We start from the raw sequence: 1074781 nt of genomic DNA on the forward strand, positions 1-1074781 counted from the left end.
AGGGACTGCCAGATTGCATACAAATTGAAAGTGTTTAGGTTTGACCTCATATTATATGGTTTTGGTAAGTCTAAAGGAAAAAGTCTTCAGAAAATCTTATAGTGTGTATGGCCCATAACAAGGGCAAGGCCTTGATGATTAGTGTCATTATATATGGGCAGATGTATGAAACTGACATTTCTCTTGACAGGTGTTAGGAATGCCCTAAATTTACACTGTGAAAGGCAGCAGTGTGCCCTCAATGAAACATTGGCATTCAAAGACAGCTAGTGGGCTTCGTAGGATCCCAATCCTGGATTTAAGTTGAATATTGTAATAAAATCTGGTTTTGTTACTTTTTCTTTTAATGGGCTATTCATTTTTATGTCCTTCTTGGCTGGAGTTCTGCTTTCGAAAAATAGTTTTGAATTTGCATACATGATAAAACCAACAAACACAAAGCAATCTGAACTGTCGTATGCCTTTATCACTGAACATGGTGCAAGTGCCAGCTCTGTTTATTCTAAACTTGCTTTACTTCTTTGTCACTGACCCATAAATGATGATAGCATTGGGCCCATAACCATTAACAAATTAGATATTTCGGCTCATATATTTTCTTTCCTGGCATGTTCTGTTTAGCATTTTCCATCTGTAACAGAAAATGGAAAAATCCCTAAGACCTTAATGATGATAGGAAGCAATAGTTCCAGTAAGCAATTGCTATTATTTTGTCTGTTGTAATATGCCAAAATATTAAGTGTGGAAACAGATACCTTTACAATGTTGTGAAATATAGTACTTGACTTCTAGACCTTACTGATTTTGTTTTGCTGTCTTCTGCAGTGGTGTCAGGAAAGGTCCACATGGTAAAAATGGTTAATTTAGGTCAGGGCTTGACAAACCCTAGGCGTCGGGTCACCATGGCCACCAGAAACCGCTTCCTGGAGCCTGGGCTGCTGCTAACCCATTAACTGCAACTCCCGATACCCCGGGCAGCCGAGCCTTCTCCCCCCCCCCCCCCACATGGTCTCTGTAGTTTCCCCGGAGGCGTGCATTAGTCCGATGTCTGGCTGTGAGTCACATGGGAGGGGAGGGGGCCGGCGGCCTCTTCTCAGGCAGCCGCTGTCCCCTCCTCCTCCCTAATGCCCGAGCAACATCCTAGGATGAGCAGGTTCTCTCTTCTGCTGCCCGTACCACATTGCCGCCAAACTGCCTTCTATTCCCCCCAGAGCTCACCTACACGGTGCGGGAGGGGTTGGCGGGGGGAGGTCAGACCCCAGTGAGGTGGAGTAGGATCCAGCCCCCTGTGTAGCATCCATCTGATGTAACGGGCAGACTGTGAGTACACTTAGCAGGAATGGGAGGGTTTCTAGTGGAGGATGGAGCAGGGGAGCTGCCTGGGCTGTGTGTTCCTGTGTCCCATGCTGTGACGCGCTGAGCCGGCTCTCCTTGGAAAGTTTACGGTAGGCTGTGAGGTGGAGTAGGGGAGATGAGGCAGGTGGGTATGCTTTAGAACAGGGATCCTCAAACTATTGCCCTCCAGCTGTTGTGGAAGTACACATCCAATGAGGCATTGTAAAACTCTGACGTTCACAGACATGACTAGGCATGATGGGAATTGTAGTTCTTGAACAAATGGAGGGCCACAGTTTCAAGATCCCTGCATTAGAAGAATCCTTCTAAGTCCCCTGATAAAGCCGTGTACCATAAAAAATTACCACTCTTTATGTACAGCTGGGCTCCAGTATTTCATGGTGACCAGAAACCCACTAGGGCAACAAATAGAGTCACCCCCCGGAACACACATGTAGGCAGGAAGTGGCTGCAAAGAGACAGCAGATCAGCAATGCAGGGATATTTCTTTCATCCTTTTTTGTATTTTATTTAAAGTGTCACTAGGGCTTCATTTAGATGTGCAGTTGGGTGGTAAAAATGTCCAGTAGAGTCATGTTTTTGCCACCCACCAAAGGCCACCCTTAAGCTGCAAAAGGCAGCAGATCAGGGTGTTTTACATGCTGCAGTCACGATGCATTCAGAATAATAAGGAGTTTCCCCCTATAACAGGTTTTTTGGTGTCATTCTTTCTGGCTAGCCTATAACCCTAAGGTAAAGGTGTTACATTGGAGTTATTGACTGGCTGATCTGCTGTAAGTTAGGGTTAGGGGGTGCAAATTTCTTGCCTTGCCTCAGGTGCTGAGAGCACACGCTAAGCTAAAAAAATAAAAAAATAAACTGGCTCCTAACTTTTTTAGCTGGCTCCTAGATTCAAAGCAAATTTGTCAAGCACTGATATAGGTAGATGCAATCTATAGTAAATGTAATGTATACTTGAAACCTAAATTAGAAATACAATTGTTGAAATTTACAGTGTGTGTGTATATGTGTATGTGTGTGTGTGTATATATATATATATATATATATATATATATATATAAACACATCAGATCTCAAAGGGGAAAAATATCATGCTGGATATCTATACTGATATCAACTGTTATGTTAGAAACAAAAGGATGCCACATGGTTTGATGGAAATTAAAATGATCAACCTAAAGAAGGCTGAATTCAAAGACACCCCAAAACTCAAAATGAAAAAATGATGCAGCAGGCTAGACCCCTTTGCTGAAATTTCATTGCAGCAACTCAAAAAAACTCAGGGCATACTCTTAATGAGACGACGGATGCTTTCCTGGGGTATTTCCAACCACATCTGGACCAGAGCATTACTGAGCTCCTGAACAGATTGAGATGCAACCTGGTTGTGTCAGATGGACCAAAACATAATGGCCCATAGGTGGTCTATTGGATTTAGGTCAGGCGAGCGTGGTAGTCATTCAATGGTATAAATTCCTTCATCCTCCAAGAACTGGCTGCATGCTCTCATCACATGAGGCCAGGCATTGTCATGCACCAGGAGGAACCCAGAACCCACTGCACCAGTGTAGGGTCTGACAATGGGTCCAAGGATTTCATCCTAATGGCAGTCAGGGGGCCATTGTCTAGGCTGTAGAGGTCTGTGTGTCCCTCCATGGATATGCCTCCCCAGACCATCACTGACCCACTACCAAACCAGTCATGCTAAAACGATGTAACAGGCAGCATACCGTTCTCCATGGCTTCTCCAGACCCTTTCACGTCTGTCACATGTGCTCAGAGTAAGCCTGCTCTCATCTGTGAAAAGCACAGGGCGCCAGTAGTGAACCTGCCAATTCTGGTGTTCAATGGCAAATGCTAATCAAGCTCCACGGTGCTGGGCTGTGAGCACAGGGCCCACTAGAGAACGTCAGGCCACCTTCATGAGGTCTGTTTCTGATTGTTTGGTCAGAGACATTAACACTAGTGGTCTACTGCAGTGGTCCTTAACTCCGGTCCTCAGGGCCCACTAACAGGCCATATTTTAAGTATTACCTTGGGGAGATGCAGACTAGAGTACTGCAATCACTGAGCAGCAAATTATATCACCTGGGATGTATTTCAATTATCTTGCAAACCTGGCCTGTGAGTGGGCCCTGAGGACCACTGGTCTACTGGAGGTCATTTTGTAGGGTTCTGGCAGTGCTCATCCTGTTCCTCCTTGCACAAAGGAGTAGATACCAGTCCTGCTGATGGGTTAAGTACCTGCTATGGCCCTGTCCAGTTCTCCTAGAGTAACTGCCTATCTCCTAGAATCTCCTCCATGCTCTTGAGACTGTCAAACCTTCTGGCAATGACACATATTGATGTGCCATCTTGGAGGATTTTGACTGCCTGTGCAACCTCTAAAGGGTCCAGGTATCACCTCATGCTACCAATAGTGACACTGACCCTAGCCAAATGCAAAACTAGTTAAAAACAGAAAAGATGAGTAGGAAAAAAATGTTATTGGCCTCCACCTGTAAAACCATTTCTGTTTTGGGGGTCATCTCGTTGCCCATCTAGTACACCCGTTGTACATTTCATTACCACCAAAGCAGCTGAAACTGATTAACAACCCCTCTGCTACTTAACTGACCAGATCAATATCCCAGGAGTTTAATTGACTTGATGTTATACTCTGATTAAAAAGTGTTCCTTTAATTTTTAATGAAATTAACAACAGGTGAACTAGATGGGCAACAATGAGTTGACCTCCAAAACAGGAATGGTTTTACAGGCGGAGGCCACTGGCCTCATGTGGTGAGAGTATGAAGCCAGTTCCTGGAGGATGAAGAAATTGATACCATTGAATGGCACTTGCGCTCACCTGACTTAAATCCAATAGAATTCTTCTGAGGCATTTTGTTTCGGTCCATCCGACACCGCCAGGTTGCACCTCAGTCTGTTCAGGAGCTCCGTGATATCCTGGTCCAGATCTGGGAGGAAATACTCCAGAACACCATCCATCATCTCATTAGGAGCATGCCTGGATATTGTCAGGCATGCATACAATCATATGGGGGCCATACAAACTACTGAGTACCATTTTGAGTTGCTGCAATTAAATTTCAGCAAAATGGACTAGCCTGCTGCATAATTTTTCACTTTGATTTTTGGGGTGTCTTTGAAGCCAGCCTTCTGTAGGTTGATCATTTTAATTTACATCAAACTATGTGGCATCCTTTTGTTCCTAACACATTACCCAGTCCATATTAGTATAGATATCCAGCATGATATTTTTACCCATTGAACTTTGATGTGTTATTAAAGTGTTCCTTTATTTTTTTTTGAGCAGTGTACTTTAAATTGTCTTACTGATCTGTGTGTAGGTTTTTAAGAACCTTGTTTCTCTGTAAAGATGGTGAATTCTTTTGTGTGTATGTATTTGTGTGTGTATGTATTTGTACATATACAGTTGTGATCAAAAGTTTGCATATCCTGGCAGAAATTGGCCTTAATATTGAAAATATGAATTTGTGCAAAAAACTGTATTTTATTTAAGGGTAGTGATCATATGAAGCCATTTATTATCACATAGTTGTTTGGCTCCTTTTTAATGCATAATAACAGAAATCAGCCAAACGGTCCTGATCAAAAGTTTACATACCCTGGAATGTTTGTCCTTGGTACAGACACGCAAGGTGACACACACAAGTTGAAATGGCAACTCAAGGTTCAATCCCCAAATCTGTGGCTTTTTAAATTGTAATTGGTGTCCGTGTATAAATAAGCAATGAGTTTGTTAGCTCTCACGTGGATGCGCAGAGCAGGCTGTATACTAAGCCATGGGGAGTAGAAAAAAACTGCGTAACAAGGCAACGGAACTTTATAAAGATGGAAAAGGATATAAAAAGATATCAAAAGCCTTGAATATCCCAGTCAATTCAGAGATCTCATGAAATCAAGCAAAGGTCAGGTAGATCAAGAAAAATTGCAGCCACAACAGCCAGAAGAATTGTTTGGGATACAAAGAAAAACCCACAGGTAAACTAAAGAGAAATACAGGCTGCTCTAGAAAAAGATGGTGTGGTTGTTTCAAGGAGCACAATACTTGAGCAAATATGATCTGCATGGTCGAGTTGCCACAAAGAAGCCTTTACTACACCAATGCAACAAAAAAGCTTGGTTACAATTTGCCCGACAACACCTTTACATGCCTTACAGCTTCTGGTACACTGTAATCTGGAGTGAAGAGACCAAAAAAGAGCTTTATGGACAAAATCATAAGCGCTATGTTTTAGTGCTGCAACGACGCGTCAACATAATCGATTACGTCGACTACGGAAATACGTCGGCATGCGTGAAAGGCGTCGACGCGTCACACTCATCTTGCGTGTAAATGGCGGTAACGGCGTATTCTGCTCCTGGGGGAGAAAGTTTCAGCAGTCTACCACAAAAAGCTAGATTACGATCATCAAGGGTATGGGAATGGAATTGTAGGCCACATTCTCACATAAAACTTATTAACCTTATTAAATAATAACCATGACTCTCAGTTCTTTGGCAAGAAAAGGCCGCGGCACTCTTTATTGGTTTAATATAATTGAAATCATAAACATTTAAATGCTTGTATAAATACTCAAATACCAAATAAACTTGTAATTGCTCAGTTATACACAACTCAAGCAAAATAAACATCAATAACCATCTGAAAACAACATCCCCCCTGAGATACCAGGGTGACCCGACCACATAAAGGTGCACGCGACAAGGGAGGGGGGGCGGGAACTTTCCTCGGTGTGCTCTTCGGTGCAAAGGGAAGAACTCCAGACTGCACCAAACTTAAATAGCCTCTGCTCCAGCCACTGGAATATTCCTTGATAACTGATTGGCCATTACCTGTTACCTCTAGCCAGGTATAATTTAACCACATAAATGCCTAATAATAACCACAGCAACCCTATGAATCTAAACCTTAACTGCTTACAGGTGGGGTGGCCACAATTCCACACAAGTGGCCACATACTGTGCCCCCTTATATATGGAATTGTAGGCCACATTCTCACATAAAACTTATTAACCTTATTAAATAATAACCATGACTCTCAGTTCTTTGGCAAGAAAAGGCCGCGGCACTCTTTATTGGTTTAATATAATTGAAATCATAAACATTTAAATGCTTGTATAAATACTCAAATACCAAATAAACTTGTAATTGCTCAGTTATACACAACTCAAGCAAAATAAACATCAATAACCATCTGAAAACAACATCCCCACCAGCCGGGCTTGAGAATCAAGGACGGCCCTGCCCCACCACCGCGGCCCTCTCTATGCAAGACTGTAGTCCCACATTAAAAATGTCAATACCGACATCCGACAGGTGAACTCCATCCTGGCGATAAAGACCTTGAATACCTCCCTCCAAATCGACATGTCGGTATGATAGCCCACCCATAGACGGCATGAACTTTTCCATGGCCCTATTAACCCTTTTCCTCATCTTCTCCATAACTTTCCTCTTTGACAAGGACAGCCAGGGAAGACGAGGAACTATTTCTGAGAAAACCACCACAGTTCCTGGGGACGAAAGAGAAAATAAATGCAAGTCCTGCTTAATTTTAAATAATAAATCCAGAGTCTTAACACTACCTAAATCATTACCCCCAGCGTGAACTATCAATATGGATGGGCGAGGCCATATCTGAAACAACCTGGACAGGTGAAAATAAAGCTGGTACCACTGTAGGCCTCTAATTCCTCTCCAATATAACTTAAATTCCGGAGGCATTGCTAAATTCGTACTGTAAATACGTTGCGCTGCTCTCTTCCATGCCCAATAAATGAAGGAGTGTCCTATAATCCAAACTGTGCGCTGCAAACCTGAGAATTAAATAAACAAATTAGGTCTCACATATAATTTAAAACAATTCGACCTCCACCTTCCCATATTCTTTATTACCCCATCTGAAAACCCTTTCCTGGCCGCCTCGGAGGCTGCTCCTATCCGGAAAGAGTGTGAAGAGAACTTAAAATCTTTCAAACCCAAATACATTAAACATTTATGCAGTATGAAATCAAATTGGTACTTCATGAGCGGGACAGAGTCTACATGAATCAAAAGTTGCCTACTACCTCCCGGCCGTACTCCCAAATATTGCTTGACCAATGCCACAGGGCACACTCCCCCGTTATGCTGGGCCTTAAGCGTAACTCCCACTCCTCTCCCCGTAGCATCCGTCTTCGAGCGGTGTAACCAAATATGAATCATTGCGTGGCCAACCACCACCTGGTCAAATAACAGGCCGCCATCAGCCTTCTTTGATAAAGGTAGTAGCTCGGAAATACGGAGCGCCCCAAAAAAGGCCAAGGCGAAGGCCGTTCTGAAAAGCAATGCTTCATAATCCGATACACAAACCGCAGAGGTTGCCCTACAAATATCCGCCAGTAGCTCAATTGAAATAGGACGCCTGCTATCCACCACAGCTACTGCTTTCCTTTACCCCTTCAGTGCCTGTTGCACTGAAAAATATGCTGTGCAAGCTCGGAAACCCTTCAGGCGGCAGAAAAAAGAAATGCCCGCCAGCGTTTTCCTCACATAACTGAGTATTCCTGCTGAATCAATGATGCTACAAACTCAAGAACCAAAACCTCCTCCGGGCAACCATCCATCCGACCCCTTGCTTCCGTGAAGGTCAACCAGTTCCTCCAGGCAGCAGAATAGGTCACCCAGGTTTTAGGAGCCACCGATCCCTCAATCGCTCTCCTGATCAAATCCCAACAATCTCCCATACATGGCTTGGGCATTCTGTACCCCTCACGTCCGCCTCCGGCAACAGCTGGCGAAAACGGTCCATCTGAAACCGAGATAATGCGTCGGCCAGATTATTCAGCACTCCCGGTGTGTACTTAGCCTTCAGCCATATGTTAAGTTGTAAACATAAAAGAACAATTCTCCTAAGCACTTTGATCACAAAGACGGATTTTGAGGATAAACAGTTTACTGCGAACAAGACCCCTTTGTTATCCGTCTCAACTAAAAGTCGTCTATTCGCAAAAAACTCACCCCATAACTCTAAAGCCACCAGTATCGGAAACAGTTCCAACAAAACCACCGTTTTTGTCAAACCTTCTCGTTTCCATGAGTCAGGCCACTCAGCACAACACCAATGTGTCTGCCATATAGCCCCAAAACCTTTAGAGCCCGCCGCGTCCGTAAACAAGTGAAAATCCGGAGCAAAAACAAAATCTGCTTGAAAAAACGAACGACCATTATATTTGTCAAAAAATTCAGCCCAGACCAATAGGTCCTCCTTCAAGGCTCCATTCATCCTGATATGGGCAAACGGGGATTTCAAGCCTGACATAGAAAGGTAGAGACGCCGTGAAAAAACCCGGCCCATAGGCATATTCCTGCATGCAAACGCCAGCAGGCCTAGAAAGGATTGCATTTCCTTCAACAGTACCTTTTTCCTAGCCAAAAACAGCCTAGTAAGAGATCTCAATCTTTCCAGCTTATCCATTGGCAAACGAAACTCCATACAATTGGTATCAATATGGATACCTAGAAAGACCATCTCCGTGGCAGGTAAGCAAGTCTTTTCTTCCGCCAACGGAACCCCAAATTCCTCCGCAATCTCCCGGAAATTCTGCAACAATTTAAAAAAAACAAACGTTCCATTCGGATCGACAAACAAAAAGTCGTCTAAATAGTGCATCACTCCCGCGCTACCCGACCTACAGGACACCACCCAGTGTAAGAAAGAAGAAAATGCCTCAAAATACGCACAGGACAGCGAGCATCCCATCGGAAGGCTTTTATCGAAATAGTACAAACCGTCCAACTGAAAACCCAGGGAATTAAATGCCAATGGTGACATTGGTAACAGCCGAAAAGCGGACTTCACGTCCGCTTTTGCTAGCAACGCCCCTCGGCCAAAAGTTTTAATTTTCGCCACAGCTTCCTCAAACGTAGCATACAATACGGAACACAAATTCTCATCAATATCGTCATTATGCGAACTTCCCAACGGGTAAGAGAGATGATGAATAACCCGAAACTCGTTCGGCTCTTTCTTAGGGACTACTCCCAAGGGGGAAATCCGAAAATTATCAAATGGTGGATGCTCAAAAGGGCCTGCCACCCTACCCAATTCAATTTCCTTACCAATTTTATCCCGGACCACCTGTGGGAAATTCTCAACAGACTTCAAATTGCTCACTTCCAAACACCCTTCCCCTGAAAAGGAAGGCAAAGGAAAGCCATTCTCAAAGCTATCAGTGAGGAAACGCGCCTTCTCCCTGTTTGGGTAACTGTCCAACCATGGCCGCATTCTTTCCAGCCTCACAGGCGTGCAGGCTTTTTGGAAAAATATCCTTTTGTGATTGCGACCCTGAAGCAGCATTTTTCCTGAAGCATTTAACTACTGGATGCGGGCCCGCACAAAAAGAACATTCGTGCTTATAGCGACAGGACGCGTTCCAACGACACTGACTGTCGTTGAACGCAAAACAGCATCCCTTGCGATATGCTACTGCCTGATTACTAGGTAGTGGTTGTCTAGTCACAGCCTGCCTCTGAGGGGAAATCAAATTCAACCAAAGGCCCAAGTCCTTCATACCCCACCTTAGAGAGGGGTGGACAGATAGCTTCTGACGAAACAACTCGTCATAGTAGTACCAGCCCAATCCCCCAAAACCCTTATAGGCTTCCAGTACGTGATCAAGGTGTTGAAATAAGCCCCGCACCTTTCAGGGTGCCTTTCCGCCATTACCCCGGAAAAAATGCAAAATGCTTGCAACCAGTTATGAAATGACCTGGGGGCCCCCCTGCGCCTCTCTTCCTCCTGTTTTTCTTCCCTCCTATCCGACTTAATCGACAAATCCTTATGCGTAGGCAAAAGTGATAATATGTCGACAAATTCCCCCTTCCATATTTTTTCCTTGACCCCCAAGCTCAGGTGGTAACCCAGAGGCGACATTTCACAAGGCATCGCATCCTTCATGCAAGCCTCTGGTACACTACAACCCGCCTGTAATGGTGTCTGCACAGAAAACTTTTTAGAGTCATTAGCAACATTATGGTCAACATGCGAACACAAACGGTTAATAACAGGGGGAATAGAGACAGTGGACACAGCAGGCGAAAACACAGGTTCACAGTTTGCCAGCTGCTGTGCAGACATAGGAGGAGCAGAAGGAGCAACATGGGAAAAGGACTTCACAATGGACGACAAAGAGTTAATTAAAGCAGACAAATTATGCATTTCTGATAACTCACCCACCGCTGGGGGCGAGACAGCTTGCTGTCCCACCTCTCCCAGCAGCACTGTAGCAGCTGTTTCATTTGGCCATTGTTGTACTGCAGCCGAGCCAGCAGCAGGTGTCGCCCTGACATTCACAGGGATAGCTTGTGGTGGTGATGGCAGCCGCCCTCTTGCCACCTCATGGTTCGCTGTTACAGTCTCAGTCCGCCCTCCCCCGCCCTTTCTAGGAGACAGGGAGGCTCGTCTTCTTTTCCTTGATGCTCGGCGCATGCGCCCTTGCGCCGTCTTCGCCGCCATGACGCCACATGGCGGCCCGCCCGCCGCTTCACTGACATGCTTCTCCGGCGTCTTCTACCTCTCCGGGGCCCGGCTTCTTCTAGCTCTGGTCAGGCATCCCGGAGCGTCCGCAGGCGGCTCAGCTCTAGCCTCCATCACTGTAGGGGAAACTGTATTCACAGCTGTGGCCGGCTCCTGCTGCGGAACCTCTTCAGGCATATTAAGGCAATGCCTCAGCCAGGCCTCTCCACCTTCACTCTCCGCCTTTTCTATGAGCTGCCTCAAAAGGGACTCCATGCTGTCAGGTAAGCAGACACAACTTTCCTCGGTGTGCTCTTCGGTGCAAAGGGAAGAACTCCAGACTGCACCAAACTTAAATAGCCTCTGCTCCAGCCACTGGAATATTCCTTGATAACTGATTGGCCATTACCTGTTACCTCTAGCCAGGTATAATTTAACCACATAAATGCCTAATAATAACCACAGCAACCCTATGAATCTAAACCTTAACTGCTTACAGGTGGGGTGGCCACAATTCCACACAAGTGGCCACATACTGTGCCCCCTTATATATTCTTTAAACAGAGGCCAGATAAAATGGTCCTTTGTTCCCTTTGCAAAACCGAAATGGCGTACCACGGCAGCACAACTGCAATACACAAGCACCTCAGAAGAAAACATCCTGGCGCTCTCCGACCTCAAAAGGACGAGCCATCTTTTTACGTAATACTATAATTAGCACATACAATTAATATATGCTAGCTAGGTAATAATTACGGATACATCATACATCATTTATTGGTGCAAGCTCAGTGCCCATTTGTTGCTGCTTTGCTTTGCTTTAAGCTTTGTAGTGGCCAGCTCACTTTTTAAATGTTCCACAAGGCACTTTGCAGCCCTCAGTGTCTTGCTGATCTGGGCATCCCTCAGGGCATGGCTGACATAACTGCAATCTGACCAGCACACCTGAGAGAAGAGATGCCATTTCTTCCAAAATACGCAGAGCAGTGCCAACATTTGCAATGCAGCATTATGCAACTACAACATTGGCCATGGATATCTCAAACTTCTCAGCTGCTTTTTCTACTAGAAAAAAATACAATTAATATTGTAATCAAAGTAATCATATTAAACATAATTATTAAGCACATTCAGTTCATTTAAAAATATGCGGATTTACTACCCTCTTTGAAATACACTACAGTACATTATTGTTAGCATTGAGCATTCATAGATTTCATGTAACATGATTGTAAAAGATATGAGACCTGACGTCTGTGGTGCATGCACTCTGAAGGTCCAGCTCCTTGCCGGAAAGTGAAACTCCCGCGCGCATGCACGGGAGTGACGTCATCGCTGCTCCTACCACTCACAGCGCCAGAGCCGCCGGACCAGGAAGATATGCTGAGGGAGCATGTCAGCTCCCTCAGCATTGTCTAGACGACCATGCCGGGGTTTCGTTCTAAGGTAAGTATTTCATAATGAGCTAGCATGCGATGCGTACTAGCTCATTATGCCTTTGACCTGCAGGTTTTTTTTGTTTTGTTTTTTTATGAGTATACAACCGCTTTTATCATCACCGGAAGCAATTGGTATTTCACTGCCTGGCACACAGCACTGGGAGTGATCTCCCCATTATTAATTTTTTATTTTTTTTTAATTAACCACTCTGTAAATATTTATTTGTTCAGCACCATAGCACTCTCAGATACTGGAATCATACCCCCAGGGTAGGGGGCATTACTGAATACACTGGTGGTAGATCTATATATATCTTCACCACAGTGAGCACATCTATCAGTTAATAAAGTCTTTAAATAGCACAATACTGAGCACTATTAACTATTTTTTATCAGCTGCACTAGCACTTAGCACTTTGTAAGGGTATTATCATATGCCCAGCAAGTCTTCCACTTGGCACGGTGCACTTTCATAATTTATTTTATTTTATGGTATTAATGAAATACATAAGGATTATGTATTAGGGCGGCACAGTGGTGTAGTGGTTAGCACTTTCACCTAGCAGCAAGAGGGTCACTGGTTCAAATCCCAACCACAACACTACCTGCCTGGAGTTTGCATGTTCTCCCTGTGCCTGTGTGGGCTTCCTCCGGGTACTCCGGTTTCCTCCCACACTCCAAAGACATGCTGGTAGGTTAATTGGATCCTGTATAAAATTGGCCCTACTATGTATGTATGAATGTGAGTTAGGGACCTTAGATTGTAAGCTCCTCGAGGGCAGGGACTGATGTGAATGCGTAATGTATAGGTAAAGCGCTGCGTAAATTGACAGCGCTATATAAGTACCTGAAATAAATAAATTATGTTTATTGATTGATTTTATCATCTTTGGATCATGTTGGATTATTAAGTCTAGTCCACATCTTCCCATACACTGTACAATTTGGCACCATATCCCCATTTCCCTTGATCAGGTAGCGCCATATACCAACATTGTTTTCTATTTGTCTATTGGACCCCAGGACCTCCAGGGGTAGGTTGGTGGCAGGTTACACTTAGGCACTCCATAGCGCTGGTCATACCTGATCTTTTACTTAAAAACAATGCATTCGCTATATTTTTTTCCTTCATCTTGTTGAACAGAGAGATTTACACAACCCTGTTGCTATACAATTTACAGTATATACTGTATGTTCTCAGTAAAGGCTTCTCTGTAAAATAACCCAAAAAAGTACCTAATCATCTCTCCCGCTGCCTGTGCTACTTAACCCCACACTACTTGATCCTGAGAAACGGTCTCTTGAAGTCGCAGGGAAACAAACACTTTTGTGAGCGTTGATCTTCAAATAGTTACGTTACATTAGCAGTAAACAGTAAGGCTTTGGTACACACTGAGGACGCATTAACACTGCAGCGGCACGACTTCGGGGGCGACCTGTGAAGTCCTGTGCACCGCGACTTCGGCGCGACTTGCACGGACTTCATATAATGAATGTCTATGCAAGTCGCTCCGAGGTCGCCCCGAAGTAGTACAGGACCCTTTTTCTAAGTCGGAGTGACTTGTGTCGCTCCTATTAGAATGGGTCCTGTAGCACTGCATGGACTGTGAGGGCTAGCGACTTGTCAGGCTGACAAGTTGCCTGACAAGTCGTGGGTAGTGTGAATGGAGCCTTAGAACAAATTCAAGTAACCATTTTGTTTCAAAATGTTGTATAATTACAGTAGTTATGGGAGCCTAGTGCAGAAAAACAATACACGTTGGAGCACGGGCTCTCATATATTCCAACAACATAAAAAAAAGAAGAGTTGCAGGAAGAATCTAAGGATATGTATGCTTAATACTCTATGCAAAATATAATAGCAAAGAATACAAGAATTAGAGAGCTACATTTTTTGCTTTGGGATAAACCTTAAAATATTTGAAAATGTGTGCCCTAGAATGCAGTAATTTCCCCATAGAAGCATATATTGTGTGCGACCACTAGGTAGCGCAAACACCAAAGTTAAATCTATTACATTTTTTGTATACTACCTATAGTGCGTTTTTTTAGAGGAGAGTTTTGTGTTTACCCAAGTCATCATCTCTACATTACCAATCATATTTACATTACATTTCTCCTTGGTCCCCAGGTTCACCTGCTTCTAAAAGCCTAAGACCGAAAGAAGACCCATCTAGATAGTAAGCAGAGTGAAATAGAGCAACGTGCCTTCCTTCATCTCTCCAATGAAGTGTGTACCTAGAAGTGTTCTACTCTGAGGTTCAGAGCTGTCAGTTCCATGAAAGCTGGGCGAAGCGGCTGATTGAGGTTGCTGTTTTCTTTGATCAGAGTTTCCTAGGTGCAGTAGCAGGCATAGGGTTTCCAAAAGACTTCTCATGTCTTCATAAAGAGTACCTGCCCCTCAGAACACGCTATCACATCAGTGGATTTTTACTCTTGTGGAAGAAAAGTTAAGTGACAAAAGAAAAAAATACCTTTCAAGCTGCGAAAAAAAAAAACCCAGGGCCAGTGCGTTCTGTGGACCGGTGTTACAGCTGTAAAAACGTCTGACGCTGCTAAACGTTGCTTTTACAGCGTTAAGCCACGTCATACGTTTTGTTTTGTTTTTTATGTGAAAATCAATGATTGATTTTAATGGAAGTTGCATCCAAGTTGGATCATGATTATCCGACTTGTGGTGTGAATTGCTCTCTGAGGATCTTGAGGGGAAACTCCATGCCAAAATGAAAAAAAAGCCAGCGTGGGGGCCCTCCCCAGGTTCCATACCAGGCCTTTCGGGTCGCAACATGGGGAGGTGGGTGCTTTGGGGCAGGGGGGGCTCTGCACCCCCCCACCCCAAATCACCTTGTCCCCATATTGATGGGGACAAGGGCCTCTTCCCGACAACCCTGGGCGGTGGTTGTGGGGGTCTGTGGGCAGGGGGCTTATTGAAATCTGAATGACCCCTGTAACAAGGGGGCCCCCCAGATCCTGGCCCCCCATGTGAATGGATAGGGGTACCTACCCATTCACCCCCAAAAAAGGCAGTGTAGTTTAAATAATGACAAGAGACGGTTTTGAGGAGTCCCTTATTAAAAATCTTCCTCCAGTGTTCTCCCTCCGGTCTTCTCCCTTAGGTCTTCTTCCTCCGATCTTCTCCCTCTGGTCTTCTCCGCTGCCAATCTGGTCTTTCTCTGATGATGTCTCCCGTGATTATGCCAGCTCCACTCTTTGCGGCTTCCTATAAAGCCATGGGGCGTGGCCACCCGGTGACATAACCCGGAGACCCGCTCCCTTGTGTGGTCACCTCTGCTATATAAGAAGTCACATGTAAGGTGCCCTGTTGTGTGCCCCAATCCTATGTAAGGTGCTTCGCTGTGCGCTTCAATCCCATGTAAGGTGCTCTGATCCCATGTAAGATGACCTGATCCCATGTAAGGTACTCTGATCCCATGTAATGTACTCTAAACACATGTGCCCTGATCCCATATGCCTTAGTCCCATGTAAGGTGCTCAGCTGTGTGTCCTGCTCCTTTGTAACTTGCTCTGATCCTCTGTGCCCTGATCTCATGTAAGGTGCTTTGGTGTTTCCCCTAATCCCATGTAAGGTGCTCTGGTGTGTCCCCTGATCTTATGTAAGGTGCTCTGAAAACACGTGCCCTGATCCCATTTAAGGTGCCCTGCTGTGTGCCCCAATCCCATGTAAGGTGCTTTACTGTATGCTTTTATCCCATGTAAGGTGCTTTGCTGAGTGCCTCGATCCCATGTAAGGTGCTCTGCTGTGCACCTGATCTCATGTAAGGTGCTCTACTGTGTGCCCCAATCCCATGCCCTACTGTGTACCCTGATCCCATGTAAGGTGCCCTGATCCCATGTGCCTTGATTCCATGTAAGGTACTCTGATCCCATATGCCTTGGTCCCATGTAAGGCGCTCTGCTGTGTGTCTTGATCCCATGTAACTTGCTCTGATCCTGTGTGCCCTGATCTCAAGTAAGATGCTTTGGTGTGTCCCCTAATCCCATGTAAGGTGCCCTGCTGTGTGCCCTGATCTCAAGTAAGATGCTTTGGTGTGTCCCCTAATCCCATGTAAGGTGCCCTGCTGTGTGCCCCGATCTCATGTAAGGTGCTTTGCTGTGTGCCCCGACCCCATGTAAGGTTCTTTGCTGTGTGCTTTGATCCCATGTAAGGTGCTTTGCTGAGTGCCCCGATCCCATGTAAGGTGCTCTGCTGTGCGCCCTGATCCCATCTAAGGTGCTCTGCTGTGCGCCCTGATCCCATGTAAGGTGCTCTGCTGTGTGCCCAATTCCCATGTAAGGTGCTGTGCTCTGATTCCATTTAAGGTTCTCTGCTGTGTGCCCTAAACCCATGGAGAAGGCTATAAGAAGATAGCAAAGCGTTTCAGATGTCAATATCCTCTGTTCAGAATGTAATTAAGAAATGGCAGTCATCACGAAACAGTGGAAGTTAAAACAAGATCTGGAAGACCAAGAAAAATATCAGCCCGAACAGCTCGCAGGATTGTGAGAAAAACAATTCAAAACCCACGTTTGACTGCACGATCCCTCCAGAAAGATCTGGCAGACACTGGAGTTGTGGTACACTATTCGACTATAAAGAGATACTTGTACAAATATGGTCTTCATGGTGGAAGAGTCATCAGAAGAAAACCTCTTCTACGTCCTCACCACAAAAATCAGCGTTTGAACTTTGCAAATGAACATATAGACAAGCCTAATGCATTTTGGAAACAAGTTCTGTGGACCGATGAGGTTAAAATTGAACTTTTTGGCCAGAATGAGCTAAGGTACGTTTGGAGAAGAAGGGGTACAGAATTTAAAGTGGAGTTCCACCCATTTTTAATAAATTGGATTACATAGATGTATGTAATGCCCTTTAAAACGACTTTTACCAATGGGAAGTTTTTTTTTTTTTTTTTTTGCTAGTAAATACCTGATTTTCTGCTTTATTTATCCTCTTCTCACTTCCGGTCTGGTCAGCGATTACGTCATTTGGCGATTCGCAGTGTGTGCGGGATGGGATGGCGGGGCGGAGGCGGGGCAGAGCACGGCCTCAATAAACTACATACATACAGCTCACTGAGAGGAGGCAGGGCAGAACACACAGTACATCTCATCTCCTGTGTAATAATGTGAGATTTCATGCCCTGAGATAAATCCCAGCACACACTGCGAATCGCCGAATGACGTAATCGCCGACCGGACCCGGAAGAGAGAAGAGGATAAATAAAGCAGAAAATCAGGTATTTACTAGCAAAAAAAAAAAAACTTTCCATTGGTAAAAGTCGTTTTAAAGGGGATTACATACATCTAAAGTGACTAAAATGGGTGGAACTCCACTTTAATGAAAATAACCTCTGTCCAACTGTTAAGCATGGGGGTGGTTCAATCATGCTTTTGGGTTGTATTGAAGCCAGGGGCACAGGGAACATCTCACGAGTAGAAGGAAAAATGGATTGAATAAAATTTCAGCAAATTTAGGATGGTAACTTGATGCCATCTGTGAAAAAGCTGAAGTTAAAGAGAGGATGGCTTCTACAAATGGATAATGATCCTAAACACACCTCAAAATCCAAGGGGGATTACATCAAGAGATGTAAACTGAAGGTTTTGCCATGGCCTTCACAATCTCCTGACCTCAACATAATTGAACATCTTTGGATAGACCTTAAAAGAGCAGTGCCTGACAGACAGCCCAGAAATCTCAAAAAACCGGAAGACTTTTGTAAGGAAGAATGGGCAAAGATACCTCAAACAAGAATTGAAAGACTCTTGGCTGGCTTCAAAAAGCATTTACAAGCTGTGATACTTGCCAAAGGGGGCAGTACAAGATATTAACTCTGCAGGGTGCCCAAACATTTGCAGACGCCATTTTTTGTTTTCTGTTATTTTGAAAGTGTAAATGATGGAAATAAAATCTAACTTTTGTTGACATATTATAAGAATGTCTAATCTGTAATTTAATGCCTTTTGGAGATTTTTCCATCTTTCCTTGGCTTCTTTATGCACATTAATACAAGTTTTTACCTGGGGTGCCCAAACTTTTGATCCCCACTGTAAGGGGCTCTGCCGCGTGCCTTGATCCTATGCCAGTTTCTCTGCTGTGTGCCCCGATCCCATGGAAAGTGACCTGCTGTGTCCCCTGATCCCATGTAAGGGACTGCGCTGTGTTCCTAGGTCCCATGTAAGGTGCCCTGCTGTGTGTCTTGATCCCATGTAAGGTGCCCTGCTGTGTGCCCTGATCCAATTTAAGGTACTTGTGACAAACTCAATCAGGACAGGGGCTTTTGGAGGGGACTGCGGGCTAGCCTCTTGCCTACTGACTATGGGCCTGTGGAACCCAGCTTACCTTAGAGAGGTTGAGAAATCCATCTCTCAGCTCCCTAGCCCCCCTTATGTGTAAGTCACCCTGTGTCTATTAGAGGCACAGGGTGACCAAGAAAATGATGGACAACTGCTTAATGGACACTGAGAATATGGTTTGGATTACTTCAAATGGGACGGTAATATTTATCAACAATATCTCTCAAGAAATATAAGTAGATTTAATCCCTCTTTACACTGTGAGACCTTTAGCCTGTTGCCATGAAGTCTGTGACTCCTAAATATTCAAAGCATTGCTTAGATGTGGATTCCATATACTTCAATGTAGGAGCCGGACAGTCTGCTACTGGGGTCTGTCTGTTTAATAAGATGTTCTGTGTTTGAGGGAGGGTCTCAAAGGAGCATTTAATACTAAGAGTGCATTATGTACAGAGTGCAGAGTCACACATTTCTGATAGCACTAGATATATGTTTATAGTTAAAATATTGATATTTGATATTGTTTACCACTGCAAATTGTCATTTTAGGTTTTTTTTTTTTTTTTTTTTTTTTTTTAGTGTCAGTAGAAAATGCAGCTCTGTCAATAAATTTCATGATTTTTGCCTGTCAAAAATTGGCACCATTTGTAAATTTTGGTGTCCGGCCAGTAAATTTCACTTCGGGGGGGTTGGCAACATTGTCTGATCGCCCTATAGAATACTAACCTTGGGCAATAGTAGTTAGCTTAGAGGGGCCTTACATCAGAATGATAATTGCTTAAGCTTGCTATACACTAAACAGTCTGATTGTATAATCTCTGTGCAATCCTTTTCAGATTTAACAAAACTATGCAATATGAGGACACATTTAAACTATCCATGCAAATAATACATGCTCTTGCACTAATTAGTTGATGGTAGATCAAATAAAACAATCAGATTCTATAGTGTGTAAGCCTTAATGGGATGGTAAAGTCTTGTTATTTTTTTCCTTAAATTAACAAACCTGTTATACTTACCTACTCTGTTCAATGGTTTTGCACAGAGCTGTCTGGATCTTCCTCTTTTAGGATCCCTCACTGGCGCTCCTGGCCCCTCCCTTTTGCCGGGTGCCCCCACAGCAAGCAGCTTGCTGTGGGGGGCATCCAAGTAAGCGTGCTCCCGACCCGTGGCTCTGCTTGCCCATTCACACACAGAGTCATGACTCGGCCCGCCCCCTCTGTCTCCTGATTGGCTCACTGGCTGTGATTGACAGCAGCAGGAGCCAATGGCTCCCGTTGCTGCCAAAAGCTAATCAGGAGTGCGACTCCCCGGAGAGAGACAAGGCTCTCGTAGACATAGCTAAATTGAGAGGGGGCTCAGATAAGTATTAGGGAGGGCTGGGGAGGCTGCTGCATACAGAAGGCTTTTTGCCTTCATGCAAAGAATGCATGAAGGTAAAAAACCTTGTGCCTTTACAACCACTTTAAAGGGACTGTGCCTCTCCTTTTGCAGTCTATTGCACTGTGCTTTTCCTATATTAATGGTGAGAAAATGCCATCCACCAGACAATAACACCCACCGACTCAGTCTGGTCCCTCCTGCAGTTATGTCATCATCAGTCCTCCAAATTTGACATTCTCTCACCATTGCACCTCCACATGGGATTTGTGTGTTTTTTAATCCTCTCACCAGCTTTGGATGAGCTGTTGGACTGATCCCCTTATTAAATTGATCTACTCTATGCAATCGTCTGGGTCATTCTTGTTCACTAGGATCCATGTACATGTATGACGCATACACATGTGTATGAGTCACAGACAGATGGTCTACACTGCACTTAAAGGAGTTTCCTCGATGTATCCCTGGCTCTATTCTATGGAATTTTCTGTGATATGACCTCAACATTATAACCTTAGAAGGGGTGATCGGTTCTTTGTGTGGGACCTACCCTGTCCATATGTCCACCTTGGGAGTGTCTAGCTTCTGGCTGCCTTCTTAATTTGTCCCAACAACATTGCTCTGAAGTGGGACTTAGGATTCCAAGATAAGGTCCTGAATAAGCTACTTATGAGAAACGCATTGACCTTGTGGATCTTAATATTATGAGCTATGTAAATTGTACATATCACGCTGTATTGATGAAATTTGAGAGACTTGCACTGAACCTTATGGAAATATGTCTTTCTTTTTATGAATATGGTTTTTAACACATAAATAAAATGGAACAGAACGTTTTGTGTTAAATGTGTCATCTCTCATGTACCAATAAAGTCAATTTTTTCCTTTTTTTCTTCTGTTTATATAATATTAAGATGTGGTACACATTCATAATATGGTGGTCCTTTATATGATATGTTGCTAGGACTAGTTTAAATAACTGATAATTTGCTTGAAAGACCAACGCCAACCAACACTTCTTTCTTCAGTTTTGGGTAGAGTGGGGAAGGGTTAGAACCTCTGTTAAGTTTTTAGTTTTCTCATTGGAGAGATTCCTTCTCACTTTGTGTCCCTATACCAAAGAATGACACGAACTGGTGTATTCCAGACAGAAATACACCATAAGCAATCACATTCTATCTTTCATCTCATAAGCCTAAGGCCCCTTTCACACGGGATATCCGATCAGGTCTGTCTGTCAGTTTTTCAAGTGGACCTGATCGGATGCTCCATCTATCCCTAAGGCGTGGCGGATGTCAGCGGTGCAATGTCCGCTAGGGTTGCCACCTCATCCCTTTAAACCAGGACACATATTAAATACACAGGTTCTGAGGCTAATATAATGCACATAAGCACTGGGTGAGTTTAATTGCCACCTTAATCAGCCACAGAACCTGTGTAATTAATGTGTGTCCTGGTTGGCAACCCTAATGTCTGCTGACACCCGCTGCTATCCAATCCGATCCTCTCCGTGAAATCCAGACGGAGGGAAACTCTATTTTCCATCCGTCTGGAGGATTGGATCAGATAGGATCGGAGGAAAACGAACAGGTGGTCCGTTTTCATCCAATCTCCCCATAGAGGAGAGCGGGAATTTGACAGGTTCATCTCTGTACAGTGAGCGAAGACGGACCTGTCATCTGCCTGCTCAGCAGGGTACGGCAGATCGACCCCCCACTAAGCAAAACGGAGTCCCTCCCTATTTAAGTGCATTCTTTACTGAACTGACTTCAGCATTTGATTGGTTTCTATGGGTTACTGAACTGTGCATACTGCTGTTCCTCTTTCTACAGGCTTATTTAAAAAAACATGATTGTGTTGCCACATATTCATGTTTTCAGTAAAACTGTCAATTACCTACACTGTTATGTCTGGCTTTTGCTCATTGTGGTTTCAGCATAGTCAAACAAGACAAAGCATTACTTCTTATAAAGTATACAATTATTTTCTTAATTTGAAACATAAAGTAGCACTGCCAGTGGATATTAAAATAAAACCTCAGATGTTAAAACGCATTTTTTAACTGCAAAGAAAGTCTATAAGAATCCTTGCAGATGACTTAACATTGTCCTTTCTCCTGGTCCAATACAAATAAGTATGATATTAATAAAGTGAGAAATGACAAAATTGCAAAAATAGGAACATTTGTTGAAAAGCTCTCACAATTAAATATTAGTTTTTAAAATTGAACCAATTGCAATTTCAATGCCACTAGAGGGCTTGTTTCGAAAAAAAAAAAAAAAAAATGAACACAGATTTTAAGGATAGGTGCAATTATAGTCCAAAAAAAGACATTAAGCACATAAAGACACACTAAACCCTCAACAAATATATGAAACTCATAAAGCTGTCCTGCAGAAAACCTACGTCCATTATAGAGCCGGTGCCAATGTTTCCTCGCTTTGGGACCACATAGCTCTTTATTTTAATTAGGCACATATGCTAGGCTGAGTATGGGGAAGACCAGGTCTGGCTCGAAGAATAATGGCCAGACTCCATTTTCAAATTAACTGTTCTTAGTTCTGGATTCTAATAATAGTTTTTTGAATTGACAATTGGAGGATATGGATTCTGAAAATGCACTTATGTATTTTGAATAGAGTAAAGAATGTAAAACCGCTGTCAAGCTTTGGTTTTTGCCAACTGTGTCCCACTAGGGAGATTTCTCTTAATTTCCTGTCCATTTAACACAGCAGAGAAGAAAATTTCTCCATAATTAGGCAAAATTCTCCTTTTAGACAATTACCCCAGGAACAAGCATCTCCATTGGAAGATCTTCCCTCTATTCTTTTACTGGTGAAGTCTCAGAATTAGGACTTTTTTAGTCTTTGTGACAGTGGTCACCACATTTTTAGTCTTGGTGACAATGGTCACCAGGACAAATAAGAGAGAGTAAATGTGGAACTATGGGCACTATTACAGGATAGCAACATTATTTGTTATGCAGTAAAATTGCACAGCAGCAACTAAGGGTAATCTTAGGTTGACATTTCGCTTAAATGGTTTTTAGGTTTCTTTGATCAAATATAATGGGCCCTCAGACATTTGAGGTCTGTCTACTGAATATTCTTAATGACTTGTGCAATTTATACCTAGGGTGTAAATACTTGTGTAATTGGAACCCGGGGTGATTTTGGACCCATGAACCCGCACCCACACAGATTTGCACATCTGTCCCAATACACATCCAAGGGACTGCCAGCACAGGGATGCAAACAACATCTGTGTATCCCTGAGCCAGTAAAAGACAGCCCTGCACAGGCCACACTACTAATCACTCTGTGTGAACAATTATCAAAGGGTCTCCTGCTTTCCTTGTTGGATTCATACTTTATTTTACATTTTTGAGAAATTCACAGGAAGAGTGGGGTCATCCCAAAGTGGATGGGCACAGCAAAGCCCTGAAGTGAGAAAAGACAGTGCCAAAAACAATGTCAATGGGTGACCCACCAGAGTCCACTAGAGCTGAAATATGTTTGTGTAAACTGGCAGCTTCACCGAGGAGCAATTAATTCTCCAAATTCAAAGCAGAAGTCCTTCAAATGGTTTTTTTAGAAGCTTATCTCTTTCTGCTCCCCTTTTAGCAGTGGCCCAGTAGCCTTCCAACCTTTAAATCTCTAATGTAAACATAGAGCAGGAACTCTGGGAGAGGGATCAAAGAAAACTGAGCTGCTGAGAAAAGTTGTTGTAAACTTAAAGTGCAAAAACAAAAAAATGAAATAAAACAAATTTTCTTTAATTTCTTTAATTAGCAAAAAATTGTGACAAAAAAATTACAACTTTAAAAAACTTAAGTAGACCTTCAGTGTGCCACATCCAATTATCTATACACAGAAGACAATAGGATACCGATTTGTTAAAGCAAGGTAGACTTTATCAGCACAACATTTATTTTAAAAAAAGTATTTTATTTCTCCAAGAAAAAAAATGTACACATTAAAAACAAATTGCAACACCCTCTATATATAGAGTAATCAATACCAGATCAGTACCCAACCCAAAAATGCAGATATGCAATTAGCATGAGGTAGTACTGGATAATGTATAAAACACTGTATTACTGATAGTGTAGCCATCAACAACAAGAAGAATATGCAAAGTTACTTTATTCTGGAAAGTGGAAAACACTATTTGTGTGAAAAAAATGATATAAATGTAATTTGTGTACAGTCCTGCATGAACGAGCAGTGTCCAGTTAAAGTAGCAATGAATAGCAAAAAAATTCCCTGGTCATAAGGGGGTAAAACCTTTCAGAGGTCAAGTGGTTAAGCACCTAAAGTGTTTTGTTGCATGTCAAGTAAAATTACAGTATTAGAATCAGGTACTGCAGAAAAGCATTTTATAGGGTCAGTGTACAGCAATATATTGATGTCTGGTGGACCTAATCACCATTGTCTTCTAGTACGCAGCTCTCCAACCCCCAGGGTGCGGACCAGCATCGGCAGCCGGGCTGCAAAGGCTGCACTGTCAGATATGCGGTGGCAGGCGAGCAGAGAGATTACATCATCTCTCACCACCCGCCCCACATCACCGCTCTTCCATTCTCACACCCGGGCCGCTTTTTTTTTTTTTTTTACTATGTTTTTTATTGTTTTAATCAAGTTGTACAAAATAAACCATATTAAAAAAAGCAGAAAAATAAACCTAATTTTTTTTCATAGCACTTATAACATTTTCATATATAACCCCAACCTAATTCCCTCCCTCCTCCTCCCTCCTAATTTCCCCTATTCTATCAATTTTTACCCCTCTTCTAGTATTTCTTATAAATGATACACTTTATTTTCCCATATTCGTATAAAGTCTCCAATTTCTTTAAAGTCGTTCCACATTTTCCACTTAGCTAAAAAGATATCAATCATGTCTTCGTCTCTGCAACACATGTATTCCATATTATAAATATATTCCACTCTATAACACCATTCTTTAATAGTGGGAACTTCTCTCTAATTCAAGCCATCTCTTTGGGATTGCTTCCTTAGCAGCATTAAGTAGATTTGGAACGATTGTATTTTTATACTTCTTTAACCACTTGCCGACCGCCGCACGACTATCTACGTCGGCGGTCAGCCCCTCACAGGCAAACTAACGTAGGTCTACGTCGCTTGCCTGTGAGGGTCTAGGGAGCGAGCGCGCGCCGCCGGAGGCGCGCTCCCGCTCCCGCGTGGTCACAGACCCCCCCGCGCATGTGACCAGCGGACCTGATGTCCGCCGGTCACTCGGCGATCGGCGGGGGAGAAGGAGAATGTCAGGCAGCTTGTGTAAACAAGCCACCTGTCATTCTCCTCGCTGTAAAGACACTGATCACACGGATCTAGTATGTAGATCCGTTGATCAGTGTCCTTACAGCTGAAGCCACAGCCAATCACAGTAGAAAGCACGCCCCTAGGGACACACACAGCCCCTCCCTCCCAAATAAAGTTAACCCCTTCACTACCAGTGTATTTTTACAGTAACAGTGCATATGTATAGCACTGATTACTGTAGAAATGTCACTGGGACCCCCAAAAGTGTCACAAATGTCAGTCAAGGGTCCGATCTGTCCGCTCCAATGTCGCAGTACCGCAAAAAAAATCACAGATCGCCGCCATTACGCGTTAAAAAAAAACAACAAAAATGACAAAAATCTTTCCCTTTGTTAGTAAACGCGATAACTTTTGCGCAAACCAATCAAAATACGCTTTTTGCGATTTTTTTACCAAAAATAGGTAGCATAAAACAAATTGGCCGAAAATGTTAAAAAATCTTGATTTTTACATTTTTTTGGGGGGGAATTTCATATAAAAAAAATGTGAAAAATATTGCTATTTTTTCAAAATTGACGCTTTTTTTTTGTTTATAGCGCGTGATCAAAAAATCGCACAGGTGATCAAATACCACCAAAAGAAAGCTCTGTTTGTGGGAAAAAAAGGACGCCAAATTCGTGTAGGTATAGCGTCGCACGACCGCGCAATTGTCCGTTAAAGTCACGCAGTGCCGAATCGCAAAATACCCCCTGGTCAGGAAGGGGGTAAAATCTTCCAGGGCTTAAGTGGTTAAGGAACCATCTACCCTATTAAATAAACATACCCAAGGGTCGTCTACAACTTTTTCTCTGGTGATCTGATTAATAAGATATTGTATCTTCAACTAGAATGTGCGTATCTTAGGGCATTCCCCCCAGATATGTACTATTGTACCCTCCATCTGACACCCCCTCCAACACAGTTCCGACTTCTCTGATTGATATCGATGCACAATGACCGGTGTTATATACCATCTCGCTAGGACTTTGTAATTTGTCTCTTTGGTGTTGACGTCTCTAGCAGTGCAGTGGACAGCTCTCAGCACGGTTTTCTCTCCCTGAGCCTCCAAACTAACTCTAGCTTCTTTTTCCCATTTCTCAATAAATGGAGGTCTCCTCAATCCCACAAGATCAGTAAGTACCCTATACACCCGAGACAAACCATGTCTTACCTTCTTTTCCGGATCGCATAGTTTTTTCATGGGGAATAATTCCTTTCCTGATCTGATGGATTGTGGCAGGGATCCAACAAAATGTGATAATTGTCTATAACTCCATTCATTCAGTGACAAATTTCTCTTCGTGTTAAGTTCATCTAAAGACATAATCTTTCCTTTGTGTAATATATCTTTTAGTCTTAGGTCTCTTAGCCCTCCCCCAAAATTTTTCTCTAACCCAGGTGAAAAACATTTTGTGCCCTCTAGCGGTAATAACGGGGAGATATATTCCCACCTGGCCTGCTTATAAAAGGCATCCCAGGTCCTATACAACACTCTTGTCATTTCGTGAGTCTCCTTGTGTATTTCCCTATACTTTGGTGGAATCCAAATATTCCTATCTAATTGTGCTTGACTTAACAAAAATTCCAACCCTACCCATCTTTTTTCTAAATTTTTCTTTGACCAAATTATCATTCGTGAAAGTATAGTTGCTGTGTAATATCTCTTAATGTCTGGTGCCCCTAATCCCCCTACTAATTTATCCCTGCTGAGAGTCGCCCACTGCACTCTAGGTTTTTTCCCTTGCCAAATATATTTCATTAGCATAGTTTTTAATGTTTTAAAGTAGGCTGATGGAATAGCAATTGGTAACATTTGGAATTTGTATAAAATTTTAGGTAAAATTGTCATCTTGAACATGTTAAATCTACCCAACCAAGATATTGGGTAACTCAATATTTTCCTAATATTTGACTTTATCTCCTCCAGCAGAGGAATATAGTTAGCTATAGTATAAGTTTTCCAGAGAAGATGTTATATTTAACCCTAAATATTTTAATTTGGACTTTGCCCAGGTAAATGGAGATTCCCCCTGCAAGGCCTGTTCTTCTTTTTTACCTAGTCCAATATTTAATATTTCCGATTTAATTGGGTTTATCTTAAAATTAGATAATTCTCCGTATTTCAACTCTTTAATGACATACTGTATGGAAAACGAATTGTAGGATTCCTCACATAAAATAAGATGTCATCTGCATAAGCTGCAATTTTATGTTCATCTTGTCCAATCTTCACCCCCTTTATATCTCCATTATTCCTGATTGATGCCAATAGGGTTTCCAATGACAAGATGAATAATAAAGGCGAAAGAGGACAGCCCTGTCTAGTCCCATTCCGCATCTCAAAGCTAGATGACAAAGTGCCATTTACCTCTACTGAGGCCGTTGGACTTCTATATAAGGCTCCAATCTAGCAATTCATCCTAGGGCCAACCCCCAAGAATTCTATTGTTTCCATCATGAATTTCTAGTCCACTCTGTCAAATGCTTTTTCAGCATCAATTGACAGCAAGAGGGTCGGGAATCTGATGCTTTTTTGACCTGTGTAATAATAATTGCGTTCTAATTTCATTGTCTTTTGCTTCTCTACCCGGTACAAATCCTGTTTGATCTGGATGGATCCATTCTGCCATCAGATCTTTCAATCACGCTGCTAGAATTTTTGCGTACAGTTTTGTATGCGTATTTAACAGGGCAATAGGTCTATAACTGGAACATAAGGTTGGATCTTTACCTTCTTTAGGAATTACCATTATATGTGCTTGCAGGGATTCTGTTCTCATTTTCCCAAGCTTACCTATTTCATTCATGTATGAGCAGAGTTTGGGGATCAATATTTCCTTAAATCTTTTATAATAGCTGGATGTGAATCCACCTGGGCCCGGGCTTTTCCCTCTTTTATTTCATCTTGTGAGATTGTTACGTCTAGTGCTGCTAGCCTTTCTCTATCTATTATCAGGAGCTTTGAGTCTTGAATGTAACTCATAATCTTTTGTTTTCTGTTTTGTTCAACCTCAGGGGAACCTTTTTGTCTAACCTCCATATAGGTTTTCATAATAATTATGGAAGGCGCACGCTATTTCTGTAGTGGGAAATACAAGTTCTCCTTTACTGTTCTTTATTTTTCCTATATAATTATTAGATTATTTGTTCCTTAATAATCCTGAGAGATATTTTCCAGGTTTATTTCCCCACTGGTATCTTGCCTTGGCTACCCTATTAAAACAACATTGAGTCTCCTCTTCTAGTAGTTCTCTTAATTTATCTTTTTTAACACCAAAGCTTTATGTGTTTCTGGCTCTAAATTTGCTTTATGTTTCTGTTAAAGCTTGTTCTGTTATTATATTATTTATGTTTACCGTTCTCTTTTTATTTCTAGATCCTGTTGAGATAAATATCCCTCTAATATAGACTTTATGTGCTTCCCATATTGTAGCCAACAAGACATCGGTGGGATTAATTTATTAAAAAATATTGATCTAGTTCTTCCTCTTTCTTTTTTTCCCATCTCGTCGTCCAACATCAGTTCTTCATTTAATCTCCATTCATTTGTTTTACTATAGGTCCCCGAGAATTTTATTGTTGCAGCTATCGGGGCGTGGTCAGAAATTGTCGTAGTCCCTATTGATATGTTATCTAACACCTCTATCAGCCTATAGTCTATCATTATATAGTCCAATCTTGAGTACGTCGAGTGCACAGGAGAGTAGAATGAGTAATCTCTTTCCCCTGGATGCTGTATTCTCCAGGCATCTACCAGTTGAGATTTATAAAGCTTATCTCTAACCTTTCTTAGTTGATATCCCTCTTTCAACCGTGCACTTGACGTACAATCCACAGATAGGTCCATGCAAAAATTAAAGTCCCCAGCCAAAAGTAGGTTACCTTTTTAAAATACAGACAGTTTATCTATTATTCTTTTTAGATATTTTTTGAGGTTCTTATTTTTGCAGTTAACATACGTTTACCAAAGTGCAGTCCACACCCAGTAGTTGGCCCTTCAAGTAGATATATCTGCCATCTGGGTATACCAATCTCTCTTCTAGGGAGAACCTCACATCCTTGGCAAATCCTATTGCCTCTCCCTTTGCTTTTTTTAATGGTGAATCTCTGTAGTACCAAGTTGGAAAATATTTAGAATATATCTTTATATTAGTATCCTGAGCAATATATGTCTCTTGTTGAAAGACATTTTTAGCAAGATTACATCTAAGCTCTTCCAATAATTTATATCTTTTAGTTGGTGTATTAAGCCCCCTTACATTATATGATATCATTTTTAATTCATTCATTTTCATTTTAATCTCTCTAACCTTCTCCATATATGTCTTTCCCCGCTTCCAAGCCCCTCAGAATCAGGGAGAGAAAGACCGGAGAACTGCTTCAACTACTTTTCCTGTGGATCGACTATAACACTCAGAAAGGAAAGTAACTCTATACAATGGGACCATGGATTTCACCTCTCTGGGTTCTCCCTCGCCCTCCTCTTTCCCTCCCCACCTAATCCTCTGTCCCCTTTCACCTCCCCTGCCCCTACCTCTTTCTTCCTGATAATGTTATTGTGACCAATCAATAGCCCTATCGCAGAGATTGGTGGGGACCTACCTATAGGTTCCCCCCCTCTACTCCCTCTAGGGTGATGCTCATCTAGCACAGTTGTGGTAGTTCCCTCCCTCCCACCAGGGTGGAGGGGAATCAGATCCCTCCCGACAACCAAATTATATTTCAAAATTCTATACATAATCTGTTGATCCGTCTACTCCTACCCCAAAACCCTATACCCACTTCCTCCCTCCCCAACCCCCCCCCCCCAGCCACCTCCAGCCCCTCCTCACTCCCAATCAAAATGTAATTAGTTCTTCTTCTTCTTCATAACTAAACGCCACTGTTCTTCACTGTCAGTCTCTTCCTCTTCACATTCCTCAGTCCATCCTGGGATCTTAGGGATAGGTATATCTAATTTTCCACAAAAGTCACAGATTTCTTCAGGGAATCTTAATCTTGCTGTTCTTCCATTTCTTTTGCCTATCAAACAGGCTGGAAAGCCCCAATTATATTGGATTCCTTGTTTCTGCATTAATTCTACCAATGGTTTCAGTATCTTCCTTCTTCTTAAAGTAGCTTGTGACAGGTCCGCAAAAACCTGAACATCTGCACCTTCATATTTAACAGGTGGTTTCTTTTTAAAATATATCCAGATCCGGGCCCTGTCTGAATAATTCTGGAACCTTATGATAACATCTCTAGGAGTTTCAGCTGCGATGTTTCCTGGTCTCCTAAGATGATGTACTCTCACAATTCCAAACTGGTCTTTCTCTGCTTTGTCCAGCAATGAATTTAAAATTTTTTTCATTTTCTCTGCCAGATCTTCACTGTGTTGTTCTGGTAATCCACAAATTCTTAGATTTTTTTCTCATGCTCCTATTCTCCTGATGCTCTAGTAGATATGCCAAATCACTATTTGCAGTGTTTATTTCCTTCACATCCCCCTTTAAGGCATTTATCATTTTCAGGTGTCCTTCCTGTTTTTTCTCTAGGTCCTCCACACGGTGTAATAAATGGCTCAGATCTTTACTGATTGTTGTCAAGTCTGTTTTTAAAGACATTTCCAATTACTTAAGCATAATAGCCATTTCTCCCTTAGTTAGAAGTTGAACACTTTGTGTATTTTCTGCATTTTGTTCTGTTCCTGCGTCAGCTTCTATGGTCTGTTCTAAAAGGATTTGCTCCCCATTAATTAGGCCAAGTGATGACCTATCTTAATCCTTTTTTGTTTCTCTCTGTTTTATCTGAGCCCCTTGTAATTTCTCAGTCGATGCCTTGCCTGCTTTGTCTTCCTGTATCATAAACTTTTTTATAGTATTGGGGCTGGCACTGATCTTTGGGGCTTACTGGTCTGCCCCTCATATTTATCAACTCGATATTTTGTCTTTACCTTATAAACAGAGGATACGACAAACAAGCAAGCAAACTGTGAGAGGAGTGATTCCAAAAAGGGCCACACCACACCACTTTTGTAGAGAGGTCTTAAACAGTCCATTAATGTCCCCTTAGGGCCTAGGGGATGCTGTGAAAATTTTTTATAGTATAGATCTCACCGCATTGCACAAAGTTCACAAAAAAAGGGGGGCAAAGGGGCCACGAGGAAGAAAAAGGGCTTGGAAAAGATCAGAGGAGACACTAAGGAGCAGGAGAGAGTACTTGAAATAACTTGGACACCAGCTTAGGCTATAAGAAAAATGTATCAGAGTCCAATATTAGGTCCAATATTAAGTATAGTATAGTAAATCAGGCTATAGGACCTGAGGCTTAAAATGCTATTAGTGCTGTAGTAGTTGCTGGCTGTACATATCTTTTCGAGTAGAGGGGTTCAGTATGAGCTTTCACTAGCTCCTGCTGGCTCTCTAAAGCTCCAGGCCATACTTCGGGATCTCTCACATCATCATCATCAGCCAACATTCAGTCTCACCTGCCCCTGTACCTCTTCGCAGCGTCTACAGTCCCGATAATCACTGCCGCCGCATGGGTGTTCCAGCGCCTGGATCAACTTTTTCTCCGGCATTCCGGCTCTTTCCCGCCTTGGTCAGCAAGGCAGAGGCAAGCAAAGAAAGTGGAGAGCGCATGATGGTTACCCGGGCTGCCTGAACCTCTCAGTGTCCGCACCGGTCTGTGAAGGGGATTGTGAAGCGGAGCTGAGCGGGCAGTGCAGGGCCAGAGACCGGAGTGCAGAGCTCCATTCTACCTGGCGTTTGGTGCCCGGTGATCTCACCCCTTTCTCACGTCCGCGTCATCCGGCCCCTCCCCCACACTGCTACACCCGGGCCACTTTAATGTCGGAGGTGTGGTGGGGAGCAGAAAGATGACCATCTCTCCCCATCTGCCCTGCATCACCACTCTTCCTCAGAGTCAGGCCGCTTGGAGATGCAGAGGGGAGCAGAGAGACAATATCAGTGACAATCCACACAATCCACCAATGCAGTGACAATCCACATCTGGTGGCAGGCAGCGTGGCAAGTAACAATTCGCATTTAGTGGGTGGCAGGCGATGTGGCATCTGGTGGCAGGCAACGTAGCAAGTGACAATCTGCATCTGGTGGCAGGCGACGTGGCAAATGACAATCCGCATCTGAAGGCAGGCAATGTGGCAGGTGATAAGCTGCATCTGAAGGCAGGTGACGTGGCAAGTGACAAGCTGAATCTAAAGGCAGGCAGCGTGGCAAGCAACAAACTGCACCTGGTGGCAGGTGACAGTGGCAAATGACACACACAGGGCTCCCACTGATTCTGCATTATGGTGAGTTGAACTATTTAATTTTATATTACAATGAAATAATAGAAATATTGGCCTTCAATCATCCTGACACCATATCAACCTGGGTACCTTGATGATTGAAGGGCTAACACCAGCTATTGCCCAAACAAATCACTTGCGAAAAATCACATACCCTGCACGCCCCACCCCCTGGGCCTTGGCACAATTTTCACTGAGCCAGTGCCCGGGACCAAAAAGTTTGGGGACCTCTGTTCTAATAGACTCCCAAGGTGAGAGCTCCCTGCTTTTGGGAATAATATATACAGCTGCAAGAAAAAGTATGTGAACCCTTTGGAATGATATGTATTTCTGCACAAATTGGTCATAAAATGTGATCTGATCATCATCTAAGTCACAACAATAGACAATCACAGTCTGCCTAAACTAATAACACACAAAGAATGAAATGTTGCCATGTTTTTATTGAACACACCATGCAAACATTCACAGTGCAGGTGGCAGGTGGAAAACGTACAGTATGTGAACCCTTGGATTTAATAACTGGTTGAACCTCCTTTGGCAGCAATATCTTCAACCAAACGTTTCCTGTAGTTGCAGATCAGACGTGCACAACAGTCAGGAGTAATTCTTGTCCATTCCTCTTTACAGAACTGTTTAGTTCAGCAATATTCTTGGGATGTCTGGTGTGAATCGCTTTCTTGAGGTCATGCCACAGCATCTCCATCTGGTTGAGGTCAGGACTCTGACTGGGCCACTTCAGAAGGCGTATTTTCTTCTGTTTAAGCCATTCTGTTGTCGATTTACTTCTATGCTTTGGGTCATTGTCCTGTTGCAACACCCATCTTCTGTTGAGCTTCAGCTGGTAGACAGATGGCCTTAAGTTCTCCTGCAAAATGTCTTGATAAACTTGGGAATTCATTTTTACTTCGATGATAGCAATCCATCCAGGCCCTGACGCAGCAAAGCAGCCCCAAACCATGATGCCCCCACCACCATACTTCACAGTTGGGATGAGGTTTTGATGTTGGTGTGCTGTGCCTCTTTTTCGCCACACATAGTGTTGTGTGTTTCTTCCAAACAACTCAAATTTGGTTTCATCTGTCCACAGAATATTTTGCCAGTACTGCTGTGGAACATCCAAGTGCTCTTGTGCAAACTGTAAACGTGCAGCAATGTTTTGTTTAGACAGCAGTGGCTTCCTCTGTGGTATCCTCCAATGAAATCCATTCTTGTTTAGTGTTTTACGTATTGTAGATTCGCTAACAGGGATGTTAGCATTTGCCAGTGACTTTTGTAAGTCTTTAGCTGACACTCTAGGATTCTTCTTCACCTCATTGAGCAGTCTGCGCTGTGCTCTTGCAGTCATCTTTACAGGACGGCCACTCCTAGGGAGAGTAGCAGCAGTGCTGAACTTTCTCCATTTATAGACAATTTGTCGTACCGTGGACTGATCAACAGCAAGGCTTTTGGATATACTTTTATAACCCTTTCCAGCTTTATGCAAGTCAACAATTCTTAATCGTAGGTCTTCTGAGAGCTTTTTTGCGTGAGGCATCATTCACATCAGGCGATGCTTCTTGTGAAAAGCAAACCCAGAACTGGTATGTGTTTTTTATAGGGCAGGGCAGCTGTAACCAACACCTCCAATCTCATCTCATTGATTGGACTCAAGTTGGCTGACATCTCACTCCAATTAGCTCTTAGAGATGTCATTAGTCTAGGGGTTCACATACTTTTTCCACCTGCACTGTGAAGGTTTACATGGTGTGTTCCATAAAAACATGGCAACATTTCATTCTTTATGTGTTATTAGTTTAAGCAGACTGTGATTGTTTATTGTTGTGACTTAGATGATGATGATCAGATCACATTTTATGACCAATTTGTGCAGAAATCCATATCATTCCAAAGGGTTCACATACTTTTTCTTGCAGCTGTAAATAGCTGAATGTCTATAGCCTGGTCACAGGTTCACTTTAGATTAAAAAAAAAAAGACTTGTAGAGCCACTGTCCCTTAAATCTAAAATAGAGCAATAAAGTAAGTAATACTAGCACTATTGTAGAATCTCTCATGCCATTATCTTTGTATTTTCCATTTGCATAGAATCAGAGGAAAGTCAAATTATTCCTATTCAAAATAAAAGCCACCAAAACACTATTTGTATTATGGATAACCAATAATTAAATCATAATTACAGCCTAATTGATGGTGCAGAGCTAACATTATGTATATCAAAAAACTGAAATGTTTCCAAGCTGTCTGCACACATAAAAGCAAACAGGATAAAATAAGGTCTTCTTCCAAAACACAGTTGGGAAAGTGTTTTTCTGCTTGGCTCCAAAAATAAAGAGACAATAAAAGCCAGCAAATGTCATAGGGACATCTGTAAATGTACATAATAAGGTAAAATATGTAATTTGCTGTGTGCCTAGATACATCAGATATTAAAAACCATATTGTTATTACACTAAAACGTGTTACTAATTTAAATCCATATAAGAGTTCAGCTTTGTAAGGGAAATCTGCAGGCTGCCGTTGTCAACCTTTCCTCCATGCTCTAGCTTCAATACTTTCTAAGTTATTGACCTGGAACATGCAATTTGAGGTCAACAAAATGGTTCATTGTCCAGTAAGCTATATACACTATATATACAGTATATGTACATTATTTATTTCAGTTGTGTAATTTTCCTAAGAAGCAGTTTAAATATGACACACTTCCAAAATACGAGCAAACTTTTGTCGTCAGAAGAACAAAATGTACAGTACCTCGCTGAGGTATTCCTCCACAGGAAAATGTTGGATCAAAATTTGCGAGCTACAATTACTGTTTTGTTTTATAGGATGTGTGCAAGCAGTACCTGGTGAATCACTGGCCACAGAAGCAAGCATGTGAATACCAAGTGCAGGACTGCTGATATGAACATGATTAAAGCTAATACATGGATCGAAAATTTGATCTGCTAAGCAGGGACTGGACAAATTTTGATTCACTGCACTTGAACAGAGGTCAACTGTCTTCTGTTCAATAACCCTGTCAGGTTTACCACTCAATCAGCAGTTGCAGCCAATGGCTGATCTGTGTATTCTGCCAGGGGGAGCCTTCCCTCTTCCCTGCTGTCAGAATACAGTCATGCAGCGTGGAGGATTCCCCCATCCACCTCAAAAATGTGGATGAGGGGAATGGGTTCAGTTTTTTTTTTTTTTTTAGCCCGCTGGCTGCATGAAAAAAAAAAACTCATGCATGGCCAGCTTTATTCTGGCCTGTGACTTGCTAACCAAATAGGTAAATATAAATAAGGCAGACAAAAATATTGTAGTAATGACACACACAAGGCTCCCACTGATTCTGCATTATGTTGAGTTGAACTATTTCATTTTATATTACAATGAAATAATAGAAATAATGCCCTTCCATCATCTTGACACCATATCAATCTGGGTACCTTGACAGCTCCTATATGTCTATCCTAATAGATCCCCCATGAAAACCCTGTGGTTAATTTACTATAGAAGTTGCAGATTACCAGATTTGAAAAAGCATTTGGTGGTGCAGCAAGAAACCGTAGGCACGTAAACAAGTGGTAAGACAAAAGTTAACTAATTGAAAAAACTTGAGCTAGGGGTCCGTGGGGTTTTTTCAAATAAATTATTTCTGGAAATGAATAATAAAGGGTAATATTGTACCTGTACTCATTTTACTGTGATGTATTATTATAAAGGGGGTTTCTAAATTCTGCAAAGTCCCTCCCATACCTCCATATCCCATGAGTTGAACAGGATGTGGGGATGAGAGCGTTGTATTCTCAACATAGGGACAAGGTGCCTTGCAAGGGGGAAGCTTAGCCATTCCCTTGTAAGGTACCTTCCCATTGTTGCCCTCCCTATCCTGGCCACCCAGACTGTATGTCTGGACAAAGGTATGGTTTAATTTGTAAGGAGAAACCTGTGCCGTTTTGCCCGAGTTTTTTTTTTCTTCTTTATCTTTGAAAGAACTATACTATATTGCAATTTAAAGGCATCTCCCAAGCATGTTATTTAAAGGGCTGTTTTTTCAGATGGTGACCTTGAAGCCTACTAAGTAGACCCTCTCCTCACTGAATGGGCTTTGTTAAATAACTGTTTGGCATGTACACATGTACATGTTCCCCATGACAGTCCCTAGTTCTTCGTATCTTTTTTTGACAATAGCTTGCCTATGAACTGCAAAACAGGTGAAGTTCATGTTTGGCAAACCTCAAAGCCACTAAGCTAGGGTTCCCCAAACTTTAGGCTGAAGTTCAGGAAGATTTTCTCTTCTCTATTCAATAGGAAAAAACAATGGCAATGGTACACATAAAATGTAGGAAAACCTATGGTGACATAAAAGGAAACAAACATTCAAATTGTTGTAGAGTTTATTGTAAGCCATAACACCATAAAAAAGGCCTATCTGGCCTTGATGCTTGCCAACCACTGTCTTGCCAACACGCACATTTTTGGATATCTATAGCAGGCTCTGGCTGAGCAGAGAAACTATTGTGCACTGCCCACATACAGGAAAGGGATGGTGAGGTTGCTGCTCTCCTTTCAAACTACCACCAGTATGACAGTTTGTTTGCGCAAATCGTTGATGCCATTTTTCCCTGCATCCGCAATATATCCAATTTCTGGAAATGGATATAGTTGAGGATATCAAGATGGCTTCCTTCATAAACCACAAGCAAAACCACATCTGTGATACCAGCTTCCAGACTGTGCTAACAGGCTTTCCATGGTACATGCAATGACTTCACACTTTAGGATGTTATTGTCCTAAAAAGGAACAAAAGCTATCTTTAATGAGTACACAAGTACAATTTAAAACATTGTGGATGATCTCCTATCCTCCTTTATATTATGCCTTAATCTGATGCAATTCCCAGACTACCCTTCCATTGCTTTTCCTATTTGCTGTAGCTATAATAATGTTCTATGAGTTACTCCTTCCATCACCCACCCTTACATTCCAAATTATAAAAACTCCCCAATTGCTTTGGCAATGCTAACATTTATTTTATTATGCCATTAAGGCTGGGTTCACACTTAATTCAGATGTGGCTCACAGCAGGGGTTTTATGCGTCCCTGTTCTCCATATCAGGGACGAATCGGGCCTGAATTTTTGCCTGAATTTAAACCTGAAATGGAGCCAAAGACGCACTGGACCCCTGTGAAATCCGCTCCCATGGAGCTTAGTGAACTGGCTCTATTGAGAGCCAGGCACACTCTCCTGTCATGTGAATTGGATGTGGGGAAATCCGCATCCAATTCACACTAGTGTGAACCCAGCCTAAAGCTTATTTGAATTTGACTGAGCACAAAAGCGATTGAAAAAGAGTGTGAGCAAGTGAGAGAGTGCAGAATAGATGCACATTTAACAAAACAACTGGCTACTGTTGCATAGGTGAAGAAAAAGTTAATATATGATCATTGTCTGGGTAAAACACATGCATGTGGCCAACATTTCATCTTCAAAATATTGTACATTGCAGTGATAGGATGTACACCATCTTGTTCAACACATAGCTATCAATCATTCGCTTTAGGCTGGGTCCACACACTAATTCAAATTGGATGCGGGTTTCCCCACATCAATTTCACATGACAAGAGAGTGTGACCTAGCTCTCAATGGGGCCGTCCACACTGGAAAAGGCTCCTGTGCATCTTCTGGTCCGTTTCAGGTCCAAATTCAGGCAAAAATTCGGACCCGATTAGCACCTAAAATGGAGAACAGGGACACACTGGAGCCCCTGCTATGAGTTGCGGTTGCAGCTAGTGTGAACCCAGCCTAAAAGTAACCAGTTCACATACAAAACCAATTTCATAACAAAACAACAAATATAAAATTCAGTTTAAAAATATTTAAACTTATAAATGTAAAATAACATTGTTCCCCAAATTATTACATTTTCTCTTTAAAATAATACTGTAACTGCTTGTATTACGCTGCCTATTTTTAACATCAGCTTGTCTGGAATATTATACCTGTAATGTTTAGTTTCCAGTTAAATGAAGTGCTGGTATAGGAGCACTGCATGGAAAAATATTCCACAAAGTAGTGGAAAACCAGCCAAACTTTATATCTCTAGGCACCCACTGGCAACCTTTCCAGCCACAATGACATGTCATCTAATTGCGTTACTATGATCCTGTTTTAACAAGGCGATGTTTCTGCTCTACAGCTTGGTAGAAAGTATACATTTTGCATAAATAATAATAATAGGTTTCAATTCTAGTTCAGCACCATCAATATTCAGCAACATTAATGCGTCCAAGTATAATACAACCGTTGTAGAGTTCTAGTGTGAAGTTGAACACTCCTATTTTACTGCCTGCACAGAATGTTGTGTTTGACCTGAGCTAGTAGGTTTTTATTTTCCTTACTTGTTGTCACTTGTGTTAACTGAATATCGGAGAAGGGAGATTATGTTTTAATGTGATGCTTTGGGAAGCATCCTAATTGGTTAAATAATGCTAGTGGGCAGTCATTAGAGAATTGTAGATTTACTGCATTATTATTTTTGTGACTTGCTTTACAGTTTCCTTATGCCTGAACTGAGGTGTTGACACGGGCATACCTAAGCGTAAACCTATATGAAGGCCATGATTTGCCCAAACAGGATGCACAGGTGTTCCGTGCATCCACGGGCAAACCAATACAATTCATGTCAATTGGGACACCATGGCTGCATGGACACAGTCACTGCTCCCAATTTGACATCCAAATAGGTATAGGTGCATGCGGGTGCGTGTCCCTGAATGTAGATAGTGTGCAATCTGGGACACGCACCAGCACTAACATGGATTCCAAATTGGGAGCAGCCACTGCTTTCCAATTGACATGAATGGGATTGTTTATACACAGATGCACAGAACACATGTACATCCCATACAGGCAAAACACAGCTTTCACATGGGTTTACGCTTAACCACTTAACGCATATCCACGTATCCCTATGCCGGCTGACTTTAAGTTATTGTACCGGGGTGATGCCTCTAGTTAGAGGCATCATCCCAATTCCCTTTTTTTAGAGCCGGCGGTTGGCTTTCCAGCAGTATGGACCAATGCGGCTCGGGAGCCGCTTGATCGTTACCCCAGCGAGCGGGAGGGGACACCCCCCTCCCGCCGCCTTCCGTTGCTCTGCCCGGGTCTCCCGTCCCACCGGGAGACCCGAGCAACCAGCCGGCGCATCCACCGGCTGGATGGAGTCCCAATCAAAGCCAGATGCGGCTTCGATCGGGTCTCTGATGATGTAACCCGGAGGCGGTGTCCATGACGTCAGGTCCGGGTTACTCGGCTGCTAAAGGTGCCAAATTTAAAAAGTGAGCTTATTCAAAAATGCAGTTTTCAGCGTTTTGAATATATGGAAGTGTAATGGAGGGGTCTAGGGTCTTTTAGACCCCTGATCCCTCCATAAAGAGTACCTGTCACTGCCTATTGCTGTCACAAAGGATTTACATTGCTTGTAACAGCAATAAAAGTGATCAGACTTTTTTTTTTTAAAAAAAACCTGTGGTAAAATTAAAAAAATAAATAAAATAAATAGGAAAAAAAATAAATACATTTTTAGCCACCCCCATCGCTGTGAGCTTGCGCACTAAAAAAATGTATACGGAACTCTTGCCCACAAATGAAATCGTTGTTCAAACCACACATGTGAGGTGTCGCCGCGATCGCCAGAACGAGAGAAATAATTTAAAAAAAAGAGCTACTCTAACTCTAAACTGGTAACCGATAAAAAATGTTAAAGTGTCGCCTAAGATGATTTTTATTGACCGTAGTTTGTCGCCATTCCGCGGGTGTGCGCAATTTTAAACTGTAACATGTTGGGTATCTATTTACTCGATGCAACATCATCTTTCACATTATACAAAAAAATGGGCTAACTTTACTGTTTAGTTTTTTAAATGCAGTGAAAGGTAATTTTTCGTAATTTTTTCAAAAAAATTACGTTTGAAAGACCGCTGCGCAAATATTGCGTGACAAAAAATATTGCAATGACCGCCATTTTATTCTCCAGAGTCTTTGCTAAAAAATATATACAATGTTTGGGGGTTCTAAGTAGTTTTCTAGCAAAAAATACTGATATTAACATTTGAACAAAATGTGTCAAAAATGGGCTCGGTCCAGAAGTGGTTAAGTACACCCATGTAAAGGATGCCCTATGCAATAACTGGGTTTTCTTCTTTGTCTTAAGTGTATCCTTGTTGCTTTAAAAATAACTTCCTTTTTTTTAAAATCAGAAATAAAGTTTATTGAGTTACAACCAATAAACAAAGCACATACAACCTATACACATAACAGTAGTGGTGTTCCAAAGTATTCAAAAGATACATGGAATATGACATATCTAGAGAGCAGTATTCACCCCAAAAATACACCTATCATTAAAAATCAAGGCCGCAAGAGATACTGTATGTGTAATAGAAAAGGAGTAGCAACAAAAACATGACCATTCAAAATAAAGTTTCTGTCATTTCCAAAACAGACATAGGTAATATCTCAACCCAAAATTCTATTCACCACTTGGTCGAGATGCACAAGGCCTGGGACTGCCAGACAGTCCTTCAAGAGTTTGTTGAATTTTCCTGGGCACCCCCTATGCTGGAAGAAAGCTGTTCCTAGTCTAAGGGTGTCACCCACTTTGTGGGTGGGGGCCCTATCTGATTTCCACTGTTGCAGAAAGAGTCGGCGGGCTTGAAACAATACCAGATTACTGGCTGCCCTCTGAAACACAGTCAATGGGTGGTCATCGAGTATACCCAGAATACATCAAGTAGGTTAAACAGGAATGGTAATTTGAAGAACAGCATTAATAGTAGTAACAATGTCTGACCAAAAGCAATGGAGCTTGGGACATAAAAGGTGGATGAGGTCACACTGTGCTGCAGCACAACTAGCACATAGAGGAGATTGCAAAATACCCATAAGGCATATTTTAAATGGTGTATAATGGGCACAGAGAATAATGTATAACTGAGAAAGTTTTTAGGAAGTATTGAGGGAACAGAGCAAGACGGAGTCCAAGCATTATCCCACAGATCTTCCTCTAAGGGACCCACATCCTGCTCCCACTGTTCTTTAGCTATACAAGGGTGCCCTTCTAGATAACTGATTGAACAAAGTGAAAAACAGGCATGAGAGACAGAGACCAGTCAGTCAAAGAGCCTTGAGAGTGGACAGCATGACTGAGTTGGAGATAGTAGAAACATGTTGTGGGAGATACATTGAATGCAACCTGTAGGTCAGCGAATGAGCAAAGAGAGCCATTCCTTAAGACCTGGTGTAAATGGGTAATTCCCCAGGGTTTTTACATCCCAGCACATAAAAACTTTTCCAGCTCCACATAGATGGAGTTTTGCCAGATAGGGCTGTAAGCAGTGAACCCCTTGACACTCTGGAGAGTCCTCACCTTCATCCAAATCTTCTGAAAGAAGAAGAAGAGTAGGTTGGATATGTTCTGTTGGAGGAATTAAAGCATAAAGATTCTAAGCCGCCTGATATGTCTGAAGTTTGCATGTGATGTGATATCACATAATAGAATGTGCAGAAGGGGATAACGGGGTTGCTTCAGTTGTTCTGGGTGTAAAGGCACTGATAAGATGTTGCATTTGAGTTGCCAGGTAGTACAGCCATGGGTTGGGCAAAGCCATCCCCTCCCCCTCTATATTTTATTCATTTCAGGTTCTTATATAGCGCTGTCAATTTACGCAGCGCTTTACATATACATTGCACATTCACATCAGTATACTTAGGGCATTGAAGTTGCTCAAGTTTAATTCTAGAGGACTTGTCTTTCCAAAGCAGAGTACAAAAAATAGAATTAACTAACCTGAAAATATGCAGGGGAATAAAAAAAAAAAATTCCTTTTGATCAGCAACTTATATTTTGTTTCTCTTTCATTTTCCAGGAAGAATGGGTTTCGGGTAAAATTTCAGATAGAAGGCAGGTTTAGGCTTTCTGTATATCGATGAAAAAAAAAATGTTGCATTTGTAGCTGTGTAGTGTTTTTCTTTCTTTCCTTATGTGGCTATCCAGTTAAAGTTTTTAGCATGTATTTTAGGATGTAAACATAGGTGCATTGTTGTCCATTGGGCAATGCACACAGATGTGCAAAGATTCGTAAATCAGTGATACGTGCAGAGATGTACAGTCAGGGCATTTTTTCTCCGGGAATAGGTGTAGGTACTCCCCTCTTCTGAGTCACCCCTTGTCTCCACCCCCTACCCACCTCCGAGCGTTGTCCTTTGGTTCCACCCTCTACCCACCTCCCAGTACCCCCATTTTAGAGAATACAGAACCAATTATCATGTTGTGGTTCTAGGTAATTTGTAAATTTGTATAGAATTTGTTAATGATAACTAGAAAAGTAGTAAAATAGATTCCCTGGAATAAGAAACAATAGACCCCCAACAATAGATCCCCCAGCAACAATAAATCCTCCCCTGCAACAATCACCCCCCCCCCAATAAATCCTCCCCTGCAACAATAGACCCCCCCCCCAATAACAATAGTGTTACGCTCAGCGCTCCGGGCCCCCTGCTGGCCTCGAAGCGCTCACAGCGCACCGGGACTCTTAGATCTAAAGGACCAGTGCACAGGTGATTGGTACCTGGCCCAGACTGGTTATTAAGGGTTAAGGTTTGTGAAAGGCAGTGCTGACTTAATTAGGCTTCACCTGTGCACTGCTCATTTATACCTTCTCCTCACACAGCTTCCTGCCGGATCTTTGTGCCTTGTGCCTCTGTGAAAGCGTTCCCTTCTGTGTTTGTTTGCTTTGCCTGTTGCCGAATCCTTGCTACCGACATCTCGCCTTTGAACCTCTGCCGCCTGCCCTGACCTCTGCTACGTCCGACTACGCTCTTGCCTACTCCCTGTGTACCACGCCATATCAGCTGCCAGAGAGATCGAGTTGTTACTAGGGGACACGACCTGGTAGTTACCGCCGCAGCAAATCCATCCCGCCTTGCGGCGGGCTCTGGTGAAGACCAGTAACTGCTTAGAACCGGTCCTCTAGTACAACCCGCGCCATCGTCTCTCTGGTCCAGAGGATCCACTACCAGTCCTGCCGGTTCGTGACAGTAAGATCCGGCCATGGATCCCGCTGATGTTCCGTTGCCAAGCCTAGCGGACCTCACCACCGTTGTGGCCCAGCAAGGTCAACAGTTGGCTCAGCTGACCGCTATGTTTCAGCAGTTCCTGCCAACTCAGCAACAGCCAGCTCCTCCGTCTGCATCTGCTGCACCTCCCACACAAGCAGTTGCCACCAGGTCCAGAATCCGCTTGTCTCTGCCGGACAAGTACGACGGAGATCCTAAATTATGCCGAGGGTTCCTGTCTCAGTGCTCTCTTCACCTCGAGCTACTGTCTGACCAGTTTCCGTCTGAGCGAGCCAAGGTAGCCTTCATCCTCAGTCTGCTTTCCGGGAGGGCCCTGGCCTGGGCTACACCATTTTGGGACCGCGCTGATCCAGTCACCGCATCTGTCCAGAATTTTTGTCAGGAGTTTCGTAACGTATTCGAGGAACCTGCCCGAGTTACCTCCGCAGAGACTGCCTTGCTAAACTTGTCCCAAGGAACTTCTACCGTGGGTGATTATGCCATCCAGTTCCGTACCCTTGCCTCCGAGCTGAACTGGAACAATGAAGCTCTTTGTGCCACTTTTAAGAAGGGACTCAATAGTGACATTAAGGACGTCCTTGCTGCACGTGACCTGCCTACTACACTGAGTAACCTCATCTTGCTGGCCACCAGGATCGATAAACGTTTCTCCGAGAGACAAGAGGAACTCCATCTTGAAAAGGAAAGAGCTCGTCCTAAACACTACCCTCGTCTGGCCCCTGTGTTCCAGCGTCCACCTCAACCTGTCTCTGGGTCTTCCACTGTGGAGGCCATGCAGGTGGACCGGTCTCGCCTGACCCCGCAAGAACGAAGCCGTCGTAGAGACGAGAACCTGTGTTTATACTGCGCTAGTACCGAGCACTTCCTTAAGGACTGTCCTCTTCGTCCCCAACGTTCGGGAAACGCTCGCACCTAGTGAATGTGGGAGAGGCATTACTAGGTGTGGATTCTTCCTCTCCACGTCTCATCATACCCGTGCAGTTGTTCCTGTCGTCCAAGTCCTTTTTTTCTGCTGCAGCCTTCTTGGACTCCGGCTCAGCCGGCAACTTCATTCACGCCTCCTTGGTCGACAAGTACCGAATTCCTATAATTCGTCTTCCCAAGCCGATCCTCATTTCTACGGTCAACGGGGAGAGACTCTCTGCTACGGTACAATACCGCACCCAGCCTCTGCGGATGGACATTGGGGTGTTTCACACAGAGACTCTGGAATTTTTTGTTCTTCCCTTTTGCTCTTCCGAACTCCTGCTGGGTCTACCGTGGTTGCAACGCCATTGTCCTGTCCTGAATTGGTCCACCGGTGAGATTTTGCGTTGGGGTTCCTCCTGCTCTGACCGGTGTCTTAAGCCTGCTCCTATCAAACGGGACCCACTAATTCCTCCGCCACCAGGTCTCCCCAAGACTTACCACCGTTTTGCGGATGTCTTCTGTAAAAAGCAAGCTGAGACTCTTCCTCCTCACAGGCCTTATGATTGTCCTATTGACCTATTACCTGGCTCTACTCCACCTCGAGGCAGAATTTATCCTCTCTCACCTCCAGAGACTCAGGCCATGTCAGACTATGTACGTGAGAACTTACAGAGAGGGTTTATTAGGAAGTCTTCTTCCCCTGCTGGAGCCGGTTTTTTCTTTGTGTCTAAAAAGGATGGTTCGCTCCGCCCCTGCATTGACTATAGAGGACTCAATAAAATTACCATTAAAAACCGTTACCCACTGCCTCTAATCTCTGAGTTGTTTGACCGTCTCCGAGGAGCCAAGATTTTCACCAAGCTGGATCTCCGCGGGGCCTACAACCTGATCCGCATTCGAAAGGGAGACGAGTGGAAGACTGCTTTTAACACCAGGGACGGTCATTTTGAATACTTAGTGATGCCCTTTGGGCTCTGTAACGCCCCTGCAGTCTTCCAGGAGTTCGTGAACGACATCTTCTGGGACCTTCTTTACACTTGTGTAGTAGTATACCTGGATGACATCCTTATTTTTTCCTCTAATTTGGAGCAACACCGAGTCCATGTCCAACAAGTTCTCACCCGTCTCAGGAGTAATCGCCTCTATGCCAAGATTGAGAAGTGTCTGTTTGAGCGTTCCTCCTTGCCCTTCCTGGGATATATCATCTCTGCCCAAGGACTTCAAATGGATCCTGCCAAGCTCTCAGCGGTTCTGGACTGGCCACGCCCCTCTGGCCTCCGAGCCATACAGAGGTTCCTGGGTTTCGCCAACTACTACAGACAATTTATTCCTCATTATTCCACCCTGGTGGCCCCCATCGTGGCCTTGACTAGAAAAGGTGCAAATCCCAAAACCTGGCCTCCTCACGCTGAAGAGGCCTTCCAGTCCCTGAAAGCCGCCTTTGCTTCTGCACCTGTTCTGTCCCGGCCAGATTCTTCCAAGCCATTCTATCTGGAAGTGGATGCATCCTCAGTGGGAGCCGGAGCTGTGCTAACTCAGAAGTCATCCAGAGGCAAGACCATAACTTGTGGCTTCTTCTCTAAAACCTTTTCCTCCGCCGAGAAGAATTACTCTATTGGGGACAGAGAACTGCTGGCAATTAAATTAGCCTTGGAGGAATGGAGACATCTTCTCGAGGGTGCTCCCCACCCTGTGATCATCTTTACGGACCACAAGAACCTAGCCTACCTCCAGTCAGCTCAAAGACTAAATCCCCGCCAAGCCCGTTGGTCCATCTTCTTCGCCCGCTTCAATTTCCAGATTCATTTCTGCCCAGCTGCTAAGAACATCAGGGCGGATGCCCTTTCTCGCTCTTCAGATGTGGTGGGTGACATACCCACTCCTCAACACATTATCCCTCCAGAATGTCTCATCTCGGTTGATCCTGTGGACCTGCGTCTTCTTCCCCCCGGCAAGACCTACGTTCCTCCTCGTCAGCGGTTACAGATTCTCAAGTGGGGCCACGCTTCCCTTTTTGCCGGTCATCCTGGAATTAAAAAATCTCTTCAATTAATTTCCCAAAGATATTGGTGGCCCACTCTGGAGAGAGACGTCACAGAATTCGTCCAATCCTGTGTGATCTGCGCTCGTGACAAAACTCCTCGTCAGAAACCCGCGGGTCTTCTTCTGCCTCTTCCTGTTCCTGAGACCCCTTGGTCGCACATCGCCATGGACTTTATCACTGATCTTCCCTCCTCCCATGGTAAGACGGTCATCTGGGTCGTGGTGGACCGATTTTCAAAGATGGCTCACTTTGTGTCCCTGCCTGGTCTCCCGTCCGCGCCTCAGTTGGCCAAACAGTTTTTTCTACACATCTTCCGCCTCCACGGCCTTCCCAGACACATCGTCTCGGACCGTGGGGTGCAGTTTGTTTCCAGATTTTGGAGGGCTCTCTGTGGTCAGCTCGGAGTCAAGCTGGACTTTTCTTCCTCGTATCACCCTCAGTCCAATGGCCAAGTGGAACGGGTGAACCAGATTCTGGGAGATTATCTACGCCATTTTGTGTCCTCCCGTCAAGATGATTGGTCGGATTTACTCCCTTGGGCAGAGTTTTCTTACAATTTCAAGCAATCTTCTGCCTCCAATAAATCCCCATTTTTTGTGGTCTATGGTCGTCATCCTCTGCCACCTCTGCCTCAGACCTCTGCTCCCTCTTCTGTACCAGCTGTAGAGGACCTCCTTCAGGACTTCTCTTCTATTTGGCGAGAGACCCACTCAGCCCTCCTCAAGGCCTCGGCCCGTATGAAGTTCCAGGCCGATAAAAGTCGCAGAGCTCCTCCGGAATTCAGTCCCGGTGACAAAGTGTGGCTCTCCTCGAAATTCATCAGATTTAAGGTCCCAAGTTACAAGTTGGGCCCTCGTTACTTGGGTCCCTTTAAAATCAAGAGCCGCATTAACCAGGTGTCCTACCAGCTCCATCTTCCACCCTCTCTCCGAATCCATAACTCTTTCCATGTCTCCCTTCTCAAACCTGCTATCTTTAACCGCTTCTCTCCTAAACTTCTTTCTCCCACCCCTGTCGCTGGTACCTCTGATATTTTTTCGGTCAAAGAAGTCCTAGCGACCAAAGTCATCCGGGGGAAAAGATTTTTTTTGGTCGATTGGGAGGGCTGCGGCCCTGAGGAGAGATCTTGGGAGCCGGAGGAGAACATCCTGGACCGCAGCCTCATCCGCAAGTTCTTGGGTTCCAAAAAGAGGGGGAGACCAAAGGGGGGGGGGTACTGTTACGCTCAGCGCTCCGGGCCCCCTGCTGGCCTCGAAGCGCTCACAGCGCACCGGGACTCTTAGATCTAAAGGACCAGTGCACAGGTGATTGGTACCTGGCCCAGACTGGTTATTAAGGGTTAAGGTTTGTGAAAGGCAGTGCTGACTTAATTAGGCTTCACCTGTGCACTGCTCATTTATACCTTCTCCTCACACAGCTTCCTGCCGGATCTTTGTGCCTTGTGCCTCTGTGAAAGCGTTCCCTTCTGTGTTTGTTTGCTTTGCCTGTTGCCGAATCCTTGCTACCGACATCTCGCCTTTGAACCTCTGCCGCCTGCCCTGACCTCTGCTACGTCCGACTACGCTCTTGCCTACTCCCTGTGTACCACGCCATATCAGCTGCCAGAGAGATCGAGTTGTTACTAGGGGACACGACCTGGTAGTTACCGCCGCAGCAAATCCATCCCGCCTTGCGGCGGGCTCTGGTGAAGACCAGTAACTGCTTAGAACCGGTCCTCTAGTACAACCCGCGCCATCGTCTCTCTGGTCCAGAGGATCCACTACCAGTCCTGCCGGTTCGTGACAAATAGTTTCCCCAAGCAACAATAAATCCTCCACTGCAACAGTAGCCCCCCCCCCCCCCCCCAAACAACAAAATGCCCTCCAGCAACAATAGAACAATAGATTCACCCCAGCAACAATGGATCCCCCAGCAACCAGCATCAATAGGCTATTCAGCTCATCCCACTGACCCCAGCACCCCTTTGCCATTGCATACATTCAGACTGGAGGTGCCGGAACTGCGTTCCCCCGCTTTCCCGCTGAAAAAAAACCCTGTGTACAGTAATAAAAAAGTGCAGTCATTTAGTAGCATATATGCATAAATTGCAACACTGGCAGCTAGAAGATGAAATTTTACACGTGTATATGCATACACAGGTTTACACTCCTGTACTGTACACATATATAGGCAAGGCCTCTACAGAACGTAACTGTTTTTTTTACTCAGAATCCTTCTGGCAACAATATCCTGCATATAAACATCAGTAAATGATTACATCCCTTTGCAGGAGGCCTTAAAATGTGTTTTTTGTTGGGTTGTAGGTCACAGACTGCTTGGATAATGGGCTACACAAACAAATCCATTCAAGTCTATACAGCAAATTCCAAATGTGTTTAGCTCTTTTTGTTATCAAAAACTTTAAGGCCTCTCGTACACAGGCAAAAGTAATGCAATGTTCATAGCTGCATTGCATTTTTTTTTTTTTTTTTTTAAGGATCTTATGGATTTTTTTGTTGTCTATGACACAGTTGTGTAAAATAAATAATTGTTACTTTTTAGTGCAGTAATTTAAAGCAGCACTATACTTACATCCTCTCCAACAGTCCAGTCCAGGTCCCTCACCGGTGCTGGCATCTTCACCCCTAGGCATTGGTCTTCAGACATCTCCATTGGCTGACGTGGGATGACATAATTCTAGCACATGTGCAGGAGTCAGTCATCCGGACACACAAGAACTGTGCCCATGATGTATGCTGAGCTATGCAAATTGAAACACTGGTAACTAGAAGAGAATGAAGAATGACTATTTGCATATGCACACATTGCCTCTGCCAACAAGATCCTTTGTATTAAAGTCAGTAAATTATTACATGCATGTGGGAAGGCTACAATGATAACATATGATCATAGTTTTTCTTGTTTCAAACCTAATAACCTATGTTAAAAAGGAATAGAAATATTCAGGAACAATAATTATTTTTTCTTTAAAGGACAACCCTGGGCAAAAACCTTTTTCCATGTCCTTGTTGCTGATCTCCTACCTTTACCAAATATGCCATCCATCTTCTTCTGAGCTTAGTAGTTCAACTGTAATAACCTGAAGATTTTGAACTAAAGCTGTTATTCCTCCTATACCCCCAGCCACTGGTCTTGGCACTTCCCATTTGTAGTTTTATCCAGCAAGCAGGGCATTCTATGCCCATCCCTAATTGCTGTAGTGGGTGGAGGGGTCTCACAGACTCCCGGTCTGTACCGCCAATAAAGGTGGTATCCTAATCCTCCCTCTTCTTCTGCTCCCTGCCAGCATGCCAGTCGCCGCCCCAACCCCCCCTGCTGCCAGCCGATCGCCCATTAATCACCTGTCACAGCTGCATGGGGATTGTTAAAAGAGCCGACCGAATGACACAGACCGGGGATCTCCCGCTGTGATAGATCTTGTAGGTGAAACGTCGCTCACCGTAAAGTCTCACCTCCTGTACTGGCATTGGACCAATGTGCTGTTTCACAAAGTGGATCTAGGAGGTGGGACTTTATGGTGATCGGCATTTCACCTACAAGATCTGTCTCAGCGGGAGCGATCCCCAGTCTGTGTCATCCGGCCTGCTCTCCTTACGATCCCTGCTCCACTTATGGGCACAGATAGACGGCACTTATGGACACTGATGGGCACTGATAAGCTTCGCTTATGGGCACAGATAGGCAGCACTCATGGGCACTGATAAGCTGTACTTATGGGCACAGATAGGCGGTACTTATGGGCACAGATAAGCTGCACTGATGGGCACTGAGGCAGCACTGGTGAGGCTGCACTTATAAACATTGCTGGGTACTGATAAGCTGCACTGATGGGCATAAATAAGCTGCACTTATGGACACTGATAGGCTGCACTGATGGGCACTAATAGACTGCACATATAGGCACAGATAGGAGGCACTGATGGGCACTAACAAGCTGCACAGATGAACACAGATAGGCTGCACCGAGGCGGCACTTATGAAGCTGCACTGATGGGCACTAATGAGGCAGCACTGGTGAAGCTGCACTGATAGGCACTGATAAGCTGCACTTATGGGCACTGATAAGGCAGCACTGATATGCTGCACTGATGAGGCTGCGCTGATGGGCACTGATGGGGCTGCACTGATGGGCACAGATGAGGCTGCACTGATAAGGCTACAGTGATAAGCAGTGGACACCGTCCACTGCTTTACTGACATCGTCCACTGCCAAGTATCTGTAGGAGGGGTTTCCAGCATCCTTGCAGTTTCATTTTTTATGTCCTATTTTCAGTTTGATGTGTATTACAGTATATGTGACATTATATATCACAGAGATCGGTATTGTGGTAATATTGAAGTTTATTGAGATTTCCATACATTAGAGGGTTCTACCTTTATTGTGTTATTGATTAGTAGGTTAGCGCTGCACTTTTTTGTTTTTTTTTTCATGCCGACATGCTGATGTAAAGCAACATTTCCCGGCTCTTTCTTTCTGTGTTGTAACTAGGGATGTGCTCATATACACCATACAAGCATTGATTGCTGTTAGAAAGATCTCAAAGCTACAGCAGGAGGAGGAATATTTGTAATACCGAATTACAGCAGAGTATAGCGGGTAAAATATAGAGTATAGCGGGTAAAATGTATAGTTTTGGGCAGGGCCTTTTTTTCTCAGAGAAAATAAGCAGGAACTCCCTCCTTCTCATTCACTTCCTGTCTCCGCCCCCTACCCACCTTCCAGTACCTTCCAGTATCGAGAATACAGAACCAAGTATCATTTTGTGGTGACAAGTAATTTGTATGGAATTTGTTAATAACAACAAGAAAAGCAGCAAAGAAGATCTTCCGCAGCCAGCGGCAAAAGACTCTTCCCAGCAACAACAGCTTCCCCCAGCAACAATGGACCCCAACAAGAATAGATCCCTCCAGCAACAGTCGATCCCCCAGCAGCCAGCAACAATAGACCTCTCCTCAACAGTAAATCTCTTCCAGCAACAATTGACGCCCCAGCAACATAAGCCCTCTCCCCCCAGCAACAATAATAGACCACCATGCAAAATTAGATCTTCTTCAGGAGCACTAGATCCCCCAGCAGCCAGCATCAATGATCCTTCAGCACACCCCAACACCTCTTGTCATTACATACATTCAGTGTCGGAGGTGCCAAAACTGCATTCCCTCTGTAAAAAAAACCCTGGTTATGGGCATGTGTCTACAGTAGACATGTGCATGACTAAAAAATGTGTTTTGTTTCGTTTAGATCCATTAATCTAGTTATTTAGTTTAGTTAAATTCAGTTGATTCATTTAATTCACATTCTAGATTTGTATTTGGAATTCGTTTTATGTCTTTTTCGAATTTTCTTCAAATTTACCAATTTTTTTTTTCCGATTCGAAACGTTCCAATCAATACATTTTGAATCGATTTAGAATTTTTAGAATTTTTTTTCGATTCGAATGTGACAAAGTGAACAAACAAAAAAAAAATCTTCATCAAATGAAGCTTACAAAGCTCGTCCATGAGAGAGCCCGCCCAGCAGTCAGCCAGCCAGCCCTGCCATCAGCCATTTTCTATCACTCATGATGGAGGAGTGATAGAGAGTGGAGTTCATTGCTAAAGCTTTGTTATTGTCAGATAGAAATCTCTGTTAGGTAGGGACATTGAAAGGCTCTGTCAGGGACATTGAAATTCTCTGTTACGGACACTGAAAGGCTCTTTCAGGGACATTGCAATTCTCTGTTAGGGACATTAAAAGGCTCTGTCAGGGACATTGAAATTCTCTGTTAGGGATATTGAAAGGCTCTGTCAGGGACATTAAATTATCTGTTAGGGAGATTGAAATTCTCTGTTATGAACATTGAAAGGCTCTGTTAGGGACATTGAAAGGCTCTGTCAGGGACATTGAAATTCTCGGTTAGGGACATTGAAATTCTCTGTTAGGAACATTGAAAGGCTCTGTCAGGGACATTGAAATTCTCTGTTAGGGACATTGAAAGGCTCTGTCAGGGACATTGAAATTCTCTGTTAGGGACATTGAAAGACTCTGTCAAGGACATTGAAAGGCTCTGTCAGGGACATTGAATTTCTCTGTTAGGGACATTGAAAGGCTCTGTCAGGGACATTAAATTATCTGTTAGGGAGATTGAAATTCTCTGTTAGGGACATTGAAAGGCTCTGTAAGGGACATTGAAAGGCTCTGTCAGGGGCATTGAAAGGCTCTGTCAGGGGCATTGAAAGGCTCTGTCAGGGACATTGAAATTCTCTGTTAGGGACATTGAAAGGCTCTGTCAGGGACATTGAATTTCTCTGTTAGGGACATTGAAAGGCTCTGTCAGGGACATTGAAATTCTCGGTTAGGGACATTGAAATTCTCTGTTAGGAACATTGAAAGGCTCTGTCAGGGACATTGAAATTCTCTGTTAGGGACATTGAAAGGCTCTGTCAGGGACATTGAAATTCTCTGTTAGGGACATTGAAAGACTCTGTCAAAGGACATTGAAAGGCTCTGTCAGGGACATTGAATTTCTCTGTTAGGGACATTGAAAGGCTCTGTCAGGAACATTGAAATTCTCGGTTAGGGACATTGAAATTCTCTGTTAGGAACATTGAAAGGCTCTGTCAGGGACATTGAAATTCTCTGTTAGGGACACTGAAAGACTCTGTCAGTGACATTGAAATACTCTATCAGGGGCATTGAAAGACTTTGTCAGGGGCATTGAAATTCTCTGCTAGGGACATTAAAAGACTCTGTAAGGGACAAAAAAAGGCTCTGTCAGGGGAATTGAAAGACTCTGTCTGGGGCATTGAAAGACCTTGTCAGGGTAATTGAAATTCTCTGCTAGGGACATTAAAGGCTCTGTAAGGGACATTAAAAGGCTCTGTCAGGGGAATTAAAAGACTCTGTCAAGGGCATTAAAAGACCTTGTCAGGGGCATTGAAATTATCTGCTAGGGACAATAAAATGCTCTGTAAGGGACATTAAAAGGCTCTGTAAGCGACATTAAAATGCTCTATCAGAGGCGTTGAAAGACTCTTTGAGGGGCATTGAAATTATCTGCTAGGGACATTAAAAGTCTCTGTAAGGGACATTAAAAGGCTCTGTCAGGGGCATTGCAATTCTCTGTTAGGGACATTAAAAGGCTTTGAAAGAATGTCAGGGGCATTGAATGACTCTGTGAGGTGCAAAAAACTATTAACTGTATTTTTCAAAGTGTTCAAATCTTTTTGCTCCACGTCCAACTCAAAAATCCTGCTTAAGTTCAGTTCTTATCAAAATCAGCATCCTTTTCAGTCAGGCTGTGAGATCTGTATTTTTCAAAGTGTTTTTTTTTTTTTTTTACCAATAAACAACCATGAATTTGGAAAGCTGGGGTTAAAGCAGGGAACTCTTCAGAGAACAATTACTACTTCTATCTGTTCGGCACCTATAGAAACTGAGAAAGAAGATACAACTAAAAATCCAGAAAACATGCCTGAAATATTTGCATCTACTGTTCCTCAAATAGCAGAGACAAGTGACAAGTCAAAAAAAAAAAAAAGAAAAGCACACAATGCTAGGCAATCTTCTTCTGAAACAAAGAAAAGAAAATATGATGATAGCTACTTGTCATTTGGATTCACAAGTGCCAGAAATTAAGTTTGTCCTGAAGCACAATGCGTACTTTGCAATAAAATATTGCCAAACAGTTCATTAGCACCTGCTAAATTACAAAGTCATTTTGACCAAAACCACGCAGAGTACGAAGATAAAGACATTGACTTTTTTAAGCGAAAGCTAAAGGAGTATCAGATAAGTAAACAATTTATAAGCAAAAAATGTCAAAATGCTAATGAAAAAGCCACAGAGGCTTCTTACAGAGTGAATTACCACATGGCACTTGCAGGAGAAGCACACACAATTGGGGAATCACTAATAAAACCATGTGCAAAAGAAATAGTGTCATGTATTTTAAGTGAGAATTCAACACAGTTTTGCGCCGTATTGATGATATTGCTGATGACATCCATACTGAACTAATTTCTCAACTGCATCAATGTAATGGGTACTTACTGCAATTAGACAAGTCCACAGATGTTGCAGGACTTTAAATTTTGTGGGTTTTTGTTAGATATAATTTTGACAAACAGATTGAAGAAGATTTGCTTCTGTGTGAAACTTTGAAAACTCATATACCACTGGTGAGACCATATTTAAATGTATCCAGAAGTTTATGGACACACATAGTATAAATTGGGACAAATGTGTAGATGTGTGCAGTGATGGTGCCAAAGCAATAGTTGGGAAAGTGGCAGGTGCTGTGACACGAATATGAAATGTAGCAAAAAACAGCACCAGTTCTGACTGTGTTCTTCACAGACAGGCACTGGTAGCTAAAAATATTTCAATCTCACATAAAACTTTGCTAGACTAATCGGTCCAGATTATTAATTTTATAAAAAGTCAACCATTACAGTCACGGCTATTTAAAATTATATATGAAGATATGGGTAGTCACCACTTTACTCTGCTTTTGCATTCAGAAGTCCCTTGGCTATCATGAGGTAAACTCCTTGTTAGAATGTTTTAATTGTGTCAAGAGTTGTTTGCATATTTCCAGGATCATAAATTTGGATTATCTAATCGATTAACAAAGACTCTGTGGTTATCCAAAGTAGCATATCTTGCAGACATATTCACAAAATTAAATGACATATGTTTATCACTCCAAGGAAAAAACACTAAAGTTTTTAATGCAAGAGATAAACTATTTTCACTGTCTCGTAAGCTGCAGTTTTGGACCTCATTTGTTGAGCAAAATAATTTGAACTCTTTGCCAACACCTAAGGATTTTCTTGAAGAATCAGAAATTTTACTTGAAGATGAAACTCACAATGAAATTGTAGATCATCGTCGCCATTTAATCACATCTATTAATCAATATTTTTCATTCTTGAATGAAAACAATAATGACTGGGTTCGAAATCCATACATAAAAGACAAGCCAGACAATTTTTCTGATGTAGATTTTGAGAATCTGATCGATATAACTTCTGGCAGTCGACTAAGCCAAACATGTAGTTTATCTTATTGCTTTTTGGGGTGATTTACGCAAAGAATACCCAGAATTGTCCAAGCGGGCAATCAAAGTTCTGTTGCCATTCAGCAGCACATACTTATGTGAAACTGGATTCTCGCTTTACTCTGCAACACAAAATAAAGTATCGAAAATCAACTTGATGCAACTGCAGACATGCAAATACAATGGTCAACAATTAAACCAGATATAAAAAGAATTTGCCAGCAAAAGAGGACATTACACTCTGCTCATTGAAAGGTTTGCGCTGCGCCACGCTATTCTATGGCACACATTTTTTTTTTTTAGGGTTCCAAAGTTTTGCTATACCATGTCAAAGGGTTCCAAGAGAAAAATGAATTGGGGAAACCCTGGTGCAGAGAGAGAGTAGAGGATATGATGTAATCTCTGTTGTAACAGCTCCTTCTTGACAGAATAGATGCTGCATTTTTTTATTTACAGAGAGGACTTCCTGAAAATTAAATTAGACTTTTCTCTTCAATGGTAAGGAATTTCACAAATGTTATAACTGTTTAGTGTTTTGTGTAGGGGGGTGTACTAATAGGTGATTTTTTTTGCCGATCCCGGAGTTCTGCTTTAACACTTATCTGTTAGAAACATGGAGACATCAAAATGTTAGAAAAAAACACCAATTATGTTTTACTAAGATTTATTATTTTATTAAAGATATGTTAATAGAAGGGAATATAGTTCATTGGCATGTGCATCAGGTACAGTGTTGGCAATGCAGAAATATTTTTACCTTGGATAGCCTATGGTCCTCCAGCAGTGTCTGATTTTGCATAAATCACAGATTCAGTAAGTTTGCTTTCAATACTGCAGATTGTAGGCTTGAAAACTTGTAATGCATAAATATTTAACCTTTATGTAAACTCTAATAATACATTTCTTCTTTTTTTTTTTTTGTCATATAAAAATACTATTAAAGGCATTTTATTTTATTTGTGAATAAAGTTGCAGCGCCTGTAGTTGAGCCCTTAAAAGAGAAATTGTAACTACAGTAAATATTTGATTATTCAAAGTGAGATCACATTCATAATCTAAACTGCAAAATGCTGGTAGGTTAATTGAATCCTGCATAAAATTGGCCTTACTATGTGTATGTATGAATGTGAGTTAGGGACCTTAGATTGTACGCTCCTTGAGGGCAGAGACTGATGTGAATGTGCAATGTATATGTAAAGCGCTATATAAGTACCTGAAATAATAATAATACAATCTACAACACATGGATAAAGTATGTTATCCAGTAATATAAAGTGAGAATTCATATAATAATTACAGTGAAAATTCATATCATAAACACAAAAAAAAAAATGTAAATATGTCTTATAAAAATAATGTACATTATCTATGGTATTTCAGTACTATAAAAAAATAAAAAGTCAAACCAGACTTGCCCCAGGTAAAAATATACATGCAGCTAGATTCTCCATGCAGATGACATTCATCAGTACCAATGGTGCTCCTTCTGCCACCGCAAATAAAAGGGGGGCTTAGTTAGCAGATCCCTAATAGGATCACTGCAATTAAGAAATCGCTCCCGTATAAACCGCTGCTTGGCACAGCTCCTGTGTCTGTATAACGGCTGCCACCTCTAGCATGGTTACAACCACTGCCAGGAGGAATAAATCACACCCTGTGGACTGTCATCACATCTCACTTGGTCCACCCCCAACAAGTATAGGAATAGGGTCTCATGGTGTTGTACATAAACAACTCTTTATTTCATAAAAGCTAAACTTGGACATCAGAACTTAAACATAAAAAAAATTATACATAACAAAGCGAGCTTTAAGACACTCTAAGTAGAGATTGACCGATTATCGGCAAAGCCGATTTATTGAGGGCCAAAATGCACTCTCCCTGATATATCGAAATTGGCCACCAAGGTGATCGATATTGCCGATATTTCAGGAAAGTGCTGTACCGGAGTGATGCCTGCGGCTAAGAAGCCGCTCGGCTGTCATTACAAGGAGCGGGAGGGGACGCCCCCCCCCTCCCTCCGCCTTACGCGGCTCGCACGGGTCTCCCGTCCCACCGGGAGACCCGGGCAACCAGCCTGCACGGCCGCCGAAGGCCCGATCAAAGCCGCATTCAGCTCTGATCGAGTCTCCATGCAAAAACGCACTCGGTGCCAAATTGAAAAAAAATTAAAGCATTCCAAACAGCCAAACTTGGCATTTTGAATGCTTTTAAGTGCAGAGGAGGGGTTTGGGGTTTTTTAGACCCTCAGATCCCTCCGCAAGAGTACCTGTCAAATTAAAAAAATGTTCGAAAATATCGGCCCATATCGGCCGATACTGATACGCAATGGCCAAAATATCGGTATCGGCAATGAAAAAATGATATCGGTCGATCCCTAAGCTGATGCTCGCTGAGGGACAGCAGCATGATGATGTTAGTGCACACAACTCGGCTCTATGCGTTTCGTTATATCTTTTTAACAAGTGCAAGAAAAAAAAGAAGTAGCTGTTGATCTTGCTAAAAAGTTTATGAGCTGAAACTTTCCTCTGTTTTCTGCCTCTGGACTGTCATTCTTCCCTACACCTTAGGAGAGGGAGGTGTTATGTAGTATTAACACACTGTTATGTACTAGAAACTGGCAGAAATGGCAGGATTACCAGGTTAACCACTTCAATACCGGGCACTTTTCCCCCTTCCCGCCCAGGCCAATTTTCAGCTTTTAGCGCTGTTGCATTTTGAAGGACAATTGCGCGGTCATGCAACACTGTACCTAAATGTCATTTTTTTCCCCACAAATAGAGCTTTCTTTTGGTGGTATTTGATCACCGCAAGGTTTTTTATTTTTTGATACACAAATAAAAAAAGACCGAAAAGTTTGAAATAAAAAATTTTTTTTTTGTTTATGTTATAAAATTTTGTAAATAGATACGTTTTTTCCGGCACTCATGAGCACTGATTAGGCCGCAATGAAAGGCACTGATGAGGAGGAACTGATGGGGTGGCACTGATGGGGTGGCACTAATATGCAGCACTAATGGGCACTGATAGGCAGCACTGATATGCAGCACTGATATGCAGCACTGAGGGGCACTGATATGTGGCACTGATAGGCAGCACTGATATGCATCATTGGTGGACAGTGATAGGCGGCACTGATGGGCACTGATGTGCAGCATTGATCAGCACTGATGGGCACTTATAGGCAGCACTGGTGGGCAATAATGGGCACTGGTGGGCGGCACTGATAGATGGCAATGATGGGCACTGGTGGGCAGCACTGATGGGGAGGGCACTGGCAGGCAGCACTGATGGGGAGGGCACTGGCGGGCTCCCTGAGCCCTGATTGCCATTCCTGGTGGCCATGGTGGGCATCCCTGGGGTCATGGGTGGGCATCCCTGGGGTCATGGGTGGACATCCCTGGTGGTTCTAGTGGCACCCCCCCAAGGGTCTGCACTAGTAATCAATGCTCTGATTACCAGCACAGACCCCCCCCCCCCCCCTGTCAGGAGAGCCGCAGATCGGCTCTCCTCTACTTCGTGCCACGAACTGAGGAAAGCCGATCAACAGCACTTCCTATTTACTATGTGACCAGCTGTGATTGGACACAGCTGGTCACATGGTAAAGAGCCTACGTCAGTAGGCTCTTTACCGAGATCAGAGATGCGGTGTGTCAGAGTGACCGGGGGAGCGCAGATAGCATTATCCTGCCGCCGTCATATAACGTCCAGTCAGGATAATGTAACCACCTTCCAGCCGTCATTTGCCTATAGCGGCGGGAAGTGGTTAAAATAAGAGAAGAAAAGTGTGGCAAAAAAGAAAACAAATGCAGCCACCGCATCTAAGGTGACAGGAAGTTGCAACACTATCAACTTTTGTTCTTGGGTTTAAAAAAGCTTTAATGTTCAGTGTATTTATCTAATTCAGAATTCCTGAATATTTGCATAGTTTGTTTAAAGTCAGCATAAACCACCTAACAAACTTTAATTATTTTACATTATGCCCTGCTGGCTAAAATGTAAACTCCTGGGAACATTTGTATTACACATACCTATTAGCTGTGACCATATCCCTCCAGCTGTCAGTACCTAACACAGGCACGGAGGCAGGTCACGTTGGGGCTGACAAGCTGAGCAGGTTCAGCCGATCAGTGGCGTAAAAAGTGGGTGTCAAATACTTTCATTAATAACGCTGTTTTGGTACACTTAAGTGGCAGAGTTGTCGTTTCCTAAAATCCCGCATTTGCCTTAGTTTTGATTTAAAGCCAAAAAAAAATGAACTGTTGAGGTGTTCACTATTTACATGAGGCTTGAAAGATGTGAGAAAGGCTGGGATCAGTGTGTCAGCTGTTGTACCATGTACTGTAACAAATGGTACTAAATCACACACATCTACATTGTTACTAGTACAGCTGCATGAGTGGAATAGCCATCTGTTCATTTCAGAAAAACACATTTTGGTTCTATATTTAAAGCAAACCTGTGTTTTACCAATGCAGGGCAAAGCCACAGATTTTCCTAAATGCCCACCCTAGCAGCTCATACTTAAAGTATAACTAAAGACAAAACTTTTTCTTTTTTTTAGTTTTGGATAGAGTGAAGAGGGATTAGAACCCTCTCTATTTGTCCTGTTTACCAATATAATGGAAAGGGAAAGTAAAAGAAAACCCCAAATATTGGGTTGTCTTCAGAAAAATAATAGAAGGGACATCTTCAAATGGGGGACACTAATTATGGTGGCCTGGGGGTCCCCAAGGAGTTCATTTAATTTGCAGGGATTTCCTCTCACTTCCTGTTTGGCTATGGGCCAGGAAGTGAAGGGAAATATCTGCAATGGGACACAGATGGCGAAAAATGATTAATGGTATATATTGGTTATAACCCTCCCTTACTCTATCCAAAATAAAAAAAAAAGTTTTGCCTATAATTCTTCTTTAACTTTCAGTGATTCAGTGAACAGGAGTGAGGACAGGAACCGCTATATATGCTCTAAATGATTCTAGCCAGAACTGTCTCCCCAGCTCCATGTGAACAACAGTGGCCAGTCACCAAGCAATGTAAAGGCTAGCACACACGCCTGACTGTCAGCCAATGATTCAATAGAAGCCAAACAAAATTCAACCCATGAGTACGGCAGCCGGTCTTTTCTGTTGGGATGTTTCAAAAAAACTGAGACTTTTGTACCTCAAATCTTCAAGCAAGGTTTGTCCTTGGTCAGGGAGGAGTGCTTTCTATCCCATTTTTGCTGCTTGTGTAGCTAACATCTAGATACTACCTTAAAGAAGAGCTTCATTAAAATAGTTGAAGACTACATATCAGTTAGCAACTGTTGTGCTAATAAACCCAAGGTCAGGAGTATGTAATGTACAGCACAGGTTACAGAGTGCATATAACATGAATAACAGTATATACAGTTAGGCAGTCAGGGGTATGTCATGTGCAACATTGCCTTTACAATGCACAGTGCATGAGTACAACACAGAGCACAATATAAAGAGTGCTATGGTAAGGAGTATGTAACATTGTCCCGCCTGCTGATCACTAGAAGACAAAAATGCCCTGTAGTTGGGCGTCAATGGGATGAAAAATACACAAAGGCCTCAGTGGTTAGTGGAAAAAATTACTTTGGTCAATGGGTGAAATAATTTAAGTCAGTGTCAGGAAGAATCTCTCCTTGCCGCATCTGCATCAGTGGCAGTGAGAATACTTACTCCCTCAGCACTAGTGGTCCATAGAAGGGAAATTCCCCTTACCCTTTCCCAAGCATTGGTGGTCAGTGGATTTACCCCACTTCCTCCTTCCCAGACTTTGAAGGTAAGTGAGAGCCTATTAACACTAGGGGTTGCTGTAGCACACGTATGTGCATTGATGCACTCTGATAACATTCATTGTGAATGGCATTCAGATGCACCTTTCCAATGGAACTTGGGATGCATGTTCGATTTTTCGTCCACAGTGGTGTGTTGACAGCCTCAATGCAACATACGCTATCTAATGACATAATGTGGATTTAATGGACTGCAGCAGATCCCACTAGCCTAAATGGGTCCTAAAGGTCCCTATCCTCCCTTAGAGGCATTGGTGGTCAGTGAAGATCCTCATCTCCTTTGAAAGCATTGGTGGTCATTGGTAGTCCCCACCCCTGAAAAGCATTGGTGGTCAGTGGTCCCCCCTCATAAACAATTGACGTTCAGTGTTTTTTCTCCGCCTTACCCCATCTGAAAAGCATTGGTGGTCAATTCCATGGTGTTTCTTCACCCCCCCCCCCCCCCTCCCAAAAAAGAAAAAAAACTAAAGCATTGCTAGACAGTTGTATTCCTTCAGCCCCCCCATAATGCATTAATGGTCAGTGAATCCCCCCCCCCCCCCACACACACTTTTACAAAAAGCACTGTTAGTCAGTGGTATTTCTCTCTCCTCTCACCTTTAACAGTATTGGTAGTCAGAGATATTTCTCTCCCTTCTCCCCTGAAAAGCATTAGTAAACAGTGGTATTTCTCCCCCTCTCCCCCCTTCGAAAGCTTTCATGGTCATTGGTATTTCTTTCACCCCCACAAACCCATTGGTAGTCAATGGTATCTCTCCCCCCTAAAAAGCCTTGATTGTCACTGGTAGCCACCAGCCCAAAAAGCAGTGATGGTAAATGGTATTCCCTCGCCTTCACCCCCTGAAGAATTATTGGGGGTAAAGGGTTTCCCCAATCCTTGAAAAGCATTAATGGTCAGTGGTGATCCCCACACCTGAAAAGAAATGGTGGTCAGTGGTCCATCCTCATAAAAATTATTGATGTTTAGTGTTTTTTCTCTGCCCCCCCTCCCCCCCAAAAAAGCATTGGTGGTCCATTTCATGGTGTCTCTTCCCTCCCACCCACCAAAAAAAACAAAAACATAAGCATTGTTAGACAGTTGTATTTCTCCAACCTCCCCCCATAAAGCATTGATAATCAATGGTATTATGGTATCCCCCCCACCTTTACAAAAAGCACTGTTGATGAGTGGTATTTCTCTCCCCTCTCCCCTTTAAAAGTATTGATAGACAGAGATATTTCTCTCCCTTCTCCCCTGAAGAGCATTAGTGAACGGTGGTATTTCTCCCCTCTCCATCCCCTATAAAAGCATTGGTGGTCAGTGGTATTTTGGTAATTCCCCCTCCCTGAAAAGTATTGGTATTTTTAGTATTTCTCCCATTTCTGCCCCTTTCAGTGTTATTTCCCCACCTCCACAAAAGCATTGATAGTCAATGGTATTTCCCCCCCCCCCCTGAAAAGCTTGTGGTCAGTGGTATCCCCACACTCCCCTAAAGAAGGTGGTCAGTGGTAATTCTCCCTCTCCACACCTTCAAAAGTATTTCTACCCTAAAAAAGCATTGTTCGTCAGTGTTATTAATTTTCCTTCCCCAAAAAGCAAGGGTGGTCAATGTTACTCCCAAATTCCCACCCCCCTCCCCCCAGTCAGTGTTATTTTTTTTACCCTCCTCCAAAAAGCATTGGTGGTAAGAGGTATTTCTCGAGTGCTAAAAAGCACTGGTGGTCATTGGTATTTCCTGCTCCCTGAAAAGCATTGGTGGTCAGTGGGAGATACAATGAGAGAGCACTTACCTCTCTCCTGTGCTGTGTACCATGCCACTGCCTGTAGAGTGATGTTGCCACCAAAACTATGTTCATATTCTTATAGGAAGGAAGGAGATCACTCCAGCATATGCTTGGGAGTGGGTTCGGCACTTGACTGTGAGACACAGATCAAAAAAACGAAGAGATTTCCAGTCACAACTTACCAACCAGCCAGCGACCAACCAAATTGAACTGTCTAACAGTATGCTTTAAAAACAGGGGTTTGGTTGCACACATTTGCAAATACATGTGTAAGCTGCAGGCCCCGACAAGGCACTCTGTGATCTGCAGTCCCTAACTCTACAATTTAAAGAGTCTCTACAATGAGAGCACATGCATCTAATGGGATAGATGGAGGACAGGTGACTAGAGGGAGCCCACCCCTCCTTAAAGGCACAGGGTCACACTGAACACCCAGCATCTCGCACAATGGCGGCAAAGGTGTCAGTGCGTTGCCTGGCTCAATATAGATATCAACGATAATGCAAAAAGTGGTCACCGCCTCCACCTATAACTGGTCTTAATGGTAAGTAGCACTGGAAGGGCAGATCAAAAAAACTGAGACACAGCCAGGATTTTGTTGAAATACTGGGACAAACCTGATTAATCTGAGACGGTTGAGGGGTAGTGTCAAATCAGGCTGATTCAAGGCCTTAAGGGCCGTACACACTTGACGAAAATCGGACGAAATATCCTCCGATTTTTCTCTGTCTTCTCAGAGTTCATTACCGTTTTTAGTCGACAGTGCATAAATGGTCACAAAATTTCTCGTCCGATTTTTCTTTTTTTGGCACATTTGTTCCTAGACTTTTGGGTTGTCAGCAACTTCAGATCATGCGCTGTCTTTCGTATCCGATTTTTCACAGACGTACTGCATACACATTCAACGAAAATCGGTCGTCTGTGGACGGACGAAAAAAATGTTGGTGTTTGTCCCTCCGTTTTTTTTTCGTTGAAAATGTCGGCATCGGCTGCTGAAAGTTGTGTACACACTAGGCGAAAATCGGACGATTTCACATCGGGCGGGAATTTTTGGCAGATTTTCTACTAGTGTGTACCCCACTTTAGGCTGGCCATACACGGATAAAATCTCAGCCACTTCAGCAGGAACTGCCCAAGATTCTAACTTTTAATGAGCAGACTGAATGTACCAAGTTGATCAATCGATCAACATGGGTACAACCATCCTGCTGGATTCACTTCAGATTATGGCAAGTGGCTACTATAGCCGCTAGCGATAATCACTGTCTGCTCCTGGCGGTGATAGCTCTCCCCCGCCAGGAGCAGAAATGGCCCAGCAGGAGGGATCCCCCTGTAAGCACAGTCTGTGTTGATGGTAGAATTGTACAAATTTCTTTCCTGCAACCCGTGGCTGCAGGAAAAAAATTCTCACTGTGTATGGCCATCCTAAAGCCTAGTAGACACAGGCTGAAAGTCAGGCAACATCAAGCAGTCCAATAGAAACTGGCCTGTGTGTATGGCAGCTAGTCTGACAGAAGCCATCTACTGTGGAAGGCTCATGATTGAAGAAGGTCTGCCGACCAGCTCCTGATCAGCACTCTCAGCCAAAGGCTGAGAGTACTGACCGGAGTGTTCTGGGGGGGGGGGTCGCCCCCCCTGTCAGAACACAATAGAACAGCAGGGGAGATTGCTGTACTAACATTGGATTGTTAGTACAGTGGCTGCGACCTGAGCTGTCGGTTTTGTGTTCGTTCAACTCGCTGGGTTGAATGGAAAAAAAACCTAGTATTGTTTTCTAGACTTAAGACTGCAGACTTCACGCAGCCTTTAGCTCTCTCATGGGAGTGAACAGTCACGGTTGAAACAAACTGAATTTTTTTTACTGTTGCCTTCAGATGAAGTATTACAGATCTCTGAGTGTACGAGCTGATGATTTAGGATGACAAATATGAAGTGCGTATGAAGAAGTTGTCAAGTGAACACTGAATGAACATTATTCATGCATTTGTCATCTCACGGTAACTAGAGGTTTTAAGCCAATTCATATTTTTCCTAATGAAATCTTGAGAATGTTTTTGTTTCTAACCTTTCATAGCATCACCCCACTAGTAGTATTTGTCTTGCTGTCTTTTTTTTTTTTTTGTATATGTACAAATATTCCTAATGTCAGGCCGAGAGACGAGCCCAAACAAATAGTCATAGCCCGGCGTGTCACAGGGAATGACTTTTCCAGAATGCCTCTGCCAGTTCTGTATGACTGAGGTCCACCCAGTAGTCAGGATATTCAAAATAATATCATAATGTCTGGAGATAGCAGTCTCATACATCATTGATTATTTAAACTTCTGGGGAAGTATTGATAGGAGACAGATAATGAATGATTATCAATCAAATTCACATGACAATGTACAGATAGGCTGTAGAGATGAAAAAAGGTATATTTATATTTTGTACTGGACAAGCGACATACTGTATTGTTGCAAATAATCAGTGATGTAATGTGATTATTCCCAATCCTCTTACTTCACCGTCAGTGATATTATGAACACACAGATGGTGTAACTATTTAGTCAAATCCCAAAGATGGGCTGTGTACAGACATACCAGTGAGGTCAGAAAAAGACGCTCATTCCTAAGAGGTGAGTGGATGAGTTGTGTTAGACTTGGCAGCCAATCAGAAAAGATGTAGATGGGTTCTTGGGCCAAGATGATGATGAAATGTTTTCCTTCAGTCAGCAGGTAAGCCGAATATTGCTGATTAAATGGCACTTTTTTGATTTAAATTAATTTAGGTTTCCTTTATTGCTGGAGAAAATTCATAAAAGTGGAAGACATATTTTATAGTAAATCATGTCAGACAGGCATTCATACTGCTATAAAATTAGGCCGCTTTAAGTATTATTTCCACAACTTAAAGTGTACGTAAACTACAACAATTATCTCTTATTTGATCCCTTTTTTTATGCCAAAGTGGTTGTTAAGGCTCAACGTTTTTTACCTCTATGCACTCTATGCATGAAGGTAAAAAAAACCTTACGTGGGCAGCAGCCCCCCCCCCAAGCCCCCCAATACTTACCCGAGCCTCATCTTGATCCAGTAATGTGCACAAGAGCCTCCACTCCCCAGGAACTCTCCCTCCTTATTGGCTGAGACAATAGCAGGAGCCCCTGGTAATTGTCAATCACAGCCAATGAGTCAATGAGAGAGGGGGGGGGAGGCCAAGCCATGGCTCTGTGTCTGAATGAACAGAGAGCAGTGGCTCAGGATCGAGCCTGCTTGGGAGCCCGACAGCAAACTGTTTGCTTTGGGGGCACTTGGCAGGGGGGAGGTGCCATGAACGCCAGCTGGGACCCAAGAATAGGAGGATCTGGGCTACTCTGTGCAAAACCACTGCCCAGAGCAGGTAAGTAAAGCATGTTTGTTATTTTTAACCACTTACCCACTGGGAACTTAAACCCCCTTCCTAACCTGACCAATTTTCAGCTTTCAGCGCTCTCACATTTTGAATGAAAATGATTTAGTCATGCAACGCTGTACCCATATGAAATTTTTGTCCTTTTTTTCACACAAATAGAGCTTTCTTTTGGTGGTGTTTATTCATCACTGTTTTTTTTTTTTTTGGAAATGAATGAATGAACTAAAATGAACTAATGTGACATGGATGAGCAATGATGTGGCACGGATGAGCACTGATGTAGCATTAATGAGCACGGATGAGCATGACGTGGCATGGATGTGGCATGGATGAGCAATGACGTGGCATGGATGAGCACTGATGTGGCATGGATGTGGCACGGATGAGCGCTGTGAGTCACAGATATGGTAATGGATGAGCACTGATGTGGCATGGATGTGGCACAGATGAGCACTGATGTGGCATGGATGTGGCACGGATGAGCACTGATGTGGCACGGATAAGCACTGATGTGGAATGGATGTGGCACAGATGAGCACTGATGTGGCATGGATATGGCACGAATGAGAACTGATGTGGCACAGATGAGCACTGATGTGGCATGGATGAGTACGGATGTGGCACGGGTGAGCACTGATGTTGCATGGATGAATACGGATGTGGCACGGATGAGCACTAATGTGGCATGGGTGGGCACAGATGAGGCATGGATGTGGCACAGATGGGCATGAATAAGACATGATTGAGGCACAGATGGGCATGATTGAGGCACAGATTGGTCGAATTGAGGCATGGATGGGCATTAATGAGGCTTAGATGAGGCAGAGGTGAGCGGTGCTGCAGTCTCTCTCCTCTCCTTGCATGCTGTACCGATCGCTGTGTATAGCATGCGAGGAGAGAACTGAACTGGACATGTGTCGGTTTGTTGAGAAGTGCGCGCTCCGTCATTGGCCCTTTACCACGATCCGTGATGCGCCGGGTCCGCACGGACACTTCCGCGTGCGCGGTTGGCTAGTTCTGGGAGGGCGTACAGGGACGTCCTCCCAGAACTAGCCAACCGCGCTGTAGTAGTCATTTGGCTATGGCCCGTTCGGCAAGTGGTTAATGAAAAAAATCTGCCTTTATTAACTCTTTAAAGTGTATGTAACCAAAACTATTTTTTTTTTTTATTTTGGATAGAGTAGAAAAAGTTTATTTTTTGCCAGTTTTTTTTTTTGACTAGTGTACTATTGGGTAAAATCCCCTTCACTTCCTGTATCAGAGACACAAAAGGAAGTTAAAGGAAGTCTTCCGAAGTTGTCTTACACAGTTGTCCCCAGAACATGTGTCCATGTGTCCCCATTGGAAGAATTCCGCTTACCATTTCTTCTGGGTACAACTCTAAAATTTTAGATTTCCCTTCACTTGCTGTCTCTGTGACAGTGGTCATCACAACAAACAGAATGGTGAATCTCCCCAATGGGGACACAGACAGAGCTAAAAACTAGACAGAGTGTAAGCCCTGTGGGGTCTATACCATTAAAATAATTTTGTTATATTTGTTTTATAAGTACAAAAAATACTAATTGATCCTGCCAGAAATCATGTCTGTTGATATACTTCTGTACTCTGTCTATGCTGACTCCTATTAATTTAAATGGTTTCCAGCAATCTCTGTGAGCTACAGAACACCTAGAGGGAGGTGTACTGTAATCCTAACTCATGTCCTGTTCTAGGGTGACAACGGTACTTCTGTCACCCTAGGAAAGTGTGTTACTGGCAGGATCACCAGGTTAAAATGAATGCCTAAAAAAATGCCTAAAAAAAAAAAAAAAAACAATAAAAGTATTGCAGCCACCACCTATAAGAACCAGTGAGCTGCAATAAGCTATACTTTTTTTTATATACAGTATCTCACAAAAGTGAGTACACCCCTTACATTTTTGTAAATATTTTATTCTATCTTTTCATATGACAACACTGAAGAAATGACACTTTGCTACAATGTAAAATAGTGAGTGAACAGCTTGTATAACAGTGTAAATTTGCTGTCCCCTCAAAATAACTCAACACACAGCCATTAATGTCTAAACCGCTGGCAACAAAAGTGAGTACACCCTTAAGTGAAAATGTCCAAATTGGGCCCAAAAAGTCAATATTTTGTGTGGCCACCATTATTTTCCAGCACTGACTTAACCCTCTTGGGCATGGAGTTCACCAGAGCTTCACAGGTTGCCATTGGAGTCCTCTTCCACTCCATGACATCACGGAGCTGCTGGATGTTAGAGACCTTGAAAAATACATAGGTGTGATAAGAAGCAAAGGGGGCAAAGCCTGATCACAGCTGCAACTGGGGCAGTGCTCTGCTTCTACAGTGCCTTGGAAAAGTATTCATACCCCTTTAAATTTTCCACATTTTGTCATGTTAGAACCAAAAACATAAATGTATTTTATTGGAAATTTATGTGATATACCAACACAAAGTGGCACATAATTGTGAGGTAGAAGGAAAATGATAAATGGTTTTCAAATATTTTTACAAATAAGTATGGGAAAAGTGGGGTGTGCATTTGTATTCAGCCCCCCTGGGTAAACACTTTGTAGAACCACCTTTCGCTGCATTTACAGCTGCATGTCTTTTTGGGTATATCTCTACCGGCACATCTAGAGAGTGTAAAGTTTGCTCATTCTTCTTTGCAAAAGAAGGTTGGAAGGAGAACGTCTGTGAACAGCAACTTTTAAGTCTTGCCACAAATTCTCAATTGGATTTTGCTCTTGTCTTTGACTGGGCCATTCTAACATATGAATATGCTTTAATCTAAACCATTCCATTGTAGTTCTGGCTGTATATTTAGGGTTGTTGTCCTGCTGCAAGGTGAACCTCCACTTCAGTCTCAAGTCTTTTGCAGACTCTAACAGGTTTTTTCTAAGATTGCCCAGTATTTTGCTCCATCCATCTTTTCATCAACTCTGACCAGCTTCCTTGTCCCCGCTAAAGAAAAGCATCCCCACAACTATGTTTCACGGTGGAGATAGTGTTCAGGGTGATGTGCAGTGTTTGTTTTCCCGCCACACACAGCGTTTTGCTTTTAGGCCAAAAAGTTAAATTGTGGTCTCATCTGATCAGAGCACCTTCCACATGTTTGCTGTGTCCCCCACATGGCTTCTCACAAACTGCAAACTGGACTTCGTGTGGCTTTCTTTCACCAATCTCTTTCTTCTTGCCACTCTTCCATAAAGGCCAGATTTGTGGAGTGCACAACTAATAGTTGTCCTGTGGATAGATTCTTCCACCTGAGCTGTGAATCTGTGCAGTTCCTCCAGAGTTACCATGGGCCTCTTGGCTGCTTCTCTGATTAATGCTCTCTTTGCCTGGCCTGTGAGTTTAGGTGGACGACCATGTCTTAGTAGGTTTGCCGTTGTGCCATACTCTTTCCATTTTCGGATGATGGATTGAACAGTGCTCTGTGAGATGTTCAAAGCTTGGGATACATTTTTTAGAACCTAACCCTGCTTTAAACTTCTCCACAACTTTATCCCTGACCTGTCTGATGTGATCCTCAGCCTTCATGATGCTGTTTGTTCACTAAGGTTCTCTAACAAACCTCTGAGGGCTTCACAGAACAGCTGTATTTATACTGAGATTAAATTACACACAGGAGGACTCTATTTACTAATTAGGTGCGTTCTGAAGGCAATTGGTTCCACTAGGTTTTAGTTAGGGGTATCAGAGTAAAGGGGGCTGAATACAAATGCAAGCCACATTTTTCAGATATGTATTTGTAAAAAAAATGTGAAAAACATTTATCATTTTCCTTCCACTTCACAATTAGGTGCCACTTTGTGTTGGTCCATCACATAATCCCAATAAAATACATTTACGTTTTTGGTTGTAACGTGACAAAATGTGGAAAAATTGCAAGAGGTATGAATACTTTTTTAAGGCACTGTATGTTCTTTTTTTTCCAGGACTGACCTGAAGCTTTTCTCATAAACCCATGTTAAAACAGGCAACCAAGATATGTTCATTTTTTAAATTGCAGAGGCATGTAAGTTGGAATGTAAATACAAGCTACCAGTTGTACAAGGTGCTATGAGATTTGATTTGCAAAGTGACAACACCACCCTATCTCTCCTTCTCATCCAATCAGAAAACACTTTGCATTCATTTCTAAAATGCAAGGCATTCTCTAAATGGCGCCTGCACTCAGAAGCTGACTGCTTGTGTTCACAATGCATCAGGCCAGTGGTTTAGCATAAGGCCCAGAAACTAGTGGAGATCATTGGAGCAGTGGTTTCTACTTCAGTGATTTCCAGCTGCCAGGGCCATCAGCCAGGTATGGTATATACATTGTTACGTTACACCAAGCTGGGCCAATGTAACTATGCATGAAATATCTATACCTGGAATTCATCTTTAAATCTTGCTTAAAGGTAGGGTCATATTATAAGAGATTATGCATAGGAATTTTTTCTCAAAATTATTCCTGCACAGGGCACAGGTTTTACCCTAGTGAAGGAAACATGTTGATTGAAACATTAAATTGGATGGGCCTGCTTTTTGGGGCCTGTGCTTACTGAGCAATGGCCCCACGCAGAAATAATGAGACATGACTCTATGCAAACTTTAGAGATGCAGGGACCTTGTGGGTGTATTCCAATAAAGATTGTGGAACTATACAGCTGGAGGATTGAGGCATTTAAAAAAAATAGAGTTTATAAACTTGTGTTATAATACATAATCATAAAAAAATGAAACATATATCAGAAAAACTTGCCTAACTCCTGAGTTCTTCCCATTTACAGTGCCCATTATGGGGTCTCTAACAAAGGGGCCTAAGGGGTAATAAAGAGCAGACAAAGCCATCTAATCAGTAGCTTTGCTTGATCACTGTCTTTCCTTGAACACGGGACATCTGACCACGATGCCTAGTACATACGATGATAAAATCAGACAGAGAAAGACAATTGGAGTGATCATCTAAAAATCTATTTGTTAGTACACAGCTTTTGAGAGCTGATCACGACAGTTCATAAGAAAATATCCGAAGGCACAAGCACCAACATTTTTCTCACAAGATAACAGAATGAAAGATTTTCACGTAACTAGTATAGTATTTGTACAAAGAAAATCGAATGACCAAGACCGCGAATGTTCAGAAACAAAAGAATATATTACAATACAATACAATATATTACATCAGTTCCGGAGTTGTATTCTGTCTTTGATTATTTTCATAACTTTAGTAACCTATTAGCTTTCGATATGAAATTAGCATGCAGGAAAAAAAATGGACAATCATTTGTCTGATATTCTCATGGTGTGTACGTGACTTAAGACTAATAATGGAGGGAAATAGAGGGGAACTGTAAGAATTCCAGTAGAAAGGTAAGTATTTCTGATATAAGTGTAACATTTATGATTTCTTAGGGAGGTAAAGTGGAACACAAGCCTATGTGAGTAGTAAAAGTCCAGTTTAATAGCATAAGTGATCTTAAGCACTGCAAAGCAGCCAGGCGGTTGACCAGGGTTTGGGAAACACTGATATACTATAAAAACGCCAAAAAGAGTAAAGGTGTTAAGAAATCCCTACAGTTTTCCAAGTCTGGAGCGGCAGGAAATCAAGATGAATAACATCACAGTTTCATAGTGATTTCCTGCCTCAAAGCACAGCTTAAATATTTTTAAATAGCAAAACTCTTGATGGGGTTTTCCGTTCTGTCACATCTCTGCTTTTTTATAATATCAGTTTTATGTTATATATTATCCCAAATATATATTGCTAAGATGATTATTCTGGCGCGAGAATGGCATAGCAACATGGATAGTAAGGAGACCACCTGGTACTAGGTCTATATGTAGCTTTATTTAAAATGCTCAAAAGTTTGCCATCGTGTCTTTGGAAGTTAGTAATACTGAGCGTATATTGTTGGCCATCATTTATACTCTCCATTAGGGGAAAACTATAGGCAATACTTTTTTTTGTTTATCTTAGAAAGAGTAAGGGAGGGTATAACCCCTGCCAGATTTTTTTTCGCCATCTGTGTCCGATTGCAGAGAATTCCCTTCCTGTCTTATAGCCAAACAGGAAGTGAGAGGAAATCGCTTCAAATTAAGGGAATTTCTTGAATACACCTAGATGACCAGAACTATCTTCTCCATTGGAATATTTCCCCTCTATTACTTTTATGGGGACAACCCAAAGTTTGGGATTTTCTTTTACTTTCATTTTTAATGTTAATGGGAAACAGGATAAAGAGAGAGAGTGAACCTCCCCATCGGGGGCACAGACAGCAAAAAAACAAAGCAAGGTCCATAAAGACATGGATGAGCGAGTTTGGAGTGGAGGAACTTGACTGGCCTGCACAGAGTCCTGACCTCAACCCAATAGAACACCTTTGAAATTAATTAGAATCAGACTGCGAGTCAGGCCTTTTTTCCAACATCAGTGCCTGACCTCACAAATGCGCTTCTGGATGAATGGTCAAACATTCCCATAGACACACTCCTAAACCTTGTGTACAGCCTTCCCAGAAGAGATGAAGTTGTTATAGCTGCAAAGGATTGGTCAGCTCAATAGTGAACCCTACAAACTAAGACTGAGGTGCTATTAAAGTTCATGTGTGTGTAAAGGCAGGTGTCCCAATACTTTCGGTAATATAGTGCAAGGCTCAAAATTTCAAGTCCTGAGCTACTACCCGGGCCTTAAGAGTTACTCGCCACCAGTTGCCCCACTTAACCCCTACCCTGCCCCACCCCTAATCCCGCCTTTAAACACGCCCTTCTAAATTATCACAGTAAATGACACTATTTAATGTCTTATGCGGAATCAATGAAGTTACACAAATAAAAATTAACAATATTATCATAAAGCATATTTCATTGATCTGACTGTGGTAAATAAAGCAAGAATAAAATATAAATTGACTGCTTTAGGCACTGTACACATCATTATTGCCTTGTTAACCACTTACCGCATAGTAACGTACCGATACGTCGGTACACTTTGCGGGTTTATACCGGGATGATGCCTCTAGTTAGAGGCATCATCCCGGTACCGTGGTTTGAAGCCGACGGTCGGCTTTCCGTCGGTAACGACTGATGCGGCTTGGGAGCCGCTCAATCGTTACCCGGGGGGGCGGGAGGGGACGTCCCCCCGCCTCCCGCCGCCTTCCATGGCTTTGCCCGGGGCTCTCGTCCCACCGGGAGCCCCGAGCACCCAGCCGGCACGTCCGCCGGCTGGATGGAGTCCCGATGAATGCCGGAAACGGCATCGATCGGGGCTCCGATGACGTAACCCGGAGGCGGCGTCCATGACGTCACTTCCGGGTTACTGTGCTGCAAAAGGCGGCAAATTTATAAAACGGCTGTATGCAAAAATGCCGTTTTCGGCGTTTTGCATACAGGGAAGTGTAGTGGAGGGGTCTAGGGTCTTTTAGACCCTCGATCCCTCCATAAAGTGTATCTGTCACACATATTGCTGTCACAAGGGATGTTTACATTGCTTCTGACAGCAATAAAAGTGATCAGATTTTTTTTTTTTTAAAAACCTGTAATAAAGTTTAAAAAAAATAAAAAATAAATAGGAAAAAAAATAAATAAATTTCGCCGCCCCCGTCACCGTTAGCTCGCGCACAAAAAAAAACGTATACGCAAGTCGAGCCGCGAATGAAATCGCTGTTCAAACCCCACATGTGAGGTATCGCAGCGATTGCCAGAGCGTAACCGTTAAATAAATTTAAAGCGTCGCAGATTGAGATCTCTATTGACCGTAGTTTGTCGCCATCCCACGGGGGGGCGCAATTTTAAACCGTAACATGTTGGGTATCTATTTACTCGGCGTGACATCATCTTTCACAATATACAAAAAATGGGCTAACTTTACTGTTTAGTATTTTTTAAATGCAGTGAAATGTGATTTTTCAATTTTTTTCCAAAAAAATGGCGTTTTAAAGACCGCTGCGCAAATACCGCTTGACAAAAAGTTTTGCAATGACCGACATTTTATTCTCCAGAGTCTTTGCTAAAAAAATATACATAATGTTTGGGGGTTCTAAGTAGTTTTCTAGGAAAAAAATACTGGTTTTAACTTGTAAACAAAAAGTGTCCGAAATAGGGCTGGGGCTTAAGTGGTTAAGTAAATATGCGCTATGTACAGAGTGTACGGAGTGCAAGCTGACATGCATGAGTGGTGTAAAAAAAAAAAAAAAAACACCCAGAACTGAATGTGGCAAAAGCTCCATGAGCTACTTTGCCTTATGTAAGGTATCTCCATTTAAATTAATGAGCCCTATGCATTTTGCACATAAAATCCTAGGTGTTAATGGCGCCTAACAGCAACCAATCAGAAGCCAGTACAGTTAGTATGGCTACTGCACTGAGTGATTAGGCCCAACTGTCTGTACATCCTCACACTATAGAGACAAGAATCTGAACACTCAGTGCAGTATCCCTGGTAATCAATCAGAGCCTGCCTTACATTGCTGTGATCTCAGTGAGCTAAGTTCTGATAGGGTACTATGGGTGGCTGCACTATGCTCCACTTCTCTTCTGAAAAAGGTAGGTAGGAGTGTGATTCAGTAAGTGGGCAGCCTACGCCCACCATCCCTGTAAACTTACACTCTCGGACTTGTGTGTGTCTCTCTCTCTCTCTCTCTCTGATGGTCTCCCCGACCTCTCGGGTCTAGCTTTTTGCCAGTAGGCTATTCCACGAAGACCACGCTCTCACTGCTGGACTCTTCTTCCTTCTCCTCACTGTCCAGAGACACACATCTCATCTGCCGCCTCCTGTCCAGCATGTCAATGAGAAGAGAATCCGTGGGGTTGCGCTGGAAACTACACTTCCTGGCATGCAGCGCGGCACACAGAGCCCTCCATAGAGATGACTGGAGAGGTGGCTTTTGCGGCTTGTCTGAGCCAAGGAGACCCACAACCTGCCCAAGCTGGCCGTCCGGATCCGCTGAGCCAGAACACCAAATGCAAGCAGGCGAGTGGAAATTTTGAGGGCTGATATAGTGTATTTTGCCAACAGTTTTCAGAGTGGTTTAAAAAAAAAAAAGAGTGAACAGTGCAGTTTCAGTACAAAAGGAGGAGGACCCTGATCATGATAGCTTTCAATCTAAAGAGAAGGGCAAGTGAAACAAAAGGTAGTAACTTTCTGTAGATTAGGTGTTCAACAAAGTAAAATTCAGCTGTTAGCTAGCGGTGGGATAGGCTTGGCTAAAGAGATGAGTTTTCAGGGATCACCTAAAGGTGGACAGAGTAGGAGAGAGCCATACAGGCTGGGGTATGTCGTTCTTAAAGCCACAAAAAAAAAATTTCAAATGAACATACCCCCGGGACAGTCAGGGCTAGTACATTCCACAATGGATAGCCTCTGATCTGTCCCGGTTCGCACTTACCTGCAAGAAGAAATACTCACTTTTAAAATTTCTTCTCCAGCGCTGCCATCTCAGGTGTGGGCAGATTGAAGCCAGCGCGATCCTCTTCAGTGTCCTCTTCCATGTCCTCTTCGGTCCCACGATGCACTGCGCCAGCCCCGCCGTCACTTCCGGGGCCGCAGCGTCATCCCTGCACAGCTTCTGGGCATGCCCAGAAGCTGTTTAGCAAGGTATGACGCGCCTGAACCGGAACTGACATCGGGGCCGGTGCAGGCGCATTGATTCCTGGGAGCGATGACATTCAGCTCCCAGGAATCATTGCAAAGCGGAAGTGACGGCGCGGGCTGCGCGGCCGAGGGAGGAATTGGAAGAAAGGTAAGTATTTTTTTTCTGCAATTACAAGGTAAGTAAAAAAAAAAAAAAAATCGTAACTTCCCATTTCTTTTTCAGGTGACAAATAGGAAGCGGATGGCCCAAAATCGACTATGTCAATTTCGTGGCTGGAACTCCGCTTTAAGAATGGGAGATGTTCTGGTGAAGTCCTGAACATGTGCATGAGACAAGGTGATGAGGGAGCTAGAGAGCAGGAGAACTTGGGAGGAGCAAAGAGGATGGTTTGGTTGATATTTTCAGATGTGGTTGGTAAAGTAGCTGAAGGCAGAGTTGTGGATGGCTTTGCATGTTGTGGTTAGTATTTTGAATTTTATTTGTTGGGTGATCAGAAGCCAATGAAGAAAGAGGTTGTTCACACTGAACTGATGGAAAAGTGGATGAGTCTGGCAGCAGCATTCATGATATTCTCATTATTGGTACCTTTAATCAGATTTGTAACTCCCCCTTGTGCTCCTGCATCACTGGGGTCTGACCCACATTCCATTAATGGTTTCTACCTTCCTACGTTATTTCTTTCTAGTTTTCTTTTTTTTTTTTTGTTCAGGGTCATCTACTGTTGTAATCCTTCATTGCCCTGTTTAATACTATCTTGACCCAGAAGGTACTTAAAGGATCTGTAAATCATTGATGGGGACAGCATGCATACAATTGTGTGAGTAAATTAGTATTCACAAGGATCTTGGACACAAACATACAGCGTCTGTTATAATCTGAAACTCGTTCCATCTGAGCGGTGAGATTGTGGATCATTCTTCATGCATGAAGTAGATGTGACCTACCTCTTGATCAAAACTAGATACTGAAGCCTTGTAATACTCTTTGGGTCATTTTGACTTTTTTTTAAGTTAACAACTAAGATTGGCATTTTAGTTGTAGGAAATAGTGACTGCAAGTATTTCTAGTGTAGCGGTAAAAATACTGTATGTTTTTAAAGCTGAACTCCACGCACTAAAAACTGAATTGAAATATATTTCTCTATAGCCACAGAAGATATAAATACACTTCTTGAGCAGCAAATGCCTTTGCAAGCCCAGATTTGACTTTCTTTAGGTAGCAGTGACTTTACCACTGTGCTGTACAGAGCCTATACAGAGAGTTGAGCTGTAGGAGTGACCCAGCAGGCTGCACACACTACAGGCTGCCTCCAGAAAATTACAGGAGGGGGGCGAAAACAAGACCAATCACCCTGCCCAAGGAGAAAGAGCAGCAGCGATGGGTCTCTATTAAAGAAAGCTCCTGTACAGAGGCAAAATGTTGCACTTACAAAAGGCAAATAGACTGTGCACTTTGCAAATGCAGTTGCACTCTATAAAGTGCAATTGCTCCAAGGCTTAGTGAATGAGGTTAAGCTCTGCTGATTTCTATCATCCAATCATGTGCAAACAAAAATGCTGTTTTTAAATTTTTTTATTTTTCTTGCATGTGATTGGGTATTCTTTGGAAAGTGAAGCTTTGCCTCATTTACTAAGCTAAGGAGCAACTGCACTTTGAAGAGCGCATCTGCACTTGCAAAGTGCACATCTATTTGCCTTTAGTAAATCAACCCCAAAGTTTCACACTGGTTCTCGGGGCTGTCTTATTGGTATTGGTTGCTATCCAACGGCATTGCAGTGGCATTTGTATGGGGTGTCTGATATTCGGGCTGGCAGCTTTTACATTAAAGTATTCTTACAGCTATCTTGGTTTATGGTACAAATTAGGGATAGACCAATATGTTTTTTTCAGAGCTGATACCGATATTTTGGTCACAACGTATCGGTATCGGCCGATATGGGCCTATATTTTGTACATTTAAAGTTTTGAAAAATAAAGACAATTTTTTACACAAATCTGGTACTGAACATGTTAATTTTTGTTTAATGCTTAATGGCTGGCTTGCTGGCACCCTGTGGTGGGTGGCTGCCTGGCACCCTGTGGTGGGTGGCTGGCTGCCTTGCTGGCACCCTGTGGTGGGTGGCTGGCTGGCACCGATATATGGGTTTTTGATTGAAGCATCTAACCATGAATTGATAGTCCAGTTACAAATTTAATTCAATATTAGACCAAAAAGAAAAACAATGCATTTTGGGGGCCAACACTCACCCCCTTTTTTAGGGCTCAAAGTTAGCAAGCAATGTATATTGACTGAATTGAGGAAACAATGTTTATACTATCTTGAAGAACTTCACTGAAACTGTTGGGGACCACTTGGCAACTATCGTCTGAAGTATCAGCTGCATACGTCAGATTTACCAAAGCATACAATCTATATCAGATTCATGACAAGGAGTTGAAAGTACACAAATGATGAACTGAGGGGCAATTCCTGTATCCAGCGCATATCACAATGGAGCACCCTATAGTGATGTATGCTGGTTACAGGAATTGCCCCTCAGTCCATCACTGTAAATTCACAAATACATTATCCTTTTCAGTATTACAATAAAAAATAAAGCCTAAAATTAGTCAATTGAAAAAAAAAATCACCACAAGGTACTGTACAATTCAGTTAATGCGAACTGTGCCTTGTTCTGCTGGCTGATCCCCCCCCCCCCCCCCACACACACATACCCCACCCCCACCCCCACTACTGCAGTCTTAATCTTCTGATGCTGCAGAAGTTAATACAAAGAGTATAGAATAATTGGGTAGTTTAAAAATAGTATTTATTCATAAATTTTATTTCAGATCAAAAATTGCCTCTTATTAAAAATAGAGTGTATCGAGGACACCCAGACAAAGGAAAACACACATTATCAGGATAACAGTGCATGTCATCCATGCTTCCATACAAACAAAACAATATAAAAACCTGAATAACAAAACATACAGCATATACAGCTATCAATTGTGTATGTGTATATCAAGTACTTTAATTCACATACTCACTGCATGGTTATAGGGATCACCAATGTGGCCAATAATCACTAACTAAAGGTGCAAGTTAAATCCTAAAATAACCAGCAAAGCCTCTGTGTGTTATCCCATTTTAAAGTGAATACCATTGAGTCAGGCTCCATGCACACTGTGCTTAAAAAAAAAAAAAAAAAAACAGTTCCCTTGGCAGAAAAAAAATGCTCATATAAAGCATTTTTTGTACATAGATGAATGCTAAATGAATGAATGGCCCATTTAATCACATGCACCACACCCTGAGTTTAAATAACAAATAAAGCAGTTTGTATTTTTAAAGTTTATAAGGTGCTTTTACAGTATTTCTTTACAAACAATATTTAAAATAAAAAGTTTTTATTGATCACCATATTAAAATTCATCATATAAAATTATCCTTATGCATACGTCAATAAACCAAACTTTATTGACATGTTTCGCTAGGAAGTCATAGCTTCTTCAGGAGATTTTGTCTGGATATTATCTGCATAAGCTAATAATAAACAAATAATAATATTATTATTTATTGTATGACAAACATAATGTCCATATAGCAAACAATCACACATATATATCGCAATTTGTATTACATAATAAAACAAAACAATTATGCCTACATTTATTGGATTTACCTAAGGAACATTGTATTCCACTCAGTCACTGCACCTTCAAATTTGCAGGGGAAAACTCCTAACCACAAAGACCAAGTGAAGGACAACTAGGATTTTAACCAAATAAGTGCTTGAGGTAATGGATTGGCTGCATGTCACAGATTCTTATCATCCTCACCAAACCACAAATACAGTGCTGAGGATGTTACACAGCTTATCGAATTCATTCTTACACACAACTACTTCACTTTCAATAACGACATCTATCTCCAGTGTATGGGTACTGCTATGGGAAGTAAAATGGCACCCCAGTATGCAAACTTATTTATGGCTGATCTGGAGGACAAATTCCTGAACAGCATACAACATAAGCCATACAGATATTATCGCTATATTGATGATATTTTCATCATATGGACAGAAGGTGAGGAAAATCTCAAACAATTTTTTTCATTGATCAACACCTTTCACCCATCTATCAAACTTAAAATGGATTATTCTAGCAGTCATGCTAACTTCCTAGACACCACAGTATACATCAGAGATGACAAGCTTCATACTTCGATATACAGGAAACCGACTGACCGATGCAGCTATCTCCACAGTTCCAGTTTTCACCCCCAACACACTAAACGGGCCATCATACACAGCCAGGCCATCAGATACCACCGAATCTGTTCAGACCCAAAAGACAGAGATAAACATCTCAGAACACTAGCAAACTCCTTCCGTAAGAAAGGTTACAAAGACAAAACCATCAACACCGGCATAAACACAGCCTTGAAAACCCAAAGGGAAAATCTTCTCCAATACAAAGAGAAAAAAACAAATAACCGTGTGCCTCTAGTCACCACATACAATCCAGGACTAGAAGGGATAAGAAAGATAATCAAAGATTTACAACCCATCATAGCAGAAGATGAAACTCTGAAAGGAATATTCCAACAACCTCCAATACTGGCTTTCAGACAACCACCCAACCTCAGACATAAACTAATCAGCAGAAAACTTCATTCTGATTATGAAGTCGCAAATAATGGGAGCAAACCCTGCCATAAAAAACGCTGCAAACTGTGCAACCAGATCAATCTGTCTAAAAGTGTCACACACACAAATGGGACCTTTAATATTATGGGATCATACAACTGCACCTCCAGTAATGTTGTGTACCTCATCCAATGCAAAAGATGTAGCAAAGGATCTTATGTAGGCAAAACAGGACAGAAGTTGCAAGCGAGAATGAATTTGCACAGACATACCATCAAGGAACATAAAGAAGATAGTTTCTGTACACCTGTGGGACATCATTTTTCACAACCGGACCACACTATAGAAGACCTCAATGTTTTAGTTCTTAAAGGGAATTTCAGAACCATGCAGGAAAGGAAAACTTTTGAACTAAGAATGATACTTCTTTTTGACACAAAAAATAACGGCTTAAACTTAGATATGGGTTTCCTTTCTCATTATCCTACAGTTTTACGACCCCCTCCTTGACTATCCCCCCCCCCCACCTTCCCCTGTCTTCAACTCTCCCTCTATCTTATCTCACTAATCAAACTAGTTTTATTACCATGCCAGTTAAACTTATGTTTGTTTGGTTTTACTTTTTTTTTTTTTCCTTTGGCTCAGAGATTTTGTGTTTCTTTACCATGCTGCTAACATTTTGTGGATCAGTACTGCTTGGATCTTGATGAAGGGGACATACCCCGAAAGCTTGTCCTGAAATATTGTATGTTAGTGCAAATAAAAAAAGTATCACGGACAGTACTCAATTGTCTCTGAACCAAATAAGTGCACATATTTGGATGGATATCAGTGTACCATAAGAAGCACTAAGGGTCAGATTCTGAACACCTAAGGAAACATTGTAAAAATATAATGATTACACTTTAACTATCTAAATTTTAGTGCTTGATAATTTGACAACTCTTTTACATAATTAGGATATCAAGAAATATCTTAAATTGCTCCTGCTCACTCAAAGATTGCAAAAGCACTTCCCTGGGCCGTCATATAGCAACAGCAATATCACCAGCTGACATCTGATTACTAGAAAAATATCTTCCCTTCCATTAGGGTGGAGCCAAAAAGGCCCCTCCACACACCTGCAATAGGGCAACATTGCATCAATTTCACAACCAAGTCCCAAAAAGAAGCTCAGTCCCTTGTAGAATAATTCCTCATCTTACCTAAGTTGTCCTTTCCTTAAACACACGAGTTTCCCCAGGTGGTTGCAGCGCCAATTAGCCCTGCATTCCTCCCCCTTATTTACTCCTCACCTGCAGCGTCCATTAGGACGCTCTAGGAAGCGCGGACGCCATTAATTGCCACTGCGAATGCGCAAGATGGCGATGGAAAGTGATGTCAATTAGACGCTAGGACTCACCCGACGCCATCTTGGAAAATCCTCAGCCGTCCACGGCCAGGAACTTAGGCCAGTATTTTTCGTACATAGTTTAGGCAAGTTTTTTGCGTTTTTTCCTGCCAGACAGCTCCAATCAGAAAAGAAAACCAAACGTTGAGCTTAAAATATGCCTGTAATTATTATTATTATTATACAGGATTGATATAGCGCCAACAGTTTACCCAGCGCTTTACATCATAATAGGGAGACAATACAGTTACAATACAATAAAATACAAGAGGATTAAGAGCGGCCTCCTCAGAAGACCTTACAATCTAATACAGTGGGGCAGGTGGTACAAAAGGTTGTAACTGTGGGATATGAGCTGATGGAAGAGGTAAAAGATTAGTTGGAGGAGAGATTGGCTTCCCTGAAGAGATGAGTTTTCAGGAAATGCCTTAAGGCAGCTAGAGTAGGAGATAGCCAGACAGGTTGAGGTAGAGCGTTCCAGAGGATGGCCGAGGCCCTTAAGAAGTCCTGGAGATGAGCATGAGAGGAGGAGACAAGGGAGCTTGAAAGTAGGAGGTCTTGAGAGGAGCGAAGAGGACGGTTTGGGTGATTTTTGGAGACAAGATTTGTCATGTAGCTCGGGCCAGAGTTGTGACTGGCTTTGTATGTTGTTAGTATTTTGAATTTAATTCGCTAGGCGATTAAAAGCCAGTGTAGGGATTGGCGGAGAGGGGTGGCAGACACTGAGCGGTTGGTAAGATGGACAAGCCTGGCAGCGGCATTCATGATAGACTGAAGAGGGGATAGCCAATGGAGAGTAAGACCTATGATAAGGGATTTGCAATAGTCGAGGCGAAAGATAACAAGGGAATGAATGAGTAGCTTGGTGGTTTCATTTGTTAAAACAGGGTGAGATGTTACGATGGTGAAGTCTACAAGCTTTTGACAATCATTTAATTTGGGGCTGAAAGGACATGTCAGAGTCTAGGATTACACCTAGTACCCTGGCATGAGGGGAGGGATTGATGATTGCATTATTGATTTTGATGGAAAAGTCATGGAGGGGGGCATGGCCGGGGGGGGGGGGGGAGTATTACCAGCTTGGTTATAGAGAGAGGGCAGAACACAAAACTCCTGTAGAAGCAGCGATTTCTAAGCCAGTGTGCATGGAGCCTCAAAGTCTAACCCTCTATATACTTGCTAAAAACATACCAGAGACTCAGGTGCTGTGGAAACCAGATCTCTCTGTCTTTTGCTAAAAGAGCAGTATGCTACACCTATAGTTATTATCTATCAGCAGCTCTAAAAAAAATCTGCTCCACAAGTGACATCCACTCTTTACTATCTCTCCTAATATAAACAGTAAGACTGTTGGATTTACCTACCTGCCCTAAATTTGACTTTGGGTTGGATAAATTCCCCATAGCTGTTAAAACTACTATTGAAACCTTAGTGGAATGTTTAAAAGCTTAGCCCTATATGGGAGAGTATCCACCCAGCTATAAGTTAAAACATATCTAATCCCTTATAGCTCGAGCACCCAAGGGGGTTCACTCGCAGGACGACTATCCTTGCTTAAACTGCAATTGATAAACTCATATATGGTGGATAGCCGTGATAGAGCCCTGTGTAGTGAAATACTTGGCATCCGGATGTTTTTATAATTCATGTTTTATGTTTTGTTTGTATGAAAGCATGGATGACAAGCACTGTTATCGTGAATATGTATGTTTTCTGTGTGTCCTCAATACCCTTAATTTTAAAATTAGAGGCAATTTTTGATATGAAATAAAATGTATAAATAAATACTATTTTTAAACTACCCAATTATGCTATACTCTTTGTCATTCTCTATCCTAGTTTCTAGTTACAGGGACCATTTTTTTCTTTTTTTGCTGTATGGCTATAGACATAGTGACAACACTGTATTGGTGAGCTGTGTATTGGGTGAACTATATGGGGAAACTTTTTATCCCGGTTTATGGCCTTTACTCTCCTTGCTTTTGTTTAAGAGGGTAATACGAGCAAAGGGACATGTCGTATTCACTTGTTTAGAGTGCCAGCTATGCTTGTCCTTTCTGCCCCCCTCCTCAATTTATAGACACTGAACTAAAGCTTCCATCAATCAAAAATCATCCAAAAATGGAGGAGGCACACCTTTCATTTATTAACCCCTCCTCCATTCATACAAAACTCTTCATTGAAAAAAGCTATAGTACAGCTTCTATGATGGGAAGGGGGGGGTGGAAAGGTGGGCATAGTCGGGCTCTTGGCCAGTGCATATAATAGGTCTTGTGGCTCATAATAACCGCCAAGGGACTGGAAGATTATAGCTGAGGGGGGATCAAAAGACAGAGGATTTTGAGCTAAAACTACAGCCAGCCACACAAGGAACACTTCTCATTGACTGAAAGTACTGCTGATTTCTTTTTTTTTTTTTTTGACTAAACAGGCTTTAAATTCAGGATTTAGTCAGGCTTGGTTAGTACAGATGTAATAATAAGAACCACGTTAAATGTTAAACTTTGTGTCATGCATGAATGTAAATTGTTTGGTTGATCTGCTAAACTGAAATATACATTGGAAATGTGGTCTGCGTGGGGTACGACTGCTTCATACAGTCCAGATGACACCAGGACTCTTATTGGTACTTTAAATGTTTTTTTGCAGCCCGCCTGCCTCCTTGGACAGAGTGCTTTAGAAAGTCAGTTTAATAATAAAAGATCTGGCAGCCTCCTGTCTAGCACAAACCCCCCATCTCCTCTGTCTCTGCCTCCTCCCTTGATTGCCCTGCAAAATAATTCAGTGCTGGGGGGGAGGGAACTGAATGCTGAGAAGTGACTGGCAGAGCCTGTCTAAGAAAATACTCAGGAACACTATACCGCTTCTTATAGTCCATTTGCTTTCTGGCACTGGGCTTTCCTTTAGCTTCCTACACTTGAGGGGCTGGGAAAATACGTGCTGGCTGAGAGACTGTCACAACATCCCTGAGACACTCTGGCTGTTAGTTGCCCTGAACTTAGAAGCAGTAGGAGGAAGAAAAAGAGGTGGAGAAGGAGAGCTTCACCTATACAAATAAATAAGGCCATTCTGACATAACAAGCCTTGATGGTAGAGGGCTGGATCAGGATGAAGAGCAGCCTGCACAGTGCCCCTGGCTCCAGCCACCTCTGCTCTCATTTATAAAGCAAGCACTACGCACTTCTTTATAGGAAGCATGGGTCAAACACTTGCAGGCTTTACAGAAGAGCAGAGCTGAAGTTAAAGGACAGAGCATCCTATGTACCGATTTCGTATTTACAGTATGCGTCTGCAGTACAGTGGCTTTTAGATCCGTGTGACGATGGAAATACCTAAAACAGCATAAGCTGGTCCTACTTCCAGCTGCTAGTAATTGAATGAACAGTGAGGAGGCCCAGGCGAGGGAAAGACGCTGAAGAAACAACGGCTATTTAGGAGACACCGCTACCTGTTGAACCCTTACTGACTGTGTGCTGTTGTTTCAGGAAGAAAGAGTAGCTCTCTGAACCCTGGAGGTGGTAATGGCAGCTGGGAGCATCACTACCCTCCCAACAGGACCAGATGATGGGGGTAGCAGTCCGTTCCCCCCAGGAAACTTCAAGGATCCCAAAAGACTCTATTGTAAGAATGGGGGCTTCTTCCTAAGGATCAATTCAGATGGGAAAGTGGATGGATCTCGAGAAAAGGGTGACTCGCATAGTAAGTGTTCTGGAAATGGGTTGGAAGGCATGACTTTGGTGTGTGTATGTGTAATTTATGAGATAGATAAATAGATAGATGATAGCGATTTACAAATACCTCAACGGTGATCTCAGCATAGAAAAAAAAAATTCAGTCACAAGGAATGTAAGAGGACACAAGGCCATACAATGCGACATACGTCTCCAAGATCAAAACATTCAGGGGTATGGGAAATTAATAGGTCCACACGCACCTACACAGGTTGAACTGGATGGACTGTTGTCTTTATTCAACCTCAACAAATATGTAACGATAGATAGATAGATAGATAGATAGATAGATAGATAGATAGATAGATAGATAGATAGATAGATAGATAGATAGCGCGGTCTTCACACTTTGGCAGCTGGCAGATATCCAGTTGCACATGGGCGAAAAAAAGTCTCAACATAACATAGCTCATTAAACTGCTAGTAGTAAAGATTGACACTTTTGACACACAGTTGAAGAGTAGCGGAGTTTGTTTTAGTGACTAGTTATGAAAACATTCAGATCAAACCAATTATGAAAAAAAAAAAAAACTGTGTCATCTGGCACAGCAAACATGCCGGCTGGTTAGTTTACAGTGGCCTGGCTGCCAACCACAGAGGATAAAATATTGCATTTGGTTGTTGTGTCAGCACTTTACTGTAATAGCAAGCCTTCACCAGCATTGCTTTGCTAACCTCTAAATGAGATATATGATGTGGTATCGATCATCCCTGCATTGTCTCTCACTTTACAGTACCTGTTATTAGTTGAGAAAGGCTTCTTGTATGCAGCACTTGATGCCCGTCTGTTCTTATTTTTTGATTATCTGCATTCTCTACTTTAAGTAATGTAGGTCATGTCATACGCATAGCACAAGCCTGGACGCACTTCGGCAGACCAAATCTAATAATCACTATTGCATTTTGTTTGCATTTATTTCAATATTAGGAGCCACATGCACATTTTCTAGAAGTGAACAGAAAAGAAAATATAAATATGAATAAAATTCAAAATTGAGAACAAATTACCTAACAAATTAAAAAAGGTATGCCACACCACCAGAAGAGCTTGTTGAGTTAGGCCTCAAAGCCAACACGGCCTTGACAAGGCCTCCTGTTTACTTTTGTATATATATTAGAGACCGGCGTTTACTGACACTAGATCCTGATATTATATATTTACTGAGATACCAGGTAAATAACTGAGATCCATGACTAGTGAAATGTGATGTAATAAACTAACGTAGGCCATATTTTTAAGCACCACATTTTTTTAAGTGGGATCTATGAAATGTGCCCACAGTTTTGTTAATTTAACTGATGAGCTGTATTTGGGAGCCCTGCTTTTTTGTCTAAATAATTCATAAGAAACAAGTAGGGCATTGTATGGGCCAGCCTGTCATGCCAATATTTGTGGTGCCTTTTTGTAAGTCTCAGTGACAGATTCATTAAATGTGTGTGTGTTCCCTGATGCATGTAGTGTAGAGCAGCCTTTTTCAACCAGGGTGCCCAGGCACCCTGGGGTGCCTTGAGGTTTCTTCAGGGGTGCCTTGGCAAAATTGCCCAAAAATTTATCAAGGATTGTATACAAGCCAGAAGGTGGACCTGCCTTTTAGTTACACAAAGCCACGGGTTCTCATTATGCACCATTACGACTTTCTAGACAATGGCATCCTAACAACCAATGCCACCAGTAATAAGAAGGATATCAGTTGCCTCCACAGCATCCTTGTTTGACCCTCTTGTGCCCCTCTCCCTCAGCACTGAGGTCACATTAGCTGACTGATGGAGAGAAATTGAGGGAGAAGAGAAACATTGGAATACTAGTCAGTACCAGTGTGTAAAAGTGTATTTGCTTTAGAAGAATAAATCACCTCTAACATTGGGTTTCCTATGTGTTGCTGCATTGTGCCCCTCTCCCTCAGCACTGAGGTCACATTAGCTGACTGATGGAGAGAAATTGAGGGAGAAGAGAAACATTGGAATACTAGTCAATACCAGTGTGTAAAAGTGTATTTGCTTTAGAAGAATAAATCACCTCTAACGTTGGGTTTCCTATGTGTTGCTGCATTATGTAAAACTATCAAAATAGTTTTTTACATTTTAAATGGGGTTCCTCGAGACTGTCCATCTTTTTTAAGGGTGCCTTGAGATTGTCTTTAATTATAAAGGGTGCCTCGACTGAAAAAAGTTTGAGTAATACTGGTGTAGAGTACTCATTTTCATATGCTACACAGGTACAAGAAGTTCTTAACACTGTAAATAAGATACATGAAAATCATAGTACATCTGGATATAAATATAACCAAGCTAAGCTTAAAAGTCCCACATAAGAACAGGCACCACAAGGCACCTGCTTTAAGGTTTATTAGCCACAAAGTTATCCTCTGTGCATCGCCGTAAGTCTGGTAACTCTCACTTATTGATGCTATAACTTTTCTAAATTTGAAACTAACACCTTATCTTTGATGCTAAGCTCTACAAAGACCTCCCACTATACATTGAGTATCAATAGGCAAATTGTTATCATCTACTCCGGTGCTAACATTGGAAAGATTAGGGAATAGCAGGTAGATGGGGGATTAGTTATACAACTGAACCTTAAATCAGAATTCTGGGGAATAAAGGTCTTGGTAGTAGAATGCATCCAGAATTAGAGGGTTGCACAGAAGCAGTTGTTTTGCTCTTAGGAGGATTTTCTGCCCAATTAAAGTTAGGAAATGGAAAGCCCCTAATGCTGTCTGCTCTTAAAGCAAAACTTGAAGGTTTAGAAAGGGTGGATGGTTAACTTTAAACTGCCATAGAAGTAAGGTGGTGGTTGGATATGCAAAAAATACCCGACTGCTAAGCAATGTTTATTGGAAAATATTTAGAAAATGAAAATGAACCATATGCTTGTATAACCTGGGTGTGTTCACCTAAAAAGCACCGAGGGAGCTAACCCCATGCTGTTGATCTCATTTATATAAAAAAAAAAAAATACAAAATAGAAAAATGGAATTCCATGTACTGTTACACCAAAAATAACAAGTCACGTGATTTTTAAAGCCTCTCATGTGGTGCTGAAAACATTACAGTGCTGAAGTTTAAAGTGTAGCCTTAAAACAAAAATGAAATCCGTATACTGAAGCTTACCAGCCCTGAAAAGTAATGGCTGTATTCATTTTCTGTTTACAGGCTTTTTTCCTCCTTTTTTTCTTTTTACCTGGAAATCCTCTGAACTTCCTATCCACTTCCTGCCCTACGGTGACCACGCTCACTCACTGAGTGGAATTTATCAAGACTAGATTAGACATATATTGGAGCAGCTGTACATGGCAACCAATCAGCATCTAACTTCAGCTTGTTCAGCTGAACTTTGAAAACGCAAGTTAGAAGGTGATTGGTTGCCATGCACAACTGCTCCAGATTCTTTCTGCTCCACTTTTGATAAATCCCAACCCCACTATACTGTATTATATCTATGAAGAAGACATGTACAGAGAAAGGCGCTTCTAAGTGCATTAGGCTATGAAGAAGCAGTGTTGTCACCAAAGGCTGCACTACTTTGTTCATCGCCATCATTTGGGGCATTAGAGGTCAGTTGGAATCGGCGCTACCTAATAAATATATAATAAAACAGTGGTGTATCCAGACCATAGAGTGTCACTCTATAACAATTGTGCAAAATAAAGTGCCAGTGCAAAGGTGTATTGGATCAATAAAATCGTGCAGATAAAACTTATGGCTGGATAAGTTAAAAGACACAAAGTGCTGGTGAAAATATTTAATGTGAAGTGCATTTTCACCAATATTTTCACCAGCACTTTGTGTCTTTTAACTTATCCAGCCATAAGTTTTATCTGCACGATTTTATTGATCCAATACACCTTTGCACTGGCACTTTATTTTGCACAATTGTTATAGAGTGACACTCTATGGTCTGGATACACCACTGTTTTATTATATATTTATTAGGTAGCGCCGATTCCAAATACTCTCCATTTTTATAATATTTGACCCCTAATTCTTAGGGGTTGGTTGGTGGCTGCTTCCTATTTTTTATAAGCAATATTCTCTGGAATAATCCATAGCGCTGGTCTCCTTCTATTCTACTTCACATTAGAGGTCAGTACTATTACTTAGAGGGAGGTTAGTATTTTACCGAAGGGATATAAGATTGCTTCTTCTTTCAGTTCAATTCACAAATGGTGACAAGGACACTGCATTTCTGGAAGATCAGAAGATATTTTCTGTACTTGCAGAAAATGTTCTTAGCCTGAAAAATGAAAAGTAATGCAACCACCGTGTCTAAGGTGTGGTAGGCTGCAATATATTACATTTTGGTTCTGAGGTTCAGTTATCCTTTAGAGATATTGGGAAAAACAAACAGGAGAAAGTGAATGAGTAAAGAGAAGAAGTCCAATGCTCAGTGATGTTTGTGAAAGCTGAAATCCTTGTCCATGTTATACCAGCTTTTTTTTATTTCACAGCAACAATGACTATGTTATTAGTCACTAATAATTCCTATACAGGAGCATTACTCATTACATATATCTACATTTGATCTTTATACAGGATACGTTTTCCTATGTAAATCTATAACAGTATTTAATACACAGCAGCCTTATATTCCAAATTTAGCAAGCCAAGTATATGATTAACTGTTAAAGCTGGCTATACAAGTTAATAATAATTAGTTCTATGTGCAGTGCATTCTATTACTGTTCAGCAGAACTAACTGGTAAAGACTCAATATGCTATACTCTTGTTTGTCTGAAAGCTCAGTATGCTTTGGCACAAAGCTAAAAAAGTCTCTGCTATTATCTGAAAGAATGTTAACGCCAAACAGATATTAAAAATAACAGTTAATGCAGTTGTGTATTTACTGACACAAAATAATTGATTGTATTTTAAAGTATATCTAAAGCCACAACTTTTATTTTAGTTTTGGATAGAGTATGAGTGGTTAGAACCACTGTCAGGTTTTTATTGCTGTCTATGTTCTCATTAGGGAGAATTACTTTATTTATCCTGGTAACCGCAATCAATTGGATGGAAAACAAGGTAGAAACCAACATTTTGAGTTGCCATCATAACAGGAATAAAGGAGAAATCTTAAGGGCACACTTATTCCCATGACAACTGTCAATGGAACAAGGAGAAGTTTCTTCTCACTTCTTGCTGCCTCTAAAGGAAAAGAAGTAAGGAGAAATATTCCTAATCTGACATAGACAGAAAAAAATAATTTCCTACTCTACCGAAAAATGAAAATACCACATTTTTTCCTTTAGTTCTACTTTAAAGTAGAAGTCCACCCTAACACTAAAATCCCTGCATCTAGAGACATCCACAATCTAACACTAACCTATCTAGCCCTGTAAAGAAGAAATCAGTATACTTACCTTTTTTGAAGCCGATCCGACCCGATTCTATTCTGAGCTGTCAGCGGCGGCTTTGCTGTGGAGGCGGGTGCAGAGGACACATCTGACAATGGAAGCCCCATAGTAAGTCTATGGGTGATGTCACTCCCCATTATTTCACAGTCGTTGTCGTCCAGGTCCTCTGCAGAGCTTCCACCGCTGGGGACCAGATCGGATCGGCTTTAAACAAACTATGTATACTGATTTCTTCTTTACAGGGCTAGATAGGTTAGTGTTAGATTATGGATGTCTGTAGATGCAGAGATTTTAGTGTTAGGGTGGACTTACACTTTAATATTACCATAAAAAGGGTCATGCTACTAAATGAAATACACATTAACCGCTTGCTGACCAGCAGCCGTACTTTTACTGCGGCATGTTGGCTCTGTCCCGCAAAACAATGTACCTGTCCGTCGCTTCGCGGGACCGGTGGTGGGGGTGCCCGCACGCGCCGATTGGCCACAGGGGGAGCCAATCAGCGGGTCTGGTGCCTAGCAGACATCTGCGATTGCTCCACGAGGAGACAGAACAGCGGTCTGCCAATGTAAACACGGCAGACAGCTGGTCTGTCAGTAATGAACACTGGGATCCCGTGTTCCTCCTATTTAGGAACACATGTCTCTGTGTTCATTCAGCTAGCCCATCCCCCACACAGTTAGAAAGCACCCCCTAGGGACACATTTAACCCTTTGATCGTCCCTGGTGTCAACCCGTTCCCTGCCAGTGTCAGTACAGTAACAGTGCATCATTTTAGCGCTGATTACTGTAGTAATGTCACTGGTCCTCCCAAAAGTGTCAAAAATGTCTGTTAGGGGTTCGATCTGTCCGCCACAATGTCACAGTCCCGCAAAAAATCGCTGATTGCCGCCATTACTAGTAAAAAAATAAATAAATAAAAATTACATAAATCTTTACCCTGGTTTGTGGACGCGATAACATTTGCGCAAACCAATCAAAATACACTTATTGGGATTTTACTTTTTTTTTTTACTGGGAATGTTATATAGCAGAAAGTAATATTGTTTTTTTCTTCAGAATTGTCACTCTTTTTTTGTTTATAGCACAGAGGTGATCAAATACCACCAAAAAAAAGCTCTATTTGTGGGGAAAAAAAGGACATACATTTTTGTTTGGGTACAGCATCACACGACCGTGTTATTGTCAGTTAAAGTAACGCAGTGCCATATCGCAAAAAAATGGCCTGGTCATTCAGGGGGTAAAACCTTCCTGTCCAGAAGTGGTGAATAGACAATAAGTAAAAATCATGTACACTCTCCCGAATGCAGGGGTAAAGTCAAATCCAAAACCTCAAAGGAGTCCACGTGAAACACAACAATTGAAAAACAGGAGACACAGTCCTCTTCTTAAGAGTTCATATATGCTTGTGTTTTTAAACACTTAAGAAGAGGACTGTGTCTCCTGTTTTTCAATTTTTGTGTTTCACGTGGACTCCTTTGTGGTTTGGCTTTACCCCTGAATTGGGGAGAGTGTACATGATTTTCACTTATTGTCTATTAATGTGTGTTTCATTTGGTAGTGTAACCCTTTTTATGTTACAATGTGTGAAATGCCCCACGGTAGAGTCACTGCATCTTGTCACTTTTTTACCTATTCTGTTTCCTTCTTTTTAGCTCAAGCGCAGTTTCTTTGTAATTTTTTTAGTTCTACCTTAATGCATGTAAATACTTGGGGTTGCACAGATAATTATTTTTTTTTTTTATTGCCGAGTATGAGTACTGATCCTTGTGCTCAAGTACTCACCGATACCGAGTACCAATAACTTTGCGGTGCGATTTGAGCCCATACAAAATTAATGGGCACAAATGACACGGCAAAGAAACACATGAGATTGCACACGCGATTGCTGTCCGAATCGCATGCAGTTTCCTGCACCGCTCCTGAAGTCTATGACAAGCCTGGGTTCACACAGAAGTGGTGGAGAAAACCGCATGCAATTTGTTGCATTCATTTATATGGGCTCAAATCACACTGCAAAGGTATTTCCTTCCTCTTACCCCCTGTACAACATCACTTAAACACTAAAGCCCCGTACACACGCAACGATTATCGGCCGACCGATCGTCCGACTTTTGTCCAAGTTGTGTTTTGTCGGTTGGAATGTGCCTAGACTGCACACAAATTTTCTCGGCCAACAAAATTCTACTTCAGAAGTGATGTCATGAGTTTGTTTTCTTTGTGTTTTTTCTTCACTGAGCATGCCCAGACTTGCTCATCAGATTTTTCCCTGTCGAAATCTGTACTGACGAAAATCGCCCGTTGTGTTGACGGCCAACAAAAATTTTATAGTCTGCACACCAGATTTTTTTCAGCTGAAAAGTCGGAGTTGGTTTTCTGAAGCATCATACTAACAAGCCGAAAATCGGCAGATCGGACGTTGGCCGAAAATTCCCTGCCAATTTTCGACGCGTGTGTACGAGGCTTTAGTGGAGAAGCAGCACCAGAAGACAGTCTAGCTATGTTGCATGCAGAATTACTGATTATTGGTGAAGCTGTGCATCTGCAGTGAGGATCAAGGGAATGGCAGTGTTGACTTGCACAGGTTCCTATATCCCAAGACAGGTGTGTATATCACAAGCACAAAGTTAGATGTGTTGATATGCTTGTCTAAAGTTCATCTTTCATTATGAACAGCACAGAAGAAAATATATACTCTGAAAATATCACATATCTATTCATAACATCCCCCAGTAAATGTGTGTTATAGAAATATGGCTACCATCTAATTGTGCTGTCAAAATCCACAACAGTACTTTGGGAGAGACAAGGAAGTGATTTATTAAAAGCAAACAGGCTGTTCACTTTGCAAGGGAATTTCCCCCAGAGCTTAGTGAATGAAATGAAGCTCTGTTGATTTCCATTATCCAGTCACGCTTAAAATACTGCTATTTTTTTTTTTTTTTTTCGATCATCCACATGATTGGGTATGTTTTACAAAGTTAAATTTCACCACACTCACTAACCTCTGGGGAAAATTTCCATTTAAAGTTTGCAAGTTGCAAATTCCCTAGCAAAGTGAACAGTCTATTTGCATTTAGGAAATTAACCCTGAGGTGTATAGAAAAGGTTGTACAATTTGCAGCCTGTGTTAAAAGTATTCTGAAAGTGAGTATAAAAGTGATAATTAATTACTAGAGCATGGTACAGGATCCCTTATATTAAATAGAGACGTAGAACATGACACAAATGTAGAGGGTTGCATTAACTGGGTCTCATGAAAAAAATGAAGGAATTTAACAAGACTGATACTGATTGGTATTATGGTACTTCTAGATATCTTTATAAAATACTTTAGGACAAGCCAAAATTTTGCTTCACTGGAATTGTTTTGGAACTGGTAATCTTATTGCTAATGTTCATGGTAAAAAAAATACAGACAACAGTGACCACAGAAAGAATTTGTTTTATCAGAGCAAAAATAGAATTGTAGCCCTTGGAGATCAATCAGAATGAAGCAATGACTTTCCTGAGAAAAATATTATCAACAAAAGGCACAGGACCTAAATAAAAGAGTCTGAAATCAGATATATGTTAAGGCTTGTACACACTATAAGAAAATCGGGCAAACATTTACGTCCGAGGAACTTTTGTATGATTTTTGTATAGTGTGTGTAAACAATTTTCATCAGCCAATTCTGACTTTTCATTAGAACATTCCGGAAGGGACAAACTCCAAAACCTTTCTTGTACGGGAACAGAACGAACAATTTTGGTTTAATGTGTACCGTTTTCGTAGGATTTTCATACAAGAAAAATCAGAAAAGAAAGACTGCGCACGATCAGAAACAACAAAAAAAAAGCCTTTGTCCTACGAATTTTCGTTCATTTGTTATAATTTGCTGTGAAACAACAAAGAAAATCGGACAATCGTTAGCCCAATTTTCTTATAGTGTGTACCTCACTTTAATATGTTACATGGCTTATTCCGAAAGGCAGTTATAATAGGCTGAAAAGGAAACCCTACATGCCTTACTTATAATATTAACAGACAATCAATGATTACTACTATTATTATTATAATACAGGATTTATATAGCACCAACAGTTAGCACAGAGCTTTACAACACAAGGGCGGACAGTAAAGTTACAATCCAATCCAATACAGGAGGAATGAGAGGGCCTTGCTCGGCAGCCATGGGAGTAAGTGACAAGGGAGCTAGAGAACAGGAGATCTTGTAAGAAATTAAGAGAATGATTTTGTTGGTATTTTTTTTTTTAAATAATCTTTATTTAACAAGTTCAAAATAACATACATAAACATAAAATAGCAAAGGAGTGCAGAAGTGCATTTAGAAAAAGAAACATAGAGAAGGCACAATCGGCATTATGTTCAGTCCGGACACCATCAGTGAAACAGGAATGTCCATAGGGGTCAATCAATCAGGCATTGTGAAGGCGTGTGCCAATATCGGCCAAACAGCAAGTACATTCAAGGACCCCCAGGATGCGCCGTGTCTGTCAGTGCCGCCCAAAAAAGGGAGCTCCGCAAAGGAGGCCGGAGAGCCCGACAGACACTGCACATAGTTCTAACATCAGTGCACATTAGTATCCATGTTACAGTATAAACTTCCGCAGAATCAGCCACTGGCCTCAGGGAAGAGATGGTGAGAAAGAAAAAAAGTCAAGAAAAAAAGAGAGACAGTAGAGGGGAAGAGACAAACGGGAAGGATAAAACAGGTAGGGAAAGGGAGGTCCGGGTTGGGGGCGTGGGCCCCAGGCAGGAGAAGGTCAGGCTGGAGTCCTAGGGTTCAGCCGCTAATTATAGGTGTGTGCACATCTGAGATCTCATCAGAGTAATACATCCACCCCGTCCAAGTGTCTTTAAAGCGTTCCTCCCTGCCCTGTGATGTGAGAACTCGCCGTTCCGCTTCCATCACCAGGTTGACCTCCCGTTGACCAGCGTGGGGCAGGTGGAACTCCGCCAATGCCTCGGTATGAGGCACTTGGCGGCGTTCAGCAGCAAAGGAACTATACTACGTTTGTAGCGTTTGATTGAGGAGCGTGTATCATGGAACAGGTACTGAAGGGGAGTGCGGGAAGGAGGGGTAAGCGACAGCTTGGATATCCAAAGATGTACGGCGTTCCAGAAGGGCTGCAGCAGGGGGCACTCCCACCAAATGTGGAGGAAAGTGCCCACCTGGCCGCAGCCCCTCCAACAATGGGGGTCCGAGCCCGGAAAAATCCGGGCTAAATTGGCAGGGGTCCTGTACCATTGGGCTACAAATTTATAGGCCGACTCCTGTATCCTGGTGCTAATGGAGGAGACATGGGTCAATCGCAGAATGCGAGAGAGTTGTGGGGGAGCGAATTCTACCCCCAGCTCTCTATCCCATTCCTTCATGAAATAGGGAGGCAAGGAGGAAACCCCACTCAATAACAATTTGTACATGTGCGACAGTAGATGGCGGGATTCCGGAGGGTCAACAAACCACTTCTCGAAGGCCGAGAGGCCAGTAATCGGGCGTGGAGCAGTCGGGAGTGTGGCGAAGAAGTCAGTCAGTTGCCTATATCGCCAGTCGGACATTGGAAAATCGCCGAAGCGGTCGCGCAGAGTCGCTAGGGGTAGCAAAGTGCCTGCAGGAGCAAATTTCCCGCAGTACAGTTTGCCATCAGCGTTCCAAGAGCTAAAAAAGCATACATCCTCCCCCGGGGGGAACCAGGGAAATCCACCCAGGGGAGCCAAAGGGGACATGCCGGAAGACATGGCGCCAGACGCGTTAAGGCCATCCCAGATACGAAGTGTGGCTATAGTCAGGGGTTACGTCCAGGCCGACAGTCCACGATCACCCGGCGGAATCCACGGGGCACCTGCAAGATTCCGTCCCGCCAGCGTTTTCTCCAAGGGGACCCAAGGTTTAGACTGACCATCGTGCGCCCAGTTCAGCATACGAACTAATGCCATAGCCTTATAGTATAGTGTGACATCCGGAAGACCGACGCCACCGTTGGCTTTCGTCCTCCTGAGGACAGCATAGGCCAAGCGGGGGCTCTTTTCCCTCCAGACGAATTTTAGAAAAGCCCGTCGCAAACCGTGTTAAACAAATAAATCAGTCGGGGAAGGATGGTCATTTTAAGCAAGTTAATGTGGCCAAACCACGTTACCGAGTGGGACGCCCACGATTCCAGGTCAAGATGGATACGCGCCAACAGGTCGCCTAAGTTCCTGTCATATAGAGTTTTCAAGTCAGGGGAGATGTTCACTCCGAGGTATGGGAGGTAGTCCTCCCGCCATCTAAAGCCAAAGGATCGCCGTAGAGTCGAAGCCAGATCGGGGGGCACATGAAGAGGTAGCAATTCGGATTTATCATTTGTTGGTATTTTAAAGCAAGGTTAGTGATGTAGCTGGGGGCCTAGTTGTGGATGGCTTTTTAAGTTGTTATTATTTTCAATTGAATTTGTTGGGTGAGCGGAAGCCAGTGGAGAGATTGGAAGAGAGGAGCAGCAGACACTGAATGGTTGGTAAGGTAGATGAGTCTGGCAGCTGCATTCATAATGGACTGAAGAGGGGATAGCCTATGAAAAGGTAAGCCAGTGAGCAGGGAGGTAAGAGATAATCAGGGAGTGAATTGGTTAGCTTTGCGGTGTTATAGGTTAGGAAGGGGCATATTTTGGAGATGTTGTGGAGGTTATGGTGGCAAGCTTTAAACAGTGGTTGGATGTGGGGCCAAAGGAGAGTTCAGAGTTCAGGATAATGCCTAGCACCCTAGCATGAGGGGACAGATTGATAGACACACCATCGATCTTGACAGAGAACTCAGGGGAAGGGGCACATGGGGAAAGTAACACGATGAGCTCAGTTTTGAGATTGAGTTTGAGGAAGTGGTGTGACAGCCAGACTGATATGTCTGTTAGTAAATTAGTGATGCGTGAGGGGACTGAAGGAGTGCGCTAAGGTTTAGTGTGTAGAAAGCCTAGAAATGGTATTGAAGCTGACCCAGGGAGGTGTATAGATTGAGAATAGGAGAGGTCCAAGAACAGAACCTTGGAGAACCCTGATGGAAAAATAAAAGAGGAGAGGAGAATATAGAATTGTAAGTGACACTGAAGGTGAAAGGGATAAGTAGGATGAGAGTACAGCCATGGAGACCAAAGGAGTAAAAAAAATTTTTTGAGGAGGGGCTTGTGAACGGTTTCAAAGGCAGCAGTGTAGGAATACAGAATCTCTGTATTTTCTTACAGTACAAGGCATATATTACCTGCTGCTGCAAAAAAGTAAGCCTATAAGTAAAAAGTTGGTCAACGGAAGGCAGATTTGGGTTACTTTAGTTTTCTATATCTAAATAATGCTACTCATATACAGTATGGTGCTGATGTAAAGTATGACAATGGAATTGACCCAATTACAAATGGCTGAAAGTGTAGGCCTAGCCAAAAATGTATGTTTCAGTTTGGAAAGAGTGGCAAATTCCCCTGTCATGTTTTTACTGCTATCCAGGGTTCCATCCGAAAAATATCCCCTTAATTTCTGTCCCTGCTGTCCTGTCAACGGAAATGCTGGTTTTAGTGAAGGAGCTGGGATGCTCCAAGTTATTTTTAAGCCATCGTATTTCATTTTGTTGGGATTTTCAATAACTGGCTTAAAATAAATTCTGTATTCAGTAACTGGCATGGCAAATGTGGATTGGCCTAAATTAAATTCTGTACCTTTTACATAAAAGGAAATTAAAAGAGAAGTATTGCCAAGTATTGTCACAGCTATCTGCTTACTGAAGACTAAGTACTGAGTGATCAGTTGTCATATGATCACTCAGTTTTTAGTCCTAGAGCCGGCAGGGGATAGCTGCAGCATTGGACTGGCGCTACAGCCATATATGTGTGTATGTATGCTTGATTATGTTTTTGCTCTCCCATATTTTTCCTTTAACTTCTTCCCCCTGAAATTACACAACTGCAAACATAGCTTCTTTTGTAGGTAAATGTATGAAAAACAACATATAGTAATTTGATGAATAATATGGCCTGCACAGATTTATAGAAACTTGGACAGTTACAATATTACAATAAAAATGTATCTAAGATGATTCCTTACAAATACCAATTATATAAATTAAGATTAATGGGTTCAGTGAATGGATACACTATACTTTCAAAGAGTTTGTTGAGTCATACACTGAACGGTATACAGTTATAACCAGTGTACTCCAAGGTTCAGTTTACAGCTCATTACGTCTTTAAAAAATAAGATGGAACTGAAGGTTAAAAGAATTCATTTGGTTTTCCATCTAATACAGAGTTACGTAATGTAATCCAATCTAAGGAAGATGCCTCCAATTTGAAAGCTGTGTGATTTGGGCTAATGCAAAGCAAGGGAGGGTCAACTTAGGTAAAGTTATGGATTTGCAGGCATAAAAATATACAGTACATGCAAAATCACAATCTGGGGAAGAGATGCACATTTGTGAACCAACAATGGAAAAGGTGTATTTTAGACCATAGACCTAAAAAGAATACTCATCTACAGTTTTTAAAAAAGAAAGATACTTCCTTGTATAAAAACAGACATATAAAAGAGAGGGACAAAATTTTACTCTTATCTTATTATTCTCTTATTATACATATTATAGTGTGTTATAGAGAATCTAAGGCTGATTAAAAATATGCTCAATGAGAATTTTTTTGTCAAAGACATGTAGCTAAATACATTTTGGCCTAAATATATGACAAAAATTGAATATTTTGGATATTTTCTAACTGTCAAAGTAGAAAATGTTAATTTTTTGCAAAATTTTCTCTCCTTTTTTATTAATATCGCAAAAAATAAAAAGCGCAGAGATGATCAAATACCATAAAAAAAGCTCTGTTTGTGGGAAAAAAAAGGACGTAAATTACGTTTGGGTACAGGATTGCATGACCGTGCAATTGTCAGTTAAAGCGGAGTTCCGGGCACAGATGTCATTTTTTAATAAACATACCCCCGGGACAGTCAGGGCTAGCACATTCCACAATGGCTAGCCTCTGATCTGTCCCGGTTCGCACTTACCTTTTAGAAGAAATACTTACTTATAAAATTTCTTCCACAGCGTTTCCATCTCTCTTGTGGGCAGCTGAAGCTGGCGCGGTCCTCTTCTGTGTCTTCTTCCGCGTCTTCTTGTCCCAGAATGCGCCTGCACCGGCCCCTCTCGTCACTTCCGGTGCGACGTCGCATTCCTAAACAGCTTCTGGGCATGCCCGGAAGTGACGAGCGGGGCCGGTGCCGTCGCATTGATTCCTGGGAGCGATGACGTTCAGCTCCCAGGAATCATAGCGAGACAGGAAGTGACGGGGTGAGCCGCGGCTCCGAGGGAGGAAGTACTCTGAGGTGAGTATTTACGATCTTCAATTAAAAGGTGAGTAAACAAAAAAAAAAAAAATAACTATCCAATTCCTTTTCAGGTAATCACGAACTAGCGGAGGGGCACAAAAAAAAATATCGTTTTTGTGCCCGGAACTCCGCTTTAAATTCGCACAGTGCCAAGCTGAAAAAAGTGGCCTGGTCATGAAGCAGGAAAATCCTCTGGTCTAAATTTAATGACTTGAGAAAAGAAACTTAAGATGGATATAAGCGCCTGATATAAGGGAGAACCTGATTGCCTTACATGAAAATGCAAATTGATTTTTGTATGACATGTGATGGAAAGGGGTTCATATGAAGGTCATTGCAAAAGATATGGGGACATCCATTGTGGTTGCAATAAAGGGGTTATTTAATGAAAAATTTGGATAATCCATTTAAACCTACCGGCAGCAGAGAAAATACAGAAACAGATAGAGAAGACTTGCTTATGTATAGCTAAAACCTTTTTTTTTTTTTTTAAGTTTTTGGCAGTTATTTACCATTAACTTGATTAGGTTACGCCGCCTGGCGTGGCCAGGCGGCGTAACCTAATCAAGTGTACGAGGAGTCTGATCACCCGGAAGGTACGGTATCCACGGCGTGGAGTCTGGGCACGGGTCCTGATGGGTGTACACCTCCATATATGCGGTCATTCAACTGATGTCATGTGAGTGCAATGTATGTTGTTTATGGAATAAAGTGAGTGTTAAACATTAATACACTAGTCGAGCTCTATTCCTTCCCTTACATGTAATTGCACCTGATTGAGCCTTTATCATTGGTCCCATTCCGGAGCCTTGAGTGGATGTGATTGAGATTCGGCTGGCTTGCTCAGTAGAGAGAGGCACTGGGCTACTGGAGACGCACTCGATAAGAGCCTATACCATTGATCCCATTCCGGAGCCCTTAAGTGGATGTCATTGAGATTTGGCTGGTTTGCTCAGTGGCGAGAGTCATTGGGCCACTGGAGTCGGTGAGTGTGCATTGCCTCCCCCCCTTTCAGAGCACAGAGGTGGTGGTTAAGGTGATCCTGTATATCTGCACCATTAGAACTCCCCAAGTGACACATCAGTGTGGATTTACGTGATCTATTCTACGCTGCTTTGGTGGACTGTTTTATGCAGGTTATCCTGCACTGGGAGTGTATTTTGTTTCATTTTAAATTGTATTTTATTCAAGTTTTCTGTGATTGTGTGGTAGGGGAGAGAGGTTATCATCTCCTTTTGCGCTACTAGAATATATCTGATCTTGCATCTATACATATTCTATTTTTCCATGTATTGTTATTTAAGTAGCAGCATTTGTTACCATACTACAGATTGATATCCTCACTAAGCGCTTGGTTGCTTACCAATAGTGTAGGTTCCGTGTTTGCGTTTGTGTAAGCAGTATATACTTATAATACATAACGCCAAATTTCCATGCAAAAAATTGTACCGCTTTTGGTACATTGTTCCTGACATAATCATACCGCCAGGTAGGTTAAACCCCTAAAAACCTTCATCACAACACAGCAAAAATTATCCCCCGCATTGCAGGACAGCAAGAATGATCTCCCCCAGTTGATTTCAGTGGGAGTACCACCCATCCAAATGTGCCCCATTTGGAAAAATGTGGCTGCACTGCAACCAGATGAATAGGTTGATTTCAGCAGACAGTAGAGCTCACCAACCCAATAGGGGGTTAACATGTGTTCACCCTGCTTACTGCCATTGTAGTTTAATGGGGAGCAGTCGTGGGTGGTAAAAGCATGAATGAACTGTGTGTTTTTACCATCTCCAAACCACAATTATAAATAAGGCCTTGGGTAGCAGTTTGCTGAACTGTGGGTCTCCAGGAAAGAATATAAGGCAAATTCTAAGGGGAACAGACAGCAGTAAAAAAAAAAACAGACAGAAGTTCTTACCCTACCCAACTCTATTTATTACAACACCAAGATTTTCTTTAAATGGGGAAAATACAGGTTGAATATAGAGAATATGTTTCCTTTTTTAGGTTTCCCAATGTTTTAGATGTTTTGATCCACAAAGCTGCACATACTGTATTTATTGATAGCGTGTTTGTGTTTCCATCAATACATATTACTACCTAAAGCAGAGTTTTTTCCCTTTATGAACAGAAATTAGCAGGTAATTGTTCCTTTTCTTGGCTTGCCCTCTGTTATTGACCTTTTACTAATAATATTATTTCTCATGAGCAGAACTTCTGAATGGTGGCTGGGTTGACAATGAATCTATTGATGAAAAATTGTAAAGGTAAATACAGTCTGAGAAAAATATTAGACGACTTAAATGACTTGATTATAGAAGATTACAGGTCATTTCCATTAGACCCTATTCTAATTCATTCTCTAAATAAGCTTGTTGAAGCTCAGCGTTGTAACATCAGGAACATAATATTCCAAAAAACCGGCTGAAAATGAAGTCAATGGTCTAGTGAGCGTGGAGCTGTGAATAGAGCATTAATTCTACCTGCTGCTGTGGTTACAAATTCGGACAGGAAACTATTAAACAAACACAGTTTTAGGTTAGTGTTTTTGGTATTTTGGGGGCTTTCATCCTGAAAGACCTTATTCAAAATATAAAATGAAACAAAACAAAATCCTTATTCTTCAAAAATAATCCAAGCAAATAGACTAATTAAAGGCCCTGAAATGTGTCATTAAATAGTTTCTTACTGTGTTTTTCTGCCTCCTTTTAACATCCTCTCAAACCTCTCCTTTTCCCCATCACTGCATGTTATGGCCCCCATACACTAGACAAAAACTGTTTAAAGCGGAGTTCCACCCTAAAAAAAAAACTTTCACCGTCTGCTAGCTTACACAAACCTGAAAAAGGATTGGATAATTAAACATTTTTTTTTGTTTCACTTACCTGGTTTTTAAGGAAAATATACTTACCTTACTTCCTCTTCCTCCCTCTGCGGCCGCGGCCCGCGCCGTCACTTCCTCCTTGCATTGACTCCTGGGAGATGAGCATCATCGATCCAGGAGTCAATGCGCCTGCACCGGCCCTGCTCGTCACTTCCAAAAGATGTGCAGGGATGACGCACCTGCACCGGAAGTGGTGAGCAGAGCATTCTGGGACTCCAACGTCACCGAACAGGACACCGAAGAGGACGCTCCCGCTTCAGCTGCCCACACCTGAGATGGCAGCGCTGGACAAGACATTTTCAAGGTAAGTACTTCTTCTAAAAGGTAAGTGAGACAGGGGACAGTTCAGAGGCTATCGTTGCTTAAATGCACTAGCCCTGACTGTCCCGGGGCTATTGTTAGGTAAAAAATTATTTTTTTGCCCGGAACTCCGCTTTAAGAATAGCACATTTGGACCGTTCATTCATTTTTTTGTCCAGTTGATGAGCACAAAAAAGACTTTTGAGAGATAAAAAAATCAAAAGTGCAGGTTGGGAAATTTTTCGCCGAACGAACAAAACATTGAAAGGTTAGTGTGTTTCCCAGCCGTTAAAAATCGTATGTTTGTTTGGCGGACTGAGAACAAATTAAACGAGAAATCTATTTAATTAAGACTTTTTTTTTTTAACACTTCAATACAGGGCACTTTCTCCCCCCTTCCTGCCCAGGCCAATTATCAGCTTTCAGCGTTGTCACACTTTGAATGACAATTGAGCAGTCATACAATGCTGTACCAAAATTAATTTTTATCGTTAAAAAAAAAAAAGATAGAAAATTTTAATAAAAAAAAGTTTTTCCTAATTTCTGTTAGTAAATTTTTTAAATAAGTAATATTTCTCCTTCACTGATGTGCGCTGATGAGGCGGCACTGATAGGCTGCACTGATGGGCACTGATGAGATGCCACTTATGGGCACTGATGAGGTGGCACTGATGAGGAGGGACTGATATGCGGCACTGATGGGCACTGATAGGTGGCACTGATGGGCACTGACGGGTGGCACTGATGGGCAGCACAGATGAGCAGGCACTGATGGGCACTGACTGACATCACTAATGGGCACTGATTGAGGTCACTGATGGGCATTGATGGGTGTCACTGATGGCCATTGGTTGGTGTCACTGATGGGCACTGTTTTTTTACTATACTGTACTTTACTGTAATCAGGGCACTGATGATCAGTGCCCTGATTACCTGTCCTGGACTTCCCTTTGAGGAGGAGCCGCTGATGGGCTCTTCTCGCCACACACTCTGACAGTGTGAAGCGAGGAGCGCCGATAAACGTCACTTCCTCATTTACATGTGACTGGCTGTGATTTGTTCACCTCATTATGGTAATATTGTTTGCTCTAACAACTGATTTTTCGGCCTTCGAAAGAACGTTTTGAACAGATAGTCACGTGCACTGTTCTATGCACACTACAAATATCATAGTCTATAGTCCAATTCAGGAGCGAGTAAAAGAGGGTGGCTACGTTCCTACATACAGTCAGGCTATAGAAAACAACAAGTCGAACCACAGCAGCAAAAAAATGGCATTTGGAGGTTTGGAGGAGACTGATTGCTAGTAATGGAAGGTAGTTTTTGAGTTAAGAATACATATTTAAAGCGGAACAAAAGATCCGCTGTCCCAAACTGTGAGCAGGCAGGCTCTTTATTGGAGAGGAAGCATGTAATGTCTTTCTGCAATAAAATACAACTACCTGCCTGCTCACTGCATTCTCCGCCATGTAAACATCGCTGGCATGGTCCGTGTGTGCTGGGTTGACTGCCCCCTGTGCATGCCCAGAGGTTGCATCATCCCATGCTGGCAACTGAAGTTGGCCAAAGACCGGCACCAGTGGGGGATGGGGCCCATTGAAGGAAAAGTACTTTTAGTTCCACTTTAAATTGAATTTTTTTTAAACCAGCTTTTAGTCTCACTTTAAGCAAGTGATTACCAGGCTAAGTCAGGTAAAAGGCAAATCTGTCTTTTGCAAAAGGGCTGCTGTGTCAAAGAGTGAGTTGGTATATTTAAAAGGTACTAATTAAATATTCATCTTATAGAACAACTAAAAACTGGTAACATTACTAAAGTTGGGGTTCAAGTGGGCTTCATTCATTCTATACCTAAAGTACACTATATTACACTAATCCGTAGGGTTCAATATTGAGTTGGCCTACCCTTTGCAGCTATAACAGCTTCAACCCCTATGGGAAGGCTGTCCACAAGGTTTACGAGTGTGTCTATGGGAATGTTTGACCATTCTTCCAGAAGGGGATTTGCGAGGTCAGGTACTGATGTGGGCGAGAAGGCCTGGCTCACAGTCTCTGCTATAATTTATCCCAAAGGTGTTCTATCGAGCTGAGGTCAGGTCAGGTGAGTCAAGTTCCTCCATCCATGTCTTTATGGATGGCACTGGTGTGCAGTAATTTTTGAACAGAAAGCTATCCCCAAACTGTTTCCACAAAGTTGGGAGCATTAAATTGTCCAAAATGTCTTGGTATGCTGGCGCCATAAGATTTCCCTTCACTGGAACCAAGGGGCCAAGCCCAACCCCTGAAAAACAACCCTACACCATAATACCCCCTCCACCAAATGAATTGGACCAGTGGACATAGCAAGATCCATAAAGACATGAATGTTTGGGGTGGAGGAAATTGACTGGCCTGCACCTGTTAGAACACCTTTGGGATGAATTAGAGCAGAGACTGCAAGCCAGGCCTTCTCGTCCACATCAGTGCCTGACCTCACAAATGTGCTTCTGGAAGAATAGCCAAACATTCTATGGACACACTCCTAAACTTTGTGGGCAGCCTTCTCAGAAGAGTTGAAGCTGTTATAGCTGCAAAGGGTGGGCAAACTCAATAACGAACCCTACGGATTAAACTGGGATGCCATTAAAGTTCATGTGCGTGTAAAGGCAGGCGTCCCAATACTTTTGGAAACATAGTGTATACTGTAGCTAAAGAAAAATGTTTCTTTTTTTAGTTTTGGATGGAGTGGAGAGGGATCAGAACACCTGCCAGGTTTTATTGTTTTTGTGTCCCAGTTAGGGAGATTTACCCTCTCTATTTATCCTCGTTAACATTATCAGTGAAAAAAAATTTAAAAAAATCACAAATTTTGGGTTGTCACTAGAACAGTAATATATGGAAATTGTTCCAATAAGAGCACTAGTTTTGTTGACCCAAGTGACAATCAGGGATTGTGTTGCTTTGGAGGGATTTAGTCGTACTTACTGGGCTATGGGAGAGGAAATGAAGGGAAATCTTCCCAATGGGACACAGATGGCAACAAAAAAAAATCCTGGCAGGGATTATGACTTTTGATTATTTTATACAAAATGAAAAAAAAACTGAAAATTGTATCATACTTACCGTAATTTTCCTTTCCTGGTGCATATCCATGGCGGCATACAGGGCATAGAGCTCCGCCTCTACTCCGCCTTTAGGACCAGTGAATAAAAGAAAGCTGTCCCCCTTCCCCAACATTCTTTCGAATTCTAGTGCCCCTGGTTTAACCACTTAAGAACGAGCCCATTTTTGACAGTTAAAACCAGTATTTTTTGCTAGAAAACTACTTAGAACCCCCAAACATTATATATATTTTTCTAGCAAACACTCTGGAGAATAAAATGGCGGTCATTGCAATATTTTTTGTCACGCGGTATTTGCGCAGCGATCTTTCAAACGCCATTTTTTTGGAAAAATTACGAAAAATTAAAAAAAAATAAACAGTAAAGTTATCCCATTTTTTTTTGTATATTGCGAAAAAAAGATGTCACGTCGAGTAGATAGATACCTAACATGTTACGGTGTAAAATTGCGCACACGTGGAATGGCGACAAACTTTGGTCAATAAAAATCTGCACAGGCGAAGTTTAAAAATGTTTAACCAGTTTAGAGTTAGAGAGTTGCTCTTTTTTTTAAATTATTGCTCTCGCTCTGGCGATCGCGATACCTCACGTGTGGTTTGAACAGCGATTTCATTTGCGGGCGCGACTTTCATATAAGTTTTCTTTCGTGCGCAAGCTCACGGAGACGGGGGCGGCTAAAAAATTTTTCTATTTATTTTATTTATTTTTTTAATTTTAGCACAAGTTTTTTAAAAAAAAAAATAAATCTGATCACTTTTATTGCTGTCACAAGCAATGTAAACATCCCTTGTGATAGCAATAGGCAGTAACAGGTACTCTTTATGGAGGGATTGGGGGCCTAGACCCCTCCACTACACTTCCATGTGTTCAAAACGGCAAAAACTGCATTTTTAAATACACTCATCTTTTAAATTTAGTGCCTTTAGCAGCCGAGTAACCTGGATGTGACGGCATGGACACCGCCTCCGGGTTACGTCATCGGAGACCCGATCAAAGCCACATCCAGCTTTGATCGGGACTCCATCCAGCCGGCAGACATGCCGGCTGGTTGCTCGGGTCTCCTGTTGGGACGGGAGACCCAGGCAGAACCGCGGGTGGAGGCGGGAGGGGGGCATCCCTTCCCGCTCGGTGGGCTGATGTACAGTTACGACGGTTTGCGTTAAGTGGTTAACTCTGTAATGTTTGCGGAACGTATGCTGTGAAAACCAGGTGGCAGCTCTGCAAATGGTTTCCAAAGAGACGTTTGTTCTAACTTCCCCACAAAGCCGATACCAATCTTGTGGAATGAGCCTTTACCTGCGGTGAAGGAACCATGCCTTTAGCCTTGTAAACTTTCTTGATTAACTTGACGATCCAGGACGCTAGAGTCCTGTTGGAAGCTTCCTTCCCTCTATTCTTGCCCCATGGGATGACAAATAAGCTTTTGGAGCTTCTGAAGTTTCCCATGGCTTCAATATGAGTTCTGAGAACCAGTGTTAATTTTGGCAGCAAATTTCAATTTAGTTTTAGTCTTAGTCTTAGGACTAAAATGGCATTTTAGTTTTAGTCCTATTTTAGTCTTCTGCAAGTGTTTTAGTTTTAGTCGTATTTAGTCGACTAAAACTCCAGTATATTTTAGTCGACTAAAACGCCCTACATTTTAGTCGACTAAAACTCATTTTAGTCATCTATAATCAAATGGGTGTAGTTCAATTGTAATTTGTAATGCATTATTTAAGCATTTCTCTACAATTTCCAAACTCATTATATACTACTGCTGGTCCTGGAGTGAAAAATCTAATATGTTATTATTTATGCTTTGAGCATGCACCAGTGTTAATTTTTGGCAGCAAATTTCGATTTAGTTTTAGTTATAGTCTTTTGACTAAAATGCCATTTTAGTTTTAGTCGTATTTTAGTCTTAAGACTAAAATGCCATTTTAGTTTTAGTCGTATTTTAGTCATCTGAATTGTGTTAGTCGACGAAAACGTTTTAGTCGGTTTTAGTCGACGAAATTAACACTGCTGAGAACTCTTGATATATCCAAGTTGTGGCCCAAATTTGATTGGGAATCTGAAAAAACTGGTAAAGCCCAGGGTTCTGACTTGGAGTAGTAACCTTGGGAGTAAAACCCTGAAGGAGGCGAAGTTCCAGTTTGTCTGGAAAAAAGGAGATGTGATCAACCCCAATTCCCAGGGCATGCAGTTCCGAAATGATTCTGCCGGATGTAATAGCTAGGAGAAAGGCTGTATTCAGGGACAAATTCCAGATGGAAGCCTGTTCTGCAGGAGCAAAAGGGTTGATTTGCTAAGGATTCTGAGATTAGATAGATCCGACTTTGGAAAGTGGACGGGAGGACAGGAGTTTAGAACTCCTCTAAGAAAAGTTATCACTAGAGGGTTCACGGCCCATCTAGTGTTAGTCGCTGCTGAAAATGCTGCCACTTGAACTTTCAGGGAACTAAGACCGAGACCCAGATCAAGCCTGGTCTGAAGGAACCCCAATATATCAGAGGCAGAAGGAGAAGCTGGATTGAAACCTCTTCCAGCCGCGAAGGCTAGGAACTTATCCCAAATTCTTGCATATATGGTGTTAGTGGTTGGTTTTCTTGCCTGTAGGAGTGTTAATACGACCTCTGGGGAGCAACCTAGAACCTTAAAACTTCGCCTCTCAATTTCCACACTTGAAGATCCACTCTGTGTGGGTTTGGATGAGAGAACCTGCCCTGTTCCAGAAGTTAAGGGAACAGGGGGAGTCTAAAAGGTGTGCTCACACACAAATGCATGGCCAGCGGAAACCAAGGTCTCTTGGTCCCAATATGGTAGGTTTGGACTGGCTCTCTCAGGAGTCTTAGGAGAAATTTCAGAATGAGAGGGCGAGGTGGGAAGGCGTATGCGATAGTGAAGTTCCAGGGACATGTCAGGGCATCCTACCTCCGCCTGGGGATGTGGAAGGCGGGAGAAAATCGAGGGAGTTTGGCTTTCTGTGGTGTGGCAAAAAAATTAACTTGAGGATATTCCCAGAGATTGGCAATTTGATGGAATATGTAAGGGTGCAGGGCCCATTCGTTGTTGTCCAGAAAGGATCTCAAGAGGCTGTCTGCTTCTCTGTTTAGTCTGCCTGGGAGATATACTGCTCTGAGGTCTAGAAGATTCTTCTCTGCCCACAGCATAATTGGTTCTACTTCAGATAAGAGAGTTCTGCTGTGGGTCCCCCCTTGTTTCTGTATAAAAGTAACTGCTGCTCTGTTGTCCAGGCATAGAATGACTCTCTGACCTCTAATGTGGGGTGCCAGAGAGGTTAGGGCTAAGAATGCCCCACTCATCCCCAGTACCTTTGAAACTAGACCCTCTGTGTGGAAGGACCACCTTGCCTGGACCTTGGCTGCCCCACAATGGGCTCCCCACCCTCTTCCGCTGGCTTCGGAAGTAATTGTGGTCCAGGAGAGGGAACCTGATTGACGAGGTTTGGACAGATGCTGCCGTCTTGTCCACCAACAGAGACTTTTGCGCATGAATGCTGTTAATAGGATTGTCTGCGAGAGAGGCTGTTTCTTCCACTGTGTCAGGAAGCCTGTCTGAAAATACCTCAGATGCCAGTTTGAGCATGGGACAAGAATAAAGTGGAGTAGAAACCAGTGATTTCTTCTGAGGAGGGAACTGGAGTGGTTGCTCCCTGCAGCTGGAGTGATGTTACAAAATGCATTAAAGCTTGTGCTTTCTGCAGGCATCTTTTCTTTTAAAGTGTCTTTGAGGAAGCTGATGTGAGAAAGTCCAAAAATGCCCATGTCGAATTGTGGATAGTACCCAAGGGTCCTGGCATCTGCTTGCCCAAACTGGCACAAAATGTTTGAGCCTGGCTCCCACCAGGAGTGTTTGAGCCGGCCTCACATCAAAAGAACTTAGTTGCATCTTGGGGAGTGAAGAAAGCCTTAATTTTTATGGCTCCCAGAAAGGAAGACTGGGTACCTTTCCAGGTTTTTCCGCACATCTCTGTTCTGGCAAGATTGCCTAAAATCTCTGGACCTAGATTGTTAAAACCTAGTGGAGAAAGTTGTTAATTTTCCGCCCCTTCTATCCTGAGGAAGCAGGCCAGACTTACCCCCAGTAACTCTGGAGATTGCCTTATCAAGTTTTTCTCCACACAGTGATTTTCCATCAATGGGATCTTGCACCAGTTTTGTTTGGACGCTAGATCAGCTGCCCAAGCCTTTAGCCATAAGGCTCTTTTGACCATTATTGAATGCAACATTGATCTGGCCGAGCAATAAATAGTATCAATCGCTGCTTGTGAAATCTGCCGACATTTTTACCTTGTCTGGAGCCCCAATAATAATAAAACAGCAAATAGCTGTTTAAATATTTTCTGTCCAGGATTTGATTGCACTAGACACTGATGTGAGGGTAATTGAGGGCTTACAGGCAGCTCCTGAGGCCAGGTAACTCCTCTTAAGATCTAAATCTATGCGCCTCTCCAGGCGTCTTCTTCCACTCCTCCTCTTCTTCCACTTCTTTGATTTCGAACATCAAAGGGAAGGCTACCTGTTTTTTCTTTAGATGTGGGAAGTACTTTCTTGACTTTTGGGGAGGGTCTTCAGGGTCTTCCCATGTGATAGTGGATTTAATCGCCTTGATAAAGGGCTGAATAAGTGAGAAACTAAATCCTGCAGGCTCTGAGGCTCTGAGTCTTCTGAGGAATCTTCAGAAGGATCTTCTTGTGGAGAATCTCTATAAGCCTGACCTGAAGGTGGAATCGGAGTGCTGGCCTTAGAAGGACCTGGAGCCTCAGGGACAATATTTGCCACTTGAGTTTCCTGTGCTACCAATTTTGCAGGCATCGTGGTTGCTAATTCCGAAAAGGAATCCTTCATTGTCCTCTTGGGTAAATCCACAACTTGTTGGCTTTCTTGTTCACGGTCAGCCACATAGTCCCTGAAGCAGTCTTTACAGACTAATTTGTCAGGTAGAGGGGTAGCACCACAGACCCAACATCTCTTCCTCATTGAATGTGATCTCGACCTTTCTGAGGATCTATGCCATGAGGAATGGGACCTATGGCCCGTACTGCGATCACGTGGGTTGTCATGGTGCCTGGACGACTTCCTTGACATTTTAAAATGAACAGGGCTGAACGAAAAAAGGTTTTTTTTTTTTTTTAATTTCATTTTTTTTTTTATAAAAAAACACATTAGACAGTGCGCTCTTTTGAATACTTACAAAAGGTGGTCCCATACCTAATAAACATTTGCGGATTTTGATTATGAGGTTAATGGCTCATAGCAAATTAGGCAAGAGGATCAGGTGAAACAGGTGACAAAAGGAAAGTTTGTTAATCTTGAGTTTGTTTGTATGTTTTTTTTTTTTTTAAAAGCCAAAATAAGCTGACCTACCTGGCAGAGAGGAACCAGTGTGCTGCAAGGCTGCTCCTAAACTGACAGCAAAGCCTTCAATGCTAAGCCAGCTTATAAAGTAATGGGGTAGAAGGTGCTATGCCCGATACCTCTCCCCCCCCCCCCCGAAAAAAAAAAACATGCAATGGGAAGAGCCAATGATCATCCTTCCCATTCTCTTCTTTTTTTTTTCCCTCCTTCCAGCTCCCTGCCCCCTTCTCCCACCTCCTTGCCGCCTTTCCATAGGCTAAAATGGCCACCACGGCCTCTGTGTGCACAGCACATGCGCATAAAGGCCCACCCGCTGGTGACCTCAACTCGCACAGGCACACTACACTGGGCACGGCACCGTGAGGAAAGGCCAAGGCTGCAGAAAAACGTGCATGCACCGCCGCGACACCTCAGCAAGCTGGCTGCACTTTGCTGCCCTCAGATCCCCAGAAGGCAGAGCAGGCGGAGAGAAAATAGAGAATGTATACAAAAAAGGGGATACACAAGGAAACTGGAAAGAGAGAGTAGAGAAATTAGGAAAAAAGAGAGGGAGAGGAAAAGAAGGGAAAGAGAAAGAACAAAGAAGCAAGATGGGGCCAAGGGGGCTCCCCTGAATACCTAAGGACTACAAAAAATGGCGGAACCGCACGAGGGGCTGGGGAGGGAAAGGGAGAAAGAGACAAAGAAAACCTGATCCTTCTGCTGTACTCCACTGTAAATTCATCAATACTCTTATAGAAGAATTTGTCAGTTTGCGTTCCATGAGGGAAACACTGCATACCCCAAAAGATCCGCAGAAGGGGTTCCCATACTTATTAGTGCTAATAGCGGCCCAAGTACAGAGACTGCGCTCGGGAGAGGCTGAACCCAGCGGTAGCTGCTTTTATGGCAGAGGTAGGGACATGCTGCTGACTTCTTCCTTACCAGTCAAAAGGTATGAGGAAAACAAAGAGAATTTTGGGGGAAGGGGGACGTCTTTCTTTTATGCTATTCACCGGTCCTGAGGGCGGAGTAGAAGCGGAGCCTGTATGCTGCCATGGAGGCGCCAGGAAAAAGTTTTGCCTTTAGTTCTACACATTGACATAAACATGTATTATTCCCACATGTATGCAGTCCTCTTGTCCCTGGTAAACATTTCTACAATTTTGGTATCATTATGAAGACGCAGAGAAGCAATTACTCATGTGACATGCTTATTGTTATTTGTTTTATAATGGTTATAAATAATGTTTATTCATCCAGCCGATTATAGGGAAAGCCAAGTTTTCTCTAGCCCACAGTGAACTAATGAACTCTATTCTGCTTCAGTCTGTAAGATAACTGTCTCCCTTGTGTATGGTCAAGAGGTATACATTAATAAAATATGTCAAACCTACGCAGTCTTAAAGGTAACTGTAATAATACATTAATTCATTTCAATTACTCAGCCACTTGTCATGCATTCCTAAAAAAATTGTGTTGGTGTGTGGAAATGTGGAGGCAGTTTTAGAAACCCCTGTGACTGACGAAATTGCAGTTTTTCCAAAGAAATTTAGACATACTGCATGACCTCCAGAACTCCTGATTTCATGTGGATGCTTTATAACATTGCTTATGTCTGATGACATGTCCTGTAACACTACCTACACTTAGGGCCTAATTCCCTATAGCACTTAGTCGGCAAATAGGTGAACAAATGGTCACAAGCAAGGTATAAAAGTGCCTGCAGAAAGATTGGAAAGTGACTGGTGCAATAATTGTATGAGCAATAAATAATATTTAACATGCAATATTAATGTGCTAAAAAATATGGTGCTATATAAAGTGAGCTGTTCCACTCATACCACGTGTTGATATGGGGAAATAAAAAAGTGCCAACAGAGCAAAAATAGAAAAAAGTTATTATTTTAAAAAATACAGCTTGCAATGTCCAATAAGGAAAGATCCAGTAGAAAAGTCTATATCATGTGCGGTGACTTCAAAGGCAATAAAGGTGACAGCACTCGGAACAAACCGACACTCAGGTGAAAAGGTGACCCCGTGGTGGGTGGTAAGGTGCTGGGATTCCTTTGATAAAATTGCACACTTACCAGAGACACCCACCCCACACAGGGGTATAGAGCGGGTGTATTTATGGGTCTGGCAACCTAGCGGTATCCTCCTATCCCTGGGTGGAGGGCGTGTGCCGAGGATCAGGCTGGTCCTGGTGTGGATGTTCCCACGCTGGTCCCAGCGTGCTCCGTAGACCAGCGGCTTCACTCTGGCGGCAGTCCCTCACGAAAAAGTGTCCGGGCAGCGCACAGAGCCGAGACAGAAAGGTTCCGGGCAAGGGATACGTGTGCGCAGTGTGGAGAGATCTTATCAAGAACCTGCTTCACAGAAGGATTCTGGGAATTGTTGTGCTTCACAGAAATAGAGGTTTAAATATCGGGAGTGGAGCTGAGTGGATCCCTCGGAACATACCTAGGCAGGAAGGCACACAGGGGACCATCCTAGGGTACATCCACACCAGGACCAGCCTGATCCTCGGCACACGCCCTCCACCCAGGGATAGGAGGATACCGCTAGGTTGCCAGACCCATAAATACACCCGCTCTATACCCCTGTGTGGGGTGGGTGTCTCTGGTAAGTGTGCAATTTTATCAAAGGAATCCCAGCACCTTACCACCCACCACGGGGTCACCTTTTCACCTGAGTGTCGGTTTGTTCCGAGTGCTGTCACCTTTATTGCCTTTGAAGTCACCGCACATGATATAGACTTTTCTACTGGATCTTTCCTTATTGGACATTGCAAGCTGTATTTTTTAAAATAATAACTTTTTTCTATTTTTGCTCTGTTGGCACTTTTTTATTTCCCCATATCAACACGTGGTATGAGTGGAACAGCTCACTTTATATAGCACCATATTTTTTAGCACATTAATATTGCATGTTAAATATTATTTATTGCTCATACAATTATTGCACCAGTCACTTTCCAATCTTTCTGCAGGCACTTTTATACCTTGCACTTGCACTTAATTGAAGTTTTTATGGAATATATTATTGTTTGAATATTACACATTATTGTTTTTAGCTTAAGGCACTTTGCATCACAGCTTATTACATTTTTATTATATCTAATTATATAGGCAGCGCCATCACCCCTATTCCTTTTATAATCTAGTGCATAGTCTTCGGACTATCATCCAGGGAGGCTGCAGCCTATTTTTAGATATATCTATATATATATATATATTTTATATTTTATACATTTACTACATATTTTTTATTTATTTATTTATACACATTTTTTTCACTTAATTATTCACTTATCTATCCATTTAGTCCATAGCGCGGAAGTTCTTATTTTTCTTAAATGGTCACAAGCGACTATAATCCATAGACAACGACTAAAACTAGTCAGAAACAGTATTCACTATAGCACGCGGTGAATATATACTCACAAAATCAAATTCACTATAAATCAGTGACTGTTCAAATCAGTAGTCATGCTAGAAGCAGGTGAATTGCAAATGGAAAAAATGTTTAGAGCTTAATCTCATAGATTAAGTGGTTCCTAAACATGTGGTATATTGTTTGGAGATGATCTGCTTTTAAATTTCATGAAATATTGTTGTGAAAGCAGAAATATGCTGAGAAGAGATAAATTCACGCTGTTTTTTTAGATTTCTGTACCGACACAACTGAGCATGCCCAGACTAGAAAACTAGTCACAAACCTACTCTCATTTAGTTTTAGTCCTGTGCTATGGTGAATTCTGAAATGTGTGAATGCCTAACAAGCGTGAATTTGTCAGAGCTAGCAAACTGTGTACTATTTATATATAAATGCAGGTGTCAACCAACGATTCTCATTGTATAACTGTTACTTCCACACATTTTAATTTTGAGATGAACTCTTTAATTTGTAAAATAAATAGTCTTTGCTGGGTTGTTATGTTGCTTCTTATACCTTTTTATGCTAGTAATGTCTCTCTCTCTCACTGATGTGAATGTCTCTGACCAAACAAACCGAAACAGACTTCATGAGGGTGGCCTGAGGGCCCAACATCCTCTAGTGGGTCCTGTGCTCACTGCCCGGCACCGTGGAGCTCAATTGGCGTTTGCCAGTGATCACCAGAATTGGCAGGGACATCACTGGCGCCCTGAGCTTTTCATAGATTCAAGCAGGTTCACCCTGAACATATGTGACAGACGTGAAAGGGTTTTGAGAAGCCTGTGGAGAACATTCTGCTGCCTGTAACATCATTCAGCATGACCGGTTTGGTGGTAGGTCAATGATGGTCTGGAGAGGCATATCCATGGAGGCACGCACAGACGTCTACAGGCTAGACAACGGCACCCTGACTGCCATTAGGTATCAGGATAAAATCCTTGAACGCATTGTCAGACCCAACGCTGGTGCAGTGGGTCCTGGGTTCCTCCTGGTGCGCGACAATGTCTGGCCTCATGTGATGAGAGTATGCAGCCAGTTCCTGGAGGATGAAGGAATTGATACTACTGAATAGCCCCCACGCTCACCTGACCTAAATCCAATAGAACACCTCTGGCACGTTATGTTTCGGTCCATCTGACACTGCCAGGTTGCACCATAGTCTGTTCAGGATCTCCGTGATATCCTGGTCCAGATCTGGGAAGAAATACCCCAGGACACCATCCATCGTCCCATTAAGAGCATGCCTCGACGTTGTCAGGCATGCATACAAGCACTTGGGTGTCATACAAACTACTGAGTACCATTTTGAGTTACCTCACTATAATTTTAGCAAAATGGACTAGTCTGCTGCATCATTTTTTTCACTTTGATTTTCGAGATGTCTTTGAATTCAGCCCTCTGTAAATTGATAATTTTAATTTCCATCAAACTATGTGGCACCCTTTGATTCCTAACACATTACCCAGTCCATATCAGTATAGATAACCAGCATGATATTTTTCCCCATTGAGATCTGATGTGTTTTCAAAGTGTTCCTTTAATTTTTTAGAGCAGTGTATATATATATATATATATATATATATATATATATATATATATATATATATATATAGATATAGATATAGATATAGATATAGATATACCTGTATATATTTTGTTAACGGTAGATAGATAGATAGATAGATAGATAGATAGATAGATAGACAGACAGACAGACAGACAGACAGACAGACAGACAGACAGACAGACAGACAGACAGACAGACAGACAGATAGATAGACAGATAGATAGATAGATAGATAGATAGATAGATAGATAGATAGATAGATAGATAGATAGATAGATAGATAGATAGATAGATAGATAGATAGATAGATAGATAGATAGATAGATAGATAGATAGATAGATAGATAGATAGATAGATAGATAGATAGAAATTCTATATGCATTCTCTGCAGTATATATATTTGTGTATATACTGCCATGTGCATTGTGTATGTTCAGGGACTTTGCCATTTGTGAAATATCTTTTGTTTCACTGAGCATGCTCAGCCACTTTGTCATTTGAGCCATATCTCTGGTCACACTGAGCATACAGACTTAGCTGTTTAACATCTGATCAGTAAATTATAGACAATGCACTTGTTGCTCTCCATGTCACATAAATCTAAACCAAAATTCCCACAGCTGTCTTCAAAAACCACACACAATACCATTACTGATGCAAATTTAAAATGAGTAACAATTTTGTGAGTTGTTTAGTATTTCCAAATGATAGGCTTTTTCACCACAAAAAAGTAATATGGGTACCAAAATCTTGCCATATGTGTTTCATACACAAATAGCAGCCTTGAGAATTGCACACCAGCACCAATTGCAGCCTCTTACCAAGAAAAAAGCCCCAAAATTAGAGATGGTCCTATAGGAGCATGCTGACAGTAATCAGCCATAACCAGCCTTGGAACCAGATGGAATATCACAGAAACAGTTTTTTTGGTCAGATATGGATTAATAAGTATGGTGCTTGCTGGTGTGCTCGGGTGCTCCCCTCTCAGTCCCTACTCACCAGCACCCGAGCACACCAGCAAGCACCAGCACTTTGGAATTATTTGTGTTTACAGACAAGCACTGAGCACTAATTAAGGAAGAAAACTGAACATTTTTATATTTATATAACATATCAAGCACGGAGCACTTGTTTATCAAGATTCATTTATATTTGTCACAAAAGCACTGGACACTTTATGATATAAAACATTTTTATCTAATGTATAATCAGTTCACATTGCATATTGATTTATATATATTTATATGAAAAGCACGGTTTAGCACTTTACTTTGATAGCATTTTATATGCAATTTATTGTTATTGTGGTATATATTTTGCACTATATATTTTGCACAAATTTATTGAGCAGCGCTGATACATTCTATTTAATCCGTTTTAAAAAGGTGTTTCCTTTTTGATCAGCAACAGTCACATATTTATATATATTTTATATTCTTTTATAAATTACTCATATACATTTTTTTACCTAAGCGCTGGCACTTTTGCTGAAACCTAATCGCTACAGCCACAGCCACAGCAGAATGGTTATTTCCATAAATTGAATGCAATGGTATGTTATTTAGCAAAAATATTATTGTGTGGAAATAAAATAATCAAACACTAGTGAACACACAGGGTGTTAGCATGGTTGGGATTTGAACTCATGACCTAAGAGCTTTTTACTCATGAGCACAGACCACTAAGCCAATGTGCCAAGTACAATTAGACTTGCATAATAGTTTAGTATGATTAAAGAATGAATATAGATAGCTAGAACTCCTAAAAAAATAAATGTAATATTAAAAAAAAATTAACATATAACTGATATGTAACTGTAAATGATGAATACATGTAACCTCATGGAATAGCAGCCATTGCTCTGTAATAATCCTTCAGACCACTATTCGTTATCAAAAGAAGAAAACAAACTATGCACAATAATTGTAATACAAATAAATAGCCACACACAAGGTAGAGCACTCCCCATATTTATTGGCATACATGTACACGATCATAGCTAAATACTGCAGTGCACTTTTATATAGGAAACTCATTGGCAATTGCCAGTTATGGAACCGTGACTATGCCGGTTTGGAATTCACTAATACATATTCGCCTTTTTGTACTCCTATTTTTCCATTTACATGTTCACCTAGTTGAGGTCTCAGTTGTTTTAATTGGTAGTAATTAAATGAAGAATGACTATTTCTTCTCCTTATTCTTAGTGAATTAGGCCATTAGTACCTAAGATCTGAATGTCTCTTTTAAAACATTTTTTTTGCTCTGGCTTGCTAAGATAGAGATACTTTAGTGTGAAATGTTTCAGCTGTCTCCTTAAACTTTGACCTGTTCCCCAAAGACATGCATTTACTGGAAGATGTTGAAATCCTAAAGTTAAAAATGTATAAATCTTTTCCAATTTCAGAAATAATGTCATATTGCTGATAATAAGCACTGAACTGTATGACAGTGAGAGATTTGTGCAGAGGGTATGACAGTGGGCAGTATACACAGGAGAGGAGTGCAGAAGGTATGACAATGGGCAGTATACAAAGGAGAGGAGTGCAGAAGGTATGACAGTGGGCAGTACACACAGGAGAGGAGGGCAGAAGGTATGACAATGGGCAGTATACAAAGGAAATGAATGCGGTGGCTATGACAGTGGGTAGTGTATACAGGAGAAGAGTGCAGAGGGTATGACCGTGTGCAATATATACAAGAAAAGAGTGCAGAGGATACAACAATGGGCAGTATACACTGAAAAGGAGTGGGAGGGTATGACAATGAACAGTATGTGCAATAAAGGAGTCTTGGGATATGAAGAGGGGCAATATGTGCACGAGAGAATTGTGGAAGGTATAACAGCAGGTATTATGTACACAATAAGAGTGGTATGACAGTGGGCAGAACAATTCATTTTTTGACTCACTAATGGTGGCCAATCACCTTTCCAGAATTAGCAACAAAATCACTAAAATATATGGTCATAGTCATACAAGCAAATGGTTGTGAAGAAATGTTCCCTTTTATGCATTTGGTGCCCACTTACAAAACTGAGTAATGTTAAAGCTGCAGCATAGGAGCTGCGCTCTACATACAGAGGATTTTACAAAAGAAAACAGGTAAAAATCAGTATTTAGGAAAGGGCCCCAGGTTATTTTGGTATAGTGTAGAATAATAGGGATCATGTTGGCCGCACTGCGCACTGTAAGGGTGGTGGGGAGGATACTAAAACTGTGTGAATTAAGGACAATGAAGATTCAATTAGGTTATTGGCAGGAACTGTTACATATAGCCCATGAACAGTGGAGGTAGTGCTGGGGATGAGGTAGATGTTTCTGGGCTTTGTTGTTGGGGATTGTTTAAGCCAGAAATGAGGCAGTGATTCCCACAGGACCTGGGTCAGTGGAGAGGAGATGGATATTTGGTGTGTAGCATTTAATAACCGTGAGGGAGTAGCCCACATGTGCTGAGTACCCAGGGGTTAACCTACATGCACATGGGCCAAAGATTAAGTGTTGAGTGGTTATCACATATGCACAGAAAAATGGACAATGAGGGGTTAATGTACCAGAGCTGGGGTTGGTCAGTAATAGAGTTAATTCTCATATACTAAGCAATGCACCCACTGCATATTCACCAATGAGGAGTTAATGTCTTGAAGCAAAACACATTCACTGCAGACAGGTCACCAAGAGGTTTACATTTATTAGCTTATCAAGGCTGAGTAGTTAGAACTACTCCTGTGGTGGCTGATCAGAGAGGTTCAAGTGGTTCTAAAGGAAGAAGGTTTTTTATCCTATTGCATTCTATGCATTAAGATAAAAAAGCCTTCAATGTGCAGCAGCCCCCCTTGCCCCATCCAGATCCAGTGATGTTACCAGAGAGCCTCGGATATCCGGGACTCTCCCTCCATTGGCTCCTGCTACTGTCATTCAAGGCCAGTGAGTCAATGAGGAAAGAGAGGGGCTAAGGCATAAAATCCCTATTTCTTTCTTTTGCTCGAGGAGCTGTATGTGTAACGTACAGCCAACAATACAAGTCAGATTAACACCAAAGGCTTCTGCATCAATGTTTATTTACGCATACGCAAACACAGCACTTTCAGAGCTGCTTAGCATTAGTGTTGCCTGAGGCCTAATATGCACAGAAACAAAATTGAGGACTACACACTGAGAAGCAATGAGAAACTTATTTCTGCAGAGGGGATAGAGACTGTTGCTGACCTGAGCTTTGCTCGGAGTGCTGAAACCCCAGACTGTGTCTGGGCTCAGTGTGCAATGTCTATGGGGAGTTCAGTATGCAGTTTGTGTTGTGGAAGTGTGTGACTGCAGACTGAGGAGTCTATGGAAAGAAAGATGGAGAGTGTGTGCTGGAAGAGGAATATAGTAAAGAGACCGGTGTGTGTTCTGGAGGTGGGACCTCACTGAGAAAATATAATTCTGTGTTCTGGAGGTATGATCACACTGGGTAAAAAAACAATGTCTGTGCTGCAAGGTGTGATCTCACCAGGGAAAGACCAATGTGTGTGCTGGAGGTGTGATGTCAAAGGGGAAAGACCAATGTGTATGCTGTAAGTGTAATGTCACTGGGAAGAAACCAATGTGGGTGTTGGAGGCATGATGTTACTGGGAAAAGACCAATGTGTATGCTGGAGGTTTAATGATACTAGGAAAAGACCAATGTGAGTGCTGGAGGTGTGATGTCACTAGAGAAAGATCAATGTGTATGCTGGAGGTGTAATGTGATCGGAAAGAAACCAATGTGGGTATTGGAGGCATGATGTCACTGGGAAAGACCAATGTGTATCCTGGAGGTGTAATGTCACCAGGAAAAGACCAATGTTTGTGTTGGAGGTGTGATGTCACCAGGAAAAGATCAATGTGTATGCTTTAGGTGTAATGTCACTGGGAAAAGATCAATGCGTGTGCTAAAGGTGTGGTGTCACTGGAGAAAGACCAATGTGTGTGCTGGAGGTGGGACCTCATTGGGAAAAGATCATTCTGTGTGTTGAAGGTGTGATGTCACTGGGGAAAGACCAATGTATGTGCTGGAGGTGTGATCTCTACCGGGAAAGACCATTGTATGTGCTGGAGGTGTAATGTCATTGGGGAGAGACAAATGCATGTGCTGGAGGTGTGATGTCATTGGGGAGAGACCAATGTGTGTCTTACTTAAGAGAGATATCTATTAATTGTCTCTTTTTTGTGGGATAGGAAAAATAATTATTTGTTAAACCCCTAAGTGTTTTTGTTTTTTTTACCGCTACTATTCCTTCATACTGGCTTTTGACATTTAAAAATGCAGAAATTTACAATTTGGATGAAATGTTTAGCACTGGGAAACACTTTTTGAAAGATAAATAATGCATTTTATATACAACTATATAGATCAGACCAAAATGAGGGACAAATGAGGAGGAAAGAGGGACTTTGTTAGAAATCAGGGACAGTCCCTCGAAATCAAGGACAGTTGGGAGCCATGCAAAGGTTTTTTACCTTTACCATTCCCTACTTTATCCAAAAACAAAAAAAACGTGAGCTTCCTAAGTTCTTCATGATCCAACCTATTCCATGGAGGGGACACATTATATTAGGCTTGTGTTATATAAATAAACTGTTTCTCCAGCCAAAGGCTCTTAGGATAAATGTACCCATAGACTAGCAAAATTGTCCCCTACCACACACAGGCAGGATCAAGGTATGGACCAGTGTCTGATAATTCAAAGGGTGAAAATAGATATGGAGACTTTCCACAGGGACAAGGATGGCTGCAAGAGAAGACTCACTACACTAATTTACTACTTTAAAGTAGATCTATAGTCACAGTATAATCTTTAATTTTATAATACCAGAAAACTATAGTTATTTTTTACAAAACAGTATCGGCTTACTTGAAAAATCTCCTTTCAGGTTGTGAGTACTTCCTCCCTGCTGGCAATCTGTTTCCACAACTTCCTGGATTCCCTGCATGTTTAGCTTAACCTCCGATATTTACTTTCAATCCCTAAGGACTACATATCCCATGGTACATTGCTGCCTGCCAGCAGTGATTCCTGTACTGATTCCACTTCTAAAAACTCCTCCTCTCAGTACCTCCATAGTTCAGGTGGGCAGGCTCTGTGAAATGGGTGACACAGCAGTGCCTACAAACAGGACATAATAAATTCATGTCACAAAATTTAAGGAAGTAAATGTGTGGGGATCTTCACAAAGGAGGTTTGCACACTTCAAGATTGTTCAGATTACAATGAGTAGGCTAGCGATAATTTAAATACCGTGTGAAAAATGAAATAATTATATCATTTTAAATTTTGGCTAAAAATATGCTTTGAAAAAGGGTTAAATCATCTATGCCCCATGTCTTCATGCATTGTCTTTTTATCAAGAAAGTTAAGTAACAAGTCTCCCCTACATTGTTATTCTGTAGCAGCTAGCTCCAGTGTGACTGAATCAAATAAAAAGTAATGATTGTGTGTGATAGGATTTCAGGATGTTCTTTCTGTCAAATTTCCAATACTGTCAAATTCCTATGGGTTATAGGGGGACTATTGCAGATTTCTTTGTAATCACAATACTTCTTACCCAATTAGTGAGCAGCAATTTGAAAAAGTATTAAAAAATACTTTTCAAATTACATCAGCAAAAATGGTAAAACTTATATGGTATTTTAGTGATTGGGTGTACATAGTATATTTTTTAACTGGGCTGGTACAGTTTACATTTTAGATGACTCTGATATGGACACTATAACAAGGACCAATGCAAATGGTTAACATGTCAATGCAGTATTTTTGCATATTTAAGTAAACTTAGAATGCAATTTAATCTTTCATTTCATGGAAATATTTAATATAACCGTCCATTGACATTTGTTTAATAGATTTAGGTTTCGATTAACTGGCAAATACTAGCACTTCCACGTGGAAAGTTTTGATAATGTCTGCATGCATAATCTCAAAGGTTTTGAGTTTCTAATTTTTCCTTCTTTAAACTTGATACTTTTTGGAAAATATTCTACTTTGATATCTTATAGTAAACCTCTCCTTATAGCTTAGCTTCATTGTTCATGCTTGAAATAAATTAGCCCATGCAATGGATGAATGGGGTTCGTGGTTAAAGTATTGGCCTTGAATACACAACTCTGTGGGTTTGTATTCAGCCTAAGCCACTTAACCTCCGTGTGATGTTGGGCAAATCATTTTCCCACTCTCTTCCTCGCCGTACCCACCTGCACTTGAGAATTAAAAACAGTTTTTTTAAGGCCCTCTGGGAATCTACTGTGCAGAGCGAAATGTGCAGCTGTGTAAATGATTCTTAAGGATAAGAGGTCAGGAAAAATATATATGCATTTATGAATGTACAAATAATACTTTTCCTGTAATGATAGAGTGCATACAAACCAAATAATATAGTGGAGAACATGTTGATTTGAGCTGTTCACTTTGCAAAGGAATTGACCCTTAACTTAGTGAATAAGGTAAAGCTCTCCAGACACATGCAATCAAGAATACTGTTTTTTTGTTTATTTTTCTTGCATGTAATTGGGTATACTTTGCAAAGTGAATTTGCACCATGTTTACTAAGCTAATGAAAATTCCCTAGCAAAGTGAACAGCCTATTTTCCTTACTAAATCAACTACATGATGTTTCTGGTAACTGATGATTTTTGTTGCTATCATTCCATAATTTATTCATTCTGGAATAGTTCCCAGTTTAAAAGAAAGGAGGTTTTCATTATTAGCAGTGGCTTGCCATTTGCAGATTGGTAGCCAATTTACTAGCATACCATTGTGTAACATTGAGTAATAACTGTAGTTTTAGTACAGTTATCTTGTAAATGACCACCTACCAGTGCTTTAAGTGGGCCGGTATGCACTGGTACTCAGTACCACCACTTTCAAATATGGCTCTTGAGCATACCGCCACCTCTCCGTGCGCCTTAGCGTACCAGTACGCTCATTTTGGACATCTGCGCCCTCAATTGCCCCCCCAAGAATATTTCCCACTCCAGAGCCAGACCAGTCACCACCAGTGAGTCCCCCTGCTCCGGAGTCCCAGCCCAGGCCAGGGGGGGGTGCTCTGTGGGGACCCTGATGTGGGGTGGGGGGGGAATTTATAGGCTATAATAGAGTACCGGCGCCTCTTTTGGGCCACTTAAAGCACTGCCACCTACCCTGCCCCAGCAAGCTCAACAAGTCTTATATTTACCTGTACTCCCCACTGTGAGCCACACAGCTGCCACTGCGTAATCTCTCAGATGGGCTTTTCTGCATGAGAATCTCTAATCTTCTCTATAAAAAGGCCGTTGGGATGTATGATAGACAACCCCATCCATAGAATGGAATGGAAATACTTCTGTGCTTTTTCAGAAGAACCTGGATGGGATATTAAGCAGTGGTGGCTTCCTTTGGGCCACACAGTGAAATTATCTGGGGCACAACAATAGATGGGAATAACACTTTGGGAAGGGGAAGCTGGGTGGAGGAGACCAATTGAAGGATACATGTACTAAAAGAACAGTTATCCTTTAAAGAAAAAGGCCAGGCAACAATCAATGGCATCGGCAATCAGCAACCTGTTAATGCTGTGCAGGTAAAATGCAGGCTAGTATTCTAAAGATGCAAAGTGGTAGTCTAGGCAAACACAGCTAAATATAATAATATCTGTATTAGGGTGCCAGCCTTGTGATTCAGGCACCCTAGGCAGACAAAAAACCAAGTCCTGGACATCTCCAAAGACCTGAATACCATATACCAACCTGCTGAGCAATAGAACACTGATAGGGTTCAATTTTTTCTCTTCCCTCTTTTAAATCTGACCTGTGTTATACTGACATGGTTATACAAAGTAATAGAGTATAGACACTTCCTCTACTGGTGGCTGTCAAAACAGATTCAGGTACCTAAAGTAGTTCTATTTAAAATGCATTTTAATTATTTTTATAGTGAATTATAGATTCATTTTTTTTCCATGAATGAAAATGGCAAAAGTATGCAGGGTTGTCCACAGAAAATACAAATCAACATCCCAATCTAGAACCAAAACATAAACAGTCATGCACTAGTTAGACACAATATGCAAAGGGACGTCTGGGAAGTCAAAACCCCAGAGGGGCCACATACCATAAGCAGAACATAATACAAGAACAAAAACGAATAAAAAAAAAAAAAGGTAAATAAATCACATACCCTAAATGGTGCAGTTAGGGATATCTGTCAACCGTACCAAGCCCAAAATCATGAATCAACCCCTGCCAGATGCAAGTAGTCCACTGTGGAAAATGCCAGGCCAATCCACTTTGCTTCCGACAAGCAAACTGCCCACTACATCCTAGAAGCCAGGAAAAAAAAAAAGTGTGTGTGGGGGGGTTAGAAGGAAAAAAAGAAAAGGAGAAAGAAAAGGTCTTGGGTGGATTGAATTTTGTATACAGTATATGCCTGGATTTCAGTTTTAATCATTGTTACACAGCCTCATAATTATATTCTAAGAACCATCCATCGTATGTTCTAGTATGTGAATTAAACTACAAACACTTTTTTAACCTCTGCTCATTTAAAGGACAAATAATTATGACTGTGTAATGAAAACTGTAACAGTTGGGAGCTGTGGCTAAGAATTACAAAATTAAAAAATAAATACAAACCCGATTCCAAAAAAGTTGGGACACTGTACAAATTGTGAATAAAAACAGAATGCAATGATGTGGAAGTTTGAAATTTCAATATTTTTTTCAGAATACAACATAGATGACATCAAATGTTTAAACTGAGAAAATGTATAATTTTAAGGGAAAAATAAGTTAATTTTTAATTTCATGGCATCAACACATTTAAAAAAAGTTGGGACAAGGCCATGTTTACCACTGTGTGGCATCCCCTCTTCTTTTTATAACAGTCTGCAAACGTCTGGGGACTGAGGAGACAAGTTGCTCAAGTTTAGGAATAGGAATTTTGTCCCATTCTTGTCTAATACAGGCTTCTAGTTGCTCAACTCTCTTAGGTCTTTTTTGTCCCATCTTCCTCTTTATGATACGCCAAATGTTTTCTATGGGTGAAAGATCTGGACTGCAGGCTGGCCATTTAAGTACCCGGATCCTTCTTCTACGCAGCCATGATGTTGTAATTGATGCAGTATGTGGTCTGGCATTGTCATGTTGGAAAATGCAAGGTCTTCCCTGAAAGATACAACGTCTGGATGGGAGCATATGTTGTTCTAGAACTTGGATATACCTTTCAGCATTGATGGTGCCTTTCCAGATGTGTAAGCTGCCCATGCCACACGCACTCATGCAACCCCATACCATTAGAGATGCAGGCTTCTGAATTGAGTGCTGATAACAACTTGGGTTGTCCTTGTCCTCTTTAGTACGGATGACATGGTGTCCCAGGTTTCCACAAAGAACTTACAAATTTGGTTCGTCTGACCACAGAACAGTTTTCCACTTTGCCAAAGTCCATTTTAAATGAGCCTTGGCCCAGAGAAAACGCCTGCGCTTCTGGATCATGTTTAGATATCGCTTCTTTTTTGGCCTTTTGAGTTTTAGACGGCAACGGCGAATGGCACGGTGGATTGTGTTCACCGACAATGTTTTCTGGAAGTATTCCTGAGCCCATGTTGTGATTTCCATTACAGTAGCATTCCTGTATGTGATGCAGTGCCGTCTAAGGGCCCAAAGATCACGGGCATCCAGTATGGTTTTCTGGCCTTGACCCTTACGCACAGTGATTGTTCCAGATTCTCTTAATATTTGGATGATATTATGCACTGTAGATGATGATAACTCCAAACTCTTTCAAATTTTTCTCTGAGAAACTCCTTTCTGATATTGCTCCACTATTTTTCGCCACAGCATTGGGGGAATTGGTGATCCTCTGCCCATCTTGACTTCTGAGAGACACTGGCACTCTGAGAGGCTCTTTTTATACCCAATCATGTTGCCAATTGACCTAATATGTTGCAAATTGGTCCTCCAGTTGTTCCTTATATGTACATTTAACTTTTTCGGCCTCTTATTGCTACCTGTCCCAACTTTTTTGGAATGTGTAGCTCTCATGAAATCCAAAATGAGCCAATATTTGGCATGACATTTCAAAATGTCTCACTTTCAACATTTTATATGTTATCTATATTATATTGGGAATAAAATATAAGATTATGAGCTTTGTAAATTAGTCTATTCCTTTTTTACTCACAATTTGTACAGTGTCCCAACTTTTTTGGATTTGGGTTTTTAAAAAAAAACATATATACTATTCTGGTTATTTCTTTTATACATGAAGTGCCAGACTACATAAAGGAAGAACAGTGGTTATAATGAGAAATGCTTAAAATCGACCTAGGATGAGCATAATTAAGATCCATCCTGGCTTTAACACTATGTTATAGGAGTTCGGTGGTTACAGCACACACGTTTAGTTTATAACATTGGCACTGTAATAGCAATGCAACTATAGTTATACAATGTGTATTTGACAATCCAAAATAACCTTACTTGAAAAATCTTATTTCGTGTTGTGATTTCTGCGTGTCTGCTGGTCAACTCGTTTCACAACTTTTCTAGATTTCTTGCATGCTTTACAGCTTCTCCCCTGATGTTTACTGTTTTTTTTTTTTTTTTTTTAACTATATATCCCACTGTACCTGGCTGCCTGCAAGCTGTCATTCCTGTACTGATTCCACCTCCTGAACTCCTCCTCTGAGCACGTTTTTAGATCAGAAGGCAGGTTTTGTGAAATGTGTGACACAACAGTGCCTACTCAAAGGGCATAGTAAATACTTGTCACAGAATTCAAGTTAGTAAATATGTGGGGATCTTCACAAAGTAAGTTTACAAATTTTAAGTTTGTTCAGATTAGGAGTAGGCTAGAAATTGAAATACAATGATTTTACATTCTGACCATAGATTCACATTCAGTAAGATAACAGTAACCAACTCTATGAAAGATGATGGGGATCATTTTTTAAACTGAATTAAAGGAAACTGAATTCCTGACAACGGAGCTCATTTATTTTATTTGTTTTATAACTTGCACAGAAATCGTGTACATTAGCTACAGCTAATCCCTATGCTTACCTCAGTACCACCATGGAATTTTTAAACTAAGGAGACTTGATATTATTAATTATTAATAAGGATTTCTATAGCGCCAGCAATTTACGCAGCGCTTTACAATATTGAGGGAGACAGTACATATACAATACAATAAAATACAAGAGGATTTAGAGGGCCCTGCTCAGAAGAGCTTACAATCAAATCTAATGATATGAAATAAAATTAATGTAGTAATATTCATATGGAATAAAATATAGAAATGCTTAAGTAACCATTTATGATTGGGAATCTGAGATGTTTGAAAGTTCAGCTATTGGTCAATAAAGATAATTAATTCCGTCTAACAGATGTATATTCCTTAAACTGCACTCCAGGCCATTTATGACAAGACATCATTAGAAGTCTTTTAAAGACCCTAGTTAGTTGGGTCTTATAATCTATCTGCATTCCTTCTAGCTTGGACTGTGTTTTGTCAATTATGTCTCCTTCGAAGACTGCCTAGCATAGACGGGAGGTTTTAATCTTACCGTCATGTCACTGACTTTAGATTTTTTTTAGGAAAATGAGGGTCGCATTGCGTTTATTTGTTGGTCCGTTTTTTATTCATCTGTTTACAGATGAAAAATGGACATCAAGGCATCTCCATTTACATTCTACAATAAAGAAGAATGTAATCTGAACTGTGGGAACATTGGATCTATCCATTTGAAGTTGTGCTGCTTTGGAAGATGCAAAGTGACTGTGTGAAAGCAACAATCTTTGATTATACAAGTAAAGAATTTACCCCCCTATAAAAAGGAGTGGCAATTCCATTTGGACATTTATTGAATGGGGGGGATCCTCAGACACTGTTAAAACATTTTTTGCTCTGTATTGGCGCTTGTCATCTGGCTCTGCCAGGCAGGTTGCTGCCTAGTCTTACCAAAGGGGTGTGGGTGATGTTCTTCATACCTTCTGGTGCCACCCCAGGTAATTTCGGGTGCCTGTGTCAGATGACACAAGCAGAATAATGCTAGGCTGCTGTGAGATCCTGTGGTTGGAGTTCTCCCAATTATGGCCTATGTGGAAGGAGGAGCCAGTTGTCCAGTAGGTCTCAACTGCCCTGGACTGAAGAGAACAGGTGATCTGTGCCTTAAGGACATACTTTGTGTCCTGCAGATTCCAATAATGTTGCCAAAAGCACAGTCTATGCATTCAATTACGCATGCACAGTCTATGCATTCAATTACGCATGCACAGTCTATGCATTCAATTACGCATGCACAGAATGTTTTGCAACAAGTGTCCACGTAGATGATGGCATGTAGTTTGGGCCATGTGTAGTCTTGCATCTCTTACACTTTCTCTAACCAATATAGCAATTTTGCCAGAAAAGTGTTATTGTCAATAGATCTATTGTTTATATTTTAAAAACACTCTTTGATTTAATGCCTAAGAGTAACTTTTAAAATCGTTGAGGGGTCCATTGTAAAGTCAATCAAAAAATATGCCAAGTGAAGATATACAGTGGCAAGAAAAAGAAAAAGTAGGTTGAACACATAGACAAATTACTTCAGCAATAGCTAATTGGAGTCTAGGTAATTCCAGGGGGGTTCACATACTTTTTATTGCCACTGTATTTCCGTGTATATGCGCTCTTTGTTTGTGGATGTGCTGTCTGGAAGAAAACAAAACATTGTGGAACCTGTAGCAAGAAATAAAGCATTTCTCGGACAGCCTCCTGCTTCCAGACATGATTCCAACCATTAAACACAATGCAATTCCAACAGCAATTCGGGCTCATTTATATGGCAGCCCTTGCCACCCCTCTAAAAAAGCCAAGGAAGGGCAGGGAGACTGACAGATGGCTGAGAGGTGCTGGGTTGCATCCTCAGCATGTGTTCAAACCCTAAATTTAAGCTAAACTGCTACAGCAACTGTGCTAGGTACGGGGAGAGGGGAGCTGTAAACTCATGTCTCCACTACCTGTTTTTACCTCCCCTGGCTGCAAGTGTGAATAAAATCTTTATAAAAAGATTCTCTGCTGTAAAGAGTGTAGGTTGAATACTGTCCTGATATAATAATATATATACTGTACTTATGTCCCCTGCTGCATAAGATATCCTACACTTGTACTTAGGCCTCCTCCTGTAAGCAGTTTTTTTTTTTTTTTTTAAATCATACCTATTATATTAATCCTTATATACACTATATTAAAATGCACACATACTCAGGACTAACCATATATTTTGTTGAAATTTGTTGCATATAAAAATGGCGTTATGTAATCCACAACTTAACCGCTTCCGGACCGCCTGCCGCAGATTTACTGCGGCAGGGCAGCCCTCCTGCGTGAACCAATGTAGCTCTACGTTGGTCGCGTGCCTGCAGCTAGGGGGTGAGCGCACGCCGCTGGTGGTGCACTCCCACCCTCGCACATCGATTGTTCCCCGCAGAGAGAGAAGGAGGGTCGACTGTTGTAAACACAGCCGATCGTCCTTCTCTCTGGAATGATCACAGAGCTCATGTGATCCTTCTATATAGGATCGCATGTCTCTATGGTCATCTCAGAAGCCCAACCCCCATACAGTTAGAATCACTCCCCTAGGTTCACATTTAACCCCTTGATCACCTATACTGTTAGCCCCTTCTCTGCCAGTGTCATTATCACAGTAACAGTGCATATTTTTAGCACTGATTGCTGTAGTAATGTCACTGGAACCCCCAAAAGTGTCAAAAATGTCAGTCAGGGGTCCAATCTGTCCGCAGCAATGTCGCAGTCACGCTAAAAATCGCAGATCGCCGCCATTACTAGAAAAAAAAAAAACAATAAAAATTACATAAACCTTTCCCGTAGTTAGTAGATGCAATAACTTTTGCGCAAACCAATCAAAATGTGCTTATTGCGATTTTTTTTTTTTACCAAACATGTAGCAGAAAACAAATTGGACTAAAATGTAAAAAAAACATTTTTTTCATTTATTTATTTTTTTGAGAATGTCCTATAGCAGAATGTGAAAAATATTGTCCGTTAAAGTAACGCAGTGCCGAATCGCAAAATAGTGATTGGTCATTAAGGGGGAAAATCTTCCAGTCTTAAAGTGGTTAATTATTATTCACAATTAACAAACTGATTATCTTTCCCCTGTTTACTGAGGTTAGGTAACACTGCTGTTTAATTGTGGGTTCGCGTAATTACTTCTGAGGTTTAATGATTCAACACTTCTTTTTTTGTACAGTTTCATACAGGTCATTTTTTCCATCTTTCTTCTCGGCGTGTTTTACTTTTTTCACCGGAACAACACTTTATAAGGTTCTACACAAGGATGCTGAAGCACACACACTATTAGTGGTTTCCTCTGGCTGGGGACTGCCTGGAGGTGTGGGGGCAGGATCTGCATCACGCAATTACAAGCCTTGGAACCAAATGAATAACAATACTACCACAGCACGTTGCATATGGGAGCATTACTCATACAAGACTTTTACTCCTGGAAACCGGGTGAAACTACTCCTAATTGATTAATCGATCCCTGTTGTACATTCCTCACCATGCTAGTTTGAAGCAAGGTAAAAGGCAAGGGACAAATGTGATATTTCTCTTACGTCCTCCGACAGTCGCCGCCACCTCTAAGTCATCACTGTTGGGTATTGTCTTCCCATCCGCAGGAATAGCTAGGCATATAGACTTAGTCCAAAGACAAAAGGCATTAGCATATACACACCCATGGGGGCTGTCCCATCTGGTCAATACCCCCCTGCATCACCATTCCCAACTCAGTTTTAATCTGCCTAGCGTCAGGAATAGTCAGGCTTACCTTGTGCTGGGGCTTCAGTCTCAGCTTTCCTAATCTTTTATTTGATTTTCTTTGAAAATGTCAGTTTTTTCTCTTACTTTACTAGCTAGCTGTTTATTTTGTCAGCTTCTAGTGTTAGTCTTCTCTTCGGATGAAGATGGATCATGCGGTGCTGGGATTCGGACTGACCGCCCTGGTTCTCCAGAGCAAAAGGGTCAAATGGACCCCCAGCCCGCCATCGAGCGTTCAGCTATGGTTCGCCCTGGCATTACGAACGACCCATCCCTGTTCGCTACAGGGATGCAGCCGTGAGGTGGCTACCTCACAGGACTCGTCTGCGGTACTGCAGCGTCATGTCCCTGGCTCACGGCACTCCCTGTCAGATGAGGACAGAGGCTTTCCGTGCTTAGAGGCTCCCCACGCCATCTGGTACAGGTAAGTACTTCTGTGTGGGGCCTCTGTCTGGGGTGGCAGTCTGTGTTGCTGTGTGTTCCCCATGTCTGGGCCTGTGTGACTCCCTGTGCGAACCCTGTGGGGATCGCTTGTGCAGATACTGTGTGTGCCCGGGGGTCCCTGTCCCTGTGTCACTTAGGTGCATTGTTGGGGGTGCAGACGTTTCTGATTGTGTGGCGACCGCAGCGGCGAATTTTCACGCGGTCCGCCATCTTTACTATGGGCTAACATGTGTAGCTCCTCTGGGGCGATCCTGCATGTTATTTTGGCGCCATTCGCCGCCATTTTGTGGGCGGTGAAACGATCGGTCCGGCCGCATGTCGGCGGCCATTTTGGCGTAGCCTCCAATGCATCCCTATGGGGCAGCCATTTTCCCAGGGTCTGGCATACAGTATAGTCCAGCCTACTCCAGCAGCGCTTCCTTTCCATCAGCAGCAGGACATCTGTAGCAACACTCTGCGAGCTCTGCAGGTTATCACTCTCAATTTCCCTCTGTGCTATCGCTTCTAGCTCAGTTTCTTTTCTCCTTTGGGGGTCTTTTATCACTGTTGCAGTAGGGGACAGTACTTTGTATTGCACTGTAGTTTGCTCTGATAACTTGAGCAATGGATTCTCAGGAAAGCAAGTTTCCTCCAGCTTTAGTGGGGGGCCCCAGTTCTCCTGTGGCCCGCTGCGACCCGATCTGGCTGCTGTGGTGGCGACTTTAGTGGCAACTATGGAAATGCTGATGTCTGAATGTGCTGCGAGAAAGAGGCCCAGGTTGTCTCTCTCTTCTGATTCAGATGGGGATATGGCTGCTGCTGCTGCGAGCGTGCCCTTTTCAGGGTCCCGCTCATCCTTGGACCCCCCGGGGTCTGAGGGGGAGGCTGACATGGAGGGGGTTGATACCTCCTCCCCGGGGTCGCCTGAAGAACGGGCGACCATGGATGAGTTGATTGTGTCTGTAAAGGACACCTTACATTTAGAGGATGAGCCCTGTCCTCCGGGCGTTGTGTCCTTGTTTGGGACACAAGTCTGCGCAGGTTTTCCCCTGCCCAGCGGAATTCCATTACACTGTTAATGAAATGTGGCGCACGTTGAAACGTCCATTCCTGGTTCCTAGTCGGTTAAAATTACTTTATCCTTTTGCGCCGGCTACGGAATCGCGATGGTGTGTGCCTCCACAGGTAGATCACACTGTGGCTGTGTTGAACAAGGCTACCTTCGTTCCTACCGAGGATACCCCGGTTTTCCGGGATCCCACGGTCCGGCGGTTAGAGTCTCTAGCTCGCCATTCCTATACGGTGGTGGGTTCGTTGCTCAAACCCGTTTTCGCGTCCGTTCTGGTGGCTCAGGCGGTGGCTGATTGGACTAAGATGCTTAGGAGCAATCTCGTGTCTGATGATGTACCACCTGCCCGGCTGGAAATGGTGGATCAGATCCACCAAGGAGTCATGTATTTGTGTGTTGCAGCCTTGAATGAGGCCCCCTTGGTGGCTCGCCTCTCTAGTGTCGCGGTGCTTAACCGGCGACTGATATGGCTGAAGAGCTGGTCGGCCGACCAGTCCTCACGGAAAACTGTTGCTGATTTTCCCTATGCTGGCTCTCGCCTTTTTGGCGAGGCGTTGAACACCCTGGTGAAAGGCGTCTCGGGGGGCAAGAGCACTATGCTGCCCCAGAACCAGAAGAACAAGTATTTTCGGGGCAAGCGGGGTTCTGCGCCTAGATCCACTCATGGGTCCTTTCGTGCCTTTCGGAACCAATCCAAGGGCAAGCCCTTCAAGGCCCAGGGCAACCAGAAGGGCCTGGGGTTGATGGTTTCGGCCTTCGAGGCGATTCCCTTTGCCCAGTTCCACACGCGGACTCTCCAGACGGAGATCCTGGCCAGGTGGGACAGACTACCTCAGTCCTTGGATCTGGATGTCTCCTTGAGTCATCGGACCAGATTGGCTCTTCTGTGGTGGCTCCGGTCTTCCGTCCGTTGGTGTGGATGGTGGTTACCACGGACGCCAGTCTGTCGGGCTGGGGGGGGGGGGTCCTGGGCAACCTGTCTGCCCAGGGCACTTGGTCAGAGGAGGAGTCCTCCCTCCCGATAAATGTGCTGGAATTGCGAGCGATAAAACTCTGTCTCTTCCAGTGGTCGGACCGTCTCCGGGGCCTGCCTGTCCGCGTTCAGACGGACAATGCTACCGCGGTGGCTTACATCAACCACCAGGGGGGCACCAGGAGTGCTCGAGTGGCCCGGGAGGTGACCGACATTCTGTCTTGGGCCAAGACTCATGTCCCGGCGATCTCAGCTGTTCACATTCCGGGTGTGGAAAATTGGCAGGCCGACTATCTGAGCCGCCAGACCCTGGACCAGGAGGAATGGTCCCTACACCCGGAGGTCTTTCAGATGCTGTGTGCGAGGTGGGGATCCCCGGACGTGGATCTGTTCGCATCCCGGCTAAATCGAAAGGTGGAAAGGTTGGTGGCAAGAACGCGCGATCCGTTGGCGGACGCCTCGGATGCGTTGGTAGCCCCTTGGCATCAATATCGTCTCGTCTGATGTACGCCTTTCCTCCGCTTCAGTTGCTGTCCAGGTTCCTCCGCAGGTTGGCCTCGGAACCGCACCTGGTGATTCTGGTGGCTCCGGACTGGCCTTGCCGGTCCTGGTATGCCGACGGTGTTCACCTGGCAGTGGCACCTCCGTGGCGTCTGCCTCTGCGGGAAGATCTCCTGTCTCAAGGTCCAATCTTCCATCCTGCTTTACAGTCGCTGGCTTTAACGGCCTGGCTGTTGAGACCCGGGTCTTGAGGGACAAGGGTCTCTCCCCTGAGGTTATCCCTACCCTGATTAAGGCTAGGAAGTCCTCCTCTGGTGAGATCTATTACCGTACTTGGAAAGCTTATTTCGCCTGGTGTGAGTCCAGGGGGTTCTCCCCTCGTTCTTACTCGGTGTCGAGAGTGTTGGCTTTCCTCCAGTCTGGGGTGGACCAGCGCCTGGCGCTGGCCACGATAAAGGGCCAGGTGTCTGCACTGGCTGTCCTTTTCCAACGCCCTGTGGCGTCTCACTCTTTGGTGCGCACATTCATTCCCAGTGTGCGACATTTGGCTCCTCCCAGAAAGGAGCCCCTCCATGGGACTTGAACTTGGTTTTGTCCGTGTTGCAGCGTGCTCCCTTTGAAAACATCAGGGAGATATCGTTGCCTCTGCTGTCGAAAAAGGTTGCTTTTCTAGTGGCGATCACTTTGGCTCGCAGGGTGTTGGAGCTGGCGGCGTTGTCTTGCCGCTCCCCTTACTTGATAATTCACAAGGATAAGGTGGTTTTGTGACCACCCCCATCCTTCCTTCCCAAGGTGATCTCTGAGTTCCACCTTAATGAGGACATTGTCCTGCCTTCGCTTTGTACGAAGCCTAAACATCCACAGGCGATTGCCTTACATTCCTTGGATGTTGTCAGGGCGATCAGGGTTTACCTGTCGTCTATGGAGTCTTTTCGGAAGACGGATTCCCTCTTTGTCCTTCCTGAGGGACCTCGGAAGGGCATGGCTGCGTCCGCAGCAACTATTGCCAAATGGATCAGACAGACCATTGAGCAGGCTTATGCCTTGAAGGAACAGGTTCCACCCTTCCCTGTTAAGGCGCACTCTACCAGGTCTTTGAGTGCATCCTGGGCCTATTGGCATCGGGCCTCGGTGGCCCAGGTGTGCAAGGTGGCGACTTGGTCGTCGGTGCACACCTTTTCCAAATTCTACAAAGTAGATGTTCTGGCATCAGCTGATGCTTCTTTTGGCCGCAAAGTTCTCAGTGCGGCAGTGCCATGATGGACCCTTGACTTTTTTCGGGGTCCCTGGCTGTTGGCATTTGTTTTCTTGGGCTGTTGCTCCTGTTAAGCATTGTTTTTTCTGTTGCCCGGTTGGTTCTCTTACAGTGCATGTAAGATTCCTTTCTCTGATGTGGGTACTGTGCTGCCTTTTCTACGGTTGCGTCTCCCACTCCTCATGTCTATACTGCTTTGGGACATCCCAACAGTGATGACTTAGAGGTGGCGGCGACTGTCGGAGGACGTAAGAGAAAACTGAATTTTTGTAAAATCTTACCTGTAAAATTCCTTTCTCTGAGTCCTCCGACAGTCGCCGCCCCCGCCCCTCTTTTGGGGTTCTTATTACCTACTGCTATGCTACCAAACTGAGTTGGGAGTGGTGATGCAGGGGGGGTATTGACCAGATGGGACAGCCCCCATGGGTGTGTATATGCTAATGCCTTTTGTCTTTGGACTAAGTCTATATGCCTAGCTATTCCTGCGGATGGGAAGACAATACCCAACAGTGATGACTTAGAGGTGGCGGCGACTGTCAAAGGACTCAGAGAAAGGAATTTTACAGGTAAGATTTTACAAAAATTCCGGTTTTCATTTTTAGGTATATACTGGGTGTCTACATATATATATATATATATATATATATATATATATACAGACACCCAGTATATACCTAAAAATGAAAATGTGTATATATACACTATATTACCAAAAGTATTGGGACGCCTGCCTTTGCATGCACAGGAACTTTAACCACTTGTCGACCGCCGCACGACTATCTACGTCGGCGGTCAGCCCCTCACAGGCAAACTGATGTAGGTCTACGTCGCTTGCTTGTGAGGGTCTAGGGAGCGAGCGCGCGCCCCCGGAGGCGCGCTCCCGCTCCCACGTGGTCCCGGACCCTCCCGCGCGTGTGACCGGCGGACCCGATGCGATCGGCGGGGGAGAGGGAGAAAGTCAGGCGGCTTGTGTAAACAAGCTGCCTGTCATTCTCCCCTGTGTATGATTGATGATCATACGGTTCTACTATGTAGAACCGTTGATCACCGTTCATACAGCTGAAGCCACAGCCAATCACAGTAGAAAGCACGCCCCTAGGGACACACATAGCCCCTCCCTTTCAAAAAAAGTTAACCCCTTCACTGCCAGTGTATTTTTACAGTAACAGTGCATATGTATAGCAATGATTACTGTAGAAATGTCACTGGTAACCCCAAAAGTGTCAAAAATGTCAGTCAAGGGTCCGATCTGTCCGCTGCAATGTCGCAGTACCGCAAAAATAATCGCAGATCGCCGCCATTATGCGTTAAAAAAAAAACAACATAAATTACAAAAATCTTTCCCTTTGTTAGTAAACGCAATAACTTTTGCGCAAACCAATTAAAATACGCTTTTTGCAATTTTTTTTACCAAACATAGGTAGCATAAAACAAATTGGCCGAAAATGTTAAAAAATTTTGATTTTTACATTTTTTGGGGGGGAATTTCATATAAAAAAATGTGAAAAATATTGCTATTTTTGCAAAATTTACGCTCTTTTTTTGTTTATAGCGCATGATCACAAAATCGCACAGGTGATCAAATACCACCAAAAGAAAGCTCTGTTTGTGGGAAAAAAAGGACGCCAAATTCGTTTAGGTACAGCGTCGCACGACCGCGCAATTGTCCGTTAAATTCACGCAGTGCCGAATCGCAAAATACCCCCTGGTCGTTTAGCAGCCAAATCCTCCGGGGCTTAAGTGGTTAAAGGCATCCCAGTCTTACTCCGTAGGGTTCAATATTGAGTTGGCCCACTCTTTGCAGCTATGACACCTTCAACTCTTCTGGGAAGGCTGTCCACAAGGTTTAGGAGTGTATCTATAGTAATGTTTGACCATTTTGTCAGAAAAGCATTTGTGATGTCAGGTACTGATGTGGACGAGAAGGCCTGGCTCGCATTCTCCGCTCTAATTCATCCCAAAGGCATCCTATCAGGTTGAGGTCAGGACTCTGTGCAGGCCAGTCAACTTCCTCCACTCCAAACTCGCTCATCCATGTCTTTATGGACCTTACCTCGTACACTGGTGCGCAGTCATGTTGGAACAGGAAGGGACCATCCCCAAACTGTTCCCACAAAGTTGGGAGCATGAAATTGTCCAAAATGTCTTGGTATGCTGATGCCTTAAGAGTTCCCTTCACTGGAACTAAGGGGCCAAGCCCAACCCCTGGAAAAAAACAAAACACCATAATCCCCCTCCACCAATTGATTTAGACCAGTGCACAAAGCAAGGTCCATAAAGACATGGATGAGCAAGTTTGGGAACTTGACTGGCCTGCACAGAGTCCTGACCTCACCCCGTAGAACACCTTTGGGATGAATTCGAGTGAAGACTGCGAGCCAAGCCTTCTCCAACATCAGTGCCTGACCTCAAAAACGCACTTCTTTAAGGGTCCTTTCACACGAACCGCCTTCCAATGAGCTCCGTTCTCTGGTCAGCGAGGATCGATCAGCCGATCAGGCAGATAACAGCTCCATTTCTGCACTGTGTGCAGAGAGGGAGGTGTCAGAGCCCGGCTGCTCTCTATGGGGGAATCGGATGAGAGCAGACCGCCTGTCCGCTCTCATCCAATCCCATCCGATCCGATCCCCTGGACAGATGGAAAATAGGGTTTCCATCCGTCCGGATTTCACGGACAGGATCGGATGCGGATGGCAGCAGGTGTCAGCGAACCTGTCATCTCTGCTCCATAAGGATGCATGGAGGATCCGATCAGATCCGCCTAAAAAACTGACAGGCGGATCTGATTGGATCGTTTGTGTGAAAGGACCCAAAGAGTGGTCAAACATTCCCATTGACACACTCCTAAACCTTGTGGACAGCCTTCCCAGAAGAGTTGAAGCTGTTATAGCTGTAAAGGGTGGGCCAACTTAATATTTAACAAACGGACTAAGACTGGAATACCATTAAAGTTCATGTGCATGGAAAGGCAGGGGCCCTAATACTTTTGACAATATAGTATGTATATATATATATATATATATATATATATATACAGTGCCTTAAAAAAGTATACATACCGGTGGAAATTTTCCACATTTTGCCATGTTACAACCAAAAACGTAGATGTATTTTATTGGGATTTAATTTGGCCCATTCTTTGCAAGATAGCTCAAGCTCTGTTAGGTTGGATGGACAGCAATTTTCAAGTCTTGCCACAAATTCTCAATTGGATTTAGGTCAGGACTTTGACTGGGCCATTTTAACATATGAATATGCTTTGATCTAAGCCATTCAATTGTAGCACTGGCTGTATATTTAGGGTCATTTATACAATGCAGATGAATGGGATTAGTCTTCTAAGCTATTTTCATCTCTTGCTTACAAGGCAAATGTGCATGTTGCGCATCGGCATGGTACAGTTTAATTATTCCATTGTTTCTTGCTATTGAGTTATCATCCTTGAAGTGACCCTGTCATCACAGGGTCTATAACTAAAAAAACAATAGCCCTATAAAAGAAGAGGCAACTATACTTACATTTCTGGCAGCCTAAGCCTTGAAATATAGCTGCTACAGTGCACTTCTGGCTGGCTGTGTGAATACCTGCTCCTTCTTCCACATGCAGTGGTGACTTCCAGTGGGAAGGACTATTGCACGCAGCAGGGAGAGGAGGTATTGGATCAATCTAGCCAAATAAATACCTGCAGCGGCTGGGGAAACAGCAGTATTTCAAGACACAAGCCACCAGAAAGGCAAGTATAGTGCCTCTTTTATTAAAGAACTGGTCTTTTTTTTCCATGTGATGATAGGGTCACTTTAAAATGGACCTACACCACAAAATAAACTTTGTAAATCAGATGACTCTGTGATCAAGTGAAGAGATAACAGAATCACTCTTTATGTTCATTGGAAGGTGATCTTACTCCAGCAAAAAGTCCCCTGCAAAACCAGGGTGTCAATGACTCTTTTCCAGCCTGTTAGCCTTGCTTCCATTGTAAGAAGTTTCCAGATCAGTGGAAGGATTTCCTTACTCCAGGGCTGGATTTTTGTGCCAGGTATAATCTAAAGTGTCAGGTGGTTATGATTTTCCAGAGACTGGACCTTTTTTTCTAACACAGCCAAAATGTTGAGCTGCATTGATCTGGAGTGGAATTGGGTATACAGAGCTACCTCGACGGAAGCAGCCATCAAGCTCCAATCCAAACACACATAGAAAAGCAAAGGATTGCTTGCTCTTGGATTACAGAATCCAAACCTAAAAGCAAATAGTCAGAAGCTTGTCTTGTACGTATAAAAAAAAAATCCCTGGACTGAACCGGATCTAGTAGGAGAGTTTCAGCACTGATTTTGGATGGTTGAGGACCCAACTCATGAGTTTGATGGACATTAGCAAACAGGCCTGTGCTGACTGCTCTTTAAGGAGAAGGTTGTCCACTATGAGTATGCCTTGTGAATAAAGCAGAGCAAGTACCATTGCTCCTGGATAGCGCATTACACACACCTGAGTCTCGTTACTTGTCTCTTCTACATTCCCACGCCCCTCTGCTATTATTGAGGGTACTTGAGACCCTCCTGTTGTGGCCTCTCCGGAGACTTGGACACTGTTTGATCCCCTTGGGGGTGTCTGGTCTCCGCAGTGGTCCTCGTGTTACGTTGTTGCCTTGACCCCCTCGGAACATTTCTAAAACTAAGTCTGGGCTGGGATGGACTTACTTTGGTCTCATTATTGGACTACCTGCTTTAATTGTTTCACATGGATGTTCTATCTCTGTCTGAACGTAAATCTGTAATGCGTACATGCCTTTTTCATATGTTCCATGAGCATCTGGCTATTGTTGCATCTTCCATGTTACGTTGTTATTATCGACTGTATCCTTTTCGTGTGTATGTTCACAATTTTCAATAAATTGTTTTAAAAAAAAAAAAGCCCAGCAAGTACAGGAGTCAGGGCCAGACTAGCCTACCAGGATACTGGCAAATTTCCTGGTAGGCCGCCACGGCCGTCTGCCCAGGGGCTGCTTTGAGGGCAGCAGCGCCCGTAAAAAATATGGCTGCACCTGGGCCCAGGCCGACATGTCAACCGCACATGCGCCGCTGCCGCTCGGGAAAGCCCATACACGCTCGGCCATTCTCAGGCAGGCAGGCGCATGCACAATGACGTAATGGCGCCATTTTTGAATGTAAGGCAGCAGTGGTGTTCCATCCGACAGTGGTGCGTGCCTCATCACAGCACGGTAACAGTCCTCTGCAGCCTCTGACATTTCCCATACTATGCCTGCAGCCCCTGTATCTCCTGTACCATAGCCGCAACCCCTGCATCTCCTATGCTATGCCTGCTGCCTCCTCCTGTACCATGTCCCCAGCCTCTGCCTCCTCCTGTACCATGAATGCAGCCCCTGCATCTCTTGTACCATGCCTGCAGGCCCTGCATGACTTGTACTATGCCTGCAGTGTCTGCATCTCCTGTACCATGCCCGCAGCCTGTGCATCTCCTGTACCATGCCCACAGCCCCTGCATATTCTGTAACATGCCTGCAGCTCCTGTACCATGCCTGCTGCCTCCTCCCGTACCATGCCCGCAGCCCCATCATCTCCTGAACCATGCCCACAGCTCCGTCATCTCCTGTACCATGCCAGCAGCCCCTGAATCTCCTGTACCATGCCCGCAGCCCCTGAATCACCATTACCATGCCTGAAGCCCCTGTGTAACGGAGCTCCAATACCCAGCCTAGGTATCTCCGCTGTATAATCCTTGAAGCTGAGGAAGTACTAAAACACCCAAGGCAAAATCTCCCCCAGTAACTGGACGACACACAGTTCTGGGAGTCAAACTAGAAATTGTTTATTGAAAACACAAGAGATCTACACTCTGCGAAAACCCCTCCCTCTTCGAGCCATCCCACACACACACACACCTACACATCCCATAATAACCTTACTCTAGCCAGACAGGAACAATAGGACAATGGAATGCAGGCATTCAACAATAACAAACCCCATCCCACTGGCATGGGTCTATGAAACACTTCTGCCATATTCTAGCCATCTGCAATACATCCCCACACATCTCCTGAGGGACACTGCTCAGAAATATGATGGTCCCAAGTGAAAGAGTCCTTCACTCTCTCAACACAAACCACACTCTCAGTGTCCATTCCACTACACCCTGTATCTCCTGTACCATGGCCACAACCCCTGCATCTCCTATACTATGCCTGCTGCCTCCTCCTGTACCATGTCGGCAGCCTCTGCCTCCTCCTGTACCATGAACGCAGCCCCTGCATATTCTGTAACATGCCTGCAGCTCCTGCATCTCCTGTACCATGCCCGCTGCCTCCTCCCGTACCATGCCCGCAGCCCCGTCATCTCCTGTACCATGCCCGCAGCCCCATCATCTCCTGTACCATGCCCGCAGCCCCTGCATCTTCTGTACCATGCCCGCAGCCCCGTCATCTCCTGTACCATGCTTGCAGCCCCTGAATCACCATTACCTTGCCCGTAGCCCCTGAATCTCCTGTATCATACCCACTGTCTCCTCCTGTACCATGTCCGCAGCCCCTGCATCTCCTGTACCATGCCCGCAGCCTTTGCATCTCCTGTACCATGCCTGCAGCCTCTGCATCTCCTGTACCATGCCCCAAGCCCTTGCATCTCCTGTACCACGCCCGCAGCCCCTGCATCTCCTGTACCATGCCCGCAGCCCCTGAATCTCCTGTACCATGCCTACAGCCCCTGCATCTCCTGTACCATGCCCTCTGCATCTCCTGTACCATGTCCGTAGCCCCTGCATCTCCTGTACCATGCCTGCAGCCCCTGCATCTCCTGTACCATTCCCACATCCCCTGCATCTCCTGTACCATGCCTTCTGCCTCTGCATCTCCTGTACCATGCCTGCAGCCCCTGCATCTCCAGTACCATGCTCCCAGCCCCTGCATCTTCTGTACCATGCCTGCTGCCTCCTCCTGTACCACGTTTGCAGCCCCTGCATCTCCTGTCTTATGCCCGCAGCCTCTGCATTTCCTGTATCATGCCCGCTGCCTCTGGATCTCCTGTAGCATGCTCGCAGCCTCTGCATCTCCTGTACCATGTCCACAGCCTCTACATCTCCTGTACCATGCCCGCAGCCTCTGCATCTCCTGTACAATGCCTGCAGCCCCTGCATTTCCTGTACCATGTCCGCTGCCTCCTCCTTTACCATGTCTGCAGCCCCTGCATCTCCTGTACCATGCCTGCAGCCTCTGCATCTCCTATACCATGCCCGCAGCCTCTGCATCTCCTGTACCATGCCCACAGCCTCTGCATCTCCTGTACCAGGCCTGCAGCCCCTGCATCTCCTGTACCACGCCTGCAGCCCCTGTATCAACTGTACCATGCCCGCTGCCTCCTCCTGTACCATGTCCACAGCCTCTGCCTCCTCCTGTATCATGCCCGCAGCCCCTGCATCTCCTGAACCATGCTTGCAGCCCCTGTACCATGCTCAATTCCTCGGCATCTCCTGTGCCATGCCTGCAGCCCCTGCATCTCCTGCACCATGTCCGCAGCCCTTGCATCTCCTGCACCATGTCCGCAGCCCTTGCATCTCCTGTACCATGCCCACAGCCCCTGCATGCCCTGTACTATGCCTGCATCTCCTGTACCATGCCTGCTGCCTCCTCCTATACCATGCCCGCAGCCCCTGCATCTCCTGTACCATGTCCTTAGCCCTTACATCTCCTGTAACATGTACGTAGCCCCTGCATCTCCTGTACCTTGCCGGCTGCCTCCTCCTGTACCATGTCAGCAGCCTTTGCCTCCTCCTATACCATATCTGCAGCCCCTGCATCTCCTGTACCATGCCCGCTGCCTCCTCCTGTACCATTTCTGCAGTCTCTGCATCTCCTATACCATGTCCACTGCCTCTTCCTGTACCATGCTCGCAGCCCCTGCATCTCCTGTACCATGCCCGCAGCTTGTGCATCTCCTGTACCATTATCGCAGCCTCTGTATCTCCTGTACCATGCCCGCAGCCACTGATATCTTCTCCTGTACTATGTCCACAGCCTCTGCATCTCCTGCACCATGCCCGCCGCCTCTGTATCTCCTGTACCATGCCCGCAGCCACTGACATCTCCTCCTGTACCATGCCCGCAGCCGCTGTATCTCCTGTACCATGTCCACAGCCTCTGCATCTCCTGTACCACGCCTGCAGCCCCTGCATCAACTGTACCATGCCCGCTGCCTCCTCCTGCACCATGTCCACAGCCTCTGCCTCCTCCTGAATCATGCCCGCAGCCCCTGCATCTCCTGAACCATGCCTGCAGCCCCTGTACCATGCCCGCTGGCTCAGCATCTCCTGTGCCATGCCTGCAGCCCCTGCATTTCCTGCACCACGTCCGCAGCCCTTGCATCTCCTGTACCATGCCCGCAGCCCCTGCATGCCCTGTACTATGCCTGCATCTTCTGTACCATGCCTGATGCCTCCTCCTATACCATGCCTGCAGCCCCTGCATCCCCTGTACCATGCCCGCAGCCCTTACATCTTCTGTAACATGTCTGCAGCCCCTGCATCTCCTGTACCTTGCCGGCTGCCTCCTCCTGTACCATGTCAGCAGCCTTTGCCTCCTCCTGTACCATGTCTGCAGCTCCTGCATCTCCTGTACCATGCCCGCAGCCCCTGCATCTCTTGTATCATGCCCGCTGCCTCCTCCTGTACCATGCCCACAGCACCTGCATCTCCTGTACCATGCTTGCAGCCCCTGCATCTCTTGTACCATTCCTGCTGCCTCCTCCTGTTCCATTTCTGCAGTCTCTGCATCTCCTGTACCATGCTTGCAGCCCCTGCATCTCCTGTACCATGCCCGCAGGCTCTGTATCTCCTGTACCGTGTCCGCAGCCCCTGCATCTCCTGTACCATGTCTGCAGCCTCTAACATTTCCCCCCTGTACCATGTCTACAGCCTCTAACATTTCCCCCCTTTACCATGTCTGCAGCTTCTAACATGTCCCCCCTGTACCATGTCTGCAGCCTCTGACTCCTCCTGTCCCATGTCCGCAGCCTCTGACATCTCCTGTACCATGTCCGCAGCCTCTGTATCTCTTGTACCCTGCCCGCATCCTCTGACATCTCCTCCTGTATCAAGTTTGCAGCCCCTGCATCTCCTGTACCAAGTCCACAGCCCCTACATCTCCTGTACCAAGTCCCCAGCCCCTGCATCTCCTGTACCATGTCCGTAGCCTCTGTATCTCCTGTACCATGTCCGCAGCATATGACATCTCCTCCTGTACCATGCCTGCAGCCTTTGACATGCTCTCCTGTACCATGTCTGCAGCATATGACATCTCCTTCTGTACCATGTCTGCAGCCTCTGACATGTCCTCCTGTACCATGTCCGCAGCCTCTGACCATATCCTCCTGAACTGTGTCCACAGCCTCTGACCATATCCTCCTGAACTGTGTCCACAGCCTCTGACCATCTCCTCCTGTACCGTGTCCACACAGCCTATGACCATCTCCTCCTGTACCGTGTCCGCACGGCCTCTGACATGTCCTCATTTACGATGTCCGCACAGCCCCTGACATGTTCTCCTGTACCATGTCCGCACCCTCAAACATGTCCTCCTGTACTATGTTCGCACAGCCTCTGACCACCTTCTGTACCATGTCCGCACTTTTAACCAGCATTTGCTCTTATAAAGCCCTATATGCTTTCATATCTGTCTTATCTATATATAATACACTCTTCAAATGTGCTTTAATATGCATGGTTTTCCCTTTTATGAACAAGAAAATAATGATGTTATGCTGTTGGGCTGGTATGAAATTATTTCCAGGGCTGGTTTTCATTCCCAGTCTGGCCCTGACAGGAGCTAGCACCTAGGTGAAAATCCAAGGTGCAGTGGACAGATCAAAGGGAAGGACAAGGCAATGAACTTGTAGTGTTGGCTGACCTTTCGGGAACTCACAGGATGCCTTTTCCAAGGGATACTCCTTAGACACTAACAAAACACGAGAAACTTAATACGAGTGGGAGGGGTTATATCTGGCTGACTAACAACTTTGTTGTTGTCTGTACTCCCCAGTGCAGAAATCTCCACTCCCTAGCATACAAAATTTCCACTTTCTAGCACAGAAAACCAACCTCACCAGCACAGAAATCCCCACTCCTCAGCACAGAAATTTCCACTCCCCGAAACAGAAATCCCCACTCCCCGGAACAGAAATAACTCCTTAGCACAGAAATCATCACTCTTCAGCACAGAGATGCTCATTCCCCCACACAATAGCAAAAAGGGGAGTCGCGCTAAAATATGAGAGGGTTAACTGAGCAAATGCTTCAAATGGTTAACACTGATCAAACAAGATCCTGAATAGCAATGTGTGGAATGCACAGAAATCTCCACACCCCAGCATAGTAATCTCCAGTCCCCAGAACACAAAATCCTCACTCCCCAGCACAGAAATCACCTTCTATCACAAATGTAGCACCACCCCCATAGGAGCCACTGATATTCTCCCTTATTTCAGCCCTGCAGCCAGGTGCACAACTTCTGCTTGTTACTCCAATGACCAGTCCAGCGGTTTTGTTAATTATTTTATTTTAATTCAGGGACTTGGAAAGGGGAAGGAATAAAGTAGGATACTCCAAATTAACTATTCACATCTGAAGACAGCTTTCTCAGTAGAACAGTGTAGCCAACTGTATAAAGTGAAGCAAAGTCCCCTTTAACAAGAAGCGATTGAGTGGACCTTGCTTTTCAGGATGCCTGCTGGTGTGCCCTTTAGCCTATACCCAGCAGCTGACTGCTAGCACCCAGAGGGGGATTAAGCAGCAACAGTCCCTACGATCACTTTTAGGAGGTCTGTACTCAACAGGCCCTGGTCGCAGGTCACCTTCCTTTGTGATACTAGACAGGATCCATGGATTTCCTCCCACAGTCAGCTCTCAGGAGAACCCTGGGTTTTAGCATTCAGTGTCCAGGCACTCAGGTCATCCACCTGAGACCACATGGTAGCCTGTGCTGGGAAGAGGCAGCAGCCACCTCCCCAAATGGACCTCTACTCTCTAGAAGAAGACCCAGATCCCATGTGCACACTAAATTTAAATACCAGCACCCAGCATGCTCAGGGGCACCACTTGCGGTAATTGGCTGAGAGGGTATTAATATTCATGCTGCTGCCTTGCGTGGGTCACTCCTGTTCATCCTGCACTTCCCAAAGCTGCTTGGATACAGATGAGGCAATCACAGCAGCAGCACTGTGAGTTAAACAGGATGCCTGTGCTACGCAATAGAAGCTTTCTATTAAGCAGATAAGTTATGTTTTACCTACCAGTCTCCTGTTAAGCAGGAGACAACGCTATATAACTATATACTGTACATCCTAGCACCTATCTAGGAGGGTGTTACACGAAAATCCTCATCTCTCTAGCATCCTCCTGCCAAGTCGGAAAAAATCTCTATTCTCCCAAACCAAAATCCCCACTCCCCTGCACCAACATCCACACTCCTTTAGCATCAAAATTCCGACTGCCTAGGACAGGTATTTATGTGCTGGGGAATGGGAATTTCTATGCTGAGGAGTAGGGATTTTTGTTCTGGGAGTGACAATTTCTGTGCTGAGGAGTAGGGATTTCTGCACATTTCAGAATACAATAGTGCGACGTGGGAGATCCCTGCATCAACATCGTTTGTGTTAAAGCGGGAATCTGTCAGATTTTTTTTGTTAACCCACTGGTTAAACGAAAAAAAAAAAAAAGCAAATGAAAGTGTATAGCCTGCTTTGTGGTAGCAAGGCTCATGCTGTTCTTTCATTGGAAACTTTTATATGTTTTTGTGTCCATTTGCTGTGGCTACTCTTACTATTTATTTGCCCACTGTTATTGTATGCTTGACCACACAAGCTGTGGTTGACATTTGCATAGTCTTGGGTTTTAGTTACTCCGCAGGAGATCTGAAGATGATCTGCACATGGAAGCACTTCATAGTCTTTGGTTAGATGAGCCCACAGGTTTAATTTAAATTAGAACATATGCCAAAACTTCTGACCTGTTATAAAAGATAAATGTTAGCTACTAGATGAAGAACTGTTAACATTTAAATAATTCATCCTATTTTATATTTTTTATTCTGCAGTTAAATTGCAACTTCAAGCAGAAGACAGAGGTGTTGTTTCAATCAAGGGAATCAGTGCAAATCGCTATCTTGCCATGAAGGAAGATGGCAGGCTAATGGCACTAGTGAGTATTTCCTAAATGTTTTTATGTGCAATAATCGTGATTGTGTTTGTGCTTGTGTCCTTATGCTCTAAGGTAAAATACTGATAAACAAAGCTTTTACCACATGCTCATAAAGACCGAAAGTACTTATTTAATAAAGTTGAAAGCCATACCGTATGTAGAATGCTGTACTCTATGGAAGTCAATTGATTATTTTCTTCATTGTTTTGACTAAACTTAATATGTGGGAAAGCTGATTCTACTTATGATTCTATTTATGAAGCAGAATAATTGATAAGTGTAGCCAGGTGCGTGACTAGAGACAGAGAGCGATTTAGGACATTGCTGCAGTGCTTTCTGTGTCTCCACTGGACTTCAGCTGAGTGGGTTAACATTACCTTGCCTCAATCCACCAGGGGGAGCTGACAAGCAGAAGAAGTTGAAGAGACTTGATGTTGGGCAGCATTGAATCATGTGAGGTGTAGTGCAGGAAAAGGATCATGCTAAGGGAGTCAATGGACTTCAGAACTACAATTCCCAGTGCAAGCCAGGTATAAAGAGTGAGCTGCATTTTGAGAGTCTGAATACTAAGGAAATTTCTCTCTGCTGAAAGGAGACTGAGATGTATACATCGCTGCTCCTGTGTAGACATTACCTGCTACAAGCCTATGGCCTTGTGCTGAGGACCGGAAATGCTCATGGCAGAGCCAAAAGTGAGTTGATATCTAAACAACGGGACCCACATTGCTGTATTGTTGTGCTAGTGAGAGGGCACTGCTGCCATTAACCTGTTGCTGCAGGCAGAGACTGAGTAAATAGGGACTGGCCATCTAATTTGCATCATTATTTACCACATATAGACTTTACTGGGCTTATACTTGTTTGAAATACCATACAGACTGAGCCCCAACGCTAGCCAGCTGAAGAACTAGGGCTAAAGACTGCTCACTCGGGTAGTTCCTTCACAAGAATGTTGCTGTCCATAGTAAGACATTCTCTTTAGGGAGTCTTAAATTTAATTGCTGCCATTCATTTAGAGTGCACTCTAAAATAGCTATAGCCTACTATTTACACTATCTCAATATTGATTATTATTACTGTTACTGTTTTTTTAATGCCATTATTTTTTCTGATTTTGTGGATTACCAAGCAATTATTCCACTTTGCTAAGTCTGGTGTGAATTTTGTATTCATTCATTAATCCAGACAATGGCAGACACTTTAGAAACATGTTACTAATTAGTGAACTAGTACTGTATAGGTGTGTATTAACTGTAACTTTAAACTTTAGCAATATCTTTTGTAGTTACACAGTGACAGCTGTAATATGGGGAGCTCAGCATCACCAGCCCATGTTTGTTAAAATAAGCAGTCTTTATTGTCCACTCAAAGACAAGCAAACAAAATAGTTTCCTTCAGCAAAACACATGAAAAACAGTCCATAATTCTAGTAAGATGAAAATAATACATTGGCTTACTGCCAGTATACCAATCCCACATCAGGGTTTAAGGTTTGGGATGCTGCAAATGCTGCAGGAGTTCTGCAGCCATAGATGTGAACCACTTCACTCTACCTCACAGATAGGTACCGACTCTTTCCTGCTCCTTCTAAGGCCTCCCCTGCAGGCCAGTTAACCCTTTCAGGACCAAAGTCCCTGTAATCTAGGTCAAGGCACTTTCCCACCCAAAGTCTCTACGAGCCTCACAATTTTGGGTCCCAAATGAGGACTTACTGATCCTTAAAAGGACTGTAATTTACTGAAAACTCTTTAGTACAAAATCCTTCAGCAAAGGAGAAGTTGTCTTGTGTTTATTTGTGCAATAAATATGGGTCCATTTACTGTACTTTAAAATCTGTGCTAAGCACTTTTTTGTATCTGAACTGTCTGCCTAACATAAATCTTTTAATCTAATGCATTTTGTATAGAAAGAGCAAACTTTTACTAAAAAAAGGGGATTTATTTAAACCTCCTCTAGCACTATTTGCCTCCACACTTTCCAAATAATATAACATCAATACAACCACAGTCCCCCCTGTTAAAAAAAGGAAAGCAAATTAATAAACCTTACATTTCGGTGTGTTGAGGGGAGAATCAAATATTGTTTTTAAATTCAACCTGTTGTTTAAACAAAAAAATCGTTCTAATCTTGTAAGTAAATTCTGGCTATTTTTAGGGATAATAGGCAAACTACAGTAAAAAAATAAGCATTAAAATGAAGCAATGCAAAAAGAAAAAATGTTTAAATACTGTACAGGAGGGGAGGTCTTTATTGTAGCTTTGAGGGCAACATTGAAAACACTTTTTATTAAAAAAATAAACATGTTATTTCTACCTGCTCTGACAGAGTGGCCCCAAACACCCTCTTCTGGGGTCCCCAGCTGGAGCTCTTGGCTCTTCTTCTTCTGTGTGTGCTCCCATAGCAGGTTGCTTGCTATGGGGGCATACCTGTGTCCATCATCACACACAACATGGCTCTGGCCTGACCCTCACTCCCTCCTCAAAGGATTTGATTGACAGCAACAGGAGCCACTGCTACCTCTGTGTCCTGTGGGAAAAGGAACAGAGACCAGCGCCTCTGTAGACAGACACAGCGCTGGATCAGGATAGGACTCAGGTAAGAATATATGGAGGTGGAGATGGGGGCGCGATGCAACTACTTGGATATTTTTTTACCTTAATGCAGCAAACTCATTAAGGTAAACAATGTCCTGCCTTTAGAACCACTTTAAGGCATTCCTTAAGCATGGTCTTCAAAGAATTTGTGTATAACCTTTACAACTGCTTTAAGGTTGCACATGGTGTTAAGGAACAGAACATTTTTTATAGACAGTGTAAGTGACAGTGTAAAATGGCAAGGCATATTTGGCTGGGGAAATTATTTTTTTTCTTGTACAATTAGATTGGCTTACATACTGTACAGCAGCAAAACCCCAATCAGATTAATTGAAGTTTGTAAAATAGATTTTCGAGTTTTAGCAGTGACACGTGTTTTTTCATCAAGCAGTATTTGGCCCACTTTGACCAGCAGATAGAAATTGGCCAGTAGTTCACATAGGCTAACGCTATTCTCACTGAAGGCAAACTGTGCTGCCACCCCCCAATTTCTGTCAAACTCTCACTAATGTTTGACTGCAGGTGACACAGCCAGGGTTTATTTCGTTAAAATTTTATTCAACGTCCTTTTTACAGTGATGAAAATGAAATGAAAAGTACACAGCATTTTCGTCCACTGATAAAAACTATGATGAAAATCAAATGTGAAGCCAGGACATTTACCCTTGTGAACTTCCGGTTTCCATGGAGCTCTACCTGCAAGCAAGCGAGTGTGCAGCCAGTTATACAGGCCTCCGGGTCCTCAGACGTTTGTCCAGAGCACTGTGCGTGCATTACAGGCCTCCTCTGATCACCGGCATCCAGAGCACTGTGCAATACAAGCCACCCCTCAGACCTGAGACCATCATCCAGCACTCTGCAGCATTACTGGCTTTTCAGAGTCAGACCACCATCCCAGAGCACTGTGCATTACTGGTCTCCCCTCAGACCACCATCCAGAGCACTGTACAGCATTACAGACCTCTCAGACCACCATGCAGAGCACTGTGTGCATTACAGGCCTCCTCAGACCACCGTCCAGAGAACTGTATAGCATTATAAGCCTCTCAGACTACCATACCAGAGCACTGTGCCGCATTACAGGCCTCCTCAGACCACCGTCCACAGCATTGTGTGCATTACAAGCCACTGTACAGAGCACTGTGTGCAATAAATTACAGGCCTCCCCTTCAGACTGTCCATGGCCAGAGCACTGTGTGCATTGCAGGCCTCCTAAGACCACCATCCAAAGCACTGTGCAGCATTTCAAGACTCCTTAGACAGACTATTGTCCAGAGCACTGTGCAGTATTACAGGCCTCCTCAGACCATCCAGAGTAGCTAAATTTGTACGTGTTCAAACCTTAATACCATAAATAACATATTCAATTTTTTTTTACTCCAGGAGTATGGAAGTTTGGAAATTCTATAGAAATGCTTAAATAATGCATTACAGTATAGGGAGTAAATGTCTACGAATGGTGCCCGGAGGAAGCTCGTGCTAGGAGATCCAGGCAGTCATCCTGTCAATGAAGCGCTAGACCAGTGATCCCCCTTCCACCCCACCCTCTATTCAGCCCAGCATTGTCTCTCCTCTTCCCCTCTGGGAGATCCTGGAATCCCTTACCGGTTTGGCCGCGATCAGCAGGAGAGGCGGAGCCAGACAAGCAGAGACCTGGTGTCTCCGTGGGCTCACAGAAGTGCAGGTGGGCCGATCCTCACTGAGTTGGGTGGGAGATTTTGGCCGGTGACGCGGCCAGAGATGGAGAAAGCTGAGAGTAGCCAAAGGGATCCGGAGGCTGCTGAAAACGCTCTGAGGTACCCGGGAGACTTCAGGCAGTGATGCGGCCGGCAACGGAGGAAGCGGAGAGTGGCTGAAGGGATCCGGAGGCTGAAAAAATGCTTGGCGGCTCCTGGGAGAGCACAGGAGAGGGCTGGCAAGTTGGAAGGAGAGTGGAGAGACTCGCCAAGGGCTCTGAGTCAGAGAGTACAGAGCCAGTACCTGATGCACAGGTGTCGGCATATATGGGAGCAGCTCCAGCTGAAAAAAGGGAACCCCAAAAGCTCCAACAACAGAGTCCTTCCACCTGGAGTTCCCCCTAATCTAAAACAACTTCTCAGTTGACCTTCCATCGCCTGTTAACCTGATAAAATATCGCAGATCCCCTTAACAAAACTCCAGCCCAGAAATGGCCAGTAGTGACTTTTTTTTCTTGTATTTGCTGAATCTCTTAAATTTGTGGACTGCTCAGACTACTTATTGTTTTTATGTTGGCTGTGTTCACACAAGACTCTGGCAGAAGACATTAGTATATTCTTTTTTTTTTTTTCCTCACACGGGGTTTCAGAGGAAACAACATAGGGGGCTTCGATTAAGTGAGACGGACAATACGATCCACAAACATGAGAGGGAAAACAAGAGGAGAGGCGGTTGCAAAATCACCTAAGATTAGCTCAAGCCCAGGAACAATAAAAATGTACAGGACCCAAGAAGGAGCCCCAGACAAGCAGGTAGTTGAAAAACAACAAGGAACCCGTGTAAAACAGGCAGAGCTTAAAGACAAAATTGGACAAAATAAAATATCATTAAGAACAAATACTCTAAATGCTGAAAGAAAGTGGGAGGGGCTATAAGCAAATTTAATGGAGTACCAACATCCCTGAAAAATGCAAAAAGTTTAGAAAATTCTAGGGTATGGGACTTTTAAGGTACTCACTAATATAATATGAATGACAAGCCATATCCTTAGAAAGAAAGCAAAGAACGCTTATATAAATGTAAAATTATGAATTTTTATTAGTACATACAAACATGTGACTGAATAAAGTTAAAAACATAACATCCATGAAGTCATACATGAATGAAATATTTCCAAATCCAAATGATTTGGAAATATTTCATGTATGACTTTATGGATGTTATGTTTTTAACTTTATTCAGTCACATGTTTGTATGTACTAATAAAAATTAATAATTTTACATTTATATAAGCGTTCTTTGCTTTCTTTCTAAGGATATGGCTTGTCATTCATATTATATTAGTGAGTACCTTAAAAGTCCCATACCCTAGAATTTTCTAAACTTTTTACAAATACTCTTAGTCAGTCAAGAGTGGAACAGGACCTTGAAAGTGACTCTAAGACTGATTATATGGCAGGACAAAATTACGAACGCCCAATTACCTACAAAAGCAGAAATTGTGGCTATGTTCGCAACATTGGAAAAGTCCTTAGAAACAGAGATGGCAACAATACATAGTGACCTGGGCCACTTACTGTTCTAAACCACTATTATGCAGAGGAGAAACAGAACAGATAAAAATAGAAAGAGTACACAGGATTAAAAGATCAAAAGGCTCCAAGAGATGTAATCATAGGATTTCAGAGCTATGAAGAAAAAGCCCAGATTTGGGAAGGCCTGAAAGGGAAGACACCAATAAAATATGAATGTGTTAATCCCCAGATCTTTGCCGACCTGTCACAGGAAACATTAAGAAGAAGGAGACTATTGAAACCGCTCTTGGAGCTGATGCAAAACCAGGATATTCGCTACAATTGGGGTTTCCCAGCATGTCTGGTTGGCCGGAAAGAAGGACGTACGGCAAAACTGAGATTCCCAGAAGAATTGCAAGGCTTCTGTAAAAAATTGGAAATCCCCATACCAAACATAATAGGCTGGTCTGCAGATCAGATAGAAGAGGAAAACCAGGAAGAAGAAAACCAGGAAGAAGAGCAGTGGCAATCGACCTCTAGGAAGGGCATATAGTGTCTGGAACCCTCTTGTCCACTTTAGTCTCTCCCTCGTCTGTGGTGATCCCCCTCCCACCTCAACGAGCCTCCCTACCCTCTGATCCGTTCTGTGGAAAAATAAATAAAAGAGAATGCATTACAATTCAACTAAACACATTAGAGTTTAGTTGACTAAAATAAGTTATTTTAATAAAATATACTGGAGATTTTAGATGATTAAAATATGATCAAAACTAAAACAGTTGCAGGTAACTATAATGGGGTTAAAACTAAAATGGCATTTTCGTCAAAAGACTATAACTAAAACTAAATCAAATTTGAATGCCAAAATTAACACTGGATACAGCAGTCTAAAATTGCCCAGCAGCAGGACAATTTTAATGAGCAAGAATTGTCCAGAATGTTTTAGATACAAAAAGTAAGGTGTTTTACTACAAGAATTTAAGCCGGCCATATACAGATGGAAATTCAAGCAGTTCAGCAGGAATCAGAAGTTAATCTATTGATCGACTTCAGTACAACCAGCCTGTTGGGTTTTTAATTCAGCTATCTCCCCAGGCTATAGCCTGTAGCAATAATTATTGTATACTGACGGTGGAGAAATCACCCTTTGTCAGACTACAATAGCACAATGGGAGGGTTTCCTCCATCACACTGAATGTGTTGATGGGGAATCAAGCTATTTTTTTAGTGGAGACAAACAACACTGGGCAGGGTTTTTACTATATGAATTAAAATGCTTCAGAAGACTCAACACTGTAAAATTGTCCATTAGCAAGGTGGTTTTATTAAGGGATAATAGGCCTAACCAGTGTATGCCTAACACATTGCTGTGAATGTGACTGATACATTTTTAGGAAGTTTAGGTGCACACTGTTCTTGCATTTTATTTACCTTTATAACTATTCAGATGCAAACAAAAAGCAGCTCCAAGAACAGATGGTTAGTAACAAGTGAATGTTACAGGTTGAGCACCTATCAGCATAAAATAAAAATCTAGAAACCCCCAAAATAAATTAAAACCCCAAAATAATGTGACTTATATTTTTAGATGTGTGTGTATATGTATTTCATAACTACATCTCACATACAGATTATTTAGTGTCTCTCTAATTTTAACCAATTATACAATTGTTACCCGACAGCTTAAATAGCAGAATAAGTCCCTTAGATATGCAATTGTTATATTTTTGTTGGAATATACTGATACATGAATGTGCATTGTCAGAAAGGATTAGCAGAAAGAAGTAACAGTCAAAATCTTCAAAAATAATAAAGGAGGCTGTCTCCATGTACAAACAGTAATCAATAAAATTGACATCAAGCGGGTGCAATCCGCAAACATCTCTATACATTTACCCGAGTTGGTTATTTACCCGAGTGCGATAAATGTACCTTTTTTTTAGCAATGTATAAAGATAAAAACAATTAGAACAGAAAAAATGCTCCATCCAGTCTGCCTCTGATTCTGGTTTTAAATGTTTTGGTTAGTTATTTATTTTTGTTTTAACCTTTTTGTGTGAGTATAGGTCAATGCTTATAGCAATGTTTAAATTCACTTATTGTAGATTGTCTCATTACCTCTACTGGAAGTATGTTGGAACCATCGACTACTTTTTCGCTAAGGAGTTTTCTTTTAGTAAATTAGGTGGAGCTCTGCTGACGTCCATTTTCCAATATTTTATTTTATTTTTTTTTTATTTTCTTTGCAGGTAATTGGATATTCTTTGCAAAGTAAATTTTTCACAGCATTCAATACGCTAGTGCAAAATTGCCTTGCAAAGTGAACAGCTTACTGTATTTGTCTTTGAAGAATCAACCCCGCTGCATTCCTGAAGTCACTCTTGATATGTTTTATTCCTCAGACCTTCATGCTGTTGTGTTAAATTGGACTATTACATACAGTTATATCTGCTTGTGTTTTCTCTTTTTATGTAAACCAAAGCTAAATACAAATAACCTGATTTAATAAAAATCCTCTTTAAAATGATGTTTAAGCTTTAAAGACAGGGGAACATTGGTCATATAAGACTTGATTCAAAGATGCCAGCGGAGCAAATAAAATGATCAAATCCAAAGCTTGGCAGATTCTGCCACAGCTAAATAAAGAAGGTGATGTTTCAATCTCAGTGCATAACGGCACAATACCCTCCTTGTTCTATAATGAAGACTTTTTGCATTCTGTTTCCTTTACCTTGCTTAGACAGAAATATTGAAATTAATGTTTATAACTGAACGTAGTCGCTGTATGTGTACAGTAAGATTTCCTGTGTAATTTTAATAATTGTTGTGGATATCTGTGATATGGCAAGAATAACTGAGTTAATGTTCCTTTTAACACAGCAGCATAAAGCTTTTTTTGTTCCTTACCTAAATATTCTAAAATATACTGTATAGGAAAACATAAGTCAGTAAAAAAAATGGAAAGTAAACCTTGACTGTTGACAGCACCAATTAAAAAGCACTTATTTATTATTGCTCCTGTCTAATTTGGCCCTAGTTAATGTATGTATGCATGTGAGGTAGGGATCTTAGATTGCAAGCTCCTTTAGAGCAGGGACAGATGTGAATGTACATGATAAAAATTGCAGTGCTAAATAAATGAAGTTCAAAGAAATCATTACAAAATAATCCATGTAGTGCTTGAACCCTAAAGTGCATAGTGACAGATGAAAAGAAAGCCCATTGAAGTAATATCCAAAGAAATGTGATTGTTTAGATGAACATCCACCTGGTGCACCTCCACCGTGATAATAAAAAGGATGTGAGCTTACCAGATGTCTAGACTCCACGTTATAGGAGTCTAGACAAGCATTTAAATAATGATCCAGCACTCAAAGTGAATACCTCAGTGGTTAGACAGGAAAGGAAGGTAACATGCAGTGGAGGCCGATGCGTTGGGGGCGCAGGGGCATCACCCCCCCATCCATGCGTCCGGCCCCTGCGGGGCCGGACGCATGGAGTTCAATGGGTTTTTTTTTTCTGAGTCACCTGATTAGAGCCAGAGGCTCTAATAGGCTTCAGAAAAGGGAGGACCCGGGGCGCAGAGCAGTGCGCCCGAGCCCACCCATTGTGTGACAATAGCGAATGAAAATTCGCTATTGTCACTCGGATCCTCCTCCTGGCCAATCAGGAAGCGGGTCCGAGACCCGCTTCCTGATTGGCCGAAAGGCAAAAACCATGCCATTAGCCAAGGAGGAAGCCGGGGGACTGAGGAGAAGCCGCTGCTACATCAGGTAAGTGCACTGGTCTGGGGTTGGGGGGGGGGGGCACACTACGCTGGTCACTCTACATTGAAAAGGGGAACAATAATCTCTCTGCATTGAATGTGGGCACACTGATCTCTCTGCATTGAAATGGGGCATGCTGGTCATTCTGCATTGAAGGGGGCACACTGATCTCTCTGCATTGAAAGGGGGGACACTGATCTCTCTGCATTGAAAGGGGGCACACTGATCTCTCTGCATTGAAAGGGGGCACAATGATCTCTCTACATTGAATGGGGACACACTGATCTCTCTGCATTGAATGGGGGCACACTGATCTCTCTGCATTGAAAGGGGGCACACTGATCTCTCTGCATTGAATGGGGGCACACTGATCTCTCTGCATTGAAAGGGGCACACTGATCTCTCTGCATTGAATGGGGCACACTGATCTCTCTGCATTGAAAGGGGGCACATTGATCTCTCTGCATTGAAAGGGGGCATGCTGGTCATTCTGCATTGAAAGGGGGCACGCTGGACATTCTGCATTGAAAGGGGGCACGCTGGTCATTCTGCATTGAAGGGGGCACGCTGGTCATTCTGCATTGAATGGGGGCACGCTGGTCACTCTGCATTGAAAGGGGGCACGCTGGTCTCTCTGCATTGAAAGGGGCAGGCTGGTCCCTCTGCATTGAAGGGGGCACACTATACCTTGATTACTGAAGGCCCCTTTCACACTTTTTTGACCTCAAAGTCACGCAATTTTTTACAGCGTTTTTTGCCGCAAAGCAATGACTATTACATTTTTCTGTTTGCGCCCCCCCCACAAAAAATTTGCACCAGCCGCCACTGGTAACATGGCTGGCCAAACAAACCCCTGGTGTTCCTCAGACGTGACCAATAAGAAGGAAAAAGGGGGTCCACGGTGTAAAACACTTCTATTTTGAAAAAAGGTTACTAAACACTTACAGCAATCCATTGAATAGTCAGTGGTTAAAATGGTAGTTCCCAGGATAAAAAGGACTTGTATACAAGCTCAATTGGTGTGATTAGTTCACAATAAAAATGACTTGTATACAAGCTCGATTGGCATGGTTAATTCAGACATAGGACATAGTCTATGTCTGAACTAACCATGCCAATTGAGCTTGTATACAAGTCATTTTTATCCTTGAAAAAAAACATGTTAACCGCTGACTATTCAATGGATTGCTTTAAGACTCCGTTCACACCGGGGCGACCTGTCAGGCGACCTGGTCGCCTGACAGGTCGCCTGCCATAGAGTAGCTGTGGACCCATTCTAATAGGAGCGACACAAGTCGCTCCGACTTAGAAAAAGGGTCCGGAGCTTCTTTGGGGCGACCTGGAGCGACCTGCATTGACTTCAATGATATGAAGTCCGTGCCGGCCGCTCCGAGGTCGCGGTGCGAGCTGCGCACCGCGACCTGTGAGGTCGCCCCGGCAAGTAGCGTCGCCCCAGTGTGAACGGGGTCTTAGTGTTTAGTAACCTTTTTTCAAAATAAAAAATTGTTTGGCCAGCCATGTTACCTTCCTTTCTGGTCTAACCACTGAGGTATTCGCTTTGAGTGCTGGATCACTATTTAAAAGCTTTTTACAGGTATGAATGTACAATGTAAGTAAAGTGCTGTGTAAAATTGTTGCTGTATTAACTAAATAAAATTAATAAAAAAAAAATAAAAAAACATGACACAGAGGAGGATTTATCAATATTTGCACATCATACTGCAAAACAGGAACCTTGAGACATTTTCCTTTAGTTCACAGCTTGATGCATATACTTAGCGCAGAAACTTGCTCAGAAATCTTTTGGCATCAGTTAGCTTAAACTACCTAAGGCTGGCCATACACTATACAATTTTCTTCTTCAACTTTCCTTTAGATTTACCAAAACCATGTAATATAGGGTCAAACCTAAACACTTTCAATTTGTATGCAATCAGACAGGCCCTTGCACTACATAGTTTAAGGTAAATCTAAAGGAAATTGAATAAGAAAATTGTATAGTGTATGGCCAGCCTTAATCTGACTGATTGCTATAACAAACCCCCATATAATTACAAGATCTGCACACCTCAGACCTTAGAATAGGGATTCACTCAAAGCCTGCAAATCTGCCTTGGCTAGTTGTGATAGAACAAAAGGAATGTGAAGAAGTGGAAAATAGCAGCAAGTTGTAAGTTTTGGAGCATTGCCTGTCAGAACAGCAGGGTTTCAGAGGTTGCTGCAGATGTTGAGGCGATTCAAGTTGCCTGAACTTATACCTGCAGCTCCCCCCCCCCCCCCCCAACAGCCACTTTGGGGTTCCACTCCCACCAGATGACTGTTATAAATATTTTTTTTTCTTTGTTAGGCATAAAACTATGTTGCCTCTAAATACTACACAGCTTTTATTGATCTATTGAGAAAGCAGATACAAAAAAAATACATCCATGTGAACCGGGCTGACAGGAGATAAATGAAACATATTCTAAGTTTTTTTATATAAAAATTGTCATTAATAAAACTTTTCTTGATATAATAGCTAATATGGCAATTTAGTGGTAAGCTGCAGTCTAAGCTGTCCCGTTTTAAATAGATAGCATAAAGCTTTGATTGCATATACTCTAATGGGCCATACACACTAAGATTTTCTGAAGACTTTTTCCTTTAGACTTACCAAAACCATATAATATGAGGTCAAACCTAAACACTTTCAATTTGAATGCAATCTGGCAGGCCCCTTGCACTACATAGAAAAGGTAAATCTCAAGGAAATCTAACCACAAAATTTGGATAGTGTGTATCCAGCTTAAAGCCCCATACACACGATCAGATTATCGAACGATCTGTCGTCCGTTTTTTGTGGCATGCTAGTCTGATGTGGAAAGTGAAGAGGTTATTTTTATATGAATTTTCCCTTATGACAGAATTCTACTTCAGAAGTGATGTCATGTGTTGGATTGCTTTTGTATGTGTTCTTCCGTCTCTGAGCATGCCTAGTCTTGCTCTTAAGATTTTTTTCTGTCAAAATCTGTACTAATGAGACTAAAATCGGACGTTGTATTACGGACAACAAAAATTTTATAGCCTGCACATCAGGATTTTGTCAGCCGAAAAGTCGGAGTTGGCTGTCGAAAGCACCATACTAACAATCCGAAAATCGGCAGATCGGTCGTCGGACGAATTTTCCCTACAGATTTTCTTATCGTGTGTACGGGCCTTTAGTTTATAGCTGGATTTGGAGGCTGTGCTTGATTACTGCCCAGTCTGGGACAGCTGACGAAGACAAGCCCTCTTTAGCTGCTGCATGACTGTAAATGATTAAGTGGTTTCCTGTTTTAGTGCACAGAAGTAATAAAGTCTGTATTAGAATGGAATGTATTTATAACAAATAAAAAAAAGTATATTGTGGTAGTAAAAAAAAAAAAATTGTGTCACGGAAAAGATTCTGTGCTCTGGGCTTGAATTGACAGAGGGGATCAACCTCCGGCTTTGGCTGAAACACAACAGCAAACTTACTTGAAGACTTTCCCAATATTTCCAGTAACATCTTATACATCTGGGAGTATAAATGTTGCTTTGACCTACAGTGTGTGCCATACCATTTAAAATACATGTGTAACTACAAAGGCACATCATTTAAGATGACTAATGGGGAAATGGTCACTTACATAGATGAGTTATTAGGCATACAAATAATAATTTAAAAAATTATGGTTATAGAATTTCTCACATCAAGCAGATGTGTTTCGTGAAATGAATTAAAATAAGAGTAATGCATTTAATGACAGTAAGCTAAAGTACAATGCCTGTTGTCTTGCTTTTAATATCTAATTTTTTAATAGGTCTGGAAATAAGAATTAGGCTTCTTTCACACAGTCCGCCTCCGCAGGCGGATCCGTTTTGCTCAGCGGGGATCGATCCGCGATCCCCGCTGAGCCGGGCGGATGACGGCTCCGTCTCCGCTTGCAGAGCGGAGAGGGAGGTGTCTCAGCACCCGCTGCCCTCTATGGGGGATCGGAGGAGAGCGGACCGCTTGTCTGCTCTCATCAGATCTGCTCCGCTCCGATTACTGAACGGATGGAAAAATAGGGTTTCCATCCGTCCAGATTTCAGCACAGGATCGGATGCGGATGGCAGCGGGTGTCAGCGGAGGTGTCTCCGCTGACACCAGCTGCCCCATAGAGCTGCATGGAGGATCCGATCAGATCCGCCTAAAAAACTGACAGGCGGATCTGATCGGACCGCCCGTGTGAAAGAGCCCTAACACAAGCTGGCCATACACGGATCAGCAGGGACTGGCTGAATTTTGATCCATGTATGGGTGGGTAGGTTGTACAGACGTCAATCTACGTATCGACTTTTGCACCCTGTGGGATTCTTGCCACTTAATCAGCGCTGCCGGCTACAGTTGGCATCGCTGATCAATCTATTCTGACGGAGGGGAAGTCTCTCCACTGTCAGAATATATCAGCTCAACAGGGAAGATTCCCCCATCCACATTGAGTGTGTGGATGGGGGAAATAACTTATGTATGGTCTGCATTATACAAGTGATGGGCTTCTTCCCAATGCCTTGGAATGATGCAAACTATTCTCTAGATCTACATCAGTTTAATACAAGACAACCTGTGTAGAAATTTGCAGTTAATAATACATGCTTACAGCATGTGACACATGTCCTGGTAACAGGTTTGAGTCTCATGTAAGACAAGGGAGTTCTAAATTATATTTTTAAACACAGGGACTAACCTGTTTGTTTTCTGCCTGCCTATAGAAGGAGAATACTATGGACTAGACTGCAGAGATATGCAAAACTGTGGCCCTCCAGCTGTTTCAAAACGACAACTCCCATCATGCCTCTGCCTCTGGGTGTCATGCTTGTGGCTGTTAGAGTCTTGCTATGCATCATGGTAGTTGTAGTTCTGCAACAGCTTGAGGGCCACAGTTTGCATATCCCTGGACTAGAGTATCATTTTGATGGCAGCTCTGAGTATGTTGACATCACTTGACTGCAGCTGGGTGTCACCATCACAAGATGGTGACACCCAGCAGTAGTCTCAAATCTTTTGGATGTCTAGGGAACCTTTTACCAGTAAGATGCATAAAAAACATTAGACTCAGATATATACTTAGAAAATGTTGTTGAAATGAATGGCCTGGTGACATGATTTCTATAAGTCTTGCTACAGTGGTTTTGCTTGCCCTTATTATCAGGGCCTTCACAGTACAGTTCTGTACTACAAAAGAATAATGATGCCCTCTGGCTGGCATAGTTCTAAAAGCCCCTGATCTATACCTAAGTAACACATGACCATCTCCTGTCTGTACCTTCTGTGTTTTATCCAGTGTAAATATGCACAGCTTAAATGAAGATATACAGTATATTATAATCTTCTCCATTACTTTTAAAAGCGATCAATACCATCACTTTTTTTTTTCCGAATCACTAACATGTACTGTATAAGACGTGTATAAGTATAGTATAATAGTATAGTATAATGGGTATAAGGCTCGTTTCACACTCGTCAACTCCAAAGTTGCACGATTTGCAGTGCAACTCTGGGGTTGAACCATAATAAGATTTTTACACTCGCTGGCATTGAAGCTGTGTCAAAGTCAGATCAAAGTAGGGCAGGAACCTTTTCTGAAGTGGCAGCAACTTCAGTAGTGCCTATAGGAATAGCTCCCATTTCACATGTACTGCGACTTAAAGTATACCTGAAGGCAAAATGTTTTCTTTAGTTTTGTATAGAGTGGAGAGGGATTAGAACCACTGTCAGGTTTTATTGCTGTTTGTGCCCCCGTTAGGGAGATTCACCCTCTTTATTTGTCCTGTTTACCATTGTTATTGGAAGTGAAAGTAAAAGAGCATCCCAAATTAATTTTGAGTTGTCCCCAGAAATGTAATAGAGGGGAAATCTTCCAATGGGGACACTAGTTCTGATGTCCTGTGGTTCCCTAAGGAATTCCCTTAATTTGCAGGGATTTCCTCTCACTTCCTGTTTTGGCTATGGAACAAGAAGTGAAGGTTTATCTCCCCAACAGGACATAGATGGCACAAAAATAAACCAAAATGGGTTATAATCTTCCCTTACTCTATCAAAATGAAAAAAAAAAAATGGGATTTTTTACTTACCGTAAAATCAATTTTCACAGCTCCTGATATTCATAACCATTGGGTTATACTGTCCCCTACAGGAGTAGGACACTAGGCAGAAAAAAAGTCTGGCTACACCCATGGGCAGTCCCAGGGGGTATACTCCCTCTCTGTGCTATAGCCACTTAGTTTTGTTACAAGCAGTGTCAGGAGAATTACAACACGACAGATGGGTGGGTGCTGTGTCCGTCAATGAACATCAGAGAAATGGATTTTACGGTAAGTCAAAAATCCCATTTTCTCTTTCGTTCATTCACGAACACAGCTCCTGATTTCATAACCATTGGGATGCCCCAAAGCAGTGTTAAACATAAGTGGGGGGGGGGGGACAACAAAAAATTTCCCAAGGCTAAACATTAGCCAACCAGGCAACAGGAGCTCAACCAAACAACTGGAGCCCACCGGAAAAAAACAACACACCCTTAAAGAGGATCAGGTCCTCTTAAACAGCAGCCTGCAAAACCTTGCAGCCAAAATAAGCATCCGCAGATGCCAACACATTCACTTTATAAAACTATGTAAAAGTGTGCACTGACAACGAGGTGGCCGCCTTGCAAACCTGACGCCTGATGACGGAAAGCCCAGAAGGCACTAAGCACCCTAGTAGAGTGTACCTTGACAGGGAAAGGAGGAACCGGACCCCTGATGGAATAGGTCTGAACCTATCATGTACACTAACATGTACTGTATAAGACGTGTATAAGTATATAATGGGTATAAGGCTCATTTCACACTCGCCAACTCCAAAGTTGCACGATTTGCAGTGCAACTCTGGGGTTGAACCATAATAAGATTTTTACACTCTCTGGCATTGAAGCTGTGTCAAAGTCAGATCAAAGTAGGGCAGGAACCTTTTCTGAAGTGGCAGCAACTTCAGTAGTGCCTATAGGAATAGCTCCCATTTCACATGTACTGCGACTTAAAGTATACCTGAAGGCAAAATGTTTTCTTTAGTTTTGTATAGAGTGGAGAGGGATTAGAACCACTGTCAGGTTTTATTGCTGTTTGTGCCCCCGTTAGGGAGATTCACCCTCTTTATTTGTCCTGTTTACCATTGTTATTGGAAGTGAAAGTAAAAGAGCATCCCAAATTGTGAGTTGTCCCCAGAAATGTAATAGAGGGTAAATCTTCCAATGGGGACACTAGTTCTGGTGTCCTGTGGTTCCCTAAGGAATTCCCTTAATTTGCAGGGATTTCCTCTCACTTCCTGTTTTGGCTATGGAACAAGAAGTGAAGATTTATCTCCCCAACAGAACATAGATGGCACAAAAATAAACCAAAATGGGTTATAATCTTCCCTTACTCTATCAAAATGAAAAAAAAAATGGGATTTTTTACTTACCGTAAAATCAATTTTCACAGCTCCTGATATTCATAACCATTGGGTTATACTGTCCCCTACAGGAGTAGGACACTAGGCAGAAAAAAAGTCTGGCTACACCCATGGGCAGTCCCAGGGGGTATACTCCCTCTCTGTGCTATAGCCACTTAGTTTTGTTACAAGCAGTGTCAGGAGAATTATAACACGACAAAGGGGTGGGTGCTGTGTCCGTCAATGAACATCAGAGAAATGGATTTTACGGTAAGTCAAAAATCCCATTTTCTCTTTCGTTCATTGACGGACACAGCTCCTGATTTCATAACCATTGGGATGCCCCAAAGCAGTGTTAAACATGAGTGGGGGGGGGGGCGACAACAAAAAATTTCCCAAGGCTAAACATTAGCCAACCAGGCAACAGGAGCTCAACCAAACAACTGGAGCCCACCGGAAAAAAACAACACACCCTTAAAGAGGATCAGGTCCTCTTAAACAGCAGCCTGCAAAACCTTGCAGCCAAAACAAGCATCCGCAGATGCCACAACATTCACTTTATAAAACTATGTAAAAGTATGCACTGACAACGAGGTGGCCGCCTTGCAAACCTGAAACCTCATGACAGAAAGCCCAGAAGGCACTAAGCGCCCTAGTAGAGTGTACCTTGACAGGGAAAGGAGGAACCGGACCCCTGATGGAATAGGTCTGAACCATGGTCTGTCTGATCCATCTGGAAATGGTTGCAGAGGAAGAACAGAACCCTTTTCGAGGTCCATCTGTGAGCACAGAGAGTCTGACTTCCTGAAAGACTCCATAGCTGACAGGTAGACCCTAATTGCCTGGACCACATCCAAGGCATGCAAGGCAATTTCTTTTGGATGTTTAGGCCTGGGACCAGGGAAGGCAACACATGTCTTCATTCAAATGAAAATCAGAGACAACCTTTGGAAGGAACGACAGAGGCGAAGAACCCCCTTTCCCTGTGAATCACCAAGTAAGGTGAAGGACAGCATTACGACCAGTTCCGACACCCTGCGGCAGAGTTGATAGCTACTAAAAACGCCACCTTCTGGAAAATTGCCCGAATATTTTCAAAGGGAGGCTCATTTAGAGCTGAAAGCACCAAATTAATATCCCAAGGCAGCAACGCAGCCCGCACTGAAGGAACCAAATGTCGGACATCCTGAAGAAAGGTACGCACCAGGTAGTGTGTAGCCAAAGGTCGTTGGAAGAAGACCTCCAAAGCCGACCCCTGGCCCTTTATGGTACTCAAGAGCAATTTTTGTTCAATTTCGGGTCAAGATCTGAACCACCGAGAAGGAGCGAGGAAGAACCCCAAGAGACTCACACCTCGCAATGTACGTCTTCCACGTATGATGCTAAATCTTCCTAGAGGTAGATTTCAAAGCTTTCAACAGTGTAGGAATCACAGACTCAGATAAACCCCTATCCTTCAGCACCTGGCATTCAACAGCCCAGTCGTCGTCACAGCCAGGGACTGTAAAGCAGGATGGAAGATCGGTCCTTGGGACAGCAGCTCCTTCCTGAGAGGAAGCTGCCAAGGAACGTCGCCGACCAGCTGCACCAGATCGGCATACCATCCCCTCGCGAGACCAGTCCAGAGCCACTAAGATGACGGAATCCTTTCTGCCTCGATCCTGCGTAGAAGTCTTGGCAGAAGCTTGAGAGGAGGGAAGGCATAAATCAGACAATGTAAGACTATAAGACCTCGCGCTTGTGGTAAGAATTGTTATAAATAAGTGCTATAAATAATAGAATCTGTGTAAGCTGCCTGCTGCAAGAAAAAAGTGCTAGTGCTTTTTTAGTATGTCGGTCAGTGGTTGCAGCGCTGCTTATAAATATCTGTGCCAAATGATTTAGATATAAATATATAACAACAAGTGCATCTCTGCATATCAAAAAATATCATAAACTTGAAATCCTTTAGGACTGTTAGGGCGATTGATGCCGGAAAGCTAGCTACAGATGACGCTGTGATTGACAGCGAAACGCGTCTAGCAATTGGCCGAGCGGATTGCCACGTCACTTCTGGCCGGTGAGGCGCACGCTGCGGGAGCAGCTGACCACCTTGTCGAGCTCCTATACATGTTTTTATACTATGTTTGTGAGTATTCCCTTTGTTTACCTCAATAAACGCTATTATCCAAACGATCTTCACCATGATCAGTTTCTGTTTTTGTGAGGAAATCCGGGATTACTAAGCTATGAAAAGGATCTTTCCGGCATCAATCGCCCTAACAGTCCTAAAGGATTTCAAGTTTATGATGACCAGCATTCCTTGCCTGTTTTTGACCACATTGTGGTAAGTAGATTATCACAGGGGGTGACCCCAAATCAAGCACGGAGCAAGCACCAAGCACTTTTGTTACTTTAAAGGACTGTATTATGGACATTGATTATGCACCTTTTTTGCACTTTATAATGTGATATTTTTTGCACTTTATATTTATATTTTGATATTTTTTGATATGCAGAGATGCACTTGTTGTTATATATTTATATCTAAATCATTTGGCACAGATATTTATAAGCAGCGCTGCAACCACTGACCGACATAAATCAGACAATACTGACACCAGGGGGGCAACCAGCATGTCTGTGGAGTCTGCCAGAAGATCCCTTGACAAAGATACAAACCTCTGCAACCTTCTTTTGAGCCGAGACGCCAACAAACCCACCTCGGGGGTGCCCCACCAGAGACACAGCTGATGAAACACCTCCGGATAAAGGGACCCCTCTCTGTGGTCCAACGCCTGCTGACTGAGGTAATCCGCTTGCCAATTTTCCACCCTGGGCATGTGTATGGCTGAGAGGGCTGCAAGGAACCGTTCTGCCTACCTTAGAATGCCGGACCTTAGAATTCTGGACAACCCTGAAGACGATCCGTCCAATGATTCAGACACAGTCTGATCGCTCTGAGTTCCAAAACATTGATCAGGAGTCTGGACTCTTCCAGCATCCAAGACCCCTGAGCAGAATGCTTGCCGAGGACGCCTTCCCAGCCGGACAGGCTGGCATCCTTGGTGACCACTGTCCAATACAAGGGGAGGAAGGAATTTCCCAGCCGAAGCGCCGGAGAACGAAGCCCCATATAGGGGACTCCTTTGTGCCCCGACTCATATTGTCCAGAGACTGCAGAGTCTTGTCCCATTTGGTCAGAATTTCCCTTTGCAGGGACCTCGTATGGAACAGTGCAAATGGAACCGCCTCAAAAGGTGGACACAATCAGGCCCAGTATCCGCATGCAAGTCTGGAGGGATGACCATTTGTTGGACAGCAGGTGGCGAAGTGCAGCCTTTCTGTAGTTTATCCAAAGGAAGGAGCACTCTGGCTAAGGCCGAGTCCAGAGTCAGGCCCATATAATCCAGCTTTGTGGATGGAACCAGAGCATACTTCTGAAAATTCGGAATCCAGCCGAGTTTGCATTGTGATCTCCAGGTTCTCCACCAAAGCACAGAGAGACTCCGCTTGCAGCAGGAGATCATCCAAGCAGCCCAGTACCGTGATCCACCATTGGCATAGCAAAGCTAGCATCGGGGCTAACACTTTTGTGAAGACCCAAGGAGCACATGCAAGACCAAAGGTTAACGCCACAAACTGATAATGCTCCTCTCCCCCAGCACAGCGGAGAAAACGCTGGTGACTGGCACATATTGTAATGTGAAGGAAGGCATCCTCAATATCGATAGAGGCGAGGAAATCCCCCTGATGCAGGGATGCCACCACCTTTCGAATGGACTCCATTCTGATCTTCTGTACCTGTACAAAGCAGTTTAGCACATTGAGGTCCAGGATTGGACACACTTTGCCTTCCTTCATGGGAACTGTAAACGGGTTTGAGAAAAAACCTGAAAATGTTCCGAGGTCGGAACCAGGACAATCACACCTTGAAGGAACAGGTCTTGTACCGCCCCAAACAGGCCCTGTAAGCAGCCTGGGGACAGGCGCAAGTTGGAAGGAAAAAACCTTGCCGGGAGACCGGAGTAAAACTCGATCTTGTAGCCGGATCGAATTACTTCGTAGACCTACTTGTCTTGCACCCGGCAAGTCCACGGGCCCAGAAACCAGCAAAGACATCCCCCCACCCCCGATACGGGTGAGGGCACACCTTTATGTAGGAGGAGCCTTGTCCCCGAGTCTGGAGAAGCCAGATCTTGGCTTGCCAGACCAGGTTCATTTGGATCCTCCAGAAGAGGCCCTGAAAGGCTTCGAGCCCTTGTCAGTCAAGGGACGAAAAAAGTCTTATGAGCTGAGAAGGAAGGTCCACATCTATGATGAGGTTCCTTGCCCTTAGTACCTTGTAGAAGAAAAGTACTTTCTTCCCCCCCTGTGAGACCTTTAATGATGTCATCCACGGTAGCTCTAAACAGGCAATCTCCTTGAAAAGGAAGATCAGTCAAGGCCTTTTTTTTAAGTCTCATCCACAGACCAGCACTTGAGCCAAAATACACACCGAAGGACCACTGCCAAAACCGAGACTCGAGCCATCTGGTAAACACAAATTTTATATGAAAGATTCAACAAATAAAACATTACAGCACTTATCAGCCTACAATGACAGCATAAATGAACCTGTTCATTTGAATAGACATGCATTTTGCCAGTAATAATAAAATCCCTTTAAAACAGAAATCAGAAAGATTTGCCATTGTTTACAGAAAATTACTATGCAAGTTCTTTAGAGACGGTGCACACTGCCGCGACCTCTAAGTCGCCTCATAAGGGGCGACTTGTTAGTGCGACTTTCAGCGCGACTTTGCGCGTATTCAGCGCGACTCATATGATAGACGACTTTGTACGACTTTGTATTTGGCCAATCAGAATATGATGGTTCTGGGTCATGCTCAATCACACAAAGAAAAGTTCTTAAAAATTGTCGTTTTTGATAGAGAGCCAATTATTGAAAAAAATATTGAAAAAAAAAAAAAAAAGACTTTTTTTGGATTTAGTGTCTGGGGGGGGGGGGGGGGGGGGTCTAAAAATTGTACCTGTGAAGTTTCATCTCTGTAGCATGTCCAGAACCAGAAAAAAATATAATTTTTCTTAGAATTTTTAGTAGCACAGGCATAGGGCTCCTCTCCACTTGGGCGTTTTTGTTGCAGGCATTTATCGGGCATTTTTGGAGGCAGGCATGACTTTTTTTGGATTTAGTGTCTAGGGGGTCTAAAAAGTGTACCTGTGAAGTTTCAGCTCTGTAGCATGTCCAGAACCTGAAAAAAAGATAATTTTTCTTAGAATTTTTAGTAGCACAGGGATATGGCTCCGCTCCACCTGGGCGTTTTTGTTGCAGGCATTTATCGGGCATTTTTTGGGCGTCTTTGGAGGCATGCCACAGAGAGCTACAGAGCTGAAACTTCACAGGTACACTTTTTAGACCCCCCAGACACTAAATCCAAAAAAAGTCATGCCTACCTCCAAAAATGCCCGATAAATGCCTGCAACAATAACGCCCAGGTGGAGAGGAGCCCTATGCCTGTGCTACTAAAAATTCTAAGAAAAATTATCTTTTTTTCTGGTTCAGGACATGCTACAGAGCTGAAACTTCACAGGTACACTTTTTAGACCCCCCCCCCCCCCCCCAGACACTAAATCCAAAAAAAGTCATGCCTGCCTCAAAAAATGCCCGATAAATGCCTGCAAAAAAAATGCCCAGGTGGAGAGGAGCCCTATGCCTGTGCTACTAAAAATTCTAAGAAAAATTATCTTTTTTTTCTGGTTCAGGACCATTTTAATGGAAAGTAGGATCACAAGTCGCTTCAAATAAGATAAGGAGGCGACTCCCATTGAAGTCTATGGGACAAGTAGGATACAAGTTGCCTCAGTAGTACAGGACCCTTTTCAGAAGTCGGAGCGACTTCAGTAGTGCCAATTAAGACAGAACTTATTGATTAACATTGCTTTTGTTATGTCAAGCGACTTGGGGCGACTTGAGGGCACACAAGTCGCCTCACAAGTCGCGGCAGTGTGAATGGACTCTTAGAATATTAAAAAAAAGTAATTTTTGAGCAAATAAACAAAATCAAGTTACATCAACAATGCACGCGAGTTTTAGCAGAACTGCAAATAATTATACACTGCTTGGATACTGAATAATCATTTCTTTGTTTACAGAGTGCTGAACATAATAACATGATGTAAAATGCTGGCCCTGGAGTAGACACCTTTTTCTCCACAGTTATTATTACACAGGACAGCTACTTAGGATATAAGCCTTACATGCCAGAATAATGGCCTTACATGCCATTTAAGGACAGTGTCACGCTATTTTTCCTAAAATTTCAGTCACAAAGATATCCATCCTATATTCATTTTATTTGTTAAGAACTGTAAGGAAAAAATGAACCCGAAAATCATATTACAGCGATTCGTGGCTTTGGCTAGGGGACAGTATTGTTCTAACACAGTCAGAATATTACTTTTAAAATTGGCATTCAGCTCGAGGTGATGTAAAAACTCCACTGCATGAATTTTTTGTAAATAAATTCTCAAACATTTCAATCTTAACCACTTGCCTACTGTGCACTTAAACACCCTTCCCATCCAGGCCAATTTTCAGCTTTCAGCGCTGTCACACTTTGAATGACAATTGCGCGGTCATGCTACACTGTACCCATTTTAAATTTTTATCATTTTTTTCACACAAATAGAGCTTTCTTTTGGTGGTATGTAATCATCTCTGGGTTTTTTATTTTTTACAAAAAAAAGAATAAAGACAGAAAATTTTGAAAAAAAAAAAAAGTTTTTCTTATTTTCTGCGAGTAAATTTTGAAAATAAATTTTTCTCCTTCACTGATGTGCGCTGATGAGGCGGCACTGATAGGCTGCACTGATGGGCACTGATGAGGTGGCACTTATGGGCACTGATGAGGTGGCACTTATGGGCACTGATGAGGAGGTACTAATATGCCGCACTGATGAGCACTGATAGGCGGCATTGATAGGTGGCACTGAGAGGCGGCACTGATGAGCACTGATAGGCGGCACTGATGAGCACTGGTAGGCGGCACTGCTGGGCACTGAGAGGTGGCACTGCTGGGCACTGAGAGGTGGCACTGCTGGGCACTGAGAGGCGGCACTGAGAGGCGGCACTGACGGGCGGCACTGATGGGCACTGATAGGCGGCACTGATGGGCACTGGCGGATGGCACTGGACACTGATGGGTGGCACTGATGAGCGGCACTGATGGGCAGCACCATCAGTGCCCACACTCAGTGCCCATAGTGCTGCCAGTCAGTGCTCATCAGTGCCTAGATGAGCAGGCACTGATGGGCACTGACTAGCAGCACTATGGGCACTGATTGTGGGCATTGATGGGGGGACTGATGGCGGGCACTGTGGGCACTGATGGGGGGGCACTGTGTGTGTGTTTTTACCTTCAGTAATCAGGGCACTGGTGATCGGTGCCCTGATTACATTCTCCTGTGTCCCCGGCGCTGTGAGGCTCCCCCTCCTTCCTCACACTGCAGGCTCCGTGTGAGGAAGGAGCGCCGGCGATGAGAGATGATCTCATATGTTTACATATGAGATCATCGCTCATTGGACGGCCCGATCACGTGGTGAATGGCCGCTGTGATTGGCCATTCACCACGATCTGTGATCAGCCGTGTCCAAGGGACACGGCCGACACAGATTTTCCCCGCAGCGCGCTCGCGGGAGCGCGCTGGGGGCGTGTCACTGGGAGGCCATTTAAAAACGGCCTCCCGAAAATTCGAGTCCGCGCTGCAGCCGTATATAGGCTGTAGCGCGGATGGGAAGAAGTTAAATTAGGACTAGAAAATCTAATTTCTGTTACAGATCTCTCTGCCTGGTTACCCTAGTTTCTCTCCTCTGAAAAATCCACTATTATTCTTGGTGACTAATGTTAACAGCCCAGCTACATCTAACACAATGGACACACACTTGCACTCCATTGATAATACCCTTGAACTTGTTTTCTCCCATCCCTGCACTTCTGGCAACTTCATAAAAACCCCCTTTCCTTTCTCTGATCACAACCTCATCAGTTCCACTGTATCCTTGTCTTCAACCACCTATCCCTCTAAGCAGCTGGCTACCTCTGTGTACAACAGTTCACTGTCATTCTCAGTGGAGGGGCTTGCTCCTCTAACTACACGCAGTATGAGGCCCTAACCGTTACAACCTTTGCAAACTGACTACACCAGAAATCCTAAGAGACATAGCTGTGCTCTTGAACAACTGTGGCATACAACCAAATCCCTGCATGACTTCACCCTTTACAAACCTGCACTCTTAAAATACAATTTCTGCCTCTATGCTGCCAAATAAACCTACATTGTCAATCTTATTAATACCTTGTCATCCAGTCCTTGTTGGCTCTTCTTTACCTTTAACTCTCTCCTTTGTCTCCCACCCTCTCTACTCACTAACTCACTCACTGCCCAAGAGATTGCCAAACACTTAAAAAACAAGATTGATACAATACGTGAGGACGCCTCCACTGTACAGATATCTTCCCCACTTAACATACCTTGTCTAACAGCACAGTCAACACTTGCCTCTTTTGAAATGGCTACTACTGAAGAGGTTACTAAACTTTTCTAAGATTCCCACCTAACCAATTGTCCCCTGGATCCTGTTTCCTTGCAACTACTTTGGTCACCCTCTTCTTCTATCCTATGCTCTCTTACACATCTTCAATCTCTCCCTATCTACTGGCACCTTCCCCTCCCCTCTAAAGCATGCACAGGTCACCCCCATACTTAAAAAGCCCTTACTGGACCCCACCAGCCTGAGCAATTTAAGACCTATTTCATTGATCCAAGTCAACTCTAAACTTTTAGAATGGTTAGTCTACAACCGTCTTAGTTCCTCCCTCATTGAAAACAACCTTTTTGACCCCTTACAATCTTGGCTTTCACTTGGAGCACTCCACAGAAACTGCCCTACCATAACTCACTAACGATTTACTAACTGCTAAAACCAACAGCCACTACTCCATACTGTTGCTACTAGACCTCTCTGCAGCCTATGATACTGATGACCACACACTCCTTCTCAATAAACTCCACTCCCTTGGCCTCCAAGATTCAGCTCTTTCCTGGTTCTCATCTTATCTATCACAACACTCCTCCAGTGTTACATATAACCCTGTCTCTTCCACTCCACTTCCTCTTTCTTTAGGGGCCCCCAAGGCTCTGTTCTTGGATCCCTTCTCTTCTCTATCTACACCTCCTCTCCTGGTCACTTGACAACCCCCCCACGGCTTTCAATACCATCTTGATGCTGATGACACCCAAACCTCTTGGTCACTTTACAACCCCCCACGGCTTTCAATACCATCTCGATGCTGATGACACCCAAATCGATCTCTCTACTCCTCACCTCACTCCTTCAGTCTTCTCTGACATTATTAACTTACTGACATATCAGCATGGATATGTCATTGAATAACTTCAATGCCAATTCTTTAAATGAAATCTCTCTAAAACCAAGCTGATATTCCCCCCACACGTGTCTTCCTCCATGACTTACAGTATCTATCAAGATCAATAATACAACCATCAGGCCCTCCCACTCACATCAGGGTGCTAGTGTAATCCTAGACTCTGACCTTTCCTTTCAGCCCCAAATCCAATCTTTGTCAAAATCTTGTAGACTTCACCTCCGTAACATCTCTAAAATTCGCCCCTTTTTAACTAATGAAACCACCAAGCTTCTCATTCACTCCCTTGTTTTCTCTCGCCCTGACTATAGCAACTCCCTTCTCATAGGCCTGCCTGTCCTTAGGCTTTCCCATCTTCAGTCTTATCATGAATGCTGCTGCCAAACTCATCTACCTTACCAACAGCTTAGTGTCTGCCACTCCTCTTTGCCAATCCCTCCACTGCCTTTCGATTGCCCAGCAAATTGAATTCAAAGCCACCCACAACTCTGCCCTAAGCTACATCACCAATCGTGTCTCAAATATCACCTTAGCCCTTTCTCTCCACTCCTCCCAAGATCTGCTGCTCTCAAGTCTCCTCCTCCCATGCTCATCTCAGGACTTCTCCAGAACTACTCCCATCCTCTGGAAATCTCTACCTCAGTCTGTTAAGCTATCTCCTACTCTGGCTGCTTTTAGGCGATCCATGAAAACTTCAGGGAAACCCATCACACATCCAACTGACTGATCTTTTATCACTTCTATCAGCTAAACCCCTCAGTTATAACCTTTTGTAGCACTTGCCACACTATATTAGATTGTAATCTCTTATGTGTAGGGCCCTCTAAACCCTTATTTTATTGTAATTGTACTGCCTCCTTTATATTTTAAAGCTCTGCGCCAACTGTTGGCGCTATATAAAAATTCTGTATAATATTAATAATAATAGTCACTAAAACAGGACTATCTTTGTAAAATGAACCTGTATTCTGCTTATTCAAGGCAATGCTTTCACCCCCAATAGCTAACACAAATTTTTCAGAATCCTCTTTTACATGGTTCCTGTGGACAAACGAACCAACGGAGCAAGGTAAGTATACGCTGGCAGTGAGAGGATTCCGTAAGAGGAGCTGTTACTTTTCTCTGAAAAGCCGATCTACTAATTATCAAAAAAGGTAATTTATAAACAAAAACCCTAGACGTGGATTTCTAACAAGCACATTAGTATGTGCAAGTTTGCCCTCTTAACTGCAAAAATGTCCTCTACAATCAAAGTGCCTTACTGATTGATAATGCTTAAAGGGCCAGTAGTGTTAAATTGGTGTTAACCTCCTATAGGGAGAGTGTCATGTGTAAATAAATGCATAAAATACATCGGGGCACGTATTAAAATAACACAGACTGAAAAGCTGGCTCTTAAAGATATAATTTTGCTAGTTAAAAAACTAAAAAATGTACTATAAAATATTGCACAATTTAAAAAACAAACATGCAAAGTTACAGATATTTTTTTAATTTTAAAGACCAAACTGTATATCTACTGTACATACACTCACCGGCCACTTTATTACGTTCAGTATAGTATCGGTTTGGACTCCCTTTTGCATTCAAAACTGCCTTAATTCTTTGTGGCATAGATTCAACAAGGTGTTGAAAACATTCCTCAGAGATTTTGGTCCATATTAACAAGATAGCTTCCTGTAGTTGCTGCACATCCATGATGTGAATCTCCTGTTCCACCATATTCCGAAGATGCTTTATTGGATTGAGATCTAGTGACTGTGGAAGCCACTGGAGTATAGTGAATACATTGCCATGTTCAAGAAAAAAAATTTGAGATGATTTGAGCTTTGTGACATGGTGCAATATCTTGCTGGAATTAGCCATCATAAGACGGGTACACTCTAGTCATAAAGAGATGGACATGGTCAGCAACAACACTCAGGTAGGCCATGGCGTTTAAACGATGCTCAATTGGTAGTAAGGAGCCCAAAGTGTGCCAAGAAATGATCCCCCACGCCATTACACCATCAACTTGAACCGTTGATACAAGGCAGGAAGGATCCATTCTTTCATGTTGGTTACGTCAAATTCTAACAGATCTAAGATCGAGACTCCTCAGACCAGGCAACGTATTTCCAATCTTCTGTTGTCCAATTTTGCATGAATTGTAGCCTGTTTACTAAATCTTAGCTGACAGGAGTGGCACCTAGTGTGGTCTTCTGCTGCTGTAGCCTATCTGCTTCAAGGTTTTGATGTGGTGTGAGATGGTATTCTGCATACCTTGGTTGTAACGAGTGGCTATTTGAGTTACTTGTGCCTTTCTATCATCTCAAAACTCTCTAAGCCCATTCTTCTCTGACATCAACCAGGCATTTTTTCATCCACACAGCTGCCACTCCCTGTATATTTTCTCTTTTTCTGACCATTCTTTGTAAACCCTAACGATGGTTGTGCGTGAAAATCCCAGTAGATTATCAGTTTTTGAAATGCTCAGACAAGCCCATCTGTCACTAACAACCATACCACATTCAAAGTCACTTAAACCCCCTTTCTTCCCCATTCTGATGCATGGTTTGAACTTCAGCAAGTGTTTTCACCACATCTAGATGCATAATTGCATTGGGTTTCTGCTATGTGATTGGCTGATTAGCAATTTGTGTTACCAAAACCAAGAAATTGAACAGGTGTACCTAATAAAGTTTCCGGTGAGTGTATATCTGTTTACTAGTTTCTTTTGGGATACCCCTTTATTTTTCCCAGCATTATTTTTTGTAAATGATGTTGAGAAAAAAATTAACAAACTAACTAAAATATTAGTTAAAGTGTATGTTACCCCAACATTTAATATTTCTGATATGTATCTTTGCTACTATGCACTTGTATTTAAAAGTTTCCTGCTCTCTTTGAATTGCTTCCTTTGTGTGAAATACCTGGTGATCCTGCCAGTCCCATTTTCCTATTTCAAACTAACCACACCAGGACACGGAAGCAAATCCATCCCAGCATGGCAAAATTTCTTCTTTTTTCATTCTACTTCGGAACACATGCTGCCTGTAATTCAATGGTCAGACTTGTGCTGGCACGCTCCCTGCAGAGCCATTTACAGGGAAGATGAGTGTACTGCTGTTTCTCTGCCTCTTGCTGATGAGCTCTCCTGAAGTCTCCACCCCTAGCTCTCTAAACCCCTGCAGCTGAGAACAGAGGTCATGTGAATACTTACAGAAAAAGAAACAATGATATATATACTGTATATACATACAAATGTTTGGCTTGCAAATGTTTTTTGTATGGGTTGTTTTACGAGATAATAGTTCACATATACTTTAAGTACCCAATGTACAAGTGCAACATTGAAAAAAAATCCTTTTCTCTGAGGTGAACTGACGGACACAGCTCCATGTCTTCTAAACTTTATGCTGCTCTCCAGGAGTAGGACTAGGCAGAAATCCTTTTGGTTACGCCCCCCTGTGGCAGTCCCAGAGGGTATACCATCACTTCCTGCTATAGAACATCAGTTTTTAACAAGCAGTGTCAGAAGAACATATAACTCAACCCAACAGAGGGGCGGGTGCTGTGTCCGTGAGTGAACCTCAGAGAAAAGGATTTTACGGTAAGACAAAAATCCAGTTTTCTCTTTCGTTCACTGACAGACACAGCTCCATGTCTTCTAGACCATTGGGATGTCCCAAAGCAGTATCAATATGAGGGGTCAGAAAAACACAGCAATATGTAGAATTTCCAACAAGGCTAAACATAGCCAACCAGGAACCTAAACCACTGACGCCTGATGACGGAAGACTCAGGAGGCACTAAGCGGTTTAACCGGGAAAGGAGGAACCCGACCCTTAATGAAATAGGCCTGGACCACCGTCTGCCTGATCCACTCGGAAATGGTTACAGCAGATGCAGCCTGCCCCTTATGAGGTCCATCCGTAGGAACAAACAAAGAATCTGATTTTTGAATCGGTTCAGTCACCGCCAGGTACACCCAAATCACCCTGACCACATCCAAGGAATGTAAAGCAATTTCCTTAGGATGTTTCGGCTTAGAACATAAGGACGGTAACATATCTTCATTCAAATGAAACCCCGAGACAACCTTAGAAAGCAACACCTGACAGGGTCGCAACACCACTTTGTCCCTATGAATCACCAGGTAAGGTGACCGACAGGACAACGCAGCCAACTCCGACACCCTACGTGCGTAAGTAATAGCGACTAAGAAGGTCACCTTCTGCGACAGAGTGAGCAGAGGAAGTTCTCAAATATTTTCAAAGGGAGGCTTTTGAAGCACCGACAGTACCAAATTGAAGTCCCACAGAGGCACCAGGGATCTCACCGGTGGAACCAGGGCCGTCTTTACCGCAGGGCAAAAGGGGCAGCTGCCCAGGGCCCTGTCAATCTTTAGGGGCCCAAAGCAGAGCTGCCCCTTAAGCCGCAAATCGGCGCTGACCGCTGTAATGTAAATCTACCATTCCGAACTTCCGGTCCGTGGCGCTGCGTCTAGACAATCTCTCAGACTGTCAGTGACATTCTGTGCAAAGAAGCCGGCATCCGGCCGGACCTGGCATTGGCGCTGATCATTGCTATCTAGGAGCGAGCAGAGAGGAGGGGGCGGGGCCTTGAGCTCAACTGACGCACCAGCCCCGCCCCTTTGCTGTGAATGGTGTGTGATGTGATGGAGGGCCTCGAGGTAGGAGACGGAGTAGCCAGCAGGACAGCAAAGCACAGTGGAGCCGACAGCAGTGTGTCCATTCTCCTCTCCAGCCCAGGCGGCGACGGTGCCAGGCTCTCCAGAGTCCGGAGCTCTGTGTGATGTAGGCGGCTCCCCTCGTCACAGGGCTCTACCTCCGCCCACATGCATGACATCATCAGTCGGCTCCTCCAGCTCCAGGCAACGTCAGTGGTGGATGGATGGCACCTTCAGCTAGCATTAGCGGCGGTCGACAGAAGGCTTGGCTTCTCAGGTATCAGAAGAAGATATCTCTTTTAAAATTAAATGTTGGTTGTGCCTGTGTGTTAGCTGTCTTCACTTGCAGTGCTGCTTCCATGATGTTAAAAGGTCATAAGCTGTACATTCTGGATAAAGTGACAGGTATATTTTACTTTAAGCACCCTTGAGAGCATTTACTTAGCATTCTACTGACTACTGCTCACTGTAACTGATGCCCAGAGAAAAATCCCGTACTTCCAGGTATGGGGTTCCAATACCTGGAAGTACTGGATTTTTCTCTGGGCATCAGTTACAGTGAGCAGTAGTCAGTCGAATGCTAAGTAAATGCTCTCAAGGGTGCTTACAGTAAAATATACCTGTTACTTTATCCAGAATGTACATGGGGAAGCAGGCTACTTTCCCTTGCCTCTTCACAATACAGAGCCAGGCCCAGGAATGTACGAAGGGGATGGCCGGACTGGTGCCCACCGGGGGAACAGGCCGAGGGGGGGGGGGTTGCAAAAATGGACAGAGTTAGTAGTGATTTTTGCGCCCTCTGTTCAGCCTGTGACACTGGCACCTCCAGGCAGCGTGCGGCTCCAATCCCAGAGCCCTATGACCACTTCAGGGGGCGCCAGTTTAGGCTCTCCGGAGCGCTGTCTCCACCCACACATGTGGCCAGTCAGCAGTCACATGACCGTGATATCTTCAATCGGATCCAGTGGCAGCAGGCTCTGGATGGGGACTGCACTGGGCTGGCAGAGGAGCCTGTACCGCCACTCAGCACAGCGAGACTCCACCAACCTCCTCTCCACTCCCAGGCCTGAAGGACAGGCTGACCGCGGGACCTCCCCTCTTTATGTTTACATTATTAAAGTTTTTTTTTTTTATAATTCTATGTGTGTGTATGTTTTTTGAGATTTTGGGGTGGAGAGCTAAATTGCATGGGTGGGGGAGGGGCCCCAAGAAAATGTTTGCCCAGGGTCCAATCCATATTAAAGACGGCCCTGGGTGGAACCAGATGGCAAACTCCCTGCACAAAAGTGTAAACCAAGGACTTCGCCTCTAATGGCCTTTGGAAAAATATGGCCAAAGCGGAAATCTTCCCCTTGATGGTGCCCAGAGCCAAACGTTGATCTACACCTAGTTGTAGAAACTAACAGGCGAGACAAAGAAAAGGAACGGGGAGAAACCCCCGAGACTCACACCAAGTAATGTACAGCTTCCAAACTCGATGATATACCTTCCTGGAAGTAGATTTCCTAGCTTTCATCAGCGTAGGAATCACCGACTCCGACAGCCCTCTGTTCTTCAGCACCTGGCTTTCATTAGCCAGGCCGTTAAAGCCAGCGACTGTAAAGCAGGATGGAAGATTGGTACCTGAGGCAGAAGATCTTCCCTGAGAGGAAGTTTCCAAGGGATGTCTGCTACCAGCCTTACCAGGCCTGCGTACCAAGACCAGGGAGGCCAGTCTGGTGCCACCAGAACAACTGGAATCCCTTCTACCTCAATTCAGTGTAGCTGTCTTGACAGAAGTTGTATTGGAGGAAAGATGTAATTCAGGATGATCCTGACCCCAACGGGCCACCAAGGCGTCTGCGGCGTCGGCCAGAGGATCCCGAGGACTTTACATGAACCTCTGCACCTTCTTTTTAAGGCCAGAAGGTGCACACCGGTTTCCCCCACCGAAGGCACAGCTGATGAAACACCTCCAGTTGAAGAGACCATTCTCCCGGATCCAACGTCTGCCGACTGAGATGGTCCACTTGCCAATTCTCTTCCCCTGGAATGTGTAAAGCAGAGAGGCCAGGAACATATAGTTTTGCCCACCTCAAGATATCGGCCACTTCCCGGGCTGCCAGGGCAATCTTTGTGTCCCCTTGATGATTGACATTAGCCACAGCCATAGCATTGTCCGATTGTATCCGCACAGGGCCTCCCTGCAGACGATCTGTCCATTGAGACAGACAAAATCGCCCAAATTTCCAGGACGTTGATTGGCTCTGGAGTCCAAACACCTTGGACCGAGTACACTCCCAAGACACCTCTCTATCTCTATAGATTGACATCCGTGGTGATCACAGTCCAGTACAGAGGAAGACGAAGGGCTGGGGAGCAGAGCCACCATAGCAGAGACTCCCTCGAACCCCAACTCAAGAGGATCAAATAGTCCAAAGACAGCGGATCCTTGTTCCATTTGGTTAAGATCTCCCTTTGCAGAGGTCTGGCATGGAACTGCGCAAACGTAACCGCATACAAGTCCTGAGCAACAACCGATGGTTGGACAACAGGGCCGAACCGCATCCTGTAGCTTCAGAATTTTTGCCTGAGGAAGAATCAGTCATAGTTAGTGAGGTTGAAAAAATACATCAATCCATTCAGTTCAACCCATAATGTGTGTGTGTGTGTTTGCTGCTAACCGTACATTGTATACCCCTGTATGTAGTGGTCTTTAAGGTGCCCATCTAATCGTTTTCTGAAACTATTGATGCTCCCTGCTGATATCACTGCTTGTGGAAGAGAATTCCACAGCCTTACCACTCTGACAGTAAAGAACCTCTTATGTAGTTTAAGGTTAAACTGTTTTTCTTCTAGTTTTAGTGAGTGGCCCCGTGTCTTTTTGAATTCCCTGACGTGTGAAAAACGCTTCCTCAGGAGCCTGAGGAAGCGTTTTCACGCGAAACGGCCGTAGAGCAGTATTACATGCCAGAGGTCCTAGCCACCAGTGCTATTGTGGGTTCTGGTGGCTTTTCATGTAAGTGATGTTCTGAAGATTGGACCTTTCTGTTTGGCTTTTTCTTGTTTTTAGTTGTCTTTTAATAAATACTGCACTATGGAAAGCATCTTCTCTCTTGCATATCTATTGATATAACTTCCTGCTGGTTGGAGTACTTGAAGGAATTTTCTCCGGTGTCATCCTCTCTTCTGATTTGCCTTCCGGCTCAAGACCTGCTGTATAATATACAAAAACGCATAAGCTGTCCTAATAAGACAGCAACATGGTCTGGTGAGTGCGCATTTCTGTTTTTGGGTGAAGGACCACTGGTGACCTTGTTTACACTGACACTGATTATCCATATGGACTTTTTTTGCAGTTTTATGGACTGAGTTCTTTATTTTTGATCATATGCACTATATGTTCACTAATTTTATGTTTTAGCGCTGCAACCTATTTTTTCACATGTTTTTTATGCTTGTATATTCACATCATTTGCAAGCTGCTGATTAAGTATTTTATTTTAAGGCGCTGACTTCACTTTTATGTTTATCCTTGCTTGGTGGATAGAGTCACTGCTGATTTCTGAAAATTTTGTGTTCATCCAAACTCCTGTAGAGCTCACACAGTAATGTCCAAGTCGGCTTCTAGAGCCGAGGAAGACTCTGCACGCAGGAGCATATCGTCCAGGTAACCCAGTACCGCGGTCCCCTTCTGTCGTTGCAAGGCCAGAACTGGGGCAAAAACCCTTGTGAACACCCGAGGAGCTGAGGCGAGACCAAAAGGTAATGTCATGAATTGATGGTGCTACTCGCCCATGGCAAAAGTAAGAAAACGCTGATGCCCGACATATATTGGAATATGAAGGTAAGCATCCTTGAGATCGATAGAAGCCAAAAGATCCCCTTGATGAAGGAAAGCTACTACTGTGCAGATGGACTCCATCCAAACTTTCTGAACCCGCACAAAGTGGTTCAGAGCCTTGAGATCCAAGATCAGACGAACCTTGCCTTCCTTCCTGGGAACTGTAAACAGATTTGAATAAAAACCTTGAAAACGTTCCGACTCTGGAACTGGCACAATAAGTCCTTGTGCTAACAGGTCCTGCACTGCCCAGTAGAGGCCCTGTAGCCGCTCGTGAGAGAGGCATAAGTTTGAAGGAAAGAACCTTGCCGGAGGAAACTCGATCTTGTAACCACACCGAATCAACTCGTTGACCCATCTGTCCTGAATGAGCAAGGTCCACGGATCCGGAAAAAGGCAAAGATGTCCCCCCACCCCAGATGCGGGTGAGGGCGCTCCTTCAGGCTGGTGAAGGCTTGTCTGCGGAACCAGAGGTGCCCACTTGGGACTTATCATTCCAGGGTCTCTTGGAGCCTCCCGCAAAGTTACAGGTGGATCTCGAACCCTTTTCCTGCGATTCAGACGGACGAAAGGGCCGCTTGTGAGCCGAGAAGAAAGGACCACATTTACGATGAGGTTCCTTGCCCCTAGCAACCTGCGGAAGTTATGTACTCTTACCTCCCGTAAAAACCCCAAATGATCTCTTCCATAGAGGCCCCGAACAAACGGTCGTCTACAAAGAGTAGATCAGTCAGCACCTTTTTAGAAGCCTGGTCAGCCGACCAGTACTTCAAACATATCATGCAGTGAAGAATCACCGCCGTCACAGATACCCTGCTGGCCAAGGGGCCGCATCCAAAGATGCATCACAAATGCACTGTCAACCACTGGATCAACTGATCCGCCAACTCAGGAGGGTGTTGACTCTCTTCCAGATCCTGGCGTAAAACATTTGTCCATTCCGTTAAAGTCTGAGATACCAAGGTGGTAGCAAATACCGGTCTCAAAATTAAACCAGCCATGGTGAAAAGGTACCGGACCAAAGCCTCAGCTCTCTTGTCCAAATGATCCTTAACAAATGGAGAATCCTCCACCAGCAAAAGTGTGGTCTTATTTAGCCTGGAAACCTGAGAGTCCACTGACGGTGGAACCGTAAGTTTCTTCAGAAGAAACTCCTCAAAGGGATATCTCCTAGTAAAGCACTTAGGTATTCCAACCATGCGTTTCGGGGAACCCCACTGACTAGTAACAATCTCATCAAAATAGGCAGGAAAGGGGAACACCTTAGTCACCTTGGAAGATTTGCGGGGTGCCAATCTGCACCGGCGTCTACGACTCAGCATCCGCTGAGTCTTTCAACTTTTAAGTTTCCCGCACTGACATAATTAGGGCCTCCGCCAGCGCCTTTTCATGCGGATTAGGAGGACTCATCCTCACTATTAGAGCACTCAGTGGGCTGACTCTCGTCCGTGGTGGCCAAATCCACCTCAGACTCTGAGGAGGCAGAGGATACAGGTGGAGGCGGGGGGCAGGGCAGACTGAGACCCAGAGGGTCTCACAGCTTCCAGTAGTGGGTCAGGTGGTGATACACGCTCCAGAGACTCCATTGCCAACAAGGGGTTAAGCGGAGCCGCGCCATGCACAAACGTGGAAAAAAGTGTTTTACCCCGCCCCCCCCGGAGCACTACAAGAATCAGCGCACCTGCAGTGCTGTATATAGCAGAGGAAGGATCATATACCCCCAGAGACTCACCACCCCAGCGCTGGAGAAACAGCCTGCCACACTGCGATGGAAAAGGAAGAGGAAGCGCCGACACTGACACTAGAGGCCCCCGCAGCACATCACCGCACTCAGACTACAAGAAAATGGCTGCCGTTTTTTCTCTATGGAAAACCCAAAACATGGCCGCTGGACTACACAAATATGGCCGCTGAAGCTGGGAATGCAGAATCCACGGCAAAATGGCGGCGCAATGCAGCGCTGCACGGTACCCCACTGGACCCCAGGGAAAAGCAGGGGGGCAGGTGAGGGAAACCTACGCAGGGGGAACCCCGCTGTGGGGATGGGGGAAAGAACATGAGTGGGAGGGAGGACACAGGACGGGGCCTACCCTCCCCAGGGAGGGCCCACGACCACCCCAGCAATTCCGTCAGAAAGGAGGAGGGGTCACCACTCACTGCACCATGGCACTAGGCGGGTGCTACTCCCAGCAGTCCACCGCACCATCTTGGAATGGGGGTCCTGCAGCCTGAGGTACGCTGAGACTCTGATCGTGCCTGCTGTCATGACTAGGGCTATGTGACCCCACAAAGTATTTCACTCGCCGGCCAGCCCCCGTCCAGTGGGTCTATGTCGCAGCCAACCTAGCGTAGAGCTAATAGTTGGGTCCCGCTTGCAGGCCAGACTGGGAAGACCATAAGGATCTAGGCTATCCAGTTCGTCCCCCAGTCCGGCTGTTAATTGTAGTTTACACAGGAACAAAAATAATAAAGAAAAAATTCCATTGAAAAGGAAAAAATGCCAGGACCGCAGATCCCAGCAGAGAGCCAGGGCCTTACTCCTGACTAGGCAGAAGAAACTGAAGTCCTATAGCAAGAAGTGATGGTATACCCTCTGGGACTGCTTAAGGGGCGTAACCAAAAGGGTTTCTGCCTAGTCCTACTCCTGAAGAGAGAGAGCAGCATAAAGCCCAATGGTCTAGAAGACATGGAGCTGTGTCCGTCAGTAAATGAAAGAGAAATTAAAATTTGTGAAAAGCCATTTTATTCCTACTGAAAAATACAGGCCAACATTTCCAGTGATATATCTGTCTAGACAGTGACAACAGAGTGTGGGATTTGTGATGCATTTTTCCCAGTCAAGGTGTACTCCCTGAGGTTTGAAAAACATTCTTAATCTTACCAGAAAACTCTTAAGTATCTAGTTCCACTAATACATTTACAGAAGAAAATACTGTAGATGCCCTGTGTTACTCTCTGCATATGAAAATGTATTTGACAAAAAGGATTCACAAACTTAGCATCTAGACCAGTATATTTTTTTTGGTAATTGTCAATATGTTTAGCAAAAGTAGCACCAGGTTACCAAAACTAATGTGAATGTGTGGCTCAACTGACCACTAGCAAGTTGGGGTGTGGTACTGTTGTCATGGTGAAAGCTGGTTTAGTTAATTTATCCATCCATGGAAAAAGGATTTGAGCAGATGCCCTTTTTCTGGAAAATGGGAGTAGGTATAGTACTTACTGTATATGTTGGCGGACCATTTGGCAATATAGCTTTTTCTTTTATCAACATCAGCAACAATGTTTTAATAGGGGAAGCGTTTCAAGCAAAAAGGCCAGTGTCCAGAAGAACTCCTCTTGAAGTCTTGGATATTAAAGTCTTGAAGTTCTTGGAGTCTCGAATATTCCTTCTTTTCTGTTCAGTACGCTAGTATCCAAAATGTGTTATACCTTCAATGACTTAGGGCATTGCATTTCCTGATTTCATAAATTCTGCTTCCTGATGATTGCTTTGGATGTGTCCCATGGAATACATTCTAATTTTTCCTTTAACCAGGCATGTCAAAATGAAAGGAAACAGTGGGTTGAATTGAGTGGAATAAATTTGCAAGGGGCCACATTATGTCTACTGAGAGCCACATCTACTTAATGCTAGAAAAAAAAAAAAAGACATTACATTGGTAATATACAGTATCTCGCAAAAATGAGTACACCCCTCACATTTTTGTAAATATTTTATTATATGTTTTCATGTGACAACTCTGAAGAAATTACACTTTGCTACAATTTAAAGTAGTGAGTGTACAGCTTGTATAACAGTGTAAATGTGCTGGCCCCTCAAAATAACTCAACACATAGCCATGAATGTCTAAACCGCTGGGAAAAAAAGTGAGTACACCCCCTAAGTCAAAAAGTCCAAATTAGACCCAATTAGCCATTTTCCCTCCCCGGTGCCATGTGACTTGTTAGTGTTACAAGGTCTCAGGTGTGAATGGGGAGCAGGTGTGGTAAATTTGGTGTTATCGTTCTCATACTGGTCACTGGAAGTTCAACATGGCACCTCATGGCAAAGAACTCTGAGAAAAAGAATTGTTGCTCTACATAAAGATTGCCTAGGCTATGAAAAGAATGCTAAGACCCTGAAACTGAGCTCCAGTATGGTGGCCAAGACCACACAGGGGTTTAACAGGGCAGGTTCCACTCAGAACAGGCCTCGTCATGGTCGACCAGAGAACTTGAGTACACATGCTCGGCGTCATATCCAGAGGTTGTCTTTGGGAAATAGACGTATGAGTGCTGCCAGCATTGCTGCAGAGGTTGAAGGTGTGGGGGGTCAGCCTGTCAGTGCTCAGACAAGGTGTGGGGGTCAGCCTGTCAGTGCTCAGACCATACGCCGCACACAGCATCAAATTGGTCTGCATGGCTGTCGTCCAAGAAGGAAGCCTCTTCTAAAGATGATGCACAAGAAAGCCCACAAACAGTTTGCTGAAGACAAGCAGACAAAAGACATGGTTCCAGTAATCCATGTCCTTTGTCTGCTTGAGACAAATATAAACTTATTTGGTTCAAATGGTGTCAAGCGTGTGTGGCGGCAACCAGCTGAGTACAAAGACAAGTGTGTGTGTATAGATATATATGTATTTATATATATATATATATATATATATATATATATATATATGTACTGTATATATACTATCTTACAAAAGTGAGTACACCCCTCATTTTTTAAAATATTTTATTATATCTTTTCATGTGACAACACTGAAGAAATGACACTTTGCTACAATGTAAAGTAGTGAATTTACAGCTTGTCTAACAGTGTAAATTTGCTGTCCCCTCAAAATAACTCAACACACAGCCATAAAATGTCTAAACCGCTGGCAACAAAAGTGAGTACACCCCTAAGTGTCAATGTCCAAATTGGGCCCAATTAGCCATTTTCCCTCCCCGGTGTCATGTGACTCATTACAAGGTCTCAGGTGTGACTGGGGATCAGGTGTGTTAAATGTGGTTTTATCGCTCTCATTTTCTCATACTGGTCACTGGAAGTTCAACATGGCACCTTATGGCAAAGAACACTCTGATGAGCTGAAAAAAAAAATTGTTGCTCTACATAAATATGACCTAGGCTATAAGAAGATTGCCAAGACCCTGAAACTGAGCTGCAGCACGGTGGCCAAGACCATACAGTGGTTTAACAGGACAGGTTCAACTCAGAACAGGCCTCGCCATGGTCGACTAAAGAAGGTGAGCGCACTTGCTCAGCGTCATATACAGAGGTTGTCTTTGGGAAATATACCTATGAGTGCTGCCAGCATTGCTCCAGAGGTTAAAGGGGTGGGGGGTCAGCCTGTCAGTGTTTAGACCATACGTCGCACACTGCATCAAATTGGTCTGCATGGCTGTTGTCCCAGAAGGAAGCCTCTTCTAAAGATGATGCACAAGAAAGCAGTCACACATTTTGCCGAAGACAAGCAAACTAAGGACATGGATTACTGGAACCATGTCCTGTGGTATGACGAGACCAAGATAAACTTTTTTTGGTTTAGATGGTGTCAAGCGTGTGTGGCGGCAATCAGGGGAGGAGTACAAAGACAAGTGTGTTTTGCCTACAGTCAAGCATGGTTATGGGAGTGTCATGGTCTGGGGCTGCAGGAGTGCTGCCGGCACTGGGGAGCTACAGTTCATTGAGGGAACCATGAATGCCAACATGTACTGTGACATACTAAAGCAGAGCATGATCCCCTCCATTTGGAGACTGGGCCCCTGGGCAGTATTCCAACATGATAACGACCCCAAACACACCTCCAAGACAACCACTGCCTTGCTAAAGAAGCTGAGGGTAAAGGTGATGGACTGGCCAAGCATGTCTCCAGACCTAAACCCTATTGAGCATCTATGGGGCATCCTCAAACAAAAAGTGGAGGAGCGCAAGGTCTCTAACATCCACCAGCTCCGTGATGTCATCATGGAGTAGTGGAAGAGGACCCCAGTGGCAACCTGTGAAGCTCTGGTGAACTCCATACCCAAGAGGCTTAAGGCAGTGCTGAAAAATAATGGTGACCACACAAAATTTTGACACTTTGGGCCCAATTTGGACATTTTGACTTAGGAGTGTACTCACTTTTGCTGCAAGTGGTTTAGACATCAATGACTGTGTGTTGAGTTATTTTGAGGGGACAGCCCATTTACACTGTTATACAAGATGTACACTCACTACTTTACATTGTAGCAAAGTGTATTTTATTCAGTGTTGTCACATAAAAAGATATACTAAAATATATACAAAATACAAAAATGTAAGGGGTGTACTCACTTTTGTGTGTGTATATAGTGCAACCCATGTAGGAACTGATGGTTAAGATTTGCCTTGACCTCTTTAATAATGTCAGCTCCTCCAACACCCTAGGTTTAGTGTACAAAACGTGCCAAATCACAAAAAAAAAAATCACTGAAAGTAATACTTAGTACCCAGTAATAGTACTATATCAAAGAAAACAAGCATGGAACCAGTAAGTAAAGGCAAACATAATATATTGTCACCTGGTACGGTCGGTAACAAAGTAAGCATAGAAATGAAATACAATGGTAATAACACAACTTAGCATACAGGGTGATTAGTAATAAAGACTAGACATAAGAAGACACTTTGAGTCCAGAGCAGCATAAACAGTAGCAGGTCACCTAAGAAGCAGTTGTGCACAATAGTAAACTTGGTTTACCAAACACAGACTCTACTGCCAAAGTGCTTTGATGGTGACTATGCTAGGCCTAGAGCGACTGGGTGTGTACTAGCCATAGAAGTGAAGGAAATGGGAGAAGGGAACAAAGCAGACTTGAAGGATAGTCTTACGGAAGGGGCAGTCCTTTATGTTTTTTAAATGCTGGCCATCATTGGGGCCCTTTAAGAAGCGTTGGTGCACTTAACAACAGTTTTAATAAAGAAGCATGCGGTAAAGGTGCAGTATAGTTGTGGTACAGCTGCAGTATGCTTAATGTCCTGTCTCCTGTAACTTAGTACCTACTAGCAGTGTAAACAATGGGCAGTGAGCAATCTCACCAGTCCCCGTGGTGCATCTGGGAACTCTCACATAGAAGGGGGCTCCCTCAGTCCCTACACAAAATGTCTCCAGTGATCAGCATTTGAAAGTACATGATAAAAGGATGCTCTGTTCTCTCCGCAGCAACGGTGCAGATTTGATCGCTGTGGTCTGTTTTGCGCTGCCCCAGGCCTCAGTCTCTGGTCACTCACCCCTTGGATGATCTGTGTGCACCAGGACAGATGTGCACATCTCAGCTCCGGCGCTGCAAAGAGGAAGAGGTTTCCTGTGCAGTCTGGTAAAAGCTGCTCCACCACTCCCCTTCCTCCTCAATATCCTATGGGAACTGTATTGTAAAGGTACATACGCCCCATTCTGTGATTGATGTTTCAGAATTTAATTCCCATGATCTTTAGCATTCTTCATAGAAGTCCATAGGCTTTCCTGGCTATAGTTCTCCCTCTGCTAACTGGAGGGAATAGTGCAACACAACATTCAACATTACAGCAGAAACTGAAAGTAAACTGATTGTAAAGAGGTAAATGTCCTCTTCTCTATGTTTCTGAATTTCAGCACCCAGCTACATCCTTCTGCATGCTGCTCCCCCCCCCCCATTCCGCTCCCCTAAATACTTACCTCAGCCTGATCTCGATCCAGCGATGTGCTCGAGACCTGAGGCTCTCTTGGCTATCTGCCTCCTCAGTGACTCATTGGCACACTCTGCTGTCAATCACAGCCAGTGACAATGGAGTGGGGACAGGGCCCCCCTCTCTATCTTATGAACAGACAGTGTGGGGCTCAGGAGTGAGTATGCATGAGTGCCCCTATAACAAGCGGCATGCTATGGGGCAAGCAGCAGGGGGGGAAGGGCCAGGAGCTCCTATTCAAAACCATTGTACAGAGCAGGTAAATATATCATGTTTGTTCTTTTAATAATAAAAAAAAATATATACAGCATCTTGGAGTCCTTCAGGTGTTTTTTTTTTAGCAAACTCCATGCAGGCTTACATGTGTCTTACACTGAGGAGAGGCTTCCGTCGGGCCACTCTGCCATAAAGCCCCGACTGGTGGAGGGCTGCAGTGATGGTTGACTTTCTACAACTTTCTCCCATCTCCTGACTGCATCTCTGGAGCTCAGCCACAGTGATCTTTGGGTTCTTCTTTACCTCTCTCACCAAGGCTCTTCTCCCCCGATAGCTCAGTTTGGCCGGACGGCCAGCTCTAGGAAGGGTTCTGGTCGTCCCAAACGTCTTCCATTTGAGGATTATGGAGGCCACTGTGCTCTTAGGAACCTTAAGTGCAGCAGAAATCTTTTTGTAACCTTGGCCAGATCTGTGCCTTGCCACAATTCTGTCTCTGAGCTCTTCAGGCAGTTCCTTTGACCTCATGATTCTCATTTGCTCTGACATGCATTGTGATCTGGAAGGTCTTATATAGACAGGTGTGTGGCTTTCCTAATCAAGTCCAATCAGTATAATCAAACACAGCTGGACTCAAATGAAGGTGTGGAACCATCTCAAGGATGATCAGAAGAAATGGAAAGCACCTGAGTTAAATATATGAGTGTCACAGCAAAGGGTCTGAATACTTAGGACCATGTGATATTTCAGTTTTTCTTTTTTAATAAATCTGCAACAATGTCAACAATTCTGTGTTTTTCTGTCAGTATGGGGTGCTATGTGTACATTCATGAGGAAGAAGAATGAACTTAAATGATTTTAGCAAATGGCTGCAATATAACTAAGAGTGAAAAATTTAAGGGGGTCTGAATACTTTCCGTACCCACTGTATAAAGCTTTACAATCACTTTAAGTAAATGTTATGGGAATAGTAAGTACTGTAATTATTGGCGTATAACATGCACTCCTAAAAATGGAGGGCAAAACAGCAGTGCGTGTTATACGCCGATATACCAAAAAAAAAAAGCCCAGGCAACGCTGAGAGGCGGGTGGGGCGGCCGGGCACAGCAGAAGGAAGGACGAGCAGTCGCTGTCATAGGAAGTCCCGCCTCCTATGATAGACAGCACAGTGGCCCAATGCTGGGATGTGTGACATCTATCATAGGCGCCAGGACTTCAGATGACAGTGGTCGCTCGTTCTCCCTTCTCCTCGGCCTGGCCTGCCCCCACTCTGTGCAGTGGTGCTGGCGAGGCAGCAATACTGGAGTCGGCACTGGCGAGGCAGCAATACAGGACACTCCACTGGCGAGGAAGCAATACTGGATACGGCACTGGCGAGGCAGCAATACAGGACACTGCGCTGGCGAGGCTGCATTGCTGGACAGTACACTGGTGAGGCTGCATTTATGGACACTGCGCTAATGAGGCTGCATTCATGGGCACTGGTGAGGCTGCATGTCATTAAAAAAAAGTTCTGAGTTCAAACCTGTTTATTTCAAATTTAAGCTTTTTTTCCTAAAATTTCCCTCCTAAAATTGAGGTGCGTGTCGTACGCCGATGCGTGTTATACGCCGATAAATACGGTAATTAGATGACATCGTTTTTAAATAGTGGAGTGTATTACTATAATAAACTAAAAAAAGGTGTTTTTAAGAATTTACATGTCTGACAACACCAACTAGGTATACTGTAAACACTTCTTTAGGAATTTCTACATTTTCCAGTGTGAGCTATTCTTTACTATCACACAAAACCACTTAGCAAAGAAAGAATGCCTGATCCTTTGCTCCTTCCCGCAACTAGACCAGTCCCTGCAGCTTTTGCACCTCCTGCTCTTGGGCCTTGATGTCATCAAGACCAGAGTAAGGTCCATGCCAAGGGACAATCCACCGCTAATTCATGGGGGAGTACAGTCTACCAGGGAAGCAGAGAATTTGGTAAGTAAAAATGTTTCTCCTTTCCCCTAGACCAGGGATTCCCAAACTACGGCCCTGCAGCTGTTGCAGAACTACACATCCCATGAGGCATTGTAAAAATCTGGCATTCACATACATGACTAGGCATGATGGGAATTGTGGTTCCTGAACAACTGCAGGGCCGTAATTTGGGAATCCCTGCCCTAGACAAAACGTGCTGTTAATCCTTGCAATGCCATCACAGGCCACTGCAGAGGGTAAATTCTTTTTTTCCAACCAGAGTTGGGTTTTAAGTAAAACTATGTTCAAGCAGATTCAAAATCTCAGCTCTATAAACAAACTTTAATTTATAAGAGAATAGTAAGCAATGGTGCAGCTGACATCCAACTACGTTTATACCAACTTCAAACAGATTTAAAAATCCTTTCATGTGTAGTATTCTTTTAGATATTAACAATGAGTGGTTTAAATACTTGAATGTCATTGACTCTGGAGACGATTTCAGCTGCTTGCGCAAACCACATCTCTGGTACATAACAAATTACATGGACACGTGTCATTCTTGAGTCTAAACAGGCTAGTTAATATTTGTATCCTAATGTCCTTATCCTAATTATCTATATATAGACCATCAAGCTGCCGATATAGATGAAGACTGTACTTCAGGGAGAAATGGAACAGAACTTTAGGAATGGATGCTGCATTATATTTACTGTGTTTATAGTTTGGTGATATTAAGCACATGATGTTATATAGTATATACAAAAGGGGGCCAGACATAATCATAGTTTTGAATGTATTTTAATGTTTATCAATAAAAAATTGGATTTTTGACTTTGACCCTAAAATCTATTTCTCTGATGTTCAATGATAGACACAGCTCCTGAACTTCTTAACCATTGGATTATACTGCCGCCTACAGGAGTAGGACACTAGGCAGAAAAAAAAAGTCTGGCTACGCCTATGGGCAGTCTCAGGAGGTATACTCCCTCTCTCTGCTATAGGTACTCAGTTTTGTTACAAGGAGTGTCAGAAGAATTACAACTCCACAGTGGGGTTGGTGCTGTGTCTGTCAATGAAAATCAGAGAAATTGATTTTTCAAAAATCCCATTTTCTCTTTCGTTCATTGACAGACACAGCTCCTGATATTCTTAACCATTGGGATGTCCCAAAGCAGTGTTAAACATGAGGGGTGGGAACAGCGAAAAAGAAATTCCCAAGGCTAAACTATACCAGGTAAACAGGAGCTCAACCAAAACAACTGGAGCCCACCTGAAAAGAACAATACACCCTATAAGAGGACCAGGTCCTCTTAACAGCAGCCTGCAAAACTTTGCGGCCATAGAAAGCATCCGCAGATACCAACACATCCACTTTATAGGACTTTGTGAAAGTGTGCACAGACGACTAGGTGGCCGCCTTGCAAACCTGCGTCACTGACGTCTGATGGCGAAAGGCCCAGGAGGCAATGAGCGCCTGAGTAAAATACGCCTTGACAGGAAAAGGAGGAACCTGACACTTGATGGAATAGGCCTGAACCACCGTCTGTCTGATCCATCTGGAAATGGTCACAGAGGAAGCGAACAACCCTTTCCGAGGCCCATCCGTGAGCACAAATAGTGAGTCTGATTTCCTAAAAGACTCCCTAGCTGCAGGTACACCCTAATATCCCAGACCACATCCAAGGCATGCAAAGCAATTTCCTTTGGATGTTTAGGCCTGGGACACAGGCAAGGCAACACAATGTTTTCATTCAAATGAAAATCAGAGACAACCTTTGGAAGGAACGACGGACAGGGGCGAAGAACCACCTTATCTCTGTGAACAATAGGATAACAATGCCAATTCCAACACCCTGTGCGCAGAGGTGATAGCCACCAAAAGGCCACCTTCTGGGACATCGTAAGCAGGGGAATCTCCTTAAGATTCTCAAAGGGAGGCTTCTGGAGGACTGAGAGCACCAAATTGAGGTCTCAAAGCGGTAACGAAGACCGCACTGGAGGAGCCAAGGGCCGAACTCCCTGAAGAAAAGAACGCACCAGGGAGTATGTGGCCAAGGGCCGTTGAAAGAAGATCTCTAAGACCGATACCTGGCCCTTGATAGTACTCAAGGCCAGTTTCTGCTCAACCCCCCTTTGAAGGAAGGTTAAGATCCGAGCCACCGAAAAAGAACGAGGATGAACCCCAAGAGACTCACACCACGCAATGTACGTCTTTCATGTACGATGGTAGATCTTCCTAAAAGTAGATTCCCTAGCTTTTAACAGCATTGGAATCACCAACTCAGACAAACCTCTATCCATCAGCACCTGGCGTTCAACAGCAAAGCTGTCAAAGCCAGCGACTGTAAATCAGGATGGAAGATTGGTCCTTGGGACAGCAGATCCTCCTTGAGAGGAAGCTTTCAAGGAATGTCGGTGACCAGCCGCACTAGATCAGCGTACCAAGCCCGGCGAGGCCAGTCTGGGGCTACTAAGCTGACCATAATCCCTTCTGCCTCGATCCTGTGTAGAAGTCTTGGCAGAAGCTTGAGAGGAGGAAAGGTGTAAATCAGACGATAATGACCCCACGGGCCCACCAGCGCATCTGTGGCGTCCGCCAGAGGATCCCGTGACCGAGCCACAAACCTCTGCTCCTTTCTGTTGAGCAGGGACACCAACAGATCCACCTCGGGAATGCCCCATCGGAGACACAACTGATGAAACACCTCCAGATGAAGGGACCACTCCCCTTGGTTCAACGCCTGCCGACTGAGGTAATCCGCCTGCCAGTTTTCCACTCCGGGAATGTGTACGGCGGAGAGGGCTGGAGCGAACCGTTCTGCACACCTTAGAACGCTGGCCACCTCCAGAGCTGCCAGGACACTTCTTGTGCCCCCCCCCGCTGATTGACATAAGCCACGTCTGTGGCATTGTCTGATTGAATGCACACTGGACATCCCTATAGACGATTCATCCAATGTTCCAGGCACACAGTCTGATCGCTCGGAGTTCCAAGACATTGATCAGTAGTCTTGACTCTTCCAGTGACCAGATTCTCTGAGCAGAATTTTTGCCGAGGATGCCTCCCGAGCCGGACAGGCTGGCATCCGCAGTGACCACTGTCCAATACAAGGGGAGGAAGGATTTGCCCAGCTGAAGCGCCGGAGAAGAAAGCCACCATATCAGGGACTCTTTCGTTCCCCAGCTTAGCCGGATCTGATTGTCCAGAGACTGCGGAGTCTTGCCCCATTTGGCCAGCATCTCCCTTTGCATGGACCTCGTATGGAACTGTGCAAACAGAACTGCCTCAAAAGTAGACACCATCAGGCCCAACACCCACATGCAAGTCCGGAGTGATGGCCATCTGCTGGAAAGCAGGAGAGGAATCGCAGCCTGCAGTTTCTGGAGTTGGTGCAGAGGAAGGAGCACTCTGGCTAAGGCCGAGTCCAGAGTCAAACCTAGATAGTCCAGCTTTATGGAGGGAACCAGAGCAGAATTCTGAATCCAACCGAACTCCCTCAGAGTTCGTGTGGTGATTCCCAGGTTTTCCACCAGAGCAGTAGGAGACCCCGCTCGCAGAACGAGGTCATTCAAGTAGCTCAGTACCACAAACCCCCGTTGGCGTCACAATGCTAGCACTTTTGTGAAGACCCGAGGAGCAGAGGCGTGACCAAAGGGTCATGTCACAAACTGATAATGCTCCTCCCCTGCGGCAAAGTGGAGGAAGTGCTGGTGACTGGCACATATTGGAATGTGAAGTTAAGCATCCTGGATGTCGATAGAGGCAAGAAAATCCCCTGATGCAGGGATGCCACCACTGTGCGAATGGATTCCATTCTGAACTTCTGAACCAGCACAAAGCAGTTCAGCGCCTTGAGGTCCAGGATTGGATGCACCTTGCCTTCCTTCCTTGAAACTGTAAACAGGTTTGAGTGAAAAACCCTGAAAACGTTCAGATGTCGGAACAGGGACAATCACCCTTCAAATAACAGGTCTTGTACCGCCCCAAACGGACCCTGTAAGCAGTCCGGGGACAGGCGCAAGTTGGAAGGAAAGAACCTTGCCGGGGAGGTAAGAGCGTCTGTAGTGTCTGCAGGTGTGGATAAGCCCGCTCTCGACTTGCCAGACCAAGTTTGCTTGGATCCACCGAGAGGAGACCTGGAACAACTTTGATCCTTGTCACCCCTGAGGAACGAAAAAACTTCTTATGGGCCGAGAAAGATGGCCCACGTCTACGACGAGGGTCCCTACCCTTAGTTGCCTGCGGAAGAAAGGTACTCTTCCCCCCTGTGAGACCCTTAATGACGTCATCCAGGGTAGCTCCAAACAGGTGATCTCATTGAAAAGGAAGATCAGTCAAGACCTTCTTAGAAGTCTGGTCCGCAGACCAGCATTTGAGCCAAAAAATACGCCGAAGGACCACTGCTGAAACAGAGAGCCTAGCGACTAGGGAGCCACATCCAAAGAGGCATCACAGATAAACTGCAGCCCCTGGACCAACTGGTTTGCCAGCTCAGCAAAAGCAGGGGGAGCTGCTCCCCCTCCAGGTCACAGAATAAAAGCTTAGCCCACTTGGTCAGAGTTTGTGACACCAGTGCAATGGTAAATACCGGCCTCAGTGCCGAAACAGCCAGGGTGTACATATTGCGGGCCACAGCCTCTGCCTTCCTGTCAGCCGGGTCCTTAAAGGCTGGGGACTCTTCAACCGGAATCATGATTGCTTTGTTCAATCTGGAGAACAGAGGGTCCACCACAGGTGGAACAGTCCATTTTTTAAGAAGAGACTCCTCATAGGGGTACCGCATAAGAAATCGCTTTGGCCGTTCTCACTCTTTAGCGACAATTGTGTCAAAATAGGCGGGGAAAGGAAACACCTTTGCCGCTCTGGATGGCTTGTGAGTGCCAAAGGGAACCGACACCTCCGTTGCAGCTTCAGCTGCATCCTCCATTTTTAAGGTCTCACGCACAGATACAACCAGCCGAATCAGATTCAGGACCTGAGTAGACAGATGAGGCAGGGGGCACTTTTTGCTAGCCGTCACCAAAAAACCACCTCCACCTGGGACACAAAGGCCTCCAGGACCACCGTCAATGCATCACTGGATGGGTGGGACCCGGAGGGCCCTGCTGCCTCTGAGAGGGAATCAGCAGGGAAATGTGCTCCAAAGACTCCAGAAGTCAATAGGGGGGCCCCACAAGAAAAGGTGTAAAAACACTGCTAAGGGACTCCCTCACCGCTCCAGCAGTACCACTCGGTTGCCAGTAACAGAGCACCTAATCAATCCTTAGCAGAAAAAGAGAGGACCCCACCAGACTCACCACCCAGCAAAAACAGGCACCTGCAGCCACCAGGATGATCTGCACTCCACGTGCGGCGATCAGGAAGTGAAAAGATCCAGGAGTCAGCACCAGGGGATGAGGAGGGGCTCCCACCGCCACAAATCGCCGCCCACAGGGCTCTACTGTCATGGCCGTCGCTATTTTCAATGAAAAACCACCACACAATGGCTGCCGGACTACACAAACATAGCCGCTGTGCATTGGGCACACAGGCTACAGCAAAACATGCAGCACCGCGCGACCCAGGAGGGATCCCTAGGCTTTAGAAAACGGGACAGGCAGGAAGGGGGGCCCCTGGCAGCAGACCCCACCAGGTACAGCCCCCCTGCAGCTGATTGCCCGGTCACTGGCAGTGCACCCCCCCGCCCCCATTGCCAGTACAGCACCCTGCCCCCACCCCAGGCGCTGGACCAGGCCACCCCATTGCCCCAGCGTCAGTAAAAGGGGGGGACAATATGGCCCACAGGGACCACCAGACCGATGGGGGGGTGCCTAACAGGAAGGAGTGGAACCCAGGGGTCCGACTGTCCAATGGAGGTGCCCACATCCACCCCAAAACCTCCAGGGGGAGAGGGAGGACAGTCACTTACCATACCAGGAACCAGATGGGCACCGCTCCAGACAGAACCTCCTCTCCATCGAAATGGGGGGCTGTCGGCCAGGAGGAACGCTGCGACTCGGCCCGAGACCTGGTCGTATGCGACCTTGTGAGGCGTTTAATGTCGTGGCCGGGCTAGCGCGGAGCTGAGGTCTGCGCATGCTCGCTGGCCAGACTGGGGTGACCACTGTAACTAGATTATCCAGCCCATCACCCAGTCCAGCAGTTGACTGTAGATCTCACAGGAATAAAGAGCCGGAGAAAAATTTCTATCTAAAAGAAAAAATTGCCAGGACTAGAGATCCCAGCAAGGAACTAGGTCCTTACTCCTGACTAGGCGAAAAAAAAAAAAAAACTGAGTACCTATAGCAGAGAGAGGGAGTAAACCCCCTGGGAAGGCCCATAAGCATAGCCAGACTTTTTTTCTGCCTAGTGTCCTGCTCCTGTAGGGGCATTATACCCCATTGGTTAAGAATCAGGAGCTGTGTCAATGAACGAAAGAGAAATTATGATTTTCTGCTTTGCATTTATAGTGTTGGCATATAGCGGCACATATAATCTACATCTGACGTGGCTCCTCTTAAGCAGCTAATATTAATATCTTTACAATTAACATACTATGGGTTAGTACAATTTATGACTGAGTTTGTCTGAGCAGCAGTTTCTTCCCAGTTAACATACCATTTAACTTTGGTCTTCTGTGATTGTTGTTTATAAACGTGTGAAGCACATAAAGTAATCATATCAAACGAATAAACATGTTAGTAATGGGAAAATATGCTAATAGTAGATGATTGGATCTATATTCAAATTTTAGCCTAAAGCTTTGTAACAGTGTTGCCTGAATAGTTACCCTAGGTTCACATCTATACATTTCTGCGGGCCGCGTTTGCACGGGCACGGCAGTCCATTCATTTCAATGGGCTGCTGTAGCTGCATTTCCTGCAGAAAAAAGGCGCATGCCCTTTTTCAAAACGCAGCCTGCAGGGAAATTGCATGGTTATTTTGACCATACGATTTCCTTGCGGTTCCTGAACCCACTCTGTGATTTTTCAGAATGAATGGCAGCCCCGCATGTTTTCTCACACAAAAATGACACAATAAAAATCTCATGTACCGCAAAAATTGGGATGATAATGCATTATGTTTTAAATGTAACTCTCTCCTTTGATTTTAATTTCAGAAGTATATAACTGACGAATGTTTCTTCTTCGAGCGCTTGGAAGCAAACAACTACAACACTTACCGGTCTCGGAAATACAGTGACTGGTACGTGGCACTAAAGAGGACTGGGCAGTACAAAAATGGATCCCAAACTGGGCTAGGACAGAAAGCTATCCTATTTCTTCCTATGTCAGCAAAAAGCTGATCTTGATGGACTTTGCATTTATAGAAAATAGGAATTATATTTTTTAAAAAAGGTTAGAATATAATCTATGTATTTCCAGTTTATAAATGTGACATCAAGTATTAATACTATTCACCATTGTGCCAGTGTTTAAGAATTTAAAAAGTTTTATATGTATTCATGTTTTAATATATTTCTAAGTAAAATGACATATGTACATAGCAATGCAAGTACTGTCCTGAGGTAACTATTTTCCATTCCGAAAGACTGAAAGAGTGGATAAAAAAATTATAATAATTTCTTATTTTGACACTGTTTCAATGTGAAGCTTACTTGAGATCAAGTTTTACTTCATAAGAATCTGGTAATTCCTTGTGGTACAGAGAGTAAAATAAACCCGAGTAAACAGCTGGGAATGTCCTCAGAGTTAGGTCAATATTGTGAAAGCCTTCCTTATAGCCATATAGTAAAAGCTTAGCGATTCTACTGGTAATGGGTGTAGTATGACTTGAGTAGGCAAGCTCATGCAGGTCCATCCATTCACACCTCAGACACTCAAGTGGGCAGAAGTTAATGCTGTAAGATAATGGCTTCAAACGACATATGATGTACATATCTGACTTTCCAAAGGCCCCTGGGTGATTATGCTGCTGTCTTAAGCTCAGGAGAGACCTAAACTCTGACTTAATGCCAGTCTCTTCCAGAACTTCTCGAACTGCTGTGGCTCCTGCAAAGTAAAAGTGAAACAAGAATTTATGAATTATGTTCCAATATAATTATATATTTATCCAATAGAATTAGCATTCTGTTAAGACAAGGTCAAATTCAAACTCTTTCATACTTTAATGTTTCAAATGAATGACACTGCAAACTACATATGATACATTTCATGCAGCAATTCTACAAATTTGTGGTATAGCTGAGATCCTTTGGGTTCCGATATAAAATCTCAACAAGGACTATACAATATATCCTTTCCTACATTGAAAGAGATACTGTCATCTACCTTTTAGGGGCAAAGTGACAGTCCATTCCGTCATTCCTCCCCCCCCCTCTTTCCAGTGAGGTATACTGATCCAAGCTCCTTCACTGTCTCCTTGCTTCATCAAAGCCTTCACTCCATTACTCTAAGAGAGTGGGGTTTTCTGGGTATTAGGCTGGGTACACACGTACCAAAAGTTGTCCAGCGTAGCAAGAACCAGCTGACTTTTGTAAAAACTTCTGTTTTCCGACCAGCTTCTGTCAAACAGTCATGCTGGACCATGCTTGGTCATGCCAATGGCTGCAGCTCTGATCTGTGTATTCTGACAGGGCAGGAGCTCTTGCTGTCAGAATCGAATAGTGTATCAGGGGAGATTCCTGCATCCACATTGCTTCTGTGGACACGGGAATCTGTCAATTTTGTTTCTGTTCAGCTCGCTCGTTGGAAAAACAACTGTGCATGTATCCGCTGCTTAAAAGAGAATTTGACCTCCTTGGTGTGACAGTGCTCTGGCTTGAACACCAGTCATCCGATTCAAACATGGGAGAGGAGGTCCTTAACATGGAGAGGAGGGCCTTAACAGTTACATTTTCCGCTATATTAGGAAGCATTAACCATATCAGTTTTAGAACGCATGTGTCAAACAGTTATTGAACTGTACATATAGAAAAAGCAGCCAGATTTTTCTAGGGCTCAAAAAACATCTCAGAATTGGGTAGGACTCAAAGAAGAATATGACTTCTTTCACACAGGCATTCCATCTTTTCGTTTTCATCCATCTGTTAAAGCATGAAAAATAAACAGCAATGCAATCCTATGGGCAAATGGATGTAAACTGATCCATTGATATCCGCGTCCATTCAGGTCTCAATTTTTGTTCCTTTTAAGAAACGGACGTGGACCTAAATGGATGTAAATAGACAATGGTCTGTTTCTGCATTGGTTGCTAGGAGCTGGCACCCGCCAATGTCCTCACAAGCATTACTCATCCCTGCTGTCAGCGAGGAATTCCCCACTGACAGTAGAATGCCAACAAAAAAGCCAAAAATGTAAAAAAAAATGGTGTGCCCTCTCCCCCAATCCATACCAGGCCCTTATGGTCATAGTACCCCTACTCATTCACGGAGAAAAGTCAAATGTAAAAAAAACACAACGCAAGTTCTTTATTAAAAAAAAAAAAAAGGCTCCAGATCTACCATCAATCACAGTGTCTGAGGATGTAGGTCCACATCAATCACGATAAACATTTGCCGCCAACTCGCACAAAAAAACTCCACCAAAACCCGACCGCTCCTGTCAGTTGCCGGTGCACAATGACAGCTCCACTCCCCCCAGTCACTAGGTTTACATTATTGGCTGGGACGTCATAGAGGGCAGGGTCATCTGGTGGTGTCACTGGGCCACCCCACCCCTTTACTTACTATAGCGGGAGGGGGGAGGGTGGTGAAGCAGAGCTGTCATTCGATGTGGTTGAGTTCAGTGAGCTGGTTTTTTTTTGTTGTTGTGTGGGTTGGCAGCGCTCATTCATCATTAATGTGGACCTACATCTCTGGATTATAAGTATGTGCATCAGGAGACATTTTTTTTTGTCTGCTTATAAAAGACTTGTCAAAAACTGAGTTTTTATTTACATTTGACTTTTCTTGAAGAAAGAGTAGGGGTACCACGTTAAAGGCAGCTTTAAGTCAGCCCCACATCCACCGGGCCAGGGTTGTGGGGAAAAGGCCCTTTTCCACATTAATACCCCCCCCCCAATGTCGAGGGCATGTGGCCTTATAAGGTTAAGGAGGGGAAGGGATGCACACTAGTTCTGCACTGGGCTGAATGCTTGGATAACGGTCTGGTATGAATTTTGGGAGGGACAGCACATCATTTTTTTTTTTTCCTGGGGTGAGCCCCCAACTCAATATATACCAGACCTGACTACCTGGAATGGATTGGGGGGAGGGACCTTATGCCATTTTTTTTTTAAAATGTTGCCATGAAGTCCTCCGAAAATCCATACACATTCTGAAGGGTGTGGTATGAATTAGGGGGACCTGCACGCCATTTTTTTTTCAAAATGATGGCTCTGTTTACATTCTGCTCTCAGTGGGGAATCCCTTACTGACAGAAGGGATGAGTCACGTTTGTTAAAGATGTCAATGGGCAGATGTAAAAATGGGTGTAAGATGATGTAAACTGAACTGATGTAAACCGATTCTTTTTCTTTGAAAAAACATGACAGAATGGATGATGCCCTTGTAAAAATACCAATGTATACAAATCTTAGATGTGTGATCCCTTCTAATTTATTGTTAAAGGTATTCCAATTTTCTTCATGTAAAATTCTGCTCTTGAAAATTACAATGTGTGTAAAGTTTTACCTCTCCCATGTGAGTAAAATACTTGAACAACATTGGCAAAAAGATTCATGCATGTTATAAAAGAGAAAATAAACATATACCAACCAATATCTTCTCCTGGATCAGATAAACCCCCTGGAAACTTCCATGCATTTAGTGTCTGGAATACATGAAAGCTTAGTTAGTGTTGTATGTTACATTCAGATGTCCTTTAAATGGAATTTAGCATTTATTACATATAAGCCCCTGTCGTAGGTAAGGGCTGCATGCATTTTTGTTTAAATGAAACCTCAGTGACCCAGAGCAAGTACACAGACTGCAAAAGTCAGAGTGAAGTCAAGTAAAAGCAGTGAAGCAACAGTATTAACTTGATAATCAAGCACATAGTATTTTTTAGAAGTTAAGGTTGGCATTGGCAGCCTTCAGGTTTCTCTCATGGCATATTTCATTAAAAAATGTTATATTATGCACAGGCCAGCTTGCCTAATTACAGATGTGGCTAGCAATATATTGGGAACAAATGGAAATACTGTATGACAAGTGGCATTTAATAGAAGGACAATACTGGCAATAATGCAGAGGTTACCATTAATATTTACACTGGCCAGGGGGACAAAGGGGATCATTAAAGATGTATATTATTACTGTATAAACGAAGAACAGAAGCTTGACTAAAGCACAACAAAAAGTACATTATAGTTATTATGTAGTTATACGTTTAGGTATATGAATTCATACAAGAAAGCAACATACAACAAAAGCTAAACCAAACGGCTCCCCAACCATGGATAAATTAAGACAAAAAAAAATTGTAGTACAGCCATGGCCAAAAGTTTTCAGAATAACACAAATATTAATTTTCCAAACAATCTGCTGCTGCAGTGTTTTTAGATCTTTTTGTCAGATGTTACTATGGTATACTGAAATATAGTTAAAAGCATTTCATAAGTGTCAAAGGCCCTTATTGACAATTACATTAAGTTACATTAAATTACAATAAGTTTATGCAAAGAGTTGATATTTGCAGTGTTGACCTCTTCTTTTTCAAGACCTCTGCAATTCGCCTGGGCATGCTGTCAATCAACTTCTGGGCCACATCCTGACTGATGCCAGCTCATTCTTGCATAATCAATGCTTGGAGTTTGTCAGAATTTGTAGTTTTTTTTTGTTCACCCGCCTCTTGAGGATTGACCAGAAATTCTCAATGGGATTAGGGGTTGGGAAGTTTCCTGGCCAAGGATCTAAAATGTCAATCTTTTTTTCCCCAAGCCACTTAGTTATCACATGGCTTTATGGCAAGGTACTCCATCATGCTTTAAAAGGCATTGTTTGTCACCAAACTGCTTTAGGATGGTTGAGAGAAGTTGAACTCAGAAGATTTTTTTGTACCATTCTTTACTCATGGCTATGTTTTTGGTTGAGAAGCAACCCCACACATGAATGGTCTCAGGATGCTTTACTGTTGGCCTGACACAGGACTGATGGTAGTGCTCACTTTTTTTTCCGGATGTCCCAATCGGAAAAGGGAATTCATCAGAGAAAATGACTACCCCAGTCCTTCGTAGTCCAAACCCTGTACCTTTTGCAGAACATCAGTCTGTCCCTGATGTTTTTCCTGGAGAGAAGTGGCTTCTTTGCTGCCTTCCTTGACACCAGGCCATCCTCCAAAAGTCTTTGCCTCACTGTACGTGCAAATGCACTCACACCTGCCTGCTGCCATTCCTGAGCAAGCTCTGCACTGGTGGTGATCTGATCACACAGCTGAATCAGCTGCAGGTGATAGTCCTGGTGTTTGCTGGACTTTCTTCAGCACCCTAAAACCTTCTTCACAAATGCAGTGCAAATGTTTTTTAATGGGATTAAGTTCTTTTTAATGGCAAAGAGGGAGTTTGCATTTATTGCAATTCATCTGATCGCTCTTCATCACATTCTGGAGTATATGCAAATTTCCATCATATAAACTGAGAGAGCAGACTTTGTGAAAATTAATGTTTTTGTCATTCAAAACTTCTGGCCATGACTGTACATGCCATCTAACAGTTAAACAACCAAGTTATGGGCCTTAGCAGAATACCCAAAAAGATATGCAAATAACATTAGCAAAGTGAGGCTAAGTTCACACTGGCCACTGCCACTGGTGTTGCCTCCCATTGTAAGATACAGTATAAACTAGACATTAACAATCTAGCTGCTAGGATTATGCACCATCCAACAGTCAAATGATCTTTCTTTCTATAAATTGTAGCACATACATTTGTGTTCATGCTTGTGTCTATGGAAATGGTAGGAAGAGCGCTCAGCAGACATACCTGGCACCAGAGATTTTTAAATTGACTAGAAGAAAAATCCAACCAGCCATTGGAGAAAAATTAGATTGGGGCTGTGACAGTTGGGTATGACCTACAGACACACACACACTTGTCTGACAGCTTGCTGGATTTGGCAAAAATTCCCTGATGGCTGTAGGCACATTTATTTTTCCTCTGAGAAATCACAAGAGATTAGACAGCCTGCTAAGTAGCAAGATAAGTGAATACTGCAACACCACACACAGACAGTGAAAAGTATAGGAAGACTATTAGACATTTTGGAGAAAAGTCAAATGCACAATGCGCATAGTGCCTATGGAGAGGACAGGGAGCACACTTTGCAGCTATCCCCAGCACCAGAGAAGACTCTTTTAGCAACTTTGTAGAAAGTTGTTTTTTGCATATTTGAAATGTAATGTTATTTTAAAGGTTTTTAATGCACCCTAATAATCATAATGCCGCAGGTTCACTTCAAAGCTTTATATTTGGAAAATTATATGATTGCTGTGCTCAAGGTTTTATTTTGACATATTTATGTGTTACAACTATTACTAGAACGGTATCCTGACACTTAAACAAAAGCAAGATATCTCAAATGTCTATCGTTATGTCCAAAGATGTAAGAGAAGAAGTGACTAATGTAAAGGCTGACAGGCAAATGGAGATTTTTTAACATATGATGCTGCTAGTTTTATGAAAGGGAATATATCACTGATATAATTAGGTATATAGTATTTATATCTATTTTGATTAACAAAATGCTCCACATTAGATCAAAGTATTAATTGGAATTACAAAGATAAATTGGCCACAGCATTATCAACTGCAGTACTGTACAGTAATTGCACTTGTGTTGTATGCCCTATTATCCTTTAAAGGAGAAGTATAGCTAAAGCTGTGACCTGTTTTCAGCTGACAGAGAGCTAAAGTCCACTGTCAGCTGACATCACTCAGCTGGTTCAAGCCCTGAAAAGATCCGACCATGTAAACAGGATCCACTTAGCAGCCTAGATCGGCACCTGGCAATCCGCTGAGATCCTAAACCAACCCCTTCTGCCCCCTCCACAGCCCAGCACTCCAGTGAGCGCTGGGGGGGGGGGGGGGGCGGGCAGAGCAAAGTAGAGAGCCAAAGACTGACAGTCCAGGTCTCTGCTCAGAGCGGAGGCGAGAACTGAGCGATCAGCAGTGTTTGATCGCTCAGTTCTCACTGCAGAGCTGGCGGGGGACAGATGCAGCATTGGATTGATAGGAGATGAGTATAAATGCTTTTCTCTTCTCTTTTAATCCCTTTAGACACAGCTGTTATAATAGGACATTTGGTAGGTTTTCCTTATGATCAAGGAAAATTCCCTGGTGATATGATAGAAAGAGTATGTTGTAGCTCAATCTATACAAGGTCAGCAAAGCAATAACTTCCTATGGCTTGGAGCATCAGGCCCTGTTTAAAAAAACAATTCTGTTCATTGTTATTTGCCTTTGCTGCCAGCCTCTTCACCTAGCAAAAGACTGACAGCTAAACAGAATGTGGGGCAGTAGCCATCTTGCTACATGCATATATATGTATGACCAGAGCGCTAAAAACCTCCAACACAGGAGATGTGTATGACAAATCAAATGCCAAACAAGGAGGGGAGGGGGGGGGGGGAGGACAAAAAAAGGAAACAAAGGACTGGACAATAAATGAAACTAATAAAAGGAAATTACTGTATTGTATGGGATCAGCGTGTTGGCAAGGGAGGATAGTCCATATGCACTGAGCCGCTCTTCCACAGACCAAGAGGAAATTCTGTATGAGCAAAAGAAACAAAGAGGAGAAGCGCTCTAAGTGCAGACAGTTTATTATAGTATACAAGGCAATGTATGTGGTAACTCACAAGACATGAATGAAAGTCAAGCTGTGTAACACCATTAGATCTTGAGACATCCTCAGGGGGGAGGGGGGTGTGTGTACCATCCACTCCAAGGCGCCGTCCGTGGCTGAGTCAGTGTTTGATCGGAGGAAAGAAAGCCGGCTGCCTCCCGCCTGAGTGCACGATAAGCGGTCAGATGGAGATGACCGGCGGCTATAAGGTTCCGTAGGTGGATGGGCGCTCTCCCGTCACCAGGGGTGGTGTACTCCAACAGCGAAAAAACGGCAGGCACGACGCGTTTCTGAGCATGCGCGGGGTCAGTTTACCCGGCGCGCTCTTTCTTCAGGTGCTGGAGCGCCGTAGACTCTACAAAGTTTATATATGGCTCAGTTGATTAGTGATTCACCACAGCTGGGAAAAGGGGGAAATGGCTCGAAGATAAAAGGATTTGGAACCAGAGCTAAAAAGCAACCAGTTCATTAAAAAACACAGCAACTTTAAAAACAATTATACATAATTGCACAGGATTAAAAACATATGTCAAAGGTGGAATTGTACTCGGTTGGCTGGCCACAATTTCACGTGTATGGGACTAGAGCGACAATTTCTCATAAGACTCAGATATATGCTATGATGGATAGTAGATGATGAATAATGATAATAATCAAAAATGGAGGGGTGAACAAGAACTGATCATGACTCCTAAAAATAACAAAAGTATAAATATATATATATAAAAAAAAAAAAAAAAAAGGTCATAAAAAGTCATAAACATTAATAAAATAGTGGATATCTTTGGGATGAAAAACAATCTAGACCTATGGACAGCAGGTATATAGAAGGGGGAAAGGGGAAAAAAATTATAATGTTGATATATTTAGGGCTAATGGTCCAGGAGGACATAATGTAACATAATAAAATATTATAACATGATAGAACATGCATCACAATACTAAAATAATATTAATTATCTATAAAAACCCCATAAATGTAATATATATAAAATATACACATAAAAATATATATATGTATATAAACCGTCTAATTAGGAAGGTGTATAAAAAACTCGAAATAAGAAATACATATATATATATAAAAAAAAAAAAAAAAAAAAAAATTTATATATATAAAAAATATATACAATATATAAAAAATTTTATATATGTATGTTATGTGTATATATTTTTTATATATATAAAAAAATTTTTTTTTTTTTTTTTTTTTTTTATATATATATATATGTATTTCTTATTTCGAGTTTTTTATACACCTTCCTAATTAGACGGTTTATATACATATATATAATTTTATGTGTATATTTTATATATATTACATTTATGGGGTTTTTATAGATAATTAATATTTATAATATAATTAATATTATTTTAGTATTGTGATGCATGTTCTATCATGTTATAATATTTTATTATGTTACATTATGTCCTCCTGGACCATTAGTCCTAAATATATCAACATTATAATTTTTTTCCCCTTTCCCCCTTCTATATACCTGCTGTCCATAGGTCTAGATTGTTTTTCATCCCAAAGATATCCACTATTTTATTAATGTTTATGACTTTTTATGACCTTTTTTTTTTTTTTTTTTTTTTTATATATATATATATTTATACTTTTGTTATTTTTAGGAGTCATGATCAGTTCTTGTTCACCCCTCCATTTTTGATTATTATCATTATTCATCATCTACTATCCATCATAGCATATATCTGAGTCTTATGAGAAATTGTCGCTCTAGTCCCATACACGTGAAATTGTGGCCAGCCAACCGAGTACAATTCCACCTTTGACATATGTTTTTAATCCTGTGCAATTATGTATAATTGTTTTTAAAGTTGCTGTGTTTTTTAATGAACTGGTTGCTTTTTAGCTCTGGTTCCAAATCCTTTTATCTTCGAGCCATTTCCCCCTTTTCCCAGCTGTGGTGAATCACTAATCAACTGAGCCATATATAAACTTTGTAGAGTCTACGGCGCTCCAGCACCTGAAGAAAGAGCGCGCCGGGTAAACTGACCCCGCGCATGCTCAGAAACGCGTCGTGCCTGCCGTTTTTTCGCTGTTGGAGTACACCACCCCTGGTGACGGGAGAGCGCCCATCCACCTACGGAACCTTATAGCCGCCGGTCATCTCCATCTGACCGCTTATCGTGCACTCAGGCGGGAGGCAGCCGGCTTTCTTTCCTCCGATCAAACACTGACTCAGCCACGGACGGCGCCTTGGAGTGGATGGTACACACACCCCCCTCCCCCCAGAGGATGTCTCAAGATCTAATGGTGTTACACAGCTTGACTTTCATTCATGTCTTGTGAGTTACCACATACATTGCCTTGTATACTATAATAAACTGTCTTTATCTTGCTACATGCAGGTCTACATTCAATGTGTTTTCAAGCCCTTTAAGGACCCATTTACATCTTTGCGGTGCATTAATGTGCGTTATGTCTTTTCATAATGTGTGTTGCATTAAGGCAGCCTATTCAAAATGAATGCCCTGCTAATGCACCATAACATACCTAAAGTCGTGCATGATACTTTTTTTTCTAATGCCATGCAATACTGTGTGTTGCAATGTGCTACAGTGTATGCACGCAGTAATGCATTGTTACCGTGATATGGAGGCGTGAAAGGGCCCTAGTTGAACTCATCTATCACAATCAGCTGTACCACTCGCATAAATGTGATTTTTAAAAATATAGAAATATTTTAGAAGCTGCTATATAAAAGGGGAATATGTGCCTTGTATTGCCTATACAGTAATTTGATCAAAATCACATATTTAATCATTTGAAGAATGTGGATTTGTAGTACTGTTCTTTAGTGCACTGATGTCAGTGTTTTCTTTTTAACATATTAAATTGTATCTATTTAATACAGCATAGCTACATTGTTTGTGTTTTATTTAAATCTATATTGTTTTGCTTTTCTTTATTTTTCTTTTATAAGACAAATAGGAAGAGTACACACATAAACGTGTGGTCTTTATTTCTCCCAGAATGCACTGCTTCTATTCTAGGCCCACTACTGTGAGCAATTCTTTGCTTGACTGGCAGTTACAATTAAGAGTGACTTTTTACGCACACATACCAGCTCCTTCTGTGCACTCATCCACCATGCCAACCAGCAGAGATTGGAGAGAGCATAAATGCAAAGTGAGGAATCAGCAAATGAATGGATTGAGCAAAAGCAAACTATATTAAACAGGATCAACATTTCAAGCTCCAGAAGCATATTCTATCACATTCCATCATCCACTGACAGCATATCCCTAGGCAACAGGTATATACTGTACAACCCACCGGGAGATTCCCGAAAAGTTGGGGTGTGGACAAAAATCTACATAGAAACTACAAAGAAACTGAATGCAATGATTAGCAAATCTCATAAACCTGTATTTTATTTACAATACAACATAGAAAACATATCAAATGTTTAAACTGGGAAAATTTACCATTTCAAGAAAAAAATAAGGTCATTTTGAAATTGATGGCAGCAACCTGTCTCAAAAAAGTTGGGACAGAGCAAAAAAAGCGGGCAAAGTAAGTAGTACTTACAAGGAAGAGCTGTAAGAACATTTTTAAACTTTTTGCAACAGGTCAGTAAGTAACATTATTGTGTATAAAAAGAGCATCTTAGGCTGGCCATACATGGTGCAAATTTATTTCCTGCAACCACGGGTTGACAAGAGAATCAGCTATTGTTTTCTCCCAGCGGGAGAAGACAGTGATTATGGCTAGTGGCTATAGCAGCCACTAGCAATAATCCCAAAGGAATCCAGCAAGGCTGGTTGTACCCAAGTTGATCAATTGATCAACTTGGTACATTCAGCCTGCCCATTAACGGTTTGAATCTCATCCGGTTCCTGCTGAACCAGCTGAGATTCGAATGGTGTATGAACCAGCTGAGATTCGAATGGTGTATGGCCAGCCAGCCTTAGAGAGTCAAAGTGTGTCAGAAGTAAAGATAGGCAGATGTTCTCTAATCTGTGAAAAGCTGCATCTAAAAATTGTCAAACAATTTCAGAATAATGTTCCTCAACGTTAAATTGCAAAGACTTTAAATATATTATCATCTAAAGTACATATTATCACAAAAGATTTCAAGAATCTTGAGAAAATTCTGTGCGCCAGGGAAAGAACGAAACGCTATATTGGATGTCTGTGATCTTCAGGCCATGAGACGGCACTGCATTAAAAACTTCCTGGTTTCCACCTTTTGAGCCTGCATTCTATAAGGGCTGCATCCCTAACTTCATATTGGGTTATTGTACACTGTCTCGCCATTTCTATTGTTGAGACTATTCCCTTTTGTTCTTGGTCTTTGTAAACCAATTTTATTCTTCAATAAAAATGTTTGAACAGATAAAACTTCTTGATTTCTGGCCAAGGCTTAAATTATGTCATACATCTAATGAGACTTCATTGGCATTTTTTTCTTTCATCTGGTGGAGGGGCTTTTTCAGTAATATATACCCTCCTGTCTGAATGCAGTGCCAGATTAAACTTTGTGGAAATTCCTAGGCAGCCAAAACCTCGGGGCCCCCTTGCAGATTTATTGTGGTTTCTTGTGCATGCGCTCAAGTGGGATAACATTGAACTAAGTAGTGTGCGTGTCAGCCGCTAGATGGAGATGACCATAACTACTGTACATTACACATAATTAGGTTGCAACAACATTTTTTGCAAACTGACATCTGAAAGAAGATGAGTTTTTAAGAGACAAACTGTATTGTGAACATGATGTATATGGTTTATGTACTTTAAGTTGTTATTGGATACACAGGGTCTGTAATGTTAAGGTATGAGGACGACTTAAAGGGTTACTAAGCCCAGGACCATATCTGGTCTCCCACAGTACACAGAACATGGAAATGCAATTATTTTAGTAAATATAAACTGCTAAATACCTTTTCTCATTAGCAGTATATAGCAGTCTTGTGACTTCTATCAGTGTCTGGCCAAGCACTGGTTAAAGCTTGCAGGAGGAGTTTTCATTCCCCCGTGATTGTCCTATGAGGCTGAATGACCCCAGACTTTCTGTCTGGACAGTGCTGATTGGCCCTGTGCCAATCACATGCACCCTCTCAAAAAAAACTCTCTAGCAATACACACCAAACCGAGCATGTGCAGAGTGCCCCCAGGGCTCTGTACTATCAGCAGATGGATTGGGTATAGTAAAAGAAGGGGAGGATCAGAGAAGACAGGATCAAACATTCGTTTTACACAAAGTGGATTTACATAATGAGGATTAACCCCTTAGGTTTCACAGTGAGTATAACCAGCATGCTTTACTGCATATACAGACTGATTTTACTGGTGTGGGTTTAGTAACACTTTACCTACTAACTTAAAAAAAAATAGGAATGTATATAGTCCTGCTGGTAATCAGAAATGGGGTGCTGGCTAAAAATATCCCCATCCAGTAGTATATAGCATACTTAGAAAGATTGCTGCTTAACCCAATCCAGTCTGTGGTAAACAAGTGTAAGATGTCCTCAGCCTTGCACCATTCCACAAGCCATACCCTCTGACATGTTTCGCCTGGCCCACTGGGGCTCTATGACTAAGAACCATGTCAGAGGGTATGGCTTGTAGAATGGTGCAAGGCTGAGGCTATCTTACACACGTTTACCAGTTAGGCTGGATTGGGTTGAGCAACAATCAATAACATTTCTGTTTAGTCTTCATGTTTTCGGGAAGGAATATTTGCTCCCATAGCTTGTCCAAGTGCACATTATGAAAGTACCCCTATGTTTACATGCTTTAGGTATAGAAATACCTACAATCTAAATACTCTTTAATTCTGTTACCTTAGTTCTGAGAAACCCTATGAAAATGTACACTAAATTAGCAGAAAGATAGAATAGATTTTTTTTATATTTATGTGTTTAAGGCATACTGGTCTTAACCACTTCCCGCCCGCCCTATTACAAAATGACGGCGGGAATGTGGTTGTGTTATCCTGACCGGACGTCATATGACGGCGGCAGGATAACACCGCTCTGGGCGCCCCCCGGGGGCGCGCAGAGCGGCGATCGGTGATGCGAGGTGTCAGTCTGACACCCTGCACCTCCGATCTCGGTAAAGAGCCTCTGACGGAGGCTCTTTACCATGTGATCAGCCGTGTCCAATCACGGCTGGTCACATAGTAAAACAGGAACAGCCGTTGATCGGCTTTCCTTAGTTCGTGCCTGACAGGCACGAGTAAAGGAGCGCCGATCGGCGGCTCCCCTGACAGGGGGGGGGGTCGGCACTGGTAATCAGATCATTGATTACCAGTGCAGACCCTCGGGGGGGGGGGGATGCCACTAGAACCACCAGGGATGCCCACTATGACCCCAGGGATGCCCACTATGACCCCAGGGATGCCCACTATGGCCACCAGGGATGGCAATCAGGGCTCAGGGAGCCCCCCATTGCCCTCCCCATCAGTGATGCCCACCAGTGTCCTCCCTATCAGTGCTGCCCACAAGTGCCCATCATTGCCATCCTTTAGTGTCGCCCACCAGTGCCCATTATTGCCCACCAGTGCCGCCTATCAGTGCCCATTAGTGCCCATCAGTGCCGCCCGTCAGTGGCGATCAGTGCCGCCCATCAGTGCCCACCAGTGCTGCCTATCAGTGCCCATTAGTGCCCGTCAGTGCCACCTATCAGTGCCGCCTATCAGTGCCCATCAATGCCGCCTATCAGTGCCCAGCAGTGCCGCCTATCAGTGCCCACCAATGCTGCATATCAGTGCTACCTATCAGTGCCACATATCAGTGCCTATCAGTGCCGCCTATCAGTGCCGCCTATCAGTGCCACCCCATCAGTGCCACCCCATCATTGCCTCCTCATCAGTGCCTGTCAGTGCAGTCTCATCAGTGCTCATCGGTGCAGGAAAAAACGTATTTATTTACAAAATTGTATAACATAAACAAAAAAACTTTTTTTTTTTTTAAACTTTTCTGTCTTTTTTTATTTGTTTAGCAAAAAGTAAAAATCGCACCAGTGATCAAATACCACCAAAAGAAAGCTCTATTTGTGGGGGGAAAATGATATAAATTTGGTGTAAGTACAGTGTTGCATGACCGCGCAATTGTCATTCAAAATGCAACAGCGCTAAAAGGGGAAAATTGGCCTGGGCGGGAAGGGAGGGAAGTGCCCTGTATTAAAGTGGTTAAATAAGAAAATGGAACAACTGAAACAAGCAATAACAAATACTGTAGATTACAGTTTCCAAGACTAATTTTTATCATGACTTAATTTAGTCTGCGAGACAAAAGAAGTTCTTTCTAGTTACTGCCAAGTGTAGTGCTCATCATGAATAATGGCCAGAAAAGACTTGGGGCCCTGCTAAAGGATTTACACTGAGATGCTTACACAAAACAAAAGTATATATTTTCTGGAATGCTGCAGCCCTTCAAACTATAAAAGTTAACAAAATTGTGTCTGTTGTTATACAACAAACAAGCCAAGACGGCAAGATATTACCAGCCCTCGTAACTGCACAATGAGGTATAGATCAGTCACTGAAAAATCACAATGAGAAAATGCATTTTGCATTGTCATGGCTGAAAGAGAACTCTGGGCAACGTACAAAGACCAGCAAATATGTAAACGAAAAGCCATGCACGTGTCTGCTTTTTGGAATTGGTGTGGAACAAGAAATAATGTTCCATGAAACCTTGGACCATCTGCAGGAAATAAAGCTGATTATACATAGCACCCTTCCTCTTTGTATTCTGGTTCTGGATACCAAAGCAGCCATTACACACAATTAACATAGCATGGGCAATGAATCCCCCTCCCCCTTATCCCCTTCCCTTGATTAGAATAACTTGTTTTTATGTTTTGTAAAGAAACCGGCAAAGTGCAGCTGCTGCAACAGTGCCCCTCATCCCCTAAAACAGGGGAGTGATAGAGACACCATATCCTGGTTACTAACTTTGTTCCTTCCACCTCCATTGTCTCTCTATAGGTCTGTGAGTCACATTGCTAGACCAATATTGTCCTCTGCAATGAATCAGCAGAGGACATAACCAAGTACTGGTCTTCAAAATAAAATTGCTCTTTGCATAACAGAGTAAAACTATAGGCAAAACTTTTTTTTTTTTCCATTTTGGATAGAGCATGGAAGGGTTATAACAGCTGTCAGATTTTTTTTTTTTTTTTTTTTTGCCATCTGTGCCCCAGTGTGGAGATTTACCTTCACTTCCTGTCCCATAGCCAAACAGGAAGTGAGAGGAAATCCCTGTCAATCAAGGTGGGGACCACACGGTCACCAGAACTAGTGTCCCCATTGGAAGAAATCCCCTCTTTTATTTTTCTGGGGACAACCTAAAATTTGGGTAATTTCTCTTACTTTCACTTTCAATGATAATGGTAAACAGGAGAAATGGAGAGGCTGAATCTCCACTCTATATGAATCTCCAGGTGTTCTAATCCCTCTCCACTCTATACAAAACTAAGAAAAAAAAAAAGTTTTGCCTTTAGTTATACTTTAACCACTTGCCGACCGCCACAAGTACATATACTGCGGCAGTCTGGCACTCCTGGGCAAAGTGAGGTACCGGTACGTCACTCGCCCAAGAGCCAATAGGGAGCGGGAGCTCCCGCCCCCGCTCATTCCCTCACATCCCCGTGTGAGTGACCGGCGGCTCCGATGTCCGCCGGTCACTTGCAAACTCCCGCTGGAGAGGGAGAAAGGCAGGCGGCTGATGTAAACAAAGCCGCCTGTCATTCTCCCTGGTGTAACAGCAGAGACTATACGATCCTGCTATGTAGGATCTTTTGTCTCTGTGGTTACTTCAAAAGCCATGCCCCTTGACAGTTAGAATCACGCCCCTAGGGACACACTTAACCCCTGGATCTCTAATAAAGTTAACCCCTTCCCTGTCAGTGTCATTTTTATAGTAACAGTGCATATTTATAGCACTGATTACTGTAGTAATGTCACTGGTACCCCCAAAAGTGTCAACAATGTCAGTCAGGAGTCCGATCTGTCTGCTTTGCACGACCGCGCAATTGTCCGTTAAAGTCACGCAGTGCCAAATCGCAAAATAGGCCCTGGTCTTTGAGCAGCAAAATCCTCCGGGGCTTAAGTGGTTAAGCCTAACATAGAGGAGCACTGCAGGTACCTCTGAAGCCAACCTTTCCAACTGTGTCTTCTTGGAGTAGCCTTATATTAGCAGGTTGCCATGAAATCATCACCTTATCTGGTAAAAATATCTAGGATGAGGTGACTGATATCTAATATCTATGGGTACTTTTAACCACTTTACCACCGGAGGATTTTGCTGTCTTACGTCCAGGCAACTTTTTGCGATTCGGCGCTGTGCGACTTTAACTGACAACTGATTTTTACTTTTTGCGCTATAAACAAAAAAAGAGCGTTTATTTTGAAAAAATAACAATATTTTTTAAATTTTTTTATATGAAATTCCGCCCAAAATGTAAAAATCGAAATTTTTTTTTCATTTTTGGCCTATTTGTTTTCTGCTACCTATGTTTGGTAAAAAAATCACAATAAGCGTATTTTGATTGGTTTGCGCAAAAGTTATTGCGTTTACTAACTAAGGGAAAGATTTCTGTAATTTTTGGTGTTTTTTTTTTAACGTGTAATGGCGGTGATCTGCAATTTTTTTTTGCGGGACTGCGACATTGCGGCGGACAGATCGGAACCCTTGACTGACATTTTTGACACTTTTGGGGGTACCAGTGACATTTCTACAGTAATCAGTGCTATAAATATCCACTTTTACTGTAAAAATGACACTGGCAGGGAAGGAGTTAATTTTATTGGAGAGGGAGGGGTTAATGTATGCCTGGTGCTTACTGACGTGTGTGGGGGGAGGTGACTGAGTGACACAGGGACAGATCGCATGTTCAGCTATGCTGAACACTGCAATCTATCACTCCTTGTCACTTAGGAGATCCGCCAGCTCTGTTTACACAAGGGGCGGATCTCCAAACTCGATTCCCCGACGATCGGGGAAGAGCAGCAGCGATCGCCGCCGCTCCTCCCCTGGCCCGACTCCCGCTGTGACTGAAAACAGCGGGAACGCCGCCTACAGGGGGAGGAGTCCAGCGACGTAGGTCTACGTCGCTGGACGGAATCGAGCCACTTTGCCGCAGTACGGTCAACGTGACCGGTCGGCAAGTGGTTAAATACACACATATATATATATATATATATATATATATATATACAATACACACAGTATCTCACAAAAGTGAGTAGACCCCTCACATTTTTGAAAATATTTTATTATATCTTTTCATGTGACAACACTGAAGAAATGACACTTTGCTACAATGTAAAGTAGTGAGTGTACAGATTGTATAACAGTGTAAATTTGCTGTCCCCTCAAAATAACTCAACACAGCCATTAATGTCTAAACCGCTAGCAACAAAAGTGAGTACACCCCTAAGTGACAATGGCCAAATTAGCCTTTTTCCCTCCCCGTTGTCATGTGATTCGTTAGTGTTACAAGGTCTCAGGTGTGAATGGGGAGCAGGTGTGTTAAATTTTGTGTTTTTGCTCTCATTTTCTAATACTGGTCACTGGAAGTTCAGCATGGCACCTCATGGCAAAGAACTCTCTGAGGATCTGATAAAAAGAATTGTTGCTCTACAAGAAGATGGCCTAGGCTATAAGAAGATTGCCAAGACCCTGAAAAGGAGCTGCAGCTGTTACCGCAGTTTATTAGGACAGGTTCCACACAGAACGGGCCTCGCCATGGTCGACCAAAGAAGTTGAGTGCACGTGCTCAGTGTCATATCCAGAGGTTGTCTTTGGGAAATAGATGTACGAGTGCTGCCAGCATTGCTGCAGAGGTTGAAGGGGTGGGGGGGTCAGCCTGTCAGTGCTCAGACCATACGCCGCACACTGGATCAAATTGGTCGTCCCAGAAGGAAGCCTCTACTAAAGATGATGCACAAGAAAGCCCGCAAACAGTTTGCTGAAGACAAGCAGACTAAGGATATGGCTTACTGGAACCATGTCCTGTGGTCTGACGAGACCAAGATAAGAGTATTTGGTTCAGATGGTGTCAAGCATGTGTGGCGGCAACCAGGTAAAGAGTACAAATATACAGTGGGTACGGAAAGTATTCAGACCCCCTTAAATTTTTCACTCTTTGTTATATTGCAGCCATTTGCTAAAATCATTTAAGTTCATTCTTCTTCCTCATGAATGTACACATAGCACCCCATACTGACAGAAAAACACAGAATTGTTGACATTGTTGCAGATTTATTAAAAAAGAAAAACTGAAATATCACATGGTCCTAAGTATTCAGACCCTTTGCTCAGTATTTAGTAGAAGCCCCCTTTTGATCTAATACAGCCAGGAGTCTATTTGGGAAAGATGCAACAAGTCTTTCACACCTGGATTTGGGGATCCTCTGCCATTCCTCCTTGCAGATCCTCTTCAGTTCTGTCAGGTTGGATGGTAAACGTTGGTGGACAGCCATTTTTAGGTCTCTCCAGAGATGCTCAATTGGGTTTAAGTCAGGGCTCTGGCTGGGCCATTCAAGAACAGTCACGGAGTTGTTGTGAAGCCACTCCTTCGTTATTTTAGCTGTGTGCTTAGGGTCATTGTCTTGTTGGAAGGTAAACCTTCGGCCCAGTCTGAGGTCCAGAGCACTCTGGAGAAGGTTTTTGTCCAGGATATCCCTGTACTTGGCCGCATTCATCTTTCCCTCGATTGCAACCAGTCGTCCTGTCCCTGCAGCTGAAAAACACCCCCACAGCATGATGCTGCCACCACCATGCTTCACTGTTGGGACTGTATTGGACAGGTGATGAGCAGTGCCTGGTTTTCTCCACACATACCGCTTAGAATTAAGGCCAAAAAGTTCTATTTTGGTCTCATCAGACCAGAGAATCTTATTTCTCACCATCTTGGAGTCCTTCAGGTGTTTTTTAGCAAACTCCATGCGGGCTTTCATGTGTCTTACACTGAGGAGAGGCTTCCGTCCGGCCACTCTGCCATAAAGCCCGACTGGTGGAGGGCTGCAGTGATGGTTGACTTTCTACAACTTTCTCCCATCTCCTGACTGCATCTCTGGAGCTCAGCCACAGTGATCTTTGGGTTCTTCTTTACCTCTCTCACCAAGGCTCTTCTCCTCCGATAGCTCAGTTTGGCCGGACGGCCAGCTCTAGGAAGGGTTCTGGTCGTCCCAAACGTCTTCCATTTGAGGATTATGGAGGCCACTGTGCTCTTAGGAACCTTAAGTGCAGCAGAAATCTTTTTGTAACCTTGGCCAGATCTGTCTCTGAGCTCTTCAGGCAGTTCCTTTGACCTCATGATTCTCATTTGCTCTGACATGCATTGTGATCTGGAAGGTCTTATATAGACAGGTGTGTGGCTTTCCTAATCAAGTCCAATCAGTATAATCAACCACAGCTGGACTCAAATGAAGGTGTAGAACCATCTCAAGGATGATCAGAAGAGTGTCACAGCAAAGGGTCTGAATACTTAGGACCATGTGATATTTCAGTTTTTCTTTTTTAATAAATCTGCAACAATGTCAACAATTCTGTGTTTTTCTGTCAGTATGGGTGCTATGTGTACATTCATGAGGAAGAAGAATGAACTTAAATGATTTTAGCAAATGGCTGCAATATAACAAAGAGTGAAAAATTTAAGGGGGTCTGAATACTTTCTGTACCCACTGTATGTGTGTCTTGCCTACAGTTAAGCATGGTGGTGGAAGTGTCATGGTCTGGGGCTGCATGAGTGCTGCCAGCACTGGAGAGCTACAGTTTATAGAGGGAACCATGAATGCCAACATGTACTGTGACATACTGAAGCAGAGCATGATCCCCTCCATTTGGAGACTGGGCCCCAGGGCAGTATTCCAACATGATAAGGACCCCAAACACACCTCCAAGACAACCACTGCCTTTCTAAAGAAGCTGAGGGTAAAGGTGATGGACTGGCACAGCATGTCTCCAGACCTAAACCCTATCGAGCATCTGTGGGCCATCCTCAGATGGAAGGTAGATGAGTGCAAGGTCTCTAACATCCACCAGCTCCGTGATGTCGTCATGGAGGAGTGAAAGAGGACTCCAGTGGCAACCTGTGAAGCTCTGGTGAACTCCATGCCCAAGAGGGTTAAGGCAGTGCTGGAAAATAATGGTGGCCACACAAAATATTGACACTTTGGGCCCAATTTGGACATTTTGACTTTTGTTGCCAGCGGTTTAGACATTAATGACTGTGTGTTAAGTTATTTTGAGGGGACAGCAAATTTATACTGTTATACAAGCTGTACACTCACTACTTTACATTGTAGCAAAGTGTAATTTCTTCAGTGTTGTCACATGAAAAGATAGAATAAAATATTTACAAAAATGTGAGAGGTGTACTCACTTTTGTGAGATACTGTGTATATATATATATATATATATATATAAATAACACACACATGTTCCAAAATTACCCTTGGCTTTGATGTCCTGTGGCCAGTGCTAAACATAAAGAAAATGGTTGTCAACTTTCCCTGTGTGCACCACTTTTCTCCTAAGGTTTCTGTGAGATGCATTTCCTATGCCTGGCATTTACAAAAGTAATGTCATCAAGCCTTTTATTCTGGAACCCACGGGTATATTTGTGCACAAACTGTCCATAGCAACTAGTAAAATTTGAGAAACTGTGCAGAGCCAGAAATGCAGAGCAAAGTGAAAATTCAAGAATTCAAAGTGGAAGGAAGGAAGATATGCACAGCAATATTATGTAAAAAGAACAAAAAAAAATGAAAATTCAAAACTAAATATAATGAGCCAGTGGAGGTACTGAGAAACATAGCCAGTTCCAGGCCCCCTTCCTCTTTAAAAAAATCACCTGCTGTTTGTAGGCGTGCTGTTAGTAGGTGTGAAAAGTACATGTCACAGCCATTTTCTTACCTTTCCCCTATGTTTCCCCTGTGAGACCTAGGCTAAAGTGACATCCCTGTCCTTCCAAGGAGATCTGGGGGAATACAGAACAGCCAAAATCTCACAGAAAGTTGTTTCTGCAATTGACTGGAGTGTCTTCACGTGAGAATTTGCCTGCTCTGCATTTCCCAGAAATCTTGCAAAAAGCTAACGATGTAGAAGTTCAGGAGTAAGGCAAGTATGTTTTTTTTAAAAGTACATTTCACTCCTAACAGGGGAAGGGGCAGTATATGCTGAGCTTGCATTGTACTGCAAGGACTGCTTTAAAATATAGGCAATGTTCCCAATAAAGCAATTTCTTTTAGGGAGCATTTTGTAGGTTTTATCACTGCTTATGTTTTGCTCAATTTGTATAACTCTTCCCTAAATTTAGGATCAATGCTTATAACAGATGATGACTATGTGCAGAATGCTTATGCTATGCTTTTTATGCCCTAAGTATTAGTAAAGTTTGGGCTTTTTTAAAAGTTTAAGCTTACCTTATTTTTGTCCTGTACAACAAGTACTTTTCCAGTATCCTCATCTAAAACAGCGCCTGAAAGAGATCAGTTTACAAAGTGTTCACATACTAAAATCAGGTACCAGGTACAGGTCAAACATATACAAAACTTTGGACCATTAGTATTGTTACAGTAGTTTAACATTTTTAAAGCGACACAGGGAATACCAGTTGTGGAAGTTCTTTTTTTTTTTCCTTCGAAAATCAGCTACGACTAAAGCTATTTTATTCATCTTCATTATACATGTCTACACGTTTGCTCACTTACAATGAAATTAAAGATCCATCATTTTTATCATAGGTGTATTTTAAAGGATAGAGACATAATGTCAACCAAAAAAAAAACAAAAAAAAAACAAAAAAAAAAAAAACACATGATACAAATGCTATAAATTAGGTTGCAGTTCAGTGAGTAAAATAAGTATTTGATCCCCAAGCAAAACATGACTTAGTACTTGGTGGAGAGACCCTTGTTGGCAAGCATAGAGGTAGGACGTTTCTTGTAGTTGATGACCAGGTTTGCACACATCTCAGGAGGGATTTTGGTCCACTCTTCTTTACAGTTCTTTTCTAAATCCTTTAAGGTTTCTTGGCTGTCTCTTCGCAACTCGAAATTTAGCTCCCTCCATAAAATTTCTATTAGCATTAAGGTCTGGAGAGTGACTAGGCCACTCCATGACCTTAATGTGCTTCTTCTTGAGCTACTCCTTTGTTGCCTTGGGGTATGTTTTGGGTCATTGTCATGGTGGAAGACCCACCAACGACAAATGTTTATTTAAAATACACCTATGATAAAAATTATAGATCCTTCATTTCTTTTACATGGGCAAACTTACAAAATCTGCAGGGGATCAAATAATTATTTTCCCCACAGTATATGTGTAGTGCTACCCCCGTAGAAGCTGCTGATTTTAACTGGCTTTTCCCCAAACGGTGCAGAGGCCATCAATCACTGAAGCAACGGGCCACTCACTCTGGCTCCAAGAAACAGACTAGGGGTTGTCTTTTTACAATTTATTGCTTGTAGAACTTGTAATGGGAGGGAGGTTTAGTGGTATGGGATACTCCAAAAATTCTGGCTTGTAACAGCAGGACATGATTTACTAGGTGAAACTACATTGAACAGTCTTTAAGCCAGGAACAAAGGGGAACACCAGGATTGAGACCCTGTATGAGCTGTCTTAGAGAGAGCTAACACTTGCACCCCAAAATAGAACAGCACACAGTTACTAGGATCCTGAGCTCAGGTCAGTACTCACAATATCCCAGGGCAGCTACACACGTTCCTGCCTCCATCAGGCAACTATTCAGTGAGTTCTCCAGACCAGATCATTAGCTGCAACTGCTTGGTTAGCACCAAAGGTAATGAGGAATAGGCCCCCCAGCTCTGCTATAGCTGGGACCCTTAATGAATGTTGGCAGACTCCAGCAGAACTGCCTCAAAGGGGCAGCAGCCCCTAAGACTAGTAAACCTCTCCAGCAGGACGAGAACATAACTGCTCAAGACTATTTATGTACCCCCCAGCCATCTACTGGGCACACCTCCCCACGGATTAGCTGCAGCACAATAAATGTTCAAGCTGACCATTTGAATCTCCCAACCCTATGTTCTGGAAGCCTTTAGAATGCAGGGGGAAACAATGAAATCTGAATCATGCGAGATCTAGAAAAGCCCAGAAAAATCTGTAACTGCTCCAATGATTACAGAGGAGCCAAAAAGGGCTAAATTTACCTATCTTTGCAACCAACCTAGGAGAGTGCTGCATATGGGTAATGCTTTGCCAAGCCAAAGAATTTCTATTTCTATCTGAGATTTAAAAAGCTCTTCAACATAGCACAGCCCTGTCTGATCTGATTTTTTCCTGCTGCAGTTTCACTTTCAGGACCCTCTGGACAGAGAAATAAGAAGCAGCACACCGATGAGCTTATTTCTGTGTCATTCTGCTCTCTCCCCCTATCAGAATGCATTTTGCACTGCAACAGACCCGACTGGCTACTTGTGCTGCTTCTCCCCCCCCCCCCCAACTCATTGAGCTCTGCGGTACACAATGTACTAGGAATGAGATTCATACCACGTCAAAAATAGGCACTTAGTGCCGGTTCACACTGAAGCGGCATGACTTTCGGGGCGACCTGTGAAGTCGCGTGCACTGCGACTTCGGCACGACTTGCACGGAAGTTGGAGCGACTTGTGTCGCTCCTATTAGAACCGTTCCTGTACTACACTATGGGACGCGACGGTGCGTGACTTGTCAGGCTGACCAAGTCGCCTGACAAGTCGTACCAGTGTGAATGGACACTTTCGCTACTTGCACAAAAAAATGTATGATGTGAGAATAATTATAGAGCTGCATTCATCTCTTTTATTTTATTCTCTTTTTTATATCTGCCTAGAGTACAAGTTCAATTATAACCAGGGTTTCATCTTCGCTTTCATTTTAAAGAGGTTGTAAACTCATTTAAAAAAAAATTTTTTTTTTTACAACCTGCAAGAGAAAAACATAATGAGCTAGTATGCTTCGCATACTAGCTCATTATGAAATACTTACCTTAGAACGAGCCCCCGCCGTGCCGCTCTCTTACCTGTATGACGGGCGACATGACATGTCGCCCGTCTTCCGGGATCGCGGCATCCGGTCATCTGATTGGCCGGAGCCGCGGTGACGTCACTCCCGCGCACGCGCACGGGAGCCGACGGTCACGGCACGGGGCTCTGAAGGAACGGCACGATCAGCCGTTCCTTCAGAGCGCATGCGCCAGTGACGTCACTGGCTGCATTAAAGGTAAATATCTCCTAAACGGTGTAAGTTTAGGAGATATTTACAGTACCTATAGGTAAGCCTTAACATAGGCTTACCTATAGGTACAACTTCCTGAGGAGGGTTTACTTCCTCTTTAAGTTGTATTCACTAAGAAATAACTTTGTAATATATTTTTTTTACCTCAATATAAAAGTGATTTAAAAATTCAAATTCAGTTACTAGTCAGTTTACTACGAGAAAAAGAAACATGTAGCAACATGTCTCCCCTAACTATTTCAACCATAATACTGTATCCTAATTTGCTGCCCTCTGCTGGTAGAATTCTATAACGGCAACAAAATCACTGTTATGTAAGGTTTCTTTTTTTTTCAATGAAAAAAATATTTTAATACCATATACAAATATATAAATAAATATAAAATTTACATCTATTTTTATTAGGCTGATTTCCAAATTGTATTATTTTAGAACCTACAAAAAATTGTTACATAAACATTAACCTTCTCTTTAAAGCAAGCCCTATGAATCAGCTTACTACATTGGCTAAAATAAAGATACAGAACATATTGGGAGGGGGGGGGGTATTTAGATGTCCTGTAGGCAATTCAGTTTTACTATGTAGCTATGCTACATGCTATGTTTTATACAGTTAGGCTGCAAACCTATAAAAATTAAGAAGCAAGGGAAAATAGTTGCATGCCCTTGGTAACCAGCCAGAGTTCTGCTTCCTTTTTTTACATGCCTTTGTATAAATGACAGCTAGAACCTGTTCGCTTTGGCAAGCTGAACTTTGATTATATCCTCGAGTTCAACTTGACATTTATGCATGGCTCAGTACTTGAAAAGCAATTTTCTTTGTCTTTGTGTTCGTTTTCTGCAGCTTGCTGACTTGTTAGCTTGTTAGCTTAATCCCTACTGCTGGTATCCTTTCACCTCATGGTGCTGAATCAAGCTGTCAAAATGACAGTCATTATGTTCCCTGGTCCCAGGAATGTTTATTTACAGTTGATCACTTGCTTAAATAGCAGTGCAGTTACAACTGCAGTGTGCAATTGGTAAATTTTATAGCCCTGAGTTTGTTTACATCAAGTTGGAGGCATTAAAAGGGTTAAAAAGGAATTAAAGCGCCATTTTTTTTTTTTTTTTACCTGCAAAAGTAAAGCAATAATGTGCTAGTATGCATCACAAACTAGCATGTTATGAGACTTGCCTGCAAACAAGGCCCTTGTTATCTCTGCTGGAGGCCGTATCCATCTTCACCCATCTCCTTCGCTGACTCCTGCTGTGTGACTGGCTGAAGCTGCGCGAGAAACCCTTGTTTGGCATGTGTGGGAGCCGCCGGTCACGGCACAGGCTCTGAAGAAATGGCAGGGGTGTCCGTTCCTTCAGAGCGCATGTGCCGATGATGTCATCAGCTGCATATGCAGAAATTACCTCCTAAATAGTTCATGTTTAGGAGATATTTACAGTACCTATAGGTAAGCCTTATTATAGGCTTAACTATAAGTACAAACAATAGATGGAAGTTTAATTCCACTTTAAAGCATCTCTTGGTTGGTTAAAATGATTTACCAAAAACAGGACCTGCAAAAAGAAAAGGCCTTTCACACAGGAGGACCGTTCAGATCCGCCTGTCCGTTTTTTTTGGCGGATCTGAACGGTCCCCCCATGCATTCCTATGGGGCATCGGATGGCAGCGGAGACATGTCCGCTGACATTCAACCCGATCCGTCAAATCTGGACAGATGGAAACCCTATTTTCCATCCGTCCAGTGGATCGGATCGCATGAGAACGGACCGACGGTCCGTTCCCATCCGATTTCCCCCATAGAGATGCATGGGGAACTGACAGATGTGTCTCCGCACACAGCGCGGAGACACAGCTGTCCTCCTGCTGAGAAAATCCCCCGCTGAGAAAAACGGAATCAGTCCGACGGACGGATAGTGTGAAAGGGGCCTAACACTTGTGTGCCCCGCTGTCTGTTTATTGATCTGTTGAACAGCTACAGCCACCTGAAGAATATTCACATTCATCACATCCAGAAGTGTTGGATGACTGTGTCTGTGACTGTGTCTCCCAATGTGCACCATGATTCCTTTTACTGATCCCTACATTGCTACAGTGTTATGTACTGACATAGGGGTTTGCAAAAGAAACCACATCACGTGGCAATAGACAGGTCATCCAACATGTCCTGAAGTGTGATCAATGTAAAGAGACCTTTGTTCTGAAAAAGAACGAAGCTCAGAGGATCAGAATAGTATAAAGCCTCTTTCCCAGGTCCTACTTTATTACAGCTTTTTAACCAACCAATTAGGTCTCTTTATACATTATTAGAGGAAAGGTTTAAGGAAATCTGGATTGATAAAATACGTAGGCTGCCATCGCTTACTGCTTTAAAATGCTACTTGTATGCATAGCTTCTATTCTTCCCATTATGGCCCCATGCACAAGGGCGTCATAATTTACTGATGTTTACTCTGGAACATGTTGACAGAGAGTCTGTGAGTAAAAAATTGTGTAAAACCATGAGTATTATTGAGTATTGGCGTGTAAAGTTGCGTAAACGTATAGACAAGTAAAATTCTTCTTTATGAATATACTCATTTATACGTGCGTAAATATGCTTATAGACGAGTAAACACACGTATGTGAGTAAATTACTGCGCTCAAATGTAAAATTTTCTATATTTGTTTTATGGATTTGTACTCATTGCTGCATTACTCATCTTTACTCAGCTGTGTGAATTGTTCCATAGACAACAATGCATCCCTTTTCAAATTGGTAAAAAACTTTTATTTTTGTCCACTCCCGTGTGCAAGAGGCCTAAAGGTATTTACTCTGAGACTCCTTGTTCTGGGTTAGTGACTCAACGTATTGAAGCCAGAGGATCAGTATTTCAGCTGGGTAACATCTTTAGAAGGTCAGCATTGGTCTCTCGTGACAGGGTTACTTCAGCAGTTGAGGAGCAATAAGGGCTTATACGTGCAGTTACATATTAGGTTGGATTCACACCTATGTGGACATATTCAGCTACAGAATATTGTTCAAGAAGAACCACAATGTGTACCATAAATGTGTGTTGTTTTGCCATACACTGTTAATGGTACCCCAATACACATATACTGTACAGTGTAACCTCAACGCCCAGCACCACAGATGTGAATGCACTGTACTTTGCCTTGCCCAAAAGAAGTGCAGGTACGAGGCTCATTAAAGGTCCATTTAATGTAAATGAGCTTCTTTATTGCAGCATGCACCAACTCGATTAAAAGGGTGTAAACAGAGGTTTTGAAACACTGAAAATGGACAGCGCACAGGAGTAACAATGAGGTGTCAAAGGGGAATCAACAGGCAGCGATCCATATTAAATGTCAATTTATTGAACAAATAAAACCAGGGATTGCAAACATTACCACATGAAAAGTCAGTGACTTGACAAAGCGCATGCTCATGAAATGTGTAGTCATGGCAACAGGCTTGCTTGCATTCCAGGCTGGTTCCTGCGATGTCACTTCCAGACTCCGCGCTACCCTCGGCGCTCCAGTACCACGGCTTACACATGCGCTGGCAGTGATCGGCCAGGATCCTCTTTCTACTCCACAGTGGCTCCCATTCCCTGGACACCCTCACATCTCCAAGGAGGTACAGCGTTGGACTACCCCATATTGACTATTGGCAACTGTCATTCCACAATGTCCTCACCACCATCCAATCCCATGTGGTAACGTGTTTGCAATCCCTGGTTTTATTAATTCAATAAATTGACATTCAGTATGGATCGCTACCTGTTGATTCCCCTTTGACACCTCATTGTTACTCCTGTGCGCTGTCCATTTTCAGTGTTTCGTTCCATTGCATTTACATCCTATGCTTGGGACTGGCAGCACAATGATTGTTTGGTTTGGATACTCCAGTGTCTTATTGGTCAATACATTTTTAGAGGGTCTTGATTATCAGCGCTTGGAATTTTTGTATATAACCAGAGGGTTTGAGAAGACAGAGGATTAAAAGAGAAGTATGGGATTCAGAAAAAAAAAAACATTAATACTCACGCTAGGTGGACGCAGCATCGATCCGATGCTTCATCTGTACCCCACCAGCCCTACACTGAGAACTGAGCAATCAAAGACCGCTGATTGCTCTGTTCTCAGCATTCTGTGAGCAGAGGGCCAGTGACATTCATTCCCCTATTCTATGCTCTGCCCCTCCAGTGCTCACTGGAGAGATAGGCTGTGGAGGGGGTGGGAGCGGCTGGCTCAGTCTCCCAGCAGATTGCTGAGAGGCTGAGCCAGCTGTTGGTCTAGGCTTCTGGGTGGATCCTGATCATATGGTCAGGATCTTTCCAGAGCCTGGACCGGCTCTGTGATGTCAGCTTCAGCCCCTCGTCGACTGAAAACAGATCACAGGAGTGCAGTACGAACTGCCCTGCGTAGGAGAAGTGTAGCCAAAATAACTTTGGCTATACTTCTCCTTTAAAGAATGCAATACTTTATCCAATTTTCTTTCCTTCAACCATGGCTGTACACTCACTACTTTACATTGTATCAAAATGTCATTTCTTCAATGTTGTCACATGAAAAGATATAATAAAATATTTAGAAAAATGTGGGGGTGTACTCATTTTTGTGAGATACTGTACATGTAGATTTGTCTGATCTGAAGAGAATCAGAGTTTAGGAAAACAGACACTTGTGTTTCAGAAAATCAATGGTTATTTGCAGATGGAACATTTCTGCATGCATAGCTCTGGCTTTGAAACTGGCTTGCTCATTACTGGCAGTTAGGGCTGGCTTTTTCTTTCTATTTGTTTTGGGCAACAATGCGCTGTTCTCGCTCTGTCCACTGCATACTTATAAACACACACACACACACTAGAGCATGATAGGACTGGGTGCACAGCCCAGAATTAAAGCTGAACTTTAGGTATGGTCATTTTTACATAGTTACATTGGTCCATCTTAGACCAAGGTAAGTATTTATGTGCCATACCTGTGAGATCCCTGTGGAAGCTGGAAATCACTGTAGTAGGCACAGTGATTGCTACAAGTTCCAGATCCTGTGCCAAGAAGCTGCCCTGCTACTTAGTGAACACTTTACATTTTCTCAATGAATGCAAAGTGTCTCTGATTGGATGAAGTGGAGTTAGCAACATCACCTCTTTAACAACCTCCTGTATTCACTAAGCAGCAGTGCAGCTGCACAGAACAGGACCTGAAAGCTAGTGGAGATATCTGGAGCAGCAGTGCCTACCGCAGTAATTTCCAGCTTTCATTGGGATCCCACAGGATTGACACATACAGTACATACTTACATAGGCCCAAGTTGGTTCAATTGTTACAAATGTAAAAACTGCCATACCTAAGCTTCAGCTTTAGAGTGGAGCTTTACTTAAAGAAACAAATTGCTAAGAAGGTTTTTTACTGCAGAAGGGGCTCTGTATGTCCCCCCAATGTAAAAAACGTATTTAACCACTTTACCACCGGAGGATTTTGCTGTCTTCCGTCCAGGCCACTTTTTGCGATTCGGCGCTGTGCAACTTTAACTGACAATTGCGCGGTCGTGCGACGCCGTACCCAAACGAAATTTACGTCCTTTTTTTCCCACAAACAGAGCTTTCTTTTGGTGGTATTTGATCACCTGTGCGATTTTTACTTTTTGCGCTATAAACAAAAAAAGAGCGTTTATTTTGAAAAAATAACAATATTTTTAACATTTTTCTATATGAAATTCCCCCCCAAAAAATTTAAAAATCAAATTTTTTTTACATTTTTGGCCAATTTGTTTTCTGCTACCTATGTTTGGTAAAAAAAAATCGCAATAAGCGTATTTTGATTGGTTTACGCAAAAGTTATTGCGTTTACTAACTAAGGGAAAGATTTCTGTCATTTTTGGTGTTTTTTTTTAACGCGTAATGGCGGTGATCTGCGATTTTTTTGCGGGACTGCGACATTGCGGCGGACAGATCGGACCCTTGACTGACATTTTTGACACTTTTGGGGGTACCACTGACATTACTGCAGTAATCAGTGCTATACATATGCACTGTTACTGTAAAAATGACACTGGCAGTGAAGGGGTTAATTTTATTGGAGAGGGAGGGGTTAATGTATGCCTGGTGCTTACTGACGTGTGGGGGGGGAGGTGTCTGTGTGAGACAGGGACAGATCGGATGTCCAGCTATGCTGAACAGTCCGATCTGTCACTCCCTGTCACTATGGAGATCCGCCCGCTCTGTTTACACAGGCGGGCAGATCTCCTCACTCGATTCCCCGATGATCGGGGCAGAGCAGCGGCGATCGCCGCTGCTCCTCCCCTGGCCCGACTCCCGCTGTGAATGAAAACAGCGGGAGCACGCCTCTGGCGGCGCGCGAGTGCCGCCTACAGGGGGAGGAGTCCAGCGATGTAGGTCTACGTCTCTGGGCGGGATCGTGCCACTTTGCCGCAGTACGCTCCATGTGAGCGGTGGGCAAGTGGTTAAACTGCACACTGAGCAGCTCATGCAGATAGTACCAGTAAGGAAGCTTGGGAACATTGCCTCATAGAAGCAGAGGTAAGTACTGTATACATTAGTTGTGCTCTATGTGATAGCAAGCAACCCTTCTAAAAAGCCTGATAAATTAGTATGCAAAGGATTATATGCTGGACATCTCGGATAAAAAGCACATTTGAAGACATGTATGCAGTGGTTCTTGCAAAGTATACCATCTGATGCTTGTAAATGCTTTAACCCCTTTGCGCCTAAGGGTAAAACAAATGTTAATGCCTAAGCACAATTTTGCAACTTTGACTTGTGTTAGTAAAACAGTACAGATCATCACAAATACTTTGTGCATCCAGGTAGATTATACAGCGTTTTTTCAGGACAATTTGGGCTCCCTTGGTAAATCGTAATGGATATGTCCTGATTTTTTTTTTGTTTTATTATCAAACGAAAACTGGCCCAAAATAGTAAAAAAAAGCTGTAGTTGTATATTTCTTGTTTTTACCATAACCTGACAGTTACAAAAATACCACATATGTGTATGTTATTTGTTGTTTTTTTGTCCTACCTGAAACAAACTGACATTTACACTTAGCCCCCGTTCACACTGGGGCGACCTGTGAGGCGACCTGGTCGCCTCACAGGTCGCCGCAGGTCGCCTCCCATAGGGAAGCTGCGGACCCGTTCTGATAGGAGCGACACAAGTCGCTCCGACTCAGAAAAAGGGTCCGGAGCTTCTTTGGGGCGACCAGGAGGTGACCGCCATAGACTTCAATGTTACGAAGTCCGTGACGGCCGCTCCGAGGTAGCGGCGCGCTGCTCGCACCGCGACCTCGGAGGTCGCGGTGCGAAGTAGCGTCGCCCCAGTGTGAATGGGGGCTTAGGCACCTTTCACACAGTAAGTCCGTCAAACGGACTCCGCTTTTCTTACTGTGTGCGGAGACACAGCTGTCACAGCCCCATAGATCTCTATGGGGGAATCGGATGGACCGTCGGTCCGTTCTCATCCGATCCCATCCGATCCGCTGGACGGATGGAAAATAGGGTTTCCATCCGTCCAGATTTGACGGATCGGGTGTCAGCGGACATGTCCCCGCTGCAATCCGATGTCCCATAGAGAAGCTTGCAGGGACCGTTCAGATCCGCCAAAAAAACGGACAGGCAGATCTGAACGGTCCGCCTGTGTGAGAGGGGCCTAAGGGTTTTTTTTTTTTTTTTTTTTACTAAGGCTAGAGAGGGCAAAATTAGTCACAATTCTGCAGAGAAACCAATCAGCTTCCATGTTTTATTGCTAAAGCTTAATTAAACATGCTGATGTTAGAAGATGATTGGTTTCTCTGCAGAATTGTGACTAATTGTACCCTCTCTAGCTTTAGTAAATAAACCCCTAACTGACACTGATAGTAATTTAAAACATTTTTCTAAAATCCTGCTTGACCTTTAGGGTCCTTTCACACACAGAGTGCATCAGGCGGACTCCATTTTTCTCAGCGCGGGGGGGAGGATGACAGCTGAGTCTCCGCGCTGTGTGCGGAGACGCAGCTGTCAGGTCCCCATGCATCTCTACGGGGGAATCGGATGGGAACGGACCGTCTGTCCGTTCTCATCCAATCCCATCCGATCCGCTGGACGGATGGAAAATAGGGTTTCCATCTGTCCGGATTTGATGGATCGGATGTCAGCGGACATGTCTCCACTGTCATCCAAAGCCCCATAGAGATGCATAGGGTGATCGTTCAGATCCACCAAAAAAACTGACAGGCGGATCTGAACGGTCCGCCTGGATGAAAGGGGCCTTAACACTTGGCCCAAACACGAACCCTGGCACTGACCTAGATCAATGTATTTTTTCTTTATTTTTTCTTATTATTTACTCTCTCTCTTTTTTCTCTCTGCAAGGAGAGAAAAGATACAATATATCTTTCCTCTCCATTCACAGAGAGATTAACAGGGGTGGCAATGGCCGATCACTGTGGTAGTCACAGCAATCAGGTGACTCAAAATCCAGTCCAGTGAGGCAGCATTTATGTGTTATCACAGCATGAAGGGGTTAAAGCCTATCTTCAGGCAAAAATTTAAATTACACAGTATATAGCCATTGTTGTACTTTATTTACATTGGTGCCTGGAACCAAACCATAACCAGTGATGGCGAACCTTGGCACCCCAGATGTTTTGGAACTACATTTCCCATAATTCTCAACTACACTGCAGAGTACATGAGCATCATGGGAAATGTAGTTCCAAAACATCTGGGGTGCTAAGGTTCGCCATCACTGCCATAAACCAATACATACAGCCATATACTTTTTTATAAACCAATTTACTAAGCAGAATAATTTCTTGCTCCAGGGACCACACACTTTTTGGATATCATTAGCTGCACATTGACCAGTCCCCTCAGCGCCCCAGTGTAGTTCTCTGTGCTCTTTTGTTGATGTAAACACTTCAGTCTTATTAGTCTGGTGGGAGGGATTATTGTATTACCAATGTCCTCAACCAGTCTGATGTTTTTCTGCTCATGACTCCTCCTACTACTGCACCCACAATTACGCCCAAGAACAGGAATCAGAGGCAAGGAATCATGGGACATATCATCCAATATACATAGGTGGAACTTGCATGACTGACCTTCCTCCAGGAATACGATTATAGCTCAGAAAAGAGAGGTGTTTGATGACATTCTTCTCTTCTCTGAAGCAGGTAATTACAAACATTTTATTGGAATGAATTTTTGGATGGGCAGTTTTTTTTAGTTGCACTTGCAATAAACAATTGAATACAGTCCGTACTGCTTTTTTTATTTGCACTAACATTTACATTTTCAGCACAAATTTTTTAGGAGTTCCCTTTTTCTCGGTCCAATCAATACTCCTTGGATGGAGAAGACGAGAACTCCCAGAAAGCTTGTCCTAAAAATGTAAATGTTAGTGCAAAAAAAAAAAAAGAAATATTATGGACAGTACTCAGTTGGTTTTGTTGCACAAATACGGCTACAATCACCTCAAGCTGGATAGGCACAGGTACTACATGGGATGTCGGGATGACAGTAGTCATCCCATGAGGCAAAAATAGACAAGTCTGCTTATAAGACAGATGCCTGAGCAGGAGCAATATTAGCAAAGATATAATGGTCACACATATTGGTGAATGGGGTCATCATAAAACCAATTTCTAGCCTGCTTGCAGGATACCCACATGGATAAGAACAGTAGCTGATAGTGGTGTCATCTGTTTTTGATGGTTAGCACTTCCACTTAGCAGCACTGGGGTTGTGGTTTTGAATCCTAACCATGACACTACCTACCTGGTGTTTGCATGTTCTCCCTGTGCTTGCATGGGTTCCTCCCACACTCCAAAGACATGCTGGTAGGTTAATTGGCTCCTGTCTAAATTGGCCCTACTATGTGTATGTATGTATGTATGTGAGTTAGGGACCTTAGATTGTAAGCTCCTTGAGGGCAGGAACTGATGTGAATGTACCATATCTATGTAAAGTGCTGTGTAAATTGTTGGTGCTATATTGCAGTGGTCCTCAACTCCAGTCCTCAGGTGACCCCGTCATGAGGGGGAGGAGCCTGACGGCGTGCACGTAGGCTGAAGGGGGAGATGGCTGTCTCTAACATGGAGGAACAGATGACCCCGACCGCTCCTGACCCACCTCCGACCCGACTATAGAGTCCGAAGCCGCCGGGGACGAGCGCGGGCGCTGCGAGCGGTGAACCTCGCTGACCCCCCCCACCCCCCCCACGCTCCGCTCAGCCTCAATACCAGGAGGAGTCCCTCCGCTGTGTGACACGTGGAGGTCCGTGCCGGTGAATCCTGTCTCCTGCGCGGCGATGCAGTCATGCATCCGCAACGATAGATGGTAGAAGCCTCTATAACAATTGTAATCGCTGAGTCCTGCGAGCGCTGGGAAGTACACAGTGCAGCTGAAAGGGAGAGAAAGACTCCTTACCACCCCGTCCCGTCCCATCCCGTCCAGCACTGCCATCTTGGAGACGCTGCTGCCTTGCTGCCTTGCTGCCTGAGAGCTGAGAAACGGAGGAGGACAGGAGAGTAAAAGCCCAAGATGAACAGAGAGTATTTTAAAGGAGGACAGCCTACTTAAAACCGTGAGTTACAGAGGAGTAACCCCTCTTTTCATATCATCTCTACTGTCATCCGATTGTTTATTAGAAGGACTTTCCAAGACTTCCTAGAGATAATATACAATAAGTCAGCATGCTAATAAATATAAAGCCAGCACACCTGAGAATGACCTAGCTACCCCTGGTGTTAAAACCAATATATGCATATTAAGCGTCCTTTTCGGAGTAGCAGGTGTGACAGTCTCACCACTTTTCAAATCAGCTCACGTTTACACCACATGGCACTCCGGCAGCTGGACTATTATATACTGGTATATACCTATGCATAGCTAAAATTAGAAGGGGAAGGAATGAAGGACCTATACAGAGAACCATAAGAAGAACACAGGTGTGAATAAGGCTCTTGGATCTGTATAAAATAATTAACATTTTTTACTTCTGTGAAATAAAATCCGGCACCGCCCAAGCATTTTTTATGCCATACAGCTTGAGTCCGGCCCAGCCAGTAATAGCTGGAACAATAAGGAGCGAGCCCTTAACAAAGTGGGAGACCAAATCAATCTATTTTTGGTCTTGTTTATTTTCTTTTTTTTTCGTTTTTTTTTTTTTTTTTTTTTTTTTTTTTTTATCTTTCTCTTTTCACTAATATTTAAAGAGGGGATCCACCCCAGCCTGTACAAGGACTTGAGTAGGGAACTGGAAGGCTGGAAGTACCCCATACCTCTATTTCTCACTGTCGACTGTCAATATGAAGTCAATATAGAGACTATCTGGCCTTATTGTGTATCCCCTCTGGCAATAATGCAAACATATTCCATACTGTTTATCCATACTGAATAACGAATTTTGAGTACCAACATATTGATTTGTGAGATTTTATAAAGGAATCTCAGAACCACCTTTTACATAATGAGGGGTAAATCTACAAGAGGAGGAGCTATTGCAAAATCACCAAGGGTGACCTCAAGTCCTAACACAATCAGGAAATTTATGACACAAGAAAACTCCTTAGAAAAAACATCTCAGGAAAAACAACAAGGAACAGGAAAGAAGAGAGTGGAGAAAAGTCAAAAAGCTGAAGTAACTAAATCATCTATCAGTTCAGCAAACTCTGAGATAAGCTTAAGGACTGAAAATGATGAAGAGGAAGAAGAAGAACAGGGAGAAATAAAAGAACATCCCCCTACAAAAGGTGATATGCGAGAAATGTTCGCAGAATTAGAAAAATCACTAAAAATCGAATTGGTTAAAATCCAGACCGACCTAGGACACGTCCAGACGGATTTGGGACATGCCCTGGGCCGGGTAGAAGAACTAGAGAAAAAGCAAGAAGACCAAACAAAAACAATACAGGGAATGAGAAGGGAAATAAACGAGACCAGGAAAAAAGTCAGAGACCTAGCTTACAAATTAGAGGATCAAGAGAACAGAGCAAGACGAAAAAATTTGAGGATTCGAGGATTAAGGGATACATCACAGGAAGAAAACTTGGGAGATAAACTTCAAAAAATCTTAAACCCAGTACTAGGTAGAGGGGAAGAAGATCAATTACTGATTGAAAGAGTCCACCGCATAAGAAAACCGATAGGAATCCCAGCAGAATCACCTAGAGATGTGATAATCAGGTTTCAAAACTACACAGATAAAGCACAAATATGGGAAAACTTAAAGAAGAACAAATCATTAATAAATACAGGAAATACAGAAAATGACAAGATACAGATATTTACAGATTTAGCACCGGAAACATTGAGGAGGAGAAGAATTTTAAAGCCATTGACAGAAGAAATGCAAAAACAAGGAATTAGATACAATTGGGGGTTTCCAGCTAGTCTAATAGGAAAAAGAGATGGACGATCAGCAAAACTCACTTTCCCAGAGGAAACTCAAGAATTCTGTAAAAAACTAGATATACAAGAGCCAAACATGCCCGGATGGTACGAAAATGACAATAGAGAAGAATCACGAAGAAACTTTCAGACGGAAGAACAGCAATGGACATTAGCTAGAAAGAACAAAAGATAAAAAATGCGGAAATATTGTTTAAATAATGAAAGATTGGAAGGGAACTTTGCAGAGCGGGACATATACGGGGGGAAAGGGGAAGAGAAGGGGAAGAGAAGAGAAGAAGGGAGGGAGAAGAGAAAAGGGAAAGAAAAGAGAAAAATTTTTTTTTTTTTTTTTTTTTTTTTCCCCCCTTTCTGCCGTGCTCTGTGAGGTTCTCTCTTATATAAGTATTGATAGGAACTGTATGGGGGGACTGGGGGAGGGGGGGGTGGTTGGGGGGGGGGGGAGGGGGGAAGGAGGGGAAGGGAGATAAGCCATATAAAGGAAATAGGACAGCCCCCCCAAAGGCCGGAATGTCCTTCCAATTGAGGAAGGAGATAGAACGTGCTAATCCATTAGAGCACCACCCCAAAAGAAAATGGGTATTAGGGAGAATGACCCAAAGAAACAACTAAATACCCTAAGATCTAAAGTTGATCAAAAGAATATCAATATGAGACGGAGAGAGATGGAGGTGGGGGGGGAGGGGGGGGAGGTGGGGAGGGGGAGGGATGGGAGGAGGGGTAGAGATAGGGAAACTCCCCACTGCCCAAAAGGAAAAGAAATTTTTTGTCAGTCCAACAACATGGGTAGAATGCTGATAGCGGATTTTAAATCGGACCAGCGCTGCCGAGTTCAAGGAAGTGCTAGCCCGAGTAGAAAAGATAGAAATGAAAGATGAACAACTAAAAATAATAACATATAACGTAAGAGGATTAAATTCCCATATAAAAAGGTATAAAATATTGGAAGAGTTGAGGAGAGAAGCAGCAAATATAGCTTTTCTGCAGGAAACGCATATTTCTCTCCACTCGAATATAAAACTTTTTTCCAAACACTTTCCTAAATGGTATTATGGGGACTCACCAATAGAGCGTGCAAGAGGGGTAGCAATAGGAATAGCAAGAAATATAGAATTCTCCCTAGAAGAAATGAAAACAGATCCGAATGGCCGATATATTTTTCTTAAGGGTCAAATAAGGGGGATGGAGTTGACATTAGCCAATATCTATAATCCAAACAAAAAACCAAGTGAATATCTGGGGAGAATCCTATATGACTTAGAGAGCTTTAAAAAAGGCTATTTGATAATGGCAGGGGATATAAATTTTTGTATTGACCCAAGTGTCGATAGTACATCGGGTGTAAGGATGCTGGGTGAACAAAAACTAAGGAAAATAAGGAAAAAACTACATCAGAACCAATTAGTAGATGCATGGAGGATTCAACACCCAAAAAAAAGAGATTACACTTATTACTCCTCAATACACTCGATGTACTCAAGATTGGACTATTTTTTTATTGACCATCGCCTACTAGAATTTATAGAAAGCACAGAAATAGGCACAATCACATTGTCAGACCACGCACCCCTATCTTTAACAATTAAAACACCGATACACCACAAAAGTATGGGAACATGGAGGTTAAATGAAGAACTAATTCTAGAGGAAGAAATAGGAAATAGAATAGAAAAAGAACTAGAGTTTTATTTTCAAAAGAACGACACACCAGAAATAGCATCCGCTACACTATGGGAAGCACACAAAGCTTATATCCGAGGAATATTAATATCCAGTGCGTCAAGAAAAAAGAAAGAGAGGACAAACCAAATTAATACACTTATAAGAGAAATATACGACCTAGAACAAAAACATAAAAAAGAATCTAAAAAAGAAATAGAGAAAAACCTTATAATAAAAAGAGACGAATTAAAAGATCTATTGGAAGAGGAATCTAGAAATCATTTCAATAAGATAGCCAGACACAGATACAAATTTGGAAATAAACCAGGAAGGTCCCTAGCGAGATTACTGATGAGGAAAAAATCAAAAAATTACATAGAAAAAATTAAAAATAGTAAAAACGAAATAATCAACTCAACCACAGGAATAGCTAAAGCCTTTCATGCCTTTTATAGCACTCTATACAATGTCCGAAAGGAAGAAACCCCGAAAATAAGACAGGAAAAAATAATAAAGATCCAAAAATATATTAAGGAAGCAGATCTGCCTAAAATTCCAGAAGACAAATTGGAACTTCTCGAAGCTCCAATTACTGAAAATGAAATAAGAGAAGCATTAAAAACTACTCAAAATGGAAGGAGTCCAGGTCCGGACGGATATACAATAAAGTACTATAAAAGATTCAAAGAAATATTAATTCCAAAAATGCAAAAATATCTGAACAATATAGGGAAGGAAGACCTAAGAGAAGAATCTCTAATGGCATACATTACGGTAATACCGAAAGAAGGGAAAGATCAAACCCTCTGTTCTAGTTATAGGCCAATTGCGTTGTTAAACGCAGACACAAAATTATTTGCGAAAATCTTGGCAACAAGACTAAAAGAGCTACTAAAAATGTGGATCCATCCGGACCAAACTGGATTCGTCCCAGGCAGAGAAGGGAAGGATAATGTGATCCGTACCCTGCTTCTACTACAAAAAACAAAAAAATATGAGGTCCCCTCCATCCTATTTTCAATTGATGCTGAAAAGGCTTTTGATAGGGTGGATTGGGACTTCATGAAAGAAACCATAAAAAACTTAGGGATGGGGTCAAGAATGAGGCAATGGATAGAGGCACTATATAATAACCCTACGGCAAAAATTAAAATAAACGGAAGTTTATCAGAGAAATTTGGAATGAGCAATGGGACGAGACAAGGGTGTCCTTTATCACCCCTACTGTTCGTACTAACCCTGGAACCATTACTGGCAAAAATTAGACAAAATAAAGATATAAAAGGAGTAACGGTAAACCAAGACGAGCACAAAATCGCAGCATATGCGGACGATTTATTATTCATCGTTACAAATCCAAGGATTACTCTTCCAAACATTCAAAAGGAGTTAAAAGATTATGGAAAGTTGTCAAACTTCAAAATAAATCCAATAAAATCAGAGATTTTGAATATAAGGTTAAATACCCAGGAAGAAGAAATAATAAAAACATACTTCCCATATACGTGGACAAAAGAAAAATTAAAATATTTAGGGATATATTTAACACCGCAAACTGGAAAATTATATCAAGCTAACTATATACCGTTATTGAACGAAATAAAAACAGACATAAGAAAGAAATCAAATGGTTTAATCTCATGGATCGGAAGGAATAACGTCGTGAAGATGTTTATCTTGCCAAAAATCTTATACACCTTTTCCTTATTGCCAATAAACATCCCCGCAACTTTCTTTAGGGTAATAAGAACTTTATTGACAAAATATATATGGCAAGGGAAAAAACCCAGAATACAGTACAAGATCCTTACAAGAAGTAAAACACAAGGAGGATTAGCAACTCCAGATATAGAAAGGTATTATAAGGCAGTAATTATTACACGAATGGTGGACTGGACAAAAATAGAAAAGAGGGAAAAAAGATGGGTAGAGATAGAATGTGCACAAAATAATAATCATTTACACAAAACAATATGGATACCACCAAAATATAGGGAAATACAGGGAGCACATGAAATGACAAAGGTAGTTTATAAAATATGGGATGGGATTAACAAACAATTGAAATGGGAATACAATTCACCAATGATAGCATTAAATGGCACTAAATACTTCCCACCAGGGAAAGAAGAAAAGGGTGGAAATTGGATAGGGAACACTCAATTAAAAGATATTTTACACAAAGGTCACATAAAAACACTTCAGAAATTAAAACAAGAAAATAAAAATATAAAAATAGATGACTGGAGATATCTCCAGCTGAGACATTTTGTCAGCTCATTACCACAGCCGATTAGGTCGGGAAAAAATCTTAACAACATCGAGAAACTGAGTTATTCCTCCACGCAAAGGCATGGAGTCTCTCAGATCTACAAAATGCTGACGGAATGGCACAGCTTGGAAAAACCTCCATATATAGTAAAATGGGAAAAAGAAATTGGGACACACTTGCAAGGACAGGAACTTGGGACTGTACTAAGGGCAGTCGGATCCACAGCCACAGACGTAAGCACAACAGAACTAAATTATAAATGTCTGCTTAGGTGGTACATCACCCCAGAAGTAATAAATAAATACCAACCAAACAAGATAGACAAATGTTGGCGGGAGTGTGGCAACATAGGTACAATGTACCATCTATTTTGGGATTGCCCCAAGATAAAAGATTTCTGGCTAGAAGTTAGACAACTGATTGAAGAAATCACTGGAATAAAAATACCAAACGATCCATGGGTTTGCCTCTTTCACAAAACAATAATACCTTTAAAAAAATATAATATGACGCTTGTACCAACTTTGCTGAATATAGCAAAGGGAACCATACCAAAAAAGTGGAGAGAAAAGGAGAGCCCGAAAATAAAGGAATGGTGTAAAAAGATAAATAACAACTTTAATATGGAATATATATGTAATACACAAGAGGAAATTCCAGTAAACATGAAAAGAAAATGGGGAAAATGGAAAGAATTTAAAAAATCAACTAAATATATTGAAATAAATAGCTAAGCTTATCTACCATGGGGAGGCAATGTAAAATGGAAGTGGTGGCAAGAAGGGGAGGAATATTGGGAAGGGGGGGAGGGAGGAAAAAGGGGAAATATATATGATATTTTAGTATTTGTTTCATTGTATTTCTTTCCTGCATAACCTTAACATGTAAAATGTGAATTCTACTCTGAGAAATACTGTTGTAAACTTAAAATTTATATGCAAATAAAAATAAAGTTAAAAAAAAAAAAAACTCCAGTCCTCAGGGCCCACGAACATGCCAGATTTTAGGTATTACCTTGGGGAGATGCAGACTAGAGTACTGCAATCACTGAGCAGCAAATGATATCACCTGGGATGTATTTCAGTTATCTTGCAAACCTGGCCTGTTAGTGGGCCCTGTAGGCAAGGGTTGAGGACCACTGCTATATTGAATACCTGTAATAAATAAACAGTCTCAAGGCTCATTCACAGCAGCTGCCCAGTGCAACCCCAATACACAGACAAGAAAATTTGCCTTGAGCTCTATGAATTTAGTTCACACCACAGCATTCTGAAAAAAGTAGGACATGCTCTACTTTTTTTTAACTGCAGTGAGTTGCAACACTCGACACTGCAATGTATTAAGATGAATAAAATGTCATCTTGTTGTGATATTATAATAAAGTTGCAATGCGTTGCAAAAAAAAAGTAAACAGTGCAATGCGTCATTACAGCACATCAGCACCGCTTCCTTCACAGCACAACACTACTGCTGGTGTGAACAAGCCCTCATGTGCTCGATACCTGGCATTTTCTGACGTGGAAATCTTTTAATAACGTATAAAATATTGACTAACCTGCAACACCCACTTGGTGTGTGGCATACCCAGGGAGCCGGTTTGGACCTTCTTTTAACCAAAGAGTCAATGTGGATGTGTCCTTTTCTGCATGATGGAACTGAAATCCTTCCAAGGCAGCGTAGGTTATTAGTCCACTTAAAGTGATTGGAATGTGCAGCCATACTGCAATCCTGCCTTCCTCCTTCCATCTCTGAACAGCATCTACAAGGAATACAAGACACTGGGAATTAAATGACTGCTATGTTTTCCAAGTTACTGGTAGATTTTTGAATATGGTCATCTCTATCCTTTAGGAGTCACTCTACACAATGCTAGCCTATATATATATATATATATTTTTTTTTAAACAGACTTTTAGGCACTTGCTAAAATTAGATAAGGAGTGTTAACCAGCTTGTGATCACAATTCAACATGATAAATGCAAATGTAAAATGTCCACCATGTGGGTGCCTCACTAGTACCCTTTTCCGGTGCAGAGACCACTAATCAAGTGCTGCAGATGTGACCCTTACCTCCAGGATCCCACTGCTGTACAGCCAATAGGAAGTGTTAACGTTATGCAGGCAGTGATGCGGAAACCCATAAAACAAATAAAAATAAAAAAAAGGATCCTGCCACATATATATATATATATATATATATATGGGACAAGAGCATCACACGATTGCAGGGTTTAAGGGCTTGTTCACACTTACTTTGATCCCTGCAGAGCGACCCGTGTTTGAACTGCTCTTCAGAGAGCATTTGACAGGTGGTAAGGGGGCATTGAAGCACCTGCTCACTGCCAATTTTAACTCCTTCAACCCCGCATTAGAATGCCGCAAGCCTGTTGCAGGGCACTTGCAAGGCTGCGCCACTCACTTGAATTAGACACAAAAGCAACAGGGGGTTGAATTCCCACCATAGCTGTAAAGCATCACGGCTACTTATGTATGTGTACAACCCCGGCCACTGTCTCTGCAGCCAAAGGGAGCAAACAAGTATTTAGGTAAGTAAAAAGGGCATTTTGTTTTTAGGAATGTGCAACTGTGTGTGTTCCTAGTTTTCAGATCTCAGTCACAGAGTTAACATTAGCCTAACTGGCGCTGCTAAACATGGTATGGACGTTGAAGCTTCAAGAAACTCTGGCAACAAAAGGGTTAGTAACTGCATCACACGGTACTAAAGAAACTGCAGCACCATTTTGTTTAACAGCTGGCCTAGCGCCAACCATAACTTTTTGTTTGACAGATAAACAAAGAGATAAAACCCTTCAGTTTTTATTTGCAGTCTGTGAGATCTCTCCAGTGGGGACACTGACTGTTTCCATAAAATAGAGAAGAGTTAGAACCTTTGTGGGATTATTATTCCTTCCTGTCCTGGTGACCACTGCTCAACTTATTTCCTGTCCTGGCCTCCACTCCTTTCCTTATATTCTATCTTCATGACCTCCGCTCCTCTTATTTCTTGTCCTGATGACCACCGCTCCCCTATTTCCTGTTCTAAAGACCACAGCCCCCCTTATTTGCTGTCCTGATGACCACCACTCACCTTATGTCCTGTCCTAGTGACAACCGCTCCCCTTATTTCCTGTCCTAGTGACCACCGCTCCCCTTGTTTCCTGTCCTAGTGATTATCGCTCCCCTTATTTCCTGTCCTAGTGACCACCGCTCCCCTTGTTTCCTGTCCTAGTGATTACCGCTCCCCTTATTTCCTGTCCTAGTGACCACTACTCCCATTTCTTGTCCTAGTGACCACCGCTCCCCTTATTCCCTGTCCTAGTGACCACCACTCCCCTTATTTTTTGTCCAAGTGACCACAGCTCCTCATTTCCTGTCCTACTTACCACGGCTCCCCTTATTTCCTGTCCTAGTGACTACCACTCCCCTTATTTACTGTCCTAGTGACCCCTATTCCCCTTTTTTTCCTGGTGACCACCTCTCCCCTGTTTACTGTCCTGGTGACCATCTCTCCCCTATTTTCTGTCCCGGTGACCATTGCTTCCCTTATTTCCTGTCCTCGTTACAACCGCTCCCCTTATTTCCTGTCTTGGTGACCACCACTCCCTTTATTTCCTGCCCTAGTGACCACCGCTCTCCTTATTTCCTGTCCTAATGACCACCGCTTCCCTATTTCCTATCCTGGTGACCACCGCTCCCCATATTTCCTGTCCTGGTGATACCCGCTCCCCTTATTTTCTGTCCTAGTGAACACTGTTCCCCTTATTTTCTGTCTTAATGACCACCGCTTCCCCTATTTCCTATCCTGGTGACCACCGCTCCCTTTATTTCCTGTCCTGGTGACCACCGCTTCCCTATTTCCTGTCCTGGTGACAACCTTATTTCCTGTCCTGGTGACCACCGCTCCCCTTATTTCCTGTCCTAGTGAACACTGTTCCCCTTAATTTCTGTCTTAGTGACCACCGCTTCCCCTATTTCCTGTCCTGGTGACCACCGCTCCCCTTATTTTCTGTCCTAGTGACCACAGCTTCCTCTATTTCCTATCCTGGTGACCACCGCTCCCCTTATTTCCTGTCCTGGTGACCACCCCTCCCCTTATTTCCTGCCCTGGTGACCACAGATCCCCTTATTTCATGTCCTAGTGACCACCACTCCCCTTATTTCCTGTCCTAGTGACCTCTGCTCCCCTTATTTCCTGTCTTAGTGACCTCTGCTCCCCTTATTTCCTGTTCTAGTGACCACCGCTCCCCTTATTTCCTGTCCTAGTGACTACCACTTCCCTAATTTCCTGTCCTAATGACCTCTGCTCCCCTAATTTCCTGTCCTAGTGACCTCTGCTCCCCTTATTTCCTGTCCTAATGACCTCTGCTCCCCTTATTTCCTGTCCTAGTGACCTCTGCTCCCCTTATTTCCTGTCCTAGTGACTACCACTTCCCTAATTTCCTGTCCTAATGACCTCTGCTCCCCTAATTTCCTGTCCTAATGACCTCTGCTCCCCTAATTTCCTGTCCCAATGACCACTGCTCCCCTAATTTCCTGTCCCAGTGACCTCTGCTCCCCTAATTTCCTGTCCTAGTGACCTCTGCTCCCCTAATTTCCTGTCCTAGTGACCTCTGCTCCCCTAATTTCCTGTCCTAGTGACCTCTGCTCCCCTAATTTCCTGTCCTGATGACCTCTGCTCCCCTAATTTCCTGTCCTAATGACCACTGCTCCCCTAATTTCCTGTCCTAGTGACCTCTGCTCCCCTAATTTCCTTGTCCTAATGACCACTGCTCCCCTAATTTCCTGTCCTAGTGACCTCTGCTCCCCCTATTTCCTGTCCTAGTAACCAGCACTCCTTTTTCCCTGCTCTTCTGTCAGAGGGAGAAGAAGTGACTTGACAAAACAATCCTATCCAATATATATAAATAATAGATGATTTTGGCAGGAGTTAGGTTTTCCTATTACAGAAACCTGCATGTCTAAAATAAAAATTCCAAGGGCTGATTTCTATTTTTGCAGCGTCTTAACATGTTATATGTTGTGGCACCCCACTGAAATTAAGGCGCTGCCAAGGCACAAAAAATGTCAGACGAGCAACAACTTCTGTATTGCAATGCATGGAAGCGCTGCCTCATGCAGTGAGGTATCATTTAATATGAACAGCAATGTAATATCACATGTAAGGTGTGTGTGTTCGTGTAAATGGGCCCTTAATGCTTTTTTTTTTTTTTTACTTATCACATAATTTCCTCAACCCAGGACCCTGCCATTCATATCTGGTCTCCCGCAGTACACAGAAATTCAATCATTTTAGTTAATATAAACTGCTAAATACTTTTTTTTTAAAGGCAGTATGTAACAGCCTTGTGACTTCTATCAGTATCTGGTTAAAGCTCATAGGAGGAGTTTTCATTCAACTCTGACTGTCCTATGAGGCTGTATGACTTTTCTGATTGGCTCTGTGCTGATCACATGCACCCTCCCAAAGAAAAAAAAAAACTCTAGCAATACACACCAAACTGAGCATGTGCAGAGCGCCCCCAAGGCTCTGATCTATCAGCAGATGGATTGGGGACAGTAAAAGAAGGGGAGGATCAGAGAAGACAAACAGCCTTTTTACACAATGCACAGGATTAACCCCTTACGCTCCACAGTGAGTATACCAAGCATGATTTACTGCATATACACACTGATTTTACAGTTGTGGGTTTAGGATCTGACATACGCTTGCAGGAATAGTGCCAATGAACTACTTGGGAATGCAAACATGTGAGAAGCCTCAGATAGAAACAGTCACTATCAGGCTACACACTAGTCCTGATACAACGCAGCTACTACTACATTGCCTTGTCCTCCATCAGGCTCAGATGGGTGCCCCAGGCTGTCCATAATCCTGATAGGAAATAAAGCAGAACACATAGCACTGGATGATTTTATTGGCTTTCATTGCACAGAGCCCCTCCCCCACGACACTTGCCCCGCAGCCAACTCCTGAACAAAGTCTCGTCTCGGTGCTGTGTGGGGAGAAGCCGGACACTGACACCCCCGAATCTGTCCACCGTTCCCCGGGGCCAGGGCTCAGTGCTGACAGCACGAGCGGACACCTTGCTGGCATACCGACACACGGTACCGAGAGTCCACAGCGCTCCGCACCGCAGCATGCCGCCGCCTTCCTTATACAACCATAGTGACCTCACAGTCATGTGACCTCCTACTAAACACAGGAAGTACAATTGTACAACCACAGTGATCACAGTCATGTGACCGGAACTCAACTTAGTGTTGACTCCCACTGCAATAGCAACCGGAAGTAATTAGGAGGCAGGACATGTTTTCGGCAGAACACCGCTGTTCTATCAAAATACCGCTACCTAGCAGATTCTGCATTCGGAAGTGACATTCAGATGGGGAAAACTTACTGCGCATGCGCCAAGCGTTCCAACATGGTCGCTATTCATTCCTATTGCTTTCCTTAAAGCGGTAGTATACCGCTTTTTTTGACTTTTAACTACAGGTAAGCCTATAATAAGGCTTACCTGTAGGTATAATTAATATCTCCTAAACCTGTATAGTTTAGGAGATATTTGCACTGCATGCAGCCGCTGACGCGAGCGGAGCATGCGCTCTGAAGGTTCGGCGGACCTTCAGAGTTCCTTGCCGGGAAGTGCCGGTGTTCCGTGAAAAAACCCTACCCGTGAGAAATGCCTACCCTCGTCATTTCCAGTGCACGGCAGTGTGTGTAACGCGGCGGTTACATTAAAACAGCTCGGCTGAAATATGAGTCATCTCCACTCCTGTCCCTGTCACTTCCCTGATCTGGACTAGTAAATATAAAATCGGCGGCGGCTGTATGAAAAGATAAATCATGTAGCCGAGAGCCGCTTTTATATTTACTAGGCAAGATCAGGGAAGTGACAGGGACAGGAGTGGAGATGACTCATATTTCAGCCGAGCTGTTTTAATGTAACCGCTGCGTTACACAGCCTCCGTGCATGCGCACTAGTCAGCTCCTCAGCTGTTCCATTACGTATCCGGGGCTGTGAGCCGGGTGACACAATATTACTGTGATAAGATAAGTCCCAATGCACTGCAAATCAAGTGACACAATAAATGAATGAAATCTTCATCTGTGAGTGTGATTAAAGTGCTGCATGCTTCACTCATTGACATGAAGATTTCATTCATTTATTGTGTCACGTGATTTGCACTGTGTATTGGGACTTATCACAGTAATATTGGGTCACTTTATATGCACTGTGCATTGGGACTTTTTAGTATCACGGACTGTTTTGATTTAACACTTTTTATTCATTATTATTTTATTATTTGAGATTATATGGTCACATTATCCAGTATTATTTTTCACTAAGAGATTATTTGTTATTTAGCGATTTTTTATTCACTTAGCGCAGCAATATTATTTATACATTATCTTTGGTGTTTTGTGTTTGGCACTGATTGCTTGCAGCTTTGTGCACGTCATTTGTATTGTTTAGTCAGGGTTTGCGCTGATTATTTTCAATTTCTATTTCATTTGGTTGCTGTGAAATAGTCTATTTCAGTATCTAAGGTGAGTTTACTGCTAAAATAAATGTAAAATTCAGGACTTGCGTGGGTGTAAGAAGATGTCTGCCACTGCTTTGTGTTCTGTCACATTCGGAAACCTATTGGAACGCATAGCGGCCATGTTGGAATGCATGGCGCATGCGCAGTAAGTTGTTCTCGTCCGAATGTGACTTTCAGGTTGCACAATTTGATAGGTACCATTTGAACACCACTACCCATCAGAAAATGCAACAGAAGTGACGATGCCAACAAAATTGCTTACTGCGCATGCTCTATGCGTTCCAACATGGCCGCTATGCGTTCCAATAGGTTTCCTAATGTGACAGAACACGAAGGCAGCAGCAGACATCATCTTACACCCAGCCAAGTCTTCAATTCCACACAAATTTTTGCTGTAAACTCACCTTATATACTAAAATAGACTATTTCACTATATAATCAGTTTGGTGCTGAGCAGTGTGGGGTGTACCAAGATGGCCGTCACCACCTTGTGCTTGCAGGCTTGTCGCTGTGTTTACTATAATAATAAAAACTGAATCTTGTATTTCAGGATATAAGGTGAGTTTACTGCTAAAATAAGTGTGAAATTGAAGACTTGGCTGGGAGTAAGAAGATGTCCGCCAATTCCTTTGTGTTCTGTCACATTAGGAAACCCATTGGAACGCATAGCAGCCATGTTGGAACGCATGGGGCATGTGCAGTAAGCATTTTTCACTGAGAATGTCACTTCCTCTACATTTTCTGATGAGTAGCAGTTTTCTGACAGGACACCGGCACAGCTCCCTCTGTTGGAACCCAGTCCTTCTGTCCCTCTTTCTTCCTCATGAATGACATTTTTGGAGCTTCTTTACATACCTTCTAACATTCTGAGATGGGAAAGAGGGACACTTGGTAGAAAAAATTATTAGATAAAAGGAGATAATCTCTTTAGTGCACCTGTTATATGGAAAATTAAATTGGTTCTATAGTTCCGTGTTTTATACCTTAAAGTGTTACTAAACCCACAACAGTAAACTCAGTCTGTATATGCAGTAAAGCATGCTTGTTATACCCACTGTGGAACATATGGGGTTAATCCTCTGCGTTGTGTAAAAAGGCTGTTTGATCCTGTCTTCACTGATCATCCCCTTTATTTACTGTCCCCAATCCATCTGTTAGAACAGAGCCTCGGGGGCACTTTGCACATGCTCAGTTTTGTGTGTATTTCTGGGGAGTTTTTTTTTTTTTCTTGGAAGGGTGCATGTGATCAGCACAGAGCCAATCAGCACTGTCCAGATAGAGGGTCAGGGGTCCTGCAGCCTCATAGGACAGTCAAACTAGAGTGAAAACTCCTCCTACAAACGTTAAAGGATACATTTACTTTTTGCAATAAAATAAATGCAGGTGAAAAAATGTGTTCGTGCATTTTTGTTTTTTTTGGAGCTTCTAAAACTTTGCACCAGTGATTAGAAGATTGCTGGTGCCATGCATGTCTCCAGCAGAGCTAGTGAATCTGCTTGCCTATACATCCCGTACGGTTAAGCAGATACAATCTGACAGGAAGCGTAAACAAACTACCATAGCGGTGTGGTAGTTAATTGAAAACTACAAACTAACAGTCGCAAAGGCGGCCGTCATTGTAGTTTTCTATGCCCAAAGTGCTGTCAATCAGTGACACAGCCCAGCGGGCAGAGCCCTGCTCAGACACCTTTTTTTTTTACAATTTGACAGCTAGTGTGGAGAGAGAAGAACCCCTCTAGCTGTCACAGCAGGGATTAGGGAGGTGTGGGGTCGATCTGTTAACAACATGTTACACCCTGAATATGGGTGTAACATTGCACAAGGGTGAACTAATCCTTTAACTAGACACTGATAGAAGTCCCAAGACTGCTATTTACTGCTAATATATTAGCAGGTATTTAGCAGTTTATATTTACTAAAGTAATTGCATTTCCATGTTCTGTGTACTGTGGGAGACCAAATATAGTGAATGCAAGGTCCTGATTTTAGTAACATTTTAATGCATTCCCTGCATTAGCCACATATACTGTGGCAAGTCGGCTCTGTCCTGCGAAACGCCATAACCGTACTTCGCTTTGCAGGACCGCGAGTGGGGGCTCGTGCCGCCAGGCACCTGCGATTGCTCCTTGTGGAGACTGAACAGCGGTCTGCCATTCTAAATACGGCAGACTGCTGTTCTGTCAGCAATGAACACAGGGCTCCTGTGTTCCTCCTATTTAGGAACACAAGTTCCCGTGTTCATTCAATAAGTCCATCCCCCACACAGTTAGAAAACACCCCCTAGGGACACATTTAACCCTTTGATCACCCCTGGTGTTAACCCCTTTCCTTCCAGTGTGATTAGTACAGTAACAGTGCATATTGTTAGCACTGATTACTGTAGTAATGTCGCTGGTCCCCCTAAAAGTGTCAAAAATGTCAGTTCGGGGTCCGATCTGTTCGCTGCAATGTCGCAGTTCCGCTAAAAATCGCTGATCGCCACTATTACTAGTAAAAAAATAAAAATAAAATGAATAAAAATGACATAAATCTTTTCCCTAGTTTGTAGACGTGATAACATTTGCGCAAAACAATCAATATAAACTTATTGTGATTTTTTTTTTACCAAAAATATGTTGCAGAATACAAATTTGCCTAAAAGGATGAAAAATTTTGATTTTACATAATTTTTTGTTAGGAATGTTATATAGCAGAAAGTGAAAAATAAATATTTTTCTTTTCAGAATTGTCGTTATTTGGGTACAGCGTCGCATGACCGCGCAATTGTCAGTTAAAATAACGCAGTGCCGAAATGCAAAAAATGGCCTGGTCATTAAGGGGGGAAAACTTCTGGTCCAGAATTGGTTAAGGTAAAAAAAACACCCCACTAACTATTCCCACCCTCCCCCCAAACACCCGAGTCCTCTATGGATCCAGCACTGTGCCTGGCTGAAGGTCTTTTCTCCCCTCTTATCACAAGCTTCACTTAATACAGCAGGAACCATTGGCTCCTGCTGCTGTCAATCAAATCCTGTAAGGAGAAAGCAAGGGGCGGGGCAGAGTGTGTGTGTGTCCATGAACTCACACAGCTCGGCTTGGGGCGCGCCCACACGAGTGCCTCCATAGCACAGGGCTAGTTATGGGGTGCTCAGAGAAGTGGAGGTGTAGAGAGCGCTGGTAACAAACCCCAGGAGAGGAGGTAAGGGACCTCTCTGTACAATTTCCTTTCACAGATCAGGTACGTATATCCTCTTTTTTATTTTAACCACTTAAGCCCCGGAAGATTTTACCCCCTTCCTGACCAGGGTTTTTTTTGCGATTCGGCACTGCGTGACTTTAACGGACAATTGCGCGGTCGTGTGACACTGTACCTAAACGAATTTGACGTCCTTTTTTCCCCACAAACAGAGCTTTCTTTTGGTGGTATTTGATCACCTGTGCGATTTTTACTTTTTGCACTATAAACAAAAAAAGAGCGTAAATTTTGCAAAAATAACAATATTTTTCACATTTTTTAATATGAAATTCCCCCCAAAAAAATGTAAAAATCAAAATTTTTTAACATTTCAGGCCAATTTGTTTTCTGCTACATATGTTTGGTAAAAAAAAAAAATCGCAAAAAGCGTATTTTGATTGGTTTGCGCAAAAGTTATTGCATTTACTAACTAAGGGAAAGATTTCTGTCATTTTTTTTTTTTTAACGCGTAATGGCGGCGATCTGCGATTTTTTTTGCGGTACTGCGACATTGCGGCAAACAGATCGGACCCTTGACTGACATTTTTTACACTTTTGGGGTTACCAGTGACATTACTGCAGTAATCAGTGCTATACATATGCACTGTTACTGCAAAATGACACTGGCAGGGAAGGGGTTACCTTTATTGGGGAAGGAGGGGTTAAGTGTGTCCCTAGGGGCGTGCTTCTTACTGTGATTGGACATGGCTACTAGTGTAGGAACAGTGATCAACGGTCCTACATAGTAGAACCGTATGATCACCATTCCTACACAGGGGAGAATGACAGGCAGCTTGTTTACATCAGCCGCCTGCCTTTCTCCCTTCACGGAGGACGATCGCGAGTGACCGGCGGACATCGGGTCCGCCGGTCACACGCACTGACTTCCCAGGGAACGGGGCGGGCGCGCGCTCGCCTGCTATTGGCTCACAAGGAATTGACAGGCTAGTGACGTATATATACGTCACTTTGCCTGGCCGGGGCTGACCGCCGCCGTATATAGTCGTGCGGCGGTCGGCAACCGGTTAAGAAAGATAATTTGAACTTTCAGTATCATTCTCAAAATGATTGGTTAAACCCACGGGTGCTTCTTTACCACTACTATTCTATTATTCTGGCTTTTGAAATTTACAAAAACAATAAATTAGAAATTAGATGGAAAGTTTAGCACTAGAAAACACTGTTTGATAGACATGTTGAATTTTTATATACTTATATAATGTGTATACATCAGACCAAAATGAGGGACGCATCAGGAGGAAAGAAGTATAGTTCCAAAACAGTCCCTCTGAATCAAGGACAGTTGGGAGCTGTGTGCTTACAAAAGGTGAATAGGGCTTGTTAGCCTTGTGGAGCACAGTCCAAACGTAGACAAATGCTTTGACTCTGTTTTGATAAGCAGGGGATCTGTCCGCTGATCTCGTGCTGATTAGAGCAGAGCGGGCAGATCACAGGTTCTGGGGGGGGGGGTTCTGCATCTCTGCAGCCTCAGCTGCACAGAATAAATGGAGAGGAATAGCTCTGTACAGAGCTTCCCATTCATTCACAAACTAAAGCACAGTAATCACAGTTTACTATGCTTCAGTTATGAATGGACACAGGAAGGATCAGTACCGATCACTCACTGTGTCCATTCAGAAATAGAAGGGGGTTGCAAATAACACATTTATCAGCCCCGTCCTCCACTCTCCATCCTAAAAGCATCCCCACAGCAGCCGGTGGGAGAGAGGAGGGAGGGGGAACCAAGGGAGTGTACAGGGACCTGGGGACAGCAAGAAACAAATAACTTAGATAGGAGGTGCAGCATATAGAGGAACCAATGCCCTCTATTTTCCTCCTGCAGTCGCTGAATGCAGGTGGGAGGGAGAGAAGAATAAGCTGGCTTTCAGCAGGGGTAGAGCCAAAAATGACAGGGGAGCCTCATGGGCCCCCTGAAGCATTGGGCCGGGTCACAATTGTGAACTCTACAGTTACGCCTCTGACCTGTGCTCTCACAAGGTGCAGCAGCAACATGGTGTTGCCTGGATTGGGGGGGTTGGGGGTATGGCCACAAAACTGACTACAACGAATACTGGTATGTTGGAGGATAAGGGGATTGAGCTCAAAAACAGTCCTTCAGAATCAATAAAAATGGTATCCTTAACCAGCCAATAAACAGCAGTCCACATATTAATCAAGATTATCACCAGAGAAATAAGAGATGTGAAGATACCTTGGAAAGCCCTCTAGGAAAGATCACTCCACCACGTGTTGAAAAATAGGGGGCTTACCAGATACTTTTAAAGTCTTAAAAAATCAGCGCAACTGACGCCTAAACTGGTGATAAGGTCTAATTAATCTACAGGCTGCAAGCACTAATTATGCTAACACTGTATAAAGTGGGTAAAAATCAAAATATAAAATAATAACAGTGCTGCGCCAAATGGCTAAAAACAAAGAATACATTGCTAAAATGCTATATAAAATGAACCGTGCTGTGACATCAAGGGGTTAAAAAATTCATAAATAATCAAAATAGCATAAAACAGTGGCATAAAACTATTGAATATGCATTGGATAATAAAACTTGCATATGCTAATTAATGCATGGTGCAAAGTGCAAAAGTGCAATGTAAAGCTAATATCCCAAAAGGACAATACATTTCATATGATAAACTGTGCAATGTTGCAAAGTCCATAGGTGCAAACTCAGCAAAATGAAATTGACTGTGCAAATTCACACACGGAAAATCCAAAAAAAGTCCATGAAATGCAACAATAAGCAAATAGTGCAAAGGGTGCAAAAATAAAGTGCTAATCAGTGACCCAAAGGTGCTGATGCTGATCATTGCCGCTCCAAGGATTTTTGCCGCCCCAGGCAAAATAAAAATTGCTGCCCCCCTCTGCGTTGAATCTGATAAAACATAGTTCCAATTGTACGTTTCATTAAGACTTAAGTGCCCCTCTCTCCCTCCCACCCCCCATGCCAAGTTGCTGAAGGGGTAAAACCCCTTCAATGACTTACCTTGGTGCTGGGTCAGGCTCTTCTACTCTCCTTTGTCCGGCATGCGCATTAGGTCTCCCCCTCCGCCTGACTTTGGGGGGGGAGACCTAATGAGCATTCGCGGCAACGGCCGCGCACTTTCAATAGACCTTTGAATAATGCTTTCCTATGGGAATTTCGGCTATGCTGGAGCCCTCAGCCCTCACATAGCATGGCTTGCTGTATAGCGCTCAGGCGGCACAGCATGAGGAGTGCCTGTGCGGCGCCACACCGGCCGACGGTCCATACTGATTCCGGTTGCAGCAGGATGCCAGCGCCCCCTGTTAGGTTGCGGCTGTCTAGGTCGCCTTACAGGTAGCGCCGGCCCTGATGCTGATCCTCCGCCAAGAGAAATGGCCGCTCACCTCCCATTCTGACCCCTGTTTTACCAGCAGGTCAGATCTAGCATATTCCAAAAGAGGGATGGCAGCAATCCAATATCCCGGGAACCAAAGGCAGCCAGAGATGGATCTCTTATCTGAATGTCTCAAACATTTTCGGCGTGGATAAAGGAGAAATAACAGCGAGATCTAATGCTCTCCGTTTAAAATTTTATTGAGCCATATAAAAATAAAAGGTGCATTGGGCGCAAGGCTCCTCACCCCCAATACGGGTTACATCACACGCTGACTTCTTCAGTAGGGTGACTTTTGCAACATTGCACAGTTTATCATATAAAATGTATTGTCATTTACATTGCACTTTTGCACAATTGTTTTACTTTCACTTTGCCCCATGCATTAATTAGCATATACAAGTTATATTAATCAATGCATATTCAATAGTTTTATGCCACTTTTTTTATGCTTTTTTTGATTATTTATGAATTTTTTAACCCCTTGATGTCACAGCATGGTTCACTTTATATAGCATTTTAGCAATTAATTCTTTGTTTTTAGCCATTTGTCGCAGCACTGTTCATATTTCGTATTTTGATTTTTACTAGATACTTTTAACCCTGGTTAAAGTAGTCAAAATAAGCTTTGGTATACGAGATGGAACGTCAATACGCTTTAGAAACATGAAGGAACAGCAATGACCTCATCCCTGGTAAAGAGAAGGTGCTTCAGACATGTCTGCCTGACATCGAAGATATATGTACTCAATCCGGCCCCCTAAGGGCCGGTTCATATTTCTGCGATGCGGGAACGCTGCGAATATACAGCATGTTCCCGCATCGCATCCGCACCCCTGGCAGTTCACACTGCCATATGCGATACGCTGGGGGTGTCAATTAAAAGTTAATGACACCCCCAGATCAGATCGCCTATCACAGTGTGATCTGAAAGTTCGCACAGAATCGGATCGCACTAGTGTGAACCACCATGGGATCTGATTCTGCTGCGGACCAAAAAAAGGGTCCTGTGCGTGTTTAGTGCGATTGCGGTGCAAATTCAGCCATACAAACTGTGTTGGCTGAATTTGCACCGCACAGAGATCGCATGTAATTTTAGTAGCAGTGCGCTCCGAATTACATGCAATCTCTATGATTGCACAAATGTGAACCGGCACTCACACTCTCCATCCAGTTAAAGAGTCATGTGTATAAAATGGGAAAAAGGACCATAGCGTAATCCAGTAAAAGGATGTTTATTAAAAGTAAAGTATTGTACTCACATGTTAGCAGCGATAAGCAGCCAAAAACAATGCGACCACATCAAACAAGATCCTCTTGCCGATATCCAAGATGACCGTGATCGACCGCGTATGCGTGGTAGGTTCTGCTTCGTGTGTGCTAGTTCTAGCCTACGCGTTTCTCCATAAATTACGTCATCGGGGGCCTTTAATGTCATTGATGTTCCTTTGTGTTTACTAAAGCCTATTGACTTTCCATCTTGTATACCAAAGCTTATTTTGACTACCTTAACCGGTGTCAAAAGTATCTAGTAAGCCCCCTATTTTTCAGCACGTGGTAGAGTGATCTTTCCTAGAGGGCTTTCTAACGTATCTTCAAATCTTTTTATTTCTCTGGTGATAATCTTCACTTATATATGGACTGCTGTATATTGGCTGATTAACTGGTTCCCGACTGCCCGCCGCCATTTTACTGCGGCAGTGCGGCTCTCCTGCGCGAACTGACGTAGACCTACTTCGGTCACGTGCTTGCAGCTAGGGGGCAAGCGCGCGCCGCCGCCGGCATGCTCCCTTCCCCACTCGGCAGTTGGGACTCTGATGCAGGGGGCAGGTGGCTCCGATTGCCACCTGACACCCGCGATCACTCCCCGCTGAGAGAGAAGAACGGTCAGCTGTTGTAAACACAGCCGACCGTTTTTCTCTCTGGAATGATCACAAAGCCCCTGTGATCCTTCTATATAGGATTACAGCTCTCTATGGTCATTTCACAAGCCACGCCCCCACAGTTAGAATCACTCCCCTAGGCTCACATTTAACCCCTTGATCACCCACAGTGTTAACCCCTTCCCTGCCAGTGTCATTATTACAGTAACAGTGCATATTTTTAGCACTGATTACTGTAGTAATGTCACTGGTCCCCCCAAAAGTGTCAAAAATGTCAGTTAGGGGTCCGATCTGTCCGCCGCAATGTCGCAGTCCCGCAAAAAATCGCAGATCGCGCCCATTACTAGTAAAAAAAAAAAAAACAATAAAAATGACATAAATCTTTCCCGCAGTTAGTAGATGCGATTACTTTTGCACGAACCAATCAAAATACGCTTATTTCGATTTTATTTTTACCAAAAATATGTAGCAAAAAACAAATTGGCCTAAAATGTTAAAAAATTTAGATTTTTTTTTTTTTTGAGAAAGTCATATAGCAGAAAGTGAAAAATATATATATTTTTTTTCAGAATTGACGCTCTTTTTTTGTTTATAGCGCAAAAAAATAAAATTTGCACAGGTGATCAAAGACCACCAAAAGAAAGCTCTATTTGTGGGGAAAAAAAACATCAATTTTATTTGGGTACAACGTCGCACGACCGCGCAATTGTCCATTAACCACTTGCCGTCTGAGTACCGTAGTACTACTGTGGCAAAGTGGCTCGTTATCGTCTGACGACGTAGTACTACGTCGTCAGACACTCCCCTCTCTCGGCGGCGCGCGCGCGCCGCCAGAGGCTCGCTCCCACTGTATTCAGTCACAGCGGGAGTCGGGCCAGGGGAGGAGCAGCGGCGATCGCCGCTGCTCATCCCCGATCGTCGGGGATCTAGTGTGGAGATCCGCCTGCTTGTGTAAACACAAGCGGGCGGATCTCCCAAGTGACAGGCAGGGTCAGATTGCAGGGTTCAGCATAGCTGAACCCTGGATCTGTCCTTGTGTCACACAGTCACCTCCCCCACACACGTCAGTAAGCACCAGGCATACATTAACCCCTCCCTCTCCAATAAAATTAACCCCTTCCCTGCCAGTGTAATTTTTACAGTAACAGTGCATATATATAGCACTGATTACTGCAGTAATGTCACTGGTACCCCCAAAAGTGTCAAAAATGTCAGTCAAGGGTCCGATCTGTCCACCGCAATGTCGCTGTCCCGCAAAAAAAATTGCAGATCCCCGCCATTACGCGTTAAAAAAAAAAACACCAAAAATGACAGAAATCTTTCCCTTTGTTAGTAAACACAATAACTTTTGCGCAAACCAATCAAAATACGCTTATTGTGAATTTTTTTACCAAACATAAGTAGCAGAAAACAAATTGGCCAAAAATTTTAAAAAATTTTGATTTTTACATTTTTTTGGGGGGAATTTCATATAAAAAAATGTGAAAAATATTGTTGTTTTTTCAAAATTTACGCTCTTTTTTTGTTTATAGCGCAAAAAGTAAAAATCACACAGGTGATCAAATACCACCAAAAGAAAGCTCTGTTTGTGGGAAAAAAGGACGTAAATTTCGTTTGGGTATGGCTTCGCACGACCGCGCAATTGTCAGTTAAAGTCGCACAGCCCCGAATCGCAAAAAGTGGCCCAGACGTAAGACAGCAAAATCCTCTAGTGGTAAAGTGGTTAAAGTAACGCAGTGCCGAATCGCAAAATTTGGCCTGGTCATTAAGGGGGAAAATCTTCCGGTCCAGAAGTGGTTAAGAATACCATTTTTATCGAGTCTGAAGCACTGTTTCTGGGCTTAATCCCCTTTAAGTGTCTTTTGGGATTTTTTTTACCCATAGTATAATGGAAAATTGTTATCAAATACTTACCGTAATTTTCCTTTCCTGATGGACTCCATGGCAGCATACGTTCGGGTAGGCCCCGCCTCCTCTCCTACCTCATAGGACCCCACTCCCATAAATCTTTGCTCCCTTTCAGCATCAGTGTTCTGTAACTAGCCTACTCAGGAATTGGGAGGGGACTCCTGCTGCCATGGAGTCCATCAGGAAAGGAAAATTACGGTAAGTATTTGATAACAATTTTCCATTTTCCTGACAGACTCCATGGCAGCATACGTTCGGGAAATAACTCGCTATACACTCCCGGGTGGGAAGATGCTGAACAAAGAAAACTTTAATTGGCACTGTCAACAGACAAGACTTGAACGCCAAAATTAACGGAAGATAAGGCAGCAGGCTCAATACAATAATGGGAAAGGAAAGTATTGACAGACGACCAGGATGCTGCCTTGCAGATCACGTCGGGCGCGACGTGTTTGGAAGCTGCCCAAGACGTAGCGACGCTTCTTGTAGAGTGAGCTGTAACCGCCTCTGGAGGAGCCAAGCCCTTTGCTCTATACGCCCATTGGATAGCCTGGACAATCCACGCAGCCACTGCTCTGGAAGATGCACGCATACCCTTCTTTTTGCCATGGAGAAGAACGAAAAGGAAATCCGATTGGCGGAAGGATGATGTGGCTTCTAAATATTGACTTAGAGTATTGCCCACATCTAGAGGATGGACTGGAGATTCCTCAGCAGTTCTGAAGGTGGGAAGAACTATCTCAGCATTCTCATGGAAGACAGAGGTCACTTTTGGATTTGACCCCAGCATAGGGATTAGGACTACTCTGTCTTGAAAGAAGGTCAAAAAAGGCTCTTTGTAACCTAAATTGTGTATCTCAGAAACCCTCTTAGCGGAGGTAATGGCCACCAAAAATGCTGTCTTCAATGTAAGCTCCTTGATTGACATGGAAGCGACTTCCTTTGAAGAAAAAAAGTCCAAAACTAATGGAAGATCCCATTTTGGAAATCTCGGCTTTCTCTGAGGCCTGAGCCTGACTGCGCCCTTAAAGAATTGCTGAATCAGGTGATGGCTTGCCCACTGAATTCCGGTGAAGGCTGAAATGGCGGAGACTTGCACCCGGAGAGAACTAACTGAGAGGGGCAGATCCAGACCAGATTGCAAAAAACTAAGAATCTGCTGAATAGTAGGTGTACCTACTGGACCTGACCTCTGGGCCTGATGACTCATGAACCTGGCCCATATCCTCTCATATACTCTGTTGGTGCTAGGTCTTCTTGAACTCAAGAGAGTCGGAATCACTTCTTCTGGACATCCGAGAGCTTCCAACCTCCCCCTCTCAAGAACCAGGCCCTGAGGTGCAGACGGGCAGGGCATGGGTGCAGAGTAGGACCCTGAGATAGAAGGTCCGGCCTGATAGGTAGAGGGATTGGATCCCTGAAGCTGAGAAGGGTCAGTAAGGGAAACCATGGCCTGTTGGGCCAGAAGGGGATTATTGCTACAATCTCTACTTCCTCCATCTTCAATCTCCGCAGGAATTGGAGTACTATTGGTACTGGTGGAAAAGCATAAGCAGACTGGAAGTTCCATCTGTCCGTGAGGGCATCCACTCCGAAGGCTCGAGGATCTCTGAACCTCTTGTAGTACTTCCGAAGTTTCTTGTTGCGTGGACTCGCAAACAGATCCACCTCTGGCAAAATCCCCAGGGACAGGACCCAGTCGAATACCTCCTGATGGAGGGACCACTCGTTGTTGTCTAGGTGGAAACGGGATAGGAAGTCTGCTTCCACATTCAACACTCCTGGAACAAAGACCGCTGAAAGATTGGCCAGATGATGCTGGGCCCATGTCATGATCGGCTCTGTCTCTTGGAGAAGAGACATGCTGCGTGTTCCTCCTTGCCTCTTGACATAAGCCACTGCCGTGGTGTTGTCCATCCTTAACAGCACTGAAGCCCCCTGTGTTAGATGGTGAAAAGCCTGGAGTGCTTTGAGGGCGGCTCGAAGTTCTAGAACGTTGGACACTACTCCGTGACCTGGGAAGTTCCATCTGCCTTGTGCCACTTCGGTCAGACAGTGGGCTCCCCAACCGGTATTGCTGGCATCGGAGGTTATTGTTATCCAGGAAATCGGAGCGATTGAGTGGCAGTTGGTCAGATTTGAACGGCGTAACCACCAGGGAAGGCATCCCTTCATGAATGGAGTCAGGTGAATAACCTGTGACAAATTCTCCGTCGTCCACTGTTGGAGAAACCCCTTCTGGAAGGGTCTCAGCTTCCACATAGCCCACTTCACCATAGGCGAGGTGGCTACAAGCGTCCCTACTACCTTTAGACACTGACGAGCAGTGAGACGAGAGGCAGCGAGAGCGTGAGACACCCTGCTCTGGACTACAGGAATTTTCTCTTCTGGCAGGGAAATGGTGCACTTCACCGTGTTGAACAGTGCCCCGAGAAACACCAGCGACTGCGTAGGCACCAGATGGCTCTTTTCAAGATTCAGAATCCAACCGAATCCCTGAAGTGTAGAGATCACTAGGTCCAGATGCAAGATTAACTGACGTCTGTCTTGAGACAGAAGGAGGAGATCGTCCAGATAATGATGCAATCTGACTCCTTTGGTCCTGATGAAGGCCACAACTGCCAGCAAGGTCTTGGAGAACGTGCGAGGCGAAGTTGAGAGCCCAAAGGGAAGACATGTAAATTGCATGTGGGCAGGACCTACAGCAAACCGGAGGAACTGATGATACTCTCTTGCCACAGGAACGTGGAAGTATGCGTCTTTTAGATCGATCGATGCCAACCAATCTCCTGGGAGAATTGAGTGTTGTATTGTGACTAGGGACTCCATTTTGAATCTTTCTTGATGTATAGACCTGTTGAGATATGTAAGGTCTATTACCGGGCGCCAGGTGCCGTTTTTCTTCTGGACGAGGAATAAAGGTGAATAGACTCCTAGACCTCGTTCTGCATCGGGAACTGGCACAACAGCTCGCTGAGCCAGTAGAGTGTCCACATAGGCGAGAAGAACCTCCTTTTTCTCTGCCGAAGGGGGAAGTGATGTTGCGACAAACCTGGGTTTGGGAACCTTGTCGAACGCCCACGAATGTCCCTGGGACACGATGTTTAACACCCAGGGATCCTGGATCGAGGCCGCCCAGACCTCCCGAAATTGGAGCAACCTGGCCCCTACCGGGACGGCCTGGACGGGCCCAACCTCAAAAGGATTTGGTGGCCTCCCGGTCACCAGACGAAGAGCCTTTAGCGCCTTTCTGAAAGGTGGACTGCCTTGACTTCCAGCCTCTTCCGTAGGACTTTCCTGGTCTGTAGCTGCGTGCTTCCCTGGCACGACTGGCAGTTTGTCTTCTCGGGAAAGAGCGCTTCTGAGCGCCTGGGCGTTTATCCTGAGGGAGGAACCCAGATTTTCCACCCGTGGCCCGAGTTATAGCTGCATCCAATTTATTCCCAAAGAGGGAAGAACCCTCAAAGGGAATCCGGCACCACGCCTGTTTTGATGCAGCGTCGGCCACCCAAGAACGAAGCCAAAGAGCTCGTTTAGCCGTAACCGAAGACAGCATAACTCGGGCCAAGAGGCGAATGGTGTCTATAGACGCCTCCCCCAAGAAGCCCGCAGCCATCTTCAACTCCTGTATCGGAGAACGTTGAAGAGTTTCCTCCGAGATACCTCTAAGAGTGTCATCCAGGGCGTTGATCCAAACTTCCATGGCCTTCGAAATTGTAGCCAGAGCCAATGCTGGTTTGCAGGCCATACCAGCTGAAAGATACGCCCGTTTGAGATCGGCGTCAATCCTCCTATCCAAAGGATCTCTAAAAGATACCGTATCCTCCAACGGAAGAGTGACATGCTTAACTAGTCGCATCACCGCTGCATCCACCAAAGGAGGGGACTCGAGGTGTTTTACCTCCTCCTGTTTGAATGGATACAGTTTTGCCATTTTTGTGGTCAAGGAATTTTTCTTCTCCACCTTGCTCCACTCTTCAGAAATTATATCTCCCAGTTCCCCTAAAAAGGGAAAGTTCAAACGTTCTTTACACAACTGTTTAAAGAATTTTTTCTGCTTCGGGGAGGAGACAGCCGGATCTTCCCATTCAAGGGCTTCTCTCACCGCCTTGACTAAAGGAGAGACAAGGTTGAACTCAAACCCAGTACCGGAATCCTCCGAATCAGATTCAGAATCCGAAGGAAGAATGGAAGGATGGTTGGGTTGAGGAGATTCAGACGGATCCTGAAATAAAAAATCTCTTTCAGGAGAGCGGGATGGTCCTGCAGCAGTACTTGGTCTGTGTAGCTCAGCAAGAGAATCTTTTAGGACTCTACGCACAACTTCCTCGATATGTTGGTCCGACTTTTCCCGTTCACCCGTAGCTTGGGCATAGCAGGGTTTACACAAAGAGGATCCATCTGTTACTAGGGTACTACACCCCCAGCACTTCTTCCCATGCGGACGTTCTGAGTGGTCATGATGCTTGGAAGAAGACTGACCACTGCGTCCCTTATCGCGGGGAGAGCTGCGTCTGGACCTAGACGAGGAGCGCCGGTGGTGCGGTTTAGAATGTCTGTCTTCAGTGCGTGCGTGAGGCTGCTGGTCAGACCTAGAAGAGCTGGAGACAGACATATAGGACAGGGAAAGACATCAGCTAAAAGAACCTGCAGTCTCCCTACCCCCAAAAATTGCCCAGCACATACCTTGTATGAGCGGGCTGGCCACTAGGGGGCGGAGAAGCATCCATACTCTTCAATAGACAGAGCTCTATCAGCTGGCATGCAAAAGAAAAAGGCAGGCTATCGGATATAACATCTAGCAGAAACAGGATTAAAAAACATTCTTGCATGGCATCTTACCTTAAATGACAAAGCCAGAAACTGGGGGAGGCTATAACACGAACCGACCGTCCCACCAGTTTCTGACACATCAGCTGTTTAAATAGACCGCTCTGCGGCCCGTGAGCGGTACTGCGCATGCGCGAGTGACGTCACGCGTCACCCCGCGCACGCGCACCAGCCTAACCTCGCCGGCGGCTACTGCGCATGCGCAGACAACGGCGCAACCCGGAAGAGACGGCCGGGATAGCGGCCGCGGACCGATACCGGATGAAGATGAGGTAACAACCGAACACTCCCGGCGGATAATTAATTAAGGGAAAGACCCCAAACCTAAACATAACCAGTATAGGGTGACAAAAATAAAAAGCCTGTCAAGTGAAGGAAGGCTACGATAACACACAACAGGAAAGTAAAGACATAAAATAAAGATAGAAAAAGGGTCCCATAACAGGGCTTACCACCCTGCCCGGAGCAGAGACGGGTCCAGTGACGCACCACCAGCTGAATCTTCGGGCAATGATGGGCCACCCACCGCAGCTGGGCTCTCTCGGCCAGACCACAGAGCTCCCTGCAAAGGGTCTCTTCTATTGCCCCCTCCATACCCTGCTAATAGCCAGGGCTTAGCGGAGGCTCCAAGACCCAATCCTGCTTCCGTGTATATAGGACCGTATTTGTAGGAACATCACATGTATGAATGAGGAGGACGAAAAAAGAACACTGATGCTGAAAGGGAGCAAAGATTTATGGGAGTGGGGTCCTATGAGGTAGGAGAGGAGGCGGGGCCTACCCGAACGTATGCTGCCATGGAGTCTGTCAGGAAAGGGGGAATGTTTATGAATTCTTCTCATATTTTAACTTAATTATGTATACACTTTACTGTGAATAATGGTGTTCATATTATATACAGGAGATTGATGCACTTATGTCACATATTGGATGAATTTTAATATCATCCGCTGGTATGCACTCACACTTTATTATTTACAGCGCTGCACAATTTTTTATAATGGTATATAACAGAGATAGTTGGCACACCTCTTCCCCTTCTTGGTTATTACAATCTAAAGGAACGATAATGTAACTAAACCATAACAATGTAACTGTCACTAGTCCCTACAATAACTGGTGACCACAGCTGTTTTCCATTATGTAAGATGGTGACATTGGCTTTCCTTAGTACTCATGACATTAGCCAATCATAATCCTGCAGCCGGAGATTGTCGTCACACCGTAATCTATGTAATAGCGCCTCATTTGTAGAACCTTGCAGAGCGGAGGCAGAGTACAGCTTGGTGTGTATGTGAGTGATTACGGGAGCTCCAGGGAAGTGTGAGCTGCGTGCTGGGAAGTTGTCGGCGGGCACGTTTGATTACTAAAACGCCAAGCAATGTCTTCCAGCAAGAGGAAGAGCAGAGGGAAGGCTGGCTCCTCTCCGGAACCCTCTGCTCCCATCGGACAGCTGAAAGTCACCGACTTCTTAGAGAAAGGTAGTGGTTTCTGTGACCATGCACAATGTTTCCCTCCTGTACTATTACTATGGGGCTGGTGGCACTCAGGGCACTCTGAAGTCCCTAAGGGAAACTTGCCATAACTGTCTGAGAGCATTCCTAGGCCTGCCACACCATGCTGCTTACAGTAGTTCTAAAGGCTGAAGGTGTTTTACCCTAATGTAGTCTCTGCAATAAGGTAAACCTTCTGTCATCACCTCCCTCCCCCTCCAGCCCACCCATATACTTACCTGAGCCTGAGCTCGATCCAGCAATGGGTCTGACAGCAGAGGCTCTCCCTACCCACTAGACATGGAGGCAGCAGTGGGAGCCATTAGCGAGAGCAGAGGGATTGGGGGCCAAGCTGTGCATGTCTATGGACACACACAGCCCACCTCGAGAATGAACCCACAAGCAAGCATCTAGCTATGAGGGTACTCGGAGGGGAGCTAGGAGCAGAAAAATTGAGAAGAGGAGGATTCGGGCAGCTCTGCAAAACCATTGAACAGAGCAGGTAAGTGTAAGATGTTTATTATTTAGGGGGTGGGGATTAGAAAAAGCAGAATTTTTCAGGTGAAGTTCTGCTCCCGGGTCCTTCTGATGATAAATTTTAAGTCACCTGCTACAAATACTGTAGCTGTTGACTTTTTTTTTTTTTTTTTTATTGCTCGGACACCTGTCCACAAATCCAGCGGTGTCTTCACCTGAGCCAATTTTCTTATAATCGGCTCTCAGGTGTTGCCACCCTCCATCTTGGGTAAGGGAAACCGGTAGTGAAGCCTTGTGGCTTCACAGTCAGTTCCCTATAGCGCGTGCCCGAAGCCAACTGTGCTTTGTGAATTGCACAGGGGAGGGAGATGGAGAAGGGGGACAGCACTTCCAGGTGACTTTGCTACACCGAAGTCAGTTAGAAGTGAGAGCGGGTACCTGTCAGAACCAGGTGCCTGCCCCCGCCAGAAAGGTGCCAAATGTGGCGGTCCGCTCTCATCCGATCCCCCATAGATCGCAGCGGGAGCTGTGACACCTCCCTCTCCGCACTGCAAGCGGAGACGGAGCTGTCATCCGCCGACTCAGCGTGGATCGCGGATCGATCCCCGCTGAGCAGCACGGATCCGCCTACGGAGGCGGACCGTGTGAAAGAGCCCTAAGGGAGTTTCTTGCGGACCTCCAGATTGCCAGAATTGGTGTCCCCATCGGAAGATTTTCTCTGTATTCCTTTACTGGGACAACCCAAAATTTGGGATTTTCCTTCCTTTTCGCTTTCAATGATGGTAAACAGGCCAATTTGAAAGGGGGAATCTCCCTAATGAGGGCACAGACCGCAATAAAAACTGACAAGCATTCTAATCTATCTCCGATCTCTACTCTATCCAAAACTAAAGAAAAAGGTTTTGCCTTTAGTTATACTTTAAGTTTCTGACCACAATTTCCTGGTGGTAGTTTGCTCTAAAGCTACCTGCACCTAGTTCAGGCAAGTGTTTGCCCCTGTTTCAGTAACATTACAGACACCTGAGAATGGGAGACTGGCTGTAACTGAGTTGGTGTATAGAAGTCCAGCAGTGCTCAGAGTGGGACTGTGCTGGGAAGCTTTCATGAATGTGACCACTTCTCAAACAGCCGCATTGTTGTCACCAGAAGATCACCCAGCCCAAAAGATAAATGTGAATAAAGAGGATAATGGTAATATCGGCAACAGCCGTATTTTGGAAATGACTTGTCACTGGGTGGGAGGAGCCTGATGTGTACCTGAGAATCGAGTTCCCTTTCTGGTCTGCCTTGCTGATGATTGACAGTGCATGACAGTGGGTGGATTTGAATGTCACTGATTAGACTGAATAGTGGCTATGCCTCTGTCCACAGCTGTGCACTGTCAATTAACATCAGGGTAGACCTAATGAGACAGGTCTCTGTTCTCCATCAGGCTTTACTCACTGCACTACAAAATTCCCCGGCCACGTGCCCATCTGTGTGATGGGCAGAGTGGCCATGGAGTACACTGAGGAAGGAGTGTCCAGTATGTTAGCGTTTCTTGGTTCCAGGCTTCCAACAGATTAGTGTATCTATCTCAAACAAGTGCATAAATCAGACACAAGCACAGACCATTTCAAGTGCTGCAGCCTGATGGAATTCTAAAGGATGTCTAAGATGATTTAGAAATGCCTCCTATTGGCTTTAGAGTTTAGTAATAAAGTCAGACACTGTCAGCGCTTCCACTTCTGCTTCTTTGCCCTGACTCATTTACACAAACCATTCACACCAGCAGCCACGCTGAATGCATGGCCACTGGTGTGCACTAGTAGAGGGTGGGCATGAACCATTAACGACAGCAGGTACACTGAATGCATGGCCACTGATGCGTCCTAGTAGGAAGTGGGCATGAACCATTGACGCCAGCAGGCACGCTGAATGCATGCCCACTGGTGTGTACTACTAGGAAATGGGCACAAACTATTCACGCCAGCAGGCACACTGAATGCATGCCCACTGATGTGTACTAGTAGGAAGTGGACGCAAACCATTCACACCAGTAGTCACGCTGAATGCATGCCCACTGGTTTGTACTACTAGGAAGTGGGCATGAACCAGTCACACCAGCAGCCACACTAAATGCACGGCCACTGGTGTGTACTAGTAGGAAGTGGAACATTACACTATTTATTTTTTTGTTAGAGCTTTGACATATCACAAGTGGCATTTTGTTTAATGCTATTTACTGCAGTGGCGTTGCGATGTAGAGATTTGCACTGCAGCACACTGTGCTGAAGAATAATACTGCTCACATGCACAGGGCTGGATTAAGAGCATCATGGGCTTGGTGCTGAGGATTTTGATGGGCCTTAAGGTCCGTGCCTCGGCATGCACCCTGAAGAGGAGGGGTGCAGCCGCGCAGGCCTAATGCAACATGAGGTGCCCTCTCTGAAGCCCATAAACGCATCCATGCATTGTGAACTGTCCCTCTGTGTCTGGCCTTTGTGCTGTGTGGGAAGCCAGACTTCTATGTTTACAAGTGACAGTAAAGAGCGGTAACAGGGAATCTGGCCAGCCCGGGCCTATATTAAGGTGGGGGCCTGGAGCTCCAGCTCCAATAGCCCCTACGTTAATCCGGGCCTGCACATGCAGTACTGCAATGGGGTGGAATGAACAGACTACATAGCAGACAAGCAATTGGTCATGTCTTTGTGTTGGGACTGTGCTGGGCAAGGCTGTCTATGGCAGCCCAATGCAAATGATGCGAATGCATCCTCAAACGCATGCTGATGTGCTTGAATAGAAAAAAAAAATGGTTTGACAAGTTAATGGCAGTGTCTGATCTGCTTTTCCTGCAGTTTCAAATGCACCTTAAGAGGTATTTCCCCCGCCTTCTTTTTCCCTCGGTTATCCTAAAAACACAAATTCAGCATCCTCCTGCTTTAGTATACCTTCCGCCAGGGGCAGTGCCACCATCTTCTATCTATGCTTATGTCTTGGGGAGATGACAATGTTATCCAGGTTTTTGCAGCCAGAATGGAAGGGGTAAAGGAGCAGTAGTCTTAACAGAAAAAAAAAAAAGAGGTGGAGGTCCACTGTCTTCCTTTTGGCTTGTTCACACAGCCTATGTGTTATAATATATGTGGACTGGTGTCCATTGTGTACGAACAATGCTTTGCATAGCTACAACACAAGGCATTGTTTACCTCCCCTTTTTTTTCCCCTCTTGAACTGTTACAAAATGACATTTCATTCAACTCTATGCACAGCAGCATGTTGTGATACAGTGCAGTAACGTGCAGTGTGCTGATTTGCGCTGCTTTAAGCTGCAGACATATGGCACACACCACAACATGTGTGATTTGAACAGGGCACATAGGAAACATTTGTTTTCTATGTGGAGGAGGAGAGGCATAGCTTTGAGCGCTGCCTATGTGTGTGGTGTGGTGCTGTAAACAGCTGCACGTAACATTGCAGTTTTAAATGGGAATTCCCCCATAGAGGAGACTCCTGCGGGACTGAATGGTCCTGGCAGGCACAGGGGGCACCAACATAATGGGAGTCTGGCAATGCAGCTGTGGGAGAGTTTGAAAAGGAAGCTCAGAGAAGAAACCTTTAAAAAAATGGCTTATACTGCAGTAGTATAATAAGCATATCATTTATAAAATAATTGAATATCACTTTTATCTTATTAAAGCTACAGGGTCAGCATGACAGCCAGGCAACTAGCATTTTCCGGAGTCCGCTTTTGCAGTCTCCATGTGTGTCTCATGGTAGGCATCTTTTAACAACTACTGATCAAATACTTTTAAATTGAAATTCATCTTAAACAAGTTACATTTTTTCCTGAACAGGTCTATAAAGCATGTTTACTTGCTTCTTGTTCCCTGTGTAATCAAGCGTTTTAATTGAGTGGTACAGATCTAATAATATCAGTATCACCAACTCATTCCATTTAGGGATGCACCGAATAATCGGCGGCCGAACATTATTCGGCCGAAAATAGAAAAAATAGCACTTTCGGTGTTCGGCCGAATAAGTCAAAAGGCCGAATAATTTTGTGCCGAATAATAGGGCTGAACGATAGTCGATATGATATTGACTATCGTTCTGTGGCCGTAGGCGATATTTACGGGGGGAAGGGACTCGGAGGACAGGAGGACTCACAGACTTCCGTGTTAGGCAGGGGAAGCCGGGACACTTCAGCAGTGAGCATACATTACATTACTCACTCGTGCACTGCAGCCCGCCCCACACATTCAGTGAGTCTTACTCTCCTCCCTAGTTTTTTCAATGGCACATTCAGGAAGCCAATCACGCCGTGATTAGCTGCACAGCGAACCAATCACGCGTGCCTGCACACCTGATTGGTTCCGCTGTGCCGCTACTCACGGCGTGATTGGCTTCCTGAATGTGCCATTGAAAAAACTAGGGAGGAGAGTAAGACTCACTGAATGTGTGGGGCGGGCTGCAGTGCACGAGTGAGTAATGTATGTATGCGGTTGTGCTCCTTTCCAGGCTCCTACTAGTCCACCTCCAGCCTCCTACTACCACCACTATGAGAGACTGTGTCACTGTATAATCTGATCGAGTCCACACTGACTGACTGTCACTGAGTAATTGATGTTACCACATTAACCCTGACCTGCCCAGTGCCCTGTATCTGCAATTAAAATTTACAAGGCTGCCTGCATGCTTCCCAATCCCTACAGTGTCACTAACATTAACCCTATGGTACAAGGCTGCTGTGTGCACTGAATCCCATTCCCTACAGTAACATTTAGGGAGAGAGAGAGACATGAGAGGACAAGAGAGAGAGAGAGAGAGAGAGAGACACGAGAGGACAAGAGAGAGAGACATGAGAGGACAAGAGAGAGGACAAAAAATTGGCAAAATAAATGGAAAAAATGCAAAACACCGCGTTCGGTATTTGGCCTTCGGCCTTCGGCCAAACATTTTATTATTATTCGGCTTCGGCCAAGAATTTCATTTCGGTGCATCCCTAATTCCATTGGTTTTTGACAGATTTACAACGAACGCCAAGAACATAAATGTAATGTATAGTGGCTTACAGTCCTTAGATGTGATGGCTGCATCAGTTTTCTTTTATTTTTCCAAATTGATGGCATTTCAGCAAGTACAGAATGTGTTGATCTTGCCAGACATGCAGTGTCCTTGTCACTTCACCTGAGCTTCAGCAAATAGTTTTTTTTTTCTTTCTAGCTATCTTCTGTAAACTACCAATTCATGTAATGGGGTTGAAGAGATAAGGCAATGTTTGTAGTAGGGATGCACCGAAATGAAAATTCTGGGCCAAAACAGAAACCGAAATGCAGGATGCCCTTGGCCGAAAACCGAAACCGAAAATTACTTTTTTCCCCCAAATGATTTTAAAATAGAACAGGGGCATACACCAAAAACAGGCAGCAACGTACACCTGTCGCTGCCACCCTGTCACAGTATATGTACTGTGACGGGTTCGCAAGAGGTTAATTTAATTACCAATGGTATTAGTATTATGCAGCATGAGGGGGTTAAGGTATTTCCACTGCTGGTCACTGATGCATTAGTGATCGACCAGTGGCAGTTAAATAACCCCTTTGTGCTTCATTAGTGCAACCAGTATCAGTGTTAACACTAGTTGCACTAATGCAGCAGAAAGGGGTTAATTAACTGCCACTGGTCGGTCACTAATGCATCAGTGACCAGCAGTGGCAATACCTTAACCCCCTCATGCTGCATAATACTAATACCATTGGTAACCTCGCCTCAGCGTCCCTTCCCCTGCCTCAGCGCCCCCCCCCCCCCCCCCCGCCTCAGCGGCCATCCCAATTATGAAATCTCCTTTCTCTCAGCTCCTCATGTGTCCTTCCTTTCAAAAGACGCGCCTCTGGCCGGCGGCCTGCCTCCCGGTGATGTCACTACTACTATGATGTGCATGAATGAACGAACACACCAGGCAGGCGAGCGAGCGGCCGCTAATAGCTGTAATTAAGTGAGCCCTTCACTTCCCTGTCAGAGGAGATATCCGCCTGATAGGGAAGTGAAGCGCTCACTTAGTTACAGCTATTAGCGGCCGTTCGCCCGCCCAGTGTGTTAGTTCATTCATGCACATCTTAGTAGTAGTGACATCACCGGGAGGCAGGCTGCCGGCCAGAGGCGGGTCTTTTGAAACCTGCTCTGCGCCCGCGGCGGCCATCATTAATATCGGCATCTTTAACCCATTTTCGGCCCAAATGAAATAAGCCCATTTTCGGCCGAAAATTTTGGTTGCCGAATTTCGGTGAACCACTAGTTTGTAGTCCATATCAGGAGAGCAGCCTAGGGTGACAACCATGGCTCTCTCCATATATATACAGTAGATGGATGTTGCCCCCCCCCCCCCCCCCCCAGGGAAAGGAAGTGTGATTTTATATACAGGATAACCAGGTGAAAATAAAGCAAACAAGCCATGAAAAAAGAAAACCAATACAGCCACCACACCAAGGACTAGTAAGCAATATATTACATTGTTAGTTTTGGATTTAGGCTCCCTTTATAGGGAAGAGTTGTTCGTTGTCCAATCAGATGGCTGTGTAAAGAAAAGTGATACCCTCTTATTTAGTTTATCATTTGTGAAGGGGACCACTGGTTCCACTTGTTTTGGGTAACTTTTGTACCTGCCATCTACATGTCGTGTTAAAACATCCAGCAGTAATGGTAAATAGACCCTTTTATTGTTGCATAGTGAATATGCAAAATCCTGTACTACACAGTAACTTTTTCAGTATGATTTTGTTTTCATTGAAATAGAATATAGGCTATATAAATACAATGGTGCTCAATGTAAAACCCCACTCTGGGCAAAAAAAAAAAAAAAAAAGTTTTTTTTTTTTTTTGTTTACCACACCTATCTAAACCCCAGCTGAGTGACACATCCAGGTCCCTTGCTTAAGCCCCGTACACACGTACTGATCGTCGGCCGAACGATCGGCCGTCTTTTGTCCAGGGCTGTCTTGTCTGTTGAAAACTGCAAAAGACTGCACACAAATTTTGTCGGCCAACAACAGCCGACTGCAGAAGTGATGTCATGTGATGGTTAACTTTCCTTGTCTTTTTTTCTTTTCTGAGCATGCCCAGTCTTGCAAATCTGCTGTCTGTCGGCCGAAATCTGTACTGACTGGCGAACAATCGGCCGTTCTGGTGTTGGCCAACAAAAATTTTAATGCCTGCACGACAGATTCTGTTCGGCCGAAAATGCGCTGTCGGAAGCATCATACTAACAAGCCTACAATCGGCCGATCGGTCGGCGGCCGAATATTTACGGCCGACAATTGTTACGTGTGTACGGGGCTTTACTCTGGTTCTGGTGTGGGGGACTGCTAATCCCAGGTCAGCAATGGCGCCCTGAGACATCAATAATAAACACCTACATTTTCAGTGACGGCACTATTTACCCTTGGGATTAGGGTCATTGGCAGCAATAATAAAACACACACTTAAAGGAAAAGTTTACATTTGTAACAGGTTAACATAGTCCACCCTTTATGGTGGAATATTTAGCATGTTCCAGCATCTGCAAGGTAAGCCAACCTTCAAATGTGGCCATGGCTTCAGCTGATGCTGCTTTGGCCACACCCTCTGTGTTTTGCCCCCACCCACTGGGGCTTGGTCACAGAGGTTCCAGCATCTGCAACTTATCCTTGCACTTCTTGTGACAGTGAGCGGGGGATCTTCTCCCTATTCCCACTATCACAATTTTAAAAACGGCATGGCTGTGGGGTTACCTGTAAACAAATGTTCACCTTCTGAATAAAATGAATAAATTGAACATATCCTTTAATTGATGTAAGTGAAGGAAGCAAAGCCCTGCTCTTTACCCTCTACCAAGATGGCCATCTTCTCACAGAGGAGAAACAAAGCAAGCTAAGTTAGTAATAGGGAAAACTGCAGGGAGACCACAGCAACACTCATGGCTAGTCCTGTGGAGCAGCGTCTAAAGTTCAGTTTCTTTTTAAGGTGCTACATAGTATCTGCCCTTTGACATAATCTGCTTCTCCAGTACCTCAATATCCCCTGTCTGAAAGTCGGTATTTGCATAAAGATAGGCACGCCGACATGTACCCGGGCAAGGCAGTAAAACATTACATTGTTTGGGAAGGGAAACATAGGTAGACCCCCCATTTTGGGTATTTGTGGAGATGGGCAGTGCTTGGTTAAAAAACCCTAGTGTGCCTTCTGGAAAGTTGTAGGGATCTATAGTTTGATCGTCAGCACTGCTTGACTTTCAATCCTTCTGTCAGGTGGTATTAGGACTTTTCATAATGGGCACATTTTTATTGAGGGGTGTGTTTTTTTTTTTTTATTCACAGAAAGTGTTTTGTAACACTAGATAGTGCAAATGAGTGCACTAGTATTTGGAATGATAGATTTTTGTTTTATGGTGTTATTGCTATTTCTGGATTGCAAATTGTCAAAATTTTAGTTTTCTGCAATAACTTTAATAAAATATTAACGTGTTAATTTACCATTGCTTTAATAATAAAGCTGCATCCTAGTTATTTGCCTTTACTGTTGGAATGTTTGAACATTTAAACATTAAAATTTGGTGTAAAGTATTTTGTTGTGTGGTTCTTATTATTTTATTTATTTTAATCTAAAAGATCCAGTTTGGATAAATAAGAGACCAGTGTACCTAAAAATGAAAGTTGGTGCTCAACTTTCTCATCATGTCCAGGACATTGAGAGAGAATGTTCCTCTCACCTAAACGGGAAACACAAGTCAGTCACACAGCACGTAAATAAAAACCTAGCTTTCTGAAAATGCTAACCATTGGCTTTATTCTGTTCTCAGTCACTAACCCAGAACAAATGAGCACATCAGGAAAGAATAGTTAGACATCGATGCCGAGGATATTTGGTGACCATTTTCTACCATACACAAAGTGTTTTTGGTAAAGCCTTTCAAATGTTTGCCAAGAAGAGAATTATTGTGAAACTAACCCCCCCCCCTCTCCTTCACAGTTCAAAAAGTGTTCTGGTTGAAAGAAGTGGGATACCTACTGATATCTGATGAGAACACAGAGGCGTAACTAGAACCTTCAGGGCCCCGATGCAAGAAACCATGAAGGGCCCCCCAGACCCCTGGCCGGGGCCCTTCCCTTCAAGCCCGGGGCTCTTCCCACTAATCCTGGGGCTCTTTAATCTCATTGCATGGCCTTTTATTATGGTCCCGCATCAGGATCCTTTCACAAGTTCTGCAGTGGGCCCCCTTCCTGCAATCTTGGGGCCTCCCCACAGTGGTGAAATGCCAGGGCCCGGTCGCAAGTGTGACCTTTGAGATCCTAGAAGTTCACCCACTGGTTTGCTACCGGGCCCCCTGGAGCATGGGGCCCGGTAGCGATTGCAACCCCTGTAGTTACGCCCCTGTGAGAACATGTAGAACAGGGGTATTGAGTAAAAATCCAGCCAGTAAAATGTTCTTCCAGCAGGGGTCCGAGTCTCATATTTGTGCTAGGACCCAGATCTTTAATATCACCACAGCCCCTTTCCACCCTTTACATTAGTTTCCCCTTTACATCCCAGCCCTCTTCACTTCACAATCTTCCTTTTTCACCATCCCAGCCCTCTTCACTTCACAATCTTCCTTTTTCACCAGAGTGCCTAATTTTACATTGCAGAACCCCCCCCCCTCCCTCTTTAAATCACAGCACCCCCCTTTACAATACAATCTTCCTTTACATTACAGTGCCCCAATTTACATCACAGCATCTCATTGATTCTTCAGTCCCCCTTTCCATCAACCCCCCCCCCCCCCTTACTTCAGTGTCCTTAGTTCCTCTCCATTTCACATCAGTGTCCTCTGTCACCCCTTCACATCACAGCCCCCATCTTTACATCCCAGTTCCCTTCACACAACAGCTCTCACCTTTCATAGCAACCCTTATCTTGTATCCCAGTCCCCTTCAAAGCCTCCTCCTCCTGGTCTTCCCTGTATTCCTGTCTCATTTACACCCCACTTTCCTTGTATCCCTGTCCCCTTCAAAGCCTCCTCCTCCCTGTATTCCTGTCTCATTTACACCCCACTTTCCTTGTATCCCTGTCCCCTTCATAGCCCCCTCCGTTACATCACCTATCCCACTTCCAATCAAAGCCCTTCTACTGCCTCTCCTATCCTACTTTACACAGCAGCTGGTAGGCAGATGGCATGTCTGGACAGGGGGTGGCACTACCCAACTTTTCATGTTCACAGGTGGGTGATTGGTTGCTAGGACCGTCCCACAAACAAATCACAGGCTTGTTAACTTGAAAAAGTGGGCAGCCCCTCTGTCTAGGCATGCCATGCCTTCTGCCTACCAATTGCTGTAAGGATGAAAGTGGTGTTGGAAAGGAGGACACCCAGGGTGAGTTCCATGGTCTGGATAGGACGGTCATTTGGTCTGGGCCTGGACCATGGTCCCCCATTTTGTGACTCCTGATGTAAAGGGGAAACTTCCTTGCAGCGTGTAGCCTCCCCTTCTTGGAGGAATCCTAACAATTGCTTTAAACAACAAATGACCCCAAAGAAGAAATCAGTTTACAACTGCTTCCTAAATGTTTGCAAAACAATTTCTATTAGTGGAATAGCATATCCCTAGCATTCGAATTGACTTCTATTTGGTTCTGTCTGCTTCTCAGCAGATCTGGGCACATTGCACATGATTATTGCCACCTCATCAGAATGCTGTTGTAAATATACTCTTGCTATTTTGTTTTGCTGTAGTATGCATAGTGAGTATAAAGGCTGTTGCTATTAGTTGGAAGAATTTCTCTGAAATAGACTAGGAACTGAAAGGGCAATGTTACATTGGTGATTCTGTTGTGCCCATAAAGCCATACAGCCTTAGACTTCACACAAATAGAAGCCTGACACACCACTCTCTCCAGGACCTGTGGCTTCAGTGCTCTTGTTGCAATCGGACCCCTTCCTCTGGCAAGTAGTTAAACATGCATATGATTATGGCCAGACATGCCATCCATGTTCTAAATGAAAGCAAGACAATCAGAGGTGGGCTGAGGGTAAAGGGAAAAAAACTATAGAGCTGTGGACTCTCAGCAAGCAAAATTTTCCTTTATTACAGAATCTAACTGCCTTCTGTGTGGAGGTATCTATTTTGATGGGGGAAGCAAATCTTTGTTTCCTCATATCAGAGTTGCTCCTATAATGACCAGTGATCTTCTGAGGAAATAATCAGGAAGCAGCGGGAGAGGCGTAAAGACCATAAAGCCACAAAAATAATTTGAAGAAAACCACCCCCCTTTGTTTACCACAAAGGTGACCCACCACATAAAAACAGCCGCGACAAGAAAGGGGGGTTCCAGAAGCTTCTCCAGCTGTCACGTGCCCCTGCAGGTGTGACCTCCCACAGCTGATTACCTCAGGATAGCACTTTCCCTTCCCACCCTTTTTCCCCTGAGGAAAAAAGGAGGGAAAACTGACTGACCTAAGCTTGACCTCTTTCCCGCCACTCTCCCATGAGGAAAAGGGGGCATATTCTGCCTTCCCTTTTCCTCACATTCCAAATCCCATGGGACTAGCAACGAAAAAGTGCTCTAGATAGTGTTTCTCAACCTTTTTCCAGTCATGGCTCCCTTGAAAATTATTTTAATTCTCGAGGCATCCAATTTAACACTTGATTCACATTACTGCGTGTCGTGGAACGTGCACAAAATTGTGCGCATTCCCAATATGCACACAAATGCGCTGCTCTTTAGCAAATGCACAAGGAAGACATTGGCATTTAATGGTTTTGGGACTTGGGCTGGTTCATACAAGAAAGGGGCACAGGGAAGGCATGCTGCGTGTGTGTTTCCCACACTGCAGATGATTGCACTGCCCTTGCGATTTGCATGCAGATACCAATGCGTTGTTAGCGGCACCCCAAATACAGATCGTAAATTCAGTGTGTTTGAAGGCAGCAAATTGCATGGTACTGAACATTTTTTTTTTTAAATGGTGTGTGCACTGTACGTCAGTGGTTCTCAAATCCGGTCCTCGGGACCCACTAACAGGCCAGATTTTAAGTATTACCTTGGGGGATGCAGACTAGAATACTGCAATCACTGAGAAGCAAATGAGATCACCTGTGATGTAATTTAGTTATCTTGCAAACCTGGCCTGTTGGTGGGTCCCGAGGACCGGATTTGAGAACCACTGCTGTACGTTCTCAACTCTGCTCACCTTTGGACCCTGATTTCCCCCTGCTAATCTCTGCACCCTAGAACCCTTCTGCGCACCTCTGAGCCACAATCCCCTCTTTCTACTCAATTGTGTACCCCCCAACCCCCTTCCTTCTCTGCTCACCTCCACACCCCAGAACCCCCTGTTAGCACACCCATGTACTCTACTCTCTCTGCAAACCAACCCCCACCCTTCCTTTTTTGATCCTCCACTGCGCCCTGCTTTGCTCGCACCAAAGTCTCAGGTCAGGACTGTTCTATTACAATCCACACAGCTGCGGGTGGTGCAGGCCAGGTACTGTCCTGTAGGGGGAGTCAGAGAGCTCAGGATTCAGAAAGCGAACTCCCTCACTCTGCAAATGCTTTGCACTGCACTATACCGACCAAGCTCCTGGTGTGCTGATTTCAGGAGAGTGGGAGTTCAGTCAGATCTGGCAGCTTTTTTCAACCTCAGGCATTTCCCCTGGGTGCTGCGACACAGTGGTGGAGAGAGGCTGCTCTAGATCAGTGGTCCTCAACCCTGGCCTACAGGGCCCACTAACAGGCCAGATTTTCAAGATAACTGAAATACATCCCAAGTGATTGCAGTACTCTAGTCTGCATCTCCCCAAGGTAATACCTAAAATCTGGCCTGTTAGTGGGCCCTGTAGGCCAGGGTTGAGGACCACTGCTCTAGATCAGTGGTCCTCAACTCTGGTCCTCAGGGCCCACTAACAGGCCAGATTTTAAGTATTACCTTGGGGAGATGCAGACTAGAGTAATGCAACCACTGAGCAGCAAATTATATCACCTGGGATGGATTTCAGTTATCTTGCAAACCTGGCCTGTTAGTGGGCCCTGAGGACCAGGGTTGGGGACCAGGGCTCTAGATGATCTCACCTGGCATATATCCAGCTATTAGGCAGTAGCACAGGACCGCCTAGCCACAGCCACATGTTAGAAGGTGAACTGCTGTATTTTAGGAGGAATTCAAGACAAAAAGTACTTTTAGGGTACTACTTGGACAGAACCCTTGATAGATGTAATAATCAAAATACACCCACTCCAGAAATTGCTGCTGCCACAAGACACAAAAAAATGTCCCAAGATGTCAGTTAAATGCTATTCCCTACACATAGGAGCACAGAGCTGTGTCAAATAAAATAATAATGCCATTGCAAAAAAACAAAGTCCCAAATTCAATGAAGACCAAAGTTATTGTGCTTAGTGCCACTCTTTTAACTTCAACTCAAGTGCCATGGAGGTGCTTATTCAATATAAGTGTCTTCCACTCTGCCCAAATTCTTACACCTCACTCACCAGATAAGAGTTGACTCCTCGTTTGAACAAGCGAGTCAAAAATGTGCCAAAGGATATCTCACTGGCATAGCTCTGACCAGCAACCTGTGTGTCTTGATGGGCCTTTATTCATTTGTGATGTGTTTTCAACCTCAGGTCTAGAGTGCAGGCTGGTGAGCAGAAAGCTAACCAAACAATCAATGGTCATTAGCTACTCACCTACTGCATCCTGGTTAGTTTTAAGTTCTCAGAGTTCATCTGCTCAATGCTGTTGATCCTAAGTGATATCCACTGTCAAGTTGCAATGAATGCTCCTCAGGCTTTGATGAACTAGAGAAGTAAGTGAGGCCATCCTCATCACCCCAGTTACTCATCAGGTTTCAACATAGAGATTGAAAGCTGATTTGAGGTTCCTTAGCAAAGATCTGCAGTCAGGGCGGGGACAAGGGATGGGCAGGAGGGGAAGCTGCCCTGGGCACTGTGGTATCATGTGAGGTGTAGGGGCACAGTGAGGAGATTGAGGGGGGAGGGAATTTGCGGTTAGGAGGAGGAATTTGAAAGGCAGCAGGGTAAAATTGTTCTAGGAGGGGAAATTTGAGGGAGTGGGGGTTCTAGGAGTGGTGATTTAGGGGGGTTTGTTTTTTTAGGAGGCAGGAAAAGAGGATTTGTGCTATGAGGGAGGATTTGGGGGGTTTGTGCTAGAAGAGGTTATATGGTGAAAGGGGGATGAGATTTGTGCTAGTAGGAATAATTGGTGGGATATTTGTTCTAGGAGGGGGATTTTGAGTGGATGGGGAGAGAATGTGTACTCGGAGGGGAAATTTGAAGAGGAGGACTTGTGCTAGGAAGGGAGATTTTCTTTGGGGGGGGGGGGGAGCATTAGTGCTGGGGGGATGGAGGGGGCAAATATTTGTACTGGAAAGGGGGATTTCAGCAGTTTGTACTGGGAGGGGGGGGGGGGGGGAGATTTATGTGTGGAGGGTTATCATGCAGATTAATGCCTATTTTTTTTGTGGGGGGGGGTGCAGTATGGCATGTTCGCCCTGGGCTCTCTAGGTAACCTTGTCCCGCCACTGTCTGCAGTGTGGATTGAAACTATCCCACAGAGTGCCGGTGTTCTAAAATTTTGTCGGACCCATGAAAATTCCGGACCTCGTCACTTCCGGTGACGCTACGTCATAACCCAGCTGGTGCGAGCCCCGGTGCGCATGCGCACAAGACATTTTCAAGGTCCGATGAAATTCTAAGACTTAGCGAACAGCTGATTGAGAGGAGGAGGGGTTGAGGTGGGACGCACACACCGCCGCGGGAACATTGCTGTCACGGAAGAACCAAAGGTGCTGGAGACCCCAAAATTGTATAGCAGGTGGCCAAGACGCTCCCCTACAGCTGATAAAAATTTGGGGTCTCGGGGATGAAAGGGAGCGGAGCCGAGACCCCAAATTTTTATCAGCTGTAGGGGAGCGTCTTGGCCACCTGCGATAATTTTTTGGGGTCTCCAGCACATATGGTTCGCCTGTGACAGCTCCCCAAAGGGACCGTGACCTAACCGCGAGGTGACCAGGTTTAACATTGGAGTCTATGGCGGGGGGAGGCCCGGTCCTCAGGATCACTGCGCCGCGCCCTTTCATCCCCGAGGCCCCAAAATTTTAACAGCTCTGGGGGAGCGTCTTGGTCACCTGCGATACAATTTTGGGGTCTCCAGCACCTTTGGTTCGCCCGTGACAGCAATTTTCCCTTGGCGGTGTGCATCCCACCTCTGCCCCTTCTCTCAATCAGCTGTTCGCTAAGTCTTAGAATTTCATCGGACCTTGAAAATGTCTTGTGCGCATGCGCACCGGGGCTCTCACCTGCTGGGTTATGACGTAGCGTAACCGGAAGTGACGAGGTCCGGTATTTTCATGGGTCCGACAAAATTTTAGAACACCGGCACACATCTGATCCCGGGTGATTGAAAGCACTATACGTCCCTTGCTGTCCATGATTTCTTATAGCTTGGAGATCATGGAGTTCTGGTAAGTGGCAATTTTTATTGTTTGAGCACGGGTGGAATATAGAAGCACTGGATTTAATGAAATATCATGATATACGGAAAGCAGTTTTGGGCTTCATTTTATTTTGTTTTTTGGACATTTTCCCACTTTTGTTGGCATGTTTTTTTGTATACGTTTTGCTACCCAGTTGTGTTTAATATGTATCACATTGGTTTATTATTGTTTTACATACGGTAGGAAGATGCACTGTTTTTTGAGAGAATTTCACTTATATATTTCAATTTCTTTTGAAGTTAAATAACGAATTTGTGGATGAATTGTTACTGAAGTTTATATTCTATAATAATTAGATTATATAATTATCTTTTCACACAACAGCACACTTTTATATTTTTACCTATTTTCCCTGTATTCAAGGAATTTTAAGTGCAGCAGTTGTTTTATAAGCACTTATCTTAGCGCAAGGTTATGGGAATGGTATGAAAGATGTGGTGTTCTATATCCATTAATAAATAACATACTTTACTAAATACTAATTAAAAAATAGACTAGACACATGTTTGTTTGGAATTAAAAGGCCGCGGCTGTTTTAATGAATGGCTTGACATCCATGAAAATAATTCTCATACTTTGTTTTTATTACATCTTCAGATAATATAAACAGCAACCTAGCCCCTACGGCTCAGGTTGACAAACTTCACTCCAACATTTAAAGCCATTATCCAACCAAGGATATATAACAAAACTTACTATCGTCCACCAAAGCCACTTGCTAAGGCGACCGCATTAGCCAAAAATTATAAACAGGCCGCGACAACCAAAGGGGCGGGAGGGTGGGGGAACTAGGAATGTCAGTCCTGAGGAGATGAGTGACCCTGAGTCCCGCGGCCACAGTTTAAATAGTGCTCCCAGAACCGGCCTGAGCTGGATTCTTTACAAAAAGGCGGGCTGTTTGAGCGGGAGACCTGGCTCCACGCTCAAAACTGCCCAGATACAGCTGACCTAAAAGGCGGGAATAGCTTAAACTTGGAAAAAACTGCCCAGATACTAAATTAAATTGAGCGGGAGAACCCCACACAAATGAACCGGGTCAATAGTTCATATCAAAAACTATTACACGGCTAACAGTCTAGTAGCCAGTACATTAAATCATTAACTAAGTTTAATCATAGTGATTATTTAATTTTTTAACCCTTTCTCCCATCCCATAAAGAATTGGGGGCTACAGGAACCCCATTCTTTTTATGGGAATGGTATGAAAGATGTGGTGTTCTATATCCATTAATAAATAACATACTTTACTAAATACTAATTAAAAAATAGACTAGACACATGTTTGTTTGGAATTAAAAGGCCGCGGCTGTTTTAATGAATGGCTTGACATACATGAAAATAATTCTCATACTTTGTTTTTATTACATCTTCAGATAATATAAACAGCAACCTAGCCCCTACGGCTCAGGTTGACAAACTTCACTCCAACATTTAAAGCCATTATCCACCAGACAGGCGGAATTTTTTCGCCTGTCCCCACCCACCCAGCACGCGGCCTGTTCTATGCAAGAACCCAAGTTATTATTGAAAATGTCCAGGCCTATATCTGATAGATGTATCCCATCCTTCCAATATAGACCTGTTAATCCTCCCTCCAATTCTAAATGCCTATAAGACAATATACCCAAAACTGGGAACAATTTGGCAAGCCCTCTATTCAATCTCTTACGCATTTTTTCTATAGGCCATAAATTGCGGTACCTAAAAGAAATTAAACGAGGAATAACCTCCGAAAAAATTAATTTGGCCGAAGGGAATTTGGATTGGATCGAAGATAGGTCATCCCTGATCCTGTAAAGGAGATCTAGTGTTTTTATTTGACCTATGTCATTGCCGCCTAGGTGGACTAATAAAATATGGGGTTGTGGGTAAAAACTAGCTAAATTAGAGATAAATGAAACCAGCTCAGCCCAGCGCATCCCCCGTTTAGCGAACCAAAAAACCTTAAATGTATTGCCATCCAGTCCAAGGTTTTCCGAATAAACTCTTTTCTTCGCCCTCTGGTGAGCCCAATGGATGTAAGAATGGCCTACAATCCAAATAGCGATGTGACCTGCAATTTAAACGAAAGTATTAGGGCGAATATATGTTTTATAACAATCAGAAGACCATCTCCCAATTTGTTTCACTGTACTAACATCCAATCCCAACCTATTCGCTTCGGTGGCTGCCCCAATGCGAAAGGAGTGCGAAGTTATTTTGACACCACTTAGGTTTAAGCATTTCAGACACATTCGCAGCACTGCACCAAATTGGAATTTAGACATATACTTCCCCGATGCATGAATAAACAAAACATCATTCACTTGAGGTCTTTTACTCAAAAATTCTTTAAGAAGAGAAACAGGGCAGATGGCTGAAACACTCGACTGATGTAAAAGAATTCTCTTGCCTACACCTAATTGATCGGTTTTTGAATGTGACAGGAATATGCTGACACTATTAGAAAATAATGTAACATCCTGCACTCTCAAACCTAAACTTCCTGACCTTTTATCAGGTATCAATTCTGAAATCCTGAGCGCTGCGAAAAACATTAGAGCAAATGCAGCTCTGAATAATGATGCTTCATAATCAGAGAAACACACCGACCCCAATGCCGTGCACAGCCTGCCCAGCAAATCAATTGATATAGCTTGTCTATCATCTAATTTAAAGTGACGCTTCCTATAACCTTTTAATGCCTGTCTTACCGTAAAGTAAGACAGACAAGCTGGCATACCCTGAAGCTTATTAAAAAATGAAATTCCAGCAAGTGTTTTATTAATATGTGACCAGGATAAATTTCTTTTAAATAAAGTGTCTAAAAAGGAAAGCAGCAAAGCCTCTGAAAAGAAATCTGACTGCAAGTTGAAACTCTGAACGTATTGCTTCCACTGCCACCAAGCCGATTGGTATCCGGCTAGCGTCCCTGGTGCCAAGGACCATTCAATATGTTCAACAATACCAGTCATATCAAATCCCACAGGTGTGCTGGGCAGGGGTGTCCATCTTTGTCTGCCTCCGGTAGCAGATGAAAGAATCGTTCCATCTGGAAACGAGACAGACAATCTGCAAGTGTGTTCAACTTACCGGGCACAAAGGACGCTTTTAACCATACATTATATTCAAAGCATTTGGCCACCAAATACCTGAGCATAATGGTAACGGGCGGAGATTTAGATGATAAACAATTGAGTGCGAAAAGCACTCCTTTGTTGTCCGTCCGTACCATTATCCTCCTATTCTGAAAAAACTGTCCCCAGATTTCAAAAGCGACCACTATGGGGAACAGTTCCAGAAAAACTATGTTCTTGGTGAGGCCTGAGCGCTTCCACTTTTCACACCAAGGTGCCGCGCACCAATGGTTGCGCCAAATGGAAGCGAAACCCCTAGAACCCGCTGAATCAGTGAACAGCAGAAATTTCTCGTCCACAACGAATTGCTCCTGCCATACAGAAGCACCGTTGAAACGGAGGAGAAAATGGGCCCAGACTAATAAATCCTCTCTCATGTCAGCTGTAATTCGCACATGTGAAGACGGGGATTTTAAACCCGAAGTGGCAGCATAGAGTCTTCTAGAGAATACTTTACCCACTGGAATGACTCTTGACGCAAAGGCTAGCAGTCCTAGGAGAGATTGTAGATCTTTCAGGCAAACCTTTTTCCGCCGAATAGTAACGAGAAGAATTCTGCGCAGATTGTCCAATTTGTCTTCAGGAAGTCTAAACTCCATCTTGTCAGCATCTATTGTTATCCCTAGAAAAACTAGGGATGAGGAGGGAAAAACAGTTTTTTCCAGGGCCAGCGGGACCCCAAAAAGGTTACAAACTTGAATAAAAACATCCAGTAAAAATGAACATAAAGAAGAGGATTGAGGGCCAATAAAAAGAAAATCATCAAGGTAGTGTACAATCAGATGAGAACCTGTAATATCCGAAACTACCCATTCCAGGAAGGTTGAAAAACTCTCGAACAGAAAACAGGAAAGAGAGCACCCCATGGGAAGACATTTGTCAAAATAAAATTGATTATTAAAATGAATTCCTAAGGAATTGAATGAACTAGGATGTATTGGAAGTAGCCTGAAGGCGGACTTGATGTCCGCTTTGGCTAGAAGAGCTCCCCTGCCTGCAAACCTCAACCTTTCTAGAGCATCCTCAAATGTAGCGTATTTCACAGAAGACAAGGCAGTGTCAATATCATCATTAAGGGACTCATGTAACGGATATGAAAGGTGGTGAATTAATCTATAGGAATTGGGCTCCTTTTTTTGAACTATTCCAAGAGGGGACACCCTGAAATTCAAAAATGGGGGTTCAGAAAAAGGACCGGCAAACCTGCCTTCTTTTAATTCCAATTCAATTTTTTCCGCCACAATTTCGTGTAAACCATCTACTGACTTTAAATTAGCGTGTATGATACAACCCTTACCTTTAAAAGAGGGCAGAGAAAACCCAAAAGCGAACCCATCAATGAGCAATTGCGCTTTCTCCTTGTTTGGGTACTTGCGTAGCCACGGCAACATTTCTGTTAGCTTCACTGGAGTGTGGGCCTTTTTGAAAGTTTCCTGATTGCTGCGAGATGGACATCCTTTTAAAACACTTGAATAAAGGATGGGGTCCGGAACAGAATGCACACTCGTGCTTAAACTTGCAGGTTCCTGGCCATTTGCAAACTGTTTCGTTAAAGTTAAAGCAAATGCCTTTCCGAAAGGACTGCAAATTTGCTTGTTGAGGGTTGGTGACAGGCTTTGGCGGAAAAGACTTCTGAGGTAGAAACAAATCTAGCCACAGGCTAACATCCTTTACTCCCCATCTAAGAGTAGGTTGCACTGCTAGTTTTTGCCTAAAGGCTACATCGTATGCATACCAAGCACTTCCCCCAAAGTTTTTATAGGCCTCCAGCACAATGTCAATGTGCTGGAATAAGCCAATACTCTTCAGGGGGGGGGTTTTCACAAAAAACACTGGAGTATATCAAGAATGCCTGAAGCCAATTATTAAACGACTTAGTAATTGGCCTCTTTCTTTCATCCTCTTCCTTTTTGTCAGGCTTAGACACAAATTCCTTAGCTGACGGTAATAATGAAAGGACATCAATGAAAGCTCCTTGCCAGATTTTTTCCTTGATGCCCTCTGACAGGTGGAAACCGAGAGGGGAGATCTCGCAGACTATTGCTTCCCTCAAGCAGGTTTCAGGGAGATTCTGGCTCTGTGCCAACTCAAAAGCAGCAGATTGAATGGGACTAGCTTGACTGACAGACACATTCCCTGAAACTGGGGGCACCCAAACATTAGAAGTGCAGGGAGCTGACTGACTTCTAAACTGACTGGAAAAGGACCTGAATTCCTCTAACATATTGGTCATTAAGAGGAACATCCTATCCGGGGCAGAGAACTCACCCTGGACTGCTGAGGCTGATGCTTCAGCCTGGTGTGAGGAGGGTGAATCCATCCTGGTTGTTCTGGCGTGTCCCATCCGAGCGGAATCTTCGGGCCTGACCGATGTGGCCCTGTGACCCCTGGACGGAGATCTCCCCGCTGACGGCTCCGGGCGATTCTGCGCTGTCTTCCGACCTCTTCGTTGCGGAGATTGGATGTTCGTGTCTTCCTGACGGCTCCGACGGGGCTCCGGTTAATACTTCTTCCGGGGCAACCTCCGACGTTTCACCGGTCCCGCCTCCGGACCGGACGTGACCGATGCTATGACACTGCGCATGTGCGATGAACCCGGCAGACTTCTTGCGACATCCGCCAAAATGGAAGCATCTTCATGGGGATCCTCCGTGAACGCTTCTATGTTCGTTCCGTCTGTGGATTCTTGAACCGCCGCCTCAGGTAACGCCATGGAGGTAGTGTCTTGTAGTAGTGGTAGCTCCAGGCAGCGGCGTAACCACTCGTCGCCTCCCTTGCTGCCAGCCTTTTCAATTATTTGCCGCAATAGACTCATTTGGCTTCCCGAGGTAGACCGGCCAGAGGAACGAGGAATGTCAGTCCTGAGGAGATGAGTGACCCTGAGTCCCGCGGCCACAGTTTAAATAGTGCTCCCAGAACCGGCCTGAGCTGGATTCTTTACAAAAAGGCGGGCTGTTTGAGCGGGAGACCTGGCTCCACGCTCAAAACTGCCCAGATACAGCTGACCTAAAAGGCGGGAATAGCTTAAACTTGGAAAAAACTGCCCAGATACTAAATTAAATTGAGCGGGAGAACCCCACACAAATGAACCGGGTCAATAGTTCATATCAAAAACTATTACACGGCTAACAGTCTAGTAGCCAGTACATTAAATCATTAACTAAGTTTAATCATAGTGATTATTTAATTTTTTAACCCTTTCTCCCATCCCATAAAGAATTGGGGGCTACAGGAACCCCATTCTTTTTAATCTATTGCAGGGGCCTTCAAACTGTGGCCCTCCAGTTGTTCAGGAACTACAATTCCCATCGTGCCTAGTCATGTCTTGTGAATTTTAGAGTTTTAGAATGCCTCATGGGATGTGTAGTTCCGCAACAGTTGGAGGGCCGTAGTTTGAGGATCCCTGATCTATTGTATATATTTGTCTAATGTAAAAGACAAATCATTGGGAGGTTCAGCTCCCTTTGCATTGTGGAAAAAGTTGGAGAAAATCATACTGCAAAACCAGAAGCGGGAAAGAGAGGAAGAAAAAAGATGGAAACTTCACAAGTGAATTAAGGGCTGCCAAGTCATATGGGTTGTGATATGGGTCATTTCAACTGAAGCCTCATTCTAAGTCTATGGGTGATCTTGATCTTCCGCCGCTGGAGATCAAGTCGGCTTCAAAAAAGGTAAGTATATTGATTTCTTCTTTACAGGGCTAGCTAGGTTCACGTTAGATCATGGATGTCTGTAGATGCAGGGATTTTAGTGTTAGGGTGGACTTATACTTTAAATGTGAATTTTCTTTTCATTCTTTGAATAATCACACAATTTAGAGTGAAGATTCACAGCTCCTTAAAGTGAGACTAACACACTGGTTTAATTTACAATTGTTCCTTCAATTTCTGTATATGGATGATGGCACTGTAATTATTTAAATAGAAAAAAAATCGAAGTACCTTTTTCCTAATCAATATACATGTCTTAGATCTTTCCCAGCCGGTCTGCAGGGAAACGTAAACAGGAGGAGATTCTAGTCCTCTGCTGCTGGTCACATGTTCAAAATAAAAATAAAAAACAGCCTCTGGAATACAGAGTAAAAGTAAAAAATATAAACTTTTAGATTGTTATAAAACGATATATTTGAAATCAAATTTTTATTATTTTGTGGAAAAATGGTGTAGGTGGATGTCTGCCAGTCACAGGCTGTGTCACACCCCTCCAGCTTGCCTTAGAATAAGAGGGAGGCAAAGCCACCATTAATCTACATGTAATATCCCACTCTAATTGTGTTTAGCTGGTTAGTGGGCACGAAGGAGGAGGGAGGGAGTGGGCTATTATTTACCACTGTGTATATGCTCACGTGTGACTCTATAGTTATGTGGGCTACTCAGCATAGAAACTAACTGAAAACTGAGCATGTGCAGAGTTGCCACCACAGCTGCAAAATCTCTAGCTGAATTGGGAACATGGACAGAAGGTGGAGATAGAGAACAGCAGGATCAACCAGTTTTTTTTTTTTTTCCAAAATACAGAAAACAAATCTCATAGTGACTGAGTATGAACTGCATGTAATATAGGGATGTAACGATATCAAAATCTCACGGTACGATACAATTTCGATTATTGACCTCACGGTACGATATTTATTGCGATATTGTGGAAAAGCTCATGGTATTGTTAAATAGCTCATGATAGTGTTTGTGATGATAATAGCGAAAAAATACCGACATTTATTCTGCTTTTGCCAGTCAACAGGCAATTTATTGTTGTATTTATGGATCCATGACAACATAAAACACTGATCACATAGTGCTTTTAAAGTGCAAGTTGTAGTCAGGAACATCAATATTCTGTATAGTAATATTTGGTTGCATAACTGATTCTTCTGTGCAATGTTCAAGTTAAAGCGGAGTTCCGGGCCCAAAAACGATATTTTTTTTTTGTGCCCGTCCGCTAGTTCAGCCTAACCTGAAAAGGAATTGGATAGTTAGATTTTTTTTTTTTTTAAAAACTCACCTTGTAATTGACGATCGTAAATACTCACCTCAGGGTACTTCCTCCCTCGGAGCCGCGGCTCACCCCGTCACTTCCTGCGCTGCGATGATTCCTGGGAGCTAAACGTCATCGCTCCCAGGAATCAATGCGACGGCACTGGCCCCGCTCGTCACTTCTGGGGCGACGCCGCATTCCCCTGCTAAACAGCTTTTGGGCATGCCCAGAAGCTGTTTAGGAATGCGGCGCCGCGCCGGAAGTGACGAAAGGGGCCGGTGCGGCGCATTCTGGGAGAAGAAGACGCGGAAGAAGACGCAGAAGAGGACCGCGCCGGCTTCAGCTGCCCACAAGAGAGATGTAAACGCTGTGGAAGAAATTTTATAAGTAAGTATTTCTTCTAAAAGGTAAGTGCGAACCGGGACAGATCAGAGGCTAGCCATTGTGGAAGGTGCTAGCCCTGACTGTCCCGGGGGTATGCTTATTGAAAAATGACATCTGTGCCCGGAACTCCGCTTTAAGAAGCAGCTAGAACAATTGTAAACAAACAATAGGCAATTCCCTTTAAGTGCAAACAAAGATCAAGTTAAGTCAGGTTTAAATGTGCAAGGCAAATAAAGGCAGCCTTTTAAAACTGGTATTTAGGAACATAACTTAAACTTAAATAAAATAGTCAGTCAAAAAGCCTTTAAAAAAAACACTGACCTATCATTTAGCTTATGTTCACATTTTTCATCAGAAAGATCAAAATATCTACATTGCAAGAAAAAAAAAAAAACAGTAAAAAAAATCCTTAAACTCTGGTCTATGTAGTTAACAATGATTTGTTCCGCGGGACTGTGTTTATTCCTCTTGCTTTTTGACGGACACCTGTCCTTTTAATATTGTAACCCAACCACGACGATATCGAGACGACCACGACGATACGATATCGCGATATCGTCAATATCGTTACATCCCTAATGTAATACACCATTTAATAATAGTTGTTTTGATGTGGGTTTAGTGACACTTTAGTGGTGAATTCCAGATATTGATATTTTAACATAGTTAACATTGGCCCAGCTTGGACCTATGTAACTGTGTACAGTATATATCATACATGGCCGATTCCCCCTGGAAGCCAGACATTATTATAGTAAACACTGCTACTGCCGAGCGGCTGCTCTGCTCCTTACTGAACACAGGAGGTTGCCCACTCAGCACAGGCACCATTTAGGGATTGCTTTGCATTTTCTGAAAAGAAGCAAAAAGTTATTTGATTAAATGAGGTGTAAATTGTGATGTCCCCTCCTTTTAGCCACCCCAGTCAAACCTTAGAATACTTTACATTCATTGAGAAAATGCAAAGAGTTCTGAATGGCACCCTTGCTGAGTGAGTGAGCGAGCGACCGACCTTCAACCTTCTTTGAGCCCCGGTTCACACTTATGCGAGTGTGGGAAGGTTGCGAATCCGCAGCCTGTTCCCGCATCGCACACGCACCCCCGGCAGTTCACACTGCCATATGCGATACGCTGGGGGTGTCAATGTAATCTTAACGACACCCCCAGTTTGATCGCATATCGCAGTGCGATCGTGCAGTTCGCACAGGATCGGATCGCACAAGTGTGAACCGCTGTGCAATCCGATCCTGATGCGGCTTCCAAAAAGGGTCCCTGTGCGTGTTTGCTGCGGTGCGAATTTAGCCATACAAAGTGTATGGCTAAACTCGCACTGCACAGCCGATCGCATGTAATGAAGGAGACATTACATGCGAACCCGGCACTCGCACAAGTGTGAACCGGGGCTAAGTAATTCATCGTAAAGTATATTTAAAGTCAACACTTATAAAAACAAGGCAGTGGTCATGGGACTTTAAAGGAGGTAGATCACTAAATAAATGCAGCTCAAAGCGGAGTTCCACCCTCAAAATGAACATTGCACCGTCCGCTTGCTTTAACTTACCTGAAAAAGAATTGGATAATTTACAATTTTTTTTTGATTCACTTACCTTGTTTTTAAAGAAAATATACTTACTTTCCTTCCTCTTCCTCCCTCTGCGGCCACGGCCCGCACCGTCACTTCCTCCTTGCATTGACTCCTGGGAGATGATGGTCATCGATCCCAGGAGTCAATGCGCCTGCACTGTCCCTGCTCGTCACTTCTGGTGCAGGTGCGTCATTCCCTTTAAACAGCTTCTGGGCATGCCCAGAAACTGTGCAGGGATGCAGGGCATTCTGGGACTGCGACGTCACCGAAGAGGACGCTCCGGCTTTAGCTGCCCACACCTGAAATGGCAGCGCTGGACAAGACATTTTCAAGGTAAGTATTTCTTCTAAAAGGTAAGTGAAATGGGACAGTTCAGAGGCTATCGTTGCTTAAATGCACTAGCCCTGACTGTCGGGGGGTATTTTTATCTAAAATGTTCTTTTTTTCAGGCTGGAACTCCACTTTAAGTACAAATAATGATTTATTACAAATTCCATAATAAACAATTATGCATTAGAATGATTTCTATGCAACCATATACAGTAAAAAGTGACATAGGACAATCCATATATGATAAAAGACTACATGTATGATAATGTTCATAAAATTCTGTAGTACACACTTGGTCTTTGAATGAACGGCTATATCTTGGCATCTCTAGAGCTGAGCACGTTTCGTGGATCCTAGTAAGGTCCACTTATCAGGTTTTTGAGGCAACAAGGTGTCTATAAATAAGTAAAAATAATCTCATATAAGTTTGAGATGTAGAAAAGAGATGTAATATATGGTGCTCCACAAATAAAAGAAGGAATGTCAAACGAGTAGCCTTACTACTTACATGTGGGCCCAGCATCTAAGAGAGGAAGTGGAGGCGCCGATACAAATGTCTATGCTGGGGCTGAGGTGGGACTAAACCCTCCAGGTCCAGCCAAAGGAGGAAGCAGCCATGAGGCCACCCAGGACATCAGGTGCAGTACGTGAAGTGTATAGACACCTATGGACCGAACAATACTATAAGAGAAGTGTGTATTAGGGTATATAATGTAATAAAGTAATTGTAGTAAGTCTCAAAAAAATAGTCAAAACTTGTTGTTTTTTAAATTTTTGATAGAGTAGGGAAGGGTTTTTTGTTGACTCAGTGTCTTATCAGCGAGGCTTCCCTTCACTTCCTGTCCTGTAAAATGATTAGGGAGTACAGGGATATCTTTTTATTGTGAGGGATTTCTCCTCTTAAACAGTTGTCATGGGTTCAAGTATTCTGTTCTTCTATTGCTGTTCTGGTGACAACTACATTTTTTCGATGTACCCTATAGTCTGCTGTCACATAGGTTATCAGGACGATTGGGAATCTCCCTATTGGGGGCAAAGACAGCAATAAAAACCTAACACAAGAACAAACGCTGCACTGAATTCAGATTTTCTATGGGTCACTGGGATTGTCAGTGAACACACTGGCTCCGGTTCTGCAGCACTCCACATAACTGGAACACCACTCCATAACAGGGAAAAGACCCAGAGTAAGGCCCCTTTCACACACGGAGTCCGTCAGGCGGACTCCGTTTTTCTCAGCAGGGGATCGATCCCCCGCTAAGCAGGCGGATGACAGCTGTGTCTCCGCGCTGAGACACAGCTGTCAGGTCCTCGTGCATCTCTATGGGGGAATCGGATTGGGAACGGACCGTCTGTCTGTTCTCATCCGATCAGATCTGCCAGACGGATGGAAAATAGGGTTTCCATTTGTCCGGTTTTGACAGATCGGATCGGATGTCAGCGGACATGTCTCCGCTGACATCCTATGCCCCATAGGGATGCATGGGGCATCCGTTCAGATCTGTCAAAAACTGACAGGCGGATCTGAATGGACTGTGTGTGTGAAATGGGCCTTAAAGTGATTGTAAACAATTACCTTGTAAAATAACCCATTTAGTTTAAATAGAAATAAAAGGCAAAACATTTGTGTATAGATATTAAAAAAAAAAAACATTAGTAATACCTTTTTCCCCTTTTTTTTTATACGTGATCACATTCCCTCAGTTTTAGCTGCATAGGAGCTGGGGGAGAGGAGAAACAGCAACACACTGAGTTTCCCAGTGAATGGCTGTGCAGCAGGGGCATGTCAGGACAAGTCGGATCATTGGAACACTGAGTTCTCAGCCCAGCCAGAGACCTGACCACGCTGTGCTCTCATGCCTAGCATGGTCAGTTTTTTTAAATAAGGAAAACAAGGGGACTAGCAGGAACACCAGGGATTTAACATTAAGGAAGCAATACAAAGAGAACAGGATATTTTATCGTACAAGTACATGGTGCAGCAGGCACATATCAGGAATATGAAATGGGGTAAAAAAAGCACTTTAAGAATCCACATATATACAAACCAGTGAGAGTGCCAAACAAATGTCCAAGAATCCAAGGTTTTTAATAATAAAAATGATTCATGCTTATACTGACTAGTTACAAGTAGATAACGATAGATCTGCACTGTGATTTACTGCTTGGAACAGTTTCAGGGGGGCAGGTTAAGCCAGTGTTAGTGACTAAAGCAAAGAACCCTGAAATGTGTTGGTTTTGCTCTGCTGTGAATCAATATTATTACTAAAAACTTTGGACTCTTGGACATTTTTGTGGCACTCTCATCGGATTGTATGTAAGAGATAAAAACCTGACAAGTTCTATCCTCTCATCACTTCAAAAAAAAAAAAAAAATTCACACGGGGGGATCCGTTTGGGGGACTCCGCTTGCTCAGCGGGGATCACTCTGCTGATCCCCTTTGATCAGGCAGATGACAGGTCCGTCTCTGCTCACTCTGCTTTGACAGACCTGTCAGAGTCCCACTCTCCTCTATGGGGAGATCGGATGAAAACAGACCACCTGTCTGTTTTCATCTAATCCCATCCAATCAGATCTGCCAGATGGATGGAAAATAGGACCACTATCCGTCTGGATTTGGGGGATAGGATCGGATCGGATAGCAGCGGGTGTCAACGGACATGTGTACGCTGACATCTGCCACCCATAAGGGTGACTGGATGGTCAGATCCGGTCCACCTGAAAAACTGACAGGCAGACCTGACCAGACAGCCTGTGTGAAAGGGGCCTTACTATATTTTCTATCTAAATGTAATCCTTTATTCGTATCTACTGCAAGAATTGCTTTGTCTGCAGCAAAGAAAAAGCCAAATAAAAAAATATATATTTCAAAAATCAAAATATAAGGAAATCAGATATAGTTTGTTCATATATTGCCATGTTACCTCCTATGTAGTATTTATTTTTTTCTTTACCCTTCTTAAATACTTCTAGAGGAGGACAAAGTACCAAAGGCTTACAGATGCTCATTCGTACAGCTTGGACTGACCAGTATGAAATTGGCTGATCTCTGTATTGGACGCCCAGTTTTGCTTACCAGCTCAGATGGGAGGCAAGAGGTATAAATCTATTTAATAACTTGTGTTGCTATTACCAAAGCAAAACCACATGTTGCTAGATACATATACAATACTATTGTTAAAGGGAAACAATAATGGCTTTGGGTACATTTTATTTTAGGTTCATTGATTTTAAGCATATGTTTTATAATTCTCTGCAAAAATGTCATTATTGGCTCGACTGTCCCTTAAATAGTAAATGGAAATGTGGCTTTTAATATTGAGATCCTTTAACAACCAGTCAGTCTAAAAAACACAGAGTTTGAGTTCAGGGCCTACCATCCACAGGTAATTGCAGCATGTCTGATTACATGTGAACAGCCATGAGCTGCTGCGGGCACTGTTAGCCTCTCACTGCTTTGTAAGGGGCTTTCTTAAAGGCTAAGTTCACCTTTAGGGTCGGTTCATGTATATGCGGTGCGGTGCATTTCCTACACTGCATTCAAACCACATGGCTTTCTTGCACAACACAGCAGTTGTCAATGTTATGTTAACAAGACCCCAAAATGGTTCCCAAAACGTAGTGTGATTGACAGAATCAAATCTCATAGGTGTGAACACCCATGTCATCCGATTCCTGTGTGGGGAAAGAAAGGGTCCTGGACCTTTTTTTGTGTTGATGTGGTGAAATTTGAGCATTACAAATCAATGCCTCAAATCGCACAGCACAGACAACGCATATGATTTGAATAGGAATGCGGTGTGATTCCCATTCGAATCACATGTGGTGTCCTGCACTGCATATATGTGAACCCAGCCTTACAGAAAATATAATAAATGCACAATTTTTTGCAGAAGAAAATTTGCATTTATTATTTTTTCCTGCAGGAGTCTGGAAAGCATTGCGTGGTCAAATAGATCACGGGTGCAATGTGGGCTCCTGCAGATATGTATTCTGGCTCAGCCCATACCTTTGTGCAGGCTTTCTGTTTGAAAGCTAGAAGATATGTCAGTGGACTATGAGTCATAGTCCACCATCTCAGCCCATTGAAACCACAAATCCGTCTGCTGTGGCGGCTGACTATACTTGCAGATTAATTCATTCACAGGAATCTGTGAATAAATGATGCCATTGTGTGGGCAGAGCCCCGAACAGCTCTCTTTTAAAATGTGATGGCTGTCAAGGGGGGAGGCAGGAGTTGGAACGTGTTACATGTTCCAAAGCTGAACTTAGCGTTTAACATATGTGTGATTTAAGCCACAAAAGGTTAAAATTAATGTAAAGTGGTATGGTTTATTATAGTCAGGACTAAGAATACTTTTGGTATGGTTTATTATAGTCAGGACTAAGAATACTTTTGGTATGGTTTATTATAGTCAGGACTAAGAATACTTTTGGTATGGTTTATTATAGTCAGGACTAAGAATACTTTTGGTATGGTTTATTATAGTCAGGACTAAGAATATTTTTTAAAAAAATATATATAGAAAAATATAAAATGTTGCATATAAATACACTGCTCAAAAAAAATTAAAGGAACACTTTTTATTCAGAGTATAGCATCAAGTCAATCAAAACTCCTGGGATATTGATCTGGTTAGTTAAGTAGCAGAGAGGGGGTTGTTCATCAGTTTCAGCTGCTTTGGTGTTATTGAAATTAACAACAGGTGCAATTGATGGGCAACAATGAGACAACCTCCAAAACAGGAATGGTTTTACAGTTGGAGGCCACTGACATTTTTTTCCCTACTCATCTTTTCTGACTGTTTTTCACTAGTTTTGCATTTGGCTAGGGTCAGTCTCACTTCTGGTAACATGAGGCAATACCTGGACCCTATAGAGGTTGCACAGGCAGTCCAACTCCTCCAGGATGGCACATCAATAAGTGCCATTGTCAGAAGGTTTGCTGTGTCTCCCAGCACAGTCTTAGGAGCATGGAAGAGATTCCAAGAGACAGGCAGTTACTCTAGGAGAGCTGGACAGGGCCGTAGAAGATCCTTAACACATCAGAAGGACCGGTATCTGTTTCTTTGTGCAAGGAGGAACAGGATGAGCACTGCCAGAGCCCTACAAAATGACATCCAGCAGGCCACTGGTGTGAATGTCTCTGACCAAACAATCAGAAACAGATTTCATGAGGGTGGCCTGAGGGCCCAATATCCTCTAGTGGGCCCTGTGCAAAATGCCCGACACCGTGGAGCTTGTATGGCATTTGTCATTGAACACCAGAATTGGCAGGCCTGCCACTGGTGACCTGTGCTTTTCACAGATGAGAGCAGATTCACCCTGAGCACATGTGACAGACTTGAAAGGGTCTGTAGAAGTCGTAGAGAATGGTATGCTGCCTGTACCATTGTTTAGCTTGACTGGTTTGGTGGTGGGTTTGTGATGATCATGGGAGGCATATCCATGGAGGGACGCACGGACCTCTACAGGCTAGACAATGGCATCCTGACTGGGGACCCATTGTCAGACTCTATGCTGGTGCAGTGGGTCCTGTGTTCCTCCTGGTGCATGACAATTCCCAGCTTCATTTAGCGAGAGTATGCAGCCAGTTCCTGGAGAATGAAGGAACTGATACCATTGAATGGCCCCCACGCTTGTCTGACCTAAATCCAATAGAATACCTCTGGGACATTATGTTTTTGGTACTGCTGGTGTGAACAAGTCTTTGAAGATACTTTTCTGCCATAAAAACTAGAGAACATTTTTTCTTAGCTAAAGGGAGAATTCAAACATTAGATATAGGTCTATATTATTTATCATTTAGAAACAAAGCATTATTACATTATATTAGCTGATAGAAATTACGTTATATATTGGCTGATTTCAATCTTCTGTCTGGTCTTCTGTTTGAAGAACTTTCTAGCTTTCAGGTTACTTGTGATGTATAAAGAGAAAGGTTGTTGGGCCCACGGCTAAGCAAATATACTGTATGTGAACTAGATATATATGTTTATGCTTCTTGTAGGTGTGCACTGCTTGGACAGTCAGTGGCTTTCCTTCTGGGAAAGTAGGAATTGGACCAGCAGCACAGAAGAACCTCAAGGTGAAGTCTGGGGATTCAGTTCATGTTGAGCCTGTGAATGGACCTGTTTTACAAGCAGAGGAGATGGAAGTCAGCCTCAGGTATAGATGATATTTACTTTAGATATTCTTTAATAAGTAACCATGATTACCTTGAGTGGTGGGACAGGAGGGGCTAGTGTATTATTCTGGAATTACAGTTGCCATTTTGTTGAAGTCTAAACTTAAAGAAGTTGTAATCCTAAAAAGAAAAAAAACCAAAAAAAAAAACCCTGTTCCTTTAAAGCATAGTAAACTGCATAGTGCTTGTGCAGTGTTATTTGTCCCGTTCTATGCTGTAAAATACCTGGTTGATCCTGCCTGTACCTGTGTCCCCTTAGGTGTGCTAACCACAGTAATCAGGCCTGCTGTTCCATGATACAGTTTTCCTGCCTCCACCATCCCCCTGTGTTTAGAGTCTCTCCCTCCCCCCCCCTCCCTGCCTGCCTGTCACTTTCTAGTGTGTGAGCTGATCTCCAAACCTGCCCCCCCCCTCCTGCTGCTATTTTGCGTGGCAGTAGAGTTAGTGATCACAATTACTTCCAGCCCCTCTGTTATAACAAGATATACTACACCAGGGCTCAAAATTTAAAGTCCTGAACTACTAGCCAGGCCTTAAGAGTTACCCGCCACCAGTTTCCCCACCTAGCCCCTACCCTGCCCCTAATTCCACCCCTAAACACACCTTTGTAAATTACCTCATGAAATGACACTGTTAAATGTTTTATGCAGAATTAAGTTACAAAATGAAATAATAACAACTTTAACAATATTAACATAAAGCAGATCAGTGCCCATCAGTGCAGGCTCATCCCTGCCCATCAGTGCTGCCTTATCAGTGCAGCCTATTAATGCCCATCAGTGCAGCATATCAGTGCCCATCATTGCTGCCTCATCAGTGGCCATCAGTGCCACCTCATTAGTGGACATCAGTGCAGCCTCATCAGTTCCTGTCAATGCAGCCTATTAGTGCCCATCAATGGAGCCTATCAGCGCCCATCATTGAAGCCCCATCAGTCTCCATAAATGCAGCAGGGATCACAGGAAGGAATTGGGAGGTTCGCAGCTAGATCACACAGAACAGGGCATCAGAGCAGCCAGGGGGGCAGGGAAGCAATTGCTTCCTGGGCCGCTCTGATGACCTAAAAAAAAAAGGCTGCATCACTTCTGCCAGAAGCTATCAGCCAGGAAAGTGTTGGCCCAGTCCACCCCTGCTCCACACTCAGGTTCAGCTCATTTCCACTTGCCAAATATGAGCAGTCAAGTAGAAAGTTTATAGGGCTGTACTACAGTGTATGTGTTTTTTTTTTTAATTCTGTAGCTAAATACCTTGTTTCACATCGCCAATGTGCGGTTACATGATTGCCTGGCTGATGTCAGAGTGGAATCTCAGCCCCTCCCACTAGTCCTTGGATCAGGAAAGGAAAGTGGCGGGTGGTCATGTGACTGCAAATAAATGGGCGACGTGAAAGAGGTATACAGTGGGTACGGAAAGTATTCAGACCCCCTTAAATTTTTCACTCTTTGTTATATTGCAGCCATTTGCTAAAATCATTTAAGTTCATTCTTCTTCCTCATGAATGTACACATAGCACCCCATACTGACAGAAAAACACAGAATTGTTGACATTGTTGCAGATTTATTAAAAAAGAAAAACTGAAATATCACATGGTCCTAAGTATTCAGACCCTTTGCTCAGTATTTAGTAGAAGCCCCCTTTTGATCTAATACAGCCAGGAGTCTATTTGGGAAAGATGCAACAAGTCTTTCACACCTGGATTTGGGGATCCTCTGCCATTCCTCCTTGCAGATCCTCTCCAGTTCTGTCAGGTTGGATGGCAAACGTTGGTGGACAGCCATTTTTAGGTCTCTCCAGAGATGCTCAATTGGGTTTAAGTCAGGGCTCTGGCTGGGCCATTCAAGAACAGTCACGGAGTTGTTGTGAAGCCACTCCTTCATTATTTTAGCTGTGTGCTTAGGGTCATTGTCTTGTTGGAAGGTAAACCTTTGGCCCAGTCTGAGGTCCAGAGCACTCTGGAGAAGGTTTTTGTCCAGGATATCCCTGTACTTGGCCGCATTCATCTTTCCCTCGATTGCAACCAGTCGCCCTGTCCCTGCAGCTGAAAAACACCCCCACAGCATGATGCTGCCACCACCATGCTTCACTGTTGGGACTGTATTGGACAGGTGATGAGCAGTGCCTGGTTTTCTCCACACATACCGCTTAGAATTAAGGCCAAAAAGTTATATTTTGGTCTCATCAGACCAGAGAATATTATTTCTCACCATCTTGGAGTCCTTCAGGTGTTTTTTAGAAAACTCCATGCGGGCTTTCATGTGTCTTACACTGAGGAGAGGCTTCCGTCGGGCCACTCTGCCATAAAGCCCCGACTGGTGGAGGGCTGCAGTGATGGTTGACTTTCTACAACTTTCTCCCATCTCCTGACTGCATCTCTGGAGCTCAGCCACAGTGATCTTTGGGTTCTTCTTTACCTCTCTCACCAAGGCTCTTTTCCCCCGATAGCTCAGTTTGGCCGGACGGCCAGCTCTAGGAAGGGTTCTGGTCGTCCCAAACGTCTTCCATTTGAGGATTATGGAGGCCACTGTGCTCTTAGGAACCTTAAAGTGGAGTTCCACCCTATTTTTATACTTACCTCCATCTTCTCGCTCCGGGTCACCTGAAAAAGAAATGGATAATCGCATATTTTTTTTTTTTTTACTTACCTCGTAGCGAAGAAATAATACTTACCTTACTTCCTTCTTCCTCCTTCCTCGGCCGCGGCCCGTCGTCACTTCCTGGCTCTGCAATGATTCCTGGGAGCTGAACGTCATAGCTCCCAGGAATCATTGCGCCTGCACCGGCCCCGACGTCAGTTCCGGGTCGCGCGCGTCATCCCCTTCTAAACAGCTTCTGGGCATGCCCAGAAGCTGTTTAGAAGGGGATGACGCGCGCGACCCGGAACTGACGTCGGGGCCGGCGCAGAGCATCGTGGGACCAAAGAAGGCGGAAGAAGACGCCGAAGGGGATCTCGCTGGCTTCAAGCTGCCCACACCTGAGATGGCAGCGCTGGACAAGACGTTTGCAAGGTAAGTATTTGTCCTAACAGGTAAGTGCAACCCGGGACAGATCAGAGGCTAGCCATTGTGGAATGTACTAGCCCTGACTGTCCCGGGGGTATTGAAAAAAAAAAAAAAAAATCCAGGGTGGAACTCCGCTTTAAGTGCAGCAGAAATCTTTTTGTAACATTGGCCAGATCTGTGCCTTGCCACAATTCTGTCTCTGAGCTCTTCAGGCAGTTCCTTTGACCTCATGATTCTCATTTGTTCTGACATGCATTGTGATCTGGAAGGTCTTATATAGACAGGTGTGTGGCTTTCCTAATCAAGTCCAATCAGTATAATCAAACACAGCTGGACTCAAATGAAGGTGTAGAACCATCTCAAGGATGATCAGAAGAAATGGAAAGCACCTGAGTTAAATATATGAGTGTCACAGCAAAGGGTCTGAATACTTAGGACCATGTGATATTTCAGTTTTTCTTTTTTAATAAATCTGCAACAATGTCAACAATTCTGTGTTTTTCTGTCAGTATGGGGTGCTATGTGTACATTCATGAGGAAGAAGAATGAACTTAAATGATTTTAGCAAATGGCTGCAATATAACAAAGAGTGAGAAATTTAAGGGGGTCTGAATACTTTCTGTACCCACTGTATAGCTACAGAATTAAATAAAAAAAAAAAAACACATTCACTGTGTATATAGCTTTTTATAACAGAGGGGCTGGCAGTATTTGTGATCACTGATTTTACAACCACTTTAAAGCTAAAATGTAATCCTACATGAAAGTGCCGCGGTTTTCCTTGGAAAATGTGTTTTTTTTTTAAAAAATACAATACATATATTATTGTGCGGTTTCCTGTGCTACACTGTCTAGCTTTAGGGCAGGCATGTGTATACTGAACTCTTTCCCTAGATACCAGTGGTCCTAATGACCTGCAGAACCTTTTTGCTGTATCTCTGCTTTCTTTTTAATGAAAACCAGAACACAGCATAGCTTCACTGAAATACCCTGGATTCCTATTTCGATTTTGAGGAACATATCCATTGATCTGTTTTGTGGATGAAGTAGGTGAGTACATTAAAGAAGCCCTCTGAGTGCCTCTCCTTTTATGTAGGTAAAAAAAAACAAACATAATAACTTTTTGTATATATGTCATCTTTTCTATAATATATTGTGCATTCTACAGAGCAAGAATCCAGGAATGTCTGCCTACTAACAGAATTAATGTATTCTTTTTTTGGTTTGTGGTAATATGAAATTCATGAAATTATGCTTTTTGAAATTGAATAAAAAAAATCTGGTATAATCGAATGTAGAATGCAGCCACAAGGACTGGTGTAAGTCGAGAAACAGTTGCAACAATATTTAATTTAAAGACCTGCATAGCCCTAAACTGGTTATTGAATAGTTAGGTAAAGACCTCTGATTTCCATAAAGCAGAACGGGTTTTAGACATTTGCATAGTGAAAATATATACAGTACCACTAATGATCTGTGTCCTATGTGCATCTGCTACTATTGTTACTTTTATGTAAGCTCCACAAATCTGATGCTGAGAATAATGCTGGCCATACACTATACCAAAAGTCATTCGAACTCATTTTCAAAAAACGAACTTTGAGAGCAAACGATAATGCCATGTAATGACCGATAAATCATTCAATGGACATAAATGAATCCGTTTTTTGTTCCGTTTTTTTTTTTTTTTTAACATATATCTAGTGCAAACAGTTTGGCCGAGAAACACATTAACCTTTCAATGTATCGTTCGTTCGGCAGAAAACGTCAAAACTTGTCCTTCGTTTTTTCGGCTCAAATATGTCACAACCGATTACAGATTTGTGCCCATTACTGGCCGAAAAGCGACAAACTGTCCAAGTGACCGAATTTCAGCCGATTTTTTTGTATAGTGTATGGCCACCATTAGTGTTCTCATAGCTAGTTACTCTTTGGGCAACGTCTTGTAATATTTTTTCTATGTGATAGGAAGAAGGGAGATCTGGTGTTCATCCGCCTTCATTCACAGACCTATTTGCATTCTGTGCAAGGAATTCAATACTTTTTTAAAATGGGTGAGGTGCAGAGTCAGTGACAGTGTGAGAACTGTACTCTGTCCAAAACTGAAATTCTCAGCGTCTAATATTTGGAGTATAGTATGTGGGATGAATAAGTCCCAGTAGCAGCTTCATTAGTGCAGTTCATTAGTGCTAATACAGTGCAAATGTCCAACAACTGTTTTTTTTGTTTTTTTTTTGCTCGGAGTTCAGTTTTAGAAAATAGTTGATCAATTAGAAGGGGCTGAAAGTACACATTTGCAAGGCTCTGATCCCCCAGTCCGCTGGATTCCAATCCCTTGTGTACCACCTGTGTGCCACCACCTGCAGCAAGCTTTAATAAGAATTGCTATATGGGCCCAACACTAGTAAAGAAGAATTCTGCAGCTCCCTGCAGTGGAGTGCACCAGATATTGTGTCCAGAAGATTGGGTCTGTGGAGGTGATTTACCTTATCTAATTATCATCCTTCTTGCTCATTTTTTATCTGGTTCTTCTTTAACCCCTAAACTAGTTATTTACTGCTATTGATGCCTAAATTAGTTGGGTGGTGCATGATTATCTTAAATGTCTTCTTAGCTGTCTACTATATTATTAGTCATTTTTGGCTGCCTGTAGGGTGCATCAGGAGGGCCACTGGGTGTAGAAGAAAGAAATGCTAATTTATAGAAGTATTTAATTCTGCCTTTTTTTCTATAAATACCATTTTTACATGGAGTAAGGCACAGTTAAGGTCGGCTGGGCCACAACAAAAATCACGGGACTGTTTCTAGGAAGAACACCACTAAGCCTTTGCATCTGCGCTGGCCATTTGCCTTAAAATCAGCTCAAGAAATTGCAGACCTGGCTTCTTTTCTTCAAAAAGACATCAGTTGTAGAGGTGTATTTAGGCACATCAAATGTGTTAGTTGGGTAAATAAATTCTCTCAGCACTGCCTAAAAAATGTCTACTCAGCTGAATGGATGTTGTGCACAGCACACGCCGTTCTCTTTAGCATCCAAGGCAGGGTTCAGCAGCTTTGACAATTACAAGTATATATTTTTATATTAGCATATATTAAAGAAATATTTTGTTCACATTTTTTTTTTTTTATCTGGAGTAAGAACATAAATGATAAAAATTGAATATAAGGCTGCAACATGATGTGCCTGCTCATTAGAAGTATGAATATATAGGTGGGACAATTGCACCATCTAGTGGTGAAATTGGTTATTTTACTTTTCTTTTTCTATTTATATTTATATAAACATTGACCTTGAGTTACTAATTCAGCAATGTTAACTTTTCAATGGGGTTTTTCACTTAGCCTAATGAGTGTGCTGAAAACTCACTTTTTCAAGAATTCCCAATCATGTACAAAGAAAAAGGAAAAAAAAAAAAAACAATGATTTTTGACTGCACATGATTTAATTATTGAAGTTAGAGGAGTTTCATCCTATTTACTAAAATTCACATTACAAAGTAAACATCCTATACTCGTTTAGTAAATCAGAGTCATCTAACTCAGTTGTACATTTTAAGTCCACAATAAATTATATAAATGAAGCATTGGGGTATATTTACCCAAGATTCATACAACTTTCATCCACGATTCAGTTGTAAATTGTGTGAACCTTGTGTGAAAGTTGTGTACATTTTGGAAAACATTGTTAAACCCCAATAAGTCAAACATATCTCTTTTTTTTTTTTTTTTTCTTTTTGCTGCTGTCTCTTAAAGATCGAATAATTTATATAATTTTTCTGAATAAATCTAAATAAGGATAATAATAAGTGTAGTGGTTAAAATGTGTGTGTGATATATATATATATATATATACATACATATGCACGAGGGGTCTTCAAAATGTTTCTTCACTTTTTCTAATATTGAGTATGTTCTCCTTTTGCTGACAAAACCTCCCTGACCAGTCGGGGAATGGGTGCCACAAGACCTCTGGAAGGTACTGTATGCTGCGGTATCTGGCACCTAGCCATCAGTAGCAGATTCTTTTAACCCTGTAAATTGGGAGGTAGGGCCTCCATGGATCAAACTTTTTTTCCAGCACAGAAACCCTCAATTGTATTGAGTTCTGGAGAAATTGGAATTAAGTAAACACTCATTGTTTCGTTTCTCAAACGATTTTTGAACCATTTTTGCAGTGTGCATTATGCTGCTGAAATAGGCCACTACATCAGAGAATGCCGTTTCCATGAAGAGGTGTACTTGGTCACTTAGAATATGTAGGTAGTTAGAAGGTACATATCAAATAACATCCACATGTACGACAGGACCCAAGGTCTCCCAACAGAATATTGCCACAAGCATCACACTGCTTCGGCCAGCTTGCCTTCTTCCCATACCTCACCCTGGCGCCATCTCTTCCCCAGGGAAGCGATGCACACGCACCTGGCCACCCACATAAAATTAAAAGCAAATGTAATTTATCAGACCAAGTCACCTTCTTCCATTGTTCTCTAGTTCAGTTCTGATGCTCACGTACCCATTGTAGACACTTTTAGCTGTGGACACAGGTCAGCATTCATAAAATGGCCAGTCTGAAGCTATGCAGCCTCATACACAACAACATTTTTTTCTGCTGTCAACACATCAACTTCAGGGACAACATTTTTTAATGGTTTCAGATGTCATTGTAATGAGATAAATGATGTTATTCACTTAATGTGTTTGTAAAGGTTCAATTTAAAAAACGAACATGTTATACTTACCTGCTGTGTCTCAGTAGGAGTAGGCAGAGACCCAGGAGAGCATCTGCTCTCTTGCACAGCGCTGGATCGAACTCAGGTGAGGATTAGTGGGGACTGAGGGGGGAGATGCACAATGAAGGTTTTTTACCTTCATGCATAAAATGCATGAAGGTAAAAAAATCCTTCAGCCTTTAGAACCTGTCTGTAGTCACAAAGTTATGGCTGATTGGTGTTTGAGTATTGTATTGTGATCAACATTGTGTATTGTATTTGATCTGTTCTTATTTTCAATAACAATAATAGTAATAATAAATTAAAGATCTTTTAATTATTGGTGGACTGGCAGAACTGACGTGTGCAAAATATTGCCGATTGCAAAGAATTTGAAGTGAACTAGCAGAAATACAGCAGACATTATAAAATATTATTGCATGCATTCAACAAATATATCATATAGTTCTTTCAATATGTTACTGTATGTATTTAAATACAAATCTATAGCTTCTGTATGGCCTGATTCACTCTGGCACTCTTGCATTTAGATTTTCTAAACGCAGGAGAAGTGATCTGAGATGTATAAACAACTTTTATGCCTCCTAGATCACTTTTTTTCTGCATTTAGCCCTAATTCTCACTTGAGCATTTCTGGTCATTTCCCTATGCCTAAATACACCTGACTTCACTCAACATTGTTTCTAATTGTCCCAATTCACACTTTTACACGTATTCTCTCTGCGCTCAGAAAAGTGTAAGAGCTTCTGTTTGAGCATATTCAGGCGTTTTTGGTTCCATAGACCTCAGTGGGAGAGCCAGTGAACACATGTTTAGTACTTCAATAGAATTTTTACCTTAGGAACAATGTAGGCCAGGTCAGGCTTGCTATAAAGTCTGCATACTTTCAATCATTTTTGATATGCTGAACAAGCATTAAAGAAATGATCAGTGATGAAAGATATATTTTCTTATAGAACCTTACCTGCTAATGTACAGGCTTGGTATGTTCCAGATGCAAAGTGAAATGGGGGTCTTCTCTGAATTATTTCCCTTATATAGTATTATTTGTCCTGTATAAAACACACGTTTCCACTTGGAGGGCTGCTTAAAATTTGTTTACCTTCGGGATAAATACATTAAGTATGCCAAATTTTGTAAGGCTTGTTACCACAAAAACTGATCAAACTTAAATTGTGTGAGACACAATGCCAGCATTTATATACCTAATATGTGAAGAACCTTTATTTGCCATGTCAGTTTGTTTTCATTCATCATTATAGGGAAAGGGATGCTGATGCTGTCAATGTGGAAGAGTTGTCTTCATTTCTGCTAAGGCTTATGGGTAAGACATTTGGATTCTTTATGGATGGCTTCTAGGACTCCAGTGTATACAGTGATTTGTAAAATCTTATCTTAACTCTGCAGTACAGGACACAGGCAGAGTCTTTTTACAGCACAGGTTATAGGTGTCTACTTTTAGATGATTGGATACTGGCAAAGCTTTAGAAGACTTGCTCCCTGGTGCCTTCCCTATAACCCTACCTCACTCCCTTTGACCTCAGATTTCTGCTATAGTCTGAAGGAGATGCACGTTTTCTCCTTCGCATAGAAAATCACCCTTAGCTTAACTGGTTGATAATTTTTTCCTTATTATTTTATCTTTGGATTTTTGAAGAGGTATTTAGGCAGTATTAGCGGAATAATGATGTAGTATTCTGCGAGCTAACTGTGGGTGTTATGAATAGTAATGCTGCTAGCACTGGTCACTCCCCTTGAGGTGAGTATGTGATAAGAATTATTGCAGTGTGCTGCGCAAAACGTAAGAAATCGGTAATGATTAAATTTGTTAAATTATAAGTATGTGCAACACCTGTGCAATTATTGTATCAAAGATTAAATATTTGTGTATAATATGATGTGGATATTTAAATAATAAATAAGTTGTATCTTCTTATGTGACTACGGTAATGTCACAATGAAAATCATATTACATAAATATAATTAAATAATAGTGCATCAAACTATCCAGAAATATATTAATATGGGAATATTAAATAGCCACTTCCACATGCAATGTAACCATGCTATATAAAAATCTTAATAATAAAATTAAAGTGCTGAATTGATAATGTCCGTAATAAAAAGTGCAAAATTGCTCCTAAAGTGATAGGAGCGATCCCAGTCACCAGTGCTGAAGATTTCCTGATAATGGGATACCACTGTGCCACCGCAATTCCTGTGATTCCCCCCTTCAGGTGGGTATCTCTCCTTTTAGGTGTGCGACCTTGCAATTAAGCTCGGTCAATTGTAGCTTTAAATATTCCCACAAGATACAGGAATGGCTGGATTCCCTCTCCTTTAGTGGTACCGATGGAGCCGTGTCACTCAGAAATTAAATTGTTGGGTGCTTGCAGCGCACCACACTGACAGGTAAAACAATGGGATGACCCCGGGTGTGCAGGCGGAGACCTCCAACTAACCGCTCGTGCTGAGATTGAGTAACTCTCACAGCCGCTCTCTCTCTCCGACATGGGGATCCCTGAGGAGAACACGCAGTACCCTATGTCGACACACGTAGGGGAGTGGCCACACGTTGGGGAGAGAGAGAGAGCCCAAAATCTTTACTGAATACTATCCAGTGGGCTATTCCTAAGGTTGGTCCTACAATCTCTATCCTAAACAAAAATCTCACTGTACCTGTTGAAGATGTCCCTTCTTTCAGAGGTTCTGCAGATAGGAACACTCCTACCCATGAGAGACTTGCATCTGGTGTAATAACTTTCCACCAGTGATAGGGAACGAAGTACTGTTAGGGCTGGAGCCCCACTGTTGGGGCTGAAATGGTGATCCACCAAGATAGAGAATTCCTTGCTTGGCTAGCCGGGAGCATAGGTAAATCAAATGAAGGAGTCTGTTTTTTTCCTGGTTGACAAGATATTTATTTGGAGAGTTCTTGAATGGATTAGAAAATGGTAGCCTTCATGGCCAGACATGTTTCTCTTTTGTCCATTGACGGACACCGCTCCTTAGGATTCTTGACTAATGGGTTATACTGCCCCCTACAGGAATTGGACACTAGGCAGAAAAATAACTTGACTATGGCTATGGGCAGTCCCAGGAGGTATACTCCCCCCTCTCTGCTATAGGTACTCAGTTTTTTTCTGCCTAGTCAGGAGTAAGGACTTAGTTGCTTGCTGGGATCTTTCTTTCTTTCTTTCTTTCTTTCTTTCTTTCTTTCTTTCTTTCTTTCTTTCTTTCTTTCTTTCTTTCTTTCTTTCTTTCTTTCTTTCTTTCTTTCTTTCTTTCTTTCTTTCTTTCTTTCTTTCTTTCTTTCTTTCTTTCTTTCTTTCTTTCTTTCTTTCTTTCTTCCTTCCTTCCTTCCTTCCTTCCTTCCTTCCTTCCTTCCTTCCTTCCTTCCTGTTTTTTTCCTGTGAGATCTACAATCAGCTGCTGGACTGGGCGATAGGCTGGATAATCTAGATCCAGTGGTCACCCCATTCTGGCCAGCGAGCGCACGCAGACCGCAGCTCCTTGCTAGTTTGGCTGTGACCTTGCCCCACTGGACAGGGGCTGGCCTGCGAGTTAAACGCCTTGTCTTGGCCTTCGTCGCAGCGTTCCTCCTGGCTGAGAGTTCCCCCTATTTCGATGGCGAGGAGGTTCTGTCTGGAGCGGTGCCTGCTTGGTCCCGGTATGGTGAGCAGCTGTCCCCCCTCTCCCCCTAGAGTATTTTGGGGTGGACCCGGGCCCCTCCCTGGGATGGTCTGACCCCCTGGTTCCCCTCCTTCCTGTTAGGTCCCCCTGTATTCTGGTGGTTCCTGTGGGTCATCTAGCCCCCCATCCAAATCCTGCCTCCCCATCTGGAGTACTGTGGTGGTCTGGACTGTTTCTGGGCCTGGAACATGGTGCTGTAATGGTGGTGGGGGGGGGGGGGGTACGCCATTGTTAACTAGGTTATCGGCTGGGGGAGGACTGCACCTGTGTGCGGGCTCTGTGCACGGTTCCATCCTTCCCTCAGGTGTCATTCCTCTTGGAGGCCATTTTGTTGTAGCCTATTCTAGTCTATGGCTGGCAGCCATGTTTGCGTAGTCCGGCTATTTTTTGTTGGTCCGGCATACAACAGAGCGGCAGCCATTACAGAGGAGCCTCTGGGCAGTGATTTCGGCTGTGGGCGCCCCTCCTTTTTCCCTGGTGCTGACTCCTGAGTCTTTCCTTTTCCTGGATGTCGCACGTGGAGCAAGTGTTATCCTGGGGCAGCCGTTGTCTTTCAGGTATGGTGGTGAGTCTGGTGGGGTCCTCCCTCTCTTTGCTGCAGGATTGTGGGGTGTTCTGTTGTTCGTGGACCTGGTGGTGCTACCAGTGCGGTGGGGGTGTCCCTTGGCAGTGTTTGACATGTTTTTTGTGGGGTCCCCTATTTACTGATAGAGTCTTTGAAGCACGTTTCCCCACCTGACCCCCTCTTAGAGGCTGCGGGCCCTCGGGGTCCCATCCATCCTTTGTAGCACTGACGGGAGTCCTGGAGTCTTGTGTCTCGGGCGGTGGTGGGGTCGGGCTGCTGTCTAGCACAAAGTGCCTCCCCACCTTCCCCTGCCTCATCTGTCTCCTTACATTCTGAATCTGATCCAGCTGCCACAGACGAGGCCCACCAAGCGGGGTCTGCGGCCAGGCGTTTTGCCTTTTCTGATAGTGAGAATGATTCCTCCACACCTGTAGCTGCGCACGAAAAGGTGCTGGAGGATGCACTGATTGTCTGTGCGTGAAACTTTAAAAATGGAGGATGAAGCTGCAGCAGGGGCACCGGTCCCCATTGGCACTTACAAGCCGTCTAGAGCAGTGAAGGTGTGTCCTTTTCCCTCCTATTTTGACAGATTTGTCCAAAGCATCCCTTTGTGGTTCCTAAACGCGATTAGGTACCCCTTTCAGGAGTCCCTCCTTAAAAAGTGGACTGTTCCACCGGTGGTGGACCTCCCGGTTTCCAGGTTGAATAAGGTTGACCATTATTCCGATTGAAGAATTGCCTGCCTTTAAGGATCTGGCTGACAGAAAAGCAGAGGCTGTGGCCCGCAAAATGTTCTCTGTTGCGGGTTTGGCGCTTAGGCCGGTCTTCACCATTGCCGTGGAGTCGCAAACTGTGACCAAGTGGGCTAAACTTTCGCGCCGTGCCCTGTAGGGGGAGCAGCTCCCCCCTTCCTTTACTTAACTGGCAGACCAGTTGGTTCAGGGGCTACGGTTTATCTGTGATGCCTCTTTGTATGCGGCTCCCCTGCTTTCTAGGCTGTCTGTTTCGGCAGAGGTACTTAGGCGCGTATGGTGGTTTAAGTGTTGGTCTGCAGACCAAACCTCTAAAAAAGCTTTAACTGATCTTCCTTTTAAGGGAGATCGCCTGTTTGGGGCTACCCTGGATGACATCATTAAGAGTCTCACAGGGGGGAAGAGTACTTTTCTTCCGCAGGCTGGTAAGGGTAAGGAACCTCATCGCAGACGTGGCCCGTCTATATAAGTCTATAGGTTTGTGGCACAGTCATGGGATTCTCTGGCGGACGCCACAGATGCTCTGGTGGCCCCGCAAGGTCAGTATCATCTGGTCTACGCTTTCCCTCCCCTCAAGCTTCTACCAAGGCTCCTGTGCAGGATTGAGGCAGAAGGTACTCTGGTCATTCTAGTGGCCCCAGACTGGCCTCGCTGGTCTTGGTACGCCGACCTGGTAAAGCTGGTCACGACATCCCTTGGAGACTGCCTTCCATGGAGGATCTGTTGTCCCAAGGGCCAATCTTCCATCCTGCAAGGGCCAATCTTCCATCCTGCTGACGGTTTGGCTGTTGAAACCCAGGTGCTGAAGGATAGATGTTTGCCTGGGTCGGTGATTCGGTGGCTCGGGTCTTGAGCTTCTTTCAATATTCAAGGGATTCGACATCTGACTCCACCAATGCAATCTCCTCTACCGCCCTGGGATCTGATTTTGGTACTTTCAGTTCTCCAGAAGCCTCCCTTTTAAAATATTCTGAAGATTCCCCTGCTTATGCTGTCCCAGAAGGTCGCCTTTTTTATGGCTATCACCTCTCCTCGCAGGGTGTCGGAATTGGCGGTGTTATCTTGTTGTACCCCTCACCTGGTGGTCCACAAAGATAAGATGATTCTTCGCCCCTGTTCGTCGTTCCTTCCAAAAGTAGTCTCTGATCTCCATTTGAATGAAGACATTGTGTTGCCTTGCCTGTGTCCCAGGCCCAAACATCCTAAGGAAATGGTGTTGCATGCCCTGGATGTGGTTCAGCCGATTCGGGTGTACCAGGCAGCTATGGATTCTTTTTGGAAGTCAGACTCACTATTTGTGCTCATGGATGGGCCTCAAAAAGGACTGTAAACTTCTTCTGCGACCATTTCCAGATGGATCACACAGATGGGGACTCGGGCCTATTCGATCAAGGGTCGGGTTCCTTCTTTCCCTGTCAAGGAGCACTCTACTCGGACGCTTAGTGCTTCTTGGGCCTTTCACTATCAGGCGTCAGTGATGCAGATTTGCAGGGCAGCCAACTATTCGTCCGTGCACACTTTCACTAAATTAAAGTGGATGGGTTGGCATCTGCGGATGCTTCATTTGGGCTGGGCGCAAGGTTTTGCAGGCTGCTGTTAACGGGTCTGTTCCCTCTTTGGTGGGCGTGTATTGTTCAGATGGGCTCCAGTTGTTTTTGTTGAGCTCCTGTTATCTGGTTGGCTAATGTTTAGCCATGGGAAATTTTTGCTGTTCCCACCCCTCATGTTTGACACTGCTTTGGGATGTCCCAATGGTCAAGAATCCTAAGGAGCTGTATCAGTCAACAAATGAAAGAGAAAATGGGATTTCTCTTACGTCCTCCCGACAGTCGCCACCTCCTCTAAGTCATCACTGTTGGGTATTGACTTCCGCTCCGCAGGAGTAGCTAGGCATAAAGACTTAGTCAAAAGAAGAAAGGCATTTGCATATACACACCCATGGGGGCTCTCCCATCTGGTCAATACCCCCCTGCAGTGACCACTCCCAATTCAGTTTTAATCTGCCTAGCGTCAGGAGTAGTTAGGCTTCCCTGTGCTGGGGCTACAGTCTCAGCCTATCTCATCTTTTTTTATTTGATTTTCTTTTGAAAATGTCAGTTTTCTCTTACTTTACTAGCTGTTTATTTTGTCAGCTTTAGTTTTAGTCGTTTCTTCGGATGAAGATGGATCATGCGGTGCTGGGATTCGGACTGACTGCCCTGGTTCTCCAGGGCAGAGGGTCAGATGGACCCCCAGCCTGCCATCGAGCGTTCGGCTATGGTTCGCCCTGGCACGATGAACGACCCATCCCTGTTCGCAGAAGGGATGCAGCCGTGAGGTGACTACCTCACAGGACACATCTGCGATACTGCAGTGTCATGTCCCTGGCAAACGGCACTCCCTGTCATATGAGGACAGCGGCTTTACGTTCATAGAGGCACCCCACGCCATCTGGTACAGGTAAGTACTTCTGTGTGGGGCCTCTGTCTGGGGTGGCAGTCTGTGTTGCTGTGTGTTCCCCATGTCTGTGCCTGTGGGACTCCCTGATGCGGTCCCTGCAGGGATCGCTTGTACATGTGCTGCGGTGCTATGTGTTTTTTGGGGGTCCCCTTCCCTGTGTCACTTCGGTGTTGGTGGGGGTGCAGACTGTGTGTGTGGCGACCGCAGCGGGTGAATCCGCGCGGTCCGCCATTTTTAAGTATGGGCAGGCATGTTGGGCTTCTTTGTGGGCTATCTACATGCTGTTTTTGGCGCCATTCGCCGCCATTTTGCGTTAACCGAACGATCGTTCCGACCGCATATTTGGCTGCCATTTTCGCGGAGCCTTCCATGCAAATCCTATGGGGCAACCATTTTCCCTGAGTCATGCAGCCTATAGGTTCAGCCTACTCTAGCAGCAAGGAGCAACACTCTGCGGGGCTCTGCAGGTTATTGCTCTCAATATTTTTTTCTGTATTGTCATTCTAGCTCAGTTTTGTCTTCTCCTGTTTGGGGGTCTTTGTCACTGTAGCTGTAGCGGTGGGCTGCGCACTCCGCAGCGCTCTTAAAAGGGCAGTACAAACTTTTTTTGCACTGTTGTTTGTCATTTGAGTAATGGATCTCAGGACAGAATATTTCTCCCCAACTCTGGTGGGGGTTCCCAGTTCTCCTGTGGCCCCTCTGAGACCTGATTTGGCCGCTGTAGTGGCGTCCTTGGTGTCATTCTTGGAAATGCTGATGGCTGAACGTGCTGCTAAAATAAAGGCTCAGATTGTCTCTCTCCTCTGATTCAGATGGTGATATGGCTGCTGCTGCTGCGAGCGTGCCCTTTTCAGGGTCTCGCTCATCCTTGGACCTGCTGGGGTCTGAGGGGGAGGCAGAGGTGGAAGGGGTTGATACCTCTTCCCCGGGGTCGCCTGCAGAGTGGGCGACCATGGATGAAATAATTGTTTCTGTTAAGGAAACATTTGGAGGATGAGCCCTGTCCTCCGGGCGTTGTGTCCTCATTTGGGACGCACAGGACCCGCAAGTCGGCGCAGGTTTTTCCCTGCCCAGCTGAGTTTCATTACACTGTTAATGAAATGTGGCGCACGTTAAAACGTCCATTCCTGGTGCCTAGTCGGTTCAAATTGCTTTATCCTTTTGCACCGGCTACGGAATCACGATGGTGTGTGCCTCCACAGGTAGATCACACTGTGGCCGTGTTAAACAAGGCTACCTTGGTTCCTTCTGAGGATACCTTGGTTTTCCGGGATCCCGCGGACCGACGGTTGGATTCTCTAGCCTGCCATTCCTATACGGTGGCGGGCTCATTGCTCAGACCCGTTTTGGCGTCTTTTTTGGTGGCTCAGGCGGTGGCTGATTGGACTAAGGTGCTTAGGAGCAACCTCGTGTCTGGTGATGTTCCGCCTGCCCGGCTGGAAATGGTGGATCAAATCCACCAGGGAATCATGTATCTGTGTGATGCGGCCTTGAATGAGGCCCCTTTAGTAGCTCGCCTCTCTAGTGTCTCGGTACTTAACCGGCGACTGATATGGCTGAAGAGCTGGTCGGCTGACCGGTCCTCGCAGAAAACAGTTGCTGATTTTCCCTATGCTGGCTCTCGCCTTTTTGGCGAGGCGTTGGTTAGCCTGGTAAAAGGCGTCATGGGGGGCAAGAGCACCATGCTGCCCCAGAACCCGAAGCACAAGTCTTTTCGAGGCAAGTGGGGTTCTGCGCCTAGATCCACTCAGGGGTCCTTTCGTGCCTTTCGGAACTAATCCAAGGGCAAGCCCTTCAAGGCCCAGGGCAGTCAGAAGAAGCCCTGGGCGGGTAAGCAGAAGTCCGGCAATGCCGGCTCGGCGGGTCACTCCGCCTCTGCCTGAAGGGGCGCCCTCACCCATTTCAGGGGTGGGGGGAGGTTTGCGCGGTTTCCTCCAACCTTGGCTGCTCCGGATATCGGACAGGTGGGCTCTGGACATCGTTCGATCGGGATACAAGATCGAATTCCTTTCCCGGCCGGTGGACAGATTCTTTCCCTCAAACCGGGGGTTTTATTCAAATCTGTTCACTGTGCCCAGAAAGGAGGGCAAAGTGCGTCCTATTCTGGACCTGAAAGCGCTGAACCCCTTTGTGCGTGTTCGGAAGTTCCGTATGGAGTCTCTCCGTTCGGTGGTGGCCTCCTTGAGTCCAGGAGAATTCCTGGCCTCGATAGATCTGAAAGATGCGTACCTGCACATCCCCATTTTCGAGGGTCATCAGCGGTACCTTCGTTTTGCTATCGCAGAGGACCACTACCAGTTTGTGGCGTTACCTTTCGGTCTCGCTTCGGCACCAAGGGTGTTTACCAAAGTATTGGCGCCGGTTCTGGGCCTGCTGAGGGCTCAGGGCATTGCGGTCTTGGGTTACCTGGACGATCTACTTCTGAGATCACGTGCCAGCCAGGACCTAGTGCGCGATCTGTCCACCACAGTACAGACGCTCCAGGAGTTCGGATGGGCCATCAACGTTCAGAAATCGACGTTGTCTCCATCGCTTCGTCTTCCCTACCTGGGAATGATTCTGGACTCTGCTCAGGCAAAGGTGTTCTTGCCAGAGGACAAGCTCCGGACTTTGCGGGACGAGATCAGGTCCCTCAGGGACAGCCCGTCCTCATCACTCAGGGCCTGTATGCGGGGCCTGGGGTTGATGGTTTCGGCCTTCGAGGCGATACCCTTTGCTCAGTTTCACATGCGGGCTCTCCAAGCGGAGATCCTGGACAGGTGGGACAGACTGCCTCAGTCCCTGGATCTGTGTGTCTCCTTGAGTCGTCAGACCAGATTGGCTCTTCTGTGGTGGCTCCAGTCCCTGTCGGTGGCGGAAGGCAAGTCCTTCCGTCCGTTGGTGTGAACGGTGATTACCACGGATGCCAGCCTGTCGGGCTGGGGTGGAGTCCTGGGCAACCTGTCTGCCCAGGGCACTTGGTCGGAGGAGGAGTCCTCCCTCCCGATAAATGTGCTGGAATTGCGAGCGATAAAACTCTGTCTCTTCCAGTGGTCGGACCGTCTTCGGGGCCGTCCTGTCCGGGTACAGACGGACAATGCTACCGCGGTGGCTTACATCAACCACCAATGGGGCACCAGGAGTGCTCGGGCGGCCTGGGAGGTGACCGACATTCTGTCTTGGGCCGAGACTCATGTCCCGGCGATCTCGGCAGTTCACATTCCGGGTGTGGAGAATTGGCAGGCCGACTATCTGAGCCGCCAGACCCTGGACCAGGGGGAATGGTCCCTACACCCGGAGGTCTTCCAAATGCTGTGTGCGAGGTGGGGATCCCCGGACGTGGATCTGTTCGCATCCCGGCTAAATCGAAAGGTGGAAAGGTTCGTGGCAAGAACGCGCGATCCGCTGGTGGACGCCTCAGATGCGTTGGTAGCCCCTTGGCATCCGTATCGTCTGATGTATGCCTTTCCCCCGATTCAGTTGCTATCCAGGTTCCTCCGCAGGCTTACCTCGGAACCGCACCTGGTGATTCTGGTTGCTCCGGACTGGCCGCGCCGGTCCTGGTACGCCGACGTTGTTCACCTGGCAGTGGCGCCTCCGTGGCGTCTGCCTCTGCGGGAAGATTTCCTGTCTCAGGGTCCGATCTTCCATCCTGCTTTACAGTCGCTGGCTTTAACGGCCTGGCTGTTGAGACCCAGGTCCTGAAGGACAGGGGTCTCTACTCTGAGGTCATCCCTACCCTTGTCAAGGCTAGGAAAACCTCCTCTGGAAAAATCTATTACCGTACCTGGAAGGCTTATTTCGCCTGGTGTGAGTCCAAGGGGTTCTCCCCTTGCTCATACTCGTGTCGAGAGTGTTGGCCTTCCTCCAGTCTGGTGTGGACCAGCGCCTGGCGCTGGCCACGATCAAGGACCAGGTGTCCGCACTGGCTATTCTTTTCCAATGCCCTGTGGCGTCTCATTCCCTGGTTCGCACCTTCATTCAAGGTGTGCGACATTTGGCTCCTCCCAGGAAGGAGCCCTTACCTCCATGGGACTTGAACTTGGTTCTGTCCGTGTTACAGCGTGCTCCCTTTGAAAACATTCGGGAAATATCGTTGCCTCTGCTGTCTAAGAAGGTTGCCTTTTTGGCGGCGATCACTTCGGCTCGCAGGGTGTCAGAACTGGCAGCGTTATCTTGCCGTTCTCCGTACTCGGTGATTCACTGGGATAAGGTGGTTTTGCGTCCGCATCCCTCCTTTCTTCCTAAGGTGGTCTCTGAGTTCCACATTAATGAGGACATTGTCCTGCCTTCACTTTGTACGAAGCCTAGGCATCCTAAGGAGGTTGCTCTGCATTCCTTTGATGTTGTCAGGAGGATCAGGGCTTACCTGTCGTCTACGGAATATTTTCGAAAAACGGATTCCCTCTTTGTCCTTCCTGAGGGACCTCGGAAGGGCATGGCTGCATCCGCAGCGACTATTGCCAATTGGTCAGACCGACCATTGATCAGGCTTATGCTTTGAAGGAACGGGTTCCACCCTTCCCTGTTAAGGTGCACTCTACCAGATTGGTGAGTGCGTCCTGGGCCTATTGGCATCGGGCCTCGTGGCCCAGGTGTGCAAGGCTGCAACTTAGTCGTCAGTGCACATTTTTTCCAAATTCTACAAGGTAGATGTTCTGGCATCAGCTGATGCCTCCTTTGGCCGCAAGGTTCTTAGTGCGGCAGTGCCATGAAGGACCCTTGTTTTCTGGGTCCCTGGCTGTTGGTCCTGTTGAGCATTGTTTTTCTGTTGCCCAGAGGTTCTCTTACTGTGCATGTAAGGTTCCTTTCTCTGTTGTGGGTACTGCGTTGCCTTTTCTACGGTTGCGTCTCCCACCCCTCATGTCTGTACTGCTTTGGGACATCCCAACAGTGATGACTTAGAGGAGGCGGCGACTGTCGGAGGATGTAAGAGAAAACTGAATTTTTGTAAAATCTTACCTGTAAAATTCCTTTCTCTGAGTCCTCCGACAGTCGCCGCCCCCGCCCCTCTTTTGGGGTTCTTATTACCTACTGCTATGCTACCAAACTGAGTTGGGAGTGGTCACTGCAGGGGGGTATTGACCAGATGGGACAGCTCCCATGGGTGTGTATATGCAAATGCCTTTGTTCTTTTGACTAAGTCTTTATGCCTAGCTACTCCTGCGGAGCGGAAGTCAATACCCAACAGTGATGACTTAGAGGAGGCGGCGACTGTCGGAGGACTCAGAAAGGAATTTTACAGGTAAGATTTTACAAAAATTCAGTTTTTGGACTTACAGTAAAATCCATTTGTTTGCGTTCCTTGACAGACACAGCACCCACCCCACATGGAGTTGTAATACTTCTGACACTGCTTGTAACAAAACTGAGTACCTATAGCAGAGAGGGAGAGTATACCTCCTGGGACTGCCCATAGACGTAGTCCTGTTCTTTATCTGCCTAGTGTCCTACTCCTATAGGGGGCAGTAAAATGCAATGGTCAAGATTTCTAAGGAGCTGTATCCGTCAATAAACGCAGAGAAATGGATTTTACGGTAAGTCAAAAATCCAATTTTCTGAACCGCAGGCGCTTTCCTGTCAAGAGCCTTTCCTCATACTTCTCAATGACAAGGTTGTCTGATGCTCAGCACCATCTTTTCTCCCGAAGGGGGGACATTGTCTTCCCACTCCTATGCCTCGCTCCTCCACAGCAAATCTCTCTACATTGCCTGGACAGAGTCAGAGCCAGAGCCATTAGAGTGTACCTCAAAGCTACTTGTTTCAAAGTCCACTATTGCACGATGGATAAAGCATCTGATCATAAGGGGTTACATTTTAAAAGAAAAATATCCTCTTGCTTTTTTATGCGCTCATTCCATCAGATTGGTGGGTGTTTTGTGGGCATTTCAGCACCAAACTTCTATATACCAGTTGAGTAAGGCTGCCACCTAGTCTTCTGTTAGTTTTTCAAAGTTTTAACAGGTAGTTGTCCAAGCTTCTGCTGATGCAGCTTTTGATAGCAAGGCTCTTACAGTGGCCCTCCGAGGTTGGGTCCTCTGACCATTGTTGTTTGAACCTGTTGGCACAGTTATGTTTGCCTCATTGTCGCCCTCCCATTTTATTCATTGCTTGGAGATGTCCCATGGTGTATCAATTCTCTGCCTGTGTCCTGTACTGTACAAATAAGATATGAGAAATTTTGACTTACCTGTAAATGCCATATCTTGGAGTACAGTACAGTACACAGGCTACCCTCTCTTCCATTTCTTGGTTGATTTCCTTTTGCTTGCTACAAAACTGAGTACTCGCAATGAGGTAGTGTTATAGGATATGGGCAGCCCAGAGGGCATGTCTTCTAAAGCTTTTCCAGTATCCAATCATCTGAAGATACATGCCTATAACCCATGGTATTTCATACAATATTGTGAGTACTATCAGTCGTTTCTTTTTTTTTTTTTTCTTGGGGAGTGGGAGGTTATTTTGTTTTTTTCAAGTGTTCCTGGTAAATGATCTGGCTCATCTTAAATCCAACTTTTTAAACGGACTTTGGTATTAAATGTTGATTGGCTGCTTGTGGAGGAAATCACTGCTCAAGATTTTGCAGCCTGTGGATGTACTAAAATCAGTATCATCTATGGTACATAAAAGCCACACCCTAATAATGCTGTTGGACCCATTGAAATCAAAACATTTTCCCTCTTGTCTGCAGTAAATTGTGATACATGTATTTTTTTTTCTTTAAATTCCTTTTTCCTTTGTATTGCTATTTTTTCCCCTTCACTTCCATACAACAACATGTCAAGAACAGGGGGTGTTTCATGCCAGCATATCTTTTTAATGTAAAAGGGAGCCCAAGCTTTGTCACCCTATACTAGTTAGTTAAGTTAAACAAAATTGAATATGTTAGTTTTTCCACCTGTGGTAAATGAGTACGCACAAAAACACTACACATTTTTATAGTCCCTATATTATACAGTATATCTTTACTGCATTGCTTACTAATCGAAGTCAGCATGTTTCATAAAAATGTGACAAGTATAATGACTTATGGTCATCGGCATATGGTCATTACTACAGCGAGACACTAACAAGATTTATTCTGATTGGTTGATGTAGGTCTCTGCACTTTGCTCAAGAACCGTTTACTTTGTTTCCCTATTAAATTTGTTGACTTGTTCAGTTGTGTTTTCTTACTTTTGTAACCTAAATATTTCTTATATTTTAAATTGCATTCCAGATGGGAAGATAGTTTTACCTGGAAATCTTATAAATTTGAGTTTCTTTGGCCGACCTTGTTCATTGCAAGTTACAAGCATTCGAGGACCTGATGGGGTAGTGCAAGAACCTTTCTCCAGCAGCACATATGACACAACTCTGGAAAAGACCACGGTGGACAGCAGTAATTTGGACTTGTCTTTACAACTCAGTTTACTTGGCATTGAAGACTGTCAGGATAAAGCTGTTACCAGTACCCCATGTAAGCTTAGTGACGCTAACACTTCATGTCTCTCTCCTGACAAGAAAGCCATAAATGAAGAGCTACACCCAGAGGCCTCTCAAAGTCCTGTAATCTCTGGTACTGGTGACGACAGTCAAAAAACATCATGCAGAAAACCTGGAAATAAATGCAACACAGATGTTTTTTATTATTTATCACCACAAACTAAAATCAGATGTAAATGTCCGAAGATGACTTCCAATTCGGAAAATGATAGTAAAAATAAGGTGACTTATGATATGATTGGTGGCTTAGACACCCAGTTGAATGAGATTCGGGAAACAATAGAGTTGCCACTGAAACAGCCTGAACTTTTTAAGAAGTATGGTAAGCTGAGACATGATACTGCGATGCTGGTCATTTTTTCATGTTTGTCTTAATTTGATATAAATTGCAGGTTTACACATGTAGCACAAGTACAAGATATACAGTTAGGTCTATATATATTTGGACACAAGCCCACTTTTAGTTTTTTTCAGGTATTTACCAAAACATATTCAAGCTATAGTTATATAATGGATATGGGCTAAAAGTGCACACTCTCAGGTTTAATTTGAAGATATGCACATCCAAATCGGTGGAAGGGTTTAGGAATTACAGCTCTTAAGATTAGCCACCCCCTCTTTTTCAAGGGACCAAAAGTAATTGGACAATTGAATCAAAAGCTGTTTCATGGCCAGGTGTGGGCTACTCCCTTGTTATTTCTTTATCAATTAGGCAGGTAAAAGGTTTGGGGTTGATTTTAAGTGTGGTATTTGCATTTGGAATCTATTGCGGTGAACCTACATCATGTGTTCAAAGGAGCAGACATATGAATTCTTCAGGGTTTAGAGATATACTGTCAGCCCAGATTCAGCCAAATGCAGCAAAGTTGGTTGGACAGTGCTTCACAGTACAGATGGACAATGATACAAAACACTATGCAAAAGCAACCCAGGAGCTGTTGAAGGAAAATAGGTGGAATATTCTGCATTGGCGGAGTCAATTACCTGATCTCAACCCAATTGAGAATGAATTTTACTTGCTGAAGGCAAAACTAAAGGCAGAAAGACCCACAAACAAAGAACAACTTAAGACAGCTGCATTTAGAGCCTGGTAAGCATTAGAAAGAAGGAAACCCAGTCTTTGGTAATATCCATGGGTTCCAGACTTCAGGTAGTCATTGCCAGCATAGGATCCCAACAAAATATTAAAAATGAACATTTTATTTATGATTATATTCATTTGTCCAATTAAATTTGAGCCCATGAAAATGGAGGGACTGTGTATAAAAATGGTTGCAGTTCCTAAAATTTGTACTTGATATTTATGTTCAACCTCTTGAATTAAAGCTGAAAGTCTGCACTTCAAATGCATTTGGATTGTTTCGTTTTAATTTTATTCTGGTGGCATACAGAGCCAAAAGTATGAAAATTGTGCCCAAATATATATGGACCTAACTGTAATTTTCTCACGACTTTCTAATAGCAACTATGTGCAGAAATAAAAAGATATATATCATAGGTAAAAAGGCGCTGGTAATCTTAATATATCACATGTTATAAAAATTAGAAGAACAAATAGCCTCCAATAGTGAAATACTGTTTTATTCTCCAAAAAACATACACTATAAGGTGACAATTAGCCTCTTACTATTTGTTGTTCTTCTATATCTTTATGTGTATGGGGGACTACATGGTCCAACTCGAGTAATATAGGAGCCAGAGATCCAAGCAATCGAGGAGAGGTTTGATCCACCCAATAAAGGGATCACAGGCGTTGGGGGTCCTTGTGACCTGCTGCTAGCTGGTAAGAGGCCACGGTTGTCACATCCCAGCACCTTGAGCACTGTGAATGGATTAATAAGAATTCACTAAGCACAATTGATTGCATGCTATTGCTTGGACTTTTAAACACTACTTGGAGCACATTTATATATTTATACTTTTTTATATATTCTTATGTGATTTTTTTTATATATCCTTATGTGATTTTTGTATGGAATTCTTTATATATTTATTTATTGGTTCACTGATCCACACCTTTGTGGATTAATTTACTTTGAGAAGCACAAGCACTTCTTAATTGACGGTTGTCACATCCCAGCACCTGGAGCACTGTGAATGGATTAATAAGAATCCACCAAGCACAATTTTGATTGCATGCTATTGCCTGGACTTTTAAACACTACTTGAAGCACATTTATATATTTATATTTTTATATATTCTTATGTGATTTTTGTATGGAATTCTTTATATATCTATTTATTGGTTCACTGATCCACACCTTTGTGGATTAATTTACTTTGAGAAGCACAAACACTTCTGAATTGAAATTGCACTGGTATGCACTTTTCTTTGCTAATTGCACCAATAGTAGATCATATATATATTTGTAGCAATTTTTAATCACATATATTACACTTTAAATCACTTATTAATTTTTATAACATGTGATATATTAAGATTACCAGCGCCTTTTTACCTATGATATATACCTATTTATTGTTTTATTACAATTAAAAGGGCAGCAGGTCCAACAATCTTTTATTTAAAGGGCCAGGCGCCTTCTCTTTTCTTTTTATAGAAATAAAAAGATACTGAGCTTTCTGTGACCCACTAAAAACATAGAAAAAAAAATGTCTAGGGTTTGCAACACAAACGGTGTAAGGGATATTATATTATTCGAGTCATATCAAGCTATTAAGGAACAACAATTTATAAAGTGATATTAAACCCCAAAACAAAAATGTTTTATATTTCCTTTTACCAACCCTTAGGTGTGGTGGCTTCTATTTATTTATTTGTCTTTATTTGTACTTGCTGATCTGGCCAGTAAAGCCTCATACACACGCACCGATTGTTGGCCGACCGATCGGCCGACTTTTGTCCAGTGTTGTTGTGTTGGTTGAAATGTGCTCTAGACTGCACACGAATTTTGTCGGCCAACAAAATCCAACTGCAGAAGTGATGTCATGTGCTGGTTTACTTTCTGTGTGTTTTTTCTTCTCTGAGCATGTCCAGTCTTGCTCATCTGATTTTTGTCTGCCGAAATCTGTACTGACTGACGGAAAATCGGCCGTTCTGTTGACGGCCAACAAAAATTTTATAGCATGCACACCAGATTTTGTTAGGCCGAAAAGTCGCAGTCGGTTGTCGGAAGCATCATACTAACAAGCCGACAATCGGCCGATTTGGACGTTGGCTGAAAATTCACGGCCAATAATCGGTTCGTGTGTACGAGGCTTAATACACTTCCTGTGGTATGGTGGCTCCCCTATCAATGGAGAGGAAACTGAGCCACCCTTGGACAGTAACATTTACTGGAGAGGGTAGTGTTAGATCAGTTTTCATAGGTAACTAAAAAATTAAAGCTGATCTCCAGCTAAGCCTTTTTAAGCAGTTATAAATTTACATTTTCCTTTTGAGATAAAGGTTTTAACAAAATGAATAAATGCTAATTATTGTAAGCACACCTGTCAGTTTTAAATGGTTTGTATCAACCTTCTGACTTCCAATTTTGCTCCACAGCCTAGTCTGTTAAGGGAAGTTAAAAAAAAAAAAAAACAGCAGGAACAACAGATAAAATAAACACTAATTTAGAGAGCGAGAAAAACAAAAATTGATTTGGTAATGTCAGTGACAGACAGACTTTATTGAATATGTCATTTTTGATTTTCTTTAGTACCACCTTAAAGCAGCTGTACAAATGTGTGCTGCACTCTGCTTGCTTTGGAACTGTAAAGGCAGTGGAGCGCAATTAAAATCAACCAAAATGGAAAGAAATTGCCAGAAGTAGGAGAGTCCTTTCATGGGACTTGCCAGAGTCATGCAGCCAGTGCTTCTTTATTGTGCAATGTTAAAGTGGTTATTAAGCCACTTTTATTACAGAGGGGATGGGATGATTTTATATAAAAATAAATGTCCCGGTGTTATAGAAAAAATATGCTAATCTGTCCCTAAATAAGAGTGGCTCCCAGCGATCACGTGACCGCTCGGCTCTCTTCTCTGCCTGGCTGACAGCTCCAGCAGGCGGGGCCAAGCTCTGCTGCTGACGTCAGCTGGGAAGGAGGGGGATAGAGGAGAGAGAGAGCCGAGCAGTCACATGTTCGCCGGGAGCCAGTTTGATATAGGTACAGATCGGCATATTTTTTCTATAACAGAGGCACTGGGACACTTATTGGTATATTACAGAGGGGATGGCATGATTTTAAATTAAATATAAGAGCAGCAGGAGGGGAGGGGGGAGATGGGACAGTGCAAGGCTGCGGATGACAGAGGCACGTAAACTGACCACAGTGTCAGGGTTCAGCAGCAATGATAAACCGGGGTCAGTTTTCAGAGGGGAGGGTAGAAATTGGCAGGATCAGCCGAGTTTTTTAGGTGATACTGGGGGCCAAATTACACAGCACAAGCACTGTGCTGTATAACATGCTTTAAAGCGGAGTTCCGGCCACAAAAACATTTTTTACATAAAAATACCCCCCTAATCCTAAACTATTGCCAATTACACTTACACTGACCCCTCATTACAGTACAGTAATTGAAAAAAAATAAATTCTTACCTTTAAAATTGATTGCAGAGTGCGGCCATGTCCGGTGTGGGCATCTGAAGCCGATGTGTCCCCCGCTGTGTCCCTCTGACTGGTTCCTGGCTACCCAGAATGCCGATCACAATCTCGCACATGCGCTGTAGATTGCGATCGGCAATCAGAGTAGTGGCTGGCCACTCCGATTGCATCCTAGGATTGATGACGCACATCTCCCAGGACGCAATGCAAAGGAGGAAGTGATGTCGGGGGCCGTGGCCGCATAAGGAGGAAGTGGAAGGAACGTAAGTTAATTTTCATAACAAGGGAAGTGAAAAAAAAAAAAAATATATATATATTCATTATCCAATTCTTTTTCCGGATTTTTTACTGTAACTGATGCTGTAAAGTTCATGTTTAGGGTGGAACTCCGCTTTAATGGAACAGGATCTGTTTTTTTTTTTTTTTTTAGAGTAACAAACGCTTTACTTAGAGCAAATACCATGGTACACCACAGGCTGTACACTGTGGCCTGCATTTTATGAAAGTTTCAAATGCAGGGCACAGTGTGGAGTAATGTAATTCTGTAATGCCAAGTGGAGAGCAAATAGCCTAAGACTGGGCCTTAAATAATATTACTGTTGATGGCGCCTGCCAGTGCAGTATGTGTGTTAAGCTTGGTACACACTAGTAGTTTTTTTTTTTTTTCTTTTTTCAACCCAGCTGGCTGAATAAAAAAAAAAACGGAAGAACTCAGGAGGAGCTGCTATACTAAAAATCTGACGTTAGTACAGCAATCTCCTCCACCAGAGATTGCTGAAGCCGGATGAACAGCAAGCCTCTGTCGGACCGGCTGCTGTACACATGGACCGAATGTCAGCTGGTTTCTATTAAACCGGCTGATGCCGCCCAATATGTGGCCCGCGTGTACAGCCCTTTAGTGTTAAAATGAATCTGGATATCCATGTGAAGTCCCTTTGATATCAATGTGATATGCAAGTCAAAGCACAGGGCATTGATTTAACTCCAAATCTAGAATAAAGGATTGAGTTGAAGATTATCACAGGTACTTGGTGCCTTCTCCCCAGCAATATTGTTGCTTTATGCACATTTCAGGCCAACTTTACTTTAAACTCCTTTTAATGCAGTTTATTTCTTTGAATAAATGATGTCTTGGTAGCATTATGAGTTTACTACTGTGAACTGTTATATGAAACATTCTGTGTAGAGCTTCTCTTTGTCTAATTTGCAGGAATTCCTCCTCCACGTGGGGTTCTACTTTATGGGCCCCCAGGAACAGGCAAGACATTGATAGCTAGAGCAATTGCTAATGAAGTTGGAGCTCATGTTTCAGTCATCAATGGTCCAGAAATAATGAGCAAGTAAGATGAACCGCCGTGTTTTTTTTTTTTTTTTTTTGCTTCGTGGCTATGTACAATTGATAAATACATCTGTATTTTGTGATTGTGTGTCCTGGCTTGTTTCACTGTAGGGTAAATGCACCATAAAGAAAATTTTAGCCTGTGTGCAAATCAAGTAACCCCTTACATGCTGACTGCACAAAATATGTTAAATGAAAAATACACCATAATCTTTTTTTGTATACGTATATTTTAGAAATGTTCCAAAGGAAGTGTGGTCGACGTTATAGTTTTATCATATGCTCCCAGTGGTATTATATTTCCCCTGACACAAATTCTCGTTTTATTTATCATCTGTGTCTGTTTTCTCTATTTTTCTAATACGGATGGCTAATTCCCTGTTTGGTAAAGTAATATATAACAGAGTAACTAAAATGTAAACAGATAGTGATAGTCTAAGTATTGTAACAGAAATTCTTTTCTGCAGAAGCTTTTAAGATATTCCCTGGAATGTCTGGAATAATTTGATACTCTGAACAGTAGGAAATTATAGCAACACCCCCTTCTTTGGCACTGATTTTCCAAGAGTGGACAAGTGTGTTGTGATGGTTATCGGTAGAACAAATTAAATATACATTGTCGTTAAATTAAAACCATTTCTCCTGCTAAGTGATCCAATTGAATAGTTTACGTGGTTGGTTTTCATCACATTTATTTGAATTACTAGTACAAAAAAAAAAAAAGGTTGTACCATAATATAACCTTGTTGCTTTTAAAGTGGAAATTGGGCAAAAAAAAATTTTGTTTTGGGTGGAACAGAAATTGAACTTTAGGCAGGTTTTATTGCTGCAGATCTACCCTCACCTCTTATCCTAGTAGCACAATAGGAAAAATATATATTTCTCTTTCGTTCATTGAACAGCTTCAATTCTTCATTGACCGTTGGGTTATTCTTCTCTCCTTAGGAGTAGGACACTAGGGAGAAAAGAGTTAAAAAAGCTTGACTGCACCCCTAAGGTAGTCCCAGGGGGTTCTCCCACTTCCTGCTATAGGATATCAGTTTTTTTCTGCCTAGTCAGGAGTAAGGCTCTAGCTTCTTCCTGGATCTTTTGGTCCTAGCATTTTCTCCCTTCTTAAACTGAACTTTTTTCCTTTTGTTGTTTTTTCTTTCTACAATCAAGTCTGTTCCAGTGAGAACTACAATCAACTGCCGCACTGGGTGACAGACTGGATACCCTAGATCCTTACCGTCTCCCCAGTCTGGCCAGCGAGTGTGTGCAGACCGCAGCTCCGCACTAGATTGGCCGCGACATAGCCGCACAGGACGTGAGCTGGCCGGCGAGTGAAAAACACGACAGGGTCGCGGCCTGAGTCGCATTGTACATCTGGCCTGCTGCACCCCCAATTCCAAGATGGGAAGGTAATCTGCCCGGAGTGGTACCCGCCCCAGTTCCGAAAGTGTGGTGAGTAGTGTCCCCCCTCTCCTCTGGGAAATTTCAGGGTGGAAGTGGGCCCAACCTGGGGTTGGTTGGTCCCTCCTGTGCCCTACCTACCCGAATGGCACCCCCTCCTCATTAGTGGGTTCACCTTTGCTAGCTACCCCCCCTCAGTCCCTCTGGCTGAGGTGGCTGTACTGATGGGTGTGGGGTGTGTGGGAGCGCGCTGTGGCGACTCCATTTGCTGTTACTATGTGCCATATTGCCCTGGAGGGGGGTCCCTAGCTAGGCCCCCCTTGCTGGATGAGGTACCTGATGGGTTCCTAGGGTCCAGTGAGCCGAGCGCCGACCGCGTGGTACTGCCCTTTTCCCATAGCTGACTGCATGAGAGCTCATGGCAATGTTTGTGTAGCCCGGCGGCCATATTTTTGTAGTTTCCCATTGAAGTCTATGGGCAGTCATTTTCTTGTAGGCTATAGGAGCGATCCTCGGTGGTGGGCCTCTAGCGGCGGTACAGCCGTTTCCTCTTCCTCTCTGACTGGCGTGAAGCAAGCAGTTTGGCGCTTTCTCTCCCCCCTACTAAAGCGGTGGTGGTGAGTCCCTGGGGCTGTATATACTTTCTCCTTCTGCTATAGCAGCACTGCCTGGTGCGCTGGGGCCTGTAGTGCCATCGGTACAGCGGTGGTTGATTTTTACAGCGTTTTCCCAGTTTTTTGTGCAAACACTACTGGTGGTTTCCAGGTTACTATGGAGCCCCCAGAGTAAGTGTCACCACCTGACCCACTCTCAGAGGCTGTGGGACCCTCGGAGTCTCAGTCTGCCCTGGCGGCCATGATGGCGGTCCTGCAGTCACTGGTGTCAAAAGTGGATATGGCCCTTCAGAAGAGACATGATAAAAAGCACCCTCCGCCTTCACCTGCTTCCTCTGCATCCTCAGATTCTGAGGCTGATTTGACGGCTGCGGACGCGAGTCACCCCACGGGGTCTGCATCCACGCACTTGGAGTGCTCAGACAGCAAAGAAGAGTTCTCTTCCACTACATGTACGCAAGAAAAGGCGCTTGTAGAGTCACCGATTGTGTCATTTTAGGAAACTTTAAAAATGGAAGACACCAGTAATGCTGCGTTGGCTGCGCCAGTTCAATTTGGTACCCGCAGACCTTCCAAGGCGACTAAGGTGTTCCCCTTTCCCGCCTATTTAGACGAGATTGTCACTAGTCAGTGGGGTTCCCCCGAAACACATGGTTGGGATACCTAAGCGTTTCGCTAGGAGGTATTCCTTTGAGGAGTCCCTCCTTAAAGAAGCTGACATTCTCAGGTTTCCAGGCCAAAAAAGGTCACTCTGTTACCAGCGGAGGACGCTCTGTCTTTTAAAGACCTTGTAGACAGGGAGGCTGAGTCTCTGGTCCGCTATCTTTTCACTGTGGCAGGTTCAATTTTGAGGCCGTGTTCACCATTACCTTGGTCTCTTAGACCTTAATGGAATGGGCAAAAAACTGCGCCAGGTTTGAAAGGGAGTCAACATCCTCCTGAGTTGGTGAACCAGCTGATAGAGGGGTTGCAGTAGATGTGCAAAGCTGGTAGAGAAATCCCCAAAAAGTCTTGCAGCTGTAATTGCAGTGAAAGGCGGTTCTACAAATGATTGATTTAGGGGGGCTGAATACAAATGCACGCCACACTTTTCATATATTTATTTGTAAAAAATAATGAAAATGATTTATCATTTTCCTTCCACTTCACAATTGTGTACCAGTTTGTGTTGGTCTATCACATAAAATCCCAACAAAATGCATTTACGTTTTTGGTAGATATATATATTTTACAGTTCACCTCTCAAGCCCTGTTACTGCCCCTTATTATGCATATCTTATGCTTTGGTCCATTTCTCTGAGATAGGGGTATATATATATATATAATCCATTGGTTTGATTTTCCTGTATGACAGTTTTTTCTAAACTTTTAGCAAATACATAGCAGCCCCCATAAATGAACATGACTGAGTAAAAATAATTTATTTCTGTCTATGATAGGCAGTCTGATTCCTTGTTGTGCTGCAGTTTGGGGAGCTAACACATGGAAAATATTTAATGTGAGTCTATATTTAGACTTTTTAGGCCTAGTGAGTCTATCTCTCCCTAGGACTGTAAATAACAAGTAGTCCATAATTGTGCTTTTGGTGTTTTACTCTTGAGAATTTAGGCTGCTAAAGCAACCATAGTATTATCTGTTTTCAAGCCTACTTCTTCTTTTATTTTAGGTATTATGGAGAGTCGGAAGCCAGGCTGCGGCAGATATTTGCTGAGGCATTCCAGCGGTATAACATTACCTACAACCGTTTTTTGTTTGTTTATTTTTTTACAAAATTACAATTTTTGTAAATTGCATTAAGTTTACTGCACTATGTCATAAAGAAGGTAGGTAGGGAAGATTTTTTGGAATCAGGAAGAATTACTTGAGTGGCTAACCTATTGTGTAGTTTAGTTCTGCCATTTAGAAAATGGCTACTGTAAGGAGGTTGCTTTGGATAGATTTGTTAGCACACCAAATATCTTATGCTAAGATTGAAAGTTGAACATTAATCACCAACATTAGAGACTTATCTGTTAGTGCTGTCATGGCAACAGGAAAACTATATGGAGGCACACAGGACTAGAAGAGCCTTTATAGACTGAGATTTAACGTTTAAATCCTTGAAGTAGAAGTACATATCTTCATTATCCTTCTCCTTTATGGCATTGTACTCATTAAGTAGAACTGAAGGCACATTTTTTTTTTTTTTTTTTTCATTTTGGAAAGAATAATTTGGGCCTGTGAGGTTTTTTTTTTTTTTTTTTTTTTTTTTTTGCAGTATGTGCTCCAATGGTGAGATTTCCCTTTTTCCTGTCCATAGTCACAACAGAAAGTGAGAGGAAATTCTTACAAAGTAAGGGAAATCCCTGGTAGTCACCAGGGTCACTAGTGTCCACATTGAGGATTTGTCCTGTATTCCTAGTCGGTTCACGACTCAGAATTTGGGATGTTCTTTAACTTTTGGTGATAACGGTCACCAGGACACATATAAAGGGTAAATATACCTAGCTGGGACACAGACAACATTAAAAACATGACAAGTGTTCTAATCCCTCTCCATTCTATCTAAAACCAATAAAAGTTTTTCTTCAGTTATACCTTAAGGGAAGTACAAGTGCTATTTAAATATTTACTGAAAGTAAACGTGTACTTTGTCTATACTGGGCATAGTCAAAGGTCCCTTTACTGTAGGACCCTAAGAAATATCTACTTACCATTCACTTGTTCTCTGTATCCCTGATCAAGGGCAGTGTCCCATGGTCCTCCATTCCCTGAGGAATTTTTTCAAGCGCCAGCAGTAGATCACGGCAGTGAGGGAATGAGTAAAAGAGGAAGGAAATACTTAAAGCAGCCTGTAAATGATTTATTTTCTTTCCCTTTACCACGGGTGGAAGGAAAGAAAATTTCCTGATTCCCCCATCAACAGAGTCAGTATTGATGGAGCAATGCTAGTGCATTAAGTGGCTGGCAGTAATGGAATGTAAAAAATTAGACATATTGGTTGTACCCTAGTCAAGCGATGGATCAACTTGCCCATAGAAGGATCGACATTTCGATCCATGTATGGTTGGCTTTAGGGTCTCTACAGCAAAGGGAATCTGTTACTGTTTCCCAGTATAATCAAAGTACAGGTTCACTAATGCCTCGTTTCCACTGAGTGGTACTGTACGGTTCGGTTCAGTACGGTACGGTTCGGTACGGTACACATTGCGTTTCCACTGCCAATAGTACCCTTTTCATGATAGGCGTGGTGTAGCTGGTCACAGCAGGAAAGCTGTGATAGACGATTCTCTGTCAACCAATCAAAGTTCTGCAGAGTGTAGCTCCACCCAGTTGGTACGGTACTAATGTTCTTGGTACCCCAACGAAAGGGTACCAAAAAGTGGTACGGTACGGTTCGGAATTAGGGTACCATTCATAATGGAAACGGCATATTGATCTGGGTTCACACTGGGGGTGGCTTCAAAGTCGCCCGACTCTGAAGCCGCCCCTGCAGTGCGACTTCAGCGGGGCTTGCAAACGACTTCTCTAATAGAAGTCAATGCAAGTCGCCCCCAAAGTAGTGCAGGAACCTTTTTTTTCAAGTCGGAGCGACTTGAGTTGCTCCTATTAGAACGGTTCCATTGTACTGAATGGAGCACTACTTGTCAGGCGGCTAAGTCGTCTGACTAGTTGCCCCAGTGTGAACCCAGGCTTAATTTGTGTTCAGCTTATCTCTGGTTGTAAACAATGATGTTGAGTTCCAAGAGGTACTATTCTAAAACATGAGGCGAGCAGTAGAGCTTAGTACATGAAATCCATAGTGTGCAATTAGGTGTTTGCTGCATCAAACCACAGGTACTATTAAGTACTTGCGTAGCATACAGCTGGTTTCTATCTATTTGCTTCAGGAATTTACCATGTTAATAAAAGATTCACCCTTAAATTTTAAAAAGATGGATAACAGCCAGAAGAGTTCCCCTGGGCATATCCCAGTCTATCTTGAGGCAGTGCTGTCAGACTGCTGAGGAGGCCTCCTGTTCAGCCAAGGTCAGCCTAAAGCACAGCTTAACAAAAAGCAGCTTCAACAGGAATGCGACATGGATAATTATTTTTTTTTACCTTTTTGTATGTAAACACAGAGAAGTACTGATTTCTATGTAATTTATTGTTCCACCACTGAATGTTATATTTACTTTATTTTCTTATCCTTATAGTCAGCCTTCTATTATATTCATTGATGAACTGGATGCCTTATGCCCAAAAAGAGAAGGGGCGCAAAATGAAGTAGAGAAGAGGGTTGTGGCTTCGTTGCTTACACTAATGGATGGGATTGGTTCGGTAAGAATTGTAATGAGACAGACATATAAAATGGAAACCGTGTCATCCCTTTCCGCTTTTAGCATTCAATTTTTACCTATTTAATTGAAAAGGAAGCATATTGGTCTAACATTCTTGATTCCTCATTGCTGTCACTACATAATTTACTGTTTTTAGTACTTGTAGAGTAAAAGATCAAATGACTAAAGGGTAGCCATATTGTATATAAACAAAACAAAAATTGGCAACCACACAAATATATTATAGTTATAACTAGCCTTTAAAGCAAGATGCAAATATAAGGGCTGTGCAGAGCACAAACTAAACAAAAGTGTTTCTAACACAAGCTAGCCTGCATAAAAAAAAAAAAAAAAAAAAAAAACACACACAATTTGCTCTAAAAACAGATGTTTTATCTGCACATTTGCAATTGAATGTGGAAGTCGCACTGCTCTTCAAGGCTCCTCTGTAAAGTACAATCCTAACTCAAAACGTTGAGAGTCTCCATTGGTTACAGAGGAGTTCTGGGGCTAGAATTATTGCTCTCACTCTAAGAATGGCGGTGATACCTCACGTGTGGTTTGAACACCGTTTACATATGTGGGTGCAACTTGCGCATGCGTTCGCTTCAGCGCGCAAGCTCGGAGGGGCAGGGCGATTAAATATTTTTTCTTATTTATTTTACTTTTAATTATTTATTTTTTATACGGTTCCTTTAAAAAAATTCTCTTTCGTTCATTGACAGACACAGCTTCTGATACTTCTTAATCATCGGGTTATACTGCCCCCTACAGCAGTAGGATACTAGGCAGGAAAAAGCTTGACTACGCCCATAGGCAGTCCCAGGGGGTATACACCCACTCTCAGCTATAGGCATTCAGTTTTTTTTCTGCCTAGTCAGGAGTAAGGACCTCGTTGGCGGGTGCAATGATCTCCAACAAAGGGGGATGCAGGCCCTGGTTGCATTCAGGAGTTGAATAGTCAGGGAAGATTTGTATTTCTTGATCGGCCTCTGCGTGAGGTAAGCAGGCATGCCTCTGGGTCGTCCGCCAGATCCACATTGGTCAGATGTTTAATGATGTCAGCCACTATCTGCCAAAAGGGTTTGAGTTTTGGGCATATCCAAAAAATGTGCAGTATGGTGCACCGATTACCATTGCAGCGCCAGCATGTATCTGGAACCTGCGGGAAATATCGATGGAGAGTTGTGAGCACCCTATACCATCTGGCCAGGATCTTGTACCCAGTTACCTGAACTTTCGAGGCTATGGAGGATTTTTGCGTGAAATACTGAATCTTCTCCTTTTGAGAAGCCGTGAATGTTGTGTTGAGGTCAGATTCTCATCGGGAAATAAACGGAGGGCAAAAGTCAGATGCCGGGCTAAGCAAGGCTGCTACGCCAGAAGTCTGGGGGGGGGGGGGGGGTCGGCGGCAGATGCGACTGCACTCGAAGATAGTTTCCCATTATCCCCAATAAAATCCCACACATGAGTGCGGCCACCCGAGACCAATCGATGGGATGGGGGGGTTCTGGGAACCGGGAGGAAACTCAGGATTGCCATAGACTGGAGTCATTGGAGATGGTAATGGGGAGTAAGGACTGAGGTACCACAGAAGGCCTCTCTGGACACTTGGATCGTAGCACCCAGGGTAGGATGGCGGAGGAGATCCCCTGGTATTGGGGAAGCAATCCAGGGCCAGCTCTTTGCAGTCTGACCGGAGTCCTCCAACTCCATATCCACCCACTGCTTCAACTCCTTGTGGCCACCCCTCTACTTTTGAGTAAAATGGGGTTTTTGTCTTCTAAACACTGCCTGCAAAGAAACTGGCAGCTGTAGCAGAGTGTGTGGGGTTATGCCTAAAGGGACAGCCCCATAGGCATGGTAAAGCGTTTTCCTGCCTAGTGTCCTATTCCTGATGGGAGGAGCATAACCCATTGGTCTAAGAAGATATGAAGCTGCGTCTGTTAATGGATTTCAGACAAAAGGATTTTACACTAAGTACAAAAATCCAGTTTTTCCATATTGGCCCTTGCAATTGGCTTCATCTACTCGTTTCCCAGCTGACCATGGACTATATGGACTATCATTGATTTATACTTCCTCCGTTGGTCACATTCTGTTTAGGTTTACATGTACCATCAGATGCCAGTGAGTGCTAACTCACCTACTTTTTAGTCAGTGGTTTGTTTTGTATGTTGTTACCTCCTCTGTGCATTGGTTTTTCACAGGGCAGCCCAGATCCTCCTCTTCTCGGGTCCCTTGCTGGTTTTCCTGGCCCCTCCCTCTTGTCGAGTGCCCCCAGAGCAAGCAGCTTGCAATTGGGGCCCCTAACCTGAGCTGCAGCTCTGTGTGTCCAACCAGGAGCCCCCCTCTCCTGATTGGCTAACTGACTTTGATTGACAGCAGGAGGAACCATTGGCACTGCTGCTGTGTCTCGGCCAATCAGGGGGGAGACTCCCAGACGGCCCAGGGACTCGTGGACATCGCTGGATTGAGATGGGGCTCGGGTAAGTATTAGGGGGGCTGGGGGGTCTGTTGCACACAGAAGGTTTTTTATCCTAATGCACAGAATGCATTAAGATAAAAAAAACCTTCTGACTTTACAACTCCTTTAACTACATGAATTTTACCTTATCCCTCAACCAACTGTAGCATTGGCCTTTTCTGCCATTCAGTGCAAAGTAAATATCCCATCTCCTTCCTTTCCTAACTCACAATCTGACTTGGATCAATAATTATTAGTGCCAACTGGAGCATGGGGCAGCATACTCCTCCTTTCACTGTGCCAATTATATACCTCCATAGAGCCACCAGGATTCTCAGAGTGAAACTAGGCCAGGTATTACATCAGATTTTCTCATTGGACTTCCAGCGCCTTCTTGCGAAGCTGCCAGTGCTCCAAGTCATTTGAAAAAAAAAAAAAAAATAAATCCCACAGAGAGCACTACTTTACGGACATCTCTTATCCAGTCCCCTTTGTCAAACACCTATGAAATAGACAGAAAGTGAAAGTTTTTTTTCCTTTATGCTTTATCTCACAATTCTCCTTTTTATTCAAAAATTAAAAAAGGGGTTTTGGCTGGAGCTAGGCTTTACCTTTGATGGCAATTTTCCGCTGTTACCTGTGCAAATTAATGTGCCACATACTGTATCTCTCAAGTACTAGCCACTAAAGGGCAAGCAGTTAAGTATTTTTATGACTTTCAGTTCTAATTCATTCCCCAAAAGAACTCTCTTCAGAAATGTGTCTGAACTGCCAGCTGTTGGGGGTTAGGTCTCCCCAGGGGCACTACATTATCAGGAAACCAAAATTGCAATGGTAATTGTGAGTGTGACAGTTTTGATAACATGAAATTCAGTATATCAAAATTAATTTTCACATGCAAGAAAAGAAAAAGGAATTTATTATGCTAGAAAAATTACATTTATAACAACTAAAAATCAAGCCTCACCTAACCCTGGGCTTAAATGCTAAATGTAGTTTTGATAAAAACTAAGCTAAAATGCACCTGGCCATTTGCAGCTTTAAATAGCAAAAATTATATATAAGCAGGGACAGTTTTTTTCTAAAGGTGTATTCCAGTGAGAAACTTTTTTTTTTTTTTACTTTGCTTATGTTGTAGGAAGAAAGTCAAGGACAGCTTTTGGTCCTTGGTGCAACAAACCGTCCTCATTCATTGGACCCTGCATTACGGAGACCGGGGCGGTTTGACAAAGAAATAGAAATTGGAATTCCTAATTCTCAGGGACGCCTAGACATTCTCAGACGCACACTTATTAATGTTCCGCATCAGCTTTCATTGGAGGAACTAGCACAGTTGGCAGATAGTGCCCATGGCTACGTGGGGGCAGATTTAGCAGCTCTGTGCAAGGAGGCAGGTGAGTAGCTGTTGCAATTATTCATCTACAATAGAGCTAGCTGTGTGGGTTGTGAGATATATGTGACTGTCACATTTCTGTAATGATCACAGTAGCTTTTACAGGGGGCTTAATATCTTTATATTCCAAAGACCTGCTGTACTAATCACTTACTATAAAACAAAGCAAAGGTTACACTATAACTCTTTTTATTTTTTCTTGAGAATGCTTATTTGTAATATGAATATTTCCATTATTGTGGTTTCTTGAAATGTACAGTGCCTTGCAATAGTTTTCGGCCCCCTTAAACTTTGCGACCTTTTGCCACATTTCAGGCTTCAAACATAAAGATAAAAAAATTTAATTTTTTGTGAAGAATCAACAACAAGTAGGATACAATCATGAAGTGGAACCAAATTTATTGGATATTTCAAACTTTGTTAACAAATAAAAAACTGAAAAATTAAGCGTGCAAAATGATTCAGCCCCTTTACTTTCAGCGCAGCAAACTCTCTCCAGAAGTTCAGTGAGGATCTCTGAATGATCCAATGTTGACCTAAATGACTAATGATGATAAATAGAATCCACCTGTGTGTAATCAAGTCTCCGTATAAATGCACCTGCACTGTGATAGTCTCAGAGGTCAGTTTAAAGCGCAGAGAGCATCATGAAGAACAAGGAACACACCAGGCAGGTCCGAGATACTGTTGTGGAGAAGTTTAAAGCCGCATTTGGATACAAAAAGATTTCCCAAGCTTTAAACATCCCAAGGAGCACTGTGCAAGCGATAATATTGAAATGGAAGGAGTATCAGACCACTGCAAATCTACGAAGGCCTGGCCGTCCCTCTAAACTTTCAGCTCATACAAGGAGAAGACTGATCAGAGATGCAGCCAAGAGGCCCATGATCACTCTGGATGAACTGCAGAGATATACAGCTGAGGTGGGAGACTCTGTCCATAGGACAACAATCAGTCGTATACTGCACAAATCCTTTATGGAAGAGTGGCAAGAAGAAAGCCATTTCTTAAAGATATTCATAAAAAGTGTCGTTTAAAGTTTGCCACAAGCCACCTGGGAGACACACCAAACATGTGGAAGAAGGTGCTCTGGTCAGATGAAACCAAAAATCAAACTTTTTGGCAACAATGCGAAACGTTATGTTTGGCTTAAAAGCAACACAGCTCATCACCCTGAACACACCATCCCCACTGTCAAACATGGTGGTGGCAGCATCATGGTTTGGGCCTGCTTTTCTTCAGCAGGGACAGGAAAGATGGTTAAAATTGATAGGAAGATGGATGGAGCCAAATACAGGACCATTCTGGAAGAAAACCTGATGGGAGTCTGCAAAAGACCTGAGACTGGGACGGAGATTTGTCTTCCAACAAGACAATGATCCAAAACATAAAGCAAAATCTACAATGGAATGGTTCACAAATAAACATATCCAGGTGTTAGAATGGCCAAGTCAAAGTCCAGACCTGAATCCAATCGAGAATCTGTGGAAAGAACTGAAAACAGCTGTTCACAAACGCTCTCCATCCAACCTCACTGAGCTCGAGCTGTTTTTCAAGGAGGAATGGGCAAAAATATCAGTCTCTCGATGTGCAAAACTGATAGAGACATACCCCAAGCGACTTACAGCTGTAATCGCAGCAAAAGGTGGCGCTACAAAGTATTAAGGGGGCTGAATAATTTTGCACGCCCAATTTTTCAGTTTTTTATTTGTTAAAAAAGTTTGAAATATCCAATAAATTTCGTTCCACTTCATGATTGTGTCCCACTTGTTGATTCTTCACAAAAATTACAGTTTTATATCTTTATGTTTGAAGCCTGAAATGTGGCAAAAGGTTGAAAAGTTCAAGGGGGCCGAATACTTTCGCAAAGCACTGTATGAGGAATTGGGATGTCCCCATGTGGAATGCTATTTTTAACTTTTAACTACAAAACAATACAGGCCTGCTATAATTTTGTTTGTAAGAGATGCACGTTTTTTGCTGATGTTCTTAGGTGATTGGCCTCTTTTCTACTGATAGATGTTGGTGTCCAAACTTGGTGTCTTTTTTCAACCTCACTAACTATGTAACTATGAGCATCAAAAAACTATTAGATGGACACCTTAACGACCACAACATACAGGGGCATTCGAGGTACTATTCACACACTCATCATAGGTTGAACTGGATGGACTGGTGTCTTTTTTTTCAACCTCACTAACTATGTAAAAAAAAAGAAGTTTACTTTTTTCTATGAAGGTTTTTCTCTCTCTGTCCCTGATGATGATTCTTCTACCAAGGTAATTCTCCTGTCGGGATTCCTGTCGCAGTATAGCCATTGCAGCTTCTACTCCAAGTTCTGACTTCTCGGCAGAGTCTTGGGGGACTATTTCCAGACACTGCATGATGGAAAAAGTGGAAGCGGTCTGTAATACTGACATTCACTTAACCACTTCCTTACCGGGCCATAGACAAATGACGCCAGCAGGAAGACTTCCTCGATCCGGGCGGGCGTCATATGACGTCCGCCCGGATCCGCAGCTCTCCAGCCTCCCCGGGGGCACGTAGCGCAGCAATCGGGGATGCGGCGTGTCCGTCGGGACACAGTCCATCCCCAATCGGTGTAAAGAGCCAATAAAAAAAATGGCTCTTTACCATGTGACCGGCTGTGTACAATCACAGCCGGCCACATGCACTTCCCTCGTGCACGCCACTCGCACGCGCCCCCAGGGATGCAGAGTGTCACTCTGACACAGTCAATCCCTGTTCAGGGTAAAGAGCCAATGAAATTGTCTCTTTACCAGGTGACCGGCTTTGTCCAATCACAGCCGGTCACAGAATGTCAACAGAGAACGCGGTAACTAGCTGTCATAGTGTTCTCCTCCTCACACACTGATCCTGTGTGAGGAGGAGATTGCGGTAAAAGCTAGTTACCGATTACAGTGCACCCCAAAACACACTGATTGCCCCCCCTTTAAAGAGTACCTGTCACTAACCCATCAAAGTACCTGTCACCAGCCCATCAAAGTACCCGATTACCTGCCACCAGCCCGTCAGATACTCTGATGACAGGTACTCGGGTACTCTGATGGGCTGGTGACAGGTATTCGGGTACTCTGATGACAGGTACTCGGGTACTCTGATGGGCTGGTGACAGGTACTCAGGTACTCTGATGACAGGTACTTGGGTACTTTGAGTACCTGTCAGAGTACTCGAGTACCTGTCATTAGAGTACCCGAGTACCTGTCATCGGAGTCCCCGAGTACCTGTCACCTTCCCATCAGAGTACCCGAGTATCTCTCTGTATCCCATCAGAGTACCTGAGTACCTGTCTCCAGCCCAGAGTGCCCGAGTACCTCTCTGCAGCCCATCAGCATACCCAAGTACCTCTCTGCAGCCCATCAGAGTACCCGAGAACATGTCAGCAGCGTACCCAAGTACCTGTCACCAGCCCATCAGAGTACCCAAGTACCTGTTATCTGAGTACCTGTCACCAGCCTATCAGAGTACCCGGGTACCTGTCATCAGAGTACCCAAGTGCCTGTCTCCAGCCCTTCAGAGTTCCTATCTGCAGCCCATCAGAATACCTGAGTACCTGTCTCCAGCCCATCAGGGTATCTGAGTACCTATCTGCAGCCCAATAGAGTACTTGAATACCTGTCTTCTGCCCATCAAAGTACCCGAATACCTCTCTGTAGCCCATCAGAGTACCCGAGTACCTGTCTCCAGCCCAGAGTGCCCGAGTACCTGTCTCCAGCCCAGAGTGCCCGAGTACCTGTCTCCAGCCCAGAGTGCCCGAGTACCTGTCTCCAGCCCAGAGTGCCCGAGTACCTGTCTCCAGCCCAGAGTGCCCGAGTACCTGTCTCCAGCCCAGAGTGCCCGAGTACCTGTCTCCAGCCCAGAGTGCCCGAGTACCTATCTGCAGCTCATCAGATTACCAGAGATCTTGTCTCTAGCCCATCAGAATACCCAAGTACCTCTCTGAAGCTCATCACAGTACCCGAGTACCTTTCAGGAAGCCAATCAGTGTACCTGAGTACCTGTCTGCAGCCCATGCCTCCTAGATTATGTGTTGGGGTGTTTGCTTTTCAAAATGGGGTCATTTTGTGGGGGCTTCCATTGTCCTGGTGTTCCAGGGCCTTCAAAACTGTGATAGGTTGTAATGAAATTATATGTGTAATTTATGCTCCTAGAACACCTGACGGTGCTCCTTGCATGTTGGGTCTCTGTATGTTGCCAGGCTGTGACAAAGTCTCACATATATGGTATCGCCATACTCAGGAGGAGTAGCCGAATGTATTTTGGAGTGTAATTTTTGCTATGTACATGCTATGTGTTAGAAATATCTTATAAATTGTCAACTTTGTGTAAAAAAAAAAAAAAAAAATGCGTTTTCATTCTCTTTCCACATTTTACAAAAACTTGTGGAAAAAAATGACATGTTCAAAAGACTCATTATGCCTCATAGAATATACATTGGGGTGTTTGTTTTCCAAAATGGGGTCATTTTGTGGGTAATTCCATTGTCCTGGTGTTCCAGGGCCTTCAAAAGTGTTATAGGTCGTTAGGAAATTATATGTGTAATTTATGCTCCTAGAACACCTGACGATGCTCCCTGCATGTTGGGCCTCTGTATGTGGCCAGGCTGTGTAAAAGTCTCACACATGTATCGCCATACTCAGGAGGAGTAGCAGAATGTATTTTGGGGTGTAATTGCAAGTATTCATATACTGTGTGTGAGAAATAACTTGTTATTATGACAATTTTGAGTAAAAAAAAAAAAAAAAAAAAAGAAATATATTTCTTCATATTCCCAAGAATTGTGGGAAAAAATACAACTTCAAAAAACTCACCATGCCTCTTACTAAATACCCTGGAATGTCTACTTTCCAAAAAGGGGTAATTTGGGGGGTATTTGTACTGTCCTGACATTTCAGGGCCTCAAGAAATGAGCTAGGCCATTGGTACATCAGGTGTGATCAATTTTCAATGATTGGCACCATAGCTTGTAGACTCTATAACTTTCACACAGACTAAATAATCACCAATTTGGGTTATTTTTACCAAATATATGTAGTAGTATAAATTTTGGGCCAAATTTATCATATGTAGTAGTATAAATTTTGGGCCAAATTTATGAAAAAAAATTACTTATTTGCAACATTTTATAATAGAAACTAAAACAAAATGTTTTTTTTTTTCAAAATCTTCTCTTTTTTTCACTTAGATCGCAAAAAATAAAAAACCCAGTGGTGATTAAATACTACCAAAAGAAAGCTTGATTTGTGTGAAAAAAAACGATAACAAAATTTGATTGGGTACAGCGTTGCATGAGTAATTATCATTCAAAGTGTGAGAGCGCTGAAAGCATAAAATTGGTCTGGCAGGAAGGGGGTGTAACTGCTCTGTTGTCACGGAACCATGAACCAGACGTACAACAACAGATAAGTGAAAATAAGACAGCTTTATTGAAAAACAAGCTATAAAGCAAAAGTCCAAACGGATGGCGAAACCGATGCAGAGTCTTTGCGAAGCCAGGGGTCTGGAACCAGCAGGGTAGTCAGACGAAGCCAGGATCAGGAACCAACAGGGTAGTCAGACGAAGCCAGGATCAGGAACCAACAGGGTAGTCAGACGAAGCCAGGATCAGGAACCAACAGGGTAGTCAGACGAATCCAGGAACAGGAACCAGAAGTAGCAGCAGTCTTAGTAGCATGTGAACACAGGAGGACCAAGCAGGGAACTGAGCCACAGACCTCCTATATATATATATGAGCTAGGCATCCAGCTCCTCCCAGTGGGAAGGAGGAGCCGCAGGGTGGGAGGCTACAAGAAACCCAGAAACCAAGATGGCCGCCAGCACATGTCAAACGAAGGAGAACAGCAAGGAGGTAAGACCATGACAGTACCTCCCCCTCAAGGGCCCCTCGTCCGCGGAGTAAAGAACGGTTTTTGAGGGAAGCGTGCATGGAAGGCTCGGAGCAAGGCAGGAGCATGGACATCTGCGGAGGGAACCCAGGAACGCTCCTCAGGACCATAACCACGCCAATGAACCAAAAACTGCACCCGACCGTGGACCAGGCGAGAGTCCAGGATATTGCTCACCTCATACTCCTCACGATTGCCCACTTGGACCGGACGAGGCCGAGGAACCGAGGAAGTGAAACGATTACACACCAGTGGCTTCAACAGGGAGACATGAAACTCGTTGGAGATCCGCATGCCAGGAGGAAGCGCAAGGGCATAGGCTACCGGATTTACCCTGCGAAGCACTCGGAAGGGACCAACAAAGCGAGGCGCCAGCTTGGGAGTGGGCACTCGAAGGTTGAGGTTGCGGGTGGACAACCATACACGGTCTCTGGCCTGGTAGGAAGGAGCAGGCGCTCGTCTGCGATCAGCCTGGAGTCTCTGGCGCTGCGCAGAGACCTCAAGGGACTTCTGGATCTGTACCCAAGAAGCACGTAGAACGGAAAGGTGATCCTCCACAGCCGGAATATCCTGGGGAGAGAATACCTCCGGTAACACGGCAGGTTGGAACCCATAGTTGGCCAAGAAGGGAGACGTCCCAGAGGAAGAGTTCACCGCCGTGTTCCTGGCAAACTCAGCCCAAGGCAGGAGGTCAACCCAATTGTCTTGGTGATCGGAGACATAGCAACGAAGGAATTGCTCCAAGGCCTGATTGGATCGTTCTGCGGCCCCATTGGACTGAGGGTGGTAGGCCGAGGAGAAGGAGAGATGAATCCCCAACTGGGAGCAAAAGGCGCGCCAGAACCTGGACACAAACTAACTCCCCCGATCCGACACAATCTCCTTGGGCAAACCGTGCAACCGGAAGACCTCCCTGGCAAAAATCGTGGCCAACTCCTGTGCAGAGGGTAACTTCTTGAGAGGAACACAGTGGCACATTTTGGAAAACCGATCCACAATCATGAGAATGACCGTATGGCCTCGGGATGCAGGGAGGTCCACAATGAAATCCATCCCCAGGTGTGACCATGGGCGCTCCCCGGTGGCTAAGGGTTGCAGAAGACCCACCGGAAGGTGCCGAGGGGACTTACTCTGGGCACAAACGGAGCATGCCGCTACATATGCGGCGATGTCGGAACGTAGGGAAGGCCACCAGAACAGACGTGAAACAGCCCAGGACAGCTGATTCTTTCCAGGATGCCCCACGGTCTTGGAGTTATGGTAGGTTCGCAACAACCGAGTGCGCAACTCCTCAGGCACAAAACATCTGCCGTTGGGTCTCCCAGAGGGAGCACCGGCTTGAGCCGCCAAAATCTGCTCACCCAGAGGAGAGGTCAGGCTGGTGCGAATGGCGGCCAGGATCTGATTCGGAGGTATGACCGAAGTCGGAATAGACTCCTCCCTGGACAGGTCGGAGTACTGCCGTGATAAGGCATCCGCCCTGATGTTCTTGGAACCGGGTAGGTAGGAGACCACGTAATTAAAACGTGACAAGAACAGAGCCCATCTGGCCTGACGTGGTGTCAATCTCTTGGCCTCAGAAAGGTAGGTCAGATTCTTGTGGTCCGTCAGGATGAGGACCGGAACCACGAACCCTCGAGCAAGTGCCTCCATTCTTTAAGAGCCTGCACGATGGCCAATAACTCCCTGTCACCAATCTGGTAGTTGCACTCAGCAGAAGACAGTTTCCGGGAGTAAAACCCACAAGGAAGCAGAGGACCCTCTGGTGTTCTACGCTGAGACAGAAGGGCGCCTACTCCCGTCTCGGACGCGTCCACCTCGAGGACAAAGGGCAACCCAGGGTTGGAATGCGACAGAATCGGAGCCGACACAAAGGCGGACTTTAGAGCCTCAAAAGCTCGGATGGCCTCGGGCGGCCAGACCTGGGAATTACTGCCCTTCCTGGTCAGATCCGTGAGAGGTTTGGCTAGCATGGAAAAGTCCCTGATGAACTTCCGATAATAATTGGCGAAGCCCAAAAAGCGCTGCAGGGAACGAAGACCACTGGGCTGGGGCCACTGTAAGACAGCCGAAACCTTCTCAGGATCCATGGAGAACCCTTCAGCGGAAATGATGTAACCTAAGAAGGTTACCTGGGATCGGTGAAATTCGCATTTCTCAAGCTTACCGAACAGCTTGTTCTCTCGTAACCGTTGCAACACTCGTCTGACATCCAGAATGTGGGTCTCCATGGACTCAGAATATACCAGGATGTCATCCAAATAGACCACCACACACTGCTGCAAGGTCACGGAAAACATCGTTGATGAATTCCTGAAAGACTGCGGGCGCATTGCACAGCCCAAAGGGCATAACCAAGGATTCATAATGACCGGTCCTGGTGTTAAACGCGGTCTTCCACTCATCGCCCGCCTTGATCCTTACGAGGTTATATGCCGCCCTCAGGTCGAGTTTGGTAAAGACCGTAGCCCCTTTAAGACGGTCGAACAGCTCGGAAATCAAGGGTATCGGGTAAGCGTTCTTGATCGTGATGCGATTGAGACCCCTGTAATCGATGCAAGGCCTCAACTCACCGCCCTTCTTTTTCACAAAGAAAAATCCAGCCCCTGCCGGGGACGAGGATTTGCGAATGTGACCGCGTGAAAGCGCCTCCCTCACGTACTCCTCCATGGCCTCATTCTCTGCTACCGACAGTGGATAGACTTTGCCACGAGGAGGAACGGCACCAGATTGTAACTCGATGGCACAATCGTATGGGCGGTGCGGAGGTAGGGCAACCGCGCGCACCTTATCGAATACATCCCGGTACTCCTCGTATTCAGGGGGCAACAGAGAGTCCGAGGAAGTACACAGCAACTTGACAGGCCCATGGATGCAACTAGCCCCACACTGCGGTGACCACGAGAGGATCTCGGCCGATCTCCAATCGAAAATCGGATTATGCTTCTGGAGCCAGGGGTACCCCAAGACCACCGAGTAGTGTGGAGACGAAATAACCTGGAAGCAGACCGACTCTCTGTGAACGGCACCAATGGCTAACCCCACTGGAAGGGTCTCATGAGTCACGTGTGGCGGCAGAAGGGGTCTGCCGTCTATCGCCTCAAGAGCCAGAGGTGAACCCCGAGCCTGCAGAGGAATGGAATTGGTGGCAGCGAACACACTATCAATGAACAAACCACCAGCACCAGAGTCCACCAACGCCTGGGTCGTCACCGAGCCCCCGACCCAGGAGAGGACAACAGTGATCAGTGGTTTGTCAACACGGGAAACCGGGGACGAGGAGACCCCACCCAAGATCTGCCCCTGACAGGATCTCAGGTGCGAGCGTTTTCCCGGACGGTTCGGACATGCCAACCGAAAATGCCCACCGAGACCACAGTACATGCATCGGCCCTCGCGTCTCCGGAGTACCCTCTCCCCCTCGGACAGGCGAGCAAACCCCAGCTGCATGGGTTCACCCCCAGACAAGTCATCCCCAGGAGGCGTGGGAGGAGAGGGAGGCACGGGTGGGACAGCAAACGTAGGCGCCAATCTGTTAGGAGGCCTCCGCAGACTCTCCTTAAAGGAAGGTCTCTCCCTGAGTCTGGTGTCAATCAAAATCAGGAAAGAAATAAGGGACTCGAGCTCCACTGGTAGGTCCTTAGCTGCAACCTCATCCTTCAAGGCATCCGAGAGACCATGAGAGAAAGCAGCGACCAGAGCCTCATTATTCCAGCCCACCTCTGCTGCCAGGGTACGAAACTCAATGGCGTATTCAGCTACGGATCGTGAACCCTGTCTGATGGACATAAGGAGCTTCGCAGCAGAGGCAGCACGAGCCGGCACATCGAATACCTTCCGAAGAGAAGCAACAAAACCGGAAAACTCGGCAACCACCGGATTGTTGTTCTCCCATAAAGGGCTGGCCCAGGCCAAGGCCTTGTCCGAGAGCAGCGAGATCAGGAAGCCCACCTTTGATCTCTCAGTAGGAAAGGCATGTGGCAGCAACTCGAAATAAATGCCCACCTGGTTAAGGAAACCTCGGCACTGAGTTGGCTCTCCCCCAAAGCGCTGTGGAAGGGGGGCAGAACCGGACATACCCCGAAACACCGCAGGCGCAACAACAGGTGTCGGGGTAGACTCTGGCGCAACAACCGGAGCGGACCCAGGAGCGACAACCGACCCATCGGCAACGGGAGCGAAATGAGCCGTGCGTTCAAGCAGGGATTGCAACGCCACGGCGAACTGACCCAACAGGTGATCCTGCTGATCAAGTCTGGCAACCAACGTGGGTAGTGAGGATGGCCCTGTACCGTCAGAATTCATGGCCTGTGGTACCGTGCGTTCAAGCAGGGTTTGCAACGCCACGGCGACCCGACCCAACAGGTGATCCTGCTGATCAAGTCTGGCAACCAGCGTGGGTAGCGAGGATGGCCCTGTACCGTCAGAATTCATGGCTTGGTCCTAATGTCACGGAACCATGAACCAGACGTACAACAACAGATAAGTGAAAATAAGACAGCTTTATTGAAAAACAAGCTATAAAGCAAAAGTCCAAACGGATGGCGAAACCGATGCAGAGTCTTTGCGAAGCCAGGGGTCTGGAACCAGCAGGGTAGTCAGACGAAGCCAGGATCAGGAACCAACAGGGTAGTCAGACGAAGCCAGGATCAGGAACCAACAGGGTAGTCAGACGAAGCCAGGATCAGGAACCAACAGGGTAGTCAGACGAAGCCAGGAACAGGAACCAGAAGTAGCAGCAGTCTTAGTAGCATGTGAACACAGGAGGACCAAGCAGGGAACTGAGCCACAGACCTCCTATATATATGAGCTAGGCATCCAGCTCCTCCCAGTGGGAAGTAGGAGCCGCAGGGTGGGAGGCTACAAGAAACCCAGAAACCAAGATGGCCGCCAGCACATGTCAAACGAAGGAGAACAGCAAGGAGGTAAGACCATGACATCTGTATGGAAGTGGTTAAACCTGATGTTCCTCCTGGTACATTTTACAGCATGTAGGGTGCTTTACAGGTGCAGGGCTGTGGTCAGCAAGCAGCAGAGCCCTGTCCCCAAGGACCCTGTGAGGATAAGCCTATCATGGAGAACAAAGCCAGGCTGGAGTATTTCCTCCTGTTAGGAAGCCCTTTAACTTTTATTCATTCCAGGGTGCCTTTTTCTTTTATCTCCTAAACCCCTTGGGGTGTGTGGGAGCAGACCACCACCCTTCCAGTGATTATGGCTGTGTCCAGAGTTACTGTGCCTGCGCCACCTCCCTCTTGTTGTGCCTAGTGTGCTTGCACAACCTAAGATCTTACTGCAACTGTGCAGCCCTGGCATTCACTACATTTGTGCCACCTCACTTTCGCTTGGTCTGCCTCTCTTTTATGGGTGAATTTTTTTAACCAGCAACAGCTTGGCACCAAGACCTTCCCCTAAATCGTGAGTACCCCATGGTGACAGTATTTCACAAGCATAGAAGATCACAAGCACAAGGGAAAGGGCAAGAAGAGATGAATGGCACTTGTGTTGCAGATAGGGACTTATTAGTATTAAAAGTCCATATACAGTAGATGGGACAGATAAGTTATCACTTTATGCAGATGACGCCCTAGTGTTCTTGGGTGATCACTTGCTTGTTTCTCTTATGTCCTTGATTCAGACCCTTGGGTCATTCTCAGTTTTGACTATTAATTGGGACAATGCCGCTCTCTTTCCTCTGGACAATCCAACTTCGCTCCTCTCACCGAGTCCCCATTATATTGCAGTTGTCTCCTCTTAAATTTTTTGGAATTTGGGTATAATTTGGGTGTTATCTTGTCCCATTCTTTACAAATTTAAAACCAAAAGTAACATTTTGACAAAATTGCCCTTGTCCATAGTTGGGCATGCAAACGGTGTAAAAATGATTTGGGCTCCACAACTACTATACATTTTACACAACTTGCCCATTTGGATACCGTATAAAGTCGTTTAAAAAATATACAGTTGTATTCAAAATTATTCAACCCCCACTGAAATTGATTTTTTTGGCCAGTTTGACATTGATTTTGATCATTCAGTCATCCTGCTTACAATTAAATCAAAGAGGCACGTGTAGGTCAGACAAATATAACATAACATTTATAATGAAATAACCACAAATGTCTTTTCTGTGCTCACATCATTATCAGTTTTATTCAACCCCCAAGTGACATTCAATCTTAGTACTTAGTACAACATCCTTTTACAGTTATAACAGCTTTTAAACGTGAAGCATAGCTTGACACAAGTGTCTTGCAGCGATCTACGGGTATCTTCGCCCATTCGTCATGGGCAAAAGCCTCCAGTTCAGTCACATTCTTAGGCTTGTGCACTGCAACTGCTTTCTTTAAGTCCCTCCAGAGGTTCTCAATCGGATTTAAGTCTGGTGACTGTGATGGCCACTCCAAAATGTTCCAGCCTTTAATCTGCAACCATGCTCTAGTGGACTTGGAGGTATGCTTGGGATCATTGTCCTGTTGAAAGGTCCAACGTCTCCCAAGATTCAGGTTTGTGACGGACTGCATCACATTGTCATCCAATATCTCCTGGTACTGAAGAGAATTCATGGTACCTTGCACACGCTGAAGCTTCCCTGCCTGTACCTGCAGAAGCAAAACAGCCCCAAAGTATGATTGACCCCCCGCCATGCTTCACAGTAAGCAAGGTGTTCTTTTCTTCATAGGCCTTGTTCTTCCTCCTCCAAACATAGCGTTGATCCATGGGCCCAAACAGTTCTAATTTTGTTTCATCAGTCCACAGAACACTATCCCAAAACTCCTTTGGTTTGTCCACATGACTTTTGGCATACTGCAGTCGACTCTTCTTATTCTTTGGAGACAGCAAGGGGGTGCGCCTGGGAGTTCTGGCATGGAGGCCTTCATTACGCAGTGTGCGCCGTATTGTCTGAGAAGAAACTTCAGTACCCACATCTGACAAATCTTTTCTCAGTTCCTCAGCACTCACACGGGGACTTTTCTCCACTCTACGCTTCAGGTAGCGCACAGCAGTCGAAGTCAGCATCTTCTTTCTGCCACGACCAGGTAGCGTTTCAACAGTGCCCTTTGCCTTGAATTTGCGAATGATGCTTCCTATGGTGTCTCTTGGTATGTTTAACATCTTTGCAATCTTCTTATAGTCATTGCCCTTCCTGTGAAGAGTAATCACCTCTTCTCTTGTCTTCCTGGACCATTCTCTTGACTTCACCATGTTTGTACCCACACCAGTAAATGTCTAGAAGGAGCTTGAGTATCACAGTAATTTGAAAGCTTCCTAATTGGTGCTTATTAGGCTTTATTGCTGCTCCCTGACATCCACAGGTGTTTTCAATACCTGATTGAAAACACTTCAATGAACCTCTGTTCTTCAGAGTGGTAGTCTTTAAGGGGTTGAATAATTGTGTCAATGAAGAATTCACAAAAGAAACATTTACTACTGTATTACAAAACAAATTGAGGTCATTTTTGTTGCATATGGTTCTTTAAGAAGTCTTTGTAGGATTTCATTCTGAATACAATTACAAATGTACACTAAAATCCCTAAAACCCTTTACAGCATTTGGGGGGGGGGGGGGGGTGAATAATTTTGAATACAACTGTAGATGTCATTTTTCGCAACTCTGATTTGGAAAGTCCAAAGCCCTAGAACTAAATTGCCCATATTACAATTGCCCAAAATGGAGGATAGCTTGGCTGTCCCTCATCCTATTTTGCTTTTTTGATGGCTCAGTTGCAATATTTTACAGGTTGAAATTCTGTGTATTTAGCCAATCCTATCCAAGCCGTCTTCTTGACACACTCTTCTAGGTACAGTCTTCTGCCACATTTGGAGTCTGATGCCTTTGCTGGGGCCAACTTGGTTCCAACATTACAGTTAATACAAAGGGTCTGGCAAGAAATGAAATGTATCATGAACTACGATGGCGTTTCAGTATACTTACCTCTATGGGACAATCCCAGATTAGAGGAACTTTGCAAATTGGAGGGATTTGGGTACTGATACTGTATACTAGGGCTTTTTTAGGAGGGAATGCAGGGAAATGCAGTTCCGGCACCTGCAGCACTAAATGTATGTAATTGCAAGGGGTGCTGGGCTGAGCTGGACGGTCTATTTTTGTGTGGGGTCTGTTGTTTGCTGGGGAGGTCTATTGTTGCTGGTGGATGATCTGTTGTTGATGGGAGAGGTCTTATATTCTCGGGGGGGGGGGGGGTCAGTTGTTGCTTGGAGGGGTCTACTATTGAGAGAGAGATCTATTGTTGCTGGCTGCTGGGGGGTCTATTGATTCTGGCTGCTTGGAGATCTTTTATTGCTGCTGGGGATCAATTATTGCTGGGGCGGATCTATTGTTTTCAAAAAATTAAAAAAACATTGCGCTAGAGTTAAGAAAGAGCAGCCAGCACTGAAAGTCAAATACAAAAACTCCCAATAGATACCATAATACAATTTTGCAGCGCTAAAAAATTTTTGATAAAAATATAAGATGGTCAATACAAAACAGATAAAATAAATGTTCATATCAAAAAAAAAAAAATAGAGGAAAGAAAAAAATTTCAGTCATTAGTCCAAGATCCCATAAGATAGAGGGTGTAAAAGAAAGTAGTACTGGAAAGGGTTAGTCAAACTCCATACCCGTAGTGTAAACACAAACTGCTTACCGGACAAATTTGACCACTAAATTATAGGTGGTCAAATGCAGCACAGGGAAAAATAATGGTCTTCCCAAAACCATACACTCGATGTCAACACTTTAACTTTTCTGGCAAAATGAATATGTGGGAATAAGCAGACAAACACTTCCATAGCGTAATACGTTTGAAACTCATTTCATTGATAAAAAAGAATTGCACTTACAGACTTCCAATAAAATCAGCTCATATGTAGTATAGGATGTGTAGCGGCGTCCCTCCACATCTCCCTCCGAACTCTCTCAATCATAGAAGCGTATACGTGATGACGTCACCGTCGTAATCCCCACCGTACGCATTTCATCAGATATAACGTCCTCTGGGGATAGGCTGAGATCCTATCAGACCGCGGAAGCATCTGGACTGGAAGTGATGTCAGCAGGAAGTCTGGGAGCCGCTTGCCAACAGGTGATGTGTTTCAAAGCATCCACCTCTGATAAAGAGCTTTGAAACTTGTCACCTGATTAGCAAGCGGCTCCCCAACTTCCTGCAAAATTCACTTCCGGTCCAGAGGCTTCCATGTTCCATGCTGGTTACAGCCGCTTACCACTGTTTCGCGGTGGTGCGATTTAAAGTCCAGCTTCAACAGCGATTTTTAATACTACTTCTAGTAGTGTTTTATTGGGTAAAAAAGAAAAAGAAAAAACAAATACAGCAAATGCAGCTGGTAAACATACTCTAGATATACATCAAAAGAAGATGTCATACAAGTACAGTATGTTGGGTCGGAACGACCAGAGCCATAGTACGGATACACATAGGAGCCAAAAGAAGAGGCACAAATTTAGGCACTGTAATGTCAGTGATACAACGTAGGTGTAAATAGAAAACAACATCGTTTTGGGATCTCAGTGAGGACAGGGAAGGGTTGGGGGGAAGGATATTTGGGAACTGGACTAGGAAGGGAGATTGGGGAGGAGGAGGGGAAGGAAAGGGGAACGTAAAGATCAACCCATATATATATATATAGAAGTAGTAAACATCAACAGAGTTGCGCAAACAACCAGCTGGGTCTCAAATCGGGTTCCCCAGGCGTCTATAAAGTCCGACCAAATTTTATCGAATTTCCTGGGGAAATTTTGGCTTTCATAGATAAGTCTTCTGTATAGAAGTAGCACGGCATTAATATCTGCGCACCAGGAAAATACGGTAGGGGGTAATCAAGACTTCCATATGAGGAAGATTTCCCTCCGGGCATAGAAAGAGGAGAAAAATACAAATAGCTTAATATAATGACCCATTTCTGCACTGTCTAGCACCCCCAACCACCACACTCAGGGATTAAGACCAAGGGACAAGTTGCAAGTATGATTTATGACCTTCACCACAGAGGCCCAAAACTCATTAATTTTAGGGCATGTCCACAGCATATGAAAGAAGGTGCCGGTAGTCAAATGACACCTGTTGCACAGGGGACTGACTGCGGAGTATATACTAGCCAAACGAACAGCAGTAAAGTGGGCTTTGTGCAGGAACTTAACCTGAGCTAACCTGTCCTTGGTTGAAACCATACTAGTAGCATAGTCAGGGCCGTCTTTAATATTGATTGGACCCTGGGCAAACATTTTCTTGGGCCCCCCATGCAATTTCTCTCTCCACCTTCTCTGAGACATGCAATAAACAGAAGCGAGACTCAAAATCAGTTTACATAATCAGACCAGGCAGCAATTGCGATTGGTTGCCAGAGGTTACAGTGTATCATTACTGCTCACTGACTGACTGCTAGAGGTTACAGCACACACTATGGCTCACTGTTTATTTGGTCGAGGTTACAGCACATGACTACTGCTTTTTGATTGGTTTCTAGAGATTACTGTACAATAATACTGCTCACTGATTGGTTGCTAGAGGTTACTGAACATCCTCACCACTCACTAATTGGTTACTAGAGGTCACTGCACATTATTACTGCTCACTGATTAGTTGCTAGTGGTTACTGCACATCCTTACCGTCCCCTTACATTTTTGTAAATATTTTATTATATCTTTTCATGAGACAACACTGAAGAAATGACACTTTGCTACAATGTAAAGTATTGAGTGTACAGCTTATATAACAGTGTAAATTTTCTGTCCCCTCAAAATAACTCAACACACAGCCATTAATGTCTAAACCGCTGGCAACAAAAGTGAGTACACCCCTAAGTCAAAATGTCCAAATTGGGCCCAATTAGCCATTTTCCCTCCCCGATGCCATGTGACTCGTTATTGTTACAAGGTCTCAGGTGTGAATGGGGAGCAGGTGTGTAAAATTTGGTTTTATCGCTCTCACTCTCTCCTACTGGTCACTGGAAGGTCAACATGGCACTTCATGGCACTGAAATCTCTGAGGATCTGAAAAGAAGAATTGTTGCTCTACATAAAGGTGACCTAGGCTATAAGAAGATTGCCAAGACCCTGAAACTGAGCTGCAGCACGGTGGACAAGACCATACAGCGGTTTAACAGGACAGGTTCCACTCAGAACAGGCTTCGCCATAGTCGACCAAAGGAGTTGAGTGCATGTGCTCAGCGTCCTATCCAGAGGTTGTCTTTGGGAAATAGATGTATGAGTCCTGCCAGCATCGCTGCAGAGGTTGAAGGGGTGGGGGGTCAGCCTGTCAGTGCTCAGACCATACGCCGCACACTGCATCAAATTGGTCAGCATGGCTGTCGTCCCAGAAGGAAGCCTCTTCTAAAGATGATGCCCAAGAAAGCCCGCAAACAGTTTGCTGAAGACAAGAGACAAGCAGACTAAGGACATGGATTACGGGAACCATGTCATGTGGTCTGATGAGACCAAGATCAACTTATTTGGTTCAGATGGTATCAAGTGTGTGTGGCGGCAACCAGGTGAGGAGTACAAAGACAAGTGTGTCCTGCCTACAGTCAAGCTTGGTTGGAGTTTCATAGTGTGTGGCTGCATGAGTGCTACAGTTCAATGAGGGAACCATGAATGCCAACATGCACTGTAACATACTGAAGCAGAGCATCATCCCCTTCCTTTGGAGACTGGGCCCACAGGGCAATAGTCCAACATGACAACGACCCCTAACACACCTCCAAGTTGACCACTGCCTTGCTAAAGAAGCTGAGGGTAAAGGTGATGGACTGGCCAAGCTTGTCTCCAGACCTAAACCCCAATTGAGCATTTATGGGGCATCCTTAAATGGAAGGTGGAGGAGAGCAAGGTCTCTAACATCCACCAGCTCCGTGATGTCATCATGGAGGAGTGGAAGAGGATCTAGTGGCAACCTGCGAAGCTCTAGTGAACTCCATGCCCAAGAGGGTTAACCACTTGCCGACCGTCCGCTGCAAATATACTGCTGCAGGCTGGCTTGGCTGCGCGTATAGACATATCGGTACGTCAGTTCGCGGGTGTGGTGCTGCGTGCTCCAGCCCCCACTGGGCAGCAGGGATGCCGATCCACGGGGCCGGCGGCAGCGATTGCCGCCGGGCACCCGCGGTCGCTCCCCGCTGGGAGAGGACGGTCAGCTGTTGTAAACACAGCTGACAGTTCATTCTGAAATGATCACAGAGCACCTGTGTTCCTCCTATATAGGATCACAGGTCTCTGTGGTCATTTCACAAGCCCATCCCCCATACAGTTAGAAAACACTCCCCTAGGCTCACACTTAACCCTTTGATCACCACTCTGTTAACCCCTTCCCTGCCAATGTCATTATTACAGTAACAGTGCATATTTTTAGCACTGATTACAGTGATGATGTCACTGGTCCCCCCAAAAGTGTCAGAATTGTCAGTTAGGGGTCCAATCTGTCCACCCCAATGTCGCAGTCCCGCTAAAAATCGCAGATCGCCGCCATTGCTAGTAAAAAAAATAAAAATAAATGAAAATTACATAAATCTTTCCTCTACTTCAGTGGTCCTCAGGGCCCACTAACAAGCCAGATTTTAAGTATTACCTTGGGGAGATGCAGACTAGAGTACTGCAAACACTGAGCAGCAAATTATATCACCTGGGATGTATTTCAGTTATCTTGCAAACCTGACCTGTTAGTGGGCCCTGAGGGCCAGGGTTGAGGACCACTGCTCTAGTTTGTAGACGCGATAACATTTGCGCAAACCAATCAAAATATGCTTATTGTGATTTTTTTTTTTTCTTACCAAAAATATGTAGCAGAATACAAATTGGCCTAAAAGGATGAAAAATTTTGATTTTTTTTTTTTTTGGTGAATGTTGTATAGCAGAATGTGAAAAATATTGTTTTTTTTCCACAATTGTCGCTCTTTTTTTGTTATAGCGCAAAAAATAAAAATTGCACAGGTGATCAAATACCACCAAAAGAAAGCTCTATTTGTGGGAAAAAAAGGGCATCAATTTTATTTCGGTACAGCGTCGCATAACGTGCAATTGTCCGTTAAAATAATGCAGTGCGGAATTGCAAAAAATAGCCTGGTCATTAAGGGGCCAAATCCTTCCGGTCCGGAACTGGTTAAGGCAGTGCTGGAAAAAAATGGTGGCCACACAAAATATTGACACTTTAGACCCAATTTGGACATTTTCACTTAGGGGTGTACTCACTTTTGTTGCGAGCGGTTTTGACATTAATGGCTGGGTGTTGAGTTATTTTGAGGGGACAGTAAATTTACACTGTTATACAATCTGTGCACTCACTACTTTACATTGTAGCAAAGTGTAATTTCTTCAGTGTTGTCACATGAAAAGATATAATAAAATATTTACAAAAATGTGAGGGGTGTACTCACTTTTGTGAGATACTGTAAATACATCTGCATGCATATGCACGCATTTATGGGAATTTAGACGTGTTAATATGCATACAGTACATACTTTTTGTTTTGCCTTTAGTGTTTTTTTTTCTGCCTGTTTTCTGTGTGGCCATATAGGCTTACATAGAGGGGCTTTTACAGGCAAAGAAAATGCTGAATGCCTGTGTAAGCAGTGTTTTTTAAGCTCTGTTTGCATTAGGACTTATAATTCTGTGTATATTTAGTTCCTATAAATATGTTATAATCATTCCAGAGATCCCCCATTTTTATTCAGTTTTTTTTTTTTTTTTTTATACCTGTGTCTACAATTTATTCTGCTCTCTCAATTTCTCTCTTTGTAGCCACTGATTCAGATGCAGTAAGAGCAGAGAATGTAAGTGAGGAGTGATGATGAGCCTGAGTGAAAGAGCACATACCTGGTATCCCTATACGATTATGTTTCTCCCTGGTGGCCCTGAATGGTCCAGAATTTAGCTGTGCTGATCAGTTGCATGATTACTGTTCCAGAAGCAGGTCTGATAGAATGTAATCAAGCAACTGATGAGCAGAGGGAATAGCTAAATTCTACAGCATTCAGTGACCAGCTCCCTCTCAGGAACTTGCATCTCTAAAGGGTGTCCAAGAATGTGTTTTTTCACTTCAGCAATCAACCTCACAACCTCCCCGCTGGCTGTTATGAAAGGCAGAAAATACTAAAAAAAATCAGCAGCTGCAGATACAGGGATGGACTGAGGATGTGCACACATTTTCAAAGTAAGAAAAAATAATTCAGCAAACCTTAAGGCCCCGTGCACACAGGGCGTTTTTGCAGCTGCTGTTAGGAGCGTCAGACATTTTTTTTTGCAGCTTAAAAATGCCCCTCCATGTTATTCTATGGCCTCATGTACACACAGGCTCTTAGGAGCTCCAAGTGACATAGGCTTTTTTAAGCTGCAAAAAAAACCATGGCCTGTGCATTCTGAGGACCAGCGTCAGAGCTGTAAAAACGTCTGACACGGCTAAAGGCTGAATAACGTTGCTTAACGTTTCTTATACAGCTCTAAGCCACGTTATATGTTTCTTTTTCTTTATGTGAAAATCAATGGTTCCCTATGGGAGCCCATTGATTTGAATGGAAGTCTGATCCGACTTGTGGTGCGACTTGCGCTTGAAGGATCTTGAGGGGGAACTCCATGCCAAAATGGGAAAAAAACGGCGTGGGGGTCCCCCCCAGATTCAAATCCAGGCCCTTTGGGTCTGGTATGGATTTTGAGGGGAGCCCCACTCCGAAAAAACGGCATGGGGTCCCCCCCAAAGTTCATACCAGACCCTTATCCGAGCATGCAGCCGGCAGGCCAGGAAAGGGGAGTGGATGGGTGCTTTGGGGCAGGGGGAGCTCTGCACCTCCCACCCCAAAAAACCTTACCCACATGTTGATGAAGACAAGGGCCTCTTCCCGACAACCCTGGGCGGTGGTTGTGGGGGTCTGCGGGCAGGGGGCTTATCAGAATCTGGAGCCCCCTTTAACATGGGGGCCCCCCAGATCCCGGACCCCCTCCCTATGTGAATAGGTATGGGGTACATTGTACCCCTACCTATTCACCCCATAAAAGGCAGTGTATGTAAATAATGACAGGAGACGTTTTGAGCACTATGTTAAAAATCTTCATCTGGTCTTCTACGCTCTGGTCTTCTACGCTCTGGTCTTCTTCTTCTTCCTCCGACATGGCCTGGTCCCCTCCCCTTTCCTGGCCTGCCGGCTGCATGCTCGGATAAGGGTCTGGTATGGATTTTGGGGGGGAACCCCACGTTGCACCATAAGTCGGATCATTCTGATCCGACTTGTGATGCGACTTCCATTCAAATCAATGGGCTGAAAGCCGTATCAAAGACGGCTCCTAGGCAACCATTGATTTTGAATGGAGGCAAAAAAAAAAGCTGCTAAAAGCCAACGTGGCCAAATGTGCAATAACACCAATGGAAAATGCTACTAAAAGCATGTTTTTACAGCTGCTTTTTCCTGTCATTAGAAGTGGCTCTGCAGCTCGTTTTTTCTTGCCCTGTGTGCATGAGGCCTAATACAGCATTTCAAGTCACTGAATAATGCTCTTTTCAGAAATTCAGAACTGCCATGTGACCTCTGCACACTTGCTGTGTTTTATCACTCTAAGTTCTTATGTTAGACCAGCCTTTTTCAACCAGGGTGCCCTTTGGGTTCTTCAGGCACAATGCCTAAAATTTCCCCAAATTGCCCAAAAATTGTGTGCAAACCAATTGGTGGATCATACCTGCTTTGGTACACAAAGCCACAAGTGTTTATTGTGCAATATTACAATTTACAAACTTGATCACTGTGCAGGCCAGCTGCCAACATCCTAACACGCCCTGATGTCATTGTTTGATAAGGAGGACTTCGGGCACTTGCAGAGTATCCTTATTTGACCCCCCACCCCTCTCTGTTAGCACTGGGGTCATGTTAGCTGCATGGGGGAGAGAAAATGAGGAAGAAATAATGCTGGAGTACCAGTCAATAGCAGTGTACAAAAGTGTATTTGCTTTGAAATAATAAATCACCTCTAATGTTGTATGTCCTACGTGTGTTGATGTTGCTGCAATATGTAAAAACCATTGGTTTAGTTTTTTACATTTTAGAAGACAGTGCCTCAAGGCTGTGTAGGATTTGAAAGGAGGCCCTGACTGAAAAAAGATTGAGAAACACTGTGTTAGACTACAGAATGGCTTACCTTTATGCTCTGAGATATCTGAGAGCGGGAGTGGTGAAGTAGTTTAGCAAAAGACGCACTGGACAGGGCTGACAACACTCCACGAAAATGTTGCTTGTTGTCAGCCCACAGCAGGACTTTGAGTATAAAAGGCAAAACTTTTTTTTAAGTTTTGGATAAAATAGAGCGGGATTAAAACATCTGTCTGGTTTTTATTGCTGTTTGTGCCCCCTTTAGGGTGATTCATCCTCTCTATTTATCCGTTTAGAGTAAGAGTTAAAAATAAAAAAATTTGAGCTTGTCACCTGAACAGGAATAAAAGGAAAATCATCCAGTGGGGACACTAGTTCTGCTAAAAGCCAGAGATTCCCCCACGTTGGTTTGATTTCCTCTCACTTCCTGTTGTGGCTATGGGACAGGATATGAATGGAAAACTCCCCAGTGGGACATATATGGCAAAAAAAAAAAAAAATTGACTGGGGTTATAACTCTCCCTTATTCTTTCCAAAATGAAAAAAAAAAAAAACATGTTTTGCCCTCAGCTTTAAGAGTTGAATGCGTTTTTCAGGCGAACCTATCTGCTAAAAACAGACGGATAGGGATACGTTCAACATCCGTCCGGCGGATCAGATTGGATGACAATCGGATAGAAACTGACACACAGTTGGTTTCCATCCAACTGCTCCATAGAGAGCAGGGGGCTGTGTCCCCTCTGCATAATGGAGTGGACACGGACCTGTCATCTGCCTGCTCGGTGAGGATCAATGGCGAGATCCCCCAATGAGCAGGTGGATATGCTTGGATGGATTCCGCCCCGTGTGAAAGAGGCCTAAAGCTCCAACTTTAGAGGAAGCTAGAGCTCCAACTACAGAGCTGATGTCACTATTTGCATAATAGTGTGTCCTGGATTTCGGTGCTCTCATGGGCACTCTGCATTATACTTCTTTCTTCCCTCATTTACTAGAGTTAGGAATGTAATCATGCAAGCTTTCAGCTAATACAGTAAATGTATTGGTTCATTTATCACATGTATTTATGCATTGGAGAGTTTGCCATTATAAAATCGTATGACTGGAGGCTACAGTCCCACCAAAGCTGTAAAAGATTACATATTATTCAGACCGAAGATAAATTGAGTGGATGCTCTGACTCTAGCATAGTTGCAGTGTTCCCTGGGTAATACTAGCATTCACTGATTTTCCTTGTTGCGTAAAGTTGCTTTTAAACGTATTAATATTGTAGTTACGGTAAAAAGAAATTTCATTTGTCTTTTCACAATGTATTCATTTACAGGACTGATTTCTGAGCCCTCAGGATATTAATCTCATAAAGCGTGCATAAATTTGTAATGTCACAAGAAAGATAAGTCTTGTTTTTTCAAAACCGCAAGGAAATGTTAATAATTGAGCAGGGAACAAGCTTCAGAGTTCACTGGCTGGCAATCTAGCTTTCCTAATATAGGGATTTATTGCGATCGTGGCCTTCTAAGGCAGCCTGCGCAGCTGCATCAGGGTGAATGTAAATAGAGCCTGATTCCTTCAAGAAGGGGATTCATGTGATTTGTTTAGAGTGGAAGGAAGTATTTAGTTTGTAATGCTTAAAATTAATCTTCAATATCCGCACGATCTGCACACCATTTTGGCGTGCTGTTATGAAACACTGGGCCTCTGATGTGATAGCATCATGGGGGCCAGTGAGGTTTCAAGGCATTGTTTAAATAGTAAGACTAGACAGTGAAAGTCTAATTGAATCCAGACCAGACTGTATTATTTGAAAGTTTATTATCATTTTGAGGAAGGAGGGGGAAGAGTACAAGAGGAAAATGAATGACTTAAGTATGCTTTTTCCCCCTCCTGCCTATATATCCTGAAGGTTACAGCAATTATCTTCTTTAAGAAACACCAGCAGTGAAATAATGCCTCCTCCACATTCGATTCATGTCACAAAATGACTCTTCACAGCAATTCTTGTGTTGTCTAGCAAAGCAGCTATAACGTTTCACCATACATGAGTCTTAATGTGAACCAGGGCAATGCAACAGGTTTATGTTAATCCCATTAGCAGCACATACTCCTCTTCCCTTCATTCTCCCATCATTACATTTAACCATCGGCAGTTAAGGGAGGCAGTCCTATGTAAGCTCAATGTTTTAAGTTGGAATTTTCACAGGGTTTAGGACTCTCTTCTTGCTCCCATGTGACAGTCATGGGTGCTTCAATGGCCAAGCACAAACACTGACACATGGGAGAATGGGATATGAATCACAGTCTCCTCCATACCTGGCAGTGCCAAATACTTTTTTATTCCTGTTGTCTACAGGGAAAGGAAGGAGAGGTGGGAAATGTATTGTGAAATAGCCACCATTAAAGATAACCTGTTACGTTGTAAATCACAGGTTCTCTTTGAATGGTACATGGAGACTGCTGTTGCTGACCTGTTAGGAGCATGTTAGTCTTTTATGTGTCATTTTTTCTTTGCTTAATAAGGAAGCTTATTGCACTACTAGGGCATGCACTTCCCTGGTTCGTTGTTTTTGTTTTGATCAGTGGTCTCCAAACTAAGGCCCGGGGCCAGATTTGGCCCTTCGCTTTCCTTTATCTGGCCCTTGGGGCACTATTCCACCAACTGACCACCAGTGATGGGACACCATTCCCCCTACTGGATGGGAGAAGGTGGAAGTGCTTACACATCTTTGTTTATTCCCCCTACTGACACCATGAATGGGGCACTATTCCTCCCATCAAAACCAATGATGGAGCACTGATGCTGGGGCATTTTCTACTCCCAATGCCACAGTCCGCCCCCCCCCCCTAAAGCCTGAAGGACAGTAAACTGGGCCCTTGCTTTGAAAGTTTGAAGACCCCTGGTTTAGATTGTTCACAGTCCTTGTTTTGGCAATTCAAGTGATGGCTGCAAAGATCCTTGTATAGTGAAGGCTGCAACGCTGGTTCTGAGCTTTTTTGGTTGGTCACACCTGAGCTTGAAAGTGTGATTAATGGTGATCCTGTTAATAAAAAATTAGCTTTTTTTGATTGTGATTAAACAGTAGGTAAACATCCAAAGGGCATTGGTTATTGGTAAAATGATGATCCTGATTGTTGTTTAAAATCTTCATTATGCTACTCAAAATAAAAATTAGAATTTCTGAACCATTTCATTTCATTCTGGCCTACCAAATCACTTAAGTGGATCGGGCTCTTCAAAATGTTGAGCACCCCTGCTTCGAATTGTAAGTTCCTCAAGGGCAGGGACTGATGTAAATGTGTAATATAGGTAAAGCGCTGTGTAAATTGTCCATGTATAAAAATTCCTGTAATAAATACAGTGAATAAATTGGTATTCCAGCCAAAAATGTTTTGTTTTGGTTTGGATGGAAAGAATTAGCACTGCCTGGGCAGCAACATTTTCTTATTTGGGACGCAGACAATACCAAAAGCCCAGAGAAAGTTTTGTTTTTAACCCTCTCCTACTTTATTAAACATTGCCTGGACTTCATCTCTAGTCATTTTACTGTTTTGACCTGATGTTCCAGGATGACTGTCAAATTGTTAACTTTTATAAGACTGGCTTTAGGGATACAAAAGAGATATAAAAGCCATTTTTTGTAAAATTAGTTGCTGATAGCTGTTTCTTTTTAATTTTTGCACTCTTTGCTTACTCCTCATGCTTTTTTGTACATGCTGCCTGACTTCAGATATCTGGGTGCCTCCTTTGCCTGCCAGGAACTATGGAGTCTTGCCTGAGTCTCCACTTTGTACCCACTGCTTGACTTCAGATATGTGGGTGCCCCCTGTACCTGCCAGGAACTCTGGAGTCTTGCCCGAGTCTCTTCTTTGTACCCACTGCTTGACTTCCGGTATGTGGGTGCCTCCTGTGCCTGCCAGGAGCTATGGATTCTTGCACGAGTCTCCACTTTGTGTCCACTTTGTGCTCTCCTCTTGTCTTCAGATATGTGGGTGCCCCTTTGCCTGCCAGGAACTATGGAGTCTTGTCCAAGTCTCCACTTTGTACCCACTGCTTGACTTCTGGTATGTGGATGCCCCTGTGCCTACTAAGAACTATGGAGTACTTCTGGAGTCTCCACTTCATATGCGCTGCTTGTTATCAGGTATTTGTGCCTGCAAGGAATTAGTCCCACTGGAGTTTCTACTTTGTACCTTCTGCTTAACTTCAGGTATATTGGTGCTCCCTGTGCCTGCTAGGAACTGTGGAGTCCTTTTGGAGTCTCCACTTTGTATGTGCTGCTTGATATCAGGTGTGTTGGTGCCCCCTGTGCCTGCAGGGAACTATGGAGTTCCATTGGAGTCTCCACTTCATGCGTGCTCCCATTTTGAACTACAAGCTTATGTGCAGCCACTTCCAGCACTGCACATACAGGCAGTGCAAAATACACAGAAACAAAGCCACAGTTCTCCCTCTCTACAGTGGTTATTTACAGAGGCTCCCAAGCTTTGGCTTTGAATCTGTGTCTCTTGTGCAAGCTTGTAGTTCAAAATGGGAGCATGCAAAAAATGGAGACTTTGGTGGGACTACATAGGTCCTTGCAGGCACAGGGTGCACTCGCATACCTTAAGCCTGACAACGCAGTTGGGGGACAGTATAAGAAGTAAGCACTTAGGAGAAAAATTATAAAAAAACAGCAATCAGATGTATGTCCTACTGTGAGCATCCAGATGCCTGGACAGACAACTGGCTCAGCCTCTCAGCACACCGCTGAGAGCCTGAGCCAGCCGCTTCTGCCCCCTCCACAGCCCAGAGCTCGAGTGAGCATAGGAGGGGCAGAGCAGAGTGTCAATGACTGACAGTCACTGGCTCTCTGCTCACTGAAGACCGAGAACTGAGCAAACAGTGGTCTTTGAACGCTCAATTCTCAGTCTAGAGGCAGTGGGGATGCTGCATCCACCTTGGTAAGTATGAATGTTTGTTTTTTTAAATCCCGAACTTCTCTTTTAAAGTGTCATTATCCCCTTTAGCTCTAGAAGGTTTACCCCCTTCCTGACCAGGCCATTTTTTACGATACAGCACTGGGGTTGCTTTAACTGACAATTGCGCAGTTGTGCGACACTATATCCAAATAAAATTGATGCCCTTTTCTCTGTCGCTCATTGACAGACGTAGTCTTCTTGATTCACAAGAACTGGGTTATGTTGTCTCCGCAGGAGTAGGACTAGGCAGAAAGAAAAAACGTTCTGGCTCCACCCTAGGGGGCAGTCCCAGAGGGTATATCCTCCCTCTCTCTGCTACAAGGCATCAGTTTTTTTCTGTCTAGTCAGGAGTAAGGACCTAAGTTCCTTGCTGGGATCTCTGGTCCTGGCAAGATTTTTTTTTTTGGGAAAAATATTTTTTAGGTAGTTTTTTTTCCAGTGTTTTTTCCTGTGAGATCTTCAAGCAAATACGCCGGACTGGGCGACACTAGTGGTCACCCCAGCCGGCCTACGAGCGCGCGCAGACCATTGCATTGCGCTTGGTCGGCCGCGACACATTCAAGTAAGTATGCGGGGCCGGGCGACGGGCTGGATGTTGAGATCCAGTGGTCACCCCGGTTTCTGCCTACGAGCGCGTGCAGACCAGAGCGCGTGCAGACCAGACGCCAGGAACCAGAGAGTCGAGGCGTCCGGAGTGGTCCACAACCCCCCACCCCGGTGGAGAGGGTATTGTGAAGAGAGGGTGCCTGTCGGTTCGGTATGGTGAGTAAACGTTCCCTTTTTTCCTCGTTATGAGGCAGTATGAATTATGGGCCCCTCCATACATGGTCAGCATCTGTCTGACACTAAAAGTCCCCCTTGTAAATACAGCATGTGTTTGGTGGGAAGTGGACTTGGTTTGAGAGCTAACACTCTACCCAGCAGACTGTAGTATTACAGCAGACATAGGAGGTATAATCCTACCTTAATTGTAGTGTACCTCCTGCAGATCGATAAACCGCCATTTAGCAGAGATGCAGGTGGATGTGCTGGGAAAAACGATTTCGGCAGTCCGCCGCCATTTTGCCGTAGACCGGGTGCATGAATGTCCTCATGTCACGCCGACCGCCATGTTTTTGGAGTCTATTGTCTCCTGTATGGGGGCGGCCATGTTTGATGAGCCCAGCTACCTCGTGGAGAGCTGGGAACGCCGGAAGGCGTACACAGGGGGCGGAGCCACGTCCTTCTACCCGGGAAAACTAACACAGCTCTTTCCAGTCTGTAAAAGACAGACGCTGACTGCAGTTGGTTGGAAATTTCTCTGCATCGGGTGGTGAGCCTTGAGGGTCCCTCTCTCTCTCTGTGGGGATCGAGAAGCAGGTACTCTGAGGGGCGCTATTGCGCTAGGGGGATACACATAAAAAAAAAAAAAAAAAAAAAGAGGTATTTTTTATTTAAAAAAAAAAAAAAAAAGTTTTTGTTTTTTCTGGCAGAGGTGTCCTGAATTAACATGGACCCTGCCACTCATGTATCTCCACCGGATCCCCTCGAGGTGTCTGCAGGATCCTCCAGCACCCCACTGACGGTTGAATCATTGTCAGCTATTATGGAAACTTTTGTGTCCCAGGTGGAAGTGGCTTGTCAGGGACAGGGCGCAAGAAAGCGACCCCCGCCTAACCCCTTATTATCTGAAACTTCGGATTCAGAATCTGAGCCTATTTCTGCAGTTGCAGGTACTTCATCTGGGATTGGTGTCTCGGGTACTGTCTCTTCAGACAGTGAGGAGGATGTTTCGGCATCAGCCATAGCCCGAGAGGAAGCGTTGGTAAACGCACTCATTGTATCTGTTCAAGAAACCTTAAGATTACAGGGTATTCCGTCGGAAATAGCTGAAACTGAAATCCCCTTTGGGACTAAAAAACGCATCAAAGTAGCGAAGGTTTTTCCATTGCCCAAATGTTTTGGCAATCCAATCAAAGAAGAATGGAGTCTGCCAAAACGCACTTCTGCTATTTCTAAACGCATTAACAGGCGTTATCCGTTTGAGGAAACCCTCATTAAGAAATGGACAGAACCACCTGTGGTGGATTCACCAATTGCTAGATTGAATAAAGCCACGGTTATTCCTTTAGAAGACGCTCCGTCTTTTAAAGATCCAGTGGATCGCAAGATAGAAGCTATGTCTCGCACCATGTTTTCCTTGATTGGATCAGCTTTCAGACCAATAATTGCTATTGGACTGGTTTCGCAGACTGTAACTGAATGGACCAAGTGGTTGCGCCGGGACTTAGAAGAAGTCCCTCAGGCGGTATCAGATTTGTTGGAACAAATGATACAGGGGTTACAGTTTGTGTGTGATGCGGCGTTAGACGCCACTCCATTATTGGCGCGAGCATCAGTTTCAGCAGTGGTTCTCAGGCGTACACTGTGGCTAAAAGGTTGGTTAGCCGACCAAGGTTCCAAAAAAGCATTGGCTAATATCCCCTTTTTAGGAGAGCGTCTATTTGGAGCCAACTTAGATGAGATCATTAAGGATCTCACGGGAGGAAAGAGCACCTTTTTACCGTAAAATGTTAAGGGTAAAGGAACTCGTCAAAGACGAGGGCCTTCTTTCTCTGCTCACAAAAAGTTTTTTCGTCCCGCGGGTGAAAAAATTAAGTCCTCCAAAGCTCCTTCAGGAGGCTTCAGGGGACGTTGGTCGGGCAAGCAAAAGCCCCCCCCCTCCAGACCTGAAGATAAATCGTCCAAAGCCTGAAGGTGCGCCCCCACCCATAATTGGGGTGGGGGGACGTCTTCGCAGGTTCCCGGATCCATGGCTTTCCAGAATCCCGGACAAGTGGGTTTGCGAAGTCATAAGGTCAGGGTACAAGATCGAGTTTCGATCTCTCCCACCGGCGCGATTCTTCCCTTCCAATATCCGACTATCCCCGGATCGTTTAGAAGATCTGCGGAGAGCAGTCACGGATTTACTACAACAAGAAGTGGTAGTCCACGTTCCTTGGACAGAGCGTTTTCAAGGGTTTTATTCAAACCTATTTACAATACCCAGGAAAGAGGGCAAAGTGCGTCCAATTCTGGACTTAAGGGCACTCAATTCCTTTCTCAACATAAGGAAATTCAAGATGGAATCCATTCGCACAGTAGCAGCCTTCCTGCATCCAGGGGATGTCCTAGCGTCCATAGACATCAAGGACGCCTATCTTCACATTCCCATTTTCGCAGGACATCAGCGGTTTCTACACTTTTCCGTAGAAGAGAACCACTATCAGTTTGTGGCGTTACCTTTCGGTCTCGCCGCGGCTCCTCGGGTCTTCACGAAGGTGTTGGCCCCAATGTTGGCACTACTGCGCAAAAGAGGCATATCGATTCTAGGTTACCTAGACGATCTCCTGCTTCATGCAGAGTCTCCTCAGACCCTGCTACAAAACATAGAAATTACTATAATTTCTTTACAGGAATTCGGGTGGCTGGTGAACCAGCAAAAGTCATTTCTGGTTCCCACCCAGAGGCTCGAATATCTGGGTCTAATTCTAGACACAGTCAGGACAAGAGTTTTCCTTCCGGTAGGGAAACTCCGGAAGATTCAATCAGCAGTCCAGTTGTTACTATCCAACAGCTGGTCTTCTCTTCGAACTTGCATGAGGGTTCTGGGGTTGATGGTGGCTTCCTTCGAAGCAGTCCCATTTGCCCAGTCCCATACCCAAATACTTCAGCAAGAGATTCTTCTCAGATGGAATCGGAATCCGGAATCCCTGGACAATCGGATCCGATTGAGCAAACAGACCAGAGAGTCTCTGGTCTGGTGGCTTCGGTCTCCGATGCTCAGCCAGGGAAAGTCATTTCTGCCAATATATTGGACGATAGTGACCACGGATGCCAGTCTATCCGGATGGGGAGGAATTCTCGGTCAGTTATCTGTCCAGGGACTTTGGTCCCCGGAAGAATCCAGATTGCCGATAAATGTATTGGAACTGAGAGCGATCAGACTTTGTCTGATTCACTGGACCGAGCAGCTCCAGGGCAGCCCGGTTCGGATCCAGTCGGACAACGCCACGGCCGGGGCTTATGTCAATCACCAGGGGGGCACCAAGAGTGTCCGAGCGGCCAAGGAAGTGGCTTGCATTCTTCGCTGGGCGGAACGATTTGTTCCAGCGATCTCTGCGGTGTTCATTCCGGGGGTGGAAAATTGGCAGGCAGATTATCTCAGCCGTCAGACTCTGGATCAGGGGGAATGGTCCCTCCATCCAGAAGTTTTCCACCAGTTGTGCCTACGTTGGGGCACCCCGGATGTGGATCTGTTGGCATCACGATTCAACAGGAAAGTACAGAGATTCGTGGCTCGCTCCCGCGATCCTCTAGCAGAGACCGCAGACGCACTGATCGCCCCGTGGGGGCAATACCAGCTAATGTATGCCTTCCCTCCTCTCGGGTTACTGCCAAGACTTCTTCGCAGGATAGAGGAGGAAGGAATTCCAGTAATCCTGGTAGCTCCGGACTGGCCTCGCCGAGCGTGGTACGCCGACTTGGTCAGACTGGTGGCGGACGTCCCGTGGAGACTTCCTCTCAGGGAGGACCTACTGTCTCAGGGACCGATCTTCCATCCTGCTTTACGATCGCTGGCTTTAACGGCCTGGCTATTGAGACCCAGGTGCTGAAGGACAAGGGATTGTCAGCTTCAGTTATTCCTACTTAGTTAAGTTAGTTAGTTAAAGCAAGGAAAGCGACTTCCAGAAAGATTTATCATCGCACATGGAAGTCCTACATTGCATGGTGTGAACCTCTGGGGTTCCGTCCACGGTCTTATTCGGTTAGTCGAATATTAGCTTTTCTGCAACAAGGGGTTGAGCAGAAACTGGCCTTGAGTACTATCAAGGGTCAGGTCTCAGCATTAGCTATCTTCTTTCAGAAGCCTTTGGCTACTCATTCCTTGGTGCGGAATTTCATCCAGGGGGTGCGACATCTGGCTCCGCCAGTGCGCGCCGTTACCACCCTGGGATCTTAATTTAGTATTGTCGATTCTTCAGAAACCTCCCTTTGAAGATATTAGGGAGATTCCTCTACCTACGTAGTCCCAGAAGGTGGCCTTCTTGGTGGCTATCACTTCTGCACGCAGGGTGTCAGAACTGGCCGCATTATCTTGTCGTTCCCCATATCTGGTGGTTCATAGAGATAAGGTGGTTCTTCGTCTGAATCCATCCTTCCTACCAAAAGTGGTTTCAGAATTTCATCTGAATGAAGAAATTGTATTACCTTCCCTGTGTCCTAAGCCCAGTCATCCTCGGGAGTTTGCTTTACACTCCTTGGATGTGGTCCGGGCGATCAGGGTATACTTGAAAACGACAGACTCGTTTCGCAAGACGGATTCACTTTTTGTGATCCCGGATGGACCCAAAAAGGGGTTGCCTGCATCTGCCGCGACCAAATGGATCAGACAGACGGTGGTACAGGCTTATTCTATTAAGGGTCGGGAGCCCCCGTTCCCTGTTAAGGCGCACTCCACTCGGGCACTTAGTGCGTCATGGGCCTTTCGCCATCAGGCGTCAGTGGTCCAGGTGTGCAGGGCGGCTACCTGGTCGTCGGTGCATACCTTTACAAAACATTATAAAGTTGATGTAATGGCATCGTCTGATGCCTCGTTTGGCCGCAAGATTTTGCAGGCCGCCATTTGAGGAGACCAGTGGTCTACCTCGAGGGTTTTTTTCCGTTGGAATTTTTATTTGAGTCTCATTCTTTGTTTATAATGAGCCTTTAAAACTTCTAGTTTGGCACCGGTTGGGCCTTCTAGATTGGATTTTGATTTCTGTCAATCCCACCCCTCATTTGTGGCACTGCTTCTGGATGTCCCAGTTCTTGTGAATCAAGAAGACTACGTCTGTCAATGAGCGACAGAGAAAATCGGATTTTTGTAAGATCTTACCGTAAAATCCTTTTCTCTTAGCTCATTGACAGACGTAGTACCCGCCCCTCTATCATTGAGTTGGGTTGGGTTAAATTCTCTGTTGCTGCTTTGTGACAGAACTGATGCCTTGTAGCAGAGAGAGGGAGGATATACCCTCTGGGACTGCCCCTAGGGTGGAGCCAGAACGTTTTTTCTTTCTGCCTAGTCCTACTCCTGCGGAGACAACATAACCCAGTTCTTGTGAATCAAGAAGACTACGTCTGTCAATGAGCTAAGAGAAAAGGATTTTACGGTAAGATCTTACAAAAATCCGATTTTTTTCCCACAAATAGAGCTTTTTTTTTATGGTGTTTGATCCCCTCTGCGGCTATTACTTATAAAAAAAGAAGGACCGACAATTTTGAAAAAAAACAAACAACATTTCTCTTTCATTAATTGACAGACACAGCTCCATATCTTCTTGATCCTTGGGTTTATGCTGCCCCTACAGGAGTAGGACACCTCTTTGGTTCTAGCATTTTTTCCTTTTGAATTTTTATTTTTTTGCTTCTTTTATTATTTTTTGTTTCTGTGAGATCTACAATCAATTCTGTTCCTGTGAGAACTACAATCAACTGCTGGACTGGGCGACGGACTGGATATTCTAGATCCTTACAGTCTCCCCAGTCCAGCCAGTGAGCACGACCCGACCTCAGCTCCGCGCTAGGTCAGCCGCGACATAGCCCCACTGGACAGGGGCTGGCCAGCGAGTACACATAGCCCTGGGCACGACCTGAGTCACAGCGTGCCTCTGGCCCACAGCACCCCCATTCCAAGTTGGTGCAGTGGTCTGCTTGGAGTGGTGCCCGCCCGGTTCCAAGGTGTGGTAAGTAGTGTCCCCCCTCTCCCTTTATGGTCTTTCAGGGTGGACGTGGGTCGCTCCCTGGGATGGTCGGACCCCTGGGTTCCCAGCCCCTCTAAACAGTCACTGTGGGTCTTTTGGTCCCCAACCCCCCCCCATGAGTGCGGTAGGAGCTGGCTTTGCCACATGCTTTAGAAGGGGGGGGTGGATGTGGTTGCTGCTGACCGGGTTGCACAACAGGGGGTTAATGAGCGGGTCCCCTGCCTCCTGGGGGTTAGTGACTGGGGAAGGGATGTCCTTTGGGCTCCCTGCGGCTTTGGTTGGACTGGGGGAACGGATGTTTTATCCTCTTGCAGATACACGCATCATGCAGTCGGATCAGGCCAAAAATGTAGGCCTTGGCTTTGCACCGCACTCGCGGCTGATAGACCAAGCTGTCCGATCTGCTGGCCAAGCTGTCTGAGCTGCTGCCAGGCATGCGCCTCCTCCCCCCCCCCCTTGCCCTGGGTGGTCGGCTCCACTGGGGCTCGCATCTTGGCAGCTGGGTGCCCTCAAAATGTAAGCTCGGCCTACTAGGCCATGCAGCCGTTTTGGGGGGCGGCCTTAGTGCGTTTAGCTGAAGCCCCCAACTCACTCCTTGAGCATCTGCCGGACTGTGAATCTGGACAAATGGGGCTGGGCCTCCACTGAAATTTAGGCAGTGGCCTGTGACCTTCTGGGCCATGTGGTCAGCCTTGAACTGGGTGGCAGCGTGGGGGGCGCTTCATATTTAGTGACAGTGTAGCAGCTATTATTGTGTGGGTGAGGGTACTTTGCCTGCGCGTCTACGTCACGGTGAGTGGTCCCCCTCCCCCCCTCAAAGGGGCTATGTCCTATTATGTCAGGGATCCTCAAACTACGGCCCTCTAGCTGTTGCGGAACTACACATCCCATGAGGCATTGTAAAAGTCTGACGTTCACAGACATGACTAGGCATGATGGGAATTGTAGTTTCTGAACAACTGGAAGGCCATAGTTTGAAGACCCCTGTATTATGTTCTCCATGCAGCATGATCCTCATGCTTTCTTGCGGGGTCTAACAGGTGGTCTTTTTGTGGACCTTGGGCCAGCATCTCCTTGCGGGACTGAGGTCGGCGGCCTCCCCTGCTTGTTATATTTCCAGGGTGAGCTTAGTATATAGCGACCCTACTGGGTCTGCGTCCACGCACTTTGAGTGCTCTGATAGTCAGTATGATTCCCCTTTTACCGCATATGCTCTTTAAAGATGCTGGTGGATCGGTGCGGGAATTTTTAAACATGGGGGATGCTGCTGCGTCAGAGGCGCCAGTCCCCTTGGTGCCCGCAGATCCCCTAAAGCGGCAAAGATTTTCCCGCCTACTGTGACAAAATTTTCATGAGTTAGTGGAGTTGTCCTAAACGCTATATGGCAGTGCCTAAGCCTTTTCGATAGATGGTATCCCTTGAGGAGTCTCTTGAATAATTGGGCAGTTCCACCTGTGGTGGACTCTCAAGTCTCCGGGCTGAATAAATCCACCCTATTTCCAGGAGTCTCCAGTTTTTAAAAAGATCTTTTTGACAGGAGAGCCGAGACTTTCGTCCGCCACATGCTTAGTGCGGCCAGGTCGGTCTTTAGGGCGGTGTTCACTATAGCATTGGTGTCCCAGACTTTAACGGTGTGGGCCAGGATCTGGAGGGGGAACAGCTTCTCCCTGCCTTTGCGGAGCTGGCGGACCAGTTGGTCCAGGGGTTGCAGTTTGTCTGTTATGTCTCTCTGGATGCGGCTCCCTTTGTCTCTAGGCTTGTTATGACAGCAGTGGTCTTTCGGCGCAGGATATGGCTGAAATGCTGGTCTGCGGACCAGACTTCCAAGAATGCCTTATCTGATCTTCCCTTTGTGGGGGATCACCTATTCGGATCCTCCCTGGATGATATCATTAAGCAGGATTTCAAAACAAGGTCTGTAAGGACCTCCTCCGGAGGTACCACTAGGACCTGGTCTGGTAAGCTGAGAGCGGGTCCTTCTGGACCCGTGAACCTCCCTGATTCAAGACAGGTGTGTCCACAAGCTGATTCGGTCCGGCTGCAAGATCGAGTTTCGGTCATCCTCCAGAGAGGTTCTTTCCTTCCTACCGGCATTTTTTCCCCAGACTGCCTGTGAGTTCTCTTCGGGGCGATGCAAGACTTGCTACTACAAGGGGTGATTGTTCCGGTCTCAGAATCGGAATGTTTTTTTCATGATTTTTATTCAAACTTCCCAGGAATGAAAGTGAGGTATATCCAATATTGGATCTCAAAGCTCTGAACCGCTTGTGCAGGGACATATGTTCTGAATGGAATCCATTCATATATTAGTGGCATCCCTACATCAGTTGATCTTCTGGCCTCTACTGATATCAAGGACACCTACCTTCATATTCCGATATGTCGGTCACCCGCACCTTCTCCTCTTGCTGTAGGTGAGGAGCATTATCAAAAGGTCTTGCCTCAGCTGCTTGGGTCTTCACAAAGTGTTGGCCCCGGTGTTGGCATTGTTGCGCCAGCAGGGAGATTGCCGTACTGAAGTACCTGGATGATCTTCTTCTGTGAGCAGAGTCTCCCACTGCTCTAAAAGATAACCAGGAGATTACTGTGTGGACTCTGCAGGAGTTTGGTTGCGAATTAAATTTTCAGGTATTGACTCCACCTAGTTGGACTATCTCGGTCTGCTCTGGACTCGGCCTCAGCCAGGGTGTTCCTCCCATGGGACAAGCTTCAAAATCTGCAGGATGAATTTGGCTCCTGTTGTCCAGCAGTCGGTTGTCTTTCAGGACTGGCATGCGGTTGCTGGGTCTGATGGTGTCTACCTTCGAGGCGGTTCCATCTGCACAGTTCCTCACGAGACCTCTGCAAGGAGAGATTCTTGCCATGTGGGGCAAGAATCCACAGTCTCTAGACAATCTGATCCTGTTGAACCAAAGTACGAGAGGGTCTCTGATTAGGTGGCTTTGTTCTCCGGTGCTTCGACAGGGAAAATCTTCCTTACCTTCTACTGGACGGTGGTCACCATGGATGCCAGCCTGTCCGAGTGGGATGGCGCTTTTTGGCACAAATTGTGCTCAGGGGGTCTTGACTCCAGACTACTAATCGATATACTGGACTTTTCCTTCGGTGGTGTTTCATCAGTTATGTCTCCAGTAGGGAACTCTCGAGGTGGTTGTGTTGGTCTCTCGTCTCAAAAGGAAGGTGCCTAGGTTTGTGGCACGGTCTCGGGATCCTCTGGCCGACATCACAGATGCACTGGTGGCTCCTTTCTGGCCAGTATCGTCTTCTATAGCTATATGTCTTTTTTCTTATAGAACTTCTGCCAAGATTCCTGCGTAGGTTTGAGGTAGAAGGGATTACGGCCATCCTAGTGGCTCCAGACTAGCCTTGCCAGTCTTGGTATGCAGATCTGATACAGTTGGTCGCTGATGCTCCTTGGAGACTTCCTCTTTAAGGAGGAGATCTGTTGGCCCATGGGCCAATCTTCCATCTTTCCTTACAGTCGCTAGCTTAACAGCTTGGCTGTCGGAAGCCTGGTGCTGAAGGATAGAGGGTTGTCTGAATCGATGATTCCCACGCTGCTGCAAGCTAGTAAATCTACTTTTAGGAAGATTTACCATCGCGTTTGAGGAGCATGCTTTGCGGGTGGGAATCTCTTGGGGTTCACCTCCGCTCCTTTTCTGGGGGCTCGGAGCTTGGCTTTCCTCCAACTAGGTGTTGAGCAGCGTCTGGCCTCAGGTACCATCAAGGGCCAGGTTCCGCCTTGGCGGTTTTCTTTCAACGTCCTTTGGCTACTTTTTTGGTTCGCACCTTGGTTCAGGGGGTTCGCCACTTGGCTCCCCCAGTCCAGTCTCCATTGCCCTTGTGGGATCTCAACTTGGTGTCGTTGGTTCTTCAGTAACCACCGTTGGTAAATACTCACGAGATTCCTCTGTTTACATTGTCCCAGAAGGTAGCCTTCTTGGTGGCTTTTTCTTCTGCACGTAGGGTGACGGAGCTGGCAGCTTTGTCTTGTTGTTCACCTTACTTGGTGGTTCACGGAGATAAAGTGGTGCTTTTTTCCCTGCCAGTTTTTCCTTCCTAAGGTCGTCACTGATTTCCATTTACATGAAAACATAGTGTTGCCTTACTTGTGTCCTAAGCCTAAGCACCCTAAAGAGATTGCCTTATATTCTTTGGATGTGGTTTGGGCAATCAGGGTGTACTTGGCAGCGACTGAGTCATTCCGAAAATCATATTCCCCGTTTGTCCTTACTGTTGGACCCTGTAAGGGGCTGGCCACATCTGCTGCGACCATTTCCAGATGGATCAGGCAAACGGTGTTGCAGGCCTATTCCATTAAGGGTCAGGTTCCTCCTTTCCCTGTTAAGGCGCATTCTACGAGGTGCTTAGTGCCTCTTGGGCCTTCTGTCATCAGGCGTCAGTTGTGCCAACATGTCCACATGGTGGATGTGTTGGGCACTGCAGATGCTGCCTTTGGCCGCAAGGTTTTGCAGGCCGCTGTTGGAGAGGATTAGTCCTCTTTGAGGGTGTAGTTTTATTGTCAGGTGAGCTCCAGTTGTTTCCTGGTTGAGCTCCTGTTTTACCTGGTTGGCTACTATTAGCCTTTGGGAAGTATGTTTTTTGCTGTGTTCTTTCAACCCCTCATGTTGACACTGCTTTTGGACGTCCCAAAGATCAAGAGAGCTGTGTCCGTCAATGAACGAAAGAGAAAACTGGATTTTCTTCTTACTGTAAAATCCTTTTCTTTGATGTTCATTGAGGGACATAGTACCCACCCCTCTATTGAGTTGGGTTATATGTTCTTCTGACACTGTTACAAAACTGAAGCCCTATAGCAGGAAGTGGGAGTATACTCCCTGGGACTGCCCTATAGGTGTAGTCAAATTTTTTTTTTCCGCTTAGTGTCCTTGTCCTACTCATGTAGGGATAAGCATAAACCCAAGGGTCAAGAAGATTTGGAGCTGGGTCCGTCAATGAACATCAGAGAAAAGGATTTTATGGTAAGACAAAAATCCAGTTTTCTCTTTTGTTAAATGACGGACACAGCCCTCCAGGATTCTGAACCATTGGATTATATTGCCCCCTAGAGGAGTAGGACACTAGGCAGAAAAAAGAACTTGGCTATGCCCAAGGGCAGTCCAAGGTGGTGTAACCCCCTCTCTGCTATAGTTCTTCAGTTTTTTTTTCTGCCTAGTCAGGAGTAAGGACCTAATTCCCTTCTGGGAACACTAGGCTTGGCAATATTTTTCCTTTTAAATTTTTTTCTCCTGTTTTTTTTCCTGTGAGATCTAAAATCAATTGCCGCACTGGGCGATGGGCTGGATAATCTAGATCCAGTGGTCACCCTAGTCTGACCAGTGAGCACATGCAGACCACCGCTCTGCACTAGGTCGACCGCGACATAGCCCCACTGGACAGGGGTATGCCTGGGAGTTAAACACCTCATGAGGTCGCATACAACGGGGTCTTGGCCTGAGTCTCAAATTTCCTCCTGTCCAACAGCCATCCCATTTCGATGGAGGAGATTCTGTCAGGAGCAGTGCCTGCCTGGTTCCTGGTATGGTGAGTAGCTGTCCCCCTCTCCCCCTGGAGGGTTTTGTAGTGGATGCGGGCCTCTCCCTGGGACAGTCAGACTCATGGGTTCCCCTCCTTACCATCAAACCCCCCCAGATTATCGTGGTCCCTGTGGGTCATCTTCCTGGGTCCCTGGGAGGCCTCATGGAGCAATGTGCGGCGGCCTATTGTTTCTCTATGGCCAGTGACCATGTTTGGGTAGTCCAGGGGCCATTTTCGTTAGTCTGGCATTCTACAGAGTGGCGGCCATTACAGGAGGAGCCTCTGGGCGGCGATCTCGGCTGTGGGAGCTCCTCCTTTTCCCCTTGTGCTGGCTCCTGGGTCTCTCTCTATCCCCTGGACGCCGCACGTGTAGCAAGTGCTTGCCCTGGTGCAGACAGTGCTTCTCTGGTGGGATGGTGAGTCTCTCTCTGCTGCAGGTTGTGGGGTGCTCTGTTTGCTGGCGACCTGGTAGTGCTACCAGCACGGTGCAGGTGTCTTTTCCATTGCTAGACCCTTTTTGTGGGGGTCCCCATCTTTAATGATGGAGTCTCTGAAGCACATTTCCCCATGTGACCCCCTCTCTTAGGCTGCGGGTCCCTAACATCCATGGATGCACTGAAGGTGGTGCTGGAGTCCTTTGTGTCCCGGCTGGGGATGGCTGGTTAGCAAAAAGCGCCTCCCGCCTTCCCCTGCCTCATCTGTCTCAACAGATCCTAAATCTAATTTGGCCGCCGCAGACGGGGCCTACCCTGCTGGGTCTGCGGCCACGCTCCTTGAATTATCAGCTAGTGAGGATGATTCCTGTACACCTGTAGCTGCGCATGAGAAGGCGCTGGTGGAAGCACTGATTGTATCTGTGGCTAAAACTTTAAAAATGGAGGATGCAGCTGAAGCTTTGGCGGAGGTGGCCATCCCCTTTGGCACTCACAAGCCGTCTCGCGTGGCAAAAGTGTTTAATTATTGCTCCTATTTTGACAAATTTGTCGCAAAAGAGTGGGAGTATCCAAAACGTCCCTTTGTGGTTTCTAAACACTTTGCGGTGAGGTACCCCTTTGAGGAGTCCCTCCTTAAAAAGTGGACTATTCCAACAGTGGTGGACCCCCCCGCTTTGCAGGTTGAAAAAGGCAACCATGATTCCGGTTGAGAAATTGCCGGCCTTTAAAGATCCGGCTGACAGGAAAGTGAAGGCTGTGGCCCGCAATATGTTCACTGTTGCTGGCTCGGGCTTAGGCCAGTGTTCACCATTGCCCTGGTTTTGCAAACTCTGACCGAGTGGGCAACTTTTGTGCCATGACCTAGAGGGCGAGCAGCTTCCCCCTGCCATGCTGAACTGGCAGTCCAGTTGGTCCAGGGGCTGCAGTTTATCTGTGATGCCTCTTTGAATGCGGCTCCCTTAATCTCTTTGCTGTCTGTTTCCGCAGTGGTACTTAGGCGTGTATTTTGGCTTAAGTGTTGGTCTGGACCAGACCTCTAAAAAAAAAGCTCTGACTGATTTGCCTTTTCAGGGCGATGGCCTGTTTGGGGCTACCCTGGATGACATCATTAGGAGTCTCACAGGGGGAAAAGTATCTCTTCGCAGATGTGGCCGTCTTTCTCAGCTCACAAGAAGTTTTTCCGTCCCTCAGGATCCACTAACAAGGGTTCGAAACCTTTCAAGTTCTCCTCGGGAGGTTCCAAGCAGCCTTGGTCTGGCAAGCCAAGAGCGGGATTCTCTATACCCACAGACAAGGCGACTTCAGCATGAAGGTGCGCCCTCACCCATGCTGGGGTTGGGGGATGTCTTCGCTTGTTACCGGGCCTTTGGACCTCTTTGGTAAGCGAGAAATTGGTCCACAGAGTGAAACTGTCTGGCTATAGGAACGAATTTTGTTCTTACCCTCCGGAAAGGTTCTTTCCTTCCAATATGCGTCTGTCCCAGGACTGGTTGCATGCTCTCTTTGGGGCGGTACAAGACCTGCTGCTTCAGGGTGTGATTGTCCCAGTTCCGGCCTTGGAACGGTTTCAGGGTTTTTATTCAAACCTGTTTGCGTTACCAAAGAAAGAGGGCAAGGTACGTCTGATTCCGGACCTCAAGGCCCTGAACTGCTTTGTGTGGGTACAGAAGTTCAGAATGGAGTAAATTCGCACAGTAGTGGCATCCCTACATCACAGGGATTTTCTTGCCTCTATCAACATCAAGGATGCTTACTTCCACATTCCAATAGGTTCCTGACACCAGCGTTTCCTCCATTTTTGCTGTAGAAGGGGAGCATTATCAGTTTGTGGCATTACACTTTGGTCTCGCCTCTTCTCCTCGGGTCTTCACAAAAGTGTTAGCCCTGGTTCTGGCGTTGCTATGTCAGTGGGGGATTGCGGTACTGGGATATCTGGACGACCTCCTCTTGCAAGCAGAGTCCTCTGCTGCTCTAGTGGACGACGTGGAGATCACTATACACAGATACTGAGGGAGTTTGGCTTCTGAATTACCAGAAGCCTGCTCTGATTCCATCCAGAAAATTGGATTATCTTGGTCTGACTTTGGATTCAGCTCTAGCCAGAGCGTTCCTTCCTCTGGACAAACTCCAGAAGTTGCATGCTGCGATTCATCTCCTGCTGTCCAGCAGATGGTCATCTCTCCGGACTTGCATGCGGGTGCTGGGCCTGATGGTATCTACCTTCGAGGCAGTTCTGTTTGCACAGTTCCATATGAGGTCTCTTCGAAGGGAAAGGGATTGTCTCTGGACAATCAGATCTGGCTGATCTGGGAAACCAAAGGGTCTCTGGTCTGGTGGCTTCCCTCTCTGGCTCTTCAACAGGGCAAATCGTTTCTCCCCTTGTATTGGACAGTGGTCACCAAGGATGCCAGTCTGTCTGGGTGGGGAGGTGTCCTAGGCCTGAGCTCGGCTCAGCGTGTTTGGACACTGGAAGAGTACAGTTTGCCCATAAATGTCTTGGAACTCTGGGTGATCAAGCTGTGCCTGGTTTACTGGACGGATCGACTCCGGGTGCTTTAGATGCGGATTCAGTCGGACAATGCCACGGCGGTGGCTTATGTCAATCACCAGTGCGGAACAGAGTGTATCGGCAGCCCTGGAAGTAGCCTGCGTTCTCCGGTGGGCAGAGAGTTTCATTCCGGCCCTTTTCACCGTACACATTCCAGGAGTAAAAGTGCAGAGGATTGTGGCAAGGTCACGGGATCTTCCTGCGGATGCCACAGATGCTCTGGTGGCCCCGTGGGGCCAGTATCGTCTGATCTACACCTTCCCTTCTCTTAAGCTTCTGCCACGGCTCTTGCGCAGAATCAAGGCCTAGGGGATCCTGGTCATTCTAGTGGCCCGAGACTGGGCTTGACAGTCTTGGTACGCTGACCTGGTGCGCCTGGTCGCAGACGTCCCTTGGAGATTTCCTCTCCGGAAGGATCTTTTTTCCCGCGGGCCAATCCTCCATCCTGCTTTACAGTCACTGGCTTTGATGACCTGGCTGTTGAAAGCCAGGTGCTGAAGGATAGAGGTTTTCCTGGGTCGGGGATTCTGACACTGCTGAAGGCTAGGAAGTCTACCTCTAGGAAGATATACTATCATACGTGGAAAGCGTACATTTTGTGGTGTCGATTGGTGTTCACCCTGGTTCTTTTTCGGGGGATTCGGATTTTGACCTTCCTTCAACGGGGTGTTGAACAGAAATTGGCCTTGAGTACCATCAAGGGCCAGGTATCGGCCTTGGCGGTCTTCTTTCAGCGTCCCTTGGCCACACACTCTCTGGTGCGCACCTTTGTTGAGGGAGTCTGACATCTTACTCACTGGTGTGGTCTCCCTTACCGCTGTGGGATCTGAGCTTGGTGCTTTCTATTCTCCAGAAGCCTCCGTTTGAGAAGATTCAGGAGATTCTCCTGCTTAAGCTGTCCCAGAAGGTGTCTTTTTTGGTGGCTATCACCTCTGCTCCCAGGGTGTCGGAACAGGCGGCGTTATCTTGTCGTACCCCCTACTTGGTGGTCCACAAAGATAAAGTGGTTCTTTGCCCATGTCCGTCGTTCTTTCCTAAAGTAGTCTCTATTTTCCATTTGAATGAAGACATTGTGTTGCCTTTCCTGTGTCCCATGCCCAAACATTCTAAGGAATTTGCCTTGCATACCCTGGATGTGGTGCAGGCGATTTGGGTGTATCTGACAGCTACAGAGTCTTCTTGGAGGTTAAATCCACTGTTTGTGATCATGGACGGGCCAAGAAAAAGGCTTCCGGGTTTCTTCTGCGACCATTTCCGGATGGATCAGACAGACGGTGACTCAGGCCTATTCGATCAAGGGTCAGGTTCCTCCTTTCACTGTCACGGGCACTCTACTCGGGCGCTTAGTGCTTCTTGGGCCTTCCGTTATCAGGCATCAGTGGCGCAGGTTTGCAAGGTGGCCACTTGGTCGTTGATGCACACTTTCACTAAATTCTATAAAGTGGATGTGTTGGCATCTGCGGATGCTTCCTTTGGCCTCAAGGCTTTGCAGGCTGCTGTTTAGAGGGTCTGTTCCCTTTTTGGGGTGTATTGTTTAGGTAGGTTCCAGTTGTTTTTTGTTGAGCTTCTGTTTACCTGGTTGGCTATTGTTAGCCCTGAGATTTTTTATGTTGTCCCACCCCTCACATTTGGCACTGCCTTGGGACGTCCCAATGGTTCAGAATCCTGGAGAGCTGTGTCCCATCAATGAACGAAAGAGAAAATGGGATCTTTGACTTACCGTAAAATCCATTTTTCTGATAGACACAGCACCCACCCCTCTATGGAGTTGTATTAATTCTGACACTGCTTGTTACAAACTGAAGTCCTATAGTAGAGAGGGGGAGTATACCACCTAGGACTGCCCATAGACATAGCCAAGTTCTGCCTAGTTTCCTACTCTTGTAGGGGGGCAATATAACCCAATGGTTCAGAATCCTTGAGAGCTGTGTCTGTCAATTTTTTACGGTAAGTCAAAATTCCAATTTTTTTATTTTTTTATCTTTCTGCTCTAAAACAGAACAAATAAAAGAAAAATGTAAATAAAATGAATTTCATTATCAATTTAGGTCCGTATATAATATTCTGCTACATATTTTTGCTAAAAAAAATCCCAATAAGTGTATATTGATTGGTTTGTGCAAAAGTTACAGCGTCTACAAACTATGGGATCATTTATTTTTACGAGTAATTGCGGCGATCGGCGACCCATAGCAGGACTGCGATATGGAGGCGGACAAATCAGACACCTAACTGACACTTTTGACACTTTTTTGGGGATCAATGACAAGATTACAATAAGCTGTGCTAAAAATATGCACTGTCACTTACTAAATGACACTGACAGGAAAGGGGTTAAGGGGCGATCAAATGTGTCCCTAGGGAGTGGTTACTAACTGTGGGGGGAGATGCTTTTACTACTTGAAGACATGGATCAGTGTTCCTACTTCACAGGAACACAGGATCCATGTCTTCTGTACTCACAGAATGACAGTCTGCCTTATTTACATAGGCAGACTGTCATTCTGTGTCAGAGCACTTAACAATCGGTGGGTCGGCGGGACCCGCTGTGTAAAATCACCATCACTGGAGGCGCTGGTACCAAAAACCCGGCAGCGGCAACTCTGTAGCAGTATATCTGCAATGGGGAGGTCGTAAAGTGGGTAAACTCACTTCATTAAAAAATATCAATAAATGCTGTATTACATCCATTTCATATGCACTCGTTCTGCAAACAAAACTGGTTGATCCTGCTGTTCTTCATTTCCCCCTTCTATCCATGGTGCCACTGCAGTTGGGGATTTTGCAGAGCAGTGTTGGCAGCTAGTACACATGCTCAATTTTCCTATCACATCTGAGCAGCCCATGTGGCTGTAGAGTCACACATGTGAGCGTATATGAGTGACCAATCCCAGCTGATCACATTGTAACCAGGAAGTGCTGTTTATCGGCTTTTCTCCATTCGCACTGACAAGACGTGGGTAGAGGAGAGCTGATCAGCGCCTCTCCTGATGAGGGGGGGGGGGGTCTGCGCTCATAATCAGCACATAGATTATCAGTGCAGACCCATCAGTGATGCCATCCAGTGCCCCACCTGTGATACCCATCAGTAATGCCAATCAGTGCCCATCAGTAATGCCTGTCAGTAAATTCTCATCAGTGCTGCCTATCATTGCCCAACAGTGCTGCATATTAGTGCCTCCTCATCAGTGCCGCCTTATCAGTGCCCGTCAGTGCAGCCTCATCAGTGCCGTCAGTGAAGGAGAAAACTTACTTATTTACAAAATTTTATAACAGAAACAAAGAAAAACGTTTTTTTGGGGGGAAGGGCCCAGTATTGTAGTGGTTAAACGTTGCACGTTTAGAAGATATATTTACTGTACCTACAGTTAAGTCTTACTATAGGCTTACCAGTAGGTATAAATCAAAAAGCAGACTTTGCTACCACTTTAAGGTTGATTGAGAGAGTTTAGTTCAACGTTAGGTAAAAGTGATATCACTGTGTATCAGCAAAATGCTACACAAAGGATACTCAAAAAAGGACACCTCTACTAAGACATTCCACTATAGAGAGCAGCATAACCGAGGTAATGAAGATTGTTCTTGGTTAATGGAAATTGAATAACATTTGTCCCACTTTGCAAATGAATAAACGACCAGTTTTGCTGCCCGGAAAACGATTGCACACTTGAGTTGTTTAACAAAGAAAAATAAAAAAGAGCATGTTCTGCCAGGTCTTTTTCCTTATATGAAATGTTTTGTCAAACACTTTATAATTAGTTACAAGTTAACTATCATTAACCCATAGTATTTGTAGATATATGTTCTATGCAACCCCGATTGCGCTCTCTTTGAGGAAGATATCCAGAATGTAATATTAGATCTGTTAATATTATTACACAGAATTTCTGTAGCACCACAGTTTTTGCTGTACTTTACTAAATAAAGGAAGACCGAGCAGTTGCAATACAGTTCAATGATACCCTGTTCACATATATGCGATGCGGGAACCCTTCGAATCCACTGTGGGTTCCCGCATTGCATTCAAATCGCAGACAGTTCACACTGCCAAATGCAAATCGCTGGGGGTGTCAATACAAAGTTAACGACACCCACAGATCAGTTTGCATATCGCATGGCGAACTGACAGTTCAGACATGAATCAGATTGCATTGATGTGAACCACCATGCGATCCGATTCTGCTGCGGACCCAAAAAAGGACCCTGTGTGTGTTCTGTCCGAATCCGATGCAAATTCAGCTATACAGTTTGTATTCAGCCGTACAGTTTTGATTTTCAGAGCAGTGTGCTCCGAATCACATGCAATGTCTGTCATCGCTATAGTGTGAACCGGGACTGAAAGAGGATTGGGAGGGCCTGCTCCTGGAACTTGCAGTCTAAAAGGGAGGAAAAAGTGGTACAAAAGATAATAGCTGTGGGTAATGGCTAGATGGAGACAGTCAAATGTATTTGAGGGAAGAAATGTCTCCAACAGCCTGCATTGTCTCAATCGAGATTCGAACTTTAAAGCCTAATTGCAACCAAAATAAAAAAAAACTGAAAAATCAATACAAGGGAAACTACTTACAATCAGTAGGATTTTTCCCTTATTCTGATGCCTCTTCTGTTTGTTAGCTACTTCCAGCCCAGACCTATTCTGGCACTCCTCTCCTACATGTAAAAATCATAATTTGTTTCCTAGAAAATTATTAAGAACCTTCAAACATTATATATATATATATAGCAAAGAGCCTAGGGAATAAAATGGCGGTCATTTACATTTTTTATATCACACTGTATTTGTGCAGAATTTTTTTCAAATGGGATTTGTTTGGAAAAAACACTTCCATGAATTAAAAGAAAAAAAAAAACAAAACACTAAAGTTAGCCCAATTTTTTTAGTATAATGTGAAAGATGATGTTATGCCGAGGAAATAGATACCGAACATGTCACGCTTTAAAATTGGGCACACTCGTGGAATGGTGGCCAAACTTCAGTACTTAAAAATCTCCATAGGCTACGCTTTAAAAAATGTTTGCAAATGTGTGCTAGTTAACTAAACCCCTGTTTTTAACGCATACTGTTAGACAGGTTATTTCGGTTGCTAAGCAAATTGGTGAATTGAGCTGGGAATTTTTTCTGATTTTGTCTCGCATGTGTTGCCCTCCTATGTGCTTTTTGCTATGAAGGACAGTTCTAGGCGGGGGAAGGGGCCATTTTGTTTGTTGTTTACACTTTAAAAAAGTTTACAGGTTACCAGTTTAGAGTTACAGAGGAGGTCTTGCATGAGAATTTTTGCTCTCGCTCTAACGTTTGCGAGGATACCTCACATGTGTGATTTGAACGTGGTTTACATATGCTGGCATGACCTAAGTTCGCTTCTGCGTGCGAGCACGCAGGGATGGTGGCGCTTTAAAAAAAAATTTTATTGTGTATTTTATTTATTTTTACACTTTCCCTTTACATTTTTTTTCGATCACTTTTATTCCTATTACAAGGAATGTAAACATCCCTTGTAATAGGAATAGGGCATGATACGTTCATTTTTATGGAGAGATCTGAGGGGGTCAATAAGTCTTCACAACTTACCTCTATGCTGGAAAGCCTGAGATAAAAAAGAAAAAAAAATGATCTCAGGCTTTCCAGGTTAAAAAACGCCAGTGTTTGCATCTGCCGGCACCGGAAGTGACGTCATGATGTTGCTTGTGGCCTCTGAGGGTCATAGAGATGGCCGGGGACCATCTGGTCCACGGTCAGCTCTATTTTAAACAGCCGCCGCTGATGAATCATTCGCTGGTTCTCCCATCACACGGGCGAGCCGGGAGAAGCACTGGAGGGAGGTGGGAGAGGGCGACCCCTCCCGCGGCCTGTAAAAGCAATCAAGCGGCTAAACCCCCGCTATGATTGCTTTCTCATGTGAGGGAATCGCTGGCTGAAAAAAACAATATCTGAATGATGCCTCCACTTCAACCTAAGGACGTCATATTATGTCCACCTAAGGTTAAGTGGTTTACATCTTCCTCCATTCATACCCCCCCCCCCAACCCCCCATCACCACCATCACCACCAACCAACTTTGTCAAAACCCTTGCACCATTGCTCTACAGCCTAGATCTCCAAACTACAACCTGTGGGACCCATCTGACTTGCTAAAAGATTTTGCCCAGCCCACAGCTAGGGTTAGTGGTGTATTCTAACGTGCACAGATTGAGGATTAAGGTCAGCAGATGCCACCTATTGTCTTCACTTCTACCTCCTCTGAACCCACACCTCGACTCTGTAAAGGGGACCCTGATGTAAGGGGCAACTCTGCTGGTGACCCTGATGTAAAGTGAGACTCTAATGGGAACCCTGATGGAAGAGGGGACTCTGATGGGGATTCTGATGTAAAGGGACTCTGATTGGGACCCTGATGTAAAAGGGTAACTAATATGGACTCTAATGCCAGTAATATGTAAGATACCATATATAAATAGTTTGGAGACTCCTGCTCTAAGTGAGGTGTTTTGCGATAATAGGGAAGTATGTGACCTTCTCCAATCTCCATGTAACAGTGCTTAAGGCTAAGTGGCAAATCACCAGGCCCCAAAACTGTCATGTGGAAGGGGGAATTTAAGTCAACCACTCTCATTAGGGCTGACACCAGAGCTTATGCAGGGTCGGCAACTGAAGCAGAAAGGAGCAGTGAGTATACTTTGCTAGGGGAAGGAGGGAGGGGATGGACTCTTAAATAAGCCCTGAATTACATTGATAAATGGGGACCACTAGTACAAATCTTTCAGAGTTTGATCCCGTAGTCCACATGTGTCAACACAAGACCCACAGACTGAACATGCCCACCAGGCCATTTCATGTGGCCCTTTTACCTCTCCTGCAGCTGCAGCACCCCCTTTATCTCCGCCCTCACCCTCGTCTCAGTAGTTGGCACCAGAGAGGAGAACAGAACTCCTCTGCCCAGATCCTTCGCTTCTCTGTGCAGCCACGGAGAGGCTCGTCTCTGACACCCCCCTTGGTCTCAGCAATCCGCAGCAGAGATGAGGACAGAACTCCTCATATAGATCTTGTGCCTCTCTGTGCAGCTGCAGCAATCCCTCATCCCCACCTCCCCTGATCTCAGCATTCAGCCAAATCAGGCATATTTCTCCAGTCTGGTCCTCCTCCAGACCCTGCACTTTCTGCTTCCAGGCTCTGCCTCCAATTTCTTTCCAGGAACAGCACAGGGAACGGGGAGTGCCCTTTGATGTAAGGGGGGGGGGGGGACATCTAGTCTTACAGATACAATTGGTCCTTTGTGGCAACCATAATGCTGGTGCAGCCCTTGATAAAATTGAGTTTGACACCCCTGTCGTAGTCTCTGTGTTTCTGTTTTCTTTTCCTTTACATTGTGTTACTGACCTCTTTTCAACTATGCCTGATTTACATAATATCTAAGTGGGTGTTCAAGGGACCCCAGCAGTGGATTAATTATACCATAGCTATGGGCTGTGTTTAATTCATGGGCCTCCTGCCAGTTTATTTGGCTCAAGCTTTAAGTAGGCCATACATGGATTGAATTTCATTTGGTTTGGCAGGGACCGAACAAATTTCAATCCATGAATGGGCATGCTGGTTGTCTATCGATCATCTTATGTACAATCAGCCTGCTGAGAAAATTTTCTCTCAATCAGCGCCGCCGGCTATAGCTGGCAGCAGAGCAGCCATCAGAAATTTTGGGGCCTCTTATGGCACTTTTCCACTGCAAGTACCGGCTAGTACCGGCTCGGCTCTACTCGGCCCTGCTTGGCCCGGTTTGCTTTTCCACTGCTGGTACCGCATGGTATAGTGTCGGACTGGCTCGGTACGGTACGGTATAGGTTTGCTTTTCCACTAAAGTAGTACTAAAGTTAAGTGGGTGGGATAACAACGGGGTGGGTGGGATTCTCTGACCAATCAGTGGCTAGTAGTGACTGCATGCAAAGGATTGTGGGATATGGTACCAGTTTGGTACCTGTTGGAACCACAATCGAGTAGGTACTGTTTTTTCAGAGCCGTACCGTACCGTACCGTTCGGTTCCATGCAGTGGAAAAGCAAACCTATACCGTACCGTACCGAACCGTTCCGACCCTATACCATGCGGTACCAGCAGTGGAAAAGCACAAAAGCGTGCCGAACCGGTACGGTTCCATGCAGTGGAAAAGCGCCATTACACAGCTTAACACCTGGGCCCCACGGGCCTTACCACAAACATTTCATAGGGCAAGCCTACTGGCCGTCCCACCGAGTCCTTCAGTGCACCCACGCTTATTTTAACACACGATTTCATATATTCTCCATCCCACATCCTTTTCCTCCTCTAGTCTCATCTCTTCTTCCTCCAGTTCCATCTCCTCCACCCCATGTCCTCCTCTTCCTCCAGTCCCATTTTCTTTCATCCCATGTCTTCCTTCTGTTCTATGTCCTCCATGCCATGTCCTCCTCCTTCTCCATCTCATGTCCTTCTCTTCAAGTCTCATTTCTCCCATCAGATGTCCTCCTTCTCCATTCCATGTCCTCTTCCTCCTCCAGTCCCATCTCCTCCTCCTCCTCCTCCTCCACCATTCCCCTGTCATCCTCCTCTTCCTCCAGCCCCATCTCCTCATCTCATGTCCTCCTCTTCCTTAAGTACCATGTACTCCATACCATGTCCTCCTCCAGTCCAATGTCTTCCTCCTCCTTCAGTCTTATGTCCTTCATACCATGTCCTCCTTCAGTCCCATTCCCCATCCCATGTCCTCCTCCACCAGTCCCATCTCCTCTACTCCATGTCCTCCAGCTCCTCCTCCAGTCCCATCCAATGTTCCTCATGTGGGGTGGTGAGAGACAGAAAGAGAGAGAGGGGAATAAGAGATTCGGGGGAGGGGGGTGGGAGAGAGACATGGGGGATGAGAGGGGAGAGAGAGATGGGGGTGAGAGAGGGTAGGTAGAGAGAAAGTGGGGGAGCGCGAGAGAGAAGGGGGGAGAGAGAGATGGGGTGAAAGGAAGATGAGAGAGGGGGGGGGGGCTGAAGGAGAGACCCCTAGTCCTGTCTGTAGTCACTCCTGTGCCCCCCTGTCCCAGTGCCTGTCTGCGGGACTGTTGTGTGATGTCCGTTACCTTCCATGCTAGCAGTAGGATGTTCATGCTGGCCAGCAGCAGGCAGGACTCCTCGGTGATGAAGAGGGTGCTCTGCTCCTTCCAGCAGACCCCTGGCTGCCTATGCCTCCTGCCAGTCCTCGTCCTCTGGGCTGCCGTCACTGTTGATGTTGGAGCCGTAATCAGAAGTTAGAAGAGTCCAGGTTCTGGAAGGCACTATCCTGCTGCCACCCCACCGTCAAAGACTGCCCTTGTTGGGGCCTGGGCCCCTCGGGAGTGTCTTCTGACATTGGGGAAATCTCACTGCTCTTAAAATGCAAATGCTCAGCAGGAGGGATTTCCCTATCCACATCGGGTGTGTGGTTGGAGCAATCAAGTAATTTTGGGTGGGTACTGCTGTTAGGTACAGCTGGCTGGTACTGCTGGTGGGAAATGCTGGCTGGTGATGTTTGAATATTTTATTATTTGATTATAACTTACCTTTGAGATACCTTTTCAAACAAGCGCCTGTCCATTCTATCTAAAATGCTGGCTGGTAATGCTGTGGGTTCTGCTGGCTCATGCCAATACTGCTGGCTGGTACTGTGCTGTGGGTACTGCTGGCTGGTACTGCTGTGGGTACTGCTGGCTTGTACTGCTGTGGGTACTGCTGGTTGGTACTGCTGTGGGTACTGCTGACCCAGGCTGGTACTGCTGGCTGGTACTGCTGGCTGGTACTGCTGGCTCAGGCGGGTACTGCTGGCTGGTACTGTGCTGTAGGTACTGCTAGGGGTACAGCTGGCGGGTACCGCTGGTGGATACAGTTGACTGGTACTGCTGGTGGGTACAGCTGGCTGGTACTGCTGGTGGGAAATTCTGGCATGTACTGCTGTGGGTATTGCTGGCTGGTACTGCTGTGGGTACTGCTGGCTCAGGCTGGTACTGCTGGCTGGTACTGCTGGCTCAGGTGGGTACTGCTGACTGGTACTGTGCTGTAGGTACTGCTGGCTGGTACTGCTATGGTATTGCTGACTGGTACTGCTGGCTTAGGCTGGTACTGGTCCCTGGTACTGCTGTGGATACTGGTCCCTGGTACTGCTGTGGATACTGGTGGCTGGTACTGCTGTGGGTACTGCTGGCTGGTACCGCTGGTGGGTACTGCTGGTGGGAAATGCTGGATGGCACTGCTGTGGGTACTGCTGTGGGTACTGCTGGCTCAGGCTGGTGCTGTGCTGTGGGTACTGCTGACTCAGGTTGGTACTGCTGGCTGGTACTGCTGGTGCTTACTGCTGGCTGGCACTGCTGTGGGTACTGCTGGCTGGTACTGCTTTGGGTATTGCTGGCTCAGGCTGGTACTGCTGTGGGTACTGCTGGCTGGTACTGCTCTGGGAACTGATTGCTGGTACTGCTGTGGGTACTGCTGGCTCAGGCTGGTGCTGTGCTGTGCTGTGGGTACTGCTGACTCAGGTTGGTACTGCTGGCTCAGGCAGACACTGCTGGCTGGTACTGTGCTGTGGGTAATGCTGTGGGTACTGCTGGCTGGTAATGCTGTGGGTACTGCTGGCTGGTACTGCTGTGGATACTGCTGGCTCTGGTCAGTACTGCTGTCGGTACTGCTGGCTCTGGCTGGTACTGCTGTGGGTATTGTTGGCTCTGGCTGGTACTGCTGTGGGTACTGCTGGATCTGGCTGGTACTGCTGTGGGTACTGCTGGCTGGAAATGCTGGCTAGGAGCGGCGCCGTGCTGGAGGAAGAGGCAATGCTTCCTGTATTGATCACAGACGGAGTGTATTTGATATCACTCCGCCTGTGACTCATTTAGACTGTCAGGACAAAGCCGGAACTATAGAGAAAACATTGGCACTGTTCTGACAGCTCAGCTAAGAGACACAGACTCGGCAGCACGGGGTCCGGGCCAAATGATTTTGGCCTGTGGGTCGTAGGTTCCCCACCCCTGGCCTAAAGCCTAATACACCCGGGCCAAAAGTTCTGCAAATTCGGCTGGTTCAACAAAAACCAGCTGACATTTGGCCCGTTTGTATGGCAGCTGGTTTTGACAGAAGCCGGACAAGCATGCCTGAAAATCAGCAGCCAATCAACTCCTGATCAGCGCTCTCAGCCAAAGGCTGAGCACAATAAAACAGCAGGCGAGATTGCTGTACTAACATCGGATTGTTAGCACATCGGCTCTGACCGGAGCTGTCAGTTTTTTTTTGGTGTGTACTAGGCTAAGGGTCACTGTACACAAACATTTTGTGTTTGCACTGTATTGAATTCAAATAAACCATATGTAGACGTATACTCTCGCAAACTACTCGTATAATGGTAGCAGATATGTTAATGATTCTTCTAGGTACAGAAAGTGTGCATACTGTATGTATTGTGTGATAAAAAGTCCGCGCTAGGATATCTGGCTGCAACCTACCTCCTATATAATCCCACGAGGGGATGTAGATAGATAACTTGGAAAAAAAAGGGAGGTATATGGCGTTGCCTAATATTAAAGGGAGTATAGCAAGACTGACATAATTAAGTGATTAATTAAATTAACAATATAAATATGCAATTAACAAAACCCAAGATGCAAATAATCTTAGTAAAAGTACTGAGTGAAAAAAGGCAATAACTGTAAAGCTATTACGATGATTGTAAAGTGCGCACATGATTAATGAAAAAACAATACTGTAAATAGCATACCTAAAAAGTATGTATAATGTGCCAAAGTGCAATGTATGACAATGAAGTGCTAGCTTGTGCAAGTTTGCAAAAAAAATAAATAAATAAACGTAAATATAGCAGCTACAGCCAATGTCATTGAGAACTATCGTCACTGTAAAGAAGAACAAGGAGTCCTGGAAGTGATGGTTTGGCCCCCACAGTGTCATGATCTTAACATCATGGAGCCTGTCTGGGTTTATATGAATAGACAGAAGGATTTGAGGTAGCCTACATCCACATTTAGTACAGTTCATATTCCTATCGCACACCTTCCTGGTTTGTAGGCACTTGTATACTGGGTGCTGAAGCGATCAACAGCTAGCCACTGGATCAGTTACAAGTAGATACATATTCGGAGCCATGCAGGACCCACATGCCTGATGAAGGGGTCCTGCGTGGCTCCGAAACGTTGCACTATTTATTTTTGATGTGATCTTCTCTGGAATAAAGTTCTTGGACTGCTTTTGCAAGATCCTTGGTGTGCTGGCGAATATGTATCTACGTCCACAGTTCGTTCTCTAAGATGTTTGGAACAACCCCTTCCTAGTTCCTTTGAAAACTGTATGCATGCGTACCTAGAATAATTGATGCTGTTTTGAAAGCAAAGGGTTGTCACACCAAATAATGATTTTATTTATTTTCTGTTCATTTACTTTTCTTTTTACTCATTTTGTTAATTAATAAAAACGATTAACACTTCTATTTCTGAAAGCTTTTTTCACACCTGCCTAAAACTTTTGCACAGTACTGCATAGTGTGTGTGTGTGTGTGTGTTTGTGTGTATATATATATATATATATATATATATATATACAGTATACAAGACTGATGGCTGCAGAGCATTGATGTAGGAGCTTAACTGAATGAAATAAGGGTAATATTTGCTAGAGAAGAAAAAAATAAGTATTTTCTGATGTTTACCCAGCATTTTCATTTTTTCTTTTTTTTTATTACACAATAAGTCTGTATGGTGCAGAACTATATTGTTTTGTCCATAATAAAATGCCTGTTGTTCATGATTGTGTTGTCTGTTGGGAGCAGAACAATTATTTGCTGGGGGCTGTTGGCAGTCCTGACTTCTTACTGGTACAAATTGTAGAGCTTCCTGCCCCATAAAGAATTGTGAAAGCACCGCACATCCACCCACAGTGTCTAGCAATCCAAAAAAACATCTCAGTTCCTAAGGACTTCACTGAGCTGTCAAGGGCTGCATTCATATTTAATATACGAGTAATTGCATTTTAGGAAACTGTAATTGTTCGAAAAAGAATTATGCACCCTTACAAAATGTATAACATGTAACAAGCATCCAAATAAAGTTGAGGCTACCAGGAAAGAAAATGAACAAACCACAAAACCACATCCTCTTTCAATAGGGTAACCTAGGGCACATGGACAAGTATTAAAGGAAGAAGCAGATTTCAGAGTGATTGCAGCTCACAAATATTAAATCCAGACATGAACAAAAAAAAAATCACCGTGGGGAAGTTATTTGACTGCATATTTTCCTGTCAGCTAATAGCACTCTGGTTCCTAAGAAACATTCTGCATTCAAATATAGCAATAGTATCTGTAGGATGGTTAGGATTTGTCATGGTTTACCTAAAAAGAAAAAAGTTATTTTCTTGTCTTTGCTACTTATCCTGCTGCAATTTTCTAATGCTAGTGCCTTGTTTGCCTAGAGAATGAAGACCTTGTATAACCTTATTATGCATTAATTTGATTAATTAGAACCCAACAGCCACTAGTACAAATCACATGCCACATACAGTCACAGAGTTTGTAGTTTTTTTTCTCTAGTCCTGTTCTAAAGGTGTCACCAAGTTTCACCAGATACCAAAATAAATGTTCCTTTCACCAACTATATTGGATTTTTCTTTGAAAAACCACCAAACCAATTATGCTGAACGATGATACAGGGAAAATAATGTTCTCCACGGCTTCTCCAGACCCTTTCACGCCTGTCTCATGTGCTCAGGGTGAACCTGCTTTCATCTGTCAAAAGCACAGGGCGCCAGTGGAGGACCTGCCAATTCTGATGTTCAATGGCAAATGCCATTGAGCTTCCACGGTGCTAGGCAGTAAGCACAGGGCCCACTAGAGGACGTTATGCCTTCAGGCCAGACTTCATGAAGTCTGTTTCAGATTTTTTGGTCAGAGACATTAACACCAGTGGCCTGCTGGAGGTCATTTTGTAGGGCTCTGGCAGTGCTCATCCTGTTCCTCCTTGAACAAGTTAAGGGCGTTCTACAGCCCTGTCCAGCTCTCCTAGAGTAAATGCCTGTCCCCTGGAATCTTCTCTATGCTCTTTAGACTGTGCTGAGAGACACAGCAAGCCTTCTGGCAATAGCACATATTGATGTGCCATCCTGGCAACTCCTGGCAGGGTTGGACTGCCGTTGCAACCTCTATAGGGTCCAGGTATCTCCTCATGCTACCAGTAGTGACACTGACCCTAGCCAAATGCAAAGCTAGTGAAAAACAGTAAGAATTGATGAGTAGGGGAAAAAAGTCAGTGGCTTCCAACTGTAAAACCATTCCTGTTTTTAGGGTCGCCTCATTGTTGCCCATCTAGTGCACCTGTTGTTAGTTTCATTAACACAAAAGCAGCTGAAACTGATTAACAACCCCCTCAGCTAATCAACTGACCAGATCAATATCACAGGAGTTTGCTTGACTTGATGCTACCATTATTTTCCAGCACTGCCGTAACCCTCTTGGACATGGAGTTCACCAGAGCTTCACAGGTTGCCACTGGAGTCCTCTTTCACTTCTCCATGACGACATCATGGAGCTGGTGGATGTTAGAGACCTTGCACTCCTCCACGTTCTGTTTGAGTATACTCCAAAGAATAGAGTTTAGGTCTGGAGACATGCTTGGCCAGTCCATCACATTTACCCTCAACTTCTTTAGTAAGGCAGTGGCTGTCTTGGAGGTGTGTTTGGGGTCCTTATCATGTTGGAATACTGCCCTGTGGCCCAGTCTCCTAAGGGAGGAGGAGGAGGGGGAGGGATCATGCTCTGCCTTAGTATGTCACAGTACATGTTGGCATTCAAGGTTCCCTCAATGAATTGTAGCTCCCCAGTTCCAGCAGCACTCATACAGTACCAGACCATGACGCTCCTACCAACATGCTTGACTGTAGTCAAGACACACTTGTCTTTGTACTCCTCACCTGGTTGCTGCCATACACGCTTGACACCATCTGAACCAAATAAGTTTATCTTGGTCTCATCAGACCACAGGACATGGTTCCAGTAATCCATGTCCTCAGTCTGCTTGTCTTCAGCAAACTGTTTGTGGGCTTTCTTGTGCATCATCTTTAGAAGAGGCTTCCTTCTGGGTTGACAGTCATGCAGACCAATTTAATGCAGTGTGCAGCGTATGGTCTGGGCACTGACAGGCTGACTTCCCACCCTTTCAACCTCAGCATCAATGCTGGCAGCACTCTAGAAATAGAATAGAAATAGCATATGTCTATTTCCCAAAGACAACCTCTGGATATGACGCTAAGCATGTGCACTCAACTTCTGTGGTCGACCATGGCGAAGCCTGTTCCGAGTGCAACCTGTCCTGTTAAATAGCTGTATAGTCTTAGCCACCATGCTCAGTTTCAGAGTCTAGGCAATCTTATAGCCTAGGCCATCTTTATGTAAATAGTGTAGCGCAGTCTATGATAGATTATTGGGATTCAATCATTGGATAAAACACTTTAAACCAATAATAAATATATTAAATATATTAAAACATGTCTAAAAAGGAGATAGTCCATATAAGAGGCGATAACAGTCGGTAGAGGTAAAAAGTCCACTTGTGATATGGTGAAATAATAACAGGTGTGACTCTGGTGCTCAAATCCCTCCACCAAGCAATATCTGCCTCTCACCTCCAAACCATGACCCTGCAGGGCCAGAAAGCATAAACAATCTCCACAGGTAACCAACTCGTGTTGCTCCGATACAAGCAAGACCAAGACTCCAGCACTTGTCAGCACAAATAAGGATATCGCTGCAGCAGGTACAACTCACACTCGATTCCAAGTTTCCCAAGATATATAAATAAAAGAGGGGAAGATCTAGTGCTCTCTGTTGTAATACTGAAAGCTTTAATTCACTCAAAACATATTGCACTTACATTGTATCCGACCATAATAGGCATAGTAGTTGCAGAGTGTGCAGCGTGCTGGATGGTGCCTGGTTACTTCCTGGTTAACAGCCGTAGGACCGATTGACCAATCCCCCGTACGCGTTACGTCAGGTGGGCGTAGACTTCTTCAGCGGGGATGGTGATAGGTCGAAGGTCCGGCTTTTTATATTATCCCTAAGCTCCGCCCACTATGTCACTTCCGGCGTTTCACCATCGCCATGGAGACAGAGTGTCTCCTGAGACAGAGAGATAGAGGGGCGGGCTAAAAGTAATGATATTCATTCGGCCGTGTTTACAATTACATTTGTCACTAAGGAGACATACATATATCTCGGAGATCGGCCGAAGGATCACTTATAACAGCAGACTAATATTGTATGTCTTTCTTTACAGGAAGAACCATTTAGAAACTGCTCAAAGTTTTTTAATATTATTAAAAAACAAACTTATACTCAATCATTGATTTGTACTGTGTTGATCTTATAGGTCGTACGGCTATATTAGCAACCAGACACCAGATGGCAGCACTTTTGCTCACTTACATAGGGAACAGTGTTAAATACAATAATATACATAAAACACATTATAACCACATAAAAACATATAAAATCGTACATAAACCCCAATAAAATAGTATAAAATTTACTAAATAAGTATTTAAAATTTAAATATCATAAAAAGAAAAAACAATGACCATAAAAAATTATCTGTCTGAAATAAAACAATTCAGATCAAAGTCGACATTCAATCCTAGGGGCGTTAAGACTTTAGCCTCGTAAATCCAAAAGGATTCGCAATGACTTAATTGTCTGATGAAATTACCACCCCTCCAATGGTAGCTTACTTTTTCAATCCCCCAGAATTTTAAGGTGCTTGGATTTTTATGATGATAATTTTTAAAGTGCCTAGATACACTGTGGGTAATAAGCCCCTTCCGTATGTTGTTGACATGCTCCCCAACACGTACGTGTAGAGCCCGCGAGGTGCGTCCAATGTATTGTAACCCACAGTCACACTCTAACATGTAAACCACACCTTGTGTGGCACATGTTATTAAATTTTTTATTAAATAGCTTTTTTGTGTGACCGTGGATACAAATTCCTTGCGTTTTTTGATATTTTTCCTGCAACTTTTACAAGTAGCACACTTCCCGCACGCATAAAAACCTGCCAGGAAAGGGAATATACCGTTGCTCTTCACCTGGAGTGGATCAACTACTCCCGGGGCAACTTTGTCTCTGAGGGATGGAGCTTTCCTGTAAACAAATTTGGGCTGCTCTGATAAGACAGGGCCCAATACCCTATCCTCTCTCAGAATGGCCCAATGCTTACGGATGATTTTTTCAACTTTTTTATGTTGGATATTATAATCTAAGACCATTCGGAATTGCGTATCCACTTCTCTAGATCTGGAATTATCCAAAAGGCGATCCCGACTTGTGTTTTTAACCCATTCAAGCTCATTTTTCACATTCGTTTTATCGTATCCCTTTTCTAAAAACCTTCCTGTTAAAACCTCTGACTGTGTAATAAAATCCTCCTCAGTGGTACAGTTACGCCTTAAGCGTGTAAACTGTACACGAGGGATATTACACAGCCACTGTCTGTGATGGCAACTGTCAAGGGGATAAAAGAATTTCTGTCTGTGGGTTTAAAATAATTACGGGTTTTAAAAACACCATCTGCTTTGTACACTTCCAAGTCTAAAAAAATTATACTCTCATATTGCAAATTCCATGTAAGAACAATATTCTTTTCATTGTTGTTTAATTTGTTCATAAATGCTTCCAAACTCACCATGTCCCCCCGCCATACCATGAATAAATCATCGATATAGCGACGGTAACATATGAGCTGTGGGGGCAAATCTTCAAACACAGTTTCTTCCTCCCAGTGGGCCATAAATAAGTTGGCCACACTGGGAGCAAACTTAGCCCCCATCGCAACTCCTTTGACTTGCAAATAAAAACTATGGTTGTACCAAAAATAGTTCTTCTCAAGACAAAACTTTAAGCTCCTCTGAAGAAACCTAATTTGCTTTCTAGGTAACTGTGAATGAGATAGACCCCATTTAACCGCACTCAGTGCATCCGAGTGGTCAATAATGGTGTACAATGATCCAACATCCGCTGTAATCATTATACATTCAGTGGAGCTTGGTATTGTATTAAGTATTTGTATAATATGTTTAGTGTCTTTAAGGAACGATTTGGTTTTTTGTACAACTGGCTGGAGGAAACAAATCTATGTATTGACCCAACCTGACCGTGATGGAATCAATCCCATTAACTATGGGGCGGCCAGGTGGGTTTTCCAGCTGTTTGTGTATTTTTGGCAGAAAGTATATTATAGGCCTCCTACAAAATAAGGGGTCTAGATACTGGGCCTCTTTATGAGTGAGGACTCCACTCTGTTCGCCTTTAGTAGTTAGACAATGTAGTTCTTCTTTGAACTCTAACATGGGGTCTTTAGACAAGATCTGATATGTGGAGTGGTCACTCAGGAGTCTCAACATCTCATTTTTGTAATAACTCCCACTGAGTACCACCAGACCCCCCCCTTTATCTGCCGGACGTATAACGATATCACTCCTTTTTTCCAGAGATGCAATACCTCTTTTGATACACAATGGGTCATACGCTTTTTTATACTTCAATTTATCAAGGTCACTACACACCATGTGTTTAAACACATCTAGGTGCTTAGTGTCCTGTCCAGGCGGATTGAAGGTTGATTTATTTTTTAGGGAGGAATGGTGGTATGTAGAGGAGGCGGAGTTGCGGGTAACAGGATTAGACAAGAAATATTTTTTAATGCTTAATTGTCTAGTAAATTTCTGTATATTAACATAAGTTTGAAATTTGTTCAAATTCCTGATAGGAGCAAATTTTAGCCCCTTATCCAAGACTTTGAGTTCGTCCTCCGTGAGGGGAACTCCACTCAAGTTATATATTCCTGTACCTATCGTGGCCTCTGCCTTTTTGGTTCGTCGTCCTCCTCGACATCCTCTCTGTTTTTTCTTTTTCCTACACTCTGATTGGCGTTTTCTAGTTGGTATTGGTTCCCCCCCCCAATTGTAATTCTGGATTGGGGTTCTTGGGGCTGGGGACTGGAATTGGGTCCGTGGTCCCCTCCATGGGGACCTCCCTTCCTCTAAAAAATATTGTTGGTCAGCATCCTCAATATCACGGAGGGGGGTAAACCTATTCTGTGAAGGTATTTCTGAATAAGGTCTATACTGGGCATAATTTCCCTGTTGGGGTCTGCCTTTTCCTCTCCCTCTTCCTCTCCCTCTGCTTTTTCCTCTCCCTCTCCCTTTTACCACCTGCCAACCCTCACCTCCATTGTTGACAAAAGGAACTCTTTCTCCCTCTTCCACCTCCTTTCTTATTGTAATTATTCCAATTGTTTCTGGGGGTGTGCTGGTCATGGGGAGCTGGTATAGGGACATGATGAGCTTTTATTTGCAAGTCAAAGGAGTTGCGATGGGGGCTAAGTTTGCTCCCAGTGTGGCCAACTTATTTATGGCCCACTGGGAGGAAGAAACTGTGTTTGAAGATTTGCCCCCACAGCTCATATGTTACCGTCGCTATATCGATGATTTATTCATGGTATGGCGGGGGGACATGGTGAGTTTGGAAGCGTTTATGAACAAATTAAACAACAATGAAAAGAATATTGTTCTTACATGGAATTTGCAATATGAGAGTATAATTTTTTTAGACTTGGAAGTGTACAAAGCAGATGGTGTTTTTAAAACCCGTAATTATTTTAAACCCACAGACAGAAATTCTTTTATCCCCCTTGACAGTTGCCATCACAGACAGTGGCTGTGTAATATCCCTCGTGGACAGTTTACACGCTTAAGGCGTAACTGTACCACTGAGGAGGATTTTATTACACAGTCAGAGGTTTTAACAGGAAGGTTTTTAGAAAAGTTATACGATAAAACGAATGTGAAAAATGAGCTTGAATGGGTTAAAAACACAAGTCGGGATTGTCTTTTGGATAATTCCAGATCTAGAGAAGTGGATACGCAATTCCGAATGGTCTTAGATTATAATATCCAACATAAAAAAGTTGAAAAAATCATCCGTAAGCATTGGGCCATTCTGAGAGAGGATAGGGTATTGGGCCCTGTCTTATCAGAGCAGCCCAAATTTGTTTACAGGAAAGCTCCATCCCTCAGAGACAAAGTTGCCCCGGGAGTAGTTGATCCACCCCAGGTGAAGAGCAATGGTATATTCCCTTTCCTGGCAGGTTTTTATGCGTGCGGGAAGTGTGCTACTTGTAAAAGTTGCAGGAAAAATATCAAAAAACGCAAGGAATTTGTATCCACGGTCACACAAAAAAGCTATTTAATAAAAAATGTAATAACATGTGCCACACAAGGTGTGGTTTACATGTTAGAGTGTGACTGTGGGTTACAATACATTGGACGCACCTCGCGGGCTCTACACGTACGTGTTGGGGAACATGTCAACAACATACGGAAGGGGCTTATTACCCACAGTGTATCTAGGCACTTTAAAAATTATCATCATAAAAATCCAAGCACCTTAAAATTCTGGGGGATTGAAAAAGTAAGCTACCATTGGAGGGGTGGTAATTTCATCAGACAATTAAGTCGTCGCGAATCCTTTTGGATTTACGAGGCTAAAGTCTTAACGCCCCTAGGATTGAATGTCGACTTTGATCTGAATTGTTTTATTTCAGACAGATAATTTTTTATGGTCATTGTTTTTTCTTTTTATGATATTTAAATTTTAAATACTTATTTAGTAAATTTTATACTATTTTATTGGGGTTTATGTACGATTTTATATGTTTTTATGTGGTTATAATGTGTTTTATGTATATTATTGTATTTAACACTGTTCCCTATGTAAGTGAGCAAAAGTGCTGCCATCTGGTGTCTGGTTGCTAATATAGCCGTACGACCTATAAGATCAACACAGCACAAATCAATGATTGAGTATAAGTTCGTTTTTTAATAATATTAAAAAACTTTGAGCAGTTTCTAAATGGTTCTTCCTGTAAAGAAAGACATACAATATTAGTCTGCTGTTATAAGTGATCCTTCGGCCGATCTCCGAGATATATGTATGTATCCTTAGTGACAAATGTAATTGTAAACACGGCCGAATGAATATCATTACTTTTAGCCCGCCCCTCTATCTCTCTGTCTCATGGCGATGGTGAAACGCCGGAAGTGACATAGTCGGCGGAGCTTAGGGATAATATAAAAAGCCGGACCTTCGACCTATCACCATCCCCGCTGAAGAAGTCTACGCCCACCTGACGTAACGCGTACGGGGGATTGGTCAATCGGTCCTACGGCTGTTAACCAGGAAGTAACCAGGCACCATCCAGCACGCTGCACACTCTGCAACTACTATGCCTATTATGGTCGGATACAATGTAAGTGCAATATGTTTTGAGTGAATTAAAGCTTTCAGTATTACAACAGAGAGCACTAGATCTTCCCCTCTTTTATTTATATATCTTGGGAAACTTGGAATCGAGTGTGAGTTGTACCTGCTGCAGCGATATCCATATTTGTGCTGACAAGTGCTGGAGTCTTGGTCTTGCTTGTATCGGAGCAACACGAGTTGGTTACCTGTGGAGATTGTTTATGCTTTCTGGCCCTGCAGGGTCATGGTTTGGAGGTGAGAGGCAGATATTGCTTGGTGGAGGGATTTGAGCACCAGAGTCACACCTGTTATTATTTCACCATATCACAAGTGGACTTTTTACCTCTACCGACTGTTATCGCCTCTTATATGGACTATCTCCTTTTTAGACATGTTTTAATATATTTAATATATTTATTATTGGTTTAAAATGTTTTATCCAATGATTGAATCCCAATAATCTATCATAGACTGCGCTACACTATTTATTATTTATTTCATTGAAGGAGTTGGATTGCCCTTGAGTGTCAGCTGCTGGTCTCATTGCAAGTTAATTTATTCAGCGCTGAATCTTCCACACACATATTATACATCTTTATGTAAAGCAACAATTCAGTAGGTTTGCATAGGGTAGGAAGTGCAGGCACAGTCATGCGCTGGAGGCAGATGGTTTGAAATAGTGCTGGTAAAATGATGAGAGTATGGGGACCAAAAAGTGGTGGTATCGAGGAGGGTGGGTGTGGCAGAGTGGTGAATAAAGGGGGCATAGTTGGTGTGCCTTAGAATTAGAAGGAAGGAGTGAATGGTAAGAAGGAGGCAGTGGGCATTCAGCAGAGTTGTAGTCTGGGGAGTGGCAGAATTCCCGGACCAAGTATGGGATACACTTCTTGATGCCAGCACTTCTTGCTATGCTTGCCCTTCTGCTCCTTCAATACAGCAGCAGGGTGGGAGAGAAGGCTGATACATAAATTGTGGCAGGAGTTTTGTATGTGCCCCCCCCCCCCCCAACTCCCACAACACACCTTTCTGTGTCACTAGTGTTAAGTGTGCATTATTAACAATCCTCTATGCGCTGACCACTTTGGCAGCAGCCCCTCTACAGCATCAGTAGAAAACTTGTGCCCATAGGCACAACTGAAACCTGATGATGCATCAGATGCATTTTCTTTATCTTTCATTGACAGACACAGCTTCATATCTTCTTAGCCGTTGGGTTATGCTCCTTCCATCATAAATAGGACACTAGGCAGGAAAAAGCTTTCTCCACATCTATGGGGCTGACCCTGCAGACATAACCCCACACACTCTGCTACAGCCCTTAGTTTGTTTCTGCCTAGTTTAGGAGTAGAACCTAGTTCCTTGCTGGGACTTTGGTCTTAGCTGTTTTTGTTTTTTTTGGGAACCTGTTTTTCTTTTGTACTTAATCTTTAAGTAGAATTCCTGGAGAAATACAAGCAACAGCTGGCTGGGTTTCAGACATGATATTCTAGATCCTTAAGGTCTCCCAGCCTGGCCAGCGAGCATGCCCAGGTTATAGTCCAGCACTAGGCCTCGCCACGACAGAGCCCCGATGGCTGGGGACGAGCCCGCATGTGGACTGTCTCGCTTGGATGCAAACAATCTTGAACGCCCTGAGTCGCAGCGTACCCCTTGGCTGGCAGCGCCCCCGTCCTGGGTGGGAGGTAGTCCACCTGATCCGTGGTATGGGGAGTAAGGGTCCCCCCATTTCTCTGGCGGTCTCGGGTGAACGTGGGCCTTGCTCGTCATGTCCAAGCGTTTTAAACACGGTTATCCCTTCGCGGATAAGGTTTCCACACGGTGGACCGTGCCACCAAAGGGAGATCATCCAGTTTCCAGACTGAATAAGTCTACTGTGGGCCCGGTGGAAGAATCCCCGGCCTTTTCGAACCCCGTTGATAGTTGATAGATAAATATTACATGTGATAGCGGGCTCCATATTGAAACCAATTTTTGTGACCATCCTGGTGTCGCAGCCCGTCACTGAATGGGTGAAGTTGCTAAAAGGGGTCTCTGGAAATGGAACAGCTCTCCCCGGGGCTGATTGAGCTCTTAGATGCACCAATGGGGGATTTCGGTACTGGGGTACCTTGATGATCTCCTATTGAGGGTGAACTCTCACTCAGCCCTGTTGGACGACTTTACTGTCACTGTCCAAACTCTGCAAGAGTTCGGTTATAACATCAATTTAAAAAAAATCTGCCCAGATACCTTCAATGAGACTGGATTATCTGGGACTGACTCTGGACTCCGCTTTAGTGAGGGTCTTTCTTCCCTCGGACAAGTTGCAAAAATTGCAAGGGGTGATCTGTTTGCTGTTAGCAAACAATCTGTCCTCTCTGCGGACTTGCATGCAGGCCTTGGGTCTGATGGTATCAACCTTCGAGGCGGTTCCGTTTGCTCATTTCCACACGAGATTCTTAGAAAAGGAGATTCCCGTAACATGGAACAGGGATCCAAAATCCTTGGATACTTTGATTCGGTTGAGTCGCAACACAAGGCTGCTCTTCTGTGGTGGCTTCACTCGTCAGCACTTCGCCAAGGCAAGTCTTTCCTGCCATTTTATTGGACAGTGGTTACCACGGACGCCAGCCTGTCAGGTTGGGGAGGAGTGCTGGGGAAACTCTGCGCCCAGGAATCCTGGACAGTGGAAGAGTCCAAGCTGCCGATAAATATTTTGGAGCTCAGAGCAATAAAGCTTTGCCTGGGGCATTGGACGGCTCGTCTGCAAGGTTGCCCGGTCCGGATTCAATAGGACAATGCCACGGCTGTGGTGTACATCAATCAAGGGGGCAACAAGAGTGTCTTGGTGGCCCAGGAGGTGGCCAAGATTCTGGATTGGGCGGACAAGTTTGTCCCAGCGCTTTCTGCTGTGCACATCCCAGGGGGTGAGAACTGGCAGGCAGATTACCTGAGCCATCAGGTGTTGGATCAGGGGGAGTGGTCCCTGCACCCAGTGGTGTTTGACCTCCTGTGTGTCTGTCTGGTGGGGGTCAGAGGTTTGTGGCAAGGTCAAGGGATCCTCTGGTCGACGCCATAGACGCACTGGTTGGCTCCTTGGGGTCAGTATCGGCTGATCTATGCGTTCCGTCCGCTGAAACTCCTGCCGAAGCTGCTGCGCAGAATAGAGGTGGAAGGGATTCTGGTCATTCTAGTGGCCCCAGACTGGCCTCTCCGGTCTTGGTATGCAGACCTGGTAAGGTTGGTCGCCAATGCCCCATGGAAGTTAATGGCGTGGCTGTTGAAAGCCAGGTATTGAAGGATAGAGGTCTTTCTGACTTGGTGATTCCTACACTGTTGAAGGCTAGGAAGGCTACTTCCAGGAAGATCTATCATCGTATGTGGAAAGCATAAATTTCATGGTGTGAATCGTTGAAAGTGTACCCTCACTTGTTACTTGTTTTCGTTTTCTAGGGTTTTGACTTTTCTTCAAAAAAGGGTTGAACAGCATTTGGCTTTGGGCACTATCAAAGGCCAAGTGTCGGCTTTGGCTGTATTTTTCCAACGTCCTTAAGCTACGCATGCCCTGATTCACACTTTTATTCAGGGGGAGGGGGTGCGTCATATGGCGCATCCGAGGCTATCCCCGTTACCTCCATGGGATCTGAATTTGGTGTTATCGGTGCTTCAAAAACCTCCTTTTGAGAACATTAGGGAGATTCCCCTGCTTGCATTATCTCAGAAGGTTGCCTTTTTGGTGGCTATCATTTCTGCCTGCAGGCTGTCTGAACTGGTGGCGTTGTTTTGCCATTCACCTTATCTAGTGGTCCACAAAGACAAAGTGGTACTTCGTCCTAATCAGTCGTTTCTTCCTAAAGTGGTTTTTATGATTTCCATTTAAATGAAGACATTTTGCTGCCTTCACTCTGTCCTATGCCCAAGCATCCCAAGGAAATTCCTTTGCATTCTTTGAATGTGGTTGGGGCAATTAGAGTTTACCTGGCGGCTACTGAATCTTTCAGGAAATCCGACTCTTTTTGTCCTTACCGAAGGACCTCGAAAGGGATTGGCTGCGTCTGCTGTGACCATATCCAGATGGATCAGGCAGAGGGTGGTTCAGGCTTATTCACTGAAGGGTCAGGTTCCTCCTTTCCCGGTGAAGGGGCATTATACCAGAGCGCTGAGTGCCTCTTGGGTTTTTCGCCATCAGGCGTCAGTGATGCAAGTTTGCAAGGCGGCAACTTGGTCGTCAGTGCACACGTTTACAACATTTTACAAGGTAGATGTGTTGGCATCTTCGGATGCCTCTTTTGGCCGCAAGGTTTTGTTGGCTGCTGTTTAAAAGAGATCTTTTTTTTTTTTTTTTTTTACTACACTTGCCTTCCTCCACTGCCATTGCGTATGCTGTTAAGGCTGGCTGGGAACCGGAGGTGGGCGAAATGGAGGATGAGGATTGGTGTGAGGCCCTTGAGACCTGCCAGAAAGTGTCACCCAGGTTGTCTGACAGGCTAACCCAACTGTTCATAGTCCACCGTACTTACCTCACCCCGATCAGGCTGGCTAGATACAGGCCTGGCCTCTCCCGGGACTGCCCCATGTGTCACGCATCCCCGGGTACGTTTTTCCATCTATTCTGGCACTGTCCCCGCATACAGGCCTACTGGAAACAGATAGTGGCCTTCCTGCACGATACTATGGGATCCCCCCTCCAGCTAGACCCCAAACAGTGCTTACTGGGTATTTACCCAGATGAAGACATGAATAAATGCACGAAAACCTTTCTGCAGCACATGCTCTTTATAGCGAGGAAGCTGGTGGCTAGACGGTGGATGAGGGAGAGCCCTCCAGATTTCCAACATTGGCTGAGGGAAGTAAACTCTGTCCTGCCGTACCATAGAATTATGTATAAGAACCGGGGATGCCCCACTAAATACAACAAGATTTGGGACAGATGGCTCCAGAATTCGGCCACATGTACCTAATATTTTATTTTACTTATTTATTTTGTTTCATTCTCTGCACTGCTCTGCTGGCATGTAGACTGCACCCTGTAGTGCTTCATTGTCTGTACTGCTCCATCCCTCTGCATGTATGTAAACCTGTTCTCCTGTTAATTTGTGATTGCACTTTACCGAAAGTTCTTGTTCGAATTTGGATTTCTACCTGTACCATGTTGGTTTATCCCTTTTTTTTTTTTTCTCAATAAAATCTCTGCTTTTCAAAAAAAAAAAAAAAAAAAGAGATCTTTTTTCTCTTTTGAGGGTGTATGTTTTTTCTAGGTGAGCTCCAGTTGTTCTTGGTTGAGCTGCTTGTTACCTGGTTGGCTACGTTTAGCCTTTGGGAAATTACGTTCTTCTTTGCGTTGTTTTTCCCACCCCTGATGAAAATACTGCTTTGGGACGTCCCAATGGCTAAGAAGATATGAAACTGTGTCTGTCAATGAACGATAGATGTTAATTGACAGACGCATCACCCGCCCATCCAATTATGAGTGGAATGGGGTTGTTGTCTTCTAAACACTGCTTGCAATGAAACTAAGGGCTGTAGCAGAGTGTGTGGGGTTATGCCTGCAGGGACAGCCCCATAGTTGTGGTGAAAGCTTTTTCCTGCCTAGTGTCCTATTCCTGATGGGAGGAGCATAACCCAATGGCTAAGAAGATATAAAGCTGCATTTGTCAATGGACTTCAGAGAAAAAGAATTTATGGTAAGTCAAAAATCCAGTTTTTTGTTCCTGCACATGTACAACATATAGCTGCCATACTTATTGGCAATCTCTATCTATTCTAACGGGGTTTTGGCATGGGGAGTGCACAGGTGTAGTAATTTTAACACAGATCGGTCACTATCACACATGCATGGAGCAACCATATTGTGTTTGTAATGTCAGAAATATGGTGATGAGATCCCAAGCATGCGCAGTAGCGTCTTTATGCCATATTTGAAAAGTCCAAAAGTGAAAACATTATATAGTAACGATTTCAAATTCTATGGTTAAAATATGATTTACCTCTGAACAACTAACCTAATGCTTATCCTATGGAATTGACCATTAAACCTGAATTTCAATCTGAAACTAAGGAGGGGGATTACCTATTTTTATAATAGCCATCAAGGAGCTATTGAATATCGTCTATATATATATATATATATATATATATATATATATATATATATATATATATATATTGACAGTGCATTGCGAAAGTATTCGGCCCCCTTGAACTTTGCCACATTTCAGGCTTCAAACATAAAGATATAAAACTGTAATTTTTTGTGAAGAATCAACCACAAGTGGGACACAATCATGCAGTGGAACGAAATTTATTGGATATTTCAAACTTTTTTAACAAGTAAAAAACTGAAAAATTGGGCGTGCAAAATTATTCTGCCCCTTTACTTTCAGTGCAGCAAACTCTCTCCAGAAGTTCAGTGAGGATCTCTGAATGATCCAGTGTAGACCTAAATGACTAATGATGATAAAATGAATCCACCTGTGTGTAATCAAGTCTCCGTATAAATGCACCTGCACTGCGATAGTCTCAGAGGTCCGTTTAAAGCGCAGAGAGCATCATAAAGAACAAGGAACACACCAGGCAGGTCCGAGATACTGTTGTGGAAAAGTTTAAAGCCGGATTTGGATACAAAAAGATTTCCCAAGCTTTAAACATCCCAAGGAGCACTGTGCAAGCGATAATATTGAAATGGAAGGAGTATCAGACCACTGCAAATCTACAAAGACCTGGCTGTCCCTCTAAACTTTCAGCTCATACAAGGAGAAGACTGATCAGACATACAGCCAAGAGGTTGTGATCACTCTGGATGAACTGCAGAGATCTACAGCTGAGGTGGGAGACTCTGTCCATAGGACAACAATCAGTCGTATACTGCACAAATCTGGCCTTTTATGGAAGAGTAGCAAGAGGAAAGCCATTTCTTAAAGATATTCATAAAAAGTGTTGTTTAAAGTTCGCCACAAGCCACCTGGGAGACACACCAAACATGTAGAAGAAGGTGCTCTGGTCAGATGAAACCAAAATCGAACTTTTTGGCAACAATGCAAAACGTTATGTTTGGCGTAAAAGCAACACAGCTCATCACCCTGAACACACCATCCTCACTGTCAAACATGGTGGTGGCAGCATCATGGTTTGGGCCTGCTTTTCCTCAGCAGGGACAGGGAAGATGGTTAAAATTGATGGGAAGATGGATGGAGGCAAATACAGGACCATTCTGGAAGAAAACCTGATGGAGTCTGCAAAAGACCTGAGACTGGGACACAGATTTGTCTTCCAACAAGACAATGATCCAAAACATAAAGCAAAATCTACAATGGAATGGTTCACAAATAAACATATCCAGGTGTTAGAATGGCCAAGTCAAAGACCAGACCTGAATCCAATTGAGAATCTGTTGAAAGAACTGAAAACTGCTGTTCACAAACGCTCTCCATCCAACCTCACTTAGCTCGAGCTGTTTTGCAAGGAGGAATGGGCAACAATTTCAGTCTCTCAATGTGCAAAACTGACATACCCCAAGCGACTTACAGCTGTAATCGCAGCAAAAGGTGGCGCTACAAAGTATTAACTTAAGGGGGCTGAATAATTTTGCACGCCCAATTTTTCAGTTTTTTATTTGTTAAAAAAGTTTGAAATATCCAATAAATTTCGTTCCACTGCATGATTGTGTCCCACTTGTTGATTCTTCACAAAAAATTACAGTTTTATATCTTTATGTTTGAAGCCTGAAATGTGGCAAAAGGTCGCAAAGTTCAAGGGGGCCTAATACTTTCGCAAGGCACTGTGTATATATATATATATATATATATATATATATATATATATATATATATATATATATATATATATATATATATATATATATATATATATATATATATATATATAGACATGTAAGACTAGAGTTGTCTTCATTTTTTTTTTGGGGACCTTCTCATGAATGGGATTAATCCGTCTTTAAGGGATATCAATACCTCAGGAGTCCAAAGTGGGTTTCCACGATACCTGTAGTCATTGTTTACAATCTGATTGGGTTTACTTTAAACTATACTAGCCAGTTTAGTCATACCTACGAGCTTAGCAGTTTTGTTGTGGTGGCCATTTGATCTCCAGACGTAGTGTGAAAGGCTTTTGACATTGTCATTTTATTGGTAAAGGGTTATTTTTTAATTCTTGATAAATTGCATTGCCTTCATTTAAACTATTTTAATACATGTGTACTTTTTGAATACATAGTAAGTGGATGCCACATGTGTCATTAAAGTTCGGTTGTGGTAGCCTTTTGATTCTCCAAAGGTAGTGTGTGAGGTTTTTGACGTTGTCGTTTTATTGGTAAAGGGCATTATTTTTGATAAATTGTAATGCCTTTATTTTTAAATATTTAATACATTATTTTTTGGATAAACAGTGAGTAGATGCCACATGTGTCATCAAAGTAACCTTTTAGTTGGCTGCTGTGGGTGTGCTGCAGCAACATGCTTTCATTTTTGTTACAACTATAGCTCCATCTGCTGGCTGGATAGAAAACTACTATATATATAAAATTGTAGTCCTGGCCAGAATAAGTAAAAAAAAACTTTTCTGTAAAAGTGAAATCCAGGAATCCCCTTTGCTTGTCTATATGTTATGTAGGAGAACTATTCAGAAACATGGATGCTACACAACCAACATGGCTGTGTGCTGTCCGAAAAGCATAAAGCCTAATATATCAAGGTGCCAGTACACTAAGGTTTTTTTTTTTACAGCCACCAATCAGTTTACGTTTACGATGAATGCTTTAATCTGATTGGTGATATCTGGAGGAGTGGCGGACAAAACTGCTCAAAGAGCAGGAAGTAGAGTCACTCATCTCAAGCTTAGAAATCGTTGTGAAAAGAAGGACCAAGTCCAGTTTGAATTTTGTCCAGTTTGAATTTTGCATTGTTGCATATTTGAACCTGCTTACATCTTTGAATCTTTGACCTTCTGTTTTTATTTTTTTTAATTACTAATAGTACTATTAGCCCCTGTTCACACTGGGGCGACCTGTGAGGCGACTTGGTCGCCTCACAGGTCGCCGTAGGTCGCCTGCCATACAGAAGCTATGGACCCGTTCTAATAGGAGCGACACAAGTCGCTCCGACTTAGAAAAAGGGTCCGGAGCTTCTTTGGGGCGACCCGGAGCGACCTGCATAGACTTCAATGTTATGAAGTCCGTGCCGGCCGCTCCGAGGTCACGGGGCGAGCAGCGCGCCGCGAACTATGAGGTCGCCCGGCAAAGTCGGGTCGCTGCAATGTGAACGGGGCCTTATGTATTCCATTTCTTATCATGTTTAATCACGCTTCATTTCCTGAAGACATGCTGAGGTTAATTTAGTAAAACTGAAGAGTGCAAAATCTGGTGCAGCTGTGCATTGAGCCAATCGGCTTCTAACTTCAACTTGTTCAATAAGCCCCTGTTCACATCGGTGCGATTTGACAGGTCAAATAGCATGTTAAATTGCAGCTTATTGCTGGCAATATGAGAGTTCCAATTGGGGCGACTCCGACTTTGTGGCGCCACATCGATTTCCAAAAGTAGGCTCTGCACTACTTTTGCCGACTTTGGGGGCGATTTTAATAGACATCTGTGCATGAAGCTGCACAGATGTCTTTAAAGTCCTCCCCCGAAGTCAGACTGAAATGCGGCTTTGAAATTGTGCGAGTTTCAGATGAACTTGCACGATTCTAAAGCCGTGTTCAGTGTGAACAAGGGCTTAAACTTTAACCAGTTCCCAACAAGTCAAAGTTGAACTCTAGACAGATAAAAAAGACACAAATGATTGCAATTCTGTGTTCATTGTGTGGACTTAAGCCTCTTTCAGTTACCGTACTGTACACAGGGGAGGACTGGGAAGGGGGGCAGGGTGGTAATTGCCCCCTGGGCCGCTCTGATGCTGGGTAAAAAGGCCGCACTCAGGGCTGGATTAATGTAGGGGCCAGACACTGTATACAGCTGCTGGTCGCCGCTACACGATGTTATATTTGCAGAGCTGCAGCGGAGCGGTATGAGTGTACAGAGTACGCTCCTGCACCCGGCCGGCACAATAATAAAACACAGTCACTTCCCTGTCAGGCAGATTGATCTCCGCCCGTAATGCGAAATGTCATGTATTTTTGTTATACCTCCTTTGTTGCTATTAACATTCAATTATGTTACTACTTTGCATCATGTTTGTCTTGCTTCATAACATCAATACTCATTATAAAACCAGGTGGGCATGGATGGTGAGCTGATTCGATGGTTCAATAGGCCACTTGACTGGACTTGCCCCCTAGGCCTAAGGCTGCCAGCCCTCCCCTGACTGTACAGCAGAGCTCAGAGTGGGAGAGGAAGAAGCGTCATAAGAATCCAATAAGTTCTTGTACTGACAAGCAGCGTGCTGACAGGAGGAGAAAACAGATTGACAGAAAGATTACCTCATTACAGTGCTGCTTTTTCTTTACCATTCACTAAAAGGCTGGGGGTGGGTAAATGACTGGTTCCGACGAGGAAGTGGGTTAAATGATACTGGCCATTATTCAACCCAGAAAACTTAAGACATCTTAGGGTGAAAAATGTACTGCAACTGATAGCTCTGGATTGAAGGAGAGCATTTTTTCTCTTTTAGTGGGCTTTTTATTTATTTATGACTCCTACCCCGAGTCACGCTCGGGTTTACCGCTAGCGTGGTTAAATCTGAGACATCTATGCGCGCCTTCTTCACTTATAGTATGTTGCATTTGTGCTTCTGAAAATGTATTTTTTAAAATGCATTAGAAGATTAGCCCGCCTTTAAATAATAATAAAAAAAATGGTATAGTAAAAACAAAGTCAAGTGTTTTGTAACTATTCAATCGTGTTTTGTCTTAAACCGGCCACAGATTTAGGTCACACTCAGCTTTGCGTGTATGTTAGGGTTAGAGATCTTAGTGATATTGCTTGCAGTGGCTTTCTGAAAAAAAAAATTTGCATGCACATCTGAGATCTGTTGTGGGTTTGTGTGATATGTCGTACAACCCAGTGCCTCCTATTAAGATTTGTGTGGTCAGGTTTCAGGCCTAGGGTAAAGTGGGAGGACAGAATCATTATGAAAACAGCACAAGGAAACAACAAAAGAAAAGAAAAATGGAGGCTCCATAGGGTAATAAGTAATAACATTTCATGCTATAAAGCATAGATAATTTACACAGAAGTAGGATTTTGACGATGTGGATAATACACTCGGACCAAGGGGTCCCCGCACTGAGCGGAGTGAAAAACACGGAACTTCCGGTCTCGGCCGCAGACTGGAAATGACGTCACCCGCCTCCTCCCGATGTGTTCCGTCACAATAACCCTTGTCTTTATCAAGGGAAACACAATTCTGTGTTGGGATTCCACATTGGTGACACCTTTGGATTGGACATTATTATTCACGTTTGCTTGGATCATCAGTTATGGTTTATTTTTAATTTTTTTGATTCACTGCTATATGGACTTTTTTTGATGGACTTTCTTTTTACTTTTTAGTCCTTTGTTTTTCAATGATCATACTCACCTTTTCACTTATTGGAAGTTGATCAACTTTTTCTATGTAATTTTTTATTATTGGTTACATATGGATGTGTGATTTAATTGCTGCACCTTTATTCACATTAATTGTTTGTATTAGCACCGATCTATATAAATATATTTTTTTTATTATTTGTATGTGGTGATACTACAGAGGTTGGCTGCTTTCGCGTTATAATTTATATAGTTCTATTCCTTCACATATACTTCACTGGTAGCACATTGTTTTTTTTTAGTGTATAATACAAAGTTAATGATACTCGCTCCCCAGATTAGTTTGCATTTATGTTTGTATAAATACAGTTGTATCACTAGTGTTTTCTTTTTAGAATTAGAGCCGGTTCACACTGAGGCGACACGACTCCTTACTACTTCGGGGGCGACTTGTGCAGTCCTGTGCACCACGACTTCGGAGCGACTTGCAGGGACTTCACATAATGGAAGTCTATGCAAGTCGCTCCGAGGTCGCCTCGAAGTAGTACAGGACCCTTTTTTTAAGTTGGAGCGACTTGTGTCGCTACTATTAGAACGGGTCTTGTAGCGGTCAATGGACCGCGAGGGAGCGCGACTTGTCAGGCTGACAAGTCGCGCTAGTGTGAGCCGACTCTTAAAGTTCACCATTTTTTAAAAAAAAATCCGTCTCCAATTTAGCAATATACCATTAATGTACATCGGTTGCAGAAAAATACATTTTTTGAACAATGCCTTACCTTAGCCCTTGCTGTGTTGCATATAAATGACTTCCTTGTATGTAGATTTGGGATGTGAAAACCAGTAGGGCACAGGAAGCAGTTTCCCAGCTGACCTCATTAGCACACACAAAATTTTCCTGGTGATCTACAAGCAACGATGATGGCTGAGGCTTCGCACTGGATAATCTAGATCCTTATGGTCCCCCCCAGTCTGGCCTACGAGTGTGAGCAGGTTATAGTCCCGCCCTAGGCCTAGCCACGACGGTGCCCCTTTTCCTGGATGGGGACAAGCCTGCGAGCGGATGCCTCACCGTGACGTGACGACTTGAAAGGCCCGAGTCGCAACGTACCCCTCGGTTGGCAGCACCCCGACTTCGGGTGGGAGGCAGTCTGCCCGGAGCGGAGCCCACCCGGTCCATGGTATGGTGAGTAAATGTGCCCCCCTTGCCCCTGCTGGCCTTGGGGGGTTGTAGGGCCTTCTCCTGGGGATAATGGGATTTGTGCCTCTCTCCTACTTGGGGTCCTTACGGGCATAGTCTTGCACTTTCTGCTGTCAGTTTAGTTTAAAGGGGTTCCCTGCAGACCGCTGTGATCGGTGGTGGATACCGCGATCGGCGCCCTTAAATCGACAGTACTCCATTTTTTGCAAATTGCAGTATGGTGTCCCAAACTGTGCAATCGCCCTCAGACCCACTCCATACGACTCCCGGACAGTCCGGATCGCAGTCGCTGGCCACGATTTCAGCAGCCCCAGAAAGCCTGGTGACTAAAGTTGATTTAGTCATGGAAAAGGTTGATAGCGGAAAACGGCCACTGCCTTCTCCATCTATGGAGGTGTCCTCTGATTCAGTAGCTGATGGGGTCGCCCTGAATGCCCCCCTACCTGAGGGGTCACTGTCCTTGCAGTCAGATGGTGAAGAGGACCTGTCCTCATCAACTGCAGCGCGGGAATGCGCATTAGTGGAACTCCTGATTATTTCAGTACACAAGATACTTTAAAATTGGCTGATGAGCCCATGCTGGCAGGGACGCGGGTGGCTTTTGACTCTCAGAAGTCTACAAAAGCTGACAGGGTTTTCCCTTGTCCCGACACTTTTCACGATATTGTGAATGACCAACGGCGGCGCGTTAAGCACGTGTTAAGTGGTGCCAAAACTCTGAAAAGGTCTCCAACCGTTGGACGGTGCCGTCTAAGGTGGACTATCCTGTTTCCAGATTAAACAAATCTACCCTTGTGCCTGTGGAGGATTCCACGGTTTTTACCGATCCAGTGGACAGGCGGGTGGAATCCATTTCCCCCCATCTTCACGTGCTGGTGGGTTCCATTTGGAAACCGGTTTTTGTGTCTGTGTTAGTCTCACAGACGGTGACTGAATGAATAAGGGGTTTGTGGGAGTCTTTGGACCTCGAGACTGTTCCTCCGGAACAGCTGGAGCTGTTGGACCAGGTGATCCAGGCTCTGGTGTTCCTCTGTGATGCGTCTATGAGTGCGGCTCCCCTGGTGGCCAGGGTTTCGGCCGTGGGCATCGTTTTAAGACGCATGGTTTGGTTGAAGAGCTGGTCAGCTGACCAAGTTTCTAAGAAAGCCCTAGCTGATCTCCCCTTTCTGGGAGAACGGTTGTTTGGCGACTTATTAGATGAGATAATCAAGGGCCTGACTGGCGGGAATAGTACTCTTCTTCCTCAATCCTCCAAGGGTAAGACACCCCGTACTAAGTGGGGTCCCTCTTTTTCTGCTCATAAACGTTTTTTTCGTGCCTCCGGGGAGCAAGGTAAGCCGTTCAGAACTTCTGGGGGAACTAAGAAGCCTTGGGGCAAGCCCAAGGTCGGTCAGTCTGGTGCTGCAGACAAATCTCTTCAACATGAAGGGGCGCCCTCACCCTTCTCAGGTGAGGGCGGGGAAATGTCTGCGCTTCTTTCAGGAACCCTGGACTTCCTTCATTCAGGACAATTGGGTTCGCAAACTGATTTGCTCCGGGTACAAGTTTGAATTCTGGTCCCGGCAGGGGACAGGTTCTTTCAGTCGAATCTTCACCTGTCTCTGGAGCGTTTAAAGGATCTGCGGGAGGCTCTGGGAGATCTCCTGGCTCAAGGGGTGATTGTGCCAGTTCCTCCGCAGGAACGCTCTCAAGGTTTCTCAATTCAAACCTGTTCACAGTGCCCAGAAAGGAGAGCAAAGTGTGTCCAATCCTGGACCTCAAGGCTCTGAACTGCTTTGTGTGGGTGCGGAAGTTTTGATTTGGTCGGTGATGACATCTTTGAATCAGGGGGATTTTCTGACTTCCATCGATATCAAAAATGGGTATCTCCACGTACCCATATTCGAGGGACACCAGCAATTCCTCCACTTTGCGGTGGCAGAGGAGCACTTTCAATTTGTGGCATTACCCTTTGGTTTCGCCTCGGTTCCCAGAGTTTTTACCAAGGTCCTAGCCTCTGTGCCTGCTTTGTTACGTTGACGAGGTATCTCCATTGGGGGATATCTGGACGATCTCCTGTTGCAAGCGGTCTCCCATTCGGATCTGCTGGACAACGTCTCCATCACCATTCAGGCCCTTCAGGAATTCGGCTGGACGATCAATTTCCACAAATCTGCCCTGACACCGTCCGTGCGGGTCACTTTTCTGGGGCTGATCCTCTACTCTGCTCTGGCGAGGGTCTTCCTTCGCTTGGACAAGCTTCAGAAGCTGCAAAGGGCAGTTCGGTTGCTGATGGAGACCGATCAGTCATCATTGTGGGCTTGCATGAGGGCCCTGTGTCTGATGGGCTCGACCTTCGAAGCGGGCCCTTTTGCTCTAACGCGAGACAGTTGCAGAAAGAGATTCTGGCAAAATTTAACAGATCCTCAGTCCTTGGACCTGACGATTCGGTTGAGCCATCTCACGAAGTCGGCTCTCTTGGTGGCTCCAGTCACCTGTCCTGTGCCAAGGCATGTCCTTCCTGCCGGTGTTTTGGACGGTGGTCACCACGGTCGCCAGCCTGTCAGGCTGGGGTGGAGTGCTGGGGAAGCTCTTTGCCCAGGGAACTTGGACGACGAAAGAGTCTTCCTTTCCGATCAATATTTTGGAGAAGAGAGCGATCAGGCTCTGCCTGCTTCACTGGACGAGTCAGCTACGCAGCTCTTCGGTTTGGGTTCAGTCAGACAATGCCACGGCCGTGGCTTACATCAATCACCAAGGTGGCACCAGGAGTGCACTGGCAGCCAACGAGGTGGCCGAGATTCTGGTGTGGGCGGAACACAATGCTCCGGCTCTCTCCGCAGTCCAAATCCCGGGTGTAGAGAATTGGCAGGCGGATTACCTAAGTCATCAGGTGTTGGATCAAGGGGAATGGTCCCTTCATCCGGAGTGCTGGCCCCTGTCCCATGCAGAGTGATACCAACTGCACTCCATCTCTTATCCTGACTAGCGGTCTCCAGAGTGGTTGCAGCAGCAGGAAAGAGATCTTCAGGTCAGTGTGAAGCAATACACTGAGCATAATAGTAAATGGCTGCTTTCACACTGATGCGCTGCGGTTTACCCACACCATGGGTGTAGTGCAGGGTACCTACTGCTTTCCTGTGGGTATTGCGGAGCTTAGCCATAGATTTCTATTATATCCTGAGAGTTTGGTGCACTTTCTGAATGCGGGAGTTTTGGTGCACTTTCTGAAAGTGCACTACATCTGCAGGATATAATAAAAGTCTATGGCAAAGTGCAGCTAACCCAGGAAAGTTGCAGATGTACTGCCCTGAACCTGTGGTGCAAGTAAACTGCAGCACATCAGTGTGAAAGCAGCCTTACAGGGAGCTCGGAACAATAGGGGTTCATTTACATATACAGTTTGGGGGGAGGTAAAACCCATAGCTAAGATGTGTTTTTATCATCCCCTCCTTAATTGCTCCCCCTTTAGCTGTAGTAGCCAGGGGTGTACACATGTTGCAGCCCCAGAAGATGTTCTATGCTCTGTCATGGTTGGTGGGTGTAGCACCTGCCAGTGCCAAACATGACCCATTCAAGTGAATGAAGCCACTCTGCAAGTGCCCTGCAACCTTGTGCAGTACAGCAAACAAGGGGTTAAAGCAGGCATCGTTGTGTTGCTTTCAAACCACCTGCTTTATCCCCTTAGACCCCACAGAAGCATGCAGTTGAGGGCGCACTTGCAGAGTGGCCCCCTTTACTTGAATGAGTTATGATTGGCAGGTGGTAGCACTCACCAAAAATAACAGGGGGCTGGCTTCCTGCTGCAGCCTGTGCACACTTTTTGCTGCTACCTCAGCAGCTAAAGGAGGGTAGGGTTGTGTTTGGGGGCAGTAAAACTGAGATTCAACCACAAGGTTTTCCACCCTCCAACTTTACATGTAAATGAACCCTAAGAGTGATGCTGCAGAATGCAACTAAGGGCTCATTCACAAGTGCAGCAGGCACTGCTGCTTCTCTAAAAAAACAATTTGAGTGTGTTTAACAGGTGGTGAGGAGGCCAATATGTTGCCTCCTCACCACCTGATTTAAACCCATGAGTGCTGTGAAATGCACGCAACGGTGACATGGTAGTTCGGCAATTAGAGGTCTAACCACTTTCCGACCGGCCCAATGTAAAAATACGGCCGCAAAGTGGTTGTATAGCTCTGGGAGGGCGTACATGGATGTCCTCCCAGAATTGTGCTCCCGCGCGCCCCCTGGGGCGTGCACATGGGAGTGTCCGTGCTCGCCGGGGGTCCCGGGGAGCCGGCGCATCACGGATCATGGTAAAGGGCCAATGAGAGCGGTCCTTTTCCACCACGTGATCGCTCCGTCCAATGACGGAGCGATCGCCTCACAACAAACCAGGGCATGTCCGGTTAATTTCTCTCCTCTCCTCGGACGCTGTACACAGCAATCGGTACAGCGTGCGAGGAGAGGAGAGAAACTGCAGCTGCACGCCTCCTCTGCCTCAACTGTGCCCCATCAGTGCCTCATCCGTGCCCCATCAGTGCCTCATCCGTGCCCCATCAGTGCCTCATTCGTGCCCCATCAGTGCCTCATTCGTGCCCCATCCATGCATCATCCGTGCCTCATCCATGCATTATCCGTGTCACATCCTAGCCCACCCATGCCACCTCAGTGCTCATCAATGCCACATCCATGCCCACCCATGCCACCTCAGTGCTCATCCATGCCACATCCATGCTCATCCGTGCCACATCCGTGCTCATCCATGCCTCATCCGTGCTCATCCATGCCTCATCCGTGCCTCATCTGTGTGACATCTGTGCCTGCCCATGCTCTCTCAGTGCTCATCCATGCCACATCCATGCTCATCCATCCCACATCTGTACCCGCCCATGCCACCTCAGTGCTCATCAATCCCACGTCAGTGCTCATCCGTGCCACATCCATGCCACCTCAGTGCTCATCCGTGCCACATCCATGCCACTTCAGTGGTCATCCGTGCCACGTCAGTGGTCATCCGTGCCACATCAATGTGGCGTCAGTGCTCATCCATGCCATGTCAGTGCTCATCTATGCCACATCAGTGCACATCCGTGCCACATAAAAGCCACGTCAGTGCTCATCTGTGCCACATCCATGCCACGTCAGTGCTCATCTGTGCCACATCCATGCCACTTCAGTGCTCATCCGTGTCACGTCAGTGCTCATCCATGCCACATCCATGCCATGTCAGTGCTCATCCATGCCACGTCAGTGCTCATCCGTGCCACATCAATGCCACGTCAGTGCTCATCTGTGCCACGTCAGTGCCACGTCCGTGCCACATCAATGCCACGTCAGTGCTCATCCATGCCACATCCATGCCACATCAGTGCTCATCCGTGCCACACCCATGCCACTTCAGTGCTCATCCGTGCCACATCCATGCCACGTCAGTGCTCATCCATGCCATGTCAGTGCTCATCCGTGCCTCATCCATGCCACCTCAGTGCTCATCCGTGCCACATCCATGCCACGTCAGTGCTCATCCGTGCCACATCCATGCCACATCAGTGCTCATCTGTGCCACATCAATGCCACATCCATGCCATGTCACTGCTTATCTGTGTCACATCCATGCCACGTCAGGGTGCTCATCTGTGCCTCATCCATGCCACGTCAGTGCTCATCCGTGCCACATCAATGCCACGTCAGGGCTAATCCATGCCATATCAGTGCTCATCAGTGCCACATCCATCCCACGTCAGTGCTCATCAGTGCCACATCCATGCCACGTCAGTGCTCATCAGTGCCACATCCATTCCACGTCAGTGCTCATCAGTGCCACATCCATGGCACGTCAGTGCTCATCCAGGCCACATCCATGCCACATCAGTGCCACTACAATGCTTATCAGTGCCCTACAGTGTCTCACAAAATTGTAATGGGAAGTCAGGAAATGACGGTGCTCCCTGCATGTTGGGCCTCTGTATGTGGCCAGGCTGTGGAAAAGTGTCACATATGTGGTATCGCCATACTCAGGAGGAGTGGCAAAATGTATTTTGGGGTGTGATTTTTGCTATGTACATGCTATGTGTTAGAAATGTCTAATAAATTGACAACTTTGTGTAAAACAAAATGCGTTTTGGTTTTCTTTCCACATTTTCCAAAAACTTGTGGAAAAAAATGACATGTTCAAAAGACTCATTATGCCTCCTAGATCATGTGTTGGGGTATTTTCTTTCCAAAACGGGGTCATTTTGTGGGTAATTCCATTGTCCAGGTGCTCCAGGACTTTCAAAAGTGTGATAAGTCGTCAGAAAATGATTTGTGTCATTCTTGCTTCTAGAACGCCTGACGGTGCTCCTTGGATGTTGGGCCTCTGTATGTGGTCAGGCTGTGGAAAAGTGTCACACATGTGGTATCGCCATACTCAGGAGAAGTAGCAGAATGTATTTTGGGGTGTAGTTGCAAGTATGCCTATACAGTGTGTAAGAAATAACTTCGTAATATGACCATTTTGTGAAAAATCATTTTTCTCTTACGTCCTCCGACAGTCGCCGCCCCTTCATATTCGTCACAATAGGGTTATTGACCTTTGCTCTGTAGGAGTGGCTAGACAACAGAATATGTTAATATCAAAGCTTTTAGCATACCCCACCCCCAGGGGGTGGTCCCCTCAGTCAATACCCTCCTGCTTCCTGCATTCCTACCTCAGTTTCATTTGTCTAGCTCAGGAGTAGGTTAGACGTTTCCTGTGCTGGGGCTTTTCAGCCTCAGCTTCTTCTCTCTTTTAGATTTTATTTGGAGTTTTTTTCTCTTTCTTTACTTAGCTGTTTCTTTTCAGCTCTAGTCAGATCTTCTGATTAAGATGATCGTGCGGTGCTGGGTCTCGGGCTGGCCTCCCTGGTTATCCGGGGTTTCAGGGCCGGTGGCTTCCCAGCCTGCCATCGAGCGTTCAGCTAGGTTTCCCTGGCAAATATGAACGACCCATCCCTGTCCGCTGCAGGGATGCTGCGGTGAGGTGGCTACCTCACTGGACGGAATGCGGTTTCGCACCGCAATTCCACTGCGTCCTGGCTGCGACTCTCCCTGTCCCAGTGCAGCAGTTTGATCGCTTGTGCAGGCTCCCCACGCCATCCGGATGGTAAGTATATTTCTGTGTGGGGACCTGTCTGTCTTGGATGTCAGTCTGGGACTGTGGGACCCTGCATGTCTGTGCATAATGCTGAGCTCCCTGTCAGTATAGCTGCTCTCTGTGGGCTGCAAGGGGGGGGGGGGCTCTCATGCTCTGCTCTGTGTAACAGGCTGTGTGACATGCTGTGTGCTGTGAAGGACGTGTTTGTGAGACATGTTGTGGGCATACTGTGCGGCGGCCGCTGCTGCGGTCCGCCATTTTTTTGTGACAGTTTTGTGGTGACCGATCCTGTGTGGTGAGAGCGCCGTTTTTGGCGCCAAACGCCGCCATTTTGGCGGCGATCGCGCGGGCCACATGTCAGTGTTTTCTGCCTCTATAGTCTCGGCCGGCGGCCATGTTTGTGTAGCCTTACATAGGCTGTATGGGCGGTCAGTCTTGCATCACTTCCTTTTGCTCTGAGGACAGCGATCGATGAAGCAGCAGCCTGTGTGACCTCTCCAGGTTTTTACCTTCCATTCCTGTATTCCTTGCCTTTGTATTCCTAGCCCGGTGGGTCAGTGTGTGTTGTGGGTGCGGTGAACGATCGCCGCGGCCTTAAAGGGGCAATACTCCTTTTTTTCTGAGTTACTGGGGCATGGATTCTCAGGAAAGCAAGTTTCCTCCCTCCTTGGTAGGGGGCCAGGGGGCTGCTGCTGCTTCCCCTGAGGGGGCTGATCTGGCTGCTATTGTGGCTAACCTTGCTGCTCAGGTGCAGATGCTGGTGGCTGATCGATCCACAAAAAGGCCCAGGGTGTCCATTTCCTCTGATTCAGAGGGCGATGGGGATGCTATGGCTGGTGTGCCCTTCTCAGTGTCTCGTTCTTCTCTAGACCTTGCGGGGTCTGAAAGGGAGGCTGAGGTGGAAGGGGTTGATGATTCTCCCCCTTGCTCGTCTGAAGAGCTTGCAATCATGGAAGAGTTTGTTGCTTTTATCAAACAAACGCTGCATTTGGAGGATGAACCATGTCCTCCTGCTTTGATGTCCTCTTATGGGACGCAGAGAAAACGCAAAATGTCGCAGGTTTTTCCTTGCTCTACGGAATTTCAGTGCGCTGTTGAGGAGCAATGGCGCAACATTAAGAAACCTTTTGCTTTGCCGAGTAGATTCAAGCTGCGTTATCCTTTTACACCAGCTACTGATGAGCGGTGGTGTGTGCCGCCACAGGTGGATCACGCGATGGCGATTTTGAATAAGTCCACTGCGATTCCTGCTGAGGATACCCCGGTGTTCCGGGACCCTAAGGACAGGAGATTGGAGTCTCTGGCCCGTCACTCTCATTCGGTTGCGGGCTCTATGCTGAAGCCTATTTTTGCTTCCATTATGGCAGCCCAGGCTATTGCCGATTGGATGCAGGTGCTCAGGCGCACTCTGGTGGCTGACTCTGTTTCGCCGACAACATTGGCTATGGTGGATCAGATTCATCAGGGTGTCATGTATTTGTGTGATGCGGACCTAGATATGGTCCCTTTGGCTGCGCGTCTGCAGAGTGTGGCGGTGTTGAACCGTCGCCTGATCTGGCTGAAATGTTGGTCTGTTGACCAATCTTCTCGCAAGACTTTGGCTAATTTGCCCTACGCGGGTTCTCGCCTTTTTGGCGAATCCTTGGATACTCTGATCAAGGGTGTTTCTGGGGGTAAGAGTACTCTTTTGCCCCAGACTCACAAGTCTAAGTTTGTTCGCGGTAAGAAGAATGCTTCGTTTAGACCCTCTCAGGGGTCCTTTCGTGCCTTTCGGTCGCACTATAAGGGTAAGCCCTTCAAGGGACAAGGCTCCCAGAAAAAGCCGTGGGCAGGTAAGCAGAAGTCCGGCCAGTCCGGGTCCGCTGCCCATAACAATGCGGCCTGAAGGGGCTCCCTCACCCAGTTCTGGGGTGGGGGGACGTTTGCTCGGTTTTCTTCAACCCTGGCTGGCCCGCGTTCGGGACAGGTGGGTTCAGGAAATCGTTTGATCTGGATACAAGATCGAGTTTCTCTCTCGGCCGGCGAGCAGATTTTTTCCCTCAAATCTTCAGCTGTCTCCGGAGCGCTTGCGGGATCTGCACCTGGCGGTGCGGGACCTGCAGGCTCAGGGAGTGGTGGTTCCGGTGCCTCATCGGGACAGATTTCGGGGATTCTATTGAAATCTGTTCACTGTGCCCAGAAAGGAGGGCAAGGTACGTCCGATTCTGGACTTGAAAGCTCTGAACCGCTTTGTGCGGGTTCGCAAGTACCGCATGGAATCTCTGCACTCGGTGGTGGCTGCTCTGGTTCCGGGGGAATTCATGGCCTCCATCGACTTGAAGGATGCGTACCTTCACATCCCCATTTTCGAGGGTCACCAGCAGTACCTTCGATTCGCCATTGCGGAGGATCACTACCAATTCGTGGCGTTGCCCTTTGGTCTCGCCTCGGCTCCGCGGGTTTTCACCAAGGTGCTTGCGCCGGTTCTGGCTTTGTTGAGAGCCCAGGGCATCTCGATCCTGGGGTATCTGGACGACATTCTGGTTCGGTCTGCGACCAGTCAGGGCCTGGTGAACGATCTGTCCGTCACGATGCAGACTCTGCAAGAGTTCGGTTGGACGATAAATTTTCCAAATTTTCCAAAGACGCTGTGTCCGTCGGTTCGTCTTCCTTACCTGGGAATGATCCTGGACTCTGTCCAGGCGAAGGTCTTCCTGCCGGAAGACAAGCTCCGGAAGCTTCAAGAGGAAGTCGGGTCCCTCAGGGACGTTCAGTGCTCGTCCCTCCGGACGTGCATGAGGTGTCTGGGACTGATGGTCTCGGCTTTCGAGGCGATACCCTTTGCCCAGTTTCACACGCGGGGTCTCCAAAGGGAGATTCTGGCCAGGTGGGACGGACGACCGCAATCTCGGGATCTCCAGATTTCGTTGAGTCATCGCACCAGAAGGGACCTTCTGTGGTGGCTCCAGTCCCCGGCGGTGTCGGGGGGCAAGTCCTTTCGCCCTTGCTCGTGGACAGTGATCACCACGGATGCCAGCCTGTCGGGCTGGGGTGGTGTTCTGGGCGTTCTGTCTGCCCAGGTAACTTGGTCGGAGGAGGAGTCCTCCCTTCCGATCAACATTCTGGAATTGCGAGCAATAAATCTCTGCCTTCGGCGTTGGTCGGACAGGCTGCAGGGCCGTCCGGTTCGGGTGCAGATGGACAATGCCACAGCGGTGGCCTACATCAACCACCAAGGGGGCACCAGGAGTGCCCGAGCGGCTCGGGAAGTGGCCGACGTTCTGTCTTGGGCCGAGACGCACGTCCCGGCGATATCTGCTGTTCACATTCCGGGGGTGGAAAACTGGCAGGCGGATTATCTGAGCCGCCAGACCCTGGACCAGGGAGAATGGTCCCTTCACCCGGATGTCTTTCTGATGTTGTGCGAGAAGTGGGGGTCCCCAGATGTGGACCTGTTCGCGTCTCGTCTGAACAACAAGGTGGAAAGGTTCGTGGCAAGAACGCGCGATCCTCGGGCAGATGCCTCAGACGCGTTGGTGACGCCCTGGCATCATATTACATAGTTACATAGTAGGTGAGGTTGAATAAAGACAATAGTCCATCCAGTTCAACCTGTGTAGGTGTGTGTGGATGTACTCATCTCACATACCCCTGAATGTTCTGATCCTTGAGATGTACGTCTAAGAGTCTTTTGAAAGCCACCATACTACCCGCAGAAACCACCTCTTGTGGTAGAGAATTCCACAATCTTGTAGCCCTAACAGTAAAGAACCCCCCACGTTGCCTGTGGTTAAAACGCTTCTCCTCTAATCGCATTGTATGCCCTCGAGTCCTCATGCAATCCCTTCGAATGAACAGCTTTTTTTCTAAGCTGGGATCCCCATTAAGATATTTATAAATTGCTATCATGTCCCCCCTCAGACGTCTCTTCTCCAGGGAGAATAAATCGAGCGATTGTAGACGCTCTTCATAGTCAAGGTCCTCCAATCCCCTAATTAGTTTAGTTGCCCTTCTCTGGACTCTCTCCAGCTCCAACACATCCCTCCTGAGGACTGGCGACCAGAACTGGACAGAATACTCCAGATGCGGTCGGACCAGAGTTTTATAAAGTGGAAGGATTATAGTCTTATCTCTGGAATACATCCCTTTCTTTATGCATGCTAATATTCTGCTGGCTTTGGCATGCTGTTGCCTAATCTATCATCAACCAAGACTCCCAGATCCTTCTCCATTTTTGATTCCCCCAAGGGTTCCCCTCCTAACGTGTATTGTGTTTTTATGTTTTTAGTCCCCAAGTGCAAAACCTTACACTTCTCCACGTTAAACCTCATTTGCCATGTCGTTGCCCACTCTAATTTTGTCCAGGTCATTCTGTAGGATATCTGCTTCATGCTGTGCAGTTATTGCCCTGGCCAATTTTGTGTCATCTGCAAAAACTGATAACGCACTACTGATCCCGTCCTCAATGCTGTTTATGAATAAATTGAACAAGGTTGGTCCCAGGACTGAGCCTTGGGGCACCCCGCTTACAACCTCAGACCAGTCTGAGTATGCGCTGTTTATTACCACCCTTTGGACACGCCCTTTAAGCCAATTCCGTATCCAAGAGCAAACTCTGCTGTCGATACCTGCAGACCTTATTTGCAGACCAGTATCGTCTGATGTATGCCTTTCCACCGATTCAGCTGCTGTCCAGGTTCCTTCGGAGGTTGGCCTCGGAACCGAAAACGGTGATTCTGGTGGCTCCAGACTGGCCTCGCCGGTCTTGGTACGCAGACCTCGTGAATCTGGCGGTCGACGCTCCGTGGCGTCTGCCTCTTCGAGACAATCTCCTGTCTCAAGGGCCGATATTTCATCCTGCTTTACAGTCGCTGGCTTTGACGGCCTGGCTGTTGAAACCCAGATCCTGAAGGATAGGGGTCTATCCCCTGAGGTCACTCACACCTTGATTTAGGCTAGAAAGTCCTCTTCGGGGAAGGTTTACTACCGTACTTGGAAGGCCTATTTTGCCTGGTGTGAGTCCAGGGGGTATTCCCCTCGTTCATACTCGGTATCAAGGGTGTTGCCTTTTCTTCAAACGGGCGTGGACCAGCGTTTGGCGTTGGCCACGATTAAGGGTCAGATTTCTGCTCTGGCCGTTCTCTTTCAGCGCCCTGTGGCGTCTAATTCTTTAGTTGGCACCTTTGTTCAAGGGGTGCGGCATCTGGTCCCTCCTAGGAGGGAGCCTTTGCCTCCATGGGACTTGAATCTTGTTCTGTCCGTGTTGCAACATGCTCCCTTTAAAAAAATCAGGGAGATCTCGTTGCCTATGTTGTCCAAGAAGGTCGCCTTTTTGGTGGCGATCACCTCGGCTCGTAGGGTGTCGGAGCTGGCTGCCTTGTCCTTCAGATCTCCGTATTTGGTGGTTCATTTGGATAAGGTGGTCTTGCGTCCTAACCCGTCTTTCCTTCCGAAAAGGATTTCGGAATTTCACCTCAATGAGGACATTGTCTTGCCTTCGCTTTGCGCAAAGCCTAAACATCCAAAGGAAGTGGCTTTGCATTCCTTGGATGTTGTTCGGGCGATCAGGGTTTACCTGTCATCGACTGAATCCTTTCGCAAGACGGATTCTCTATTTGTCCTTCCAGAGGGACCTCGGAAGGGCATGGCGGCGTTGGCTTCTACCATCGCCAAATGGATCAGACAGACCATTGAGCAGGCCTATGCTTTGAAGGGGAAAGTTCCCCCTATGCCTGTGAAGGCGCACTCTACAAGATCTCTGAGTACGTCTTGGGCCTGTCATCGTCGGGCTTCTGTGGCCCAGGTGTGTAAGGCGGCGACTTGGTCGTCCGTTCACACCTTCTCAAAATTCTACAAGGTGGATGTTCAGGCTTCGGCAGATGCTTCCTTTGGCCGCAAAGTTCTTAGTGCGGCAGTGCCTTAGGGTCCCTGGTTTGGGTCCTTGGCTGTTGGGGTATTTTTACCCCTGGGTTACTTGTTCTTTCCTGGGTTGTTGCTCCTGTTGAGCAAGTTTTTTTCATGTTGCCCAGTTGGTTTCTTTCCTTTTGGTAAGGTTCCTTTCTCTGATGTGGGTATTGCGTTGCCTTGGGCGTGGCTGCTTTTTTCCCCACCCCTTTATGTCTACACTGCTTTGGGACGTCCCTATTGTGACGAATATGAAGGGGCGGCGACTGTCGGAGGACGTAAGAGAAAACGGAATTTTTGTAAAATCTTACCTGTAAAATTCCTTTCTCTGAGTCCTCCGACAGTCGCCGCCCCCGCCCCTCTTTTGGGGTTTTGTTTATGTACTCTACTGCTATGCTACTGAAACTGAGGTAGGAATGCAGGAAGCAGGAGGGTATTGACTGAGGGGACCACCCCCTGGGGGTGGGGTATGCTAAAAGCTTTGATATTAACATATTCTGTTGTCTAGCCACTCCTACGGAGCAAAGGTCAATAACCCTATTGTGACGAATATGAAGGGGCAGCGACTGTCGGAGGACTCAGAGAAAGGAATTTTACAGGTAAGATTTTACAAAAATTCCGTTTTTTTTTTTTTTTCTTTTAAATGCCTCTTACTAAATATCTTGGAACGTCTACTTTCCAAAAAGGGGTAATTTGGGGGGTATTTGTACTGTCCTGACTTGTTAGGGTCTCAAGAAATGAGATAGGCCGTCAGTACTTTAGGTGTGATCAATTTTCAATGATTAGCACCTTAGCTTGTAGACTCTATAACCTTCACAAAGACCAAAAAATGTATACTTATTTGAGTTATTTTTACTAAAGATATGTAGCAGTATAAATTTTAGTGAAAATTTATGAAGAAAAATGACTAAATTTGCAAAATTTAAAACCAAAACGAAGAAAAATGCATTTTTTTACAAAATTTTCGGTCTTTTTTCATTTATAGCACAAAAAATAAAAAACCCAATTATGATTAAATACCACCAAAAGAAAGCTCTGCTTGTGTGAAAAAACGTGTTACTAAACCCACAGCAGTAAAATCAGTGTGTAGATGTAGTAAAGCATGCTTGTTGTACTTACTGTGGAACCTAAGGGGTTAATCCTCCGCATTGTGTAAAAAGGCTGTTTGATTCTGTCTTCTCTGATCCTCCCCTTCTTTTACTGTCCCCAATCCATCTGCTGATAGTACAGAGCTCTAGGAGACACTCTGTACATGCTCAGTTTGGTGTGTCTTGCTAGAGAGATTTTTTTTTTTCTTTTGGGGAGGGTGCATGTGATCGACACAGGGCCAATCGGCACTGTCCAGGCAGTGGGTCAGGGGCCATGCAGCCTCATAGGACAGTCAGAAGAGAATGAAAACTCCTCCTACAAGCTTTAACCAGTGCTCTGCCAGACAATGATAGAAGTCACAGGACTGCTATATATCACTGATGAGAAAAAGTATTTAGCAGTTTATATTTACTAAAATAATTGCATTTCTGCTCGGTCTACTGTATGAGCCCAGATATAGTGAATGCAGGGTCCTGGGTTTAGTAACATTTTAAAGTGTTACTAAGCCCACAACAATAAAATCAGCGTGTTTTCAGTTAAGCATGCTTGTTATACTCACTGTGGAACCTAAGGGGTTAATCCTCTGCATTGTGTATATAGGCTGTGATCCTTTCTCTCTGATCCTCCTCTTCTTTAACTGACTCCAACCCATCTGGTGATAGTCAGGCTGCACATGCTCATTTTTGTCTGTTTTGCTAGAGAGTTTTTCTTTTTTTTCTTGGGAGGGTGGATGTGATCAGCACAGGGCCAATCAGCACCGTCCAGACATGTCCAGACAGAGGATCAGGGGAGAATGAAAACTCCTCCTACAAGCTTAATTAGGAACTGATCCAAGTCACAAGACTGCTCTAACTGCTGAATAGAAAAGGTAAGTATCCATTTATATTTGCTAAAATAATTGCTTTTCCATGTTCTGGGTACTGGGGGAGACCAAATATAGTGAATGCAAGGTCCTGGGTTTAGTAACACTTTAAGCCTGTACAGTTATAGTAATTAAAGGGTAAATACTTATTTCCTATAAAAGCTTAATTGTAAAAGGATCTCTTCAAAAATAGCAGTAGTTTGCTCCTTGTGCACCCTTTGCATCTCTAAAACATACAATGCTCTGGTCAAGGATGGAAAACCTTGAAGTGAAGAACTGGTTAAAGGATAACACGTGTTTCACAAGAGTCAGCTGACTTGAATGCTTATTTTACCATCTTTCTACTACTTATTAACTGGCCAAAATGAAGCCTTTTTGAAAGACAGCATGCCATCCTTTCAAAAGCTGAAAAAATTGTCACAAAGAAGTTGAAATAAGGTTTCAGTGTATAGTTGAAGCAGTTTGGATACACTTTTAGTTGCACACTTGTTATTGCTTTGGATTCATCTAGTGAGGTTTGATGGTGTGTGTACTGTTACAACTCGCCTGTCGTTGCCATTGGGCTTCTCTGGATAATTAGCTTAAAAATATGATCTGCGGTCACAATAGGGAAGATATTTGTAGCATTTCCTTTGCCTGCAGCCTGTAGCACTCTCCTTCTTCTCCAGCTGGCCTCCTGGAATGTTTTTATTGATATTGTACTGTATCCTGTTCATTATGAATGTGCCACATTACAGGAAGTCTGTATTGCAAATATTTGTGATTCTGTTACAGAGCCTGGGGAGTGAAGGCAGGTGTTCATGCCCTTTTATAGCTCTCATGTCTTTCTCTGTAGGCACCAGATGCTACATAGTGCACTGATATTTGAACTGGTCATAGACATTAAAGAACGGTCAGATGTGCATGCATGATCCAACAGTCTCACCCTGTCACATAAACAGGAGTTCTTTAGTGACACAAGTGCACCTGTTTAGGGTAAAAGGTAGAGAGAGGATCGCTTGCAGACAGTTCTGGCATTTGAGTAAATAGTGGTGAGTGGAAAAGGTAGTTCCCCTACCCTCTTGCATGTATCCTGATCTGTTAGAGCAGTGGTTATCAACTGACATCACCAAAGGGAAAATCTATTTTTCAGTATATGTAATACTAGAGAGGACTGTCAGAGACTACAGACATACTAGATAAAATGTTGGTCATACAGGTTTTGCGTCACCACATACCCTCGCCTCCTAGCCGCATGCTGTAGCTCCTAGCCAATTCGGGGTAGGTTTGGTTATCCCAAATAAGACTGTACCCTGTGTAACCCATAACCTTTTGTAGTTGTTTAGCGTTCTCTTATATTTTGTGTATAAACCTGTAAGTCGGATACTGTTTTTTTGGTTTGTAAAAAAGCTGCGCCTCTAAACCCTTAGCTAAGGTTGGACCCACTAAACTGCTAAATTACAGGCAGCATGGAGTCATGAGCTTGCTACGGGTTTGGATGGAGATGGAAAACATGCTGCAGAAGACAATGAGAGATTGAAAATGGAGGGAGGAGCATGAAATGTACCCGCCCTCTATGTATGGGGCCATGGCAAGACATTCAGTTAACTGCTGTTAAAAAAAAATTAAAATACATCAGTTAGAGTACTTACCTGTGATTGGTCCTGTTGAAAAACGTCTATATTGGCACGAGCAGCTGCCTATAAAAGAAGAGAGAAGATGTCACACAGAGTCAGTCAGCGGGGATCAGAGGAAGAAGTAGCATACCGCCCTCCCACCCTTGTCGCAGCTCAGATTATGAGGTTTTGTCCCTTTCAGAGTGAAAGGGGATTAAGTTGTGATATTAGCTCAAAATTTTTATGGCTGAGCTAACTGTATATTTGGTTATTGGTTATGGTCTAATTCAATAATTTATGATACCTATAATAAAAGGGCCACGGCCTATTGTATCCACAGAGTCCATGTTTATTGATTTTATTATTTATTTTATAGTATATATGTTCTGCCTACGGTACCATGGGGATATATTACATGAGACTAGTAGAGATTACTGCTATTACTTCTTTACCTGCTCCCACTACAGACTGCTGGGGTCCAATGGCTGCACAGAAAGTACCGAAGGGCCACAGGTTGGCCACCACAAAGGCTACTTTTGCACCATGTTACATGTTACACTAGCACTTGTGAGTATAACATGTAACATGGTGCAAATGTCAGCCCCTGCCTACCCTGTGACAGCGCTGTCAGTTTTAAATTTTGAGTGAATAAACTGCAAGTTCCATGGTGGCAGACAGACTTGGAATCTGAGGCTGGGTTCACACTAGTTTTAGGCGTGGCTCGCAGCAGGGGGTCCAGGGCGTCCCTGTTCTGTTTCAGTTGCAAATCTTTGCCTGAATTCAGACCTGAAACTGAGCCAAAGACACACAGGACCCTTTTCCAGTGCGGACTGCGGCTGCCCCGGCGGTGTGTGATTAAGTGTTTGCAGGCCTGACATTGCACCCACGATACATACTTTTTATAGCGCTATTAAAAAAATATTTTATGCAATTTTTTCCTGCAAAATATTGGCATTTAAAGAGGAAGTAAACCCTCCTCTGTAACTTTTACCTATAGGTAAGCCTATGATAAGGCTTACCTATAGGTACTGTAAATATCTCCTAAACATGTACCGTTTAGGAGATATTTACCTTACATGGAGCCAGTGACATCACTGGCGCATGCGATCTGAAGGAATGGCCGATGGTGCCGTTCCTTCAGAGCCCCGTGCCGTGACTGTCGGCTCCCGCGCGCGGGAGTGACGTCACCGCGGCTTTGACCAAGCAGATGGCCGGATGCCCCGATCCCTGAAGACGGGCGACTGAACATGTCATCCATCATACAGGTAAGCGGACGGCACGGCGGGGGCTCGTTCTAAGGTAAGTATTTCATATTGAGCTAGTATGCGATGCATACTAGCTCATTATGTGTTTCTCTTTCAGGTTGAAAAAAAAAACATTTGAATGGGTTTACAACCTCTTTAATATTTTTTTTAAAAGTGAACTTCACCTTTAACTTTTGGACAACCTATTCCACAATTATATCTTAATTAAAATAATATATATAGTGTAGTATATTTTGTAATAGTAAAGTAAAGCTTTTTTTTTTTTTTTTTTTTTTTTTTTTTAATAAGTTATCTGCATGTCTCATTTCCACCAAAAATCAAAGATTTTTTATTCCTCATTTTAGGGTAGTGGATTTAGTATGTACTGTAGATCATTTCTTTTTGATTACTTTTAGCGCAAGTCAGCGTTTTTTGTTTATTAGAGCATCAGATATTTATGTAGTTTGCTGTTTTTTCCTTATATTGATTCTGATAGCAGTATTAGTAAATCTTTTGGCTTTGTTCACAGGGTTGAATGCTCTGCGGAGAAAATTAGGAGAACTAAATAATCCATCAGACGGTGAAGTGGCTGGCTTGGTGTTAATCACTCTCAATGATTTCCTGCAAGCGATGAGTGATGTCAGGCCCAGTGCAATGAGAGAGGTTGCAGTGGATGTGCCAAAGGTAAGTCATATTTAGCACTCTCTTAAAGAGTACTAGGCTAGGTGTACTCTGAAAATGGAATAGTCAGTTTGAATTGCTTCAATTTTGTAGGCTTACATGAAATAAAAAATTACCAACTTATACGTAACAAATGTCACCCCTTTTAATTTAACTTAAAGTGGCTCTAAACTAAAGCCTTAAGATTTTTCACCTTAAAGCATTCTATGAAATGTATTATATGTGTAAAATATGAGTTTCACTTTTTGAATTGAATTACTGAAATACATTTATTTTCTCTTTCGTTTATTGACTGTCACAGCTCCAGATCTTCTTGACCATTGGGTTACGCTGCCCCCTACAGGAGTAGGACACTAGGCAGGAAAAAAACGTTACCACACCTATGGGGCAGTCCCAGGGGGTATACTCCCACTTCCTGCTACAGGCACTCAGTTTTTTTGCCTAGTCAGGAGTAAGGACCTAGCTCCTTGCTGGGATCTCTGGTCCTAGCATTTTTTTTTCTTTTTTTAAACTGATTTTTTTATTTATTTATTTTTTTAAATTTTCTGTTCCTGTGAGAACTACAATCAACTGCCGGACTGGGTGACGCACTGGATATTTTAGATCCTTATGGTCTCCCCAGCTGGCCAGCGAGGGCACCCGATCTCAGCTCTGCACTAGGACACTCAGACCTGGTCACGGCCCCCTTACCCGCAGCAACGTACCCCTTACCCGCAGCACCCCCATTCCAAGATGGTGCGGTGGTCTGCCTGGAGCGGTGCCCACACGGTTTCCATGGTGCGGTAAGTAGTGTCCCCCCTTTCACTGGTGATATTCTGCCTGAAGGGGTGCCCTCATCCGTATCTGGGGTGGGGGGACATCTTTGCTTTTTTCTGGAACCGTGGACCTCCTTAATTCAAGACAGGTGGGTCCACAAGCTGATCCGGTCAGGGTTACAAGATAGAGTTTTGGTCTTCGCCTCCAGCAAGGTTCTTCCCTTCCAACCTGCGTTTGTCCCCAGATCGCCTGCGAGGTCTTCTTGGGGCGGTGCAAGATTTACTTCTACAAGGGGTCATTGTACCCATTCAGAATTCAGAACATTTTCAGGGGTTTTACTCAAACCTATTTACTGTTCCCAGGAAGGAGGGAAAAGTTCACCCAATCCTGGACCTCAAGACCTTGAACTGCTTTGTGCGGGAACAAAAATTCCGTCCATTCGCACGGTAGTGGCATCCCTTCATCAAGGGGATCTTTTAGCCTCTATAGATATGAAGGACGCTTACCTTCATATCCCAATATATGTCGGACATCAGTGCTTTCTTCGCTTTGCCCTTGGGCGAGGAGCATTATCAATTCATGGCATTACCCTTTGGTCTAGCCTCAGCTCCTTGGGTATTCACAAAAGTTTTGGTCTCGGTGTTAGCATTGTTCCGTCAGCGGGGGATTGCGGTACTGGGGTACCTGGACGACCTGCTTCTGCGAGCAAAGTCTCCCCCCCTCTTGAAGGACAACCTGGACATCACTGTGAGAACCCTTCAAGAGTTCTGATGGAAACTGAATCTCCAAAAATCTGCTCTGGTTCTGTCCACCAAGCTGGAATACCTGGGCCTGACCTTGGACTCCGCCTCTGCCTGGGTGTTTCTTCTGGGAGAAAAACTCCAGAAGCTGCAGGATCCAATTTGGCTCCTGTTGTCCAACAGGAGGTCATCTCTCAGGACTTGTATGCGAGTGCTGGGCCTGATGGTCTCCACCTTCGAGATGCCATTTGCACAGTTTTATACGAGACCTCTGCAAAGGGAGATTCTTGCCAAGTGGGACAAGAATCCACAGACAATGTGATCCTGTTGAGCCGGGGTACGAGAGGGTCCCTGATTTGGTGGCTTTGCTCGCTGGCTCTTTGACAGGGAAAATCCTTTCTTCCCCTGTGCTGGACGGTGGTCACCACGGATGCCAGCCTGTCTGGGTAGGGAGGCATTTTGGGCACGGATTGTGCTCAGGGGGACTCTGGAGGAGTCCAGACTGCCGATCAATATCCTGGAACTTCGGGCGATCAGGCTATGCCTGGCCCATTGGACAGATTGTCTGCAGGGGCACCTGGTCAGGATTCAATCGTACAATGCCACAGCCGTGGCATATGTCAATCACCAAGGGGTACAAAAAGTGTTCTAGCGGCCCGGGAAGTTGCCGGCATTCTAAAATGGGCATAACGCTCTGTTCCAGCCCTCTCTGCCATGCATATTCCAGGGGTGGAAAATTGGCAGGTGGACTACCTCAGTCGGCAGGCGTTGGACCAGGGAGAATGGTCTCTTCATCCGGAGGTGTTTCATCAACTGTGTCTCTAGTGGGGAACTCTGGAAGTGGACCAGTTGGCCTCTCGTCTCAACAGGAAGGTACAGAGGTTTGTAGCAAGGTCTCAGGATCCTCTGGCCGACGCCACAGACGCTCTGGTTGCCCCTTGGGGCCCTTATCATCTGATATAAGCTTTTCCCCCGCTAAAACTTCTGCCAAGACTCCTGCGAAGAATCGAGGCAGAAGGGTTTACGGTCATCCTAGTGGCCCCAGACTGACCTCGCCAGTCTTGGTTCTCGGATCTAGTACAGCTGGTCGCCGCCGTCCCTTGGAGACTCCCTCTTAGAGAAGATCTTCTGGCTCAAGGGCCGTGTCAGGGCACCAATAGCAGGAGGGCTCTAGGACCCAGTATCCATCAGAACAGGAGAAGGGCTCTAGGACCCAGCATCTCCATCAGCCCCTCACCTGGGCCTTTATAAGGGAGCCAGCCCTTCTCTAAGTGCTGTTTGATCTTCAGCTTCTACCAACGTCCTGTGTTTCCTGTGATTCCTGGTTACTGACTCGGCTTGTTACACCTCCGTCTCCGGCTTGCTTCCTGACTTTGACCTCGGCTTGTTTAACGGATCTCCTCTGCCTGCTACCTGTCCAGTCCTTGGCTACCACTTGACCTTGTCTTCTCCGCTACCCACCTGGTATCGAACCTTGGCTTGAATCAACCACCCTCTGTCTCAGCAATCCTAAATACCTGCTTCATCTCACAGGTGCCACCTGCCTGCAGTAACCCTGTAGCACAACAGCGGTATCCCTGAACCCTTTCTGCAAGCAACTCTGCAGGCGACCTATGCGACTTCGGGCCTAACTCCTCCTGTCTCATCTCCAGGGGAGTTTGGAACTTAGCTGCAAGGGAAGCCCTCTCTCCATTGGCCTCCAGCACTTGATACCTGATAGGCCGATCTTCCATCCTGCTTTACAGTCGCTGGTTTTACCGGCGTGGCTATTGAAAGCCAGGTGCTGAAGATAGAGGGGTGTCGGAATCTGTGATTCCCACGCTGTTAAAAGCTAGAAAATATACTTCTAGGAGGATTTATCATCGTGTCTGGAAGGCATATATTGCGTGGTGTGAGGCTCGGGGGGTCTACCCCCCGTTCCTTTGCGTTGGCTAGAATTTTGGAGTTTCTCCAAAAAGGGGTAGATCACCCCTTGGCCTTGGGAACCATCAAGGGCCAAGTTTCGGCTTTGGCGATTTTCTTTCAACGCCCTTTGGCTAAACACTCCTTGATTCATACTTTTATACAGAGGGTCCGTCACTTTGCTCCCCCGGTGAGTTCTCCGTTGCCTCCGCGGGACCTCAATTTTGTGCTGTCGGTTCTTCAGAAACTGCCTTTTGAAAATATTTGTGAGATTCCTCTGCTTTGGTTGCTTTTACTTCTGCATGCAGGGTGTAGGAGTTGGCTGCGTTGTCTTGTCATTCATCTTATCTGGTGGTCCACAGGGACAAAGTGATACTTCGTCCCTCTGTCGTTCCTTTCTAAGGTCGTTTCTGGTTTCCATTTGATTTCATACATTGCCCTAAGCCTAAACACTCGAAGGAGATTTGCATTTTCATTGCTCTTTTTTCGGTTATTGCTCTTTTTTCTGTTATTGGACTCTAAGGAGATTTCCTTACATTCTTTGGATGTGGTTTGGGCAATCAGGGTGTATCTGGCGGTGACTGAGTAATTTAGGAAATCGGACTCATTATTTGTCCTGACGGATAGACTTCGTAAAGGGCTGGCTGCGTCTGTTGCGACCATTTCCAGATGGATCAGGCAGACAGTGGTGAAGGCCTATTCCATAAGGGTCAGGATCCTCCTTTCCCTGTTAAGGCAAATTCTACAAGGGCGCTTAGTGCCTCTTGGGCTTTTCGTCATCAGGCATCCGTGGTGCAGGTTTGCAAGGCGGCCAGCTGGTCGTCTGTGCACACTTTCACTAAATTTTACAAGGTGGATGTGTCGGCATCTGCGGACGCTGACTTTGGCCGCAAGGTTTTTCAGGCTGCTGTTTGAGAGGACTAATCCTCTTTGTGGGTGTATTTTTCAGGTGAGCTCCAGTTGTTCCTAGTTGAACTAGGTTTAGCCTTTTTGGGAATTTTTTCTGCTGTGTTTTTTCCCACCCCTCATGTTTAACACTGCTTTGGGACGTCCCAGTGGTCAAGAAGATCTGGAGCTGTGTTTGTCAATGAACGAAAGAGAAAATTAGATTTTTGTCTTACTGTACAATCCTTTTCTCTGATGTTCATTGATAGACACAGCACCCACCCCTCTATTGAGTTGGAGGTATATTTCTTCTGACACTGCTTGCCTATAGCAGGAAGTAAGAGTATACCCCCTGGGACTGCCCCTTAGGCGTGGTAAAGTTTTTTTTCCTGCCTAATGTCCTACTCCTGTAGGGGGCAGCATAAGCCAATGGTCAAGAAGATCTGGAGCTGTGTCTGTCAATGAACATCACAGAAAATGATTTACGGTAAGACAAAAGTCCAATTTTTTGATATTCTAATTTTGCGAGATGCACCTGTATATTGAGATTTGGATAAAGAAGCACTGGACTTTGTAGAGACATTTATTTGTGGTATATAATTTATAAAAGTATTTATATTTTTATATAATTTATAAAAGTATAAAGAACGCACTAGATGGACTTGAATTCACTTTATGGTTTTTCGCTGGATACTTACCACATTAAAAAGGTTGATTATTTATCACATATTTTTTTCACATGTTTTACTTTAGTTACAAAATCACAGTATTTATGTAAATAAGGGAGTGCAGCACTTTTTCTATTCTTCACAAAATAACTGTTATCCACTTAGATGGGGGATTATATGGTTTACAGTGATAGCAGCCTCCGATGAGTATGGATACCACAGTAGTAGCATAAGCACAGGATAATTGTAGTTTTTCACCTGGGTGTTTTTGGACTTCTCTTTCTCTGAATCAAGGGTCAGGAATAATCCTACGGCTGTTGACCAGTTGTTTTTTTCCCATGGAATTATGCTATCCAAGCTTCCTTTTCTTGAAGTCAAGAATTAGGGTATACTAGGTTTTAGCACTTCTTGCAGTTGTCTAATTTTTTTTTTTTTTTTTACTCTGGCCCAGTGAACATTATGTTTATTGACCACCATTTGTGCATGAGCATAGGGGGATGGGGAAACTACATTTATTTTTTAAATGTTATTATTTTATTTGAAACATTTTTTTAACACTATTTCAATTTTTTTGGATCAACTGAATTGCTATCACAAGGGATGAACAACACCCCTTGTGTTAGCATGGACAGTGACAGATACACTTTACTGAGAGGTCTGGGGTCTATTAGACCCCAGATTTCTCTTTTGTCCCCAAAAAGCATCTGATCAAACCCAGATTGGCTTGCTCAGATGCTTTACAAGCCAGTTTCTTACATAGGGTAGCTCCTTCAGTGCCCTGTAGAAGTGATTGGGCAACTGTAGAGCTGCTCAAAATACTTCCACAAGAAAGCCACTGCTGCCTAAAAATGTTGGTACCGATTTTCAAGGGGTAAGGGTTAGTTTTTCAAGGGGTAAGGGCTCACATTTACTTTAACTCCCCCCCCCCCGCTCTGCATTGTAGATCAATTTGTGGCAGGGAAAGTGCAGACCACCAAACCACCCCCCCCCCCCCGCATTAGTGGTCATGGCAGTAAAAGTTAGCTCCCCCATTCCCCTTACCTGTATTGGTGGTCATGGCAGTGAAAGTTAACCTGCCCTGCATTAGTGGTCAAGGCAAAAAAAAAGTTAACCCCCTGATCACTTACCTGATCACACTCTCCCTTGCCTCTCTATCTCTACCCAGACCGGGACTTTACGAGTGCTGTGGGCAGAGATAACTGCCTTCAGTACAGTCTTTCTTTTAGTGCCAGGTGCTGGAATACAGAAATAGTTCCAGCACCTGGAACACTGCTGCTGCTCTAGTGTCTAACTGGCGCTGTGTTGGGTACCAGGGGACTAACAGTTATGTTAGTTTTTATTTAATACACCCCTTTTTTATATACACCTTTCTGTTTTAGTGACAGTTTTCACAGGGATAAAATGAGAGAGCGCAATTCAAACTTGACACTGGTTCTAACTAATCCTTCGCTACTCTATTCAAAAGAAATAAAGAAAAAATATATATATATATTTATATTTGTATTTCTTTTTAATGCACATAATAAATTAAACAGATCTTCACTTGCGTGTCAAAACTATAGTAAATCTGGTAATCCAGCCAGTAAGTCTGTTGTTTTTCAAAAGATCATACTCTGCAGAATGTATCAGTTACAGAGATGAAACAAACCATTTAAAACTAGCTGGAGTCCTTACAATGATCAGCGTTTATTTATTTATATAAAACCTTTATCACGGAAATAAAAAAAACAGTTTGATGTAACTGCTGATAAAGTATTAGCTGGAGTTTGTCTTAAATATTTAAGTGTATATAAATCTTTTAGTACATCTAACATTCACCTCCTCCCAGACTGAAAATGCTTCTGTCCAAAGGTGCTCCCAGTGCTCCTTCATCGACTACAGTTGGGGCACTGTAAAAGAGGCGGTGTGTTACTGACCAGATCACCAGGTTAAAAACAGAGGTAAAAAAGCCTAAAAAAAGAAAACTGATTCAGCCACCACATCTAATGATTGGTAAACTGCAGTGAATTACATATTTGGTTTTGGGTTTAATACCCCTTTAAAATAGGGAGCTTCCAGAGTCATAGCCCTATACCAGCCCTAGAGTCATGTGGCCATAGTTATTACCGCACAACTGAAGAAAGCAGCAGTGTGTCCAGATTCATCACCCTACAGCTGATTAGGACTGGGCTCCAGCCAGCAACAAAGGTTGCATAACAGCTATCTCCTACTTTGTCTGCCTTTAGGAGATCCTAAAAAAAACGTATCTCTTTGGCCCCTTTTAAACAGTACGAATCTAGTTTTTCTCAGCAGGGGATCCGTCAGCTGATCCCCTGCTTAGCAGAGCGGCCGGACGACAGGTCCTTGTCTGCTCCGCTTATGCTTAAGTGGACACAGAACAGACACAGCCTACTTTGCTCTTCAGATGCAAATGGACCGGCTTGTCGCTTATACCTTACCCGACTGCCCTCTGATCCGGCCAGATTGAAGGGGACAGATCCCCTTCCATTTGTTTTTGCCAGGTCAGAGGTAGTCAGGTGTAAACAGACACAAGCCCATTTACATCTGACTGCCAAAAGAGGATAATGGAGGGTCCGAGCAGGTCCGCCTAAACAAGGGACAGGTTGACCCGATCGGACATCTCATGTGAAAGGGGCCCATAGGGAAGCCTATCCTACCTCTAACAACTGGGACTTTACTTTCACCATCAACTTATCCCCCATAGTCCATACTTTTTTGTATCAGCTGCCTCTCCATTCAGATTGTAAGCTCTCACAAGCTGGGCCCTCCTAACCCTCTTGCATTGAATTGTACAATAACTGTACTGTCTCTTTATTTTGTACAGCACTACACGAACTGCTGGTGCTATATACATCATATACATCATGTATAATAATAGTAACAGTTTGTTATATACTCATTAATTTCGCAAGCACATGTGTAGCAACTTGTAAACTTTGAGGAAATTATTTTTTTTTAGACTAGGATCACATTTTTCCACAACAACCAAAAATGCACAGCCCTCTTTGCAGACACACAGCGGTGCCATTTATTCATAATGGCGCTCCATACATCTAACAGCGCATGCAAGTTTTGGTGTACCAAACCGGATGGCAACAAAGTACCATATGTTCTGGTGCAGCATGATTTTTAAAAGAGATCATGGACTTCTTTAGTACATTTTTCACATGTAAGGCAGCCCATTGAAATAATACGCTGCTCTAAATGCAGCGTGTGGAAATGTGCAAACAAACGCATGCACAATCTTTTGCACTCACATAGATGTGAATGGAGCCTTAAAATATATTCACTTGATGCTGCAGCCAGTTTACTGACACAGACAATATTCACAGTGCTTCTGCTTTACCAGCATGGAAAAGATGGAGAAAAGAAAATCAGATAGCTAAAATGTGTCACCTAATGGGGGAGATGTAATAGCCGGTTCACACTACCGCGACCAGAAAGTCGCCCCACGAAGGAGCGACTTTTTAGTGTGACTTTGAAGAAACTTGTCTAGAGACTTGTAAGCGACTTGGAAGAGACTTGTGCACTACTTTGAAGAGACTTAAATGATAGGAGACTTTGTCTGTGGGGAATGCCTGGTTAATCTTTTTCTTCTTCCTGGAAAGTCTGATAACAAGTCGCTTGAAATAAGATAAGGATCTGACTTAGAGGCAACTCCTATTGAAGTCTATGTGCACAAGTCGGATAGAGGTCGCCTTGAAGTAGTACAGGAACCTTTTCTGTAGTCGGAGCGACTTCAGTAGTGCATATTAAGACGGCTCTCATTAATTTACATTGAATTTGTGATGACAAGAGACTAGGGGCGACTTGAGGGCACACAAGTCGCGTCCCAAGTCGGAGTAGTGTGAACCGGCTCTAACAGTTACATTGCGATTATGCTTTTATATACTCATACTCACTTTTTGTTTTCTCATGATGGGGAATGTTATTAGGGTCAACAGTTATAAATGGGTAACTCTATATTTCCTCATTATATCTGAAATAATGAATTGTGTGTACCTTACTCTTAAAGAGGCAGTAGTATGGTATGGTAAGTTGCTTGTGGGCAATGCTGCAGGGAATTTAGAGAAGAGTAAGCGTAAGAAGAGTAAAGCCTGTGCATACAGGCCGAGTGCCGGCCGACTGGTGTGTTCTAGCAGGGCTCTTACATATTATCTGATACTGTAAGCAAAAAGTTGCCTCATTCCTTCATAAAGCCCTGTACACACAGGCAGAATGCCGGCCGACATTGGCTTGTTCAATAAAAAACAGTCAACATTCGGCTCGTGTGTAAGGCACTCGGTCCAACAGAAGCTGATCATTTGGCCTGCTTCTGTCGGATGAGCATGCTGGAAAACCTGATCATCGTTCTCAATGGCAGAGAGCGCTGATTGGAGTGTTCTGGCGGGGGACACAACAGCTCAGCGGGGGAGATCGCTGTACTAACATTGGAACTTTAGTACAGCAGCTCCGACCCGCTGGGTTGAATGGAAAAAAACTAATAGCGTGTACTAGGCTTTAGTGCTGCAATCAGGGAACACACTTGCCTGTGTTTGCACAAAGCCTCGTACACACCTCGTACACACGATCAGATTATCGAATGATCTGTCGTCCGTTTTTTGTTGCATGCTAGTCTCATGTCGAAAGTGAAGAGGTTACTTTCATATGAACATTCTCGTACGACAGAATTCAACTTCAGAAGTGATGTCATGTGTTGAATTGTTTTGTATGTCTTCTTTAGTTTCTGAGCATGCCTAGTCTTGCTCTTACGATTTTTTTCAGATGAAAACTGTACTAATGAAACGAAAATCGGACGTTGTGTTGACGTGCGATAACAATTTTATAGCCTGCACATCCAGTTTTTGTGGTCTGAAAATTCGTAATCGGTTGTCGAAAGCACTATACTAACAATCCGAAAATCGGCAGATTGTTCGTCTGACAAAATTTTCCGTCCGATTTTTGTATCGTGTGTACGGGCCTTGACTCTCAGGGCTATTTAAAAGATGAGATAACAGAATGCTTGGATGAAAACTAGAGAAACTTAGCAGGCAGAATGTGGCTTTTGTCGGCAAATTTATGTTTGATTGGAGTGATTCTTTCAAACATTGTATATAGTGTGATGATTGCTGTCCATGGGTACACATATTTAAAAATCATTGGCTCTTTGCTGAGTTGTGTGCTGCAATCTGGAAAGATAGTGATATAACCACCATATGTAGACCACTGCTATCAGTCTGCAGTTTTTACAAAAGGGAAAAATAATTTCCTCCTCTGGAATAAATTCTCCTTTCCTGTATAGTTTCAGATTCCAGTAACTGGACTCCGCAAACTTAAACTACTTGGCTTTCCAACCTGCACATCTGGAGATGCTGTTGCATGTCTAGTCATTTCTGAGCAATTAATCCATGTAGACTTTTCTCCCGTAAACTCCTGTTCAGGAAAGACTTTTAAAGCTAGTTAAATAAGCAGGTGATCCTTATGTGTTGCCTTTTGGTAAAAGTAGGATTAGATTTCCTTTGTGGAAGTGTGTGTGCTATTCTGTTTGACACATGAAACACCCAGTCTAAAAATACCACACGAGATCACATATGGTCTCGAAGTTTGACATTACCGGAGCTGTGTGCTCATTACAGGTCCACAGTTGGTCTTGCATTGGTTATATACCAGATACATAGCATCAGGGGAAATCAATCTCAGTGTAAAGTCTTCATGGTTAAGAGTTGTAAGATTAGAAGAAGGAGCATGTGGACAATTATTGCACATCTGCACAAGATTTTAAAAGAAGTTTGTGATTACTTTGCCTTTGCTGATCATCTGTTTTCATAGCTCTGGTTCATAGATTTTTAAAGGATATTACTTAATATGTTGAAGCGCTATGCATAAAAAAGACAAAACAAAGTAGAGTTTAGTTAAAATGGGTCATGCATCTAATTCATGGTCTATAGCAAATCAGCTACCTAGGAACCTACGACATTGATGCTTCTCTTGTTGTGCATACTTGATGGTGGGGTCTTGTGTAGGCATTGGTTTTTGAATAATTGCTAAGCTATTTTGGCTGATATTAGTATGCTGCCAGTTAGGCTGATTGTTTTCCTATTTGCTAACTGTAAGACCTACATTTCAGCTGTTCTCTTGCACTTTAATCAGCATAACAGTAGAGAACTTGTCAACAGTGTGCATCTGTGATGATCACAATCTCCACTGTTGAATTTTTTTAACAGTGCAGCCTTAGCTATTAAGGATTACTTGATTTTTTTGTAATGTGTTTATATTTCTTTCTCCTCAGAGTAGAAGTGACAGAGCAGGGTGACAAAAACGACCAAACACAAGTGCTGTCAAGGATTATGTTAATGTTGAGCTTACATTATAAAATGCAAGCAAGAAGGCTTTTTATTGCAGAAGAGACATAATATGGTGCTGATTCACTATAACCGGTGAGTACAAAATCTGGTGCAGCTCTGCATAGAAACCAATCAGCTTCTAGTTTTTTTTTCTGTCAACGCCTAATCGGACAAGCTGAACTTAGTAGCTGATTGGCTATCATACACAGCTACACCAGATTTTGCACTCTCCAGTTTTAGTAAATCAACCTTTAAGTATCTTTTGTAATAAATGCTTCTATGTCTGCCTGTAAATTGCTTTAGATTTTACATTGTGAATGCCTTGCTCAGTATAAAGTCTTCGCATGCCTTGAGTACATGCAGTGTTGCCGGCCAGTCAAGATGGCCAAAGATTCTGAACCCTTGGATGGGTATAGAGGAGTGCTTGCTGCAAAAGTTCATCTCACTTTAAGGACTTTTTGGAAAATGTAGGCCTCATGCACACAGGGCATTAAAAAAAACGAGCTGCAGAGCCACTGCTAACGCCAGAAAAAAGCAGCTGTAAAAACGTGCTTTTAGTAGCTTTTTCCATTGGCGTTAATGCACGTTTGGCCACGTTGGCTTTTGGCAGCGTTTTTCTGCCTCCATTCAAAATCAACGGTTGCCTATGAGCCGTCTTTGATACGGCTTTCAGCCCATTCATTTGAATAGAAGTCGCATCCAAGTTGGATCAGGATGATCCGACTTTTGGTGCGACTTGCACTCTGAGGATCTTGAGGGGGACTCCATGCCAAAATGAGAAAAAAAAAGGCGTAGGGGTCTCCCCCAGGTTCCAAATTAGGCCCTTCGGGTGTGGTATGGATTTTGAGGGGAGTCCCACGCCGAAAAAAAGGAACATGTTGCAAGGCTTGATGAAGACTAGGGTCTCCTGATGGCTCTATAGGCAGTCGGTCTTTAGTGCCATCAGGAGATGCTAGACATCATCAAGCCTTAACACAGGTCTCTTCGTGCATTCTGTTGTGGTTTTATGAACATTGACTGCTCAAGCCATGGAGATAAGTATTGCAGACTTTAGCTCTGGTGTAGGTGACATGTTCACACTCTTCCAGCAGCCTGGACAGATTATCAAATCTCAGCTTCAAGCTTAAAGTGATTTGTAAAGTCTCATTTAAAAAAATAAAAATAAAAACAAACCTGTTATACTTACTTCCTCTGTACAGTTGGTTTTGCACAGAGTAGCCCGGATCCTGCTCTTCTTGGGTCCCTCAGTCCTGCTCCTGGCCCTTCCCTCCTGTCGAGTGCCCCCACAGCCAGCAGCTTGGTATGTGTGCAGCCGAGCTGAAGCTCTGTGTGTCCATTCCGACACAGAGCTGCTATTCGGCTCTGCACTCTCTCTCTCCTGATAGGCTCACTGACTTTGATTGACAGCCGTGGGAGCCAATGGCGCCATGGCTGTATCTCAGTCAATCAGAAGGGAGAATCCCTGGATGGCCGAGGGACTCGTGGACATCACTGGACAGAGAGGGGGCACAGGTAGGTACTAGGGGTGCTGGGGGGGGGGGGGGGCTGCTACACACAGAAGGCTTTTTGTTTTAATGCATAGAATGCATTAATATAAAAAAACCTTCCTGACTTTACAACTCCTTTCAGTAGCAGACAGGTCAGTCTCCCAGGTAGCCTTACAGCCTGACACTGATCTTAGTACACACCTAACCAAAGAGGTAAGGTGTACTATTATAACAACCTAAATGGGGTTTCCCTCCCTTCCCCTCCCCCCACCAAAAAAAATTTGCAAGCAGGCAGACATTTTATTGCATGTACAATACTTTGTGGTCCCATTGGCTGGACAGCATAGGCTGTGGTTCCTCCCCTGTGTATGTAGAACGGAATATACCTCAGTCTAGGAAGGACCAGTAGAGATGTTAGCTTAGTGTAAAGAAACTAAAAGAAACCTAAAAAAAAAAATACTCCGTTTAGCAGTAACAATATTCTGCACTTCTGTGGGTCTTTGCGAAATGTCAGCAACTATGGTATCATTTACAGCATTCCAAGATGAAAATGAACACCACTCATAGCAATAAGGGTTTGGGCACTGAGTGAGTTTATGAACACAAAAAGTTTTTACTGCATTGTACCCTTAATCCCAGTCCTTTTCTGCTCAAACTATACACATTTGATGACTTTTGTGCAAAACTGGGGCCGTTATGTTTAGGTAAACCTTTACTTGGCATGTCCAGAATTTGGGCACTAAAGTATTTACATTTAATCTGAACACAGTAAAATCATTTTGAAAAAATCGCTCTTAGGCTTCTTTAGGTAAAAGTATTGTGGAGGAATTTGTCTTCAAATTTCAAAACAGAAACACTCAAATTTTTAATTCCTATTATTATTTATTACACCAGAATCTTGACAGCCTGCCAGTCATCCTCTGTAAACACACAGCAGGTATTTCTAAAATGTTAGAAAGTGACTAAAACATGATTTTAGAGTCCTTGTTATGATCTCTGCAGATGTATCAGAATAAATTAATGCACAATACAAACTGTTAGAGAGGTGAGGAATCGCTTGTTTTCAAGCCTTTTACTGCTTGTTAAAGCAGAGTTCCGGACAAAATTTATTTATTTTTTTTAGCCAAAAATACCCATAGAATAGTCAGGGCTCGTGCATTTATATAAAGGTATCCTGTAAACTGTACCCTGTTTTGTGTACATGAAGCATGAATTACTTTGTGCAGTTCCTGTACAGCGCGGCCATCTGCAGTGTGGGCTCCTGAAGCCGCAGTTTCCCTCTTCCGGGATTTTGCGCATGCGCAGTGCATTGCATGCGAGTCCCACAGCTTGTAGGCTGGGTTTCCATAGCCCATTGACTCCTGGGATCGAGGACACTCATCTCCCAGGAGCCAATGCAAAGCCGGAAATTATGTAGTTTGCCACGGCCACATAAGGAGGGAGTGAAAAGATATTGCTCCATAAATAAGGTAAGTAAACCGGAAAAAAAAATACTTGCCAATTTATTTTTAGGATGCGCACAAGTGCTGCATGGAGGACAATGTAAAATGTGGGTGGAACTCTGCTTTAAACATATGTATATAACTGAATGTCCATAATTTGAGCACATTTGCCATTTAGGTTTAAGTATCAGAATTGGTCCACCAAAACCAGGGTGGGGGAGTGGTATTACATTCAGGTTTCCTAAAGTTTTTAGCTTCCTCTACCAGGAAAGAAGAATGAGAAATTATTTCACCAAATACATTTTTGTGATATTAATTTTTGTTATCTTTTCATCTTCACTTCTAGGTATCATGGTCTGACATTGGAGGGCTAGAACATGTTAAGCTTAAGTTAAAGCAAGCAGTAGAGTGGCCTCTTAAGCATCCTGACTCTTTTATTCGTATGGGAATACAGCCACCGAAAGGCGTTTTACTCTATGGTCCTCCAGGCTGCTCCAAAACCATGATTGCAAAAGCATTAGCAAATGAAAGCGGCTTGAATTTCTTGACAGTAAAGGTAAGGGCTACGTACAGTTCTCCATGTTAGTACTGTTTAGTTTTCATATTGCCAGTAGCCGTGTTTAATCAGGGGTGGTGGTCTGTAAGCCAGACCATGGTGGTGGTCTGTAAGCCAGATGCCAGTCTTCAGGAGTTTGGCCTCAAGTTTCTTTGAAAGTTACATAGACCATCTAGTTCAACCAGTAGAAAAAAAATAAACAAATAGAAAATCTCCATGTACGAAATCCTATACCCACTGTTGATCCGGAGAAAGGTAAAGAAGCAATCTTGACATAGTTGGATTGTATAACCTACTTTAGATCTACCAACATGCGTGTCATGCAAGGGTGCACCCTATTGGATACAAATTGAATGGCTTGTTCAAGCTTGTTTAAGCTTGCCTTCAAATTACCTGATTTTGATAAATCGAAAGTAAATTGTACAGATAGTGTATGATCGTCAAGGATTACGATCAGGATTATGCTGATTACTGTTAAGCCTAGTACAAACTGACAGCTCAGAAGGAACTGCTGTACCAACCGTCTGACGTTAGTACGGCGATCTCCGCTGCTTTGCTAATGTGTTCTGACAGAGGGGATTGCCCCCACGCCAGAACACTCCGGTCAGTGCTCTTAGCCATCGGGAGCCGATTAGCAGACCTAACGGACGACTTCTGTCGGACCAACTGCAGTACATATGTCTGAAAAGCAGACATTCATAGGTATTAAAACAATTTCTCACAATTATCTCTCTCCTTGAATCTCAAACTTCTCTCGTGGCTAAACTTTTGGTGTTCTGCAAAAGATACTGTATTCCCTTTTTGATCTCTGATGAATGGAAAGATGCCACTTACACTTCTTTGTAAAGTGAAGGTGCATACAATTTGGAAAATAGTCTAATTATTATCAGGTTTAAAAAAAATACAATAAAAATGTATTTTCATCAGGTAAATCTGAAAATCACATATCAATATTTCATATTTTTACTTCCAACCCATTGGTGAAGCTGAAAAAATCTTTCTTTTTGTGTGTTTAGTAGGCAATTCTTAACAACTCCTTTGTTGGCAGAGCTCAGTACTTACAAATAATCCATAATCCTTTGTCATTAAATATATAATTTCTGTCTGTGACACTACTAAGGAAATATTTCCTTACTTACTGTCCCATTAAAGCCCCTACAAAAAATATGGGGTGTAGTTGTCACTGGGACTGGAAGGCTTGGTTGGAATTAAAAACAGCCAGAAGTTCTAACTCTTCTTCACTTTACTAAAATGTGTTTTGTTCATCCTTGGAGATTTTTATTGATCAAAATTTATCAATAATAAATATTACCCAAGCTATTATATTTCTCTTTAAAGTATGACTGCAAAATATGTTAATTATGTTAAAAACAATTCTGAAAAGTTGAATTTTGTAGTAACAGGGATGTTTTTCTAAGTTTTAAATTTGTGTCCATAGACATTACCGATATAACACAGTCCTTGTTTTCACACAATTTAACCAACTAAAATAAAAATATGTTGATTTTTTCTGTTTTTGAACTGTTTTCATCTTGATGTTTAGTTGTATGTTTCCTGCAATGATTTTTAGCTGCAATTTCATAAAAGCTGTACTGGCATTAAATCAAAGTACTTCTGGATATCAGTGTCCACATCTGGTCCTACAATGATATCTCTGCAGGTATCCTCCTACAATGACCAGGCCAGTAATTATAGAAACGTTTCATCGTGTTACACCTGGAACTTCGCAAGCCAGCTTGGTTTTTATCCACCTGTTAGACTATATTTACCCCTAGTAATGATGATTGTACAGAGCTGTATTTCAGTGTCCCAATTCTATAGGATATTTGGAGAACACATTTCAGAGTAATAGATGACCATTTTGCTGAATGCTCATATGTATAGTCATTCAAACTGGCATGTTTGTGTGAAGAAGACACTGGAGAGTGCTCACCGTTAGTTAAAAATGCACACATAGATCTAATTTTTGGTGCTTTAATGAGTGACCAGTTCTGATCTTCTGGAAATAAAGATTTACATAGAAAGCACTTCCTCCTCCTGTTCTCTTTTAGCTCATTGTCTTCGCTCTGGACTGTGTATCATAAAATTCCCAATACAGTGCCTTGAAAAAGTATTTATACCCCTTGACATTTTCCACATTTTGTCATGTTACAACCAAAAAATGTAAATGTATTTTATTGGGATTTTATGTGATAGACCAAAATAAAGTGGCACATAATTGTGAAGTGGAAGGAAAATGATAAATGGTTTTCACAATTATTTACAAATAAATATCTGAAAAGTGTGGCGTGCATTTGTAATTCAGCCTCTCTGAGTCAATACTTTGTAGAAAGTTCGCTGCAATTACAGCTGCAAGTCTTTTTAGGTATGTCTCTAGCAGCTTTGCACATCCAGAGAGTGACATTTTTGCCCATTCTACTTTGCAAAATAGCTCCAGCTATGTCAGATTGGATGGAGAGCGTCTGAACAGCAATTTTCAAGTCTTGCCACAAATTCTCAATTGGATTTAGATCTGGACTTTGACTGGGCCATTTTAAACCATTCAATTGTAGCTCTGGATGTATGTTTAGAGTCATTGTCCTGCTGGAAGATGAACCACAGCCACAGTCTCAAGTTTTTTGCAGACTCTAACAGGTTTTCTTCCAAGATTGCCCTGTATTTGGCTCCATCCATCTTCCCATCACTCTGACCAGCTTCCATGCATCCCACAACATGATGCTGCTACCACCATGTTTCACAGTGGGGATGGTGTGTTCAGGGTGATGTGCGGTGTTAATTCAATTTTGGTCTCATCTGACCAGAGCATCTTCTTCCACATGTTTGCTAAATCCCCCACATGGCTTCTCACAAACTGCAAATGGGACTTTTTATGGCTTTCTTTCAACAATGGTTTTCTTCTTGCCACCCTTCCATGAAGGCCAGCTTTGTGGAGTGCACAACTAATAGTTGTCCTGTGTACAGATTCCCCTACCTGAGCTGTGGCTCTTTGAAGCTCCTCCAGAGTTACTACGGGCCTTTTGGCTGCTTCTCTGATTAATGCTCTCCTTACCCAGGCTATCAGTTTAGGTGGACGGCCATGTCTTGGGAGGCTTGCAGTTGTGCCATACTCTTTCCATTTTCATATGATAAGTTGAACTGGGAACAACTGTGAGATGTCTAGCTTGGGATATTTTTTTTATAACCTAACCCTTTTTTATAACCTAACCCTGCTTTAAACTTCTCCACAAATTTATCCCTGACCTGTCTGATGTGTTCCTTAACTTTCATGATGCAGTTTGTTTTCTAGGGTTCTCTAACAAACCTCTGAGGGCTTCACAGAACAGCTGTATTTATACTGAGATTAAACTACACACAGGTGGACTCTATTTACTAATTAGGTGACTTTTGAAGGCAATTGGTTCCGCTAGATTTTAGTTGGAGGTATCAGAGTAAAGGGGGCTGAATACAAATGTATGCCACACTTTTCAGATAAATATTTGTAAAAAAAACTTTGAAAACCACTTATTTTCCTTCCACTTCACAATTATGTGCCACTTTGTGTTGATCTATCACATGAAAGCCCAATAACCACTTAAGGACGAGGCCTATTTCTTACTCCAAGTAAAGCGGGGAAAACAACAGGGAAGCAGTGGGAGGGGGGTGAGCACCTCTCTCCTGCCACTCTTAAAAATGATCCCGTGGCGAATCACCTGCTAGGATCACTTTTATGCTAAAGCGGACCACCCACCTTGTATGAAAATACTGGGGTTATGGCAGCTATCTGGTGCCATAACCCTGATATTTAATGTCAAAGTAGTGACCTAAATACCCGGGGCACGGTCCGGAAGTGGATAAAATATATTTACATTTTTGGTTGTAACATGACAAAATGTGGAACATTTCAAGGGGTATGAATACATTTTCTAGACACTGTAAGCTTGAAATTGTGCAGTAACGGGATTTGGTACTTGTTTAAACTGTCATACAGGAGTCTTTAATTGTACTTTGAAAAAGAGGACAATGGTTTCACTCCTCTCAGTTGTACACCCTAGCAAAGTACAACGAATCCTCCAAATAGTTTTATAGTATTTTCGTTCAAGTCCACAAGACATACAGTGCCTTGCGAAAGTATTCGGCCCCCTTGAACTTTTTGACCTTTTGCCACATTTCAGGCTTCAAACATAAAGATATAAAACTGTAATTTTTTTGTGAAGAATCAACAACAAGTGGGACACAATCATGAAGTGGAACGAAATTAATTGGATATTTCAAACTTTTTTAACAAATAAAAAACTGAAAAATTGGGCGTGCAAAATTATTCAGCCCCCTTAAGTTAATACTTTGTAGCGCCACCTTTTCCTGCGATTACAGCTGTAAGTCGCTTGGGGTATGTCTCTATCAGTTTTGCACATCGAGAGACTGAAATTTTTGCCCATTCCTCCCTGCAAAACAGCTCAAGCTCAGTGAGGTTGGATGGAGAGCGTTTGTGAACAGCGGTTTTCAGTTCTTTCCACAGGTTCTCGTTTGGATTCAGGTCTGGACTTTGACTTGGCCATTCTAACACCTGGATATGTTTATTTGTGAACCATTCCCTTGTAGATTTTGCTTTATGTTTTGGATCATTGTCTTGTTGGAAGACAAATCTCCGTCCCAGTCTCAGGTCTTTGGCAGACTCCATCAGGTTTTCTTCCAGAATGGTCCTGTATTTGGCTCCATCCATCTTCCCATCAATTTTAACCATCTTCCCTGTCCCTGCTGAAGAAAAGCAGGCCCAAACCATGATGCTGCCACCACCATGTTTGACAGTGGGGATGGTGTATTCAGGGTGATGAGCTGTGTTGCTTTTACGCCAAACATTTTGCATTGTTGCCAAAAAGTTTGATTTTGGTTTCATCTGACCAGAGCACCTTCTTCCACATGTTTGGTGTGTCTCCCAGGTGGCTTGTGGCAAACGTTAAACGACATTTTTTATGGATATCTTTAAGAAATGGCTTTCTTCTTGCCACTCTTCCATAAAGGCCATATTTGTGCAGTATACGACTGATTGTTGTCCTATGGACAGAGTCTCCTACCTCAGCTGTAGATCTCTGCAGTTCATCCAGAGTGATCATGGGCCTCTTGGCTGCATCTCTGATCAGTCTTCTCTTTGTATGAGCTGAAAGTTTGGAGGAACGGCCAGGTCTTCGCAGATTTGCAGTGGTCTGATACTCCTTCCATTTCAATATTATCGCTTGCATAGTGCTACTTGGGATGTTTAAAGCTTGGGAAATCTTTTTGTATCCAAATCCGGCTTTAAACTTCTCCACAACAGTATCTCGGACCTGCCTGGTGTGTTCCTTGTTCTTCATGATGCTCTCTGCACTTTAAACGGACCTCTGAGACTATCACAGTGCAGGTGCATTTATACAGAGACTTGATTACACACAGGTGGATTCTATTTATCATCATTAGTCATTTAGGTCAACATTGGATCATTCAGAGATCCTCGCTGAACTCCTGGAGAGAGTTTGCTGGACTGAAAGTAAAGGGGCTGAATAATTTTGCACGCCCAATTTTTCTGTTTTTTATTTGTTAACAAAGTTTGAAATATCCAATAAATGTCATTCCACTTCATGATTGTGTCCCACTTGTTGATTCTTCACAAAAAATTACAGTTTTATATCTTTATGTTTGAAGCCTGAAATGTGGCAAAAGGTTGCAAAGTTCAAGGGGGCCAAATACTTTGGCAAGGCGCTGTATCTATCAACGAATCCACCATGGCCCGGATTTTAGGTTGAATCAGGTGTTTTGCTAGCAGAATTATTTACTAAAGCTGGCCATAAATGTTACGGTTTTGGTTGCAGGAAAGAAAATCGCCTGATTCCTGCCGGGAGAACACAGTGATTATTGCTAGCGAATATAACTGCTGGCAATAAGCGTATCCTAAAAATTCATCATGTTGGTTGTACCCAAGTTGATCATACAATCAGCCTGCCCAGACATGGTTCGAATCTCAGCCACTTTCTGCTGACCCTGCCAAAATTTGAACCGTGTATGGCCGGATTTAGAGTTTGTTTCTCTCTGTTCATTGATGTTTCAGCCTCTGCACTCTTTGTCTTTGAGAAGTAAATAGACATGCACATGCATATGATATTGTTAACATTCTGTTCTAAACTGTTACAAATGTAAATAATACTTAAAAGCAAGAAAAGGCCATATCTTCTGCCAATAGAAAGAGTTATGGTGATAACTTTCTTTAGAATTATGGCCGGTTGTACGCCCCTTTCATAGTGACCTGGTGGAACATGCTGAAGGCGCTGTCCAAAGAACACTTCCCTTTGCTTTGAGGTTTTAAAATATCTTCTAAAATAGATGTGTATTAAACAAGATAGCCATCAAAGCCTTTCCAAACTAACCCAGATTTTACATTTTGAACTGGGGGGTTGATAAAGATAATAAGTAAAACATTGCATAGCGGAAAAGATAAGAAGCAGACTCCAGCCCCATGCCAGATATTCAGAACAGCTGCACAAATATTGTCTAACTATGAAACTTTGTTTTGACATTTTTTGTAAGCTCCCGATGTATGAGACATTGATAAAAAGACCAAACAATTTGCAAGACCTAAAGGAAGAGAAATGGATTGGTTTGATGTTGACATTGGAGTTGTGCTATCTGACACCTTCCTTTAATTTAAACAATTTGTAATGAAAGGGAGTCTGGGCATTCAATTACCTGCACTTTTATTATATTGTCTTACTTGATGGTATGTTAACAGTCCTAACGTCTGTCCAGTAAATAGCCATATGACTTTGGATGACAGTAACTGAAACTGCAAAATGTGGGACCCTCTTGCAAAATAAGTGCATGAATAAATTACATTGAACAGTATAATGAGGTCATGGTCTTCCATTCATACTGCTGTTTTATTTTGGCATTCAGGGAACATAGGACTCTTGGCATGACCACTTTTTTTCAGATATCATAGTTTTCTAGTTATGTGTTGATATGGAAGGTGCTCAACAATCTATCCCATAGAAGAAGGTGCAGCCGCTATGTCTATCTGTTTAACCTACTTGCCAACCAGCCCCTGCTGATATACGTTTGCAGGTCAGCAGGTTCCCGCGAATCACCGTACCTGTACAGCGCTTAGCGGTAGCAATCGTGGGGGGGACGAGCGTGCCCATTCGCCAGTGGGGAAGCTGATCCACAGGGCCGGCGGCCGCGATTGCACGCGCGATCACTCCCCCGTGGAGAGAGAACGGTGGTCTGCTGTTGTAAACATAGAAGACCATTGTTCTCTCAGCAATCATCACAGGGCTCCTGTGTTCCTCCTATTTAGGAACACAGGTCCCTGTGTTAATTCCATACACCCACCCCCCCCAGTTAGAAAACACCCCCTAGGCGTAACCATTTGATCTCCTCTGGGTTTACCCCTTCCCTGCCAGTGTCATTAGTACAGTAACAGTGCATATTTTTAGCATTGATTGCTGTAGTAATGTCACTGGTCCCCCCCAAAAGTGTCAAAATTGTCAGTTAGGTGTTCGATCTGTCCGTTGCAATGTCGCAGTCCTGCTAAAAATCACTGATCGCTGCAATTACAAGTAAAATAAATAAATAGAAATGACATAAATCTTTCCCCTAGTTTGTAGACACGATAACTTTTGCGCAAACCAATCAAAATACGCTTATTGGGATTTTTTTTTTTTACCAAAAATATGTAGCAGATTACAAATTGGCCTAAAATGATGAAAAAATTAGATTTTACATTTTTTTTTTCATTGGGAATGTTATATAGCAGAATGTGAAAAAAATATATATTTTTTTCAGAATTGTCTCTATTTTTTTGTTTATAGAGCAAAAAATAAAAATTGCACAGGTGATCAAATGCCACCAAAAGAAAGCTCTATTTGTGGGAAAACAAGGACATCAATTTTATTTGGGTACAGCATTGTGCAATTGTCAGTTAAAGTAACGCAGCTCCGAATCGAAAAAGAAATGGCCTGGTCATTAAGGGGGAAAATCTTCTGGTTCAGAAGTGGTTAAAGATTTAGAAGTTCTCTGTCAGCTGACTAAATATTTAGATATGAAAACAAGCTTTAAAGCTAAAGTTTAGTACAAGTTTATTTTTTTCCTCTATAGTTACATTCACATCACTTATCTGTAATAAAGTATGTTCCATGTTGGAAGCAGGCTGTGTGCTTTGTGTGGAAATTTTCTCTGCAGGGTGCCTGGTCCTTTTCCTGGCACTACACTTCAGGCAAAGCAAGGGCTAAAAGTTTCAGTCTTCGTGGTGAACAACTGCATTTTAGGACCAGTCTTCTGCATAGAAGATTTCTACACAAAGTAGCAGCCTGCACATGGGACATACTTTATTACAGCTCAGTTATGTATCTGCAGCTTTAAGAGAAAAATCATTTTTGACTAAACTTCAGCTTTAAAACTGAAGTCTGAGCATGATTTTTATTAAATAGTTATATTGGTCCAGCATGGATGTAAGTATGCAAATCTCATAGTAGTTGTTGTTGCTGCTACAGTGATCACCACTATCATACGAGTGTTGTGCTGAGTGGGCTAACCTGCATTGTAACCACTGGAAGTAACACAAGGTCATGTATTATTTTCAGTGAATGAAAGGTACAGTGCCTTGCGAAAGTATTCGGCCCCATTGAACTTTTCGACCTTTTGCCACATTTCAGGCTTCAAACATAAAGATAAAACTGTAATTTTTTTGTGAAGAATCAACAAGTGGGACACAATCATGAAGTGGAACTAAATTTATTGGATATTTCAAACTTTTTTAACAAATAAAAAACTGAAAAATTGGGCGTGCAAAATTATTCAGCCCCCTTAAGTTAATACTTTGTAGCGCCACCTTTTGCTGCGATTACAGCTATAAGTCGCTTGGGGTATGTCTCTATCAGTTTTGCACATCGAGAGACTGAAATTTTTGCCCATTCCTCCTTGCAAAACAGCTCGAGCTCAGTGAGGTTGGATGGAGAGCGTTTGTGAACAGCAGTTTTCTGTTCTTTCCACAGATTCTCGATTGGATTCAGGTCTGGACTTTGACTTGGCCATTCTAACACCTGGATATGTTTATTTGTGAACCATTCCATTGTAGATTTTGCTTTATGTTTTGGATCATTGTCTTGTTGGAAGACAAATCTCCATCCCAGTCTCAGGTCTTTTGCAGACTCCATCAGGTTTTCTTCTAGAATGGTCCTGTATTTGGCTCCATCCATCTTCCCATCCATTTTAACCCTCTTCCCTGTCCCTGCTGAAGAAAAGCAGGCCCAAACCATGATGCTGCCACCACCATGTTTGACAGTGGGGATGGTGTGTTCAGGGTGATGAGCTGTGTTGCTTTTACGCCAAACATAACGTTTTGCATTGTTGCCAAAAAGTTTGATTTTGGTTTCATCTGACCAGAGCACCTTCTTCCACATGTTTGGTGTGTCTCCCAGGTGGCTTGTGGCAAACTTTAAACAACACTTTTTATGGATATCTTTAAGAAATGGCTTTCTTCTTGTCACTCTTCCATAAAGGCCAGATTTGTGCAGTATACGACTGATTGTTGTCCTATGCACAGAGTCTCCCACCTCAGCTGTAGATCTCTGCAGTTCATCCAGAGTGATCATGGGCCTCTTGGCTGCATCTCTGATCAGTCTTCTCCTTGTATGAGCTGAAAGTTTAGAGGGACGGCCAGGTCTTAGTAGATTTGCAGTGGTCTGATACTCCTTCCATTTCAATATTATCGCTAGCACAGTGCTCCTTGGGATGTTTAAAGCTTGGGAAATCTTTTTGTATCCAAATGCGGCTTTAAACTTCTCCACAACAGTATATCGGACCTGCCTGGTGTGTTCCTTGTTCTTCATGATGCTCTCTGCGCTTTAAATGGACCTCTGAGACTATCACAGTGCAGGTGCATTTTATACGGAGACTTGATTGCACACAGGTGGATTCTATTTATCATCATTAGTCATTTAGGTCAACATTGGATCATTCAGAGATCCTCACTGAACTTCTGGAGAGAGTTTGCTTCACTGAAAGTAAAGGGGCTGAATAATTTTGCACGCCCAATTTTTCAGTTTTTTATTTGTTAACAAAGTTTGAAATATCCAATAAATTTAGTTCCACTTCATGATTGTGTCCCACTTGTTGTTGATTCTTCACAAAAAATTACAGTTTTATATCTTTATGTTTGAAGCCTGAAATGTGGCAAAAGGTCGATAAGTTCAAGGGGGCCGAATACTTTCGCAAGGCACTGTATTTTCTTATTGGATGAGGTGGAAATTGTGGGGTCAGTGCTCCGCCTCTTCGCCTTGTTCAATCAGAGATCGTCTTGTATTCATTAAATAAAATACAAGGCATTCTGTGAATAGTGGCATTGCTATGCGAGAACTCTCGTGTTTACTATTGGCGCTTTTCCACTGCATGGAACAGAACGGTTCGGCTCGCTTTTGCGCTTTTCCACTGCATGGTACCGCATGGTACGGTGTTGGAACGGTTCGGTACGGTACAGTACGGCGGCACTTTTCCACTACATGGAACCGAATGGTACGGCTTGCTTAAACAATACCACCTCAGTTGTGGTTCCAAGAGGGCCGTACCGGTACCATATCCCACAATCCTTTGCATGCAGCCTTGACTGTTTGTCACTACTAGCCACTGATTGGTCAGAGAATCGTTGTTATCCCACCCACTTTACTTTAGTGGAAAAACAAACCGTACCAAACCGAACCGTTCCAACACCGTACCATGCGGTAACATGCAGTGGAAAAGCAAACAGAGCCAAGCAGGACCAAGCAGGGCCGAGTGGAGCCGAGCTGATACTTGCAGTGGAAAAGTGCCATATGAAGAAAGGCAGCCACTTGATTTAAGACCCAGAAAATAGCAGCAATCGCTGTAGTAGTGGTGACTTCTACAGTGATTGCGCCTTCCACTGTGATCACTCAGGTATGATACATGCATTCTTCTATTGCTCCAAGCTGGACCAATGTACTGTAATCATGCAAAAAACATCATACCTAGACTTCAGCTTTAAGCCATTTTAAACCTCAAAAAGTCTGATATCGCTTGCCTTTGTATAAAATACATTGTACCAGTACTAGAAGCTCTCTTGTGTTGCAGATTTTCTCAGCACCTCAGCTGTAACCTCTTTTTTAATACTGTAAATAAATCAGCAGTTGAGACCTGACAATCACAGAAAGAGTAATGTGCAGTAACAACAGATTCCCTCTGCTGTTTGTCTGCGGCCTGATCATTGTTACAATTAACCCCTAAGGCAATAGGCAGGGAGGAACTGGATGAAAGGAGAGCCCTACAATTTTCTCATTTGGTGATCAAACTGCAATGAAGCCACAATTTCAACTCCGATCAGCATTTCAGTAACTTTATACTAGTGCTGGAGAAATAATTTCTGTTTCACCACAGTTGTTGAGGAATTTTGAACATGGCTTCAGTCAAGTTTCAGGCCTGGTGGCAATGGTCTTGTTCCCTCTAACCTCGTAGAGAGTTAAAAAACAAGAATGTGTGGACGTGTCAAAGGTATAGATTGTTATGTGAGAACAAGCAAGAGAGAATCTGGGATATCTTGCTCTACGTGAGCTTGTTATGGCTAATGAGACTTGTTTCTGAATTGTTTTTTATTTCTAGAGGGTTACATAAAAGGGTTTGGGCTGGTATTATTGAGTGGTATGTCATACGTTAATCAGATTCTTTGAATAAATGATCAAAATGGTATAAATTTATCCTTGAAAACTTGTAAACAATCTAGCACTCTCCTCTTTGCTGTTAAAGTGACATCATAAACTTGGATTTTATATTCAGTTTCACCACAAAAGACAGAGGTCTGGGTTCCTCAACAATACTGCCTAATATAACTAAACACATGAATGACAAGACTAGTGCATATTACTGGACTGTGTTATATAATAAAATTTCACATGTGTGTCTAGCGAGTTTCTGCATAGTTAAGTCAATCAAATATTAAAGCCTAATATAGTGCAGGGGCGAGGGTGTTAGAACCTCTTCCAGGGTTCTTTAATTGTTTTTTTTTTTTTTTCAGTTAGAGTCTGCATCGTTTCCTGGTGTCACCACAGGGAAAAAAAGAGTAATTTTCCTGATTGTGACAATAAGAAATCAACTTTCCACTCTGCCAAACAGATACTTTTATTGCTTTGTATGTTCCAGATTGAGAGATTTCTTATCATTTCGGCCTAATTTACACTTGCAGTTGGGGGTTGGTAAAAGCAGGATGATGAGCCCTGTTTTTATTGCCCAGCCTACACACGCCATGGCCATGATGCTTTTCTTAGCTGCACAACAAAGGCTATTAGCTTTGTTGTGTTCAACGGGCAGTGCTGCCATCCGAAGGCCACCTATTCAAGGAAATGGGGCTGCAACCCAACTGTCCTGCAACCACGTGCAATGTACACAGTGGTGGTGCAGGCTTTTAGGGGCTAAAACAGGTGGTGGCAAGGCGAATTGCTCTACAGAGAGCTACCACAAGCGTAAACGAGCCCTTACTGTTTCAGGGATTACACAGGAAGTGAGAGAAGTGATGGAAACACAGACAACACTGAACAAATACTGGAAGAAATTCTAACCCATTCTCTGTCAAAAATAAGTGTTTTTTTTTTCCCCTGCGTTACCAATAGGAAGATTTTCCCTCACTTCCTGTTATAATATTACTGTTATATTACTAAATACTATATTATTAGGACTGTGGACTTTTGGGCACGATTATTACCCCATTGTTTTCTGTTTATCTTGATGGATAGGGTCTAAACACTGAGTAATTGAGTGCTTGTTGCCATCTATAGTGACCTGGTCATCTCCAGCCATTTGAATCTACTCTCAGCAGATGTTTCATGAGTACCTAGTGTCAATCTGCAGTGCTCTGTTTTTTGGGCCTGACATCGACAGCCAGGACCAGTGTTCTCTGTCTGAACTTCTACATTACCTAGAGCCTTCCTTAGTGCTTTCAGATGTGGCTACCTCCTCAGCATTACCCTGGTAAAAGTTCTCCAGTTATGATTCATGACTTTGTTTGCTTATTCTGAATGCAGAGGATGTAAACTTCCTCCAGCGCCCTCCATAATCATTGTCTGATATATGCACAACTGTAGTGGCCTCTGAACCTTCTGTTGCAGATGCTCTGTCTGAATAAAAGTTGCACAAATCCTTGCAGGATGATTTTGTCCTTGAGGAGTCGCAGGCAAATGCCATAGCTCCCAGTATTAACGAAAACATCCCAGTTCTTTTTGATGTGGTACATACCACCTTTAATGGAAAAGCTGCCTCTGGTTTCTAATAGTGCTTATATTAGTCTGAGATTCCTGAAAAACCCTAAGAGTATCAAAATCTTTCTGGTACATATGCTTCTTCAAGAGATCATTTATGGAGACTAGGAACCTCCTGCTAAACTATCCACACCTCCCAAATGTTTTGAAGAGCAATATCTGATTGAGGAATCTCTTATAAAGCACTGACCACTCCTATTGAGGATGGTTTTGTCAGCTGCCATAGCTCCAAAATTTAAGGGAACAATCCTGGTTCTTATTTGTGTGGTGCATACCACCTTACAAATGGAAGAGCGACTTATGACTTCTACTAGTGCTTTAATTGAGAGAAACCCTACGACTACTATGAAATAATATGCAGGAAGCTATTTGGTTAAAAATGCTTACAAAGCATCTGCTTTGTATGCTCTTTAGGGGGGAAGGATTCTTTAGAACAGCCTTGGGTTTTACGGAGGGTAAGAGCACTTTTTTGCTCTGAAGAAGCCTGGGCCTCAAGTTGGGAAGATTCCCCCTTTTCCTCTAAGGCCGAAGAGATTTTCTTTCAATACTCTTGGCTTCAATCCCCGAGACCAGTAGACCACCGGTTCCGGTATGGTGAGTAGTATGTTCCCCCTCTCCCCTGTCGGGTTTTGGGAATAGACACGGGCCCCTCTGTGGATGGTCGGACCCTCTTGATCCTGGGTCCCCCCTCTATCCTATAACATGTCACAGATCTCCCTCTTGAGTGTGATTTGGTGAATAAGAACCAGGAGGCTTGGTTTGGGAGCTGACTATCGGATAGTCACTGTAAAGAGTGGGCACTGTAAAGGGAGGTCAGGGGCTGGCATTACTATTTAGGATGGCCAGGTAAGAGGGTGATATGATCCTACCTTATGCATAAGGTTGCAGTTACCTGGACTACCGCCATCCGCCGCCGCCATCCTCCCGCAGGCCGCACACCTCCCGCAGGCCGCACGTTTTAGCAGGCCGCCGCCATCTTTCCATAGGCGCAGGCCGCCGCCATCCTTCCGCAGGTCGCGCGGGGCCGCCATTTTGGCGTAGCCTCGTGTCTCCTGCATGGGGCGGCCATTTTGGAGACGCCCAGCTACCTCGAGGAGTAGCAGGGGCAGCGCCGGAAGGCGCGTAAAGGGGCGGAGCCGCCTCCTTTACCCGGGAAAACGATCCACAAACTTACTGTTCTGTAAAGGACAGCGCTGAGAGCAGTTCGATAGAAGCTTCGGTGCATCAGGTGGTGAGCCCTTGGGGTCTCTCTCTCTCTCTCTGTGGGGGTCCGATACAGGTAACACTGAGGGGCGCTGTTGCGCTGGGGGATTACAAAAAAAAAAAAAAGTTTTTTTCTTTTGCAATTTTTGTTTGCTGGCAAGTGTCTTGGATTAATCATGGACCCTGCCACACATGTATCCCCACCTGATCTCCTCGAGGTGGCCGCAGCACCCTCCAGTGCCCCACTTATGATTGATGCATTGTCAGCGGTTTTGGAGTCTTTTGTATCCCTGGTGGAGGTGGCCTGTCAGGGACGGGGGGCAAGAAAGCGACCCCTGCCTACCCCTATTTCATCTGACACTTCAGATACGGATTCTGAGCTTGTCACTGCAGCTGCAGGTCCCTCTTCTGGGGCTGCTGTCTCAGGTACGGTCTCCTCAGACAGTGAGGAGGACGTTTCTGCCTCCACCATAGCACAAGAAGAAGCGTTGGTGGATGCACTAGTTGTGTCTGTCCGGGAAACCTTAAGTCTTGAGGTTACACCGGCAGAGGTAGCTGATACTGAAATTCCTTTTGGTACTAGCAAGCCTACCAAAATGGCGAAGGTTTTTCCCTTGCCCAAATGTTTTGGTAATCTAATTAAAGAAGAATGGGGTCGTCCGAAACGAACCCCTGCTATTTCCAAACGCATTGCTAGGCGCTATCCGTTTGAGGAATCCCTCCTTAAAAAATGGACGGTACCACCATTGGTGGACTCACCGATTTCTAGACTAAATAAAGCCACTGTTATCCCGTTGGAGGACGCTCCGTCCTTTAGGGATCCGGTGGATCGTAAGGTGGAAGCGGAATCCCGCTCCATTTTTTCCCTGATAGGGTCAGCCTTTAGGCCAGTGGTTGCCATTGGTTTAGTTTCACAAACTTTGACAGAATGGACCAAGTTGTTACTCCGTGACCTAGAGGGGAGAAGTATCCCCCCGGCAGTATCAGATTTGCTGGAGCAGATGATACAAGGGCTACAGTTCATCTGTGACGCCGCCCTGGACGCCACTCCATTGTTGGGGCGTGCATTGGTTTCAGCAGTGGTCCTAAGAAAGTCCGGCTTAGCCAAACCTGAAGATAAGACCAATACAGCCTGAAGGTGCGCCCCCACCCATCTCTGGGGTGGGGGGACGTCTTCACCGGTTTCCGGATCCATGGCTTTCCAGAATCTCGGAAAAATGGGTTCGCGAGGTCATACGGTCAGGATACAAGATCGAGTTTCGATCACTTCCACCGGTGCGATTCTTCCCTTCCAATATTCGACTATCCCCGGATCGCTTAAAAGCCTTTGCGGGGGGCAGTAATGGACTTGATGCAACAAGGAGTGGTAGTTCCCATTCCTTGGACAGAACATTTTCAGGGGTTCTATTCGAACCTGTCCACAATACCCAGGAAAGAGGGCAAGGTGCGTCCAATTCTGGACTTGAGAGCACTCAAGTGTTTTGTCCGGGTACAAAAATTCAAGATGGAGTCCATCCGAACAGTGGTGGCCTCCCTGCATCAGGGGGATTTCCTGGCGTCCATAGACATCAAGGATGCCTATCTTCGTATCCCCATCTTCGCAGGACATCAGAGTTTCCTTCGCTTTTCCGTGGGAGAGAACCATTATCAGTTGCGGCGTTACCCTTTGGTCTCGCCTCTGCTCCCCGGGTCTTCACAAAGGTGTTAGCCCCAGTTTTGGCGCTGTTGCGACAGCGGGGCATATCGATTCTAGGTTCCTAGACGATCTTCTTCTCCGTGCGGAGTCTCCGCAGGCTCTGTTGCTAAACTTGGAGATCACGATGATCTCTTTGGAAGAGTTCGGATGGCTGGTGAACCGGCAAAAATCATCCCTGGTTCCCACCAGGAGACTGAACTATCTGGGCCTAACTTTGGATACATCCTTGGCAAGAGTGTTTCTCCCTGCGGAGAAACTCCAGAAGATTCCGTCAACGATTCGGATGTTGATGTCCGTCAATTGGCCTTCCATTCGGACTTGCATAAGGGTCCTGGGACTGATGGTGGCCTCCTTCGAGGCAGTACCGTTTGCCCAGTCTCATACCCGAATTCTCCAAAAGGAGATTCTTCTCAGATGGAATCGGAATCCCGATTCCCTGAACAGTCGGATCCGGTTGAGCGAGCGGACCAGAGAGTCTCTGGTCTGGTGGCTTCGGTCTCCGATGCTCAGCCAGGGGAAGTCATTTCTTCCGATAGAATCCAGGTTACCGATAAATGTATTGGAACTGAGAGCGATCAGACTTTGTCTGATTTACTGGACCGAGCAGCTCCAGGGCAGCCCGGTTCGGATCCAGTTGGACAAGGCCACGGCCGTGGCTTATGTCAATCACCAAGGGGGCACCAAGAGTGCCCTGGCGGCCATAGAAGTGACCAGCATTCTTCATTGGGCGGAACGGTTTGTTCCGGCTCTCTCCGCGGTATTCATTCCGGGGTGGAAAATTGGCAGGCAGATTATCTCAGCCGTCAGATTCTGGATCAAGGGGAATGGTCTCTTCATCCAGAGGTATTTCACCAGCTGTGCCTTTATTGGGGCACCCCGGATGTGGACCTGTTGGCATCTCGGCTCAACAGGAAGGTGCGGAGGTTTGTAGCCCGCTCCCGAGATCCTCTAGTGGACGTAGCAGACGCGCTGGTCGCCCCGTGGGGGCAGTATCAGTTACTGTATGCTTTCCCTCCTCTCAAGTTACTGCCGAAACTTCTGCGTAGGATAGAGGTGGAGGGAATTCCAGTTATCCTGGTAGCTCCGGACTGGCCTCGTCGAGCCTGGTACGCTGACTTGGTCAGACTGGTCGCGGACGCTCCTTGGGGACTTCCTCTCAAGGAGGATCTGCTGTCTCAGGGACCGATCTTCCATCCTGCTTTACAATCGCTGGCTTTAACGGCCTGGCTATTGAGACCCAGGTGCTGAAGGACAAGGGATTGTCAACTTCAGTTATTCCTACTCTAATTAAAGCAAGGAAAGCGACTTCCAGAAAAGTCTATCATCGCACATGGAAGTCTTATATTGCGTGGTGTGAATCCCTTGGAGTTCCTCCACGTGCCTATTCGGTGACCCGAATCTTGGCTTTTCTGCAACAGGGGGTTGAGCAGAAGCTGGCCTTGAGTACTATCAAGGGTCAGGTTTCAGCGTTAGCAATCTTCTTTCAGAAGCCTTTGGCTACTCATTCCTTGGTGCGGAATTTCATCCAGGGGGTGCAGCACCTGGCTCCGCCAGTGCGTGCGCCTTTACCGCCCTGGGATCTTAATTTGGTGTTGTCGGTTCTTCAGAAACCTCCCTTTGAAGATATTACTGAGAATTCCCTTGCTTACGTTATCCCAGAAGGTGGCCTTCTTGGTGGCCATCACTTCTGCACGCAGGGTGTCAGAACTGGCCGCATTATCTTGTCGTTCCCCATATCTGGTGGTTCATAGGGATAAGGTGGTTCTTCGTCCGAATCCATCCTTCCTTCCTAAAGTGGTTTCAGAGTTTCATCTGAATGAAGATATTGTGTTACCTTCCCTGTGTCCTAAGCCCAGTCATCCTCGGGAGTTTGCGTTACATTCCTTGGATGTGGTTCGGGCAATCAGGGTATACTTGAAAACTACGGACTCGTTTCGTAAGACGGATTCTCTTTTTGTGATCACGGATGGCCCCAAAAAGGGGTTGCCTGCATCTGCCGCGACTATCTCCAGATGGATCAGACAGACGGTGGTACAGGCTTATTCTATTAAGGGTCGGAATCCTCCGTTCCCTGTTAAGGCGCACTCCACTCGGGCGCTTAGTGCTTCCTGGGCCTTCCGCCATCAGGCGTCAGTGGTCCAGGTTTGCAAGGCGGCTACCTGGTCGTCGGTTCATACCTTTACAAAATTTTATAAAGTTGATGTGATGGCATCGTCGGATGCCTCTTTTGGCCGCAAGGTTCTGCAGGCCGCAATTTGAGGAGACCGTTGGTCTACCTCGAGGGTTTTTTTCTGTTGGGTTTTCAGTTGAGTCTCATCCTTTTGTCTGATGAGCCTTTAAGATTTCTAGTCGGCACCGGTTGGGCCTTCTAGATTGGATTTTGATTTCCATTATCCCACCCCTCATTTGTAGCACTGCTTTGGGACGTCCCAATTTGATATTAATCAAAGAGGACTGCGTCTGTCAATGAGCGACAGAGAAAAATGGATTTTTGTAAAATCTTACCGTAAAATCCTTTTCTCTTAAGCTCATTGACAGACGCAGTACCCGCCCCTCTATTATTGAGTTGGGTTGGGTTAAATTCTCTGACACTGCTTTGTGACATAACTGACATCCTGTAGCAGAGGGAGAGAGGATATACCCTCTGGGACTGCCCCTAAGGTGTGGCCAGAACGTTTTCTTCTGCCTAGTGTCCTACTCCTGTAGAGGGCAGTATAACCCAATTTGATATTAATCAAAGAGGACTGCGTCTGTCAATGAGCTTAAGAGAAAAGGATTTTACGGTAAGATTTTACAAAAATCCATTTTTCAAGCTCACCAAGATTTCCCATAGACACCAATGTTAAAAAAACCCGGGCAGTGCCATGTCAAGCTGACCAAGATTTCCCATAGACGCCAATGTGTCTGTACTCGCGAGTGTACGTAAAGTGAGGGTACATAAAGTATATGCCTGTACAAAAGCTTTGATTAAAAGCACTGAGCTCAAGATACTAGCTAAAGGAGCATCTGAAAACGATAAGGATATTGCATTATGACAGATATCTTATCTGGTCAAACGTAAAGCTATTACAGGAGCCATAGTGGTATTAGCATGATATACCATACATTGCAAATATTAACTGTTGAATGACCCGAAATAAATGTTATTTGAACTGGACTGAATAAAGGAGATGTATTCAAGCATTAAATCAATATTTTGGCCTGTGCTTCTTGCACTGTGAAAGCCGTATACCCATGGGCCCTCTGAGATAGGAGAACCCTATGAAACTATGTAAATAGAGATTTTTATTTTTTTTTAATTAGTAGACCTGAGCCAGGTGAAGTGTTATTTATAGCATTGTAATGGTTTGAAAAATGTATTCTTTGAAAATAGGATTAAATAAACTCACTACCTGTTCTAAGGTCAGAGATAGGAGGTTACAGTTTACAAGAACCTGCCAATATTCATTGTCATATGCACTGCAGGATTGATTGTTCCAAGAGGAGTAAGGCTACATTCACACCTGAGCGTTTTTTACCGCGATTTACAGGCGTTTTTACAGGCGTTTTTTGTGCAGGCGTTTTTAGATTGAATAGAGACCATGGAAAACGCCTGTAATCTGCCCAAAAAGAAGCTCATGTACTTTTTTGAGCGTTGGGCGTTTTTCTCACAGCGTCAAAACACTCAGATGTGAACAGGGGCCATTGAAATGAATAGGATTTGTCTTGTTGGGAGTTTTGAGAGCTGATCCTAGAGCAGAAAAACTCCTCAAAAACGCCCCAAAACGCCTACATGTGAACGGAGCCTAATACTTCTGAAAGATTTACAATGTCTTTAGGATTAGAGCAAAGTTGACCTTGTTTATCTTTAAGAATGTGAATAAGAATGCCTATTTTAAGCCCACTGGGTCTTGCATTCTAGGTAAAAGCAGTTTTTAATACAGATTACCTTTTCAGCGTCTGTTGATTGGAGGTTCAGAATTTTCTATTGGTCCTCGCTTTGTGAGAATCAGTGTGCTGCATTATGTAAATCCAAGCCAACTTGGCCAAGAGATGTGTGGTAGATTTTATTTTAAATGCTTGCCATAAAAAGAGGCAAAATATGTATTTTGATGTTTATTAAAAATAGTCCTGTATGTATTTAGCAGTTTTGTTGCACATTTCATGGAGAATAGGATAAGAACATTTAATGTTCAGAAAGTGCCCTCTTTCAGCTTCCTATTACATTTAAAATGTATTTCATTTGGGTTCCATTATTGGTATCTTAAAGGTGTAAGAAATGTTCAGATGTATACCCACCATATTAAAAGTTCCTACCAGAAGCTATAGGAGACATACTGTATCAATTACCTGCTTTTGGTTTTTCCAATATCTTCAATTAAGACACGCCCTGGTGTCTGAAGCTAAGAAAACTTACCTCACTTTGCAGGCTATGCTGCTAATAACCTCTCTGGAGTCTAACTCTGGAAAAAAAGGGCCTTATATCTTATAAACAACTATTGGAAAAGTATCTCAAAGCAAGCGTCTTGCTATCGGGCACTCAGCAAGGGAGAGGGGCCAGGAGCATCGGCGGAGGATCCCAGAAAAGGAGGATCGGGGCTGCTTTGTGCAAAATTATTGCACAGGGCAGGTAAGTATAACATGTTTGTTATTTTTTAAAAATAAAAAGTTTACCTTTTAGAATCACTTTGAGGCTAGAATGTTTTTCAGTGTTGCTGGAGGATGAAGAAGATACTCCACTGTTGTTCTTCAGCAAAGATCTCATTAGGACTGATCATTCTTGTGCTCAGGAAGGCTGTGATGATTGGGCCTCAGCTTTGAGTGAGAAAGTTCTTCCCATGTTTGGACCATGTGGGTTACACCATTCCTTGGAATTCCCATTCAAGCCTTTGTAGCAAATTAGGAGCAGTACAGGCTTAAAATCTAGGGCCAAAACACATTTTTGCGCTGCGGTATGTTGTGGTAACTTGCTTTGTAGCTCAACACACATTATGTGCATTTGCATGTTGCAGTGCTATTTATTTTTATTGCCACCACAATGCACTAAGGCAATACAGGTTCAACGCAGAAGCATTGAGTGTACTACAATGCACAATTCACAGTAACATACTACCTTTCGTTTGGATGCTCTTTGTTACCAAAAGCGTGCGTACCCATTTTTTAGAATGTTTTGGTGCATTGCCATCCCAATATTTAAATGGGGTTCCTTAAAGTGACATTAAAGGTTAGTTAAAAAAAACAAACAAACATGTTATACTTACCTGCTTTGTGCAGTGATTTTGCACAGAGAAGCCCCGGTCTGCCTCTTTTTGGTTCCCCTGGTGCTCCTGGCTTCTTCTCTTCAGCCAGTGCCCCCCAATAGCAAGCTGCTTGCTCTGGGGGCACTGGTGCATGTTCGCTCCCGAAAAGACACACAGAGCCATGGCTCACCCCTGCTCCCCCACTCTCTCCTCATTGGCTCACTGGCTGTCTCAGCCAATGAGTAATGAGAAACCCAGTAGAAGCTCAGTTCTCGTGCACATTGCTTGATCGAGAGGGGGCTCATGTGAGTGTTGGGGGGGGGGGGGTTGTCTCATCTCTAGAAGCAGGGGGTGGGGATCTGATGTCACAAAAACAATGCAGAGCATAGAGTAGTTTTTCTCAAACTTTTTTTCAGTCAAGGTACATTTTAAAATTATGCACACTCTCAAGGCACCCCATTCTAAAATAAAAGTTTTAAATAATGCAGCAACATCCACACATGTAGGACACTCAACATTAGGGGGGATTTCTACTTCCAATGCAAATACACCTTTGCACAGTGGTACTGGCCAGTATTCCAATGTTTCTCTTCTCCCTCAGTTTCTCTCCCTCACTCAGCTGATGTGATCCCAGTGCTGATGGAAAGGTGCAGTGGAGGAACAAACAAGGATGCTGTGCAGGCACCCAATGTCCTTTTAATCAACCGATGATGTCCTTAGTTGTTAGGACACTAGTGGCTAGAAGGTTGTGTCTTAGTGTACCTAAAAGGCAGGCTTGATTCACCCACTGGCTTGTGTACAATGTGAGGCCATCTTTAGGCATTTTGCCAAGGCAGCCCTGAAGAATCCTGAAGGCACCCCAGCCTGGTTTAAAAAGGCTGGCATACATAGAGCACAGTGTTCCCTGATATCTGACGTTAATTGGAGGAAAGAGAAAAAGAAGTGATTCATGCAGAGAGGCGTGATCAGAGAAGAACCACACTTAGTGCTTTGGATTCAGGCTAGTACACATTATAGAAGGATGTTCTTTGTTTATTTTTCATGTCTGAGGGTTACAAGCAAATAAACGCATGAATAAATGTGTGTTAATTCATGTGCGTTAATGCAATGCCCAAGAATGCAGAGGCCTAATTGGGCCCTAAAGGTTAACATTTGTTCACAATTTTTAGCATTTCAGAGCTCACATCTGGTTGCACTTGTTAAAGAAAGTGGGTAGGAAAACCTTCCACATGCTTGACCGAATCAGGGAGGCATTTAAAATTCATATCAGTTTTTTCAAAATCTTCCTTTTGTGATTTTGCAATTATTTGCATAACGTTTTACATTTTTTTTTTTTTGTAGGGGCCAGAGCTCATGAATAAATATGTCGGTGAATCTGAAAGGGCAGTACGGGAGGTAAGTGTAAACATTGGTAAAGTGTTGATTGTAGTGGACTCATGGTTCGATTTGCAATCATTTATGTTATTTCCTTGAGGTTTGGCCCTCGTATACATAATTACACCTGTGTATGCTGAAAACAATCTTTCAGCTATATCTACTAACATTGCAGGTAATGATCTGACATTAGATTAATCTTCTTGGACTCATTGACAGTATTCAACACATTAGTGGGGTGGCGTCATGGGGGTTACCGTTATTGTATATATTTTATAAGGACACTTATGAACTGTACATAATGATAACCTAATATTATTATTATTATATAGGATTTATATAGTGCCGACAGTTTACACAGCGCTTTACAACTTGAGGGTAGACAGTACAAATACAATACACTTTAATACAGTAGGAATCAGAGGGCCCTGCTTGTTAGAGCTTACAATCTAGGAGAATATGTTCCGTAAGGTAGCCAATCAGATGTTATCTCTCAATTTCTAGATTGAAGTAAATAACAACTAAAATTTGCACTGCTGCAGTCACCATAGTGTTAGTTACATAGATAGTCTGGTTGAAAAAAGACACAAGTCCATTTAGTTCAACCAACAAAAGGAGGAAAAAGTGATACAATCGCATATACACAATCCTATACCCACAGTTGATCCAGAGGAAGGCAAAAAAAAAAAAACCCAGCAAAGCATGATCCAATTTGCTCCAGCAGGGGAAAAGATTTCTTCCTGATCGCCCGAGAGGATATTCCCTGGATCAACTTTACCTATAAATGTTACTATCCAGTTATGTTATGCACATTGTTATTTAAAATACATTGTATGTATTTTAACCACTCTAGAACCGCTCACAGTAATACTACTGTGGCAGAGTGGTTCGTTATCGTCCAGCGACGTAGTATTAACGTAGTTGGACACTCCCCCTTCTGCGCGCCGCCGGAGGCTCGCTCCCGCTGTTTTCATTCACAGCGGGAGTCGGGCCAGGGGAGGAGCAGCGGCGATCGCCGCTGCTCTTACCCGATCGTCGGGGATCGAGTCTGGAGATCCGCCCGCTGTGTGTAAACACAGCGGACGGATCTCCATAGTGACAGGGAGTGACAGATCGGACTGTTCAGCATAGCTGGACATCCGATCTGTCCATGACTCACACAGTCACCTCCCCCCCTACACGTCAGTAAGCACCAGGCATACATTAACCCCTCCCTCTCCAATAAAATTAACCCCTTCCCTGCCAGTGTCATTTTTACAGTAACAGTGCATATTTATAGCACTGATTACTGCAGTAATGTCACTGGTACCCCCAAAAGTGTCAAAAATGTCAGTCAAGGGTCCGATCTGTCCGCCGCAATGTCGCAGTCCCGCAAAAAAAATCGCAGATCGCCGCCATTACGCGTTAAAAAAAAAAACACCAAAAATGACAGAAATCTTTCCCTTTGTTAGTAAACGCAATAACTTTTGCGCAAACCAATCAAAATACGCTTATTGCGATTTTTTTTACCAAACATATGTAGCATAAAACAAATTGGCCAAAATTTTTTAAAAAAATTGGTTTTTACATCTTTTTTGGGGGGAATTTCATATAAAAAAATGTTAAAAATATTGTTATTTTTTCAAAATAAACGCTCTTTTTTTGTTTATAGCGCAAAAAGTAAAAATCGCACAGGTGATCAAATACCACCAAAAGAAAGCTCTGTTTGTGGGAAAAAAAGGACGTAAATTTCGTTTGGGTACGGCGTCGCACGACCGCGCAATTGTCAGTTGAAGTCGCACAGCGCCGAATCGCAAAAAGTGGCCTGGACGGAAGACAGCAAAATCCTCCGGTGGTAAAGTGGTTAAATACAAAGTATTTAATCACTCCTCCTTCTGACCTTTTCCATCTGTATGACTAAGCCCGTAAGGGTGAAACAAGTCAGAGAGGAGCAGTCTCCGAGCAGGGAGTTGTGTTGCTTGTATGACTGACAACAAATTTACTGATCAAAATGACATCATTGGTGTTCAGCTTCTCCTTTTCTGTCACTGAAATTGATTACTAGCAATACGTTTAGATTTTTCTTTGCATTCTTATATTTTTAATATCCTCTGTGTCGTCTGCTGTTTAATCATCAATATGCTTTACACCTGAGCATTTTGCAGTGTGTTTCCTGAAGCATTTCGATGATCAACATCAAAATTCCCTTTATATTCACTGGGGCCCAGTCGCACCTAAATGTCATATAAAGCTTTCCATTGGCTTAAAGTGGTTCTAAAGGCAGAAGGTTTTTTTATTTTAATGCGTTATATGCATTAACCACTTTAATACAGGGCACTTCCCTCCCTTCCTGCCCAGGCCAATTTTCCCCTTTTAGCGCTGTTGCATTTTGAATGACAATTGCGGGGTCATGCAACACTGTACCTACACCAAATTTATGTCATTCCATAGAGCTTTCTTTTGGTGGTATTTGATCACCTGTGGGTTTTTTCCTTTTTGCTAAACAAATAAAAAAAGACCGAAAAGTTTGAAAAAAAAAAAAGTTTTTTTTGTTTATGTTATACAATTCTGTAAATAAATATGTTTTTTCCTGCACTGATGAGCACTGATGAGACTGCACTGATGAGGAGGCACTGATGAGGAGGCACTGATGGGGTGGCACTGATGGGGTGGCACTGATGAGGCAGCACTGATATGCGGCACTGATAGGCACTGATATGTGGCACTGATAGGTAGCAGAGATATTCAGAATTGGTGGGCACTGATAGGCGGCACTGCTGGGCACTGATAGGCGGCATTGATGGACACTGATAGGTGGCACTGATGGGCACTGATAGGTGGCACTGACGGGCACTGATAGGCGGCACTGGTGGGCAATGATGGGCACTGATGGAGCAGCACTGATCGGCACTGACGGGTGGCACTGATGGGCACTAATGGGCACTGATAGGCGGCATTGGTGGGCAATACTGGTGGGCGACACTAAAGGATGGCAATGATGGGCACTTGTGGGCAGCACTGATAGGGAGGACACTGGCGGGCAGCACTGATGGGGAGGGCAATGGGGGGCTCCCTGAGCCCTGATTGCCATCCCTGGTGGCCATAGTGGGCATCCCTGGGGTCATGGTGGGCATCCCTGGGGTCATAGTGGGCATCCCTGGTGGATCTAGTGGCATCCCCCCCCCGAGGGTCTGCACTGATAATCAATGATCTGATTTACCAGTGCCGACCCCCCCCCCTGTCAGGGGAGCCGCCGATCGGTGCTCCTTTACTCGTGCCTGTCAGGCACGAACTAAGGAAAGCCGATCAACGGCTGTTCCTGTTTATGATGTGACCAGCCGTGATTGGACACGGCTGATCACATGGTAAAGAGCTACGTCAGTAGTCTCTTTACCGAGATCGGAGATGCAGGGTGTCAGACTGACACCTCGCATCACCGATCGCCGCTCTGCGCGCCCCCGGGGGGCGCCCAGAGCTGTGTTATCCTGCCGCCGTCATATGACGTCCGGTCAAGATAACACAACCACATTCCTGCCGTCATTCTGTTATAGGGCGGGCGGGAAGTGGTTAACATAAAAAAAAAAAAAAAAAACCTTCTACAGTTGCCCCCCTCAGCCCCTTAAAGTAATTGCAAAGCTTTCAATTTTTTTTCATTAAAATAACAAACATGTTATACATACATGCTCTGTGCAGTTGGTTTTGCACAGTGGCCTGGATCCTCCTCTTCTCTCGTCCCACACCGGCACTTCGGGCTCCTCCTGCCAGGTGCCACCACGGCTTTCCTATGGGGGCGCCTAAGCCGAGTCGTTGCTCTGTGTGTCCATTCACATACGGGGCCACAGCTTGGCCCCGCCCCTTCTATCTTTTGATTGGCTTACTGGTTGTGATTGACAGCATAGAATGCAGGAAGGTATATAAAAAAAAAAAAAACCTTGTGCCTTTATAACCACTTTAATACCTACCATTGGCTCCTGCTGCTGTCAATCAAAATCAGTGAGGAGAGGGGACCAAGCCGCAGCTTTTTGTCTGAACAAACACACAGAGCAGCGGCACAGCTCGGGTGCCCCCATAGCAAGCTGCTTGCTGTGGGGGCACTCGGAAGGAGGGTGGGGCCATAAGCACCAGTGGGGGATCCGAGAAGCAGAGTATCTGGGCTGCTCTGTGCAAAACCATTACACAGAGCAGCTAAGTATAACATGTTTGATATTTTTAAACAAAAAAAAATGACTTTAATATTACTTTAACCGCTTGCCGACCATATACAGCAAAGCAGGATGTAAAACAACAACACATTGCTTAGAAAAAACAGCAGACACAGGAACACATGTCAGCAAGACATTTACCCCTTGTTCGCCCTAGATGTTAACCCCTTCCCTGCCAGTGTCATTAGTACAGTGACAGTGCATATTTTTTAGCACTGATCACTGTATAATGCCTCGTACACATGATCAGATAATCTAAAGACCTATCGTTCGCATTTTGTTGCATGATACTAGTATCGAATTCAACAATGCGTACTAAACGTATGATTTTTTTTTTCCGTACGATTCTGAAAAAGCTTCTTGGATGCGTAGCTACGTATCAGAGTGCAAAACAAAAAACAATGGCAGCCAGGCTTTTTCCGGGATATTTTTGTGTTTCTGATCATGCATGGTCTTTGTCTATCGATTTTTAGCGAACGCATACTGTACCTGTATTCGCACGGTGGTGGCTTCTCTACATCAGGGGGATTTCCTGACCTCCATAGACATAAAAGATGCCTACCTTCACATTCCAATATGTGCAGGACATCAACAGTTTCTCAGTTTTGCCGTGGGAGAGGATCAGTATCAGTTTGTGGCGTTTTCCTTTGGTCTCGGTTTTGCTCCTCGGGTCTTCACAAAGGTTTTGGCTTCGGTCCTGGCATTGTTACGCCAGTGGGGGATATCGGTCTTGGGTTACCTGGACGATCTGCTTCTCCATGCAGAGTCTCCCACGGTGCTGGTGACAAACTTACAGATCACCATAATAACTGAATAACTGAACCTTCAGAAGTCGTCCCTGGTTCCTTTAATGAGACTGGACTATCTGGGCCTGACTTTGGATTCGTCCTCAGCCAGGGTGTTTCTTCCTCCAGAAAAACTTCTAAAGCTCCAGACTGCGATTCAGCTATTGCTGTCCAGCAAATGGTCTTCCCTTTGGACTTGTATGAGAGTTCTGGAACTGATTGTGTCGCCCTTCGAGGTGGTCCCTTTCGCTCAATTCCACATGAGAATCTTCCAGAAGGAAATCCTTCTCCAATGGAACAAAGATCCAAATTCCATTGGGGCACTCCAGAAGTAGATCTATTGGTGTCTCGGATCAACAGGAAAGTGCATAGGTTTATGGCCGGATTTGGGACCCTCTGGCAGACGGTGGCTCTGTGGGGTCAGTATCAGCTGATTTATGCTTTTCCCCCTATCAAGTTGCTGAAAAACATTCTTCGCATGATCGAGGCGGAAGGGATTCCGGTCATCCTTGTGGCTCCAGACTGGCCTCACCGAGCTTGATACGCCTACCTGGTCAGGCTAGTCGCAGATGTTCCTTGGCGACTTCCTCTCAGGGAGGATCTACTGTCTCTATGGCCGATCTTCCATCCTACTTTACAATCACTGGCTTTGACAGCTTGGCTGTTGAAAGCCAGGTGCTGAAGTACAGGGGGATTGTCTGCTTCAGTGGTTCCCACTCTGCTTAAAGCGAGAAAAGCGACCTCCTAGGAAGATCTATCATCGTATATGGAAGTCGTATATTGCGTGGTGTGAGTCTACTGGGGTTCCCCCTCGCTCTTACTTGGTGGCTCAGATCTTGGCCTTCCTTCAATGGGGAGTTGATCAAAAATTGGCCTTGAGTACTGTCAAGGGTCAGGTCTCGGCCTTGGCAATTTTCTTCCAGAGGCCACTGGCCATCCATTCCCTGGTGCGTAACTTTATCCAGGGGGTGTGACACTTGGAACCACCGATGCGACCTCCGTTACCACCTTGGGACCTTAATTTGGTGCTGTCGGTTCTCCAGAAGCCTCCCTTTGAAAATATTGAGATTCCCCTGCTTACCTTATCCCAGAAGGTAGCCTTCTTGGTGGCTATTACTTCTGCGTGCAGGGTGTCGGAACTGGCGGCGTTGTCCTGTCGTTCTCCCTATCCGTCCTTTCTTCCGAATGTGGTTTCCAGTTTCCTTTTTATTGAGGACATTGTGTTGCCCTCCTTGTAGCCTAAGCCTCAACCTCCAAAGGATTTTGCACTACATACTTTGGATGTGGTTCGGGCAATCAGGGTGTACTTGGTGACTACTGAATCTTTTCGGAAGTTGGATTCGCTTTTTGTACTCATGGATGGACCAAGGAAAGGGCTACCTGCATCTGCTGCAACTATTTCCAGATGGATCAGAGGGTTGTGCAGGTTTATTCAATAAGGGTCAGGTTCCACCTTTCCCTGTTAGGGCACATTCTACTCAGGCGCTTAGTGCTTCCTTTCCCCATCAGGCATCTGTGGTTCAGGTTTGCAAGGCGGCTACCTGGTCATCTGTTCATACCTTTACAAAGTTTTATAAGGTGGATGTGCTGGCCTCTGCAGATGCCTCCTTTGGCCGCAAAGTTTTGCAGGCTGCTGTTTAAGGGTGTTTTCAGTCTCCCTTGAGGGTGTTTAATGTTTTTTTCAGGCGGGTCTCATCTTGTTGTTCTGAGGAGTCCTATGTTGCCTGGTTGGCTATGTTTCAGCCTTGGGGAATTATTTTTTGCTGTTCCCACCCCTCATCTTTAAGGCACTGCTTTGGGACGTCCCTACTGTTATGGAAAACAGAGATTGCGTTTGTCAATGACCTATAGAGAAAATTGGATTTCTCTTACGTCCTCCGACAGTCGCCACCCACTCATACAGTCTTCACCAATGGGGTATTGACTTCCTCTCCTTAGGAGTAGCTAGGCAAAAGACTTGTTAAAACAAAAGCATTTCCATAGACACACCCATGGGGGCTGTCCCACTGGTCCAATACCCCTCCTGCAATAGCCATCCCAACTCAGTTTGTCTTCTGCCTAGTTCAGGAGTAGTCAGGCTTCCCTGTGCTGGGGCTACAGTCTCAGCCTTCTTCTTCTATTTTATGATTTTATTTTCTAAAGATGTCTTTTTTTCTTTGCATTGCTAGCTGTTTATTTTGTCAGCTTTTAGTTAGTCGGATCTTCGGATGAAGATGGAGTTTGCGGAGCTGGGAATCGGACTGGTCGTCCTGGTTCTCCAGGACAGAGGATCAGATGGAATTCCAGCCCGCCATTGAGCGTTTCGCAGGCTATGTGTTCGCCCTGGCCTCACAAACGACCCATCCTTGCCAAGGGATGCAGCCTTGTGAGGTGGCTACCTCACCGGACACATGCACGGTTCGTCCGTGCACTCCTGGTGTCCTGCGTTTTTGGCTGAGGGCACTCCCCTGCCATCTGGGGGTGGGCGGTTTTCCGTTTATTATGAGGCACCCCATGCCATCGGGTACAGGTAAGTACACTCTGTGTGGGGCCTCTGTCTGGGGTCGGCAGTCCTCTGTGTCTGTGGTGTCCCCTATGTCTGTGCGTTTTTTGGCTCCCTGATCCTGGTCCCTGCAGGGGTTTTTTCTCTCACAGCCTGCGCTGTGTGGGGTTTGGGGGATCCCTCTCCTGTGTCACTAAGGTGCTTGGAGGTACAGACTAGTGTGGCGACCGCTGCTATGGGCAGCATGTCTGGCTTCACTGTGGGCGCTTGTATAGCATTGTGTGTAGTGTATTTTGGTGCCTTACGACGCCATCTTGTGTGTGGCAAACGATCGTTCCGAGCGCATGTCGGCGGACATTTTGCCGAAGCCTCCCATTGCTTTGCATAGGCATCCATGTTTCCTTAGCCTGCAGCCTCTGTTCAGTCTCTGCGGTGACATCACTTCCTTCCTTTACTCAGGAGTGACCGAAGGAGCTGGTTACACACTTCTGGGGCTCTGTCCTGCTGTCCTTTCTTTTCCTCCATTGTGCAATCTTCCTGGCTTAGTTTGTCCCTGCGGGGGGTCTGTGTTCCACAGCCATTGTAGCGGTGTGCTGCGGGGGTCCGCGGCATCCTTAAAGGGCCAGTACCTCAAAAAACAAAAAAAAAAAATTTTTTGCAATGGAATCTCAGGACAGCAAATTCCCTCCAGCTTTGGTGGGGGATTCAAGTTCTTCTGAATCCTCTACTCTGACTAATTTGGCTGCTGTTGTGGCGACTTTGGTGTCCAAAATGGATGTGCTGATGTCTGAACGTGCTGCTAGAAATAGGCCTAGGATTTATTTTTCTTCTGATTCTGAATGTGACATGGTTGCTGTAGGTAGCGTGCCCCTTTCAGGGTCTTGCTCTTCTCAGGACCCGCAATAGTCTGAGGGGGAGGCGGAGGTTACAGGGGTGGATGATTACCCCCTGGGACGCTGGAGGAACGTGCGGCTATGGATGCGCTGATTCTGCCTTTAAAGGAACACTACATTTAGAGGATGAGCCCAATCCTCCGGGCATTGTGTCATCTTTTGGTACACACAGGACCCGTAAGACGGCGCAGGTTTTTCCCTGCCCCGCTGAGTTTCATCACACTGTGAATGAACAATGGTGCAATTTAAAACACACCTTCACGGTGCCTAAGAGGTTTCAACTTCTCTATCCTTTTGCGTCTACTACGGTTGCACGCTGGTGTGTGGCTCCTCAAGTGGATCACACTGTAGCCAGATTGAACAAGGCTACACTGGTTCCTACCGAAGATTCTCCGGTATTTAGGGATCCTACGGATAGGAGGCTGGAATCGCTTGCCCGCCACACTTATGTGGTGGCGGGTTCCATGCTCAGGCCTATTTTCGCCTCTGTCATGGCGGCTCAGGCTGTGGTGGACTGGACCAAGGTGCTCAGACGCACACTCTTGGCTGATTCTGCCCCCCCCCCCCACTACCGTGGAGACGGTGGACCAGATTTATCAAGGGGTTATGTATTTGTGCGATGCGGCCTTAAATGAGGCCCCTTTAGCTGTGCGCCTATCCAATGTCGCGCTGCTTAACCGTCGGCTGATATGGTTGAAGAGCTGGTCGGCTGACCAGAAATCTAGGAAGGCGGTGGCTGACATTCCCTATGCGGGGTCTCGCCTTTTTGGGGAATCCCTGGATGAATTGGTTAAGGGAGTCACTGGGGGCAAGAGCACTCTGCTGCCCCAGAATCCTAAGGGCAAGTTTTTATGCGGCAAGCGGGGTCCCGCCTTTAAACCTAATCAGGGTTCCTTTCGTGCCTTCAAGTCACAGTACAAGGGGAAACCCTTCAAGGGCCAGGGTGGCCAGAGAAAGCCCTGGGCCGGCAAACAAAAATCCTGCCAAGCTGGTGCGGCGGCTCAGTCCGCCTCTGCCTGAAGGGGCGCCCTCACCCATTTCAGGGGTGGGGGAACGTTTGCGCGGTTTCCTCCAACCTTGGCTGCTCCGAGTTCAGGACAGGTGGGTTCAGGAAATCGTTTGATCGGGGTGCAAGATCGAATTTCTTTCACAGCCGGCGGACAGATTCTTTCCCTCAAATCTTCATTAGACCCCAGGGCGGTTACAAGACCTGCATCAATTGGTGCAGGATCTCCTCGCTCAGGGGGTAATTGTCCCGGTGCCTCATCGGGACAGGTTTCTGGGGTTTTACTCAAATCTGTTCACTGTGCCCAGAAAGGAGGGCAAAGTGCTTCCGATTCTGGACTTGAAAGCTCTGAACCGCTTCGTGCGCGTTCGAAAATTCCGCATGGAATCGCTCCGCTCGGTGGTGGCCTCTCTGAGCCTGGGAGAATTCCTGGCTTCTATCGACCTGAAGGATGTGTATCTACACATCCCCATATTCGAGGGTCATCAGAGATACCTCCGATTCGCTATCGCGGAGGAACACTATCAGTTCGTGGCGTTACCTTTCGGCCTCGCTTCGGCTCCAAGGGTCTTTACCAAAGTGTTGGCGCCTGTTCTGGGACTGCTGCAGGCGCAGGGCATTGAGGTCTTGGGTTATCTGGACGATCTCCTGGTAAGATCGAGTGCCAGTCAGAGCCTGCTTCGCGATCTGTCCACTACGATCCAGACGCTCCAGGAGTTTGGTTGGACGATCAACGTTCAGAAGTCGACCTTGTCTCCTTCGGTTAGTCACCCGTATTTGGAGATGGTTCTGGACTCTGCTCAAGCAAAGGTGTTCTTGCCGGAGGACAAGCTCCGGACCCTACAGTCCGAGGTCAGGTCCCTCAGGGACAACGAATCCTCGTCACTCAGGACCTGTATGCGGTCTCTGGGGTTGATGGTATCGGCCTTCGAGGCGATACCATTTGCACAGTTTCACACGCAGTCTCTCCAAGCTGAGATCCTGGCCAGGTGGGACAGACTACCTCAGTCCTTGGAAGTGAGAGTGTCTCTGAGCCGCCAAACCAGAATGGATCTCTTGTGGTGGCTTCAGTCCCCGGCTGTGTCGGAAGGAAAATCCTTTCCGGCCGTTACTATGGACGGTGATTACCACGGATGCCAGCCTATCAGGCTGGGATGGCGTCCTGGACAATCTATCTGCCCAGGGCACTTGGTCGGAAGAGGAATCCTCTCTTCCGATCAACATTTTGGAATTGAGAGCAATCAGGCTGTGCCTGCTCCATTGGTTGGATCGTCTTCAGGGCCCTCCTGTGCGGGTGCAGACGGACAATGCCACTGCGGTGGCGTACATCAACCACCAAGGGGGCACCAGGAGTGCCGGGGTGACCCAGGAAGTGACCAGAATTTTGTCTTGGGCCGAGACTCCTGTCCCGGCGATCTCGGCAGTTCACATTCCGGGTGTGGAGAATTGGCAGGCTGATTATCTGAGCCGCCAGACCCTGGACCAGGGGGAATGGTCCCTGCACCCGGAGGTATTTCAGATGCTGTGTGCGAAGTGGGGATCCCCGGATGTGGATCTGTTCGCGTCTCGGCTAAACCACAAGGTGGAAAGGTTCGTGGCAAGAACGCGCGATCCTCTGGCAGACGTCTCGGATGCGCTGGTGGTGCCTTGGCATCAGTATCGTCTGATCTATGCCTTTCCTCCGATTCAGTTGTTGTCCAGGTTCCTTCGCAGGTTGGCCTCGGAACAAACACTGGTGATTCTGGTGGCGCCGGACTGGCCACGCCGGTCCTGGTACGCGGACATCGTTCACCTGGCCGTCGAGCCTCCTTGGCGGCTGCCAATGCGGGAAGATCTGCTGTCTCAGGGTCCGATCTTCCATCCTGCTTTACAGTCGCTGGCTTTAACGGCATGGCTGTTGAAAGCCAGGTCCTGAGAGACAGGGGTCTCTCTTCGGAGGTCATTCCTACCTTTATCAAGGCTAGAAAAGCCTCATCTGGTAAGATTTATTGCCGAACTTGGAAAGCTTATTTTGCCTGGTGTGAGTCCAGGGGTTTCTCTCCTCGTTCATACTCGGTGGCGAGTGTTGGCCTTCCTCCAATCTGGTGTGGACCAGCGCCTTGCGTTGGCTATGATTAAGGGCCAGGTTTCTGCACTGGCTGTTCTTTTTCAGCGCCCTGTGGCGTCTAATTCTTTGATTCGCACCTTCATTCAAGGTGTGCGGAACTTGGCCCCTCCTAGAAGGGAGCCTTTACCTCCATGGGACTTGAACTTGGTTCTGTCCATGTTACAACGTTCCCCGTTTGAAAACATCAGGGAAATTTCATTACCTCTGCTATCTAAAAAGGTTGCTTTTCTGGTGGCGATCACTTCTGCTCGCAGAGTGTCGGAGTTGGCGGCGTTGTCTTGCCACTCCCCTTACCTGGTGGTTCATAGGGATAAGGTGGTCTTGCGACCAAACCTGTCCTTTCTTCCAAAGGTGGTTTCGGATTTTCTACTCAATGAGGACATTGTCTTACCTTCGCTCTGTGCGAATCCTAAGCATCCTAAGGAGATTGCGTTGCATTCTTTGGATGTTGTCAGGGCGATCAGGGTTTACCTGTCATCGATTGAATCCTTTCGGAAATCGGATTCTCTCTTTGTCCTTCCTGAGGGACCTCGGAAGGTTATGGCTGCGTCTGCGGCGACCATTGCAAAATGGATCAGACAATTGTTCAGGCCTATTCATTGAAGGAAAGGGTACTACCCTTCCCTGTCAAGGCGCACTCTACCAGGTCGGTGAGTGCGTCCTGGGCTTTCCGGCATCAGGCCTCGGTGGCCCATGTGCAAGGCTGCGACTTGGTCGTCAGTGCACACCTTTTCCAAATTCTACAAAATTGATGTTCTGGCATCAGCTGATGCCTCCTTTGGCCGCAAAGTTCTCTGTGCGGCAGTCCAGTAGGGGACCCAGGTTTTATTTCGGGTCCCTGGCCGTTGGGGTTTTTTATCCCTTGGTTATTTGCTTTCCTGGGTTGTTGCTCCTGTTGAGCCTTTTTTGTTACCCAGAGGGTTACCTTTCTGTTCATGTAAGGTTCCTTTCTCTGATATGGGTACTGCGTTGCCTTTTCTTCTGTTGGTTGCGTTTCCCACCCCTCATGTCTACACTGCTTTGGGACATCGCCATTGGTGAAGACTGTATGAGTGGGCGGCGACTGTCTGAGGACGTAAGAGAAAACTGAATTTTTGTAAAATCTTACCGTAAAATTCCTTTCTCTGAGTCCTCCGATAGTCGCCGCCCCCGCCCCTCTTTTGGGGTTCTTATACACTTAACTGCTTTGATACCAAACTGAGTTGGGATGGCTATTGCAGGAGGGGTATTGGACCAATGGGACAGCCCCCATGGGTGTGTCTATGGAAATGCTTTTGTTTTAACAAGTCTTTTGCCTAGCTACTCCTAAGGAGAGGAAGTCAATACCCCATTGGTGAAGACTGTATGAGTGGGCGACGACTGTCGGAGGACTCGGAGAAAGGAATTTTACGGTAAGATTTTACAAAAATTTAATTTTTTCTCTTACCGTAAAATCCTTTTCCCTTAAGTTCATTGACGGATGCAGTACCCACCTCTCTATTTTGAGTTGGGTTGGTATTGTTTTCTCTGACACTGCTTTGATACAAAACTGACATCCTATAACAGGGAGATACACCCTGGGACTGCCCATAGACGTAGCCAGAACTTTTTTTCTGCCTAGTGTCCTACTCCTGTAGGAGCCATAATCCTACTGTTATGAAGAACAGAGACTGCGTCCCTCAATGAACTTCAGAGAAAAGCATTTTACGTTAAGACAAAAATCCAATTTTTGTGCAAACCAATCGAATCCCTGATGACGTCATATGCTTGATGACGAAACGCGTCGGATCCCGTGCTACGCCCTACGTCACTTCTGGTTTCTGGAACACTGCCGGAACGCAAACCGGCCGCGGTGCTGTTTTTCAGCTGATTCTATGAAACTCAAATTGACGGAAATTTGGATCCAGAGCCAGCCCTTGTAACAAGCCGTAGGAGATCCTGGATATTTTCCAGCGGGGAGATAGGAAACACTAGGAGTAAGAGATTCCATTTACCTATGTTAGACCCCAAGGGGTCGCCTGGTAAGTGAGCTGAGTATCAGGTGAAGGATTCCCCATTTGCATGAAGAAATGCAATTTTGCTGCACATGAAGCACTTTAAGAATGAGCACATAATTATTTTTGCTGCATGTTTTTGCACCTGCACTTTGGAATTACAAAGACTGCCAATATATGCACAATCACTTTAATATTTGGGCACTTTGGGGATAAAATCCCCCTTTTTTTTTTTTTCTCACTGATTGTGTTTTTTGTGATTTTTTTGATTTGTGTATTTAATTTATTCACAAATTTATTTACATATTCAAATTTCATTCACAGTATTGAGCGCTGTCTCACATTTACCACATTTTACACAAACTATTGTTGTTTAGACTAGCTGCTCAAATTTCTTTTCTTTATTGTATATACACAAAAGTAATTTACATTTGAAAATACCTAGGCGCGATCACGTGAGTAATTAATACTTACAAATCTTTTCCAGCATTTTTATTTTACCAAAAATATGTAGCAGAATACATTTTGGCCTAAACTGATGAAGAAATCCAATTTTTTTTTTTACATTCTTTATTGGATGTGTTTTAAAGCAGAAAGTAAATTTTTTTTTTTAGAAATTGTTAGTCTTTTTTTGTTTAAAGCTCAAAAATTAAAAACCGCAGAGGTGATCAAATACCACCAAAAAAAAGCTCTATTTGTGGGAAAAAAAGGACATAAATTTTATTTGGGTACAGTGTCGCACGACCATGCAAATGTCAGTTAAAGTAACACAGTGTCATATCACAAAAAATGGCCTGGTCATGAAGGGGGTAAAACCTTGAGGCCACGTGGTTAATAAAAAAAAATGCTGAAGCCTGAAAACGCCCCAAAAAATGCATGTACACATGCACATTAAAAAAAACACTCCAAAAACCCAGGTAGTGTTAAAACATCAGTAAATCTCTTCTCTGCAATATAAATATATATGAATATATTAATACAGTAAAACCTTGGTTTGAGAGTAACTTGGTTTAAGAGCGCTTTGCAAGACAAGCAAAATTTTCAAATAAATTTTGACTTGATATACAAGCGATGTCTTGATATACAAGTAGCCTCAAGTTACAGCTGAGTATAAAAGAGAAGAGAGGCGCCTCTAAGTGTGGCAATATGGTTAAATTTAATGAAGGTACAACATTTAGCAACTCACATGGTTGATGATTGGAACAGGCACATCTAAGGATGCAGGCATCAGGGGTAAAGCTGTCCACATAGGACCATCCTCCGGACCGTCATCTACATCATCCTTTCCATGCTGCCCCTCACTTTCAGATCGCTTTACTGCAGGGTGGTCTTCCCGGTCGGGATTACAGACTAGCAGCGGCGGTGCAGAAGATGGTCTATGTGGACAGCTTTACCCCGGATGCCTGCATACTTAGATGTGCCTGTTTTATTCATCAACCATGTGAGTTGCTAAATGTTGTACCTTTATTAAATTGAACCATATTGCTACACTTAGAGGCACCTCTCTTCTCTTTGATACTCTGTAGCTCCTGCTGGATTTTGCTTCCAATCTCCTTGTGGAAGCGGCTATTTGTGGATGGCAATTTTATGGTTACACAACCTATCGCAATGCTATAATCTTTTTATATGGACTATAAATTGAAGGATTTATGAATAAATGGTTGTGGAACGAATCATCTGAGTTTCCATTATTTCTTATGGGAAAATTCGCTTTGATATAAGAGTGCTTTGGATTACAAGCATGCTTCCGGAACGAATTATGCTCGCAATCCAAGGTTTTACTGTATATGTAATGTTATCAATACATAGTATCAAACATAGTCAAAATTCCAAAAAAAGTCGGACAAAACAAATGGTTTACAAAATTACCATTATAAGCTTTTCCGAAAAGTTATTTTAGTGATCTTTCGATAGTAGTAGTCCAGCATAGTGAAGAGTTCAGCTCAACACTATACTTAAAACTGGACATCATATGTTTTGTGTGGATATTAGGTAGTTTGTAAATTACCCTAATTTCCTTGCATAGTTGTTTCAGTTACTTCTTAAAAGTGGTTGTAAACCATTACGTATACCCAGTAAAATAACTGGCCTCAAGTAATGCAAATCCTCCTACATAGGTTTTATCTGCTTATCTGTAGTCTTCTCTTCTCTACATACATTCAAAGTACAGAATTTATAAAGCTTGTCTAAACTATCAGAAGAAAAGAGGGCGAGGAGCTCAAATTATTACTCTGCAGAGCTCAGTGAGGAGAGCTCTGAGAGCTTATTGGAGGGGACAGACACACCCCCCCCTTCGCACACAGGAACAGAGCTGAGGCTGTTAATCAGCTGGAGGTCCCTTCCCTGTCACTTTTTTTTCCCTCTTGGTGTCAGGAAAACTTGTCAGAAGTGACTCATGCTTATAGCAGAAGAATAAGAAACAGACAGAAATGACACTTAGGGGTTCATTTACTAAAACTAGAGAGTGAAAAATCTTGTGCAGCTGTGCATGGTAGCCAATCCGCTTCTATATTAATCTTATACAATTAAGCTATGACAAAAAAAACTGGAAGCTGACTGGTTTCTATACACAGCTGCACCAGATTTTGCACTCTCCAGTTGTAGTAAAACAACCACCTCTTAATTAAGACAAATATACACTATAGAGCATGGGTGCTCAACCTTTGGCCCTCAAGCTGTAGGGGAACTACAAATCCAATCATAACAAATGGCGGGGATAAACTTGCACTAAAAGATCTATATTTACACCAATAAATGGTTGCAGCTGTTCATCACAATGTGAAAAAAATCTGTAAAATTTGAGAACCACAGCGCAAACCTAAAATCAATACTTGAACTTCAAAGATGAATACAAAGATCACTAAAAATGTCTGAACATCCTAGAGTGCGTGACTAAATAAAATAAAATGAATCCCCCTAACATAGATGCATATGGTGCAAAAACATATACCTTCAATGTGCAAAATAGTGAAAGTCCTCAATTAAAAAAAAAAAAAGTGCTTGCGTGCTAAAAAATTCATAAAGTGATAAGCATGTGGCCAGTGAAGACTCCTTAATGTTCCTCAAAATAAAGTGCTATCGGTGCAACCTGAGTTCATAAAGTGACAAGCGTGTGGCCAGTGAAGACTCCTTAATGTTCCTCAAAATAAAGTGCTATCGGTGCAACCTGAGTTCATAAAGTGACAAGCATGTGGCCAGTGAAGACTCCTTGATGTTCCTCAAAATAAAGTGCTGTCGGTGCAAAAGTGTTGAAATTGTAGAATATCTTGTGTAGTGCTCAGTGTTCCTCTCCCCAGCGGAAAACACATTTACCAGATCTCGTGGACCACTTAGCCATACGGCATGTGGGTCTTGCAGGCTTAACTGGTAAGTGAGACCAGGTGAAATTCCTATGGGTCCTTGCCAAAAACTATGGCTCATAGAGGGGATGAGAGAGAATCCCATCATGCCTCTGCCTTTGGGAGTCATCCTTGTAACTGTCAGCAGCTTGCACTGCCTTAATGGGACTTGTAGCCCACCACTAGCTGGAGGGCCACAGGTTGAGCACCAATACTAGAGGGATAGGCTTTGTTCATTTTTCATGTCTGAAGTTTACAACCACCCTAAATTCCCATCCAAGCAAGTTCTAGGTCCCATGATCTACTCCACAATCAATTTCTGGGTGGGAAAGCTATGTACAGATCCTTGCCGGCCCAGCATTCTGTAACGTGAGTTGGAGGAGTATACCATTTTGCACTAATGAATGACTAAATCTGAGCATTTCAAAATCATGTGTACCACACTCAGCTTTCCAAAATGTTAAACACTCTATAACAATGAGAAACATCTTAAGCTTCTCTTTACGGTTTCTCTCATTACGACCTTTTAAAATATGTGTTTTTAATATGCCTATTATAAAAAATGGCATTAATTGCTCTTTGATATGCAAAACTAAAATACTGTTGGGCTATTGTCATGAAAAAGGATTCAAGAATTAATTTAGATCATGCTTGTTTCTGTTTTTGCTATAATCCGAGAACATTTTATTAGACTTATTACTGCAAGACATTGGAACATTTTTGTAAATAGCTTAAAATGATTCATGGTTTGCGAGGATAATAGTTTTTTTTTTTTAACCACTTACCTACTAGGCCTATTTTTGACATTTGGTGTTTACAAGCTAAAATCAGTTGTTTTTGCTAGAAAAATACTTAGAACCCCCAAACATTATATATTTTTTTTTAGCAGAGACCCTAGAGAATAAAATGGAGATTATTGCAATATTTTTTATCACACTGTATTTGCGCAGCGGTCTTCCAAACGCAATTTTTTTGGAAAAAATTCACTTTTTTGAATTAAAAAATAATAAACCAGTAAAGTTAGTCCAATTTTTTTTCCATAATGTGAAAGGTAATGTTACGCCAAGTAAATAGATACCCAACATGTCATGCTTCAAAATTGCGCACGCTCACGGAATGGCGACAAACTTTGGTACTTAAAAATCCCCATAGGCGACACTTTAAAAATTTCTACAGGTTGCCATCTTAGAGTTACAGAGGAGGTCTAGGGCTCAAATTATTGCTCTTGCTCTATCGATACCTCACATGTGTGGTTTGAACACCGTTTACATATGTGGGCGGGGTTTCCGTATGCATTCGCTTCTGCGCGCGAGCTAACGAGGACAGGGCACTTTAATTTTTTTTTTTTTACACCGTTTTAAAAAAAAATAAATATATATTATTTTTATTTCTATTACAAGGAATGTAAACATTCCTTGTAATAGAAATAGGCACGACAGGACCTCTTTTTTGTGAGATCTGGGGTCAAAAATTCCTCAGATCTCACAAGTACAAAGATAGGAAAAAAATAAATAAAATAAAATGAAAAAAAAAAAAGGGACATCCTGTCTGTGAGGATCCGGGACCCGATCGTTTTCCCCACTGCCGGCGGGTCCGGTAAGCGGGGAAAAGGACCGGGACGCGGCGGGAGGGGGGGGGGGCACCTCTTCCGCCATCCCGGAAGGGTGATCCCGCGGCGAATCCGCCGCTGGGACCACCCTTATCGGAAAGCCGATCGCCTGCAGTTTAAAAAAATACCAGGGTTATGGCAGCTATCTGCTGCCATAACACCGGTATTTAGGTTTAAAAGCAGGACGTATATATACATTGGCCGGTAGGGAGGTGGTTAAAGGAAAGAATGGAGCTTTTAAGGGCACCAGAATGGACTAAAATCAGATTTATTTTTTCGTAGGCAGTGCATCAAAATGCATTGTAGCTTCAAAACATGTGTCTTAGGTGCATTGAGTTAATGTGCTTGGGTGCTATTGACAAAGAATGGCACTGCAATGTGTGCTGTGGTTAGAGGGTTAGTTCACTTTTACAAAAAAAGCTGCCTATGCAAATAAGGGATGTCTGTAGATGAAAACAAGCTGTGCCACTTTAACCAAAATTAAATAATGCCAGGTTATAGGTGAAGGCAATTTACATACAGTACATCATAAAGCCTGACCTGAAAACTCCTAAGCGTGGCCAAGCTATTACTGCTCACCTTCACTATCACCAGAGCAAGCTCTTTCTCTGATTCAGACCCCTCACATGTGCTTTCTCTCCCCTGATGCTGATGCAGGGGCTCTGAGCTCAGTGTCTAACAGCTCACTCTTGTGATGATGAAGGTGAACAGTAATAGCTGGGCCTCTCTTAGTAAGGTCCAGGCAAGGTCCTGAAAGTATTCATTTAGTCTTCATGAGGTACGTAAATGACCTACACCAGGAGTGTCAAACTCAATTTCATTGTGGGCCACATCAGCAATAGGGTTGTCCTCAAAGGGCCTATTTTATCTATAAGACTATCTATCTACTTCGATACCTATGAATTTGCAGTATCTAGAGTGTCTATAGAGTTCATGAGTGCACTACATACATACTGCTGTGCCCCACCGTGAGTGCATGCAGGTTAGGCAGGGATCTGCATAGGCCGGAGGTAGCGGAATGGAGTTCCACCACATTCCAGCTGAAAAAATCCCTGGGTGCGAGGGCCACATGAAATGGCCCGGCAGTTTCTGCGCAAATGCGCAGAAACGTATTCTCACGCTGTTATTCTGCACATTTTGTAACTGCCCATTTGCGCACATTTGTGCATGAGGTGTAAATTACTGACCAAAAATGCAGATTTTTCTATTTTGTTTTTACTGAAGAATACACACCTGTTTACGTGCCTGTGTGCATAGGCACATTACAATTAATGGGCTGTATTTTAGCTCAGTAAAAAAAAATAGCTGTACTGAGCTTTTTCAAGCTGCAGTGTGCAAGAGGCATTAAAGTGGTAATTTAGCTGTTTGTCTACAGATTTAAATAGTATCACGCAGTTGTCTGTGGGTACACTGCTAAACCAGTTAAAAGCTAACAGAGATTCTGCCATCTTGCCTTCCTTTTTGAAGCAGCCTTGGGGATGGAGGAACTTGTCATACAAGTAGCAGCTGCAGGGGAAAGGTTTAACTAATGACTTTTATTACATTTCCAAAGAGTCCTATAAAGCACACAAGCATTGGATACAGAAAAGGGAAAAGTATGGTCCAATGCGATATGCTGCATGATTAACTTCACTCTTTCCGTCTAAGTACTGGTACTCTTAGAGAGGGGTTTCTTGCTTCTTCCATTGGTGTTTTTGGGAGTCTAGAAATAATACAGTAAAACCTTGGTTTACAAGTAACGCTGTTTACGAGCGTTTTGAAAGACAGGCAACATTTTTTTAAAATGTTGCCCAGATTTGCGAGTGCTGTCTTGAAATACCAGCAGTAGTTTTAATGTTAAAAAAAAAGAATTACACTCACAATATTCTGGTGCGGTTCCAAAGCCCTTGGTGTATATTTACTGTACAGTAAAGTATATATATAGCCACAAGTGGAGGGGCTACCTATAGCGCTTATTGTGAGTGTGCAGTATTGATGATAATAAATAAAGTGATAACAGTGCATCAAAACCATGAATATTTTTGCAAAACAAGATATGATATCAAATGGGATGGGTACACATGTAGTGCTTATTGGATAATTGAAAAGTTAAAGTGCTATCAGTGCATCAAGATAATAAACAATATATGCAAAATGAATTATAATGGGCACACCTATAGTGCTTACTTCAGATAATATACAGTAGTGTACTGGGTAAATCAAAGTGCTGGTAAACGTAAAACAGCAAATAAATACAATAAAATGATTCAAAATGAAATATCGGTGCACTAGTATATGTGATAGCTAAAGTTCCATATGTGCTCAGAAAAAGTTTATAGAAATCTTCATAAAAAATCAAAACAAAAACAGTTACAATAAAAAACGGAAAAAAAAAAGCAGTAAAAACATCAGCAAATGGAGCCCAGGAGAAGAAGACGTCAACGTTATGACGAAACGCACGTAAGGTGGAACGCACGGGAGCCAGGTGAAACGCAGCATGGTGATTACCACTCTCCACTCCTGGGCTCCATTTGCTGACGTTTTTACTGCTTTTTTATTTATTTTTTTTATTGTATCGTGTAAGATAAATAAAATGTTTTAAACGTTATCACACCATCTGGAGCCCCTTTTTTATTCTATAACCTGCTTGGATACATGGATGGAGGTGAACTAATGGCACTTATCCACTGCAAGTACCGGCTCGGCTCTACTTGGCCCTGCTTGGGCCGGTTTGCTTTTCCACTGCTGGTACCGCATGGTACGGTGTTGGAACGGTTCGGTACGGTATGGTTTGCTTTTCCACTAAAGTAGTACTAAAGTTAAGTGGGTGGGATAACAACGGGGTGGGTAGGATTCTCTGACCAATCAGTGGCTAGTAGTGACTGCATGCAAAGGATTGTGGGATATGGTACCGGGTATGGTACCTCTTGGAACCTCAATCGAGGTGGTACTGTTTTTGAGAGCCGTACCGTTCGGTTCCATGCAGTGAAAAAACGCCGCCGTACCGTACCGAACCGTTCCTACACCATACCATGCGGTACCAGCAGTGGAAAAGCACAAAAGCGAGCCGAACCGTTCGGTTCCATGCAGTGGAAAAGCGCCATAAAAGCTGCCAGTATTGAGGATTGAGGCACAGCACCCCAATGAGGGATCTACCCTGGCCCAGGTGGCCAAACAAGCGTTGCCCGATCTTAATACTATAAGGTATATAAGACCCATTCTTTCTGGTGAGTGTGTTTTCTTACTATCTCCCACGGGAGTACCATCACGAGACCAGTTGGAAGCTGAGCACAGAGCACCTGCACTTTTATTGCACTTAGGAATTATTTGAATGATTCGCACCACAAGTCACCTATGAACTTTGTTTTTGTTTTGATTTTCTTATGACAATTTCTATGAACTTTTTCTGAGCACATATAGAACTTTAGCTATCACATATACTAGTGCACCGATATTTAATTTTGAATCATTTTACTGTATTTAATTGCTGTTTTACGTTTATCAGCACTTTGATTTAACCAGTACACTACTGTATATTATCCCAAGTAAGCACTATAGGTGTGCCCATTATAATTCATTTTGCATATATTATTTATTATCTTGATGCACTGTTAGCCCATCCCATTTGATATCATATCTTTTTTTTGGAAAAATATTTATAGTTTTGATGCACTGTTGGCACTTTAAATATTATCATCAATATTGCACACCCACAGCAAGCTCTATAGGTAGCCCTCCACTTGTGGCTATATATACTACACTTCCTACCTTTACTATAGCAGCTGCATTTTTACATATACATAATTGGCCAATCATCCTAAATTATCACCCTGGTCCATTTGGCACGAGGATATACTTCAAGTATATTCATCCTACACTGTACAGTAAAGCTGCTGGTGTACAGTATACAGTTGTATATAGCCAGAGGTCCAGGAGCGCTTCCTGCAGAACTCAGAGACACTCAGGAAACACTGCCAGCTGTGTGGGCGGACGTAACGCGCGTTCGGATCACCCGGAAGTGACATCAACAGTTCCTGAGTGTCTCCGAGTTCTGCAGGAAGTGCTGGAAACACCAGTGCCCCCGGGCCCCAGTACTGTATACTGTACAACAGAGGCTTTACTGTACAGTACAGTACATATACACCAGCGGCTTTGGAATTGCACCAGACTCCTTAACATTGTGAATGTACTGTAATTCTTTTTTTTATACAAAAGGAACTGTGAATTGGGAGCCTGATCATAATGGTGTATGGAGGGGTGCCGCAAAGTGCAGGTAAATTTATTTCATTTTTACAGTACACTACATGCTGTATTTTGTATTACCGTAATCATTTTTATATGAATAAATGGTTGTGGAACGAATCATCTGAGTTTCCATTATGTCTTATGGGGAAATTAGCTTTGATATATAAGCGCTTTGATTTGCAAACATATTCCTGGAATGAATTAGGCTCGCAAACCAAGGTATTACTGTACATCATTAGGTGAATTTGCCACTGTTCTGAGACCCCAAAAATGTCATACCCAAAATAGTATACAACTTTTCATTCAATAAGCGATTTCCACTTATAAAGGTCCTGTACATTCCTTTTAAATAAATACTGCTCTGTAGCTGATATAGAAAAGACTGTAAAGGCTGGTTCACACCACAAAAACTCACTCCAGATGCGTTCCGGATGCATTTCTGCATGCGTGTTTTAACGCATTTTGATGTGTTTTTGATGCATTTTTAATTTGTTTCTGAAAGCATTCTAGGTGCTTTTTTTTATTTGTACTGTTTTTCTTTTTACTGTACTGGGGTCTGGTGCATTTTTGATGTGTTCCAGTGCATTTTGTGATACGTTTTACCGTGTTCCAGTACAGTCCAGTGCAGGAAAAATACAGCATGTTCTACTTCTGGAACTGGAACGCTCTGGAACTGACCACACTGGTGTGAACTGTGACATTGGAAACCATATAACCTGCTTTCCATGGGTTTTTGATGCAGAAAAAACACACTGGGCTGCATGTAATGTGAACAGGTCTTACGTGCTGTAAGCCAGGAACTACCAATGGTCAATCATATTTTAGTGTTTTAACTGCTCTAACTGATGAAAAGTTAAATTTTATTGGTGTCTATAAGTTATTGAACTTTACAATAATACATTGTACTACCTTATTAAACCAGTAAGTATTAAATAGATCCAGTCAAGATTGAGTTGCAAGGATTTAAACTTGTAGTCCTAATTATATATTATCACTTGTATATATTATAACATATTACAGCTGTGCAAGCTTAGTTCCGAAAGAACTATTAGGTTGGAGATTTACTAGTTTCTGCCTGGCCTCATACAACACTTTGCAAGATCGGTAAATTGACCTGGGCTGTAGACACACACAGCTCGGCTCTGGATCGAGCACACACATGTTCCACTATAGGAAGAGCGGCTTCCTTTGGTGGCACATGGAGAAGAGGAGGAGCCCAGAGCGCCAGTGGGGGACCCCAGGGGAGGATAATCGGGCTGCTGTGTGAAAAATCATTGTACAGATCAGGTAAAAATGACAACCTCTTTAAGGCTTAATTTGCAATTTAAAAATCATATAGGATATCCGCGCTAAAACATATAAATTAAAAATAAGCAGCTGCTTAAGCAATCTGTGACACTAGATGCAGGAATTGTGATAAATAGATATATGAAGCAGCGCTAAAAAATTTAACTCAATGTTGTGAAAACACTGAAATAAATCAATATAATGACATCAAACAATTGCTCTCCAAAAAAAGAAGAAGACTGTGTGGCTGCACTGGACTCTCCCGCCGGTCAACAAGCGTGCATAACGATGAAGCGTCGTAGCCACGCCCAACTCGTTTCGTCAAAGAGATGATGTCGGGGGAGAGGCTTTTTTGAGAGAGCAATTGTATCTGTTTTTTTGCTACTGTATTTCCCCGAAAATAAGCCCAGGTCTTATATTCATTTTGGCACCAAAAGACACAGTAGGACTTATTTTCGGGGTAGGTGCTATGTGTAATGTGCTGTCTTCTCTCCCTCCCTGCCTGTCAGGATACCCCTGTGTGAACCTAGTTTATTGTTTGTAAAATCCTAGAATCCACTTTATGCCTGTTTTATATAATGTCCTGTAGGCCTGCACGATATTGGAAAAAAAATATATTGTGGTATTTTTTTTTTCAACGATATATATTGTGATATTGAGGGACACGTCAATCCAGGCTAAAGTCAACAAGGGATTGGGAAGGATGCTGGGAATGGAAATCATGAAGCATGCAGGCAGCCTTCTAAATTTTAATTGCAGATACAGGGCACTGGGCAGGTCAGGGTTAATAATGGTACTCTCAAATCAATTGCTCAGTCTCAGTGACAGTGTGGAATCATTGGGATTATTCAGTCTTTCTCATAGTGGTGGTAGGAGGCTGGAGCGGTGGACTAGGAGCCGGGAAAGGATCACAGCACAGCTGCATACACTTACTCGTGCACTGCAGCCCGCCCCACACGTTCAGTGAGTCTCACTCTCCGCCCTAGTTTTCTCAATGGCACGTTCAGGGAACCAATCACGCCGTGAGTAGCGGCACAGCGAACCAATCAGGTGTGCAGGCACGCGTGATTGGTTAGCTGTGCAGCTGCTCACGGCGTGATTGGTTCCCTGAATGTGCCATTGAGAAAACTAGGGTGGAGAGTGAGACTCACTGAACGTGTGGGGCGGGCTGCAGTGGGATGGATGTGCGAGTTCTCCTCCGAGTCCCTGCCTAACGGAAGTCTGTGAGTCTTCCTCCGAGTCCCTGCCTAACGGAAGTCTGTGAGTCTTCCTCCGAGTCCCTTCCCCCTGCCTATGCAAAATATCGTGACCTCGGCGATGTAAATATATCATATCGACTATCGTTCAGCCCTAATGTCCTGTGTGTTTCTGTAATCTAATAGTGTGAAATACCAGTACAGCGCCACTCAGCTAATCTCTCGCTCTGCTGTCCTTGCCTTCTCTTCTCATAGCTGTCAATAGGGAATCTCAGCCCCTCCCCTCAGAGCGGGTAACAAACGCCAAGCATTATATTATAACAGTGTGAAATACCTTCGGTACAGCGCCCCTCAGCTGATCTCCCGCAATTAGATTACAGAAACACACACTGGACATTATATAAAACAGTATAAAAGTGGATTCTAGGATTTTACAAACTAGGTCTTATTTTCAGGGTAGGGCTTATATTGCAGCCCTCCCCAAAAATAACAGTTGGTCTTTTTTTCAGGGTAGGTCTTATTTTCTGGGAAACACTGTATATGCAAGTTTTTTAAACCTATTGCCAAAGGATTTGCTTAGTGTGATTCCCTTTGCAAGTTTCACTTGTTCATTTTTGTTTAAATGTTTTTTATTGCTTACACTATGGGCGTACAGTATATGCTTTTTATTTCTCTATCGCTCATTGACAGACGTAGTCCTCGGTGATTCAACACCCTCGGGTTATGCTGCCCTCTACAGGAGTAGGACTAGACAGGAAAGAAAACGTTCTGGCCACACCCTAGGGGCAGTCCCAGAGGGTATATCCTCTCACTTCCTGCTCTAGCAAATCAGTTTTTTTCTGTCTAGTTAGGAGTAAGGACCTAGATACCTTGCTGGGATCTTCGGTCCTGGCAGGATTTTTTTCTTAGAAAAGATTTTTTAGACAGCTTTTTTTCTCCAGTGTTCCTGTGAGATCTTCAAGCAAGAAAGCTGAACTGGGCGACGGGCTGGATGTTGAGATCCAGTGGTCACCCCAGTTCAGCCTACGAGCGCGTGCAGGCCATAGCTCCGCGCTGGGTCGGCCGCGACATAGTCCCACTGGACGGGGACTGACCCTGCGAGTTAAACGTCTCGCTGAAACGCCAAAGACCATGAGTCACGGCGTCCGTATTGGTCGACAGCCCTCCTACCTCGGTGGAGAGGGGTACTGTCAGGAGTTGGCGCCCGCCTGGTTCCGGTATGGTGAGTAGTATATTCCCCCTTTTCCCCCTGACGGGTCTTGTGGTGAACGCGGGCCCCTCTCTGTAATGGTAAGGATGGGTTCCCCTCTATCCTATAACATGTCACAGATCCCCCTAATTGAGTGTGATTTTTGTGTACAAGAAGCCAGGAGGCTTGGTTTGGGAGCTGACAATCTAATTGTAAAAATGTGAAAATGATTGTAGTCAGTGGCAGTACTAGAACTTTACTGTGATAGTATAAGGTATCCTACCTGTCAGAAGCCACAGGGCGATGTCTATACATGTATACTGCATTCCAGATCATTCCTCCAGCTAAGCAGATGCCTCCCGGCGGCCACGGACCGCATACGGCCCGCCAGGGTCCGGTACCGCCGACCACGCTGACCACCATGAGGGTGAAGGGTTGTGAGGCCGAGATCCTTCTGCAGACATGCCGCTATTCTGTGCAGGCCACCGCCATTGTCTGGTAGATCGCACGAGGCCGCCATTTTGGTGTAGCCTCGTGTCTCCAGCATGGGGGCGGCCATGTTTGAGGTGACTCAAACACCTCATGGAGCCAGGGGGAGGCGCCGGCAGGCGTGTTAAGGGGCGGAGCCGCCTCCTTTACCCAGGAAATAGGGCCAAAGACTTCCTGTCTGTAACAAGACAAGCACTGAGCAAGCTGATGAAAACTTCTGTGCATCAGGGATGAGCCTTGGGGTCTCTCTCTCTCTCTCTCGGGTCCAAAAAGGCAGGTAACACTGAGGGGCGCTGTTGCGACTGGGGGACACAAAAAAAAAAGAAAAAAGTTTTTTACTTTGTCATTTTTTGTCGCTGGCAAGTGTCTTGTATAATCATTGACCCTGCCGCATAGGTATCCCCACCTGATCCCCTCAAGGTGGCCGCAGGATCCTCCAGTACCCCACTTGTTTTTAATGCATTATCGGCAGTTTTGGAGTCTTTGGTATCCCGGGTGGAGGTGGCCTGTCAGGGACGGGGGTCAAGAAGCGACCCCCGCCTACCCCTATTGTTTATCAGATACTTCAGGGGCTGTTGTCTCAGGTAATATCTCCTCAGCAGTGAGGAGCACGTTTCTGCCTCCGCCATAGCACAAGAGTGGTATATGCACTAGTTGTGTCCATCCGGGAAACCTTTAGTCTTGAGGTTACACCGGCAGAGGTAGCTGAGACTGAGATTCCTTTTTGGTACTTGTTAGCCTACCAAAAGGGCGAAGGATTTTCCTTTACCCAAATGGGGTCGTTTTGAAACGAACCCCTGTTATTTCCAAACGCATGGCTAGGTGCTATCCGTTTGAGGAATTCCTCTTTATAGGATAGACGGTACCACCTACTGTCTTGCCACAGACTGTTAGGATAAAAGGACCTCATAACTAACGAGGACCTTCCTTTTCTGCTCATAAAGAGTTGTTCGTTCCGCGAGGGCGGGCGATAAGGCGAAACCCTCCAAAGCCCCTTTAGAGGGGTTTCAAAGGGCGCTGGTCGGCTAAACAAAAAGTCCGGCTCAGCCAAGCCTGAAGATACAGCCTGATGCGCCCCTACCCATCTCTGGGGTGGGGGGGATGTCTTCACCGGTTTCTGGAGGACACAGGATCGAGTTTCGATCACTTCCACCGGTGCGATTCTTCCCTTCTAACATTGAACGGTTTCAGGGGTTCTATTCGAACCTATTCACAATGCCCAGGAAAGAGGGCAAGGTGCGTCCAAATCTGGACTTGGGAAGAAATAGAGTCCATCCGTACAGTGGTGGCCTCCCTGCATCAGGGGGATTTCCTGGCGTCCATAGACATTTAGGAGGCCTATCTTTATATCCCCATCATCGCAGGACATCAGCGTTTTTTCGCTTTCCCAAAGATCATCCCTGGTTCCCACCAGGAGACTGAACTATCTGGGCCTAAGGTTGGATACATCCTGGGCAAGAGAGTTTCTCCTTGCGGAGAAACTCCAGAAGGTTCAGTCAACGATTCGGATGTTGCTGTCCGTCAATTGGCTGGGACTGATGGTGGCCTTCTTAGAGGCAGTACCGTATACCCAGTCTCATACCCGAATTCTCCTGAAGGAGATTCTTTTTTAATGGAATCAGAATTCCGATTCCCTGGACAATCGGATCCGGTTGAGCGAGCGGACCAGGAAGTCTCCGATGCTCAACCAGGGGAAGTCATTTCTTCCGATAGTATCCAGATTACCAATAAGGGTATCGGAACTGAGAGCGATCAGATTTTGTCTGATTTACTGGATCGAGCAGCTCTAGAGCAGCCCGATTCGGATCCAATCGCATATGGCCTCTTCATCCAGAGGTTTTTCACTAGCTGTCCCTTCATTGGGACATCCCGGATGTGGATCTGTTGGCACCTTGGCTTAACAGGAAGGTGCGGAGGTTTGTAGCTCGCGCCGCGATCCTCTAGCGGACGCAGCAGAAACGCTGATCGCCCCGTGGGGGCAGTATCAGCTACGGCATGCCTTCCATGCTGCGGGAACTTCTTCGCAGGATAGAGGTGGAGGGAATTCCAGTTATTCTGGAAATTCCGGACTGACCTCGTCGAGCCTGGTACGCCGACTTGGTGAGGCTAGTCGCGGACGCTCCTTGGAGACTTCCTCTCAGGGAGGATTTTCGGTCTCAGGGACCGATCTTCCATCTTGCTTTACAGTCGCTGGCTTAATGGCCTGGCCATTGAGACCCAGGTACTGAAAGACAAGGGAGTGTCAGCTTCAGTTATTCCTACCTCCAGTTAAAGCAAGGAAAGCGACTTCCAGCACATGGAAGTCTTATATTGCATGGTGTGAATCTATTGGATTTCCCCCACATACCTATTCGGTGACCCGAATTTTGGTCTGTCTGCAACAAGGGGTTGAGCAGAAACTATCCGTGAGCACGATCAAGGGTCAGGTTTTCGGCGTTAGCAATCTTCTTTCAAGAAACCTTTGGCTAATCATTCCTTGGTGCGGAATTTCATCCAGGGGGTGCGACATCTGGCTCCGCCAGTGCGCGCACCCTTACCGCCTGGGATCTTAATTTAGTGTGGTCGGTTCTTCAGAAACTTCTCTTTGAAGATATTAGGGAGATTCCCTTGCTTACATTATCCCAGAAGGTGGCCTTCTTTGTGGCCATTACTTCTGCACGCAGGGTGTCAGAACTGGCCGCATTATCTTGTCGTTCCCCCATATCTGGAGGTTCATAGGGATAAGGTGGTTCTTCTTCCGAATCCATCCTTCCTTCCTAAAGTGGTTTTCAGAGTTTTTCATCTGAATAAAAGTATTGTGTTACCTTCCCCGTGTCCTAAGACTAGCCATCCTTGGGAGTTTGCATTACACTCCTTGGATGGGGTTCAGAAGGATACACTTTTGACTACTACGAACTTGTTTTCTTAAGACGGACTCACTTTTTGTGATCACGGATAGCCCTTGAAGGGGGTTGCCTGTGTCTGCCGCGACCATATCTACATGGATCAGTCAGACGGTGGTACAGGCTTATTCTATTAAGGGTCGGAATCCTCCGTTCCCTGTTAGGGCGCACTTCACTCGAGCGCTCAGTACTTCCTGGGCCTATCGCCCTCAGGCGTCAGTGGTCCAGGTATGTAAGGCGGCCACCTGGTCGTCGGTACATACCTTTACAAAATTTTATAAGATTGATGTGATGGCATCGGCGGATGCCTCATTTGGCCGCAAGGTTTTGCAGGCCGCAATTTGAGGAGACCGGTGGTCTACCTCGGGGGTTTTTTTCTGTTGAAAAATTTCTGTTGAGTCTCATCATTGAGGATGAGCATTGTAAACTTCTAGTTGGCACCGGTTGGGCCTTCTAGATTGGATTTGATTTCCATTTTCCCACCCCTCATTTGTGGTACTGCTTTGGGACGTCCCGAGGGTGTTGAATCACCGAGGACTACGTCTGTCAATGAGCGATAGAGAAAAATGGATTTTTGTAAAATCTTACCGTAAAATCCTTTTCTCTTAGCTCATTGACAGACGTAGTACCCGCCCCTCTGTTTTTGAGTTGGGTTGGGTTAAATTCTCTAAACACTGCTTTGTGACATAACTGATTTGCTAGAGCAGGAAGTGAGAGGATATACCCTCTGGGACTGCCCCTAGGGTGTGTCCAGAACGTTTTCTTTCCTGTCTAGTCCTACTCCTGTAGAGGGCAGCATAACCCGAGGGTGTTGAATCACCGAGGACTACGTCTGTCAATGAGCTAAGAGAAAAGGATTTTACGGTAAGATTTTACAAAAATCCATTTTTTTCATCTTGCTGATGAACCAACCCAATCACGTTTGGCGCTTTGGAGTTCCCCTTTATAAGGAGATGTAACACGCGCATTTGACTATACTATATGATGGTCCACAGGATCTGGTAAGAGGCTTTAATACTTGGTGTCACCTGGTGGTGGAAGCACTAAGAATTGGGATTGTGGGGACACTGGTGGAGAAAGTGGATTGTGAACAATTTGTTCCCTTTGGACTTCTATACATATATAAACAAACCTATTTTTTCTTTTCAGCCCATGTGTATGGGCCCTTATGGACCCTATTTATATATTTGGTGTGATTTCTTTTTACACGTTTTTCACCTAATAAGTTTGATGTCATTTTATTGATTCATTTCTGTGTTTTCACAACATTGAGTTCAATTTTTTAGCTCTGCTTTATATATTCATTTGCAATTTGTACTGAAGTTTGGTCTCATTATTTGAGGCAGTTTTTTCTTAACATAAGTGGGGCAAGAAAAAATGTAAAATAGGATAAAAGTACAAAAATCTAAAGTTTTAACCACGTTGGTGCATACATTTCTTTGAAGGTAACCTGTGGCCAGACTTTGGATGTTCAGTTAAGTAACATATTTAACAAGTAAATGACTACTAATGTTGCAGACACTGTAAAGCAATTCATCCCCAAATTTTATAGCCGGAACATTGTAGATGTTCTAGTACTTCGCTCAACAGCTCAGATCACACTAAAAGACTGATGTAAAATAATAATAATTTCTCATGCCACAAGTCTGATTAGTTTTAAACCTGCCCTGGATAAAAAAACTAGCAGAGAGAACCCTTGGGAAGTATATTCCTTGTGTGAAGTTACTGACTGAGCTTGTTTACACCAACAACCATAAGTCGCACTGCTCATGTTACTGCACAGCAACGCACATTAAATGCATCTGTGCAATTCGGTGCCATTCAACCCTAATGTACCTTGCCACTGGATGTGTGTTGCTGCACACTGCCCTGGCCAACAACACACTGGCATGCATCGTAGTGCTCTGCCAGAAAATGGTGCATGGCCCACGTCACAACACACATTAACGCATTGAGATGCTCTGCAATGTACAGTGCCTTGAAAAAGTATTCACCCCCCTTGACTTTTTACCTATTTTGTTACATTACAGCTTTAAGTTCAATGTTTTGTTAATCTGAATTGTATGTGATGGATCAGAACACAATAGTCTAAGTTGGTGAAGTGAAATGAGGAAAATATATACATAAAACTATTTTTTAGAAATAGAAAACAGAAAATTGGCATGTGCGTATGTATTCACCCCCTTTGTTATGAATCCCATAAACCAATTAAAATCAATTACCTTCAGAAGTCACATAATGAGTGAAATAATGTCCACCTGTGTGCAATCTAAGTGTCACATGATCTGTCATTACATATACACACCTTTTTTGAAGGGCCCCATAGGCTGCAACACCTAAGCAAGAGGAACCACTAACCAAACACTGCCATCAAGACCATAGAACTCTCCAAACAAGTAAGGGACGATTTTGTTGAGAAGTATGTCAGGGTTAGGTTATGAAAAAAATATCCAAATATTTGATGATGCCCAGGAGCACCATCAAATCTATTATAACCAAATGGAAAGAACATGGCACAACAGCAAACCTGCCAAGAGACGACCGTCCACCAAAACTCACGGACTGGGCAAGGAGGGCATTAATCAGAGAGGCAACACAGAGACCTAAGGTAACCCTGGAGGAGCTGCAGAGTTCCACAGCAGAGACTGGAGTATTTGTAGTTAGGATGACAATAAGATGTACGCTCCATAGAGTTGGGCTTTATGGCAGAGTGGCCAGAAGATAGCCATTACTTTCAGCAAAAAACAAAATGGCACGTCGAAAAGGCATGTGGGAGACTCCCAAAATGTACGAAGGAAGGTGCTCAGGTCTGATGAGACTAAAATTTTACTTTTCAGCCATCAAAGAAAACTATATGTCTGGCGCAAACCCAACACATCACATCACCCAAAGAACACCATCCACACAGTGAAACATGGTGGTGGCAGCATCATGCTGTGGGGATGTTTTTTTAGCAGCCAGGACTGGAAAACTGGAGTTGAGGGAAAGATGGATGGTGCTAAATACAGGGATATTCTTGAGCAAAACCTGTACCACTCTGTGCATGATTTAAAGGCTAGGATGGAGGTTCACCTTTTAGCAGGACAATGGCCCCAAACACACTGCTAAAGCAACACTTTAAGGGGAAACATGTAAATGTGTTGGAATGGCCTAGTCAAAGCCCAGAGTTGTCATACTTTTGCTGTTCACAAGCGCAAACCATCCAACTTAAAGGAGCTGGAGCAGTTTTGCAAAGAGGAATGGGCAAAAATCCCAGTGGTAAGATGTGGCAAGCTCATAAAAACTCATCCAAAGCGACTTAGAGCTGTGATTGCCGCAAAAGGTGGCTCTACAAAGTATTGACTTTAGGGGGGTTAATAGTTATGCACATTGACCTTTTCTGTTATTTGGTCCTATTTGTTGTTTGCTTCACAATAAAAAAAAAAAAAAAAAAAAAAAAACATCTTCAAAGTTGTGAGCGCCTTCTGTAAATTAAATGATGCAAATCCTCAAACAATCCATTTTAATTCCAGGTTGTGAGGCAACAAAACACGAAAAATGCCAAAGGGGGTGAATACTTTTGCAAGGCACTGTATGTCTGTAAATATTCAGATGAATGGCACCATAACTTGGTAAATTGAATGAACGTTCTGTCTTTAGCTCAGTTGCTTTGTTTACAGGATAGCAAGGGTAGCTCAGTGAATAATTTTAGCTATTGCCTGGAATTGTTCCTAGCTCAATTTCTAATGCAATGCTTTGTGTTTTTTTCATAGATATTCAGAAAAGCAAGAGCTGTCTCACCATCCGTTCTTTTTTTCGATGAAATTGATGCTTTGGCTGTTGAGAGAGGGAGGTAAGATATCGTCTACTGAATAATGGAAATGTATGACCTAAAACACTCACAAATCAGGAATGTTAGTAATTTAGACAGATTCAAAGAGATTTCCAAGTTCAAACTTACCAGCCAACCAGCGACCAACCAAATTGACCTGTCTAACAATATGCATTAAGAACAGGGGTTTAGTCTGCACACAATTGCAAATACATGTGTAAGCTACAGGCCTGTCAAGGCACCTTGTTTTCTGCAGTCCCTAGCTTGAACTTCTGTAAGTCTCCACGATGAGAGCACATGCATTTTAATGGATAGGCAGAGGCCAGGTGGACCTGGAAGGAGCCCAACACTTAAAGGTACAGGGGCACACTGAACACCCGGCACATAGCACTATGGCAGCAAAGTTAGTGCGTTGCCTAAACAATATAATCAAGTTACAAACAAATGGCTACTGCCACCACCTATAACTGGTCTATGCAGCAAGGAGCACTAGAAGGGTGACGTATGTCAAACAAATACAAAGAGATTTCCAAGCTCAAACACACCAGCCAGCCAGCGACCAACCAAATTGACCTGTTTAACCATATGCATTAAGAACAGGGGTTTAGTCTGCACACATTTGCAAATACATGCATAAGCTACAGGCCCTGTCAATGTAAGTAATTTAGGCATTTGTTGTAACCTCAAAGGGCACCTTCTAAGTTTCAATGCACTACTAATTTGTTTTATTTTTTGCTGGCTTCAAGGTTGACTCTGAGTTGACTCTATGCAAAAGACCTGCCCCTAACTTCTATACAATTGTTTATCTGAAAATGCACAGCCTATAGAATTAAAAAGTGGCAATATCAGTTTGTACCTTCCATTTTAGTTGGGTAAATGTTTATCAAAACAGATCTTTACTAAAAATATGTTATTATACTTTTTATTAGTCTACATAAAACAACATGCACTCCAAGATTCTTATTGAAATATTTAAAAATATCAAATAATATTAGAATAAAAAATGTGTTATTCTATATATCTATAGTTATTCTTTTTTGCAAAGTGAAGTTATGAAGTGCACACGATAAGTATAACAAAATAACAAATAAGATGCTTACACTAATAACTTTTACTACATGATCTACTTGGCTATTAAAGTGGTTGTAAACCTCAGACATCGAATAAGAACAAAGCATATCCCTTCATAGTGTGCGCTTATCTCAATTAAGAGCGCTAATGAGGAGATTTACTAAAACTGGTGCACCCAGAATCTTGTACAGCTGTGCATAGTATCCAATAAGCTTCTAACTTCATCTTGTTAAGTTAAGCTTTTGATAAAAAAACCTAGAAGCTGATTTCTATGCACAGTTGCACCAGATTCTGTGTGCACCAATTTTAGTAAATCTCCCTCTAAGTATAATTTCTGTCTGCTGCTTTGTTCCTCTACTATGACTCACTTCTGACAAGTTTTCCTGACACCAAGAGAAAAAAGGTGACAGGGGAGGGACCTTCAGGTGATTGACGGCCTCAGCTCTGGTCCTCTGTAGTGTGGGAAAGCGTATCCCTTTCTGCCAATCAGCTGTCGGAGCTCTCCTCACTGAGCTCTGCAGAGTGTGACTTCAGCTCTCCACGCCTTCTTTCTTGCAGCTCTGACAAGCTTTATAAATTTGGTACTTTGATCGGATGTAGATGTAGCACCCTCCTAGGTAGGTGCTAGAAGAGAGAATATGTTTTTTGGATCTTTTCTGCTTACCAGAAAGATTGCCAGGTAAATTTATATTGCTCTCTGCCTACCAGAGAGCAGGATCTGCTAGTGAGGTCTGCTCATGGTGCTCAAGTGCAGCTCAGTTTGTCTGAAGTGTTTCCCACTTTGTGTGAGGTACACACAATGGGGCGAATGATCGTCCGATTTTCTTCGTTGTTTTACAGCAAATCGAAACCGGTGAATGGAAATTAGTAAACATAGAAACATAGAATGTGTCGGCAGATAAGAACCATTTGGCCCATCTAGTCTGCCCAATATATCTGAATCCTATGAATAGTCCCTGGCCCTATCTTATATGAAGGATAGCCTTATGCCTATCCCATGCATGCTTAAACTCCTTCACTGTATTTGCAGCTACCACTTCTGCAGGAAGGTTATTCCATGCATCCACTACTCTCTCAGTAAAGTAATACTTCATCATATTACTTTTAAACCTTTGCCCCTCTAATTTAAAACTGTGTCCTCTTGTGGTAGTTTTTCTCCTTTTAAATATGCTCTCCTCCTTTACCGAGTTGATTCCCTTTATGTATTTAAAAGTTTCTATCATATCCCCTATCTATCATATAAAAAAATTCTCGTACGATAAAGGCTTTTTTTTTTTATTGTTTCTGATCATGCGCAGTCTTTCTATTCTGATTTTTCTTGTACACAAATCATGCGAAAACGGTACGTATTAAAAGAAAATAATTTTTTCTTTTCCCATACGAGAAAAATTTTGGAGTTTGTCCCTTTGGGAATTTCCGTACGAAAAGTCGGAATTGGCTGTTGAAACTTGTGTACACACTATATGAAAATCGTACAAAAGTTATTTGAACGAAACTTCTTGCCCAATTTTTTTATAGTGTGTACAAGCCTTTAGATTCATCTGAAATAAAATTGTACAGGAGCCTAGACAAGGCACTTGTTAGTAGATGCCTGTTTTTACAATCTGATTTTGCACAGTAGGAATTTGAAAATGCATTAGAGATACTAATAATTTGCTGCCTCTGGAGATCAATTTCCTGTAGTGTTAGAGCTAGCCATGCTGAAGCTTTTAGGGAAACACCTGCCTGTTTAGTCTCTGCCATTCCTTCTCTCATGCCTCCTGCTACTCTCTGTTGTGAAATAGGTTTTCAGGCCTTAAACAAGTCTGCTGCAATATGTAGGGAATTATCTGACACAATAGAAGTGCATTCAACTGAAACACTATTAAACAAAAAGAAAAAGGATTCTTATATAAAAACTACAGAACCGATTCTCCTGGCTTCTGAATTGATAGAACATTGCTAGGCTTATTTGGACACAAAGACAGCACAAAGGTATGCTGCTACTAAAAATAGGCAGAAGGGAAATCAGTTTAATGCAGTTTTTTCGTAAGCAGATCAATAGGCATTTATAATGGTTTTGAAAACTTTTAAATATATATATATACAGTGGGTACGGAAAGTATTCAGACCCCCTTAAATTTTTCACTCTTTGTTATATTGCAGCCATTTGCTAAAATCATTTAAGTTCATTCTTCTTCCTCATGAATGTACACATAGCACCCCATACTGACAGAAAAACACAGAATTGTTGACATTGTTGCAGATTTATTAAAAAAGAAAAACTGAAATATCACATGGTCCTAAGTATTCAGACCCTTTGCTCAGTATTTAGTAGAAGCCCCCTTTTGATCTAATACAGCCAGGAGTCTTTTTGGGAAAGATGCAACAAGTCTTTCACACCTGGATTTGGGGATCCTCTGCCATTCCTCCTTGCAGAGCCTCTCCAGTTCTGTCAGGTTGGATGGTAAACGTTGGTGGACAGCCATTTTTAGGTCTCTCCAGAGATGCTCAATTGGGTTTAAAGTGGAGTTCCACCCGAAATTTATACTTACCTCCATCTTCTCGCTCCCGGTCACCTGAAAAACAAATGGATAATCGCAATTTTTTTTTTTTTCACTTACCTTTTAGAGAAAATATACTCACCTTACTTCCTTCTTCCTCCCCTCGGCGGCCACGACGATTCGTCACTTCCTGGCTTTTGCAATGATTCCTGGGAGCTGAACGTCATCGCTCCCAGGAATCATTGCGCCTGCACTGGCCCCGACGTCAGTTCCGGGGGCTCGCGCGTCATTCCCTTCTAAACAGCTTCTGGGCATGCCCAGAAGCTGTGGAGGGATGACGCGCGAGACCCGGAAATGACGTCGGGGCCGGTGCAGTGCATCGTGGGACCAAAGAAGAAGGAAGAGGACCGAAGAGGACGCGGAAGAGGATCGCGCTGGCTTCAAGCTGCCCACACCTGAGATGGCAGCGCTGGACAAGACAATTTCAAGGTAAGTATTTCTCCTGAAAGGTAAGTGCAACCCGGGACAGATCAGAGGCTAGCCATTGTGGAATGTACTAACCCTGACTGTCCCGGGGGTATTTTTATAAAAAAATGTATAACGAAGGTGGAACTCCGCTTTAAGTCAGGGCTCTGGCTGGGCCATTCAAGAACAGTCACGGAGTTGTTGTGAAGCCACTCCTTCGTTATTTTAGCTGTGTGCTTAGGGTCATTGTCTTGTTGGAAGGTAAACCTTCGGCCCAGTCTGAGGTCCAGAGCACTCTGGAGAAGGTTTTTGTCCAGGATATCCCTGTACTTGGCCGCATTCATCTTTCCCTCGATTGCAACCAGTCATCCTGTCCCTGAAGCTGAAAAACACCCCCACAGCATGATGCTGCCACCACCATGCTTCACTGTTGGGACTGTATTGGACAGGTGATGAGCAGTGCCTGGTTTTCTCCACACATACCGCTTAGAATTAAGGCCAAAAAGTTCTATTTTGGTCTCATCAGACCAGAGAATCTTATTTCTCACCATCTTGGAGTCCTTCAGGTGTTTTTTAGCAAACTCCATGCGGGCTTTCATGTGTCATACACTGAGGAGAGGCTTCCGTCGGGCCACTCTGCCATAAAGCCCCGACTGGTGGAGGGCTGCAGTGATGGTTGACTTTCTACAACTTTCTCCCATCTCCTGACTGCATCTCTGGAGCTCAGCCACAGTGATCTTTGGGTTCTTCTTTACCTCTCTCACCAAGGCTCTTCTTCCCCTATAGCTCAGTTTGGCCAGACGGCCAGCTCTAGGAAGGGTTCTGGTCGTCCCAAACGTCTTCCATTTGAGGATTATGGAGGCCACTGTGCTCTTAGGAACCTTAAGTGCAGCAGAAATCTTTTTGTAACTTTGGCCAGATGTGTGCCTTGCCACAATTCTGTCTCTGAGCTCTTCAGGCAGTTCCTTTGACCTCATGATTCTCATTTGCTCTGACATGCATTGTGATCTGGAAGGTCTTATATAGACAGGTGTATGGCTTTCCTAATCAAGTCCAATCAGTATAATCAAACACAGCTGGACTCAAATGAAGGTGTAGAACCATCTCAAGGATGATCAGAAGAAATGGAAAGCACCTGAGTTAAATATATGAGTGTCACAGCAAAGGGTCTGAATACTTAGGACCATGTGATATTTCAGTTTTTCTTTTTTAATAAATCTGCAACAATGTCAACAATTCTGTGTTTTTCTGTCAGTATGGGGTGCTATGTGTACATTCATGAGGAAGAAGAATGAACTTAAATGATTTTAGCAAATGGCTGCAATATAACAAAGAGTGAAAAATTTAAGGGGGTCTGAATACTTTCCGTACCCACTGTATATACAGTATCTCACAAAAGTGAGTACACCCCTCACATTTTTGTAAATATTTTATTATAACTTTTCATGTGACATCACTGAAGAAATTACACTTTGTTATAATGTAAAGTAGTGAGTGTACAGCTTGTATACCAGTGTAAATTTGCTGTCCCCTCAAAAAAAACTCTACACACAGCCTTTAATGTCTAAACTGCTGGCAACAAAACTGAGTACACCCCTAAGTTAAAATGTCCAAATTGGGCGCAATTAGCCATTTCCCCTCCCCGTTGTAATGTGACTCGTTAGTGTTTCAAGGTCTCAGGTGTGAATGGGGAGCAGGTGTGTTAAATTTGGTGTTATCACTCTCACTCTCATATTGGTCACTGGAAGTTCAACATGGGACCTCATGGCAAAGAACTCTCTGAGGATCTCAAAAACAGAATTGTTGCTCTACATAAAGATGGCCTAGGCTTTAAGAAGATTGCCAAGACCCTGAAACTGAGCTGCAGCACGATGGCTAAGACTATACAGTGGTTTAACAGGACAGGTTCCACTCAGAACAGGCCTCAACCATGGTCGACCAAAGAAGTTGAGTGCACGTGCTCAGCGTCCTATCCAGAGATTCTTTGGGAAATAGATGTATGAGTGCTGCCAGCATTACTGCAAAGGTTGAAGGGGTGGGGGGTCAGCCTGTCAGTGCTCAGACCATATGCCGCAGACTGCATCAAATTAGTCTGCATGGCTGTCATCTCAGAAGGAAGTCTCTTCTATGCACAAGAAAGCCTGCAAACAGTTTGCTGAAGACAAGAAGACTAAGGACATGGATTACTGGAATCATGTCCTGTGGTCTGATGAGACCAAGATAAACTTATTTAGTTCAGATGGTGTCAAGCGTGTGTGGCGGGAACCAGTTGAGGAGTACAAAGACAAATGTGTCTTGCCTACGGCATGGTGGTGGGTGTCATGGTTTGGGGCTGCATGAGTGCTGCCGTCACTGGGAAGCTACAGTTCATTGAGAGAATCATGAATGCCAACATGTACTGTAACACACTGAAGCAGAGCCTGATCCCCTCCTTTTGGAGACTGGGCTGCAGGGCAGTATTCCAACATAACTCCAAACACACCTCCAAGACGACCACTGCCTTGCTAAAGAAGCTGAGGGTAAAGGAGACTGGCCAAGCATTTCTCCAGATCTAAACCCTATTGAGCATTTGTGGGGCATGCTCAAACAGAAGGTGGTGGAGCTCAAGGTCTCTAACCTCTACCAGTTCCGTGATGTTGTCATGGAGGAGGGGAAGGGGGCTTCAGTGGCAACCTGTGAAGCTCTGGTGAACTCTATGTCCAAGAGGTTTAAGGCAGTGCTGGAAAATAAGGGTGGCTACACAAAATATTGACACTTTGTGTCCAATTTGGACATTTTAACTGCGAGGTCTACTCGCTTTTGTTGCCAGCGGTTTAGACATTAATGCCTGTGTGTTAAGTTATTTTGGGGGGGACGGCAAATTTACACTGTTATACAAGCTGTACACTTACTACTTTAAATTGTAGCAAAGGGTAATTTCTTCAGTGTTGTCACTTGAAAAGATATGATAAAATATTTACACAAATGTGAGGGGTGTATTCACTTTTCTGAGATACTGTGTGTTATGTGTATATACTAGCTACATATGATTCATATAGATGACATCATTGCCACAAGAACAATCACATCGGGCGCCTCTGCCGCTCGAACTGCCTACCGGCCTTTTTTGCGTTGACACTTTCTACTACTTTTTTCCCCCACCTGAGAACAACCAAAGAGCAACCAGAATGGAAATGCCCAAGGCATAGCGACCACATTGACCCTGCGGGGAGACAGCTTTTTTCCACCCGTGTACTAGGAAGGGCACGCGTTCCCCCATAGTTGGATAAACACAGCCTCAGCAGTTGTAAGTCCATTTTGACCTTTTTTCCTTTTATTGTGGAAGCACTGCATTTTTGTTTTTGAGTTAATCTTCTACACCCTAAGGGCTCTCCCACCTCCCTCTCCTATTTTTTTCGGTGGAAATTCTGAGCTTTACCAGAAACCCCTTGCCAGCTCCTCAGGATCCTTTTGTCCACGATCTACCACCACACCCCAGACCTTAACCACAGAGACTCATTCTATATTAGACAGCTTGGCTGGAGCTTTAATGCAGAGAACTGAGACATTGACAACTCCGGCATCTTTGTTTTGTTGTTTTATTGTAATTAACCACTTAACGTCTAGCCACGTAGACCTAAGTCGGCTGACTTTGCGTGGTTCTACCGGCGTGATGCCTCTAGCTAGAGGCATCACCCCGGTACCATTTTTTAGAGCCTGCGGTTGGCTTTCCGTCAGTAATGACCGATGCGTCTCGGGAGCCGCTCGATCGTTACCCCGGCGAGCGGGAATGGACGTCCCCCCCCCCCTTCCGCGGCTCTGCCCGGGAGACCCGAGCACCCAGCCGGCACATCCGCCGGCTGGATGGAGTCCCGATCAAAGCCAGAAGCGGCTTCAAACGGGTCTCCGATGACGTAACCCGGAGGCGGCGTCCATGACGTCCGGGAGGCATCAGATTCAAATAGTGACTGTATTCAAAAATGCAGTTTTCGGCGTTTTGAATACATGGAAGTGTAGTGGAGGGGTCTAGGGTCTTTTAGACCCTGGATCCCTCCATAAAGAGTACCTGTCACTGTATATTGCGGTCACAAGGGAAGTTTACATTGCTTGTGACAGCAATAAAAGTGATCAGATTTTTTTTTTTTTAAAAACCTGTGTTAAAATTAAAAAAAAAGAAATAAATAAATAGGAGAAAAAAAATTTAGCCGCCCCCGTCACCGTTAGCTCGCACACGAAAGAAAACGTATATGGAAGTCGCACCGCAAATTAAATCGCTGTTTAAACCACACATGTGAGGTATCGCCGCGATCACCAGGGCGTGAGCAATAATTAAAAAAAAAGAGCTACACTCTAACTCTAAACTGGTAACCGTTAAAATTTTTTAAAGCGTCCTCTATGGAGATTTTTATTGACCGTAGTTTGTCGCCATTCCGCGGGTGTGCACAATTTTAAACCGTAACATGTTTACTTTGTTCAATTTACTCGGCGTGACATCATCTTTCACAATATACAAAAAAATGGGCTAACTTTACTGTTTACATAGTTACATAGTTAGTGAGGCTGAAAAAAGACACAAGTCCATCCAGTTCAACCTATGATGTGTGTGTGTGTTTGCTTTTAACCGTACATTGTATACCCCTGTATGTTGTGGTCTTTAAGGTGTCCATCCAATAGTTTTTTGAAACTATCAATGCTCCCCGCTGATACGACTGCTTGCGGAAGAGAATTCCACATCCTTACCGCTCTTACAGTGAAGAACCCCTTACGCACTTTAAGGTTAAACCGCCTTTCCTCAAGTTTTAGTGAGTGGCCACGTGTCTTATTGTATCTCCTTTCTCTGAATAGTTTGTTCCTTATGCTAGGGTCGCCAGTACAGTATTTGTACATTGAGATCATATCCCCCCTCAATCGTCTCTTCTCCAGAGAGAATAAGTTCAGTGCTTGTAGTCTTTCCTCATAGCTGATGTCCTCCATTCCCCTAATTATTTTTGTTGCCCTTCTCTGGACTTTCTCCAGTTCCAGCACATCCTTCCTGAGGACCGGTGCCCAGAACTGGACAGCATACTCCAGATGTGGCCGGACCAGAGTTTTGTAGAGTGGAAGAATAATCTCTTTATTTCTGGAGTGAATCCCCTTTTTTATACATCCCAGTATTCTGTTGGCTTTGCTTGCAGCGGCTTGGCATTGCATGCCACTTCCAAGCCTGTTGTCTACCAGTACCCCCAGGTCCCTTTCCATCCTAGACTCACCCAGAGGTTCCCCCCCTAGTGAGTAGCTTGCTTTCTGGTTTCTGGCCCCCAAGTGCATTACTTTACATTTTTCTACATTAAATCTCATCTGCCATGTAGTTGCCCACCCCGTTATTTTGTTCAGGTCTGCTTGCAAGATTTCCACATCCTGCATAGAAGATATTGGCATGCCTAATTTGGTATCATCTGCAAATACTGAGATTGTACTAGATATCCCCTCCTCTAGATCATTTATGAATAAATTAAACAGGATTGGTCCCAGGACAGAACCCTGGGGGACCCCACTTTCCACACCCGCCCAATCAGAGTACTCCCCATTAATCACCACCCTCTGGACTCTCCCCTGGAGCCAGTTCTCTATCCAGGTACTCACCTTATGATCCATACCTACCTTCCTTAGTTTGTACAGTAAGCGTTTGTGGGGAACGGTGTCAAAGGCCTTTGCAAAGTCCAGATACACCACATCCACAGGCTTACCTTTATCTAAGTGGCAGCTCACTTCATCGTAGAAGGTTAATAGATTGGTTTGGCATGAACGATTTTTCATGAATCCATGCTGATTACTACTTATAATACCGTTTTCATTACTAAAGTCTTGTATGTGGTCCCTTATCATCCCCTCCAAAATTTTGCAGACTACTGATGTTAGGCTGACCGGCCTATAGTTACCCGGGATATATCTCGGCCCCTTTTTAAATATTGGTACCACGTTGGCTTTTTTCCAATCAGCTGGCACCATACCTGTCTGTAAACTATCCTTAAAGATCAAGAATAATGGTCTGGCAATCACCTGGCTGAGCTCATTAAGAACCCTTGGGTGCAAGCCATCCGGTCCCGGGGATTTATTTATGTTAAGTTTCTCTAGTTTAGCTCTAAGTCTATCCTCTGTTAGCCATGGCGGCACTTCCTGAGGTGTATTATTTAGTTCGGCCTTACAAGCGGGGTTCGTGTAGCCCCCCGATTCCTTTGTGAAGACTGAAGAAAAGAAATTATTTAACACTTCCGCCTTTTCTCTGTCCTCTGTGGCCATTTTTTTTTTATCATCTTTTATGGGGCCAATGTGTTCTGGCCTCGCTTTCTTACTGTTTATATACTTAAAGAACTTCTTGGGGTTCTTTTTACTCTCCTCCGCTATATGTCTCTCGTGTTCTAGTTTAGTTTTTTTGAATACAGTGAAATGTGATTTTTCGTAATTCTTCCCAAAGAAATGGCGTTTGAAAGACCGCTGCGCAAATACCGCGTGACAAAAAATTTTGCAATGGCTGCCATTTTATTCTCCAGAGTCTTTTCAAAAAATAGATATATAATGTTTGGGGGTTTTAAGTAGTTTTCTAGCAAAAAATACTGATTTAAACTTGTAAACAAAAAGTGTCAAAAATAGGCTCAATGGTAAAGTGGTTAAGGGGATAGGAGAAGGGAATGGCGGAGGCTGTAGCCCACAATATGTACACTCTGGCTGGTTCAGCACAGAGGCTGGTATTCGCCATTGCCCTAGTGTCACAAACTCTAATCGAGTGGGCTAAGCTTTTACGCCGTGACCTGGAGAGAGAACAGCTCCCCCTGCCTTTTCTTTTTCTTTTTTTTTTTAATTTTATTGAGTTTTATAACAACATACAAAACAGAGCCATTTGGGCATACCCTGGCTCAACAAACCAAAACAACGAAAACGAAAAAATAAACATAAAAAGAAAAAGGGGGAAGAAAAACCCCTCCCCACTAACCCCCCAACAGTGGCTGCAGCTCAAAGGTAGTCCAGAGCATCACAGGTAAGTACCGATTCTACTAAGCATTGGTGTTCCCAATCATGGTCCATTACATACTGTAAATCAAAAAGTCACATAGCACAATGCATATATACAAGTAAACTTAAGTAGCTGGTCGAGACACATCAACGGCCGGAGCCGAGGAATCTTCTGCGGTATCTGCAGCATCCAACCACAGATCCCACACTTTGTGGAATTTCTTGGAGCATCCCCTGAACTTGTACACCGCTTTATACAGAGGTATCATGGAGTTCACCAGCGTCTTCCATTGTGATAACGTCGGGACCCCAGGGGCTCTCCAACGCATCACCACCAGTTTCCTGGCATAGAAGAGCAGAAGCCCCAGGAGGGTACGTGTAGCAACAGTGTGGGCCAGCGCGTTCACAAGCCCCAAAATACAAGTTTCAATCTCAGCCGGGATAGGAATAGTAGTCAGTTTGGTAATGAAACCCCGGACCTCAGACCAAAACCCCTGCAAGGACGGACAGTGCCAGATCATATGGGTATAGGACGGGGAATCAGCACCGCAGCGCCAACAGGCATCCGGGATGTCAGTAGACACTTTGTGTAATCTGGAGGGCGTAAGGTGGAACCTATGTACAATTTTAAATTGGACCAGCTGGTCCCTCGAGGAGACTAAATATTTAAACGGGTAGTCCCAGATATCCTCCCAATCCTCAGAATCCAGGTCCTGCACCTCCGCCGCCCAGAATTCCTGCAGTCTCTCCAGACCCACATGCACACCTGGCAGCAAGGATCTGTAGATTGAGGACAGCGGTTTCCAAAGATCTTTGTCCCGAAGGAGGAGCTCCAGATCCGCCGGAGTCATATCAGGGGGAGAGCCCCCAAACTGAGTCCGAAAGGCGTGGCGGAGCTGCAGGAACCTGAAAAGGTATGAGTTAGGCAGATCAAATTTGGCCTTAAGCCTATCAAAGCTCAGCAAACCATCCCCATGACAAATATGTGAGAGCCATCTTCTACCCCTATATGCCCACAGAGACGGGTCAGGAATGGACAAGAACTCAGGCAACTCCGGATTACGCCATAAGGGGGTATTAGGAGAGAGCCCGTGGGGGTCAGATTTAGTATAGGGAGAGACCAGCACCCAAGCCCTGTTCACCGCCTTCATAGAGTTGGTAAGGGGGTATGGAGCCCGGGCGCCACGGAATAGGGCGTTGCGCAGTGCCTCGTAAGACCCCAGCAGCGCCGCCTCAAGCACCACCGCAGAGTTCGTGTCGTCCGAAACCAGCCAATTGTGGGCATGGGTCAGCAGACCGGCAATAAAATACATGAAAAAATCTGGGCAAGCCAGACCCCTGGCTTGCCCTGTCCGCCCAGCACAAGGGCAAAGAGGGGTCCGCCCGTGCCCGGGAGTCCGCGTCCACCGGGAGCAAGAGAGATTTCTCCCAGTTTACTCGGACAAATACTCCGACAGTTCCGTAAAGCGCGACAGCAGGGCCAGGACAGCCCAGAGGGAGGGGCCCGGGTCCCGGAGGAACAGAATATCGTCCGCGTACAATGCCAGTTTTTCCTCCAGGGACCCCACCCGAATCCCCCCGATCTCCCTGGAACCCCGAACAGTCCTCGCCAGGGGCTCCACCGCCAGCGAAAATAACGCCGGTGACAGTGGACACCCCTGACGGGTGCCGCGCCGGATATCAAATACAGGCGACACCCTACCGCCCAGCTTGATCTGTGCCTGAGGCTTACTGTAAAGAATGTCAATCCACTTGCGGAAGGTAGGACCAAAACCAAACGAGCGGAGCACCTCACTAAGGTAGGGCCAAGCTACAGAGTCAAAGGCCTTCTCCAGATCCAATGACACTAAGACTCGTTGGCTCCTTTCCTCCGCAGGGACCTGCAAATGTGTATAAACCCGGCGGATATTGATATCAGTAGATTTCCCCGGCATGAAACCCGTTTGGTCAATGTCAACCAAGAACGGGAGGACCTTCATCAACCTGGTGGCAAGGATTTTTGTCAGAATCTTCAAATCATAATTAAAAAGGGAAATCGGCCGATAGGCCGAGCAAAGGGTAGGGTCTTTGCCAGGTTTCAAGATCAACACAATGTGGGCCTGAGCCAACAAGTCTGGAAGCGCGCCAGCCTCCAGGCTTGCTCGATAAAGACTGCACAATCTGGGAGCCAGATCTGCTATGTACATTTTGTACCAGTCCCCCGGCAGGCCATCCGGACCCGGGGTCTTCTCGGGGGGGAGAGAGCGGATAGCTGCCTCCACCTCCTCCAAGGTCAAGTCCGCCTCCAAGGAAGCGGCCTCATCCTCGTCCAAGTGCGGCAAGGAGAGATCCCCGAGGGCCCCCAGGTCCACCACGTCCCACGGAGGGGAGGGCACAGAATACAAACGTTTTAATAACTCCGAAACTCATCAAGAATGGTAGCAGGGTCTGCAGTGATGTCCCCCGCCTCTGTTCCGATAAGGGGAACAACTGTCTGAGATTTAGAATCCGCCACCAGGTTAGCCAGGAGCCTCCCATTCTTGTCACCACTCTCAAACACTTTAGCCCTGAGTGAGCCAACCTCAGCCAAGGCGGCCGAGGACACAAGTAAATGTAACGCCCTCTGGGCCTGGGCCAGGGAGGAGTGTGCCTCAGGAGTCGGATCCAAGGCAAAATGAGATTCAGCCAAGGACACCCCTTCTTCCAACGCCAGCAGTTCCGCAGCACCATCCACCCTGGCCGCCTTGATAGCACTAATGTAGTCTCCCCGAATAGTGGCCTTAAAAGCATCCCAGCAAATCAGAGGTGAGGACGAATCCTCATTACATTCCCAGTACTGAGAGATCTTGCCCTGCACTGCCTCCTCCACTCCAGAATCCCGCAACCATTTAGTACCCAGCCTCCAACACTCATGCCCCCTCCGTCCCCCCCAGCTCCAGCATGAGCTCCAATGGGGAATGATCCGATATACCAGAAGGCAGGTACACGGCAGAAGTCACAAGCTGGAGAGCCGAAGGGGGACAGAAGGCGAGGTCAATACGCGATCCAGACCTATGGGGCGCCGACACATGCGTGAAGTGGCGGAGGGGAGGATTTTTCCACCTCCAGATTTCAGTCAACTGCAAAGCGGAGGCCCAGTGAACAAACTCAGGGCACTCCTGCCTGCTCGGGTTGGATGTGTCGAGCGCCCCGTCCAAGATGGCATTGAAATCACCTGCTAGGAAGATCCCCGGAGTGGAGAATGCAGCCAGGCGCTCATAAATCTGATACAACACAGCACCAGAGAAGGGCGGGGGTACATATACGTTAACAAACACATAAAGTTTGGCCTCAAAACGCAGTGCAAGAATAATATACCGTCCCTGCGGATCGGTGACGACCTGCTCTATATGGCACGGGAACGATTTGTTGATAAGGATGGAGACCCCCCTTGCATAGGAGGAGTATGTAGCGTGAAAGGAGTGCCCCACCCAGCGCCGGCGCAGAGCCAGCACAGAGCTGCCAATGAGATGTGTCTCCTGGAGAAACAGAATATGCGGCTTATGAGATTGAAGGTATTTGAACATCAAGGAACGTTTAATTTTATTATTTAAGCCCCACACATTCCACGAAAGCAGCCTAATACTCCCCGCCATGGCATCCAAGACAAAACAAGTGCAGGATCCCAGGGAGGGAGCAGCGCAGCGGCTCCAGGAGGGGAGGTCCCCACACCACACACTCCTCCCCACTAGCCATACACAGGCCAGACCAGGGAACAAACATTACTCGGTAAAGTTGCCTTATGGAAGTAATACCTGAGCACAAAATGTAATACAGTGAGCTAGCAGCCATGAGAGAAAAAAAAATAAGAAAAACCCCTCGGCATAAGGCACCAAGAGAAAAAAAAAACAGAACAGTCCCCAAAAAAAAAAGTAGTCCCTGCCGACCAGGAAAACAGCAACATCCTGGCACGGCTTCATCCCAAAACATGTGCTACCTCTTGCGGCCACAAGAGGGAAACAGTCACTTCAGGCCGCAAACATGGGGTGCGAGGGGTGATCCACCCGCGAAAAAAAAACAGGGAAGACGGGTGGCACCCCACTGCACAGTCAGTGGCAATGGAAGAGGGAAAGGGAAAATAAAAAGGGCAGTCAAATCAAAGTACCGGAGAAAATTTCAGTGGTGGACATCCAAGCAGTAGAGCCCGAGAGCTCCCCAACAGAGGAGAATCGATGCCATCCGTATAAGGAGCAGTGAGTTAGGGGGAGACCAAGGTCCCAGCCAAAAAAAAACAAAAGTGGGGACAGGCAAAAATAGGGTGAGGACACAACAGGGATCCAGACTGAGGAAAAACAAGCACAGAGTATGCATCCAGGGAAGCAAGGGGAGAAACAGAGGTGCAGCATCTCGGATCCAGGCAGGATGGGGGGAGGACAGCAGTGCAGACAGGAGCCAGTACTCACGCCTCTCAACGAATGGTTAGCAGCCAGGCATCCGCATCGTCCGGGGTGTTGAAGAACCGCACTGTGCCCCCATGGGTGACTCGAAGCCGACTCGGATACAACATGCCGTACTGGACCCCTTTTTCTCGCAGCCTGCGCCTGACATCGGTGATGGACTTTCTCTTCCTCTGGAGATCAGCCGAGAAGTCCGCATAGAGCTGAATGGAGGCATTCTCGAATCTCAGTTCGGGGAGGCTTCCGGGCCTCACCCAGAACGCGATCCTGGTCCCGGTAGTTAAGGAAACAAACCAGGAAGGGTCTCGGAGGGGCACCAGGAATCTTTTTGCCGGTAGGGACGCGGTGTGCCCGCTCCACCACATATGTGGGCGACACCTCCCGAAAGTCCAGTAGTTGTTTGAAGAAGCCCTCCGCAAACTCCGCCGGGGACTCGCCTTCCGATCCTTCAGGCAGGCCAAGGACTTGGACGTTGTTGCGCCTCATGCGGTTCTCCGCATCGTCCGCCTTGGCCATCAGCGCGTCTACCTTCTGCTGCAGGGTGTCCAATAGGCCAGAATGGCGGGCCGTTGAGTCTTCCGTCGTGGACACCCTGTCCTCCACCTCCGTGAGACGACCGCGGATCTTGTCGAGGTCGTTGTGGATCAGGTTGCACTCTCCCGCGAGATGGTCAATGCGGACCAGAAGGGAGGTCTTGCTGTGCTCTATGGCTTGTAGGATCACCGCCATATCGGCCCCCACGTCCTTGCCCGGAGCAGCCGGCTCAGGGCTGGAGAACCGCACATCCTCCATCTCCGCCAGCAAGGCCCGGAGCCGCTCCTTCAAGATGGCGTCCGGACAGGTCGCAGGCAGGGCCTGGCGCGTGGCAGGCTTGCACGGAGTTGCCGATTTCTTCCCCTTGGACGGCATATGAGGGCAGGAGTCCGTTCCTCAGAAATCAGGTGTAAAACCTGGGCAGGTGCAGCCAACGGATTCCTCAGGATGGCATAGATTGAGTCAGGATGGCAGGAGCTCTCAGGGCAGACGTCCGTTCCGCTCTACATCCAAGCCACGCCCCTCCCCCCTGCCTTTTCTGAGCTGGCCGACCAGCTGGTCCAGGGGCTGCAATTTTTCAGTGATGCCTCTTTGGATGCAGCTCCCCTAATGGCTCGGCTCTCAGTTTTGGCAGTGGTCCTTCGGCGTGTATTTTGGCTCAAATGCTGGTCTGCAGACCAGACTTCTAAAAGAGCCTTGACTGATCTTTCCTTTCAAGGAGATCGCCTGTTTGAACCTACCGTGGATGACATCATAAAAGGTCTCACGGGGGGGGGGGGGGAGTACCTTTTTTCCACAGGCTACTAAGGGCAAGGAACCTGGTCGTAGACGTGGGCCTTCCTTTACGGCTCATAGAAGAAGTTTTTTCATCCCTCAGGTTCGACTGAAAAGGGCTCAAAGCCTTTCAGGGCCTCCTCTCGAGGATCCAAACAAACCTGGTCTGGCAAGCAAAGAGCAGGCTTCTACAGACCCACGGACAAGGCTCCTTCAGCATGAAGATGCGCCTTTACCCATATCAGGGGTGGGGGGATGTCTTCGCTGGCTTCAGGAACCATGGACTTCCCTGGTGCAAAACAAGTGAGTCCACAATGTCATTCGGTCTTGCTACAAGATAGAGTTTTTGCTCTTGTCTCCCGGCAAGGTTCTTTCCTTTCAACTTGCGCCTGTCCCTGGACCGCTTACAGAGTCTGTTTGGGGCAGTACAACACCTGTTACATCAAGGGGTGATTGTTTCGGCTTCGGAGCGTTTTCAGGGTTTTTTTATTTAAACTTGTTTACAGTTCCCAGGAAGGAAGGCAAAGTGAGTCCAATCCTGGACCTCAAGGCGCTGAACTGCTTTGTGCAGTTGCAGAAGTTCAGAATGGATTCCATTCACACGGTTGTGGCATCTGTGCATCAGGGGGATTTCCTCACCTCTATTGACATCAAGGATGCTTGTCTTCACATTCCAATATGTGCCAGACACCAGCACTTCCTCTGCTTTGCCGTGGGAGAGGAGCATTATCAATTTGTAGCTTTACCCTTTGGTCTCGCCTCTGCTCCTCCGGTCTTCACAAAAGTGTTAGCCCTAGTGCTAGCTTCGCTACACCAACAGGAATACTTGGCAGATCTCATTCTGTGAGGGGAGTCTCCTTCTGCTCTAGTGGAAAACCTGGAGGTCCCAATACGAACTCTTGTCAGAGTTCGGCTGGATTCTGAATTTTCGGAAGTCTGCCCTGGTTCGGTCCACAAAGCTGGACTATCTGGGCCTGTCTCTAAACTCGGCCTTAGCCAGAGTGCTCCTTCCTCTGGACAAACTCCAGAAATTGCAGGCTGCAATTCATCTCCGGCTGTCCAACAGATGACTTGCATGCAGGTTCTGTTCCGGATGGTGTCTACCTTTTGAGGCGGTTCCGTTTGCACAGTTCCATACTAGGTCCCTGCAAATTGGACAAGACTCCGCACTCTGTGGACAATCAGATCTGGCTGAGTCGGGAAATGAAGGAGTCCCTGATATGGTGGCTTCGTTCTCCGGTGCTTCAGCTGGGCAAATCCTTCCTCCCCCTGGACTTGGACAGTGGTCACCACAGATCCCAGCCTGTCCGGCTGGGGAGGCATCCTCTGCAAGCTTTCTGCTCAGGGGATCTGGACACTGGAAGAGTCCAGACTACCGATCAATGTCTTGGAACTCCAAGCAATCAGACTGTGTGCACCATTGGACGGATCGTCTTCAGGGTTTTCCAGTGCATATTTAATCAGACAATGCTACAGCCTTGGCTTATGTCAATCACCAAGAGGGCACAAGAAGTGTCCTGGCGGCTTTAGAGGTAGCCGGCATTCTTAGGTCGACAGAACGCTTCGTTACACATTCCTGGGGTGGAAAACTGGCTGGCGGATTACCTCAGTCGGCTGGTTTTGGACCAAGGGGAGTGGTCCCTTCATCTGGAGGTGTTTCATGAGTTGTGTCTCCGGTAGTGCACCCCCGAGGTGGATCTGTTGGCGTCTCGGCTCAACAGAACGGTGCAGAGGTTTGAGGCTCAGTCAAGGGATCCTCTGGCGGACGCGACAGATGCGCTGGTGGCCCCGTGGGGTCAGTATCGTCTGATTTACACCTTCCCTCCTCTCAAGCTTCTGCCAAGCCTTCTATGCAGGATCAAGGCAGAAGGGATTCTGGTTATCTTAGTGGCTCTGAACTAGCCTCACTGGGCTTGGTACGTCTATCTGGTTCGGCTGGTCGCCGATGTTCCTTGGAAGCTTCCTCTTAAGGAGGTTCTGCTGTCCCAAGGTCTGATCTTCCATACTGATTTGCAGTCGCTGCCTTTGATGGCTTGGCTGTTGAACGTCAGGTGCTGAAGGATAGAAGTTTATCTGAGTTGGTTATTCCTTCACTGTTAAAAGCTAGGAAATCTACTTCTAGGAGGATCTACCATTGTACGTGGAAGATATACATTGCATGGTGTGAGTTTCTTGGGGTTCATCCTCGCTCCTTCTCGGTAGCTCAGATCTTGACCTTCCTTCAACGCGGTGTTGAAAAGAAATTGGCCTTGAGTACCATCAAGGGCCAGGTATCGGCTTTTGCATTCTTTTTCCAGTGACCTTTGGCCACTCACTCCCTGGTGCGCACCTTCCTTCAGGGTGTCCGACATTTGCTTCCTCCAATGCGGGCTCGGTTGCCAGACCTCAATTTGGTGCTTTCGGTTCTCCAGAAGCCTTCCTTTGCAAACCTTTGGGAGATTCCCCTGCTTACACTGTCCCAGAAGGTGGCCTTTCTTTTGGCTATCACCTCTGCGCGCAGGGTTTCGGAGATAAGGTGGTTCTTGGCCCCTGTCCATTGTTCCTTCCAAAGGTTGTCTCTGATTTCCATTTGAATGAAGACATTGTGTTGCTTCCGCTGTGTCCCAGACCTAAACATCAGAAGGAAATTATTTATTTATTTATTTTATTATTTATTTATTTCTTATTTTTATTTTTATCATCAATACTATTTTCATTTATATTATTCATTTATTCATTCATTTATTTATTGTACCACTTCACTTCATAATATATTATTCCACCTTATTTTCATTCATTCCATAATTGAGCAGGTTAATGGCGTATTAATATTATATATACACTAACTGCAGAGTTCATGCAGTTCAGCCCAGTGTCTGTCTCTCCTTCGGCTGATTGTAGCCAGAGAAGCAGGCTGGAGACCGAGCAGAGTTGTTTTCAAAGGTGGCCATGGCAGCAAGGAAGGGCGGGTTCCACACAGAGCTATTCTCCCGCCCGCGGAAGTGACGTGGCTCGGGTCCTGGAACGCAGAGCGGATGGCGTGCGTTCCAGGACCCGGAAGTAACACTCCATCAAGGGAATGGCAGCCGACACGGACCCTATACAAACATGGGGGTTATGATGACCGGGAATCCGTGGCGGGGGGCATTCAAAGTCCATGCCCCCATGGTGGACACACAGCACCATGAGGGGTGAATAAGGTGGGGTAAGTTTCTAATATACACCGCCCTTTACATTTGATTCTCAGGTTCTAATGAATATACAAGATGCATATGCATGTAGCATTGGGACTCAGAATTGCATACCTTTTTTTTTTTTTTTTTGTCTGGTTCTGTCATTGGCCACAGACCAGTGGTCATTATGAGACTCTTGTAGTTGTTTTGAGGCAAATGAGGACAGGGGGCCCAACTTTTCACTGGATGGCTCCGCCCACCACCCGTAGGAGGCGGGAGGAACCGGTTAAACTGATATCAGTATATATTTGGGTTTTCTGTTAATATGACCAGCTCTGATGAAGGGAGCTTGACTCCCGAAACGCGTTAGCGGTCTCATTACAGGACGTGTTCCATTCCATGTGTGGTGGAATCTTTTAATGCGATTTTACTTTCTTCCTGTCTGTGAGTATGCATTTGGCATTTTAATAAATGTGGTGACCACGGGTAATGCACTAGGTGTTGCGCCTCCTTCTCTTTCCTTATGTATCCCAGTTGGAGTTCCCCGCCTGAGGAGAGCAGCACATCGGTCTTCCCCTTCGGAGTGAGCGCTGGGCTGAATTGATTAATCAAAAGGAAATTGCCTTGCATGCCTTGGATGTGAACCGGGCAGTTAGGATGTACCTTGCAGCTGTGGAGTCTTTCAAGAAGTCAGACTCTCTCTTTGTGCTCACGGATTCGCCTCCTAAAGGGTTTTCCGCTTCCTCTGCGACCATTTCCAGATGGATCAGACAGACAGTGAGCCAGGCCTATTCCATCAGGGGTCAGGTTCCTCCTTTCCCTGTGAAGGAGCACTCTACTAAGGCGCTTAGTGCCTCCTGGGCTTTCCATCATCAGGTGTCAGTGGCACAGGTTTGCAAGGCGGCCATTTGGTCCTAGGTGCAGACTTTCACAAAGTTTTATAAAGTGGATGTGTTGGCATCTGCGGATGCTGTTTTGGCCGCAAGGATTTGGAGGCTACTGTTGAGAAGACCTGATCCTCTTTGAGGGTGTATTGTTTTTTTCAGGTGGGCTCCAGTTGTTTGGTTTGAGCTCCTGTTGCCTGGTTGGCTACTGTTTAGCCTTAGGAATTTTTTTGCTGTTCTTACCCCTCATATTTAACACTGTTTTGGGACGTCCCAACGGTTATGGAGATCTGAAGCTGTGTCCGTCAATGAGCGAAAGAGAAAATGGGATTTTTGACTTATCTTAAAATCATTTCTCTCATGTTCATTGACGGACACAGCATCCAGCCCTCTGTGGAGTTGTAATTCTTTTCACACTGCTGGTAACTAAACTGAGTGTCTATCGCAGAGAGGGGAGTATACCCCCTGGGACTGCCCATGGGTGTAGCCAGAGTTTTGTTCTGCCTAGTGTCCTACTCCTGTAGGGGGCAGTATAAGCCAACGATTATGAAGATCTGAAGCTGTGGCCGTCGGTGAACATCAGAGAAATGGATGTTAGGATAAGTCAAAATGTCCATTTTTTTTACTTTCCAACCACCTTAAAAACAAACTGAATTTTTTAAACAGTTTTAAATCTTTAAAGAGGGAAAACAAAAAAAAAACCTACAATGAGTTTATAAAAATGCAGAATGTCTTTTGGGGCAGAAGTCTAAACATTCCAGTCTTAAAGTAGCTCTAAAGGCTAACTTTTTTTTTCTTTTTTTTTTTTTTAATAACGCTCTGGGCAATGGTTTTTCATAGAACAGCCCTGATCTTCCTCTTCACTGGCTCTGATACACAGCAGCGGAAACCAATGGCTCCTGCTGTATCTGAGCCAGTCTGGAGCAAGAGACCCAGGAGAACCTCGGCTCTCATGCACATCGATGGATTGAGAGTAGGCTCAGGTATGTATTTAGGAAGGGCTGTGGGGGGAGCTGCATGCAGAAGGTTTTTTTTTTTTTGTTTGTAAAGGCATTTTTTTTTTGCTTTGGTCCATGTTCCCCAGGGCAATGTCCAGCCCACATGCCATTTGTTTGATAATCCTTTTTCCATTAGCCTAGAAAATGGCTAGAACTGATTTTTAGCATCTGACTCCCCTTTGTTTCAAATGGGTTCAGATTCGGCACCCAAACTTTACTCATGTTCGCCGAACCCTGCTGAAACTGAACGCTGGTGTGTTTAGCGCAACAGTACTAGTCAGAACCCTCCATGTCCTATTTACAAAGAGAGAGAGAGAACATTTTTAGAATTATCTGTTACATTCTTATGACAGTTATGCAAAATACCATACTTTATGGCATACTTGGAGACTTTAAATACATTTTAAATGGTTTTCGGAAAACTATTCCAATACATTCTTATTTTTTATATGTAAAATCATTTGGAAACTATTAAAATAGTTCTGATCCTTCATCCCTACTTTTACACAGACCAGATTGGTATGCCAGCATGCAACTTGGCAAAATGTTTGCAATCTATTATAAGATCTGCTGTCAAATGTTTCCTGTCAAGGTTTGGATTTAAAGGAAAACACAACCTATTTATAGAAGTGTTACCAGTTGAAAGCATTAAAGCATAAGCATATGCTACTGCATGTTGGGAAAATAGCTCACCTGCATATTTCTGACATTAATATATGTGCATGCATATTTGGTGGGAAAACCATGAACAAATCGCCAAAAAGCAAATAGAAATAGCAACTTCAAATGAAAGTTTACCAGCTTTGCACTACCACTCCTGGTTTTCCTTGATGTGTCATAGCTGTTTTTATTTGCGGTATAAAAACAAAACAAAAAAAGGTTTTCATGATCCTGTTGACGTTTCCCTGCTCTGCTGCTGTGCATACTGCTACAGCGTCATAGAGGAGATAATCATACCATATTTGAAACTGCATGGATAGTGTGTCAAAGTGCTGATTATAAAGACTATACGAGTGGTTTTATCAGTTTCCCTTTTTTATCCACTTTCTGCCTGTCATATAGCAAAATGACGGCTGTAAAGTGGTTGCCTCATCCTGACTGGACGTCCTATCTCAGAGTGATGATCGGTGGTGCGGTGTATCACTCTGACACACCGCATCTCAGATCCCGGTAAAGAGCCCATGCCGCCACGGATGCCAATCAGTGCTAAGGGAGCCTGTCAGTGCCCTCCTCATCAGTGCCGCCCATCATTGCCATCCATCAGTGCCGCCTATCAGTGTCCATCAGTGTTGACTATCAGTGCTACCTATCAGTGCCCATCAGTGCTGCATATCAATGCACCTATCAGTGCCCATCACTGCTGCATATTAGTGCCTCATCATCAGTGCCACGCCATCAGTGCCTCCTCATCAGTGCCTGTCAGTGCAGAAAAAAACATATTTATTTACAAAATTTTATAACATGAACAAAAAACTTTTTTTTTTTTTCAAACTTTTCGGTCTTTTTTTATTTGTTTAGCAAAAAAAGAAAAAAACCTTGTGGTGATCAAATCCCACCAAAAGAAAGCTCTATTTGTGGGAAAAAAGGACATAAATATGGTTTAGGTACAGTGTTGCATGACCGCGCAATTGTCATTCAAAATGCAACAACACTAAAAGCAGAAAATTGGCCTGGGCAGGAAGGGGGTGTATTGAAGTGGTTAAGCAATTCAGTATTAAATGGTTAGTAAAAAAAACCTACATTTACCGAAGTATGAAGGTTTTGAGCTGTTTGACACTTTTTACTGTAGAATGGTAAATGTTGTGTTTCCCATGATGGATTTACTGACATTCAGCATTCATGCACCACACATCTGCCACACATTCACTGCCAACATTTACTATTTTTATAACTTGGTATATGTAATGTCAGTAAATGTTTAAGGAGACTTTTCAAAAGAATACTGCGCTATCGATTTGATCATTATAATTATTATCATTATTGTGTCTGGTAGTGCAGTGTGAAATTTTCCATAGGACTTGTTGTTTGTGTATGTAGGTTGCAGCAACGCGCACACCTCACTTTTCCTGTAACATGCAGACATCAATCCAAACTATTTTAAAAATTCCTACTGTGTTATTGTGCGCAGTTTCACAGTACAAGAGATGAGTAGGAGGTGTGGAGCTGTGTGGGAATGGGAGAAGAAAGTCTAGGATGAGATAAAGCTCTTACCAAATAGGTATGTGCTGATGCAGGTTGTTTGAGCACTCCCACTTGTAGTCCAGCAAATTTTTGCATTTTGAAGGGGCTGTCAGTTTCTTTTTTAATATGTGTTGTCATGCAAATAACAGGTATACGTGGGTTAAATTGACAGAGAAAATGTATACTATTGTTTGATGTTCTTATAGTAGCTAATACTAAACATATTGAGTTTTTGACACTTTAACCACTTAAGCCCCAGCCCTATTTCGGACACTTTTTGTTTACAAGTTTAAATCAGTATTTTTTCCTAGAAAACTACTTAGAACCCCCAAACATTATATATATTTTTTTAGCAAAGACTCTGGAGAATAAAATGTCGGTCATTGTAATATTTTTTAACACGCGGTATTTGCGCAGCGGTCTTTAAAGCGCCATTTTTTTGGAAAATTTTTGAAAAATCACATTTCACTAATTTTAAAAAATACTAAACAGTAAAGTTAGCCCATTTTTTTTGTATATTGTGAAAGAACATGTCACGCCGAGTAAATAGATACCCAACATGTTACGGTTTAAAATTGCGCCCCCCCGTGGGATCGCGACAAACTACGGTCAAAAGAGATCTCAATCTGCGACGCTTTAAATTTATTTAACGGTTACCAGTTTTGAGTTAGAGTGTAGCTCTTTTTTTTAAATTATTGCTCACGCTCTGGCGATCGCGGCGATACCTCACATGTGTGGTTTGAACAGCGATTTCATTTGCGGCTCGACTTCCGTATACGTTTTTTTTTGTGCGCGAGCTAACGGTGATCGGGGCGGCTAAATTTTTTTTTTTTTTTTTTTTCCCATTTATTTTATTTATTTTTTTAACTTTATTAAAGTTTAAAAAAAAAAAAAGAAAAATCTGATCACTTTTATTGCTGTCACAAGCAATGTAAACATCCCTTGTGACACCAATATGTAGTGACAGGTACACTTTATGGAGGGATCGAGGGTCTAAAAGACCCTAGACCCCTCCACTACACTTCCCTGTATGCAAAACGCCGAAAACGGCATTTTTGCATACAGCCGTTTTTCAAATTTGCCGCCTTTTGCAGCACAGTAACCCGGAAGTGACGTCATGGACGCCGCCTCCGGGTTACGTCATCGGAGACCCGATCGATGCCGTTTCCGGCATTCATCGGGACTCCATCCAGCCGGCAGACGTGCCGGCTGGGTGCTCGGGGCTCCCGGTGGAACGGGAGCCCCGGGCAAAGCCACGGAAGGCGGCGGGAGGGGGGGGGACGTCCCCTCCCGCCCCCCCGGGTACCGATCGAGCGGCTCCCGAGCCGCATCGGTCGGTACCGACGGAAAGCCAACCGTCGGCTCTAAACCACGGTACCGGGATGGTGCCTCTAGCTAGAGGCATCATCCCGGTACACTACCGCAAAGTTTACTGACGTAGACCTACGTTAGTATGCGGTAAGTGGTTAAACTAGAACTTTAGTCAGAAGCTTAAAGTGGAGTTCCACCCATTTTCGTAACTTTAGATCTATGTAATCCCCTTTAAAACGACTTTTACCAATGGAAACTTTTTTTTTTTTTTTTGCTAGTAAATACCTTAATTTCTGCTTTATTCCTCCTCTCCTTACTTTCGGGTCCGATCGGCAATGACGTCAATCGGCGATTCGCAGTGTGTGTTGGGATGTATTCCATTCCAGAAATCTCACAGTATTACCCAGGAGCTGATTTGTACTGTGTGTATTCAGGCCATGACCTGCCCCGCCTCCGCCCCGCGAGTTGTACTGTATGCATTGTATTCAGGAGGTGCTCTGCCCCGCCTCCGCCCCGCCTCCTCTCAGTGAGCTCAGTAAGGATATAATGCTTTCAGTCCTCGCTCACTAAGAGGAGGCGGGGGGAGGTGGGGCAGAGAACGGCCTGAATACAATGCATACAGTACAACTCACTGAGAGGAGGCGGGGCGGAGGCAGGGCAGAGAACGGCCTGAATACAATGCATACAGTACAATTCACTGAGAGGAGGAGGGGCGGAGGCGGGGCAGGCACGGCTCAGTACAGCTCAGCTCCTGCGAGATTTCTGGAATGGAATACATCCCAGCACACACTGCGAATCGCCGAATGACGTCATAGCCGATCGGACCCGGAAGTGAGGAGAGGAGGAATAAAGCAGAAATTAAGGTATTTACTAGCAAAAAAAAAAAAAAAGTTTCCATTGGTAAAAGCCGTTTTAAAGGGGATTACATACATCTATGTAATCCAACCTATTAAAAATGGGTGGAACTCTGCTTTAAGTCCTGCTAGATAACTTATGTAAAACAGAAAAAATAAGGAACTCTGCTGTTTAATATCCAGTAATACACTGTCTCACCCTGCTCCGCACATGCTCAGTTGCTCTCTCTTTTTTTGGCACTGTGCCAAAAATCAGTGCCACTAGAGGCCGATCTGCTAACAGCCTAATATTTACTGCTGCTCAGAGTGCCCTGGGCTTCAGCAAAATGGCAACCTCCAGCAAGAAGAAACAGGAGCAATGCTGGAGGCAATTTACAGCGCACACACTCATTTTGGTATCATAATTAACGTGGAATGTACCGTATGTTCCTTACTAAAGAAAATGATCTTTTATCATTTTGGTATGGGTAAAGTTCCGCTTTATTAAGTATGTGTATGCATTTACATACATGTTCATATACTTTGGAAACCTGCTATCATAAAGCAATTTCAGCCATGAGCCAAAGTCCTGAAAAAAAAACAAATCAACTTCCAGGTGATTACTTCTATGTGATGGTTAAAATAAAAAACTTCTGCAAAAGCTTTGTGTTGCATAAAATCATGCCTCCCAACAATGTGGGAAGGAGATGGATGGAAGGCTACACTGCACAAACACTTTGCACCCACAGGAATAAAAAAATGTATAAAGTAGTTTTTAAGTTAAATGATTTTAATCTTAGTTTTTTCTAGCACCTTCAGCAACTTCACATTATTGCAGCTGCGACTTGGTCCGATTCTCAGTGTGATTTTTAAGTGCGTTTTTCATGTGTTTTTCTGTAGGAGACTATACAAAACTCTACCAAAAACACCCTTCAATGCATGTACATGCCCTTTACATGTGTATTTGATGCTTTTCCAGTCAAGTCTGTGGGACACTAAATATCGTTGTATTGCACAAAAGTAGCACCTGCGTTCCACTGCGTTGGAACAGCTGGTGAATATCTGTAAAGATTTGTGGTAAGATTGCCGTAAGTAGGTTCAGGGACTGTTCCCACAGGAGCTACCTTGTGATTTCCCCCCTACCACCTTTTGTAGGGTTGAATGAGGAGACGGAATCAGAGGAGGTGATTGCCTCTGAGATGCCCCTGAAGAGGACACAGAAGCAGTGTTAATTTTGGCAGCAAATTTCAATTTAGTTTTAGTCTTAGTCTTAGGACTAAAATGGCATTTTAGTTTTAGTCCCATATTAGTCTTCTGCAAGTGTTTTAGTTTTAGTCGTATTTAGTCGACTAAAACTCCAATATATTTTAGTCGACTAAATGTCTTACATTTTAGTCGACTAAAGCTCATTTTAGTCATCTATAATCGAATGGGTGTAGTTCAATTGTAATTTGTAATGCATTATTTAAGCATTTCTCTACAATTTCCAAACTTATTATATACTACTGCTGGTCCTGGAGTGAAAAATCTAATATTCAAAATCTAAATTTTCATTTAGTTTTAGTTAAGTCTTTTGACTAAAATGCCATTTTAGTTTTAGTCGTATTTTAGTCTTAAGACTAAAATGCCCTTTTAGTTTTAGTCGTATTTTAGTCTTAGTCGTATTTTAGTCATCTGAATTATGTTAGTCGACGAAAAAGTTTTAGTCGGTTTTAGTCGACGAAATTAACACTGCACAGAAGCCTTTCACTGTCTCCTTCACAATGATCTCTAGTGAGTGTCCCTACAGGGAGCCTTCAGGCAACAAGAGCAGACTGCCTCTTGATCCAATATTACTAGCTGGATTCAACAGATCATCACTCAGGCATATGACCTGAAAGGCAGAGTTCCTCCCTTTCCTGTGAAGGTCTACTGCACAAGAGGTTTCAGTGCTTTGTAGGCTCTTTAACATCGGGCCTCGATTTTGCAGGTCTGTAAGATTTCTACCTGGTCTTCTGCTCATGCATTTACTAAGTTTTACCAGTTGGATGTTCATGCCTCAATGGATGCCGGCTTAGATTAAATAGTCTTTTATGCAGCCTTGTAAGGACCTTCTCAGTTATTCCTCTTCTTGTTATTTTAAGAGGATTGTTCCTGTTAGGTCTGTTAGCCATTTTTTCCTGTAGCCTGCACCTCAATAAATTTTTTTTGGCCATCCCAATAGCCTAAGATCAAATTTTCCTGTGCCCTGTAATGTACGGTTAAAGAGGTTGTAAACCCTTATGAAGAAAACTAAAAAAAAATAAAAAAAATCTGCAACACAAAGGCATAATGAGCTAGTATGCATTGCATACTAGCTCATTATGAAAGACTTACTTTAGAACGAAGCCCTGCAGCGGCGCCCACACGCCGCTGACATGGCTGACATGTTCCCCGGTGTTCTGGGGCTCCGGCATTGTGATTGGCCGAAGACGCAATGACGTCACTCCCGCACAAGCCCTGAAGAAATGGCACAGGTGGCCGTTCCTTCAGAGCACATGCATCGATGACATAATCAGCACGGTATACTGTAAATTTCTCCTAAACGGTGCAAGCTTAGGAGAAATTGACAGTACCTATAGATAAGCCTAAGTATAGGCTTACCTTTAGGTACAAACAAGGAGTTTACTTCCTCATTAAGAAAACAGGTTTTTTTTGACCGACCTGTAAAATCTTTTATTTGGAGTACATCACAAGACACAGCTCTCCCCCCGCTCCCTTTGGTTTCCATCCGATATTGTTTGCTGACAAATTGAGGCAATGCTGGGAGTGGGAGGGATGATGTTGGCAGTGTCAAGCTGTGCTACTTGCCAGTATCCAATCACCTGGAAGTGGAGCATAACCTAATAATTTAAGAATTATTTCTCCCATGTTCTGTGATGGACTCCAAGAAAGAGATTTTACAGGTAAGTCAGAAATCCTGTTATTTTCCTATTCCCCGATTCCTCTTTTTTCCTTCAGCCACATGCTAATGAAGTTTTAAAATAAAACTTTTCTGTTTTTATTACGTCCGTTATTGTAGGCCCACTGACATCATAGATGGGTCTCTGCGCTTCTTTATGCATTTCAGGCAGACCATGGCTGATGTGAGGGGCAGCATGGTGCTGTACATAGCTTCTTGAAAACATCACGGCACCCTTCCTTAGTACACCTTAATATTCCTCAGCATTATGGCACACAGTGGGCTGGCTCCTTGTGGAAGTTATGGAAATATCAAAATTTCCTAATGTTTGGATGTCCATCTGGAGGAGTGGGCATTCATTGAAAATGGGTGGCCCTGGGCAGTTGGGCTGGGGAGAAAAGGGAATATGTGATGCTAGACATACTCTCTATCTGGCTCTATGAGGCTCTATCTGGCTCGCTACAGCTTGTAATGCACATCTTGAGAAGCTAAAGGCTTTACACCTTATAACTAGAATCACTCCAGTCACAAAGAAAGGAAAGAAATACACTGAAGCAGTTAACAAGATAAGGGTTATAGTCACCGAGGGTTAACGAGAAGTTTTACCATACCTGTACACTGTTACTTATTTTAGTGAATTTTGCATTGCTAAGAAATATATGTGACAGTTTTCAAATGTATGCATTCTCCAGTCTTCTACAAAATCTTAAAAATATATTCATTTGTTACATAATTACACTACATTATTTTACTTTAATGTTTTCCCTTTCCTGGAGATAAAAAATGTGCAATGGTGATTAACACACCATCAACAGACTACATGGCTAAAAGGATTTGAAGTGTAAATTATAAATCCATACATTTGAGATCAACAATACATGTGCCTATTCAAAGTAACAGACACGTTCTGTGCAAAAACATGTATATATACAGTATTTTAGCCAATAATATGCCTATAACAATGTTCTGTTTAAGGAAAATAATACAAATAGCAATCTAAACTTTAGAGATTAATATAATCCACATAAAGTAGGGAAAATAATTATTTGATCCCCTGCAGATTTTGCAAGTTTACCCACTTACAAAGAAATGAAGGGTCTATAATTTGTATCATAGGTGTATTTTAAATGATAGAGATAAAATATCAACCAAAAATCCTGAAAAAATCCATCAAACTAATGTTATGAATGTTTGTGAAAATGAGTTGCAGTTCAGTGAGTAAAATAGGTATTTGATCCCCAAGCAAAATATGACTTCGTACTTGGTTGAGAAAACCTTGTTGGAAAGCACAGAGGTAGGACGTTTCTTGTAGTCGGTTACTAGGTTTGCATACATCTCAGGAGGGACTTTGGTCCACTTTTCTTTACAGATCTTCTCTAAACGTTTCTTAGCTGCTGCTTGGCATCTCGAAGTTTCGGCTCCATCCATAAATTTTCAATAGGATTAAGATCTGGAGACTGGCTAGGCCACTCCATGACCTTAATGTGCTTCTTTTTGAGACACTTCTTTGTTGCCTTGGTGGTATGGCCCCTCAATGCAGCAAAGTTGCCCTGTACCTTTAGCAGAGAAACAGCCCCAAAGCATGTTTCCACCTCCATGCTTGACTGTAGGGATAGTGTTCTTAGGGTCATAGTCAGCCTTTTTCTTCCTCCAAACACGGCGAGTCGAGTTAATGCCAAAGAGCTCATATTTGGTCTTATCTGACAACAGCACTTTCTCCCAATTCGTCTCTGAATCATTTAGATGTTCATTGGCAAACTTCAGATGGGCCTGTACAGTGTGGGAGAAAGTATTTTATCCCTTGCTAATTTTGTTGGTTTGCCCACTGACAAAGAAATGATCAGTCTATAGTTTTAATGGTAGGTATATTTTAACTGTGAGTGACAAAATAACAACATAAATACCCAGAAAAGGGCATTTCAAAAAAGATATAAATTGATTTGCATTTTAATGAGTAAAATAAGTATTTGACCCCTTCGCAAAACATGGCTTAGTACTTGGTGGCAAAACTCTTGTTGGCAATCACAGAGGCCAGACATTTCTTGTAGTTGGCCACCAGGTTTGCACACATCTCGGGAGGGATTTTGCCCCACTCCTCTTTGCAGATCCGCTCCAAGTGATTAAGGTTTCGAGGCTGACACTTGGTAACTCAAACCTTCAGCTCCCTTCACATATTTTCTATGGGATTAAGGTCTGGGGACTGGATAGGCCACTCCAGGACCTTAATATGCTTCTTCTTGAGCCACTTCTTTGTTGCCTGGGCCGTGTGTTTTGGGACATTCTCATACTGGAATACCCATCCATGACCCATTTTCAATGCCCTGGCTGAAGGAAGGAGGATCTCACCCAAGATTTACCTGTACATGGCCCCGTCCATCACCCCTTTGATGCAGTGAAGTTGTCCTGACCCCTTAGCAGAAAAACACCCCCAAAGCCTAATGTTTCCACCTCCATGTTTGACGGTGGGGATGGTGCTCTTTGGGTCATAGGCAGCATTCCTCCTCCTCCTCCAAACACGACGAGTTGATTTGATGCCAAAGATCTCGATTTGCATCTCATCTGACCACAACACTGTCAGCCAGTTCTTCTCTGAATCATTCAGATGTTCATTCGCAAACTTTGGACAGGCCTGTACATGTGCTTTCTTGAGCAGGGGGACCTAGCAGGTTCTGCAGGATTTCAGTCCTTTATGGCATAGTGTGTTACCAATTGTTTTCTTGGTGACTATGGTCCCAGCTGCCTTGAGATCATTGACAAAATTCTCCTGTGTAGTCCTGGGCTCATTCCTCACCGTTCTCATGAACATTGAAACTCCACAAGGTAAGATCTTGCATGAAGTCCCAGACTGGGAAGATTGACAGTTGTTTTGTGTTTCTTCCATTTGCGAATAATCGCATCAACTGTTGTCACTCTCTCACCAAGCTGCTTTGCGATGATCTTGTAGCCCATTCCAGCCTTGTATAGGTCTACAATCTTGTCCCTGACATTCTTGGACAGCTCTTTGGTCTTGGCCATGGTGGAGAGATTGAAATCTGATTGATTGATTGCTTCTGTGGACAGGTGTCTTTTTACAGGTAACAAGCTGAGATTAGGAGCACTCCCTTTAAGAGAGTGCTCTTAATCTCAGCTCGTTACCTGTATAGAAGACACCTGGGAGCCAGAAATCTTGCTGATTGATAGGGGATCAAATACTTATTTCACTCATTAAAATACAAATCAATTTAAACTTTTTTGAAATGCGTTTTTCTGGATTTGTTTGTTGTTATTCTGTCTCTCACTGTTAAAATAAGCCTACCATTAAAATTATAGACTTGCCTTACCCCATGAGGCAAAATCTTGCATAGAGCTGCAGACTGAGGGCGATTAATGGTTATTTTTGTATTTCTTCCATTTGCGAATAATCGTTCCAACAGTTGTCTCCTTCTCACCAAGCTTCTTGCTGATAGTCTTGTAGCCCATTCCAGCCTTGTGCAGGTCTACAATCTTTTCTCTGACATCCTTTTGACAGCTCTTTGGTCTTGCCCATGATGGTGAGGTTTGAATGGAAGAAAGAGATTCTGTGGATAGGTGCCTTATTATACACACAAACAAGTTTTCGTTAGGAGCACCTTCCTAAATTGACAGGACAAATCTGTGTACCACATGAGCACATCCTGTAGCCAGTTTGTGGGAGCCAAAATTATTTTTTGTTAGTAGGGGATCAAATACTCTTTTTACTCATTGAACTGCAACTCAATTTATAACATTTGTAGAGTGTGTTTTCGGTATTTTTTGCCGATTCTCTGTCTCTATCATTTAAAATACACCTATGATAACAATTATAGACCCTTCATTTCTTTGTAAATGGCCAAACTTACAAAATCTGCAGGGAATCAAATAATTATTTTCCCCACTGTAAGGCCCCTTTCACACATATACGGTCCGTTCAGATCCGCCTGACAGTTTTTCAGGCGGATCTGAATGGATGCCCCATGCATCTCTATGGGGCAGCGGATGTCAGCGGAGACATGTCCGCTGACATCCGATCCGATCCTGTCCGTCAAATCCGGATGGGTGGAAACCCTATTTTACATCCGTCTGGCGGATCGGATGAGAATGGACAGGCTGTCTCCCCACACAGAGTGGAGATGGAGCTGTTATCCGCCTGCTCAGTGGGGATCAGCAGATCGATCCCCCGCTGAGCAGAACGGCTCCGTCGACAGAACGGAGCTGTGTGAAAGGGGCCTAATAGTTAGGCCCCTTGCAGAAACACAGGATCTCTTACGTTCCTTTGTCACAGAACAGCGATCTGCCTTGTTTACGTAGGAAGACCGCCGTTCTGCATTTCTCAGGAACGATCGGCGGATCCTGGCGGACATCAGGACCGTCGGATGCACTGATTGGCTCCTGCTGTGTCCAATCAAAGCAGGAGCAGGTTGCCGGCACCGCGTGTGCGTGCCGCAGACCCGGAAGCATGAGATGATGTACCTGTTCGAGATTTTACGCAGAAGAGCCGCCGCCCCGCAGTATATGTACGCGGTGCCGTGGGCAAGTTTGTTAATCCATTTCAGCTCCAAATTATCATTTCCATTGGGAAATTTTCAACAGTGCACAATTTCTAGGCCTAAACCAAAGATAGACTTGTTGTATAAACATATTTATACATGCATTGCCAATGCAGGCATAGGACATATACTCTTGGCTGTATGTATAATGAGTGTTTTTTAATTGCCTAAAAGCTTCCCATATTTTCCAGTCTATCTGTACCCCTGTAAATTACTTTCACATCACTCTATTTAAGAAGATAAATTAGCCCATTTTATCCTTTAATTACAGACTTCTTTTACAAGCTTCCTTAGGTTTCCCCCACAGTTGTTGTAATTATCGAATACTTTTGCTATAAATAACCAGAAAGTGTTTAGTCTCGGCACTCTGTGATTAAGCTTTTCTCAAGCATGAAACATGTAGGAGTTGTTTCCTTAATCACTATATTTGTTGTTCATGCTGCACGCTTTCTTTGAATTCTCCTCACTACATTTCTAGCTAATAGTTGGTTTTTGGTATGGCTAACGTCCATGCTAGTGTTTATACTCAAAATACTCCTCACTAATATGTATTTTTTTTTCTTGTAATTGGATGAAACAATTGTTGCAAAGCTATTGCAAATAATACTCATTTGTCTACCATAACAATAAACCTGCAATGAGAAAAACATGGAGACTGCCATAGATGATGTGAACAATATTATGAACAATATGAACATATGAACAATTTTACCTACCTAGCTGTGATGCTGACCTTCTTACTGAAATAATTTTTAGTAGAACAAAACTCCAGACTAGGACTTATTTTTCTCAGATTTTTCAGGTTTGTATGCTTGCTCAATTGGTTAAAATATTCACTTAGTATGACAGCCTAGAATCTAACAGTTTCAAAATTAGGTCATAAATGACAGGCACCATATTTCTATCATGACAGATTTACATTAAACTTGCTGCTGGGCTTTCTGAGTATTAACAATAAGTATACTGGAGACATTTTCCAGGTAGTTGATCAGGATTTTAAAGTTATATGCATAAACGTAAAAAACATTCTGTGTGTAGCAGCCCCCCTAGCCCCCCAATACCTACCTGGAGCCCCATTGCGATCTAACGATGTGCATGAGAGCCTCAGCTCTCTGGAGGCTCTCCCTCCTCATTGCCTGAGACCTCATCAGGAGCCATTGTCCCAGCCAGTGAGCCAATAAGGATAGAGATGGTGCAGGGGCCGAGCTACGTTGTATCTGAATCGACATGCAGAGCAGCAGCTTAGGAGTCAGCCTGCTTGGGTGCCTCCATACTAAGCTGCATGCTCTGGGGGCACTGGGCATTTTATTCATAAATGCCTTTAATATCACTTTAATTTCATTGTTGAATCACACACTTTCAAGGACTGTTGTTTCATTTATTTCCCGGAATGCAACCTTCAAAGAAAACCTGGGATCTCATTATTTTCATTCAGAAATATTGATGTTCTGTGTGCCCTGCTAGACCTGAAAGTTTGGACTGTAATTTAGAAGCAAAGATCAAACTACGATCTATAATCTAACCTGGAAATTCCAGTAAAAAAGTAGTCCACCACAAAGTCATAATTTTAGTTTTTTGTTGGGTACAAGGAGAGTTAAATTACTTGAAAGGTTTTTATCAAAGGCAACCGAGTTTTTGATCCCAAGTTTGCACATCTGCCATGGATGCCAGTGTTCCACTCTCCACTGGAACACTGGATTCTTAATATTTTTTGGTTAATGGAGAATAGAAAAGAAGATGCAGGAAAAGTGGTTACAAACACTAAACAGCGCAAGGGGGTCAGGAGCATTGCCAGGAACTTTAATACAGAAATCTTATGACTAGATTTCTCAAGAAATATAACAAACAAGTAAATGTATTGTGAATGTTGACAAAGAGAAGTATGCTGGATAGACTTTGTCCCAGGGAAAATGTTTGTGGGGACAATCTGTACAATAAGCTCCATCTGGATGAGTAAAATTATGTTTCTGCACAGCTCTGCAAGTTAGTAGAAATTGACCAACACCAATAACCTTTTTCTCGTACATCACAGGACACAGAGCAGGCTGTAAATCATGACTATCTGGGCTACGTGGCACCCATAGGTGAATAGACACAGGCACAAAATCTACACAGGAAGTCCCCCTATATAGCCCTTCCTACTCAGGAAGCTCCTCTGTTTTTTTACTAGTGTCTGAAAGGTGATGGTCACTGAAGTACAGCTTTGTATGCTAAATACCAGATTCTCAAGTGAACCTATTAGGGATCAGGATATCGGGCGTCTGGATCCATTCCTACAGCTGGGATGCTAAGATGGATGGTACCTGGGCCCTCCTTCGGTGCAAATATACATTTTAGTGGGACTTGCCTTTTATGCGACTGGTTGGCACTGGACCCTGCAGATATGGAACCCTGTGCAGTTCCTTTATTGACCAAGGTGTTTCCATTAGGGTTCTATACAAGTCCAGGGCAGGGGACCCCAAGAGTAATTGGGATTGAGTCCCTAATGGTCTTATAGACTTTGCCCACTGTAATGGGAGAAGGTTCATTCCTTTGCCTTATTGGTGGGATCCTGCAGCGAGAGTTGGTGAGTCTACCTACAGTCGTGAGGGCCGTTTATGAGGGGCCATGTTTGGGGCTGCCGAGTGATGGCAGTGATGGTGGTACGTGGTTCCCTTGGGCTGGCTGCAACTATGTGCACCAGAGTGCAGGTTAGGTCTTTGATGTGCCCTGTTTTTGTTTGGAGAAAAACAGTATGTAACAGCTAAAAGTGTTAGTTTTACAGCCATGAGTGCATGTGGTGTGTAAACACAGACTCCTGGGATATCCTACTGCCTTCCCACAGGCAACAAGGGATAGTGTGTACTCGATTAACCTCCTCTGCCACTGCATGGGGAGCTTGCGTTCAGTTCTTGTTTCTAAACATCTATTGCATGGAGACCACCTAAAACTTTATGCCTGACACTGTAAAGAGGGTGGGTCTCCATTCTGATGCAGGTAGAGCATCACAGCCTGTTTTATGTGCTATATGCACCATTAAGTTTATCATTTTCTGACTGTGACCATTGTAGTATCCCCTTGGAGCCACCCACTTCTGATACTTTTCAGGATCCATCAGGTATGGCTGTGTCTAATCAATCTGGTTCCTCATAATTAACCCAGGTTTGGAGGGCTTTTAAAAATAAATTCTTATTTAGGATGATCATCAGTGATAGGGTACAGTGGAAACTTTTTCAATGAAGGCTCTAGCTACATTTTATTTTATTTATTTATTTACAGGTACTTATTTCAGATACTTATATAGCGCTGCCAATTTACGCAGCACTTTTACATATACATTTTACATTCACATCAGTCCCTACCCTCAAGGAGCTTACAATCTTAGGTGCCTAACTCACATTCATACATACACATACTTCCATCAACCATTTTGCTGCTATGATATATACATTAATATATATGTGTACAGTATATATATATAGATATATATTGTGACAGGAAGTCAGGTAAATCTGTGGATGTAGTCACAGACAGGAGATACATTTCCACCTGGTTTAGAAAATTCACCAATTACTATAGGGTGTCGGCTGCAGAGATAGCCAGCAGGAAGTTGAAAACCATTCAGCTGTTCAGAATGAGGAAATGAAGGCCTCTATAATTTGTCCAAAGGAAGTCTAAGGATTGCTGCCTCCTGACGCCGTGTGGGTAGAGGAGGACAGTCAGATGTGTGCCTCCCAACGCTGAGTGAGCATGGGAGAAGGATTGCTGCCTCCTGACGCTGTGTGGGCATGGGGAGAGGAGGACAGTCAGATGTGTGCCTCCTGAAAGCTGTGTGAGCATGGGGAAGACCTCCTGAAGCGATGTGCGCTGAGGAGGGTAACAAGTGTGAAGACTACTCGAGGTGAGGTCTTTGATCGTTTCTATGTGAAAAAGAAACCAATGGACATTTCCTGTGTGAAGGGGAAATGAATTAAGACTAAAGACTACTCAAGGTGAGGTCTTGGACTATTTCTATGTGGAAAGAAATAAATGCACTGTTTGCTATGTGAAGAGACAAGCAAAGGAATGGTTGCTATGTGAAGAGTGTGAAGAGACAAACAAAGGGATGTTTTCTATGTGAAAGAAAAGTCCAATGAACATGTGCTGGGAGAAGAGAAAATAAATGGACTATTGAGTGTCTGCTGTAGGATCAGCAAAGTTTGCCCAACAGTAGGTTGGAGACAGACTCCGTAGGTAGGTTCCTGTATGTGAGAAGGTAGCCGCCCACAGAGGCAAGGATTTATTTTGTGTTTTATTTTTATTTTGCTGCATGCACTTGTTTGAAGAAAATTGCATGAATAAACCAAACTGTTGTTTGCAACCACTTCTCGGCTATCTCCCTGTGTAACGAATCCCCCCAAGGGGTCATCCACGCCCGCCACCGAGCTAATCTCCCACAATATATATATATATATATATATATATATATATATATATATATACCAATAATATATATATATATATATATATATATATATATATATATATGTGTGTGTGTGTATATATATATATATATATATATACAGTGGGTACGGAAAGTATTCAGACCCCCTTAAATTTTTCACTCTTTGTTATATTGCAGCCATTTGCTAAAGTCATTTAAGTTCATTCTTCTTCCTCATGAATGTACACATAGCACCCCATACTGACAGAAAAACACAGAATTGTTGACATTGTTGCAGATTTATTAAAAACAGAAAAACTGAAATATCACATGGTCCTAAGTATTCAGACCCTTTGCTCAGTATTTAGTAGAAGCCCCCTTTTGATCTAATACAGCCAGGAGTCTTTTTGGGAAAGATGCAACAAGTCTTTCACATCTGGATTTGGGGATCCTCTGCCATTCCTCCTTGCAGATCCTCTCCAGTTCTGTTAGGTTGGATGGTAAACGTTGGTGGACAGCCATTTTTAGGTCTCTCCAGAGATGCTCAATTGGGTTAAAGTCAGGGCTCTGGCTGGGCCATTCAAGAACAGTCACGGAGTTGTTGTGAAGCCACTCCTTCGTTATTTTAGCTGTGTGCTTAGGGTCATTGTCTTGTTGGAAGGTAAACCTTCGGCCCAGTCTGAGGTCCAGAGCACTCTGGAGAAGGTTTTTGTCCAGGATATCCCTGTACTTGGCCGCATTCATCTTTCCCTCGATTGCAACCAGTCGTCCTGTCCCTGCAGCTGAAAAACCCCCCCACAGCATGATGCTGCCACCACCATGCTTCACTGTTGGGACTGTATTGGACAGGTGATGAGCAGTGCCTGGTTTTCTCCACACATACCGCTTAGAATTAAGGCCAAAAAGTTCTATTTTGGTCTCATCAGACCAGAGAATCTTATTTCTCACCATCTTGGAGTCCTTCAGGTGTTTTTTAGCAAACTCCATGCGGGCTTTCATGTGTCTTACACTGAGGAGAGGCTTCCGTCGGGCCACTCTGCCATAAAGCCCTGACTGGTGGAGGGCTGCAGTGATGGTTGACTTTCTACAACTTTCTCCCATCTCCTGACTGCATCTCTGGAGCTTAGCCACAGTGATCTTTGGGTTCTTCTTTACCTCTCTCACCAAGGCTCTTCTCCCCCGATAGCTCAGTTTGGCCGGACAGCCAGCTCTAGGAAGGGTTCTGGTCGTCCCAAACGTCTTCCATTTGAGGATTATGGAGGCCACTGTGCTCTTAGGAACCTTAAGTGCAGCAGAAATCTTTTTGTAACCTTGGCCAGATCTGTGCCTTGCCACAATTCTGTCTCTGAGCTCTTCAGGCAGTTCCTTTGACCTCATGATTCTCATATGCTCTGACATGCATTGTGATCTGGAAGGTCTTATATAGACAGGTGTGTGGCTTTCCTAATCAAGTCCAATCAGTATAATCAAACACAGCTGGACTCAAATGAAGGTGTAGAACCATCTCAAGGATGATCAAAAGAAATGGAAAGCACCTGAGTTAAATATATGAGTGTCACAGCAAAGGGTCTGAATACTTAGGACCATGTGATATTTCAGTTTTTCTTTTTTAATAAATCTGCAACAATGTCAACAATTCTGTGTTTTTCTGTCAGTATGGGGTGCTATGTGTACATTCATGAGGAAGAAGAATGAACCTAAATGATTTTAGCAAATGGCTGCAATATAACAAAGAGTGAAACATTTAAGGGGGTCTGAATACTTTCCGCACCCACTGTATATATATATACATATACAGTAGATCAAAATGTGAGTACACTCCTCACTTTTTTTTTTTTTTTTTGTAAATATTTTCTTATATCTTTTCATGTGACAACACTGAAGAAATTACACTTTGCTACAATGTAAAGTAGTGAGTGTACAGCTTGTATAACAGTGTACATTTGCTGAATGGGGAGCAGGTGTGTTAAATTTGGTGTTATCGCTCTCACTCTCTCATACTGGTCACTAAAAGCTCTCTCAGCGGTTCACAGGCTTGCAGTTGAAATCAGACAGGCAGTTCTTTCTCAGCCTTCCTCAGCTTAGCACACCCTCCTGCCTGCATGCCTGAACTGAGGGTGGATGGGTTCCAGGAGAGAAATGCTATATGAATCATCTGTCCTTACTCAGGATGGCCATGACCAGAAGTTCTAGGGGGGTGTTTTTCAAAGTGATTTCTCAAAAAATAAAGCATGGAGACATGGATGAATGAGTTTGCTTTGAATCTTAAAAAATAAAAAAAAAAAGCATTTTCAGTTTATGGAGCCCAGATACAGTTAATTTCAGCTTTAATGTTAACTTTGTTAAAAAAATTATATTTCTCTTACACAACTCCTGATATTCTTATTGGAATCAAATATAATTGTGCGCTACCCTTGTAAGAACCAAACTATGATAGATAAAATGCCAGCTGCTGCTACCACCTAAATGTGTTCCCACATATGAAGATAAATAAAAATAAAATGAGAACATGTGGTCGCGCTGCTTAAAAAAAAGAATAAATATATAAAGTGAACAGTATAAACATAAGAATCATACAATTGCTGTGCCAATTAAGGTAAGTATCTGATGAAATAGGGTGCTAACAAGACAAATGAATCCAAAAAATAAAAAAAAACAATTAAATAAGAGGAACAAATTGTGATACCGCTACTACAAAATTAGTATATAGAATAATACCAGTGTAAAAGGCATGCATTGAATACTAATTAAAAGAATATGTTAGATGATAAATCAGTCCAACATTAGCAGCGCTTTGACATAACAATATGCTATGCATCCATAATGAATGAAAGAAAAGTCTCAGTGGTCATAGTCCTTTCATCCACAATAATACCAGTGATCCGTGGTGATTTGAATTAAACAGGAGTGATCAGTGTGGTCAGAGAAAACCGTAATCACAGAGCTATACCATCACCGCACCTCGTGGATAATCATCCCCAAAGGTAGAAAACTCACCACAAATATATGATAATGGGACCAATCAAATCAAATCTCCCAGCACTGTCTCCAATTCTTAGTAAAATGTTCTTGTCACATCTCCTCCAATTGAATACCGTGAGACCAGAGAACCGGCATTATAGGAAGAAAAAATAACTCGTAGTGTAGTCCGTTTAACCTTTTATTAGATATCACTCAAAACCCCCTTCACCCTATGCACTTACACAAAGCAAAAGAATCAAAGGCATTTAAATAATAAAACAGCCAGGATACGAGCTTCCTGCTTTTCTCACCATTCTCCGACCTGCAGTCTCCAGCGGCGGGAAAAGCCTGATAGCAGTAGCCAGCGAACGTAGTGTCGTAGCCGCATGGTCACGCCCTGAGGGCATCTCGTATCTCGGCTGTTTTATTATTTGAATGCCTTTGATTCTTTTGCTTTGTGTAAGTGCATAGGGTGAGGGGGGTTTTGAGTGATATCTAATAAAAGGTTAAACGGACTACACTATGAGTTATTTCTTCTTCCTATCATGCCGGTTCTCTGGTCTCATGGTATTCAATTGTAGGAGATGTGACGAGAACACTTTACTAAGGATCGGAGACAGTGCTGGGAGATTTGATTTGATTGGTCCCAATATCATATATTTGTGGTGAGTTTTCTACCTTTGGGGGTGATTATTCACGAGGTGCGGTGACGGTATAGCTCTGTGATTACGGTTTTCTCTGGCCACACTGATCACTCCTGTTTAATTCAAATCACCACGGATCACTGGTATTATTGTGGATGAAAGGACTATCACCACTGAGACTTTTCTTCCATTCATTATTGATGCATAGCATATTGTTACGTCAAAGCACTGCTAATGTTGGACTGATTTATCATCTAACATATTCTTTTAATTGTAATTTTTATCTATGGTGGCTGCTTTTTGTTATGTGCTTGTTTTTTTTTGGGAACTAAGCAATACATTCATTTTTTAGGTATGGTGTTTGGCGCTGGGTGGATACATGAATTAATCAATTCATTGATTGGTGTGTCCCATTTTTTTTTTTTTTACAAATCAGTGAGTTTATTGGAAAAAAAAAAGAAAAAAAAAATTAAAACAAGTTTTACAACAATAAACATAGAAATTCAACAGATGTCATCAAGGACCATGCATGTAGGTACAGTTTAAGCAAGGCACTTCAGTTGGGCACAGTGGTTAACATTACTTGCACAGAGCACACATAAAGTAGAATCTGCTACTTGCGGGGGTCACAGTCATGGGCAGGAGGCGTCTCAGCTCCCCGTGTCCGGGCTCTGGACCCACCTATCCCATATCTTAGTGAATTTGGCTGGATTTCCCCTGTTCTTATACATGAGTTTATGGTACGGTAGGACCACATTGACTTCAGCCTTCCAGGCACCGAAAGTGGGCGGGGAATCCCGCATCCACCTTCGGGCGATCAGCTTTCGAGCTATGAACAATGTGGTCTGGAGAAAAATAAGTTTGCTTTTGTCCATATCCTCATCTGGGTATATACCCAGCAGGCACTGTTTGGGGACCAGCTGTACCGGGGAGCCCATCTTGTCGTGAAGGAAAGTAACGATTTGTTTCCAGTACCCCTGGAGCTGAGGACAACTCCAGAGGAGGTGGAAAAAGGTGCCCACAGCCAACCGGCACATTGGGCAACTGGGTGACACTTCAGGCCTGTAGCTCTGGAGGCCGATGGGGGTTAGATATGCCCGGTGGAGAATGAAAAGTTGGGTGAGTCGATCCGACAGTCTGGGAGACACAGTTTTGCACGACCCCAGAGCATCATCCCATTCATCATCTTCTATAGTCCCTATATCTGCCTCCCAGGGGGTTTTAGCTGCATAGGCGAGCGCCGTGGAACTAGGAGTGTGGAGTTCAGCGTACAAGATGGAAATCAAGTGGTGGGGGTCGGTACTCTTAAGGAATTCTAACATAGAGGGGGTCTCCAGAGGGTGGGGAGGGGTCGGGAATTGGGCCCTAAACGCATGTCTAAGCTGGCAGTATCGGAAAAGCATGGAGGCTGGGAGGTCAAAGGTGGAGCTCAGGTCAGCGAATGTGCGTAGGGTCGTCTCATGCAGCAAGTGTGAGAGGGAGTGAATCCCTTTACTACACCAGAGCTCAGGGTCCGGCACAGACACGAACTCCGCCAGAGTCGCGTTGTGCCAGAGGGGGGTATGAGTGTGTAGGGCTGGGTACTGCATCTTAGTCATAACCACCTCCCAGACCCTGCCATAATGATACAGCAAGGAGTCCGTCTCACCTGCAATCTCGGAGCCCCTCACCCCCCGAAGAATAACAGTCAGTGGTTCGTCAGTCATTTGGGACCACCTGGGGCACAGGAGCTGCAGAAAACGTGTCCTGTCGGTTTTGTCTATGTGAAACAGGTGGGACAATTGGGCGGCTAGGTAGTAGAGATTGAAATCCGGCAGGGCCACGCCACCCAGATTTGAGGGATTTTTAAGTTTGCGCCAGGCAAGCTTGTGCCTGCTCTGGCCCCATACAAAAGCTTTAAGAAGGGATTCCATTTGTTTGAAATATTTTAACGGCAGGTATATCGGGGAGTGCCAGAGAATATAGAGTATTTTCGGGAGCAGGACCATTTTTACAAGATTCACCCTCCCCATAACACCTAGGGGGAGCCTTGCCCATATTTGGGTTTTGGCTTTGATCAGGTCATAAAGGGGTTGGACGTTATCCCGGATGTAATCGCGGGGGTCAGTCGTGACTATGACTCCCAGATATTTGATCTTCGATACTCGCTGTAGGGGTAAGGGTGAGGGGGACCGGGGCGGGGCGGGATGATCAACAGGCAGGATCTGGGACTTGTCCCAGTTCATCTGCAGACCGGAGTATCTGCCATATCGTTCTATCAATTGCAAGGCCGTGGTAAGAGAGGCGTCCGAGTCCGCCAAGTACAGCAACGTGTCGTCCGCATACATGCTAAGCTTTTCGGTCAGGGATCCCATACGCAGTCCTTCAATACCGGGGTGGTTACGGATAGCAATGGCTAGTGGTTCGGCCGCCAAGGCGTACAGTAAAGGAGAGAGTGGGCAGCCCTGTCTCGTCCCCCTGGTAAGCGGGAACGATTCTGAGGTCCTGCCATTCGCAAGAACCTTGGCGACCGGAGCACTATACATCAAGCGGATCCACTTAATGAACCGCGGGCCAAACCCGAACCTCTCAAGGCATGCCCAGAGAAAGCTCCACTCCACAGAATCGAAAGCTTTGGCCGTGTCCAGTGTCACAACAACCCTACTACCCGAGTTCTCATGCCGAGCCTGTAAGTTCATATGCAACCTACGAAGATTAAAAGATGTGTTTTTTTCGGGCATGAAGCCTGTCTGATCCCCATGTATCAGTGACAAGATGACCCGATTTAAGCGGATGGAAAGAATTTTTGCAAGCACTTTAACGTCCACCTGAAGGAGGGAGATCGGGCGGTACGACTCCGGGAATCGGGGGTCCTTACCCGGCTTAGGAATCAGCACGATCAATGCCTCCTTCATGGACGCGGGTAACCTATCTTCCTCAAAGATGGCAGTAAACAACTTCAGTAGCTGCGGCAGAAGAAGTTCGGAGAAATGGGCATAAAACTCAATGGGGAGTCCGTCCGTCCCTGGGGACTTAGACCTGGGGAACCTGGACACGGCCTCAGCAATCTCACCTGCCGATATCGGAGCCTCCAACTCAGACACCTGGTCATCAGTAAGCCTAGGGAACTCAACCTCATCCAGTAGCAAATGCATTTCCGTGAGGTCATCAGGGGCCCGAGACGTGTATAAATCTGCAAAGAATGATCGGAACCTGTCAGCAACAACCACGGGGTCAGTCACCAAGTCACCCGATTCGGTCTGAAGTGAGATGACTACTGGGGGCCTGTCTTCACAGTGAACCAGATAAGCCAGTAGTTTCCCGGCCCTCTCACCATGCTCAAAGATCTTCTGGCGTTGGAAAAACATCCTGTTATTAGCCTGTTCGAGCTCAATTTGAGCAACTGCTCTCGTCAGTTCCCTAAGGCGGGAGGCCCCAGCGCTGGAGGGAGTGGCCACGAAGGCAGCCTCCGCCCCCCGAAGGTCGGCTATCGCACTGTCGTGCGCCGCCGCCGAACCAGCCTTGAAGGCCTTAATGTGGGATATCAGGGTAGCGCGGGCGTGAAGCTTAAAGGCCTCCCATATCGCCAAGGGAGACGCCGTACCCACATTGTCACTAAAGTATCGTTCCCTCTGGGTGTCGAGCGAGGCCTCCGCCGGCAACAGTGACAGCCAAAGCGGGTGCAGACGCCAGGCCGGTGGCGACCTGTCGTGTGGCAGCCCGATCGACACCCAATAGGGGCAGTGGTCTGACAAGGACCTGGGGAGGAACCCTACTGTCAACAGTCTGGGAAGTAAAGTTTTAGAGAGTAGAATCAAATCAATACGGGACATCGAATGGTGGGTAGTGGAGAAGCAAGAATATTCCCGTCTGGTTGGGTACCTGATCCTCCACGTGTCCACCAGGCCCACACTGTCCATCAAGCGTGCGAACCGGGTGGAGGTGGGGGTCCCGCTCGCGTGTGGAGTCGCCTGCATCCTATCAACGCTCGGGTCCATCACAGTATTAAAGTCCCCGAGCCAAACCGCAGGAATTCCCGGGTTTTGAGCCATAAAAGTCAATCCCTCCGTGATCACAGCCATTGCGAATGGCGGAGGTACATAATAAGCCAGTAGCAGCCACGGTTCACCAAATATCAGCACAGACATGAAAATAAATCGTCCCTGAGAGTCAACCCGAGATCCCTGGAGCTGGAAGTGGACATGTTTGGATACCAGCACCGCCACCCCCCGGGAGTGGGAGGTGTGGGCAGAATGATACACCCACCCTATCCAGGGACGCTTAAGGGATAGGTGCATGCGCCCCTCCAAATGCGTCTCCACAAGAATCAGTACATCAGGCTTATGTTTTTTCAAGATGGCAAAGGCCGCGGAGCGCTTCACCTTATCTCGCAGTCCTCTGACGTTCCACGTCATTAGTTTAATATTAGCCATCATGGGACAGTTGTAGCAGGATATCAGGTGCACCCAGGGATCTCGGGAAATGCCATGTCCCCCGTCGGCTGCGGGCGCGTGCGCAGCAGCGAACCAGGCCACAAGGCGAGTCGCTCCACACAGCCCCCGGGCCGACACCGGGGATACAGTAAATGAAAAGCAATGGTATCAGAAAACATCTATGCACGGTCCAATAAACATTTGCAGTATAACATAACAAAAAAAAAGAAAAACCCCCAACCCCCCACCCCGCCCTGCACCCACCCCAACTTGTGCGGGCCTGTAGTCCCAAAAAACCCAAAAACAACAACAACAAGGCCCCCGCCATAGCCAGCCAAAAACAAAGGGGGGAAAGGGAGATCTCGTGCACGGCATGGAAGGTTGTCCTCCACGTTAACTCCAGATATGCGACAGTCCAGAGAACCAATTGCAGGGTGCGGGAAGGGAAAGACAGGGGGGTCAGCCAAACCATGCAAGCAAAAATTGGGAGTTTTGGCCAGACGGGGGCCACACACCTGGCCCCAGCAGGTGTCAGGGGCGAAATATCGCTGGTCAGCATGTCACAATTCTCTCCCGGGGCTTGAGGCGTGTTGGAACGTAGCAGGGCTCGCTAGCCCCGTCTCCTAGAAATGGACCCTCTCAGCCAGGGGAGGTGAAGCAGTACTGTTCGGTGTCAGGTGGCTAGTGCATGTATACAGTTTCCGTCTGGTCACGGCCAAGGCACAGAGTTCAGCAGCTGGTGATTTGGAGGGGGAGAGACAGCCGAGGCACGGACCAGAGCCAGAGGCACAGCAATTGGAGTAGAATGTTGAGAAAAAAAAAAAAATGGAAAAAAAAAAAGGGGGGGGGAAGGGAGAAAAACAAGGGGAAACGTACAATTGAATGTATAAGGGGGGAGAAGAACCTGAGGAAGCAAGATGCCAGTGTCAGAAGGTTTCCCAATTCAGTCGCGGGTTTCAAGGTGCTCCAGCCACGCTATGGCCGCTTCCGGATCGTCGAAGAAGTGAACCCGGTCCTCTCCTTCAACACGGAGTCTGGCCGGGTAGAGCATTGCGTATTTGAGATGTTTAATCCTAAGTCTGCGTTTGGCCTCCATAAAGTTCTTTCTCTTCCTCTGTACTTCAGCCGAGTAGTCCGGGAATATTGCCACCCTGTTGTTTCCCATTGGGATGTTCCCCTTCTCCCTAGCCAGACGAAGTATAGTGTCTCGGTCTCGGTAATTGAGGAATTTGGCGATAAACGTGCGGGGGGGAGCTCCCTGGGGTGGAGGTCGGCCTGACAGGCGGTGTGCCCGCTCCACTACGAATGTGGGGGAGAATGAGTCCCGGCCATATGTTTGAACAAGGAGATTCTCCAGGTATGTGTTGGGGTCTCTACCCTCCGATCCCTCAGGGAGCCCAATGAAGCGGAGGTTACACCGTCTCAGGCGGTTCTCCATATCATCCTGTTTGGCGAGGATTTGAGACACCTGGTCCTGCAAGCGAGCGGTGGTGTGCTGCAGCGGGGGGAGGGAGTCTTCCATTCCCCCTATCCTGTGTTCCGCCTCCGTGACCCTCTCCCGCAACTGCCTCATATCTTGCCGGATTAAAGAAATGTCTACCTTTACCTCGTCGATCTTAGAGGTTAAGGATGCCTGGCATACAGAGATTGCCTCCAGCACCGTCGCTGTGTCAGCGCCGCCCTTCGATCCCGCGGCCGTGGACGGCCCGGCGCCATCTTGGATCGGGGCCTCCCCAGCCTGTCGGCGAAACTTCTCGAGCTTGGCCGCTGCATCCGAGGGCTTCTTCGGCGGCGACATGACCCGTGGGGTGCCCGGAGTGTGTAGAGGTAGGTGGCGGGTCAGATCGAGCCGAGAGGGTACAGGATTATCAAGGTTAGGATGTGTGGGTGACGGAGCTCCAGCTACTCACGTCTCACCTCATGCTGCGCCAGGCCACGCCCCGGTGTGTCCCATTTTTACTATATATTAAATACCGTACATATACAGCTGCAAGAAAAAGTATGTGAACCCTTTGGAATGATAAGGATTTCTGCACAAATTGGTCATAAAATGTGATCTGATCATCATCTAAGTCACAACAATAGACAATCACAGTCTGCTTAAACTAATAACACACAAAAAATGAAATGTTGCCATACTCCGACAGTACAAATGTGCACTATATAAAGTCCGATAAAAGTCTCTATTGAAAGAACAGCCAGTGAGTAATTCCGTGTGTGTCCACTCCTTAAGTGATGTGCTACTGTCACCAGGTGAAGTGTCTGCTCACCTCCATAATTCACCCTCTAGGGGTCTCAAGTTAGAAGGCAGCTAGATTAATGCCGTCCATTCAATAGATCACTCCACATCCTCCGTGTGGGCGCAGTGCTGGCAGGGTGTCTGTACCATGCGCTGACACTTACCTCTCTCCCGTTTGAACACTCCTCTCCACTCACCAGAATGGCACTGAGAGATGGGACAGCGCTACCCAACACAGGCAAACCACGGACTGGATTACCTCCTCACACTGGACTGCCCCGCTGACTTTCCACTCAGTAATCCCAGGCGGAGTCACGTACAAACTCTGGTCTGGATCACATGGAGCAGTCTGCTGTTCTCCAGGCTTCTGGCTCTGGTCCATGTGATCCAGACCAGAGTTTGCAATTTCAGGGATGTCCAGTGCACATTCAGTCGGACAGTGCCATGGCTTTGGCTTATGTCAATCACCAAGGGGGCACAACAAGTGTCCTGGCGGCTCTGGAGGTAGCTGGCATTCTAAGGTGGGCAGAATGGTTCGTTCCAGCCCTCTCCGCCATACACATTCCCGGGGTGGAAAAATGGCAGGCGGATTACCTCAGTCCTCAGGCGTTGGACCAAGGGGAGTGGTCCCTTTATCCAGAAGTGGTACGCCGATCTGGTACGGCTGGTCGCCAACGTTCCTTGGAGGCTTCCTCTTAGGGAGGATCTGCGGTTCCATGGCCAATCTTCCATCCTGTTTTACAGTCGCTGGCTTTGGCGGCTTGGCTGTTGAACGCTAGGTGCACAATTTCACAAAGTTTTATAAAGTGGGTATGTTGGCATCTGTGGATGCTTCTTTTGGCCGCACGGTTTTTCAGGATGCTGTTGAGAGGACCTGATCCTCTTGGAGGGTGTATTGCTTTTTTCAGGTGGGCTCCAGTTGTTTTGGTTGAGCTACTGTTTAGCCATGGGAATTTTTTGCTGTTCCCATCCCTCATGTTTAACCACTTAAGCCCCAGAAGATTTTACCCCCTTCCTGGCCAGGGCCTATTTTGCAATTCGGCACTGCGTGATTTTAGCGGACAATTGCGCGGTCGTGCGACGCTGTACCCAAATGAAATTGACGTCCTTTTTTTCCCACAAACAGAGCTTTATTTTGGTGGTATTTGATCACCTGTGTGATTTTTTGATCATGCGCTATTAACCAAAAAAAGAGCGTCAATTTTGCAAAAATAACAATATTTTTCACATTTTTTTATATGAAATTCCCCAAAAAAAATGTAAAAATCAAAATTGTTAAACTTTTTCGGCCAATTTGTTTTTGCTACATATGTTTGGTAAAAAAAAATTGCAAAAAGCGTATTTTGATTGGTTTGCGCAAAAGTTATTGCATTTACTAACAAAGGGAAATATTTTTGTAATTTTTGTTGTTTTTTTTTAACGCGTAATGGTGGCGATCTGCGTTTTTTTTTTTGCGGTACTGCGACATTGTGGCGGACAGATCGGACCCTTGACTGACATTTTTGACACTTTTGGGGTTACCAGTGACATTTCTACAGTAATCAGTGCTATACATATGCATTGTTACTGTAAAATTACACTGGCAGTGAAGGGGTTAACTTTTTTTCTCTCTCGCTCATTGACAGACGTAGTCCTCGGTGATTCAGCACCTTCGGGTTATGTTGCCTCCACAGGAGCAGGACTAGACAGGAAATTAAAAAGCTCTGGCCACACCCTAGGGGCAGTCCCAGAGGGTATATCCTCTCTCTCTCTGCCTCAGCAAATCAGTTATTTTCTGTCTAGTTAGGAGTAAGGACCTAGATACCTTGCTGGGATCTTCGGTCCTGGCAAGATTTTTTTCTTAAAAGATTTTTTAGACAGCTTTTTTTCTCCAGTGTTCCTGTGAGATCTTCAAGCAAGAAAGCTGAACTGGGCGACGGGCTGGATGTTGAGATCCGGTGGTCACCCCAGTTCAGCCTACGAGCGCGTGCAGGCCATAGCTCCGCGCTGGGTCGGCCGCGACAAAGTCCCATTAAGGGACTGACCCCGCGAGTTAAACGTCTCACTGAAACGCCAAAGACCATGAGTCACGGCGTCCGTATCGGTCGACAGCCCTCCCGCCCCGGTGGAGAGGGGTACTGTCAGGAGTTGGTGCCCGCCTGGTTCCGGTATGGTGAGTAGTATGTTCCCCCTTCTCCCCTGACGGGTCTTGTGGTGAACGCGGGCCCCTCTCTGTATGGTAAGATAGAGTCCCCCTCTATCCTATAACATGACACAGATCCCCCTACTTTGAGTGTGATTTATGTGCAAAGAGCCAGGAGGCTTGGTTTGGGAGCTAACAATCTATTTGTATACATGTTTAAAAGATTGTAATCAGTGGCATTCTGGGAATCTTACTGTGATAAGAATAAGGTACCTACCAGTCAGAAGCCACGGACATGTAGACTGTCTTCCTAAATCAGATCTCCAGCTATAAGCAGGCCTTCCGAACGGCCATGCGGTCCGCCAGGACCGGTACCGCCAACCACGCCAAATCCCCATGCAGAGAGTATTGTGTGCCCTGCAGCACACCGCTATTCAGTACAGGCCGCCGCCATTTTTTTTGCTGGATTGCACGAGCCGCCATTTTGGCGTAGCCTCGTGTCTCCAGCATGGGGGCGGCCATGTTTGAGGTGATCCAAACACCTCGTGGAGCTAGGGGAGGCGCCGGAAGGTGTGCAGAGGGGCGGAGCCGCCTCCTTTCTTCCTGGGCAGCCAGCCAAAAGACTTCCTGTTTGTCAAGACAGCGCTGTAACCTGTTGCAGTTAAACTCTGAGCATCAAGTGGTGAGCCAGGGGGTCTATCTCTCTCTCTCTCTCTCTCTCGATGGATAGGGATCCCTAGCAGGTAACACTAAGGGGCTTTTGTGGCGCTGGGGGTCGGAAAAAAAAAAAAAAAGTTTTTTATTTTTGAATTATATTATCCAGGAAGTGACTGGAATTATCATGGACCCTGCCACACATATTCCCCCACCTGTTTCCCTCGAGGGGGCCACGGGACCCGCCGGTGCACAGAGTGTAGAGGCATTTACAGCAATTTTGGAGTCTATGGTGGCTCGGGTGGAGGCGGCCTGTCAGGGACGGGGGTCAAGGAAACGACCCCCGCCTACCCCTATACTATCTGACACCTCTGACTCAGATTCAGAGATGGTCACTGCAGTTGCAGGTCCCTCTGCAAGGGCTGTTACCTCAGGTAAAGCTCCCTCAGACAGTGAGGAGGACGTTTCTTCTCCCGCTATAATTCAGGAAGAAGCATTGGTGGACGCACTAGTTGTGGCAGTGCAGGAAACCTTAAAGATTGAGGTTTTACCAGCAGAAGCAACTGAAACAGAGATTCCTTTTGGTACTAACAAGCCCATCAAAACGGTGAAGGTTTTTCCTGTACCCAAGTGTTTTGGTAATCAGATTAAAGCGTATTGCTAGACGCTATCCGTTTGAGGAATCCATCATTAAGAAATGGACGGTACCACCAGTGGTGGATCCACCTATTTCCAGGCTGAATAAAGCCACGGTTATCCCAGTGGAGGACACTTCGTCCTTTAAGGATCCGGTGGATCGAAAGATGGAAGCAGAGTCCCGCACTATCTTCTCTCTGATAGGGTCAGCATTTAGACCAGTAATTGTTATTGGTCTAGTTTCCCAGACACTTACGGAATGGGCGAGAATGGTACGCCAAGACCTTAGGGGAAAAGATATTCCCCAGGAGACATCTGATTTGATGGAACAGATTATACAAGGGCTACAGTTTATCTGTGACGCAGCCTTGGACACTACTCCCCTATTAGGGCATGCATCTATGTCAGCGGTTATCCTCAGACGTGTGCTGTGGTTAAAATGCTGGTCAGCTGACCTAGGTTCCAAAAAGACCTTGACAAATCTCCCCTTTCAGGGGAATCGTCTATTTGGGGCCACCCTAGATGAAATCATTAAGGATGCCACTGGGGGCAAGAGCACTTTTTTGCCACAGGCTGCTAAAGCTAAGGGACCTCGCAACAAGCGAGGACCTTTCTTTACCACCCATAAAGGGCGCCCGGCTGGAACAAGCGGGAAAGGCAAGACTCCTCCAGGAGGGTTCAAGAAGGGCTGGTCGGACAAACAGAGGACCAACTCAGCCAAACCCGAAGCAAAGGAGTACACAGCCTGAAGGTGCGCCCCCACCCGGTTTCAGGGTGGGGGGACGTTTTCACCGGTATTCAGGACATTAGATCGAGCATCAACTACTACTACCGGTGCGATTCTTCCCTTCCAACATTTTAGTACTACAGGGAGCGGTAGTTACCGTTCCCTGAATAGATCTTTTCCTTTACCTTTTCCTAAGATTAGTCCCAATTCCCCACAGGAATCGGATCTGGTTGACCAGACAGGCCAAGAAGCCTCTAGTCGGGTGACTTCGGTCCCTGAGGTTCAACCAGAAAAGATCACCCTTCCTGATAGGAATCAGGTATCTGATAAATGTGTGGGAACAGAAAACGACCAGACTTCCTCGGATGGCGGGGCCAGATACCTCTAGGGACGCCTGGTTCAGATCCAATCAGCGTCAGTGGTCCTAGAAATTCTAGGCTGGCCTCGTCAAGCCGGCCTGGCCGACTTGGACATGCTAGTCGCAGACGTTCCGTGGGAACTTCGTCTCAGGGAGTGTCTGTGGTCTCAAGGACCAATTTACCATCGTGCTTTACAGTCGCTGGTTTTAATGGCCTGGCCATTGAGACCCAAGTACTGAAGGACAGAGGTTTGTCTGCTTCAGTCATTCCTACCCTTATTAAAGCAAGGAAAGCGACTTCCAGCAAGGTCTATTATCACACATGGAAGACTTATATTGCGTGGTGCGAATCTTTAGGATTTCCTCCACGTACCTATTCGGTGACTCGAATATTGGCTTTTTTGCAACAAGGGGTTGAGCAGAAGCTAGCCTTGAGCACCATCAAGGGTCAAGTTTCAGCATTAGCAATCTTCTTTCAGAAACCTTTAGCTACCAAGTCCTTGGTGCGGAATTTCATCCAGGGGGTGCGGCACCTGGCTCCACCAGTCCGCGCGCCCTTACCGCCCTGGGATCTTAAGTTAGTTTTGTCGGTTCTACAGAAATCTCCCTTTGAAAACATCAGGGAGATTCCCTTGCTTACTTTATCCCAGAAGGTGGCCTTCTTGGTGGCTATCACTTCTGCTCGCAGGGTGTCAGAACTGGCTGCATTATCATGCCAGTCCCCATACCTAGTGATTCATAGGGATAAGGTAGTACTTCATCCTAAGCCATCCTTTCTTCCTAAGGTGGTTTCAGATTTTCATCTGAATGAAGATATTGTACTACCTTCCTTGTGTCCTCAGCCCAAGCATCATCGGGAACATGCGTTGCATTCCTTGGATGTGGTTCGGGCAATCAGGGCATACCTGAAAGCTACGGAATCATTCCGTAAGACGGATTCACTTTTTGTGATCACGGATGGCCCCAGAAAGGGTTTGCCTGCATCTGCCGCGACCATTGCCAAATGGATTAGACAGACGGTGGTACAGGCTTATTCTATTAAGGGTCAGAGTCCTCCGTTCCCTGTTAGGGCGCACTCCACTCGAGCGCTCAGTACTTCCTGGGCCTTTCGCCATCAGGCGTCAGTGGTCCAGGTAGGTAAGGCGGCCACCTGGTCGTCGGTACATACCTTTACAAAATTCTATAAAATTGATGTGACGGCATCGGCGGATGCCTCATTTGGCCGCAAGGTTTTTCAGGCCGCAATTTGAGGAGACCGGTGGTCTACCTCGAGGGTTTTTTTCTGTTTGAAAAAAAAAAAAAAAAAATTTTCTTTTTTGTTGAGTCTCATCATTAAGGATGAGCATTGTAAACTTCTAGTTGGCACCGGTTGGGCCTTCTAGATTTGGATTTGATTTCCATTTTCCCACCCCTCATTGGTGATACTGCTCTGGGACTTCCCGAAGGTGCTGAATCACCGAGGACTACGTCTGTCAATGAGCGAGAGAGAAAAATGGATTTTTGTAAAATCTTACCGTAAAATCCTTTTCTCTTAGCTCATTGACAGACGTAGTACCCGCCCCTCTGTTTTTGAGTTGGGTTGGGTTAAAATCTCTAAAGACTGCTTTTTGACATAACTGATTTGCTGAGGCAGAGAGAGAGAGGATATACCCTCTGGGACTGCCCCTAGGGTGTGGCCAGAGCTTTTTAATTTCCTGTCTAGTCCTGCTCCTGTGGAGGCAACATAACCCGAAGGTGCTGAATCACCGAGGACTACGTCTGTCAATGAGCTAAGAGAAAAGGATTTTACGGTAAGATTTTACAAAAATCCATTTTTTAGAGGGAGGGGTTATGTATGTCCCTAGGGGCGTGATTCTAACTGTGATTGGCTGTGGCTTGAGGTGTAGGAACAGTGATCAACGGTCCTACATAGTAGAACCGTATGATCACTGTTTATACACAGGGGAGAATGACAAGCGGCTTGTTTACATCAGCCGCCTGCCTTTCTCCCTCTGCACCGACAATCGCCGAGTGACCGGCTGACATCGGGTCTGCCGGTCAGATGCGCGGGGGGGTCCGTGACCGCGCGGGAGCTACGTCGCTCTGCCTGTGAGGGGCTGACTGCCAACGTAAATAGTCATGCAGCAGTCGGCAAGTGGTTAACACTGCTTTGGGACGTCCCAATGCTTAAGAATATCATGAGCTGTGTCTGTCAATGAACGAAAGAGAAAAGGGGATTTTTGACTTACCGTAAAATTAATTTCTCTGATGTTCATTGATGGACACTCTCTGTGGAGTTGCATTCTTCTGACACTGCTTGTAACAAAACCAAGTACCTATAGCAGAAAGAGGGAGTATATCCACTGTGACTGCCCATGGGCCTAGCCAGATTTTTTTTCTGCCTGGTGTCCTAGTCCTGTAGGGGACAGTATAGCCCAATGGTTAAGAATATCAGGAGCTGTATCCCTCAATGAACATCATAGAAATGGATTTTACGGTAAGTCAAAAATCCAATTTTTTAAATATGTTTCAGTTAGTCATAGCCATAATAAAGTAAACAAGTGTAGAACCCCATACATTCCCTGTGCTTTATTTAATTCTAATTATTCTTTTGCTTTGGATGGACATTTTCAGGAGAAAATGGGTTAAATGTAGCATCTGTTATTCTTTTAAATGCTATTGATATGAAATGAAAAAATAGCTTGGCTGGCCTTTGTGAAGAATGTGCAAAGGAAATAATGTCAAGTGCTTCATGCCAGATTCCTTTCAGTTTGAAATATGGAAATCTTAGGCCCTGGCAGGAATGGCCTCGTACACCCGGGGCCTCGAAATGATTACATCAGGAAGCAAGGGGAAAAAATGTGTTTTTCAGCACGTTTGGCACAAATTTACCAAGCCACATTGTCCAAGAAATGTTTAAATTAAACAAATGCCTGAAAGCTACGGCTTGTACTCCAAATGAAACTAGCTCTGGTAGAGAAGTATTGTCATTTCGAAGCCAGGACTGTTTATTAGGGAGCACTTCCACTGTGTTTCTGTTCAGTTTTTTTACACTAGTTCCTGCATTATCATGATTGGGAATCATGCTTTAACTTTGAGGATTTTAACCACTAAATCCCCCCCCCCCCCCCATTCCATATAAGAAAGAAATAGTTAGAAATTATTAAAAAGGAATAGTAGTGACCCTGTGGAGTTTCTACTAACATGTTTTATTTATAACATGCAAACAGTCTGAGAATTCAGTGAGAATTTTTATGTAATTCTATTAGCCTAGAAATTAAAAAAAAAGAAATGACCATGGTGTCGAGAATCAGCAGCCAGAATGGCCAAATCTGCGTCACTACACTAGAAAACTGGGACCAGACAAAATCCAGTGACAAAATACCCAACTAAATGACCTAACCGAATAACAGAAATCCTAACTATCAAACTATTTATAATATATACAAATGGTGAACACAGGAAAGCAAGGTAAACTAGAGGTGCAGGGAACATACTGGAAGGAGGAACCCTAACTGGGATCAGGAACAAGAAGGAGTAGTAACAAGGCAGCAGGGTTCAGAGTAAAGGTACTAGGCAGAGAGCACAATCGGAGGGCAGGAAGAAGATAACAGCTAGCAGTATCTGGGAGCAAACAAAATACTGGAACAGGGGGTAACATCAGAAGAGGGACTAAAAACCCTCCCAGGCAGCACCAGGTGGAGTTGTTTACTGGGATCTGCTGGGAGACACTCGCTGGTGGGACACTGAAACTACAAACTTCCCTTCTGGGAAACAGTGCCACCAACAGGGTATCCAGGTCCTGACATATGGTCTCCTCCAGTGGTGGGATTCAAAAATTTTAGTAACCAGTTCCGACTTTCCCAGCAGAATGACCAGCGTGCCCCCTTTCAATGCACAGTGACCAGCGTTCCCCCTTTCAATGCACAGTGACCAGCGTGCCCCCTTTCAATGCACAGTGACCAGCGTTCCCCCTTTCAATGCAGAGAGACCAGCGTGCCCCCTTTCAATGCACATTGACCAGCGTGCCCCTTTTCAATGCACAGTGACCAGCGTGCCCCCTTTCAATGCACATTGACCAGCGTGCCCCTTTTCAATGCACAGTGACCAGCGTGCCCCCTTTCAATGCACAGTGACCAGTGTACATGCCCCCTTTAATGCACAGTGACCAGCGTGCCCCCCTTTCAATGCAGAGAGACCAGCGTGCCCCCTTTCAATGCACAGTGACCAGCGTGCCCCCCTTTCAATGCACAGTGACCAGCGTGCCCCCCTTTCAATGCAGAGAGACCAGCGTGCCCTCTTTCAATGCACAGTGACCAGCATGCCCCCTTTCAATGCACAGTAACCAGCGCTGCGTGCCCCCCTTTCAATGCACAGTGACCAGCGCTGCGTGCCCCCCTTTCAATGCACAGTGACCAGCGTGCCCCCCTTTCAATGCACATTGACCAGCGTGCCCCTTTTCAATGCACAGTGACCAGCGTGCCCCCTTTCAATGCACAGTGACCAGTGTACATGCCCCCTTTAATGCACAGTGACCAGCGTGCCCCCCTTTCAATGCAGAGAGACCAGCGTGCCCCCTTTCAATGCACAGTGACCAGCGTGCCCCCCTTTCAATGCACATTGACCAGCGTGCCCCTTTTCAATGCACAGTGACCAGCGTGCCCCCTTTCAATGCACATTGACCAGCGTGCCCCTTTTCAATGCACAGTGACCAGCGTGCCCCCTTTCAATGCACAGTGACCAGTGTACATGCCCCCTTTAATGCACAGTGACCAGCGTGCCCCCCTTTCAATGCAGAGAGACCAGCGTGCCCCCTTTCAATGCACAGTGACCAGCGTGCCCCCCTTTCAATGCACAGTGACCAGCGTGCCCCCCTTTCAATGCAGAGAGACCAGCGTGCCCTCTTTCAATGCACAGTGACCAGCATGCCCCCTTTCAATGCACAGTAACCAGCGCTGCGTGCCCCCCTTTCAATGCACAGTGACCAGCGCTGCGTGCCCCCCTTTCAATGCACAGTGACCAGCGTGCCCCCCTTTCAATGCACATTGACCAGCGTGCCCCTTTTCAATGCACAGTGACCAGCGTGCCCCCTTTCAATGCACAGTGACCAGTGTACATGCCCCCTTTAATGCACAGTGACCAGCGTGCCCCCCTTTCAATGCAGAGAGACCAGCGTGCCCCCTTTCAATGCACAGTGACCAGCGTGCCCCCCTTTCAATGCACAGTGACCAGCGTGCCCCCCTTTCAATGCAGAGAGACCAGCGTGCCCTCTTTCAATGCACAGTGACCAGCATGCCCCCTTTCAATGCACAGTAACCAGCGCTGCGTGCCCCCCTTTCAATGCACAGTGACCAGCGCTGCGTGCCCCCCTTTCAATGCACAGTGACCAGCGTGCCCCCCTTTCAATACAGAGAGACCAGCGTGCCCCCCTTTCAATGCACAGTGACCACAGCATTGCCCCCAATGATTGCAGAGTGCCAGCCACAGCATTGCCCCCAATGATTGCAGAGTGCCAGCCACAGCATTGCCCCCAATGATTGCAGAGTGCCAGCCACAGCATTGCCCCCAATGATTGCAGAGTGCCAGCCACAGCATTGCCCCTAATGATTGCAGAGTGCCAGCCACAGCATTGCCCCCAATGATTGCAGAGTGCCAGCCACAGCATTGCCCCTAATGATTGCAGAGTGCCAGCCACAGCATTGCCCCCAATGATTGCAGAGTGCCAGCCACAACATTGCCCCTAATGATTGCAGAGTGCCAGCCACAGCATTGCCCCCAATGATTGCAAAGTGCCAGCCACAGCATTGCCCCCAATGATTGCAGAGTGCCAGCCACAGCATTGCCCCCAATGATTGCAGAGTGCCAGCCACAGCATTGCCCCCAATGATTGCAGAGTGCCAGCCACAACATTGCCCCTAATGATTGCAGAGTGCCAGCCACAGCATTGCCCCCAATGATTGCAGAGTGCCAGCCACAGCATTGCCCCCAATGATTGCAGAGTGCCAGCCACAGCATTGCCCCTAATGATTGCAGAGTGCCAGCCACAGCATTGCCCCCAATGATTGCAGAGTGCCAGCCACAACATTGCCCCTAATGATTGCAGAGTGCCAGCCACAGCATTGCCCCCAATGATTGCAAAGTGCCAGCCACAGCATTGCCCCCAATGATTGCAGAGTGCCAGCCACAGCATTGCCCCCAATGATTGCAGAGTGCCAGCCACAGCATTGCCCCCAATTGCAGAGCGCCAGCCACAACATTGCCCCCAATTGCAGAGCGCCAGCCACAACATTGCCCCCAATTGCAGAGTGCCAGCCACAGCATTGCCCCCAATTGCAGAGCGCCAGCCACAGCATTGCCCCCAATTGCAGAGTGCCAGCCACAACATTGCCCCCAATTGCATAGTGCCAGCCACAACATTGCCCCCAATTGCATAACGCCAGCCACAACATTGCCCCCAATTGCAGAGCGCCAGCCACAGCATTGCCCCCAATTGCAGAGTGCCAGCGATCCCCCCCCCCCCCGCGAGACCCATGCACTTACCTCATGGAAGGTCTCGCAGTCGGCTCCCCGCGTCTCCGAGTCCTCCCGCCGAGCCTCCTTCTCGTCCAATGGCACGGTGTTTGCCTTTCGGCCAATCAGGAAGCGGGAGGACCCGCTCCCTGATTGGCCAGGAGGAGGATCATGTGACAATAGCGAATTCTCATTCGCTATTGTCACAGAATGGGCGGGCCGTGGCGCCACGTCTGCCCGAGCGCGGGACATTCAATTGTCCTGCGCGTCCTCAGACGCGCAGAGGGATTCAGCCGGCTCTGCGAACTTGCAGAAAGTTAGCAACCGGTTCTATGGAACCGGTGCGAACCGGCTGAATCCCATCACTGGTCTCCTCTCCATTCCTAGTATAAAGCTGTTGCCTTTTTTTTTCTGACTTAACATGTTACAAAGAATAAAAACACATCACATCAGTGTACCTACATCGTATATAGCATTACATAGATGTGACTCAATTGTGGAATGTCAGTTAAATTGCTGTGCATGAGTTTGGCCTGATAAATAGGTGAACATTTTAACCATTTAGGCATTTAAGTTTTTCCACATACTTAATGGTTTGCGTTAAAGTCTTTCCACATCCTTATTAGTTGGGGTGGGGGGCATAACAGAGAGCTTTCAGCCCATTTACAACCATGAGACAGTTTAGGTTGTATGATGCATGAATTTACCTCTTGAATCAGCCATAATCATACTGGTTGTGTTAAGGGTGGTATTTTTTCTTAGATATCCATATATCATATATAAGTGATAGCACTGTCTCTTGTTCTAACAGTCTAACAGGGAAACTTGAACTGTTCCATTTGGCACCCTTTGTGATTGAACGTATTTTCAAGTATGTTTTCCGGTAGCTCTAAACACATATTGATCTATCTCCGAGAACTCCAAGAGATGGGGACTGCAGTCCATCCAATTATCCAACAAATCTAGGCAGACACTTCATTGCCATTCAGAAAAAGCATGCTCTTGTTCTATAGGTGAACTGGCGGTAAACTCATTTTATTCCATACAAGTGGAAAAAGCATACCTATTGCTCTTCAATGTTTAACTATACATATACAAGGAAGCAAATGGCAGCAAACCTGTTCATGCTGTTATCCATGAGGGGGGGGGGGGGGTTATTTTTTTTCGATCTCGAGGTTGAGTGGGTTTTGCCTCCGTCCCTTTGAAGTAGAAAAGGGTTTTTTTTTTGGTGTCTCAAGCCAATGTGATGGGACTTTGTGGGCAAGTAATCATAAGTCAAGGAATAAAAAGGAATTTGGGTTTATTCCATAATTTGTATATTATTTATAATACATATTTACATATTCTATAGGAAGTGGTATTGGTGCTTGGGTTAAAGGCCCAAGTGTGAAGAAGAAGTAGGAAAAGATTCAAGTGAATCTGTGACATATGTGATTTAAGTGACAAAAATGTGGATGTTTTCTTCTGTGTCTCCTGAGCAAGTTCCAGGAAAAGATGGTTCACAGAGTTCATCCAAATTCTGACGCGTTTCGGCTGTTTTGTAGCCTTTTTCAAAGGTTTTGTCACCCAGTCTATAATGTATAAGCAATAACTATTTAGTTATTGGAAATAGATGCAGTTTTTAAATTACATGAAATAATAATTGGTGTTTGTACATACGTGTTTTTTTTTCCCTTTGTTACTGCAGACTTTGTCTGTGTCCTTGTAGACTGCAGCAAGGAGCTATGGTACACTTGATCTGGGGATGGTATATATATATATATACACACATCAATAAGATATATTTGTATTTGTATTATATAATGTTTCCACAATATCTTTATATTTACTTAAAATTGTTTTGGGTATGAAGCGGTAACCAGGTAAACTGGAAACTGTCCTGGGGTAGTTCTTTCTATTATAGGAGAAATCCCATATTGGTATTGTGTTTTGCATCAGGTAAATACTGATATATGCAGTAAAAGTTTTTCAATTGTGGATAGGTTTGAGGTCCTTTACCGACTTACTTGGTCAAGTGTAGAGGAGGGACAAGTTCTTCCAGATGTTGTGAGTCTCGTCTGTCCTGTTCCCTCTCCTCGAGGGAAGTGAGGAGAGACGCTAGCTCCCCGGCCTTTTGAAGCCGTTTGCGCATGCGCATAAAGCGCCGCACGTAGGCTTGCTTCTCTGTCGGTGACGTGGTGTCTCTGTACTGCGCATGCGCCTGGGTGATGCGCGCGCAGTACGAGCCAGTCCGACTATGGCCGCCGACACGGAAATGTGAGACCAAGAATCATCTGACCGCAGTCAGCGAAGGAAGATTTTTAACCCTTACTGGTCCAATTAAAGCCCTTGTCATGTACAAGGGCTTGCCGTGCCGGGTGCAGAATCAAGGAGAACAGAGATGTTTGCTTTGTAGAACAAAGGGTACAAGAAATATAGACATATATACATAAAACAATAATTTTCAATTATAGAGATTATGTAGAAATTCTAGTTTTAACAGCAGTTAAGTATGGATATAGCCATTGATGTATGACTTTTTGGGAGATGTTTCAGGTATATCCCCCCATTTTAGACATGCCTAAGGTTTCAGATTTTGGGGGAGTTCAGTGTATTCGGTGGTTATGAAGCCTAATTCTTTTCAAAGAGGGGGATATATATGGAGGTCAAACTTTTGTGAATGGATGTGATGTCTCCAGTGCGTTTGTTTTTTTATTATTATTATTAAGGATATACCTAGATGGTAATTCCTTACTACTTAAAGAAGATATGTGTTATTTTTGGATACTTTATAGTAACCAAGATTTTTGGTGAATGGATGAAGTTTCTTCTGGTCCATTTTTTATGTATTTTTTCGCTTGGGTTCCTTAGTATGTTAATTTTGGAGTTTTGTAGTAGTCATGCAATCGTCCTGGGTTAGTAGATTTTAGTTGTTTTACCCGAGGAAAAACCTTCGAGGAATGGTCTGAAACTTTCTGTTTCGTTTAGACCCGGAAATTTTGTTGCATTCAAGCGCCTGATCCATCTCATTTCCATTTGCAATAGTCTTTTGTTCCAATCGCCCCCTCGGTGCGGTATGTGCATTCTTTCTAGGGCGATGAATGTAACTTTGGGCATTCTATTTTTATGCACATATTTCACGTGTCTACCAAGAGGTAGATGGAAATTACATATTTCCATACTATGAATATGCTTGCTGATGCGTTTGCCCATTTCTTGTTTTGCCCACATAATATGATCCGCACTCACACCTCATGAGATACACTATTCCTCTCGTCTTGCAGTTCACAAAGTGGCGAGGTTTGAAGTGTTCTCCATTCGGGAGTGTAGTGTTTGTGCATCTTTTTATAACACTGCACTGTGCGCAGGTACCGCAGGGGAATGTGCCCTTGTCCTTACATGGATCCTTCCTATGTTCTTTATATTCGCTGTGAATAAGGTTTTGCTTAAGAGAGCCGGCTTTTTTATAAGTAATCTGTGGGTTATCCGACACAAAGTTCTTTGTTGTAGGGTCCTCATTGAGGATTGGCCAATGTTTTTGCAGGATTTGTTTGATTTTTTGGTGTTCGTTTGTAAACCTCATAATCACACGGGTCTTTTCTCCTTCTTCCGTTTACTTGTGGGTATCTTTCTTTTTGAATAGAATTTCTTGCCTTTCTCTTTTTTTGACCTTGTTAAAAGCCTTCCTAAGTGTAGTTTTTGTGTACCCTCTTTCACTTAGTCTTTCAGTAAGGAGGTCAACTTCTTTCTGGAATTCGTCTTCATCCGTGCAGTTCCTTTTAAGTCTTATGAACTGCACGGATGAAGTGAAGTATATGAAAGACTAAGTGAAACAGACTAAAATCTACTAACCCAGGACGATTGCATGACTACTACAAAACTCCAAAATTAACATACTAAGGAACCCAAGCGGAAAAATACATAAAGAATGGACCAGAAGAAACTTCATCCATTCACCAAAAATCTTGGTTACTATAAAGTATCCAAAAATAACACATATCTTCTTTAAGTAGTAAGGAATTACCATCTAAGTATATCCTTAATAATAATAATAAAAAACAAACGCACTGGAGACATCACATTCATTCACAAAAGTTTGACCTCCATATATATCCCCCTCTTTGAAAAGAATTAGGCTTCATAACCACCGAATACACTGAACTCCCCCAAAATCTGAAACCTTAGGCATGTCTAAAATGAGGGGATATACCTGAAACATCTCCCAAAAAGTCATACATCTATGGCTATATCCATACTTAACTGCTGTTAAAACTAGAATTTCTACATAATCTCTATAATTGAAAATGATTGCTTTATGTATATATGTCTATATTTCTTGTACCCTTTGTTCTACAAAGCAAACATCTCTGTTCTCCTTGATTCTGCACCCGGCACGGCAAGCCCTTGTACATGACAAGGGCTTTAATTGGACCAGTAAGGGTTAGAAATCTTCCTTCGCTGACTGCGGTCAGATGATTCTTGGTCTCACATTTCCGTGTCGGTGGCTGTAGTCGGACTGGCTCGTACTGCGCGCGCATCACCCAGGCGCATGCGCAGTACAGAGACACCACGTCACCGACAGAGAAGCAAGCCTACGTGCGGTGCTTTATGCGCATGCGCGAACGGCTTCAAAAGGCCGGGGAGCTAGCGTCTCTCCTCACTTCCCTCGAGGAGAGGGAACAGGACAGACGAGACTCACAACATCTGGAAGAACTTGTCCCTCCTCTACACTTGACCAAGTAAGTCGGTAAAGGACCTCAAACCTATCCACAATTGAAAACCTTTTACTGCATATATCAGTATTTACCTGATGTAAAACACAATACCAATATGGGATTTCTCCTATAATAGAAAGAACTACCCCAGGACAGTTTCCAGTTTACCTGGTTACCGCTTCATACCCAAAACAATTGTAAGTAAATATAAAGATATTGTGGAAACATTATATAATACAAATACAAATATATCTTATTGATGTGTGTATATATATATATATATATATATATATACCATCCCCAGATCAAGTGTACCATAGCTCCTTGCTGCAGTCTACAAGGACACAGACAAAGTCTGCAGTAACAAAGGGAAAAAAAAACACGTATGTACAAACACCAATTATTATTTCATGTAATTTAAAAACTGCATCTATTTCCAATAACTAAATAGTTATTGCTTATACATTATAGACTGGGTGACAAAACCTTTGAAAAAGGCTACAAAACAGCCGAAACGCGTCAGAATTTGGATGAACTCTGTGAACCATCTTTTCCTGGAACTTGCTCAGGAGACACAGAGGAAAACATCCACATTTTTGTCACTTAAATCACATATGTCACAGATTCACTTGAATCTTTTCCTACTTCTTCTTCACACTTGGGCCTTTAACCCAAGCACCAATACCACTTCCTATAGAATATGTAAATATGTATTATAAATAATATACAAATTATGGAATAAACCCAAATTCCTTTTTATTCTTTGACTTATGATTACTTGCCCACAAAGTCCCATCACATTGGCTTGAGACACCAAAAAAAAACCCTTTTATGCTGTTATCCATAAGAGAAAGCTGAAAGAATCCCTCCACATTTCTTCTTGCATTCTTATCCGGCATTGCAGTAAGCCCAAAAGCTCTGTTTTCCATAAACTCAAATCCTGCATTGCTTGTCTTAAGTTTCTGGCACAGCATGGACATATCTAAACAACGGATGTCAGCCTGTTCATGCGTCACAAATTCTTAACATTTTGCTTGCTTGCGTTCATATCATATTTGTGTTTGTGAAATGTATGGGAATGTGAGATGACATCATTTGTATATCTCAGCAACAGCTGCAGAGATCATTTGCTATAGGACAAGATGTTTTGTAAGATTGGTCATTTACCCATTCTAGTCACTGTGCCTAAAGTTCACTTACTTCATGTTTGAATTTGGAAGTTGTAATCGCAGAATGGTAACCCCGATTCCGCCACTGCAACAATAAAGAAATACATTGGCCTTTATTTTTTTAGCATTGCTCATTATGTTGTTTTGTTCAGAAGTGACCCTACACGGTTCAGAAATATTGTTGTTGTTCAGTCGTTTTGTCGTGTCCGACTCTTCGCGACCTCATGAACCATAGCGCGCCAGGCTTTTCGGTCCTCCACTGCCTCCCTGGGCTTGCTTAACTTCACCACGTTAATTGTTTCGATAATGCTATCTATCCATTTTGTTTTCTGTCCTTGCCAAGCTCCTACCTTGCCCTCCTGTTGGCAGCCATCTTGGACATGTGCAGACTGCTGCCTCTTATAGACTCTGATTGCATCATCACTTGCCTGCTGCCTGTGCGTGCACAGTGATAATGCTGCACACCTGACTATATCTATCACCTAATGGGTTGCAGTCCTTGCCCTTGTGTTTGTGCTCCAATGTGCATCTCTGCTAGTAGTCTCCTGTTTTCCATGTTCCTCTGTGTATGACCTGGCTTGGCTAATAACTCTCCTGGCTCTCAACCCGGCATCGGCAGACTACCCGCTTCTGCACTCGACCCCAGCTTGGATGACTACCCACTTCTGGACTTGACCCTCCTCCCACTTCCTCACTTTTGCTGTGCGTTTAATGTTGTTTGCTTCAATAAACTACTTTATTTTATCTGCATCCCGTGTGGTCTGGTTTTCTGCCACTCTAACAGTACATAAGGGCCATGAATCCTGACAATGTAGGTGGCCTTACTCTCCCAATGCTGGTTACCAAGCTTGATCAACAAGATCACCTTTTGAGTCAGTTCGCTCAGGGGTTGCAGATGTTGCTTGCATGCACAGTACACCTCACTCCTGGAACTGCTAGACTAGTGGTTCCTCCTGTTGTTGCACCTGCTGCTGCCCCTGTTGCCGCTCCTGCAGTTGCAGCTGGAGTCGCTGTTACCAGAGGGATGACTGGTTCAGCCTCCCTCCCGCAGCGATATGGGGGTGAACTGAGTCAGTGTCATGGCTTCCTTAGGCGTTTCCTTCTGACAGGTCCAAGGTGGGCTTCCTAATCTCCTTGCTCTCGGAGAAGGCCTTGGCCTGGGCGAATCCCTTATGGAAAAACGATAATCCTGTGATACTCGATTACCCAAGTTTTGTTGCCTTCTTTCGTAAGGTAGTCAATGTGCCTGCTTGCTCTGCCTCTGGTGCTAAGCTGCTCCTGTTCATTCAACAGGGTATACGAACCATTGCCGAGTATGCCATCGAATTTAGTACCCTGGCAGCAGAGGTGGACTGGAATAAGGTGGCTCTGGTGGCTGTCTTTCATGGTCTCTCTGATGCATTGACGGATGGGATTGCGGCCAAGGATCTCCCTAACGAGCTTGAGGCTCTCATTTCCTTCCTGATTTTAATCCATACCAGGCTCAGGGGGAGACTATAGTTTATGGAGCGCCCGCAGAGACCTCTTACCATATTGGCGCCTACGTTTTCTTTCCCACTCATTCCTCCCACGCCTCCTGGAGATGGTGCGTCTGGATGTGAACCCATACAGCTGGGTTTCACTCACCTTTGCTTTTAGGAGGGAGGGTGGGCCAGTGCCTGTATTGTGGTCTTGGTGGGCATTTCCTGAAACCTTGTCCGACCCGTTCGGGAAACGCTCGCACCTAAGGTCCTGTCTGGGGCAGATCTTAGGTGGAATTTCCTCATCCCCGGTTTCCCATAAACATAAGCCGCTAATCACAGTTGTCCACTCCTGGGCAGCGGGTTCAGTGGTTACTCAGGCGTTGGTAGACTCCGCTTTGGGCGGTTATTTTATTGACATTACGTTTGCTACTGCGAATTCCATACCCTTGCAGCCTCGCATTTATCCACTAGTTATCAAGGCGATTGATGGCAGACCCCTGCAACCGGCACAGGATACCCACAAGACTGTCCTGGTTGATATGGCATTAGGGGTTGTTCACATGGCGTCGACCTTTTTCCAGGTTATTTAGTTCACGCACTACTCGATTGTTTTGGGGTACCCTTGGCTTCAGAAACACAATCCGACCTTTGATTGGCAGTCAGTTGAGATCCTCTCTTGGTCTTCAGAGTGTGGCGCTGTTTGTATCCATGGGCCTGTTAAGGTACTTTGTACCTCCTCAGGTTCAGTGTTGCCTACTGAATATCGTAAGTATCAAGATGTATTTAACAAGGTGTGCGTTGGCACTCTTCCTCCTCATCCGTACGATTGTGCCATAGACTTTCAACCTGTTGCCATTCCCCCTCGTTGCAGGGTTTATCCTCTCTCCATTGCAGAGAATAAGGCCATGGAGGAGTATGTTGCAGATGCGCTTGCCCAGGGGCACATTCGCAATTCCACTTCTCCAGCGGGTGCCGTTTTTTTCTTCGTAAAGAAAAGTTGAGGCCTTGCATTGATTATAGGGGCCTCAATCACATCACGGTCAAGAATGCATACCCGATTCCGTTGATTACAGTTTTGTTTGACCACCTCAAGGGAGCAACTATCTTTACCAAGCTTGACCTAAGGGCCGCGTATAACCTCCTAAGGATCAAGGAGGGAGACGAGTGAAAGATAGCGTTTTATACCAGAACCGGTCATTACAAATCTCTGGTGATGCCTTTTGGCTTGTGCAATGCGCCCTGCTGTATTCCAAGAGTTCATCAATTATGTTTTTCATGATATGTTGCAGCAATGCATGGTAGTCTATTTGGACGACATCTTGATTTACTCAGACTCCATTGAATCACACTACCTGGATGTCAGACGGATGCTGCAACGGATACGTGAGAATGGGCTTTTCTGTAAGCTTGATAAATGTGAATTCCACCTGTCTCAGGTTGCCTTCTTGGGCTACATCATTACTGCTGAAGGGTTCTCCATGGACCCTCAGACGGTTTTGGCTGTTCTACAATGGCCTCGCCTCAGTGCTCTCCGTTCCATTCAGCATTTCTATGGGTTTGCCAACTACTATCAGGAACTTTTCCTCTTTGGCCAAACCTATCTCAGATCTGACCAAGAAAGGGCAGCGATTCCAACAATTGGATGCCTGCTGCCATCCAAGCTTTTGAGGCCCTCAAATCTGCTTTCACTTTAGCTGCCATTCTGTTTCATCCTAATCCTGGTTTGCCCTTTGTCCCAGAGGTGGATGCATCTGAGACAGGAGCAGGCGCCCTCCTGTCTCAGCTTCAGACTCCTGATGGACCCTTACTTCCTTGTGGGTTCTACTCCAAGAAGCTGTCTCCAGCTGAATGCAATTACGAGATTGGAGACAGAGAGCTTTTGGCCATTATCCTAGCTTTAAAAGAGTGGAGACACCAGCTCGAAGGTTCTGTGGTTCCAGTTCTCATTATCATCGATCATAAGAATCTCACACCCCGTCAGGCCAGATGGGCCTTATTCTTGTCTCGTTTTAACTATGTGGTTTCCTATTTGCCCAGCTCCAAGAATGTTAAGGCTGATGCCTTGTCTCGCCAGTATTCTGAGTTGTCCAGGGAGGACTCCGTGCTGACACCGGTCATACCTTCAGATCATATCCTGGCTGCCATCCGCACCAACTTAACCTCTCCTCTTGGGGAACAGATCTTGGCTGCCCAACGTGATGCTCCCACTGAGAGACCTGCTGGCAAATGTTTTGTACCTGAAAGGTTGCGCATCAGACTTTTGCGCACGTACGACATCTCCAAGACTGCTGGTCATCCTGTTAAGAACCAGATGTCCTGGGCTATTTCCCATCAGTTCTGGTGGACATCTCTCCATGATGATGTTGCTGCATATTGCATCCTTTTACCAGCGTCCCTGGTTTCACCTGGCCATGGATTTTATTGTGGAACTTCCCGCGACTCGAGGTTACACGGTTATCCTCATGGTTGTCGACCGGTTCTCCAAACTGTGCCACTGTGTTCTGTTTAAGTGGCTGCCTACTGCTCAGGAGCTTGCCTCGGTGTTTGCCAGTGAGGTCTTCCGTTTACACAGGATGCCTAAGGAGATTATCTCGGACCGTAGGAGCCAGTTTATCTTCAGGTTCTGGCAAGCCTTTTGCTCCCAGTTGGGTATTCGACTCTCCTTCTCCTTAGCCTACCATCCTCAGTCCATTGGTGCCAATGAACATTCCAACCAAGCTCTGGAGAAATTTCTCCGCTGCTATATTTTTGACCATCAGGACAATTGGGTTGATCGGCTACTCTGGGTGGAGTTTGCCAGGAACTCTGCCATCAACTCGTCTTCCGGAATGTCTCCATTCATGGCCAATTATGGGTTCCAACCCGCTGTGTTGCCTAAATCGTTCTCGCCACAGGACATCCCGGCTGTGGAGGATCATCTTTGTGCCCTCTGTTCCTCTTGTGTGCAGATTCAAGAGTCTTTACGGGTCTCTGCACTGCGTCAAAATCTCCAGGCAGACCAGAGACGTTTATCGGCTCCTTATGTACCAGGTCGGGGAGGGGGTGTGGTTGTCGACCCATATTCTCAACCTCAGGGTGCCCACTCCAAAACTGGCATCCCATTTTATTGGGCCTTTTTTCATCCTCCATGCGGTGAACGCGATGGCCTATACCCTTGGTCTTCCCCCTGGCATGCGAATCTCCAATGTCTTTTACGTGTCCCCTTTGAAGCCACTGGTTTGCAATCGCTATACTTCTTCACTTCCTTGCCCTCATCTCATTCCTGTGGGCAATCATGAGGAGTATGAGGTTAGCAGCATCACTGCCCTATTGTAAGCCAACACCCTGCAGCTTAGTCCTCCGCCCTGCGTATCTTCCATGGGCCTGTGTTCAATTTGCACCTGTTCTCGGTCTGAATCTTTTTTTCTGCTCTGTGTACTGACCTTAGCCTGTTTTTAACTATGTCTTGGGCTGCTTCCTGGACCGACCCCTGCCTATTTTTGACCAGCTCTTTTGCCTTCTGCCTAGACTGACCCTTGCTTGTTTACTGACCTCATCTCTGTCTGCCACTTGAATGTTTACTGACCACATCTCTGCCTGGGGCTTTTGACTGATCCCTCAGCAATCTTCTGCTGATGCACCAGTTTCCTGCCATCCACTGTGGACATCAGTATCTCCCATACCATGGGTGCTGTTTTCCCATTGCTCAGTCTCTTGTTCTACCAGGCCACGGAATATAACATTTTGTAAAAAGCACTGGAGGCAAACCAATGGCCGGTATGCCTACTTGCTGCAAGGAAACGGGGGTTGTTGTAGATGAATCTATACTAGCTAGCTTTATTCTCTGAACCTTTATAAAGGAGCAAGCATTACAGTTTCCCTGTCTTTTAAAAATATTGTGACAGAGTAGTTGTGATCATATTTTTGCTTTTCTCTTTTTCTGGGGAGTGGAGGAGAGAAAACTGCTGCAGGTAGTGATTCCTGCACATACCTTAAGCGGTCTCCAAAACTTTTGTGTCATAGCCAAATGCCTGACAGGCAAAGTTACAACACTTTATCATAGTGTCTGAGCTTGCCGCTAAGCGACAGTAAGTTCATCACTATGATTCACAGCTTCACTGGCTAATAGAAATACCTAATACACAGAGGGATCAGTAGATGAAACACCACATCCTAGATATGATAAGGAAACAAAAATTGCACTGTGGACTTTGAAGGCGCTGAAGGACAAACAGCCTAAGAACTTTTTTTTTTTTTTTACAAACTTTATTTTGCATCAGTTTAATAACACACATATTCACAATAAAAAAATAAAAATAAATAAAGGTTACATTGTTTAAAGAAACCCTCTCTTTTGTATCAGACCTCACTATGGGTTATCCATATGACATATGCCATAGCTTTGCACAATGTATATAGGGTGTTCCCCAGCTTTATTATATGCCTCTTCACATTTAATTGGATGGACACGCTTCTTCAGGAGGGCTTTGAGGTATATAAAATAAAATTGAGGCCAAATTCCAAACTGCCACAAACCTAGATCAGGGGAAAAGGCTCCCCACAAACACAATCCCCCTGAGGTGAGCGTAGCGGTACCCAACAAGAGTGGATAGGGGCATTGGATGAGTATGGTTTAATCAAAGAACAATAGGAGAAATCAACGGCATTGGGAGGAAGCAGATAAATTGCTGAGAAACACAGATGGACATAGTTCTTGGTTATACCCTAAATCACTGATAAAACCTGTTTTTTCATAATGCAAGTATTTTGAGTTTCATGCTTTTTTTTTGTTTACTGCTCCATATCAGCAGCATTGTTTTAAATATGCAGGTTTGTTGTTGGAGGGAAATCATGGTAGTAAAACATGGGCATTAGTAATGCTAGGAAGCAGGATTCTCATTAACATAAAACATTTTGGAATATGTACTGAAACAAAGTGTTTTAAAAATAGATCATTACGGGGTCATAACTACAAATACCCCTCCAATTGGTTGTTTATGGCATCGTGTGATGTGGGCCATGGTGAGAACCTGTCAAGAAGTGAATTATCCGGGAAAGACTGTCATGTGGAGAGAAACTACTTTATTGAAACTGTCTACCCTGGAGGGAGGGATTGCACTGAAGAAAGATATAGATTGCTCTTGAAAGAGACATACTGCTGTAGAGAGAATGGGCTACAGTGAGATTAAATGTTTTCTAGAGAGTTCTGGGAGAAATAAAAGCCCTAAAAAAAGAGACTGTCTTGCTTTTTGGTCTACGGAGTTGTGCACTGAAAATGGAAAATTCCTATCATACTTACCGTAATTTTCCTTTCCTGATGGTCTCCATGGCAGCCTACGTGTGGGTTAACCCCGCCTCCTCTCCAATGGTATAGGACCCCCCTCTATAAATTTCAGCTTGCAGGCACAGCCAGTGTTCCATATCTTAGCCGAATCCAAGACCAGAGGGTGGGACCTCCGGCTGCCATGGAGACCATCAGGAAAGGAAAATTACGGTAAGTATGATAGGAATTTTCCGTTTTCCTGACAGTCTCCATGGCAGCCTACGTGTGGGAAATAACTAGCCCAAACCACACGGGTAGGAATGTTTCAAATCAAATTTTACTTCAAATTATTAGCAGACAAAACAGTCAAGCCAAAATTAACTGAAGATAAGGAGGCTGGCTCCACACAATAATGTGTCATAAACGTATTTACAGAAGACCAGGAAGCCGCTCTGCAGACTACTTCTGGTGCAACATGATGTGAAGCCGCCCAGGACGTTGAGATGCTTCTCGTCGAGTGGGCTGTCACCGCCTCCGGAGGAGCCAAACCCTCTACACAGTAAGCTCGTTGAATAGCAGACACAATCCAGGCTGCATTGGACCTTGACGAGGCCCGCTTTCCTCTATTTTTGCCTGAGAAGAGGACGAAGAGGTTATCCGATTGTCTGAAGGAAGATGTTGACTGAAGATATTCCATTAGAGTCTTCCCTACATCCAAGGGATGAGGTTCATTATCCTCGAAAGATCGAAAGGTAGGAAGCACAATCTCCTGGTTTTCATGAAAAACCGATGATACCTTCGGATTGGAATTGAGCATCGGAATTAGGACCACTCGATCCGGAAAGAACGTGAGGAAAGGTTCTTTATGACCAAGGGAACTGATCTCAGAGACCCTTTTGGCTGAAGTGATTGCCACTAAAAAGGCTGTCTTAATGGTAAGTTTTCTGATAGAGATGGAGTCCGTCAAACTGGTTCTTGAAAGGACGTTAAGGACAAGAGGAAGGTCCCATTTTGGAAACCTTGGCTTCCTCTGAGGTCTGAGTCTGACCGCACCTTTGAAAAATTGCTGTATGAGTACATGCTTGGCCCAGGGGAACCCTGAGAACACCGATAAGGCTGATATTTGCACCCTGAGAGTCCCAACTGAGAGAGATTTATCCAGTCCTGCTTGAAGGAACTTCAGAACTTCTTGAACTCCAAAATTCGAGGAAGGATTTCCCTGCGGGTACGTGAATTCTAAGAATTTAGACCAGACTCTGCAGTAAACTCTGTTCGTGCTAGGTCTTCTGGAGTTCATTAAGGTAGGGATTGCCCCAGGAGGGCATCCGAGTGACTCCAACCTCTCCCTCTCAAGAACCAGACCGTTAACCTGAGTAGAGCAGGGCAGGGGTGTAATGTTGTTCCCTGCGAGAGAAGGTCTGGTTTGAGGGGCAGGGGAATCGGGCTCCGATAACTGAGCTGCAGGAGATGTGGGAACCAGGGCCTGTTTGGCCAATGAGGGGCCACCATGACGATCTCCACATCTTCTGCTTGGATTCTCTGAAGAAATCTGAGGATGATGGGAAACGGGGGAAAAGCATATGCCCTGCTGAATTCCCATCTGTCGGTCAGAGCATCTGTCCCGCAGGATTGGTGACACCTGCTGCGTGTGAAGTACCGGTCCAGCTTGTGTTTGCATGGAGATGCAAACAGGTCTACTTCGGGTGAGACCCCTAGTGACAGAATCCACTTGAATGAGTCGATGTGGAGAGACCACTCGTTGTGATTCAACTGGACTCTGGAAAGGAAATCTGCCTGGACATTCTGTGGCCCCGGAATGTAGGCCGCCGAGATGTTGGACAGATGGGCTTGGGCCCATGTCATGATTGGGTCTATCTCCTGAAGAAGGGAGAGACTTCTGGTTCCGCCCTGTCTCTTCACATAAGCCACTGCCGTGGTGTTGTCCATTCGAAGAAGCACGGATTTGCCTTCTATTAGGTGGTGGAAAGCTTGAAGAGCTAGAAAAGCCGCACGAAGCTCCAGGATGTTGGAGACCAGGGAGTGGGCTTGTGGAGGCCATCTCCCTTGAGCCACCTCTGCCATGCAATGGGCTCCACAACCAGAGTTGCTGGCGTTGGTTGTAATGATGACCCAAGTGATGGGAACTAGAGAATGGCAATTGAGCAGGTTCTTGCGTTGGAGCCACCATAATAAGCTGCTTCTCATGCTGTGGGAAATAAAGATACGCTGCTCGCGTTCCTCCGGATTCCACTGCAGAAGGAAGCCCCTTTGAAAGGGCCGCATTCACCACAGTGCCCACTTGACCATAGGGGCCGTTGAGACCATAGTGCCGATGATCTTGAGACACTGGGATGCCGTCAGAAAAGAGGAGGAGAGGGCTGGAAGGATCCTCTCCCGGACCACCGGGATTTTCTCTAGAGGCAGAGAAAGAGTATTCTGAACGGTGTTGAATTGAGCCCCTAGAAAGACCAGATGTTGAGAGGGCTCCAGATGACTTTTTTGTAGATTCAACAACCGTCCGAACTCCATGAGAGTTGTGGTGACCAGGTCCCTGCGGGACAAAAATTGATCCCTGTTTTGTGATAACAGTAGAAGATCGTCTAAGTAGTGATGTAGACATACACCTTTTGTTCTGATTAGAGCTACCACAGCCAGAAGGACCTTGGAAAACACCCTTGGGGATGTGGACAGGCCAAAAGGAAGGCAGATGAACTGGAAGTGTTGATGTTCTATCGCGAAACGAAGGTACTTGTGGAAGTTCACTGCTATAGGCACGTGGAAATACGCGTCTTTGAGATCTATTGATACCAGCCAGTCTCCTGGAAGCACTGCTTTCTGAATGGTAGATAAGGTCTCCATTTTGAACTTTTCGTTCTTTATGAACGGTGAGATCTATCACAGGGCGCCAAGATCCATACTTTTTTCTGTACTAGAAAGAGGGGCGAATAAACGCCTTGGAATCTTTCCTGCATGGGCACCGGAACTACTGCGCCCTGAGCCACCAAAGTGCTTACATAGTCGAGCAAAACACTTCTTTTCTCGTCCTGAGAAGGCAAGCGAGTGGGAATGAACCTGGAAACGGGATCTGTCGAGAAAGTCCATGTGTGTCCTATGGACACTGTCTTGATGGTCCAGAAGTCTGAGATTGAGGCCGCCCAGACACGCTGAAAGTGGAGCAGGCGCGCCCCCACCTGGCATGTCTGAACGGGCCCAATCTCAAAAAGACTTTGAGGTTTCTTGCCTGGAAGGTGCTGAGCCTCTGACCGTCTTACGAGAGGATGTTTGGCTTCCTTTCCAATTTCTCCTATAACCTCGCCCAGGCCTGTATGAGCGGGCATCTCTTGAACGCTCTGCAAACTGCTTTCTTGGTTGCTGCTTCTTAGGGCCAAAGAGGCACCTATCTTGGGGAAGGAAACCTGACTTTCCACCCGTCACTTTAGTAATTGCATTATCCAATTTGTTTCTGAATAAAGAAGATCCTTCAAAAGGGATTTTGCACCAAGCCTGCTTGGAGGCTGGGACTGCCAGCCAGGGACGCAACCACAGGGCCCGTTTGGCTGTGACAGAAGCCAACATGGATCTGGATAAGAGACGTAACACATCAATGGATGCTTCTCCAAGAAACACAGAAGCTAACTTCAATTCCTGAACAGGAGAGTTTTCTACTGCATCTTCCGACACACTCCTTAATTTCAGTTCGACATCAGAAACCCAGGTTTCCATGGCCTTAGACATGGCTGCTAATGCTAGCACAGGTTTACAAGCCGCACCGGCCGTGATATAGATTCTTTTTAAATCTAGATCCATTTTCCTATCCAGAGGGTCTTTAAAGGAAACCGCATTGTCCAGCGGTAGGGTAACATGTTTTGCTAGTCTGGAGACCGCGGCATCGACTAGAGGAGCCGATTCCAGATGACTGACCTCTTCTGGTTTAAAGAGATACAACTTAGCCAATTTGGAGGATAAGGAGGCCTTGCTATCCCCTTTACTCCATTCTTCCAGAATGACATCCTTTAATTCTGAAAGGAGCGGAAAGTTTAGCCGTTCTTTCCCCAGGTTTTTGAAAAACCTTCTCTGTTTCGTTTGTGGGGTAATGGGATCTTCCCATTTCAGAGCCTCTTTGACTGCTCTTATGAGAGGTGAAACAAGGGCGAAATCAAAGCCCCCAACTGCACCTTCCTCTTCTTCCGAATCACTTTCTGAGGATTTTCCGGAAGTGAAGCTTGGTTGAGAGGGACCTTGCTCTTCAGGAGCCTCAGCAGGAGAGCTGGGAGTAGCAGGCCCAGGTGTGGGACTAGCACCCCACTCCTTCATGGATTGTTGGACAATCCGTTTCACCAGGGATTCCAATCTCTGATCTTCAGACTCTCTCTCACCAGATGCACGAGCAAAACAGGGCTCGCAAAGGGACTTGTCCTCCGGGACATGCGCCCCACAACCCCAGCAGGCTCTCTGGGCCGTATGGCTACTGTGGCGGTGTGTGCGGTGTCTGGAGGAGGAATTTGAGTGTCTCCTTTCATGCCTGCTCCCTGATGGAGACTCACAGCGTCTTGACCTTGAAGAAGATTCTCTTCATGGCCTGACAGGGTGTCTTTCTTGACCAGACCTGGAATAGCTGGGAGAAAGAGAAATCCATGGAGACACAGGATTTAGCCATGAATCATGAGCCAGCATCCCTCCCTTCATATCCCCCTAGAATGTACCAGCACTCACCTGTTGTGAGAGGGCTGGCCACAAGGGGGCAGTGAAGCAGGATCCATGTTTCAGGCAAATCCAAAACTGACAAGGAAATAGAGAGCATACAGCGGTTCACTACAAGGTAATAAGGAACACTCAGGTGTCATCTTAATATGCATCCAACCGCTCCCCCCCCCCCTGCACACCGCCAAAAGGTATACAGCATCCGGCCCCACATACCTGGATTCACAACGGACAAGGTACCGGGAAGATGTCGCTATGCCCACAGTGCTTCCCATTTGCACTGGAGCTGACAGGCGTTTAAATTTTCGCGCCAGGATGACGTCAGCGATGACCCGCCGCGATCGCAAGTGCGCATGCGCTGACCAGGCCTCACTTCCGATCGCGGCGACTGAACGGAGGGGGAGCAGGAAGGAGATGGCTGGAACGCAAGGAGCATTCCAGCCGCCATTGGGCCACCAGGTATAGCAAAGAAAGTAAGTTTGAGACACACAAATATAACAAATACGCTGCCATGGAGGAAGATAAATCTTCAGACCCTGTCAGGATATCCGTCGGCCATCCGAAGCACCTCACAGTTATCAGCCAAAGATTTTTAAATGTCACTCACCCGCCCGTGGCTGGGCCCTGGACATAGACACCGACTTTCATTCTGAGGTAAGCCGACCAAATTTCAACAGGAAATAATCCAAATAGGGTCCTTGGAGGAGGACAAAAAAGGAACACTGGCTGTGCCTGCAAGCTGAAATTTATAGAGGGGGGTCCTATACCATTGGAGAGGAGGCGGGGTTAACCCACACGTAGGCTGCCATGGAGACTGTCAGGAAATTTCCCTCTGGAAAAGGCTACCAGAACAAACCCAGTTTGGTCAATGATGGCATTTTAAAGAACTGGATCTCTGCAGGAGGTTGAGGCTTAAAAATAAATAGTATACTAAACTGACGGTCAGTTACTGTATATCCAATGCATCATTAATGATTTTTTTTAGCAACACTAATTTCCAAAAATCCAAATAGAGGTTCCCTGCAATAGAGGAGTTACTATATTTGCCTCTTCACTGTCTTCCCTACTTTCCATTCCAGAGCTGCAAATTCCATCAGACTTTTCATCATTTGAGACTTGCAGAAGTGTTGGATGCCTGATCCCCAATGGCTATTGCTGTGTTCTGAATGTTGAAGAGTCTGACAGAAGCTGCAGTGCTGAAATGGAGGGAAGGTAGGAAGCAGAGGCTGCCAGAGAGTATTATAGGTTTCCTTTTGCAGGGAACCTCTTTTTGAAATTCTTTAAGCAACTCACAGGTCTCTACTCTTGGGCTTCAGGTAGGTGCATGGACCCTCTTGCATTTAAATCTCCCACCTAAAAACTATTTAATTTTCAATCATTTTTATTAACATTTTTTCAAGATAACATATGAAAGATAAAAATTTGAACATTTGTCAAGAAAGAATTAAGGGCATCAGAATACAATCATGTCAGTGACAATCATAGGATTCCAGAAAATTATGTATATAAATCCTATTACAGAACAACATGTGTCAAATAGTTGCATTTAAAGCAGTAATGACCAGCACCATCCATGTAACATAGCAGCATGGGAAAACATCAACTGGAAGCAAACCGTCTAAGCCATATCGGATTATCCCATTGAAGTAGAATGCAGAACAATGAAAGCAGAAGAGAAAAAGAAAAAAAAAGGAAAGATAGAAAAGGAGAGAAGAACAAGTCCCCACCAGGATTGTGCCCTATTACAAGTATGTCATGCCACCTAATATTCAGGGAGCCTGAAGATATGCCACCCATGGGTTCCACACCTTTTCAAACTTTATCTGTCTCTACGGATACTAGTCAATTTTTCGTTAACCATGATCCCGGTGACTTCCAGGAACGTGCTATGGTTATTTTAGCCGCTAGGAGGATAAAGAAGATGAGGGTACGCAGATGTCTGGGGATCTCCCCCATGAGGTCAGCAAACAGCGCCATCTTAGCAGCCCTGGGAACATTTTGTCCCCTCACCAAATGGATCAGGTTGAACTATTTGGTGATCCAAATGGTTCAAAAGCGCCGTACCTTCGGACAGGACCACCAGACATGTTGCATATCGCCTACCTGCCCACAACCCCTAAAACATAGGGACGAGGCACCAGGATATAGCTTTGCCAATTTTGACGGAACCAGATACCAGCGAGATAACTCTTTATAATTAGCTTCCACCAAGGAGGTGTTAAGTATTCCCCTGTGCACCATGGTCGACCATTTTATCCATTCCTCCTCCTCAATTGTTTCTCCCAGGTCTGCTTCCCATGCCCGTTGGTATGAAAGTTGGTGATTGTGATCATTGAATAGGGCATAGAGTGCTGTTATTCCCCCCCCCCCCGTGGTTCCGACCCACGCAAACACGTTCTCAAAAAGAGTTCTAGAGGTAATGTCAACCCCATCTTTCAGTAATGTTCGTAGAAAATATGTTATTTGACATAGAAGAAATGTCTCCCCAGGAGGCATCTTCAGCGTCTCCCTAAAATAACTGTGTGATCTAATCCCTTTGTTGTACAGGAAGTGAGCAGTTCTATAAAGACATTTGTCAGTCCACCAGATGAACTGACTAGGCCTTTGGCCCGGAGGGAAGCGAGGATTATGTAAAAGAGGGGCCACTCGAGTATAAGGGGATTTTAAAGGATACAGTTTACATGCCATGTCCCAAAGTCCTAACGAGTGGGACAAAGACGGGCACATAGCCGCCTTTCAGTCCCACGGGGATAGCCATAACAATAGGTCAAGTGGGATAGTCGGACTAGCCCCTGCCTCCAAGTGTAACCACTCGGGTTTGTAATCCACATTAAAGATTTGATACAACTGGACTAGTTGTACCGCTCTGTAGTAGCGTAAAAAATGAGGGGCTCCCAACCCCCCTCTCCAATTTCATCTATATAAAGCAGACCGAGCCACCTTTTATGCCGGATAAATGTAAAAATTAAGGACTGTAGCTGTCGGAAGAAAATGGAGGACACCAGAATCGGGAGGGATCTGAAATAGTATAATATACGTGGAAGAACCGTCATTTTAACTGCTTCAATTTTCTCCAACCAGGAAAGATCATAATTCTGCCAGGTTTTTAGGTCACGTTCAGTAGAGTCGTATAAGGGTGGGTAGTTGGCCTGAAATGATATAGCAACGTCAGATGTCAGTTTCACCCCAAGATAAGGGAGCGTCTGGAGACCCCATTTAAAGGAAAAGGATGGCCATAGGGCATTCAATACTGTGTCCGGAAGATTTATATTCAACGCCTCCGATTTAAGTTGATTGACCTGTCAGCCCAGAAATATCTCCAAAATTATGTAACAGAGCAAACAAATTGGGTAGGGTCGTGACAGGGTCTGTTATAAATAGGAGCATATCATCAGCGAACAAGCCGCATTTATGGACCCTGCCTCCACTTTCCACTCCATGAATATTAGGGTCAGCTCTAATGGCTATCGCCAACATCTCGATAGCCATCACAAATAGGAATGGGGAGAGAGGGCACCCCTGCCTAGTTCCTCTATTGATACTTAGCGGCTCCACAACCCACAATGTTAGCTGATGGATTTGAGTACAAAGCATGTAGAAGATTGAGGAATTTCGACCAACAATTCCATTTTCCAAGTATATGGAAAAGGAAAGGCCAGGATAAGGAGTCGAAGGCCTTGTGTAGGTTTAATGATAATAACATACCCTGTCTCGAGCTCCCCCCATCCTAATTGGACCGGAGAACAGTGATCAAATCTATTGCTCATCTTATCTGGTCCGCTGCTTGTCTTCCCGGGACAAAACCAAAGACTTGGTCAGTGTGTACATATTGTGTCAGCAAGACATTAAGCCTGTTTGCATAGATTTTAGTGAGAAGTTTTAAATCATTGTTGATCGACGATATTGGACGATAATTGTTCACGTCAGTATGATCCTTATCTGGTTTGGGTATTAAGCATATATTGGCTCTGTTAGAATCTGCATCTAGTTGTGCACCATCTCGGATCGCCCTAAAAGTGTTGAGTAGTTGTTGCGCTAACTGTACCGCAAAGTTTTTATAGTATGAAACGGAGAAGTCGTCAGGGCCCGGGGTTTTCGAAGGTCTAAGTGAAGAAAATTATATAGTGATATATAATGGCTGTGCTTAACCAATCTATTACACTTTGTGTGCAAATAGCAAATTTAACTCTCCAATAAATAACATATGATAAATCAATGCAAACTAGTTGCCAGGTGCACGTATAAACATGCACATGCAATTAATGGTATGTGCAAAAATAAATAAGTAAATAAATATAATTAAATAAATATATATATATATATATATATATATATATATATATATATATGACACAGATAAACTGGTATAATCAAGTGCAGTAAAAAAAAATAAATATAATTATTCAATCAATAAAGTGTCAATAGGTATATGGTCCTGAGGTGCAAGGTAAATGAATAAAGTGCAATGTGCAGATTAGGGTAACAATCAGATAGTGGTATATAGGACCATAAAAACAGAAATATTCAGTCCAATAACACCGTCCTATAATTAAATAGAGTCTCTGAAAGATCTTGTAGTTGCACTTCTTAGAATCTCCAGCACCTCCACCAAGACACAGAACCACCCGGGGTGCACAAAAATGCTTACCAGAACGAACGGACCCCTTATTATAGGGGGTCAGTTCAGGCTGTGATTCACAAATTGTAGACCGGGTAGTTGTGCAGTCTCCAGTGAGTAACTCCAACCAATTTGCAATATCCACCTTAGAGCATCCTCAAAGCCAGGGAATGTAACTCGCACATGACCCGGCCTCTATATGTCTATCGTCGGTCTAGCCTGTTTAATAACCTCTAGTACCTCCTCCAAGGAGATCCCCTTCTCCAAGACCTCTCTGTGAGAAGCCGACAGAGAAGGAAGGTCAAGGCCATCCAAGAAGCTATCCATGGTCTCGCGTGGGGGGGGGGGGTCTGTTGTGGCACTATACAGGGAAGAAGAAGAATCATGAAACATTTTCATAACTTTCTGTGGGTTATGGGTCAAGTTACCATTCGATTGCCTAAGCTTAGGAGTACCCAATTGCCGAAAGCGAGGCGTCAGCTTGCGAGCTAACATAGTGCCCAGCTTATCCTTCAGTGTATAAAATGATGCCTGTGACCATCTAAGACTTTTTTCGGCTCTAGTTGTTAAGCAGAGATTTATGCCCCGTACACACGTCCCGATTGTCGGCCGCAAATATTCGGCCGCCGACCGATCGGCCGATTGTAGGCTTGTTAGTATGATGCTTCCGACAGCCGACAGCGCATTTTCGGCGAACAGAATCTGTCCTGCAGGCATTAAAATTTTTGTAGGCCGTCAACAGAACGGCCGATTGTGCGTCAGTCAGTACAGATTTCGGCCGACAATCAGCAGATTTGCAAGACTGGGCATGCTCAGAGAAGAAAAAAGACACGGAAAGTTAACCATCACATGACATCACTTCTGCAGTCGGCTGTTGTTGGTCGACAAAATTCGTGTGCAGTCTTTTGCACTTTTCAGCGGACAGGACAGCCCTGGACAAAATACGGCCGATCGGTACGTGTGTACGGGGCTTTAGTTCCAGTAGGATTGAATCAATTTTATCTCTGAGATCCAGAGTTGGATTTTGTTTATGTCGAGCCAATAGGTCAGTCAATTCCCGTTCTTTTTCACGTAAAAGGGAATCCGCGTTTCTTTTGATGCGGGATGCTGTTTGAATCAAATATCCCCTATTTGTGGCCTTATGAGCTGCCCAGTTAGTTACTGGGGAAGTGTCCTCAGGAGTATTCACAGCAAAGTACTCCCTAAGATGTTCTATATCAAAACATACTGAGGGGTTACTCAAAAGGGATTTGTTCAACCTCCAGGGCGTCAGCCCACTTTTCACTAATAAAGTGTCGCATGACGTCCTGAACAAGGAATGGTCCGATCATGCCACATTCACTATTTTACTGGCTTTGAAAAGAGGAACTGGGGTTGGGTCTGTCAGAAAGTGGTCAATCCTGGAATAGGTATGGTGGACACTAGAAAAGAATGTAAAATCCTTCCTGGAGGGGTTAAGTTCTCGCCAAACATCAATCAAATGATGATAATGCAGCATTTTGGCCAATTTAGATCCAATTTTAGGATAGTGTCTAGAAGAGCATGATGGTTTCCTAGTTTTATCAAAAATAGAGTCTAACGCTACATTAGAGTCCCCCCTCCCCCCCCCCCCCCAAAAAGAACCATCCCTCTCAACTCGGGTGTCACTGCATGTAGCATAGCTCAGTAAAGGGGGAGATGTTTTGTGTTAGGGGCATAAGAGAGCAAGGAGACCGGGGAGCCCTCCAGATGTCCCACTAGTAGCAAACATTGCTCCTCCGGGTCACTAATTTCCTTCTCCAACGAGAAAGACACTCATTTAGAAAAGCAAATCGCCACACCCCTGTCTTTCTTGGTCCATTTGCTAGGTAGAAATCTGGATAAGAACGGTGCAAGAAGTTTGGATTATAATTCGGTGGGAAATGTGTCTCCTGAAGGAGAAGCACGTCAGCGTGCAAAATTTTTTAGTGTTAAAAAGCTGACCTCCTTTTAATTGGGGAATTTAGACCTTTCACATTGTGGGTGACAAATTTGAAGGGGAACCTAGGAGAGGTGCCTGCCATGGTGCACTGAGGAGTATGAAATTAAACTCACCACCTCCTCTTGTAAAGCCAGTCACAGCCTCCGCATCACCAGAACGTATATTGCTCAAGGTCCAGATCCATGGGGATAAAGAGTGTTAGAGATCAAAGGAAAAAGAGAAAAAGAAAGGCCTGTAGAGGGGTTACAGAAGTAGAAAGACTCCCAATAGGAGGGTCTATCTACAATTAAAGTAGAGAAGGAGTTAATCCCCAATAAAACAATTAATAAAAATATTGCAAGATGAAACTTATAACAATCAAAGGATCAAAACCTTAGTCAATCTCCAATGATACACTGGGTTACACCCAGGAGTTGGTTTGGTTCCGCCTCCCCCGCCAAGAGAGGGACACAAAGGCAAACAGGACACATGACCACCACCACTGGTCCTCGCCCACCCTTAAAATAGTCAACAGTGATAATATAACCAATAACCATATAAATTGGGAGTAGGTGCTCCCTGATAAAGATATTCAACCCTAGTAAAATATAAACTCAAGTCCAGGGAGTCAGTGCACTCCAACAATCACAAAAAGACTTGTCAGCCACAATCTTAGGACGATCACGTTACACATTTTAATAGCGGCAAAAACTGTGATAGCCTGACACTGGACCCAGAATCAAGCTCCTAACCCTTCTGAGGCCCTAAATCTCATAAACACACATTTCTCTTATGAAAGAATGTACGCTTCCACTATTAACCACAGAGATAAATTCTCTCATCATTGGATACCTTGGGTAGAAAGTAAATACTTTGTCGCAGTCTTCTGATACTCCTTTTCTAGACTGACCTTTCCAAGCCACTGCATATGTTGATATCTTGTTTTCCATTCTGAATGGTTTCATGTATACTTTTGTACGCACTCAACTGTGCTAGTTGCATTGTTCTATGTAATGTTAATGGTGATCTGTATCCCTTCCTTGTTATACTCAATAAAAATATTGAACAAAAAGACTTGTCAGGAAGCATCCACGATGATCCATTTGTGATCCTGCCCTAGGATCAGTCTGAAAGAAAAATGATTCATAGCAAAAATAGTAAAGCCGCAGGTCTAGTTGAGCCTCCACAGCGTCATTCAGCTTCAGGGGGGGTCTGCCTTTCAGTTTGGCTTTGCTTCTGGTGAAATGCCAGATTGGAGAGATGGGATCCAGTGCATCCCTGGAAGCAGGTGATCTAGAAGGAGGGATGCGGGGGCTACCACCAGGGTTCAGGGAGATAAGGCACAGTTTCTCCAAAGGGCCTCTCCCTCCTGAAATGTAGAGAAGGAATGCTTCTTTTTGGGATATGTGAAGTTCAGTCTAAAAGGGAAGGCCCAATAGTACCTGATGCTTTTGGCAATAAGAGGTTGTAACAGTGACTTCAGATTTCTGCGCTTCTGGATGGTAGCTGGTGAAATGTCTTCAAAAATCTGAATCGTGTGTTCCCTCAACTGTACATCAACAATATCTCTGGCTCTGGACATAACTTGCTCCTTAACAGCATAATAATGAGGCTTTGCAATAATGTGGGAGACCATCATCTCTGGGAGCCGTCAGGGCCCTATGAGCGAGCTCTATCCAGCTCCAATTTGTGAGAGCGTATGTCCAGAAGGAGATGCAGAATGAGTTCCTTTATAATAGCTGTAGTATCTGTAAAGGATTCAGGAATGCCACGAACTCTAAAGTTATACCTGCGGGACCTATTTTCTAGTTCATCAATTTTATTCAATGCTTCATCCAATTGCTTATGTATGGTTTCAATGTATTCAGTATTCTGAGTGGTTCTGGCAATGGTAGTGTCCAAATATTTTTTTAGTGTCCCAATCCGAGATCCCAAGGCCTGAGTAATGCGTTTGCTGGCCTTCTCAAGGCCCTGTTCTAGTAAGGTAGAAAATCTTGCTAACAAGATGGGGGTCACCTGAGTATTCCATGTTTGTGGGGGCTGCTGTTTGAGCACTTGGTAATGGGGAAGGAGTATCCTCCAAACTTCCCTGGCTGAGTGCAATATCGCACAGGGCCCTGTCCAGGTCCGACTGAGAGGAAAAGATATCAGGGGACATTGATGGAGCCTGTGGGGACCCTCTAATTGAGCCTTCAGCCATGGCCCGTTCCTGTGTGTCCAGGCTCAGTGATCGTGACTTACGCTGCAGCCCTGCAGAGCAGTGTTGTGAGGCCTCTGCCATTTTGGGCATGAGGGTTGTTTCCTCTATGTCGGCTGCGGGCGGCTGGGGGGTATATTTGGGCTTACCCTTAGCCATCGATCCCTGGAAGCGCTGGGGGTCCAGTCAGACCTGCAGAGTGAGCGAGTGGAAACTCTGCGTGCTTTGGCGGGTGGATTCAGGCCAGTGGGGAGTGGAGCCGAGGTTCTACACGTCCGCCATCCTCAGCCTCGCGCATGCACCTCTAAAAACTATTTAATAAACCATTAAATTAGGGAACACAACCATTAAATTAGGGAACTTAACCACTATATATTAAAAAACAAATGTGTATAAATGGTGTGCTTGTGCTGAGTAATGTTTAACACCTGTATAAACCTTTACAGTACATTAATTCTAAACAAAAATCAAAATAAAAAATTGTAGCACATAATATAGCATATTCCAAAGATGAATCAAAAATTCATATTGTGTCCACATCCTGTGCAATCAAAGTGAAAAAACAAAAATAATCAAAACACTAAAATGTTTTCTTAACAGTTAATTGCACAAAAATGAAATCCACGAGCATCTCTCTTCTGCTACCAGCTGTGTCAGTGTGATCCTTTAAACTGCACAAAGAAACCACCAGCAGCCACCACTGAGTGAATTTGCCATATGGTCACAAAGCGCCTTTTTATTATGTCTATAAAGGGCTTCAGATTCTGATCAGTTCCCCATGGTTCAATATATTTCATTAAAGATTACCCCCCTATGTTTACCTGGATCTGCTCCTCTCCAAGTTTGCTCAAATACAAAAGGAAAGCTCATAGCGCAAAAATGCTAAAGTATAAAAGTATGCACTCACAAAAAAATACTTGTAAACAACATATGAATACAGATAAAACACTAAGATCGCCTCAGGGGGAAGTTACGTGACAAGTGACACAACGCGTCGGGCGGGCCTAGTGTCGTCACTTCCGGTGTTTCCAGTACCCAGAAGTCAGGGAGGAGGTGATCTGCCGAGTGTTTTATCTGTATTCATATGCTGTTTACAAGTATTTTCATTGTGAGAGGGGAGGAAAAACTGGAGTTCTTCTTTAATTTTAATGAAATACTTTAGATTTTATGGCCAAAGTTCTGACACTTGTTTAACATTCCCAGTTTTTTAACACTTTGGCAGCATAGTGAGCCTTGTCACTTTGCAATAATAGATTCCTGAGCTTAATTTTCATCCAGCCTTCAAGAAAGTGTATTGCTTATAAAATGAGAAGCCAAAATCAAACCTTGTACTTGACATTATCACAAATGCCATGTCTGTTTTAAATCCTGATTAGGACCTACATACATATGATATTCAGAAGAGCATTAGTAAGATCAAAGAAGAACAAAGATTTAAATAGGATATATATATATATATATATATATATATAATATATATTTATTTATACAGTATCTCACAAAAGTGTGTACACCCCTCACGTTTTTGTAAATATTTTATATCTTTTCATATGACAACACTGTAGAAATTACACTTTGCTACAATGTAAAGTAGTGAGTGCACAGCTTGTATAATAGTGTAAATTTGCTGTCCCCTCAAAATAACTCAACACACAGCCATTAATGTCTAAACCACTGGCAATAAAGTGAGTACACTCCTAAGTGAAAATGTCCAAATTAGGCCTAATTAGACATTTTTCCTCCCCAGTGTCATGTGACTTGTTACTGTTACAAGGTCTCAGGTGTGAATGGGGAGCAGGTGTGTTAAATTTGGTGGTATCGCTCTAACTCTCTCATACTGGTCACTGGAAGTTCAACATGGCACTTCATAGCAAAGAACTCTCTGAGGATCTGAAAAAAAGAATTGTTGCTCTACATAAAGATGGCCTAGGCCAGTGATGGCGAACCTTGGCACCCCAGATGTTTTGATACTACATTTCCCATGATGCTCATGCACTCTGCAGTGTAGTTGAGCATCATGGGAAATGTAGTTCCAAAACATCTGGGGTGCCAAGGTTAGCCATCACTGGCCTAGGCTATAAGAAAATTGCCAAGACCCTGAAACTGAGCTGCAGCACAGTGGCCAAGACCATACAGTGGTATAACAGGATAGGTTCCATTCAGAGCAGGCCTCGCCATGGTTAACCAAAGAGGTTGACTGCACGTGCTTGACATCATATCCAGAGGTTTGTTTTGGGAAATAGACGTATGAGTGCTTTGCAAATTTATATATTCGATAGAATATATTTCTCGTGCCTAGGAGTACCTAATCGAATGTATGCTAGGGGTGGTTATGTAAACAGAATTGTATGTAGACTAAGCAGCTGCTATAAAGTATGCGGTAAAACTGTTTGAACTTCCCAACTAATTGAGAAAAGATAGCGCTTGCTGGTGCGTGCAGGAACTAGCGGAGTAAAATGTATATTATATAAAATCTGCGTGGCTAAAATCATTAAAAATGGGCTAGGCCCCTAAAAATTACACATATATAAATAAAGGGTGAATGTGCCAATAATCAAGTCCAAAAAATTCAGTGTATTATTATGGTGCAAAGTGATAGAAAAAAAGTTCATAGGTGGCCCATTTGTGATTTCTCAAAAACAGCCAAAAAACCAAAAAAGCCAAAAAAAATTTGGTAAAAGTGCTGGTGCTTGGTGTTGGTTCCTCCAATGAGAAAAAACTGTCCGGTCATGCAAACAATGAGGGAAGGTGTACACTCACCAGATACGGTGGGTCTCTACTACCTTACGATAAAGAGACCATCAGAGCTTTAGTGACCCTCCAGGTCTAAACAGTGGCAGCTGCTGGGCTCCTCTCCCTCTTCAGCCGAGATCCCCCGAGCGAGGTGTGCGGACTCCGTGCGGTTCCTCCGGTGATGTTTAGGGAAACAAGAAGGAAGGCTCCAGATAGTGCCGTATCATTCAATAATATTTATTGTGCCAAAATAGGTTAATACAAGTAAAAAATACGCTGTGCAATCCCTGCAGTGGAGGTCTGTAGCGTGGAGAGCGGTTTGCGTTCCAGCTGACTTCCGGGTTTGACGGCGTGCGTTCCACCTGACGCACGTTTCGTCAGAGCATAGTGACGTCTTACACCTTACACCTCCATCCCCCCTTAGTAGATGCAGACAGATAGGGATTTTATATATGGGTCATGGCCTGTAAAGCACAATGCCTTTCAATCCCTAATTACCTATTTGGGACTTTGTGTGAGACAAGCAGGTCATGCTATTGGTCTCCATCCCTGTATACGGAAAAATATGGTCAAATCAGACTGCATCCACCAAAAACGCACGAAAATTGCACAGTGGGACTTTATATGAGGCACCAAGCTGTAGGCAAGGTGTCTCCATCCCTGGTTGCTTAAACATAATAGGCTAGGTGGGACTTTGAGTGAGACCCCAGCAGGTAGTGCCTGGCGTCTCCATCCCTATAACAAGAAAAAAAATGGATGCAGTCTGATTTGACCTTATTTTTCCTGCATCTACTAAGGGGATGGAGGTGTAATGCTTCTCAGCTGGTCCTTTCCAGTTTGTACCATCGTTACAACTTAGTTATTTGAGTTTTGAGACAACAGACCAGTCATGGATGAGGGTGGGTTGGGGGAGGTTGGGCTGTCTCCCTCTCACCTTTTCCCCCATTCATCCATTAGCAGCCATGTTCTTCCAGTGTGGAGACACTAAATTAGGAGTGTTAGGACTGCAGATTTAACAGGGTGCCGTGAAGTGGCTCTGCAGCTTTCACATGCATTTGCAAATGTGTGTCAACTAAACCCCTGTTCTTTGTACCAAGAGACAGGTCTACTTGGTTGGTGACAGACTGGAGGGTGAGTACATCAGACTGGGGGCTGGCTGACTTTCATGCACCTGTTATAATCCTTCAACCTCAATTTTTTTTTGTTATAGGGATGGAGACGCCGGGCACTACCTGCTGGGCAAATGTACACTGTTGTACAAACTGTATACTCATTACATTGTGTCAAAGTGTAATTTCTTCAGTGTTGTCATGTGAAAAGATATAATAAAAAATTTACAAAAATGGTAGGGGTGTACTCACTTTTGTGAGATACTGTATATATTGAAACAAATATATTGAAATTTTCTTAAATTAAGTTCTGCATAAATTGGCTCTAGAGTGCTCTTATCTGCTTGCCATTCGACATTTAAAGACAGCAACCCAGAGCAGGGTTGAATGTAAATAGTTGTACATACTTTGTTAAGAGCTAAAGGATTGGAGCACTATACAGTTGAAGACATTGAGAATATATCACTCAATTATGGGAAACATTATTAGAATAGAAATGATTGCTATATGATGCAAATGTTTTTATGTTGCCCATTTTATTACACGTTACACATTATAATATGCATACGAAATAAGAGATAATTCATAACCTCAAACAAAACGGAAGTTTTCCTGAAGCAGCAAAAGAAATGAAAAAAATTCTTTCCATGGATCCTTGGACATGAAATATGCAGGGGTGCAGAGTTTATCTTCACTGTTAAAGTTCAGGCTGTCATGCTTGAGATATTTCTAACTAGGAAAAGTTAATCAGCAATCTGATTTGTGCCTGTCTGCTGAGAGATGCCCCATGCTCGAGCTCCTAACAGCGTCAATGGTAAGCTGCTAAGAGCCGCTCAGCATTCCATGCTCCAATAGAAAGAGGCAGGATTACTAACCCCAGCTTCCTGCCCTTCCATCTACACTGGATCACAGTGTCACAAACATCCTGATTAAACTATGATTCTTTTGGTTTATGACTGATGAAAACCTCTTGGATATTGACCAGCAAACTTTCTAGACCTCCTTTGAAAAATCTAAAGAACAAATGGGGACACTGGAACAGACTCAAATGATTTTAAATTTTTTATGTGCCTGATATAGTAACCTAAAACAATGACCACTAAATCAATAACCATTTTTTCATACATTTAACTCCCATGTTTTATCATATCTTACATTTTGCTAATTTCTAAAAAGCCAGGCTTGTTCATGACAAAATTAGAACACATTCACAAGCACTGCAATAAAGTTTATCTAAGCCCAAGAGCAAACACCTAATATATTGCAGAATTCCAGTATTTACTGTATATGTGAAATCTACATTTGTTTTCTTTTTTTCAAGCTCTTTAATCACCTGGATATTCTTCCAGTAATACACTTCCTGTCTTAGGATGACAACGCTTACTCACGGTACTGTGTTTAAGGAGGAGAGGCTTTGTCAACCTAGGACAGGAAATGTGTTTTGTCTACAGACCATCTCCCCCCGCACCTCCATCCATAATATCATAGGGAGGTGTTCTGTAGTTGACAGGTGAACAAGGAAGGGCAACAATAACACTGCGGAATGCAAAACACACAATAGAGCACTGGATTTCTGACAGGGTGAATTTCATCAGGGGTGTGGCCAAACGGTGGTGACGATCTATATATAGTGCGAAGGATGGGCGGAGCGCGTCATTGCGTCCCGGAAGCAGGAAGCAAAACATCAAGAGTTCGAGCCATAATATAAGATAAATTTCAGACACTTACATCGATGCTCATTCAAGCGTCAATGGATTAGCTCAGTCCACACGAAAAAATGGCTATTCCAATTTAAAGAAATTGTCATTAATTCCAAAGAGCATAATTATATAACAATTAAGTGTAATGAAACATGTTTATGAATAGTGTTAAAGGCATAACTGGGAACATCGCCATCTAGTGGCTGGAAAGCAAATTACTGGAAGAAGCATATCATTACATCATATATCTCCCAAACGATACAAAATACACACTGAATAGATAAGACATAAAAAATAAATGAATGACATAAAAACCAATTATCTTTATAAACCAAGCACAGGCTGGGCAAAAATATACAAATGACTAGAAATATATCACAGGTATGATATAATAAAACCCGTCATCCAGAGGCAATAGCCTCAAGATAGGTATTCTACAGACTGATATTTAAATTAGGAGTTGTTGATAAAAGAGTTCAAATCCCTTTCGATATTTAACCCAAATGGGGCATAAGATTTAATTTTATAGATCCAGTTGATCTCAAGCCTAGAGACACCTCTGGTCATATTGCTGCCTCTCCAATTACCGGAAAATGTATCAATTCCAAGGAAAATAGTGCCCTTTGGGTTCCTCCCATGGCATAAGTCATAGTACCTTGACACACTATGTTTCGGGTAACCCTTGATGATATTAGCCACATGCTCCTTTAATCTAACATGTAGCATCCGAATTGTGCGGCCCACATTTTCATGGCCGCACGGACACCTAATAAGGTATACTACATATTTAGTTAAACAGGAGATGAAAGGCTTAATCCCAAAATTCTGATGGGTGGAATTAGAGGGAAAGGAATCCACCCATCTATCTTTAATGAGGTTAAGTTTACAAATGGCACATTTCCTACATGGAAAAATCCTCCTCTGTCATGAAAGAAGGACACTGTCTTAAGGGGATCTAAGATATTAGGAGCCACCTGCAGCCTTAAAGGAGGGACCCCCCTAAATACCACAGGGGGTAAATCAGGTAGAAGAGGGCCTAATAGGCCATCATTACGTAACACATGCCAGTGTTTACGTAGGATCTTTTTGACTAAATAATGTTGGAGAGTATAGGAAGAAAAGAATGCGTGTTGAAAAGACTAATTTTTCTCCCGTATCATAGGCTGCAACAATTCTTCCCTATTACGTTGGTCAAAACGGACCAAGGCGTTATCAAGATCCCCCTCGTTATAGCCTCTCTCAATAAATTTAAGCTCATCTGCATGCTCGTCGTCCTCGTAGGGGGTCTCGATCTGACTGCAGTTCGTTGTCGTAACTGACTTGAGTGGGCAAATGCTCACATTCAATGTCATCCGGCACTTTGGAGAGGTGTTCTCTTCACAGATGAATCCCAGTTTTCACTGTACAGGGCAGATGGCAGACAGCGTGTATGGCATCATGTGGGTCAGTGGTTTGCTGATGTCAACATTATGGATCGAGTGGCCCATGGTGACGGTGGGGTTATGGTATGAGCAGGCGTATGTTATGAACAAGGAACAGAGGTGCATTTTATTGAAGGCATTTTGAATGCACAGAGATACCGTGACAAGTTCCTGAGGCCCATTGTTGTGCCATTCATCCACGACCATCTCCTCATGTTGCAGCATGATAATGCACAGCCCCATGTTGCAAGGTTCTGTACACAATTCCTGGAAGCTGAAAACATCCCAGTTCTTGCATGGCCAGCATACTCACCGGACTTGTTACCCATTGAGCATGTTTGGGATGCTCTGGATCGGCGTATACGATAGCGCGTTCCAGGTCCTACCAATATCCATCAACTTCGCACAGTCATTGAAGAGGAGTGGACCAACATTCCAAAGGCCACAATCAACAACCTGATCAACTCTATGCGAAAGACATGTGTTGCACTGCGTGAGGTAAATGGTGGTCACACCAGATAATGACTGCTTTTTGGACCCCCCCCCCCAATACAGTAAAAATGCACATTTTAGAGTGGCCTTTATTGTGGCCAGCCTAAGGCACACCTGTGCAATAATAATGCTGTCTAATCAGCATCTTGACATGCCACACATGTGAGGTGGATGGATTATCTCTGAAAAGTAGAAGTGCTCACTAACACAGATTTAGATAGGTTTGTGAACAATATTTGAGAGAAATTGGCCTTTTCTGTACATGGCAAAAGTCTTAGACCTTTGAGTTCAGCTCATTAAAAATTAGGGCAAAAACAAAAGTGTTGCATTTATAATTTTGTTCAGTGTAGTATATATTTTCTGAAAGCAGAGGCCCCATTGAAAAAAAAATGGTAGTTGCAATGTTTTATCTGTGCAACTAATTTAACTTTAACCTCCCTGGCGGTCTGATTATGTAAGAATTTTTAATATCAAAGCGGTACATTGTTTTGCATAGAAATCTATTGTTTTATAGTTTAGACCTGTAATTCTTAGGAATAACTTACCTAAATCTGTCCAAACAAGAGTCTAGTAGACTTCCCGGGTATGATAACGTTTGAAACACAAAGTCATAAATTATAATATAATAATAATACATTTTACTCAATAATATAATCAAACCAAAAACACTGAAATGTGTACAAACAAGGGGTGTGATATTAATAGTCACTGCAATAATGGTTTAGTAAACATCTCGGGTATGAAAGATTTTGAAACAGGGGACTGCACAAAGTCCGACGTCACAATCTGGACAATAGAATCTGGTTTCCTTTCTTATTTTCCTTCCACTGTCATCTCTCTTCGAGCAACAAACCACCGCACATCCTTGTAGGTGCTGACTTTTTCTCAGTTGGTGGGATGTAGTCCATGAAGTGACGACCAGTCAGACGTTCCGCGTTGACAACAGCACGACATCCAGTACTATTCCCACCCATTGATGGTGTTTGGTGATTCAGAAAGATATGTTTGGCAACTTTCCAAATGAAGTTCGAATGAATCGCAGACTTGTCACTCTTTTTTTTGTAGCAGAATGTAGGCATTCCACAAGCATTGTTCAAGAAGATATCTGAAGATCTTCTTATAGTACTTCTTTTGCTGTTTCGTCATTGCTTGGTCAGCTCTGTTGACACCTCCTATGGTGGTGTTGTAGTCTATCACTACTTGTGGCTTCATGACTTCTTTCCCATCTTTCATGCATACCATAACATTGGAGGTATTATGCACTGTACTCATTAGGCACATATCTTTCTTGTCCCGTCATCGCAGTGCCATCATTTTGCCTTTCTGCCAGACAACCATTTCTTCTGTCTTGAGCTTCTTTTTGCCAAACATTGGCGGCATGTCGTGCCGGTTAGCCCTTGCAGTTCCATAGGCATCTGTTTTGTTTTGCAGTAGAACCTCATAAAGTTCAGGAGATGTATAAAAGTTGTCAGTTGTTACACAATAGCCCTGATTTAGCAATGGCTCAATTAGTGAAAGAACAGAAGATGTTGCCATTCCATAAGTGCTGTATTTTTGATCAAATGTTGTTCCCTTTCCAGTGTATATCACTGAATTCTAAATGTAGCCAGTTGATGATTTGCATAGCATGTAGGATTTTATGCCAAATTGTGCTGTCTTTGATGCAATGTATTGCATCCAACTGAGCCTTCCCTTGTAGGTGATTAGATTTCATCTATGCTGATGTCTCTTTCTGGCACATAGCTCTGTTGGAAATTCTGTAGAATTATTTGATATACTACCCAAATTTTCTTTAGTTTTGGTGCAGGATGAGTAGTTTCATCAAATTCTTCATTGTTTTCGATGTGGAGATATTTCATTATGAGGGAGAATCTGTACTCTGACATGACCATGCCAAAGAATGGAATGGCAAGTAATGTATTGGTTGTCCAATACCACTTCTGCAGGGGTTTCCTCACCACTGCCTGAAGAATTATTAGGCCCAAAAATTTCCAAATGTCATCTTTGGTCACTGGTTCCCACTTTTTGCATCTTGAAAACTTCTGATGCGTAGCCAATTGTTGCTCTTTGTACTGGTTTGTCTTGGTAACTATTTTTTCAATAACCTCATCGGTCAGAAATAATTGTAGGTATGCCAAGGGGTTGTCATGGTCAACGTCAACTTTCATACCGGGTGCTCCAGTAAATGGGAATCTTGGGGCGCTGCCTGGTCCGTACCGCACAGTTCTCGCATTGCTGAGCTCAGTCTCAGAATCGTCGCTGTCGTCACTTTCAGTACCTGATGACGAATTTTCCCAAAAATCACTATCGCTCAGTTCTTCAAATAATTCTGAATCATTGTTGCTGTTTTCCAGTTTGTCTAAAAGCGCTTTTGAGGTAAAAACGCTTTTTGGACGCCATGGATGTTCTCAATTTTCGAAGCACAAAGACCCGAAAAAGTACAGGCAGGGCACTGTAAAAGCCACTAGGTGAAAACCTGTGGTAAAATGGCTTGATACAAAGTTGTAATCCTAACCGATTACACTGTATCATGTCATTTGTTTTATTTATTTTTTTTAATCTTCCGCTGGTTCCACTCCCCTGCATCTCGGCGCTCGCAGTTAATGGAACTGGAAGACAGGTGATGGCATTGGCCGGATCACACGTCGAGGACAGCGGGAGGATGGCTGGAGGACTGCAGGGGATCGTAGCAGAAGGTGAGTGTGATTGTGGGGTAATCCCAAGTGTGGCTCGGGATTACCGCTTATGGCACTGTATATTAACCTCGAGCCACACTCGGGAATACCGCCAGGGAGGTTAATGCATAAATAAGGATATTAAGAAAAAACTTGTGCCACGTGGATAAGTATGTGTATGTGAAACTTTAGGGTTGCAGCTGCCGCAAATTTCCGCCAATGGGGGGAAAACAGTATATATAATATCTTGAAGTGTATCTTCAATTTAGGCAGTGCATATACCTAACATACTATGCAAGATTTTATTGTGCGTATTATTAAAGTGACTGTGTCATAAATTATTACCTCTGTGCAAATTTAAAAGTGCTCAAGTGCCTTTTTATGGGTGCTCCCCTTACTGTAGTATCAATACTTATCAAACTTAATAAAAATATTTTAAAGTGCATACATTCCAATCCTGTAAAGTGCTGTATACCACTTCTTGAATACAAAAATCATGTGTATACCAGTCCTGTATACATAAATTCTCAGAACAATATTATAAATTAATAAGGTGCATACACTTCAATCAATAAAGTGCTCAAGTGACTTATGCAGGGTGCTCCCCTTATTGTAATATCAATCCTTATCAAACTTAATAAAAATATTTTAAAGTGCATATATATAAATCCTGTAAAATGCTATATACCAATTCTTGACTAAAAAAAATGTTTTTATATGTCAGTCCTGTATGCATAAATTCTCTAAACAATATTATAAATTATTAAGGTGCATACACTTCAATCAATAAAGTGCTTTTGTGCTCTGTGCAACGTATATAGATCATTCAAAGTCCAGTGCTTGTATAGCATATATTGTCCCAGTGAGGTGTTCACAACCATGCAGGGGAGCAATAATGGTGGGTGTCTCCTATTCACTCATGATGGATCTGATCCCTGTTACCTTATGGCAACCTGGATCCTAAAACGCTTAATTGTAGGTAGATGTCAGGAAGCCCTCTTGTCCGCTCTCATCGATGCCAGGGTCACCTGTATATCTCAGGATGGGTGTTTAAAGCAGAAACAAGGGACTCCTCATAGTGTAGTATTTTACCAAGCCATTTCATTTATTTAAATAAAATAGATTAAAAACATATACATGTCAATAAAAATGTAGATCAATTCCCTAATTGGCAGCCGCATGCACTATTACCGGATGGGGGATGGCACCGAGCTCGTCAGGTCACAAATGTGTTGTCCCTTCCTGGCGTGCGGTCCGGCACCCGGCGCGCGTTCCACGGCTAAACTCCAACGTGAGGCGACGTGCGTGTCAGCTTGACATATTTCGTCATTACGTTGACGTCTTCGGAATACATACACAATTTAATATCAATTTTTTCTGTACAGCATGAGATAAGCGTGTGTTGACTAAATTTGCCAAGCCTAAAAACTGTGTGCTCCTGCAAAATGGTGTAAAATTGCGGTGCCCAAAATGATCAGTAGTCAACTTTGTAAAAGCATTTACAGCTCATCAGTTTAGAGTTCACCATAAATGAGGGACCTAAAATTAGTAATCCACTCAAGCTGGCGATGCTCAATAATTGTGGCGCAATTGCTGTTTGCATACGCACATGGGAACATTTGCATATTGCTTATTTTATTATTATTTGAATCTTTTACCCTTTTTTAAATTTACCTTTGTTGCTATCACAAGGAAGCTAACAAGCCCTCTAAGACTGGACAGGTAACAGGTACTGTTTATGAAGACTTAAGGGTCCATTAGATCCCCTAATGTCTTCCATGCCTTCTGCTTCAGTCAAACAAGCACATACTGTTGTTGATCCGCTGTTTACCTGAGTTTTCAGATGAGTTTTTGACAGCTTCAATCTGGAAATGTCCAGAGCTGGGAACTTTTGCCTGGCTGTTGCATACTCTGCCTGGATGCTGCATATCCTGCCTATCCATCAGAGGTCATTGGGTACTGGATGGGCCTTGATTTCCTTTCACTTGCCATCCTGACTCCATTTGTTGTGGTCCCGCACTCCCAGCAGGACCAAGAACTTTGAGAGTCCCGTAAAAATGATCAGGTTTCCAAGATCACTTTTACATAAAAGACAGGAGCCTGGTGATCCGAATGAAAACCACTCACGGCTGCTACTGCAGCCTGTCTTAACCCCGGAGATACGAGACATACCCAAAAAGTTAAACTAGAGATATGGAGATTGATTTACTAAAGGCAAATAGACTGTGCACTTTGCAACTGCAGTTGCACTCATTTTCCCTGGAGCTTAGTGAATGCGGTGAAGCTTCCAATCAGGTGCAAGTTAAATAAATTAAACAGTATTTTTGCTTGCACGTGATTGGATGATGGAAATCAGCTTCACCATATTCACTAAGCTAAAATTAGTGCAACTGCACTTGCAAAGTGCATAGTCTGTTTGCCTTTAGTAAATCAGCCCAATAGCCTCCCATTAATAAAAATGTGCTGCGACACTTAATTTTTAAGTGCATATGTATTTACAGTTTTCTTTCCTTTTTGACAAAGTCCATCACATTCCCAATGATCCATCCAGGAAAATCCTAGTCAGAGCAGAGTTGCCCCTTTCATGTAGGCTGTTGCACTAGAGTGGGATAAAACAAATGTTTCAAGGGAGCGGCTATCGGCATTCTCACTGCTGATTCACAATCCTTTAGCTTGTCAATACATACTAGTCCTGCCCACTGCTCTCTGGATTGACAGCACTGCCTCTCTTAATGAAACCTTTTCACTGGGATCTTCAGAAGTCTGCTCGGGTTCTGTCTGCAAAACTGGACTATCTGGGTCTGACTCTGAACTTGGCCTCAGCCAGAGTGTTTCTGCCCCTGGAAAAGCTCCAGAAATTGCAAGAGGCAATTCAGCTTCTGTTGTCCGGCAGACGGTCATCTCTCTGTGTTTGCATGCAGGTGCTGGGCCTGATGGTGTCTACTTTTGAGGCGTTTTTCCTTTTGCACAGTTCCACACGAAATCTCTGCAAAAAGAGATTCTGGTGAAATGGGACAAGAATCCACAGTCTCTAGACAATCTGATCCTTTTGAGCTGAGGTACGAGAGGATCCCTGATCTTGTGGCTTCGTTCTCCGGCACTTCGATAGGGAAAGTCCTTCTCCCCCTGTACTGGACGGTTGTCACCACGTATACCAGCCTGTCTGGGTGGGGAGGCGTCCTTGGCACAGATTGTGCTCAGGGGGTCTGGACTCTGGAAGTCAGTGCCGATCAGTGTACTGAAACTCCGAACAATCAAACTTTGTCTGGAGAATTGGACAATTCATCTTCAGGGCAGTCCGGTACAAATTCAATTGAATAGTGCCACTGCCGTGGCCTATGTCAATCACAAAGTGGGTATAAGAAGTGTCCTGGCGGTTCGAGAAGCAGCTGGCGTTCTAAGGTGAGCGGAATCATTAGTTCCAGCCCTCTCTGCTGTACACATTCCAGGGGCGGAAAATTGTCAAGCGAATTACCTAAGTCGACAGGTGTTGGACCAGGGGGAATGGTCACTTCACCCGGAGGTGTTTCTCTGGTGGGGTATTCCCAAGGTGGACCTGTTGGCCTCTCGTCTCAATGGGAAGGTACAAAGATTTGTGGCACAATCTCGGGATCCTTTGGCCGATGCCACAGACCCATTAGTAGCTTCTTGGAGTCAGTATTGTCTGCTTGGAGTCAGTATTGTCTGATTTACTTCTCCCCGCTCAAACATCTGCCAAAACTCCTGTGCAGGATTGAGGCAGAAGGTATTCCGGTTATTCTAGTTGCTTCAGACTGGCCTCGCCAGTCTTTGTATGCCCATCTGGTACAGGTGGTCGCCGATGCTCCTTGGAGACTTCCTCTCAGGGAAGATCTGCTGTCCCAAGAGTCAATCTTCCATCCTGCTTTACAGTCGCTGGCTTTAACGGCTTGGCTGTTAGAAGTCAGGTGCTGAAGGATAGAGGTTTGTCTGAATCAGTGATTCCTACACTGTGATAGGCTAGAAAATATACCTCTAGGAAGATCAACCATCGTACATGGAAAATGTACATTGCGTGGTGTGAGTCTCTTGGGGTTCTCCCTCGCTCCTTTTCGGTGGCCCGGATCTTGGCTTTCCTCCAATGGGGGGGTTAAAGTGGAGTTCCACCCTAAATTTATACTTACCTCCATCTTCTCGCTCCGGGTCACCTGAAAAACAAATTGATAATCGCAATTTTTTTTTTTTTTTTACTTACCTTGTAGAGAAAATATACTTACCTTACTTCCTTCTTCCTCCCCTCGGCGGCCACGGCGATTCGTCACTTCCTGGCTTTTGCAATGATTCCTGAGAGCTGAACGTCATCGCTCCCAGGAATCAATGCGCCTGCACCGGCCCCGACGTCAGTTCCGGTGCGCGCGCGTCATTCCCTTCTAAACAGCTTCTGGGCATGCCCAGAAGCTTTGGAGGGATGACGTGCGTGCATCGGAAGTGAAGGCGGGGCCGGTGCAGTGCATCGTGGGACCAAAGAAGAAGGAAGAGGACGCAGAAGAGGATCGCGCTGGCTTCAAGCTGCCCACACCTGAGATGGCAGCGCTGGAGAATACTTTTTCAAGGTAAGTATTTCTCCTAAAAGGTAAGTGCAACCCGGGACAGATCAGAGGCTAGCCATTGTGGAATGTACTAGCCCTGACTGTCCCGGGGGTATTTTTAGTAAAAAAAGTATCCCCTGGGTGGAACTCCGCTTTAAGCAGCGCCTCAAGCAGTATCATCAAGGGCCAGGTTTCAGCCTTGGCGGTTTTCTTTCAATGTCCATTGGCCACACATTCCTTGATGTGCACCTTTATCCAGGGAGTTCAACACTTTGCTCCTCTGGTGCGGTCTCTTTTGCCGCTGTGGAACCTCAATTTGGTGTTGTGAGTTCTCCAGAAACCTCCCTGCGAAAATATTCGGGAGGTTCTCCTGCTTACATTGTCCCAGAAGGTGGCCTTTTTGGTGACTATTACTTCTGCGTGCAGGGTGTTGGAGCTGGCTGCATTGTTTTGTCCTTCACCTTACCTGGTGGTTCACAGAGACAAGATGGTTCTTTGTCCCTGTCCGTCGTTCCTTCCAAAGGTCGTCTCTGATTTCCCTTTGAATGACGACATTGTGTTGCCTTCCCTATATCCCAGGCCTAAACATCCTAAGGAAATTGCATTGCATTCCCTGGATGTAGTTCGAGCAATCAGGGTGAATCTGGCAGCCATGGAGTCTTTTAGGAAGTCAGGCTCACTATTTGTCTTGGACCTCGGAAAGGGTTGTCTGCTTCTGCTGCGGCCATTTCCAGATGGCTCAGACAGACAGTGATTCAGGCCTATTTAGGCCTAATTAGGGGACAGGGTCCTCCTTTCCCTATTAAGGTGAACTCTACTCAGGCGCTTAGTGCCTCCTGGGCCTTCCGTTATCCGGCCTCAGTGATGCAGGTTTGCAAGGCGGCCACCGGGTCATCTGTGCACACTTTGACAAAGTTTTAAAAAGTGGATGTGTTGGCATCTGCGGATTCTTCTTTTGGCCGCAAGGTTTTACAGGCTGCTGTTTAGAGGACCTGGGTGTATTGTTTTTTTCAGGTGAGTTCCAGTTGTTTATGGTTGAGCTCCACGTTACCTGGTTGGCTACGGTTTAGTCTTGGGAATTTTTTCTTGCTGTTCCCACCCTTCATGCTTGACACTGCTTTGGAATGTCCCAATGGTCAAGAAGATAAGGAGCTGTTGTTCTCTGATGTTCATTGACGGACACAACACCCACCCATCTGTGGAGTGGCTTTCTTCTGACACTGCTTGTAACAAAACTGAGAGCCTATCGCAGAGAGTGGGAGTATACCCCCTGGGACTGCACCATAGGCATAGTCAAGCTTTTTCCTGCCTAGTGTCATACTACTGTAGGGGGCAGTATAACCCAATGATTAAGAAGATAAGGAGGAGTGTCCGTCAATGAACATCAGAGAAATGGATTTTACGGTAATTCAAAAATCCCATTTTTGTTCAGCCTGCTGGGTTGAATAAAAAAAAAAAAAAAACCTAAAGTGTGTACCAAGCTTTAGTCAGAGAAGGCAAAGGAAGTTGAATGTGGCGTTAAAACCAGATACATAGATCAGAAGTGTCTTTCATTACATGTAAAGTAACAAGAGGAGCTTATTTCTTAAAGTAATGCAAAGAACAGTATTGATGTATAGTAAGCCTTAGAAACAAATATTTTAGCTTAGCCAAGTCAGAACGGTGAAAAGTCTGATTTGTTGATATGGGTTAGCTCTCTTTGTATTGCTTTTGCCCTATTGAATAAAACATGTATGCATTTGTTTTTGTTCAGTTGTTTCTAGTATTTGGATGTACCCCCATAGAAAGAAACATCAGATCTACTTTTGATCTGCTCTGATCAACCTATGACTCCAATGAAACAATAAAAAATTTTCTGCACATTCCAACTTATATGTGTTTAGCCCTGCCTCTATCAGTAATCTGAAATATGTTTGTTTTTACTTTGGGTGGATTATGGGTAGATTTTTTAAAGTAAACTGCCTGGCCAAATAAAAAGTTGCCACCTGGAATTAACTAAGCAACTAACTAAACTAAGCATGAAGTACCTATCCTATTGGATAGTTATAGCATGTGCCCAAACAATGGGGTCAGCAGACTACTTGAATATACTGCATGACAAGGTCAATGGATTTTTTCTTCCCTGATGGCACGGGCATATTCCAAGATGACAATGCCAGGATTTATCGGGCTCAAATTTTGAAAGAGTGGTTCAGGGATCATGAGACATCATTTTCACACATGGATTGGCCCCCACAGAGTCCAGAATTTAACCCCATTGAGAATCTTTGGGATGTGCTGGAGAAGGCTTTGCGCAGATGGTCCAACTCTCCCATTATCAATACACCAAGATCTTGGTGAAAAATGAATGGAACACTGGATGGAAATAAATCTTGTAACATTGCAGAAGCTTATCGAAACTATGCCACATCGAATGCATGCCGTAATCAAAGCTAAAGGCGGTCCAACGTGTGGGATCTTTTTTTTTTTTTTTGTGCCAGGCTGTGTATATATTAGAAACATAGAAACATAGAATGTGTCGGCAGATAAGAACCATTTGGCCCATCTAGTCTGCCCAATATGTTGCGTTAAAATGATTCTAAACATAGGATATATATCTTTTTTTTTTTTTTTTATAACAAAAATGTTATACTTACCTGCTCTGTGCAATGGTTTTGCACAGAGGAGCCTGATCCCCCCTCTTCTGGGACCACCGCTGGCACTTTCTGTTCCTCCCCACTGTTGGGTGCCCACCATAGCAAGCCACTTGCTATGGGGGCACTCGTGTGGGCTCAATCCTGAGCTGCGCTCTGTGTGACCACACAGAGCGCTGCATTACCCCACACCCACCCTCTGCTCATTGGCTTTGATTGACAGCAGCTGGAGCAAATGGCTCCTGCTGCTGCCTCTCTGTCCAGTGAGGAAAGAGAGAGCCACTGCTGTCGTGCAGTGATTGAGATTGGGCTCAGGTAAGTAAAAGTTGGGGCTGGGGGGTGGCCTCATTGAGAAGTTTTTTTTATCTTAATGCATAGAATGCATTAGGGTAAAAAAAAAAAGTTTAGAACTGCTTTAAACACTATTTTATATATTAATGTAGATGTAAACCCTACCAGAATGACAATTAGCTTGCTAAAGCACTGTGTATAGTACATGTATTTTTTAGTCAAACAAAATATCTGTTCTCACCTTTTTTTATTACAGTATGTTTTGTTGCATCTCAGTGCTGCAGCCTTTTGAAGCACTGTCTACCCCTTTTACTATAGAGGTTCTTTTCCTTTGATGATTCTTCTATCAAGTTCCCTGGCTGTACCATAGCCATTGCAGTTCCTTCTGCAGATCAGTTGACTACTCAGCTGTGCCTTGATGGACTGTACACAGACCTCACTGGATAGAAGAATCAGGTGTGAGCATTGGTGAGCCACAGGTTGCTGTACAGGTCCAAGGACAGGGCCTGCTAGTGACATAGCCCTGTCTCTGAAGAGCCTGCAGGGATATGTGTAAAGCCACAACAGGAATGGTATCTGACCCCTCTAATCCTGCCTGTGTAGAATCTTCAGCATTGAGTACAGGTCAGGAGCCCTCTAAACATTCATATCCAGTGGGCCAATAACCTTCCAAAGCCCTTTGGGGTGTGGGGTACAGCTATAGGCCACCTCTCTGGTGGCCTGCGACTTTGGTCTGGGTTTGGCATCATTTTTTTCTAGCTTGGTGTGCGATAGTATTGACGCTACTGTGCAAACATTTTCCTATAGTGGCCTAGTGTGCCAATTTTCGAACTGCAGCCCCTATGCAGCCTTGTTATCAAGTGGGTTACTGAGACTAGGTGCCCGGTTTCTTCTTCTTTCTGGGTGTGCCTCCAGACTATAAACAGCCCCCGACCCTCGCTCCATTGACAGGGTTTACAGCAACCTGTAGAGCTTGGCACAGAAGGGCTTCCCTTTCCTCTCCACAGTAGTAGTAGGGGTCATGAGTGCCCCTTTTGGGGTTGCTTTTTTACAACACATTGTAGATCACAAATGCAGGGGAAAGGGGTCAAATGGACTTACTCAGGTTCAGCACATAGCTCCAACAGGCCTGGTAGTTTATCCACACAGAGCCCCAGTACCCTTTTTTTTTTCTGATGCCCATATTCTGACTCCCTGCCTGTCCCTGGCCATTCTGCTTTACCTTGGACCACACAATCTTCCTTTTTTATACAGAGAGGACATTTCTGCCACAATGTCACAATTTATGAGCTGAATCTCAGGCTTTATAGAGGCTATCGATAGCAGCCTAGTTGGCCTCCCTTCCTGAATCGGTCTTTAACTTGGCCTTTGAGCCAGACACATTACGTGAGGAGGAAGTATTAGTTGAGGATGATGCTCACTCTCCTTATGAGGAATTGGTTCAGGATGGTACGCTTATAGCAAAGATTTCATGCAAGCTTAAGGATACTATTGCTACCCTTATTGATGCAGTGTACTTCTGTTTAGCGTTAGCTCACCCTGAGTCTGCTTACGCCAAGATCTTCATTTTGCGGTCCCTTAAATTGGCAAAACCAGGTAAGATTTTCCCAGTCCACTCACTGGTATAGCCTGTCGTATATGGAAATTGGCCTCACCTGGAGAAAAATTTTACTCCTCCAAAATGCTTTACTCATCAATATGCTACTGAGGAAAGTCTTTTATGTAAGTCAATGGTTCCTGTGGTGGATCTTACCATCTTGTCTTAGCAAGGCCCCCAAAGCTCCCATTGAGGATAATCCTGTGTTCAAGGACCAAGTACACAAGAGGATAGGGGCCCTATTTAAAGCCCCCTTTTCCCCTAACAGGCTTTGCCTTCCAACCTGTTGTTGCTTCTACAGCAGTTTGTCAGACAATCGGTGTCTATACAAGTTTAGGAGTTTAAGCATGCATGGGATAGGCATAAGGCTATCCTTCATATAAGATAGGGCCAGGGACTATTCATAAGGATTCAGATATATTGGGCAGACTAGATGGGCCAAATGGTTCTTATCTGCCGACACATTCTATGTTTCTATGTTTCTATGTTACAAAAGACGTGGCTCCGATTCTCCACAGTCAGTTAAGCATTTCACCAATGGCCTTATGTTACTGTGTGATTAGCTTGGCCAAAACAATTTTTTAGATCTCCAGGATGGGTCTTCTCACCTTCCATATGCCCAGGATCCTTTCACTTACAGTGCCTTGCAAAAGTATTCGGCCCCCTCATACTTTGTGACCTTTTGCCACATTTCAGGCTTCAAACATAAAGATATAAAACTGTAATTTTTTTGTGAAGAATCAACAACAAGTGGGACACAATCATGAAGTGGAACGAAATTGATTGGATATTTCAAACTTTGTTAACAAATAAAAAACTAAAAAATTGGGCGTGCAAAATTATTCAGCCCCCTTAAGTTAATACTTTGTATCGCCACCTTTTGCTGCGATTACAGCTGTAAGTCGCTTGGGGTATGTCTCTATCAGTTTTGCCCATCGTGAGACTGAATTTTTTGCCCATTCCTCCTTGCAAAACAGCTCGAGCTCAGTAAGGTTGGATGGAGAGCGTTTGTGAACAGCAATTTTCAGTTCTTTCCAAGGATTCTCGATTGGATTCAGGTCTGGACTTTGACTTGGCCATTCTAACACCTGGATATGTTTATTTGTGAACAATTCCATTGTAGATTTTGCTTTATGTTTTGGATCATTGTCTTGTTGGAAGACAAATCTCCATCCCAGTCTCAGGTCTTTTGCAGACTCCATCAGGTTTTCTTCCAGAATGGTCCTGTATTTGGCTCCATCCATCTTCCCATCAATTTTAACCATCTTCCCTGTCCCTGCTGAAGAAAAGCAGGCCCAAACCATGATGCTGCCACCACCATGTTTGACAGTGGGGATGGTGTGTTCAGGGTGATGAGCTGTGTTGCTTTTACACCAAACATAACGTTTTGCATTGTTGCCAAAAAGTTGGATTTTGGTTTCATCTGACCAGAGCACCTTCTTCCACATGTTACATAGTTACATAGTTACATAGTTAGTGAGGTTGAAAAAAGACATCAGTCCATCCAGTTCAACCTATGATGTGTGTGTGTGTTTGCTTTTAACCGTACATCGTATACCCCTGTATGTTGTGGTCTCTAAGGTGCCCATCTACTAGTTTTTTGAAACTATCAATGTGTAACGCTCCTGCGTTTTTGTAGTAGGCTGGATTTGCAGCTGCAGAATCTCCACTCAGTAGTCATGTAGAGATGTGTTGAATAACCAAATCCAACTCTCCAGACTCATCACTGTGGGCCTGTCAGCTTCAGCATACAGATATACACACTCAATAAGATGTTCCTGGAGTGATAGGATGTATATGTTAGTATGAAGATGATGTGCTGAAGGGACAGGTGTGAACAGTGACAGAGATGGTAAGCACTTGATAGAAATGTTCAGGAGAGTACTAGATGGTATTAGGTAGAATGCAGATAGGTTAGTAATCGAGTATGGTAACAGGTGGTAAGGATAGCAGATAACAAATACAGGATAGACTAACCCAGTGCAAGGATAGATGGTAGTAGACTCAAGAGCTAGCAATCTATGTAACAGTGCAGATGATAGAATTAGTATGCATAGATAGTAACAGTCCTTAATATGCAGAGGTAGATAGTGTAAGTAAGGTTATGGAGGATTCCCCTGCGGGGTACTTATCACTAGTAAGGTTAGTAGTAGAAGGGTCCAGTAGTGAGGGAGTGATCCAGTAGCGAGATACAGGGATCAGTAGCGAGGTTCCGGTCTGTTTCCAAGTAAAAGAAAGTAGCTGGAGGTTCCGGTAGCAAGACAAGCTTGTAAGCATGTGGACACACAGGCAGGTTGAACGAACAATGTGAGAGAGAACGCCGGCGGTTGAAATAGCCGCTCTGCGACGCTCGGTGATGACGTCATCCGTCTTAAAGGTGTATGCGTACCACCTAATTAGAAAGGTGGGACGCATATTTGAAAAGAAAATGGAAAATGAGGGTACCAGAGGTACCAGAATCTTACAGTACCCCCCCCCTTAAGGCCGGCTCCGGAAGGCCTATAGTACTGGTTTCTCCGGGTATTTCGAGTGAAACCTTCGTATAAGCCTAGGTGCGTGAACATCAGTGGTATCCAACCAGGTGTCGTCTTGGGGTCCATAGTTCTTCCATCTTATGAGATACTGGAGTCTTCCTCTGTGGATACGAGAATCCAAAATCTCTTTAATCTCATATTCTTCTCCGCCTTCAACTTGTACTGGAGGTGGAGGCAAGATAGGCCTTATTCCTTGATTAGGAACATGGGGTTTCAGTAGCGACACATGGAAGATGGGATGGATCTTGAGATCTGCTGGTAAGGTGAGCTGTACTGCAGCTTTTCCAATAAGTTTCTTAATTGGGAAGGGTCCCAGAAATAAAGGTCCAAGCTTTTTGCTAGGGATCTTTAATCTTAAATTTTTTTGTCGATAGCCAAACTAGGTCCCCAATAGCATACTGAGGAGAAGGTCTTCTACGTAGGTCGTAGTACTTCTTTTGTTGGCTATGGGCGTGTGATATAGTGGTATTAAGTAAACCCAGAGAGTCCTTTATTTGGGTAAGATAGTCTGAGGCTACTGGGTTACTTGATGGTAGGATGCGTGGTGGAAGAAGTGTGGGATGAAACCCATAGTTCAAGTAGAACGGACTTTGCTTAGTAGTACTGTGGGTTGCGTTGTTATAAGCAAATTCCGCCAGAGGGAGAAGGTCCACCCAATCATCCTGTAGGTATGATGTGTAGCAACGCAGATATTGTTCTATACACTGGTTGACCCTTTCAGTCTGTCCGTTGGTCTGAGGGTGGTAGGGAGAAGTGAGCTTTCGCTCAATCCGTAATATTTGACAAAGAGCTTGCCAAAATTTGGAGATGAACTGTGAACCACGGTCGGATAAAAGAGTCTTTGGAATTCCGTGTAACTTGAACACATGTTTCATCAGTAGTTCCGCTGTTTGTTTAGATGAAGGTAGTCTACGGATAGCGATGAAATGTGCCATCTTTGTCAGGTGGTCCACTGACACTAGAATGGTATTAAATCCTTTAGAAGGTGGTAGTTCTACTATAAAGTCTAGGGACACAACTTCCCATGGAACCTGGGGTATTGGTAGACTGCAGAGTAGACCAGATGGTTTTGTAGGGTCAATTTTGGACCTTGCACAGATGTCACATGAAGATACAAATTTTTGTACAGACGTCTTCATATTAGGCCACCAAAACTGCCTAGTAAGCAAATTAAGGGTTTTCGTCATACCCATATGTCCTGCCATGGGCACATCATGTGATAACTCCAAGATCTTGGTACGCATAGTAGGGGGTATGTAGAGTTTGTCGTTGTAGTAGAGGAAGCCTTCTGCATCAGTACTTAGTTGTGGTGGAGGTGAATCCAATCTTATACTGTGCAAAATCTCTTCCTTCAGGGAACGAACAACCCCAATAATACGTTCATAGGGTATTATGGGAATAGAAGGGATTTTAGCGCAGTTATCTTCGGTTAATCGTGATAGCGCATCCGCTTTTTTATTTTTGTCTGCAGGCGTGTAGGTCACTAAGAAGTTGAATCTTAGGAAAAATAATGACCATCGTACCTGCCGGTGGGAAAGAGTTTTGTTAGTCTGGAGGTATTGAAGGTTTTTGTGATCTGTATATATGAGTATTGGTAACCGGGTACCCTCAAGTAGATGTCGCCAATTCTCCAGTGCCAGTTTTATGGCAAGCAACTCCTTTTCACCCACTGGGTAATTCACCTCTGGGCTGCTTAATGATTTTGAAAAGAAAGCAACTGGGTGGAGTGGTGAAGTATTTGTTGGTCGTTGAGAGAGAACTGCTCCTACTGCCATATTTGACGCATCTACCTCCAGAATAAATTGGAGGGATGGGTCTGGATGGCGTAGTATGGGAGCAGAAGTAAAGCTTGATTTTAACAAGCAGAAAGCTCGATTTGCTTCTTCTGACCATTTGAATGGTTTCTTTATACTTGTCAGTTGTGTGAGAGGTCTCACAATGGCAGAAAAGTTCTTGATGAACTTCCTATAGAAGTTTGAAAATCCAAGGAATCGCTGTAATGCCTTACGAGTTGTTGGTATAGGCCAGTCCAGAATACAGGATATCTTGCTCATATCCATCTTAATTCCGGTTTTGGATATGATGTATCCTAGGAATAATATTTCTTCTTTATGAAATAGGCATTTTTTTAGTTTCACGTATAGATTGTGTGCGAGTAATCTGGATAACACAAGTCTTACATGTTTTATATGTTCAGAGAGAGATCGAGAATAGATAAGTATATTGTCCAGATATACTACAACACAGACATCAAGTAAGTCTCTAAAGATGTCGTTTATGAACCTTTGGAAGGCTGCGGGAGCATTACACAACCCGAATGGCATCACAAGATATTCGAATAATCCGTATCTGGTTCTGAATGCTGTTTTCCACTCATCTCCGTCATGGATTCGGATTAGGTTGTATGCCCCTTTCAGGTCTAATTTAGAGAAGTAAGTAGCCCCACGCACTTGTTCAATGAGTTCAGGGATGAGCGGTAAAGGATAGCGATCCTTTATTGTAATCGTATTTAATTGCCTATAATCGATAATAGGCCTAAGACTTGAATCCTTATTGCGGACAAAAAAAAGTCCTGCAGCTGTGGAAGAAGTAGAGGGTCTGATGAACCCTTTTGTCAAATTCTCATCCAAGTATTCCTTGAGATGAGAAAGTTCATCCTGTGAAAGAGGATAAACATGACCGAAAGGCAATTTGCTGTTAGGGAGTAGATCGATAGTGCAATCATAATCCCTATGGGGAGGCAACATTTGAGCATTTTTTTCAAGAAATACTTCGGACAGATCCTGATAGCATAGTGGTGCAATCTCATCTGACACCACAGACAGGATCTTTCCATAAGATGGGAGGTTACACGTAATCTCACAATAGTGAGAAGGGAAAGACAAAGTCCATCTTTTCCAATCTATGATTGGTTGATGTGTGTGTAACCAGGGGAGTCCCAAAATAATAGAAAAATGTGGTGAAGATAGTATATCAAAAGTGGTGGTCTCCATATGAGACTCGTTAGTAGTGACGAGGAGTGCATGTGTCTGGTTGGTGATTGGACCAGAAGATAGTGGAATACCGTTAATGAAACTAACAGAAACAGGTTTAGGTTTTGGAATAATAGGTATTTTAATTAAGGTAACAAAACATGTATCAATATAGTTTCCACAAGATCCGGTGTCGATCATAGCTTTGGTGGTAATCCTAGTCTGGTCCCACTGTAATGTCAAATGAACAAAGAGATAGGGGTTAGAAAAGGAAGTCGTTAATCCTCCTAGCAAGACATGTGAACACTCACCCTCTTTTTTGCGGACAAGGGGACAGACGCTTATCAAATGATCCGGGGATGCGCAGTACATGCAGAGGTTTCTGGATCTTCTTCTGGCTCGTTCAGTAGTTGATAAAGGTGGGCGTATGGTTCCTACCTCCATGGGAGTAGGGTCAACGGCCGAAATCCGAGAAGGACTAGACAATGGCATTCCCATTTTCTCAGCCTTTCTTTCATGCAGTCGCCTGTCGATGTTGATACTGAGTTGTATTAAGGCATCCAAGGTGCCAGGTAAATCTGCTCTGGCGAGCTAGCTTCTGACAACCCGAGTCTGAATTGAGTTCGCAGAGATGTATCATTCCACCCTGAATCAAGGGTCCATCTTTTGAACTCAGCTACAAAGTCTTCTACAGGTCTCCTTCCTTGTTTTAAAGCCCTCAATTGAATATCAGCAGTACTCTGCCTGTTGGGGTCATCATATAAACTAGCGAGTTCCGCTAGGAATAAAGAATAGGAGTTGAGAAGCTGATCATTTTTCTCAAAGAGAGAGTCTGCCCAGGCCCGTGGATCACCCGGTAAGTATGAGATAACGGTACAGACTTTAATTTGATCAGTAGGTATGTACGAGGTTTTAACAAAAAAAGCAATTGACATGCGTTTTTGAATTCACAAAATTTTTTCCGATCACCTGTAAACACTAGAGGAGGGTTTATTTTAGGTTCAGGGGGTTGAGCAGCAGTGAGCCGTGAAAGACGGGTTACCTGCTGTATCAGAGTCTGATTTTCTTCTTTTACTTCAGTAAGAGCAAGCATTAATGCGTTTACTTGTTGTGTTAATTGTGTCACTTGAGTGGGTAATTCTGCTGAATCCATTTTTTAGGTTTGTTCAATCTGTAACGCTCCTGCGTTTTTGTAGTAGGCTGGATTTGCAGCTGCAGAATCTCCACTCAGTAGTCATGTAGAGATGTGTTGAATAACCAAATCCAACTCTCCAGACTCATCACTGTGGGCCTGTCAGCTTCAGCATACAGATATACACACTCAATAAGATGTTCCTGGAGTGATAGGATGTATATGTTAGTATGAAGATGATGTGCTGAAGGGACAGGTGTGAACAGTGACAGAGATGGTAAGCACTTGATAGAAATGTTCAGGAGAGTACTAGATGGTATTAGGTAGAATGCAGATAGGTTAGTAATCGAGTATGGTAACAGGTGGTAAGGATAGCAGATGACAAATACAGGATAGACTAACCAAGTGCAAGGATAGGTAGTAGACTCATGAGCTAGCAATCTATGTAACAGTGCAGATGATAGAATTAGTATGCATAGATAGTAACAGTCCTTAATATGCAGAGGTAGATAGTGTAAGTAAGGTTATGGAGGATTCCCCTGCGGGGTACTTATCACTAGTAAGGTTAGTAGTAGAAGGGTCCAGTAGTGAGGGAGTGATCCAGTAGCGAGATACAGGGATCAGTAGCGAGGTTCCGGTCTGTTTCCAAGTAAAAGAAAGTAGCTGGAGGTTCCGGTAGCAAGACAAGCTTGTAAGCATGTGGACACACAGGCAGGTTGAACGAACAATGTGAGAGAGAACGCCGGCGGTTGAAATAGCCGCTCTGCGGCGCTCGGTGATGACGTCATCCGTCTTAAAGGTGTATGCATACCACCTAATTAGAAAGGTGGGACGCATATTTGAAAAGAAAATGGAAAATGAGGGTACCAGAGGTACCAGAATCTTACACAATGCTCCCTGCTGATACGACTGCTTGTGGAAGAGAATTCCACATCCTTACCGCTCTTACAGTGAAGAACCCCTTACGCACTTTAAGGTTAAACCGCCTTTCCTCTAGTTTTAGTGAGTGGCCACGTGTCTTATTGTATCTCCTTTCTCTGAATAGTTTGTTCCTTATGCTAGGGTCACCAGTACAGTATTTGTACATTGATATCATATCCCCCCTCAATCGTCTCTTCTCCAGAGAGAATAGGTTCAGTGCTTGTAGCCTATCCTCATAGCTGATGTCCTCCATTCCCCTAATCATTTTTGTTGCCCTTCTCTGGACTTTCTCCAGTTCCAGCACATCCTTCCTGAGGACCGGTGCCCAGAACTGGACAGCATACTCCAGATGTGGCCGGACCAGAGTCTTGTAGAGCGGGAGAATAATCTCTTTATTTCTGGAGTGAATCCCTTTTTTATACATCCCAGTATTCTGTTGGCTTTGCTTGCAGCGGCTTGGCATTGCATGCCACTGCCAAGCCTGTTGTCTACGAGTACCCCCAAGTCCTTTTCCATCCTAGACTCACCCAGAGGTTCCCCCCCTAGTGAGTAGCTTGCTTTCTGGTTTCTGGCCCCCAGGTGCATTACTTTACATTTTTCAACATTAAACCTCATCTGCCATGTAGTTGCCCACCCCGTTATTTTGTTCAGGTCCGCTTGCAAGGTTTCCACATCCTGCATAGAAGATATTGGCAAGCCTAGTTTAGTATCATCTGCAAATACTGAGATTGTACTAGATATCCCCTCCTCTAGATCATTTATGAATACATGTTTGGTGTGTCTCCCAGGTGGCTTGTGGCAAACTTTAAACAATACTTTTTATGGATATCTTTAAGAAATGGCTTTCTTCTTGCCACTCTTCCATAAAGGCCAGATTTGTGTAGTATACGACTGATTGTTGTCCTATGGACAGAGTCTCCCACCTCAGCTGTAGATCTCTGCAGTTCATCCAGAGTGATCATGGGCCTCTTGGCTGTATCTCTGATCAGTCTTCTCTTGTATGAGCTGAAAGTTTAGAGGGACGGCCAGGTCTTCGTAGATTTGCAGTGGTCTGATACTCCTTCCATTTTAATATTATCGCTTGCACAGTGCTCCTTGGGATGTTTAAAGCTTGGGAAATCGTTTTGTATCCAAATCCAGCTTTAAACTTCTCCACAACAGTATCTCGGACCTGCCTGGTGTGTTCCTTGTTCTTTATGATGCTCTCTGCGCTTTAAATGGACCTCTGAGACTATCACAGTGCAGGTGCATTGGATCATTCAGAGATCCTCACTGAACTTCTGGAGAGAGTTTGCTGCACTTAGAGTAAAGGGGCTGAATAATTTTGCACGCCCAATTTTTCAGTTTTTTATTTGTTAAAAAAGTTTGAAATATCCAATAAATTTCGTTCCACTTCATGATTGTGTCCCACTTGTTGTTGATTGGTCACAAAAAATTACCGTTTTATATCTTTATGTTTGAAGCCTGAAATGTGGCAAAAGGTCGCCAAGTTCAAGGGGGCCGAATACTTTCGCAAGGCACTGTAATTACTGGTCAACTGAGCTCCTATGCAGGAAGCATCTCAAGCAGTTACTCTGTAAAAGCAGAGGGATTGTTTGGTACCTCCTGGAATAAGTACATCAAGGAGATCACAGAGGGTAAAAGTACTCTCCTCTCCAGAGTAAGTAGGCTTGTGCCTCTACCAGCAGAACTTTTGCACCTGGAGTTGAAATGGTTCCTTTCACCCCTCTGTCTTCCAGTTTCAAATCTTTGGCACATGAACATACTTTTGTAAAAACACATGATTCTCCAAACCAGGCAAGATCAGTTTCAAGCTTCTTCCCAGCGATGGGGCATCCCCACTTTTTAGAGTGTGAGTCTGTCAGCCTTCTTGGCCTTCTGGTCCTATGGTTCCTAAACCGAATGGAGGAGTCCGGACCATTCTGGATCTAAAGACACTCAACTGATTCTTATGGGTTCAAAAGTTCGACAACGGAAAAATGCCAGGTTGGTCATTGCCTCCCTCCTTTCAGGGTACTTTAATAGACATTCGGGATGCTAACTTGCACACTCCCATCTGTTTATTATTGTTATCTGCGTTTTGCAGTTGGCAATCATCATTACCAATTTTTCGCTCTCCCCATTAGCCTCTCCACGCTCACCACGGTTTTTAGCTAGGTACTTGCCCTAGTCTTACTTCTGTTCTGTGTTAAAGGGATTACCTGGACAATATCCTGTAAGGGTCAGTCCTCCCTAACCCTGTCAGCCATTACCCAGCAGACAATGCAGACTCTGCAGGGAAAGTGCACCATCCTGCTTCTGTGCTGCCTTCTTTAATGGCTTGGCTGTTAAGTCCAGACTTCCTAAAGGACTGTGGCCTATTAGACTCTGTTATCCCTACAGGCTTTAGAACCACTTTAAATATACAATGAAATGTGCTTTATATCTGTAAGGCTACCCCCAAAGGATGGTAATTTGGGTTTTCTGTTCTGCACCTCAACTCCAAGAAAAAGAAAAGCCCCTGTTACACGTCTGGTTGAATGGAAGTTACTGCAAGCACTTGTGAGAACATGAGTATAGCTACTTTTAACTGTGAATTAGCACCAGGAAAGACGTTGTGGGGGTAAATTAACTCAATGTGTTGTTATGGGTTAGAGTAAATAGTGGTTTGAGCATAAATGGGCACAAAGAAGGTAGGTTCAGATACAATCCCCTAGACAGTATAATCACTATGCCAGGGTAACTTAGACTAGAGTTCTATACCACTAGACTGGAATTAACTCATGAATCAACAAGGTCAGCAATAAACCGTGCATACAAGCATTAACTGCAATGTTGAATACAATGCAATGTTGAATATGTGAATACAATAGTCTAGAGTGTTTAGTTTGCTGACTAGTGTTGTGAATATTTTTTGCACATTATAGAGCACTGTTCCCTGCTATCTTCATGGTTTACAAAACGTTTCCCCCAGTTATGGGGAAAAGAGGGCGGTCTTATAGGTCTAGTTGAAGATACAACACCAGAAGTGGAGTGGCTGCTCACCCAATATGAATTACTGGAAACAAATGATACCGAGGTATCTACCCCCAGAGGGTTTTTAGGCAGCAATTGTGGTAGTCAAAAAATGAAAAAGTGCTATAAAAATATACTTTATTAACATATCAAATTATAACGAGAAAAAATGGTATAACAATAAAAAGCCAGATAATGGGGAGATGTAAATTATGAGCTCCAGTTACAAATGGTAACAGCATATATCTCATACAGTATAATTACATGATCATACATAGCATCGACCCCAAATAGTGAAGAGTGGGAGAGCAAAAGTCTCTTAGGTCTTTCCTAAGGTGATAACACTTATCAGTATTGTTGTCACGCTAGGTTAGGAAGTGTGGTAATGGCAGGATTTCCAGTTTTGGAAAAAGTGTGAAACTAATGCAGCCACATATCTAAGGACATGAGCTGCAAAACTATCAAGTTTTGTTCTTGGGTTTAAAATAAACTTGAAGAATATGTTATTTTTTTAATTATCATAGAACTGCATTTATTGGTGTTATTATATTTGCCAGGAGTTCAGCTTTAAGATCATGCATAGACATGAAAGAACAGACAGCAGATAGAAAGTCATGAAAACAAGACATGCGAGAAATTAGATCAGTAGAAGAGTGACATCACTTGCATAGAAGTTATTTTAGAATCTGAATACATTAATGGACCATGTATAAACATTAAGAAAGATGGGAAGAAAGTCTTAGCCCCCGTTCACATAGGGGCGACGCTACTTCGCACCGCGACCTCCGAGGTCGCGGTGCGAGCAGCGCGCCGCGACCTCGGAGCGGCCGCCACGGACTTCATAACATTGAAGTCTATGGCGGTCGCCTCCTGGTCGCCCCAAAGAAGCTCCGGACCCTTTTTCTAAGTAGGAGCGACTTGTGCCGCTTCTATTAGAACGCGTCCGAAGCTTCCCTATGGGAGGCGACCTACTGCGACCTGTGAGGCGACCAGGTCGCCTCACAGGTCGCCTTAGTGTGAACGGGGGCTTATAGTATACCATTAGTAGTGTTTCTTAGCCCATAGATGATTTGTTTTTTTTCCTTCAGCCAGCGGATTGAACAAAAAAAAAAAAAAACTTGATTCCCACATTCACGCACTCAAGGTGGATGGGGGTATCCTCCCTGCTGAGCCTATGTATTCTGACAGTGGGGAGACTTCCCTGCCATCAGAATACATGATCAGCCCTGCCAGAGATAGCGAACTTCAACAGAAATTGGACTTCTGTACAACCACCCTGCCCATACATGCATTGAAATTTTCGATCCATGTATGGCCGGGTTTAAAGGACATACATACAGTATATTTGTTTGAAATTAAACAAATTGAACTGTTTATGCTCACTTAGCCAAGCAAATATCTGACATACTGTATGTACTGTATATGCAAGATAGTCCTTTATTAAGTCCCTTTATAAACTGTAATTCAAGACCAGTGTTAGTATTATTGTAAAATATTATGTTATTTTTTTCTGTTTGTAATTACTTATGTTAAATTTATGTTTTTCTTCAATAGTTCGGGGTCTGGGAATGTAGCTGACCGTGTTCTGGCACAGCTGTTGACAGAAATGGATGGAATAGAACAGCTAAAAGATGTGGTGATATTAGCAGCTACCAATCGTCCCGACTTAATAGACAAGGTAAGTCCTTTCTAATAGTAAAGTATTGAGGAAAGTGTGCATTAATACAGGTAACAATAACATTTATCATTTTTGTATTTCACATTCTGTACATTTATTTGGATTTTCACCACATCTACATGCAGAGCAAAGTATCAAACAAAAATTAAAAATTTTCAGGTTGGGACAAACTATAACACTGCCAGAGGTGGTTAAGTAGTTGCAGCAAGCTTTCTTTAAAAAGAAGATTTAAATCATACAAATAAAAAGTAACCATTAAAGGGACTGTTGGCAGTTTTCTAGTTTGTCCCAACCTTTGTCACTGACATGGAAATGTGGAGCAAAGTTAAAAAAAAAAATGGAAATAAAAGAAGCATGTAAAAATATTTTCCTGGGTAATCCTTTAAAAAGCTAGGGTTTCAGTTTTGCACATGCACTACACCTTTGCCAGTATAGACAGAAGTGACTTATCTGCGGTAAAATTATTCAACAAAGTGGAATAATTTTAACAAAAGGAAGTTTTATATGCAGCAATTTTGTCCCTTTTTCATGTAGTTTTCCCAACCAACCTTTCAGTTACCGTAATACACATGATATATGACAAATATGATCATCTTTGCTGTTGCAGAGTCTCAGTGATAACTCATATTGTATAATGCAACTGAAATAATACAATTTTTATACTTATATACCATAGAATTTACTTGAGTCTGTTTAACAGATCCATATTGTAATGGTGGTATAGATGTAATTTTATGTTTTGTTTTTAGAATGCATCTGATTATCTACCGTGCACCCAATTGTATGTATATAAATGTACACTTTCGGATTTAATTTAAACCATCAACAGGTTGAAAATGGCCAGTTTCCTATGTGCTTACATAATCTGCAAGACTGCATAAATCTCATGTGTACATGGTAATTATTTATGTATTTTGGGAGCTAATTTTAGCTGTCCAGACTCTGTGAATATAATGAAAGTGTCATATCCACAGAGTACTTACAGCCTCAATGCAGGAAATAGTGAGAGCTGAGAAATAGGATTACTTTGTCTCCCATTGAGCTGGATGTAAATGTCAGACACATTAGCCTGGATGCAAAGGACAAGGCAAAAAAAATGCAAAGGCTATGGTCTGTGATGGCACCCTGGGGCCCTTGACAGCCTTTCTCCACCTTATCATGGAGTGTAGAAAAGATGCATCCTCAAGTGTCCAATTTACATAAGAATGACAGGATGTGATTGGACAAATGAAGATGAATGAAAGGCAGTGATGTCAGCCAGGGCTATTGTCTGAAGATGGATGGGGGGCCTGAGTTCCATCAAGCTTCAGGGGCTTCCTCACAGCTCAGAATAGAAGCAGAAAGGACACTACCACACAAAGGAGCTCATTGAATGCCAGACAGATGGGAGTTTATATTTTCTTAGTAGCTGTCATTCGCTGTGATCTTGTAGAGCTAGATTGTCTTCATTAAAATAAACATTTGCGTGACAGGATCATGAAAGATTTCTTGGGTACATGAATAAAGGGTAGAAAAACACTAATTCTCTTGCTGTCAGTTTTAGGTAAAATCTTATCATGTCTTAATCAGGTGAATGCACTGTACTGAATGCTTGCTGATGCCCTCTTAACGTTCCTAGACAGTACTGAGGTAGATACAAGCTGAACTCTGTGCAGATGTTAAAACACCAATGGATAGAATTTTGTATTTATTAGGAAAAAAATTACATTCGTAATACCTGAAATTGACTCTTGTAATCCCCTGTACAGCAAGCGCTCAGTCTAGTGAAAGGGAGAGGCAGCCCTTGAAGCATTCAGGTGTAATAGATTCATCAAGCTGTTGCTTATCCATACCTATCTAGCCAATGTCTGGGTGGTAGAGAGGTGTCTTAATTGTGTGCAGTAGAGAAAATGAGGTCACTGTCCTGGCTCTGCTGTCTGTCAGTACTATATAAATCTAAGGAATAAAGCTGGCCTTAGACAGATTGAAATTCATCCGGTTCTGCAGGAACCGGCCGAATTTCGATCTATCTTTGGGCTGGCTGATGAAATAGGGAAACACCCAACAGGATGGTTGTTCTAAAGTCACAATCGATAGATCAACATCTCTACAACCCGGGTGCCTATACATGGATCGAAATTCAGCCCGTCCCTGCTGAAACTAATGAATTTTGATCCAAGCATGGCTGCCTGAAGTGGGGCAGAAATAGAAAGTCTTTGGTGAGGAAAATAGCTCCCATATATCTATTTAAGCTGCGTATTTAGCTGCTTTTTTGGGGTTCAGCTTTAGTTCTACTAGATACATAAATCAATGCTTCCAAGAGATGTGGCCAACTCTGTCTTGTAGAGGAAAGATTGTTCCTTATTCAGTAATAGTTATGAAAAAAAGTATGCGTGCCATAAAAAAAATGACAAAATATGCTTGTGTTCTTTTGTACAATTTGTTATATTAGGATGGAAGAATAGACATTCAAAAAGATAATTACCGTAGTCTGAAGGAAAACACTTGAGAAATACTAGTAGTACAGATTTTTCTGGTAACATTTATGTAAGGCAAGTCAATCATACAAACAAAAAAATGAACATTTAACTCATAATCACCTGTTTATGAAGAGCCCTATCGCTAGTCTCTTTTAGTAGCTTAAGGTTGAATTAGCCAGTGGAACAATTCAATATTTTAGTGCTTTTTTTGAAGACAACCAATATTGAAATATATACAGAAAAATGTAACTGCCATCCTCCACTGATTAACCACAAGAATGTGGGGACCAGAGCACAACTATCCTAACTATGGAGAGTCAAAAAAGAGGAAGATAAAGTGTAAGCTGGAAATTAGACAGACAACGCCACCTATCATCTGTCAGTTTATAATTAGGAAATACATAATTGACAAGGTGAATACGTAGATAGATGAGTAAGGAGGATTTTTTTACTGAATCAGAATAGCTTTACCAGCATAAAATAACAATATCCAAAAAAAAAAAAACCTCTTGCATGAGTTAGCTGTGTAAATAATATACCAAACAGAGACGTTTTAGAAGTACCCGGAGCAGGGAACTCCCACTTAAGCTGGGTATACAGGAATCAAAATTTGCCTGGTTCAGCAGGAACTGGCTGAATTTTGATCTGTGTGAAGCATTCCCTGTTCAACAGAAGCCATTCCTAAGATCGACCTTAGTCGAATGGTCCTGCTGGAAAATCAACATTTGATCAGCCGCTGCAGCTCTGATCAGTGTATTCTGACATGGGAGGAGCCCCCACTTTCAGAATACAATAGCACAGTGGGGGAGATCCCTATTTTCATATCAGGAATGTGAGGTTTTTTTTTTTTTTTTTTTTCAGCCCGTTGGTTGAATGAAAAAAAAAAACACAAGCTTTAGTTTTCAGGAAAGTGTTAATCTGTGACCAGTAAACATTAATATGAAGACAGGACCAAAACACATGGAAGAGGTCAGCAGGTGTGTTCATGTATCCCTTTACAATTCAAAGAGGATAGCCATGGTCTTTGTACTAAATTGATGACTGTAAATAATGCAACTTTTTTAATTGCATCAGTTGTTTTGGATAGTGTAATTTGTCTTTCTAATAGTACTGTAAATTGGTGATTAATGGGAATAATAGGGATTAAAAGTACTAAACAGCAGACAAAATATTCGTAACTTTAAAGTCATTTAGAACAATTGATCTACTGATCATCTTCTGTACAACCAGCATGTTGGGTTTTTCCTGATGATCAGAGCCACTGGCTATAGCCGGTAGCACTGATCATTGTATTTTGACAGCAGGGAATTGTGCCATCTAGCATAAGGAATTTTGTCCAGAAAATGGGTGCTGAGTACACTCACTACTTTACAATGTAGTAAAGTGTCATTTCTTCAGTGTTGTCACATGAAAAGATATAACAAAATGTTTACAAATATGTGAGGGGTGTACTCACTTTTGTGAGATACTGTAAATTGCTGGTAACTGAATCTGGGCAATTTTCAGCATGTCCTTCCCACTCAATACATACTCTTGGCTGAGCCGAACATCTGTGTTTAAGGATGTGCTGGTAGACATAGATGTCAATGGGGGTGGAGGTGAGGCATTGGATAATGGTCTTTAACTTTTTACAAGGATTCATTGGTCGAGCCTAATGGCATTTGTTCAGCATCTCTCCACAAAGTGAGGAATGCCAAGCAACTCAACTCAAGATATCCCAAAATAAACAAGTAAAAAGAGCACCAAACAGTCATACTGAGAGTTCAAAATTATTTAATAATAACATGAGTGAAACAAAAGGCAGCTAATTCTTTTCAGGGCTGAAAATTCCCCTTTGTCGGGGGTTAAATTTTGGTCAGAAGAATGTATCGTAAGTGCTACATATTTTTTTTCATTCAGTCATATCTACTGGCACAATCACCTGTACATAGAGGCATGGCCACTGGCAATACAGGCATCATTACTTGTGATCCATTTTTTCTGACAAATTAACTCTGAAGAAAGGAAACAACCGAAAGTGCTAGCTGCATTTTGTTTCCCTTGTTTTTACTTGTGTTATAATTAAAGGACTTTAGACTCTTGAGATGACTTGTTTATATTGAACACTCAAGTCTGTTTTCAATCTTTCCTTGACACATTTCATCATTAATCTATGTAAAACACGATTATGTATTGATTTTTTTTTTTAACTTTTGTGTTTATTCAAATATTTTAGCAGTACAAAGTCAACATAACTTTCCATAGACAGAGGTAGTTTGGTAACAGGTATCAGGTACAGATACATACAGTAGGACATTTTGTGGTAATTTACATTAATCGGCAAAGAGGTTGATAAACATCTGTTGAGAAGCGCTTCGCCTACAGGGTGTAGGGCTACATATTTTAATAAGGATAGCAATAGAGCAGGTGGTCCCATTGGGTATTGAGATTTTGGCTTTTTAAGCCTGATAGAATTTAGCCTAGGGTAAGGTTGTACATTTTGGATGAGCTAGGCAGGGGTTTTTTTTTAAGGAATGCAGTGACTTGTAGGTGGGCCCTGGCATATATAAATTTCATTAAACCATGTTTTTTTAGTGATAATATCACTTCTGCAATAGAGGGGGGTTTGGAGACTTCCAGTTTCCAGCGATAGCTAGATGTGTGGCAATAAAGACGTTGGATCGAGTAGTGTGGGCAGTTGGTGGCCAAGGGTCAAAATCTAAACCCAAGAGGACCATTTGAGGAGACGGGGGAATGGAATTGGAGAGAATAGAGAAGAGAAATTTTGTGAGGGTAGACCAGAAGGGCTTTAGCTTGAGGCAAGTCCACCATGTAGAGGTGTTCCAGGGTGTCCACAGTCTCGCCAACAAGCAGTGGGTGTGGGTGAGTAAATCCTTGCTAATTTTGAAGATGTAAGGTACCAATAATTGAGGATTTTTTGTACGGTTTCTCAGTGTAGAATGCATCAGGAGAGTTTTAGTGATCTTTGAAGGCCACATTGCCATATTTGGGGTGTATAGTTGCAGCTCAACAGGCTTTCCAATGTAACATAGCAGAGTTTTTAGTCTCAGGTGTATGGTCAGTGATGAGCTTGAAGATGTAGGAGATACCTTTCTGATGAGATTTCTCCATGTTATAATATTTCAGAAGGTGGCAGGAGAAAAGATTTGTCAACCACAGTACACATGAGAGAGATGAACAAAGTCTGGGATATTTGAAAAAGTCTTTAGAAGGCATGTGATGGTTCGATTGTAGGTTTTGGAAGGTATGGAGCAAGGAGTTTTGGTCGAGATCTCCAATTGTTTTAAGGCCAGCAGACAGCCAATTTGATATTGGGATATCCGGTATCACAGTTTGTAGAGTGTTGAGAGATAGAAAGTTTAGCAGATGATGTGGTATGTCTCCATGTTGTTGACAGGCTGCCTTTCATGCTCTGATAGTTGCAGTTACGGTGCTAAGATTGCATTGCTGGTTATGACGCTGTAGAAGCAAAGCACTAAGAAGCAGTTTAGGGCAGGTTGCTAAGGCTGTTGTTTCTATATGGAGCCAAGTACGTTTCAAATCCATTTTCTACCAATATTTGGCTTGGCCAAGGATTGGTTGCTTTGAAGTAAGCTGAGATGTTTGGTGCTCCCATCCCCCCTGGCAGACGTTGGTGAACATACAAAAGAGCGTTTAATTCTGGGACGTTTCCCATTCTATATAAATGAGGTCAGCACAGCATGTAATTTGTTGAGGTGAGATTGTAAGACATAAAGCTTCAAACATAAAGATATAAACATAAAGATATACAACTGGCTTCAAACATAAAGATATAAAACTGTAATTTTTTGTGAAGAATCAACAACAAGTGGGACACAATCATGAAGTGGAACAAAATTTATTGGATATTTCAAACTTTTTTAACAAATAAAAAACTGAAAAACTGGGCGTGCAAAATTATTCAGCCCCTTTACTTTGAGTGCAGCAAACTCTCTCCAGAAGTTCAGTGAGGATCTCTGAATGATCCAATGTTGACCTAAATGACTAATGATGATAAATAGTCATTTAGGTCTATGTGTAATCAAGTCTCTGTATAAATGCACCTGCACTGTGATAGTCTCAGAGGTCCGTTTAAAGCGCAGAGAGCATCATGAAGAACAAGTACACACCAGGCAGGTCCGAGATACTGTTGTGAAGTTTAAAGCCGCATTTGGATACAAAAAGATTTCCCAAGCTTTAAACATCCCAAGGAGCACTGTGCAAGCGATAATATTGAAATGGAAGGAGTATCAGACCACTGCAAATCTACGAAGACCTGGCCGTCCCTCTAAACTTTCAGCTCATACAAGGAGAAGACTGATCAGAGATGCAGCCAAGAGGCCCATGATCACTCTGAATGAACTGCAGAGATCTACAGCTGAGGTGGGAAACTCTGTCCATAGGACAACAATCAGTCGTATACTACACAAATCTGGCCTTTATGGAAGAGTGGCAAGAAGAAAGCCATTTCTTAAAGATATATCAATAAAAAGTGTCGTTTAAAGTTTGCCACAAGCCACCTGGGAGACACACCAAACATGTGAAAGAAGGTGCTCTGGTCAGATGAAACCAAAATCAAACTTTTTGGCAACAATGCAAAGTCTTATGTTTGGCGTAAAAGCAACACAGCTCATCACCCTGAACAACCCATCCCCACTGTCAAACATGGTGGTGGCAGCATCATGGTTTGGGTCTGCTTTTCTTCAGCAGGGACAGGGAAGATGGTTAAAATTGATAGGAAGATGGATGGAGCCAAATACAGGACCATTCTGGAAGAAAATCTGTCCGAGTCTGCAAAAGACCTGAGACTGGGATGGAGATTTGTCTTCCAACAAGACAATGATCCAAAACATAAAGCAAAATCTACAATGGAATTGTTCACAAATAAACATATCCAGGTGTTAGAATGGCCAAGTCAAAGTCCAGACCTGAATCCAATCGAGAATCTGTGGAAAGAACTGAAAACTGCGGTTCACAAACGCTCTCCATCCAACCTCACTGAGCTCAAGCTGTTTTGCAAGGAGGACTGAGCAAAAATTTCAGTCTCTCGATGTGCAAAACTGATAGAGACATACCCCAAGTGACTTACAGCTGTAATCGCAGCAAAAGGTGGCGCTACAAAGTATTAACTTAAGGGGGCTGAATAATTTTTTGCACGCCCACTTTTTAAGTTTTTTATTTGTTAAAAAAAGTTTGAAATATCCAATAAATTTCGTTCCACTTCATGATTGTGTCCCACTTGTTGTTGTTTCTTCACAAAAAAATTACAGTTTTATATCTTTGTTTGAAGCCTGAAATGTGGCAAAATGTCAAAGTTCAAGGGGGCTGAATACTTTTGCAAGGCACTGTATATAGTAAATGAGGTGCATCATAGTCAGTGCAATATGTCCAGCCCATGAGGCTTGAATGATTTGTAGGTCCTTTGCTGTTTTTTGTAGTTTAGATACCAGATGTGAGAAGTTAAAGTGGAACTCCACCCAAAAGGGGAAGTTCCACTTTAACCACTTGCCGACCGCTGCAAGTACATATACTGAGGCGGTCAGCCCCTCACAGGCAGAGTGACGTATCAGTACGTCACTAGCCTGTGAGGCTCTGGGGAGCGAGCGGGCGCCGCCGGCGGCGCGCTCCCGCGTGGTCACGGACCCCCCCCCGCGCGTGTGACCGGCGGACCCGATGTCGGGGGAGAGGGAGAAAGGCAGGCGGCTTGTGTAAACAAACTGCCTGTCATTCTCCCCTGTGTAGAAACAATGATCATACGGTTCTACTATGTAGGACCGTTGATCATTTTTCCTACAGCTCAAGCCACAGCCAATCACAGCTAGAATCACACCCCTAGGGACACACACAGCCCCTCCCTCTCAAATAAAGTTAACCCCTTCACTGCCAGTGTAATTTTACAGTAACAGTGCATATGTATAGCACTGGTTACTGTAGAAATGTCACTGGTAACCCCAAAAGTGTCAAAAATGTCAGTCAAGGGTCCGATCTGTCTGCCGCAATGTCGCAGTACCGCAAAAAAAATTGCAGATCGCCGCCGTTACGCGTTAAAAAAAAACAACAAAAATTACAAAAATCTTAACCTTTGTTAGTAAACGCGATAACTTTTGCGCAAACCAATCAAAATACGCTTTTTGCGATTTTTTTTTTAACCAAACATATGTAGCATAAAACAAATTGGCCGAAAATGTTAAAAAAATTTGATTTTTACATTTTTTGGGGGGGAATTTCATATAAAAAAATGTGAAAAATATTGTTATTTTTGCAAAATTGACGCTCTTTTTTTGTTTATAGCGCATGATCAAAAAATCGCACAGGTGATCAAATACCACCAAAAGAAAGCTCTGTTTGTGGGAAAAAAAGGACATCAAATTCGTTTAGGTACAGCGTCGCACGACCGCGCAATTGTCCGTTAAAATTCACGCAGTGCCGAATCGCAAAATACCCCCTGGTCTTTAAGCAGCCAAATCCTCCGGGGCTTAAGTGGTTAAGGACTCGTCCCCCGCTCCTCTTGCACATTTGAGGAGCAGGGCAGGTACCCTATTTTGACAGGTACCTGCTCCTATTTCTGCACTCTGCAACGGAAGATCTTGTCCCTCCTTCCCCCGTGCAGTCTACTGGGACACTGTCAGGTCCCAGAAGACTGCACCCACCAGTCAGGATGCGCAGCGCAACACGCGCAGCCGGGTGCCCCTAGTAAAGATGCTGGTGCCACCAAGGGAGAACGGAGGATGAAGATGGCTGGGGTGAGCTCTCCGCTGGACCATTGGACAGATGAGTGCCTGTTTTTTAAAAGTCAGCAGCTACACTTTTTGTTGACTTTTACTTTTATATTGCTCCAATCATACAGGACTTGGAGTATTTGATCTTGTACAAGGGTGCCTTGCTAAAAAGGTCTAGGGTATGGTGCAAATGAGGGAGTGACGATTATGTATTATTAATGTTTGATATTGCTTTTTGGTGCTAACTTTTTGGTCATAGATTTATTTTAACAATCAACTACTTGCTTTTAAAGAGACCCTGTCATTCAAATATTCAAATAACAAGTACCAAATAGATATATATGTGAAAGAAAACTGAATACTTACCCTTCCTTCTGCCCACAAAGAAGCCGACAGTACCAAAGTGTTATTCTTTCCAGTCCCCTGTGGCTATCTCTAGTTCTTCCTTCTGACCTTCACAACACAGTGTAGGACAGCAGGCCTGCAGTAGGAATCAACAAGAGCTGTAAGGGACCAGAGAAATGGAACACTTTTGGAAGTGTTGGTTTCTCTGTAGACAGTGGAAACATTTGATATTTACTATCTTCTTTTCAGTGTTGTGGGTAACTAGTTACAAAGTAACTGATTACAGTAACTACATTACTTTTTTTGGTAACTAAGTAATGTAACTAGTTACAATACTAATATTGGTAACTACACTACTTTACTAGGCTAAAGGAGGTAACTACACTACTTTACTAGGCTATAGGAACGCGCTTTCCTGCGTTACCCAAGCCGTGCGATACAATCGTTATTTCGAAGAATAGAGAGGGATGAAGTTTATGACTTTTTGTTGCACTTTATGTTTTATTCTGTTTTTTTCAGGTTTTGTTCTCATGTTTCCCAAAGCCTGTGTTTATACAATAAACTCTAAACTGTAATCTCGTTACAAAAATGTAACTAGTAACTAGTTACATTTTTTGAGTAACTACCCCAACACTGCTTCTTTTATAGGTACAGTATTTTTCAATTTAGAGGTTTTTTTTTTAAGTTAAAGGCAGAGATGCTTTAAATAGTAGAGTGTTGTTTTCTTGTTTAAAGGTTGAAAAGATATTACACTAATATGTGGAAAAAAAAAGAATATTTAACTGCATAAAATCTCAATCTGTCACGTTAATACTATGAATCCAAAAAATGCCTTGTAAATACTCAGAGTTAGTTAGTACATGCTAGCTGACAGTAGGTGGCATTGCTGGAAGTCAGCCAAGATTTTGTTGCTCACATCACTGAACACCTGAAGGACAACATCCTTCTAGCACTCAGCAGAGGGATTTTTATTCCAGCTTCCACAAAATGGTGTTCCTATATTGTTTTTCTTACAATGTGCATGTTAGTTAGATCCTAAAAACTAATAGGGTGAAGGTAATTAAACTGCCTCAGGATGGCAGAAACAGCTATTGTATACAAACATATATTAATATTTTTCATAGTAGCATTGTATAATTTGCCTCTGTGTAGCAGAATGGATAGCACATTTTATGGTAAGAAAACTAATACTTTTTCTTGGGACATTTTCCAAAATATTTGAAATGTATTGTAAACCCCAAATTGCACTGTAAAAATAATCTTTCTACATCTCCCAAGTTTAGCATTGCCAATGAAGTATATTTTTAAACGCTGTAACAAACCTTTGCAGACCAATAAGTGCCCATGGTTCGTTTTTTCAACCTGATGGCATGTGTCATCAGCACATAGAACCAAAGCATCCATGCAGGCAGACCATTTGGATAACGGTCACACATAAGGTACAATATTTTTTCAGTAACGAATAACATCGGATATTGGAGCTTACCAGTCTTTAGATGTAGTAGCATTAGTTATTCTTAGGCCTTTTCCCTTTATTTAAACCTGTAAATAACATACTTTCTGTCCGTGGTTGGCTATGTTAACTCCTCCACTAATTGTATCTATGAGTGGAACCATGGTTGTCACACAGTTTGGACTTTAAACACCACTGCCGTTGTTCATCTCTGTTCCAAGTATTTTCTATACATGGTGAAAATATTAAATATTCTTAGCCTTAAAAAAGAAAAATAATGCCATCACCACATTTAAGTACTGGTAAGTTGGACTATATTACATTTTTATTCCTGGATTTAGTTACCCTTGATGTTACCTTTGATGTTACCTTTAGTTACCTTGGGTAATTTTGTGCTTTGCTGTGCTGAGTTGTAGTGACTTTTTTGGTAGCTCAGTGGACAATCCAAAATGGTGCCATTGAAATTTGCCTGCCAAATGGACCATATCATATTTATTATGCTTTACATTTCAATTACAGTATCTCACAAAAATGAGTACACCGCTCACATTTATGCAAATATTTTATTATAACTTTTCATGTGACAACACTGAAGAAATTACGCTTTGCTACAATGTAAAGTAGTGAGTGCACAGCTTGTATAACAGTGTAAATTTTCTGTCCCCTCAAAAAAACTCAACACACAGCCAATAATGTCTAAACTGCTGGCAACAAAAGTGAGTACACACCCTAAGTGAACATGCCCAAATTGGGCCCAAAGTGTCAATATTTTGTGTGGCCACCATTATTTCCCGGCACTGCCTTAACACTCTTGGGCATGGAGTTCTCAAGAGCTTCATAGTTGCCACTGGAGTCCTCTTCCACTCCTCCATGACAACATCACGGAGCTGGTTTATGTTAGAGACCTTGCGCTCCTCTACCTTCCATTTGAGTATGCCCCACATATGCTCAATAAGGTTTAGGTCTGGAGACATGCTTGGCAAGTCCATCACCTTTACCCTCAGCTTCTTTAGCAAGGCAGTGGTCATCTTGGAGGTGTGTTTGAGGTCATTATCGTTTTGGAATACTGCCCTGCAGCCTAGTCTCCGAAAGGAGGGGATCTTGCTGTGCTTCATTATATTATAGTAGATGTTGGCATTCATGGTTTCCTCAATGATTTGTAGCTCTCCAGTGCCGGCAGCACTCATGCAGCCCCAGACCATGACACTCCTACCACCATGCTTGGCTGTAGGCAATACACACTTGACTTTGTACTCCTCACTTGGTTGCCGCCACACACGCTTGACACCATCTGAACTAAATAAGTTTATCTTGGTCTCATCAGACCACATGACATAGTTCCAGTAATCCATGTCCTTAGTCTGCTTGTCTTCAGAAAACTGTTTGCGGGCTTTCTTGTGAATCATCTTTAGGGACGACAGCCATGCAGATCAATTTGATGCAGTGTGCGGCGTATGGTCTGAGAACTCACAGGCTGACCCCCCACCTCTTCAACCTCTGCAGCAATGCGTGCAGCACTCATACGTCTATTTCCCAAAGACAACCTCTGGATATGACGCTGAGCACGTGTACTTAACTTCCTTGGTCGACCATGGCAAGGCCAGTTCTGAGTGGAACCTGTCCTGTTAAACCGCTGTAAGGTCTTGGCCACTGTGCTGCAGCTCAGTTTCGGGGTCTTGGCAATCTTTTTATAGCCTAGGCCATCTTTATGTAGAGCAACAATTCTTTTTTTCAGATCCTCAGAGAGTTCTTTGCCAGTAGGTGCCATGTTGAACCTCCAATGACCAGTATGAGAGAGTGCGAGCGATAACACCAAGTTTACACCTGAGACCTTGTAACACTAACGGGTCACATGACACAGAGGAGGGAAAATGGCTAATTTGGCCCAGTTTGGACATTTTCACTTAGGGGTGTACTCACTTTTGTTTTTTAAACATTAATCGCTGTGTGTTGAGTTATTTTGAGGGGACAGCACATTTATACTGTTATATAAGCTGTACACTCACTACTTTACATTTTAGCAAAGTGTCATTTCTTCAGTGTTGTCACATGAAAAGGTATATTGAAATATTTACAAAAATGTGAGGGGTGTACTCACGTTTGTGAGATACTGTATGTACTGTACCCAATAATTTGCAAATTCATCTTGCACGTCAATGTAATTGTTATCCATTTGCTTTTTATTAACTAAAAGCTATTTTTTTGTTTTTTAAAAACAAACATGTTATACTTACCTGTTTTGTGCAGTGGTTTTGCAAAGAACAGCCCCTATCCTCCTCTTCCCAGGTCCCCCGCCGACACTCCTGGCCCTTTGCTCCCAAGCCACTGCTCTGCATGTCCATTTATACACAGAGCCGTGGTTCGGCCCCACCATAGAATGCATGGATGTAAAGAACCTTAAGACTTAAAAGCCATTTTAAGGGTACAGTATTGTAATCATAAGAATATGCTAAAGAAATAAATTGGTCTCAGGTAAGCATAACATCAGCCATGTTTTTATCAGTGGTATAGGAGGAAATGTGACATAACCTAAAGGTAAAGTGTTTCTACCAGCAGGGTGATGGAACATAGATGGCTTTGTCTGGTAATTTCCATTTCCCTGTCATCACTGTAGTTGGGTTTTTACTTGTTCAAAACTTATTACAGTGCTCTAGAAAACAGAGGGCTTTTCCCAAAGTATAGCTAATAAATATTTCCCAGGTGTTCAGCAGTGATTTTTTTAACTGCTTTATTGTCAGATCTTTAAAAAAGAGCAGTAAATCAGTGGCACAGTCCTGCAGGCCCAGGTATAATAAAACAGGGTGGTGACAGCTGAAGAACACTGCCACTTTTTTGGAGATTTATTGCAGAGAGGAGAGCTTGCCTTTGGAAATCACTCCCCTTCATTAGAGGGGAACTGAAAAGCTAAATTATAAGCTGTTTTTTTAAGAAGTATGTACTGTATATATAACTTTTATATTGCATATGGACATCAGGAAAGGAAATACCAGCATAAGAGATGGCTTATTTATTATTTAATAAGGCAAAATACAGTTTGGTTACCCACTGCAGCCAAGCAGAATTTTTTTTTTTTTTATCTAGGCTTATTAATAAGTTTGTGAAGACCCAACGCTCCCCAGATATTTAAATATGCCTGGTCCCCCGACCCCGTCGCTTAATCTAGCTAAAATGACCAGAACAGGAGACTGCTATCTATTATTAATGGGCCCCTTAAAGTGAATCACCAGCAACCCAGCAGTTTATAGATACCTCCTCTTCACTAATCAGCTGGGGGCATAGAGAAATACCCACCACTTGGGAGCATGGAGAACATGTGACTTGCTCCTCTTACTGATGCATGGTAACATTGGTGATAAGCCGCTCAGATACCCACAGTTGCCACACAGGGGTAGGGAGAAAGTCCTCAGCCCTATGTAACCCTAAAGTCATGAATTACACAGGGCTAAATCTCTTCACCAGTGCCCCTGCACATTAAGTTTGATTGGCATTAGGATGGCCCCAAGCTCAGCTAGTGTGTAGCTAGCCAAGGCATTACACACAGATATGTACCCATTGCGCTGTGGTAAGTGCAGAGTAGAAAGTAAGCCCTAAAAGTCACAGTTCTGTGCACAGCATTAATTAGGATAAGAATAAAAAAGCACATTAAAAGCAGTATTAAATCCAAAAAATTATTTTTAAATTTCAATATCTTTTTCTTTACATATTATGTTTTTATTTTGGTAAATATACATAACGTAGGTCTTTGCATAACATAAAATAGTTTCTTGTATATCTAAAGGAGAAAACTGTAATGTTTTGGCACATTTACATTTTTGGTAGATTTTGGAAAATTGAATTATCTAGTGATATGCTGCATATTTTGAGGACTTTGGAAAAGAGATTTGCTAAGTTCTCAGATCTGCATGCCTGCTGTGGCCAATATAAGGGGGTCCTGCTCTCTCTTATGGAGAATGTAACAGTAGGAGTAAGACTATCTGTGGACACTTGGAACACTCAAAACTTCAGTCAGTTTTCTCAGCAGTTGCCAGAAACTACTTTATGGAGATCCCATGACTGGAGTCGTGAAGAAGAATAGTAAGCTACTGGGTAACAAGTCTTCCATATTGCATGTGCAACAGAAATATCACTTTTGGGTGGACTTGGAAAATACATAATTTATGGTATTAGTTTTGGACATCTCTAAAGTTTTTTAAAATGTATTTTCTTAATAGAATATAAGATAAACAAAGAAAATGGCCTCTGCCCCCACCTAATGGAAGCCCAGCTGATGGTATTACAACAAAGGCATCCAGTATGTCCACTCACCAGTACACATTAACAACAAAGAAAATGGCCTCTGCCCCCACCTATTACTGGCCTTCATAGCAAAGAACACATGGAAGGGCAACGCACATGAAACAAACAAAAGTAAAATTCCCAGTTCAATTTGCTAGCCAGTTTGCTTACCAACCAAATTAACCTGTCTAACAGTTTGCGTCAAAACAGGGGTTTAGTTAGCACACATTTGCAAACGCATGTGAAAGCTGCAGGGCCACTCCACGGCTCCCTGTGTTACCTGCAGTCATAACTCTAATGAATTTATAAGAGTCTTCACAGTGGAAGCACATGCAAGCTAATGGATAGATAGGGGGCAGGTGAGCCTGGAGGTGGCCCATCCCTCCTCTGAAAGGTAATTGGGGGCATAACGGAAGCCCAGCTGATGGTATTACAGCAAAGGCATCCAGTATGTCCACTCACCAGTACACATTAACAACAAAGAAAATGGCCTCTGCCCCCACCTATTACTGGCCTTCATAGCAAAGAACACATGGAAGGGCAACGCACATGAAACAAACAAAAGTAAAATTCCCAGTTCAATTTGCTAGCCAGTTTGCTTACCAACCAAATTAACCTGTCTAACAGTTTGCGTCAAAACAGGGGTTTAGTTAGCACACATTTGCAAACGCATGTGAAAGCTGCAGGGCCACTCCACGGCTCCCTGTGTTACCTGCAGTCATAACTCTAATGAATTTATAAGAGTCTTCACAGTGGAAGCACATGCAAGCTAATGGATAGATAGGGGGCAGGTGAGCCTGGAGGTGGCCCATCCCTCCTCTGAAAGGTAATTGGGGGCATAACGGAAGCCCAGCTGATGGTAATACAGCAAAGGCATCCAGTATGTCCACTCACCAGTACACATTAACAACAAAGAAAATGGCCTCTGCCCCCACCTATTACTGGCCTTCATAGCAAAGAACACATGGAAGGGCAACGCACATGAAACAAACAAAAGTAAAATTCCCAGTTCAATTTGCTAGCTATCTCCCATTAATGTCAGGCATAATTCATAGCCTTCATATCTCCAGGTGTATACTGCACAATGTAACAGCTTATTAACTTACCAAGTTTATCAGTGGGATGTTATCTTGTGCACTACAAAGATTGAATGCACCCAGTGCACCTTTTATCTTTATCTTCTACAGGATGTGTGCAATAAGTGCTAACACAGACTGTATTCAGACTACGCCAGAAGACGTGCCCTGCATATACTGTATGCCTGTGTTGGTCTATTACCTGTAAATGGTTTGGTGTTGTGCAGGACACCTGTGTGTGTTTATATTACTAAAGTGCTTTACAAAAGCATGGGCTATGGGTACTTTTTGCATTCTGTAATATTTATATAATATTTTTATATCAATAAGTTTAGATTGCATCTTTAAAAATGTTCTCAGACAGTTGACAAAGCTTTTATTACCATTTGAGTATGGGGACACTTTAAGGTGCCTAATGAAAAAGGTTGTTTTAGACATTCCCTGCCAAAGCACTGGCCCATTTTTGAGCCACCAATGAATTTTGAGACAATGGGATATCTGCTTAGATTTTAATTGCTGTGAAAGAAAAAAAAAAAGCTGTATAATCACCACAGAGGTATGTGTATGCAGTTCTTATTTATCTACTTTGATTGTCAACGCTTGATATGGTCATTAAGCAAGAGCGGGTAAACCTGCTGCTGTTTGGGTTACTTGCATCTGAGATTGTCATTTGCTTATATGGTTCACATTCAGCCACTTCCTAGTATGCAGTTACCTTCTCAGGTGGGACCTGCTGATACAGCTCTGCGTCTGCAGGGCAACCCACTAGGTATATTTGGGAAATTACCTGAGTTACTGGGTGTGTGGAGCCTGATGAGGAACTGAGAGACTGGTTCCCCACCAGGTCTCCGGCACTTTTGATTGACAGCAGTGAGCAGATTTTAAAGACTTTATTTGATTGTATAGCTGCCATGGTTTTGCCCACTGCCATGCGCTGTCAGTCAACAGCAAGGCAGACCTGATAGGGAAGTCATCTCTCAGTTCCCCTTTAGGCCCCACCCACCATAGTACAAAACTCCTCAGTTATTTGCCTGTCAGTTGGATGCAGTGGCCAGGGAGGGAGGGAACATCATGGATAAGGAGTGTACTAATCACTGTAAATTAACATATTAAAGCGGCACTAAACCCTCCTATCCTTTACAGCAAAGAAAGCTACCTAGAATTAAACTTTTGGGAAACTGTTAAATCAATAGTTTTACTACCATTTTTAAGGCACTATGGCTGGTGCTTAGCGAATGTTATTGTACATTCCATTTGGGAACTAGGCGCATGCATCTGTCCAATGCAAATGATTGACAACCAAACATGATTCCTGATCATGTGATCATCATGTTAGCCAATCATGATGGTCACATGAGGTTTGTTTTCAGACATTTGTTTGTTTTTTTATTGGTTGAGCCAGATGGACTTTTTTTCAACCTGACTTAATTATGTAACTATCTAACCTTAAAAATATAACAACATTATTTAAGTGGGTAAATTGGTCAAAGAGTTATTGTCTGATATGATATTGATATATTTGATATACTTATAGTGCTCATATATATGGATAGATGAAAAAATTGCTTCCGTTGAAAAACATACGTAAAGAGGAAGTAGTCTTCTTTTTTAGTTGTACTTACAGGTAAGCCTATAATAATACTGTGAATACCACCTAAACCTTCAGAGCCCATGCCGTAAACTGCGGCTCCCGGAGCCCACAAATGCGATGCATACTAGCTCGTTATGCCTTTGTCTAAGACCCCATTCACACTAGCGCGACGTCGCGGTGGGTCGCTCGTCATTGAATAGTACAGGACCCGTTCTAATAGGAGCGACACAAGTCGCTCCGACCTAGAAAAAGGGTCCTGTACTACTTTGGGGCGACCTGGAGGTGACTTGCTGTCAGAATAGAGGTACTCACCGAGGCCGAGATGCCGAGAGCGGTTCGCTGTTGCGACTAAGCGCACTCCGCCCCTCTGGAGGTGATACAGAGGGTGGATGGCACAAAGAGGCACAAGCTACCAGCAGGCAGGGTAGAGCTTGCGTGGAGGTCCTGTAGAGCTGGAGCAGAGACTGATCAGGATCCAGCAGTAAAAGTCCGGAGCAGGCTGAGGGTCAAACACAGGTAAGCAGACAATCCAGGTCACAGGCTGAGGGTCAAGGCACTGGAGATAGGAGACAGGACTAGGTCACAAGCAGAAGGTCAAGGCACAGGAGACTGAAGGTAAATCCGGGTCGCAGGCAGAGGGTCAAACACAGGTAAGCAAAAGCAAAGTCCGTAAAACAAGCCAAGGTCGGGTCCAGGAGAAGAGCAGAGTAGGTCAGGGTCAATCCGGGTCACAGCAGGCAAACGATCACACAGGAAACAGGAACTCAGGTACAGGAAGCTGAAAGACAAACCAGCAATTCCTCTGAGCACTTGCTCAGCTTTTATAGGCAGCCAGGAAGTCATGTGGAAGTCATGTGGTGCTTGTCATGTGACGACCAGTCTGCAGCTGAAGGTTTCTCTGACAGTGCCCCCCCCCCGAGGGGCGGCCTCTGGACGCCCAAACTGGACATCAACTCCGGGTGATTCACATGAAAAGCTCGGATCAAGCGAGGGGCGTGTATGTTTCTTGAGGGTTCCCAAGAGTTGTTTTCAGGTGGGTACCCCTTCCACTTGATTAGGTATTGGAGAAGTCTACCCCTCTTCCTGCAGTTCAGTATGGCTTCAACCTCAAATTCATTTTCTCCATCCACCTGGACCGGTGGAGGAGGCGGCTCCTCTCTTCCCGGGAAGGGGCTAGGAATCACTGGTTTCAGTAAGGATGCATGAAAGACAGAATGAATCCTGTAAGAGCTGGGTAAGGCCAATTGAAAGGCCACAGGGTTAACCATCCTCTTGATTTTGAACGGCCCTATGAACTTTGGGCCCAACTTCCGTGAGGGAAAAGGTAATTTGAGGTTAGCTGAAGATAACCAAACTTCCTCACCGACCTTGAAAACCGGGTTCTCCTTCCTTCCCCTGTTGTAGTACTTCTTATAGTCATCCTGGGCCTTTTGCATGGTTTCCTGAATCCTTTGAAAGTTCTGTTGGATGGAGGCTATGCGATCTTGGACAGCAGGAACAGATAATTCAGGGGTAGCGTTTGGAAGGAAAGAAGGGTGAAACCCAAAGTTAGACCAGAAGGGCGTTTGGTTGGTGGCTGAATGAACTGAATTATTATACGCGAACTCCGCGTAGGGTAGCAGAGAGGACCAGTCATCCTGGGAGCCAGAAGAGAAACAGCGGAGATACTGCTCCAGAGTTTGGTTCGTTCTCTCTGTCTGGCCATTGCTTTGAGGGTGATACGCAGAGGAGAGACAGACCTTTATTTGTAGTGCTTTACAAAGTTCTTTCCAAAATTTGGAGGTGAACTGAACCCCTCTGTCAGAAACAACACTGTCGGGTACTCCATGTAGCCTTATTATTTCTTTGATAAAAATGTTAGCTGTCTCCAAAGCAGAGGGGGTTCCCACCATGGGCAAGAAGTGTGCCATTTTGGAAAGGCGGTCGACAACAACCAGAATGGAGGTGAAACCTTCCGAGGGAGGAAGATCAACAATGAAGTCCATAGAAACTTCAGCCCATGGGCGTTCTGGAATGGGTAAAGGTCTAAGTAATCCCCAAGATTTGGTGTTAGCCACTTTACTGCGCTGGCAAGAAATACAAGAGAGGACATACTTTTTACAGTCCTGCCTCCAACCAGGCCACCAAAAAGAACGGGCGACCAATTCCAAAGTCTTTTGAGTCCCAAAGTGACCAGCCAGTTTATGGTCATGAAGCAACTTTAACGTCATGGGTCTAGCCTCCGGTGGGACAAAAATTCTTCCTTGGGACCAGAACAAGTCATCTCGTTTCTCCAAGGAGGATATTTCTGGGTCAGTACAATGGCTGGATGCCCACTTGATGGTGGTCATAAGATCAGTGTCTGTGAGCAGAAGGAAGTTTTGTGGAGATAAGATGGTGCTAGGTTCCGTTGACTGGGGAGATTCAGGGAACATCCGGGAGAGTGCGTCTGCTTTCCCATTCTTAAGGCCAGGTCTATAAGAGATATGAAAGTTGAACCTAGAAAAGAAGAGGGCCCACCGGGCTTGCCTGGGTCTTAAGCGTTTGGCTGTCCTGAGGTATTCTAGGTTTTTATGATCGGTGAAGATCATGATGGAATGGGAAGCACCCTCCAACAGATATCTCCACTCCTCCAGAGCGAACTTGATGGCCAACAGCTCCCGGTCTCCCACATCATAATTCCTTACCGGGGAACTTAGTTTCCGAGATGCGAAAGCTACAGGATGGAGGAGAGCCTTGGGGCCCTGTCTCTGGGAGAGGATGGCTCCAGTGGCGGTTTCCGAGGCGTCTACCTCCAACACAAATGGCAGGGCTGGATCCGGATGCCGTAGGATTGGTGCAGAGGTGAACAGGGCTTTGAGCTTGGTAAAAGCTTCCTGGGCCTCTTGGGACCACTGAAAACGACTGTGTTGGCGGGTTAGTTGGGTGATGGGTGCAACAATGGATGAGAAGCCAACGATAAACCTCCGGTAAAAATTAGCGAATCCGATAAACCGCTGTACCCCCTTTTTGTCTACTGGAGCCGGCCACTCCTGAATTGCCTTGACCTTCTGTGGATCCATTGCGACCCCGTTGGTAGAAATGATAAAGCCTAGGAATTGCACAACAGATTTTTCGAATTCGCATTTCTCTGCTTTAAGGTACAATTTGTGTCTCCTGAGAATTGCAAGGACTGTCTTTACATGAACCCGGTGTAGCTCAATGGTGGCAGAAAAAATAAGAATGTCGTCCAGGTAAACAACTAGGAAATTGTCCAGATATTCTCGAAAAATGTCGTTTACCAGGTGCTGAAATGTGGCCGGGGCGTTACACAACCCAAAGGGCATTACCAAATATTCATAATGTCCAAACCTGGACCTGAAGGCAGTCTTCCATTCGTCTCCAGGCCTGATTCGGATGAGGTTATAGGCACCTCGCAGATCCAACTTGGAGAAAATTCGGGCAGACCGGAAACGCTGAAACAACTCTGGGATAAGTGGAAGAGGATAGCGATTTTTTATCGTTATTTTGTTCAGTTCTCTATAGTCTATGCATGGTCTTAGGGAACCATCTTTCTTTTCCACAAAGAAGATGCCGGCTCCGGCCGGTGAAGATGATGGACGAATGAAACCCTTATCCAAGTTCTCATCAATATACGTTTTAAGAGCCGCTAGTTCAGTCTCTGATAGTGGAAAGATGCGGCCAAAGGGTATTTCAGAACCAGGTAGCAAATCAATGGGGCAGTCGTAAGACCGATGAGGGGGTAGGCAATCAGCTTTTTGTTTATCGAAGACATCTCTAAATTCAAGATATACCAGAGGGACATGCTGGAGATTGTCAGGTGTAGGTGCTACGGTTAAACAGGCGGCTGGAGCTGGAGGAAGGCAATGCTGGGAACAGTAGGGAGAGGAGAAGGAGACTTTCTTCTTGTTCCAATTGATGTCAGGTTCATGTGCCTGTAGCCAGGGGAGCCCCAAAATGATGGGGAACATGGGGGAGAAGATGATGTCAAAGCTTAGAAGCTCCTGGTGGCCAGAGTCCGTGGTGACAAGGATGGGCCTTGTCTGTTGTGTGACAAATCCAGAGCGAGGGAGAGACCCATCAGCCAGGTAGACTTGGAGGCCTTGTTCTTTGGTTTGCAGTGGAATGTGTAGTTTTGGGCCAGCGAAGTGTCTAGAAAACAACTACAGGCTCCGGAATCAATAATTGCTGGTAGATGAACTTCCTTTTCCATTAGCTGTAAGGAGACAGAGAGGGTGACATAAGTCTGGGATAAACCAGGGTTCTGAAAGTTCATGAAAAACTGCGAGCGTGACTTACTGGGTCTCACGGGGCAGGTACGCAGAAAATGTCCAGTTCCCCCACAGTACAGACAGAGATTGGCCTGTCGCCGTCGTTGCTTCTCTTCAGGGGTAAGAGGAGCACGGACCAATCCAAGCTGCATGGGCTCAGCCTCTGGAGCAGAGGTGACAGGAGTCACTGGAAAGGATGGGTGAACGGGAGAAGGTTTAGGGAGCATCCAACTAGGTCGGGGACCCTGGGAGCGCTCAGAGCGCCGCTCGCGCATGCGCCTGTCTAGCTTGGTAGCGGATTGGATTAAATCCTCCAAAGTGGCAGGGGTTTCAATCCTGGCCAACTCATCTTTTAAAGCTTCTGACAGCCCCTGGCGGTACTGGTATTTAAGAGCGGGTTCGTTCCACCCTGTGTCAGCTGACCATTTTCGAAATTCAGCAGTGTAGTCCTCCACTGGTCTCTTTCCTTGAGACAGGGAGTGTAGCACGGCTTCTGCAGTAGCGGTGCGTTGGGGGTCGTCATATAGTTGAGACATACTTTCAAAGAAAAGGTCCAAAGAATTCAGAAGAGAGCTCCTCTGTTCCATCAGGCTGTGGGCCCAGGCCTGCGGCTCTTCGGTCAACAGGGAGATGACAAATCCCACCTTAACTACTTCGGATGAAAAAGTCCTGGGCTGAAGGGCTAAGTACAAGGAGCATGCATTTTTGAAGGCCCGGAACTTTTTGCGATCGCCTGAAAAACGCTCCGGTGTGGGAACCCTGGGCTCAGGGGTAGCCATGATCACTGTGGGGCTTGATGCAACTTGAGAAGAGGAGGCTCCGCTGGTGGGCGCAGGGGCTGCGGCTGTTGATGCAGGTGACCCTGAAAGTTGCTGGAGACGACCGTCAATCTGGGCATAGCCTTCCTGCAGTTTCTGGACTGCATCAGTGAGGGTTGTGACCTGCTGGCACAGGATCTCAAGAGGAGAACGCGCTCTGTCGGCCTCTGACATGGCTGGTTTGTACTGTCAGAATAGAGGTACTCACCGAGGCCGAGATGCCGAGAGCGGTTCGCTGTTGCGACTAAGCGCACTCCGCCCCTCTGGAGGTGATACAGAGGGTGGATGGCACAAAGAGGCACAAGCTACCAGCAGGCAGGGTAGAGCTTGTGTGGAGGTCCTGTAGAGCTGGAGCAGAGACTGATCAGGATCCAGCAGTAAAAGTCCGGAGCAGGCTGAGGGTCAAACACAGGTAAGCAGACAATCCAGGTCACAGGCTGAGGGTCAAGGCACTGGAGATAGGAGACAGGACTAGGTCACAAGCAGAAGGTCAAGGCACAGGAGACTGAAGGTAAATCCGGGTCGCAGGCAGAGGGTCAAACACAGGTAAGCAAAAGCAAAGTCCGTAAAACAAGCCAAGGTCGGGTCCAGGAGAAGAGCAGAGTAGGTCAGGGTCAATCCGGGTCACAGCAGGCAAACGATCACACAGGAAACAGGAACTCAGGTACAGGAATCTGAAAGACAAACCAGCAATTCCTCTGAGCACTTGCTCAGCTTTTATAGGCAGCCAGGAAGTCATGTGGAAGTCATGTGGTGCTTGTCATGTGACGACCAGTCTGCAGCTGAAGGTTTCTCTGACACTTGCATTGACTTCAATGATATGAAGTCCGTGCAAGTCGCGCCGAGGTCGCGGTGCACAGCGTGTCGCCACCAAGTCGTGTCGCCCCTGTCTGAACGGGGTCTTACAGGTTTTTTGTTTGTTTGTTTGTTTTTTTTTTCTCGGGTTTGCAACCCCTTTAATAGAAAATTTTGATGTTCTATTGAAGTATTGTAATGGAAGGGAAACAAAAAATAATATTCAATGCACCCCCAAAGCACCTGATGCAGCTAACCACAAGGCTAAGTAACACATGGACCATGGATGGTCCATGGTGCACCTCAGATTTTTTTTTACACATCGTGGTGTGTTGGGAGCCTATTTAATAGAACAGGCTGTCTTAACAAAGCACATTAATGTGCAAGATAACAATAAAAATACTGTTCTTTAACATGTTGCAATGGAATAGACCCTCAAGCTAGCTTCACACCTATGCATTACCGCAACATGTTCGTTTCAGCTCCCCTGCACTATCACAAAAAGAGCGCAGGTCCCATTTCAGGTTACTCGTAGTGCATTGGCAGCCCATATTAGAATAGGTTGTATTAACACAATGCATCAGACCGCACACGTGTTAATGAGGCCTAAAATATTTACCAAAGTAATATACTGTGTATAAATGTACACACAGTACTATATTGAAAGATGTGCATATACCATATTACTAAACTTTGTTATAATTATTATAATGGTTAAATTGAGAATTCACCTGATACACATTGATGCAGCTGGCTAGCTCAGCATTTACTGTAGTGTATAGAATAAAAATCCTTGGTTCTGTGTTGTGTTTTGTAGATTTTCCTTGATTTATGGGTGCACAGAGAATAAATAATAGTATTATGTTTTTTATATGGCAATACACTTTGAGCTGCTTCAATAGATTACTTAATCCTTCCCCTTTTCATTACATTAGCAGAAAAGATTCAGTTAATTCCTCAGTTCTTTTGGTCATTATAATTTGTTCACAGCAGTATTCCAAAATGTCTCAGCTATTTATCTGAGCAACCTCCAGCTGTGCCTCATAATGATGAATTCCTGCTGTCACTTCTTCCTGTTTGTATACCATTCTCCCAGTTCCCCCCCTTTACTTTTTTTGTTTCTGTTCTGTTTCTTTTTTTTTTTTTATTTTAACTTTGCGCTTAGACCTGATTTGCAGATAATACTTTTGTGTATTGATTGCCTACATCTTTATCATCAAGTCATGACATTGTTGAGGTACCATGGATTATTTAGTTATTTGATAATAGCAGTTGCAACTGTATGTGGTTACAGTATTGCAAACAGTTCTTTTTTTTTTTTATATATTTTGTTGGGTTCAGAAACTGAAATCAGGTGAGGTGAGTTATCTTAGCATGTTTGGTCTTTATAAGGTATAGTTTTCCTAAAGTCATTGTAAAGCCTAAACATTTTACACCTTAATGCATTCCTTGCATTAAGGTAAAAATGTTTCAGTATGTGTGTCACCCCGCTCATCCCCTTATACCTACCTGAGCCCAAGCTTGATCAAGCACTGTGCCTGTCTGCAGTGGCTCTCTCCTCTTCTCCCTGCTTTCACAGGCTTGCTTTGCTGGGAGCAGTGGGATCCATTGGCTCCTGCTGCTGTCAGTCAAATTCTGTGATGGGGGGACTGGGATGCTTGCAGCACTGCTCATAATCAAGCCCACAGGTGTACCACTTCCTATGATGACACACTGAGAAGAGAAGGAGCCAGGAGCGCTGCTTAGGGGACCACATAAGAGGAGGTTCGGGGCAGCTCTGTGTAATATAATTATTCAAAGCAGGTAAGTATGACATTTTCTGTTATTTAAAAAAAAAAAATAATTACTTTACAAACACTATAAAGGTGACTGGCCAGATTTCGATCCATGCATGAGCAGGCTGATTGTACAGAAGTCGATCTACTGACTATATATATATATATATATATATATATATATATATATATATATATATATATACACATATACTGTTAAAAAAAATTAAAGGAACACTTTTTATTCAGAGTATACCATCAAGTCAATTAAACTCCTGGGATATTGATCTGATCAGTTAAGTAGCACAGGGGGTTGTTATTCAGTTTCAGCTGCTTTGGTGTTAATGAAATTAAGAACAGGTGCACTGGATGGGAAAAAATGAGACAACCTCCAAAACCGGAATGGTTTTACTGGTTGAGGCCACCTACTCACCTACTTTTTTCCCCTACTCCTCTTTTCTGACTGTTTTTCACTAGTTTTGAATTTGGCAAGGGTCAGTGTCACTACTGGTAGCATGAGGTGATACCTGAACCCTATAGAGGTTGCACACGCAAACCAAATCCTCCAGGATGGCACATCAAAACATGCCATTGCTGGATTCCAGAAGGCAGGCAGTTACTCTAGGAGAGCTGGACAGGGCCATAGAAGGTCCTTAACCCATCAGAAGGACCAGTATCTGCTCCTTTGTGCAAGGAGGAACAGGATGAGCACTGCCAGAGTCCAACAAAATGACCTCCAGCAGGCCACTGGTGCGAATGTCTCTGACCAAACAATAAGAAACAGACTCCATGAGGGTGGCCTAAGGGCCTGACATCCTCTATTGTGCCCTGTGCTCAATGCCCAGCACCGTGGAGCTTGATTGGCATTTGCCATTGAATACCAGAATTGGCAGGTTCGCCACTGGTGACCTGTGCTTCTCACAGATGAGAGCAAGTTCACCCTGAGCACATGTGACAGACGTGAAAGGGTCTGGAGAAGCAGTGGAGATCATTCTGCTGACTTTAACATTCAGCATGCGGTTTGGTGGTGGGTCAGTAAAGGTTTGGGGAGGCATATCCATGGAGGGACACACAGACCTCTACAGGCTAGAAAATGCCACCCTGACTGCCATTATGTATGGGGATGAAATCCTTAGACCCATTGTTAGACCCTACGCTGGTGCAGTGGGTCCTGGGTACCACTTGGTGCACGACAATGCCTGGCCTTTGTGCAACTTCAATTTCTGTAGGCTCCCCACCCTTCACCTTCATCTCTCATTAAGCTCTTGCCTCCCCCTCCAATTATTATCCCCTCTCATCAGACTTCCTTTGTTCTGCTCCAATCTTGTGTTTCCCTTATACCCATTGCCTTGTCATCCTTGAACACACCCCTACACACATTGTCAGGGCTTTGTTTCATCCACCCCAATCACCTTAGATGATTCAGGGCATCTACCAAAGTACAAGCCATGGATGTTTTTTCTCAGTGGACTTAACCAAGCCCTCAACTAGTAATGCAGGGTGATTGACAAGATAGTTGACTGCTGTTTCTGTAGACCAAATGCATGCACTGCTGTATAGGGTAATTTCTCTGGCAGGTGGGCAAATTGGTAAATAAGGGCTGGGTTTTTTTTGGCTTATTGCAGCATTTATAATTAGCTCATCTTACTTATTATAAAAGATTCTTTACACGAACATCGGTCATTTACAATATTTTGGTTGGACTGGTAATTTTGTTCACTTTTGTCCCCTTGGAATCTCTAGTTTCCACTAATCCAAACCTTTTATTTTAAATTTCATACACAGCCTTTCTTGCTGGTGAAATTAAGATTTTAGCTCGTCTAGTTAATAATAATGGCACTCTATACCTTCTTCTGCTAAGCATTGTAAGACATCAGGATGTGGCTTCTATTCTTGCTGACAAAGAAAATGTGATGACATTAAAAATAGCATCTGGTAAACATTGGCCATTATAAAGGGCTAAATTGTTTAATAGAGTTGATGAACACATGTGTCTTCACTAGGATGGTAACCATTATTTATATAGTGATCAAATGGTCACATTAATTTAATAAATGGATCTGTACCTTGCATACTTGTAATATTTGGTTGGCTCACTTAACTGATCTTCATCTGCATAATACATCTGTGGATTATTTAGATTTCTTTTAGCACATATTAAATCTATTGTTGACAAAAGTATGAGGCCAGCCCTGTGCAAGAACCAAATGTGTATTAAACATGGATGATTATGAGAACTCAGTGTACTGGGAAATGACAGTGTTCTTTTCTTTTTATAGTGTGATATTTATCCAGTCCAAGACCCCTAACCACATTACACAGCCTTGCCTTTTTAAAGTTTTTCTTAGAATCCTAGTTACAAGAAAACTATGAAGAAAAAAAGTATATTATATGAAATTCGGCATCCTGTAATATAATTTTGTAATGGCTAAGAAGGCTTGCATATATTTCTTCTGTTACAGCTTTAGGTTGTGCAAGAGTGTTCTTTCATTAACTGCTCATTTTAATACATTTAAAGAATCAGTTCAGCACAGTGGCTAAGTGGTTACCACTTCTGCCTGGCAGCAACAGGTCATTGGTTTGAATCCTAACCACAACACTATCTGCATGGAGTTTGCATGTTCTCCCTGTGTCTGTGTGGGTTTCCTCTGGATATTCCAGTTTCCTCCCACACTCCAAAAACATACTGGTAGGTTAAGTGGCTCCTGTCTAAATTGGCCCTAGTATGTGTATGTATGAATGTGAGTAAGGAACATTGGATTGTAAGCTCCTTGACTGCAGGGATTAAAGGGAATGTATAATAAATATGCAAAGCGTTGTGTAACTTGACAGTGCTTTATAAGTACATGTGATAAATAATAATAAACTCATAGTTTAGTTGTAAGTAGCTGCTGGTAAAATTAATTAGTGAATCATCTACTCCCTCTACATTGGATTCCTTTATATTTCAGGGCCCTCCTAGGCAGGTTTTGTGCAGCTGAATTCCTGTTTGTCCCACTTGTATACAGTAGTTAATATTGTTATCTGTTTGGGCCTGGGTTTTGCACTTATTTTATTGAGAGAGTTGAAAGATGAAGAACTTTTGGCTGTGGGGAGAAGAAACAGAACTTGGAAACCAGGTGGGAGATCTCATTGTTGAAATCCGTGTGGGATACAATACTTTTGCTTTTGACCCATAAGTATCTCCCTTACCTATTGGATTGGACTTTAGTTTCCCAGTTACTGTAAACATGAACAAAAATCTTAATGCACCACAGTTAGAGTTTCCTACTGGATGCAAAAATTGTAGACATTAATGGTGTATTATTCTACAAGTTAACCCACTTTATGATGATCATTGAGAACTTCCACCTGTTTCTAGCTAATAAAGGTAGATGTTGTTGCTGAGATGTGTGACTGTGCCTTAATAAAATTACTATTATTATTAATATGAAATAAAGGAATAAAATTCCCTATGGATTTACAAAACATTGAGCCAATCATATACCAAAAGCTTGTGATCAACATGTACCTAAAAATACATTTCACTACCTTTTGAAAAAAATGCTAATTCAGTAATCCTTTGTCAATTCCTTATCTGTTACATAATTTGGTTGATGTACTAAAATTGGAGAGTGCAAAATCTGGTGCAGCTCTGCATAGAAACCAATCAGCTTTTTTCTTTTTTTTTTGTCAAAGCTTAATTGAATTAGCTGAAGTTAGAAGCTGGTTGGCTACTATGCACAGCTCTTAAAATGTCCTTATTTACAATAAGCTTTCAGTGGGAATTGGCAAACTGATAGTCTAATAATGTCCTTTCCTTCAACCGGTGTACATATGACCTTGAATGTTCACACCACGAACCTTCACCACACCTCTTGTGATTCCCTTAAGGTAACGGACACTCACTAGAAAGCCGAAACACTGTGCCTTTAATTGAACGTATCATTAAGGTGTCAGCCTCCACTCAGTCATAGACCTCGAGAGATAGCTTTAAATCCTCTGACTCCTGTTATTTAGGTCACCTTTATATTACTGCTCAGAGGTTTCCACCTATGTTCTTTCCGTAGCAGGAACTCCCGTAAAGGGGTCATGAAAGAAAGGGGACTAATAGTGTAATGGTGCTAAGACTATTTATTGAATAAAATTGTGTCCCCTTTTCCCCTCATAAAATGTGCTTACACAGTATTAATAAACTTCAAGCATAAAAGACATAACATCCAGGTTAAATACCTGACATCCAAATTCAATTTGCTAGCTGCTGACTGGTACAGCAGTACCGCTCTCACCCCTTGTCCTGCTCGGTGTAGATTGCAGTGATTTCCAGGCAACATGTACAGCGTCCAGTCGTCTTGGTACCCATGTGGTCACGCTCTGACCCGTTTCGTCCTTACGACTTCAACAGAGGGCGCCAAATTGTAATGGTCTGAGAATAACTGTTTACTATTGCAAATCTGATGCGGTAACATACGGAGTTATATTAGATTTTATTTTATAGCAGCAGCTCTGTCAAAGTATCACTGAGAGAGGAACAGATTGAGATTCCTTTATTTTGAGTGCTGGGTGAAGTGCTTGTTGTGTATTTACACAATAATCACTTCATTTTATATACCATGCACAGGGTGCAGAGGGGTTTACAAAGGAGTGACTTTTTTTTATAGCACTACCATATACATGAGATGTGAGTTGGCTGAATCAGGCTATAAATCATATACCTCTAACAGCGGGCAGAAACTTACTAACTGACAGCTGAGTGCAAGAGCACATGGACAGGTTAAAAAAACGTGTCCTGATCACTGTCATTCTCACTTAAGATAAGCGGCACCAACATTGTCTGCCAGCCCTGCTCATCTCCTTCTTCTGCCTCAACTACATAAACTGGCTGTCTGAGCAGAGACAACCTTGCTGGACTCATTAGATGATCCTACCACCATATCACACCAGCCTTTGATGATAGTTTTGTTATAATAGTGTACTTTAATATCACCACTTGGACTGTTGCAGATCAACTACTGACTCTATGCTAGATTTTAAGTTGAATACCTCAGTGAGGGCCCATGCTCGTACAGTAACATGCTTTTAAAAAATATGTTCTTTGTTCATGCATTGTGCAAACTTATGAGAAACCTTTTAAAAAGAATGTTTAATGGTATCCATTCATCAAATATTCATATTTGTGTGGTTACTGTTGATTTCATTGGGTCTACTATATGTCCTGATTTTTATAAAATATGCTGGGCTGCTGCAGCACATAGGTGTGCACTAGCCACATAGGAATTAACAGGATTTTGGTGGAATTGAATGCATTAAAATGCATACACTTCAGTGCAGGAATATCGAAAAGTGTAAATTTGCCTATAAATAGGTTTACTTGCACAGCCCGGAACTGTTAGGCAACACATGAGATGGGGAATGACTGCATCCATCAGTACCTTTTCACTCAGATATCACATTTTGAATGGAGTTCTTTAGGCATGATCAAATTGCATATTTTTTTTTTTTTGCTGGCACTTGGTGGCACTGTATGCCCTTTCAAGTCCCACACAATGCTCTTTTAAGTCAACAGGAGATGCCTTCATTCTTTTTTCTTTTTCTTTTTTTCTATTCTGAAAGTTGCGTGCACGGAGTAGCCCACTGTGTTATTTCAAACAGTGTCTACAATCATAATAATCACCCATTTCCGAAAAGCTGTGGAGAATGTTACGAATGTACACAGCTAGGAAAAGAAAGTCAGAGAAGGGGGGTGAGTGAGTGCGGATGGGGAGGAAGCAGGAACACATAATACAGAGCTTTATCAGATTGCTAAGTGCCCCTATCTGCTCAATTCACTTCCATATTACTGACTTAAAGCTTTGATTTATTTTTGCATGGTGGAAATATTTGTCTCTTGATAAACAGAGCAGACAATAAACATTTTCTGCCCCACACGCATTCCTTGCAGCAGAGATATACTGTGAACAGTGATTGCCAACACTGGCAGGTCTCTCGTTGATTTTGTGGAAAGATCTGTCCATTCTCACTGACTGACGAGAGCCTGAAGCCAATGTAACTTCTCTCTTACTTCTGATCTTCTTTTTGTTACCTTTCACCTTTACTTGGTATTGATATTAAAGTGAACCTGTAAGAAAAAAAAAAAATCCTTCTTTACAATCAACCCCACCAGATGCTTCTTGTAGCCAGAAAGATAATTTGTGCCTTTTCTAAATTAAGATTTACTTTAATTTGCCTGGTTTTCGATTACTATATAGCTACACTGCATCAGCTCCATCCCCTTGTCAAATGAGACTTCTCTTACAGGCCACTAAGTTAATCGGGACAGGAAAAGTCAGACCCCAGTGACAATAGGGAATTTAAATTAATGAGGGACAACGAAGGGTCTTTTCTATCTTTTTAGTGAAACGGTAGGCATTTTCTCTCCTTGGCAACGTTTTAAATGGAGTATAGGTCCAATATGCCATATTATTGTTACCTATTGTTTTGCATATTTCTAATCTATAAGTGAAAATCTGAATGTAACAGACTAAAAATAAACAAAATATGACATTTGCAAGCATTTGGGGACCCTGTCAGTCAGTGCTGATGATCAGATCTGCTGGGTTCCCTCTTCCAGATACAATGGTTCATCCTTAGTGTAGAAGGTATTTATACTTAAGGTACCCAAAGACATGAGATGATTGTTGTACAACCCAGATAAATGCATTTGGATCAGGCAACAATCCCTTGTTTCTGGGAACATTGCAACCTCTAGACACTCCCCAGGTTGCCCCATCAAAAGAGTAGGGTTAAATCTTACTGAAGATCATATTTTCTTTCCCAAAAAATTAGAAGTCAGCAGCTTCAAATACTGTAGCTGCTTACTATTAATATAAAGACACTTACCTGTCCAGGGATCCAGCAATGTCCTTACCCAAGCCGATTTTTTAATCAGTTTAAGGTGCAGCTCCAGCATCTTAAGTAAGGGAAACCAGCAGTGAAGCATTGCGGCTTTACAGCCGGTTTCCTACTGAGCATGCGTGAGCCACACTACGCTTTATGAATGATCCTGCAGTATTCTGGGACCTGTGATGTGTCCCAGAAGGCTGCGGGGGAAGAAGGGGGAACCGAACTTCCGGCTCAGATAACCGCTGCGCATCTGACCAGAAATGAGAGTGGGTACTGGTCAAAAAAACAGGTAAAGTAAACCTAAGAATTTTTTTAATTTGTTTTTGATACAGCGGGTATAGCGTTAGATCCTCAGACAGGGTTTTTATTGTTATAAGAATCTAAATATAAATAAAATAAGTAAAATTAAATCTGAACTTTACACATTTTGCTTTTTGTGCTTTCTTTCACACCCAATCCCCACTAATGCATAGCGCCAAACGTTGGCCACCACTCCTGGAAACGCTGCTTAAGAAGAAACATTTCATCTATGCTGCTTAAGACCACACTGAAAACACCTGCTGCTTTAAATGATCCAACATCCCACACCTCTCTTTTGTTTCCTGGGGTTTTTATTGTCGTCATTGTGCCTGGGTAGATTCACATTTCTCATGTGTCTTGTTACCATTGTCCCCTGGAAAGAAAGTGATAGAAACTTTTACAGTTGTCATTAGAACAGGAAGTTAGGAAAGCCCTTCTATGAAGTTATTTACCCCTTAGCTTATTTTCTCTCACTTCCTGTTGTGTCTACAAGACAAGCAATTAAGTGAAATGTTCCCAATGGAACACAGATGGAAAAAAAACAAATTACAGTTGTTCAATTGATTTCCTACCATATCCAATATACACTTACCGGCCATTTTATTAGGTACACCTTGCTAGTACCAGGTTGGACCCTTTTTTGCCTTCAGAACTGCCTTAATTATTTGTGGCATAGATTCAACAAGGTGTTGGAAACATTCCTCAGAGATTTTCGTCCATATTGACATGATAGCATTACGTAGTTGCTGCAGATTTGTCGGCTACACATCCATGATGCAAATCTCCATTTCGCTACATCCCAAAAAATCTATTGGATTGCGATCTGGTGACTGTGGAGGCCATTGGAGTACAGTGAACTCATTGTCATGTTCAAGAAACCAGTTTGAGATGATTTGAGCTTTGTGACATGGTACATTATCCTGCTGGAAGTAGCCATCAGAAGATGGGTACATTGTAGTCATAAAGAGGTGGACATAGCCAGCAACAATACTCAGGTAGGCTGTGGCGTTTAAACGATGATCAGTTGGTATGAAGGGGCCCAAAGTGTGCCAAGAAAATATCCCCTACACCACCAGCCCAAACTGTTGATACAAGGCAGGATGGATCCATGTTTTCATGGTGTTTATGCTAAATTCTAACCGTACCATCTGAATGTCGCATCTGAAATCAAGACTCCTCAGGCTAGGCAACCTTTTTCCAATCTTCTATTGTCCAATTTTGGTGAGCTGTGCAAACTGTAGCATCAGTTTCCTGTTCTAAGCTGACAGGAGTGGCACCTGGTGTTTTAGTCCATCTGCTTTAAGGTTCAATGTGTTGTGAGTTCAAAGATGGTATTCTGCATACCTTGGTTGTAATGAGTGGTTATTTGAATTACTGTTGCTTTTCTGTCATCTTGAACCAGTCTGCCCATTCTCCTCTGACATCAACAAGGCATTTTCATCCACACAACTGCCGCTTACTGGATATTTTCTCTCTTTCGGACCATTTTCTGTAAACCCTAGAAATGGTTGTGTGTGTGAAAATCCCAGTAGATCAGCAGTTTTTGAAATACTCAGACCAGCCCATCTGGCACCAACAACCACGCCACGTTCAAAGTCTCTTAAATCCCCTTTCTTCCCCATTCTGATGCATGGTTTGAACTTCAGCAAGTTGTCCTTATCACGTCTAGATGCCTAAATGCATTAAGTTGCTGCCATGTGATTGGCTGATTAACCATTTGTGTTACCAAGCAATTGAACAAGTGTACATAATTAAGTGGCTAGTGAGTATATATAACCTATGTTAAACCTAAAGTAATAAGATTTAACATATCAATGCCAACCTGTCTTTCCTCACTTCACTTTTTCTGCATATTGATTTTCCAGTTGTTTCTTTAGTCCCTATGTGCGCTAATCTGAAAGTGGTTCTAAATGCTAAATGTTTCTCTTCAAAAGGGTAAAAAATGCCCCTCTAACTGAACCCCCCCCATCCCTAAACACTCCCCCCCCCCCCCCATCCCTAAAGACTTATTTGACTTCACTCACTGATCCAGGGCTGCTCCCAGCTGCACCACCACTCCTCCACTTTCTGGTATAACAGGAGACAGTGGAAGCTATAGGATGCTGCTGCTGTCAGTAAGACTCTTGTGAGTAGGGATTGGGCATGCTGATGCTCTGTGTAAATATGGGCACACACTGCCCAGCTCGGGAGCATACCCGCTTGGGTGCCCCAGTAGCACATGGCTTGCTAGGGGGGCATTTAGAAGAAGAAGGAGCAGACAGCGCCAATGGGGGACTGCCAAAGGGGAGGTAAGGGACCACTCTGTGCTTACCTATAGAGACTGGAAAGGGCCTCCCGAGCAGTAGAATCTGGAATCAACTTTATTAGAGGTGGAAAAGCTTTGCTAGGCCATATATTCTTCTCCTTGTCCCATAACCGTGTGTCACTCACTCTTGTGTCTGCATTTCTTTATTTCCTTGTCTCTGCTCTAATACATAATCCAGGGCTACCCTTTTATTATTACTATTAGTTACTGCCCATAATCCTGACCATTATGTTTTCCTCTAGATTACCAAGGTACTACTTACATGTTAAATTGGTAAAAATATTGTTCCAGGCGTAGACTTCTGTGTTGGCATTTTTCTTTGTTTTGTATACTCTCTTCCCAACACCCCTAAAGCTGAACAAGTAATCCCACAATACGTTATGTAAGTCTATAGATTTTACTTTTATATGGCCAAATATGTACACAGTACTTTGCAGAAGATACATAGGAACAGCGGGAGTTACAATACAATACATGGATAAGTGCAACCAAGCATAAAGATAAACACAGAGGAGAAGGAAGCTTACTGTCTGAGTGCTATATTGGAAGGCGCACAGAGAAACTTGGAGTATGTATAAGTGCATTGGTTTGTAGTGTTTGATCAGTCTGGTAAGAATATTATGAAGTCGTTTGTTGAGTCTTGATCTAAAGTAACTGAAATACTTTTGTTAACAAGCTGTGTTTTCAGTAGGTGAGGTTGGTTACCTACCCTGTAATATTGATAAGCATAAACTGCCTGGGGCTAGATTTCAGCACAATTGGCTCTGCAATATACGTCTACCCAAAAGTAAAGTGAAATGAAGTTATTAAAATATATAGCAAAAATTGATATTTCAGTCATTTGATCAAAGTATCAAGAGGAATCTGATATGCCTTAATGCTTTTAAGATGTTTGATTTATGAGTTTGGTTGAAATTTCAGGTATGTACTGTAACACATTGATGTATTACACAGCCCTGTGTTGTATTCGTAGTGCTAGCATGTAAGCATCAATTACCAGGGGTAAAGTGTATTAGTATTATACAATGTATACAATATTATACAGTGTATACAATGCAGATAGACCCTGTTTTCAAGTGAAAAATTGTTAAAATCATAACATACCAACAGAACAGGACTGTCAAGAGAAAAAAAGTGTCAGTCTTTAATCGGGCTTTAAACTTAAACTGTTTCTGGGGGGCGTGGTCTGACCTCGCATGGAGATGGCTGCCTGATCCCTGCGCTCCCGCCGACACGGACAACAGCATCCATAAGCTGGAGAGACCCTGGTGCTTCACTGCCCGACAACGATGGGATCCACCTCCCGGGCTTCCTCTGCCACCCGATCACGTTCCCCGAGGGACACAGGGGCTCAGCTGAGCCAAAGCATCCCTGAAATGTTCCGGACCCAGGGGTCAAACATGGCGCTCACAGGCAGCTTGGCGCCCTCCTCCACACAAACTCCGCAGCCTGCTCGCTCCTATGCTGCGGCTACAGCCTCGGGCACCGATCCACCCGCTATGCCGACCCCCCTCCTCCCTCTGTGACGATGGCAGACCTCCGGATGATCGCAGCCGACATTAAGGACACGCTGGGCTCTGCGATCCATGACCTGAGGGAGGAGATGAGAAGCCTGACCGGCCGAGTGCAGGGTATGGAAACTGTCACAGCACAGCATGACAGAGTGCTACGGTCGGTCACACGTGCGGTGGATTCTCACTCCCTGCAGCTGAGGGAGCTTCAACGGCATATGGGGGACTTGGACAATCGGGGTAGACGTCACAATCTGCGGGTACGTGGTCTCCCCGAATCTGTGGAACCCGACATGGTCGCCCCTGCTGTCACAGGTATTTTTAATACCCTCCTTGATCGCCCCATGCAATCCCCCATAGACATGGAGCGGATACATCGTGCTCTGCGCCCCAGGGGCAGGGATGGCGACCCTCCCAGGGACGTGGTCTGCTGCCTAGTGGATTACAAATTAAAAGAGGAGATCCTGCGAAAGGCCAGGAACAGGGCCAATTTGGAACATGAGGCTGCTGTTATTCACATCTATCAAGACCTCTCCAGCATAACCTTACAGCACCGCAGAGATCTGCGCCCTCTGCTGGAGGCATTGAGGCTGAAGGGGATACCATATAAATGGAAGTTCCCTTTTTGCTTGTAAGCCACCGCGCAAGGCCGTACGGCTCTCCTGAGGGTCCTGGAGGAACTCCCACACTTCTGTGCCGCCATGGGGCTCCCGCTGATTGATGTCCCTAACTGATACGCTGCATTCCGTGGGGGTCCGCCAGCAGCACCAACGCCCAGAGAGGAACCTATGGAGGCCCATGATTCTCGTTTCAGGCGTCCTCGTTCACCCTCACCACTCAGGCCCCTCGCAGCTCTGCAGATACCGCCATTGGCGGCGAGTCCCACGAAACCTCCCAAGCAAAGGAAGCCTCGTCAAGGTGACTGATGGTCGGGGCACCCGTGATCGTCTGGCAAGTATCACTGTTTTTCACGTTATATGCTCCCTTGCCCACTCCTTGATCTCCCGTTGTTCACTGGACTGGCCACTCTCCCCCTTTAACCATGGAGCCCACGTTTATTTGTTTCCTCGTCCCATGTTTTGGCTGGCTATGATCCGTCCTACCTCCACTCCACATGCCTAGCCAATGTGCCTTATGAACATCCTCGGACTGCTCATTGACTCGATGCTTATGTATTGTCCAGCGCCCCTGTATTCTAACTGTCCTACCCTCCTGACCGTTGAACGCAGATGTATGCCCACCCATGCTTGCCAGGGTCGGGCGGTCAGCCTCCCCCCTCCCTAGTCCTCCCCCCCCCCCATGGCACAGGCATATTGCCGCTTAGATCTCGCCTCATGGCATCCGCAGCAACGTAGACCCTTTATGTGCCCTGCCTGTTCATGCTATTTGCTGATTAATGGTCGCTTTACCTCTGTTGGACTTCCTTGTACTACCCCGCCCCCCCGGTTACCACAGCCTAGTGGTTATGGACCATGCAGGCTTCCCGACTGCTGCGGTGCTTTATATGGACCGGATTACTTTTGCACTGGGTGGGGGTTGGGTTGGGGAGGGTTGGCTTTTGGATTTTGGATTATGGGTTTTCGGTTTCTATCGGACATGCCAGGTATACCCTATTCAGGTGGTCCGCGGGATGTGGTGGCGCTGTTGACAACAGCAATGTTGCCTAATTCAATGTTTATCGTAATGTGTTGATATTTCCCTGGATAATGCTAGCTTGGGGGGTCGGGTGGGCTGCCCGGGGTCGTGCAGGGGGGGATTTGCCTGTTCCGGGCGGATCCCTTCCGCCCCCGGGGAGTCGACCGGACCTCTCTTGTGTGATATATGCTTGGAGGATGGACTTCATAATATGTGTCTATGTTTTAGTGATCTTACGATACTAAAGTTGTAAGTTGTGGGGGGCCCACCCTCCCTGGTGACGGACGTCCATCGGGGGTGGTGGTCCTGCCTTGCCCCATCCAGGGGTCTCCAGATTTTGGTTATGTTTTGCTAGCTCACTCCTGGCCTTGTGGTGGGTGACACCAGTGACCCCGGAGGCACGTGAGTGACCGGCTACTTTTCATGGTATATGTTATACACCACAACGGTTCTCTAGTTTACCCCATGCCAGGTTTATACTGATGCACTGATTATACGGGACTCCTTCCCCTATCCCTGTGGGCATTTGCATCTTGTTCATCTTTAATGTCTCTCCCCTTTTTGCATCCCCTTTTCTTTGTCCGTCGGCGGGGCACACAGTCGGTTGGTTCCTGTTTCTACCCGTTTTACTCCTGTTTTTTTTTTTTTTTTCTCTCTATCACCCGAGTGTGGAAACAGGATCTCACGTGTGCCCTCCAGGTTAGGTTTTATCCAACCCCCCTAGTGTGTTACGGTTGACTGCATTTGTCAGCTCAACGGCACTCATTGCACTTAAACACTACCTCCCCCTTGTTTCCGTGCTTGACAGGTAGGCAGGACCTCCTGCCACCGGATTGTTCCCACAGCCTTTCCTCCCCCTTGCCCCCTCCTCCCCGTCTTAACCTTCCTTCTCCTTCTCATCCCCCGCTCCCTTCTTTCCTTCTTTTCCTCTTCCTCTGCTCTTCCTCCTCTCTGCCCTCTCCCCCTCTCCCCTCCCTATTTCTCTCTCCTCTAAGCTGACCACCATGCCTGCCTCCTCTAAGCGGCGTGTGGCGCACTCCCCCGGAATGCATGCGCCGGAACCACTTTTGAAAATCCTTTCCCTTAATGTCAGGGGCTTGAACGTTCCCGAGCGTAGATCTAAGCTTTTGCTTTATGCGCGTCAGGCTAAGGCGGACGTGGTGTTTCTGCAAGAAACCCATTTCCGCTCGGATAAAACTCCCCGCTTTTACGATCGCTCCTTCCCGACGGTTTATCACTCAACGTCCAGCGTTTCTAAGTCTAAGGGAGTTTCTATACTGGTCTCTAAAAACTGTCCGTGGACTCTACAAGATTCCGTCTCAGACCAAGAGGGACGCTTTCTTTTCCTTAAGGGCACCATACGTGGTCAACTCTTTACGCTAGCGAACATTTACGCCCCAAACAAACGCCCCGTACCCTTTTTCCGGGCAAAGCTTCTTCGCTTGACCGAATTTCAGGCGGGCACTTTAGTAGTGGGTGGGGATTTCAACGTAGCCCTCTCCCCCCTCCTGGATGTTTCCTCGGGCTCCTCCTCCTTACCGTACTCCGCCTTGCGAGCAATTAAGACTCTCCTTAGAGACCTTCTGCTTCATGACGCTTGGAGGACGTTGCACCCGGACACCAAGGACTTCACGTACTTCTCGCACCCCCATAATAAATACTCCAGGATTGATTATCTCTTTCTTTCCCAGGCTGCCCTCTCTTCTTTGCGCTCTGCGTCCATTGATCCTATGTTTCTGTCCGACCACCACCCTATCACCATCTCCCTCTCCCTACAGCCCGACCCTGGTCGCTCCCGCTCCTGGCGCCTGGACAACTCCCTATTGACCGACCCGGTATATATCGCGGAACTGACTTCTGCTCTGCGAGAGTATTTTGCCCATAACGCCACGCCTGATGTGACCCCTGCTATGTTGTGGGCGGCCCATAAGTGCACCATTAGGGGCGTTTTTATTGCCATGGCTGCGAAACGCAACAAGGAACGACGGGCTCATATTGCTACCCTCACTAACCGCATCCATTCCCTGGAACGCGCGCACAAGCTCACTCTAGCCGCACACACTCTGACTGAACTGACTCAAACCCGACAAGACCTCCTCACAGAATTGGGCTTTATAACGCAACGTAAATTCGCTTTACAGCAACGTCTGTTTTATGACTATGGTAACAAATCGGGCAAATTTCTGGCCAGAGCGCTTCAAACTCGACGGGCGGCAAGGACGATCCACTCGATCACGGACCCGCGTGGCGGGAAGGTCACCTCCACCAGTGCTATCGCTCAACAGTTCCTTACGTATTACCGTGCGTTATACAATCTGGGTACCCCAGACCCTGAAGTCCCCCCTGCAGACAGAACAGCACATATTAAGGCATTCTTGCAGAAATATTCCCCCCCTCCCCTTTCACCGGAAGCCTTGGCGGAGTTTGATGCGCCCATCTCCTCCCCCGAACTGCACTCTGCACTCAAACAACTTAAACCGGGGAAGTGTCCGGGCCCGGATGGCTTGACGGTGGGATACTACCGGACCTTCGGGGATATCCTGTCCTCCCCAATGCTTGCGGCTTTCAACTCCTTCTCTGATTCCCCTACTTTGCACCCAGATTATTTGGAAGCCCACATTACCGTCATTCCTAAACCCGGCAAGGACCCGTCCCTGGTCTCCAATTACAGGCCAATTTCCCTCCTCAACGTTGACATCAAACTTTACGCCAAGGTACTGGCGAACCGCCTGCTACCCCACATTCCGGATGTCATCTCGCTCGACCAGGTGGGTTTTGTCCCCGGCCGCGAGGCCCGGGATAATACTCTCAAGGCACTCAACATCCACCATTGGATGACTTCCTCTGGCATGCCTGGATTCTTCCTCTCGCTCGACGCGGAGAAGGCGTTCGACAGGGTTGCCTGGGACTACATGACTGCAGCATTGGAGTCTCTGGGCATCGCTGGTCGCATGTTGAACTTTATACGGGCTCTTTACTCGTCGCCCTCGGCTAGGGTACGGGTCAACGGGGGCCTGTCGGACGCCTTCTCCGTGTCGAATGGGACCCGACAGGGTTGCCCCCTTTCCCCCTTGATATACATCATTACCCTTGAGCCCCTCCTCCGCCGCATTAACTCTAATCCCGATATAAACGGTATAACCATAGCCCATAAAACCTATAAGCTAGCGGCCTTCGCCGAAGACGTGTTGCTGTTTTTGACGAACCCTGCAATCTCTTTACCTAAACTTCTCCGGGACCTTGACGCCTTTCGTCTCTTATCCAACCTCAAAATTAATTACGCGAAATCAGAGGCCCTGAATATATCCCTCCCGCCATGCAAAGTACAGTTCTGCAAGGACAACTTCCCTTTCCGATGGGAACCCTCTGCTATCACATACCTAGGCATCCAAATCCCTTCAACTCTTGCTGACCTTTACTCACGCAACTACCTGCCACTGTTGCAGTCTATAAAAGCAGACCTCTCTAAATGGGAATCTGGCTCCTTCTCCTGGTTCGGCAGGATTGCAGTGGTCAAAATGAATGTTCTTCCTAGGCTTCTATACACTATGCAAGCCGTCCCCTTAAAGCTCCCTCCAGCGTTTTTTCGTTCGTATCGCTCCACATGCATATCCTTTATCTGGCGCTCGAGACGCCCCAGGCTGTCTTGGGACGTCTTGACTGCCCCGAAGGAGATGGGTGGCCTGGGATTGCCGCACCTTCAAAGATACTATTGGTCCTGCCACCTGGCAAGGGTGGTGGACTGGCACAAACATCATCATGTCAAAGCTTGGGTTGCGTTGGAAGACTCTTTCTCCCCCATCCCCGTTCAACACCTGCCCTGGATCTCAACACCTTCCTTTCCGACGGTGTGCTACAAGCACCCGACCATCAACCCCACGATCGTAATCTTTCGCAAGCTGTGCAAGACCTTGCGCCTGGCATCCTCGCCTGGCCCTATGGTACCCCTTGTTCAAAATCCGGACTTCCCTCCGGGCCTCTCCTACATCCCCCCGCAGGGTTCTGCCTCCGACGCTCCATGCAGGGCCGAACACTGCTTTCAAGCGGGCTCACTGCTCTCTCTCCATGATTGGGCACAGAAATACCCGGACTTTCAGCTTCGCTTCTTCAATCACTTGCAGCTCAGAGACTTTTTCCTACGTACCCCTGATGTCTCCTGCTGGTCTAGGGATCTCACCCCCTTTGAGACCCTATGCAGACCGTCGGACCCGCAATGGCATCTTATTTCCCTACTATACTCCCTCCTCTCTTTGCAACTTCCGCCTCGCCTCGTCCGTTTACGGGCTAAGTGGGAGGAGATCACCGCCAAAACTTTGTCGGATGATGATTGGGAGCGAATCTTCTTTCACATTCACAAGGGTTCCAGGAACGTCCTCACACAGGAGACTGGCTTTAAAATCTTCACACACTGGTACAGGACTCCTGAACTTTTGCATAAAATGTCGGCGGACCTCCCCTCCCTTTGCTGGCGTTGCCGCCTCCATACAGGATCTCTCCTACATATCTGGTGGGACTGCCCGCGGATCCAGCCCTTTTGGAAGGCGATACATGCCCTCATAACTCGTATCACTATTTATACGCCGGATTTCAGCCCGGCACAATTCCTCCTCCATCATTCCTCCCTCCCTCAGCGGACGTACAGGAGGTCTCTGGTCTTCCATTTAATCTCTGCCGCCAACATGTGCATCCCGTGCCTATGGCTGTCTCCCTCCCCACCCACTGTAGCTGATTGGCTGCGGAGGGTTGGAAGGATCGCCCGTATGGAAGATCTCACGTTTCAAGCTCTTGACACTCCCTCCAAATTTTATGACATTTGGGCCCGTGGATCGACTTTGCTGCATCGGATGACCACCGTCGCCTGATGAATACATAGTCTGTCGTTAGCTCGCCACACCCCACTTGCTTCCCGGTCGTCTTGCGGGGGAGTGCGCCCGCACTCCTCTTCTCCTCCTTTCTCCATTTTCTATCCCCCTTCTACTCTCCCTACCTAGTGTGCTCTCTCTATCCCTCTATCCCCTCTTTTTATGCTATTGCTCTCTTCCCCCACTGTCTCATGACGCTCTCGGCGTCCTCCACCCCCACCTGCTCTCCCTGAGACTCCCCTCTCCCCTACCTCCTGTTGCCTACCGTACCCATGTGCAGCGTTGGGCGGTCTATCTACATGTATGGGTGGTGCGCCCCCGGCCCTGGACACAGTGTGTTCCCCTTGGGGGTGTCCGATTCGGAGGTGCCCCATCCAGGACATTCATTTTCATGCCTCCTGACTGCCCTCATCCTCACTTCCCATGTTTGAGGGGTCGGAATTCTCTCCCTTCATCAGTACTCCCTTACCCCCTGATTCCCAATACCCCATATGATTGCACTGAACCCCGTAACGCATTGGTTTCGGCCCATGCGGCTGGGATGTTAATCTACGCCGCAGTGGCCCTCTGTATTTGCAATAATATACTGAATTTTTGGCCATGTATTGTACGAGGCTGGGTCACTTTTGCTTTGTTTATTCCTTAGTATCTTCCGCAGATGGCATCTCTCTGCACCCTGATACAGTTTGTGGTTATTTTGGATGTACACTGTTATTTGTACTTATGTCTGTTGACTGTACTATATTGCCATCACTTGTTAATGTGCGTTTTTTTATTCTTTTCAATAAATTGTTTATAAAAATTCAAGAATAAACTTAAACTGTTTCTTTCTAAGGCCGGGTTCACACTGATGCGGTCGCAGGTTTCGTGCCTGGGGCCGGTGCGTGTCTATTCACCATTTTTAGGTGTGAATCAGGTCTGAAATTTTGCCTGTATTCCCTCCTGAAACTGAGCCAAAGACGCACAGGACCCTTTTCCATTGAGAGCCGGTCACACTCTTCTGTCATGAGTATTGGATGCGGGGAAACCCACATCCAATTTGCATCAGTGTGAACCCAGCCAAAGTCATTATGGTTGTGCTTCTTATCGTTTTACATTAGTAGAGCTAATGTGAACCGTTCTTGAGTTGTGCAATCCAAAGCTGGCACATTTTATTTAGGTTTGACTTGTCTGCTGTAGATTCACTGCACTAGAATTTATTGCATCTTTTCAATCTGTGGATTGCTTACCTAATCAAATTTCCTTATAACTCAACATGTAGCCAAAAATAGTAGCTGTGTGTGTGTTTTTTTTTTTTTGTTTTTTTTTTGACATTTCACATTGAGCATTTAGCATATTAACTTCCATAGCCGACAAAAGCCAAAATACAAGCACCATATTTCAGAATGATGTACTCAGTGTGTCAGGTGGACCAAAAATCAGACATGCAAATGATGTCTGCAGACCAGACATATTACACTTCTAGTATGGGAGTGTCACATAAGCACTTTTTCAGTCAGTCCTTGAAACTGGAATGCCTGCTCTCTACAAAGTAATATGCTTCTGTGAGCAAATAATAAGAACGAACTTACAAAAGATTCTCCAAATGATTTTAACACTCATTTATTAATATGTAGCTTTTATGGTTTATGTTCTTTCTGTTCGTCTACCTGTAGGTTAAACTGACTTCTAACCAATTGGTCCCTAGCGTCTTCATGAGTATCATTGCAATAGGGAATGTAGACAAAAGATCTATTTGGGGCATACGTGCATCTAAATGGCTCTATGCCCACTAATTGGTATATAACAAAAATACTGATCCTTTTTTATGTTATGTAGAGCATAAAAGATATGTTTTGGTGTGTCTCAGCACTATGATTAAAGACTAACTTCACCTTTTCCACAAAATAGATTATGCAGTGAAGGGGCCCCAGTAGATATTAAACCCTGTGCAGCTTTTTAAAATGGTCATTAATTTTATCGACATACCTGTAGGCTATTTGAGCCCCTGGAACCCTAACTGAAAAACTCCCAGTTAGTAATCCCGATGGCCTGCCTTGTTGCTAGGACATAAAAAAAAACCATTGGTTTTTGCTCCTGTAATGCTGGTAGTGAGTGTCCAACAGTTTTCAAGTTCTAGCTACAAGGCAGAACATGGGGATTGCTAACTGGAAGTTTTTTGGTAAGTCTTTCAGGTGAACCCAAATGATCCACAGGTATGGCAATAAAATAACAAGCTGCAGAGTTTTTAAGATCTAAAAAAAAGAGGAACTGATCCTTTAAGAATTACTATTCTTAACTAACATTTATTGTTACATTTTAATAAACATTTTAAGCTAGTTTCTAAAAAGGTTGCATTTTTTATGTATTGGTCCTTCAAAATTATTGACTTTCATTTTAAATCTACAGTACTGTGCAAATGTTTTAGGCAGGTGTGAAGAAATGGTGTAGAGTAAGACTGTTTTCCAAATTATATTTTTTAATTGTTTATTTTATCAATTTACAACATGCAAAATGAGCAAACAGAAAAAATGTAAATCAAATAAAAATTTTGTATGAATTCCCTTTGGCTTCAAAGTAGCATAACTTGCACACTTTGTACACTTGCACAAAGAAAGGGATTTTGATGGGATTACAATTAGGTGTATGATTAATGAATTATACCAAACAGGTGCTAATAATCATCAATTTCATATGTAGGTTGAAACACAGTAATTAGATGAAACAAACCACTGTGTAAGAGTAAAACTAGGTGAGGAACAGGGAAACTCTGCTACTAAGGTGAGATTGTGGAAGACAGTTTCTTGTCACAAGTCATAAACCATGGAGCATACAAGACTGAGCATACAAGGTAGTTATACTACATCATCAAGGTCTCTCCCAGGCATAACTTCAAAGAAAACTGGGGTTTCAAGATGTGCTGTTAAAGCATTTCTGAAGAACAAGAAGCAGGTAATGTTAAGGACCAAAGACGCAGTGATCGGCCAAGGAAACTTAATGCAGCAAATGAAAGACATATCATGCTTACTTCCCTTGGACAAAGGAAGATGTCCAACAGTGCCATCAGCACAGACCCAGGAACACCCATCCACTGTCCGTAGAAGTCTGGCCAGAAGTGGTCTTCATGGAAGAATTGCGGCCAAAAATCCATACCTCTGACGTGGAAACAAGGCTAAGCGACTCAACTATGCATGAAAACATAGGAATTTGGGTGCAGAAAATGGCAGCAGGTGCTCTGAACGGATGAGTCACAGTGTGAAATATTTGGCTGTTGCAGGAGGCAGTTTGTTTGCGAAGGGCTGGAGAGCGATACAATATTGAGTGTCTAGAGGCAACATTGAGGTTCCTTGCAAGTTTGGAGCTGCATTTCTGCAAATAAAGTTGGAGATTTGTTTAGAATCAGGAGTTCCTTCAAAATTGTGTACAAGTGTACCTAGAAGAATTGATGCTGTTTTGAAGGCAAAGGGTGGTCACATCAAATATTGATTTGATTTGAATTCCTCTTCCATTTATTTTTTATTTTTTTTACTCATTTTGTTATTTGATAAAAATAAACTATTAACACTTCTATTTCTGAAAATGTTCTTATTTTGCAGCTTTTTTTCACACCTGCCTATAACTTTTTCACATTTCTGTATGTCTCTCACTTGTTTTGCTTATATAGTATCACAAAGTCATTCCATCTTCTTCTTAAAGATTCAATGTTTTACTAGTTAATTCTTAAAAGTATCTGGCTTCATTTTCAAGTAAAAAAGTATATAAAGGGGTTGTAAAATCAGAAGATTTTTTTGTCTTAATGCGTTCTATGCTGTGGGGCAGTCAACAGGAAGGAACGTCTAGGAGAGCTGAAGAGGGACCCGAGAATTGGAGGATCTGGGCTGCTCTGTGCAAAACCCAGGGCCGGCGCTCCCGCTAGGCAAACTAGGGAGCCGCCTAGGAGCGTACTGCTGCCTAGGGGCGCGCTGTTGCCTAGGGTAGGGTGACCAGTCCCCGGTTTTGTCCCCACTTTGCAGGGCCGATCCTGTGCGGGTGCACCATGAGCGGGGGGGGGGTGGGGGTCGCGCCCAGGGCTGGCCCTGCCATAGGTTCCTTGGGCTGCCTTGGGAAGGAGGGGGCGAGGGTGAACGCTGGATGATTAAACAGAGCAGGGTTCTTCTATCATAGGAGCCGGTCCAAGAAGCGGGACTTCACATTACAGCGGCTGCGCCGGGTAAGCAGAAGAACCCTGCTCTGTTTAATCATGTGGCGCTCTAATCCCCATACACTGGTCACTCTGCATTGATGGGGGCACACTGGTCACTCTGCATTGATGGGGGCACACTGGTCACTCTGCATTGATGGGGGCACTGGTCACCCCCCCTCTGACACACTGCTATCCCACCCTGACACACTGCGAGTAATGCAAGTATAGGGGGGAGTATGGGGAATGCATGGCGTGTGCTGCGAGTATAGGGAAATAGGGACATTTTTAAGTTTTTTTTTTTCATTTATTGGGGGGGGCGCAAGTAGCTGGTCTTGCCTAGGGCGCAGAATAGTCTAGTACCAGCCCTGGCAAAACCACTACACAGGACAGGTAAGTATAACATGTTTGTTATTTTAATAGAAAAAAAAATGAGACTTTACAATCACTTTAAAAGAAATTAAAATAAAAATACAATGCAAGCATTTTGTTTTGACTATTGGCACAATTGCGTGACTTGATGTCACTGCAAGTTAACAATAATCCCCGCCCCTTTCTGTCTCTAAGACCAGCATACTTCATATATTTTGGTGAGTCGTGAGTGTGATGAATTGCAAGTGCATTTTACATCTTTACTACATCCTTGTGTAATGCATGTTATTCTGGAAACTGCACCAAAGACCTAGCAAGCAGCACACACAACTAAAATTCACAGTTGTGAATAGGGTCCTAAGTCCTAATGGCATTTGAATTATGGCAGTTGGCTTATCACCAGGAGGAATGGAGCTTAAAATGGCAATACGCATACAGTTAAAGAGGAATTGTAGAAAGTACATCTCTCAACTGGCCTTTCTCAACTTTTTTTTTAACCATAGGGGAATCTTTGAAATAAGTATATCCTTAGTTCATGGTACAGTTGTGGAATCAGTAAGTTATAGATATGATAAGGAATAAATCATTTGTAGTGGCTAGCCTATTTTACAGCCATGGTGGATCATTTTTATCAAAATATGGAACACAGACAGTGGAAATGTTAGTCTCATCTTATATGGGCAGCTAATGGTGATTTCTCCCCTTTTTTGGCAATCAGTAAGAGAAGTTACTCCATATTATGGTGGTTAGTGGAGAAGAGCATCCTTACATTGGTGGTCAGTGGAAGAATGGCCACTTTATTTAATGGTCAGTGATAGAGGTGCCTCTTTACATTGGTAGTCAGTGGAAGAAGTGCCTCTTTACATTAGTAGTAAGTGGGAGAGGTGCCTCTTTGCATTGGTAGTCAGTGGAAGAAGTGCCTCTTTACATTAGTAGTAAGTGGGAGAGGTGCCTCTTTGCATTGGTGGTCAGTGGAAGAAGTGCCTCTTTACATTAGTAGTAAGTGGGAGAGGTGCCTCTTTGCATTGGTGGTCAGTGGAAGAAGTGCCTCTTTACATTAGTAGTAAGTGGGAAATGTGCCTCTTTACATTGGTAGTCAGTGGAAGAAGTGCCTCTTTACATTAGTAGTAAGTGGGAGAGGTGCCTCTTTGCATTGGTGGTCAGTGGAAGAAGTGCCTCTTTACATTAGTAGTAAGTGGGAGAGGTGCCTCTTTGCATTGGTGGTCAGTGGAAGAAGTGCCTCTTTACATTAGTAATAAGTGGGAGAGGTGCCTCTTTGCATTGGTAGTCAGTGGAAGAAGTGCCTCTTTACATTAGTAGTAAGTGGGAGAGGTGCCTCTTTGCATTGGTGGTCAGTGGAAGAAGTGCCTCTTTACATTAGTAGTAAGTGGGAGAGGTGCCTCTTTACATTGGTAGTCAGTGGAAGAAGTGCCTCTTTACGTTAGTAGCAAGTGGGAGAGGTGCCTCTTTTCATTGGTGGTCAGTGGAAGAAGTGCCTCTTTACATTAGTAGTAAGTGGGAGAGGTGCCTCTTTGCTTGGTGGTCAGTGGAAGAAGTGCCTCTTTACATTAGTAGTAAGTGGGAGAGGTGCCTCTTTGCATTGGTGGTCAGTGGAAGAAGTGCCTCTTTACATTAGTAGTAAGTGGGAGAGGTGCCTCTTTTCATTGGTGGTCAGTGGAAGAAGTGCCTCTTTACATTAGTAGTAAGTGGGAGAGGTGCCTCTTTGCATTGGTGGTCAGTGGGAGCAACGTATTCTTACATTGGTGGTAAATGGTAAAGTGCTCTTTTTTATTGGTGCTCAATGGGAGAAGAATGCTCCTGAGTGCCATCAGCTCTGGGACTAGGTAGACACCCTTTGCAACCTCTGAATGAACCCTAGGGTTCCATGTCACCCTGGTTGTGAAAGGCTATCTGGAAAGTAGCAGACAGGGAACCTTCATTAAACTTAGTTTTTAATTAACTTTTAAGCAAAGTTTCTTTACTGCTTTACTGCTATAATGATATGTGTACCATCAATTATAGCCATAATAAATAAAGTATCTCACTAGGGTTTGTTTTTCAGTCCCTTTTTTAAAACATGCACCAAGACAAATCACTGCAATTTTATCAGGAGAAAGGAAGTCTAAGAAGAAATAAAAAAAAAATAAAGCATTGTAAAGAATTTAGTGACAGTCTTGTGCCTGTGAAGCCTATTCCCTTGGGGATAGTACAGCTAAACTGCCTGTAAGCTTGGCAGCTATTCCACTTGCTTTCCCTCTTCCTTCCTCTAAGTCCATCAGTAATAGGTCCTTTGTTCCTGAAGAACAAAAACAGAACTTAACAGTCATTCAGGGGGATTTATTAAAACCAGGATCAGGGTAATTGTATACGGATGGCCCTTCCACTGTACCTTAGGGCACAACAGGCACATGTTCTGTTGCACAGTTATGCAAACGAGGGAGAGTAAAAAAAAAAATGATACACAACAGACCTGGATGGACATAATCTTTTACGTTACATAAGAAGAAAGAGAAAATTGCCATTTGTTGACTTTAACCAGCTGCTTGAGTTTAAAAACCAAGCCAGGAAGTTCAGTTATAAATAAGCATCCTGTAAGGTATCCTGCTTCAGATGTATGGTTTTTCACATAGGATAAGATGTAATCAAATTATTATCCTAATATAATTTACCCTTTCAATAAAAACTATATAAAATATACACAAATACTGTTGTAGGTACACACTATAATATTTTATTGAGCATCTTCTGGTTACATGTGTGAATAGTTATACAAATTCATTGCAAAGTTACCCGGTTTATATTTATGACACAGCTAGCAGGCCGTATATTGCGACTCAGTGCTTTGACATCATTAAAGAATTTCCCTTACATGGTCACCTGTTTATTACACTGCACTTACTGATCCCATTCAGGATACATAAGTGATAGATTAGACCTTGAGCTGTATTAGTGCAGAGGCGGAAAATAATTTCATAGATATGTGCAGATAAGTAAAATTCCTCCCAGAGCTCATTAAACCCAAGTTAGATTCACTAGAAAGTAATGCACTGTATTCTGTTATCATCAGCTGCCAAGGAACCTCGTACCTCTTAACAAATCAAAACTTTATTGCGTTTATACATGTCCAAATTTCCCTGCCGTAAACTCTGTAATAATTTCTAATAGAACAGATGTTGACTGAATAAATCAGGAAATCGCAGCTTTTGTGGTTATGGAAGAATGGAAAGAAAAGGGGGTTCAATAACCCCCTTTTATCTATGGGATAGTGACAGGTATAGCTTAGTAACTGGGAGCTAGTTTGGCGGGCTTATAATGTGAGGAAACCTGGTTGCTGGGATAAAAAAAGGTCTGTAGCGTTCTGTTAGGTTAGAATAAGCCCCTATCAACTTGAGCCTGTCCCTGTAGCTAGGAAGATTAGGTAGCATACCTGTGTTCTGTACTTTCCCACCTCCAGAGCTTGCCTCAGCACTATTTAGGGGGCTCACAGTGACTGGATTTCACATCGCCTCACAGAACTCAAGCCGTGCTGTTTCCCTCCCCCCCTCCCCTTTTGTTTGTCGCGGCCAGTATATTATTTGTAGGGTCACCTTTGCATAATGCAAAGGGGGACGATATTTTAATTGGATTTGTTTTAATAATATGTTTTGGTGTAAGGCCTCATGCACACTGGACATTGTTGGAGCTGCTGTTAGCAGCGTCAGACTTTTTTTTTGCAGCTGCAGAACGCCCATCCATGTTATTCTATGGCCTCATGCACACATAGAGCTTTTAGGAGCTCCAAGTGGCATAGGCGTTTTACAGCTCCAAAAAAAACCCAGGAACTGTGCGTTCTGGAGCTGCAGCGTCAAGCTATAAAAACGTCTGACGCTGCTAAAGGCTGAATAACGTTGCTTAACGTGCGTTAAGCCACGTTATGCATTTTTTTTCTTCCATTCAAAATCAATGGTTCCCTATGTGAGCCTATTGATTTGAATGGAAGTCGCACCGCAAGTCGGATCAGGATGATCCGACTTGCGGTGCGACTTGCGCTGGGAGAAAGAGGAGAAGACCGAGCGGAGAAGACCAGATTGAAGATTTTTAATAAACTTTTCAAAACGTCTCCTGTCATTATTTACATACACTGCCTTTTATGGGGTGAATGGGTAGGGGTACAATGTACCCCATACCCATTCACATAGGGAGGGGGTCCGGGATCTGGGGTGGCCACCCTTGTTAAAGGGGGCTTCCAGATTCCGATGAGCCCCCTGCCCGCAGACCCCCACAACCACCGGCCAGGGTTGTGGGGTTGAGGCCCTTGTCCTCATCAACATAGGGGCAAGGTGCTTTGAGGTGGGGGGTGCAGAGCCCCCCTGCCCCAAAGCACCCATACCCCCCGTGTTGAGGGCCTGTGGCCTGGTATGGTCCAGGGGGGGTGGGGCCGCTCGCTCGTCCCCTTTCCTGGCCTGCCGGGCTGCATGCTAGGATAAGGGTCTGGTATGAATTTTGGGGGGGACCCTACGCCGTTTTTTTCCCCATTTTGGCGTGGAATTCCCCCTCAAGATTCTCACAGCGCAAGTCGCACCGCAAGTCGAATCATCTTGATCCGGCTTGCGGTGCGACTTCCATTCAAATCAATAGGCTCACATAGGGAACCATTGATTTTGAATGGAGGCAGAAAAAACGCTGCTAAAAGCTACGTGGCCAAACGTGCAATAACGCAAATGGAAAAAGCTAATAAAAGCACGATTTTACAGTTGCTTTTTCCTGGCGTCAAGAAACAGCTTTGGAGCTCGTTTTTATGACGCCCTGTGTGCATGGAGCCTAAGTGTGGATAATTGATTTATGTATTATTTATTTGTTTTAACCTGGGCCGTAGTGGCCGGGTTATTTGACTGCTTTGAACTGATGTTTCAAGTTATAAGTGTTTTTTAAAGAAATAATAAAGGGCCGCGGCCTTTTTAAATCCAACAGTAAAGTGTGTAGTATCATAATTTTAGAGTATAAGAAATCCTGTCTACTATCCCATAGGAAAGGATTATGGTGATGCCAGCGACAGGAGTTCTTGATTGCTCAATTGCACCCTGCAAGGTCACAATTGAATTTATATCTTTTTTTAATTTCCATGTCATAAGTTAAAGTTTGATTCCATTTCAGGTTGCTTCTGCTCAGTTGTCGGAATGTTATCTTGCTTTAGAAAGAAGCATAGCTTTCACAACAGTTCCATACAGTGTCATCAAGGGCTGGCAAGCTTAGGCCTGGTTTATAGTATCCAGAGTACCTGGTTTATGTTTACAGTTACAGTGGAGTCTGAGCGCTTATTCAGACTGGCGCGACATGACTTGCTGGTCGCCTGACAAGTTGCGCTAGTGTGAAAGGACCCTGACTGAATGATATTGGTTTGTTAAAGCACTGTGCATCATAAACAATTGGCATCTAGTGTTTTTGTAATATACAGTTTTCATAGCCACACTTTTGTGCTGCTAATCTTCTCCAGTCTTTCAGGTGAGAATTTATATAATCCAGTCCAGGCAGTATGAAAAAAAGGTGCAAATTTGAACATCTTTACCCCCCTTAGGTTGTACTTTATACCATAGTGAAAAGAATAACCCAAAATAACTAACCACATATTGCTCTTTATTGTTTTGTTTGTTCATACCATGGCTGGGTAATTTGGGTTCAACACTGTGGTTTATCATACCCTGCCCATTGCATGTTAAATAAAATCGCAAGCATTGTTTACTGCCTAAAAACAGGATCAATCCCAAGCAACCAATTCGTAGTGTTCTGACAGTTTGAGACTGCTGTCACATCTTTGCCTGTGTATTTGTAACACGCTTTGTGGATGCACTTTGGGTGACATCCCCTTAATTTGTAATGGGGCCCCAATGCATGTCAATGAAGTAAATATTACCCTGACCTTTCAACACAACCACATGGATACACATGTACTGTCTTGGCTGTAACTGGTTCGGGTACGCTATTTTTTTAGCACAGTAATTTTTTATTTTTTAATGGAAAAAAAAAAATGAAGAGGCCAAAACTTAGTTTCTGAATTAGGTGTTTAAAAAGTGACACCTTCTGCCATTAGATCATGGGTGGAGCTTGATCAAGGAACAAGCCTTTTATGAAGATGTGAACTTTATAGATGATTATCTAAGGGCAGAGTAGTTTTGAGGGTCACATCTGCATGCCTGCAAAGATGGAAACATACAGATTTAAATACAAGTCTAGTCAGGAAATTTCTTTTAGTGGTTGGATGGCTTGTTAAGATCAGGCATTATTAACCATTGCATTGACCTGCCCAACTCATCACAGTGCTCTGTATTTCTTTTTTGTTTTGTGATAACTAGAGAGCTCTTGATGACTTTGCAGCTAAGTAGATGTTTGAATATAGATTTTATTTCCTGTGGCAAGCCACTGTAAATGCCTGTAATTGGATGGTTCCTGATGGAAGCTTTATGGCTTCATAATTAACCATGATTGGAGTTATGGGACGGCAAGCCTCAGGCAACTGCACGGAACAAAACCCAAGGTTAATTTAGGCCTACAGGAGACTGCTCAAAAGTGCTGCAATTAGAGACAGTCAAGTGCTTCTGGTTGCTTGTCAAAGGAAACAAATGTTTTTGTTTCATTTATGTGGCACATAAAGCATGTTTTATTTATCTTTATGACTTCTTGTTAAATGACCTAATGCGTTAAATGATATGATACAGCAACATATATTGGTAACATTTGATGTACTCATACATATAAATGGACCCTTAACACCATATCCAGCATAGGTAAATCATATTATTATTATTTTTTTTTTTTTTGCAAATTTGGTGTTTTCTTAATAATGTGTGTTTTTTATTTTTTTTTTATAAGATCAGAGATGCTAAAAGCTAGTGTGTGCCAGAGTTTTTTTTCAGATTTTTATTGCTGTGCCTGTTTGACCTTGGGAGGTTCAAGCTCTGTTTATTGGGGAATCCAAACCTTTACACTTGTCATTGAAGGTGAGAAAACTCTCTAGATGGAGATACCTGTTCTAAAAGTTTTGATTTCCCCTCAGTTTAGAGTGATTTCTACTCTTTTCTTTTTGAAAAAAACTATATCCATGCTTAACTGGTCAGTTATTGCATGGATTGCTGGGGGTGGGTGTTTGTGTCTAGAATGTGTGCTCCCAAAACAACAGTCCATAGGAGATAGTAGCAAGAAACCCAGTTGCCAGCTACTATCTCCAATGGACTGTTGTTTTGGGAGCACACACTCTCTTTTGCTTCTCAAGGAAGGGAAGTGGGGGAGAATCTCCCAAGTGTGACATAAGATTAAGACCCCTTTCACACAGACGTTCCAATCGGGTCCGCCTGCTTATTTCTCAGGTGGACCCGATCGGAACCTTCATTCTTTTCTTTATGAAGCGGCAGGTGTCGGGCCTACATCCAATCCGATCCACCAAAAAGAGATGGATGGACATCTGTTCCCCTTCCGTCCAGCGGATCAGATGGCAGTCGGGCTGCCCATAGAGGACCTGTCATCCGCCTGCTCGGCGGGGGTTCAGCGGATAAAATCCCTGCTGAGCAAGTGGATCGCAACCACAGTCCACCTCGTGTGAAAGGGGCCTTAAAAAGAACAAAAACTTCAAAACAAAAAAGGGTTTTGGCCACAGATCTTCCTTAGATAATATCGGACAGTTTTGACCATATTGCAGGAGTATGCAAGTTGTAAAGTGCTGCGTAAACTGTCGGCGCTATATAAATACTATATAATAATAATAATAGCTGTTACTATGTACTGAGATAAAGCCTTGTTCTTCGATATAGCCACCTCTTCACAATCTGTGCAAATGTGGCCAGCATCAGTTGGGGTTGGTGATCTGTGAAGCATCTGACACTATATGTTTTCAGCTTCAATAAGGGTCTGTGTGATCTGCCTTTGTTCATATCAAGCGTCTTTTGCATACCCATGCAAGTATATTGGCATGCAAAACCTGCTTAAAGGAGTTGTAAAGGCAGAAGGTTTTTTTTATCTTAACGCAGTCTATGCATGAATTTCATTCATACATTACATGCATTTATGCACGTTTTTCAGCATTTAAGTGTTTTTTGTGGTCAGAAGAACTGCTCTTAAATGCGATTCTAGGGCATTTCGAGACAACAGCCCATAAACTTCAAAAAATGTCCATGTGTGCATGGACACATAGGATAACATAGAGGGGAGTTTGAGGGCTGTTAAAAAGAAATATCCAAACTCCCAGAAATGTGAGTTTATCAGCTGCAAGTGTGCATGAGGCCTTAGGGTAGAGAGAGCAGGAGACAATTCTAGTTTACTGCATGAAAAGTCACGGGTGTATTAAAAAAATATTATACTCAAGTTACCAGAATCTGTCCCTGTTCTGATTCACGTTTCTCATAGGCTTCAGAGGATAGTTGAATATGTAGGTTGGGTTTGGCCTATTTATAATCATTGTCACCATATTGTGTGCACTTGGGTATGCATGTTTATTTGATTGGAGTAGGAGGGAGGCAGTTTATCTCAGGAAGCATAATACATTTTAATCAGTTTTACATATATCTCTGTAAGTATTATTCACTGCTTTTTATATAGGCATTTTTTTTATTCAGATTTGCTGACTCTTTAAATCACAGGGGTCGCATAACTAGGGCTGTGTAACCTTTTCCCCTTTCAATCACTGGTCATGGGGAAGTCCTCTTCAGCGTCTGGTTTCGCTTAATTGATGTTAGAGCATGTTTGAAAATGTGCCATCCAGCCAAGTATTCCAGCCTGGGTATTATGACTGTGCAAAATGAAAACTAAGTCAAGCAGTGTATTGTAACAAACATTTCTGTGTCATGTAATTAGCTGCAAAAATAGTGGTTGGTCGGCACACATTCCAAGAGAGTCACAGCTGCCACACTAATGTATGTGTATGCATGCAGCCTTTATGTGAGTGTTAAGTTTTATGTCTGCAGACCGTGGCAAATATATGTTTGTATCTTTGCAATTTAGTCAGCACAGCTGGCAGGCCTATGGTGCAGAACACCTGCTCACTTTAGTGCTACTGATGAGGACCATTACACACATAACCATACTTGCCCAGTTTTGCAAGTTTGGCTGTAAACTGGGATATTTGTAACTCGCTTGTGTATACGCTCCACCTTTAAGGAACGGTTTTACTTTACAGGGAGGTAAAGGAAGTCTGAGACATTTTCAATGCATGTATTACTTTTTGGCATCCTACCTAACAGGTTACCGTATTTTTCGCCCTAAAAGACGCTCTGGAATATAAGACGCACCCAATTTTAAAGGAGAAAAATCTAGAAAAAAAAGATTCTGAACCAAATGCTGTAGTAAAATATTTTATATCAACTGTATAAAGTTAACAGCAGTTTAAGAACAATTTTATGTCAACCATGTAACATATTAAGAACTATCTTTACTCTCATTAACAGTCAGTAAAGCCAGTAAACAGTGAAAGTAACACGGGCATCAAATCAAGTAGGAGCGGGGCGGAGTAGAGCACGGACAGCACACAGTAAACATTTGCCGGAGGAGGCGGAACGTATGGAGCAGGAGGGGCAGATGTGCGGACATTTCAGGGCAGCATAGATTGATACAGTACCCGGGAGATATGCACAGAATCAGCGCGATTGTGCCCACACTGCCCAGCAAGGAGTGAGACTGCCTCGGGGAGACATGAGGAGGCACAGACCGCACCGATGGAGGGAAAGGTACCGGTAAGCTCAGCAGAGCGTTGACATGGTGCCCGGGCAGCACGTGGTTAGACTGAAGCCCAAACACACACAGCCTGGCCATGCAGGGAGGGTCAGAGAAGTCTCCACAGCCCGCAGTACATGTGAGCAAGCACCACACAAAGTTAGGGGCAGTTTTAATGCAGGCAAAATGTGTATTTGTCGTATAAGACGCACTGACTTTTCCCCCCCAGTTTTGGGGAAGAAAAAGTGCGTCTTATACGGCGAAAAATACGGTATATACACTTGAACATCGGCTGACAAGCAAGTATCTCAGAGTCCTGTTTTTTTAATTGGCCTAGTTCACGATACTTCAGAAGAAGTGCAGCATGCTGCAGTTTTGTTGATATTTCCTGTTATGTTAGACATTTATATGAGGAAAAAGCAAGGACAAAGTAGCACGCAGTGCACCTGCTGAACTCTAAAAATAAATGTATAACTTTCATTCATTATAGGTGTATTCCTTTGCCACCAGATGTTGAAAGAATCACTAAAGGAGCACACTTTGTACTTTTCTGGTGTTGAATGGACATGTAGTTAAAATCTTTTTAGGTTCAGTTGCATGTAAACTCCAAATGTGCTGGATGAAAAAGATGGAAACAAGAGCTATGCAATTAGGGCATAGCCACTCCTAGTGAATAAACGCATACAGCAATGGTATACTCCATTTAAAAAATGTATCTCCACAATATGATTTCTGACCAAAAAGGGGGGACGAACTGTCAGTCCAGGATACACTATGGAAAGAAAAAAAGATGGTAAAAGTAAGAATATATAGATTAGAATGTTCCAATCCAAATATCAAACAGATGCAAGATGGCTCTCCTCAAAAATCAGTATAGCTGGACCATATGGTCCTTTGTGTAATGTTTGCCTCTGCCCTAGTCTTAGACCCCATTCAGACAGGGGCGACACGACTTGGTGGGGCGACCTGTGAAGTCGCGGTGCACACTGGCGCAACTTGCACGGTCTTAATATCATTGAAGTCAATGCAAGTCGCCTCCAGGTCGCCCCAAAGTAGTACAGGCCCCTTTTTCTAAGTCGGAGCGATTTGTGTCGCTCTTATTAGAACGGGTCCTGTACTATTCAATGGCGAGCGACCCACCGCGACATGTCAGGCGACCAAGTCGCCTGACAAGTCGCGCTAGTGTGAATGGACCCTAAATCACGCATTACACAAGGGATCATCTGGACTGGCTACGGGCAGACCCTATGATGTTTGAGGAGAGCTGTCTCAGGCCTGCTTGTTGGCAGGATACATCTTCTCCTGTCCTATGATCAGAAAAGATATAATCAGCACAGGGCTTAGTGCAGGGATCCTCAAACTACGGCCCTCCAGCTGTTGTGGAACTACACATCCCATGAGGCATTGTAAAACTCTGACATTCACAGCCATGACTAGGCATGATGGGAATTGTAGTTCCTGAACAACTGGAGGGCCATAGTTTGAAGACCTCTGGCTTAGTGGTTAGCACTAGAGTTTCCAGTTCAAATTCCAACCACAACACTGCCTGCATGGAGTTTGCATGTTCTCCCTGTGTCGGTGTGGATTTCCTCTGCGTACTCCAGTTTCCTTCCATACTCCTACGACATGCTGGTAGGTTAATTGGCTCCTGTCTAAACTGGCCTAGTATATGTGTGTATGAATGAGAAGCTATTTATGGCCAGGAACTAATGTGAACGTACAATATATAAATTGTTGGCACTATATACAGTAAGTATGTTAAATAAAAAATAAACTTCAATTGCAATAAGAATCTGACAGGGTCCAACCCTTCTCTCTCTAGCCCAAAAAAAATGCTTTGATTCAGGTTCTACTATAAAATATCCTTTTTAACCACTCACTTCTTTTTGCTGTTGTCTCCATCATGGTTCTGCCATGGTATTCTATCTGAGCAGTCTCCAATAAATCTTCTTGTGGATGATACCAGTGGTGTGCAACCTTCCTTTCCAACAGGCATAGAATTGTATTATTCTCATAAAGATTAAAAGGCAAATGTCCAGATAAGGAGATAAAGGTGGGTGCTGCAACTGCAGGAGAGGTGCGAAGGCCACAATGACCTAGTGGGCCTAATTCGAACTGCAACCTTGTGTTTGGCAAATGTATTTACATACATTCTAATGAAGGGGTCAATCAGTTAAAGAGTTTGGAGATCCCCTGCTTTAAAGTCTAATAGACAGATCTACTGTATGAATTTATCAAAATAGCACAAATATGCAAATGTGTTAAAATGTAAAATGCATCTCAAAACTTAGTTTACCTGTAACTACTTGCCGACTGTCCGCCGCAAATATACTGCACCAGGCTGGCTCGGCTGTGTGAAGCGCCCCCATTAGCCAGTAGGGAAGCTGATTCATGGGGCCGGCGGCTGCAATTGCTGCCGGGCACCCGCGATCACTTCCCGTGGAGAGAGAACAGCGGTCTGCTGTTGTAAACACAGCAGACCATTGTTCTTTGAGGAATCAGCACAGAGCGCCTGCGATCCTCCTATTTAGGATCACAGGTCTCTATGTTGATTCCACAAGGCTAACACTTAACCCTTTGATCGCCCCTGAGTTAGCCCCTTCCCTGCCAGTGTCATTATTACAGTAACAGTGCATATTTGTAGCACTGATTACTGTAGTAATGTCACTGGTCCCCACAAAATTGTCAGGGGTCAGATCTGTCCACCGCAAGGTCGCAGTCCAACTAAAAATCGCTGATTGCCGCCGTTACTAGTAAAAAAAATAACGCAATATATTTTACGCAGACCAAAAAATACACTTATTGGGATTTTTTTTACCAAAAATATGTAGCAAAATACAAATTGGCCTAAAATTTTGAAAACATTTGATTTTTAAATTTTTTTATGGGGAATGTTATATAGCAGAAAGTGAAATATATTGTTTTTTTTTGTTTTTTTTCAGAATTGTCGCTCTTTTTTTTGTTTATAGCGCGATAAATAAAAAAATTGTACAGGGGATGCATTATCACCAAAAGAAAACTCTATTTGTGGGGAAAAAAGACGTCAATTTTATTAGGCTACAGTGTCGCACGACCGCGCAATTGACAGTTAAAGTAACGCAGTGCCGAATCTCGCAAAAAATGGCCTGGTCATTAAGGGGGTAAAACCTTCTGGGCCAGAAGTGGTTAAAGTAAAGAACTTTGAAGTACTGTACTTTGTAATGTCAGACATACTCCTCAGCTGCTGTTATTTCTTATGCGTGGCATTTTGAAGTATGTACCTTTTATAAAAAAATGATGTAACACTTACATTTGTTGGTCATCTATTAAGATTTGTACAGTTGCAGAAATTTTGAAGACCCTTTATCAAAGGAAGGAAAATACCAATTTTCTAAACAAAAGCTTGCCATGATTATAAATACAAGCTTGCTTTTGAAGTGGCAAGTGTAGAATACATTTGCTCCCGTGTTCCTTTGTTCCGTCATTACTGATCTTAAAAGTGTTGTTTTATAAACAGTGTATAGCACTGTGTGCCAGACTCTTAAGAGGCATGGGGATAAAGTTACATTTGCAAGGAAAAAGCATCACATTAAGTGAGAATAAATAACGTGTGAACCTGGGGATGTGTATCAACTGTAAACCACAATGTGATGATAAAGCAGAGCAGAGTAATTACGCAGAGTAGTGCGTTCTGCCCTTTGAAGACTTCTCCGAGTTAGTGTTTGTTTTGAAGTAGACTAAAAATAATCCACAGCCGGAAATTTCAGGACAAAAGAAGATTTTTTTTTTTTTATAGGAGGCATTTATAAAGTCTTAAATGGGGTTTAAGGGGAATTAATGCCAGATACATTTTCTTTTTACAAAGAAAATATTATTTGCATTGCTTGTTTTACTTTAATTTGTTGGCAAAATGAAAATGAATCCACTATATCTTCTTTGGATCTAAAATAAAATGTTAAGAAAAAGCTGTGAAACAGACTTGCTAGATTGGACAATTGAAAGCAGGGCAGCCATCAGACATTTTGGGGCCACTTACACAGCTTAAAGCCCCCCCCCCCCCCTAGGTCTGACCACCAAAATTCACCCCGGAACTGCCTTCTGGCCATCCCACCAAGTCTTTCAGTGCATCCACTTTTAGTTTAATACTTTTACAACTTAATATATCCTCCATTCCACATCCTCCTCCTCCTTCAGTCCCATCTCCTCCATCCCACATCCTCTTCCTTCTCCAGTCCCATCTCCTCTATCTCATGTCCTCCTCTTCCTCCAGTCCCCATCTCCTTCATCCCATGTCGTCGTCCTCATCCAGTCCCATCGCTGCCATCCAATGTCCTCCATACCATGTCTTACTCCAGTCCCATGTCCTCCATACCATGTCCTCCTTCTCCAGTCCCATGTCCTCCTCCTCTTCCAATCCCATACCCCCATCCCATGTCCTCCTCCAGCTCCTCGTCCAGTCCCATCCCCGCTATACCATGTTCTCCATGGGGGATGCTGAGAGACAGAGAGTGAGAGGGGGATAGGAGTGAGCGGTGTGAGGGGGGATGAGCGAGAAAGCGGGGGGAGAGGTGATAGAAAGAGAAGAGGGGGTGTGAGAGAAAGAGGGGGGAGAGGTGAGAGAAAGAGTAGTGAGGGGTGAAAGAGAGTGGGGATATGAGAGAGAGGGTGAGAGAGACAGAAGTAGGGTGAGAGAGAGGGGGGAGGAGATAGAGAAAAATGGGGAGAGAGAGACCCCTAGCCCTGCCTGTAGTTACTTCTATGCCCCCCTGTCCCAATGCCTGTCTGCAGGTATGCGACTGTGCCCGGTACATTCCATGCCAGCAGTAGGACATTAGTGCTGACCTGCATGGGGCAGGACTCCTTCTCTATCTCGGTGATGATGAGGGTGCTCTGCTCCTCCCAATAGACCCCTGGCTGCCTGTGCCTCCTGCCAGTCCTTGTCCTCCAGGCCGCCATCACTGTTGATTTTGGAGCACCGAGAGGAGGTTGGAGGAGTTCAGGCTCTGGGAGGCGCTGCTGCTCGCATCTTTGGGTGTCAGGGAGGCGGTGGAGGTCTTCTCTTTCCCAAGAACTCGGTCCTAGCTGCCCTTTCTGCTCTGCTTGCCTTCCCCGCAGCCGCCTGCTGGCTGTGTGGAGAGTAACAGGAAGGCATTATCCTGCTCTCACTGGTAGGGGCCCTGGTTGTGGCCCAGGCCCCTCAGGTTGCCTGGGCCCCCTACATCTGTATTGGCCGAAGGCCCCTGATGGCAGCCCTGACCCTATAACATAGCAGTATTTTGGAGGTACTGTATCACCCAGGGTACAAAATCTGCCCCTTTTCTGTACCGGATTGGGATGTCCTTGTAGTCTCGTTCCTTATCCATTTTGGCATGCATCCTCTCCTACTGTTAGCAACCTACGAATGGTGCTTCTGCATTTTTTGCATGACCTGGTTCCTGTGGAGGATTTGTTGTGGTGATATGCCCTGATCAGGTCACTTTATTGTAAGTGCAATTTTTTAACCTTTTTATTCATTAAAGTGGTTTTATCTGTACTATCCAGTGTGCTCTGTTTTTGCCTTTAAAAGCAGAAAAGTAAAGTAGCATAGGCTACACCACTGCATGATAACATTTTATTTTTAAATTATTATAATTCATTTTTTTTTACAGTTGTATAGACTCCATTGGGTAGTTGAAAAATAATGTTCAGTTCTCTTTAACTGTGGTAAAGTTGGCACAATATTTTTCAGATTAAAAAGGTTGTATAGGCCCATACACATCTTTCCAGAGCATTGTGTTGCGGTTGCCAAAAGTTTTGAGAGTGACACAAATATAAATTTTCACAAAGTCTGCTGCTTCAGTGTTTTTCAGATTTTTTTTGTCAGATGTTACTATGGTATACTGAAGTATAATTACAAGCATTTCCTAAGTGTCAAAAGCTTTTATTGACAATTACATTAAGTTTATGCAGAGTCAGTATTTGCAGTGTTGGCCCTTCTCTTTCAAGGCCTCTGCAATTCAACCTGGCATGCTGTCAATCCACTTCTGGGCCACATCCTGACTGATGGCAGTCCATTCGTGCATTATCAATGCTTTGAGTTTGTCAGAATTTGTAGGGTTTCCTTGCCATGTACCCAAAATTTTTTATTTTGTTCCCCAAGCCACTTCGTTATCACTTTTGCCCTATGGCAAGGTGCTTCATCATGTTGGAAAAGGCATTTTTCGTCACCGATGCACAAATGCATGGTTTCAAGATACTTTTCTGTTGGCATGACACAGCACTCACCTTTTCTTCTCCGGACAAGGTTTTTTTCCGAATGCCCTAAACAATCTGAAAGTGAATTCATCAGAGAAAATGACTTTACCCCAGTCCTCAGCAGTCCAATCCCTGTACCTTTTGCAGAATATCAATCTGTCCCTGATGTTTTTCCTGGAGAGGAGTGACTTCTTTGCTGTCCTTGACACCAAGCCATCTGCCCAAAGTCTTTGCCTCCCTGTGCATGCCGCTGCACTCACACCTGCCTGCTGCCATTCCTGAGAAAGCTCTGCACTGATGGTGCCCAATTCCACGGCTGAATCAACTGTAGAAGGTGGTCCTAGCGGTTGCTGGACTTTCTTGAGCATCCTGAAGCCTTCTTCTCAAATGCATTGGAAATGTTTTTTATGTGATTAGGTTCATTTGCATGGCAAAAAAGGACTTTGCAATTAATTGCAATTCATCTGCATCTGATCACTCTTGATCACATTCTTGAGTATATGCAATTTGCCATCATAAAAACTGAAGCAGCAGACTTTGTGAAAATCAATATTTTTGTCATTCTCAAAACTTTTGGCCATGGCTTTATTTCTACAGCAATGCTACCGTTCATACAGTTTCTACATCTAATCAACGCTAGTATAAAAGGAGATGCCAGTAGATCTATATATATACAGTTAGGCCTCTTTCACACGGGCGGTGCGCCCGACGGAGTCCGTTCTGCTCAGCGGGGGATCAATCCACAGATCCCCGCTGAGCAGGCGGATGACCGCTCTGTCACTCCGCTCTGTGTGGGGAGACGGAGCTGTCAGATTCCCACTGTCCTCTATGGGGAGATTGGATGAGAATGGACCGCCTGTTCATTCTCATCCGATCCCATCCTCCAGACGGATGGAAAATAGGGTTTCCATCCGTCCGGATTTCACGGACAGGATCTGATCGGAGAGCAGCGGGTTTCAGCAGACATGTCACCGCTGACATCCGCTGCCCTATAGGGATGCATGGAGCATCCGATCAGGTCTGCCTGAAAAACTGACCGGCGGATCGGATCAGATCGCCCGTGTGAAAGGGGCCTTACAGTCTATCTCCAGTCAAAAAGTTCTTTTTTTTTTTTAACCGCTTGCCGACTGCTCACAGTATATTTACTGCGGCAGTCAGCCCCTCACAGGCAGAGCGATGTAGGTCTACGTCGCTAGCCTGTGAGGCTCTGGGGAGCGAGCGCGCGCCGCCGGAGGCGCGCTCCCGCGCGGTCGCGGACACCCCCGCACGTGTGACCGGCAGACCCGATGTCCGCCGGTCACTCGGCGATCGTCGGGGGAGAGGGAGAAAGTCAGGCGGCTTATGTAAACAAGCCACCTGTCATTCTCCCCGGTGTAGAAACACTAATCACACGGTTCTACAATGTAGGACCGTTGATCAGTGTTCCTACAGCTCAAGCCACAGCCAATCACAGTAAGAATCACGCCCCTAGGGACACACACAGCCCCTCCCTCCAAATAAAGTTAACCCCTTCACTACCAGTGTATTTTTACAGTATCAGTGTATATGTATAGCACTGATTACTGTAGAAATGTCACTGGTAACCCCAAAAGTGTCAAAAATGTCAGTCAAGGGTCTGATCTGTCCGCCGCAATGTCGCAGTACCGCAAAACAAAATCGCAGATCGCCGCCATTATGCGTTTAAAAAAAACAACAAAAATGACAAAAATCTTTCCCTTTGTTAGTAAACGCGATATCTTTTGCGCAAACCAATAAAAATACGCTTTTTGCGATTTTTTTTACCAAACATATGTAGCATAAAACAAATTGGCCGAAAATGTTAAAAAAATTAGATTTTTACATTTTTTTGGGGGGGGAATTTCATATAAAAAAATGTGAAAAATATTATTATTTTTGTAAAATTGACGCTCTTTTTTTGTTTATAGCGCATGATCCAAAAATCGCACAGGTGATCAAATACCACCAAAAGAAAGCTCTCTTTGTGGGAAAAAAAGGACGTCAAATTCGTTTAGGTACAGCGTCGCACGACCGCGCAATTGTCCGTTAAAGTCACGCAGTGCCGAATCGCAAAATACCCCCTGGTCTTTTAGCAGCCAAATCCTCCGGGGCTTAAGTGGTTAATTGCTCTGCATAGAATGGGGGAAAGTTTTAAAATCACTCAGATTTGTATTGCTGTCTGTGCTTTTCTCTACTGGTAACCCATATTTCCCTCATTTGTGTCCTGGTTTTACAAAAATACAGTGGGGTTGAATTACTAAAACTGGAGAATGCAATATCTAGTGCAGCTGTGCATGGTAGCCAATCAGCCTATAACTTCAGCTTGTTCAATTAGGCCCCTTTCACACATACGGTCCGTTCAGGTCATCTGTTCAGTCACGTCAAAATGTATCAGTTTTTCATCCGTTTTTGCATCCGTTTTTTTTTACATCCTCTACCGTTTGTCAATTTACATCCGTTTTTCGTCCGATATGTTTTTTTGACAGATGAAAAATAGGGCATTCATCCATTCCAAAAAATGGATATTGACGGAAGCGGATGAAAACGGATGTTAACGGATGATCATCCGTTGTCATCCGTTTTTACATAGGGATGCATTGATGTCCGTTTTTCATCCGTCAACGGATGGATGAAAAACGAACAAATGGACCGTTTTGTGTGAAAGGGGCCTTAGCCTTTAGACAAAAAAACAAAAAAACATAGAAGCTGATTGGTTTCTATGCAGAGCTGCACCACATTTTGCACTCTACAGTTTTAGTAAATCATCCCCAGTGTGCAGAAAATCTCCCCGTTTAGTTTAAAGACATCAATAAAAACCTGGCTATCAGAACCAAAAAACAAAAATATTTTGCTGGAGTCTGGCTTTAAACTTGCTTACAGTTAAACTATGCCTACTCATTACTGCGTTATGGCTTTGACTTTGTGACTTTATCCCTTCCTCTTACAATTAGCCCGTGCCAGTGACCTCTCTGCTTCCTAACAGTGGATTGTAAAGGAAAACACATGTATAGAGCAGAGCTCTTTCAAAGGCTGACTCAGGTGACTGGACCTCACATGCTTTTGTCTTGCAGTTTGTTTATCACAACATCCTTCATCTCTTCCTGCCTTCCTTCCTCTGAAACTGGATCCACAGGATAACAAAGAGGCACAGTGCTCACATTGGTAGGGCTTATCCGTGAGCACTGAATGAATTCTGCAGGCACATTTATCAAGGCTCTGTCCTGTGTTTACATAGTGGTTACAGTTATGGATAGCACACCAGCAATATAAACAGGCCAGAATAGTGGAAACTGGGAACCTAGCCATAAGAGCAGAAAGAAACACATTTCCAGAGGAGGAAGAAAGAAACGCAATAATATGCTAATAAAATCAAGATCATGCCCTCGTGTTTAGGAGTATTTCATATATTGCACAGAGCTTACTAAGAAAATGTGTATGTGTTCGGTGTCTTTGTTTTAGAAACAGGAAGTCAGTACACAACATCTTGAATTTACTATTGTTGTGGTTAAAATCCTAAATTGTATAAATTCTTGCCTATATGTACTTCAATTTCAACTGTCAGCATGCAGAAGCTGGAACATGTTTTGAAACATAGAAGAAATTAATCATATGACAAAGCTGGCCATACACTATATAAGTTTTGTTCAGCTCCTGATGAGCTGTCCAAAATTAGTTTCTTGGGTGGCTCTGTCGCCATCCCCCCAGCCATTGGAGGAGTTGAAGAGAAATATTTTTGGGCTGAACAGCAACAGCATCTAATCACATGCAGACACCGTCTGGAAATTCTGCCTGTCAGTAAATTTACAGTTTGTAAAATCTGTCATTTTTGCATCTGCCCGTGAATGTCTGTTGCAGATTTTATAAACTTTGTAAATTTACAGACAGTTGGCAACCTTGCTGCTGGGAGTGCAGTGGGAGATTTGTGGATCCATGCTTTATAGTGTGAATGGAGGAATCTATCATTTTTGGTTTATTTTTTTCAGCCTAGGGTTGTCAGTCTGCAGGAGGGGATATTGCTAGGCAGACTGCATTTGCATATACACTCAACCGTCTTTTCTGCACTGTTGCTCATGGCCAGTATGGAAGGGTTGGCTGAACGGAGGCACGGCATTAGTTCAAAGTCAGAAAATAGCCAACATTTATAAAATGCAGAAAAGCAAAATAGAAGGTTTCAGAGGCACACAGATACTCCTGTATAAAGAAATAGCAGCAAGCACAGATATATACACATTTAGTGAGAAGCCTGCGGGCTAAATAAAAAAAAAGAAAAAGATTCCACCATCCCCACTAAACAGCACAGATGGACGAATCTCCTGCTGCAGATTTTGTATTTTGACAGCCACTGTTGCTAATCAGTGACTGCATCTGTTTGAAAACAGATGCTGCTCAGCCGACAATTTTCCGATGTAATTTTTCAGTTGTAAGATGTCAGGCCAGGATTTGGGGGATGGGGGGGGGGGGGGTTGTGCCATCAGGGCCACCTACAGAGCAAATTGTGGACAGTTTGTCAGGAACCAGTCAACATTTGCGTCATACAAAAATTCTCCTACGCTCAGGTGGTATGTAACAAAGGATAAGTGTTCTTATATGGTCTTTGTATGCACCACTTTAGGTCTTGCTGCCCCCCCCCCCCCCCAGGACCAAGGGTATCCAAAACATTTTTTTTTTTTTTTAACATTTACTTCATGCCAGCTTACAGTGGTTGTAAACCCTTACATATACCCAGTGAATTGCCTGGGCTCAGGTAATACACAGACAGATACAACTTATGTAGGAGAATTTGTTTTATCTCTATCAGCAGCCTTCTCTTCTCTACATCCATTCAAAGTGCTGAATTTATAAGCTCAGAGAGTTCAGAAAGAGGGGGGTGGAGAGTTGAAGTTACACTCTGCAGAGCTCAGTGAGGAGAAGTCTGAGAGCTGATTGGAGGGAAGAGACACACCCCTTTCACACAGCTCACAGAAACAGAGCTGAGGCTGTCAATCTGCTGGAAGTCCCTCCCCTGTCACCATTTTTCTCTTGGTGTCAGGAAAACTCGTCAGAAGTTACTCATGCTGATAGCAGAGAAACAAGGCAGCAGACAGAAATGACACTCAGTGCTTTTAATTGAGACAAGTGCACACTATAGAGGGATATGCTTTGTTCATATTTCATGTCTGAGGTTTACAAGCACTTTAACCACTTGCCGACCGCCGCACGACTATCTACGTCGGCGGTCAGCCCCTCACAGGCAAACTAACGTAGGGCTACGTTGTTTGCTTGTGAGGGTCTAGGGAGCGAGCGCGCGCCCCCCGGGGCGCGCTCCCGCTCCCGCGTGGTCACGGACCCCCCCGCGCGTGTGACCAGCGGACCCGATGTCCGCCGGTCACTCGGCGATCGGCGGGGGAGAGGGAGAATGTCAGGCAGCTTGTGTAAACAAACTGCCTGTCATTCTCCTCGCTGCAAAGACACTGATAAAACGGATCTGGTATGTAGATCCGTTGATCAGTGTCCTTACAGCTAGAGCCACAGCCAATCACAGTAGAAACCACGCCCCTAGGGACACACACAGCCCCTCCCTTCCAAATAAAGTTAACCCCTTCACTACCAGTGTATTTTTACAGTAACAGTGCATATGTATAGCACTGATTACTGTAGAAATGTCACTGGTAACCCCAAAAGTGTCAAAAATGTCAGTCAAGGGTCCGATCTGTCCGCCGCAATGTCGCAGTCCCGCAAAAAAAATCGCAGATCGCCGCCATTACGCGTTAAAAAAAAAAACAACAAAAATGACAAAAATCTTTCCCTTTGTTAGTAAACGCGATAACTTTTGCGCAAACCAATCAAAATACGCTTTTTGCGATTTTTTTTACCAAACATAGGTAGCATAAAATAAATTGGCCGAAAATTTTTAAAAATTTTGATTTTTACATTTTTTTTTGGGGGAATTTCATATAAAAAAATGTGAAAAATATTGCTATTTTTGCAAAATTGACGCTCTTTTTTTGTTTATAGCGCGTGATCAAAAAATCGCACAGGTGATCAAATACCACCAAAAGAAAGCTCTGTTTGTGGGAAAAAAAGGACGTCAAATTCGTTTAGGTACAGCGTCGCACGACCGCGCAATTGTGCGTTAAATTCACGCAGTGCCGAATCGCAAAATACCCCCTGGTCGGAATGGGGGTAAAATCTTCCGGGGCTTAAGTGGTTAAGGAAATTATTTTCATTTCAGATATGACCTGAAGATGTGTGATAAATATACAGTATTGCAACATATAAAAGAACGGCGATATACTGTAACCAGTAAATGTTGATGCTTCAATCTTGTCTTTGGGATCCTGGAAGGCCATATGTAAATACTCATCATCCTAGTCAGAGGTACCAGAAAGACTAGTGGAAATTGGTATTTGTTTACCCTAGTGAGGTCTGGGTGATTAGCAGTTAGTGATGATCTGATGTACATTGATAATGTGGAGAATGGCTTTAGTAACTGTCCTGTTGTTGTCTGTGCCTGAGGAAGAGGTGTGTCTGTCTCTTGCCCGCAGTAAAACTGATGACACAGTCTGATAGACAAGTGCTACACAAAGACAGAGGAATTTATGGGCACCTGAAGGCAATACAAGTCAATGATGAAAGGCGTTCTCAATGTTAGACACTAATTCATGGTGAAAAGAAATCCTTACAAGCGCTTTGTGTCTGCTGTGCAGCTTGTGAGGATGAAAGCCATCGCTAAACTCTTAAATGCTAGGAGGTCATAACTCAAGTGAGGTTCGGTGCCACTGTGAAGTTTATAGTGGACACTCAAGTACTAATTAGAACACAGAAAGATGGTTTCATGCTGCGGAACATAGTTTTTTTTTTTTTTTAACGACAAAACTGTTTATCCCATATGCTACTGTAATAAATAACAAAAAGGACCAATAGCCCTGGAAAGAACAGACATTGTTTTTTTTTTTTTAGGATGTTACATGGTTATCAAAGATCTGCTTATGTCATCATGACTTGTCAAACTCTACATTGTAGGGATCAGCACATAATATTTCTGCTGGTTGTTGTTTTGTCATTTGCAGTGATCTTTTTGACACTGTTACTTTGTCCTAGCTAGATTTTTCCTGATCCATGGGTACCATGTTGCCCTGCTTTTAGAGTCTAATCAATTAATAGATCCATTTCTTCACCAAGCATTTCTCCTTGTTTTAAGTGTCCTTTTAATTGAGGTACATTGTGGTAAAAAAAAAAAAAAAAACCACGCATGAATAAAGAGCATGTCAAGCCATGCCATGGATCAGTGTAACTTGCTGCACATTTTTACCGTATTTGGCCAGACCATATGACCATTTTCACAGCCCTTGCCTTTTTAGAATATTGTAATAGCTGAAAACAGGGTATAACTGAAGGTTTACTAGAAAAGGCATTTTTCTACAAAGTTAGACTTTTCTTCTCTCTTTACAAATGAAAGAAATTCAAATCCATCCACTTAAGCTTTTCTAGAAGGCACTACCACAGGATCAGTAAAGCAATAAAAAGGGCTACATTAGGCCATACATTGACCTGCATGCATGATCTGACTGCCCTCGGGCATCAGGATTGGGTTGCGGGGCCATGAACAGAAATGTTATGCTCAACTGAATGTTTCTGTATATGGAAATGCAGAGAAAGGAAAGCCGCAGGTAAGCAGATGTTGATGGATTTTCTTATTTTAGGGCAACCATAGTAATCAGAAGAAGATTTGTTATGGCTGCATTTGTTGATTGCCATCCCATGATTATGGGATTATTAATAAGATATGGCTAGTAGATGTGGTGGATCATTAGTTCCCACTGTTAAGATCCGGACACTGAGAGATCTCAGCACTGTCACTGGCACTCCTTGTGCCTGATAAGATAAGTATATTCCTTTAGGCCTATATATAGTATTAAATGTATTTCCACTTTTGTGAACATTTAACAAATAAAAAGGAGGTGTTATCTCAATTTGGCTGCAAAAGTGTAAATATACTTTAAGGTCACAGTTTGGGTTAGAGGGTTTACAGTATTAAGGGTTTATATAGGATTCAGGGGCAAAAGCTATAGGGGGGTCGCAATTGCGACCTGGCCCCATGCTCCAAGGGGCTAGTGCAGCCCCCTTATACACCTGGATAGGAGGGGCGGCAGCCTATGTGTGATATGGACACACTTTCCCACCCGGGGGTGAATAGAAGCGCCCGCCGACCCTTTTATCTATGTATTCGCTCCTGGCGGCATATTTTAAGTCCCATTATTTTTTCTAACTCTGTTTATAGATATTGTGAGATGATATCTTATTATGATATCATATAGCAATATTGTTCATAAGCCCCACCACATCACATATATTCCTTGTAGAAGATGCCAACAGTGCCATCCATTCCACATGTTCATCAGGTACTGGACCAAATTAGCGTATGGGCAGCTTTAGCCTATTATGCAAAGTACAGTACACAGAAAATGGAAATGCAATTATTTTAGTAAAAATAAACTGCTAAATACCTTTTCTCATTAGCAGTTAGAGCAGTCTTGTGACTTCTATCAGTGTCCAGCCAAGCACTGGTTACAGCTTGTAGGAGGAGTTTTCTGACTGTGCTAAGACCCCCGACCCTCTGTCTGGACAGGCTGATTGGCCCTGTGCTAATCACATGCACTCTCCCAAGAAAAAAAAAAAAACCTCTCTAGCAATACACACCAAACTGAGCATATGCAGCCTGACTCCATAGACTGTGTTATCAGAAATTAGCAGGGGACAGAGGAAGAAGGGGAGGGTCAAAGAAGACAGGATCAAACAGCCTTTTCATACAATGCGGAGGATTAACTCCTTAGGTTCCACAGTGAGTATAACAAGCACGCTTTAATGCATATATTGACTGATTTTACTGTTGTGGGTTTAGTAACACTTCAATATTTAATTAGAGTTGACTCTAATACTGATGACTGACTGCTAGAAATTTTTTCTTGTGGCAACAGTGCAGATTTCACAGATTGTTACAGTCAATCCCTGTCAGTGAGAAAGGTGTGATAAGCAGGTGCTAAAAAAAAGTCGTTTGCAAATCAGTTGTCAATTGTCCCAATGAAAAGTGGGCCATTAATACTGTAAAATGGATACCCATTGAAGATGTGTTAGAATACTCCATGTTTATGATTTTTTTTTTGGCTCATAAAGTGTCAGCATCATCCACACCACTGTAGAAAGTAATACTGCAGGTACATAAAGGGGGCTAAAGCAATAAATTCCAAAATTAAAAAAAAAAGACTACTCTGATGCTTCACCAGTAGTAATTAAGTTTCATGGTATCTATAGTTATTGATTATTGGAATAGTGGAAGCAGAAAAAATGAACATGTGTTAAGAACAAAAGGTTTTTAGTGGTACGACAAATGTTTTAGCCTGAAAAAAGAAACTTTGGTAAAACATTTGGGATTTGTTTACCACCTTTTGCTGCAAAGACAGCAGTCGGATTTGCGCACATGCCAAGGCCACAATACTTTGCTTCACAACCACAGCAGCAACAGTTTGTAAACCTATAGATTTCTTTCCTTCAGCCTGAGGACTGAACAAAATAAATCTAATACATTTCTCCATCTATACTACTAGCACAGATGACTAAATCTCTTACCATGGGCTATTGTATTCTGTCAGAATGACTAAACAGTGTCTGTGCCTGATCGGATGCAGGCACTGCACTTTTGCCGATCCTGGTGTTGCCAACAGGGCAAACTATGGAGCGTAATTTGCACAGTTCAGCTGTATCAGCTAAAATTTGATGCATGCATGGCCAGCTTAAGGCCCCTTTCACACATACAGTCCGTTCAGTTCATCAGTTCAGTCACGTCAAAATGTATCAGTTTTCCATCCATTTTTCATTGGTTTTTCATCAGTTATCATCCGTTTTTCGTCAGTTATTATTTGTTTTTCATCTGTTTTTCACCCGTTGTCATCCATTTTTCATCCGTTGTCATCCGTTTTTCATCCGTTGTCATCCGTTTTTCATCCGTTGTCATCCGTTTTTCATCCGATCCGTTTTTTTGACAGATAAAAATAGGGCATTCATCCGTTCAAAAAAACGGACATTGACAGAAGCGGATGAAAACGGATGTTAACTGATGATCATCCGTTGTCATCCGTTTTTACATAGAGATACATTGATGTCCGTTTTTCACCCATCAACGGATGGATAAAAAACTGACAAACGGACAGCATGTGTGAAAGGGGCCTAACAGTGTATTTAATAAAGGAGGCCTTTCATACACAGATGTGGCCACCACCTGTTTGGATGCAGGTGACCCAATCTACAGAGTGGTCATCCACGGGGATGGCCATTACTGACAGAAATAGGAATTCCACAAAGGCACCAAATGCTGGGGGGAAGACAGCCAACCAAGGCATGTGCTGACCCTGCTGCTTTATAGAATTACATCTTTCATCCTTGTTTTTTGAAATCCACGAGGAAATGTGTTGATGGGCATAAAATCTAAAAATACTTTTTTTAAATAATGTTCACATTTATTGGTGTCATAAAGTAATTTCAGAAAAATAGATGACTTGGGTCCCACCAAAGAAAATTTAAATTCTAGCCTTTTTCTGTCTGTTGTTTGGGGATTGAGCAGTAGTAACAAAGAACAGAGATCTAGCCAGAGTGTACACCGACTACTGGGAGCTCAGCAAGTGTACAGTGTGTGTACTTTTGTGAAAGTGGATCTTTCAAGGGCAATCATTTCCACACAAACAAGCACTGTAGCATCCTAGCTGAGACCAATTATTACTTAATTGATCTGTATTCAATGTTATCTCATTTTTTTGATGCCATAAAATGGTTTTTTTTTTTTTTTTTTTGTTAATGTTAAGCAGTGTTCTAATATTATTTAGAATTGACAACCAAAACTTGAAACAGTTGTAGATCAAAGAGCTGATTTATCTTTGTTGAGTTCCCCTTACAAACATGTACTTTGTGTCCAAAAGCCTGTCTGAAGCTCCAACCCCCAGCCTATATCCTAGTAAACAGACCATGTTTTGTAATGTTTGTTTGGGCTGCGGACAGATGTTCCAGCTTGAACTTGATAAATAGAATAAGTTCATTATGTGGACCATACAACAGTGATACCCATTGATTGTCCATGTACCTTCTTTTCAGATTTTATTTTGTAAAGCTTTTCCATTGATTTTTCCATGTACCTTCTTTTTAGATTTTATTTTGTAGAGCTTTTCCATTGATTGTCCATGTATCTTCTTTTTAGATTTTATTTCATAGAGCTTTTCCATTAATTGTCCATGTACCTTCTTTTTAGATTTTATTTCATAGAGCTTTTCCATTAATTGTCCATGTACCTTCTTTTTAGATTTTATTTTGTAGAGCTTTTCCATTGATTGTCCATGTACCTTCTTTTTAGATTTTATTTCATAGAGCTTTTCCATTAATTTTTCCATGTACCTTCTTTTTAGATTTTATTTCATAGAGCTTTTCCATTAATTGTCCATGTACCTTCTTTTTAGATTTTATTTCATAGAGCTTTTCCATTAATTGTCCATGTACCTTCTTTTTAGATTTTATTTTGTAGAGCTTTTCCATTGATTGTCCATGTACCTTCTTTTTAGATTTTATTTTGTAGAGCTTTTTCATTAATTGTCCATGTACCTTCTTTTTAGATTTTATTCATAGAGCTTTTCCATTAATTGTCCATGTACCTTATTTTTAGATTTTATTTCATAGAGCTTTTTCATTAATTGTCCATGTACCTTCTTTTTAGCTTTTATTTCGTAGAGCTTTTCTGTTGTTTGTCCGTGTACTATATCTTAGTTTTGGCTTTTACTTCATGGGGCTTTTTCATTGATTATCCATGTACCTTCTTTTTAGCTTTTATTGTATAGAGAATCTAATTTTACTTTAAAGGATAAGCCCAGTAAAAAACTAACTTACGCTAAACCTGCTCTTTGTCACATTCTAAGACCATTCTATCTAACCCTGTAAAGCAAAAATCACGTACACCTTTTCTGCACCCAATTTGGTCCAGTCTCCAGCTACGGAAGCTGTGTGCAGGAAAGGACCGACAACTGCTGTGAAATGAATGGGAAATCACTTCACCCATAGACTTACTATGGTGCTTCCGTTGTCGAGTGCCACTCCTGCACCCGCTTTCACGCAGAAGCTGCCTCTGACAGCTCAGCAGGGGGACTGGATCGGGTGTAGAAAAGGTAAGTACAGTGATTTTTGCTTCACAAGGTTAGATAGACAAGTCTTAGAATGTGGCAAAGAGCAGGTTTAGCCTTAGTTAGTTTTTGACTGGACTTATCCTTTAACATGTTTTGTTTACTGACAACTGAGGGGGATGAAGATCATATTTTAAATAGGGCAATAACTACTGCTATGTACAAACTGACAGGCCATTTTAATGAAAGAAGAGTTCATATAATGACAACCTTTTGTTTGATAAATGTACAAAGCTTTCTGTATCATCATAGATTGTCTGGTTAAGATTTTTAGGTCAACCTGCATAATGACAGTAGGGCTCTTTTACACCAGATGAAGTCAAGTGCATTTTTTAAATGCAGTACAAACACATATGCAAGAGAAATATGTGTATTCCAGTGAGCCTAGTTTACACCATGCAGGGCTTTCATGTGCATGGAAAAAAGTACAGCATGCTGCATTTTTCTGCACAGCAAAGGCACATAAACACATGCAGTTTCACATGAATGCATGCAAACGCACATGAACATGTGCAAAATCAACTTAGTAAAGAAAATAAATTGAAAAAAAAAAAATGCACTTCAAATGCCCCAAAAATGCATACAAATGTGCATGCAGAAATGTTCAGTGAATGCAGAGGCTGTGGTGGTAATGAGCTCTTAAGCTTAACATTGGCTTGATGTAAGTATCAATGTCTGATATCCAGAGGGCTGCTGGGGATGCTGTAGCACTATATAAAATGAGACGCACAATCCCCCAGGTTCTATGCAAATGGATTCTGCTCTGCACAATGAGTACAGGAGGGTTGCTCACTTGGCACCTTTGCCACTTTTGGAATGCCTTGCTTTTTTTTTTAGGGAATATAAAATATTCTCTGAATCGATGTGTGGAGATTATGTCACTCAACCCCCACCACCACCCCTCCCAGCTCCTCTCCACCTTGTCTAATCAGAGAATGCATTGTGCGGAGACGAAGCCACTCACGCTAAACAGAAGATCACAGTGATCATTGTATGTAGCACAGATTACATCAGTGATTGCTAGCTGCCACATGGGCCCTATGGATCTAAGATATGCAGACTAATGGGCCATACACACTAAAGGATTTTCTGAAGACATTTTTCTTTAGATTTACCAAAACCATACAATATGAGGTCAAACCTAAACACTTTCAATTTGTATGCAATCTGGCAGGCTCTTGCACTACATAGAAAAGGTAAATCTGAAGGAAATCTAACAACAAAAGTTGGATAGTGTGTATCCAGCTTTACTTTAGGCCAACTTGGCCCAATGTAACTTTTCAAAAATATAATCCCTCGAGTTCAGCTCTAAGCCGTAGGATATAGTTAAAAAAATATATCCAGCCCAAGATTGTTTCAATCTTTTACTACATGTCAGTGCAAGGTAGAGGGAGCAGCGTTGCTCCACAATAAATAGGGATCATTTAGACATTTTCTGTATTAAAAGTGTGGATTATAGAAACAAAAAATCAACATAATGGCCTGTAATATGTAATGTAAAGAGTTTTATCTTAAACCAACTCCAAAATGATGGCATCATAAAAAGTAGTTGTTTTTTTTTTTAAAATGTATGCTTTTTAGGTATAGCACTTAGTGGCGTTATTGTTAAATAAATATTATTATAAATATTATTTTTATTATAATATTATCACTTGTATTTCTATTCTATTTTTTAAAAGTGCATTGACAACTATCCAATAACTACTACATTCCCAAGGCAGCCTTGTTTATATTACTTATATTATTTGATATGTGCATAGCTACATGAATGCTTAAGTGGGTGGATCTAGGTCAGCTTGGCACTTCAGTGAATAATAATATGGTGCTGATGTTTATCTGGGAAAAGCTAGTTTGCAAAGATCCCCGATAGCTAGTAACTACCAGTAGAGGGCAACAATACCTAGAGACATCTCACTTACCAACTACATAAATCTTCATTGAGAAGCTGCCTGCTTTAGCAAGCATGATTTTTTCATATGTGCAAACATCTAGTACCGTATTTAGAAACCTAACCATAAGAAAAACACAGTTAGCAAATTGGTAATTTAGCAGGTCTATTTACTAAAATCATTTGTCCTTCAGTTTTGATTTGATTTTGCCCTGTTTGCATTATTTCTCACAGTAATTGAGAGCTGCCATTGGTTTTTTAGCAAAACTTATACTGGGAGCAAAGGAAATTCTAAATATTCTTCTCAGCCCAGTTTTCTTTTAAAGCTAAATTTTAGGGGGAAAAAAAAGTCCCTTGCAGATGGGTTAAATATTAAGTAATGCCTATGGTACCAGTAAAAAGGAATATGTTAAATCAATTGTAAAATCTCATTTTGTTTTCTATTAAATATACAAACATGTTATACGTACCTGCTCTGTGCAGTGTTTTTGTACAGGGCAGTTCAGATCCTCCTCTTCTGGGGTCCCTTGCTGGAGCAGCTGGCCCCTCCCTCCCGTTGAGTGCCCCCACAGCAAGCAGCTTGCTATGGGGCACCCGAGCCGAGCTGCAGCTCCATGTATCCATGCAGACTGGCGTTCGGCCCTGCCCCCTTCTCTTCTGATTGGCTAAATGAGTTTTATTGACAGCAGCGAATAGTGTGAGCCAATGGCTCAGGAGAGAGGGTCCCGGATGGCTGAAGCACTTTTAGACATCGCTGGATGGATTCTGACTTTATAACCCCTTTAATTGTACAGGACACGGGAAGAATCGTGCGCCATCTTCCAGGGGAAGTGAGGGAGGAGACAAAAAAAATATTTTTTTCCTGGTACCCTAGGATATACACAAGCATTTAACTCTTGCAGTATAGGAGGAGCTGCACTACAAGGGTATTTTTTTGTTTTCCCTGAAGTTCCGCTTTAACTACCCACTCGCTAAAGTACAGTGCTGTGCAAAAGTTTTAGGCAGATGTGAAAAATGCTGCAAATTAAGAATGCTTTCAGAAATAGAAGTGTTAATAGTTTATTTTTTATCAATGAAGAAAAATCCAAATCAAATGCATTTTTGGTGTGACAACCCTTTCCTTTAAAAAATTATCAGTTTTTGAAGGAACTCGGCAGGTAGATTGTTCTAAACATCTTTCTGAACACTGCCTTAAATCCTTCTGTCTCTATGTAATCCCAGACAGACTCAATGATGTTGAGATCAGGGCTCTTTGGAGGCAAAGCAATCACTTACAGGATTCCTTGTTCTTCGTTACACTGAAGATAGTTCTTAATGACATTGGGTGTATGTTTGGGGTAGTTGTCCTTCTGCAGAATAAATTTAGGGCCAATCACATTCCTCCCTGATGGTATGGCATGATGGATAAGTATCTTCCTGTATTTCTCATTTCTCTGCATGGAGGACACCATCTATTGGACAGCGTTGAGGAGCGTATATGCAGTGGATTGAAGTTTTGCTAATTCCTGCTGAACCAGCCGAATTTCATGTACTCATTCTGCACTGTGTATTTGTATGAAACTTGATAGATATCTTGTATGCCATCTTGATCGAGGACAGGGCTTTGTTATCTCACCCCCTCTGGTGACTAGTGATATGATATCTGATAATAATCAATAAGCAGCAGAAGAGTAGGAGAAGAAAGCAGTCACAAGCACAGTGCCTCTCACACATTATCTATACAGTTATGGGGCTATTAACACAGTGTCATAAGCATGTAGCACTCCTGATCCTTGATATCTGCTGGTCTAATTCAAGCATCCTTGGCTGATACATTCTCCCTATTTTTTTGTCCACCTGCAAGGTGTCTGATGTAGTCAGTTTCTGGGTGGAGACCAAACCTGATTTAAGCCTGCAGTCTCATGTGTGTGATATTGCATTTGTAACATGTGCTCCAAGCTCACTGTTTGTTTGCTCTGCTGATTGGATTTCCCTGTTTATCAACTCGGATCGGATATCGATTACTCTCTAAACCAGGCGTGCCCAACCTGTGGCCCTCCAGCTGTCGAGGAACTACAAGTCCCATAAGGCATTGCAAGGCTGACAAACAAGTATGACTTCCAAAGGCAGAGGCTTGATAGGACTTGTAGTTCCTCAACAGCTGGAGGACCACAGGTTGAACACCCATGCTCTAAACTCTGCCTGCCTTTTGACTACGGAAAATAACAGCCTTTGAACTACTGGTTGGGAGGAGCATAATGTAAATAGCAATGCTACCCTGGGGTTTAACACTACTTTAATTTAGCCAGACCACCACAATATCTTAGTTTATGGGGGGAAATAGGTATAGCATTTATATTGCTATAATATTTTTTTATTGCTTTAATATGCATTCTAGGCTCATTACAATATTGATATTCTTTTGTAAAAAAGGTGCAGATGTCCTTCCAACCTGACTAACTATGAAAGTATCTGAGGAGTTCTTACAAAAGCTTCTTCAGTATATGTGTAGATTTCATTAGATCATTTGAGCATACATTTTCAGATCAAAGTATTTGAAGCTGGGTGGTGCCAACAGGGTCACCTATGGCAACATTTGAATAATGTATGGCCAGGATAAGCATGGAGTTTGTCATAAAAAGTACCAGATGCATGGAAAGCAACACTAATACACCAACTTTAGGAAGATACTTCATAGATGCAGTGTTTCTTTCCTAATCTGTGGTAATAATGTTTTGTAACCTCCCATCTCTTATGCAATTTTAGTCTGACTGGCATCTTACTCCACACTGTTTTCCTGGACTTGTGCCCTGTGTTTTAAGCACAGTAATTTTAAGAGTTGGAATAATTAGTCATAAACAGTTTGCAACTGAATAGGTCCAATTAGTGTCACTTGGCCTAACAACACTGAAAGAGAAAAACAAATTTACTCTGATAGGTACTAGATTATGGCCCTGATAACAGCAAAACTAAGTTACCTATATAAACAGAGAACGCTAAAAGGTTCAAGCTACACCTCTATATAAACCTAGGGATGGAATATAATATTCCAATTAGTCCTTAGTACAAGTCAACCGTCACTCGCTAATAATATGAAAAGGGAGTGGTAACCTCCAGACTAATCACGGCATACAGTTAAAGAGGAAAGAGTCCTCAAGAGTTTCATCACAGAGGAAAAAAACAGGTTTGAAAATACAAATTTATTTTTATTGAACTATACAAATATTAATAAAAAACACCCCCACCATAGCCATAGTTAAAAAATGACAACGTTGTCACTAGACATATGCCGGTTTTCGGTAATTCGATATATTGCGGTATTGCATAGCCACGGTATTGTTATTGTGGCATTTTTAAAATACCGAGTTTCTCTGCTCCTGGGTCTGACTTGTGAATTGATACATTTCAGTGAGCTGGATGACTCATTCACTCACACAGCTAACGCCTTTCAGCATTAAGTCTCCCAGTAACTATAAACAAAAATGATTACATTGTATCTTTTCCTTCCCTCTGCCAGGGAGAAAGGAAGTTTAACCTCTTAAAGACTGGACCTTTTTCTGACACTTGTTGCTTGCAAGTTAAAATCAGTTTTTTTTTTTTTGCTAGAAAAGTACTTAGAACCCCCAAACATTTTATATATTTTTTTAGCAGAGACCCTACAGAAAAAAATGGCGATTGTTGTAATATTTTATGTCACACTGTATTTGCGCAGCAGTCTTTCAAACGCAATTAATAGACTTTAATGAATAAAAAAAAAAAAAAAACTTAAAAGTAAAGTTATCCCAATTTTTTTTTTGTTACACAGAGAATCGTGATCTTTATTCCAAGCTAAAAAATCGTGATTCTCATTTTGGCCAGAATCGTGCAGCTCTAATATATATATATATATATATATATATATATATATATACACACACACACGCATAGCAGCCCACATTACATTATTATATAGCCATCAAGCAGTGTCTGGCCTACCTGGTGATGACTGGTCCTGGCGCTCTGATCCGATGGCCTGGTCTTTAAAGGGGCAAATCCTTGCGATCCAGAAGTGGTTAAACCTGCAGGAGGACCGGTGTTTTTATCTATTAATGACTTTACTATTGCTTTAGGCCTGGTTCACATGTATGCGGGTTGGTGGTTCACATGTATGCGGGTTGGCGGTTCACATGTATGCGGGTTGGCGGCCCACATTTGCACAGGCATAGCAGCCCATTGATTTGAACGGGCTGCTATGCCCTCATTTTCCGCAGAAAAAAGGTGCATGCAGCATTTTTTTAAAATTCAGTGGCCTTGAAATCCATCCTGCTTTTGCACCATGCGACTAACCTGCAGTTCCTGCTCTGGCAATAAAAAACACCTCCTCCTGCAGGTTTAACCAATTAATGACTTTACTATTGCTTTAGGCCTGGTTCACATGTATGCGGGTTGGGGGCCAACATTTGCACAGGCATAGCAGCCCATTGATGTGAATGGGCTTGAGCTGCTATGCCTGCGTTTTCAGCTGAAAAAAGGTGCATGCAGAATTTAAAAAAATGCAGTGGCCATGAAATCCATCCTTCTTTTGCACCATGCGACTTACCTGCCGTTGCTGCACACGCAAACTGTTTTTAAATGCCGTGCCCACGTATACAAAAAATGCAGAAAGCTTGCCAGAGCAGGGACTGCAGGTTAGTCGCATGGTGCAAAAGCAGGATGGATTTCAAGGCCACTGAATTTATAAAAAAAAATGCTGCATGCACCTTTTTTCTGCGGAAAATGAGGGCATAGCAGCCCATTCAAATCAATGGGCTGCTATGCCTGTGCAAATGTGGGCCGCCAACCCGCATACATGTGAACCGCCAACCCGCATACATGTGAACCACCAACCCGCATACATGTGAACCAGGCCTAAAACAATAGTAAAGTAATTTATAAACAACACCTCCTTCAGGTTTAACCACTTCTTGACCACAAGGATTTGCCCTCTTAATGACCAGGCCATCGGATCGGAGCCGAGCGCCAGGACCAGTTATCACCAGTTAGGCCAGACACTGCTTGATGACCTATTTGAGTCCTGGTTCACAGAGTCTGTACTGACTGACTATATAATAATGTGCATAAGTGAACCAAAGCCCCTAAATTCAGCAATGAAATTGAAGTGAGGTGGAAATTTAATAATTTAAATTTAATAATAGAATACCGTGATAATACCGTATACCGTGGCAAAACCTTAATCAATTAATCCAGGCATGAAAATCTGATACCGTCACAAGCCTAGTTGTCACCACAAACAGGTAGCTGCACCAGACACGCTTCCATCCATACACCTGCATCTGAGTTGACATAATGAGTAATGATTGGGGCAGTTCGGTATTTGGTCACAGTCCACAGCAGAAAATGTGCTTGAAAAGGCAGGGGAAAGTCAACCCAATAAAACCGAAGCCATACACATTTAGTAGAATAATCAGATGGGTGTTCAAAGTGAATAGCTGCTCCCTTACAGGCTGCACAGAGATAAATCAGACCCTCAGATAGCATAGAGTTCTGTGCTATGTGGGCGATGCGAGTCTTCCTCTCAGTGTAAAACAGCACAGGGGATAACCTAGAGCAGGTAAATAGTGGATGATTGCGGGTATGGGCAGTGTGCAATATGGAGATGTAAGAGATGCTATACAGGAGTGAGAAGCAGGTAGGTGTGCAGCTGATCTCACCACTTCCTGGTAGGTTTGTTGAAAGCACCAAGTTGGTTCGAAGGCCGCCACTAATGCACATCTGTGTCTGCGTCCACACTCCTTCACAGATAGCCTATTGTCAACGGATGAAAAGGCCGATCTGGTCATACCTGTCTTTGTCAAAGCATCACAGATGTGATGACGTTACGCTGACGGGTGTAACTCATCACACGAGCCTCTTCAGAGCTCTGGTGCAGCTGCCTGTTTGTGGTGACAACTTTGTAATTTTTTAACTATGGTTATGTTGGAGGTGGTTTTTCTTAATATTTGTTTATTTCAATAAAAAGAATTTTGTATTTTCAAACCGTTTTTTTCCTCTGTGATGGAACTCTTGAGGACTCTTTCCTCTTTAACTGGAAAACTAAGTTACCTACATAGAGTCTGACATACAGAATCATATTTGATGACATGCATTATATATTAGTGAATGTGTATCATTCTTTAACCAAAGTGCAGGCATATGTAAGTACTTGTCAGGCAAGTGGCGAAGGGGCTTTGCGTGGCTCCATAACGTTGCCGTATGTGTACCATGTGACCATGTGAATAAAGCTTTGGACCCTTCTGAGGAATTCTTGGTGTGCTGATGTCATTTATCCATTCAGATTGTCTGCGGTTTCCAGTTGGTGGTCATTACAGCACCCAGCAATAGCATAGCCATTCCCATGAATGTGTGCATGGGGAATATTGGGTTTGGGTCTGCCCTAAGTTTGTACACATGGGCCAAAAATTGGCTAGTTCCTGCTCAACCGTACAAATTTTGGTCCATGTGTACAGCTGTCATTCAAATTGCTGGTTAAACAAAGAAATTTAAATATGTAATTGTGCCCAGCTTAAAAGATGAATTCCAGGCATAGTGTTTTCCAGCTCGGACCAATGTAACTATGTATATACCATACTGGCCAATCCACCTGGAAGCTGTAAATCACTGAAGTAGACACCACTACGTCAGTGATCTCAACTTGCTTTCAGGTCCTGTTCTGAGCGGCTGGTCTTATTAATTCTGTGGACACAGGAGGTTGAACCCCGCTGACGAAGTCCCCTATTGGACGATACGCGTATGGGAGGTCGAGCCTCTCGTCACCTGCCCCCATCTTTCAGATCCTCCGCATCCTGAAGCTGTGCTGTATGCATCGCCACCATGTCTCTCTGGTCTAGAGGCACGGTGACATGAAGAGAACACCACGCTCTAATGTGCTGTGATATTTGGGGTGATAGCTCCAAGGGATCACATGCACAAGCCAGGTAAACTTAAACAAGACGTGGTTTATTTTCTTCCACAACAGAAATAAAGCTTCCAGCAGAAAACAGTTCAGAAAACAGGTATAACTTAAAAGTCCACTTAACTCCAGCATAAAGGGTAAATTATAATACGATACCGGCTTTTGGCAGGGGCTTTTAGCTTGTCTCCAGCCACCATGCAGCACACAAACACACTTGTTTTTAGCAGCTCAGTCTCCCAGGTGTATGTCCAGCTCCTACTCTCCCAGCCCCACTGACACTACTTCCTGTCTTTTTAAGAGCTGGTCTCTCTGGGAGAGGGCTCAACCCTTGCCTTCCTGTGATCCCATACTTCCCTTAAAGGGACCACAGCCCAAATATTGGTGAAATGTAACGCCCATCCAGGACCCAACCTCTATGACCTCCACAGTGCTTTTATTTCAAGCTGCATGTAAGTGCAATACCTTCTTTTATGTTTAAAAATAAAGTGTGTTACAGAGAACACTGCCTCGTTTCCACTGAGCGGATCGGTTCGGGTCGGTTCGGTACGGTATGCTAATTTGAGTGTTTCCATTATGAAAGTGGCCCATACAACCGAACCAAACCGCACCATTCCTGGTCCTGCTTCAGATGTAGGGCCATAGGAAATGGTACGGTACGGTTAGGGCGGAGCTACTGGCGTCACACGATAGAGTCCTCTGATTGGCGGACAGGAAACCATCAATGCTCACGTCAAATGAAAGAGCAAAACAAACACCTCATTTGGTGTAAACCCCGCATGGTCCCTGGTGGCCCGACTTGCAGTGGAAACGCTCACCTGAATAGACCGGACCATTCTAACCCTTCCAAACTGTACCGACCCGAACCGTTCCGCTCAGTGGAAACGAGGCATTAGAGTATCTCTCTTTCTTATATGGTATGCACATTGATGAGTCCGGATCTGAGCAGCTGATAGAATCCCTTGCCTGAGCAGTGGTTATTAAGGAGTGTTCCTGGTGATTAACCCCTTGGGGAAAGCGCTATTTATTTCATTTTCAGGTGAGCGCGGTGTATTCACTGGTGGAGGGGACTGAGTTGTTTCCTTATTTCTTGCACCTCCTGAACTGGATTGGGATCTTGCTGTTTATGGACTATCTTTTTACCTTGCGCTGCACTTTGTTTATGGACACAGGAGGTTGGCCAGTAGGCACAGGCACCATTTAAAGCATGCTTTGCATTATCTCAATAAATGTAAAGCATTTTCTCATTGGATGGGATGGATAGGGTCACATCATCACTCTGGATCTCTACCTTGTCCAATCAAATAACATTTTACATTTGTTTTGCATTCATTCAGAAAATGCAAAACATTCTATGAATGGTGCCTCATGTGTCCACAATGGATCAGACCAGCTGCTTACCATGGAACCTGGAAACAAGTATATATCTTTGGAGTAGCGGTGTCTACTTCAATGGTTTCCAGCTTCAAGTGGCATTGGCAAGGTATGGTAAATACAGTACAAAGTTACACTGGACCGATATACAGTGCCTTGTGAAAGTATTCGGCCCCCTTGAACTTTGCGACCTTTTGCCACATTTCAGGCTTCAAACATAAAGATATAAAACTGTAATTTTCTGTGAAGAATCAACAACAAGTGGGACATAATCATGAAATGGAACGAAATTTATTGGATATTTCAAACTTTTTTAACAAATAAAAAACTGAAAAATTGGGCGTGCAAAATTATTCAGCCCCCTTAAGTTAATACTTTGTAGCGCCACCTTTTGCTGCGATTACAGCTGTAAGTCGCTTGGGTTATGTCTCTATCAGTTTTGCACATCGAGAGACTGAAATTTTTGCCCATTCCTCCTTGCAAAACAGCTCAAGCTCAGTGAGGTTGGATGGAGAGCGTTTGTGAACAGCAGTTTTCAGTTCTTTACACAGATTCTCGATTGGATTCAGGTCTAGACTTTGACCTGGCCATTCTAACACCTGGATATGTTTATTTGTGAACCATTCCATTGTAGATTTTGCTTTTTGTTTTGGATCATTGTCTTGTTGGAAGACAAATCTCCGTCCCAGTCTCAGGTCTTTTGCAGACTCCATCAGGTTTTCTTCCAGAATGATCCTGTATTTGGCTCCATCCATCTTCCCATCAATTTTAACCATCTTCCCTGTCCCTGCTGAAGAAAAGCAGGCCCAAACCATGATGTTGCCACCACCATGTTTGACAGTGGGGATGGTGTGTTCAGGGTGATTAGCTGTGTTGCTTTTACGCCAAACATAACGTTTTGCATTGTTGCCAAAAAGTTCGATTTTGGTTTCATCTGACCAGAGCACCTTCTTCCACATGTTTGGTGTGTCTCCCAGGTGGCTTGTGGCAAACTTTAAACGACACTTTTTATGGATATCTTTAAGAAATGGCTTTCTTCTTGCCACTCTTCAATAAAGGCCAGATTTGTGCAGTATACGACTGATTGTTGTCCTATGGACAGAGTCTCCCACCTCAGCTGTAGATCTCTGCAGTTCATCCAGAGTGATCATGGGCCTCCTGGCTGCATCTCTGATCAGTCCTCTCCTTGTATTAGCTGAAAGTTTAGAGGGTCGGCCAGGTCTTCGTAGATTTGCAGTGGTCTGATACTCCTTCCATTTCCATATTATCGCTTGCACAGTGCTCCTTGGGATGTTTAAAGCTTGGGAAATCTTTTTGTATCCAAATCCGGCTTTAAACTTCTCCACAACAGTATCTCAGACCTGCCTGGTGTGTTCCTTGTTCTTCATGATGCTCTCTGCTCAAATTACAGTTTTATATCTTTATGTTTGAAGCCTAAAATGTGGCAAAAGGTCGCAAAGTTCAAGGGGGCCGAATACTTTCGCAAGGCAAAATTTGTAAAAATTTGCAATGCCATGAATTCTTCTTTAAAACATGATTGTATGTGATGTTTATGAACTGTATATGACTGTAATGACTTTGAATCTATTATTACCAACTGCTAAGTAAAGATATCAATATAGGGAGAGAAATTATTTGACTTTGATATATCTGATCCAAAGACCCGAAGGTGCCTGCCATGTGTAGATATTTCTCCATTTCAGGTTCTCATTCAGCATTACATTTGTGGATATATAAAAAATGTATTGATTGAGGTTAAAGCAGTATTTTACCCAAAAGCAAACCTTTATCATATTGCAGCTTACCAATTTTTTTTATGTGGTGGCTGTATTAGATTTTCTTTTTAGGCTTTCTTTTGTTTCCTTTATTTGTACCTGGGGATCCAGCTAGTATGTCTGTTGTTTTTTCAAAATAACAAGCTCTTCTGTAAATGGAGCATTTACAGGGAGGAGACAAACCATTTAATACTGCCAGGGGTGCTTATAATGATCATCTTTTTTATTTATGAAAAACCTTTTATCCCCAAAAGAAAAAAAAAACTGTTTGCTATAACTGCTTTTAAGGTTTTCGTTTTTATTTCTGTCTGTGTCCTTGCTGGAGAGATTCCTCACCCCTCTATTTATCCTGGTGACCATTTTCACCAGGACAGAAAATGATAATTCCAAAACATTGCAGTTGTCAAAGTATATTGCATATATATATATATATATATATACAGTATTTCAGTGTCACTGGAACAAATGCCACCATTGGAATATATTTCTTCTACTCCTGTTCTGGTGACAGTTTAAAATTGTGGCTGTCAATACATAGATAGTAATAGATAATAAGTAATAGATAATAGATTTCAGTGGTAATGAGGACAAATAGAGTAATGCCTCGTACACAAGTTCAGATAATCGCACGACTTATCGTTCGCATTTTGTTGCATGATACTAATATCGAATTCAACAATGCGTACTTAGCATATGATTTTTTTCGTACAATTCTGGAAAAGCTTCCTGGTTGCATAGCTACGTATCAGATAGTGCAAAACAAAAACAATGGCAGCCAGGCTTTTTCCAGGTTATTTTTGTGTTTCTGATCATGCGTGGTCTTTGTCGATCGATTTTTAGCGGACGCATACTGTACTGATGAAACGATTGTCGTTCGCTAGGCTATCGTACGACATAAGTTTTCGTGTTTGTCCCTTCTGATTTTGTTGGACGAACTGTCGTGATCGGCTGTTGAAAGCTGTGTACTAACAATCAGATTATCGTGCGATCCAGTCGAAAGCGTTTTTTTTCGTACGATTATCTGAACGTGTGTACGAGGCATTAATCTCTCTGGTGGGCACTCAAACAGCAAAAAACCTGATAAGCGTTCTAACCCCTCGACACTCATTTCAAGGACTTCTAAAACTCACATTTGAATTAAGGAAATGTCGTATGAACATAAGTTAAATTCAAGTTTAATGATTTTTGTATTAAGTACTATAGTATGCAGTATGGGTATTCTGGATCTGGGTCTTCGACCAGAAAGTATGAGTCTCAAAAGAAAGATGCTGCAATACCGTTTACCCACAGATCTCTAGAAATGTCTGTAATGTAACACATTTCCTAAACACCAATCTCACCCCTTTATCACAATCCTGGGCACCTAAAATTGTTTATAACAGTATAAAAAGAGTAAAGAGTAAAGATTACCTTCATAGGAACAATATTTACAATAAAGCCTAGTACACACTGCTAGTTTTTTTTTTTTTTTTTTTCACTCAACCCAGCAGGCTGAACGAAAAAAAACTTGACAGATCAGGGCGAAGCAGATGTACTAACAATATGATGTTAGTACAGCGATCTGCCCTGCTGTGCTATTGTGTTCTGACAGGGGGACAGCTCCCCCACCAGAAAACTCTGGTCAGCGCTCTCACAGCCAATGGCTGAAAGCGCTGATCAGGAGCATACCTTTTTCAGCCATACCCCTTCAACAGAAGCTTGCCAAATGGCCGGCTTCTGTTGGACCGGCTGCAGTACACAAGCGCTGAATGTCAGACGGTTTCTATTGAACCAGCTGATGCCACCCAACATTCAGCCCCTGTGTATGGGGCTTAAGAGTAACATTGATTTAGTCCATCCACACTTTGTTGGCTCCACAATTGTATAAGAGCACTAACTACAACAAAATGTCCTAATTTGCATCTAGTACTATATCCAAATTACTTAAATTTATTTTTCGGAATATCTTTATAGGGGGCTTAATGACATTGCCCTATATTGATTCAATGAATGCATCAGCAGCTGATATATTTTGATGGTGGTAAATGGACATGTGATAGACGGTATTATGAACATATCCTATTGCTTTATGGATATTGATTTTTGAAACATTGACAAAATTGTTCATGAACCTGTCAAATCTTGCTGTCTGTTCTGCACGGTGTTGTCAGTCCGACAATGACTTATTAACTGCTGAACTAAGGTATACATTTTTGGATGGATTATGCATGGATGTGCATGTCATTAAAAGTGGAAGGGGGAAGCACAGCCAAACCACTCTGATGCTGGCTTAGACTAGGGAAAATTAATAGCAATTGGTCAAAGCATCTTTCACTCCCCTTAATTTTATCCCTGCAGCCCCCTCCTCCAGACTGGTTTCGTTTGTAGGCACCCATAAATATGAGGTTCATCACCAACAATCAGCTTTCTAACACATTTTAATAGTGTGTTTCAATGCTCCTTGGCTATTAGAGGTAGCATTGCCCTCAATGGCTTCTTAAGAAAGTCGAACATTAACACCTGGTCTTAGTCTTTCACAAATCGGTTTTGAAAATTCCATGAATAAGCTGACAGCCATAGTAATAAAAGCTATACAGGGAAAACTGAAATATATATGATATGTTACTGCACTGTTGGTGCTATATAAATCCTGTATAATAATAATTTGCACATTATTATCTTTTGCTTATTGCCAAGAGCAGGGATAGCCGTAGATAGCCAAGAGCAATGGGTAGGAAGTCATCAGAAGCAGTAGGACTTTTTTTTTTTTTGGGGGGGGGGGGCGTTCACCTCAACTGCTGACCCCTTGCCTTAGGATTGCATTTAGCTGTCAGCATATTACAAGGTGGAGCTTTTTGTTGTTAGTTTATGAGTATTTATTTTATTGTTATTGTACCCTCAATACTAAAAAATTATCAACTGTTTTGTTTTCCCCACAAAACTCCCCCAACCATTATGTTTCCAGATATTGATATTGTGTATGTGAATATATTTTTATAACACCTCTTCAATATTAATAACTGATGAAATAACCTTTTGGCCAGCGAGCAGACCCGTGGGCAGTATTAAAACATACATATTTAATGAACAAGCGTAACAGGAAAAAAAAGCATTTATGAAATTTCCAAAATATTGCAGGTGGTGTACAAACCTATACATAGAACTGTTATAGTTTGCTAGGCGTGTTATTGAAATGTGTTCAGAAGTGTTTGTGGATTAGCAAATTTCAACTATGTCCGTTATTAGGCAGTGGATATAAATTTAATATTTATAAAATATAAGTAAATGAAGCTAGCTAAATGATTAGTGGAAATAAAAGGTGTATAAAATTTACATTTCCGTTATTGCCATAAGAAAAAAATATTGGTCTAGCATTAATGAATACGATAGTGTATGCTGAAATTTAATAAAAATGTTTAATTGAATAATAATATTTTATTGTATGCATATTGTGTTATGTACTTTTTTTCAGTGTATGAATCACGATTGCAGCATTTTTACACAGCTCTCATGTATTTCTAATTAAACTAATAATGATTATATTCATTTCAGTATGATGTCATACTTTCAGACACATGTTAAAAATATATCGGCTGGCGTGTTTTCTTATTATTTTCATGAGAATGCAGCATGTCATTTCATTATAAACTGAGACTTAAGGCAAAATAGAATAGGATGCTTTAATTTCATAACTTATTTCTATTTCTGGAAATGCCATTAGTTTATAGTGACACATTGAGGTGGATTTACTAAAACTGGAGAGTGCAAAATCTGGTGCATTTGTGCATGGTATCTAATCAGCTTCTAACTTCAGCTTGTTCAATTAAGCTTTGACAAAAAAAACCTGGACGCGAATTGGTTTCTATGTAGAGCTGCACCAGATTTTCTACTCTCCAATTTTAGTAAATCAACCCCACTAGATCTAAAGCTGGATACACACTATACAATTTTCTTTAGATTTCTTCCTTTAGATTTACCAAAACCATATAATATGAGGTCAGACCTAAACACTTTCAATTTGTATGCAATCAGGCAGGCCCTTGCACTACATTGTTGAAGGTAAATCTAAAGGAAATCTACCAACAAAAAGTTGTATAGTGTATATCCAGCTTAATTCTATTGAACCAGAGTAAAGAAAAATAGCTGTTGCCTATAGCAGACAGTCTTTTTCTATGTTTCATTATGTAATCAGGAATGGCAAAATTAAAATATGGTTACTGCTGGCACAGGTTTACTTTTATTTGCTTTAGTTTTTTTTTTTATAAATCAGCATGTCAGACTTCATAATGATAGATTTTCACATTAGCGACAGATGGGCACATGCAGCTCCTGTAAATATTCTCCTCTAAATCACATCTAAAGCTGGATACACACTATACAACATTTGTTGGTTGATTTCCTTTAGATTTACCTTCAACTATATAGTGCAAGAGCCTGCCTCATTGCATACAAATTGAAAGTGTTTAGGTCTGACCTAATATTATATGGTTTTGGTAAGTCTAAAGGAAAAAATCTAAAGAAAATTGTACAGTGTGTATCCAGCTTTAGGCTCCTTTCATACCTGAGCGATTTTCTGCTTGAAGTTTGTAGCTCTAAAATGCTTTCATTCCAATGGCTCCTGTTCACATCTGAGCGTTCTGTCGCCTGAAACAAAATGCCTGTCCCTCAAAAAAGTACATGAGCTTATTTTTGGCAGATTAGCAGCGTATTTGGCCTTATAGACTTCAATAGAAATGCCTGATTTGAGCGTTTTATGAGTGTTTTGTCGCGTGTTTTCTGCTCAAGCAACAGCTCTCCACCCCAATTTCTTCTCCTCCTCCTAATGCTTTCTATTGGCTAAACAAATATGCCTGAAGCTGTAAAATGCTTGTAATATGCTTATAAAATGCTTGTAATACACTTCTAAAAATGCTCAAAAACTCCCCAAAAATTCCAGTAAATCGCTATGCTCACAGTGAACGCAGCCTAAGCGTATGGCTGATTGTAAAGTATCTGGCCATACACTGTCTAAACCAGACTTCTAGGCTATGCAGGCGGAAAGAAGCAGTAACAGGATGACTGTGCTGTGTCTGGATGTATAGCTTGATGATGATTGGGTATTAATCAGCGACTGAAGGTATTTTTACTCCTTTTGGAATGTAGACAATGGTGTTTGGACTATGAATGGTGTTGGTGTTTTAGATTTGCTTGCAAGCGATTTAAAGATAATTAATACAGTGGTTGTAAACCCACTCTGATAACTTTTACCTATAGGTAAGCCTTTAATAAGGCTTACCTATAGGTACTGTAAATATCTCCTAAACTTGCACTGTGTAGGAGATATTTACATTTCATGCAGCCGATGACGTCATCGGCGCACGCGCTCTGCAGAAACGACTGCTGGAATTAGCCAGCCGGGAGCAAGGTTTAGCGGGGACAAATGGGGACATTAGCGGTAGGGTGTTCAGAGTTCCTAAATCCAAGGTGGGTATGGGGAAAAATCGCAAGAGCAGCCTAAAAACATCAAACGAGGATATAGTATGCAAAATTACGAGGTTTGTATACCAATGCTAGAAGCCTGGCCAACAAGATGGGAGAGCTTGAGCTGCTGATGTATGAGGAGATCTTAGATTTTGTGGTTCGACAGCTCTCATGATTGGCTGGCGACCATTCAGGGGTATTCCCTTTATCGCAGAGATAGAGAAGGTAAAAAAGGGGGAGGGGTATGTCTGTATATTAAGAACAGTGTACAGGTGAATATGAGGGATGATATTAATAATGGAGCTATAGATATAGACTGGACAGAAGGAAACGGGCATTCATCCAAGGCTCGGCATTTCCTAAATGTTTTGCAGGACAATTTCATGGGTCAGATGGTAAACTCACCGACAAGAAACAATGCTACTAGACCTACTGATTACCAACAATACAGACCTGCTCACAGATCTAGAAATACGGGGCAACTTAGGAAACAGTGACCATAGGTCAATTCGTTTCAGTATTAATCATAGTAATAGGAAACACAAGGGTAATAGAAGGACACTGAATTTCAAAAGAGCCAACTTCCCAAAACTGCGCTCTTTGCTAGACAATATCAAATTTGATAGAACCCTGGGAACAAAGAACACGGAGGAAAAATGGGATTGCATCAGGAGCATACTAGACAAAGGGATTGGCCAGTGCATTCCAAAGGGAAATAAATTTAAAAGAGCAAAACTAAACCCTGGGTGGCTAAACTCCAACATAAAAATGCATATTAATACTAAAGAAAAGGCCTTCAAAAAATACAAGGCTGAGGAGTCATCATTCAAGCATTACAAAGAGTGCAATAAGAAATGTAAAGGCCAAATCAAGGCGGCTAAAATAGAACACGAGAGACATATAGCGGAAGAGAGTAATAAAAACCCCAATAAATTCTTTAAGTATATAAATAGTAAGAAAGCGAGGCCAGAATACATTGGCCCCATAAAAGACGACAAAGGGAAGCTGGCTACAGAGGACAGAGAGAAGGGGGAAGTGTTAAATAATTTCTTCTCTTCAGTCTTCACAAAAGAATTGGGGGGCTACACTAACCCAGCTTGAAATGCTAAACTAAATAATACACCTCATGCAGTACCGCCATGGCTAACAGAAGATAGACTAAGAACTAAGTTAGAGAAACTTAACATAAATAAATCATCGGGACCGGATGGCTTGCACCCGAGGGTTCTTAAAGAGCTCAGCCAGGTGATAGCCAGACCATTATTCTTGATCTTTAAGGATAGTCTACAGACGGGTATGGTGCCAGCTGATTGGAAAAAAGGCAACGTGGTACCAATATTTAAAAAAGGCCCGAGATATTTCCCGGGTAACTATAGGCCATTCAGCCTAACATCAGTAGTCTGCAAGATTTTGGAGGGGATGTTAAGAGACTACATACAAGACTTTAGTAATGGAAACTGTTTTATTAGTAGTAATCAGCATGGATTCATGAAAAATTGTTCTTGCCAGACCAATCTATTAACCTTGTACGATGAAGTGAGTTGCCATCTAGATAAAGGAAAGCCTGTGGATGTTCCCCACAAACGCTTACTGTACAAACTAAATTACATACGTGTGGACCATAGGGTGAGTGCCTGGATAGAGAACTGGGTCCAGGGGCGAGTCCAGAGGGTGGTGATAAATGGGGAGTACTCGGATTGGGCTGGTGTGGAAAGTGGGGTCCCCCAAGGTTCTGTCCTGGGACCAATCCTGTTTAATTTATTTATAAACGACCTAGAGGAGGGAATATCTAGCACAATCTCGGTATTTGTGGATGATACTAAATTAAGCATGCCAATATCTCCTATACAGGATGTGGAAACCTTACAAGCAGACCTGAACAAAATAATGGGGTAGGCAACTACATGGCAGATGAGGTTTAATGTTGAAAAATATAAAGTAATGCACTTGGGCATCAGAAACACGAAAGCAAGCTACTCACTAGGGGGGGGGGGGGGAACCTCTGGGTGAATCTAAGATGGAAAAGGACCTGGTACTAGTGGACAACAGGCGTGGCAGTGGCATGCACTGCCAAGCAGCTGCAAGCAAAGCCAACAAAATACTGGCATGTATAAAAAAGGGGATTCACTCCAGAAAAAAAGAGATTATTCTCCCACTCTACAAGACTCTGATCCAGCCACATCTGGAGTATTCTGTCCAGTTCTGGGCACCGGTCCTCAGAAAGGATGTGCTGGAATTGGAGAGAGTCCAGAGAAGGGCAACAAAAATAATTAGGGGAATTGAGGACATCAGCTATGAGGAAAGACAACAAGTATTGAACTTATTCTCTCTGGAGAAGAGACGCTTGAGAGGGGATATGATATCAATGTACAAATACTGTACTGGCGATGACCCTAGCATAAGGAACAAACTTTTCAGAGAAAGGGAATACAATAAGACACGTGGCCACTCACTAAAACTAGAGGAAAAACGGTTTAACCTTAAAATACGTAAGGGGTTCTTTACTGTCAGAGCAGTAAGGATGTGGAATTCTCTTCCACAAGCAGTAGTATGAGCAAGGAGCATTGATAGTTTCAAAAAAACTATTAGATGGGCACCTTAAAGACCACAACATAAAGGGGCATACAATGTACGGTTAACAGCCAAAACACACACACATCATAGGTTGAACTAGATGGACTGATGTATTTTTTCAACCTCAAACTATATAACTATGCTTTTTATTTTGCCAAAAGTACCAATACCTGGTTTAATGATTATGGTATCGCACTGTGCTTGATTGGCCAGCAAACTCGTCTGTTGTAAACCCCATAGAGAATCTGTGGGGTATTGTCAAGAGGAAGACGAGAGACCCAACAAAGCAGACAAGCTGAAAGACGCTATCAAAGCAACCTGGGCTTTTTTGTAACACGTTAGCAGTGCCACCGGCTGATCGCCTCCATGCCACGCCGCGCTGATGCAGTAGTTCATGCAAAAGAAGCCCTGAACAAGTATTAAGTGCACACTATACTGTACATGGACATACTTTTCAGTAAGCAAACGTTTCCTCCTCATTATGTAATGGCACTTTTTTTTGGGGGGGGGGGGGAGCAACAGTTTCCAAATGCTTTTTAGCAGGAAAAAAAGTAAAAAGATAATGAAAAACATGAAAAGGGAGTCGATTCATTTTTAGGTTTCTTTTTAGAGTTGCTAGCATTTCTAGGGTTGTCCTCACCTTCTTCCTCACTTTATATCTGTCACTTCCAAAAAATGTTTTAATATAATTATTTAGTTATTTTCATAAAAAATGAATATGATAAATGTAAAGCTACTATACAGTACAATTACAGGAAAGCTTCAATGGTTTCAGGTCCGTTTCATTTTTGGGAAAATGTATTTATTTTTATAATTTTATAAAATATTTTTTTACAAATTGACATTTAGTACAGGGTGCATCCATGACAAATAATCTGTAGATCACTGTATTTATTTTATTTTAAAGAGGAAGTAAACTTCCATTGATTCTTTGTACCTGTTGGTAAGCCTATAATGAGGCTTACCTATAGGTACTGTATATAGTTTCTAAACGTGTGATGCATACTAGCACATTATGTGTTTGCTTTGCAGGCCCGACAAAAAAATGGAAGCCATTTACTTTCTCTTTAGGAGTGACCCCAGCCTTTGATTTTCCTTTGAGATTGTTTTGTTGTAGTTTTTACTCTGTACGGAACAATACAGAGCATGGGGGATGGGTTTGTAGGTAAATGAGGCACGTACCTTGGACAAATCAGTAGAATGAGGTGCATCCTCATCTGCCCACCCAATAAGCCCCATGTAAGTAGTTAGTCTATCCTGATACTTGTGATTTGTGTTTGTTGCACCCATACTACTCTATTCTGTTGCATGATCACACTTAAGTAAATCTTCACAGGATTCCTCTTGGAGATCTTGCCCGGATTCATCTTTAGTGAAAATTGTTCATTGCACTGAGAAGGAGAATGATGCAAATTAAAAAACACAAAAATAAAACAAAACAAATTAAAACCACATTGAACAGCTCAATGCAGTTACCAAGTAACTATAGGGTTTCTTATTTATTGCTGTGTGGGTGGCAGCTGTAATGTATTCCTTCCTGGGAGCTTTTTCTATATTACTATCTGAGACTTTGTTATAATCTTTTGCTGTCTTTGGCCGCTTTTAAAACATAGCACTGCTTTCTAGAATTTATTATATTTTATTGCTGCCTGGGAGGTTTATTTTAATTTATTGCGGGTCCCTGGGGTGAATTTAACTTTTTTTTGCTGCCTGTAGTGGGTGGCAATTAGTGCAGTATAATTTACTGCTTACTGGGTGAGGATTTAATGTAATTAAGCTATTCTTGGACAATGGAAATTGCTATAATTTGTTGATTTGTGTGGGGATTTATATTTTTTGAGCCCTAAAAGTAAAAGAAATAAATTAGCGCTTTGGGAGGGGAGTTTTTATAGTTAATTTTCTGCTTGGTGGGATTACAGTAACATTCTGGAAGTAACTGGGAATATAGTATATGCTGACTGATTAAAAAGTTGCCACACCTCAAAAGATCAAAAACAAGGAATGTCCAGGCGCTCCTGGGGCACCTAGTGTAAGGATAAAAGCTGGCCAATTGGCCACAACCAATGTCCCTATGCTGCCAGCCAATGAAGCATAGGATACGTTTCTAGAGCAAAATGTAACATAGAAACACGATAGAAAAGATCTAAAAGGGGTGCAGATGAGAGGTCTAATGAATAATGCTCAATTTATTGATTAAAAAGGGGACAACAATGTACATACCACCCTGGGTCAAAGCGTATGCGCGCAAAACGCGTAGTCACGGCAACAGAGGACGTTTGCATTCCACCCTGGTTCTTGCAAGGTGAGTGATTCACTTCTGGACATCGCACTAGAGCTTGGAGCGGTGCAGTGACAGCTGGCTCCGGCAAGGTTTTTTTCATCTCAGCACTCAGCGGCATTTGGTAACTGGCCATCCAGCCTCCATCCCTGACAATGCCCCTGCCTGACTTCAGACCCAGGGTGGTATGTACATTGTTGTCCCCTTTTTAATCAATAAATTAAGCTTTATTCATGGGACCTCTCATCTGCACCCCTTTTGGATCTTTTCTATCATGTTCCTATGCGTCGCCTACATATGTTACACCTCAAAAGATACACCTTCAGAGTAAAATCAGCTATAGACGAATCAAAATTTGGCCAGTTCAATAGGAACCCAGACAAATTTCAATCTATCTGTTGGCAGCCTGATTGTACTGAAGTCAGCCTGTCATTTTATTTTTTTGAAATAGCCAGCAGCAGTAATCATTATACTCTGATGGCGGGGAAACCTCCTACTGTGAGAGTACAATAGCGCAGCAGGAGGGATCAACACCGAATGTGTTGATGGGGGAATGGAGCCATTTTCTTTTCCTTAAACAATGGGTTGAAGGAAAGAAAGTTGCTTATAGTAGAACTAACGACTTTTTTTTTTTTTTTTCATTTTGGATAGAGTAAAGTGGGGTACACACTAGTAGAAAATCTGCTGAAAATTCCCGTCCGAGGTAAAATCGTACAATTTTCGGCTAGTGTGTACACAACTTTCAGTAGCCGATGCCGACATTTTCAACGAAAAAAAAGGAGGGACAAACACCAAAATTGTTATAGTCCATCCCCAGCACAATCAATTTTCATTTAATGTGTATGCAGTACGTCCGCGAAAAATCGCATACGGAAGACCGCGCATGATCTGAAGCTGCTGACGACCCGGAAGTCTAGGTACAAATGTCCCAAAAAAAAAAAAATGGACGAGAAATTTCGTGAAAATGATGCACTGTCAACTAAAAACGGTTATGACCACTGAGCATGAGATAGAAAAATCGAAGGATATTTTGTCCGATTTTCGTCAAGTGTGTACGAGCCTTAAGGGAAGGTTCCCTTCACTTCCTTTCTTATAGCCAAAACAGGAAGTGAGGGAAGCCCTGGCTCTCACCAGGTCCACTAGTTTACCCATTGGAATATATCCCTACTATTACTGTTCTGTGGACAACCCGAAATTTGGGATTTTCTTTTACTTTCACTTTTCTTCTAAATATTTCCCCCAACCAGGATCCAGCACTCAGCCAATACCCTTTTTTTAATTACAAATGGGGAGTTGTTCTGTAGGCCAGCAGAACAGATTTGTAAGCTCAGACAGGATGCTAGGAGCTCACTGGATTTCTGGCCAGATCAACAGGTATTTTTCAGTAGTTGCAGTGTTTTACAGACAAAACATGTGGGAATATACACATATTACAGGGAGGTACTGAATATACAGCAGGTAAACTAAGTATTGAACATGTCACCATTTTATTAGGTAAATATATTTCTAAAGGTGCTACTGACATTACGCTTTTACCACATGTCAGTAACAACCCATGCAATTCATACTGTGACACTACAAGACACGGTCTCTGTGAAATTGGTCATTTAAAGGACACAGGGTGTGCACATTGGCTCAATGCAGGACTACAGAGCATAGATGGTGAGTGGATAAAACTGCTCTTGCAGCTTTCCCTAGGTTTTGGTATACCCGGATGGGGCTCTGTAGTTTGGAGATTCCATAGTGTCTTGGGTGGGACAGAATCTCCATCCCAGTGTCAGGTTTTGTCAAGGACCAGCAGGGTGTGTGATCAGGTGCACACAGGTGATAAGGTGCAGCGCTAAAACATGATTAATGCTCACGTCTAAAAATAAAAACATTCATTAAATTAAAACAGGAGTCTACTTCTCCACTCACACCCACTCTCTCAAACCCGCATTTCTACAGGGAGGCCATTAATGGCAGTACAGATTTCCTTTATCATCTGTTGTGTTTTTTGAAGGAGCCCAGTCATTTGACATTAATAGAAAAATGCATTTTCATGTATTTTTTCCTTTTTTGAAAAATGCAACAAAATGCAGCACTGAGCCATTGCATATAATCATTTTCTTGAACTGTGGCAGACAATATAATAACAATGATGTGTATTCCTTTGTGCTGTTGCAGTACCGTGCAATGTTTATACATCTTGTGATCAGTATAGAGCAATGCTATACAAGCCTGACCAGAACTCAGGAGATTAATGAGTAGCTGAAGGTAGGAAACCCTTAATTTATTTCTGTTCATACTGTGAGTGAGCTATGTAGAGCCAGTCACTGCAGTGGCCCGTATTTCACAGCTGTGTCCTGTGTCATTTACTCCTACAAAATGTGGCATGACAGAGACTGAAAAGTTATGCTGGTACACAGCTTGTTTGGTGTCCTTACATGACAGCTGTTGTTTTCTTTTTCTAATCTTTCCTAAAAATGTAGGCCTTACCCGTATGGAAAGAGCTTGTGTTATGATAGCATGCCTTAACTTGTTTAAATAAAACATGCCTGCCAGTGTGAAATGAGACCATTAATATTTCATGCAGTATCATGAAGTTGACTTTTAAATCACTAAGGGGAATATTATTTTCTTTATTGTTCATTGAGGGACACAGAACAGTTGTAATTCTTGGATGTGTGGGTTATACAGCTGCCTAAAAAAAGGTTTGAAAATTGGCAAGAAAATAAAACATTAAGCCATCCCTTGCATAACCCGCCCCCAGCTATCATGCTTTAGTTTTTTGAATAAGCAATTTAAAGGGTCTAATAATACAGAGGGGCAGGACTTGTGTCCCTCAATGGAATCCAATGAAAAAGATTTTACAGTAAGTACAAACATCTCTTTTTCTTTATCATCAATTGAGGGACACAGGATAGTAGTAATTCTTGGACATGTGGGACATCCAAAAGCAGTCAAACTGAGGGGTAAGCAAAGCCACTGAAAGACTGAAAGATCCTACAGATGCTGAGCCTTACTACAAGAGTAGAAGAAGAAATCAACACCTGAATGAAGGCTTGATGGAGATGAGTGAATCAATATGGAGATGGTCAGCTCCAGGTTAAAGCTGGAGTTCCAGAAAAGGAAAAAATATCCCATAGGAGAAAACTAGAACCTAAAGCAGCAATAGGCCTCAACTAGCCAAATGGAGAACAACCAATCGACCACCCTAAGGGTAACAAACCATGGGGCTACAACTACTTTAAAAGAAGAATACATTTGACCAATTGCTAAGTTGGTCTACAAAAAGGAAACATCCTAAGCATAGCATACCTAAACCTTGACTTCTGGGAAAGAAAGCATGGACACAAAAAAACAGCCAGTTAACTATGGGAGGGAATACCAAACATGAAGAATGTCATCTGAGAAGAAAGTAATCCCTTAAGCAGGCAATACAGTAGATTGTGATATTTTATTTCCAGCAGGAAAAAAAGTCGTCCAATGCCCCTGTCATCGCATCACAGTCACAGTGTTCTGCAGGGGGGGCGCGGGGAGATGTCTCTGCTGGGGAAACAGTGATTACTGCTAGCAGCTATAGCCACTGGCAATAATCGCATGCTAGAAATGAAAATGCTGGGCTGGTTGTATCAGCCTGCCCATATACAGTATGTATCCAATCCTGGGCAGTCCCTGCTGAGCTGGCCGAGATTCGAACCATCAATGGCTGGCTTTAAGGGGACAAGTATGTATATTGGAACCGTTTGGGCAGGAAGTCCTAAATGGCGAGAAATCTAGTATACTGCATTCCCTTATAGTGGTCTCAGACCTTGCCCTCACATCGGATCTATTTTTTATTTTAATTAGTTACTCAACAGTGACATAATTCAAAATGTCTCAAAGAAAATGCTGAACCAATCCTATCACTCTTTGCCTCATAAACTTTATTCTGACTGTACTACAATCATACTGAAACGCAAATACATCAGAACACATACGTTTGGGTAGAAGCCAATCATAGTAGTATGCTTTTGAAGTATGGAAACTCATTCAAGCATCAGCAGTCCCTTCAAACATTTTGTAGATAGTGACCTTGGTGGGAACTGAGTCCAGATCTCTAGTGCTAAAAGGCCACAATACAGATAATGCACCTTTTTAAACGTTTCATTACATATCCATTTTTTTTGTTTTTGTAGTCTATGTGGAATTTGTGCCTGACAATTTTAACCCAACAATTATAATACCAAGTCAGTTTAATGCTATGCAGGAGACTGAATTCTTTAGTGTTGTGATTTACATTATTGTAAGATTGAGCTCCAAAAAGTAGTGGATGCAAAGATCGTTGAACAAATAGTGAAGTCATTATTTCTAATGCCTGTCATCTGTCTTTATCAAAAGTAATCAACTGTTACTGTAAAGAACCAATAGTTTTATTTGTACAGTGCTCGGGTACCTGTAGGTAAGGTTACAGCTAGTGGCAATTTATGGTGCAACAAAACCACAAATGCAGCACTTTTCCTGGTGAAGGTCCATCTTGGGACTCACATTGATGATGTTGATTTATAAAATAATAACATTCCACTGATGTCTACCTGTGAGCTCCTATATCTTGTTACTCTCATATCATAAACCTGCAAACAAAGCCAAGGGTTTTAGTTTATTGCAGCCTCCAGTATCCCTCAGCAAATTGGACTCTTGGTTTTGGTGCCTGACTGTCTGTCTCTACCTGGACACTAGACACTGCGGAGCTGAGAATTTCCTCTCAATATTTCTGCTCAATGTGGCATGTAAGCTTAAGTGGTCAGAGGTGTAACCCAAGGAAGGTTTACTCTTAGTAGTGAGCTAAGCCTCAGCTTTCAGCATTCTTTGAAAACCGACATGGAATTTGTTTTAAGATAAAAAAGTATTTATGTTTAAGCACTTTTGCCATGGTATGCAATTCTATAGAAGAATACATACAGGCAGAAGACAGAAGCTCACCTCCTAGTACTACACATAAGAAGGAGATGAAATGACTTGCACATAGTCACACATAGTGAGCAGCTGGATTAGCAGTCAAGTCTCAGATGTAATATCTCTCAGCATCAAAAGTAAGACCAGGTTCAAATAAAGTTTGTATAATGACAACTATATTGTTTCTTGATCATTATCGTGTTTCCTCTTGGACTGTGCACTTTGTACTTTATATACCTACCAATTTGCAGCATTAAATAAAAAAATAGCCATTGCTTCTGACATGCTCTGTGTTGTTTTGGGAACATTAATAAGAATACTTTTAAAAACATATTTAAAGTAACATGCACATATAGTAAATCATCTGTTTACTGCAGCCTGTAAAACCATCTTGTTCTATACATTTATAAAGAATGAGGAAAAAACTGATTCCTAAGACTGGCCATTGACGGGTCAGTGTGTTCGTTCAACCAGGAGGCTGAATGCAAAAAAAAATTGACCCAATTCCCCAATCCACACATTCAAGGTAGATGAAATACACAGTGGCCATATATGGATGGAAATTCTGCCTGTCCCTGCTGAACTGGTCAAATTTTGATCCATGTATGGCCAGCTTTAGCTTGCTTTAGCAGTTTGGAAACCCATCTAGAAATATCCAAAAAGGAGTTCTGCTCTTTAAATACCTCTTTTTAAGTTCACCAATCAATTACAACCAGCTGGAATCCGTTGTGTACTTCCCTAGCTATACCAGAGTGAATACTAAACTAGCTGTGATGAGTTGCAACTCTGGAAAAATTTAATAAAGCAGTTATGACACTTTTCTTGCAGTATGGCCTCTTTAACTATCTTGCTCCTTCCATTAGTTGATCTGACATGTGCACCAGATTCAGGTTGTTCTTATTTCTGTCACTTTAAGAACCTGTTGCATTGGCTGGAACAGATTAAAACAAATACTGCCAATTCAGAGAGGCAAACTGGCAGTAATTAAGACCAACTCTGAGTTGGCTTACAGAATGATGCCAGTTCTCATAATGAGGGGAAGATGTTGTGAACGTGACAGCTTCCTACATAGAGCTCCTGGGATGCTAGGACGCCAATATCCAATGACTGGGAACGAGAGGGCGTATTGGCTGCTCCCATTACACAAATTGTCTTACTTGGCCAATGACCCAAATCTTTTAGTTGGCAGCTGAATGGGCTGGGGATAAATCATTGGTTGTTATGAGGCTGTTGGCTACATAGCTGACGGTGTTCTTTCAACCAGTGATGTAGGGGTTACTGACAGTGAGCTGCGCATGATAAAGAGCTCTGAGAGACTAGTTCCCCATCAGGGCTGTCTGCCTTGTGATTGACAAGGGATGCAGTAGAGGAATTGTATAGCTGCTAATCAGTCCATTGGTGTCTATTGTATCCATCCACAGTCTTTCATTGTCAAACACATGGTAGGTGGACCTGATGAGGAACTAGTCTTAGAGTTGATGCTTGATGATTATGCCACTTATTTACAAATAGGACTGGCTCCATAGTTACATTTATGGGTTTGAAACACATGACTTTTTTCTAGTACAGATCTTGTGTGCCAGGATGAGTGGACTCCTGCACAAGCACAGGAGTGATGTCATCCCATGCCGGCCAATATGGACAGCCACAGCCTGGCATCCATAAGAAGCCAGACAAAAGATTCCAGTGCCGGTGAGGGACCTTGGACCATTGCAGGAGAGGTAAGTATTTCAGATTTTAGTCCTGCTTTAAACTGATCAAAATACTAACAACAACTTACAAAGCCATCCACAACTCGGCCCCCTGCTACATCACTAACACAATCTCAAAATTCCAACCTAATTGTTCTCTTAGTTCCTCCCAAGACCTCCTTCTCTTTAACTCCCTCATCACCTGCTCCCCTGCTCTTCTTCAGAACTTTTCCCAAGCCTCTCCCTTCCTATGGAACTCCCTACCCCAATCTGTCCAACTTTCTCCTACTCTGTTTGCTTTTAGACAATCCCTGAAAACCCTTCTCTTCAGAGAAGCTTATTTGGCCTTCACCTAAAAACTACTTTTATTTTCTCCATCGGCCCGTCCCCCAGAGCTATTACCTTTTGTATCACTTGACCCTCCCTCCTAGATTGTAAGCTCTAACAAGCAGGGCCCTCTGATTCCTCTTGCATTAAATTGTATTGTAATTGTACTGCCTTCATGTTGTAAAGCACGGCGAAACATGTTGCTGCTATGAAAACCCTGTATAATTATAATTATTTCAGAATATTGTATTTTCTAATAGTTAATAGAGTCAAATAGACAATTTTTTTCGACCATAGTGCTAGGGAGGGAGAATGATGGAAATTTTTCTTAAACTAATAATTTCTAACAGTGAATTGGTTTTTGTTTGGGAAATTCCATTAGTTATACATTTGAATGTTAAAAGCAAATAAACTTTTTAAGTAGTTTTGGACAACATGAGTCTCAGATGGCATGTACTTTTCTCAGACAAACATTTGTATGAAAATCTACCAGTGTACTGCCAGCTTTAGACTAGGGAGGGGGTCTGTACGTGAGCTAAATGGGGGATTTTTGCTGTCAGTCCGACAATCTCATTCTGCTGACAGTGGGGAGAGAGCACAGTGCTACTTGTCCAATCAGTATGGTGGGGAAGGAGAATTGACCAAGGAGGAATAGCTCTAGCAACCTCTTTTAGCTATAGTGACTTCTTAAGTGGATGATATTACCACTATTTCTGAGACAAAGAGTGTTAAACTGTGTGTCCAGCTTTTAAAAAAATGCATGTTTATTATGTAATGTTTAACCACTATTAATAGACTGGTTTGGTGTATCAAAAACATGAAATGGTAAGGGTTTTTTATGTCAGAAAGACATGCCCCATTGTGTATAATTTCTAGATCAATGACAAATAAGTTGCAGGGGTAACCCATTTAATGTAGATTTCTCTAGTTTGCTTACACTAGAAATATGATAGCCGCAATCCTATTGATTGCTGCAAGCAGTGCCCTGAATCAAGTTTTCTTCAGGTTTCTTCTTGTGTATACAGTTTCTGTATACATTAACATCCATGAGATGTGTCAATCATCACCAGTGGAATAGTATTAATGATTAGCACATTATAAATCACACCCTTCTCTAAATGGAAACTAGAAGATTTTGGTAATACTCCTGGAGACAGCTTGGTGGGATTATAGCTCTTGTCCTGTTTTGGCTTAAGAGCAGTGTTTGCTTTAAATAGCTCCACTAATGTGATAGCTTTTCCAACTCTTAAGAAAGCAATTTTCAAGGAAATGTCAACAGTTTTGCTGAAAGCCGGTTAAACTGTGTGAATACTCCACTTGTTGACTGCTTACAGAAAGTCAACGTCTTCAACATACTGACTAGAATGTTCCTGGACACACTGATGAGGAATTCCACCTTTTATTTTTATATCTCTTTTTCAGTATTTCCGATCTGTCTAATTAAGAGGTGTTGTATGTAGCCTTAGTAATACAATTAAGTTCCCCAAGGAAGCCTAGAGAAGACCTTTCCTCTTTTTAAAATTTTAATTTTGGTATTGATGTGACAAGGTCAGTCAAATGTAACAGATGTTATCACAGTGTGTATTAATTAAAACCTTATTTGTATGTGTATTTTTTATTTGTATAATATGTAGATGGAACAGACATAATTGCTAATTATTTAACCACATGCCGCCCGCCCGCCGTCAATTGACGGCGGAGCGGTGCGACCATTATCCTGGGAAGACGTCATATGACGTGATCCCAGGAATGCAGGGCAGGCACGCGATCGCGTGCGCGCCGCCCTGCACTGCCGGTGTTGGGGTGTCCCCGGGACACCCCCCGTCACCGGCAGGGGGGGAACAGCCAATGGGCATGGCTGTTTCCCACGCGATCGGCTGTGTTCCAATGACACAGCCGATCACAATGGAGGAGCCCGGAAGATGACCGCGCATACGCGATCGGGAGCGCGCAGCGCGGTCATGTCGGTGGCACTGTGTTCCGTAGGAACACAGCTGTCACCGGCAGTAGTAAACAGTCACTGACAGTGACTGTTTACTATGTGATTGGCTGTGAATCCATTCACAGCCGATCACAAAATGTAAACAAAGAGCAGTAACTCACTGTTACTAGCTCTTCTCCCCTCATACAGCTTCCAGTGTGAGGGGAGAAGAGCTAGAAACTGTGAGTTACTGCTCTGTACACCTTGTCAAATGTAAAATCACACTAATAAAGGTCCCCACACAGTCCTCAGCCCCCCCCCCAATGTCACCTGTCACCCAACAGTCACCTCATCAGTGCCCAGAAATTGACACCCATAAGGTACAAGAGCTTCTTTGGGGCGTCATGCGTTGTTTGCGTGATGTTACCGCAATTCGGCAGGCGGAAATCGCAGCAACATCGCACAGCGTTTGGGGTGCTATTGCAAATCACGGGCAACGCACAGGCGTCCCGCGATTTGCAGTGATTTCTGGATCACGGGCAGAATCGCAGTGATTCTGCCCACGATCGCTACGCTCACATGTGAACGTAGCCTAAAGTTCACCGGTCACCAGAGACTGCCATCAGTACCGCCGTGCACCATCGCCCGTCACCTGTCACCCATCAGTGACCATCGCCCGTCACCTGTCACCCCATCAATCACCGTCCCCTGTCACCCCATCAGTCATCGTTACCTGTCACCCCCATCAGTCATCGTCATCTGTCACCCTATCAATCATCGTCACTTGTCACCCCATCAGTGATCGTCACCTGTCACCCCATCAATCATCGTCACTTGTCACCCCGTCAGTGATTGTCATCTGTCACCCCATCAATCATCATCACTTGTCACCTCAACCATCGTCACTTGTCACCTCATCAATCATCGTCACCTGTCACCTCATCAATTATCGTCACCTGTCACCCCATCAGTCATCGTCACCTGTCACCCCATCAGTCATCGTCACCTGTCACCCCATCAGTCATTGTCACCTGTCACCCCATCAGTCATCGTCACCTGTTTGCCATATACATGCAATCACTTACTGACCGCCTAACGACTATATGCGTCGGCCATTAAAAGCTAAATACTGGGGTTATGGCAGCAGATAGCCCCCATAACCCCGGTATTTTTTGAAACGGCGGGCGGTCGGCTTTCAGATAAGGGTGGTCCCAGTGGCGGATTCGCCGCGGAATTACCCTTACGGTGCAGGGGAAGAGGTGCCCCCTCCCCCTCCTGCCGCGTCCCAGACGTTTTCCCAGCTTACCAGACCCGCCGGCAGCGGGGAAAACTATCCGGTCCCGCATCCTCAGAGACAGGAAGTCGAGTGAGGGCAAGATGGCCCTCACTCGACTCTATGGTCTTGGAGGACCGGAGCTACGTCAAAAGACGTTGCCTAGCAACCGGTTTAAAGGGCCGCTTTTTTTTTTTCTTTTTTTTTTTCCTCTTTCAACAAGTGTAGTTGTTTTAGTGTAGTTGTGAGGTGTGAGGTCTTTTTGACCCCAGATCTCACAATAAAGAGGATCTGTCATGCCTATTTCTATTACAAGGGATGTTCACATATGTAAATGGTGTTCAAACCATACATGTGAGGTATCGCCGCGATCGTTAGAGTGAGAGCAATAATTTGAGCCCTAGACCTCCTCTGTAACTCTAAGCTAGTAACCTGCAGAAATTTTTAAAATGTTGCCTATGGGGATTTTTAAGTACCAATGTTTGGCGCCATTCTGTGAGCATGCGCAATTTTGAAGCATGACATGTTGGGTATCTAATTACTCGGCGTAACATTATCTTTCACATTATGGAAAAAAATTGGGCTAAATTTACTGTTTTCTTATTTTATAGTTCAAAAAAGTGAATTTTTTTCAAAAAAATCGCATTTGGAAGACTGCTGCGCAAATATGGTGTGATAAAAAATATTGCAACGATCTCCATTTTATTCTCTAGGGTCTCTGCTTAAAAAAAATATATAATATTTGGGGGTTCCAAGTAGTTTTCTAGCAAAAAAACTGATTTAAGCTTGTAAACACCAAGTGTCAAAAATAGGCCCAGTCTTAAAGTGGATAAATGGACAACTTTGTGTAAAGCGCTACTTGGATGTTAGGCCTATGTATGTGGCCAGGCTGTGAAAAAGTGTTACACATGTGGTATCGCCATACTCAGGAGGAATAGCAGAATGTATTTTGGGGTGCAATTTTTGCTATGTACATGCTATGTGTTAGAAATATTGCATAAATGGACAGCTTTGTGTAAAAAAAAATGTGTTTTCATTTTCTTTCCACATTTTACAAAAACTTGTGGAAAAAATGACATATTCAAAAGACTCATTATGCCTCAAAAATTATACGTTGGGCTGTTTGCTTTCCAAAATGGGGTCATTTTATGGGGGTTTCCATTGTCCTGGTGTTTCAGGGCCTTCAAAAGTGTGATAGGTTGTCAGGAAATTATATGTGTAATTTTATGCTCCTAGAATGCCGGACGCTGCTACTTGGATGTTAGGCCTCTGTATGTGGCCAGGCTGTGAAAAAGTCTCACACATGTGGTATCGCCATACTCAGGAGGAGTAGTAGAATGTGTTTTGGGGTGTAGTTGCAAGTATACATGTGCTGTGTGAGAGAAATAACCTGTTAATACGGCAATTTGTAAAAAAAAAAAAAAAAAATCTTCATTTAGCAAAGCATTGTGGGAAAAAATTACAACTTCAAAAAACTCACCATGCCCCTTATTAAATACATTGGAATGTCTACTTTCCAAAAAGGGGTCATTTGGGGGGTATTTGTACTTTCCTGACTTTTTAGTGTCTCAAGAAATGAGATAGGCCTTCAGTACATCAGGTGTGATCAAGTGTGATCAATTTTCAATGATTCGCACCATAGCTTGTGGACTCTATAACTTTCACAAAGACCACATAATATACACTTATTTGGGTTTTTTTTTTTACCAAAGATAAGTAGCAGTATAAATTTTGGCCAAAATTTGTGAAGAAAAATGACTAATTTGCAAAATTTTATGACAGAAACAAAGAAAAATGTGTTTTTTCACGATATTTTCAGTCTTTTTTTATTTATAGCACAAAAAATAAAAAACCCAGTATTGATCAAATACCATCAAAAGAAAGCTCTATTTGTGTGGAAAAAAAGGACACAATTTTTGTATGGGTACAGTGTTGCATGACTGAGTAATTCTCAGTCAAAGTGTGAGAGCACTGAAAGCTGAAAATCGGTCTGGGCAGGAAGGGGGTGAAAGTGCACTGTAGGCAAGTGGTTAAGTAAGGTTTGCTACCTGCTCATCCTCTTTGACTAAATAGGCTCTCTTCACAGTAAAATTGATAGTAAAGACACATAAAGCACCTTATAGGCCAAGACCTTGTCATTTTTGTCTAGGGTGTAAGTGATCAAGCTCAGAGCAGCATTTTGGATTTAGGACTAAGTATGTCCTGTATAGTGATGGAATTTGCCAAGTGACAATGATTCGGTGTTAGGAGCTAAAAAGGGGACTATAGCGACCTACAGGTAGAAGTCAAAAAATTACTGTATAGGGGGTAATAAAAAAATACACTTTTATTAAGAAGATTGTTTAAAATGTCCAAATAATTGAAACATAGTAGCAAAACAACACAAAAAATAACAATCTGGTTGTTGACATGGCAAAGTCATAATACACATACACAACCCATGTATAAAATACAGTGGCTCGCAGATGGATAAATGCAATACAAGGCGGAAAGAGACCCAAAACGTTTCGGAATGAATAATATACCTTCTTCAGGGGTAGCATACGTCTTGTGGTAACCTAAATATTACAATTCAAACAAATAATTAATATATGTTGTTAAAGGCAGGTAGAAGTTTGATTAAATAGTCAAACTTATCTCATTTGAGGGTGAAGAGGTATAGGGGCGGGGTACTCTCTCTACAGATACATGTCCATGACAATTCTACTCTACGTTATTTTGAAAATCTACCCTTATTAACATTAGGGGTATCTTCTTTGCTCATTTATCTATATATTCATGCTGTTGTTTGCAATAACCGTACTTGTATGTTATGACTGTTATTACTTGTTGTTACTGAAATCTTTGACAAATGTTTGTTACTCTTTTTTCTTGCTAAAACTCAATAAAAAAACTATTGAAGTAAAAAAAAAAAATAGTCAAACTTATAATAACCGAATCAGAATCCGGTGGAAGCCCAAATTTATTACTTACATAATGCAAGCCATTGGTAAATATACTTAACAACCAGATATTAAATGATATTAGGAGCTATGCCTCAGTGAACACATTGGAAGGCCACTGTACAGTATGTCATGTCCAGGCAGGTTCTTTGGTGCCGTCAGAAGGTTAAGTAGTTTGTGACTGGGAAATGGCTAATGTAATTTGGAGAAACAGAATAGGAATGGATTATTAGAATAATGACACTGGTGGGCACAGTGTTTGGCAGAACTGCCAGCAGGAAGATATTATGCAGACAAGAATTGTATCTGGCTTGCATGGCTACATGTTTCAGCTGTCCACTATTGACACTTCAAGTAGTTCAACAGTCAGGTCCAATGGGAAGATAAGATAGCATTGGGTAGCCTGCCAAAGGTTGAAAAGAAAAAAAAAGCTTAAACTGCCTATCCGTATCCACAAAAGGAGAAATTGCACACTCTAGGTCAAACATAAATCTTCCCATTAATTTCTTATGGTACAGTCATGTATATACAATTGTTGCTGTGAATAATAATAGTTGTTTTTTATATGCTTACAAAATATATTAGATATTAGGAACAAAATCATCATTTCCACTACACAACTTTAACAGTGTTATAAATAGGAGAGCATTTCTCACCAAAGGTATGCTTTGGTAATTTGGAGAAAGAAGTGCCTGTGTAATAGAAGTGACATTAGCTGTTTGCTGTTAATCTAAAACTCTGATTCTGTTATTGAATGGCATCATTATAAGTGATGGACATATACTTTCCTACTTCCTGTTCACAATAGACAGACCAGATGTGGGCCTTGGCTATAAAGACAGTTGGTTTTCACAGGAAATGCTCAGGGTGCAGTAATAATATAAAATCCGTATGTTTCCACCAGCTTCTGAGCCAAACAACAATTTAGGAGAGGTCTATGTTAAACTAATACATGCATGCTGATGGAAAGTTTGCTATGTGCTTTTGCCTATGACAGCCTTAGTAATAAACTAGTTGATTTATTTTGCAGAAAACCTTTATTCCCTGATGAGGGAAACATCTAATCATGTAGGTCTTTTGTACTGCATTTCTACATTGGTCAGTAATTGATCCTTTTACTTGAGCTTTATATTAGTTATTTACTGTATGTTTTAAATTGATTGAACGGTCCCCCTTGTGTGCTGTAAAGCTCTGTAAAACCTTTTTAAAATCAATTAATGGCATAAACATTGTAACCATAACTGAGGTTACATCTAAGTTACCATCAGGGTGGCTGCTTATGTGTGGAAGTGGAAGAGAGATGGCTCTGTAATGTCTGCTGTACTTGTGCAGTGAGGTCAACTGTCTAAGCTTAGACAGTGGAACGCTTTGTCTGTGCAGTAACTGGTTCATCTGTCTAGATTGTAGATCACTTGACATATGGGGCTTTCTGTAAAAATATGAGCAGTGAATGATTTAATGGAAATATCTGGGAACACTCTCTTTATCACCCTAGCTTTTCCTCTCTTCGGGCTATAATGTGACTAAAGATTATCACCCACATTTTTCAGGATCTTGACAATCTAATGTATGCATTTACTGATCAGAATACATGCATGAGGGCTCAAAGTACAAGAAGAGGATATTGAATGGTCATTTTAAAGGTCTTTAAATCAACTTTTGTTTAACCAGATAGTGCCATCAGGGCCACTCATGGAATGAATTGCAGCCAATTCAGCAGGAACCAGTTGAAATTCGACCTCTGTATGGCAAGTTTTTTTACATCGGGCTTTCTATGTTTGATAGACATTCAGCAGCCTGCAGTGGGTGTTCCAGCACGGGAAGTTGGCAATTTCCTGGATCAACAGATTACAGATCACAGAGATAGAGTGGACTTCTGTGTACAGCAATACTTCATAAAAATAAAACTGAACCACTCGGCAGGTAGTCTATGCTTTTTCTATGCATCTAAAGATTTACTTTCCAATACTGACTGGAATGTAGTTTTGAGCAATTAAAACCTACCTGCCTCCAGTATTCTGATTGAATGAAGAAGCATCACCACACTGATGAGATCATAAAGATAGACAGACCTGTGTAACGGGGAGTCGCTTGATTGTCTAGCAGTGTGAGTGCCACCTTCCCCAAAATTGAGCCCTTCTTTATTGAGCAGCCCTCAAAAGTTCCACTCACCTGCTCACATTAGGCGAGGGAAAAATAAGCTAAGGGTGAGTGTGGAACCGCATCAGAGGGGGGGGGGGGGGTGCCGCTGGTAGGTTAAATGGCAGATTGAACCTCTTCCCAGCCTCCCCCCTCTGTCATTTGCTTAGCAGGGCCTGGCATAAAGGTGGAGTTGGCAAATAACTAGATGAGGTGGGGGCGGGCATGCGGGGAGGGGGGTTGGGTGAGAGTTGCCAATGTTTTCTTTTCCTTTTAATAAGCAGGTGATTGGTTGCATGGACGGCTCAGCAACCAATCACAAGATTGTTAATAGAAAAAGTGAACTTTGGCAGCTCCTGCTCCCCTGTCCAGTGCTATGCTTTATGTTAATATTGTTAAAGTTGTTGTTAATATTTATTTTTGTAACTTAATTCTGGATAAAACTTTTAACAGTATAATTTCATTAGATAATTTACGAGGGCGGAATTAGGGGTGGAGCATGGTAGGGGCTGGGTGAGGCAACTGGTGGCGAGTCTAAAAGAACTATAATTGGTGCAATCCAAAAAACAAAATCTTAAATGATAATAATCAGATGACTGCTTACATTCAGTGCTTTCACTACACCCAGAAGATATCAAATATATAAAATGTAGCGCCAAAGGTAAAAATATCAATCAATAAATAAAATAATAAATAAATATATATATATATATATATATATATATATATATATATATATATATATATATATATATATAGTAAATAAATTAAGTGTATAAAGTGACAAAATGCGCAAATTTCATATTACAAAATACATTATATAAAAGGTAATAAAAAGTCCACAATGAATATTGAAAAAATGAATGAAAAAATCTTCAGTGCTGAATATTAAATATAAAGTGCTGATGCTGGTGCTCACTCCACACACAGGGGATCAGTGTAATTCTGTGCTCAGTAGCAGCTCACCTTAATGTCTGACCCATATATCTCAATGAGTCAGACAAGCTTTAGCAATCAATAATACCACACAGCCTCCTCCACCTTCCTCCTTCAAGCTCAGGGATGCAGGATCTCAGACAAAGATCAAGCTGGAAATATCAATAATGACACACAGCTTCCTCCACCTTCCTCTTTTAGGCTCAGGGATACGATTGGCGGTGGTGTATATAAAAAAAGGGGGAAGAATACTGCTAGTGCTCTCTGTATACTTTATTGAATTAACAGGACACAGATAAGTAACACTCACATAGATTTGCACTTCAGCAGTGCGGGCTACAATGGAATTGTCTATCTCAACTGGAATGCGGCTTCCGTGTGCAGGCTCCGCCCCCGTACACGTTACGTCAAAACCAGTACCCCCGCTGACGAAGTTACTGGTGTGACGTAACGCAGAGCTTCTTCTTCCACTGTTTTGCTCCATGACACAGTGCCTTTAAAGGTTAAAAAAAATATTTTGCCAGTTCAAAGTTCCTCTTTTTGGGATGTTCATGTACCCTAGATAGGTAAATACCTCCTGTTTTAGGCAAGTACTGTACATTCGTTAAAATCAGTATTTGCTTGTCGCAATAGCTAACACATTTAGCAGGGTAGGAAATAAAAAGAATAAGACTACTTTGTCTTTGGTCTCATCAACACTTACGCTGATGAGTCCTATTAACACTGCATATTGGATACACAACTGACTACACCAATCTTCTTCTGGCACCCGATAATAGCAGGCAGCTGCACTAGCTCAAGGTGTTGAGAAGAACAAGGCAGCCGTTGGAGTCAGGTGCCAATGTGTGAACCATGTGTCCACCATTCCTCAAGAGTTTATGTCTGAAATTAGGTTCACACATTCATAGTGATAAGATTAGCGCTAACATTACCAGCTTTCACTTTACCAAGAATCACAGTTTTGTACAGAACTGTATTGCCTAGTTATATACAGTAGTTTATGGAACCTTGGCTATTAAAGTAATTTAAACTCTGTTTTTGGTACTGGACTCCGGATTTCATTATCACTGAAGTGTAGCTTATGTACAGTGGGTACGGAAAGTATTCAGACCCCCTTAAATTTTTCACTCTTTGTTATATTGCAGCCATTTGCTAAAATCATTTAAGTTCATTCTTCTTCCTCATGAATGTACACATAGCACCCCATACTGACAGAAAAACACAGAATTGTTGACATTGTTGCAGATTTATTAAAAAAGAAAAACTGAAATATCACATGGTCCTAAGTATTCAGACCCTTTGCTCAGTATTTAGTAGAAGCCCCCTTTTGATCTAATACAGCCAGGAGTCTTTTTGGGAAAGATGCAACAAGTCTTTCACACCTGGATTTGGGGATCCTCTGCCATTCCTCCTTGCAGATCCTCTCCAGTTCTGTCAGATTGGATGGTAAACGTTGGTGGAAAGCCATTTTTAGGTCTCTCCAGAGATGCTCAATTGGGTTTAAGTCAGGGCTCTGGCTGGGCCATTCAAGAACAGTCACGGAGTTGTTGTGAAGCCACTCCTTCGTTATTTTAGCTTTGTGCTTAGGGTCATTGTCTTGTTGGAAGGTAAACCTTCGGCCCTGTCTGAGGTCCAGAGCACTCTGGAGAAGGTTTTTGTTCAGGATATCCCTGTACTTGGCCGCATTCATCTTTCCCTCGATTGCAACCAGTCGTCCTGTCCCTGCAGCTGAAAAACCCCCCCACAGCATGATGCTGCCACCACCATGCTTCACTATTGGGACTGTATTGGACATGTGATGAGCAGTGCCTGGTTTTCTCCACACATACCGCTTAGAATTAAGGCCAAAAAGTTCTATTTTGGTCTCATCAGACCAGAGAATCTTATTTCTCACCATCTTGGAGTCCTTCGGGTGTTTTTTAGCAAACTCCATGCGGGCTTTCATGTGTCTTACACTGAGGAGAGGCTTCCGTCGGGCCACTCTGCCATAAAGCCCCGACTGGTGGAGGGCTGCAGTGATGGTTGACTTTCTACAACTTTCTCCCATCTCCTGACTGCATCTCTGGAGCTCAGCCACAGTGATCTTTGGGTTCTTCTTTACCTCTCTCACCAAGGCTCTTCTCCCCCGATAGCTCAGTTTGGCCGGACGGCCAGCTCTAGGAAGGGTTCTGGTCGTCCCAAACGTCTTCCATTTGAGGATTATGGAGGCCACTGTGCTCTTAGGAACCTTAAGTGCAGCAGAAATCTTTTTGTAACCTTGGCCAGATCTGTGCCTTGCCACAATTCTGTCTCTGAGCTCTTCAGGCAGTTCCTTTGACCTCATGATTCTCATTTGCTCTGACATGCATTGTGATCTGGAAGGTCTTATATAGACAGGTGTGTGACTTTCCTAATCAAGTCCAATCAGTATAATCAAACACAGCTGGACTCAAATGAAGGTGTAGATCCATCTCAAGGATGATCAGAAGAAATGGAAAGCACCTGAGTTAAATATATGAGTGTCACAGCAAAGGGTCTGAATACTTAGGACCATGTGATATTTCAGTTTTTCTTTTTTAATAAATCTGCAACAATGTCAACAATTCTGTGTTTTTCTGTCAGTATGGGGTGCTATGTGTACATTCATGAGGAAGAAGAATGAACTTAAATGATTTTAGCAAATGGCTGCAATATAACAAAGAGTGAAAAATTTAAGGGGGTCTGAATACTTTCTGTACCCACTGTATATGAAGTATACAGTATGTGTAAGTTTTCTCCTGCCAACCAAAATAGGCAAATAGGCTTTGTACTTAAATTGGCCTCAGAGCGGTGTTGTACTTGTATGACAATGCAATTATGTGCACAAATTATGCTGTGTGGTTTTTGCAGTCCAGTTTTTTTTTTTGGTTTTTTTTGCACTTATAAAATATATCATGTTTTAGTTACTGGGAAACATGAACTATATAATGCAGGCATGGATGCTGATGGCTCAAAAAATATATATTTTTGTAGTAGTGTTTACGTAGAATTGAAGACTGCATTAAAAGACAACTGCACGGAGATTCAAATCATCTATGATTGGCTTAAATCAGGACATTTACTCAATTGACCTGTAATCTGAATTTATTTCTTTCAAATGCATCTGGATATAGTGACTTAATTATAAGATGAGGCTGTATCTTCTGGTCACATGATTTTTTTCTGTACATGGAGCAGAGTCAGCATGGCTTGCACCTTTTAGGAGGGTCAGAAAATGGCGTTCCTAGAATCACAGTGATTAGATTTGAACAGTAGGTTGGTTTGGTAGATTATAGTAATAAGCAGGTATAATAATAGAACCCCTAGATAAATAAATCATATCTCATATCCGCATTGCATTTTCAGTTTGAATTGATTGTATATATATATATATATATATATATATTTTTTTTTTTTTTTTTTTTGAAAGGACTTGTTTATTCTTTACATTGCTGTTTGATACTTTGCAATGTCAAGTATTAAAGTTTTTGTAGTTAATGTTCAACAGATTACATAATTGCAGCGTTTTTTTAGACCAGTGTTTCACAGCTTTAAAAAAGTATCTACCCCTTTGTGAAAGCTACCAATCACCCCTTCGTGTGAGTCAACTAATCTGTAAAACCTCTTGTGTACATTTTTTACCTGTACATTCCTGTTGTGTATTAATGCTTTCTAAATAATCCATTGTTTTGTTTTTTGTTTTTTTTTTATTAAAATTACCTTGCCGATTCTTATTTTATCTGATGTATATTTGTTGCTAAAGCGGCCTCATTTTGCTTCAAACATAGCTCATGTACCTTTTGGAGCTTAAACTTTTGGGCGCTGAACTACAGGCACCTGACTGCTGAAATGTTAAGGAAATTTATAAAACTGGGATTTGGCTTGTTGAATGTTTTGGAGCTTTGAGCTTCAAGCTACAAAACAATCAGGTGTGAATTGGTGCCTAAGTATCACTTAAAAGTCTTGTCCTTCCTCCACCATGTGACTGGACAATTAAAGAAGCAGCAGCAAACTGATGAGTTATTCTCTCTGTCACTCCGCTCTCTCCACCTATTAGCATTGTTCCTTGTTGGCACATGAAAATTGCATTAAAACCTCTTTGCCTCTCCGTGTCCGAGCTCTTCTATACTCAAATTATGCTAAGTCAAATCCAGGGGCTTTGTTGTTTGCATTTAGAAAATACATTTATTTATTGAAATGTGAATGGATATGGAGCTGAATTAATTTGTGTATTTTTTACATGCCTGGAGTTGAGCTTCAGGAATATCTGATGAAAATTGCAGTTTCTTGCGCTGTTCAGGATTGAGACGTTAGCTGGCTGTTACATCTGCACCTGGGTCCCCCCATGTCACAATACACTACAAGATGAAGAAGCTTTTGTATGGTGAATTCATTCAGACCGGAACACCTTGATCTCTGTGGGTAGTTTCTTGTTTTGTTTACCATCTAAAGCTTAGTGCAGAAGCCAGGCAGCCTACCACTGCTTCATGTCTGTATGCAAAAGTACAACCAAATAGCAGTAGAGAAGTGAAAGGACTCTGCAAATACTAGATTTCCCCAATGAGACCACCTGTTGGAGATATTTCATTGTGTAGAAAGCTTTGCTTATGCTTTCAGGCCAACAAATAGCCTTCGTAGGCTATAAATACAATGTATGAGACAATCTAATGGCAAATCTCGTGGGAACATTACATGTGAAAACTGTAATTTATCCCAAGTTTCCCAGCCAAATAAAATGGGATGCCAGCTTGCTTCATGTGAAAACCAGCAATTTCATGCTAAGGCAGATAGAACAGAGTCAGCCTGTAGTATATTTCAGTGGATCTACTAAATCAAACTATAGACATGTGGGGTTGGTTTACTAAAACTGTACAAAAATTAGGTGCAGCTGTGTATGGTAGCCAATCAGCTTCTAACTTCAGCTTTTTCAATTAAGCTTTGAAAGAAAACAAAAGAAACCTGAAAGCTGATTGGTTTCTATGCAGAGCTGCACCAGATTTTGCACCCTCAAGTTTTAGTCACCATGATGTTTCTGGAAGCAGACATGATGCAATATTTATTAATTTATTTTTCATGCTTATTCCATTAAACTGCACTTTTTTTTTATCATAAAGCTTTGTAAAGATCTCATTATGGTGGATAAGAATTAACAAAATGACTCAAAAACCTTTCCTGGACAAAATATTTATTTTGGCATGTACTTGTGATGGTCACATGTGTAATTGCCAAGGCACTTGGTCATGTGATTATAAATCACCTCTGGAAGAACAACTAATTGTAACCCTCCACTAGTGATAAAGGAAAATGTCAAAAAAAGCAACAAACTAACTTCTGGATAGCCGTTGGATAGAATTATTTCTCTTAGGGAAAATACACTTTTACAGCCTCAGCAGTCTCTCCTTCATGTGAGCTTTGGAATCTTCTCGCCAGTTCTTGCACAAGAAGACCAGTAACAATGTTAGAAGTCAAGTATTACACTCACATACGATGGCAGTCACGAGTGACTGTTTCATGGATTTCCATTTAATCTAATCTTAGACAGTGGTCCTTTTTCTCCCCTTCCTTTTGTTTTACTTGGTCATGTGATCTCTGTTAATGGGGAGAATCAAAAATTACACTTTAGCAAGGTTTATGTGATTCGGCTACAGTGAGCAGAGAACAAGAAGCAGCACTTTCTTCAGGAAAGATACATATTTTAACACTTCACTTATTCTTTCCCTGCAAGGCTGTTGATCCATCTTATAATGTTAATTTTTCTACAATATCTATGGCTGGGGAGACATCATGGGCACCAAATGATCTAAAAGGGAACAACAGTCAGATAAAAAAAAAAGCCAGCCTATCCAATTCTATTTATTTTCTGAAATGTTATGTTTTATATAATTTTAGTTTAGATTTAATGACCATTCATAGTTATTGATTGTCACCACTAAGAAAAGAAATGGTGGCTCTCATTCAACAAGTATGAAAAGATGACAGCCATTTTCAGAAACATCATGAAAATCTCAGTCTATGTAAAATTGATATTCCAAAGTTTGGTAGATGCTGGAGGGTAAAGCGCCTAATTTCTTTATATCTCTTGTGGACTCTCACAGGTGGAAATATCTCTGAGCTTATGTTTCTGGGATGCTCATCTGTGGTTGTCATTAGGCGGGGGAAGCTCTTCCTGCTTTCTGGTTTTATACTGTGGAGAATGCAAAGAAAGGAGCACAATGTACTCTAGTTGCGAACTCCCAAATGTTTTATTTGGAAACTATGGCAGGAAGCTCTTTGCTGAAAAACCCAGAAGATATAAATAGGCAGCAGGGTCCGCAGGCTTCTCCTATAACTGAAAATTGTTGGGTGCCCATTAGGGATGCACCGAAATTTCGGCCACCGAAATTATCGGCCGAAAATGAGCCTATCCCATTTCGGCCGATAATGGGTTAACAATGCCGAAATTAATGGCTGCCGTGAGGAAGGAGGAGGGCGCAGCGCGGGTTTTAAAAGTCCCGCCTCTCAATGACGTCCCTACAACTACGATGTGTGTATGAATGAAGTGTCATACCGGGCGGGAGGGCAGGCGAGCGGCCGCTAATAGATATAACTAAGTGAGCCTTCACTTCACTGTCAGCGGGACTGTGTGTGAATGAACTGACCTGACACCGGGCGGGGGGAGCGGCCGCTAATAGCTGTAACTATGTGAGCCTTCACTTCCCTGTCAGGCATGTATCTCCGCTGACAGGGAGGTGAAGTGCTCACATAGTTATAGTTATTAGCGGCCGCTCCCCCCGCCCGGTGTCAGGTCAGTTCATTCACACACAGTCCCGCTGACAGTGAAGTGAAGGCTCACATAGTTATATCTATTAGCGGCCGCCCTCCCGCCCGGTGTGTCACTTCATTCATACACACATCGTAGTAGTGACATCACCGGGAGTCGGGCCGCCGGCCAGAGGTGCTTCTTTTGAATGAAGGACACCGGAGGAGCACTCAGCAGAGTGACAGTAAGGAGATTGAATCGTTGGGATGGGGAGGGACGCTGAGGCAGTGGGGGGCGCTGAGGCAGTGGGGGGGGGGAGCTGAGGCGAGCTTACCATTGGTATTAGTATTATGCAGCATGAGGGGTTAATGTATTGTCACTTCTGGTCACTGATGCATTAGTGACCGACCAGTGGCAGTTAATTAACCCCGTTGTGCTGCATTAGTGCAACCAGTATCAGTGCAACCAGTGTTAATTAACACTGATACTGGTTGCACTAATGCAGCACAAAGGGGTTAATTAACTGCCACTGGTCGGTTACTAATTGATGAGTGACCAGCAGTGGCAATACATTAACCCCCCTCATGCTGCATAATACAAATACCATTGGTAATTAAATTAACCTCTTGCCAACCCATCACAGTACATATACTGTGACAGGGTGGCAGCGACAGGTGTACGTCGCTACCTGTTTTTGGTGTATGCCCCTGTTCTATCTATTTTAAAAACATTTTGGGGAAAAAGTAATTTTCGGTTTCAGTTTTCGGCCAAGGGCATCCTGCATTTTCGGTTTCGGCCCAGAATTTTCATTTCGGTGCATCCCTAGTGCTCATTAAACCTTTGACTGTCAAGGATGTGTCTTATACATCTTAGCAATGAGCTCATGGCTGCAAAATTGGACTCTCTTCTTAAGCGTGGAAGTGATCAGGGTAGACCTCCTTTCTGCCATTTCCTACCTTCTCTGTGCATAGTGCCTTGGCTCACCTGAATTTGTTTGGGGCCCAGGACAAATACATTATTAACACCTGGGATTTAAAAATGATAAAATCAAATTGAATATTAATAATGTCTAAAAAAATTTAAAGGATCCCTTACCCAAACACCTCCGGACACACATGCCTGTAGATAAGCTTTCTGTCAGAAAAAAATCTACTTGGATTATAAATTAAAAAATTGAACTAAATAATATGTAATAAAAATTTAAAGAATGCCTTCCCCCTACACACGCACATACACTATATTGCCAAAAGTATTGGGATGCCTGCCTTTACACGCACATGAACTTTATTGGCCTCCCAGTCTTAGTCCGTAGGGTTCAGTATTGAGTTGAAACAATAAATAATAAATAACTGGCGCACCACGGGGAGAAACAGTATCACCAAAAGACTATACCGATAATACTGGACACATACTAATGAACTAGTGAAAAGGACAATCAATGTGATATAAAAAGTCCATAAGTCCATATGTGACACAGTCCATAAAAAATTCCAATGTGCACTCCTTAGGCAGCTCTAGTGACAAGGTAGAAGTTTTGCTTGTTGCCAACTGAAAAGAAACACAGGCGCCACTCTAAGTGCAGTAGCTGGAATTTTATTAAAAGGATGCAACTTCATGTTGGGTACTCACAAGGGTAATAAGTAATCAAGCACATCAGAGAATGCTCCGGTGGAGAGTCAGGATGGCCAGAGCGATAGCAGTGGGCAGGCTGCAGCGATATCGCTGTACTTCCTCGTCCCGGGGACACTCAGATGCCGGTCCGTCGTCACTTCCGAGAGCGTGGGCGTGATTACGTCATGGCGCCAGCGCCATGACGTAATCACGCCCACGCTCTCGGAAGTGACGACGGACCGGCATCTGAGTGTCCCCGGGACGAGGAAGTACAGCGATATCGCTGCAGCCTGCCCACTGCTATCGCTCTGGCCATCCTGACTCTCCACCGGAGCATTCTCTGATGTGCTTGATTACTTATTACCCTTGTGAGTACCCAACATTAAGTTGCATCCTTTTAATAAAATTCCAGCTACTGCACTTAGAGTGGCGCCTGTGTTTCTTTTCAGTATTGAGTTGGCCCACCCTTTGCAGGAAGAACTACCCCAAAACTGTTCCCACAAATTTGGGAGCTTGAAATTGTCCAAAATGTCTTGATTTACTGACACATTAAGAGTTCCTTCACTGGAATTAAGGGGCCAAACCCAATCCATGAGAAACAACCCCACACCATAATCCCCCCTCCACCAAATTATGTGGACCAGTGCACAAAGCAAGGTCCATAAGGACATGGATGAGCAAGTTTGGGGTGGAGTAACTTGACTGGCTCGCACAGAGTCCTGACTTCAACCTGATAGAACATCTTCAGGATAAATTAGAGCGCACAAAGCAAGGTCCATAAAGACATGGATGAGCGAGTTTGGGGTGAAGTAACTTGACTGGCTTGCACAAAGTCCTGACTTCAACCTGATAGAACATCTTCAGGATAAATTAAAGCGCACAAAGCAAGGTCCATAAAGACATGGATGAGTGAGTTTGGGGTGGAGTAACTTGACTGGCTTGCACAGAGTCCTGATAGAAAACTTTCGGGATAAATTAGAGCGCAGACTGCGAGCCAGGTTTTCTCGTCCACATCAGTGCCTGACCTCACAAATATGCTTCTGGAAGAGTGGTCAAACATTCCCATAGACACACTCCTAAACCTTGTGGACAGCCTTCCCAGAAGAGTTTAAGTTGTTATAGCTGCAAAGGGTGGGTCATCTAAATATTGAACCCTACGGACTAAGACTGGGATGCCATTAAAGTTCATGTATGTGTAAAGGCAGTCTCAATACTTTTGGTAATATAGTGTTTCTAAGCACCTTGGCCACACATTCGTACATATCTGATCACTCAATGAATATAAGTTATCCCCATGACCACCAAAGAAAGAGGGATAATTTTACAGCCATCCTTTACAGTTAACTCTATATTGATGAGCTGTAAATGTTTTAAATGCACTAACTTTGTGCAATTTGCGTATTGTAGTTTTTTGCTGTTTCATGGAAGCACATCAATTTATGGTCTGATATATTTGGTATTTATTTTCTCAGCATAAACTTATCTTTTATAGTTTATGAAATAATCAGAGATTATTTTGTGTGTCAATGAACTAAAATTAGTTTTACAGTTTGCTTTTTATAAAAAATATATAGGTGCATTTTGTAAAATTAGAATATAAAAAAATCACAGACTGGAAAATTTTGCAATTCATTTAGAAATCAAGGTCCTAGAGTCTGGAAGAAAAGTGGAAAGGCACAGAATCCAAGTTGCATGAGGTCCAGTGTAAAGTTTCCACAGTTTGTGAGGATTTGGGGAGTCATGTCAGGAACAAAGGAAGAAGGCCCCCTGGACTTTACGAGACAAACGCAAGAATATAAAATTACAATATATAATATATATATAAAATTGGGGAGCCATGTCATCTGCTGGTGTTGATCCACAGTGTTTTATCAAGCCCAAAGTCAGCGCAGCCCTCTACCAGGAAATTCTAGAGCACTTCATGCTTTCCTCTGCTGACCAGCTTTATGAAGATGCTGATTTAATTTTCCAGCAGGACTTGGCACCTGCCTACATTTCCAAAAGTACCAATACCTGGTTTAATGATCATGGTATCACTGTGCTTGCTTGGTTGGCCAGCAAACTCGTCTGACGTAAACCCAATAGAGAATATGTGGGGTATTGTCAAGAGGAAGATGAGAGACATCAGATCCAACAATGCAGATGTGCTGAAAGCTTCTATCAAAGCAACCTGGGCATCCATAACAACTCAGCAGTGCCACAGGCTGATCGCCTCCATGTCACGCCGTATCAGTGCAGTAATTCATGCAATACGAGCCTTAACCAAATATTGAGTGCATACTGTACATGGACATACATTTCAGTAAGCTAACATTTCTGTTTTAAAAATCCTTTTTTGTTATTGGTCTTATGTAATATTCACATTTTCTGAGATACTGAATTTTGGGATTTCACTAGCTTTAAGCCATAATCATCAAAATTAAAAGAAAGAAATGCTTGAAATATATCACTCTGTGTGTAGCACATCTACATACAATATATGAGTTTCATTTTTGAATAGAATTACTGAAATAAATAAACTTTTTGATGGTATACTAATTTTATGAGATGCACCTGTAGATTTGACAGAAATTTGCATGGTGTGAAATAAAAAAATGGCTTCTTCTTTCTTAACCACTTCCATACCGCGTCATGTAAAATGACGTCGGCAAAGTGATTGTGAGGATCCGGGCCGCCGTCACATGATGTCGCCCGGATCTCCCCTCTACTGCGCGCCCCCGGGGGCGCGCAGCGCGGCGATCGGGGGTGAGGCTCGTCCCTCGGACATAGCCCATCCCTGATCAAGGTAAACAGCCAATAGAAATTGGCTGTTTACCACGTGATCGGCTGTGTCAATCACAGCCGATCACATGAGCGCCTCCAGCACGAGCCGCTCGTTCTCTCTGCAATGCGCGCCCCGGGGGTACTCTGATGGGCTGGTGACAGGTATTCGGGTACTCTGATGACAGGTACTCGGGTACTCTGATGACAGGTACTCGGGTACTCTGATGACGGGTACGCAGGTACTCTGATGACAGGTACTCGGGTACTCTGATGACAGGTACTCGGGTACTCTGATGACGGGTACTCGGGTACTCTGATGACAGGTACTCGGGTACTCTGATGACGGGTACTCGGGTACTCTGATGACAGGTACTCGGGTACTTTGAGTACCTGTCAACGGAGTACCCATCATCAGAGTACCTGAGTACCTGTCACCTACCCATCAGAGTACCCGTGTACCTTCCACCTGCTCATCAGAGTACCTGACGCCTGAAGTACCCGAGTACTTGCCGCCTGCTCATCAGTACCCATCACTACTCATCAGTACTCATCAGTACCTATCACGTATCAGTACTGATCATCAGTACCCATCAGTACAGTATCACCTATCAGTATCAGTACTACTCATCAGTAATTATCACCTGCCCATCAGAGTATCCGAGTACCTGTCACCTGCCTATCGGAGTACTCGAGTACCTGCCACTTGCTCATCAGTACCAGAGTACCTGTCACCTGCCCAACAAAGTACCCGAGTACCTATCACCCTTCATACAGCCACCATGTCCAAGTCCAAAAAGGTTTATATACGTCCTCCGTTTAAACCTAAATACCGGTGTTATGGCAGCAGATAGCTGCCATAACCCTGGTATTTTTTTAAACGGTGGACGGTTGGCTTTCCGATAAGGGTGGTCCCAGCGGCGGATTCGCCGTGGGATCACCCTTCCGGGATGGCGGAAGAGGCGCCCCCCCCCCCTCCCGCCACGTTCCGGTCCTTTTCCCCGCTTACCGGACCCGCCGGCAGCGGGGAAAACGATCCGGTCCCAGATCCTCACAGACAGGATGTCGAGTGAGGGCAAGCTTGCCTTCACTTGACTCTATGGTCTTGGAGGACCGGAGCTACGGAAAATGTTGTTGCCTAGCAACCGGTTTAAAGGTCCTTTTTTTTTTTTTTCATTTTATATAATAATTTATTTTATTTTTTTTCTATCTTTTAGTGTACTTGTGAGATCTGAGGACTTTTTGACCCCAGATCTCACAAAAAAGAGGTCCTGTCGTGCCTATTTCTATTACGAGGAATGTTTACATTCCTTTTAATAGAAATAAAAATGATCAATTTTTTTTTTTTTTTTTTAAACGGTGTAAAAATAATAAATAAAATAAATAGTAAAAAAAAAAAAAAAAATTAAAGCGCCCTGTCCCCGTGAGCTCGCGCGCAGAAGCGAACACATACAGAAACCCCGCCCACATATGTAAACGGTGTTCAAACCACACATGTGAGGTATTGCCGCGATCGTTAGAGCAAGGGGAATAATTTGAGCCCTAGACCTCCTCTGTAACCTGTAGAAATTTTTAAATTGTCGCCTATGGGGATTTTTAAGTACCAAAGTTTGTCGCCATTCCGTGAGCGTGCACAATTTTGAAACATGACATGTTGGGTATCTATTTACTCGGCGTAACATTATCTTTCACATTATGGAAAAAAATTGGGCTAACTTTACTGGTTTCTTATTTTTTAATTAAAAAAAGTGAATTTTTTCCAAAAAAATTGCGTTTGGAAGACCGCTGCGCAAATACGGTGTGATAAAAAATATTGCAATAATCTCCATTTTATTCTCTAGGGTCTCTGCTAAAAAAAATATATAATGTTTGGGGGTTCTAAGCCGTTTTCTAGCAAAACAACTGATTTTAGCTTGTAAACACCAAATGTCAAAAATAGGCCTAGGCAAGTGGCTAGGATGCATGATGGTGCGCCTTGGATGTTAGGCCCCTCTATATGGCTAGGCTGTGAAAAAGTCTCACACGTGGTATTGCCATACTCAGGAAGAGTGGCAGAATGTATTTTGGGGTGTCATTTTTGCTGTGTACATGCTATGTGTTAGGAATATCCTATAAATTGACAACTTTGTGTAAAAAAAAAAAGTTTTCATTTTTTTCCCACATTTTCCAAAAACCTGTGGAAAAAAATGATATGTTCAAACGACCCATAATGCCTCATAGAATATACGTTGGAGTGTTTGCTTTCCAAAATGGGGTCATTTTGTGGACTTTTCCATTGTATTGGTGCTCTAGGGCCTTGAAAAGTGTGATAGGTAGTAAGAAAGTTTTATGTGTATTTATGCTCCTAGAACGCCTGAAGGTGCTTCTTGGACGTGGAGTCTCTTTTTGTGGCCAGGCTGTGTAAAAGTCTCACACATGTGGTATCGCCATACTCGGAAGGAGTAGCAGAATGTATTTTTGGGTGTAATTTTTGCTGTGTACATGCTATGTGTTAGAAATAGCTTATAAATTGACAACTTTGTGGGAAAAAAAGAAAAAAAAATGTTTTTCTTCATTTTCCCAAGAATTGTGGGAAAAAAATACAACTTCAAAAAACCCACCATGCCTCTTACTAAATACCTTGGACTGTCTACTTTACAAAAAGGGGTCATTTGGGCGGTATTTGTACTGTCCTGACATTTCAGGGCCTCAAGAAAGGAGATAGGCCGTCAGTACATCAATTTTCAGTAATTGGTACCATAGCTTCTAGACTCAATAACTTTCACACAGACTAAATAATATACACTAATTTGGGTTAATTTTACCAGAGACATGTAGCAGTATACATTTTGGCCCAAATGTATGAAGAAAAATTAATTTTTTGCAAAATTTTATAATTGAAACTAAAAAAAAGTGTTTTTTTTTCAAAATTTTTGCTCCTTTTTTGCATATATCACGAAAAAAAAAAACCCCAGTTGTGATCAAATACCACCAAAAGAAAGCTCTATTTGTGTGAAACAAATGATAAAAATTTTGTTTGGTTACAGTGTAGCATGACTGAGCAATTGTCATTCAAAGTGTGAGAGTGCTGAAAGCTGAAAATTGGTCTGGGCAGGAAGGGTGTCTAACTGCTCTGTATGGAAGTGGTTAAGTACCTCTGCTTTCAGCAAATATATAATTTGGGGGTCCTAGTACATTTTTAAGCCAGGAATGTACATTTACTTTTGCATATGCGCATTTTATCGTGTATAAAAAATTTGGAAAAATTGGTCATTGGACCTTTTTTTTTTTGGTTCTGATTTTCTTATCTCTTCTTAGTTCTGCCTCAGGTATTGTGTTTTTCTGTTTATAGTCATTTTGCATACCAGTTGAAGTATTACTGGCCTGTATGAATTTGGGCCTCCAGTCCAGATGACAAATTACATCTGGAAAATAAAAAATCGAACCTGGCTTCTGCGGGGCAATCTAGACAGTTCTTATTTCAGACTCTTTAATAATCAAGGACAAAAATGGTGTAAGCCAGCCATTATCCTTTATTTCTGTTGATCATTTAATTTCACCATTAACTAATCTTAGGTTTGCTTTTGTGTGTATTCTCAGGCATTCAACATTGACCAAACTAAGTATGTAGTGAATAACCCCTTAGTAGGAATATAAGTGATTAGGTAGAGGGTGACTAATGCCTAAAGCAGTTTATTCACTCTGCACAGTTACTTGTACATGTCAATTCTACAGTTACAGAAAGCTCAAATAATACACATAGTTTTTGTGTTCTTCCATAGCATTGCTTTGGCATTTTACATTTCCTGCCTTTTTCATACACCATAGGAAATGTTTCTCCAAAAACAACTTGTTGCCTCAGGCAGTGAACAAAGTGTCAGGTGTACATTATTTATTTTCCCCCTTTTTCCAGAACGGAGTCTGAGCCAACACTTGCACAAGGGGCTGGATAATATTAACAATCTCTACTTAGTTTGTAGAGTTAGGAAGTATATTTCACATAGCTGGGGCTAACTTTCTGGCAGGAAGAACAATGGCTGTGGAATGTCTACAGGCAAGAGACTGCTCACCTTTCATGAAACTTGTAAATTAAATGGAGAAAAAAACATTCACACGGAAGATCATATCCATACTTGAACTTCAGTTTCAGAAATCAATGGACATGGTTAATTTTAAAGGCTTTTTGCAGTGCCTTTGTATTGTAGTGGTGCACAGTTAGAGGCAAAGAGTTATGAGGACTGGCATTTAACCCTTTCACTGTCATGGGCCACTTGCTATTTATCTCACAGGATGGTCAAGCAAGGTTCCATTTTCTACATGCAGCAATGGAAAGTGCATTTGCCAGCTAGGGACGCAGAAAACAACGACACAGTCACAGCATATGGGCCTCAGCGCCTATTTGAACAAGGCCTTAGACATTTTTTAGTGCAGTCTTGTAAATCCAAAATGAATAAAGAGTTTAATCCTTCACAGTGCCAAATGCTGCCTTCTGTTTTGCACCTAGCTGAGGGAATTTTGTTGCATTCCACATACACATTACAATCTTCTAATTGAATTGAACTCATAACTCCAAAACTATATGATCTGTAGAATGTAACCCCTTCATGAAAGAAGATAAAACAAATCCTAACGCCTGAACACAATTTTGCAACTTTGACATATATTAGTTAACCATTTAAGGACCAGAAGGTTTTACCTCCTTAGTGACCAGGCCATTTATTTTGCAATTTGGCACTGTGTGACTTTAAGCGCCGGTTCACACTACCGCAACGCTACTTCGGGTGGCGACCTCCGAGGTCGCGGTACGAGCAGCACGCCGCGACCTCGGAGCGGCCGCCACGGACTTCATAACATTGAAGTCTATGGCGGTCGCCTCCTGGTCGCCCCAAAGAAGCTCCGGACCCTTTTTCTAGGTCGGAGCGACTTGTGTCGCTCCTATTAGAACGGGTCCGCAGCTTCCCTATGGGAGGGGACCTGTGAGGCGACCAGGTCGCCTCACAGGTCGCCCTAGTGTGAACCGAGGCTCACTGGTAATTGCGCATTCAGTGTTGTACCCAAACAAAATGTATGTTCTTTTTTTCCCCACAAATAGAGCTTTCTTTTGGTGGTATTTAATTACCTCTGTGGTTTTCATTTTTTGCGATATAAATAAAAAAACCCTGAAATTTTTGAGAAAAAAATATATTTTCTACTTTTTCTTATAACAAAATATCCAATAAACTAAATTTTTGTCATACATTTTGGCCAAAATGTATTTAGCTACATGCCCTCGATTTAAAAATGTGTCTACAAACTATGGTGTATATACTGGAATTTACGCAGTTTTTACTTTCTGAATGGCTTTCTCATTTCTTGAAGTGCTAAAATGGCAGGGCAGTACAAACCCCCCCCCCCCCTCCAATTACCTTTTTGGAAAGTAGACAACCCAAGGAACTTCCTGAGAGGCATGTTGAGCCCATTGAATATTTAATTTTTTTGTCACAGGTGTTTGAAAAAGGACACAGAGAAAAAAATGTTTCTTTCTACACAAAGTTGTCATTGAAATGATATATTGCTCACGCATGCCATTGGTATGTGTGGAATTACACCCCAAAATACATTCTGCTGCTTCTCCCGAGTATGGGGATACCACATGTGTGAGACTTTTTGGCAGTCTAACCGCGTACAGGACCCCGAAAAACAATTGCCACCTTCAGGCTTTCTAAGGGTGTAAATTGTTGATTTCACTCCTCACTACCTATAACAGTTTCCGAGGCCATGAAATGCCAAGACAGCACAAACCCCCCCCCCTCACCCCCACCCAAATGACCCTTTTTTATATAGTAGACACCCTAAGCTATTTGCTGAGAGGCATGTTGAGTATTTTGCATATCTCACTTTTTGTCACTAAGTTTTGCAATTTGAAAAAATAAAAAAATAAATTTTCCTTTACTTTCATAATTTTCCAAAACAAATGAAGACTGCAAAATACTTAACATGCCTCTTAACAAATACCCTGGGATGTCTACTTTCCGAAAAGGGTTCATTTGGGGGGGGGGGGGGGTTGTGCTATCTTGGCATTGCATGGCCTCCGAAACTGTGATAGGTAGTGAGGAGTGAAATCAACAATTTATGTCCTTAGAAATCTTGAAGGCAGTGATTGGTTTTCAGGGTCTTGTACGTGGCTGGATTGCCAAAAAGTCTCACACACGTGGTATCCCCCTACTCAGGAGAAGCAGCAGAATGTATTTTGGGGTGTAATTTCAGATATAGCCATGGCATGTTTGAGCAATATATCATTTAAATGACAAATTGTGTAAAATAAAAACAAAACAAAAGTTTTTGCAATTTTTCCGAAACTTGTGGCAAAACATAAAATATTCCATAAACTCAACATGCCTCTCAGCAAATAGCTTGGAGTGTCTACTTTCCAAAATGGGTTCATTTGGGGGGGGGGGGGGGGTTGTGCTATCTTTCAGGGCCCCCGAAACTGAGATAAGTAGTGAGGAAGTAAAAAGAAAACTTTACGCCCCTTAGAAAGCCTGAAGGCGGTGATTGTTTTTTGGGGTCCTGTACACAGCTAGGCCCCAAAAAAGTCTCATACATGTGGTATCCCCGCACTCAGGAGAAGCAGCAAAATGTATTTTGGTGTGTAATTCCACATATACCCATGGTATGTGAGCAATATATAATTTAGTGACAACTTTGTGTAAAAAAAATAAAGAATTAAATAAAATTGTAATTTTCCCGAAACTTGTGGCAAAATTTAAAATATTCCATGGACTCAACATGCCTCTTAGCAAATAGCTTGGGGTGTCTACTTTCCAAAAAGGGGCCATTTGTTTGAACTGTCCTGGCATTTTATGCCCAATATTAGAAGCTTATGCCACACATCACCCACTCTTCTAACCACTTGAAGACCAAGCCTTTTCCGACACTTTTTGTTTACATCAAAATATTTTTTTTTTTACTAGAAACTTACTTTGAACCCCCAAAAATTATGTATTTTATTTTAAAGAAGAGGCCCTACAGAATAAAATGGTGGTTGTTGCAATTTCTTTCGTCACAAGGAATTTGCACAGAGATTTTGTAAAAATGCACAAACAAAAGATCATGGCCCAAGGGACTTTAGCGAGTAACACCCCAAAACAGAGACCAGAAAAAAAAATATGCAAAATATACAAAATGTTTTATTTATCTAGACCAACCATATAACAGACATTTTAAGAACATTGTCATTTACAATTGCCAACTATGGGAAACGCAAGAGTAGACGACATAAGAACAATCAAGTAAGACATTTTCCATCAGAAGTTAGTAATCTGTGCTGGAGATTTCTCTATGCATTTCGTGAGATCACAGGTCACTTCCTCCGGAGAAGCAAAGAAAAAGATCGAAAATTTACAGACAGATTAGAAAACAGGGCAGAAAAAAGGGGGGGGGGAGAAGGGCCCCTAAGTCCAGACTTGCATTAAAATAGCTAGCAAAGGATCTTCACCATTGCTTAGTATACCTTAGAAATTCACGGACATTGAAAAGTGTCTTCTAACTGTAACTCTGTATTATGCCAGACAGAGCCAACCAGAGATCAATACATTTCCCCCCAGGAGTTGTGGAGGGGGCGAGAAAAGTTTACTTCCTGTCTCATGGACCCCGATGGGAGCAAATGGAAAATCTATAGGGATTATAAAATGAAAATAGCCTAAAGGAGTATTGGAACAGATATATAAAGATGGAGATAAGAAAATAGCCACACTGAAAAGCACCCAGGTGTATCCCAATCAAGGACGGTATAGATAAGAGTGATGCAAAGTGCCTGGTGATCATGATGGTCATAAATAGATGAATAAATAGCCAAAATAAAACTATAAGGAAACGTAAATGTGAACAATATATGATTAAAAGGAACTGGATCACAAGATAAAGAAATACTATGTAACCAAGATCGAATCTCCAAAAGTGAGTGATGGATAGTGAAAAAAGGAAGTGCAACAATAGTTTACACCAAAAGAAAAAATGCAAACAAACGTGGACAAAACGTGATTGCAGAGTGAGGAGTGTGATATTCACCTAGTGTATCCATAAGAGAAAACCAGCAAAGTCCGGACTTGTAGGTCCATGAATCAGAGTGACGGTATTCCCAAGATGCAAGCTGGGCTAAATAGCCCAGCATGGAAATAGCCCCTCCCCTCCAGTATCACAGTGGCAGGAATCTGCTATTGGGTTCAAGCTGATAGAGAGGACAAAACCTCCCAGGTAGAGTGGCCGAAGGAAGCTATGGAAGCAAGAAGTGGGGCAGTGCTCAGGGGGAAGAGGCTGGCCGCTTTCATCCTGGTGTACTGGTGCATGCGCAGGACAAACAAGAGGGAGACGGCATGCATCCACGTCACGTCATTGCGCCACAGAACCGCCCAACCCTCCTGATGTCCAACGAGAGGGAGGGGGTCCGCACCCACAGCACGTCATCTGCAGCACTGCCCACCCCTTTCAGGGCCTCCGTGCATGTGCGAAGATAGCGCAAAGTTGCCGTCATCACATACACTGGGTGTGTGGCCATGGTAACCCACAAAAATAGGCAGGGCCTCAGACCAACATCACTAATACCCGTCTATTAAGGAGAAGAGACCAGGATGTGACACCAAGCCTTCCTGTCATCAGGAGCAGAGCGGAAGTGGATGGGAAGCCGGATAGGCAGAGGGGATCACCCTGAGACCCCCCAAGGGAAAAAGATGGGGGAAAACAGAGAGGGTACGGAGGTACCCACTTAAAGGCTATGTGACAAAGAGGGCTTGCAATTCCTGGGGAGAAATGTGACCTGAAAAAAAAAGGGGGGGGGGGGGAAATGCTTAGTAGAAATGCTATTAACCTTTTCTAAACTTATTTACATCAATCATTTTTCTAAGCAAGATTAGGATTTGTAGCAGCAAAATGCTCAGTGCAATGCTCTGCGTTACAGAGAAATGTTGACTCGGGCAGTAAAGTTTGTAGGTCTGCTGGCTCCAGCAATGGAAATACAACCAATCTTCTCATACTTACCTCTACTAATGGAATGAATTTCAATTGTACTCCTCTCTATTACTCATCATGGGCCCAATTAAATGCTGCTTATATAAGTTGTAAATAATTATATATTCATACCAGACTGTCTGATGCCAATTATCATGGTATCCCTCCAGCTGCTTATGGTGTTTCCCTCTAATAGGCCTTACCTATTTATGAGATGTATTTTATAATACCAAGGGTTTGATTTGTCATTTGTGTTTTGATTTTTAGTTTATTTCTTTGTTTAGTTGGTACCTTACTTGTAACCCTGGACTGCTTCTCTGCTAAGTCTAGGTTGGAATTTCAGTTAGCTGCATCTTTTTCAGCGAAGAAAATGTTTAATAAGATAGCTCTTAAATTAATATTTTCTTGAAGGTGATAGAATACAAATCCATAAAAAGATATGTGTAGGCTACCACAATATGTTTCCTATTTTCTCATAAGTTTTAAATTTGCATAAATTATTTCTAAAGGTTTTACTTAGAATGCAACCACTGTGTAGTTGTGCTTTTAAAGTAAAAAAAGTAAATAAAGTTAAGTGACCTAGTAGAGTGTAATAATAGGGACTTCTGGTGGTCCAAATTACTTGTTATCTCACACAAAGCTTTTCCAGCTATGAGTTGGTACACATTACTATAATTTCTTTTGAGGAGAGGGAAGGATCCAAAGAACAAAAAGACATGGGTCTGAGGCTTTATGACTTAGCACTTTCCAGGCTTGCTGTTAATCCATATTACTGTTTAGAAATAAACCTCCGGTCTCTGGAAAGTGCTGCATTAGCTGATTTCACTGATCAGTAGCAGGTTCATCCTTACTTGATCCAAAGAAAAAGCCTTAGACTAGGATTGTAGCAGGTCCTGGCACACTCCTACAAGAAATGGCAGTTATCTCTTTGCCCTTTGTTCTAGTGCACATGAGTCAAACACAAGGCCTGCGGGCCGAATCCGGCCCACCAGGCCATCTCATGTGACCCTCACACCTCTCCTGCAGCTGTGACACCCCCTTTGTCTCCACCCCCACTTTGTCTCAGCCTTCGGCAGTAGAGAAGATGACAGAATTCCTCCTACAAATACTGTGCCTCTCTGCAGCTGCAACACCTATCATCTCTGCCTCCCCTAGTCCCAGCATTCAGCAGACTCTGGCAGCTGACTCCAGCCCTCCTCAGGTCCTTCTTCAGACCCTACTCTTTCTGCTTCCCAGCTCCTCCCCCAACTTCTTCCTGGCAGCAGCACATGACTCTTGACTTTTGATGGCGGGGGGGCCCTCCCTCGACCTCTGATGTAAGAAGGGGTGGAGTACTCAGGACATCTAGTCTTACAGATACAACCGGGCCTTTGAGGGCAACCATAATACTCATACGGCCTGCAATGAAATTGAGTTTGACATCCCTGTTCTAGTGGATGAATCTCCCTGTCTGTGACCAGCCTCAGCAATTGTTACAGTTGCTTTTTGTATTCCTAGAAGTATACCTTAGTGAGCACCTATTGTTAACATTTTTTAAGTGTTGTCCCGACTACAAAATTGATGCATTAGTGTTTGGCAGCCTGTATAGAACCAGTGCACTGGCTAAAAAATTACTCACTGATACTGCACAGAAATGGTAGCATCTTGATAAAGATGAGCAGAGCAGGGTTTACGCAGGTTAATTTTATGTTAGGTCTACAGCTTCTTTTTTTTTTTTTTTGTTAGTCCCATTTTGAAAAAGGATAAGGACATGGAAAGGAGCCTGATCATTTTGGGTTGGATTTAAAATCTCAGCTGGTGTAGAGCAAATGGTGTAGATAAAAAATAATATTGTACAGTTTAAACTTTAGCAATTTTTTTGTTGATCGTATTAAATATTAAATAAAGAGTTTTTTTTTTTTTGCTTGTTCCTTATAATAAAATTGTTCATTATCTCTTCCTGGTAAATCAAAGTGTGAACTCATCAGCAGTGAATTGTTTGGAATTCATGTGGCCAGCCTGCACTGCATTTGAGGAATGAAGGAGAGAGGAATTTAGGGGCATCTGACATGATGTAGGCTGCTGCCTTGTTTTTACAGGTGTTTCAGTTATAATCCTTGCTTTGTAGAAGAATAGAGGCAGCAAATCCTTGTATTATCCAAAAAGATAAGACGAAACACATGAAGGCAGTCAGCCATGTTTCAAAGCAAGTATTGAGCCTCATCTGTTCCCTGGTTATAGGACATATTTAATGATCTCTTGTCTAATGCAAAAAATGATACCACTTGAAAATGAGAGAGAAACCAGTTTGTAATCCAGTTAAGATAAGAGAGAGAGGTGCCTCTATGTGCAGACATTAACTGTTTAATAAGGGTTAAAACAATTGGCAACTCACATGGAGGTGAATAAAATCAGGCACATCAATGTTTAGTACATCAAGAGATCCTCGTGGGGGTCTGTCCCATGTGCTGGCGGCGTCCTGCAGAAGGATGTGTAGTCCGTGCAGCCTCGCTGGTCACCATTTGAATGCCGGCTGAGCGGTGGATGTAAATCAAACCGAGGCTTGGGACGCAGGTGGCTTTGTGTCGTCACCGGTCCTGGATACCTGGTTTCAGTTTCCCTTGATGGCAGCCCTAAGTACATGGACCTTCTAGTACTTTATGAAGTACATGGACTTTGTTATCTTACCTTTCTCCTTTTTGTTTGCTCCCTTCCATGCCCACTGTTTCTTTGGATCTGTGGCTCTAGCACCTTTTTTCCTTGTTGTGTGTATTAGTTTGTAATCCAGTACGTAGGGAAAAAGTTCTGGTGCTGGTCAGGATGTCCTGCCCCCAGGCCCATTTAACCCTACTTCTCATTTGGGCAACCAGCTACAGTGATGATATGGCACCTGTGGAAGATGTGGGTTAAAAAGACCATACATACTACTGGTAGGTCTAGGAAAAATGTGTATTTCATTATATATTATGTGGAAGAGAAAGCATTTAAAAATGCAGTCACAACCAAAGTTGATTTGTTACCTAAAGTGCACCTGTGCCAAGACTATGTATGAATATCTTACCTATTCTTAACAGACAGCTTTAAAATTAGCACTTAGGCTCCATTCACACCTGGGTGTTTTTGAGCGTTTTTCAGCTCCAAAAACGCTCAAAAAAAAAACGTTCCAAAACGCCCAACAAGTAAAACCCCATTCATTTAAATGGCCCCTGTTCACATCTGTAGCTGAAAAAAGTACATGAGCTTCTTTTTGGGCTGATTACCAGTGTTTTTGATAGATGTCAATGCCTGCCTCCAAAAACGCCTGAATAAAACGCCTAAAAATCACGGTAAAATCGCTGTAAAAAACTGCGTGAAAACGCTACGCTCAAGTGTGAATGCAGCCTTTTTTCTTTTGGATAGATAAAGAGTGAATAGAACCCTTGTCAAGTTTTTATTGCTGTCTGTTAACCCCCCCCCCCCCCAAGATTCACCCTCTCTAGTTTTCATGTTTACCATTATCATTAAAAGTGAAAGTAAAACAAAAAATCCACATTTTGTATTATCCCCAGAAAAGTAAAAGATAGGAAAACTTTCAATTGGGACACTAGATCTAGTGACCCTTGTAACAACCAGGGATTTTCTCACTTTGAAGGTATTTCCTACCACTTCTTGTTGTCGGTATTGAACAGGAAGTGAAGGGAAATCTCTCCAGTGGAGCACATATGGCAAAAAAACAAAACAAAACACCTGGCGGAGGCTATAACCCTTGCTTACTCTATTCAAAATGTAAAAAAAAGTTTTGCCTTTTGTTCTACTTTAAAGATCACAGGCTGTATATAGACCCTTGCCTGTTCTCCAAGTTGATAATAAACAATGCTCCTCCTGGTACACCTTGGCATTCAATTATCAAAGAGCAGAAACTCAAGAGTCTGGGGTACAAAACAGATATCTACACAGACACAGAATCTTCTAATGATTAACACAGACTATCTGCATTTTCTTGAGGCCAGGTCAGGTTTAACCATTCATGACTGGACTTATGGAAGAATGTAAACATTAAGTAATTATTGCGGCAGGGCGGTCCAGATGCGCAAAATCACGTATAGGTACGTGATTTCGTGCAGGGGTTCTCGGGGGCACGTGTGCACCATTGGAGCATCGCTCCTGCTGTGACATAGCGGAAGCCAATCAGCGGGTCCTGTATGTAAACAAGGCAGACGGCTGTTCTGTCACAGAGGAAAGGTCCTTTCGCACGGCACGGTCCGTTTTTTCATCCACTCAGGCACTTTTTTTTTTTTAAAGGACACGGATGACACTTTGGAGTGTCCCTTCCGTATGTCCGTTTATCATCCCATCCATTTGCGGATGATAAACGGACATAATGTATGTCTATGGGATTGCGGATGTCAGCGGATGACACCGCTGACATCCGTTTTTGCGTCTGTTCGGTTTTTTTAAACGGAAGAAAAATAGGGTTCTCTTCCGTTTTAAAAAAACTGAACTGAACGGAAAGGACGCAAATCGGATGTCATCCGCTGACATCCGCAATCCCATTGACATGCATTGTCCGCAAACGGATGGGAGGAAAAACGGACATACGGACCGTCCGTGTGAAAGGACCCGAAGAGGGAGATCTTTGTGTTTCAGCTTAGCTGAAACATAGATCTCTCTTTTCCTCTAGCACATCTATCCCCCACACAGTTAGAAAGCATTTCCTGGGAGCACACTTAACCCCTTGATCACCCCTCGTGTTAACCCATTCCCTGCCAGTGTCATTTGTACAGTAACAGTGCATTTTTTTTAGCACTGATCACTGTATTGGCATCACTGGTCTCCAAAAAGTGCCACTTGTGTCAGATTTGTCCGCTGCAATGTCGCAGTCCCGCTAAAAATTGCTGATCACTGCCATTACTACTAAAAACAATAAAAAATGATAATGCCATAAATCTATCCCATAGTTTGTAGTCGCTATAACTTGTGCGCAAATCAATCAAAATACACTTATTAGGATTTTTTTTCAGCAAAAATATGTAGCAGAATACATATTGGCCTAAATTGATTGAGAAAATAATTTTTTTAATTATTTTTATTGGGAATGTTTTATAGCAGAAAGTAAAAAAATGTATTTATTTTTTTTCTTAAATTGTCGGTCTTTTTTTGTTTATAGCGCAAAAAATAAAACCCGTAGAGGTGATAAAATACCACCAAAAGAAAACTCTATTTGTGGGAAAAAAAGACATCAATTTTATTTGGGAACAGCATCGCATCCCCGACGAATTGTCAGTTAAAGCAGCACGGTGCTGTATTGCAAAAAATGGTAATTAAGGGGGTAAAAGCTTCCGGAGCTGAAGTGGTTAACTGGAGTGTTTGGAGATCAGAGCGCATCTAAAATCTGACAGTCACTGCATGTCAACCATTTGACCTCACCCATTGCACAGTCAGAGGACAGGACAATGTGTTTGAGAGCAGTCCGCTAACAGATTAGCAACCCTTTGGCTAACATGGAATCCTCTGATTTTTTCAGCAATGGCAGATCCCATACATCTATCCTCAAGTTCATTGCAGTCAGAATCAGAAACTTTTTGTGCGCTTTGGGAAGAGTACAACCTCTTGTTACTTGACTGGGCACCCCATGTTGAAATCTCCTTGCTTTGTGTGTGAGTACCAGTAATGTAACTCCTTGAAAAACCCTAGTAAGTCTTAGGGGGATTTACGAAAACTGGTGCACAGAGAATCTGGTTTAGCTGTGTATAGTAACCAATCAGCTTCCAACTTCAGCTTGTTCATAAAAGCTTTGGCAATAAAACCTAGAAGCTGGTTGATTAATAAGCACAGCTGCACCAGATTCTTTTTTTTTTTTTTTCCATAAACGTTTTTATTGCTGCACCAGATTCTGTGTGCACCAGTTTTATTAAATCTCTGTTTTATCACGGACACCTGATAGTTTACTTTTTTTTTTCGATATGTGCAAAGAGAGATCACACAACTACTTATAAGTATAATATTTAACTAAGTAATGACAGATACAGATAACAAATATTATATTAGAAAAATATAACAAGAATACCTAAAGTTTTACTAAAACCAGGGCCCTGCATTCACTATATCTGGTCTCCCACAGTACACAGAACATAGTTTTAGTAAATATAAACTGCTAAATACCTTTTCTCATCAGCAGTACATAGCAGTCTTGTGACTTCAATTAGTGTCTGGTTAATGCTTGTAGGAGAAGTTTTCATTCTCCCCTGATCGTCCTATGAGGATGCAAGACCCCTGACCCTCCGTCTGGACAGTGCTGATTGGCCCTGTACTGATCACATGCACCCTCCCAAGAAAAAGAAAAACTCCCTAGCAATACACACCAAACTAAGCATGTGCAGCTTGCCCCCAAGGCTTTGTTCTATCAGGAGATGGTTTGGGGACTGTGGAAGAAGTGGAATACAGTGAACAGTTTTTTAACACAATGCAGAGGAATAACCCCTTAGGTTCTATAGTGAGTAAAACAAGCATGCTTTACTGCATATACAGACTTAATTTTACTGTTGTGGGTTTAGTAACACTTTATCTAAAGATGCTGTTCTGCCACGGAGTTCCTCTCGCTTTTGTGGCGTGGACAGATGATGGCACCCAGGCTTTCCCTGGTAGAGACTAAATATTCCAAGGTATAGCTGTAGTATATAAGACTTGTGTGTAAAGAAATGGTCAACCCCCTTGGTGCAACGTGACCTTTTAAGGACTTGGTCAGTTTGTTATGACATTCCTTTAGCATGAAGCCATCTAAGGTAACTAGACTTTGAAGGCTTTCTTAGAGATTCTGAGACAACTTTAAGGAAATATGAAATATGCTATTTTCCCATAACTCTCCCCCGTTTATGTCCATTTCCCTAAGAATAGCTGCGGCATGGCCTTTTTGCATGAAAGCGTGAGTTGGCTTTTTTATTTATGCCATGGTCTGCTTAGCTTTTTCTATAAGACCAAAGCCCTTTGTCCACTGTGACAGACCAGGTACGGACCGTTAAAATGTCATTCCTGCTAATAGAAAAGCCTGTTCATGTGTAAACCCACCGATGGCCAGCCACTGACAGTGATACCATCCAATGCAATGCTGGCCATGACACTGCCAAAGAAACAAATATGTGCAAATATAGCAAGGGTAATCTTTTTACTTCAGCTTGTATTTTCTGCAGCACAGTAGCAGTTAACAGGAAAAGGTACATGCACTGATCCACAATTTTCTGTTGGCTTAATTTCATGGTAAGGTATTGATTATCTCAGGTTGAATGTTGTACATTGTGGTATCATATTCCTTTTTTTATAAGTACACCTCTGACATCTATCTATACATGTTTGTTTACAGTTAGGAGGCAAATTAAGGACAGAATCAAATCAACATTTCTGGGAAACAAGAACAAAGCCATTCATTCACCAAAGCTTCACATATTACTGGAATATATTAAACCAGCGTAACATTTACTACATTGTCTTTTAGGATTTGTAGATTGGGAAGTCAGATATCACACAATAGAGTCATGTGTAGTATGGGGAAGCTGCTTGAGTTAAGGGCTCGTATGAATTGTGATATGTGTAAATGCTTTTAATCTGTCTTTAAAGAAGAAATTCAGGAATTGCAGCAGCTTTAATAATATGCTGGTTTATAAGGGGTTAAGTCCAACAAGGTATATGCCACCTCACTTTGTGGGCTTGTTTTATTTACTATTTACATTTATACTGAGCACTAGAAGTACAGCTATGACTATACTTCCAGTGCTTGGTTTCTCTGATCCTGCAGCTGCAGATTTGTTTGCAGCTGCACTGCCCTCCCATCAGCTCTGCTGTCCATTCACAGAATACTTTGAAAATGAGTTCACATAATACAAAGTCTCCATGAATGGAAAAGAGGATCAGAAGGGCAGGCAGAGGGGCTGCAAACAAGTCTGAATCTGCTGGATCAGAGACCTGGAGGTCTTGCATGTGGAAGTATAGCAATAGCTCAGTAAAAATGTAACCAAATGTAAATAGTAAATAAAAGTGATAAGTCCTCAGCACAAGGTAGTATACACCTCAGGATGGACATGTAGAAGCATTGCTTTGATTGCCTATGCAATGGTATCTAATTAAATGATCATGGCTAAAGGTCCTGTTTTTGAAACAAATTGCATCCTAAGGGCTCATGCACACTACAGCAAAAAAAAAAAAAAAAAATGAAAGCTGCTTTTACAGGCATTTGAGCTTTTATTTCTCTGCCTAAAAGCCTGAAGAAGCTTGTGCTCTTTTGCGCATTTTTATAGAGCTTTTTTGAGCATAAGTGTTTTTTCTCTTTTTTTTTTTTGACGGACACAACTTCTTAGGATTGAACTTGACTACGCCTATGGGCAGTCCCAGGAGGTACACTCTCCCTCTCTGCTATAGGTACTCAGTTTTTTTCTGCCTAGTCAGGAGTAAGGACCTAGTTCTTTGCTGGTATCTCTGGTCCTGTCAATTTTTTCTTTCTAAATGGCTTTTTTTCTCCTGGGTTTTTTTCTTGTGAGATCTACAATCAACTGCGGGACTGGGCGATGGGCTGGATAATCTAGATCCAGTGGTCACCCAAGTCTGGCCAGAGAGCACGCACTGCTATTGGCCCATGCGAGTTGAACACCTCTTGAGGTCGCATACGGCCGGACCTCGGCCTGGGTCACAGTGTTCTCCTGGCCAACAGCCCCCCATTTCAATGGCTAGGGGTTCTGTCGGGAGCAGTGCCCGTCCGGTTCCCAGTATTGTGGGTAGCTGTCCCCCCTCTCCCCCTAGAGCAGTGGTTCTCAACTCCTGTCCTCAGGACCCACTAACAGGCCAGGTTTGCAAGATAACTGAAATACATCACAGGTGAAATAATTTGCTGCTCAGTATTCTAGTCTGCATCTCCCGAAGGTAATACTTAAAATCTGGCCTGTTAGTGGGTCCTGAGGACAGGAGTTGAGAACCACTGCCCTAGAGGGTTTAGGGTGGACGAGGTCACTCCCTGGGACAGTGGGGCCCCCAGGTTCCCCTCCTTCCCGTTAGGTCCCCCTGTCTTCTAGTGGTCCCTATGGGATGCATTGATTGTGTCTGTGCGTGAAACTTTAAAAATGGAGGACGCAGCGAAAGGAGTCTAGAGCGGCAAATGTGTTTCCTTTCCCCTCCTTTTTTGACAGATTTGGCACAAAAGAGTGGCAACGTCCAAAACGCCCCTTTGTGGTTCCTAAACGCTTTGCGATGAGGTACCCCTTTGAAGAGTCCCTCCTTAAAAAGTGGACTGTTCCTCCGGTGGTGGACCCCCCACTTTCCATTTTAAATAGGGTGACCATGATCCCAGTTGAGGAATCTCCAGCCTTTAAGGATCTGGCTAACAGAAAAGAGGAGGCTGAGACCCTCAATATGTTCACTGTTGCAGGTTCAGCTCATAGGCCAGTCTTCACCATTGCCAGTGTCACAAACTCTGACCGAATGTGCTAAACTTTTGCGCCGTGATGTGGAGGGTGAGCAGCTCCCCCCTGCCTTTGCTGAGCTGGCGGACCAGTTGGCCCAGGGACTACAGTTTATCTGTGATGCCTCTTTGGATGCCGCTCCCCTGATTTCTAAACTGCCTGTTTCGGCAGCGGTACTTAGGGGCGGTTTGTGTCTTAAGTGTTGGTCTGCAGACCAGACCTCCAAAAAGGCATTAACTGATCTACTTTTTCAGGGAGATCTTCTGTTTGGGGCTACCCTGGATGACATCATTAGGAGTCTCAGAGGAGGGAAGAGTACTTTTCTTCTGCAGGCTAGTAAGGGTAGGGAACCTCGTCATAGACGTGGCTCATCCTTGGCTCACAAGAAATTTTTTCGTCCCTCCAGGTCCACTGACAAGGGTTCAAAAGTCCTCTGCGGGAGGTTCCAAGCGGCCTTGGTCTGACAAGCCAAGAACAGGTTTTTGGTGCCTCAGACCAAGAAGAAAAAGCGTGATTTTTTAGGCAAAAAAGTAATAAAAAGTCACATATGTTTGTGTCATGGGAGATTGCGGACAGGGGTAGAGAGGGTTGTCCCAGGTTGGGATACCACAAGTCCAAGGGCAGGAGCTGTAATGCCATATATAAAGGAGGGGGGGGTTTCTCCAATTCATATGATGTAGTTGGATGCCATCATCGTCATTATGGGTACGTGGATGACTTTGAGGTCTCTCCTATGTTTTGATCGAGAGGGGGAAGGATGACTTGGGATGGGTTGGCAGCGGGTTCTATCCATAAGTTTCTAGGATTTGTGGGAGATAGGTATTCCCAAAACCTATAGGTTAGGTATTGGCATCCTTATTCCCAAAATAATATTTTGATGAGTGGATGATCGTTTTAGGTTGGGTGATTTTGTAGTTTTTTCCCATTGGGTATTGATCCTAGTCTGTTTTCCCTGAGGTGAACCCTTCAAGGAAGGGGTGGAAACTCTCTGTTTCGTTTAGGCCAGGGGGTGAGGTGGCTTTTAAATGTCTAATCCAACGCATTTCAAGTTGGAGAAGCATCTTATTCCAGTCTCCTCTTGTTGGAACATGAATCCTGTTCAGGGCCATGAATGTAGTTTTAGGTATTCTATAGTTGTGGGTGTGTGCCACATGTCTTCCAAGGGGGAGATAAAAGTTCCCGATTTCCATGCTCTGTAAGTGTTTGTTTATCCTCTTTCCGAATTCTTGCCCTGTTTTTTCCACGTAGAATGCTCCACATTCACACTGAATGAGGTAAACAATGCCTTTTGTTTTGCAGTTTGCAAAGTGCTTCGGTTTAAATAGTTCTCCATTAGGTAATACTTTTGAGGTACATTTTACAATCACTTTACACTGTGCACAGTTTCCACAGGGGAAGGTTACTTTGTCCTTGCAGGGGTCTCTTCTTGAACTCTCTTTGTATTCACTATGTACCAGGGTTTCTCTAATTGATCCTGCTTTTTTGAAGGTTACTAAGGGCTGTTCGGGAACCAGATCTTTCAGATTTAAGTCTTCGGTTAAGATGGACCAGTGTTTTTTGAGGATATTCTGTATTTTGCGGTGTTCATTCGTATATCTCATGATGACTCTGGTTACTTGTTTCTCTTGTTCCTTGGGGGGTCCTATGTTCTTATTTCCTTTTGAAAAGGATTTCCTGTCTGTCCTTGGTTTTTACCCTGTTGAATGCCTTCCTTAGGTAGGTTTTGGTATAACCTCTTTCTATCAACCGTCTTGTGAGGGCGTCTGCTTCATTTTGGAAATCTATCAGTTTCGTTTTAGTTGAAGGTATTGACTGTATGGTATTGATTTCTTGAGAGGGGTAGGGTGGAAACTTGTTGCGTGTAAGATGGGGTTCCCTGCGGTTTCCTTCCTGTACAGTGTTGTTTTTATGTTTCCATCTTCATCTTTTTTACCCAAGTGTCCAAGAACGGAACTTTACATTTGTTGTAGTTCATGGTAAAAAACATATTGTATTGATACTTGTTCATTCTCTTAAGGCATTCATTTATAATTTCTTCAGGTCCATTCCAAATGAAAAAGATATCGTCAATATATCTTTGCCATAATAGGATGTTGTTAGTATATTGGGTATTCTCCTCATCAGATAAGAAGTCCTGTTCCCATTTCCCAAGGTAGATATTCGCATATGACGGAGCGCAGCTGGTACCCATTGCTACTCCGCAAGTTTGTAGGTAGTATGACCCAAAAAAGGAGAAGAAGTAGTGATTGAGTATATGATCCAACATAAGTACAATGAAGTCGTTGAACTTTTTGTCGTATTTGCTCTGTTGTCTGAGTGTTTCTTTAATGGCTGCAAGTCCTTTTTCGTGTGGGATATTATTGTATAACGATTCCACATCTATGGTTATGAGGAAGGCGTCTTTGAGAATAGTCATACCGTCCACAATTTGTAAGAAATGCACAGTATCTTTCGTGTATGAGGTCAATTTGGTGACATGTGGTCTAAGATATGAATCTATCGCTTGGCTGTTTTTTTATGAGATGTTGCTGTTTCCAGAAATGATTGGTCTTCCTGGGGGATTCATGGTATCCTTATGCACTTTGGGTAAAGCGTAGAACGAAGGTGTTCTTGGATATTTTGTCCGCATAAATGTCCATAATGTCTGGGATATTGTTCTATGATTGAATGCTTTGTCGAGTTTTTTTTTATAGAACTCCTCGTTATAGGAGTCAATTATTATTGGTAGGATCTTCTTGTAACATTTTTTGTTTTCTAGGATCCTTAGACACATGGATTTATATCCTTTATTATTCATGAGGACCACATTTCCTCCCTTATCTGAGGGTTATATAGTGATAGTTTAATTTTTTTTGTAATTCTTTCAGTGCAAGTCTCTGCTCTTTGGTCAGATTGCGTTTGTTAAAATCTCTTAATTTCTCAATTTCTTTGGTAGTTTGTTTAACAAATAGGACTATGGCGGGATTTAGGCTCAGTGGAGGGAATTTCTGAGACTTCTTTTTGAAATTAGGATTGTTGTCTTCTAAGGAACAATAAAAGTGAACTGTGATTATGTGCTCAATTTATAGTCCTTTGTGCATAAGTGACTATAGCATAAATGTCCAAGAATAAATATCAATAGTTAAACGATGTTGCGATCAGCAATAAAAAATTCAGCAGTAAAAATCAGCAATAAATAAGACAGTCCAATAATAAATGGTGACTTAGTGCTCCAAATAATGTCCTTGGTGAAAGTGATTATTCTCAATTGGAAGGTGCAAGTGCTCTGACTTGATTAGCTAAGGTATCGATTTCTTTTCCCGAGTGAGTGAGTAAATTGGGTCACTTACCAGATATCGTGGGTCTTAGATGTCATATGACATTAAGACCATTCAAGCTTCAATGGCCCCCTGGGCCCAATGGGTTCCCCTTTTGGTGGTCCTGTGGGCTGGTAATGGCTCCTCTGGACTCCGGAGGTGTTATGACCCAAGGTGATATGGAAGGAGAAAAGAAAGCTCCAAATAGCGTAAATATTGTTAATTTCAAAAAGTTTATTACCCATGCATTGGGTTCTGAATGGTAAAACAGAATAGACACTATCCCTGGTGATCAGAGGTGCGGGCTACGCGTCCTCTTCGCGGAATCACGGGCTCTCTTCCGGCTTGCGTTCCACTTAGGGTAGCGTGATGACGCTGTGCGGTCCTTTACTGCCTCAAAATTGTCCGTATTTGTATTTGGACAAAAAGAGAGTTCAAGAGATAAAACTTCTGTTTCACTTTTTGTAAGGATATGTGCTGATAGGTTAATTATAGTTAGTCCTTCCTCTCCTCCTGTCTCATTTCCTGGTATGTTTTGCCCTTGATTGTGGTTTAGTTGACTGTTTCCCTAAAAAAACCTTCTGCTGTTTGGGTTCATCCTCCTTATTTCTTTTCGATCTTGTGAAGATTTGGTGTGGTTTAAGTTGTTTATTTGTTCCTTCTCCCTCCTTGGTGTTATATGAGTCTTGTTGGTTCCTTTCCCCTCTTTCATTCTCCATCCCAAGTTCTTCTCTTCTTTCTCTCTCTGTTTGGTCTTGTGTTGAAGTTTTTTTGCCAGGGTTTTTTGCCTTCTTCTGCCCGGCTGTTGTTCCGAGCCTGATGCATATGAGGACGAGTCCGAAGAGTAGTAGTTCCCTGTGTTATTGGGTTGTCTGTTACCATACTGGTTTTTATTCCGTGTTTGTCTGGTATGGGTCCATTTATAGGCCTGACCCTGGCTGAAGGCGTTTAACATCAGATAGTTAGTACAGCAAGCTCCTCCTGAGCTCCTCATTTTTTTTCATTCAGCCCCCTGGGTTGAACGGAAAAAAAAACTGATACTGTGTACCAGACTTTAACAAATTGCACCCAATCCAAGAAGAATCTGCAACACTTTTGGACATTTCATAGGTGACTAACAAATTAAAACCTAACTCCAGTTAACACTTTAGGAGCAGTTACAAAAATCCTTTGAATCCTTGAATAAAAGCTGACCATTGTAACCACCCCTGTCAGTGTTAAATGCTTTGTTTCAACCCTCTAACTTTCACGTTTGCTAGACAGCTTGTTAAAGGAAGATGAAAAATAACAGCAGGATCAACAGATAAAACTGAAGCGGACCATACATGAATTGAGATTTGGCTTGCTCAGCAGGAAACGGCTGACTTTTGAGCCATCTTTGTCTGTTCCCGCTAGAGAGAAGCTGATCTAACAACGGGAATGTTGGAAATTTTTCATTTAATCACCACATGTAGCCAATCAGCTGCAGTGCTGAACAGTATATTCTGACAGCAGAGGAGTCCTGCTGTCAGAATTCAATAACGCAGTGGGCAGGATTCCTTCATCCACCTCGATTGTGTGGATAGGGCAATCTGTTAATTTTATTTTAATCTGTTGGCTAGCTGATCAAAAACAAAACAATCAATTTATGGCATGCTTAACTCACAGGGGGGAAGCAGAAAGACAAAGACTGCTTTGGTAATGTCAGTAATAGACTGTATCATGTACGTAATTTTTTATTTTGCCTTTTGTACCCCTTTATCTTCCTTTCGGTGCTGGCCCCTTCCTTACCAGTTTGATTCAGTAAAGTAGGCTGATTAAAGTGATTGCAAACCCTCACATATACCCAGTGAAGTGAATAGCCTCAGATGATACACAGAGATTAAACAAATCCTCCTACATAGGTTTTACTTGTTTATCTGCAGTCTTCTCTTCTCTACACCCCTTCAAAAGGACAGAAAAGTGCTCCAATATTACCTCATCTGTCAGGAGCACAGAGAAGGGGGCAGAGAGGCTGCAGTAATGGTGTGTGAGAGCTGATTGGAGGAAAGGAACAGACCCCCCCCCCCCCTTCACACAGCAGAAGGACTGTGCTGTAAATAGACAAGCTGTCTGCTAAGCTCTCCCCCGCCCCCCTCCCGCCGACACAAATTTATCTCATGTGTCTGGAAAATGCCTCAGAAGTCACTAATGCTGATAGCATAGGAACAAAGAGCGGGATAGAAATTACATTTAGAGCTTTGGAGAGAGATAAGTAAACACTGCAGATATACAATATGTGCTTTGCTCATATTCCATGACTGAGGTTTACAACCACTTTAAGGTACTTAAAATAGTTGCATAAAACACATGTATTTTTTTAAAGCCTTTGCTACCCTGCTTTACAATTTGCTTTAATGAGAAAGTGTCCTGTTCTACTTGTTTTGCTTTCTTTATGTGAAATTCCTGGTGTTCCTGCCAGTCTCTTTGCTTTCCTATTAAAAACTGACCACACTAAGCAGAAGAACAGTTCTCTAGCTATGCTGGGAAGCCTGATCCCCTCCAATCATCAGACTTGTTCTGACAACATCCCCCCCCCCCCCCCCCCCGCTGCACAGCCATTCACTGGGAATCTCAGTGTGCTGCTGCTTCCCCCCCCCCCAGCTCTTATGCAGCTGCGAACAGAGGTAATATAATACTGTAATTACTTATAAAAAGGGAAAAAATGTATTTATATATTTTTTTTATATCTATACAAAAATGTTTTGCCTTTCATTTCTATTTTAAACTGAATGGGTTCTTTCACAAGGGGATTGTTTACAATCACTTTAATGAATACAGAATTGCACTAATTGGTGTTTTTCTTATATAGCTGAGGATTATCTTTAAGTATATGTGAAACCTTCCAACCTTACCTTTAAAACAACCCATTCCGTTTAACCACTTAAGCCCCAGGCCTATTTTTGACACTTTTTGTTTACAAGTTAAAATCAGTATTTTTTGCTAGAAAATTGCTTAGAACCCCCAAACATTATATATATATATTTTTTAGCAAAGACTCTGGAGAATAAAATGGCGGTCATTGCAATGTTTTTTGTCACGCGGTATTTGCACAGCGGTCTTTCAAACGGCATTTTTTTGGAAAAATTACGAAAAATCACATTTCACTGCATTTAAAAAAACTACACAGTAAAGTTAGCCAATTTTTTTGTATATGTGAAAGATGATGTCACGCCGAGTAAATAGATACCCAACATGTTACGGTTTAAAATTGCGCACACCTGCGGAATGTCGACAAACTACGGTCAATAAAAATCTCCATAGGCGATGCTTTAAAATTTTTTAACGGTTACCAGTTTAGCTCTTTTTCTTTTAATTATTGCTCACGATCGTGGCGATACCTCACATGTGTGGTTTGAACAGCGATTTCATTCGTAGCTTAACTTCCATATACGTTTTCTTTAGTGCGCGAGCTAACGACGACGGGATCGGCTAAAAATTTTTTTTCCTATTTGTTTTATTTTTTTTTTAAATTTTAACACAGGTTTTTCAAAAAAATAATCTGATCACTTTTATTGCTGTCACAAGCAATGTAAACATCCCTTGCGATAGCAATATGCAGTGACAGGTACTCTTTATGGAGGGATCGAGGGTCTAAAAGACTCTAGACCCCTCCACTACACTTCCATGTATTCAAAACGCCAAAAACTGCATTTTTGAATACACTCACTTTTTGAATCTACCGCCTTTAGCAGCAGAGTAACCCGGACGTGACGTCATGGACGCCGCCTCCGGGTTACGTCATCGGAGACCCGATCGAAGCCGCATCCTGCTTAGATCGGGACTCCATCCAGCCGGCGGACGCGCCGGCTGGTTGCTCAGGCCTCCCGGTGGGACGGGAGGCCCGGGCAGAGCCGCGGAAGGTGGCGGGAGGGGGGGACGTCCCCTCCCGCTCACCGGGGTAACAATCGAGCGGCTCCCGAGCTGCATCGGTCATTACCGCCGGAAAGCCGACCGCCGGCTCTAAGAAACGGTACCGAGATGATGCCTCTAGCTAGAGGCATCATCCCGGTATAACCACGCAAAGTCAGCCGACGTAGGTCTACGTCACTTTGCGGTAAGTGGTTAAAATAGAAATGAAAGCTAAAACATTCGTGCATATAAAGTTTGTCTCCAAATATCACCTAAACCATCCTCTCCACTGCTCCCTATACCTCCTGCTCTCTAGCTTTCTTGTCTCCTCCTCCCATGCTCGTCTCCAGGACTTCTCCAGAACCTCTCCCATTCTCTGGAACTCACTACCCCATTCTGTCTGGCTATCTCCTACTCTGTTACCTTTTAGGTGATCCCTGAAAACTCATCTCTTCAGGTAAGCCTATCCTGCCTTCGCCTCTCCCAGCAATTCATTCCTTGCAGTTATTACCTTTTGTTCCACCAGCTCCTCCCTAATAGACTGTAAGCTTGCAGGAGCAGGGCCCTCCTAACCCCCTTGAATTGTATTGTTGCTGTATTGCAGGGGTGGGGAACCTATGTCCCGGGGGCCGTATGCGGCCCTCAAAGTCATTTGGTGTGGCCCTCGAAGTCATTTGGTCCGGCCCCCCATGCAGCGGAGACTGTGTCTCTCAGCTGATCTGTCAGAATGGAGCCAATGCTTCCTGTATAGTTCCGGCTCCGTTGTGACAGTCTGAGTCACAGGCGGAGTGATATCAAATGCACTCCGCCTGTGACCAATACAGGAAACATCGCCTCTTCCTCCGGTGCGGCACCGCTGCTAGCCAGCATTTCCCGCCAGCAGCACACACAGCAGTACCAGCCAGAGCCAGCAGTACCAGCCAGAGCCAGCAGTACTCACAGCAGTACCAGCCAGAACCAGCAGTACCAGCCAGAGTCAGCAGTACCCAAAGCAGTACCAGCCAGAGCCAGTAGTACTCACAGCAGTACCAGCCAGAGTCAGCAGTACCCACAACAGTACCAGCCACCAGTACCTACAGCACAGTAGCAAACAAGCCAGCAGTACCCACAGCAATACCAGCCAGCAGTACCCACAGCAGTACCAGCCAGCAGTACCAGCCTGAGCCAGCAGTACTAGCCAGCAGTTCCAGCCAGCAGTACCCACAGCACAGTACCAGCCAGCTGTACCAGCCTGAGCCAGGAGTACCCAAGCAGTACCAGCCAGCAGAACCTACAGCACAGTACCAGCCTGAATCAGCAATACCCACAGCAGTACCAGCCTGAGCCAGCAGTACCCACAGCACAGTACAAGCCAGCTGTACCAGCCTGAGCCAGCAGTACCCAAGGCAGTACCAGCCAGCAGAACCTTCAGCACAGTACCAGCCTGAATCAGCAATACCCACAGCAGTACCAGCCTGAGCCAGCAGTACCCACAGCAGTACCCACAGCACAGTACAATCCAGCAGTACCAGCCTGAGCCAGCAGTACCCACAGCAGTACCAGCCAGCTGTACACACAAGCAGTGCCAGCCAGCTATGCCCACCAGCATTACCTGACAGAAGTTCTTTTCAAAACTTACCACCACAAAGTCGACTGCGCTCCAGACTGACCGACGCAAACCTGGAAAACCAGTTGCGAGTAGCAACATCATCAATACCAGCTAACATCACACACCTCACCAAAGAGAAGCAGTTGCAGCCATCACATTGGGGGTGAGTTAATTAAATGTTTGACCAAATATAACAGGCAGATTTTTAAGTTGATAATTTTGTACGGCCCCCGAATGATTTTATAAATACCCAAATGGCCCTTGGCAGAAAAAAGGTTCCCCACCCCTGCTGTATTGTCTCCCTTTATATTGTAAAGTGCTGCTGTTGGCACTATACAAATCTTGTATAATAATAATAATGTATACAAAAAACTTCATACATATTTATAAAATAAATATAAGTGATCACATGACCTCTGTTCTCTAAGCTTCTTATGCAGCTGAGACCTAGAGGTAGAGAAACAGCAGTGAATGGCTGTGCAGGAGGGGGTGTGTCCGCACAAGTCCTGGCCATTAGAGGACTGGGAGGCTGTTTTCCCAGCACAGCCAGAAAACTGACCACACTAGGAAGAATGTGCTCTTATGCCTAGCATGGTCAGTTTAAAAAGGATAGCAGGGAGACTGGAAGTATCACCAGGTATTTCACACAAGGGAAGTAATTCAAAGAGAACAGGATACTTTTTAACACAAGTACATAGTATACCTTGCACATATCAGGAATATGAAATGTTGGGTTAACATATCCTTTATGTCAGGTGTAAACCTTGTATACCCTGTTTGCAAAATATCTGCTTTTTATATTGTGCTTTTATCATTTATTGAATTAAACTGACCCTATTTTGTTTGAATTGCATTGTAAAACTGCTCTGAAGATTTTTAGCCTTTTACTGAACAAAAGCTGCTTAGCTATATGTTGCTTTGACAAGTTAAAAAAATTGTATTAGTGGATTAGTCTGTTAGATTTGTGTGTGCCTCACTCAGAATCATCACGCTCACACTACCCTGTCAGCATCAGTGGCGGCAGTTAGTCTGACCTGGGATGAAATCTACACACTGGAGGTCTCCTTTAAACCCGGAAGTGACAGTAATCCAGCGCTTTCCTACAAGCTGGCTCTGTTTATAAAGGATATCAAGTGGCTCCTTCACCTGATTCTACTGTCACCAAGTAGCCCGAGGCTCCAGCTTTGTGGTGCCTGTAGCTGATTGCCGTCTGGCCATTCACACCAATTTACCTCTTTGCTGGCTATGTCCATTTGTCTCTTCTGCACACATTCATCACCAGGGCTTGTCTTCATGCTTTGTTACCAATGCCGTAGTTGTTTAAATAGACTGTCAACCTTTTATTACTTCTTATTGACAGTATGATCCCTATAAAAAGGCAATTAGTTAAGTGCATTTCTACGATGGCACATAGCAAGGGCTTTTTAGTCAGCTTCTAACCATTTGAGAAACTAGCCAGTAAATTTACAGAGACTGCTTTTTATAACCACAGATTTGAAAAAAATAGCTTTAAAAGATAAAGACTTTCTTTCTTTCTTTCTTTCTTTCTTTCTTTCTTTCTTTCTTTCTTTCTTTCTTTCTTTCTTTCTTTCTTTCTTTCTTTCTTTCTTTTGTTCTTTCTTTCGTTCTTTCTTTCGTTCTTTCTTTCTTTCTTTCTTTTTTATACTTTTGGTTATAAGAATCCTTGATATGAAAATGCTACATCTTTTAACAAGGTATTTTAAATGGTTTTCTGTATGAGTTTTAATGCATTTTACTTAGCCGTAGTTTTAAAATATAGAATAAAATGTAGAAACTATTATTTGAAGAAATAATAGAAAAGAAAAGTCTATCTACGCTCTAAACAACTTTCTTTTTAATGTTTTGAGACAATTTGAAAGCAAAAATTCAACCCATTTTTTTTTTTCAACTTACTGTTAGGTTTCGGTTGTTCCCGGTGTCCCCATTCGGAAGACTTTCTTTCACACCTCTTAATTTTTCCTTAGCCATACTTTGATATGGCATTCCTGGTACAGCCAGGTCCCCAGTGGGGATAAAGTGAGCAAAAATCCCCTGATGGAAGTTCTATCTCTTTTTCTATTCGAAACTTTAAAAAAATGACTTTCCCTTTAAATCAGTGGTCTCCAAACGGCCAGATGCAACCCTTTTACTTGCCTTTATCTGGCTCTTGGGACACTGTTATATCACAGACAACAACAATGAGGCACTAATCGTTCAACTGACACCAACGATGGGCCACTATTCCTCCCACTGATACCAATGATAGGTCACTATTACTTCCATGGACGCCAATGATGGGACAGTATTCCTCCCACTCACACCAATGATAGGGCACTATTCCTCCCACTGACACCAATGATGGGGCACGTTTCCTCCCACTAATACCAGTGATAGGGCACTATTCCTCAAACTAATACCATTGATGGGGCACTATTCCTCCCACTGATACCAATGATAGGGCACTATTCCTTCAACCAACGCCAATGATGGGGCACTTTTCCTCCCACTGACACACCACTGATGGGGCACATTGCCTCCAACTAATACCAATGATGGAGCACTACTCCTCCAACTGATACCAATGATAGACCACTATTCCTTCCACCAACGCCAATGATGGGGCACTATTCCTTCCACTGACACCAATGCTAGGGCACTATTCTTCCCACTGACACACCAATGATGGGGCACTTTTTCTCCCACTGATACCAATGATGGGGCACTATTCTTCCCATTGATACCAATGATGTGGCACTATCCCTCCCACTGATACCAGTGATAAGGCACTAATCCTCCCACTGACACCAATGATGGGGCACACTCTCTTCACCCTTCTATGGACCACTAGCACTATGTAATTGTTTACTCCTGCTGACCACCAAGCCTGAGACATTGTCTATCTTACTGGCCACATTCTGCCCCCCCCCCCTCCCCCAGTCTGAAGAACAGTAAATTGGCCCTTTGTTTGGAGACCCTAGCTATAAATTATCACATCACTGAAGTGTGAGACTACAGGGTTCAGTCATTTAATGAATTGTGGATTGTAAAATCAAATAAACAGATTCCTTTTTTTTTTTGTATCAGAGTTCCTGTAGATGAAGACGAGCACTCAGCCATTCAGGTATGATCTGACTGTACTCAGTCTTCTCCTGCAACACTGCTATTAATACAGGCCAGTAGTTTATTTCTATGGAGAGGGAAGGATAGCCCCACAGGTGACACTGCCAGTTCTGAAGAACAGTACTGACTACAAACAATGTTACATATTGTATTGACTTTTCATCATTGGTAAGGATCATACCCTACCCATACTAGAATAAACACAACTACTAGTAGGGTTGCAGTAACTTTAAATATGCTCCTCAGGTTTGTACAGGTAAGCCTGTTCTATAACACGTTGCAAAAATTACCTAGAGATGTTTTGTGTTTATGGATAGATCCTGAGGTCTGTGATCCATTATCTGCAAACCTGCTGCCTAGAAATACAGGAAGACATAATCATTACTGCTGCTCTTCTATATAAATGTCATACACAGATATAATAACAGAACATGTTTCCTCCAGTAATTGCACAGAGCATTGCTACTCAATTTAATTAAGATAGTGAAGCAAGAGGCACTAGTAGGGGGTGGCATGGGTCAGTTTTGAAAAGTATATTTCATTTTGACTATAGTGTTCAAAGCTTTAGGAAGTTTCCTTATCTAGAAACCATCAGTTGCTTTTTAATCCAGATAATATTACCCATATTAGTACATTGTATAAGAAAAGAAGAGTTTGTATGTGACATTTCTATTATTCATTTTGTCATCATTTGGTGTTTATACAATACTTCTCCAATGCCGCAACAGGCCCGGTGACAGTGAGAGATATTAATGATGTAAGAAACACTCTCCTGAGTATCCAGTTGCTTCCCTTCACTTACAGTATAAACAGTCACAGTGACAGAGTTTGTTTAAGGACAGAGTTGACATGGTTACAATGAGAAGTTATTTTCTTGAGATATGTCTTCTTCTCTTATTTACATGTTTTTTAAAGCAATTTTACTTCTTTGAATGCTGAAATTGTTTTTTTTTTTCTACTGAGTTTTTGCTTCTAGAGGCTGAAGGCCACCAGAAGCCCTTCTGCATTAGGAAATGGCAATGGATTTTTTTTGTCTTATACCTTAGAGCAGGTGTCTCCCAACTTTTCAGCCTGGGGGGCACATCCTATATTTTACAAATATTTGCGGGCTAGAAGAAAATCAATTTTATAAGTGAATGAGCCCCCCTGTTCATTAGGGTCCCAATTTGAGTCCCTCTTACATCAGAGTCTCCTTCAGGGTCCTCTTCAGTGTCCCCGTTACATTAGGATCCCCATTTGATTCCCCTTTACATCAGAGTCTCCTTCACTGTCCCCTTTACATCAGGGTCCCCATCAGAGTCCCTCTTACATCACAGTCCCCATCAGAGCTCCCTCTTACATCACAGTCCCCATCAGAGTCATCCTTTACATGGGTGTCCCTATATGAGCCCCTCTTACCACTGAAAAGCTAGGTGTACACAGATCGAAATTCGGCTAGTTCAGCTTTTGATTTGTGTGTAGCCCTCCCAGTTTGACAGAAGCTAATTGTTAGATCAGCTTCTGTCTATTGGGACTGCTGGGAAAACCATGCTTGATCAGCTGCCTGCAGCACTGATCAGTGTATTCTAACAGCGGAGAGTCTCTGCTGTCAGAATACAGTGTCCTGGCGTGGGGGAATTCCTGCAACCATCTTACTTGTGTGAATGCAGTGATTTATTTATTTATTTTTTCGTTCAGCCCAACTAACATTGTTTACCCAGGGCAGGAGTTGAGAGGCAAAGCAGATCTGAACAGAGGAAGTTCTGTCCTCCTGTGAATGCTGGGGCAATGATGTCTTTGGTTGATAGTACACCCAAGGGCCTTTTCAATCAATGATGAGGGATGATGACAGTGTATTGGGGGTTGGGAGATGAAATTGCCCTGGAGACTGTGGGAGTTCTGGGGGGAGAAGCAGAGACCATAGGCACCCTCTACCTACCCGAATTCTCAATCTATGCACATTGAGGTTATACCACTGACCCTAGCTGCAGGCCAGATAAAATTTGAGACCCTGCCTAAGGCAGGCTATACTTGATTTATTTTCTTCCGTTCAACCAGCGGGTTGACTGGAAGAAATTTAGCTGATTCCCCCATGCACACATTCGAAGTGGAATGAGAAATCCCTCCAGTGAAGCTATTGTATTCCCTGCCATCAGAATATAATCATCAGCACACTGGTTATTGCTTGTGGTAGGTGTGATAGAATGAACATTTTCCAACAGTCTGGTTGTACAGAAGTCAATCTGCCCATTCAAAAAATTAGATCCCTGCTGAACTGGCAGAATTTCGATCCATCTATGACCAGCTTTAGAGGGACTCTGATGGCAGTCCTTCCAACTGAAGCTACAGGCCCTTGCCTCATTGTCTTTACCATTACTAATCTACTTCTTTTCAAGCCTGTAAGGAAAAAAGATGGCTGCATGATACGTCAGGTGTAGAAAGACAGGAGTTACCATTTGTGGTCTTCTCTCTATTGATTTTAGAGTTATAGTATAAAGAAAAGTTTACAAAGGCTAAAAAATGAATTTACTGTTTTGTGTACAACAGGTTCTATTCTGGATTCTCTTGACAAGTAAAGTCTAATACAGAGCAGAAGATTAATCAGAAAGCACGGGGGTACACTTGGTAGAAAAATAAATTCAATGAAATGGTTAATTGTGATATATCAAAGTAGTAAATAAATACTTAAAATCCCACATAGAGTGCTGATGTATTACACTACACTTTTTGTAGTACAGTATCTAGTCTTCTCCCCAGTGGAATTTACAGTCTAATGTCCCTGCCACAGTCCCACAAGTGTACACAATTTACATCCGGCCTGGTTAACCTAATAGTAGTTTTTAGATTAGCACTGAGTACAGACAACATATGTCTTACCTCCTTCTTCAAGCTGATTGTAAACAGGCCTTAGCTAAAGTTTTTATCATGTTCAAATGTACTTGTAGTGTTTATAGAACATATGGATTATTTACACAGCACAAGCCTAGGATAATTACAAAGTATACTTTATTTATTTAGTGGCTTCCTTGCTGATGGGAAATGCAGAAAATTTCAGTTGTTAGTTCAGAGAAAAGTAAATTGTTTAAAGTTTGTTTCCCGTTGTACCGAAATGTGACAAACATGCCCATGATTTTGCAATCTTAAAGCCCTGAGCATTTAGTATACGAGACTACATTTCTAACCGATACACAATATAGTCTAAATTACATCATTTACAACCAGATTAACTACTTGAGGACCAGCCCTTTTCTGAAATCTCTCTCCTAATTGTAAAAATCTGTATTTTTTTTTTTTTTGCTAGAAAATAATTTAAAACCTCCAAACATTATACTTTTTTTTTAAAGCAGAGCCCCTGGAGAATAAAATGGTGGGTCTTACAACTTTTTATGACACACGGTATTTGCACAGCAGTTTTTCAAACGCAATTTAATGCACTTTAATTAATTTTAATTGATAAAAAAACAGTATAATACCCAATTTGTTCAGTAAAATATAAAAGATGAAGTTACACCAAGTAAACAGATACCAAACATGTCACACTTGAAAATTGTGCATGCCCCTGGTATGACGACAACCTATGTTCATTATTTTATCCAATCCTAAGGGTAGCCGTGGCACTCTCAAAATATTGATAATAAAAAAAACACTGCTGTTTTGAGCTACCTCCTCTGCAAGACCGTGAGTGCCTCTATATTACTTTTACTTTGAATACATTTTTATTAGTTTTAAGACATATCAGTATAAGAAATTACAGGAAACAAAATCAAGGAACGTTGCAAGTGACATGTCAGATAACAAATTATATTTCTTTTGAATTTACATTATACAGTGGTGTTTTCAAAGTCTTTACAAGTTACTACTTGAACCTCACCTGTGGTGTGATTGCGGTTTACGTATCGACACGGGACCAATTCATGCGTTCAACTTTGCATGCAAGCACGGGGGCTGCTTTAACATTTTTTTTTTTTACATTTTATTATTTATATAAATTTTTATTTTTACACTGTACCTTTATTTATTTTTTAATTACTTTTATTGTTCTCATAAGAAATGTAAATATCCTTTGTAAAAGCAATAGGTAGTGACAGGTCCTCATTGCTGAAACATCTGGGGTCTACTAGACCCAAGATCTCTCCTCTGCCCTTAAGAACTTTGAAATCATACCAAGATCTGTATGATCCAATTCTTTTTTTAAACCATTAATAGTTTGTTTACAAATGGCGATATTAGAAGTGACAAAATACTCATTGCTTCCGGTTTCTTCGATCATAGAGATGATGTGGCCGTTCTGGTCCCCAATCAGCTCTATGGTCAGCCAGAACAGAGCCTGGGAACGAGACAGGAAGGGGGGGGGGGCACCTCACCTCTCGTAAATGCAATCCAGCTGCTAATAAGCCACTAGGATTGCTATTTACATTAAAGTGCTCTGCCGGCCAAAAAAAAAATAAATTCACTGATATTTCTGCAAAGTACCGGTACATCACAGGGTGGAAAGTGGTTAATAGTAACATAATGTCAATCCTTTTAATTGTGCAGGAGGTTGTTATGTCTTTAAAATACACCTGAGCACAAAAACTGAAGATTTTGTTATCAGGAACATTTAAAAGTGTTATTTGTGCCTAAGCAATATCCAGGAAAATGTACCCTTTGTCCTTAATTCCTCATGAAAAATAGCAGTGCATACCCTGGTATGTGAGTGTGCCTAGGCACTCCTGTGCCTGCAGCCTCGTAGCTGTATATCTGCATTGTGACATCCCAGGTACTATATCACTGATTGCTAGTCTCAGAAGGTTTGAAGTAAGATTTGGTGATGTCACTAGTGTGCTGATAACTGTTCTCCTTGTTAGAGTCTCTCTTGAAGAAGCAAAGCCCTGCCTCTACCCAGATGGCCTCCTCTTCACAGAGACACACAGTGCAGAACTGCATGGTAAGCAAGCAGGGAGACCACAGGCAAGGCTGGTGACTGGTCATTTGCCCTCTGCTTGCCTTTTTTCTTCACAAATTCCAAAACTCAGTTGCTCATCATCCCAGCGATCACAAGGTACAGAGCCACTTGGACCAGCTCTGTGCATTGTGTCTGGGATATGAACCATTCGATGATTGCTCAGATCATAGTTATTCACACACACTGGCTTCTCTTGTTTTTTTTTGAACTGCACTTTAGAACTACCACTCTGTCATTTTTAAATGTACGTAATGAACTGGGTAAAGTCAAACTAAACTCTAAAATAACACTAATTTATTTTCACTTTTCCCTCTCCTGTTTAGGCTAATCTGCCTAAAACATCTTGTAGTACTTACCTGACAGCAGTTTAGGGCTTTTTTTTGGCTCCTGTCCTGGTGTGCATTCCAGTGCTAAACCGCAGTGTATGGCTGGGTTTTTTCCCTTTTCAAACATGCTCAATTATGACATGTCACACAGAAGTGGGGATTTGCTTTTTGAAATTTCTCTGCATGTGCTTGACAGAGACATAGGAACACAATAAAGAATGTTTTTTTAGGTAAAGTATTGTTACATTTCTGGAGTTGCATTGAACCTACGTTATGTAGCCAGAATACATGTGGATGTTGCTTTCTTCTTTAGTAAACGCCTGTACTTTATTAAAGCATATTAAACCTATGGGGTTCATTTACTAAAGGCAAATAGACTGTGCACTTTGCAAAGTGCATTTGCTGGAGAGCTTAGTAAATGAGCAGAAGCTCTGCTGATTTCCATCATCCAATCATATGCAAGCAAAAATGCAGTTTTTTTTTGTTTTCCTTGCACATTGATTGGCTATTCTTACCTCATACAACTTTGCAAGGTGCACAGTCTGTTTGCCTTCAGTAAATCAACTCCTGTGTTGTTAACAGGCATCATTTGGTATATGTTTGCTTTTATTAATGCAGCCCATAGAAACCCCCAAGTGCATTGTGAATATCTGCTAATTGGTCATTGAGACACCAATATGTTGCTTCACTTATTTTTAAAGATTTGGGGTCTGCTATCTACAGACATTGTATATTGCTTACTTTACCCTCCCTAGCGGTATTCCCGAGTGTGGCTCGGGGTTAAATTTTAGTGCCAAAAGCGGTAACCCCGAGCCACATTTGGGGTACCGCTAGGAAGATCGCTGGATCCTGTAAGAGAGGGTACTCACCTTGTCCCCAGGATCCAGCGATATATCCTGGCAGTGTGCGGCGGCCGGATCTTCCTCTTGATGCTCTGTTCCCCAACTTCCGTCTCCTGCAGCGTGACGCTCGCAGGGGGGTGGAACCGGCCGCAAATTGAAACCGTAAAAAACACACCAAACACACTGATACATTACAAAATAAAATAAATTCACATTAGTTTGCCGCCCAGTGCCCTTTCCTGCAGTTTTACTGTACTTTTTATGTATATATATATATATATATATATATATATATATATATAAATACATATATATATATATATATATATAAATACGTATATATATATATATATATATATATATATATATATATATATATATATATATATATACACGTATATCTTTATATATATATGTATATACACACACACACACATATATATATATATATATATATATATATATATATATATATATATACACGTATATCTTTATATATATGCATACACACACATATATATATATATACAGTATATATATTTTAACTTATAGTTATTTATTATATTATAATTTATGATTTTGTGTTTCAAACTTTATCATAGCCGAGATGTTATAAAGAAGAATGCACAGTAAAAGAAAAATCATATGTAAATAGTTGGTTTGGGCTGCTCGTTTTTGAATTGCATGCAAAATAATGGTACAGCTTTCAGCACCTAAAATCTGAAAGAATCATACCGCCAGGGAGGTTAAGCCTGTAAGGTTAGTCTCATTTGTTTACCTCGGCCAATGGGAGATCTAGTGATTTCAGTGGTTTCCAGTTTTTTTTATTTTTTTTTATTAATACTTTATTTGATATTAAAATATAAATTATAATCCTAAACATTCCATTACATGCTTTTTTATTTCCCTCTTTCCCATCCCCTTTCCCTCCCTCTGCCCTAACCCTCCTCCCCCCCCCCCCCTTCCTAGTGTCGATCTCCCTCCCATCCATCTTTTCCACCTCTCTTCCTCCCCCTACCTACTCTATCCATTTCTCTGTATATTTCCTAGTTTCCTAAAATCCATCAATTTTTCCATGTACAATTGAATCCTTCCATTGATCCTCTTCTCTACTACAGAGATATCCCATTTTATAAACATTTAATTTTATTCTTTCAAACCATTATTTTTATATGTTTTCCCCAGGTCTAACCATTTTTTAGGTATTATTCTTTACAATGCATTTAATAATTAAGGCTCTCTTATATTGTTTTTTTTGTACTATTTGTTTTATGGAATAGGCATACCCATGGATCATTTGGTATCTCCTCTCCTGCAATCTCTCTGGTGTATTGTTGTATCTCTTGCCAAGTTCCTTGATTTGTATACACTCCCACCAAATATGTGTCATAGTGCTCTGATTACAACCTCCCCAGCATAAGGGGGAATTACTTTTTTGGTATTTTTTGGCTTTCACAGGTGTTATATACCATCTTTACTAAACATTTGTAATTCATTTATATTGTATTTATGTCAGTCGCATAACCATGTGCCGCTCTCAACATTTTAACTACTTGTTGCTTGTCTAATCTTGTACCCAGTTCCTCTTCCCTATTCCTAATGAATGCAAGCATTTCCGCCCCCCCCCCCCCCAACTTTGTGAGTGCTCTATAAACCTTAGATATTCCATGTTTCACTGTTATCTGTAAGTTACATAGTCGTTTTCAAATTCTTCCGATCTGATTGGTTGTGGTAGAGCAGCCACAAAGTGTCTCAGCTGCAAATACCCCCATTTGTTTATCTTTTTAAATTCACCTCTCTGTTTTACTTCTTGAAGTGGTCGTATTTTCCCTTTAATCATAATATCTTTTAGTTGTGCTTTTCCTAACCAGTCCCCAAACAGTGCTTCTTTACCGAGTAAAAATAATTTGTCCCTGCTAGTGGAATAAGTGGTGAGTTTATATTCCCAATTTGCTTGTCTGTAAATATTAAACACATTTCTAGTCAAATTGTGTGTGCCTACATCAAGTGATCTGTATTTTTGTGGTAACCATATACTTTTGTCTAATTGTGTCTTACTTATTGTTTTCTCCATCTTAACCCATCTTTTTTTCACTTTTTGTGTTTGTCCATTCTGTCATTTGTGGTATTATTACTGCATTGTAGTATCTTCTTCAATCGGGTGCTGCTAATCCCCCTTGTGTTTTCTCTCTACTCAATAACGCAAACTGTACTCTTGGCTTCTTGACTTGCCAGATATATCTTGACTTGCCAGATATATCTTAAAATCATTGTCTTTAATGTTGGAAAAAATGCTTGAGGGAGTGCTATTGGCATCATTTGGATCTTATATAAAATTTTTGGGAGAATTACCATTTTCACCATATTTATCCTTCCCAGCCATGAAAGTGAGCATGATGTTTTTTTCATAAACTCTGTTTTGATTTCATTAAGGAGTGGGATATAATTAGCATGGTACAGATTCCCCAGAGAGGCTGTACGTTTTATTCCAAGGTAATTTAATTATTTTTCCCCCAAGTAAATGGACGCTCCTTTTGTAATGCCAACTCTTCTTTCTTACTTAAGCTTATATTTAAGATTTCTGATTTTACCGGGTTGATTTTTAAATTAGACTCTTCTCAGTTCCTTTACTAAATTTGAAAGTGTTATTCTGGGGTTAGATATGTAGAATAGAATGTCATCCGCATATGCTGCGACCTCTTCTCCCATCTTCACCCCTCCTATATACACATTATTTTGTATTGTCGCCAGTGAAGGCTCCAATCAAAGTACATACAGGAGGGGAGACAGCAGGCATCCTTGTCCTGTTCCACTGAACATCTCCAAGGGAGAGGACATACTTCCGTTAACCTTTACCAACGCTGTGGGATGGTTGAATGGGGTTTTGATCCATTGGGCCATTTTGGGGCCCTTTCCCAGGTTTTCTATTGTTTCCATCATAAATCCCCAATCCACCCTGTCAAATGCCTTTTCAGCATCTGTCGACAGGAGTAAGGCTGGGGATTTTCTACTTTTCTCTTTTCGCAACATTAATAGTGTTTTTATTCTATTATCTTTTCCTTCCCTTCCTGGTATAAACCCTGTTTGATCTGTGTGGATCTACTTCGGCATCAACTCTACTAATCTTGTCACTAATATCTTTGCATAGATTTTTGTGTCTGCGCTTAACAATGCTATTCGTCTTTAATTGGAGCATAGAGTTGTATCCTTCCCCTCCTTCGGAATAACTGTGAGGTATGCCAGTAATGACTCTCTCCTCATCTCCTCACCTTCTCCTAGTTTGTTTATAGATATGCACATATTTTTTATATAAGTCGTTCTTTACATTTTTTATAGTATCTTATTGTAAAACCATTGGGTCCTGGGCTCTTTCCTGTTGGTGTATTTTTTATTGCTGTTCTAATCTCACCTTGCGTTATCGGATCTTCTAAGGCTGGCAGTTTTTCTATTGAGACTTTTGTTAATTTTCTTCCTTTAAATATTCCCGTAATTTTGTCTCCTTTTTATTTCTGCTTCTCTTGTCTCTTTTTTCCTTACCAAATAGAGAACACTATAACAACTTTGGAAGACCTTTGAGATTTCTAATGTTTCATATACTATCTCTCACTTATTGTTTTTCATCTTTTCTATATAGTTTAACCACTTTACCTCTGCTCACATTGCTGCTACTGCAGCAATGTGGCACGATCCCGTCCAGCGACGTAGACCTACGTCGCTGGACTCCTCCCCCTGTAGGCGGCGCTCGCGCGCCGCCGGAGGCGCGCTCCCGCTGTTTTCAGTCACAGCGGGAGTCGGGCCAGGGGAGGAGTGGCGGCGATCGCCGCCACTCTTCCCCGATCGTCGGGGAATCGAGTGAGGAGATCCGCCCGCTTGTGTAAACAGAGCGGGCGGATCTCCTAAGTGACAGGCAGGGACAGATCGGAGTGTTCAGCATAGCTGAACATCCGATCTGTCCTTGTGTCACACAGTCACCTTCCCCCCCCCCCACACGTTAGTAATCACCAGGCATACATTAACCCCTCCCTCTCCAATAAAATTAACCCCTTCCCTGCCGGTGTCATTTTTACAGTAACAGTGCATATACAGTGGGTACGGAAAGTATTCAGACCCCCTTAAATTTTTCACTCTTTGTTATATTGCAGCCATTTGCTAAAATCATTTAAGTTCATTCTTCTTCCTCATGAATGTACACATAGCACCCCATACTGACAGAAAAACACAGAATTGTTGACATTGTTGCAGATTTTTAAAAAAAGAAAAACTGAAATATCACATGGTCCTAAGTATTCAGACCCTTTGCTGTGACACTCATATATTTAACTCAGGTGCTTTCCATTTCTTCTGATCATCCTTGAGATGGTTTTACACCTTCATTTGAGTCCAGCTGTGTTTGATTATACGGATTGGACTTGATTAGGAAAGCCACACACCTGTCTATATAAGACCTTCCAGATCACAATGCATGTCAGAGCAAATGAGAATCATGAGGTCAAAGGAACTGCCTGAAGAGCTCAGAGACAGAATTGTGGCAAGGCACAGATCTGGCCAAGGTTACAAAAAGATTTCTGCTGCACTTAAGGTTCCTAAGAGCACAGTGGCCTCCATAATCCTCAAATGGAAGACGTTTGGGACGACCAGAACCCTTCCTAGAGCTGGCCGTCCGGCCAAACTGAGCTATCGGGGGAGAAGAGCCTTGGTGAGAGAGGTAAAGAAGAACCCAAAGATCACTGTGGCTGAGCTCCAGAGATGCAGTCAGGAGATGGGAGAAAGTTGTAGAAAGTTAACCATCACTGCAGCCCTCCACCAGTCGGGGCTTTATGGCAGAGTGGCCCGACGGAAGCCTCTCCTCAGTGTAAGACACATGAAAGCCCGCATAGAGTTTGCTAAAAAACACCTGAAGGACTCCAAGATGGTGAGAAATAAGATTCTCTGGTCTGATGAGACCAAAATAGAACTTTTTGGCCTTAATTCTAAGCGGTATGTGTGGAGAAAACCAGGCACTGCTCATCACCTGTCCAATACAGTCCCAACAGTGAAGCATGGTGGTGGCAGCATCATGCTGTGGGGGTGTTTTTCAGCTGCAGGGACAGGACGACTGGTTGCAATCGAGGGAAAGATGAATGCGGCCAAGTACAGGGATATCCTGGACAAAAACCTTCTCCAGAGTGCTCTGGACCTCAGACTGGGCCGAAGGTTTACCTTCCAACAAGACAATGACCCTAAGCACACAGCTAAAATAACGAAGGAGTGGCTTCACAACAACTCTGCGACTGTTCTTGAATGGCCCAGCCAGAGCCCTGACTTAAATCCAATTGAGCATCTCTGGAGAGACCTAAAAATGTCTGTCCACCAACGTTTACCATCCAACCTGACAGAACTGGAGAGGATCTGCAAGGAGGAATGGCAGAGGATCCCCAAATCCAGGTGTGAAAGACTTGCTGCATCTTTCCCAAAAAGACTCCTGGCTGTATTAGATCAAAAGGGGGCTTCTACTAAATACTGAGAAAAGGGTCTGAATACTTAGGACCATGTGATATTTCAGTTTTTCTTTTTTAATAAATCTGCAACAATGTCAACAATTCTGTGTTTTTCTGTCAGTATGGGGTGCTATGTGTACATTCATGAGGAAGAAGAATGAACTTAAATGATTTTAGCAAATGGCTGCAATATAACAAAGAGTGAAAAATTTAAGGGGGTCTGAATACTTTCCGTACCCACTGTATATAGCACTGATTACTGCAGTAATGTCACTGGTACCCCCAAAAGTGTCAAAAATGTCAGTCAAGGGTCCGATCTGTCCGCCGCAATGTCGCAGTCCCGCAAAAAAATCGCAGATCACCGCCATTACACGTTTAAAAAAAAACACCAAAAATGACAGAAATCTTTCCCTTAGTTAGTAAACGCAATAACTTTTGCGCAAACCAATCAAAATTCGCTTATTGCAATTTTTTTTACCAAACATAGGTAGCAGAAAACAAATTGGCCAAAAATTTAAAAAAAATTAGATTTTTACATTTTTTGGGGGGGGAATTTCATATAAAAAAATGTTAAAAATATTGTTATTTTTTCAAAATAAACGCTCTTTTTTTGTTTATAGCGCAAAAAGTAAAAATCGCACTGGTGATCAAATACCACCAAAAAAAAGCTCTGTTTGTGGGGAAAAAAAGGACGTAAATTTTGTTTGGGTACGGCGTCGCACGTCCGCGCAATTGTCAGTTAAAGTCGCACAGCGCCAAATCGCAAAAAGTGGCCTGGACGTAAGACAGCAAAATCCTCCGGTGGTAAAGTGGTTAATGATTTTTATATTTTTTAGGACTTTTGCAAGATATTTTCCTGGTTTATTCCACCCTTTGTATCTATCTTTTGCCACTCTGTTAAAGACCTGTCTAGTTTTTTTTTCTGTTGAATCTTTTAATTGGTCTCTTTTAATTATTAGTAATATCTGTTTTAATTCGTATATTTATTTTTTTCATTTTTCAATTTCTCTTGATCTTTCCTTCTTTTTTCTTGCTGCTATTGAAACTAACACTCCCCTAATATAGGCCTTTTGTGCTTCCCATATTGTTGCTTTTGGGATCTCAGGGGACTCATTCTGCAATAAGTATTGTTCTATTTAATTTTTTTTTTTATTTTATTTTATTTTTCTATGTCCTGAATCAGTTCCTTGTTCAACCTCCATGTACTTGTTCTGCTTTGTATTCCCGTGAGCCTCATCCTTACTATTACCAGGGCATGATCTGAAAGTGAAGTTATTTCAGTTGATGATTTCACTACTGATTCCAGTAGTCTGTGTTCCTCTAGGATATAATCTAGTCTTGAGTATGTGTCATGCACTGGGGCAGGGGTGGGGAACCTATGTCCCGGGGGCCGTATGCGGCCCTCAAAGTAATTTGGTGTGGCCCTTTAAGTCATTTGGTCCGGCCCCCCATGCAGCGGAGACTGTGTCTTTCAGCTGATCTGTCAGAATGGAGCCAATGCTTCCTGTATAGTTCCGGCTCCGTTGTGACAGTCTGAGTCACAGGCGGAGTGATATCAAATGCACTCCGCCTGTGACCAATACAGGAAACATCGCCTCTTCCTCCGGTGCGGCACCGCTGCTAGCCAGCATTTCCCGCCAGCAGCACACACAGCAGTACCAGCCAGAGCCAGCAGTACCAGCCAGAGCCAGCAGTACCAGCCAGAGCCAGCAGTACTCACAGCAGTACCAGCCAGAACCAGCAGTATCAGCCAGAGTCAGCAGTACCCAAAGCAGTACCAGCCAGAGCCAGTAGTACTCACAGCAGTACCAGCCAGAGTCAGCAGTACCCACAACAGTACCAGCCACCAGTACCTACAGCACAGTAGCAAACAAGCCAGCAGTACCCACAGCAATACCAGCCAGCAGTACCCACAGCAGTACCAGCCTGAGCCAGCAGTACTAGCCAGCAGTTCCAGCCAGCAGTACCCACAGCACAGTACCAGCCAGCTGTACCAGCCTGAGCCAGCAGTACCCAAGCAGTACCAGCCAGCAGAACTTACAGCACAGTACCAGCCTGAATCAGCAATACCCACAGCAGTACCAGCCTGAGCCAGCAGTACCCACAGCACAGTACAAGCCAGCAGTACCAGCCTGAGCCAGCAGTACCCACATCAGTACCAGCCAGAGTCAGAGGTACCCACAACAGTACCAGCCACCAGTACCTACAGCACAGTAGCAAACAAGCCAGCAGTACCCACAGCAATACCAGCCAGCAGTACCCACAGCAGTACCAGCCTGAGCCAGCAGTACTAGCCAGCAGTTCCAGCCAGCAGTACCCACAGCACAGTACCAGCCAGCTGTACCAGCCTGAGCCAGCAGTACCCAAGGCAGTACCAGCCAGCAGAACCTACAGCACAGTACCAGCCTGAATCAGCAATACCCACAGCAGTACCAGCCTGAGCCAGCAGTACCCACAGCAGTACAAGCCAGCAGTACCAGCCTGAGCCAGCAGTACCCACAGCAGTACCAGCCAGCTGTACACACAAGCAGTGCCAGCCAGCTATGCCCACCAGCATTACCTGACAGAAGTTCTTTTCAAAACTTACCACCACAAAGTCGACTGCGCTCCAGACTGACCGACGCAAACCTGGAAAACCAGTTGCGAGTAGCAACATCATCAATACCAGCTAACATCACACACCTCACCAAAGAGAAGCAGTTGCAGCCATCACATTAGGGGTGAGTTAATTAAATGTTTGACCAAATATAACAGGCAGATTTTTAAGTTGATAATTTTGTACGGCCCCCGAATGATTTTGTAAATACCCAAATGGCCCTTGGCAGAAAAAAGGTTCCCCACCCCTGCACTGGGGAGTGGAATGTATAGTCCTTTGTCTGGGGATGTTGGACTCTCCAAACATCCACCAGTTGGCATTGGTGTCATTTATTTTTTAACATTCCTAGTCGACAATCCCCAGTGCATGCGACGTACTATCTATTCATGGGTCCATGCAAAAATTAAAGTCTCCTGCTAGGATTAACTTGCCCTTCTTGAAGTCCATGAATTTTCCTAGGACCTCTTTCAAATAACCTTTTGGATTTTTGTTGGGGCAATATACATTAGCCAGTGTACAATCCATACCCTGTAGGATGCCCTTCAGGAATATATAGTGGCCTCCTATCCTATAACTCAAATCGAACTCCTTTAGCCACCCCTATAGCTACCCCTTTCACTCTTCTAGATGGGGATTCACCATAGTACCAGGTTGGATACAATTTTGAGTACAGTTTTACGTTTGTATCCTGTGCTATATGCGATTCTTGTAAGAATATTATGTTTGCAGAGTATTTTTTGATTTCCCTTAGTACCTTGCCTTGTGTCTTTTTTCTGGGGTATTTAAACCTCTAACATTGTAGGTTAGCAAATTTAAAGTTGTCATGTTGAGTCTCTGTCTCCCACCTCCACCTCCCTCCTCCAACCCCCTCCAATGACGAGGCCAGTGGGCAGGAGGATAAACGCAATAGGGAGACTCAGAAGGACAGAGGGTTTTTGGCACATTAACCCATTCACCTCCCCCCTTCTACCCTCCTTTTACGCTTCACCCCCCCCCCTCTTCCCCACTCCCTCTCCCTCTCTCCCCTTCCCATTCCAATATTCCAATGGTCTTTCAAACTGGAAATTTTACCTTCTCCTGGTCATAGAGCAGATCCATGTAATTTCTGTAAGGGACCTCCTTGCCCATCTGCTCTTTTGTTCTGGGGTGATGCTCTATCTAGCGCTCTCACTGAACTTACTTCCCCCTAACTTTGGGACGAAGATCTGGAGCCCGCCAGATCTCCAGAAACACCATCCTTTGTTTCTTAATTTGTCCCTCTTCTCTCCCCCTCCCCCCCCCCCCAGTCCAGGAAAGTCCTTTCCTATCTATGTTTTCTTCTCATTCTGTTATCTGTTTGACTTCGTATTTTATCTTCTAGAGATTGACACTTTTGTATTTAATTGATGGCTTCCCCCTTAGGTTCCCCCATGTTTGGGCTTTTTTTCATAATTTTGGAATCTTATAATTGCATCTCTTGGGGCCTCCCCTCAGAAACCTTTTGTTCTTCTGATCCTGTGTACTTTTTCTATTTTTGTCGGTTCTGTCTCTTCTCTGCCTAATAGCTGATTGAATATTTTTTTTTATTTTTTCTATTACGTCCTCTCCATGTGTCGGTTCTGGTAGGCCACGTAGTCTTAGATTCTTCCTTCTGTTTCGATTTTCTTGGTCTTCCATTTTGTATGCCAAGTTCCTTTGTTCAATTCTTAAAATCGTCATTTCTCCTTTCAGTTTGTTTACTATTTATGTATGACTATCCAGTCTCTTTTCCGTCTCTTCTACTTGTGACAGAATATGTCCCAGGTCACTGTGTATTGTGGCCATTGCAGTTTGTACAGACTTTTCTAATGCTGCGAACATGGCCGCCATTTCTGTCTTTGTAGGTAATTGGGTCTTCAGATTTTGTCCTTCCTTGTGTCCCATCTCCGAATCACTTTCCAGGTCCTTGTCTATGCTGGACTGTCTAAGCGTATTTGTTCCTGTCAATAGCCTTTTATGTCCATTTTTATCCTTTGCATCAACCTGTTTTACATGGGTTCCTTGTTGTTTTTCCACAATCTGTTTATACTTTTTTATTGTTCCTGGACTTGAACTTATTTTAAGGGACTTTGTGACCGCCCCTTCTCTTGCTGTTTTCCCTCTCATGTTGTAATTTTCTTTATTAATGTCTTATTTTTGATGGCTTAATTATCTGCTCCACTACCTTACATGCAGCCCCCTCTGGGTTTTCTTCTGTATCCCCAGCACATATGGTTTTTAACAAGCAAAAGGTGAGCCAGACTAAACCATAGCAGTATAGTCTTTAATATACATATTATTATTTAATATACATATTATTATTAGTATACATTTTATTCATGTCAAATATCAGCCAAAAAGGAGAGTTTAGCATAGTCAGTATACTCAGAAAGATAACGGCTCACTGCTTCTGGTCTGGGACTTGTGATCTGTGTGGGGTTGCTGCGATTACTGCGGCTTTCAAAGCAAAGGGAGGTTTTTACCAGTATAGCTTCAAGTGGAGTGGGGCTTCGGGGGGTCTTATTGGACAATTGTGTCTTGTCCGCAGGATCTCCTCTCTTGCCAGGGTCGGTTTCCCTGCGCTCCTGCCGGGTCCCAGCCTGTCCGGCCGTGCTCCTCCTTGCTGGATGCTGTGGCACATGCCTCTGCTCTCCCAAGACCCACTGAGTAATTTCTGGTAACTCCGGACTCTCCTTCGATGTCTCCGCCTCTCGTCCAAGTCCCCTGCCGACAGCACATGAGTATCATCTCAGCCGCCATCAACCGCTGCTCTCCCACTGACACGGAGCAAGCTGGTTTGACTCCCCAGGACCTCCGGCACCTCACCATGCCACAGCAAGGGGGACCTCTTCCCCAGTGGAGAGGTGAGGCAGGGAGGGACAAAGGGCGGCCCAAGGGAGGGACACAGAGGAGGATTACGGGTTTAGCGCTGCCAAGACAGGATAGCTTCACCTGGAGCTCCTAACCTGAGCTCCCTGCCAGCGCCATGCTTAGGCTCTCCTCCCCCAAAAAAAGTTTCCAGTCTTTTGATGGAGCTTATCTACATCTGAAGACCAGCAGCTGATTCTAGGTACAAGTTGTAAAATGGCCCTTGATATCTTCTGAAGTTGTTATTCAGAAACAACATGACATGCAATACACCTTTTTTTTTATATCTCCTGGGATTGCAATCATGCTACACAGGGACACTTCTTGGCAGCTGCAGGCAGTCTGGTAAACGGTTATAGGTGATAGTTGATAAAATACTTATACAGAGGGAAATCGGTTTTGTTCTGTGATCTATTTTATTGAGGGATCTATGGAAGGGAGATAAAGAGGAATGCAGGGAGAGACCTTTTGATCAATAAAGCTCTAACATCCTGGATTCTTTCAAGATTGAATGTGTTTGGAACCATTTGCTGGGCTTTCTCTACTGAACTTATCTAGACCTACCATAACCTAGAGGTCTATATTTGGGTGAGAGGATACATAGGAGAGCACAATTTGTGGTGGTATATTTTCAGAAGGTTGTTTTCCTACGCAGTGTGCTAATAAAGAGGAGTGTACACATGTTGTACTGATTTGAGATTGTCTCAAGGCTGTATCTGAATGGAGTCACATATGATGCACATTGGACTTTCTCTTTATTAATTTGTTGTGCTTCACTTTTCACGTATGCATATATGATCTTTAATGTTTTTTATTTTGACCAATGAGTATAATTATAATATATATTATTTTATTTAAGTATAAAAAGTGCTGCACATTTTTGTTAAAATTGCTATTCATTACTTCTGTGGGTGAATCGGTGTGTGTTGGCTTGCTTTAATTATGAGAATTTATATATTTGCTGCACAGTGACAATTTTTGCACATATCTCTTGGGATTATCACCACCTTAGGAATCCTCCCTGAATATCATAATAGCTATACCAGCCCTGACTTCCTTGCAGGTGGTGTCTGGCGTGCTCCACTGTCTATAATACGGGAGCTTGGATCATAGAACAATTTCCATGTGGATGTTCATTAATTACACATAAAGTAATTCTCTGACTCATTGCTATTCAGACGTGTTGTGCTTTGAGTCTGGCTGTCTGTACAATTCATGCCAATTATTGTTGCATTTAGGTGGGAAGTTGGCTCATTTATATTAGTGTCTATCAGTGTTATACACTCTAAAATTTTGTATATAGTTTCCTTATTTGCCTTTTATTTTTTCGCCTCATAAAGCCTCCTGGCATGTGCCCTCTTTGTCAACAAGGCACCTTTCATCACTCAATCAACATTCACAAGCTTTTAATTGGTCTTTAGCCCTGTTTTCCCACCATTCAGCTTGTAAAAACTTTCAAAATACTGTTGCCAAAAGGCCTTTCCCTGAGTGAAACAGGATTATCATAAATACTGGTACTGAAAAGAGGGGGATTACTCCAGCCCACTTCATTTCAGAGTTCTGAGTAAAAAATATATGCCTTCTAATTATCTTTCCTCCTCTGAATAGCCTGCCTGACAGGAAAGTCTGCTTCATAAAGGTGTCTTAAGCCAGTATGCCCCAAGCACAAGTTCCCTGGAACTAAAGGCCTGTGGAGTAATGAGCATGTTAATTAATAGGTTATGGAAAGAGACTTATTGTTAGAGAGGAAAGTGTGAACCATTTTCATGTGAAAAGAAAGAGGCTAATGTTTCAGTTCTGCCCCCAAATGTTATGTGGTCACAGTAACAACAGGTACACTTAGTGGATAAAGCAATTCAAGCCTTCGCAGCTTGTGAATACCAATAGCAGCGTGAACTGCTTTTTTGACTTGTAAGCTTGAACTAGCATCGTTGTATCCAGTGCAGCAAGATGCCACTCAGCCGGTGTGGAATGCAGAATAACAGTGCAGCATTCAGTCAAAGAAGGGTACAAAGAAGCTTCCAGGATTACCTCATTTAGTCATGTGGGTATAGTACTTACACTGAACAAATGTGTGGGAACACACAAAGCCTCACATGTGAACATTGGAGGTGGGGTAACATGGACGCCAATTAGGCACTAGCTTTCATTTTCTAACCTGGGTCAGCAGAATCTCATGGTAATGATATGAGGTGGCTATATGACAATAAGGAATGATCCCCCAGGGGTCCTTATCAGCTAAAGTATGTAAACCACAAATATCTAAAACTATATTTTTGGTTTATATATTTTGGCTAAAAAAAATGGAATGATGGCTTAACAGGTTTCTGACTATACATCTATCTGTTATATTGAGGTGGCTATATGCAACATCTTCATTTTCATTTTCCCTAGGCTTTGCACACTTGTTATGTTTACATGGGCAGATTAAAATATTTTGGATACAACACACATCTAATCAAGAACATTAAACATGGTCCTGGTTTTATAAAGTCCTGGTGTCCAACCTATGGCCTAGAGGCTGCTATTGCCCTGTAATAACAGTGATCTGTAGCAGACTCGTGATTGTGATTATTATTATTATCATACAAGATTTATATAGTGCCAACAGTTTGCAACACACTTTACAATATGAATGGAGACAGTAAAGTTACAATACATTTCAATGCAGAAGTTTTACAAATTTGTGGAGCTCACAATGTAAATGTATCCTTATGCTATGACTGTCTGCTGAAGCATATTTGCAGTCACCAATATTAGCAGTCTCTGACCATCTCCTGCAGCATATCTATATCACAGTATATGACCACCTCTTATAGTATGCATGCAGTTGTTCATCATCTCCTGATGAATCTATCAGCAGTCTCTGAAACATTTGTGTAGCATTAAGTTTACTGAATATTATGTGCAGTCCTTTGGTGGTATTAGGGGCTGCACCTGAAGCCCCATATTAGGAAAGTTTACCACTACTGGTATAAAGGGACGAAGGTACCCAAACGTTGCTGGGAGGTAGAACTTTTTGGTAGAAGAGACTTTGTATGTTGCATAATTAGTAGCTGCTTAATGGACAAAGAAGTAAGATGGCAGCAGTGGCAACAGAGGGGATGTGAGCAAAGATGTACATAGCATGTTGCATGCTTATTTTGTCTCCGTTAATTCGGTATAGAATGTGTGGTTGCCAGGAAAATGATGCTTTGCAGATAGTCTGTAGAGGACAGAACTCAACACAAAATGCTCAGAGATGTTGTTTGTGGATCAGCGTTGTGCACTGCTTGGGGCAACTTGGGGAATATCTTCCAGAGAGGAGATAAAGGAATGAACTACAGGTTTCTTTGAAAATAAAAAAAGGGAGTGTCTGTACTGAGGGTTTTATATCCTAGAAGAGGGTGGGGATTGGGGGGTGTCCAAACTAGGGGAAAAGGTTGTGTACTGAGGGATGTGTACTTGGGGGAGGGGTGTGTATACGGGGGGGGGAGGGGTCTGTACTGGGGGTGCAATTAGGAATGTTAGAAATGGTCAGTCTGTGATGAGGGGTCTGTACTAGGGGAAGGAGGGTTGTTGCTGAATGGTCTGTGCTAGGGAAGGTCGGTCTACACTAAAGGGTTGGTGCTGGGGGGAAGAAGGCGGGGTGAGGGTTAATCTTTACTAAGGAGTCTGTGCTGGGGGAGATGGTCTTTGCTGGGGGTCCATCTGTACTGAGTATTCCATGCTAAGGGTGGAAGGGGGTTTGGTCTGTGCTGGGGAGGAGTCAGTCTCTACTGAGGGGTCTGTGCTGGGAGGAGGTATTTAGGGATGTTAGGGGGGATCTGTACTGTGGAGATTATGGGCTTAGGGGGGATGATTTGTACTGGAGAGGGGGCAATTTTGTTGTACTCTGCACTATTCTGGAGCAGCTGTGCATGGCAACCAATCAGCTTATAGCTTTAATTTTCAAAGCTTAACTGAACAAGCTGCTCCAAATTCTGTCTGCTCCAATTTTGATAACTTGTGTTTTACATTTCATATTACTGACTACTGTACTCTTAAGTACAGTACATTATTTAACCATTTGACTACTTGGCACTTTTACCCCCTTTCTGCTTAGGCCAATTTTCAAGTTTTAGCGCTGTCACAGTTTGAATGACAATTGCACGGCCATGCAGCACTGTACCCATTTGAATTTTTTTGTCACAGAGAGCTTTATTTTGATAGTATTTAATCACCACTGGGTTTTTTATTTTTTGCTAAACAAACGAAAAAAGACCAAAAATTGTTGGAAAAAAAAACATTTCATAGTTTGTTAAAAAACTTGGTAAACAGGTAATTTTTCTCGTTTACCGATGTGCGCTGATGATGCAGCGCTGATGGGCACTGATTGGCAGCACTGATAAGCACTTATTGGCAGCACTAATGGGCACTGATTGGCAGCAATGGTGGGCACTGTTGGGACTGCACTGATAATCAGGACACTGATAATCAGTGCCCTGATTATCAGTGTAGATGTCCCTTTTACACAAGCCAGTTCTCCTCCCCTCAAACTGATAGCGTGAGGAAAGGAATGCCGATAATCGGCTTGTGTTTGCATCGTGATCAGCTGTGATTGGACACAGCTGATCTTGTGGTAAAGATCCGCTGAATGTTTCTTTACCCTGATCTGTGATCAGCTGTGTCCCGAGAATTTAATGCCCTCCCAGAACCGGCCGAACGCACTGTAGCCGTAATTTGTCTATAGCGCGGTCAGCAAGTGGTTAAAGTGGTTGTAAAGGCAAGACCTTTTTCCCTGTAAAGGGTAAAAAAAAGTATTTGTATCGCCGCTGAACCCGCACTCCCCACCCTCAAAATTGCCTGAAAATGCTCATGCTCAAGTGTGCATGGGGTTTCAACTAAGCAGAAAGCACATCATGCAGGCTACATTGTTTTCCCAAACTAACTACATAATAACAAACAACAGTTTACCCATTGCATCACATATTGCATCACATATTGTAGAAACAAGTTGAAGACATTTCATACATTTACAAACCCGATTCCAAAAAAGTTGGGACACTGCACACACTGTGAATAAAAACAGAATGCAATGATGTGGAAGTTTAAAATTTCAATATTTTATTCAGAATATAACATAGATGACATATCAAATGTTTAAACTGAGAAAATGTATAATTTTAAGGGAAAATAAGTTGATTTTAAATTTCATGGCATCAACACATCTCAAAAAAGTTCGGACAAGGCCATGTTTACCACTGTGTGGCATCCTCTCTTCTTTTCATAACAGTCTGCAAACGTCTGGGGACTGAGGAGACAAGTTGCTCAAGTTTAGGAATAGAAATGTTGTCCCATTCTTGTCTAATACAGGCTTCTTGTTGCTCAACTGTCTTAGGGCTTCTTTGTCACTCCTCTTTATGATGCGTCAAATGTTTTCTATGGGGGAAAGATCTGGACTGCAGGCTGGCCATTTCAGTACCCGGATCCTTCTTCTACGCAGCCATGATGTTGTAATTGATGCAGTATGTGGTCTGGCAATGTTGGAAAATGCAAGGTCTTCCCTGAAAGAGACAACGTCTGGATGGGAGCATATGTTGTTCTAGAATATAGATATACCTAGATATACCTTTCAGCATTGATGGTGCCTTTCCAGATGTGTAAGCTGCCCATGTCACACGCACTCATGCAACCCCATACCATCAGAGACACAGGCTTCTGAACTGAGCGAAGATAACAACTTGGGTTATCCTTGTCCTCTTTAGTCGGAATGACATGGTGTCCCAGTTTTCCAAAAAGAACTTCACATATTGATTCTGACCACAGAACAGTTTTCCACTTTGCCACAGTCCATTTTAAATGAGCCTTGGCCCAGAGATAACGCCTGCGCTTCTGGATCATATTTAGATATGGCTTCTTTTTTGGCCTATAGAGTTTTAGCCGGCAACGGCGAATGGCACGGTGGATTGTGTTCACCGACAATGTTTTCTGAAAGTATTCCTGAGCCCATGTTGTGATTTCCATTACAGTAGCATTCCTGTATGCGATACAGTGCCGTCTAAGGGCCAGAAGATCACGGGCATCCAGTATGGTTTTCCGGCCTTGACCCTTACGCACAGAGATTGTTCCAGATTCTCTGAATCTTTGGATGATATTATGCACTGTAGATGATGATAACTTCAAACTCTTTGCAATTCTTCTCTGAGAAACTCCTTTCTGATATTGCTCCACTATTTTTCGTCACAGCATTGGGGGAATTAGTGATCCTTTGCCCATCTTGACTTCTGAGAGACACTGCCACACTGAGAGGCTCTTTTTATACCCAATCATGTTGCCAATTGACCTAATAAGTTGCACATTGGTCCTCCAGCTGTTCCTTATATGTATGTCTTTTTTCTACCTATTTCTAAATATGTTCATCACTTTTTTTTTTTAAACAATGAACACTTTTTAAAAGTAAAGTGAAAAAGGGAATACTGCCCATCGTCCATGAAAAGCCCTGCGTTGTTCTATGGTTGAAGTCGTTTTTCATTTATGCTTGGCATCATTGCTGGCTATTTGTGAGGAAAGTTTTCAGCAGCAGTGTCCTATCCCTGTGGGGAAAGAGACAGATCAGGAGGGATGTCCTGTGTGGTATCTTTCAACACAGCAAGCTTTAGGAGAACAGAGGAAATAGATAGAATCCTGTGTTACGGGTTCAGTGGTGCACACAGCACAGGAAGCCCTGTGTTATAACAGCAAATGTTTGCATGTTACAGGGGCTGCTATGGCTAAATATTTGAAGACAGGTGTTTGCTGAAAAAATATTACACACCTGCACATTAACTGCAGCGTCACATTTTCATGGTTCAAATTACAATCTGGCAGTATTGCAAGTGTGGAAATAAACAACCTATCCATAATTGAGTTTTACATTATTTACTGGACACATTTCATTAAAGAAAAAGAACAACCGATCTATGAAACAAACACTGTTTTGGGGGTATTCATATTTAACCACCTTAGTACCGGGCACTTCCTGCCCAGGCCAATTTTTTGCTTTCAGCGCTGTCACACTTTGAATGACAATTGCGAGGTTATGCAACACTGTACCCTATATGAAATTTGTATCATTGTTTTGAGACAGACAGAGCTTTCATTTGGAGGTATTTAGGGCCGGTTCACACTTCCGCATTTGCGGAGATCGCATGTAATTCGGAGCGCACTGCTCCTTCATTACATGCGATCACATGTGCGGATGTGAGTTCAGCCATACAGTTTGTATGGCTGAATTCGCACTGTATCCGCACCAAACACGCACATGAGGCTTTTTTTGAGCTGCAGTAGAATCGGATCACACAGTGGTTCACACTTGTGCGATCCGATTCTGTGCGTACTTGCAGATCGCACTGCGATATGCGATCGCAACTGGGGGTGTCGTTAACTATTAATTGACACCCCCTGCGTATCGCATATGGCAGTGTGAACTGCCAGATGTGCGGATGCGATGCGGGAACACGCTGCATATTCACAGCGTTCCCGCATCGCAGAAGTGTGAACCAGCACTTAAAGTGTTACTGAAGTCCTGAAGTCTCCTTTTTTTTTTGTTTACAAATAACAAACATGTCATACTTACCTTCTCTGTGCAGTGGTTTTGCTCAGACCAGCCCAGATCCTCCCCTTTTCGGTTCCCTCGGCAGCGCTCATGGCTCCTCCCTTCTGCCGAATGCCCCCACAGCAAGCAGCTTGCTATGGGGGCACCCGAACCGCTGCTCTGTGTCCATGTCGCAGCTTGGCCCCACCCCATCTCTCTCCTCATTGGCTTACTGATTTTGATTGACAGCAGCAGAATCCAATGGCACAGGCTGCTGTGTCTCAGCCAATCAGGAGAGAGAGTCCCGTACAACCAAGTCTGTTCTGCAACATCACTGGATCGAAATAGGGCTCAGGTAAGTATTAGGAGGGCTGTTGCACACAGAAGGTTTTTTTAATGCAAAGAATGCATTAAGATAAAAAAAAAAACTTTCTGCCTTTTAGAACCACCTTTAATCACCACTGGGGGTTTTTATTTCTTGCTAAATAAATGAGAAAGGACCACAAATTTTGAAAAAAAAAAAACATTTCTTTTTAGTTTCTGTTATAAAATATGGCAAATAAGTAATCTATCTTCTTCGCTGATGGGCACTGATGAGGCGGCACTGATAACCTGTACTGATGGGCACTGACAAGGCTGCACTAATGAGGCAGCACTGAAATGCGGCACTGATATGTGGAACTGATGGGCACTGATAAGCTGCACTGATTATGAGGTGTAAATGCTGTACTCACTGTGCCCTGTCAGATCTGCTCTCCTTTCCTCAAATGCTGTCTTTGTGTAAGGAAAGGAGAGCCAATAACTGATCAAGACATGTGACCAGCTATGATTGGGCACAGCTGATCACATGATAAATGGCTGCTGTGATTGACCCTTTACTCTGATCTGTGATCCGCGGTGTTCCTTGGATCACAGACACTTCCCAATGTGCACTCCAGCGGGCACATAGAAAGCACAATCTTGAGAGGACATCCAGGGATGATCCCAGAACTGGAGAGCCAGTTGGGCAAGTGGTTAAGTAGTAGGGAACATGTGGAGGAAAAAAATAGGGCTATGAATGACGATTCCCCACGTCAAGTTTCCATACCTATGCAGATCATAACCAAGAAAAAATGTTTTTGCCCCAGAATATAATAATCTGTGCTGTCAGTCAGGAGCACAGGGTGGCAGAGTGCCTACCTCCAACGTTTGAACTAGACAAAGTGGAACAATTGTGAAAGAATCTGGACATGTGGGTGTGGTAGAAATTACTAATTACTACTGTGTATCACACAGAGTATGAGGCCAGGATTGCATAAGGAAGAGAGTGCAAAGGCCAAGAGTATATAATGCAGAGAGTGCAGGTCTCAGAAGTTAATAATACACAGAGTACAGGGTTAAGTAATGTGAGGCAAGGAGTGCATAATAAAGGCAGGGATAAAGACGTTGTGACACGCAGACAGAATGCAGGGGTCAGGAGGAGTGCATAATGCACTGAGTGCAGGGGTCAGGAATGGTTATTGTACAGGGTACAAAAATCAAGTGTGTGTAACGCATAGAGTGCAGGGGTAATTGCATAGAGTTCAGGGGTCAAGAGTAGTTATCACAGAGTGCAAGGGTCAGGAGTGGTTATTGTACAGAGTGGGGGGGTCAGAAGTATGTGGGCTAGTGTACACAGTACTACCAAGTACAACCAAAAATAACCCATTTTTCTCCGTATAAATCCTGCCTCAAGCCCATATCCCCCACAGTACAGATCTTCTCCAACAATCCCAATTCCCCACCTAGCACATATTTCCCCCCACAGCCCTATACCCTCCTCAGCACAGACCCACCCTTCCTTCCATCCCACCCCCTCCGTACAGATCACCTCATTACAAACCCCCCCACCAGCCCCTTCCAAGTACAGACCCCTCTCTCAGTACAGACCCTTTTCTCCACCATAAACTTTATCACCATATCATAGGCAGACCTCGCATGCAGCAGCAGCAGGAAGTCCTCTCTTTGGCTGTGCTGTGACCACAGTCAAGGAAAATTCTTGGCTTTGCCTATAAATGAGCCAGAGCAGCTCATTTATTTCCAAATCTTGTTGCCTCCTCAATTAAAACACCATACAGAAGCTTATTTATTTGCAAATTGTGTGGTGATTTGCATATGGATAAGCAGCTAGCACAATCTAGTGGGACAGAGCGTTTGAGTGACAGAACCTATGTACATGGGACTTTGGGATTGCAGTAAAAATGTGGGACTGTTGGGAGGTATGGAAGTGGTGAGCACAGACCTAAACATTGTAATGGTGTCACCTCCTAAACTGAATTTTGGCTGCAATTGCATGGCAAGGAAACATTGTTAAAGGAAGCATGTTAGCTGCCTGGCTGTCATGTTGATATATTGGCTTTAGTATGCCCTAAGTCATTGACCCACAAGAAGTATTCAAATTGGGAAGTATGGCACTAACTTCATTTGTTGCATGCATGTTCTTGGACAGCAACTCAGAAACTGTTGATGCTAGAGAAGCCTGCTTCTTCAGGAACTGTGGAAGGTAGGTATGCATACTAAAATAGAAGTGCCTCAGACATAGTACCTGGAGCACCTTTCGCAGTAGGGTTAAACCGCATCTTTAGAAACTGTGGAAGGCAAGAGAGAAAATGGGCGCCAACATGAAGTCCAATAGGGAGACACTGAAATCCCACAAGCAGAGCAGCACCAGGCTCCTGTTTTCTCTCTTGCCTGCCAGCGGGACTTTGCTTCTGCCTGTTAAAGCTGCCCTCAGTGTTGGCGTGGTGCATCTGTGCACCCCAGAGGTCCGGTCATCGGTCTGGTCACTTTTCTCCCATCAAGACCCTCGTATTGGGGACCCATCTCCCAGCAGAAGTGCCCAACAACTTTTCTCTCTCACACTGTCTCTTTGTAGAAGCCATCGCTGGTGCTGCTCTGCTTGTGGGATTTCAGTGTTTTCCTATTGGACTTCATATGTTGGCGCCTATTTTCTCTCTTGCCTGTGAGCGGGACTTTGCTTCTGCCTGTTAGAGCTGCCCTCAGTGTTGGCATGGTGCATCTGTGCACCCCAGAGGTCCAGTCATCGGTCTGGTGGCTTTTCTCCCATCAAGACCCTCGTATTTTGAACCCATCTCCCAGCAGAAGCGCCCAACAAACTTTCTCTCTGAGAAACTGTGGAAGGTAGGTCTGCACTGAAATGGCCACGCACAGCACTGGGAGCCTACCCCACAAGCTGCTAAACATCAGAAAACATACCCGAGGAGGAAGGGGCACCAAACAGAGCCAGTCAGATTTCAGCCAGATATCAGCCATTAGACTCTCAATGTGAGACTTCTCCTGCTGGTGATAGCCAATAAATCCAAAAGTCATTCAGCCTAAACCTATATATTGATGTGAATACATCTTTTGGCTTTAACCATTGATGTGAATACATATTTATGGTTTTAACCAGTGGGTTAGTGGTAAGGTCCCTCAGGGGTTTTCAGTTAAATCTCAATGATGTCCTTTTCATATATATTCCCATCTGTGAACCATTCATCCCACTAAACAGACTGGTCTTGCATTTCAGTAAAAAGCGTGGCCTTCCTGTGCAGTGCTACTGGTTGGAGCAGTGTCTTGTGGGTTTTGTTGGACCATTGGAGAGTCAGGCTGCTGCATTTTGTGTGAGGGTAGCGGTCCAACTCTGCTGTATATTATAACCCTGTGCAGCATTTAAAAACAAAGAAATGCGTGTTTATAACTGTAGATACAACGTGAATGCATTACGGAAATAAAGTAGAAGGTTCAATGGCGCTTCAAGTAAATAAAATGTAAAAAGTCTATATTTATTGGAGTCATGGGGTCTGGAATGGGGGATATGGTGAAAACTGAATTCCTATTCTGTTATTTCATGGCAAATAGTCTGTTCACTTTGCAGAGGAATTTTCCTTTTGCTTAGCTACTGAGGTAGAGCCCCGCTGACTTCTATCACCCAAACATGTTCAAGCAGAAATACCTTTTTTTTCTTCACCAAATTCACTAAAAATTTCCCTTTCAAAGTAACTTTAGTAACTCAACCCAATTGAGGATTATTGTCTTGTCAGTTAAGCATTGGAAGCACCAAGGAAGCACCATTGTTTTGCTTAGGGTGTCGATTGGCCTAAATAGTAATGCAAAATCAAATTAGTGGCTACACTCAAAAAAGGAGAGAATATAAGGCATCTGTTCCAAATAATTATAAAGAACATACCACGAGGACAGAGGAGGGGAAGAAGGGGACTCTTAGCGATGTGTTTTTATGCAATAAACACAATTTATCTAATAGTGAGTTGCCAACATGTAGCGTGATACAATCCCAATAATATGCGCCCAAAGTCCTGACGCGTTTCAACTTTAGTCAGTCTTTTTCAGGGGGATAGTGGACTTTGGCATCACATATGAATCTCTAGAATATATAGATGAATAAGAATATATACATATTCTATGAAAAAAAAACACAAATTTATACATTAAAAGAAAAAAACAAAACTTACAAAAACAAATAGTCCAATAGTTCTGTTGGAGGTCCATCCAAAAGATGGAGAAAAATGGAATCGCCCTACATCCACAACACTGTATCCCGAACACAAGGGACACAAAGCGGCAACCCAGATGTTTTAGCTGAATAAATCGAATGAAATTTATACAGTATCAAAAAAGGAAACGTGTATAAACACATTTCTCTAGCGCTCATTGACAGACGTAGTCCTCGGTGATACACCACCTTCGGGTTATGTTGCCTCCACAGGAGCAGGACTAGACAGGAAATTAAAAAGCTCTGGCCACACCCTAGGGGCAGTCCCAGAGGGTATATCCTCTCTCTCTCTGCCTCAGCAAATCAGTTATTTTCTGTCTAGTTAGGAGTAAGGACCTAGATACCTTGCTGGGATCTTAGGTCCTGGCAAGAAATTTTTCTTAAAGGATTTTTTAGACAGCTTTTTTTCTCCAGTGTTCCTGTGAGATCTTCAAGCAAGAAAGCTGAACTGGGCGACGGGCTGGATGTTGAGATCCGGTGGTCACCCCAGTTCAGCCTACGAGCGCGTGCAGGCCATAGCTCCGCGCTGGGTCGGCCGCGACAAAGTCCCATTAAAGGACTGACCCCGCGAGTTAAACGTCTCGCTGAAACGCCAAAGACCATGAGTCACGGCGTCCGTATCGGTAGACAGCCCTCCCGCCCCGGTGGAGAGGGGTACTGTCAGGAGTTGGTGCCCGCCTGGTTCCGGTATGGTGAGTAGTATGTTCCCCCTTTTCCCCTGACGGGTCTTGTGGTGAACGCGGGCCCCTCTCTGTATGGTAAGATAGAGTCCCTCTCTATCCTATAACATGACACAGATCCTCCTACTTTGAGTGTGATTTTATGTGCAAAAAGCCAGGAGGCTTGGTTTGGGAGCTAACAATCTAATTGTATACATGTTAAAAAGATGTAATCTGTGGCATTCTGGGAATCTTACGGTGATAAGAATAAGCTACCTACCAGTCAGAAGCCACGGACATGTAGACTGCCTTCCTAATCAGATCTCCAGCTATTAGCAGGCCTCCCGAATGGCCATGCGGTCCGCCAGGGCTGGTACCGCCAACCACGCCAAATCCCCATGCAGAGAGAATGTTGTGTGCCCTGCAGCACACCGCTATTCAGTACAGGCCGCCGCCATTTTTTTTGCTGGATCGCACGAGCCGCCATTTTGGCGTAGCCTCGTGTCTCCAGCATGGGGGCGGCCATGTTTGAGGTGATCCAAACACCTCGTGGAGCTTGGGGAGGCGCCGGAAGGCATGCAGAGGGGCGGAGCCGCCTCCTTTCTTCCTGGGCAGCCAGCCAAAAGACTTCCTGTTTGTCAAGACAGCGCTGTAACCTGTTGCAGTTAAACTCTGAGCATCAAGTGGTGAGCCTGGGGGTCTATCTCTCTCTCTCTCTCGATCGATAGGGATCCCTAGCAGGTAACACTAAGGGGCTTTTTGTGGCGCTGGGGGTCTGAAAAAAAAAAAAAAGTTTTTTATTTTTGAATTATATTATCCAGGAAGTGACTGGAATTATCATGGACCCTGCCACACATATTCCCCCACCTGTTTCCCTCGAGGGGGCCACGGGACCCGCCGGTGCACAGAGTGTAGAGTCATTTACAGCAATTTTGGAGTCTATGGTGGCTCGGGTGGAGGCGGCCTGTCAGGGACGGGGGTCAAGGAAGCGACCCCCGCCTACCCCTATACTATCTGACACCTCTGACTCAGATTCAGAGATGGTCACTGCAGTTGCAGGTTCCTCTGCAAGGGCTGTTATCCCAGGTAAAGCCCCCTCAGACAGTGAGGAGGACGCTTCTTCTCCTGCTATAATTCAGGAAGAAGCATTGGTGGACGCACTAGTTGTGGCAGTGCAGGAAACCTTAAAACTTGAGGCTTTACCGGCAGAGGCAACTGAAACAGAGATTCCTTTTGGTACTAATAAGCCCATCAAAACGGTGAAGGTTTTTCCTGTACCCAAATGTTTCGGTAATCAGATTAAAGGAGAATGGGAGCATTCTAAACGTACCTTTACTATTTCCAAGCGTATTGCTAGACGCTATCCGTTTGAGGAATCCATCATTAAGAAATGGACGGTACCACCAGTGGTGGATCCACCTATTTCCAGGCTGAATAAAGCCACGGTTATCCCAGTGGAGGACACTTTGTCCTTTAAGGATCCGGTGGATCGAAAGATGGAAGCAGAGTCCCGCACCATCTTCTCTCTGATAGGGTCAGCATTTAGACCAGTAATTGTTATTGGTCTAGTTTCCCAGACACTTACGGAATGGGCGAAAATGGTACGCCAAGACCTTAGGGGAAAGGATATTCCCCAGGAGACATCTGATTTGATGGAACAGATTATACAAGGGCTACAGTTTATCTGTGACGCAGCCTTGGACACTACTCCCTTATTAGGGCATGCATCTATGTCAGCGGTGATCCTCAGACGTGTGCTGTGGTTAAAATGCTGGTCAGCTGACCTAGGTTCCAAGAAGACCTTGACAAATCTCCCTTTTCAGGGGAATCGTCTATTTGGGGCCAACCTAGATGAAATCATTAAGGATGCCACTGGGGGCAAGAGCACTTTTTTGCCACAGGCTGCAAAAGCTAAGGGACCTCGCAACAAGCGAGGACCTTTCTTTACCGCCCATAAAGGGCGCCCGGCTGGTACTAGCGGGAAAGGCAAGACTCCTCCAGGAGGGTTCAAGAAGGGCTGGTCGGACAAGCAGAGGACCAACCCAGCCAAACCCGAAGCAAAGGAGTACACAGCCTGAAGGTGCGCCCCCACCCGGTTTCAGGGTGGGGGGACGTTTTCACCGGTATTCAGGACATTAGATCGAGCATCAACCACTACTACCGGTGCGATTCTTCCCTTCCAACATTTAAATACTACAGGAAGCGGTAGTTACCGTTCCCTGAATAGATCTTTTCCTTTACCTTTTCCTAAGATTAGTCCCTATACCTCACAGGAATCGGATCTGGTTGACCAGATAGGCCAAGTAGCCTCTAGTCGGGTGACTTCAGTCCCTGAGGTTCAACCAGAAAAGATCACCCTTCCTGATAACAATCAGGTATCTGATAAATGTGTAGGAACAGAAAACGACCAGACTTTCTCGGATGGTCGGGGCCAGATACCTCTAGGGACGCCTGGTTCAGATTCTATCAGCGCCAGTGGTCCTAGAAATTCTAGGCTGGCCTCCTCAAGCCGGCCTGGCCGACTTGGACATGCTAGTCGCAGACGTTCCGTGGGAACTTCGTCTCAGGGAGTGTCTGTGGTCTCAAGGACCAATTTACCATCATGCTTTACAGTCGCTGGGTTTAATGGCCTGGCCATTGAGACCCAAGTACTGAAGGACAGAGGTTTGTCTACTTCAGTCATTCCTACCCTTATTAAAGCAAGGAAAGCGACTTCCAGCAAGGTCTATTATCACACATGGAAGACTTATATTGCGTGGTGCGAATCTTTAGGATTTCCTCCACGTACCTATTCGGTGACTCGAATATTGGCCTTTTTGCAACAAGGGGTTGAGCAGAAGCTAGCCTTGAGCACCATCAAGGGTCAAGTTTCAGCATTAGCAATCTTCTTTCAGAAACCTTTAGCTACCAAGTCCTTGGTGCGGAATTTTATCCAGGGGGTGCGGCACCTGGCTCCTCCAGTCCGTGCGCCCTTACCGCCCTGGGATCTTAATTTGGTTTTGTCGGTTCTACAGAAACCTCCCTTTGAAAACATCAGGGAGATTCCCTTGCTTACTTTATCCCAGAAGGTGGCCTTCTTGGTGGCTATTACTTCTGCTCGCAGGGTGTCAGAACTGGCTGCATTATCATGCCAGTCCCCATACCTAGTGATTCATAGGGATAAGGTAGTACTTCATCCTAAGCCATCTTTTCTTCCTAAGGTGGTTTCAGATTTTCATCTGAATGAAGATATTGTACTACCTTCCTTGTGTCCTCAGCCCAAGCATCATCGGGAACATGCGTTGCATTCCTTGGATGTGGTTCGGGCAATCAGGGTATACCTGAAAGCTACGGAATCATTCCGTAAGACGGATTCACTTTTTGTGATCACGGATGGCCCCAGAAAGGGTTTGCCTGCATCTGCCGCGACCATTGCCAAATGGATTAGACAAACGGTGGTACAGGCTTATTCTATTAAGGGTCAGAGTCCTCCGTTCCCTGTTAGGGCGCACTCCACTCGAGCGCTCAGTACTTCCTGGGCCTTTCGCCATCAGGCGTCAGTGGTCCAGGTATGTAAGGCGGCCACCTGGTCGTCGGTACATACCTTTACAAAATTCTATAAAATTGATGTGACGGCATCGGCGGATGCCTCATTTGGCCGCAAGGTTTTGCAGGCCGCAATTGGAGGAGACCGGTGGTCTACCTCGAGGGGTTTTTTCTGTTTGAAAAAAAAAAATAATAATTTTTTTCTCTTTTTTGTTGAGTCTCATCATTAAGGATGAGCATTGTAAACTTCTAGTTGGCACCGGTTGGGCCTTCTAGATTGGGATTTGATTTCATTTTCCCACCCCTCAGTTGTGATACTGCTCTGGGACGTCCCGAAGGTGGTGTATCACCGAGGACTACGTCTGTCAATGAGCGCTAGAGAAAAATGGATTTTTGTAAGATCTTACCGTAAAATCCTTTTCTCTTAGCTCATTGACAGACGTAGTCCCCGCCCCTCTGTTTTTTGAGTTGGGTTGGGTTAAATCTCTAAAGACTGCTTTTTCACATAACTGATTTGCTGAGGCAGAGAGAGAGAGGATATACCCTCTGGGACTGCCCCTAGGGTGTGGCCAGAGCTTTTTAATTTCCTGTCTAGTCCTGCTCCTGTGGAGGCAACATAACCCGAAGGTGGTGTATCACCGAGGACTACGTCTGTCAATGAGCTAAGAGAAAAGGATTTTACGGTAAGATCTTACAAAAATCCATTTATAATCTTGTTACTAAAAATAATAAAGTACTGATAGGTTACCCAAATAACCAAAGTACCTGCAGTTGAATGTTATTGTCTCTGAGTCTGCAAAGACCCAGCTGGGAGTGCTCCAGGTACATGGAGTATCCTTGGGAAACCATAAGGGGGCACAGTCCAAGTGAACCCCCAGGAACTGGCTCTGCATAGATAAATAGGAGATGACGTTGAAATATAGGGGGCTTTCATTTAGTCTTTAATATAAGTAAACCTATATAAAAAAAAAGCAAAGTTTTCTCTTACCATTCATGGAGCAACACTACAGACTGAACATTATAAGTAAGGAGAGAGGCACGTCAGTCATGTGCACCTACAGAGCCAACCCAAAGCAAGCAAAACGATGCCAAATTCAGCTCTCAACTGAAGGACTGATTGTTTACACACAGGTTGCCAGGAGACAGCTGTCTGCAATGTCCTCAACATCAAGCGTCAGTGCTGAGCCTGGCCGGAAGTGCAGCAATGTCACATCCAGAACCAAAAGTTCAGCAGCTGCCTTTTTGAGAAATGGCAGCATATCTGAAACATGACGGTGGAATAGACAGGGCAACAGTGACTGCCATCCTGTCTATAAGGGGAAAGGGAGACAATCACCAAGGGCATCTCCACAACCACCAGTAAGCCCCCCTGGGAAAACTAAAGGGGGCTACACGTGCCAGGCACTCCGGAGTGCAAAAATTGACATAAAAAATGGCAAGGATGTGTGCTCTGCACCAGAAGGAATGGTGCAGGCTGACAGGGGGCAGTGAACAAAAAGCTCCATATTTCAGAGAGACCTCCGTCATTTACAATTGTATACAACAGCCAAACATTGTATGAACAATACAATACTGATGTGTGACAAAAGACAAGAATAACCAAGAAATAAGACTAAAGAACTGAAAAGCAATCGGATGAAACAGGATCAGATAGGGTGAAAATGAAAAACAAAATAAAAGCAGAAATGGTACATAGAAGATGAGCAATCTTAGAACCTTAATTTTATCATGTATATGACATAAGGTGTTCTGACCTTCCAGAGGAGAAGCCCTCTAAAAAGGTCTGTAACTGATTATTTAATTTAGTCCTGGGGGTTTGATAGTCCCCAATTTGTGTATCCAGTGAGTTTCATTTTGAAGCAAAAGTTTATTCCAATCTTCTCCCCTAGGATCAGGAGGATGGGAGTCCAGATCCCAGAAGAGGAGAGGGGGAACAATATAATTTTGTACCTTAGCCATATGCCTCCAAATGGTTGAATATATATCCCCTAACTTGGCTGCTGTCACATTCTCTATGTAGAAAGCCCCACAGGGGCAGTCCAAAATATAGACCACCCCCTGGGTTTGACAGGTGACATGATGTTGAGGTTTAACTTTTTTGACCAATGGGTAAGATGTGCATTTTGGATGACCTCAAACCCACACCATTGACACAATCCACATGCCTGGGTACCCCTAAGCAGGATGCATAAGGCAGATGTGTATTTGAACATGTTAGAGACCAGTTTATCCCTGATACAGAGTGCTCTCCTGTAGGTGACCAAAGGGGCAAAAGGTATTATTTGCGTAACTCTGGACTAGCCTGTAAAAGGTGCCAGTATTTGGAATTTTTTTTTTTTTGACAAGCTGGGGTTGAGAATTGTATGTTGTAATAATTCTCAGAGGTTGCCACTGACCATCCAGGGGTTGAGTTCTGCTTTTAAATAATAGATTGTTGGCAGCCCCTCTAAACTTACTGTCATCACTACTATTACGTCGTTGTCTGAGGTACTGAGAAAAGGGGATGGATCATAATAAAGGTTGTGGGTGAGAGCTGTCTGCTCTCAGTATGGTGTTACCAGAAGAAGGCTTGCAAAATAAGTCACTAACCAAAAGGCCCTCAGATGTAACCTCAACAGTTACATTCCAATAATGTAATTTTTGATTTGTCAGAAGTCATAGTGAAACTAAGATTATAAAGACATTTGTGGAGTAATTCAATGGGGCCATAATAGAAAGACATCATCTATATATCTCAGCCATAACGAGATATGTTTAGAAAGATTTAAAAATTCCTCAGATTTCCTCTGCAAAAAATTACGTTCCCATTCCTCCAGGTAATGTTTGCGTAAGATGGGGCACAACACGTCCCCATCACTACACCCTGTACCTGGAGGAAATGGGAACCATCAAAGATGAACATATTGTTGATTAAAATAAATCTCAATAACTCAAGAACAAAGTCAAACAGCTCTTTGGGATGTGCTTGCTTTGTGTGAAGAATCTTTCAACATCCAAAAGGCTCTTCTCATGTGGAATGAAGCAATATAATGCCACCACATCTATTGTGGGGTGTGTGGAGAGATGGTGATGCCTTCAATCAATTGGCCGAATCTAGTTCTAGTTACAGACAATGGCTCAGACTTTTGCTGTTCTGTGAAAGTTATTACACCAATGGCTAAGCACCATTCTTACTAATCCTTTTGCCCCAATCCCCCCCCCCCCACCATTATAAGTAATTTTAACCCTTTTCAGATAAATAACTCTTGGGGCCCGTTCACAGTAATTGTTGTGATCCATGGTATGGATAATGTATTGTTATGGCATGGTAAATGTATTGTGTGCTGTGATACATTGTGTTCTACCGTATATTGTTTTGAAGAGCAAGTCACAACGAATGGCAATATAGAGCAAGTGCATAGCCAAGCGTTGTGTTGCCACAGCTCACAAGTGTGAATGGGTGCCTAAATGCATATTATATAAATGAGCACAAATGCAATATCATACTGTACATGTCTTGTAGTTAAACTAGCTCCTCTCTAAGTACAGTAAAATGGTTATGATTGAGCATAACTTTTGTTTTGAAGTATCTCATGTCCTCCATCTGTTCTTCCACAGAAATGGAGTGTTCCTATAAAGTGAAATTAACTTAATAGCCTTTTTAAAAGAAAAAAAAAAATCCTCAACTATGCATTAGTTTTCTACTTTATTACTATCTCTTTTAATTAGTCACAGAACTGCCATGATGGAATTTATGAGTCAGTTAACTATAAATATCTCTTCTTTATAATGGGTAATTGTGTGGCATAGCAATAGTCTGTACTTTTTGTCTAGACAGAATATATTTGGGTCAATAGATGGCATTATGACTGTATGGAAAAGTCCTGATGATTTCCCCCTTTTGTGTGGTACAATCAAATGTTCTGTGCTACATATTTTGGCCAGTGGAATGTATTTTGTATTAGAATAGGAAGCAATGCAATAATGGCAACTAGTAGGAGCAAATATTCGATATCCTAAAGTTACATACTGCTGAGTGTTAAATTTGCATCATTTTAAATATTTTGTTTACATTCTTTTTTTTATTCAATTTAAGTAAAAAAATTGCAAAACATAAAACATTACTTTAAAAACGCTAATGCAGTATTCTTTCAATAGACTAACATCTCAAACACGACACAACATAAATACACTAACAAACATTTGTAAAAGGTGTATCTCTTAGGATCTCATCAAAGTAGCAATGTGGTATTTACGACATTGCATAATATCAGACAGGCTCCTTTTTCAGGAAATGTATAATGCCAGGCATCGTTAATAAATGTATAATTTTTCTCCTCAGTAGAGAAGTGCATACCTTCTAAATTCCTGAGAAGGGACAGAGGGGCACATTTTAGCACAACATATGTAGCCAAAGCACATGCCCTGCCACACCCTGTTACACAGACTTTTTTCACCACCACTTTTTCTTTATACTGGCTTTTCAAAATAATAATTCAAATTTATGGCTTGGATGAAAGGATTTGTGCAGTAAAATACTTCTGGTAAGTTAAAGGAGAAGTATGGCCAAAGCTATTTTGGCTGCGCTTCTGTGGATCTTAGGAGTGCAATTCGTTCTGCACTCCTATGATCCACTTTCTGCCAGAACTGGGCGAAAGCCTACTTCGGCTGACGTCACTCAGCCAGTCCAAGCTCTGGACCAATCCCGAGTTTACAGTTGAGATCCACCCAGATGCCTGGACCGGCAGCTGGCTTTTAAGCCTAGTACACACGATCAGAAAATTTTACAAAACATACCGCTTTCAAAGCGATCGTATAAAAATCTGATCGTTAGTACACAGCTTTCGAGAGCTGATCGTGACAGTTCAGCCGAAATTATGTGGGGACAAAGGGACAAACGTGAACATTTTTCTCATACGATACCAGATCGTACGATTTTCGTTTAATCAGTACAGTTTTAGTCCAAAAAAAAAATTGGAAGAACAAGACTACGTATGCTCGGAAAGGAAAGAAGGAGAGATGCTGCATCCCCCTAGGTGAGTAACTTAGAAAAGAGGCTGCAGATCACTGGTCACACTGCGGGAGAGACCCCGCTGAAGCAGGGAATTACGTAGTTCCCCTAGACGTAATGAGATTTTAGCCCTTACAGTGCCTTCGGCCCCAAGGGGGATTTTTGTGCCTAAAGTTGGGCCTAGGAATCCAGTTCCCAATTTTAATCTCATCTGTCCATAACACCTTTTTCCATGTGGCCTCAGAATCTTCAATGTGCATTTAAGGTGGTCAGATGAGACTAAAATTGAATTATTTGGCCTTAAATCCAGTACAGTTTACCATCCAAACAACAGCATTCCTACAGTAAAGCAAGGAGATAGAAAATCCTGGTATGGGGGTGTTTCTCTGCAGCAGGAACTGGAGCACTTGTCAGGATAGAAGGAGAAATGGATGGTGCACAATACCATCAAATTCTTGAGGAAAAGAATGCTGCTCTCTGTTAGGAAGTTGTCAATGGGAAGAAGGCTTACCTTCCAACATGACAATGACCCAAACCACACAGCAAAAATAACTACACAGTAGTTGAAGGACAAAAAAGGTGAATGTCCTTGCATGGCTTAGTCAGAGCGCAGACTTAAACCCCATAGAAAAACAAATGAAATGGCTTGAAGACTGCAGTCCACAAGCGGTCACCATCAAATTTAACTGAACTTGAGCAGTTCTGAAAAGAAGAGTGGGCAAATATTGCAAAGTCTAGATTTGCAAAGTTAGTAGAGACATATCCCAACAGACTAAAGGCTGTAATTAAAATATGGTCAAACAAAATACTGACATATGGGTTGATCCTTTTTCCAACTCGGTGATTCTGTTTTTTTTTTGTGTTTTTTTTTTCCCTGACATGTTGGTGTTATATCTTTCACTTGGACGTCATAAGTTACCCTAGAAAATACAGCTTGATAAAAAAAAAAAAAACAATGTCTCTTAATTTCAGGCTGCAAAGCAACAAAATGTGATTATTTTAAAGGGGGGGGGGGGGTGATTCTTTTCTATACCCACTGTATCTTCTCTTAGGAAATACCTTGTTTATAGTCTGGCACATTTATGCTTTATTTATTCAGAAAACAAGAGGACAGGTCTGGTGTATTCAGTCACTTGATAAAGGCCAACTTACTGGTAAACGTGATCTAATAATTACCATGTTTCTCGCTTTCAGCATTACCCCTAACTGAGTTCCTTTACTGAGGATTTTGAGCCTTCTCCAAGCAGCATGCTTCCTCTGTCTGTGATAGCTGGACCAGATAAGGAAACAAATAAAGCCTTGTCTCCTCAGCCCAACATCTGCATTTTAAGCAGCCCTTTGCACATTACTTCTCCCTCAATCCAGCTTGTTTTCCCGGATGATTTTGTTTAATTATCCTTCTTCAGGAATTCTTCTTGTTCTCCTGAGAAGGCGGATTTTTTTTCAGGCATGAAAACCACTAACACATGTTTGTGTGCATACACAATGTTAAAAAGAGAGTTTTTTTTCTTCCTATATTTAAAAAGTTCCAGCCTTTTCACTGGAGACAGGATGAAGCTGGACAAGATGTTTCCTATTAGTAATGAGGTTAAATCTTGGATAACAATCACTCAGTATTGCTTGAAAGGCTGCGAATCAGACCAAGAAGTACCGTGCATACAAATTACCTAGTAATTCAAATGCATTATGATTTGCATACCAATGTCCTTCATTTATTATCTGCACATTGCCAGATAAAATAAAAAGTATACTCAAGAAGTATATTCAAGATTTACACCAATCTAATACAAGTGTAATATGAATTTGAAATGAACCTGTCATGCCCCCAAAAATGTGTATAAAGAAACATTACTGATGAAGTGCAATAATTTTGTCCCCCGAGGTAGCTATGCTTGTCTTGAAATTAGTTTCTCTGTGCTTAGGAAGGGCTTTGGATCCTATGCCCTGGCTGCATAAAGGGTCTTTACTGTTCTTCTTGTCAGGATATGCCATCTTATGATGGTAGATAAGCTTAGTTGCCTATCAATCAACTGTCAAAAGGGCCGTAAACTCTCTGGCATTTGACAGCTGAATTAAGGGTGGGGCTTAGCAAAATGTGTGGACAGTGCTTTACCTAATTTTAAAGAATTTGAGGTACTGTTAAAAGATCAAAGTCCTGCTCTGGAACTTTTTTGAAGACAGATATGGGTATCACTAGGTGTCTACACCATACCAGGAGTGTTAGTTTGGCATTTTGATGAACAGGTTCCCTAAAGTGGACCTTAATTAAAGTAAAGGCTTGCATTATTATAGGGAGCATATAGAAATCTTAAATAGTGCTCAATCAGTACCCTGAGATATGTACCTTTTTGTCTGGAATTCTTCCAGAAAAATACCAGGACACTTCTTGGTATGTGAGTGTGTTTAAAGCCTCTGTATAGAGAGAAGTAATGCTTCTTCTGACTGCTAGTCTCTTTGGAGTCGAGTGACCTTTGTTGCTGGAGGCTCGGACTTGAGGAAGCAAATCCTTGCCTTTAACAAGATGGCCACCTACACCCAAAGGCAGTGCAGAAAAATGCCCAGTAAATATGTAAAGGGGAAAGTTTAGCTGCAGGGAGAAAGTTTAGCTTCAGGGAGACTAGTCCTTTGCACTCTGCCTTTGTGGCCACAGCTTCTAGAGTTCAGTTCCACTTTATAGCTTTTTTCATACTACATATTAGGTTACATTTTTGTTATCCTGCAAAATAATAGGCTTCAAAAATACATTTCTCAAAATAGGTAATGTAGTGGCTTTTAATAGCTGTTACAGACCCTGGTGCAAAGATCTCTCTAAGAAGAACCCGAGTTCACCTTTCACCTCAGTCGTAACTTATTTTCCTTGAGTTTCAAAAGAAATTTATACAAAACCGATTTTTTTATATGTACAACTCAGAGTTGGATCAGTCACCAGCTTCCTATATCTCTTAGGGACTTTGATCATGGGCTCACTTTTTTTCTGTACATATGTATGACAGCGTTGATTGCCTTCTTCCGAAGATGTAGCATGTCTGGCTGCTTAGATAATCAAAAAGCTGCTCTTTGAATCACAGATGTAAAACAAGCATGCAGCAAGTCAAGTTAAAAAATCCTGATCTACATATTTTGTGTAGGTCAGAGACAATATTAAAGCTTGGGGATCAGCCTGACAGCCAAGCAAACACTAAATGGATAGAAGGAGTGCTCAGCAATGCTATTAAAAAGGTCATTATAATGTTGTTATACTCTTACAGTTAAGTTCCCCCGTGATTAATTCAGTCAACATTATGGAAGATCCAGCAGGGGGAGTGTGACACCATTACTTGACGTGGCTATGAGACAAAACCGGAAACCTCCTCTCACTGGAGATAAAAGAAGTCAGTTAGTGATCCAGTTTGTCAGGCACCATAAAAAAACAGTTTTGGCCTTGGCTTGGTGCATCCAGGGGTATTGAACAGAGTATTTCTAACAAAAATCCATGGTTTCTAAACTACTAATGGATAATTCTTAGTGAAAGGTAGTGTCAAGCAGTCCACCTAAAACACACTACTGAACATAATTTGCTTACTCATTCTACAGGACTTGGGGTAATTATGTTGTGTTCATTGTAAAACCACATTAGATCCAATTAAATGCACTAAATAACCAATCGGCAAGGGGAAAATTTAGGCTTGCAGGAATCTTTATGATTCCATTGTACAATACTGCTATACTAAATTATTTGTAGAAAATTTGTAGAAAATAATTCAGTCATTACTAAATTGCTTGCTTTTATGTTAATGTGGTGTTGTTGGGAGTGTGTTCCTCCAACAACATAAACCCTTGTTTTTTTTGTTTGTTTTTTTCAAGGAGGGGGGCTTTTTTAAGTTATCTTCTTGAAGCACCTGCCAACCAGGGGGGATGCTAATTAGTATGCTATTATACTTTTAGGGTTTTGCTTTTGTATGCCCTCTCCATCTTATGCTGAACACTTTCTCCAAGCCTATATGGATTTTCTGAGGCTGGGTTCACACTAGTGTGAATTGGATGCAAGATTCAATCACACAGCTCTGGGACAGCTGCGGAGCAGTTTGCAGAAGAGTCCTGTGCATCTTCTGGTCCAATTCAGGTCCAAATACAGCCAAAAATGTGGGTCTGATTCATCCCTGAAATGGAGAAAAGGACGCACCGGACCCCTGCTGTGAGCCGCTCAACACATCAGTGTGAACCCAGCCTGACTATCCTCTTCATGTATTACTTGCACCAAAAACATTGAAATTCACCATTTTCATATAATTTTCTCAGATTAACAATACACAAAGCGCTACTTATAATATTGTTATAGCAAATAAAATAGTTTATCTTAGCTATATACTTTTGCTTACAGAACTGATCACTTATTGGATTTATTAAATACATTAGGTCTAATCAGTCACACTCTCTTTTCCTTTGCTTTTCTTGGAATTTCAGAAAAAAAAAAAAAGGCTTTCCCAATTTTAATGTTAATGAACTTGGGGGATTTTAAGTAATTGATATTTTCATTACATACAACATCTGTTATTTTGGGACAAGACTCAAGTTTTGAGGAATTTCATATGGTGGGGTCACATATCTGAATTATTAGAAAACCATGTGTGTAAACTGTTTGCTGCAGCCTCTGTGGGCTGGGTGGACATTGGCTGACATCTACTAGTGTTATATGAAATGCTTACTTACTCTGACAAGTATAGTTGCTGTATCTCATACCTTTGGAAATGTAGAAAGATTGCTAGTTTATAAGCGCTTTGGGTATAATGTACAATTTTGGATTACATAGCTACGTAGTGATTTTTTCTTCATCAGTTAGATTGACAATATATAAGTCAAAGACCACAAGGTAAATAAATAGTAGGAAAAAAAATAATATGAACATCTGCTTTGCTTCACCTATGGATTTCATCAGCATACTAGTTAAAGGTACATATCAGCCTTGTAATGATAGTACATGCACTGATGGGAGACACCTAGGTTAGCTTACAGTAAGAAGATTGCTCATGGTGGATAGCACTGTTCTGGTAGCTCAAAATAGTTTAGTGAGACAGAGTTTGCAGAATTTCAGAGTCTGAAAACAGTTTTTGTGTTATGGTTCTACGTCAATATGTTCCCATATGCTAGCTGTAACATAGACCAGTACAGACCATTTTGCATGTAATCTTTATTCATAGGATGTGGTTAGGTAATTACCATAGTTGGGTTCTTTTCAAAAGAATGCGACACACTGCAATAACATGGGCTGCAATGCTTTGTACACACACAAAAGCTCAGGAACTGAAATAAAACAAAAAAAAATACCAAAAAACATTTCAGATACTTTGTATCAGTTGGTACATGCATAGTTCTTATCTCTCCAAAATGTCAATTTTTTCTACAGTTATTACCAATGACAAAGGAAGGTACAAACTCGTACTTGAACACAATCACTAAAACTGTGCAAGCTGTCACATGGTAATGTTAGTTTTTAATTTTATTAAAAATGCAGCTACCATTAAAGAGCATCTGGTGATCTTGTCATAAAGGTCCTTGCTCAGTCATTTTCTGTTGTGTGGTGACAACGCTATCCGAATTGTGCTCCTGCGTTGTTACCCTGTCACAAGAGCCTACAGTGGAAACTAAAAGCTGCTGTGCCAACACATGTGCAGGCATACTCCATTGTTGTCACTATCAGTAAGCCAGTCTAGACCAATGGTGTGGAACCAACACTGCACCAAGTGCATTTAGACAAAAAGTGAGTGAAGAGGCTGGGTGAAATCATCTGCAAGAAAGGATGAAAAGAGTGTATTATAAATAAAATACATTGCTATAATATGCTAAATGTCATCCACTTAGGATTTACAGTACATTTGTTTTAGGCCTAACTATTGAGCTCATTCCCTATGTTACATGTTGCGATAGACTGTTACATTTCTATACTGTATAACATTTATATTGATTTATAAAGAACATTGCCACATATTCTGGCCTCAGCTCATGCTCTAAGAAACAGTTTAGCTCCTTGTATTCTATGGCAGTGGTCTCCAAACTGTGGCCGAGGGCCAGATGCAGCCCTTTGCTTGCCTTTGTCTTGCCCTTGAGGCACTATTCCTCCTGACACCAACAATGAGGCACTATTCCTCCCACTGATACCAATGATGGAGCATCATTGCTCCCACTGACACCAATGATGGTGCACTGTTCCTGCCACTAATACCAGTCATGAGGCATTTTTCCTCCTCCTAATGGCCACATTTTTTAAATTGCACTGACCACCAAGCGTGAGACATTGTGGACCCTAATGGATTCTGGGGATTCTTTCTACTCCTATTGGCCATAGACTGGCCCCCCTAAAATCTGAAAGGCAGAAAACTGGCCCTTTGTTTAGGAAGTTTGAAGACCTTGTTCTATGAGGTGAATTTTCTAAACGCAAATAGACTATGCACTCTGCAAGTGCAAGCAAAAATGCTGTTTTTTTTTTTTTTTTCTTGCACCTGATTTGGGTATTCTTTACAAAGTGAAGCTTTGTACATTTCCTACAGAAAATGAGTGCAACGGCACCTGCAAAGTGCACAGTTTTTTTGCCTTTAATATATCCACTCTTATGTCTTTGGTGTATTCAGATTGTTGCCACTTTCACCACATACACAGTTTCCGATTGTGATTTTGTGCAACACTCTGTGAGATACATGTACTTCATGTCAGTAAATTTATCTCACTGTATGTACTTAAAATTTTCCCATTAATTAATTGGAAGTTTTTGAGATTTTTTATAACTATATTAAATATAGAAACATAAAAATGTTAATTCAGTATGACAGCATGAAGAGCAAGTAATGAAGCTCAATGTGTAGCAGCCAATCTAATTTAGTTGACATGCATTTTATTTGGTTCCTGTGTGTTACCACTCTTATAAGCCCACATGAAATATTCTCAGAGCGTAAGAGGTACCTATAATTTAATACTGAAGCCAACTCTAGTGATTTTTTTGTTACTGCTCTTATTGACTTTCTTAACCCCCATGACTATGTAAATTGCAACCATTAGTGAATGGGGAAACTCATAAAAATGCAACCGAAGTATAGTTGGTTGAGTTCTCATTATAAAGAACTCATTTGCATTCACTTGACTCACACCATGGCATCTTTTGTGGGAGAAAACCAAAAATGTATTTTAAAGTTCAGCCTTCTCCATCAGTAATGCGAGTCTCATTCTATGTTTCCTTTTCTATACATTCTATTTTGAAAGCGTAAGGCTGTTTTGCTATTTCTTTGGCACTATTACCTATGTTTCGCAATCAAGGGGCTTCCTTGGTAACTGCATCTGGCTGTTCCTTAAGACTTTTTATTTTTTTTTCTCGAGCTGAAAGGAAGGAGGTGATGAAAAGGATCTCCTCAACTCGATGGTCTGGTTCCAACGACTTGCTAGAGCTTGCCCTCCTCCTCCTCCTATACACTGGCTGGCTTTTGGCAGCCCTGTGCAAGGCATTACATAAGCATGTTTATTCTTATTCCCCACAGCTCTTCCTTCATTGTTAACATGAAAGTGAGAATTTCCTTAATGAAAACAAAGACAGAAATATCTTGATAAAGTTGTATGCCTCTTGCGTTTGCACGAAAATAGATTTCAGCATTTGTTCCATTTAAATGCTTTACAAATTATGCATGACATTTTATGTGAATTTAGTTTACGTTACCTTTTTGTTTTTCATTTATGGTTATGGCTTCCTTTGCTTCTTTTTCATTCTTGTTTCTGCACTGTAGGTAAGAGTAGCATTTGCTTAGATATTATTGATGACCTCGAAAACACTGTAATCTTTGTCACCTTGTTTGCCAGTCAAAAATGACTATAGTGAAATAAATAGTTAATTTCCTATTAAGATAAATCCCATTTCTCCCTGCAAGGCCTGCTCTCATTTATGTAACTAAAATAGAATGATGGCAATGAAACAACAATGCTTTTGTGAGCATAATGTTAAAAGACACTATTTACACATGTGTATACATAGATTAGTGAAAAGAAGTTTGGGCCTAATAGCGATAAGCAACAAATCAATAGTCAAAGTCAATAACCACAGGCTAACTTTTGGATACCTCTATCGTCCACGGTTTAAACTTTCCCAGCCTGTCGGAGTCTGAAACACAATACTAAGGTGATTGTGTTAAGCAAGGATTAAATATGATTATAATGTTATACAATAAAGCTAAGCTGAGCCAGGTGATTCACTACCGGTTCTCTAAGGCCACTCATAGGCCTGATCCAGGAATGTCAAGAGTTCTTCTTGTAAAGATTCAGACTAGCTAGGTTGGAACCCAGGCTACATAGTCTCTGAACCTGCTTTCTGTATCTTTACACGATTGCAGAATCTGTTAGTGGATATTCTCATTTTGTGATATTTAAAGTAGAACTAAAACTTTTTTTTATTTTAGATAGAGTAAGAGAGGGTGAAAACCCCTGTCAGTTTTTTTTTTTCTTTCATGTGTCCCATTGGGGAGATTGCCCTTCACTCCCTGTCCCTAAGGGTACTTTCACACTTTTCTGTAGCAACATTTTTACTGCGAGTTTGCTGTGTTTCAGATGTGTTTGTTGTGCGTTTCTGGTGCATTTTTTTGTGCGTTTAAACCATGATTTCACCACGATTTTCATTCATTTCCATGGGAAGCTGCGTTTTTGGTGTGAAAAGCCCCAAATGATTTAACCACATAACAACTGCCCACCGCACTTTTACTGCGGCAGGCAGATGCTCCTGGACAAAGCGATGTTATACTACGTCGCTCGCTCAGGAGACTCTAGGGGGCGAGCGCGCACCGCTCCCGCCCCCTCGTTAGCTGGGGAGCCAGTGTGTGTGACCGGCAGCTCCGATGGCCGCTGGCCACTCGTGATCTCCCGCAGCTAAGAGAGGATAGACGGCTGATGTAAACACAGCCGTCTGTCATTCTCCCTGAAGTGATCACAGAGGCTATGTGATCCTGCTATATAGGATCGCATGTCTCTGTGATTACTTCACAAGCCACGCCCCCTGACAGTTAGAATCACGCCCCTAGGGACACATTTAACCCCTTGATCACACATACTGTTAACCCCTTCCCTGCCAGTGTAATTTTTACAGTAACAGTGCATATTCGTAGCACTGATTACTGTAGTAATGTCACTGGTACCCCCAAAAGTGTCAAAAATGTCAGTTAGGGGTCCGATCTGTCCGCCGCAATGTCGCAGTCCCGCAAATAAAAACGCAGATCGACGCCATTACTAGTAAAAAAAAATGACATAAATCTTTCCCGCAGTTAGTAAACGCAATAACTTTTGCGCAAACCAATCAAAATACGCTTATTGCTATTTTTTTTTACCAAAAATATGTAGCAGAAAACAAATTGGCCCAAAATGTTAAAACATTTAGATTTTACTTTTTTTTGTTGAGAATTTCATATAAAAGAATCTGAAAAAATATTGTAATTTTTTCAAAATTGTCACTATTTTTTTGTTTATAGCGCAAAAAATAAAAATCGCACAGGTGATCAAATACCACCAAAAGAAATCTCTATTTGTGGGGAAAAAAGGACGTCAATTTCGTTTGGGTACAGCGTTGCATGACTGCGCAATTGTCAGTTAAAATAACGCAGTGCCGAATCGCAAAATAGGCCCTGGTCATTGAGCAGCCAAATCCTCCGGGTCTAAAGTGGTTAAAGAGAAACATTTTTCTTGTGTTTTTCTTGTAGGGAAAAAACACAGGAATAACCTATAAGTGTGAAAGACCCCTAGCCAAAATGAGAAATGTGAGAAAATCCCTCTAAAGTGAAAGAATCTATGGTTTCTTACTGTTTTGGTGAGAATCCAAAATTTGAAATCTAAAATTTTCTTTTAATTTCGCTCTCAGGGATAATGGTAGACTAGGCAAATAAAGAGGATAAATCTCCCTTATGTTTGGCACAGGCAGCTGTAAAAACCTTCTACCCCACCAAAAAAAAAAAAAATGTTATACTTTAGTTAAACTTTAGATTATAATGTAAAATTTAACACTTTTCAGATTTTGTACTTATTACTTTCCTATTTATTGATCCTGATTCTGTTTCATTCTACTAAAAACTACAAATTTCTGGTCCAGCTACATAAATACATATAGAGCTGTTTAGTGTAGATGCTGCGGGACCTTTCTTGCTAGCTGTGCATCTCTTGACAGCAAATGAGTCTAGAGCTCAGACATCCCCATTTTTCTCTGCTAATTAATTAACACATCAAATATTATTCTGCTTTTAACCACACCTTTAAGTGGCATTCTTTTTTTCAGTACAGCTACCTCTCTTGTATTGCAGATAGTTATTTTCTTTCCATGACTGTAGTCATGTGGCTGTGTGGTTGACACTATTGCTATGCCTTGCTGGGGGCCTGTTTTTTTCCATCCAGATACTGCATGGATTCTATCTGCTCATGATTGCTTAGTGGGCTTGGGCAGTTTTATACGCTCTACAATCCAAAACATGCTGGTAATTTAGTTTGTTTCTGGCTATGTTAATCCTAGGTTAGTGGAGACAATTTATATTAAATGTGTCATCCAAAGCCCTGAAAAGGAATGCAATGTATTATTTATAATTTTGGTTAAAGGTATTATAAACCTTCCTACCTTGAAGTTTCACCTGTATAGGATTGGGGATTAATCATGTAGTGTTATGGGGTCATTTGTTGCCCCGTATAAACACAGCCTATAGTAGAGTAAATCTTTATATTTCTTTGTCAAAAGTTTCTGTTTGTGTTCATGAGGCAAGCCATGTGGCACTGCACAAGTTAATATATGATCTCTGTCTGTAGTGTGAGAACTGACAATTTCTGTAAAGAAACTATATATCCCACAATCCCTGGATCTCTGCAGGTGAGAGCTAAACAGTAATTAGATCTGAAACAGACACAAACAGGCAGATAAATGAAAGCGTGATAACCATGCAGTTTTAGAACATTAGCACTCCCCCATTTGTGATGCAATACAGAGGAAACATAGAATCGTTCATTGGACACTTTGTAAACTAGAACAGGAGGTTTTCTTGTCCCTTTAGCAAGCAGGGACAGGCTAGCTGCCGCAATACATGGAATCAGCCAAAACATATGAGCCCGTCATCAAACATTTCAAAACATTTGGAAAATGTAGAATGGCTTTAACAATAAAGAAAAGAAGAAACATTATTGTCTCAATAATAGTCACCAGCTGATGTTGCCCATAACACACACCATCAAACCCTCCATGTCCTGTATATCTGCTGTAATCCCAGTGTACAATCCTGTTAGAGTCTGTGTTGATGGGCTTTGGGTTTGCGTTGATGGCATCAGTTTAGGATCAGTTTGAGATGCTTCTGGGTTCATTAGGAATTCATTGACAGGTGCATTTGATCTGCTTTCTCTTTTGTTCATGGACGGACACAGCGCTCCATAAATCATAACTACTGGGTTATATTGCCTCTTCCAGGAGTAGGACTAGGCAGAACAAAAAACACATGGGCTGTCCTCAGCTGGTATATAATCCCCCTCTCTGCTCTAGGTAATCAGTTTTATTCTGTCTAGTCAGAAGAAGGGACCTAGGCTCCCTGCTGGTATGTCTTGGTCCTGGCAATGTTTTCTCCTTCCTTGCATATTTTTTGTTTTTTCTCTTGGGAGATTCACAATTAACTGCCAGGCTGGGTGACGGGCTGAATAATCTAGATCCGGTGGTCCCCCCAACCCAGCCAGCAAGCGTGTGCAGACCGCAGCTACGTGCTAGATCGGCCACGAACAGAGGCTGGCCCGCGAGTTAAACTTCTCGCAGGGTCGCATACAACTGGGCATGGGTCTAAGTCACATCAGTCCCTTGGCCGACAGCTCCCCTACTTCGGTGGAGAGGAATTGACCTATCAAAATCATGTGAACAGTTTCTTCTCCCTGCTGCCTCAGACACTGACCTGTGGGAACACTAAACTGTGTGGCGTGATCACTGATGGAAGTAGATCAGAGAGGGTCTACTACTTCTTCTTGCCTTTAGCCTATGTTCACATTGAATGCAGGTTTGTAATCATGCAAGGTCAGCTGAACTCGCACAATTTCAAACTGGCATTTCATTCAGACTTCAGGTTGCGATTTGATGCACAGATGTCTATTGAAATCGCCCCCGAAGTCGCCAAAAGTAGTGCAGAAACGACTTTTGAGAATCAGTGTGGTGTCGCATTGATTCAGACAGTGCCGTTACCTTCAATAGGCTCCGATGTGACATGTCAGATCGGCCCAATGTGAACGGGGGCTTAGTAAACATGCACTGTTCTAATTTCAGTCGGTTCCTGATAAACTGGCCAAAATGGGCTTGGTGCGTGGTCTTGTTGGCTGCATCCCATCCAAAATCCTTTGATTGAAAAATTGAAGAAGCTGGGCAGAAATTTTTCGGCAGCAACGGCTGCAGCCAATCAAACGCAGCTGTTTTTTGGGCATTTTAACAGCTGACTAGGCCAGGAGATTCATCCATTTGCTCTGGGTATCATGGATGGAGAAAACTGTAAGAATAATATTAAATGAGGCTTTTCTTGCTTCAGACATCCCAAGCAAGGAAAGTACATTTGTAAAGCATATAGTATGGATGTGGCTGCTTTATAACCCAGCTCCTAAGAGGATTGTCCTGAAAAAACAGTCCTCCAAATCCAATTGCCTGTGCAACAACCTTTATGTTGTTTGCTGTGTATGCATGTCTTGCATAGCTCAGTTGTGTGCTGCTTCTCACTCTGTGACCAGCCAGTGTAAGAATCTCTCACATGCTGACAATGACTAAAGCAGGCCATATGCTAGTAGATTTCCCAACAAACATTCACATGGAAATTCTCATCAGTATATTAGATGATTTGACAAATTTTGTTCGAAAGCACTTTAAAAACTTTTGCTTTTAACATTCAATTTTGGAGTGAATTGACTTTCCTGAACAAAAACCGCATTCACTGTTAGAAATATGTTTAAGAAAAAAAATGTCATCATGCTCTTTTGATTTTTCTCATCTCTGTGGTTGAAAGTGATGTCAACTTGACCCCACTAAAATATTGAATGAAGATTATTAAAATGAACATTTTTGCACAAAGTTCTTCTAGTGTGTGGCCAACTTAAAAGAGAAGTAAAAAACTCTCCTAGCTAAAGGCAGCATTGATCCCCCGCTGGCTTTAAGACTGAGAACAGAGTGATCAAAAACAGTTGATCGCTCGGTTCTCAGCTTTCAGTGAGCAGATAGCTGGGACTGTCAGTCACCGGCTCTCTGCTCTGCCCTTGGAGCGCTAAGCTGTGGAGGGGGCAGGAGCAGCTGGCTCAGGCTCTCAGCAGATCACTGAGAGGCTGAGCCAGCTGCCCCTCCAGGCATCTGAGCTGTTCCTTACCATATGGTCAGGATTTTTTAGGAGCCTGCGCTGTCTCAATGATGTCAGCCAACAGCCCGCTGTCAGCTAAAAATGGGTTTGCAGGATTGCACAACAAATTGCACTCCTGTGATCCCCATGAAAAGTATAGCCGATATATTTTTGCCTATACTTCTCCTTTAACCCTCTACTGTTCCCTACCCTGTGACTGTACTCTTTGACCTGAGTTTTTTTTTTATCTTATTTGTTTCAGGTACTTGTATAGCGCGAGGAATTTACATATGCATTGTATATTCACACCAGTCCCGGCTCTCATACAATCTAAGGTCCCTACATCACATTCATTTATACATACACATACTAGGGCCAATTTGGACAGGAGCCAAATAACCTACCAGCATGTTGTTGGAGTGTGGGAAGAAAACAGAGTACCCAGAGGAAACCCACACTGGCACAGGGAGAACAGGCCAACTCCAGGCAGAAAGTACTGTGGTTGGGATTCGAACTGACAACCTTGGGCTGCCAGGTGAAAGTGCTAACCAGTTAGCCACTGTGCTGCCTAAGCAGTGATCACTTAGGGAAAACTATTGACCCGTTTCTTCCGGTATGTAGTAGATTAAGATAATTTCCATAGGATCTAAGGCAGAGAGTGTGCCTAATAGGTCCTGTAATTTGTGTCTTATGGTAATAGATGTGAGTCAGAAAGATTTGGGAGAAACCAGCCTTATAGCTACATATGAAAAACCAGACAGGAGGAGAGGCAGAGGTTAATCTAACCCCACATATATTGGGCTTTTAAATGGGGACTCCCAAATGAAAGAACAACCATATCAATAACTTGTTAGAAAAGTACAAAAATGCATTTATTTAGTATCCACAGTCCTATATAAACAACCTCATAGTACGTAGGGCCATGAACAGACATGGGGCCCATAAAAACATAATACAGTACATACAGTGACATCAATAATGTATAACGAATAAAAGGTGCATGATGTGCCAACACGTTTCGCGGCCTATATATTCCCCTTCTTTGGGGCTTCTGCAGTCCATATACACTTCACAGACATCTAATATGTATGTATAGGAAAAAGGAAACCGCAACATAATACACATATAGAAAATATGCATATGCATTTTTGTACTTTTCTAACAAGTTATTGATATGGTTGTTCTTTCATTTGGGAGTCCCCATTTAAAAGCCCAATATGTGGGGTTAGATTACCCTCTTCCCTTCTGGTTTTACTAATAGGTCCCCTTTAAAATCTTTACGTAGCCTGTGAATGACTTTATATTAGTTGCAAAGCAAACATCAAAAATACAATTACATATATAAACTCCTTGCTCACACCACATAAGATTCAAGCTAAAATAAATTACAACATCAACTGAAATAAAGCTGCCAGCACAATAAAGTGTTTTACACTCTTGAGATCTCAAAAAAAAATGTGCAGCTCTACTTTTTGTGTGAACTAATTAATTGAATCATGCTCAAGAAATTACTATAATTAAAAGAAAAAATCCAAAAATATTTAAATATTCTCACAAATGTCTTTTTCTTAGAAATTATGCTGTATATAGGTGTAGTCCAAATGTCCTAAGTGGACATTTGGACTACAAATATATAAGTTCATAATTTGGACTAAAAAATTTGTGATAATATTTAAATATTTTTGGATTTTTTTCTCTTTTCTTTTTAGTCATTTCTTGTGCATGATTCTCTTAAAGTGTTACTAAACCCAAGACCCTGCATTCGCTATATCTGGTCTCCAGGGCCGGGACAAGGGGTGGGCAGGAGGGACGGTTGCCCTGGGCGCAATAGTTTATTGCAGGGATTGGGGGGGGGCGCCTTGACACCAACCCTAAGGGAAGGGGGACGCAGTTTGGCATCCTTGCCCTGGGCGCTGGATGACCTTGTCCCGGCACTGCTGGTCTCCCACAGTACACAGAACATAGAAATTCTATTATTTTAGTAAATATAAACTGCTAAATACCTTTTTTCATCAGCAGTAAATAGCAGAAACTTCTATCAGTGTCTGGCAAGCACTGGTTAAAGCTTGTAGGAGGAGTTTTCATTCTTCCCCTGATTGTCCAAAAGGCTGCATGACCCCAGGCATTTCTGTCCGGACAGTGCTGATTGGCCTTGTGCCGATCACATGCATCCTCTCAAAAAAAAAAAACTCTTTAGCAATACACAACAAACTGAGCATATGCAGAGTGACACCAAAGGCTCTGTCTCAGGAGATGGATTGGGGACAGTGGAAGAAGGGGAGGATCAGAAAAGACAGGATCAAACAGCCATCTTACACAATGCGAAGGATTAACCCCTTAGGTTCCACAGTGAATATAACAAGCATGCTTTACTGCATATACACACTGATTTTACTGTGGTGGGTTTAGTAACACTCTAATTAGTTCCCACAAAAAGTATGTTTCTTCAACATCAAAAACAGATATAATAATACTGTAAGTAACAAGTTGCTGTTATTTATAGTATGAGACCATGGCATGAACTTTGTATGCATTGTATAAGGTTTTTTTAACAACAACTTTTAATGTTTCTTGATTTTCAGCATATAATAAGTATTACATAAGTCCTTGTTCATGTACATTAAGTCCTGGTTCACACCAGTGCGGCTTTAAAATCACGCTACTTCAGAGCCGCACATTAGTGCAATTTGCACCTCCAATTTCATTGCAGCTTGTAACTTTGTTTAAAAGATATACAGTGGGTACGGAAAGTATTCAGACCCCCTTAAATTTTTCACTCTTTGTTATATTGCAGCCATTTGCTAAAATCATTTAAGTTCATTCTTCTTCCTCATGAATGTACACATAGCACCCCATACTGACAGAAAAACACAGAATTGTTGACATTGTTGCAGATTTATTAAAAAAGAAAAACTGAAATATCACATGGTCCTAAGTATTCAGACCCTTTGCTCAGTATTTAGTAGAAGCCCCCTTTTGATCTAATACAGCCAGGAGTCTTTTTGGGAAAGATGCAACAAGTCTTTCACACCTGGATTTGGGGATCCTCTGCCATTCCTTCTTGCAGATCCTCTCCAGTTCTGTCAGGTTGGATGGTAAACGTTGGTGGACAGCCATTTTTAGGTCTCTCCGGAGATGCTCAATTGGGTTTAAGTCAGGGCTCTGGCTGGGCCATTCAAGAACAGTCACAGAGTTGTTGTGAAGCCACTCCTTCATTATTTTAGCTGTGTGCTTAGGGTCATTGTCTTGTTGGAAGGTAAACCTTCGGCCCAGTCTGAGGTCCAGAGCACTCTGGAGAAGGTTTTTGTCCAGGATATCCCTGTACTTGGCCGCATTCATCTTTCCCTCAATTGCAACCAGTCGTCCTGTCCCTGCAGCTGAAAAACACCCCCCCAGCATGATGCTGCCACCACCATGATTCACTGTTGGGACTGTATTGGACAGGTGATGAGCAGTGCCTGGTTTTCTCCACACATACCGCTTAGAATTAAGGCCAAAAAGTTCTATTTTGGTCTCATCAGACCAGAGAATCTCATTTCTCACCATCTTGGAGTCCTTCAGGTGTTTTTTAGCAAACTCCATGCGGGCTTTCATGTGTCTTACACTGAGGAGAGGCCTCCGTCGGGCCACTCTGCCATAAAGCCCCGACTGGTGGAGGGCTGCAGTGATGGTTGACTTTCTAAAACTTTCTCCCATCTCCTGACTGCATCTCTGGAGCTCAGCCACAGTGATCTTTGGGTTCTTCTTTACCTCTCTCACCAAGGCTCTTCTCCCCCGATAGCTCAGTTTGGCCGGACGGCCAGCTCTAGGAAGGGTTCTGGTCGTCCCAAACGTCTTCCATTTGAGGATTATGGAGGCCACTGTGCTCTTAGGAACCTTAAGTGCAGCAGAAATCTTTTTGTAACCTTGGCCAGATCTGTGCCTTGCCACAATTCTGTCTCTGAGCTCTTCAGGCAGTTCCTTTGACCTCATGATTCTCATTTGCTCTGACATGCATTGTGATCTGGAAGGTCTTATATAGACAGGTGTGTGGCTTTCCTAATCAAGTCCAATCAGTATAATCAAACACAGCTGGACTCAAATGAAGGTGTAGAACCATCTCAAGGATGATCAGAAGAAATGGAAAGCACCTGAGTTAAATATATGAGTGTCACAGCAAAGGGTCTGAATACTTAGGACCATGTGATATTTCAGTTTTTCTTTTTTAATAAATCTGCAACAATGTCAAACATTCAGTGTTTTTCTGTCATTATGGGGTGCTATGTGTACATTCATGAGGAAGAAGAATGAACCTAAATGATTTTAGCAAATGGCTGCAATATAACAAAGAGTGAAAAATTTAAGGGGGTCTGAATACTTTCCGTACCCACTGTATATGCAAGTCGCAATGAAATTGTAAAAAAGTAGCGCAGGAACCTTTTTCAAAGTAGCTGAGACATGAGTCGCGGTAATTTTAACTGTTCCATTGCTGGTATGGGGTGCGACTTGTCATGCAATTTGAAACTGTCAAATCACATGACAAATCGCACAGGGGGTTGGTGTTCAACACTAGAAGTTATTTTGGTTTTTAAAGAAGCAGTAGTTTAAAAAAAATGCACAGAGTCGGTGCTGACCTGTTTTCTTTTTATCTTCTACATTGGCTTATAACCCTGGTACTTTAATCGCCCATAGCAGTGCTAATCCGAAGGCACAAATTGTGCATGGAAAATACAGCAATGCGACACAGATGTTGCTACAATCTACAATGCCTTTTCAAAAAGAAATGGATATTTTTGGATAAGGCCCAACATTTTTTTTTTTTTTTTCTCCGCAATGTCATTTTGAGGTTATCCAGTAACATCTGTCCAAATTACAGTAAGCTCTGTCATCCATCTGTTGCAGCAGTGGCATTTTCATTCCAGGCTCCAGATTCACTCTCTTCTCCCCTTTTTTGGTCCCTCCTGCAAACATCTGCCCTATCTCCAAAGCTTTAAAAATTTCAATGAGTAAAAAAAAAAAAAAAAAAAAGTCAGGTGGAATGAAGTGGTTAGAAAAGCATCTATCAACACATGTGGAGCTTGCCAAGTCAAGTATTTGGGTTGGAAGTCATGCTTTCCCAACTGCTTGAAAACAGGAAGTATCTCTGCTAAGTGATAGATAGCCTTACTTCACGGTGCGCAGAAAGAAAAAAAAAACCTCTTGCATATGTATCATTTAAGTATAGCATGTGCTACAGCTGATAAAAAGTAATAGTTATTGTACTTAAACTTCTTGTATGATTATGCTGTGACAAATCTATCCTAAGAAGTAGGACACACTTAATATATATATAGCTTTCTATTAAGCATTGCTAAAACTTAAAGTGCTTGTAAAGATTGTAATTACAAATAAAAACAATCAAACATGTTATACGGACCTGCTCTGGGTATTGGTTTTGCACAGAACAGCCCCGTTCCTCTTCTTTTTGGGTCCCCCGCTGGCAGTCCTGGTTCCTCCCCCCTGCCGAGTGCCCCTAATAACAAGCCTTTTGTTATTGGGGCACTCGAGCAGGCTCACTCCTGAACCGCGCTACTGTGAATGGACATTGTCTATTCACACACAGAGTGCAGCTTGGCCCCTCCCCCCACTCTCTCCTCATTGGCTTACTGGCTGGTACTGACAGCAGCAGGAGCCATTGGCTCCCACAACTTTGTGAGCCAATGAGGAGAGAGAGAGCCGCTGCTCTCATGCACATTGCTGGATCAAAATGGGTCTCGAGTAAGTATAAGGGGGGCTGAGGGGAGGGGGGGGCTGCACCCAGAAGATTTTTTTTATCTTAAAGTGAAACTTTAGTGAAAAATGTGAAATGGGCGAACAGGCAGAAATGTTATTGCAGAAGAGACAGGCTTTGTCTCTTCTGCAATCAAGTTACTTACCTGCCTGTCTGCCCTTGTACAGTGGACCGCGCATGCGCAACTCACTGTACAAATTTGACAATGCCAAATTTGGCTGAACTCTTGCTTATGCACGGGAGTCCAGACAGCAAACAATTGAATAGATATGGCTCCAGGTGTCCTCTCTCCAATATACACCTCCACCCTGCAAGATTGGGTGCTGGCTCTGTCTTGTGTAGCAAGTAAAGCAAAAAAGTCCTGGATGGCCACACCCCAGGTGCAACACATTTATTGTGTATAAAAAAACTCACAGCAACGTGGAGATCAAGTACAGCAGCAATAACAGCTGACGAATTTCACACCATAGTCTGGTGCTTAATCATAGCTGACTTCTACAAATGGACAGGAAGGTATATATATTTAGCATAAATGCATAGCAATTTAGCTAATTGGTTACAAATAATATACACCTCTTACAAACCACATGTGAATGATAAGTGCAAAAAACATCAAATGAGGAAGATGAAGTGGCGAAAGAGAAGTGACGAAAGAGATCGCCTGCAATTTCACCAAATACATTCTTAACATGGGTATAAATACATGAAAAGAGGAAATAAAAAAAGATGTATATAATAAAAACATAAATCAAACTAGTGTACAGAACAAAAATAAAGACAGGGATTAAAAAACCACTTATGTGTAAATATAAGTCCAAAGACCAAAATCCTAAGACTAAATACCCAAAAAACGTGTCATTTACATTCACTGCAGCACACAAAGACAAATATATCCACACAGATCAGTATATCCATTCATTTTTCATTAAATACTAGTGTGAACTATGTCTTTGTCCGCAGATGAACTCAAATGGTACAAACAAAGAAAATTCATTCCTACCCACAACACACATATAAAGCTGACTAATAGTACACACATGGAGACACAATGGAATGGATAAGGAGAAAAGAGTAAGATGTTAATCATAAAAATGGGAAACATCCCATTCGAAGTTCAAGCCTACTGGTTTTCTGGTATTTAAATAAAAAATCCAGAAAACATATTTTTCTCTTACGTCCTCCGACAGTCGCCGCCATCTTCATATTCGTCACAATGGGGTATTAGACTTTGCTCCGAAGGAGTAGCTAGGCAACAGAATATGTTAATATAAAAGCTTTAACACATCCCACCCCCAGGGGGTGGTCCCCTCAGTCAATACCCTCCTACTTCCTGTATCCATACCTCAGTTTCAATGTCTAGCTTGTCAGGAGTAGCTGGATGTCTCTATGCTGGGGCGTTTTGTCTCAGCCTTTCTCTTTTTTGAGTTTTTGTTTTGAGTTTTTTCTCTCTCTGTACTTAGCTGTTATTTTTGTCAGCATTAGTTAGTTCTTCTGATGAAGAGGATTCGTGCGGGCTGGGTCTCGGGCTGATCCCCCTGGTCGCAGGTTGTGGGTCAGTGGCTTCCTAGCCTGCCATCGAGCGTTCAGCCAGGTACCGCTCCTGGCACAGTGAACGACCCATCCCTGTTCGGTGCAGGGATGATCGGTGAGGTGGCTACCTCACTGGACGCTGTGCAGTTTCTTAACCCCGATTTTGTGCATCCTGGATGCGACTCTCCCTGCCTCATGTGCAGCGGTTTGTTCGCCTGTGCGGGTTCCCCACGCCATTAGGAGGTAAGTGTATCTATGTGGGGACCTGTCTGTCGGGGGGGTGTCAGTCTGGGACTGTGTAACCTTCCTCTGTTCACACTGGCTCCCTGTCACTCTGACTGCATGCTGTGGGCTGCAGGGGGGGGGGGAGCTGTGTGGCACTGTCTGTGTCAGCCTTTGTACAGTGTGAAGGGCTGTGTGCTGTGGGGCATGTTGTTTAGCATGTTGGGGCACAATACAGCGATCGCTGCGGCGATCCGCCATGTTTTTTTTGCATGGGTGGTGTTGTACTACATCACAGGAGTGGGGGAGTGGCGGTTTCGGCGCCAAACGGCGCCATTTTGCCTGCGCTTGCCCCAGCCGCATGTTTTCAATGCGGGTGGCCATTTTCTTGTAGCCTTCCATAGGCTTTGATAGAGCGCCCTGATTTCATCACTTCCTCTTTCCTGGTGTGCACCGATCGAGGCAGCAGCAGGGGTCCCCTCAGGTTTTATCTTTCTGGTTTTTCCTATATCCATTGCCTGTATTCTGTTTTATCCCTGTGGGGGTCTCATTGTGCCTGTGTGTGTGTGCGGTGGGCTGCGCTCGCCGCGCTTGTTAAAGGGGCAGTTAACCCTTTATTCTCCGGCAGATTTTTTTGGGGCAATGGATTCTCAGGAGGGCAAATTTCCTGCCACCTTGGTGGGAAGCCAGGGGACTGCTGTTTCTCCCCCAGGGGGGGGTTTGGCTGCGATTGTGGCTAACCTTGCTGCTCAAGTGCAAATGCTTGTGGCTGCTCAATCCACAAAAAGGTCCAGAGCTTCAATTTCCTCTGGCTCAGAGGGTGATGGTGATGGGGCTGATATGGCTAGGGTCTCCCTATCGGGGTCCCGTTCCTCCCTGGATCTTGTGGGGTCCGAGGTGGAGGCTGAGGTTGAAGGGGAGGATAATTCTCCCCCTGGCTCGTCTGAAGAGCTTGCACTCATGGATGAATTGGTTGCTTCTATTAAGCAGACGCTGCGCTTGCAGGATGAGCCATGTCCTCCTACTGCCTTGGCGGCTTATGGGACAAAGAGAAGACGCAAAACATCGCAGGTTTTTCCCTGCACGGATGATTTCCAGAGCGCTGTTAAGGAACTATGGCGTAATATCCGCAAGCCTTTTGCGGTACCCAGTAGGTTCAAACTGCGTTATCCTTTCACGCCCGCTACTGATGAGCGTTGGTGCGTGCCGCCTCCGGTGGATCACGCGATAGCGGTTTTGAATAAGTCTACTGCAATTCCTGCTGAGGATACCCCGGTGTTCCGGGATGCCACGGACAAGAGGCTGGAGTCTCTTGCCCGTCATACCTACTCTATTATGGGTTCTATGCTGAAAGCTCTGTTTGCCTCCCTTATGCTGGACGCAGGTGCTTAGGCGCGTTTTGGTGGCTGATTCTGCCCCATCGGCGACTTTGGATATGGTGGATCAAATCCATCAGGGTGTCATGTATTTGTGCGATGCGGACTTGGATATGGTCCCGTTGGCCGCACGTGTACACGGTGTGGCGGTGTTGTCCCGCCGCTTGGTTTGGTTGAAGTGTTGGTCGGTGGACCAATCTTCGCGCAAGACCTTAGCCAATCTGCCCTATGACGGTTCTCGCCTTTTTGGCGAATCCTTGGATACACTGATAAAGGGGATCACGGGGGGTAAGAGCACGCTCTTGCCCCAATCCCACAAGGCTAAGGCGACTCCCGGTAAGAAGCATGCTTCCTTTCGGCCCTCTCAGGGGTCCTTTCGTGCCTTTCGGTCGCACTACAAGGGCAAGCCGTTCAAAGGTCAGGGCTCCCAGAAGAAGCCGTGGACAGGTAAGCAGAAGTCCGGCCAGTCCGGATCCGCTGCCCACAACGGTGCGGCCTGAAGGGGCGCCCTCACCCGGTTCTGGGGTGGGGGGACGCTTGCTCGGTTTTCCACAACCATGGCTGTCCCGGGTTCGGGACAGGTGGGTTCAGGAAATCGTTCGATCTGGTTACAAGATCGAGTTTCTCTCTCGGCCGGAGAGCAGATTTTTCCCCTCAAATCTTCAACTGTCTCCGGAGCGTTTGCGGGATCTGCACCTAGCGGTGCGGGACCTGAGGGCTCAGGGAGTGGTAGTTCCGGTGCCTCATCGGGACAGATTTCGGGGGTTCTATTCCAATCTGTTCACCGTGCCCAGGAAGGAGGGCAAGGTACGTCCGATTCTGGACTTAAAAGCTCTGAACCGCTTTGTGCGGGTCCGCAAGTTCCGCATGGAATCTCTGCGGTCGGTGGTGGCTGCCCTGGTTCCGGGGGAATTCATGGCCTCCATCGACTTGAAGGATGCGTACCTACACATCCCCATTTTCGAGGGTCACCAGAGGTACCTTCGATTCGCCATTGCGGAGGATCACTACCAATTCGTGGCGTTACCTTTTGGCCTCGCTTCGGCTCCGCGGGTTTTCACCAAGGTGCTTGCACCGCTGCTGGCCTTGTTAAGGGCCCAGGGCATCTCTGTCCTGGGGTACCTGGACGATATTCTGGTTCGGTCTGCGACCAGCCAGGGTCTGGAGTCGGATCTGTCCGTCACGGTGCAGACTCTACAGGAGTTTGGTTGGACGATAAATTATCCAAAGTCGACGCTGTGTCCGTCGGTTCGTCTTCCCTACTTGGGGATGATCCTGGACTCGGTCCAGGCGAAGGTCTTCCTACCGGATGACAAACTCAAGACTCTTCAGGGAGAAGTCCAGTCCCTCAGGGACGTTCCGTGCTCATCCCTGCGGAAGTGCATGCTGTGTCTGGGACTGATGGTCTCGGCTTTCGAGGCGATTCCCTTTGCCCAGTTTCACACGAGGGGTCTCCAGGTGGAGATCCTGTCCAGGTGGGACGGGCGTCCGCAATCTCTGGATATCCAGATTTCGTTGAGTCATCGCACCAGAAGGGACCTTCTGTGGTGGCTCCAGTCCCCGGCGGTGTCGGGGGGAAAGTCTTTTCGTCCTCTTTCATGGACGGTGATCACCACGGATGCCAGCCTGTCGGGCTGGGGTGGTGTTCTGGGCGTTCTGTCCGCCCAGGGAACTTGGTCGGAGGAGGAATCCTCCCTTCCGATCAATATTCTGGAGTTGCGTGCGATAAATCTCTGCCTTCAACGTTGGACGGACAGACTGCGCGGCTGTCCGGTTCGGGTTCAGATGGACAATGCCACGGTGGTGGCTTACGTCAATCACCAAGGGGGCACCAGGAGTGCCCGCGTGGCTCGGGAAGTGGCCGACATTCTTTCCTGGGCCGAGACTCATGTCCCGGCGATATCGGCGGTACACATTCCGGGGGTGGAGAACTGGCAGGCGGATTATCTGAGCCGCCAGACCCTGGATCAGGGGGAATGGTCTCTCCATTCGGATGTCTTCCAGATGTTGTGCGCGAAGTGGGGTCTTCCGGAGGTGGACCTATTCGCGTCTCGTCTGAACAACAAGGTAACAAGGTTCGTGGCAAGAACGCGCGATCCTCGGGCAGACGCGTCAGACACGTTGGTAGCCCCGTGGCATCAGTATCGGCTGCTGTATGCGTTTCCGCCGATTCAATTGCTGTCCAGGTTCCTTCGCAGGTTGATCTCGGAACCACACATGGTGATTCTTGTGGCACCGGACTGGCCTCGCCGGTCCTGGTACGCGGACCTCATGAATCTGGCGGTCGACGCTCCTTGGCGTCTGCCTCTTCGAGAAGATCTCCTGTTTCAAGGGCCGATATTCCATCCTGCTTTACAGTCGCTGGCTTTGACGGCCTGGCTGTTGAAACTGAGGTCCTGAAGGATAGGGGTCTCTCTCCGGAGGTCATTCACACTTTGATTAACGCGAGGAAGTCTTCCTCGGGGAAGGTCTATCACCGTACTTGGAAGGCCTATTTTGCCTGGTGTGGGTCCAGGGGGTTTTCACCTCGCACCTACTCGGTGTCTAGGGTGTTGTCCTTCCTTCAGACGGGTGTCGACCAGCGTTTGGCGCTGGCTACGGTCAAGGGTCAGGTGTCTGCGCTGGCCCTTCTCTTTCAACGTCCTGTGGCGTCTAACTCTTTGGTTAGTACCTTTGTTCAAGGGGTGCGACATCTGGTCCCTCCTAGGAGGGAACCTTTACCTCCTTGGGACTTGAATCTTGTTCTGTCCGTGCTACAACATGCTCCCTTTGAACAGATCAGGAAAATCTCGTTGTCCATGTTGTCCAAAAAAGTTGCTTTTTTGGTGGCGATCACTTCGGCTCGCAGGGTTTCGGAGCTGGCAGCTTTGTCCTGCAAGTCTCTGTGTCTGGTCCTTCATCTAGATAAGGTGGTCTTGCGACCTAACCCTTCTTTTCTTCCGAAGAGAGTTTCGGATTTTCACATCAATGAGGATATTGTCCTGTCTTCGCTCTGCGCGAAGCCCAAACATCCGAAGGAGGTGGAGCTGCATTCCTTGGATGTTGTTCGGGCGATTAGGGTTTACCTGAAATCGACTGAATCTTTCCGCAAGTCGGATTCCTTGTTTGTCCTTCCTGAGGGACCTCGGAAGGGCTTGGCTGCGTCGGCCTCTACCATTGCCAAATGGATCAGACAGACTGTGGAACAGGCCTATGCTTTGAAGGGGAAAGTTCCCCCTGTGCCTGTGAAGGCGCACTCTACAAGATCTCTGAGTACGTCTTGGGCCTGTCGTCATGGGGCTTCTGTGGCCCAGGTGTGTAAGGCGGCGACTTGGTCTTCCTTTGGCCGCAAGGTTCTTAGTGCGGCAGTTCCTTAGAGCCTCTTGTATGGGCTCCTTGGCTGTTTGGGATACATGTTGTTATCCCTGGGTTATTTGTTTTCCTGGGTTTTTGCTTCTGTTGAGCAAGTTTTTTTCTTCTGTTGCCCAGATGGTTTCCTTCCTTTGGTAAGGTTCCTTTCTCTGCTGTGGAGACGGCGTTGCCTTGGGCGTGGCTGCGTTTCCCACCCCTCATGTTTGCACTGCTTTGGGATGTCCCAAAGGGTCATCCCAAAGGGAGGACGTAAGAGAAAACTGAATTTTTGTAAAATCTTACCTGTAAAATTCCTTTCTCTGAGTCCTCCGATAGTCGCCGCCCCCGCCCCTCTTTTGGGGTTGGTTGTATACTCTACTGCTATTCCACTGAAACTGAGGTATGGATACAGGAAGTAGGAGGGTATTGACTGAGGGGACCACCCCCTGGGGGTGGGATGTGTTAAAGCTTTTATATTAACATATTCTGTTGCCTAGCTACTCCTTCGGAGCAAAGTCTAATACCCCATTGTGACGAATATGAAGATGGCGGCGACTGTCGGAGGACTCAGAGAAAGGAATTTTACAGGTAAGATTTTACAAAAATTCAGTTTTTACAAAGCATTCTAAATGTATCACCTCCTCTAATGGGCGGCAAGATCTTTTCTATACCCTGAATTTCAAGACTAGATACCCAGTGACTATTAGTCAGCTTTATATGTGTGTTGTGGGTAGAAATAATCTTTCTTTGTACCATTTGAGTTCATCTGAGGACAAAGACATAGTTCACACTAGTGATCGACCGATTATTGGCAAAGCCGATATATATCGAGGGCCGATCTGCACTTTCCCTGATATATCGGTATCGGCCACCAAGGTCGGCTGTCTTGTAATGACAGCCAATGCGGCTGAGAAGCTGCTCCGCTGTCATTACAAAGAGCGGGAGGGGACGTCCCCCCTTCCCGCCCCCTTCCGCAGCTCGCCCGGGTCTCCCGTCCCTCGGGGAGACCCGAGCAACCAGCCTGCACGGCCGCCGAAGACCCAATCAAAGCCGCATTCGGCTCTGATCAGTTCTCCCTGTAAAAAACCCGGAAGTGATGTCATGACTTCCGGGTACTCGGCGCCAGATTAAAAAAAATGACAGCATTCAAAACAGCCAACTTGGTGTTTTGAATGCTTGTAAGTGCGGAGGAGTGGTTTGGGGTCTTTTAGACCCCCAGATCCCTCCGCAAGAGTACCTGTCAAGTGATAAAAATGAAAAAAAAAACATTTTAAATTTATGAAAATATTGGCCCATATTGGCCGATACCGATATGCAATGGCCAAAATATCAGTATCGGCAACGAAAAACCGATATCGGTCAATCACTAGTTTACACTAGTATTTAATGAAAAATGAATAGAAATACTGATCTGTGTGCATATATTTGTCTTTGTATGCTGTAGTGAATGTAAATGATATGTTTTTTGGGTATTTAGTCTTAGGATTTTGGTCTTTGGACTTATATTTACACATAAGTGGTTTTTTAATCCCTGTCTTTATTTTTGTTTATATATTCTGTACACTAGTTTGATTTATGTTTTTATTATATACATCTTTTTTATTTGCTCTTATCATGTATTTATACCCATGTTGAGGATGTATTTGGTGAAATTGTAAATGATTGACCGTTTCATTATTTATTTCTGCTAATGCTGCTCTACCCTTGTCTCTTTCGCAACTTCATCATCCTCATTTGTTGGTTTTTGCACTTATCATTCACATATGGTTTGTAACAGGTATATATTATTTGTAACCGATTAGCTAAATTGCTATGCATTTATGCTGAATATATATATATATACCTTCCTGTCCATTTGTAGAAGTCAGCTATGATTAAGCACCAGACTATGCGTCAGCTGTTATTGCTGCTGTACTTCATCTCCACGTTGCTGTACTTGAGTTTTTTAATACACAATAAAGGTGTTGCATCTGGAGTTCGGCTATCCAGGACTTTTTTGCTTTACTTGATATGCATGGGAGTGACATCATCCCTGTCAGTAGGCCAATGACAGCAGCCGGAAATCAAGACCCAGAAGCCAGCCGCCCGAAGATGTCAGCAGCCGGGTGGGGAGCTTGGGGACGGCGCATCGCTGGAGCTGAGGTGAGTATAGCTCCGCTTTTATTGCATAGAATGCATTAAGGTAAAATAAACTTCTGCCTTTAACATATATTATATATATAAGAACCACTTTAACATATATTGTATCAGAATAAAAAGAGTATCAACCCAAGATAGACAACTAGCACTAGTGAACCAAACATCAAACTTAGCTCTGTACTTTATCCTCTGTTTCTCTAATGCTGGCCTTAGATGCCTCAAAAATGTTTCTTGTACAATACTAGATATAATACCAGATCGTACAATTTTTGTTTAATCAGTACAGTTGTCATCCAAAAATACAATACAAATAAACTACAGCACATTACACTTCCGAATTTTTATCCTGTCATACGAGCATTTTCGTAACTTTAGTAACTTCTCCATTTTTGATATGCGACTGGCATGCATAAAAAACCGGACAATGTGTTGTTTGATTTTCGGATCGTGTGTAAGGGCCATAAGTGTTTGGGGCATTAGTCTTATTGTTCAATCCCTTCATCTTGAATGATGATTTGCCTATTTAATAAATCAGTTTTCCATGTAGCAAATTATTGGTCCACCATCAGTGGTTGATCTGGGCCCACTGTCTGCCAACTCCTGAGAGAGTATAACTATGTCACACAACAGAGCCCTGAAATACATTGCTCTTAGCTGGGGGGCACTGTTATTTTTCACTGTTACTTTAAATGAGTTGAAAGTATTTGAATAGAATAGAGTAGAATAGAATAGAATAAGATTTATTGTCAGTGTAGAAAAAAAATTCTCAATGAAATTACATTTGCACTCCACACATTTTTTTATACCTCACATTTATTAACTGCGCATTAAGACCCCGTTCACACTGGGGCGACCTGTCAGGCGACCTGGTCGCCTGACAGGTCGCCGTAGGTCGCCTGCCATAGAGTAGCTGTGGACCCGTTCTAAAAGGAGCGACACAAGTCGCTCCGACTTAGAAAAATTGTCCGGAGCTTCTTTGGGGCGACCTGGAGCGACCTGCATTGACTTCAATGATATGAAGTCCGTGCCGGCCGCTTCCGAGGTCGCAGTGCGAGCTGCGCACCGCGACTTCACAGGTCGCCACCGAAAGTCGGGTCTCCCCAGTGTGAACGGGGTCTTACCATACATGATTTAATTATACCAAAATATTTTTTTAAAAAAGCCCCCCATATTAAAAACAAAACAAAGCGATAAATAAAGACTATGTGACCTCCTTCTTTCACCCTAAAACGTCTCCCAGACCACCTACAATTTTCTGCGCTGTTGGAACCACTATTTTTATCTGCCTGCATACAATTAGTGTATCAAACTAGAAAACAAAATGTTGGTATACTCTCAGTGGCGGAACGACAGAAGGTCTCTAGTACCTTCTTTTCTAGGCCATTCTTCCTAAGGTGTCTCAAAAAATATAAATATTGTGGTTTCCTAAAGATGGTTTTGACATTAATTGTCATGATAAATGATGCATTTTCAGAAATATGTGTTCCCAAAAACGTAAAGGTAGAGACCCGCTCCACGCACACCCCTTTAATAAAAAGCGGTGCTGGTTCGGGCCTGTACCTCCTGAAATCTACAATCAATTCCTTTGTTTTTCCTGTGTTTAAGATCAAGTTATTCACTGTACACCATTTCACTATCCTATCAACCTCTCTCCTGTACTGCTCCTCATCATCTCCAGTAATACAACCGATTACAGTAGTGTCAACTGCAAATTTAACTATACTATTAGTCTCATAATAGGGGGTACAGTCTTATGTGTAAAGCGCATAAAGAAAGGGACTTAACACACAACCCTGCGGTGGTCCAGTACTTGGTTCTTACTTGGCAGAAACAAACTTATCCAATGTAACCACTTGTGAGTGATTCTCCAAAAAATCCCTTGAATCCATGAACAAATAAAGGGTGGCAGATCCAATTTTGCCATTTTTTCGAATAACCAATCTGGAATGATGGTATTGAAGGCAGAGCTGTAATCTATAAACAACATCCTTATGTATTTTCCTGAATGACTAAGTGCCCCATGCAGATTACTAAGTGCCCCATGCAGCGCTAAAGCAATCACATCTTCTGTGCTTCTATTTGATCTATATGCCAACTGGTAAGGAACTAAACTACCTGGTAATCTAGTTTTAATGTGAGGGGAGGCAGTTATCAGGGCAGCAAATGTTAGACTTCTATAGGTCTCTGATCCCTGACACAAAGAGCCCATGTGGCCGGAGGGCAGTAAAAATATGTGCTTGAGCTGAATTTTAACCACCCCCTAAATCTTAACACAGTAACCCCGGGGGGTTGTACACATGCATGGCCGCATCAGGAATAATTCCCCGTCACGTTCGGGGGGGGGGGGCAGTACCCAGTGAATGAAATCAATTGAAGTGGTGAAGTGGTGTTGCAGGCTTTTCATGGTTAAAACTGGCAGTGGGGAGGCAAGATATTGCCTTCCAGCTGACTGTTACACTTCCTCTGAAAGCCACTGCTCATCGCTTTTCAAAAGGGCAGCATAGGCTGCTGCTAGTGTAAACGAACCCCTAAACTGAAGAGTCAGGCTCCTGACAAGGCTAGCCATTCTGAACCTTTTTACCCCAGAGGAACCCTTGAAATAATGTTCAGGTCTCAGGGAACTCCTGCTAAAAACCAGTTCACTGGGGGTCAGAGGGAAAGTGCCCCTTAAAGGTCCCTTTGCATATGAATGCAGTGTGGGAGAGCCATGTTCCCATGCAGCTTCCCACACCGCATTCTGATCGCAATGCCTTTGCGATCTGCTGCAAAGGTCAGATAAAAGCTAACAGCATCTCAAACACAGGTCGCAGTTGCACTGCATTTGCCTGCACCAGATTGCATGGTACAAAAGCACCATGCGATCCGGTTGCCATGTGTTTAAAAATATAGACGTGCACTGCTGCCCTGAACCAAACCTGGGGACCCAAAACCCCCACTCCCTATGTACTGGCCCCCCCGGCGATCCTTCCTCTTCCCCCTCTTTCTACCCCTCCCCCTTTTATCCTTGTCCCCTCTTGTTACCCCCTTCTCCCTGTCCCCCCCCCCCCCGCCCTGCTTCCTTCCCTCTGCATACATATGTTTTAGCTCCTACAACGTCTGAGTTTGTTCTAGCTTGTCATTTTAACTACAGTTTACAGGTTACCCGTTCAACTTGTTCCCTCATTCTGGCTTACTGTAGCCTATGTTTTCCCTGTTTGGTAGATACCCGTGAGGTTCCTCTCATCCCCCTGCCTCTTCCCACACGATACGGTAGACTTGGGTACTGTTCCCTTTTAGTTTAACAATTGGTTGGTTTTGCCTCCCCACCTAGGCACAGTGTGATCCCTATATGGGGTGCCGGTGGGTTGGTAATGCCAATCACTACTCTCTCGTGACAACCCATTTTACCGCCCCTTGTCTACTGACCCTCACGATTTGCTATAGTTACAGTTATTGGTCATGCTCTGTTACCGAGCTTTGTATACATTACCTTGCATTATTCTGTATGTCAAACGTTGTTACTCACTTGCATTATTCAATAAAATACTTGAAACAGGAAAAATATAGACGTGCATTACTTTTGGTGTGGTGCGGTTTCAGCCCATTCAAAATGGATAGGCTGAAATCGCACTGCACAAAACTGCATGTGAACTGCACAGGATATGCACATGCCATTTCTAGTGTGAATGGGCCCCAAATAGGTGGTCAGTAAGAAGATTCCCCTCCTTACAGTGAAGATCAGAATCCCAACCTTCTTTAGATCAACCAACAAGTGTATAGAGCAGGGGGTCTCCTTGGTTGGATACAGAATGCTTGGATAGATAAGGTAGGTCTTCATATTTCACAGTTTTGCTAAATCTAAAGTTGTTTGTACACACATTTTGGATGAGCCATACAGACAGCTAAAAAGATCGTTGGTGTCATGTCATCAAATGGCAGGTCAATTAGACACAACTCAAGGAACCCTACGGTTCCTCTTCATGTTTTGGAAGTGGGATGCGGCGGGAACCCAAAGACAGGGGAGAAACTGGCCCATTGTGTGACAGCGCTGGATCTCCAGCGTAGTAAATGTCTGTGTATTCAAAGTCAACAGCTACAATATTTGTAGCTGCTTACTTTTATTTTTTTAAAACTGACCAGAACTCCTCTTAAAACAGTTGTGGAGATTTTCTTCACAATGCAAAATCTCTGTGAGCAATGAGAAGCACGTGATGTTCAAGCATGCTTGTTTTCCCCCCTCAAGGTTCCCCCAACATCTCAGAATTTTTAAAAGTCTGTCTTAACACAAGAACAGAAATGTAATACTTCCCAGTTTACCAGTGAATTTTCTTTTTTAAGGCTTGTTTTTCTCTATTTCCCCCTGGGTATGTATATAACACACTTTCTGTCCTAAGGTGGCAATGCCTACTCAATGCCATGTATGCATGGAGAAGCCATGTTGTCACCCTAAGCTGCTCTCAGATTTTAGTACAGTGCACAGAAAGTGACAAGGACATATCATTTCTGACTGTATCAACAGGTATTTCTGTGCTTGCAGGAAATATACTTAACCTTAAAAAAAAAAATCTGATCTGTCACATCAGTTGGAAAAAGCTGCAGATGTGTTCAAGTCCAGTAGTCTGATCTTAGTGTTTACGGCTAACTTAAGGCAGACTTTCCACTTGAAATGCAAGATCTGCTTTTTAAATGTGCCCCCCCCCTCTTGCTGAAATAAAGTAGAAAGAAACACATGTAAGGAGAAAAAAGTTAGCTAATATACTTACCTCCTCCCCACCGTTTAAGCCACTGGTTTATAATCAAAGGTGACGTCATCCTCCTTCTAGCTAACATTCCATATTCCCATAGCACATGCTTCTGGAATGGGCTCTCAAAAGTACCAGCTGCTGCAGCGACCACCAGCTAGATACTGGAGTATACACAACACAACGTAATTTTTCTCCAACAGACCATGGATCTTCAATTACGCCCATACGTTTTTTATTAAAGAAAGCTCACATCACAAACAGTATAGTGCAACATTTCAGAGCTCGTCAGGACCCCTTCTTCAGGTATATGATCATCACATGCCAGATGAAGGGGTCCTGCACAGCTCCGAAACGTTGCACTACACTGTTTGTGATTTTTCTTCAATAAAAAATGTTTGGACTTGATTGAAGATCCATGGTGTGCTGGCGAAAATGTATCTTGTGTCCTCCTGGCAACACCTGGGGAATGTAGAAGCCCAAATCTGTGTGGGAAGAAACTCTCAGCACTATGCTGCAGTGCATTTTTGCAAGATTTCTCAGGATCTCCTCTGCAGGAGGATGAAGTCACCCTCAACTAGGCAAGGTATTTTACAGGTGTTTTTAAAGCCAATCTCTAAAGGAAAAAAGGTTCCCTTGCAGTGTGGATTACCCTGCACTGCAAGGGTTAAAGGCCTGTTTAATGCCTCGTACACACGCAACGATTATCGGTCGACCGATCGTCCGACTTTTGTCCAGAGTGGTGTTTTGTTGGTTGGAATGTGCCTAGACTGCACATGAATTTTCTCAGCCAACAAAAATCTACTTCAGAAGTGATGTCATGTGCTGGTTTACTTCCGTGTGTTTTTTCTTCTCTGAGCATGCCCAGTCTTGCTCATCAGATTTTTGCCTGCCGAAATCTGTACTGACTGACGGAAAAACGGCCGTTGTGTTGACGGCCAACAATAATTTTATAGCCTGCACACCAGATTTTTTTCGGCCGAAAAGTCAGAGTCGGTTGTCGGAAGCATCATACTAACAAGCCGACAAATCGGCCGATCGGACGTTGGCAGAAAATTCCGGCCAATAATCGATGCGTGTGTACGGGGCTTAAGTCTGTGAGGCTGCAAAAAGCAGTTTTACATTCCTAATCCTTTGTTCCTCTGGCAGCCATCGCTCTCTTTTACTCCCCAACGCCCCACAGTGGACTGTCCCTCTGCATCCTCACATGCAGTGCAGGGCTATGGGATATTCATTGGACTTGATGATGTCAGAGGACTTGCAGATACCGGAGCATAGAGGATAAGAAGCTATAGGGACTGACTTACAGCCTGGAGGGAGCCTGCAGTAGGATATGGTTAGTGCTTTTTTGTAACCCCCTAGATAAGCATTTAACTTGTGAAATACAGAGCCAGCCCTACTGCAAGAGAGCACTTTTTCTTTCCCTAGAGTTCAACTTTAAATGTTATACTGCATTCCAGCAAAGGGGGGGGGGGGACTCAAAAAGTGGATTTTGAACTGAGTGCAAGGTCTGCTTTCATACATACATTTTTAAGTTACAGTTTTTAAACACAATTGCTGAAACACTTCCAAAATGTAGCTAAACTCTTAACCCTTTGGGCAGGAATTACGTTATCTCTTTCTATCTTTAAAACGTAAGCTAGAAAAAAGTAAATATAAGATAAAAAAAAAAAGCAATTCTGGCAAGATTTTGCAGCCTGATGGAGTTTTAAGAGATGAGCTCAGTTTCGATAACCACTTGTAATGCAAATGTAGGTGCTGAAATCAGTTCCAGACCTGAAATAACCTTAGTAACAAGTTCCTGCAGAAATCAGAATGAGAGGAAGCATTCCAAGATACTGTTTTACTTTCCGAACTTAGATGAGGAACATTGAACTTTCCTTATAAGCCTTTTCAGCAACCTAGCCCTTTAGATCACACACGTTTTCATTTTCAGTAAGAATGATTAAGCCTAAAATGTACTTGTCCACTAAATGTGCATGCTCTAGACAAGTATTTTACAGGGCTAAGGCAGGCCATAGATGATACATTTCTTTTTTTTTTTTTTTGGGGGGGGGGGGGGGGGGTTGGCTCAACCAGCTGGTTGAATTAAAAAAAAAAAAAAAAAAAAAGAGCTATTGTATTCTGACAGCGGGAAGAGTTCCCCACCATCAGAATACAATGATCAGGGTTGCTGGTTATAGCCAGCAGCACTGATTGAGTGAAATTAACCCCAACAGGCTGGTTTTACAAAAGTTGATCGAAAGATCTATTTCTGTACAACCAGCCTGCCCATAGACGGATCAAAATTCAGCTGGTCCCTGCTGAACTGGCCAAATTTAGATCCATCTATGGTTGGCTTAAGCCATGAAAGTACATTGTATCAAATCTGTAGGAATGTATTAAAATGGGTCATGTCCAAGTTTGGTGGTAGGAAAGAGAGTTTCTTCGATATGTAGTCTCAGGATATGTTTCTACACTCAATGCCATACCTCGTAGAAGGACTGATATGTTAGAAAGGACGGGACACAAAACTTTAGAATGTCCTTTGTAAAAAGTTAATTTGCACCTACACTCAAACCGTTACTGTTTTAGTGTACCAAAATATTCAGTTGTACTATATGAAACTCAATATTGTTGCCCCTCTTTAATACACCCATCTTTAATCTTTAATACACTGGCTTGGGCAGTCCTAAAGAGGACCTGAGGCTGTACCAAAAATGACAAGTAAATGGAAGAGGAATAGTGCACAGTGCCTTAGATTTTACACTGCAATAAAACAGCTATGATGCTCAAAGCACAGGAAGCGCACTGCTATTTTTCAAGAGGTGTTCAAGTACAATAAATATATTAACCGCTTACCCACCAGGCCTATTTCGGACACTTTTTGTTTACAAGTTAAAATCAGTATTTTTTCCTAGAAAACTACTTTGAACCCCCAAACATTATATATATTTTTTTAGCAAAGACTCTGGAGAATAAAATGGCGGTCATTGCAATATTTTTTGTCACCCGGTATTTGCGCAGTGGTCTTTAAAACGCCATTTTGTGGGGAAAAATTTTGAAAAATCACATTTCACTGCATTTAAAAAATACTAAACAGTAAAGTTAGGTATTGTGAAAGATGATGTCACGCCGAGTAAATAGATACCCAACATGTTACGGTTTAAAATTGCACCCCCCGTGGGATGGCGACAAACTACGGTCAGTAGAGATCTCAATAGGCGACACTTTACATTTATTTAACGGTTACCAGTTTAGAGTTAGAGTGTAGCTCTTTTTTTTAAATTATTGCTCACGCTGTGGCGATCGCGGCGATACCTCACATGTGTGGTTTGAACAGCGATTTCATTTGCGGCTCGACTTCCGTAAATTTTTATTTTTTTTTCCCATTTATTTTATTTATTTTTTTAACTTTATTACAGTTTTTAAAAAAAAAAATCTGATCACTTTTATTGCTGTCACAAGCAATGTAAACATCCCTTGTGACAGCAATATGCAGTGACAGGTACACTTTATGGAGGGATCGAGGGTCTAAAAGACCCTAGACCCCTCCACTACACTTCCCTGTATGCAAAACGCCGAAAACAGCGTTTTTGCATACAGCCGTTTTTCAAATTTGCCGCCTTTTGCAGCGCACTAACCCGTAAGTGACGTCATGGACGCCGCCTCCGTGTTACGTCATCGGAGACCCGATCGAAGCCGTTTCCGGCATTGATCGGGACTCCATCCAACCGGCGGACGTGCCGGCTGGGTGCTCGGGGCTCCCGGTGGTACGGGAGCCCCGGTAAAAGCCGCGGAAGGCGGCGGGAGGGGGGGGATGTCCCCTCCCGCCCCCCCGGGTAACGATCGAGCGGCTCCCGAGCCGCATCGGTCGGTACCGACAGAAAGCCGACCGTCGGCTTTAAACCACTGTACCGGGATGATGCCTCTAGCTAGAGGCATCATCCCGGTATACCCCCGCAAAGTTTACGGACGTCATATGACGTCCACCCAGGGAGAAGGGGTTAATAAGATAGCAAAAACTAAAAAAGAAAAAAGATGGAGGAAAGATAAGTATGGTTGTCTGTTTCCAGAGTAATAAGTATGGGATGTTGTAGTACTACTTCCTTAAAACCATTGTATTGAGTATAGATGACCAGTTCAGTTTCTTCTTGTAGTGAAATCCAGTTGGCAAAACATGTTGCTGTGGAGCTTTATTACAACGATTTCAGTAAGCAGCATTGCAACACCCAGTTTTATTTCTTTATATTTATCGAATCACTAACTACTACAACCAATTGCTCCTACTCTGTATCCATACTCTTAGACCTTTTTGTTGCCTTTGATACAGTTGACCACCCACTCCACCTCAAAAAACTCCACTCCCTTGGCCTCCATGGCTCTACTCTTTCCAGGTTTACCTTCTACCTATCTGAACTCACTTTAAGTGTCACCTACAACTCTATATCTTCCTCCTTTTCCTCTTTTTGTAGGAGTCCCCCTAGGCTCTGTCTGTTGACCCCTTTCTACTTTATCTACCACTCCCTGGGTCAGCTGATAGCCTCCCACTGCTTCTAATACAATTTATTTGCTGACAACACCCAAATGTATCTCTTTACTTCTCAGCTTACCCTTTCTGCCTCCTCATGCATCACTAATTTACTAACTTACATATCAGTCTGGATGTCACACCACTTCCTCAAGCTTAATCCTTTCAAAACTGAGTTCATAATATCCCCACCTCGTATTCCCTTCCCTGACTTTTTATCAAGTTCTGTGACGCAACCACCAGTTCCTCCCTTATGCAGGGTGCTAGGTATCATCCTGGATTCTGACCTCTCCTTTCACCCAATTACTGTCTAAATCTTGCCGTCTTATCCCTAATAACATTTCCAAAATTTGCTGCCTTTTACCAGATAACACCACACAGTTACTAATTCACTCCAATGTCATATCTCATCTCGACTGTTGTAACTCTTTTCTCGCTGGTCTAACTTTACACAAGCTATCCCCCCTTTTATTTATCATGAATGCTGCTGCAAGACTTATTCACCTTACCAAATGCTCAGTGTCTGCCACCTCTATTTCGCAAGTCCCTCCACTTAGCTCAAGCCCGACAAATATTTTGAAAACACGAACAACAACATACAAAGCCATCCACAACTCTACTCAACATCACCAACCTTGTTTCAAAATATCAGCCAAAATGTCCCCTCCTCTCCTCCCAAGACCTCCTGTTCTCTACCACCCTCATCACCTTCTCCTATGCTTGTCTTTAGGACTTTTCTAGAGCCTTTCTCATCCTCTAGAACTTCCTACTTCAATCATCTTATTTGTCTGCACTTAAGTGATCCCTGAAAGCTGAAATCTAACTTCCCCGCCAGCTCATTCCTCACAGTTACTACCTTTAGTATCACGTTCCCCTCCCTCTAGATTCTATGCTCTCACAAGCAGGGTCCTCCTAACCCTGTTGTTTTCAATTGCAATAGTACTGTCTCTCTTTATGTATTGTGCTGCACAAACGAATAGTGCTATATAAATCCTTTTATGATAATATTATAATTACTCTATACTGGATAGGACCCAAATTATTTGAACAATTGCTCCAGTTACCACACAAAGACACCAAGGGGTTGATTTACTAAAACTGTAGAGCGCAAAACCTGGTTCTGGTGCAGTTGTGAATGGTAGCCAGACAGCTTCTAACTTCAGCTTGTTTAATTAAGCTTTGACAAAAAAAAAAAAAAAAACCTGGAAGCTGATTGGTTTCTATGCAGTTCCCACCAGATTTTTCACCTTCCAGTTTTAGTAAATCAACCTCAAAGTATTTATAGATAATTCAATATGTACTAAAACCCTTTGGGAATCTACCTCAGTATGTGGCCATCATATGGTGCTTTGGGAATATACACTGCTCAAAAAAATTAAAGGAACCCTTTGAAAACACATCAGATCTCAATGGGGAAAAATATGATGCTGGATATCTATACTGAAATGGACTGGGTAATGTGTTGAAAGGATGCCACATCGTTTGATGGAAATTAAAATTATCAACCTACAGAGGGCTGAACTCAAAGACACCCCCAAAAATCAAAGTGAAAAAATGATGGAGCAGGCTAGACTATTTTGCTGAAATTTCATTGCAGCAACTCAAAATGGAACTCGGTAGTTTGTGTTGCCCCACATGCTTGTATGCATGACTGACAACATTGGGGCATGCTCCTAATGAGACGACAGATGGTGGTCTGGACCAGAGCATCACTGAGCTCCTAAACAGACTGAGGTGCAACCTGGCGGGGTCGGATGGACCGAAACATACTGTCCCAGACCTGTTCTTTTGGATTTAGGTCTGGTGAGCGTGGGGGTCATTCAATTGTATCAATTATCAATTCCTTCACTCTCCAGAAACTGGCTGCATACTCTCGCCAAATAAGGCCTAGCATTGTCATGCACCAGGAGGAAGCCAGGACCCAGTGCACCAGCATAGGGTTTGACAATGGGTCCAAGGATTTCATCCCGATACCTAATGGCAGTCAAGGTGCCATTGTTTAGCCTGTAGAGGTCTGTGTGTCCCTCCATGGATATGCTTCCCCAGACCATCACTGACCCACCACCAAACCGGTCTTGCTAAACGATGTTACAGGCAGCATAACCTTCTCTGTGGCTTCTCCAGACCCTTTCACGTCTGTCACATGTGCTCAGGGTGAACCTGCTCTCATCTGTGAAAAGCACAGGGCCCTAGTGGTGGACCTGCCAATTCTGGTGTTCAATAGCAAATGACAATAGCGCTCCACGGTGCCAGGCAGTGAGCACATGGCCCACTAGAGGATGTTGGGTCCTTAGGCCACCCTCATGAAGTCTGTTTCTGATTGTTTGGTCAAAGACATTCACACCAGTGGCCTGCTGGAGGCCATTTTGTTGGACTCTGGCAGTGCTCATCCTGTTCCTCCTTGCACAAAGTAATATATACCAGTCCTGCTTGCTGATGGGTTAAGGATTTTCTACGGCCTGGTCCAGCTCTCCTAGAGTAACTGCCTGTCTCCTGGAATCTCCTCCATGCTCTTGACACTATGCTGGAAGACACAGCAAACCTTCTGGCAATGGCACGTATTGATGTGCCATCCTGGAGGAGTTGCACTGCTTGTGCAACCTCTATAGAGTCCAGGTATCGCCTCATTCTACCAGTAGTGGCAATGACCCTAGCCAGATACAAAACTAGTAAAAAACATTCAGAAAAAATGAGTAGGAAATAAACATTTCTTTGGCCTCCACCTGTAAAACCATTCCTGTTTTGGAGGTTGTCTCGTAGTTTCCCATCTTGTGCACCTTTTGTTAATTTCAATAACACCAAAGCAGCTGAAACTGATCAACAACCCCATCCACTACTTAACTGACCAGATCAATATCCCAGGATTTTAGCTGACTTGATGTTAAAAAGTGTTTCTCTAATTTTTTTGAGCAGTGTATAAACTGGACATATAGGGATTGATTTACTAAAACTAAGAGTCCAAAATCTATTGCAGACGTGCATTGTAGCCAATCAGCTTCTAACTTCAGCTTGTTCAATTAAAGTATAAGTAAAAGCAAAACTTTTTTTTCTCTTACGTCCTACGACAGTCGCCGCCTCTTCATAATCTTCACTAATGGGGTAATTGACCTTTTCTCCGCAGGAGTAGCTAGGCAACAAGATTTGTTAATATCAAAGCTTTTAGCATATCACACCCCTAGGGGGTGGTCCCCTCAGTCAATACCTCCCTGCTTCCTGCATTCTCAACCCAGTTTCTAATGCCTAGCTTAGGAGTAGCTGGCTTTCAGTCTCAGCCTTCTATCCTCTTTTTGATTTTATTTTGAGTATTTTTCTCTTTCTTTTACTTAGCTGTTCTTTTTCTCAGCATTAGTTTAGTTTCTTCGGATGAAGATGATCATGCGGAGCTGGGTCTCGGACTGGCCACCCTGGATCCCAGGGTTCAGGGCCAGGGGCTTCCCAGCCTGCCATCGAGCGTTCAGCTCAGGTTTCCCTGGCATATTAAACGACCCATCCTTGTTCGCTGCAGGGATGATGCCTGTGAGGTGGCTACCTCACCGGACGCCATTTGCGGTTTCGCACCGCAGTTCCACTGCTTCCTGGCTGCGACACTCCCTGTCCTCAGTGCAGCGGTTTGGTCGCTGGAGAAGGCTCCCCACGCCATCCGGACTGGTAAGTGCAATTCTATGTGGGGACCTGTCTGTTTTGGGTGTCAGTCTGTGACTGTGTGACCCTGCATGTCTGTGTATGTGCTGAGCTCCCTGTCAGATTCCTGTGTGGAATAGATGCCTTTCTGTGGGCTGCGGGGGGGGGCTCTCCTTTGCTATTTGAGAGTATGGGGCAGACTGGGCTTGGACATGCTGTGAGGCGGCCGCTACTGCGGCCCGCCATTTTTTGCGCAAATTATGGTGACCGGCCCTGTGTGGTACGGCGCGGTGTTTTGACGCCAAACGCCGCCATTTTGGCGGCGATCGATCATACAGCCACATGTCGGCGCCATTTTCTCATTGCCTGAAATGCCTCGGCCGAGCGGCCATGTTTGTGTAGCCTGCATAGGCTTTATAGGGCGGTCAGTCATTGCATCTCTTCCTTTTGCTCTGGAACAGCGATCGGTGGCAGCAGCCTGTGTGGTCTCTCCAGGTTTTTACCTTTCCTTTCCCTGTATTTCCTTGCTCGGTGTCCTTATCCCTGTGGGGGTCGGTACATACAGTAGTGGGCTACGCTCGCCGCGGTCTTAAAGGGGCAGTCCTCCTTTTTCAATTATTGCTGGGGCATGGATTCTTAGGATTGCAAGTTTCCTCCCACCTTGGTGGGGGGCCAAGGGGCTGCTGCATCCCCCGAGGGGGCTGATCTGGCTGCTATTGTGGCGAACTTGGCTTCTCAGGTGCAGATGCTAATGGCTGATCGATCCGCAAAACGGCCCAGATTGTCTATTTCCTCTGATTCAGAGGGCGATGGGGCTGCTATGGCTGGAGTGCCCTTCTCAGGGTCTCGCTCATCTCTGGACCTTGGGGGGTCTGAGGGGGAGGCTGAGGTAGAAGGGGTTGATAATTCTCCCCCTGGCTCGCCTGAAGAGCTTGCACTCATGGATGAGTTGGTTGCTTCTATCAAGGAAACACTGTGTTTGCAGGATGAACCATGTCCTCCTGCTTTGATGTCCTCTTATGGGACGCAAAGGAAACGCAAAGCAGCGCAGGTTTTCCCCTGCCCTGCGGAATTTCAGCGCACTGTTGATGAGCAATGGCGCAATTTAAAGAAGCCCTTTACTGTGCCAAGTAAGTTCAAGCTGCGTTATCCCTTTACACCCACCACTGATGAGCGTTGGTGTGTGCCGCCTCAGGTGGATCACGCGGTGGCGGTTTTGAATAAATCTACTGCGATCCCTGCTGAGGATACCCCGGTGTTCCGGGACCCTACGGACAGGAGATTGGAGTCTCTTGCCCGTCATGCTTATACGGTTGCTGGTTCTATGCTGAAGCCTATTTTTGCTTCCATTTTGGCAGCCCAGGCTATTGCGGATTGGGCGCAGGTGCTAAGGCGCACCCTGGTGGCTGACTCTGCTCCACCGACAACATTGGCTATGGTGGATCAAATTCATCAGGGTGTCATGTATTTGTGTGATGCGGACTTGGATTTAGTCCCTTTGGCTGCACGCCTCTCAAGTGTGGCGGTTTTGAACCGTCGCCTGATATGGCTGAAATGTTGGTCACTTGACCAATCATCTCGCAAGACTTTAGCTAATTTGCCCTACGCGGGATCTCGCCTTTTTAGCGAGTCTTTGGATACTCTGATAAAGGGAATTTCCGGGGGTAAGAGCACTCTCTTACCCCAAACTCACAAGAATAAGAAGAATACCTCGTTTAGGCCCTCTCAGGGGTCCTTTCGTGCCTTTCGGTCGCAAGATAGGGGCAAGCCCTTCAAGGGCCAAGGCTCCCAGAAGAAGCCGTGGGCAGGTAAGCAGGAGTCCGGCCAGTCCGGGTCCGCTGCCCATACCAATTCGGCCTGAAGGGGCGCCCTCACCCGGTTCTGGGGTGGGGGGACGTTTGCTCGGTTTTCTTCAACCCTGGCTGGCCCGCATTCGGGACAGGTGGGTTCAGGAAATCGTTCGATCTGGATACAAGATCGAGTTTCTCTCTCGGCCGGCGAGCAGATTTTTTCCCTCACATCTTCAGCTGTCTCCGGAGCACTTGCAGGATCTGCACCTGGCAGTGCAGGACCTGCGGGCCCAGGGAGTGGTGGTTCCGGTGCCTCATCGGGACAGATTTCGGGGGTTCTATTCCAATCTGTTCACTGTGCCCAGAAAGGAGGGCAAGGTGCGTCCGATTTTGGACTTAAAAGCTCTGAACCGCTTTGTGCGGGTTCGCAAGTTCCGCATGGAATCCTTGCGCTCGGTGGTGGCTGCCCTGGTTCCGGGGGAATTCATGGCCTCCATCGACTTGAAGGATGCATAACCAATTCATGGCATTACCCTTTGGTCTCGCTTCGGCTCCGCGGGTGTTCACCAAGGTGCTTGCGCCGGTCCTGGCTTTATTGAGAGCCCAGGGCATCTCTGTCTTGGGGTGTCTGGATCTGGGATTGATGGTCTCGGCTTTCGAGGCGATTCCCTTCGCCCAGTTTCACACGCGGGATCTTCAGGCGGAGATCCTGGCCAAGTGGGACGGGCGTCCGCTATCTCTGGATCTGCGGATTTCGTTGAGCCGCCTCAGCCGAAGGGGTCTTTTGTGGTGGCTCCAGTCCCCGGCGGTGTCGGGGGACAAGTCCTTTCGTCCTTTGTCGTGGACGGTGATCACCACGGATGCCAGCCTGTCGGGCTGGGGTGGTGTTCTGGGCGTTCTGTCCGCCCAGGGAACTTGGTCGGAGGAGGAATCCTCCCTTCCGATCAACATTCTGGAATTGCGAGTGATAAATCTCTGCCTTCTGCGTTGGACGGACAGGCTTCAGGGCCGTCCGGTTCGGGTACAGACGGACAATGCCACAGCGGTGGCCTACATCAACCACCAAGGGGGCACCAGGAGTGCCCGAGCGGCTCGGGAAGTAGCCGACATTCTGTCTTGGGCCGAGACGTACGTCCCGGCGATCTCTGCAGTTCACATTCCGGGGGTGGAGAACTGGCAGGCGGATTATCTGAGTCGCCAGACCCTGGACCAGGGGGAATGGTCCCTTCACCCGGATGTCTTTCAGTTGTTGTGCGCGAATTGGGGTTCCCCAGATTTGGACCTGTTCGCGTCTCGTCTAAACAACAAGGTGGAAAGGTTCGTGGCAAGGACCCGCGATCCTCGGGCAGACGCCTCAGACGCGTTAGTGGCGCCCTGGCATCAGTATCGTCTGATGTATGCCTTTCCACCGATTCAGCTGCTGTCCAGGCTCCTTCGCAGGTTGGCCTCTGAACCGCACACGGTGATTCTGGTGGCACCGGACTGGCCTCGCCGGTCTTGGTACGCAGACCTCGTGAATCTGGCGGTCGACGCTCCGTTGCGTCTGCCTTTTCGAGAAGATCTCCTGTCTCAAGGACCGATATTCCATCCTGCTTTACAGTCGCTGGCTTTAACGGCCTGGCTTTTGAAAGCCAGGTCCTGAAGGATAGGGGTCTCTCCCCTGAGGTCATTCCCACTTTGATCAAGGCTAGAAAAGCCTCTTCGGGGAAGATTTACTACCGTACTTGGAAGGCGTATTCCCCTCGCTCGTACTCGGTATCGAGAGTGTTGGCTTTCCTTCAAACGGGCGTGGACCAGCGTTTGGCGTTGGCCACGATTAAGGGTCAGATTTCTGCGCTGGCCGTTCTCTTTCAACGCCCTGTGGCGTCTAATTTTTTGGTTAGCACCTTTGTTCAAGGGGTGCGACACTTGGCCCCTCCTCGGAGGGACCCTTTACCTCCATGGGACTTGAACCTTGCTCTGTCCGTGTTGCAGCATGCTCCCTTTGAGAAGATGAGGGAGATCTCGTTGTCTCTGTTGTCCAGGAAGGTTGCCTTTTTGGTGGCGATCACTTCGGCTCGCAGGGTATCGGAGCTGGCGGCCTTGTCCTGCAGCTCTCCCTACTTGGTGATTCACTTGGATAAGGTGGTCTTACGACCTGACCCTTCTTTTCTTCCGAAGAGGATCTCGGAATTTCACCTCAATGAGGACATTGTCTTACCTTCGCTTTGCGCTAAAGCCTAAGCATCCAAAGGAGGTGGCTTTGCATGCCTTGGATGTTGTCCGGGCGATCAGAGTTTACCTGTCATCGACGAAATCCTTTCGCAAGTCGGATTCTCTATTTGTCCTTCCAGAGGGTCCTCGGAAGGGCATGGCGGCGTCGGCTGCGACCATCGCCAAATGGATCGGACAGACCATTGTGCAAGCCTATGCTTTGAAGGGGAAGGTTCCTCCTTTCCCTGTGAAGGCACACTCTACCAGGTCTCTGAGTACATCTTGGGCCTATCGTCATCAGGCTTCTGTGGCCCAGGTGTGTACGGCGGCGACTTGGTCGTCCGTTCACACCTTCTCAAAATTTTACAAGGTGGATGTTCAGGCATCGGCAGATGCTTCCTTTGGCCGTAAAGTTCTTAGTGCGGCAGTGCCTTAGGGTCCCTTGTTTGGGTCCTTGGCTGTTGGGGTGTTTTTACCCCTAGGTTACTTGTTCTTCCTGGGTTGTTGCTCCTGTTGAGCACGTTTTGTTGCCCAGTTGGTTCTCTTACTTTGGTAAGGTTCTTTTTTCTGATGTGGGTACTGCGTTGCTTTAGGCGCGGCTGCGTTTTTCCCACCCTTTATGTCTACACTGCTCTGGGACGTCCCCATTAGTGAAGATTATGAAGTGGCGGCGACTGTCGGAGGACGTAAGAGAAAACGGAATTTTTGTAAAATCTTACCGTAAAATTCCTTTCTCTGAGTCCTCCGACAGTCGCCGCCCCCGCCCCTCTTTTGGGGTTTGTTTATGTACTCTACTGCTATGCTACTGAAACTGAGTTGAGAATGCAGGAAGCAGGGAGTTATTGACTGAGGGGACCACCCCCTAGGGGTGTGATATGCTAAAAGCTTTGATATTAACAAATCTTGTTGCCTAGCTACTCCTGCGGAGCAAAGGTCAATTACCCCATTAGTGAAGATTATGAAGTGGCGGCGACTGTCGGAGGACTCAGAGAAAGGAATTTTACGGTAAGATTTTACAAAAATTCCGTTTTTTTTTTAGTTTTAGACAGAGTGGAGAGGGATTAGAACCCCTGTCAATTTCTATTGCTGTCTGTGTCCCCATTAGGGAGATTCACTCTCTCTATTAGTCATGTTTTCTATTATCCATGAAAGTAGAAAGAAAATCCCAATTTTTGGGTTGTTCCTAGAAAAGTAATAGAGGGGAAATCTTTCAATGGGGCCACTAGTTCTGGTGGCCTAAGGGTCCCCTAGAAATTTTCTTAATTTTCAGGGTTTTCCTCTCATCCTTCCTGTCATTACTCTCTCATTCCTGTTTGGCTATGAGGCAGAAAGTGAATGGGATGGTGAAGAAAAAAATTGACAGGGGTTATAACCCTCCTTTGCTCTATCCAAAATGAAAAAAAAAAAAAGGGTTTTGTGTCCATAAAAAATGTATGCTGATTAGTTTCCATGCAGAGCTGCACTGGATTTACACTTTCCAGTTTTAGTAAATCTTCCCCACAATGTCCTGAAATATTTTTTATTTGGTCACATTTGTTTAAGAATGGGACAATCCCAAATTGTTTTTTGGAGAGCTTGAGAGTTTACTAAAATGATCAAAATGAGAAATGACAGAAAGGGTGCACCACTCAAAAGATGACCCATGAGATCCTGTGCATCCTGTGTGTATGAAGCCAGGTGCCCGCCCAGTCTGCAACCAAGTCTATAGTACAAAGAAAGGTAAGGTGGCGGCACAAAAGCATAAAAAGCATAAAAAGTTTGTATCTTTATTAGAAACCTATTAAAGGCAGGGAGGAGACATGCACATACAGCTCATGGAAAGTTAGCATGAGTAAAATTATCAACCCTGGGATGAGCATCCTCTTGTGCTCACCAAAAAAAAAGTCACATTGGAATCGGGAGCTGAATATTTCCTACATCGTAAAGGAGATGAATCAGAAAAAAGTTTGCAGTGACAGTACAAAATCTGTAACTGTGTCTTTGCACTTTGCATTGCTTTTTTTCACATCTTTGTACATATACCCTGATTCAAATTTCAGAATATTTACGCTGCCTATGAAACAAGGTCATCATCTCTTTTTTCTGCTTTATCACCTAGGCTTGCACCCATGAACACGCATGTGTACAAGATAGGTTGTGTATCTTTATCCTGCACTAGGTATACCAGAATAAACATCAGCTAGGACAACACAAACTGTTCTTCAATGTTACCTATATGTATGAGGCATATGGTGCTCTAAGGTCAGAAAACATCATTTATGCTTTCAGATTCTGATGAGAGAAAAAATGCTGAGAGCACATTTTTGAAGAAGACTACATTAACGTGTAGTGAGATAGTCAATATATCAATCTTTTTTCCCAAGTGGGGCTGGTATTGTGTTTTTAAGAACATTGTCTCTGGAGTATGTGAGGATAGACTAATATCAGATGCAATCATGTTCCAAGAACAATTTTAGCCATTTATCTCAGTTACCTGTAAAAGCAGAGAGCATGTTTTATGAAGACAATATGCAGACAGTATTTTTTGTGCAATGAAAAGAGGCCCAGAGAAGGACAGCTAGCTTAACTTACAATTATGTCTTTAGGGGATTAGAATAGTGAAGTTTGAATGGAATTTTCTGCCCTCTGGGTAAGACAGAGCTGCTAAATAGACTTATAATGTATGCCATATTTATTAATAAGGGTTATATTTTATTTTACATCTTTAAAAATGTGTTTTTATAGTTCCTCAGCATAATCTAACTGTTCTGAACACATTCACATTTGTTTTTCTTTAATAATACCGTGTATGTAAACTGTAACAATGAATGTCACTTCTTTGCTCCCTTTCAGTCTGTTAGTCTTACCATTGGAAGCATTTTGTTTAATAAATGCAAAAAATCAAAACCTGATAATCTGCCAGCAATCCAGTGAGCTCCTCACTTGTTGTAATGGGCTGACAACAGACTGCCTTTGCTGCACTAAAATCCCAGGTAGCCTTTACTACCCCACTTTTTTTTCTGCAAACTACAGAACCTCTCCTCCCTATGATATAGAACAGAGAGTGGTTGTTCTGTAGTCCTAACACACTTCTTGTCCTAGAGGGACAATGTAATAATGCTTCCTCCATATATACAATCCAGTCCACACTTCCTATCTTAAAGATATTTCCTCCACTTTTCCTGTCGCAGAGTGGCCATATTGCTTCCTCTTTATATATATATAGTACTGTGGGTGAGCATTTTTACCCTGGGACAGGGGTGTGTTACTGACACAATCTCCAGGTGAAAATAAAGAAAAAAGCTTGGAAAAGGTAAAGAATACTGCCAACACATCTAAAGACTGGTACGCTGTAATATATATTAAAGCGGAAATCCACTCGCTTTGTGTTTATTAAAAGTCAGCAGCTACAAAAAGGGTATCTGCTGACTTTTAATAAACACACACTCACGTGTCCAATGATTCAGGGATGAAGCCTTGCTCCTCTCCCTCTCCTCTTGGCGGCGCTGGCATCTCTAGTGTGGGCACCCGGCTGTGACAGCTTGCGGCTTCACTTCCGGGTGTGCACTGTGCATGCGTGAGTCTTGCTGCGTGTCGTGAATGGCCAGACAATCTTCTGGGACCTGTGACGTGTCCCAGAAGATTGCAGGGAGGGAAGAGGAGAGGCTTGAGCGGAAGTAGCAGCGGGTACATGTCAAATCTAGGTACCTGCTCCCCCCCCCACAAAAAAATGACATGCCAAATGGTGAATAGCACATGATCTTAGCATCAGTTCCACATGTATACATTTTTCAAGGTTCTCTTAAAGTGGTTCTGAAGGCCAAAGGTTTTTTTACCTTCATGCATTCTATGCATGGAGGTAAAAAATCCTTCAGTGTGCAGTTCCCCCCCCCCCCCCCTTTCCTCTTATACTCACCTGAGCCCAATTCAGCAATGTGCACGAGAGCAGAAGCTCCGGGGTCTCTCCCTCTTGATTGGCTGAGACACAGTAGCAAGAGCCGTTGGCTCCCGCTGCTTTCAATCACTGCTGTCAATCAAAACCAGGGAGGGGGGGGGGCCAAGGTTCGCAATCACTGCTCTAGGGGCACTCAGCACAGGGAGGGGCCAGGAGTGTTGGCAGGGAAACCCACGAAGAGAAGGATCAGGGCTGCTCCGTTCAAAACCATTACAGGTAAATTTGACATGTTTGTTATTTAAAAAAAAATCTAAACCTTTACAAACCCTGTAAAATTTCAGAAATTTCTGTGTATCTTCAAGAATCTGTTTTTGTATAAACGATTAAATTTTCGACTCGGTAGTGACTACAGTCCGGCTTTCCTAAAGTTTGAAAGACAGTAAGCTAGCTCATTGCTTAGAAAGTTTGGAGACACCTGTGATTACAGCACAACACCATCCAAAAACTGCAAAAATATGGATTTGGAGTAGATTTACCTTTTAACCAATTTTATTTAACCACTTAAGCCCCAGAAGATTTTACCCCCTTCCGGACCAGGTCCTATTTTGAGATTCGGCACTGCGTGACTTAAACGGACAATTGCGCGGTCGTGCAACGCTGTACCTAAACGAATTTGACGTCCTTTTTTTCCCACAAACAGAGCTTTCTTTTGGTGGTATTTGATCACCTGTGCGATTTTTTGATCATGCGCTATAAACAAAAAAAGAGCGTCAATTTTGCAAAAATAACAATATTTTTCAAATTTTTTTATATGAAATTCCCCCCAAAAAAAAATGTAAAAATCAAAATTTTTTAACATTTTTGGCCAATTTGTTTTATGCTACATATGTTTGGTAAAAAAAATCGCAATAAGCGTATTTTGATTAGTTTGCGCAAAAGTTATTGCGTTTACTAACTAAGGGAAAGATTTTTGTCATTTTTGTTGTTTTTTTTTAACGAGTAATGGCGGCGATCTGCGATTTTTTTTGTGGGACTGCGACATTGCGGCGGACGGATCGGACCCTTGACTGACATTTTTTACACTTTTGGGGGTACCAGTGACATTACTACAGCTATACATATGCACTGTTACTGTAAAAATTACACTGGCAGGGAAGGGGTTAACTTTATTGGAGAAGGAGGGGTTAAGTGTGTCCCTAGGGGCGTGCTTCTAACTGTGAAGGGATGTGGCTAGTGGTGTAACTACAGCGATATACGATCCTGCATAGCAGGACCGTATGATCTCTGCACTTACACAGGGGAGAATGACAGGCGGCTTTGTTTACATTAGCCGTCTGCCTTTCTCCCTCTGTAACGGACGATCGCGAGTGACCGGCGGACATCAGGTCCGCCGGGCACACGCGCAGGGGTGACCGTGAACAAACGGGGGCGGGAGCGCGCCTCCGGACGGTGCGCGCACGCCCCCTAGTGGCTCACAGGCGAGTGACGTACCTATATGTCACTTTGCCTGCACGGGGCTGAGCGCCACTGTATATGTACTTGCGGCAGTCGGCAAGCGGTTAAAGAAGAAAGTTGTTCTAAATAGAAAAGTAAAGATGGTTCATGCTTGAGTCACGTTAAAATAAAATTTAAAAAAAATAACCGTAAAAAGAGCAGATAAAACATAAAAAATTATAAATTATGAAATTATCAATTATGTAAACCTCATTCAAAAATCCTAAAAACACTGTACTTCTAATACAGTAAATAGTGGTATTTGTGATAGCATTGACAAGTTTTGCAGGCCATCTGTGGGATGTTGAAATTCATATAACACTCCAAGCAGTTTACTGTAGCGACTCACAAGAGAGTATAGTTAATGTAATAGGCAGATGTGTGAAAGCCCAGTACATAGCTGGGGGATTTCCCTTATACTTAAGACAATTTTCTCTTATGCATTTGGCCAATAGAGACTTGTTAGTACTGAACCACTTGGCAAGAACTTGGTTTCCACTGTGGCTAAAAATCAGTCTAACTAACAAATGGCAGATGACTGTGACTAGCGAAGCCCTAGGGTTCAATGTAGTTGAGGAATTAGCTTCTATCATTGTAACATAAGCCACAAGTAGTTACATCGAAATTTACTGGCATAACTGTGATTGTTGTGGTTATTTTCTACATATAGCAAACTACATGACAATATAACCCAAAGCCAAATATAAAACACCATATACATGCAGGCAGTCCCCAGATTCTGAATAAAATGGAGAGGTTCTGTAGGTTTGATCTTAAGTTGAATTTGTATGTAAGTTGGAACATGTACATTTTTTAAGTTTAACTCCATCCAAAAAATAATTTTTAAGTTTTGGATAGCATAGGGAAGGGTTTACTGGCCATGCAGTGATGTGGTATTGCTGACAGGTCCCCTGAACAGTAGGTGGCAGCATGCAGTGAGTAGCAAGATTCCCTGCTTCCTCTGTTCTTATGTCGTATGCAAGTCAGGTGTTTGTAACTCGGGGACTGCATATCTATCTATCTATCTATCTATCTATCTATCTATCTATCTATCTATCTATCTATCTATCTATCTATCTATCTATCTATCTATCTATCTATCTATCTATCTATCTATCTATCTATCTATCACCAAAAGCATTGGGATGCCTGCCTTTACACACACATGAACTTTAATGGCATCACAGTCCTAGTCCGTAGGGTTCAATATTGAGCTGACCCACCCTTTGCAGCTATAACAGCTGTCCACAAGGTTTAGGAGTGTGTCTATGGGAATGTTTGGCCATTCTTCCAAAAGTGCATTCGTGAGGCCAGTCAAGTTCCTCTATCCAAAAATCAATTACTCCTGTTTTTATGGACTTTGCTTTGTGCACTGTTCCAAATCATGTAGTGGAGGGGGGATTATGGTGTGGGGTTGTTTTTCAGGGGTTTGGCTTGGCCCCTTACTTCCAGTGAGGGGAACTCTTAAGTTGTCAGCATACCAAGATATTTTGGACAATTTCATGCTCCCAATATTTGGGAACAGTTTTGGGATGGCCCCTTCCTGTTCCAACATGACTGCACACCAGTGCACAAAGCAAGGTCAATAAAGAAATGAATGAGCGAGTTTAGGGTGGAGTAATTTGACTGGCCTGCATGGAATCTTGACCTCAAGCCAATAGAACACCTTTGGGATAAAATAGTGTGGAGACTGTGACCCAGGACTTCTCTTCCATATCAGTGCCTGACCTCAAAAATGCGCCTCCAGAAGAATGGTCAAACATTCCCATAGACACACTCCTAAACCTTGTGGACAGCCTTCCCAGAAGAGTTGAAGCCATTATAGCTGCAAAGGGTGGGCCAACTCAATATTGAACCCTACGGACTAAGACTGGGATGCCATTAAAGTTAATGTGCGTGTAAAGCCAGGCGTCCTAATATTTTTTGGTAATATTGTGTGTGTTTGTGTGTGTATATGTATGTATATATACATATATATATATATATATATATATATATATATATATATGTGTGTACAGTCTTATTTTGATCAAGCGTGACTAAATGACTCAATCTAAAACATTTTTTGGTTTTCAATAAAGAAGGGAAGGGTTAGATCTGTCCGGTTATCAATTCAGTGTCCCTGTTAGAGAGAATCTTTCTCCTTTTTTTCTTCTGGTGACACTAAAGCAATAGTATGTCCACCATACAAATGTAATAATATATATATATATATATATATATATATATATATATATATATATCATAAGAATATGAAATGTAAATCATCTGTATTTGCCATTTGCCGGAATCTCAGCTCTGGGGCAAACAGCTAAATACACGTATAAATGCTTAGGGAGATGCATTATTTGCTTAAGAGATTTACACAACTCTGCCACACCACACAGCCCTATACGGCAGAGGGGAGAAGACCTGTTTTAACCTGGTGTAGTTCAGAAACAGAGGTCTCTTCCAGCCCCCACCCTTTATTTGAAAAGTAAAAGGGGAACCCGCAGACTGGTAAGCTTATGTCACTCTGTCTTTTCCTCCTATCAGCACGCTCCTTCACTGTAGCACAAATTACTGGCTCCATGTGCTGCTTCTCCTTCCTCCAATAAGAGCTCTGCTGTAATGGACTGCAAGAGGCTGATACCAATGTTCCTTATCTTGATTGCACAAAAGAACACAGAGTTGCATTCATGTTTGTCTTTTAAATCTGCCTGGAGTTTTTAACTGCCGAAATCTGCTAAAAAATTAAACTGCTTCTGAGCTAGACTAGAGACACTTTTTATATGATCCTGTGCTGGTCACTTTATTTGGACAAGCATGAAGCGGGGTCCAGGACAAGCTGGTGTTGGGGGCCTGAAAAACAATGACCGGCATTTCACAGGCTCAGGTTCAACTATGGGGATTCAGCCGGTGAGATAAAAACCAGACTGAAAATGACTGCCAATCAGCTGAAATATTTTGCTCCCTAAGGCAGTGTAAATTCAATTTTGTATTTCACTTGATCGTACCTTTTATATGCTGCTTTGTGTAGGTGCTGTGTTTGCTGCGAACAAAAATGTTTAATTGCTATGTGTTACTTATTGTATCTACAATACCGCATGCCAACATTTTTTTTTTTTATTAAATAATAGCAGAATCAGTAACTTGCCAGAAAAGAGATTGAAACACTTTACCAAGCTGGCATGGTAGAAGTACTCACCCACAGGGTAGATGCCAGAGTACACGGAGTACAGAGTAAGCAATGAGGTCACTTGTGTTGTGCTAAGTACACAAGGACGGCTTTTACCTGCTTGATTCAGATGTTTTAGGCTAAGAACCTGCTACACTAACATCTAAAGCAATGCTAAAAATGAAATACACTGCTGAATATACATACACACAAATAGTTTACCTGTCAAGGGATTTTTAGTTTTGCCCAGCCTTTTTTGTGAGGCACACATTTGCCACACAGGTATACATTTGGGCAGGTGACAGCCATGTTTGCTGATTCAGCTTTGTATCTTCCATTGTTACGTTTCCACCCCAGCCTGCTCACTGAACAATAATGATAGCTTGTCATCAACAAACTGTAAAGGTAATGTATGAAAAAGTACTGCAATCTTCCTGACTATGCAGTGTGGTAGAGGTGTGTACAGTAAATCACAAGACTAGTTAAACAGTTACAACATTTTTGGAAGGTTAAAAGTTCATACATGAATATCTCAGCTGTATGTAGTTGTATGGCTGGAGTACTACAGGTATTTATATAGTATTAACAATGCATGCAGCACTTTACACATACATTGTACATGCGCATCAGCCCTACCTTCAAGGAGCTTACAATCCAAGGTTCCTAAAGCCCCGTACACACGATACGAAAATCGGAAGTAAAATTCCGTCCGAGGAACGATCTGCCGATTTTCGGATTGTTATTATAGTGCTTTCGACAGCCGATTACGAATTTTCGGATGACAAAATCTGGATGTGCAGGCTATAAAATTGTTATCGTACATCAACACAAAGTCCGATTTTCATTTAATTAGTACAGTTTTCATCCGGAAAAAAAAAATAAGAGCAAGACTAGGCATGCTCAGAAACGAAAGAACACATACAAAACAATTCAACACATGACATCACTTCTGAAGTTGAATTCTGTCGTATGGAAATTTTCGTATGAAAGTAACCTCTTCACTTTCCATATCAGACTAGCATGCAACAAAAATACGGATGAAAGATCATCTGTTAATCGGATCGTGTGTACGAGGCTTAATTCACATTTATACATACACATACTAAGGCCTTTTTGTTAGACAGGATCCAATTAACCTACCAGCATGTCTTTAAAGTGTGGTAGGAAATCTACACAGGCACAGAGAAAACGTGCAAACTCCAGGCAGGGAGTCTCGTGGTGGGGATTCGAACTGACACCCCTAGTACTGCCAAGCGGAATTGCTAACGACTTAGCTACTGTGCCCCCACGGCATGTTTTATAGGAGGAAACTAATTTATGAGATTGTTTTTCATTTTCTTTGCTTTTTACACATATCAATTTGATAAGACCACACAAGTTTTTGCACGCAGAAAGTATAGGATACACTACTAGGAAGTAACATAATTATTAGCTGGAAGAGTGTAATTTGATACATCCTTATTTGCCACTTGAAAGCCAACAATGCCCATGCCCATTTTGAGGGCCGCCAGTTGCCAGGCCCCTTTGAACACATGTTGTGCTGTACAGTTAGGCTCTTCTAGGAATATCACTATGTTACTATAGGAAAACATCCCTAAAGTGGTATTAAACCCCCAAAAAAATTACATTTAATAGTTATATATTTAGTATATTGAAACATACTAGTCCTTAAATGTGGTGGCTTTTTTCCTTTATATTCTCCTGGTCATCCAACCAGTAATGTACTTCCTGTCTTGGGGTGTCTCCACTCTGGTTGAGGGAGCAACAGAGACCTTTTTTGAAAACATTATTCATTATTCATTTGGGGAAAGGAAAGTGTTAGCTGTACTAACAGATTTGGATGAACTTGATTAACAAATTAAAGGATAAGTTCGCCTTTGGAACATGTTACATGTTCCACCCGTATTTAGGGTGGAACATGTTCCAGCTCTGTCCTTCTCTAACTGACACTCTTTTTTTTTTTTTCACATAAAGTTTATTTGTTTCAAAACAAAAACAAACAGCAGTGTTAGTGTCGGTTCACACTATGGCGATCCGACTTTGGGGGCGACCTTGCACGGACTTCACTTAATGGAAGTCAATGCAAGACGCTCCGATGTCGCCCCAAAGCAGTACAGGAACTATTTTCTAAGTCGGAGCGACATGAGTCGCTCCTATTGAATGGTTCCCATAGCACAGAATGGATCGCGACTTGTCAGGCTGACAAGTCGCCTGACAAGTCGCGGTAGTGTGAACCGGGACGTACAGACACTTCAGATAGCTAAAGGTTACAATGATCATGAGGTAGACAGCATCCCATAGGTTACCATAAACAGTATTACAAACAAGAATGACACTTCAAGAGAAGGGACTCATCATTTGAGGATAGCCATAGCGGAAAATAGAGGGGGGGAAGAAAACGAAGAACTGCCACTTTTACCACACAGCTCAGTCTGATAAAGGAAGTTAAAAATACCAGACTTACTGACCAGATCACCAAGTAAAAATAGAGGTAAAACAAAGCTAATGAAGCCATCACATATCACATTGGTAAGCTTTTTTGTTTTTGGGCTTAATACCACTCTAACCACAGAAATACCAATATCAGTGTTAATAGAATTGAATTTGAAACATACTTCACAATTTCTCTTTTATCAGAATAACCATATTATCAGGATAACCCTGTATAGTGTATAGCATACACTATATTGTTAAAAATATTGGGATGCCTGCCTTTACATGCACATGAACTTTAATGGCATCTCAGTCTTAGTTCGTAGGGTTCAATATTGAGTTGGTCCACCCTTTGCAGCTATAACAGCTTTAACTGTTCTGGGAAGGCTGTTCACAAGGATTTGGAGTGTACCTATGGGAATGTTTGACCATTCTTCCAGAAGCACATTTGTGAGGTCAGGCGCTGATGTTGGACTAAAAGGCCTGGCTCGCAGTCTTCACTATAATTCATCCCAAAGGTGTTCTATCATGTTGAGGTTGTGTAGGCCAGTCAAGTTCCTCCACCCCAAACTCACTCATCTATGTCTTTATAGACCCAGAAGAGTTTAAGCTGTTATAGCTGCAAAGGGTTGGCCAACTCAATATTGAACCCTACAGACTATGACTGGGATCCCATTAAAGTTCATGTGCCTGTAAAGGCAGGTGTCCCAGTACTTTTGGTAATATAGTGTAGATACAACCTTTGGTGGAAATCGATCAATCGTGTCATAAAGAACACAAACCCCAAAAAAATAAATTACTGAAACATCAAAAGAAGTTTAAAAATAAGCTACCACTGCATTTAGGTAGGTGGCCTTGGTAGCTGAAAAATCTGCCATCAGAGGGATCATTGCCTATTCTATGCCCCTTAAACTCTCTGCACGATGGCATTAACAGCCCAATCCCAGCATATTTTCTTAGGCTGGCTATACATTAAAAAATGTTCTTATGAGGTCAAACCTAAACTTTTAATTTGTATGTAATCAGGCAGGCCCTTGCACTACATAGTTAAAGGTAAATCTAAAGGAAATTGAATAAGAAAATTGTATAATGCATGCCCAGCTTTAGATGCTGGTATTCTTGCATTGCATTTATGCACACAAAAAAGATCATTTTCAACTCCCTTGCCAAGGTGAAAAATGAGAAGATAATTTTTTCTCCATGCAAACAGCCTTACCTCAACCCAGAAATAAATTTTGAACTGGAAGGAAATTTTGCATAACAAATTGACCTTAAAAAAGAGAAAACAGTTGTGCTAAAAATCTGTATAATGAAAACTTTGTCAAAAAAACAACAGAGATTGATGAACTAGAGATTCAATAGATACGGTATATAAAATATAATGTGAAAACACCCTTTTCATGTAGCAGACCTCATGGCCTCTTTGTAGGATATGTTGACCAGTATAACACAGGTGATGTAAGGAATATAGGAAAGGATATATTTCTGCATGCCACTAACCCCCAAGGCAATCTTTTTTTTTTTTTTTTTTTTCACCTTCAAGATGAAATTCTGCAAGTAGGTAGATGAGCCTGACAAAGGAATCCACAAATGTTCAGGGATGTTTTACGATGTTGAAAATGAGTTCAAAGGCCCAAAGCTGACTTCTGCCTGCATGTGAAAAGATCCCTGTAAAAAGCAGCTCAAACTGTTTGTATTAATACAAGCGGAGCGAAACTTGGTGAAACCTGAGACATCTGCCTTTCAGACCTGTCAGAACGTATTCACAGTTCTAGCATACCAAAGATATGTAGGTGTCTCTAGGTTTGAGTGCACTCTGAGAATGCTCTGATTTCAGCCTCAGCCAATGCTAACAGCATGTGATGGGAACATTCAAGAACAAGGACAACATCTTCAGTGGCTTGCTGCTTTCATATTATTTATTGCATAGTTAAAAAGAGTTACAATAGGTCACAGCCGATAGTTTCCAGCACAACAGCCTTTATAAAGAATCATCAGGAAGGGTGTTAGCTCTATTGGTGTGTTACAGGAAGGAAGGCTCCTTCCTTCCATTTTTCTGCATGACTTTCACTGACATGATGAAGCTGGGAACACTGTCACTGGCCCAGAGCCCAAGGCAACCATGCACTGTTTGTAATCAACGGAAACTAAATGTTGTTGCCCAGAGGGGACATTTAGAAAAATGTGTTATCAGATGCTCCTCTGACTTCTATAATGCATTTATTTCATTTAGAAAGTTAGAAAAATGAAATGTTTACGTAACAAAACTCACTGGGTGGCTGAAGATTATTCAGCCTTCTTTAAGTGGGATACAGAAGAAAAACTCTGTACGAGGCACGATCATTCGATTTTCGTATAGTGTGTATACAACTTTCGACATCCAATTCAGACTTTCCAAATGAAAATTTCAGACAAAGTCCAAAATTTTTCTTGTATATGAACAGAACTAATGATTCTCGTTTAATGTGTACTGTTTTCGTGCAAGAAAAGAAAGACTGCGCATGATCAGAAACAATAAACAACAATAAAAAAGCCTTTGTCGTTCGAGAATTTTCATGCAGTTCGTTCCATCCTCGGTTTCCACTTGCTGTGAAACATCAAGGAAAACCTAAAGACCATTCACCCAATTTTCTTTATTCTTCTAGTGTGTACCCCACTTTAATGTTGCAATCCAAGGAATACAGTATAAGGGCATTTACATCTTTAAAACCTTCCACAGTTTCTGACTTGTCAGCTTGCACTACTTTGGTAAAGGCTTGAAGCCTATCTCGGCTGGAGCGAGACATCACAATGGCATCTCCCGGTCCAGACGAGTGCACTAAAACATATACTGTACATGTGTTTGTGATAGTGTTTCCAGAAGTGGTGGCCTTAGCTAGAGTCGGATGTCACTATAATGGTTGTACAGAAACACAAGTGCAGGAGACCCTTTTGATGGAGACTGTTAGCCTACTATAGTCAGTTTTTAAAAAAAAAAAAAAAGTGTCAGCACCTAGAGGCAAGCAATGAAGCAGGAACATTTGAACATACAAACTCTATGCATGTATTTTAGCCATGGAAAAGTCAACCCAGGATCCCAATTTTGCAGTGTAGTTGAGCTATTCAGCCCATTTTTCAAGGCCCCTGCAGATTTTGCTTTGTTGTTGTTAACCTTTTCAGTAGTTGATCTGTGCATAAATGTGTATGATTTTTCAACTTCACATGTAATTTTCATTGCAGGCGCTGATGCGTCCAGGACGTATTGACAGAATAATTTATGTGCCTTTGCCCGATGCTGCCACTCGAAGGGAAATTTTAAGACTTCGGATCCGAAGCATGCCTGTAGACACTGAGGTCAGCCTAGAGGAGCTGGTGATGCGTACACAGCAATATTCTGGAGCTGAGGTAAACATGAATGCTATATATTCATAATAACAGCAAAGTCAAGCAAGCACTTTTTTGTCACTATGCCTTTGTTCTCCTTGCAGGGCAAAAAACAGGCTCAATTTAATGTCAACTTTTGCAGCTACTTAAATTTGCCTTCCTTGACAGTCCTTGCCCGGGGAAGAAAAATGATATTTCTCTTTCATTCATTGACAGACTCAGCTTTAGATCTTCATCACCATTGGGTTATACTGCCCCCTACAGGAGTGGGACACTAGGCAGAAAAAAGTTTGGCTACGTCCCTCTCTCTACTATAGGCATTCCGTTTTTTCTAGTCAGGAGTAAGGACCTAGTTCCTTGCTGGGATCTTTGGTCCTGGCAATTTTTTCTTTTGGATATAAATTTTTTTCTCCTGGATCTACAATCAACTACAGGACTGGGCGACTGGCTGTTAAATCTTGATCCAGTGGTCACCCCAGTCTCTCCAGTGAGTGCACGCAGATCTCAGCTCCGCGCTAGGTTCGCCAACAAAGCCCCACTGGATGGGGGCTGGCCTGCAAGTTAGGGGTCTTGGCCCGAGTCGCAGCATTCCTCCTGGCTGACAGCCCCCCCATTTTGATGAGGGGTTCTGTCTGGACCGGTGACCGTCTGATTTCTGGTATGGTTAGTAGCTGTCCTCACTTTCCCCCTAGGGGGTTTTAGTGGGTCCCTTCTTGGGATGGTTGCACCCCCGGATTCCTTCCCCCCAGGCACCCCCCTTTTCTCTTACGTCCTCCGACAGTCGCCGCCTCTTCATATTCGTCACATATGGGGTATTAGACTTTGCTCCGAAGGAGTAGCTAGGCAACAGAATATGTTAACAATAAAGCTTTAACATATCCCACCCTCAAGGGGTGGTCCCCTCAGTCAATACCCTCCTACTTCCTGCAACCATATCTCAGTTTTAATGTCTAGCTTGTCAGGAGTGGCTGGCTCTCTCTGTGCTGGGACTTTCTGTCCCAGACTCTTTCTTCTTTTTAATATTTTGTTTGAGTTTTTCTCTCTACCTTTCATTAGCTGTTATTTTGTCAGCGTTAGTTAGTTCTTCAGACGAAGAGGATCATGCGGACTGGGTCTCGGGCTGCTCCCCCTGGTCGCAGGTCGTGGGTCAGTGGCTTCCCAGTCTGCCATCGAGCGTTCAGCCAGGTAACGCTCCTGGCATAGTGAACGACCCATCCCTGTTCGGTGCAGGGATGATTGGTGAGGTGGCTACCTCACCGGACGCTGTGCGGTTTCTTAACCTCCATTGTGTGCGTCTTGAATTGCGACTCTCCCTGCCTCATGTGCAGCGGCTTGTTCGCCTGTGCGGGTTCCCCACGCCATGTGACCATCGCCAAATGGATCAGGCAGACCATTGAACAGGCCTATGCTTTGCAAGGGAAGGTTCCCCCTGTGCCTGTGAAGGCGCACTCTACTAGATCTCTGAGTACGTCTTGGGCCTGTCGTCATGGGGCTTCTGTAGCCCAGGTGTGTAAGGCGGCGACTTGGTCGACCGTGCACACTTTCACAAAATTCTACAAAGTAGATGTTCAGGCATCGGCGGATGCTTCCTTTGGCCGCAAGGTCCTTAGTGCGGCTGTTCCCTAGGGTCCCTTGTCGGGGACTCCTGGCTGTTGGGATATCTTTTGTATCCCCTGGTTTTTTTGTCTTTTCCTGGGTTGTTGCTCCTGTTGAGCACTTATTTTTGCTGTTGCCCAGCTGGTTTCCTTCCTTTGGTAAGGTTCCTTTATTTGATGTGGAGACTGCGTTGCCTTTCGGCGCGGATGCGTTTCCCACCCCTCATGTTTGCACTGCTTTGGGACGTCCCCATATGTGACGAATATGAAGAGGCGGCGACTGTCGGAGGACGTAAGAGAAAACGGAATTTTTGTAAAATCTTACCTGTAAAATTCCTTTCTCTGAGTCCTCCGACAGTCGCCGCCCCCGCCCCTCTTTTGGGGTTTGATTGTATACTCTACTGCTATTCCACTAAAACTGAGATATGGTTGCAGGAAGTAGGAGGGTATTGACTGAGGGGACCACCCCTTGAGGGTGGGATATGTTAAAGCTTTATTGTTAACATATTCTGTTGCCTAGCTACTCCTTCGGAGCAAAGTCTAATACCCCATATGTGACGAATATGAAGAGGCGGCGACTGTCGGAGGACTCAGAGAAAGGAATTTTACAGGTAAGATTTTACAAAAATTCCGTTATTATCTTTCCCCCATCCTACCCCCCTCTCCCTCCACATATGTTGGGGCTGTTTGGGTGGTCTGATCCACCTCCTGGGAAGGGGGCAGGGCGCTATGCTGGCGATAGGGGCCGGGTGGGGCGCCGACGACCGGACGATCAACTGTGCGGGGGGGGGCTGTACCTGCCAGGGCCCCCTTCCTGCCTGGATCTGTCCTTGAGGCCTGGGTCCCTGTAAGCCTCGTGGTGCCCTGCGGGGCAGCCATTTTGTTGTAGCCTGTGTGTTTCTGTACACAGCGGCCATGTTTGGGTAGTCTGGCAGGCCATTTTGCGGTGGTTAGCCATTAAAAATAGTGGCAGCCATGACAGTGGAGCCCTGTGGGCAGCGATTTCGGCGGTAGGAGCCCCTCCTCATCCCCTGGTGCTGACTCCTGGACCTTTTCACTTTCTGATCACAGTGCATGGAGTGCAGATTATCCTGCAGATTATCCAGGTGCCTGTTTTTGCTGGGTGGCGAGTCTGGTGGGGTTCTCTCCCTCTCTGCTGAGGATCACTTTGTGCTTGTGCCTGGCGACCAGGGGGTGCTACCAGCGCATGGGGGTTGTCCTTTGCAGTGTTTTACACTTTTTGTGGGGTTCCACCTGGTGACTCCTGGAGTCTTTGCATCTCCCCACCTGATCCCCTCTCTGAGGCTATGGGGCCCTCCAAGTCCCAACCATCCCACACTGATGGCGGTCCTGAAGTCCTTTGTGCCCCGTGTGGAGGTGGTCTTTGGGCGACGGGCTAGCAAAAAGTGCCCCCCGCCTTCCCTTGCCTCGTCGGTCTCATCAGATTCTGAATCTGATTCGGCCGTAGCGGACGTGGGTCATCCTTCCTTGTCTGCAAGCACGCACCCGGAATCCTCTGATAGTGAGGATGATTCCTCCACGTCTGCAACCGTGCACGAAAAGCTGCTGGTGGATGCACTGATTGTATCTGTGTGTGGAACCTTAAAGATGGAGGATGCAGCTGCAATGGAGGCACAGGTTCCCTTTGGCACTCACAAGCCATACAGAGCGGAAAAGGTTTTTCCTTTCCCCGCCTATTTTGACAGAATTGTCGCTAAAGAGTGGGGATAACCAAAGCGTCCCTGTGGGGTTCCTAAGTGCTTTACTAGGCATTACCCCTATGAGGAGTTCCTTCTTAAGAAGTGGACTGTTCCTCCGGTGGTGGACCTTCTGGTTTCCAGATTGAACTAGGCAACCATGATTCGGGTTGAAGAGTCCCCTGGCTGACTGGAAGGCGGTGGCTGTGGCCCGCAATTTGTACACTCTGGTTGGTTCGGCACTGAGGCCCGTATTCACCATTGCCCTGGTGTCGCAAACTTTGACCGAGTGTGTTAAGCTTTTACGCCGTGACCTGGAGGGAGAACAGCTCCCCCTTGCCTTTGCTGAGCTGGCAGACCAGCTGGTCCAGGGGCTGCAGTTTATCTGTGAATCCTCTTTGGATGCGACTCTCCTAGTGGCTCGGCTCTCTGTTTTGGCAGTGGTCCTTTGGCGTGTCTTTTGACTCAAATTCTGGTCTGCGGACCAGACTTCTGAAAAGGCCTTAAATGATCTTCCCTTTTTTAAGGAGATCGCCTGTTTAGAGCTACCCTGGATGACATCAAAAAAGGTCTCACGGGGTAAGAGTACCTTTCTTCTGCAGGCTACTAAGGACAAGAAACCTTGTGGTAGATGTGGGCCTTCCTTTTCGGCTCATAAGAAGTTTTTTCATCGACTGACAAGGGCTCTAAGCCTTTCAGGGCCTCCTCTGCAGGATCCAAATGAACCTGGTCTGGCAAGCCAAGATTGGGCTTCTCCAGTCCCGCGGACAAGGCTCTTTCAGCATGAAGGTGTGCCCTCACCCGTATCGGGGTGGGGGGACGTCTTCACTGGTTTCCGGACCCGTGAACTTCCCTGTTGCAAGACAAGTGGGTCCACAAAGTCATTTGGTCCGGTTACAAGATCAATTTTCGCTCTTGTCCCCCAGCAAGGTTCTTTCCTTCCAACTTTTGCCTGTCCCCAGAACGCTTACAGGGTCTGTTTGGGCGGTACAAGACCTGTTACATCAAGGGGTGATTGTCCCGGTTTTTACTCAAACCTGTTTGCAATTCCCAGGAAGGAAGGCAAAGTACGTCCAATCCTGGACCTCAAGGCGCTGAACTGCTTTGTGCGGGTGCAAAAGTTCAGAATGAAGTCCATTCCCACGGTGGTGGCATCCGTGCGTCAGGGGGATTTTCTCGCCTCTATCGACATCAAGGATGCTTACCCTCACATTCACCCTCACAGACGTACATTGCGTGGTGTGAATCTTTTGGGGTTCATGCTTCTCGTGGCTCGGATCTTGACCTTCCTTCAACAGGGGGTTGAACAGAAATTGGCCTTGTAGAGCAAAAAAGTTCCCTTATGGGTGGGATTTTTGAGGCAGAGACCAGGACTTGAGTCATTAGAGTAACAAGTTTTATTATTCAATAGTTTTATAGGTAGTTTATACAAAATAATATAAATGATGATACATATAGAATAAACCACATGAAATGTTAAAAAACATATGAAGGAAAACATGGTCATAGATACGTCTCTGGTGGAGAGAACTGTCTGAGATAACTTGATGGGACCAGACGCGTTTCGGTTTTGCCTTTTTCAATAGTCCAACAAAGAGAGCCAGATCTCAGACTGGAAATGTAGAAAGCAACAATTAGCACTCGAGAATGACATTCATAAGAGTGATCGTATTATAACAATGAAGAGAAAAACAGGTGTTTACAATTACGTATATTACATAATGTTTACTTTATCAATGAATATGGATGAAAAGTCAATGGAGTGCAACTGTTGATACATACCAAAATGGAAGGGTTCTCAGTGTGACAAACTGGGAAAGACCATGTGGAGAATTAAAATCCTATCGGGGTGTGGACCCACAGTGCCAAAAGGCCGCCAGTTGATCTGTACTTGGTAATGATTTTTTGAGGATCAAGATTATTAGGAAAAAGGATCACTCTTATGAATGTTTTTTTTTTTGTTTGAATGAAGACATTGTGTCGCCTTCCCTGTGTGCCAGGCCTAAACAGTTATTTGCCTTGCATGCCTTGAATGTGGTCGGGGCAATTCGGGTGTACCCGGCAGCTATCGAGTCTTTCAGGAAGTCAGACTCTCTCTTTGTGCTCACGGATGGGCCTGTAAAGGATTGTCCGCTTCCTCTGCGACCATTTCCAGATGGATCAGACAGACAGGGATTCAGGCCTATTCCATTAAGGGTCAGGTTCCTCTGTTCCCTGTTAAGGCGCACTGTACTCTGGCGCTTAGTGCCTCCTGGGCTTTTCATCATCAGGCATCAGTGACGTAGGTTTGCAAGGCGGCCACTTGGTTGTCGGTGCACACTTTCACAACATTTTATAAAATGGATGTTTTGGCATCTATCTGCGGGTGCTTCTTTTGGCCGCAAGGTTTTGTAGGCTGCTGTTGAGAAGACCTGATCCTCTTTGAGGGTGTATTGTTTTTTTCAGATGGGCTGCAGTTGTTTTGGTTGAGCTCCTGTTGCCTGGTTGGCTACTGTTTAGTCTTGAAAATTTTTTTGCTGTTCCAATACCACATGTTTAACACTGCTTTGGGATGTCCCAAGGGTTATGAAGATCTGTAGCTGTGTCCATCAATGAAAAAAAGAGAAAATGGGATTTTTGACTTACCGTACAATCAATTTCTCTGATGTTCATTGACGGACACAGCGCTCACCCCTCTGTGAAGTTGTAATTTTTCTGACACTGCTTGTAACTAAACTGAGTGCCTATAGCAGAGAGAGGGAGTATACCCCCTGGAACTGCCAATGGGCATAGACAGATTTTTTTTTCTGCCTAGTGTCCTACTCCTGTAGGGGGCAATATAACCCAACGGTTACAAGGATCTGAAGCTGTGTCCATCAATGAACATCAGAGAATTAGATTTTACAGTAAGTCAAAATCCCATGATTTTGCATATCATTTGTTGTCAGTGACAGGCTGTAATATTTAACCACAGCCCAGCATTTCTGGCCAGTGGCTAAAGGAAACCCCCCTCCCCCAGCATTGGTAGTCAGTGGCTGAATAATAGTAACCAACCTCCAGCCTTGATGTTCTGTGTTTGCTTACATGAACACATTATTCCATGCTAAGTTCTCTCTCCCATTCGAGACAGTTTCTGTGCTAGTTGCTGGAACACAAAGCGACGTTGCATATTGCCAACAGCTGCACTGGGGCACCCTCTAAGTGGCAGTGGTGCAAATGATCCTTCTTTCACAGATATGCCACTACCTAGTACTGTCAAATAGGGGTGGAATGGGAGTTATATATGTATGTATGTTATACGGTAGTACATGGAGCCACCAAAATAATAAGAAATGAGAGTGCATGATCCTAGGGAAGTGCCTCCTGCATATACAATATGTTCCCCAAAAGCTTACTCACAAGCCTTTTAAACCAGTGGTGTGCAGCACCCCTGGTTCTGTAATGCCGTGTTTTTCGGAAGTCATAGGAGGTGGTGGATGTCTCTTTTGGGTTGTGCCATGGCCCTGTGATGAAACAGCGAGGCACAGCATCATCAAGGGGGCAACTGGGAAAAGCAGGAATAGACAGCCAGAATCCTGATGATATATGTACCAAGTACCCCACGTGCACCTTGGACCCATGACAATGGTATCTCAGGAGGTTGTGGGTACAGTATATGTCTTTATGGCCTGAACCAGAAATAGGAACATGGAAGAGTCTCCCAAAAAAAAGGTGTCTACCCCCCAAAAAAAAAAAAAAAGAAATATTTGCTTCTGTTAGTGGAGGGGGCAGGAGGGAGAAGAATAATATAAAGTTAATATGGAGGGTAAAGTTCCACTTTAACTTTTAAACTCTAAACCATTAATGATTATTTGCCATGGGCCACTGTACATTGCACACAGGTATTTGCCTCTGAAAAAATGTCCTTATATTTTGCTGTAACTAATAAATCTCTTATAGTGGATTGTACGTTCATTGAGTTATCTGTAATAAATAGACTAGTTGAAATTCATTCAAATTATGGCGCTTCTTAGACATTGTTTTGGTCATGGGAAAGCTAGGTGGTATATGGAAAAAGTACCTCAGTAGTCACAAACTTAGGTCTCAGGCTAATAATGATGCCAGGGTTACCCCCACCACTTCAGAGTATGGAGAAAAATGCTCCAAGTATTCCCATGTATTCCTATGTAAATTTGTTCAGACAGGTTTTGGTTTCAAGCCTTACGTAAATTGGCAGACGGCTTATCCTTTACTACAATTAGCTAAAGGCGAACACAGGAAAGATGTTTATAGCAATAACAGCAGCATCCTCCAGAACAACCTGTGCTGCCTTGCCTTAGACTCTGACAGCATGCCAGACATATCTATTTGCTGGGAAGCCATGTTACATTCCATTCTGTCCAAAAAGCCACAGAAAACTACACAATAGTCTAACGTGCCCCAGATCTGTGTTGCTATCTGTTGAGATGTTGTCTCTCTGTCAGATAGTTCTCTGTTTGCACTTTGCAGAAGTGTATATGTATTGGATGTTGGCCATCCACAGTCAGTGAAAGCATTGTTTCTGTTGTGCATGTTCCAAATCCATTAATCTCAGCAGCTGACAAAATCAGCAGTTCTCGCATCTGATTGAAGCCATTCTGAGGATGGTGTTTGTGCATTGTGCTGAATGTCCAGCCTTCCATTTTTTAGTTATAAATGTTTTGTTTGTGTGGGAGACTCATTGACTGCTATTTAGACATTCCTTTTCATGTCATTGTTTAGAAAAATTCCACCCAAGGTTTTTAATATCATCTTCAAAACATAGTTTTATTAATTAACAAACTGAATTTGAAATGCATTGACCTTCAATATAACATACGGTACTGTATATACTCTTTGTAGTAGCAACCTGACTAGTTTATGTATCCCATTGCAGTGGAACTTAACCCTCCTATCCTTTACAGCCAAAGAAGCTACCACCTTAAAGTGGTTCTAAAGCCTGAAGGTTTTTTTTTTTTTTTTTTACCTTACTGCATTCTCTGCATTAAGGTAAAACAAACCTTCAGTGTGCTGCCTCCCCTAAATACTTATCTGAGCCCAATCTCGAACCAGCTGTGTGCATGAGAGCAGCGCCTCTCTGTCTCCTCAATGGACAGAAAGGCAGCAGTAGGAGCTATTGGCTTTTGCTGCTGTTAATCACAGCCTGTGATGAGTGTCCCCAGAGCAAGCGGCTTGCTATGGAAACCTTTGAACAGAGCAGGTAAGCATGACATGTTTGTTTTTTGTTTAATATCATTTTATCTGCCATTATCACCTTAAAGTGGGAGTAAACTCCCATACATGACTTTTAACTATAGGTATGCCTATAATAAGGCCTACCTATAGGTACTGTAAATATCCCCTAAACATGCCTTGTTTAAGGGATATTTACTGTACATGCAGCCAGTAACATCACTGGCGCATGCGCTCTGAAGGAACGGCCCCCTGGGCCGTCCCTTCAGAGTCCTGAGCTGTTAACAGCAGCTCCCGTGCGCATTTGTGGGAAAGACGTCATTGCGGCTCTGGCCAGTCACACAGCCGAAGTCCGTGATCCCAGAAGGAAGACCGGTGAAGATGGAAGACATGCCAGTGGTGACAGCTCATGCTGGAAGGGCTTCCTTCTAAGGTAAGTTTCACATAATGTGCTAGTATGTGATGCATACTAGCACAATATGGCTTTACCTTGCAGCCTAAAGAAAAAAATCATCTGCGGTTTACTACCGCTTAAACTGGCATACACCTGTAGAATCCGGACATTCAGTGGTACTTTTTCAGAAGCCAATTTACTGAATAGAAATTTGCTCATGACCATTAGGTTTGATAAAATCTTCCATCCTTGTCATTCTATTTTTCTGCTCACTCTACTTGAAAGAACCCTTTAACTCTTAGGCCAGCCATAGATGTTTCGAACCATGTATGGACCATGTATGTTGATAGATTGATCAACTGGGTACATTAAGCCTGCCGGATCTTACATGTGATTACTTCTAACAACTTCCCCCACCGGGAGAATACAATGTCTGAGCAGGAGGGATTCCCCTGTCAACACAGTCTGTGTTGATGGGAGAATCGAGCAGATTTCTTTCCTGCAACTCGTGGTGTATGGCCTGCTTTAGTTAATTTGTGGATTTAGTTTTGCTTTAAGGAAACTTTTCTAGATTTCTCCTTCTAACCTGAGACCACTTATAGGACCTGAACACCTTAAATAGCAGATATCTTTGGACTTAAGTCCTAAGAACAATATGCTGTAAGGTAATCTATAGAGGGTCAACCTTACTTTGCCTTCCCAAAACAAAATGCAAAGGTAAAATCTGCACTCTGCCCATCGCTATTGCTTTTTATCAGCCTTAATATATAGGCTCAGGAAAATACTGATGACATTTTCAAGTATAGAAATTGTGGATCAAATCAGGCATCATCAGGTTATGAAACTCTATCCTGCTGTAGAATAGGTTTACAACACAAAGTATACATTTACAAAAGAGGTTCTTTCCCTTCGTAGGTGCACATATTGAGCTCCTTGGCTCAGTGACTTGAGCAAACCATGTCACCGGATTACAGACAGAAAGAAATCACTCACAAGTTGCGTGACAAGAGTAATGAAATGATTAACAGCTGCATATTTGTTCTTTTGCCTGGGGGGCTTCATATTTCCTATGCGATCCTATCTTTGTATTGTTAGAAGACGTCGTTTAATCCTCCTAAGTTCCGTCTCTCCTGTCTATCTGCCCTTTATGACTTTCTCACCTCCTTTCCTCTTGGGCTGGAGTGGAAATAAATAGCAAATTCTTTTATTTCTTTAAACTGCAAATACATATAATGTTCTTATAGTAAAAAATACAGAAGACGTGAATAGGAAAATAGGGTTTTGTTGAAATAATATTTATACACTGTTAAAAAAAAGATATAGCTTTTGTAATGATGATTAGAGCTGTATGCAATTTCAAGGACCTGAAGCAAGTAGACATCTGCCCTTGTTCTAACTGCTGGTTGATAGAATTCTGTGGGTTAAAATCTTGTGTTTGGAACAGTGTCTTTTTTATTTTATTTAAAGAAACCTGTTTCGTGGGCTGCCATGTTTGATCTCTTTATGAAAAAAAACAGCTAGTCTCTTATCTGAAATGCTGATCCAAAGGTTTCAATACTAACCTAGAGCAAGTACGCAGATCAGGATTTCTGACTTGACTGATTAAAGTTACATGTTTATTTTGTGTCATTGAAAATATTGAAACCAGATTCAGCCCCATATGTCTCTTCTGATAGGTGCTATTCATCTCTTTGACTGCCAAGGGTGTGTACCATACAAGCTGTACCCCATTTAAGTGGTCAGTGAAATATGTCATGGCAGTCAGAGAGTCAAAACCAGCTTATGGCTGTAACAGCAGCCCTGTGTTGCTTGCATATTATTCTGTAACCTCTGCAATGTCAGTAAACTTTAATTTGGACAGCTGCACCGCTGTCTAATCACTGCTAAACAACTGCTCCCAGTTGTCATGTCTTCTCTGATAAGACAGGTGTCCACCCTGTCCTGTTGCTGGTTTCATTACTGGCTTCTCTGACCAGAAGGTGAGTGGTAGATTGCTAAATTCAAGTGTCATAAATGTCATCTTGGCTGTAAATGAACTAGGAAGTGCTCAGTTCAGGACACCTCCTGGTTTAGTGTCACTGCCAATCTGGGTGCCTGGGAGATTGAGATTGGGATAATGTCTATTTGAAAAAAAGATAATAAATATGATTTTTAAAAATACAAAAACAAACCTCATACACACATAATACACCTACATACATGTAAACATACACACCATTATGATGTGAAGGTATGCATCAAACACCTCCCCTCCTGTCAAAGTTGCCTTCTCCTTGCTCGCTGTGTTGTTGTACAACCATGGAGGGTGCCCTTTCTGATCTCATAGTTAGCCTTGGGCAGCACCTTGGAAGATACTGCATGCACTTTGTTCCTTGGGGAATATGTAAATAATTTAAAGAAGACTTTCAAGAAAAATAATAAATGCACCCATTTTGCAAAAAAACCATAAATGTGCATTTATTATTTGTTTGCGTTTGAGCCTGCAAAGAATTGCAATCACAATCAGTGCATTGCAGGTGAAATGCTCTGGCTCCTGCAGACTCTTCCCCCAGCCCCTGTTTGGAAAGGATTAGAAGTGCAGTAATGTCACTGCACTTGTGTTCTATTGAGAACTACAGCCCTCTGCCACAGTGGTAGGTGGGACTTGTAGTCTTTTCATTGACAACTTCATGAAGTTTGTACATTGGCAGGACCCTATTAATAACTGATTTCCAGGAAGATATTCTGGGAGGGGAGGGGGAAATCCACCTAAAGAGTATTTCCTTTTTAGCGTAATACAGCAAATACAATATAAACAGCTTTGTGTATCTAGGTCTTTGCTCATCATCATGGATATGCATTAGTGCCTATTCAGGTGTACAAGGGAGAGACATCTGTAGATGGGAGTTGATGCGATCAAGAATCGTCATCCAGAACTGTGCTACCTGCAGGAATGTCCAAAACATATGGAAATAAGTACCCTCAGCCGTATGGCATCTAGTATCTAGTACATACAGGGGATCATTGCGGATAGATTCTGTGCAATCTCTGTGGTGTGAGAAAGCCCGTACCTTGGTACAGCCAAGGAGCTGGAGGAAGAGTCTGCAGGAGCCTGGCATTGCACCTGCAATCAACTGATTGGGTTGCAGTGCTCTTCACAGGGTCACTTGCAAAAAAAATGAAACAAAAAGTTATGCACATTTATGTGAAATATGTGCATTTATTTTATTTTATTTATCTTTGTATTTATTTTCCAATAGGTGGACTTAAGTCTTTAAGTGACTAGATAAGTCAAGTACTTTTTTTTGGTAATAGTTGTGTTTCAGCACATAGATTTCCAATACAAACTACTTTTATTACATTCCTCAAAAATAATTGTTATATACTAACACTCAACCTAGACAATAAGCCTACAGTAGATCTAAGCTACCGCAAAAAAAAAAAAAAAAAAAAAAATATTTATGTGCTGTAAAGCATTGGCTAAATTCACTTTTTAGAAAAAAATAATTATTGGACATTTGTTTTGCAGTTAAAAAAATTAGCAATTTTTTTTTTTTTTTTTAGCCTGTAAAGCATTACATATCACTGGTGCCATGCAGGTCTTCAGTGGATCTGCCAGTGTATCTGTGTGTCCGTACATCCCATACGGGTAAGCAGATACAATCTGACAGGAAGAGAGAATAAACTACTAAGGCACTCTACAGCGCCAAGGTAGTTTATTGAAAACTACAAGCCAACAGTCGCAAAGGCTGCCGGTCCTTGTGGTTTTCTATTCACAGGACACTGTGATTGAGACAAGTACACACTATACAGGAATATGCTTTGTTCATCATATTTCATTCTGATGTTTACAAACATTTTAATCTTTCAGCAATTATTGAAACATGTAGGGGTTAAGCCAAACTCCAGGCTCAAGACCCCCTCCATCTGTAAATCCCCCTCAATCAGAACACTTTTTCTAGGTGTCTTCATTCTGGACACATGATGTCACAGATCCCTGGTAAGGCTCGGTTCACACTAGGAATTGCACAGAAACATATTCCTGTTTTGATTCACATGTGATTCAGTGCAATGTGATTTGAGCCATTAATTTTGAATGGGCTTAATTCACATGTGATTCAGTGCAATGTGATTTGAGCCATTAATTTTGAATGGGCTTAATTCACACTGCATTGCACGAAAAGTAGTGCCTGCACTACTTTTGGAAACACACTGCAACTGGATTGCATGGTACATTTTACTGTTTGCGACCTGCGTTGGTGGTGTCATTACCTTAACATTGACACCCGCTGAAGTGACAGTGCATTTTGAACGTGGTGCTAGAAACACGCAGGGATCGTGGGTTTTCCGCACCACATTCTAGTGGCTTTAGTGTATGTCCCTGGAAGCATGTCATCTGTCCACCCAGCACTCACAGGAGAATACTGCAACATCATTGCATGGTGCCAATATCTGCAACATTCTACCGTCAGTCCAGGACAGATTGATAATGGATTCTTAATGCCCCAGGCTCAGTAAAAGTGTATGGATTTAGGTGTTTAGGTTTAGATACAAATAACCCAATAAACTAAGGCCAGCTATACATGTTTAGATTTCTCTTGTTCGGGGCTAAACAAGATAAATCACTTTATTCACCCATCCACCTTAAACAGCATTAATGGGAGAATCTCCCCTGCCAGCTTCTGTACTTAGACAGCTGAAGCACCGAACAGTGACTGCAGCCTAAAATATAAAAAAATTCCTTTTTATATTGCTGTGATTTGACTTCCTGTTAGAAGGTGCCTACGTGGATTCTCCATGACCCGACTGTATGTAGGAACGTAGCTAGCTTCGACTGCTCTCTCCCAAGATGGACTGCATAGAGCAGTGCACAGAACCACAACTAATTGGCACTGCTCGTTCCAAATTGGGGTAGTGAAGGGGGAGGGGAGGGGGGGATTTGACAGCTCATGGAGGATGTTACAAGTAGGCAGAAAAACTCAGTAAGAAACAATTTCATGAAAAATAGATTATAGGATCATAGGATCATTAGATGGTGGATGTGTGTGGATTATTTTTTACAGAATAAGGAAATTATTTCGTGTCACTTTAACCTAAACCTTAAAGCCAAGTTCCACCCAAAAGTGGAACTTCCGCTTTAAGGCCTCTTGACCCCCTGACTTGAAACATTTGGCATGTAATTTTTTTTTTTTGGGGGGGGGGGGGGAGTGGATACCTAGATTTGACAGGTACCCACTCCCACTTCCACTCGGGTTGCCTAGGTGGCTCGAGCGGAAGTTCTCCTCTCCCCCTCCCTCCCTGCAATCTTCTGGGACACGTCACAGGTCCCAAAGGATTGCCCGTCCACTCAGGACATGCAGCACAACTCAGGCAGGCGCAGTGCGCACCCAGCTGTGAAGCCACGAGCTGTCACAGCTGGGTGCCCACACTAGTGATGCCGGCGCCGCAAGGAGAAGAGAGAGAGATCTGAGGCTCCCGCTGGCCGCATCGCTGGACCGTGGACAGGTGAGAGTGAGTTTTATTAAAAGTCAGCAGCTACACTTTTTGTAGCTACTGACTTTTATTAAACACCAAAATGGGTGGAACTCTGCTTTAAAGTATTACTGAACCCACAACAGTAAAATGCAGAAAAGCATGTTTGGTATACTCACTGTGGAACCTAAGAGGTTAATCCTCTGCATTGTGTAAAAAGGCTGTTTGATCCTGATTTTTCTAATCATCTCCTTCTTTCACTGTACCCAATCCATCTCCTGATAGTACAGAGCTTTTGGAGTCACTTTGCACATGCTCAGTTTGGTGTTTCATGCTAGAGAGTTTATTATTGTCTTGGAAGGGTGCATGTGATCAGCACAGGGCCGGTCAGCACTGTCCAGACAGAGAGTCAGGGGTCATGCAGCCTCATAGGACAGTCAGAGGAGAATAACAAACCCTTCCTCAAACTTTAACCAGATACTGATAGAAGTCACAAGAGTGCTAAATACCGCTGATGAGAAAAGGTATTTAGCAGTTTATATTTACTAAAATAATTGCATATCCGTGTTCTGTTGGGGACCAGATACAGTGAATGCAGGGTGCTGGGTTTAGTAACACTTAAATGTTACCTATTAAGCTAAATATAAAATCTTGGCTCCAATTTACAATGTCTCAGCTCAGCACCAGAAAGCCTGCACTGAAATCATACGATCCACATTACATTGCAGTGAGATATTGTTTACAGATATCATTGGTTCTGTTTTTTTTTATTATAATGCAGGTTCTATTAGAACAGTAAAGATTACTCCAATTTACCAACTCTGGTGAGCAGTGTCCCTAATGCAGGTTCTATTAGAACAGTAAAGATTACTCCAATTTACCAACTCTGGTGAGCAGTGTCCCTAATGCAGGTTCTATTAGAACAGTAAAGATTACTCCAATTTACCAACTCTGGTGAGCAGTGTCCCTACTTGTCTGTGCAAATTGATTGGATGATGAAAGTGGATGGTAGCAAGCAGTCATGTTGTACAGTATTACTGTCTCAATACCCAATCAGTGTTATATGGCTCAACACGGTGCGCTAATCATTATGACGTCCACCTTTAGGAGACATTCAACTTTTTTTTACAGAAAAAAGGTCACGTTCTGCAATGTGCCATGGTATGTATACTTGGGAAGAATTCCAGGAATAGAGAAACAAAATGTGTATGAATTATGACAGCGTCCTATACACATGTTAAGCAGTTTAACAGCCCTTTATCACTTCTTTTACAGAGCTGTCAAACCTCCCGCATTCTTCATTTAATACACACCTTCCAATATCTCCTATGGACACAGCAGGGAGTACTTGAAGTGTATATGAACCCAAGAACAAAAACGTAATATATTGCAGTTTACCAGTCCTTAGATAGTTTCTCCATGAGTTTTTTTTAGGCTTTTGATCCTTTGCTTTTACCGGCTGATCCTGCCAGTAGCACATTTCCTATGCCAGGGTGACAACTCTTACTCACTGTACTGTTTTTTATTGAAATTTTTCTTAAACCTTTTTGCTGTCAGAACTATCTCTGTTTTGCTCACACATACTAAAGTGCACATTTTGTACATGAAAACACACTTAAAACCCCAAAATGTTATACATTTTCCGATAGCAGATATTCTTTAGCATAAAATACTGGCAGAAAATCTAGCTACAAATCTATATTTTAGGTAAAAATACACTGAAATAAATTTTAGTGCAAACAAACCTAATATAATCCCTGATATACTGGTAAAATATAATAGATTCCAACTGACTCACTCGAGTTCGGCGGACTCTAAGATGCAAGAAACAAATTATAAGCTCCTGACGCGCTGGTACCGGGTGCCGGCGGACTTGGCACGCATTTACCCCTCGGCCTCCTCCGCATGTTGGCGAAACTGCGGCGGTACCGGTACCCTGCTGCATTTGTGGTTGGAGTGTCCGGTGATCGCCCCTTTTTGGCACGATGTCCGAGACCAGGTCAAAACTATCCTGCATCTGGACGTGCCATTTAGCCCCCTCCATTTTCTCCTGCACGTACCCTGCATGCCGCTCAGCCGATATAGACGCAGCTTGCTACCCCATCTCCTCAATGCTGCGAGGAGACTGATTCCGATTTATTGGAAGCGGCCGCAGGTCCCCGGCAGGACAGAGTGGCGGCGGATGGTGGACACTATCCGAGATGCGGAGGACTGGGTCACTAGATGTCGTGGGACACGGGAGCGCAATGACTTGAGGTGGCAACCGTGGGCTGACCACTCAGGTGGTCTGTCTGCGTTGCCCTCGAGCCTAGATTATGCCCTGCTGGTGTTGGCCGATCCTTCCCTAGCAGCCCTTCCCAGACCCAGCCCTTAGGTCCCTTTCCGTAGGCTGTCCTTGGTCTTCAGGTGGATGGGGGAATCCCTTGGGGGCGCGGCGTTGGCAGTGCTCCAGATTCTGGCAGGTACGATCTCCTTTCCCCCTTCCTCTTTCTTCTTCCCTAGGCTTCTTTCTTTCTCTCCCTCTCCCTGCCTTTTCCTCATGTTTCCTCTCCCTGGTATCCCTGTTTCTGGACTCTTTCTTTGTTTTTCCTCCCTACATGTTGCCCCATTTACCTCGAGTGGGCGATTTTTGTCAGTGTTTTGGAGGGTCTGCCGGAGTTAGTCATGTTGCGTCTCCCTTTCCTTCGGTCCCTCCGCCCGCGGAGCTGGCCTGAAGTCGGTGCAGCTCTTCTGTGTGGTCCCACCCTGTTGATAGATGCCCCCCACGGCCAGTTGGGGGCGGTTTGAGGTGCCTGGGGGGGCGCCGCACTGGGGGCGGTTTGATGGAGGCTGATGCCCCCCTCCCCCTGCGGCGTGCTTCGGCTTGGGACTCCCCTGGGATATGTATTGCACCCTCTGGGACCTGCAGACGTCTGAAGTTGACCATGACGCGTAACTCCCGGCCGGCCGCCCTCTTATTTCTTCCACTGAACGATGGTTTTTGCACTATGTTGTGTTGATACACGCTACCCCTTTTACACTATGTTATGTACCACTTTGCACTTTTATGCCCTTTGGGGTGTGGCTCTGTTCCGCTGCTACCCTTACTCTGTATTTTTGTTGTTGTTGTCTCATATTTGTTTGTACTCAGGTACACTAAATAAAGATTCATTAAAAAAAAAAAAAAAAATATGATAGATAAAGTTGTGTCATTTTAATAGATATCAAATATGCAAAGTCTCAGCATTGCGTAGGCTTATGAAAGTTAAAAACTACAGTACCCAAAATTTTCTAAAGATGACTTTTTAAAAGCCTTTATAGCTCATTGATTTAGAGTTAACTGTAAATGACAGCACTAGAATTACTACTCTCACTCCGACATGTGCTGCGATACCTGATGTGTGTGGTGCAACTGTTATTTTCATATGCATGTTCACCTAACATGGGCATTTGTATTCCTGGTGGGTGTGTGGGGCTTCTAATTTTTTTTTTGCATGGATTCATTTATTTTTTTACATCTTCATTTTTAAATGTTATTCCTTTTTTTAACTTTAGAGCTTTCACAAGGGGGCTGACAAGCCCCTATGTGATTGCATAATGCAGGTGACCGGTTCTCTTTAAGGTGACATCAGGGGTCTATTAAACCCCTAATGTCATAGCTGCGCTCTCTTGAGGCTGATTAGGCACAGACTGCTTCCCTGGCCAAAGAAGCTGGGGTTTGATGGCTCTGAACCCGTAAGTGATCAGAACTAATCGCTTCCAGGTTTATACTTCACAAGGGACAGAAAAGGGATAAAAAGCTTAGTGTATGAGTGTCCAATGGACTAACTGCCACATCCCCCACACAGTCCCACAAGTTGGGACTTTTAGGGCAGATAATGAATGGTGAAGAATTGTAGTATAAAAACGTAATATTTATTAAATATAAAGATAATAACAGTAGTACACAACAAAGAATAACAAAAAAAATCAAAAAAACTGTAATAGCAAGTACGAATCTACCAAAGGTAATTCCGGGTGAGAAAATGGGGTACTGGGATAAATCATCCTCCCCACAAGGATTATACTGATATGTTCATGTCCACCTTGTTTAGGAAAGTCAGTAATTCCTTCTTCAGGGAATAAAACTGAACAAAACACTAGGGTCTATAAAGTACAAAAATACAAATTTCAGTACAAATACTATACAAAAGTTTTCTCACTTGCATCCAAACAATCACAATGGCAGGAGAAGAGAGGAATGATACTCCCATGGATATATGCACAAAAACCATAAGCAAATTTTCTAGATCCGACATATCCATGTCCCCATAGGTACAGCGCAGAGTGAGGTCCTCGATTAGGGGCCAAAAAGGTGTGGACCGTCCAGGAATCTGTATGAGGTATCAATGGTAAGAAGCTCCAAAATGAGCAAAAGGGTCTCCAGAGCACAGCTGTGGTGCACGCCCTTGAGAATCGCCAAAATGCCAGCAGGTACTAAGAATTGCAAAAAATTAAGTAGGAAAATGGGGGGAAAAAAAATATATAGTTGTAAAAAGATGACCACTGCTGATAGCATGGCTAACCAGCGTGGAAACGGTTGCAGGAAAAGTACTTACGTGTCTGGTCTGGAGAGTAGGATATGCAGCAGATAGCTCACCTAGTGGGGGTTATGGCCCAGTCCTCCATATAATTACTCACCTGATCATTAACTGAAACAATACACAGGTGGACACAGGGGGAGGGAAGGGGGCAGGTAGAGGGGAGGGGAATCAAAAACGAATCCAGCGCTTTACATATACATTGTACATTCACATCAGTCCCTACCCCCAAGGAGCTTACAATCTAAGGTCCCTAACTCACATTCATACATATGCATACTAGGGCCAATTTAGACAGGATCCAATTAACCTACCAGCATGTCTTTTGGAGTGTGGGAGGAAACCAACGCAGGCACAGGGAGAACATGCAAACTCCAGGCAGGTAATGTCGTGGTCAGGATTCAGAACCAGCAACCCTTTTACTGCTAGGCAAAAGTGCTAACCACTATAACACTGTGCCACCCACTTGTTTAAAAAAGTATCCTATTCCTTTTGTATTGCTTCCTTTGTGTGAAATCCCTGGTTTTCCTGCCAGTCCAGGGTCGTACGTACAGGGGTTGCAAATGCAACCCAGCTCCATGCTCCCAGGGGCCTTGATTCTCTTTCCCTCCCACAGGCATTCAACAGCTGAAGAACGAAAATGGAGAGCATTGGTTCCTCTCTATTCCGCTGCCCCTACTATCCAGGTCCTTCTGCCCCTGGGCCCCGGTGTGCTCTATTGGCCCCCTCTTCTGCCAGATGCTGTGGGGGATTTGTCTGGATGAAGAGTGGGGATAGGGGCTGGTTAATATGTCAATTCCCAGCCTCTTCCTTTTGTCAATGGACAAAGTCAGTGATCAGTACCGATCACTGACTCTGTCCGTTCATAACTGAAGCAGTTTGTGAATAAACAGGAAGCTCTGTAAGAGCTATTCCTGTCCATTCATTCTGTGCAGCGGAGACTGCAGAGATGGTATGAGGGCTGCATCCTCAATCTTTTTTCTCTGTCTCAAAGGTGGAACATGAGAGGTCTGTTTAGACCCCTAAAATCTCACCAAAGCCCCCAAACGAAGCTCATAAAAACTGTAAAAAATTTGTAAATTAGTAAACACAAAATAAAATAGTAAAAATACTTAAAATATAAAATAACAAAAAAAATAAATACTGACACCAGTAACAGAATTATCAGGGTTACAAAGGTCACAGTTTGCGACCGGGCCCTGGTGTTCCGCCACCGTGGAGGGGTCCCCAAGACGTCAGGAAGGAGGCTCCCTGCAGAACATGTGAAAGAGTCCCGCTGCAGTACTGTAATAAAGGGATAAGGGGCCACTGGATCAATGGGAGGGGCCAAGGGATCAATGGGAAGGGCTCTGGGCCGGGAGGAAAGGGCCCTGCCAGGGTCGGGGGGGGGGGGGGTTCATGGTATCTTGCATTGGGGCCCTAAAGGTTCTAGTTATTTCTTTGTGCTCTGCTTTCCTATTAATAAGTGCAGTAAACTGGAGAACACACCGTGGTCAGTTCTCTGGCTATGCTGGGAAATCAGCCTGCTCTCCTCCAATGGTGAGACTTGTCCTGACACCCCCCACCCACCCCACACAGCCTTTCAATGGGAAAATCAGTGTACTGCTGTTTTTTCGCCCCAACTCTCATGTAGCTGAGAAAAGAGGAAATGTGATCAATTATAAAAAAAAAGGAAAAAAAGTGTTTATAATTTTTTTTTTGTATCTATACACGAATGTTTTGCCTTTCATTTCTATTTTAAACTAAATGAGTTGTTATAGAAGGAGAGAGTTTACATACGCTTTAATAATACTTGTGAAATTCAGTGATGGTGCAAAACATGACTGGAACAACAGGTAAATGTTATATGTTATACACTTACACCATGTTATTGTCACCATATATAAAGGGTATGTGAGGCTTTGTTTATTCTAAGCAGTATAAAATAGTCAGCTCCTGCAGGGCAACCACAGCAAACACAGAATTGCCATACAAAGCAATCAAGTTTCACTTATCTATGGAAAATACAGTCTGTATGACATACAAATGAACAACTATGCACCAAAACACTTATGTAATGCTTTCTGCTTTGAGTTCGCACTGATGCGATGAGGGAACCACAGCGATTCCTGTGTGGGTTCCCGCATCGCAAGAGACTCCCAGGCAGTTCACACTGCTCTCTGCCAAATGCTGCGGGTGTCAATGTAAGGTTAATGACACCCCCAAATCTAAAGTCATAGTTACATAGTTACTGAGGTTGAAAAAAGACATCAGTCCATCCAGTTCAACCTATGATGTGTGTGTGTGTTTGCTGTTAACCGTACATTGTATACCCCTGTATGTTGTGGTCTCTAAGGTGCCCATCTAATAGTTTTTTGAAACTATCAATGCTCCCTGCTGATACGACTGCTTGTGGAAGAGAATTCCACATACTTACCGCTTTTACAGTGAAGAACCCCTTACGCATTTTAAGGTTAAACCGCCTTTCCTCTAGTTTTAGTGAGTGGCCATGTGTCTTATTGTATTCCCTTACTCTGAATAGTTTGTTCCTTATGCTAGGATCGCCAGTACAGTATTTGTACATTGATATCATATCCCCCCTCAATCGTCTCTTCTCCAGAGAGAATAGATTCAGTGCTTGTAGTCTTTCCTCATAGCCGATGCCCTCCATTCCCCTAATAATTTTTGTTGCCCTTCTCTGGACTCTTTCCAATCCCAGCTCATCCTTCCTGAGGACCGGTGCCCAGAACTCGACAGCATACTCCAGATGTGGCCGGACCAGAGTCTTGTAGAGTGGGAGAAATCTCTTTATTTCTGGAGTGAATCCCCTTTTTTATACATCCCAGTATTCTGTTGGCTTTGCTTGCGGCGGCTTGGCATTGCATGCCACTGCCAAGCCTGTTGTCTACCAGTACCCCCAAGTCTTTTTCCATCCTAGACTCACCCAGAGGTTCCCCCCCCCCCCCCCTAGTGAGTAGCTTGCTTTCTGGTTTCTGGCCCCCAAGTGCATTACTTTACATTTTTCAACATTAAACCTCATCTGCCATGTAGTTGCCCACCCCGTTATTTTGTTCAGGTCCACTTGTAAGGTTTCCACATCCCGCATAGAAAATATTGGCAAGCTTAGTTTAGTATCATCCGCAAATACTGAGATTGTACTAGATATCCCCTCCTCTAGATCATTTATGAATAAATTAAACAGGATTGGCCCCAGGACCGAACCCTGGGGGACCCCACTTTCCACACCCGCCCAATCTGAGTACTCCCCATTAATCACCACCCTCTGGACTCACCCCTGTCAAAAGTCAAAACACCCATGCGATCCAATTCCAGTGCACACAAAAAAAAAAAGGGTCCTGCACCATTTTGGTCCAAATGCGATGCGATTTCAGCCACACAAACTGTATGGCTGAATTTGCATCACACAGACATTGCATCTGATGTGCACAGCAATGCGGTGCGAATCACATGCGATGTCAGGCATCACATTAGTGTGAACCCAGACTTAATGTAAGATACCATATGACCAACAAAGACTATTTACTCAGGGAAGGATATGCAAAATGCATTCAAGGTAATGCAGTAGAATGTCTGTTGTATTTCTGATCTTCTACTGACTTATGTTGTATGGGCAGTTTGGATCCAAATGGTGCTTAGCGAAACCATTCTTCAATTTGCAGGACAGTAAAACATATCCTTGTAAAGAAGAGCGTGCCTTCACAGATGTGCCCACTCTCATGATGTGGAGGTTATAAGCCAGTCAGACAAATGTAGAAAACAGCTGGCAGTCTTTTTCTGTAAGAAATCTCGTATTTTACCACTCCAGCCTACCTGGAACATAATCTGATCTAGCCTTGAGGTGCCACAGGTTTACACATCCTGCTCCATGCGCTCTGCTTTTCTACTCAGCTATCTCCAAACAATCGCTGAAGATCATAAGACCTTTACTCCTTTTCATCCTGTTCAACTTTTCCAGCTGTTTCATTGCTTCCTTCCTGCGGCTTTATGTAGTCTTTGTTACTTCATCAGCCATTCAAATACCACAGCTATATGTTCATGTTCCCCATCTCCCATGCTTGTTTATCTCATTATTGGGATAAACGAGAGGATATCTCTGCTCCAGATCATACACAGTCTACCCCATGGCATTATGTGTCTGAAACCTAAACTGCCTCTTACACTCTTCAAAGAACTCCCTCTCAAGTCATTTCCTATATGAGTCAATGATATTCCATTACGTGTTATTATTTATACTCAAAGGAAGATTGCTGGAGTTAACTGCTACGTTTTAAGCACAGATGGATTGATTTAGAAAAATGTGAGACAAGGAGGAGCAGAGCTGTTGTCTTTAGCTACCAGTCTTTTCCTTATTTAATAACCTTAGTGTGTGAGTGGGATAAAACATGCATATTAAAATAAAAGATTTGAATAGTATCCAGTGGGCTGCGGGATCTTAGTAGGAATCATGAATTTGAAGGAAAGGTACAATAGCTGAGCAGTGGTATTCACATTGTAGAGGGTTTGTTTAGTGGAAAACCACAGAGGAGGATTTTATGCCTAGTACAAACAATCAGAAAATCGGATGAAAAATATCGCTTTCGAATCGATCGTACGATAATCTGATCGTACAGCTTTCGAGAACTGATCAAGGCAGTTCATGTAAAATTAGCCGAAGGGACGAATACAAAAATAATTTTCATACAATGCCACAACAAATAATTTTCATTTAATCAGTACAGTATTAGTCTGAAAAAAATCAAAAGACCAAGACCACACATGCTCGGAAATGAAAGAATACATTACAATACAATACAGCACATTACTTCCAAAGTTGTATTCTGTCATACGAAAATATTCGTAAGTTTAGTAACCTCTTAGTTTTCGATATAAGACTTGCATGTACAGTAAAAAAAAAAAAACAGACGATCATTTGTCCCATATTCTCATCGCGTGTATGAGGCTTTACACTAGTCAAGACATTATATGATAACAGATTCTGGATCTACTTCTAACTGGCCTATTGACCCCCTTATTCTTTTGAATAATACCAGTATTAAATGCAAAGCTGTCGATATTACCTTATTAATTTTACATACCGACGTTGACTTTTTTCATATTTTCTCTACTTACCCAGTATTTGTTGATTACATTTTTGCTAGATTGGAAGATGTACACTTCTTGTGTTGGCTTGACAAGATGTATTGGAGAAGCTTTGCCACAATAAAAGAATAAAATAAGACAATTTTATGAGTAGAGTATCGAGGCACATGTGTTCATGCAGTAAATTAGGACAGGTATTATATAGTATATTGACCACAGCATCCCTTTGTTTAGCAATAAAATCTCTTAAAAACTGTGGCATGGCCACATTCTTCTTCAGTACTGGAGGGATTTACTGAGAATTAAAAGGAAGGAGTAAAGAAAATAAGGTAGATATTTTTAAGAAAAACCCTATTGGGCTATAGGCAAGGTTGCCTAGGGATCTGTCCACAAGGTGATAGACATACAGTATAAACTATGTGCACCCGTGGAATCCATGCCTCTGACGAATTCCTGAGTGACGTAAGGCAGAATCAGGTGACGCGCAGATGGGAAGTGGCAGAATGGCTGGGAGAAAGGGATCAGGAGTAACTAATTGGGATCAGCCTGCTTTGAGCAGGGTGTAATGGTTACATAGTTAGTCAATCTAGTTCAACCAATAGAAGGAAAACGGAAAAAAATAAATAAATATATATATGCACACAATCTTATATATACAATCCTATATAAACAGAGTTGATCCAGAGGAAGGCAAAAGAAAAACAATAAAGTATGATCCAATTTGCTCCAGCAGGGGAAAAAATTCCTTCCTGATCCCCCAAGGGGCAATAGGATAGGATATTCCCTGGATCTTTACCCATAAATATTAGTATTCAGTTATATTATGTGTATCTAGGAAAGAATCCAGACCTTTCTTAAAAAAAAATCTACTGAGCTGGCTAGAACCAGCTCTTGAGGACATCTATTCCACATCTTCACAGCTCTTACTATGAAGAAACCTTTCCGTATTTGGAGATTAAGTATCTTTTCCTCCAGACATAAAGAGTGCACCCTTATCCTCTGTGATGACTTTAACCACTTGCCTACAGTGCACTTTCACCCCCTTCCTGCCCAGACCGATTTTCAGCTTTCAGCGCTCTCACACTTTGACTGAGAATTACTCAGTCATGCAACTCTGTACCCATACAAAAATTGTGTCCTTTTTTTCACACAAATAGAGCTTTCTTTTGATGGTATTTGATCAATACTGGGTTTTTTATTTTTTGTGCTATAAAAAAAAAAACTGAAAATATTGTGAAAAACTGCATTTTTCTTTGTTTCTGTCATAAAATTTTGCAAATTAGTCATTTTTCTTCACAAATTTTGGCCAAAATTTATACTGCTACTTATCTTTGGTAAAAATAACCCAAGTAAGTGTATATTATTTGGTCTTTGTGAAAATTATAGTCCACAAGCTATGGTGCTAATCATTGAAAATTGATCACACTTGCTCACACCTGATGTACTGAAGGCCTATCTCATTTCTTGAGACACTAAAAAGTCAGGAAAGTACAAATACCCCCCAAATTACCCCTTTTTGGAAAGTAGACATTCCAAGGTATTTAATAAGGGGCATGGTGAGTTTTTTGAAGTTGTAATTTTTCCCCACAATGCTTTTCAAAATGAAGATTTTTTTTTTTTTTACAAATTGCCGTATTAACAGGTTATTTCTCTCACACAGCACATGTATACTTGCAACTACACCCCAAAACACATTCTACTACTCCTCCTGAGTATGGCGATACCACATGTGTAAGACTTTTTCACAGCCTGGCCACATACAGAGGCCTAACATCCAAGTAGCAGCGTCCGGCATTCTAGGAGCATAAATTACACATATAATTTCCTGACAACCTATCGCACTTTTGAAGGCCCTGGAGCACCAGGACAATGGAAACCCCCATAAAATGACCCCATTTTGGAAAGCAAAGAGCCCAACGTATAATTTTTGAGGCATAATGAGTCTTTTGAATATGTCATTTTTTCCACAAGTTTTTGGAAAATGTGGAAAGAAAATGAAAACACATTTTTTTTACACAAAGCTGTCCATTTGCAATATTTGTAACACATAGCATGTACATAGCAAAAATTGCACCCCAAAATACATTCTGCTATTCCTCCTGAGTATGGCGATACCACATGTGTAACACTTTTTCACAGCCTGGCCACATACATAGGCCTAACATCCAAGTAGCGCTTTACACAAAGTTGTCCATTTATCCACTTTAAGACTGGGCCTATTTTTGACACTTGGTGTTTACAAGCTAAAATCATTTTCTTTGCTAGAAAACTACTTGGAACCCCCAAACATTATATATTTTTTTTAGCAGAGACCCTAGAGAATAAAATGGAGATCGTTGCAATATTTTTTATCACACCATATTTGCGCAGCAGTCTTCCAAATGCGATTTTTTTGAAAAAAATTCACTTTTTTGAACTAAAAAATAAGAAAACAGTAAATTTAGCACAATTTTTTTCCATAATGTGAAAGATAATGTTACGCCAAGTAATTAGATACCCAACATGTCATGCTTCAAAATTGCGCATGCTCACAGAATGGTGCCAAACATTGGTACTTAAAAATCCCCATAGGCAACATTTTAAAAATTTCTGCAGGTTACTAGCTTAGAGTTACAGCCGACACCGGCAGTGCACGGCGGCGCGCCCGCGATCGCGCGCCTGCCCTGCATTTCCTGGGTCACGTCATATGACGTCCGCCCAGGATAATAGCCGCACCGTCCCGCTGTCATATGATGGCGGGCGGGCGGTAAGTGGTTAAAGTGAAACCCTCAACACCAAGTTCACTATACGGACCACTTATGTACATGTTGATCGTATTCCCCTTAATCTCCTCTTCTCAAGAGAGAATAATTCAGTTCCATTTATACAGTGGAGATCGAAAGTTTGGGCACCCCAGGTAAAAATTTGTATTATTGTACATAAAGAATCCAAGGAAAGATGGAAAAATCTTCAAAAGGCATCAAATTACAGATTAGACATTCTTATAATATGTCAACAAAAGTTAGATTTTATTTCCATCATTTACACTTTCAAAATAACAGAAAACAAAAAAATGATGTCTGCAAAAGTTTGGGCACCCTGCAGAGTTAAAATCTTGTACTGCCCTCTTTGGCAAGTATCACAGCTTGTAAACGCTTTTTGTAGCCAGCCAAGGGTCTTTTAATTCTTGTTTGAGGTATCTTTGCCCATTCTTCCTTACAAAAGTCTTCCAGTTGTTTGAGATTTCTGGGCTGTCTGTCACGCACTGCTCTTTTAAGGTCTATCCATAGATTTTCAATTATGTTGAGGTCAGGAGATTGTGAAGGCCATGGCAAAACCTTCAGTTTAAGCCTCTTGATGTAATCCCCCGTGGATTTTGAGGTGTGTTTAGGATCATTATCCATTTGTAGAAGCCATCCTCTCTTTAACCACTTAAGCCCCGGAAGATTTCACCCCCTTCCTGACCAGGCCCTATTTTGCGATTCGGCACTGCGTGATTTTAACGGACAATTGCGCCGTCGTGCGACACTGTACCTAAACAAATTTGACGTCCTTTTTTTCCCACAAATAGAGCTTTCTTTTGTTGGTATTTGATCACCTGTGCGATTTTTTGATAATGCGCTATAAGCAAAAAAAGAGCGACAATTTTGCAAAAATAACAATATTTTTCACATTTTTTTTATATGAAATTCCCAACAATAAAAATGTAAAAATCTAAATTTTTTAACATATTTGGCCAATTTGTTTTCTGCTACATATGTTTGGTAAAAAAAATCACAATAAACATATTTTGATTGGTTTGCGCAAAAGTTATTGCGTTTACAAACTAAGAGAAAGATTTTTGTCATTTTTGTTGTTTTTTTTTAACGAGTAATGGTGGCGATCTGTGATTTTTTTTTTGCGGGACTGCGACATTGCGGCGGACAGATCAGACCCTTGACTGACATTTTTGACACTTTTGGGGGTACCAGTGACATTACTACAGTAATCAGTGCTATACATATGCACTGTTACTGTAAAAATGACACTGGCAGGGAAGGGGTTAACTTTATTGGGGAAGGAGGGGTTAAGTGTGTCCCTAGGGGCGTGTTTCTAACTGTGCAGGGATGTGGCTTTACATGTAACAGCAGAGATCTACGGTCCTACATAGCAGGACTGTTAGATCTCTGCTGTTACACAGGGAAGAATGACAGGCAGCTTTGTTTACATTAGCCGCCTGCCTTTCTCCCTTCACAACAGACGATCGCGAGTGACCAGTGGACATCGAGTCCGCCGGTCACACGCGCGGACTTTTAGGGAACAAGCGGGTGCGGAAGCGTGCCCTATTGGCTCACAGGCTAGTGACGTACCGCTACGTCACTTTGCCTGGCCGGGGCTGACCGCCGCAGTATATGTACTTGCGGCGGTCGACAAGCGGTTAACTTCAGCTTTTTCACAGATGGCATCAAGTTACCATCCCAAATTTGCTGAAATTTTATTGAATCCATTTTTCCTTCTAGTCGTGAGAAGTTCCCTGTGCCACTGGCTGCAATACAACCCCAAAGCATGATTGATCCACCCCCATGCTTAACAGTTGGACAGAGGTTCTTTTCATTAAATTCCGTGCCCCTTCTTCTCCAAACGTACCTTTGCTCATTCTGGCCAAAAAGTTAAATTTTAACCTCATCGGTCCACAGAACTTGTTTCCAAAATGCATCAGGCTTGTCTATATGTTCATTTGCAAAGTTCAAACGCTGATTTTTGTGGTGAGGACGTAGAAGAGGTTTTCTTCTGATGACTCTTCCATGAAGACCATATTTGTACAAGTATCTCTTTATAGTGGAATAGTGTACCACAACTCCAGTGTCTGTCAGATCTTTCTGGAGGGATCGTGCAGTCAAACGTGGGTTTTGAATTGTTTTTCTCACAATCCTGCGAGCTGTTCTGTCTGATATTTTTCTTGGTCTTCCAGATCTTGCTTTAACTTCCACTGTTCCTGATGACTGCCATTTCTTAATTACTTTCCGAACAGAGGATATTGACATCTGAAAACGATTTGCTATCTTCTTATAGCCTTCTCCAACTTTGTGAGCGTCAACTATTTTCAGTTTGAGTTTTCTAGACAACTGCTTAGAAGATCCCATGGTGCTGATTGTTGGGGCAAGGTCAGATGAGTCTGGGCATTTAAAACCTTTGAGATTGACACCTGGTCTTCCCAGACGATGATTGAGAACAATCCATGACACTGGCAGGTCTCAGCCTTGCAAAGGGGGCAGTGCACGCTATCAATTCTGCAGGGTGCCCAAACTTTTGCAGACGCCATTTTTTTATTTTCTGTTATTTTGAAAGTGTAAATGATGGAAATAAAATCTAACTTTGTTGACATATTATAAGAATGTCTAATCTGTAATTTGATGCCTTTTGGAGATTTTTCCATCTTTCCTTGGCTTCTTTATGCACATTAATACAATTTTTTACCTGGGGTGCCCAAACTTTCGATCCCCTCTGTAAACTATGTGCACCCGTGGAATCCATGCCTCTGACGAATTCCAGAGGGACGTAAGGCAGAATCAGATGACGTGCAGATGGGAAGTGGCAGAATGGCTGGGAGAAAGGGATCAGGAGTAACTGATTGGGATCAGCCTGCTTTGAGCAGGGTGTAACGGTTACAAAGTTAGTCAATCTAGTTCAACCAATAGAAGGAAAAGAAAATAAATATATATATATATATATATATATATACGCACACAATCTTATATATACAATCCTATACCCACAGAGTTGATCCAGAGGAAGGCAAAAGAAAAACAATAAAGTATGATCCAATTTGCTCCAGCAGGGGAAAAAATTCCTTCCTGATCCCCCAAGGGGCAATAGGATAGGATATTCCCTGGATCAACTTTACCCATAAATATTAGTATTCAGTTATATTATGTGTATCTAGGAAAGAATCCAGACCTTTCTCAAAAAAAATCTACTGAGCTGGCCAGAACCAGCTCTGGAGGACATCTGTTCCACATCTTCACAGCTCTTACTGTGAAGAAACCTTTCCGTATTTGGAGATGAAATATCTTTTCCTCCAGACATAAAGAGTGCCCCCTTATCTTCTGTGAAGACTTTAAAGTGAAAACCTCAACACCAAGTTCACTATACGGACCACTTATGTACATGTTCATCATATTCCACTTAATCTCCTGTTCTCAAGAGTGAATAATTCAGTTCCATTTATACATGACATTTTTTCCTGAGCACGTATTTTATAAGTATATTTTTGCGTTCAGTTTTAGTAAAATGCTCTGTGGTTTTAAACTGTATTGCAGCATGGTTTATTTCCCTCTCTCTGAGCATGCTGGCACAATGTAATGCTTCTCTAGGGTGGGCAAGATCCTAAGCCACTGTAACCCTGTATGACCTGGCCAATATTCCTTAGTTAAAGTGATACCAAACACACATTGTTTAATTGAAATTGTCCCTTCTATTTCTGTATTTAGACCATGGCACTGTAGTTATTTTAATAAAAAAATAAATAAAATCGAAGCACCTTTTTATATTGGATATACAGCTGTCACATGACCCAGCTCTTTCCCAGTCTGTCTGCAGGGAAACATAAGCAGGAGGAGCTGCTAGTCTTGCTCCTGGAACTGCTAGTTCTTCTGCTGATCACATTTTTAAAATAAAAAAAACAGCCTTTGGAATACAGAGTAAAAATAAATAATATCAATAAACTGTTTTAAATTGTCATACAAATATATATGAAATCAAATCTTTATTATTCTTTGGCAATAACACAGTGTGGGTGGATTTCTGCCCCTCCAGCCTGTGTCTTGGAATAACAGGGAGGTGACACTTCCATCAATCTACATGTAATGTCCCACCCCCATTGTGTTTAGCTGGTTAGTAGGCATGGAGGAGAAGGGAGGGAGTGGGCTGTCATTTACCACTGTGTATACACCCACATGTGACTCTATAGACACATGAACTGCTCAGATGTAATAGGGAGGAAATGCTCAGCATAGAAACTCACTAAAAACTGAGCATGTGCAGAGCTTCCAACACTGCTCTGCAAAATCCCCAACTGCATTGGGGACATGAACAGAAGGTGGAGATAGAGAACAGCAGGATCAGCCAGGTTTTTTGCAGAATACAGAAAACAAATCTTATAAAGACTAAGTGAGTATGAACAGCATGTAATACACCATTTATTCATGTTTTTTTATGATGCGGGTTTAATGACACTTTAACCACTTCCATATAGAGCAGTTAGACACTCTTCCTGCCCAGACCAATTTTCAGCTTTCAGCACTCTCACACTTTGAATGACAATTGCTCAGTCATGCTACACTGTAACCAAACAAAATTTTTATCATTTTTTTCACACAAATAGAGCTTTCTTTTGGTGGTATTTGATCACAACTGGGGTTTTTTTTTTTCGTTATATGCAAAAAAAGAGCAAAAATTTTGGGGAAAAAAACACTTTTTTTTAGCTTCAATTATAAAATTTTGCAAAAAATTAATTTTTCTTCATACATTTGGGCCAAAATGTATACTGCTACGTGTCTCTGGTAAAATTAACCCAAATTAGTGTATATTATTTAGTCTGTGTGAAAGTTATTGAGTCTAGAAGCTATGGTACCAATTACTGAAAATTGATCACACCAGATGTACTGACTGCCTATCTCCTTTCTTGAGGCCCTGAAATGTCAGGACAGTACAAATACCGCCCAAATGACCCCTTTTTGTAAAGTAGACAGTCCAAGGTATTTAGTAAGAGGCATGGTGGGTTTTTTGAAGTTGTAATTTTTTCCCACAATTCTTGAGAAAATGAAGAAAAATTTTTTTTCTTTTTTTTCCCACAAAGTTGTCAATTTATAAGCTATTTCTAACACATAGCATGTACACAGCAAAAATTACACCCAAAAATACATTCTGCTATTCCTTCCGAGTATGGCGATACCACATGTGTGAGACTTTTACACAGCCTGGCCACAAAAAGAGACTCCACGTCCAAGAAGCACCTTCAGGCGTTCTAGGAGCATAAATACACATAAAACTTTCTTACTACCTATCACACTTTTCAAGGCCCTAGAGCACCAATACAATGGAAAAGTCCACAAAATGACCCCATTTTGGAAAGCAAACACTCCAACGTATATTCTATGAGGCATTATGGGTCGTTTGAACATATCATTTTTTTCCACGGGTTTTTGGAAAATGTGGGAAAAAAATGAAAACTTTTTTTTTTTTACACAAAGTTGTCAATTTATAGGATATTCCTAACACATAGCATGTACACAGCAAAAATGACACCCCAAAATACATTCTGCCACTCCTCCTGAGTATGGCAATACCACATGTGTGAGACTTTTTCACAGCCTAGCCATATAGAGGGGCCCAACATCCAAGGAGCATCATCATGCATCCTAACCACTTGCCTAGGCCTATTTTTGACATTTGGTGTTTACAAGCTAAAATCAGTTGTTTTGCTAGAAAACTGCTTAGAACCCCCAAACATTATATATATTTTTTTAGCAGAGACCCTAGAGATTAAAATGGAGATTATTGCAATATTTTTTATCTCACCGTATTTGCGCAGCGGTCTTCCAAACGCAATTTTTTTGGAAAAAATTAACTTTTTTTAATTAAAAAATAAGAAACCAGTAAAGTTAGCCCAATTTTTTTCCATAATGTGAAAGATAATGTTACGCCGAGTAAATAGATACCCAACATGTCATGTTTCAAAATTGCGCACGCTCACGGAATGGCGACAAACTTTGGTACTTAAAAATCCCCATAGGCGACCATTTAAAAATTTCTACAGGTTGCCATCTTTGAGTTACAGAGGAGGTCTAGGGCTCACATTATTCCCCTTGCTCTAACGATCGCGGCAATACCTCACATGTGTGGTTTGAACACCGCTTACATATGTGGGCGGGGTTTCCGTATGCGTCGCTTCTGCACAAGAGCTAACGGGGACAGGGTGCTTTAATTTTTTTTTTTTTTACTATTTATTTTATTTATTATTTTTTATTTTCACACCGTTTAACAAAAAAAAAAAAAATGGATCATTTTTATTTCTATTACAAGAAATGTAAACATTACTTGTAATAGAAAAAGGCACGACAGGACCTCTTTTTTGTGAGATCTGGGGTCAAAAAATCCTCAGATCTCACAAGTACACTAAAAGATAGAAAAAAAAAAAATTATTATATAAAATGAAAAAAAAAAAAAGGACCTTTAAACCGGTTGCTAGGCAACAACAATTTCCGTAGCTCCGGTCCTCCAAGACCATAGAGTCAAGTGAGGGCAAGCTTTCCCTCACTCGACATCCTGTCTGTGAGGATCCGGGACCGGATCGTTTTCCCCGCTGTCGGCGGGTCCGGTAAGCGGGGAAAAGGACCGGACGCGGCGGGAGGGGGGGGGCACCTCTTCCGCCATCCCGGAAGGGTGATCCCACGGTGAATCCGCCGCTGGGACCACCCTTATCGGAAAGCCAACCGTCCACCGTTTAAAAAAATACCAGGGTTATGGCAGCTATCTGCTGCCATAACACCGGTATTTAGGTTTAAACGGAGGACGTATATAAACCTTTTTGGACTTAGACATGGTGGCTGTATGAAGGGCGACAGGTACTCGGGTACTTTGTTGGGCAGGTGACAGGTACTCTGGTACTGATGAGCAGGTGGCAGGTACTCGGGTACTCCGATAGGCAGGTGACAGGTACTCGGGTACTCTGATGGGCAGGTGACAGGCAGGTGATAAGTACTGATGAGTAGTACTGATACTGATAGGTGATACTGTACTGATGGGTACTGATGATCAGTACTGATACGTGATAGGTACTGATGAGTAGTGATGGGTACTGATGAGCAGGCGGCAAGTACTCGGGTACTTCAGGCGTCCGGTACTCTGATGAGCAGGTGGAAGGTATTCGGGTACTCTGATGGGTAGGTGACAGGTACTCAGGTACTCTGATGACGGGTACCCGAGTACCTGTCATCAGAGTACCTGAGTATCCGTCATCAGAGTACCCGAGTACCTGTCATCAGAGTACCCGAGTACCCATCATCAGAGTATCCAAGTACCTGTCATCTGAGTACCCGAGTACCTGTCATCTGAGTACCCGAGTACCCGTCATCAGAGTACCCGAGTATCTGTCATCAGAGTACCCGAGTACCTGTCATCAGAGTACCCGAGTACCTGTCATCAGAGTACCTGAGTACCTGTCATCAGAGTACCTGAATACCTGTCACCAGCCCATCAGAGTACTCAAGTACCTGTCATCAGAGTACCTGATGGGCTGGTGACAGGTACTCGGGTACTTTGATAGGTTAGTGACAGGTGCTCTTTATTGGGGGGGGGCAATCAGTGTGTTTGGGGTGCACTGTAATCGGTAACTAGCTGTTACCACACTCTCTTCCTCACACAGGATCAGTGTGTGAGGAGGAGAACACGGTGACAGCTAGTTACCGTGTTCTCTGTTGACATTTGTGACCGGCTGTGATTGGACACAGCCGGTCACGTGGTAAAGAGCCAATTTCATTGGCTCTTTACCTAGATCGGGGATCGACTCTGTCTGAGGGACGAGCCTCGTCCCCGATCGCTGCCCTGCGCGCCCCCGGGGGCGCGCATTGCAGAGAGAACGAGCGGCTCGTGCTGGAGCCGCTCATGTGATCGGCTGTGATTGACACAGCCGATCACATGGTAAACAGCCAATTTCTATTGGCTGTTTACCTTGATCAGGGATGGGCTATGTCCGAGGGATGAGCCTCACCCCCGATCGCTGCGCTGCGCGCCCCCGGGGGCGCGCAGTAGCAGCTAGAGCGGGCGGACATCATATGACGCCTGCCCGGATCCGTACAACCACTATGCCGACGTCATATTACTATGACTCGGTATGGAAGTGGTTAAAGAGGAGTTCCAGTCGTTTTTTAAATGTCAGCAGCTACAAAAAGTAGCAATGCGCCTGCTGAATGGTCCAGCAGTCTTCTGGGATCTGTGACGTGTCCCAGAAGACTGCAGGGAGGGGAAGAGGAGGCTATCAGAGCAGAAATAGTAGCCGGTACCTGTGAAAACTAGATACCCGCTGCCCCCCCCCCCCAAAAAAAAAATTACATGTCAAATGTTGCAGGGAAGGAGTGCTTAAAGCGGAATGTCCTCTTTTGGGTGGAGCTCCGCTTTAAGGTCCAAACCACAAGTGCGATTGGCACTTGGAATAACTGTTTGGATTACTGCACAACTGGGTGTGGGGAAGAAGTCTAAACCTGGCCATAGCTGTTGCTGTTTCAACAGAAGTCAATCATTAGCCTGACTTCCGTGATAAAGGGTGTTGGCAAACATTTGGCAATCAGCGGAGAGCACCTGATCAGTTGGGATTCCTCTATCCATCATACTTGTGTGGATGGAGGAATGTTTATTGTTTTTTTTTTTTTTCATCCCTCTGGCTAAACCAAAAAAAAAACATCTGTGACCATCTTTAGACTGGGATTTTATTATTATTATTATACAGAATTTATTAAGTTTAGTAAAATAAGACGCGCGACTTATTTTACTAATATTATTTAAGGGTGTGGTCACACTTGAAGTCGCTGCTTCCTAATTTTTTGGCACCTTTAGCGATGTTATCACTCTGTTTCCTAGAATTTATTAAGTGCCAACACTTTGCACAGCGTTTTACAACATAGAGGGAGACAGTACAGTTACAATACAACTCAATACAGGAGGGATCAGAGGGCCCAGCATTAGAGGTTAAGAACTAAAAGATTATTTATAGAAGTTCCCCACTCTTATATGAGTAGAACAGTTGCACTGCAGGGATTCTGGATTCCACACATTTGAGACAAGTGTAAATATGAATTATTGTTTAATGGAACTGTGTTATCATTAACTTTAAATTGATTGAATTGTGTCAGCACCATCTACTAGCTAACTGAAAATTACTGATAAGTGAAGTGAAACTTACACTTTTGTACTTTAATTTGAATGTTTAATCGCGTCTTTATTGGTTTAATTGTTTTTTCTGTTTCAATATTTTTAATTAAAGAATTTCACAATAACAAAGAGAATACAATGATACAACAAAGAATACATATCTTCCACAAATGTCCAACACACATTAACCACTTAAGCCCCGGAAGATTTTACCCCCTTCCTGACCAGGGCCTATTTTGCGATTCGGCACTGCGTGAATTTAACGGACAATTGCGCGGTCGTGCGATGCTGTACCTAAACGAATTTGACGTCCTTTTTTTCCCACAAACAGAGCTTTCTTTTGGTGGTATTTGATCACCTGTGTGATTTTTTGATCATGCACTATAAACAAAAAAAGAGCGTCAATTTTGCAAAAATAACAATATTTTTCACATTTTTTTATATGAAATTCCCCCAAAAAAATGTAAAAATCAAAATTTTTTAACATTTTCGGCCAATTTGTTTTATGCTACATATGTTTGGTAAAAAAAACGCAATTTTGATTGGTTTGCGCAAAAGTTATCGCGTTTACTAACAAAGGGAAAGATTTTTGTTGTTTTTTTTTTTTTTTGACGAGTAATGGCGGCGATCTGCGATTTTTTTTGCGGGACTGCGACATTGCGGCGGACATATCGGACCCTTGACTGACATTTTTGACACTTTGGGGTTACCAGTGACATTACTGCAGTAATCAGTGCTATACACTGTTACTGTAAAAATTACACTGGCAGTGAAGGAGTTAACTGTATTGGAGAGGGAGGGGTTAAGTGTGTCCTAGGGGCGTGTTTCTAACTGTGATTGGCTGTGGCTACTAGTGTAAGAACAGAGATCAGCGGTCCTACATAGTAGAACTGTCTGATCTCCATTCTTACACAGGGAAGAATGACAGGCGGCTTTGTTTACATTAGCCGCCTGCCTTTCTTCCGGTGTAACCCCCCCCCCATTTTCTTCTGTTAAGAAAATAAAAGTCTTCTCAAACTATATTAATCATTCTAGCTTTGTGGGATATCCCCAAGACTGTGTAGATTCTTGTTATCACATGAATAAGGCACATCTCAATCTCATTGTGTAATAAGAAAATCAAACTATACCAACTCGTATTGTGGTTCCAGGCCCATGGGCGGCCACCACCTCTACGGTCCAGATGTGCATCCGACCACAATTTTCGCATCCGCTAAAGGGGACCTCCCCCCCTTCCAAGAGGAGAGAGAAACCCCCCTCATCGCTTAGTAAACTGTATTCATTATTTAAGAGAATACTTCCTTATTAGAGTTTATTCAGGACAATCGGGAAGACCCTAGAAAGATAACATCAGAAATTAAGAATAGAAAAGAAAGAAAGGGTAAAGATTAAGACGGGGGTAGTTGGAAAAGACCTTGCACTCCGAATCCCACAGTTCAGGTACTCACTCAACCGGTTATGGATCGAGGATCACCAATTAGGTATCTGACTCACGGTTCCCATATTTTCTCAAACATCATCATTTTATCGTTTAAGATCGCTGACATGCGTTCATTAATCATCATCCAAGAGAGCTTGTGCTTGAGCTGTTCGAATGGCAGGACGGCAATTTCCAAGATTTCGCTATTATAATTTTTGCCGAGGTAAATATAAAGGTTATGAGTCGTCTCTGGGATCTTGAGGCGGTCTCCACCTTATAGCCCAACAGAGCCTGCTTTGGAGGTTTAGTCAAATTTATTCGGGTGAAAGTGTAGATAAAATTATACACCCTGATCCAATAGCGCCTCACTTTGGGGCATTGCCACCATATGTGATACATCGTCCCTTCCTGACCACAACCACGGAAACACAAGGGGGATGCTCCCATTACATATGTTGCCAGCCTTGCTGGCACCATATACCATCTCAGAAGCACTTTGTAATTTGCTTCAGTGATTGAAGTGTTTATTGGTGACCTTGATGCCTCCTAAGCCATACAGTGCCACTCATCCAGCTCAAGACTCTCCTGAAGATCCACCTCCCACCTATCCATATAGTTCAGCTTAACAGACGAATCCATCGATATATTATAAATTTCAGATATATGGCTTTTTTTCTTATCAAGTTTTAATTGTTGTTTTTTTTTTTTTTTTTTTATGTGCAGAGATCACTTAGGCTCCATTGACACCTGAGCGTATTGTTTTTTTAGGTGTTTTTTCAGACATTTTTCATGTGTTTTCCGGGGGTTTTTTGGAGGCAGGCATTGACATCTGATCAAACACGCTTGTAATCTGCCAAAAAAAAAAGCTCATGTACTTTTTGAGTTTCAGGCGTTTTGTTTCAGGGAACAAAACGCTCATATGTGATCAGGGGCCATTGAAATTAATGGGATTTTTCTTGGACGTTTTGGAACTTCAGAGATGAGCATTTTACGAGCTGAAAAATGCTCAGGTGGGAACAGGGCCCTATGAATTTATGCACAAATATATGGGTTATTATGGCACTTGGATATTGGTTATTTATGTACATTTGACACATTGGGATAGGTTTACAAAACTGGTGCACACAGGATCTGGTGCAGCTGTGTAGAGTAACCAATCAGCTTCTTACTTCAGCTTGTTCAATTATGCTTTGACAATAAATCCTGGAAGCTGATTGGTTACTATACACTGCTGCACCAGCTTCTGTGTGTGTACCAGTCTTAATAAATCTCCACCACTATATGTGTTTTTTATTTATTGCGTATATACCTCTTGGGATGAGGTTTATTTTGAACACTGCATCACATTTTGTTTTTCTAAAGAAAATAAGAGTCTGTACACAGCCCTAAAAATTTCAATTTGTTTGCACTAGAAATGACAGCTGGAGATCAGGAGGATGAGCAGTATCTGCTGACCTGCTCATCCTTGTTCCTATATAAAAAAAAAAAAAAGAGAAAAAAATCTATGTCTGTCTATCTATCTATCATGATTGGTTCCCTCTTGTTCTTTATAAAAATGAACTCCATAGTGTTCTGTTCATCTCTACCGAAAGCTGTTTCCCATCACTATTACTACATTTAACTCTTCTGTATCTAGTGACAGTATAATATTTGCACATACTTTATTTTATGTGCGCTCTGCTCTGCCTTTGGCTCTCATTTGAGGTTGAGGTTTTGTTTTTGTTCCTTGGCACATTCGGTTTAGTCTGCGGTGTTATAGAAAGGATCAGTCTGTTGTTGATTAATCAGTGTGTAGACGTGCTTTGGCTGCTAGCTTCATTTTCCTTTTTATGTACGATAAATAGACTATGCCTGCTGGAATAAGAGTCACGAGCCTTACGTATTTGTTCTTTCCTGTTTTATCAAATACTCCTAACACCGCCTCACTTTTATTAGATGTAATGTAGTATTTCACCAGGTTGTCAGATTTTGCCTGTTTTTTCCTACACTATATGGTTGCAGGAACTTGGATGGATCCTCTGTTATACACAAAGTGGACCTGTGTTCACTAAAGAGTTGTAGACCTGAAAAGTAGGCACATACGGTTCTCTGCCCCAAAATCCAAGGCGATTTGAAGCTGAGCATGAGCCTGTCCCCTCACTTCTAGGTCATATAAATGATGGTAGTGGCCATCTTTAAACATATAGCCTAACACTGCCTAAAAGGGCATCCACTGTTTATATATACAACCCCTAAAGGAAAATTTATTTACTGTCTTTAGCAACCAAACAGCTTCCAACATTTTTATTCCATATCAGGGCCGGAGTGGGACTAATTTTCAGCCCTGGAGTTTCATGCCTTAGACCAGCCCACTTTAGTTAACCTGACTGAAAAACTCTGACACATGGCATCATTCCTTCCTACCTTGTTGCTAAGACTTTGCTACAACACTCCCAGCTGTTCACCTCCACCATCATAATGGGGAGCTCAGTCTCCGCTCTTTTTCTCCCCTAGTGCAGTAGGTGTGAGCTAAAAGGTCACTCATGTGATGGTGGAAGTGAACAGTAACTGCTGGGCGTGTCTTACCAACAAGGCGGGATGGGATACCATCTCTGGGAGTTTTTTAGTCAGGTTTCAGGAGGTATATAAATGGCCTTTACCTATAACAAGGGCTCTATTCATCTTTAGTCATCAGAGCTTTACAATTTCATTTTATCTACTACCCCCCCCCCCTTTATCTGTATTGCCCGTTTTTGGAAAAGATGAACTAATCCTTTCATGTTCACTAAAACATGCAGTTTGGCTCAGGGGCGGACTGACAACTCATGGGGCCCCCGGGCAATAGGGGATCATGGGGACCCCTGTGTCCCCGTCCATGTGTCCCAGCCCACACTCAAGCAGTTTATCAATGCCCATCAAATGCAGCCTTACCAATGCCCATCAAATGCAGCCTCATCAGTGCCCATCAAATGCAGCCTTGTCGGTGCTTATCAAATAAATTGTGCTTAAAAAAGGATAAACAAATGCAATATGGTGATATAATATGCATCAAAAACGTGAGTCCATTCAGCACATGGAGATATAAAGAGTCCACTTAAAGAATGAATATCCCAAGATGTGGAAAACAGAATGGAAAACAGGCACCCGTGCAGATAGACAAGGTGGCAGCTTACCACAATGCGTGGGCCTCCAAATTAATGGAAAGGCCACTGAGAGCATAAGATGTTAGCTCTTATGGGCTGGACTCTCTCCTCTGCACGAACAGACCAGGTTTGCACTTCAATGATCCTCCGCCTATTCATAGGTCCAGGAATGACTCCGGAGTATATGGCAATATGTGGAGGAATGAAGATAACATAGTGTACTCCCGTATGATAAAAAAACACAGCTTTATTATAGATTCTACTTACAAGAGGATGAATATGTACAAGCGACTGAGTGTAAAAAGCGGCGTCCCGCTATAGTAAGCATGCAGCCGGCGTCCTGGGGGCGTGGCAAACGCGATGTCCGGAACCTCCCGACCGGTTTCGTCAGAGTGACGTCGTCAGGGGCGTGGTTACCGGACATCGCGGACACGCCTCACATATACCCCATACAGTAATTACATCCGGGACCTCGTCCAATCACGGACGAGGAAGGGCGGAAGTGACGCACCCGATGTCTGGCCATTGAGGGCGGAAGTGTCCGAAGACACAACAGCGATCAAGAAGGACACGAAACTCAGATCAAATGAGTAATCCGCCGTCCTCAATATACTAAAGATATAAAAACAAAGGCTACTACCACTTGCGCGGTAATCAAAATTGTAAAGAGATAAACATATATGGATAAAAAAACGGGACTCTATAAAAATGCCACCGATATAAGGAAAACGCCATCTGGTGGCCAAACGAAGTATTGTCACGGGAGAGATGTTAAAAAAAGAGACCAGGCCAGAAAACGAATTGCAGCACTTTTCCCTTTAACATACAATCCATCTAAATGACGTAACAGTAATCTCTAACAAATCAATAAGGTACCGTAAAGGATTAAATACCACTTACTGATAAATGAAAACAATAAACAATGAATAAAAAAATAGAATAAAATTCCAATAGTGTACATAAAATAATGAAAGGGAAAAACATATAGTTTTACCTTTCCTGTCTTTGGCAACACTAACTGTTATTAATGAAACAGTTAATGTCCCATTCGACATTGAGGCCATGAGGTACATAGGTTTTCAAAATATAAATCCATCGCGTCTCGGCGCGAGATAATTCCCTTTTTGCGTTCGCCCCTCGCCAATTAGGGGTAAACTTATCAAAAGCCACAAACAACGTATTTCTGGGGTCTTTGTGTCGACAGTGGTCAAAATGTTTTGACACGCTGTGGCCAGGGAACCCTTTACGAATATTTGCCACGTGTTCTCCCATGCAAATTTGCATATTCCTCAGGGTTCGTCCGATGTACTGCTTCCCACATTTACATTGAAGTAAATATACAACATTTTGTGTTGAACATGTGATGAAGGATTTTATCGGATATTCTCTCCCGGTGACATGGGACCTAATTTTCTCAATCTTTCTACCTTTAAATACATTTAAGGCGCAAATATTGCATCTCTTGCAGGGATAAAACCCTTTTAGTTCAGGTAGAAACATGGGCCTCTCTGGTTTTTCAATAACATTGTGGGCCACCTGGTGTCGTAGTGATGGAGCACCTCTAAAAATAACATTAGGTCGGTCTGGGAGAGCCGGACCCAATACTCTGTCATTCTTAATAACTGTCCAGTGTTTCTGCATAATTTTCTTAACCTCATAGTGCTGTAAGCTAAAAGAGGTGATAAAGCAGTTTTTAAATTGTTGACAATCATTGTTTCTAATGCGTGGGGCTAATAGGAAAGGGTCTATTCATATCAGCTACTTCCCTGATGGTCTTATCCAGGGAGTCAGCATGATAGCCCTTGTCCAAAAATTTACTTTTGAGTTGCGAGGCCTGTGTGAGAAAAGTATCAAGATGGGTACAATTTCGCCGTAGCCTCATAAACTGTCCCTTAGGGACAGCTTGTAACCATGATTTATGGTGACAGCTGTCAACTGGGATGAAGCTATTACGGTCGGTTTGTTTGAAGAAGGTGGAAGTGACCAACCTGTCCTCTTCAAATACCAGGTTAAGATCCAGAAAGTTGACGCTGGTTGTACTACTGGTACAGTCAAGTTTGATGCCTCTATTGTTCTCGTTTAAGGTAGACATGAATTGGTCAAGGGAACATTGATCTCCATCCCATAGGAGGAGGATGTCGTCTATGTACCTACGCCACAGCACCAGCTGGGGCGGCTGGTCCCTATAGACGACATTCTCCTCCCACCTGGCCATAAACAAATTGGCCAGGCTGGGGGCAAATTTTGCCCCCATAGCCACACCACTACATTGTAAGAAATATGTATTATTGAACCAGAAAAAGTTGTGAGTCATTGCAAAGTTCAAGATCTCAAGAATGAACTCAATCTGTACTCTATCTAAACCACTGAGAGTGTTCAAATAGTATTGTACTGCCTCATATCCTAATTGGTGTGGTATGATCGTGTACAGGGACATGACGTCCGCTGTAGCCACGATCATGCCTTCCTTCCATGTGATATCTTTAATGATATTGAGGACATGTGTTGTATCCTTAAGGTAGGAGGGCATCTGCAATACCAATGGTTGGAGGAAAGAGTCCACGTATCTTCCGACACGGGAACAAAGGGAATCTATCCCGCTGATAATAGGGCGGCCGGGAGGTTTCATAGGATTTTTATGTACTTTTGGAAGGAAGTACATAACCGGCAGGCGGGGAGCCAAAGGTACTAAGAATAATTTCTCCTTCTCCTTCAAGATGCCTTTATCAAAGGCTTGGTTTACAAGAACCTGAAGCTCTTTTTTATATTTAATTGTTGGGTTCCTATTAAGGATTTGGTAAGTGTCCCTATCACTCAAAATATTATTCATCTCAAGGACATAGTCATCCTTGTCGAGCACGACAATACCACCGCCTTTGTCGGCCGGGCGGATGACTGTCCTTGTGTTTACACAATGTTTGCAACCCAATTTGTAAAGAGTTGTTGTTTGGCGGCTTTTTTATTTTGATCCTTTCAAGGTCTCCCAGCACCAGTTCTTTGAAAACCTGTACAGAGGAGGAGACTTTACCGCGTGGATTAAAAAGGGAGGCGTTGGCCAGGGTGGTATGAGTATATTTACTAACATTATTTGATGTTGTTCTGGGGTTAGACAATATATGTCTTTGTATATTCAACTTCCTGATGTATTTTTGGACATCAATAAAGGTGTCAAACTTATTGAGTGTCCTAGGAGGTGCAAACTTTAACCCGCGGTTTAGCACGGATTGTTCCTCTTTTGTAAAAGAGGCTTTAGAAAGGTTGAATATACCCCCATCATTTAGATCTTGAACTTTGCAATGACTCACAACTTTTTCTGGTTCAATAATACATATTTCTTACAATGTCGTGGTGTGGCTATGGGGGCAAAATTTGCCCCCAGCCTGGCCAATTTGTTTATGGCCAGGTGGGAGGAGGATGTCGTCTATAGGGACCAGCCGCCCCAGCTGGTGCTGTGGCGTAGGTACATAGACGACATCCTCCTCCTATGGGATGGAGATCAATGTTCCCTTGACCAATTCATGTCTACCTTAAACGAGAACAATAGAGGCATCAAACTTGACCGTACCAGTAGTACAACCAGCGTCAACTTTCTGGATCTTAACCTGGTAGTTGAAGAGGACAGGTTGGTCACTTCCACCTTCTTCAAACAAACCGACCGTAATAGCTTCATCCCAGTTGACAGCTGTCACCATAAATCATGGTTACAAGCTGTCCCTAAGGGACAGTTTATGAGGCTACGGCGAAATTGTACCCATCTTGATACTTTTCTCACACAGGCCTCGCAACTCAAAAGTAAATTTTTGGACAAGGGCTATCATGCTGACTCCCTGGATAAGACCATCAGGGAAGTAGCTGATATGAATAGACCTGACCTATTAGCCCCACGCATTAGAAACAATGATTGTCAACCATTTAAAAACTGCTTTATCACCTCTTTTAGCTTACAGCACTATGAGGTTAAGAAAATTATGCAGAAACACTGGACAGTTATTAAGAATGACAGAGTATTGGGTCCGGCTCTCCCAGACCGACCTAATGTTATTTTTAGAGGTGCTCCATCACTACGACACCAGGTGGCCCACAATGTTATTGAAAAACCAGAGAGGCCCATGTTTCTACCTGAACTAAAAGGGTTTTATCCCTGCAAGAGATGCAATATTTGCGCCTTAAATGTATTTAAAGGTAGAAAGATTGAGAAAATTAGGTCCCATGTCACCGGGAGAGAATATCCGATAAAATCCTTCATCACATGTTCAACACAAAATGTTGTATATTTACTTCAATGTAAATGTGGGAAGCAGTACATCGGACGAACCCTGAGGAATATGCAAATTCGCATGGGAGAACACGTGGCAAATATTCGTAAAGGGTTCCCTGGCCACAGCGTGTCAAAACATTTTGACCACTGTCGACACAAAGACCCCAGAAATACGTTGTTTGTGGCTTTTGATAAGTTTACCCCTAATTGGCGAGGGGCGAACGCAAAAAGGGAATTATCTCGCGCCGAGACGCGATGGATTTATATTTTGAAAACCTATGTACCTCATGGCCTCAATGTCGAATGGGACATTAACTGTTTCATTAATAACAGTTAGTGTTGCCAAAGACAGGAAAGGTAAAACTATATGTTTTTCCCTTTCATTATTTTATGTACACTATTGGAATTTTATTCTATTTTTTTATTCATTGTTTATTGTTTTCATTTATCAGTAAGTGGTATTTAATCCTTTACGGTACCTTATTGATTTGTTAGAGATTACTGTTACGTCATTTAGATGGATTGTATGTTAAAGGGAAAAGTGCTGCAATTCGTTTTCTGGCCTGGTCTCTTTTTTTAACATCTCTCCCGTGACAATACTTCGTTTGGCCACCAGATGGCGTTTTCCTTATATCAGTGGCATTTTTATAGAGTCCCGTTTTTTTATCCATATATGTTTATCTCTTTACAATTTTGATTACCGCGCAAGTGGTAGTAGCCTTTGTTTTTATATCTTTAGTATATTGAGGACGGCGGATTACTCATTTGATCTGAGTTTCGTGTCCTTCTTGATCGCTGTTGTGTCTTCGGACACTTCCGCCCTCAATGGCCAGACATCGGGTGCGTCACTTCCGCCCTTCCTCGTCCGTGATTGGACGAGGTCCCGGATGTAATTACTGTATGGGGTATATGTGAGGCGTGCCCGCGATGTCCGGTAACCACGCCCCTGACGACGTCACTCTGACAAAACCGGTCGGGAGGTTCCGGACATCGCGTTTGCCACGCCCCCAGGACGCCGGCTGCATGCTTACTATAGCGGGACGCCGCTTTTTACACTCAGTCGCTTGTACATATTCATCCTCTTGTAAGTAGAATCTATAATAAAGCTGTGTTTTTTTATCATATGGGAGTACACTATGTTATCTTCATTCCTCCACATATTGCCATATACTCCGGAGTCATTCCTGGACCTATGAATAGGCGGAGGATCATTGAAGTGCAAACCTGGTCTGTTCGTGCAGAGGAGAGAGTCCAGCCCATAAGAGCTAACATCTTATGCTCTCAGTGGCCTTTCCATTAATTTGGAGGCCCACGCATTGTGGTAAGCTGCCACCTTGTCTATCTGCACGGGTGTCTGTTTTCCATTCTGTTTTCCACATCTTGGGATATTCATTCTTTAAGTGGACTCTTTATATCTCCATGTGCTGAATGGACTCACGTTTTTGATGCATATTATATCACCATATTGCATTTGTTTATCCTTTTTTAAGCACAATTTATTTTGTTGTTCATAGCGCTGCACTACTTGATTTATATACTGAATGGGACTGCTATGATTCCAGTGTTCTAGCTGCTATTTGCTTATGTCATTTGCTTATGTCATTTCACTATATTGAACTCATCCACCATTAAGCGCAGGATTCCCCCCCTTGATTTCAGGTGCTTATCAAATGCAGCCTCACCAGTGCCCATCAAATGCAGCTTATTTGTGCCCATTAATGAAGCCTCACCAGTGCTCATCAAATGTAGCTTATCAGTGCCCATCAAATGCAGCCTCACCAGTGCCCACCAAATGCAGCTTATTAGTGCCAATCAATGCAGCATCAATAGTGCCTATCAAATGCAGCCTCACCAGTGCCCATCAAATGCAGCTTATTAGTGCTCATCAATGCAACCTCACCAGTTCCAACAAATGCAGCCTTATTAGTCCCCATCAAATGCAGCTTATCAGTGCCCATCAAATGCAGCTTATCAGTGCCCATCAAATGCAGTTTTTTTAGTGCCCATGAAATGCAGCCTCACCAGTGCCCATCAAATGCAGCTTATTAGTGCTCATCAGTGCAACCTTACCAGTGCCATCAAATGCAGCCTCACCAGTGCCCATCAATGCAACCTCACCAGTGCCATCAAATGCAGCCTTATTAGTGCCTGTCAAATGCAGCTTATCAGTGCCATCAAATGCAGCCTCACCAGTGCCCATCAAATGCAGTCTGTTAGTGCTCATCAATGCAACCTCAGCTGTGCCAACAAATGCAGCCTTATTAGTGCCCATCAAATGTGGCTTATCATTACCCATCAATTGCAGCCTTATCAGTGCCCATCCAATGCAGCTTATCAGTGCCTATCTAATGCAACCTCACAATTGCCTGGATCACACAGAGCAGTGATCTCTCGCTGTGTCACGGAGCTTGAATTTAAATTGCCTGGCTGCTGCTGTCAGCATAGTTCCACCGCCTAGACTGGCTCAGCACGTGCACTGAACTTCTGTGGACGACCATGGCGAGGTCTGTTCTGAGTGGAACCTGTCCTGTTAAACTGCTGCATGGTCTTGGCCACCGTGCTGCAGCTCAGTTTCAGGGTTTTGGCAATCTTCCTATAGCCTAGGCCATCTTTATGTCGAGCAGCAATTCTTTTTATCAGATCCTTAGAGAGTTCTTTGCCATGAGATGCCATGTTGAACTTCCAGTGACCAGTATGAGAGAATGAGAGCGATAACACCAAATTTACCACACTTGCTCTCCATTCACACCTGAGACTTGTAACACTAATGAGTCACATGACACCAGGGAGGGGAAATGGCTAATTGGGCCCAATTTGGACATTTTCACTTAGGGATGTACTCAGTTTTGTTGCCAGCGGTTTAGACATTAATGTGTTGAGTTATTTTGAGGGGACAGAAAATTTACACTGTTAAACAAGCTTTACACTCACTACTTTACATTGTAGCAAAGTGTAATTTCTTAAGTGTTGTCACATGAAAAGATATAATAGAATATTTACAAAAATGTGAGGGGTGTACTCACTTTTGTGGGATACTGTGTGTGTGTATGTGTATCTATCTATCTATCTATCTATCTATCTATCTATCTATCTATCTATCTATCTATCTATCTATCTATCTATCTATCTATCTATCTATCTATCTATCTATCTATCTATCTATCTATCTATCTATCTATCTATCTATCTATCACAGTGGTGTAGTGGTTAGCACATTCACCTAGCAGCAAGAGTGTGGCTGGTTCGAATCCCAACCACGACACTACTTGCCTGGAGTTTGCATGTTCTCCCTGTGCCTGCGTGGGTTTCCTCCGGGCACTCCGGTTTCCTCTCACACTCCAAAGACATGCTGGTAGGTTAATTGGATCCTGTATAAAAAAATTGGCCCTACTGTGTATGTATGTGAGTTAGGGACCTTAGATTGTAAGCTCCTTGAGGGCAGGGACTGATGTGAATGTGCAATGTATATGTAAAGCGCTGCGTAAATTGACAGCGCTATATAAGTACCTGAAATAATAATAATATATATATATATATATATATATATATATATATATATACATATATACACACACACACAATATTTTGTGTATACATTACAAAAATGTGAGGGATATACTCACTTTTGTGAGATACTGTATATATTTATATATTTTTATATATATATATATTTCTCTATCGCTCATTGACAGACGTAGTCCTCGGTGATACAGCACCTTCGGGTTATGTTGCCTCCACAGGAGCAGGACTAGACAGGAAATTAAAAAGCTCTGGCCACACCCTAGGGGCAGTCCCAGAGGGTATATCCTCTCTCTCTCTGCCTCAGCAAATCAGTTATTTTCTGTCTAGTTAGGAGTAAGGACCTAGATACCTTGCTGGGATCTTCGGTCCTGGCAAGATTTTTTTCTTAAAAGATTTTTTTAGACAGCTTTTTTTCTCCAGTGTTCCTGTGAGATCTTCAAGCAAGAAAGCTGAACTGGGCGACGGGCTGGATGTTGAGATCCGGTGGTCACCCCAGTTCAGCCTACGAGCGCGTGCAGGCCATAGCTCCGCGCTGGGTCGGCCGCGACAAAGTCCCATTAAGAGACTGACCCCGCGAGTTAAAAGTCTCGCTGAAACGCCAAAGACCATGAGTCACGGCGTCCATATCGGTCGACAGCCCTCCCGCCCCGGTGGAGAGGGGTACTGTCAGGAGTTGGTGCCCGCCTGGTTCCGGTATGGTGAGTAGTATGTTCCCCCTTTTCCCCTGACGGGTCTTGTGGTGAACGCGGGCCCCTCTCTGTATGGTAAGATAGAGTCCCCCTCTATCCTATAACATGACACAGATCCCCCTACTTTGAGTGTGATTTTATGTGCAAAAAGCCAGGAGGCTTGGTTTGGGAGCTAACAATCTAATTGTATACATGTTTAAAAGATTGTAATCAGTGGCATTCTGGGAATCTTACTGTGATAAGAATAAGGTACCTACCAGTCAGAAGCCACGGACATGTAGACTGCCTTCCTAAATCAGATCTCCAGCTATAAGCAGGCCTCCCGAACGGCCATGCGGTCCGCCAGGGCCGGTACCGCCAACCACGCCAAATCCCCATGCAGAGAGAGTGTTGTGTGCCCTGCAGCACACCGCTATTCAGTACAGGCCGCCGCCATTTTTTTTGCTGGATCGCACGAGCCGCCATTTTGGCGTAGCCTCGTGTCTCCAGCATGGGGGCGGCCATGTTTGAGGTGATCCAAACACCTCGTGGAGCTAGGGGAGGCGCCGGAAGGCTTGCAGAGGGGCGGAGCCGCCTCCTTTCTTCCTGGGCAGCCAGCCAAAAGACTTCCTGTTTGTCAAGACAGCGCTGTAACCTGTTGCAGTTAAACTCTGAGCATCAAGTGGTGAGCCTGGGGGTCTATCTCTCTCTCTCTCGATCGATAGGGATCCCTAGCAGGTAACACTAAGGGGCTTTTGTGGCGCTGGGGGTCTGAAAAAAAAAAAAAAAAGTTTTTTATTTTTGAATTATATTATCCAGTAAGTGACTGGAATTATCATGGACCCTGCCACACATATTCCCCCACCTGTTTCCCTCGAGGGGGCCACGGGACCCGCCGGTGCACAGAGTGTAGAGGCATTTACAGCAATTTTGGAGTCTATGGTGGCTCGGGTGGAGGCGGCCTGTCAGGGACGGGGGTCAAGGAAGCGACCCCCGCCTACCCCTATACTATCTGACACCTCTGACTCAGATTCAGAGATGGTCACTGCAGTTGCAGGTCCCTCTGCAAGGGCTGTTACCTCAGGTAAAGCTCCCTCAGACAGTGAGGAGGACGTTTCTTCTCCCGCTATAATTCAGGAAGAAGCATTGGTGGACGCACTAGTTGTGGCAGTGCAGGAAACCTTAAAACTTGAGGTTTTACCGGCAGAGGCAACTGAAACAGAGATTCCTTTTGGTACTAACAAGCCCATCAAAACGGTGAAGGTTTTTCCTGTACCCAAGTGTTTTGGTAATAAGATTAAAGGAGAATGGGAGCATTCTAAACGTACCTTTACTATTTCCAAGCGTATTGCTAGACACTATCCGTTTGAGGAATCCATCATTAAGAAATGGACGGTACCACCAGTGGTGGATCCACCTATTTCCAGGCTGAATAAAGCCACGGTTATCCCTGTGGAGGACACTTCGTCCTTTAAGGATCCGGTGGATCGAAAGATGGAAGCAGAGTCCCGCACCATCTTCTCTCTGATAGGGTCAGCATTTAGACCAGTAATTGTTATTGGTCTAGTTTCCCAGACACTTACGGAATGGGCGAGAATGGTACGCCAAGACCTTAGGGGAAAAGATATTCCCCAGGAGACATCTGATTTGATGGAACAGATTATACAAGGGCTACAGTTTATCTGTGACGCAGCCTTGGACACTACTCCCCTATTAGGGCATGCATCTATGTCAGCGGTCATCCTCAGACGTGTGCTGTGGTTAAAATGCTGGTCAGCTGACCTAGGTTCCAAAAAGACCTTGACAAATCTCCCCTTTCAGGGGAATCGTCTATTTGGGGCCAACCTAGAGGAAATCATTAAGGATGCCACTGGGGGCAAGAGCACTTTTTTGCCACAGGCTGCTAAAGATAAGGGACCTCGCAACAAGCGAGGACCTTTCTTTACCGCCCATAAAGGGCGCCCGGCTGGAACAAGCGGGAAAGGCAAGACTCCTCCAGGAGGGTTCAAGAAGGGCTGGTCGGACAAACAGAGGACCAACCCAGCCAAACCCGAAGCAAAGGAGTACACAGCCTGAAGGTGCGCCCCCACCCGGTTTCAGGGTGGGGGGACGTTTTCACCGGTATTCAGGACATTAGATCGAGCATCAACCACTACTACCGGTGCGATTCTTCCCTTCCAACATTTAAGTACTACAGGAAGCGGTAGTTACCGTTCCCTGAATAGATCTTTTCCTTTACCTTTTCCTAAGATTAGTCCCTATGCCTCACAGGAATCGGATCTGGTTGACCAGACAGACCAAGAAGCCTCTAGCCGGGTGACTTCGGTCCCTGAGGTTCAACCAGAAAAGATCACCCTTCCTGATAACAATCAGGTATCTGATAAATGTGTGGGAACAGAAAACGACCAGACTTTCTCGGATGGTCGGGGCCAGATACCTCTAGGGACGCCTGGTTCAGATCCAATCAGCGCCAGTGGTCCTAGAAATTCTAGGCTGGCCTCGTCAAGCCGGCCTGGCCGACTTGGACATGCTAGTCGCAGACGTTCCGTGGGAACTTCGTCTCAGGGAGTGTCTGTGGTCTCAAGGACCAATTTGCAACAAGGGGTTGAGCAGAAGCTAGCCTTGAGCACCATCAAGGGTCAAGTTTCAGCATTAGCAATCTTCTTTCAGAAACCTTTAGCTACCAAGTCCTTGGTGCGGAATTTCATCCAGGGGGTGCGGCACCTGGCTCCACCAGTCCGCGCGCCCTTACCGCCCTGGGATCTTAATTTGGTTTTGTCGGTTCTACAGAAACCTCCCTTTGAAAACATCAGGGAGATTCCCTTGCTTACTTTATCCCAGAAGGTGGCCTTCTTGGTGGCTATCACTTCTGCTCGCAGGGTGTCAGAACTGGCTGCTTTATCATGCCAGTCCCCATACCTAGTGATTCATAGGGATAAGGTAGTACTTCATCCTAAGCCATCTTTTCTTCCTAAGGTGGTTTCAGATTTTCATCTGAATGAAGATATTGTACTACCTTCCTTGTGTCCTCAGCCCAAGCATCATCGGGAACATGCGTTGCATTCCTTAGATGTGGTTCGGGCAATCAGGGTATACCTGAAAGCTACGGAATCATTCCGTAAGACGGATTCACTTTTTGTGATCACGGATGGCCCCAGAAAGGGTTTGCCTGCATCTGCCGCGACCATTGCCAAATGGATTAGACAGACGGTGTTACAGGCTTATTCTATTAAGGGTCAGAGTCCTCAGTTCCCTGTTAGGGCGCACTCCACTCGAGTGCTCAGTACTTCCTGGGCCTTTCGCCATCAGGCGTCAGTGGTCCAGGTATGTAAGGCGGCCACCTGGTCGTCGGTACATACCTTTACAAAATTCTATAAAATTGATGTGACGGCATCGGCGGATGCCTCATTTGGCCGCAAGGTTTTGCAGGCCGCAATTTGAGGAGAACGGTGGTCTACCTCGAGGGTTTTTTTCTGTTTGAAAAAAAAAAAAAAGAAAAAATGTTCTCTTTTTTGTTGAGTCTCATCATTAAGGATGAGCATTGTAAACTTCTAGTTGGCACCGGTTGGGCCTTCTAGATTGGGATTTGATTTTCATTTTCCCACCCCTCATTTGTGATACTGCTCTGGGACGTCCCGAAGGTGCTGTATCACTGAGGACTACGTCTGTCAATGAGCGATAGAGAAAAATGGATTTTTGTAAAATCTTACCGTAAAATCCTTTTCTCTTAGCTCATTGACAGACGTAGTCCCCGCCCCTCTGTTTTTTGAGTTGGGTTAAAATCTCTAAAGACTGCTTTTTGACATAACTGATTTGCTGAGGCAGAGAGATTGGATATACCCTCTGGGACTGCCCCTAGGGTGTGGCCAGAGCTTTTTAATTTCCTGTCTAGTCCTGCTCCTGTGGAGGCAACATAACCCGAAGGTGCTGTATCACCGAGGACTACGTCTGTCAATGAGCTAAGAGAAAAGGATTTTACGGTAAGATTTTACAAAAATCCATTTATATATATATATATATACAGTTGGGATCGAAAGTTTGGGCACCCCAGGTAAAAATTTGTATTAATGTGCATAAAGAAGCCAAGGAAAGATGGAAAAATCTCCAAAAGGCATCAAATTACAGATTAGACATTCTTATAATATTTCAAAAAAAATTAGATTTTATGTACATCATTGACACTTTCAAAATTACAGAAAACAAAAAAATGACGTCTGCAAAAGTTTGGGCACCCTGTGGGTGTGAAAAAACATTTCCCTCTAATCATTGAGTTGCATTGTATGCAACTAAAACATGGGTATGAACTCGTATTTTGTGGCCCTAAAAACGTCACGACGGGACTGGGTGTAATGTATCGATCAGTCTCAACCTGGTTACTAAAGGCACCTGCACCACTGTACTGCTTGTCAACCACCCCCTTCATCAGAAGCTGTTCCAGTAATGTAGCTTATCAAAGTGCCCTTTCCAGTACAAAGCCTGTATTAAACTACCGCCAGCGTTATTAACCACTTAAGGACCAGGCCTATTTCTGACACTTGTTGTTGTTAAAATCAGTATTTCTCTTAGTCCTCCGACAGTCGCCGCCTCCTCTAAGTCATCACTGTTGGGTATTGACTTCCGCTCCGCAGGAGTAGCTAGGCATAAAGACTTAGTCAAAAGAACAAAGGCATTTGCATATACACACCCATGGGGGCTGTCCTATCTGGTCAATACCCCCCTGCAGTGAACACTCCCAACTCCGTTTCATTCTGCCTAGCGTCAGGAGTAGTTAGGCTTCCCTGTGCTGGGGCTACAGTCTCAGCCTATCTAATCTTTTTTATTTGATTTTCTTTTGAAAATGTCAGTTTTTTCTTACTTTACTAGCGGTTTATTTTGTCAGCTTTAGTTTTAGTCGATTCTTCGGAAGAAGATGGATTCATGCGGTGCTGGGATTCGGACTGACCGCCCTGGTTCTCCAGGGCAGAGGGTCAGATGGACCCCCAGCCCGCCATCGAGCATTCAGCCGTGGTTCGGCCTGGCACTATGAATGACCCATCCCTGCTCGCAGCAGGGATGCAGCCGTGAGATGGCTACCTCACAGGACACATCTGCGATGCTGCAGTATCATGTCCCTGGCTAACGGCACTCCCTGTCAGATGAGGACAGCGGCTTGCTGTTCTGAGAGGCTCCCCACGTCATCTGGTAAAGGTAAGTACTTCTGTGTGGGGCCTCTGTCTGGGGTGGCAGTCCTGTGTTGCTGTGTGTCCCCCATGTCTTTGCCTGTGTGACTCCCTGATGCGGTCCCTGCGGGGATCGCTTGTGCATGCGCTGCGGTGCTGTATGTTTTTGGGGGTCCCCTTCCCTGTGTCACTTCGGTGCCTTTTGGGGGTGCAGACTGTGTGTGTGGCGGCCGCTGCGGGGTAAAACCGCGCGGTCCGCCATTTTAGGTATGGGCAGGCATGCTTCTCTATGGGCAATACTACATGCTGTTTTGGCGCCATCCGCCGCCATTTTGCGGTAGCAGAACGATCGTTCCGACCGCATGTCCGGTGGCCATTTTGCTGGAGCCTTCCATGCAATCCTATGGGGCAGCCATTTTCCCTGAGTCATGCAGCCTATAAGTTCAGCCTACTCTGGCAGCACTTCCTTTCCTTTGAAGCAGGACATCAGTGGCAACACTCTGCGGGGCTCTGCAGGTTATCGCTCTCAATATCTTTCTGTATTGTCGCTTCTGGCTCAGTTTTTTTCTTCTCCTGTTTGGGGGTCTTTGTCACTGTAGCTGTAGCGGTGGGCTGCGCACTCCGCAGCGGTCTTAAAGGGGCAGTACAAACTTTCTTGCACTGTTGTTTTGTCACCTTAAGCAATGGATTCTCAGGACAGCAAATTCCCCCCAGCTCTGGTGGGGGTCCCCAGTTCTCCTGTGGCCCCTCTGAGACCTGATTTGGTCGCTGTAGTGGCGACTTTGGTATCAGATATGGAAATGCTGATAGCTGAACGTGCTGCTAAAAAGAGGCCCAGATTGTCTCTCTCCTCTGATTCAGATGGTGATATGGCTGCTGCGAGCGTGCCCTTTTCAGGGTCTCGCTCATCCTTGGACCCGCTGGGGTCTGAGAGGGAGGCAGAGGTGGAAGGGGTTGATACCTCCTCCCCGGGGTCGCCTGAAGAGCGGGCGACCATGGATGAATTAATTGTTTCTTTTAAGGAAACACTACATTTGGAGGATGAGCCCAGTCCTCCGGGCGTTGTGTCCTCATTTGGGACGCACAGGACCCGCAAGTCGGCGCAGAATTTCCCTGCCCAGCTGAGTTTCAATACACTGTTAATGAAATGTGGCGCACGTTAAAACGTCCATTCCTGGTGCCTATTCGGTTCAAATTGCTTTATCCCTTTGCACCGGCTACGGAATCACGATGGTGTGTGCCTCCACAGGTAGATCACACTGTGGCCATGTTAAACAAAGCTACCTTGGTTCCTTATGAGGATACCCCGGTTTTCCGGGATCCCACGGACCGGCGGTTGGAGTCTCTAGCCGCCATTCCTATACAGTGGCGGGTTCGTTGCTCAGACCCATTTTCGTGTCCGTTTTGGTGGCTCAGGCGGTGGCTGATTGGACTAAGGTGCTTAGGAGCAACCTCGTGTCTGATGATGTTCTGCCTGCCCCGCTGGACATGGTGGATCAAATCCACCAAGGAATCATGTATCTGTGTGATGCAGCCTTGAATAAGGCCCCTTTAGTGGCACGCCTCTCTAGTGTCTCGGTACTTAACCGGCGACTGATATGGCTGAAGAGCTGGTCGGCTGACCAGTCCTCGCGGAAAACAGTTGCTGATTTTCCCTATGCTGGTTCTCGCCTTTTTGGCGAGGAGTTGGATACCCTGGTGAAAGGCGTCACAGGGGGCAAGAGCACTTTGCTGCCCCAGAACCCGAAGAACAAGTCCTTTCGTGGCAAGCGGGGTTCTGCGTCTCGATCCACTCAGGGGTCCGTTCGTGCCTTTTGGAACCAATCCAGGGGCAAGCCCTTCAAGGCCCAAGGCAGCCAGAAGAAGCCCTGGGTCGGCAAGCAGAAGTCAGGCAATGCCGTTTAGGCGGGTCAGTCCGACTCTGCCTGAAGGGGCGCCCTCACCCGTTTCAGGGGTGGGGGGACGTTTGCGCGGTTTCCTCCAACCTTGCTCCGGATTTCGGACATGTGGGTTCAGGAAATCATTCGATCAGGGTACGAGATCGAATACCTTTCCCGGCTGGCGGACAGATTCTTTCCCTCAAATCTTCACTTGTCTCCTGGGCGTATGCAGGGCCTGCATCAAGCGGTAAAAGACCTTCTTGCTCAGGGGGTGATTGTCCCGGTGCCTCATCGGGACAGGTTTCGGGGATTTCATTCCAATCTGTTCATGGTGCCCAGGAAGGGGGGCAAAGTGCATCCTGTTCTGGACCTGAAAGCGCTGAACCGCTTTGTGCGTGTTCAGAAGTTCCGTATGGAGTCTCTCCGCTCGGTGGTGGTCTCCCTGAGTCCGGGAGAATTCCTGGCTTCGGTAGATCTGGAAGATGCGTACCTGCGCATCCTCATTTTCGAGGGTCATCAGCGGTACCTTCGGTTTGCTTGGACCATCAACGTTCAGTAATCTACGTTGTCTCCATCGGTTCGTCTTCCCTATCGGGGAATGATTCTGAACTCTGCTCAGGCAAAGATGTTCTTGCCGGAGGACAAGCTCCGGATCTTGCAGGACAGGATCAGGTCCCTCAGGGACAATCCGTCCTCGTCACTCAGGACCTGTATGCGGGGCCTGGGGTTGATGGTTTCGGCCTTCGAGGCGATACCCTTTGCTCAGTTTCACACGCGGGCTCTCCAGGTGGAGATCCTGGTCAGGTGGGACAGACTGCCTCAGTCCCTGGATCTGAGTGTCTTATTGAGTCGTCAGACCAGATTGGCTCTTCTGTGGTGGCTCCAGTCCCCGACGGTGTCGGAAGGCAAGTCCTTCCATCCGTTGTTGTGGACGGTGATTACCACGGGTGCCAGCCTGTCGGGCTGGGGTGGAGTCCTGGGCAACCTGTCTGCCCAGGGCACTTGGTCGGAGGTGGAGTCCTCCCTCCCGATAAATGTGCTGGAATTGCGAGCGATAAAGCTCTGTCTCTTCCAGTGGTCGGACCGACTTCGGGGCCGTCCTGTTCGGGTACAGACGGACACTGCTTACATCAACCACCAAGGGGGCTCCAGGAGTGCCCGGGCGGCCCGGGAGGTGACCGCCATTCTGTCTTGGGCCGAGACTCATGTCCCGGCTATCTCAGCAGTTCACATTCCGGGTGTGTAGAACTGGCAGGCCGACTATCTGGGCCGCCAGACCCTGGACCAGGGGGAATGGTCCCTGCACCCGGAAGTGGGGATCCCCGGACATGGATCTGTTCGCATCTCGGCTACACCTAAAGGTGGAAAGGTTCGTGGGACATTGTTCACCTGGCAGAGACGCCTCCGTGGCGGCTGCCAATGCGGGAAGATCTCCTGTCTCAGGGTCCAATCTTCCATCCTGCTTTACAGTCGCTGACTTTAACGGCCTGGCTGTTGAGACCCAGGTCCTGAGGGACAGGGGTCTCTCCCCTGAGGTCATTCCTACCCTTGTCAAGGCTAGGAAAATCTTCTCTGGTAAAATCTATTTCTATGAGAGTGTTGGCCTTCCTCCAGTCTGGGGTGGAACAGCGCCTGGCGCTGGCCACAATCAAGGGCCAGGTGTCCGCACTGGCTATTCTTTTCCAACGCCCTGTGGCATCTCATTCTCTGGTTTGCACCTTCATTCAAGGTGTGCGACATTTGGTTCCTCCCAGGAAGGAGCCCTTACCTCCTTGGGACTTGAACTTGGTTCTGTCCGTGTTACAGCGTGCTCCCTTTGAAAACATTCAGGATATATCGTTGCCTCTGCTGTCTAAGAAAGTTGCCTTTTTGGTGGCGATCACTTCGGCTCTCAGGGTGTCGGAACTGGCAACTTTATCTTGCCGTTCCACGTACTTGGTGATTCACAAGGATAAGGTGGTGTTGCGTCCGCATCCCTCTTTCCTTCCCAAGGTGGCCTCTGAGTTCCACCTTAATGAGGACATTGTCCTGCCTTCGCTTTGTACGAAGCCTAAGCGTCCTAAGGCGGTTGCTCTGCATTCCTTAGATGTTGTCAGGGCGATCAGGGTTTACCTGTCGTCTACGGAATCTTTTCGGAAGACGGATTCCCTCTTTGTCCTTCCTGAGGGACCTCGGAAGGGCATGGCTGTGTCCGCAGCGACTATTGCCAAATGGATCAGACAGACCATTGAACAGGCTTACGCTTTGAAGGAACGGGTTCCACCCTTCCCTGTTAAGGCGCACTCTACCAGATCTGTGAGTGCGTCCTGGGCCTATTGGCATCGGGCCTCGGCGGCCCAGGTGTGCAAGGCTGCAACTTGGTCGTCGGTGCACACTTTTTCCAAATTCTACAAAGTAGACATTCTGGCATCAGCTGATGCCTGCTTTGGCCGCAAGCTTCTCTGTGCGGCAGTGCCACGAAGGGCCCTTGTTTTGTTATGGGTCTCTGGCTGTTGGTTTTTGCTTTCCTGGGCTGTTGCTCCTGTTAAGCACTGTTTTCTGTTGCCCAGCAGGTTATCTTACTGTGCATGTAAGGTTCCTTTCTCTGATGTGAGTACTGCGTTGCCTTTTCTACAGTTGCGTCTCCCACCCCTCATGTCTATACTGCTTTGGGACATCCCAACAGTGATGACTTAGAGGAGGCGGCGACTGTCAGAGGACATAGGAGAAAATGGAATTTTTGTAAAATCTTACCTGTAAAATTCCTTTCTCTTAGTCCTCCGACAGTCGCAGCCCCCGCCCCTCTTTTGGGCTTGTGTTCTTATTACCTACTGCTATGCTACCAAACTGAGTTGGGAGTGGTCACTGCAGGGGGGTATTGACCAGATGGGACAGCCCCCATGGGTGTGTATATGCAAATGCCCTTTTTCTTTTTACTAAGTCTTTATGCCTAGCTACTCCTGCGGAGCGAAAGTCAATACCCAACAGTGATGACTTAGAGGAGGCGGCGACTGTCGGAGGACTCAGAGAAAGGAATTTTACAGGTAAGATTTTACAAAAATTCAGTTTTTTTGCTAGAAAATTAATTTGAACCCCTAAACATATATATTTTTTTAAAAGCAGGGACCGTAGAGAATAAAATGGAGATCGTTGCAGTACTTTTTGTCACACCATATTTGCGTAGCGGTCTTACAAACTCAAATTTTTGGGAAAAAGTACACTTTTTTTGAATTAAAAAATAAAAAAATAGTAAAGTTAGCTGAACTTTTTTCTGTAATGTGAAATGTTACGCCGAGTAAATTGATACCTAACATGTGGCGACAAACTTTGGTACTTAAAAATCTCCATAGGTGACGCTTTGAAAATTTCTACAGGTTACCAGTTTAGAGTTACAGAGGAGGTCTAGGGCTAGAATTATTGCTCACGCTCTAAGGACCGTGGCGATACCTCACATGTGTGGTTTGAACACCGTATACATATGTGGGCTCGACTTGCGCAGAAGCCCTCGCTTCTGCGCGTGAGCTCTGAGGGACGGGGCACTTTACATTTTATTTTTTTCTTTCTTATTTATTTTCTTTTTATTTGTAGGTAGGTGAAGCTGACTGGCCACCAACACACGGACCAAATGCAATACCGCCAGATATTTGGCCCTGTGTGTACGGGGCTTTAGATGCACTTGCAGATTTAGATGGACTTGATTAACTAATTGAAGCCAAACTCCAGCTAACAACCTTTAAGCAGTCACAGCAATATATTTTTGTTTTAGGATAGGGGTTTTACATAAATGAAAAAAGGTGACCATAATAATCTCCCCTGGTAATGTTAAAGGGTTAGTTCACCTTCGACAAAAAAACTGACTATGCAGGTAAGGGATGCCTGTAGATAACTTTGACCAAAATTAAATAACGCCCTTATTATAAGTGAAGGCCATTTATGTACCTCCTAAAACTTGTCTGAAAAACTCCCAGAAATAGCATCATCCTGCGGTGTTGCTAGGATGCTGCTAAGACACTCCCAGCAGGTTCAAAACCCCTTGCATGCACGCTTGGACCACACTTGGGAAGGGAAGAAAAATGAAATCAGCCACCACATCTAAGAATTGTTAATAAGTTTTTGTCTTGGAGTTAATACCACTTTAACAATTGAAGAAACTGCTGAGAAACTGAATATGATCCACATAAACATTCTTGTTATTTTATGAGATGTTGGAAACCATCTTTAAATCTTTCTCAAGGGCCACATTTAGTTCTCACTTTCTAAAACACAGTACAAAGGAAGAGTGAACAATACATTACCTTAGAACATTGGCTTTAGGAATCAGACTAAAATTAAAGTTATAATTCAAACCACGTTGAAAATGTGAAAGTACCATTCTCATTCCCTTGCTCTTTTATAATGTGCACTCCAATATTCTTTCTCTCTCTCTCTCTCTATATATATATATATATATATACAGTGCCTTGCGAAAGTATTTGGCCCCCTTGAACTTTGCGACCTTTTGCCACATTTCAGGCTTCAAACATAAAGATATAAAACTGTAATTTTTTGTGAAGATTGTGAAGAATCAACAACAAGTGGGACACAATCATGAAGTGGAACGAAATTTATTGGATATTTCAAACTTTTTTAACAAATAAAAAACTGAAAAATTGAGCGTACAAAATTATTCAGCCCCCTTAAGTTAATTCTTTGTAGCGCCACCTTTTGCTGCGATTACAGATGTAAGTCCCTTGGGGTATGTCTCTATCAGTTTTGCGCATCGAGAGACTGAAATGTTGCCCATTCCTCCTTGCAAAACAGCTCGAGCTCAGTGAGGTTGGATGGAGAGCGTTTGTGAACAGCAGTTTTCAGTTCTTTCCACGGATTCTCGATTGGATTTAGGTCTGGACTTTGATTTGGCCATTCTAACACCTGGATATGTTTATTTGTGAACCATTCCATTGTAGATTTTGCTTTATGTTTTGGATCATTGTCTTGTTGGAAGACAAATCTGCGTCCCAGTCTCAGGTCTTTTGCAGACTCCATCATGTTTTCTTCCAGAATGCCTGTATTTGGCTCCATCCATCTTCCCATCAATTTTAACCATCTTCCCTGTCCCTGCTGAGGAAAAGCAGGCCCAAACCATGATGCTGCCACCACCATGTTTGACAGTGGGGATGGTGTGTTCAGGGTGATGAGCTGTGTTGCTTTTACGCCAAACATAACGTTTTGCATTGTTGCCAAAAAGTTCGATTTTGGTTTCATCTGACCAGAGCACCTTCTTCCACATGTTTGGTGTGTCTCCCAGATGGCTTGTGGCAAACTTTAAACAACACTTTTTATGGATATCTTTAAGAAATGGGTTTCTTCTTATTATTGCCTCCTCCTTTCATGGGACGCTCTGTGCGGCCCTGGAAGCGGGCTCCCTGCCGCCCTCTATGTCGGAGGCTGTTGTTGTTGTCCTGCCTAAGCCCGGTAATGATCTTGAATTGTGTTCCTCCTATAGGCCCATCTCACTGCTGAATGTGGATGCTAAACTCTTGACTAAAGTTCTGGCCAACCGCCTTAACTCTGTGATCCTCAGCTTGGTCCACGGGGATCAGACTGGATTTATGCCGGGTAAGGGTACGGACATCAACGTTCGCCGCTTGCATACCAACATAGCGTGTGCGGAGTCGAGTGGCTCACGGGGTGCAGTGGCATCGCTGGATGCAGAAAAAGCTTTCCATTCCGTGGAATGGGACTATCTGTGGCAGGTGTTGTCTAGATTTGGCTTCGGGCCCCGGTTCATTGCGTGGATCCGCTTATTGTATGCGGCCCCGGTGGCCCGAATCCGTACTAATGGCCTTTTGTCCTCCCCGTTTCGGCTGAGACGGGGTACGCGTCAGGGCTGTCCGCTGTCCCCTGGTCTTTTCGCCCTCGCAATAGAACCCTTGGCGATTAGATTTCGCATGACAGATGACGTGGGGGGCTTGCAGGTGGGACAGATAGTTGAACGCATCTCATTGTATACAGATGATACGCTACTCTATCTAAATGACACCTCGGACTCTCTTGCCGCGGCCTTGTCCATTATTGATGGGCATGGGGTGTTCTCGGGGGTTCGGATAAATTGGTCTAAGTCTAGTGTACTGCCCCTCACGGCTGCTACTCCCCCTCCCCCGCCGGACATACCATTGCAGTGGGTTGACCAGTTTAGATACCTTGGGGTCAAGGTGCGCACGGATCTATCGCGTTACCTTGTGGATAATTTGGAACCTGTATTCCAACAATTGGTGAACAAATGTCAGGTGTGGCGGACGCTACCCTTGACACCGGTAGGCCGCGTGAATTTGATTAAGATGGTTTTTCTCCCTAAGTTCCTCTATATCTTTAGAAATACCCCGATTCCTGTCCCAGCGTCATTTTTTCGCCGATTGGATGGTGTCCTCTCCTCCTTTATTTGGGCGGGGGCGGTGCCCCACATAGCTAGGTGGAAACTCCAGCTACCACTTTCCTCGGGGGGGTCTAGCGTTGCCCTGCTTTAAGAAGTACTATTGGGCGGCAGTTTTGGTTACGGTGAGGTGGTGGTTTGCCCAACCTCGCTCTAATCCTGCTGTCACCCTCGAGGCTGCCATTTTGGGCTCCTACGCAGCCCTCTCGAACTTGGTTTACAGGGGAAGGAGGGCGGCTGCTCAGGCGACGCCGTCGATGTGTACGGTGGTACGGGTGTGGGAGCAGATGCTGGTGGCCGCGGGGGAGGAGGGGAGGGTCTCACCCCATACTCCCTTGTGGGGAAACCCGAACTTGTCTCGCCTCAGGTCTATCCCGGATCCTAGTGTCTGGGCGGGACATGGGGTGATAAAAATACAACATATCATGCCGACGGGCACGTTGCTCTCCTTTCCAGAACTGCGAGAGAAATTTGGCCTTCCGTCCCGCATGTTGTTCCGGTACCTGCAGTTGAGACATGCGGTGCAGGCTCAATTCCCGGGGGCGGTCAATGTTGCTCCGAATCAGGTGGAGCGCTTCTTGACCACGCATAATACAGACAAGATCTTGTCGTCGGTCTATCTTCGCCTTACGTGCGGCCAATCAGATGGAGATTCCTCCCTGTTTTATTGCTGGTGTCAGGATGTTTCACACTTATTGAAGTGAACTGAGAAACGGGGATTAGGCAGTACTTGCCCACGATGATCTCAGCTAGGGATAGGTTTATCCAGCTTAAATTTCTGCACAGGGCGTATTACACTCCTCAGCGCCTGGCCCGGATCTACCCTGGGCATTCGGAGTTATGCTATAAGTGTCAGCAGGCGGTGGGAACTTTCTTTCATGTGGTGTGGGAATGTCCCGAGGTTCGGGAGTACTGGAGGGAGGTGGTGGAAGTGATGAGTGCGGTAGTGGAAGTCCAGGTCCCCCTTGACCCTAGGATACTTCTTCTGGGGCTGGGGGGTTTGGTAACTCAGGCTAAATATGTGAAACTGTTGTTGTTTTACTTGTCGTTTTATGCCAGGAAAACCCTACTGCAACATTGGAGGGGATCGGCTCCTCCGACGGTCGCCCATTGGCGGGCGTTGGTGGACTCGGCCCTTCCACTTTATAAACTGACCTACATGGGCCGTCAATGCCCGCAGAAATTTGGAAAGATCTGGGACAAGTGGCTGGGGACGCGGTCTGTCCGCCTTTAGTTCTGGTGGGATGGGGCTTGGTGGCGGGGGTGTTGATCTGTCCCTTCATGCCCCTGGGTGTTGCTTTGGTTCTTATTCCCCTGGGGGGCTGGGGGGGTGGGGCACGGTGGTGGTGTCCCCTCCCTTAGTCCCCTGACCCCGCGCCTCCTTCTCCCACGGGGCCCCTGACTATATCTGGATCTGGGATTTACGCAATGTTGTGTCTCCTGTATTATGTGTGTCTATCACTTCGGGTTACTGCTATGGGTTGATTGTATTGTGTACCTTGCCTGTATTTGTGCACGGATTATTATTTTATGCTACAAGTATCTCCTTTTTGTTTGGATAATGTAACTTGTTGGCTGCACTTCTGTATTGTTGCACTGATTTTCTAATAAACTTTTCTGTTAAAAAAAAAAAGAAATGGGTTTCTTCTTGCCACTCTTCCATAAAGGCCAGATTTGTGCAGTATACGACTGATTGTTGTCCTATGGACAGAGTCTCCCACCTCAGCTGTAGATCTCTGCAGTTCATCCAGAGTGATCATGGGCCTCTTGGCTGCATCTCTGATCAGTCTTCTCCTTGTATGAGCTGAAAGTTTAGAGGGACAGCCAGGTCTTCGTAGATTTGCAGTGGTCTGATACTCCTTCCATTTCAATATTATCACTTGCACAGTGCTCCTTGGGATGTTTAAAGCTTGGGAAATCTTTTTGTATCCAAAACCGGCTGTAAACTTCTCCACAACAGTATCTCGGACCTGCCTGGTGTGTTCCTTGTTCTTCATGATGCTCTCTGCACTTTAAACGGACCTCTGAGACTATCACAGTGCAGGTGCATTTATACGAAGACTTGATTACACACAGGTGGATTCTATTTATCATCATTAGTCATTTAGGTCAACATTGGATCATTCAGAGATCCTCACTGAACTTCTGGAGAGAGTTTGCTGCACTGAAAGTAAAGGGGCTGAATAATTTTGCATGCCCAATTTTTCAGTTTTTTATTTGTTAACAAAGTTTGAAATACCCAATAAATTCCGTTCCACTTCATGATTGTGTCCCACTTGTTGGTGATTCTTCACAAAAAAATAGTTTTATATCTTTATGTTTGAAGCCTGAAATGTGGCAAAAGGTCGCAAAGATCAAGGGGGCCGAATACTTTCGCAAGGCACTGTGTATATATATATATATATATAATGGGATGTGAGATTAATGAGGTGTGCAGTGTGGAAGGGGAAATCTATGGTAAACAGTGGGAGGTGAGGTGAATCTGAATTGTGCAGTATGGATGCCATCCGACCCTGTGTGCCAAGGACAGCCCCTAGCAAACAACATCCACAGAGATCTCCTCGGTGGAAATGGTGTCCCCGGAAGTCTGCATTGGGTATCACCATTGAGTGTGGGGGTCAGAGATCCATTGATCGCAATATACCCATTGATCCCATGCTGATTACTGGTACCAACACATGAGGTGCAGAAGTGGGAGTGTACAATCGTTCCCATGTGTGACTAGAACAATGGCTATAGGAGCGGAAGTGCCAAGGTACAGCGTGCACTGCTTGGACTGGATCGTAGTAGTGTAGGGAGAGGACTAGGAGGCTATAGCACTAAACCGTGTGTGGCAACCGTTTTACTGGCTTTTATTTTGAGGAGCTCAATAAGTTACTCAACTGGAAAGAGCACAAACTTTTGTTAGATCAGGCTACTGCATGTTTGGTCACTAATCTTCCCAACAGGGATAAAGATGTACAGTTGTCACCTTTAGAACCATGGAAAACTGAATGTGAGAAGGATATTTAAAGCCTAACTCCAGGTTTAGTTTACTTTAAATTAGGTAATTTGCACCAAACTGGTTCAAACAAACTATTTCCTTTATGAATACATGTGCTTGCTTGGAGCACTGTATAAACTGTATGTATCATCAGCTACAAACCGCATACATCGTTTTTATGGCAGTGGTACGAAGAACAAAATCGAGTCGGCTGTGTGCTGCCCAGCTATTCACAGGAGGCTTTGTATTTTTAAGAATGATTATAAAGCTTCCTTTGATTGACTGAGGTGGAGAGGCAAACAAATTACATCGTCATTTCCACCTCAGCTCCTCAGTGTAAACTTTGTAGTCATTCATAAAATACACAGATACCTGTGAATGGTTCAGCAGTGCTCAGCTCTGCTTGATTTTATTCTGGTACCACTGTCAGAACACATGTAATTTATACAGCACTGAAGCAAGCACATGTATTAGTGAAGGATATTGTTAGTTTTGACCAGCTTGGTCCAAACAAACTATTTAAAGTGGGTGTAAAGGTATGCTCTGAATTTAGGTGAAAAACCTTCTGCTCGTAGCTACTTCAGCCCCCCTTATTTTTACCTGAGCCTCTTCTTGATCCAGCGATGAGCTGATGCTCTCTCGGCTCTCTCCCCCCTCATTGGTTCAAACACATCAGTTGGAGCCATTGGCTCCCGTGGCTGTCAATCACAGCCAGTGAGGAGAAAGCAAGGGGTGAAGCAGAGCTGCACTCTGTGTGTAAATGATCACACAGAGCAGGGCTAGGTAGCGAGCACACACGAGTGCCCCCATAGCAAGCAGCTTGCCTGCTGTGGGGGCACTTGGCGGGTGGGTAGGAGCCAGGAGTGCAAGTGGGGACCCTAGAAGAGGAATGGGACTGCTTTGTGCAAAACCAATACACAGAACAGGTAAGTATGACATGTTTGTTATTTTCATAACAAAACAAGACTTTACAATTACTTTAAAGTTAAATAAAACCTGGAATTGGGCTTTAGGCATCTCTAATTTGCATGCCTTTAGTGAAGATTGTATATTCTAGTATGCTATATACAATATTTAATGCATACTAATGTTTACTATTGACTTGGAGGAATTATATGTTTCTATTTAAATAGAGTAGTCTATTATAATTCTGACAAAATCAACATGTGTACTTTTATACTCCAATCAAAACAGGAAATTCTTTGTGGAAATGTATAAAGGGAATACTTCTTACTTTTCGTGATCATATGTGATGAGAAAAGCATTCAATACGCTCAATCATTCGACTTTTGAAATGTTAGAAGACTCCTTTTGATTCTCGAAATGCAAAGTTTTATGGCAAAAAAAGTGTGAGGGGTTCGCAAAGGTCAAAAAAATCTTTGTATCATCTCTGCCGATCGATGAGAAATGTACCATTTTCGTTGTTAATGATTGATAATATGTCTACAGCTGGGGGGAAATATTTAGATATAATGATGGCGTTATCGCATTCAAGTTCGACCAATCTTTATCAAAAGCAAAATATGTTTTTTTAAACAATTTTGTAACTGTGAATGGCCAACTTTAGTCACGGCTTCAGTTGTTCATCCAGATATTCCTGTGTTATGCCTCGTACACACGCATCGATAGTTGGCCATGAATTTTCGGCCAACGTCCGATCGGCCAATATTCGGCTTGTTAGTATGATGCTTTCGACAACGGACTCCGACTTTTCGGCCGAACAAAATCTGGTGTGCAGGCTATAAAATTTTTGTTGGCCGTCAACAAAATGGCTGATTTTCCGTCAGTCAGTACAGATTTCGGCAGACAAAAATCTGATGAGCAAGACTGGGAATGCTCAGAGAAGAAAAAACACACGGAAAGTAAACCAGCACATGACATCACTTCTGAAGTTGGTTTTTGTTGGCCGAGAAAATTAGTGTGCAGTCTAGAGCACATTTCAACCAACACAACAACACTGGACAAAAGACGGCCGATCGGTCGGCCAACTATCAATGCGTGTGTACGAGGCATTAGACAAGTCCACATAATTTCCTTATGTCAATGATCTGGCTGCCTAAGAACCTCCTTTGCTTACCTGTTTATAGTGCAAAAGAGAAACAACCAAAAATGCCAACAGTAGACTCTTTGTTGTCTCTCAAATACACAAGATCTGATTTATGAAGGTGCCACATCCGCCAATCACAATTAAACTTGCCTTGAGAGCTTGGATCTGATTGGTGCTACATCAACTACTTTAGTCAGTGGCCACATATTTCTGCTTGATGTAAACATAGACATTAGAAGGGGAATCTACTAATCCATGTTTAAAATGCGATGGCATAAATAGGGAGCAGCAAATATGTAAAGGTGATAAATTTAGGCTGTGCCCACTAACGTAACACTTTGGACACAAGCTGGTGCACATGAGCCTAGAAGGAAGATATATACTGTTCTAATAACAGTCACAGCTACATGTGCAGGTTAACGTCATATTTATTTGTGGATATTTGTGGTTTTCACTTTAACTGTTCATATAATTTTAAATATGTGGCCAAGATATGTTGGCCACGATGAGCATTGCAAACATCATAGCCAAAAAAAAAAAAAACCCCACAAGTCATTTCACTTGTAAACTTGTAGATAAAATGCCTGTAGCCATGCCTAATGGTTTCCTTTTCTAGGTTTGTATCTTACTCAGGGGCACTACTAAAACAAACATTTCACCTGCACTTTCCAACGTCCCTATGGACAGGATGAACATAGATGTTAGATTTGGATGTATATTTTCCTGCTCGCAGTTAGTATGTGGTCCCCTTTCCAACCTGTGTGCAGCCTTCCCCGATGATCTCAAATGACTTTCACATGGAGCTGAGGTTAGCCGTTATTTCTCTTGGCTCTTCCCCATTGCAACAGACACTTCCTCTCCGCATTAAAAGGACCAAGTGATGTTCAGCTGACTGGGCTCAGGCCCAGCTCTTGATTTATACATTATTTAATTTCCTTCAGAAAATTGAAAACAGTGCTTTTAGGAATGGAAGTTGATATTTTTCATTTGCCTCAGAACTCTTTTAGGGCTAATATAATCAGCGGTTGCGCATATCAGCTTGTTTATGGAGGCTCGCAGTAATGGAACATGGAGCTAAAGGGCGTTTTATCTGAGTTCAGTAAACACAGGAACAGAGCAGCTCAGACACAGAACAGAATGTCGAGTCTGTAACTCCATGACAGGAGAGACTGTTCAGCGCTTAACCTAGAGACGACAGGCGAGGGGATATTATCAATGTAGGGCTTCCTATGCTGTACAGAACATTGCATCCCTCTGCAAGGTAGCAAAAGCAGCATCTATTTATTTGTTACTATAATAAACATGACACTGGGTTATATAAACTGCCTCGTGTCATGCGTGGTTAAACAAAATATGGCCTCTGACTCTTTTATATTGGTGTGTACTTGAATTGGTCATTCCATAAGACTTTATTGAATCATAATTGAACCTTATCATTGGGGATCTCAGAACAATGGCAGAAATATGTGCTGTTCCAGGCAGGGCCAGATGTTCACCACTGGAGCCTTTAGGCACATAACCTTAGGACCCAAACGTTTTACCTTTTATGCAGAATGGTTTGTGTTTTACTGGTCATAACCTGGTCAAGAATGCAAAAAGTCATCTTTTATGGGATGATTGTTTTTCTACTGATAAAAAAAATGTGTGGCTGACAGCTATACAGTGAAAAGTCTCCCCTTTACCTCTTCCACCTGCAGGCATGTGCCTAATGTAAAACCTGGCCCAGATCCTAGGCAATGCCACATCAGCGTATGGGAACCCAACTTAAAGCGGAGTTCCACCCTGGGAATACTTTTTTTTAATAAAAATACCCCCGGGACAGTCAGGGCTAGTACATTCCACAATGGCTAGCCTCTGATCTGTCCCGGGTTGCACTTACCTTTTAGAAGAAATACTTACCTTGAAAAAGTATTGTCCAGCGCTGCCATCTCAGGTGTGGGCAGCTTGAAGCCAGCGCGATCCTCTTCTGTGTCCTCTTCCGTCTTCTTCGGTCCCACGATGCACTGCACCGGTCCCGCCGTCACTTCCGGTGCCACAGCGTCATTCCTGCACAGCTTCTGGGCATGCCCAGAAGCTGTTTAGCAAGGTATGATGGTGCCTGCACCGGAACTGACGTCGGGGCCGGTGCAGGCGCATTGATTCCTGGGAGCGATGATGTTCAGCTCCCAGGAATCATTGCAAGCCAGGAAGTGACGAATCGCCGTGGCCGCTGAGGGGAGGAAGAGGAAGTAAGGTAAGTATATTTTCTTCTAAACCAGGTAAGTAAAAAAAAAATAAAAAATTGCGATTATGCATTTGTTTTTCAGGTGACCCCGGGCATGAAGATGGAGGCAAGTTTAATTTTAGGGTGGAACTCCGCTTTAAGCAAGGATGACTGCTTCCTCCCTTTGCAGGCCACCATGATCATACTGTATATATTTGGATGAATAGAACAAAGAGAAGTCAATGTTTTTACCTAGAAGAAGTATTTAGGGTGCTTTGGTATAAACAAGTAATAAAATATGGGAAATTGAAAAGAATTACAACACTGAAGGAACTCCTATAATGTCCATCATTCGAGGGACTGAAAAATATCAGTCTATGAGGGTTTTCAGTGATAATCACCTCTATGACTAAAATAAGTCCATTAATTGAATTACATGCTTAGGTAGAACAAATTCTGTACAATTTTCAAGGACGTTATCCTGAAACGCTTATGAAATAGACCAGGGGTCTCCAAACTTTCTAAGCAAAGAACCAGTTAACTGTCCTTCAGGCTTTAGGGGGGCCAGGCTGTGGCCAATTGGAGTAGAAAATCATCCAACACCAATGCCCTATCATAGTTTTTAATGGGAGAAAAAGTGCTCCATTGTTGGTATCAATGGAAGAATAATGCCCCAATAATTGTGTTGGTTGGTGAAAAAGTGCCCCAAGGGCCAGATAAAGGCAAGCAAAGGGCAACATCTGCACCCCTGGCCACAGTTTGGATACCACTAAATTGGACAATGCAGTCCTTTAATGCCATGGCCAAAGATAGGGCCAACTAAATTGAGGATGAAATTAAAGAAAAACAGTACTGAGATAAATTCATGCACAGCCACTAATGAACACTCCTACTAAATTCTGCTTGCTTGTCTGTCATGCTGATTCAATGGCCTTAATATTTATTGAGCCGTTGACTCCGAACAAGTACGCAGACTAGGAGTTATGATTTCAATTGCTGAAAGCTTGTTTAAGTCACAGACTCAGGAATTCTGAAGCCAGAGACAGCAATGGCAGCCTGTGTGTTTCCTTCAATAAAGTTTAGGTGGCCGTACACTGATATATATCCGTGCGGATGGAGAAATCTGCAAGGCCAGCCATTTTGTTCTGTCATCCAACACCAGCGGCTGTCAGAAAACTCAAACAGCAGCTGCATCTCACTGTATGCAGGTGCTGTTTAACTGACAATATTCCATCTAGCTTCTTCTTTTTTTCAGTTGAAGGATGTAGTATGGAAGGGTGCCAACAGGAACTGGCCGACAATAATCAGTGTATGGCTAGCTTTCTTACTAAAGACTGCAAGAGAGCACAGCTGACATAGGAGGGTAGGGAAGAAAAGCATATGTGTTCCCAAATGCGTACATGAATTTAGAAAAGTGACAGGTGAAAGTCTAGCTGCAGTGGGCATGTCTGTGAATGTGCCCATCTGTTCTAGTGGTACACATAGACTGAAAAGCACCCAGCACAGGAATGAATGTAACCCATGCTTGGGTACAGTTTTGGGAAAATCAACTAGTGTAGTAATAGTAGTAATACATTTTGCCTGCCGACTTGAATGGCTATGAATCTGACCCGGCGTCTCAGGTTTAGAGTGGGAGAGATATAAACAAGTTTGGAAACACCTGTTTAACATTTCTGGGTTTTAGCAGTATTCAGCGTTTCTATTCATTGCTTGGTGCAGCACAGGAACCCTGCTCAGAGTCTCATTTTACAGATTGTTGAGCCGTGCTGCTAGTTCCCTATTGGGCTGACTCTGCATTCATTCCTGCAGTGAGGTCCACATATGTTGTGAAAAAGAGCCAAGATTGTTTGAGCATTGCAACTAGGTCAGGAAATTAAAAATTAACTCTGGAGCGGAGATCTTACAGTGTTTGGCACTGCTCTTTGAGTAATGTATCCATTAGGAACTGGATTCCTTCTCCGCACCCTTTCAGGAAACAAGAAAACTTGCTCCTGAGAATACTTCAGTGGTCTGCAGCTACACAAATGTCTTGCTGAATAAATATCTTTATTAGCACTAGAGGGACACCCTCAGAAACCTGGCTTAGAGCTATATGTAATGTAGTCTACAACACAATGTCCATTCCAGGCACTGCATTTTTTTCTGTGCACAGACAAGAGGATCTACTATATTTATGGATATGCTTGGGCTAGACTAAAAAAAAATTATAATCATTATTTTCTTTAAAGTTTTCTAGTGGATTGTCAGTTTATTCGTATGTTTTACTATGCTTTAAATCAGTGGTTATTAACTTCCTAGATATAGGGGGACTGATGTGCAGCCCCTGACCTCACCAAAGGGGCTAAAGTTATAGTCCGTGTCTATAATTACTAGTACAGTACCTCTAAAGCAGGCCATACTTTATGCAATTTTACAAATTGCTCGATATACCCCATTCACACAGTCAGTGTCAATGGGGGAATCCCTCCTGCGGCTCTATTGTGTTTTGCTGGTGGAGAGCCTTCCCTACCAGCAGAATATAATGATTACTGCTGGTGGCTATAGCTGCCGGCAGGGATCGGGCAAAAAAAAACAAAACAACAGGCTGGTTGTACTGAAGTTGATTGATGGATGGACTTTAATAAAACCAGCCTGCTCATAGATGTTTTTCGCTGAACCGGCTGAATTTAGATCCCTCTATGGCTGGCTTTAAACATTGGCATCTTGTGTAACCTACTAATTCAGCAACTAAAACTGTGAATGCAGATTACATTCTATACACCAGCAACATTTTTATCAAGTGTAACACATGTCTTAAAACAAAGTAAAACTTCATTCTAACTAATTAAGCAAGCATGACTTGGCAAAAATCCTGTATTTACAATATATCAGCCGCTGCATGCAGCACTGTAATCATGATAATAATCTGACACTCACAATAAATTACAGAATAATAATATTACTAGCTAATCATAGATCTCCACAGAATAACATACTAAAAAAACAGGGCAGGGTTCACCTGGTACTTAATGCTGTCCTTGATTCTGGTGGGAGGTGTCTTCACACCTCATTACATATGTGAGAGGTCAAACTCAACTTTTCGTAATGAGCTACAAGTTGCACTGGCCTTTTGCTTATTCGTATATTCCAGTGGCAAACATTGCACTTCTTCCCTGATGCACTCAGAATGAGAAAACTGTGGACTGTGCACTTATCACTGTGTATCCCTATATGCCCCTTAAAGTTATCTAGAGTTAGAACTATATGGTGGTTAGCAAGGTTGTGAATATAGCTGTTTGTGAAAATGGTGTACTTTAGGGCATAGGATGGAGGTCCATGAGAAAGAATTTGCTTTGTAAAAAGTATATTTTGTATATGATATTAAAGACCAGGCAGGTGTCATGGATGAGGTTCCTAAAATAAGTCATCTTCTTGTTGGTGTTTCAACTGTAAGAGGTGTTTCCTCATGAAATAGTTTGGAAGTGTGGAAAGTTAGGGGTTAAATATTGTCAAGAAAGCTAGTCAGTTGCATTGTTTGGGCCAGGATCTTCCCAAGGTAGGTTGTACCCTTTCATTTTCAGATCCATAATGTCTGTAATGCACAAAAAATGAAAGTCTTCTGCATTGCAGTTAAATGTGTGGTTAAAAAGTTAGTGTAAAGCTGAAGGTTTCAGTTATGTTAGCCATGATGATAGCAGGTGGTCTAATATTGAACTGTGCAACAGAGATGGCTTGCATCCTTCACACAAGGTGATCTGTGAATGGAGGAGGCACACATTTCACTCATGTCTGTCCTCCATTCACAAGTGCTTTTCATTGATAGAAGCTAATGGGGTTGGACAAAAATATGGAAATACTACATGATGCAGCATGTGTGAAAGTTACAAAATATTTTACGTTGAACGCGGAAGTGATGTAACATGGGACAGTAGGCAGCATGAACTCCAAACAAACAAAAAACACTAGACACACCAAACTGGATTAACAACAGCCTTATTTATTGTTTTTCATAAATATAAACAATTACCAATTCACCATACTCTTTTAACCTCTTGACACTGGCCGCACTCATATATGTGACTGCTCGGTGAGTGGGCCTTATTGCCAAATGGCCACATATATGTGGCCCTGTGTAAACCATTTAACGTGCTGAGAGCATGCTCCAAGCACAGTAGCTGGTCGAGATCGGTAAGCTCCTAATTAATACTTGCAATTGGGAATTTCTGGAATTGTCTGGAGGGTCAGCTGACCCTAGATCGGGACCCCCCAGAACTTCCAGAAAATTCCCAATCAGCTGACCTTTTTTTTATATATCACATCCCCCCCCCCCCCCCCTCTCACTAAAATCAATTAATGGGAAGCTTGAAACGTCTACCGCCACCATCTCATTGGGGAAAGGGGGGCCTTAAAACAGGCTATCCCCCCTTTCCTCACATTCTTTTGAACTCCATAAGCAAAACATTCATGGGCAAGCTGCAATTGCCAAACCACTAGCAAACAATATTAATGCTCAGAAGAGAAGAGAGTAGTTCGACAGCCATAAATTGTGGACTATCAATCAATGGAAGACTGTAATATAGTCCGATGAATCGAGCTTCACACTGTTCCCAACCACGGGACATGTTTAAGTGTGGCGAACACTGTCCTGAGCTTATGACCAGTACTGTCTTGTGCCAAATGTAAAGCATTGTGGGGCGCAATCATGGTTTGAGCAGCCATATCTTGGTATTCTGCAGGCCCCATCATCACCTTGAAAGGTACTATGTACAAATTTTGGCCAGCCATGTGCACCCCATGGTGCAGACTTTGTTTCCCAAAGACAGCACCATTTACCAAGACGATAATGCTCCAATTCACATGGCTGGTGTTGTTAAATCATGGTTTGGCGAGCATGCAGATGAAGTCCCGCACCTTCCCTTGGCGCCGCTGTCACGTAACCTCAATATCATAGAGCCAATATGGTCAATTTTGGAGAACAAGGGTCGGGCTCCTTTTTCCACCTCCGACATCTCTGCGAGAACTGGAACGATTTTTGCATGAAGAGTGGTATAGTTTCCATTTTCCTATTATTATTTCCATTAAGTTTTGACTCAATTTAGGATTTAATTGACAAAATGGTAGTGTAGTAATTTTGTATTGTAGAAAGACAAATGGTATATGCTTTACAAACTGTAAAAATATGTTGTAGATTGGAAAGTGGAAACTCTCAGCAAGCAGATGTCCAGAGAAAGCCCTAACTGTGAAAACAGTAATACCGACACTGTATACTATACCCCAAACATTCTAACGTTTTACATTTCTGACTTATAGGCATAATGACATTTCATGACATTTTCTACTCACTCATGCTCATTATAGTGTGAAAGGCAAGTGTCACGGTGTAGCAGCAGTTTCAGTTTTCAGAATTTTTTTTTTTTTAAAGTACATCCTGCTTTTAGCTTTAACTTCTGGGGAAAAAAAAGGGATAAGAGGAAAACAAAACATCACTTGCTGTTAATGTGGTGCCTGCTAGACCCAGCTCTTGCAGCATTAAACCATCTGCCAGCTGGAGCACTTTAGAGGCTCTCAGAAAAAGGAAACACTGCACTAGCACTTTGTACAATCTAAAGCATAATCTATTGGATTATGTTTGCTACAGCTATGTTAATAGCGCTCTTGTATACACGGACATTTTTTTAGTCATTAATTGTTCAGCATCAGCTTCATTCACTCACGTAATCCATTTATTATGCTGCTCAAGCAAAGCATATTGGATGTTTATGCAAAGTTTGCAGCTCCATTTCCTCTCTGGCTTGTTTCTGTATAGGCTGACATTTGTTTGCTGCCTTTTTACATGCAGATGTTACTTCCTTTCACAATTCCATGGCGCATTCCCCTAAATGGCAATCTTCCCCTTCAGCTTTGCATCTAAAAATAGGCTGGATTTTCATGGCATGTGCTGCTGCAACCAGAGGCTTGAAAAACTCACTTGATTTATGCTCTGTCCTGTCTCTGAAATCAAGGTTGCTTACATAGGAAAAGCTCCCATTTGGCTTGTCTGTCACATGTATGGATAAACATTGAGTAAGAACGGTAAAGATGTGTATTGTAATTAATCAGCGCTGAGCAATCTCTCATGGTAAGCTCATGGTTCCTAACCTTCCGACAATTTACCTAGAGCAATGGCTACTTTTGGATTTATATAAAAAGGCACTGCAGAGATCGCGGATGATGGGTGAAGTACAATGAGGTATATTAACCAATGACAAAGTTCACACACTCTACAGGTACGAAAATATATCTTACAAAACGTCTCTCTCCTTTTTTGATGAAAGTCTCCTGGACTAAGTTAATTAAAGTATATGTAAACTCTAAAGTCAAATATCATATGGCTCCATTCTATATGCCGCACATGCGTCTGGCCACCCCGTTGGTGGATTGTTATCTCTCCAGTCACATAGGAAGCAGGGTTGCTTTTTCATGGTTCCTTCTTGGCTCAATTTTCCGGACCTCTTTTGTACAACATACACTCACTGTCTCACAGTTGGATAATCTTATCCACATCTATGTAATCTCACCAATTGTTTTACATCACTCTTAAACCAGGTTTATGTGATGACTTGTTGGTGACTCTTCTCTTTTAATGATCATTGATATGTTTCTGGACATATATCTTCGTGTTGGTTATTACTACTAGGGCATGTGTGATGTATTGGTGACACTCTTTGGTCCTAGTTTGAGTTATTAGATTTACCAATATTGAAAAATAGATCCTGAAGAAGCCCCTAATCTGGGCGAAACACGGATCCATACACATGATTCCACGCATTTGTTGCACAGAACAGTATATTATATACACTGCTCAAAAAAATGAACACTTTTTAATCAGAGTATAGCATCAAGTCAGTAAATCTCCTGGGATATTGATCTGGTCAGTTAGGTAGCAGAGGGGGTTGTTAATAAGTTTTAGCTGCTTTAGTGTTAATTAAATTAATGAGTGCACTAGAAACAGGAATGGTTTTACAGGTGGAAGCCCACTAAAATTTTTTCCTCTACTTATCTTTTCTGACAGTGTTTCACTGGTTTTGCATTTGGATAGGGTCAATGTCACTACTAGTGGCATGAGGTGATACCTGGATCCTATAGAGGTTGCACAGACAGTCTAACTCCTCCAGGATGGCACATCAATACATTCCTTTGCAAGAAGGTTTGATTTGTTTCCCAAGAAGAGCATGGAGGAGATTCCAGGAGACAGGCAATTACTCTAAGAAAGCTGGACAGGGCCGAAGAAGGTCCTTAACCCATCAGCAGGACTGGTATCTGCTATTTTGTGCAAGGAGGAACAAGATGAGCACTGCCAGAGCCCTACAAAATGACCTCCAGCAGACCACTGGTGTTAAAGCGGATTTCCAGCCATTTCTGTGTTTATTAAAAGTCAGCAGCTACAAAAATTATAGCTGCTGACTTGCAATAAACACACACTCACCTGTTCCATGGTCCAGCGATGCGGCCGCCCGAAGCCTCGATCCTCTGGTCTCGGCGGCGCCGGCATCACTGGTGTGGGCACCCGGCTGTGACAGCTTGCGGCTTCACAGCCAGGTACGCACTGCGCATGCGTCTTGATTGGCCGGAAATCTTCTGGGACCTCTGACATGTCCCAGAAGATTGCAGGGAGGGTGGGGAGAGGAGAACTTCCGCTCAGGGTGCTGCGGAACTCCGAGCGGAAGTGGGAGCGGGTACCTGTCAAAACTAGGTACCCGCTCCCCCCTAAAAAAAATGACAGGCCAAATGTGGCATGTCGGGGGGTTAGGACTACCTAAAGCGGAAGATCCACTTTTGGGTGGAACTCCGCTTTAATTTTTCTGACAAAACAAACCGAAACGTCCTCTAGTGGGCCCTGTGTTCACTGCCGGGCACCATAGAACTCAATTGGCATTAGCCATTGAACACCAGAATTGGCAGGTCTACCACTGGCGCCCTGTGCTTTTCACAGATCACAGCAAGTTTTCACAGCAAGTTCACCCTAAGCACATGTGACAGACGTTAAAGGGTCTGGAGAAGCCACGGATAATGTTATGTTGCCTGTAACATCATTCAGCATGAACGGTTTGGTGGTGGGTCAGTGAGGGTCTGGGAAGGCAAATCCATGGTGGGACGCACAGATCTCTACAGACTAGACAATAGCACCCTGACTGCCATTAGGTATCCGGAATAAATCCCTGGAACTATTGTCAGACCCTATGCTGGTGCAGTGGGTCCTAGGTTTCTCCTGGAACATGACAATGCCCAGCCTCATGTGGCGAGAGTATGCAGACAGTTCCTGGAGGAAATGTCTGCATATGAAATGCCGCCAGGTTTCACCTCAGTCTGTTCAGGAGCTCATTGATGCCCTGGTCCAGATCTGGGAGGAAATACCCCAGGACACCATCCGTATCTTTGAATTCAGCCGTCAGTAGGTTGATAATTTTATTTTCCATCAAACGATATGGCATCCTTTTGTTACTAACACATTACCCAGTCCATATTAGTATAGATATCCAGCATGATATTTTTCTGCCTCCTCCTGTACCATGTCCGCAGCCCCTGCATCTCCTGTACCATGCCCTCTATCCTTGCATCTCCTATACCATGCCCGCAGCCCCTGCATCTCCTGTACCATGCCCACAGCCTCTGCATTTCCTGTACCATGCCCGCAGCCTCTGCATCTCCTGTACCATGCCTGCAGCTCCTGCATTTCCTATACCATACTCGCTGCCTCCTTTACCATGCCCACAGCCTCTGCATCTCCTGTACCATGCCCGCAGCCTCTGCATCTCCTGTATCATGCCCGCAGCCTCTGCATCTCCTGTACCATGTCCCCAGCCTCTGCATCTCCTGTACCATGCCCGCAGCCTCCGCATCTCCTGTACCATGCCCGCAGCCTCCGCATCTCGTGTACCATGCCCGCAGCCTCTGCATCTCCTGTACCATGCCCTCAGCCTCTGCATCTCCTGTACCATACCTGCTGCCTCTTCCTGTACCATGCCCTCAGCCCCTGCATCTCCTGTACCATACCCGCTGCCTCTTCCTGTACCATGCCCGCAGCCCCTGCATCTCTTGTACCATGCCCGCAGCCTCTGCTTCTCCTGTACCATGCCCGCAGCCTCTGCATCTCCTGTAATATGCCCACAGCCTCTGCAACTCCTGTACCATGCCCTTAGCCCCTACATCTCTTGTACCATGCCCCCAGCCCCTACATCTCTTGTACCATGCCCCCAGCCCCTGCATCTCCTGTACCATTCCCGCTGCCTCCTCCTGTACTATGTCCACAGCCTCTGCCTCCTCCTGCCCCATGCCCGCTGCCTCCTCCTGTACCATGTCCACATCCTCTGCCTCCTCCTGCCCCATGCCCGCTGCCTCTTCCTGTACCATGTCTGCAGCCTCTGACACATCCTCTTGTACCATGTTTGCAGCCTCTGACACATCCTCCTCTACCATGTCCGCACAGCCTCTGACATGTTCTCCTGTACCATGCCCGCAGTCTCTGACACGTCCTTCTGTACTATGTCCGCACAGCCTCTAACATGTCCTCCTGTACCATGCCCACAGCTTCTGACATGTCCTTCTGTACCATGTCTGCACAGCCTCTGACCACCTCCTGTACCATGTCCACACTTTTACCACTTTTAACCAGCCCTATATGCTTTCATATCTGTCTTATCTATATATAATACACTCTTCAAATGTGCTTTAAAATGCATGGTTTTCCCTTTTATGAACAAGAAAATAATTACCTTATGCTGTTGGGCTGGTATAATAAAGCTATGGGGCTGGTGTGAAATTTCTAGGGCTGGTTTTTCTTCCCATTCCGGCCCTGGTTATAGGATTGTGTATATCGGATTTTATAATTTTTCCCCTTTTATTGTTTGAACTAGATGGACTTGTGTCTTTTTTCAACCACACTATCTATGTAACTAGCCTGCCATGAAGGTTCTTGTTCAGGCACTTCCTGTTATTGGGTGACAATGGTTTGTCACTTTCTCCCTATTACTGTATGCTCTGGTATTGTCAGTCTGTCATGGAGATTAACATTGTAATGGAGACTACAAGTGGTCATTTCAGCTTACATTATCCGGAGATGGTCAGCTGTTATCACCATCAGAAAACCTGCCCTGAGAAAAGATAATTAATTAAGTAGGCTTGTAGACAGGAAGTCGCTGAAAAAGGACTGCAGGACATCAACAGCACTGAGAAGCAACAACGTATATTTTATTTAAAAAGGATTTATATTTAATTCATCTCTTGTGAAGGGTTTGATTAAAGTTGGCTTTCATGATAAAAAATGTGGGCTGCCATTGCTAAAAATTCTAGTTCCCTGGCTGTGTCTTCAAGTGTATGTAAACCTTAACAATACGCTTCTCCTATTTACTCCCTTTGTTCTGTTATTATGAAATATATATATATATATATATATATATATATATATATATTTTCTTTTTAAGCATTTTAATATCTGTTCAATAAGGGCAAAATAAATAAATGTTGATCCTTTTAAAAATCAAGGGAGCTGTGTAAGGCTGGCCATACATTATAAAATTTTCTTATTCAATTTCCTTTAGATTTACGTACAAGAGCCTGCCTGACTGCATACAAATTGAAAGTGTTTAGGTTTGACCTCCTTTTATATAGTTTTGGTAAATCTAAAGGAAAAACGTATAATGTATGGGCAGCCTAAGTCTCAAGTAGTGGTATCACTCCTGCCCATTTCACCACTACATAGACTCTGCATAGCTGGCTCCCCACAGTTAGGATGCCAGTGTTAGGAACCCAAAGGCTAGTGAAGAACTAACCCAGGTGAGGATGGTGCTGGATCCCTTGACAGATACGTGTCCTTGTATTAAAAGTCAGCAGCTACAGTATTTATAGCTGCTGACTTTTATTTTTTTGCCCAGGCTGGACAACCACTTTAAGGCCTAATTTACACTTGTCGGGGAGGGGGGTCAGTAAAAATGTACATTTGAGCCACGTTTTCACCACCTCCCAACCGCTCCCCCTTAACGCGCAAAGGCAGCAAAGGGGGGTGTACATAGTGAAAATTATCTGCTCTATCACAGTGCGAGTTCCTTTCCTGCAACCACAGGTACTGCCCACCGAACGCAGATAAGTCAATTAAATGGGCGCCCCACAATTGCAGCCTGTTGGTGCAAGATTTAAGCGGTTAAAGCAGGCAGTGAGAAGGTGATCTAATGCTTTATGGCCACCTGTCAAATGCCCCTTGAAGAGTGATCCGTTGAAAATCGCTCTTCAGAGCAAACAAGGTCCCATGCATTTGACTTGAGTTGGTTTCCAAGACTAGAAGTGTATGGCTTCATAAAATGTGCAGTTTATACAGATATTTACAGATTTCCCTATCAGGCAAAGTACATACTTAATATGCAACACACACTTTGTCTGAAATGAGCATGTGTATAATTCTTACATAAATTGTAATTCAATGTAAATCATTGCTTAAGTGGTATATTTAGTCCAAGGTCGTATGTGACTTGTTCTATCAGAATATATGCTAAGTGGCTGCCAGCAGCCGGAGACATTGAGACATGCCATATTTTGCCATGCTGCCCTTCACCCAGCTCCGGACGTGCCATTCCTTATCAAGCACTAGGATTGTGTATTCCCTTGTACGCTGTGTCGCTTTGAAGCGATTTGTTCTCCCCGGTACATACCTTTCTAATAAAGACATAAAGCGTCTTCTAATTTGTACATTTTTGGAAAATGGTTTATGTTATATGAGGAAACAAATCTTCCGGGCAAGTTGAAACCAGCGGGAGGAACCTCTGGCCTGAATCCTCCCCACCTGTTGAATGTGAAATTAAAACATTTGCTCTCTGCAAGATTCCACAATTTAACTCTTTATTGAACTATACAGCAACCAATCAGAATCCAGCAGTCAAATTTATAGTGCAGTTCAGAAAATGACCAACACTTGTGATCTGTTGCTATCATTTTTTTTTTTTTTTTTTAATAGTTTTATACGTCAGCCCTTCTGTTAATGAGTAAAGAGCAATGTGTATAAACTCAGCCCTGGTTCGCATCAGGGCAGCTTTGAAATTGCGCTACTTCACCGCAATTTAAAAGCCGCAGATCAGTGCAATTTGGATCTCCAGTTTCATTGTGACTTCATTTAACAAAAGTCTTTGCAAGTTGCAATGAAATCGCAAAATAGTAGTGCAGGTACCTTTTTCAAAATCGCAATTTGAGCGGTTCTGTTGCTTGCAATGGTGTGCGCCTTATCGTGCGATTTTGAACTGTCAAATTGCATGACAAATTGCACTGGTGTGAACCAGGACTCTATCCAAATGTATTTTTTCAGTGACCTGACTATGATACATTAGCTTTCAGGTCCCATATACAGTTATCTGTTCCAGTGCATTTCTGGTACCATTCAGTTTAAATGTAAAGCACCACAGCGCACGGTAACGCACTATCATGCATTGTGGTGTGCTGTTTCAGAAGAGATGCTCCATGTCTGATTTTTTATTTTTATTTTTTTCCCGTTCTGGTGCTTTGGCAGTTCTCATTCATTTAAATGAGATGCCATATAGCAACTACATTAACTTGAAAGAACAGCAAAGTGTAAGTGGGCCCTCAGTGTTGGGAGCTCTTGGTGCTGGGGGTGTTCTCACACTAATCACCCCTGAACTCGCAAACCACAGAACCACAAGTTCCCTAGTAACTTTAAAGTGGAGTTCCACTCAAAAGTGGTACTTCCGCTTATCTCACCCCCCCCCTTCGGTGCCACATTTGGTACCTTTCGGGGGGGGGGGGGGTACCCATTTTTGACAGGTACCCTGCCGCCACCTTTGTCAGATCTAGCTGCGGCTAGGTACATCAGAAGTTCGGCCCCCTCCTCCTCCCTCTGCTTCTAGGCCAGTAAGAGAGCGCAGCTCGCTTCGCGCATGCACAGTAGGGGCCCAGCTGTGAAGCCACAAAGCTTACCTGCAAACTGGAAACATCAGCTGCAGTGCCGACATCGCTGGACTCCAGGACAGGTAAGTGTCCTAATATAAAGTCAGCAGCTAATTTTTGGAGTTGGAGGCAGAAGATTCACACCTATGCATATTGCTTTTGAGCTTTTCAGCAGTAGTTTTTGCTGTGCTTTCCACGTTTTCAGACACGCGTTTTTGATTCTTTTTATTTGGCCAATTTGTTGTTGGGCAGAGTAAATAATGCCAAACGTGTCAAAAACGCGCTAAAAACACACTACATGCTTTTCTGCTGCTTCTCTGTTGACATCTATTGAAACAAAAAAGTATTTTGTGTTTAAAAAAATCCTGACCCTTTCCAAAAACGCAGAGGCACAAAAATGCCTTGATGTGAAATTGTTTATTTATTTATTTCAGGTACTTATATAGCGCTGTCGTCCATAAGAACCCATGCTAAAAATAATGTCCTGCGTTTCTGAAAAAAAGTATGAAAAAACGCATTAGTGTTAACCTGAGTCTAAAGGTCCATTCACACCAGGCTGGCCTGTTGTGGTGCATCTTAACCCAAGCACATTAATATGCATTATTTTAATGCAGCTTTTTCATTTCAATGGGCTGCCAAAGCACCGCAAAGGACCCAAAAATCATCCCTGCACCATTTTTGGTAATGCAGCACATTGCAATGCACAATAGCATTTTGCAAGAAAGGTGCTTTGAGTATAAATTGCACTGCAATTTATTATATGTTATCCTGCACTGTGGTAATTTGGGCCAAGACTGTTACACTGATCATCACTTTAATTCCACCCCCCCATAATTTGGGCCAAGACTGTTACACTGATCATCACTTTAATTCCACCCCCCCATAGTTTGGGCAAAGACTGTTACACTGATCATCACTTTAACTACACACACACACACACACACACACACACACCTCCCTTAAAGTGTTTGTAAACCTCAGACATGAAATATGAACAAAGCATATATAGTATAGTCTGTACTTGTCTCGGGAGCACTGTCATTTCTGTCTGCTGCTTCCTTCCTCTGCCATCCATATCAATCACTTTTGACACGTTTTCCTGACACCAAGAGAAAAATGGTAACAGGGAAGGAAGCTCCACCTGATTGACAGCCTCAGCTCTGTTCCTGTGTGCTATGTGATGGGGGGGGGGGGGGTGTCTCTTCCCTCCAATCATCTCTCAGATTTTTCCTCACTAAGCTCTGCAGAGTGTAACTTCAGCCCATTTTTCTAAACTCTCAGACAAACTTTAGAAATTCTGCACTTTGAACAGATGTAGAAATTAGAAGTCTACAGATAAACAGGTACAAATTATGTAGGAGGACTTGTTTCATATGCCCCCTACAGGGGCTGCTGAGTATGTTCGTTTTCTCCTCACTTCCTTGACCCTGAGGCACCTCCAACCCGCTTGACACTATGGGTTCTGAGATGATGGTTCAGAAAACACAACAATGACACCTAGATATAGGTATATCAGTTTTAGTGACTTTAAATGGAAAAAGGAACAAATGCGATTTCAACACAACATGAATTATGACGGTATAGGACCAGAGTGAGATTCTGAGTCTTGAAGTCCCAATAAAGCACAAGGTAACCCGAGACTCAGAATCCTTTACTTCAATAATATCAGAAACAAATGGATATAATGATATCTAACTGAATAAGCATATAACTATGATTGCAAGAACAGTGCAATTCTACTTATAAGAATGTGCTAATAGGGGTCAAATTGACATTGCTTGAGAAAATTCGAAAGAGCAAGAAGAAATTTTTTTTCTCAAATGAGGGAATTTCTAACAGTGCGTTTTTTTTTTTTTTGGTTTTTTTTTTGGGGGGGGTGTCTATTTGCCCCAAAACCAAATGTTACAGGAAAACATTTTTAAAGGATGAGTTCACTTTTAAAAAAAAATTGCACATGCAGGTAAAAAAATGTGCATTTATTTATGTTTTCTTCATTAGGAGCCTGTAAAGCATTGCACCCACAGTAAATCACGGGTGCAATCTCTGACTCCTGCAGACTGTCAGCATCTGCCCATACCTCGTATGTCTTCCAGTGCTCCTTGCTGCAAAGACCAGTGGCCATTTGTTTGTATTGTTGATATATTGGTCAGGCAATGCACTGACACCTTTGATGCCATAGTGCTTTATTCTGGGTGTTCAGTGTGCCCCTGCACCTATAAGGAGGGGTGGGCTCCTTCCGGCTCTCCTGGCATCTACCCATCCATTATAATGCATGTGTTTCCACTGTGGAGGCTCTTATGCCCCGTACACACGTTCCGATAATCGTACGACAAAACTCGCTTTCGACCTGATCGCAAGATAATCTGATCGTTAGTACACAGTTTTCAACAGCCAATCACGACATTTCATCCAACAAAATCCGAAGGGACAAACAGGAAAACTTCTATCGTACGACAGCCTCGCAAACGACAATCGTTACATCAGTACACTATGCGTCCGCTAAAAATCGATCGAGCATGTTAAGAAACACTAAAATAGCACGGAAAAAGCCTGGCTGCCATTGTTTTTGTTTTGCACCATCTGATACATAGCTAAGCAACCAGGAAGCTTTTCCCGAATCGTACGACAAAAATCATACCGTTTGTACGCATTGTTGAATTCGATGTTAGTATCATGCAACAAAATGCGAACGGTAAGTCGTCCAATTATATGAGCGTGTGTACGGGGGCATTAGAAGTTAGAGGTAGGGACTACAGAAGATGGGGTGACTTGACAGGGCCCGCAGCTTACGCAATTATTTCCAAATGTGTGCAGACTAAACCCCTGGTATTAACGCATATTGTTGGACAGGTCTGTTTGGTTGGTCGCAGGCTGGTCACGAAGTTGAGCTTGGAAATGTCTTTGGCTTTATTTGAGATATTTCCAGTGCTCCTTGCTGCAAAGGCTAGTTATATAGGTGGGGGCAGTGGCCATTTGTTTGTACTGTTACGTTACACCTTAAATATGGATGTAACATGTTACTAAAGGTGAACTAATCCTTCAAGGACTTTCAAACAGGTTTCATCCTGTCATCAAATTTTCTAATAAAATTTTTCATAGGAAAGTATAATGCCTGTACTAATGTATGGCCAGCGTAAAGTGGGGTACACACTATGAGAAAATCAGAAGAAAAATTCCAGGAACGATCATTCGATTTTCGTATAGCGTGTACACAACTTTCAACATCCGATTTAGATATTCCAAACAAATATTTCCGAAGGGACAAACTCCAAAATTGTTCTTGTACGTGAGCAGAACTAACAACTTTTGTTTAATGTGTACTGTTTTAGTATGGTTTTCGTACAAGAAAAATCGGATACAAAAGACTGCATATGATCAGAAACAATAAACAAAAAAAAAAAAAAAACCTTTGTCATTGGAGAAATTTCGTACAATTTGTACAATCCTCCGTTTCGACCTGTTGTAAAACATTGAGGAAACCTTGTCAGCCATAACACAGTGGCAAATTTATAACATCTACAATTTATTTTTCTAACTCTAGCTGCCTATAATACTTACCTATGCAGCTATAAATCACTGGTGTGCCATGATCATCAGCAACCGTATTGGAAGACATGACTAAAGATTGCAATTCTGTTGCTAGCTCCAGATGCTGTTAAAAGGCAATCACGTGACTGAGCTCCAAGTCACTGGAATTTCAGCGACAGAGACCTTTCATTAACAGCAATTAATTTTTTCTTAGCAACAGAAACGGGAGTGAACCTGTTGCTGCTACAGATCACTGCAACAACATCACCAGACTGGCCAAACATTATACAATTTTCTTATCCAACTTTCTTTAGATTTAAGCCCCGTACACACGTACCAATTGTCGGCCACAAATATTCGGCCGCCGACCGATCGGCCGATTGTAGGCTTGTTAGTATGATGCTTCCGACAGCCGACAGCGCATTTTCGGCCGAACAGAATCTGTTATGCAGACTTTAAAATATTTGTTGGCCGTCACCAGAACGGCCGATTGTTCGCCAGTCAGTACAGAATTCGGCCGACAATCAGCAGATTTGCAAGACTGGGCATGCTCAGAAAAGAAAAAACACACGGAAAGTTAACCATCACATGACATCACTTCTGCAGTCGGCTGTTGTTGGCCGACAAAATTCGTTTGCAGTCTTTTGCAGTTTTCAACCGACAGGACAGCCCTGGACAAAAGACCGACGATCGCTACGTGTGTACGGGGCTTTACCTTCAACTATGTAGTGCAAGGGCATGCCTGATTGCATACAAATTGCAAATGTTCAGGTTTGACCTCCTATTATATGGTTTTGGTGAATTGTGCAAGAAAATTGTATATTGTAAGATTCATTTTATTTTGTCCAACCAGCCTGTTTAACACAAAAAAAAAAAACGATTCCCCCTCCATGCTTTCGATGTGGATGGGGGAATCATTCCCGCTGAGCTATTGTATTCTGACAACATGGGAGCCTTCCAAATGAATTTGTGTACCCGGCCGTACTTGTGTAAATGCTGATGGCAGGTAGGCCTTAACGCAGAGTGGCCATATTATGCGGCCCTGTAAAAACTACTTACCGTGCTGAGAGCGCTTTGTGCACACTCCCAGCACAGCAGCTGACAGGGATCGGTAAACTCCCAATGCATACATGCAATCGGAAGCTTTCCGATCATGTGACTGCTGTGACATCCAATCACAATGGTTACATTACCCAAATGCCCGCCTCAACCTCCTGGCATCTGAAACCTCTTAAAGGGCAATAGCACTAAAGGGTTATTGACCACAGGGGGATCCCATAGCAAAATTCAGATTAAACCTCATGAAAATCTGTTACTAATTGGGCGATAGCAAAGTGGTTAAGGAAATCCACGTGAATTAAATTGGGGAGTGGGGTAGCATTTATCTTCATTGCTGCCCTCAAGAACTCTACTGCCTTTAGCTCTCCAGAGTCATTGACCACTGACTAGACAACTGCAGTTTGCCGGGCATCCACAATTTAGGTCAATGTCTGATGGGTTGACTATTTCAGTATGTTCATTACAGAGTAGCTGGAATTGAGCTACACATTGGAAGCATGCCCTACAGGGAGGAGGGTTTCAATCAGCATATCTCTTGATGACCTCAAAAGGCGTAACAGTATAACACAAAACCTGACTGCCATATACCCCAGCTCTTACTTTTTCTGGAGTTCTTCTTCAAATCATTCAGCTGCAAGAGGTAGCAATCATCATTGTAATTTAGGAGTAAATGTGTCATTGGATAGCTACATGTATTAATAGTTTAAGTAGTTCAAATATTTTAGTTAGCAGGTATGCCTGATGTTTCTCTCTGGTAGGCTTGGGAGTGCTCATAAGTGTGTGAATAAGAATACTTGAAGAAAGAAAGTGTGTTTACAATTGGCTCACAAAGCACCCTCGTGTTTTTTCATTCATATTCATCACCCAAAGGAATTTCAGACTCCTCACCTCATTTTCATCCACGTTATATCCTTGGCAGCATGATATCTACACATGACAAGCTGCAACATGGAGAGGCTGGGGCAAGCTACAAATATCTGAGATGTTGGAGGCACGCTACTTGTTTCACACTCTTTATATAATGGGTGTGTGGCTATACTTCCATGTAACACCTGTTTCTTAATACATCTGGCACTTATAATCACAGAGGGCAGCCAATTGGTTGGCTGAACCAAGGTTTATGATAATGCAGCCTGTTACATCCTACCCATTCATGTTCCTTGCATCAATAAAAAATGTCTTTAAAATAAATTACATTACCTATATGCACACATTTCACATGACATCACTACTACTAATAGCAATGCACATATAAGTGTATGTTTCAATGGATAATTTGCATATATCACTCAACACCTAATATTCATAAGTATTGATTTACCAAAATTGGAGCGTGAAAATTCTGGTGCAGCCCTGCATAGAAACCAATCAGCTTCAAGTTTTTTTTTTTTTTGTCAAAGCCTAATTGAACAAGGTGAAGTTAGAAGCTGATTGGCTACCATGCACAGCTGCACTAGATTTTGCACTCTCCAGTTTTAGTAAATCAACTCCAAAGTATCTATAATTTTGGTTATTCTAAGGCTCCGTTCACATGTAGGCGTTTTTGGGCGTTTTCAGAGCGTTTTTCTGCTCACTGATCAGCTCTAAAAACGCCCAACAAGACAAATCCCATTCATTGCAATGACCCCTGTTCACATCTGAGCGTTTTGACGCCCTAAGGAAAACGCCCAACGCTCAAAAAACTACTTGAGCTTCTTTTTGGGCAGATCACAGGCGTTTTGTCCCATAGACCTCAATGTAAAGTGATATTTGGCGTTTCACAGGCGTTTTACAAGCGTTTAGTTGCTCCTGATCAGCTCAAACAGCACAACTCTCCACCCAGCTCTCCACCCAGCTCTCCACCCAGGTCTCCACCCCCTTGGCATGCCTCTGCTGTGAGCACATTTTCCTGAAACATGGAGAACAGCAGTTAGGCAGTTTAGGTGACCAGACCCTGCCATACCAAGGTGACCGTAGCCTGCTGCCATACCAGGGTGACCGTAATGTAGTTTAGGTGAACTGACTCTGCTATGCCAGGGTGACCGAACTCAAGGTGACTGTGAACTGACTCTACTATGCCAGGGTGACCAAACTCTTCCATGCCAAGGTGACCGTAATGTAGTTTAGGTGAACTGACTCTGCTATGCCAGGGTGACCGAACTCAAGGTGACTGTGAACTGACTCTACTATGCCAGGGTGACCAAACTCTTCCATGCCAAGGTGACCGTAATGTAGTTTAGATGAACTGACTCTGCTATGCCAGGGTGACCGAACTCAAGGTGACTGTGAACTGACTCTACTATGCCAGGGTGACCAAACTCTTCCATGCCAAGGTGACAGTAACGAAGTTTAGGTGAACTGACTCTGCTATGCCAGGCTGACCAAACTCTTCCATGCCAAGGTGACTGTAACGAAGTTTAGGTGAACTGACTCTGCTATGCCAGGCTGACCAAACTCTTCCATGCCAAGGTGACCGTAACGAAGTTTAGGTGAACTGACTCTGCTATGCCAGGGTGACCAAACTCTTCCATGCCAAGGTGACCGTAACTAAGTTTAGGTGAACTGACTCTACTATGCCAGGGTGACCAAACTCTTCCATGCCAAGGTGACCGTAATGTAGTTTAGGGTAAATTGACTCTGCTATGCCAAGGTGACCGTAATGTAGATATATATATGGAATCAAAAAACACCATTTTGAAGCCCTAAAACCCAATAAATGCCCCTAAAAAGTGCCTAGGGTTCTGGATCATGCCCCAGGGACTATGAATCAGGCAAAAAAAAGTTCTTAAAAATTGTCGTTTTTGATAGAGAGCCAATTATTGAAAAAATAAAAAAAAAAGATTTCTTTGGATTTAGTTTTAATTTTAGTGTCTGTGGGGTCTAAAAGGTGTACCTGTGAAGTTTCAGCTCTGTAGCATGTCCAGAACCATAAAAAAAAAAGATCATGCAGAAGAGGAGGTCCCTGGGAGGTCCAATGCAGAGGAGGAGGTCCCTGGGAGGTTCCTTTGCAAATGTTGTAAAAAAAACACTCTGCTTTTCCATTGGTCACCAAAAACACCTGTTAAAAACGCCCAAAAAAATGCCTGTAAAACGCTTGCAAAAACGCCTATAAAAACGCCTGTAAAACGCCTGAAAAACGATAAACAAACCCCTGAAAAACGTCAACGCCTACATGTGAACGGAGCCTAAATCACTAATAAATTATGGACTGGGAGATCATGAACATTTTATCAGTTTAACCAAGCTTGATATCAGTGAAAGGATAGAGCATAAATTAAACTTTGTCTTTCAAAGGAAAAGTAGGACCAAAGCTCTATTTGTCCTACATGGGTCACAAGAGTTCACTTAGTTCTGCACTTCTATGACCCCTATTAAGCCAACAGCAAGGTAAAATCTGCTGTCGATTGACTTCACTCAGCCAATCCAGGCTCTCAAGAGATCCCAACTTTAATGTCGGGATCCACTCAGATGCCTAGGCCAGCAACTGGCTCAGTCTCTCAGTGCCCTGCTAAGAGCCTGGGCCAGCTGCTCCCTCCAACTCCCCAGCCTGGGGCTCCAGTAATCGCTGGAGTGGCAGAGCAGAAAGCGGATGACTGACCGTCACCAGCTCTCTGCACATTGAAGCCCAAGAGCTGAGCGGCGTTTAATCGCTCTTTTCTCCATCTAGAGGTGACAGATGCTGCATCCACCAAGTTGAGTATGACTGTTTTGTTTAAATCCCTCACTTCTCTTTTAGATTTCTGAACTATTAGGAATCTACCTACCATAATTCCTGAATTTATCACCCTCTATCCTCTAAGGCTACTTCTCCTGCCGCAGTAGGGACCTCACTCTTCTTGTTGCATTTTCTGTGATATTAGATAAATGGAAACTCCAGCTGTCAGAGTGACATATCCTCTTTGATGGTTGCAGCAAAATTATGGAGATGGAATGCTGGATGCTAGAATTTTACCAAAGGGAGGCTTAAGATATATAGGAAGCCATATCGTGTTTTAACCCTCTAGCATTTTTCCAATAAAAAAATATTAACTTTGGGCAGATTAATACTTTAAGGGGGATTGGGAATCCTATCTGCTACCTCTCTGAGTCCTCTACCTGTGGGATTTCCCCTTCCCTAAGCCCCATCATTTCTCAGGATAGAGATTCTTCAGGAATATGATTCACTTGTTGAGCCTACTGTTAGTGAAAATGGATATTGCATCACAAACACCAACTACTGTAGTTTGTTTAAACGGTAATTATACTGTTGGTTGAAAAAACAACACCTGCTAAAGATTTCAAAGACTTTACTGGCACCCCATGGCCATCACTGCTGGGTTGAAATGAATGGGGGCAATGGAACTGACAACTTTGTCGTATTTGGCATAGCAGAAATGTGGGATAGGCAAGGTGGGTCTCCTTTCATTACTGATGTCTTAGAGCGGGGGTGCTCAAACTTTTGAAGAGCAAGAGCCACCCAAGTGATTTGGTAACCAGTTGCAGGCCACAATGAGCTATGGGCTTTTACCTCCCCCTCAACCACAAATGTGAATGAGCCCTTTTCCGCCACCCCAGAGCAGGAAGTTTCAGGCCACACCAAAGGTCTCTGTGAGCCACGGGTTGGGCACTCCTGTCTTAGAGGTATGTATATAGTTGAGCACTCCTTTATCGGAAGACTACGCCTTTTTTATTTAGCCATCATACATACATACATAGAGTCAGTAGCTTATATATAATCTGAGTTGCTCAGTTTAAATCAACAAGTTGTCAATTCAGCACCCTCAAAAGTCATTTTCACATGAAATGCCAAATATCAGTGACAGCAGAGCACAACAGGATAGAGTTGCAGTGCATCACGTGAGGCTTTCTTCTCGGGGCAGCAGAGAATGGGATGTTTATCATATCTTTCAGGGACATAGAACATTGCATGAAAGGGAAAGAATGGGAAGGAAAACACTCTGAATGGTATAGAATTTCCTTTGCACCGATAGGAATTCAGTGTAGATTTTTAGCTTCACTGGCCTTGTAAAAAGCAGCCCCATGGCACTAAGTGTAATATTGTTGCATGACAAAGCCACCTAAAGCCATGCATGTTTTTGTGAAAGCTTCCTAAACATGCTGCTAAATCCTCTAAAATGCGACTTAACTGCTTTGCCTTCCATCAGCACAGCATAAGCAAGGCAACAGCAAATGGACAAACAGAAAATATGCTGAATGGGCAAACAAATAGGCTTCAGCTGGTCTTTTGGTTCACAGCGATGGGCGCTCCGTGAATACCAATCACTGTATTCTCCGCTGTACTGAAAACCCACAATATCTCTTTTCATCCCGCGGGCCCTTTTCACAACAGCAATGGGTCTTTATGTCTTTAGAATGACACCAGCCTCGGTCTGCTTCCGCTATCCAAAGGCGTGGGAGCTGGGAGAAGAAATTCAATCAAAAAACCTTTTACCTACTTCTTTGCAACTGCTGGATCCCTTTTCCACAATGCCTACTTTTTTTAATCCACATCATTTAAAGGAGAACTGCAGTCAGTTAACTTAAATCAGCTATGTAAATATCAGTTTGTGTGCACTTTCCGTTTTCGTTTGTGTGAGCGAAAGCACTAACATAGCTTAAGGTTTTATGCAGTGAAGTACTTGATTACAGCTGTTTGCAGATGGAGGTTTGGGGGGTTCAGTGTGGAATAAAACATTACAGTGTGAATTGGCTAGATAGAATCCTGACTAATCAGGAGCAGAATCATGATGAAGAAAGGCTTCAATAACTGCTACTGGTCCATTGGGGACTTTACTTTCTTCCAAGCAGTGTATCCAAAAACAAGAAAGCAGACAAGGAATCACTTTTCACGTTACATATTTCTTCCCTAATTTTGTGTCTTGCCGGCGGTTCTCCATTAATATAAAATGATACGGTGTAAACTGTGTTTGGCAATGGTGGTGACAGGCTGTTTCCTCTTGCACTAATGTGAAAACATTTATTTAACAGCATCTGAATAAAACCTAGTACATCAGCCATCTGTCTGCTTGCACTTACCATAATAATCCTATCCCCTTAAAAAAACTTCCTCTAGCTTTGTATTTGCATTTGGTATTACTTTTAGACACTGAAGCCTAATAATTTATAAATAAGAGCATTTTTTTTTACCAAACGCTGTGTAAGGATTACTTTTTGCACTGGATTTAAATGTAAAATATGATACCACTGGTGGCTCAAAAACTTGAAAAGCAGAGTTTGCTTATTCTATCTTTGAAAGGCATCCATGAAGGTAGGGTTTATCCTGGGCCTTCATAAAGCCCCTGTCCTCTTCCACCAAGTCAGCCATCTTATTGGGGGAAGAGCAGCCACATTTTTGGGGTTCTTTCTATTCTCTTGCTTCTTTGCAGGTTTGAGAACATGGCTCCCTGTAAAGAAAAGAGCTGATACTTACCTGTCCCATCACTCACATTGCCAATCTTCAGTTTCTTGAAGAGCTATGGTGGCTAAAGAATTTTAAACATCAGATGCTATTCTAGGAGTGTTGGAAGCCTGGTCCCCCTCTGTACTCATTGGTTCTGTCTACCGACCCCTACATCACTACAGGCACAGTAATGACATAGGGAGGCAGTGGACAAAAACGCAGCGACCTGGAGGGGGCATCCAACACACCTGCCAGTTTGTCCTATGCTGAAGAGTTTTTAGCTTTTCTAGAAAAAAAACCTTAGCAGTGTGTGAACCGTTACGGATTGATTCTTTTTTTAGTAAATGTTTTAATCTAGCAATGTAGTTATTTTAACTTTAATCCTTACATTAAAGTGGATCTGCAATGCATCTAAGCACCGCAAACCCAAAAAACGAAATCATTTTTATTATACAAAGAAAACTCCCCTACCAATCCATGTCTCTATGCTTTATTTTGTTGAGAAATCACTTTGAAAAACACCCCCTAGCATTTCTAGCTATGGCCATTTTGAGTAAGGGCAGACAATTCATGTAACATTAACTTCCTGGAATACATCTGCCTTTAGCTCAGGCATGCAGGCAGGAGAGTGTGCTTAGCTGAGAAAACCCCTCCTCCTCTCCTCCCCTCCTGGGGACTACTGGGATGTATGACATAATTTGCCTAGGCAGGAAACCAGGAAGTAACTAAAGAAATGTAAAAAAAAATAATATATATTTTCTACTTTCTGCATAATTCCTATATACTCTATTAAGCTGTATGTTCTCCAATGATTTGTTTACCTCCCTTATTCCCTTAAGGAACTATAAGCCGTTCTACTTTCTCTATCACTTATTTTTTGCCCTACTAAAGGTATCTTTAAATGGTTAACTTCCTAGTTCCCAGGTGGCTGGCATGTCCTCTATGTGACAGTAACAAGTAGAGACAGGTGCTCTTTGTGGAGTTATCTGAAGACCATTAGATCTCTGATGCCTCCTCCGCCTTGATCCCATGCAGCTTACCCAAAAGCTCCTGTCAGAATACTGAAACGCTGAACCTGAAATTTTTCAGAGCTAAGCATTTCCAGATCCATCTTATAGAGAGGAAATTGGTAAACAGGCTCAGTACTTTTAAAACATTCTATTCTCTCTCTATCTAGAATAAAATTACAATAATTACTATAATGGTAATTACCAATGGGCTTTATTCTCTTTGAGAGTGAGTTCGTCAAGCGGAAGAACATAGTAGTAATAACATCTGTCTTGGAAATGAATGTACGCTTGATGCAAAAATAACTCAGTTGCGCTAATAAGTGCACTTTTGGATATTAATATACGCCAAGCACAATCAATCCCGTTGTGCTAAAATGCACAGTTCTCCGCTCTTTTGTATAAGGCAATTGAGCGCGCTCAGCAGTACCCAGTAATACAGACACAAAGGCTGCTGTCACATTGGATGCTCAATAGATTGTCCTCCTTAAGGCATGGAGCTCTGTTTATTTATGGGACAACAAAAAGGACAACAGTAGGAAGTGATGGCTATACAACATCAGCCAATCTGTTCCAAATGTACAGTCACATGACACAAGTTACTCATATAGAATCAGCCAATGACTCACTTGTTTACATTCAAATATACAATAGAAAGGGGGGGTACACGATCGTGAATGAGCAGAACAGTGTTCACGGCTTCCTGTCTAACACTACACAATGAAACCAGTGTGTAGAACCGTGAACGCTGCTCTGATCAAACTCGTGCACGTATTCCCGCCACTACTGCTAGCGTGAATCCCATTCAACAAAGCTAAGAGAACAATGCCTAATAGGATTATACTACTGTTCCCATAGACACAAGGCCATCTGCGGGGAAAGAGCCATGCTGTTTCCACTATGGTGATCAGGCATAGTAGAAAGACATGAGTGTGTATCCCTTCATAGAGGCAGATAGATCTCAAAACGATATTGACTTCACAGAGAAAACAAATCCCCGCCAAGCAGACAAATCTGCACATTATACAGGGGTCCCCGCTGGTGGTCATATCCTTGCTGCTTGATCCTTGAACTCCGCACTGTAATACACATAGATCTCTACCAGCAAACAAATCAATGTTTGCCGGTGGAGATGTCTATGTAGAGCGAACAAGTCTACACATCTAAAGGAAGGTTTTCACTGCCAGTAGTCTTTCCTCAATGCCGGTTCGCCCGTACACGCTCTAATGAGTGTATTGCAAGCAAACAGACAACTGGAGCCATAATGACAAGCTAAATAAAACACATCCTAAAAAATGTCCACACTAGTCCTAATAAAATTTGCACATCTCTGCTGCACCTACTTGCTGCAGGACCACTCAGGATGAACTAAGGACTGAGAACGTAGCCTCTGAGGGCCTATTCACAAACATTTTTGGAGAATTGATGCTCATATCAATGAACAGGTCTATTCATTTTCTTAGGCCCTCGCCATGCATAGGCAGTCCAAAAAGTGCACCTGACATATTTTTGCATGCATGTAATAACAGACACATGTGTTGCCATTGTAAGGTGTTGGCTACAAATAGATAAGGTACACTTGCACATACACCACATAGACACAAGTGTGAATGTGGCTTTGAGCTGCCAGGACCTGCTAAAATAGATGCAGTAAAGGTTTGGGTCCCTTTTCTTCACAGAAAAAAAACAGGATATCAATCATAAAGAGATTCTCCAGCATGTTAGAAAATCCCTTTTGATAATTTTTAGGCCATGTATGACCATACCTACAGTAGAAGACAAAACAGTTCCATTCCATAGCATATGTGATATTTGGAGTGCATGTTTCTAGATAACTTGCATTTACATTTCTTAAAGAAAATCAATCTATTCACAGTAATCTCCTCTGTTACTATCTTATAATGTCACTATATTCCTATTGGCTCACAAGGTCTGTGAGTTTTAAATACAGTTCCATTTTTTTGTTTTCTGTAACTGATATTGTGTCAGATCCCTATAGATAATATTTATTGACATATGCATTATGTTCCAATTGCAAGTCCCTTTTACTCATAATATTGCATAATGGAGATTAGGAATATACTTGTATTTCAGTATTATGTTATGTTTTTTTATTTTTACCTTTTTCGCATGACAACTTCTGCTGTGTAGTAAATGAGGGAACTATTTTCTGAATACCTCCAGTAGAGTTACCCTAATCTTGCTAAAGTGATTGTAAAGGCAAAAATATTTAAAAAAAAAACACAAACATGGTATACTTACCTGCTCTGTACAATCGTTTTGCACAGAGCAGTCCTGATACTCCTATTCCGGGGTCCTCCGCCAGTTCTCCTGCCTCCTCCCTGCTGCTGAGTGCCTCCATAGCAAGCCACTTGACTCAGACTCACTCCCGAGCCACGCTCTGTTTGTCTATTGACCCACCCTCCTCTTTAGAATGTATGGACCCAGATTACCATGTAGTAAATGGGTCATACAGGCTGAATAACATAGATGTCTCCCAATGTGATTGGGTCACCGGATGCTCAGAGGCAGGAGTCCCCCGCAGTCTCCAATGAGGTTGTCAGAAAATCCCATGCAGAGGTGTATACATAGGAATAAACCAAACAACACAAACATAGTGTAAAACCATTATGGAAAATCATTCAGCCCCCTTAATTTAATACTTTGTAGCGCCACCTTTTGCTGCGATTACAGCTGTAAATCGCTTGGGGTATGTCTCTATCAGTTTTGCACATCGAGAGACTGAAATGTTTGCCCATTCCTCCTTGCAAAACAGCTCGAGCTCAGTGAGGTTGGACGGAGAGTGTTTGTGACCAACGGTTTTCAGTTCTTTCCACAGATTCTCGATTGGATTCAGGTCTGGACTTTGACTTGGCCATTCTAACACCTGGATATGTTTATTTGTGAACCATTCCATTGTAGATTTTGCTTTATGTTTTGGATCATTGTCTTGTTGGAAGACATCTCCGTCCCAGTCTCAGGTCTTTTGCAGACTCCATCAGGTTTTCTTCCAGAATGGTCCTGTATTTGGCTCCATCCATCTTCCCATCAATTTTAACCATCTTCCCTGTCCCTGCTGAAGAAAAGCAGGCCCAAACCATGATGCTGCCACCACCATGTTTGACAGTGGGGATGGTGTGTTCAGGGTGATGAGCTGTGTTGCTTTTACGCCAAACATAACATTTTGCATTGTTGCCAAAAAGTTTGATTTTGGTTTCATCTGACCAGAGCACCTTCTTCCACATGTTTGGTGTTTCTCCCAGGTGGCTTGTGGCAAACTTTAAACAACACTTTTTATGGATATCTTTAAGAAGTGGCTTTCTTCTTGCCACTCTTCCATAAAGGCCAGATTTGTGCAGTATACGACTGATTGTTGTCCTATGGACAGAGTCTCCCACCTCAGCTGTAGATCTCTGCAGTTCATCCAGAGTGATCATGGGCCTCTTGGCTGCATCTCTGATCAGTCTTCTCCTTGTATGAGCTGAAAGTTTAGAGGGACGGCCAGGTCTTCGTAGATTTGCAGTGGTCTGATACTCCTTCCATTTCAATATTATCGCTTGCACAGTGCTCCTTGGGATGTTTAAAGCTTGGGAAATCTTTTTGTATCCAAATCCGGCTTTAAACTTCTCCACAACAGTATCTCGGACCTGCCTGGTGTGTTCCTTGTTCTTCATGATGCTCTCTGCGCTTTAAACGGACCTCTGAGACTATCACAGTGCAGGTGCATTTATTTGGAGACTTGATTACACACAGGTGGATTCTATTTATCAACATTGGTCAACACTGGATCATTCAGAGATCCTCACTGAACTTCTGGAGAGAGTTTGCTGCACTGAAAGTAAAGGGGCTGAATAATTTTGCACGCCCAATTTTTCAGTTTTTTATTTGTTAACAAAGTTTGAAATATCCAATAAATTTCGTTCCACTTCATGATTGTGTCCCAATTTTTGATTCTTCATACAAAAATTACAGTTTTATATCTTTATGTTTGAAGCCTGAAATATGGCAAAAGGTTGAAAAAGTTCAAGGGTCCAAATACTTTCGCAAGGCACTGTATACACCTGTGAATGGGATTTTCTGACAACCTCATTGGAGACTGCGGGGACTCCTGCCTCTGACCCAATCACATTGGGACATCTATGTTATTCAGCCTGTATGACCCATTTACCACATGGTAATCTGGTTCCGGTGAGCGCATTCATATTCATTATGCTGGTGTGGGGATCTTCTCAGTCTATTATCACCCTATGATGTTTTTGGATGCTTCATTCATACATGGGATTTATCTTTATATGTACTAATATGATTTTCACTGGACTCATATTTATGTCTTCGCCATTTATAGAATATCACTGAACTACATCAGTAGATTCGTATTTGTGGCATTTTCACTGTGTCAGATTTCATTTTTTCTTTTTATATTTATACGAGTGTCAGCAGCTTAATTCACTTTTTTATCCACAGTTAGCGCAGTTTGGATATATTCTACACCCTTCTCTTTGGCTGTGATTGACAGCAGCGGGAGCCAATGGCTCCCACTGCTGCATCTGAGCCAGTGAGGAAAGAGAGAGCAGCGATGCTCTCTTGCGCAGCTCTGGATCAACATTGAGCTTGGGTAAGTAGAAGGAGGGACTGGGGGGAGCTGAACAACAGAAGGTTTTTTTTTATTTAAAGATTGCATTAAGGTAAAAAAACTTCTGCCTTTAAACCAGTTTAAAAGCTTTTCATATGCATGTTAAAGTTATTGCCCTAGCATTTACAATCTAATATCAAACAGTTAATGTGTGTTTGAAGTTTAAGATAAGTGACACAAACAGTGATAAATAGTATTTTATTATTTTATAATAACAATTCACATGTAGATGTGCTGCCCCAAAATAAGTATTGAATGTTTGACTATTTAAACTTTAACTATAACATTTGAACTCTAATAAATTACGATATAGATAATATTTTATGTAGCAGGTTTTCCAAGCATTGGGCCTGATATGGGTCTACCATTGTTACCTGTAACACTTCCAACACATTTAAGTTGAATACCCAAGTGTGAGATTGGAGACAATGACCATTCTGGCATCTTTGGTTTGTTTTGTTTATTTTGTAATGGGGATGGGAGAAGGGAATGAGTGGGATACTCCTCTGGCTCAACTAGGTTTAACTGGGACTCCTTACAGAAAATGCCTGTTAGCGCTGTCTTGACGCCAGCTGAATGCCGACCAATGCCTCCTGGCGCTTGAAGATACTGCTTTGCTGAACTGTGCTAGAACTTCGACTTTAACACACTGGTTAACTCAGAAGATCCAGGACTGTAATACACTTGACTCGTGACACTCTGTTTAGCTCAAAAGTCCGGTGAGCAGCTCCGTCCAGCCCTTCATTGACTGAGGTAGCTCCTTGTAACTGCTTGTGCTGCTGCAACTCTCAACACTGTACACTGCACACTTAACTCTTCAAGGCCCAACCGCTGGCCCCCCCTTTTCACTTCAGGGTCCTCTCACCAGGCAGCCCCTCTGACAAGTCAGGGTCTTTTTACTAGGCACCCGCTCTGAATCTTCAGGGTCCTCTCACTAGGCACCCGCTCTGAATCTTCAGGGTCCTCTCACTAGGCGCCCCCTTTCCGCTAGCTAGCTCCTGGATCCCAAGGACCTTCACCGGAGTGGCCACCTTTAAGCTGGGCAGACCCCTAGGGGTAGTTTACAGTACTCTCAAACTTGGAATGCTTTCCTGGAACTGAACCCCTCTTTCTCTGCTGGTCCTCGGCACACCGGATCCTCTCTGCAGCTCAGCTCTCTCTCTGTACTCTCAGGCAAGCCACCCGATCCTTCTCACAGGAGGAGAGACAGCCATACTCTCCCTCCTGGGACTCTGCTTCCTGCCAAAGATGCTGCATCATGCGCTCCCCTCTAACTTCTACCCACTCCCAGAATCCTGTGCGGCAGAATCTGCCTTCTGGGGTAGATACAGGCCTGAATGTGCCTCTGATTGGGTTTCCACCACTGCCCAATGAGAATCCTTTCATGGAGCCAGTGGGGAGACTCCCCTCTCAGCAGCCACACCTGGGAGGCATGACAGCCCAGCTAAAAATCATGGCCCTGCTATTAGGCAGCCAAGGCCCACTTTACTTTACCTAGCACCTACCTTGCTTTTCTACTCCATACCCATACCGTTTCTCCCATCCCCTATGTTCCCTAGTTCTACTTTCCCTATAGGAATACCAATGTTCTTCTCTTACTTAGCCTACTGTCCCTTCCCTCACTTTGTCTTTTTCCCCTTTCAGTTTGGAATAATTTATCCAAAAAAGCAACAGTAATAGACCTTATGCTTTGTATTTCAACAATTAGTACTTTTAGGGATTCTTAGGCAAGCCATAAACGACTCGCTTTTCTTTCCTTCCACTACGAGTCGGGTGGAAGGAAAGAAAATTGCACAATTCCCACATTAACACAGTCATTGTTGATGAGGGAATGCCTCCCGCACTGCTATTGTATTCTGTCGGTAGGGGAGGGTGGAGGTGTTTGACGCAGTGCGCTTTCCTGGATACCAAAATGCAATGATTACTGCTAGCATCTATAGCTACTAGCAGTAATCGCATGTAGAAGAATCCAACAGGCTGGTTGTATCCAACTCGATCAATAGATTGAATTGGGTACAATCAGCCTGCCCATACATTGGCTGGTCCCTGCTGCATAGCTGGCTTTATATTCCCACCATTGTTAACTACAATTTATAGTTGTAATAACAATGGTAACTGCATCTTGACTGTGATCTAATGTACGATGTTGATAATTTTTCCATTTATTTGTATGCATTTAAATAAAACATTTATATTAAAAAAAACTATACCATGTATGATCATGTGCACAACAAGCTTCCAATTATTTTGTACTGGTGGACAAATGTTTTATGTAGATCTGGTATTAGCCTCTTGTTTAATATAATATAGGGCTTTTGCAACTTTTAGTTGTGAAGTGTTCTCACACAATGTTGTCTACTTAATGTCATGACTACATTTAACATATTCAGTTATATGCAATTACATTTAAATATATTTATTTTTGCAGATCACTGCTGTTTGTCGAGAGGCTGCACTGTTGGCCCTACAGGAGGACATTCATGCCCAGTGCATTATGGGAAGACATTTTGACCAAGCTTTAACTATTGTTACCCCAAGAATTCCTGACTCACTTATTACGTTTTATGAGACCTACCAACAAAAGAGTGGACTGCATAATTTATGAGATTTGTTTTGAATAGAGGAAACCAAACTTTTGATTAAATATTAATAATAAATTAAATGTATCTATTTTCTTGCATTAGTAAAAATATATGATTGATTAATGAAGCTTAGTTTGACAGAGATAATAGTCTAGAGAAAGTATTAAACATTTAAAATGGGTACATTTAAATGTGTATACAAAATATTTAATCTGTAAGAATAACTTGAGAAATGTTACCCTAAAGAGGTTCATTTTAAGATGGGTGATGCTTGACAGATATTGAAAGACGGCTCCTTGCAATGGTAAAAGCTGTTAATGAAAATGATCTAGTGCTGATGGTAGAAAGTGTGGAAGTTTTATGGATAAAGTAAATGGTATCTGAAGAGGGTGACAGAGTCAAAACTGACACCTGGAATTTTTAGGTGAAAACATTTGCATTTTATTTTCCAGTACATTTAAATATTTTTTTGGAAAATTTGTAGAAATGCAACTCGCATCACTCAGACCTTGACATTTTCCAGATATAGGGGAAAAATATATTATAACGTAAACACATCAAAAGGGATTTTTTAAGATAAAATGGCAAACAAAATGTTTGGATAAAAAGAATTTGGGCCACTACACACCAGTGCGTTGATCTGCGTTTAAGCGCAGCTTAACGGCAGGACATCTGAAAAACAATCACTTCCAATGTGTCTTATTCACGCCATGATGCTGCAAATGCATGTTAAAAATGTATGTCAAAGGACATCAAAATGTATGTCAACGGGCATCAAAATGTATGTCAACGGACGTCAGGCCATGTTAAAACTTGACTAAAATAGATGGAAATGTACATGCATTTTGTATGTATTTTAGCGCAAGTTAGTGTGAATGGGCTCGTTGATTTTTTTTATTATTGCTGCGTCCCTTTGGCAGTGATTTCCTTCCACTTCCTGTTCCATGACACAACAGGAAGCAAGCAAACAAAAATACCTTCCAAAGTAGACACAGACATCATACAAAGGACTGGCATTAATATAATTAACATTATAGCTGATTCTCCATGGTAATGCATAGTAAGTAAACTAGAGTAGGATTCCACTTTTCATTTAAAAATCTAAAGTATACCAGGCACATTTGATTTCAGTGCCAATTTCCTAGAAATTTGTACTTGTCCATAATGGAACTTCCAAATGTATTGCTATAGGCTCAAATATCTCACATAGTAAAGTGCTAAAGGGATTACAGGTGTTTGCCTGGCTGATTGTTATGTCAACTTTGTATGCTTATTCTGCCTACCCTATATCTATTCCATCTCTGCCTAACCTATCTGTAAGCCATCTCTCCATCTGTCTCATTTCCAATATTAACCATTTGGGTAGATTTACTAAAGGAATAGAGACTTTTCACTTAGCTTAGTAAATATGATGGTTCATTCATGTCAATCAACCAATAATGTACTCTTTCGTTAATTGAAACACACAGCTCTACTTTAGATAATCTCTAACTAGGTATAACGGCACCTGTAGGGGGTGGACACTAGGTACAACTAAAAAACAACAAAAGACAGCCCAGGTACAGTACCTAGCACAAGGAGTGCTTCTGGCTTAAAGCCCCTCTGTATGGCTGCATATACGCTGGGAACTGTAAAAGACCAGGTGCAGATGTATACTGGGGACTGTAAAAGACCAGGTGCAGATGTATACTGTCTTCTTTCCCCAGCTGGCGGGGTGGTCACCAACTCCTGTCACTAGGACTGCTGGTTCTCTAGGGTTGTATATATAGCCCCTTTGGAGGCCTAATCTTACACTGTTGCAGTGGTAGAGTAGGAAACATCCGCTTCCTCTCTCTGTGTCCCCATAAAAGCTTAATAGGGAACTGGATACAAGTAAGCCGCCTCAGGGTGCGATGGCGAAGAGTAACGCGCATAATCAAGGAATCAGGTGTCTGCATTAGCCATTTTTATTTCAGCTTCCACTGGTGTCACTACCACATTGAGAGAGTTATGCTTGTTGCCCCTCCAGTCAGGCTATCATTGACACCACAGGATCTTAATTTGGTATTGCCAGTGTTGCAAAATCTGCCTTTCAAGGATATTAGGGAGATCCCACTGCTAACTCTCATTTCATTTCAAATAGCATTTCTTGTAGCTGATACCTCAGTAGGTAGGGCAGGGTTGCCTTACAAGTCTCAATGTTTGGTCTTTCATTGGTATAAGGTTGCCCGCATCTGAGACTTTTTCCTCCATAAGGTAGTATCACCTTTTCCACTTAAATAAGGACATTGTGCTCCTATTTCTTTGTCCCAAGCCAGCCCACTCTAAGGAATTTGCTTTACATTTTCCTAATCAGGGCAATTAGGTGTATTTTAGCGCCACATCTTTTGTAGAACAGTTGTAAAGGGGCCACATAAGGGCCTTGTAGTGTCGACTGCTACTATTTCACGTAGGCCATTTTCCAAGTATATGTCATCAAGCACCGAGAATCACTGTTTTTAGTTACAATGCATTCTACAATTTCGAAAAGTGTATTCTGGAAATTCTGGCATCTTTTTCTCAGGTTTGTAGGGTGATCACTTGGTCATCCGTTCATACGTTTACCAAGTTTTACCAGGTGGATGTGGAAGCATCAGCTGATGCCAGTTTTGGGTGTAAAGTTTTTCACACGTTCACTTGACTGGCCTGTATAGTTTTCTTTTAGGACAGGTAATCCATTTTTACATCCTATTTTTTGTCCACCATGTTGTGTCACTGCTTTGGGACATCCAGTTGGAGTAGAACTGCATCCTCTAACAAATGAAAGAGAAAATTTGATTTTTTTTTTTTTTTCCAGGTACTCACCGTAAAAACCTTTTCTATGCATTAAACGCATGGTATTATAAGGTACATACTGTAATAGAAGCAAAGAAATTGTTTCAATGGTCACTGGAGAAAGGTTTCTGGTTAAACAATATATCAATTGCAATACATGTGATGTGGTGTATGACATTGCATGTGGAGAATGTGGGCTTAAGTATACTTATAGTATGTGGGCTGTACCAGGAAATGCACCCACACTGCGGAGTACAACAACCTACATTCTGTGTGCTGTGCTACATTAAAAAACAGGTGTATGTTTGATATACTGTAAATCTTTCCAATGATCTGGTGTTATTTTAAACATAGAGCTGGTGGTGTTCCACCATAGGCCACTAGACTGTGTTAGTTTCCAAGCTACAAGCAGTCAGCCCCCCACTCTGCTGCACCTCTACATTCGTTCATCCATCAATTCACTTTTTACCTTTATTTTTGTCTCTGAACTGCTGTGGTTGGTGACAGCTGGAGAAATGTCCTGGGAATACATTTTACACTGTTCAAAAAAAAAAATTAAAGGAACACTTAAAAAAAAAACATCAGATCTGAATGGGGAAACATATCATGCTGGATATCTATACTGATATGAACTGGGGGGATGAATTCTAAGACCCTTCCGAAAATCAAAGTGAAAAAAATGATGCAGCAGGCTACTCCATTTTGCAGACATTTTATTGCAGCAACTCAAAATAGAAGTTTGTATGGCCCCCACGTGCTTGTATGCATGCCTGACAACGTCTGTGTATGCTCCTAATGAGACAACAAATGGTGTCCTGGGGTATTTCCTCCCAGATCTGGACCAGGGCATCACTGAGCTCCTGAACAGACTGAGGTGCAACCTGGTGGCGTCAGATGGACCGAAACATAATGTCCCAGAGGTGTTCTATTGGATTTAGGTCAGGTGAGCGTGGGGGCCATTAATAGTATCAATTCCTTCATCCACCAGCCAACTGGCTGCATACTCTTTCCACATGTGGCCGGGCATTGTCGTGCACCAGGAGGAACCCAGGACACACTGCAGCTGCGAAGGATCTGACAATGGGTCCAACGATTTTATACCGATACCTAATGGCAGTCAAGGTGCATTGTCTAGCATGTAGAGGTCTGTATGTCCCTCCATAGATATGCCTCCCCTGACCATCACTGACCCACCAGTAAACCAGTCATGCTGAAAAATGTTATAGGCAGCATAATGTTCTCAACAACTTCTCCAGACCCTTTCACGTCTGTCACATGTGCTCAGGATGAACCTCCTCTCATCTGTGAAAAGCACAGGGAGCCAGTGGTGGACCTGCCAATTCTGGAGTTCAATGGCAAATGCCAATCAAGCTCCATGGTGCTGGGCAGTGAGCACAGGGCCCACTAGAGGACATCGGACCCTTAGGCAACCCTCATGTTTTTGATTGTTTGGTCAAAAACATTTACACCAGTGGCCTACTGGAGGTCGTTTTTTATAGGGCTCTGGCAGTGCTCATCCTGTTCCCCCTTGCACAGAGGAGCAGATACCAATCCTGCGGCCCTGTCCAGCTCTCCTTGAGTAACTGCCTGTCTCCTGTAATCTCCTCCATGCTCTTGAGACTGTGCTGGGAGACACAGCAAACCTTCTGGCAATAGCACGTATTGATGTGACATCCTGGAGGAGTTGGACTGCCTGTGCAACCTCTATAGGGTCCAGGTATTGCCTCATGCTACAGTAATGACACTGACCCTAGCCAAATGAAGAACTAGTGAAAAACAGTCAAAAAAGATGAGTAAGGAAAAAACATGTTAGTGGCCTCTACCTGTAAAACCATTCCTGTTTTGGAGGTCGTCTCATTGTTGCCCATCTAGTGCACCTGTTAATTTTATTAACACCAAAGCAGCTGAAAATGATTAACAAACCCCTCTGCTACTTAACTGACCAGATGAATATCCCAGGAGTTTAATTGACTTGATTCTATACTCTGATTAAAAGTGTTCCTTTCATTTTATTTAAACAGTGTACTTTATTTCATTTATACGATAAAAAAAAAAAAAAAAACAGTACTCAGGCTCAGTAGAAATTATATATTTCTCTTTCGTTCCCTGATGGACACAGCTCCATATCTTCTCGACTCTTGGGTTTATGCTGCCCCCTACAGGAGTAGGACACTAGGCAGAAAAACATTTGCCTATGCCTATAGGGCAGTCCCAGAGGGTATACTCCCACTTCCTGCTATAGCTAGTCCGTTTTTTTTCTGGCTGGGATCTCTGGTCCTAGCATTCTTTCCCTTTTAAACTGAAATTTGCTCTTCTTTTATTATTTTCTGTTCCTGAGAGAACTACAATCAACTGCTAGATTGGGTGATGGACTTGCAAAGTCCAGCCAGCTAGTGCGAACCGACCTTAGCTCTGCGCTGGGTTGGCCGCGTCATAGCCCCACTGGACGGGGGCTGGCCAGCGAGTTAAACGCCTCGCCGCGAGGACGCATAGCCATGGTCATGGTGCCTCTGGCTCACAACACCCCCATTCCAAGATGGTGCAGTGGTCTGCCTGGAGCGGTGCCTGCCTGGTCCCAAGCTGTGGTGAGTAGTGTCCAAGCTGTGGTGGGGGTGTCAAACGGGGGCAGGGGGTGGCGTGCCGCTGGCTGCGTAAATGCAATTTTTTTGGGGGGGGCTGGTCAGGGTGGGGGTCCCCCCTTACTGTCCACAGGTACCTGGTGATCCTCTGAGGGTCCCTGGAGCAACGTGGGCACCGCATGTAGCTGCCATTTTGTTGTGGATGGCTGCTGTATCTCTGCCAGCATGTTTGTGTAGTCCGGTGGCCATTTTCTTATAGTTCCCCATTGCTATCATTGGCGGCCATGTTCTTGAAGCCTATGGAGAGATGATTTGCCAGTGGGCCTCTAGTGGCAGTTAAATGAACTTCCTCTCTCTCTCTCTATCGACTCACGGCGTGCAGCCTAACACTCTGAATCTGCAGCTGAGTAGGGGGTGGTGAGTCCCTGTGGGGGTTAAACGATACCCTCTTTCTGCTATAGCGGTTTTGGTGTGCTGGGACTTGTTGGGCTGCTGGTGCAGCGAAGGGTTGGTACTTTTACAGAAGTTCGTACACTTTTTGCTGGCAGCCCCAGGTTAACCAAGAAGTTCGTACACTTTTTGCTGGCAGCCCCAGGTTAACCAATGGAGTCCCTGGAGCATGTGTCACCACCCGACCCCCTCTCAGAGGCTGCGAGGTCCCAGTCCGCTTTGTCTGCTATGACGCTATGACGCTATGAATCTCTGGTCTGATACCTTTTTACCATGGCCAGTTCTATTCTGCAGCCAGTTTTTGCCATAACCTTGATTTCCAAAACCTTGACGGAATGGGCTAAGCTCCTGCACCAGGATTTTAGGGGGACAGTCCCCTCCTGATTTGGTGGGGCTGACGGACCAGTTGGTCCAGGGGTTGCAGTATATCTGTGATGCCTCTCTGAATGCTACCTCTTTAGCCTGCAGGGTGTCTGTGACAGTGGTGACTCTCCGCCGCATGATATGGCTGAAATATTGGTCTGCAGACCAGGCTTCCAAGAACGTATGGACGGATCTCCCCTTTGTGGGAGACCGCTTGTTCGGAGCTTCTATGGAAGAGATCATTAAAGGTCTTTCTGGAGGTAAGAGTACTCTGCTTCCACAAACTACCAGGAGCAAAGAGTCTCGTCGCAAACGTGGCCCTTTCTTCTCGGCCCATAAACAGTCCTTTCGTTCTTCAGGATCTAAAGACCAGGGATCAAAGTCCTCTGGGACCACAGACAATCCCACTTCTACCTGAAGGGGCGCCCTCAGATTGGGTTTTGGTCCTTGCCTCCGGCAAGGTTCTTCCCTTCTAACCTGCGTTTCTCCCCAGATAGCCTGCAAGGCCTTCTGGGGGCGGTACAGGACCTGCTTTCACAGGGGGTCAATGCACCGATTCCGGAATCGGAATGCTTTCAGGGGTTTTATTCAAACCTATTTACTGTTCCTAGGAAGGAAGGCAAGGTCCATCCAATCCTGGACCTCAAGGCCTTGAATCGCTTTGTGCAAGATCAGAAGTTTCAAATGGAGTCCATTCGCACAGTGGTGGCATCCCTTCATCAAGGGGATTTCTTGGCCTCTACAGATATTGGGGACGCTTACCTTCATATCCCAATATATGTCAGGCATCAGCGTTTCCTTTGCTATCAATTCGTGGCGTTACCTTTTGGTCTCACCTCAGGTCCTCGGGTGTTCACAAAAGTTTTTGGTGTTAGCATTGTTAAGGCAGAAGGGGGTTGCGGTACTGGGGTACTTGGATGACCTCCTTCTGCGTGCAGAGTCTCCAAATGCCTTGAAAGACAGTCTGGACATTTTGGTGCAAACTTTTCAGGAGTTCAGAGGGAAACTGAATTTCCAAAAATCTGTTCTGGTCCCGTCCACCAAACTGGACTATCTGGGGCTGACCCTTGACACGGCCTCAGCCCGGATGTTTCTTCCAGAGGTGAAACTCCAGAAGCTGCAGGATGCGATAAGGCTTCTGTTGTCCAACCAATGGTAATCTCTCAGGACTTGCATGCAAGTGCTGGGTCTGATGGTTTCCACCTTCGAGGCGGTTCTGTTTGCTCAGTTCCATACCAGATCCCTACAAAAGGAGATTCTGGCGAAATTGAACAAGAACCCACAGTCTCTAGACGATCTGATCCTGTTGAGCTGGGGTACGAGGGGATCCCTGATATGGTGGCTCTGCTCTCTGGCACTTCGACAGGGAAAATCTTTTCTTACCCTTTACTGGACAGTGGTCACCACAGATGCCAGCCTGTCCGGGTGGGGAGGTGTCTTGGGCACGGAATGTGCTCAGGGAGTTTGGACTCTAAAGGAGTCCAGCCTGCTGATCACTATCCTGGAAATTCAGGCGATCAGGCTCTGCCTGACCCAATGGACGGATCGCCTGCGGGGGCGCCCGGTGAGGATCCAAATGGACAATGCCACAGCTGTGGCATATGTAAATCATCAAGGGGGCACCAGAAGTGCACTAGCAGCCCGGGAAGTAACCGGCATTCTAAGGTGGGCAAAACGGTCATCTCTGCTGTGAATAGTCCGGGAGTAGAAAATTGGCAGGTGGACTACCTCAGTTGGCAGACATTGGATCAGGGAGAAAAATCTCTCCACCAGGAGGTGTTTCACCAACTGTGTCTCCAGTGGGGGGACTTCCGCTGTGGACCCCTTGGCCTCTCATCTCAACAGAAAGGTGCAGAGGTTTGTAGCAAGGTCTCGGGATCCTCTGGCAGACGCTAAAGATTCTCTGGTGGCTCCTTGCGGTCAGTATTGTCTGATGTACTCATTTCCTCCACTAACTCTTCTGCCAAGACTCCTGCATAGAATCAAGACAGAAGGGATTCCAGTCATCCTAGTGGCTCTGGACTGGCCTCACAGGTCCTGGTACGCAGACCTAGTACTGTTAGTCGCCAATGTCCCCTGGAGACTCCCTCTCAGAGAAGATCAGTTAGCTCAAGGGCTGATCTTCCATCCTGCTTTACGGTCGCTGGCTTTGACGGCGTGGCTGTTGAAAGCCAGGTACTGAAGGCTAGAGGGGCATCTGAATTGGTGATTCCTAAGCTGTTAAAAGCTAGGAAATGTACTTCTAGGAAGATCTATCATCGAGTCTGTGTCACGCCGTGTCTGGGATTCGATCCTGAGACCTGGTGTTCCTTGGACAGTTGCCTATTGCCTGCGCCACCGGGGAACTTCCTTTTGAGTAACACCCTTGTTTTTCTACTCCCTTGGTGTGAGTCTCGAAGGGTCTTCCCCCATTCTTTATCGGTGTCTCGTGTCTTGGAGTTTCTCCAAAGATTCGTAGGTCAGCGTTTGGCCTTGGGTACCATCAAAGACCAGCTTTCAGCCTTGGCGATTTTCTTTCAGCACCCGTTGACCATGAATTCCTTGGTTCACACCTTTGTTCAGGGGGTTCGCCACCTGGCTCCCCCAGTAGGGTCTCCGTTACCTCCATGGGACCTCAATTTGGTGCTGTCGGTTATTCCGAAACCGCCTTTTGAAAATATTCATAAGGTTCCTCTGCTTACTCTGTCACAGAAGGTAGCCTTTTTGGTGGCTATTACTTCCGCGCGCAGGGTGTTGGAGTTGGCTGCGCTGTCTTGTTGTTCACCTTACCTGGTGGTTCACAGAGACAAAGTGGTGATTCGTCCCTGCCAGTGATTCCTGCCTAAGGTCATCTCTGGTTTCCATTTAAATGAAGACATTGTATTGCTTTCCTTGTGTCCTAAGCCTAAGCATCCTAAAGCGATTGCCTTACATTCTTTGGATGTGGTAAGGGCAATCAGGGTGTACCTGGCGGCGACTGAGTCGTTCCAAAAAGCTAAGTTTCTATTTGTCCTTATGGATGGTCCATAAGGGGCTGGCTGCGTCTGCTGCGACCATTTCCAAACGGATCAGGCAGATGCTGGCCTACTCCATTATGGGTCAGGATCCTCCTTTCCCTGTTAAAGTGCATTCCACGAGGGTGCTTAGTGCCTCCTGGGCCTTCAGGCTTCAGTTGTGCAGGTTTGCAAGGCAGCTACCTGGTCGTCCGTGCACACTTTCACAAAATTCTATGTGTTATGTGGATGTGTTAGCATCTGCAGATGCTTCTTTGGCTGCAAGGTTTTGCAGGCCGCTGTTGAAGAGGATTAGTCCTTTTTGAGGGTGTATTTTTTTTTGTCAGGTGAGCTCCAGTTGTTTCCTGGTTGAGCTCCTGTCTTTACCTGGTTGGCTACATTTAGCCTTTGGGAAGTTTGATTCTTGCTGTTTTCTTCCCACCCCTCATATTGACAGTGCTTTGGGACGTTCCTGTGTTCTTCCCACCCCTCATATTGACACTGCTTTGGGACGTTCCAAGAGTCAAGAAGATGACTCTTGGAACCGACTGAACCAACTTGTGGACCCACTTGTCCTAAATGAATGAGGTCCACAGATCCAGAAAGAAGCAAAGATGTCCCCCCACCCCAGATACGAGTGAGGGCACCCCTTCAGGTAGAAGTGGGCTTGTCTGCGGTCCCGGAGGACTTTGATCCATGGTCTTTAGATCCTGAAGAACGATCCTCTGTCCATCAGTGAATGAAAGAGAAAACTGAATTTTTGTCTTACCGTAAAATCCTTTTCCCTGATGTTCACTGACGGACACAGCACCCGCCCCTCTATTGAGTTGGGTTTTATGTTCTTCTGACACTGCTTGTTACAAAACTGACTAGATCTAGCAGGAAGTGGGAGTATACACCCTGGGACTGCCCTATAGCCGTAGTCAAACTTTTGTGCTGCCTCCTACTACTGTAGGGGCAGCATAAACCCAAGAGTCAAGAAGATATGGAGCTGTGTCCGTCAGTGAACATCAGAGAAAAAGGTTTTACGGTAAGACAAAAATCCAGTTTTTTTAACTTGTTCAAACCGTTCTATAGTGACCAATTCATATAAATGTGTATGATAGTAGTTGTTTATTACTTTTTTTGCTTCCTGTTATGCAAAACAATAAATTGCTAATAATGCTGCAGATTTACAGACTTGTCAACACATACTTGGAACATAGAAGATAGTACTGAGTTAGCATTAAATAAAGCAAGAGATAGTGGTGTAAAGGTGATGCAACATGAACATACCATGTGTCAGGGAACTAGCCGGAGAATAGTTGCTCACAGACCTGGCACATTAGCCAATTCTCAACATGGCTGCTCCCTATCTGACCTCGCATAGTTCACAGATCTTCTCTTGTCTTCTGCCCTGTGTATGACCCCCCAGCTTGTCTTACCACGACTCTGCTATCTGAACTGCTGACCACTGGCTTACTGACCTCTGTTTCCATCCCCGACTACACCTTCTGCTGTGCCTTGTCTGCTGTGACCTGCCTTGGTGGCCATCTGCTGTACCCAGCCTGCAGTACATACCTTCAGTACTTACCTGTTGATCCTGCCTGCCGCACCTTCCATTACAACCTACTTCCAGCCGTGTGCAGTTTGCACCATCCTCAGTGCTCCTGGGTCCTAGTGCTCACCTCTCTGGTGTCCACCTGCAGAGAAATCTCCCTACCACCAACCCTCATCTGGGGCAGAGCTGGCAATCCCTGCTACTCTGAGCTTCCTGTTACCACCTTCAGGAACATCGAGCACTCAGCCACAAGGAGAGCCCTCTCAGCATTTTGGCTTCAGGACCAGGTACGTGCACCATGTCACCAAACAGTAGTGAGCTAAGGCAAACAAAATGTTGTTAACAGACACATAAAATTTAACTTTTTATACTAAAAGCTTTTTTTTCGGAACCTTCCAGTTAAACAGTAGAACTTGTTCTGTTGATTACATAATTTGCCAGATTGAATTCTGACCAGTCTGTTTAGGCTTTCATAGGATGGTTTCTGTAAAGAACTATTGCATTTTTACCAACAGGTGGCACTGCAATCAAAATCTGTAATTGCAGTCCTCTGTGCTTAAAGTGGTTCTAAAGGAAGTAGGTTTTTATACTTGAATGCATTCTATACTTACTAATACTTACCTGAGCCCGATCTCGATCCAGCGATGTGCATGGGGGCCGAGACTCTCTTGGATCTCTCTCTCCTCATTGGCTCAGACACAGCAGTGGAAGCCATTGTGAGGAGAGAGCGGGGCTGAGCTGTGCTTTGTGTGTCTTATGGAAACACAGAGCTGGCTAAAAAGCAAACACGCATGAGTGCCTCCTGTAGCAAGCGGCTTGCTATGGGGGCACCCAACAGTGGGAATGAGCCAGGAGCATCAGCAGGGGACCTGAGAAGAGGAGAATTGGGGCTCCTCTGTGCAAAACTACTGCACAGAGCAGGTACAGTAAGTATGACGTGTGTTATTAAAAGAAAGAGAGTCTTTAGAATTACTTTAAAGTGTATCTAAATCCAAGAATAAAAATACAATATATTGCAGCTTACTAGTCCTGAGATACGGTGGCTGCCTTGTTTTTTTTTTCTTTTTCTATATAGAATATTTTTTTGTCACCTTTTTACCTAGTGATCCTGACAGAAACACATTTCATGTCCTGGGTAGACAACACTCACTCGTTGTATTGTATCTATGGAAGAGAAGTGTTGTCACAGCAATGTGAAATCAAATGCTCCTACCATAGCAAAGGCTCCAGTTTTGGCAGATGGATAGTCTGATCTGCCCTTTTAGAGGAATTTAGCTTTGCTGGAGCTAAAAAACAGATGGGAAGGAAGAGTCATACGATTCTGTATGTAACTTCCAGCCAAAACTAAAATTATAGAATTGTGCTCAGTCAGAAAGTGTCAGAAAAGTGTCACAATCAGGGCATTCTATGGCAGCAATTCATAGATTGTCCAGGAATTAAATGCTCTATCTTGCTTCGACTTCTGATTCCCCCATCAAGATTGGAACCTGAGAAATTACCAACAACTAAAAGATTCCTCCATTTAGAAACACATGTAAAATGACAAGTCCTGCTGACACCCTAGTTTGTCCAGTATCATTTTCTCCTGAGGAATGCATGTTTTCATAGACACAACCGTTTTCCAATCCGGAGAAGAAAGTAATGGGGTAATTGTAAATTCTATTTGCATGGATTCTTGACTGACTCCTATGTAGAAGTATGTATGGCACAATCTAGGAGAAGACACAATCTGGTTTTGGCTGAATCGCAGTTATTAGGCAATGGAGCATCTAATGCCTGTAAGCAGCAAATCTTTGTAGAATACTCTTTAAATGTAAAATAAGGTGCTATGAATCCCATAAGGAATATGTCCATACATAGATGACTGAAGTTGGCATTGTACTCCAGTCACAAGTCTATAGACTGCATGTGCTGCATTGCACAATTTGAAACTTTCTATTGAGTGCCTAATGCTCAAAATTATCGAGTCACATTGTTTTTAGAAATATGATACTAGAAACACCAGGTCTTACCCTGATGGCAATTATGGTTGAACAACAGCTGGAGAGGCACAGGTTGCCTAAGCCTAGTTAATATATGGAAAGTTAAGTGCACAGTACAGTATTCAGAGAGGCCAGACAGAGGCTTCCTTCTGTGCTTTTGTAAGCACACCTCTAGCACTCACTTCCCTTCTACCTGCCTCATTACTTTTTGTGTGTGTACGGAAACTGCAGGTTCACTTCCGTCACTCATTCATTTTTAACCTTTCAATACAAGGTACTGAAAGAACCTTCTATACCTCCTCTGCGTTATGTTCATGGTCTGCTTTCATTGGAAGGGCTAGGGAAAAAACAGCTAATTTTGCTCTTGACCTTTTTTTTCCTCGCAGTGTTTCATGGCTCTGTGTAATTCTAGCATTTTGTGTAATTCTAGTATAACAAATCTGCCCTGTAAGAAAATAACATTAACCTGTCTGAGGTTTTACCTAATTTCACAATAATCTTGATATATATTTGACTACACTTCAACAGACCAGCAGTTTGAAATAAGGGATTATAACATGTCAAGTCTGTCACATTTTACTAGCTGCAACATATTCATTTGAACTGCTAACTGAATGCAAACCAGAACTTGAGGATTCCAATATACAGTACTTGCCAAATTGATAACATCCATGTATAGACTTCTGTTTGGTGCATCCCAGATATTGGATTGTCTTGTAATGAACACATCTAACCTTCAGAGCCTTCTATATCAGACATATTTCATAGTGGTGACAGAAAGCATTCTGAGTACAAGGAAGTGTGAGCAGTTTGGTCTACCATTGATAAAATGTTTGCATTGCCCATAGTAATCATACTTATCTCCTTTCATTTCAATACATGTATGTAAAGGCTTTTGGCATTGTCCCTGAGGTGGTCAGAAATAGCTTGATCGTCACTTATCATTATGGCTACCCAAAATCTTGCAAAGTGTGCCAGAAAGCTTAGCGAAATTAACTTAATTTGACAAATTAGTTGTTAGATGATATCCTTTCAAATAAAATAGGAACAGTTCTTTTGCAGGCATCGTAAGACTAGACTTGACTTTGAATGTTTTTGTTTAATATTTATATCTGTAGAGGAGGTACATCTGAATTAAGATAATCTGGAGTTCCCAAATTTCTGTCTTGACCCGCAATAAATTGAATATGGAATATGAATGTTGGGTAAGTGAAAGCTCCTTATAGCATCAGTTTGGCCTTTATACCTTTTGCAGATAATCTAATTACACATATTTATAGGTACATTACAATGATTTAAAGAAAACCTAACATCCCCTAAAAATTTAACCAAAGCAGTTTCCTATAATAGAAGATAAACTTGTAACATATGTGCAGTGGTGTGCCTTCTACTGTACTTAGTTTATGGCATTACCATGTATTGCTGTAATGTGTGGTAAAAAATGTTTCATCGCAGCATCACACCACCTCTGGGACAAATCTTACATAACAGAGATTTGGAAATCAAGATAGCCTTGGCCTAGTAATATTGATACATACTTATGCTGTCATTGCCACTCACCTTTATAATTGGGTAGAACAAAGCTTTGTGATTATTAGCGGTAGTTTATAGGAGAGTTGAGTTTAAGGAAAGGGGTGGCCCCTGTACTACATCCCCAGCTACAGTAGTCTGGTGACTAATGTTTACCAGTACATGCAAAATGTTTTGGTGCATAGTATACATCAATCAGCCATGACTTTATGAACACTGACAATGTTACAATGGCATCTGAAAGTTGGTGGGATAAATTAGGTTGCAAGTAAGCATGATGTTCTGTATGTTGATGTGTTAAAAACAGATAAAATAGGCATCACAGTTTGCTGCGTAGCCTCAGATTGGCCATTGTGTTCATGCTGACTCGCATCCAAAAGCGCCTACAATGAGCACAAGCTTTGGAACTGGACCACTGATTAATAGAAGAAGGTAGCCTGGTCTGATGATTCACGTCTTCTTTTACATCAGGTGGATGGCTGGGTGCATCGCTGAGGCTGATAAAGAGTAGCGTCTTCTTGAAACACGTTCTTGCGTATGCTGAAATACGTGACATCACATGGAGGCTGGATCCAGTGCATTGTGCACTGGCTGCTCTTCTGGGATTAGTGCTCTCTTTCCCAAGGTGGATATCACTGCCTCTTACATTGGATCTCAGTGCAGTGTATGCCCCTGGCCAGGGTTCCTAGGCTATTCATGCATAATGCTGCATTCCAACTGCCAGGTGCACTTTTGCCAGTCATTTCACCACCTGTTCTTCCACATCATTATGAGTGCAATACCGTAACTAATAAAGTTCACCTTTTGCCTTTAAAGCTAGACTATGGTCTTTGTGCTGTGTTTCTCCCTTTTTTTTGTGTGTGCGTCGCTTATCTGGGGAAAGTATGGTACCAGGATGCATTATGAGAAGAGAACATGCCGGTAGAGGCAGTGTGATGCTTTGGGCAAAGCCCTACTAGGAAACCTTGGGTCCTACCATTTATGTGGATGTTACTTGACAAGAGCTACCTATCTAAACATTGTTGCTGAGCAAGTACACCCCTTCATGGAAATGGTATTCCCTTATGGCAGTGTCCTTTTTCAGTAGAATAATGTGCCCTGCCACACTGCAAAAATGGTTTAAGAATAGTTTGAGGAACACAACAACAAGTTCAAGATGTTGACTTTGCCTCAAAATTCTCCAGGTCTCAATCCAATTTAGCAACTGTGGGATGTGCTGGAAAAACAAGTCTGATCCATGGAAGCCCCATCTAGCAATTTACAGGACTTAAGGGATCTGCTACTGATGGTTTAGTGCCAGATAGCACAACAAACCTTCAGTGGTCTAACAGCTTCCGTGCTTCAGCAGGTGAGGAATGTTTATGAGCAAACAGGGCATTTTAATGGCAAAAAGGGGACCTATTCACTATTAGGTGGGTGGTCATAAAGTTATGGCTGATTGATGTATAGCAGAACATAGAGATTTAAAATGGTTTTGAGCAGCCTTTTTCAACTGTTTTACCCCAGAGGCAGCCCCTATAAAAAATAAATAATGATAATTCAGGTCTCGGAGAACCCTTACCAAAACCAATTTAATGGGGTCAGTGGGAAAAACACCCCATCCATTGGTGGTCAGTGGGAAAAAATGCCCCTTACATTGGTGGTCAGTAATAATAATGTAACCCTTACAGTTACAAAGATGAGTGCTGCTGGCTTTGCCAAGTGGCATTGGCTCCAGGACCAAACAAATGGCAGATCAATCAGCCACAGCTAAATGAACCCCTGGAGACCACTGGGGGAACCTAGGATTCCATGGAACCCTGGTTGAGAATAGTTTGTAATACACAGCATGGCATGGAGACCACATGTGGTTCAGAAAACCTACAAGGAGTAGTAATGTGCTGTATTTACAGCACGGTGTACATTGTGTTGCAGTCTGCAATACATATTATATAGCATGAATTGCAGATGATGATGATGTCCAGATAAGGTAATGCAGAGATAAGCAAGACAGAGCCAGCACAAAACATCCACATTTTGGGAATACAAAGTATAAATTTAGCCCTAGTCATGACCATGACACCACTGCTTTAAGACTTAAAGTGGTTGTTAAGTCCACACAATACACAATAAAAACATCCCCTCTCATTATTCTCTATGATGAGGCCGTCAGGGGAACTGCTTACTGTCTTGTATGGTCGGATGAGAGAAAGCAGTTCCCCTGATGGGCTCATCATAGAGATTGGGAGATCTACCACATCCTATCGATTGGCACTCACACCTAGAGAGGAAAATCATTCATAGTTGAGGGCGTTTTTGCTGTCCTATAGTTTAGACAGCAATTGGCTCTGGGGAGTTTGCACTGCGTTCATATGGTGCAGGCAAGACACCACGGGTGACACTTGAGATTGTCAATTATCTGCACCTGGATTTGATATCTTACAGAAAGGACACTTTTCTTTGTGATTAATTCCCTTATCACTATTGTATGCACTTTATTAATTTTTTACACGAATATGGACGCTCAGTGCTAGAGCTCTGTCTAAGACCAGGGATTCCCCGCAACATCAGGCTCCTCCGGCTTCGCACCCAGTCTCTATCAAGCCCGGGAAATCCCCCACAGCGTGCTGCATGATCCGCCATAAGAAGGTCCCGCCACTACCCGGTAAGCTGGCCGGGTTCTTCACTGTACAATGCCGCGGTCCACAGCAAGATGGTGGTGGTACACAGGAAGATGGCGCAGCTTGCCACTTCTCACCCCAGCAACTCATCTCAGGGAAAAGGCTCACCCTCCTCCTCAGCCAACACTGGCGACTCTTCTGGCTCTTCTTCTCTCTCCACAAGAAGCCCAGCAAAGTCTAAGGCCCGCAGGGAGTCCCCAGGAAGGCACAATCCAGTCAGCAGTATGGAGGCAAGCCCTGCACAGGCCTCAGGTCCTGCAAACCAGTGTGACCCCTTTGCTGCATTCCCCACGTCTGGCCTACTGGTCTCAGACTCAGTTCTTAAGGACATGCTCCTGTCACTACGATCATCCCTCCACTCTGACATGCTCTCCTGTGTCAATCAATTTAAATCTGACATCCAGAATTTAAGAACAAGTGTGGATAGGGTCATAGAAACATCTATGTCCAAAGTGTCTGTCTCCTTTAATACTATGAGTGATGCTCAAGTGGCGCAATCTGAAGATATCATGTGGCTAAAAAAAAGGGTGGCGGACTTGGAGGACAGACCCAGAAGAAACAACATCAAACTAAGAGGGGTCCCAGACTCGGTCCCACCTGACCAGCTATTGCAATACACCTTATAGAATACCCATAAAGTGCTCATACGGGGAATCTGCATCCAGCAAGGAGCAAGGGCTAAAAGACAATACAATCTTAAAATGACCACCCTGCTCGCAGAGATCCATGCTCTTGAATCACAAAATAAAAAATCCCCCACCCCCTCCATCTCTTCATCTCTGGTCACACCCTTCGGGGGGAATCTAAGAGATCTACTGATGGAGCAATTTGATAGACATTTTCGCTCACTCAAACTCACATACTATGATAACTCTAACAGAGCTGGCAAACACCCAGTCAACAGATTAAAAATTGTCCAAGCTAGAGATTATTTTTTTGTATTGGACCTGCACCTACAGCGCCTATTGCACCTACAGTGCTACATTATTTTTTATTACATTTTTAGGTGATAGAAAGGGTCAAATTACACAGCACAAGCACTGTGCTGTTATTTGTGCTTTAAGGGAACAGGATCTGTTGTTGTGTTTTTTTTTTTTTTTTTTTTTTTTTTTTTTAGGGTAACAAACACTTTAAAGCAACAGTACCATGACATCACAACTAGGGCCAGACCTGTGAGATTTGGGATTTAAAGACCTACATTTCACAGGGTGCTAAAGACTGGGATTTGAGAGACACTTCTAACAGTCAATGGGCAGTGTCTCCATTATCAAAATGATCACTACAAGAAGGAACCTCACTACAGACCAGGAGAAAGGAGAATTATCCCTTGGTCTGTCATGTGACAAAGGTTTCAGGTAAAAATTTAGACTTTTAGTTGCATTTCTTTAAAATAAAAACTATTTTTTGTATAATTGCAGTTGAGCTTTAAGATGTTCACATTCACTTTGATTCTTAAAACTACAAAGGTACTACAGATAACTAACAAAACACATTTGAGGTGATCATTGGGCCTCATGTACACTGGACGTTATCAAAACCCCAGTAGAAAGCTGTAGAATGTGTTTTTTAGCTTTTTTGCAGTAGCGTTTTTCAGCTGTGGCGTTTTTTACTTTTTTTTTTTTTTTGCAAAACTACTGTATACTCCTACAAAAGCTTATGGCTCCAAAAAGCTGATAAACACAGAATAGATGGGTTTTTCTGCATTTTTAAGCTTTTATCAGCTTTTTTACAGCTGGAAAACTCCTCTCAAAACCCACTAGTTCTGGGGGGTTTTTCCAGCCAGAAAATGCCCCTACCAAAAACTGCTAATAACAGCCTATGTGTTCATGGACACATAGGATAACATACTGGGGAGCTTACTGGCTGCAGAAAAAAACACCTGAAGCCAAAAACAGCAGCTGTAAAAATGTTCAGTGTGCATGAGGCCTTAGGTCTCTTGCACACTGGACGTTATAAAAATGCCTATGTGGGAAAAAAAGCGCAGAACTAGTGAGTTTTAAGAGGAGTTTTTCAGCTGTAAAAACACTTTCTCTAAAAAAAAAAAACTGAAAAACGTGGCTATTCAGCATTTACCAACGTTTTTGAGCCATAAGCTTTTGTGGGAGTACAGTATAGTTTTGCTAAAAAAAAAAAAAGCTAAAGAAACACTAAAAAAAGGTTGCTGAAAAACTCCTCCTACAGCTACAGCTTTCTACTGCCCTTTTGATAACGTCCAGTGTGCACGAGGGCTCAGAGTCCTTCATGTGCTCATGATAAGCACCAGATTTGAATGATTAATTTCCTGATTCGATCATTGTAGCTTAAGGTGCGAAATTTTGCACCTCGATGCAGACAGCATTGTCACATCTAAAATAATAGCTCATTCTACAAAAACTGGGAACAATTATTTGCACTTTAGTAAAATACTTTTCAGGTACACATAATAAATTTAATTTAGCATGACTAGGCTACAATTGTGATGGTATATGTGACTTCAGACTGTATAACTCACCCGCTGATAACAGATCTCAGGGTCAGGTTGTGTTTTGTGGTTAATACACTACTGTAACCCTAAAGCCTTGTACACAAGATCAGAATATTAGATGAATGATCTTTCGTTTTTCTTTTTGCATGCTAGTCTCATATCAAAAACAGGTTACTAAAGTTACGAACATTCTTGTAAGATGGAATACAACTTTTGAAGTGCTGTATTGTATTGTATTTGTAATGTATTCTTTTGTTTCTGAGCATCCGTGGTCTTAGTCACACAATTTTTTTCGTACAAACACTATACTAGTACAAAAATTGTTTGTACTGTTATCGTACAATAAAGTTTTTACGTGTTTGCCCCTTTACATGAACAGTCCTGATTGTTTCTTGAAAGCTTTGTATTAATAATTAGATTATCAGACGATCGATCCAAATGCGTTTTTTTCATCTGATACTCATATCGTGTGCACTGGCCTTAAGATAATATTGTTGTCAGTGGTGTCTGCCATTCTTAGGATATATTCAGGTGACATTTGTGGCCTTATTTAAATGCTTTATGACCACCAACCACACATATACTGCTACAGGGTACTGTGAACTCGACTTCCGCTGGCAGCCGCCGATCATTAGGCAGAGAGCCAGCACAGTTTTCTGCCTCTGTAAACAAGGCAGACCACCATTTTATCAGTAGGGAAGGCATTGGTCCTGTGTTCCTGCAAAGCAGGAATATAGATCAATGCCTTCCTCTAGTAAAAGCAGCTCCCACACAGTGCACAAACACTGGTAAGGCACACAATTAACCCTATGATCGCCCCTGATGTTAACCCCTTCCCAGCCAGAGTCATTAGTACAGTGACTGTGCATATTTTTAGCACTGACCACTGTATTAGTGTCACTGGTCCCTAAAAAGTGTCAAAAGTTTCAGTTACTGTCCCGACTGTCCGCCGCAATATCGCAGTCCGGCTTTAAGTTGCTGATCACCGCCATTACTTGTATAAATAAATAAAAATATCCCATAGTTTGTAGATGCTATAACTTTTGCGCAAACCAATCAATATACGCTTATTGGGATTTTTCCTTTAAAAAATATGTAGCAGAATACATATTGGCCTAAACTGATGAGGACATTTGATTTTTTCATTATTTTTATTGGATATATTTTATAGCAAAAAGTAAAAAATATTGTTTTTTTTTTCAAAATTGTCTGCCTTTTTATGTTTATAGCTCAAAAAATGAAAACCGCAGAGGTGATCAAATACCACCAAAAGAAGGCTCTAGTTGTGGGACAATAAAGACATATGTTTTGTTTGGTTACAGTGCCGCACGACCGCGCAATTGTCAGTTAAAGTAACGCAGTGCCGTGTCGCAAAAAATGGCCTGGTCATGAAGGGGAGTATATCTTCCAGAGGGCAAGTGGTTAATAATGAGTTCATATTCTGAAATGTGGCCAGAATTTACTCCGAACACAGCAAGATGGATTCTAATGGTTACTGCACTTAACGTTTTTTTGAACAAAGCCTTTGAATTATATGATCCACTTTAGTATGGTCATACTCAAGCAGTTTTTTGGTGTATTACAAATAAATCAGATACTTGGTCAGTTTTCTATCAAGTTTAAATGTGGTTCATGGAAAGCAACAAATATGCTCGATTACAAACCACTGTCTTTTGGCATCATGTATTTGTACTATCAACTTCCAGTAAGCAGCACTTGTAGAACACATAAAAGGAAGGTTTGTATATAGTCATGTGATCACTCATTAGCCCCCTCTCCGCCCTACACTTACACATTTGGCTATATTTTAAAGCAAGGGCATGCTCTGATAAGTAGCTTCAGTACGATTGTTAGTATGTTAATTAAACCTAATAACATAAAATAATGTCAAACAAGCTTCTGCATGAAAAAAAGTTTATTCATCCTATTCATTTATCTGAATGGGTTTCCAGGACAAACATCCTGCTGAATTCAATAGCTGAGGGTGGAGCTGAGGTGACGCAATCATTTAGGGCGGAGTTATCACACCAGCAGCATTGTCTTTGCATGAACCCGAGATCACAGTTACTGTGACCTATATTTTGTGCAGAAGTAATGTGCACTGAAATATGTTTTAAAATGTTTTTTTTAAATAATGATAATAAACTTTATTTTATACAGCACCTTTAAAGGTAGCTTCTCAAAGAAAACACAAGAAATACATAGGATAAAACAAAGGAACAAAAGGGACGATTACATTAAAGCTTGTCTAACGAGAAATGTTTTTACAATTGATTTGAATGAGTTTAAGGGCTGAATACAAATGCATGTCATACTTTTCAGATATTTATGTGTAAATAATTTTGAAAACCATTTATCATTTTCCTTCCACTTCACAATTATGTGCCACTATGTGTCCGTCTTGTACATAAAATCCCAATAAAATACATTTACGTTTTTCATTGTAACATGGCAAAATGTGGAAAATGTCAAGGGGTTATGAATACTTTTTCAAGGCACTGTTTCTTTAAGATATGATGATCCTGCAATGAAGGTCCTTGTTCAGGCACTTCCTTTTATAGGATAACAACTGACTCCCAATTGGTTACCTGTCACACATACCCCTGGTGGAGGCTAAAAGTGACTATCCTGACGCACTGTTCAGGTTATGTTGACCATTGCCGCTTTATCGGAAAGTTTATACAGAGCAATTATTTGCAGGCAAAGCTGGAGTGAATGCATGTAGACAGGAACCGGGGAATTAAAGCAGTAGTATACTCCGCCATTAAACTTTTACATACAGGTAAGCCTATAATAAGGCTTACCTGTAGGTAAAATTAATATCTCCTAAACCTGCAAGGTTTAGGAGATATTCGCCCTTCATGCAGCCGCTGACACCAGAGGCGCATGCGCTCTGAAGGTCCAGCGGACCTTCAGAGCTCTTTGCCAGCTCCTTGCCGGAAAGTAAACTCCCTCACGCATGCCGTCATCGCGGCTCCGGCCACTCACAGCGCCGCAGCTGCCGAACCCGGAAGAGACGCCAAGGGAACATGACAGCTCCCTCAGCGCTGTCCGGGCGACCGTGTCAGGGCTTCGTTTTAAGGTAAGTATTTTATAATTAGCTAGTATGCGATATAAAATTAAACCATTGTATACTAATAAAATGTTTACCATCGAGGCCAACATTAGGGGAAAACCAGGGTAAAAAAAAAAAAGAGAGAGAAAACAAGAATTCTCTCTCTAAGCCAGTCATACATGAATTGAAATTCCTCAGTTTCAGCAGGAACCGGCTGAATTTCGATCCATGTGTGGGCTAGCTGGTTGTACAAAAGACAATCTTTTGATCAACTTTACTTTACTTTTAAAGACTGGTCAACTGGCATTTATTTAACCAAATTATTTGTCTGCCTCTCAAAAGGCAAAAGGTTAACAAAGTGTATATTTTCTTCAATGGAATATACAGAATGCTATCTTGCAAAAAATATCAATGTTTAATCTATACCTAAACATCTGCTGTAATATCATATCTACTATTGCCAGCATTAGTGTTTTGTGATCTGACTTGCTATAATGAGATACTTTCCTCCTCTGTACTGGCCTAAGCAAACTAGGGGCACCTTTGTAAATAAATGTTGAATTAGTTTGAATTCTTTTGTGTATATAACAGTGACTCCTGGAGTGTAGTTCCTGCGTGCACCACTGCTAGAAAAGAAATGACCAATACTTCTTTGAATATAATCATTCAGGTGGTGCTCTCCATGAAATATTGCTTTCTTCCTTTGTACTCGTTTGTGTTTGTTAGAAGTTGGAATTGGATACGCCTGCCTTGTGCAGCTACTTCCTGATCGTCACGCTCCTCTTATTGAGTGCTAAGCACCTATTGTTATTCCACAAAGAACACAATTTTAGAATACTTCCACAGTGCATTCACAGGATATTACTCAAAAGCAAAGTAGACAGCAGGACACCCAGAGTGGAATAAATAATTTCATATTGAAATGTCTATTAATAATCTTAGAGATAAATATCCAAGCACAAAGAACTCAGATCATGACTTGTATCATCCACAGCAAAGAGCACTATTGTGCATATCTCTCAACTTTGCAATATGGAAAAGAGGCGCACCTTTAGTGCCCAAATATTTAGGTGAAAGCGATGTCTTTGGCATACCTCTGGCCAGGGCTTTTTCTTCTCAGAGAATAGGTGCAGGAACTCCCCCTGTCCAAGTAACCCCTTGTCTCTGCACCTACCCACCTCTGTGCAGCATTCCTTAGTTCCACTCCCATGACCACTATTAGAGAATAAAGAAGCATGTAACATTTGTGTTACTAAGCAATTTGTATGGAACTTGTTAATGATTAAAACAAGAAAAATAGATCCCCTGCAGCCAGCAACAATAGATACCCCCGCAACGATGTACCATCCACAACAAAAAAACTCACCCCAGCAACAATAAACCCCTGGCAGCAACAGCAGATCTCCCCACAGCCAGCATCAATAGACCCCCCCCCCCCGTAACAATAGATGCCCCAAGCAACAAAGGACCACCTACAAAAAAATACCCCCTCCGCAACAATAGGCTCCCTGCAGCAACAACAGATCTCCCTGCAGCCAGCATTCATTGACCCTTCAGCAGCCAACACCAATAAATCCCTCCCTCAAAGGTAGGTCCCTCTCAGCAACAACCGATACCCCAGCAACATAGGACCCATCCCCCAGCAACAAAAGATCCACTGTCAGCAACAACAGACCCCCCTTTCAGGGACAATAGATCCCCCAGTAGCCAGCATCAACAGACTCTGCAGTACACCACAGCACCACTTGCTATTACATACATTCAGTGCTGGAGGTGCCTGAACTGTGTTCTCCCGCGTCCCCGATGAAAAAAAAAGCCCTACCTTAGGCAATGATGATTTAATGAGCAAAAGTCACATTTTTATGCATTTACAGAAGTCTAAAATGGTTATTGGTTAACCACTTAAGCCCCGGAAGATTTTACCCCCTTCCTGACCAGGCCCTATTTTGCGATTCGGCACTGCGTGATTTTAACGGACAATTGCGCGGTCGTGCGACCCTGTACCTAAAGGAATTTGACGTCCTTTTTTTCCCCACAAACAGAGCTTTTTTTTTGGTGGTATTTGATCACCTGTGCGATTTTTTGATCATGCGCTATAAACCAAAAAAGAGCGTAAATTTTGAAAAAATAACAATATTTTTCACATTTTTTTATATGAAATTCCCCCCCCAAAAAATGTAAAAATCTAAATTTTTAAAAATTTTTGGCCAATTTGTTTCCTGCTACATATGTTTGGTAAAAAAAATCTCAATAAGCATATTTTGATTGGTTTGCGCAAAAGTTATTGCGTTTACTAACTACGGGAAAGATTTTTGTCATTTTTGTTGTTTTTTTTTTTTAACGAGTAATGGCGGCGATCTGCAATTTTTTTTGTGGGACTGCAACATTGCGGCGGACAGATCGGACCCTTGAATGACATTTTTGACACCAGTACCAGTGACATTACTACAGTAATCAGTGCTATACATATGCACTGTTACTGTAAAAATGACACTGCCAGGGAAGGGGTTAACTTTATTGGAGAGGGAAGGGTTAAGTGTGTTCCTAGGGGAGTGTTTCTAACTGTGCAGGGATGTGGCTGTGTGTGTAACAGCAGAGATCAACGGTCCTACATAGCAGGACCGTTTGATCTCTGCTGTTACACAAGGGAGAATGACAGGCGGCTGTGTTTACATTAGCAGCCTGCCTGTCTCCCTCTGTAACCGATGAACACGAGTGACTCGAGCGGAGGTGTCCGTGAATGAGCGGGGGCGGAAGTGTGCCTCCCTATTTGCTTACAGGCTAGTGACGTACCGGTACGTCACTTTGCCTGCACGGGGCTGACCGCCGCAGTATATATACTTGCGGCGGTCGGCAAGTGGTTAAAGACTACGAATGACAGATATCATAAACAGTGCCCTTTTCCCTATTTTCTCTTTCAATCATTTTTATGAAACAATATGAATCACAGATTACACAGGTAGAATATTTACATAAGCATATATCTTTTCGCCATTTTATCTTTGGATTAACATCTGAAAGTATGTAATGCATGCTCTAGGTCTAGGCTCATAATTTTTAGGGCTATATTAACTTTTTGGTGGTGTAAGAGGGACAGGTTAAATTTTTAGTGGCAGTGGTAAACCATGCACAAGACTGGGATGCTCAAACAAAAAAATCTGCTCATCCAAGCCACTAACTAAACTCAAGTCCCTTTCTGAAAACGAAGGTGTCCTCTAATTGGTTCTCAAATAAACAGTTCTGGTACCTTTTTAGGTTGAATGGATCTTTATTACATTTTTCATCAAAACAAAGCAACAGGTACTGTTGATGTGAAGGCTAATTGATAAAGGTAAGAAAATAGCGACAACAATAGTCAAATACATCCTGAGAAGTAGAGAGGTGTGAGGGTACCCCAATTCCCCCTTATGGGGGCACATAATAGTGGTGAAAGAGCATGTGACGTGAGGGATCCCTCGCCTGTAATCCATTAATTGGAGTAAATTGGAGATATAGGCAGAGAGACGAAGAGAAGAAAGAGGGGGAGGAGAGAAAAAAAAGGGGGGAGGAGGGAATGGACCTGTTTATTCTGAGGTTACAGGTCTGGTACTTTTTTGTGTTCTGTCAGCGATCTGCCTTCTCAACAAGCAGCAGACTCTCACAATGGAGAGAATAAGGCCCCTTTCACACGGGCTTTCCGATCAGGTCCACCTGTCAGTTTTGTCATGTCCGCTGACCCCTGCTGCTATCCGATCCAATCCTGTCCCTGAAATCCTGACAGATGGGAACCGTCTGAACAAACTGGATCGAATAGGATCAGATGAAAACGGACAGGCGGTCCATTATCATCTGATCTCCTATAAAAAGTAAGCGGAGAGGGACCTGTCATCTGCCTGCTCAGCCGATCCCCGCTGAGCAAAATGGTGTCTGCCGGGAGGAAAGCCCATGTAAAAGGACCCTAAGAGACCGCTGAGCATTAGTCAGCTCACATATATAAAAGCCCATGAACAGCAGCGGCTTATAATGGGGTCTGGCCAACATAGACCTAGGAATGGAGGCTTTATCCTACCCCTAAGCCCCAAAGTTTATTTCCTCTATAGGAGACACAAATCCTAGTGCCCCTCACCCATGTATAGGTGAGAAACCTAGGTGACACATGTACGCAGTCTATAGTTCTGATAGTCAGTAAGTTACAGTGGTTGAACAAAAATGAGTTTATACAGATCTCTACATTACACCTAAAGAGGGACAGTTGTGGATAGAAAGGGACAGGGAGATTCAGTTCCAAGTGCTAGACAGCTGAGAACTTTACTATTGCTGTCCTAATTTATAAGAAAAAGCCCCAGGACTAATTAGGTCATTGTCACTTGTCATTTATTAATGACTGTATATCTATGGACATACTGTATATACACACTCATCATAGGTTGAACTAGATGGACTGGTGCCTTTTTTCAACCTCCCCAACTATGAGATTACCTAGAAAGGATGTTTGCAGATGATTGCTAAGGTTTCCCCCAGGTAATTTTAGAACTACAGGTGTGCTATTTAAAAAGCTGCACATGCTGAAATGTATGCATGTTTATGGAAACATTGCTAGAGGGATTTTTAAACCTACACCTTATGCCCATTGCTACCCTAACTTTGTACACCTTCTCTTTTGAGTATATTCTGCAACAAATGACAACCAATCAGCAGTCATCCTCCATTGTACTTCTCCTTTTTAAAGGACTAAACTGTTATGCTGACCATAGAACAGACTGAACACTGCGAGCTGAACTAAAAGAAACAGAATGGATTCCTCCATCCACACAAGTGAGGTGGATGGAGGTACCCTTCCCACTGGGACATTGTGTTCTGACAGTGGGGACTCTCTGCTGTCGGATTACACTGATCAACAGCTGTTAATAGAGAAAAGTTTTCCAACATTCACAATCGACTTCTGTCAAACAGCCACAGCCACACATGGATCGAATTTCTGCTGATTTCTGCTGAACCGGTTGAGTCTCATTCTATCTATGGCCAGCTTGACTGATTACTGTACTTTTTAGTGTACAGTACCATTGCTCTTATTAGGCGCTTACTGACCACATCACTAGGATGATCTAGTACCGCATCTAGTACGAGATCCACAAGCCCCCTGGCCTGGCTGTGCTTGATTTGTCACAGCAAAAGCCCATCTGTTGGTCTTGGCCAATGATTGGCCGCTGGCACCCATTGATCGGCTCAGTGATTCACGGAACAGAGCTCTGTGATTGTAAACAATACAGACCTCTGTTCACTGACAGGGGATCTTGCTGAAAATAAAAACACGTTCCATGCGAAATCGATGATGGCACAAGGGGGCGGGGTTGCCCGCTGATGTCATCTGGTGACTCTGTACCTTACCTATTTAAGTAATGTCAGGCAGAAGAGTGGGCAGACAGCAGGAAGCCTTCGACGTGGCCAGAAGTTTTTTTTTTTTTTCGGATCTGGCGGTGCGGCGTGATTGGCAATGGATCTACACTGTGGGACATTGTTTTTGATTTTTGATTGTTTAATAAAGAAATTGTCAAAAACTCGTGTACTGTCTTTATTCACTTTTTTACACTTTTTTGGTGAATAGGTAGGCCATACTCATTTACATAGGGGGGCTGGGATCTGGCGGCCCCCTTGTTAAAGGGGACTACTAGATTCCAATAAACCCCCCGCCAGCAAACCGTGTTTTTTTTTTTCAGAATTTTCTGTTGCCAGCATTCTTTTGCTTACATTTCAGCTCTCAGGGGGGAAACCCGCTGACAGCTGATGAGTTATCGGTTGGTAAGGACGCCGCGGCCAGCTTCCCAGCCTGCCTCTTAGCAACTAGTTATTCTTCACACAGAATTTGAATCGGTTGATCATTTTTTGAATTTAAATCATTGCGAAAATTTGGAATTTGTTAGAAAACTAATAAATTATACGAATTTCCATGAAATTTGTTACTATTTCATTCGAAAATTTGCATACATCCGAAGAACTAAAAATTTGTCTGAATTTAAATTTAGACCAAAACGAATTGCACACGTCTATTTCTTAGTAAAAGCAGCACATATTACACACATTACACAGGCACACATTAACCCTTTGATTACCCCAGATGTTAACCCCTTCCTACCCAGTGTCATTAGTACACTGACAGTGCATATTATTAGCACTGATCACTGTATTGATGTCACTGGTGATGTTGGTGGTAGTTAGTCAGTTCCTCTCAGTGTCGGATTGCAAAGTTAGTAGCACAGTTCCATTGTAAGTCGCTGATCATCAAAAAAAATTAATACATAAAAATTCCAGTATATTGTATATACCGTAGTTTGTAGATGCTATAACTGTCAGACAAACCAATCAATATACACTTATTGGGATTTTTTTTTTTTTAACCAAAGACATGTAGCAGAATATATTTTAGCCAAAATGTATTGGATTTTTTTTACATTTCTTTATTGGATATGTTTTATAGCAGAAAGTTAATATTTTTTTTTTTTTTCCATTTATATCGCAAAAAATAAAAAAACCCAGTGGTGATCAAACACCACCAAAAAAAGAGCTCTACCTATGTAAAAAAGATGATATACATTTTGTTTGGGTGCCGAACAGCAAAAAATGGCCGGATCATCTGGGGGTAGAATCTTCCGGAGCTGAAGTGGTTATAGGTAAAAAAATGTTTTTGATATTCTAAAGAGATATTTGTTTGAAGGAATGTAAGTATTTTTTTTTTTCTGGATATAAAAAAAGATCAACCTAAAATATTGAGGCAATCATATTTTACGATTGCTAACCTTCTTAAAATGATTGATCTCTGACCTCCATACTTTCTGCGTTACCAACCTAGAAAAGCTTAATGTAAGTAATCTTGTTTATATTTGTTTAAAAAAAATCTGACTCTATATGCTCTGAGTGCTTCCTTTAATGGCTAATCTCCAAAGAAAATTGAATCTGAATATAAATAGCAAATATAAGGAAGCACATGCTTTAAAAATGATTACTTTAAAGAGGTTGTAAACCCATATCATTTTTTTTTTTGGAACCTTTAAGAGAAACACATAATGAGCTAGTATGCATCACATACTAGCTCATTATGAAATACTTACCTTAGAACGAGCACCCGCCGTGCCGCCCGCTTACCTGTATGACAGGCGACATGTCCAGTCGCCCGTCTTCCGGGATCGCGGCATCCGGCCATCTGATTGGCCGGAGCCGCTGTGACGTCACTCCCGCGCGGGGGAGCCGACAGTCACGGCACGGGGCTCTGAAGAAACGGCATGAGCGGCCGTCCCTTCAGAGCGCATACGCCAGTGACGTCACTGGCTGCATGTTAGGTAAATATCTCCTAAACGGTACAAGTTTAGGAGATATTTACAGTACCTATAGGTAAGCCTTATCATAGGCTTACCTATAGGTAAAAGTGTCAGAGGAGGGTTTACTTCCTCTTTAAAACTCCTTTCACACTGAGGCGCTTTTCGTGCTTGAAAAAAGTGACTGAAAAGTGCACGAAAACCAATTTCCTTTAAAATTAACTAATGCTTTCACACTGGGGGGGGGGCGCTGGATGGGCGGTGAAAAAACTCCTGCAAGCGGCATCTATGTTTGGAGAGCTAAAAAAAGTGCTTTAAAAGTGCCCCTCCACATTGAAATGAATAGGAAGCGCCTCAAAATGGTTCTTTTGAGTCACATGGCCTTCAAAAAAGTGCACCGGTAAGGCCTCAAAAGCGCTTGAAAAGCACACAGCATTTTATTTTTAAGCACCTCAGTATAAAAGCAGCCTTTATCTGAACCTCAGGCAAACTGCTAAATACACATAAAAAAACACATATATGGAAACCTGCCAAACAAATTGTGTCTATGCACAGCCCTGTTTGGCAGGGGAGGAGACATTCACTACTGCATTGGTATAACAGGGTCTTATTTCTCTGTCACTCTGCTCTCTCCTTCTATCAGAGCACAACTGATTGGCCCATTGTGCTACTTCTCTGTCTCCCAGTCTAAGGTCTGCTGTGTAGGGGACTACAGGAGGCTGTTTCCAAGAAAACAAGTATTCTGGTCCTTATACATTTTTCATAAAAATTATTTAATGCTGTCCTAATAAATACAAAGGTGAAAATAATGTGTACCTTTTATATCTGCCTGGAATTTATCTTTAGGGTAACATCTGCATCAATATTTCAATATATACGATTATTGAAAATAGACAATACTTTCCTTTTAAATAAGCACCATACAATGTTCAGAGGGTGTCTTAAAAATCACACATGCCCAAGTTTCACCGATTCCAGCCAGGCTACAGTATTGACTTGATTTCCTAAGGTAAGCTGCTAAAGACGCTTTTAATAAAAAAACCCACATTGTCAAGCTATATATGCTAATTCCTACTTCGAGACCAGACATTTTTACAACGAAAGAACAGTGTATAGCCATAAAAAAATGGAATGTCTGCCATTACAAGTTCCTGATTACATTTTATTTTCCATGACATTTCAAATATATACCTAAAATACGTGAAATATATTTTTATAACCCATTATTATTCTTATCATGCGTTTATATTTCCTTTCAATGTAGAAAAATAAAGATTATATTTTAGGATAATGCAAAAAAAAAAAATAAAATAAATTAAATAAAGCAAGAGGAAAACATTGGCTCTTAAATTGGACAAACTGGATTTACAAGTAGGCTGCTACAAACCAGGTATTATATTACTGCCAGTTCAGTATCAGGAAAGGGAGAATGTAGTGTAAGGATTACTTCACTCTAGAGGAGGAAGGCATCCTGAGCATTGGCTTATCTTGGAGAAACCTCTCTCTCCTACACATTATTTATGCCACCGTTCTGGGAGGGATATATATTTGCTGGACATTTTTACAGCCTATATTTACAGTTTTACAATAAAACACTTTTTATTGTATTATTCTGCATTACTGCCTAACACTTTATGGAAATTTGAAGTCCTTTACCAATGAGCATTCTATCTAGGAGAGCCCTGGTGCCTGAAGTAATGGTTGAAAATCTAATATATTAGATAGGGTCAGGATATTAAAGCAGCAAGGAATATCAAATGGGTTTCTACTACTTGCTTTTGAGCAATTTCCAGTGAACAAGAATTAATGCTTATATTGTATCAGCAAGCCAGGCAACTAACTTTCCAGTTTCAGCTTCTTGTACTGTACATACTGTATATATATATATATATATATATATATATTGTGCCCGATGTAGAAATGTTTTTAACAGCAGCTATTATTTGAAGTTATAAGTTATGAATGGCAAATTGCCAAGCCCTGTATATATCTTTAGCCAGTGGTGGGATTCAAAAATTTTAGTAACCAGTTCCGACTTTCCCAGCAGAATGACCAGCGTGCCCCCTTTCAATGCACAGTGACCAGCGTTCCCCCTTTCAATGCACATTGACCAGCGTGCCCCCTTTCAATGCACAGTGACCAGCGTTCCCCCTTTCAATGCAGAGAGACCAGTGTACATGCCCCCTTTAATGCACAGTGACCAGCGTGCCCCCCTTTCAATGCAGAGAGACCAGCGTGCCCCCTTTCAATGCACAGTGACCAGCGTGCCCCCCTTTCAATGCACAGTGACCAGCGTGCCCCCCTTTCAATGCACAGTGACCAGCGTGCCCCCCTTTCAATGCACAGTGACCAGCATGCCCCCTTTCAATGCACAGTGACCAGCGCTGCGTGCCCCCCTTTCAATGCACAGTGACCAGCGCTGCGTGCCCCCCTTTCAATGCACAGTGACCAGCGTGCCCCCCTTTCAATGCAGAGAGACCAGCGTGCCCCCCTTTCAATGCACAGTGACCACAGCATTGCCCCCAATGATTGCAGAGTGCCAGCCACAGCATTGCCCCCAATGATTGCAGAGTGCCAGCCACAGCATTGCCCCCAATGATTGCAGAGTGCCAGCCACAACATTGCCCCTAATGATTGCAGAGTGCCAGCCACAACATTGCCCCCAATGATTGCAAAGTGCCAGCCACAGCATTGCCCCCAATGATTGCAGAGTGCCAGCCACAGCATTGCCCCCAATGATTGCAAAGTGACAGCCACAGCATTACCCCCAATGATTGCAGAGTGCCAGCCACAGCATTGCCCCCAATGATTGCAGAGTGCCAGCCACAACATTGCCCCCAATTGCAGAGTGCCAGCCACAACATTGCCCCCAATTGCAGAGCGCCAGCCACAACATTGCCCCCAATTGCAGAGTGCCAGCCACAACATTGCCCCCAATTGCACAGTACCAGCCACAACATTGCCCCCAATTGCAGAGTGCCAGCCACAACATTGCCCCCAATTGCAGAGTGCCAGCCACAACCTTGCCCCCAATTGCATAACGCCAGCCACAACATTGCCCCCAATTGCAGAGCGCCAGCCACAACATTGCCCCCAATTGCAGAGTGCCAGCCACAACATTGCCCCCAATTGCATAACGCCAGCCACAACATTGCCCCCAATTGCAGAGCGCCAGCCACAACATTGCCCCCAATTGCATAGTGCCAGCCACAACATTGCCCCCAATTGCAGAGCGCCAGCCACAACATTGCCCCCAATTGCAGAGTGCCAGCCACAACATTGCCCCCAATTGCAGAGTGCCAGCCACAACATTGCCCCCAATTGCATAACGCCAGCCACAACATTGCCCCCAATTGCATAGTGCCAGCCACAACATTGCCCCCAATTGCAGAGTGCCAGCCACAACATTGCCCCCAATTGCAGAGTGCCAGCCACAACATTGCCCCCAATTGCATAACGCCAGCCACAACATTGCCCCCAATTGCATAACGCCAGCCACAACATTGCCCCCAATTGCAGAGCGCCAGCCACAACATTGCCCCCAATTGCAGAGCGCCAGCCACAACATTGCCCCCAATTGCAGAGTGCCAGCCACAACATTGCCCCCAATTGCATAGTGCCAGCCACAACATTGCCCCCAATTGCATAACGCCAGCCACAACATTGCCCCCAATTGCAGAGCGCCAGCCACAACATGCCCCCAATTGCAGAGCGCCAGCCACAACATTGCCCCCAATTGCAGAGTGCCAGCCACAACATTGCCCCCAATTGCATAGTGCCAGCCACAACATTGCCCCCAATTGCAGAGCGCCAGCCACAACATTGCCCCCAATTGCAGAGCGCCAGCCACAACATTGCCCCCAATTGCAGAGCGCCAGCCACAACATTGCCCCCAATTGCAGAGCGCCAGCCACAACATTGCCCCCAATTGCAGAGTGCCAGCCACAACATTGCCCCCAATTGCAGAGCGCCAGCCACAACATTGCCCCCAATTGCAGAGTGCCAGCCACAACATTGCCCCCAATTGCATAACGCCAGCCACAACATTGCCCCCAATTGCATAACGCCAGCCACAACATTGCCCCCAATTGCAGAGCGCCAGCCACAACATTGCCCCCAATTGCAGAGCGCCAGCCACAACATTGCCCCCAATTGCAGAGTGCCAGCCACAACATTGCCCCCAATTGCATAGTGCCAGCCACAACATTGCCCCCAATTGCAGAGCGCCAGCCACAACATTGCCCCCAATTGCAGAGTGCCAGCCACAACATTGCCCCCAATTGCAGAGTGCCAGCCACAACATTGCCCCCAATTGCATAACGCCAGCCACAACATTGCCCCCAATTGCAGAGTGCCAGCCACAACATTGCCCCCAATTGCAGAGTGCCAGCCACAACATTGCCCCCAATTGCATAGTGCCAGCCACAACATTGCCCTCAATTGCATAACGCCAGCCACAACATTGCCCCCAATTGCAGAGTGCCAGCCACAACATTGCCCCCAATTGCAGAGTGCCAGCGTTCCCCCCCCCCCCCCCCGCGAGACCCATGCACTTACCTCACGGACGGTCTCGCAGTCGGCTCCCCGCGTCTCCGAGTCCTCCCGCGGAGCCTCCTTCTCGTCCAACGGCACGGTGTTTGCCTTTCGGCCAATCAGGAAGCGGGAGGACCCGCTCCCTGATTGGCCAGGAGGAGGATCATGTGACAATAGCGAATTCTCATTCGCTATTGTCACAGAATGGGCGGGCCGTGGCGCCACGTCTGCCCGAGCGCGGGACATTCAATTGTCATTCGTGTCCTCAGACGCGCAGAGGGATTCAGCCGGTTCTGCGAACTTGCAGAAAGTTAGCAACCGGTTCTATGGAACCGGTGCGAACCGGCTGAATCCCACCACTGTCTTTAGCATATACAGATGATACACTCACCGACCACATCATTAGGTACACCTATTCAATTGCTTGGTAATAAAAACTGCTAATCAACCAACCACATGGCAGCAACTAAATGCATTTAAACATCTAAATGTGGTGTAGACGATTTGCTGCAGTTCAAAATGAGCATCAGAACATGGTTGTTGGTGCCAGATGGGCAGGTCTGAGTATTTCAAAAACTGCTGATCTACTGGGATTTTCACGCACAACTATCTCTAGGGTTTACAGAGAATGGTCCAAAAAAGAGATATTATCCAGTGAGCGGCAGTTGTGTGGATGAAAATGCCTCATTGATGTCAAAGGTCAGAGGAGATGATAGAAAGGCAACAGTAAAAAAAAATTGCACAATAGAAAACTGAAAAAACGTTGCCTGGTCTGATGAGTCCTGATTTCAGCTGCGACATTCAGATGGTAGGGTCAGAATTTGGCAAAAACAACATGAAAGCATGAATCCATCCTGCCTTGTATCAACGGTTCAGGCTGGTGGTGGTGTAATGGTGTGGGTAATATTTTCTTGGCACACTTTGGGCCCCTAAGTACCAATTGAGCATCATTTAAATGCCACTGCCTACCTGAGTATTGTTGCTGACCAAGTCCATCCCTTTATGACTACAGTGTACCCATCTTCTGATGGCTCCTTCCAGGAGGATAATGCACCATGTCACAAAGCTCAAATCCTCTCAAACTGGTTTTTTGAACATGACAATGAATTCACTGTACTCCAATGGCCTCCACAGTCACCAGATTTCAACTAAATAGAGATGTGGTGGAACGGGAGATTCACATTATGGATGTGCAGCCGACAAATCTGCAGCAACTGCTTGATGCTATCATGTCAATATGGACCAAAATCTCTGAGGAATGTTTTCAACACCTTGTTAAATCTATGGCACGAAAAATTAAGGAAATTCGGAAGGCAAAAGAGGGTCCAACCCGGTAGTAGAAAGGTGTAACTAATAACTGTATTTTTGGCTTACCGCAAAATCCTTTCTCTGAAGTTCATTGACAGAAGCAGCTTCATACGATTCTTGACCATTGGGTTATGCTTCCCCCTACAGGAGTAGAACATTAGGCAGGAAAAAGCTTTATCATGCCCATGGGGCTGTCCCTGCAGGCATACACCCACACACTTTGCTACAGGCCTCAGTTTCGTTGCAAGCAGTGTTTAAAGGAAAAGCCCCAACCCACTCAAGATAGAGGGGCGGGTGCTGTGTCTGTCAATGAACTTCAGAGAAAAGGATTTTATGGTAAGACAAAAATCCAGTTTTCTCTATCGTTCATTGACAGACGCAGCTCCATATAATTCTTCACCATTGGGACATCCCAAAGCAGTATTTGCATGAGGGGTGGGAAAACGACGCAGAAAAAGAACGTAATTGCCAACAAGGCTAAAACTTTAGCCAACCAAAAAATATAGAGCTCAACGAGGAACAACAGGAGCTCACCTGGACAACACCCTCAAAGAGACTACGTCTCTGTCAAAACAGCAGCCTGCAAAACCTTGAGGCCAAAAGAAGAATCCGAGGATGCCAATACATCTACTTTGTAGAATTTTTTGAATGTGTGCACAGACGACAAAGTTGCCGCCTTGTATCACTGACGCCTGATGGCGAAAAGCCCAGGAAGCATCAGCGCCCTAGTAGAATGCGCCTTCACAGGAAAAGGTGGAACCTGACCCTTCAGTGAATAAGTCTGAATGACTGTCTGCCTGATCCACTAGAAATGGTCGCAGCAGACGCAGCCAATCCCTTTCTGGGTCCTTCCGTGAGGACAAACAGAGAATCTGATTTCCTAAAAGATTTAGTAGCCGTCAGGTAAACCCTGTTTTCCCGAACCACATCCAAAGACTGCAGAGCAATTTCCTTAGGATGCTTAGGTTTAGGACATAAAAAAGGCAGCAAAATGTCTTCATGTAGATGGAAATCAGAAACCACCTTAGGAATAAATGACTGACCAGGTAGAAGTACCACTTTATCTCTGTGGACCACCATATAAGGCGAACGGCAGGAAAGTGCCGCCAAATCAGATACTCTGCGAGCAGAAGCAATAGCCACCAAAAAGGCAACCTTCTGAGACAAGGTAAGCAGCGGAATCTCTCTAATGTTCTCAAAAGGAGGTTTTTGAAGAACAGACAATACCAAATTCAGATCCCACAAAGGTAACGGGGATTGCTTCGGAGGGGCCACATGACCGACCCCTTGGATAAAGGTGCATATCAACGCATGCAAGGCTAAAGGACATTGGAAAAACACAGCCAAGGCCGACACTTGACCTTTAATAGTGGCCAAGGCCAACTTCTGTTCAACACCTCTTTAATGGAAAGCCAAAATCCTAGCCGCCGAAAAAAGGCGAGGATGCACCTTCCCATGGATTCAAACCATAAAATGTAAGATTTCGACGTATAATGAAGTAGACTTCCTGGCCTTCAAAATTGTAGGAATCACTGAATCAAAAAGACCTCTATCCTTCAATACCTGGCTTTCAACAGCCACACCGTTAAAGCCAGTGACTGTAAAGCAGGATGGAAGATCAGCCCTTAAAACAGAAGATCTTTTCTGAGAAGAAGTCTCCAAGGAGCATCGGTGACCAATCTTACCAGATCTGCAAACCAAGACCGGCGAGGCCAGTCTGGAGCCACCAGAATGACTGGAATCCCCTCCACCTCTATTCTGTGCAGAAGCCTCGGCAGGGTTTTTAGCGGCGGAAATGCATACATCAGCTGATTATGATCCCAAGGAGCCACCAGTGCATCTATGGCATCGGCTGGGGGATCCCGTGACCAGGCTACAAACCTTTGAACCTTCTTGTTGAGCAGAGAGGCCAACAGGTCGACATCGGTTGTCCCCCACCAAGCTCATAGGAGATGAAACACCCCCGGGTGTAGAGACCATTCCCCCTGATCCAACACCTGACGGCTCAGGTATTCCGCCTGCCAGTTTTCCACACCTTGGATATGTAACGCAGAGAGAGCTGGAACAAAATTCTTTGCCCATTTCAAGATCTCGGCCACCTACCGGGCCGCTAGGACACTCTTGGTGCCCCCTTGATGATTGATGTAAGCCACGGCCGTGGTGTTATCCAACTGAACCCAGACCGGACAACCCAGTGAAAAACGCAAAGCTTTATTGCCCTGAGTTCCAGAACATTGATCGGTAGTATGGACTCTTCCACTGATTATCCCAAAGATACAGAACCTGACCATGCCTGTAAACATGTACCCAAAATGGCTCACGCAACCCAGCTGCTGCTGCTCTGCGTCCCTCCAGCCTTTTGACAGGGGCTTGCGCGTAGGAAGTATCTCCTTTTAAAATCCAGTTGTTTGCAGTTGTACTGCGCATGCGCAGCGTGCGTGCCAATCCACTCATGACACGCTCCTTCTGCTCCAAACGTATGCTTGATTTAAAATGGCGAATATTCACACACCCAGACGATTCTTCACCACAGACACGCCACTGAAGGCGCTGCTTGATACGGAGCGTCCGAGGAGATGGAAAATACATGCCAAACAACATGGGGTGAGAGCAGCATAAGCAACCAAACACGCTTTGCTATAGACGATACCTTGCAGGTAATCAGCCTAGGGTGAAAACAATATGTTTAAACAAACAAGGTGCACTTTAACATAGCTGATACACCTACTGTTTTGCACAGGGAGCAAAGAAAATGTTTAAACAAAGAAGGTGTGGCCGTGGCCAAGCTGCTGATGTGAACGGTCGCAGGCACCGCTAGCTCCGCCGAGACTCCGCTCAATTATCCTGATTTTTTTACTTACCTGCCGGTTCTTCAGCTCCCGATCGACTCCGGAGCCTCCCTGGACGCTGCTACTGCCTCGGTGAGTCCTCTCTTCCCCCTCCGGGATGTCCAAGGCGGCGAAAGCAGGAAAATCCGCCGCGGGGGCGCAGGCCCAAGATGGCGCTCCCGCGCAGCGTGCCTCCCAGAAGGAGAAGTACATGGAGGCCGCTCAGAAATTATTTGCCAAGCTGGCTCCCAGGGACCCCCCTGTATCCTCCGGACTGTCGCCCAGTACATCTCCCTCTCCTCCGACCGAGGCGGATGATACAGTGCCGCTGGGGGACCTCTCAGGACAGCTCCAGGACCCGGATCCGGCCTGCATGGACCGGGCTGGGCTGCACTCCACCCCTTCTCCTGACCCAGAGCCCACTCTGAGGGATGTTATGTCTGCTGTTAATACGTGCAATACTTCTATTACTGCTCTGACTGCAGAGCTCAGAGGAGTGAAAGCTGAGATATCCTTTATCAGGCATGACATGCAGAAGCTCAGGGAGAGAACATCGGCTGTGGAGGGGAGGGTGAGCTCTCTGGAGGACGACATGGTCCCCCTGCAGAGGGAGGTGAAGCACACTTCCCAGTTAGCTGCACAACAGGCTGCTCATTTGGATGACTTGGAAAACAGGATGAGAAGGAGTAACATTCGGGCCATTGGTATCCCCGAAAGAGCGGAGGGTAAGAATCCTGTTAACTTTATCGAGCACTGGCTCACTGCCACATTTGGCCAGGAATCCTTCACTCCAATGTTCTCGGTGGAACGGGCCCATAGAGTGCCCATGCGCCCCCTTCCTCCAGGGGCCCCCCCTCACACCTTTATCTTTAAACTTCTGAACTACAAGGATAGAGACATTATTCTCACTAAGGCTAGAGGCATGCAGGGGAAGTTGGTGGTCGACAATGCAAAGATCTCTTTGTTTCCGGACTATTCCGCGGAGGTACAGAAACAGAGAGCTAAGTTTGGCGATGTTAAGAGACGGCTCAGAGACTTGAACCTACAATATGCAATTCTCTACCCATCCAAGCTCCGGGTTGTTGCTGGTGAAGAGGTCCTGTTCTTCGACAAACCCGCGGCTGCGGCACAATGGCTGGACGCCAATGGCAGGGCCTTGAGAGCGCCCCCCTCCCCGAGACGAGGATCCCCGTGACCCTGAAGACTAACGTTCCTGGACGGCTGCACGTCACTTTGGTTTGGGTTTTAATTTTTTTGTTTACCTGGGACACTTGAAGTCTGGAAGATGTTTTGGTCTCCTTATTAGGCGGTTGCTACCCTGTTCTATCTATTGTGATGTGTCTGGAACTTGCACTTCGTGCTGCTCATGAGGAGATCACTGTGCCAGCTGTGATCCCTCCATGGATTCCCCCTATTAGTCCTAGTTGTATGCACCCTGATGTCTTTCCCCCCCCCCCTTCCTGTGATTTCCTTCCATCTTTCAAGAGCCATTACTCTCCTCTATATCCTGCATTCTGACCTCACCGGAAGCTGCTCCTGGGAACTTTCCCTTACTGCCTGTGTGTGGACTTCTTCGCTGCTGTGCTTTGCCTCCGCTGACCCGTGGACTGGTTCTCATGTCTGCCCTCGCTGGGCAGTGCCACTCTCATGGACCCTGATGTTGCTTTTCACACTGGTTCGCTCATGTGCTCGGACTTGGACTGTGGGCAGCTGCCCTCCTTGCCCTATGGAACTCATGCTCTGCTCTCCTAATGGCTGATACCGTTTGTGTGCTCACTTCCGGAGGCCCGACAGTACTCCTGTTTCTCTGCTTCCCACTCCGGCCTCTCCCGCCTGGATATGGGGCTGGGCAATGACCGCCTGCTGCCATTGGTGGTGGCTGCGGGCTATGAGCCGCGTCTGGTCTCCGACCATTCCCCGCTCTGGGTTCGCCTGGCCCTCCTGTCTCGACGGGGCAGGCCTCTGTGGAAACTTAACGCGTTCTGGTTGACGCTCCTTCCTACCCCTGACCCTCTCCCATCCCAGTTGTCCTTCTTTTTTGACCGAAACCAGGGCACGGCTGGAGTGGGGATGGTGTGGGAAGCTGCCAAGGCATTCATGAGGGGGCTGTTTATAGACATTATTAATGTGGTGAAAACTAACACGAAAGAATGGGAGAATACGGTACTGGCAGAGGTGACGCGTACAGAGGCCGCATATATTGCTGCCCCTACGGAGGACACCCGGCGGTCGTGGCTGGCGTCCCAGACCATGGCGGGTACGGTCTCGCTCCAGAGAGTGGAAAACAAATGTTTCTTCCTGCAGCAGAGATACTTTGAGGAGGGTGAATCTACTGGACATATGTTGGCTATGACAATACGAGCACAACAGCCGACGACGTTTATCCCTATTATTACCGACCCTCAGGGGGTCCGTTGGCACACTGCGTCTGATGTGGGGAGAGTGCTGAGAGATTTCTACGTTGATCTCTACTCTTCTAAGATTACTGCCACCCCCCGGGAGATTACGCATTTCCTGGAGGGTTGTGATCTTCCTGTCCTCTCGGCCTCGGACGCGGCTGTGCTCAACGCCCCCCTGAAGGAGGCTGAAATCTATACTGCCTTGAAATCTTCACAGAATGGCAAGTCTCCGGGAGCTGATGGTATCCCTACGGAGGTCTATGTTAGGTATGCAGAACAGTTGGTGCCCCGTCTGCTCCGGGTCTATAATTCAGCCCTGCGAGAGCGTAGGCTGCCTCCATCTATGTCCGAGGCTGTTGTGGTCCTTATACTGAAACCTGACAAAGACCCTTCCCTGCCTGACTCCTACCGCCCTATATCTTTGCTTACTGCTGATATTAAGATCCTGGCTAAGGTCCTGGCAACGCGTTTGTCCCAGGTTGTCCACAAACTCATTCATCTGGACCAATTTGGCTTTATCCCTGCTCGCTCTACGGCTCTCAACCTCCGTCGTCTTTTCCTTAACTTGCAGATACCGGTCGACAACCCGGGTAATAGAGCTATCTTTTCTTTAGACGCAGCTAAAGCTTTTGACAGTGTCGAGTGGTCCTACCTCTGGGAAGTACTTCGCCGTTTTGGAGTTGGGGAATCGTTCCTTGCCTGGGTGCAATTGCTCTATTCAGGTCCTACAGCTAGGCTGCGGTTTAACGGAGAGCTATCTGAGCCCTTCTGTCTCCATAGGGGTACCCGTCAGGGTTGCCCGCTATCTCCTCTCCTGTTTGCAATGGCTCTGGAGCCCTTGGCGGAGCGGATCCGGGCCTCCTCCGAGATAGTGGGGTTCAGACGTGGTGCTCGTGAGGACATTGTTTCTTTATATGCGGATGACACTTTGCTATACCTAGGCGACACTCAGGCCTCTTTAGATGCCGTTATGTCCCTCATTGACTACTTTGGTTCCCTCTCGGGCTTTTCCATAAACTGGGATAAGTCGGTCCTGCTTCCCTTAGATCCTCTTCCTGCTCCTCTCCCTGCCAGGGCGGCCGCGGTTCAGGTGGTGGATAGGTTTAAATACCTGGGTATTCATGTGTCCCCCGACCCGACTGACTATTTGGAATTGAACTTGGTACCTCTGCTGCGGAAGATTCGGTCTAAATGCACGAGCTGGTGCAAATTGCCGCTGTTTGTTGCTGGCCATGTCAACCTTATCAAGATGGTTTGGGCTCCCCAGCTGCTATATGTCTTCCACAATACCCCCATATGGATACCTAGAAGGTGGTTTCTCAGGATCGAGTCACAGTTTCGGGAACTTATTTGGTGTAAGAAAGTGGCCAGGATTAAACTTGCCACTCTCCAGATGGCTAAGGACGGTGGAGGTTTGGCGGTCCCCAACCCCCGGGTGTATTTCTTGGCCTCCCAGGTCCAGCACATGGGCGGCTGGGGGATTGTGGACCCACAGGATTCCATTGGGGCCCTCTTGACTACTCTGGACTCTGACACCCCGGTTCTTGTCCATCTGGAGGCGGGATTTGCGCATCTGCCGGCCAATTTGCCGACGGTGTCCCTGCTCCGTTTAGTGTGGCAATGTGTGAAGGAAATGTTTCGGGTTGAGGGCTTCCTACCGTAGACCCCGATCTGGGACAACCGGAACTATAGAGAACTTGCCCGTCTAGAGGGCTCGGAAATCTGGAGGAATCTGGGGATCCGATTTATGACACAATTGTATAGGACGCAGGTTCTTAAATCTTTCCGGGACCTGGAGGAGGAGTTCCGGGTACCTAGACAGCATTTTTTCAGGTATTTGCAACTCCGGCATGCGCTCTTGGCTCAGGCCAGGATTTCTCTCCTGCGGCTTACCACCCACAGATTTCTGGGGGAGGTACTCCAGGCCTCCGACAAGAAGGGCATGATATCTGAGGTGTATGCCGCTCTGATAGGCTCGTTTCAAGACCCGGCCACCCTCCCTGCCAGAACAGCGTGGGAGGAGGACCTTGGTCCCATTGATGGTGAAACGTGGGAGCTATGTCTGGCCTCCATTCCCTTAGTTTCGGTCTCGGCCTCTCACAAGATCTCGCACCTCATGTTGTTCCATAGGGCGTATAGAACACCTGTTAAGCTCCATAGATGGGGTAACAGACCTACCCCTCTCTGTCCAAAGTGTGATCGGGAACTGGGTACACTGATGCACATGCTGTGGCGCTGCCCCAAACTCTTTAGATATTGGTCTGCGGTTATAGAAACGATATCCAAAGTATATAATTTTCAGCTATTGCGGGATGCTTTGATCTGTCTTCTTGGGGCCCTGGAGGTTGAATCCCTGACTCCTAATGCACACGTAGCTGTTCTTAGGCTACTTTATATGGCTCGTAAGTTAATTGCCAGGTACTGGATTTCCTCCAGAGTCCCGACAGTGCAGCAGTGGATTGCACAGGTTAACAGCTCTCTTATTAGAGAAAAACTGACCTATCAACACAGAAAAGCACATAAGAAATTCCTGTCACTGTGGCAGCCCTGGTTGGATGATCCGGCCCTGGCTCCCCCACAACTAGTCATGCACAGGCTTCTAATGGGTTAAGTTGGCTCGCACCTCAAGAATGGTTGAATGCTACTGCTCGGTGAGGCTCTCCCCCCCCCTTTTTCCCCTTCCCTTTCTTTCCTCCTCCCTACCTTGTTTCCCCCTTCTTCTTCAATGATTCCACTTGGTGCCAATCTTTCTATAGATACTCCTGCCCGGTTAGGGTCCCTAAGTGCCTCCCACAGTACTGTTTACAAGCCCTTTTTTTCCTGCTTCCTGGGGGGGTACTTCTCAATCTTACTTGTATGGTGGGCGGTGGAGTGTTCTCGATTGCCCGCTAGCACTTAATTCAGGATTGGACAGTGGGTTGTTTATTTGATTGCTTTATGGAATGTTATTTGCACATTGTACTGCCTTATTTTCTGTACAATATTGGTTGCTAACAGAAGAGAAGGAAAATAATTTTCTTTTGTTATGTACGCACTTGCTACTGTATGTACAATGTTTAACACTGTATTTCTTTTTCTCAATAAATTTGTTTACTTTTTGAAAAAAAACAAAAAAAACAAAGAAGGTGTGCTTTGACACAGCTGATACACCTACTGCTTTGCACAGGGAGAGAAAAAATGTTTAAACAAACCAGGTGTGCTTTGACATAGCTAATACACCTATTGTCTCTTGTAGAGACTAACATGGCATGAGGTATCTTATCTTAAAAGGAACAGTGCATCAAATATTTTTAGAGTGGACTTACCAGTCCCGCCGCAGAATTCTGTTTTGTAACAAGAATCCAATCTTCACCCATCACAGTGAGTTACTGTCACTTGCTGACCTTCAAGGACTGGGTCCCCTTGTTTTGAGGGGCCGCTCTCTTGGACCTGTAGAGCACCCTGCCGGATCGCCTTTGGGATTGGTTTTACCTAGGGTCTGGATCCCATGGTCCAGTGCTTAAAAAGGACAAAGTTACAGGCAAAAACCTTGTATCTGCTTTTCCGAGGCTCAGGTCCTATCTTTTTAGTCATTGACTATTTTGGATGGATCTGATTGCTAACCCCTTAGATTCAGCAATCTTTGATCGGGGTATTTAGCATAATCTTCTTTCTTCTTTTTTAGAAAAAAACATAAAATGTGGAGAGCTTCTCCACTGTGACCATCACCTTTAGGACACTGGATTGAAAAACGGAGGTACTTCCTGTATACGAGGGGTTATATAGAGGGAACTTCCTGTCTGATCGGTTGCCAGTGTCTATTCACCTGAAGGTGGCCTATAACCCATACATAATGAATATGGCTTTGTGTCTTGTGAAGTACAATGAAGAAAAAGTGGCCAGTGAGTGTGCATTTAACATTTATTTTATTGCAGGTATTTATATAGCACTTTATATCTTTATCATTGACCTAACAAGGCCATTTTATTTTATTTTTTTCAGTGCTAGTCATAATACTACAATACACAGGGCAGCACAGTGGCTAACTAGTTAGCACTTCTGCTTAGCAGCACTGGGGTCGTCAGTTTGAATTCCAACAACAGCACTACCTGCCTGGAGTTTGTATGCTCTACCTGTGCCTGCACGGGCATCCTTCGGGTACTCCGGTTTCCTTTCATATTCCAAAGTAGGTTAATTGGCTTCTATCTAAATTGGCCCTAGTATGTGTATATGTGAATTAGGGACCTTAGATTGTAACCTCCTTGAGGGCAGGGACTGGTACAATATACACCATATTACCAGAAGTATTGGGACGCCTGCCTTTACACGCACATGAACTTTAATGGCATCCCAATCTTAGTCCGTAGGGTTCATTATTGAGTTGGCCAACACTTTGCAGCTATAACAGCTTTAACTCTTCTGGGAAGGCTGTCCACAAGGTTTAGGAGTGTGTCTATGGGAATGTTTGACCATTTTTCCAGAAGAGCATTTGTGAGGTCAGGCACTGATGTTGGATAGAAGGCCTGGCTTGCATTCTGCTCTCTTATTCATCCCAAAGGTGTTCTATCGGGTTGAGGCCAGTCAAATTCCCCCACACCAAACTCACTCATCCATGTCTGCAAAGGGTAGGTCAACTCAATATTGAACCCTACGGACTAAGACTGGGATGCCAAGTTCATGTGCGTGGAAAGGCAGACGTCCCAATACTTTTGGTAATATAGTGTATATGTAAAGTGCTGCATAAATTGACGGCATTATATAAGTACTGGAAATAAATGAAATGACTTAGCATTTATCTCTAAGGAAAACTGTACTAAAAGAAATATGGTGTTGGCCAGTACTGATCAACTTCTAAAAAAATATGCTAGTTGCCTAGCTGTCACTGTTTTTTATCTGAGCCACTATCCTGTAACAGAAAGATGTAAATGATCTAATCAATGTGTGTTAAACTCACCTGCTCCTCTGTTCACCAACTGGAACCAAGTTAAAGACACATTCAAAAAAATCCACTTTTTTTTGGCTGACATCGTACCTTGACAGCTAGTGAAGCCCAGCTCCAACCAAAACGTTTGTTTTTAAAGGGAGCAGTGAAAGGTTAGAACTTCTATCAGGTTTTAACCACTTCAGCCCCGGAAGGTTTTATCCCCTTAATGACCAGGCCATTTTTTGGATTCGGCACTGCGTTTTAACAGAAAATTGCACGGTCGTGCGACGCTTTACCCAAATACAATTGATGTCCTTTTTTCCCACAAATAGAGATTTCTTTTAGTTGTATTTGATCACCTCCGCGGTTTTTAGATTTTGCTCTATAAAACAAAAAAGAGCAACAATTTAAAAAAAAAAAAAAAAAAACCCATATTTTTTACTTTCTGCTATAAAACATTCCCAATAAAAAAATTTAAAAATTAAATTTTTTTTTATCAGTTCAGGCCAATTTGTATTCTGCTACATATTTTTGGTAAAAAAAATCCTAAAAAGCGAAAGTTATAGAATTTACAAACTACAGGATAGATTTTTGGACTTATTTATTTATTTTTATTAGTAATGGCGGCTATCTGCGATTTCTAGCAGGACAGCAACATTGCAGCGGACAGATCGGACCCCTAACTGACATTTTTTGGGGACCAGTGACACTAATACAGTAATCAGTGCTAAATAATATGCACTGTTACTGTATAAATGACACTGGCAGGGAAGGGGTTAATACTGGGGGGGGGGGGGATCAAAGGGGTTAAATGTATGCCTAATATGCTTACTGACTGTGTGTATGGGGGGGGGGGGTTCTGTGACAGGCACAGAGAGATTTCAGTTTCAGCTTAGCAAGGAAATAAAGGGAAAGGGAAATTTGCCCATTGGGGCCTGCATTTCACCCCCCCCCCCCTCACCTCCCATGTAAGTCAACGCTTCCCTGTCCCTGCTCCTCCAAGATCCTTACTATGTGGCCAGCTGAGCACCCCCTCTTTTTTAAACATCTCCTGGCTAAGATTTGTTTCTTCTGCTTAAATGGGCCCCCAAATCTCTATTTTTTTTTTTTTTTTTTACTTTATTTTTATTTGCATATAAAATCTCAATTTACAGAGTTCCACCAATTTGGTTTAGATTCACAAGTTACATAATTACATTATGCATCAAAAAGGCACACAAAAGAAATACATATACATTTTTCCCTTCCCACCCTCCCCCTCCCTCCCAGAATTCCTCTCCTACTTGCCAGCCGTTTCGCTCTAAGGTGCTTCCCCATAGTAGATATGCTAATTATTTATCTCAATATATTTAGTTGATTTTTTAAACTCTTTCCATTTCCCCCATTTTCTTATCATATTTCTTGGAATCTCCTCTTGTGTATTACATAGGTATTCCATATTATATTTATTATTTATCTTTTTACACCATTCCTTTATTTTCGGACTCTCCTTTTCTCTCCATTTTTTTGGTATGGTTCCTTTTGCTGTATTCAGCATTGTTGGGACCAAAGTCATTTTATATTTCTTTAAAGGTATTGTTGTTTTGTGAAATAGGCATGCCCATGGATCGTCCGGCACTTTTATTTCGGTGATATCTTCAATCAGTTGTCTTACCTCTAGCCAAAAATCTCTTATTTTGGGACAGTCCCAAAATAAATGATAAATTGTACCTATGTTGCCGCAGTCCCGCCAGCATTTATCTGTCTTGCCTAGTTGGTATTTGTTTATCACTTCTGGGGTGATGTACCACCTGTATAGACATTTGTAGTTTAATTCTGTAGTACTGACATCTATGGCTGTGGATCCCGCCATCCCCAGTACAATCCCTAGCTCCTGTCCTTGCAAGTGTGTTCCTATTTCTTTCTCCCATTTTCCTATATATGGAGGTTTCTCCATACTGTGCCATTCCGTCAGCATTTTGTAAATCTGAGACACTCCATGCCTTTGCATGAGAGAGTAACTCAGTTTCTCGATATTGTTGAGGTTTTTTTCCGACCTAATCGGCTGTGGTAATGAGCTGACAAAATGTTTCAGCTGGAGATATCTCCAATTATCTATTTTTATATTATTATTTTCTTGTTTTAATTTCTGAAGTGTTTTTATGTGCCCTTTGTGTAAAATATCTTTTAATTGAGTGTTCCCTATCCAATTTCCCCCCTGTTCTTCCTCCCCGGGTGGGAAATATTTAGTGCCATTTAATGCTATCATTGGTGAGTTATATTCCCATTTCAGTTGCTTATTTATTCCATCCCATATTTTATAAACTACTTTTGTCAATTCATGTGCTCCCTGCGTTCCCCTATATTTTGGTGGAATCCAAATTGTTTTGTGTAACTGGTTATTATTTTGTGTACATTCTATCTCTACCCATCTTTTTTCTCTCCTTTCTATTTTTGTCCAATCTACCATTCGTGTAATAATTACCGCCTTATAATACCTCTCTATGTCTGGGGTGGCTAATCCTCCCTGTGCTTTGCTTCTTGTCAAGATCTTGTACTGTACTCTGGGTTTTTTCCACTGCCATATATACTTTGTCAGTAGGTTTCTAATTACCCTAAAAAAATTTGCGGGGATGTTTATTGGCAATAAAGAGAAGGTATATAAGATTTTTGGCAAAAGAAACATCTTAACAACATTGTTTCTTCCAATCCATGAGATTTGACCATTTGATTTCTTTCTTATTTCTGTTTTTATTTCGTTCAGTAACGGTATATAATTAGCTTGATATAATTTTTCAGTTTGAGGAGTTAAATATATCCCTAGGTATTTTAATTTTTCTTTTGTCCACGTATATGGGAAGTGTGTTTTTATACTTTGTTCTTCCTGAGTATTTAACCTTATGTTGAGAATCTCTGATTTTATTGGATTTATTTTAAAGTTTGACAGCTTTCCATAATCTTTTAACTCCTTTTGAATATTTGGGAGAGTGATCCTTGGATTTGTGACAATGAAAAGCAAGTCGTCGGCGTATGCTGCGACTTTGTGATCTTCTTGATTTACCTTCACTCCTTTTATGTCTACATTTTGTCTAATTTTTGCCAGTAATGGTTCCAGGGTTAACACAAACAATAGGGGGGACAAGGGGCACCCCTGTCTTGTCCCATTACTCATTCCAAATTTCTCTGATAAGCTTCCGTTTATTTTTATTTTTGCTGTGGGGTTATTATATAATGCTTCTATCCATTGCCTCATTCTTAGCCCAATCCCTAAACTTTTTATGGTTTCTTTCATGAAGTCCCAGTCGACCCTATCAAAAGCCTTTTCGGCATCAATTGATAATAGGATGGAGGGGACTTCATGTTTTGTTGTTTTTTGTAAAAGTAGCAAGGTGCGTATAACATTATCCTTACCTTCTCGACCTGGAACGAATCCAGTCTGGTCCGGATGGATCCACATTTTTAATAAATCTTTTAATCTCGTTGCCAAAATTTTCGCAAATAATTTTGTATCTGTATTTAACAACGCGATTGGCCTATAGCTAGAGCATAGGGTTTGATCTTTCCCTTCTTTCGGTATGACCGTTATATATGCCATTAGAGATTCTTCTCTTAGTTCTTCCTTCCCTATTTTATTCAGATATTCTAGCATTTTTGGTATTAATATTTCTTTAAATCTTTTATAGTACTTTATTGTGTATCCATCTGGACCTGGACTCCTTCCATTTTGGGTGGTTTTTAATGCTTCTCTTATTTCACTTTCAGTAATTGGCGCTTCAAGAAGTTCCAATTTATCTTCTGGGATCTTGGGCAGGTTTGCTTCCTCGATATATTTTTGGATATTAATTATTCTTTCCTCCCTTATTTTTGAGGTTTCTTTCTTCCGGACGTTATATAGCGTACTATAGAAGGCATGGAACGCTTTAGCTATTTCTGTAGTTGGATTTACTGTTTCATTTTTACTGTTTTTGATTTTTTCTATATAATTTTTTGATTTTTTCTTCCTCAGTAATCTTGCTAGGGATTTCCCTGGTTTATTTCCAAAGTTGTATCTGTATCTAGCTATCTTATTGAAGTGATTTCTAGATTCTTCTTCCAATAGATCTTTTAAGTCATCCCTTTTAATTATAAGGTTTTCCTCTGTTTCTTTTTTAAATTCTTTTTTGTGTTTTTGTTCTAGATCATATATTTCTCTTATGAGTGTATTGATTTGATTGGACCTCTCTTTCTTTTTTTTTGAGGCACTGGCTATTAATATCCCTCGGATATACGCTTTGTGTGCTTCCCAGAGTGTAGCGGATGATATTTCTGGCGTATCATTCTCTTGAAAGAATAGCTCTAGTTCTTTTTCTAATCTATTTCCTATTTCTTCATCTAGAATTAGTTCTTCATTTAACCTCCATGTTCCCATACTTTTGTGGTGTGTCGGTGTCTTGATTGTTAGGGTTAGGGGGGCATGGTCTGACAGTGTGATTGTGCCTATTTCTGTAGTTTCTACAAATTCCAACAGGCGGTGGTCAATAAAAAAGTAATCCAGTCTTGAGTACATCGAGTGTATTGAGGAGTAGTAAGTATAGTCTCTTTTTTTTGGATGTTGAACCCTCCATGCATCTACTAATTGGCTCTGATGTAACTTTACCCTTATTTTCCTCAGTTTTTGGTCTCCTAACGTCCTTACTCCCGATGTACTATCGACATTTGGATCTAAACAAAAATTTATATCTCCTGCCATTATCAGGTAGCCTTTTTTAAAGCTCTCTAGATCATACAGGATTCTCCCCAGATATTCACTTGGTTTTTTATTTGGGTTATAAATATTGGCCAATGTCAGCTCCATCCCCCTTATTTGTCCCTTAAGGAAAATGTATCGACCGTTCGGGTCTGTTTTCATTTCTTCTAAGGAGAATTCTGTATTTCCAGCTATTCCTATTGCTACTCCTCTTGCACGTTCTATTGGTGAGTCTCCGTAATACCATTTAGGAAAGTGTTTAGAAAAAAGTTTTAAATTCGAGTGAAGAGAGATATGCGTTTCCTGTAGAAAAGCAATATTTGCTGCTTCTCTCCTCAGCTCTTCCAATATCTTATACCTTTTTGTATGGGAGTTTAATCCTCTTACATTATACGTTATTATTTTTAGTTGTTCATCTTTCATTTTTTTTCCTTCTGCTTGATCCAGTTCCTCCACAAACAGGGGGGCACCGGATCAATTTAAATTCCACTAACCGCATACTACCAGTGTTGTTAGTCTGGCAGGCTTTTAAAATTCCTTTTCTTTTTTGGCAATGGAGAGTTTCCCTATCCCTACCCTTCCCCTCCTCTCTCACCCTCCCCCCCCCTCCCCTCCCCCCCGCCTCCGTCCCCTTCCGTCTCATGTTGATGTTTTTCTGATCCATTTTTGATCTTAGGGTATTTAGTTGTTTCTTTGGGTCATTCTCCCTGATACCCATTCCTTTGGGGTGGTGCTCTAATGGGTTAGCACGATATACCTCCCTCCTCAGTTGGAAGGACGTTCCGGCTTTGGGGGGGGGCTATCCTGCTTCCTTTGTATAGCTTACCTCCCTTCCCCTCCCTCCCTCCTCCCCCCACTCCCCCGGCCCCCCCTCCCCCAGTCCCCCCACACAGTCCGCATCTGTAAAAAAGGCCACTCTCCGCAAAGCAGGAGAGGGGGAGAAAAAAAAAAAAAAAAAAAAAAAAAAAACACACCCCCTCCCGATTTGCATTATTTGGGCAGTGTTCCACGTATTTTATCGTTTGTTTTTTCTGGCTAATGTCCATTGCTGTTCTTCCGTCTGTGAGTTTCTTCCTAGTTCGTCTTCCCTGTCACCTTCATACCATCCAGGCAGGTTTGGTTCCTGTATATCCAGTTTTTTGCAAAATTCTTGAGTTTCCTCTGGAAAGATGAGTTTTGCTGATCGCCCTTCTCTTTTTCCTATTAAACTGGCTGGAAACCCCCAATTATATCTGATTCCTTGTTTTTGCATCTCTTCTGTCAAGGGTTTTAAAATTCTTCTCCTCCTCAGTGTTTCCGGTGCCAGATCTGTAAATATCTGTATCTTGTCGTTTTCTGTATTTACTGCATTTAATAATGATTTATTCTTCTTTAGGTTTTCCCATATTTGTGCTTTATCTGTATAATTTTGAAACCTGATTATCACATCTCTAGGTGATTCTGCTGGGGCTCCTGACGGTTTTCTTATGCGATGTGCTCTGTCGATCAGCAATTGGTCTTCTTCCCTTCTGCCTAATACTGGGTTTAGGATTTTTTGAAGTTTTTCTTCTAAATTTTCTTCATGTGTTGTATCTTTTAAGCCTCGGATCCTCAAATTTTTTCGTCTAGCTCTATTCTCTTGATCCTCTAGTTTGTAAGCTAGATCTCTGGCTTTTTTCTTGGTCTCATTTATTTCCTTTCTCATTCCCTGTATTATTTTTCTTTGATCCTCTTGTTTTTTTTCTAGTTCTTCTACTCGTCCCAGGGCGTGTCCCAGGTCCATCTGGACCCGCCCTAGGTCGGTTTGGATTTTAACCAATTCGATTTTTAAAGATTTTTCCAATCCTGCGAACATTTCTCGCATTTCACCTTTTGTGGGGGCATGCTCTTTTATTTCTCCCCGCTCTTCCTCCTCTCCCTCGTCGTTTTCAATCCTTATGCTTAATTCTGAATTTGCTGGGCTGATTGGTGATTTAGCTACTTCAGCTTTTGAATTTTTCTCTACTTTCTTCTTGTCTGTTCCTTGTTGTTTTCCCTGGGATGATTTTTCTAAGGGATTTTCTTGTGTCATGAATTTCCTTATTGTGTTAGGGCTTGAGGATACCCTTGGTGATTTTGCTATGGCTCCTCCTCTTGTGGATTTACCTCTCATTATGTAGAGAGTTGTTCCGCGGTTCTTTTATAGAATCTCAGAACCTCCTATGATAGTGCTCCAAAATTAGGTATACCATATTAATGATCAGAAAAAGATTTTGTCTGCCTTCAAGCCAGAGGGAGACACAGACCATCCGGGTAGCCTCTATTTTGAATCAATGTTCACAGGCAGCTTCCAACAATGTTTTTGGTTTAAGTCACTATCAACCGACCATAGCACTGCGGCCGTCATGAGGGGGAGGAGCCTATCGGCACGCACGTAGGACGGAGGGGGAGAGGGCTATCTCCTGCTAATGGAGGCTTCAGGGAACCTGACCGCTCCCGACCCACCTCCGGCCAGACTCTGGACGCCTAAGCTCCCGGGGATGAGCGCTGGCGCTGTGAGTGGTAAACTCTGCTGACCCCCCCCCCACCCTCCCCGACGTCTCCCTCCACGGTCTGTAGCGACGACTCACGCAGCATCAACATCCGGAGGATCCCCGCACGCTTACAGCACACGGAGTAGGCGCTGGAGAGCCCTGTCTCCTGCACAGGAACGCAGGTGAGCAGCCATAGCGGCGACAGGAGAGACCTCCTCACTAACCGGCAGTGCGGGGGGGCTGGACACGGTCAGTAAACGCTACCAGGCGAACAGGTCCCGAGGGAGCGGACCCCAAGAGAGCTGCCAGGTCCATTTGAGCCAATACATCCGGAGATGCGGATGTCCTGATGCATGAGGGCTGGAAGCTAAGGAGAAAACGGGAAAAAGGAAAAACTTTTTAAAAAGGGACAGTCTACAAAACCGTGAGTCATAGAGGAGTAATCCCTCTTCCTATATTATTCCTACTGTCATTTCACTGTCTATCTGAAGGTCATATAAAGACTCCCTAGAGACATACAACAAAGCAGTATGGTAAAATGTCAATGTTAACACACCTGAGACTGATTCAGCTGCTCCCTGTTTAAACCAGCAACCTCTCATAAAGTGTTTCTTATTGGATTAATAGCCACAACAGTCTTTCAATATCCCAAACCAGCAAATTTTTTATTCTATACGGTCCCTTAATAACCGTATACAGAGACTCATAAGAAGATCATAAGTATAAATAAAGACCTTGGGGCTATATATAAAATATTTAAAATGATTAACACTCTCTCTGTGAAATAATACCTGACATTACTCAATCACCTTGTTACAACATACAGCCTGAGTTTCCCCTCTGCTCTATTGTCTTCTCGCTCTTCCACTTCTTAAATACTTAAGGCCGGGACTCACACTAGCCTGTATAAGAACTTGAGCAGGGAGGTGGGAGGCTGGAAGTGCCCCATGCCTCATACCTCCTATAACCACCCAAATCTCTATTTGATCATTTGGAAAGGACATCTACGTTGCATCCCATCAGTGCAGATAAGCCTAATACCATAAAAACAAATCCAAAACAGGTATAGAGGCACTTGCAGAGGAGATAGATATAAACAGCATAATTTTTTCAGAAGGTCCCGATGCTACCGAGCCCTTACCTCTCCCCACCGTCTCCCGACCCCTAACCTTCTGGCCTCCCTCTCCTTGACTCCTCTTTCCCTTCTCTAGCTCCCTACTCAGTTGGCGTGTAAGCTCCTTACCTCTGGCACCACCTTTTGGATAATGGTGGGCCCAGGGGGCTCCAGAACCGTTTGGTCCTCCTGGGTTCATGAACACGCCTATTGATTGCGGTTTGCTCTAATTTTTTCTGTTCATATATCACCTCATTTTTGCCTTCCTTATGAGCGAACTCTTGTTACCACTTCAGTGCTAGCCCCTTTGTGGGCGTAACTTCTGCATGTTAACTTTTTGTTAAAACCAAATAAAACTATTAAAATAGAAAAAAAATGCAGCATTTTTATTATCGAGGTTTCAAAGTGCTTCGTATGGATTTCTTTGTGGCTGAGCACCTGGGCATTTACCTCTGGGACCACTAGAACAATCATGTTGAGGAGCAAGCTTTAAAATGCTGAACATCATATAAAAAAAAAATTACTTAAAAGACAAACAAATATGAGTTTACCTAAAATACACTATAGTTTCACTTCAAATAGAAGCAGAATTGAAGACAGTTAACAGAAAAATACATGCACTAATGTAAAGAGGGCCAGTCCAAATTAATTCGTTTGTAATAAGACATCCTACACGGTTTAGGGTTTAGAAAAAAACATTCCCTCTTCTTTAGGGCTTCAGTTAAAAAAGGATCCTTATCTTGATTGCTTACGCAGATATTGCTGGCCAGTAACTTTCTTTCTTAACTTCACTTCATGTTCATGGTTTCAAAGTAAGTTAACATGAATTTAAGCAAGCTCCAGGAAGCAGTGGAGGACAGAAAAGCCTGGCACGCTGTGGTTCATGAGGTCACCAAGAGTCGGACACGACTAAATTACTGAACAACAACTCATTTCTTGATCCAGCAATTAGCTTCCCTACACACATTCACTCAGGAAAGTTCTGTTTTGAGTCCATTCAAGGTTCTTTTTTTAACTGAAGCCCTGATGGAGGAAGAGTGTTTTCTAAACCCGAGCCCATAAAATGTTTTCTTTTTTTTTTATAAACTAATAAATTCATTTGGACTCTATTATCCTTTGGTCTGGTGCTCCTTCCATTGGTGCATGTTTTTTTTTTACTGGTGACCTGCTAGGGTACCCAATGGAGGGTAGGCTTGTCTACTGTAAGCAGCCTAACTTGAGCCAGTAAGCTCTCCAATTGTTTTTTGTCCTCCCTCTCCTTTGTGTGAAATCACATCAAAGTTCCAGCACCTCTTGGATGCTTTTTTCTTGATGTTTTTCTAGACTGTTACAGTGGCTCTATAGGCAAAATAATTTTTTTATGAATTCTATGCATTAAGATAAAAATCTTAAATGAGCAGCAGCCCCCCTAACACTTACCTGAGCCCCATTTCCATCCAGCGATGTTGCAGAAGAGCCTTGGTTGTTTGAGATTGTCCCTCCTGATTGGCTGAGACGCAGCAACAGGCTCCAGTGAGAGGGGGGTAGGGCCGAGCCACGGCTCCGTGTCTGAATGGACACACAGAGCAGTGGCTCGCCTCAGGTGCCCCCATAGCAAGCTGCTTACTGTGGGGGCACTCTACAGGAGCCCAGAGTGCTTGCGAGGGACCCGAGAAGAGCAGAATCTGGGCTGCTCTGGGCAAAATCATTACGCAGAGTAGGTAAATATAACATATTTATTATTTTTAAACAGAAAAAAAACCTGAAACTTTAATATCACTTTAAGACCCAGTGGTAAGTATTATTTCCTGTAGTTCAGTACTTACTGACGTTACGGTGGTCACATTTCCAAACTGCCATTCAGGGACACCCCCTCAGCATGCAACAGTCAGCTTACAATGCAGTAAGCGGGTGGCCATGCTCAAGAGCAGAGGGGGTTTATATGCAACTTTAGTAAGAAAAAATAGAGAGGGTACACCCGCCTAGCGCATTACCTTTGCAAAAAAGGGTTTTATTTAAAATATATGCACATCATACTCACAAATTAAGACGACAATTTAAGCAGATAAAAGTGTAACTGAACCCAAATTTGTGTAGTGGACAGGTAGGTAAGTGTAGTGGTAACGTAGGTTAGTGTAGTGGACAGGTAGGTCAGTTTAGGTCATTGTAGTGGACAGGTAAGTGTGTCAGGTAAGTTAGTGTAATGGTCAGTGTAGTGGTCAGTGAAGTGGACATGTAGGTTAGTGTAGTGGTCAGTGGAGCTCTGAGGAAGAGGGGACACCCCTCGAAACGCGTCAGCTTCTTTTGGAGATAACCATTCCACGACTGTCACTGACTAGCAGGCCATGCCAGGTAGAAATCTGGGTTAATTTACACTTTTATCTGCTTGAATTGTTTTCCTAATTTGTGAGTATGATGTGCCTATATTTTTAAAAAAAAAACGGAATTTTTGTAAAATCTTACCTGTAAAATTCCTTTCTCTGAGTCCTCCGACAGTCGCCGCCTCTTCATATTCGTCACAATGGGGTATTAGACTTTGCTCCGAAGGAGTAGCTAGGCAACAGAATATGTTAACATTAAAGCTTTTAACATATCCAACCCACAGGGGGTGGTCCCCTCAGTCAATACCCTCCTACTTCCTGCAACCATATCTCAGTTTCAGTGGAATAGCAGTAGAGTATACAACCAAACCCCAAAAGAGGGGCGGGGGCGGCGACTGTCGGAGGACTCAGAAAAAGGAATTTTACAGGTAAGATTTTACAAAAATTCAGTTTTCTCTTACGTCCTTCGACAGTCGCCGCCTCTTCATATTCGTCACAATGGGGGCGTCCCAAAGCAGTGCAAACATGAGGGGTGGGAAACGCAGCCGCGCCGTAAGGCAACGCAGGCTCCACATCAAAGAAAGGAACCTTACCAAAGGAAGGACACCAGCTGGGCAACATGAAAAAAACTTGCTCAACAGGAGCAACAACCCAGGAAAAACAAATAACCCAGGGATAAAAACGTATCCCAAACAGCCAGGGGTCCAAAATAAGGGACCCTAAGGAACTGCCGCACTAAGAACCTTGCGGCCAAAGGAAGCATCTGCCGATGCCTGAACATCTACTCTGTAGAATCTTGTGAAAGTGTGTACGGTCGACCAGGTCGCCGCCTTACACACCTGGGCCACAGAAGCCCCATGACGACAGGCCCAAGACGTACTCAGAGATCTAGTAGAGTGCGCCTTCACAGGCACAGGAGGAACTTTTCCCTGCAAAACATATGCCTGTTCAATGGTCTGTCTGATCCATTTGGCGATGGTAGAAGCCGACGCCGCCATGCCCTTCCGAGGATCTTCCGGAAGAACAAACAAAGAATCCGTCTTGCGAAAAGACTCAGTCGATTTAAGGTAAACCCTTATCGCCCGAACAACATCCAAAGAGTGCAACCTCACCTCCTTCGGATGTTTAGGCTTCGCGCACAGCGAAGGTAAGACAATATCCTCATTGAGATGGAATTCCGAAACTCGCTTCGGAAGAAAAGAAGGATTAGGTTGCAAGACCACCTTATCCAAGTGAATGACCAGATACGGAGACTTGCAGGACAAAGCCGCCAGCTCCGACACTCTGCGAGCCGAAGTGATCGCCACCAAAAAGGCGACCTTTTTGGACAACATAGACAACGAGATCTCCCTGATCTGTTCAAAAGGAGCACGTTATAACACAGATAGAACGAGATTCAAGTCCCAAGGAGGCAGAGGTTCCCTCCTAGGAGGGACCAGATGCCGCACTCCTTGAACAAAAGTGCCAACCAAGGAGTTAGCAGCCACAGGACGTTGAAAAAGAACGGCCAGCGCAGACACCTGACCCTTTATCGTAGCCAGCGCCAAACGCTGGTCGACACCCGTTTGAAGGAAGGACAACACCCGAGAAACCGAGTACGTGCGAGGTGAAAACCCCCTGGACTCACACCAGGCAAAATAGGCCTTCCAAGTACGGTAATAGACCTTCCCAGAGGAAGGTTTCCTCGCGTTGATCAACGTGTGAATGACCTCAGGGGGAGACCCCTATCCTTCAGGACCTCGGTCTCAACAGCCAGGCCGTCAAAGCCAGCGACTGTAAAGCAGGATGGAATATCGGCCCTTGAGACAGGAGATCGTCTCGAAGAGGTAGACGCCATGGGGCGTCGACCGCCAGATTCACGAGGTCTGCGTACCAGGACCGGCGAGGCCAGTCCGGTGCCACAAGAATCACCGTGCTGCGTTCCGAGTGCAACCTGCGAAGGAACCTGGACAGCAATTGAATCGGTGGAAAGGCATACATCAGCTTGTACTGATGCCACGGGACCACTAACGCGTCCGACGCGTCTGCCCGAGGGTCGCGCGTCCGTGCCACGAACCTTCTCACCTTGTTGTTCAGACGAGACGCGAACAGGTCCACATCTGGCAGACCCCACTTCGCGCACAACATCCGGAAGACAGCCGGGTGGAGAGACCATTCCCCCTGATCCAGGGTCTGGCGACTCAGATAGTCCGCCTGCCAGTTCTCCACCCCCGGAATGTGAACTGCCGTTATCGCCGGGACATGAGTCTCGGCCCAAGACAGAATGTCGGCTACTTCCCGAGCCGCTCGGGCACTCCTGGTGCCCCCTTGGTGGTTGATGTAGGCCACCGCAGTGGCATTGTCCGTCTGCACCCGAACCGGACAGCCCTGCAGCCGGTCCGTCCAGCGGCGAAGGCAAAGATTTATCGCACGCAATTCCAGAATGTTGAGGGGAGGACTCCCCCTCCGACCAAGTTCCCTGGGCGGACAGAACGCCCAGAACACCACCCCAGCCCGAAAGGCTGGCATCCGTGGTTATCACTGTCCATGAGATAGGACGAAACGACTTGCCCCCCGACACCATCGGGGACTGGAGCCACCACAGAAGATCCCTTCTGGTGCGAAGGCTCAACGAAATTAGAAGATCCAGAGATTGGGGTCGCCCGTCCCACCTGGACAGGATCTCCGCTTGGAGACCCCGCGTGTGAAACTGGGCGAAGGGAATCGCCTCGAAAGCCGAGACCATCAATCCCAGACATCGCATGCACGTCCGGAGGGACGAGCACAGACTGTCCCTGAGGGACCTGACTTCCTCCTGAAGAGTCCTGAGCTTGTCTTCCGGCAGGAAGACCTTCGCCTGGACCGAGTCCAGGATCATTCCCAGGTAGGGAAGACGAACCGACGGACTCAGCGTCGACTTTGGAAAATTTATCGTCCAACCAAACTCCTGTAGAGTTTGCATCGTGACGGACAGGTCCTTCTCCAGACCCTGGCTGGACGCAGACCGAACCAGAATGTCGTCCAGATACCCCAGGACAGAGATGCCCTGAGCTCTCAACAAAGCCAGAACGGGTGCAAGCACCTTGGTGAAAACCCGTGGAGCCGAGGCGAGACCAAAAGGCAATGCCACGAATTGGTAATGATCCTCCGCAATGGCGAATCGAAGGTACCTCTGGTGACCCTCGAAAATCGGGATGTGAAGGTACGCATCCTTCAGATCGATGGAGGCCATGAATTCCCCCGGAACCAGGGCAGCCACCACCGACCGCAGGGATTCCATGCGGAACTTGCGAACCCGCACAAAGCGGTTCAAAGCCTTCAAGTCCAGAATTGGACGAACCTTGCCCTCCTTTCTGGGCACGGTGAACAGATTGGAATAAAACCCCCGAAATCTGTCCCGATGAGGCACCGGAACCACCACTCCCTGAGCCCTCAGGTCCCGCACCGCCAAGTGCAGATCCCGCAAACGCTCCGGAGACAGTTGAAGATTTGAGGGAAAGAATCTGCTCTCCGGCCGAGAGAGAAACTCGATCTTGTAGCCAGATCGAACGATTTCCTGAACCCACCGGTCCCGCACGCGGGCCAGCCAGGGTTGAAGAAAACTGAGCAAGCGTCCCCCCACCCCAGAACTGGGTGAGGGCGCCCCTTCAGGCCGCACTGTTATGGGCAGCGGGTCTGGACTGACCGGACTTCTGTTTACCAGACCACGGCTTCTTTTGGGAGCCTTGACCCTTGAACAGTTTGCCCTTGTAGTGCGACCGAAAGGCACGAAAGGACCCCTGAGGAGGCCGAAAATTAGTATGCTTCTTACCAGGAGCCCCCTTAGCCTTGGGGAAGTGGGGCAAGAGAGTGCTCTTACCGCCCGTGATCCCCTTTATCAACGTATCCAAGGACTCCCCAAAAAGGCGAGATCCATCATAAGGCAGATTGGCTAAGGTCTTGCGCGAAGATTGGTCCACCGACCAACACTTCAACCAAACCAGGCGGCGAGACAACACCGCCACGCTTTGTACACGTGCAGCCAACGGCACTAAGTCCAAGTCCGCATCACACAGGTACATGACACCCTGATGGATTTGATCCACCATATCCAATGTCGCCGGCGAGGCCGAATCAGCCACTAGGACGCGCCTAAGCACCTGCGTCCAACTTGCGACAGCCTGGGCTGCCATAAGAGAGGCAAACAGAGCTTTAAGCATCGAACCCGTAACAGAATAAGTATGACGGGCAAGAGACTCCATTCTCCTATCCGTGGCATCTCGGAACACCGGGGTATCCTCTGCAGGAATCGCAGTGGATTTGTTCAAAACCGCAATTGCGTGATCCACCGGGGGTGGCACACACCACCGTTCATCAGTGGCAGGCGTGAAAGGATAACGCAGCCTGAACCTACTTGGCACAGCAAAAGGTTTGCGTAAATTGCGCCATTGTTCCTTAACAGCGCGCTGAAAATCATCAGTGCAGGGAATGACCTGCGATGTCTTGCGTCTTTTCTGCGTCCCATAAGCCGCCAGGCAGCGGGAGGACACAGTTCATCCTGCAAACGCAGTGTTTGTTTTATAGAAGCAACCAATTCATCCATGATTGCAAGCTCTTCAGGCGAGCCAGGGGGAGAATTATCAACCCCTTCAACCTCAGCCTCCACCTCGGACCCCACAAGATCCAGGGAGGAACGGGACCCTGATAAGGAGACCCCAGCCATAGCCGCCCCATCACCCTCACCCTCAGAATCAGAGGAAATAGAAACTCTGGGTCTTTTAGTGGATTGAGCAGCCACCAGCATCTGCACCTGAGCAGCAAGGTTAGCCACCACTTCGGCTAAATCCCCCCCTGGGGGGGAAACAGCAGTCCCCTGGCTTCCCACCAAGGTGGCAGGAAATTTGCCCTCCTGAGAATCCATTGCCCCAAAAAAATATGCCGGAGAATAAAGGGTTAACTGCCCCTTTAAAAAGCGCGGCGAGCGCAGCCCACCGCACACACACACAAGCACAATGAGACCCCCACAGGGATAAAACTGAACACAGGCAATGGATATAGGAAGAACAGAAGGATAAAACCTGAGGAGACCCCTGCTGCTGCTGCCGCCTCGATCGGTGCACCCAGGAAAGAGGAAGTGATGAAATCAGGGCACTCTATTAAAGCCTATGGAAGGCTACAAGAAAATGGCCGCCCGCAGTGAAAACATGCGGCTGGAGCAAGCGCAGGCAAAATGGCGCCGTTTGGCGCCGAAACCGCCGCTCCCCCACTACTGTGATGCAGTATAACACCACCCATGTAAAAAAACATGGCGGATCGCCGCAGCGATCGCTGTATTGTGCCCCAAACATGACAAAAACATGCCCCACAGCACACAGCCCTTCACACCTTACACAGGCTGACACAGACAGTGCCACACAGCCCCCCCCCCCCCTGCAGCCCACAGCGTGCAGCCAGAGCGATAGGGAGCCAAACAGTGTGAACAGAGGCAGGTTACACAGTCCCAGACTGACACCCCCCCCGACAGACAGGTCCCCACATAGATACACTTACCTCTTAATGGCGTGGGGAACCCGCACAGGCGAACAAGCCGCTGCACATGAGGCAGGGAGAGTCGCATCCAGGACGCACAAAATCGGGGTTAAGAAACCGCACAGCGTCCAGTGAGGTAGCCACCTCACCAATCATCCCTGCACCGAACAGGGATGGGTCGTTCACTGTGCCAGGAGCATTACCTGGCTGAACGCTCGATGGCAGGCTGGGAAGCCACTGACCCACGACCTGCGACCAGGGGGATCAGCCCGAGACCCAGCCCGCACGAATCCTCTTCATCAGAAGAACTAACTAATGCTGACAAAAAGAACAGCTAAGTAAAGAGATAGAAAAAACTCAAACAAAAAATCAAAAAAGAAGAGAAAGGCTGAGGCAAAATGCCCCAGCATAGAGAGATCCAGCTACTCCTGACAAGCTAGACATTGAAACTGAGATATGGTTGCAGGAAGTAGGAGGGTATTGACTGAGGGGACCACCCCCTGTGGGTGGGATATGTTAAAAGCTTTAATGTTAACATATTCTGTTGCCTAGCTACTCCTTCGGAGCAAAGTCTAATACCCCATTGTGACGAATATGAAGAGGCGGCGACTGTCGGAGGACGTAAGAGAAAAACCTTTTTTGCAAAGGTAATGCGGTAGGCGGGTGCGCCCTCTTCATTTTTTCTTTCTAGAGTGCCATTCGGGTTTCCCCCACTTAGATTCAAAAGTGTAATTGTTCTTTCAATGTTAGGCTAACATACATTAAACAAATGCGCTTGATATCTAAGGCACTAAAGTTGCATATAAATCCCCGTACTTTACACTATAAAAGGAATACAAATTATCTGAGGGATTTGGAGTAAAAACTGGACATACACTGACCTACCTGTCCACTACACTGACCTACCTGTCAACTACCCTGACCACTTCAGTGACCTACTTGATTCCTACACTGACCTACCTGATTCCTACACTGACCTACCTGATTCCTACACTGACCTATCTGATTCCTACACTGACCACTACACTAACCTACCTGATTCCTACACTGACCTACCTGACCACTACACTAACCTACCTGATTCTTACACTGACCACTACACTGACCCACCTGTCCACTACACTGAATTACCTGATCACTACCCTGACCAACCTGACCCCTTCACTGACCAACCTGATTCCTATACTGACCACTACATTGACCGGATTCCTACACTGACCACTACACTGACCTACTGGATTCCTATACTAAACTACCTGCCCACTACACTGACCTACCTGTCCAGTACACTGACCTACCGGACCACTACACTGACCATTACACTAACCTACCTGACCACTACACTGACCATTACACTAACCTACCTGACACCTACACTTACCTGTCCACTACACTGACCTACCAGATTCCTATACTAAACTACCTGCCCACTACACTGACCTACCTGTCCACTACACTGACCTACCTGACCACTACACTGACCTGCCTGTCCATTACACTGACCTACCTGTCAACTACACTGACCACTTCAGTGACCTACTTGATTCCTACACTGACCTACCTGATTCCTACACTGACCTACCTGATTCCTACACTGACCTCTACACTAACCTACCTGATTCCTACACTGACCTACCTGACCACTACACTAACCTACCTGATTCTTACACTGACCACTACACTGACCCACCTGTCCACTACACTGAATTACCTGATCACTACCCTGACCGACCTGACCCCTTCACTGACCAACCTGATTCCTATACTGACCACTACATTGACCGGATTCCTACACTGACCACTACACTGACCTACTGGATTCCTATACTAAACTACCTGCCCACTACACTGACCTACCTGTCCAGTACACTGACCTACCGGACCACTACACTGACCTAACTGATCCCTACACTGACCACTATACTAACCTACCTAACGACTACACTATCCTACCTGTCCACTACACTGACCTACCTGACCACTACACTGACCATTACACTAACCTACCTGACCACTACACTGACCATTACACTAACCTACCTGACACCTACACTTACCTGTCCACTACACTGACCTACCAGATTCCTATACTAAACTACCTGCCCACTACACTGACCTACCTGTCCACTACACTGACCTACCTGACCACTACACTGACCTACCTGTCCATTACACTGACCACTACACTAACCTACCTAACACCTACACTGACCTACCTGTCCACTACACTGTCCTACACTGACCAGTACACTGACATACCTGACCACTACACTGACCATTACACTAACCTACCTGACACCTACACTTACCTGTCCACCACACCGACCTACCTGACCACTACACTAACCTACGTGACCACTGCCCTTACCTACCTGTCCCCTACACTGACCTACCTGACGACTACACTGACCAACCTGATCCCTACACAGACCACTACACTAACCAATCTGACACCTACGCTGACCTACCTGACCATTACACTGACCTACACTGACTAGTACACTGACCTACCTGACCACTACACTGACCATTACACTAACCTACCTGACACCTACACTTACCTGTCCACTACGCTGACCTACCTTCCACTTCACTTACCTACCTGTCCACTACACTAATCTACCTGTCCACTACACTGACCAACCTGATCCTTACACAGACCACTACACTAACCAAACTGACACCTACAAGGATTTACCTGACCACTACACTGACCTACCTGACCATTACACTAACCTACCTAATCCCTACACTGATCTGCCTGATTCCCACTGGGAGGAGGAGAAGTCAGGCAGCCATAAATCTGAGTCAGCAGCACACATAAGAACAGGCAATCTCACTCACAGGGACACCAGTCCCAGCTGTTGTCACTCCCAGTCCCTCTGCAAGGCGGTAGGCTGCGGGCCCCGGAGAAGGAGGTGGGTGGAGATGGAGACATTGGAGTCCTCCTGGAGAGTGAAGATCACACCGACGACAAGTCCCTAATGCATGCTGCCTACAGCGCGCCGGAGAAGGAGGAAGTGCCGGTGGGTGGAGAGAGATAGCACTGAAGCACTAGGCACTGGCGGGCCTCGCTCCCAGTAGCCGGCCTCACTCTGATAGTCTGCCACGTCACTGGTTGCTAGATGCCAGGCAGGGCGGACCTAGCAACCAGTTCAGAGTCAGACAATGTGGTTAGCAAGTAGGTTGTGTCTTCTTTTTCATTCCGGGTCACTGTATTGTCCCAGAATGAAGGTGACTGGGACCCAGGACAAAGATGGCAATTGCGGGCCAGTCCTGGGCAATCTGGGACATGTGGGCACCCTAACTGGTGGTCCCTTTTCACTTGTTCCATCATCTGTCACCTTCTCATGTCTAACAGAAATCAGCAAGTTTAAAATGGCTACAATAATATTGAACAAGAGTTAGAATTCCTGAAAACAAGCCCCTTTTGCTATGATGTGTGCGCACTCATGTGCATTATGTTGGGACAGTGAAATGAATTGCTACAACACATTGCACTGTTCAATTTTTTTTTTCTTTCAACTATTGAAGCGTCACAAAATGACACTTTAAACATCTTTATGCATGTCATGCTGATATATGGTGCTGTGTGTTGCACTGTCTAAAAATGTAGGCATGTTGCTCATTGTAGTAATATGGTGTGAACAGGGTACAAAGAAAACAATTATTTTCCATGTGCCCTTGAACCAAGCCTACGTTGGTCTCTGCAGATCAACAGGCACTGTGTGAACAAGCCCCAATTTATGAATGTAAAGTAAAGTTGCATAAAGTAATTCAACAACAAGAGACGATCTCATGGGTCACCACACCCATCTAAAAGACTGTTGTATATGCCTGTCACTGGAAAATCCATATAGGAAACTACAGAAAAAGAAAGCAGAATAATAATAGATCTATCATATAAATAAAAAAAGAATGTGTTTCTTGTAAAATAGGGATCATGATTCCAATCATGTATTTTCATGTTTGGAATTTAATTTCACCTCACATAAGATTCTGTTTGTGAAAATAAAACCAAAACTCCTGAATTTTAGTGCAGATTTGGCACCCATCCTACAAGCTGTCTGAGAAATGCATGCAACTTGTCAAATCGCATTGTACATGTTGTTCCTGAAAGCTAGCAGACCTGACAGTGAGGAAATACTCCACCTAGTGGATGTGCTAGTACTGCTTCCAGACGCCAGTCCTTAGTTAACAATGTATTTATTAATATGGGATGTTTTAAAAAGAGTATTTTATAAAGTAAGAGATGTGTTGTAGTTTCAGCTTGTCAGTATATTGAATAATAGAAATAGATCCAGCTGTGCTGTGATAACCAATATGGATTTTTTAATACTTATTTGTACTAGTTTTTCAGAACTAATAGCACTAAGCACTGTAAATAATTTTGCTAACCTATTGAAAAGAAGCATGTTATAGTAGAAGTATATTGATTACTATTGTTGCTTGTTGCATTGCCCTTATGTTTATCATCTGGCTTCAATATTTTCATGTGAACTTACCCAGAATAAATATCTTCATGTTTGTTACAGTTAGAAAATCAAGGATAAGGATGATAGCCAGGTAACCAGTATTTCCAAAAAGCTAGCAATGGCAGCCTATATACTTATGCCATTATAGGCTGAGCATCCTCAGCTAAAAAGGCATCTAATGTAGAGTAATAGAGTATAAATATTGTGATCCTTTAAAAGGACTCTCCTTTTTTTTTTTTTTTGGAGGGGGGGGGGGTTTGGGGTTCATTGGAGACGCCAGGTGGACTTTTGAATGTTAGGAGGAAGATCGTAAAAGGTACCCATGTTTTGAAGAGAAGGGTCTGTCTTTTTTCTTTATCTTTTTTCTCTTTTTATGCAATATAATATGGAATTTAATGTATATTGTGGGGTATTTGGAATGTTTTTTCTTGCGCATATTTCAGAAAAGCTATTTTTGATTTTGATTGTTTTGTCTTATGTTTTTTCTGTTCTTAAATTTCATAACATAAAGTATATCTAAGGGCTCTTTCACACGGGCGATCCGATCAGATCCGCCTGTCAGTTTTTCAGGCGGATCTGATCAGATCCTCCATGCAGCTCTATGGGGCAGCGGGTGTCAGCGGAGACACCTCCGCTGACTCCCGCTGCCATCCGCATCCGATCCTGTGCTTGAAATCTGGACGGATGGAAACCCTATTTTTCCATCCGTTCAGTAATCGGATCGGATCGGATGAGCGCGGACAAGCGGTCCGCGCTCATCCGATCCCCCATAGAGGGCAGCGGGTGCTGAGACACCTCCCTCTCCGTTCTGCAAGCGGAGACGGAGCTGTCATCCCCTGGCTCAGCGGGGATCGCGGATCGATCCCAGCTGAGCAACACGGATCCGACCGTGTGAAAGAGCCCTATAGCCTACATTTTTTTAATCCTGCATATAGTAAGAAATGATCAGAACCCCTATATACTGTTCCTTGCGAAAGTATTCGGCCCCCTTGAACTTTGCAACCTTTTGCCACATTTCAGGCTTCAAACATAAAGATAGAAAACTGTATTTTTTGTGAAGAATCAACAACAAGTGGGACACAATCATGAAGTGGAACGAAATTTATTGGATATTTCAAACTTTGTTAAATAAAAAACTGAAAAATTGGACGTGCAAAATTATTCAGCCCCCTTTACTTTCAGTGCAGCAAACTCTCTCCAGAAGTTCAGTGAGGATCTCTGAATGATCCAATGTTGAGCTAAATGACTAATGATGATAAATAGAATCCACCTGTGTGTAATCAAGTCTCCGTATAAATGCACCTGCACTGTGATAGCCTCAGAGGTCTGTTTAAAGCGCAGAGAGCATCGTGAAGAACAAGGAACACACCAGGCAGGTCCGAGATACTGTTGTGGAGAAGTTTAAAGTCGGATTTGGATACAAAAAGATTTCCCAAGCTTTAAACATCCCAAGGAGCACTGTGCAAGCGATAATATTGAAATGGAAGGAGTATCAGACCACTGCAAATCGACGAAGACCTGACCGTCCCTCTAAACTTTCAGCTCATACAAGGAGAAGACTGATCAGAGATGCAGCCAAGAGGCCCATGATCACTCTGGATGAACTGCAGAGATCTACAGCTGAGATGGGAGACTCTGTCCATAGGACAACAATCCGTCGTATACTGCACAAATCTGGCGTTTATGGAAGAGTGGCAAGAAGAAAGCAATTTCTTAAAGATATCCATAAAAAGTGTCGTTTAAAGTTTGCCACAAGCCACCTGGGAGACACACCAAACATGTGGAAGAAGGTGCTCTGGTCAGATGAAACCAAAATCGAACTTTTTGGCAACAATGCAAAAATGTTATGTTTGGCGTAAAAGCAACACAGCTCATCACCCTGAACACACAATCCCCACTGTCAAACATGGTGGTGGCAGCATCATAGTTTGGGCCTGCTTTTCTTCAGCAGGGACAGGGAAGATGGTTAAAATTGATGGGAAGATGGATGGAGCCAAATACAGGACCATTCTGGAAGAAAACCTGATGGAGTCTGCAAAAGACCTGAGACTGGGACGGAGATTTGTCTTCCAACAAGACAATGATCCAAAACAAAGCAAAATCTACAATGGAATGGTTCACAAATAAACATATCCAGGTGTTAAAATGGCCAAGTCAAAGTCCAGACCTGAATCCAATCGAGAATCTGTGGAAAGAACTGAAAACTGCTGTTCACAAACGCTCTCCATCCAACCTCACTGAGCTCAATCTGTTTTGCAAGGAGGAATGGGCAAAAATTTCAGCCTCTCGATGTGCAAAACTGATAGAGACATACCCCAAGCGACTTACAGCTGTAATCGCAGCAAAAGGTGGCGCTACAAAGTATTAACTTAAGGGGACTGAATAATTTTGCACGCCCAATTTTTCAGTTTTTTATTTGTTAAAAAAGTTTGAAATATCCAATAAATTTCGTTCCACTTCATGATTGTGTCCCACTTGTTGATTCTTCACAAATAATTACAGTTTTATATCTTTATGTTTGAAGCCTGAAATGTGGCAAAAGGTCGAAAAGTGCAAGGGGGCCGAATACTTTCGCAAGGCACTGTATATATATATATTTTTTTTTTAGGCCATCTGTGTCCTGTTGTGGAACTTTCCCTTTACTTTCTGTCCTATACATTTCTGTTCTGGTGCTAAAGCTGGCCATACACTAGTAGATTTAAAAATTTGATGACTTGACAAATGTCATTTGAAAATTCTTTAAAACTGAGTTTGCCTTTTGTGCCTTGGAACGTGCATTTGCGCTTAAAAATTATACTCTCCAATCCTTCAATTTTTTTCTGGAATCTCTGGTTAATCCACAGATTATATATGACCTGAACCCAGTGCATATTGTTGGGCCTTACTCTGCTACAGTATGTTTAAATTTCTGACTCACCCCTTTTGTGAATTACTACTCCAATGTAGTCATCCAAAAACGTATCTCTATTGTCTTACACTACTAGGACGATCCAGTTATACATCAACTCACCTTTTATGATAGATATTCTTATGTATTACTCCACCAACTTTGAGTTATGACATTTCAATATGTAAACTGCTCCGTTGCGGGGCACTGTAAGTTATGCACCATTTGTTTGTTTTCTGTACACTGTTCAATGGCAAGTTATACACTGTATCAGCATTTGTACTAATGTTCTTTAAAACTCTAAAAAAATATTGGAATGAAAATTGAATTTGCATTTTAACATTCCATATATGAATGAATGGAACTTCTTAATCAAAAATTGTACACTGTTAGAAAGCGGAAAATTGTATACTCACCTTTGCGTAACTTTCCTTTCCTGACGCATCTTCATGGCAGCACACACTGGGTTGTGAATCCGCCCCCACAACCTGATAGGATTGGTTAGCTATATATTTTAGAAGGAGAGACCCTGCAGCATTCTCTGTATCTATCGCCTAAGAAAGGGGAGAATCTATGTGCTGCCATGAAGATGCATCAGGAAAGGAAAATTCCGAAAAGGTGAGTATACAATTTTCTCTTTACCTAACGCATCATGGTAGCACACACTGGGAAATAACTCACTAGTCGGATGGGTGTTAGAAAGTATCATTAACATGGAACCAGAAGAATTGGCTTAAACAACTATTCCTCAGAATTCCGTGGCTGTTAAACTCCACTTTTCTTTGCTTGACGACCAGGTTGCCACTTTGCATATCGTTTCAGGAGATACTCTGCAATATTCTGCCCGGGAGGTTGCCACTGCCCTAGTAGAATGAGCCTTGAGGCTGTCAGGTATCAGGAGTTGCTGAACTGATTATGCCTTTTTATGGTCTTGACAAGCCATGATGCTATTGTGCGTGTTGATGCTTTTTGGCCCTTCTTGAGACCATGAGGGATAATCATGAGGTTGTCCGTCTTGCTGAAGGAGCTTGTGGCTGAAAGATAATTATTGAGTAGTTTTTACATCCAAAAGCTGTGGTTCACCATGATTGTCGAAAAAGTGAAAGGCACTTGATACCTTGGGAATAAAAAGGTCCGAAGGTCTTAGGATTACCCTATTTGGGTAAAAGACCAAGAAGGGCTCCTTTATTTATTAGTAATGCCTGCATCTTGGAAACTCTTTTTGCCAAGGGTATGTCGATGAGAAAAGTTATCTTCAATGTCAAGTCCCAAAAAGAAACCGAGTCAGCCGGGTGAAAGGGTAGACGTGAAAGTGCCTGCAGAACTACTGCCAGGTCCCATGTGGGAAATCTTGGTTTCCTTGAAAGTCTGATCTTCAAGCTCACCCTCATGAATTGAATGATAAGGGGGGTGCAAATCCCATTTCATCCCTGTTTTGGCACATAAGGCGGAGACTTGAACTCTCAGTGTGCTTGAACTTAAGCCTTTCTCTAAACCTGATTGAAGAAAATCCAGGATCTGTGATATTTCTGGAGACAATGGATTCCACACCTTTTTTTGAGCAAATGAGAAAAAATATTTTCCATATTCTTCCATATATGCTGTTAGCATTGTTTTTTCTGGCTTGAAGCAAGGTAGATACAACTTCTCGAAAACAGTCTTGTTCTAAGAGTCTATTCCTGTTAACTTCCATGCCATTGAGTGCAGTCTCTCAGGAGCTTGGTAAAGGAATTGGCCTTGAGAGAGAAGGTCCAGTGTAACTGGCAGAAGCCATGGGCTCTCTGTGTTCAGTTGCAGAAGGGTCGTGAACCACAGTCTCCTCGGCCAAAAGGGAATTACCGCTATCACTGTCGATGCTGATCTCCTCTGTCTGGATAGAAACCTTGCGACCAGAGGTGTTGGGGAAAAGATATACCCCAGCTGGATATCCTAGTGATGGTGAAGACAGTTTACTCCCTCGGCTGAGGGGTAAAAGGCTCTTACTAGGTATCTCTGACACTTGGTATTTGAAGGGTGTTGCTGCCAGGTCAATCTCTTGAACTCCCCAAGTCTCGGTCAGAAGGGAGAAGGCTTGCTGACTCAGGGACCATTCATTGTTTGACACAAAGTTCCTGCTCAGGCTGTTTGCTAAAGGTTCTGTGTTTCCAGGATATATATGGCTCTCAATTGTTAGGTGCATTTTGAGCCCAATCCAGGATAAGACAAACCTCCTTTAAAAGTGTACGACTCCTGGTTCATCCCTGTTTCTGGATGTAGGCTACCGCTACTTTGTTGTCCATGCGCAACAGGACATTCTTCCCCCTCAAGTATGGAACAAACATCAGAAGTGCCTGAAAGGCTGCTCTGAGCTCCAGTATATTTGAAACCACTCCCTGTGATTGGAATTGCCAATGTCCCTGGGCCGCTTGGTTTTGACAGTGAGCTCATCATCCTTCCAGACTGACATCCGATGTGACTATCTCCGGCTGTGGAGAAACGATATGTTTGTGTCTCTTGAGGTTGTGAACATGTGTCCACTACCATATAAATTGTTTAACTACCCTGTAAATGACGATCTGCTGAAGCATTGATGCTCCATTCCACTGCATTAGAAAGGAATTGCGCAGTATCCTTGTGTTCAATTGGGCCCACTGGACCATAGGGAAACTGGCAGTTATAGAACCCAGTACACTCATGAAAACTCTTTTTTAATTAGACGGTCTACCTTCTCCTGGGGAATTTCTACTATATTCGCCCCCGTGTTCAATTCTGCACACAGGAAAGTCATCTTTTTAAAAGGCTGAAGATTGCTTTTTTTCCAATTTATTACCCAACCAAAGTGTTGAAGTGTCATGATCAGTATTTTTCGATGTTGGATGAGGCTTTCCTGACTGTTGGCCAGAAGGAGGATGTCGTCCAGGTAGTGGTGGATTCTGGTAATAGGATCTTTGTAAAGGATCTGGGAGCAGTGGAGATCTCGAATGGCAAGCTTTGAAGTGTTGGTTGTCTACCACAAAACAGAGAAATCCCTGAAACATGAGATGTATGGGGACATGCAGATATGCGTTTGATAAATCTATGGATAGCGTCCAGTCTCCTAAGTTTATTGCAAGTAGAATTGACTAAAGACTCTCCATTTTGAAGGATTTGACCTGAATCTTTTTGTTGAGATTTTTCAAATTCAGGACCGGGCGAAGGTCTCCTGTATTCTTCCTCACCAGGAATAGTGGAGAATAAAGTCTCATATCTCTCTGGTTCTTCGGGACATCTATGATTGCCTGGTTTTGAAGTAGATCCAACACATATTTCAGCAACAGTCTTCTTTTTTTCATTGTTGATGGTAATCTGGTTGGTTGGAAATGGTCTTTTGGAAGTCTGCTTTTAAATTTCTCTTTGTGGCTGAATTAAATGGTGGAAATTGTCCAGGGGTCTCTTATATGATCCGCCCAAACCTGTACAAATAGCTTGAGTCTGGCTCCCACCTTTACAGGTTGGACAGGTGCACCTTCAAAAGGACTGCTGCTGATCCATTGCTGAGGAGGGTTTTTATTTTTGCAGCCTGGGAAAGGAAGACTGGATATTTTCCCAGTTCCTCTTGAACTCTTATCCAGGTCTATAGGATATCACTTCCCTGTATCTTTCTGAAAGGTTGCGTTTGAAAGATGGGCCTCTTTGAGGTTTTCGTCTTCTGTCGGAGGGAATCAGGCGCGATTTTCTGCCTGTCACCTTTGATATGGAGCAATCTAGTTTTGACCTGAATAGATTGATTCCAACGTATTGTATTTTACACCAGTTAGTTTTGGATGCTGCATCAGCCATCCAGGGTTTTAGCCACAAGGCCCTTCTGGATATTACTGAAGCCAACATTGCTCTAGCAGATGATGTAATGATGTACACTGATGCTTCTGCCACAAAATCTCCAGCCAGCTTGAGTACCTGAAGAAAGGATATGATTTTTTCCTGATCCGCTTTTTCCCGCAGTGACTTTTCATTGCTGGAGGTCCATCGCTCTACCGACCGCTGCTGAGGCGATAGCAGCAGGCGGCTCTTGCAGACCAGCTGTGTATGTTATTTTTAGGTTAAGGTTAATCTTATGGTCCAGCACATCCCTGAAGGTCACTGCATCTTCTATTGGCATAGTTACATGTCTAAGAGCGCATGCACGGCTCTTCGGGATGGCAGACACGTTCTGAGTGAGCTCCGGTCTGGCTCTGCTCTTCGTGGCACCTGCTCAGCTACACAAGCCTCATACCACCTCAGGGGTTAGTGACCTTATCCCCCTACTCCTTCTGGACACCCCATGGTAAAAATCAGCTACCAAAAGCCCTCTCCTTGGCCCCAACTTGACCAGCCTACTACCACCATGGAACGCTTTCTGACTAGGCCTGCATCCCAGGCCTCGATTTGTCAGAATGACCCGGCCGAACATATTAGCGTCCTTATGGCCGAGACCCCTTCACAAGCAGCTCCTACTGCATATCAGGCCCCCTCCTCCCAATCGCTTCTGACCCCTGAACTGCTGGACGAAATACTTCAGGCCTTTTACACCAGCTAACCTGCAACACAGCTCAGGAAGTAGAAAAAAAATTCTCAAGAATTGCGGGGAGAGATTGATCAGATTGGGGAACGCACAGAGGCAAGAATAAGGCCCATCTGGCCTGACGGGGTGTGAGCCTTGTGGCCTTTCGAGAGATACGTCAGATTCTTATGATCGGTGGGAATGAGAACTGGAACCACAGAACCTTCGAGCAAGTGTCTCCACTCCTTGAGAGCCAGGATAATGGCCAAGAGCTCTCTGTCTCCAATCTCGTAGTTGCATTCAGCTGGAAACCGCTTCCTGGAGTAGAACTCACAAGGAAGAAAGGGTCCATCTGGTGTTTGATGCTGAGAAAGGAGGGCGCCTACTCCCGCATCAACCTCTAGGACAAAGGGCAAACCAGGATTGGGATGAGACAGAATGGGAGCCGAAGCGAAAGCAGACTTGAGGGCCTCGAAAGCTTGGATAGCAGCAGGCGTCCAATTGTGGGGATCGCTGCCCCTCTTGGTCAGATCTGAGATAGGTTTGGCCAAAGAGGAAAAGTTCCTGACAAATTTCCGATAGTAGTTGGCAAACCCATGGAAACGCTGAATGGAACGGAGATCACTAGGGAGAGGCCACTGTAGAACAGCCGAAACCTTCTGAGGGTCCATAGAGAACCCCTCAGCAGAAATGATATAGCCCAAGAAGGCAACCTGAGACGACAGGTGGAACTCACATTTCTCAAGCTTACAGAAAAGCCCATTGTCACGTAACCGTTGCAGCACCAGTCTGACATCCAGGTAGTGTGATTCAATGGAGTCCGAGTAAATCAAGATGTCGTCCAAATAGACTACCACGCATTGCTGCAACAAATCACGAAAGACATCATTGATGAACTCCTGGGAGACAGTGGACGCATTGCACAAGCCAAAGGGCATTACTAAATATTCATAATGACTGGTTCTGATATTAAACGGGGTCTTCCACTCATCACCCTCCTTGATCCTTACGAGGTTATACGTGGCCCTTAGGTCAAGCTTGGTGAAGACCTTTGCTTCCTTGAGGCGGTCAAACAATTCAGTATCCAACAGAATCAGGTATGCATTCTTGATCGTGATGCGATTGAGACCCCTATAATCAATGCAAGGTCTCAACTCACCTCCCATCTTCTTTACCAAGAAAAATTCGGCACCCGCTGAAGAAGTAGACTTGCGAATGTGCGCTGGGGAAAGCGCATCCACCACGTACTCCTCCATGACCTTATTCTCCGTAACCGAGAGAGGATAAACCCTGCCACAAGGAGGAATGGCACCAGGTTGCAAGTCTATGGCACAATCGTACGGACGATGAGGAGGAAGAGTACCAGCGCGCACCTTGTCAAATACATCTTGATACTCATGATATTCAGTAGGCAATACTGAATCTGAGGAGGTACAAAGTACCTTAACAGGCCCCATGGATACAAACAGCGCCACACTGTGGAGACCAAGAGAGGATCTCAACCGACTGCCAATCAAAGGTCAGATTATGCTTCTGAAGCCAAGGGTACTCTAAAACAACAGAGTAGTGTGGGGACGATATAACCTGGAAACAGGCTGACACCCTGTGAACAGCCCCTATAGCCATGTCAACTGGAACAGTCTTGTGGGTAACCTGTGTCGGTTGCAGAGGTCTGCCATCAATCGCCTCGAGTGGAGGAACACGGGGCTGCAAGGGTATGGAATTCGCAGCAGCAAACGTACTGTTAATAAAGTAACCGCCAGCACCGGAGTCTACCAATGCCTGGGTAACCACCAAGCCTGCTGCCCAGGAGAAAACAACTGTGATTAGCGGTTTATCTTTACGAGAAACCGGGGACGAGGAAATTCCGCCTAAGATCTGCCCCAGACAGGATCTTAGGTGCGAGCGTTTCCCGGACGGGTAGGACAAGATTTCAGGAAATGTCCACCAAGGCCGCAATACAGACACCGGCCCTCCCTCCTCCTAAAGGCCTGCTCAGCCTTGGAAAGGCGAGTGAACCTTAGCTGCATGTCTTCACAGCCAGACGCACCATCCCCAGGAGGCATGGGAGGTGGGGGAGGAATGGGTGGGAAAAAAAACGTAGGAGCCATTCTGGTAGGAGGCCTTCACAGGCGCTCTTTAAACGATGGTCTCTCCCTGAGCTTGGTATCGATCAAAATCAGGAAGGAAATGAGAGCCTCAAGCTCATCAGGGAGATCCTTGGCCGCAATCTCGTCCTTTAATGCATCAAAGAGACCACCAGAGCCTCATTAACCCAGCCCACCTCTACTGCTAGGGCACGAAATTCAATGGCATACTCAGCAACGGTTCGAATACCCTGTTGAATGGACAGGAGCAGCTTAGCAGCAGAAGCACAGCGAGCAGGCACATTGAATACCCTATCAAAGGAGGCAACAAAACTCGGGAAATTGAGAATCACCGAATTATTGTTTTCCCATAAGGGATTCGCCCAGGCCAAGGCCTTGTCCAAGAGCAACAAGATTAGGAAGCCCACCTTGGACCTTTCAGAGGGATATGACTGAGAAACCATCTCAATATAAATGCCCACTTGGTTTAGGAAGCCACGATACTGACTCGGTTCACCCTCATAGCGCTGCGGGAGGGGGGCTGAACCAGTCAACCCTCTGGTAACAGCAACTTCAGCTGCAGGAGCAGGAGTGGCAACAGGAGCAGCAGCGGGATGCAATAACAGGAGGAACAACCGGCCTAGCAGCACCAGGAGCAAGGTGTGCTGTGCGTGCAAGCAACGTCTGAGCGAACTGACCCTAAAGGTGATCATGTTGATAGAGCCTGGTAACCAGCATGGGAAGCGTAGGAGCACCCGCATTGTCAGGATTCATGGCCCTTGCGTACTGTCAGGGTGCCAGGAAACCAGACCACACAAAGATGCAAGTAAAATAAAGTGATTTATTTATGCAACAATAATAATGGCACAGCAAGAGAGAGGAGCAAAATCAAGAACAGCCGGGGTCAAGTTCAGAGGCGGGTAGTCATCCAAGCTGGGATCAAGTCCAGGAACAGATAAGTCATCCAAGCTGAGATAGATTCCAGAAGTGGGTAGTCTGCCAAAGCCGGGTCGTCGTCTGATGTGGGATGGTCTGCCTATGTGGAATCCAGAGCCAGGAAGGTCATCAGCCAAGCCAAGTCATGCACGAAGAAACCACAGAGACCAGAGGACTGCAAGCAGTGATGCACCTTGGAGCACAAACGCAAGGGCAAGGTCTGAAAGCCATCAGGGGATATATACAGTATAGTCAGGTGTGCAACATTATCACTGAGCAACGCCCAGGCAGCAGACAAGTGATGATGCAGAGTTTATATGAGACAGCAGTCTGCACATGTCCAAGATAGCTGCCAACAGGAAGGCAAGGTAAGACCTTGACAATGGGCTCAAGCGGGCCTATTCCAGCTCCGCCAACTTGTCCAACCAGCCACTCGCAGATTTTGTACATTTGATGACCTTCAGACCAAACATCACATTCCTAAACATATGTTTTATTATTACCTCCAAATTAAACAATATTTCTCCAAACTTTCACCTTCTCTGGTACTACCAAACCTACCGCCTTTGAACCTATCTGTGCCCAAGGCCCTCACCAGATAGATCTAATTTCCTCTATTTATAAACTACTTCATGACTCTACCCCAACTTCCACAGACTCGCACTTCTACATGCGTAAATGGTCAGTTATTATACAAGGATCCATCTCTCTCCCCTGTTGAAACAAAATATGGTCATCAACATCCAAATTATCCAGATGCATGGCGAGGAGAGAGACCGCTTACAAAATCCTAATGTTCTGGTATAGAACACCTGAAGTATTACATTGTCAAGACTGCTCTCTTTCCCCTAAGTGTTGGCATTGTGGTACAGCCACAGGTACTAATTTTCATATTTTTTTGGCAATGTGAGGTTATTGTGCCTTTTTGGTCTATGATAACGTCCCTGCTCTAACAAGTACTTGACCATCCACTTCCGTTGGATCCGCTACATTATCTTTTTAGGACTCCCTTTTCCCGGCATTGGGAAATCTTTCAATATACATGCTTCCTTCATCCTGTTAGCGGCCAAGCGACTTATCCAGTTACACTGGTTATCCCCTACTCCCCTCCCCCCTTCCCAGGTTCAGCTTCTGAAGGTGATTTTAGAATTACGCAGAATGGAGCATTTGACGGCTCTGGTGGGAGATGCTGTACCTCAGTATAATGGGATATGGGATGCTTGGGACACTTCAGAGTATGGTTCCCTCCTGGTCCTGAATGATTGAGACTGGTGGGGGATATACTTTCCAAATGCGCAAATACCTCCATCCCATATCCCCGTTTTCTTTTTTCAGACTCCTGGTATAACACTCTTATGGCCTATTTCCTCCTTTTATTTTATTTTTTTTTTTTTTTTATTCCTCCTCGTGAATTTAGTTTTTATCTTCTTCTCAATATTATAAAAACATGATATAAATGCTCCTTTTTTTTTTTCTGAAAGTGACCTACGTTTTTTTTTCTATTACTCTGTGATTCATTGTACCCATTGAGTCCTACTTATTTTGTTTTTTTCAACTCTGGTGTTTCTTTTTGTATTTTCGTTGTAATTTTGCAAAACTTTAATAAAAATAAAATTATAAAAAAAGTTACATGCCTGGCTAATCACATCAAGGACCGGTGCATAAATTCCTCGATTCACATTGGGTTCTTTTAGCAGGTATAATTTCACTAACCTATTATTGAGGCTAATCCTTTTGTCTGTCTTTTGCCATTCATCCTTGATGGGGTCCTCTAATTCATTAATAAAAGGGAAGGACTCCGGTTCTTTCTTTGGGTTCAGGAAGTTTTTCCTGATTTTACGTGATGTTTTGTTTCTTCCCAGCCAATCGCTTTCTTGGCAGATCTGGTGAATGGTTCGACTAATGTGAAATCAAATCCTGCTGAAAGATCCAAGTCTTTTCTGTCAGATGAGGAATCCGTCCACGATGGAGGGTGAGAGGTTGCAGAGTAAGGCCCCTTTCACACATGCGGACCGTTCAGATCTGCCTGTCAGTTTTTCAGGCGGATCTGAACGGATGCCCCATGAATCTCTATGGGGCAGCGGATGTCAGAGGAGACATGTCCGCTGACATCCGATCCGATTCTGTCCGTCAAATCCGGATGGATGGAAACCTTATTTTCCATCTGTCTGGTGGATCGGATCAGATGGGATCGGATGAGAACGGACAGGTGTTCCATTCTCATCCGATTCCCCCATATAGGACAGCAGGGACCTGACAGCTCTGTCTCCGCACACAGAGCGGAGACAGAGCTGCCATCCGCCTGCTCAGAAAAACAGAGTCCGCTGCCGGAGCGGACAGTGTAAAAGGGGCCTGAGTGTTTTGAGCGGCTTTGTCTGACTCAGAAGCTGATGCTTCTAGGATTGTTTCTCGTAACGATTCCCTGATGAGGTCTGTTACCTCTCTGGCATCTGACTCCTTCTCTTTTGTTGCCTCATTGAAGCATGGGTAGCAGGCTAGTTTGCCTGGGAGGGCTGGTGCTCCGCAAACCCAGCAGGATTTTGCTGCAGGACGGGTGCAGGGATTGCCATGGTGATGAGATGAAGAGGACCTTCTGTGGCACAAGTGGCGGTGGCCAGAAGAGTACCTGAACCGACTCCTTCTGGATCGCCCGTGCTGATGAATATGCATTATTTGAATGCTCTTTCCGCCTTGAATTCGCTGACCTGGTAGGGTCCAAACACCATAGTGTTAGTGGCTGTGATCTCTTTTTCTAATCTTCACTACTTACCCAATCAGAAAGACCCCCTTACCTTACAGTCTGAGGATGGTCTGCTTGAGAAGTGGCCTCCATGAGCAGTGGCCTCCATGAGCAGTGATGGAAAGTATATTACACCTGTAGTATCAATAAGAGGAGGGTATTAAGAAGTCCTGCAAGAGAGCACAAAGTTTCCTTTAGATAAAGAAAAAGAGTAATAGCAAGAAAAGAGTACCCTGGGCAGCAGTAGTAATCCTGAGAGCAGCAGAGACCTAGATCTCTATGTGTAGAAATGGCAGCCTCATCATAGGAGAAAACTGCAGCTCTTAAATTCGCTGCCGCCGTCGCGGCTGAAGTGAAATCATCGCGCATGCGCAGGAGCACCATCTTGGTAAGGACAAATTGGGTGCCCGCTGAGGTCGCAGAAGCGGCAAAAACGAGTGGTCGTCATCCTTTAACAGGTCCCGCCTTCTGTCTAGGACTACAATGTCCAGAATGGAAGCAAAAACACAGTGCAGGGGAGAGGAAAGCCTTCCGGAGGGCCACTGCGATATATGTAAGCCTATTTAAGTCTTGTATGCACCAGAGATATTCAATATTCCCCCAAGACCACCAGATTGGGGTTCCTTCTATATAGCTCCTTTAGAGACTGTACAGGAGAGGACTTCCATCAAAGAAAGGCTTAACCTGGCTGGGGCGAAGTGCGGTAAGGGGCTTTACGTGTATCCATCCATCCTGTCAGGTGAGGAAAAAAAAGAGAATGCTGCGGGGTTTCTCCTTCTAAAATGTAAAGCTAACCAGTCCTATCAGGTTGTGGGGGCAGAGTCACAACCCAGAGTGCTATCATGATACGTCAGGAAAATAGCTTACTCAAGAAAGATTTTCCATCCTGCACCTTTCTAATTTTCCCTCAATTTGATCTCTCTATTGAACGTCAATTTGATCTCTCTAACAATTAGAAAATCGAATAAACGTTCTTGAAATGAAACATTTCTAGTTAAAATCTACTAGCTTAAAGCGGAGCTCCAGAGCTCCCCCCCCCCCCTTCACAAAAAAAAAAAAGTCACCAGCTACAAATACTGTACCTGCTGACACTTAATATTATGACACTTACCTGTCCAGGGATCCCGCGATGTCAGCACCCAAGCCGATTTTTCAACCGACTCACGGGTGCTGCCGCCGCCATTTCTTGTAAGGGAGACTGACAGTGAAGCCTTGCGGCTTCACAGCCGGTTCCCTACTGCGCATGCGTGGGGGAAAGTGAAGTGGGGCCGAACTTCCAAGTGACTTTGCCGCAGCGAAGTCTTCTAGAAGTGAGACTGGGTACCTGTCAAAAACAGGTACCTGCTCCCCCTTACCCCCCTGAAAGGGGCCAAATGTGGCAGCGGAGAGGGGGAGGAAGCAAACAAGTGGAGCTTCCCCTTTTGGGTGGAGCTCCGCTTTAAGGCTAGTCATAGATGACTGTAATTTCAGACAATTGCTGGAATTAAATACATGTAATTGTCTAAAAATGTGAGCAAATTATTGGCTGAACAATGACTGCATCCTATCACATGCAGTCACTGCTTGGCAATGCCACTGTATTCAGGCACCCAAAAAAGCTGTGGCTGCCTGCCAATAACCAACAGGGGGGATTCCTCCATCCACATTGTTTGCAAGAATGGAGAAATCAATTAAAAACTGACTACCTTTAAACTCTATAAATTTTTGATATCTCTTAACCTTTAGTCTGGGTAACAATGGTCACCAAGACAAATAGAAATAGCAAGGACGACCATAGACAATATTCAAACCATGTATAGGCCGGCTGAAGGTACCAAATTGATCAACTTAGGCTCAAACCATCCTACTAGATTTTACATACAATTATCGCTAGCAATAATCACTGTCTTCTCCTGGTGGGGATAGCTTCCCCAGCGTTGAGAACACAATGGCTCAGTGGGAGGGATTACCCTCTCAACACTGTCTGTGTTGATGGGGGAATCAAGTGAATTTCTTTTGCAGGAAAGAAATTTGCTCCATGTATGGCCTGCCTAAATTTACCTAATGGGGACACGTACAGGTTCTCCCCCTGGAGCAGTCTATCCAAAAACAACGTTTTACAGTTGATGTGCTCTTTACCTTGTGTCTTCTTTGTATACTGCATAACCTACTTACAAGCCCAGCGAATACAGAGCTGTCCTCTCTTCATTTTACAGGTCCTGTTCCATGGAGGAAGCAATATTCCATAAACTAAAAAAAGAGTGAAGGTCGGCTTTAACATTTTAAACTACCATATTGCAGTGCCATCTTCTTTCCCTGTTCACAGATATTCACTTACACTGTAATGCATTTTTATTTTTTCCGGTTTTGAATGTTACTTTTACTGCGTTTTAAGTGCAATTTACAGGTATTTTCATGCATTTTTAGATTAAGCCCCTACTGAGGAAGTCAATCGCGTAGTGGATGTGACGTAATGCGTATATGGGGAGGAGACCTCTAGACTCGGCAGCCAGCTCTGGGTGAGATATACAGATACACGAAGATAGCCCGCACAGCTTTATGTGTCCTATTTGTGAGTGTACCATTTGCATTTTAACATAATAAACTGAATATAAAACAGAGAGCACTACATAGCTCCCTCTTCTTTTAAGTACACATGAATATGGAGATAGCCATACAAGTGGAAATTAGCCCAGATTATTAGGTGGTTTAAAGGAGTGATCCTAGATACGGTGGTGTGATCTCTAATATCCCCTCAGGGGAACAGCTGATGAAAAACAGGTCTAACCTTGAAGTGAGAGGCCATCTTCATGTGGTAGAGGGATCACGAGCACTTGCGATTTTTTTTTACCAAAAATATGTAGCAAAAAACAAATTGGCCTAAAATGTTAAAAAATTTTGATTTTTACATTTTTTTTTTTTTTTTTTAAGAATTTCATATAAAAAAAATGTGAAAAATATTGTTATTTTTTCAACATTGTCGCTCTTTTTTTGTTTATAGCGCAAGCAAAAAAAAAAAAAAAAAATCTCACAGGTGATCAAATACCACCAAAAGAAAGCTCTGTTTGTGGGGAAAAAAAGACGTCAATTTAATTTGGGTACAGTTTTGCACGACCGCGCAATTGTCCATTAAAATCACGCAGTGCCGAATTGCAAAATAGGGCCTGGTCTTTGAGCAGCCAAATCTTCCAGGGCTGAAGTGGTTAAACACCTTCTCGATCAATTTTTGCACTTTTTGGAATATGAAGAAAAATGTATGAACTGATTAATGCACTTTATATGGACATATATTTTTGTACTTTATGAGTGTTTTATTTACATTGTTCTCCTTTTTGCACTATTTGATGAATTAATTGCACATTGTTTGCACTTTGATACACTGTATGCGATACACTTATTTTTTTGCCTGATTTTGCATATATATATATATATATATTACTTATTATGCATAAGTAGAGCTGTATCTTTTGATGGCTGATTTTACACCGCTATTTGCAGTTGCCACAAAAACTGTTGCAGTGTTCATTTTTGCTAAATATATAGCAGGTGAATTGTGGCTGAGCACGTGGCAGGTATCCAGGGAAGGTGCTTGTAATCATGGGGTCACAAGTTTATAAGTGTTCATCTCACAAAATTCTGAATATATCTTAAAAAAGCATTAAAACGCACAATACATGCGTTTTTGTGCACTTCAAATGCATCTGAAATTGGACATTCCTCATTTTTAACAATGCAGTGCGAAAGATGCGAACAGCCTCATTGGACATGTATTTTTGTAACGTGTTACAAAACACACATAGCAATGCTAAAGTGTGAACCAGGCCTAAGCAGCGTCCTAGTCTTTAGAACAGTGCCCTAATATAACTGTTGGATGACCCTCCCCTGTGTGTTGATCGAGCAATAAATACCAGGATCATGACCTGAGTGAGCACAACAGCTTGTAAGCTCCCAGAATGTCAGATGATATGGACAGGTGGCAGTGACATTGTGTATACAACCGCCTGCACATCCTGCTTATTGTGGCGCAGCATACAGTGCGGTATAGGAAGCACACAGTCCTGAATGTGGCTTTGGGAAGTCAGACAGGAACTCTTGTGCAGTGATTAACCCCACTTGTGGTTTCCTCTCCCTAAGAATAGGATTTCTCATTGAAATGTACCCGGATGTGGCGCTTCCTCTTTCACAATACAAGCAGACAGCTGGGACAGACTCGGCCATCTGTCTAGCAGTATGCTGTATGTCTTCCCGGGGCAATGATCAGGAATGACCATCGATTTGTGCATTGTCAGGGCTGCCAATAGAACACATTGGTGTATTAGCAGCAGACGGATTAGTTATCTGCTGCAGCTAGGGCTATGAACAGCACTGAGGGCTGTGCAATGTGCTAGTGTAGCTGATGTTCAAATATTTACAAGGTAAACAGGTAAGTGTTAACTCTTCCCTGCCCAAGGGCAGGCATTGCCGTGCAGTCCCTGTATGTGTATTACACTGGGGGAAGGCCTACCATAATAATGAAGTGTGGAATTTCACGCTGTGAGGCAGGATGATTAGAGAACACGTGGAGAAGAGCAGGCTGACTTCCTATTTACACCTCAGCATGGCCTGGGCTTCACCTAGAATGGATGAGGTTGTATTTTTCTCTTCATTGCTACTATAGGAAGACATAGCACTGACCACTACCCCTGTTATGTGTGGCTTCCTCCCTGTATTCTCCCGCAGAACACTACTTTTTATTGTAAGGCCTCATGCACATTGGATGTTTTTTTGTGTTGCTCTTAGGGGCATCTGGCCTTTTTCTTTATGCCTCTAAAACGCCCCTGCATGTCCATGAACACAAAGGCGATTACAGGAGTTTAGAGGCAGGGGTATTTGTTTAGAAGCAGAAAAAAACAAAAAAACACTACTAGTGTATCCAGGAGCAGCAGTGATTAGGCAGAAAAAATGACTAACACATATAAACGTGTGTAATAGGCATGTTTAGCGCTTGAACGTTAATTAATTTCAACAGCCAGAATAAATAATTTTGGCCAGTTAAATGAATTAATGCCCAAGCACTTGATGCACCAAAATGTATTACATACATTTACAAGCGTCAAGCATTTTTTTTCTGCCAAAACACTGCTGCCAGGAGGAAAGACATCTAGGAGAGATAGCAAAAACTTCCAGTGTGCATGAGGCCCTAAAAACAATGCAACAATAAAGGCAATTACTAAATATCAATAAATACTATAGGAGTATTTTATAGGCCTTCATGAAATACAGGTGTCTCTATCACATAAAGTGGTGCATGCTATTTTTAGCAGGACTTTAACCGGTTCCGGACCGCCCACCACATATATACTGCGACAGGCTGGCCCTCCTGCGTGAACCGACGTAGGGCGTCAGCGGGGACTCCGATGCACGTAGCAGGCGGCTCCGATTGCCGCCTGGCACCTGCGAGCGCTCCCCGCTGAGAGAGAAGAAAGGTCAGCTGTTGTAAACACAGCTGACCGTTCTCTCTGCAATGATAACAGAGCTCCTGTGATCCGTCTATATAGGATCACAGGTCTCTATGTTCATTCCATAAGCCCCGCCCCTATGCAGTTAGAATCACTCCCCTAGGCTCACATTTAACCCATTGATCACCCACAGTGTTAACCCCTTCCCTGCCAGTGTCATTATTACAGTAACAGTATATTTTTAGCACTGATTACAGTAGTAATGTCCCTGGTCCCCCCCCAAAAGTGTAAAAAATGTCAGTTAGGGGTCCGATCTGTCCACCACAATGTTGCAGTCCTGCAAAAAAAAATAAAAAATTGCAGATCACCACCATTACTAGTAGATAGTAGACGCGATAACTTTTGCGCAAACCAATCTGAAATACGCTTATTGCAATTTTTTTGTAGCAGAAAACAAATTGGCCTAAAATGTTTAAAAAATTTGATTTTTTAATTTTTTTTGGGAATATTATAAAGCAGAAAATGAAAAAAATATATATTTTTTTCAGAATTGTCTTTTTATGTTTATAATGCAAAAAAAAAAAAAAAAAAAAAAAAAAAAAAAAAAAAAAAAAAAAAAAAAAAAATCGCAAAGGTGATCAAATAGCACCAAAAAAAAGCTCTATTTGTGGGAACATCATCGCACGACCGCACAATTGTCCGTTAAAATAACGCAGTGCCGAATCGCAAAATATGGCCTGGTCATTAAGGGGGAAAATCTTCTGGTCCAGAAGTGGTTAAAGGCTCACCTTTCTGCAAGAAATAATAAATGCACATATATTTTGCAGGCACAAAATGCGCGCTATCATTTCTTGCACAGGAACCTGCAGAGCATTGCAACTGCGATCAGTGGATCACTTGTGCAGAGTCGGGCTCCTGCAAACATAACTTCCAGCTTTCTTGCATCTACAGTACTTCTGAAAAAGGGCTTTCTGTTAGAAAGCTGGAGGACATGGCAATAGACTATCAGGGCACTCATACAAACTGCCTGCCACAGTAGTAGATGGCATTTTGTAGTTTTGATCAGCTGTGAGGGCATGCATGAGTGGGAATCCCTCATGGGTGTGCAACAAAGCCGCAAGTCTCTGCCAGGTTCAAAATAGCTGACAGAGACTTGTGGCACCTCTGTGCACATGCAGAACATTTCAAGAAAATAGTGTAGAAGATAGTGTAGAAGTACAACAGCAAGAGGGGAATTTCACCAAGATGAAGTCCCTCTTTAAGGACTCATTCACACCATATTCATTGAGCTACACTGATCTGCTTTGATCATGCAGGCTCAACAGAAGGGTGAAGAGAAAACAATTGTTTACCATGTGCTTTGTTCCCACCATACACTGCGTTGAGGTGTGGAATATTCAGTTTTACGCAGTCATGCGCAGTACCCACATCACTGAGCTGCTGTGCAATGACTTGAATGAAGTGTCATTGTGTGCCCTGCAATTTTGTGCAATGTGATTCACCTTTTTTAAAACAGGTGGCAAAGAGTTGACATGTCATCACCTCGCAACCTATCAAGCGTCCTATGATCCACCGACCATGATCCATGAAGCGATCCGCCGCAGAATGCTTTGAGGAGGGGCAGCAAGGGCTGGCCCATGTGAGAATGAGCCCCAGGAGCAACAAGATTTCCTGATAGCACACATATTAATTTTTGATTTTTTGATTGTCAATATGTAATAAATGAATATTTGCCAGTATTTTACTACTATGTTAGGTACTTAGGAACTATATGTTCGCTGCAATAAAAGGGCTGGGAAAACTGAAAATAGTTTCATTCTTACCTTAATTTCCCTTTCCTGGCACAGCTCCATGGCAGTCCTACTTACGTCTGATGCTAGCCAGGAGAGGTCAAAGAGGGTCGGAGTGTCTTGTATGGTGCATTTCATAAATACATAATGGGGTTAAATGATAGTCTGTTGTATCCCCATACACCGTTTGCTTTAGGCCCCCTTTCCACATATGTACAGTACATGCTGTAAAACACGTTCGGAATACATGCTGTTGCAGCATTCTCATTTATGCTTGTCTTTTAAACATGTGGATGTCAGTGTGCTCTTTTTTCTTAGTTTTTATACAAATTTGAGGATTACCATGAAAGATTGAATGTTCAGATATACAAAAAAGTGTGCATGTTCAGATGTAGTAGTGTACAAAAACATGTGCTTGTGTTAACATTCACTATAAAGGGCCTATTTGATGTGTGTTTCTATGCACACAGTGCAGTAAGGCATACGTGCTGCAGTGTAATGCCTCGAACACGCTCAAATAATCGTACGAAAAAATTGCGTTCGTCTTGATCGCACGATAATCTGATTTTTAGTACACAGCTTTCGACAGCCGATCACGACAGTTTGTCCAACAAAATCTGAAGGCACAAACACGAAAACTTATGTCGTACGATAGCCTAGCGTTTAATCAGTACAGTATGCGTCCACTAAAAATCGATAGACAAAGACCACGCATGATCAGAAACACAAAAATAAACTGGAAAAAGCCTGGCTGCCATTGTTTTTGTTTTGCACTATCTGATACGTAGATACGCAAACAGGAAGCTGATACGTATCTACGCAACCAGAATCATACGAAAAAAATCATATGCTAAGTACGCATTGTTGAATTCGATATTAGTATCATGCAACAAAATGCGAACGATAAGTCGTACGAATCTGAACGTGTGTACGGGGCATTAGTGTGTGAGCCAGGCTATCAGTATGATTTGTGGCATCCTGAAGAAGAATAAATACCATTTTTTGATTTTCACGGAAGCCTCTCAAAGTTATTGGTGGTTCATCCACAGCTATTCAACACAGCCTCACTGGACAGCTGCTGTCACCAGATGTTAAGTTCAATACGCTCTATTAAAAAAAATAGAAAAGGACAGTGAACAAGCAGGCACAGGTAAATGCATGAATAATAAATAACTAAATGAAAAGAGCAGATCACTAAAGCCCCGTACACACGCGTCGAAAATTGGCAGGGAATTTTAGGCCAACGTCCGATCTGCCGATTTTCGGCTTGTAAAGCCTCGTACACACGCACCGATTGTTGGCCGACCGATCGGCCGTCTTTTGTCCAGTGTTGTTGTGTCGGTTGAAATGTGCTCTAGACTGCACACGAATTTTGTCGGCCAACAACCACCAACTGCAGAAGTGATGTCATGTTCTGGTCTACTTTTCGTGTGTTTTTTCTTCTCTGAGCATGCCCAGTCTTGATCATCACATTTTTGTCGGCCGAAATCTGTACTGACTGAGGAACAATCGGCCGTTCTGCTGACGGCCAACAAAAATTTTATAGCATGCACACCAGATTTTGTTCGGCCGAAAAGTTGCAGTCGGTTGTCGGAAGCATCATACTAACAAGCCGACAATCGGCCGATCGGACGTTGGCCGAAAATTTACGGCCAACAATCGGTGCGTGTGTACGGGGCTTTAGTATGATGCTTCCGACAACCAACTCCAACTTTTCGGCCGAAAAAAATCTGGTGTGCAGGCTATAAAATTTTTGTCCGCCGTCAAAACACGGCCGATTTTCGTGCAGTCAGTACAGATTTCGATGGGGAAAAATCTGATGAGCAAGACTGGGCATGCTCAGATAAGAAAGAACACAAAGAAAGCAAACCAACACATGACATCACTTCAGAAGCAGATTTTTGTTGGGCGAGAAAATTTGTGTGCAGTCTAGGCACATTCCAACCAACAAAACACAACTCTGGACAAAAGACGGACGATCGGTCGGCCGATAATCGTTGCGTGTACGGGGCTTTAGGCTACCTGGCTGTTATCTCTCATCACTGTGCCGCAGCTAGCCATGCACTACCCAACTTAACCGACCAAGCACTGCTAGTGGAAAGGTACGCCAGTTTACTAAGCTATAATTATGGACCAGGATAGTGTTCAGCTGCAGATAACAAATGTTATGACAAATAACACATGCATTATAGCTCAGTGAATTAGGGGTTATATAGAGAAATGTAATAAGAACTCATTCACACTTGCATAAAACAGGCAGTTGGGTTGCAGCTCCCCCGATTGCCCACCTTAAAGTGGAACTAAAAACACTATAGTTACCTTCTCTCTAATGGCAAGGGTTCCTCACCAGCATCTTCTCCCCAGTGCTGGTCTTTGGGCATCTCCATTGGCTGGCACAGGATGACATAACTCTTGCGCATGCGCAGGAGACTGTCATCCAGGCACACAGGGACCATGCTGGCGATGTGAGCTGAGCGGCTCAAATTCCTTTCATGCATTTTTATGTACAAACCTTCTACCAACAAGATCCTCCATAGATGATCAGCAATTTTATTTGGGCCCTACAGGCTCTTGCACATGAGCACCTTTAAGCCCCATACACAAAATCAGTAGATACCAGCCAACATTCAGCACAGGTACCGGTACTTATTTGACAGAAGCCAATCTCATGACCAGCTTCTGTCGAACGAGCATGCTGTAAAACCAGCATCCGATCAGCACTCTCAGGGTGGTCCTCCTGTTAGAACACTATAATAATATACAATAGCTCAGCAGGGTGATCACTGTACCCACTTGAATAGTCCCGCTGCTTATAGGCATGAATAGCTGTGCATGACTACACTCAATATTTAATTGTACTCGCATAAATAATTTTATAGCATACAAGTGTATTACAAGAATCGGAAATGTTCTAGTTTTTAATAGACGTGTATATATTGAATACTGCTGTATATCTGAGCACTGCTGTATACCCGAGTACAGCTGCCCACAGCCATTCATGTCTATGACCAGCTGTACTCAGCACCTGGGCTTCTTGAGTGGATGGAATGCGTTGCACAGACTTAAGTGGGGTACACAGTAGTTGAAAATCTGCTGAAAATTCCCGTCCGAGGTAAAATCGTACGATTTTCAGCTAGTGTGTACACACCTTTCAGCAGCCGATGCCAACATTTTCAACAAAAAAAAAAAAACGGAGGGACAAACACAAACATTTTTATCGTCCGTCCCCAGACGACCAATTTTCATTTAATGTGTATGCAATACCTCCGCGAAAAATCGGATACGAAAGACCGCGCATGATCTGAAGTTGATGACCCGGAAATCTAGGAACAAGTGTCTCAAAAAAAAAAAAAAAAAATCGGACGAGAAATTTCGTGAACATTTATGCACTGTCAACTAAAAACGGTTATGACCGCTGAGCATGAGAGAGAAAAATCGGAGGATATTTTGTCCTATTTCCGTGTACGAGCCTTTAGGGTGCCTGTGTGCAAGACAAGGAACAGAGGGCTCACCAACCTTGCGCATTATCTAAGTGATAGCTTTATTATATTAATAAAATCAATGTATCATCATAAACAACTTCAATAATGAAAGCACATCAAAGTCCACAGCATAATCAAAGCGATGTGGTCACCTAGACAAGTCTCAAATGGGAGAGGACTCTCCAAAAGGCTGATGTGTTTTGAGGGGAGATCCCCTCTTCCTGAAAGCCAAGGTCTAGGTGACCAGGTCGCTTTGTGAGCATACATCTATTATAACATGGGGGTTTATAGTGCGAGCCCTTGTTTACATTGGAGGTGGGTTTGAAATCGTGCGAGTTCAGCTGAACTCACACGTTTCAAACCCGCATTTCATTGCGAGTTTGGGGGCGATTTGAGACATCTGTGCGGGTTCATGCACAGATGTCTATTGAAATCACCCCCAAAGTTGCCAAAAGTAGTGCAGGAACTACTTTTGGAAATTGGTGTGGTGCGGCAAAGTCAGAGTCGCACTGATTCGGACATTGTCGGCAATAGGCTGCGATTTGACATGTCAAATCAGCCTGATGTGAATGGGGACTTAGGGTATAGAGTGGCTCTGTGATTAAACCTATCTCTAGATTTATTTCAGGTGACAAATTCAGAATGAATTAAAGACAAAAGTATCAACATGAAAGTCAGGGAAGTCACACGCTAGATCAGTGGTTCTTAATTGAGTCCTTGAATCTGATGGCGGCAATGGACCCCTCCCCAGAAATATTCACATAAACACAACTTTACATGCAATCAATACTTTTATTTTACTTTGATTGAAATGCGATTGCCTCATACATATAAAACATACACAAAGTCTGAATAAACTTAACAAAAAGCGCACTTCTATTCATGCAAAAATAACCACTCATTACAGAAATGAAAGACAATCATCTTGTGTAAATTAAACAAAATCATTTTCATTATGCACAAATCTACTACTAGTAACTAGTATATTTTCTTCTACCATTACTACTAGCCTCTCTTTTTAACTGACTCTCAGCGCATGGCCCCCTGAAACCAATCCATGGACCCTATGTTAGGCACCCCTTCTCTAGATCCATCTAGCAAGCCAATCTTTATGTGATGATGAGAGTAATGCGATCACCTGTGTCCAGACGGATTGTGTCAGTAATTAATAAAAGTGATCTGTGTCTGTCTGATCACCGTCCATCCAAAGTTCATTTGTGTCCCCTGACTGGTGATAAACTAACAGGGGGTGGGGGCCTCTAATAGGGCTCATTAGCATGGGGAACTTTGAAGGTCGGAAATGAGAAAGCCAAGTGAACATGGGCTCTCTCCTTCCTTCCAGCCCCGGGGCCATCCATCCCCCAGGGAGCCCATTATTGCCGCTATTTACCACAACAAGCCTCTCCTTCTTCCCAGTCAGGCACTCGGCAATTTCCGCTCTCCTCCATGGGGACACGGACGACACTTAACTCTATCCCTGCCGCCAGACTGGGAAGTGAAGGAGATTAGGAGAAAGGTCGTCTACCTGCAGGAGGCGTCACCCATCCCCCCAACCCCCCTCCAGGGACAGTCACGGCTCTTTCTTCCCAGAGGAAACAAGGCGAGTGCGGCTCTAATCAACAGACAATGCAGACACAGAACTGCTCACCCCCTCCACACCCCATCACCCCACACACATACACATACATCCAGGACTCTGATCAGGGTGACTAAACCTACAATGTAACCTGCACTGATCACCTACTGTAACCTCTGATAGATCCTCCTGATCACCTACTGTAACCTCTGATAGATCCTCCTGACCACCTACTGTAACCTCTGATAGATCCTCCTGATCACCTACTGTAACCTCTGATAGATCCTCCTGACCACCTACTGTAACCTCTGATAGATCCTCCTGACCACCTACTGTAACCTCTGATAGATCCCTCTGACCATCTACTGTAACTTCTGATGGATCCTCCTTATCACCTACTGTAACCTCTGAAAGATCCCTCTGACCACCTACTGCAACCTCTGATAGATCCTCCTGATCACCTACAGTAACCGCTGATAGACCCCTCTGACCACCTACTGTAACTTCTGATGGATCCTCCTGATCACCTACTGTAACCTCTGATAGACCCCTCTGATCACCTACTGTAACCTCTGATAGATTCTCCTGATCACCTATTGTAACCTCTGATAGATTCTTCTGTAACCTCTGATAGATCCTCCTGATCACCTACTGTAACCTCTGATAGATTCTCCTGATCACCTATTGTAACCTCTGATAGATTCTTCTGTAACCTCTGATAGATCCTCCTGATCACCTATTGTAACTTTTGATAACTCCTTCTGTAAACTCTGATAGATCCTTCTGATCACCTACTGTAACCTCTGATAGATCCTCCTGATCACTGAATCTCAACTGACCGATGTGAAAAGCTATGTAACATCCTTGTAATGCCTTAGTGATCTAGACTCAGGACCCCCAGTGTGATCTGCTGCACTGCTCATCTCTTCTAGCAGATCCTTGTTATGCCCTAGTGATCTAGACCCTGATCAGGATGAGTACAGCACCTCACACATATACCTGAAGCAGGCTACCCTAGTAAATCCTCATGAGGATCTAGATTTTAGATCCTGAATGTGACTAGGTGCATTGATCATCCCGTCTTGTAGATCATGTTCCTAATGATCTCAGTGTTAGTATGGTACCTCCCATATATCTATTCTGCAGGTAGAATGTTATCTGCTGTAATGCTCATCACTTCTGGGAGATCTTTGTTAAGCCCTACTGATCCAGGCCCAGATCATAAGAAATACAGCACCTTCCATAGATATACAGTACCTTAAGAAAAGTGCCCCCAGTAGATCCTTGTTATGACCTAGTGATCTAGACCCCCGATCAGGAGAAATTGAGCACCTTCTATAGATATACAGTATCTGAAGATTTCCCATTTCCTCTGGAACATCCTTGTTAGGACTTCTAGACCATGATCAGGGCGGGTACAGCACCTATACATACCTCAAGCTAGGTGCTCTAGTACAGTGGTCCTCAACTCCGGTCCTTGGGGCCCACTAACAGGCCAGGTTTGCAAGATAACTAAATTACATCACAGGTGATCTGATTTGCTGCTCAGTGATTGCAGTATTCTAGTCTGCATCTCCCCAAGGTAATACTCAAAATCTGGCCTGTTAGTGTGCCCTGAGGACCGGAGTTGAGGACCACTGATCTAGTAGATCCTTTAAATGACCTAGTGATCCAGCCCCAGCACCCTGGATGTATGAAGTGGCTGAGCAGAGCTCTAGTGCTTTACTAATGACTAGCCGAGTAAAGTCCTGCATGCTATACGTAACCTAACTGAACAGAGTCCCCTGCAATATATACCATCCACTAGCCAAGCAGAGTCCCCTATCCATTCTATACTAGAGAGTCTCCATGCTATACTAACCACCAGCCGAGCCTTCATTTCATACTAATATTTTTACCAATGCTATACAAACGACTAGCCAGGCAGTGTCTCCATGCTATACTAATGACTAGCCTAGCAGAGACCCCCCATTCACAGATTTAGAGCCTCCCTATTTCTTTACTACTATCCCTTCACAGACTCAGAGCCCCCCTCTCTCTATACTACTATCCCTTCACAGACTCAGAGCCCCCTATTTCTATACTACTATCCCTTCACAGACTCAGAGCCCCCTATTTCTATACTACTATCCCTTCACAGACTCAGAGCCCCCCTCTCTCTATACTACTATCCCTTCACAGACTCAGAGCCCCCAATTTCTATACTACTATCCCTTCACAGACTCAGAGCCCCCTATTTCTATACTACTATCCCTTCACAGACTCAGAGCCCCCCTCTCTCTATACTACTATCCCTTCACAGACTCAGAGCCCCCAATTTCTATACTACTATCCCTTCACAGACTCAGAGCCCCCAATTTCTATACTACTATCCCTTCACAGACTCAGAGCCCCCAATTTCTATACTACTATCCCTTCACAGACTCAGAGCCCCCCTCTCTCTATACTACTATCCCTTCACAGACTCAGAGCCCCCTATTTCTATACTACTATCCCTTCACAGACTCAGAGCCCCCCTCTCTCTATACTACTATCCCTTCACAGACTCAGAGCCCCCTATTTCTATACTACTATCCCTTCACAGACTCAGAGCCCCCTATTTCTATACTACTATCCCTTCACAGACTCAGAGCCCCCCTCTCTCTATACTACTATCCCTTCACAGACTCAGAGCCCCCTATTTCTATACTACTATCCCTTCACAGACTCAGAGCCCCCCTCTCTCTATACTACTATCCCTTCACAGACTCAGAGCCCCCTATTTCTATACTACTATCCCTTCACAGACTCAGAGCCCCCTATTTCTATACTACTATCCCTTCACAGACTCAGAGCCCCCCTCTCTCTATACTACTATCCCTTCACAGACTCAGAGCCCCCAATTTCTATACTACTATCCCTTCACAGACTCAGAGCCCCCCTCTCTCTATACTACTATCCCTTCACAGACTCAGAGCCCCCTATTTCTATACTACTATCCCTTCACAGACTCAGAGCCCCCCTCTCTCTATACTACTATCCCTTCACAGACTCAGAGCCCCCTATTTCTATACTACTATCCCTTCACAGACTCAGAGCCCCCTATTTCTATACTACTATCCCTTCACAGACTCAGAGCCCCCCTCTCTCTATACTACTATCCCTTCACAGACTCAGAGCCCCCCTCTTTCTCTACTATTATCCAGTCACAGACTCAGAGCCCCCCTCTTTCTCTACTATTATCCAGTCACAGACTCAGAGCCCCCCTCTTTCTCTACTATTATCCAGTCACAGACTCAGAGCCCCCCTCTTTCTCTACTATTGTCCAGTCACAGACTCAGAGCCCCCCTCTTTCTCTACTATTATCCAGTCACAGACTCAGAGCCCCCCTCTTTCTCTACTATTATCCAGTCACAGACTCAGAGCCCCCCTCTTTCTCTACTATTGTCCAGTCACAGACTCAGAGCCCCCCTCTTTCTCTACTATTATCCATACACAGCCTCAGAGCCCCCTCTTTCTATACTATTATCCATACACAGACTCAGAGCCCCCTCTTTCTATACGATATTGCAGTCACAGACTCAGAGCCCCCCTGTTTCTATACTATATTGCAGTCACAGACTCAGAGCCCCCTGTTTCTATACTATATTGCAGCCAGTCACAGACTCAGAACCCCCGTCTTTCTATACGATATTGCAGAGCCCTCCGGTAGATGCTCGCTCTCCGAGTTCTCCCTCAGAATACACCTTGCAGTTCCCTCGGCTCTTCCCAGCCTCAGGCCGCGCCACTGCAGCGAGCGCGCCCCCGGGCTCAGCCAATCAGAGAGCGCGGGGCAGCCCCACATTCTGTTTTTTTTCCTTCACTCTTTGGAGCCAGCCAATGAGAAGGCCGCCCCGTGAACAAACCCAGTGTTCCAGGAATCCATTCATTCAGAGGCAGAAGAGCGCGAGGCGTGGAAGGAAGGTAGTCCGGGGAGTTGTGAGTGATCGGTGCAGGGTGACACCCTCATTCATCACCATTCTTCTGTCCCTGGGATATGGAGTATCCGTTCACCTGGCCATAGGAGGATCTATCTATCACCGGGGCTCCCCCGCCGTGCTCTGCTCTTAGTGGGCTGTGTTGCCAGCGTTTGTTTTGCCTTTGGCAAGGACGAATCCGGGAGTAGAAGAAGAAAGTGTCCTCCCTCTCCAGCCTCCTCCCATCGCATGCAGCAAACATCCAGCCTGTCGGATCGCCTGGACCCAGCAGCACCCTGACAGACATCTGCCTTGTGCTGTGCCGCCCGGGGATTGGATGTGACATTGTCCGGGGATTATTATCTATGTGTGCAAGTGTGGAGCGGGGGAAGGCTGTCACTCAGCAGCCTGCTGGAACCCCTACCTGGAGATTATTTGTCCTGGAGTAGTAGTATGACACCACTCGTGTCCCATGCTTAACCAGCACACTCCCATCTCCTGGCCGGATCACTTCCATCACATTGGAGCTGGAGCCTGCTCGAAGCTAGGTGAGATCTCCTCACATGGGGGGCACTGCTCCCTGCAAGGGTGACACTGGGGGAATAACAGGCTGGGGACACCTTATACATGTGCAATGCTGGGGGATCAGAGACTGGGGACACCTTATACATGATCAGAGCCTGGGGACACCATATACATGATCAGAGACTGGGGACACCATATACATGATCAGAGACTGGGGACACCTTATACATGTGCAATGCTGGGGGATCAGAGACTGGGGACACCTTATACATGTGCAGTGCTGGGGGATCAGAGACTGGGGACACCTTATACATGTGCAGTGCTGGGGGATCAGAGACTGGGGACACCTTATACATGTGCAGTGCTGGGGGATCAGAGACTGGGGACACCTTATGCATGTGCAGTGCTGGGGGGATCAGAGACTGGGGACACCTTATGCATGTGCAGTGCTGGGGGGATCAGAGACTGGGGACACCTTATGCATGTGCAGTGCTGGGGGGATCAGAGACTGGGGACACCTTATGCATGTGCAGTGCTGGGGGGATCAGAGACTGGGGACACCTTATGCATGTGCAATGCTGGGGGGATCAGAGACTGGGGACACCTTATACATGTGCAATGCTGGGGGATCACAGACTGGGGACACCTTATACATGTGCAATGCTGGGGGATCACAGACTGGGGACACCTTATACATGTGCAATGCTGGGGGGATCAGAGACTGGGGACACCTTATACATGTGCAATGCTGGGGGGTCAGAGACTGGGAACACCTTATACATGTGCAATGCTGGGGGATCACAGACTGGGGACACCTTATGCATGTGCAATGCTGGGGGATCACAGACTGGGGACACCTTATGCATGTGCAATGCTGGGGGATCACAGACTGGGGACACCTTATACATGTGCAATGCTGGGGGATCACAGACTGGGGACACCTTATACATGTGCAATGCTGGGGGATCACAGACTGGGGACACCTTATACATGTGCAATGCTGGGGGATCACAGACTGGGGACACCTTATACATGTGCAATGCTGGGGGATCACAGACTGGGGACACCTTATACATGTGCAATGCTGGGGGATCACAGACTGGGGACACCTTATACATGTGCAATGCTGGGGGATCACAGACTGGGGACACCTTATACATGTGCAATGTTGGGGGGAATCAGAGACTGGGGACACCTTATACATGTGCAATGCTGGGGGATCAGAGATTGGGAATACTTTACATGTGTATTGCTGGGGGGTCAGAGACCGAGGACTTCTTCCACATGAGGGGGATGTAACAGGAGCCTGGCTTCGCCATGGCTGCATGTACATTGCTGGGTGATCTGCAACTAGGGATACCTTCCACTTGTGCAATCGTGGGTGATCAGTGGCTGGGAACACCTTACACTTGGCAATGGTGGGTGAGTAGAGGCTGGGAACATGTGTACTTGGGTAATTGGAGGTTGAGGACATGTTACACATGTGTACTACTGGGAGATCAGTCTGGGAACACCTTATACACTTGTACTCCTACACATGAGGGAATGTGAGAGAGTCCTGGCTTCACCATGGCTTCATGTGCATTGCTGGGTGATATGGAACTGGAAACACCTTACATATGAGTACTGCTAGGGAATCGGAGGCTGTGAGTACCTTAAACACTTATACTGCTGGGGGGGATCAGAGGCTGGGGACACCTTACACATGTGGGGGAATCCTGGCTTCACCATGGCTGCATGTGCATTACTGGGTGAAATGCAACTGGGAACACCTTATTCATGGGCAATGGTGGGTGATAAGAGGCTGAGAACAACTTGCATGTGCATTTCTTGGATACTCCAGTGCACATGTATCTGGGAAAACTTGCATGTGTATACTTCAATCCTCTTGTCCTTTGCTGGGTGATCAAACTGGTTACACCTTCCAATCCTAGCTTTACAATTGCCAAGTGATTTCTAACCAGGAACACTTTGCACATATGGGTGATAAGAGGCTGGGGGCACCTTACACATGTGTATTAGTGGGTGATCAGAGGCTGAAAACTCTTTGCACATGATGCCCCATGCAGCAGAGGAGGGGTGTGCCCAGCAATGGGGCACGAGGAGTGAATGAAAGCAGAGCAGACAAGACAGCAGTGCATGTGGATGAGTGGGAAGTCCGCCCCCCTGCGGTCACCTTTCCCTCCTCCTCCTCCTCCTCCTCTTCACAGCAAGGGTTTGTTTTCATTCATAAGTTTTTCCTTCCTCTCCCGTCCTCGATCACCAGGCTTTCTCCCCCCATCATTCACAAGGAGCACACAGTCCCCCCAGCCATCTGTAAACCATTGATCTCCGCTGCCCTGCATCCCCCTCCTGCAGGGTGCATGATGATGATGGCATGATCATTGGATCTTTATTGCCAGGCTGTCTCTAAAATGCAACAACATATCGACATCTACGTGCTGCTCAGGCTTCCTGAGAACTCAATCAGGGCATTGGAAAGTCCCACAGCATGTCTGCAGCCTTTCAACCAATTTTTCCCAACTCGTAACGAAGTAAGGCAAGCGCTTGTTGGGTGCTTTTTAAAAAGAATTGGCGAATGTCATTCCTAGGGTTGTTTATTGATCGAGGCACGGTTATTATTATCTAATGGGGGATTGATAGAAGCAGTCTTAGGGTAGAATGAAGTGATCAACATGCAAACGCAGAAATATATATTTATTATTATTTTTAATAATCAGTTTTGCATGTTTTCCCTTATTTAATTAATTTTTTTTTTTTCGGATCTGTTTCAGATTTTCAGATGCATGCCAAGTTTACACTGAATGCCAGAAGTCGAGATCACCACAGATGGAGCTACAAAGTCAACATGGCACTAGCGGTTCATTAGTGGTCATCCAACAGCCTTCTTTAGACAGTAGGCAGCGGTTGGAATATGAGCGGGAAGTTCAACCAGCGACTATCTTGTCTTTGGACCAGATCAAAGTTCTTCGCAATAGGAATGAGTACACAGAAGGCCCATCCATGGTGAGGAAACATGGGCCAAAAACTGCACCAAGGCACAGCAAGCAGGAGAGAACTCACGAGATTATACCAGTTAATGTGAATAATAACAATGAGCACAGAGCCCCTCACCTGGCTCACACGGGACACGTGTACGTTGCTCGGGCTCCTGTGCTCAGTAGGTCCACCAGCACAGGGAGTGCAGCGAGTTCTGGTAGCACAAATAGTGCCTCCTCGGAACAGGAACTTTTGGGACAGTCTCCTCCACAGAGAATTTGCTCTGGACCCAGGACGGACAGGGTAGTTCGAATGCAACCCAAGGCTTCTGTGTTGGTTGTAGACGACCTAAAGAGCTCTTTAAAATTGGACTCTACACAGCACAGGTTTATTTGTGAACAGTGCGGAAAGTGCAAGTGTGCAGATTGCACAGCTCCAAGGACCCTACCGTCATGCTTGGCATGCAACCGTCAGTGTCTCTGCTCTGCTGAGAGCATGGTGGAATACAGCACTTGCATGTGTCTTGTCAAAGCAGCTTTCTACCACTGTTCAAACGATGATGAGGGGGATTCGTATGCGGATAATCCTTGTTCTTGCACCCAGTCCAAATGCTGCTCTAGATACTTGTGCATGGGAGCAATGTCCTTGTTGTTACCATGTTTGCTTTGCTACCCTCCTGCCAAGGCATGCCTTAAACTGTGCCGTGGTTGTTATGACAGAGTTAATCGCCCTGGTTGTCGGTGCAAGAATTCAAATACTGTGTACTGCAAACTGGATGAGGTGCCACGGGGCCAAGGCAAGCCCTCCTGACTTGATTGGAGTAATGTTGTTTCCAACTGATGGATCCATTGGCTGTGTAAGCTATATAAATCTACAGATGTCTCCTTTAAGTACCTCCGTTTCCCCTGGAATGTTCTCTTCTATTCCCAGATTTCCACAGAAATTGGTTTAGATAAGGTGTTGGCTTAGACATCTACTATGTTCGTTCGATCGGCATATTCCACACAGCGGCGCAAATGACAGTGTTAATGTACAAATTGCAGCAACTGATTAGATCAGATGAAGTTGTATTGGTGAATGATGACTTCTGATTTGTTACGAAGGGCAATGTGTTGATGGTCGAGGACAAAATGTGTATCTTTTTTGTTTTTAGAGGAAAGCCTCATTTCCTTTAATGTTTTCTATTTTTTTTTTCCATCTAACTAGTTAAATTCTACATTCTGTGTTGTTACTAGTATAGATGGGCATTTTGTAACCTCAAAAAAAA

General features: G+C 43.8%; 4 protein-coding genes across 6 annotated transcripts; 3 read left to right on the top strand and 1 right to left on the bottom strand.

Moving 5' to 3' along the window:
• Positions 1–85117: 85117 nt before the first annotated feature.
• Positions 85118–201672, top strand: FGF2 (fibroblast growth factor 2). The gene is made up of 3 exons (XM_082261540.1): positions 85118–86007; positions 149502–149605; positions 201471–201672. The coding sequence occupies exons 1-3, from the start codon at positions 85830–85832 to the stop codon at positions 201654–201656; spliced, it is 468 nt and encodes a 155-aa protein (XP_082117666.1). The 5' UTR covers positions 85118–85829; the 3' UTR covers positions 201657–201672.
• Positions 201673–201964: 292 nt separating this feature from the next.
• Positions 201965–248871, bottom strand: NUDT6 (nudix hydrolase 6; the record flags this gene model as incomplete). The annotated part of the gene is made up of 5 exons (XM_082261551.1): positions 248631–248871; positions 244238–244441; positions 223541–223596; positions 205068–205122; positions 201965–202362 (listed from the first exon to the last, which is right to left on the bottom strand). The coding sequence occupies exons 1-5, from the start codon at positions 248863–248865 to the stop codon at positions 201965–201967; spliced, it is 948 nt and encodes a 315-aa protein (XP_082117677.1). The 5' UTR covers positions 248866–248871.
• Positions 248872–266762: 17891 nt separating this feature from the next.
• Positions 266763–974516, top strand: AFG2A (AFG2 AAA ATPase homolog A). The gene is made up of 16 exons (XM_082261533.1): positions 266763–266921; positions 296277–296401; positions 299314–299471; positions 308486–308547; positions 321871–322458; positions 327892–328021; positions 331693–331749; positions 334202–334325; positions 337930–338185; positions 432688–432842; positions 447389–447598; positions 470320–470373; positions 503746–503825; positions 620311–620434; positions 872745–872909; positions 974288–974516. Exons 1-16 carry the CDS (start codon positions 266822–266824, stop codon positions 974462–974464), a joined length of 2565 nt encoding a protein of 854 aa, XP_082117659.1. The 5' UTR covers positions 266763–266821; the 3' UTR covers positions 974465–974516.
• Positions 974517–1069996: 95480 nt separating this feature from the next.
• On the top strand, positions 1069997–1074653 carry SPRY1 (sprouty RTK signaling antagonist 1). 3 transcript variants are annotated; one of them, XM_082269525.1, is made up of 2 exons: positions 1069997–1070598; positions 1073310–1074653. In XM_082269525.1, the coding sequence occupies exons 1-2, from the start codon at positions 1070483–1070485 to the stop codon at positions 1074322–1074324; spliced, it is 1131 nt and encodes a 376-aa protein (XP_082125651.1). In that variant the 5' UTR covers positions 1069997–1070482; the 3' UTR covers positions 1074325–1074653. The 3 variants fall into 3 exon arrangements, with proteins under 3 accessions (XP_082125651.1, XP_082125649.1, XP_082125650.1); XM_082269523.1 differs by having other exon boundaries at positions 1069997–1070558; XM_082269524.1 differs by lacking the exon at positions 1069997–1070598 and adding an exon at positions 1072789–1073069.
• Positions 1074654–1074781: the final 128 nt, after the last annotated feature.

This window comes from Pelophylax lessonae (assembly GCF_965119305.1).
Source record: "Pelophylax lessonae genome assembly, chromosome: 1".
Taxonomy (NCBI): domain Eukaryota; kingdom Metazoa; phylum Chordata; class Amphibia; order Anura; family Ranidae; genus Pelophylax; species Pelophylax lessonae.

Bases quoted from the DNA above. Each gene is read 5' to 3' on its own strand.
- FGF2 (XM_082261540.1), top strand. From the start codon at position 85,830: ATGGCAGCTGGGAGCATCACTACCCTCCCAACAGGACCAGATGATGGG. The intron at 86,008-149,501 runs GTAAGTGTTCTG...TTTATTCTGCAG, and splicing joins AGAAAAGGGTGACTCGCATA to TTAAATTGCAACTTCAAGCA. The intron at 149,606-201,470 runs GTGAGTATTTCC...TTTTAATTTCAG, and splicing joins ATGGCAGGCTAATGGCACTA to AAGTATATAACTGACGAATG.
- AFG2A (XM_082261533.1), top strand. From the start codon at position 266,822: ATGTCTTCCAGCAAGAGGAAGAGCAGAGGGAAGGCTGGCTCCTCTCCG. The intron at 266,922-296,276 runs GTAGTGGTTTCT...AAATACTTCTAG, and splicing joins CACCGACTTCTTAGAGAAAG to AGGAGGACAAAGTACCAAAG. The intron at 296,402-299,313 runs GTATAAATCTAT...TGCTTCTTGTAG, and splicing joins GCTCAGATGGGAGGCAAGAG to GTGTGCACTGCTTGGACAGT.
- SPRY1 (XM_082269525.1), top strand. From the start codon at position 1,070,483: ATGCTTAACCAGCACACTCCCATCTCCTGGCCGGATCACTTCCATCAC. The intron at 1,070,599-1,073,309 runs GTGACACTGGGG...GATCTGTTTCAG, and splicing joins GGGCACTGCTCCCTGCAAGG to ATTTTCAGATGCATGCCAAG.